The sequence below is a fragment of the Sminthopsis crassicaudata genome, chromosome 3, assembly GCF_048593235.1.
Source record: "Sminthopsis crassicaudata isolate SCR6 chromosome 3, ASM4859323v1, whole genome shotgun sequence".
NCBI classification, from domain to species: Eukaryota; Metazoa; Chordata; class Mammalia; order Dasyuromorphia; family Dasyuridae; genus Sminthopsis; species Sminthopsis crassicaudata.
This window is the reverse complement of record NC_133619.1, coordinates 189508521-190661953: the sequence shown is the minus strand read 5'-3', so window position 1 is coordinate 190661953 and position 1153433 is coordinate 189508521. Positions and strand designations below refer to the sequence as shown.

Below are 1153433 nucleotides of genomic sequence, written 5' to 3'. Positions count from 1 at the left end.
TAAGGGGCAGCTGGGTGGCACAGTGGATAGAGGACCAGCACTGAATTCAGGAAGACCCGAGTTCAAATCTGATCTCAGACACTTAATGCTTCCTACTTTTGTGACCCTGGGCAAGTCACTTAACCCCCAGCCTCAGGAAAAAAAAATTGATTCTCTAAAGCTGTCTAGGTAGACATCATCCTATCATCTGCAAAGATTAATAATTTTGTTTTCTCATTGCCTATACTAATTATTTCAGTATCTTTTTCTTTTCTTATAAGAAGCTCATAAGCTAACACTTCTGGCATTTTTTTGAATACTTGTGGTGTTAGTGGGCATTCTTGATTCATCCCTAATCTTCTTGGGAAGGATTTTAACTTTTTTCCCATTACAATTAATGCATGCTGATGTTTAGATACTGCTTGTAATTTTCCTCCATATATCTTTCTATGTTCTCTGTTTTTTTTTTGTTTTTTTATGAAAGAAAGAAAGAAAGAAAGAAAGAAAGAAAGAAAGAAAGAAAGAAAGAAAGAAAGAAAGAAAGAAAGAAAGAAAGAAAGAAAGAAAGAAAGAAAGAAAGAAAGAAAGAAAGAAAGAAAGAAAGAAAGAGAAAGAAAGAAAGGAAGGAAGGAAGGAAGGAAGGAAGGAAGGAAGGAAGGAAGGAAGGAAGGAAGGAAGGAAGGAAGGAAGAAAGGAAGATAAATTTTCTATTATTTTACTGGAGTAAATTTATTTATTTTTAAATGCAAATTGTTTTTTGAATCATGCTGGGAGAGAAAAATCAGAGTAAAGGGGAAAAACCATGGGAAAGATAAAAAACAGAAAAAAGAAGTGATATAGCATGTGTTGATTCACATTCAGTCTCCGTAGATCTTTTTCTGAATGTGGATAGCATTTCTGTCCAAAATCTACTGGGAGTGCTTTGGATCACTGAACTACTGAGAAGAACCAAGTCTTTCATAGTTTATCATCATACATTTTTGCTGCTATCATGTACAATGTATTCCTGGTTCTGCTTGTTTTACTCATCATCCGTTTGTACAAATCTTTCCAGGCCTTTTAAAAATCAGCTTGTTCGTCATTTTTAAACAATGATATTCCATTACTTTCATATACCACAATCTTTTCAACCATTCCCCAACTGATGGCCATCTACTTATTTTCCAATATTTTGCTACCACAAAAAGACCTGCTACAATATTTTTGCACATGTGGGTCCTTTCCCTTCTTTTTTATTTCCTTGGGATACAGACCCAGAACTTGACATTGCTCTTTTATATATTTTAGAAATAAGACCTTTATCAGGAATACTGACTATAAAGATTTTGTCCTAAGTTTGTACTTCCCATTGATTCTTGTTTCAGTTGGTTTTTGTCTCAATCTTCTTGTACCAGTGACTACAGACCCTGACTATTTACTTAATACTATACTGATATTTCCTTGATGTCCACTAAGGACCATTGTGTCTGGTGCTGTGCAAGAAAGGGTTGGGTAAAGAGCAGCTGGTACTTCTGGAAATTGTAGAGTTCTGGCAGCTTACCCGGTGTTGAACTGGTGTAGTATTGGTGGTGCATGGCATGTGCTGAGGCCAAGTGTGGTATATTTGTGCTTTCCTGAGGTTATACTTGCATATGTGATTGTCTGACCCCTGAAGGATGACTGTCCAAGGCTTTGCTTGTTTGGCTGGGGCCAAATTCAGTAGAATCTTGAGTACTCTTTTTCTGTAGTAATAGTTTTTATTGCCTTCTATGTATGACAAAGAGATACTTGGAAATGCATTAAAATATTTTCTTACATTAAAAATCTCATTTTCTTCATCTATCTCACAACAACTATATCAAATTGATGGCAATTGAAGTTTTAGAGAATAAAAATATTATTTTTACGGATATGGTTATTCTTTTTGGTCACTTTCATTATGATTTTTCTTATAACCTTGTGGTTGTTCCTTTTCAATCTCCTTTTCTAAGTCATCACCTATATCCTATGCTCCAATGTTCCATATCACCTTCAGGATCAAATTCAAACTCCTCTTTTGGCCGTTCAAAGCTTTCATATGCCACTCTTTGCTCCCTTTTTGGTGTTCTTACACCTTAGTCTCACTCACTATTTGATCCAATGCACTTGCCTGTTGGCTTTTCTACAAACAAGATATAATATATATTCCTGACCAACTGTATTCCCTGAAGCTCTTCACATGCAATCTCCATTTCCTGTCTCTGTGTCTTCCAAATATTGTTCTTTTTGCTTAGAACACACTACTTTCTCATCTCTGCCTCTTACTTTCTTTCAAAACTCATCTCAGATGCCACTTCCTACATAATTTTCCTGATTTACAGAATGATAATGTCCTCCCCACCAAAAAAAATCCTCATATTTATTTTGCATAATTTTTACACATGCACACATGTAGACTCACATATATATGTGTGTGTGTGTGTGTGTATGTATGTAAATAGTCATAATTTTTCCTCTAGAGAAGATAAACTTCTTGAGTGCAGGGATTGTTTCTTTTTTTTTTTTTAATCCAGTACCTAGAAAAGTGTGAAAATGTTTGTTAGTTGATTGCTTAATTTGTAATACGTGCCTCTGTTGAACTAATAATAAGATACATTTATGCTATTTTCCAGTGTTTTATTTCTCCCTCACACTTCAATACATCAGAAATATTTCCTTAGAATTATACTTCAACAAGATTGTAAATCATCCCTTTTCTCTTTTTCTTTCCAAAAATAATTCTGTATTTGTCTATAAATTATTTTCTTCTTTTTCAAAACCATTCAACAAGACAGTATTATTTCTTTAGTGAAAATATTAATACATTTTCTCACAGATACTTTCTGCTTAGGAAGTATTTCCTCTGGTTTAACAAATCAACAAAAAAAAAATTAATGCACATCCAATTTAAGAAGTTTTTTAAGTTTAAATTGATTTTCTATCAATGGTGTTAGCAGCTTGGAATTTTAGCCATAACATTTTAATTATTATTATTTATTTGGGTGGAACTTTGATATATTTCTTATGTCGATTAATACAAAGAACATTAAAGCTTTACCTTTAGCCTCTATTAATATAAAGGCAGAGGGGACCCTTCTTTTACTTTATAAAGATAGATGAAGAGATTCTTGAGATAGGTGTACATGTACAACTGAGGTCTACTCTCCTTATTCACACAAAATGTGGTAGAGATATAAAATGAAACAGTGACTTTATATAATCCTTGATGCATATGATTCCATAACTAAAACTGGATAAATAATAGAAAAAATGAAAGGATCTAGAACTATCTCACATCTATTTACAAGAATGTTCCATATACTAATATTACATTTATGGTTATTTGCCCTCTGACACTATTTAACACCACCATTGTCAAAGAGAAATACATCAAAAAATCCTTTGAACTACTTTTAAAATTATGTTCTTAGGAGATTTTTGTCAGGTGATAAATAATATATAGAGATTCCACCATCTTTATTTAGAGATAACCAATTATTTTTTTACAAAGTTTAAAATTTTACAAAGTTATTCTAACTACTTCTAGAAGCTTGTCTAGTCATTGGGGAAATGCTTCATAGATATGCTTAGATTTCAATATTAGCCATTTATATATCTATATATTTCTATCTATCCATATGATATTTTACATCTATATGTGTGATATATATCATTTATATATGTCATATATATCATATGATATATTTTAATTGAAATTATTATAGCAGTGTTTACAGAAATGTTTTGATTAAGATTAAAGTAAAAAAGAGAGAAAGAGAGAGAGACAGAGACAGAGACAGAGAGAGAGAGAAGTATGAAGAGGAGCAAAAAGAAGAAAAGGAAAGAAAAAAAATCTCTTCTATTTTGCTTTCCATTCTGATGGTTTGGCTGCTCCTTCTTAGTTTCTTTTGCTGATCTTCTAGACTTACTAGTGCATATTGCACCTATTAATCTAGGGTATCCCTCATGCCATCTGAACCATCTTCTTTTTACTTAGTGAACTCATCAATTTTCATGAATTAAACTATCATCTCTATGAAATGAATCTAACATTTGTTTATCTAATCCTAAACCATCTGCTGATCTTTAAGCTTAAATCTTAAATTACTTAATGTATTTTAATCACTATTTTGTTTTGTTTTCAGTTCCAAAATTTTATCCCTTTCTTTCAGATCTACTTTCACTCTTCGAGAAGGCAAATAATAGATTTTTATATGTGAAGTCATGCAAAATATTTCAATATTAATCATGTCTTTGTATTATCTCTTCTATTAGATTGTGAGTTTCAAAGGAAAATTAAAGACATGTAGTCCTATTTGTGTGTAGTATCTAGATCAAATCTTGCAGATGACATGTATTTAACTTTTTCTACTATGACTACAAAGTTCCCCATTACTCTATATGGGAAATTACAAGTAAAGTAAATGTAAATAGAAAATGAGAACTTGTTTGTTTCCCTTGTTTCCCTCAGTCAGTCAATGATATTTCCATTTAGGCAATGATGATATATTTATGAGGTTTTCCATGTCAGATGAATTTGGATAGATAAAGCTGAACAAATTCTAGAAATGTCTCTTACATGTACATTTGAACAATATGCAAATATAGGATTGAATATTTTAAAATGCAATAAGATTAAACTGCAAATAAATATTAAGAGAAATGGCATTTGGATTAAGATGTTCATTTGCACATGAAAATTTGAGTAAAATTTCTGAGATACCACTACACACCTGTCAGATTGGCTAAGATGACAGGAACAAATAATGATGAATGTTGGAGGGGATGTGGGAAAACTGGGACAATAATACATTGTTGGTGGAGTTGTGAAAGAATCCAACCATTCTGGAGAGCAATTTGGAACTATGCCCAAAAAGTTATCAAACTGTGCATACCCTTTGATCCAGCATTGCTGCTATAGAAATCCCAAAGAAATACTGAGGAGGGGAAAGGGACCTATATGTGCCAAAATGTTTGTGGCAGCTCTTTTTGTAGTGGCTAGAAACTGGAAGATGAATGGATGTCCATCAATTGGACAACGGTTGGGTAAACTATGGTATATGAAGGTTATGGAATATTATTGCTCTGTAAGAAATGACCAGCAGGAGGAATACAGAGAGGCTTGGAGAGACTTACATCAACTGATGCTGAGTGAAATGAATAGAACCAGAAGATCACTGTATAGTTCAATGTTGTATGAAGATGTATTCTGATGGAAGTGGATATCTTCAGCATAAAGAAGATCCAACTCACTTCCAGTTGATCAATGATGGACAGAAACAACTACACCCAGAGAAGGAACACTGGAAGTGAAGGAACACTGGGAAGTAAATTGTTAGCACTACTGTCTATCTACCCAGGTTACTTACACCTTCAGAATCTAATACTTAACATGCATCAAAAAAATGGGATTTACACACATATGTTGTATCTAGGTTATACTGTAACACATGTAAAATGTATGGGATTGTCTGTCATCTAGGGGAGGGAGTAGAGGGAGGGAGGGGATAATTTGGAAAAATGAATACAAGGGATAATGTTATAAAAAAAATTACTCATGCATATATACTGTCAAAAAATTTATAATTATAAAATAAAAAAAAGAAAATTTGAGTAAACTTTTATAGTGCTACCATAATTATAGCCCAGATTAACACTCAAAGATGCATTAAGTGACTGTGAATATTAAAAAATTAGTTTATTCCCTTTTAAAAGCATTTTTCAGAGTCAGTATTTGAAAGCATGTTTTTATTTTACTTGACTTACTAATTTTATCTTGATTTAAAGCAATCATTATTGAGAGCTAAGGAAGAAAAGTGGCCCAGTTGGAAGCATTTTATTTCTGAGAGAAACACGATATGAAACCAAGAGATCATTGTGAAAGATCAAATAGGAAGGTGGAAAACTATCCTTTCAAATATATTATTGCACACATTACCAGCTCTGTGACAAAACAAATCTGAAATCTTTTCAGATGTATCAAAACATGAAAAAAAAAATAGACACGGAGATAAGTGGCCTACTAGTCTTCTTTGTGTGCCATTGCTAATAAATTATTTTAGCACACTAAATTTATGTCATCCTTTTGTGTATTTTGCCTAGAAAAAAATATATATATATACGTGTGTGTGTGTGTGTGTGTAAATCATTCTTCATTAAATTAAAAAATTTGTCATAAATTCTTTACATCCTGTCATAATGTCAAAGGACAAAATTGTCCTCTAAAGATTTTTGAACACTAGGAGAAAATTCTTTCTGGTATTTGAGTTATTATTAAATTATAGAAACAAGCAGTTTGGATACACTTTCTATTGCATTATGTGGTTTTTATTATAGTCTGAAGAAAGGTTGTCCAAGTTTTTAGGTGATGATAAAATTACTTGATTGATTGATTTAGTACAAATATCTATTAGTTCTACAGATAGGATTTTTTTCAAGTGCATTGTGAAAGTTGTACTTCCCAGATGTGATTCAAAAACTTTCCCTGCAGGATCTTTGAACTTTTTCAGTATTGTAATTAGACATTCATAGGAGTAGACTTTCTTTTGTATCTAAGAGTTTAGATTTAAAGAAAAAAAATCTCATCATTCATCATCAGCTCAATGATTGACTACTATGAGAACCCTCTGGTTGCTTCATCTACCTCAAGTCTTTCCCACTCTAGTCCATCATCCATTTAGATATCACATTGATCTTCCTAAAATTCAGATCTCACTCTGTCACTTTCTTGTTCAATACTCTAATTTAATCATCCTATTAAATATGGAATTTCTTTCATACTCAAAGCCCTTCTTTCCCTCCCCCATGCCTCCCTTTCAGAATTCTTACACTTTGTTCTCTCTCCCTTATTCTCCATTCCTAATGCAAGCTAATGCATTCTACTTTCCTTGCATTCACCACATCCATCACATTTCCTAAAGTCAATTTATTAGTCCATATTGGTTGAAGCAAATTCTTCATTTGAAAAGTTTTGAATGTTTGGCAATATACTTTCCAGGGTTGTCCACATTGACAATTAGATTGACACACACATTGCCAGAACTAACTCAAAGGTTGAGAAGTTCTGAAGGAAAGTGTGGGAGAGGGGAGATTTTAAAATTGACTACCAAACTGAAGGTCTACAAAATCATTATGCTGAGCTCATTTTTGTAACCTGAACAATATATCAATGTGATATTGGGAAACTTAACTGCTTCAGTTTGAATTGTCTTAGGAAGATTCTGAAGATCACTGGAAGATATCAGACACTGAAGTCTTTTCTAAAACCAAACTGCCAAGTATTCAAACTACTCCAGAAAACACAATTCAATTGGGCTACTCAGATTATTCAAATGCCAAATTCAAATTTATGTTTGCCCAAAACACTATTTTGTGGAGAACTCACACAGAGCAAGTGTTCATATGGCCAGAAAAAGTGATACAAGGACACTCTCAAGGTCATTAAGAACTTTAGAATTGATTGTATAACATGGGAGGCACTGGCACAGAACCATCTAGAGACATATCCTCATCATTATGTTTTATCAACAAAACAGAATTGAATTAGCTCAAAAGAAACACAAAATGTGCAAAGTTAGAGAATCCACTCCAAATGTTCATATAAACTATTTGTGCCTGACCTGTGGCAATGTATTCCAAGCTTATAATGGTTTGATCACTCACAGTTGGACCCACTGTAACTTGATTCTATCAAAGTGATATCATTTTGGCCTCTTCAAAATGAGGGACAAAAACCATTAGAGAGTTAGGAGACTTTGTTCATAGACTCACAATATATCACTTCTACAACTAATGAAACATGCAAACAAAGACCTCTGATATTTTTACTGTGTCATCTTTGTGTAGACTGCACCATTTGGACAGGTTTTATTCCATACCAGAAGTTAAAGCAAATAATAGTCCATCAGGAAATATCCACTTGCTAACAATTTACTAGTCCTTTTTATTGGGTAAAATAGATATATTCATGAAAAAAAACATTTCTGGAGTGCAGTCTCCACTGGAGTCCCAGAATCGAATTCTGGAAACCATAGAATCATAGGATATTGTTAGAAACTCTATCAACAAGGAAAATGTTAAGATACTTCTCTGTACCCATAGTCTTAGGCAATGTGATTGTTAAATAAGTTTTTATATAATAATACCAAATGTAAATTGATCCAGGACCAAGAAATGGCCTAGTAGGGATAAATCATTACAATGTATGTGAATCTTAAGTATTTATTAATTGCAGCAGAAAAATCAAACAATATTTTACCTCTTCTGTGAAAAACAATTCTTAAGGTACAAAATAAAGTAAAATGCCATAATTTGAAACCTCCACAGTGACTATCTATTGAATAATTCACATAAACTTCTGACATTTATGACAATTAGATTCTCTGAACTTTTTGTATTGCTTGGCAAGATAGTCATATTGAAAGTAGTGAAGCTACCTAGTACTGATGGTCCTATGCTGAAACAACCTGGAACAATCAGACTAAAAGACTTGTAATCTAGAGACAAATCCTTATCTCCTGGACCTTCTCTATCCTCTAATATCATAAATCATGCAGTTGCCCTAATTAGGACTGCAGAGTGCTATACTCTGTACTCTCTGCTACTTAAAGAGTTTGGCTTGTCAGGCAAGAAAGACAATTTTTTTTTCCTTTTAAATTATCTACATTGAATTGTATAATCATCATAAGAGTTTTATATAGGTAGATTATCGACTAATACCTAAACCAAGCAAAACTGGACAAAAACAAACAATATGCAAAGAATAGTTTATCTCCTATTGGGGTTACTCACACTCTCCTGTCTGTTAAGTCCATTCTCTTAGTTTCTCTAACTAGAGAGAGAGATGAGGGTTCAGATTAATGACCTAAACCAATAAAGTTTCTTTTGGTCAAGTAGTCTCTTGGAACCTATTTATAAGTTTGGCAATGCCGACTGTGCTTTATAAGGCTTATTTTCCCTCTGGATTCACACTCAAGAGGAAATATTAGTGTCACATAACTTATGCTACTAGGCTAGAACAGAACATAAGTGCCATAGTAAGTGCCATAGTAAGAGACCCATTTTCTAGTTTAGTATATAGTTATGATCTTTCTTATAAATATTGCTCACACATTGAAGACAAACCCTATTGTTTTAGGTTTGGAATAAAAAATACATGTCTTATGGTTTCACCATGAAGTTGGTCTTATCATCTCTGCTTTTTATCCCTAAAGTCAGCATTTTAATTGTAAGGGAGGCAGACTAATGGACAATGGGTAGGATGAATTCATCCTACAGTTGCATACTATGGAAGTACTAATTTACCAATAGATCAGAGATGCTAGGCTGTAGTATCTGGTTGTTTTTCAAAGTTCATCTTTTTTTCCACATTATCAGCAAGTCCTTCTGGATAATAAAATCAACAAAAGTGGCAATCAGCAAACAAAATTCTATTTTTAAATTATGTGATTTTTATTTTTAACAACAAGTATTTATTTCTTTATCTCTTACCTCCCAATCTCCACTGAGAAAGAAAAGAAAAAAGAATACCTTAAGGCCTTTAACAAATATGTATAGTCAAACAATACAAATTCCCATATTTTCAAAGTCCAAAAATGTATTTCACACTTAGTGTATAATCATAATTCAATTTTAGTTCTGTGTCAATAATTTTATTATTTTGAAGAGTTTCTCTGTGTTCTAGACAAATATTTCTAAATATTTGCCACCTAAAAGGTGGCATTTATAGAGTTATTCATTCAAACGAATTGTTAGACAAAACCTGTTCCTGAACATCAGTTCATAAGTAAAGTGTCCTAAAGTAAAACTGTTCATCTGTTTCCAAAGCAGTATTTACTTATACTTTTATTAGGCAAACTAACCAGCATGAGAGACTACTGCAAAACTGTCTGAAATGCTTCAGTACTGTGAACATACTAAATAGAACTTCAAGGAGAGTTCCCCTACTGCCTGTGGCCCTTTACAGAGAAGCAAATCAGTGGGGCAGATTCCAGTCCCAGCTCAAAAAGCAAACTCTGGGAAACCAGGGTGTTTCCTGAAAACAGCAGGTATTGCATATTCTATGCAAACACAAAGAGCCCCTAGGCTCAAAATCAAGGTTTAGAGCTACACAGGAAGCTTGGGACAGTGTCCCCATTACCCTAGGAGGAGAGTTCAACCATAAAAGTAAAAGAAAGAGACAGAGACAGAGAGAAATAAAGAGAGAGAGAGATAAAATATCAAAAGAAAATGAGTAAGAAACAGAAAAGAACCTTGAACATAGAACATAGAAAGCTGCTACAGTGACAGGCCAGACTATAATACCAACTTAGATGAGGACAAAATATCAATAGAAAAAGTCTCAAAGAGTGATATGAATTGGTCTCAAGCTCAAAGAAACTTCTTTGAAGTGTTAAAAAAAAAAGATTTTAAAAGGCAAATAAGCAAGGTAGAAGAAAAAATGAGTAAGGAATTGAGAAGTATTCATGAGAGAGTCAACAGCTTGGAAAATAAAGGAAAAGAAATTGTGTGAAGAAAACTCCTTAAAAACTACAATTAATCAAATGGAAAAAGATGCAAAAGCTAATTGAAGAAAATCACATAATAAAAACTAGAACAGAGCAAATTAAAGTTAATGACTCTGAGAAACAACAAGAACCTATCAAACTTAAAAAAAAAAAAGAAAGATGAAAGAAAATGTGAAGTATCTTATTGTTAAAATTGCCAATTTAGATACATCCAAAAGAGACAATTTAAAAATTACTGGCCTACCTGAAGGCCATGACAAAAAAAAAAAAAAAAAAAAAAAAAAAAAGGATTGGAAGACCTGGAATGCAAAAGATAGAGTTATGACTAAGAACTACCCTAAGAATTAAGACTCAGCATCATCTCTCAGGATAGGCAATGGATCCTTAATGAAGAAAGACTTTCAATCATTTCTATTGAAAAAAGAAGAATTAGAACATTTGCTCTACAAGCACGGGACTCAAGACAAGCATAGAAAGGCATATAGGAAGAAAACACATATTATTTAAAGATTAAAATGTTTATATCTCTAGGTAGAAAATTATATTATATTTATAACTTTTGAGAACTGTATCTGTCACTGAGGTAGTCAGAAGGAGACATCACATAAACTGAGGGTATGATCGTGAATGGACTCTGATGTGATAACATCAAAGAAAAAAATACACTGGGGGCAGCTAGGTGGCGCAGTGGATAGAGCTCCAGCCCTGAATTCAGAAGGACCAGAGTACAAATCAGGTCTCAGACACTTAACACTTCCTAGGTGTGTGACCCTGGGCAAGTCACTTAACCCCAGCCTTGGGGGGGGGGGGGGAAGAAAGAAAAGAAAAGAAAAAAGACATTAAGGGATGAAAAAAGATCTGTACTATAAAAATATGAAAGGAGAAGTATAATGGAAAAATTAGACGACATGAAGAGGTGAAAAAAATATTACAATTCAGGGGGAAAAAAAGAGGGCCATGAACATTGTCTGAAAGATAATTTCATCAGTTTTGGCTCTCAGAGAGAATAAATCATTCAACTCAGTATAAAATTTTTATCTATTTCTATAAAGAATTAGAAGGAGAAAGAGGAAATAAAAGGGAAAATAGAAAGGAGAACAGAACATTGGGGGGGGGGGTAAGAAAAGAGGGCAGGGTAATAAGAGATAAGATAGTGAGTGGGGTGGGTAAAAAAATAGGACTAAGAACAGTATGGAAAGAGTGAGCAAAAGTATATAAAGGGGAGAAAAGAAGATGGAGGGAAATACAGAGCTGGTAATCATAACTGTGAATGTGAATGGGATGAACTCTCCCATAAAATGGAAATGAGTGGATTAAAAAACAGATTCTCACATCCTGTTGTTTACAAAAAACACACTTGACACAGAGAGACATATACAGAATAAAGGTAAAAGGCTAGAATAGAATTTATTGTGCTTCAGCCAAAGTAAAAAGAAGAAGAAGAAGAAGAAGAAGAAGAAGAAGAAGAAGAAGAAGAAGAAGAAGAAGAAGAAGAAGAAGAAGAAGAAGAAGAAGAAGAAGAAGAAGAAGAAGAAGAAGAAGAAGAAGAAGAAGAAGAAGAAGAAGCAAGGGTGGCAATTCTGATCTCAGATAAAGCAAAAGTAAAAATAGATCTTATTAAAAGAGATAAGAAAGGAAAGGACATCTTGATAAAAGATATCATAAACAATGAAGTAGCAATGTTACTAAATGTTTATGTATTAAGTGGTAGAACAACCAAAATCCTAGAGAAGATTTTAAGTCAGTTACAGGAAGAAATAGACAGCAAAACTATACTAGAGGAAGACCTCAGCATTCCTCTCTCATATCAGACAAATCTAACCACAAAAGGAAGGAAACTATTTTGTTTAATGGAATCCTAGAAAATCTAAATATGACTAAAAAGGGACAGAAAGGAATACATCTTTCTGAAGGCAGTCCATTGGACCTACAAAAACACTGACCATGGATTAGGGCATAAAAAGCTCATTTCAAAGTTGTCTTAATTTGCATTTCTCTGATCAATAATGATTTGGAGCACCTTGGGAAAAAAAACCTTTGCATTCAGTGTTTCTGATAAAGGTCTCCTTTTTAATATAATATATAAATTAATATATAAATAATTTAATATAATTAATATTTAATATAATATATAAATGTAATATATAAAAACTCTCTCAAAATTTAAGAATACAAGTCATCTCCCAATTGATAAATGCTCAAAGGATATGAACAGACAATTTTCAGATGACAATATTAAAGCCATCTATTGTTACATGAAAAATGCTGTAAAAATCACTATTTATTAGAGAATTGCAAAATAAAATATCTCTGAAATACCACTTCACACATCTCAGATTGGCTAACATGACAAAAAAAAGATGATGATAAATATTGGAGGGGATGTGGGAAAACTGGGACACTAATGCATTGTTGGTGGGATTTTGAAATAATCCAACAATTCTAGAGAACAATTTGGAACTATGCCCAAAGGGCTATCAAACTGTGCATATCCTTTGGCTCAGCAGTGCCATTATTTGGTCTGTATCCCAAGTAAATCATAAATGAGGGAAAAGGAGACACATGTACAAAAATGTTTGTAGCAGATCTTTTTGTAGTAGCAAAGAACTGGAAAATGAGTAGATGTCCATGGTGAATGGCTGAACAAGTTGTGGTATATGAAAATAATGAAATAGTATTGTTCTATAAAAAATTATGAACAAATTGATTTTAGAATGACACAGAAAGCTTTACACAAATTGATACTGAACAAACAAGCTCAATGATCTAAAGCAATTTTAATAGACTTTGGACAGAAAATCCTACCTGCCTCCAGAAAATGATCTAAGGAAACTGAATGTAAATCAACACAAGCTGTGTTAACTTTTTTTTTTTATTTCTCCAGTAATTTTTTCCCTTTTGCTCTGATTTTTCTCTCCTAATATTATTCATAAAGCAATATGTATTAAAGCTAAATAAATTTATTAATCATAAAAAGGGGGGAAATTTGTGAATATTGATCCATGAGAATAAAAAAAAACTTAGGTAAAAGGATAGCTGTCTCCTAACATTTAAAGGACTTGGTATTTAAAGGATTTGTTCTGTTTTGCCCCAGGAGAAACACTAGAAATAATAAATGCTATTTTTTAATATTAATAGCTTTTTATTTTTCAAAATACATGCAAAGATTAAACATGTGCAGTTCTTCTAAACATTTCTACATTTATCATGCTACGGAAGAAAAATCAGATCAAAAAGGAAAAAATGGGAATGAAAGAAAAAGTAAGCAAATAATAACAACAACAAAAGGTGAAAATTCAGTCCTGATAATCCTCTTTCTGGGTAGAAATGACTTTTTCCATCACAAGACCATTGGAATTGGCCTAAATAACGTAATTGTTGAAAAAAAACCAAGTCCATCACAACTGATCATCACGTAAACTTGTTGTTGCCATGTACAATGTTTTCTTGGTTCTACACACTTTATTTAGCATCAACTTATGTAAGTCTTCCCAGGCCATTCTTAGATCAGCCTACTAATTGTTTCTTTATTTTTTTTTAATTTTATTTTATAATTATAACTTTTTTTTTACAGTACATATGCATGGGTAATTTTTTACAACATTATTCCTTGCACTTACTTCTATTCAGATTTTTACCCTTCCTCCCCCAACCCCCTCCCCCAGATGGCAGGCAGTCTTATACATGTTAAATATATTACAATATATTCTAGATACAATATATGTGTGTAGAACCGAATTTCTTGTTGCACAGGAAGAATTGGATTCAGAAGGTAAAAATAACAGTTTACACTCATTTCCCAGTGTTCCTTTTCTGGATGTAGCTGATTCTGTCCATCCTTGATCAATTGGAATTGGATTAGCTCTTCTCTATGTTGAAGATATGCACTTCCATCAGAATACATCCTCATACAGTATCATTGTTGAAGTGTATAATGATCTTCTGGTTCTGCTTGTTTCACTTAGCATCAGTTGATGTAAGTCTCTCCAAGCCTCTCTGTTTTTCTCCTGTTGGTCATTTCTTACAGAACAATAATATTCCATAACATTCATATACCATAATTTACCCAACCATTCTCCAATTGATGGACATTCATTCATCTTCCAGCTTCTAGCCACTATGAAAAGGGCTGCCACAAACATTTTGGCACATACAGGTCCCTTTCCCTTCTTTAGTATTCCTTGGGATATAAGCCCAGTAATGGTATGGCTGGGTCAAAGGGTATGCACATTTTGATAACTTTTTGGGCATAATTCCAGATTGCTCTCCAGAATGGTTGGATTCTTTCACAACTCCACCAACAATGCATCAGTGTCCCAGTTTTCCCACAGCCCCTCCAACAGTCATCGTTATTTGTTCCTGTCATCTTAGCCAATCTGACAGGTGTGTAATGATATCTCAGAGTTGTCTTAATTTGCATTTCTCTGATCAATAGTGATTTGGAACAAAAAAAATTACAAGATTTAAAACTATATGGAAATTTAGAACTCATTGATTCTAGCTTCTTTATTTTGCTAATGAGGACTTGGGGCTCAGAGAAGTGATATAATTAGATAATTTAATAATTTGGCAAAAGAGGCACAAAAATCCTAAAGAAAATAGATTCTTAAAAGTTAAAAATTGGCCTAATTATAACACCTCAATAAAACCCTAAAAATCGAATTGGTCAAGTGGATATTAATAATTCCATGAAATTTTAAGAAAAAAAGTCAAAAATTGGTATTTGTTGGTATATACTTTCAGTCCTCCCTGATGTTCTTCTGGGTACATGATATTATTATCTTTTCTTTTGTTTCATTTTGTTTTGTATTGCTTTTCATATTTTTTTCTTATTCTGTTTCTTCAAATAAAATAAATTGGTGGGGAAGTGTATGCAGTTTAAATATTACTAATCATTTTGAGAAAAGCTTATTCCTCTGCTTTCTACTCTGTTTAATAGGAATGAGCATTGTACTTTTTCAATAGGTTTTTCTACATCTATCAATATAATTATGAGTTTTTTTAATTTTTGTAATTGATATGTTCAATTATACTTATAGTTTTCCTAATATTGAACCATTTTTGTTATAAATCCCACCTATTGCTTTACTCTCTTTGCTAATATTTATCTATAGACTCCTTTTTCTATTTTTGCTCTCCCCATGACAGGAAGAGTGTGATATGATGCTTTCTTAATCTAATTTTTTTGATATAGTATTAATTGTCCTTTAAATATTTAGTAGAATTTTCTTATAAATTCATCCAGTTCTGAGAATTATTTTTCTTAACTGTCTCATTTATGACTTTTTTTTCTTTTTTCTAATATACAAATACATTATTTCTTCTTCTGTTAAATTGTACTATTTATATTTTTGTGGGTATTCAGTCACTTAATTTAGATTCACAGTTTTATTGGCATACATTTGAGTAAACTCGTTCATAATAATTGCAGTTAGGTAGTAATAAAAAGTGCCAACCCTGTAGTCAGAAAGCTCTGAATTCAAATCCAGCCTCAAACACTTAATAGCTAGCTATATGACCCTGGTCAAATCATTTAACACTTATTTTCCTCAAGTTCTTCACATGTAAAATGGGGATAATACTGACACCTATGTTTCAGGATAATTGTGAGAATACGATGAGAAAATAACTATAAAGCAGCCAGCATGTGCCTGGTATATTGTAAGTATTATATAAATGTGAGCAATCTTTATTTGTTATGCATTCACGTTTTATTTTTATACTGGTAATTTGGTTTTCTTCTTTTTTTAACCAATTAATCGAAAGTTAATCCATTTTATTGTTTTTTTTTTTAAGAAAAGCAACTTTAATTTTTTCTTAATTCATCTTTTTTTCAATTTTATTAATTTGTCTTTTTATATTTAGGATTTCTATTTTGGTACTTAATAGCAGATTTTAACCTGAAATTTCTCTATTTTTGTGTAGTTTTTGTTTCATTACCAATTCATTGGCTTATTCTTTTTTTGTTTATTAATATAAGCCTTTAGAGAAATAAATTATTACCTGTCATTATTGCTAATAAAATTATTGATTGCTTCTATAATTTGCTGTTTGAATCACCAATTCTTTGGGATTAGATTACTTAGTTTGTAATGATTTTTATTCTATACCTTGGAGACTCTTAATTGAATGTAATTTTTTATTGTATTATGGTATGAAAAGAGGCATTTAATATTTCTGCTTTTCTATATTTGTCTATGAGAAGTTTATGCCTTAACACATAGTCAATTTCTATTAAGGTGTCATGCAGAGATGAAATATAAGTACAGCCTTTTCTAGTCTTATTAAAAAAAATTTTTGAACTCTTTAGTATCTAACTTTTCTAAAAGTTTATTAATTTCCTTAACTTCATTCATATTTATTTTATGTTTAGATTTATATAAGGTCTAAACTAGCTCCTCTCTAATTCCGTTTTACTTTCCATTTTTTCCAGTACCTTAGTTAGCATTTCCTTCATGAATTTATGTTTTGCCATTTCATGCATATATGTTCAATATCAAAAGTAATTTATTATTTTTGCTACTTTTAAGAAAATGTAATTTACATGATTATCTCTTTTAATTGTTTCTTTTTGTTTTTGCTTTGTTTGAGACCAGGATTGCTACTTCTACCTTTTTTTTTTTCAACTTAAGCATAATACAATTTTCTCCACACCCTCATTTAAACTCTTTGAATGTCTTTATGTTTTGTTTGTCTTCTGTAAAACAACATATTGTTGGATTCTGATTTCTAATTTAGTCTGCTTTCCTATTTCAATTTTTTGGTAACTTTATCCAATTCCCATCAACAAATCATGATTACTAACTTTTTTCCTTCATACTCTTTTCTTCTATTTATTTCTCTTTGTTACATTTTCCCCTTTCCAAATTCTGTTTTTCTTCTAACCATTGGCTCTGATATTCTAACCCTTCCTCTAATCACCTGGTTTATTTATCTTAGCTCCTTTTTCCACCCACATCCTTTTTAAAAAAGATTAATTTCCCTACCAAATTCTGACTGTGTCTGTGTATTTCCTCTCAAACGAATATAGATGAAAATTGGGTTCAAGTTGTCTGGTCCCCACAGTTTCCCTATTTGTTGCATAAACTTTTATGTAACTCTTTTATAAGATAGTTTTCCTCTTGCTTCTCTTCCTTCCCCCTTTTCCAAATGGATCCCTCATTCTCAGCCTTATATTCTTCATTCGAGCTTATTCCAATACAATAAACTCATACCTATGCTCTCTAAGTAGGCTTCTTCTAAATGACCTTCTTAAGGGTTGCATCATCCCATATAGGAATGTAAACAGTTTAATCTTAAATTCCCTATGATTTCTCATTCATATTTATCTATTTGTGTTCTTCTTGAGTTTTGCGTTTGAATGTTAAAATTTTCATTTGACTCTCGTCTTTTCATCAGGAATGCTTAAATATCTTCTAATTAATTAATAAATATTAATTTCCCTCCTTATTCCCAATTTCGCTTCATAGGTTATTCTTGTTATTCTAGCTTCTTTGTCTTCTGGATATCATCTTCAAAGCCTTCTACTCCTTCACTGTTGTAATTGCTAATTCCTATATAATACTGAGTGTAGTCTATGCTATTGAAATTATTTCTTTCTGTATGCTTGCAATATTTTTTTCTTAATCTATAATTTGGCTATAATATTGAAAGGAGTTTTCATTTTAGAATTTATTGCAGTAACTGTTGAATGCTTTAAATTTCTGTTTTGTCTATTGTTGGTAAGCCACCTGGGCCAGTTTTCCTTGCCAATTTCTTGAACTATGATGCCTAGATTCTCCTTTTTGATCATGACGTTCAGGTAATTCAAAAATTGTTCAGTTGTCTTTTGGAAATTCTTTCCATGTCAGTTGTGTTTCCTATGAATTATTTCACCTTTTTTATTTGTTCAATCTTTTGACTTTTTTTCTTAAAATTTCATGGAATTATTAATATCCACTTGACCAATTCGATTTTTAGGGTTTTATTGAGGTGTTATAATTAGGCCAATTTTTAACTTTTAAGAATCTATTTTCTTTAGGATTTTTGTGCCTCTTTTGCCAAATTATTAAATTATCTAATTATATCACTTCTCTGAGCCCCAAGTCCTCATTAGCAAAATAAAGAAGCTAGAATCAATGAGTTCTAAATTTCCATATAGTTTTAAATCTTGTAATTTTTTCAAGTATATAAAGTACTTGTAAAAAACAACTCTGTGAGGAAGATGTACATATAAAATATCCCAGCTTTATAGATAAATGACATTATTGTTAATAGTTATTGTTCAGAGTTATTCCTAGTATAGATCCTAAAAAATGAGTTTTCCTATAAGATTACATCATTGAAATCTCAACAGCAAAGACAATGGAAAAAAATAAAAAACCCGAAACTATTCAAACAAAAAAAATGTAAAATTGGCCTTCCCTTTCATACAAAACCTTGCATGTACAAACATAACAGACCTTCAAATGAGATAATATCTGTCAAGTATTTTTGGAAAACCTTGAAGCACTTTATAAGTTTTAGCTATCATTATCATGGTTGTTGTGGTCTTTGTCATTGTCATTGCTGTTAAAATTGGTATTCGTTTCTTCCTTCATAAACTTCTGTCAACACAAACACATCTAAATTGAAGGGAGGAAATATTAGTACTATCTGTTTAACTATTTCTTCTTCTTAACTGCTTTCTTTAACTCTTTCTGAAAAGAATCTTTCTTCCAAACAATAAATAAGAATAGAGAAAGTGTGTTTTTATGTCTTGTCCATAGGTACTTGTTGAATATTCAGTTCCCTTAACATACACTTGATGCTGCAACTAAATCATATTTGAGATGCATGTTGAGCTTTGGAACACATACTAATTATAACTAGACTCTAGTTTAGTCTAGCATGAAATCCTTCCTTCCATTATGCTTAATAAGTAGGACAACTTTTCCAATATTATCTCATATTCCTGATGTCATAGAACTCATCTTAATTAATACATATAAGCCTGTACATCTAAGAATGTGTAAATAACTTAACTATATTGCTACATAATCTAATCCTTCAGCAATTTGTTGAGCACCTGCCATGTTCAATTTAAAAGTCACTCTTAGGGAGGCAGAGCTAAGGTAGCAGAGTAAAGGCAGGAATTTGCCCAATCTTTCCCCCAAACTGTTCCAAATTCCTTTAAATAATGACTCTGAACAAATGTTAAAGCATCAGAATACCCAAAAAGACAGAGTAGAACATTTTCCATTCAAAGGCATTTTAGAAATTCAGCAGAAAGGTCTGTAACATCAGGCTAGGAGTCCAGCATGCAGTTTCAGTGCAAACTGCATAAGCACAGCACAGACCCAGTGCAAGTCCCAGCCTGACTTGTGAATCAGCAGCAGTATTAGGGGCTTCTAGCCCTGAAACTCCAAAGAGAACCTGGAAAGTCAGCAGAAACTGGAACCAAGGTGGTACCCTACCATGCAATCCCAATCAGGCTACACCTGAACAACCCCTAGCCCCAAACCTATATAACCTAGATAGCATAGACCACAGTATCTATCAGGTGGGACCTCTGAATCAGTAGAAGTACTAGAGGCCTTTGAACATCTCATCCCAGGGAAACCAGGAAGCACTTGGAATGTCAGTGAAGAAGGTCCATGACAATAAGGTGTGAGTAAGGTATGCAGTCCTAGTGTAGGCCACACCAGCACAAGCCCAGTCTCAATCCCAGAGACTTCAGCATCAGTGAAACAAGACTCAGTTGCTTTAGCAAACTAGATCTTGCAGCTACACTGGGGCTGGACACTCTTAACAGCTCCAGACCAGAAAAGAGTGCTTATGGTCAGGTTCCTAGAAAGATATCTGAAAAAAAGGTGCATAAAACCACTGAAGCTTGGGATAATGTACCCTCCACCCTAGAAACAGAATACTATCTTTAACAAAGAGTCAAAAGCCAAGTAACAGACTAGGAAAATGAGCAGAAAACAAAAAAAAATTTTGATCATTCAAAGTTATTATGGTGACAAGGAACTTCAAAATGCACATTCAGAAGATAATAACACAGTCAAAGCTTCCATCCAAAGCCTCCAAGAAAAATAAGAATTGGACTCAGAACATAGAAGAGTTTAAAAGTGATTTTGAAATCAAGGAAGAGAGATAGAAGAAAAATTAGGAAAAGAATTGAGAAAGATGCAAAAGGAAACACAAAAAAAATTAAGAGAATACCCTAAAAACCAAAATTGGCCAATTGGGGAAAGAGGCTTTATACCTCTTTTATACTTTATACTGAGGAAAATAGTTCTTTTAAAAAAACAGATTTGAGCAAATTCAAATTAATAATGTTTTGAGAAATAAAGATAAAATAAATCCAGCACCCATTCCTATTAAAAATACTAGACAGCATAAGGATAAAAGGAGCTTTCCTTAAAATAATAAGCTTTTTTTATCTATCTAAAATCTATAGCAAGCATTATTTGTAATGGAGAGGTGCTAGATTCATTCGCAATAAGATCAGGGTTGAAACAAGGATGCCCATTATCACCACTGCTATGCAATATTGTATTAGCAATATTGCTTTAGCAATAAAAAAATAAAAAGAAATTAAAGGAATTAAATAAGAAATGAAGAAATAAAACAATCATTCTTTGCAAATGATGTGATGATATACATAAAGAATTCTGGAAAGTGATCCAAAAACCTACTATTGACAACTTTAACAAAGTTGCTGGATATAAAATGAACTGACACAAATTATAAGCATTTCTATATAAATGACAAAGCCCATCAGCAAGAGATAGAGAAATTCCAATTAAAATTGATGTAGACGAAATAAAATATTTGGGGGACTACCTGCCAACACTAACACAAGAACTATATGAACACAATCACAAAACATTTTTCACATAAATAAAATCAGATTTAAACAATTGGAAAAATATCAATTTTTCGTGGCTAGGTTCTGCCCAAATTGATCTACTTGTTCAGTTCCATACCAATCAAACTTGAGAAAACATTATTTTCTAGAATAATATAAAAACTCTGTCAAATTTATAAGAAGATAAGTCATTACTCAACTGATAAATGGTCAAAGAATATGAACAATTTTCAGATGACAAAATTAAAGCCATTTATAGTTATATTAAAAATGCTCTAAATCATTCTTGATTAGAGAAATGCAAATTAAAACAACTCTGAGATACTACCTCACATCTCTAAGATGACAGAAAAAGATAATGATAAATGTTGGAGGGGATGTGGAAAAACTGAGATACCAATGAATTGTTGGTGGACTTGTGAAATTGATCCAACTGTTCTGGAGAACAATCTGGAATTGTGCCCAAAGGACTATAAAACTGTGCATACCATTTGACTAGCAGTATCATTACTGGGTCTATATCCCAAGGAAATCATAAAGGTTTGAAAAGGATGCACATGTGCAAAAATATTTGTAGTATCTCTTTTGTAGAAGCAAAGAATGGAAAAGGAGTGGATGCCCATCAGTTGGGAAATGACTGAACCAATCTGTTGTGGTACATGAAGGTAATGGAATATTATTGTTCTATAAAAAATGATGAACAGGCTGATTATAGAAAGGCCTGGAAAGATTTTTCATGAACTGATGCTGAGTGAAACAAGCAGAACCATGAATACAGTAATACCATAAAAGCAAAAATGTATAATGAACAACTATGAAAGTCTTCTCAGTACTTCAGTGATCTAAAGCAATCCCAATAGACTTTGGACAGAAAATGCCATCTGCATCCAGAAAAAAAAAGAACTAAGGGGACTGTAAATCAACACATGCTATGTTCACTTCTTTTTTCTTTTTTTTCTCTCTCGTGTTTTTTTTTCCTTTTGTTCTGATTTTTCTCTCCCAACATGATTCATAAAGCAATGTGTATTAAAATAAATAAACTTACTACAAAAAATAAGAATATGAAATGATAGACATGAAAACATGGAATCTTATTTTGAAGTCACATGTTGACAAGTATAAATAAAATGTTTAAGGTAAAAAAAAAAAAGATAAAATAAAGCAAAACAAAAAAAATGAAAAAGTAGGAAGAAAAATGTGAAATATCTCATTGGAAAAAATAATTGACCTGGAAAATAGATCCAGGAGAGATAATTTTAAAATTATTGTTCTACCTTAAAGTCATGATCAAATAAAGAACCTGGACGTCATCTTTAAATACATTCAGGAAATTATCAAGGAAAACTGTCCTTATGTTCAAAAACCAGAAAGTAAAATAGAAATTGAAAGAATTCACCAATCTCCTTCTGAAGAAATTCCAAAGTGAAAACTCCCAGGATTATTATAGCCAAATTCTAAAACTCTTAGGTCAAGGAGAAAATATTGCAAGCATCCAGAAAGAAACAATTCAAGAGCCACAATTAGGGTAATTAGGATTCAGTAGTTTTAGCAGCTGCTACATTAAAGAACTGGAGGGCTTGGAATATGATATTCCAGAGAGAAATGGAACTATAATTGCATCAAGAATCACCAACACAGTAAAACTGAGTATAATCCTTCAGAGGAAAAAGTGGTCATACGATGAAATAGAGAATTTTTAAACATTCGGGATGAAAAGACCAGAATTGAGAGGAAAATCTGATTTTCAAATACAGAACTCTGGAGACTCATGAGGAGGTAAGCAGAAAAGAAATACCATAATCTGTTTAAATTACTACATGGGAGGATGATATTTATAGCTCATTAGAACTTTCTCATTATTATGGCAGTTATAAGGAATATATATATATATATAGAGAGAGAGAGCATACAGGTATGAGTTGAATATGAAGAGATAATATGTTTTTAAAATGATGAAATTAAGAGGTGTGACAGGAATTTAATGGGAGAAAGGTAAAGGGATAAATGGAATGGTGCAAATTATCTCCCATTTTAAAAAGGGCAAGAAAAAACTTTTAAAGTGGGGGAGAATAAGGAGAGAAAAGGGGGAGTGAGTGAACCCTAGTCTTGTCAAAATTGATTGGCTCAAAAAAATAATAACATGCAGGCACAATAGGGGTTTAGAAATATGCCTTATCCTGCAGGAAAATAGGAGGAGAATGGGATATGGGAAGGTCAGGAAGGGTGATGAAACAGAGGACATATTGGAGGAGGAAGTGGTCAGTTCCAAAACACTTCTGAGGAGGGACAGGGTAAAAGGAGAGAGAAAATAAATGGTGAGAAATACAGTTAACAATAGTAGTTGTAAAAACTTTTTCAAACCACATTTCTCTGATAAGACCTCATTTCTCAAAGGTAGAAGGAACATAGTCAAAAATATATAAAAAATAAGAGCCAAATGATAAATAATAGAAAGATATGATCTGTACCCAAGGATATAAATTCATGCATATCCTTTGACCTAACAACATCACCACTAGGCATAGATACCAAAAAAAAAAGATTCAGGAAAAAAAAAGAAAAAGAAAATTCATATATACTTCATAATTTAATGATAGTGTTAATTTATCGTCCCTGAGAAGAGATAACCAAACATTTTTCCCTCCTCTTATTTACAATGTATATGACTGGAAGATTAAAATGTAACATGGGACAGTAGATGTGTTCACTTTCTTTTTCGCAATGGAGAGTTTGAATTGATGAAAGAAAGTTGGATACTATTTCCCAATTTAAAAAGAAACCAGATTAGCAATAATTTTAAAATCTGACAATAAAGACCACAGAAACATAAAGCATTAGCAAAGAAAACCGAGTTTCTTTGTTGTTGAGACTATGCACATTAATTTTGTTTTCAACATCCAGAATTATTAGGTTTTGGACAAATTGCTAACAGTGATAGCTAGGGAGATTTTTTTTTATTGATGTTATAAATGCCCACAAGCATCAACATCTGTGATGCCTTGTAATAAAGTAGTTGCACCTTATTTGGCATTGCTCACAATTGGATGGATTGTCTTGTAAAAGATAAGCTACTTGACGTGTTCCACAGGCTATCATTCTGAGCATATTATTGGCACCTACATATGCTGAAACCAGCATTGTACATTGTGATGGCACAGTGCCAACCTCACAGATGGGCATAAATATTGGCATGCCAGAGAGACAATATCTGCATGACATTTAAGTGTTAAGCACTAGAGTCCCCTCCAGGAGTGCAAAATTGGCAATTCTTGAAACTTTTTTGTTTGTTTGTTTGAATGGCTTACATTATATTTTTATTACCTAATTAATAAGAGTACATTGTTGAAATCAATGTGAATTCTTATATCATAAGCATGATGTACATCCTTGTCCCATTGAAATTCTGGATGTTTACAAATTAAAGTTAGATAATTGAGTGGACATATACTAAAGTAAGCCACCTTATTTAAAATATTTTAATGACTGATCTAAATTTGCTCCAAAATGTTTTAGTTGACCAGATAAAAGAAGACTTGTATCTTATTTTAGAAGATAATTTTCCAGCAATAATTATTGTGAATTGAATAAATTAGTGGTAAAAATTATATATAGAGAAGAGCTTTTTAAGATTATTTTTTTCATGGAAGAAAAGACCATACATTTTTAATCTTCAGAGATTGACAAGGAGCACATTATTCCAAGTCACTTTGCATTATGTGTGAAAAATGCCCCAGCTGTGTCACTGGTAAGGTTAAAAGGTGTTGGTGCTTTGATGGTCTAAATGAGTATGGTAAATGCAAGTGAACAAATAAGGAAGAAATTTGGCTTACTGTCTATTCATGCTATGTTTTATTGTAGCATTGCCAGCTTTTCTCAGTGAAAATATAAGAACAGATTAAACATCTTTATGAACTCACCAGAGGAGCAGTTGTTTAAGTGGCTTTCATACAAATGTATAATTAATTCTTGAAGTCATGCAAATTGTTCTTTTGTGATCTGTAAATAGGAATCTGTGAGAGAACCTTTGCAGATGAAACCAAGTGAAGATGGAATGAGGATTTCATGATTAACTGGTAGTACTCAGTTGCTGTGGCCAATAAATTGAATTTATTTTTCTCATTAATATTACATTAGTTAACTAATGAAACATTTGGGTGAATATTTTATAAATAATAAAGGCATTGCTATTTTGAACATTAAATTATGTTTTTTGCTGAGTCTTTTGTTTTTTCAACACTACATATGCAGATAATAACCCAGATATCCATTTAAAACTAAAAATAAAAGAGACTTATCAAAGTCTATTTTGCACTAAATAAAATAATATCCTTAAAGAAAATGGTATATACTATGATTGATACAGCATCTTGTCATTTTTAAATGTGATTTTTAAAAGAATATAAATTCTTATCAATCACAAATTCTAATACTTTGCAAAGATATTTATAAACATTTGCAAGTTGTTCTTCAACTTATTTTGGCATGGATGATTATGAATTGTCAACTTGCTGCTGAACTTGGACCTTTATTAAGATTCCCACTGCTAGACTGACAATCTAGTAGGAAAAGTAAACTACTGAGTTTTGTCGTTGGTATTCTTTATTTCTCTTCCTGAATTATCATTATTTTGTGGTCATCACCAAAAAGGTTTCTCTTTATGCTCCAAGCTTGTCTAAGAAGTCTCTTAAAATGTTCTTAGTTATGACTGACCTCCAAAGTAATTTCTTTAATATTAGCTTGCTATTATATATATATATATATATATATATATATATATATATAATACCTGATGGTATCTCTCTCACTTATATAAAAGAACTCATCAAAATCAAAGTCTGTTTTCATTGAGCATCATGGAGGCTTGGGAAACCCTATAAATATGTTTACATTTATGCATTAACCACAAGACAATGTTTAAAACAAAATCATTTAATCAATAATAGCTTATTTAGAAACTCACATTTACATAGTCCTTTAGAATAAAACACTAAATACTTTATATATGTTATTTCAGTTAATCTTTACAGCAACCCTGTGAGGTAGGTGTTATTGTTATCTCCATTTTTACATATGAAGAAACTAAGACTGTGACAACTCAAGTGATTTGCCTAGGATCACAAAACTAGTTAGTATCTAAGGCATTATTTGAACTCAGGTCTTCCTGACTCCAACATCTATTGTTAACAAGTACATTTTGACTCACTTTCCCAGAAACACTTAGCATAATTTCTTTTTAACATACTATGTTCTCATCCAGATGTGGTTTGACTGCTGAATAAATCCTCATCATAGGTACACACTGTTGATTCCTGACCATCTCTACTAAAGGCCATACTTTGCTCCTGAGAGCATCAGTGCTAATCTGGCTGAAAAACTCTAACCATGAGACAGTAACATGAGGGGATGCCCATACTCTGAGATGCCCTAAACATAAGCTGTTTCAAGAGACTTCCTTGCCTTCAAAAAGGTTTCTTTGAACCATGTGATTAGCATGTTAATATTAGTCATAGATGGTCTACATGTTTTGCAGTCTCTATAAGGTATACCATTACATACCAAACCATTTTTCCTTAAGGTAGGAGAACCTTAACTTCTCCAGATAGGGAGCTGCCATCAGAACTGCCCTTCACATGCACTAGATCTAGAAATATTATAGCAAAAAAAGTAACAAGACAACATTTTCCCCATGAACTTTGTGTATACAAATATCATCAATAAGAAGAGAAGATATACATGAAGAATATGAACAGAAAGGCACATGTAGGGAACTTGTAGCCAGAGCATACTTAAAGAGAAACTTATTCTTGTAACACAACGGGAATCTCTAGATCTGTTCTTTCTGATCTTGTACAACTTATGAGGTTGCCAAGCATATAGCTTCTGAAGGTATATAAGCATGATAAATAGACTCTTTTGGTTATTGCTTCTTCTGATAGATATTACTCTCTGTTGTTGAATAGTTTCATCTATATATGACTCTTTGTGATCCCATTTTGGAGTTTCTTGGCAAAGCTCCTAAGTAGTTTGCTAATCTAACTCCTTTTATTCTATACTGGTCTCTTAATGTCACTGTTTAATGGATAATAAAGCATTGCAGGCTTTCTCACTGTTCCACTCAGAGGATACTCCATCTTCTCTCTTCACACATTTTCATTAACTGTCCTCCATGTTTAAAATTCTCACCATCTGTTTATTATCTCCAATTTATATATATTGTCTCTCTCATTAAACTGAGCCCTTGAGTGTATGAACTATTTTTTTCCTTTCATTGTGTTCTTGGTGCTTAGTGTAATGCATGGCTTATAGTAAGTCCTAAATAAATGCTTGTGTATTGACTACTTGCTGGTATTGTCATTCCTAGTGAATGTTGGTAAATTCCAGCCATTACTTTACTGGACACAAAACTTTGGCATTTCTCTTTGTTTCTAATTCCTAACTTGGCCATATTCCTTAACTAAAGTGTTTATTTTTCTCATAAATGAATAAATGATCTTGAAGAGGGGACCCTGCTACTCTGAAGATCCTTGGAGAAAATCTTCAGCCCTACCTCAATAAGGGACACTGTCCCAAGTCTTTTTTTTTTTTTCTTAAATGAATTTAAGTTTTAACTGCTTGAGGGGGGAATGATATGGGTTATAGTCCCTTTAAACTTTCTTTCTGATTCCCAACCCCCATGGCTGAAGAAGCTAGGACCTTTGATTCACAAATCCTGGTCAAAAGCACCCTTTTGAATTCCAATGGGAAATATCCACGCTCTCCCAGCCCCCATCGGATCTGAAGCCAACTTGGGCTGTCCCAGTCCCCATTCTAATGATCTGCTCAGGTTTCCCAACCCCAAGCACAAACAGTTTCCTCCTTATCTAAAAACCCATTGAATTCTATTCAAATTCTAACACTGGCTGAAGCTCAAGCCAGAAGCCAAACTGAGACTCCACCCACAAGCCCCTTCAGATTATCAAAAGGCCCCCTATTATAAAAAGGGCAAAACTGGAGTCCAATTGTTAGGATTACAAGGTGAGAACACAGGTTGTCTGGACAGTGACAAGGTGAGAACTCCAGTCATCTGCTCAATTATAATCCTTCTCTGGGAGGAGATCTGTAAAATCTTTTCCTCTGTGTGCAGGTTTCTTGGGAGCTCTAAGTCTCCTCCAGCTCTTGTCCTTCCCCAAATCAGACTGGTCTCCTTTCAGCCTGCCTGGCGTCACAACTCTATCCCAGAGTAGATTCTCTCAGACCCAATGCTGCCCTTCTTTTATCCTCCCAGAGAATAAGCATGTGAGAACTCAATGGGGCGCGGGGAAATACTTCCACCATTGAACTTGCTCCTCTTAGAATTCCTAAGGTGTAAATTCCCTTTAAAGGCCTGAAACAAAGGTCTGAACCAGGGAACTGTAAAGTCAACCTGAGTTCTCACCTTGTAATTGTTCAGACAACCTTGTAATCCTAACATCTCCCCCTTTCTTTTGATTTAGAACATAGGGTGGTCATGACCTTGAAACATAAATCCATCAATATGGGAGGCATTACACATAATTACATGGATTACATAAACACATAGTAACATAATACATAATAGACGTATGTAACAAATAACATGATCAAATAATCATAAAATGATAATTTATAAATGTCCATAAGTCCATTGTCCATTATTCTCATCTTGTGTTGGGAAATCCAATGATTCCTGCTGGGTTTAAAGTTTTAAAGTTGTTAGCATTACAAGGTGAGAACTCAGGTTGACTTGACAGGATGACTAGAAATGTCTCTGTATTCATTAAAAGACATTGGTTTTTTTAAGCTAAGATCTTTAACTAAGTTTGATTAAGGCATTGCCTTTCAATGACTCAGGCTAGGTAAGTATTCAGACAAAAAATGGCTTTTTTTTAAACCTAATCTAAAAAAAAATCAATCTGGGAGGGAAAGACACTAAACTGAAAAGATTGCAATTTACATTTACTTTGAGGACTAAAAGTTTTGCTTACCTGCAGTGAGGCTTTATTTTTGGGTAATATGAATTTGTAATGTATTTATTCACCACAATTATGACATTCCTTTTTTCCAATCCTTTTAATTCTAGTGCCTTCCCTCTGTTAATAACTTCATGTATATACTGAATATATACTGTATATATCTGTTTATTTATTGTCTGTTCTATTAGATTAATACAATGTCTGATACATAATAGGTACTTTAATAAATACTTACTGACTGTTAACTCTAATTTAATACTTTCCTTTAATGCTTTACTGTACCAAAGTGGTACCTAGGGGTAGAACTCTGCCATTGGCTAAACATTTTCCATGGTCCACATATAGAATTAAAATTGAGTAAGCAAAGAAACATGATTTGAGCATCAGTATAAAATATTTGGTCAAGATTTGATCAAGCTCTAGCTTGAATTATACAATGTTCTTGATTATGAGGCTAGGGGATTATTTAGGATATAATGACTACATTTAATCAGATTGGAAACAACAAGGTATTACCTAATTGAATTATACTAATGGTTTCTATTGACTATTTTTTATGATTATAGAAATCTGCTATAGAAGGAAAACACAGGTGCATGGCTATAATATAATATTAATCAATAAAAACTGATTTTTCAGGTCTTCAATCTGAGAGCACATATATGAACTTTAACTCAGTTTTATTTCAGGTAATTGTCCCAGTTCTAATAACATTTTTTTCTTTTTTCTTTTTGTTGTTTTTTTGTTTTTTAATTATAGCTTTTTTATTGACAGAACATATGCATGGGTAATTTTTTACAACATTGTCCCTTGCACTCACTTCTGTTCCAACTTTTGCCTTCCCTCCTTCCACCCCTTCCCCTAGATGGGTCTAGGCAGTCTTATACATGTTAAACATGTGAAAGTATATCCTAGATACAATATATGTGTGCAGATCTGTTCAGTTCTATTGTTGCACAAGATTTGGATTCAGAAGGTAAAAATAACCTGGGAAGAAAGAAAAATGCAAGTAGTCCACATTATTTTCCCTGTTTCCTTCTTCCCCATTCCACAGGAAGCTGAATTGTGATAAGAGTATCATAAAAATACAAGGGAATAAGTGGTAATTATGAACATAAAACAAGTAAGGAAGTAGACAACAAAATGGAATAAGGAAAAGAATGAAAAATATATATGTAAATGAAGGGAAAAGAAGGAAGAATTATTCAGGACAGTTAGGAATTTATGACAGATAAAGAGCAAGAGGAAAGCAAACCACATGAAAGGAATGAAAATGTAAAATTAGGTTCAGTTTTGGGAAGAGGGATAATTTTATTTTATTTGTTATGAAGGCTTCTTATTTTTCAAAATATATGCAAAGATAGTTTTCACCATTCGTTCTTGCAAAACCTTTGATGATAGATAGGAAAGTTGATAAAAACAGAAGAGATAAAATTAAATATGCTGAGTTGGGTTAGATATTATTGCTTATGGAAGTAATATAGTATTTTCAGATCATACATCTCCCATGGTAAAGAAAAATGATTATGTATAACGTGCTGAATTTTAGTAACAAAGATTCTGTTAACCCACAAAATATTTTTGGAAATATAATTCTATTGAGTAACTTTCATTCATCATACTCAGAAAAATATATCTATTTAAATTCTTTAAAATGAACATTTATTTAATTTGGATTCATATTTGCCTTCAGATAAAATATATTTACTCTTTGGTGCATATTAAAATTTCAAAATATTTCTGGAATATGGAAACTACAATAAAATTAAAGTTAATAAGCAATAGAGGGTCAAGTCTAGGGTCAGAAAAACTCATCTTCCTGGGTTCAAATTTGGCCTTAGATATTTGTTAGCTAGGTAACCTGGGCAATTCACTTAATTTTTTTGCCTAAGTTTCCTGATCTGTAAAATGGGCTGAAGGAAGAAATGGCAAAATCATTCTAGTATCTTTGCCAAGAAAACTCTAAATGGGGTCAGAAAGATTCTCTCATAACAGAATAATACATAAACAACAATAACAGTGGAAAAGCAGATGTATAGATCAATTAAATAAATGAGATCCAAAATCCAAAGGATAAATGTTATTAAAATGCAAAAGATCCAAAAAATGTATATAAAAATTAAAGGAGATTGGAAAATTGTATGTTCCACAACTAAGATTAGCAAAACACAGAAAAACAGGAGATTGCAACAGACAAAATGGACTACTTTGATAATAAAGTACTGAAAAGTTAAAAGGATTTTGCACAAATAAAATTAAATAAAACAAAAAGAGAAGTTGATTATAGACAGAGTTGCATTTAGCATCTCTGATAAAAGTCTGAAGCTTGAGATATATAAAAAATGAACACATGTACATATATATCTATATACATCATGTATATATACACAATACGTATATGGTGTATCCATATACATTGGTGTATATACATATATGTGTGTGTATATATTTATGTATGTGTGTGTATTGGTCCATAGAATGATAAAGGTAATGCAAGATGAAAATATATGGATACTTTCATATTAATAATCTCTTGGCAGAGTTGGGATTCATTGGGTCATATGATCATAAATTTTAAGACCTCATATAATTTAACATATTTATTTTACAGATCGGGAAATTGCGGTATAAGTCCAAGGTCACATGGATTAAGCATTAGAATTGCATTTTTCTATGCCCAATCCACTATAATATGCTATTTATAATTATTCTGAAAACAGTTTAGCATTTAGCAAGAAAAGTTACTAAGCTTGTTTGTATTTTTTGACATTTAAATCCTAGTACTAAGCATATATTTCAAGAAAGAAAGGTTTCATTAATATAAAAATTTTCATCACAGAAGTTTGGAAATAAGAAAAAGTTTTTTTTTTGTTTTGTTTTGTTTTTGGTTTTTGGTTTTTTTTAGTGTCAAGGAACTGGAAATTGAATGAATGACCATCAGTTGGAGAATGGCTGAATAAGTTATGGTATATGAGTGATATGGAATATTATTGTTTTGTAAAAAATGATCAGCAGGATGATTTCAGAGAGGCCTGGAAAGACTTATATAAGATGATGCTAAGTAAGGTGAATAGAACCAAGAAAACATTGTATAAAGAAAGAAGAAGATTATAGAATGATCAACAATGAGGTAATTCAGGCCAATTCCAATGGACATTTTTAAAATTGTTCTTTAGATACATGTATATGTGTGTATACATATATATATATATATACATATATATATGTATACACACATAGACTCACACACACATATCTATCTTTTTATTTACAAGATATATACATGGGTAATTTTTCAGCACTGACTTTGCAAAACCTTCTGTTCCAACTTTTCCCCTCTTTTCCCCCAACCCCTTCCCCTAGATATCAGGTAGACCAATATTAATGTTAAATTTGTTAAATATGTTAAAGTACATGTTAAACACAATATATGTATACATAACTATATAGCTATTTTGCTGTACAAGAAAAATCGGACTTAGAAATAAGGTAAAAATAACCTGAGAAGGAAATCAAAAATGCAAGTGTAAAAAAACAGAAGGAGTGGAAATGCTATGTTGTGGTTCACACTCATTTCCCAGAGTTCTTTCACTGGATGTAGCTGGTTCTCTTCATTATTGACCAAATGGAAGTAATTTGGTTCATCTCATTGTTGAAGAGAGCCACATCCATCAGAATTGTTGTTGAAGCATATAATGATCTTCTGGTTCTGCTAATCTCACTCAGCATCAGTTCATGTAAGTCTCTCCAGGCCTTTCTGAAATCATCCTGTTAGTCATTTCTTACAAAACAATAATATTCCATAATATACGACAATTTATTCAGCCATTCTCCAATTGATGGGCATTCATTCAATTTCCAGTTTCTAGCCATTACAAAAAGGGCTGTCACAAACATTTTTGCACATACAGGTCCCTTTCCCTTAAGATCTCTTTGGGATAAAAGCCCAGTAGTAACACTGCTGGATCAAAGGATATGTACAGTTAGATAACTTTTTGAGAATAGTTCCAAATTGCTCTCTAGAATGGTTCCACAATTCCACAAACAATGTATCAGTGTCCAAGTTTTCTCACACCCCTCCAAAGGCCAGCATTATCTTCACCTAACATCCTAGCCAATCTGAGAGGTGTGTAGTGGAATGTCAGAGGTGTCTTATTTTGCATTTATCTGATTAATAATGACTTGGAGCATCTTTTCATGTGGCTAGAAATAGTTTCAATTTCTTCTGAGAATTGTCTGATCATATCATATTATTTGATCATTTATTAATTGGAGAATGGTTTAATTTCTTATAAATTAGAGTCAATTTTCTATATATTTTGGAAATGAGACCTTTATCAGAATCTTTGTAAAATGTTTTCCCAGTTTGTTGCTTCCCTTCTAATCTTGTCTGCATTAGTTTTGTTTATACAAAAATATTTTTAACTTAATATAATCAAAATTTTCTATTTTGTGATCAATAATGATCTCCAGTTCTTCTTTGGTCACAAATTCCTTCCTCCTCCACAGGTCTAAGAGGTAAATTATCCCTATGTTCTTCTAATTTATTCATAATATCATTTCTTATCCTTAGATCATGAACCCATTTGGACCTTATCTTGGTGGACTTATCTTAAGTGCGGGTCAATGACAAATTTCTGCGATACTAATTTCCAGTTTTCCCAGCAGTTGTTGTCAAACACTGAATTCTTATATCAAAAGCTGGGGTCTTTGGATTTGTCAAACACTAGATTGATACAATTATTGACTATTTTGTCCTGTGAACCTAACCTATTCCACTGATCAGCTAGTCTATTTCTTAGCCAATACCAAATGGTTTTGGTGACTGCTGCTTTATAACATAGGTTTAGATCTGGTACAGCTAGGCCACCTCCATTTGATATTTTTTTTTATTAGTTCCCCGAAAAGTCTTGACCTTTTGTTCTTCCAGATGAATTTTGTTATATTTTCTAGATCATTAAAATAGTTTTTTGGGAGTCTGATTGGTATATCACTAAATAAATAGGTTAGTTTACATAGTATTGTCATCTTTTTTATATTCGCTCGACATATCCAAGAACACTTAATATTTTTCCAATTGTTTAAATCTGACTTTATTTGTATGGAAAGCATTTTGTGGTTTTGCTCATATAGCTCCTGACTTTCCCTTGTCAGATAAATTCCCAAATATTTTATTCTATAGGCAGTTATTTTAAATGAAATTTCTTTTTGTATCTCTTGCTGTTGGATTTTATTAGTGATGTATAAAAATGCTGATGGTTTATGTGGATTTATTTTGTATCTTGCAACTTTGCTAAAGTTGTGATTATCTCTAATAGCTTTTTAGTAGAATCTCTGGGGTTCTCTAAGTATACTATCATATCATCTGCAAAGAGTGATAGTTTGGTTTCCTCATTACCTACTCTAATTCTTTTAATCTCTTTTTCATCTCATTGCTGAAGCTAGCATTTCTAATACAATATTGAATAGTAATGGTGACAGTGCGCAACCTTGTTTCACTCCTGATCTTCTTGGCAATGGTTTTAGTCTATCCCTATTGCATATGATGCACACTGACAGTTTTAAATAGATGCTATTGACTATTTTAATGAAAAGTCCATTTATTCCTTTACTCTCTAGTGTTTTTAATAGGAATGGATCCTGGATGTTATCAAATGCTTTTTCTGCATCTATTGAGCTGATCATATGTTTTTTGTTAATTTGGTTATCAATAACCAAATATCAATATAGTTAATTATGCTAATAGTTTTCCTTATATTGAACCAGCCCTGCATTCCTGGTATAAATTCTACTTGGTCATGGCATATTATCCTGGGGATGATTTCCTGTAATCTTTTTTCTAATATTTTATTCAAGATTTTAGCATCACTGTTCATTAGAGAGATTGGTCTATAATTTTCTTTCTCTGTTTTCAACATATCTGATTAAGGTATCAGTAAACCTTGTCTGTGTCATAAAAGGAATTTGGTAGGAGTCCTTCATTCCTTATTTTTTTTAATAGTTTATATGACATTGGAGTTAATTGTTCTTTAAATGTTTGGTAGAATTCACATGTAAACCCATATGGTCCTGGGAATTTTTTCTTAGGGAGCTGATTAATAGCTTGTTCTATTTCTTTTTCTAAACTGGGACATTTTAAGCAATTTACTTCTTCCTCTGTTAATCTGGGCAGTCTATATTTTTTAAAGTAGTCATCCATTTCACTTAGGTTATCAAATTTACTGGTATGAAGTTGGGCAAAGTAATTCCTAATTATTGCTCTAATTTCCTCTTCATTGGTAGAAAGTTCTCTTTTTTCATTTTTTAATACTAACAATTTGATTTTTCTCTTTCCTTTTTCTAATCAAATTTATCAGAGGTTTATTTATATTTTTTTTATAAAAAAACTCTTAGTTTTATTTATTAATTCAACAGTTTTTAAATTTCAATTTTATTAATTTCTCATTTTAATTTTAGAATTTCACATTTAATATTTCATTGGAGGTTTTTTTTGTTTGTTTTTTGGGTTTTTTTTTTTTTTTTTTTTTTGAGGCTGGGGTTAAGTGGCTTGCCCAGGGTCACACAGATAGGAAGTGTTAAGTGCTTGAGACCAAATTTGAACTCAGGTTCTCCTGAATTCAAGGCTGGTGCTCTATCCACTGTGCCACCTAGCTGCCTCTTCTTTGGAGGTTTTTAATTTGCTCTTTTTTCTAGTTTAAGTTGCAAGCTCAATTCATTGATCTTTTCTTTTTCTATTTTATTCAAGTAAACCTCTAGAGAGATATAAAATTTCCCCTTATTACCACTTTGGCCGCATCCCACAAATGTTAGTATGCTCTCTTATTGTTGTCATTCTCTTGGGTGAAATTGTGTCTATGATTTGCTGTTTCATCCATTCATTCTCTAGAAGGAGATTATTTAATTTCCAATTACTTTTTGATCTATTTACCACTATTTTTGTTGTTGTTGTTGTTAAATATAGGTTTTATTGCATCATGATCTGAAAAGAATGCATTTATTATTTTTGCCTTTCTGCATTTAATTTTGAGGTCTTTATGTCCTAATATGTGGTCAATTTTTGTATAGGTTCCATGAACTTCTGCGAAGAAAGTATACTCCTTTCTGTCCCCATTCAGTTTTCTCCAAAGATGTATCACACTTAAGTTTCCTAGTGCTCTATTTATCTCTTTAACTTCTTTCTTGTTTGTTTTGTGCTTTGATTTATATCATTCTGAGAATGAAAGGTTGAGATTTTCCACTATTATTGTTTTGCTGTCTATTTCTTCTTGTAACTCTTTTAACTTCTCCTTTAGGAATTTAAATACTATACCACTTGGTGCATATATGTTTAGTATTGATATTGCTTCATTGTCTATGTACCTTTTAGCAAGATATGGTTTCCTTTCTTATCTCTTTTAATTAGATCAAATTTTGCTTTTGCTTGGTCTGATATAAGGATGGCTACCCCTGCTTTTTTGACTTCACCTGAAGCACAATAGATTCTGCTCCAGCCTTTTACCTTTACTCTGTATGTATCTCCCTGCTTTAAATGTGTTTCTTGTAAATAATATATTGTAGGGTTCTAACTTTTGATCCAATCTGCTATCTGCCTCTTAATTTTTTTAACACCTCTTGAGATCTGCCTTCAGGGCAAGCAGGTTCCCAGCTTCCTCTACAGAACAGATGGACAGTATCTGTCCTGGAAATGGGCTGGGAAGAGCAGTCACTCTGGGGAAGTGTAGCTATCCTGGGAAGAGCCTTGCACTGCGGAAGGAGGCTGTGCAGCTGCACTGTGGTCGTGCTGACTCACTCCTGGTCTGGGTGGATGTTACCAGGTCCTGTGAAACTCTGGCGTTTTGGGGTACACTCTACCTTTGGTGTTTATGTAACTTCTCTGCTGATCTACTGCTTTGCAACCAAAGCAGAGTAACCAACCTGTGGTAGAATCCTCCCTGCAATTTCTTTACCCACACAGACTACAGCCTGACTTGGATCCACTCAGCATGCAATAGTTTCCATGTTTTGCCTCCCTGCCTGCATTGGCTTCCTCCCATCTCATCAAGCCAGACTTTTTCTAGTGATCTTCCAGATTATCTTCAGCTGGAAATTTGTTGTACTCCTAATATAAGTGTATTCTACCCGTCAATCACTATTTCAGAGGTTGAATTTGGTAATCAGTAAGAAGGGAGCTCAGAATGAAGCATGTGTCCTCTCCACCATCTTGACTCTGCCCCTTTCAGTGGACTTGTAATGCACAGGATCATCTGCATCCAGAAAGAAGTCTGTGTAGATGGTATACGGATCACAATATAGCATTTTCACTTTTTTTTTTTTTTTTGGTTGTTTGCCTGCATTTTGTTTCTCACTTTTTTCCCTTTTTGATCTGATTTTTCTTGTGCAGCAAAGAAAAACAAAACAAAACAAAACAAAACCCAAAGCATTATTATTTAATAAAATAGGCTTGACTGCCAGAATATGTAATAATCTGTCCCTTCCACTATTTCTCACAAGATACCAATGAAGTGCATTCCAATATCCCTCTTCAGGCACCAACATTTGTCAATGTGTTTGAGCAGAATTATTCTGCCTTTAATTTTCTCTTCATTTCTGCTAATATATATATATATATATATATATATATATATATATATATATATATATATATATATATATATGTTAGGATTACTAGGTGAGAACTCAGGTTGTCTGGATAGTGACAAGGTGAGAATAATTCAGGTTGGACAATTACAAGGTGAGAACTCAGGTTGACTTGATAGAAGGAGCAAGCTCATTGGCTGAAGTGGTTCTTCCCAGAAGCCCTTGCATTATCCCACGCCCATTCTCTGGGAGGATAAAAGAGACAGCATTGGGCCCAGAGAGCAGATCGGCCTGGAGAAGGATAAGAGCTGGAGGAGATTCAGAGCCAGGATTCAAGAAGAAAGACTCTGCATTGCATCAGGCTTGACGGGGCTCTCTGCAGGAAGGGAAGTCACTTCTAAGGACAAGAGTTAACAGCAACTGCCTGTAGACAACGGTTCACTACAGGAAGAAGAATCTGTCTGAAAGATTTGAGTAGACACAGCAGATCTCTTCCCAGAGAGCGATCCGGCAGCTTCTGGAGACGACAGCTCGCTACATTTGGCGCCCAACGTGCGACCTCAGATCAGACGTGGGGCAAGGACTTTTGCTTATCCTGACAAGAGGAGCTAGACCAGACCTTCGCAATTTGGCGCCCGAACAGGGACAGACACAGTCCTGATTCCAGTGGAAAAGCTTCTGATCTAGATCTCAGTCTCTCTGACCCAGAACCGTGAGTAACGAGGAAACTTTGTTAAAGATTAAGTGAGCGTGCTAATAGATAAATAAGGAACTTAACTTGTTAAGGGATAAACCAGGAATCTCTTATAGCTGAAATGGGGCAGATGTTAGCTATATTCAATCCCTGGACCTCAGCCGACTCAAACCCAGCCCCAGAAGCAACCTCAGCTCCACCCCCATTCAGGAGTGGTACTATAGTGGTACATAATTGAGGAGCAGAGTTTACTTGTAACCTGGGTACAGATTGCTAAACTCTTGGCTGCATTAAGACGCACATCCCCTTGGTTCTTAGAGGAAGAAAAGATAGATGTAGATAAATGGAAGCTAGTGGGATATGAAATGAAAGAATTTCAAGCAAAAAATGGGCCTCGTTCAATTTCTGCAGAAGTATTTTATATCTACAACATAGTTCAATTAGCCTTAAACTATCAAGCAAGTTGTAGGAGAAGGAAAAGTTTTAAAAATGAACAGAGGAGGAAGTGTGAGGAAAAAAAGGAAAGATCAAGATCTTGCCCTAGAGCAAGAAGATTTAAATGAGGAATTATGGTATGATTCTCTTGAAGAAGCTTCAACTCTGCCTAGAGAACAGATTATTGACAGGCCCACATCAACCCCACCTTCAGAGATGGAGGAAGAAAGAGGGGAAGAGGCAGAAACACAAACAGAATTGCCTGTGAAGCAGCCTAAGCCTATGACAAGATTAGAAAAAGCATTGGTTAAAGCTAAGAAAGAAGGACAGGATATAAGTGATTTTATACATGCATATCCTGTGATTGAAAATACTGACTCTGTAGGTAAAAAAAGGAGAAGATATGCACCTTTAGATTTGAATAAAATTAAGGATTTGAAAAAAGGTTGTACCCTTTATGGGGCTACATCAGCTTATGTCAAAATGTTACTAGATGGTTTGTCTTATGAAGTCCTAACCCTGAATGATTGGAAATCCATAGCAAGGACATGTCTGGAACCTGGAGAAAATTTATTATGGCTTGCGGAATTTCATGAATTATGTAAAATTCAAGTCAGATGCAATTTGGAAATAGGAGTTAACACACAATTCACTTTTGAGCACTTAGCTGGTGAAGGTCAGTATGGAGAGAATTCGGAACAGATTAATTATACCATGACAATATATGAGCAAATTGCTAAGGCTGCAATAAAAGCTTGGGGTGTCCTTCCTGGACAGAAAGATCGTGGAGAGGCTTTCACTAAAATACAGCAAGGTCCCAATGAACCTTTTGCAGATTTTGTGGGACGTTTGCAAACTGCTGTCAAAAGAACTATTGGAGAAAATTCAGCTACAGAAATAATGACCAGACATCTGATACCATTAATTTTCTAATTTTTGACAAAGATGCACTAGCTCCGGCAGACAGGTTTTATAACCCACCAGAAGGGCAGTGTCCAGTGCGAGCATCTCCACTGTCCTTAGATAATCGCCAGGTGATGTGGAGAGATCCAGAAAGTGGTGAATGGAAGGGACCAGATAGGTTAACTGCCTGGGGGAGAGGGTTTGCTTGTATTTCTTCAGCAGGAGAAGGAATCAGATGGGTGCCAACGAGTCATATTCGCCTTGTCCATCAGAGAGAGACAGAAAAAGAGAAAGACCTCAAAATAAAGGAGAAGATCTAAGAAACATCTGACACTGAAAGAGCATGGATAATAAGAAGACTGTTAAAGAACTTTAAAAACCAGCAGGAATCATTGGACTTCCTCACACAAGATGAGACTAATGGATAATGGACTTATGGACATTTATAAATTTTCAATTTATGATTATTTGATTATGTTATTTGTCATATACTTCTAGCATGTATTATGTTACTATGTTACTATGTGCTTATGTAATTTATGTAATTATGTGTAATACTTCCCATATTGATGGATTTATGTTTCAAGATCATGACTGTCCTATGTTCTAAATCAAAAGAAAGGGGGAGATGTTAGGATTACTAGGTGAGAACTCAGGTTGTCTGGATAGTGACAAGGTGAGAATTCAGGTTGGACAATTACAAGGTGAGATCTCAGGTTGACTTGATAGAAGGAGCAAGCTCATTGGCTGAAGTGGTTCTTCCCAGAAGCCCTTGCATTATCCCACGCCCATTCTCTGGGAGGATAAAAGAGACAGCATTGGGCCCAGAGAGCAGATCGGCCTGGAGAAGGATAAGAGCTGGAGGAGATTCAGAGCCAGGATTCAAGAAGAAAGACTCTGCATTGCATCAGGCTTGACGGGGCTCTCTGCAGGAAGGGAAGTCACTTCTAAGGACAAGAGTTAACAGCAACTGCCTGTAGACAACGGTTCACTACAGGAAGAAGAATCTGTCTGAAAGATTTGAGTAGACACAGCAGATCTCTTCCCAGAGAGCAATCCGGCAGCTTCTGGAGACGACAGCTCGCTACATATATATATATTCATCAAGTATTTTTCTTTTTGCTTTGCTTATTTTGCTATAAATCACATCATACAAGTCTTCCTCTGTTTCTCTGAATTCCACAGTTATTTTTCTTTATAACATAAACAATCAATCTGTATCCTATTTTATTTTTATTTTTTCACTCCCAAATTCATAGACACATACTTAGTTTAAACTTTTTTATTATTTTCTTATTGTTGTTGTTGTTATTTTTGTTATTTTCTTTTTTTAAAATGAAATTTTTTTAATTTTCAAAATGTACACAAAAATAATTTTTAACATTGGCTCTGGGAAAACCTTGTATTCCAAATTTTTTTTCTTTCTCCCTTTCCTCCATCCTCTCCCCAGACACCAAGCATTCCAATATATATTAAACACGTGCAATTCTTCTATACATATTTTCACAATTATCATGCTGCAGAAAAAAAAATCAGATCAAAAAGGAAAAACAAATAAGAAAGAAAACAAAGTAGTTTATATATTCTTAGAGGGCTTTGAGGACTTAGAGAACTGTTGCTTTTTCTGAGTTATAATTTTACCTATGAAGTTATTATCTTGAATTTATCTCTTGGTTTCCTTTACATAGCAGTTTGCTTCAATATATTCATAACTTGTTATTTATTTACCAAATTTTTTAGACTTATGGTGTTATTTTGGACTCTTTCTTTAAAATCAGGGTCAAGGTTTTCCCCACTTTTACTCTTAAGATTATGGAAGCTAGATCTTAATATTGTTTTCTCTGAAGTCAGTATTCTACTGTCATTGCCTAAACACAATAGTATAAGGATTTTGTAATAGGCAAAACCTGACTGAGAATAGTTTAGTGGTTAAATATGTATATATAACATTTCCAAAGAAAATTTACTTAACAATAGCATTGCTAACAAATATCATACTTATTTCAATATCTCTTCAAGGTCTTTTGTCTCCTTGATTTCCTGGTGTGGCTAGCTCTCCTCCTCCTTCTCTTTCTACTCCTCCTCTTTCTCTTCCTCCTCCTCCTTCTTCTGTTCCTCCTCCCCTTCCTCCTCCTCTTTTTTCTCCTCTTCCCCCTTCTCCTCCTTCTCCTTCTCTTTCTTCTTTTCCTTCTTCTTGTTATTTACTTATTGGTTCAATCAGCATCCTGTTTGATTCTTTGTTATGGCATTTTTTGAGGAACTGGGTTCAAATCTAAGTTTTTAATGCCTGCCATGGTTTACTGAAATTGTCCACTGATATACTTTATTTTTTAAATAAAGTACAAGTCTAAATATCATAATTACTGTTTTGAAATATATTTTTGATATCTTGTAGTCTCAAATCCCCCAATTTCTCATTTTTTTTACCCCTATCCCCCTGAAATTCTTTACTATTTATTTTCCCCAAATGAATTGCATTGTGTTGGAATACATGGGAGCCACCTAACAGTAGCTGCTGGAGATTCAACACAGACCTGCAGAATGGATCTCCTCATGTGAGAGGATAATACAAGGAGATTGAGAGGCAGCTGCTATTCTCTGACCTCTGACTGAGAGGCTGTTGCCTCTCCGTCTTCTTTCCTGCCTCCAATTTATTTCATTCCCAGTCCACAACACCTGTGTCAGTAAAGGCTGCTCTGCAACTCCTTAAGAAGCATAATAATTACAAGAAGTACCAGCAGCATTCCAGAGCTGTTCATGAGAAGGATCCTTACAGAGTTCCTTTGGTAACCCAAGGAGAAGGAAAGGAAGAAGAGCCCCAGTAAGACTTTGTTAGTAGAGGTAATTAAATGGGCCAACACATGAAACAGCTGAGCCAGGAGACTAATGAGAGACTTAAATGCCTGTTCTGACTATAGTACTCTTCTCCATTTGAAAGTTTGCCTTCATGACATCTCACAAGATCAACACCTGCTACAACCATCCACAAGTGATAGTGCTGCCTCAGTGTGCAGACCATGCTTTGGAGGGAAATAACAGCAAAAAAAAAAAAAAAAAAAAAAAAAAAAAACCAGGGAATTGTCAAGGGGTAGGTCAATTCTCTGAGAGCCTCCACAGTTGTGGATCATAGCATCTGAAGGAGTTGCAAGGCAGCCTTTGCTGACATAGGTGTTGTGGACTGTGAATGAAATAAATTGGAAGCAGAGGGAAGAGGAGAGAGGTCAGACAACACAATGGGCTCTCAGTCAGAGAGGTCAGAGAATAGCAACCGCCTCTCAGTCTCCTTATATCATCCTCTCACATGAGGAAATCCATTCTGCAGGTCTGGGTTGGATTTCCAGCAGCCATTGTCAGGTGACTCCCATGTATTCCAACAGCGCTATCTTTGTAGTAATATGTAGCATATAGTACTAAATATATAGAATAATTTGATTAGAATTTTTTTATATTAGTAAAACCTAGTAATAAAATTAGAAACATATAAGTTATTAATTTAGTTCAATAAAGTTTATTTTATATTCCAAAGTTGTAACATAATTAATTATATGTATATGCTGATACATATAATTACACACATACCAAATATGTATGTGTTTGGATAATGTATATGTACATATATGTACATATTTATTTCTTTATACTACATGTGACTTGATTGGATTTTTCTGGGCATTTTTCAGAAAAATTGAATTTATCATATTTTAATTTGTTTTTTATAGCAATAGTACCTATAATTTGCTTTGTAATATGCAAAAATGCTAATGAACCTATTGTGCAAAGTCTTTTTTTAAAAAGCCTCCATACCTTCTTTCTTTACTTTTCTTCTGTTATCAACAAGGGAGGATCAAACAAAATGTACAAGAGAAAGACTGTTCTGTCCTGTGCATGCAGCCATTATATCATCTAACTCACCAAAGAATGAGGAGCTAGGGAGCAGGATATGGCTTCAAGAATGTCATAAATTTCGTTGCTGTATTCATTCATTTTGGTGTACACACTACACACACACACACACTACACACACACACACACACACACACACACACACACACACACATACGATGTATCTGTTAAATTAATGTTAAAGTCTCTAGTAATTTAAGGATTGGCTATTTTATACTTGGTATTCCCTTCACCAAAACAGAGTGCAACTCCTACCCATCTATCTTCCCCTCCTCCAAGAAATTTTATTTGAATTTTTTTTTGTTATTAAAAATATTATATAGTGGTCTATTGTAGAAGTATAAGGTTCTAACAACTTTAGCCAGGTTCATCTTCTGACAACAAACATAGAATTATTAACCTATACTATAGAGCCTACCACATACTTTGTTACTCAGACATAATTTTTAATCCTGCATCAGCCCAAGTAAAATATAAGAATACATAAGAAAAAGAATGCAGATGATTTACATAAATCTAAAATATATTTACAAATATTCTTTTAATTAATAAAAATAATTTCCTCCCAAAAAGCTTTGTGCAAATAAAAATATTTGATTTCTTCAAAATATTGTAAAACTTTATTTAATTAAAACTTTCCAAAATAAAAGTAGACAGCTATATTACACAGTGAAAAAGCACTGGGTCTGGAGTCAAGAAGATATGAATTTAAATATGACATTTAGTAGCTTTGTGATCTTGGGCAAGTCATTTAAACTCTGCCTCAGTCACCTCAACTATAATATAGGGATATTATGACACATACATAATAGAGCTGTTCTGAGGATCAAGTGAGATAATAAAGTGTTTAGCTCAGTACCTCACCCATAATAGATGCTTGACAATACTTGTTTTCTTCTTTCCCCACAAAAGTATGTTTATTATGGTAATGAGAATCCTTAAACAAAATAAATTGCATGCAATTTGCAGTTGTAACAATCAAAGTTTGAAAATAATTATTTACATTCTGAACATTTGATCATGTAAAGAAAGTAATTACTTTTCTGAAGACCACCGGATGCTGTCTTTTGAGCAGATATTTTCAGAGGAAAAATAATAGTACAAGGTAGCCCTTGATACCTACAATACATTTGAATCAATGCAGTTTTCTTAGGTGAATAAGAGAAATGTCTTGATTTTCAATTGAATTTCAGTTATAACATCCTTCATCAACATGATTACTGAAATACAGTACTGTAAATGAAAGTTAAAGTGACATGATTTTAAGTTAAAAGATAAGTAATTGCATTGAAGAGAATAGTTTTATTGCCATATTCTAATTTCATTCATTTTTTTAAAAGGCTTTTATACTGAAATTTCAATTGTGGGTTTGTTTATTCTCTCCCATTCCCCAACAAATATTATATATCTTATTATCTGAAAATATGAAATGAATTTGCAATCCTACTTTTTTTTTTTTAATCTGATAGTTTTGAAGGACCAAACCATCCCCTGTGGCCTTCTCTCAGGTCCAGCTGTGCTAGTCTAAAATTTCTTGACTAGTAATTAGATATTTATCAGATTGTGGCTGAAAGGGAATGAGACAGTTATCTACCACAATTATCTTTGAAAATTGAATCCCTCTTTTCTTGTCCTGCTAAGGGCATTCAAAAGAATTGTGAATATTTTAAAGCTAAATGCCTTTGAAAAACCTTTGTCTTTTCTAAGAAAGTATTCAACAACATAAGAGCCAAAATGCAGTCATAATGTTTTTTTTTTTAAATATTGCTTTTCATGAATGGTCTTTAGTATGCTAATCTTTTCACAATAAACCTTTGTCTACACATTTCTGCTTATTAAAATTGTTTTGTACCTACTCTTTCTTTATCTTATTAATTTAATTTCATCAAATAGTCAAGGGAGTCATGACATACACAAAAATATTTTTAAAACCCATCTTGAAAATTTATAATTGTAATTTTAAAATTTCTTTTAAAAATAATATCAATCAAATCATTATTAAGTATCTATGGTACCTACTATGATGGGGAAATTTTTAGATAAAACCCAGACCCTGCCCTAATGAAGTTTATATTCTGTTAGGAGACATTAATGAGAGAGTAGGCAACTTTTTCTCTCACATTAAATTATTTTTTAATTTTATGTCATGAAGTTATTTCTTATGATAGAAAATTGCCATATGATAGATCAAGAGTTACTAGGGGCCTCAAAAGCCTTCTGGTCCAATCCCCTTCTTTTCTCATTGAGAACCTGAGATTTTTTAGGCTAAATGACTTGCCTAGGGTAGAGAAAGGAATTGAATGTAGGTCCTCTGACTTAAAAATGAATGCTTTTTTCACTACATAATAGTAAAATTTTTTGTAGATCTGGCTAAATGCATAAACATGAAAATATACCTTTTTGATGAACTCTGGTAAACACTAATCACCATAATTTCTTACTTTCATTACAACATTCCTAGGCATATAAGAACCGATCTCAGTTTTGTTTTGTTTTTTCTTTTCCTGAAGTTTTTTTTTGTTGTTGTTGTTTTGTTTTTGTTTTTTTGTTTTTATCACCTAATGAAGTGTATAAAAACACCTTCAGCAACAGAAAAATTCTTCAAGACTTTTTTTTTTCTGTCATAAAAATCACACCCAAAATGGAAAAGTACCTCTTGTTTTTTAAATATACATCTGCTTTTTAAAATATTTATCAGGTTGGTGCAGATCTGACTTGTAAATGGATTTTAATTGATTCTATGACCACCAAAGTAAAAATAATAACAGAAATATCAACAACAGTCATGATAATAGTATTTATATAGTGTTTACTATGTATTAGATTCCATGCTAAGCACTTTAAATATTGTCTCATTTAATCCTCATCACTATCCTGAGGAGTGTTATTATGATCCCCATTTTATAGATGAGGAAACAGAGAAAAGGCAAGGTCACACAGCTAGTAAGTATTTGAGGCCAGATTTGAACTCAGGTCTTCCCAACTCCAGGCAAGATACTATGCATCATATCCTTTTCAATTAATAATTGTTCCATTGTTTTCTGTTCCGAGTGTTGGTTAGTGTTGATGATGATGATGATGATGATGATAATGATAGTAATTACTTTGCTGAAGTGCTTTGACTCACAAGTGATGATTGTAAAATATTAGAGAAGCATAAGAGACACCTGCCTCTCATGACATCTCATCTGTTATTACTGTGCTGCATGAAACACTTATTTAATGATTTTAATATGTTTCAATTACAGATTTGAAACTAAATTACTTCCTTAATGTATAATTTTAATTTTAAATTTCCTTTTATCCTGCTCATCTCAAATAACAAAGATAAAGATGAAAAGCTTTGTTAGTATGTCAAAATAGTCTTTCAAATTATCACTTAATTAATAAGGAATATTGTTATTTGTTTTAGACTACAATAAAGGATTAGTCCTCTGTTGAAATGGGTTTTCACTTCACATTTACTTTATAATTCTCTATGTTACCATGACAGATTTCTAGTTATTCAGTAAATAAATAACTTCCTAATTTATTTCCCCTTCTTCCTAATATGATATTTTAAATTTACACTTTTCATGTTCTATATTCCACAGTCGGAGTTACCATTTTAAAATTTTTATTTTTATATTGTGAATATTTGGTTTTGTTAGGGTGTGAATGGTTTCTATATAAATTAAAATGAACTTTTGAAGGAATGAAACTAAGTTTAATATGTATCATAGAAAGCAATATATGTAATATTTAAAAAGGTATTCAGTGTGCAAATTATTTTAATTTTTAAAAAATTTCCTTTTCTGGAAGTCTTCAATCACAATGTAGTACAATAGTTATGTAGAACTGTTTATTCCTGTAATCCCTGCTACTGGAGGCTGGCAAACCTCTTAAATTCATTGTGCTAAGCCAAGCACACTAAGTTTGGCACCAATATTGTAAATGTTCAGAAAGGAGACCCCAAAAAGTTGGAATCACAGTCCAGTGTTGCAAGATGTCTCAAAAGAATTTGCAAGCTTGAACTCATCTCTAAGGCAAGGGGCAAAGTTTATTGTAATTGTAATGCTGGATAAGTTCCAAAAGCAAAGAACCAGGAGCAAGGAGACAAATTTATCTAGTTCTTCCTGTCACTGATATGCTAATTTTATGACCCAAAGATAGAACTGAGGAGTGGTCTCAGGAATTTGGTTATCACTGATCAGCAGATTATATATGAGTCAGCATTATTTGTAGGACCACCCTAAGGCCAAAAAACTTATTGTTAGAACAATAGCACTCAAGGACCTTAGGATTATTGTTATATTTCCCCTGGAAGCTCTACCCTATCAATATGATTAGTTTCTGAGATGGGAGAACCACAAGGTTAGCAACAAAGCAGACCATGTTTAAAACAGAGAAGGACAAAACTTCTATGGCAGTGGTCCTCAAATTTTTTAAATAGGGGGCCAGTTCACTGTCCCTCAGACTGTTGAAGGGCCGAATTATAGTAAAAACAAAAACTCACACTCTGTCTTTGTTCCTCAGCCCATTTGCCATAACCAGGAGGGCCCCATAAACGTCCTCAGTGGGCTGCATCTGGCCCACAGGCTGTAGTTTGAGAACCCCTGTTCCATGGCATTCAGAAGTAGTGTTGACCCATGAACTTGGATAAGATAATAAAAACCAGTTTCAAAAACAAATAAGAAAGGAGAGGAGAAAGAGAAGAGAAGAGAAAGTATTATACTAAAACAGATGTGAAATAAGACACGAATTTAATGTGGAAATTTACTGAAATGTATGGCTGTAAGAAGGAAGTAAAAGTCCCAAATCTGAGCAGGTCTTAATGAAGGGAGAGGCAAGCTTATAAGGAGTAAGAGCCATATTGCCATAAGCAATAGTTTTCTGGAGATTACCAGAATGTTTTTTAGATCTCATACTGTCCAAGATATTCCAGGTGGTTAACAAAGAAAAGGGCTGATTGAAAAAGGGGTTTTTTACTCTGGTACTTATTTAATGATTCTTCAAATAATTTGAAAGCAAGCTTTGAGCATCTTATTTCATCAATAGTTTTTGAGAGTTCTCCTTTTGTATTGAACTATACATATTCTGAAAAGAACATTGTTTTCAATTAGATAATACAGATGCATTCTATAATTTGACAAACATCACACTGAGTTATTAGTGGTGAATCCTTTTTCAGTAACATTTACCCAAATCTTAAGCCAATGTTTTCCATCCTAAGTCCCAAATACATTGGGGACCCACTCAGAATTTGGTGTTCATTCACCTATCAGTTCCAGTTCCTCCCCAAATCCATGGCACCCAAAGTCCTTTGCGGGGGTAAGAGTGAGGGTTTCATCTTCCTAACTACTTCTTGCCGAGAATGGGTATAGAGCTGGGTCATCCTACAGGATCCCATTTTGGGGGGGGTGGTATAGTAGAATTGATTGAAGCATCCAAGGGGTTGATTCAGGTCCCTGAAGGTGGTCAACACAGCTATAACTGAATAAAATTTAAGATAAAAATAAGTCTAACAAATAGAGGTTAGAATAGTCTGAAATAGAAAGACTGATTCACAAGGACTGCTATAAGATGTAAAGAGGCCTATATAGATTGGCCAGAAACTTTTTATGTAAGAAAATATGTTTGTGTCACAAGACACACAATACAGACAAATGTTAAAGATGTGTCAGCTTTAGTTTCTTTCTTTCTTTTTTTTTTTTTTTTTTTTTGGATTGATAAAAAGAGGTTTATTGTAGAAATTTGGAAGTAAAGTTCAGTTAGAAAGACTCCAGGGCCAAAGGTGGCAGCTGGGCAGGCAGAAACCCTTACATGGCCAAAAGGATACCATGTTTGGGGGGAAGGACTCCTGCCCAGCTTTAGTTTCAATAAACAATAGAATAGCAGTTAGGTCTAATAGACAATTAAGTCAATTACTCTTACATTATTTTGAAAACCTTTAAGGACCTTATTTTCTATAGATACAAACCTCTAGTAAATGATAGATAACTAGGCCAAATATTCACCTAATTATTTAGGATATAATGACTACATATAGTAAGATTGAAAACATCAAGATGTTACATAATTTAATTGTGCTCATGGCTTCTATTGACCATTTGCTCTGAATAGAGAAATTTGCTATAACAGGAAAAAAACAGGGGCATGAATATCAAAACTGGTCCTTCAGGCTTGGAAGCATAAACACGACAGAGCTAAGTATCCTTAGCTCTGACAACCAATCATGCAGTAACAATTACACCTCATAGCTAGACTCAGGAATAATAAGGTGGGAAGTAAAGAAATAGAATTGAGAAATTGAATCAGAAGGATCCCACCTTAAACACAGGCTAAGGTTGTCCTCTTAGCGGTCACTCAGATAAGATCCACCTATAATACTTCAGGAAGGCATTCCTCTGAGTAACTTATGGCATTTCTTGTAATGGTGGGTTACTGACTTAATGATCCATCAGGCAATCATATCCAAATTCAGAATTCAAAACAAAACAATATTAGTCCCCCAAAATCAGGGGCTTCAGGATAAAAACAAACCCCCAAAAATCTTAAAAACCATTGTGAATAATCTAATCAAATGCATCAGCAAAATACAGTCAAAACTAGTGCAGTGATATCAGGTTAACATTCTGCTCTGGGTACTTCAAGAAAGCTATAGTTCATATTTGTTATTATATTCACTAAACCAGGAGACCATTATGCACTAAAATAAATATTAAATAATTTGCTGAAGATAGATGGAGACCTTGGCAGAAATAATTTTCTAACAAGCCTCTTAAAAGTTCCTTGTATTGGTAAGCAGTTGAATCTTTGATATAGTATCAAAAATGATCTTCCCTTAAAGCAGCCATAAACTAGAAAAATAAAAACATTCGCTTATTAACACCATGTAAATGTAAGCTATTTCTTCAAATGATAAAAGCAATTAATGTTAAAGCAATTTAACCAGCAAAGGAGGGTTTTGCAGAAGTTGGAGGTGAGGGGAAGAAGTGAACTCCAGTGAGTAGGTTTGTTCTCTCACTTCTAAGAAGCAGCCACATCCAGTGGGGTAAGGGTGAGTTAAATCATCACTTTTCCAAGAAGACAGATCTTTCTCTTTCCCCTTCCCCCACTCTACATGGTATCTCTCCTAACTCCATTTGCTTCCCCACCCCAATTCTCTTCCTCCTAAAAGCTTTTTTAGGGTGCTAAGTCCCTTTGAGGATTTATCTTGCCAGCTAAGAACATGTCCCATCCTCATAGGGTATTTCCTTTCCCCTGGCAAATGGCAAGTTCCATTAGGAGCTTGCCCTTTCTATAATGAATTTACCTTGGCCAAAGACAATAGCCAATGTGAATTCCTCACATATACCAAACCCCAATTTTGGTAACTATCATCATGTGGTGTCTACATAAACCACATAATACCTAACAATTTTGGGTTTCCATAATACTATAATAACCCCAAATAACTTAATTAACAATTTCACAATTTTCATAAGTGATAACTAGATAAACATAATATAGCCTCTCACAAAAGTGGAAGGAATCTCATGCAATTTACTGTTGTTTCCAATGTTAACATATACACCAATTAAAAAGCTATTTTAAAAATCAGTATTTTACCTTGTGATATTCTAATTGATATTCTAATTCCATTCAAATTATTAATTGCTTTTGCAAATCAATCTTTCTTGTTCCTGATTTTTAAAATAACCATTTTTTTATTATTATTAAACTTTAAGATTCACTATATAGCTAATATCTAAATAACTTTGGACCAAAGTTCATAAAACTTATACATATGCCCAACAGAACTGACAAAATTTGAAAGCATAATTCGTTATTTTCACAAATTACCCAATGTACATTTTTAGAAAGCAACATATTTCATCTAATTAGGGGATACAAAAATGTGACCCCTTAAGGTAAGCTACCAGAACCTTTTTTTAATAACCTAATATTTAAAAATCAAGTTAAATGCAAATTTAAATTTCCAGTATTAATGTTTCAATATTTTATTATTCAATATTCAAAAAGTCTAAGATCTTGTGTTTAAAATAAACAAATGTAAAACTGATGTAAAAGCCAATCACTATAAGTTGTTTCTATTTAACAAAGTTGTAGATTATCAGTAAACTCATTCCTTCATTGAGACCTATGTAACTCAAACAAGTTATTCCTTAATTTTACAAATTTGTTTTTTACAAATTTTACAATTTTACAAAAATTTAAGAAGTTTAACAAATTTACAAATTAAGAGAAATTCCAGAGAAAGATTCTACTTCCTGTCTGTTTGCTTTCTTTGATTGGCCTCTTGTACCTAACCCACACTCAGAGATATATACTCTCAGATCTTCAGGTTTTTAAAGTGCAAATCTGATCCAGATAAGGTTTTACTTTTGTTTTGTTTTGTTTTGTGAATCAGACTAGGCTTTCAGACTAGGCAGTTTGCAGCCTGATTTTAAATGCAGCCAAGCATTTTTCTGTTTTTCCCTAAACTCCCCAAATCCTGTTAACAGTCAATGCAAAGAGATTTCAATTTGCAAGTCCCTTTAATTTAAAATTACTTTTACTAACATATTTCAAATAACATTTTAAAGAAAAATCAAATATGAAACAATTATTTCCAATAAATCATCTAAGCATTCACATAGCATTTGTTTTATGCTAAGTACATTTGCAATCATGTTATCCTCACAACAACCAACTATTTGCCTTTACAGATCAGAAAACTGGGCAAAGATAAAATTACTTTACACAAAATTACTTACAAAGATAAAATTAATTACATAATTAATATATTAAAATATCAGATGCAGAGGCTGACTGACATTTCCCTTGGCTACTCCTTTTGACAGAATAGAATTAAATTGACAAATCAACTTAGACTTAGTCAGTCTGACCCCATAATCAACACCATCTTTAAAATCTTCTTGAAAATTACTCAAAAGGTGGTGGGATGAGGGGAAGATGTTCTTTCCCATGTTACAGAAACAGATATGTATCCTAACATCCCAGAGACACCCTGAAAGGAGTCACTGTCACACCTGACTTTTCCAACCCACTCTCACCAGATGTCTAGATTCAAAACGGAACCAGAGATTTTACTTATTTCTGGAGAATTTATTAATCCACAATCACAGAATAAGGATCTCAGTATATTGAGGTATACTAAGGAGAAGACATATACTAAGACCGAAAGACTGAAACTGTTCATTTCCAGGGCCCTGAAACATCAATAGCGGCCTGCTGTCCTGAAACTCAAAGAATAGTCTATTCTTCCATCCTCTTCCAAGGTTCCAAGAATTTCATTGGCAACAAAGAATGCCAATAATCTCACGGGGGCCTCTAAATGTGCTGAAATGGATGCAACATAAGACAGAAATTTTGGTATAGAGATTTAGTGAAATGCATGGCTGCATGGGGGCAGGAAGGGTTCCAAATCCAAGCAAATATTAATGGAAAGAGAGTCGGCTTATAATGAGCAAGAATTGCAGGAAGGAAGGAAGGAAGGAAGGAAGGAAGGAAGGAAGGAAGGAAGGAAGGAAGGAAGGAAGGAAGGAAGGAAGGAAGGAAGGAAGGAAGGAAGGAAGGAAGGAAGGAAGGATTCCAATGCTCTTAAAGGGAATTCTTGAATGAAGTCCAGAAGAATTTTGACAAATTCCACCTCTCATCAAGCTCCCAAATTAACCCAGGCAAAGTACAAACTCAGAGGTTGAGTGCAGCCATGGATTATTTTTGTTTTTTATTATATAGCTTTTTATTTACAAGATATATGCATGGGTAATTTTACAGCATTGATAATTGCCAAGCCTTTTGTTCCAATTTTTCCCCTTCTTCCCCTCACCCCCCTACCCCAGATGGCAGATTAACCTATACATGTTACATATGTTAAAGTATAAATTAAATATAATATATGTATACATGTCCAAACAGTTATTTTGCTACAAAAAGAATCAGACTTTGAAATAGTGTACAATCAGCCTGTGAAGGAAATCAAAAATACAGGCAGACCAAAATAGGGATATTGGGAATTCTATGTAGTGGTTCATAGTTATGTCCCAGAGCTTTTTGCTGAGTGTAACTGGTTCAGTTCATTACTGCTCTATTGGAACTGATTTGGTTCATCTCATTGTTGAAGATGGCCACATCCATCAGGATTGATCATCATATAGTATTGTTTTTGAAGTATATAATGATCTCCTGGTCCTGCTCATTTCACTCAGCATCAGTTCATGTAAGTCTCTCCAGGCCTTTCTGAAATCATCCTGTTGGTCATTTTTTATAGAACATATATTATTCATATACCACAATTTATTCATCCATTCTCCAATTGATGGGCATCTACTCAATTTCCAGTTTCTTGCCACTACAAAGAGGCAGCCATGGATTATTGATATGAAAGAAAAGCCAAAAAGACAGAATTTCTGAGTAATTAATAGTCAATTTTTAAAATTTAGATGGCAAATAATAAATGAATAGTGATGGCCAAAGACAAAAAACCGGGGAGGTCATGGAGTTCTTAAATACCTTTGGAAAAGTGGGTATCCCTGATAGGCAGAGATCAACTCTGATTTATAAATAATTACTGAGAGGGTGAACATATCACTGAAGAAGTGGGCCAAAAGTCTTCAGTATCTCTTGCCAAGAACTTAACTTGATCTTGAGACAGCTTCTAGCACTGCAAACAAAAGAATCTATCTTCCCCCAGATCCTTTAATATTTCCAATTTTCCAAGCAGTTTTTGTCAAATAGTGAATTCTTGTCCCAAAAACTGGGGACTTTGGTTTGTCAAAAAACTAGATTACTAAAGTTATTGACTGTTTTGTCCTGTGAACCTAACCTATTCCACTGATCAACTAGTCTGTTTCTTAGCCAATACCAAATGGTTTTGGTGACTGCTGCTTTATAATATAGTTTTACAACTGGTACAGCTAGGCCACCTTCATTTGATTTTTTTCCCCTAGTTCCCTTGAAAATCTTGACCTTTTGCTCTTCCAAATGAATTTTGTTGTTATTTTTTCTAGGTCATTAAAATAGTTTGGGGGGAGTCTAGTTGGTATAGCACTAAATAAATAGATTAGTTTAGATAGTATTTTCATTTTTATTATATTTTCTTGATTTATCCAAAAGCACTAAATATTTTTCCAGTTGGTTAGATCTGACTTTATTTGTATGGAAAGTGTTTTATACTTTTGCTCATATAGTTCCTGACTTTCCCTTGGCAGATAGATTCCCAAATATTTTATATTATTGGCAGTTATTTTTAATGGAATTTCACTTTGTATCTATAGCTGTTGGATTTTGTTAGTGATATGTAAGAATTCTGATGACTTATGTGGGTTTATTTTGTATCCTGCAACTTTGCTCAAGGTGGGGATTATTTGTAATAGCTTATTAGTAGAATCTCAGGGATTTTCTAAAAATATCATCATATCATCTGCAAAGAGTGATAATTTGTTTTCCTCATTACCTACTCTAATTCCTTTAATACCTTTCTCAACTCTTATTGCCAAAACTAGCATTTCTAATATAAATAGTAATGGTGATAATGGGCAACCTTGGTTTACTCCTGATCTTATTGGGAATTGTTCCAGTTTGTCCCCATTACATATGATGCACACTGAGAGTTTTAAATAGATGCTACTGACTATTTTAAGGAAAAGTCCTGTCCCTATATCTCAAGTATTTTTAATAGAAATGGATGTTGGATTTAATCAAATGCTTTTTCTGCTTCTATTGAGATGCTCATGTGGTTTTTGTTAATTTGGTTATTGACATGGTCAATTATGGTAATAGTTTTCCTAATATTGAACCAGCCCTGAATTCCTGATATAAATCCTGCTTGGTCATGCTGTATTATCCTGGGGATGATTTTCTGTAATCTTTTTGCTAATATTTCATCTAAAATTTTTCATCAATATTCATTAAACAGATTGCTCTATAATTATATTTCTCTGTTTATAGCCTACCTGATTTAGGTATCAGTACCATGTCTGTGTCATAAAAGGAATAAGTAGGAGTCCTTCATTCCCTATTTTTTCAAATAATTTATATAACATTGGAGTTAATTGTTCTTTAAATGTTTGGTAGAATTCACATGTACATCCATCTGGTCCTGGGGATTTTTTCTTAGGGAGTTGATTAATAGCTTGTTCTATTTCTTTTTCTAAAATGGGACTACTTAAGAAATGTATTTCCTCCTCTATTAATCTGGGAAGTCTATATTTTTTAAGGTAGTCATCCATTTCACTTAACTTAACAAATTTATTGGCATAAAGTTGGGCAAAGGAACTTCTAATTATTGCTCTAATTTCCTCTTCATTGGTGGAAAGTTCTCTTTTTTCATTTTTGAGAGTATCAATTTGATTTTCTTATTTCCTTTTCTAATCAAATTTATCAAAGGTTTATTTATTTTGTTGGGTTTTTTTTCATAAAACCAACTCTTAGTTTTATTTACTAATTCAATAGCTTTTGTACTTTCAATTTTATTAATTTCTCATTTTAATTTTAGAATTTCAAGTTTAGTATTTGATTGGCAGTTTTTAGTTTGCTTTTATTAGCTTAAGGCGCAAGCCCAATTCATTCATCTTCTCTTTCTCTATTTTATTCAAGTAAGCCTCTTTAGATATAAAATTTCCCCTTATTACTACTTTGGCTGCATCCCATTAATTTTAGTGTGTTTTCTCATTGTCATAATTCTCTTTGGTGATTATTAATTGTGTCTATGATTTGTGGTTTCACAGCTTCCAGTTACTTTTTGGTCTATTTACCCCTGTTTTTTGTTGAATGTATTTTTTATTGCATCGTGATCTGAAAAGAATGCATTTTCTATTTCTGCCTTTCGGTATTTAATTTTGAGGTTTTTATGTCCTATTATATGGTCAATTTTTGTATACATTCCATGAACAGCTGAGAAGAAAGTATACTCTTCTCTGTCTCCATTCAGTTTTCTCCAAATATCTATCTATCATGCCTAATTTTTTTTTATAATATTCTATTTACCTCTTTAAGTTCTTGCTTATTCGTCTTGTGGTTTGATTTATCTAATTCTGAGAGTTCAAGGTTGAGATTTCCCAGTATTATGGTTTTGCTGTCTATTTCTTCTTGCAACTCTCTTAATTTCTCCTTTAAGAATTTATATGCTATACTACTTGGTGCATATATGTTTAGTATTGATATTGCTTTCATTGTCTATGCTTTAGCAAGATATGGTTTCCTTTCTTATCTCTTTTAATTAGATCAAATTTTGCTTTTGCTTGATCTGATATAAGGATGACTACCCCTGCTTTTTTACTTCACCTGAAGCATAATAAATTCTTTTCCAACCTTTTACCTTCTCTCAGTATGCATTACCCTGCTTTAAATGTGTTTCCCATAAACAATATATTGTAGGATTCTGGCTTTTGATCCAGTCTGCTATCTGCCTCTGCTTTATGGGAGAGTTCATCCCATTCACATTTATGGTTAAAATTATTAATTCTGTATTTCCTGCCATCTTATTAGCCCACATTATGCTTTTCTTTTTCTTTCCCTAGTTACCCCCCTCCCCAGTATTACACTTATGGGCACCACTTGCCTCATGCAACTCTCCCTCTTTAGAATCCCTCCTATCCCCTCTTTGAGTCCCTTTCTCTTTCTTATACCTTTACTTTATTACACTTTTCCTTTTCCCTTCGCCTCTCCCACTTTTTTAGTTAGGTGAGAGAAATTTCTCTGTAAACCAATTATGTCTAATATTTTCTCTTTGAGCCAAATTTGATGAGAGTAAGATTCACACAATGTTCCTCCTCCCGATATTCCCTCAGATTTGATAGTTTTCCTTTGCCTGTTTGTGGGATATAATTTCCTTCTTTTTATCTCCCCTTTTACCTTTTCCTGATACTATCCCCTTTCCACTTCTACTTCCATTTTTTTTGTATTATTACAGTAAAATAAAATTATATACACACTCTTTATGTATGTCCATAACAGTTCATTTTATATTTTATGCTTCTCTTGAGTACTATATTTGAAGGTCATTTTTTTTGTTTAGCTCTGGTTTTTTCATTAGGAATAAATGGAATTCACCTGTTTCATTGAATGTCCAAATATCTATCCCTGTTCTGTAGAGGAAGCTGGTAACCTCTTTGCACTGAAGGCAGACCCTAAAGGCTTTTTAAAAAAATGAGTAAAAAAATCAAAAAGGACAATTGATAGCTTCTATACAGAAAGAGACCAGGTTTTCAACCCTGAGGAAATTAATAGTAGACAATCTCTAGAGAAAACAGCAAAGCAGGATGTAACCTGGTCCCCATCACACAAAGCTCTCCTAGAAGAAATTATAAAAAATCTTAAGAGAACTCGAAGAAAAATGGGGAAAGGAAAGAGAAGCTATGCAAGAGCTGTGAATTGGAAATGTGAATTGGAAAAGGTAAAGAACTCCCAGGAAGTGCAAGAAAACACATGTGAATTGGAAAAGGTAAAGAACCCACACTTAACACTGTACACCAAGATAAAGTCAAAATGAGTTCATGACCTAGATATAAAGAATGAGATTATAAATAAATTATAAGAACATAGCATAGTTTCTTTCTCAGACTTGTGGAGATGGAAGGAATTTGTGACCAAAGAACTTAGAGCTCATTATTGATCACAAACTAGAAAAATTTGATTATATCAGTTATAAAGCTGTTGTGCAAACAAAATTAATGCAGACAAGATTAGAAGGGAAGCAATAAACTGGGAACACATTTTTATAATTAAAGGTTCTGATAAAGCCTTCATTTCCAAAATATATAGAGAATTAACTCTAATTTATAAGAAATCAAGCCATTCTCCTATTGATAAATGGTCAAAGAATATGAACAGAAAATTCTCAAATGAAGAAATTGAAACTATTTCTAGCCATATGAAAAAATGCTCCAAGTCATTATTAACCAGAGAAATGCAAATTAAGACAACTCTGAGATATCACTACACACCTGTCAGATTAGCTAGAATAATAGGGAAAAATAATGCTCAATGCTGAAGAGGATGTGGGAAAACTGGGACACTGATACATTATTGGTGGAACTGTGAATACCATTCTGTATACATTATACATTATTGGTGGAACTGTGAAGGCATTCTGGAGAGCAATTTAGAACTATGGTCAAAAAGTTATCAAACTGTGTATACCCTTTGATCCAGCAGTGTTACTATTGGGCTTAATACCAAAGAGGTCTTAAAAAAGGGATAGGGACCCGTATGTTCAAGAATGTTTGTGGCAGCCCTCTTTGTAGTGGCCAGAAACTGGAAACTGAGTAGATGCCCATCAATTGGAGAATGGCTGAATAAATTGTGGTATTTGAATATAATATAATATTATTGTTCTGTAAGAAATGACCAGCAGAATGATTTCAGAAAGGCCTAAAGTGACTTACATGAACTGATGTTGACAACAATAGTATATGATGATCAATTTTGATAGATGTGACCCTATTCAAATTACCCATGCATATATCTTGTAAATAAAAAGCTATATTAAAATAAAAAAGAATGTCCATCTTCTTCCCTGGAAGAAAATGCTCAGCTTATCTGTATAGTTTATTCTTGGTTGCATTCTGAGTTTTTTTGTCTTTTGGAATATCAGATTCCAGTCCCTTTAATGTGGAAGCTTCTAGATCCTGAGTGATCCTTATTGTGGCTCCTTAGTATTTGAATTGTTTTTTTTTTTTTTTTTTTTTGGTTTTTTTTTGTTTTGTTTTGTTTTTTGGCTAGTTGTAATATTTTTTCCTTAGTCTGATAGTTCTGAAATTTAGCTAAAATATTACTTGGAGTTTTTATTTGGGGTCTCTTACAGAAAGTGTTTCGACAGTGTTAGGGCTATGGTTTAAAAATATAGAATAAGAAATTAGAGTGGCAAAGCATGAGGAGGTAAATTAGATCAAGGACTTGTATGCATGTATAAATCAAAGATCAAGATAAAGTTGTGAATCAGAGGACAGCCACTAAGCAGAAGTTAGATTCTACATGGATAAGATCCAAGATAAAAGTTTGAGCAAGAAACTTGGTAGACAAGAAATAAGTAACACTCTAATTGTCAAGATTTTTCCCAGAAAGCAAGAAAAAGGAGCAAGAAATGCATGCAAGAGAGAAAACAGAGTAACAGGAGTAGCCTTGGTTCTGAGGCAAGGTTCTGAAGTGCCTAGGAGAATTTTTGTCTTTCTATTTGAGCCTGAATTAGTGTCAGGCTTTTTGTAGCTCAAAGATCATGTAAATGACTGTTTCTACTCAGTAAAAAGAGTGAAGAAGGGGCAATCTGGACAGCTTTTATCTTACTAAAACAAGGAACAATGAGATAGAGCTCAGTTCAACTAAACCGTCCATGAATCATGTAACATTAACCATGAACATGTGACATTACTAGTGAACATGTTTTAAGGTTCTAATTAACTTAAGTTGTTCCCTATTATTAGTAGTATAAGACAAAAATTTGAGGGGAAAAAAGTCAGAGAATTGTATTTATTTTCAATATAACCATGATTCTTAAGAGTAGATCATGAAAAATTTCAGAAAATGGGAATGTTTTTGGAAAGCATTGAGTTAAATAATAATGAACTCAGATATTATGTAAATTCAAAGGTCTTTTTTTCATATAGCTAATGAAAAACATAATCTTTTCAATACTATGCAACCATGGCAAATCATGATTTTTCTACATGAATAAAAATACATTAATTCATCCTATGATATACCGAGTTTAATATTTTGCATAAATGTTTCAGTAATAAGAAGAATAAATAACATTTATATAGTGCTTACTATGTGCCAAGCACTGTGCTAGGTACTTAATTATCTCATTTGATACTCACAATTGCTCTGGAAGATTGGGGTTATTATTATCCCTATTTTATAGATGAGGAAAACAAAGGTTACGATTTATCTAAATTCACATAGCTAGTAAGAGTTTGAGGCCAAATCTAAATTTAAATACTCATGCCATCAGACTTGAGGGTCAACCACTGCAACACCTAGGTGTCCCCACATATTTTCTTTTAAGTGTAACGTCCTCTGGAAATCTCTTTCATTCCTCCATTGAGTGTAAATATAATTCACATATACAGTCAGGGCAGTTATAGCAGAAGATATTTCTGGTTCCTTGCCTGTTCTCAATTGGTGTTGCCCTTAAATCAGATGGTGATAACCTTTGGTCCCTTAATCCTTTACTTCTCCCAGTGGAATGGTCACATGTTAATTTCTTTATTTACCTTAAATATTTATGAACAGAGAAGATCTATTGCCTAATAAGTATGGTACATGCCAAGATAATGTTTAAGTTGAAATGACATTTTTCAAGTTAGATCATTCTTTGCAGTTTGGAAATCATAAATAAATAAGCAATTTATTAATAAGTAGTCTACTTTGTCCAATAGCTAATGAAAATCTGACTGCTTTCATTTGTACCCAAGACTAATTGTGTAGCTCTTCAGTTTTCAGACAATGACATACCTCTGAATGGCATCTACTTCCTCCCATTTTATTATATCTTCTTTTATCACTCTTTATATTTGACAGTCTGTCAAAGAGAAACTTGAAAGTCTCTTTCCCTTTTCACTGCATAGTAGATTGAATTAACTCAACTTAATGGCTTGATATTCCTTTTTTTCCTTCAGTTTTCCCTCAGCTAATGTTTTCTTTTACAATCTGCATTAGCATTTTCTTTTCCTTTCTTTTTTTTTAAATTAAAGCTTTTTATTTTAAAAACATATGCTCCTCTGCTTTTCAAAAATTCTTCCTTCAGACCTATATTGCAATGAAGAACTAAACCCTAACTTACATTGATCATCACATTTTATATATTTTATTAGGTTTTGCACAAAACAATTGTATGGGCAATTGTACGGAGATAGTCTATAACTTCTAGGGGAAATTCATTGTCTCTTTTTAGTCTTTTTCTTTACAACTAAATTACTCAGAGTCTCTGTATCTAATATTAAGTGTGTACTGTTTCATTTATACCTAAAAGGGCTTAAGCTTTACTTTTCATTGTCTCCTTATCACTTGTAATTTTTAGTTTTACTAAAACATTTTACTAGTTTACTAGTTTTACTAGTTTAAGTGGAAAACTCCTTGACTTTAAACAAGCTGTTTATTAATAAATGTTACTTTTATTCAAATTCTGAAACATAACTTCAATATAAGAAATACTGTGGTGACATTTTAAACTGAGAATATAGTTTTAATTGAAATAAAGTAATTTTACATTTTGAAATTCATATTTTAAATTATATACTTCAACTTTTGTAATATTTCAATTTGCTTATATTTTAAAATAACAAAACTCTTTTAAAAACTTATTTCTGTTTGTTTTGCAGATAACATTTCCCTGTACTACTGACCTCGTGTTAACATAAGGACCAATAAAAATGAAATGGAAAAATTTTCCTTTTTTCATCACAATAGCTGTATTCAGCTTATCTCCAAACCCTCCATTACTAGCCCACCTTATTCCAGGTAGGTGGTTTTGAGTTTTGATTTAATCACTGACTTTAGCAATGTTCCTGCTTTGCATTAAATGTTTTGTTTGTTAACTGTGTCCATTGTCTTGGAACTTGCATGTCTTGTCTGAATGAATGTTGGTGTTTTTTTGTTTGTTTGTTTGTTTTCCTTTTAGAAAGAAAGTGTTTATAAATTTCAGGGTGTGGTAATTTTGAGCAAGAAAAGAATGTCATTAGTTCTATTAAAACTTGAGAACATTGTCCTTCATAGTTTCTTAGAGAATAGATCTTTATAAGCTTTGTGGATTAATGGTGTCAAAATTATAATTGGAAAGTGAATACAAAACTTAAAAAATGGAGCAATAAAGTTAAAGCTGAAATTCCTATAGAATAGAGACATGATAATTATAATACTGTACAATGTAGTAATATTAGTATATTTTCCTACCATAGTTACCATTCATAGCTTTGGTGAAGTTAGTGATCTGTTCCTTGTTGAGAGTATTAACCTTATTGATATTCCTGAAGATATCATTGTAACAAAAATATTGTGCACCATTTTATAGTCATTCAATATAACTTGGCAGTATGATGGTATATATAATGAAACAGAATATTTCTTAAATAAAGCTGGAATACTTCTATGTCATTGCCATATGCTTGGAATAAATATACTAGCTTCTGCTTACCTCAATTTATATGTCAGATATTCATATTACCTCCATAATTATATGTATTGTTAGGCTAAATATATATGGTCTTTATATATGAAAATTTTTACAGAAAGTGGATCCTGAAATTTCAATGTTTATTTGGGATTCTGTGAATAGGGAATGGCCTAGCATATATTAGCATTTTAGAAGTGAGTTGACATAAATAAGTTTGTCAGTGTCATGTATAAATATTGTGTTGAAGTGTTATGATGTCTGGAGTGAATTGTTACTTCAGTATAATTAAAACTCTAAAAGTTACTTTCAGTTGCATTCTTCCTTTCTCTCATTTTTCTGTCCCTTTCCTGAGAAAAATATTTTGGTATTGTTTAAGACAACTATAGTAATCATATAGTAAATAAGCAATTGCAATGGAAGAAAAGTATTATATCTTAAATTTATCCAGAAAAATAGATAGGCCTTTCAAAATTTAATACATAAAAAAATGAAACATTAACCCAATACATAATAAAAATGAAAATTTCAAAAAAGACTCCAGTGTTCTTCACTTTCCCGTTTTTCCTTACTTTTTCTTTGTTTCATTATTTGCTGCTTTGCAAAGTTATGCTTATTTCCTTTAGATACATTATATACCATGAGGCACAGAAAAGTATAAGCAGCTGGCAAATTAGTAATATTTATTTTCAGGAAGAATTAAGATACTTATGTTTAAATAAAAGGAAATTAGGTAGAATTTTTCTGAAGTTTTAGGAAAAACAATATAGTGCTGATTGCTAAATATATTTGGAGATATTTCCACAAAATCCAATTGAAAAATACAATCTTCTCCTGTGCTCACTGAATATACTCTTCTAAGATCTGATTTGAAGATCTAATTTGGTATAGTATGTCTCTAGAGACACAGAATCCTTTGACCACTGGTATAATAAATAACATTTTGTATTTGCATAGGATTTTACACCTTTGAAAGTAATTTCATATACATTTTCTTACAGGAGTGTTGAATCAAATGAGTATGCACTTTCACAGAAGGTTAGGTTAGAAGGAACAGAAGAGGTCTTCTAATACAGCACAAACTTGGATAAAAAGTCTATTCTACAAAATATCAATGAATGTTAAGTAACTTAAGAACCCTCTAGAGAAAGGGAATCTGCTCCCTGCCAAGACATCTCTTTCTATTTGGAACAGCAAGATTTTTCCTCTCTTTTTGTAAAAGACAAAATCAACCTATTTGTAATTTGTATTTTATATTTACCTTTTAGTTCTCTTTGCTGGGAAGGGTAATTGCTTCTAAACATAATAGCTCTTCAAATACTTTAAGGCTATGATTATGACTTCTCTACACCTCTTCTTTCTTCTCCATACAAAATATTTTCACCTCCTTGAATTGATCTGGACATCTCCCTATACTGTTAGACTTCTATAGTGTTTGTGCCAACTTGGTATCTCTCAGCAGGGAGAGCCCAATCACTGCTACTCATTTTTAAAATACTCTATTCATTAACAAATAATCTTTCTCCTAGTAGAAGCTGTAAATAATAATAACTAGTATTTATATAGCACTTGAAGGCTTATAAAACAATTTACATGCTGTTCTATGTGATCCTCACACTAATCATGTGAGGTAATTCCTATTATTATTCCAATTTTACAAATAAAGGAAACTGGCATCTGGAGAGGTAAGGTGAACTATGATAGTCATGTGACTAGTCACTATCTGAGGCTGGACTTAAACTCAAATCTTTCTCACTCCAAGTCTAGCACTCTATCCATTATGTCACTTAACTGAAAGTGAACATCATTATATCTTAGAGCATAAAAAGTCAATTTCTCAAAAAATAAGCACCTTCTACCATTACTATACTACTCTTCTATAATAAAAGTCTCATTATTTTTTTAAACTTAGCTCCAAGTCTTCAGTGATCTCTCTTTCCCTTCCATTTTTGTGTTATATGCTTCCACTTTACTTCTTTTAAATAGTAATTCCCTTTCTCCCTTTTCTTTATGCTTCATTACATGTTTTCATTGTTTCCACCTTAAAATCTTTCTAATCATTCAAGGAATGATTCATTCCCTGATAAACTTATGTAGAAAATATGCATTTCTTTAGTCCTTTCCATCTTTCTGCAATGGGAGATAAACTATTTGTGTGTATATTAAGGTATTGTATTACATTAAATTAAAAAAATACAGTCTGTAACTCATAACACATACACACACATATAAATATATATATAAACACATACACACACATATAAATATATATATATGTATATATATATATATATATATATATTCCCATATAAATGAAAAAAATATATATATATACACACATATCATTAGGCTTTTTTTTAAACAGGAGATTATCTTGTTTTCAAGTGAATGTTGTGAAATCTTAGACAGAAGAGGTAATTTGAACATATGTAAGTACATAGATATAGATATAGTTATATATCTATATATCTATATATTGTGTTTTATACTTTTTTTAAAGAATCTTACTCCAGAAATTATTTTAAAGCAATTTACCTGACAAAGACATAATCATCTTTCAAAAGGGGCACCTGCAGATCTTAGTTTACTTCTATAATTGCCTCCATATAGCATCATTGATTTCAGGCAAATCTATCTTTACTGATAATAAAGAACAAAATTACTTTCAGGATAGTGACTATAAAACTATAATTTTGTTAAAAATTAGAAATTAGTATTACTTTTCTATAAAAATAAAAAGTTATAATAATAGAAGTCATAATTACAGAATGCATTTTAGAATTTGTTAATCCTCTCAGGTTATTCCTGCAACTACCTTCTTTGCATAGAATCCCTTGGGAGGTACTGCCTTTTTTTTATTAAAATCATTCCTGAAATGTTTATCTTGTCTTTATAACCTGTAATTCATATATGAAATACACTCTTATTTCTGCAATGATTCTCTCTGGAGTCACAGTATATGTCTACTATGCTAAATTTCTAAACTCTGCTTGGAAAATATCTGACAGGGATGTTTGCATTTTAAGTTGGCTAACATGTTCAGCATTCACCAGATAAGCAATATATGTATGAGCTTTTCTGTTGATGATCATTTTCACATTTATTTTGTACTTTGAGTTAATAAATTTTGGAAGACATTCATTAAAAATGAGAATCATATTTCTGTACATATTTCAATAGTTTTGATATTTTAATGGTGTTTTGATTTGTTAAGCATATCAAAATATGATCTTATTTGGGGGGGAAATAGAAAATTATGATAAGGTTTAAAAGATTTAAAACATCTTTTCTATTTTGCAAAGATGCAAGTGTTATTTCTAGTTTAAAATTCAGGTTCTGATAAGATTTTTTTCCTATCTTCTACCTCTTATCAGTTTGTTTGTTGTGAAAAAATGATAAAACTGATTTGTTATCTCTCTTCTACACTACATTTAACACCTTTCTAAAATATGAGATCCAAAGGAAGGTACCTGAAAGAAATCTACTTTAGAATCAAAGATATTTTAATTAGAATATGTTAAGAGAAAACAAGCTCTGGTAAAATTCTAGAAGTGTTATATAAAATACTAAGGAGAATCAAAACCACCTCACCTTTTTTCTTTTTAAAATTTTACATGTAAGTATGTGGTTATTTCTATGTGGTGGATGTTATGTATTTGTACTGTGCACTTCTAAGCACGTCTGATTTTAATAAATGCATAATACTGGAAGATATTCAGGGTTTTTTTTTTTTTTTTATCTTTTTCCTTCTAATTAGAGAAAAAATGACAAAATGTATTCACAGATTTTTAGCCATCTACTCCAACAATCTCTTTATAGATGAAGAAATTGAATCTCAGAAAAACTGGTTAAGGTAAAATTGATGAGGTAATAGGGAACCTCATAATGATGAGGTAACATGAACCCAATTAATTGAGGTCTAGTGGCAGGATTCGGGATACAGGAAGTCACATGGAGCTCCCCTACAATCCCCTTAGGATTTGACGCAAGGATATAAATCAGGTTTAGTGGCGGCTAGAGTCCCCTGTAAATGAATTTACAGGCCAAAAACCTAGATGGGTAAAAGATGTTTATTGCTAGGTTTGGAAGCAAGGTTAAGGTCTGGTTAGTAAAAGGCATTATATAGAGGAAGATATATGCCGAAAGCGGCGGGTACAGAGAATCTCTGATGCAAGCATCTTAGCTGCCATCTTTCAAATCTCTGAACCCAAGATGATTCTAGCTTTGCTCTTTTTATCTGCTTGAAGAAGTAATGGGCGGAGCTCAGGTTAATTCCTTGAAGGCCAGATTTTTGGCGGGCTTTATCCAAGCCAGCTCAGATTCGGTGGGGAGGCTGGGTACAGCCCAAACTAGTTCCGACCAGATCTTGTATCAAAGGGGGCTGAAAACCCAAACCAATTGGGGGCTGGGTACAGCCCAAACTGGGTCAGATACAGATCTTTTCCCTTAGGAATATCTTGTCCCAAAGGTAGATCAGACAAGGAATCTTAAAGGGGCTATGCCCACTATAAAATCAATCGGGCTAAAGTATTTAGAGATAAGGGAAGTGATAGAGACTAGACTTGAAGTTACTTTCTTTACCTCCAAATATAATGTGCTTAACACTGTACTACTTCCTTTTACAAAAATATGCAAACTAAATGTCCTGATGATACAACCCTTGCAGTAGAACTTCATCGTAAAATAGTATTCCTTTCTAAGTTCTGACCCTAATTTATAATGATAGATTGGGTAGGAAGAGGGATGGAAAGGATGACTATCTTAGTTACTGTGCCCCTTCATTCTTAAAACTATAGACCAAAAGATCCCATCACTACAATTTATTTAATAGTGAGCCAGAAGATACAATTAACTCAAAGCAAAGGCATTTACTCAAATGGCATTTTTTAAACAGTAGCTACAAAACATTGTCCCTATAAATTTGGGGTAATTTTAGCCAAAATGATTAGAAATAATGGTTACACACATATCCTACAACACATAACATAGCCAAGGCAACACATGCCTAAGGCACTATTGATCCATGATATCCTTTGCTTTTTCATGATTTTTTTTTTCTTCCTGGATACAACATTCCTGATAATCAGTTTGATCAAATGTATTTTCTGTATCCATCCCCCTCTCCATTCCTAGTAGCCAAAGCTGACGTACTTTTGCACTCTTCAGAACTGCTTCCCATCTTGAGTTTTTGGCTTAGACCTCTGTTGTTGTGGTGTCCTTTACTAGATTAGGGGAGTAAATGTGTTTCAAATGGAAATAACTGACTGGTAGTAAGGAAAGTGAGGAAAAATTGCTTCAATTCCATAACAATTTTTTTTCTCTTTTTTCATTTTCTTATTTTGTTGCCATCAACTTCCTTTATCATCCTCAATTCTGCCCACTCTCCAAGAATTTTTCCTTTATTTTAAAGAAGTATAGTATAGCAAAACAAATGCTCCCATTGGCCATACCCAAAATGCATGTCTCATTCTTCATCTATAATTCATTACCTCTTTATTTGAAGACAAGTAGTAAGTGTCATTGGAATCAGTGTTCTTAAGTCTTTTGATTTTTTTTTCCTTCATTATTTTGTGCTACTTGTATTTCTACTCTCTGGAATTCTTTGCCATCCCCAATCCTCACAGAGCCCTGGAACCTTATCAGTTCAAAGAGAAGCATAATTGTTCATCCCACACTTCTGCTGACTTCACTAGTAAAAAGTTCCCAGCTATTGATTATCTTTTAGTGGAATCTTAAGTATTTATATATATGTATGTGTGTATATAGGGTTTTTTTTGGCTGAGGGAATTGGGATTAAGTGACTTGTTCAGAACTACACAGATAGAATGCAGGTATATTTTTAAATCATCATCGGAAAACATGTGTGAGATATGGACTTTTATTTGATTTTTTTTACATAATTAATGTAACCAGAAGTTATTGTCAACTAATTTCTAAAAAGTTAATAAATTATTACTTTTTCATTGAGTTATGTTATTTTGATAACATAAAGAAAATTACTCATTTTAATACAATTACAGATATATACATTTATTGTATAAGATATATGTGTGTTTGTATGCTGAAAATAATAAAGCTTGCCATAATTTTTTAGTTTATTTTTTATTTTAACTTAATTTATTTATTAGAACTCAAGGAATATCATAACAACCAATGTAGTCATATTGTAAGAAAGGAAATTCTATTAAAAGCAAAAAAAAAAAAAAAAGTGAGATCTGCCAATTTAGGGAAACAATTTTAAAAAATCATTTCACAGCTTCCACCAATTTTCTCACATCCCTTTTAATATTTATCATTGTCCTTTCCTGCCATTTAGCCAATCTGAGAGGTATAAAGTGGTACAGAGTTGTTTTAATTTGTATTTCTCTAATCAATAGTGACTTTAAGCATTTTTTTATATATCTATATATAATGCTTTAGCTATTTTTAACACTATTACTTAGGAATTATTCCTCCTTAACAGACGCATGGCTGAACATTTCCCTCTTTCTTTCTTTCTTGACTAATAGTGTCAAATTTAAATTCTTTTATTGCTGCATGCTTCTTGACTTTGGATGTGACCTTGATTTATTCATTTTCTCTGTGTGCCAAAGAGCAGATGACAAAGGTTTAGAAATGCCATGAATAGAAGTGTCAGGCCCTGAAAGAGAACAAATATTTAAAGGACAAAAAAAAAAAAAAAAAAAAATGTCCACCTTCTAGAAACTGTCATTGAGCATAGCATGAGATCTTTATAAATAAAATGATTCCCTGCTGTACTTCAGGACAGTACACTGGTCTTTCAGAGTGAGGTTTTATTTAATTGACTGACTAGAAGCAAATTAAGATACATGGCCACCTGAAAGATTCTTAATGAAGAAATGTGTGTTTTTAACCTAGCTGTAGAGGACAGAACCATACAGCTTTGATGATATGGCTTTTGTAAGGAATCTGATTAAAGAAAACTGTATGGACTACATTGACTGTCACCTGATTAAGTCATCAGAAGTTATTGCAACAAACTGAGTGACTCATATGGTTTAGTATAAATAGTTTTTTGTTCCTCTATTATTTGGTAAATAGAAAGTGGTACCATTCTAGATTATGACTGAGAAAGGTTACAGTCATAATTGGGCCTCTAGGTAGAAAAATCTATCTTTTAAAAAGAAAAGGGGGAAAAATAATAATCTCTTTTTGTCTGAGACAACATCATTATTTCATTTCAATGTTTTCTTTCCCTTTCTTTACTAGTTAGGATTTGTCTGTTCTGCTTCCTACGCCCAGATTCAGCTTAATCTAGCCTGCTATGCTCTGTACTCACACATTCATCTTTAACTCCTTCAAATGTGTCACTCAAAAATACAATGTTGATTGTGAGCGTGGGAGGAGGGGAGTATTTTTAAAATATAATTTCTTATCTGTCTTGACTATCAGGAGAGGTAAGTAGAGGTACAACTGGTGAAATTTTAGTCATGTAAAAATACAAAAGATATCAATAAACATGTATTTTAAGACAAAAAAAGGAAACAAAATTAACAACATTGATTAAAATATCAAAAAGTCTGAAGATACATGCAATATGCCCTACTCCTAAGATTCTATCTAGGGAGTAAAATATTTTCTATTTTCTTAAAAACAAAACTAAAAACCTTTTTATCTTGTTTGCTTTAATTTCTAAAAATCATTTTTTCCTTATAATGGTGATAACATTGAAATGCTTTGGAATGTCTAATTCTGTTTACTTTTTTTTTTTTTTAAAGAAAGCCTTCTCTTATTCTTTCTTTGTTTTGTTTATTGATATTTAGATATACTTTGTTAATCTTTGCCCCTTGAAAATAGGCTTTCTTTTGGCCAAAAAAACAAATGAAACAAATTTATTAAATTTTTTTAAAAAAGAAAATATTATAATAAATCAGTTTCCCAACTAGATAATGAAAGAATAATAATATTTTTGAAAACTATTTTCTCCCAGATATGGTCTCAAAATGTCCTCAGATAAGTGTGAAAATCTATTTTATTTTGACATTTAATTTTTGCACATATCTATTCCTATCATATAGAAACCCTGATAGTTTATCACTTAGTCCTGGAATTTCCTAAGGCTCTTAAGAAGGCCATTCTTTTACAAGTTATTGCCACTAATAAATTGATCTAATCTAAATAATGGCTCAACATCCTGATGATCAATATTTTATTGCTTCTGCATTCCAAAACACATTATGAATTATATTCACGATCACTGCAGACATAACAATAATACACATATTATATTACCACTCAGCTTATGGTACTATTTATGAAATAGGATGCCGCTTCAATGATTGTATTTCATTTTTATTAAAATTCACTTTGATTGAATTCATTTTTCACTTTGAAGTGAACTCAAATAGATAGAAGAGTCATTGATCAGTTATCATTCACAAAAGTTCTTTCTCAAGGTCATAGTTGTAACTCGCTATGATTATTCATTGGAACATTGACCTTGCTATTTTTTTTTTCCTCACTTTTTCTTCCCCATCCAGTCAATCATCCCTCCTTATTTCTTTATAGATTTTGGAGAGTGCTATACTATTCATGGTATAGATATAGTATTGCTTATTTAATCTATTCCTGATGTAAATGGATTTTCAGAACTGTGAGCCCTCCTCCCCCCTCTAATGACTGTATGTATATTCCTTCGCACATCCTTCATACAACATAATTACTATTTTAACCTTAACTCTGCCCCAATCTTTCTGTGATGTCATATATATATATATATATATATATATATATATATATAAACAGATGCAATTTGTCCATGTTGAGTTCCCTGAAATCAATCTTTGATATTGGCTTTTATATGTTAAATTTTCTATTAAGTTCAGGTTTGGCTGCTAGAAAGTCCTGAAAATCTGCAAGTTCACTGAATGTCCATTTTTTTCTCATTCAATATTATACATAATTTTGCTGGTTATGATATTTTTGGCCACAGGCCTAGTTCTTTTGATTGTCAAGTAGATATGATTACAGGACCTGCAATCTTTTATTGTGGTTGCTGATAAGTCCTGTCCAATTCTAATGATAACTCCAGTGTATTGGAATTGTTTTTTTGTTTTTTTTTTTCTTGTTTCTTGAAAAATTTCTCTTTGATCTGGGGGCTTCAAAATTTGGCAATAATAATATTTCTATGTGTTTTCCACAAAGAATTTCTTTGAGTTGTTAATCAGTGGATTTTTACTATTGATTAGAGAAATGCAAATTAAGACAACTCTGAGGTACCACTACACACCTGTCAGATTGGCTAAGATGACAGGAACAAATAATGATGAATGTTGGAGGGGATGTGGAAAAACTGGGACACTGATGCATTGTTGGTGCAATTGAGAAAGAATCCAACCATTCTGGAGAGCAATCTGGAATTATGCCTAAAAAGTTATCAAACTGTGCATACCCTTTGTTCCAGCAGTGCTACTACTGGGCTTATATCCCAAGGAAATACTAAAAAAGGGAAAGGGACCTGTATGTGACAAAATGTTTGTGGCAGCTCTTTTTGTAGTGGCTAGAAACTGGAAAATGAATGTATGCCCATCAATTGGAGAATGGTTGGGTAAATTATGGTATATGAATGTTATAGAATATTATTGTTCTGTAAGAAATGACCAACAGAATGAATACAGAGAGGCTTGGAGAGACTTACAGCAACTGATGTTGAGTGAAACGAACAGAACTAGGGGATCATTATACACTTCAACAATGATACTTTATGAGGATGTATTCTGATAGAAGTGGATATCTTCAACATAGAGAAGAGCTAATCCAATTCCAATTGATCAATGATGGACAGAATCAGCTACACCCAGAGAAGGAACACTGGGAAATGAGTGTAAACTGTTAGCATTTTTGTTTTTCTCCCCAGATTATTTTTATCTTCTGAATCCAATTCTTCCTTTGCAACAACAACAACAAAATTTGGTTCTGCACATATATATTGTACCTAGGATATACTATAACACATTTAATATGTCTGGGAATGCCTGCCATCTGGGAGGAGGGGGTGGAGAGGAGGGGAAAAATTCGGAACAGAAGGGAGTGCAAGGGATAATGTAAAAAATTACCTATGCATATGTACTGTCAAAACAATGTTATAATTATAAAATTAATTTTTAAAAAATTTAAAAAAAAAAGAATCAATGGATTTTTTCTATTTTTACTTTCTCCTCATATCTACAACTCCAGAACAATTTTCTTGGATTATTTCTTGCAATATTGTGTCAAGGTTCTTACTTTGGTCACAAATTTTAGACAGTCTAATTATTCTCATATTTTCTCTTCTTGATCTCTTCTCCAAATATGTCATTTTTCTTATGTTTCACATTCCATTTTATTTTTCCATTCTTTAGAATCTGTTTTGTTATTTCTTAGTCTCTCATTGAGACTCTATATCTCCTTCTCTAGTTGGTTAATTTTTTTTTCATAATCTTGTTTTTCTTGGATGGTTTTTATTTTTAGTTTTTTTTTTTCATTGTCTCTCATTTGATTTTAAAAAATTTTTTTAAGTTCATCTATAAATTCTATCTGGGCAGGGAGTTATTTCACATTACTCTGTGGTGTAGAATTTTTTTTTTTACTTTACTATTGCCCCTCTGAAGATGAACCCCAGTCTTCCCTGTTCCCAAAGTAAATTTCTTTTCTTTCTTTCTTTTCTTTCCCCCCCCCCCGAGGCTGGGGTTAAATGACTTGCCCAGGGTCACACAGCTAGGAAGTGTTGTGTCTGAGACCAGATTTTAACTCAGGTCCTCCTGAATTCAGGGCTGGTGCTTTGTCCACTGCGCCACCTAGCTGCCCCCCCCCCCCCCATAGTAAATTTCTATGGTGGGTTTTTTCTTCTTTGCTAGTTCATTTTTTAAAAAGACATACTGGTGTAAGCACCTCTAATTGTTGTAGGTGGAGAAATGGTGCCTCTCTTTTTACTTGAGCTCTCCTTCTGACCAGTAACCAACCTAAACCAAGAGGTCACCCTCCAGTAAGTGCCCACAGCCACCACCTCTTTGCTTCTACACTTACTGGGTATATTGGTTCCTTCTCATACAGAGCCTCATCTCTTCAGCACAGCTGAACCTGACATTCCTAATCAGCAAAGGTACATACTATTTTCCAGGACTCAGACTCCTCAAGCTGTCCAAGAGGTAAAAATGTCTGTAGTTCTTGCCGAGGCTACAGCCAAGCCAGCTCTACAGCAGGACTCCCAATTTGATGCTTTTGTACTTCACACAGATTAATCCCTAACCCAGGGTCTTTCTTCAGATTTTCTTGGACTGTACCTGGAGAACCCTGCTCTGGCCAGCATCTTCTTGATATTTTTACCAGTTTATATTCACCCTGAAGAGCAAATTTGTTCTATTTGTGGAAGAAATCTGCAGAACTTTAAATTTACCAATGTACTCTGTCATCTTCCTAGAATCCTCCCCTAATCTATGAAAATTTACAAATTGATTAAAGAAAGATAAATTGTTTTTTATAAAATCATGTATTATAACAATGTTTCAAATAAAATTATTTTCCATTAAGTCTTCCTTTTTCAACTTTTTATTTTGTAACTTATATTGTGATATTTATCTATCTTCCTATAATTTTGGATTGTTTGATTTTGTTTTGTTTTTCGTTTTTATTTTTACCTCACTGGCTTTGTATTTTCTCACTTTATGCTTTCCCTTACCCACTTAATTTGGAGCTTTACATTCTTTTTTGTTTCTGTTCAATCTCACCAAAAAAAGCAGGACTTCTCTTTTAGTACTTCTCTCTTCTAGAATATAAATGTGTCTCAGTTTCATCGTTTGCTTTTATAATACGTAACAATTAATACTTGAAGAAGTGAGAACACTGATAGAAAACCATGAATTGTTAAGAAAGTTCTTGATTGAAAAAAATGTACTCTCAGGAGACTAGGCTTTGTAGTAGATAGTTTTAAAAAAAAACACAATTCATTAATTGGTTTAACACGCAGGGAGTTCCTAAAGGTGCTTTAAATAGCTTAAAACTATACTAAGATTTTTGGGATCCCTGTATATTTGTATCTTAATCCCCTTTTCTTGAATTTTCAATCATTTTTTATGTTCTCCTCATGAAGATATTTAATACCAGAGTATTTCAATTTCTTGTCTTTTACATTTATTATTTAGTTGTCTTTATTTAAAAGTAGTAAAGAAGACTTCATCTATTTTTTGATAGTTCACTTAGATAAGTTACTTTACCTCTTAGTCTCAATTTTCATATATAAAATGAAGAATTGGATTAGGTGATTTCTCTAAGTACTCTTCTACTTTTATATTTTATGAAATATTAAAAACTGAAGTTCCTCAGCTTTATTAAATATATATTCTATAATTCAGGAAAAACATCTAAGTTTGCCTAATATTAATAATTAATGTACTTTAGAAGTAACATAAAGGATATAGAAAAAGGTAAGCCAATCATTGCAAGAGTGAGAAATATCAGATGCAAGTCCTACATGCAGCACAATCAAATTATGTATTATGCATGATGATGATTGAACCCATGAGAATAGACAAATAAAGAGCCAAATGGACCCAGGAAGGGTTTGGAAAGACATCTATTGTTGTGGTTTGTCCTTAGCTTTTGAAGAGGACCTTTGACATCAGGAAGGTGATGTCTTTACTTGCAAATGAATTAGATTTAAGTGAGAGAAGGCTGTACAAAGTCACCAGCCTCCAAAGATATCTGAGACCAGTGGCCAGATATAGATGAGTATTACTGGAAATGACCCAGGATGCAGTAGGAGACCTTGGCCATTTTTAAGCAAAGGGGAAAACCACCTAATAAGAGCTAACTCACTGATTTTGAGGGAAAATAAATAAGAGAAGAAAGAAGTGAACTGAGTGTAGAAGTAAAGGAAGATAATATTCAGGAAGAGGGAGTGATTCAGTCTAGGAAATTAAGCCCCAAGTGCTCGATGCAAATAACAATCATTTCAGTTAGGCCAGACATCCTGAAAGTCTTCCCTTTCCACATTTATTTATTTAGCTTCTTTTGTTGTTGTTCAGTAAATGAAATAGGCCTTTCTTGTGCCTCAATTTCTACCTACCCTTAATCACTAAGTGTAGCCTCAGTGAAACTGAGATCTGTTAAAGATCTTATCTTAAAATAATTGCCATTGCATCCAGGATCATCTCCAGTCATCCCAACCTAGGCCACTGAACTCAGATGGCTCTGAAAGGGAAAATGAAGCAGGTGAAAGAATAAGGAACAATAAGAGCTGGGGGGGAAAAAACAGCTTGATACAAAGTAATAAAGTGAGTGCAGGATAACTATGAATGATTAGTTTCTGAAGATCAGTGGTATCAAGAGCTAGATTTCAAAGGCCTTAAGAAATGGTGGTTGGTTAATAGAATCATTTCTTTCTAGAAAAATAATAAAAAAAAAAGGGAAGGAAAAAAGAAAAAGAAATATTTTGAGATGCTGTCAGGATTAAAGAAACATTTTTCATTTGAAGCCATCCTGGCAATACTTTGGATAGAGGGCTAGACTTAGAAGTATACTAGCTGTGTGATCTGGGCAAATCGTTTAACTTTTCTCAGCCTCAGTTTCCTCATCTATAATATGGGCATAATCATTGACGTTACTGGTACAATCCCAAACCGGGCCATCAAAATAGTGGGTTTGGCAATCAAATGATGAGGTATGGGGGTGTTACCCAAAAAAGTATATTGGGACTACAGGCCAGTGTTGTGAATCATTCCAAAAGAATTTGTAGGCATAGATCTCCAAATCAAGGAACAAAGATTTTATTACACTGCTAAGAGTGGACTAAATTCCAAAGGGAGTTAGCATATTAACTCCAAAAAGGGATTAGCAAAGGAAGGGGATTATGCCACTGATTAGCAGGCTAGCCCTAAAAGAGAGTTAGCACCCTAAAAGAGCTAACCAGTATCTATAATATAACAGGTCTTTTATAACATGGGATTAGGAGGTGCAGTAAGATCAGCCAGACTCATTCTGGGCAGGAGAGGAGGAGATGAGGTTGTGGAGATCCTACACAGCCATTCACTTCACTTTTATTGCTAAAGACCAAGAATAAAGACTTTTGCTTATCCTGACTCCAGCTAATTCTAAGATATCCAGGGTGCTAATGGGGTCGCCACATTTGATATTCATATTTTTGAAAAATGAAATCTAGATAAATTTTTAATGAAGCGTAGTATAGAGTAGAGAAGGTAGAAGATGATTTTAAATCTAGAACATATATTTACTATCTATATAACCCTAAGCAAGTCACTTAAATTTTGTTTGCTTCTTTTTCTTCATCTATAAATTGAGTAATAATAATACCTACCTCCCAGAGTTGTTATGAGGATTTAATAAGATAGTACTAATAAAGTGATGTGTGAATTTTAAAATAGTATATAAATGCAAATTATTATTATTAAAATTAATTCAATGACATTGTCTATTTTGAGGTAAAAATAAATCTGTTTACCACTTCAATTACATCTCAAAATCAGGGGTGAAGGAGAAGAGAGGAATATAGAGACAAATCCTTTATTTCTAATGGTCATTAAATGATATTAAATTATAGCATACTCTGTTAGGTAATAAAATAATTGGTTTGCTTGTGGAAAAATTAACAAAGAGATAATTCACGAATTTGCTAATCTTCCTTACTATGGAAATTAAACACTAATGCTTCTGTATAAAATATTATATATTATATAGACAAATAATATGTGTGTCTGCAGACGTGTCTGCATACAAATATTAATCACTAGTGCTCTCTACAAAAACAGATTATATATTATATATTGTGAAATATATATGAAATGTATTTAGATACATTTCATATAATATTGCATATTATATGTTAACATACTATGCAATGTGCTATAGAAAGTACTAACACAATTAAACTTTACTGTTTAATACATATATGAGTACATATATGAACTATGTCTTAAGTATATATGGCTAATCAAACAGAATACTTTGCGTATTTTCAAACCTCTATCTATCTCTATCCAAAACATCATATCCATATGATATAAGTAAATAGAAAGCACACATCTCTAAAATAACCTCTCAACTCCAAGACACTGACTAGAAATAAAGGTATGTCATGACAATTAAAGATGAACTAGAGGAGAAAGGATACACATTCACTCATTATGTTTCCTTTTATGTAGAACAGGTTGTAGTTATACTCTCATACTTCTGTAGGATTACTTAATGATATTCTTTCTCTTTAATCAAACAAAATCTGTGACAGGATTTTGCTTTGAGTTCTTCCATTAAAAATTCTATATATTTTTGATTATTAAAGAAAGCGTAGTGATGAAATAAAAGGGAGAGAGGTCATTGAAAGTATTGTTTTTTATTTTATATTGATTTACAGCTCTGAATTGTTAGCTCTGTGTGTGTGTCTTTGGGTATGTATATGTTTATGTGTTTCACTGGCTATCTGTATGTTCTTAGGTGAATGTTTCTCAAATCCCATGCATATCATAGTGACAGAGGTTAGTAGAGAAATTTCTTGCTGAGAATGCAATCTTGCTTATTTCTAAACCAATTTTATTTGAAGAAATCAAATGTATCAAAGGCACTTTATATATAACTGAATATGCAGTAGTTTAATACCTGAAAAATAAACTATGTGAAATACATAAGAAGGATAAAAATATCCTCAAATTTTATTTTAATTGAAAATACTTCTTTATAAGCCAATGAAAATCTGTTTGTAATCAGTAAATTTAATAAAACAATGCTGAAAAGCATTGTATTTGTATGATGATGCCATATTTAAATATATTTTCATAATATTTCCATATTTAGAAATAATAAAACTACTACTACTGAGCCAATGGTTTCTTCAGTGGAATGAGGAGGGTAGGAATATGTTCAAGGAATGACAGAAAAGTTACACAATTACATGAAGTCAAAGCATCAATTTTATGAAACATCAACAATGTAGTTTTGCTGAGATACAGAGAATGTAGAAAAAAATAACTCAGGTTGTAGAGATAATTTTTAACACTAGCTTAAAGGATTTATATCCTGTAATCAATGGAGAGATAGTGAAGTTTAGAGAATAAATAACAAGGTCATCTTTGGGAAAATTATTTTGACAGCTGTATGGAGAATAGGAGAGAATTTAGGAGAAAGGACAATTAGAGATCTGATGCAAGCATTATTTATTTAAGGTTTTCACAAATTCACATTGGTTGGTGGGGAAGAGGTAAGTGATTTAGTGATATATTCAGTCTAGGAAGTTAAAATAGGGTCAAATCTTGAAGAAATTTAAATGTCAAACAGAATTTTGTATTTCTAGACTTTTTAAAACAATGCAAATTAAATATTAAATAATACATACACATAAGATAGTTATAATTTTTGTTAAAAATGGAATATCTATTGATAATGAACTTATTGTGATTCTAATAATGATTTATGACTAAAAGGAGACAGTTATATATCTTTTGGAAGTAGTGTTCCCTTAAGACATTAATTATATCCCACTGACAATTTAAATTCTGAATTTTAGCTACAGATTCAGGAAAAGAATCTACTACAACTTCAGTTTTAAGCCAAGATCTCATAGATGATCTTTAAACTATATTAGTTACACATTCATACTATGAAACCAACTTGGCAGGCTTTCCTATTCAGTCTCATTATTACACAATAACTGAATTACAGTGAATCAAGCACTGCTTGCTTGCTTGAAAGAAGCACTCAACACTTGTTCAACTTTGTAGAAAAAAAAATATGAAACCCCTAGACTGCTTATCAAAGTTAAGATTTTTACATGCTTTTGTATGTTTCCCTTGTTTTCATCCTGTCACCAGTAAAACAATTCAGAAAAAGCAATGTCTTTCCAAGTCAAGCTAATCTTATAAAACAATTAAAACGTATAAATACAAAAGAAAATTTTTCTTTCTATTTCATTTTATAAATTGTTTCATCATAAATATACTTTGTTTTCAAGCATAAAGATGAAAAACATAATTCCTCTGTTATCTTCAAGTTAGGATTCTCTCATTTCCTAGCAACAGAAAATCAGTTTAGAGTGATACTTACATTTTGACTAACTGGAAATTTCACCAAAGAAGTAAAGAAACACATCAAATAAAACACTTTCAAAAATAAATTATAGCACAAAGCATTTTGGAGTATATTTATGTAGGTTTGACTGATCAAGTAATACCCCCCCCAAAAAAAAAGCTATCCATCAAAATAAGTTCAATGCTTTGTGAATAAAGACATGGTCTTTAAATGCTTAAATATATTTTAAAGATTGTATTGTATTTGACTCAAATTATTATCTGGATCTCTTTTATTTTACAAAATAAATCCCTATACATGTCAGTGTTATCAGGAAATGAAAAAAAGTTTCATCTTTGGACTTTTTAAATAAATTGTAGAGATAGTTTTATGCCTTGATCAGTTATGATTATCAACATGAAAAAATTGTTAATGCACAAAAATGCATGTTACAGGTCCTCACATTGGAGTTCAGTATAGCGTCTAAAACTTGAATTCCTCTTATTTCCTAAGAAAGGAAAAATAAATAAGCAGAGATGTTTGAATAATGAATTATGTGACAATTAGATTTATCAAATGAGCTATAGGTTGCATTAAAATGATTATTAGTACTTCAGCAAACATTTCTAAGCATACCATGTGCTTTGAATTTGGTACTAGGAAAATAAGACAAAGTGTTCCCCATCTTCCAAGTGTTTATAACCTAGCAGGAAAAATTAATGAATGGGCAAATGAATGAATAACAAAACATAAAATAGAATGTTATGAATATACTGATATATTAAATTCTATAAAGGCAAAAAAAAAAGAAAACACTCCTACACCACTTCAAGAAACTGCAGAAACCCAAAGATAGAATCACTGAAATTATCCTACTTGGATAAACATTATCTTACTTGGGTAAACAAGGTTTTTGAAGACAGAATTTGTTATAAATCAGCTTTATGAAGAACAGACAAATGAGGAATCAGTCATCAAATGTACAATGGAACTTAAATCATCTTTTATTATATAGTTTATTAATAAACAATAATATTTGATAATAATAAATAAATAATAAAGAGATCTCAACATAGCTAGAGTTAACATTCAAAGAACCAGAATATTACACTGGGTGTCCTTCTATGTTTTCCTTCATGAAGTACATGCATGAAGTACTTTGCATCTATTACAGGAAAAGTGATGTAAACTAATCTTTTAAAATTAGACCTAGGATTTCATTAGTGTAGGAAATTCTCATTAAATATATATGCCTTCCAGAATTGTAGATCTGAAACTGTCCCACAGTGAGAATTTAAGTAACCCATCCAAATTCAAAATCATTATACATCAGAGACAAGCCTGACTCTTAAGCCAACTTTCTGTCCATTATCAATCAACTAACAGGCATTTATTTAGTACTTAATGTTTACCTGGCATTTTCTTAGGCATTGGGAATGCAAATATAAAAAAAGAAACAACTGGGGGCAGCTATTTATAACTTTTGAGAACTGTATCTGTCACTGAGGCAGTCAGAAGGAGACATCACATGAACTGAGGGTATGATCGTGAATGGACTCTGATGTGATAATATCAAAGAAAAAATACATTGCAAGGCAGCTAGGTGGCGCAGTGGATAGAGCTCCAGCCCTGAATTCGGGAGGACCTGAGTTCAAATCTGATCTCAGATACTTAACACTCCCTAGCTGTATGACCCTGGGCAAGTCACTTAACCCCAGCCTCAGGGGGGGAAAAAAAAAAAAGAAAGAAACAATTTATATTCACAATGACAATATCTTGTTATATTTTATGCAAATTGCATCAGGTAATTTAACATGCAAAGAGAGTGCAATTAGGTGAAGCCAATGTTAAAATGTATTTGCAGCATTTTTTAAATTTTCAATAGTATTTTATTTTTTCTAATACACATAAAAATAGTTTTCAACATTCATTTTTGTAAGACTTTGTAACAATTTTTTCTCCTTCCATCCCTTAATTTCCTTCCCAATTCAGCAAGTAATCCAAGTTAAGTATGTGCAGTTTTTAAAACACATTTCTGTATTTGTCATATTGTGCAAGAAAAGTCAGACCAAAAGAGAAAAACCATGAGAAAAAAAAAAAAACAAACAAACAACCCACCAATTACTGTAAAAATTCTATATTTTGATCCATATTCAGTCTCCACAGTTTTCTCTCTGGATGTAAGTGGCATTTTCCATCCAAAGTTTATTAAAATTGCCTTGAATCACCTCGTTGTTGAAAAGAGCCAAGTCCATCACAGCTGATCAACTTGATCAAGATAATCTTGTTGTTACTTTGTACAATGTTCTCTTGGATCTGCTCACTTCACTCAGAATCAGTTCATGTAAGTTTCTCCAGGCTTTTCTGAAATCAATCTGCTTATAATTTCTTATAGAATAATGACATTTCATTATATTCATATATTATAATTTATTCAGCCATTCCCCATGGGCATCCACTCAATTTCCACCTTGCCATTACAAAAAGGGTTGCAAAAAACATGTTTGCATAGGTGGGTACTTTTCTCTCTTTGGGATACAGATACAGTAATGACATTCTGCTGGATCAAAGGGCATGCATAGTTTTACAGCCCTTTAGATGTAGTTCCAAATTGCTATTTAGAATGGTTAGATCATTTTGCAACTCCACTAATAATGCATTACTGCCCCAGTTTTCTCTCATCCCCTCCTAAAAAGATTCAGTTAGCACTCTAGATACCTTAGAATCAGCCGGAGTCAGGATAAGCAAAAGCCCTTGGTCTTTATTCTTGGTCTTTAGGGGTGGAAGTGAAGGGGATGGATGCAGGATCTCTGTGACCTCACCTCTTCTCCCACAGAAAAAAAAGTGACTCTGGCTAGTCTTACTCCACTCTCTAGTCCCTCCTACAATTCTCTGTATACACCAAACGATTGAGCCAGCACAGAATAGTGGGAAGAGCCATTTTCCAAGCATGTTTTAATAGAGTATTGTCCAATCGGTAATTAGCCTTAAGAACTCAGTTGTCCGACCTCAGTGCATTAACTCAGAATTTCAGCCCTTTACATCTCCTGCTTTCTTTTGTTTTAGAACACAGGTGGTCACGCTATCCCTGACTTCTCAGGAAGTGGGGTGAAAAAACCAAAAAAGAGGTGATAACACCATCCCCTGACTTCTCATGAAGGGAGGTGAAAGCACTAAAAAGGAGATGATCACGCCCTCCCTGACATCCCAGGAAATGAGATGAAAAGCACCAAAGGGAAGTGGAGATTGCTAATGGCTTTCTGGGCTGAAGGGTCTTATTAGAAACAGGTATACACAAACCCATCAGCGTAGGAGGTATTACACAAGTACATAGCAATAATTCACAGTTTATTATTGATGATTGTCCCTACAGCCTGTGTAGACTCAATGTAGTGTAACAAACATGAATTGTACATGCCAGTAGTGACATAACAAACAATATAAATCAACATGGTGTTGTAAAAGATTTCCAGAAATACTAGAAGGAGGGTATGTAAACATCAGTCACACATATGCCTTCTTACACAGCAAAGAGATAGTCCAAAACCAGTCTATTGTCCATTGCTTCACGTATCAGGGAATCCAATGATCCCCACAAGTTTTTGAAGTCCTGCAACAGTATTTTTATGTATTAGGGAATCCAATGATTCCTGCAGATTTTGAAGTACTACAACAGTCTTATCATGTCTCAGAGAATCCAATGATCCCTGAGGGTTTTGAAGTCCTACAACAATTTTTTCATGTCTCAGAGATTCCAATGATTCCTGAGGATTTTTGAAGCCCAACAATTTTTGATGTCCATGAGTTAAATACCATAACTGCCATGCTCTTTCAGTGGTGGGTATAGTCAGCAACAGAACCACCCAGTGTTTCTTGGGTCTTCTCCATCATTTCAAGGATCTGCTCCATCTCTCTCTGATGGACAAGGCGAATCCAGCTCATTGGCACCCATCTGATTCCTTCTCCATCTGTGGAGATCCAAGAAAACCCTCTCTCCCAAGCAATTAACCAATCTGGTCCCTTCCATTCACCACTTTCTGGGTCTCACCACATCACCTGGCAATTGTCTAATGATAGTGGAGCTACTCACACTGTACACTAGCCTTCTGGTGGGTTATAAAACCTGTCTGCTGGAGCCAGTTCATCTTTGTCAAAAATCAAGAAGTTAATGTATAAAGAGCTAGATTTATAAGTTCTCTAGGGTTACCTGTGGCTCCCCCTTTCTTTTGTTTTTGGAGGAGCATCTTAATGTCTCTGTTTCTCCTCTTCACTAATGCCTGTTCTTGAGGATTAAAAGGTATTCCAGTGGTGTGTAAAATCTTATACTATGCACAAAAGTGTACAAAATGTTTAGAAGTAAATGCAGGTCCACTGTTTGTTTGTTTTTTTGCTTGTTGCACACTCATAATTGCTAATGCTTGTATAAGGAATTCACTGACCACTCGGGCTATCTCTTTTGCTGCTAGTATTGCAAAAGTCAATCCTGAAAAAGTGTCTGCCACAACATGGATAAAAGACAGATGACCAAAAGATTTATAATGGGTCACATCCATTTGCCAAATTTCACTGGATCTCAGACCACAAGGGTTCTTCCCTGTATAGAGCGTAGGAGCATGGAAAGGAATGAAAGCTGCACAGGCTTTTACTATGCTCCTAGCTTCTTCTCTTGTTATTCCAAATCCAAATTGTAAGTAAAGTTTGAGCAGCTTGATGATATTTAAAATGAGAATCTTGGGCTTCTTGAAATAAAGGATATTGGCCAACATAGTCAAAAGACTATCTGCCTTTGAATTACCATCAAAAATAGGACCTTGAAGTTCACTGTGAGAGTGGACATGCAAAATATAAATCTTACCTGGATGTTTTTTTACTTGCTCTTGAAGTTCCTTAAAGAGCTGATATAGATTAGAGAGTACAAATTTTATTTGGGCTGTGACAATTCTTTGTATGACACCTACTGAATAGGCTGAATCAGATTTTATATCTGATATTATCTCCTGGATAATAAGTAAGAGCTAGAATGGTTGCATACATTCCATTCTGCTGAAGGGACTGAAAAGGAGTTCTGACTACTTTCTTTATAGTTAAGTCACAAGAGTATACAGCACAAATACTATGTTTGGATACATCTGTAAAGATAGTTGGTCCTTTAAGAGGAACTTAAGAAATCTTTTCTTCAAGAATCCATCGCCAATTATATAATAGTCTGGTTGTCTTTAATGGAGACCCATGTGTAAAATTTGGAGCCATGGCTAATAAAATTTGCCACTCCAGAATGGCTTCACAGCATTCATTAATTTGTGTATTAGTATAAAAGGTGTATATCTTTTCAGGTCTGATCCCAGATAATTGTACTACTTGCTTAATGGCTTTTAATAAAATTCTATCTACAATCACTGGGTAAGGAGTAAGGCTTTGTTCTGGTTGTGCTGGGAGGTTCACCCACTCTATCACTAGTCTTCTTGATGAAAGAATACTGTGGGTGCCTCTTTTGTAGAAAAAACTGATATTTCCAAAGATTTTTGAGTGACTCTTTCAACCCAATTGGATAAAGCCAGTTCAACTTCTCTCAAAGCCACTTGAGCTTCTTTTGTAAGCTGCTGTGGTAAGTTTAAAGCCCTATCTCCCCTTAAAATGTTATATAATGGTTGCAATTGATATTTAATCAAGCCTAACACTGGATGCATCCATTGAATATCTCCTATCAATTTCTGAAAGTCATTTAAGGTATTTAGCTTCTCTGTTCTTAAGGAACACAGCACCATAGGATATACATCATATCCTAAATATTGAAAAGGAGCATGTCTTTGAATATTTTCTCAAGATATGTGCAATTTGTAATTCCTTAGTGTTTCTATGGTCTTTTGTAGACATGCTTCTAACATTTGCTCCTCAGGTATACATCCCAATATATCATCCATGTAACGTAATAGCATTACTTTTGGAAATGCTTTTCTTACTGGAGTAAGAGCAGCAGCAACATACATTTGACACATAGTAAGGCTGTTTTTCATTCCCTGGGCACTGAAAAAGCAAATCTTTTTTTTAATTTTATAATTATAATTTTTTGACAGTACATATGCATGAGTAATTTTTTAAATAAAATTATCTCTTATATTCATTTTTCCAAATTTTCCCCTCCCTCTCTCTACTCCCTCCCCTAGATGACAGTCAATCCCATACATTTTACATGTGTTACAGTATAACTTAGATACAATATATGTGTGTAAATCCAATTTTCTTGTTGCACGTTAAGAATTGGATTCTGAAGGTATAAGTAACCTGGGTAGATGGACAGTAGTGCTAATATTTTACATTCAATTTATCTTATTTTTTTAAAAACAAAAATAAAATGGGAAGAGTGAGTATCCAAGAATCTAGTGTTCTGAAGCTAAGTTATAATTAAGCCTTGTCCCTTAATCAATTTAAGTATGCTTTCTATAGTGCCCTCTCGGTGTGGGAGTGGGGCTGGAGATGGGGAGAATCTTTTCCTAATATCTGCCCCATTTCAGCTAGAAAATGTTACTAGTTTAGCCATTAACAAAGTAAGTTACCTGTTTATCTATTAAAATACTTATACTCATCCTGGTCACTCCTTCAGTGACTCACACATTGGGCACCAAATTCGAAGACCGAGTTAGTACCCTGGATACCTCAGAATCAGCTGGAGTCAGCATAAGCAAAAGTCCTTGGTCTTTAGGGGTAGATGTGAAGGGAATGGACATGCAGGATCTCCTCAACCTCTCCTCTTCATCTCCCACAGAAAAAAAGTGACTCTGGCTACTCTTACTGCACCCCCTAGTCCCTCCTATAATTCTCTGTATATATCAAATAATTGGGCCAGCACAGAATAGTTGGAAGGGCCATTTTCCAAGCATATTCTAATAGAATATTGTCCAATTGGTAATTAGCCTTAAGTGCTCATTTGTCTGCCCTCAGTGCATTAACTCAGAGTTTCAGCCCTTTACACCCTCCAACATTTATCATTATCTTTTCCTGTCATTTTAGTCTATCTGAGAGATGTGAAGTGGTACCTTACAATTGTCTTAATTTGTATTTTTCTAATCAGTAGGGATAGCAGTTTTTCCTATGACTAAAAAAGGCTTTAATCAATTGGAGAATGACTTGTATTCTTATAAATTTGCATCAGTTCTTGATATACTTTAGAAATGAGACCTTTATCAGAAATACAGGCTATAAAAATCTTTCCCCAGATTTCTGCTTCCCTTCTTATCTTAGCTGCATTAGTTTTGTTTGAACAAAAACTTTTGAATTTAATGCAATCAAAATTGTCCATTTTGTATTTCATAATGTGCTCTAGTTCTTGTTTGGCCATAAATTCCTCCCTTCTCCTCAAATCTTACAGGTAGACTGTTCCTTGCTCTCCTAATTTGCTTATTGTTGTGTGTTTTCTAGAGCCCCTAAGTTGGGGTGCCAAAATGTACTGTGCTTTCTAAAGCCCCCACACTAATGTGCCAAAATATAACATCTTGACTAGCTCTCTGGAGGTTCTAGAGACCAGCCCAAATCCTTGGTCTTAGTGGAGAAGTGATGAGGTTAGACTCACATAGATAGCCAAACATAGAGTCCATTTATTCCAAATTCTTTCTACTATATCTATCCTAATACCCTTATATAACTATAGCAACACTTCAGATGAGCTAACTATATACTGGGCATGTGGGAGGACATAAACAACTTGCTATTGTATGTAGATAACACTTTATCTCTCTGTTTCAACTACAATGTAGATTGTCACAACCCCCTGATTTCTCAGGAAGGTCAAGAGCCTTTAGGCTGGATCAGACATTGTTAGCAGGTTTTCTCTAGGATAAAGGGTCTTAAAGGGTCTTATACCTCACCCCAGAATTTCCCCTCTACAGCTTATTATGTATTATTATTATATGTAGCGAGCTGTCGTCTCCAGAAGCTGCTGGATCGCTCTCTGGGAAGAGATCTGCTGTGTCTACTCAAATCTCTCAGACAGATTCTTCTTCCTGTAGTGAACCGTTGTCTCCAGGCAGTTGCTGTTAACTCTTGTCCAGAGAAGTGACTTCCCTTCCTTCAGAGAGCCCCGTCAGGCCTGATGTAATGCAGAGACCTCTTCTATCTCTGGGTGTCCTCTCTTTTATCCTCCCAGAGAATGGGCGTGGGATAATGCAAGGGCTTCTGGGAAGAACCACTTCAGCCAATGAGCTTGCTCCTTCTATCAAGTCAACCTGAGTTCTCACCTTGTAATTGTCCAGACAACCTGAATTCTCACCTTGTCACTATCCAGACAACCTGAGTTCTCACCTAGTAATCCTAACAAGTATTACTCTTTATGTCTAAATCATGAATCCATTTTGAACTTATCTTGGCATAAGATATGAGATATTGGTCAATCCTAGTTTTGCAGCAAAATAATTTACAAAAATTTCTAGCACCCTGAAAATTGAAGTTGGCACTAAGTTTATTGATTACTCACTTGACAATTTACTGTTTATTTATCAACTCAATATAGTCTTATAAGTGAAAGGAAATTAAAGATGTTATAAAAATATTTTTTTGAAAAATAGGAAAAGCAAGTCACCTCTCCTCACTAAACCCTCATCCTCATATAAATGCAATAGGAACAGGAAAAAAAATTATATCTGGTTTACATGTGATCTAGTTACATATAAACAATGTCTTTGAAAAATCATTAAGAATGTCTTTTGGATTGATCTAGTGCTTGAATTTACATTGTGAACATCAGAAAAGGAAAAGTGGAATTTCTTCTATTGTACTTTAACACACTGAAAGAAAATCATTGCTTTTAATCTGATCCAAATAATTTTAAAAGATAATAAAAACAATAATGACAATGAGCATCATGATGAGATTACATATTGATAACAGCTTTACTTTGGAGGATGCTATTTATAGCAGCAATCGTAGCTAATATTTTAAGAGTTGGCATTTGATATACATTTGTTGTGTAGTTTTTTATGAGCACCAAATGAAATTTTAAAAGATATTTCTTTCCTATAACCCTGGAAATTGATACTAAACTATATCTTTGAATGATATTTTTATGTATATCCAAATGGTGAGAAAATTTCTGTCATTAACTGCTGAGTTAAAATTATATGAAATGATAAAGCTGTACTGTATATTTACACTGTTTGGTTAAAATTTTTTATATGTGTTAGAATTACTAGGCTTGAAATTTGATAAAAGATTAAGATCATTGAAAAATGGCACTTTAGAAACAAGATTTACACTTTGATAAGTCAAAAGAGGTGTTAGATAACCTTGATTTGGGCATATAATCATGGTGATTAGAGTTTGTTCAAATTTAAAAACCCAATAAATAAATACTGATATCTACATTTATTTCAATCACCTTCACTAATGACCTTGAATGCATGAAAATGTGGAATTTATTCAATGGGGTTTTTGTGACAACCCTGTGATTAAACTGTGAAATTAAAATAGCTTGTATTTAGAATGAAATTTCATACCTACTGAACTAGCAGGCTGTTTCTGAGTTACAATGGTTAGGAAAAAGCATTTACAAGATTTTATTTACATTTGCTTATATAAGCTCTAATGGCCTCAGCAGAAAAAAGTTTCATGGATGAAGTAGGGCTTGAGTTTTGCTTTGGGGAATACAATGTACTCATATAAATAGTTGAACTATAGGGAATTGCCCTATGGAAGAGCACCACTAACATTTTTCTGGAACTTTTTAAATGCTGTTTTTGTATCATCATGAGAAAAGATTTTTTTGTTTTCTTTTGACAAAAAAAAAAAATCTGTTAATATTAAATTACCTACTGAAATTACTAAAATTATCTCTGGAAAGCATTTATTTAGTGCCTAGAAAGTTGTCAAATATCGGCAGTGAAAGTTGCAGCTAAGAGTAATCTGTAAGACGCCCTCCTGGCAGTTACAATTACCAGTCTGTCCTAGGCCCAGCAGAGTACCTTTGACCACTGACCTTTGAAGTGTCAACTCTACTAGGCTCGCCTCCTCTGAGGCCTTCAAAGATCTCTGGCCATGGTCTCTTGAATCTATAGTTTAATAACCAGTAGCACACTCAAAGCCACGTGTAATCTTAAAAGCCTTTATTATATCTATTCGCATAATAGCCTGACTTGTCAGCTCCCTAGTGAACAACTGGTCTGAAGACCCACATGTTCTCTACCAAACTCCTTACCTCTCGGCTATCCATCAGCTTGGCTTGGCTACCCGCAGTTAGGGAACCAGGTTAAAGAGAGCGACTGCTGTCTGCAGTGGGCTTATAAAGGGACTGTGAAGTCACACACACAGCCAACCAGCGAGACAGCTGTCACCCATTATGAAGCTATCTTAATATGGACAGGATCCTACCCACAGGTAGGTTGCCACAGGGCAACCCTATATCCACAGAGATTACTTCTGGGCCACTCAAATCTCCAGTTGCACTGTGGCGCCACCCATTTAAAGGCCCTTACAATTCCCTTCTCTTGTTTTGCGGGAACCGTATCCTTATAGTAATCTTACCACTGAATTCTGTATTTTTTGCCGGGTTATATTTTGCATATTTCAATTATATATGAATATTTTTAACTGTGGAATTGTGAGCTTCCTAGAATTCTAAACTACATGGAATTCAACCACATATAATTTTGTTGTATGACATCCCCTCCACCCTTCTCATTTTAAAAATAATTCTTTAAAATAAAATTAGCTATAAAGAGACAATTTAATTATATAATCTAGAAGTCAATAAATTTATATAGACATATAACTTATATATATATATATATACACATATATATATATAAGTTGTATGTATAACTTAAAACTTGTTAAAACTAATTTGTGTATATACATATAAACCAGTAAGTATATTGTATAAAATATACATGCATATAGATGTTATCAGATAAAGGGTAGAGAATAATTTTGAACTGTTACATGAAATTTGAAAATTACATACATCAAGTTTTTTTTTTAATCTTAAATATTACTTTTCAACTTATTTAATAGAAACATTTTGTGACTTGAAATATACATCTATTTGGAGCATGTAGATGGTAAAAATTGGATAGAATGCCAGGTCTGGATTCAGGAAGACTCATTTTCCTGAATTCCTAAATTCAAATCCAGCCTCAGACACTAGCTGTATGTTAATCATTTAACCCTGTTTGTCTCAGTTTATTTATTCATAAAATGAGCAAGCCAAGAAAATCCCAGATGGAGGTCACAAAACATCAGACATTATTGAAAATATTTAAATGACAACCACAAAATTCCCCTCTCCTCTGTCTTGCTCTAAATCTATACAATGCATATATTATATTATACAATATTAAACTTTCAACTTTTAAAAAATGTGAAAGTAAAAGAATAATTTTAAAATCTTCTTTCTCTTGAAAAATTATAATTTCAGGGCAGCTGGGTGGTGCAGTGGATAGAGCACCAGCCCTGAAGTCAGAAGGACCTGAGTTCAAATCTGCCCTCAGATACTTAACACTTCCTAGCTGTGTGACCCTAGGGGAGTCACTTAACCCCAATTGCCTCAGCAGTATACACACACACACACACACACACACACACACACACACACACACATACATACATACATACATAATTTGGCCACATTTTAAATACAAATTTTTTGTTTGTTTACACAATATAAAGAAGGATTCATTAAGTACTTATAAGTGCTTAGAGTCTTAGAAGTTTAAATACTAAAAAGATAAGTTTCTTCTAAGTGCTTTTTGAAACTATGTGGAGAAAGAAAAAAGTAGATTTGGGGAGAAAATATTATCTGTATCCAGAGAGGGAACAATGGAGACTGAATGTGGATTGAAGCATAGAATTTTCACCTTTGTTGTTTATTTATTTGCTTGCTTGCTTTTTCTTTCTTGTGTTTTTCCCTTTTGGTCTGGTTTTTCTTGCATACCATTACAAATATGGAAATGTGTTTAAAAGGATTGTAAATGTATAATATATATCAGATTGCTTATTGTCTTGGGGAAGGAGGAGGTAAGAGAAGGAGGGTGAAAATAATTGGTATACAAAATTTTACAAAAATGAATGTTGAAAACTATCTTTACATGTATTTGGAAAAATAAAATATTATTAAGAAAAAAAAATTTAAAGGAAAGAAACAGGTAGAAATCTGGTGACTGTTCACCCAATGTACTTAAAGAGTACTAACCAAGTGATGACAGCCATTTATAACTTTTTCTATCTTTGCCAGTCCTTGTTTGGAGATAGTCAATGAATGAATCTGGTAATCTCCATTCATATCATCATTATCACTTCTTCTCCCCCATAAAAAAATTATACTGGGTCTCCTGAAACCATGCAGGATGGTGCCACTTGAATTTTATCTTCCCCAAATCCATGTTTCCATAGTTAACAATTATACTGTTCTTCTATGAAAAGGGTCTGGTCTCATATATTTTCTCTACACTTTGCCTTTCCAGCCCCCCTTCATGTAATATCTTATTATAAAGAATAAAATAAATAAATCCTTAATAAATTTCAATTTTCTATCTCTGTATTGTTGAAGATATGCACATTTTGCAAATCAAGAAGTAGCCAAGAGACAGCTACAATTACCAATGAGTAATAACACTGGCTTCGTCTCCTTAAATACTATCTTCATCTTATTTTTTTTCCTACTCAGGACTTGACTAGGTACTTGACAAGAAAGTCAAGTCCAAACTCTTAATTTTGGCATTTAAGAACCTCCATAATTTGGCCCTAATCTAACTCCATGATGCCATATCACATAAAATGTAATAGAAACTCTTCCAACAACTACAATCAGATCTTATCTTTACAGTATCTTATATTTATCATATTAATTCTCACATTTAGACTTATTTATGCTAATGTACAGCAAATGTGCTCCCAGTTCTACCATCGGAATAAAATTCTATGTATTTTTTAAGTGCTGACTTAACTTTTACTTATCCATGAAGTCTTTTCATGTAATGATAAAACTAGCAATTTTTAGCATTTTGAAGTTATAAATATTTTATAAATGTTATTTTGTTTTATCCTCACAACATCCAGGGGGAATAAGTGTTATTCTCCCATTTTACTAGTGAGGTAATTAGCTTGATAGAAGTTAAGTGACTTTCCCAGGGTTATACAACTAAGTATCTGAGGCTGGATTGGAATTCTGGTCTATCTGAATCCATGGCCAAAACTCCACTCACTATGTCATGTAGATGACTACTAGCTATAGCAACCCAAAATAGCTATCTCTTTAGACTGCCAACTAAGTCCTTCTACTTATATAAAGAACTTGGACACTTGGTTGTATTTAGCTCAATATTTTAAGATTTTGTTTTATGTATCAATGAATCAATTAACAAGACATTTATTAAACACACATTATATGGATACAAAGACAAAAGTGAAACTATTCCTTTTAGCTCCTTATTCCTTCATTTATCTTCAGTCTGAATGCTTTTTGCTGTACATGACACACTCATGCTCCTTTCATTTTTAAAAATCCCTCACTTGATCCAACAATTGCCACTATCTGTTACGCTATATTTCACCATCCTTTTACAGCTAACTTCCCTGAAAATAATTGTATCTATTTCCTATCTTCTTTTTTAAATCCTCTGAAGTCTAACTTCCATTTAGATTGCTCAAGTGAAACTGCTCTCTTCAAAATTATCATTAATCTCATAATTGCCACATTTAATGAGCTTTTCTCATTTTTCACCCTTGGAAGTATGATTAGACTGTACAGCTTTGACATCATGGGTCATTCTTTTCTATTGAATACCCTCTTCTTTCTAGGCTTTTATTAAACTATTACTTTTCTGACTTTTCCTCATCTTCCTTTAAAAAATTTTTGATGGTCACATCTACTAATATTGGATGGTATCTATCTATCCTCCAAGGATCTGATCTGAGCCCTTGTCTCTTTTACTGATGAGTGACCTATGGATTCAATTATTACCACTATGCTAATGTTTATTAGATCAGTTTAATCCAACCCCAACCAGTCTCTTAATTTCAAATATTATATCCTTGGACTATTAGATATATTGAATTAGAATGCAATAATTTTCCCCTCAGAGAATTCTCAGAAAAGAATTTTCAGGTTATTGTTAAGAGTCCTATGGTTCTCCCAGTCATCATCCTTGATTCAGCCACAGTACATACCCCGCATATTCAATCTTTTATTAAGTCCTATCATTTCTACATTTGTAACATTTTTCATATGGAAAGAGATGTTTTCTCTCCAATTACATAGCTACCACATTGAGGCCCTCATCAGCTTATATCAAGGCCTTAGTAATAACCCTATATTAGTCTTCCCATCTTGTCTTTCCTTATTCCAATCCACTCTCTTTTTGGCTGCCAATGTGATCTTCCTAAAGTGCATGGATCTTTGATTCAAATGACTTTTTCAGACTCCATCTTACCTCCTACATCAAATATAAAATTCTATTTGGTTTTAAAGTCTCTTATTTTCCTACTTTTGTGATCTTCTTACAATTTAATCCCTTCTGTAAGCAATAAATTGGGAAAACATTTTTAGTCAAAGGTTCTGATAAAGGCTTCATTTCCAAAATATATAGAGAATTGACTCTAATGACTCTAATTTATAAGAAATCAAGCCATTCTCCAATTGATAAATGGTCAAAAGTTATGAACATACAATTTTCAGATGAAAAAATTGAAATTATTTCTAGTCATATGAAAAGATGCTCAAAGTCATTATTAATCAAAGAAATGCAAATTAAAACAATTCTGAGATACCATTACACACCTCTCAGATTGGCTAAGATGACAGGAAAAGATAATGCTGAATGTTGGAGGGGATGTGGGAAAACTGGGGCACTGATACATTGTTGGTGGAATTGTGGAACCATTCTGGAGAGCATTTGGAAATATGCTCAAAAAGTTATCTAACTATACATACTCTTTGATCCATCAGTGTTACTACTGGGATTATATCCCAAAGAGATCTTAAGGGAAAGGGGCCTGTATGTGCAAAACTGTGGCAGCCCTTTTTATTGTGGCTAGAAACTGGAAATTGAATGGATGCCCATCAATTGGAGAATGGCTGAATAAATCGTGGTATATGAATGTTATGGAATATTATTGTCCTGTAAGAAATGACCAGCAGGATGATTTTAGAAATGCCTAGAGAGGCTTACATGAACTGATGCTGAGTGAAATGAGCAGGACCAGGAAGTCATTCTATACTTCAACAACAATACTATATTATGATCAATTCTGATGGGCATGGCTCTCTTTAACAATGAGATAAACCAAATCAGTTCCATTTGTTCAATAATGAAGAGAACCAGCTACACCCAGCGAAAGAACTCTGGGAAATGAATGTGAACCACAACAAGCCATTTTCACTCCCTTATGATTTTGTCTACTTGCATTTTTGGTTTCCTTCTCAGGTTAATTTTATCTTATTTCTGAGTCTGATTTTTCTTGTGCAGCAAAATAACTATATGGATATGTATACATATATTATATTTAATATATACTTTAACATATGTAACATGCATTGGTCTACCTGCCATATAGGGGAGGTTTTTGGTTCTAGTTCTCAGAAAAACCTAAAGTGAAGAGGGGATAGAAGGAGATGGAGGAATATAAAAGGCAGAAAGAAGGAATCAAGTACAGAACAGGCATTTTTATCGCACACAGAAAAATAAATGCTAAACAATGAAGCCCAATCAGTTGAAAAACTAGTATTCAAGACTTGCTAAGGCATTTGTCACAAGACTACTCATTAGATTTTTAATATTTAATCTTTACTGAGTACAGTAAAAATCCATGAAAAGGGTATTCTTCCTCCTACAAAGTCTCTTTTTCTATAGTTTACATTATTCTTTTAGTCCTGCCTCTGCCATTGTTCCTTTCTTAAATATGTATTCTGATGACTGATACTCTATTATTTGGTTTTCTCATGCTCTCACAAAGCCTTATGCCAAAAGAAAAATTACACTAACAGGAAGCTGCCTTGTCTTAGACAGAGGAGATCAATATGACTCAATATTGAAATGAAGGAGAAAGAGACTTGACTACCACAGGGAGACCAACCAGTAGGCCATTGCTGTAAACCAGTTATAAGATGAGGGCTTGCTGGGAGTGACAGACATGAGAAAGGTGATGGACTCAAAGGAAAGTTTGAAGCATATTTTCTCTCTCACTCTCTCTCTCTTTTTTTTTTTTAAAGAACATGGTTAATACATCAATTGGCTTTGCATGACTTCATAATTGTAAAAGACTTTCTATTGTTTGCTTCCTTAATAGGGGAGTGTTGGGGGAAAGAAAAACTGAAAATGTAAATAAAATAAAATTTAATGGAAAAAAGAAGGGTGTGTATGTACGAGTTGTTATGAAAGTGGAAAATATTGACTTGGAAATATTTTGGATAAGAGTGAAGTGTTTTGGGTGGCATATTTTAAGACCAGATGACTAGGAGTTTGGTGGTGCTTCATATTAATAGGTACAATTTTATTGTGGTGGTAGTGGTTGAGGTGTTTTTTTAAACCATATTCAATTCTTTTTTTTTTACCTCATTTGGAATTTTTCTTAGCACAGATTTTGGCATGTCATCTTCTCCAGCTCATAATAGGTACAATTTTATTGTGGTGGTAGTGGTTGAGATGTTTTTTTAAACCATGTTCAATTCTTTTTTTTTTTTTACCTCATTTGGAATTTTTCTTAGCACAGATTTTGGCATGTCATCTTCTCCAGCTCATTTTACAGATGATGAAGTTGAGGCAAATAGACTTAAGTGAGGGAGAGAGAGAGGGAGGGAGGGAGGGAAAGAACAAGAACAGTTTTCTCAGTTGAATGATAAGGTTAGAAGCCAAATATTGAAATTAATAAGAGCATAAAAAGACTCAATTTTAGACAAACTTCTCAAGGAGTTTAAGGATGGAGAGTAAAGGATCAAGTAAGGGTTAATTCAGAATGGAGAAGACATGGATATGTTTATAGAAGGAAGTAGAGTAGCCAGTAGATAGGGAAATATTAAAATTAGAAAGGAAAGTGGAGATGATAGGAGAAATTTGCTGAAGAAGATGGGATATATAATAACCTGTGAGTGTAGAGGGGTTTGCCTCTGCAGGGAAAGAAGGGTCTCTTCATGAAAGACAGTAGTGAAAGGAAAAGATAATGGGGAAAGGTTATCTGAATAATCTGAGATGAGGAACAGGGTATTGTTAAGAAGGAACTCTCAGTGAATGTCCTGAATATAACAAAATTCTAAGAAAAGAGAATGGAGGAAGAGAAGATATAGCAGATTTTAGGAGGGATAAAAAAATTTGAAAAAGTTACTGTGGTAAGTGAAGTACTAACTTTATTAGGGAGTAGCAAAAGATTCACTTGCTAGGAAGTTTTTTGTTGTTTTTGTTGTTGTTGTTTGTTTCTTTTTGTTTGTTTTTGGTTTAGCAGTTCTTTTGCCTTCATGATAAATATAATGACATACAACTTGGGCAACTTCAACTGGTCCTAAGTCTCCAACATTTCTGCTAAACATGCCATTGGCATGATTTTTTCTCTTACCTTGCCTGTGCTAGAAGAGTTACTGTCTACCTGAATGTAATTCTAGTGTGAAAGCAGGTGCAGAAAAAAAAAAAAAAAAAAAAAACGTACAGTGTCCTGATTGGGATGTGGGTAATTTTGATGTAGGTTCAATTTTCTTCAACAAGTTGTGTGACCTTAGGCAAATCACTTAACTTCTCTGGTTCTCAGTTTCATTTGGAAAATGAGGGAGTTCCCAAAATTCTATGCAATGCAGAACATGACAAATCATTTCTATCCTGTACTCTCAACAAAACAATATTTTTTTTTTATCCAACACTATGAATCAATGTGACTCTGGTAGAAATTTGAGTTACCAGCTGCTTAATTATCACATTAGATAATACAATCATAGATCTATAGCTTGAAGGAACCTCAGAAAAAATTAATTAAACACTCTTTTTTATAAAAGAGGAAACTAAAACCAAATGTCTTGCTCAAGGAAACACTGGTAATAAGCATTAGTAGTAGGATTTGAACCCATGTTAGAGTTAGTGGTGCCCTTTATTTTGCATCATAAGTGTAGGAACAAAGAGATTGCATTTTACAAATACAAATGTTATTGTTTCATCTGCCTTCATTTAACTATCCTTAAACTTAAATATTCTTTGGTATCTCAGTCACATTCATACCAAATAAAATTAAATATGAATGGAAAATAGAAATGTTAAATTTCCTAACCATTAGAATAAAAAGAGAGAAAAAGAACAGAGACAGAGAAACAGAAAGACATGATCTATAGTACCTACTCAAGGTGCAAAAATACTGAGTTCAAATGTAGTCTGCTTAGACAAATTTTCATATGTTTCCAATGTCAAGGGTTTTTTGCAAATGAACCCATTTTTTTGCCACTAGGATTATAAAATAACCTTTACAGAAAAGTTTACTGTAGAAATATGCATAATTTAAAACTTTAATCCATTGATTATTTTCAAAATATTAAAGAAAATTTATTGATAGGGTCTTAAATTTAAATAATTAAAACTCCAAGTTTAATTTGTTAAAAGATATTTTGACTTCATCAAAGCAGTATGTTTTTAAAATATTGTATAACATTTTGAATTGAGCTAGAGAATGATAGATAAAAATATTTACTCTTAGAGACTGTTATTATCTGGAAAATGTTCTTCATTCAATATTTTAATACTCTAAAGAAAGTATTCTTATTGCCGCATTAAAATAGATTAATAAGATAATTTAAAGTATTCAAAAGTGGTTTTTTTTCCTCGCAGGCTTTTTAAATGATAAATAGAAAGTCTAATATTTCTATGCATATAACTATCATTACAACTTTTAGTCCCTTAGATATCTTAAATCTTTCATTTTTAAATTTCTTTAATTTGTTCATTCTAATGGGTACTTAACAAAAAAAAAATTAATCAGTTCCTCAAACTTTGTTATCTACTGTTGCTGGACACTATTCTGTTCTCTGCCTCAATATCTGTGAGTTTATGAGCAAGAGAATGTGGAGTAGGTATTGGCATATGACTGGAAATGTATATGACTATAAAATCCATATCCCTTCCCCTAACATACACACACACACACACACACACACACACACACACACACACACACACACACACACACACACATTTTCTTTCTTAGAATTTGTTTCTCTCTTTTCTTTTAAAAGAACTCTTGGGGAAGGTAAATGAATGGAGCCAAAATTAGATTTAGTTTAATGTTATTCCTTCCCCCACTTCATAATATATATCATGAAAGATTTCACTGGCTGGATTTGAACTCAGCTAATCAAAATGCCTTAATTATGTAGAAAAAAACTCTATACCTTTGTATTAATTAAAATATGATTTATTCTTGTGAACTATTCATCCAGCACTAATCATAAATCAATTTGCTGACAGTTTAAAATAAGGGAAATTTTTATATCCTGCTCAGATAACTTATTTAATAGGTCAAATCAACAATTTTGTGACATTGCTTCCTCCAAATCAGGTACTATGGTGATAACCTTTTTTAAAAAAAAAAATAGTTTTTTTTAGTTCTCCTAGGCAATCAAGAGCAGGCAGGGACCCTATAGTAATGTGATATTCCTATATTAGTGAACACAAATCAACTCATATAGGAAAAGTGTGTCTTACATAATACCATAGATTATGCAGAACAATAGGAATGACAGTTTCTCAGACTTAAGTTGAAGAAAGTAAATCTTAAACATCTCTCTATTATGATATATACATATTCTAGGATATGTTAGGAAATATACATGAAAAACATGAATTTTTCACATTTGCCTTTTTCTAAATTGTTCTGAAATTCATTTCAACATGTGTATACTTTGTATAATTGTGCATGAGAAAGACAAAGCAAATATTTTTTTTTAATATGAAAAGAAAATTATTAAGAAAGTAAAAGTTTCCCATTGGAACCACACGATAAAATTTAAGGATGTAAATTTTTCTTCTCTGATGAGTTCCAGAATGGAATGGCAGGAAAATAAAAATAACTGTTTGTAAACATATCATTTAATAATACTTATCATCAAAACACATATTTCTCAAATTTTATTCTCAACTACTTTAGCTAAATTCCAGTACTTGTTTGTTTAAAATTATAGCAATAAGTTTAAAATTTAATTCATTATGCATAAGTTCATAGAAAAATTCATCCTTTATCTCTGAAACTTTGTTTTTCATTATTTCTTACAGCACGATAATATTCTTAATATTTATATACCACGAGTTGTTTACTCATTTCCTCTTTATTTCAAGTTCTTTCTTCAAAAAAAAGGAGCGACTATCAATATTTGTGTACATCTATCAGTCTTTTCCCTCTTTCTTTGACCCTTTGGTGTATATATATATTTATGTGTTATTGTTACATCTGATTATTCTTTAATTATTTCCCTTGACAATCTTGACCATTAGTCCATCTGTATTTAGTTGTTCTTTTACCTACCTTGGGAATTTGATTGATATCTAGCTTAATCTGTGAATTCATTTCAGTAGTAAATAATTTTTTTTTAAATTTCATGGACATTGTCCAATCATGGGAAAACTAATATCTTTCCAAACATATAAGTCTCTATTTCTGTAAAGAATGTTTTGTGGTTCTACAAAAGTAATATGAGTCTCCATTGGCAGATTCATTTTGGGATCTCTTTCAGGATTTGAGTTGATGGACTCAATTTCTATTTTAACCTCTGATTCTAGAATACCAGGACTATTTTCCTTGCTAAATTCTTGAAAGGTGATGTATGGGCTTTTAAATATTATTATTATAGCTTTCAGATCATTCAATGATTCTTAAATTATCTTTCCTTAATCTATTTTCCAGGTCAGTTGTTTCTCCAATGAGGTATTTCTCACTTTCTTCTATTTTAAAAAAGTTTTGTTGAAAAAAGTAGTTCTCTTTGGCTTCTCTTAACCTATTTATTTCATCATTTTATTAAGAGATTTTCTCTGTTTACTCATGCCTCAAAGCTCAGTTTCTAAATGAGGACTTTCTGCCAAGGCCAAATACTTCTCCCTCATGCAGCAATTTTGGATGGAATAGTTGGTTCATACCAAATCCACATTATAGTTGGATGTTATTTCTGTGTCTCCAACTCAGTTCTTGATGGCATTGTCTTATTTTTATTTTCTTTTATTGCTGGACATTATTCTCTTCTCAGCCTCAATATCTGTATTTTTCTTCTTTTCCCAAGAAAATATGTAGTAGTTATCTGTGATATGACTATAAATCTGATATGACTATCAAATTTATCTCCCTCCTCTCATCACAAACATCCTTTTTGTATCTTAGAATATCTTGCTCCCTGCCTTCTTTCATATAGCACCTAGTTCCTTGTATTTACATATGGCCTGGTGCCTTTGTGGGCTTTGGTCATTCAATCATCTTATGCTGTCACCTTTACCCATTTTATGTGGAACTTTGTCCCATTATATAATTCTGACAGCTTTGAAGCTGAGATTTCATAGAATTCAGACTCCATTTAAATAGAGAGCAATATTTTTAGATCTCCTGGTGTGCCTTAGATCAGAACTTCCACAGGTTTCCACCTTTCTGATGAAGTCCTAGACTGAAGGAGGAGCACACTAAAATTTTCATAGTTCTATTGAATCTTTTTGATTTGGCACTCCTTATCTTTGATGTGATATTTCCCCCCAGAAGTGGGTTTGATGGGAACTATCAATTCATCATCAATTGCTAGAAATAAATTTATTTTTATTAGCCAATTCAAGTAGAAAAAATCATTAATCGTCAAAACTGCCAACCATAGCCTTGATGTCAACATTAGTAATATAGTGATTTCTTAATGCATTGCAATAAAAATCTTATATTTAAGGTATCAATTAATGATTTATAATTGTTTATAAAGAATATTAAATAATCCTCAGCATTGTTGAGAATAGCTTATACATGGAATAGATGAGATACACATGACACAATAATTAAGGCTTATAGCAATATGGTATTTGACAAATTTCCAAACTCCAGCTTCTGAAATAAGAACTCACTATTTAATAAAAATTGCTGGGAAAACTGGGAAATAACATATCAGAAATTCAACATAGACCTACATCTCATATCCTATACCAAAATAAGGTCAAAATGGCCACGTAATCTGGGCATAAAAGATAATACCATAAATAAATTAGGAGAATAAGGATAATTTACCTATCAGATCTTTGAAGAAGGGAGGAATTTATGATCAAAGAAAATCTAGAGAACATTATGAAAGGCGAAATGGACAACTTTGATTACATTAAATTTAAAAGGAAACAAAAACCACAAACAAATCAAACCAGCAGAAACAAGATTAAAAGGGAAGTACAAAGCAAAAAAAAAATTTACAGCCGGTACTTCTGACTATATATATGTGTGTGTGTGTGTATATATATATATATAATATAGTTCGGTACAATTGAAGAAAGATATTTGCTTAAGTTCTGTTGTGAAAGTTGGTTAGTAGGTTTTCCTTGGTTCTCAAAGAGGATCAAATTCTGTCACTACATTAGAGTATAATTACAATGTGTTCAATTGTGGCTGATCAGATCAATACAAGCTCTGAGTGCTCTTCCACAGGTCAGACACAAAAAGTCCATATGAACATTTGGGATAGCTTCTTTAATTCTGTGCATCTTGCATTTCTTTTGGGCTAATTCAATTTTTCCTTTGCTTATAGAGCACAGTACTTTCTCTGATGAGGGCATGCTATGATGGGTGATTCTGCCAGGGTCTGTCATATCATACAATCTATTCTAAAGTTCTTAAGAGATACCTTGAGAGTGTCCTTGTATCGCTTTTTCTAATCACCTTGTAAGCACTTTTCCTATGTAAGTTCTCCATAAAATAAAATTTTGGACAAACATACATTTGGCATTTGAAGAATGTGGCCAGATTAATAGAGTGATGCTCTCTGCAGTAGAGTTGGAATGTTTGATAGTTTATTTTTAAAAAGGACATCAGCATCTGATATCTTATCCTGTCAGCTTATTTTCAGAATCTTCCTAAGACAATTAAAATGGAATCACTTCAGTTTCCTGACATGGAATACAACAACGAGGTCATCACAGTGCTCTGTAGACCTCCAGTTTGGTAATCAATCAGTCTAATAAATACAAGTGAAAGGATCCTGTTTAGAACCATTTAGTGACTTTATTACTTACCAAATAAAATTCTCAGTCTTCTGCTTGGCATTCAAAGCTCTTTACAATCTCTCTGTCATCACTCTACTTTTCAAATCTTATTTCACACCACTTTCTTCCAAGCTTGCCATGCTTCTGTGAAGCTCTTTCTTCCTTGTATACATGTCACATTTTCCAAACTCCCTGCTTTTTATTATCTTATTCTCAAAGACTGGAATTTTCCTTATGTCAACCTGTTTTTATATTCTTTTTTAAAATGTTATATCTTCTAGAAAGTCTTTTTCACTAGCAAATATTCTTGATGGTATTTTAAATGAATCTTAAGAATTAAAACTGTTGAAAAGTGACATTTCTTTTTACTGAAGGGTGAGTGAGCTAAAAACAACAAAAACAAAAAAAAAAAACAAAAACAAAAAAAAGTCCTCCATTAGTGATTCACGAAGAAAATCTAAACTTTCTATTTGCCTTTGTATAGTGCTCCTCATCTAATACACAAGTAATGCATTATTAAAAAATGAATTTAGTTAACTATTTTAAGCAGGGATTATAGGTTTATAGGGTTAGAGTTGTATATTACTATAACAGAAGTTCTTAAAGTGGGTTAGTGTAAAATGAAGAGACACTAGAGGAAAGGAGAAACTAGAAATAGTCAGTGGTTTGGACCCATTGACATTAGTCCAAAGACGATGAGAACTGGAAATAAAATGGGAGTTGTGGGAATGAAAATGAAGGGGAAGTCTATTCTTTAGTACTTCACTTCCTTAGGTAATATATAAAAGATTGTGAGGTTTTAATTGAAAAGTGGCTCCTCTGGCACTGACAACACACACACACACACACACGCACACATCTGTATATGTACATATGTATGTATACATAATCGAAGATTTAAAGACTTTTGCAATTTTTCATTTAGTAAATTTGTGTATTACTGTGATAGAAGTTCTTAAAGTAGATTAGTGTAAAATGAAGATATATAAAATAAAGTCACTCCATCCAGAACCAAATGGCCTATGCTATATAGCAGGGCACTTGGTAATGTTTATAGATGCTCTTTTTAAATTGCCATGCTAAAGTTATGAAAAAATTTTCACACCTTGAAATTCCTAGGAAAGTATCCCAAATTTTGACAGCCCTGAAATATAGCTTTTCTACAATTTATCAAACATAATTGATTTATAGAAAAGAAATCAGCCAATTATATCAGTGAAAGAATTATTAAAAGATTCAAGCATAGATTAAAATAAAACTTGGTGCCACATATAAAATTAATCTTGTGATTTTCTTTCAGAATTCTTCTGGGTAATAACTGACATCATAAAATTGAACATAATGATTAATAGTCACTTTTTATTTAGAAGCATAAGAAAGACAATTTCACTGCACAGTTGGCTATGTGTATTATGGAGGATTTTATCTTCCTCTTAAGCATCAAAAATTTGCCTCTATATGACATTGGGCTACAAGGATGAATAGCCTGATCTGTTATGCAAATCCCATTTGAAGGTTAAAAAAATGACCATTTAATATTTCCAAATTGCAAATGATCTTTAGTAGTTAAATAGCCTTTCAGATTTTTTCAAGCATGAAATTAATCAAGCAAAAATTTAGTACCAGTAATATAGTTGTGCCAAAATCAAGGTTTTATTTTTACCTCAGCTTAAAACTTCAAAAATTATATTTTAAAGTTATTAGATAGCTTTAATATCAGTCACTATTAAATTATCCTATTAATTTTATCTATAAAAATTAAGTCTTTTCACCAAAAGATTTACAAAAAAATATGCATTTTCCTAAAAATAAATCCTTAACATGAAGGCTGCTTTAATCCAGAAACATTGTTAAGTATTGGTTAAAGGCATCTCTCTGAAATTTTATATGAATCCATGTGTTTCTAAAGCATGTTTTCACATTGTGGTAATTGATATTCTGTGGACTTTATTTATTTATTTATTTGTTTGTTTGTTTATTTATTTATTTATTTATTGTTAAGCCTTCTAAAACAGAGGATTCATTGTTATTTTTCATATCTGTAGGGGAAAGCCAAATGTCATTCAATAATGATTGACACCTGAATGGTGTGATTGGCATCTAAAGCTAGCTGTGTGCTTTTGTGGGAGGAGTAGCTCATATACAAAACAAGGTAGTAGTTTCCCCGATTGTCATATGCTAAGATTTTTTTTTTTAATTCTAATGAAAGTGATCTGTCTTGTGTACAAATACTATAATCTGCTATTTGATATGCATAGAAATTCAATCAGATTCTTAATTACTTTTTAACATGAGTTCCAAACAGCTGGCTAATTCCCTTGTTTCTGATTAAAAAGATTGCAAAAATAAAATTTAACATAGCATTTACATAGAGCTTTAAAGGGAAACATTTGTTCATAAGTTTTAGGCATTTAAAAATGAATGCCTATTCCGCAAGGGTACTACATTATTTAAGATGATGAATCACTTTAACAAAATATGAAAAAGAAAGAAAGAAAATAATCCTGTCAAAATTTTAGCACTTCTATAAGACTGATCTTAGAATGCTGTCAGGTTCAAATTATGCCAATTCCCGAGCTTTGTCAGCTTTGGCATTTTAATGCACATTTTAAATTGTTTTCTAGTTACAAATGGTATACAATGTATAGGCAGTGGTCAGTCAGTCAACCAAAGCACAGCCATATCAATTCATCTTTATGATTGATTACATTTTCTATGGTACATACGTTCTGTATTCACAAACAAAACTACCTTTGTTTCTCTTGGCAACTTTTAAATGCTATATTAATTAGCATTAATCAATATAGTAACAGTTGTGGTATAGTGAAAATATTATAAACTAGGAAACTTGTTTTGGAATATTATCTCTGCTTCTTATTTATTGGATAGGGAATCTTGGACAAGTTTCTGAAACTGAGGCCCAGCAAAATAAGAAAGAAATCCCAATACTGTTACTACCTGCTTACCTCACAAAATTGACAAGAACAAAGTGTTTTGTGAAATGTCAAGTATTAGATGACTTGAAATATTATGAATTAACTAGCAATCTTTTTGAAAAATTATTTAATTATTAAAAATAAGGATTGGGATTTCTGTTTATTTTCTGACATAAAAATTGTTAGAACTAGAATTTGTCTAGAAATAGAACTAATTAAGTATTCCACTGTACCACCCCCTTTTAAAGATTTCTACAAATACAGTTAGTCTATTTTGTTAAATTGGTTTTACTATTCTTCACATGATAACGATGACATTTTAAGACCTATTTAGCATAGTTTATAAAAATCTACCAATATTTAATTATATTGCCCATAGAAAAGAAATATCTGGTGCTCGAGAAGGAGATTGACACCATCCACTTATTTTGGCTTCAGAAAAGTTAGAAAAAAATATGAGAAGTTGAAACCTGAAAATAAATTTACTTAATAAATTTATAGGGAGTAAATTACAAGCTTGCTATATATCTATTTGACATTCTAAAGCTAGCATGTATTCCCAAACTGCTATCCCCAGTCTTGTAGTAACTTTAAGAAACCTCTGGCCTATGAAGGAGTCAGATCACCTTAACTGTACCTATGTAGATACTGATTTCATCTGCATTACTTAAGGGTTGAACTAGTAGCTTTCTGGACCCAAGTGGTAGCATTTGATGTTTTCCTAGAGATTCTAATAACTTCAGGGAGCTCCTCATCATGGGGGCTATTGGTGTAACAGAAAACCAGCTGCAAATAAAATTTTCCTTTGGCAATTCTCCTGAGAAGATAACATTTTTAGCTTGAAATTACAAGGTATTCAGTACAAGTTCTTTGGAAAGAAATGAGAACTGAGAATAATTTGGAAGAATCTATACACATAGGCAGGTGCTGCTCTCCTAATAGAGATAATGTCTAGTCAGTCTAGTCCCACCTGGGTATTTTATAAGCTTCTTTCAATAGTGCCTTATTTTTCCTTACACAAAGAATATTTAAGTATATCATTAAACTGGGGAACAGTATTCCCAATGATGAAAATGGTTCAATTCAACTTATTTTTTCCAGTTTAGCCGTGTATGTCAGTTATAAATTAGTATGTCAGTCATAAATTCAGAATAAACAATTTTCATTCCCATTCCTAAATGTATCCAATTTATATTTTGCTTTATATAATTTGCAAACAATTATATATTTTGATAAAAACTCTTATGATATATTCATTGGAAAAAGTTAAAGCTTGAAAGCTAAGACCTCCCTTAATGTTTTAATATACATACATTTAATATTAACAAATATTATTTACTTTTTAAAATACATAGCATATACATTTAATATGTAAGAAATACAATACCATTCATCTTTTCTTCTATAACTTGTATATATATGTAAAGCAAAGATATATCTATCTTTGTATATGTGAACATATATGAATACATATGAATAAGTATATATATATATATATATATAGAAATGCATATGAATATAAATGTGTGTGAATATAATGTGAATATAATTTGAATATAAATACATATACATACACATATGTACATATTTATATATGTACATTTATATATGTATGTGTGTGTCATATTTACAAAAGAGAATCCTCAAGTCCTGCTAATGGCCATTTTTGATTTTTACAAATTTTAGTGAAATTCAGGTGAGGGGGATGGACATGTACAGAATAGTTTGTAGTAAACATAGTGAAAGGAAAAAGCACCTTATCAGTAGAACAAGAAGAGAGTTAAAGGGACCTTTCAATTCAATCAAAATAATAGAAGAAGCTATCAGCAATATCCCTAATAATAAATATTATTTCCTAACAATAATAGAAATAAAATACACCTAGACAATATAGGAAAGTTAAAGCAGCAAGAGTGGGTGTAGAGGGCTGAAACTCTGAATCAGACAAGAGAGCACTTAAGGCTACCTATTTAACATGAGACAATGGCTCTATTAGCATATATTTGGATGATGGTTCTCCTCACAATTGGTGCTTGTTGAATGTTAGGTGGTGAGATAATCATAGGCAAGGATTGGATTGGAGGGCAGAGGAAGAGAAGTCAAAGTCACTTGGCAGCAGAACAAAGAGGAGAGAGGCTGGAGACTCTGGACTCCAGAATCCAGGATACAACTCATTTCTCCCCCTAAAAACCAAGGACTTTCATTTATCCTGACTCTGGCTGACCCTGAGGCCCTCCAGGGAACTAGCCCATACTTTACATTTGGCATCCAACATGTACCAGGGACACTAATTTCAGTGAAGAAATCCCTGTGACCAAAAAATAGGGTGAATATTAAAAGACAAATAAACAGGGAACTTACTTTGTTAAGGGCTAAACAAATAACTTTCATTTTCTAACTGAAATGGGACAGATATTAGGAAAAGATTCTCCCCCATCCCCACCCTAAGGAAGCTCTATAGAAAGCATATTACACTAATAAAGATGCAAGGTTTACTTGTAACTTGGGAGCAGATTAGTGGACTCTTGGAAACATTAGAATGCACGTCCCCTTGGTTCTTCAAAGAAGAAGAAATAGAGGCAGATAATTGGAAACTAGTAGGAGATCAACTATGTGAATATTACAACGATAAAGGTTCTGATTCAATTTCTAAGGAAACATTCTATATATACAACATAAATCAATTGGTCTTAAAGAATCCCACAAATTCTAGAAAAATGAAAAGCTCTAAGGAAGACAGACAAACAAGGAAACCTGTTGAGAAAGAAGAAGAAAAGGGAGAGAGTAATGAAAATATCGAAAGGCATGAAGAGTTAAGTGAACTTAAAGGGTGTGGTGATTCTCATTCTCACAACTTCAACTCTGCCTATACCTGAGCAGGCAATCTTGACCCTCCCCCATCAACTTCACCTTCCTGGGCGGAAGAGGAGGTGGGGTGGGAGGGGCAATGACATCACCTTCCCCCCAGCAACCACCCTCACTATGACAATCAAAAAAGGAACTACTTAAAGCCAAAGAGGAAGGGCAGAATGCAACTGGTTTGAGAATAGAAATGTATCCTGTGATTGAACAGCTTAACTATTCAGGTCAAGAAAGGAGAATATACAGTTCTGCACATATATAGTGTATCTAGGATATACTATAAAATGCTTAATATATATGGGAATGCCTGCCATCTAGGGGAGGGGGTGGGGGGAAGGAGGGGAAAATTTGGAACAGAAGGAAGTACAACGGATAATGTTGTAAAAAATCACCTATGCATATGTACTGTCAGAACAATGTTATAATTATAAAATTAATTTTAAAAACTTTAAAAAAGAAAGGAGAATATACACTCTTTTTAATCTAGAAATCATAAAAGACCAGAAAAAGGCTTATACCCTTTATGGGGCTACATTATCTTATGTTAAGATGTTATTACAGAATTTCGTTTATGAAATTTTAACCCCTAGTGATTGGAAATCTATAGCAAGGACATGCTTAGAACGTGGACAAAACTTGTGGCTTTCTGAATATAGTGAGCTCTGTAGGATACAAGCCCAATGAAATAAGCAAACTAGAGTTAATACACCAATAACCTGAAACCAATTAACAGGTGTAGGTTCTTATGCAGACACTTCAGCACAGATTAATTACCCCATAGCAGCATGTGAGAAAATATCTTCAGCTGCTATCAAAGCATGGGGCTTCCTCCCAAGAAAGCAAGACAGGGGAGAAGCCTTCATGAAAATAGAGCAAGGTGCAAACAAACCCTTTGCTGATTTTGTGGGACCTTTGCAGACACCTGTCATACAAGCTTATGGTGAAAATGCAGTAACAGAAATTATAATAAGACAACTTGCTAAAGAAAATGCTAATGAGGTTTGTAGAAGGATTATACTAGGACTATGCAAGGATGCTCCTTTAGAGGAGATCATAAGATGCTGTGCCACAGTGGGCACAAATGCCTTTTATACCCAGGCTATGATGCAGACTTCCCAAGATCTGAACATGGGAAGACAGGGTCCCTTTTGGCAAGGGACTTCCAGAGAGACTTGTTAATGCTTTCAATGTGGTAAAGTAGGGCATCTGAAAGCTCAATGTTGGCATAGAGACAGAGTGAGAAAAGAGGGTGAGAGAACAAGACCCAATACCCCATGTCCAAAATGCAACAGAGGCTTCCATTGGGCATCAGAATGTAGATTGATTCAGGGAAACAGGATGGGGGGCCCAGCCCCAGGGCACAAAACAAAAAATACCTAGGGCATAATGGCAGCTGATGCTATACCCAGAGAGTCTTTAGAAGTTCAAGACTCAGACATGACCAATCAGCTAAGAAGCAATCTGATGGGAGAAAGGGATTACATAATTAGTCAGCCAGGAAGCAACCTGATGGGAGAATAGAGTTGTATGCAGCTGGTACTACTGAGATATCCCCTGGAAAGGTGAAATCTGTTCCTCTCCAGCCTATGGATCCATTGCTTCCAGGCACAGTAGGCTTGACCATTTTACCTCCTGAGAGTACTTACAAAACAGTGATCATCCATACACTGATGTTGGAAACTGGGGAATGTGTAGCTAATAGCCCAGTCATTAATACAGGTAGACAAAGTGTGACTTATCAACCAGGAGAAGTAGTAGCATCAGGTTTCCTGATACAGATTTCTAATAGGCAATCTGGTTATAATTGCCCAGATTTTGACTCTAAGCAACAGAATCCACTAATATTTTTGACAGTAGCTGTGAAAGTTGACCATCCTATGTTCACTATCTATATAACTGGCATACCATTAGAAGGATTGGTAGGCACAGACGCATATCATACAATCATTAGAGGTGACAACTTGCCCAGTCACTGGCCAAAGATTAAGAAAGACACTTATGTGTTTGGCATAGGAGGATAAATTGCAGTTGAAGTTAATGCTACTCCATTGAGATGGACAGATGAAAAAGGAGGTTTTATTCTTTTATAGTTGAAAAATCCCCATTGATCTGTGGGGAAGAGACATTTTATAACAGTTAGGATTAAAAATGAGTACTTTGGGTTTTTTTAGGTAGGGCTGCTGTTGAAGATCTGCCAACACTTTCACCTGTTCCTATTCAATAGAAAACTGATATGCCAGTGTGGATAGAACAGTGGCCCTTAGCTAGTGATAAAATTCAGGCCTTATTATATATAATACAGGCACAACTTGACCAAGGACACTTAAGCCTTCTTTAAGTCCTTGAAATTCCCCTGTATTTGTTGTAAGAAAGAAATCTGGAAAATGGAGAATGTTGGTTGATTTAAGAAAAGTAAATGAACAGATGGAAACTATGGGAAGTCTTCAATCTTTGACAAAAATTGCTGGTAAAATTGGAAATTAGTATGGCAGAAACTAGGCATTGACCCACACTTAACACCATACACCAAGATAAGATCAAACTGGGTTCATGATCTAGGCATAAAGAATGAGATTATAAATAAATTAGAAGAACATAGGATAATTTACCTCTCAGACCTGTGCAAAAGGAAGGAATTTATGACCAAAGAACAACTAGAGATCATTATTGATCACAAAATAGAAAATTTTGATTATATCAAATTGAAAAGTTTTTGTACAAACAAAACTAATGCAGATTAGAAGGGAAGCAATAAACTGGGAAAACATGTTTACAGTAAAAGGTTCTGATAAAGACCTCATTTCCTAAATATATAGAGAATTGACTCTATTTTATAAGAAATCAAGCCATGTTCCAGTTGATAAATGGTCAAAAGATATGAACAGACAATTCTTAGATGAAAAAATTGAAATTATTTCTAGCCATATGAAAAGATACCTTAAATCATTATTAATCAGAGAAATGGAAATTAAGACAACTCTGAGATACCACTACACACCTGTCAGATTGGCTAGAATGACAGGGAAAGATAATGTGCAGTGTTGGAGGGGATGAGGGAAAAGAGGAACAGTGATACATTGTTGATGGAATTGTGAATACATCCAGCCATTCTGGAAAGCATTTTGGAACTATGCTCAAAAAGCTATCAAACTGTGCATAACCTTTGATCCATCAGTGTTACTACTCACTTATATCCCAAAGAGATCTTAAAGAAGGGAAAGAGACCTGTATGTGCAAGAATGTTTGTGGAAGCCCTCTTTGTACTGGCCAGAAACTGGAAACTGAGTGGATGCCCATCAATTGGAGAATGGCTGAATAAATTGTCGTATATTATGGAATATTATTGTTTTGTAAGAAATGCCCAACAGGATGATTTCAGAAAGGCCTGGAGAGACTTACATGAACTGATGCTGAGTGAAATGAGCAGGACCAGGAGATCATTATGTACTTCAACAACAATACTATATGACAATAAATTCTGATGGACGTGGCCATTTTCAACAATGAGATGAACCAAATCAGTTCCAATAAAGCAGTAATGAAATGAACCAGTTACACCCAGTGAAAGAACTTTGGGAGATGACTATGACCCACTACATAGAATTCCCAATACCCCTATTTTTGTCTGCCTGCATTTTTTATTTCCTTCACAGGCTTATTGTACACTATTTCAAAGTCCGATTCTTTTTGCACAGCAAAATAACAGTTTGGACATGTATACATATATTGTATTTAATTTATACTTTAACATATTTAACATGTGTTGGTCAACCTGCCATCTGGGAGCGGTGGTGAGAGGAAGGAGGGGAAAAATTGGAACAAAATGCTTAGCAATTGTCAATGCTGTAAAATTACTCAGGCATATGTCTTGTAAATAAAAATGTATAATAAAAAATAAAAAGAATCATATTTAATGGGGACAAACATGACCATTCCCACTCAGATTAGGAGTGAAACATGGTTGCCCAGTATCACCGTTACTATTCAATATTATATTAGAAATGTTAGCTTTGACAATAAGAGAAGAAAAAGAGATTAAAGGAATTAGATATGTAAAGAGGAAACCAAATTATCACTTTTTGCAGATGATTTGATGGTATACTTAGAGAATTCTAGAGAATCAACCAAAAACTTAGAAAGAATTCACAACTTTAACAGACTTTCAGGACACAAAATAAATCCACATAAATCATCAGCATTTTTGTATATTACCAACAAACTCTAGCAGCAAGAGATACAAAAATACATTTCATTCAATGTAAATGTTGATAGTATAAAATATTTGGGAATCTATCTGCCAAGGAAAAATTGGGAACTATATGAACACAGCTACAAAACACTATCCACATAAATAATATCAAATCTAATCAATTGTAAAAATATCAAGTGCTCATGGATAGGCTGAGCATATATCATAAAAAAGACAATATTACCTGAATCAATCTACTTCTTTGGTGCCAAAGCTCTAAATTATTTTACAGATTTAGAGGAAAAAAATAACAAAGTCTATCTGAAAGAACAAGTCAAGAATTTCAAGGGAATTAATGAAAAAAAATGCCAATGAATGTGGCCTAACTGTTCCAGACCTAAAACTATATTATAAAGCAATTATCATCAAAACCATTTGGTATTGGCTAAGAAATTGAATGATTGATCAGTGGAATAGGTTAGCATCACAGGACAAAATAGTCAATAACTATAACAATCTAATGTTTGACAAACCCAAAGACCCTGGCTTTTGGGATAAGTGCTCACTATTTAACAAAAACTGCTGGGAAAATTGGAAATTTGTATGAAAAAAACTAGGCATTGACCCACACCTAACATCTTATATCAAGATAAAGTCAAAATGGGTTCATGATTTGACATAAAGAATGATATTATAAGCATATTAGAAGAATATAGGATAGTTTACCTCTCAGATCTGTGGAGAAAGAAGGAATTTGTGTCTAAAGAAGGAATAGAACTCATAATTGAACACCAAATAGATAATTTTGATCATATTAAATTAAACAGTTTTTGTACACACAAAACTAGTGGAGACAAGATCAGAAGGGAAGCAATAATTGGGAAAACATTTTCACATTTAAGGGTTCTGATAAAAGGCTCATTTCTAAAATACATAGAGAATTGACTCAAATTTATAAGAATTGAAGCCATTCTCCAATTGATAGTCAGAGGATATAAACAGATAATTTTCAGATGGAGAAATTAAAACCATTTCTAATCATATGAGAAGGTGCTCTGAATCAGTATTAAACAAAGAAATGCAAATGACAACTCCACACCTCTCAGATTGTCTAAGATGACAGGAATAAATAATGATGAATGTTGGAGGGGATATGTGAAAACTGGGACACATACATTGTTGGTGGAACTGTGAACAGATCTAGCCATTCTGGAGAGCAATTTGGAACTATATTCAAAAGTTATCAAACCGTGCATATCCTTTAATCCAGCATTGTTTCTATTGGGTCTATATCCCAGAGATCTTAAAGGAAGGAAAGGGACCAAAATGTGCAAAAATGTTTGCGGCAACAAAGTAGAAACTGAGTTGATGCCCACCAATTGGATATAATAAGGTATGAAATATGAATGGTATAGAATGTTATTATTCTATAAGAAACGATCAGGTGGATGATTTTAGAGAGGCCTGGAGGGATTTACATGAACTGATACTAAGGGAAATAAACAGAACCAGGAGATCATTGTATATAGCAACATCAATTTTATGTGATGATCACTTCTGATGAACATGGCGACTCCTTTCCAACAATGAGATGATTGATGCCAATTCCAATGATCTTGCAAAGAAAAGAGCTATTTATGCCCAGAGAAAGGACTGTGAGAACTGAATGTGGATCACAACATAACATTCTCACTTTTTTTGTTGTTTACTTGCATTTTGTTTTTTTATTACTTATTTTCTTTCCTTTTTGATCTGATTTTTCTTGTGCAGCAAGAGAATTGCATAAATATATTTATACATATTGGATTACTTGACATCTACTGTTGGGGGTGGGGAGAAAGATGGGAAAATCTGAAACACAAGGCTATGCAAGGGCCAATGTTGAAAAATTATCTGTGCATATATTTTAAAAATAAAAAGCTTTCAAAAGAAAAAAAGAAAAGAAAAGAAAAATAGTATCTTCATGATCTAAAGTTAAGAAAACAATTGAGTTGTCATACATATACAAAATATTAGAGACAAAATTAAAATCTTCTGTGAGCAAAATTTAATATATTTTCAAATGTCTCTTTGTCACATTTAGAAAAAATATTGCAATAGTAACCAATATTCAGGCATCAGAAGGTAATAAAATATATCAAATGCTTGAAAATATAAAAACTAATAATTATAAATATTTAAAACATGAAATGTTAAGCTGGAACTAAAAGTATCACTCTGTCCAAACAAAAGTAAGGAGAAAGATGTGAAAAAATCTTTAAGTCTGCCATCTGCTGTGTAAATCCCTCAACGTTTTCACTAATTTTAAAATCTACTTAACTCTTAAATCTCTCTCCAACTTTTTATATTTTCACCTGTTGTCCAACATATTTCCTCTGATGTTTTCCACAAAACAAAAATACAATAGCAAGAATTTCTACCATGCATCAAGGCAATGAAAACTTTTGATGGAAAAGGAAAAAAAAAAAGAATGATAAATATGAAAATTTCAGTTTCTTCATATATCTGTAGGAATTAATGGAAAGTCACCTTCAATTGCAAATAGTTGCTTTGAGCTGTGTAAACATAATTATCTGTAGCCTCAGGTGGCTGATTACTCAATTATCTTCATTGTCAATTCACAATTTTGTCCATTTTCGTAGTGGAATTTCAAATCCTACCTTTTTATCATCAGGCTGCTCCTGCTTTATGTTTGCAATTTGGGATAACAAACGAGGAAGCTAGGAGCATAGTAAAAGCCTGTACAGCTTGCCTTCCTTTCCATGCTCCTATGCTCCCTCCAGGGAAAGAACCCTCATGGTTTGAGACCCAATGAAATTTGGCAAATGGATGTGACACATTATAAATCTTTTGGTTGTCTGTCTTTTATCCATGTTGTAGTAGATACTTTTTCAGGATTTACTTTTGCAATACCAGCAGCAAAAGAGACAGCCTGAGAGGTCACTGAATTCCTTATAGAAGCTTTTGAAATTATGGGTGTGCCACAAGCAATAAAAACAGATAATGGACATGTATAGACTTATAAACATTTTGCACACTTTTGTGGACAGTATCAGATTTTACACACCACTGGCATACCTTTCAATCCTCAAGGACAGGCAATTGTAGAGAAGAGAAACAGACATCAAACTCTCCTCCAAAAACAAAAGAAAGGGGGAGCCACAGGTAACCCTAGAGAACTTCTAAATTTAGTTCTTTATACAATTAACTTCTTGATTTTTTTTATAAAGATGCACTGGCTCCAGAAGACAGGTTTTATAACCCACCAGAAGGGCAGTGTCCAGTGTGAGCAGCTTCACTATCTTTAGATAATCGCCAGGTAATGTGGACAGATTCAGAAAATAATAAATGAAAGGGACCAGATACATTAACTGCTTGGGGGAGAGGGCTTGCTTGTATCTCTACAGATGGAGAAGGAATCAGATGGGTGCTAATAAACTGTATTCACCTTGTCCATCAGAAAGAAATGGAGAATACCCTTGAAATGAAGAAGTCCCAAGATACATCAGGTGGTTCCATCACTGATTGCGCCCATCACTGAAAGAGCATGGCAATTATGGCAATTGACTCATGGCCATCAAAAATTATTAATGAGACTGATGCAGGACTTCAAAACCTTCAGGAATCACTTGAATCCCTGAGACATGAAAAAATGTCAAAACCTGCAGGAATCATTGGAATCTCTGAGAAATGATAAGATTGTTGTAAGACTTGAAAACTCTCAGGAATCATTGGGTTCCCTGACACATGCTGAGACTGTTGCAGGCCTTCAAAATCTGCAGGAATCATTGGATTCTCTAACAAATAAAAAGATTGTTACAGGACTTCAAAAACTTGTAGGGATCATTGGATTCCCTAACACATGAAGCAATGGACAATAGATTGATTTTGTACTATCTCTTGGTTGGTGAAGGAAATGTATGCGTGATTGTTATTTACATACCTTCCTTCTAGGACTTTTGGAAATCTTTTACAATACCATATTGATTCATATTGTTTGTTATATCACTACTTACAGGTACAAGTCATGTTTGTTACACCACATTGAGCCTGCACTGGCTGTGGGGAAAGTCATCACTACTAGCCTGTGCTATATTGCTTTATGTTTATGCTAATGGATTTGTGTATACCTGTGTCTAGTAAGATCCTTCAGCCCAGAAACCTGCTAACAATATCTGGCTTGATTCCCCACTTCCCTTGGTGTTTTTCAGCTCTCTTCTTGACAAGTCAGGGAGGGCATGACCATGTCCTTTTTGATGTTTTCACCCCCTTGAAAAGTCAGGGGAGGCATGATCACATCCTTTTTGGGTTCTCACTTCCCTGAGAAGTTAGGGCGGGCTTGAGCACCTGTATTCTAAAACAAAAGAAAGTAGGAGATGTAGAGAGCAGAAACTCTGAATAAGACAAGAGAACACTTAAGGCTACCTATTCAATGTGAGACAATGGCTCTATTAGCATATATTTAGATGATGGCTGTTCTCACCATTGGTGATTGCTGAATGTTTTGTGGTGAGATAATCATAGGTAAGAATTGGAGAGCAGAAGGAGAGAAGTCAGAGTCATTTGGCAGCAGGACAAGGAGGAGAGAGGCTGGAGACTAGTGTATTGAGAGAGACCAGTGTAAAAGAAGGAAAGGTCCTTAAAGAAGTTTAAGGGGACGTCAGATGAGTGTCGGCAGGATCAGGTTCAATTATATTTGGAAACAGGAAATCTAGCAGGCTTAACTTTTAAAATAGCCTTAATAAATTTGCCAATAGGTGGATGAGATGTTTGATTAGGGAACAAGATGCCTCCAAGGCTGAGATCTGACTTTAAATGTAGTAAGCATAGATTCTCTTAAAAATTCTCTGAAAGAACTTAAAGCACTTCTGCATAAGGAAAAATTAAAATGTTCTGTTCTAGAGAAAACACTAAAAATTAATGGATAATAATGCTTTCTTTTGGAAAAAAAAAACCTATAGAGAAAAAAATTAGTCTGTGTCCATTAAATTCATGGAAGGATTAAATCCATGTAGATGTTACCTTTGTAATTAGAGTCTGAGAAATGGAAACATTTCTGCCAAACATATACAGAATGCGTATGTGTATCTTACAGAGAAGCAATATGAACCCACTGGAGTTTATTGAATAGAAGATGGCATGAATGCAATTGTGCTTTATGAAAAATCACTTTAGTGGGTGAAATTAAATTAAATTAGAATAAGAAGATTAAAAAAGTCAATCCACCAATAAGCTATTGTAATAAACCAGTTATGAGATGATAAAGGCCTGCACTAGAGTGGTGGCAATGGGAGAGTACAAAGAGGGACACATTCAATAATATTGCAAAGGTGAAATCAGCAGACTGGCAATAGGTTGCATATAAGAAATAAGAAATAAAAAAATTAGGTGGTGAATCTGAGGGACTTGGAGAATTGTGTTGGCCTTTATAATAAAAGGGAAGGTAGGAGTGAAGAGGGCTTCAAGGAGAAAGCTAATGACTTCTATTTCAAACACATTGAATTTAAGAAGATAGTTGCAGATATGAAATTGGAGGTCAGTAGAGAGATTGGAGCAGATTTGAGAATCAGAAACTAAAGATGGTAATTAAATCCATGAGAATTAATGAAATCACCAAATGAAGTAGTGTAGAAGAAAAAGAGAAAAGAGAAGTCTAAGGAACTTCTGTCTGAGGGACAAGGTAGAAAGTGTGATCTAGAGAAAGATCCAGCAAAGGAGAGAAAGAATGAATAATCACATAGGTAGCAGGAAAACCGGGGGAGAGTAGTGTTCTAGAGGAAAAAAAATACCAAGGGGGAGTGATCAACAATGTCAAAAGTTACAGAGAGGACAAGGAAAATGAGGACTGAGAAAAGGCTATATTGCATTTGTCAATTAGGGTAGCTAGGTGGCACAATAGATATAATACCAGATCTGAAGTTAGAAGGCTCTTCTTTGTGAGTTCAAGTACAGCCTCAAACACTTACAAACAGTATGAAGTTAGGCAAATCATTTAACCCTGGTTGCCTTAGTTCCTCATCTGTAAAATGAGCTGGAGAAGAAAATGCCAAACCACTCAAACAACTTTGCCAAGAAAACCCAAATGGGGCCATGAAGTGTTAGGCATAATTTAAATGATACAACAACAAAAACAAAAATAATATTATTTACTTTGGAGACCAATTTAGTAAAATGATGCGATCAGAAGCTAGATTGTAAGAGTTTAAGAAAAGAATGAGAGGAGAGAAAGTAGAGGCACTTATTGCCTATAATCTTTTTAAATTTACCTACAATGGGGAAAAGAAATATAGAACAATAGTGTGTAGGAATGGAAAGATCAAGTAGGTATTTTTCCCCAGGATAGGGGAGATATGGGCATATCTATAAGATAGCAGACAGGGAGAGGTTAAAAATAAATCAAAGAGAGCAATGACAAAAGAGCAGTCTTTTAGAGGTAAGGGAATGGAATAGGATCTTTAAAAGGAATAAGACTACTTCATTATGTGAGACAAGGTGAAGGAGGAGAAAGATGCAGAAGGCATCTGAGTGATAGGAGATAAAAGAGAAAAAAAAGGGAGGTCACAGTGAAAGGTTTGATTTTTTTTTCTGTAAAGTATGAAGCAAAGTTCACAACTGAGAGTGGTGTGAGAGGTAGATTTGGAAGGTTTGAGGGGGAACAAAAAAGTTTAGAAGAGCAGTTATGGAGAGTAGGATAGTGAGCTGATAAAGGAAGTATAATGGAATTACCTAGTAGCAATAAGGGCCCAGTTGAGGTTGTATTAAAAAAAAAAAAAACTGTAGTGGATCCAGTCAGAATAGTTACTTTCTACCTTTATTAGTAGCATTTGTGCAGGAACAAAGTTAACAAATAAAGGAAGTGATTCAAGACTGAGGAATGTGAGCAAAATTAATGAAGTTATAAGAGGGCTAGAGATTTAAGAAAGGAATACAATGTGGAGTGATTTGTGACCAAGGAGTCAAAATGTGGGGAAAAAAATGGTTAATACAGAGGAGATAACCTGTTAAGAATTGAGTAATTAAGGAATTGGAGGAAAGAATAGGGTTATATAAATGAAGGCAATAGATTATGGTTAGATAAGGGAATTTCAAAATTATTGAATGCAGAGGTAGTACATCTATGGTTAATGATAAGGTTCTTTGTGTGACACTTAACACCATATACCAAGATAAGATCAAAATGGGTCCATGATTTAGGCATAAAGAATGAGATCATAAATAGATTAGAGGAACAGAGAATAGTCTACCTCTCAGACCTGTGGAGGAGGAAGGAATTTATGACCAGAGGAGAATTAGAGATCATTATTGATCACAAAATAGAAGATTTTGATTACATCAAACTAAAAAGTTTCTGTACAAACAATACTAATGCAAACAAGATTAGAAGGGAAGTAACAAATTGGGAAAATATTTTTAAAAAGAAAGGTTCTGACAAAGGTCTCATTTCCAAAATATATAGAGAACTGACCCTGATTTATAGGAAACCAAACCATTCTCCAATTGATAAATGGTCAAGGGATATGAACAGACAATTCTCAGATGATGAAATTGAAACTATTTCCACTCATATGAAAGTGTTCCAAATCACTACTGATCAGAGAAATGCAAATTAAGACAACTCTGAGATACCACTATACACCTGTCAGATTGGCTAAGATGACAGGAACAAATAATGATGAATGTTGGAGGGGATGTGGGAAAACTGGGACACTGATACATTGTTGGTGGAGTTGTGAAAGAATCCAGCCATTCTGGAGAGCAATTTGGAACTATGCCCAAAAAGTTATCAAACTGTGCATACCCTTTGACCCAGGATTGCTGTTATTGGGATTATATCCCAAAGAAATACTAAGAGTGGAAAGGGACCTGTATGTGCCAAAATGTTTGTGGCAGCTCTTTTTGTTGTAGCTAGAAACTGGAAGTTGAATGGATGTCCATCAATTGGAGAATGGTTGGGTAAATTGTGGTATATGAAGGTTATGGAATATTATTGCTCTGTAAGAAATGACCAGCAGGAGGAATACAGAGAGGCTTGGAGAGACTTAAATCAACTGTTGCTGAGTGAAATGAGCAGAACCAGAAGATCACTATGCACTTCAACAACAATACTATATGAGGATGTATTCTGATGGAAGTGGAAATCTTCAACATAAAGAAGATCCAACTCACTTCCAGTTGATCAATGATGGACAGAAATAACTACACCCAGAGAAGGAACACTGGGAAGTGAATGTAAATTGTTAGCACTACTGTGTATCTACCCAGGTTACTTATACCTTCGGAAGCTAATAATTAATGTGCAACAAGAAAATGGTATTTACACACATATATTGTATCTAGGTTATATTGTAACACATGTAAAATGTATGGGATTACCTGCCATGGGGGGAGGGAGTGGAGGGAGGGAGGGGATAATTTGGAAAAATGAATAAAAAAAAAAAAAGTTTCTTTGTGTGAAGCTGAACTTGGGTGAAGGAGTAGCTCATGAGAGGTAAGTAAATTGAATTGGTGATTAAGGTAATTGAGGAAAAATCAATACATTTATTGGAGTTCTCTGTATAAGTTGGGGGAAAAGAACAAAATTTTAAGTCAAGTATTAAACCAATGAGTATTAAGGAAGGAAAGAGAGCTTGAGGTGTTGGGATCTGGGGGAAATGTGGATAATACCTTACCAGGATTTTAAGTGGTAGATATCAATAGCCTCAAGCAAATGTAATATTAAAGTTATAGTCAAGTTAGTGATTTTCAGAGGAAGGATTTGGAAGCCAGCTAAAACACAGATAGTTGGAACAGTGGGAAATATAAGTCACAAAGAAATTTGTAAAAAAAAAAAAAAAAAAAAAAAGTGTCCACTCTTTCTTGCTATTTTAATTGTTAATATGAACCTGACTTTAATCAGTGTTAAAAGTATATTTTAAGAAGGTTCAAAGAATTATGCAATTACATATATAAATATATAATTATATAAAAATAACTATTAACCCAATGTCTATTGAAAGTTGTAATTATCAGTCTTAGAGCCTGGAATAAAAACAATTAAGCAGAGTATTTTTATTTTGAAAAGTAAGTAGAGACAGAGGAACAGAGAAGGTATTTGAAAATTTTCAACTTGCAACACCAAGTAAAGTAAGGACTTGGCCTCTTGGCATTGTTTTAAGTGGGAAATCTAAAATTCAAGGTATTTGTCCTTCTTGTGAAACCTGGGGAGGCCATATTTAGTGGAAGAATTAAGACAGTGGAACTGAGTAATGAAAGAACTTCTATCTGTTAGCTTCTTACTTTAATCAATTAATCTGGTTATTTAGATGCTACACTTAGTGCTAAAAGTCCTCTTAGTGACTTGCAGTTTGCTGCCCTAAAGCAAATCCCAACTCACATTGTTAATACTCTTCAGAACTGACATTTCAAATGTAAGGTACATAAAGCAGTGGATCCCTCCAGTGTTAGTTGTTTCTATGCATGCTAACTTAAGATAATTTGCTAATTGCCTGATAATATTAGAAGACAGTTCTCATGTTATAGAGCTATATGTTTGAGAGGCTAGCCCAAGTTTCTAGAATATGTCATTACAACTGTTACAATGTTTACCTTTTTAGTAAGACTTTTGTTTCTGTCCTTTTGACATTGATAGAATTACTATATCTTCGGCATTCAATACATTGATTAAATTTACTAAAAAGTGTTTTCTTTTATTGTCGATAAGAATTCATGAATTTTCTGACAGTAATTAATTATTACATAAATCATTTGTGAGAATTTATGAAACTGGCAGAATTCTGTTTATTAGGAAAAAAACCATTCTGCATAACACTTTGAATTCCTTAGTTTTCACTCTAATTTCTGGTCAAAAAAGGTCATTCTAAAGGAGCAAACTTGAATAAAACTTAAGTAAAATGCTTTGCATTCTATTTCTTTAACCAAATATTTCCCCAAATATTCAACCAGATATTTATTTAGATAATTGCTTAACTTTTTCATCTTGTACACTTTTAATAAATTGCAAAGGACAGAAAGCACATAATATTGTAGGTCTAAAGTTATTTTCTTATTAGAAACAAGGGTCTTCTGTTAGGTTCTTACTAAATGCTAAGCCAGTACTTAACAATTCTCTAGTTCACACCTTTTGGTTCCGGCCTTTAGAATTTACCCCTTTGAACTTCTGAGGAGGAGTTTACATATGAAAAGGAGTTTACACAACCTTTAAAAGGAGCAAGTTGGTTGGTTGAAGTAATTTTCCCACAAGCCCTTGAGTTCTCACAAGCCCATTCTCTGGGAAGATAAAAGAAGACAACATTGAGCAAGGAGAGGGAGTTTTCTCTAGGTCAGAGTTGGGATGGCTCTCTATAGGAAAAAGAGTCTGACTGGGAGATTGAGTTGAGACAGCAGATCTCCTCCCAGAGAGCAATCGGCAGTTTCTGAAAACAACAGCCTTCCAATTTATTAATAAAAATTCAGTCAATAAAAAATAACTTCTTCCAGAAATAGTCTTCCCAGGATACAAAAAAGGAAAATCTACTCACATAATTCCCATTAGGAATGAGAGTTATGAATGTAGCTTTCCTGTGCATTCAAATGAAAATAGATTCCATTGTATTTAGACAGAGATATGCCCTGACTCAGGTCTATTAGGGTATTTAAAATTTAATGAGAGGAAATTAACTCAATACAGAGTATGTCATATTTTAGATAGCTTGTTGTCATAATTCAAACTAGTTCCCTGTCTTAAATATAAAATCCTTTACTTGAAACCAGAGATTTTGCTCTTTTATTTAGATTATTTCCTTTTAGATATATATTTAGCATCCATTTTTCCATGTGTATGGATTCAATGAAAACATTTATATTACAACAGAAAGAGAATTTACTGATCATTCAGCCCAACCCCTTCATTTTATAAATAAGGAAGATTCAGTGAGATTAAATATAGACTAACCCAAGCATGCTTACTCCTAGTTCAGTGCTTTTCTAGTTAGAGATAGTCATAATTACCAGAACTATTTGAAATATATTATTGAAATAATATTCTGTATCCCCCCCAAAAATATAAAAGAGAGAAAAGGACCCATATGTGCAAAAATGTTTGTAGCAGCCCTTTTTGTGGTAGCAAAGAATTAGAAAATGAATAGATGCCCATCAATTGGGAATAGCTTAACAAGTTGTGGTGTATGAAGGTAATGGAAAATTATTATTCTGCAAAATATGATGAACAAGCTGATTTTAGAAAGGTCTGGAAAGATTTACATGAACTGATGCTGAGTGAAACAAGCAGAACCAGGAATAACAGTAACAATTGCACAATAGCACACAATACATAATAACAGCAAGAATGTGTGATGATCAACTATGAAAAACTTGATTCTCAGTGATTCAGTGATTCAAAGCAATCCCAATAGACTCTGAACAGAAAATGACATCTGCATCCAGAAAAATAACTAAGGACACTAAATGTAAGTAAGTCAACCCATATTATATTCACTTGTTTTTTCATCTTTTCCATGTTTTTTTTTTCTTTTGCTCTGATTTTTCTCTCCCAACATCATTCATGAAACAATGCATATTAAAAATAAATAAATGTATTAGAAAAAAAGATAGCTAGGTTCTTTTACAAATAATTGTAATGCTCTTCCCAGTTAACAGATATAGGTTTATTTTGGGGGGAGAGGGGAATGTGCAAATTCTGTAGCAGGAATGAATAAAATAATGGAATATCACTTAGTGTAGCATTTGTACATGAAGATTAGACATATTTGAGCATTTTGAAAAAGAAGTTATTTTATTCTTTGCTCTAGTATGTACCTGATATAATGTAGACATTTAATAAACACTTGTTTATTGGTAACAAGAATTGCGATGATGATAAAAACATCTAAACCCCATGGAAATAGGATGGAAACTGCTACTTCTGCTGTCAAATTTGTTCTTGGAGCTGACTAAAAGATATTTTCAGTGAATTTTAGATGAGATGAATTTATATTTTGAGATCTTTTACCTAATTGCACAATAGACTCCAGAATATTAACTATTAAGCAGTAATAATATGATGACTTATCTGCATATTATTCCTATAAGAACTCATAAAAAGTTTAGAACCAGATCATCATCATCTTAAATATATTATTTTAACCTTAGTTATTCAAATTGTCTATTTGCTATTATCTTAGTTAAGAACACTCCATCTATTCTAAAGCACATTGGTTTTAGGTGAAGAAAGATTGATTTTAAAAGTGTCCAATCTAAGTTTTTTTAAGGATTTTTAAAGTCCAATTTTAAAAGATTTTATTTAAGCAGCAAGTTTATCTTTTCTATTGTTGTTGAAGTGTATCCAACTCTTCATGAACCATTGTTCCATTGTATACTAGTACTGTCCTTGGGGTTTTGTTAGCAAAAAACACTTGTGTCTTGTCATTTCTTTCTCCAGGGGACTTAAGCAAACCGAGATTAAATGACTTCCCCTAAACCACACAGTTAGTAAATGTCCAAGGCCAAATTTGAACTCAGGTCCTCCTTATTTCATGTCCAGCCTTCAACCCACTGTGTCATATAACTGATCCTCATTTTATATACATCATTATACAAAATGTAGGTGAGAGGAGAAAAATATTTTGTAGAAGGACAGAAAGGCAGGGAGACTTAGACAAGTGCTTTAAGAATAATCACTCACATTTGGAATCTTTTGATTTGCCTCATAACTAAGAAATAAGACTTAATGGTAAATAATGTAACTTCCTTCAGTCTTCTGTTTCTGAGCCCTTTCCTTTCTCAGTGACATCTTCTGTATATCTATATAGTATGGTCACAATAACCCCCCATCTCTTCTTATCAAAACTGATTGCCAAAAAGCACCAGATGTCAGTGGTTGAAAATTGCTTTTCTTTTACCATATGTCAAAGTTCTGAGAATTTGCTTTAAGTTTTATTTCTGTGAAAGGAAAGCTTCCCCACACAGTTAAAGGATTTTAGTTATCAATAAAATGGAATTAAGATTTAGAGATGGAAGAAACCCTAAAGATTATCTCTCATTTCTCAAAAGGAAAAAATAACAATAGCAAAAACAAAAACAAATAAAAAACCAGTGAAAAAATAGTTACTTGTACAACATTAGCTAAGTAGCAGGAATCAAAATTAGCATTTGAATTTATGATCTCCATGTTTTTCAAGACTACCACAAGCCTCTAAATGAGAGAAATGGGGGAGGGGGAACACGAAAGGAGCATGTGGAAAGAACTTTCACATTCATCTTGAAATGTTATTAAATAGACATCTTTTTTCTCATGAATGTTCTCTTTACTTTTCTTAAAGTGGGGTGCCATAATTTTATAAGCATTCATTTTCCTGTTTGTTTTTAGTATGGAAATTAGAGGGTTAAAGTATAAGTGGTCTCTAAGGTCCCATCTATTTAATTCACTTCAACCTCTGAAATGTCAGGAGAATTGGTTGGGTTTTTTTAATTCTTCCTTTGATTCTATAGACATTTCTAGTCTTCTTTTCATGGAAATCTTAGATGGATGAGGTTTAGGTTTTGGGATTCCCATTTAGGGAACCAAATGATGAGGTCTAGATTTAGGGAACCAAAATGAGATTAAGGTTTCTGGTGGTGGGAGTTAAATGATATGGTCTAGTGGCAGGTTCAGTGTTCAGGGAACCAAATGGAGAGGTTTGGCTCCCCTATACACTCTTGGGATTTTATGCAAGGTTAAGGAGTTTGGGGAATTCCTTTTGGTGGCACAGAGATTCTCTGTAAAGGAATTTACAGACCCAAAAAGGCTAGACTAATAAAAGAGATTTATTATTGGCATTGGGAAGTCAGCCTTTAATATGCAAGAATAGTTCAATTCCTCAGTGGAGGAGTTCTAGCAGAGAAGTGAAGTTTAAATAGGTGAGGATAAAGAGAGGGTAGTACTAGAAGAGAATATTGTTCCAGTGGGCGTAAGCTTCCTTGGCATAGCATGGCAAAGCATAGCATGGCATGGCATGTTTAGAACTTCTGTAAGGAGTTGTTTCAAGTTGGCTCTTTTTATCTACAAGCTGGATTTCAGCTTAGGCTGAAATTTGAATAAAATTGAATGAATCTCTTTGATTCAAATCCCACTTAGATAACAGAATGAAGCTGTTTATGTTGTTTCCTCTGTGGGATGGGGTCCCACAGACACAGGGTTCAAGGAGAAGCTCTCCTTCAAGGAGTTTTAGAGAGTTCCAGGGTCTCTTCTTCAAGGTGAGTGCTAATTTGAACTTCATGTGTGCCTGAAGAATTGATAAATTTTTCTTAATGATTTATTATTCAGAATTGTACTTCTGTTTCTTTTATAACTTAGGTGCCAAGTCATATTTGAGATCTGATCTTCCCTTTTGGTCTCAAGCCTTTTACCAAAATAGTTGTGTGCAGCTTTTTTGGCCTTGAAATTAAGCTTAATTCTTGATCATTTAACTTCTGATTTTTCTTCCCCATCATCTTTATTTTGAGGTCATTCTAGACTATTCTTCTTCATAGACTCATATGGATTTGTTCCATTATACATATATAGTGCAAAGGCAATGTTTTTCTCAAATGTATTATGTATTTCATCTTATGCCTAACGTTTTGACTCACTCAAAGTCTTTATTGTTTTTTGAACATTTTGAGGAGTCTGTAAAATTCATATTATATCAATCCTTGCCATGAATCTATAAATATGAATAACAGTGATGTAGATTTGTTTTGGTTTTGTTGTTCTTACTGAGTAAAAAACTGAATCACTATGGACAGTTACAATGAATTCTCACATCACTTTTGATAAGCTGGTTCTCTCTAATATATTTATATTTCCTGGATCTAGCAATAAAAACACATGATAAACATTTTAGATTGAATAAACAAATGTTTCAACATTATAATTCAAGTATCTATTGTATGTTAGGCACTAAGAATACAAAAGCACATCCAAAAGCAGTCACTACCCTCAAGGAACTTCCAATCTACCTTTTTTTTTTTTTTTTTTTTTTTTTTTTTTTTTTTTTTTTTTTATCCTTGACTCTGGACTCTCCTTACTAATTGTCTTCTCTGATACAACTTCTGAACCACAGATCACTGCTAAAGGAATTACTGGAACCAATTCATTCTATCTAACTTTAGATGAGCCATCATTACTGAACAACAATCTTTTTATTCATAAATGTATGACCTTCAATCAAAGAAAGAAATCCTTTTATCATCTTTTAAAAATTATTTATGCCCTTCATCACACAGTTGTTTCAAGCTTACTCTTTCTTTTTTTTAAGTTCCCATCAGGACTTAATCTCATAACTTCCTGACATCACTCCCAATCTACTGTGCTTTATCATATTCCTCACTAAGGTTAGCCCTTCAATATAAGAAGTGATAAGAAGTTGATCCAAGCACTCTTAATCAATCAATTAAGTTCTACCACTCCCTTCCCTGGATTGGTCATGAAATTTCCAAAGGAAAGAAGTAATTAAGTTTTAAAGTCTTAAAGGACGTTCAAAGGTTTGTCTATGCTGTAAGAAGAGTTAAGTCCAGTTTGATAGCAGTAGGGGACAGCGGAGCATTGGCTTACTAAAGACCAGATCACATGCATTTCAGCCATTAAAAAAAGCAAGATATATCCCTTACATAGTAATCATGGCAGTTAACTGAAAAGTTTGACTACTGGCAGCTGAGAAAAGACTCAGTTATGACAAAAGAATCCAATTCTTCAGAACAAATAGTTCTGCAATTCAAAAGGAGGGGTTTCCCTTACCTCTACTATGCCCCTATAGTATTCCCTGTGGCCATAATATATTATATTATAGATATTCACCCAATAAAGAGAAACTGCTATCAGCAGAAAAAGGCCTAGTGATATTATAGGAAGGGAAAGGAACATCAGGGCCCTGTGAGACTAGGAGCATGAATTTCTTGAGCTATATGTGTTACCTATCTCCTTAATAGTTACCTTTGTATGACCACTCACTATTCTAATTAATACCATGTATATTTGTGGGAGAGTATACTTCAGTTTTATAGGAAGATTGTTATAATAGAACTTGCTATTACAGTTTCATCTCAGTAACTGTTTTTTGCTTTAATTTAATTATGTCCTGTGGCTGACTATTAAAGGTAAATACACTGGTTGAAACTTGTGAGATACAGAGATACTTATCCACAGAATACCTTGAACAGCCTATGGAAAAAAAAACTTGTGAGTAAGGGATAGGGGATAAATCCTAGGAAGGTGTTACATATATATTACATATATGCCTGTATCTCATCACTTCCTATCTTCTCTAGCACATTCCCACCAACCCTCCCCCTAACTAATTTTCACTCCTTCCCTGTGTACAATTTTTTCCTCATGTTCTTCTTCATGATTAATATATCTTTACTGGATCCTACCATCTCTACAAGCTATTTTCTCAGTTACCATAAATTAAATTGCCTTCTTGATGCAAGTGATTCCAAGATGTATATATTCAGTTCTAGCCTCTATATTGAGTGCCAATTCTGTATCATTAATTATCCATTGAGCATTTTGTCCTGGATGTCCTGAAGGCACTTTGCATTAAACATGTACAAAACAGAGTTCATTATATTACCCCAAACTTCTGAATTTCACCATTATCATTGAAGGCATTACCAACTTTCCAGTCACCCAAATTAATAGTTTAAATGTCACACAAGACATTCACTTTCACTCACCCATTTCCAACTAATTTGCCAAGTCTTGTTTTATATCTACATCTCTTGCATATACTTCCTTCTCTCCACTCATGTAGCTATCAACTAAGCTTATTACCTTTTCCAGGAGCTATTTGAAAGTCTCCATATTGCTCTCCCAGCCTTACCTCTCTCCTTATTAAAATCCACCTTCCAATAAATTACTAGATTAGTTTTCCTAAAGTTCTGGTTTGATCATGCTTATCTCCAACCCCATTCAATAAATTCAAGTAACTCCCTGTTAAGATAATAGAATACATAGATCTAGGGCTGGAAGAGACCCCAGAAGCCATCTAATCCATGCACCCCAATTTTAAGTATAAGGAAACTGAGACCAAGGGAATTTAAGTAACTTCTTTAAGAACATACATAGTAAACATCAAAGGAGAAATTTTAAGGTCTAGGATCACACATAAACTTCTTTGTATTTAAAACTCCTCCCCACTTGGCCCTATCCTATGTTTTCAACCTTCTTATATATTTTTCTCCTTCATATTCTACAGACTTGTTAGACTGGCTTACTTGAGTTCTCCACATGAAAAACTCTATGTCCTGGTTCTATGCCTCTACACAAGTTGTCCCCAATACTTCTCCCTCATCTCCTCCTCTTAGAATCCCTTAGAATTTCCTCCAAATAACACTTTCTTCAAGAGTCTTTTTCTTAGTCCTCATATCTACTAGTGCCTTTCCCTTCAAGGATCCCTTCTATCTGTTTTATATGTGTTAAGTATCTAGAAAAGTAATTGTTTTCTATAGAAAAATAGTGTGATATAGTGGACAGAGAAGTAACTTAGAAATCAAAAAGATTTGTTCTAAGTTCTAACTTCTGATACATACATACTGGCTTTGTGACCCTGGGTTAAGTCATTTACTAAATGACTTTCACTTTCCAATTCCCAAAACCATTCATTAATCCCAAATATCTCACAATGTCTTCTATGAATTTAATGTTTAACTCTTATACATATTATTTCCAAATCTATAGAAGTGGTTTCATTATCTTCATATCTAGTTCCAGTTTCATATCCCAAATTTTCTGCTAGACATTGTCACCTAGATGCCTTGCCTCTAGCAGAATTCATCACTTATCTATCTTTTTCTGAGACTTCTACAAACTCCTTTAGGCTATTCTTCTCCCAGTCCCCCAGACTTGAGTCATTAGAATTATTTTTAGGTTTTTAGTCTCTCTCACTTGTTCATCCATCCCATAAGAATCTATCAATTCCTCATCCAAGACACATTTATATCAATTCATTCCTATAACTTCACTTATACAATCCTACTTCAGACCATAAATTCACATCTTAACAATTCTTTTAACTGTCATTCCTGAATCTTTTCTCCCTTCTTCAGTATCGTTCATTCAACTATCAAAATAATCTCTCTATGTACAGATTTGATTTTCCCATTCCCCATTAAAAAAGTTTTCAGTGGCTTATTATCTAACCTATGGAATATAATATAACATTTAAGTTTGGCTCCGATTTACCTTTCCTTATTTAAAATTACATTCATTCACACATTACATGTTCTACTCAAACTGCATTAAGGGCTATTCCCTAATCTCACCCTGCCACCTTCTGCCTTTTTATATTTGTTCAGTCTTTCTGCTATATTGGAAATGTATTTACTTCTCATCTTTGTCAATTGAAATCAGTCTATTCAAAGACCCTCATATAACCACTTCGTGTAAAGCTTTCTTTAACCTCCTCCAACATGTGCACCAATTTTTTCTTTCCTCAAATTTTCATGAAGCATTTTATTACTTTCATTCTAATTATACTGACCTCAATATATACCTTGCATCATATTTATTACTGTATATGTGATTGTTCCCCTAATAGTATGAAAGTGTCCATAATTTAAGAAACAGATGATTTCTTAAAAAATCAACTACAACAATTCTGTATCGCTACTATCGAGCATATTGCAATGCTTATGCTTGACAGATATTTTTAAATAGAATTGAATCCAGTTTGTTTGATTATTTCAGAATTTTATTATCAAAGATTTATTAGATTGCAGTGTTAAGGATAACAGTGACTCATACTAAAGTTGGCAACATTTTTCCTCACAACAATTTTGTGATAATGATAATAAAAGTTCTATTATTTTTATTTAGAGGCTGCTAGGGACTATAAAGGATAAAAGATTGGACCTTGAGTTGGAAAGATTTAGTTCATATCTGGTTTTAAGTATGACATTGGGCTTTTTACAATTTCTTGATGTCTTTGGTCCCTCATCTATAAAATGGGGCTAATTTCCCAAATTAAAATCTAATTTCCAAGATTGTTGCAATAACAAAAAAAAAAAAAAGATGATATTTGTAAAGTGCTTCATAAACCTTAAAATACTACATAATCCAAATACAAAATACTACATAATACAGTTGCAAAATACTACATAAATACTAGTTATTGTTCTTGTTATTTTACAAAAGGGGATGTTATGGTATAGTGGTTAAATGGCTTGCCCATAGTCACAGAGCAAATAAGTAAATGTCAGGTCAGAATTCAAATCCTAAATTTCTGACCCAAAGTCTTCTTTTCACTATCCCACATAGTCATTAGATAGTGCTCTCTTAACTCTCTACTTTTTATTTTCTGTCAACTTTGTGTTTTGTTTTCTTGAAAAGTATAGCTGTAGGGGCAACTAATTGGTGTAGTGGATAGAGCACCAGTCCTGCCATTAGAAGTCCCTGAGTTCAAATCGGACCTCAGACCCTTAACAGTTCCTGGTTGTGTGACCCTGGGCAAGTCACTTAACCCCAACTGCCTCAGCAAAAAGAAAAGAAAGAAAAAAGAAAAGTATAGTTGTATTTTATTTTTATTGAATTTATTTAGTATTCTAGTTTCCAATTATATGTAAAAGCACGTTTAACATTCATTTTTAATACTTTGAGTTCCAAATTCTCTCCCTTCCTCTCTTCCCACCCCACCCCCACTGTGTTGAGAAAGAAAGCAATTCGATATAACTTATATGTGTGTGGTCATACAAAACATTTCCATGATAATCACAATATGAAAGAAAATATAGACCAAAAAAAAAAAAAAATAGAGCTCAAGCCCACCTAAACCACAAGCCCCTCAAGAAAAATAATGTTTAAAAAAGTATGCTTCAATATGTATTCAGACAACAATTGTGGAATTACTGTTGTTTTTCTCAATGGAATAGATAAGAATCCATTCTAGCTCCTTTGATTTATTTTTGAATAAATGCAATCTAGCATTATCCTCCCAAAAGCAATATTATCTTCCCAAAAGCAAGAGAATCTCCTTTGATAGTTACAGAAAATCATCAGGTCATATTCTTAACTTATTTCAGGAGCAATATTTCTCCAGATAATATTGTGTGATCTGTGCACAGAAGAAAATTAAGACTAAGGCCTACCTAGAAATCTATAGCTCAAGGAACAAAATATAACTTCATATAATGAAAGCTTTTAATAGAAAAATGTCATTTTAGAAGTTTACTTGCAGTACCTTCTGAATAGGATTTTCTGGGATGATATGATATCATATGAATCTCAGCAGTGAATTAAAAGACTAACTTATTTTTTTAAAGATTATTATGTTATTATGATTAGCAGAGATGAAAGTGAGAGAAAATATTACATATATGTATATGTGTGTATATGAATAATGTGTGTATGTATTTCATTTTGGATATGTCTATCTGTATTCGTGTATAGTATTTTAATCATTTGAAAAATGTTAAAAATGTTTAGCTCCTAGTTTATTCTGCCACCTAGTGCTTAATGTGGCAAATTTCATCTGTATCCATAATAATATAGGTATCACTAAAAACTATGTAACTACTTTCCAATGTTTCACACAAAAATAGATTCCAGAGAAAAAAAGAGAGGTTTCAGCTTTTAGTTTTATTTTTCCCACTCCTACACCCTGGCAAGGAAAATAAGGTAAAGTGAATGGTTTGCCATAGACAAAAAGAGAACAGTTTGAAGTAAGGATTTAAATTCAACTGATGCTCATTTGAGAACAAGAAGGGGTTATAAATAAATATACAATAATTACTAAAAATAATTTAGTTGAAATAATATTTTCCTAAAGAAAAGTAATCCAATTTTCTATTTCTCCTCACTGACTGGAGAGAAATGTTATAAAGTTATTATATATTATATAAATTAATATCAAAGCATACTATACTTAGATATGTGTGTGCATGTGCATTTGTGTATGTATATATACATATATGTATATGCTAACTGCATCTGGATTGGAGTCTATGGTCGTTTATTAAATAGTTGCCTTTAATTTTTTTCTTCCACAAGAGTAATGTTCAAACACTTAAATCTTTGGATTTGTTTCTGATGTAAAGTCATGTCTTTCCCAAAAATAGCATGTTTTATTCAAGAACCTAAGGTCATGTTTGTAGATTATAACTTGTTTTTAACCTCTAATATTTTAACTAACAATAGTTGCATTGAAACTAGCCTAGGAAATTGAAAAAGAGGATACAGACTAATAGCTTTGACCCTAACCTGCCTTTTTTGTACTCAAAAACAAGAAGTACCTTTGTACATTTTCTAATTACCTGAAACAGATAATCCTATGTCTATTCCAGTGATGTTTTTACCCTCAGTTTACTATCTAATTCAAGTTCCTATCAGTAGATGCAGGAGATGAATAATAACTGGGTACTTCTCAAACAATATCAAGAAATTAATCAGAAGGATGGGAAGTGGAGTCTGTTGTTTGTTTTTCATTCTTGAAGAGGACCATCAGGGAGGTGGTGCCATAACAGGCAAGTGAATTGGGTTTAAGTAAGGAAGGGTCGTGCAAAGGTCACCTGCTTCACTTTCCCCTCCAGAACCATTTGAGTCCAGTAGTCAAATATTGAGCTGGATAACTAGAGATGGTTTTGGATGCAGTGGAAAACCTTGATCTTTTTAAACTAAGGTTTTCAACAGATTTCAGTTTGACTAAGACTATCCTCATTTGTAATTAAGAGTAGTAAGAAATTGAGAGAATGGCCTTTTTCATCTAGTCCAAAATACAAACAAACAAATGAATGAATGAATGGATAAATAAATAAATATATCTGGAAGTAGAAGACCTTCAGGATTTCTTGCCAAAGCAAAAATAATTATTATTTACATTCATTCTGAGTCAATACAGACTCAAACAATGACCAAATGGGGCTTAGCCTGGGACCTGTTGGTAGCCAGTCAAAGAGAATCAAAGTCTATTATTTAGTCAGCCTTCACACTTCCCACACATGATGCAAGTTGTTCAAGTACAAGGCTGGAAAAAAATTATCTTGAGTCCTCTCCCAGGCTTCACACTCACTTCAAGCTCCCCATGCCTGAACATACTAACAGGGATAACCTAGGTCTCTCCTGCCCCCAATGTCCTTGTGTCATTTATTCTGAAGCCAGAAGATACTTTTCATCTCATCATTAGGAAGAAAGTTAAAGGCAAAATTGTTTGCTCTCCAAAATGTCCAGGTTGATGAAGATTCCCTTTAGCACATACCCTTCCCTTTTTGTGAGCTTGTCCCACTGCTTCCTTTATGACATTTGAGGTAGAAGACCTCCTTCTCTATTTTTTACCTGCAGTCTTCTCATGAGTGTGTATATTTTAATTGAAAGTATTAACACAAAGGAATCCAACTAATAAAATTTATTCAACTATGCTGATGAGATATTTGGGGCTTGGGAGTCTTAGTCCAAAGCAGCTTCCTTTCCTACATAGTCTCTACTTGTTCCACTCTAGATAATCCAAGAAAAAAGTCCTCTTTGTAACTCCTTGATGTCTTTCTTTTGTTCTTTTGTTCTCCTATAGGTTGAATTCTGACTTTAAGTTCTTATTTTTCCAATACTCTTCAAAACATCAGTTTGCATTTGGGGACCCAAGTGAATGTTACATAGCATGGAATTTGTTTCTTGTAAATCAAGCTATCATTATAGCCAAATATTCCCCAAAACACCTAAATTGTGTCTTACTTCCAGAAAATGTCATTTGTGTCAGTGAAGATATTACTTCCATTTTGGGTCCTCTTCCCTACCATGCTCTTGATTTCGCAGCTTTCCATTAATCTTTTCTTCATCTTTTTCCCCCTACATTTGCCAGGAAATCTCTCTGTGTGCATTCCTATTCCACCATGTAACTCCCTCCCTCCCTCCCAAGACAAGTAGATTTAAAAAAAAAAAAAAAAAAACAGTTCCCTCAGATTTATTCCAGTGTAAGCATTCATGAGTGGAACCCTTCAACTCCAAAGAAAGGCATCTTTTCTCTACCCCAGATCCCCACCATCCTTTTTTGATCCTTCTTCCCTCCCCTAAAGCTATTATCTTTCTGGAACGACAGAATTCACCTTTACTTCATTACTAGTCCTTGATTTTATTCTAGCATATCTGTCATTCCTTTCTGTTTCTTAGAGTCTCCCCACCTCCCATGCTTTCTTTAAATGAACCATTCACAGGAGCTGGCATAGTGGATAAAGCACTGGCCTTGGAGTTGAGAATTGGATCTCAGACACTTGGCACTTACTAGCTGTGTGATCCTGGATTTAATCTAGATTGTGAAGAATTCACTTATAGGTGAAATGTAGCCAGCTACACCTATCATGCTCCTTGTCCATCTCTTCACTGTTACTGCCCTCATCCATTCCCTTGGATATATATATAGAAAGCAATTTTCTTTCTTTTGTCATTCTATTGTTGTTTCTGTCTTTGACTGCAATTTATTTACTTTTTCTGCATTTCTGTTATTTCAGGAGATGCAAATAATCTCTTCTAAAAATGTTTCAAACTCTTTTTTAGTATTAAATGTCCACATTTTGTCCTGTAGACTACATTCTGAGTTCTAGTAACCTTTTGAACACATAATTCCTTTCCTCCTTACCTTTTTTAGTGGGTGCAGAATAGACTTGTGTTACTTCAATGTCCTTTCCTTTATATTTGAAAAGTCTTTCTCCTTAAGATTTGTAGAACTTGCTTCTGAACTGAATTATTAAATTTAACCACTCAGTCTTTTGGAGTTTACAGATCATTGTTTGTTTGTTTGTTTGTTTTCTCCTGGAAGTAATCTGTAAATTCTTTTAATTAAATTTAATTTTCTATATTTAGAATCTTGGGACAATTCTTTTCTTATTATTTCCTTCACTATTGCATTGATATTTCTGTCCTGTTGTGATCTAGTAGGTCTATGAGCATTATATTATTTCTGTGCATCTTTTTTTCAAGTTCAGTATGTTTGCTTGCCTAATGACCTCATTTTAATATTCTTCTTCTTTGCCTCTCTCCTAAGTTTTCCCTCACTCCTTTACTTGCATTCACATTACAATCCCTTTCAAACTTCTCTTCTCAAACTTCTATGAGTTTTCCTTAGTTAGAAGTCTGATAAGAGAACTTTGAAAGGTTATAGGGATCTGAGAAAATACTATCTTCTTGTTCTTGTCACCTGGACTGCTGTATCTATTTTTATGTTACTTGTTTTCTCCTCATTAGAATGTTATCTCAGTGACCTTAGACATTGTTTTATTCTTTGTGTTTAAATTTCCACTGCCTTGTAGGTGCTTAATGTATAATTGTGATTGATTAATTATACAAAGAGTGAAATGAATGGAAGCAATTGATGTAGAAGAAGTAGAATCAACAAAATTTGGGAACTCATTGATTATGGGAGGAAAGAGAAATGAAGTTAAAAACATTTCTCTTAAGTCACAAATCTGGATTGATAAGAGAATGATGCTGTCTTAAAAAGGAATAAGAAATTTTCAGTGCAGTGATGGAGTTGAAAACCAGATTATAAGGACTTGAGAAATAAGAGAAAGAAGTTAGACTCTATCAGTAATAAATATTCTTTTTAGAGTTTCACTATCAAAGGAAGAAGAAAGATAGTATGATAGCATGAAAAAATGCAAAGGATGAAGTTTCTTGTTTTATTTTATTTTATTTTTGAGAAATATAGCGTGCATTTAGGCCACAAGCAAGGATTGAGCAGCTAAGAAAAAATTAAAAATCAGTATGCGCTCATTTCTTTTTTCCTTGAAGTATGAGGTGAGATCCTCCTTATTGTGGCATAAAGGTGACTCTGGAAATACCTGAAGACCAAAAATCTAAATTGATTCTATAGACTAGAAAAGCTTTAAACAAGGGTCTAAAAGATTAACATTTCTCATTCAAGAATCAGAGAATCTCATGGTCAGAAGATTATCTACTAAATCAAAATGTCAAATACAGACTATTATGCTGTATAATTACAGATAAAAATGTAATTTTGGAAATATGTAATAAGATAATGAAAAATACAATAAAATAATTTGTGATCTTATTTTTTAACTTTCAAATAATACTTTATTTTCCCAATTACATGTTAAAACAATTTTTAACATTTGTTTACTTTTTTGAGTTTCAAATTCTATCCCTCCCTCCCTCATACCTGTTCTTAGCACTTCCCTGAGATGATAAGCAATCCAAAATGGGTTATACATGCAAAATTGCAGGGATCTTTATGTACAACTTAGTGCCCTCTGTTTTTTTTTTTTTTAACCTGATGCTATTATATTAAGTGATGAATTTTTTTCCCCTACAATTAGTGAAGCAGATTATTTTTAATAGCTCTCAGTCCTAGGCAATACCCTTCTGTATCTGTAGTAAAGTCAATGATATTCTGAAAAAGAGAAGAGGTGGTGTCATTCAGTTGTTAGACCATCTCAAACTATTCATTTAAGCAATGTTACTTTCAATTTGAGACTTTCAATTATTCTCACTGGAAAATTCAGTGTGAGAATTAGCTCAATTAGATTGTTCCAGAAGCTTTCATAGAATAACTGATGTGGAAAATAAATAGATATGAAATGAAGCAAATCTTCCAGTGATTTCTTTGGCAATCTTCTTCTCATCATAAATGGTGACCTTTGTCCAATGACCAGACATAACTCACAACTAAAGGAATTGACCCGTGGTCATGTTGACATTCTCATTAGAAATGTAGCCAGAAGACTTAAAGAAGTTGTGACTTAATAAAAAAAAAAAAAAAAAAAAAAAAAAAAAAACAGCTTCTCAAAGAGTTGAATAAATGAGTTGGCAGAGTTCATTTCATTCTATGCCCAAAGGCAACAGGAAGTGGTATATCATGGGACACTTGGTCATCTAGACTTTCAGTGCTCACAAAGTGTAAAGAAATAGACCTTGATTAAAATAATAGTAGCTTATGTGCCAACAAATGTTGCTAAGGATGAAGAAATACAAAAATTTTATGAATAACTCAATGTGATGCTTCAAAGGCTAATGCATGAATTCACTGTTGTTAGGCATATGAAAGGATGAGAAAAATGCACTAGAAAATATGATTGTGATCAAGAAATTAAAGTGGCCAAAGACTTGTATATTAGAGCCTTCTAGTCGTGTAAAAGAAATAAACACTTTTTAACAAAATATTTTCATTCATAACATTTTATAAACATCTCAATTGATAAATTCTCTTTTGACACAGCAGACAAACTTATTTCAATTCACAAACTACACATAAAGTACTGTCCTTTAAAACAATCAGAAAAGCATAAAAAGTAAGGGTGATACAGTAGGGAAAGTGCTGAATCTGGAGTTTGAAGATGAGACATTTGGCTATTTGCCATTATGCGTGTGCCCTATGCAGGTCATTCAACTTCTCTCTGCCTCAGATTTTATATCTGAAAAATTGTGGAATCGGAATTAATGATAATGGAAGAACCTTCTAGCTATAGTTAGTATCTAGCTCTGATAAGTTGTTAAACTAATTGTAAAACAACATCAACAAAAATCACCAAAAACTTGTCAGCCAGAAGATCCTTTTATGACGTGCAAAGAAGTTCCATGAATAAAGAGAACAACATAATTAAATGAAAAATAGTGCTTTATGGATAAAGCACCAGCCCTGAAGTCAGGAGGACCTAAGTTCAAATCTAACCTTAGAAACTTAACACTTCCTAGCTGTGTGACCCTGAGCAAGTCACTTAACCCTAATTACCTCAGCAAAAAAATGAAAAGAAAAGAAAATCAAAAAAGAAAAATAGTGCACTGCCAAGTAAACTAAAAGTTAACTGACTTGAGATTTGGAATCAATGAATAGCAATTAGGAAGAACCCAACTTTTCATCTTTTAGTGAAAGAGAAAGATTTTCTTTCCTGCCACCTCATTCTTAGCCATGATAATTAACAGAAGAACTACTCACCTAAAGAAAGATAGCCATCCACCAATTGGAAAGCCAGTTTCAGAGAGTTTTAGGTACAGAGATAGACATTCCAGCCAGGTTCATATTAGTAATCACTTGAGGCCAAAAATAGTTTCAAGGAGTATAGCCTTTGCTAACATCAGAGAAAAAGCCATATGTGGACTCATAAAATACTCTGAGGAATAGAACCATTGAAGTATATCCAAGCAACTACCTAATGTTAGGAGTAGCAAAATAGGCAGAATACTTTATTTAAAAAATGGAAGAGAAAGGACATTAAAACCCAGTAATAGTGGAGTAATTAGCTTTAACCATATGTGTTATCTGTATATGTGTGCCTTGCTATGTGTATTTGTATGTGTATTTGTATGTCAGAGCATCTTAAGGTTATGGGGGTAATCCTTCATAACAATTCCACATAACATTCTTAATATGCCTCTTATTAAGTAATTTTGGTAAGACTTAATTGGTTCTACTGGTTGTTAAATGATAGTTTTGCAGCACTACATGATATACTCTTAAACCTTTTAGTAGCAATCATCCATCAGAGACCCAACTTGCAAAAGTGGAAACAAGTAGTGGGAATAACCAAATTGAAATAACCATGTCTTATCGGGCAGATAATGGCTTATTCACAACATTAAGTCATTTCAGAATTTGTTGAATGAATGAAGAATAAGTGAAATAATCAAATGTACTTATTAAGTACTTGCCATGTACCAAACATTGAGTAATGGAGGTACAAGAATGATATTTGGTTTATAGAAAAGTTTTTGAATGTTTATTCACAAAACACTGCATGTTTCAACCTGTTAAAACAAGTTTTTAATTCTGTTAGATGGGATATTGACACAATTAAAAATATTGAATCAGATTATTATTAATGATCTTTTTAAAGAAAATTTTAGGAAATACAGTTGCCACAGTTGTGAGGTAAAAAATTTCCATAAATTGTCTCAAATGACATGATTTCCTCACTAATTAGAGATATATGATAGCCAAGAACTATTCTAGTATTTAGTACAAGCTCACAAAATTTCATAGAAGATGGCAGATTTTGAGCACTATTATGTCACAAAGCAGCAAAAACAGAAGAAGCTGGAAGAAAGCTTCCTATGAGAACCATCTTAGCCAAATCATCCTTGTTACTACTGTAGGTTTTTGCAGATTTTAAATTTAAGTGAGTCAATATTTTCATAGTACAATTAATTAATGATATTATGAATATGGATAAAGATGATGATAAAGCATCTATACTTAACTATCATATTTTATCCCTTTCAGTGTCCTTTCATAATTCACTACAAGAGTCTACAGTATGTATTTCTTTCTTTTCATTTAACATGCATACAAAATAGAGAATAAGGCTAAATATTTGCCACCCTTCACTTTCACTAAGTGATTATCCACCTCTGCAGGGGAGTTTGATGATATCCTTCATATTAACTGCTTCTCCTAATCCCTAATTTATAATGGGCTTGTAGTCTGCTCATGTCTGTCAGGTAGCTCACTTTTGTGTGATCCTGGAGATTCCAATATTTCATGATTTATACATCACCAGGAAAGCATTGTTCAAAATATTACCTTCTGTTTCAGAATGAAGTCTGAGATCATTTAAAGAATGTAGTTTTGCCCTCTTCTTTTATTCAGTTAGGTCCAATTCATTGTTCGTTTTCAATATCTGAATAAGACATGTATTATATACATATGTATATATGAATTATCTAAAGATAATAGATATTCTTCGCCCATTTGATTTTTCTTGTATGGATTATTAAGCCAACACTTCTGAGTGATTATGGGTCTCATATAAAAGCTTTTCAGTATTCCAAAAATTTATAACTCACTTGATGTTATCTGCTAACCAGAACAGTATGATATGGAAGCTGTGACATTTTACAGTGATTTTAGGTTACAAGGAAGGAGACCGTCCCTCTATTTTCCTTATTGAGCCTTCATCTAGATCATTGTATTTACTTCAGAGTGCTACATTTCAGGAAAGACATTCACCAGTTGGATTGTTTATAGAGGATGATGATCATATGATGAAAGAACTAGGATATCATGTCACAAGAGGAAAGACTGGAGGACTAACTTATTATGGGTTGACTGGAAAAAATAAGACAGGAACATAAGAGTTGTCTTCAAGTATTTGAAAAAAGTTAAATAGAAATTACACATGGACTACTTGGCCTAGGAAAGTAAAAGTAGGAAGAGTATAGATAGAAGATATAGAAAATGAGGTTTAGCCTCCATATAAAGAAAAACCTCATCATAATTAGACCTACCCAAAAATGAAATGGGGGACCTGAAAAATAACATATTTTCTGTCACTAGAGCTCTTCAATAGTCTTTCTTAGGTATATTAAATAAAGGAGATTCTTTTTCAGGTGTCATTTACACTAAATAATCTTTGGGCATCCTTTCCAACTCTGAAATTCCAGGATTATATCATGTTCTATGTATTACTAGAAAAGGAGATGAATTTGGACATGTAGCAAAAAAGGGGACATAATATTGCATTGGTTTTCATAAATATTTAGAATTAAAAGGGCTTTTGTGTTTATCCAATCCAAGACTACCATTTTACACTGAGCAATAGGCTCAAAAATATTAAAAGTGATTTATCCCAAGATATACATACTAAGAGGACAAGAAAAGGCTTTCACCCTTTTGAGTGAATCCTCCATTGAATATTTATGTAAGGACTGTAAGGGTAAGAATCTTACTTAAGAATCTTACTGTAAGGATAAGAATCACAGGTTAAAATAAATAGACTCTTCTCTTGGGGCAGGTAGTAGATAAAGCACTGAACCTAGAGTCAAAAACATTCATCTTCCTGAGTTCAAATCTGATCTCAAATACTTTCTGCCTGTGTGAAATCGAGGGAAGAATTTTGGGCTTGATATCATAGATAAATGGATATCATTTCAGATTCTTGATTAGAATATTGGCATGATAAAAGTATTATTTTGTGAACTTTAGTCTTGCAAGTATAGTTAGCTAGGAGACTATTATAGAGATGCCTTTTTTCCCATACTAGTAAATAGATCAAGATTTGTTTTCTTTCAATAATTAAATATACTCTGTGGTTTTTAAGAACTTTGAAAAACATCTATTTGATATTTTTCTCTACCTTTAAAAATAAACTCAAACATTTCATAAGTTTTAAAATGAGCACCTAGAAAATTTGTCAGATTGTACAATTATAAATTTTCATGAAATAAGACCTTTTTGCTTACATAATATATAGATATTAGTAAATTTTTATTTTTATCAGTAATTTTTCAAAGAAATAAACATCTTTTTTTCAAGCAAAATCACATTTAAGAGAAAAGAATGTATAATTAACTCAAAGGATCACAACCTATGTAAGAAGTAATTGTGAAATATTTAATGTGGAACATTAGTTTAAAAAAAAAAAGGAAGCAATTACTCAAATCTAAACTCCATTTAGTTTTCTTGAAAACAGTTCAGAGAAATTTTATGTTCTTATATCTATCTCCTTTTGTCTACCAATTCTTAAAGATGTAGTCAAACAGTTTTAAATACTATCTCTCTGGACCATCAAAGATGAAATTCTGAAGTCTTTGTTTTCTATAAATTTATCTTTTGATAAATCTGCAACTTTAAAATCTTAATTTTCTAATAGTTGAAAAAGAGGAAAAATACACTCACAAAAGCTGAGGTTAAAAAAATATAACCATAGTGCAGAGAACAAAGCTACTATAGATGCATTTAGACATGAAGAAGAAAACTGTGACTCTTTGGGGTTTGAGAGTAAGATGAATCTCTACATTAATGGAACACTAAGGATGGCAAACCAAAAGTGCTGCTAGAGGACCATAAGGTAAGTTATGAAATTAAGGATAAGATGTACAACTTTGCTCCCCTGTGAGCATCCTATGTCAAAATTTCATTTGCCTTATTCAATTAAGTCTCTGCTGGAAAATAAGACAAGCTACTTTTATTATATACATTACTATTACATATGTGGTACTGAAGTTCTTGCTCATTTTCCCTCCCCAATAGTGAAACTATAGCTTCTTTTTTAGGATATCTAAAAGATTGTCAGTTATCCTGACACTAAATGATGATCTTTACCATCTACATGAGCTTAAATACTTGTTAACTTAAGATTATTTTTCTAAAATTTACATCAAAGCCATGTTTTGGTTAATTCATGAAGTTTCTTGCTCTTTTTATTGTCTACATTTTTACCTTACACAATATTCATTTAGATTCTATCCTTTCTTCCTTACTCTATTCATCTTTCATTGTTTGTACATGATATTTCACTTTTCTTGATATTTCCATCATTTTATCTGTTTATATACATATTTGCTAAGGCAATTGGAGTTAACTGACTTGCCCAGATTCACACAGCCAGGAAGTGTTAAGTGTCTAAGACCAGATTTGAACTCAGGTTTTCCTGAATTCAGGGCAACACTATCCACTGCACCACCTAGCTGCCCCTGAATATATTATTTTAATAGGTAAAGATTCATAAATTCTTCTCCCCAGTTTTCTTGAATCAGTTTCTTACTATTTAGGCAGATCAAACTATTAAAAATGCCATCTTTTGTTCTTTCAAAAATTCATTTTATGATATATCTTATTTAACTTTCCTAATTTTTAAGATAAAAATGAATGGGAATAATCTGTATCCCTTCTACAATTTCTATTTGGACTCACTTTTAATTAAATATTTCCTCTAATTTCCTTCCCTTGTTCTAGTTAAAGCTTATGCATGATATATTATTGCCAATAATAGTTTCTGTATACACATTTTTTCTGTCAATAACTGTAAAGTAGATTTTTATGTGAAATATCAAAGGCCTACTTTCAGAATTGAAAACATATATATGAAGCAAAATTATAGAAAATTATGAATTTATTCTGTAGGCATCCTTTATTTGTGGAGGATTTGGGATTTGAGATGTAAGCTAAATGTCAAGAAGGCACCTTTGGTGAGCAAAGCTCTGTAATTTTTGTATTTAGGTTACATAAATAGCAATCAATAATTAATATAATTTATAGATTCTTTATATATGTGAATATATGAATGTATGGGAAGGCTTTATCCACATAGTAGCTAAACTGATTGGAAAATATTACATATTGACACAGTATGAAAAGGATTATTAGTAGTTAATAAATTTTTCTGGGTAGCTAGAAATCTCTTCAGGTTGAGAGAAAATTTGCATTTTCGTAATGAAAGTTATACGAAGGACACAATAGCGCTTTTTATGCCAGTTAATGTCTTGAAGTTATTTTTATCCTACATCTGGAAAGCTGCCTATTAAGAAGAAGGAAATTCTTCATTTATTTTTGCCAATTATATCTGCCATGTACAAGCTGCAAATCATATTGGCAAATATTCAGAAGCTTAGAGACTGAATTCATTGCTACAGTAGACACTGTCAGCAATGGCCCTGTGCATACAATGTGAGGTTTAATAAAACATAAGCAAATGTAAGGGAGTACTGATCTAGTGCTCATTATATTATTCATGTTGACTGTCTGCAAGCTGCTATAAGTCAAGTAGTCTTCCTCCTCTTGGCTCTATCTGGGTAGAAAAAAGTAAAACATAAAACTAAGGGGAGATAAATTTTAGGAAAGTGAATCCTATTATCCCATGATTCTTAGGGGAAAAGGAAAAAAATAATGATCTGTCATTTTTTTCATTGGAAATGCCTAAGTGAACAAATCAAACATTTATAAAATATAATTCTATTTATCAGAAATTGAGTAAACTGTAATGTTTTTATGTTAGATTTGATTTTTTAGATCAAATTACTGGTTTATCAATTTCCTATAAATGTAAGTCACAACTAACCTGCATAGAATTATTTAAAATAATTTCCTTACTTTATTAATTTAAGGATCTGTGGCCTTTATAGGTATACCTTCAACAAATTCAGGTCTTAAGTAGTTGTGATAGAAGCAAGAGTATCAAACTATTGAGGTGGGGAGGAGGGAGAAAGTCAATATTCCTATTAAAAGAGGTAAAAGAAAAAAGCAAAAACTTATTTATATGCATTTATAGTATTTCTTTTTGTAGTAGCAAAAAACTCCAGAATTTAAAAGAGTGCCTAACAACTAATCAATCATATCATGAATATTATAAAAATGGATAATTTTGAGAACTTATATAAACTAATGAAGAATTAAATAACCAGAAACAAGAGAACAATTTATACAGTAATGATTACATTATAAAAATGAAAAAGTGACAACTGTAAGAACAATGGACATTCATGATGCCAGTGGATTGTAATATTCTTCTTTAAAATGTAATGTTCTCTGGGAGCAAGGTTCTTGGGGGGCTTCTGGAAGCAGCCTTCCTTTCAGTTCAGTGTAATCATCCCAAATGCAGCCAGGAGTTAAAGTCCAAATCCTTTATTTTTTTCCTTCAAAGTCTTCTTCACATGGGGCTCAGCTAGTTTTTCTTAGAAGCCTTCTGTAGTCTTTGTTCCAAGAGCTTAAGAGCTTCTCTGGTTTGTGAATCTCAACTGAATCCTGGCTTGTGCATCTCCTGGAGTCAATCCTGGTTGAGGCTCCTAGCTTATATATGCTCTCTTAAAGGTGTGAATTTTGTGGAACTCTACTAAGAACTAAGTACATCTAGAGAAATGTTAAGCATCCTGATAAACAACCATTGTCTCTATGAATTCCACTGTCTTAGCACCTTGTAAGAATTCTAATAGTGGACCAATATTGAAATCTGTAGAGAGGTCATCAATTTATATTATAGTGCACAGTGAGACATACATATTTTTAGTAACACCATTGAATGAATCTATTTTGCATGCAGATATATATTGCTAAAAGAATTTGTTTTCTTTCTTTTTTTTTTTGTTATTAGGAGAAAAAGATGGTCAGTCTACTATATGCACTTAGAGGGGAAGTCGTTTTATTGTTAGTTTTGCTTACATGTTTTACTTTATTTTAAGAGACCTCTCTTTAATCTGTAAATGTATGTGATAAAAAATTCAAACACTAATAAATGTTTAATGAAAAAAAATAAAGTGAAATGTTGTTATTTGGGATGATTTTTAAGATTCCTTCTTGCTCCAAATGCCATGAGTCTGCAATCAACAACAAACTTTTACCAAATACTTCTGTACCTCAGGAAATAGTTTGATGAGTCACTATGACCAGATAAATTCATCACCTGGTGACCAAATTAGATGAGTTTCCAAATTCATCCAGGTTACTTTTATACTCAGCCATTTGACATACAGTGAGTTGTTGCTGTCATACCTGAAATTTCGTATCTTGATAGGAATTATCAAAACTTTTTATGTAATTTATCTTTCAATAATTCAAAGTTGCTTCCATATCATAATGATATCGGTAGGATTTTGATGGAAACAATAAAATTATTTTAAAATATATTACTTCTAAGCAATGCAAGAGTATTGGGATATTAGATTTAGAAATTAGAATTTCACAAATAATTCAGCATGAAAATTGCAATATCCAGAGTGCATAAAACACACCAAACCACACAGACTCATACATACATACATACATACATACATACATATATATATATATATATTCAAACAATTGTATCTCAAAAATGTACCTGATTATAATCATATTTTATCTACTTAAAATAATATTGGAAGGTTAATTTAAAACTAGCATGATAGGCAGACAATAATTAGATCTGTGGATCTAATTGCATTAGTTTTACAGTCTGCCTTTTATTCAAATACTTGTAGTATCTCTAGAGGGCAAGACAGAAGTATATTTAAATAAAGAATATTATATTGATTAGTCTGATGCTTTAGGACAATAATTAGCTACAGTTTCTAAGTCCTTATCCAGCTCTCTATGTTCATGGTTTAATTTTTCTTTTGATTTTGTTCATCCCTGTAGTGAAAAGAACTTCAGTTGAAGTTTTATATACAAATATAAATCTGCTTTAAAATTGTGGGAAGTCCTGAGTATTGGGAAATTACATGATGTGAACAGGTCACACAGTCAATTGTGTTAGAACCAGAACTTCAACCCAGGTTTTATTTACTTAAAGGCTGTTCTCTATTCTTGGCAACACTGCCTCTAGACACATGACTTGACCTTAAAGACATCATTACCATGTACAAAATAAAAAGAATAACCAATGACTTCAAAGGATACAGAAAACATCTATCTGGCCTACTAAAATTTGCATCTGCTCATAAGATATAATAATTTTCCTAGCCCTCCTAAGTTTATGAAGTATTTTACATGCATTAATGTGATCCATACAATATTGCTATATATCTGTTTTTATACCCATTTTACAGTTAAAGAACCTAAGGTTAGAAAAGATTAAATGACTTGTTCATAGTCCCACAGCTAGCAAATATCAGAAGCAAGATTTGAATCTAAGTATTTTTCACCTGAAATCTAGTACTTTATCCTTTATAGCATATTGGTTTTTTGCATACATTTTGAGGTAGGAAAGCAAAGAGTATTATCCCTGACCTAATATGAGTCTTTTTCTTCTCATCATGCATTCTGTCAACTGATTTCATGGCCTCTATTATGGGCTCATCAGCTCATATCAAACATTGTTCCTCAGATTATCATTGTTCTCTAGAGCAAGAAGCTCATTTTCTGATTCTGCTTTCAGCTATTCTGTATCTTCAACATACCTCAAGAAATCATAGAATACTATTTTTAAAAGAGTAATGATAGTGGTATATATATTAGTGGAAAAATGATAAGAAGAAACTAAAAATATAAAAAGTAACCACTATTGAGTGTTTCATATTTTTATGTTTAAATTAATATGTAAAAAATAAGACAGAACATTCAAATTAATTATATTAATATAACATTTTATTATGTAAAATAATATATATCTCATGTATATATGCATATGTGTGTCTATATATTTATATAATATACATGTAAATTATGCATTTCTGTTTCCTTTCTCCTGTGTATTTTTACCTCCATGTCTTTTACTTTCATTTATCCACCCCCATCCTTTTTATATTGAATAGAATATAATATAATGCAAAAATAGATAATTCATTGAACAAGTTTATGCTCCATGATAACTTAAAAACCAGGTATATGGAGGAGTATATACATTGTTCTGAAAGGGAAGCACTAATTGGAAATTTTATCAAGGACAATGAAAAAACACGTAGTAATGACAGAGAATGAGGAAGATGAAAAAGAAGTTACTAAGGAGAAAGTTGAGTAAAAGATATCATGTCATAAAAAAAAAGAAAAAGGACCTATATATGCAAAAATGTTTATAGCAGCTCTTTTGTAGTGTCAAGAAACTGGAAACTGATTGGATGCCCATCAGTTGGAGAATGACTGAATAAGTTATGGTATATGAATGTTATGGAATATTATTGTTCTATAAGAAATGATCAGCAGGATAATTTCAGAGAAACCTGAAAAGACTTACATGAACTGTTGCTAAGTGAAGTGAGTAGAACCAAGAGAACATTTAAGATGATTAATTCTGATAGACATGGATCTTTTCAAAAACAAAGTGACCACTTACAACGGTCTTGTGATGAAAAGAGCCATCTGCACCTAGAGAGAGGACTATGGGAATTGAGTGTGGATTACAATAATATTTTCACTTTTTTGCATTTTGTTTTCTTTCTCATTTTTTTTTTCTTTTTGATATGATTTTTCTTATACAGCATGATCTTTTTTTTTTTCTTTTTGAATAATAGTTTTTATTTACCAGATATACGCATGGGTAATTTTACAACATTGACAATTGCCAAAACTTTTGTTCTAATTTCCCCCTCCTTTCCCCCCCCCCGTCAGATGGCAGGTTGACCAATACATGTTAAATATGTTAAAGTATAAATTAAATACAATATATATATATATATATATATATATATATATATATATATATATACATATATATATATATATGTATATATATATATATATATATATATATATATATATATATATATATATATATATATACATGTCCAAACAGTTGTTTTGCTGTACAAAAAGAATTGGGCTTTGAAATAGTATACAATTAGCCTGTGAAGAAAATAAAAAATGCAGGTGAACAAAAATAGAGGGATTGGGAATTCTATGTAGTGGTTCATAATTATCTCCTAGAGTTCTTTCGCTGGGTGTAGCTGGTTATGCCTAACATATACATAACAATATAACTTATTGATAGGGTCAATTATGGTAATAGTTTTCCTGATATTGAACCAACCCTGCATTTCTAGCATAAATCCCCTGTATATATAGTGTATAATCCTGCAGATAAGTTGCTGTTATCTCATTGCTAATATTTTGTTTAAAATTTTTGTAGAATATTCAGTAGAGAGATTGGTCTGTAATTTTCTTTCTTTATTTTGGCTCTTACTGGTTTAGGTGTCAAATCCATATTTGTGTCATAAAAAGAATTTGGCAGGAAATTTTCTTTATTTTTCCAAATAGTTTACATAGTATTGGAATTAATTGTTCTATAAATGGTTGGTAGAATTCACTTGTAAATCCCTCTGTCCCTGAAGATTTTTTTCTTAGGGACTTCATTAATGACTTGTTTAATTTATTTTTCTAAAATGGGATTATTTAGGTAATTTATTTCCTTTTCTGTTAATCTGGGCACTTTATATTTTTTGTAAATATTAATTTGTAAAAATGCATTGTCAGATTTGCTGCCATGCAGTTGAACAAAATAATTCTTGATTATTGCTTTAATTTCTTTTTCATTTGTTCACCCTTTTCATTTTTGATGTTGGTATTTTGTTTTTTCTCTCCTTTTTCTAACCAAATTAACCAAATATTTATCTATTTTTTTTCATAAAAATAACTCTTAATTTTATTAATTAGTTGAATAGTTTTCTTAGTTTCAATTTTATTAATCTCTTCTCTGAATTTCAAAATTTCTAATTTGGTATTTTATTGGGAGGGTTAATTTGTTCTTTTTCTAGCTTTTTAAGTTGTATGCCTAATTCATCGATCTCTTCTTTCTCTATTTTATTCATGTAGCTATTAAAAGATAAAGTTTATGTTAAGAAGTGCTTTAACTGCATCCCATAGGTTTTAGTATGTTGTCTTATTGTCGTTCTCTTGGATTATATTATGGATTGTTTCTGTGATTTGTTGTTTAACCTACTCATTTTTTATAATTAGATTATCTAATTTCCAACTGGTTTTTAGTCTAGCTTTTCTTGGACCTTTATCAAATATAATTTTTCCCTGTTTGCCTTTCTATGCTTCTCTTGAGTCCTGTGTTTGAAGACCAAATTTTCTGTGTAGTTCTGGGTTTTTTTTTTTTCAATAGAAATGATTGAAAGTCTTTTTTATTTCATTGAAGCTCCATCTCCTCCCTTGAAAGATAATGTTCAGTCTTGTTGGATAGTTAATTCTCAGTTTAAACCCAGCTCCTTTGCCTTCCAGAATATGGTGTTCCAGGCCCTCCAATCTTTTCTTCTAGGTGTATCAGATTATCAGTAATCCTGACTGTTGCTCCTTGTTATTTGAATTGGTTTTATCTGGCAGCTTATAGTATTTTTTCCTTGAGATTGTAGTTCTGGAGTTTTGCAACAATATTCCTTGGGGTTTTCCTTGTGGAGTGTCTATCTGAATGTGATCAATGGATTGTTTTGACAGCTGTTTCCCCCATTGTTTCTAGAACATTGGAGCAGTTTTCCTTGATGATCTCTTGAAGAAGGCTATCAAGGCTTTTTTTTTTTTTTTTTTTTTTTTTTTTTTTTTGGACATGACCTTCAGGTAGATCAATAATTTTTATTTATTTGATAGGTAGTTCTACATGCTCTTTTCAGGAAACAGCCTGGTTTCCCAGAATTTGCCTTCTGAACTGGGACTGGGGACTGACCTATTGGTTTGCTCTGTTACTGAGCCAGGCCTGAGGATCTAAGTTGCTGATCTCCTGGTTCTGCTCATTTCACTCAGCATCAGTTCATGTAAGTCTTTCCAAGCCTCTCTGTATTCATCCTACTGGTCATTTCTTACAAAGCAATAATATTCCATAACATTCATACCATAATTTACCCAATCATTCTCCAATTGATGGGCATCCATTCATTTTCCAATTTCTAGCCACACAAAAAGGGCTGCCACAAAGTAATACTGCTGGATCAAAGGATGTGCACAGATTGATAACTTTTGGGGCATAATTCCAGATTGCTCACCAGAATGTTTGGATTCATTCACAACTCCACCACCAATGCATCAGTGTCCCAGTTTTCCTGCATCCCCTCCAACATTCATCATTCTTTTTTCCTGTCATCTTAGCCAATCTGACGAGTGTGTAGTGGTATCTCAGAGCTGTCTTAATTTGATATAGTCAATTATGTTAATAGTTTTCCTAATGTTGAACCAGCCCTGCATTCCTGGTATAAATCCTACTTGGTCATATTGTATTACCCTTGGAATGATTTTCTGTAATCTTTTTGCTAATATTTTATTTAAGATTTTAGCATCAATATTCATTAGGGAGATTGGTCTATAATTTTCTTTCTCTGTTTTCAACCTACCTGGTTTAGGTATCAGTACCATGTCTGTGTCATAAAAGGAATTTGGCAGGACTCCTTCAATCCCTATTATTTTTTCAAATAGTTTATATAGCATTGGAGTTAACCCTGAGGAGACGAAAAACAGACTGTACCCCAAAGGGGGATATGATCTGGTTCTCCACACACAAGACTCTCATAGAAGAAATTTGAACCATAATTCTTATTAAAATATTATAATTTTATATCTCATTAATAAAATCACATTTAAAATATTTTGAGGAATTGTTAAATTTCAGTGATCATCAAGCTAAAAAGGTTTGGGCCTAAGAATCTTTAAAGCACCATTTCATAGTGATTTATTTAAGCAGACCAGATACCTGAAGGAAACCTAGATCTTGAAAGTTCTATTAACTGGGAACTGTATCTTTCTGTCTGTTGTTAAAATATAGCTGATAAACTTAGATAACAAGAACATGAAACTTCTTTCACAAATCACAATAGAATCAGTCAATCAAAGTTGACCCCCAAATGAAACTAGTCTACATTTGATGGATTAAACCAATTTCTGAAAGGACTTTTTATAGCTACACCTATACAATAGCTATTGTTTTAAATATGATGGGGAAAACATGCTATCATTTTTCCTTTTTCTGTTTAGACTGACAATGTTAATTGTGAACTCATAGGTATGCATTGTATTTGGTATACTTTTTTTTCCCCTTTGCATTAGATTTAGAGTAGGAAGAACATTTTGAAATTATATAATAGAACTCTTTCATTTGACAATTAATAGTGCTAGAAAATTATCACTTGTCACAGATCCTACAAGTCCTAAATAGCAGGCAGAGACTCAAGTTGAACTCAGCTCCTATGACTACAAATTCATTTCTCTTTATGGTATACCATACTGCCTCCTTCCTGATTGCATCTGATTACTTTTTACAGTGCTAACATATACATAGCCTCTATTTTCCAATGTGGAATTAGGTTGTTTTCCATGTGAAAATGAATAGAGAAAAGTTAAAGTGATATATCTATGACCATAAACTGCCAATGGTACCTTATTGTGGTGACATCATCATGTTTTATTTCTCTGGAGCTTATTTATATTTTATTTCCCTAAGACTTGTTAACATCATTTCATATATAAAGAAGCACTAAAAACTTTGACTTGTTAAAATTTATTTTGGATGTCAATGTTTCAGCCACTTATCTCATGGGGCCATGTTATGATGATTTCTTTACTCTAAATATATTGCCATGCTTTACAAATTTAAATTTGTAAATTTGTAAAAATGTAGTTTGTTTGGTAATTAAAAAGGGAGAAAAGAAAGAAGAAAACAAAGTTATTAATGCATTCACAATATGGCAGGAATTGTGCCTGCCACTTCACAAAGGTTTCATTTGATATTCACAGCAACACTGGAAAGTAGGTGCTATTATTATCCCCATTTTACAGTTGATTAAACTAAGGCAAACTGAGGGCAAGTAAGTTATACAGCATCTGAGTGTCTGAGACCTATTTTGAACTCACATCTTCATAATTTCAGACTTAATGTTCTATCCACTGTGGTATCTAACATAGGGTGACATTTGATGGGAGAGCAAAGTAAGCCTTTGATATATTCTGGATGTGAGGGTAAGATACTATTCAGATGGAGGCCTTGAGACTCAGAAAATTCCTTCACCAGATATTTCTTCAGCAACAAACTTCCTGTTGTCTCAAAGCAGCCTTGAAACTTCTATTGGAAATAGATAATTTTGATTATATTAAGTTAAAAAAGTTTTGTACAAACAAAACTAATGCAGATAAGATTAGAGGAAAGCAATAAACTGGGAAAACATTTTTACATTCAGGAATTCTAATAAAATATATATATATAGAATTGACTCAAATTTATTTCAGAATTCAAGCTATTTTCCATTTATAAATGGTCAAAGGATATGAACAGAGAATTTTCAGATGAAATTGAAACCATATCTAGTCATATGAAAAGGTGCTCTAAATCATTATTGATCAGAGAAATGCAGATTAAGACAATTTTGAGATACCACTCTCTCAGATTGGCTAAGATGACAGGAAAAGATAATGATGAATGTTGGAGGGGATGTGGGAAAAGCTGGGTCACTAACATATTGTTGGTGGAATTGTGAACTGATCCAACCATTCTGGAGAGAAATTTGGAACTATGTGTTAGGATTACTAAGTGAGAACTGAGGTTGTCTGGATAGTGACAAGGTGAGAATTCAGGTTTTCTGGACAATTACAAGGTGAGAACTCAGGTTGACTTGATAGAGGGGGCAAGCTCATTGGCTGGGGTGGTTCTTCCCAGAAGCCCTTGCATTATCCCACACCCATTCTCTGGGAGGATAAAAGAGACAGCACTGGGCGCAGAGAGCAGATCGGCCTGGAGAAGGATAAGAGCTGGAGGAGATTCAGAGCCAGGATTCAAGAGAAAGACTCTGCATTGCATCAGGCTTGACGGAGCTCTCTGCAGGAAGGGAAGTCACTTCTAAGGACAAGAGTTAACAGCAACTACCTGGAGACAACGGTTCGTTACAGGAAGAAGAATCTGTCTGAGAGATTTGAGTAGAAGACACAGCAGATCTCTTCCCAGAGAGTGATCCGGCAGCTTCTGGAGACGACAGCTCGCTACAACTATGTCCAAAGGGCTATCAAGCTGTGCATACTCTTTGATCCAGCAATGTTTCTGCTTATATCCCAAAAAGATCTTAAAGGAAGAAAAGGGATCCACATGTGCAAAAATGTTTGTGGCAGACATTTTTGTAGTGGCAAGAAACTGGAAACTGAGTGGATATTTATCACTTGGAGAATGGTATATGAATATTATGGAATATTATTATTCTGTAATATTATGTTATGGAATATTATTGTTCTATAAGAAACAATCAGCAGGATGATTTCAGAGAGGCCTGGAGAGACTACATGAATTGATGCTAAATGAAAGGAGAAGAACTAGGTCATTGTATATGGAGACAACAAATTATATAATGATCAATTCTGATGCATGTTGCTCTCTTCAACAATGGGATGATTTAGACCAATTCCAATGATTTTGTAATGAAGAGAGCCATTTATACCAGAGGGAGAACTGTGGGAATTGAGTGTGTATCACAACATAGCATTTTCACTCTTTGTATTGTTGTCTGCTTGCATTTTATTTTTTTCTCATTTTTTTCCAATTTGATTTGATTTTTCTTGTGCAACAAGATAATTGTATAAATATGTATGCATATATTGGACTTAACATATATTTTTTACCATATTCAACATCTATTGGACTACTTGCCATCTAGGGGAGGGGAAAGGGAAAGGGGCAGAAATTGGAACACATTTTGCAAGGGTTAATGTCAAAATATTATCCATGCATATGTTTTAAAAAACAAAAAGCTTTAATTAAAAAAAAAAGAAACTTCTGTTGGCTGAGTTAGTTTTAGTCACCAGACTTTTGTAATTAATTATTTGGCAGCATGCCAGGGTAACTAAATTTTCTAACAGAATAAGTTGAAGCCCATGGGGAAAAAATAGCCTGCAGCTTAATAAGAAGGAAAAGGATTCTCTTGGAGATAACTAAAGAGCTAACTAAAGAGACAAAAAATAAAACACAGCATTTATTAAAATTAATTAAAGCAGCACAAGAGGAAACAGTTAACCAGTAAAAGATGAAGATGAAAATGAAAGATGGAGACAAAACCTAAATACAAACCTGTATCAGTCAAGCAAATGTTAAATCTTTCAATATTTTTTTCATAATGTTCAAACTCAGTAGTATACATGGATGAGGATATTGTTTTGCTTCTTAGAATTATTCCATCTTCTTTATCAAAGAATAAAAATAAATCAGTTTTATGGTTGTAGAAGATACATATACACATATAAATGTACTATATATATTGATATATTCAGATATGTATATATCTGTATGTATATATATGCACATACACATACATATTTTACATAGGTATATTAAGAAGTGAGGTCTTGAATTGAAGACATTTCTCTTTCTGAAAGTATTTTAGCATTTTACTCTAGGAAAAAAAATCCTTAACCTTCTAAGGCCTATAAATAAAAACATAAGGCCATTCTTCTGTGCTTTTCAGATGTTCTTCATAGAAACTGAAGCTATTCCTCAAGGGCAGCTAAAGCACAAATGAATCTCTGGTCACCTCTTTTACTTTGTTTCTCCTTTTCTAAGCATAGGTGAGCCAGTAATAGCTGTTTCTGTGAGTTTCAGAGCTTGGATGGCCGAGGAAAGCAATGGAAGTGAACATGGCAGTGTGTGACTCTGAGTGAGCAGGACATCACTAGACTCTAGTGTATAGTAGAGTCATGGTCCAAATGACCATTCAGGTCATGGTCCAAAGAGAAGCCCTTACATGGCAAAGCAGTATTAAGTTCTAATCCAGAAGAAGAGTGGCAGCAAATAAATTAATATCACACCCTTCTTAAATACCTTTTCCATACTATTTTAAATTTTATTTTGTTAAATGATTTGTGATATATTTATATCTTCTTTGCTGCAACCCCAAATACCCAGGTGTATCATGTCTGGCTCAGAACAGATTATAAGAAAATTGTCATTTGTCGTGAACAGTTGGAAAAACTTAAAAAAAAAAAAAAAAACAGATCTCTGGCTTATGAATAGATATCTAATCTCTTATTTACTCTTCTCCAAGAGAGACTTAAGAGTTTGAGGAGGTGAGAAAAGGTGGGAAAAGAATGCTACCTAGCTTTAGCTTTAGCTAAGCATTTGTTCCTTTCCTAGCCTGTCTTTAACAGGGATTAGAATTATATCTGTTCACCACACCTCAAATAGCAGTAGATTAGAAGTATAATACTTATATCCAGAATCAATGTTTCTTGCTCAGATCACTAAAAATGTTCAGGAAAATACAAAAGATGAAATACATGAGGCATATGTAAAAAGAGTTCTAGAGATCCATTTAGGAGATACCTGTGTCCACATTCTTCTTAGGGCAACTAAATGCTTATGCAACCTTCCATTGACATATACATGTTTGTGTTGTGTGTGTATAATTAATATGCACTTACAAGCTTGATCTGTATTTCCAAGGGACATGTGTACTAATTATGTTAATGTTATTTTTAAGTAAGATGGTATGGCACAATGAAGTTGAGATTTCTACTCAAAACCTGTCATTGATATTTACTTCTTGGGTAGCAGTGAGTAAATTATTTACTAAGGGGTAGAACAAAGGACCCTTCCAACTATACAATTGTGATCTACAAATTCTGATAGTGTTTAATTTTCATAGAAATTTCAGTAGAATTGACCAACAACTATAAGAATATAATTCTCTATTGTCTTTTGTATGGCAGGAGAAACAATTCTTCACATTTTGATTAACCTCACAATATTTTCAGATTAAGAAATCAGACATGCTCGTATGTGTCAAAAATTAAAGCATTTTGAGATTTCATACATAGTCTTTAATACTTCTTTCAAGAAAAGACATGATAATTGTTTTGATTTTTAACTGAATATTAAACTAAGGAAAAGATACTTTTAGCTTTCTTTTATAAAAATGCAGCAACTGGACAATAGAAAACATTTATTTAGATCCAAAAATTAATTATTAGTTCACCCTATAATTCAGATTTGAATTTTTATGTTATAACAATACAATATGACTCATTTTTTTAAAATCTATGTTATTAATTTGCACCATTATCTTATTCCTTTCATATACAATCACAGAAAAAACACAGGATTCTTATTCAAAATACCCCTAATTTGCATAGCACTTTAAGTTTTATAAAATAGTTTCCTAAGAATAGCCTTGTAAAAGAGTAGTATAAGTTTTAATTAGGTTTATATTACAGGTGAGTCAATTAGTCAAGAAACATTTATTAAGAAAGCATTATGTATCCGGCAGGGTACTAAGGACTGAGGATAGAAAGACCAAAAAAACAGTCTGTTCTCTAGGGGCTCACAGTCTCATGAAAGAGACAACATGCAAACAACTATATACAAACAATATACAGAGTTTCCCTTAGTTTAGTGCCAACTCTTCTGGGATAATCCACACAAAGACATATAGCTACCTAGATATCTTATTTGAATATAGGTGAGAAAAGGGATTTAACAATTGTCACAACTGGAGGTCCAAATATTAGGAGATAAGATTAAAAACTCATGTATACATTACTAGGTCTGTATCTCAAAGAGATCAAAGAAAAAGAAAAAGACATGTATATAAAACAGTAGCGGTTCTTTTTGTGGTCACAAAGAATAGAAGTGATAACCATACATTAGGAATAGTTGAATAAATTATGGTTTGTAATTGTTATAAATATCATTGTGTTATAAGATGTAACAAGCAGAAAGGTTTCAGAAAAAACTTGGGAAGACATATATGAACTGATACAAAGTGAAATGAGCAGAATCATGAGAACATTGTACATGGTAATAGCAATATTAGAATGATGATCAACTATGGGACTTAGCTACTCTGACCAATGCAGTGATTTAAGACACTTCTGAAGGATTTATAATGAAAAAACAAACAAACAAACAAACAAACAAACAAACCAGTATCTACCTCAAGAGAGAGAAGTAATTTTTTTTTACTTTATTTTTCTTGACTTTTTGAAACATGACTATTGTGAAAATATGTTTTACATAACATGACATGTATAAATGAGATCAAATTGTTTGCCTTCGCAGTGGACTGAAGAGAAGGAAGGAATTTGATACATAATTTTTTTTCCAAAGGAATATTAAAAATACATAAATATTTCTAAAAAAAAAAAACCTCCATGTATATAAAGTTTCACGGAAATCTATGCCAATTGTTATTTCATCCTCTTTTAATGTACACTTTAAATTTTGACTTACAAAACTTTTGGATATGACTATGACCCTGCAATCTAATTCCCACCCTGTGATTAACTGGTGTGACTTCAACCTCAGCTAACTTTTCTAGGTCTTCTTTTTCTCTACTTCAAAAAGGACATTGAATTAGATAATTCTTGAAATCTGGTTACTACTCTAAATTGACTAATTTGGATTTTATTTGACTAAAGCATTGACATGGGATCCTTATTTTGCCAATACAGGTGGCAACCCCTTCTCATCTCAGTATATAGTTTTATGAGTTTCCAATGTCCCTACAAACTCCTCCAACACAGACAAACACAATTATCCATTTATAGGCAAATATAGGCATTGAGAGAGAATTAGTGAGTAACCCAGTGAATTCATAGGCATGTATCAAAGCTAATTTAGCTAAATTTGTTGGACCTCCAAAGATAACATGTAATTCACTACCTAAATTATTCCAAGCTTTTTCAGCTTGCTAGAATTTTTCATAATTTTGTTCCACTAATTGGCAACACTGAGTCACTTCCATGGCCTAATAAAGGATAAAAGGATCATAGATTTAGAGCTGAAAGGAACCTTACAGGCAATAAGCCCCTCAATTTACAGATGAAGAAAGTGATGGCTCAGAGAGGTTGGATGACTTTGAAGGATCATTAAATTAATTAGAGCAAATAATTAATATCTAGGGCAAAATTTGAACTCAATCTTTTCCACTCTAATTCAAGCACTCTATCTACTATTCTATCATTGCCTTTAGGGCATTAAGGCATTTTAAAGTTATTTTAGTGATGAGATAAGGGATGTAGGAAAAATTTTAGCACTGATTGAGTAAAGTTCAGAATCCCAAAATGTGTAGATTATATAATCAAGACTCAACAGAGAGAAAGTAAAATAAGAGAGCTTTATTGAGGGAAAATATAATACAATTTAAAAAGGTGGCAAGGATAATGAAAATAAATCATGCAGTGGAGACTGATCAAAGTGGATGCTGAAATATGCAAAACTCAGTGATTTTAAATAAGATTTGTATCTGAATAAATAGACCATGGCATTGGTGAAGATCCAGGGATCCTGGACCTGGGGGCTGGTATTGATTTTCTCTTGAGAGGCAGAATAATCATCTGAGGAATTCTCCTCTAGCTGATATTTAAAGTTTACTATAGGCTTACTGCATTTGATAGTGTAATTTAGGGATTTGAGCTTCCCCTGGGTACTTTCATTTGACAGGGTGGGGAGACTAATAAAATCCTTATAGGGAAGCAGGAAGTATATCCATGCAGTAATTCAACCCAGGAGCAGTGGGATTATTTTTGTTACCTTATGAATACACTCTTCTTTTGATCTCCTGCTATAATAGCTCAGATTTGGTTTCTTTACATGATTATCCCTTTAGCTCTAGTTTGAAATAAGATGTGACCTATTTAGTCTTTTAAGGCCTTTTGTTTGTGGTTCTGCATGTGTTTATGAGCATTTGATGTTTCCTCTTAGTGGATAAGAGAGAAAAGGGGGGAACATACATTTATGTTCAAATGTCCATGAATGTGAAAGCACACCTGTCTCTGAGTCATAAAATCCTATTTAAAATTACTATCATAGGACAGATTTGAATGAAAATGATTTAGTGATGTGAATATTCAGCAATGCAGATTATCTTGAAACCACCCAATTTATTTCATGACTGAATAGAGCCAGATGGAGACAGAGAAAATTGGGGTTTTTTTTTTTATCATGCTGATTTTATATACTGATTCATGAGATTAGCATATAGGCAATAGTGGAGGTACCTGAAAGATAATGAGAGGGAATAGAACAAGATAATGCTTTTTCATTGGTTGTACTTGGAATAGAAGTTTCTCCTTTCATGAAAATTCAAGACATGATTTTGATAACAAAACTCAGCATCTTTTATATATACAAAATTTCATTAGCACAATTATATGGTTAAAAAAAAAAGAAATAAAAAGCTTTGTTTTTCAATCAGTATTATTTGCATCTTTAATTATTATGTTATTTATTATTGAATAATAACTAGAGTGTAGTGTCTATGTCACCTTTGCCTGAATCCCCAGCAACTCTTATAGCAAAAAATAAATGATTCTGATGGCAAAGGTCAAAATTAAAGTTATTTAAAGCAGTGCCATAGAGTCATTGGATGATATAGGTTTAGAATTCAGAATCTTGCAAGTCATTGTAATTACATGATAGCCTGTTATTTTATATTTGAAAAAAGTGAGGAACAGAATATAAGTGCTTTGACTAAGGTCACAAACAACAAATAATAGAATTAGGATTTCAAACCAAGGCCCTTTAACTCTAAAACCATCAGTTGTTATACTGTACTACAGTGTCACAATTTTTGCCATAACCAATGTCCTGCTACATGAACATTAATTACCTACAGTTCTAATAACCCAAATATTTGGAGTTTTATTCTCAGAAAGTCATTCTAATTGGAATTATAAGGCGTTTTTCCCCCTTCACCAAGGCATTCTTATAAAAGCTACTGCTTATATTTGTGATACTTTTCAGGATTTTAACTTAAAGATGATTTGCTGATTTATTTTGTATGCTTTTGTTAATGATAAAATTACTAATGTTAGTGAAGTGATCTGCTGCTCTTCTAGGGAGATGGATCAAGACAGGATTAGCAAGTAACCAGTAAATTGATAGGCATGTATCAAAGGACATTTTTCACCTGTGTGCATTATTATTTGCTTAGTTATGACTAGCATTCAAAGAATTGCCTGAGTTTTGCTTTGCTGTATTCATAAAGGACATCAAGTCCCTTAATTTATTCAAAAAGAAAAAAAAATCTTGCAAGTCCCAATGTTCAGGAGGCATTCGGGATATTCTGTAGCCTATTAACATTGACCAGTTCTTATCTGAATCTTTCAAATACTAAAGCAACATGGCAAACCCTAAATTAGGAGGAAAGGATTGACTACCAGTTTCATGGCAGACATTTTCTTATTAATTCTTTTTTTTTTATGTGTATGAGCAATTCTCTCCCTTAGCTACAAAAATGTTACTATAATAATTAGCAAGTAAATCAGCAACTAACAATATTATGAGAATGGCTGGATTTTCAATTTTCATTATTATTTTATAATTTCTCCTTTTGTTTTATTGGTGTTCCTCCCATCCATAAAATAACATTTGACTTCTTGGTGGTTTGGCATTTTTTGCTTGGAAGAATTTTGTTTCCTGCTTCTTCCCCTCCCCCCAACTCCTATCTTTTATTATTGGTGATGTAGTCTTTTCTATTGTTTATTTCCTGTGCACATAGCATAAGCTACATCAGGAATAGGCTAGAAATAAAATGTTTAGTGCATATGACTGTCTCTTTGTATATACGCATACACATACACACACAATTTTTTTTTCTGACAACTTTATGGGTTCCATATTACCAAAACAAATCTATAAGGGTAGCATTAAAGTTTGCATTGATGAAAGTGTATGTCTCATAAAGGCTTCATTTATCTTGTATTGGTAGGATTGGGAGAGTAAGAAGAAAAGAGGTAGTGAGAGAAGAAGAAAAAATCAGGAAAAAGACTTAGAGAGATTTTTTTATCAATAATTTCAATGGTATACACATGCACACAATACAAGTACACACACACACACACACGCACACCTTTAAATGCAAACATTTGTTTCAAGCATATCCATATATGTATATGTCACAGATGTGTTCTTAGGAAACTCAGCATCTCTCAGTCTCTCCCAGTCTCTCTTGCAAAGATGCTCAAATGCTTTTTTATTTCCTTCTCTATCACCCAGCTATTAAGTGTGTGAGACCAGAATCAAACTCCTAACTACAGACTGAGGACTTTATCTACTGAACCATCTAACTGCCCCTAAGGCTATTTGCTCTATAGCAAATATAACATAGTATTGTGCTTTCAGTACTTATTTTTATCTTAAACAATGTTTTTTTTTTTTTTTTTTTTTTTTTTTTTTTTTGGTTTTGGTTTTGGTTTTGGTTTGGTTTTTTGCCTTTTCCCTCCATTTCATTTGTCCGTTTTTGCTATCATTAAAAATGGTTACCCAAGCTTGTTAAGAATTCTATATAAAATAAAAATCAAGTGGATTCTAAGTAAGAACTTAAATTCTTCAAAAAGACTGATATTGTGTTGGTATCTCAAGAAACTAACTTCATGAGTGTGATCATTGGGTACATTTAAACAGTTGCAAATTCCCTTTAGTATATGATCTTTGATATGTGACATGGCCAAAAAATGCCACCAACTTAAGTCCACAGACTTCATTAAGTAGTCCATGAACAACAGGACATATAGTATATCATCAGGCCAATTCTTAAGGCTTACTATTATCTTCCATTTGGTATTATCTCTACTGACGTGACCTTGGAGGATCTATGTAATTTCCATAAGCTTTAGTGAAGCAATTATAGGAGTACACAGAAACATTTCTTTTCTTGATTTTTCAACTGCATACCAAAATGTAAAAAGGAACTAACAAATGAAAATTAAACGAATAATGACAAAAGAACTCAGAATGTATGAAAAAATGGGAGATGAAGAAATCAGTTTCAATATATGACACATTTCATAAATTTTGAATGTCTTGATTTCACAGATTTTGAACGTCTAAATCACTTCTTTCTTGAAAAATCACCTAAAACTTAAGCATTCTAAGAAAGCTATTTAGATGAGCCTAATTAAGATAATTTGCATATGACCAGTGATTCTCTAGCATCACCAACTGCCTATTACACATGCCTAATTGGATGTTTCATAGACTTCTCAAATTCAATATGCTAACAAGATGTCAACAATAGAATGTATCATGTTCTCCCCCTTCCTTTTATCTCTCTCCTTTTCCTAACTGTCCTGTTACCATCAAGGACATCATCATCTTCCTAGTCATCCAGGCTTGCAATATTCTCTATTCCTCAATCTATATATTTCTATACCAGAATTCCAGAAGTACAATGTCATATTTTCACTGAAAGGTTGAATATCTATTTTGACTTACTCCTTCTAACAAAGAGAGTTTTCCTTAGATTACGGTGAAGCTAATCTTATATTTGCATCTGGCGATAGCTCACATAAAGAGAATATGGCTCCTTCAGCTGATGATCAAAAACAGTTGAGACTCATATATAAAAAAAGGAGTATAACAGTCAACTTTCCAAATAAAGATGCTTTTCAGCTTTTTAAAGATTTGTTTGATTGATTTTTGATGTCTCATAGAGTCATTAGTTTCCACCTGCTCAATTCTAACTTTGAAGGTGTTTGTCTCAATTAGCTTTTGTACTTTCTTTGATCATTTGTATGTTTTGAAGAGCTGTTTTTTTTTTTTCCAGTGGATTTTTGTATCTCCTTTTCCATCTGACCTTAGATTTGTTTTTACCTTGTCTCCTTATTGGTTCCACTGCTCCATTTGGATATTAATTTATGATTGCCTAGAGGCAATATAAGCAATTTGCTGCTTACTCTACCATCTTGTTTTGCCAGAATAGATCCAATACGAAGTGATTGGAACATCATCTGGACAAAAACTAATTTATGATAATACAATACATATCCAAAAAATTCCTTAGATTTTAATGTTGTGACAAATTCTAAATTGTCAGGAGACTAAATGATTTTACCTAAAGTAAACTTTTTTTTTTCTTAACACCCAATTCTGATAATATTTATAAACACTTTCTGTACTCGGATCTGTCTAAATTTTTCAGCTAGTTTAGAAAGAGATATTAGAACAGCATACTAAAAAATAAAACATTGACTTAATGTTAAATAAAAGTTTTTATCACTTATTTTTTTAATCCAGGAAAGAATATAGTTAAGGAACACTTTTTTAATTGCAGAGTAGGATGTGAAAGATATATACGTAAATTTAGATAGAAATGCAGATATAGATTATAGACATACAAACATATGCTATGCATGTCTTTGATTTTATTATTATACAAAGTGAATTAAATTTCAGAAATTACCCTTGCTAGGCAAAATATGAAGCCACATTAAGCTGAACAATAGCTCTTCATTACAATTTTACTGAAAAAGTTTTTTGGAAACCACCTTGGAAACTCAAAGGTAAGTCTTATTGACTCTAGCAATAAATATGCACAAACAACCAGGGGCAGAACTTGACACATAGCAAATTAAATCTGATTCTCTTGTCACTTTATTTGTAGTATAGATTTTGAAATAAGAAACAGTCTTTGTCCAAAAGTCAGAGCACTTATATTTTCCATTGCACTTCCACTCATTGCTCTTCCACACACACACATTTATCTCTCAGATTCAGTCAAAAATATTAATTCTCTCTTGTGGTTAATTTAGCACCTATAAAATCCCAAAGATATTAATCAAAACATTGTGACACACAGTAAGAAAAGAGTTTAAAATCAGTTGGGAGTATAAATTTATTTAATTATTTGACTTTTTATCTCCAGATGAATCTATAGTTTTTGTTTTTGTTTTTGTTTTTTAATAAATGACTTTTCAGATTTTAAAACACCAATATAGGTGATTTTGTGAGATAGTTAGCCATGTCCATAGGATGGAAAAAGTGCTTGCAAAAAATGGGGTGATTCATGTGTGATTTTTTAAAAAAGCATAGTTTGCAACAATTGGCTAAAACTTATAACAAAAATCGTATGAGCAATATTTTTAAATAAAGCACTATTCTAATGGCTTCTCATGGCAAGAAAATGATCCTAAATTATCAAAAGTAATGACACAAGAAAACAATCTCTCCTCATTCATTGAAAAGACTTAAGAGTTCTATAAATGCCTAGTTATTGTATATACTGCTCTTTAAAGATTAGCCTAACTAGATTCAGAAAAGCCCATCATTAAAATGTAGTTTTCAGCCATATAAATTACAAAGGTTATCTATTAAATTATATAGGGGGTTGTGATCTACATTGATATATAGTATACCTATTCTGATGAAATTACTTATCACCGAAGTATGGAAGTGTGAGTTGTTGAATGAGGCACTAGTATTTATTGTCTTTTATATTCATTACTCTTAAGGCTATAATGGAAAGGTACTATGCATTAAAGCAATTAAATCTTTCTTCATATCTAGTTCCATTGTGATATTTTTAATATGATACAATTGAAATAGAGAATATTAGTAATTTGTACCAAGAATTCAAGCCAAAAAAAAAAAAAAATACTTTTAATTCACCTATGAGTATTACAGACAAAGGTGTCATTTCAGTGTTAATCATGTATGCATTACTCAAAATTTTCCATTCTATTTAGACTTATTTAAAACACTTCCCCATTCTTCAACTTTTTTTCAAATGCACTATTTGTTTTAATATTTAGTCAGCTTCATGGACCTTTAAATAATTCTGTCCCATAGTTGTTGACTGACTAACATTACACTTGTATTTAATTTTCTTTAGCAGGCATTTATTGCTATTCTCCTTATTTCAAAGATATTCCATCTCCCACCTCCATAACTTTTTATCATGTTGACCCCTTTGTCTAGAATGCTATTTCTGTTCATTTCTATCTCTTAGAACCAGGCAAGGTCTGACCCTTCAGTAAGCTTCTTTGTTTCTTCTAGTTCTTAGTGCTCTACCACCCTATGAAAATTATTTTACATTTACAATGTATCTAATCTTTACATATAAATTGTTTTCCTTTAGTAGAAAGTTAGCTCCTTGAGAGCAGAAATTATTCTTCATTTTTTTCTTTACATCCCACAAGCAGCTAAATGATACAGTGGATAGAATGTGGGCCCTAGAGTCAGAAAGACCTGAATTCAAAACCAAGCACAGATACCTTCCAGCCATGTAACTGAGCAAGTTTTCTTAACTGTGAAATGAGATAACTACAACATATCTTACAGAATTGTGCAGTTCAAATGGAAAAATATTTGAACTTACAATAGTTCCTGACACCTAATAGGTACTTTACAAATGTTTGCTCACTTTCCCAGAACCTAGCACAGTATCTTTGACATAAATGATATTTAGGAAATGCTTCTTGAATCTGATTGCTGAATTGTACTTTTACTATAACTTCTACCACTTAAATTTTTATTTTCTTTATAATAATTAGAAAGAATTTCTTTTTTCTAAGGACTTCAATATCGTAAATATTTTATGTTAATAATAATAATTTTATGTTAATAAAAATGTCATATTTTTCATAAACAAAAGTTCTTTACTTAATGCAATGGTAGTAAGTGTGAACTCAGGATATTTTTTGAAGTAAAGCATTTTGGAAACTAACATATTAATAATGTAGTAGTGGTGGCAATGGTAATCGTAGTGATGTATAGTAGAATTGTAGTAATAATGATAGATTTTTAGAGTTACTCAAAATTCACAGAATTGTTTAAATTATTCATTAATTTGAAATTTAATACTTTCAAAATCTTGTTTTGTTACTTTAGATTCAAATATTTATCAAGCTAACAAAATAAAGATTTTGAATTTTTATACATTTCCATAATTTAAGGTTAAAAAAACCTTTATTTTCCTAATAATAATAATAATAAGGAAGTCGAATTTTGTGATCTGAACCTTAGCATTGTTATTGCTCAAACAATCCCTTACTAGTCTGGTTAATGAAGACTGAAGGGGCCTTATGTAGGCTAGAAGACAGAAATGGAGGTCTAATCCCAACTCTACTAATCCCAAGTCTAATGTTTTCAATTATGAATATTGAGTAAAGTTATAGTTCTCCAAAAGCTCCAGATAGCTTTTTAAATTTTCATCAGAATCTATTCTTTCACTGGCATAATGAGTTCCTGGTAAGGAAACTCTCTCTTATTAAAGTAGAACCATAGCTGCATTATAACTTTTGCAGGAGAAAAGGTGATGTAAAGAGGAAGGGCCTGAGAAGTTAAGGGACTTAATTAGAGTCGTATAGCCGGTATGTAGGAAAGAAGAGACTTGGGATAATAGTATCATAGATTTAGAGGTCTTAAACCCAGGTCTTCCTAACTCGGTGACCAATTCTATTTCCACTCAACATGAAGGAAAGAATTTATAATTTCATAAAACCTTTGAAAGATGCATATTTGTACTGCTCACATGAGACAAACTCAAAGAATTTACTCATTTGCTGGAGTTGATACTTATGTTATCTCATATTGTTGATGGATCCATGACTTTCTTTGTTGGCAACCTATGATAGCAACACATTCATGACATTTAATTCTGTAAGAACATTATTTATATTTTTCTATAAATTTTCCTCCATAAGGAATCTCATCAATTAGCTGGAAGACTTCTTGTGCTTTTTGTATTTTTGGAGTAGAGTACCAGTATACCTGGATAACTCAGTAAATACAGTGCTGGATTTAATGTCAGGAAGACTTGAGATCAAATACATTTTCAAAAACTTGGCAAGTCACTTAACTTCTGCTTGCCTTTAACCTACTGGAGATGGTAATCCACTCTAATATTTTTTTATTAATTTTTAATTTTATTTTTTATTTTAATTTTTTATTTTATTAAAATATTTTAATTTTAATTTTAATTTTTTTTGCCAAGAAAACCCAATGGACATATGGTCCATGGAGTTACCAAAAATCAGATATGACTATGCAACTGAACAATGAGTGTATCATTTATGTGGCCATCTGTTATCTCCCATCCTCCATAAAAGACCAGCTTGCTTCTTTTTCTGGTCATACAATACTTAATAATGCATTAATGATGCCACTTCTTGAATGGAAATTATCTTTGTCAACACACTGCTAACCCACCATGGGTTGTCTTTCAATTCTTCCATGATGTTTCAAAAATCATAGCATTATAGCATCAAGAAGAAAATAGGATCAATTTTGATGGATTTTTTTCTGTGGCAATGAATTTGAGGTTATTGAAAGTACTAGCTAATTAAATAAATTCAAACAAAATTTTATTCTCCTCAATTCTTCTCAATCATTTTTCATATAGGTTATTCATTGTGATAAACATTATACTTGATGTTATTATTTTATTTTATATTATAGTTTGGTGTAATGTTCAGGCTAGCTTTCTGGAGGTCCTTTGGATGGGCCTTGGTCTCAGCAGGATAGACACCATCAGAATGGTCAAGAATAGAATCTAGATTCTTTTTTTTTTTTTTTCAAGTTGATAAGCATTTATTTATTTTTTTATTTTTATTTTATTCATTTTTCCAAATTATCCCCTCCCTCCCTCCACTCCCTCCCCCCGATGGCAGGTAATCCCATACATTTTACATGTGTTACAATATAACCTAGATACAATATATGTGTGTAAATACCATTTTCTTGTTGCACATTAATTATTAGCTTCCGAAGGTATAAGTAACCTGGGTAGATACACAGTAGTGCTAACAATTTACATTCGCTTCCCAGTGTTCCTTCTCTGGGTGTAGTTATTTCTGTCCATCATTGATCAACTGGAAGTGAGTTGGATCTTCTTTATGTTGAAGATTTCCACTTCCATCAGAATACATCCTCATATAGTATTGTTGTTGAAGTGTACAGTGATCTTCTGGTTCTGCTCATTTCACTCAGCATCAGTTGATTTAAGTCTCTCCAAGCCTCTCTGTATTCCTCCTGCTGGTCATTTCTTACAGAGCAATAATATTCCATAACCTTCATATACCACAATTTACCCAACCATTCTCCAATTGATGGACATCCATTCGACTTCCAGTTTCTAGCTACAACAAAAAGAGCTGCCACAAACATTTTGGCACATACAGGTCCCTTTCCACTCTTAGTATTTCTTTGGGATATAATCCCAATAACAGCAATGCTGGGTCAAAGGGTATGCACAGTTTGACAACTTTTTGGGCTTAGTTCCAAATTGCTCTCCAGAATGGCTGGATAGAATCTAGATTCTTTATTCTGGCCTAGTCTTGATCTTAGTGCAGGAGGCATGAAAGCCACACTAGGCTGGTTAAAGTTAGAATGTCTCTCTTTCAGTCCTTAATAGCTCTTATATACTTTATTTTAATTACATCATTACAGCATATTGATTATATGTGAACTTAGAGAAGCATTACATCACCATACTAAGTACTAAGTATATATGTGAACTAGAGAACCATTATCTCATCAATTCCACTGAGTTAACACCTTGTTTCAAGTATATTTCTCCAGAGTTCCAGCTCTCTACAGTTTGGTATTATATTTATAATGATAGGGATCCAATATGCAGTCACTAAGGGTAAGTGGTCTTAATACCCATAGACATATATAGACTTAAAAAAAAAAAAAAAGAGGGTTTTTATACTTTTCTATTGTTAAATCTGTTTTGGGCAGGTAAGCCTTGCAGTTTTTTCACTGATCTCTTGATCTGCTGCTGGATCCTGGCGTCATTGTTTTCTGCTGCCTTAATTAACATTAGATTATCTCACTAGTTTATGGTCCCAATAAAGTAAGTACTCTTACTTGGGCTTTACCCAAGCCTGGTTATAAATAAGGAACCCCAAGAACTTTTCTATCACATCTGACTCTCAATAGAACTTCTCCCCATTTATTGCACCAATTATCTATTCTCAACCAAAACCCATTTTAGGGTATATGATCTTGCCATCTGAACTCCAGTTTGGAGCTTGCTCTCTCAAAATATATCTCCCTTACCCTCAGGTTATGTGGAGTTTCTTGTGTGTGGGAAAAATCTTTGCTTATAGTCAGAGATTTGTGCTTTGGGTTTTTGCCTTGTGGCTCCACATAGCAATAAAATTTGTTATTGTATCATTTCCTGAATACCAATTTTCTAGGACCCTAGAATGTTATATTCTAGCAAATATATATGTATATAATTTTTTTATTCACTTCCTTCTAAAGTATTCAGTATTAGCTTAGTGTCTGAAGTTTGAGGGAGTTTTATGAATTTTTCTCACAGAGGATATTTTGTTCTTGGGTTCATTTGAAGATCCTTCACCATAAAAAAAAAAAAAAAAAAAAAAAGTTCTTTTACTAAGGACTTTATGCAAAGCTTCATCCATAGTGAATAACTTTAGAAAGTATATTTCTCTGTTTAAGAGTTTGCTTCATGTCAATATTGAGAGATTATTGAATAAAAAGAACCATTGTCAATTTATTTTGTTTAACATAGAGCCTTGTATAATTCTGATGTATACTTGAAGAATATCTCATTTGAGGAGGGTATAGTAAGTTTTAGCATGTTTCTTAAAAGTCAGTTTTAAAAAACTGTAAGTCAGGATTTCATATGATTTATGTAATAAATATCAGTTATTATTATTGTTCTTTTCATTATTGTTAAACCTTTCAATGAGTCATATGACTATATTATAAGGTTCCTTACTCATTAGGTAGACCCTAGGTGGAAGATTTTTTAGAATATCAGAGTCAATTAGAATAAGAAGACATGAATTCTCTTTTCTGAGAAAAATACACATGGATGACAGAACATATCTATCAGCATATAGAAGTAATATTTAAATGATATTTTAAAGCATTTCAAAATATTCTCTATAAGATGATATTCTTGAACCAGTTGACTTTAAAGATTAAGATATTATGTAAACTAAGGGATGGAAACATAAATTGGATGGTTCACAACTAGGTTATTTTTAATTTGGAACAAAAGAAATGAGCTTTCTTTAAGTATAAGTGCCAAAACCTTTAAAAATTTTACTTCAAACTAGTCTTGGCATTTTCATTGGAAGGCAATCAATGATTTGTCTGCATAGATAAATTCTGTTTATTCAGATTTCAACATAGATTATGCAGACTGTAATAATTAGTAACAAGCAAGAATATAAATAAAACTGCATTGCAATAAAAGGACATTAAACCTGTTGAGTAAAATTAGTTACTGTGGATTAAAATGAGAAATGCATTGAATGCAGTGGATAGAGCACCAGCCCTGAATTCAGGAGGATCCTAGTTCAAATCTGGTCTCAGACACTTAACACTTCCTAGTTGTGTGACCCTGGGCAAGTCACTTGATCCAGCCTTAGGGAAAAAAAAAAAAAGAGAGAGAGAGAGAAATGCATTGAAGAAAAAATTGATCTCAAATTCTGCCTCTGTGCTAGAGTGATTGCTATATTATGCATTGCCCTACAATCCTATATCCTATCAGAAATAAAATAATACATAATGGGGAGATTTAAATTGCACCAAGAACAAAAAGATATTTAAAGTAGGCTATATGCATATGAAAGTAAAATGTTTCTTTTCTTTAAGCAAAGCTAATCTACTTTTCTCTCCCATTGAATCAAATCACATCTTTCAAAAAGAACACAATTCCCATTATCTCTTACAATCTGATGGGTTTTTATTTAATGATTAAAAAATCAAGATGAATTAATTAAAGCTTATTTAACGAATTGCTTCTTTTGTTTGCTTCCTGGAAACCCTGGATAAGTAAAATGACCATGTCAGTAATATTATACTCAAGATGATTCCAATGTACATTGTAAGTTGTATTAAGGTAGCTGAAAGAATTCACCCAGGCAGCTGAAGTTGCTGTATCATTCACTAAAATCAACAAAAAAGAGCATACTTATAAAATAAGCAAGATCTTAATTCAGCATTGATTTAGAACATTTCAATTAATTACTTGTATTTTACTTGGTGAAAAAGGTAATAGCTAGCTTTAATTTTATAATACATTACTATACCTATAAATTTTAGTGCATGTGTTTTGGAATTCAAGCCTTATACAACAAAAGAACTATAAGATTTTGAAAAGGTTAAAAAAAAAATCTTGATAAGTTTTGGAAGGCTGTCATACTTGGCAATCCAACAATTAGACTAAAGATGGATTCAGGAAAGTTATTAGAAGATTTTTTTTAAGAATAAAAAATAATCCAATTAGGTTTTAAGTTTTAAAAGGAAGAGATTGGGTTTTTTTTAAGAGTTTATGTATGCTTAATATTAGGCTTATTTAGATTACTTTTTCCTTTATTATTATAAAGGAGGCACAGGGTGTTGAAATAATCATTGTAATTGCAATGTTTATTTTAATAAAAAGATTAGGTAATATAAGCATTAAATATACATGTACACACATGGAATAAATAGAGTGGTTGTGAGACAAAATTCCAAAGGCATCTTCAAACAGGAGTTTGATGTCCCATGTCCATTCCTGATCTATTCAAACAATTAAAGAAAGTCATAATTCAACCATAAGTTCAGAATTTAGCTGTAAATAAAGGGCAAGGAAGAATATCTCAAGTTTGAGGGAAAGAAACAGAAAATACAATCAGTGTCTTGAGGTAAGTTCTAAAAGTAGAGCATCACTGAATTGTGGAGAACCATGGCTATCAATCAAGCAAAACAATATATTTACCCAGTGGAAATGAATTAAAAAGAGTATTAAAGCTAAAAAGACAAAGCTACTGCAATTGTCTAGACAGAAAATTGTCTAGACAGAAAATAACAAAGACTAATACTGGAATTAGAAAGGAATTTGGATTTTGAGATGCTATAATCAAGAGGAGGTGATAACTGACTGGGTAAGAAAAGTGAGAAAATGGAAATAGCCAAGATGACAGAAATTTTGAACATGGAAGACTATATAAATGACAGTACCAGAGATAAAAATAAAGTCAGAAGATAAAGCAAGTTTAGGGTGAGAGATGTAGAAAGGTTAAGTTTAAGTGGCTGTTTTGTAGGTGTGATAGACCAAAGCTTTGGACTTTTGTATATTGTCAAACTTGGTTAAAATTGGCTTTGCTGAACTGCTTTTCTTCCTCTTTTCTTTTTATTCTTTGTGAAAAGATTTAGTTTTCTGGGTAGAAAATGGAGAGGGAATATGTTTTTTTAAAAGACAGGTATAGGGGCAGCTAGTTGGTGCAGTGGATAGAACACCAGCCCTGAAGTTGGGAGGACCTGAGTTCAAATCTGGCCTGTAACACATCCTAGCTGTGTGACCTTGTGTAAATCACTTAATCCCAATTGCCTCAGGGGAAAAAAAGTAAAAACAGAAAAAGACAGGTATAAAAAGAAAATATGCAAATGAAAAAAATTGGATTTTTTTTTTTTTTTTTAAGATCATTCATTGGTAACCTTTGGGAAAGTAATTTCTATTGAAATTGAGAATCAACAATGAGATTATATAGAGTTGAATAAAGAAATAGTGAAAAAGTAGAGCCAAAGAGTCTAGGCTATTCTTTCAGGATGTTTTTTTTTTTTTTTTTAAGTTCTTTTAAAAATTTACTTACTTAAAACTTAAATACAAAATAAGAAAAAAAATTGAAAGGAAAAAAAAAGAAAGAGGGAGTTCCAAGGGTGGAGCCAAGATGGTGGAATAGTCAGGAAGCTGCTCAAACTCTCCCAATTTCCCTCAAAAACTATATGAAACGAAGCCTCTGAACAGAGTCTGATGGAATGAAAAAACTCTCCAGTTCATTGAAAACATTGAACTATTGAAAACATCAGAACTAAACAGAAAATTTATCTACAAACACAGGAGGCAAGAGAACCACAAAATTGTAAACAGGGAGAAAGGTTAAACTGTTAAAATTGGCTTTGCTGAACTGCTTTTTTTTCCTCTTTTCTTTTTATTCTTTATTCCTAAATAGGAAAACAATATCAGTAACTTTTAGGGGGCTTTGTCCTTCCCTTTTAAAATTTTTTTTAATTTTATTTTTATTATAGCTTTTTATATACAAAATATATCCATGGGTAATTTTTCAACATTGATCCTTGCAAAACCTTCTGTTCCCACTTTTCCCCTCATTCTCCCCTAGAAGGCAGATAGTCCCATACATGTTAAATATGTTAGAGTTTATGTTAAATATATTATATGTATACATATTTATACAGTTATTTTGTTGCACAGGAAAGATTGGATTTAGAAAGGTAAAAATAACCTGAGAAGAAAAAAAATGCAAGCAAACAGTAACAGAAAGAGTAGAAATGTTATGTTGTGGTCCATACTCATTTCCCAGTGTTCTTTCTCTGGGTATAGCTGGTTCTTTTCATTACATTTCAATTGGAACTGATTTGAATCCTCTCATTGTTGAAGAGAGTCCATCAGATGTGATTATCATGTAGTATTGTAGTATTGTTGTTGTAGTACTGTTGTTGAAGTGTATAATGATTTCCTGGTTCTGCTCATTTCACTTAGCATCAGTTCTTGTATAGCTCTTCAAGCCTCTCTGTATTCCTCCTGCTGATCATTTCTTATAAAATAATAATATTCCATAACATTCATATACCACAATTTATCCAGCCATTCTACAATTGGTGGACAATTTCCAATTTCTAGCCACTACGAAAAGGGCTGCCAAAAACATTTTTGCATATACTGGACCCTTTCCCTCCTTTAATATCTCTTTGGGATATAAACCCAGTAGTAACATTGCTGCATTAAAAGGTATGCACAGTTTGATAACTTTTTGAGTATAGTTCCACATTGCTCTCCAGAATGGTTGGATCTGTTCACAACTCCACCAACAATGCATCAATGTCCCAGTTTTCCCACATCCCCTCCAACTTTTGTCATCTTTTCCTGTCATCTTAGCCAATCTGACAGGTGTGTAATGGTATCTCACAGTTGTCTTAAATTGCATTTCTCTATCAGTAACTCTTAAGAACTGTATCTGTCACTGGAGCAGATAAAGGGGGAGGGGCATCACATGGACTGAGGATATGGTTGTGAATGGTCCCAAAACATTAAGGGGAGGGAAAAGGTCTGTATTGAATAAAGAGGAAAGGGAGGTATAATAGGACAATTAGTTCACATGAAGAGGAGCAAAAGATGTAATACAATCAAGGCAAAGAAGGAAGGGTGATAAGCATTGTCTGAAGCTTGATCTCATGGGTTTTGGCTTTAAGAGGGAATAATTTAATTAATCAGTTGGGATAAGAAATGTATCTAACCCTATAAAGAAGTGGGAGGAGGAAGAGGAAAAGAAAAGGGAGGGACAGGATAGAAAACAGGGCAGAAACACTGGGGGGAAATGTAAAAAAAGGAGGAAGAGTTGATAGAACATGTGGAAGTGGATGGAGTGGATTAAAATAAACACTAAGAAAAGGCAGAGGGATGATAGGAGATAATGTAGTTGATGGGTGAGTAGGAAAAAAAACACACTACTAAGGACAGGGTGGAAAGAGAGAACAAAAGTTTGTATAGGGGAGAAAATAGAATGGAGGGAAATACAGAGCTTATAATCATAACTGTTAATGTGAATGAGACGAACTCTTCCATAAATCAGAAACAAAAAGTAGAGTGAATTAAAAAAAAAAAAAAAAAACAATCCTACAGTATGCTGTTTACAAAGCAACATATGTGACACAGAGAATCACAAACAGTGACTGGAAGGTTGGAACAGAATTTATTATGCTTCTGCTGAACTTAAAAAAAAAAAAAATCAGGGTTGGCAATTCTGATCTCAGATAAAGCAAAAGTAAAAACTAATTTTATTAAAAGAGATAAAGAGGGAAAGTACATCTTGATAAAGGAGACCATAAACAATGAAGCAGTAAAAATACAAACTGTGTGTGCACCAAGGTAAAATCCTAGAGAAGATTTTCAGCCAGTTACAGAAAGAAATGGACAGTAATACTATTCTAATGGGGGACCTCAACCTTCCCCTCTCAGAATCAGACAAATATAACCACAAATTAACAAGAAAGAAACGAGAGAGGTTAATAAGATACTAGAAAACCTAGACATGATAGATCATTGGAGAAAATTGAATAGGAAAAGAAAAGAATACACCTTTTTTCTCAGCAGTTCATGGCACTTACACAAAAATTGACCATGTGTTAGAGCATTAAAAAAAAAAAAAAAAAAAAAAACCTCATAATCAAATGTAAAAAAGGCAGAAATAGTAAATGCTTCCTTTTCAGACCACAATGAAATAAAAACATATTTTCAATAAAGGACCAGGGAAAGATAGACTAAAAAACAATTGGAAATTAAATAATCTAATTCTAAGCAATGAGTGGTTCAAACAACAAATAATAGAAACAATCTATAATTTCATCCAAGAAAATGACAATAATGAGACAACATAACCAAAACCTATGGGATGCAGCCAAAGCAATTTTTAGGGCAAATTTTATGGCTCTAAATAGCTATATAAATAAAATAGAGAAAGAAGGGGATCAATGACTTAAGCATGCGACTAAAGAAGCTAGAGAAAGAACAAATTAACCAATTAGATACCAAATTAGAAATTTTGAAACTCAAAAGAGAAATTGATAAAAGAAAAACTTAGAAAATTATTGAGCTAATAAATAAAATTAAGAGTTGGTTTTGTGAAACATCTAACAAAATAGATAAACCTTTGGTTAATTTGATCAGAAAAAGGAAAGAAAAAAAAGAAAAAGTAAGGGAAAAAAGGAACATTGTTATATTCCCAATAGAATATCAAGGAGGATTCAAAACATAACAATAAATTTCCATTTCAAGAAAGTATCTCTAATACTAGAACACATTATACTTATGATTGTCCAATTTGCCTTTGCTTCTGAGTAGGCTATTCTTTTGTTCTTTGTTGTGCTCTTTTTACTTTATTCTTTTTTTCTTCTTTTATCTCCTTTACCTCCTCCAAACAGCTACAGTTAAACATAGAGATGTTAATATCTGTATTTATATGTATTTGTATATATGTATGCATACCTATATATACTTATGTATATATACATAAACATTTATCTAAAGCAATATTAATATTGCTGATATATAATGTAGATTTCTCTTTTGACTAAAGTTTGACTTTGTCTGAGATCAATGATTATTAGATCTAAAGTTTGACTTTGTCTGAGATCAATGATTATTAGTTCTTGCTCTCATACTTCATTCATATTGAATAATTACTAGTTTTACGTTTTCCTAGATGGTTTTGCTTTTTAGAGTCAGATTATAACTCAGCTCTGCTCCAATCTTTCTTTTGTCCTACCCAATTACTGATGTATTTTAGACATAAAACAACCAGTTTGTCCTTTACTGAGTACCTTGAAATTATCTTTAGTGTTGATCCTTATATATTGATTTTTTATTGAGTTCAGATTTGTTTGAGACAAAAACATGAAAATCTGAAAGTTCATTGAATGTCCACTTTTTCATTCAATATTATACTTAATTTTGCTGGTTATAATATTTTTAACCATAGATCTAGTTCTTTTGATTATCAACATATATTATTCCAGCACCTGTGTTCCTGATTCCAGCTGCTTACGAATCCTGTACAATTCTAATTATATCTCCAGCATATTTTAACTATTTGGTTTTCTTTCTTGTAAAATTTTATCTTTGATCTGAGGATTTTGAAATTTATCAATAATGTTCTTATGTGTTTTCCTTGCGGAATCTCAGGTGGTGATCAGTGGATTTTTTTTTTAATTTTGCTTTCCTCCTTGTATCACTTGAGGACAATTTTCTTTGATTATTGCTTGTATAATTGTGTCAAGGCTCTTTTTTTGGTCACAGCTTTTAGATAGTCCAATTATTCTCATGTTTTCTCTTCTTTATCTGTTCTCCAGATTTGTTGTTTTTCACATTCTCTTCTATTTTTTCATTTCTTATATTTTATTTTGATATTTCCTGGCATTTTATAGAGACTTTTGGCTTCCCCCTGCCCAATTCTAATTTTTGAAGAATGATTTTATTTTTTATGACTCTGGATCTATTCTCTAATTTCTTTCATAATAGTTTTTCTTGAACTGTTTTTTTTTTTTGTTTGTTTAGTTTAGTTTTTTTTTTTCTTCATCTCATTTAATTTCAAAGTTTTTTTTAGCTCTTTTGTAAATTTTTTTCTTGGCAAATAACCATTTTTCATTATTCTTTGGAGTAGGAAAAGCTTTTTTAAAAAAATTGATTCAATGTCTTCTACTTAAGATGAACTCTGGCCTTCCCTATTCCCATAGAAAGTCTCTATGGATGGGTTCTTTCTTGTCTGCTCTTCTTCTTTTTTTTTTTAATGAAAATTTATTAGTGCAGCTATCTTTCATTCTGAGAGGGAGGAACAGGAGGGAGAGAGATGGTATCTCTGGCCTCATTTCAGTTCTCCCCTCTGATGTAGAATCCAAAACCAAGAGCTTTACCCTCCTGCAAGTGCTCATAGACAGCAGCTTCCCTTCCCTTCCACATTGCTTCTGTACTCACTGGCTATGCTGGTTTTCTCAGGGGCTTCTGCACTCACAGCAGCACAGCTGGGTTTGACATTCCAAATCAGCTGAGGTTTCCTCAGGCTTCTGAGACTGAACTGTCTCAGAAGTGAAATTTCCTTCGGTTCCAGCTGAGGCTACCTCTAAACCCACCAGTGCAAGGGCTCCCCATTTGCTATTTCTGAGGAGCTAGTGTGGAGCTGTTTGCACTTCACAGGGTTTAAACCTCAATCCTCAGGTGTCTATTCTGGTCTTCTGTAGTTGTCCCAAGCCTCATTTTCTGCCTACGAATTATTTGTTTTTCCCCTATGTTCCCTCTAAGGAATAATTTTGTTTTCTTTATGGGGGAAAATCTGGAGAGCTTGGAATTTTCTGACTTATCCCACAATATTTCCAGAATCCTCTTCTTTGAAAAGTTTAAAACTAAATATAGGAAGATTTAGGATGATAGTTTTAGGAGTTGTCAAGATCAAATGAAATCTCTAAGAGAGGAAACACTTGAATATATTTGTATATGATGGGATAAGGAGAAATCAAATATGGGTGAAAGAAAAGAACTAAGAAGAGAAAAGATCCGTGGAGAGACTAGCCTTGGAAAGGATTTTTTCTGCATATTAAAAGTAAAAGTTATTCAAGAACAAAGTGAGATGAGAATGACACTAAGGACTTGAAGAGAGAAGTTTCTTACAGCCATTTTGAGAAGTGTTATAGAGTCAATCAGAAATGAAAGAAGGATCTCTGGAATGGTGATAACCTCATTAAACAGTTAAATCATGAATGTGGAGCAGACCCATTTAACAATTTTCCCATTTCCTTTACCTACTTTCAATGGTTCAGGATTTACAATGGAGAAGACAGATTGTGGGGATTTCTTGAGACTTGAAGTTTTCAGGGCATTAAAGGGCAAGTGGGGCAGAACATTCAAGACTAGATGTAAGGTTTTTTTGTTTGTTTGTTTTTTAAGCCCATTATTTCTAGGATTAATATTGTATAAGAAGGAAAATGAGACCAGAACTAGGTTGGTGGACTGAGACAGTATACAAAACAAAACAAACATACAGAGAGAAAGAAGAAAAAGAGAGAGAGAGAGAGAGAGAGAGAGAGAGAGAGAGAGAGAGAGAGAGAGAGAGAGAAAGCACACTACATTTGGAGTCAACAAAGAATGATTTCTTATCTCCTAACTGTAGGGATGAGAAGGACTGGAGATAGCAAATTGAATTCAAGATGTTAATTAGGGTTCTAACTTTTGGAAGACAGAGTTTTTTTTTTTTTTTTCTTTTTAATCTTTCATTGGTATCTTACACAATGACAGGTGCATATAACAAATGTTTAAATATTTCTAGTTGCTTTTACTAAAGTTAAATTAATGCTGTTATTTAATAATGGTGAAAACTGAATACAAATCATAATTCAATGCATTGAAATGAATGATTTGCCTTCATTTTGGTTAGCATAATATTTTCCTTGGCCCAGTGGATAGAGCACCAGCCCTGAAATCAGGAGTACCTGAGTTCAAATCTAATCATAGACACGTTATCTAGCTTTGTGACTCTGGGCAAGTCCACTTAACCCCATTGCCTCAGTAAAAAAAAATTAAATTTAATTTAATTTAAAAAAGAAAGAAAATTTAAGTACATGACATAACATCTTTCACTGATATTTTCCAATTGGACTCAGCATGGCAAGCCAAAGCACAGATTTCAAGAAGATTTTGTGGTGAAAATAGAATCATTGCACTTAGTTTTCTACAATCCTTATTTGAGGATGAGCCTGAGATCATAGTCATTCCAAAGTTTTACAGAAAAAGTAGTGCCTGATAATATAAAATATTAGAAATCCTATATTTGTAATGATTGGATTTTGCCTGTGTTGTACATAGTTGTTCTTATTGTCTTTCAAAGATGCCTTTCTAAGACATGTAGAGGGCATTTTTTTGCTGGTTTTTTTGTTCCAGTCATTACATTTAGATGATTTAATCATTGTATAGTCATAGACCCTTCTCTCAAATATATTTGTCTGTTATCACCCTTTAAAAATTTTAGCATACATATAATGGTTATTATGTTCTATTCACTATGCTAAGTCTTATAGAATTATTTTATCTTTTGATTCTGGGAAGTAGGTGCTATTTTTATCCCCATTTTACAGATGAGGAAATTGAAGCAATCAAAAGTTAAAGAATTTACCTAAGGTTACAGAGCTAGTGAGTGTCAGAGGCTCTATTTGAACTAGACTTTCAGACTCTTAAGTCCAGCACTTGATTCATCACACTCAACTGCCTACCTTTATCATATGCTTATACAATCTTAAGGGGTTCCTAGTGCCTTCCTTCTCAAAATTAGACTATTTTGAACCTCTTTATTTATATATGTTGTTTTCCTCATAGATTATGATCTTAAAGTCAGAGATTTTTGGATGCTTTATGACTTCTTGTTGATTAATCAAATTTTTCCTAAATTTTTTTTCCTGTAGAAATTAAAGTATCTTATAAAAGAAACTAAGACTAAGATTGTGTGTACACTTTGAATATTAGAGATATCAGCTGACCAAAAGAAAATTAAAATGTCCTTACAATTCTTTTATATAAGGTTTTGCTTATAGGAGAATTCAAAGGTCAAAGGTACCATTGCTATGGATCTTCTACGTTAAGTACTGTAATGGAACCATCTAATTATAATAATAGTAAAAAATTTAGTTAGTCAAATTTTAAATAGTTGCTTGCCTTTCTTTGCATTAAAAATATAATACATGGATTACATTCATATGCATTAAAAAAGAAATATGAAAAGGGCCATTATAGAGTTTTATGCAAAATTGTGTAATTTATTTGTTGGAAATTCAAGGCAATTTTATATACGATAATGAAGTGCCATAGCAACTATCTTCTGGAAAGAAATCATGGCTTATTTCTTAGAATAAATGATGATATTCAAAATAAATCTTGTAATAAATTTCCATTCATTTCTTTTCTCTGTGTCAGAGAGGTTTTCCTTGTTACCTATGACCATGAAATTATGTATGTATATATATATATATATATATACATATATATATATATATGTATATATATATATATATATATAAAACAATTTTAATTTTATTTTGATGTTGACATTTTGCATGAATGTGCTTCTTTTTGAGAAACGCAGCTAACTTTCCATGAACTTTTCACTTTAAATATCCCAATGACACTTTGATTTGAGTCTAAAGGCTATATCCAGTTTTATTTGGGTTTTATGTGTATTTTCTATCATCTTAACTAATCTAATAAGTGTGTAGTAGTGCCTCAGAGTTCTCTTAATTTCCATTTCTCTGATCAATACTGATTTAGAGAACTTTTTCATATGGTTAGAAATGATTTTAATTTCTTCATCTGCAAATTATCTGTTTATGTCCTTTGACAATTTATCAATCAGAGAATGGCTTAATTTTTTTCAAATTTGAGTCTATTCTCTATATATTTTAGAAATGAGGCTTTCTAACACTCTTTAACATCTTTTGTATTTATTTTGTGGTTTGATTTACCTGATTCTGAGAAATCAAGATTGAGGTCCCCCACTAGTATAATTTTGCTATCTATTTCTTCTTGCAACTCTCTTAACTTCCAGGGGGATGATTTTAGAGAAGCCTGGAGAGATTTACATGAACTTATGTGAAGTGAAATGAGCAGAACCAGGAGATCATTTTACATGGCAGCATCAATATTATATAACTGTCAATTCTGATGAACATGACTCTTTCCAACAACGAGATGTTTGATGCAAGTTCTAATGATATTGAGATTGCTGCAGCAGCTAGGTGGCACAGTGGATAGAGCACTAACCCTGAAGGCAGGAGGACCTGAGTTCAAATTTGGTCTCAGATACTTAACACTTCATAGCTGTGTGACCATGGGCAAGTCACTTAATCTCAATTGCTTCAGGGGAAAAAATAGATTTGAATCTATTTTTATCTTTCGAGTCCAATTCTTCTTTTGCAACAACAACAACAACAACAACAAAATTTGGTCCTGCATATATATATATAAAATATATATTGTACCTAGGATGTACTATAACATATTTAATATATATGGGAATCCTGCCATCTAGGGGAGGAGGGGGTGGAGGGAAGGAGGAGAAAATTTGCTACAAAAGGGAGTACAAGGGATAATGTAAAAAAAAATTATCTATGTATACGTACTGTCAAAAAAAATGTTATAATTATAAAATTAATTTAAAAAAAACTACTAATTCTGCATTTCCTGGCATCTTATTATCCCCAAATTATGCTTTTCTCTTTCCTTTTACCCTTATCCCCCTCCTCAGTATTAGACTTATGAACACCACTTCCCTCACACAGCCTCCTTCTTTAGGATACCCCCAACTTAGAGTCCCTCCCCTTTTCTTAAACCTTTTCCTTACTATTTCTATATTACCTTCTATTTAGCCTACCCCTTCCCTCTTCAATTTTCCCCTCCCACTTTTCAATGAGATGGGAAAATTTTCTAAGTAAACCAAATATGTCTAATATTTTGTCTTTGAGCCAAATCTGATGAGAGTAAAATTCACACTATGTTCATCCCCTCCCTTCATTTCCTCAGATATAATAGGTTTTCTTTGCCTCTTTGTGAGATGTAGTTTTCCTCTTCTTACCTCCACTTTGTCCTTTTTCTGGTACAATTTCCTTTCCACCTCTAGTTCCTTTTTTATATTATAACAGTAAAACCAAATTATACATGTACTTTTTATGTATACCCCAAACAGAAATATAGTTCTCAAGAGTTATTTTTACCTTTTTATGCTTCTCTTGAGTCCTATATTTGGAGGTCAAACTTTTTTATTTAGCTCTGCTTTTTTTGTCAGAAATAAATGGAATCCAACTATTTCATTGAATGTTCATCTTCTTCCCTGGAAAAAAAAAAATGCTCAATTTGGCTGGGTAAGTTATTCTTGGCTGCATATCAAATTCTTTTGACTTTCAGAATATCAGATTCCAGGCCCTTTGATCCTTTAATATTAATGCTGTTAGATCATGAATAATCCTTATTGTAGCTCCTTGGTATTTGAATATTTTTTCTAGCTGCTTGTAATATTTTTTCCTTGGTCTGATAGTTCTGGAGTTTTGTCACAACATTTCTTGGAGTTTTGATTTTGGGACCTCTTTGGATGGATGAATTCTTTCAATATCTATTTTACCTTCTGTTTTTATAACATCTGGGCAGTTCTCTTTGATGATTTTCTGAAAAATAGTGTCTATGCTCTTTTTTTCATCATGATTTTCAGGGAGTGCGATAATCCTTAGATTATGTCCCCTAGATCTATTTTCCAGGTCTTTTGTTTTCCCAAGAAGGTATTTAACATTTTTTTTCTATTTTTTCATTTTTTTGCTTTTGTTTGACTGATTCTTGGTGTCTCTTCGAGTCATTCATTTCTATTTGTTCAAGTCTGATTTTTAATGAACTATTTTCTTCATTTACTTTTTTATTTCTTTTTGTATTTGTCCAATTTAGTTTTTAAATGAGTTATTTTGTTATATGGAATTTTTTCCATTTTGCCAATTTTTTAAAAAAAGAATTATTTTCTTTTTCCAATTCACAAATTCTGTTTTCCTTGGACTTTTTTACCCTTTCCAATTCAGAAATTGCTTTCCTGGGAGTTGTTTATCTTTTCCAATTTGCAAAATCTCTTTTTCAGGGAATTGATTTCTTTATCCACTCTATCTTTTAATGAGTAATTTGACTTATCCTCACCCTATTGCAAAGCTTTCCTTTCCTTTCCCCATTTTTCTTCTGGCTCTCTTTTAAGATCCTTTTTAATTTCTTTTATGAGAGCCTTGTGTGATGGGGACAAGATTATATCCATCTTTGGATCTAGTCTCCTCAGGGTTTGAAGTCTTCTCTCTTTCCATATAGAAGGTTTCTATAGTTAGAGCCCACTTTGCTTTTTTGCTCATTTTGGGAAAATAAAAACAAAACAAAAACAAAAACTATGGTCTGCTTATGGGGGGGCAGTGGGATATTTCCAAGCTGCCTTTACAGACAACAGGAAGTGGCAGTGAAGGGGCAATGAGACAGCACCCACTGGCTGTGCTGAAATTAGCAGTTGTGCTGAAGTCAGCGGCAGCAGAAAGGCAGTGTTGGTCACATAAGGCCTGCACCACTTGGGAGTTGGGGCCGAGTCCCCCAACATAATTCAATTCAGAAATATTTACTAAGAAACTACTATTAAGAATGAATCTTTTAACAGGAGTTATTTTTTAAGCATATGTATATCGTGAGATAGGATTTTAAAATGACATGAAAGGATTAGTTAGAAAAAAAGGAAAAAATTAAAGATTTGAAAATTTGCCTTAAATGATCCTTTCTCAATAGCAGAATCAAAGAAATTGAGTTGGAAAAGACATCTTAGAATATTTACTTCAACCTCCACCATAACATACCCACCAAGATGTCAACCAATTTTAGTAAGGAGGAAACCTCTACTTTAGAGTCAATCAATTCTACTTATGGCAACCTTTGATTGAAGAAGCTGTAGTACAGTAAAATGAATAGTAGTACTAGATTTTTTAATGGATTGAAATCTTGTCTCTGATGCTTTATGTGTGACTTTGATAATTTGTATAACATTCTAGGTCTCAGAATATAGGAATAGATGACCTCATGGTTACCTTCCAATTATAAACCATGTTATGGCTTCCAACTCTCCTTCTGCATTGATATATGAATAAGCCCAGAAAGACTCCCAGCCTGTACAGCACCTAATACAGAGCTTTGTATCTTCAGTTGATACAAATAAATTTTTGTTCTATTTAACCTTTAACAAGCTGCTCCTCACATGGAACATTCTAACTCTTTTTCCACTGATCATTCCACATGTCTGGAACGCATTCTCTTTTTATTTCCACTTCACTCCTCTCCTCTAAAATATAGCTTAAGCATCATCTGTATGAAGCCTTTCCTTTTTTCCCCAAAGCTAGTGTATGCCTCCTAAACAACTTTGCATTTAATTTTGTATACATTTGTCTTTGTTCTTTTTATAATTATGCTGCATATTTTCCTTGTGCTTTGCAAAAACAGATTGCCATCTAGTATTGACAACACAAAGCAGTGATAAAGTAGAAATGTGAAAATAAAAGGAACCTACAAATACTATCCATATCTTCTAAAAACATATATATTCTAAACTTTCTATCTACATTTTGGGCCCTTGGGTGAGAAAATGTTATCTTTGGAATTTATGAACAATTCTATATTAAAATTATTAAAATGTTCAGTAAATATACTTATGAAATTATCTACATGATGTTCAAACTACTAGTCAAGTCATTGCAGGGAAGAGATGGTCAGAACTGTTAATCAGTGTCATGTGGACCCAAGAGCAACAACAGAAATTCTGCTTGGCATTGTTCTTCACATTTTATCAATTGTGTTATTGTCATACAATAATAGTTAAATTATCCCATAATTACATGAAAAAAATATTATTTTCAGAGATCAGGGCTATGAGTATAAAATATTATGTAAAATTCTCAATTTAGTTTTACTAAACTCCTTTTCCTTCTTTTAAAAATATTTATTAATATAATGTATGGTTTCCTGCATTGGAAAGAATATACTCAGAAATGAAGGTGATGTAAAAACAAAATACCATAGTAAAGTATCATAACCTTTATTATTTGTGAGACCATTAGTAACTATCAGCTTATTATAACTTCTGAATTAAAAAGGCAGAAATTAATTTGACTAGTTATCTATTCTTCAGCTTAAAGAATCTTAGCCTATAATTATTCATGTTTATAGGAACTCTGTTCAAAGCCTACAAAATACACCATCTCAAAGGCAGACCAAAGGAAAAGAAATTGATGTGTCTTTAAATATCTCACTGTAACATTTCACTTCTAACACTCAAAACTCTTTAAAAATGAATGTAAATGTATACATATATTGTATTTAATTTATACTTTAAGATGTTTAACATGTATTGGTCAACCTGCCATCTGGGGCAGGGAAGGAGGGGAAAAATTAGAACAAAAGGTTTGGCAATTGTCAATGTTGCAAAATTACCCATGCATATATCTGGTAAATAAAAACTATTAAGAAATAAAAAATTTTAAAAATAATGTAAAATGTTTTGTTTTCCTCTCTGCCTGATACCCTTCACCTTGCTGCTATGTCATTTTCCTTTTTTTAAAGGGGTATATTTCAAATCTTATTTTTAAAAGTCCAGGAAATAGAAGAATAGTCAAGTCAAACAGTCTGTAATGAGCTTCATTAGCTGAATCAGTCAAGATTGATTTTTAAGTACAACCTTTTACACATTCAAGTGAAGTAGTGCTAAATGTTAGTGTTTTAATGCCAAGCCTCACCTTTGGTGTCATAATGAATCACTCCAAAGAGTAACACTGTTTGCTGTGCTGTAAAAGGCTTTGGTGTGCATTTTTAGCCTGTTTTGCATAGGGCAGATTGAAATTCAGCTCACAGAGAAGTTTTATTATTGTTGTTGTTGTTATTATTATTATGACTATTAATCAACTTAGGTCAGAAGAAAAACATTCAAAATGAGCATATAAAATGTGATCCCTCCTGAAAAATAAAACATTTTGAATTTTTTTTCTGAAAAATCCTTGCCAAACTAGAAAAACCCTAACAAACAAGGTTGATTGCCTTTCCCCAGAAGAATTTTTCTGGGTTTATTTACTAGTCAATGTTGAAGGAGAGCTGGAAGCCATAACCCTTGGCACAGAATATATTATATATAGAATGGTGTATTACACACATGACCTTTGTCAGCTTCTCTGAGTAACTCCGACTTATTACTACTTAAAGAATGCATTTTAGTTGATGTTTATCAACTGGTGTCAGTCTCTAAGTTAAAACAAAGGAAATATATGCAAACTGGAAAAAAAAAGAATGGATACCAGATGACTGTGGCTTTAAAACAAAAGACATAAAAAGAATGGGTAAAAAATAACAGTTTAAGGATAAATACAATATGCACTGAGCTGCTTTAGATTTTGCTTATCCAATAGAAATTTAATAATGCTGACCTCCCATTTTGGCACATCTTTTTATTTTTTTCTTCATGGCTGTGTGACATCTCCTTATTTCATACTGGAAGTATTATAGCGAATTTGAAGTACTCTGATATCTGACAGGCAGACAGGCTGAATAAATTGATGCTGGTGTCTGGTTTTTGCATCTCTATGGTTTTTACTTGGATTTGCTGCTATAAATCAAAGCCCAATGTTAGCTGTTATAGGTTTTTGTTGTTAGTATAAAGTCGAGAATATATATATATATATATATATGTGTGTGTGTGTATATATATATACATATGTATGTATGTATGTGTAAGTGTGTATGTATGTGTGTATGACTCTCTATGACATTCTTGAAATGTAGTCATTCCACTTAGTCATTACACTTCTTCCTCAAGATTTACTACATCTTGAAGAAGTCTATTGCACATTTAAACATTCCTAAATAATAATACTTGATGTTTATAGTGCTTGATTACTATGTGCCAAATTCTGTACTAAGTGTTTACACTTATTATGTTTGATAGTTTAGGAAGTTACATCCCCAACATGAAGCCGTATATATGTCACTACAGTTTCTACTGGCCATCTAAGTTCTACTGCACTTAGGAGCAATGCTAATACATTCTTCCAAAATAATTATGCAAAAGAACCTAACTGAGTGATGAAATTTTGTTCTGATTAAAAATTATCTCACCAAATTTTAATTATGAGTTTTGTTTTTGAGGTAATTTTTCATTGTTTCTCTTCTAAGCATCTTGTTTTACCCAGTGATTGAGTAAGTCATTTCATCTCTTAGGGATACAATTTCCTCACCTATAAAATGAGGCTAAAATTAAATTATATCTAAGGTTCCTTCACATTCTAGATCAATACTTCTATGAGACATATTAAGATGATGATTTTTGGGGAGGAGATCAAAGTATAAATAATAATTATATAACAGCTATTGAGATTTTGTCCCATTTTAGAGTTTATTGAGATCAAATGGAAATCCAGAAGAATGATATTAAAAGATCCATATACTATACATCCATAATAATACCTGATGGCTAAGAACTCTGAAACTATTCTTGTAGCTTAAATTATCTGTTCTTATTCCCAATCACATACCTTTCATTGCAATTACACCACTTAACTGGTTAAAAGTAGAGATTATTTGTTTTTTCACAAGAAGCACATAAAAAGCTTTCTGATGGGAGTTGGAAAATGCCTCTCTTGCTGAATTTACCCTTTTTGGGGCTTTTGTAAATTTCTAATTTCCTGATGCATTAAACATTAATCCAACATAATTTTTGTCCTTTCCTCTTTAATCTTTGTGTATAGTATTAATAACTCAATCTGCAAACATTTATTAAATACTTAGTATGCATCAGACATTGTTCTAAACAAGGGGGATTAAAAAGGGAAAAAATGAAATGGTTCTTACTCTCAAGAAATTTACATTGGTAACACAATTTGCATACATGTAAATTATACATAAAACTATACAAAACAAATACAAGGTAAATTTTTTGGAGGACAATAGAAGATATTGGAATCAAAATAGCCTTCATTCAAAAGATACTGGTTGAAAGATGATTTCAATAAATTTGGGATGAAAAATATCATCCACATCCAGAGAGAGAATTGTGGAGATTAAATGTGGATTGAAGCATAGTAATTTCACCTTTTTCATTTAAACTTGGGTGACTGGAAGCATTACAGTACACTTGATAAAAGTAAGTGCTGAAAAGTTTGCAATTCAAAACTGTGAGTTATGTTTGGAAATAACAATTTTAAAATAATATAATAAGGTTAAAATATATCTATATCCAAATAATAATAATGTTAACATATATCTAGCACATGCAGTTCAAAATATTCAGCAGGTAGTTAATGATGTTGAACTAGAATTTAGAAATCCGGAGCTAGATTTGAGTGACCTGCATACACATGATTATTGAACCAATGACAGCAGATAAAGTTGCCAAGAAATAAAGTATAGCATAGAGGAAAGAGAGAAGTCTTGTATTGTTTTAGAGTACACTGATAAATAAGGGGAAGGATATGGATAATAACTCAGTAAAGAAGAATCAAGAAGAATATGCAGATGCATGGGAGGAAAATCAAGAGGAATATAAGGAAATTAAATGCTGCAAAGACATTAAGAATGAAAATTGAGAAAAGGCTATAAGTTTTTTTATTATTATTTTTATTTACAAAACATATGCATGGGTAGTTTTTCAACACTGATCCTTGTAAAAGCTTCTGTTCCAACTTTTCCCCTCCTTCCCCTCACCTCCTCCCCTAAATGGCAGATAGTCCAATACATGTTAAACATTCTAAAGCATATATTAAATACATTATATGTATACATATTTATACAATTATCTTGCTGCTCAAGAAAGATCAGATCTAGAAAGAAGGTAAAAAACCTGAGAAGGAAAACAAATACAAGCAAACAATAACAGGAAGAATGGAAATGCTATGTTGTGCTGCACACTCATTTCCCATAGTTCTCTCTCTGGGTGTAGCTGATTTTCTTCATTACTGAACAATTGTAACTGGTTGGAATCATTTCATTGTTGAAGAAAAGGCTATAGAATTTGGTAGTAGTAAGATTACTTGGAGAGAAATTTGGAGAGAAAATTTTGAGTTGACAATGAAGTTGGAAATCAGATTGCAAATGTATTGAAAAATAAATGAGGAAAATTACAAGAATAAACAGAAAGTTTTTTAAAAATGAGAATTTGATTATGAAAGGTAGGAGAGATACAAGTCAAAAGTGTGAAAGAATGGTAAAAGTCATCTAGTTTTGTTTTTCTTTTTTCTTAAAGGATGGGGAGACTTCTGAATGTTTGCAGGCAATATAAAAAATAGCTAAAAAAAGGTCTGTTTCAATTGGGCAGGAAGGGAGGCGGGCCAAGCACATGCAGATCGAGCACAGATGCCCAGTGCAAGCAGCACAGACCCAGGGTGGTTGTGAGCTCTACTGGCAGAGAATCTACTGGGAGGAATCTCCAGCAGTGCCTTGGATGCAAGCCACTAGATCAGCAGCAGAGAAGTTATAAAACATCAAACACAAACAAGATAGTGAACCCCAAAACACCAGAATTTCATGGGACCTGGCCCTGCCCACCCAGAACCAGGATTGAATCAGCATGGACTCAGTGAAACCTCAGCTGCTTGTAGAAGAAGTTTGAATAACCTCCATTTCCCTAAAAACAGATCTCAACTTTTTTTTTTTTTTTAAATGAGTTAAAAATCAAAAAGAGCTCTGACCATAGATCATTTTTATGGTGAAAGAGAAGAACAGATTTCAACTCCTGAGGAGACTAAAAGCAGATCATCTCCAGATGAACTTTCAAAGGGTGACATAAATTGGTCTCTCCATGCCTCTCTGAATCATCCTGCTGATTGTTTTTTACAGAACAATAATATTCCATAACATTCATGTATTATAACTTATTCAAAGACTTACATGAACTGATGCTAAATGAAAGGAAAAGAACCACATCATTGTACATGGCAACAACAAGATTATATAATGATAAATTCTGATGGATGTGGCTCTCTTCAACAATGAGATGATGCAAACCAGTTCAGTGATGAAGAGAGACATCTACACCTAGAGAGAGGACTATGGTAACTGAGTGTAGACCACAACATAACATTTTCACTCCTTCTCTTGTTGTTTGCTTGCATTTTGTTTTATTCCTCAGTTTTTTTTCCTTTTTGATCTGATTTTTCTTGTACAGCAAGATAACTGTATAAATATATAAATGTATACATATATTGGATTTAACATGTATTTTAACATATTTGACATGTATTGGACTACTTGACATCTAAGGGAGGGGATGGGAGGAAGGAGGGGAAAATTTGGAACAGAAGGTTTTGCAAGGATCAATGTTGAAAAATTATCAATGCATATGTTTTATAAATAAAAACCTTTAATAATTTTAAAAATTAAAATAACTGTACACAGATGAACCTTTTTTGAGAATAAAGTAATAAAGGCCAACATTGTGGAAGGGAGTGTCATATGTTGAATCATTCACCTACACACCAATTCCTCAAAACTTTTATTAGGTGAAAATAAACCTTATTTGAATCAGTACATCAAAGATATAACTAGGTGTGAAAAGGCTTAGATGTCTCCACAGATTTAAATAAATCAAAGGCATTTCAACTGGGTACAACAGGAAATCTGTTTGTATTGGTGGAAAGAACTTTGTAGAAAATCAGTAATTTAACTCACATTCATAAAATCAGATCAGCTTTTGGCAGAAGAGAGAAGAAACCATTCTAGCCAAGCCTCTGAGGAAGAATTGCTTGTGAAGAGGAAAATGTTAAAGATCAAACCCAAAATCTTTTAGGATCCCCTAGAATGCTGAGAGAAATAGTAGGTGACCTTTGTTGCCAAGGCATATTTCTCTTTTTAAAACCTTTGAACTTTGAAGTGAAGGCTTTGCAAACATCATTTCTAAGTCTTTTACTTAGGAGGATAATAGCTTCTATTTTAAGTGATGACAAAGTCCCTTCCTTCCCTATTGTTTTCTAGAGCACTTTCCTAGGAAAATTCAATTTTAAAGTGTGTTGTACATATTTTTTATGAATTTGAATTGTAGCTAAAATATTTTTTTTCTTCAAACTATTAGGCATCTGGGAAATTGTTTTTGAAAAAGACTCAGGAATGATATTTTTTGCCTCCTTTCACAAAACTATCAAGTGTATAGACAATGGATGTTCTATTTTGGTATGAAAGCTATGAGGGCTTTGTTATCTATCTTCTAGCTTTTTTTAATAAAATTTCCCCTAAGGTGTCAATCCATTTTCCCCTATATTTTACTTTCAAAGTGTTGGTTATTGTTTTCACTCAAATAAGATGCTTTCAGGTAATCAAAATATTTGGATCTCACTTCAGATAGATCAAAAATTTTATATACATATATATATACTATTCTCAAACCAAATAATAAAGCCAAGTAAGGACCCAGCAGCAAAATTCATGTTTATATATAGATGATTACACATAAATGAATGATGTATGATTAGAAAAATGAACTCAAGATCCTAATTCAAGGAGATATAACTGAAAATTAATGGGATGGAACCAATGACTTGACTACGGCTATGGATAATTGCACCTTATTTGAAAGAAATAGGGTAGCTAATGGTAGAAGGAGAAAAAAAATAGATTAGCACTATTTATTGAGAAGAAATCCCAGGTAAGAAAAGCTAGGAACCAAAGCTGGGCAAGAGAACATAGTAGAGAATATTTGAGTTAAAAGCAAAAATAGAAGTAATAACATTATGTTATAGCTAACCTATACAGAAAAAAAGGAAATTGATGAGAAATTTAGATTACAGTCATATTATAGAAAAGACGGAAAGATATGGAATACATGATATTATAATTAAGTAAAATCAGAATTGGCTGAAAAAAATAAACTACTGAAGCTTCACAAACATGACTATCTGGCAGTTTGTCTGAAATGACCTGGAGGCGAACCCTGATCAATGTTCGTCAATAGGTTTGATATGAAAATAAGAAAGTCAAGTGTTATTTTTAGATTTCATTGAAAGCCACAATATCTAGGATCAGTAAGACTATAGAACTGCTATATAATCTTTCCTAAGCAGACAGTATCTGGACTGCATGTAAAATTTTAGAAGACTCAATTTTGGAAAGACATCACTAAGCCAAGGGTAACTATAAGAAGATAACCAGTATGGTAAAGAACACAGGTGGATCAATTGATGAAATTGGGAAAAAGTTAACTTGGAGAAGAGAAAATTTAGAGGCTACATAATGGCTATTTTCACTTTTCTAAAGGGCTTTTATAGGGAAAAGAAATCAAAATTGTTCTGGATACCAAATATCACAGCTGAGGATAATAGCCATTTAATTTCTAAGCGCAGAATTCATCGTGATGTAAATAAATTACCTTGCTAACAACAAAGGAGGAATTAAATGTCTCAAGACGTAGTAGATTCACATTTATTGTCTCAAGTAAAAATTGAATGACCATTTGTTGATTGTGTTGCATAAGAAATTTTATTTATACATGGATCAGACTAGAAGGCTATTAAAAGTTCTTTTCAATTTTGAGGATTCTGAATTAGATACTATTATTATTTCCACTTTATGGTGAAAGAAACTGAGATTGAGAGGGAATTAGTGAATTGCCCAGGGTCACATAGTAAGTGTCTGAAGCCAAATCTGAACTAACTTCAGGCTCACCCTTTTATCCCCTGTGATAGCAGCTGCTTCTGTATTAACATTTGAATTATAACTTAAGTTGAAGAATTATATGTTTCTCATACAATGAAAAATTATTTTATGAAAATAAGAAAGTCAAGTGTTATTTTTAGATTTCATTGAAAGCCACAATATCTAGGATCAGTAAGACTATAGAACTGCTATATAATCATACAATGATTTTATATTAAAGTACTGAATTGCTAATTAATTTATAAAATTATCATATGGGATTTGGGGATACAAAGGTAAATGACATGGGGATAGGAACAGAAGGTAAAAGAAGAGAGGCAAAGGAAGAAAATGGGGATGAAAAGTTACCTACATAATGTGAATCAGGATTGGAAGGATTTTAGCTGCATGAATCCTTAGGAGATGGATGACCACGGAGGAGCAGAAGTTTGGGGTCTTATTTTTATAGGGTTTTGGAGACAAATTTTAGCCCTACTACCTTGGAATAGCATATTTTCTTCATCTTTTTTTATTTTTATTTTATTTTATAATTATAATATTTTTTGACAGTACATATGCGTGGGTAATTTTTTACAACATTATCCCTTGCACTTACTTCTATTCAGATTTTTTCCCTTCCTCCCCCAACCCCCTCCCCCAGATGGCAAGCAGTCCTATATATGTTAAATATATTACAGTATATTCTAGATACAATATATGTGTGTAGAACCTAATTTTTTTGTTGCACAGGAAGAATTGGATTCAGAAGGTAAAAATAATAGTTTACTGTTGGGATTACTAGGTGAGAACTGAGGTTGTCTGGATGGTGACAAGGTGAGAATTCAGGTTTTCTGGACAATTACAAGGTGAGAACTCAGGTTGACTTGATAGAGGGGGCAAGCTCATTGGCTGGGGTGGTTCTTCCCAGAAGCCCTTGCATTATCCCACGCCCATTCTCTGGGAGGATAAAAAGAGACAGCACTGGGCGCAGAGAGCAGATCGGCCTGGAGAAGGATAAGAGCTGGAGGAGATTCAGAGCCAGGATTCAAGAAGAAGGACTCTGCATTGCATCAAGCTTGACGGGGCTCTCTGCAGGAAGGGAAGTCACTTCTAAGGACAAGAGTTAACAGCAACTGCCTGGAGACAACGGTTCACTAGAGGAAGAAGAATCTGTCTGAGAGATTTGAGTAGACACAGCAGATCTCTTCCCAGAGAGCGATCCAGCAGCTTCTAGAGACGACAGCTCATTACATTTGGCGCCCAACGTGGGGCAAGGACTTTTGCTTATCCTGACAAGAGGAGCTAGACCAGACCTTCGCAATTTGGTGCCCGAACAGGGACAGACACGGTCCTGATTCCAGTGGAAAAGCTTCCGATCCAGATCTCAGTCTTTCTAACTCAGAACCGTGAGTAACGAGGAAACTTTGTTAAAGATTAAGTGATCGTGCTAATAGATAAATAAGGAACTTGTTAAGGGCTAAACCAGCAATCTCTTATAGTGAAATGGGGCAAACACCTTCTGTTCAAGGAAAATGTTTAGAGAGCATCATCAAGGTTATGAAAAGCCAAGGCTTGATTATAATTTTAGAGGAGATTACTGAACTTTTAAGAACTGTGAAGGTCATATGTCCTTCTTTTTCTCTGGAAGAAGAATTGGATCCAGATGAGTGGAAATTAGTAGGAGAGCAATTAGGTGAACAGTACAATTACCTTTGTGACATTTTACCCTTTGGTTCCAGACCAAACTCAGTTTCCAAAGATACAATTCATACCTACAATTTAATCCAAATGGCTTTAAAAAATGTTATTCTAAAGGAAGAGATGAAGGAGCAAAATGGGGAAGTGTCAACTAAACTAGGTGAAAAGGATGAATCAGATAACAATGAAGTTAAGTACAATTCTGAGCAACAGCAACAGGAGCACCTCCCATCTCCTCCCTCAATTAACCCTTCATGGGTGGAGCAAGAAGGAGGAGAGGAAGAGGCAGAAACACAAACAGAATTGCCTGTGAAGAAGCCTAAGCCTATGACAAGATTAGAAAAAGCATTGGTTAAAGCTAAGAGAGAAGGACAGGATATAAGTGATTTTATACATGCATATCCTGTGATTGAAAATACTGACTCTGTAGGTAAAAAAAGGAGAAGATATGCACCTTTAGATTTGAATACAATTAAGGATTTGAAAAAAGGTTGTACCCTTTATGGGGCTACATCAGCTTATGTTAAAATGTTACTAGATGGTTTGTCTTATGAAGTCCTAACCCCGAATGATTGGAAATCCATAGCAAGGACATGTCTGGAACCTGGAGAAAATTTATTATGGCTTGCGGAATTTCATGAATTATGTAAAATTCAAGTCAGATGCAATTTGGAAATAGGAGTTAACACACAATTCACTTTTGAGCACTTAGCTGGTGAAGGTCAGTATGGAGAGAATTCGGAACAGATTAATTATACCATGACAATATATGAACAAATTGCTAAGGCTGCAATAAAAGCTTGGGGTGTCCTTCCTGGACAGAAAGATCGTGGAGAGGCTTTCACTAAAATACAGCAAGGTCCCAATGAACCTTTTGCAGATTTTGTGGGACGTTTGCAAACTGCTGTCAAAAGAACTATTGGAGAAAATTCAGCTACAGAAATAATGACCAGACATCTGGCTAAGGAAAATGCCAATGAGATTTGCAAAAGAATTATATGGGGATTAGACAAAGATGCTCCTTTAGAGGAGATCATAAGACGCTGTGCTACAGTGGGAACAAATGCTTTTTATACCCAGACAATGATGAATGTGGAGAGACAGGGTCCCTCCTGGCAAGGGCCTTCTAGAGAAACTCGGAGATGTTTTCAATGTGGAAAAATTGGACATCTAAGAGCTCAGTGAAGGTATGGAGATACAGTGAGAAGACAGGGTGAAAGAAGACCTAAAACCCCATGTCCAAAATGCAACAGAGGACTCCATTGGGCATCAGAGTGTAGAATAATTCAGGGAAATGGGATGAGGGACCCAGGTCCAGGGCCCCAGGCAAAAAAGACTTGGGGCATGATGGCAGCTGATGTTACACCCAAAGAATCTTTAGAAGGCCAGGACTCTGATTTAATCAACCAGCAGAAAAGCAATCACATGGCAGAAAGGGATTACCCAATCAGTCAGCCAAAAGGCAATCAGATTGCAAAAATGGATTACACTTGGGGAGAATACAGGTCTTTTAAACCAACAGGGCTGTGTCCAGTGCAAACAATTCCAATGTAATTGCCAGATGATGAGAAGAGATTTAAAAAGTGGTAAATAGAAGGAAATTAGATAGGTTGGCTGCCTGGGAGAGAGGGTTTGCTTGTATTTCTTCAGCAGGAGAAGGAATCAGATGGGTGCCAACGAGTCATATTCGCCTTGTCCATCAGAGAGAGACAGAAAAAGAGAAAGACCTCAAAATAAAGGAGAAGATCTAAGAAACATCTTACACCAAAAGAGCATGGCTAATAAAAAGACTGTTAAAGAACTTTAAAACCAGCAGGAATCATTGGACTTCCTCACACAAGATGAGACTAATGGACAATGGACTTATGGACATTTATAAATTTTCAATTTATGATTATTTGATTATGTTATTTGTCATATACTTCTAGCATGTATTATGTTACTATGTTACTATGTGCTTATGTAATTTATATAATTATGTGTAATACTTCCCATATTGATGGATTTATGTTTCAAGATCATGACTGTCCTATGTTCTAAATCAAAAGAAAGGGGGAGATGTTGGGATTACTAGGTGAGAACTGAGGTTGTCTGGATGGTGACAAGGTGAGAATTCAGGTTTTCTGGACAATTACAAGGTGAGAACTCAGGTTGACTTGATAGAGGGGGCAAGCTCATTGGCTGGGGTGGTTCTTCCCAGAAGCCCTTGCATTATCCCACGCCCATTCTCTGGGAGGATAAAAAGAGACAGCACTGGGCGCAGAGAGCAGATCGGCCTGGAGAAGGATAAGAGCTGGAGGAGATTCAGAGCCAGGATTCAAGAAGAAGGACTCTGCATTGCATCAAGCTTGACGGGGCTCTCTGCAGGAAGGGAAGTCACTTCTAAGGACAAGAGTTAACAGCAACTGCCTGGAGACAACGGTTCACTAGAGGAAGAAGAATCTGTCTGAGAGATTTGAGTAGACACAGCAGATCTCTTCCCAGAGAGCGATCCAGCAGCTTCTAGAGACGACAGCTCGTTACAGTTTACACTCATTTCCCAGTGTTCCTTTTCTGGATGTAGCTGATTCTGTCCATCATTAATCAATTGGAATTGGATTAGCTCTTCTCTATGTTGAAGAAATCCACTTCCATCAGCATACATCTTCGTACAGTATTATTGTTGAAGTGCATAATGATCTTCTGGTTCTGTTTGTTTCACTCAGCATCAGTTGATGTAAGTCTCTCCAAGCCTCTCTGTATTTCTCCTGTTGGTCATTTCTTATAGAACAATAATATTCCATAACATTCATATACCAGAGTTTACCCAACCATTCTCCAACTGATGGACATCCATTCATCTTCCAGCTTCTAGCCAATATGAAAAGGCTGCCACAAACATTTTGGCACATACAGGTCCCTTTCCCTTCTTTAGTAGTTCCTTGGGGTATAAGCCCCAAGTAGTATGGCTGGGTCAAAGGGTATGCACATTTTGATAACTTTTTGGGCATAATTCCAGATTGCTCTCCAGAATGGTTGTATTCTTTCACAACTCCACCAACAATGCATCAGTGTCCCAGTTTTCCCACAGCCCCTCCAACATTCATCGTTATTTGTTCCTGTCATCTTAGCCAATCTGACAGGTGTGTAATGATACTTCAGAGTTGTCTTAATTTGCATTTCTCTGATCAATAGTGATTTGGAACACTCTTTCATATGAGTGGAAATAGTTTTAATTGCATCATCTGAAAATTGTCTGTTCATATCCTTTGACCATTTATCAATTGGAGAATGGCTTGATTTCTTATAAATTAAAGTCAATTCTCTGTATATTTTGGAGATGAGGCCTTTATCAGAACCTTTAACTGTAAAAAATTTTTCCCAATTTGTCACTTCCCTTCTAATCTTGTTTGCATTAGTTTTGTTTGTGCAGAAACTTTTTAATTTGGTGTAATCAAAATGTTCTATTTTGTGATCAATAATGGTCTCTAGTTCTCCCTTGCACACAAACTCCTTCCTCCTCCACAAGTCTGAGAGGTAAACCATCCCATGTTGCTCCAATTAATTTATGATTTCGTTCTTTATGCCTAAATCTTGGACCCATTTTGATCTAATCTTAGTATGTGGTGTTAAATGTGGGTCCATGCCTAGTTTCTGCCATACTAATTTCCAGTTTTCCCAGCAGTTTTTGTCAAATAATGAATTCTTATCCCAAAATTTGGGATCTTTGGGTTTGTCAAACACTATATTGCTATTTTTATTCACTATCTTGCCCTGTGTACCTAACCGATGCCACTCATCAACTAGTCTATTTCTTAGCCAATACCAAATGGTTTTGGTGACTGTTGCTTTATAATATAGCTATAAATCAGGTACACTTAGACCACCTTCCTCTAACTTTTTTTTCATTAGTTCCCTTGCAATTCTCGACCTTTTATTCTTCCATATGAATTTTGTTGTTATTTTTTCTAGGTCATTAAAATAGTTTCTTGGGAGTCTGATTGGTATAGCACTAAATAAATAGATTAGTTTGGGGAGTATTGTCATCTTTATTATATTCGCTTGGCCTATCCAAGAACACTGAATGTCTTTCCAATTATTTAAATCTGACTATTTTTGTGGCAAGTGTTTTGTAATTTTGTTCATATAATTCCTGACTCTCCTTTGGTAGATATATTCCCAAATATTTTATACTATCGACTGTTATTTTGAATGGAATTTCTCTTTGTATCTCTTGCTGTTGGATTGTGTTGGTAATGTATAAAAATCCTGAGGATTTATGTGGATTTATTTTGTATCCTGCGACTTTGCTAAAATTCTGAATTATTTCTAATAGCTTTTTAGCAGAGTCTTTGGGGTTCTCTAAGTATACCATCATGTCATCTGCGAAAAATGATAATTTGATTTCTTCATTTCCTACTCTAATTCCTTGAATCTCTTTCTCGGCTCTTATTGCACTATTATTGAATAGTAATGGTGATAGTGGGCAACCTTGTTTCACTCCTGATCTTACAGGGAAAGGTTCTAGTTTATCGCCATTACATATGATGTTTACTGAAGGTTTTAAATATATGCTCCTTATTATTTTAAGGAATAGTCCATTTATTCCTATACTCTCAAGCGTTTTTAGTAGGAATGGATGTTGGATTTTATCAAATGCTTTTTCTGCATCTATTGAGATGATCATATGGTTTTTAATTATTTGATTATTAATATAGTCAATTATACTAATAGTTTTCCTAATATTAAACCAGCTCTGCATTCCTGGTATAAATCCCACTTGGTCATAGTGTATTATCCTGGGGATGATTTTCTGAAGTCTATTTGCTAATATCTTATTTAAGATTTTAGCATCAATATTCATTAAGGAAATTGGTCTATAGTTTTCTTTCTCAGTTTTTGATCTACCTGGTTTAGGTATCAGTACCATGTCTGTGTCATAGAAGGAATTTGGTAGGACTCCTTCAATCCCTATTTTTTCAAATAGTTTACATAGCATTGGAGTTAGTTGTTCTTTAAATGTTTGGTAGATTCACCTGTAAATCCATCTGGTCCTGGGGACTTTTTCTTAGGAAGTTGGTTAATAGCTTGGTCTATTTCTTTTTCTGAGATGGGACTATTTAGACTACTTACTTCTTCCTCTGTTAATCTGGGCAAGCTATATTTTTGAAGGTATTCTTCCATTTCATTTAAGTTATCGAATTTATTGGCATAAAGTTGAACAAAGTAGCTCCTAACCATTGTTCTAATTTCCTCTTCATTAGTGGTGAGTTCACCCTTTTCATTTTCAAGACTATCAATTTGCTTTTTCTCTTTCCTTTTTTTAATCAGGTTTACTAAGGGTTTGTCTATTTTGTTGGTTTTTTCATAAAACCAACTCTTAGTTTTATTAATTAATTCAATAGTTTTTTTACTTTCAATTTTATTAATCTCACCTTTTATTTTTTGAATTTCAAGTTTTGTGTTTGTCTGGGGGTTTTTAATTTGTTCCTTTTCTAGCAATTTTAGTTGTAAGCCCAATTCGTTGGCCCTCTCTTTCTTTATTTTATTCAAGTAGGCCTGTAGAGATATAAAACTTCCCCTTATTACTGCTTTGGCTGTATCCCACACATTTTGGTATGATGTCTCATTATTGTCATTTTCTTGGGCAAAGTTATTAATTATGTCTATGATTTGCTGCTTTACCCAGTCATTCTTTAGTATAAGATTATTTAGTTTCCAATTATTTTTTGGTCTATTTTCCCCTGGCTTTTTATTAAATGTTATTTTGATTGCATTATGGTCTGAAAAGGATGCATTTACTATTTCTGCCTTACTGCATTTGATTTTGAGGTTTTTATGCCCTAGTATATGATCAATTTTTGTATAGGTTCCATGAACTGCTGAGAAGAAAGTATATTCCTTTCTGTCTCCATTTAGCTTTCGCCAAAGATCTATCATATCAAACTTTTCTAGTATTCTATTTACCTCTTTGACTTCTTTCTTATTTATTTTGTGGTTTGATTTATCTAATTCTGAGAGTGCAAGGTTGAGATCTCCCACTATTATAGTTTTGCTATCTATTTCCTCTTCCAGCTGTCTTAATGTCTCTTTTAAGAATTTAGATGCTGCACCACTTGGTACATATATGTTTAATATTGATACAGCTTCATTATTGATGCTGCCCTTTAGCGGGATATAATGCCCTTCCTTATCTCTTTTAATTAGATCAGTTTTTGTTTTTGCTTGATCTGAGATGAGGATGGCTACTCCTGCTTTTTTGGTTTTGCCTGAAGCATAATAGATTCTGCTCCACCCTTTTACTTTTAGTTTGAATGTATCATGCTGTTTCAGGTGTGTTTCCTGTAAACAAAATATAGTAGGATTCTGACTTTTAATCCAGTCTGCTAACTGCTTCCTCTTTATGAGGCAGTTTGCCCCATTCACTTTTATGGTTAGAAGGACTAATTCTATATTGCTTGCCATCCTATTAACCCCTGCTTTCCCTTTTCTTCCCTTTTACCCTCCTACCCAGTATTAAACTGGTGAACACCACTTGCTTTTCACAGCCCTCCCTTTTTATTATCCCTCCCCCACCTTAAAGATCCTCCCCTTATTTTACCCCTTTTCCTCGAAATTTCTGTATTCCCTTCCCCTTAGCTTACTCCTTCCCTTTCACTTTTCAATGAAGTGGAAGAAGTTTCACCATAAATCGAATATGTCTATTGATACCCGCTATGTTCATCTCCCTCCTTTCTTTCTCTCAGATATAATAGGTTACCTTTACCTCTTCATGAGATGTAGTACCACCACTTTACACTTTTTTATGATATAATCTCCTTTCCACCTCTAGTTTCTAAGACAAATTGTACATATGTTCTTTACATATTTTTTTGACAGAAGTATAGTTCTCAAGATTTCTTTTTACCTTTTTAAAAATCTCTTGAGTTCTGTATTTGAAGATCAAACCTTTTATGTAGGTCTGGTTTTTTCATCAAAAATAGATGAAATTCATTTATTTCGTTAAATGTCCATCTTCTTCCCTGGAAAACGATGCTCATTCTTGCTGGGTAAGTTATTCTTGGCTGCATACCAAGTTCCTTAGCCTTTCGGAATATCATGTTCCAGGCCCTTCGTTCTTTTAATGTGGACGCTGCTAGATCCTGGGTTATCCTTATTGTGGATCCTCCATATCTGAATTGCTTTTTTCTAGCAGCTTCCAATATCTTTTCCTTTGTCTGATGGTTCTTGAACTTGGCCACTATATTTCTTGGCGTTTTGATTTTAGGGTCCCCTTCAGTAGGTGATCGATGAATTTTTTCAATGTCTATTTTACCCTCTGTTTCCAGAACGTCTGGGCAGTTCTCTTTGATAATTTCCTCGAAAATGGTGTCCAAGCTCTTTTTTTCCTCCCATTTTTCAGGGAGTCCGATTATTCTCAAATTGTCTCTCCTGGATCTGTTTTCCAGGTCTGTTGTCTTTCTGGTAAGGCACTTGACATTCTTTTCAATTGTTTCATTTCTCTGGTTTTGCTTGACTACCTCTTGGTTTCTCCTTGAGTCATTCATTTCTACTTGTTCCAGTCTAATTTTCAATGATGTATTTTCTTCACTCACTTTTTTTATATCTCTTTGTAATTGTCCAATTGAGTTTTTATCTTCTATGGAATTTTTTTCCATTTTATCCATTTTATTTTTTAGAGAGCTGTTTTCTTTTTCCAGCTCACTAATCCTATTTTCCTTGGAATTGTTTACCTTTTCCAGCTCACTAATCTTGTTTGTCAATGATTTGATTTCTTTATCCACTCTGTCTTTGAATGCATGGGATGACTTCTCCAGGCTCTCTTGCCAAGCTTCCCTTTCCTTTTCCCATTTCTCTTCCAGCTCTCTTGTGAGAACCTTTTTGATTTCCTCTATGAGGTTCTTTTGTATTGAGGAGCAGCTTATATCCCTCCCAGGGGATACATCTGGGGACAGTCTGTTCCTAGTCTCCTCAGCATTTGAAGTCTGCTCCCTCTCCACACAGAAGCTGTCAATGGTTAGAGCCCTTTTGAATTTTTTGTTCATTTTGTCAGAGTAGGAATCAAAGAAAACAAACTGACAAGAAAAACAATTGGTCTGTTTTGTGGGGGATGGGGCTGGATGGTATTAATGGGCTTCCTCTACAGACTGGGGGTAGGGCAGCAGAGAGCCACTAACAGAACAGCAATGACTGTACTGAGTCTGCACTCTGAGGCTCCAAGAATGCACCGAGTCAGTCCAGGTGGGGGTTGGGGGTGGCCGGGCTCTGAGAGACGCTGGCTTTCTGGGGTTTTAATCTTCACCTTAGGTGTTTACACCCTCTCCGCTGCTCCTGGCTTGCTGCCAAGACGGAGCATCCACACTGGGGCAAAAGCCCTTTCATAGAAATGGCAGAGATCACACCCCTCCCCCTCCGGTCTGAGCTGTGTGAGCTGCCTGTCTTGCTCTGGCTGCCTGCCCTCAGTCTGCGCCCAGTCTCATTGACCCTCCCCTGAGCAAATACAGACCTTTTCTGGCGACTTTCAAGGATGTCTTCTCTTGGTGATTATTTGTGGATTTCTTTCTGGGTCAAGCATTGTCAGAGGCTTGTCATGAAGTAAGTTCTGAGACAAAACGAGGAGCTCAAGCAGCTGTCTGCCTCCACGCTGCCATCTTGGCCGGAAGTCCATATTTTCTTCATCTTAATGTTATTAATAATATTGGGTATTCTGATGGACTTATTGAGGATATTTGGAAATTATTTGAGGCTTCTGAACCATGCCAGTTTTCTTGTTTAGTCATATCAGTCATTTGGAATTTGAAAAGATACTGGAGTGATTCACCGTTTCCTTCTCTCTCCACAACAAAAGGCTCTTATAGCAATGCCTAGTTGTTTTCCTTTTATTTAACTTGTATCTTAGAATGTGATTTCTGGTTAATTTATGAGACAGTTTTTAAGGAACCAAAGTTCTCCTTTGGCCTATGTGGCGATCTTATTTTCTACACTAACTAAAAGATGAAAGTGTTGTCAAGGATCAAAATATAATTTTGAGAAAGTATTTATATTTCCAGGTGATGATTAGATCTATTGAACTTCATTGGACAGCAAGTTTAATTCAACTATTGGGTTCAATATAGTATCATTTGGGGAATAAATGTGCTACATTTGCTTAGAAACACCATGCAATTAAGCTGTGATACTCTAAAATTATCTGAATTCAGTTCACAATTTGCAAAAGACAAGATTATTTTATTTTTTTAGAGGTGATACTTTTTAAATTCTTCTACTGATTAATTTTTCAATTTTATATTATTCCTATTGATTTTGAGCATTTATTTTATCCTCCCCCCTGAACTGAAAATAAAAAGAGCAAAGTACAATATTTGCAACAAATACCTATCTAAGCAAGTAAAAATTTACATTCACTATAACTAAAATATATCACATTCTACAACTTGGAGTTCATCACCAATCTCCCAGGAGTTGGGTAGTGTTGTATCAATTATAACAATATTTTTTAGTTTCCATGTCCTTTTGAAATTTTTTAAATTTTTCCTTCAGCATTTTTGCTTTATTTAAATGAGAGAGGAACCATAGTCCTCATTACTTCTTCAATTCTCTCTCTGTTAATACTTCAATAAGTATTTCTCAATTTTATCTTTTGGGTACTTACCATACAATGTATTTATAAAAAAAGGAAAGGGAAAAAAAATTACTCATTTTGCTTTCATTGATTAGAATGTAAAGGGGGCAGATCAAAATGAATGTGAACTATATGTGAGTTAGAGTTATTGTTACAAGTCAGCATACTTTGTTTTACTGTTTCAATTTGGTACTTCTAAGCCACCATCCTCTGCATTTTTTTTTCATTTATTCCCTTGATTTTTTGACCTTTTGCTCTTCAAGATGAGCTTTATTATTAATTTTCTAATTCTATAATATCCATATCCTTTAATCCAGATATCACAATGCCAAAATTATTTCCTGAGATCTGTAATTAATATAAAGTCTGCAAACATAGCAAAATATTTATAGTAGCACTTTATGTTTTAGGAAAAAATAGCTAATTGTCATAAAAGCATTTATGTAACACTTTAAGGCTTACAAAATGCTTTACATATATTCCACTTTATCCACACCACAATTATGGGGGGTAAATATTTTTATTAACTCCATTTCACAAATAAGAAAACTAAGGTAGAAAAAAGTTAAATGAATTGTCCAGGGTCATATAACTTTTACATGTATCAGAATAGATTAGAACCCAAGAACCCAGATCTTCTTGGGTTCAGGCCCAGTGCTCTACCCACTCTGTCACTGAGCAGCCTCAAAAATTAATATAGATACCCAGTCACAGTCTCTCTCTCTCTTCTTTTTTTTTTTTGAGACTCATCTTTGTGAGTTAAAATCTGTCAGATTTGATACTTACAAAAACTTAACTAAATCATTTAACCCTATTACCCTCAGCGACTTCTCTGGAAAATGAGCTACAGAAGGAAATGTCAAACCACTCCAGTATCTCTGTCAAAATATTTGGGAATTGGATAGATAAATACATGGATACATGGGGATTATTTGAATTTATAGGTTCATTTTTTCAGACAAAAAAGGGTAGGAAGGGCTGAAGGCAGGGAAGGGAACAGATAGAGAAAGTAGAATGGAGAAGAGATGCAAGAAACAGTCATGCAAGATTCAAGAGAAAATTCAGTGTCAATTTGGAGATAACAGATAAATTTTGAATTATAGAATCAATTTTCATAAATATCTCAAGACTATTGTTCATATGAATTTATTTTGAACTATCAATATTTCCTTTGGTACAAGGGATCTTAGACCATGGTTTTTGGAATAATTACTTTTAAGTATATGATTGTTATTTTGGCACATATATGCATTTTAACACTTTAAACATTCTTTTAAAATATCTCACACTGTATTAAAAATAACTCCTCTCACCCTGTAGAAATTTGAGAACTCAGTTAGCAAGCCCATATATAGTGAGGAAGAAATGTGTGTTTAATTTACATGACAGCATAAGGAACAAAGCAAAATAAATAAAATGAATAGGATTGAGCCTTTTTTCCTTGAGCATAAACATTCAACACAAATGTATTGAAAGGGAAGAGTAAAGATTTCAGTCTAAGTATTTTTGATATGGGCAGAAGGAAACTATAAGTCACTGGTGAAAAGTAACTTAACTTGTGAAAGTAGAATTTTGATAGTTTTCAGAATTGCAACTATAAATTATAGCACATTGCTATACTAATAGCATATTTTTCTTACAGAATTATAATATTTAATAATTACAGATTATATTCTAATGAAAAATTGATTCCTTTAGTATTGTCTCAACTTACTCTTTTATTCAAGTTTGGCTAAATAGATAAACAAATAGTTATAGTTTGATATATATTCAATCTCAGCTGAAATTCTCAATAGTCTTAAACTACGTATAAATTAAATATGAAAAGAATCTGTTGACTTTCAAAAAAAATTGAGTTTGAACCTGAAATCAACTTATAAGTATCTTTAAACAATTTTGAGTGAAAATTCAGTCTTACTGTGAGAAAATGCATTATGATTTGGGACACTGAAATATTTACAATGGGACATTTACAATGTTTCAATTTAGGCATGGTTCCCTTATACAGTGAGCAGGTATATATTTACCTATCTTTGAATAGGGACTCCTCAGTGTTCACACTTATCTACAATGAAATAGGTTCACCTCCCCCCCACCTTTAGGCCTGAATCTTCTAGACTCAATCTGCTTCTCCTTTTATTCTTTTTTTAAGGGCTGAACTACCCTTCTTGTGAACTTAATAACTGAAGAAAAGCAAAATTAAGTAGTTTCATGGAATGATCAAGGAATTTCTTTTTTCCCCCTACTCTGAGAGATATGGTAAATACTTCATGGGGAAGCACAATTAAGAGTGATTCTTCAGAACAAGGAAAAATTGTATAGCCCAAGAAAATTTACCAGCAATTTTAAAAAACACTTGCATTTTGAAAATGAAAATCACATTTTTATGCTTAGAATGAATGTTATGCATTCATTGATTTATTAAGTAATCATGGAAGTACTTATGTGTCAAGCATTGTTCTATTCACTGGAACTTTTTTTTTTTTTTTTTTTTTTTGGTCCATAGCTATTAACTTACTCCTGTAGAGACTCCCTAGTAAGAAAATTCTAACACAGATTAGACACAAGAACAAAGACAAATTGACTCCTAATCTTAAGGTCTTATATTCTATGGTGAAAAATAATTCATGCACAAATAAATAAATATAAACTTTCTAATGCTTACAAAATCTGTATTGAGCCTTATCACACTCAGGGAGAAAACAATTTGGGATATCTAGGTAAAAAAGAAAAGATAAATGAAAAATCACCATTGGAAGGCAACTGAATGTATATGTATAAAATACAACAGATAGAAACTTTTAAAAAAGTTTTTAAATATTATAACTATTACATTTCATCTAACTGCTTCCATTTTTACATAATGAGCAATTCCAAATTCTCTGAGTTTAATTGACTCAGTTTAGGGTTTTCTATTTATCAAAACTCATAATGTATAATTCTCATATATTATCCCTACATAGATAACTCCGTCTGTCAATCTAATTTAATATTATTGAAGGCATTTTTTTTTAAAAAAGGAAGCTTTTAAAAATTTTTTTTCTATTAAGTAACCTTTATTCATTTCCTTGGAAAAGGGAGAGGAATTATATTTTCATTCATTCATTCATCTGTACAGTCATTCAGCAAAAATTGATTGAACATCTTAATTCAATGATTAAACATATTATGTTTCAGGCATCAAGAAAAAAATCTTGCCCCCAAGAAGCATATGTTGTATTGGAATGGTGGGAGAATGACATGTACACAGAAAAGTAAACATAATTTCATGATTTCAGAATATAGTCTTACCCCAATCTCTTTTTTCAGCTTCCTTTTATGTGTGGCTATTCCCCAATAGGAAGACTCATCTTCATGAGTTCAAATCTGGTCTCAGACACTTAGGTCACTTAATCCTGTTTGCCCGGTTTCCTCATCTGCACAATGATCAGGAAAAGGAAATGGCATACCACTCCATCGTCTTTGCCAAGAAAACCCCAAATAGGGTCATGATGAGACTGATATGACAGAAAAAATACTGAATGACAACAATCCCCCATTGGAATATGAACTCTTTGAGTTTAATGATTTTCTTTTTTACCTGTATTGTATTCTGAGGGTTTAGCACAGTTTTTGGTATATTTGTTGTTCATTTTCCAGTCAAGTCTAACTTTTCATTTGGAGTTTTTTGGGCAAAGATGCTGGAGTGGATTTGCCATTTTCTTCTCCAGCTCAGTCTATGGAGGAGGAAACTGAGAGAAAAAAGGGTAAAATAACTTGCCCAGGGTCACACAGCCAGGAATTGACTGAGGCCAGACTTCAACCCAGGAAAATGAGTCTTCTTGGCTCAAGGCCCAGTAGTCCATCAACTTGCACCAACCTGCTATTTGTCTGGCAAACAATTTTGTTTAAAATGTTTGTTGATTCAGGGCAGCTAGGTGGAGCAGTGGATAGAATACCAGCCCTGAAGTCAGGAGGACCTGAGTTCAAATCTGATTTCAGACACTTAACACTTCTAGCTGTGTGATACCAGGCAAGTCACTCAACCCCAATTTCCTCAGGGAAAAAAAAAAAAAAAAGTTTGTTGATTCAACTTACATATTTAGCAGTTAGTCATTTGAAAAGAGAAAATACAAATATTTTACAAATCGTCCCTTTTGATTTGATTTTTCTTGTACAACATGACAAATATGGAAATGCATTTATAAGAATTACAAATATTTATCCTATATCAGATTGTTTACTGTCTTGTAGAGGAGAGAGGTAATGGAGAGAAGGAGAAAAAATTGGTACACAAAGTTTTACATACATGAATGTTGAAGATAATCTTTAAATTTATTTGGAAAAAATAAAATAAAATTTGAAAAATATTTTACAAATCATCAGTAGCTCTTCAAAAATAGTTCAGAGACAACCTTCATAACTAAATCAGCATTATTGTTATGGATAATAATTAAAATTATCTTTGCTTTTGTGAGGCATTAAATTTAAAAAACAAAAAACAAAAAAAACTTCAAAGAATTACTTTGAAATGCCCCTGAGGTAGACCTGTTATTACTTGCATCATACTAAAAGTAAGGAGCTAGAGCACGAGAAAATCAGAAGGAAATTACATCCCTCCACCTCCATTAAGCTCTTCCCCAAAGAAAAGATTTGTGAGAGCACAGCGAAAGTACCAAGCCATGTTTTTAATTCTGCATATGTCCCTGTGGACAGAAACATAACATGTGACCAATTCAGAAGGCAAACAAGTTTCTGGATAAAGTTTCAAGCCAAATGGTGCTTTTCATTGAGATAATTTACTCTTGACAAAAGGCAACTTCCTTTCTCAGAAAATAAAAAAGTCTCAAGACTTCTCAAAAGAATTCAGACATCACATCAAATGGCCTTTGAAAAATCTTTGTAATGAAAAGAGAAAAAAATAAGACTGATAAGAGGGGGACAAATGCCCAGCTCCTTGGCTCCTTTGCTCTTCACTTATGATGACAACTCTGAAGTTGGAGAAGCCTTGGAAATAGTCTTGACACTTCCTTAATCTTCCACTCCAGTCTGGGGTGGAAAAGTCTTTTCTTTTTTATTATTATTATAGCTTGTCATTGACAAAACATATGCATGGAGAGTATTTCAGCATTAACCCTTACAAAAACTTCTGTTTCAATTTTTCCCCTCCTTCCCTCCACACCATCTCCTAGATGTCAGGTAGTCCCATACATGTTAAATATGTTAAAGTATATGTTAAATACAATATATGTATACATATTTCTACAGTTATCTTGTTGCACAGGAAAAATAAGATTTAGAAAGAAGGTAAAAATAACCTGAGAAGAAAAACAAAAATGCAAGCAAACAATAACAGGAAAAGTATAAATGCTAAATTGTGGTCCACACTCATTTACCAGTGTACTTTCGCTGGATGTTCATTACCGATCAACTGGAACTGATTTGGATACTCTATTGTTAAAGAAAACCACTACTATCAGAATTGATCCTCATATAGTATTGTTGTTGAAGTGTATAATGATCTCTTAGTTCTGCTCATTTCACTTAGCATCAGTTCATGTAAGTCTCTCCAAGCCTCTCTGTGTTCATCCTGCTGGTCATTTCTTACACAACAATAATATTCCATAACATTCATATGCCACAATTTATTCAGCCAATTCTACAATTGCTGAGCATCTATTCAGTTTCAGACTCTAGCCACTATGCAAAGGACACATTCTTGCATATACCGGTCCCCCTCCCTTCTTTAATATCTCTTTGGGATATTAACACTGATGAATCAAAGGGTATGCACAGTTTGATAACGTTTTTTAGTATAGTTTCAAAATGGTCTTTAGAATGGCTGGATCTGTTCACAACTCTACCAACAATGTCCTAGTTTTCCCACATCCCCTCCAACATTCGTCATTATCGTTTCCTATCATCTTAGCCAATCTGACAAGTATTTAGTGGTATCTCATAGTTATCTTAATTTGCATTTCTCTGATTAATAATTATTTGGAACACCTTTTCATATGGATAAAAATAGTTTCAATTTCTTCATCCAAAAATTGTCTGTTCATATCCCTTGACCATTTATCAGTTGGAGAATGGCTTGGTTTTTTATAAATTAGAGTCAATTCTCTGTATATTTTGGAGATGAGGCCTTTATCAGAACCTTTAACTGTAAAAATGTTTTCCCAGTTTATTGCTTTCCTTCTAATCTTGTCCGCATTAGTTTTGTTTGCACAACAGCTTTTTAATTTGATATAATCAAATTTTTCTAGTTTGTCATCAATAATGATCTCTAAGTTCTTTGGTCACAAATTCCTTCCATCTCCACAAGCCTGAGAAAGAAACTATCCTATGTTCTTCTAATTTATTTATAATTTCATTTTTATGCCTAAATCATGAACCTATTTTGACCTTATCTTGGTGTATGGTGTTAAGTGTAGATCAATGCTTAGTTTCTACCATACTAATTTTCAGTTTTCCCAGTAGTTTTTTTGTTAAATAGTGAATTCTTATCCCAAATATTGGGGTCTTTGGGTTTGTCAAACATTAGATTGTTATAGTCCTTGACTATTTTGTTCTGTGAACCTATCTATTCCACTAATCAACTAGGCTATCTCTTAGCCAATACCAAATGGTTTTGGTGATTGCTGCTTTATAATATAGTTTTAGATCAGGTACAGTTAGGCCATTTGATTTTTTTTTTCATTAATTCCCTTGAAATTCTTGACCTTTTGTTCTTCCATATGAATTTTGTTGTTATTTTTTCTAGGTCATTAAAATAGTTTCTTGGGACTCTGATTGGTATAGCACTAAATAAATAGATTAGTTTAGGGTGTATTGTCATCTTTATTATGTTCACTTCGGCCTATCCAAGAGCACTTAATGTCTTTCCAATTATTTAAATCTGACTTTATTTCTGTGGCAAGTGTTTTGTAATTTTGCTCATATAATTCCTGACTTTCTTTTGGTAGATAGATTCCCAAATATTTTATACTATTGACAGTTATTTTGAATGGAATTTCTCTTTGTATCTCTTGCTGTTAGATTTTGTTGGTGACGTATAAAAATGCTGAGGATTTATGTGGATTTATTTTGTATCCTGAAACTTTGCTAAAATTGTGGATAATTTCTAATAGCTTTTTAATAGAATCTCTATGATAGGAATAATATATACTTAGTATTCTGCGATAGGAATAATATATACTTGATGAAAGGCACTAGATGTGAACTGTTCTCAATATTATTTTCAGGGAACTATGAAAATGTTAATTAGACAAAGCTTCAATTTTTGAGACTAACAAGATTGCTCTACATCATAAACTCTGCAATATGAATCATCAGCATTATATCACCAACAAAATGCAAGAGAGATTCACTTAAAGTAATTTTTCATTAGGAATAAGTGGAATTCACCTGTTCCACTGAATGTCCATCTTCTTCCCTTGAAGAAAATGCTGAGTTTCACTGGATAGTTTATTCTTGGCTTCATTCTAAATTCTTTTGCCTTATGGAATATCATATTCCAGGCCCTTCGATCCTATGATGTAGAAACTGCTAGATCCTGAGTGATCCTTATTGTGACTCCTCAGTATTTGAATTATTTTTTTTCTGGATGCTTGTGACATTTTTTCCTTGGTCTGATAGTTCTGAAATTTAGCCACAATATATTCCTTGGAATTTTTATTTTGGAGTCTATTTCAGGAGTTTGATGAATTCTTTCAATGCCTATTTTACCTTCTGATTCTATTACATCTGGGCAGCTCTCTTTGAAGATTTCCTATAAAATAGTGTCTAGGTTCTTTTTTTCATCATAATTTTCAGGAAGTCCAATAATCTTCAGATTATCTCTCCTAGATCTATTTTCTAGATCTGTTGTTTTCCCAACTAGTTATTTAACTTTTTTTTCTATTTTTTTCTTGATGTCTCAATGAAGCGTTCATTTCTATTTGTTCAGTTCTGATTTTTATTGAGTTATTTTCTTCATTAACTTTTTTTTTATTTCTTTTTGTGTATGTCCAATTGAGTTTTTAAATGTGTTGTTTTGCTCTATGGAATTTTTTTTCCATTTCACTAATTTTTTTTTAAATGAGTTATTTTTTTTTCCAATTCACAAATCTTACTTTCCTGGGAATTTTTTATCTTTTTCAATTCACAAATCCTTCTTTCTTGGGAGTTCTTTATCTTTTCCAATTCACTAATTCTGTTTCCCTGGGAATTCTTTACCTTTTCCAATTTACATTTCAGGAAGTTTTCTTTTTCCACTTTATCAAATCATTCTTTTAATGAGTTATATGCTTTTTCCATACTCTCCTGCAGAGCTTCTCTTTCCTTTCCCCATTGTTCTCCTAGCTCCCTTTTAAGATCTTTTCTGATTTCTTCTAGGAGAGCTTTCTAGGAGAGAGTGATGGGGACCAATTATATTTCCCTTTGGAGTTTTGTCTAGAGATTGTCCGCTATTATTCTTCTCAAGACTAGAAATCTGCTCTTTTTCTGTATCAAAATTATCTATAGTTAGAGCTCCCTTTGCTTTTTTACTCATTTTTTTAAAAATGATCCCTTAGGATCTGTCTTCAGGGCAAGGAGGTTCTCAGCTTCCTCAACAGAACAGGGATAGATAGACAGTAGTTGTCTTGCAAACTGGCTGCAAACAGCTACCATGCTGCTGCAGACATATTACTACCCTGGGAAGAGTCCCTGCTGTGGCAGAAGTGCTACTGCCCTGGGAAGAACTCTGCTGCATGGAGCAGTGGCTGTCCTGGGACAAGTGGCTGAGCAGTGGAAGTGTGATTGCCCTGGGCAGAGCCCTATGCTGCGGACTGCAGATGTGCAGCTCTGCTGTGGTCCAAGCTGAGTCACTCCCTGTGTTGGGTGGATGTGGCCAGGTCCTGTTAAATTCTGGTACACTCTACCTTTGCTGTTTATGTAACTTCTCTGCTGATTTACTGCTTTGCAACCAAAGCAGAGCAGCCAACCTGTGATAGAGTTCTCCTTGCAAATTTTCCACCCACAGAGACCCCACCCTGCCCCTGGTCTGCTTAGCATGGGCTAGCCTCTGTGTTCTGCCTCCCTGCCTGTGCTAGCCTCCTCCCAGCTGATCAAGACAGACCTTTTCTGATGATCTTCCAAGTTATCTTCACTTGGCAATTTGTTGTATTCCCAATATTTGTGGATTTTACCAGTCAAGCTTTATTTCTGAGGCTGAATTAGGTAATTAATAAGTGAGGGTAGAAGGGAGCTCAGAATGAAGCATGTGTCCTCTTGGCCATCTTGGCTCCACCCCCTGTTTGTTTTCTTGTATCTGTAATTCACAATGATAATGCTATAGCTTTCAATTTATTCCTCCTAGGATATATTCTGATGGAAGTGGATATCTTCAATCTAGAGAAGAGCTAATCCAATTCCAATTGATCAATGATGGACAGAATCAGCTACACCCAGAGAAGGAACATTGGGAAATGAGTGTAAACTGTTAGCATTTTTTTTGTTTTTCTCCCCAGGTTATTTTTACCTTCCAAATACAATTCTTCCTTTGCAACAACAACAACAGCAGCAAAATGCAGTTATGCACACATATATTGTACCTAGGATATACTATAACATATTTAATATGTTTGGGAATGCCTGCCATCTAGGGGAGGAAGTGGAGGGAAAGAGGGGAAAAATTCGGAACAGAAGGAGTACAAGGGATAATGTTGTAAAAAATTACCTATACACATGTACTGTCAAAAAAGTTATAATTATAAAATTAATTTAGAAAATAAAAATTTTTTAAAATTTAAAAAAAATTATTCCTCAAATAAATCATGAATCTATAACTGCATAGAACAAAGACCATGAATTGTAAGATAGGTGAAAATTTAAAAGACAGGTTTATAAATGCTTCCTTAGGAGTAGTTTAATGGCCAGTTTGTAATGTTTATATAAAGTGTATAATGCTAGTAAAAGTTCTAAATATATATATTTAAGATAAATATATATAATAAATTTAATAACATAAAACTTATAATTAATTATATAAAATATAATTAATTATACAATAATAATATTAAATAGTTATTATAATTAAAATAATAAAAATATGTATAATAAATATGATAGTATAAAATAATTGTGATTAATTATATAACTAATAATATAAAATAATATTATATATGTATATACACACAGTATAAAATGTATTACTGCATTTGTTCTGTCCAGCATTAGATCCTACAGTTTAGAAAGAACATAGCTAGGATAAAAAATGTCCAAAGAAGACAATCAGAAGAGTTATGGGCCTTAAGATCATGCCTTATAAATATAGCTTAAAAGAAGTAGGAATGATTTATCTAGAGAAGCTTTCTTCCAGTGGATTAAGAATTATCATTTAGAAGAAGCAGGTAGCAAGTTCTCCAACACTGACGGTCTTCAAAGGGAAATTGAATGGCTATTTTGTGGGAATATGCATCTATATAAGACTATATTATGCTTGTTAGTCCTCTGTTTCTCTGAAATTAGATAACAATTTCCTTCATAATTTCATCATATATCTTTCCATATTTTTCTAACTCCACTAACTCATAATTTTCCATATCATAACAATATTAGAATCTCATACTGTCCATCTAAAATGGTATACATCAATATTAATTGATATGATTGACATATAGTATGTATAGTTTTCTTATTTGTCTTTTTTAAATAGATCTAGCTTTAACTTTGTCTGAAACAGTGATTACTACACCTGCTTTTATTTAACATAAAACAAAATAAAAATGAGGAGTAGGATTTATTATGTCTTTTCACTTTCCAATCCTCCTGATTCTTCTGCTTTATTTCTGTCTGCTATCTTTTTCACCTATTTTTCACCCTACCCATCCCCTTCAAGGATTCCTCTCTTATCCTGTCACTTGTTAGCCTTCCTTAGTTCTTTCTGAATTTAGAACTTTCATAGCCTTCTAAATATGTATGCTGTTCCTTCTTTATTCAATTCCTATTAATCTGCACATGATCCCATTTTTGTTAATCTACACACTCTTCTATACTTCAATTCTTATCCTATTCCCTCATCCTCTTATTTCTTGTAAATACAGAGGGCATTTATTCTCTTCCAAATGTATATGTTGTTATAGGGTTCCCTCTAAAAATCTCTCCCTATCCTCTCCCCCATCCTTATCTTCTTACTCTCTTATTTCTTTCTTAACTTAAAAGACTCATATCCTACTAGATATTTACACATATTATTCCCTCTTTAAATCCATTCTCTATGAGGATGCCAGAACTATCAGCCTTCCTCCCTATCTAACTCCTCTCTGTCAGTTATTCTTCTTGCACATCATTTGTGTATAATTACTGCTTTTACCTTTTCCCACATGATTTTGCTTTTTGGAATCAGGTTATATTCAGCTCTACTTCAATTTTTCTTCCAAACTATCTAATTACTAATGACTATCAGATATATGGTTTCCATTTCCACTCATAAAATATAAATAGTTTTTCCTTATTAGAACCTTTATGATTAGTCTTTAATGTTTATATTATATTTCTGTTGAATCTTATATGTCAAATTTTCTAATAAGTTCATGTCTTTTTGCAACAAAATCCTGAAAGTCTGACAAATCATTGAATATTCTTTTTTCCATTCTGGATCATACTTTTATTGGATATGATATTTTCTAGTGTAACCCCAATTCTATTGCTTTCTTATATATAGTGTTTCAAGACCTGTGATCTTTTAATATAACCTTTACTAGAGATTACATGATTCTAATTGGGTCTCCACTGTATTGAATTGGTTTTTTTTCCTTGTTAGTAATATTTTCTCCTTGATTCGGGAGCCTTGGAATTTGGTTATGATGTTCCTGTAGGTTTTCCTTGTAGAATCCCTTTCAGATGAAGATTCATGGGTTTGTATGTCTTAATTCTACTTTCCCATCTTGTTCCAATACTTCAGGATGATTTTCTTTAATTATTTTTTATTATTATTTTATCAAGGTTCTTTTTTATCATTAATTTTTTATTAGTTGTTTAATATTATCTTCTATTTTTCATTATTTACATTTTGCTTTATTATTTTTAATCTCATAATTTCTTTGCCTTCCCCTTGCTTAATTCTAATTTTCAAGGTGCAGTTTTCTTTCCTAATATACTGATCTCTTTTTTCAGTTTGTTGATTTTCCTTTCATTATCTTGTTTTTCTTGGATTGTTTTTCTTTTTCTAATTTTTAAGAATTTTTTTCTCACTCTCATTTGATCTTAAAATCTTTTTTGAGTTTTATGATTTTTTTGCAGATGACTTTATTCTTATGTCTAGATACATTTTATTAGATATTTAACATTCTCTTCTATTTTTTATTCTTTATATTTTTTATTATTTCTTGATCTCATAATTTCTCTGGCTTCCCCTTGCCCAATTCTAATTTTCAAGGACCCATTTTCTTTTCTAATAATCTGGATCACCTTTTCCAGTTTGTTGACTTTATTTTCATAATCTTGTTTTTCTTAGGCTAATTTTTTAATTTTTAAGAATTTTTTCTCAATTACTCTTATTTGATCTTAAAATCTTTTTTGGGGTTCTTCTATGACTTTTTTTGGCACATGACTGTTTAATTTTACTCTTTGGGGCAGGAGAAGTTTTTTTGCTTCAGCATCCACCTATGAAAACAAACCCAGCCTTCTCTATTCCTATAGTAATTATGATTGGATGCTTTGCCTTTTGTCTGATCATTTTTCTTATAGCATCTTATTATTATAATCCTTTCTACTCCTGAAATATGTGGGGATAGTACCTCTGGCTTCAGGTCTTCTTTCACTTCTCCCCTCTGCCCTGGAACCAAAACCACAAACTCTGCCCTCCTATACGTGCCTATGGGCAGCAGCATCCCTGTACTTCTTCTGCACTCATCAAACATTTAATGGTTGCTTTTTACCTAAGGCCATGTAGCAGCAGCATATCTGGACTTGGTGTCTCTTAACAACAGAAGTTCCTTCAATCTTTCCCAATTAGATATCCAACTCCTCACACTATCTGGGATTTGAAAATTCCTATGAATGGAGTGGATGCTACCTTCCAACCAAGTTAGCCTCAAGACTTGGTTCTTGCTGTTTCATCAGAGCTATCTTGGAAATGTTTACACTTCATACTGGGCAAACCTCCATTCTGGTATCTTTTGGCTCTTTTACACTTATCCCAGAAGGACCACTACTCTTGTTTTTACTACTCTACATTTGTCCTGAGATGTTGTTTTGTCTTGTTTTGGGGGAAAAACTAGAGAGTTTAAAATTTTTGACCTACTTCACCTTCTATTCAGAATCCTCACATTGAATTGTTATTTTGAAATGCATGATCTGTAATCATGCAAAGATGATTTTGCTAACCCATTTTCTCTGTGGCACTGTTTTAAGATTGATTAGTTGGTTGGTTTTCCAGCATTATATATCTGTGTAGAGCCCTCCACTTGTGTGTACTTGTGACTAAAGGCATTTATTTTCAGGATGTCTAGCTAAAGTTACAACTTCACAGAACAGATCAAAGCAAAATAGCCAATATGGCTTGCCCAGAATACCTTTGGTCTATTTAGTACTGAAATAACCTATTTAATCACTGGAAAAGGAAACAGCAAATCACTCCAGTATATTTTGCAAAAAAAAAAAAAAACAAAACAGTGGACTATATAATCAATAGGATCACAAAGAATTTGTATATGACAAACATAAAAAGAAAAACAAAACAAACTACTAAACAAATATATATATATATATTGGCGTGGAGCCAAGATGACGGAGATGGCACACGTGTTCTAAGTTCTTCCTTACCCTCAGACTACTTCTTTTATGAGATGGCCTCTGAATTAGTGTTTGACTATCAAAACCCATGAATATTGGGAGTATAAGAAGATATGCTCAAAATTCACCAGAAAAGGTCTGTTTTTGCTCATGAGTGGGACGGTTAGGCTAGGCACAGTGTCAAGCAAATTGGCAGTGAGAGCATGGAAGGCAGCTCACACTGAGAAGACTGGAGGGAGGCAGGGTGTGGTCTCAGCCAGTGGAAAATTTTCACTGTGTGAGCTAGTTTGCACTGGCAGCAAGCCAGTAGATCAGCAGAGAAACTATAAACACAAAAGGTAAAGACTATAACTCCAAAACACTAGAGTCTCTCGGGACCTGCCCATATCCACCCAGCACCAGTAGGGATTCAACATGATCTTAGTGCCCAACCACTGATCACAGTGCAGACATTGATCCCAGCACAACCATTGCTGTCCCACTACTGCATCACGGCTACTTCCTATTGTCTATAGGGGAAAGCTTGTAACACCAGACTGCAGTTTTGGTTTTTTTTTGGGGGGGGGTTGTTTGTTTTTTTTGTCACAATGAGTAAAAAGATAAAGCAGGACCCCACCACACAAGGCTCTCATAGAAGAAATTAAAAAGGCTCTTACAAGAGAGCTAGAAGAAAAATGAGGAAAGGAAAAGGCAGCTTTGCAAGAGAGTCTGGATAAGTCAATCCTACTCATTAAAAGATAGAGTGGATAAAATAATCAACTCTCTGAAAAACAGAATTAATGAATGGGAAAAATAAAATAGCTCTCTAAAAAATAAAATTGATGAAATGGAAAAAAATTCAATAGAACAAAACAATTCATTTAAAAACTCAATTGGACAATTACAAAATGAAATAAAAAGTAAATAAATAAAATAATTCATTAAAAATCACAATTGAACAAATGGAAATGAATGACTCAAGGAGAGCCAAGAATTAGTCAAACAAAATTTTAAAAATGAAAAAATAGAAAATAATGTTAAATACCTACATGGAAAAACAACAGACCTGGAAATTAGATCTAAGAGAGATAATCTGAGGGTTATTGGACTTCCTGAAAATTATGATGAAAAAAAGAGCCTAGACACTATTTTTCAGAAAATCATCAAAAAGAATTGCCTAGATGTTATAGAAACAGAGGGTAAAATAGACATTGATAGAATTCATTGATCACCTATTGAAAGAGATCCCAAAATCAAAACTCCAAGAAATATTGTGGCTAAATTCCAGAACTATCAGACCAAGGAAAAAATACTAAAAGCAGCTAGAAATAAACAATTCAAATACAGAGGAGGCACAATAAGGATTACTAGCAGCATCCACATTAAAGGATCAAAGAGCCTGGAATCTGATATTCTGAAAGGCTAAGGACCTTGGTATGCAGCCAAGAATAGCTTCCCCAGCCAAAATGAGCATTTTTCCCCAGGCAAGAAAACGGACATTCAATGAAATAGGTGAATTCCATCTATTTTTGATGAAAAAACTGGAACTAAACAGAAAGTTTGACCTCCAAATATAGGACTCAAGAGAAACATAAAAAGGTAAAAAAGAATCTTGGGAACTATATTTCTGTTATGAGTATATATAGAGAATACATGTATAATTTGGTTTTACTGTTATAATATAAAAAAGAAGGTAGATGTAGAAAGGAAATTGTAACAGAAAAAGGAAAAGGTAGAGGTATTATATCTCATGAAGAGGTGAAGAAAACCTACTATATCTGAGGGAAAGAAGGGAGGGGGAGGAACATATTATGTATCTTACTCTCATCAGAATTAGCTCAAATAGAAAAAATATTAGACATATTCGATTTACAGAGAAACTTCTCCCACCTCATTGAAGAGTTGGAGGAGAAAAGTGAAAAGGAAAAAGAAGTAAGGTAAATAGAAGGGAATACAGAAATTGTAAGGAAAAGGTTTAAGAAAAGGGGAGGGAGTTGGGGCAGCTAGGTGGCGCAGTGGATAGAGCACCAGCCCTGAATTCAGGAGGACCCGAGTTCAAATCTGGTCTCAGATACTTAACACTTCCTAGCTGTGTGATGCTGGGCAAATCACTTAACCCCAGCCTAAAAAAAAAAAAAAAAGAAAGAAAGAAAAGGGGAGGGAGTCTAAGGTAGGGGGATCCTAAAGAGGGAGGGCTGTGTGAGGCAAGTGGTATTCACAATACTGGGGAGGAGATTAAGGGGGATAGAAAAAATAAAGGCATAATCTGGGCTTAACAAGATGGTAGGAAATGCAGAATTACTTATTTTAACCATAAATTTGAATGGGGTAAACTCCTCTATAAAGAAGAGGCGGATAGCAGACTAGATTAAAACTCAGAATTCTTCAATATGTTGTTTATAGGAAACACACTTGAAGAAGGATGATACATATACAGTAAAAGCAAAAGCCTGGAGAAAAATCTATTATGCTTCAGGTGAAGTAAAAAAAAAAAAAAAAAAAAAAACAGGGGTAGCCATTCTGATCATAGATCAAGCAAAAGCAAAAATTGATCTAATTAAAAGAGATTGCTAAAAGGTAGCATAGATAATGAAACAATACCTATACTAAATATATATGCACTAAGTGGTATAGCATCTAAATTCCTAAAGGAGAAGTTAAGAGAGCTTCAAGAAGAAATAAACAGCAATACTATAATAGTGGGAGATCTGAAACTTGCACTCTCAGAACTAGATAAATCAAACCACAAAATAAATAAGAAAGAAGTCAAATACTAGAAAAGTTATGATAGTTATGATAAATCTTTGGAGAAAACTAAATGGAACAAAAAGGTGTAGACTTTCTTTTTGGCAGTTCGTGGAACCTATACAAAAAATAATCATATATTAGGACATAAAGACCACAAATTCAAAATGAAGAAAGGGAGAAATAGTAAATGTATCCTTTTCAGATCACGATGCAATAAAAATTACATTCAATAAAAAGCCAGGAGAAAATAGACCAAAAATAATTGGAAACTAAATGATCTCATCCTAAAGAATGATTGGGTGAAATAGCAAATCAGCAAAAAAAAAAAAAATCAATGAATTAGGCTTGCAACTAAAAAAAGCTAGAAAAAGAGCAAATTAAAAAACCCCAATCAAACACTAAACCTGAAATTCTAAAAATAAAAGGAGAGATTAATAAAATTGAAAGTTAAAAAAAAAATGAGTTAATAAATAAAACTAAGGCTTGGTTCTATGGAAAAACCAACAAACTAGAAAAACCCTCGGTCAATTTGATTAGAAAAAGGAAAGAGAAAATTGAAATTGTTAGTCTTAAAAATGAAAAGGGAGAAATTGCACTAATGAAGAGGAAATTGGAGCAATAATTAGGAGTTACTTTGCTCACTTTTTTGCCAATGAATTTGATAACTTAAATGAAATGGATGAATACTTTCAAAAATATAGGTTGCTCAGATTAATAGAGGAAGAAGTAAATTGATTAAATAGTCCCATTTTAGAAAAAGAAATAGAACAAGCTATTAATCAACTCCCTAAGAAAAAATTCCCAGGACCATATGGATTTATATGTGAATTCAATCAAACATTTAAAGAACAGTTAACTTCAATACTATATAAACTATTTGAAAAAAATAGGGATTGAAGGACTCCTACAAAATTCGTTTTATGACACAGACATGGTACTGATACCTAAACAATGTAGACTGAAAACAGAGAAAGAAAATTATAGACCTTAATGAACATTGATGCAAAAATCTTAAGGAAAATGATAGCAAAAATATTACAGAAAATCATCTCCAAAATAATACACTATGACCAAATAGGATTTCTACCAGGGCTGGTTCAATATTAGGAAAACTATTAACATAATGGACTATGTTAATAACCAAATTAACAAATATCATATGATTATCTCAATAGATGCAGAAAAAGCACTTGCTAAAATACAACAGCCCTAAAAAACATTAAAAACATTAGAGAGTATAGGAATAAATGGACTTTTTTTTAAAATAGTCAATAGCATCTATTTAAAACCATCAGTAAGCATCATATGTAATACTGATAAACTGGAACTATTCCAAATAAAATCAGGAGTGAATCAACATTGCCCACTAAAACCATTACAATTCAATATTGTTTTAGAAATGCTAGGTTTGGCAATAAGAGATGAAAAAGAGGAATTGGAGTCAGTAATGAGGAAACCAAAATATCTCTGCAGATGATATGATAGTATACTTAGAGAACTCCAGAGATTCTATTAGAAAGCTATTAGAAATTATCTACAGCTTTAGCAAAGTTGCAGTATACAAAATAAATCCACATAAGTCCTCAGCATTTTTAATCATCACTAACAAAATCCAACAGCAAGAGATACAAAGAGAAATTCCATTTAAAATGACTGTCAATATTATAAAATATTTGGGAATCTCTCTGCCAAAGGAAAGTCAGGAACTATATGAACAAAACTACAAAACACTTTCCACACAAATAAAGTCAGAACTAAACAATTTGAAAAATATTAAGTGCTCTTGGATAGACCGAGTGAATATAATACTGATGACAATAATACCTAAACTAATTTATTTATTTACTGCTATACCAATCAGACACCCAAGAAACTATTTTAATGATCTAGAAAAAAGAGTCATATGGAAAAACTAAAGGTCAAGAATTTCAAGTGAACTAATGAAAAAAAGATCAAATGAAGGGGGCCTAGCTGTACGTGATCTAAAACTATATTGTAAAGCAGCAGTCACCAAAAACCATTTGGTATTAGCTAAGAAATAGACTAGTTGACCAGTGGAATATGTTAGGTTCACAGGACAAAATAGTCAACAACTATAGTAATCTAGTGTTTGACAAACCCAAAGATCCTAACATTTGGGATAAGAATTAACTGCTTGACAAAAACTTCTGGGAAAACTGGAAATTAGTATGGCAGAAATTAGGCGTGGACCCTTAACACCATACACCAAGATAAGATCAAAATGGGTTCATGACTTATACATAAAAATGAAATTACAAATAAATTAGAAGACTTGTAGAGGAGGAAGAAATTTGTATCCAAAGAAGAACTAGAGATCATTATCAATCACAAAATTGAAAATTTTGATTTTATCAACTTAAAAAACTTTTGTACAAACAAAACTTATGCAGACAATATTTGAAGGGAAACAATAAACTGGGAAAACATTTTAATAGTTAAAGGCCTCATTTCCAAAATATAGAATTGACTCCAATTTAGAAGAAATCAAGCTATTCTCCAATTGATAAATGGTCAAAGGATATGAACAGACAATTTTCAGAAGAAGAAATTGAAACTATTTCTACTCATATGAAAGGGTGTTCCAAATCACTATTGATTAAAGAAATGCAAATTAAGACAACTCTGAGATACCACTACACACCTGTCAGATTGGCTAAGATAACAGGAAAAGATAATGAGGAATGCTGGAGGGGAAGCTGGAAAACTGGGACACTGATGAATTGTTGGTGGAGCTGTGAATGTATCTAACCATTCTGGAGAGCAATTTGAAACTATGCTCAAAAAGTTATCAAACTGTGCATCCCTTTGATCCAGCAGTGTTACTACTGGGCTTATATACCAAAGAGATATTAAAGAAGGGAAAGGGACCTGTATGTGCCAAAATGTTTGTGTCAGCCCTTTTTGTAATGGCTAGAAACTGGAAATTGAATGGATGCCCATCAATTGGAGAATGGCCAAATAAGTTGTGGTACGTGAATATTATGGAATGTTATTGTTCTGTACGAAATGACCAGCAGGATGAATACAGAGAGGCTTGAAGAGATTTACATGAACTTATGCTAAGTGAAATGAGCAGAACCAGGAGATCATTATACACTTCAACAACAATACTATAAGAGGATCAATTCTGATGGAAGTGGCTATTTTCCACAATGAGAGGATCCAGTTCCATTCCAATTGATCAATGATGAACAGAACCAGCTACATCCAGAGAAACAACACTGAGAAATGAATGTGTATTGCTTGCATTTTTTTTCTTCCCATGTTATTTTTACCTTTCTAAATCCAACTTTTCTTATGCATCAAAAGAACTGTATAAATATGTACACATATATTGTATTTAAGATATACTGTAACATGTTTAACATCTATGAGACTGTCTGTCATCTAGAGGAGGTAGTGGAGAGAAGGAAGGGAAAAGTTGGAACAGAAAGCAAGGGTCAATGTTGAAAAATTACTCATGCATATGTTTTGCAAATAAAAAGCTTTATAATAAAAAAGGAGAAAAAAATTTAAAAATAAATTTAATTTTGATGTTATCTTAAGGAAAAAAATTATTTTTAAAAAAGACTGCCTAATATGCAATTTGATATTCCAGTCTTATTTTACCTACCTACAGTCTCCTTAAGAACATAGTAGGAAAAGACTACATTGTGTCATTCACTAAATGTGTGAAAACAATGGAATCTTATTTCAAAATAATTTTAATAATAAGTAAAAGTAGCAGCATCCAGAGAAGGCATATAGCGGCTAGCATTCATATAGTATTTTAAGGTTTACAAAAGAATCTTTCCTGGGACCTCATTTGATCATCACAGCATCATAACAATTCCATGGGGTAGATGTTATTATTTCTACTTTACAGATGAAAACACAGTAAGTCAGAAGACAGTATTTGAACTTAGGTTTTCCTGACCCAGATACCAGAAAACCTAATTTTCATTAAGGAGAAAGTATTGATTTGCCTTTGTTTTAGTCAAATTTTAAGGCAGATAAGGTCAGATAACCTCTTTTTTGGTATTCCTTCTGTTCTACAGGACTTGCTTATCTTGGTTTTTCATATTGAGTTCTTCTTTTCAATATGGCTTAAATTTACTCGAAAACTCTAAATAGGCAAGACACCAAAAGAAAAATTATTGTCATTAGAATGCCACAATAAAAATGTATTTTTAAATTTTTAAAATATTTTTATGAATGTTGTTCATCTTGATCAATACCAAGTTATATAATTAGTAATGATGTATTCATTTTTACAGCTTATTAATGTACTTTTATAAAAGTAATGCAAAAATACATTTTTAATTCATGCATATCCATGTAATTTAAAAGGATTTAATAATCACTTACTGTTTGCCAGACATTGTGACAACCACTGGAAGACAAAGAAAGGCAAAAATAATTCCTGTCATCTAATAAGTCACATTCTGATAAGTGATACCACATATAAATAATTATATCTTTCTATATATGTATGTATATATACATATATATATATGCAGGGAAATAAAGAACTTATCATGATGTTCTTTCAGGATTTCAGTAATATAAATATGGTAAGATATAGTACCTAGTATTTCTAGCAGTATTTTGGGGTTGGGAGGATTTATTAATGCTGTTTATCTACTTAACATCTGAAGTAGATCAGGCTGTATATTATTATTATATAAGTGAGCATATCTGAAAAAAATTAGATTTCTGCATGGTTTCTATTCTATCATTTCCATAGTATAAGAAAATTATTTTATTATGGTAAATATTTAATTGTACCAAAATAAGAGAGCTAAAAATCTTCCTTGGTTATAGGCTTTTTACTAAATACTCAGCATGTGGGGACACATGTAAGAAAAAAGAAGAGATAATTGCAAGCCAGAGAAGTCTGATTTGCTCAATAGTCTGTTCAGTTCATGAAGTGATAAAATCATTACACAGCATAAGGGCTTGCTAAAGATGCCAGCATCTATTAATAAAACTGTATTTTTGTTGTGTGAGCCTTTTCAAAACACTGTACTGCAGATTATTATGTAAAAGTGGAAAATTTAATAGTTCACTCTACAGATTTTAGATTTGAGAGGTGGGGATAATATGCAAAGAAACTCTTCCTTTGCTTTTATTCCCCAAATGTAAAAACTACAATAGGATAAGCTTAATAGAATACGATTACTTACCATCCCACTTTATCATTTTTGGCACCTGGTATCTATCTACCTTCTTCTTCCAGATGCTAAATAAAGCTTTGCAACCTTGCTTTCTTTTTTTCTTCACAACTAGCTTTGTTTGAAATGAGGTGAGTCTGCAGTGCCAAAATTAAGCATTCTATTTCAACAGATACTTTAATTTGCAGTGCAGGAGGAGAGGGAGAGGAGAGATGCTTAAACCTTTGTCTATTATTGTGTTATAAGGATTGTTGACAAACATTTAGAAAAGCTAAGGGGCTGCAGAAGCATGTTAGGAGCCAGTATCTGCAGAGAAACCAATGAAAGCTCTTTCACTCTCCTGGTATTTGATTTCTGTCCACCAGAAGGTTTTACATCCTTTTCTATTTTTTTTTTCCATTTCCTGAATAATCTAAATGGAGAGTATGATGAAAATATACCTGCTTTTTAAAATGTATGGCAAAAACCATTTTTTCATCTCTGCTGAATAAAATGACAGGACTGGCTCTAGGTTTTCATTCCTTATAAACATTCTCAGTTTTGTCAGTGTCATTATTCACTCCCCTCCCTATAGAGGTTATTTTTTATCTGGCATGGCTGTGCCGTCACTGATGCTGCTCCTCTGGATGGCAGAAATAACTTCTACTGTGGGCATCTCAGACAGAATGAAAGCTGAGTCAAGGTGGAAAGGTGAAAAGAATCGTGAGTAACTTGTGATTTTTCACTCTTAGATCCTTTCCTCCCCTCTCCCCACTTTCCTCGTTATATTTAAGAATGGGTTTGGCCTTGTATTGTATTTGTATTGTATTGTAATTCACAGAATTTTCAAGATATTGTTTTAGCATTTAAAATAATTTTAGGCATTAAATATGGATGCAGAATAAATGAGCCACACCTTCTCTGTGCTCCACACATAAGTAATACTGGTCTAGATTTTATTTCAAGATTTTTGCCTAGTTCTGGAGAGTTGTGAAGACTGTGGAGGCTGAAAAGTGAAAATATGATTTAACCTTACTTCTGTGATAAGTTTAATTTTGATGTTGATATTTCTGTTTGTCACCCATAAACAGTCAACTCTGCATATGTAATCGAACTTTGAAACATTTCTTCTCTAAGGTAAGGTAAGAAACTAAAATTAGAAACAGCAAATGTTCTAGAATTTGCCTTTAATAATATTGCAATTGGTCCTGTATAATATTATAAAACTTATAAATACATATTTTGATCATTTTAATGTAACAAATTATTTTTTGGTTCATTGATGAAAACATAAGATATTCCTGTGTAGACAATATTCCATCAAAGTTTTGGATACAGGTCCCAACTGTATTCAGTGCCTGATGGAAGAATTTCAGATAACTGTCTAAGGTTGTGAGCATGATTTCTCCATCATACCATTCATCATCAGACTATTTTGGTATGGTGGAAAAAGCATTGTCTTTGAAGTCTGGGTTCAATCTTGTGCTTGATATTTACTACTCTTATAACCTTAAGTCAGTTAATCTCTTTGGAGATCATTTTCCTTATTTATAAATAAATAGTGTTGGACTATGTATACTCAAAAGGCTATTCCAACTCTAGATCTAGGACTAAGATTTCCCTGGTTATTTGAGTATTATCATTCAATGTACATTCATTCAGAAGCTTCCTTACATGTTAGAGAAATATTATAAAGATAACCTAAAAGTTGTCCTTCTCTGACTAAAGCCTCTAAAAACCACTCCCCAGGTTAATTTGTAGAAGTTCTTTAAGAAAAATGAATTTAGAAGTGTCTTGAAAATAATTTATGCTATTTCTTCATTCTTCTTGATCTCACCACACTATTTGACACAATTGAGCACCTTTTTCTCATTAATCTATTCTTTTTAGTTGTTTGTGACATTGCTTTCTTTTAGTTCTCCCATTTGACCTTTTTTCATACTCCTTTACTGGGTATTCATCTAAGTCAAATTCATAAAACTATGTGTTTTCTTCAAGGTTCTACCTTGGACCTTTTTCCTTTATATATTTATGCTATTTTGCCTGGTGATGTCATCACTCATACTATCAACTATCATCTCTTTGCAGATGATTCTCAGATCTATCTCTCTCTCTCTCTCTCTCTCTCTCTCTCTCTCTCTCTCTCTCTCTCTCTCTCTCTCTCGACCTCCAACCCAATCTACACTCAGCTATCAAATTGATCTTCTTCCTAAGGCCACTCATGCCACTCTCCTATTCAGCAAATTGCAGTGACTCCCTCTGATTACATACAAACTCCTCTTTTTGGCTTTTAAAGCTCTTCAAAATCTGGCCTCTTCCTACCTTTCAAGTTTTTTATACCTTATTCTCCCACAGTTTGGGAAGTTTTGTTTTTGTTTTTGTTTTTGGTCCTTAACTATAACATTCTATCTCCTGACTTCATGCATTTTCCCATACTTAGAATCTCTCTCATCTCACCCCTGCTTTCTGGTTTCCCTGGTTCTCTTCAATTTCAACTAATACTATACAGCTCTACAACTTACCTGATCTTTTTTAATGATAATGCTTTCCTTCTGAGATTATCTCCAATTTATTCTGTATATATCTCCTGTACTCATATTTCATATGTTGTTTCTCAAATTAGTTTTAAGCTCCTTGAAAACAGGGATTGATACCTAGTAGGTGCTTAATAAATGTGTGAGGTTTATCGACATGACTTCCTGATATTTCCATTAATCCAGAATTTCTCTGCTAGCTAGAATTTTTTCCGTTATCACCCAAGAAAAATAAGTATATTAGAAATAACATACTTTCGTATTTTGTACATAAATTAAATTATCTTCAGTATCAGGTAGTAAAATATCACATATTTGGCATTTTTCCTGAAAGAAATGTGGAATCATTAAAGTAGCTTTGCAATTTCCTAAAAGTCAATTGAACCTCTATCTTCCTATTAAGTATTGTTACCAACTTGACAATTTGAACTGTCCATTCCATGTTCAATAAATTAGTTCTAAGGTACTTAATAATAACAAGAAATTTTGAGCTGTACAGCAGCAATGTGATGTATAAGAGAAGTGAATATCAGAATTATGTCCCAGCATGGCTAATTACTCGTCTCTACTTTAGAAAAGTTACTCAATCTTTCTGAGTCTCAATTTCTTCATCTGAAAAATGTCAGAGAAAGTACCTGCCCTGTCTGTTTCAATGTTATTTTGAGGATCAATACTTAGAAGTTATGTGAAAGCATTTGTGAACTACAAAATTCTATTAAAAAGTACAAGTATCCTCTTTCCCTCTGGGAACCACAAAAAGTATTACTATAAACTTTGAGACTTCTAAATGATTTAATATTTAATATTTAATCTATTTGAAAATTTTAGGGCCCTGAATTCCAATGTCTTTTATGTTACAAAATCTATTTGGTTTATTGGTGAACTTCAATAACACTGATATAGTTTTCTAATATCACTGAGTATTCTTATTTGGCCACTGCAAAACATGTTTCAAATATACCATATTGCTTGATTACATGCTTATATGAGAACATGAGTACCGCAGACCTTGTGAACCCAAAACAATTATGTCATGATTGTAATTAACAGAAAATCTAGGCTGTTCTGTCAAGATGCTGTCTGCAGAGTATTTTAAGAATTCAGTTGAAATACTAAAGTTTGAGTTATAGCAGTATCCCTCCTATCTATTCAGTATAGTGTCGTATTAAAAAAAATTTGGGTTTAGACCCCAGTTTTGATATTAATTAATTGTACTACCATAAACAAATCACCTAAAGTTCTCTAAGCCACCATTTCCTCCCTTATTTTTTTTTAGTTTTGTTCTGTAGACTTTTTATATTTTTTATTTAATTTTAATTTTATTTTATAATTATAACTTTTTTTTTGACAGTACATATGCATGGGTAATTTTTTACAACATTATCCCTTGTACTTACTTCTGTTCAGATTTTTTCCCTTCCTCCCCCAACCCCCTCCCCCAGATGGCAGGCAGTCTTATACATGTTAAATATATTACAATATATTCTAGATACAATATATGTGTGTAGAACCGAATTTCTTGTTGCACAGGAAGAATTGGATTCAGAAGGTAAAAATAACAGTTTACACTCATTTCCCAGTGTTCCTTTTCTGGATGTAGCTGATTCTGTCCATCATTAATCAATTGGAATTGGATTAGCTCTTCTCTATGTTGAAGATATCCACTTCCATCAGAATACATCCTCATACAGTATCATTGTTGAAGTGTATAATAATCTTCTGGTTCTGCTTGTTTCACTAAGCATCAGTTGATGTAAGTCTCTCCAAGCCTCTCTGTATTTCTCCTGTTGGTCATTTCTTACAGAACAATAATATTCCATAACATTCATATACCATAATTTGCCCAACCATTCTCCAATTGATGGGCATCCATTCATCTTCTAGCTTCTAGTCACTGTGAAAAGGGCTGCCACAAACATTTTGGCACATACAGGTCCCTTTCCCTTCTTTAGAATTTCCTTGGGATATAAGCCCAGTAGTAGTATGACTGGGTCAAAGGGTATGCACATTTTGATAACTTTTTGGGCATAATTCCAGATTACTCTCCAGAATGGTTGGATTCTTTCACAACTCCACCAACAATGCATCAGTGTCCCAGTTTTCCCACAGCCCCTCCAACAGTCATCGTTATTTGTTCCTGTCATCTTAGCCAATCTAACAGGTGTGTAATGATATCTCAGAATTGTCTTAATTTGCATTTCTCTGATCAATAGTGATTTGGAACACTCTTTCAAATGAGCGAAAAATAGTTTTAATTTCATCATCTGAAAATTGTCTGTTCATATCCTTTGACCATTTATCAATTGGAGAATGGCTTGATTTCTTATAAATTAAAGTCAATTCTCTGTATATTTTGGAGATGAGGCCTTTATCAGAACCTTTAACTGTAAAAATGTTTTCCCAATTTGTCACTTCCCTTCTAATCTTGTTTGCATTAGTTTTGTTTGTGCAGAAAATTTTCTATTTTGTGATTAATAATGGTCTCTAGTTCTCCCTTGGACACAAATTCCTTCCTCCTCCACAAGTCTGAGAGGTAAACCATCCCATGTTCCTCCAATTTATTTATGATTTCATTCTTTATGCCTAAATCTTACACCCATTTTGATCTAATCTTAGTATGTGGTGTTAAATGTGGGTCCATGCCTAGTTTCTGCCATACTAATTTCCAGCAGTTTTTGTCAAATAATGAATTCTTATCCCAAAATTTGGGATCTTTGGGTTTGTCAAACACTATATTGCTATTTTTATTCACTATCTTGCCCTGTGAACCTAACCTATGCCACTGATCAACTAGTATATTTCTTAGCCAATACCAAATGGTTTTGGTGACTGTTGCTTTATATTACAGTTCTAGATCAGGTACAGCTAGACCACCTTCACTTAATTTTTTTTTCATTAATTCCCTTGAAATTCTTGACCTTTTGTTGTTCCATATGAATTCTGTTGTTATTTTTTCTAGGTTATTAAAATAGTTTCTTGGAAGTCTGATTGGTATAGCACTAAATAAATAGATTAGTTTAGGGAGTATTGTCATCTTAATTATATTCACTCAGCCTATCCAAGAGCACTGAATGTCTTTCCAATTATTTAAATCTGACTTTATTTTTGTGGCAAATGTTTTGTAATTTTGCTCATATAATTCCTGACTCTCCTTTGGTAGCTATATTCCCAAATATTTTATACTATCAACCGTTATTTTGAATGGAATTTCTCTTTGTATCTCTTGCTGTTGGATTGTGTTGGTAATGTATAAAAATCCTGAGGATTTATGTGGATTTATTTTGTATCCTGCCACTTTGCTAAAATTCTGAATTATTTCTAACATTTCCTCACTTATTAAATAAATATAATACTTGAATTGTTTAATTTCTAGAATAATTAGAATTAAAATGTTTATTATCTTAGCCCTTTCTTCTTTAAAATCATTTGCCCTCATCCTTTTTCTTTTATCCTTTTTTAATATTCTCTCACTTGGCAATATCATTCAATCCCAAGGATTTAGGTACAACCTCAAACAAATGACATTTGATTTTATCTTTCTAGCCCTACCTCTTTTCTGAGCTATAAATCCACATTTTCGATTGCATACAGGATATATTCCTTATTATTCTAGTAGAATCTTTAAACAAAGCATACCCCAAGGCAAGATTATTTTCTTTAACCCTGAACATTGCATCTCAGTTCAAATCAATTTAATTCATCATACACCATTTGGTTCCTACTAAATGCAAGTGCTGTTCTAAGACTAGAAATACAAAGCCAAAAACAACAGTCCCTTTCCTGAATTCTTCTATAATCTGACTTCACAATTTCTTTTTGAGATTAGACTATTTACCATGACTCCAGTTTCACAATCTTGAGATTACCTTTCATTCTTCACATCCCCTTTTTCACATAGTTCCATCAAATCTTATGAATTCTTTTTGCAACAGATCTTATATATTTTCCTTTTGTTTATGTTTTTATAGCCACTATCCTAAGTACAGACTTACTATTGCCTGGATTATTAAAATTAGCCTACTAACAGATCATACCATGAAGGGATCCAGCAATTATATCACAAAAATACCAATGGAGCTATAGGTGTGGAATAGATTTTTCCTTAACTTTGCCACAATGACCAGCCAATCTGTTTTGGTTCATATGCTTTTCACACAAAATTCTTTACTCTAGTTCTCCTTAAAAAAATTTTGTTTAAATATGTGGTTCAGTTTGATTATAGCCATTAACTCTTTAGTGCCTTCTATATAATATTTTTTATTCATCAGAGACAAAAATATTCTAAAACAGCAAAACGGTAACTCCAGTAGAATAATGGTATGAACAAGAAGCTTTTGTTTCTGGGAGAAGTTTCTTAAAAGCAAATGAGGTTTTTCTCCTCCAACTGTGAAATTCTGGAACCAACTCATTGTTCACTTGTATTCTTTGTCCCACAAAACATTCACACACACAAACACATGCTTGCACGCATACACACACACACACACACACACACACACACACACACACACACACACTTACTCTCCCTTCAAACTTGAAGTTGTTTTTCATGTCCCTTCTGAAATATCTCTTCAGCAGACTTGAACAGCTCCAGGCCTTTATGACATGGAGTCAAGGCCCTTCATCATTCTCGTTATCCCTCGGACACTTATCCAGCATAATGAACTGTTCTTGTTAAAGCATGTCTCCAGAAATTCAGATTGAATTTCTGAAAAGTAGCAAAGCACAGGAGTCTATGTGTCAGCTGTTATAGCTACAACCCTTCTTACTGCATCAGCTTTTTTTTGCCTATCATATCGTTACTACTGACTCATATTGAACATGAAAGTCAATTAAGATCCCCATTATTATAAAGAAAACTTGCTGTATTAAGCTTCATTGTCCCTATTCTTAATCTTGTTGAAGTTGTTTATTTCTTATACCCAAACTGTAAGGGCTTGTACATATATTGGATCAATACATCTGCTCTATTTCTTCTATTTGTATTCAGTTTAATGATCTGGTTTTCCATGATTATTTTGGCTTCTAAACCTGGCCATCCTGTTTGTTAGCTGTCTCTCTCAAATTTGTTTCATCTTCAAATTCAGTGAGCATACTCTCTATGCCTTTATCTAAGTCAGTCATGTCAAAATTAAATAGAAAGAAAATCTTACATCTGCATGATATCTTACAAAATTACAAATTAATATTGTATTTGTTGTATTGTATTTTTTTAAACACTTCCCACTTGCCAATTATATTTTAATCTGGTTCAGGCAGCATTGTGAGGACCAAAAGTTTGACACTTCTGATCAGAGGTATTAATAACAAAATTAATAGCCAAAGGACTAAACCAAAATCTCTTGAATAGTCCACTAGAGATCTGATTTCAAATTGACTTAGATCCGTTAACTATTTGACAAGTTCAGTCACCCAACTCATTCTGAAGGTATTTGATTATATCCTCATCTAAATCATGACTACATCTTCTCCAGAAGAATAGCATAATTTTTTAAAGTTTTGTCAAATCTCCGTAAATTATATCCAAACCATTTCCTCCATCTACTACTTTGGTAATCCTTCTTTTAAAAATGTGAGGCTATAAAAATATTCTCTGTGTTTATTTTTGACTTTTTATTTTTGTTATGAAGTCATGCTGAATCTCTGTAATAACTGCTTCCTTTCTGAATATTCCCAAACAATTTCTTTAAAGGGTCTATTCTGTAATTTCCCCAGAAATCATATTTTTCTTTTGCAAGGCTTGTGATACTTTTTTCCCCACTTTCTGTGATCATTCACATATCACCAGTAATGAGTGGTTCAACAGTCACCATTGCCAGTTCTTTTGGAAGTTTTAATTCACCTGGACCAAGTGATCTGAATTAATGAAAGGAAGCTAAGTGCTCTTTTACTATTTGATACTTGTCTGGTTATCTCTTTCCTGTTAGTCATTTTTGTTCTTTCATTTCTATTTCAAGATCATTGACTGATAAAGCAGAAGGAAACAAAGATAGACAGGTTGTAGATATGTTGTCATGTCTCTCCTCTCTTCAGGAATATTCAGAAGGTGCCTATTGCTTCCTGAAGAAAGTTCAGATTATTTCATCTAATACTCAGGACTCTTCACAATTTTATACACTTCCAGTCTTTTTTCACTTTCTAATATCACACTTCTTTCTCCAGCCACTTCATAAACTTCCAACAACTGGAGTACTCTCCATTCGCTGTTCTTTCCTCTTTCTTTCCTAGTATTCTCCAATCCTTCATGCCTGATGAATTCTTTTTTAAATTTTAATTTAATTTAAATTTATAATTTTTGTTTTAACATAGCAAACATGAACAAATTCATAATAGAACCTCCAATTATACTCCCCCAAAGCAATCTGCAAAATTCCTACACTGATTCTATAAAACAAAGTTTCTCTGATCTCATTTCCTTCCATTCTTTCTTCTCAGTTCTTATATAATGTTATAATGCCCTAATGGATTCAACATATTAAACCTTGTAATTATTTTTATCTGTATCTTATCTCAGTAGTGGGCTGTAATCTCCATGATAGGAGTGATCATGTGTTTACTTCCTGATTATAAGGATATAAATCATCAAAAAAAAAAACAAGGGTCAAGCCAAAAAGTAGAGAAAGAGCATAGTTAAATTAGGATAAGTAAAGATCAGAATTCAAGTAGTGAGATGTAAGTAAATAGTTGCACTTTATCCTGCATTGCAAATAAACTACACTTTCTGTTCATATTGTGGGTAAAAGGGGGGCAAGCACAAAATGAAAAACTCCTCACTAGAACATTTCAGTAAACTTTCAGAAACTGTGTGATTATTACTAGGGAAATAAATTTACTAAATTCTGGATGTCCTCAAGCCATCTTGATTAGTGAGTGAGTAAGCACAAAGTCATTTACCTCAATATATCTTTTTTTGATTTATTAATTTATTTTTAATATGCATTACTTTATGAATCATGTTGGGAGAGAGAAATCAGAATAAAAAGGGAAAATCATGGGATAGAAAAAAAAAACAGAAAATAAAAGTGAACATAGCATGTGTTGATTTACATTTGATTTCCATGGTTATTTTTCTAGATGCATATAGCATTTTTTGTGCAAGATCTATTGGAATCCCTTCAAATCACTGATCCAAAAACCAAGTCTTTCATAGTTCATCATCATGCATTCTTACAATTGTGTATAATGTATTTCTGGTTCTGCTCATTTTGCTCAACATCAATTCCTATTAATCTTTTCAGGCCTTTCTAAACTTCTTGTTCATCATTTTAATAGAACAATAATGTTCCATTACCTTCATATACCACCACTTGTTCAGCCATTTCCCATGAGTAGGTGGGCATCTACTCATTTTCCAATTCTTTGTTACCATAAAAAAAGCTGCTACAAACATTTTTGCACATGTAGGTCCTTTCTCTCCTTTATGATTTCCTTGGGATACAGACTCAGTAGTGGCAGTGCTGGGTCAAAGAGTATGCACAATGTTATAGTCCTTTGGGCATAGTTCCAAATTGCTCTCCAAAATGTTTGTATCATTTCACAACTCCACCAACAAAGCATTAGTGTCCCAGTTTTCCCATATCCCTTCCAACATTTATCTGTTCTGTCATTTTAGCCAATCTGAGAGGTATGAGATAGTACCTCAGAGTTCTTTTAATTTGCATTTCTCCAATCAATAATGATGTAAAGCATTTTTTCATATAATTATAAATAGCTTTAATTTCATCTGAAAATTGTCTGTTCATATCATTTGAACATTCATCAATTGAGTAATGACTTGTATTCGTTTAAATTTGACACAATTTTTCATATATTTTAGAAATGAGACACTGACTATAAAGATTTTTTTCCCAGATTTATACTTTCCTTTTGGTTTTGTTTGTGCAAAAGAAGTACAAAAACTTTTTAATTTAATGTAATCAAAGTTGTCCATTTTGTCTTTTATAATGTTCTTTAGTTCTTCTTTGGTCATAAATTCCTCCCTTCACCAGAGATTTGATAAGTAAATTATCCTTGACCTAATCATGTATACATTTTGACCTTATTTTGGTATGGGGTGTGAGGTGTAGGTCTATGCTGAGTTTCTGACATATTATTTTCCAGTTTTCCAGCAATTTTTGTCATATATTGAGGTCTTATTCCAGAAGCTGGAGTTTGGGGGTTTATCAAATACTGGATTTTGTATAGATCTTGATAATTGTGTCATGTGTATTTCATCTATTCTACTGATCCACCACTCTATTTTTTAGCTAGTACCAAATAGTTTTGATGACTGTTGCTTTATAATATAGTTTTAGGCCATTATCCTTTGTATTTTTTTTTCATTAATTGTATTTTGTTTTTATTTTTTCTAATTCTATAAAATAATTTTTGGCAGTTTGATAAATGTGGCACTGAACAAGTACATCAATTTAGGTAGGATTATAATTTTTATTATATTAGTTAGCCTACCCATGAGCAATTGATATTCTCTCAATTGTTTAGATCTGACTTTATTTGGGTGAGAAGTGTTTTGTATACCTCAATATGCCTTATAGGGTCCATGCCAGACCATGCTTCCCAAACCTATAAGACCATCCACTTTGGCCATTTTAGAATCTGTCTTCTGCCTTATACTTATTTTCCCTTCCCTATACTTTCTACCTCTGGTTCTGGTCATAGTAATCATTGCAGAGAGCCAGAACTCTGAAGAAGTATACTTTAAAGAAATATACTTGAAACAAGGTGTTAACTCAGAGGAATTGATGAGACAATGGTTATTTAGTTTACATACATTTAGTGCTTAGCATGGTGATGTACTAGTTCTCTAGTTCACACAAATTCAGTATGCTGTAATGATTTAATTGTAATAGAGTATATAAGAACTGGGGACAGGAAGTCAGATAGAAATCAGACTAGTAGACTGGCACACTGCTGAGGGAGACTGGGTCAGACTGTGATAGACACAGACTGTGAAGGGGACAATAAAGACTTTGGAATCTATTCTTGTCCATCTTCGTGGTGACTATCCATCTCAGACCAAAGCCCTTCTGGAGGACCTCCAGAAAGCTAGCCCAGACATTACAAATGTCACCATTGTTTCTGGAGGTGATAAGACTATTAGACTATTGACTGTCCTATAGCTCACTTTGCATTCCTGTACATAACTCTCTTCCCTGAACATCATAATGAACCCCTTATTGTCAAGGACATCTCACTTTTGTAATTGTAGTCCTAGTGTTGAACACCAGTGCCAAGTATGGAGTAAATACTTAATAATGCTTCCATTCATTCATTTATTTATTCATAATCATATAGAGTTAAGGGCTAAGTTTAATATGTGAAAAAATACTGAATATTTTTAAAAATCCAAAGGCCTTCCTTAAGTTGTTATCCACAAGAAAAGCCCATTAATTTAGATAAATACTTTTGTCTCAGTGGACAGAGTGTTGGGTTTAAAGTCAGAAAGACCTGAGTTCAAATTCAACCTCAGACACTTACCTGCTGAGTGATCTTGGGCATTAATCCACTGGAGAAGGAAATGACAAACCATTATAATAAGAAAGAAGAAAACTCCATGGTCTATATGGTCTAGGGAGCATAAAGGATGGATATGACTGAACAAAAAAAAGTGAATATATGTGAAGATGAAGCAGAGAAAAACAGTAGTAATAGTATGATTAATAATGATAATAAAATTGTATAATAAAATTAATAAATATTTCAATTGGAGCAGCTATTTGGCACAGGGATAGAACCCTTGTCCTGAAGTTAGAAGGGCCTGAATTCAAATCCAGTCTCAGACACTTAATACTTCCTAGCTGTATGACCCTGGGCTGTGACACTGCACCAACAACACAATTCCACAAAGGTATCAATTTGGTTTATCTCTGGAAGTAGCCATTGCTATTTGTTAGACTCACTCTTCCATTTTATTTTTGTTTTTAAAAAATAAGATAAATTGAATGTAAAATATTAGCACTACTGTTTATCTACCCAGGTTACTTATACCTTCAGAATCCAATTCTTAATGTGCAACAAGAAAATTGGATTTACACACATATATTATATCTAGGTTATACTGTAACACATGTAAAATGTATGAGATTGCCTGTCATCTAGGGGAGGGAGTAGAGGGAGGGAGGGGAAAATCTGGAAAAATGAATACAAGGGATAATGTTATAAAAAAATTACTCATGCATATATACTGTCAAAAAAATGTATAATTATAAAATTAATAAATAAATAAATAAATAAAATTTTTAAAATCTCTAAACAAGATACCAATATAAAATATTGTGCTTTAAGATGGTATATCAAAGATAATAAAGCCCAAATTTTGATTTTTCTTACATAATACCTTATTCATGATAGAATACAATATATATTTGTTGATTGAAAAAAAAAATAATAAGATAAAGCAAAAATTTCTCTTGTCTTCTTACCCCCAGAGAAGTTACAAAGTCCATCTATTCATCCAGCTATATACACACACACATATGTATACTTTCATATATACATATCCAATATGGGCAGGGACTTGTGGCAAGCAGACCCACTGGGAGATTATTGCAATAATCTAGCATGAGGTAAGAGGACTTGCATCAGAATGGTAGCAGTGTCAAAGGACAGAAGAGGATATATTTGAGACATGTTGCAAAAAGGAATTTGACAGGCTCTGGCAATAGATTGAAGACAGGAGATAAGAAATAATCAGCCATCTAGTATATCTTCTAAATTGTGACCCTAAGGAACTGAGAAGGTGATACTGCCTTCTACAGTAACAGAGAAGGTAGAAGAGGTGAGGGCTTAAATGGGAGGATGAGTTCCATTTTGGACATATTGAATTTAAAATATCTACTGACATCCAGTTTGATATATCTAATGGATACAAGATTGGAAATCATCAGAGACGGTAGGACAGAATAGATAGATTTGAGAATCATCAGCACAGAGATGGTAATATGGAGAGAAAAGAGAAGAGAGTCCAAGACACCTATATTAGGGACATCTATGTGTTAGAGAAAATGATCTAGGAAAAGATCTAGCAAAGGAGCCCAAGGAGTAGTTAGATAAGAGAGAGGACAACCAAGAGAAAGTGGTATCTTGAAAACCCACAGAGAAGAGAATATCAAGGAGGTGTTAGTGACTAATAGTATCAAAGGCTTTGAAGAGAATAAAGATTGAGAAAAGATGATTATATTTGGTAACTAAGAGATCAGTAGTTACTTTAGTTTTGATAGAATGATAAGGTGAGAAACTTACTATTAGGGGTTAAGAAGAAAATGGGAGGAAAAAACTCTCTTTGGCAAATTGACGTTTAAATAGATGATAGATAACAGAAATAGTAAATGATAAATAGAAAAATAGAAGGGGGGAGCGGAAAAGATATAAATATGGACAGATAGATAGATTAAACCTATTCTTGCATATAGGGAACTCGATATCAAAATCAATTAGTGACTGCTCAGCAATTTATAGTCAGCTATCTGAGTCACTGAGAAATTAAGAATGCTCCTTAAAGTCACATAGCCAAAGGGTATTAGAGACAAAATGTGAGTCCAAACCTTGACTCAGAAGCCTGCTCATTCTTCTCTTCTTGCACTACTCTACATTGCCTGACTACCACTATATAATATTAGTGTTAATAACAATCAGTGGTACTTAAATGCTTTAAAGTTTACTGAGTACTTTCCTTATTTCCCATGAAATACATGAAATCAGTATTATTATTCACGTTTTACAGATAAGGAAACTGAGGTTCAATGTTATAGGCCAGAACTCTGAACTTGAAACAAAAGATTCTTACAAGGTTCTAAGTAGTGAAATTGATAGAGACAATAATTATCTAATTTAGCATGATTTTATATGATTGAGATTGATTTATTCCTACAAGGAAATGTTATGGGCCAGAACTTGAAACAAGGTACTGAGTGGAATTGAGGAGATAATGGCTAAATCTAGTTTAGCACTGATTTAATCCTACAACAAATGATGGTTTCTTAGTAATATAATGATTGGTTTATACTCACTGTGGGGCATATAAGCTAGGAACCTCAGCCAGAATACATTTGGAGAGATTCAGAGAGCAGAGAAGGAGGCAGGAGCTCAATTGAGCCCACAGAACCAAGGAGAGAGATAGGCCTCTAAGAAAGCTAACCAGACCCCAGTAAAGGAGACAAATTTTTGAAAGAGATAATAAAGGATTTGGGCTTTAATTCCTGGCTACTCATGTGGTGATTACTGAACTGAAACGAAAGCTGCTCCCAGAGACCCCAAGAAAACCTCAACAGAGAATATTACATTTTAAAGAGAATACTACAGTTAAAATTCAAAATTGTGTGGCTAAGTGCAAATCATTTACCTTTTTTGAACCTCAGTTTCCTGGTGGCTTGAGAGTCAAAATTCTTTATTCTAAATGGCACAATAGAAAAAAAAAAAAAAAAAAAAAAAAAAAAAAAAAGCTAATCTTGGAATCAGGAAAATACAATTTCAAATCAGTGATAACAGCTGAATGACATCATGTAAGGTATTTACCCTTAGAATCAGTTTCTTTATCTTTGAAATGTGGATAACCATAGTATTTATTGCACAGTTATTGTTACAACCAAACAAAATCAGTTAGGGCCAGTATATCTAAGGGATATGGTTGGGTTGCATCTAATAACTGACAACTTTTTAAAAATTTGAGGGGGGAGGGAGACCTCATATCCAAGGCTTGACCCTTTTCCTATCCAATGGACAAAAACAGAAGATAACACAGAAATTCATTTATCCAAATCAAAATGAAACAAAAATCTGAGAAGGTATATAAAAGAAACTATATACCAGATAAAATAGTGAATGGGTGAAAAATGATGAATTTAGGACAAGGAGAGTCTCAAGTTTGCATTTAACCTCTATCATAACTTGTGTGACTATGATTAAATCACTTCATGTCTCTGAGCCTCAGTTCCCTCATTTGTAAAATGGGGATAATAATGTCTATGGTAACTGTTAAGAGGCATTGCAAATAGAGCTGGATGATTTTTCTTTTGTTTTTGTTTTTTTTTCCCCTCCAAATATTCTTAAGCAATTTAGTTGATACTTATTTCTGGATAAACAATGCATTCATTAAAAATCACAGTTGTTTCAGTCAAGTGTATTTCTATTTGGCAATATATTATCATCATTGTTATTATTATTATTAATTAGTGAAGCAGTCAGGGTTGTGACTTGCCTAGAGTCACATAGCTAGCAAGTGTCAAGTGTCAAAGTTTGGATTTGAATCCAGGTCCTCCTGACTTCAGGGTGGTTCTATATCCTTGACAATACTTTTTGATAACTGGGCATTTGGTTTCTATATGTACCAAAGGAAGAGAACTTTTTTTTACTTTAAATGATATTCTGCAAATTGACTTTTTTTCTTTTTTCCTAATTTATTTTATTCTGTGAGATGGGAAAGGAAATTTAGAAGTTTTCTTCTATAAATTTCTGAAAGGAATCACTAAATGAAATAACTTTGCATCTGTATTTCTATCCTCCTGGCCGTGTGTTTCATTTTGAAGTACTTTCAAATAGTTTGAGAAATCATCATCCTTAAGATAACATATGTTCCATGCGTTATTAGGAAGTCCAGGTATTATGATCCAGCACATTATTTCTTCCAGAAGATCAAAACAAAAGTGACACCACCCCCCCAAATTATTATGCCTGATTTTCCACAATTTAAAGATTAGTATTATGAAATTAAATTACATTGGGATTACATAACATTTACCCTTTCTTACCTGCTATGCTAAACAACATTTCAATGAGGCAAACATTTAAAATATTTCATTTTAAAGTAATTTGGATTTCCTTCTCAACAAAATGGAAATTGACTTTTAGCTATATGTCTCACTATATAATATTAACCATGATAATTCTCATTTCTCTGTTTTCTCTTTCTTTTAAGTTTTTCATCTGATTTCTCTCATGTTAAGAAAAAATTCAGTAAAAGGACATATATCTGTTGAGTTTAATGGGAAACTGAGGACTTCCCAAGAATAATCATTTGATAATTCTGAAGAGAATCCCAAAACTTAAACTTTTCACTTGATAATTCCAGATCCAATTCAAGGGTCTGTTAATCATTAAGGATCTCGGAAGGAGAACAAAAGACCTGCTTCTTTAGTAGAAATATCTGATCTCCTATACCTTTACTTAATTAACTTCTTAGAAGAAGCTAACTAATCAATGAAATGGAGACATTCTAAGTGATCTGTAAACTGGGTAATCTCTATATCCTTGGTTATCTTAATTTAATGGATTACTTATCTCTAAATAAATCTCTTTGTGAGGGGATTATATGGTTTCCTATAAAATCTTTAATTAAGGTAAATTGAGATTTAGTTTATCTGGGGAAAACAGAGTAAACAGTTGTAAGCCTTTGCAAAACTGACCATCATAAAATTCAGGTCAAAATTTAACAAGTTCATGTTACTTCCAAGCATTATTCTTGTGGTCACAACTCATTTCAATCTCTGTGGAAATTAACCTCTCTAAACTGGTTTGGAGTCCAGTCTGGAGAAGTTCGCTTCTTGCAAGATTCTAAGAATAAATACTTCTATTCTTCATTTGAGATATCTCTGAATATTTGTAAATTGGATTTGCACACAGTACGGACTTTGCTGATTCACCATGATCAGGCAAGAGTTTTCACAACTCTTAAACAGTGTCATCCTAAGTAAGGAATCCTTGAGTCAACAATCAATAATTGTGAGAGGGTCTCAGGTTCTGAATTTCTATCTCATAGGTTTTATGTCACCCTTAGGATTAGCTAGCATTGTGGAAAGATAAACCACAGAAGCAAGGAAATTCTTCACAGATATGTGTAGCATTTCAACTGACATAAATGATACTGTTTTACAAAATGACCTTGTTTAACAAGAGTTTATCTTCCCTAGGCTTCCTTCCTTCCTTCCATTTCAGCTGATCTTGTTACTAATGTCAACAAGCTTCCTAATTTACAATCTTTACAACTCATATCCAAACCTTTGTAATAACTTTTAGATAGAATCATGTGCCTCAGTTTCTGATAGACACAGAGCAGCACAGAAATGAAATCAGACATCTCTAAGGTTCAAGCAAAAAAAGTGAGATAGCATTTCCCTAGCCCCTCTTTTTTTAACTCAACAGACAACTTTCAAGTGGAAAAAATAAGCACATGAGGCTTAAACTTTTAATAACAGTAATTATATTGTTTGTGTATAGAATGGATTGTTCTGACTTTATAATTAATAGATAAAATTAATAACTTTTCTGAGTTTTTGTTTGTTTGGGTTTTTTTTTTTTTGTTTTGTTGTCATTGTTGTTGTTATGGTGGAATTTCAAGGAAACTATTTGGCCCCAATTCTCAAACAGATATTTTAATTTTGTTTCATGCCAAAGTAATGATTACTTGCTCTACTGGTAAAATTTCCTAAAGTTTTTACCATTATTCTGGTCACAAGGTATGTATAATGGTTTTTAGCTGACTAATTTTTCAAGGTTTGTGACTATGGGCTCAAGATTTCTTTTCATAAATTTGAGTACTATAGGAAATCTTATTTCTAATTAATGGGACACAGTGCTTTCTATATACAGAAAAGTTACAGTGAATGAGATCTTTTTAGAAGGCTAGGGGAAAAAAACTATTTTTTAAATAGCATGCTATAAAGTTTAATGAATTCTTATGTACTGTTTAGAAATAATATTTCAGAATGGAAGTGCTTAGATAAATATTACAGAAATAAACACTCTAATTTAGCAACTTTTCTTTCATTCTGAAAGGTACTAGGAGAGGGACACTGAGAGATTAATTGACTTGTTTTGGGTCACATCAAAAATAGGTATCAGAGACAGCATTGAACCTAGACTTTCAAGACCATCATAAACCTCTCTAATAAGTGAATTGAGTACCTACTGTTTATAAACATGATGGTGACAGTAATCTATAAATTTGCCTATATGTGGACTATAAGATTGATACACATATAAAAGTTACTATGAGACCACAAAATAATCTAAGTTTGAGGAGAATCACTTTCCACAAAAGATAAATATGAAATCTTATTTAGATCCTGAATAGCACACTATCACAAATCAACCATTCATTTTCATATCAGGTTAAAGCTGTCTTTAGATTGCCTTTTAAGTGGAAAGGATGTTTTGATGTACCACATATGTGTTGTATTGAGTCCATCTGTTGTGAGAAAAGTGTAAAAATATCCCCAAACTGAAGTAATAGGTTCATTATTCTTGATTTTCAAAGGAAGCATCTGGTACAGATTTTTTAAATGTTTTGATTAGTAAGCATTTAAAATACAAAACACAAAGAATGAAGTCATTGACAATGATGGGGACAGTTTACTGACCTCTAAACTTCTCTAGTCTTAATTTCAAGGAGTTTTACAAATGGAAGTTGAACAGAGGTGTTTAAATACCATATATCTAAAGGTCAGCTTAACTCAGCAAAGGAGCTTAAAATAAAAGGTGGAAACTGTAGATTAGCAATGTTTGGTGAATATATAAACCAAGAAAAAAAAAAAAAAAAAAAAAAAACAGTGACATTTATTCCAGTTCTCAAAGGGAGGGGGGGAAAAGATGTAAATAAATTCCATGCATAAAATATCTTATCCTTAAATTAATAATCCCAATTAGCAATTAAATTGAAATATATGGTATCCATTTTATACTGAGTTTTATGCTTAGACTCGAACTTATTGAAGCCCAACTATTTTATTTTAATTGGAAATAATATGGATATAGTATTTCTTTCTGCCTATATAAACATTGAAAATATTAGAGTGTCCTAAAATTCCACTACAAACCTGCAGGAGAAAAAAAGTTTAAAAGAACTCTCACAGTTCCCACATGGTTTAAAATCAATTCAAAAGGTCTGTGCAGTATTTCAGGTAGTCAAAAATAATGACATTTCATTGTATGGCATTGATTCTGCATACTTTACTCTTGATTTAAAAGGAAATCTTGGCAGGCAATTAACCTGCATATAAAGATTTTGCATAATAGGAAGCTCTTTTTGAATTGCTAATAGGTTAGTCTTGTCCTCTATCTCATCTCCAGTTGACCCTTTAAAAAAATTCACCTTGATACAACTCAAATCTCTTTCAGCAAAAACCCATTTTTCCATCATGAGGTCTTATGTTCTGTGATTATTTTGAATTACCTTTCTCAAAGAATCATAAAATCAGTAAACCTTAGGGTTGGAAGAAACAAAAGAAATCATTTAATCAAACTATTTGTAGGAGACTCCTTTCTAACATTCAGTGACCACTTAGACACCTTGTTTTTCACATCTAATCAAGAAAAAAATAAGCACAATTTAAAGAAATATAAATTAACATTTACTTGTTTTGATTTCATTTTCAAGATGAGGAGGTTTTATTGTGTAAATATTCTGATAAGCCACTGGAACTATTTGAATATTCCTAGCCAAAGAGATATGTTTGGTAGCTAGGTCCCTTAGGATCCAAGAATGAATAAGCACAGATGGAGAAGGGGGTCTTTAACAGAAGAAATCACATATTCCTCTGAAGCTGGAGGAATGGACAAAAGAATGGATTTAAAGAAAGCAATAGGCTAAAGTGAAAAGGTTGATTAGAGAGGGAGCTCAATATGAGTTCTTTAGATAATGATAAAGGAAGCACAGATAAACATACAGAATAAAGAAAAGGCATTTAATGGAATTAGTTCGGATTTATAAAGTAAGTATAACCTTCAGGTACATTTATGAAATACTACATTAGATAAGAACAGAGAGTATATATAGTGATCAAATCCAAATTTATATTATTGCATCGAAGATGAGATATAAGGACAGAAACCACTAATTCTCTTTAGAGTTATCAAAACCCATGTGTACACTTAAACAAATATTTTAAAATATTTCTTTGAGCATTATTTATATATAGTCAACATTAATCAGCATTCCAATATAAATGCAATAATTGATAATTATTGAAGCACTTAAAGCTTATAAATAGGATGGTAATTTGAATTAATTTCATAAGGAGACCAGTTAGATAATGTAATTTAGTAGTTTAAGAAGCAGTACACCTAGGATCTCTTTCCTTATATGAGACAAATAAAATAAATTATAATAATATAATAAATATATATATATATCAATTATTAATGATCTATAAGTATATGCACATATATTATTCTAGACTATATTTGTATGTTATTTATAGACACATATATTACCTTTCTCCTGAGGACAGTCAGATAATTAAGAGCAATTTTTTCCCAGGGTCAACCTTTTTATCTAATTCCTATAACAAGGAAGCTGAAAGATGAAAATGGGTGTTGAATACGTGTGCTTTTAGGATGATTGGTGCTATTACTAGAATCATGGGATTTTAGAGATTATATGTATATTTATATATAAATGTAGAAATAGAGTTTACAAATCAATTTTAGAGATTATGTATATTTAAATATGTAAATCATTATCAGTTTTATATATATATATTTATGTGGAGAGGAGGAAGGAGGAAAAGGGGAAAAAAAGAGAGTTACCAACCACGGTATAGTAGATGGAGCACCAGCCCTGGAATCAGGAGATCCTAAATTCAGAAACTTATTTGGTATGTGACCCTAAGAAAGTCACTTACCCTAATTGCCTCCCTCTCTCCCACTCCAAAAAAAATTAAATGAGATTAATATTTTTGAAGTTATTTTGTAAAAATGCTCTACAATTATTAGGTTTCTCTTATTGGTTCCTTATTTTTCTTTATTGGTTCTTTTTAATAAGTTCTGATTTTTTGGGGGGGAGAGACTAGCTTGACCTAATTGTCCATCTTATATGTTCTTTTTGAAAGGCAATACAAATAACATTTGTCATCTGTTCCTGAATTCACTTAAGAATGAAACTGAAATCTTAACCAGGAATATGCAGTTAGGTTTATATACTTACTCATTGCTCATATACAATGTCCTATTTATATTAGTTACAAAGATAATTTAGCAGAGTAGATATAAGCCTTCAGTAGGAAATTATAACTAGGGCTATAGTTAGCTGCTGACATAGTATTAAAATAATCACCAGTTCTACAATATCTCACATGGTTTTCCCTCCAAAGCACAATGAATTGATGAAATTCAACCACATGATGAATATAAGTATTTTATTGAAGACACTATAATCATCATTCTAGGAAAAAAAAAATGCCATGTGATTCCTACCTTCATGGAACTTTAATCTCTTTTCCCCCATAAGAAACTATTCCATTAAAAGAGCAGACATATTCATTCCCTTTGGCATTTGGCAGGATCTGAGACCTCATATATGATGATTTTCTCTATTGTTGGAAATCATACAGCATGTGATTTCACTTCTTATGTAACGCAAGTCTCATCCATGTTTTTTTTTTTAAGTTCCATAAAGATTCATCCAAATTTTTGGATGCTTCTCTTTTGTTCTTTGACTAATTTATGGCCTCTTTATTTGAGCAATGGTACTCTACCTATCTAATGGTACATCCATCTATTCATATGTGTCCTTGCTAGTGTTTTAGTCATCTAATAGTAGACTACAGTTTTATCAGTACAGGTGCAAAATTAGCTGTGGAAATTCTAAATCTAAGGAGTCCTATTACTATCAAAGAGCAAAATATGAAAAACATCTTAATGTTAATACTTTTTCTCTCTGATTATCACCAGTTAACCCCAAAGTTAGCTTTTCTGTATGTAGTGGTCTACCCATTTTATTTCCCATTAAACTATGATTTCCTTGAAGCCACTGGCACAGGAAACCTGAGGCAATACTCCTTCTACTCTGAAAGCATAGTTCAAATTTAAAAGAAAAGAAAAGAAAATGAAGTAATATCCATACTAAACATATGTGCACCAAATAATACATATCCTTAAAGTAGAAATTAGATGAGTTAAGGGTTCCTGGCCAAACAAGATATAGAGAGCATTATAAAATAAAAAGTAGGTAATTTTGATTTAATTAAATTAAAAGGCTTTTACACATACAAAACCAGTGCAACCAAAATTATAAAGAATACAGAAAGATGGGAGACAATCTTTACAACAATGTCTCTGATAAAGACCTCATTTTTCACATGTATAGAAAACTGAGTCAAATTTATAAGAATACAAACTATTCTCCATTTGATAAATGATCAAAGTATATGAACAGGCAGTTTTCAGATGAAGAAATGAAAGCTATCTATAGACAAATGAAGAATTGCTTCAATAAATCATTTTTGTTTAGAGAAATAAAAATTAAAATAGTTCTAAGGTACTATCAGACACCTATCACATTGGCTAATATGACAAAAAAAGGAAAATGATATACATTGGTAAGGATGTGGAGAAATTGGGACACTAATGCACTGTTGGTGAAGTAGTGAACTGAGCCAACAATTCTTTGATCCAATACCAATATCAAGTCTATGTCCCAAAGAAATCCTAAAAAAGGAAAAAAGACCTACATGTACAAATATACATATATACATATATATATATGTATATATATATATATCAGCCCTTTTCATGGTGGCAAAATGTTGGAAATTTAGGGGATGCCCATCAATTAGGTGATGGTTCAAGAATGTATAATAAGAAAAGACTTCAGAATAACCAGAAAAGACTTAAATGAACTGATACAAAGTAAAATATGCAGAACCAGGAAAACATTGCACATATTATCATCAACCTTATGTGATGATCAACTTATGTGAATGACTCAGCTCTTCAGGAACACAATTATCCAAGGCAAGTACAAAGGACTCATGAAGAAAAATGCTGTCCACATCCAGATAAAGAACTGGTGAACTCCAAATGTACATAGAAGCATACTTTTTTCAATTTGTTCTTTTTCATGTTTTTTCCTACATTTCGATTTGTTTCTTCTTTCATAACTGTCATTAATATGGAAATTTCACATTTATAACATATCAGATTATCTACTATTTTAGGAAGAAAGGAAGGAAAGGTGAGAAGGAGGAAAATTTGGAACTCAAAATATTATAAACATAAATGCTAAAATGTATCTTAACATGTATTTGGGGGAAAATAAAATACTATCAAAGAAAAAATAAATTAAAATTAAATAAAACAAGAAGAAGAATGTGCTCTCCAAATTCAAGCCACAGAGATTTTCTAATTTATCTTAATCTTTTAAAGCAGTTTCCATCCTCTCTTGTGCAAAGAAACTTGCAGCAGTTAAGAAACATTTAGCTTTGAGTACAAGAAACTTGGAGAGAATTAATAAATACAAAACAAAAATAATAATAGGACTATTAAATTGTTAATATTAATTAAAGAGACAATTAAAAGCACAGATGGAAGGTACAAAATAGCCTACATGGAGAAGTGAAATCATTTTATTGCTTTATAAATATAAAGTTCCCAGGAGAATGTTTCAAGTCTACATAAGAATTTAGAATGGTGAATTTTGCATTTGGGAACATTTATTGAACTAAAAGATCTCTAAAAGACAATGCTCCCTATTGACTAAAGATCCAAGGAAGTTTCAAGAGTAAGTTAATTCAGTCAGTGTCTGGAATAAATTGCACACCATAAATTCAACTTCAGAAGATCTTTGACAAATAGGCCAGATGCTATCCCATTACAAGTACTAAGGATTAGATATGGAGCTATAATTTTAGGAAAATGACAGAATTTCAGGGGCTCAATTTTTTTTAAATGAGCCTTCTTTCATTTATTGCCATAGTTAAAGGTACAGATTTTTTGTGTCTCATTAAGAGTCCTGGATAACATGGTTATTCTGTTAAGTTGTGTCTCTTACAGCTAGTGATAACACTATGATCATTTTGTTGAAGGAAGAGACATTCAATTCTGCTTAAACTGTTTGGATTTACTGTTTAATTCAAAGTTCATAATACACCTATATGTATTCTGAGTGAAAATAAAACAGTAAGTTACTAATGCCATGAATGGAGGGGAACTTTCACTAGACATTATGAGCATAGAAAACAGAGCTTGTATTTTTAAATTGTAATGGTATTTTTAACACAAAAAACAAGTTTAAGCTGATTTTATTATCTTTATTCCTGGAAGATGATTAATCAAGAGCTCAATGTCACTTTATTTTTATTGATCTAATATCTAATTTCATATCTATTACATATTAATAAAAATATGAACCAGGTCTTTTTCCTGTGAAATATTTTCTATTTCCCCTTTCTATTTTCTCTATTGTTCTTAATTTCTTTAGCTATTCATGATGGGACATATATAAATGTTTATACAAAACATAAATGGGATATTATATATGTGTGTACATAACACACACACAATTAGGTTTGCAGAACTTAATCTCTATTTTCCTTTCCTCTGCATTCTCCAAAAACATGTTTCCAAAAATGATAAAAACTCTTTCTCTGAAAAAAACATTCAAGTATATATATATATATATATACAGAGAGAGAGAGAGAGAGAGAGAGAGAGAGAGAGAGAAATAATGACACTATTTTTTAAAATTACATTAAACGATAATACCATATTAAAGGAAATATTTTTAAGACAGGGATGATTAATGGATATTTGGATGATGACAGTAATGTTAATGTTAATAATAATATAAAAAAATACAAAAGAATTTACGAAGTTGTAAGGTTAAGAAATGGCTTTATTGTTTGTTTTTTTTTAGTTTGACATAGGAAGTTTTTAAATGCTGTGGTTTCCTCATTTATTGCCATACCCAATATTAATTGACTGTAGAAGTGTTTTTTTTTTTTTTTTAAATTAAAATCCACCAAATAATAATAGTAGAAAAAAATGAATCATTGGCCATTTAACCATATTTGTGGAAAATAAGCAAAATGTTTATAGTATGAAATTGAACTTTTCTTATCTTCCAATTCTATGTTGTATATAGTAAAATATTTATGAGATTTGTGGATGTCTTTAAGACCAAAGTAAACCCTTTAAAGTATGAAAAAAAAAAATGTGACCACACAAGAACTCAATAAATCTAACAATCCTATAAAACAGCTTACAAAGGAATATACTCTATGGCCTACAGATGGCAGAGAAGTGTACCAAATGAGAAAAAGGCCCATTCTTAAAATCCTTACTAAACAGAAGCTCTCTGCTCTTCCTATATGAAAATTACATGAGGAGACAAAAGCTATGGATTATAATTGACCCATGTATATTTAGTTATTATTTTCTTCTACTTGGTAAGTTTGGTAGTCAGAATTTTGAGATCTTCCACGTGAGTTTGTTATTTTGAGAATATAATCATCTCCCTGAGCAAAGATGTCAATACATTTTATGAGTGTTCTTTTCCCACATATGTGAACAGGAAGTTGCTTATGTTAAGTGCCAGAGGAAACTTGGTCATTTTCACACATGGAACCTATTTAGATTATTGCAGTTTGATTTTCATTGTGTAGGGAAAACAAAATTCTATGACTAACAATTTGAGATGACTATTTTAAAGACAAGAGAGGAAAAAGGAACAATATTCTTCTCTAGGAAGCTGTATTGTGCTCACATAACTGCCAGTTTGAGAATATATAAACTTTTCGTTATGTACAACAGGAAAAATCCTCTCTAAATTATTTGTCTTTATGCATTTTCCCAGATAAGATTGCTAACAATTCAGTTTTTGAAGGGGATTTTAAATGTTGCAAGGGGAATCACTATTTAAAAACGTCCTTGAATTTAAGAAGGACTCCTTTTGTAATGTGAATAATTATTATATATTTTGTGTTTAAAACTGTTTACTTTAAGGCATGATATTACAGTATTTTAATACCAAGAAAGAGCTGGAACAATAGACTGGCTGGGAAGAAGCAAGAAGATAAACTATATTTATGTTATTGGAGAAAGGTAGGCTAAAGGTATGTAGGAAAGAAAATAATTAAAATAATTAGGAATATACAGAAAATAACTGGAAAAATTTGTAGCATTTCAATATAGTAATAACAAAAACTAGGAAGAAATAATACGATAAACTCCATTCACAATAACTTAAAAAGGCATAAAATATCTGTGAGTCAATCTTAAAAACACACATAAGATTTATATAATTATAATTTCAAAACACTAAAGAAATAAAAGACAAAAGCTCTTCAGATCAATACAATAAAAATGATGATACTTGCATACCAAGGTGAAATTTGGCATAATACCAATCACATTAAAAAGAGGTTACTTCAAAGAGTTAAATAAAATATTATGAAATTCATTTGACCAAACTATAGTAATAAAAAGGAAATGATAATTACAGACCACAAAATATATCATTATGAAAACTCTTTAACATAAAAAAAATTGAAAAGACTATGCAAAAATGAGTAGCTAAAAATAGTAGCCCAATGTGGGATAAAATTAAGAACACAAATTTTGTAGGAAAGAACAACAAGAAAAGCAGTTTGGTTTAAAAAAATATTTAGATCAGCATCTCCTACCATACATTATAATAAATTCATAACAGAAGGCCACATATCATTAAAAAAGAGAGAGAAAAAGATGGATGGTCTTTCACAATGATGACTTGAGAGAAAACTTTTAACCAATTTTGTTCCACATACATGCATTTATAATGCAGGCATGATAAAAAGGGAAATTACTAATAGGGAAATATCAATATTTCTGAAAAAATATTGAATATATAAGTTGATTAGGTAATGAACAAAATTGCCAAGGTCATAGTCATTTCTCTATATTAAAAAGTTCAAAAATATGAAAAAATTAGTTCTCAAAAAAGTCTGCAAACTATCAGCAACCATATGAAAGACTGTAATTTTTTAAAATGGGTTATAAAAAGACTTTGAGATTTTGCCTTACTCCCAGCAAATTGTCAAAAAATGACACATCATAGGATTAATCAATATTAGAGTTAATTCAGAAAGAAAGCTATGCCGATATTATTAGAGCACTAAGAATAGGTCCAATCATTCTGGAAGAATATTTGAAATTATGTTGAGAAAAGTGAATATATTTTCCATGTCTTTGAATCTGATTCTACATTGTTGGTAACATATCCTTCCAGAAGGTTAAAGACTTTTAAAAAAACTCTCACTTATACAAAAATATTCATAACAGCATGGGAGCAAAAAATTGTAACCAAAACTAAACATCTACCAAGTGGAGAAAGGCTAATGAATTGTGGCATATTATTGCAGTACAGGAAATGGCAACCATGAGGAATTACATGAAACACATGGAAACATAGTGGTAAGCAGAATAAAGAAACAAAGCCAGTAAATCAATATTAATAAGTAAATATAAATGAAAAGAACAATAGAATGAAACTGAATACTGTATAATTATAATATCCTGTGTGGTCTTTTGTTTTGTGTTTATGTTTGTTACAAAGGAAAGATCATTGGGAAAGGGAACAATATTTAGAAATGAATGCAATTCAAAAGCAAAAGACATCAATAACATTTAAGATAAAATAGGATAAATATGTGTGGTTCCTTTGAAATCCCTACAATCAGAATCAGCTTTATGATGCTTAGGTAAGTTCTTTTGTATTATTTGTTGCATTCTTTCTATGGGTGTCTTTTAAAAAAAACCCTATATTTAGCACAGTTATACTTTAAAATCCCATTATGTTATAAATGAGGTCATTAATTAGCTATTATGGATAATATTCTTTATTCCATAAAAGAAATAATTGGAACTGAATGGCAATACTACATTCCTAAAATAAGAGGAAAACTGAATTGTAGGTCAAGAATGGCTGAAGAAGTAAAGTGTTCCAACAAAAAAAGACAAAAGTTGATATATTACCTGATGAGTTTTAGAGAAGACATCAGGAAAAGATAAAAGATAAAGATTTCATGTTCCAGGTTTTTCTTTTTTAAGTAGATTCTTCCTGCTTGAAGTAAGCATAATGATTATAATTTTTTTTTCCATTTTTACAAAATTTTCTCACCTTCTACAGCTGAAGGGCACTCTGATTAATCAGCAGTTTCTGACCATATGCTCCAGGCAAGAATTATAAAAACTATCAGTTGAATCATACCTGTTCATGAGGTTATCCACTGGGTTGTTGCAGTGTAATCATTATTTGGTTTACATAGTTGTAGATAACCAAGTTATTTTTTTCTTTCATGTGTCCCAGTTTTCTAGTAATTTAGGAACATATAGGAATCATTGTCACAGAACAGGTTAGTGGTCTTCTTATCTTTGTAATGCAGAGAGAGATGACCTTTTATGGAATTCTATTTGTCTATATGTTCCATCATCCTTTCAGAACAGTCTCATGTTAAAAAAGTTAAGGTCAGTTTTCCAAAATGTTTTGTCTTGTCTGAATCAAAGTGATAGGAAACCCCACCTATGTTTAAGCTTAAGTAGAAATAAAATTGATTAATATAATGTGTCACTAAATCAAATGAGCTAGAAAGCTATGTGGTTTTCCCACCTTACTTCTTTCTGTTCCTGTGATTTTTGGTGTGTATATTTGTTCACTTACCAAAACTGGGAGCTACAATTTATAGAAATATTGGTTTGCGTCTATTGAAATAATCATTTGGGGGGTTATGTGTCTATATATATATACATATATATCATATGATATTAATATGTGACGTGTGATACAAAATAATTTGAGAATGTAAGACATTAGCAACTGGGATAGGCAAAGACCTGGAAAGGCTTCATGTCCACTTTTAAATTATTTTTCTAAAATGAGTTGTTTTCCTTCCACATTATTTATTATCCTTTAATCTCATTTCAACTTACCCTTCATCTCTTACCAATTCTAGATTTCTCACATTGTCTCTTCCCCAGAAGAGTTAATTATAAGACCTTTGTCTCATCACTTTTACCCTTATAGGATCAATTCATGAAGCTAGATAATGCCCTATCTTGCAGTCTGTACCATCTCCTACTCTTTCCTCTATGTCCTTCTCCCTAAGTGTCTTATCCTTATTTTCTCAATATCCCCAAGGGAAAGAGTAGAAATTGAAAGGCTCTCATCCATGTCAGTGATTATATGAACCTCATTTCCACTCCCCATCTGAAAAACATTCCTCTACTACCTATTTCAATTTACTACTGATGGGATAATTTTTCCCTTGAAAAACGAATTCACTATTTTTTTTACTTTTTCTTGTCATATACCATTTATTCCTTAGCTTGTTTAAATCACTGATACTCTGTTAGACTTCTTATTTACTATCTTTCAGACCTCCCATCAAACTCTCCCTTCTTTTGTCCTCATCTAGCCCTAATTAAATAAAAACAAACATTTCATTTATTAGTCTTTGAAACTATTTAATTATCTGATATTTATATGCTAAGTACCTTGTGCAACTCTAGTTTATTTTGAAGGAAAAATTCTATTTTTTGTAAAACAAGTAATTAATTTCATAACTATTTAGGCCTAGCTTTGCAGGATATGATATATTTAGTACAACTTGTTTTTCTATATTCTTTTAATTCCATTTTTCTCCCTTGGTTTCTTGTTACCATGGTTTAATCCTATATCATTCTTATTTATTCTCTTCAGAGTGTGAAAGTATTGGCTCATTGAATTTTATAAAATTTGTTCTTTGTTAGTATTCTGAAAAAATCCAGGAAAATAATACTGAATTTGAAGACATTAGTTAAAGATATTACCCAAGATTTTTTCTAATGCTTTCATTCTCCTACTACTGTTGAAAATGTCTGTTTATTTTTAGTCTACAATTAATTAGCCCTGCTGATTTTGTCTTAAGAGGTCTAATGCCTGCCCTTATTTCTTTAAAATTTTCAATTAATTCTCTGATTGGTGAGATTAATAAAATTGAAAGTAAAAAAACTCTTGAATTAATTAATAAAACTAAGAGTTGGTTCTATGAAAAAACCAACAAAATAGACAAACCCTTAGTAAACCTGATTAAAAAAAGGAAAGAGAAAAAGCAAATTGTTAGCCTTGAAAATGAAAAGGGAGAACTCACCAATAATGAAGAGGAAATTAGAACAATAGTTAGGAGCTACTTTGCTCAACTTTATGCCAATAAATTCGATAACTTAAATGAAATGGAAGAATACCTTCAAAAATATAGCTTACCCAGAGTAACAGAGGAAGAAGTAAGTAGTCTAAATAGTCCCATCTCAGAAAAAGAAATAGAACAAGCTATTAACCAACTCCCTAAGAAAAAATCCCCAGGACCAGATAGATTTACATGTGAATTCTACCAAACATTTAAAGAACAATTAACTCCAATGCTATATAAACTATTTGAAAAAATAGGGATTGAAGGAGTCCTGCCAAACTCCTTTTATGGTACTGATACCTAAACCAGTTAGATTGAAAACTGAGAAAGAAAACTATAGACCAATCTCTTTAATGAATATTGATGCTAAAATCTAAAATAAGATATTAGCAAAAAGACTTCAGAAAATCATCCCCAGGATAATACACTATGATCAAGTAGGATTTAGACCAGGAATGCAGAGCTGGTTCAATATAAGGAAAACTATTAGTATAATTGACCATATTAATAATCAAATTAATAAAAACCATATGATCATCTCAATAGATGCAGAAAAAGCATTTGATAAAATCCAACATCCATTCCTACTAAAAACTACTGAAAACACTTGAGAGTACAGGAATAAATGGACTATTCCTTAGAATAGTCAGGAGCATATATTTAAGACCGTCAGTAAGCATAAACTGGAACCTTTCCCAGTAAGATCAGGAGTGAAACAAGGTTGCCCATTACTATTCAATATAGTACTAGAAACACTAGCCTGGGCAATAAGAGCTGAGAAAGAGATTCAAGGAAATAAAGTAGGAAATGAAGAAATCAAACTATCACTCTTTGCAGATGACATGGTGGTATACTTAAAGAACCCCAAAGACTCTGCTAAAAAGCTATTAGAAATAATTCAGAACTTTAGCAAAGTTACAGGATAAAAAATAAACCCATAAATCCTCAGCATTTTTATACATTACCAACACACTCCAACAGCAAGAGATTCAAAGAGAAATTCCATTCAAAATAACTGTTGATAGTATAAAATATTTGGGAATATATCTACCAAAGGAAAGTCAGGAATTATATGAGCAAAATTACAAAACACTTGCCACAAAAATAAAGTCAGATTTAAATAATTGGAAAGACACTAAGTGCTCCTGCATAGGCCGAGCGAATATAATTAAGATGGCAATACTCCCTAAATTAATCTATTTATTTAGTGCTATACCAATCAGGCTCCCCAAAAACTATTTTAATGACCTAGAAAAAATAACAACAGAATTCATATGGAACAAGCAAAGGTCGAGAATTTCAAGAGAAGTAATGAAAAAAAAAATTAAATGAAGGTGGTCTATCTAGAACTGTATTATAAAGCAACAGTCACCAAAACCATTTGGTATTGGCTAAGAAATAGACTTGTTGATCAGTGGAATAGGTTAGGTTCACAGGGCAAGATAGTGAATAAAAATAGCAATATAGTGTTTGACAAACCCAAAGATCCTAAATTTTGGGATAAGAATTCATTATTTGACAAAAACTGCTGGGAAAACTGGAAATTAGTATGGCAGAAACTAGGCATGGACCCACATTTAACACCACATACTAAGATTAGATCAAAATGGGTCCAAGATTTAGGCATAAAGAATGAGATCATAAATAAATTAGAGGAACATAGGATAGTTTACCTCTCAGACTTGTGGAGGAGGAAGGAGTTTGTGTCCAAAGAAGAACTAGAGACCATTAATGATCACAAAATAGAAAATTTTGATTATACCAAATTAAAAAGTTTCTGCACAAACACAACTAATGCAAACAAGATTAGAAGAGAAGTAACAAATTGAGAAAACATTTTTACAGTTAAAGGTTCTGATAAAGGCCTCATCTCCAAAATATACAGAGAATTGACTTTAATTTATAAGCAATCAAGCCATTCTCCAATTGATAAATGGTCAAAGGATATGAACAGACAATTTTCAGATGATGAAATTAAAACTATTTCCACTCATATGAAAGAGTGTTCCAAATCACTATTGATCAGAGAAATGCAAATTAAGACAACTCTGAGATATCATTACACACCTGTCAGATTGGCTAAGATGACAGGAACAAATAATGATGAATGTTGGAGGGGCTGTGGGAGAACTGGGACACTGATGCATTGTTGGTGGAGTTGTGAAAGAATCCAACCATTCTGGAGAGCAATCTGGAATTATGCCCAAAAAGTTATCAAAATGTGCATACCCTTTGACCCATCAGTGCTACTACTGGGCTTACATCCCACGGAAATACTAAAGAAAGGAAAGGGACTTGTATGTGCCAAAATGTTTGTGGCAGCCCTTTTCATAGTGGCTAGAAACTGGAAAATGAATGGATGTCCATCAATTGGAGAATGGTTGGGTAAATTATGGTATATGAATGTTTTGGAATATTATTGTTCTGTAAGAAATGACCAATAGGAAGGGAATACATAGAGGTTTGGAGAGACTTACAGCAACTGATGCTGAGTGAAACGAGCAGAACTAGGAGATCATTATACACTTCAACAATGATACTGTATGAGGATGTATTCTGATGGAAGTGGATATCTTCAACATAGAGAAGAGCTAATCCAATTCCAATTGATCAGTGATGGACAGAATCAGCTACATCCAGAAAAGGAACACTGGGAAATGAGTGTAAGCTGTCAGCATTTCTTTTTTGTTTTTCTTCCCAGATTATTTTTAACTTCCGAATACAATTCTTCCTTTGCAACAACAACAACAACAAAATTCGGTTCTGCACATATATATTGTACCAAGCATATACTATAGGATATTTAATATGTATGAGAATGCCTGCCATCTAGGGGAGAGGGTGGAGGGAAGGAGGGGAAAAATTCGGAACAGAAGGGAGTACAAGGGATAATGTTGTAAAAAAAAAATTACCTATACATATGTACTGTCAAAAAAAGTTATAATTATAAAAATTAATAAAAAAATTAATTTAAAAAAATTAATTTTCTGATTACTCTTCTGAACAATTCTGAAATGATTTTTTGGATTTGTCCTACTCTTCATTAAGGATAGCATATACAATTTTTTTTGTAACTCCTCTTTTCTCAGGAAATTTTGACTCAGGTTTTTCTTGTAGGTTATATGTCAATCAACCAAAAACATTTATTCAACTTAACGGTTTTCTTCTTTATTTACTCAGAGCACTGGATTTGGATGTGGGCGAACAGTGGCTAATGTGAGGGTGAGTTTGATATTGGAGTGAGTTCCCACAGACTGTTGTCTGAGAGTGTGAGGAGGATGGATATCAAATATACCAAATGTTTCACCAAACCTGCTATAGTCTTGGGAGTCTCAAAGCTGCCTTGGCCAGGAAATATAGAGTAAGTTTTATGGAAGACCAAGAGATAGGAAGATGAGCAAAGTGCCAGGAGAAAATGGTTATTTTTCTATGTTATTTTATACTTTGGTCTTTCTTTTTCTGTCATTACTGACTATTCCACATTTTGCAAATATAAAAGTATTATTTAGTATTTTGGAGAAAGAATTTCCCTCAGAAAACTTGCCACTCCTCTATCTTCTCAGGATTCTACCTTAATTATCTAGTTATCTTTATGTCCTAAAAAGTGTATTATATGTAATACCTATGAGGGCAAGGAGGCTTCCTTATATATAATTGTATTATCAATACACATACAATTGACACTCCACAAATTTATTGTTGTTATTGCTGATGATGATGGTTTCCTATCTTCCTGAAGACTAAACATCTTCAGGATTTGCAATATAAAATCAAATTGCTGTAAATTCTGTTATTCATAATTAATGGTAGATAATAAGAAATCACAGCATTTCTGTGAAATTGTTGCAACTTACAGATTCACTCTCCTGAAAGGCAGAGAGAACATGGGACACTAATACATCACATCATCTTGGTCAATGGATAATATAATTCCAGCAAAGGCAAACTACTCTATCAGCTCCTGAAGAACAGAAAATTAGAAAAGAAATTAGCCATACAATGAATGGCAAGATTTGACTACTTACATATATTTTAAAATTATAATTATGTGTAATTTATTTTTCTTATGTTGCATCACTATCATACTAGAATAGGAATGTTGTTATATTCACCCTTCTCACAATATCTTTTGTAATGTCATAATCTAGAGCTCAATAATCATTATTTAATTAATTATATAATCTTATCATGATTAAGCAATAATCCATTTCAACAACAATTTCATAGCAGATGTATATTCACATTCAGAATTTCTCCATATTTTATGGAAGAGCAAAAGATAGTGTGAGGGCATTTTTTCCATTATATTTTGCAAGGTATATTTTGCTTATTTAAAAAATATTTAATTGGGTGGTTCATTTGCTATTTCATCATTATCCTGTTAAAGCATATTGATATGTGATTTAGTTTTCCTTACGTGATGCTAGAAGATTAATCTCATTTAAATTGCTGATTATGCAACCAAAAAATGTTCCCTTACTCCAAGCAATTTTGTAATTAACTTAATACACATAAAGAGAGAATCTTATAGTAACACAGAGGACATGGCTTCTTAAAATCATTTAAACAGCCCTTTACCCTTAAATGGAAGGTCACAGATTTTGAAAGTTGGAAATAGGCTTTCAATTACAAACTTTCAATTACAAACTAGTCCAATAGACATATGAAAGAAATCCTCATTACGATATACCAGAAACTGTTCATTCAGCCTATGTTTGAAGAAGAGAATATAAGATAGGAAAAAAATCCTCATTTCTCATACTATATCATGAAATTATTTAATCTTGTACTGTGTTAACTAGAAATATTTTCCAATTGACATAAAAACTTAATGTTGAAGGGGGAAAAAAGTTAGATGGTACAGCTTAGATTTTGAATATACCTTATGGGAAGGAAGAGGTGTGTGTGGATGGGGTTGTCTGTGTGTGTGGAGGGGAGAAAAAAAAAGAAATGGGGTGAGGGGATAGGTAGAGAGAAGAAGAGAGAGAGGGAGAGGGAGAGAGACAGAGAGAGAGAAAGAGAGAGAAAGAGAGAGATAGAGACAGAGAGGAAAGAGAGAGAGAGATAGTTAAACTAGTTAGTAAAATAGTTCATGATTTTCAATAATCTATTACTAACTGAGAAAAATGGGGAGGGATGTCAAAGCTTTAAAAAGAAAAAAAAGATAGAGCTATGGATACTTTGAAACAACCTTTTTTAAAAAAAATTTATTACGCTTTTTATTTACAAGATATATGCATGGGTAATTTTGCAGCATTGAACCTTACAAAACCTTCTATTCCAACTTTTCCCTTCCTTCCTTGCACCCCCTCCCAATGGCAGGTAAACCAATACATGTTAAATATGTTAAAGTATATATAAAACGCAATACATGCATAAATATCCATACAGCTAGTTTGCTGAGCAAGAAAAATCGGACTTACAAATAAGGTAAAAATAACCTGAGAAAGAAATCAAAAATGCAAGCGCACAAAAACAGAAGGAGTGGAAATGCTATGTTGTAGTTCACACTCATTTCCCATAGTTCTTTCAATGAGTGTAGCTGGTTCTCTTCATTATTGAACAAATAGAACTCATTTGGTTCTTCTCATTGTTGAAGAGAGCCACATCCATTAGAATTGATCATCATACAGTATTGTTGTTGAAGTGTATCTACTGGTTCTGCCCATCTCACTTAGCATCAGTTCATGTAAGTCTCTTCAGGTCTTTCTGAAATCATCCTGCTGGTCATTTCTTACAATATTCCATAACAGTAATATTCCTTAACATTCATATACCAAAATTTATTCAGCCATTCTCCAATTGATGGGCATCTACTCAGTTTCCAGTTTCTAGCCATAAGAAAAAGGGCTCCCACAAACATTTTTGTACATACAAATAGCTTTGCCTTTTTTAAGATCTCTTTGAGATATAAGCCCAATAGTAACCCTGCTGGATCAAAGGGTATATAGGTTGATAACTTTTTGAGCATAGTTCCAAATTGTTCTCCAGAGTGGTTGGATCCATTTACAACTCCAGCAATAATGTATCAGTGTCCCAGTTTTCCCCACATCCCAATATTATCTTAACCTGTAATCCTAGTCAATCTGAGAGGTGTGTAGTGGTATCTCAGCTGTCTTAATTTGCATTTCTCTGATTAATAATTATTTGGAGCATTGTTTCATATAGCTATAAATAGTTTCCATTTCTTCATCCAAAAAATTGTCTGTTCATATCCTTTGACCATGTATCAATTGGAGAATGGTTAATCCTGCTGGTCATTTCTTACACAACAATAATATTCCATAACATTCATATACCATAATTTACCCAACCATTCTCCAATTGATGGGCACCCATTTATTTTCCAGTTTCTAGCCACTACAAAAAGGGCTGCCACAAACATTTTGGCACATACAGGTCCCCTTTCCTTCTTTAGTATCTCTTTGGGATATAAGCCCAGTAGTAGCACTGCTGGATCAAAACTATTCACAGTTTGATAACTTTGGGGGCATAATTCCAGATTGCTCTCCAGAATGTTTGGATTTGTTCACAACTCCACCAACAATGCATCAGTGTCCCAGTTTTCCCACAGCCCCTCCAACATTCATCATTATTTGTTCCTGTCATCTTAGCCAATCTGACAGGTGTGTATTAGCATCTCAGAGTTGTCTAAATTTACATTTCTTTATTTACACTTAATTTATTTACATTTACATGTCTTAATTTGCATTTAATTTCCAGATGGAACACCCTTTCATATGAGTAGAAATAGTTTCAATTTCATCATCTGAAAATTGTCTATTCATATCCTTTGACCATTTTTCAATTGGCTTGATTTCTTATAAATTAGAGTCAGTTCTGTATATATTTTGGAAACGGGGCCCTTATCAGAACCTTTAACAGTAAAAATGTTTTCCCAGTTTGTTACTTCCCTTCTAATCTTGTTTGCATTAGTTTTGTTTGTACAAAAGCTTTTTAATTTGATATTATCAAAATTTTCTATTTTGTGATTAATAATGACCCCTAGTTCTTCTTTGGTCACAAATTCCTTCCTCCTCCACAGGTCTGAGAGGTAAACTTCTAATTTATTTATAATCTCATTTTTATGCCTAGATTATGAACCCATTTGACCTTATCTTTATGTACAATGTTAAGTATGAGTCTATGCTTAGTTTCTGCCATACTAATTTCTAATTTTCCCAGTAGTTTTTGTGAAACAGTGAATTCTTATCCCAAATGTTGGGGTCTTTGGGTTTGTCAAACACTAGATTACTATAGTTATTGACTATTTTGTCCTGTGAACCTAACTTATTCCACTGGTCAACTAGTCTATTTCTAGCCAATACCAAATGCCTTTGGTGACTGCTGCTTTATAATAAAGTTTTAGATCAGGCACAGCTAGGACCCCTTCATTTATATAATCTCATTCTTTAAGCCTAGATCATGAACCCATTTTTGACCTTATTTTGGTATGTGGTATTAAGTGTGGGAAAATGCCTAGTTTCTGCTATACTAATTTCCAATTTTCCCAGTAGTTTTTCCGGAACAGTGAATTCTTATCCCCAAAACTAGGGTCTTTGGGTTTTTCAAACATTAGATTATTAAAGTTATTGATTGTTTTGTCCTGTGAACCTAACCTATTCCACTGGTGAACTAGTCTCTTTCTTAGTCAAAACCAAATGGTTTTTGGTGATCAGTTACAGCTATGCCGCCTTCATTTGATCTTTTTTTCATTAACTTGAAATTCTTGACCTTTTGTTCTTCCATATGACAATTTTTTCTAGATCATTAACATAGTTTCTTGAGAGTCTGATTAGTATAGAAGTAAATAAATAGATTAGTTTAGGTATTATTGTTATCAGTATTATATTCACTCAGCCTATCCAAGAGCGCTTAATATTTTTCCAATTATTTAGTTCTAAATTTATTTGCGTGGAAAGTGTTTTGTAGATTTGTTCATATAGTTCCTGACTTTCCTTTGGCAGAGAGATTCCCAAATATTTTATAATATTGACAGTTATTTTAAATGGAATTTCTCTTTGTATCTCTTGCTGTTGGATTTTGTTAGTGATGATTAAAAATGCTGAGGATTTATGTGGATTTATTTTGTATCCTGCAACCTTGCTAAACTGATGGATTATTTTTCTTATTAATTTTATAATTTTAATTTTTTGACAGTATATATGCATGAGTAATTTTTTATAACATTATCCCTTTTATTCATTTTTCCAAATTTTCCCCTCCCTCCCTCTACTCCCTCCCCTAGATGACAGGCAATCCCATACATTTTATATGTGTTACAGTATAATCTAGATACAATATATGTGTGTAAATCCAATTTTCTTGTTGTACGTTAAGTATTGGATTCTGAAGGTATAAGTAACTTGGGTAGATAGACAGTAATGCTAATATTTTATATTCAATTCCCAATGTTCCTTCTCTGGGTGTAGTTGATTCTGTCCATCATTGATCAGCTGGAAGTGAGTTGGATCTTCTTTATGTTGAAGATATCCACTTCCATCAGAATACATCTTCATACAATATTGTTGTTGAAGTGTACAGTGATCTTCTGGTTCTGCTCATTTCACTCGGTATCAGTTCATGCAAGTCTCTCCAAGCCTTTCTGAATTCATCCTGCTGGTCATTTCTTACAGAGCAATAATATTTCATAGCCTTCATATACCATAATTTACCCAACCATTCTCCAATTGATGGACATCCATTCATCTTCCAGTTTCTAGCCACTACAAAAAGAGTTGCTATAAACATTTTGGCACACACAGGTCCCTTTCCCCTCTTTAGTATTTCTTTGGGATATATGCCCAGTAATAGCACTGCTGGATCAAAGGGTATGCACAGTTTGATAACTTTTGGGGCATAGTTCCAAATTGCTCTCCAGAATGGCCAGATTCTTTCACAACTCCACCAACAATGTATTAGTGTCCCAGTTTTCCCACAGCCCCTCCAACATTCATCATTATTTGTTCCTGTCATCTTAGCCAATCTGACAGGTGTGTAATGATACCTCAGAGTTGTCTTAATTTGCATTTCTCTGATCAATAGTGATTTGGAACACTCTTTCCATATGAGTGGATATAGTTTGAATTTCATCATCTGAGAATTGTCTGTTCATATCCTTTGACCATTTATCAATTGGAGAATGGTTTGATTTCTTATAAATTAGGATCAATTCTCTATATATTTTGAAAATGAGACCTTTATCAGAATCTTTAACTGTAAAAATGTTTTCCCAATTTGTTACTTCCCTTCTAATCTTGTTTGCATTAGTATTGTTTGTACAGAAACTTTTTAGTTTGATGTAATCAAAATCTTCTATTTTGTGATCAATAATGATCTCTAGTTCTTCTCTAGTCATAAATTCCTTCCTTCTCCACAGGTCTGAGAGGTAGACTATCCTCTGTTCTTCTAATCTATTTATAATCTCATTCTTTATGCCTCAATCATGGACCCATTTTGATCTTATCTTGGTATATGCTGTTAAGTGTGGATCCATATATAATTTCTGGCATACAAATTTCCAGTTTTCCCAAGAGTTTTTTTCAAATAATGAAGTTTTATCCCTAATGTTGATATCTTTGGGTTTATCAAACACTAGATTACTATAGTTGTACCCTTTTTTGTCCTTTATACCTAATCTGTTCCACTGATTAACTGGTCTATTTCTTAGCCAATACAAAATGGTTTTGGTGACTGCTGCTATATAATATAGCTTTAGATCAGGTATACCTAGACCACCTTCATTTATTTATTTTTTTCATTACTTCCCTTGAAATTCTCAACCTTTTATTCTTCCATATGAACTTTGTTGTTATTTTTTCTAGGTCACTAAAATAGTTTCTTGGGAGTCTGATTGGTATAGCACTAAATAAATAGATTAGTTTGGGGAGTATTGTCATCTTTATTATATTCGCTCGACCTATCCACAAGCACTGGATGTCTTTCCAATTATTAAAATCTGACTTTATTTTTGTGGCAAGTGCCTTGTAATTTTGTTCATATAATTCCTGACTTTTCTTTGGTAGATGGATTCCCAAATATTTTATGCTCTCAACATTTGTTTGGAATGGAATTTCTCTTTGTATCTCTTGGTATTGCAATTTATTGGTGATGTATAAAAATGCTGAGGATTTATGTGGATTTATTTTGTACCCAGCAACTTTGCTAAAGTTGTGAATTATTTCTAATAACTTTTTATTAGAATCTCTGGGGTTTGCTAAGTGTGCAAAGAGTGACAATTTGATTTCCTCATTATGTACTCTTATTCCTTTAATCTCTTTCTCGACTCTTATTGCTGAGGCTAGCATTTCTAATACAATATTGAATAGTAATGGTGATAGTGGACAACCTTGTTTCACTCCTGATCTTACTGTGAAAGGTTCCAGTTTATTTCCATTACATATTATGCTTACTGACGGTCTTAAATATATACTCCTGATTATTCTAAGGAATAGTCCATTTATTCCTATACTCTCAAGACTTTTTAGTAGGAATGGATGTTGGATTTTATCAAATGCTTTCTGCATCTATTGAGATGATCATATGGTTTTTATTAATATGATTATTAATATAGTCAATTATACTAATAGTTTTCCTAATATTAAACCAGCTCTGCATGCCTGGATTAAATCCTACTTGATCATAGTGTATTATCCTGGGGATGATTTTCTGAAGTCTTTTTGCTAATATCTTATTTAAGAATTTAGCATCAATATTCATTAAGGAAATTGGTCTATAGTTTTCTTTCTCAGTTTTCAATCTACCTGGTTTAAGTATCAATACCATGTCTGTGTCATAAAAGGAGTTTGGCAGGACTCCTTCATCCCCTATTTTTTCAAATAGTTTATATAACATTGGGGCTAGTTGTTTTTTAAATGTTTGGTAGAATTCACATGTAAATCCATCTGGTCCTGGGGATTTTTTTCCTGGGCAGTTGATTAATATTCTATTTCTTTTTCTGAAATGGGACTATTTAAGCAATTTATCTCCTCCTAGGAAGCCTATATTTTTGAAGGTAGTCATCCATTTCACTTAAGTTATCAAATTTATTGGCATAAAGTTGGGTAAAGTAACTCCTTATTATTTCTCTATTTCCTCTTCATTGGTAGAAAGATCTCCCTTTTCATTTGTAAGACTAACAATTTGATTTTCCTCTTTCCTTTTTCTGATCAGATTTACCAAAGGTTTATCTATTTTATTGGCTTTTTCATAAAAGCAACTGTTGGTTTTATTTATTAATTCAATAGTTTTTTTACTTTCAATATTATTGATTTCTCCTTTTAATTTTTGTATTTCAAATTTAGTTTTTGGTTGGGGGTTTTTAATTTGGTCTTTTTATAGCTTTTTAAGTTGCAGGCCCAATTTATTAATCTTCTCTTTCTCTATTTTGTTCAAAAAAGCCTCTAAAGATATAAAATTTCCCCTTATTACCTCTTTAGCTGCATCCCACAAATTTTGGTATGATGTCTCATCATTGTCATTATCTTCAGTGAAATTATTAATTGTTTCTATAATTTGCTGTTTCACCCAGTCATTCTTTAAGATGATGTTGTTCAGTTTCCAATTACATTTTGGTCTATTTACCCCTAACTTCTTATTGAATGTAGTTTTTATTGCATTGTGATCTGAGAAGAAGGCATTTACTATTTCTGCCTTCCTGCATTTAATTTTGAGAACTTTATGTCCTAATATATGGTCAATTTTTGTATAGGTTCCATGAACTGCTGAGAAGAAAGTATACTCCTTTCTTTTTTTTTTTTTTTCATATCCTTGCCAATTTATTTCTTTTAAAAAGTATTATGAACTAAAAACAAAGCATCTTAAAAACAGAACACAAAAAGAGGATTATATAGGAAAACATAAATCTCTATTTCATACCATTTGATATTTTTTAAAGTATATAATAAATTCTATATACTCAAACTACCCTGCTTCTCTGTGCTTCTTTTTGGATTTCTTTTCTGTTTTTTCTTTGCAATTTTTTTAATGTTATTTTTATTTTATTTTATAATTATAACTTTGTTTTTGACAGTACATATGCATGGGTAATTTTTTACAACATTATCCCTTACACTTACTTCTATTCAGATTTTTTCCCTTCCTCCCCCAACCCCCTCCCCCAGATGGCAGGCAGTCTTATATATGTTAAATATATTACAGTATATTCTAGATACAATATATGTGTGTAGAACCGAATTTTTTGTTGCACAGGAAGAATTGGATTCAGAAGGTAAAAATGACAGTTTACACTCATTTCCCAGTGTTCCTTTTCTGGATGTAGCTGATTCTGTCCATCACTGATCAATTGGAATTGGATTAGCTCTTCTCTATGTTGAAGATATCCACTTCCATCAGCATACATCCTCGTACAGTATCATTGTTGAAGTGTATAATGATCTTCTGGTTCTGCTCGTTTCACTTAGCATCAGTTGGTGTAAGTCTCTCCAAGCCTCTCTGTATTTCTCCTGTTGGTCATTTCTTATAGAACAATAATATTCCATAACATTCATATACCATAATTTACCCAACCATTCTCCAGTTGATGGACATCCATTCATCTTCCAGGTTCTAGACACTATGAAAAGGGCTGCCACAAACATTTTGGCACATACAATTCCCTTTCCCTTCTTTAGTATTTCCTTGAGATATAAGCCCAGTAGTAGTATGGCTGGGTCAAAGGGTATGCACATTTTGATAACTTTTTGGGCATAATTCCAGATTACTCTCCAGAATGGTTGGATTCTATCATAACTCCACCAACAATGTATTAGTGTCCCAGTTTTCCCACAGCCCCTCCAACATTCATCATTATTTGTTCCTGTAATCTTAGCCAATCTGACAGGTGTGTAGTGGTATCTCAGAGTTGTCTTAATTTGCATTTCTCTGATCAATAGTGATTTGGAAGACTCTTTCATATGAGTGGAAATAGTTTTAATTTCATCATCTGAAAATTGTCTGTTCATATCCTTTGACCATTTATCAATTGGAGAATGGCTTGATTTCTTATAAATTAAAGTCAATTCTCTGTATATTTTGGAGATGAGGCCTTTATCAGAACCTTTAACTGTAAAAATGTTTTCCCAATTTGTTACTTCCCTTCTAATCTTGTTTGCATTAGTTTTGTTTGTGCAGAAACTTTTTAATTTGGTGTAATCAAAATGTTCTATTTTGTGATCAATAATGGTCTCTAGTTCTCCCTTGGACACAAACTCCTTCCTCCTCCACAAATCTGAGAGGTAAACCATCCCCTGTTCCTCCAATTTATTTATGATTTCCTTCTTTATGCCTAAATCTTACACCCATTTTGATCTAATCTTAGTATGTGGTGTTAAATGTGGGTCCATGCCTAGTTTCTGCCATACTAATTTCCAGTTTTCCCAGCAGTTTTTGTCAAATAATGAATTCTTATCCCAAAATTTGGGATCTTTGAGTTTGTCAAAGATTAGATTGCTATTTTTATTCACTATCTTGCCCTGTGAACCTAACCTATGCCACTGATCAACTAGTCTATTTCGTAGCCAATACCAAATGGTTTTGGTGACTGTTGCTTTATAATATAGTTCTAGATCATGTGCAGCTAGACCACCTTCACTTAATTTTTTCTTCATTACTTCCCTTGAGATTCTCGACCTTTTGTTGTTCCATATGAATTCTGTTGTTATTTTTTCTAGGTTGTTTAAATAGTTTCCTGGAAGTCTGATTGGTATAGCATTAAATAAATAGATTAGTTTAGGGAGTATTGTCATCTTAATTATATTCACTTGGCCTATCCAAGAGCACTGAATGTCTTTCCAATTATTTAAATCTGACTTTATTTTTGTGGCAAGTGTTTTGTAATATTGCTCATATAATTCCTGACTCTCCTTTGGTAGATATATTCCCAAATATTTTATACTATCAACTGTTATTTTGAATGGAATTTCTCTTTGTATCTCTTGCTGTTGGATTGTGTTGGTAATGTATAAAAATGCTGAGGATTTATGTGGATTTATTTTGTATCCTGCCACTTTGCTAAAATTCTGAATTATTTCTAATAGCTTTTTTAGCAGAGTCTTTGGGGTTCTCTAAGTATACCATCATGTCATCTGCGAAAAGTGATAATTTGATTTCCTCATTTCCTACTCTAATTCCTTGAATCTCTTTCTTGGCTCTTATTGCCGAGGCTAGAGTTTCTAGTACTATATTGAATAGTAATGGTGATAGTGGGCAACCTTGTTTCACTCCTGATCTTACAGGGAAAGATTCTAGTTTATCGCCATTACATATGATGTTTACTGAAGGTTTTAAATATATGCTCCTTATTATTTTAAGGAATAGTCCATTTATTCCTATACTCTCAAGTGTTTTTAGTAGGAATGGATGTTGGATTTTATCAAATGCTTTTTCTGCATCTATTGAGATGATCATATGGTTTTTATTAATTTGATTATTAATATGGTCAATTATACTAATAGTTTTCCTAATATTAAACCAGCCCTGCATTCCTGGTATAAATCCCACTTGGTCATAGTGTATTATCCTGGGGATGATTTTCTGAAGTCTATTTGCTAATATCTTATTCAAGATTTTAGCATCAATATTCATTAAGGAAAATGGTCTATAGTTTTCTTTCTCAGTTTTCGATCTACCTGGTTTAGGTATCAGTACCATGTCTGTGTCATAGAAGGAATTTGGTAGGACTCCTTCAATCCCTATTTTTTCAAATAGTTTACATAGCATTGGAGTTAGTTGTTCTTTAAATGTTTAGTAAAATTCACCTGTATATCCATCTGGTCCTGGGGATTTTTTCTTAGGAAGTTGTTTAATAGCTTGGTCTATTTCTTTTTCTGAGATGGGACTATTTAGACTACTTACTTCTTCCTCTGTTAATCTGGGCAAGCTATATTTTTGAAGGTATTCTTCCATTTCACTTAAGTTATCGAATTTATCGGCATAAAGTTGAGCAAAGTAGCTCCTAACTATTATTCTAATTTCCTCTTTATTAGTGGTGAGTTCACCCTTTTCATTTTCAAGACTAACAATTTGCTATTTCTCTTTCCTTTTTTTCATCAGGTTTACTAAGGGTTTGTTTATTTTGTTGGTTTTTTCATAGAACCAACTCTTAGTTTTATTAATCAATTCAATAGTTTTTTTACTTTCAATTTTATTAATCTCACCTTTATTTTTTGAATTTCAAGTTTTGTGTTTGTCTGGGGGTTTTTAATTTGTTCCTTTTCTAGCAATTTTAGTTGTAAGCCCAATTCGTTGGCCCTCTCTTTCTCTATTTTATGCAAGTAGGCCTGTAGAGATATAAAACTTCCCCTTATTACTGCTTTGGCTGTATCCCACACATTTTGGTATGATGTCTCATTATTGTCATTTTCTTGGGCGAAGTTATTAATTATGTCTATGATTTGCTGTTTTACCCAATCATTCTTTAGTATAAGATTATTTAGTTTCCAATTATTTTTTGGTCTATTTTCCCCTGGCTTTTTATTAAATGTTATTTTGATTGCATTATGGTCTGAAAAGGATGCATTTACTATTTCTGCCTTACTGCATTTGATTTTGAGGTTTTTATGCCCTAGTATATGATCAATTTTTGTATAGGTTCCATGAACTGCTGAGAAGAAAGTATATTCCTTTCTGTCTCCATTTAGCTTTCGCCAAAGATCTAGCATATCAAACTTTTCTAGTATTCTATTTACCTCTTTGACTTCTTTCTTATTTATTTTGTGGTTTGATTTATCTAATTCTGAGAGTGCAAGGTTGAGATCTCCCACTATTATAGTTTTGCTATCTATTTCCTCTTGCAGCTCTCTTAATTTCTCTTTTAAGAATTTAGATGCTGCACCACTTGGTGCATACATGTTTAATATTGATACTGCTTCACTATTGATGCTGCCCTTTAGCAGGATATAATGCCCTTCCTTATCTCTTTTAATTAGATCAATTTTTGTTTTTGCTTGATCTGAGATGAGGATGGCTACTCCTGCTTTTTTGGTTTTGCCTGAAGCATAATAGATTCTGCTCCACCCTTTTACTTTTAGTTTGAATGTCTCACCCTGTTTCAGGTGTGTTTCCTGTAAACAACATATAGTAGGATTCTGACTTTTAATCCAGTCTGCTAACTGCTTCCTCTTTATGAGGCAATTTGCCCCTTTCACATTTATGGTTAGAAGGACTAATTCTATATTGCTTGCCATCCTATTAACCCCTGCTTATGCTTTTCCCCTTTCCTTCCCTTTTATCCCCTTACACAGTATTAAACTGGTGAACACCACTTGCTTTTCACAGCCCTCTCTTTTTATTATCCCTCCCCCACCTTAAAGATTCTCCCCTTATTTTACCCCTTTTCCTCGAAATTTCTGTACTTCCTTCCCCTTAGCTTACTCCTTCCCTTTCACTTTTCAATGAAGTGGAAGAAGTTTCACCATAAATCGAATATGTCTATTGATACAAACTATGTTCATCTCCCTCCTTTCTTTCTCTCAGATATAATAGGTTACCTTTACCTCTTTATGAGATGTAGTACCACCACTTTACACTTTTTTATGATATAATTTCCACCTCTAGTTTCTAAGACAAATTGTACATATGTTCTTTACATATTTTTTTGGCAGAAGTATAGTTCTCAAGATTTCTTTTTACCTTTTTAGAAATCTCTTGAGTTCTGTATTTGAAGATCAAACCTTTTATGTAGGTCTGGTTTTTTCATCAAAAATAGATGGGATTCATTTATTTCGTTAAATGTCCATCTTCTTCCCTGGAAAATGATGCTCATTCTTGCTGGGTACATTATTCTTGGCTGCATACCAAGTTCCTTAGCCTTTCGGAATATCATGTTCCAGGCCCTTCGTTATTTTAATGTGGACGCTGCTAGATCCTGGGTTATCCTTATTGTGGATCCTCCATATCTGAATTGCTTTTTTCTAGCAGCTTCCAATATCTTTTCCTTTGTCTGATGGTTCTTGAACTTGGCCACTATATTTCTTGGCGTTTTGATTTTAGGGTCCCTTTCAGTAGGTGATCGATGAATTTTTTCAATGTCTATTTTACCCTCTGTTTCCAGAACGTCTGGGCAGTTCTCTTTGATAATTTCCTCGAAAATGGTGTCCAAGCTCTTTTTTCCCTCACATTTTTCAGGGAGTCCGATTATTCTCAAATTGTCTCTCCTGGATCTGTTTTCCAGGTCTGTTGTCTTTCTAGTAAGGTACTTGACATTCTTTTCAATTGTTTCATTTCTCTGATTTTGCTTGACTACCTCTTGGTTTCTCCTTGAGTTATTCATTTCTACTTGTTCCAGTCTAATTTTCAATGATGTAGTTTCTTCACTCACTTTTTTTATATCTCTTTGTAATTGTCCAATTGAATTTTTATCTTCTATGGAATTTTTTTCCATTTTATCCATTTTATTTTTTAGAGAACTGATTTCTTTTTCCAGCTCACTAATCCTGTTTTCCTTGGAGTTGTTTACCTTTTCCAGCTCACTAATCTTGTTTGTCAATGATTTGATTTCTTTATCCACTCTGTCTTTGAATGCATGGGATGACTTCTCCAGGCTCTCTTGCCAAGCTTCCCTTTCCTTTTCCCATTTCTCTTCCAGCTCTCTTGTGAGAGCCTTTTTGATTTCCTCTATGAGGTTCTTTTGTATTGAGGAGCAGCTTATATCCCTCCCAGGGGATACATCTGGGGACAGTCTGTTCCTAGTCTCCTCAGCATTTGAAGTCTGCTCCCTCTCCACAATGGTTAATGTCAATGGTTAGAGCCCTTTTGAATTTTTTGTTCATTTTGTCAGAGTAGGAATCAAAGAAAACAAACTGACAAGAGAAACAATTGGTCTGTTTTGTAGGGGATGGGGCTGGATGGTATTAATGGGCTTCCTCTACAGACGGGGGGTAGGGCAGCAGAGAGCCACTAACTGAATAGCAATGACTGTACTGAGTCTATGCTCTGAGGCTCTGAGAAAGCACCGAGTCAGTCCAGGTGGGGGTTGGGGGTGGCCGGGCTCTGAGAGATGCTGGCTTTCTGGGATTTTAATCTTCACCTCCGGTGTTTACACCCTCTCCGCTGATCCTGGGTTGCTGCCAAGACGGAGTATCCACACTGGGGTAAAAGCCTTTTCACAGAAATGGCAGAGATCATACCCCTCCCCCTCCGGTCTGAGCTGTGTGAGCTGCCTGTCTCGCTCTAGCTTGCCTGCCCTCAGTCTGCGCCCAGTCTGATTGACCCTCCCCCGAGCAAACACAGACCTTTTCTGGCGACTTTCAAGGATGTCTTCTCTTGGTGATTATTTGTGGTTTTCTTTCTGGATCAAGCATTAAGTCTGAGGCTTGTCATGAAGTAAGTTCTGAGAGAAAATGAGGAGCTCAAGCAGCTGTCTGCCTCCACGATGCCATCTTGGCCGGAAGTCAAGTATACTCCTTTCTATCACCAATCAGTTTTCTCCAAAGGTCTATCATCCCTAGTTTTTCTAATGTTCTATTTACCTTTTTAATTTCTTTCTCATTTGTTTTGTGGTTTGATTTGTCTAATTCTGAGAGTGCAATGTTGAGATCTCCCACTATTATAGTTTTACTGTCTATTTCTTCTTGCAACTCTCTTAACTTTTCCTTTAGGAAGTTAGATGCTATACCACTTGGTGCATATATATTTAGTATTGATATGGCTTCATTTTCTATGCTATCTTTTAGCAGGATATAGTTTACTTCCTTATCTCTTTTAATTAGATCAATTTCTGCTTTTGCTTGATCTGAGATAAGGATGGCAACCCCTGCTTTTTTTGGCTTTACCTGAAGCATAATAGATTCTGCTCCAACCTTTTACCTTTACTCTGTATGTACCTTTACTCTGTATGTACCCTGCTTTAAGTGTGTTTCCTGTAAACAACATATTGTAGGATTCTGACTTTTGGTCCAGTTTGCTATGCACCTCCGTTTAATGGGAGAGTTCATCCTAGTCACATTTACAGTTAAAATTACTAATTCTGTAGCATAATAGATTCTGCTCCAACCTTTTACCTTTACTCTGTATGTACCTTTACTCTGTATGTACCCTGCTTTAAGTGTGTTTCCTGTAAACAACATATTGTAGGGTTCTGACTTTTGGTCCAGTTTGCTATGCACCTCCGTTTAATGGGAGAGTTCATCCTATTCACATTTACAGTTAAAATTACTAATTCTGTATTTCTTGCCATCATATTATCCCCAGATTATGCCTTTTTTCCCCTTTGACCCCCCCCGAACCTCTTCCCCAATATTTAATTTATAGACCCCACTTGTGATGCACAGCCCTCCCTTTTTAGTATCCTTCCCCCCTCTTTTAAGTCCCTTCCCCTTTCTTGTACCCTTCCCTTATTCCCCTTTTCCTTTTTTCTTTTCCTCTCCCCCATTTTAATGAGGTGAGAGAGGATTCTCTGAAAAACAAATATGTCAATTATTTACTCTTTGAGCCTACTCTGATGAGAGTAAGATTCACACAATATTTCTCCCCCTCCATGGAGCCTGGGAGACCAAGAATCTCCCTTCTTTTACAGATCAAAAGGGGACACAATTTCAGAGTGATAATTTTACAGATTAAAGGGAACACAGTTTCATACCCCCATCACCATGAAAAAAGGCTATAAACATTTTTCCACATATAGATCCTTTTACATTTGTTATGTTCTCTTTGGGATATAGACCCAATAGTGGTATTATTGGATCAAAGGGTTTGGTTGCCCTTTGGATATAGTTCCAAATCACTCTCCAGAATGGTTAGATCAGTTCACAATTTCTATAGATATGCATTTAGTATCCCAATTTTCCCACATCTTTTCCAATGTTTATAACTTCTTTTTTTGTCACATTAGCCAATTTGATAGATTTAAGGTGATATCTCAGAGTTGTTTTAATTTGCATTTCCCTAATCAAAAGTGATTTAGAACAGTTCTTCACTTGCCCATAGGTAGCTTTGATTTCTTCATCTGAAAACTGCCTGTTCATATCCTTTGACCATTTGTCAATTGGGAAATGCATTGCATTCTTATAAATTATGTGTGTCTGTTTCAAGTGTGCCTCCTCTTATAAATAACCTATCAAAGAGTTTTGGCTTTTGACCCATTCTACAATAATATACTTTTTATGGGAGGGAATTCCATAATAGGATGCTATTCACATGTGTAGTTATGATCGCTACTTGTGTATTTCCTTCCCCCTTTTTCTTCCTCCTGTTTGTCCTCATCCTTTCCCTCTCCAACAGGGTTTTGCTTCTGTCTACCACTTTCCCTGGTCTTTTCTTCTTCTATCAGTGTCCCCATCTATCTGCCCCTAACACTTCCAACCCCAGCCATACTTAATCTCCTCTCCTCCTATGTTTAGGTCAAGTAAAATAGATTTTTATATTCAACTGAGTTTATTATTCCCTCTTTGAGCCAGCATTAATGAGAATAAAATTCATGAGATGCCCATTGCCCATCTTTCCATCTTTTCTTCCACTGTAATAGGTAGCACTGATATACTGTCCAGGTTTCATAGGTATACAACAATGAAGTCAGCACAACAATCCTGTAGACCTTCAGTTTGGTAGTCAGTCTGATGCATCTCCTCTCTCAGACTTTCCTTTATAGCCTCCCAAACACTGAGCTATCTCTGGCAATGTGTACGTCAATCACATCATCAATGTGTATATCCCTGAAAAGTATAGTGCCAAGGTAAGTGAATGTATCCACAGCATTCAGAATTTATCCATTTGCTATCATCAATGGTTCCACATAAGTATGGCATGGTACTGGCTGATAAAGTGACTGTGTTTTCTTGTATGGATCCAAAGTATGCATCCATTCTTTGCTACTTGTGCTAATTGTTAGGTAAAAATTAGCACAAACAGCAGAGAATGGATCAATACCTTGGTGCATCTTAGCTTCAAAGGCTGCGTTGAGTACACAGTCATCTGCAAGCAAAAAATCATATCAACACTCTCTCCAATTTACTTTTGGTTTGTTACCTTTTCAAGTTGAAGAATTTATTATCAATGGAGTAGCTGACTTTAATGCTATTTGTCCTCGTTGATAGCATTTGACATCTTGGCTGAAAACATCATGCTAAAAAGCATGGAAGCAATAACACAGCCTTGTATCACTCTACTGGTGACTGGAAAAGCTCAAGAATGTTGTCCATTGTCCAGAATCCAGGCAAGCATACCATCATTAAATTGACACACTATACTGATAAACTTCTCTAGGCAACCAAATTTTGACATAATTTTCCTTGTGACTGACAGTATTAAAAGCATTGGTCAGACCTACAAATATTTTATATAGACCTTTGTTCTGTGCCTGGCATTTTTCTTGGGTTGTCAGACAGCAAATACTATATTGACTGTTCCTCAGCCCCGTCTGAAGTCACACAGACTCTCAACTAGGTAACCTTCTAAATATAGGATCAATCTATTAAGAAAGACTCAGGAAAGAATTTTACCAACAGTGACTAAGAAAGAGAACTTTCTGTGGTTGTCACAGAACAATAGAGAGGGACAACAGAGGTATCCTTGAACCTTTTCTTACAATGTAATCTAGAAAATTTCAGTCAGCTTTTGTGTGAGCAGGGGACCCCACACCTTGTAAATCTCAGCTGCAATAGAATCAGCACCAGGGACTTTGCCACATGAAAGTAGCCTAATGGCATTCAAAACTTCTTCTTTAGTTTGAGTTTCAGCTAGAAAGTAACTGTTTTCAACTTGAGGTAAATTGTCAATGGCTTCAGCATTGAATGATGATGCTCTGTTGAGAATACTATGGAAATGTTGAGACCATCTCTCTAGAATCATGATCTAATTACTAATCAATGTGACTCCATCATCACTAATTAATTAAGATGCACCATAGGTTTTGACCCATAGATAGCCTTCAGTGATTGATAAAAGTGCTTTGGCTTCTTACTATCAGCATAAAACTGAATTTCATCTACCTTTTTTACTGAGCCAATAATCCTGCATGTCTCTTAAGTTTTGCTTGTACTTTACTTTTGATGGAATTGAATGTTGCCTTCTTAGAGATGTTACCTTCTTCTGCTGGTACACCCTATGGAATTCTCACTTTTCATTTAGCAGCTTCTGAATTTCCCCATCATTTTCATCTTGATGTTTCTTGAGTGTTCTGACCCAGATTAGCAAATCCATCAAATCTCTGAAAGCTGTCCACTCTTTTTCTGCTCCACACACTACAACTCTGTGTTGGCTTATTTTTCCCTTTAAATTAGCAACAAATGGGGCAGCTAGGTGGCACCGTGGATAGAGCACCAGCCTTGAATTCAGGAGGACCTGAGTTCAAATCTGGTCTCAGACACTTAACACTTCCAGCTGTGTAACCCTGGGCAAGTCACTAAACCCCAGCCTCAAAAATAAATAAAGGAAGAAAAGAAAGAAAGGAAAGAAAGAAAGAAAGAAAGAAAGAAAGAAAGAAAGAAAGAAAGAAAGAAAGAAAGAAAGAAAGAAAGAAAGAAAGAAAGAAAGAAAGAAAGAAAGAAAGAAAGAAAGAAAGAAAGAAAGAATTAAATTAGCAACAAACTGTTTCTTCACAGAGAAGTGCTCTAATCTATTGGCATTACTTTTTCTGGCAGTCATTTTGCCTTGGGGCTGTAGCTGCTGTGGAATGCAAATATTCATTTTACCACACATTACCTTTATCCCTCTCATATCCCATCTGTCTCTTCTTCCTACAATCATAGAGTTTATTAAATGCTAATGTTTGCTATGAGGTTGCATCCATGACATTATATTAAGGTAAGTGAAATATGGTGACAGTGATGAGAAGGTCATGAGATGCACAAATCTTCAATAGACCATTGCTGTTGCTGTTTCTAACTCCATTCCTTCCAAGGACTCCCTGACGTGTCTGGTAGTCTGACCCTGCTCTAACATTAAATCTATAAAACATCAGACTACAGAATGTATCTGCAATATCTGGAAAACCAAAAATATGAGTTTTCTATTCAGATAGTCTTACTTGACTCTCAAACTGGTTTTAGACTATGCTCCTAAGATATTATACATCCTTCTATGCTATATCTAAGTTAATATAAGATGGAAGCTACACAAAACCAAAATTTAATGATGGAATATTTTCTGGTCCTTGCCCCAAACCTCTTCTTTGAAATCTTTATTTCAGCCTCATGTTTTTCTATATCTGAAATTTAATTTTCTTTACTCAGCTTAAAAGGAAAACTATGACATATAATGCATATTTTACATGTGGAGAAACACCGTAATTTCATATCTGAAAAAGGTTATTTCTAAAAGTTAGTAACTACACGTAAATGAGTTTCATTTAAAGTTAGTTAGAACTGAAGAAAGATTCAATGATAAGCTATTAAAAAAAAAAAAAAAAACAACTTTTGTAATCTGGCCAAAGTACCTTACCTATAGGGGTTTCATTAGCTTGCAACCAGGAGAGATACAATTACAATTCAAAATATTATTTGACATATACAAATATGTATATGTCTAGTATATCTCCACTTACATATTTTACTTAAATAAATGTTTCACAAAAGCAGCTTTGTTGTTCTCTTTCCCTGTGTAACTAAAGTTAATTGTATAAATTAGGGCTAATTTGACAAACATTAAACTGAATTGTTAGTAGCGAACCCTTTTTCAGTAACATTTACCCAAATCTTAACCCAATGTTTCCCATCCTAAGTCCCAAACACATTATATCAGGAGACCGACTCAGAATTTGGTGTTCAGTGACCAACCAGTTCCAGTTCCCCCGCAATTCAATGGGACCCAAAGTCCTTTTGGGGATAGGTCTCATCTTTTGAAACTACTTCCTGCTAAGAATGGGCATAGAGCTGAATTATCCTCCAGGATCCCATTTTGGGGAGATGGTATGCTGGAGCAGATTGAAGCATTGATGTATTGATCCAGGTCCCTGAAGCTGACCATTACAGCTATCACTGAATCTAGAATAAAAACACATCTAACAATAGAGGTTAGAATAACCACAGGGACTGCTAAAAAATGTAGAGAGGCTAATATAAAATGGCCAGCAACTTTTCATGTAAGGAAACATGTCCATGTCACAAGACACACAATAAAAGCAAATGTTAAAGATGTATCAGCTGTAGTCTCAATAAACCATAAAATAGCAGTTAGGTCTCACAGACAATTCCGTCAATTATTCTTACTTATTTTAGAAACCTTTAAGGACCTAATTACCTATGGACACAAATATCTAGTAATTAATACATGACTAGGCCAAATACTCATTCACCTAATTATTTAGGATATAATGACTATGCATAGACAGATTGAAAATAGCAAGGTATTACATAATTGAATTGTGCTAAGTGCTTCTATTGACCATTTGCTCTGATCATATAAATTTTCTATAAGAAGAAAAATAGGGGCATGTTTATACTATCCAAATTGGTTCTCCAGGCTTGGGAGCATAAATATGACAGGAGAAAACCCTGACAAACAATCATGAAGTAACAATTTCATCTCAATAGCAAGTTTCACTAATCAGGGGCTCCAGGTCTGTATAAAAACAAATAATCTTACAAACTCCTCTTGGGTAAAATCTAGTCAAAACGAGTGCAGGGATATCAGGTTAAAATCCTGTTGTAGGTACTTCAAGAAAGTTATAGATCATATTTGTTATCATATTCATTAAACAAGGAGACCATTAGGTACTTAAATAAATATTAAATAATTTGCTGAAGATAGATAGAGACCTTGATAAATTAATCATTTCAGAGACTTTGCAATTTTATTAAGCCTCTTTTAAAAATTCCTTGCATTGCAAAGCAGTAGAATCTTTGGGATACAGCATCAAAATGTCCTTGCCTTAAAACAGCCATAGACTTGAAAAAATAAAAATATATACAAATAAAAAGTCAGTTACTAACACCATGTAAATGAAAGCCACTCCTCCAAACAATAAAAGCCATCAAAAGTAATTCCATTAAACCAGCAAAAAAAAAAGGGGGCGGGGGAGTGAGCTCCAATGTATGAAGCCTGCCCCCCCATATACACACACACACCTGTAAGAAGTAGCCATATCCAGTGGAGGAAGAGAGAGTTAAATCTTCATCTTTCCAAGTTGATAGATTTCCCTTTCCTCTTTCCCCACTCCATGCATTTCCTCATGCTACTATGCTTCCCAACCTCACTTCTCCTTATAGCTAACTCTTTTAGGGTACCAACTCCCTTTCAAGATTTACCCTGCTTTCTTCTGGCAAATGGCAAGTCACTCTCTCTCTATTTCTATCTCTCTCTGTCTCTCTGTCTCTCTGCCTCTCTGTCACTGTGTGTGTGTGTGTGTGTGTGTGTGTGTGTGTGTGTGTGTTTCTCTCTGTGTGTGTCTCTCTTTCTGTGTTTCTCTGTCTGTCTGTCTCTCTTTTCCTGAATATCTTTGGCCTCCTAATTCTTTGTTGTCTCCCAATTCTCCTACTACCTGTCTAACCTAATCTAATCAATCTCCTTTCCTGAGTTATCATTCATTTCGAAAAGATCTGGGCAGATAAAGTACTAAACTTGAAATCAGGAGATATTGGATCCAGATCTCACTCCAGACATTCACCAAGATGCCTGAAATCACCTGACTTTTATTGATTTCAGTTTTTCACCTTTAAAACAAAGGGATTAGGCTAGATAACCTCTAAGGATCCTTCTGGATATAAATCTTTTATCCCAAGAACTATAATCACAGTTGTCTCAGAGTTCTGTCTTGGGCCTTTTATTCTCTCTGTTCCATCTCTTGGTGATCTCATCAGTCCCCTTACATTTACTTACCATCACTTGCTTACTTTTAGTTCTGCATGACCAACTACTTTAGTGAATATATGTAGCTAGAGAACCCAGGAGGAATCTTAGCTCTCCTATTTAATACTTATTGCTCTGGGTCTCAACTTCCTCATATGTAAAATTAAGGAGTTGAGGGTAGATGGTCTCTGAAATGCCCAAGTCTAAACCAATTTTGTGATATTGTGATACTCTCATACTGTGATAACTCAACATGTATAAAATTGAACTCATCATCTTCCCGTATAAAACCATCTCTCCATTTCCACATCTCTCTATCCACATATCTCATCTTTCTTTCACTTCTCTCCCTCTATTTTTTATGTTGTCATCATCAGACATGAAATGAACTAAGTTCATATTCTTAGAATTATATGATTCTTTCATCCCCTTCACTCCTTACAATCACTTGCCAGATCTGGTTGATCTTACTCCCATGCCATCTTTCTCATCTAATCTCTTCTTCCATCTCCTCATCCACTATCCTAGATAAAACCTCCATTGCTAATTGATCTCCATACTTCTAGTCTTCACATTCTCCAAGTCATTCTCCATCTTAATATTGAAAGATGTGTAATTTCAACAGTGTGAGAATTCCCTCCATCCCCCTCAATGCTGTCAAAATAATCTTCCTACTGCTCAAGTCTGATCATGTCACTCCTTTCTTGCCTCTCTAGGATAAAAGCCATTCCTCATTGTGGCATTTAAAAACCTTCACAATCTGGCAACAATTTACCTTCTTTCCAGACTCATTTCTTATTTATACCTTTATATAATCTATCTTCCAAGCAAATAGGGTTATTAGCTGTCCCCCAAGGTCAACATTGAGTATCCTGCTTTGTGCATGCCAAAAATGTCATCCTTCATTAAAATTTAGGATGATTCTTTATTGTCCTTAAAGTCTCAGCTCATTTCCTCCATGAACCCTTTCCTGATTGACCTCTTGACTCTAACCCACACTTGTTGATACTCTCTCCCTCTTTATATTATCTTGTATTTACTCATCTAAGGTATGGACTGTAAACCTTCAATAAAATATAATTTCTTTTAGGCGAAGACTGATTTTTGCCTCTCTTTCTTTAATGTCTAGTGCAATGTTTTGCATATAAATCTAAAAAATATTTTATCCTATTCATTTGTAAAGTGTTTTAAAAATTAATTCATCTGATCTCTACAACAACCAAATAAGATAGTTATTATGAGTATTATTCTCTTTATTTTACACATTAAGAAATAGATTACAAAGCATCATAGCAGAGAGAGAAAGATGACCTTGAAGAAAGGAGAATCTGGCTTATTCACATAATCATATGATTATGTGATCCTGAACCATTAATGCACTTAACTTCTCAGGGCTCTAGGCAATTCACTAAGCACATACAATATTAAAAAGGTGACAATTTTTATGGGTAGAGGTAATTTTCTGACTTTATTATTAAACATGGGAAAGAAGTTGAGATCAGTGCCTGCCCATCTTACAGATGAAGAAACTGATATATAATTTTGCCATGCTCATACAGCTGGTACATGTTGATTATACCTCTCCTGATTCTTCACCACATTATTGTCCTTCATTTTCAAAGAGGACCAAAATGATATCACAAAGTCAGGGTCAAAGTATAATGTGTTTGGCTATGGCCAATAAGACAAACATGAGCTCAGAAGTTTCATGATGTTGAAAAATTGACATGAAGGAATGTACGTGAAAATAATTCGAATAATGCATGGAACTATAGTATTCTTTTACAAAACATTTCCATTCATATTTAAAAAGCTGCATTTTCTAATCTCTTCTTCCATTTCAGCTGTTTTATTCAAAAACGCTTTAATGTCTGTTTCAAACTTAGAATGACTGCAACAATTAGACCTTTGGTAAATAGTATTCATGTATCTTCTTAAAAAAAAAAAATCAACTCCATTTGAAAGGAAGAGAGTAATAAGGTTTCCCTTAGTGCCCTCTGGTGATTAATATAATTATATTGATAAAAAAAAAATTAGATTAAAATAGGTCTTCATTGCCTAGAAATTATTATTAACTCAGGTTTGAAAAAAAGCTGTGTTCAAAATTTCACACAGAGTTCGATCAACCTACAGTTTAGTTTAAAAACAAAAACACTGGGGCAGCTGGTTGATGTAGTAGATAGAGCATCCCTCCTAAAATCAGGAGGACCTGAGTTCAAATCTGGCTTCAGACACTTAACACTTCCTGGCTGTGTGATCCTGGGCAAGTCACTTAATAACCCCAATTGCCTCAGGGAAAAAAAAAGAAAAGAAAAAATAAAAACAAAAACACTAAAATTGGTGTCAGATGCTCTAAATACAAAATTTAATTCTGCTACTTGCATGTTCTGGAGAAAAACTGAAGCTCATCCACCCTTTACCTCATTTACTTCATCTAAAAATGAGATTGGACTAGATGACCATTAAGGAGACTTCCCAAATTAGTTCTGTCATATTCTTTTGCTAAGCATTTTGCCTGTACTTATGAAAGGCATTACTTTTGGAGTATGGGGGGGGGGGGGGAGAACATCATTGATGAAATCCTGCCCCAAAATCAGGAAGCTCTGATAAAGATTTGTAAAACTTACTACTTAGTATCTTTGTGAGCATGGATAAAATACTTAATCTCTTTCAACTTAATCTCTTCTGTAATATAAATAATAATACTTGTGGAACTATGTTCAGAAAGAGAGGTATTAATGGAGGTATTGATCCAGTCATCTTGCCTTACTTAAAATACTTAATAATAGTAGTTAGCATTTACATAGTGCTTTAAGTTTTACAAATTGCTTTCCATATGTTCCACTTGATCCTTTACAATAAACCTTAGAGGTAGGTGCTATTATCATCCCCTTTTTACAATTAAGATTGAAGATTAGCCTACTTTTCCAAATTCACCCAGTTAGTATCTGTAGCAGATTTGAACTCTCATCAATTCTTGCCAATTCCAAATCTAATTTTTTATCCACTTATCTCCTGCTAGCTTTACCTATAATCTCCCTCTAAGAAGACTTTAGGTGAATATTGCTCTATAGAGTTATTCAATCTGATAATTACCTTTACTAGATAAAGATCTCTCTATTCACTCAGGCAAAGGTCTTTCACCTCGGTGTGTGGGACAGGACTATTGCATGATCCCCTTCCCAATTAACTAATTAGAGACTTCATCAAGTACAAAGAGAAAGCATTTATTTAATCCCTGCAGGGAAAGGCTCAGACACAACTGGGGGCCATCCCAATTCTGCCATGTCTCCTGGAATCTGGCCAGCTTCCGGCTTGTCTAGGGTTTAAAAGCAAAAGACTTGAGCCTTCTCATTGGATAGATTAAAAGGAGGTGACCAGTGGTCACCAATATTGGCTGCCTCCCACAGGTCATGTCACTTCCTACAACTTCCTGTATCTCAGGGTTCAAAGTTCATCCCTCCAGAGATCAAATGAACTCCCCAAGATCCCAGTCCTGGAAACAGGGATCATGTGATTCAATTCTGAGAAATACTTCATCCAATCAGTCCCATTCATAGGTAATACAGAAGGTAAATTCAGATAGGTTGAGCCTTGGCCATGTCCTATGGGACTTATATAATATCAGCAGACTAATTTGGAATTAAATATTGGAGTTTCTGAAAGCATAATTGTAGAAGCTATTACAGTTAAGTCCATGAGAATAAATAATGTGAGAAGAAGAGTCCCAATTCTATCTTAGTTTGATTTTGAACTCTTCTCTTTACTTTGACCAAAGGATGATCTTTAGAACTTTAGAAAGTTGGAGAAGTTGAGTTTTCTCATTTGCATCCTAGTAATGTTCCTATAAAACAGCAGCACTCCTCAGTGCTCAACACAATAAACTAGATACCCTGAGGAAAGATGCCTTCCACAATCTTCACACAACTATAAAGTGTGCCACTTCCAAGGGACACTTTATGAATATTCCCTCTAAGAGGAGAAAACCTCTTCCTACTGCCAGGAGCTATGAGTTAATTTTTGAGGATGGTACTCTCTTAGTGTAAGCCCATTTTACTCAGTATTCTGTATGTACTGAAGGAAAAGTGTGTCACAGATTTTTGGGTGGATGTTAGCAAAAGCCCTTCTCTAAAAGCTAAGTTTGGTTGACTAATTAGTCAACCAATAATGGAAAGGGAAATACTTATTGGCAGAGACTTTAGAAACATACCCACAGCTGCTCAGAATTCAACTGAAAGCCCCAAAGAGAGGTAGTTGCCTCAAAACATTCTACTTGATCACTGAGTACAAATGAAGGTTGAGAGGGTCACTCCAGAGCATGTGTAATGTATACATACATATATACAAACAAAAACATATTCACATTTGTGTATATATGTATATTTGTATATAAAGACATTCAGAGGATATAAAATCATATTTTCTTTAGTAAACAATGAAATAGCAGACAATTTTCATTCACATAAAAATGACTTCCAAATGCTCCTCCCCTACTCCTAGATTAGAATGTAATGGATTGGTTTGAGATTTGCAACTTTACAAATTAGTCATGATACCTTAGTTCAGGCATCAACAAATTATGATGCCTATTTCTAATCATAAAGTTTCCTTAGTACCCACCTCTACTCTCTCATCCCATCAGTCCTCTTTTCCCAAATTTACTTCTACTTCTTCACCTCCTCATTATTTTTTGAATAATACCCATCTCAGGTGTTGAGTGATTAAATTAATTCAAACTAAGTAATGACTGAATGACATATTCTGAAATCTCTTTATTCCTCTAGCCCAACCTTTCCCTTAATTGTTCTACCAGGAAGTCAAGTCCATGTAATCAACATCTTTAACAACTTCTGAACTACACACAGAGTTACCTTAGGAAGAGATCATTAAAGTACCTATCTAACTTCTAATAGTCAAAACAAGTGCAGAGTTGTATTTTGCTATTATATTTATATTGTTATGATTTCAAATAATTTGATGGACCTTTTATTGAATTTTAGAACTCCATTGGCTTCAGAAATGCTTTTGTGTTATTAGTCAGTTGGAAAGATGTGAGGAGTGATAAAGGACCAGTAGGGACTTCATGTTGAGCTTGTCTAAATAGCATCCTATGTTCTATGGCGACAGAGACCCTATAGGGGGCTTGTTGCTATTTGGGATATCTAGCTTTTTGCTTCACAGGTTTCCTAATGCCTTTGATCTAAATGAGCCATCCCATGTCTGATTGTTACACTTCACCAGCATAAACCAGCTGCTTTCTTCCCTTCAGACCATCTACAACTAGACTCCCTCCATACTTTGATGTGGTGCTTTAGCATGTCCTTAATGCATTTCCCCTGCCCTTGCTTGTAAGGATCCAATAATCGTTTACCAAACTAACTGTTCTTCACTTGTCCTATCATTCTGCTTATTCCATGCTGGTAATCCTGTTTTGGCACTTAATTATTAACTTGGCTCTCTAAATCCTACCCAGTCATCAAGTACCAAAAGCCTCTTTCACATAAAATGCTCCCTCATCTCCCAGCTGACAAGGGATTTTCCTCCCTTGAAATAAAATAGAAATGTATGTATATAACTTTTAGAGAACTTTCACATTAGACATTGAATTATATATTTATATTAGGTAATGCTATGTATTATTAAATAAAATTATATGCATAATTTCTGTAATTATGCATATATTTATTTATATTTTATATATCTTAGTGAGAATGAAGATATATTGTGGCAGAAAGAGAAGAAAGAAACTTGTGTTCTTGGTTCTACCATTTCTGCAAATCTCTGTGACCAAGACAAACTATCTGACTTCTTTTCAACTCAACTTTTTTATCCATAAAATAAGATTGAAATCACCAAGATATTTTTCTATGTTTGATATGTCATTATCCTTAATAATTGTACCTACATAAAGGCATTGATAAAAATGGCATTTTTCTTGTCTTGCCACCATATCTGTTGCAGAATATACAATGAATATTTGCTCAAATGAATCATAGATGACTATGATAGAAGTTCTCAACATATCACACACCATCATTATGCCAAGTTAAATTTTCACAGACTCATCAATTCTTGTTTTGTCTGGAGTTAAAGAACAGGTAATAATATAGGGCAGTTGCTGTGGGGGCAGCGCTGGTGATATCACTGCCCTTCCTAATCCTGCTCCTCCTCCTCTCTCCACCCATGAAAGTGAAATTGATGGGGAAGCATCAAGATCCTGCTGGAGTGTAGGCAGAGGTGAAGCTGAGCTGTGAGAGTGAGAATCACCACACCCTTTAAGTTCACTTAACTCTTCATGTCTTTCGGCTATTTTGTCAGTACCATCCCCCTTCTCTTCCTCTTTCTCCTCATGATTCCTTGTCTGGCTGTTCTCCTTAAAAGTTTTCTTTTTTTAAAAAACCAATTGTATTTTTTAAGGCCAATTGTATTATGTTGTATATATAGAATATTTCCTTAGAAATTGAATCGGGGCCATTATTATTGTAATATTCAATTAATTGCTTTCCTACTAGTTTCCATTTATCTGCCTCTAATTCTTCTTCCTTGGAGAACCAAGGGTTCGTGCATTCTAATATTTCTAAGAGTCCACTAATCTATCTGCTCCCAAGTTACAAGCAAACTTTGTCTCTTTATTAATCTAAGTATGCTTTCTATAGACCTCCCTCCCAGGGTGGGAGTGGGGGTGGGGGAGACTTTTCCTAATATCTGCCCCATTTCAGCTAGAAAATGAAAGTTGCTAGTTTAGCCCTTAAGAAAATTTCCTGCTTTTCTACTTTAATACTCACCCTATTTCCAGATCACAGATGTAATTGCTTCACTGAAATTACAATTGAGCTTCATGCAGGTCTTTAGTCCATGTTGTCGCTAATATATAATATCTGGGCTAGGTCTCTGGAGAGCCTCAGGATCAGTCAGAGTCAGGATCAGTCAAAGTCTTTGGTCTTTAGGAGAAGAAGTGAAGGAGGCAGGCAAGCTGCCACTCGGCTCATTAAAGATGAATCCTGGATTCTCAGATTTGGAGCCTGAAGTCTTCTCTCCTCAGTGTGCTATGGCAGAGAGATTCTTCGGATCTCTCTCCCTCCACCCTCTAATCCTTGCCTACGATTATTTCACCACCACACATTCAGCAAGCACCGCCAATTGTGAGGAGAGCTCTCATTATCATATCATCTAAATATATGCTTATAGAACCATTTAGTAGGTAATTAGTCTTAAGTGCTCTGTTGTCTTAGATTCAAGTACACCTTTTCAGAGTTCCAGCCCTCTACACACCACCATTAGTGTCAATATCCAAATGTTTTTTCCAAATGTTTGATCAACATTTTTTCCATTATCTGTATAACTTTATTCTTTTTTTTTTTTTTTTTTTTCACTGAGGCTGGGGTTAAGTGACTTGCCCAGGGTCACACAGCTAGGAAGTGTTAAGTGTCTGAGACCAGATTTGAACTCGGGTCCTCCTGAATTCAGGGCTGGTGCTCTATCTACTGTGCCACTTAGCTGCCCTTGTTGTCATTCTTTCAATAATCACTGTTATAATTTGGAATATTAGGCTTATAATAGTGAGGTGAAATTTATTTATGAATTATATATATTATGAAATTTATGTTAAAGAATTCCCTTCAAAAGTAACAGATCAGTAAAGGACAATCTTCAAAACAGTTCATGTAGAAAATGCACAAAACTAGTTAAAGACAGGTTCAATATAAGCAAATGACATTAGAGGTATAAAAATATATAATGTAAATTTAAGTTAAATTAATAGAAGTATGGTCTCAAGATTAATAATAAAATACCTTTCATCTACAGACAGTGTTTTCAAAATATATTTATTTACAGAAACAGCATGATTCCATGAATAGAATCAAAACGGACTTGGATTTGAATCTTGCCTTTTTATCAACTGGGTTCCCATGAAGCAATACACTTAACCTTTCTAGACTGTAGTTCTTACTTTGTAAAAATAGGATAATGATACCAGTACTACCTACCTCATGAAGTTATTATGAAAAAAACTAGATAATTGCATAAAAAATGTTACAATATCAGCTATTATTATTATTATTACATCATTTTATCCTCATACAAGCCTATAATGTTAACACAGCAGGTATAATTTTCTTCATTTTATAGGTGATGAAAGTAAGGCTCAGAAAATTTAAATGACTTGCACAAGGAATCAAGTTCTAAGTGATAGATTTTTGACTTAAATTTGTTATGATTGCTGGCCTAATGACATTTATTTTTTAAAATATTTTAATAGTTTTTATTTACCAGATATATGCATGGGTAATTTTACAACATTGACAATTGTCAAACCTTTTGTTCAATTTTTCCCCTCCTTCCCCTCCCCCAAGAGGGCAGGTTGACCAATACATGTTAAATACGTTAAAGTATAAATTAAATACAATATATGTATACATGTCCAAACAATTATTTTGCTGTACAAAAAGAATTAGTCTTTGAAAGTGTATAATTAGCCTGTGAAGGAATCCAAAATGCGTGGCCTAATGATATTTAAATTATTCAAGGCTGCTTTTCTCAATGACAATGTATTTTACCCTGGCCACATTATACCTAGAATACTATTTTTAATTGTAAGGGACAATATTTGGTTAGTTAGTTAGATTTTGTTGTTTTGTTTTAATAAGACTTAAGTCTCCCTCTGTTGTAAAAGCTGGAAATACAGAGACTTATCATTGGCCTAATCACTATTTTGACTTGCTCTATTTCCTATCTCAGTGGGTTTACCCCTGATATAGGTAACCTGGTAACTTTTTGTCTAGACCTGCTCAAGGGAGTTCTTCAGTATGGAATTCACGAAGATAATCAAGCAGGAGTCTGTTTATTAAAAAAAATCCTCAGCCTTATATACCCTATACTTATGTAATACACTTACATAACTATAGGATACCGTGCATGCAGACCACATAAATGATTTGCTATCATGTGTAGATGTTTCCTTGCCACATCAGCAAAACGCTACTTCAAATACAATATAGATTGTCACATCCCCTCACTTCTCAGGAAAGCTGAGATGCCCTTAAGGGGATGGGGAGCCAAACCAAACTCTTCTAAGAGTTCATTACTGGACTAAAGGATCTTATACCTCGCCCAGGGTTCCCCATTATCTGTGGTTCTCTATTGTTAGGATTACCAGGTGAGAACTCAGGTTGTCTGGACAGTGACAAGGTGAGAACTCAGGTTGTCTGGACAGTGACAAGGTGAACTCAGGTTGTCTGGACAATTACAAGGTGAGAACTCAGGTTGACTTGACAGTTCTCTGGCTCAGACCTTTGGTTCGGGCCTTTAAAGGGAATTTACACCTTAGGAATTCTAAGAGGAGCCAGTTCATTGGTGGAAGTATTTCTCCAAACCCCGTTGTGTCCTTACACGCCCATTCTCTGAGAGGATAAAAGAAGGGCAGCAGTGGGTCTGAGAGAATCGATTCTGGGATAGAGTTTTGACGCCAGGCAGGCTGAAAGGAGACCAGTCTGATTTGAGAAAGGCTGGAGGAGATTCAGAGCTCCCAAGAAACCTGCACACAGAGGAAAAGATTTTACAGATCTCCTCCTAGAGAAGGATTATAATTGAGCAGACAGATCCTCACAATTCAAGAACATTACACCCTATAGCTTTTAACTTCTCAAGGCTCACCATTCTAGTATCAGATTAAAATCTGAATATCTAATTGGCATAACACATCAAAATTTAGAATTTGCAATCTCAAAAGATGTGGCAGTCTCAGTTTTTTCAGATAGGTAGGATTACAAGTTTACCTCATCACACTTGGCAAAGTGCCAAATTTTAAGGGCTGCATCCTAGAACTAGCTAGGAGAGGGAAAAATATTTGAATGACAATCTGGGTTAATCACAGCTATTTGGGGATGAGAAACAGAAATTTGAAGATATAAAAATAAAATAGTTGTTTCCTAATACTTAAACTATCAAGTGAAAGAAGGAATGCACTTTTTTTTTGTTTGTTTTTGTTTTTTTTGTTTTTTTGTTTTTTTTGCTGAAATGGGGAAAAAACTAGGACCAGTGTGTCACAGGGCCTCAAAAATAAACAAATATATACTACACAATACCTCTTTTAACATAAACCAAGTTATTGAATTGTAAAGGCTGACTAGTGAAGAACATGTTTAATAATGTTGCTGTTGTTATTGTTGTTGTTTGTCCTTTATTCTCAAAAAGGACCCTGGCATCAGGAAGGTGATATCATGACTTGTAAGTTAATTGGATTTAAATGAAGGTAGGCTATGCAAAGACACCAGCCTCACTCTCACCTCAGGAGTTATCTGGGACCAGTGGCAAAATATAGATCAGAACAACTAGAGATGGCCCCAAGCTGAGAGACTTCTTGGCCTTTTTAAGGTAAGGTCTTTCACAGGTCTCACTTTGACTTAGGCAACATCCATTCAATAATTAAGACTAGGTAAGAATTGAAGAAAAGAAAGGTCTCTTTTACCTAGACAAAAAATAAAGTCAATCTGGGAGGGGAAGACCCTTAGAGTTTCTGGCCAAAAATTGAAAACAGTTGCTATTTATATTACTCTCCTGTATTTCAGCAAAGGATGCATAGCTATCTAGCAAATACTAGAAAAAGAATTTTGCTTTTAATAGGATTAGATGGTCTCTCAGATAACTCCTAATTCTAAAGTGATGATGGCCTAAATCTTCCTATTTAGAAACTATTTATTATGATTATAATGTACAAAATGGATAGAGCTCTGGACCTGGCACAAGAAGACCAGTGTTCAAATGTGACTTCAGATACTCACCAATTCTGTGGCCCAGGATAAATCACTTAACCTGTTTGCCTCAGTATGCTTATTTGTAAACAGGGGAAATAATAACTACCACTGGACATAAAATGATATAATGGTTTTAAAGAGCTTTGCAAACTTGAAAAATGCTATATAAATGCTAGATATTATTGTTAGTAATTTACATTGTTGATATAATTTTTTGAGATAAGAAAAATTTAGCATATACCAAAATCAAGTAAGATTTGTATTAATATACTAAAAATTATAAAGGATAAAATAGATTCGACATTTCTTTAAAAAACAAATGTGAACATTTCCTTTAGGATAAACTGTTTGTTTATGATATTTTTATCTTAGTAATTTAGTTTAGCTGCCATCTATCACTATGTTTTGGAATTAAGAAACATTTTCACAATACATAGACTAAAATTAGGAAGATATTGTGGGGGATGAGAAATGTGGGGTCAAGAGATACCCTAACAAGCAATGGGGTCCCCAAGCTGGTGTCACAGGTTTTTGCAAAAGAATTCACAGTCCTGATCACCAGGTGAGGTTTTTGCCAAAAAACAACAACAACAACAACAACAACAACAACAACAACAACAACAACAACAACAAAAACATGGGTTTATTCACTGAGAAACTATTTCCTAATTGGGCCAAATCCTTATAGAAATTAGCAAAGGTTTGGGTACACAGCCTTTGATTATATTTAGGTTTCTATGACCCAGAGCTAGGGAGTGATTTCCAGATGAAATTGAGGGACTAATCAATAATGGTGATAATTATACCCAAATCCAAGATCTCCACATGAATTGTAGGTGGAGATTATTATGGGATTTTCCCCTAGGAATAGGAAAGTGGGGCTGCTCCCAAATGTCAGGAGGTGTTGAAATTTAGGCTTTTTTCAACCCAGGTCCAACCCCCTTAAAGATCAGGGGGACACAGTTCCTATTATATCAATATCATTAAAAAACCCTATAAATATTGAAGAATGAGCTTATTTTTTTGTGAGTTTTTACACTAGATTTAAAGTTATTCTAATACTACATCAAGCTACAGTGTTACATACAGCATAATTTCCAGTTTATAAATGCAAGATGCTTTATAGCTTTATAGCTTATTATGATTTAGCTTACTCACAGACAATTTGTAGAGTTGGAAGAAATCTTAGTGATTATAAAGTTCATCTAACTTATTTTACAGATTAGACTATTCGAATCAAACAATTTAAATGAACTAATGAGCTAATGAGTGAAAGAGCCAGGCCTACAATGCTGGTATATTACACTTGAGTCCAGTGTTCTTTTTATCATATTATATATATTACCTCATTTTTTTTTTGCTTCTCTCTCTCTTTATTTAAGAAATAACAAACCTAGACCAATTCTATGTTTATTTTCACTGATTTACTTCACTCATGACCTTTATTTTGACAAATATTTTATTAAAATTATATCAGTATATAAGCCTTTATTCTTGAATTTACTACAAAATATTTCTACAAAAGAAGTTTTTTTTAATTTTATTTTCTAGAAAATTTCAAATTATTCTGCTATATTTCCTCACTTTAAAATGTGACCAGAGCTATGACATTCCATTTCATAAAGATTTGGTACAATATATGTTTACTGCATTTGTCAACAGGAATGGAAAGAGATTTCAGACTCTGGGCTTTGGTTGTCATAGAAATCATTCCTACAGCATGAATCCTTAACAAATGATTGGTATGGGTTGAAGGAGAATGAATTAATAGGCCTGTATTTTCCTACTATGTCTTTCCACTCCGAAATTTATTGCTTAGTACATGAACAAAAAAGAATGATCGATGTTGATTTATATAAGTTGAAAAGGGCACATTACATACATTCCAGTTCTCAAGCAATATGTTTAGTTTAATTCATGTAATCCAGTCACTGTTTAGGATGCTGAGTGATGTGTGACAAGGTATGTTCAGGTGTAAGATGTAATAAGAGATCTGTTAGAGTTATTTCCAAATAAGCAATAAGTCTTGTTCACATTTATTAAACTTCTTGTCATGAATATAATCATGTTTTGCCAAAACGTATGCCATACTAATTCATTTTCAATTTGATTTTGAAACAAAATAATTTTATATTTGAATATTTTAGTTATTTTTTCCTTCCTTGAATATATTTTAAATAATATAAAGAAAGAATTCTTTAAAAAATTGTGAACTATTAACAACTATAGGTATAAGTCATTAATAACAAGAAGTTCAATCAAAATAACTCTGAATTTTAAGTTCACACCCATCAAATTGTAAAGGACAAAAAAATGAGCATAGACAATACTAGAGGAGTTGTGAAAAATAAGGCATTGTTGTTGTAATTATAAATTAATCTGACCATTCTAAACACTAACTTGGAATTGAAAAAATGATTAAAAGTTCCTTAACTGTGATAGCTAGGTGGCACAGTGGATAGAGGAGCACCAGCCCTGAAATTAGGAGGACCTGAATTCAAATTTAACCTCAGATACTTAACACTTCCTAGTTGTGTGACCTTGGGCAAGTCCTTTAACCCCAATTGCCTCAGAAAAAAAAAAAAAAAAAAAAAAACAAGTCCTTAATTTTGATCCAACTATCCCAATGATATATATGTCACCTGAGGATGTCAAAGACCTAATGAAAAACCCCATATAAAATGAAATATTTGTAGTAATAATTTTTGTAATATCTACAAACAGGAAATATAATCAATGCCTCTCAATTGAAGAATACATGGGTACAATGAAATGTTACCATGCCATAAGAAACTATAACTATCAAGAATATAGAACTTTATATAGAATATAAGTAACTTTATTATTATTATTTTTTTTGCTGAGTCATTTGGGGTAAAGTGACTTGACCTGGATCACACAGCTACGTCTGAAGCCAGATTTGAACTTAAGTCCTTCTGACTTCAGGGCTGCTGCTCTATCCACTGTGCCACCTAGCTGACCCTAGTAAATGTATTTTTTAAATGCAATAAGCAGAACCAGAAAAACAATAAACATAATTTATAAACAATAGAAATAGAAATAAGAGAAAAATTGAATGCTATATAACTAATAAGATAAATGTGGCTCCAAAGGAAAGCTCAGAAAATGGGCTCTCTTCTCTTGTTTTAAAAGACAGGAATCTTATAAATAGGTACTGCATATTCTGTCAGACTCAATAGTTGTATTGTTTTTTCTTCTTTTTCTTTTTCTTTTTAATATTTTGTTAGAAAGGATTATTCTCTGGGTAGTGAACAGGAAAACATATTTAGGAATGAAGGTAGAAATAATTTTTAAATGTTTTTCACATCCAGAATAAGATAACAACTTAAAATTTTCAGTTTAATAATTAAACAGTTTAATTATTCTTACCAAAATAAAATGTTTGTAATTTTTTTTAAAGATCACAGACTCTCTGGAAATTAACTGTTAAATGCCAAAAATAAAAACAATTAGATGAAACAGAAAACCATTCTTCTAACATCTTAAATTAATTCTCTTTAAAATTTCCATTCACTATTATTCCCTTCTTCCCTTCCTGTTCCCACCATTTCCCTCTTTTCCCACTAGAAATCCTCCCCTCTCTTTAAGAGAATGGAGTCTGTGCTGACATATACCCCCTCTTGCTGTATTGTTTAATGGAGCTGCATAGTGTAGGAAGAGGCACATCTCTCAGTATTTTCGATTTCACAGCTCTGGTTTATCAGAATCTTCAATACTGTGTCAGCCTGACAACTGGGAGCTGTGGGGCTGTGTATGTGATAAGCCAGGTTAAACGTTTTTGTTTTTTTGTTTTTTCTCCCCACCCTTCTGCTAAGGACGATTTCAGTGCTGTTTTTCATGTCTTGTTAGCTTCCCATAAAAGACATTCACTCACTGTCCTCCGTCTTTATTTGATTATCTTCTTATTCAAAATGCAGGAGTGATGCAGTTAAGAGAGAACCTAATTCCTGGCATTTGTTTGTTCTATTTAGTTAGTTCCATTTAGACAGACAAGGGAAGAAGGAAGAATATTGGAGCAAATTAATTAGACTTGATACAGAACGTGGTGAAGCATGTGGCAAAGATTGAGGTAGGATGAGAAAGGTGGGAAAAAATAAGAGAAGTAAGACAGAATATTATTTACAGATGTAGTTGGATGTATTGGATTTTTGTTTATTAATTTGTCTTTGACACAAGGGAGGGTTCAGGGTGGGAGGTTGAAATGGTTACATATGAAAGCAAAAGACAAATAAAATGCATTAACAAAAATAAAATAAAATTTCCATTCATGACATTATCAAGTGTAGTTGGCATTTCTATAGACAAAAGCCATGATAATTAGATAGTAAGCCATTAAATCTATTTCCTTTGTGTTCTTCAATGGGTTTATGAAGTAATCCAAGACAAAATTAGAATCTCCCTCTATTTTTAAAAACTACCAGATGATTCAATAATTTTACATAGCTATTTAAGTCAATTATGGTCTAGGGAGGAAAAATTACCTCATGATTATATATATTCAAAAGATTTACAAAATGCTTCCCTAGTAATTCTGTGTCACAGACACAGTATTATTTTTACTCTTTCTTTAAATATGGATTGTGACTTGTCTATGATCACACAGCTAGTAAATTTCAGAGTTAAGACTAATACCTTTTGACTCTAGTGTTAGGACTATTTCCATTAAGCAACCTCTCTCTTAAGACAGCTTTTATGTGGTTGAAAAAAAATTTTTTGATCTTCCTTCTCTTCTCTGGGTTACAGATCTCTGATTTGATTTTTTCTTCTTGTTTATTTTTTAAACTTTTGACATTACCATGCATGTTTTCCCAGTCCTTGGTGCAATCCTCTTCGAACAATTTTTTTTGATTAGTGATGATAGGGAAGGATTCTGGGAAGAGGGAATGGTAAGTTGGTAAATTTCAAGCTCTCCAGATTTCTCCCACAAATAGAACAAATTTGTACCTCAGTGGTAAAAAATCAAGAAGATTTAGGACAGAACCAGGGTCCTCCTGGTACAACCCAAGAAGATCTGAAGAAAAACATGAAGTGCAAATACATCAGGCTAGCTCCACAGAAACATCAACTGGGGAGCCCTGGGGCTAGATGGGTGTGACTGTAGGAACCAAAGAAACTTTCACCTCCAGTGATAGCTTGAGGAGTAGAATTGATTGAGTAGATTGGGAAAATTGAGGGAATCTTGGCTGATTAGGAATACCAGGCCCAGGTGTGCTACAGAAATGAGGTTCTGGATCACAAGACACCAGCACACCCAGTGAGTGCAGAAACAAGGGGTTAGGGGCTCCACTGGCTGCCGGCACTTACTGGACAATGGTATTCCAGATCAGAAGAGAGAGCTGAAGGAAAGCATAGACATCATTCCCCCACTCCATAATTAGAGGTGCTTATATTAATACCTCTTATTGAAAAAAAAAATGAACAGGGAAAGAACCCTACCATGGGAACAGGAAAGACTGGGGTTCATCTTCAGAGAAGAAAACTGAAACAAAAAATGTTTCTACTCCAAAGAGTAACATGAAATGGCTCCCTGCCCAGAGAGAATTTATAGAAGAACTCAAAAAAAGAAAATCAAATGAAAAACACTGAGGAAAAAACTAAAAAGCTAAAAAAATAAAAACCATTCAAGAAAAACAAGATTATGAAGAAAAATTTAATCAACTAGAAAAAGAGATACAGGGTCTCCAAGATGAAAATAACTCTTTGAAAATTAAAATTTAATAAGGGAAAGTAATGAAGCTATGAGAGACTATGAAATAACAAAAATAGATTATTAATAAATAAAAATAAATAGAATGGAATGTGAAACAAGATAAACAACAAATCTGGAAAACAGATCAAGAAGAAAAAAAAAATAGGAATAATTGAACTGCCTGAAAGTTGTGACCAAAAAAAAAAAAAAGAAGAAGAAGAACCTTGACACAATAAAGCAAGAAATAATTCAAGAAAATTGTCCTGGAGTGATAGATCATGAGGGGAAAGTAGAAATAGGAAAAAAATCTACTGATCACCAACTTAAAAAGAACCTTTGTGGAAAATACATATGAATATTATTGCCAAATTTCAAAAACCCCAGATCAAAGAGAACATTAGTTGGACAGAACTTATCAGCAGCCACAATAAAAGACTGTAGGTACTGGAATCATATCTACTGACACTCAAAAGAACTAGGCCTATGGCCAAAATATCATATCCAGCAAAATTATCTGTAATATTTATTGAGGAAAAATGAGCATTCAACAAACTTGAAGATTTTCAGAACTTTCAATCAACCAAATCCAAACAATAGAAAATTTAACATGTAAGAACTAACATCAAAAAGTAATTTCAGAGAACTCAACATGGACAAATTATTTATGGTTTTTACATGGGCAATCTATACCACATGGTTAAGATTGACATAAACAATAGGGTAGCTCAAAAGAAAGATTGGGGCACAGTTGAGATAAAAAATAATAATTATATTATATAGTGAGATGCAGAGGATGAATAGACACAGAGACATTAGAGGAGGGAGAAGGGCTCATAGTTCTGCAAACCTACTCACATCAGAAATGGCTTCAATAGACAACATTATGTGTATCTATGAAGATATAGCACCCTTCAAAACCTATAAAGAAATAAGGAGAGGAAGTGATAAACAGATGGGGAAGCAAAGGATGAGGGAAGAAGACAAGGGAATGATCCATGGGTGTGTGTGTGGGGGGGGGTTAAATAGTAACAAGGTAAGATAGATAGATATATATATAGATAGATAGATAGATAGATAGATAGATAGATAGATAGATAGATATAGATATAGATATAGATTATAGATATCTCTATCTCTATCTATATCTATATATATAGATATAGATATCTATATATATATGTGTGTGTGTGTGTGTAGGTAGGGAGAAATAGGGTATGTATATGGATATATCTATATTTGTATACATAAATATATCCTTTCTTTACTATAGCTTGATGGGGGGTGAGGGGAATGAAAAGAGAAAAGAAGAAAAAAGATGTGCAGGGAAAAAAAACAAAAGAACAATTTACAAGGAAATAAAGATAGATGTTCATGAATATAATTTCTTCTACATATATATATATATATATATATATATATATATCTTTATTCGCTAAATTTAATACTTTAACAACTTAAAACAATTATTTATGAGGGACTCTACATGGAGCTGAGCATACAGAGAAACAGTAACACACTTTCTATGTTATTTTAAGAATAAAGATAGAAAGACAAAATATCCCAGGTTGCAGGGAATAGACTCACTATGACATGACAGCAAGGAGACTTCAGGGAGAGGAGCAAAAAAGTGGCACCAATGAACATAGTGTAAATAAAGAATAAGGCTATGGGCAGATACATTAATAGTCAAGAAAGAGAACAAGCAACAAACAAAGAACATTTTCTACTTATTAGAAAATTAGAATAGAACCAAGAGTATACTGTGTCTTTAACATAAAGTAGGATAGATAAGAAGGTAATGATTACCAATGTCAAAAACTGCAAAATGGTTAAAATCTGAACAAAGATCTTTGAGAACACAGTTTCAATTCAATGCAGAAACAATAAATTGGAAAGCATTGATGAAAATTACATAATGACATGGAATTATCAAATGTAGACAACTTTTTTCAAGAATTTGAGCAATGACTTTAATCACGTTTAATCCAGTGTAGTATAACAGGAAGACTCAAAAAGTAATGATGAATTCCTTTTAACTTTTACAACAAAAATGCTAAGATAGCTTCAATTCATCAAACATTTATTAATATATAAAATGCTAGGGGAAGCTAGGTGCTACAGTTTATAGAGTATTGAACCTGTTTTAAAGAAGACTCATCTACATGATTTCAAATATGGACTGACACTTATTAGTTTTTGATCCTGAGCAAGTCACTTAACCATATTTGCTGTAGTCTCCTCATCTGTAAAATTGAGTGAAGAAGGAAATGGCAAACCACTCCAGATTTTTCCAAGAAAATTACAAATGGGGTCAAAAAAAGCAGACATGACTGAGAAACTGGGAAAAAAAAATTTAAGATGCTATGGAACCAATCAATAGGGTTGCAAAGTTTAAAAAAAATTAAGTATCCTTGCACTCTCAAAGACCTTATACTCTATTGTAATTTCAGTAATAAGTTATATTACTATATTTAATATAGATATATTTAAGAAACTATATTTACTATACATGAATCCAGCTTAATTTTAATAATTTGGAGCTAACATTTTGAGAAAGTCCCCTTTATTGAGAAAATGCCTTGAATATAAAAGTATATTTTTGAAATAACCTAAATTGTACCCTTTGAATTGCTTCTTATCACAAATTACAAATTTTCTTTTTTTAATAACAGCTTTTTCTATTTTCAAAGTATATACAAAGAGAGTTTTCAATATTCAGCCTTGCAAAACCTTGATTCTTTAGGATTCTCTAAGTATACCAATATATCATCTGCAAAGAATGTTAATTTTGTTTCCTCTCTCTAATTTTCTTACTCTAATTCCTTTAGTTTCTCATTGCCAAAACTAACATTTCTAGTACAATACTGAATAGTAATGGTGATAGTAGGCAACTTTGTTTCACCTCTGATCTTATTGGGAATGCTTATAATTTATTTCCATTACATATGATGCTTGCTGATGGCTTTAAATAGATGCTACTGCTCATTTTAAGGAAAACTCCTTTTATTCCTATGGTCTCCAGTGTTTTAATAGGAATAAGTGTTGGATTTTTTCATGGTCTCCAGTGTTTTAATAGGAATAAGTGTTGGATTTTTTCAAATGCTTTTTCTGCATCTATTAAGATAATCATATGTTTTCTGTTAGTTTGGTTATTAATATAGTCAATTATGCTAATAGTTTTCTTAATATTGAATCAGTCTTGCATTCTTGGTATAAATCCGATTTGATCATGGTGTATTATCCTGGTGATAACTTGTTGTATTTTCTTTGCTAATATTTTATCTAAGATTTTTCATCCATATTTGTTATGGGCCAGAACTTTAAAGAAGGTGCTAATGTACTTAGTTCACACCTTTAAAGGAGTTCATACCTTTAGAGATCATATATAACAAGGAGATTCACAAGTCGGGCAGTAATATAAGCCAGAAGCTCTCAGGGCCAGAGCCACAAGCCCACTCTCTGGGAGGAAGAGTCAAGATTAATTCTAAATTCCACCTTTATGCTGGCTGGAGACATTCGGAGAGAGCTCACAGAACCAAGGAGAGAGAGGCCTCTACAAAAGCTAACCAGCCCTAGGAAAAGATTCAAGACTTTGAAGGACACAATATAGGATCTGGACTTTAACTCCTGCCTGCATTTGGAATTACTGAACTGAACTGAAACTAAGGCTGCCTCCAGAAGCTCCCCAAAAAACTGCTCCCAGAGAACAATTATATTTTAGAGAAGAGAACATTATATATATTTATTAGATAAATTAGGCTATAATTTATTTTTCTATTTTGACCTTACCTGGTTTAGGAATCAGCGCCATGTTTGTGTCATAAAAGAAAATTTGATAGGACTCCTTCTTCCCCTATTCTTCCAAATAATTTGCATAGTATTGGAATTGTTATATAAATTTTCAGCAGAATTTTGGAATACAAATTTTCTTGATCAGATTTATTTCTGAGGTAACTTAAAGATCTTTTAGTCTTTCCTCTGTTTTTAATATATTGATTTTTCATATAGCATTTTAATTCTTTACATGGAACCTCATTCAATTCTCAAAACAACCCTATGAAATAGACCCTATTATTATCTTCATTTTGCAAATAAAGAAACAGTTTCCAAGATGTTGAGTGAATCTCATAAGAAAGTAAATTCATGGGCAAAGCATTGCCACTAAACATTTGCCTCAACAAGTTCCCCTCTGAGAGTAGCTAGTCCACTGCTCAGCTGCTGTCAAATTTTGACATGAACCCCAGTTCCTGGTCTTCTCCTAGTTCTTCAAATCTTTCAAAACTTACAAGATTGGGTAGCAGCATAGTCTATTGTATCTCCTTAGAGGAGGAAAAAATGGGATTGGAAAAAAAGAAAGCAAGATAGAAAACCAATAACACTATGTGGTCAAGACCACATTGTCCCCTATAAGCCAGTTTCCTATTACATAAGATATTTACTTTATTTTAATCATGGATTTACTTTTAATCTGAATTAAAACACCAGAAATAGAGCAAATCCCTATGCTTAATACTAGAAATTTTACATTCTAATATTGTTTACAATATTTGCTCATAAGGAAAAAGTTCAGTTTCATGTTTCATATACATACAAAAAGTGTGTTTAATTTATTTCCTAATATCTAAACTGTATTCTAGGAAATCACTCTACTTTTCTGTTAAAAGAAGCACAGTTATAGGGAAAGTTTTTCTTCTTTCAAATCCCTTAAGATTTAATTACATTAACTATGCTTTTATGTTCTTCAAAAGTATCATAGGAGGCTCCTATTATAGGCCAACAAAATAATTATTAAAACTGTTACATCTCAGTTATTCTGTTAAGGTCATGTTTCCAGTTATATAGAGAAGATCTATCTATAAGGATAGCATATGTTTGGTGTTAACACTTTTTTCTTTAATGTTAGGAAGAACTATTTAGCATTTTATTAGGCCAAAGCAAAATGAAATTCTAACTTAGTTTGTACTTTTGCAGAAAAAAAATAAGCAATTACCCTGCTTACACTGAAAAGTACCTTCATAGATAATTATTATGACAACTTTTGAAAACTGTCATGTTTGCATTTCCTTCTAACCTTTCTTTGTTGTCTTTTGTATATATTCTCTACTTCTTATGGGAGAGATGATAAACTCAAAGTGCAGAAGGAGACAAATGCTTTCAGATACAGCCAATATGGAAATTAGTTTTGCTTTGTTTACCTGTTTGTTACATAGGTTTTCTAAAATTTATTTTTGAGGGAACTATAAGGGCAAAGTAAAAAAAAAAAGAAAAAAGAAAGAAAGAAAAGATGATTATATTATTAGATATTTGCTAAATTAAACTAAAATGGGAAAATATCTTTACAGTTAAAGATTCTGATAAAGGCCTCATTTCTAAAATATATAGAAAATTGATTCAAATTTATAAGAAATCAAGCCATTCCTTTAGGGAGCAGGTGCACTGTGGTGGGATTGGGGAAGCTAAGAAGTTAAGTAACTTGTGCTAGATGTCTTAGACTAATGAATAAGAATTAAAATGATCTAGTTATTTCTAACTAGATCTAAAAGGAAAAAAAAAAAAAAGAAATCAAGCCATTCTCCAATTGATAAATGGTCAAAGGATATGAACAGACAATTTTCAGATGATGAAATTGTAACTATTTCTACCCTAATGAAAAGTATTCCAAATCATTAGAGAATGATGTATCAGTGAAATGCAAATTAAAACAATTCTGAGATACCACTACACACCTCTCAGATTGGCTAAGATGACAGGAAAAGTTAGTGATGAATGTTGGAAGGGATGTGGGGAAACTGGGACACTGATACATTATTGGTGGAGTTGTGAACAGAGCCAACCATTCTGGAGAGCAATTTGGAACTATGCTCAAAAAATAGTCAAACTGTGCATATCCTTTGATCCAGCAGTGTTACTACTGGGTTTATATCCCAAAGAGATATTGAAGAAGGCAAAGGGACCTGTATGTTCAAAAATGTTTGTGGCAGCCCTTTCTGTAGTGACTAGAAACTGGAAACTGAATGGATGCCCATCAATTGGAGAATAGCTGAGTAAAGTGTGGTATATGAATGTTATGGAATATTATAGTTCTGTAAGAAATGACCAGCAGGATGAATACAGAGAAAGTTGGAGAGACTTACATGAACTGATGCTAAGTGAAATGAACAGAACCAGGAGATCCATTATACACCTCAACAACAATATTATATGAGGATCAATTCTCATGGAAGTGGCTTTCTTCAACAATGAGAGAATCCAAATCAGTTCCAATTAATCAGTAATAAACAGAACCAACTATATTCAGCGAAAGAACACTGGGAAATGATGAGTCCACAACATAGAATTTACACTCTTTCTGTGATTGTTTGCTTGCATTTTTGTTTTTCTACCCAGATTATTTTTACCTTTTTTTCTAAATCCGAGTTTTCTTGAGTAGCAAGACAACTGTATAAATATGTATTCATATATTGCATTTAACATATACTTTAACATATTTAACATACATGGGATTACCTGCCATCTAGGGGAGGGGGTAGAGGGAAGGAGGGGAAAAGTTGGAACAGAAGTTTTTGCAAGGGTCATTGTTGAAAACTTACTCAAGTATATGTTTTGTCAATAAAAATTTATAATAATAAAATAAATAAATAAAACTATTCTTCCCCCCCCCAAAAAAAAAAAAAAGATTCCACTAGAAACAGGGAACTTGCTCTCAGAGAAATAACTTCCTTCCTTTCAGGAGCTTCCCTATTTGTTGATTTATACACATTGGGAAGCATATGATATTATTAATGAAGTAAATGACTGTAGTGTGGTTCTACTTAAGGGAAAACTGATTTGAGGTCTAGTATTAAGAAGTCCTGTCCCATATGCATAAAACTACATATGAGAAAGCTGACTAAAACTGGGTCCACAGAAATAAAAAAGAGCTGTTATTTTACCAAGAAGTGCTTTTCCACTATAAGTATATACCACGTATCTATCTTTATTATTAGGTTGAAAATTATTTCTTAATTTATCTGACACTTTATGTGTAATCCTTCCTCAACAATTGCTAAGGATTTTCTTGGCCTGCTTCCCATAGAGGACAGAGTTTGAAGATGTCTTCTTGCTGATGCTAGTAAATCAGAAATTCCATAGCTCCTGCTCAGAGTTAAGTGAGAAATTCCATCAACTGTATATTAAGATGTCAATGCCCAATACAATTCAATCATTATTTTTCAGATGGTACCTGGATACAAAGCTGAATAAATGAATATGTCCTTTTTGCTTGTAAGCCATTAGTCATGAAAGAAGCTTTGTGCATCAAAATTTTCTAAAGTGATAAAAATCAATGAAGATATTCTTATCTGTAAGCTTTGGAAACAATGCAAATGACAAAGAAACAAAGCTGCAACTATTATAATCATCAACTATTTTAATCATCAACTATTATAATCATCACCTCTGGTAGAAAGGAACTTGAGATATCTATGTCACTGAAACATTAGTTTTCAGAAACAGAAAGACAATCTAATATAGTTCTCTTATGAGTAATTTTATAAAATTCATACTGTAAAAGAATGAACAAATTGATCTTTGAAAATTGTAGGCTTAAAAAACCTGTACATTGTTAGATTATTGGAGTAGGGTAGTCTCTTTTTTATTAAATGTTGTCCCCAGAATATGGAGACTCTCAATTTGAACTATTTCATATTGCTAGTAATTAGTGATGGCAATTATGTAGTTGACCATGTGGGGGCCATGGTATATTCAAAAGCCCACTATACTAGGAGAGGGAGGTGGCAGAAAGCATTGCCTTGCAGCATGATGAATCAGATTCAACCAACCCAGCAGCTGCCAAACATGAGGAGTTTTTGACTGAGCTGAGTTTCACAATACAAGTTGAGCCCAGAACTAATCAGTTCTAATTAAGATAGACATGTAATGGTCCAGCAGTGTTGACAGGGTCGAGAATCTATAGATTTAAATGAGGCATGTCATAATTAGGATCTAATTGAAAATCTGGAAGTGATACAAAAGCTTTACCATGCAGTGCCTAAAGAGGAGGTTGTTCAGGTCATGGTGTGCACCTTCTTAGGTTGGTAATGCTCAATTAGACAGTTATGTAAAAAAAAAAAATTAAGCAAGTATGATAAGAGTTAAATATGGTTGAAAGGAGCCTTATTCACAATAACTGTTTGGATGTGATACGGAAAGTTCTATCTATCTTCAGAAATAGAATTGTTATTTATTTTAGATTCACTGTTTTGTTGAGCCTAGTCTCATATACAGCAAAGAAACAAAGCTTTGTGGATTTTCTCTACAAGATGAGTTTCTTTAAATGGTCCTGATTAAGAGGTAGATGAGGAATTTCTTTGTTCTAATGATTTGCTATTCGGCTTCCAAAAGGATGCAGATTTTGACCACATTATGTTCTCCAAGTCTAGCTTCTGCAAGTAAAATCTGGCACCAGGTTTTCCAGTAACCCTACTTTTCATTCCACTTTCTTGACCCTATAAATAACTTTATTCTTAAAATAATATGATACTAAATGTGGATATTTAGCTCAATTGTGAATGTGGTTTCTAAAGATATATGTATTTGTTTTTAAAAACAGGAAATCAAAAGCTTCATTAATGGCCTGATATCATATGCTATGCTGCTGATGAATATGTAATGTTAATAATTTAGAACATATAAGCTATTTATATGGTCTCAACACATCTATATTTGTAGATTTTTTTTAACTAAGCGTAAGTATAACTAAGCGTGAGGGATCCAGTATTCTCTATTATTTGTTTCATACACAACAAATTCTTTTTATTAACATACTTTTTAATTTATTCTCATCTCTCCCTTTCCATTTTAAGCATTTTTTTCCCCCTCTAAAGTGCAATAAGACTTTTGGAACACCCTGTGTAAGAATAAACATGTACCCATATGTGTGCACAGTAGATCAAGAATATCTCTGTCAGAAGTTCCCATTTTATCCTAAAATATTTTCTCTGATAATGGCTGAAGAATTTTCAGACTTTATTTCACTGACTACACACCTTACTGTTTGGACAGGGTCTCTGTGGATAAGGCTTAGCAGTATATCCATCAAAAAAATGATTCTTCAAGACTTTCCTTTAGATTTAAGACTTTGTTCTTTAACAGGCAGTCTTAAGAGGTGACCAGACATATTCTTGTCTCTCTTCTTTCTTTCAGAATTGGAAGTAAATTTGAAACAGTGTCATAAACAATCAGAGAAAAAAAAAATTCATTATGATACCAAAGATCTGAGAATACTGTTTTCATTCATTGTCTTTATATATCAGTTTATAAATTATGCTCACTGATGTTACTAATTTGGATCAGAATACCAAACCACTCAAAATCCGAACCAAAAAAGTTTAAAAGAATGAAACTATACTCACCTTTATATGCTGACTCTTTAAATGAAATGTTGCCTTATTCATCTCAAAAATTATACTTTTTCAATGGATAGAACTTTCAATTTCTATCCATTGAAAAAGAATAATTTTGAAAATAAGAAACATAGTTTGATTTACAAAGTTTGCTTAATTTGATTACATAATCTGAGCACTTTAAAGGTGTTCAGTTTATTGGATTTTTAACTCACCTAAATAATTAGTCTTTAACTTTGAACATAGAGTTTTTGCCTGATTAAAAACTATAACTGTACATTCCATCAATGATTTTTCCTTTACTCTTTTACCAGTAAAATCATGTGTAATTTTCTCAGTTGAAAAGCTTGCTACATGTGCTCATAAAAGAACATATATAAGACACTTTCACTGCCCTTGTAATATAATACAAATATGTTTTCCTCTATATAACAGTTGGCAATGTAGGGATTTATTAGTGTGAAATTAGCTACAGGATTCTAGAGGTATTTCCTAGCTCTTAAAAATACATATTGAAGTGTCATTAAAGGAATAAAAGTAATTAAATATGTTAACTTTATTCATTTCACACCACTTATTTTCATAGATTTATGTAGATTCATATATAATATATTACTTCTCAGTTTTTGTCTTACTTTGAATTTTTACATGTTCAGTATGACCTTTCATGATTATTCTTAGATAAACATTTAACTAGATTATTTTCTAAACAAAAATCAACACATCTGGTCAAATGTTATTACAAATAAGCTTGCCAAAAATTGACTTGTCCCATCACCACAAAATTCCTATCCTTAAAATATTTGTGTTTTAGTGCATCATCAATATATTTCATTCCAAAAGAGTGGTTCATCTTAATTATAATAAAATTATTTAATAAGTATATGTAACAAGATAAACTGTTAGAGAGCTATTCATTTTGTATAAATTAAACATATAAGAGTTAAGAATTTAAACTCTCAGAATTTCCTTTCTGTATTGGAATTGGTAGTTGGAAAGTTGTTATGGTATTTTCTTAAGAGTGCATGTTTGAGTTGTTTTTTATAGAATGCTGTCTTAAATTTCACCAGATGTGAAATCATTTGACTCTGTAAACACAATTGTTTCTGAACTGCATAGGGTTTTTATTTCACTGTGAAGAAAAGCTTGTAAATGGATAATGTCTACAGGTTAAACTGGACACCTCAGAGGGGCCCTGAGCTCAAATGCCCTGAGATGATTTACAATCTGATGTAAATAGATTGGCTCAGATAGTGCTACACTAATCAAATGCTTACCATCCCTTGTGCAGGAAATATCCTGGGGATGTAGGGAAATGACCTTTCCAAGCATTTCCTGCAGAATTTCTGATATTTCTCCTCCTCCCTGAGGAGGGGGAGAAAGGAGAACTAAAGGTATAAAAATTGCTTTCCTCCATTTTGGAAAGTCTTGCCTTCCTCCTCCCTATTTCCAACAGTATTTTATTTTTTCTGAACTTTTCACAAGTAACAAAAGAAATTATTAACTAACTTATTTGCCAATACTTTAAATTTAAAAAGTTAAGCTTTTTGTCCAGTTCTTACCTATAAATATGGGACTAGATGTTTGAATTTTATGGGGTGTCAGAAATAATTAAAAGTGATATTTTAAATAAAAATACATTTTTCCTAACAATATCATTAGGAAATGAGCATTAACTTCTGTGATTCTAATTTATACTTTCTGGAACCTGTTCTAACCACATTCAACTTACCTTATCATGACAATAAAATAGAATCTAAGTACAAGTTTTTAGACTTTTGGATACAGAGTTAGGAAGATTTGATCTTAAATATGACCTTAGACATTTATAACCTCAGGTAGTTTCTTCATCTGTCAAATAAGGGTTATAATATCATCTCCTTCTTGAGATTTTTGTGAAAATCAAATGAGATAATACATGTCAAACACTTTTCAAACCATAATATATTATATTAATGCTATCCATAATTATTTATTAATTTAATATTATCAATTAATGACAATACAATCCAAGAAAAAAGTACTCAAAAATTCTCAATGGACTGAAATTTGAGTTTCTTAATGTTGAGTTCTTTTTTGTTTGGTTGTTTTTTTTTTAAACCAGCTAATCTCTTTTCCTGATCCCCTTTCTATCTGATACAAAGTGGGGGAGGAATATGAATAAGATGAATTTATGCAAAATAAACCAAAATAAATGAATTCTCATTCACTTATTTTAAACTTCACTAGAAAGAATTTTCATGTGATAAGGATGAGGCTTTTTTGAATCCCAACACCCTACAAATCAGGTATCATTGTATCTTAGGTGATGTTTATGAAATTAAGCATCTGCATTTCTATTTCAATTGTTTCATTATGAATTGAATATTCTATTATGGTATACTTGTATGAAAATCTCATATACTATTAATCTATATATTTTCCCAATTATTCATCAAGTACATTTACATTTTTTATGTTATTCATTTATAAATTTGCTATTTCTATGATTTAATAGATTATTTTTTCTTTGTCAGTTTCAACATAGATTATCTCATGCCATTCTTTATAACTGTTTATGGGTTCAGACTGTTTAAAAACTGTCTGAAATTTATCAATAATGTCTTCTTTCCCTGAGATCATATCTATGCTCTGCTGCTTCTCTAGAGTAGAAAATGGGTGAGGGATTTGCTACAGAGAATAGGAATAACTAATATCCTTTTATTACTTCTCTTTCAAGATAATAACAAGTTGATTTCATCAAGCTTCAGAATATTACAGTACCTACTCAATTATATCCATGATTTGTAAATAAAAAGAAATTGATCTAAGAGACAATGTAGAAGAAATCAGATGAATGAAAGATGTAAGGACAATAGACATATATGCAGGACAAGCACTGAAAGCTCTCAATGAAATGGGTCCAAATTAAATAAGAGGAAAAGAACAAAAGAACAAAACACTTAGATTATTGTTCAATGTTTTTAATGATTCTGAGTTGACCCTGATACAAACATCCATCATGTTAAAATCAATTTTAACCCTGTGATTCTAGATGATTGTGAATATGGAACACTGTAATATCCAAAGTATCAAAGTTGCTAGTGTCTCAAAGACCAATGGAGACAGTGTAAATAGCAACATTGTCTCAAGATTCAAGGAATGTAAAATATATCACTTAGGAAAGACATGGATGAATGAATGAATACATGAAAAACATTTTAAGTCATTGTCTGATGCTAATCAGTACTCTGTGCTGAGGATACAAATATACAAAAAAGACACAGTCCCTGCCTTAAGGAAATTATACATTTAAGGGACTAGAATAGTCAGGGTAGAAAGTTTGAATCTGGGAAGTCATTAGAATTAATGTTTATGACAAGTTTTTTTTTTTTTTTTTCCCCCAGAATTAATGGAATTACTATAAGAATCTAAATGGAACTATAGATTTAGTTACTATAATACCCAAAGGGGACAGAATCATATGTATAGAAGCAGAAAGATGGCAAGATCATCTGGGTGGAAAACGGGAAAGCTATATCATGTATGAAAAAGAAGTACTTTCTGGTGATTAGGACTATCCAGAAGTTAAGAGACCAAGGGATTCAGTGGAAACACAATCAATTTCCAATCAACCAAGGTAGGCCCTAGGGCAGAGTTGGGGGAGGACAGGTAGGTACTCTGTCTATTTCTATAAGAGTACATGAATAATGATTGCATAGAATAAGAAGTAATGGGTGATTTGTAATTGACTCCATTACAGAGAATACCCACTTTCATAACATCATGAGTCCCTTGAAGCGCAGGAAGAATAGATGATAAGAATAGTTCTTTTCCTAGAAACATTTTTTAGTAATGATAGAAATTCAAGTTTTAAAACATAACTTTTGTTATGTGTTATGTATTGTCTTCAATCCCTTTTGGATGTAAATAAGTTGTTCTTACTAACTTGATCACATAGAGACAAAAAGTACCATAATCACAATGCACAAAGTGTGATGTTATATAAGGCTTAAATATTGAGAGTCAATAAAATCAGAAGTTCCAAGTGAATTCAGTGGTATGTTTAGTGTTGGCTCCAAGGTTTGTTTATCTTCTCTCAAATGATAAATACTTAGATACTAATAGGAAATGAAAATGATTTACTGTCTCTTGCCATTAACTTATTAGTACACTTACTTTGAACAGTGATGGAAATATAAGAACTTAAATTATATTGCAATAAAGTTAAACAAACACAATAAAATTCTCCTTTAAGAAAATAGCTTGAAGTCTTCATTATTAGAGGGCTTCCTTCAAATCTATTCTCTTCCAATTTTTTTTTTTTTTTTTTGGTATTCTGAGTTTTGAAAAATTAATTGTTTTGGTCAATCCATTCAAACATTCTTAACTTCTTAACTAAGGTTTTCAAAAATGAAACTAGTTATCTATTTTAATCAATAGTGATTCATTCAGAACTGGCAAATGTGTAGCTCTATGAAGATAACTCATATGTCATTTAATCCATTCATGTGTTAAAAGCAAGAAGAGGTAAATAGATGATTAACCAAATTTTATATTTTGGAGAGATTCCAGATTAATTTATAATATTCTCTTTTCCATTATACTTAATGAAGTTTTGTTCTTGCTCTAGAATTCAGCATAACCAAAACACAGAATATAATTGTGACGGTATATAATACTTTCCAAAATTTCTTGGTTCTTCTCTAATGACTAAGTTTCAAAACAGAATCAGACCTATATGTTTTGTTCATAACCAACATGTCACATTTTTCTTTTACTTAACAGAGCATATTGAGTGACAAACAATATAAATGTGGAAATTCAAAGAAGGAAGTAAGTTTGTCTAAGCACATGAGAGCTTTAAGTAGATTAGATTAATCAATAATTTGTCTGCCATGTTTAGTTCCTATATTAACATTCACTTCCTGGAATTCTGTCTGGCCTCTTCATTTGACTGTGGACAAAAATAAACCCTGTGTGGTATAACTGTTCTCACTGGTCTTTTTTTTTTTTTTTTTTTTTTTTTAATCTCATGAATGGAGACCTAGAGAATGTAGTCTATACAAGACAAATAATAAAGCCAGTAGAACGAATAGAATTCATAGAATTAGAATGAGTAGAATTCATATTTTCAAAGATAGTAACATTCTAGGCATCTCTTCTAAGACATCATGTTTGTGTTTTGATTCTGTATTATTTATATCATAAAATCACAAAAATTATTCTGAAACTGGTTTTTCTAGGCCAACAGAATATATCCATAGAATTCTACATGTTTATCATTATCTTTCAATATATAAAACAGTTATGTGTAAAACAGTTAGATTTTAGTCAGTGAAGCTGAAAGGAAACTTCCTGTTTCTGAGAAGTCTATTGTTCTGAATGCATTCACTCATTACTTGTAAATTACATTATTAAGTGAATAATATTCCACAGAAATTTATTCTTTAGCAAATCCACAAATACAACAAAGCAGTCATAAACAACATGAGGAATTGACATAGTACCTAGGTATTTATCCGTAGGCACAACAATGGAAATCATTGCAAATCAGGGATGTTTCTATCAACAAGAATCTGCCTGCAAGAAACTTGTAGGTACAGTATTATCGTGAGAAATCAGCATTCTGTATCTATTTTCCCTATTCCTGAGGCTTTTTCAAACCTTTTTGAAGACAATCCTTTGTTACAGTGCCATTATTTTAAAATAATTTTTTCTTTTTATTATTTTTATCAATGTTACTTGTTTTATTATTTGATATTGTGTTATATTTCTGAAATTATTAATATATTTATACTTTTCGTGATTAATATGTGAAATGATTTACATTTTCCCAGCAGAATACTTCTGATTTATGTTAAAACTTCTTTCTATTACAAAAGTATTGAATATCTCCTTGCCATATTTGAGATGGTGTTGAATTGACTATCATTAAGAGAAATCATGGTTTTCCTCAAATTCATGGCCTCAATAGTATTATATATTATCACCAAGATCAAAAATTAACTTCCTAGCATATTGTATTTACAATAAATAAGCTAACAGTGACAACCTATGAACATTTCTTTTTATATCCCTTTATTTTTCTGCAGTTTGTATCTATGGTCATGATTCTGTAGATAAAATTATTAATATAATAGACACATTTTTACTACAAAAGTTATATGATCCTTAATATACTTAAGTATTCTCATTCATTTATGGGAATAATACATATTTATCTATCATATTAGTTGTGTCATGTCACATTGCATATTTATGCTAAAACAAAACAATGGAAGATGAATAAATTGTTTTCATTCCAAGAAGCAATTGAAATGTTTGTCATCATATATTTCTTGTTTATCTCTTCATTTCAGTAAAGTATAATGCCTAGTTACAATGAGTTAATAGAAGCTATTCAAACTTCTTGGTCACACTGGAAATAGTTGTACAGTTGTAGTTGGCTGTTATATTTATTTTACAAAAAGTTATAGAGAATGTTATATGTCACCACTCTTGCAATATTCAATTCTTTGATGATTCTGGGAACTCCTAACTGTGGAAATATCTTTTACTGGTATAAATCATTCACATTTTATTTTTTATGATCTTTGCCATATTTCATGCTAACAGAGAAAATATTTATTCACAAATTTATGATTACAAACCAGTGCTAAAATCAACTGTTGTTTCTTCAAGGTTAGGAATAAACTTTGCCAAAAGCTTTGGGCAGTTCCTACCAAGAAAGAAAAATTTCAAATATAACCTCAACCATGAATCGCATATCCATTATACAGCATCAATTTAGTTTAGTTCAAAGCAATTTATCAATAAGTTATTCAAGGTTGATGGATTTATGTATTATAGAGGTCCATAATAGTTACACATGTTGCAATTTTTGTTCAATCATTCAGTTGTGTCCAAATCTTCATTGCTACATGGACATAGTATGCAAGGTTCTTCTATTTTCCACTATCTTTTGAAGCCTGTCTAAATTCATGTCAATGGTTTCCATGATACTATCTAACCATCTCATCTTCTGCCATGCCCATTTTCCTTTTGCCTTCAATCTTTCCCAATATCAGGATCTTTTTCTAAGAGTCTCATGTCTTCATTATATGTCCAAAGTATTTCAGCTTCACCATCAGTATTTAACTTTCCAGTGAAAAGCATGAACTAATTTTTTGATGTTTTAATTGATATGGTCTCCTTGATGTCCAAGAGAGTCTCACAAGTCTTCTCCAGCACCACAGTTTGAAAGGGTTGATCTTGCAATATTCAGTTTTTCTTACAGTCCAACTCCCACATTGCCAAAAGGAAAAAAAAAAGTTTTAACTATACACACCTTTGTTGGTAAGATGATGTCTCTGCTTTTTAATACACTGTCCATGTTTACCATGGTTTTCTTTTCAAGTAGTGCTGACTAGATACGCACAGATTCCTTTCAAGGAGCAAGTGTCTTTTAATTTTATGGCAGCAGTTGCCATCTACAATGATGCTGGAGTCCAATAATTTAAATCCTTCTTCCATTTCATCTCCCTCTATATGCCAAAAAGTGATGCACCCAGTTGCCAAGATCTTAATTTTTTTTTTTTTTTTTTTTTTTGGTTTGAGAGGGTTGTTTGTTTTCTTTTCTGTTAAGCTTCAAATCAGTTTGTAAAAGTCAAAGCCAAGAGACTTCTTGGGAACTCCTGATTGTGAGAATATCTTCTTAATTCCTCTTCACTGCCAACAGTTTTATCATCTTTTTGTTTGAGATTGCTGATATTTCTCCTGGCAACTTTAATTCCAGCTCTTGATTCATCTAACTTGGTATTTCACATGATGTATTCTGCATATAAATTAATAAATAAAGTGCCAATGTACAATCTTATCATATTCTTTTTCCAGTCTTAATCCAACCATTTGTTGTATGATTAGTCTAAATCTTGTGTCATGGCTGGCATACAAAGACAAATATGATGCTGTGTACACTCATCTCTTCCTACCACTTAATCTCTTCTGCTTCTATTAAATCCCTACCATTTTATCATGGCCATTTTTGCATGAAACTTTCCCTTGATATCTCTAATTTTCTTAAAAGTATCTTTTGTCTTTTTTTATTCTATTTTTTTCTATTTCTTTACATTGCTCATTTAAGAAAACCTTATCTCTCTTTAACTGTTCTCTAGAATTCTGTATTTGGTTTGGTTTTATCTTCTTCTTGTCCTTTCTTCAGTTTTTGAATGTAATATTTAATGAATTGAGTGCCTAAAGGAATTCTACTCTGTTTTGATGCAGGCGAAATCTGCAGAATCATATAATCAAAAAAGGATGAAATAAGAATTGAAGGGGATGATAGAAAATTGAAGATACATTTAAAATAGGGACAAGATCACCTGTTGTTTCTGATTATGGAGTTATTAAGAATTATAAACAATAGAAATACATATATATATATACATATATATGCCAAAAGAGGGGTATTACAAGCATCATTACTTCACAAAACTATGAAAAATTATGGCATAAGAAAACTGTGCAGAAAGTCAGATTTTCCTTATGAGAATTTATGCTTGAAACTGAAAATAAGTCTGGAGAATGTAAGTGGAAAATAAGAAATGGTCCTTGATTTTAAAGTGTTTATACTTCAAAAAGTTATTCAAAGACTTTTACTGTAGTGGAACTATGGTCCATACTGAGTATTCAAAAGACTCACATTGGAAGTGTGACAATCATATCCATTACAGGTTATCGAATTGATATTTTATTTAAACTTTAAATGAAAGTAAATAGAATGTTTCTAGCAAAGCACTTAAGCTTACTGTAGAAACAAAACCCAGTACTCTGGCTTTTGGGAGAAATACGGGGTTTAATATGTAGATGAGAAATACAGAAAGAAATAGAGAGACAGATGGAGAGACTCTGAATCTACTACTGGATGGGGAATGCTAGAAGAGAGAAGTCTAGACTGTGGAGGAATTCACGTGGGATATGGAAAGGCCTCAGGATCCCACCTCTCATGTACCTTCTTTTACTTTCATTGTACCATAAGTTATGCTTATAGTATAAAATACTTCATAATTTCCAAAAATCTAATATTTTAGGTAATAGTCTGTTATCATTTAAAAAAAAAAAAAGAGCAGCCTTTTATCATTCTGATATTTGTTTAAAATATATATGTAATTCATTACTATGATACCAAATTTTCATTACTACAATCTTATAAGCAAAAAGAGATTAACCTAATAATTTTCTAAATTAATATGTTTTTATATTTAATATGTATTGGTCGACCTGCCATTCTGTGGGAAGGGGGAAGGAGGGGAAAAATGGGAACAAAGAGTTTGGCAATTGTCAATGTTATAAAATTACCCATGCATATATCTGGTAAATAAAAACTATTAAAAATTTAATTAATTAATTAATATGTTTTTAAATTTAAGAGGTTTTAATGTTGGTGGATTTTTTATTTAACCCATGTACATTTATAATATAAAATTAAAATATAATTTAACATGGATTATTACATGACTTTTGATATTCAGGTATATTAGGGGAAATTATTATACCAAAGTACAAATACATTTTCCAAAAAAGGTCTCCTAGAAGACAACCATTGTTCATCTTCTTCTCTCATAGCAGCATTGTAAAAGGGTTACCCTTTGTTTCAATAAAATTTTTCAGGAAATTTAGAATAAATCCTTTTTACCTCTTAGGAAAATGGTGTCTTGTTTACAAGAAACCGTCATTTTTCATCTTGCTTTTCTCAGGAGGGTTAACATAAATCAAAACAATTCAAATGTTTTTCATGTCAATGTGAAATCAGCAGCTGTTCCCCCGAACTACAGTTGCTACACAAAAGAAAGGCTTTGTGAGTCATAAGTCTGATAGACGATGAAGCCATATCTCATTTCATACCATGATATTTACTGTGCATATGCACATTAGAGATCATAATAACAAAAGAAGTATGTTTACTTAAACTTCCAACTTTGAGAAAGTCAAACAATTATGTAATTGTCCTTTTGGTCTGTGAATCATGGAGGTAGAGAAAAGCAAGCAATTAATGACAACCTCATTTGATGTACTTCTTAATGGGTTATTATAACAAATGATCCATTGAAAAGAAATATGCTAAATTAGTGACTGATTAAAAGGAAATGGATTTTAAGTGAATATTTCCAACAGTTTATCACTGATGTTTATACTTTATCCAGTTATTTTATAAACATATGGTAAAACCATCTACTTAGCTACTTAGTAGAAGGAAAGGGAAAAATCAGTATTTGTGCCTATCAGCTATATCTTTAATTTTGTTTAAGAATAAAGAAAGCAAATCTAAAATTATAAGTGTAAATTAATAGAAATCAGTGCTTGAAAGTTGTGACATAAAAAGTTTAACTTCCTTTAATGCCTGTATTATCTTTCACACATAAAACATTTTCATTTTCTTTGTCAAAATTGTATAGTTTAAAAACTTAGTGTTTCTTAAAAGACAGCTGAACTCTGATTGATCATAAGGCCCAGTTTTTGTCTTGAAAACAACTGATGAAAGACACATCTCTCATCTTAGTATAGAAGTGGATGATTACCAAGATGGAATGGGGCATATACTGCTGTATGGGCAGGTTTTACATAGCTTAATCTTGATTACAAGAGAAGGTTCAGGGCTGAGGAAGGAAAGAATATTAAGCAATGGATGTGATATAAAAACAAAAGACATCAGCAAAATGTTTTCTTTTTAGTAGTGACATGGGGGAGGGAACAGAAAAATATATAATGTTTCAAGTCCTTAAACAAACTTCAGGATTCTTAGAGAAAGGAGCAACTTAAGCCAGAGCTTGATTGTATGATGGCTTTTTTTCTCTGAACACACACCTTCAAAATGTGGAAATTATCAGCCATTGCAGTTACTCGGATTGCCCTATCCCATCAAGAGCGGAATTGTTAATGTTCTCTCCTCAAAGAAATAGATAAGCAACATCTATTTCTGTCAGGTCCTGCATCAGTAAGAACTCCCCTCCTAACCAAAAAAAAAAAAAAAGTAAACTCCTTTGTAGCCATTTAGACACTATATGTTAACATCTTTTCCTTCTCTCCCATTTCCCTTTTCTCCCTTTCCTTCATTTCTTTTTTCTCTCTTCTCTCTCCTTTCTGTCTCTTTTATCTCTATATATCTGTTCATCCCTCTGTCTTTGTGCCTGTCTTTTCCTGTCTCTGTCTCCATCTCTGTCTCTCTCTTTCTGTCTCTGTTTTCCTCTATTTCTGTATCTTTGTGTCTCTACCTGTCTGTTTATATATATATATGTATATAATAGATAGATAGATAGATAGATAATATTTCTATCTCAGTCTCTCTGTCTCTCTCCTTTTTGTCCATACCTTACTCTAACCCTGTGGGGCTCTAACTTGAGGAGGTTAGTCAATCACACTTCATATTGCTTCTTGATAGACTTTTATTTAAAAAAAAATAGAATAAGAAAAATTAAAAACAGAAGAGGAATACAAAACAAAACAAAACATTGTTGTGTGCCCAGCAGGACATTAGGGAGGATTCAAAATATATAACAACAAATTACCAGTTCAAGAAAGTATATATATATATATATATAATATATGAAATTATATTCATGAATGTCCATCTTTTCTTTACTTCTTTGTAAATTGTTCTTTTATTCTCTGCTATGCACCTTTTTATTTTATTCTTTTTCCCCCTTTGATTTCCCTCATCTCCTCCCTTAGCAGGAGATAGTTAGTAAAGGATATATTTATGTATACATAGTTAATATGTATATATATACACACACTCTGCCCTGCCTCCCCACAAAAACACACTCACATATCTTTCCTATACCTGCTGACTCTGCTGCTGACTATGCCTTGCTATTACTTAACCACCACCACCACCCTCACTCATGGTTCCCTCCCTTATCTTTTCCCTCACCCTTTGCTTCACCTTCCACTTATTCCTCCCTTCCTTATTTCTTTACAGATTTTTGAAGGTGCTATGCCCTTCATGTTATATATGTATATATTTTTTTCTTCTTTCTTGCAAATTTTTCTCTTTGTTTTAGGGGGGGTTGAAATTTGACAATAATATTCCTCTGTGTTTTCCACAAAGGATCTTGCTGAGGTAGTAATCAATGAATTTTTTCCTACTTTTACCTCATGTTCTATCACTTCAGGACACTTTTCGGAATTATTTCTTGCATTATTATGTCAAGGTTTTTTTGGTTATAATTTTCAGGCAGTCCAAGTATTATGTTTTCTCTTTTTGATCTGTTCTCCAGATCTGTTGGTTTTCTTATAAGATGTTTCACATTTTATTATATTTTTTCATTTTTTAGAATCTGTTTGTATTTATTGGTCCCTCATAACTTCACTAGGTACCCTTGCTCAATTCTAATTTTTAAAGAATTATTTTCATCTTTGAGACTCTGTGTCTTCTTTTCTAGATGGTTAACTTTTTTTCATAATCTTTTTGTTTTTCTTAGATGGTTTGTTTTTGTTTTTGTTTAGTTTTCCCTCAGTGTCTCTCATTTGATTTTTTGAAACTATTTTTTGAGTTCTCTAAATTCTCTCTGGGGAGGGAATCAGTTCATTTCATGTTACTCTTTGGAGGAGAAGCTTTTTTTTTTTTTTTTTTTACTTCAGTGTCCTCCTCTGAAAATAAAGCCTGGTCTTTCCTGTTCTTATAGTAAGTTTCTGTGGTGGGGTTCTTTCTTCTTTGCCAATTCACTTTTTTAAATAAGAGGTATCAATGCAAGCACCTCTAATCATGGGGTGGGAGTATAATGCCTCTGCCTTCACTTCAGCTCTCCCATTGGACCTGGAATGCCAAACCAAGAGTGCCACCCTTCAGCAAGTGCCTGCAGCCAGCAGAGTCCATACCTCACTGCCTCTATACTCACTAGATGTGCTGGTTCCTTCTCATCTAGGGCCCTGTCTCTGCTGCCCAACTGGACATATTATTCCTAATCAACTGAGTTTCTCTCTATCTTCCTGGATTCAGATCTCTGACTCCTCAAGCTATAGGGAAGATGAAAGTTTCTGTAGTTCCTGCTGAGGCTCCAGTCAAATCAGGCTTACCCCAGGCTCCCCACTTGGTGTTTCTACAGAGCTAGTCCAAAGGTATTTGCACATCACATGGGTTAACCCAAACTAGGGTCTTTCTTCAGATCTTCTTAGGTGGCATTTGAAGAATCCCTGTTCTGCCCCAAGTCTTCTTGATTTTTCACCTATGTTCATCCTGAAACACAGATTTGTTCCTTGTTGAAATTTACCAACCTACTCCACCATCTTCCCAGAATCCTCCCCTTATAGAATTATGTTTAATATACCTTGCTTCCAGAAGACTAAGGTATATATCAATGTCAGCTAATCAAATTGATTCAATTTGGCCTTGATTCAGTTTTAAATTAATTCAAGCACAAGATCATCCCTCTCTATTCTTTTATTCGCATTAAGAAATTTACACTAATCAAATCCAACTGACATTTTTATATCCTTCAAGTAAGTTTCCATGAGATGGTTTCTCAAGGAATGACATATTAAACATTAAAACTCTCAAGGAGAAAGATGAGAATGTGTATGCTATGACACTAGTTGACATTTTGAAACAAAAGCTTAACAGGAAGAATATATTTAGAGAATTTCATATCTATGCAATGCCAGCAAACATAATTTTGGTGTGATAAAATATAAAACAAATCAAGAATATATTCAAACAAAAATCCATACAATAGTAATAAAACACAGGGTTCATCATCCCAGGTAGCTAATGCAAAGATTAACAATTCTTCAACAAAAAGGAAGAAAAGAATTGATGCTTTTAGAGCACATGACATTCAAATATTCAAATGAATATAGTATCATCCCTTCAGAGTTCCTTCCAAGTATGTTGATAGCAATCCATTCTTTCCTGTTCATCTCCTATACGAATATTTTACCCAACATTCTGAGGATAACAGTACATACTTTTGTTATCATTCTCCCCATTCTTGCTATATCATAGTTTCTCTTTTCTTCTTCTTATATACTTTCTATATGGTATCTTTGCTATCCTATATGCTCTTCTAAAAATCTTATTTGTAATGCTCTTCTCTAAAATATCATGTTCTCTGGGAGCAGGTTTCTTGGGGGGCTTCTGGAGGCAGTTCAGTGTAATTCAGCTAGGAGTTAAAGTCCAAATCCTTTATTGTTTCCTTCAATGTCTTGTCTCTTTTTTTCTGGTAGCTTTCTTAGAGGCCTATCTCTCTCCCTGGTTCCTAAGAGCTCCTCCTGCTAGTCCTTTACCTCTGCCAGCTTCTGTCTCTAGCTTCCTCCGAATGTCTCCAGCCAGCACAAAGGTAGATGAAATGAATCTGTCTCCTTCTCTGAGAGCTTCTAGTGGGCTTCTGTTCTAGTAGACTTGTCCTTTAGTGGGCTTATCCTCTTTGGCCCTGAGAGCTCCTCCTTATATATGCTCTCTTAAAGGTGTGAATCTTGTGGAATTATAGTTAAGTGCTAAGTATATGTCAATTAGAGAATCATTATCTCAATTCCTTTTAGAACCTTGTTTCAAGTTCTGGCCCATAACATCTCCTGGTAGGATCAGATCAATCATACTGAACCATGCTAAATTGTTGTCTCTATCAACTTTACTATCTTAGTAACTTGTAAGAATCCCAACACTTTTTCTCCTTGGGAGTTCTTTATTATTTACAGGGCATGGACCTGCTCACATCTAATATTCATCTCTCTTTTGTCTTCTGTGTGATTGTCTTTTTTAGTTCTTTGGATACAATGGTTTATCACGTTTTACTGTCAAAAGTTAAGTATTGGAAAGATCCAAAACATCAGTAAAAAAGCTTTGAGGTATCTCAAAAACAATCCATTCCTCTCTCCTTTTCAAAGCTAAGCAGACTCATTTTCTCTCTGTACTATCTTTCCCAGCTCTATATCCTATTGGAGAAGCTAAGAGTAAATGATAAACAGGTTGATATTTGGCTGAAATATTTTCTTGGATCAAACCTACTTCACAGAACTATGATAAGGACTAACAAGCATGACACTGACTTTGTAAAATGTAACAGAGTATTATCTTCATATAGAGCTTATGAAACAGCTTAAAGTACAAGATTCTACAAATATAGAATCAAAATATAATTAAATTGCACTGCCAATTGACTGAATTTTGTAGATTTGCTTTTGGAAACAAGAGGTTTTCAGATAATGATTCAGAATCAAGTCATCACCACTACAGATTTATAGAAAGTTAATACTTAAGCAACTCAAGCTCACTGATTATTCAATGGAGTAATAGAAACAATGCAAATTTTCATGGCAAGTTACAAAAATATATTACCTACCATGTACATACAAAGACAACATCTCTGATTTAGAATTATATACCAGAGGTTCATTATCCTTTTTAAAGTATCAGGTAGCAACTCCCTAAATTGTAAAGTCCCTCCCTAAAAAAATCCTTAAAAATTCAGCAAACAAACTATTTGGGCTGGTTATCTACAACTGTTAGAATTGTTATCTACAACAACCAACTATATCACTGATCTTATAAAAATTTTAAAACAACATTTTTAATAGATGAAATTATTCCAAATACTTATAATCTCCAAATTGCACAAAACAATAACTTTTCAAAATATAAGTCCCTTGAAACAGAAATTAAAAGTCATATGATAAAGATCCAGTTGCATGTCATCCCAATCATATTGTTTACTACTAGAGTTGTCCAGAAAATGTTTTTGTTGTCTCTTCAGAAGATGAACTTGTAACTTAATATTGTTGTTCAGTTACAAAAAGCATTTTGTCCACCAAAATCTTAAAGACTGCTGAACAACATGTAAATGAATAATATTGTTATAAATACCTATTCTATTACCTATTCATTTATAGATGAACCCCTTTTAAAAAATGAGAATGAAGTGTTATTATAATATGCTGCATTTATCATATGCTAAACATCTTTTTGATTTCCTCTATGAGATTCTTTTGTATTGAGGAGCAGCTCATATTCCCATTAGGGGATTCCTCTGGAGACAGTCTGCTTTTAGTCTCCTCAGTATTTGAAGTCTGCTCTCTCTCCATACAAAAGCTGTCAGTGGTTAGAGCCCTTTTAAATTTTTTGTTCATTTTGTCAGAGCTGGAATCAAAGAAAACAAAATGACAAGAGAAACAATTGGTCTGTTTCTAGGAGAATGGGGCAGGGTGGTATTAACGAGCTTCCTCCACAGACTGGGGGGGAGGGCAGCAGAGAGCCACTGAGCGGACAGCGATGGCTGCTCTGAGTCTGCGCTCTGAGGCTCTGAGAACGCGCTGAGTCAGTCCAGGTGGGGGTTGAGGGTGGCCAGGTCCTGAGAGACACTAGCTTTTTGGGGTTTTATTCTTCACCTCTGGTGTTTACACCCTCTCCCTGCTCCTGGCTTGCTGCCAAGATGGAGTATCCACACTGGGGTAAAAGCCTTTTCGCAGAAACGGCAGAGATCGTACCCCTCCCCCTCTGGTCTGACCTGTGTGAGCTGACTGTCTCCCTCTCACTGCCTGCCCTCAGTCTGGGCCCAGTCTGTTCGTCCCCTACCCCGAGCAAACACAGACCTTCTCTGGCGAATTTCAAGGATGTCTTCTCTTGGTGATTATTTGTGGGTTTCTTTTCTGGTCAAGCATTAACTCTGAGGCTTGTAATGAAGTAAGTCCTGAGAGAAAACACGGAGCTCAAGCAGCTGTCTGCCTCCACGCCGCCATCATGGCTGGAAGTCCGACTCTAAAATTTCAATATATTTTTCTAATAATTGATATTTTAACGAGCATTTTAAAAAATAATTATCATTGTAAATGGGGCCAAAACTCACACGAAAACTAAATTACCTTTCAGCTAATATCACCACCACCTCATGTTTAGAACAAGGATATTTCACAGAGAAAGCAATTTAACTTCAGGAAAAATGTAACTGTTGGCTAATACAGCCTGAAAAAAAAAAAAAAAATCTGAGACTAGACATGTAAACTTAAAATTTAGCACAACCTGAGATTTTTTTCTAGAAATAGACAAAATGATGATTTGTCTAGTGTTTTTGTTTCTGTCCATTATAAAATTTAGATTCTATTAGGAGAGTTGAGAGGAAAGAGAGAGAATGTATAAATCAAGAACTTCAAGTGTTAAGCATTATTTCTTCTTGTAGTATACCACCCAGAGCAAATCTAAGCTTATACAGCTTTGGAATGAAAGAGATACAACTGTGTGTCTAAATTTTCTATATGAAATTTACTGAAAGGGGAAAAAAAAGTTAGCACATCTAGAAGAGAAACTTGGAGGAAAACCCTTAGTAAATATTTAGCATTCTCTAGGTTACTGTCCTCAATTGAAATCTATACTCCTGCATGCTTATTTTTTAATTAAACTTCAACTAAAGTTGTTTTTACTATTTTTCTTTCCAAGACCCATTTACAATCCAATAAATACACATAAACAACATACAGATTACCAAAGGAATGTGAACTGAAATAGTTTTGTCTTCTTTCCCCAAGTGAAGTTAGAAATGAGATTCTATCACCAAATACTGCCATTTTTCATTCCATGTATTTAGGGAAAGAACAAAATATCATCTCTGTTTTATGCTATAAAAAGGCACACAAATTTTCAGAGAATTTCTTTGACTATTTACAAAATTTTTCTTTTTTTAAATAGGGACCAAATTATGACATTGTTCATTATTCATTTTTCTGTACCATACATAATATACAGTTTATATGTTGCAAATAAGTGTGTCATTATATCAATGAGGCAAAATGATGTAACTTATTATTGCCTCATTAATTGTAAAACTTTTTTTGTAAATGTGAAATTCTTTTTTGAATTTTAATTGTATTCATAATGATCCAGAGAATTTGGAGGCATGTATATTAGTTGGTTAAGTTGTAAAATCTCTTACAAAAGTACAAATTTAGTATCTACATATCCATTAAAGTTGCTATGCACTAGTAGCGCAATAGATAGAACTCCAGGGCTAGCATAAGGAAGACCTAAGTTTAAATCCAACTTCAGACACTTACTATCTGTATGATCCTGTGCAAGTCATTTATCCTCTATTGCCTTGGTTTTCTCATCTATAACATGAGCTGAGTAAGGAAATGGTGAACTATGCTGGCACCTTTGCCAAGAAAAACTCAAATGGGATCATAAATACTCAAACACAACTGAAAAACAACTAAAAATCAGTTATCTATTAAAATCATGTTAAGAAAACTATTCTATTTTAAATTTCTACTTACTCTAATTGTGCTAAAGTATTTATCTATGGATGTAAACAAATATGAATGCTTATTTAAAAAATAATTATATGAGCATATATTAGTACATCTATATGTAGATTATTTTCATTAAAGCTTAAAAATAGGGTTAAATTGCATTTTATTGAAGCACTACCAATTTAAACAAAAGTAAACTTTTTTGAAAGATTTCTTTGGATTTTAAATAAAACCATCCTATTATTCAAGAAAAACAATTATGAAATTACTTCATAATTGGCATCTAAAATCTTCAAATCAAGATTGAAATGGGAAAAATGTAAAGATGTAAAAGTTCAATAACAGGTGACAAGAAATAAAATACTCAATTATCTCTAATAGTAATACATAATAGAGCAGAAGGTCTTTTTTTTCCCCCTGAGGCTAGGGTTAAGTGACTTGCCCAGGGTCACACAGCTAGGAAGTGCTAAGTGTCACATTTGAACTCGGGTCCTCCTGAATTCAGGGCTGGAGCTCAGAGCAGAAGATCTTACTGGCAGTTGTAAAGTTTTAAAGAAAGTCAGTTTAACAACAGATTCTGAATGAAAGGAAAGATTGAATGCTCAATAGTATCTCTACATCTGATCTCCTTGTTTCCAAAAATTTGTAGGTTTTAAAATGAATTTATTATAACACAAAAAATGTAAATTTTTATTTCAAGTTGGTGGTGAACAATACTTAAATACTCAAAACATACACATTTACCCCTATATAATCACAAGGTTGAAAAAGTCAGATGTAAGAATGGCAAAATCCTAAATACAAAACTGACATTGTTCAACATTGCAGTTGTTCCATTGCAATAGGGATTTAAAGTTGCATTTCTCCTATAATCAATAATAGAGTTTAAAATATCATTGTAGAGCAGGAAGAAATAGTGAGGTCACTAGAACAAATTTCCTTATTCTTAAATGTAGGACAAAAATAGTAAGCTACAAGCCCCGTGGAAATATACTTTTGAGCCTTTAAGTAGTTACACTAGGGAAAAGATTTTTTTTTTCCTCTTGTGATTAAAACAAATGAGTAAGAGAGGAGAAATGAATGATTGCTATGGAAAATCCTAAGAAATTTTACTAATAATACAATTGAGAGTAAACATAACAAACCCACAAACTTAATTAAATCATTAGTATAATTATCAATTATCTTCTTTGGAGGTGTATTATCTTGTTTCACCTTGAATGACCCAGCATTGACAATTTCAATAGAACAATTTATAGGACAAGTAATCATTCAAGTGTAGTGTGATATAAAAACTATCCTTAAATTATATTCTAAATCAACAAAATCAATGAAAAGGGATGCTGATAAAAATCAAACATTTGAATGGGTTTCATTGACTTTTTCTTTCTTTTAAGCATATTTTTTCTATCAAGGAAAGAGCCCAACACATGGGGCACAAAAATAATAAGAAGAAAGTAATAAGTTAAGAAGTTGTAAAGAGGAAAGGCCAGGAAATGTCAAAAGAAGGCAATGCATCTGGGTCAAAGCTACTCTGGTATAGCTAGAAACACCTGAAATTACCTTGGCCATATGGTCATGGTGGTGGCAATATCCTGGTTAACATTGAATGACTCAAGGAAAGCAGGGAGACTGGAAAATGATATGAGCATCACATTTAATCCATGACTACTTTTTGAGGACAATTTAAAATGCATTATAGATTGAGTATGCATGTAAGTGTGTTTACATAGCATTCATTCATCTTTTTACTATCACAGCTTTCAAGGCCATTATAAATGCAATAATAAATACTAAGCAAAGAAGACTTATGGAGTGTGCATATGCCTGAGAAGTTTAGGAACTTTCCAATCTATGCTGCCTTTGTCTGTGATTGAGCTGGTTACCTAGGCAATAGCCAAAGCATGAAGATTGATTGGTTATGCTGTCAGATTGAATGTCAGCATTTTAGAGAGAGTAAAGATGATAAGTCTTCAATTATGTGATATATATGAAATAAATACTTGCCAATCCAATAGTTTTTATATGTACAATTGCAATGCATAAATTAAATCAAACCTTTTACTTTATCTCTTTGTCAGACCGAGGAATTTAGTGTTATCTAAGAATTATGTAGTCAACCAAACCTATTGACAGTAAAGGATGACTCATTCTATTCATGTAGTTCTTTAAAAAAGATATTCAATGTGATATAATTGGGAAACATTATTGTCTGGCAAGCTCAAGAATGATAAACACATTTTTGGAATTATCACTGTGATTTTAATTTATGTTTTCATGATGGAATATTTATATTAATTATTAAGTTTTATTATTTTGATTATTAAAATAAACATTTTCAATGTACTATAATGATGAAATTTTCATATTTAACTAGATTTTTCTACAGTTGAATCAGTGTTTATCAAGCAATGATTTTTAAAAGTTCACAGGGTGTATAGCATCTTTTTGTTTCCTTTCCATCCATTTTCTCCTCTTCTTAAGGTTACATTTTTTCATGTTCTAATACAAAGTTTAAATCCATTTCACCTCCCATATACCCATCCTTTTAGTTTCTTAAAAGTTTCAAACCAGATTAACTAAAGTTTTAACTGTATTTGAATGATTAATCTGGGTGTGTTCAGTGTACCAGAAGGATTTTTACCTACAAGTAAAAGCAAATTGCCAGTGCTCAGAGTTTGACCTGGATTTTCTTCTTTGTGTGGCTTTAACCCAATAATTTCTTAATGACTTTGAGACAAGTTCAATATGATTATAATTTGTAATGACAGCTTCTCCTAAGCATTGAAGTTTTAGAACCTTAGCTTAGGAAGAAAGCTTACAGACCATATTTATAGGATTATAGGTTTTAAACTGAAAGTGACCTTAGAAACTCACTTTTTCATTTTATAAATGAGCAAATTGAGACAAAAAGTCAGTACTTACAAACAACTAGTCATCCAAGTAGTAAAGTTCATAGGAAGCTAGGTCTTAGAAAACTGAAACCAGAAATTATGAAATACAGGCTAAATAGTAGATGTATAGTTATTTGGAGATGAATAAACAGCTTCAGAAAGGTTAAATAATTTGGTCAAAATCACAAATGTCAGAGGTAAATCTAATCTAGAGCACTAATGCTGAGTTCAGAATAATTTCTACTAAACCATGTTATCTCTTCAATGGACATATATATTAGTCCATATGACCAGAAGGTCCTATAGAGATGAGGCAAGTTTTTCCTTTTGTTTTGTTTTTTAATGTTGGCATTTTCTCCAAATACAGTCATATTCTATTTTGATGTTGGTTGTGAAGAAATGTTGAGGATGGTTGTCAAATAATTCTATGTAGCTGACTTCACATCAATAATTACAAATTAAGTTTAATTATTTTTTTCTTTTTTTTGGTTCACCTATTTTTTCCTCTTGCCTATTTTCCAGCTTTCTTAAGTGATATATTCATGAAATGAACTTTAGATTCTGAACATACTGAAAAGAAACCATTTCAAAAACAAGCATATATATATATATATATATATATATATATATATATATATATATTTAGCGACCTTTGTAATTTATTCATGCTTAATTGTATCCCCACTGGAAAAATAAACCTTGCAGGTGTTAGGTTATTGAGAATCATGGGGTTAAAAAGGCCTTTTCAAAATATTAGCTAATTTCCTGTATTCTCTAACTTAGAATAAATTTCACAAAAGTTCTACAGAGTAAAGGAGAAATACAGTGCTTTCATAAGTTTTCTTGGTCCTATTTCCTGTTCTATTACTGCCTTCTGCAGCCCCAAGATCAAGATTTCTTTCATGCCTCTGGGTACTAGGCAGAACATGACCATAACTGGTTAGATAACATTCCTTGCATAACTAATTTTAGACACTAACTAGATGAATAAAATGAGAAGCTAGGATCTTGGGCTTAAGAGGCGATTCAAATGTGAAGTGTAACCTTTCTAGTAATGCTTTGGGAAATTATAATTGCATACAGGTGCAGGCAATAATTTAAAGATGGTGTTGCAGAGGTTGGTTTGTTTTCCATAATTTCATACTAGCTATAATCCTTCTAAATGTTCAATAACTCTTATTCCTACTTGTTACTATAGCTAAAATATTCTCTGAATAGCTTCCTCTATTTATATATTTAAGCACTTTTGAATAAGTGCTTCAAAAACATGTTGATTCTTTTTAATTAACATGATTGCTAAAATACTATTTGTAATAAGTCCAGTTAATCAAAAGTGTGAGCTATCATTAGCAAAATGCACTGCACTTACAAAAAATGTTGCTTAGACTTATAGTCTCTTAAAACAATTGGAAATAATTTTCTGTATGACAGAGGTGTGAAACTGTGTTCCCTTTTGATCTATAAAATTAACAGTCTGAAATTCTTTCCCTTTGATTCCTGACCACCCCCCACACACACCAGACTCCAGAGTGTCTAGGAGAGCATATCCTCCTGGCTGGGTCTTTTCTAAGGCAAATCACCCCATTGATGCAGACTCTTTTCAGGAAATTCCAAATTCCAGAAGATAAAAAAAAAAAGAAAAAAGAAAGAAAGAAAGCATTGAGGAGTCTCTCTGGAAGTCCCTTGCCAAAAGGGACTCTGTTTTGCAATGTTTGGATTTTGGGAAGTCTGCATCATAGCCTAGCTGTAATCTAATTCTAGATTTGTGCCCACTGTGGCACAGTGTCTTATGATCTCCTCATCCTTGTGTAGTTTAAGTATAATTCTTTTACAAACCTCATTAGCATGTTATTTAACAAGTTGCCTTATCATAATTTCTGTGCCTGCATTTTCACCAATAGTTCATATGATAGTTGTCTGCAGGCAGACACCCTACAAAATTTTCGTGAAGGCTTCTCCTCTATCTTATTCACCTGGGAGAAAGTCTCATATTTTGATAGCAGCAGAAGCAATTTGTTCATATGCTGCTATGGGGTAGTTAATCTGTGCTTAAGTGTCTGCAAAAGAACCTACACCTGTTAGTTGAGGTGATTGGTGTATTAACTCCAGTTTGCCTATTTCATTGGGCTTGTATCCTACAGAGTTCACTATATTCAGAAAGCCACAATAAGTTTTGTCCAGGTTCTAAGCATGTCCTTACAATGGATTTCCAGTCACTAAAGGTTAAAATTTCATAAGCCAAATTCTGTAATAACAGCTTAACATAAGGAGGATGTAGCCCCATAAAGAGTGCAAGCCTTGTTCAGGTCTTTGATAATTTCTAGATTAAAAGGAGCGTATTTTTTCCTTTCTTGATCTGAAGAGATACATTTCTATTCTCAAATCAGATGTATTCTGTAATATTCTTCTCTAAAATGTAATATTCTCTTGTTGAGATTTTCTTGGGATCTCTGGAGGTAGCCTTCATTTCAGTTCAGAGTAATCACCACAAGTGCAGCCAGAGGTTAAAGTCCAAATCATTTATTGTCTCATTCAAAGTCTTGTCTCCTTCCCTTGGGGCTCGGCTAGTTTTTCTGGAGGCTTTCCGGATGCTGGTTTCAGTGAAGAAGCAAAGGAGGACAGCCAGCCACCACTTCTCTGATCTTCCCTCATTCTGATTCAGGCTGAGCTTGTCTGAGTTTATATGCTCTCTTATCAAAGGTGTGAATCTTGTAGAACTATAGTAACTACTATGTTCAAGTACTGAACTACAGAACTGCTAAGCACCATGCTAAATAACTATTGTCTCTATCAATTCCACCGACAACACCTAGTTTCAAGTTCTGGTCCATAACAATTCCTTTTTGGTTTCAAATTGTGCCTTTTGCAATTGAGTCATAGGAGGGGTGGTTGCTGGGGGGGGGGATGGGAGGTGCTGATGATATCACTGCCCCTCCCACTCCTCCTCCTCCCTCCACCCAACAAGGTGAAGTTCATGAGAGAGGGTCAAGAGCTGCTTGGATGTAGGCAGTGTTGAAGTTGGGCTGTGAGAGTGAGAATAACCACACCCTTTAATTTAACTTAACTCCCCATGCCTTTTGCAATATTTTCATTACCCTCTCACTTCTCTTCCTCTTTCTCCACAGGCTTCCTTGTTTGACTTTTCCTTAGAGCTTTTCATTTTTTTCTAGAACTTGTGGGATTCTTTAAGGCCAATTGTATTATATTTTATGTAGAGAATGTTTCCTTAGAAATTGAATCAAGGCCTTTATCATTGTAATATACACATAGCTGATCTACTAGTTTCCAACTATCTGCCTCTATTTCTTCTTCCTTGAAGAACCAAGGGGACATACATTCTAATGAATCCAAGAGTCCATCAATCTGCTCCCAAGTTACAAGCAAACCTTGCCTCTTTATTAGTCTGAGTATGCTTTCTGTAGAGCTTCCTCAGTGTGGGGGTAGGGGGGAGAATCTTTTCCTAATATCTATCCCATTTCAACTAGAAAATAAAAGTTACTAGTTTAGCACTTAACAAAGTAAATTCCCTGTTTGCTATTAAAATAATCACCCTATTTACTGGTCACAGAGACTTCTTCAATGAAATTAGTGTCCTTGGTCCAAATTGGGTGCCTTGGGTTCAGCCAGAGTCAGGATAAATTAAAGTCCTTGATCTTTAGGGGAAAAAAGGATGGAAAATCCTCTCATCCTGATGCCAAGTGCCTCTAGCCTCTTTTCCTCAACCCTCCATTCCTTACTTATGATTATCTTAATGCATTCAGCAAGCACCAATGGTGAAAAGAGCCATATATCCAAATATATGCTAATAGAGTCATTGTCTCATATTGAATAGGTAATTAGCCTTAAGTGCTCTGATTCAAGCATACGTTTTTCGGAATTTCAGCTCTCTACACTGTTCTCTGCTACTTTTCTACTTAAAATCATGATGGTTTTATTTGGTATCAATTCTAATTAATTTTTACGCAGATTATGCTTTCATAAATTTTATTACTATTTTTCTTTAATGTGCCTCTGAAGCAATTCATAGCAATTATAGAATCGGAAATGGAGGTATATTTTAAGGTTTTTTTTTTTTTTAACTCAAACTATATTATATTAGAAAATAGGTCTAGGTATTGAATAATATTTTAATCTATTATCAAAGTTGAGTGATGTAACTAGGTAGGGAATCTTCAGGTATGAACTTGTATTAAAGATTGCTTTAGATCTTTTTTTCCAAACTTCATCAATGGCCAGAAATAAAAGAACTTGCAAAATGGGGAGAGGGGAAAAGGAGGAGAGGGACAATACGTAGAATGTCCATAGAGAAGATTTCTTTTTTTTAATCAGGAAGTTTAACCTACTTTTTACCCATAATACTCCTAACTTACAGGTATTCTCTTTTAACGTGGGCCAATTAATGAGACAACTATTTTGGTACTACTCAGATATGCTACATATGAGATCCCTCTCATTACTCATATACTTTCAAGTATAGGACTTGAATAGGGAATGCTCTAAAACCTAGTGTCATTTAGTCTCACAATACAGATTGGGAGTGTTCATCTATGCATGTTTTCTTAATCTTTCATTCTCTCCATGCTACATTAATCAAGATTTGCCCTAAGGCAACATCAACCATCCAGAAATCCATATCCTGGCACACCCATAAAATTGCTAAAGATCCACACCCAAACACATCCTCAGCTTCATGACTACTCTTTCCATCCTCTCAGTTCCTCAACATTAACTCCAATATTCTAATCTCCAAACACTATCTATTCTACTCTCAACATAATCCATCACAAATATCTTAACAAAGGCAGATGATCTAAACTTGCTTATTATTATTCTTGTAGATATGAGCTGCATAGTTATCCTCCTTAAAAACCTTTCATTTGCCTTCTTTCTCATGATTCTTTTTTAATAGTATTTTTATTTTTCCAATTACATGTGACAATTTTAACATTTATTTTTTTTGAGTTCAAAACTTTCTCCGTACTTTTTTTCTAAAAAATATAAGAATTTTAAATAGGTTAGACATTTGCAAACACATAAAACCTATTACCACATTAGTCATGTTTGTGAAAGAAAACATCATGAAAAAGATCAAGAAATTAAAAATAGTATCTTTCAATCCATATTCAGACTCTATTAGTCATTCTCTGTAGATAGTATTTTCCATCATGAGTCCTTTGGAATTGCCTTAGATCATTGTGTTACTGAGAGGAGCTATGACAACCATAGGTGATCATTGCAAAACATTGCTGTTACTGTGTACTATGTTCTCCTGGTTCTACTCATTTCAGTTTCCATTAGTTCATGTAATTCTTTTCAGGTTTTTCTGAAATCCACTTGATATTTATTATAGCATTCCATTACATTCATGTGCTGCAACTTGTTCATCCATTTATTCAATTTCTAATTTGTTGCTACCAAAAAAACTGCTGTAAATATTTGTGTACACATAGGTACAAAAATGTTTGTACACATGGGTATTTTTTATTTTTCTCATTTTTTTTTCGCTTCTCCACCATTCTTGCATGAATCAAACATAAAGAATTCCAATTCTTAGCATGCAGAATGGCAATCCTGGGGTCTTCCTTTACAATATGTCATAACACCAAAACAATGATAATATGAAAAAAGAAATCAGTCAAATTTGTTTTTTTATTAATGACCTTTTGATAAATTGTTCCCCCCTCCTAAATTCGGTTGTAGTCTTTTTGTTGTTGTTGTTCATTTGTTTAAAAATGAATTTAATTAAACAGATTAGTTAAACCAGTGGACCTGTCCTTCATACAGTTCCTTTATACAGCTTTTCAAAGCTAAGTTTTTTCCTCTGCAGCCTACATTACTTGAAGAAACATTTATGTAGAAATGGGTAGGATGGAGGGGATATAATTATGAATGAAGAGAAAGGTAGTATTTGGGATATTTCAGTCACAAGAGCAGAATAGGGAGTTAAGGAGAGCAATTTGTAATTGTAAAATCGACAATTGATTAGAAGTATGACTCAAGCCATTAGAAATGGTACAACATTCTTCTAGGGACAAGAATCTATAGACACATGTTTTTGGCAATTAGATTTTTTTTATTAGTGACAGAAACCACTTTTTTTCATTTTTATTATTACATGCCTTTCTAGATTTCAATTGTTCTCTGCTTTCCTAGGAATTTATTCAGTTATGTTAATTTATGTCAAATTAAAAAAAGCAAAGCAAAGCAAAGTAAAAATCTTCATTCAAAATGTAACTAGTAAAACTAGATTATAGGATCTAGAATCATAAAATGATAAACCCCTAGGTACTGTTTTACGTTCTAGAGATTCAAATATAAGCAAGCAAAGCATTCCCTGCTTACATTTTCATAAGTAAAGATGATTCATAACAATATCTAGAAAAGGGAACAAGCATAGTATGAAGATGATAGTAGATGACAGCAAAAGCCTGATTCTGAGCAAATTCTTGTCTATTGGACTGTGATATCCTATGGTCATAGTCCAAGGTACATTGGGAAGACGATGAAGATGATTACTAAAGTGTTAATGGGAAAGAATGAAAATGAGGAATTTTAGAATCAGACACTTTAGGTGACTCATTCAAGGTCACACAAGTTAATAAGGATAATTCATTTTAATCAAAATTTTTAAAAGAAAATTATTTGTAGAATAACCTAAGTCAATACCATAATGTCCCAAATAATTTTCATTTTTCCTAGCTTAGCTCATTCTTTTCAGCTGTTATATCTGTGATATAAGTCCTAATACTAAAAACATGTAAACTATTCCTTTCATTGTAAGGAAATATACATAAGAGGAATATACACTAAATACATCAGTAAGATAAATGGATGCAATTCATTTATTCATAACACTTTCTGATGCATTTTCTACAACTTTGAAAAAAGAAACTACAATTTTTATCTACTAATTTCTGTAAGGAAGTGAATGGTTTTCTTGAACCTTAATGGTAATAATAGTTCAAAGTATATATGGTATTATTTGTTAATTGATGATCTAAAATTCTTAAAAGAGTTCTTACATTCTCAATATTATATTGAAAGCATTCTATTCTAAATTTCTATTTACACTTTTAGACATTTTGGCTACATGGAATATGTTTTTTAAAAATATTTTAATAGTTTTTATTTACCAGATATATGCATGGGTAATTTTACAACCTTGACAATTGCCAAACCTTTTGTTCTACTTTTTCCCCTCCTTCCCCTCCACCCAGATGGCAGGTTGACCAATACATGTTAAATATGTTAAAGTATAAATTAAATACAATATATGTATATATGATGGAATGTGTTTTTAATAGCTATTGTTTGATATTTTATATTTGATAATCCAAATTCTGTCCAAGAGCTAGATAGATCAAAAGAGAGATTAATATGAAATGTAAAGTCTATAAGCTGAGGTACAGAGACTCTTGGTCTTTCCATCACTATATTAATCACAATTAAAACCACTATAATCTTCTTGACCCTCTCCTAAGAAAGTTGTAATTTGTTTTATTTCTTCTTTTCACTATAACTGCACTAGTATCTGGAAAGCAAACAGTGAGTGCTTTACTGGCAGTTCTTACATATACTGCTTGAATTTGTTGGATTTTAATATATCGACATGTATTTTATGAATTTCTAAGTAATCCGAGAACTGCCTCTATCCATGTAGATAGTATTTCCATTAACTAATGATTTTTTTGGTTGTGATGCTTTCAAATGGCCCAGCTATGAGATTTTATCATATATTTTTGAACATAAAACTATGCTTTCTCTTTCCTATTCATTTAAAAAAGTAAATTCATAATTATCCCCACCCACTATCCCACAATTAAATAAAACAATAACACAAAACTAGTCATGAATAGCAGATTTCAGCAAAAATTATCACATTGGCCATGTTCAAAAATGCATGCCTCTTAATTTCAAGTTCATCATCTCTTTGATAGGAAGTGAATGATGTCATCTTCAGTATTGTGGATTCATGGTTTATCGTTGCATTGACCAAAAGTTCTTTCAAAAATGTTCTTACTCCTACAATATTGTTGTCAATATATAAATTGTTTTATTCACCTTGCTTTGAATTTTTTTGGTAGAAATTGTCACAGTTTACACTGAAACTGTTCATTTCATCATATCTTATGGTTCAATAATAATCTGTCATATTCATGTGTCATAATTTGTTCAGTCATTTCCCAACAATAGGAAAACCTCTTATTTTCAAATTTTCAGCTACTATGAAAAGAGTTACTATAAATATTTTTGTTATGATTGTGTCTGGAAATGATATTACTACCTCAAAGGATATGCACAATTTAGTCATTTTGGAGGCATATTTCAAAATGTTTTCAAGAATAAATAGACCAAATCACAGATCTATCGATTATATTAATGTGCTTGCTTTCCCACAGCCCTCCAATCATTTTCCATTTTTTGCCACCTTTGACAATCTGATTGGTGTGAGATGGATGTTACTCAAAATTGTGTTGTGTTTTTTTTTTTTTTTCCTAATTATTAGTGATTTGAGGCAATTGATTGCTTGCATTTCTTTCTTAGCAGACTATCCATTCATACATGTGCTTTTACCACTTATGTACTGGAGAATTTTTTAAAATCATACAAACTTGTATATCTTGGATATGAGATCTTTATTTTTTTTAATTGCTAAAAAGTTTTTGGTTTGCTTTTTTAAAATTTCTCTTTCCCTTGTAATTTTAAGTATGGTATACTGATTTATACAAAATCTTTAAATTTTGTGGTAACAAAATTGCTTATTTTTCCTTATATGATCCTTTCTGTCACTTGTTTCATCATGAACTTTTACCATATCCATAGGTATTCTTAATTCTCTAATTTCTTCATAATATAGTCTTTTTATATCTAGATTATATGTACATTTAGATCTTTTCTTGATGTAAGCTGTAGATGTAAACCAAAATTCTCCAAGACAGCTATTCATTTTTCCCAGCAAATTTTGTCAAATAGTGAGTCCTTCCTCCAATAACTGATGTCTTTTTAGTTTATTAAACACTATGCTATTATGGTTGTTTCCTTATCTATTTTGTTCTACTGACCAACATCTTTTTTTTTTTTTTTAATCAGTATCAAATTATTTTAATGCTTACTGCATTGTAAAAGAGTTTAAGATCTGGTACTGCCTCTTTCAAAAAAATTTTTTTTCTTTTATTCCGCTATATGAGTGAGTTCTCATATGAGTGAGAACACAGTTTCTAAGCTCAGCTTATGACAGAAAACCTACCGTGATATGTTGGAAGAGCAATGAATTTTTAAGAAAAAGATAAGAAAATTTTAACATACAAAGTTTGAGAAATCTATAGGGTATTCAGTTTGAAATGTTAAATACTTAATAATATGGTAATGAAATTCAGAAAAAAAAAAACTTGGATGGGAATCATCTGCATAGGAATGATAACAGAATCCATAAAAGCTGATGAGGTCAGCAAATAAAAGCACATACTGGAGAAAAAAGGAGAACTCAGGGAAGTGCTTTAGGAACAACTAATAGTTAGGGGACATGACATTGATAATGCTACAGCAACTTTATTTTACCTACTTCATTATGTTCAAATAAAAAGTAATGCAAAAAAAATTTAATTGATTCTCTGGATCCTTTCATATTTTTTAAAATAACAAATTCTATTATTAATAATTTCAATCCATTGTTATTGCACAGAAATTATTTATACAAGGTAAATCATTCACAATTGAGACTCTCAATAAATTATTGATTGATAATCAGTCATTCTCATAAACATTAAAATTATATCTTTAAATAAAACCAGTTTAAAAAAATCTACCTACTATAGTGTGGCCAGCAAAGATTGGGATGTATCCAGTTGCACTAGTGTATACACAGATCAAGCCAAATAACATAAAATTTTGGTTTAAATTGTTGCAAGATTGTTCTGCCACCATGTCGCACTTATAGTGAACTGTGTCCTGACCCTATAGTCAACTCAGTATCCCCTGTTCTTTCAAAGAAACAAAACTATTCCAGTTTACTATTAGTTTTACTATTCAAGCTATTTTTAAAAAAAATATGCTTTTACTTCACTTCTTTAAGTTGATCTATATTTATGCCTTTTTTGGTATAATGAATTTTTATTTATTTATCCATACCACATGAATTAATGAATGAATGAAAAGCATTTAGTAAGGAAAGTGATGTGAAAGTCTGATTCTGGTAAGATAAAGTGAGATCTCACCTGCCAGAACACAGGGATCTAGCCTTAGATTTAATTAATATGTAGGTTCTTTTAATTAGTATTTACTATGTCCAAGCAAACCTAGAGCCCAATAACAGTTTCAAAACTCATAAAATATACTAAAATTAATGTACTTCTTTATGTAGCCAACACTTGATTTTCTTTTTTCATAGACAATTCTTATATAAATAAATTTAAGGTGTTTAAGAATGAATCTAAAGAAAAGTATATATGTGTGTTTATACATATACAGACATATACTATTTAAAAACAAGTCACTGAATGAACATACTCATACATGTCTAATAGTGACCTAAAATTCCAAATTGAGTGTGACTGAATATAGATAGAAACTTAAAGAGGAAATGAATCTTTCAAGCTTTGTTTGTGGGAGTTGTTTTGATCTTGCTCTCTTTGCCAGAGTAAACACATCTGTAGCTCAGATTCCTTGGGATCTCAGGGAAGTAAGTCTCAAATTTTGTTAAAATGCAAGTACTGATTATGTTTTAATTTTCCATCTATCCCTTTGAGATTATAAAGACACTTTAAAAATTTTAGCTAAATCATAATGCTTGCCTATAAGAAACTCAATGAGGTTAAAAAAATATTAATCCTAATAAATTTAGAAGGTGGCAATGTGACAATGTTCTCAGAGCTACAGCTCTGAAATTAATCTTATATAAAGTGAAATTATTCCAATCAATTAAGATTTCTCCCTAAAACTATCACATTTCAGAATTCAGCCAACCTTTGAATCTTTCCTCCCTATAACTCTAGCCCCCAATATACATATTTCCTCTTGATCTACAAATTGTGTTAACCATCCATTAGTATTTGCACATTCAGGATCAGGGCAAAAGAAGAAAAGTGAAATTAGTAAAGTAGATGATGAATTCAGATTTATTTTTAGAAAATATATTTAAAGCATCTATACAGTTTTTGATTTTCATTTTACTTTTATAACCCTTTCCTGTTTTACAAGTATATGGAGAAGAAAATTTAACTAACCTGCCTAAAGTATTTTGTAACTCCTTGAAGTTGACAGTGGACATTTGTAAATAAAAAGAAAACCGAGCTGTTGAATTTATTGTCTAATCTCAGTTTAGTCACCAATTTAGCAATCTTGAGATTTTATCTATATGCATATATTATTCTAAATATTTTCTAGGCATATTTTTACTTTTTTGTTTATTTTTGCTGAGGAATTTGGGGTTAAGTGGCTTGCCCAGGATCATACAGCTAGGAATGTTAACAGCTGGGAAATGTTAAATATCTGAGACCAAATTTGAACTCAGGTCTTCCTAACTTCAGGGCTGGTGGTGTATCCATTGCACCACCTAGCTCTCCCTGTCCCAGTATTCCAAAGCAGCTACTGCTTCTAAGTACATATCTACTATAGTGCTAAATAATAAGTATTAAGTAGAATTTATCATGGAAGGCCTTCTGGAGACTAGCTGCTTTTGACATGGAATTTCAAAGAAATGAGGAATATAGAAAGGCAGATGATCAGACAGCCCATGGAAGAATGCCCACTGTAATTTTAACACCTTAGAGCAACCATTTGAGATGAAGAATAACAAAGATTGGGATAGAAAGGCAGTTTCCTAATTTATTTCAAGTATGGAAAGATAGGATAAAACCCAGTATGAATGAGTTCAGGTAACATTTACTCCCTTTTTTCTTTTAAGAAAAAAAAAATCACAACATGAAAAATATAAACAGGAATATCCTTTCAAAATCCCTTTTTATTCTGAATATTTTTATAGCACTTAATCCTTACTGTTTGTTCTCAAAAGAACTCTATTTACATTAGGATTTACTACATTACCCAGAATCTTTGCTTTACTTATTTAGAAATGAACCACTCATGCTTTTAGATCTGATTTATGTGATTTTTAGATGGAATTGTGTTCTTTTTTTCTTTTTAATTTATGTGCACAATATGCGTCTGTTGTGAGAAGTTCACTCCTTGTTTACATCCGTCTTCCAAATTTGAGTATCTGAATAATAACTAACCTTTATTATGAATCATTGTGCGCTCCTAAGTAATCTTCCCTTCTTAAATTTTTTATGGCTCTTTGCCCAAATATCTCCTTTACACTTACCTCATTCACTTTTTTTGTATCATAGTTATGTATTTGTCATTCAGCAGATTGCAAGCTCCCTGAGAGCATGCATGTAGAATCAGAAGATCAAATTTTAGGGCCATAAAAGCCATAGAGGTCATCTGATCCATCTCATTTTTGCTATGAATTCTAAGTACTATATTTTAGGAGAAAGACATGAACAAATTGGAAAAGACCCAGTAACATTCAGAAGGTCTATTGTGATATACACACTGTATAGTGGCAGTAATAATTTTGTTTATTTTCATCCTGGAATGAAAAGATATTATGTGGGCATATTTAACCTCTTATTCACTACAAGATTGGAGGGAATCTCTTACTATCTTAGCTCTCCAAATAAGATTACAACCCAGGGTCTTTATCCAATGTTATGCTTGGCAAACAAAAGTTGACCATTTGAGTTGTCATATATTGACCATATGACACACTATACAGCACTGAAAGAAAAATGAGGATCAGAGAGTTGAAGTAATTTCATCTTTCTGCACTCTAGCACAGTGATCTGAACACAATAGATATTGAATGAATATTTATAGAATAGTTAGATGCCGTATGTGTCTCTACAGTGAAATTATTATCAAATAGAATTGTTAAGTGTCACTGGAAGTATAGATCTGTATTAGCTTTAACTCTTGTCACTATTCATACTCTGAGTCCTGTTTTTCATTTTTCACTATTTTTCGTCTAAGGTCCAAACTAATCAAGAGTTATGTAAAAATGTAATGGTCCTTTGATAGAAGACTGGTATATCAACCCAAACACAGCAACTATAAATGCTTAGCATTTACTACTCATTTACTACTGCATTCACTACTCCTATTCCATTCACTACTCCTTCACAGAGGCCTGGAGAGAAAGGAAGTTTTACCTTTATCCTGGAAGATCCAGGTAATCCTGAGAACCTTAAGATTTATAAAACTATTATAGTTTCTCAGAGATTTGGGTCACTATTTGAATCTACCAAAAATATAATGCTGTACATGGTCATACAGTCACTACATGATCAACTCAAATGGTTGGCTTTTGTTTGCTAAGCATAACATAGGATAAAGACCCTAGGTTGTAATCTTTTTTTTGGAGAGTTAAGATGGTAAGAGATTCCCTTCAGTCTTATAATGAATAGGGTGTTAAATGTGTCCACATAGCATCCTTTCACTCCAGGAGAAAAATAAACAAAGTTATTACTGCTACTGTATAGTGTATATATCATAATAAACCTTCCAAATATCACTGAGTATTTTCCCATTTGTTAATGTCTTCCTCCTAAAATATAGTACCTCAAATTAAATAGAATATTCCAGATGTAGTCTAAGACTTACTTATCATCTACTTAGCTCTACACTTTGTGACTCTTAATGAAGACTCTAATCTCATCATCAGAGATCTGTCATATAACACCACTGCTCAAAATAAGCTTGCAGTACAGTAAAAACCCCAGATCTTTTTCAAATGATTCTAGTCATAACCCCTTCCCTCTTGCACTTAAAGAGCTGATTATTTGAAAGTGTAGTAATTGGTGGGAAGGGAGGATATTGCAGACCAGAGATGTGATTGTGATTTTTCTTTTTGATGTAGTAAAGATCTCCTCCCGTGGAAAATTTTTCCACCAACTCATCTAATGTAAAAGGTTAGAGAATTGTCTTGGCTACTGGCAGATTTTTGTCATAGGTAGCACTTGGACCCAGATTGTGATTCTAAGGCCACCTCACTTTCCCATATACCAAGCTGATTCTTCAAATGACTTTACTAAATTATTAAATTTCATATTATGATATCTTGCCCATTGTTCTAGCTGTTCATATATATATATTTTTTTTGTCAACCAACTGTTCTTCCCATATGTACATGTATATGCATGTATCACTTTTAAATTGGACAATCACACTCTCTATGGCTTCCTTTAAATCATTAATAAAAATAAGACCAAAATCAGACCAAAATTGTCCACAAAAAGGTAAACCATGGTAGAATGATATAATGCTAAATTTGATGTCATACAATCTAGGGTTTGAATTGACTTTTGCTGTCTATGTTGGAGTTTGGTTTTGTTTTGTACGCTTGTTTGTATGTTTGGTTTTTTTATACAATTTTGTGAATTTTTTAAATTACAAACTAAGAATATTTTCTGATTGTAGCTTGTATGAAGTTCAGATGTTTGACCTTATTATGTGAATTCTACAGCTTCAGACTTTACAGCATTAAGTGCATCAGTACAAACATAATAATTTCTAGATCAATTTTCCAATAAAACTACAGAAGACATTTTCTTTCAAACTCAAAACTACTTAAAAGCAGCTTTACTTATTATGATTAATTGTGATAGGCTTCTGCATTGGGAAATTTTTTTTAGTGATTTATTTTTCTTTTTCCTTTTTATGAAGAGTTACTTTTACAAACACATAAATCATTTTATTATAAGAAGACTTTTCCAGACTGTGGAACAAAGGTGAGAGATGATGGGTTCAAAAAGAAACACAAGCAGGAAAAAGAAAATTAAATGTATTTCATCCAACTTGAGTTTTCTTACATCTTGCTGATTACAGATAAAGATTGGGCACATTACATTCAAAGAAGTCAAATTATATTCAAGCAGTTTTCTGCTTTCCTTCTAATCTTGTTTGCATTGGTTTTGTACAAAAAAAAATTAATTTAATCAAAATTATCCATTTTGCATTTTATAATGTATTCTAGTTCTTCTTTGGCCATATATTCCTTCCTTCTCCATAAATCTAGGAGGCAGATTATCCTTTATTCTTTACTTTGCTTATAGTATCATTATTTATGTCTAAATCATAAACCAATTTTGACCTTACCTTGGTGTAGGATGTTAGGTGTTGGTCAATGTCTAGTTTCTGACATACTATTTTCCAATTTTTCCAGCAATTTTTGTCAAAACACTAGATTACTATAGTCATTGACTACTGTTTCTTGTGAACCTAACTTATTTCACTAATCAACTACTCTATTTCTTAGCGATACCAAATGGTTTTGATGACCACTGCTTTATAATATAGTTTTAGCTCTGGTACAGTTAGTCCACCTTAATCTGCATTTTTTTTTCATTAATTTCATTGAAATACTTGACCTTTTGTTCTTCCAGATGAATGGAATTAGGCAAACATTCAAAAAGAATTCCATGAAACCAACTGTTTAGATTTGCACACAGCTGGACCATCAACATTGTCACCGGAAGTCAAGCTGGCAGACCCAGAACAGTTTTTAAGCTTCTATTTATTTTATATCAAATAACAGTTATCTTGAAGACTTGTGTTACTGCCCAATATCATTAACAGGAAAAGAATACTTGGATTGAAATTTGAAATCCATGCTTAAATGCAATACCCAAGTTCTCAGGCATCATGAAATGTTTTGGATTCTTCAGGGCAACTATAGCAACCACCACCCACAGAGAAGAAAATGGATCCACGTGTCAGTGTACAGTAGCAAAAAAAAAAAAAAAATTTAGTATCTTTTAAGTTCCATTCTAACTCTTTAACATCTGAATAGATTTGGTATTGATATTTTGCATGTTCCCAAATATAACTTGACAAGGTTCATCTTTCAATTTTAGGAGCCTTTCATCATAACATAGTCATATATTCTTTAATCCAGCTCAAAAAAAATTACTGTGGTTAAGAACAACAACTTTATCTGCCCCTCTCCTCCATTTTTTCTCTGATATTTGACAATTTATATTCCTCATACTCTTAAGGAAAGTTTATGGGGAGGAAACTGTTGTGTATATATAGTAGGCTTTTGAAAAAAAGAGACAGAAACAGATTTACATGCTCTATAAATAGATTCAGTTACTTCAGATAGTTAATAACCTGACTGTCAGAAAGAAAAGCACGTTTTTTTAAAAAATATATTCATTATTTTATCATGATATACTGTTGTTCGTTAATATTCTTCTGTCTTAGCATCAAGATGTATCAACTTCATATATATTGCACATAAATCATTTTTTAGTATCATGCTATTTAGTTCCATCTTTTCTACATTATTAGTGTGATTAAAAAATCCTTTTATTTCCTAATTCATAATAGATCAAATTCTGTTCTCTAAGTATAAAAATCTACATACCGAAATCCTCATATACATACATATATAACTGATAAGTGTGTAATAATCTCTTAAGTGCATATTAGCCTTCTACTCTTTACACAACAGTGAGATTTCATCATATATTATTCAATTAACTAGAATATGTAAGTTTCTTGAGGGCAGAACTGTTTTTTGTATTGTTGGAATGCTTTCCCCCCCTTTCTTTGCATCACCATTGCTTAACAAGGAACCTGACATAGTTCTCACTTTAAAACTGCTTCTTGACTGACTGACTTAATGCCTCTCTTTGGCTAAAATATTGTTGTCATTTTTTTTTTTTTTTTTTTGCTCATTTATTGTAATCCCATTTGGGGTTTTCTTGGCAAAGATACTGGAGTGGCTTTCTATTTCCCTCTCTGACTCATTTTACAAATGAGGAAACTGAGGCAAATGGGGTTGTGACCTCCTCAAGTCACACAGCTAGGATATTAGAACTCCAGAAGATGAGGCCTCCTCTCTCCATGCTTGGCACTCTATCTACTGTGCTATATAGATGCCCTTGGCTAAAATAAGCATTTAAATCCACTTAAAAGGAATCTGAACCTTAAGAACAACTCCACCTGAAGAAATAGAGAGTGGGGGAAATCTAACAAACATATTCCTGATACCCAAAGAGCAAAATACCACCCCGCCCACTCCCACTCTCCCCCCACACACACACACCTACTTTATCTTTGGGGACAATGTTTAGGCTCGTCATTGAATTCAGTTCCTAAAAAGCATTATTCCCACCAAGTTCAAGTCCAAAACCACGCTGGTCTGTGTCTTCTCAGGAATTCTGGGTTGAGCTGAATATAATACCAGACTGAATTCCTGGACCCCTAAATCCCTGTGGCTTCAGTTCCTGGATTGGAGTCTCCTAACTCTACACTTAGGGCTGAAAAGGACAAGGAGAAAAAAAAAAGAGAGAGACCAGAACTTCAGTACTATATGATTTTAAGAAAGAGGAGTTAATGGCCCTCATGATCTCCCCAGCCTTTTAAAACATTATGTCACTTGTCATTGAGTAAAGTAATCCTCACTCTGAGATGTAAATTCATCAATGGCCACCTGAAATGTTGCTCTAAATTGTTTTCAAGATGCAACCAATTCCAGTTATACACTCAATACAAAAGGACTGCTCCCAACATAGAATTTCCATGCATTTAGGATCATGTAGCCTCCTAAAATCAGGTCCCCAGCAACTTCCAGATAGATGATTATTTTAGGCAACCTGGGTATAAAAACTCATTTAGACTTTCCCTTCTTTATGAAAAAGTTGTTGCTTCTTGCAAGTTGGAAAGGCTGCAATTTGAACACCTCTATGTCTCCAGTCCAAACAGTTTTCTGGGGTCAAAGGAAGCATAAGCATTGCCCTTTCCTTTGCTTTCCTAATGCCATAGAGGAAAGGGTGTCAGTCAATGTGGCATGGTGTTATACACTCTGTGTGTGTGTGTGTGTGTGTGTGTGTGTGTGTGTGTGTGTGTATACGCACACATACATACTATGTTGTTTTAGGTGATCTTGGTATATAAAAAATCCAGACTACATTCATAATCCTTAAATCCCTTCAAAATTCAATTAAAAATCATAAGTCTCACCTTCTTATTAGAGACTTTCCTTCTCAATTCCCCCTGTACTTGTTAGTGTTCACTTCCTTCTCAAATTCATATTATATTTCTTACTCCCCATCTGGCATTAGGGGGAAGAAAATGAAAATATAAATTCCTTCAGGAGTTTTATCTTGTTTTTTATCTTTGTTTTATCTTGTTTTTTAATCTTTGTCTTCCTAGTGCCCATTACAAAGACTAGCATATCATAGCTGTTTAATAAGTGCTTTTTGAAACTGAATCCCTCCAATAATATTATTATAAATCAGAATCTTGTTCTGTGCTTCTCCATGAGAAAGCTTATCTTGGTATTTTGTCTTAGTCAACATCCTGAAACAACTTAAATATAAAAATCACTACGTATTCACCTCTAAGAGCTATTTACATCCAGATAACAAAGTTTGTTCAAGAAAATAGGTAATGTCTGTCTTAGTGGCAATGCTGCTTTATTTTCATTTAGAAGCCACAGAGTACTGGGAAGTAACTACAATAACTTAAACCAGGTTAGGTCAATTTCCATTGTTTTTTCAGAGCACACAGGGAAGACCTAGGCAAAGGCATACCGGTTTGGTATGCTAAATGATTAGTAATTCCATGCTTAATCCTACCCAAATTTGTACTTAGGAGTTCCTATTTATTTAAACTATAATTTTTCTTTAAAAGAATTCAAAATAGTTTTAATTAATAAAAAATTGTCACTCAATAATGCAATTTTTTTTGCACACTATGTATCTATGGATATATATATATATAAAACATTAAGTAATAAATATAATAAAGATAAAATTAATTTAAGATGATGATTAAATACTAAATTTTCTCAGTAATTTTCAGATTTATGATGTGCTCCCTTCTCATACCTAGTTCTTGATATTCTTCTTTTTCTTTAAGGTTCACCTTTGGTACTTACCACTTCCTTTTTGATCTGCCAAATGCTCTGCCCTCACTATGAAAGTAGAATTATGCTTTCCCTCTGCCAGTTTCTAAGAATATTGTTTCCACTTCTCTTCTTTGTCCCATCACAGTCTGCTTTGTAATGCATTTATTAATATACACACTGGATTTAGTTGATTGGTATATTGGAATGAAATACTGGATTCAGTTCATTTCAATAAATATTTATTAGCTAAATGTAAGGTCGGTATGAAGATATAATGGAACAAACACAAATTTTAAAAACATTTCATAGTCATCTCTCAGCTTTACCACTCATCTTTGGCAAGTAAACATGCTTCTCTCTAAGCCTAAATTTCCTTATCTGAAAAAGAGGAGGTTGGATTAAATGTTCTTCACGGCTTCTCCTATCTCTACTGAATGACTCCACCAAAATTTTCAATATTGTACATTCTCAGAAAGTGCTTTTGAAAGGTAACAATAAAACTGTTTACATGGATTTATGCAATTTTATATTTAAAGACAAGAAGTATAAATCAATAAAGAGATGATGTACTGTAGGAAATTGCATTTACCATAATGACCAGGTCTTTAAAAATTCCACTGTATTTACCATTTTGTAAAATACATTGTGAATTGTCTTATTGAGAAATTTATCTTCTTTTCACTCTTGGCAAAAGTAAATTTCAAAATTAATATTTTATGCATCAATTGCATTTGATTCTTAAAATCTTTGATTTCTCACAAATAAAAGTTTGTGGGAACATTTATTTAAAAGGTACTATTATTTATTAGATAAAATGTTGAACTTGGAATCCCAAAGACTTTACTTCAGATGTTCTTTCTCGTTTTTATTAGCTTAGAATCCCTGGATAGACATTAAGTGTAAGAATAACTTAATATGTCTGAGGTCACATAGCTTTTGTTAACCTCTTAAAAATGCCAAATGATTTTTTAAAATTAATTTAATTTTTTAAAAAAGATATTATTTGGGTTATTTAAGTAAAGGAATTCTTGGAAGTGTGATTTAAATAGAATATTTTCTAACGTGGCAAAAATTCCTTTAGAGATGAGGGAAATGACTCTTAGAATAAGAAATTTTTCCAATGTCAATGACCACATATAGGGCTTAACTGAACAGAGTTTAGAAATGAGATTTTCTGATAGACATATAGTTTAGAAATAAGTCTTCTTATAAATATATCATCCATTGTTCATTCCATTAAGTAATACTGTTCAAAATGAGTATGTTTTTTTTTAAAGCATATAAAATAAGTAAGCTATCTAAAAAGTCTCTTCCCCATTAAAATAAGAGGGACTGTGACTTAATTGCTATTCAGAATTGGATTCATAGATAGGAAAAATCATCATGGTCATTAAAAAATTGAAAATAATTTATTTGTTTTAAACTTGCTTGGCTAGTAATGGGACAGTACCAAGTACTGGTTCACCTTCAGCAGCTTATCCTCCTAAATGTTATCTCTGTGCTTTGTAATTCCTAAATTGGCTTGAAGTTTTTGTTTGTTTGTTTTAATTCTGCCTGCTTTGTTTATGTTTAAAAAAAAAAAAACTCTCTTGGTTGGAATATGGCATTCCCCCACATAAGTAAAGAGACATATCACCTAATGTATTCTAGCAAACCATTTTATTTAAAGATATTCATTTATGACTTCATTCTTCAACTAATTATTCTGTTTCAATAAGAATTACCTTTATAATAACTTCCCAATCAGATCAGTTATTATAGACAAACAAATGAAGGATGACCAAGAATTCTTAGTATAATGTAATAAAATATTTTAAATTATGGAAAGGGAAAATGTAAAATGTTTCATAATCATAAGAAGAAAAATAATCTTACTGAACCCAAATGATCTTTTAGAATATAGAATGAACCACTGTTTTAAGAAAAAGTTTTTAAAATCTTATAATTTTCAAATCCCTTAAATTTTCCATTTCTGTTGCTCATTTCAAGAATCCAACTATTATGCTTTAGCAGGGCATAATAAAACTGGTTTGGGTATTTATCTTAGCAATGAAACTATCACATTTTTAAAAATATTAAAATATAAGGAGCAACCAACAGAATATTTCTATCAAATGCATTTCCTTTGTTGAAACAAATTATTTTTATCTTTATTGAAACAAGCAATATCTTGGTATATAGATTTCAAAATCTGATATATTGTGTGATTGTTGATTAAGAGAGCATTTTTATGACAAATTTGAGGAAACTAACCCTAAAATGTACTTTTCCATGCTAGGATATCAAATAAGGCCTTTTTTAGTTTTTTCTTCCCCTCTTAACAAAACCCAAAACAAAAATAAAGAAAATCATTTATAATTTGGTATGAGTTTTTTTTTTTACTCTATACTCTAATTTTAGATTTTATAACTTACTATTTTACTAACATTAGTACTAGTTTAAAAGCCTTAATAAAGGTACATTTTCTTTCTTATTCAGTCTCTTCTTTTTTGCCTCTTCATTATATATACTCCTCTTTCCCTCAAAATTATGTCTTCCACAATGCATAATGCATAACTACATGTACCCTTAAAAGCAAAACTAATGCCCAGGAAAGAAGGCCTAATCCCTAGAAATCAGGAAATATCTAAAAGTCCTTCATTAGAGAAATGAGCTCAGTCATCCTTATTAAATGGCTTGAAAACAATGCAGAAGAGAAGCAGTTATGGAAAAGAGCATGGTATATGCAGTCACTATAACTGTGTTCAAGCCCTCACCCAGGCCCTTACTAGCCATATGACTGTGACTCATTTTCTCTCTATATAAAAATGACTACAATTCTTGTGGTACCCACTTCACAGAGTTGGTAAGATAAAGTTAAAACTTAAAACCAAAACAATTTAAGCTGTAAAATTGACATCTTAATGATTCATAGAATAACAAATTATTAAAGGACTGGTTATAGAACCAAAGTCCCAGTATTTGGAGCTTTAAAAATGTATGTCATGGCAAGGATTCTATTATTTAATTATATGAAAAATAACTTGTTAAAATGAATAATTTATAATAACATTATTGGATTAAGTTCATTTCAATAATAGAAATAAAGGTAGTCCGTCTTTTCTTATATAGTTCCCCTTACCTAGAATGTCTTTATCATTTCTATTTTTTGGATTCCAATGCATTCTTTAATGTTCAACTCTAATACAAACTCCTCCTAATATAATCCCAATCCTAAATACCTTCTGCTTTGGATCTCACATAGCAAGCAGGCTTTGAAACTCTCTATTTCTTAGTTATTTGTTTTTGTATCTTTTGCCACCCCTTGAACTGTATTCAATTGAGCAACAATGACTTATTATGAATCAACTATGGGCCAGATACTGGCACTGGGAACCAAGTACTTCATTAGATTATGAACTCAACCTTATTTCATGTCGTATATTTTACCTTCTCTGTTCCTTGCACAGATCTCTGCTCCCAGTGGACACTGTTAAGTGGTTGATGAATACTCTTGATATTCAAAGTATAATTAATAGCCTTTCCTATCCAGCTACAAAAGTTATTTTGGTTTTAATGAATGAACAACTTTATGATAACATTTATTTCTTAAGCTTATTGCTATTTTTTTCTTATGTATTACACAATCAGATAGTTGCCTAGTCAGGAAAACCTGAGTTCAAATTCAGCCTTAGACACTTATAACAGTGGGATCCTGAACAAGTCACTTAATATGAGTCTATTTCAGTTTTCTCATCTTTGGGAAAAAAAATATGCCTATGGATAATAATAGAAATACAGTAGTTAGGTGGCTCAGTGAATAGAACCCTGAACTTGGAATCAGGAAGACTTATTTTCCTGATTTCAAATCAAGCTTTACTTATCAAGTCACTGATCTCAATTTGCCTCAGTTCCTCATTTGTAAAATGAGTTAGAGAAAGTTATCCTTGCCAAGAAAACCATGAAGATGGTCACAAAAAGTTGGACTTTATTGAAATGCCAAAACAGCAAAAAGTACTGCCTCCCAGGGTTGTTGTGAGGATCATATGAGATAATTAATATTCATAAATGGTTTTATGAAACTTAAGAGCTAGCTGTTATGCCAAGCAAAAAATAAAACCAAAAAATGTGGTCAATTACTTTGAAACTTATAACTCATAAAGGATTTTCTGGTTGAGGGAATAAATGCATCTAAATGAATTATACTCCCTCTCTCCCAAAAGAAAAAAAAAAAGCCATGAATTGATGCTAAGTGAGTAGAACCAAGAAGACATTGTACACAGCAATAATTAATCGTGATACTTAGCTCTTTTCAACAATGAGGTGATTCAGGATTATTCCAAATGTGATGGAAAGAGCCATGCACATACAGAGAGAGAACCATGGAGACTGAATGTGGATCAAAGCATAGTATTTTTATGTTTGCTTGCTTATTTTTTCTCATTTTTTTCCTTTTTGATCTGATGTTTCTTGTTCATCAAGACAAATATGGAAATACATAAGAATTATATATATTTAATCTAAGAAATCTGTAAGGTGCAATTTCATTTGTCATAGATATTCTATACCTGTCATGTACTTAATACTCCCTCAAAAATGAGCCATGAAGGGAAATATAAATGTAGATGCAAAATAGCCTTAGAGTTTAAGTGACCTGAAATGGAATGGAATAAATATTTATTAAGCACCTATGATATGCCGGACTCTATTCTGAATGTTTAACAAATATTATCTCATTTGATATAAATTTGTCAATATTTACTTGAGAGTTCTTAAATAGCTATTTCACTTCTAGATTGTACTATTTTTGGTACAAGTATTATCTAATTCTTTACTGTCAGAAGGAAACCAAGCCATTTGTATATAATACTGGTTTTGTCATTGTCCATTCTGATTTATATTTTTGAGCCACCTGTATACTTTTGAGAATGGTACAACCTTTCAAAGTATTGTAGAAAATGAACTATATTCTGTATTAAAATCTTTTTTACATGAAATAAAAACATCACAATTGTAATAAATAAGTTGATATTCATGATATATCTAAAATAAGATTTTTTGGGGCTATACTTAAATTTATCTTCATAATTCATTTTAAGGCGACATAAATTATGATACTTATTTGAAGAAACTATAACTCTTGATTTTGCTCTCTTTATTCAACATTTCTTTAAACAGATGAATTATATCTATTCAAAACAGAAAAAAGGAATTTTTAATTTTTACAATTTGATATTTTTTTTTCTCCAAATACATCTAAAAACAATTTTTAACATTCATTTTTTTAAAAATTGGAGTTTCAAATTCTTTCCCTAATTCTCTCCTTACCCCCCCCCCATTGAAAAATCAAGCAATTTGATATAGGCTACATACAACATGACTGATGTGAAAGAAAACACAGACCAGAAAAAAAAATGAAGAAAGCACAGAAAAAGTATGCTTCAATTTGCATTCAGACTCCATCAGTTCTCCTAGGAAGATAGATAGCATTTGTCATCGTAAGTCCTTTGGAATTATCTTGGATCATTGTATTGCTAAGAATAGTTAAATAATTTGCAGTTGTTCATCATACAATATCGCTGTTTCACTGTATAGTGTTCTCCCAGTTTTTCAAATTTCATTTCACTTCATTAATGTAAGTCTTTCAGGTTTTTCTAAGAACATCCTGCTCATCACTTCTCAGAGCACAGTAGGATTCCATTACAATCATATACAATAATTTGTTCAGTCATTTCCTAGTTGATGAACATACCCTTGATTTCCAATTCATTGCCCACCATTTAATTATATTAGTAATTTGGATATCAATAATAGTCAAAATAACATATTCATCAAAGTCATTCTTTAAAAAATTTAAACCTGTTTGCCTCAGTTTCCCCATCAGTAAAATGAGCTGGAAAAGGAAATGGCTAACCACTCCAATATCTTTGTGAAGAAAACCCTAAATAGGTTCATGAAGAGTAAGAAATAACTAAAAATCACTGAACAACTATAATAAAAACAACATAGCTAGTAAATGACTTAAATTTACTTTAATGACAAACTTAATTTAAATTTTTTTTTAAATTTAAAAAATATTGCTATTATATACAATGTTTTCTTGGTTCTTCTCATTTCACTTTTCATGATTTTGTGCAAGCCTCTTCGTATTTTTCTAAAATCACTGAGCCCACCATTTTCTAAAATCACTGAGCCCACCATTTCTTATTTCTTATTTCAATAGTGCTGAATTTAACACATAGAAACAGATCCCTGCTGGCTGCATATTGGCTTATTGCATATTGATTTTCTAAAAAATCACAAATGAATATTATCTATATTTTATTGTATTAAATCTATTTTGTTACACATTTCCCAGTGAAATTTTAGAGGATTTCAAGAGTCTCTGACTTATGTTTGACACATCTGCTTTAAAGTACAATTCAAACACCATATTCCATAGAACTACAGAATTCCTTTTCAGTTCCTCTTAGATATAGCCATAGACCTTGTTTGTTTATAACTCTTACATAACAATCCTAATTTTTTCATTAGGAAATGAGAAATAAATATTTACATAGCACTTACTATGTGTCAGGTAGTAGGTTAAGTAAGTGCTTTTTATAAATATTGTTATGATTTGATCATCACAACAATACTGGAAGATAGGCATGTTATTAACCCCAATTTACAGACGAGGAAACTGAGACTAAGAGAGGTTAAGTACTTAGAGTCACCAATTACTAACTGTCAGAGACCAGATTTTAATTTAGCTCTTCCTAACTCTAAACCTAGTGCTTTATCTGTAACACCTAGCTGACCATATTATAATTATTTGTATCTGTGTCACATTTTACTAGAAGATTATATGAGGGTAGGTTTCATCAAATATTATATTACTCTCAGTTTCTGACATAGTACCCTGGATTTAGTAGAAACTTAGTGAAGTCTAACTAAATTGTTTGCACTTAAAGGCAACATAGTAAGGCAAGTGGAAAAACTGAAGTCAGTAAAAAGCAGTGTTCAAATACAATCTCTCTCTGCAAGTTGCCAAATCTCTCTTGTTCTTTATAATAATCCCAAAGTGGCACAGTGGAAAGTTCTCTCAGCTGAAAATCAAAGATACCGGAGGCTGAATCCTGTCTCAGTCATTTACTAAATATGTTGTTTTTATTATAGTTATTCAGTGATTTTCACTCATGTCTGACTTTTCATGACCCTATTTGGGGTTTTCATTGGCAAAGTGGTTTGCCATTTCCTTCTCCAGCTCATTTAACATGGGAAACTGAGGCAAAGAGGGTTAAATAATTTGTCCAGGATCATGCAGCTAATATTTTGAAGCTAGATTTGAACTTAGCAAGATGAGTCTTCCTGACTCTACACCTTATACTCTACCTACTGTGCCAAATAACTGCCCAAAAAAACTAATTGTAATTAGAAAAGTAACTTATTTTTTCTTAGCCCCATCAGTAAAATAAGAGAATAAGACTTGTTGCTCTCTAAGATTCCTTCTAAATCTATCACAGTTTTTGTAAGACCCAAATAATATAAATTATGTGAAATGCTAAGTAAATATGATTTATTATCATTGTTCTATACATTGACATACTCCATAGGTTTATTTAACTATATTGAAGTATTAACACTATATTTAATTCAAAAATCCTTTATATCTATAAAAACAAATTAATTTATGTCAGTGACCTTGTCTATACAGTGACATAAAACAGAGAAGTCAATGCACTGACTAAACTAATCAAAAAGATCGTACCATTCTTGTGGTAGTTTGTTTCCTTCATTTTACAAATAAGAAAATCGTAAACCCAGATATTAAATGACTTCTTCAAGGACACTTGGTAATAACTGGAAGAGCTGGAATTTGAGCACAAGTTCTCATATTCCAAATCCTGTGCTCCTTCCTGCCATACATTGCTCTTATGGGAGAGAACCCTGATGTAAAATGATTGATGAGATGCCCTCAAATACACATAGATATAAAACTTCATTGTAAAAGTATATGGGAAAAATATTTTTCTTCTATTTTGCTGCATAGATATATCACTGATTGATACTGGGCATGTACTATCTATTACTACCTGGGATCTGATACAATTTAGTTACTACATCCACTGGTTGTTTAGTCCTGCAAATGAAAGCAAAATAGAAGAAATGTTTTTGCAGCTGCTCTTCAACTTGATATGACTACAGAGAATGAAAACAGATATTCAAGTTTGGGTATTTTTCCACTTTGGAATGCAGCCAAATTAACATACTAATAAGCTACAAAAATAATATATTTTGCAAAAGCTGTACAAGACTATAGAATCAAGGGCAATGCTACTAAGGTCCATGAATACTTACCAGGATCTACTATGCTTAGACATCTGTTTCATAGACATATCTTAACAATGGTTCTGATTAATCTAAATAATTAGTGATGGGGGGTGTTGCAAGTGTTGGGGGATGTAATTTCCTGTGTTTTTCTACAAGAGAAATTTTATATGCACATATTCAATTGAATAAATACACAGTTCATTGCAGTAGTTTATTTTCACTTTAATGGTCTTGACATATGTGCATATCTGCATTTTTTAAAAATTAACTCATATTGTTACTTGGAGAAGCTCTATGTAATTTGCAGAGAATTTAACTGTCTTCTTTTGCTTTAAGAAGTCATCTGCCATTTATAATCATAAATCTGGGTCACAGACAATACTAAATATCATGTCGTTTCCTTCTGTCATTGGAACTGCTAATATTGAAGATAAAATATACTGAAACCTTGCCATAGAAATAGCCACAATAGAGCTGAACACATCCAGTTATGGAGGCTTAATTATTGATATGCTGAAAGGATCTCATTATAAGGCAATCTCACCCACAAAGCATTGCATGACATGAAATCCAAATACCAAGGTTCCAGGGTATTTTTTTAAATAGCTCACACTTAAGAATTACAGAACAAATCACTTTCTTTTTTTCAGAAAAACTCAAATATTTTTATTCCTATTTCATAGATGAATAGATTGAAATTGAAAAACATTAAGTAATTTTTATTTAACCAGAGACTTACTTGCGGTTACCTAACATAGAGTAATACTACAAACATAAAATTTCTGAATCCCAAATCAAACATTTTCCCCCAGTATCGCCTTTACCTCTCACAACAATGAAGATAATATAAAAGAACAGTTGTACTGATTCATTGTCATTATCAAGCATATTATAATTTCTTTGTGGGGCAATTGAATGTTGTTGTTGTTGTTGTTTTGTTGAGACCACATCAGTATGTATAACAATTTATTTCAGTAGTTTACCCTCCTATGTACAGTCCAAGTAAGAACCAATTATTGTGAATTTTCTTCTCCAGTGAACAATTTTGTGAAGTGGTTCAATGTATTATTTTGCTAATCCATATACAAATTTGTCATGAGAAATAGATAACAAAATAATGCTAAAATATAGTCATCAAAAAAGTCATTTAATTTTTTAATAAGCTATAAGAGGCAAAGCAAATTTCAAAAATTGAAGATTCTTTCAATCTAATAAAGACAACAAATTGTCAAGACATTTACTATGTGCAGAGTACTTTGAAACTATGCAAATTTAAAGTTTAACTTTGTTCTTCTCTATTGTCATTGTCCAATCATTTTCAGTTTTTTCCAACTCCTCATAACTCCTTTTTGGTATCTTGGCAAAGATACTGGAGTAGTTTACCATTTCCTTCTCTAGCTCATTTAACATATGAAAAAAGAGGAGTCACAGGGCTAAATGACTTGCCCTAGCACACAACCAATAAGTGTCTAAAGCCAGATTTGAATTCAAAAATAAGTTGTCTTGACTCTAGGCCCAGCACTCTAGATACTTTTATTTTAGGGAAACCTAAAAGAAAGAAAACATGACTAATATACAAATATCTATAGTACAAAATAATAAATAAGTATATAATAGAGATAGTACCTGTGTTTGGTGATATACAAGTAGAAAGGAAAGACTTCCTCTAAGGTTTGCATTTGATATGAGCAAAAGACAATCAAGAACAAGAAAAAACAATATTCTACATCGAGACAGATTGGAAGAGACTGCATTTTCTGTAATTGCTTCAAATTAGGAAAGGTCTCCTGGACCTACTGGGAGATTTCCCAAATAAGACTTCAATGTCGGTGAAAGTCAGGATGGGGAACCTTCCAAAATAGACAAGAGAATCTTCAATGACCTGGATATAGGAATGTAGGTATCCTTTATTTGGGACAATGAGTAGTCCAGACTAACTGGAATATTAAGCAGTTTGATATCAGGCAACAAAGATAGAGGAGGGCTTATATTATAAGCCCTATATTATATTATAATGTATACATAGGATGAAGAGTTATTACTTTTATAAACCTGTGATCATGTAATACAGAACCTGTATTAGAAGAGAAAGTATGGTGCAAATCATTAAATTTTCTTTAAATTATAATCTGATAATTTTCTATTGTCATTACATGCATGTACATGCAGGTGTGCTTAAGAGACAGAGAAACATAAATAGAAAATCGGAGATAAAGACACAGAAACCCTGAGACAGAGATTTCTTCAAATATTAGCCTAGAATACTAACAAAAATTCTGCTAAGAAAAAATTCTAAGCATCTTTTAAAAATGCTGATTATTATATTTCTAAAGTATGTTTAAAGTAATGTGATATTTATAATGAAGAATTTAGAAATGGTTTCTTGCATAATTCCTTGAGAATCCCTACTTGCATAATTAATATAGATTTCAATTAGATTTCAACTAAATCAACTGACTATTTCAATGAAACTTCAAGAAGTTAGAGAGCCATATCAAAAATACTATATTTCTAGTTATTAAATTTTCTGTTCCTTGCTCTTTTATCATTACCAAATATACTTTAAAACTTCCCTGAAATTGAATTATGGCAATTGGAGAATATGAAGTAGTTTCCTGTCATGTTTAATTAAGCTAAACGTAATTTTTTAACCAAAAAAAATCAAATTTAAATATTTTTAATTTAGATCAGGGATTTAAAACAGGGATTGCAAGCTGAAATATTTTAAATCAATTTTTTAAAGAAATAAACAATGTTCTCCATTATTTTATATGTCTGGTGCTTGGTGTTACTAATATATATCTATATATCTATACACACACACACACACACACACACACACGCACACACACACACACACACACACACAAACATACACACACACCAAGCTTTCTCTACCCATAGTCCAGGTTGGCTATCAGACTTAAAATGCATTTCCAAGTTTTTGGACCTAAAAGGGCCCTCAACAACATGTTGGGGGGTTTTTGCCTAGAATTGACTAATTCTATAATTTTATTCTTCTACATATAAAGCCTCTGAAAAATGTTTTTAAGTTTTGAGTCTTTGAAGTTTTGATGGGGACAAACTCTGTGCTATATGCATGGTAAATAGAATATTTAAGAGATTAAACAGAAATTTCCTGAGGAGTTGTGTAATTGAATCCTCTACCATTTCTAAGGCCTAGGTGATGATTAATTTCTGAAATATATGGTACTGAAATTCTCTTATTCCCATAGTGTTTCTGTGACATGATACATAGAAATATTAATGTTGGCACAAAAGGCATTAAACAGTCTGAAAATAAAGGCTGATGATCACTAGTATTCAGAGATTACAGAGACATGTATATAATACTTGTACAGGACATTGAGAAAAGGATGAAAGGATCAAGAAAACAAAGAATTTGTAATATAGAATCTTAAATTAAAATGGCTTAGTGAAGAATTTTAAAAGGATACTATATAAATAGCTCAATGTTATTTCAAAGCATAATCTTAATTTGGAAATAAACAGTGTGTACTTTTCTTACTTGCTTAGTAATTAAATATCCATTCTTATTTCTAGTCTATATTCTTTCTGAAGAAAAATAGCATATAGTCTACTCTAGAGAATCTGAAGAATATTTAACTAATGCAAAAAAAAAATCAAAGAGCAAAAGGAAGTCTACATAGGAGAAATAGAACAAAGACTAGAATAAATCTACTCCAGTTTTAAAAAGAAAAATGCTGAATTTTAATCACCTTCATCCGCAAAATGTGAAAAATGAAAATTTAATAGCTTCCTCAATTTAACACAAAATTCTATAAAATATAACATTGTCTACTTAGTAGAGATGATTTCTTCTTATTTAAAAAGCCAACAATTGGAAATCAAGTATTATTGAGAGAGAAAAATCATGATCTTTACATGGTTTCACACTTTGCTTATTAACAGAAGTTAAACAGTCAGAATGCAAACCTTCCAAATTCATTTTTCATATGAAAGTCCTCACATCTTTCTTGACCCTTTGGGGGTCAAGAAAGTACAGGAACAGAAAATTGTGACAACAGTGTACTTTGTGAGGACTTTAGGTCACAACTATATCACTGCACTACCAAAAAAAAATTAAATTCTACTCAAATTCAGAATCATAAGAAGTTTTAATGTAAGCTTGGCAATATACCTTCTGTATCACCAAACCAGATCTATTCAAAAGAAAATAAGAGAAATTAACACAAGGAAAAAGAGACCAAAAAAAAAAAAAAAAACTAATCCAAAATTTCACAACTAATAAAATCCATTACTGACTATAGTACAGATTCTGTATGTATTTGACTGGAATCTTTCAAGTGCTTCACTGACCATAGCAACCCATACATATAGGTTATATCTGACCTCCTGACTTACAGAATAAATGTTATCACTTCCAACATGTAGTTTTTAATTTTGTCCACCAAATGGCCACAACTCTAGAGGTCTCTTAAGCATTTATACAAGAACAAAAAATACACTAAAGACAACATCCCTAACACACCAAGACTCTCAGCTTTAAATCTAATTGATTAAGGTTCTTATATATGCAAATTGTGTTTAAACACATGCACACATACATACATAGATATGTATACATATGAAGCTGTTTTAAGATACTTTGCAAACCTAAATTATGTGTCTATATATGTATATATACATATACACACATACATGTATATATATGTATGTGTGTGTGTATATATATATATATATATATATATATATATATATATATATATATATATATATATGTGTGTGTGTGTGTGTGTGTGTGTGTGTATGTACTCACACACATATAGATTTGCAAAACATTTTATAAACTTTATCTTGGCCTTAGGATGTAAGTGCCATTATTTTACAGATGAGAGAACTGAGGCATATGGATAAAGTGATTTGTCTTGTACACAGCTACTAATTTAGTGCCTTAGATCAAATTTACACTCAAAGTTTCTTGACCCAGAACTCTAATCCCTATGCCATCTAGCAGAAAACTTATGCTAAAATCCTACCTCTGACAAGAAAACATTGTACTTCCCGAGATCACCCTTAGGGTCAAGAGTTTCAAGTACTAAAAGGCTAGGGAATTATGCTGAGGGGTTATAATAAACCAACTACTAAGAAACTGCTGGTTTCTTAATCTAATCTTAATCTAATCTGGACTCTGCTGTTTGCATGCAAATTTCTGATAGCCTGCTCTATAACCTCTCCCTACACTAAGGCTGCTAATTGCCAGGGCTATACATACTATATAGAGAGGAGACCAAAGTTAAAGTGCCAAACAGCCTTTCTTTATTGGTGTTGTCAGCAGGGATTAGCAGGAAGCAAGAGCAGGTGTATATATGTCTCTTCATCTCTCTGCTTCTCAATCTCTCTACTTCTCTGCAATCCTTCTTTTGGATATGGCAAAGCTGACCATTTATTTACTCTCCTCTGGGATCACCTTGTGCCTAGCCCACTCAGAACTGTGTAGGTGGATCTACAGAAGGGAGACACCTTGAATTAGTGCTGTGTCTTAAGAAAAAACCTAACACCTATAAAGACACAACCTCCTGCCTCAGAGGCCAAGCCCCTTTTTATCTCCTGGGTCCACCCCACCAGCTAACATAGCATACATGGCAAGTTCCAGAAGGAAAGTCTCCAACACTGCTCTAATTTCCAGTTTGTCCAAATCTTCACTCTCCTTTTCCCTATCTCCACTAATTTGCTTAAATTCCCAATTGCACTTCATTCTGTTGTGGAGTCCCAATCATGCTTTTGCAGTTTTTGTGGTGCTCATAAATTATAGCTTTAATGTCCACCATAATTAAACAATTCTGATTCTTCAAAGTCAATTGCTGCCAAAACCTGGAACAGTGAGCTACTCCAGCCTCATTCCACAGCACCTAAGCTCCTCTATTCTTCCACAAAGAAAAAGGAAGTCTCCAGGACAAATGGAATAAAGGCCACATATATTCATGGCCAGATTCAAGTCTACTCTGCCCTCTCTAATTCTCGTTTCAAAGCAAGCTTCCATCTCACCCCAATTTTTAAAAGAACCAAAAATTAGAATCAGTCACAGACAGGATTCTTGATGGGAGCAGGGAAAAAGAAGGTCCTCAGAAACTATATCACCACTTGTTCTCTTTAAATTTACAATTTAAATCAAGAAGAGGGCATGGGCATCAGTCACTTATCAACTTGCTTAGTATCTGGCTAAAGTTATTGAAGCTTTAAGTTAATAAAAATGCCAATCATATTTCAAAAGAGACAACTCGTAGTTTAGATAGAGTTAAAATTCAATACTCAGATCTTGGTGATAAGAATGGCATCTAAACTATGCCCTGAAGCTCAGTTACATCCTCCTTACAGCCAAATTTTTAATTCAGCCCTGGACCTGTAACCTAGCCAAGTAAGAAATCTGTGTCTAAAATGGCTGTTTCACTAACTTGTCCTCTTGTTTCCACTCACTGTCACTCTCCTGGGTTAAAAGATTGGCACAGCTAACATAAGTAAAGGGATAGAAAGAAGAGGATAATGAAGGGGCCTTTGCCAGTGTAACAGATGTCTAAAGTTCAAGAGCTGAAATACTGGGTGCTATACACTATGCCCTATGTTTGGTCCAATTATCTATAGTCACTTGGACTTTCATGATTTAAAGATTGGCAGGTTCTAATTTATATGATTATTTCAAGATCTCCTAACACTGATTTCTGAACCAGGGAGCCAACTTCAATTTGTTATTTTGCATTCCACTTAATATTTTTGGCAACTGAAAAGACCCTTAAGGACAAGCTTTTACACAGGGTGAGATAAATCCCTTCATTTTCCATCATTCACTAGATTTAATGAAAATTAATCACGAAAGTCCAAAAATCAGGTTTATGAGATTAATAAATGGTTGCCAAAATTCTTGGATTATCTGACAGGCATAAGATATTTGCTCCAATAAACTATTCAGTTAACTTTGCTTTCATCATTCATTCATCTATTTAAAATTTTTTTTCAGGGATATGGAAACAAAATATGTTTATGATTTCAGTTGAGTTCCTGTGCAGAATTATAGCAAATTTATGCATTTGACCACATGTATTAAATTGTTTCAAGTTGTAACATAATTTTTAGAAAAGTTATTATGCTGCTACAAATTAAGAGAGTAACAAGCAAGCACTTATTAAACATTCACAATGAAACAGGCACTGTGCTAGGCACTAAGAACACAAAGATAAATCAAACAATCCTGCCATCAAGGAGTTTACATTCTTTTAGGAAGGATAATATATGTACATTTTAAAATATAAAAAATCCAAGATGATAATTGCGGGGGAAAGCAGTAGCAGCTTCAAGAATTAGGAAAGGCAGGGGGGAGCTAGATTGTACAGTAGACAGAGCACCAGCCCTGAAGTCAGGAGGACCTGACTCAAATCTGGTTTCAGACACTTAATATTTCTTAGCTGTGTGACCCTGGGCAAGTCACTTAACTCCAAAATCTACCATGCTCATACCATTTCCCATAGACTGAATTTCTAGATTCAAATATACCATCATGCTCCCAGAAAAAGTTCATCATCATCAGTTCTAGTACACATACCTCATCAGTTCTCTCAGAAGTTTCTGTACCTCTGATTGGAGAGCTGGAAGGAAAAACAAAAAACTCTCTTTGAGAAGGCTCAGAATTAAGAGTATTTTTTTTCCTGAGGCAATTGGGATTAAGTGACTTCCCCAGAGTCACAGAGCTAGGAAGTATTAAGTCCTTCTGACTTCAAGATGGGCACTCTATCCACTGTTCCATCTAGCTGCCCCAAGATTAATACTATTTCTATGGCCCAGCACCCAGATAGTTTTCCTACCCCCCCTTTTTAGCATCCTGTCCTTTTGTGTATTGTCTTCTTCTATAAAATTTTAAGCTTCTTAAGGACTGGAACAGTACCTCACATATATAAATAGATATTTAATAAATATTTATTGAATTTTAATTAATTAAATGAATTAAATAAATAATTTAATGAAATTAAATAATAAGCATCTCAATTCTTCATATCATTCCCTGATTTCTTTTTTTTTTAATTTTAATTTTATTTTATAATTATAAAATTTTTTGACAGTACATATGCATGGGTAATTTTTTACAACATTATCCCTTGCACTTACTTCTATTCAGATTTTTTCCCTTCCTCCTCCAACCCCCTCCGCCCAGATGGCAAGCAGTCTTATATATGTTAAATATATTACAGTATATTCTAGATACAATATATGTGTGTAGAACCGAATTTTTTGTTGCACAGGAAGAATTGGATTCAGAAGGTAAAAATAAAAGTTTACATTCATTTCCCAGTGTTCCTTTTCTGGATATAGCTGGTTCTGTCCATCATTAATCAATTGGAATTGGATTAGCTCTTCTCTATGTTGAAGAAATCCACTTCCATCAGCATACATCCTCGTACAGTATCATTGTTGAAGTGTATAATGATCTTCTGGTTCTGCTCGTTTCACTCAGCATCAGTTGATGTAAGTCTCTCCAAGCCTCTCTGTATTTCTCCTGTTGGTCATTTCTTATAGAACAATAATATTCCATAACATTCATATACCATAGTTTACCCAACCATTCTCCAATTGATGGACATCCATTCATCTTCCAGTTCTAGCCACTATGAAAAGGGTTGCCACAAACATTTTGGCACATACAGGTCCCTTTCCCTTCTTTAGTAGTTCCTTGGGGTAAAAGCCCAGTAGTAGTATGGCTGGGTCAAAGGGTATGCACATTTTGATAACTTTTTGGGCATAATTCCAGATTGCTCTCCAGAATGGTTGGATTCTTTCACAACTCCACCAACAATGCATCAGTGTCCCAGTTTTCCCACAGCCCCTCCAACATTCATCGTTATTTGTTCCTGTCATCTTAGCCAATCTGACAGGTGTGTAATGATACCTCAGAGTTGTCTTAATTTGCATTTCTCTGATCAATAGTGATTTGGAACACTCTTTCATATGAGTGGAAATAGTTTTAATTTCATCATCTGAAAATTGTCTGTTCATGTCCTTTGACCATTTATCAATTGGAGAATGGCTTGATTTCTTATAAATTAAAGTCAATTCTCTGTATATTTTGGAGATGAGGCCTTTATCAGAACCTTTAACTGTAAAAATGTTTTCCCAATTTGTTACTTCCCTTCTAATCTTGTTTGCATTAGTTTTGTTTGTGCAAAAACTTTTTAATTTGGTGTAATCAAAATGTTCTATTTTGTGATCAATAATGGTCTCTAGTTCTCCCTTGGACACAAACTCCTTCCTCCTCCACAAGTCTGAGAGGTAAACCATCCCATGTTCCTCCAATTTATTTATGATTTCGTTCTTTATGCCTAAATCTTGGACCCATTTTGATCTAATCTTAGTATGTAATGTTAAATGTGGGTCCATGCCTAGTTTCTGCCATACTAATTTCCAGTTTTCCCAGCAGTTTTTGTCAAATAATGAATTCTTATCCCAAAATTTGGGATCTTTGGGTTTGTTAAACACTAGATTGCTATTTTTATTCACTATCTTGCCCTGTGAACCTAACCTATGCCACTGATCAACTAGTCTATTTCTTAGCCAATACCAAATGGTTTTGGTGACTGTTGCTTTATAATATAGTTTTAAATCAGGTACACTTAGACCACCTTCCGCTGACTTCTTTTTCATTAGTTCCCTTGCAATCCTCGACCTTTTATTCTTCCATATGAATTTTGTTGTTATTTTTTCTAGGTCATTAGAATAGTTTCTTGGGAGTCTGATTGGTATAGCACTAAATAAATAGATTAGTTTGGGGAGTATTGTCATCTTTATTATATTCGCTCGGCCTATCCAAGAACACTGAATGTCTTTCCAATTATTTAAATCTGACTTTATTTTTGTGGCAAGTGTTTTGTAATTTTGCTCATATAATTCCTGACTCTCCTTTGGTAGATATATTCCCAAATATTTTATACTATCAACTGTTATTTTGAATGGAATTTCTCTTTGTATCTCTTGCTGTTGGATTGTGTTGGTAATGTATAAAAATCCTGAGGATTTATGTGGATTTATTTTGTATCCTGCGACTTTGCTAAAATTCTGAATTATTTCTAATAGCTTTTTAGCAGAGTCTTTGGGGTTCTCTAAGTATACCATCATGTCATCTGCGAAAAGTGACAATTTGATTTCTTCATTTCCTACTCTAATTCCTTGGATCTCTTTCTCGGCTCTTATTGCCAAGGCTAGAGTTTCTAGTACTATATTGAAAAGTAATGGTGATAGTGGGCAACCTTGTTTCACTCCTGATCTTACAGGGAAAGATTCTAGTTTATCACCATTACATATGATGTTTACTGAAGGTTTTAAATATATGCTCCTTATTATTTTAAGGAATAGTCCATTTATTCCTATACTCTCAAGCGTTTTTAGTAGGAATGGATGTTGGATTTTATCAAATGCCTTTTCTGCATCTATTGAGATGATCATATGGTTTTTATTAATTTGATTATTAATATGGCCAATTATACTAATAGTTTTCCTAATATTAAACCAGCCCTGCATTCCTGGTATAAATCCCACTTGGTCATAGTGTATTATCCTGGGGATGATTTTCTGAAGTCTATTTGCTAATATCTTATTTAAGATTTTAGCATCAATATTCATTAAGGAAATTGGTCTATAGTTTTCTTTCTCAGTTTTCGATCTACCTGGTTTAGGTATCAGTACCATGTTTGTGTCATAGAAGGAATTTGGTAGGACTCCTTCAATCCCTATTTTTTCAAATAGTTTACATAGCATTGGAGTTAGTTGTTCTTTAAATGTTTGGTAGAATTCACCTGTAAATCCATCTGGTCCTGGGGACTTTTTCTTAGGAAGTTGGTTAATAGCTTGGTCTATTTCTTTTTCTGAGATGGGACTATTTAGACTACTTACTTCTTCCTCTGTTAATCTGGGCAAGCTATATTTTTGAAGGTATTCTTCCATTTCATTTAAGTTACCGAATTTATCGGCATAAAGTTGAGCAAAGTAGCTCCTAACTATTGTTCTAATTTCCTCTTCATTAGTGGTAAGTTCACCCTTTTCATTTTCAAGACTATCAATTTGCTTTTTCTCTTTCCTTTTTTTAATCAGGTTTACTTAGGGTTTGTCTATTTTGTTGGTTTTTTCATAAAACCAACTCTTAGTTTTATTAATTAATTCAATAGTTTTTTTACTTTCAATTTTATTAATCTCACCTTTTATTTTTTGAATATCAAGTTTTGTGTTTGTCTGGGGGTTTTTAATTTGTTCCTTTTCTAGCAATTTTAGTTGTAAGCCCAATTCGTTGGCCCTCTCTTTCTCTATTTTATGCAAGTAGGCCTGTAGAGATATAAAACTTCCCCTTATTACTGCTTTGGCTGTATCCCACACATTTTGGTATTATTATTATTGTCATTTTCTTGGGTCATCATTATTGTCATCATTATTGTCATTTTCTTGGGTGAAGTTATTAATTATGTCTATGATTTGCTGTTTTACCCAATCATTCTTTAGTATAAGATTATTTAGTTTCCAATTATTTTTTGGTCTATTTTCCCCTGGCTTTTTATTAAATGTAATTTTGATTGCATTATGGTCTGAAAAGGATGCATTTACTATTTCTGCCTTACTGCATTTGATTTTGAGGTTTTTATGCCCTAGTATATGATCAATTTTTGTATAGGTTCCATGAACTGCTGAGAAGAAAGTATATTCCTTTCTGTCTCCATTTAGCTTTCGCCAAAGATCTATCATATCAAACTTTTCTAGTATTCTATTTACCTCTTTGACTTCTTTCTTATTTATTTTGTGGTTTGATTTATCTAATTCTGAGAGTGCAAGGTTGAGATCTCCCGCTATTATAGTTTTGCTATCTATTTCCTCTTGCAGCTCTCTTAATTTCTCTTTTAAGAATTTAGATGCTGCACCACTTGGTGCATACATGTTTAATATTGATACTGCTTCACTATTGATGCTGCCCTTTAGCAGGATATAATGCCCTTCCTTATCTCTTTTAATTAGATCAATTTTTGTTTTTGCTTGATCTGAGATGAGGATGGCTACTCCAGCTTTTTTGATTTTGCCTGAAGCATAATAGATTCTGCTCCACCCTTTTACTTTTAGTTTGAATGTCTCACCCTGTTTCAGGTGTGTTTCCTGTAAACAACATATAGTAGGATTCTGACTTTTAATCCAGTCTGCTAACTGCTTCCTCTTTATGAGGCAGTTTGCCCCATTCACATTTATGGTTAGAAGGACTAATTCTATATTGCTTGCCATCCTATTAACCCCTGCTTATGCTTTTCCCCTTTCCTTCCCTTTTACCCTCCTATCCAGTATTAAACTGGTGAACACCACTTGCTTTTCACAGCCCTCCCTTTTTAGGATCCCTCCCCCACCTTAAAGATCCTCCCCTTATTTTACCCTTTTTCCTCGAAATTACTGTATTCCCTTCCCCTTAGCTTACTCCTTCCCTTTCACTTTTCAATGAAGTGGAAGAAGTTTCACCATAAATAGAATATGTCTATTGATACACGCTATGTTCATCTCCCTCCTTTCTTTCTCTCAGATATAATAGGTTACCTTTGCCTCTTCATGAGATGTAGTACCACCACTTTACACTTTTTTATGATATAATCTCCTTTCCACCTCTAGTTTCTAAGACAAATTGTACATATGTTCTTTACATATTTTTTTGGCAGAAGTATAGTTCTCAAGATTTCTTTTTACCTTTTTAGAAATCTCTTGAGTTCTGTATTTGAAGATCAAACCTTTTATGTAGGTCTGGTTTTTTCATCAAAAATAGATGGAATTCATTTATTTCGTTAAATGTCCATCTTCTTCCCTGGAAAACGATGCTCATTCTTGCTGGGTAAGTTATTCTTGGCTGCATACCAAGTTCCTTAGCCTTTCGGAATATCATGTTCCAGGCCCTTCGTTCTTTTAATGTGGACGCTGCTAGATCCTGGGTTATCCTTATTGTGGATCCTCCAAATCTGAATTGTTTTTTTCTAGCAGCTTCCAATATCTTTTCCTTTGTCTTATGGTTCTTGAACTTAGCCACTATATTTCTTGGCGTTTTGATTTTAGGGTCCCTTTCAGTAGGTGATCGATGAATTTTTTCAATGTCTATTTTACCCTCTGTTTCCAGAATGTCTGGGCAGTTCTCTTTGATAATTTCCTCGAAAATGGTGTCCAAGCTCTTTTTTTCCTCACATTTTTCAGGGAGTCCGATTATTCTCAAATTGTCTCTCCTGGATCTGTTTTCCAGGTCTGTTGTCTTTCTGGTAAGGTACTTGACATTCTTTTCAGTTGTTTCATTTCTCTGGTTTTGCTTGACGACCTCTTGGTTTCTCCTTGAGTCATTCATTTCTACTTGTTCCAGTCTAATTTTCAATGATGTATTTTCTTCACTCACTTTTTTTATATCTCTTTGTAATTGTCCAATTGAGTTTTTATCTTCTATGGAATTTTTTTCCATTTTATCCATTTTCTTTTTTAGAGAGCTGATTTCTTTTTCCAGCTCACTAATCCTGTTTTCCTTGGAGTTGTTTACCTTTTCCAGCTCACTAATCCTGTTTTCCTTGGAGTTGTTTACCTTTTCCAGCTCACTAATCTTTTTTCTCAATGATTTGATTTCTTTATCCACTCTGTCTTTGAATGCATGGGATGACTTCTCCAGGCTCTCTTGCCAAGCTTCCCTTTCCTTTTCCCATTTCTCTTCCAGCTCTCTTGTGAGAGCCTTTTTGATTTCCTCTATGAGGTTCTTTTGTATTGAGGAGCAGCTTATATCCCTCCCAGGGGATACATCTGGGGACAGTCTGTTCCTAGTCTCCTCAGCATTTGAAGTCTGCTCCCTCTCCACACAGAAACTGTCAATGATTAGAGCCCTTTTGAATTTTTTGTTCATTTTGTCAGAGTAGGAATCAAAGAAAACAAACTGACAAGAGAAACAATTGGTCTGTTTTGTGGGGGATGGGGCTGGATGGTATTAATGGGCTTCCTCTACAGACTGGGGGTAGGGAAGCAGAGAGCCACTAACAGAACAGCAATGACTGTACTGAGTCTGCGCTCTGAGGCTCCGAGAACGCACCGAGTCAGTCCAGGTGGGGGTTGGGGGTGGCCGGGCTCTGAGAGACGCTGGCTTTCTGGGGTTTTAATCTTCACCTCAGGTGTTTACACCCTCTCCGCTGCTCCTGGCTTGCTGCCAAGACGGAGCATCCACACTGGGGCAAAAGCCCTTTCACAGAAACGGCAGAGATCACACCAATCCCCCTCTGGTCTGAGCTGTGTGAGCTGCCTGTCTTGCTCTGGCTGCCTACCCTCAGTCTGCACCCAGTCTGATTGACCCTCCCCCGAGCAAACACAGACCTTTTCTGGCGACTTTCAAGGATGTCTTCTCTTGGTGATTATTTGTGGATTTCTTTCTGGGTCAAGCATTAAGTCAGAGGCTTGTCATGAAGTAAGTTCTGAGAGAAAACGAGGAGCTCAAGCAGCTGTCTGCCTCCATGCCGCCATCTTGGCCGGAAGTCTCATTCCCTGATTTCAAATGCCCTTCTTACTTTTCAGTACTTATTCATTACAAGCTATCATTATGATCAAGCTCAAACTCTACCTACTTCATAAAAATCTTCTCTAACGACACAAATTTACATTAATTTCTATCCTGCCATTCCCTTGTCATTTCCATTTCAAAGCTGTAATGTCTCAAAAATCAGCTATTTGAACACATACCAATATGTTATATTTATTGTAATACATCATATTTATGCATATATTAATATGTATTGCAATGGTTTAAACATGTGTGATCATCTTCAGGTATAGGCTATACTCCTCAAATGAGATTCTTGTCATTTCTTCAATAATTTTAAATAATCTAATATATACAAGGTGCTTGATATACAAAGACAAAAAAAAAGGAATGAAGAGAAAAGAAAAAAAGAAAAGTCTCTGCCCTCAAGAAGGGCAGGTACGTGAGATAGTGTATAGAATGCCTTGTCTGAAGTCAGAAATACATCTTCTATTGAGGAGAAACAATATATATAAATAAATAAAAAACACGTGAAATCAAGACAAAATAATTAGGAGGGCATTAACAATCATACAGAACAGGAAACACCATATATTTCAAGGTTTGTCTTGCTCAACACCATTTTAGACTGGCCTTGACTTTTTGGCTTGAGTCAAATTTAGACAAATATATTTTCTGCCCCAATAGGGAAAAGAAAAGGATTGGGAGGGAAATGTTTCTTTTTTTTTTCTTTCTCTTTCCTTCCTCCCTCTCTCTCTCTCTCTCTCTCTCTCTCTCTCTCTCTCTCTCTCTCTCTCTCTCTCTCTCTCTCTCTCTCTTTCTTTCTTTCTTTCTTTCTTTCTTTCTTTCTTTCTTCCTTTCTTTTTTGAAGAGTCAATTGGGATCAAGTGACTTGACCATGATCACACAGCTAGTAAGTGTTAAGTGTCTGAGGCCAAATTTGAATTCAGGTCCCCCTGACTTCAGAGTAGGAGCTCCATCCACTGCATCATCTAGCTTTTAGTGTTCCATTTTTGTCATGGCATTCCTAGTACCAAGTATATATTATCTTGCACATAACAAATATTTAACAAACGCTTGTTCCTTGATTCATTAATTGACTGATTTCTTTGCATAGAAAGATGATATTATTAACCTAACACTTCTGTGACAAATATTTTCATTTAATTTTTGTTTTAATTATTTATAAGTGGCAATTAGTTACTGCCAACTATGTTGAGCAATTATATTGAACCCACTAGGCCCTCTTACTTGCTGCATCTAGTACCAAATAGTATACCTTTCTGACATGGCTTGGGAGGTTAAAGAAGGAAATGTTTGAATGTAGGTTTTTTGTTTATTTTCTAAGCTAATTAAAATGTGTTAGAATTGAACCTGCAACTTAGGCTCATTTAAAATCATGCTTTAATCATTTGGACTAATTAGCCTAATTTGTCCTAATTTATACTGCCTTCAAAAATAATCTACTAAAATTATTTGGAAATATGGCATTATTTGTAAACCATGCATGTATGTGCTGGATGAGGAAGAAATATTTCTTTTTCTTGCTGACACATAACAAAAGATTCAAGCAAAAAGAAAGTGTCTATTTTTTACGTATTTCAAAGAAAACAGATTCACAAACTATGATTTGTAAAGAATAACTAGTTAGAGTGTGAACAGAATAGCATGTCATATTCAAGCCCTTTTTTAATACAGATTGTTTGTATTCCTAAGGATGGTTCCATTATTCAAAATTCTGCAAAATTATCTGCTCCAAATGTTGAAAATACCCTTAGGCTTAATGTATTCCTCTATTTTATTTAGCATGCACAGATTTTGCTGAAGAGATGGTAAAAGCTCCACTTTAATACAGCTTTCAAACAGATGTTATTCCACTTATGGGGAAACAATTCTCTTAACTCACTTCTTCCTGCTGTCATTGAAGCGGAGGGGTCTTGCTAATGATTAATATTTGACATTATTTAGTGTTGGAGTTTGAGTTTTGACTACTGAATTTCCCCCCTTCATTTACTGTTTTATAAGAGGTTCATTTTTTTTATGCTACTGTCACATATGAAGGTAATAATGTCATGCTGAATAGGAAAAAAAAAAAACCACAGTGGTAGTAATGATATTTGCTTGTAAAAATATCTTCCTATTGATGCTCTAAACATATTCCCTAATATAGATATTGCATATTTTAAGAAAATTTCCTAGCTCAATTATAAACCAACTAGGAAAAAAAACCATATCACCATAATTTGTATATGTAACATTTTTAAAGGGAAAAAGACAATTTTGACTAGCATTTCTTTGTATTTATTGGAAAATAATTTACAGGGACAACTTATTTTAGAATGTCAGAGAAATTTTACTGTTTCCTGTTATAATGAGGAACCTGGGCATAAAGAATAATAAATTGAAAATGGAAACTGCATATCTGTTTGCCTTATTTCAGAGAACTATAAATTTAAATATGGAAAGGACCTCCAAATTCATCTAACTGGGTACTTTAATTTTACAACAAAAGAAACTGAAGCTTACATAAGTCAAGTAATTTGCCCAAGATCACATAATGGGTAAATGGCAAGTCATCATATGTAGAAATTTTTCTGCTGTGTCTAACTTAAGTTTATATTAAGGCATCACTTTTTCTCCTTAATGAATGACCATAAAGCTTATTTATTCAAACATAACTTCACCCCCTCTTTTTTCCCATGGAAAGATAAGAGAGATGCTCTATTTTTCTCAACATGGTAAAGACATCCTATTAATCTATAAACTTTCACTTCTATTCCATAAAAAGATATCTCATGTGTTTTACTAGTGATCTCAAGTCTACTGGAACATGGGCTCTCCTACAATGCTTAGGTCTTCTTAAAAATTGCTAACATATATTAAGCATAAACTATATTTATGTGTATTGATAATTGGAATGTTTACTTATAGATTATAAAGAAACTTAAGGATTGTGTGTATATGGTACTGTGTATATGGTACTAAAAGAGCTCTAAAAATTTTTGGTGTTATTTCAGCAAAAATGGTGGCTGAAAATTTTTTTTTTTGTTCTTTTTATTTTTTAAGAAGATGAATTAGTGTCACACATATGTTCAGAGAAAGTTGGCATCACAAGTAAAATGCATGCTGGGCATCTTTCTATGGAGTAGAAGTTTGTGTATTAATAATGTGTATATATTTATATAAGTAAATGTAAAGGTTTTTTGTGTTTTTTTTTAAACTGGTATTATCTTAGACAAGTCACAACTTCTCTAGTTTCCTCATCTATAAAATGAAGAGATTGGAGTCAATTATCTTTAAGGTTCCTTTCATCATTAACATTTTGTAATTTTAAAAGGCTCCAAAAATATTTTGAGAAATATCAACAAGATTTGGCTAACTTTCAAAATGGTTACTTTGAAAGAAATGACAATTATTTGAATGTAAATTTCTGATATTTTTAAACCTGTTTCATTGTTACATAGTCTCCTTCATATGTCTTATTTCTCCCAAATAGATTGTAACTTTCTTTATGGGCAAGAACCATTTCTCATCTCTCTTTGTATTTGATTCCTAATAGAGTAACATATGTGGTTTATACTCAGTAAATAATGATTGAGAATGTCCCACTTTAAGATTTGTACAATATTTCCACTTACAAATATTTCCATTATAATCCTAAAAATAATCCTGTATGTTAGCTATTATTATCTTCATTTTATAGATGAGTGTGCTGAAGCTAAGAGGCTAAGGGATTTGCCTAGGGCCACATAGCTAATAAGTGTTTGAGGCAGGATTTGAATTCAAGTTTTCTTCACTACAAGTCCAGAATTCAATCCACAGTGCCCTCCCAAGTGCCCACATATTTATATGAGGAATTTGAGGCCCATAGAGGTTAAAACCATAAATCATAAAGAATAGAAATTATAAAATGTAATTTTTTTATTCTCTAACTGCTAGCTACATACATAGCTTTGTACCTGTACTTGTGCACTTCAGGGGTTTGAGAGATCACGAATTTAAACCACATTGTTTATTGTTTAAAGGAATAATGTTAATATCATTAATTACAGCCTGGAAAACAATTTGGGCGAAATAAAAAAGTGAAATCTAGTGACCACATCCTTTCAATATTTCCTCAATTCATTCAAAACCAGTTTATCAAATCTTTGAAATAAAAAGCAAACCTATGCCCATCTCATTTATTTTTTTAAAACAATAGGAAAACATCATTAATATTTAACATTTGAACACAGGCCAAGGTTTCAATTTGTAAATCTTAAGATTAAATAATTTTGATAAGTGAATGATTTCCAGCAGGGAAATGCATTCCTGAATTCACATGCATTTATTTCAAATCCAGTCCCAATTGCCAACAAGTTTATCCTAAATCTGCTCTTCCTCATTCATTAGTGCCATTCTACTGTGGAACCAACACAATTATTTATTCTGTATCTGGGGCTTTCCAATTTAAATACAGTCCTTTTGCTTCATCACTGTTTCCATTTGGATTTGGGATACAAATTGTTTTCTCACTGATTCCGTGCCTTTATGTATTACTTGAAGAGTAATGGGTTTTACAGATTGTCCAAGGTGACTTGTGATCACTTATGTTGAATAATTTTTCTTTAGAGTGCAGTACTGAAACTTATAACAAGGTTTTTAGTTATTTATGAATGATGATCAAAAAGCTTCTGTTGTCAGCAAGCTCAAAATACATAGTATGGCAGATTAAAGAGTATCTTGGGTTCCTTTTACTAATCCTACTTTAAAAAAAAAAAGTTCCTTCTTTAATTATATTTCCTTAGTTTCTTTTTAAAAACAGACCTGACAGAAATATTACCTTTTCTCTAAATTCTAATCTTACTGCTCCAATTAATGCAACTTTTAATTTTCTCTTTTGCTCAAACCTTTCATGTCATCTAAAATGTGTCAAATCAATACAGTGCTTTTGAGGGGTCTAGTATATTTTATTGGTGGATAAACTGGAGGATAATTAAATAATCTTTCAAACATGCACTTGAAGCAAATCAAAATAGGTGTTTAAAGAGAGGAAAATTCAGCTCTTGCTTATTGTCTCAGGAATTTGATTTGTGGGACTATCCTGAGCCCAGAAGACTACGAAGTCAGAAGATTTAAGATTATTGATTTACTGTTAGAACAGAATCCCCTCCTAAGGTCAGGGGACCTCAAAATCATTGCTGTCTCCCCTAGAAGCTATATTACATCAACACAACTACTGTCGTTCCCCCATTACATACCACCTCAAATATTTCACCTCCCTCTCCATAAACTGCAATTTCTCTTTTGATATTCTAAACCCCAATTCTCCCAAGAAATTTGATAGATTAATGGTACAACTATTGTTGTGTTCCCTTGTATCCCCCACTACTAATAAATTATCGACATACTGCAACATCCAAGTTCTCATTACTGCATGGATGTCTCCCATGCAATTGTCAAGGACTCGGCCAAACAAATTTGGGGACTCGGTGTAGCCTTGAGGTAAAACACACCACTTCAACTGCTGCTTTTTTCCTGTCTCTGGATCTTCCCATTCAACAGCAAAGAGATTTCTATTATTCTCCTCTAAACAGCAGTTCCAGAATGCATCTTTCAGATCCAGAATACTGAACCACTTGGCAGAGCTAGGAATCCAGCCCAGGATGGTATAAGGTTTGGAAGCAGGAGGTGGGATGGTAATACAATCTTATTAATCTCCCTCAAATCCTGAACTAACCTATATTTCCCACCCTTCTTTTTTTTTTTTATTATATATATATATATATATATATATTTTATAATATTATCCCTTGTATTCATTTTTCCAAATTACCCCCCCTCCCTCTATTCCCTCCCCCCAACGACAGGCAATACCATACATTTTACATGTGTTACAATAAAGTCTAGGTACAATACATGTGTGCGAATATCATTTTCTTGTTGCACAATAAACATTAGAATCCGAAGGTACATGCAACCTGGGCAGACAGATATTAGTGCTAACAATTTTCATTCCCCTCCCAGTGTTTCTTCTCTGGGTGTAGCTACCTCTGTCCATCATTGATCAACTGGAAGGGAGTTGGATCTTCTTTATGTTGAAGATTTCCACTTCCATCAGAATACATCCTCATACAGTATTGTTGTTGAAGTGTACAGTGATCTTCTGGTTCTGCTCATTTCACTCAGCATCAGTTGATTTAAGTCTCTCCAGGCCTCTCTATATTCCTCCTGCTGGTCATTTCTTACCGAGCAATAATATTCCATAACCTTCATATACCACAATTTACCCAACCATTCTCCAACTGATGGACATCCATTCATCTTCCAGTTTCTAGCTACAACAAAAAGAGCTGCCACAAACATTTTGGCACATATATGTCTCTTTCCGCTCTTTAGTATTTCTTTGGGATATAATCCCAGTAGTAGCGCTGCTGGGTCAAAGGGTATGCACAGTTTGATAACTTTTTGGGCATAATTCCAGATTGCTCTCCAGAATGGCTGGATTCTTTCACAACTCCACCAGCAATGTATTAGTGTCCCAATTTCCCCACATCCCCTCCAACATTTGTCATTATTTGTTCCTGTCATCTTAGCCAATCTGACAGGTGTGTAGTGGTATCTCAGAGTGGTCTTAATTTGCATTTCTCTGATCAGTAGTGATTTGGAACACTCTTTCATGTGAGTGGATATAGTTTCAATTTCTTCCTCTGAGAATTGTCTGTTCATATCCTTTGACCATTTATCAATTGGAGAATGGTTCGGTTTCTTATAAATTATGGTCAGTTCTCTATATATTTTGGAAATGAGACCTTTGTCAGAACCTTTGTTTTTAAAAATATTTTCCCAATTTGTTACTTCCCTTCTAATCTTGTTTGCATTAGTATTATTTGTACAGAAACTTTTTAGTTTGATGTAATCAAAATCTTCTATTTTGTGATCAATAATGATCTCTAGTTCTCCTCTGGTCATAAATTCCTTCCTCCTCCACAAGTCTGAGAGGTAGATTATCCTCTGTTCCTCTAATCTATTTATTATCTCCCTCTTTATGCCTAAATCATGGACCCATTTTGATCTTATCTTGGTATATGGTGTTAAGTGTGGATCCATATCTAATTTCTGCCATACTAATTTCCAGTTTTCCCAACAGTTTTTTCCGAATAATGAATTTTTATCCCTAATGTTGGAATCTTTGGGTTTGTCAAAGATTAGATTGCTATAGATGTACCCTTTTTTGTCCTTTGTATCTAATCTGTTCCACTGATCTACCGGTCTATTTCGTAGCCAATACCAAATGGTTTTGGTGACTGCTGCTATATAATATAGCTTTAGATCAGGTACACTTAGACCACCTTCCTCTGAGTTTTTTTTCATTAGTTCCCTTGCAATTCTTGACCTTTTATTCTTCCATATGAATTTTGTTGTTATTTTTTCTAGGTCATTAAAATAGTTTCTTGGGAGTCTGATTGGTATAGCACTAAATAAATAGATTAGTTTGGGGAGTATTGTCATCTTTATTATATTCGCTCGGCCTATCCAAGAGCACTGAATGTCTTTCCAATTATTTAAATCTGATTTTATTTTTGTGGCAAGTGTTTTGTAATTTTTCTCATATAATTCCTGACTTTTCTTTGGTAGATGGATTCCCAAATATTTTATACTCTCAACATTTGTTTGGAATGGAATTTCTCTTTGTATCTCTTGATGTTGCATTTTGTTGGTGATATATAAAAATGCCGAGGATTTATGTGGATTTATTTTGTATCCTGCCACTTTGCTGAAATTTTGAATTATTTCTAGTAGCTTTTTAGCAGAGTCTTTGGGATTCTCTAAGTATACCATCATGTCATCTGCAAAAAGTGATAGTTTAATTTCCTCATTTCCTACTCTAATTCCTTGAATCTCTTTCTCGGCTCTTATTGCCAAGGCTAGCGTTTCTAGTACTATATTGAATAGTAATGGTGATAGTGGGCAACCTTGTTTCACTCCTGATCTTACTGGGAAAGGTTGCAGTTTATTTCTATTGCATATTATGCTTACTGACGGTCTTAAATATATACTCCTGATTATTCTAAGGAATAATCCATTTATTCCTATACTCTCAAGAGTTTTTAGTAGGAATGGATGTTGGGTTTTGTCAAATGCTTTTTCTGCATCTATTGAGATGATCATATGGTTCTTATTAATTTGATTATTAATATGGTCAATTATATTAATAGTTTTCCTAATATTAAACCAGCCCTGCATTCCTGGAATAAATCCTACTTGATCATAGTGTATTATCTTGGAGATGATTTTCTGAAGTCTTTTTGCTAATATCTTATTTAAGATTTTAGCATCAATATTCATTAAGGAGATTGGTCTATAATTTTCTTTCTCAGTTTTCGATCTACCAGGTTTAGGTATCAGTACCATGTCTGTGTCATAAAAGGAGTTTGGTAGGACTCCTTCATCCCCTATTTTTTCAAATAATTTATATAACATTGGGGCTAATTGTTCTTTAAATGTTTGGTAGAATTCACATGTGAATCCATCTGGCCCTGGGGATTTTTTCCTGGGGAGTTGATTAATAGCTTGTTCTATTTCTTTTTCTGAAATGGGACTATTTAAGCAATTTATCTCCTCCTCTGTTAATCTAGGGAGCCTATATTTTTGGAGAAAGTCATCCATTTCACTTAAGTTATCAAATTTATTGGCATAAAGTTGGGCGAAGTAACTCCTTATTATTTCTCTAATTTCCTCTTCATTGGTGGAAAGATCCCCCTTTTCATTTGTAAGACTATCAATTTGATTTTCCTCTTTCTTTTTTTTGATCAAATTTACCAAAGGTTTATCTATTTTATTGGCTTTTTCATAAAACCAACTCTTGGTTTTATTTATTAATTCAATAGTTTTTTTACTTTCAATTTTATTGATTTTTCCTTTTAATTTTTGTATTTCGAGTTTAATTTTTGGTTGGGGGTCCCACCCTTCTTGACAGGAAGTATAGGTGTATTGAAGAATAAATATAGGGTTCTAATAATCCATTTCTCAATAAGCCTTATATCACAGGTTGCAAAGTTTTCCTTCCTTGTAGGAAAATTAGATATTGCCTGACCCTCAGTACCTCCCTAGGATCTTTAAAGATGATAAGTCTTCTCTGCCTGGATTACCAGGTCCCGCCCAAACCTCAGAGTTTATCCTAAATCTGCTCTTCCTCATTCATTGGTGCCATTCTACTAGGTAACCAAGACAATTTTTAGTTTAGTTATTAAATCTCTCCCCAGAAAGTTTATTCCTGCTACTGAGATGAACAAAAATCTGCCCAATGTTTCCTTTTTGCCCCATATAAATTTTACCGGGCATGGCACAAGAAAATTTTCTCCTTTAAATACAGAAATCACCAGGGTCTCTTTCCAGTGGTCCTCAGTTCACTGTCCCTCAGACTGTTGGAGGGCCGGACTATAGTAAAAACAAAAACTCACACTCTGTCTCCGCCCCTCAGTCCATTTGCCATAATCGGCAGGCAGCATAAACATCCTCAGCCTGCAGCATCAGGCTTCCTGGTGGTGCCTGACATTTAAATTTAAAGGGTTCCTGGTAGGAGTCTTTCAAGAACCCCGACTTCCCTGATCTTCATCAAGCTCAACTAGGGGTTATATCTGCTGTTCCTTCCTCCATTGTGGATAGTCTTTTAATATATGTTCTTCTTTTTGACATTCCCAACATTTTAAAGACTTTCTTCCAACAAGGACAGCAGTCTTCCTGTTCCTTCTTGAACATCCCTGTCTCCTCTCCTTGTGGACGATAAGGCCTAACAGGATAACTGTTGGCTTTTCTGTATTTTATGCAATTCCCTGTACTATTTGGACTAAGATTTTGACTTTCTGCTTTTGTTTCTCATCATCTCTCCTAAAATACACCTCCAATAGATTGGAAAAGCTCTTATTATTCCATCCTTCTAATTTCTGTAACTTCTTACTGAAATCTGATCATGCATTGATCACAAAATGCAAAGTATCTTCTACTCTACTCCTGGGTCAAAAGGATCAAACCCAGAGTACTTCTTCATGCTATCTTTTGATCTATTCAGATATTCAGCTTGTGTCTCATACTTCCCTTGAGTCACCCCAAAGACTTTTTTCATGTTCTATGCCAATGGTCCTCAAACTTTTTAAATAGGGGGCCAGTTCACTGTCCCTCAGACTGTTGGAGGGCCAGACTATAGTAAAAACAAAAACTATGAACAAATTCTTATGCATGCTGCATATATCTTATTTTGAAGTGAAGAAACAAAATGGGAACAAATACAATATTTAAAATGAAGTAAAATTAAATCAACAAACTTACCAGTATTTCAATGGGAACTATGGGCCTGCTTTTGGCTAATGAGATGGTCAATGTCTGGTTCCATATTTGTCACTGCTAGTCGTAACAAGTGATACAAGTGTGCATCCATTGATCTGGTTGGAGATTTCAAATGTTTCATTCTAGAAAAAGTCTGTTCACAGACATAAGTGCTACCAAAGATGGTTGCCATTTTGAGTGCATGGTTCCTGAAATGAGGATATGTCTCAGAGGGGAGAGATGCATAGAAATTATGAAGGTTGCTTGACTTGAATGCATCTTTCAGAGAGTCACTACTCTGCACTTCGGCCAGTTCCATTTGGTAAATTGTATCCACATTGATAATATGTTACAGAAAAGCTGTATGTCTTGTTCAGGGAGATGAAACTCTTTAAATCTAAATTGGAACTCCTTTTGCAATTTTTCCAATGAATCCACACATGTTTTGTTTGGGAATGCAATCAGCGGTTTTTCTGCTAACAGATTTTGAGTTGTGGGGAGATGGCAGAAGTTTTCCTCCTTCACTTGTTTAATAAGGAGGCCTAATTTTACTTCAAATGCTTTGACATGTAATTGCATATCACAGATGAGCTTCCCCTTTCCTTGAAGTTGCATATTGAAATTGTTGAGTAGCTCTGTTACATCTGTCAGAAAGGTAAGGTGCCATTTCCATTCTGTATCTTTGAGCTCTGGTACTTCTTTGTTTTTTGAAAGCAAAAAAGTTGTAATCTGTGAAAGTAAGTCATAGAAATGTTTCAAAACTCTCCCTCAACTCAGCCAACAGACTTCTGTGTGATATAGAACATCTTCATACTCAACATTTAGCTCAGATAGAAAGTCTTGAAATTGTCTGTGATTTATTGCATTAGCTCTAATGAAGTTAAACAAAATACCACAATTTTCATAACAGAGTCCCACTTCAGTGATTTACTACACAGTGCTTGTTGATGGATGAGGCAGTGAATGGCTATTGGATGAGAATGATTATGTTTGTCCATCTCTTGGTTAATGCGAGCAATTACTCCTTTCTTAGATCCCGTCATGCTAGGGGCACCATTAGTTGTCACGCTGGCTAATTTAGCCCAGTCCAGCTCCAAACCATTCATAGTTTGACAAACCTTTTCATAGATATCTTCTCTTGTAGTTATTACTTTGATGCTTTGCAGTGCAGCAAGCTATTATATGACTTCAAAATAATCATTTGTCCCACAAATAAAAATTAGAAGTTGTGCAGAATCACGAACATCATTGCTTTCTTTGAGTGCCAAGGAAAAATATGAATTTTTTTTTGTTGAGTTTTGCAAATGCTGATGCAGATTGTCTCCCATTTCTTCAATCCTCCATGTAATTATAGGTCCTGAAAGACTCACTGTACTAAATAAATCAGCCTTCTCTGGACACATCTCTTTGGCAACAGAAAGAAAGCATTCTTTAACAATTTCTCCCTCCATGAATGGTCTGCCAGTGCGTGCTATTATCTTGGCAACTTGAAAACTTGCTCACAGTGATGAAATATTTAGCTGCTTCTGCTTCACAAAAATATTTTGCTGTGTTGTCAATGTATTTTTCAGTTTTAATATTTTATCTTTTCTCCTTCTCCAACCAAACAATCATATTTATCTTTATGTTGAGTTTCATAGTGTTGATGCAAATTATATTCTTTGAACACAGACACTATATTCTGGCATATCAGATATGCAGCTCTTTCCTTGTACTGTATGAAAAAGTAATCATAAGTCCATTTTTCTTTGAATATCCTATAGTCCAAGTCAATTTTTCTTTTTCTTGACATCATTATTTCTAAGGGATTCCAAATTGCTATTAGGGCCACCTACCCTGCATGGTCTTGGGGTCTGGAAGGAGGTAATTTTGGATATTCCTTTGAATTTGCTCTAATTCTTTCTATAGTAGAGCATATGGCCCCTGCTGGGGTCTGGGATGGGTTGATTGGATTAAGTATTTAGACCATATTTAGGCCAAATGATTTGTTGCCTCAGACAAAACAATGTCTTATCACCTTTACTTACTTGTTCCCTTATATTTTAGCAACTTGTTCCAATTATTTATTTTCCAAGAGACTATCTACTGGTATTTCTTTATCGTTATTCTCTGCGGAATGGGGCTTGGGAGGAGCCCAGCTCATCTTAATTTGAATGAAATCTAAATTCTACATGCCCAATCACTATGGGGTGACCTCCAACCCTCAGTCACCTAAAAGTCTTTCCTGAATAGAATACCCCTCCAGAGTCTAACCCTCAACTAAAGGGTCATGCAGATCTTCTTATCTTTGGGTTGCATACACACAAATTGCTTGGTTTTTGTCCCCACACAAGCAATCGGGATTTTTGCCAAAAAGTTTCTTACTTTCCCTTTGTCCCTAGTCTCTCCACTCCACTTTATCTTGGAAAGGAAGGAGAAGCCCTGGACACTCATGGGCTGCCTAAAATAGGGCAAAGCACCATCCCACTAGCACCTGAGAGTTCGGCCACTCGTCAGGTCATGTGATCTGGACTAGTTCCCAAAACAGTGTGTCTCAGAAAGGTGAGTGACCACCATATAATAAAACAGCTGGAGATAGCCCCATGAGCAAAATGAAGGTTTATTATACATTCTTGCAAAAAAGCAGGCATCACTCCAATAGAACAAGCAATCAAAGGGAGGAGGCACCTTATGGAAAAAAAAAAAGAAAAAAAAAAAAAAAGAAGATTAAATAGTCCCCAATGCAAAAAAATCCCTCCTACCACTGACCCTCATCCTCATTGACTGAAGGAATGGGTCTTCCTTCTAAATGCCAAGAACTACCCCAGGAAATCGAGTTTTGTAATTCTTATTTCCTTCTTTTCCATAGTGAAGTGACTAATAAATACTTATTGAGTTGAATCAAGATGAGAAACTGAAAGAGAAGTTTGAAGGTAAAAACATTTATGATTTTGTCAAAGTGTTATCTTCAGCTACTCTTTCTTGCTTACTTCTCATAACTAATCAGCTGCCAAATATTATACTTTCTTTCTCCAGCTTCTCTTGCAGAAGTCTACCTTTTACTCATACAGCCACTACCCTAACTCAGGTATTCATTATTCTCTCCAGGTAATTGCAATAGCCTCTTAATTGGTCTCTCTCCTCAAGTATCTGCATATTTTAATCTTTTGTCAAAAAACGCCATTGTGATTTCCCTAAAAGATAGGTCCACATTTCAATGGCTCCTAATTCATTCAAGGATCAAATATAAACTTCTCTATTGACAAATCTATTTACAACTTCATCCCTTTCTATTTTTTTCATTCTTTTAATGCATTACTCTCCTCCATGCACTCCAGCCATATTGACTTATTTGCTATTCCTATCATGACAATTTCTAGGTTGACCCCTCATGCCTGAAATGTTCTCCTTCCTAACTTGGAATTCCAGTCTTACTTTAATACTGTCCTCATCAGTAAATTTTTTTTTTTTTTTTACAACATTATCCCTTGTACTCCCTGCTGTTCTGAATTTTCCACTCCTTCCATCCACCCCCTCCCCTAGATGGCAGGCATTCCCTACATATTAAATATGTTATAGTATATCCTAGGTACAATATATATGTGCGGAACTATGCATATGTACTGTCAAAAATGTTATAATTATAAAATTAATTTTAAAAAATACTGTCCTCAAATGCCATCTCTTCTACGAAGTCATTCTTGGTCCCTTCTCTACCACCCGTTAAGCTGTTAGTGTTTTCCATCGTAAAACTACCTCCATTTAAACTATTCATTTTACATGAGATGATTGATGGATAAGTTAGAAAGTAAGCTCCACAAAAGTTCTTGTTTTGCTTTTTCCTATATTTAGCACTTAATACTTAAAATGTCTAGCTTTAATAGGTACTTAAGTGTTTGCTGACTAATTTGTCACATCAAAAATCATTATTATAAAAAAGGATAAGCTTTGTATACCAAACTTCCAAGTGATACATACACAAACATAATTTATATAAAATATTATTATGACACTTAGTCCTAAATTCAGTCAGATATATGCCCTCTTCATTAAACTTTTTTGTTTGTTTCTTCCATTCATAATAAATTCCAAGGGGAAAAATAAACAACAACTCTGTAACAGAATGATGGCACTGGATTTGGGGGACCTGCGTTGAAATCCTGGGAAGACTATTTACTCCTCAGGTGAATTTGGAAATTTTGCTTAAGGCTTCTAGGCTTTCTTTCTTTTCCTTGATTTCTCTAGACAGAAATCATTGGAAAAGATTAGTATTGTGGATCAGCTTTGTGTTATTTTGAGGTTTGGTCATGGAAGGAGCGACAAGGCAGAGAGAGAGAGAGAGAGAGAGAGAGAGAGAGAATATAAGTATATGTGCATTTTATTTACTTAAGTCAAACAACTGGTTAAGTTTCTCTACATACTACTGATGAGATTAGGGTTTCTGGTGGTCAGAGAGTTAAATGATGAGGTTAATGGCAGGTTTGGGGTTCCCTGAACCAAATGAAGAGGTTAGGATTCAGCGCATGGCAAGGAGTTGTAGGACCCCCCTTTTGATGGCACAGAGATCCTTCATAAAGGAATTTATGAACCCAAAAAACTAGACTGATAAAAAGAAGTTTATTATTGGCATTGAGAAGTCAGCTTTTGCTAGGCACGAATAGAAAGACTGAATTCCTTAGTGGCAAGGTCCTGACAGAGAAGTAAAGTTTCTAATAGAGAAAGTCTTATTAGGGAAATAGGTAAGAAAGATAAAGAGAGGGTAACACTGAAAGAGAATATCATTTCAGAGAGTAGAGGGTTCCTTGGCATAGCATGGCATAACTTGTCATGTTAGTTCTCTGCAAGAACTAAGCCCCAATTTGTCTCATTTTATGGCTACAAGCTCTTGGTGGGATTGTCAGCTTGAGCTGGAATTTGAATAGAATTGAATTCTCCAGCTTTGGACTCAACTAGTCCCACTTAGATAACAGAATGAAGTTGTTTGTCCTGTTTCACTCCAGAGGGGTCTTTTTCAGAGATCAGGATTCAAAGACAATCTCTCCAAGAAATTTTAGAGAGTGTTTCGGGACTTCCTTCATCACTGCCAGATAACTAGTTTAAGTAAAAATATTAATTCTCAAGAAGTTGTTTTGGTTACTTAGCACTGTACACAGATTGAGTTAAATAGACCTTAGACCCTGCTCTCATGGAAATAAATTTATACATGTGATGAATTATTATTGAATTAAATTTCATTGTGCCTGCCAGCATCCTCTTTAGGGAAGGTTGTTTCATTTTCGTTTGAATCAGTGTTGGTTGAAGCTTTTACATTTAGCTTTTCCTGGCTAAGTTACTAATCATTATGCATGATAAAACATTTCCCCCCAAGGATTCTTGTGAAAGGATATCCAGCTATCCTAATGACTCTTTGTTGTTCTTTAGCTTCCACTAGGTCCCATTGACTAATTGACTTGGAAATTTTAACTTTACATGGATCAAGGCCTTTTTTTGCCTTTATATTTTTGTTCATTCCCCTTAATGTCTAGCTTTATTCTCTATCTGAAAAGACAAGAAAGCCAATCTCTCTATTGACTAAATAATTTTTTTAAAGTTGACATTTATATGGAACCTTTGATTTGATTTTCATAATAATCCAGGTATTCTAATCTCCCCATTTTACACAGGATAAAATTGAGATACAAAGAAGTTAAATGACCTTTTCCGGATCACCCAGTTAGTAACAGTCAATCAGTCAAGTATTTATAAGTGTTTACTAAGTGCCAAAAAAAAAAAAAAAAAAAAAAAGGTGTTAAATGCTGAGAGGAGAGTGGAAAAAAATCAATTGGCTTTTATCTTCAAGGAGCTCATAGGGGAGACAACATCCAAGTACCTATGTAACATAGAAGATAAATATCATGCAGTGTGAATGGAAGTAAGGCCGTCAGAGATGGACTTAAATATTCCGGCTTCCAAATACAGCATTCTTTCCAAGATATTGTTCTGCATACCCCAATCAAGTTTTAGATTTATTAAGTCTTCTGCACACAAGTGGATAATATATAAAGGAATACAGAGCAGCAAAAATATCTGACTTTGCAGTTGTATAGCTACATTCATCTAATCATAGTATATTTTAAAGTATCTATTACAAATCCTATATGAAACATAAATTCTAAAGAATATGTAAATGTTTCTCAGTAGTTTGAAAATTTTTTTTTGGAATTCAGCACAAAAGAATATCTGGAGCTAATAAAAGGAAAAATCTGACTCCCTCCAGATGCACAAATTTAGAACCAAATTTTCTCACTGAAGAATAAGAGAGTGCATAATCTTCTGGAAGCCATGTAAATAATAAATCAAGCATTTTTTTTAAACATGATAACCTGCTGATTTTTCTTATTCTTTAAAACTTTTAATAAATAGCACAAAACTCGACTGTTTAATTAGAAGTAATAACCAATTTGAAAGTGATTTAACCCACAGATCTCTTGCTAACTCTTTATGTCACTTGTGACTGTTTATAATTAGTCAGAAGCTGTTAAGATACCTTTGTGCCTATCAAATCAAATCAAAATTGGTTTTGTATTAATTGGAAGAAATTATATATTTGTCAAAAATTCCCTCTATCACATACAATTCAAATATATGTTTATTGAAGACATACATATATTATTAAATATTGCATATTATTTGCCATGGTAAATGTGTTGATTGTTTGCTAAATAATTTTTTTCTTTTAAATATTTTTTGCAAAGTTGGGGAGAATTACAAATAGAAATAAATATAACTGAAGAACAAAAGGCATCAGTAGAATTTTTCATCTTAATTGTTGATACATTTTGTTTTTACATCATCTTTATTTCTCAGTATATCCTTTTTCCTTTCTTTCTCCTGAAAATGCTTCCTTGTAACTAAGATTTTAAAAGAAAAAAAAAAACTACAACAATTTAACAAAATTATCACATCACTGATGTTTTTGAGATTCAGCACCAAATGTTGAGATTTATGTAGGTACCAAATGATGAGATTTAGGAGAGCAGACATATGAAGAATTCACAAGGGCCTGTCTCTTTGAAAAAAGGTTTATAAGAAAAGTTTATAGACAAAATAAAGATCTCTTCAATAGACACCAGGAATGAAAATTTGGGAGAGCATATAACAATTAACAATGGAAAGACAAGTTCCCTAGTGGAACTCACAATTTAACCAGGAGAAAGGGAATATGCTATGAGGAAAGAATATGACATCAACTGACAGGCTAAATCCTAAAAGGAACTTAGTACCCTAAAAGGGTATTATTATATTATAATATATTATATTAGCTATAAGGAGAAAGATCACCATGAGTACTGGGGAAAGACAGGAGGGGAAAGATACTGGGGAAAGCAGAATACTGTGGCAGGCTAACCCAAAAGAAATTCAGCAAAGATGAGATGGGCCATGAACTGATTTATAGAGGAAATTTAACCTCAGGAGTTTGACACAATTTGACTTTCTGATTAGATGCAATAAGGTAGCGTTAACCAAGGCCTTCACAAAAGATGGGATGTAAGATTGAATTAATCACCATCAGTGACCTCAGGAAACTATGTCCATAAATTGCTTCTTTGCATAAACTTAAAGTTTATATAAACTTTTCATGACCACATTTTGAATTTGGACAGACTTCTAAAGATATCAGAGGACAGAAAGGATTGTTAATGTGCTATTGAACCCTGAAACTCTCCTTTGACTTGGAGGCCCACCCTTAGGGAGCCTAGTTAAGTGGTCTCATCCGGTTGGAGATCTGGCTAGAGATATGGTCTGGACCCTCTATTGAAGATTAGTCTGGAACCACTCCTAGTAGCTCAAACTCCTAAAATAAGTGATCTCTTTTCTATTAGAGATCTAAGCCCCAGGCATTGACAACATTGAAGGAATCTTGTTTAATTTTGAATGGAAGCTTAAGCCTCAGACAACTCTGAACCCTGAATCTTTGCAGAAGTCCTAAGAAGGATTATGTTTTCCCAAGAAAGCTCTCTTCTTGGCAAAGCTGCTTGCCAGGACTTTTGCCCACTGTGAAGATATTCTCTTCTCTGTGTTAACCTTTATTATCTCCCTACCAGAGCCTTTTGCCCGCTGAGAAGTCTATCTTCCTAACAGACTGGCTTTTCAGTACCAATAAAAATCCTTTTTGCCACTCAGATTTTGGGTTTGCAAATTCTTTCGCATTGGACCTGCATCCACCAGCGGGGATTCCCCACCCCAATTCTCACAACTCGTTGTAACTACCACTAATGTCATCATTTGTACCTCATTACTATGATCCATGGGATCAGGAAATACTGGATACAACTTGATGACTGAACAATTGAACAATAAACTTGAGATTTTTCCACCCTGATTGATAGGTAGGAATGGAAGGGGGAACAAGGTTTTATTAACTATAGACACAGTGCTAAGCACTTTACAAATTACTCATTTTATCCTTACAACAACCCTGTAAGTTGATGCTATTATTATAATACCATTATATAGTTGAAGAAACCGAGGCAGAGATTTTGACTTGCCTGGAGTGACAGAGTTCATAAGTATTTAAGATCATATTTTAACTCATGTCTTCCAGAACCAACACTCTATCAACTACACTATCTAAAAATAATTTCCTACATTGATTAATGAGATGGACCTCCTCCCACATATATACGTACACATAAAATAATCATTAGGAGGCAATTTTCAAAATTCAAACACTGATTGATTTAACCTAAATATTTATTATGTGCTTATTACAGACCAGGCACAATGTGAAAGGCTGGAAATTTTCTTTTTACGCCAAACAAAAGAAAAACTCTATAGTCCCTGGCCTCAAGGAGTTCACATTCTAATCATGAAGACAACCTGCAAACATCTACATATATATGAGATATATACAGAATAAGGAGTAACAAAGATATCAATCTGTCTTTCCTCTTTTTAAAAAAAATTTTTAAATATACATTGCTTTATGAATTATATTGGGAGAGAAAAATCAGGGCAAAAGAGAAAGACCGTGTAAATCTTTCCAGACCTTTCTAAAATCAGTTTGTTTATCATTATTATAGAACATTATCTTCATAAGCCACAGCTTATTCAACCATTCCTCAATTGATAGACATCTACTCATTTTCCAATTCTTTGCTATCACAAAAAAAAAAGAGTTGCTACAAACATTTGAATCTGCCTTTAGAATTGAATTATGTGTGTTTTGTTTTTTCTTCACTCACTTCTGTGACCTCATTGCCCTACCAAATTAAAGATCTTCATCAAGAATAATATCTTAAATAATAGCACATTAATCCTTTCTGTCCTCATATCTTTAGATGTCTGTCCAAATTTAAAATGTGGTCATGAAGAGTCTACATAAACTTTAAGTTTATGGAAAGAAGCTATTTATGGGCATAGAGAGTTTCCTGAGATCACTGATGGTGATTAGCTTAATCTTAAATAATATCTTGAATTAAAGAATTGCACATGTTTAACATATATTGGATTACTTCCTTTCTAAAGGAGGGGGTGGGAGGAAGGGAGGGAGGAAAAACATTGGGGAACACAAAGTTTTGCAAAGGTGAATGTTGAAAACTCTCTATACATATATTTTGAAAATAAAAAGCTTTTAAAAATTAAAAAAAAAAAAGGCATCAAAGATCCTAATAGTTGGGGAAGGGGGAATGAAGGGAAAGAATATCCTAGAGGCATATGAACACTTTAGTGGTATCTTTCCACATGCTAAAAATGTTGGGTTTAGGCTTTCTTATCCTTTAAGATTAATGTAGAAGCAAACTAGCAGCCTGGGAGTGCTTGAACTTAAGTGGAATATTTAATAAAAACAGTACTTTTGCACAGTCATCTATTCCCTTTACAAATACCTACTCTTGAGGTTTGCATTTACACTTGCCCTACCTGTCAATCAGCTCTAGCCCTCTAGTTAATTAGCAAAAACTAGTGGGAGGAGAGGGAATAAAAGACCATATTGACAGGAATTGTCCCTTTTTAGTAGGGAAAAAGTGCACTGAATCAATATTGTTGGGCTGAAATGTAAAGCTGAATAAATCAAGGACCTTGGAATTCCATGAATTTTTAGAATCACTATTTGGAACTTAAGCCAGAAAATCCAAACTTCATAAATTCAAAAGTTCAATTTCCAGCTGGGTCACTGACAACCTGAAAACTGTTTAGTTATCTGTTAAATGAGAAAGTTAAACAAGATAGTCTCTAAATTCCTTTGCCTACTCTAAATTCTGTGCTTTGTTCATTAATTCGCTTCATTCACCAAGAATTTATTCTGCATCAAATTATATAGCAATTCATTGGACTAAGTGTGGGAAATATATAATAAACCAAAATCTTTTAAGTCAAAACAACAATTGATGTTGATAGAACATCAGTTATATAAAAAAATTTTTTTAAAGTGTTGATATTCTATCAACATATAAAAATGCTTTAGCTCCTCTGACAAGAGTATCTGAAACTTCCAGTAGGATATACTTAGAAAGCAGTTGGTGCTCTAAGGCCTGGAGAGAATAAAGAGCTTAAAATCAGAAGATCTAAATTCAAATCCATCCTCAGACCCTTGACCCTATTGTTCATTTTACTGATAAGGATCCCATTTGGAAGAGTCAGACACAACTGAAAAATGACTGAACTGCAACAAATAACAAATGTTGCTTCTCTATTACTGTTGACTCTTCTTACTATTGGTAAGGCCCCAGTTTTATTTAATTTAGATTAACTTTCACAAAATTTTAATTATTTCAAAAATAGAGTAAGAAGAGACATACAAATGTTTCTCCCACCTCAGGGAGCATAATCTCACCTATACTACTTCAATCCTGGGGAGAGAAGAGGTGGTTTGTGAACAAATTCATAACCTACTTTAGTTTCTACATAACATGGGTTCCATCAAATCCAAATGTGATGTCTTTACTAGATGGCATTCATCTCAGTGATTGCTGAACTGCAGTCTCAAAGATCCTCATGAAGGTTGCTCCTTATTTCACAGAACATCAGTGCTGGGCTGATTGCAACATCTGCTCTGGACTCCATTTATCAGATTCCTATGGACTGCTTTCCCATTGTTTTAAAACTTCCAATGTCAAAAATTTCTCTCTTTATCATATTCCATGGAATGTCCATGTTCCCCTAAGAGTAAAGATAAAGAAAAAGAGGCAAAAAGAGACCATATATGAATTGAATGTATGTTTTAATCAATTTGGAATCTATCAAAACATTTCTCTTCAAAAGATTATTGACCATAACTAGGTACAGTATTTTATGAATTTATCAGCCTTTACAAGGCACTTCCCTTCAAGTCATCTAGACTCTCCTGGAGTAGGCTTCCCAGCAGCCTCCATATGAAGAAGCATTTTATATGTCCCAGACATATATAAAATATATGCAAAAAATAATAATGGGAGAAAGGTAGAATTAACAACTATGGAATCAGGAAGTATACCAGAGGAAATAATCCTTGAAAAAATAAACTATAGTTGTGGGGAAAGTTCTGCAAAGTCAGAGTAGGAAAATGGTATGACCTGTATTGGCAAATGTAAAGCCAATTTGTTAGGAATGTAGAGTACATTAAGAGGAATAATATGCAGTAACCCTGGAAAGATAAACTATAATATTATTGTGAGGGACTTTAAATACCAGAGGGATTTACATTTTACCCTAATTTAAAAGCAAAAAAGCACAATAGAGCCTCCTGAACTATAATGGAGAGAGGGATGATCAGGCTTATGTTTTAGCAATATCAATTTTGCACTATGTAGAAGACAGATTGAAGAAAAGATATACTTGGGTCAGGAAAGCCACTTAGGAAACTGTGATGGTCCAAGCAAAAGTAGACTTTATTGACATAAAATATTGAAAACGGTCACAATCAAAATCCCTCATCCAAACTCAATTGTTGATTACACTTAACTTAAAAATAAGCAAGCTTTTTCATTCATGCCTGTATACCTGAATTAAATAAATACTTCTTAAATACATACTGTTTAGAAGGGGATGCTTATCATGAAATAATTAAAATAAGTCAATATACTGTTTTTGAATCAAAAATATACTGAATGCCTTTGTAGCTGGAGAGAAAAGTGTTCTAGAGATTATGTGGTCATACAAGTATTTTAAAGTTTGTAAGTTCACTCAGCATACTATACTGAATAAAGGTTTATATGTATAGTCACAGGATCATAGACTTGGTGTTCTGAGACCTTCGAGTGGGTCTAAATCAATTGCCTCATTTTATTGAGGCAGGAAACTAAGACTAAGCAAGGCTAAGTCACATAAGTAGTTACTGACAGTGATAGGATACATGCCTCTGAATATAAATTTCTATCCATTATACCAAGACATGGATTAAAATTCCAGCTCTACTAATGATTAGGATGTGCAATCTTGAGTAAATCTTTTAACCTATTTGAGCTTCACTTTCCATGTCTGTAAATTATTCAACTCACAGAAATTTAGTAAGGAAAATTCTTTAAAAACAAGACTACTGAAAAGTAGTGGTAATCAGGATAAATGAGTCCCTTTAAGAAACTGACAGGCTTCAGATTACTCAATTATCCCAGTTCTCCTTTTCAGTAGATATTGTGAAGCCTGAAATGCTTCAGTAAAAGAAACAGTTTAAAGAAAACCCTTTGCCTAACCAAATGAGTTCTAGTTATGTGATTTTATCTTTTTAATTCATCTAAATGTGAAATTCATCTCAAGTAATTTTTCTAATTGTTTTTATATCTTTTTATTGGGCTTTTCACACACGCAAAAAAAAAAAAACCAACTTATTTTTGTCAGTACTTGATCTGATGCAAAATTTATTTATGCTATTTTTTAATTGCTTAAAAGTTTTAATTAAGATGGTAAAGAAGTCCATGAAAGAGGCCATCTAGTCATTCAAAAGACAAATGTAAATATTAAAATATGTATTAATTTATCTTATTAAAACACACAGTTAACTTGAAGAATGATAACCAGAGACAAAAATACGTTCTCAAAACAAACAAGTTTAATAATATCATGAACTTTAAATGATGAAAAAAAAAACCAGCATGGATTTATTGCCCCAATTTTCAAAAAAGGGAAGAAGATTTAGTTTAAAAGTTGCAGAACTATAAGTTCAATTTTTAACTACAGGAAAAATCTAGGATGCATTATTAAATGGACAATTCAAGAGTACTAGAAAGAAAAGAAAAACTCTCTATGAACCTGTATGAATTCATTAAGAACAAGTCATGCCAGACTAACATAATTTCCCATATTAACTTGATTAGTGACCTGATAAGACAAAGAAATGCCATAGACATAGTATACTTGAATTTAATCAAGGTATTTGAAATGTCTCTCATTACAGGTGTCTTTATGGACAAGATAAAGAGATCTGAACTACTTGAAAATATGGTTTGGTAAATCTGAATTTGGTTAAATGCAGACCTCAAAGCAATGATTACTTCTGATCAATGCCATTCTGAAGGGAGAGCTATAATCTAGTGCAATAGATTCTACTCCCTGGCACTCTCCTGTTTCATATTTTAATAAATTATTTGAATGAAAATGAATATGTTATATTTAAATAGAGCTTAAGATTTGCAAAGGGCTATGCATTCATCATTTCATTTGATTCTCACAACAGTCCTACAAAAGATCACTAAAGATTTTCTTTTCCCTTTTTTAAAAATGAGAAAATAGAGAACAAAAGAAATTTAATGGCCCAAGGTCCTACAAACATAAGTGTTTAAAAGAGAATTTGGGTTCAGTGTCCTAGCTTTAAGAGCAGTATCCTATCCACTGAACTATACAACTACTTAGGAATAAATAAATGGATCAGTGAAAAATGTCACAGGTGAAATGGCATAAAGGATATTATCAGTTATATGTGAAAAGAAAAGGAGACTTATATACTGAGAGCCAGGAATAGCTTATCAACATGTGTGCTCCACTGATATACAAACAATTATTAAGAGATGTGGAAGAATCAAAATAAGTAGCTCAGTGTTTGATTAAGACAAGAACATAAATTACTTGAGGGAAAGGATTCCATTTTTGGCAAAAACTTCTAGAAGTAGAAAGATGTTTGGTAGAAGACAGTCTTAGGTTAATATCTAACATACCACAGTAATCTAGACATGAGAATGGGATATGAATATAAACATATCATTAAGAATTATTTTAAAAAATGGAATCATATATTTTTCACAACTATAACTAGGGAGAGAATTCTTGACTAAATAAAGGACGGAAAGTATCTTTAAAAAAGTAATTTCAGGAAGCAGTTAGATGGCGCAGTGGATAGAGCACCAGCCCTGAAATCAGAAGAGCTTGAGTTCAAATCTGGTCTCAGACACTTAACACTTCCTAGCTGTGTGACCCTGGGCAAGTCACTTAAGCTCAATAGTCTCAGCTAAAAAAAAAGTAATTTCAATTACAAAACATTTTAAAAGCTCTTGCTAGGTAGAACAACAGATAAAGGGCTGAGCCTGGAGTCAGGAAGACTTGAGTTCAAATCCAGCTTCAGACATTTACTAGCTGTGTGACCCTGTCAGTTTCCTTATCTGTATAATGAGCAAGAGAAAAACATGGGAAAGCACTCCCCCATCTTTGCAAAGAAAACCCCAAATGAGAACAATGATAGTGCTATTCTCCTACATTGTACTTGAGACTATGATTGGTTACTGACAGGCATATTAATGCCTTGATGTGTATTATAACTTTCCAATTCTCCTATAGCAAAAATTAACCAGTAGGAACTTTACTGGCAAAAAAAAAGTTTTAGAAAAGATATGCTTTATTTTGGGATTTTTTTTAATTACTCAAGGCTAAATTTGTAATGGAACTAACTGAAAAAATACATTTTAATGGTTTTGGAGACTTTCTTACATAAATACTAATTAACACTACTCATCTTTTTCAGTGAGGAAAAACTGGAAAGCTCAGCTCTTCAATATTTTTTCAATTTGTTACAAATTTGATATGAACAATAACTATCCCTGAATTTCCTACAAATTTTTTTATCTGAATTAATTTTCAGAAAAGGAAAATTGTTTAAAATAATATTATGTGTAGTTGTATAAAGTATATGCATATGAAGAAAGAACTTTATGTCTTTATACATGTACTTGGATATAATATATATCCACATATATAGATGTATATATGAATTTGATAATACATATATATCCACATATGTGTGCACAGAAGATTCTTTTTTTTTTTTTTTTTTTTTTTTTTTTTTTTTTTTTTTTTTTTTTTTTTGCTAAGGCAATTGGGGTTAAGTGACTTGCCCAAGGTCATATAGCTTAATACTTCTATTAAGTGTCTTAAGTGCCTGAGGACAGATTTGAATTCAGATCCTCTTAACTTCAGGGCAGTGCTCTATCCACTGTGCCATCAAGCTGCCCCTACAGAAGATATTCTTATTCATTTCCTTTTAAAAATGTTTGTTTTACAAAGTCTTTTATTAAGTAATTTTGAATTGCCTTTGTATAGTAAGTTTTTAACATTTGTCTGTGTACCAATCATGTTTGTCCAGAAGTAATTTTTCTAGTTGTTGACTTGCTTAGTAATATAGAAATGCTTAAATTCTTTTAAAATGTTCTCATGTAACTAGAAAAATTCAGTTTCCCATTCTTTGTAGGTATTCTATATAAGGTTGACCAACAGCAAAACAGCAAAAAATATAGAGTTGCCAATAGAGAATAATGCTTGACTTCCCATCTTGTGCCTTAGACAGAGAATTATAAGAAGATCCATCACTAATTTTGAATTTCCTTTTGAACTCATTGGTATAGTATTGCAAACATGTTGTATAATGACTTGTCCAAATCAATAGAATGTCTGTCCAATATTGGAAGGATAAATATGGATGAGTTACATGCCATCAGTCATTTGACTATTGATGTTACTGTAAATTCCTACTCACTCTAGATTATTCAAAAAAAGAGAAGTGTGTCTCAGGATATTCCCATTGCTATCTTTTGTTTCATGTATGTGTTCCATGATATGAATTTAATTCATCATATTTGCATACTTGCACAAGTCAGAATAGCTGCTGGAAAATTTCCCCCTGGCCAATGAGGAGAATAGCAGCACTGAAAAAGGAATTTTATTTCTGAATTGCCTCATCTACTTTCCTCTAAGTGTAATATCCTCTGGGAATATTGTGCTAAATTTGCTGTGAACAAAACAATTTAATTTCTGTCCCTTGGTCACTAGTTTTTGTGACATTCTATTGACAGATATAGCAACTACACCCTAAAGAAAAAAAGAGAAATGATGCTAACAGCAATAGCCTCTGAGTTCAGAAGACCAATTGGAACTGAGTTCAGTTGCAATACAGTATATTGGAATTTTTTTTGTTTACTTTTTTCCAGAGAACTACAAATTCAAATTAGTCTTATAAAATATTATCAACCCCTAAAACTTGAATTCTATCCTATAACGCTTATTATAGTATACATATATATGAACCTAGAATTATTTGTTTTTAGTTTATATAAATAAAGTTAGAATGATAATAAACATATAAATAAAAATACAAAATACATAGATCTATAACTAAGTGACTCAAAGTACTGGATCTGGAATCAGGAAGAAGAGATAAAATCTGGCCTCAGATTCTATATAATCCTGGGAAGTCATTTAACCTCTTTTTGCTTTAGTTCACTAGTGAAAGAAATGACAAATCACTCCAGTATCTTTGCCAAATAATGTACACCAAAGAGATTTTAACCAGTCTTGATTGATGCAAGTGCCTCCCCCTGCAATTATCTCAAAATCACATTATATATATATGTGTATGTATATATATATATATATATATATATATATATATATATATATATATATATACATACACATATATATATATATATTATTTTTTCATAGCTGTTTGCATGTTGCTTTCCCCCATTAGAGTATAAATTCCTTGAGGCCAGAGGATAGTTTGCTCTTTGTAGCTCCTACTATGCTATCCTTATTGACTAGACTCTATAAAAGAATCATAATCCACGGATTCAGCCATTTTGAAAATTACAGATATATGAGAAACAACATCTATAATAAACAAAGCTACTTTGCACTTGATTCTAATAATAGGTCACTTATTCTCAAAATTTTTTTCCAAAGTGGAGAAAATATATCATGATTTCCAGGTTGCAAAGGATAACTATAAAATACAAACTTTCCTTTGTTTTGCCCAAGAAAATAAGGAATAATAAGGTGAATAGAAAAAAAGTTGAGAAAAAAGAAAGTAAAATAATCTGAAGATATTAGTTAGGAAAGAGAAAGAAGTATAGATTGACATGGACGAATAAATGAAGGTAACAAATGAAGTGATATTCTTTCTGCTCTGTGGAAACCATAGTGGATCATTTTTCTATCATAAGAATCCCTAAATCTAGTGTAAAGAATCTTAGATAATGAATTAATATTACTCTCAGTTGTAAAATTGGACATTTTGATCTGATGGCCCAATCTAGAAGGTGGTACCAAAGAATTTCAGTATTTTCTTTCCAGGATAATAAAACAGAAGTAAATTAAAGAAACAAGAAGAGAGGTTTATGAGTCCTATGAATAAAATCAACAAATATTCATTAAACATTTATGGTATCTCTAGCCCTATTTTTTGTTTCATTTGAAAAATGTTGAGTTGATCAAATGCATCTAAGGAAAACACCCGATATTTTCTTCTTTTCTCTATTGGAGTTAAGTAGGAGTTCCTGTGTTGGAGTTTGGAAATTACCTTGTCTTGCTTCAAGTTGGGTGCAATATGAAAAGCTGGCAAAGTAGTTGATTATTGTTTAGAACTGTAGAGGTCATTCTTCAGTTTGTACATGTCTTCTTCAAAATAAGTGAATGTATCCAGACACTAAGCTTTGGGCCAGGAGATATGAAGCTACAGTCACAGAGGGAAAAATAATCTACATTCTAGAACAATTAAGACAGTCATGTTTATATGTTAAACAGATACATTTAATGTGACAGTATGTCCCCTTTCAGGTGTGCTAGAACTGAATTAAATCTTAAAAATGGAAATATGGTCTGCTTCTCATCAGTGTCAAAGATCCTGTGGAATTTCCTTATTATTGGCCTAAATCTTTTCCTTCCTTCCCAAGGGTAGCTGCTTCTTGGGAATATGTTGAAGTGATGATGCATATAAATATACTTTGCAGCTTTGCACTTTTCTTTAGAGCTTGAATCTTCCCCTCCAAACCTGGAATATATTTATTTTTTTCCCCTGAAAGAAAACATACTTCTGTTCTCTGACAGTATGGAGACTGTGAAAGAAGAATAAACAGAACACACTGAGATCCCACATGTGAAACAAATGAAAATGAAGGATGCTATCTGAATAATTTAGACCAAAGATTTACTTTCACTTGGTAAAGAGACAAAAGTCACGGTTATTATAGAGCTGAAATTCAGAGGTCATTTAGTCCAACCTCCTTATTTTATAGATGTAGAACCTGACTTACTCAAGATTACACAAGTGACATGAAAGCCAGAATTTGAATCCAAGTCCTCTTAGCTGTAGATCTGCCACTCCTTAAGGAATACCCTGGTGCTTTTCAGCTTGAAATAATCAGATACTTTCCTCAAATCTACACTTTCTTTTTCATTGAACCAGTCAATATGTAATGGATATATCACTTGGCAATACAAAATTACAGAATCACAGAATTTAAGAACTGGGAGGTACTTCAGCACACTAAACCATATAAGAGATCTCATTTTTATATATCTCACTTAATATGCCTGACTCCTTACTTCTCATGCTATGCTCTCACAAGTTGTTATGTTGCTTCATTTAAGAAAGAGGAGAGTTATATGATAGCCATTAGAATAACATTACAGATTTGAAATCTAAAACAATCTTTTTTGTTATGTTTCTCTGTTAAATTAAATCATCCCATTGTTAAAAGTAAGTTATTGAAATAAAGGGAAAATTATTTTATGCACAGTCACTAAAAAGCTGCTATATATTATAAAGGGCACTGATTTAAGAACAAAAGTCCTGAATTTTTAAAATTTGGATATAGTGACTTCCCATCTTTGTGCCTTCTCTTCACCTCAGTTACTTTATCTGTAAGATGACTTTGGAATAGACAATCTCCAAGGGGCCTTCAAACTCTTAATCTTACAATAATAAAAATTTGAAAAACTAAAGGACAATCCTGTGGGTAAATTCTGTTAGACTAGGGCTTTTTTAGGTTTATTCTTTACAGTTTCTGTGATATTGCTACTTTTCCCACCTTATTAGGAAACAAAATCTAAAATAGGAACATCATATAATCAATGTTTTAAAGTTAACATAATGTAAAATTCAAATGTATTTTCTATATCTTTGATCAATAGGAAATTATAATCTCTGTTTCTTCTACTACCATCATCTCCCCTTTAAAAAGTCACCCATAATTTTTTTTTAGGAAATACTTTTACTGAATAAGCATATGCATTAATTTCACCAATTCTCTTTCTGGGTCAATCCATAGCATCACACTGTAGATAGGCCTTGCTTTCAAATTGTCAGTTACTCTTCTACTTTTGAAATAAAATTCAGGAAGATAGATCACGGTTTTGCAACCTAAAAATCAAAAGAGTAAGCATTTCAGTATTATGACTTGAATCCTATGTATGTAATCAGATGAGTCAAAAATACATGTTACTCTCACTTCTAGGAAAATGTCTGTTCTTATAGCTATTTTAGAACATTAATGTCATAGAGATTGAAATATTAATGTCATAGAGATTGAAAATAGTCTCTGATGACAACACTAAAAGTAATCATCAGACCAGTTAATGTACAATTTTTGGTCATTTGCATAAGAATCATAAGGACAAATCATCATGCTGTTCAAAAGAGCTTGGCAATTAATTAAATGATATGCTTGTTCATCTTGCAGGTCAAGTGGTTAATTGTACTGAGAATTGCTTTGAAATCATGCATGGCTCAACTTAGACCTTTCTGATCCCAGGGGAGATTGTAGGTCACACTGCATATCACACTTCTTGTGGATTGCAGACTAATACTAGCTAATCCTGTTAGCATTCGCAATGGGAGCAGAGATATCTAAAGAGTCACATTTACATGGCATAATTCTACATGATCTTTAAAAACTCATTGCATGCCTTTTGACTTTTAGTATTAAATCACAATAGAACCATAGATTTCTAGAGTTAGAAGAGATATCAGTGGCAATCTAGTCTAACCTATCACCAAAAGGATTTCTTGAGAGAATATATTTGACAAGTGGTTATCCAACCTCTGTTTGAAGACATTCAATAGGGAGAAACCTATTATACTATTATCCTGTATCCTGAGGCAGCCTATTTCATTTTTAGGTGGCTTTAATTTTTAGGAAGTTTTTCCCAATATCAAACCTAAATTGACTTTTTTTTGAAACCTTCACTCCTCTACTCTTGATTCTATCTTCTAGGAAAAACAGAACAAGCCTATATAAACAGACCTACAATTTCTACAATTTTTTTTTCTTTTTTTTTTTTTTTTGCTTAGGCAATTGGGGTTAAGTAACTTGTCCAGAGTCACACAGTTAGGAAGTGTTAAGTGTTTGAGAGCAAATTTGAACTCAGGGCTTCAGGGCTGGTGCTCTATCCACTGCGCCACCTAGCTGCCACCTAGCTGCCCCCTAGATCTAAAATCTCTTAAGAAAGATATCATGCCTTCCTAGACTCTTCTTTTCTCCAATCTAAACGTTTCCAGTTCTTTCCATTGACCTTTACCATTGTAGTCACCTTCCTCTGAAGGCTCGATCAATGTCCTTCCTAACTATTGTGCCCAGAACAGAACACAAGATTTCTAACATGGTCAGACCAAAGTACAAGAGTGATTGTCACTTCCATTTTCCTGGAAGCAATGACTCCTTTTTTAACTGCCATATCACACTACTGATTCATTTTGACCTTACAATCCACTAAACCCCTGGGAGAATATATGTGTGTGTGTGTGTGTGTGTGTGTGTGTGTGTGTGTGTGTGTATGTGTGTGTATTGCATAATTATGCCTCTTTCATCATTTATTTGTGAAGTTAATCTTTGAACCCGAGTATAAAACTTCATCTTTATGCTTTGAATTTCACTACATATAATACATATATATGTGTATGTGTGTGTATATATATATAGTATATTTGTACAATATATAGCAGTATACTATATATTATATATAGTACAATGTATAGATGTATACTTTTAGTGTGGGCTAGTCACTTAACAACCTCTCAATGACAAAGCCTACTTTCTAAGGCTACAAGTTACAGAGAAGGTGTCAAGAACTTTTCATATCTGGGAGTTCTCTAGACCAATAAAAACACAGGTCTAGAACCTGTCCCAATGTAATAATGATGCTGAATTGCATATGTAAATTTTTCCACTAATTTCAAAAAGACAATCTAAATTGATCAATCTGTTATGTCAAAATATGAATATTACATAGATAGAGATTACAATTGATGTTGTCTTATTGGTAGTCAAAATTCTGAAGGCCTTTCTCTAGATCTCTTCCCATTTTTAAGCTATCAGAAGTCTACAAGTAAATCATTAGTTATCTGATCCTCTCACCACATAAATGTCCTGTATTTATAACAAGAATGCAGGGTTAGTTTAATATGAAGGAAAGTACCAGAAAGCTCTCACTTTTCAGAAAGTAGAATGAGTTTTTGGTGTTTCTTTCCTGTGTCTATTAATGTGTCTAATTGGTACCAGATGTCATCTGAAGAGATGACTGCAACATTATATGCTGTAAAACATTCCTAGTCATGCATCTGCAATGAGATTTTATTAGGATTTGCTAAAAACAACATAGCACTAATATAGAGTTGGTCCATAAAGATTCTATATCTTAGGCCCATGGGAACTAAAGACCTGATAAATATATTCTGATATACCTTCTCCCCTTCAAATTCTAGCTTGTAGGAGCTTTGAACACAACAGCTACAGGGAGCTCTTAATCTCTTTCAACCCACTATAACTCAATATCAGTTGATTCAAGTGCACCAGTTTATTCTATTGTGGAATAGGATCCCCAACACATGGTTCCATGATGGTGTCCTTCATTCACAGATTCCTTAGACTGTGATACCATCAAACTGGTAGAGCAAGTAGTCAATATGGAATTTATAGAGGTTTAAGTTAACAAGGATTAAATCTGAGGTAGAAAATTGGATTGGATACCTTTCTTTCTTTTTACTTATTTTTTTTCCTTTTTTTTTTTTTTTTTTTTTTGATACTTTTCTTAAGAAGAGCTCTCTAAAGTAGTATTGAGTCCTACTAAGAATTCAACTTAATGATATAGGGATCACTTTAAAATTCAGGATCACTAAAATGTTCATAATGCAGATGGAAACAATATCAACCTATCAGTTACCAATGATTTCTCTCATCTCATTAAAATTTCCCCCTTCTTTCAAGTCCCAAATTAGGTGTTACCTACTCCATGATGTCTTCTCTAATCTGCCCTCTGTGCTCTTTGCAAGGAAAACAATTTTCTTTTCTTCTTCAAATTTTATAATGCTTTGTTTGAATCACTTCTTTGCACTTAACAGAGTCAAGCATGTTACTGAATTCTCTGTCTCACTGAGAACTGACTGGAAGATAAAGGTTACATAGCAATTGTTCTCTGTATGTTAAGGAGGAATTATAGTGCTGAGGTGGAGAGCTACTCATAGCTGGAAAAACCTTTGGATTTATTTCCTGATATTAGTATGAGAATTAGAATGAGGGGAGAAAAAATGTCTATTACATACAAGAGAATTTGTCCATTCAACTTCCCCTAAGGAAGTTGAAAGATTAATAGGTAAATTTTGGATATCTTAATCTGAGATGCTGATGAAATCTCCAGATTAAAATATCTGGCCAGTAATTAAAAATGTGAGACTACAGAGTTATAGTAAGGTTCAGGTAGAAATGTAAATTTGGGGACTTGTCTGCCAAGAGGTGATAATGGAAAAAATAAGAATGAATATTTGAGATCATTAAGGGGTAAAAGAAACTAAGGGAGAAAAGAAAGAAATAAAGGGAGGAGGGAGGAGAGAAGAGAAAGAGAGGGGGAAGGGAGAGAGGAGAAAAGTCGAGAAAGAAGAGAGGAGAGAAGAGCTCAGGAGCTAGCCACAGAGGAAGAAAACCATGTTTTTATTTTTATCTTTGTGTATATGGGTTCATATCCAAAAGGGTGTGTGCTTTCGGATGCATTTTTCTATTTCCTAGAGTGTAGACATGATCATTATTTGCTTAACCAATGTATTTGAATACTTTCTCTGTTCTTTTTCTTAAAATCTTTGACTGGGGTGTAACATGCCCTCCTGGCAGTAACAATTACTAGTCTGTCTTAGGCCCAACAGACTACCTTTGACCACTGACCTTTGCAGTGTCAACTCTACCCGGCTTGCCTCCTCTGAGGCCTTCAAAGGTCTCTGGCCACGATCTCTTGAATCTATAGTTTAATAACCGGTAGCGCACTCAAGAACAGCCACGTGTAATCTTAAAAACCTTTATTATACCTACTCACATAATGCCCTGACTTAATTCCCTGCCTTGTTAATTCCCTAGTGAACACCTGGTCTGAAGACCCATGTGTTCACTACTAAACTCCTTACCTCTCGGCTATCCATCAGCTTGGCTTGGCTACCCCAGGCGAGGGAGCCAGGTTAAAGAGCGCCAGGTTAAAGAGAGCGACTGGCTGCAAGCAGTGGGCTTATAAAGGGCCTGTGAGGTCACACACACAGCCAACCAGCGAGAGAGCTGTCACCCATACGAAGCTATCTCAATATCGACAGGATCCCACCCACAGGGCAGTCCTATATCCACAGAAACTACTTCTGGGCCACTCAAATCTCCTGTTGCGCTGTGCCCGCCCATTTAAAAAGCCCTTACAATTCCCATCTCTTGTTTTGCGGGAACTGCATCCTTATAATTCCCTTCTCTTGTTTTGCGGGAACTTCACTGGGGTGAGAAGTAAAGCACCTTTTCCTGATGCTGGTCAATAATAATTTGTCTGCCCTTTTAGTCAAATCAAATCATACTATTATTTTGGGACAATGTCACTCTATAAAAGAATATAACCAGAAGAAAGAAGAATATTGATTGCATTTTAAAAAAAAAAAGAATCACATGAAAAATTTAATGAATAGCTCCTTTGTTTTCCCCTTATACTCTTGTGTTTCTTTGTTCTAAAATTTATTTGAGTTTCTTAAAAATTCTTCATATGCTATAATTTTATCATAATCCTATTTATTATTAAGCAAAATTCAATAAGGCAAATGCACCTTGGCCCCATCTGATAAAATGCTAAGAGAATCCTTAATTGCTAGAGTTTCACCCCCAGGTCACCATATGTACAGTGTTTCAGGATATGATGATCATTTTTAAGTTGTCCACTATTTTCATTTTCATCAAATATTTCATATGTAAATGTAGGACTATACTATTCTTTGGAGCAAATTATGATATCCTATATGAATTTTTCCCTAATTTCCCTGACAGCTAGTACTTTATCCATCTTATTAATGTCTTGGATTATATTTAACTTAGTACATGCTACACCTTTCTACACACAATCCCATTACAATACATTCCCCTGTTAGTAAAATGTCAAGTTTCTAAAGACAGGGATAGTTTCTGTTTTTATTTTGTTATGCAGAATGCCTAGTAAAGTACTTGGTACATAGTAAGAACTTAATAAATGCTTTTTGAATATAATTGTTAGTCCATTTCATATATACCTACAAGAATCCACATGATTTAGATTTTGAAAGAATGTTTAGCATTGATTCATCCCAAAAAGCTTTGAAAGTCCTAGCCATTCTTTTCTCCTATAAAGGAGAATTAACACTTGCCAGAGCATCCTTATTATGGGCATTTTTTGTTTTCTGCCATTAATTAGAGAAGATTGCAATCAAAATGATCTTCATGAAAGTTCTGTGCATCTATACATTGCTTTTGAATCTTAGAGCCTCTAGGCAATTCCAAATATCATAGACAACATTACACATAAAAGAAAAATGTAACTCCCTCAGGAAGAATTTGATGTCAATAGGACAACTTATTTGGCTCAGGTAATAATCTCAAAGCAAATAACCAGGTTTTCCTTTTTTTTTTTCTTTCTGTAAAAAAGAGTCTATGCTTTCCTCCAGATTCAATAATGTATAATTCTAATTTCATATTATAGTTTTTAAGTAACCTAGGGCTCCCAAAGCTATGCCAGTATATTACAAACTCTGGCATAATCTTGCCAAATCTAAAACACTTTGATTTTGGTTTTAAGGATAATGTGCATAGTCACCAAACTGGCTTAGATCCTTGTCTTCTCATACTTAAACTATAGCAATTACCTGCTGCTTATTCTCCTTGCCACAAGTTCCTACCCACTATAGTCTATTCTTCACTCAGTTCCTAAAATGATCTTCCTCATGTAAATTGTAATTCTATGTTCAGTAAACTACAGAGGTTTACTTTCATTTCCAGGACCAAATAAAAAGTACTTTAAAAAATAAAAAATACTATTTGGCAATAGTAGCCTTTTTTTCCCTCAGCTTCCTCCCCCCCCTACACACACAACTTTATAGTCTTCTTACACTTTACACTCTACAACCTCCAATATTTTCTTTTCAAACCAGTAAGGATGTCCTCCTGGTGTTCCTCAAATATGTCACTCCATCTCTTGAAACTGGCCATTATCAGTGACTGTCTCTCATGCCTAAAATTGCTCTTCTTCCACATCTCTGCCTCCTGACTTATCTAGTTTTTTCAAGTTCCAATGAAAATCCTCCTTTCTACAGGAAGCCTTTCTCAATCACCACTTAATTCAAATGCCTCCCCTCTATTGTTGATTTTCCATTTATCAAAAACATATATATATATATATACATATATATATGTGTATATATATATATGTATATATATATACATACACTCACATGTGTATGTGTTGTTTACTCATAGTTGTTTGCATGTTGTCATCCCCATTAGACTGGGGATAGAGGAAAATTGTTTGGAATTTTTCTTTTACCTTTGTATCCCTTGTATCACTAGTATCTAGTGTCTAGGACATTAAGTAATGTTTATTGTTTAACTGTCATCTGAGAATAACCTAAACTTAGTATGAAGAAGTTCATCTTCAGAATTTTGACTAGCTGAGGCACATGTTTTTATATATTGAAAAAGCACAAGAAGTTTGAACTTTGACATTGAATCAAACTTGGTGACCAATTGGTGTCAATTAATTTCTTTGTCCTTCAATTCCCTCATCTATAATATGTAATATAAGGGATTTGCTGATTGATAAGTTTTTTTCTAATGCTTGAATGCCTTAATTAATTAATTAATTACTTCCTACCACAGCAAAAATAAGTACAAATGTATGCCAATCTCAATTTTGTACAGGGAGATGACTCATAGATAAAATCAAGAACCCTTAAATAATTGAAGTAAATGAATATGATTCTGTCATATAATTAATTTCTTTGTGTTAAGTCAAGACTCGAGGAAGAATCTAAAAATATAGAAACATTCTCAGGGTAAGGTAATCTCTTTAGCCACCAAAGGCGCCAGTCAAGATGGAATCCTTAAGTATAGTGTTAGAAGAAGAAGAAATCAGAATATTTTACATGCAAAATATGAGTGCTTTGGGTGGGTCTGAGAATGCTTTGGTTGCATGCAGTTCTAAAAAGTAATCAATGGCAAAAATGTGAGATGGTAGAACTGCATTTAAGATTTCTTTTCTACTGTTGTTCTCTTCACCTATGTCTTATCTAAATTTTAGTATCCTAGAATTAGGTCCTGGAACTAATTTTAGATAAGTGGGAAATTTCTAACAACCAAAAAAAATTGATTTGAATCTTAAAAAAAAAAAAAAAACTCTTATCATCATTGTGGAATCTTGCAGCTGTTCATATTTTCAATTCATAGCACGTGTCACTGTGACAAATGAAAAATATTTTCATCCTTTAGGATTATAGAGTTGCTGAAAAGCAATAACCAAACTGTAACAAGAATTATGTACAGAGCTGAAGAGAGTGGGAGGATGGGATGAAGATTATTTTGCTCACACATGTTCTATATTGTATTATATTAATAATTTATCAGCTAAATTTGTGATATTACTCGTTAATGAGGTCAGCATTGGCATCTTCAGAAACTTCTGTGGGAATGGGGGTGGAGAGGAAAACATCCCATTTACTATTCCCCTTAGAATTATCTTTATAGCAGTTTTGTCATCTGCAAAGTGAAATCTAATTAGTAGTCCAGTGACCATTTGGAGAGGAATATAGGCATGTCAAGATTTTACTGCATTGTTCTGATTTAAATCTTTATATTTTGTTTTATTGGGATAGTCATTAGAGTTATGATTTAATTAGTATAAGAAATTCTACAAATGAAGACCAGTACCTTTTCTGCAACTTTAAAGTCTTAGAGATTTTTCTAAAGCTTTTTTTTTTTTTTCCCCTAAAGATTAAATGACTTGCCTGTGGTTGCGAAGCTAGTATCAGTCAGAGAAAAAATTTGAATCCAAGTCTTCCTGGTTTCCAGGTCTGCATTCTATCCATTCAAACATTCTGACTCTGTTACCATATTAGTACTAAAAAGGAGTTCCTTGAGTACCCCACACATGATAATGTAAAGATAATGTAAGATAATGCATATAAAATTCTTTGCAACCCTAATGTGTCTTACTTTAGATACTATTATTATAATTCATCATAAAACCTAGAAAAGTGTCACTTTGAAGATAAGTGATCTACACTTATCTAGTGTAAGTAGAAGTTTTAAAGTAAAAGAAGAAGGTTTAAAAAATTGTACAAAATATGTATGTGTTTGCATATTTTTATAACATCATCAGTTAGGAAAATTATAACAAATTCTTATATTATTCTGTCTACTCTAAAAAACCCCAAAAAGTCTCTTTAATTAGCTAATGATTTGTGTTTTAATTTCAAACTATCAAAAATTATTAAATAAAATCCTATGTTAATTTTTAACAAGATTTGAACTTTACCTCTTATAAAAGCATTTAAAGTAGTGCTTTGAACAAAAGGATGCTAAATGAATGGATTTATGGATATTGTATTGAGTATTAGCAAAACACAAGGCATTGGCAGATTTTTAATATTAGAATCCTTCATTACTATAAAACTACTTCAAACAAGCCTATACAATAATTTCTATAGAATATGACTACAGTAGCAAAATGCTAACAAAAGTTCAAAGTAATAAAAACACTAATGCTGAATATCAGTAGCAGAAATCACTTAGGAAAGAACTATTTGATTTTTTTAACCTACGGAAATTTAAAAGCAGTCTAGCAAAAACTAGAATTAAATATCCTACGCAACATTTCACAACAAATTCAAATCATATATATAATCTTAATGTAGATCATATATAAAAATTTAGAACTGAATCAGACTATATATCTTTTGCAGCTGTGGTAAAAGATATATTCTTAAGCAAACAAAGTATAGAGATAATTATAAAAGATAGAAGATTTGTGAATTGAAATTGAAAAGCTTCTGAACCACCAAAATTACTATATCAAGGATAAATAAGGAAGTGGTCAAATGAGGGAAAAATATTTGTATCAAATTTCTTTGATAAGGGTTTGGTATCCAAGATAAAAAAAAAAACAATCGATAGATACATAAATGCATGTATACATACTAAATAAATATATAGATATATAATAATCAAAAGCTACTCTCTACTACATAAGTGGTCCAAACTATTAACAGCAATATGAAAGAATTTTGGTAGTGAAATGCTAATTAAAACAATCTTGAAATTTCAACTCACAGATTAACAAAAATTATAAAAGATGGTTATAGTCAATTTGAAGGATTTAAGAGACGATGGGAACATCACTGCACTGTTGGTAAAATTATGAATAATTACAACCATTTTTGGAAAGTAATTTGGAGTTATGAAAAGAAAGAGATGAAAGTCTCCATATTCTTTGACACAGAGATTCCATTGTTTCTCAGCTTATACTCGAAGGAGATCATTAATAAGAAAGTCCCCCTAGCCATTAAAATATTTATACTTTTATGGTCGTAAATAATTTCAAACAACACTGAAGCTCATCAGGTAGTAAACGATTAAAGAAAATGGTTAAAATGAATAAATGTAAAAGAACAATACTGTGTTATAAGAGAAGATAAATATTATGAATACAGAGAAACAGAATGAAGCAAATAGAAACAAGAAAATAATATACATAAAAATAGCAAAAATGTAATTGTAAAGAACCACAAAACAACTAAATGTGTATGTTGCAAATTATAATGAATAGAAATGCCCCCCAAAAAGAGATATGAGAAGACACCTAAATCCTGAAACTCCTTTGCAGAGGTAGGAGGTCAAATGGACTTGCCTATGCTTTCTGACTTTTTCAATCAACTGATGAGTTTTACCTTACTCTTTCTTTTCCTTTTTTCCTTTAAACTATTCTTTGTTATATAGGATGGCACTCAGAAAAGAAGGGAAGAATCTTAGGGGAAATTCTGATAATGTATAAGAAAGAAAAGCAAAAAAAAAAAAAACAATAAAAAAGTTTTTAGAAAACATAGAACTCTGATATACTCTTGCTGACATAATCATTTAACTAACAATAGTCTTGAGTTCTGCTGCTTTAGGAAAACTAGCTAACTTCATTTTCAGTTATTGACTTATCCAGAGAACAAAGAATAAGTATTACCATTAAAATACACTATCACTTAGGATAGCAATACTTTTTTCTTTTTGACTATTGTCAATAAATTTCATTATTTTATTTTAAATATATTTATTTATTCTGATGTTTATTAAGAATTCCCATACTTTTTCATAGAAACTGTTTTCTAGAAATGTCTCCCCCATCTGGTGTTTGTGAAATTGGTTTCTTTTAAATTCACATGCAGAGTTCACCATTTATCCCTATCCAATGCCATCCTATATGACTTGGCTCATTTTTATACTGTATGAAAATTATTCTAGATTATTGCCATCCAATGTGTTGGAAATTTCAATTCCCATGACATCTACAAATTTAATGAAGATGAGAATTGTGTCTTTATCCAAATCATTGAGAAAAATGTTAAATAGAGCCTTGGTTGATTTCATGAGCTATCTATCTCTATGCTAGCATTCTTTCATCAATGATTAATCTCTGGATCTGGCAGCTCAACAAATTCCAAATGTACCTAATTACATTAGTGCTCAGACTATACCTCTGTGCAAACAACAAGTATAGTTTGATAGATTGTAAAACTCTTTCCTGAAGTTCATATCTATAGCATTCCCTGATCTTCCATACTGGTTGCCTTGTTAAACAATGTAATGCATTTGTAAATGAGTTAGAATTTTTCTTGATGCATCCATGCTGTCTTTTAGTAATGGCTAATTAGTAAATAGTCATTTATTTATTTACTTATCTCTTTGCTGTTATGTTAAGCTCACTGGCCTAAAGTTGGCAACATCTGTTCCTTTTTTAAAAATTGAAACATTTGGGGCTGCTAGTTGATGCAGTGGATAGAGCACCAGCCCTGAAATCATGAAGATCTGAGTTCAAATTTGACCTCAGACACTTAACACTTTCTAGCTGTGTGACCCTAGGCAAGTCATTTAACCCCAATTGCCTCAGCAAAAAAAAAAAAAAAAAAAAAAAAAAAAAAAAAGGAACACTTATACCATTACAAAGTCTGCATCTCAAAGTGATTAAAGGGGGGAGGGAAGGGGAGACTTTTTGTACAAAAATATTTATACCAACTATTTTTGTGGTGATTAAGAATTGCTGTCAAAGAGAGAGAGGGAGAAAATTTTGGAACATGGGTTTTGAAAGGGTAAATGTTGAAAACTATTTTTACATATATTTTGAAAAAGTTTTTTTTCTCATTTTTTTTCCTTTTGGATCTGATTTTTCTTGTGCAGCATGATAATTATAGAAATATGTATAAAAGAATTGTACATGTTTAAAATATGTTGAATTACTTGTCCTCTAAAGGAAGGGAGTGAGGGAAAGGGAGGGAGAAAAACTTTGGAACATAAGGTTTTGCAAGGGTGATTGTTGAAAACTATTTTTTGCTTATATTTGGAAAAATAAAATATTTTTTAAAAGAAGAAAAAATTGGAACATTTGCTTTTTCAGAACTGAGATATCTATCACATTTTCTAAGATCTTTTAGAGATCACTAAAAATAGGTAAACAATTACAAGTTCCAGTTCTTTCAATATTCAAGGTCATAGTTTGCCTGAAAATTGTGAGTTTAACATTGGAAGCAGGTAAATGCTGTCTGACCCTCTCTTTATCTCAAGTTTCTATCTCTTGTTCATACTTTTCCCATCTTCCCAATCATTATCTTTGAAAGAGAAAACAGGAGAAAAATAATAGCAGACTAGTTCAGACTTCACATTTTGGTCCAACTCCAATTCAAATGACAGTCCATTCCCATTTTTGATGCTCTTACTATAACTTAAAATATTTTTCTTTCTTTTCCTTTGCCAGCCTTGACTAATTTGAACTTCTATTTTCCTCTACTTTGGACTTTTGTCAGCTGTTGCTGGTATTGTAGACTAGGCAAATGAAGCAGTACTACATTTGGAGTCAGGAAGGTCAGGTTTCAAACTATCTCTGATATCTATTTAGCTAAATAACCTAACCTCAATAAGTCACTTAATAATTAACAAAAAAGTTAACAATTAAGACTATATGTATATATAATTGTACTAAAACCTAGCATGAATAACTCAATAATTTAAATGAATATTAGACAGCCCTGAAAAGAAAAATAAGACATCTTGCCAAAAACAAATCTTAAAATTTATCTCTGACACAAATAGATAAAGGTTAAAATTTTTCTGTTAATTATCTACTAGAAGCATTAATATGAGCTTTCTAAATCTAATAAAATGATAAAAGATAAAAAAAGAATGTATAATTCAAAATTAAATATTGGTACTTTGATAAATATAAAATTAACAAACTCAATAATACATGATCTTTTTTTTTTCTGCCAGATTAGGTATTTAGAAATTAAAAATCCAACCAAATAAATGTCTATTTCCTTTACTGTAATATGTCTTGGCATAAAAATCGTTTCCCTCTATTTTCAACAATAATTTGAGAATTACATTTCTTCTACAACACTCAAAGTGACACTTTTCTTTTAATATACATATGGATCCTATTTAATTTACATAGTGTTGCATGTATATGTATCTATGCATTTGTATATCAGCAAAGACATACGAATCATTAGTGTCATTTCCATTTATGTTAAGTTGTATAGCTAATACAAATTAAGTTATTCAGAGTGGGGGAAATGTATTGTTTAGTTTTGCCAAAACAGGAAAAATTCTTCCATACAACTAGAAATCTCTTCTTCCAAAAAAAAAGATGTTTTAATTTTATATTTGTAAAAAAATAAGAGAAAGCTGTATATCTAATACCATAAAAATCATTTGTCCTATCAAACAGTGGAAGAGATGAACTTTTAAGAGTTGGAGTTTAAGTCCTGGAGAATGCTTGCTGATCCTTGAGGACTGATTGTCATTTAATGTAGGCAAGTTAGAGTCTGTCTTCACTCTGTTTATTTACATATAAATTGTTTGAGCAGGGTGAGGTGGAAAAAGTGTTTTAAACTGCTTTTCCCAATTACTCTGTGATGTCTGCTTTCATTCAGGGTGTGTTCTCAGCAAATTGTATTGTAAGTCAAAAAAAGTATACTGTCACTGAAGCAAGAAGATAATACATCCTCATGTATATTAGAAAAGAGCAAATAGGGGCAGCTAGGTGGCACAGTGGTAGAGCACCAGCCCTAAAGTCAGAAGGACCCGAGTTTCAAATCTGCTCTCAAACACTTGACACTTCCTAACTGTGTAATTCTGGGCAAATCACTTAACCCCAATTTCCTCAGGGGGAAAAAAAAAAAAGCACATGACAGAAAGGAAATTGTTTAGATGTGATCTATTTCAACACATTATGGTGGGAGAGAAGTGGTTTACTTGGATAGAAATCAGAAAAAAATGTTGTCATTAATATTTTGGCAAAAATACCCATGACCAAAAGTTCTAGTTAGCATATTTCTATAGCTTCATTAACTCTGCTAGAAAAGTACTGTTTTATCTGTGCTTCTCAATAAATTATCTACAAGCTACCTAAAGATGCCAATCAATTTGTAGTAATTTGTAGTGATTGATAATTTGGGAGTAAAAGCAAACAATGCAAAAATGGATTTTTCTGCTCCTGTTTTCTAATATATGAGAGGTCTAACAATTGTTCCTTCTTTTCTGTTTGTTTTTCTACACTTGTTGGTCATGTGCATTTGGATCATAAAAATTCTAGAAAACAGTATCCTGACTTACTTCAGGTTTTGTGAGTGCCAGCTTGGCTATTCATACAAATAAAACAAACACAGTATTTCAGTAAATACATTGCTACTAACCATGGCATAAATGAAGATTCCCCTCTTCCCCCACACCACCACTTTTGGTGGACTAGTTAGGGAATTTGAAAGCATCTCATACTTCAAAATGATGTGAAGCTGCACCAAATCGATAATAAGTGAAGTAATAATGTGGGAATCTTTCCATAGAAGCTAACCATTTCCAAGATAAAATAAAACACTCCTATCTTAAAGTAACTGGATGAAATAAGTCATTCAATATTCAAAAGAAATGGGGGGGCAAGACCCATTATAAAATTTATTAATACAATCTTTTAAATGGATTTTTAACTTTATGTTTGTACTCTAATGTGGTGATGCTCTGTTCAATGAATAGTGTAGACTTAATATGCCACAGCAAAATGAATATTGGAGTCAATAAAACAATTAACATGTATTTAGTTCAATAAAGTCTTATCTAAGAGAGTATACAATGGATAGGACACTGAACTTTTAATCAGAAAAGCCTGTTATCAAATTTTGTATTATACAAAGGTCATCTGCATGACCATGGTAAAGCTGCTTGAACTTCTCAGGGTCTTTTTCCTTATCTAATTGCTAGATTCAGTTTATCTAATGTCCCTCCTAACTCTAAAATAATTCTATTATTTGAATAAGTTAAAAAAAAAGTAAACAGTAGAAAGAAAAGAATAATTAAGAAATAAAAACAACAACAATAACAATAACAGAATTGAGGCTTTCTATTAGTGTAATGAGAAGTAACCAGTGGAAAACTATGGAAAGACAACTAGACTCAGAGTCAAGGGAACTAGGTTTAAATAAAAAGTGGGAGAAAGTTCCTTCTCCCTTTTTTACCTCTCTGTCTTTTTCCACATTACTCAGGGAGGATTTAAGAAGCATAAGGAAACACATACAATAAAAAAGTGTTATCTTTTTAATAGAACACTGATTTACTTCTATAAATCAATATTTTTTCTCCAAGTTCCAGTTTTATCATAGAAATTCTGAGAATGTTGATTAATGCATTAACATCCCTCTTCAATAATTCAAATATAATTAGAAAACATTTTTTCCAGATATATTTTTGTGCCATACATAATAAAATACTTATCTTTCAGTTTATTTCTTTTTTTGATAAAATTACTCTGATTATCCACACTTTTCTCCTGAGGAATATAGTTGAGGACAAGGTAATATATATTTTATATATTTTTCCCCAGCTTTAATCAATGTAGTTATCATCCAAACACAGAAAAATAATCCCTCTGCTATCATATATGAGATCTCAGATTTGGCAAGGAAGCCTTTTTAGTTATATTCTTTACTATTACTTATAAAACAAAACCATTTAATCTTATGCATGACAGTTTTTAAAGGAATTTTCTTTTTTAAATCAACAAAATTACGTCAGAGAGACTAAATACTATAATTTTTTAAGTCAAGTAAGACCCAGGAAAAAAATAACTTATGAAAGCTCTATTAAAGATCAAAATTTCCTCAACAACAGTTATCCTTTCTTTCCACAAGCATTTCTATTTATTCACAGATTGGTGCTTGGAAATAAAACAAGGTTTCACGTGCCTACATTCATACCTTGGAGAATGGAAGCTATCTAAGGAAGATATTGTGGCTACAAATTAAGTTTGGGAGCAAAGCTTTGCTCTTGTAGAACATATTTATTATCTGTCAAATTACTCTTCAATGCATTCAATTTCCTTCTTTCAGTAAACATGAAGAGTTCATATTACTCTAAAAAAGAATGCAATAATGTTTCATACTGGGTAAAATGGTCCAATATAAAATTCAGGTTCTTGAGAGTGGCTATATTGCTTTTTAAAAATATCAGTGGCAGCAATTATCAATACATAACTCTAAATAAGAAATTATTCATTCCTTTTCCCCCAAACAGAATAACAGCTTTTATACTTACAGTTATAGAGGCTTATTTGTTTTTCTTAGTTTTTATAAGAACATATAAAACTTTCTCTTGACACAAAGTAACAAAGAAATAATTTTAATAATATTATTTTGAATTCCTCTTTACATTATTATCTCCAAATAAAGAATATATTTTACATTTCAATATTTACTAATTTTAAATATATGTATATAAGTACAAATGCATATATATGTATGTGCAGATATTTGTATCTGCATTTGGCAATTCTCAAAGATTTTAAATCACAGAGCAGGTATTAACCTGTGCTGTTAAATGGAATTTGCTCTACCAATGAAATAATTCTGGCTTATAATTATATGTGAAGTCTGGGGTAGCTCCCTGGAGGCCTCAGAATCAGCCAGTTAGAATAAGCAAAAGCCCTTGGTCTTTAGGGGGAGAAGTGAAAGAGATGGACAAAATTGCTAGGAGTTTTCCTTGATTCTAGAGTCCAGAATCTCCACGAATCTCTACACTTTTCTCCTTCTGGGTTCAGTTGGCCTGGTCTTCTTCTTTTTTTTTTTTTAGCTGAGGCAATTGGGGTTGAGTGACTTGCCCAGGGTCACACAGCTAGGAAGTGTTAATTGTCTGAGACCAGATTTGAACTCGGGTCCTCCTGAATTCAGGGCTGGTGCTCTATCCACTGTGCCACCTAGCTGCCCCAGCTTCTCCTTTTTAAGGCACACAATCTATATACTTTTACTTTCAGACCAAGGTCAGTCCTGAGAGATTCTGTCCCCAAAAGTAGCAGTTTGGGTTTTAATTATTTCTAGGAATTCAGGAATCTAAGGTGAATCTATTAAAATTTAGATTTAACTCTTAACTAGTATCTTCAGAAAAAAATGGAGTAGAACAATATTCATTTTATAATACAGAACAAATAACAAACAGCTATTTGTTTCTTCTATGTTAAAAACTGTTCAAAAGTATGCAATGACAAAGGCTTAAACATGAAACAATACCTTACAACTATCATCATTTACTGGAAATTAATACTTAAATCAAAGCATCAAACTGAACTAACATTTTATTTTCAGTTTAGTTATATACTATTTCCTACAAAGTCTTCAGGCAAGCTGGACTGGTGGTTGGGTTCCTCCAGTCCATGATTATCTTCTTTTCTAAGAATGATTGTAGTAGCTCTAAGGAATACTTCTATAATGTGACCAATGCTGACTAACAAACCCAAGCACTCCAAAATTCCCATAGTCACCACTTTAGAAAAATAAATCTCCAAATTTACCTATCAGATCTTTGGAGAAGGGAGAAATTTATGACCAAAGAAGAACTAGAGAACATTATGCAAAATGCAAAATGGGCAACTTTGATTACATTAAATTAAAAAAGTTTTATACAAACAAAATCCACCGAAAGAAGATTAAAAGAGAAATACAAAGCTCGGGTGGAAATTTGCAGCCAATGTTTCTGATAAAAGCCTCATTTTTTAAATATATAAAGAACTGTCTCAAATTTATAAGAATACAAATCATTTTCCAATTGATAAATGATCAAAGGATATTAACAGACAATTTTCAGATGATGAAATTCAAGCCATCTATAGTCATATGAAATAAATTCTTTAAATCACTCTTGATTAAAGAGTTGCAAATTAAAACAATTCTGAGGTACCACCTCACCCCTCTCAGATTGATTAGTGTGATAGAAAAAGATAATGATAAATGTTGGAGGGAATGTGGGAAAACTGGGATGCTAATACATGGTTGGTACAGTTGTGAAATGATCCAATCATTCTGTAGAACAATTTAGAACCATAGCCAAATGACTATTAAACTGTGCATACCCTTTGACTCAGCAGTGCTGATATTGTATCTGTATCCCAAGGAAATCATAAAGGAGGGAAAAGGATCTACATGTGCAAAAATGTTTGTAGCAGCTTTTTTGTAATAGCACAGAATTGGAAAATGAGCAGATGCCCATCAATTGGAGAATGGCTGAATAAGTTTTGATATGTAAAGCCAATGGAATTTTATTGTGCTGTAAAAAATGTTGAACAAACTGATTTTAGAAAGTCATGGAGAGATTTACATGAACTGATGCTGAGTGAAACATTGTACACAATAACAGCAAAAATGTGCTATGATCAAATATGAAAGATTTGGTTCTTCTCAGTAGTTCAGTGAGTAAAAACAATCCCAATTGACTTTGTTTAGAAAATACCATCTGCATCCAGGAAAAAGATCTGTGGAAACTGTATGTAAATCAACACATGTTATGTTCACTTCTTTGTCATATTTGTTTTTCTTTTCCATGGCTTTTCTCTTTTGTTCTTATTTTTCTTTCCCAACATGATTCATAAAGCAATGTGTATTTGAAATAAATAAATTTAAAAACAAAAATACATGTCCCATTGTCATGGAAAGAAACACAAAGCAGAAAAGGCAAGCTGGAGGAAGATACTCCAAATGAGGCTCAGCTTGGAGCACATATGAAATGGAGTTACATATCACATGCTCCAGAGTTGTCAAGGAAGGTACTACCAGAGAGTAGATTTATTTCTTTTACTGTAATATAGTGCTCTAAACCTAACTTCTGTCATATATAGAAAAAAACAAGAAACCTCTCAAGGTTTATTGTGTCATCCCAAAGTCCTTCAGGAATGAGCCAGAACATACCTCTCCTATGTGACATAGTCCAAGAGTCAGCAAGTCAGAGAGCACTCTCCCCACCATATAAGCTATTATCTTGAAGCTAGTTTATTTGCCTCTCTTTCCTAAGAGCTTTGAAAGACACGGAAACCAAATATCTATAAAATTATGTTTTGTTTTGTTTTACCTTTAGGTTCACAATAAAACAACTCATACTAAGTTTGGATTTGTTTTTTTTTTTTAAGTGTGTGTGTTTATGTGTGTGTGTGAGTGTGTGTGTTTATGTGTGTGTGTGAGTGTGTGTGTATAAGAGAGAGAAAGAGAGGCAGAGACAGAGACAGAAAAACAGATATAGATAGAGACAGAAAGAGACAGACAAAAGAACCTCTGACAATCTGATGAAGCCTACAAACTACTTCTCAAAATAATGTTTCTAAATGTACTCTTTTTTTTAAAATACAGGATTTCAAAGTAAATTAATTATATACATAATTTTATTGTTGTTCAGTCTTTTCCAATCGTGTCTGACTCTGGCAAAGATACTAGGATGTTTTGTCATTTCCATCTTAAGTTCATTTTATAGATGAAGCAATAACAGATTAAGTGACTTGCCCAGGATTACACAGCTCATAAGTGTCTGAGGCCATATTTCAACTCAGGAAGTAGTCTTTCTGACTCCAATGCCTCATTCTATTAACTGAGCCACCTAGTGCCTATACATATGGAATACAGCACATATATTTAAAATGCACATAAACACATGCATACATACATAATACAATTGTATGTGTGTGTGTGTGTGTGTGTGTGTGTGTGTGTGTGTGTGTTTTAATGGACTCCAGGTTAAGGATCCATATTCTCAATGAAACTGGAAGACATTTTAAAAAATCTTATAGCTAGGCAAATTGTACTAAACCTAGAAGATCCTTCTCAGATAAAAAAGCAAAGGAATTCACAGGACCAGACTCTTAGATTTAGAGTTAGATGAGACCTTAGGGGTCATTTAATACCCTCTTTTTGCAGTTGAGAAAAATGAGATACAGAGAAAGTATTTTTCCCATAATCATACACACCTAGGTGAGTTTCATATTTCCAAATTCAGCTCTCTGAGCCCTATACTTTAAGTTGGTTTCATCATTTATGAAATGGTGATGAATGTACTTATAATAGATAGGATTATTATGAACAAATTGCTTTATAAACTATAGAACATTATATACAAACAAATTATAATTACAAGGATTCAAAAGTATAAACAAGATGAACAAAACTGACAATATATTTCATTGGATTTTTTATTTGTTCAAAATAAGTTCAACAAAGATTATGAAAAGTAAGCACTGAGGGGTTAATCTTCCTTTTTTATTTAGTAATAATCAGATCATTCAATATTATAGTAATTAACCAGTTCTGGATTCCATAACTAAATAAAGATTTGAATAAAATGGAAGCATCACTATGAAAAGTCACCAAGATACTTCAGGGGTGTAAAAAGATATAAACTGATAAAAGAAATTGGCACCCCTAAAACAAAAGAAAAGAAAGCTGACTTGAGTGGTATAAAATATTAATAAATAGAGTCTCAGTTTTGAAGAAGTAAATGACTAGATGCTTTTAATATACAAAATGCAAAGAATAAAAGGAAATAGTTTGAAATTTCAACGTGGGGGCTAAATATAAAGAAGAGTTTTCTGACATTGAAAGTTGTCAGAATGGGTTGTTTATGTAATTTTAAAAAATTCCTTTCTCTAGTTGGTCTTTTAACAGAGATGGATTTTCATCTTGATGAAAGGTTAGTGTCTGGCTCTTTGTGATCTCATTGGAGTTTTCTCAGCAAAGATATTAGAGTGGTTGCCATTTTTTTCTCTAACTCATTTTACAAATGACAAAACTGAGGCAACAGGGTTAAGTGACTTGCCCACATAACCATTAAGTATCTGAGGCCAGATCTGAACTCAGAAAGATTACTCTTCCTGACTTCAGTGCCAGCACTCTATCTACTATGTACACTCTATCTACCTGCCTATTCACAAGAGTGAATGTAAATATGTTGGGGATATGTACTGATTTTTTTAAACTTATGGATTTTTTTTTAAACTTATGGAGTGCTCTAGAATGGAAGAGCCAAACACACAGTTTGCAACCCACTGAGTGCAACCAAAGCCAGATTAAAATATAATTGAAAATATTCAACATAACAAAAATACAATTTAGCACAAATAATTTGTGCCACTGGAAAGTTGGGTGAGAAATTTACTTTTAAGAAAGACTTTTTTGAATTAAAAAAAAATAGCTCCTGCTGAAATAAAATCTCTCTATAACAACCCAAAGAGGAAAAAATCAAAGATTGTCTGCTATGCTCTCCATATTCTTTGATAAGAATATAAATTGAAGAGACCAAACAAAAATATTTAATTGAAAACTTCCTTAAGTGGAATTGTAAATTGTAAATTGTTCTTTCTGACAGCTAAGTAGTAAATACATCTCTCAACTCTGAGCACTGAGAGCTTGAATTTCAGTGATTTCACAGCTTACTGAAAGATAAAAATTGAAATAAAATTGTGGAAAGATTCCTGCAGAGTTTGGTCAAAACCAATTCTCAGTTCAATAAAACAAATTAACAATGTCTATTAGTTGTTATTGTAACTGAATTTAGAAGTCAAGATTCCAATGTTGATCAGCTCCTACTCTATAACTTACAATTCTAGAGAGTTGCCTGACAAATTAAGGCATTTGTGTCAGTATCACAAAGTCAGCATGTGCAATTCTAACCATTTGACCATGTAGTCTTTTCAAATATTATTATCCTCATTTTGCACATGAAATTGATGCTTGAAAGGTTAATTGATTCAACCAGGGTCAAATAGTATGTATCAGATCTAAGACTTGAATCTAGATTTTCTGACTGAGAGCCACACTCTCTTGGCTAAACCATGTTGCCTTGGTCCCTGCCTTTTCAATTAGATTTACTTGGGAGAACTAACATATTTCTAAGATCCTTTTAGAAGACTTCTCAAGTATCAAGGTGACTTATTTGACTGGATGAAGAGCAGTTCAACTGAAGTTGAAGCAGTTTACTCAGTTTCAAGGGAAAGGGAAATGCTATCTGATTTCTGACCAAGATAAAGTGAATCTCAGGAGCAGTTTTGCTCATGGTGCCAAAAAATCCACATGATTCAAGGCTGTTGCCATTTGTTTTGCCAGTTCTGACACTTTATGTGCCCACACAAAATATCTCTCAGAAAGATTCCTTTGATATAAAAACCACTGAAATTTGAATATCAAAATGTAGCTCTTTGACCTAACAATGATCTTCCATGTGGAAGGTGTGAATGTGATCTCTAGTCTTTGGGGCTGGCAGCATCTGGAAATGATATACATGATCATGGTAATAGTTAATGCTGTCAAGTACATTTGAAGAGACACCTTCAGTATACTTTTCAATCCATTAATCCTTGAAACACCTCAGTGAAGTCAGTAAATCTTTCTGGCCAAAGGAACTGAGATCAACAAAAATGGTCATGGGAACTGTAGAGATTACACAAAAGGCAAGAGGATGGAAGGAAATTCTTTTCGTTTAGGAAAGCAGACATTGCAGCTGAATTGTTTAACTTTATTTCAAACCTTAATTGACAAAATAATTAACATTTAAAAAAAACAAAATTTAATGTTCTTAAAACTATAATCCACAGTTTTAGAAGCCAACATTCAATAGGACTTTAGGAATTGAGAAATAAATTGTGAATTAAAGGGTCTATTTCTGCTGTGTCTTCCATAACAAGGTGCTGAATTAATGAGGCCAGAATAAAATGCCAAGGAATAGGTAATTAAATATCTGAAAATTGTTGGGTGGCTGCAACATCTGTATTTAAGGTATCATCACACCTTCCCTCCAAGTGCTACTTAATTTAAGAAATAAAATTACTTTTTTGCATCTGTTGTATACATTTTCTCTCAGTGAATAATATTTTGTGCTGATCAAATATATGAAGCTTTTTAAAACAACTAATGTAAGTCTCTTTTCTTCATTTTAGTCAACATTTACTCATTTTTAAAAATTGATCTATTAGGGTTGATTAAAAGGGGATGTTTGGGACTTAAAACAACCATGATGTACTTTTTGGTTTATGGAATTAAGATTACATAGACTGAACACTTGGTTATTTGAGAATTTAAGAATTTATAACATCATATATTTAAGAGACAGAATTTTGCCAGAGAAAGAATTGAGATTTGGGGAACTTAAGAACTGGCCTGGGGACCTAGAGCTAGGAAGCATCTGAAGTGGATCCATCCATTTTATCCATATAGCAAGATCATATCTGATTTTACATTTCTGAATTCTATATTTACATTACATCTAACATTAAAGTCTCTATATTATGCGTGTTATTTATTTGAATTACTGTTCATTAAAATTCCATTTATAATTATGTCTATGCTAAGCTAAAATTCTTGTAAATAATTTTAAATATAAACGTTGATGTTTATAAAATGTTCACCTCAGTGAGACAGCCTTAACTTGCACATCTCTAACTTGCTATTCTATTTCAAATTGAAAACTTTAATTTCAATAAACTATATTCTACATATTCTATTTCCACTTAAGGCATTTAGGAAGATACAAAGATACATAAGATATAGACTCTCTGCTCCAGCAGATTGTAGTCATTTAGGGGCTATTAGGCATAAGCACAAATAATTATAAAGCAAATTATAGGATGATAAATGCATTAAAAATTCAAATTCAGGTAAAAAGTGTTATTTGAGTCAAGAGGAACTAAGTTCAAATCCCAGCCTCAAAAATTTACCACTTACTAGTTGTGTGGCCTTGGGCCAATTGTCTCATAAAGGAAAAAAAAGGGGATTTTAAAAGAAAATCACTTCCAACTTAGAAAAGGTTTCTTGGAAGAAGTATTAATTGAATTGTACCTTGAAGAACTCATTCATTTATTCAATAAATGGCAACTATGTGCTAGGAATTGTAATACAAGGGTATAAGATAAAAGATATGACAGTCCTCCCCTTAAGAAGCTTACATTCTACTCTTCTACCTGAGGGATAAACTATAAGTATAAATAAATAAGTTTAAGATATATATGCAAGAAAGAAATGTGTCAATCAGAATGTGTCAGCAACCAAGGCATGCTTCTTAGATGAGAAAGGAGAGTATTTTGGTGGAGGATCAGCAAGTGCAAATTCAGGGAGTTGGGAGAGGGAACATCATGTGGAAGCAACAGCTGGTAATCAAATGTAGCAGTGTGTTCAGATAAATAAAGCATAAAAAGACTGGAAAAGTAGAGTTAGAGTTAGGGCTAAAGATTTATCACTCTCAGTTATGCTATCCTCATTTATACCTCATGCTCTAAGTTCCTTGTATTTACTTTCTTCCCTTGCAGAGAATCCAGAAAGTTCAAAAACTTGTCATTCAGACAATATGCAATCTGAAATCTGACTAGATTTCTCACCAATCAGCTCTATTGGTTTCAATGCATAGCATGAACACTAAGGCACATAACACAGAACTCCCACCACCTGCAAGAGTTCATACATGTATTCTCTATACATCTTCTAATTGCAGACTCCAACTTTAGCAGACACTGAACTTCTTAAAAACCACTCTGTCCATAAAGCTTAACTCATTTATATATACCACTTTTAAGATTCTCTCTCTCTCTCTCTCTTTCTCTCTCTCTCTCTCTCTCTCTCTCTCTCTCTCTCTCTCTCTCTCTCTCTCTCTCTCTCTCTTTGTGTGTGTGTCTCTGTATATGTGCATCTGTCTCTGCCTTTTTTTTCTTTTAAGGGTTTGTTTCTATAACCAGGTGTCTAACATCAATGACGTTTTATTTGCCTGATTATTTTTTATTTTGTTTTTTATTGTTTTTTTTAATAGCCTTGAACTATGACCAGTAGCTGACCAATAGATATCTTCCATAATCTTGGCTGTGTAGCTATTCCTCTCTTTCTAGTGTCTTGGGCTAACAACAAGATTATGGAAGATATTGATGCTAAGGAATGCTAAGGAATTTGGTCTTTATTTAGTAAACAATGCAGATGACTATTAAAAATTTACTAGTGGAGTGCTTCATAAATGCTTGTTTTAATCCAAACTCTGATTTTTAGAATATAAAAAAATCAATGTAGAATTGATTATATCCGGAAAGACTAAAAGTAAGATTTCAGGTAGAAACTTAATATTTCAGTTAAACAGAAACAGCAGCAATGGAAATAAGAAAGTAGAAGTAGATGTGAGAGGTATTACAGATGTAGAATTTATAAACTTTTGAAATGGACAAAAGACTGGCCCCCTCATCCCTGGGTCAAGGGCCTCAGGCTTATAGGAAAATGTTGCTTAATTGTTGCTTAAACTAAATTAAGGGAAGTGTTATGTTCAGACTGGGCCCCATCCCCAGTTCATGAGACCCTAGACTTTCCGAGAAAGTCTAACAAAGTCAGGACAACATTGCAAAACATGCTGACAGGTTCTGTTGTGTGCTCACTCTCGTCCAGACACTTCTCCATTGTAAATGAGAAATTGTGTCAGTGATTCCCAAAATGTGTAACCACAAGACTATACCAGGATGTGGCAAATGGGCTTAAAAGTATACCTCACTAAAGGTTCAGAACTGATCTCTACTAGCCTGTCTAGTGGGGTCAGTCACCAACTGGCTAATAAATGATGCTTTAAATTGAACAATCTGGTCAGAGCTGTCTATCTCGTGTCAGTCCATTTCACCTTATCATGTTATTAAGGCAAATTATAAGAGAAATGTCAGTGATATAGAGATTTGGAGACTGGGTAACTCAGAGAATACTGGTTCTATTAATAACTTTCTAAAGCCCAAGTAATAAAGTGTTTAAAATAAATTAAAAGAATAATTCAAATTCCCTAAAATGTATAAAGGATATGAGCTTGCCATATCACATATGTATGTTTTTTTCAATATAATAATGTATTTGATGATATAAAACAGGAGCTAATCTGTTCTTACCTGCCTTTTATCAAAGTGCAAATCTTTTTTCCTATTAACATTTGAAAGTGTGACTTTATCTTAAATGGCTCTTTATTTAAATTCAAAACTTCTTTAGTCAAATGACAAGAAGGTTTTTATCAATGATTTCTGGATTTTGGGGGTATTCTTCATCCCAATGGACAATGAACATCCCACAGGACAATAAAGCTACCTTCTTTAATAATATTAAATAAGATTCTTTTAATAGGAATTGTTGTATTACTCTGAAGTAAAGTATTCTCAGAGAGTCTTTTTTCTCACCTTAAAAAATATTATGGTTAAAAGTAGGAAATTTAGACACTATCTCATCCAGCACATACATTTTATCAGTGAATTGTCCAATATCACATAGCTAATTAGTGGCAAAACTAGTACTAGAACTCTTGTGTCCTGAAAGCATGAATTTACTTATTTCTGCTAAACATAAACCCAGGATTTCTATATTTTCTTCTTTTACTGTTGTTTGTCCCATTTTTCTTCTGAAAAGTCCTTCATCTTTTTTCACTTGTTTATTGAATTACAGTTAAAAAAATAAAATTATGACTGATTCTGAACAAGCATCAAAACACAATTTTGGTTAAACATAAAGACCTGCTGTAAGACCACTGCCACTCTAGTTGAATAAAGAATAAAATTCAATTGAAAAATCAGGACATTTATATGAGGTCATAAATACAAAGACAGTTATTATACAAAGCCAGATTTTGTTTTGTGAGCATCAGCAAATATTGTGTAAAGTATCAAAATCTATCCCAAATTAAGATGACTTTTATTATTTGAAAACAGAACGGTGTTTTTGTAAAATTACAATTAGCCTTGTAGTTTTACTATGCCTTTAATGTAGTTTACTATATTGAATTAATTAATTAATAAGATCCAAATTAATTTGATTCCTGACACTGCTCAATAAAGTAAACCCTAATATAAGTTTGTAAAAGAAAAATAATTAAGAAAAAAGAATGGAAATTCTTCATGCAACAACTTGAGATACAAGGCAAAAAGACACTTCCTCTTAAAACTTTAATAAATTAGCCAACCAAAAGTTAAGTGACCAATAGTTATAAAAAAAAAATATGAAAGGAAATACTAATTCTACTAATAATAAAACTACTAAATAGTAAATAGAGAACTAGTCATAGTAGAAAATGAAATGAGAAAGGAAAACCTACTGTTTCCAACATATAGTTTCTGTGTTATCCTTACGAGCAACTTGAACACTCAATATTTCTGGCAAATCCCTGAGATTTTAAGTGACCTAATAGTTGCAGATTTAAATTGATAGAGGGAATTTCCTTACTGGGAACTGCTTTATCCAATGAAATCACCTATCATTGAAGTTACCTTTTTTCTTTTTTTTTTTAAAGTAATTTTTAAAATTAAGCCTTTTTATTTTCAAAACATATGCATGAATAATTCTTCAACATTAATCTTTGCAAAACCTTGTGTTCCAATTTCCTTCCCCCCCCCCACTTCCCTCATCCCCACCTAGATGGCAAATAACCCAATATATATTAAACATGGTAGAAATATATGTTAAATCCAAAATATACAGAAAATAAAATGCCAGCAAACAACAACAAAAAGAGTGAAAATACTATGTTAGGAAACAGACTCAGTTCCCACAATCCTCTCTCTGGGAGTAGATTGCTCTCTTCATCTCAAGATCATTGGAACTAGTATGAATCATCTCACTGTTGAAGAGAGCCATGTCTATCACAATTGATCATCATATAGTTTTGTTGTTGCCATGTACAGTGATCTCCTGGTTCTGCTCATTTCACTTAGCATCAGCACATTTAACTCTCTCCAGGACTCTCTGAAATAACCCTGCTAATCATTTCTTACAGAGCAATAATATTCTATAGCATTCATATATTATTCATATATTATTATATTCACATATTATTCATCTATTCTCGGTTTCTAGTTTCTCGCCACTATAAAAAGAACTTCCACAAACATTTTTGCATATGAGAGTCCCTTTTGCCCCTTTAAGATCTCTTTGGGATATAAGCCCAGGAGAAACACTGCTGGATCAAAGGTTTATCACAGTTTGATTATTTTTTGAGCATAGTTCCAAATTGCTTTCCAGAATGACTGGATCTGTTCACAATTCCACCAGCAATGTATCAGTGTCCCATTTTCCCACATCCCCTCCAATATTCATCATTATTTTTTCCTCTCATCTTAGAATAGCCTTAATTTGCATTTCTCTAATCAATAATTATTTGGAGCACCTTTTCATATGATTAGAAATAATTTTGATTTCTTCACCTGAAAATTATCTGCTCATATGCTTTGACCATTTATCAATTAGAGAATGGCTTGAATTCTTGTAAATTTGAGTCAGTTCTCTATATGGTTTAGAAATGAGGCCTTTATCAGAAACCTTGAATGTAAAAATGGTTTCCCAGTTTATTGCTTCTCTTCTAATCTTGTCTGTATTAGTTTTGTTTGTACAAACATTTTTAATTTAATATAATCAAAATTATCTATTTTGTGACCAATAATGATCTCTAGTTCTTCTTCTTTGGTTACAAATTCCTTCTTCTTCCACATATCTGAGAGGTAAACTATCTTATGTTCTTCTAATTTGTTTATAATAGTACTCTATGTCTAGATCATGAAACCATTTCTATCTTATCTTGTTATACAGCATTAGATATGGGTTTCTGCCATACTAGTTTCCAATTTTTTAGCAGTTTTTGTCAAATAGTGAGTTCTTATTCTAAAAACTGGGGTCTTTGGATTTATCAAACACTGAATTGCTATAGTTATTGATAATTTTGTCCTGTGATCCTACCATATTCCATTGATCAACTATTTTTTAGCCAATACCAAATAGTTTTGATGACTGCTGCTTTATAATATGGTTTTAGATCTGGTGCAGCTAGGCCACCTTCATTTGCATTTTTAAAATTAATTCCCTTGAAAATCATTATCTTTTGCTTTTCCTGATGAACTTTCTTATTATTTTTTTCAAGATCTGTAAAATAATTTCTTGGGAGTTTGATTGGTATAGTATTAAATAAGTAGATTAATTGAGGTAGTATTGTCATTTTTATTATATTCACTCTGCCTATCCAAAAGCACTTGATATTTTTCCAGTTGTTTAGATATGAATTTATTTGTGTAGACAGTGTTTTATAGTTGTATTCATATAGTTCCCGACTTTCCCTTGGCAGGTAGACTCCCAAATATTTATATTACCAACAATTGTTTTAAAGAGAATTTCTATTTGTATCTCTTGCTTTTGGATTTTGTTAGTGATTTATAAGAATGTTGATAATTTATGTGGATTTATTTTGTATCCTACAACTTTGCTAAAGTTGTGATTATTCCTAATAGCTTTTTAGTAGAATCTCAGGAGTTCTTCAAGTATACCATCATATCATCTGCAAAGAGTGATAATTTAGTTTCCTCATGATCTATTCTAATTCCTTTAATCTCTTTTTCTTGCCAAAGCTAACATTTCTAATACAATATTGTTATTGAACATTTTAAGGAAAAGTCCATTTATTCCTATACTCTGTAGTGTTTTTAATAGGAATGGGTGTTAGATTTTATCAAATACTTTTTTCTGCATCTACTGAGATAATCATATCATTTTTCTTGGTTATTGATATAGTCAATTATGCTAATAGTTTTCCTAATATTGAACCAGCTCTGCATTCCTGACATAAATCTTACTTGATCATAGTGTATTATTCTGGGGATGATTTAATGTAATCTCATTGCTAATATTTTATTTAAGATTTTTGCATCAATATTCATTAGGGAAATTGGCCTATAATTTTCTTTCTCTGTTTGATGCTACCTGGTTTAGGTATCAGCACCATATCTGTATCATAAAAGGAATTTGGTAGAAGTCCCTCTTTCACCATTTTTTCAAATAGTTTGTATAGTATTGGAATTAATTGTTCTTTAAATGTTTGGTAGAATCCACATGTAAGTATATCTGGCCCTGGAGATTTTTTTCCTAGGTATTTGATAAATAGCTTGTTCTATTTCTTTTGCTAAAATGGGACTAGTTAAATATTTTATTTCCTCTTCTGCTAATCTGAGCAATCTATATTTTCATAGATATTCCTCCATGTCACTTAGGTTATCAAATTTATGGACCTAAAGTTGGGCAAAATAGCTCCTAATTATTACTTTAATTTCATCTTCATTGATGGAAACTTCTACTTTTCATTTTTGAGACTTACAATTTGATTTTCTTCATTCCTTTTTCTAATCAAATTAACTAAAAGTTTATCTATTTTGGTTTTTTATTCATAAAACCAACTCTTAGTTTTATTTATTAATTCAATCATTTTCTTACCTTCAATTTTATTAATCTTCCCTTTTAGTCTTAGAATTTCAAATTTGGTATTTAATTGGGAGGGTTTTAATTTGTTCTTTTTCTAGCTTTTTAAATTGCAAGCCCAATTCATTGATCATTTCTTTCTCTATTTTATTCAAGTCAGCATCTAGAAATATAAAATTTCCTCAAATAACTACTTTGGCTGCATCCCATAACAAAATGTTGTCTCATTGTTGTCATTCGCTTGAATGAAATTATTGATTGTGTCCATGATTTGTTGTTTCACCCATTCATTCTTTAGGACTTGATTATTTAGTTTCCTATTAATTTTTGGTTTATTTTCCCTTGGCCTTTTATTGAATGTGATTTGCATTGCATCCCTATCTGAAAAAAATACATTTACTATTTTTGCTTTTCTGCATTTGATTTTGAGGTCTTTGTGCCCAATATATGATCAATTTTTGTATAGGTCCCAGGAGCAACAAGAAAAACATTTACTCCTGTCTCCATTCAATTTTCTCACAGATCTATCAAATCTAACTTTTCTATTTACCTCCTTAACTTCTTTCTTAGTTATTTTGTGGTTCAATTTATCTAGTTCTGAGAGAGCAAGGTTGAGATCTCCCACTATTACAGTTTTGCTGTCTAATTTTTCTTGCAGGTCTCTTAACTTCTCTTTTAGGAATTTAGATGCTATACCACTTGGTGTATATATGATTAGTATTGATATTACTTCATTATCTATGGTACACTTTAGCAAGATATAGTTTCCTTTCTTATCTCTTTTAATTAGATTTATTGTTTTTGCTTGATCTAAGATCAGGATCACTACCCCTGTTTTTTGTTTTTTTGTTTGTTTGTTTTGTTTTACCTAAAGCATAACAGATTCTGCTCCAGCCTTTTACATTTACTCTAAATGTATTACTCTGCTATAAATGTGTTTCTTGTAAATAACATATTCTAGGATTCTGGATTTTAATCCAATCTGCCTTCAAGTTCTGTTTTATTGGAGAGTTCACCCCATTCACATTCACAATTAAATTGACTAATTCTGTATTTCCCTCCATCTTATTTACCACAAATTATGCTTTTCTCTTTCCTTTTCCCCTTTCCCTCCTCCCCAGTATTTTGTTTCTGACCACCACTTCCCTCAAACAGCTCTCCCTCTTTAGAGTCCTCCTCCTTTCTTTACCCTTCCCCTACTATTTCTATGTTCCCTTCTATTAGCCTGCTCCTTTCCTTTCCCCTTTCCCCTTCTACTTCCCTATAAGGTGAGACAAGTTTCTCAGTGAAACCAAATGTGTCTATTTCTCTTTGAGCCAAGTCTAATGAGAGTAAGATTCACACAATGTTCATCCCTCTCCTCTTTCCATCAATTATAATAGGTCTTCTTTGCCTCTTCATGAGATGTAATTTCCCTCATTTTACCTCCATTCTCTTTTTCCAGTACAATCCCTTTTCTACCTCTAGTTTCTTTTTTATATTTTATGACAGCAAAATCAAATTAAACTTGTACTCTCTATGTATACCCATAATAGATATATAGTTCTCAAGAGTTCTTTCCTTTTTGCCTTTTTATGCTTCTCTTGAGTTCTGCATTTGGAGATCAAGTTTTTTGTTCAGCTCCGGTCTTTTCATTAGAAATAAATGAATGTGCATCTTCTTCCCTGCAAGATAATGCTCGATTTATCTGAATAATTTATTCTTGGCTGCATTCCATGTTGCTTTGCCTTTTAGAATATCAGATTCCAGGCCCTTCAATCCTTTAAGATGGAAACTGCTAGGTCCTGGGTAATCCTGATTGTGGCTCCTCAGTATTTGGATTACTTCTTTCTGGCTTCTTGGAATAACTTTTTCCTTGGTCCAATAGTTCTGAAATTTGACCATGATATTCCTTGGAGTTTTAATTTTGGGGCCTCTTTCAACAGATGATAGGAGAATTCTTTCAATGACTATTTTACATTCTAGGACATTAGAGCAGTTTTCCTTGATGATTTCCTGAAAGACAATGTCTAGGCTTTTTTTTTTCATCATTGTTTTAAGGAAATCCAATAATCCTTAGACTGTCTCTCCTAGATTGTTTTTTCAAAAAGGTATTTTATATGTTCTTCTATTTTTTTCATTTTTTTTTATTTTGCTTGACTAATTCTTGATATGTCACTGAATCATTTATTTCCATTCATTAATTTCTGATTTTTAGTGAGTTGTTTTCTTCAGTTATCTTTTTTAGTTCTTTTTGTATTTGGCCAATTGAATTTTTAAATAAGTGGTTTTGTCCTATGGATTTTTTTTTCCATTTGACAAATTCAGTTTTTTAAGGAGTTATTTTCTTTTTCCATTTGATAAATTCTGTTTCTCTGGGAGTGTTTTCTTTTTCTATTTTATCAAATCTGTTTTGCAAGGAGTTCTATGCTTTTTCCATTTCATTAAATCTATTTTGCAAGGAGTTTTCTTTAGAAAATTTCTGTGTTTCCTTTTCCAAACCCTCTTGCAAAGTTCTCATTTCCTTTCCCCATTTTTCTTCTAGCTCTCTATTTAGATCCTTTTTAATTTCTTCAAAGAGAGCCTCATGAAATGCAGAACACTTTATATCACTACTTAAGGCTTCATCTGGAGATGATGACCTCCAGGTTTGAAATCTCTTCTTCTCTTTCACCATAAAAACTATGTCTGGTCAGAGTAATTTTTGCTTTTTTGCTCATTTTTTTAAGTTGAGATCCGCTTTTAGGACAAAAGAGAGATTGTCTAATCTTCCTCTACAGATGGCAGTGGCTGCACTGGGTCAGAGCTAACTTCCAGTGCTAGATGGGCATGGCCAGGTCTCATGAAATTCTGGCATTTAAGGATTCACTATTTGCTTTTGTATTTGTGTTGAATGTCATATTAGTCTGCTGATCTACTGGCTTGCAACCAGGACAGAGTAGTCAACACTGCTATAGATTCCTCCTGATACTACCCTGGGACTGTATGCTGTCTGCTGCCTGCACTAGATGCCTGTGTTGGGCCCACCTGCGCTTGGCCCGCCTCCCTCTGTGCCTATTGAAACAGACCTTTTCTGAAGATCTTTGAAATTATCTTCTGCTGGTATTTTGTTACATTCCCAATTTTTGTGGGTTCTGTCACTCCAAAACTAGTTCATAGGCTGAATTTGCTGTTAGTTTGAGGGTCATGGGGAGAGCTCAGAAAAAGACATGTCTCCTCTCCTCCATCTTGGCTCTGCCCCCATGGAATTATCTTTTGCAGAATTCTTTTTCTTCCTTGTCTCTTACATTTACCCTCTGCCTATTCTTTTCAAATTGTCTGTCTCACCTATATTTATGGCCCTGATTACTCTTCCCCATCCCCCCCCTTTTTTTTTTTTACTGTTTGTCTCTATTCTGTTTCTAAACCCACTTCTACCATATCTATTGGATTTGAGTAGAAAGAATGGCAAATTGAATGGAAATATAGATGACCCTGTGAAAATCATGCCTTCTTTATTATTCTAAAGCAAAAAAATTGCCGGAAATATAGAGTAGATTGAAAGTATTCTTAAAGGACACTAGTTGAGTAATCAGGACTAAGAAAGACTTTTTGTAGAAGATAGGATTAGAAGCTGAGTTTTGAAGAAAATCAAGGAAATTAAGGATCTGAGTGGAAGGGTCAGGTTTAGGGGACAGCCAATAGGAAAATACAAAGTTGATTAATGGAGTAATGTTTGATATTCAAAGCCCTTCACAATCTGACTCCTTCTTACCTTTCATTTTTTTTATATATATACTTTACTATCCTCCATATACTCTATAACCCTGCTACCCTAGCCTCCTTGCTACTTCTCATACAAGGCACTATATTATTCTATTAATCAACTTTGTGTTTTCCCACTGGCTGTCTACCAAACCTATAATCTTCTGCCTCTTCTACTCAGACTCTTATTCTCATTAATAGGGATCTTGGCATTCTCTCCTTTCAACTACCACCTATCTGCTAGCTGGTACAGATACCATAGGTTCCATGTGTGGCCTCAATGTCTTTGATCAGTCCCCAGCTTCCTTCTCACTAAAGCCTAGGTTCCTTCCTTCCTTTAATAATTTCCTCAGTTTTAGTACTTTTTCATTGATAAAATTATTTTATATTTCTTTATCTGTATGAACTTTGCATTTATTTACTTATTTCCCCTACAAGTTTCTAAGAGACAGAAACAATTTTATTTTGCTTTTGTATCCCTAGTATAAAACAAGTCTTTCATATAAGTATAATTAATAACTATTTGTTGAGATATGTGAATTAATGAAAAGGAATGTTTACTAAGTACTTACTAGCTGGAAATATAGATACAAAGATAGTAATTTTAAAGGGGAAGACCAAAATATAAGCAATTGTTAGCTAGAAAGGTGTAATCTGATCTGGAAAGCCATAAGAATGGTAAGTAGAGTGACATGACAATCAGTTGGCATTTATACAGCAGGAAGAAGCCAGAAAACAGTCTGGTGTATCCATGTTTGGCTTTAAATGGTGAAAATTTGCGAAAAGTCCAAGTCCTTATGGCAGGATCTGGAGAATTCAAATGGAATTGAATTGTATATGAATACTTTGGACTGTTCAACTAGGCTTACTTGGTCAAAAATACAAATATAATTCAACCTAATAATTATGAACATTATCATTACAAATAATAATACCTTTAATAATAATAATAATCTGACTCATGTAAATTAAAGGTATTCACCTATCATTAGCAGGCCATTTTAAACTCTCTTTTCTAGTATGGGTAATATATTTGCATTATTTTCTAAACTCTACACTTGAACAACCTGAAGACTAATGGAAAAAAAAATCTAAGTGGAAATATTTAGTGTGTATACACACACACACTTCTGAAAAACAGAACAAAGAATCATGGAAACATTGAGAAGTGCAAGATCAAGTTATTCAATCTACCCTCACTTTATAGATAAAGAAACAGACCAAAAAATGTTAACTGACTTATCTAAGATCATAAAAGTAGTAAATAACAGAGACAGAATTTTATTTAAGCTGATTTACCTGAGGATTGAATTCTTAATTCTTATATAGCCAACTGAGCTAGCCAAGGAAATAATGTAATAAAATAAACTCACTGTCAGATAACTTGAAATTTCTCTAATTATTTAGGATAGAAATAATTAGAATTACATCTCTTTCATAAATAAAATTGAGGTGCTATCTTAAGTAACTTTTTGTGAAACCTTATTTCAATAGGTAACTATGCAAGATCACTCATAGGTTCCTTAATATAATAGATTTATAATATCATTATGTAGAGTCAAGTTTGTATTTTAGACACTCAGATACAAAGTTAGCATCAATTAATAAGATTTTGTTGAATAACCAAATAATAAAACAATCCTCTCCAAAATTTGATAGCAAGAAATTCTCAAATCTAGATATTTTCAATATTCTCAAATCAAAAGGAAAAGAAAATTTCACAGTAAATATTAGGCACTGTATATAGAGCACACCTACTTTACTATTTCTCAAAATGAGAATTATGATAATTAAATCTTACTCTATTAGTTGTATAACATTGTTACCATTTATGCAGTTGATCCCCAGAGATAAGCCCATAAGCACAGTAGTTAGAATTGACTGATTTTTATGCACTTATAATTTATAGAATTCATAAATATATATCTTTAGCTACAAATTGACTAGAAATAAATGTTTTATATTTTGCATTAATATTTTATATTCTGAATCTTTACTGTGGGGTTTTGCATGGTTAATTACCTACTACAAACCTGTTCTCATAAATTAAATATAATCTAAATAATACAAAGGATGTTCAAAGCTTATAAAGCATCTCACAATGTTCTATCATTTCTTCCTCTAAGAGCTCATTGCATATGCAATCTAATCAGATCATGAATCTAACATTGAAATACTAAGCCAATAATTTTTTTCCTTATTTCTCAAGTAATTTACATTCAGACTTGCATGAGACTCTTTTGTATGCTATCTTTAGATATCAATTCAGCATTGTCGCCTAGATGAAACCAGTGATAAAGATGAAAAGATAATAGTGACTAGATAAAGAATATTTAAGGAATGGGAGAGAGCAGCAAAACTTTTTTTTCCATCTCTGCTTGATAAACCATAACTGTAAAGTCCGGACTAGCTCCCTGAATGCCTCAGGAACAGCCAGAGTCAAGATAAGTAAAAGTCCTTGATCTTTGGGGGAGAAGTGAAGGAGATAGACAAACTGCCAAGAGGCTCACCACCAACTTCTCTTCTCCTTGTCCTGCTAGAAACCGAAGATCTCTGTCCTCTGTCACCCTACCCTATAATCCTTGCCTACAATTCTCTTAACCCCAAACATTGAGCCAGCATTAACTGTGAGAAGAGCAATTCCAAACATATGCTAATAGAGTCATTGTCCAATAGGTAATTAGCCTTAAGTGCTTAGTTGTCTGATTCAAGTGCACCTATTCAAAGTTTCAGCCCTTTACACATAACTTTTCCCAAAACATGTTAACAATATAACTCAACAACTTTTCTCTTCCTTCAGATCTCCCTAGTTCTGTGGGAGGGCATCCATATTCTTGTCATCCAGATTTACAAAGTAGGAGTCATCCTTAACTCTTCAATCTTTCTCATTGGATCCCATATGCAATCAATTGTTAAGTTATGTTGATTCCACTTCTGCAGTGTTTCTTATCTCTTTTTTCTTTCTTTAAATGCATTAGTCTCCTTGCATCTAATTCTTCCCCCTCTCTAATCCATTATGCACATAGCGACTAAAATCCTATTTCAAGAGTATAAGTCTGACTATATCACTCTCCTACTCAACAAGCTTTGGGGATACCTTATTGCTTTAAAATAAAATACAACTTCTGTTTTTTAAAAACCTATTACAATGTGCTTCTAATCTATATTTCCAGGTTAATTACATATCACTCCTCCTTCTTTTATTGCTCTAGTCAAACTGGTCCATTTACTGTTTCTATATATGAATTTTTTTCTGTTCAACATCTTTTCAAAGATCATTCTCCATTTTCAAAACCCTCTTCCTTTTCAGCTGTCCTTCTTGAAACTTTGAACTCCCTTAAAGTCTCAGCTTAAATGCCACTGCCTTCAGAAAGTCTTCCCTGCTTCTCACAATTTTAGCACTAGCCCCAAATCACTGCATTTATGTTGTATATGCATACATGGAATCAAGATTATCTTTTTGAGTTCAAATCTGGCTTCAGATAATAGATATGTTAACATGGGCAAGTCACCTAACCCTATTTGCCTCAGTTTCCTCATAAAATGGACTGAAGTAGGAAATAGTAAACCACTTCAGTATCTTTGCCAAGAAAACTCCAAATAGCATCACAAAGAGTCAGACATAACTGAAATGACAAAACAACCACCACATATATTTATTTATCTTACATCCCCTTCATAATGTAAACTTCTTAAAGAAAGTGGGATCACATTTTTGTATTTGTATACCCAACACCTGACAGTTTTTTGCATATGTGCAATGAATTAAATCACAATTATTAATTCAGTCCTTTAAATATTAGGATCTTATTGAATTAAGCTTTTAATTTTCCTTACAAGTTCCTTTAGAGAATTTATCTTAAACCAGCAGTTCAATTTGCATCTGAAACTCAGACAGCAAAATTTTAGTAGGATCTAAATTAATTTAATCACTTTATTTTTCCTTTGAGGTGAGGAGATAAGACACTTTTTTTTCTTAGTACATCAAAATGCCATTTCATTGAAATATTACCTCATGCATTAGTAGTATTTCACTAAAAATACTGACTCAGCAAATATGTCTATATCATGAATCTTAATAAGTATTTCTTATCAAGAACACTCATATGGGTCAGGCTAATAAACTGAATTGTGTAGATTATCAGAAATAATCAGGTTTATTTTTCAAGGATCTGTTTTTCCACAAAGAAGCTTCATAAAAGATTCCCAGCACAAATCTTCAAGGTTAATTTTTTTCCCCTCTAGTATACAATCCATCAATATTATATGTACAATGTGAACAAGTACATCTTGTTCATATTTTTATCGTGCTTTGCATTTGCCTTGATTCCGTCTTTTCTTCTAATCACAACATCAAATTCCAATCTCCTTCACATCTGTATTTTCCTGTTTATTTATAACATTGTTGTCCTTTTTTATCCCCTCTCTTAAACAACTATAATAATCTCCTAAATATCCTTCCTAATCTAATTCCTTTCTAATCCATCCTACATGCTGCCACCAGGCTAATCCTTTTAAAGCATGCTTCACATCATGGAACTTCTGATTTAAAAAATGTGATGCCTCAAATTTTGAGGTTAAAATGAAACAGGGCATTTGTGAATCATCTAACCATTTAATTCATACTACTTAACTATAGCCTAGAAAAGGTGCACAGGAAGGATTCATAACTGATTCAGGTTAAGGAAAAAAAAAGATATCTGCCTTCCTCAACTAATTCAGGAAAACATGGCAGTGGAACAACTTTTAAATTTGAGGAGTCCTTGCAGGTTAGATTTTTATACTTAAGCAACAGAGACAGTCAACTTAGTGGCTCAAATTTTAGCCCTCAGAACCAGCTTTCCTGCCTACTATTGGCCTTAAACAACTTAGATTTTTTTTTTTTATTATCTATCAAATATAAACCAAACTCTTTAACTTGGCAGACAAGTCCCTTCCCCCATAATGTGCTCCAAAACTTCCTTTTTATAGCCATCTCCTGCTACTGTCCTTTGTGAATTTAATACTCTAGACAAACTAGACAACTTACTTTTTAGCAAATTCTGTACTCTCCTGCCTTTGTACCTGCTTTATGACATTCCTCTTGCCTGGAATGCTCCTTCTATTCTGCTTAATGCCTGTCAAAGTTTTAGTACCTTTTAAGGTCTAGCTCAAATGTCATCTCCTCCAATATCCCTCCCTATCCCTACTCCCCACCACTACTATCACCAACTAGAAGTAATTTCTCTCTCATGTGTAATCCCTCCAGGCTTTGAATTCCCCTAGCACCTTATTCTTATTGAGAAGGCCATTGAGAGAAGGGTTGATTGAGTCTTTACTAAAATCAAAGCATTCATATATGTCTTCTTTGAGCCAGCCAATTTGATGACAGATGGTTTAAAATGTAATCTGAATATATGTTTACCAAGAACTGGACTAAGGAAACAAACTCATTTCAGATATGCCAATAAATGTACACAAATTTTATTGACTTTCCATCATGATTGATCTAATTTAATTTGAACATATACACCATAGACTATCTCCTATTTCTAATCTTCTTGTTATCTAATAATTTTCCAATATATATTCATATAGTAAGCTATAGATTAAGATGACAATATCTTGTGCAGGTAGAGGTCTGAACAGCAATGAAAAATAACAGTGAAGTATAAATTGAATGAGATAGATAAAAATGTTGCATCTTACCAGGAATTCTTATCTTTCCATTTAAAGGAAGATTCCAGCAACTAAATACAAAGAGGTTGGGATGTTACAGAAAAATTCCATACCCTTCTCTTATCACAAAATATATTCTCTACATACTTACTTTCTGAAATTTCACTTTAGAGAGGTATTACTTTAGAAGATAATATTTATTAACCAAGAGCCCTCTTTTAAAATTCAAATATTCTTAAAAGAAATATTTAGTTATTATCAATCACTAAATACCAGTTCAAATGACTATCAGATCAGACAGAGTCTTCTATGACAGCTATCTGAGATCAAAGTATTTTGGGAACTGAAATTCTACTGAGGGGGAGGGAGACAAGAAAGTATAGTCAGTGTTAAAGGTTAGAGGAGAAGAAGACAGAAAAGTGATAATTTTAAATCATGGAGTACTACTATGGAGACAACTCCAGGGGGGAAATAACCCATTCTATAGGAGGGAAGAAATAAAATCTGAGGGAGAACACCAAAGATTAAATTTATTGACTTAGCAATTTAATTTAGGGAAACCTTATTCCAATGTGTTCTGTACAGTATTTTAGAAAAAAACTTAGAATACATTTTAGGGAGAAAGGGATTAACTTGAAATTGTATAAATTTATTTCTTAATTTCAACAAAATAAATTAACTTCTAAGCAGGAGGACCCTAGAAAATTCACGACAATTTTCAATGAGGAAATTTAGAAGCTAAGGGCCTTCCTTGCTCTTTTTTATAATAGAATTATTACTTGGCTGCAGCAGTTCCTGATTCCTATTGCCATAGGCACTTAGCTCAATCTGAAAGCTATGAAGGAGACAATCTAACAGATTCATCACTCCCTTACTCTATCCAGGTATCTGTTACTGACATTGTTTAATCAGAAAAAAAATGTTCATTTTAACCTAGATTGCATACTATCTCTGAGTAATGCTACATAGTTTTGCTAAAACAAAGACAACTTTATACTTTATGTCAATTCATTACAGAATTCACAGTGTTATCTAGACTATAATGTTATATGTTATAATGTCATCTAGAATAGAATGATCCAAAATTCAGCACGGTCTATTAAGCCCTTTTGAAAATCATGAATAATTTTAAATGGAGATCCCCAAAAATAATGATGCATTAATAATGTGTACAGAATCGTTTCAGCGAAAGACTCCTCCTTTCTTATTTAAAGAATTTAATATTGATTCCATTCTTTCTCTTGATGTTGTAGCTAGAATCAGGACATTTTAAAACAGCATAACTTTAATGGGGAGATAAAGTGATAATCTTAAGCATTAAATTTTATTTGTTAATCTATATGAAAAATCAAACAGAATAATCTTTGAATTATAAGTTTATATTGGCTAGTATTCTAAAATATGAACTTACTATAGTTACAACAGATGTTTTAATGGCCTTTCCTAAATAGGCTCCCCCTCCCTAATCTGGCTCAAGTTCTGGTTTATTTCAGTCACAAAATCTGATAGCATCATTATGAGCAAAGCAATGGGCAGTGGCTGTCAGAAAAAAAATGTTATTCTCTTTCACTGTACATGAAGATGTGCTTTTACTAAGAAAATCAATTATATACCAATTTTTTTCCCCTAAGAATCTAATATCCATGAGCTCGGCTACTCTAAACTAAAGGTTTATGCATCAGAGGGATTAAAATATTTTTGTCTATTTCTGTTGTAGTCATATCCCAATTTTCAGATAAATGTTATAATCTACCAGTTATATGACACTGGAGTATTTGGAGATGCTCTGTGTACAAGAACCTGTCCTCCAATTGCAAGTCAATGTCAATCCTCTTGCAAGTCAACCAACTCTCCTGGGGAGCCTGTCACTGTAAACTAATCAAGGCTTATCTATTGTCCATATTTTAAAAGGAGAGAGATTTGTTCCAATTGACTGTGAGAAACATCCTAATCAATATTCCCTCCTTACATATGTGGGTGGGGAAAATTCATTTACCCTTTAGATCACAATTTCTATATTTGCATAATATAATAAATATAAATAATAAATTGCATAAATATACTAGTTATTGTGAATGTTATAAATATATACAGAATAAAAATTATAAAATGAGATAAACATGAAATAATATGTGATCAGAAAGTCAATAGGAAGCCACTGGAATTTGTTGAATAGAAGAATGACATGATCAGAATTGCACTTTAGAAAGCATATTTTGGAAGAAATATAAATTTTATTTCTACATGGAAGTAGCAGGGAGAGCAATTATGAATTTATTGTACTAATCTAGCTGAGAAACAATGAGAGTCTTAATAATGGCCGTTGTGGGACTAAAGAGAAGGAGGATCTATTCAAGAGATGTTGTCAAAGTAGAAGCAACAAGACTTGACAACTCTGGCAAATGAATGTGAGAAAACATGTTGCAGCCCTTTGAAAAACTGGCCTTTACTTGGAAACCATTATCTTAAAAACTGACAATATCTCTTTTCCTCTTTAATTACCAGAATTTGTAATTGAGCATGTGAAAAAAATGATAATTTTCCAATACAACCTAAATAGTACAGTAAAGTTAAAGGCATTCACACAATCCTATGCAAAAACAAACAACAAAAAATAAATCACAATTAATTTCTCAATATTTTCTTCCAGGATACACAAGATAAATTATTATATTTAATAGAAAATAATGAGATTTAAAATATAAGATTAATAAACAATGTATGTTCTTGTAAGCAAAAGCACTGTTTCAAATTTTTTAAGTGATATGGTATACTATAGAAGTTTTCAGCACCTGATAGCTAATGGCATTTTTCATAAAGCTTCAGCAAATACTTGAATATTGAAGCTATTGTCCTTATTCCCTGGCTAAGAATGGAGAATGAGTTTTGTTGAGTTGATTTTGGATGTGTCTGATACTTCTAGACATCAATAATAGGATAATAAAACCCATTCAAAATATTTTAAAAATCTAGTTACTGAAAACTACTTTAAAATGAGTATTTCTTTCATTTTTGTTATACATGTTTATAATAAATTTTGTTTGGAATGGAATTCACAAGTTTAGTGAGGGGTTTAAAAACTATTCATGCTTCTTTTAGGGGAAGCATAAAGTCTCTATAATTTCTATAGTCTGGAACTCTCACCTTTGCTAGGGAGCTCAGAACAAAGGAAATAATTTTTAAACTAAGTTAACCTAAAATTGATTCATTGCTCATTCCATTAGGTCATGCTGGCTCTCTGAAATAATAATACCGACATATTCACATTTCAAAAGTTCTACAAATTTTGAAAGAGTATCATTCATAGAATATGACTATTACAATGTGTCACAGTGGAAAGTAAGCTAAATTTAGAACCTGGGGATCTGACTTTGAATCTCAACTCTGAACCTGGGGATCTTTTTTTTTTTAACTTTTTCCTCTCCTTTTTCTTTTCCTTTTTCTTTCTTTCTTTCTTTCTTTTTCTTTCTTTCTTTCTTTCTTTTTTTTTTCTTTCTTTCTTTCTTTCTTTCTTTCTTTCTTTCTTTTTTTGTGCTTTCAAAGTTTCTTCTTTGTCTGAAAAATGAAAATGAAAAACTTGATATCATCCAAAGTCCTTTCTGGCCCGACTTCTATGTTCTTTGGTTATCTTTCACAAATTTAACAAGATATCTAAGAGCACAATGGATTGAATATTGACTTTGAATCCTGGCCTCAGATACTTAATACCATGTGAACAAGACTACCAGTCACTTTAATCTCTCTCAATCTCACTTTCCTTATCTGTAGAATAAGAGACTCAGAACCAGAGGCCCCTTTAAACTTTTAAGTATGTGACCCCATGATTCTATAAAATGTGAGGTTTAAACTAAATGATCTCTAAAGATTTCTTCCATCTCTAGATACATAATGATAAGATTTAAAAACAACAACAACAGTCTAGTACAAAATTAAATTGAGTGATAATTGAAATCTGAATAAGATAGAGACTGTGAGTTGGATACCAGGACAACAAAACTGTAAAATGTACAAACAGGGGCCACAAAGTGGCAAATTTTTACATGCTTTCCTATCTATCTCATAATCTGATAGTTCTGAGTTCAAGCCTTAAAGAATGCAAAGTGCTTTTACTTAATCCAGTTAGTGAAAATGTCATACTGAAAAATAGAAATCTCTTTGAACAAGATATGAAACTAATTAAGTAGAGGAGTAGAGAGGGAGGGGAAAATCTCAGCAGAAATCTTTTGATGTGAGATCTCAAAAAGCCATGCTGCTCCAGAGTTCAGGTACTCTTTGAAGAAAGAGGATATAGTTATATTTTGACCTAATAACATGACTTAAAGAACAGAGTACTGGACTTGAGAGAACTACTTCAGACACTTAGTGGGTGTATAAACAGGGACAAGTCACTTTTAACATTAACATCCATAAAATGAGGGTATTACATTAGATTGCTTCTAAGACCCCTTCCAGCTTTAAATCCTGTAAACTGTTCCCAAAGAACTACTCTTTTTATTACATTGGACATTATGTTTTATGGAAATAATTAACCATGTTAGTTTTGATATATCTGTAATAGCTTTCATTATTGATTTGATTCAGGTTCCTTCTACAAAACAGATTGCATTCTGCAAGATCTACTTGAAAGGAAGATTTTTGTGTGTATATTTGTGTGTGTGTGTGTGTGTGTGTGTGTGTGTGTGTAAGTTGTTCTTAATATCCTTTGTGATATTGTGTTTACATATATTGTATATAAGGAGATAAAGACAGAGAGTTTACCCCCATAATAATGTTTAGACAGAAACATATAGGGATAAATAGATAGCTCAGTGGATAGAGCATTGGCCCTGAAGTCAGAAGGACCGGAGTTCAAATCAGCTTCAGACACCTGACACTAGTTATTTGACTCTGGAAAAGTCATTTAATTCCCATTGCCTCAAAAAAATATATGAACTGAAAAAGTTAACATGGAAAATTATACAAAATTAATGTATCAGCATTTATATTTCCTGACTCTGAAGTTTGTAAATTTGAATAGGTAAGGATGTCAACCAGGAGATATGTTATATCAGGCCTGAGATAGATGGGTGCTAGTCCTCTAAAATATGTAATAACAAAATAACAAAAGCTAACTAAAAATAAACCAAAAAATATGGGGGGAAAGAGGCAATATAGACCAAATACAATTAGCAAAGTTGGCCTGGCTTTATACATTTGAGGAAATTGAGGTTAAATATCTTTTCACAACTCTAATAAATATTATAACTATGGTTTGAACTCAGAACAGATATTTAATTAATCAAAATTTTCTATCTTATAACCTAGACCTTAAATAAGTATTACCTAAAATTCGAAAACATAAATAAGGCTGGACATAGCAGCAGCGTGATAAGCTCCTTCTGTCTTTGATGAAACCTTTTTTGCTATGTTCCAATCATATGCTGCTAGCAAAGAACCAGAAGTGAAAACTATAATGTCACTGGAATGGGCAAAGTAAACAATACCTGTCTATTGCATATACTGTTGGTACTATCCCAAATGAAGAAATATCTATTACAGACAAGGTGTTATATGTCAGGCACTGGCAATTTCCAAGTAATAGCTATTAAGAGATCTGATTTTCAGTCACTATCTTGTAGTCAGAGAGTTTTGAAAGGACACTTTCTTGTCTTAATCATCTGGAAGTTAAACTCACTTGACAGTCCCTGAGGGAAAAGAATGCTTCCAGTTTCTGAAGTTTGGCAGCCAATAAATTAACTTTGAAATTCCTTTGGCCATATTACTATCAGTTGGCATTAGGTTGGACAGAAGAAAGAAAGAAGGAAATGTGGACCAAAGCATTGCAATGTTAGGACCTTGATAGGAAGGTATTAAGTTTCTGGTTCTGTTGTTATCATTGTGTAACATTAACAACAAGTATTGATGATAGCTTGATACATTTTAACATCTATAGAAGAAAGGAGAAAGGAAAAATCTAGGTAAGTGGTGAAAGAAGTCTCAACTAACAAACAAAAAAGAAAGAAAAGAAACTCAATAGCAAAGATTATGCCATCTATGATCCTTTCCTAGGATGAATAAAGGACGTCAAAAAATAACAAACTCATCACTTTTCTAAAATATCTTCTGCAATTGTGCAATTTTCTCACTTATTTAAGTATTTATAAAGGTGACTTTTCTTAGTATGACAAATATTTTGCATTTTATAAAAAATAAGATCATTAATAATCCTAAAATATAAAAAGCATGACATAGGGGAAAGAACACTAGCTCCAGAATCAAATTCTACCTCCAGGGTGGAATTTATGACTTTATTTCCATATTCATTATTGCTCATAAAAATAAAACCAAAATCTTTGATATAAACTAATTTCTAGAAAAACAAACAAATATACTTGTAATTAAATAACCTTTGGCCTATGCAGGATTCTGAATCAACTTTTATGAAGGTTAATTTAACTTCTTAAAGTTTTAACAGCTTTCTGCATCAGATTGCATGGCATAGAACAGAATGAATACAATTTGGGTCATTTTCATGACTTCAGTCAATAATTTGGTACCTAGGGCAAGTTTCAGAAGCACATATAGGTCTAAAAACATAAACATTTCCACAAAACAATTTTCTGAGTTAGATTCAGTTAGGAAAAAAACATACTAGTCATAAGTGAGTCATAGGTGAGAATCCTAGAATATTAGAATCCTAGAATACACTGAAGACCTTTCAAGGCAGACATCTAACTAACTTCTGATTTTAACTTTTGATTACTTCTAATTATATATTAAGATTACAGATTGTAATTCTAATATACTTTTAGGATCCTTATCCCAACTCCCAGGACAAGGTTTCGTGGTTTTCCTTTTAGATCTTCTTTCCAGAGTTCTAGAAATACTCCTGAGAAACTGAGGTGTCTTTTCTTCTTAAGTTGAATTTTATTTTCTTTTAAAATTAATAAGCACTTAAATTTTCTCCTTCTGAGTCCTTTGAAAAAAATGGGGGACCACTTTGTAATAAATATACATAAATTTTGCAAATAATCCCTACAGTTACCATATCCAAAAATGTGTATCTCATTTTGTATATTTAGCCTATCACTTCTCTATCCAGAGGAAGATATGGTTGATTACTGTACTGATCAATTCTTAAGTCTTTAAAACTTCTGAAGTCCATGTGGGGCTGTATATCAAGTTGATCATGCCCAACACGTTCATAGCGGCTGAGCTTTCATTGCCCAACTCCCTACTATTGTTTAAAAAAAAAAAGCTTAAAAACTGTCAGCCCTCTCCAAATTTCAGTGTCTGAATTTCAATTCAGTTATAAGCAGAATTGTAGATCTGGTTATTTTGAAAAGATAATCATAAATGCTAAGCCAGAGGGAATTTTATAGGCCTTCAATTCCAACACCTTTATTTTACAGATATGAAAACTGATGACTACTAAACAGATTTAAATGACTTGCCAAGGTTCATGTAACTAGCATCTGAGGTGGGATTTGAATGTCTTCTAACTCTCATTCCCTAACCATGGTAGTTGCCTCTCCTCTTAATGATTGGATTGATTTGGCATTTTTTGTAGACCTCTGAATAAAGCTGATTTACTTCTGAACCAGGCCTAAGTACTCACCTTTAATACTACCAAAAATATTAGGAAAAATAGCAATTAAATATATATATATATATAATCTGGATCTGGCCATTGTTAAAACTGAATGAATAAGCAAGAAAGGACTAATTTTTAGGGTTTTTTTTTTAATTCATAAGATTATTTATTTTAAAAAATAGTATTTTTAATATACTTAGGACTTTTTGTTTATTTATTTATAGTGATTCTTTTGAAATGTCATTTAAGAGAAAGGTTATCTGATGCTCAGTCCTTTTCCTTGTTGAAGTTCATCTCAATATAAAGAGAATTTTCTTCTTCAATCCAAGGACTAATTATGGTAATTAGCCTGTGCAAATTGTAAAGTTTGGCAGTCAGTTCAAGTCCTAATATGCATAAGCCTCTTTCTGTTACAAATTGAGTAGGCTTTTAATCAGTTTTTAATAGACAATATCTTACTATGCCTTCATGCCATACTTTTAGATTTTGAGATTGAATGTATTTCAAACTCTGCTACATCATTAGCAGTTTTGATATTTTTAATATTCATGAAGCTTTCATCTTAGCATTAATCCTCAGCATCTGTGATTATGATGGGCACTTTGGGGATCTGTCTATTGTGTGTCTACTGAGAATGAAAAGCCCAGCAGTTCCTGGCAATAAATTAACCCTCACAATGCCACTTGGTGCCAAATGCCTTTTGAAATGTTCCCTTCTGCTGTGTTCCTTTCAATTCAGATTTCACACTAATGTCTGATTCCCTCAACAGACCCAAGCTTCCTTTCATTCTGACAACCATCTGTGACACTAAGTTTTTTTTTTCTCTTTTTAATTCAAAAGCGATACCTTTCAAGGATGGTGGTGTGTTATTATTTTGTTTTGAGGTTTTTTGGTATGTTTTCCAAAATAGGAATGTTAATCAAATGAGGAAACAGAATCCAGCAGACTAATTTGTATTTTCTTATGAGTAACTTTACGTATATCTTTTGTATTTTACTTGGGTAAAGAATTGTTCCAGATAAAACTTGCTTTTAGAATTAGTGAAATTCTGCCTTCTGCCATACTCCCTGATGCCCTGTCCATAAATCTAAAATATTTCATATTCTAAAAATTGCTAAGTTTATTTCAAACCATCTTTGATCATTACAATTTTTTAATTTTAAAAGAAAAAATTATTTTCTAAAAATTGAGAATGTCATTTTATCATATGTAACAGAATTTTCTAATTAAAATCAATATGTATAGTTAATTCAACAACTAAACTTTAACACATCCTATTCATTTTAAGTTGTTATGGTAAGTCACATGTCTTTTACTGCAGTAATTATTCCAAGGAGCTTAACTTCTCTGGATTAAAAATTATGTCAAAAGAAGTCGAACAGAAATCTATAGTTGTCCATCTTCAAATATATACAACTTCAAGAACTAAGCATCCCAGTAGGAAAAATGAAAAAATAACACAGAACTACAGTAACTGGAATCCTTTTTAGAAATCAGATGGCATAAGGGTGAGCAAAGGTACTCTGGATAAATATTCTAAAAAAAAAAAAAAAAAAAAAAAAAAAAAGGCATTCAATTTATGCAAAAATCCTTACTTAGTAATCTAAATACTCTTGTCTGCCTGGAATTTTCCAGATTCCTTTTCAATTTAATTGGTTCTTTAGAGTTGCATTTCAATATCATGAAATGACTCTATAATCCTGAAAGGAAGGGGATGGGATTCAAAAGAAGCTTATGAGTAGTAGAAAGTGACAGAAGTGCAGGGTGGCAAAGAAAAGGTTGGTTAGTTAGAAGGGTACTCCCATCTTATATACTCCCTACTCATTTGACCTTGACCAGAGGAGAGAGTTCGAGGAAAGGGAGTTAGAAAAACTGGCTAGCTCTCTACTAGAAAGCTCTATCTGAAGTTATATTATAGGTGACAGTTTGTACAACTTTGGTGATATCCAGGAACATAAATCAGTCATTTAGCATCTGATTAATGCCATTCAACTAACAGTCATGAAAACAAGTATTATGCTACAGTACTTGTTTTTATTTTTAATAACATGTTAGAATTAATTAATCCAATTGTCTCCATTGTGCATTATAATTATTCTGCTCACAAAATAGTATGTGTTTCCTGTAGAATTTTTAGAAAGTCTGGGGATGGAGTGAAGTGAAATTAGTAAAGGAGGCTAGGGTAAAATCACATTTTATTCAACAAATAAGAGTTTTTACAGAACTTACATTTTTAAATATATGAAATCCTTGAAAACATAATTCTTACCCTCCTATAAGTTCTTAACCTTGGTTTGGTTTGTTTGGTTGGTTTGGTTTGCTTTTTAGGTTTTGTCTTGTTTCATTTTGTTTTGTAACCCTAAGAAATCTTTATCTCAATGTTGAGGATATTTTATATATGTATTCACAGATTGATGCAACTGGTTAGTAGACAAGTAAACATATTTAAGACATCCAGAATTTGAATTGGTTGCAAAGAAAATTGAAATAACGCACATATTTTTAGAGTTGAAAGGATCTCAAGTGTAATTTAATCCAAATCTGACCTAATTAGGAATCCTTTCTTTTATATCACTGAAATGAAAAAAAAAAAAAAAAAAAAAAAAAAAAAGATTATCCATGTTCCAACTAAAGACTAATGATAGGACACATTATTTCCCATGAGAAACCATCCAAAATGGTTGGTAATTCTAATTATTATGAAAATTTTTATTGTATGGAGCCAATATCTGCCTCTCTTCAAATTTCTACCTTTTTAAAAATAATATTGCTGTAATGTAAGGCAAAAAAGAATAAATCTAATTTGTTATTCATGTAATTAGCACTATTCTCTTTAAAATTAAATGTTTAACTTCACCGTAATTTGTTAAAAATCATGTTAGGAAAAGAGATTTGGGAGTGTACCTGACCTTCCTTTTCCATTATTAATCAATAATTCAGAATATTTAAATTTTAAACATTAGTTTGGACTTTGGAGAAAATTTCTAGCTCAGTGCAAAATTGTAGATCCATCAAAAATGATTTTGTAAATTAAGAAATAAATTTCACCAGTAATCTCAAAAAATATGTAAGCTTTTCTTTAAATTTAATGTAACTAAATTATCTTTCCTGCATCAATTGACACTGGATAGATAGAGACCATATTTGACATCATATACTCTTTCCAACCCCAAACTAAATGGAAAGAGTTAGAAGTAAAGAGCTTTTTAGAGGCAGGTAGAGGGGTATGCTAGTGGTATCTAGTTTCTGTAATGCTCACCAGAAGAGTATATTACTAATTACATCTTTCTAGAAAAGAGTGGAACCAAATTGCTATGGAATAATAAGTGGAACCTTATTACTCTTCCTGAGGACAAAGAGAAAGAAAGATAAAACTCTGAGGATCAGATGAGATGAGTAATGTGTTCACTCTGTGTACATCTTCCAAGCCCATCAACACTCCCTGGCAATGTTGTTGGGGAAAGTAGTACAATTGATAACTAATTCTATTTTACTCAATTCATCTATAATGTTCTTCCTTCTTGTTAAAGTTGAATAATTTCATCGTTACCTAAAGGTGTGGGACAGACAGTTTTGTGAGATCTTTGCCAGATCTGAAGGCCAGAGGAAATACTAATTTTCTTTTTTTTTTCTGAGGCAATTGGGGTTAAATGACTTGCCCAGGGTCACACAGCTAGGAAGTGTTAAGGGGCATACAACTTTTCAAGGAAAAATTCAGTTTTGAATCTGTAGAGATACAATTTATTAGCAATAAAAAGCTGCCTCTTCAACCTTGTCATATGGTTTGTTTCTGCTTTTTAAGCACTATTGTTCTGAATACAACAGGGCATGGACAGACAAGTTGTACCATCTTCACCAAGCTTCAAACAGTTTGAAGGTAATAGATTTAATTGCCAACGATAAATAAGTAGGCCAAGATACTTATAGATGGCTATCATATCTCACTATGGCTTTACCTTCTTAAACTAAACATTCCCAGCTTCTTGACTATATACTAATTTGGCACACTTTCCAGTCTTCATATACTAATTTGGTGTACTGATTTTTTTTTTATTTCAACTAAACAAAAGTTCATTAAGCACCCATATACAAAGGGCACTTTATTAGATCCCGATGAAGACCAATAGAAACAATCTTTTATGTGTACAGTTGTTGAAATGTTCTAGAAGCAATGGAGAGGGCAAGGCATAAGTCTGGTGAACTTTTTTTATTTGTTTTTTTATGAATCATATATAGAGAGAGCCACACACAGGGTGATCTCATCTTTCATTCCATCTGATTCTTCAGAATTTAATTTTAGTCAGCAATTGGTTCCACTCCTGTTTAGGATATTAAGATGAAATTAGCAATATAGAACAAGGGTGAACCAAAGTATAGGAAACTATTTCTAACCAATGTTAGAAATAAAAAGATCTTCTTTTTCATAAGTATCACAATCATCAACAACCAAGTATTAGAATATAGGCAGTGATATTATCAAGTCAAAAGAAATTATTGTCTGTTGTCAGTCAAATACAAATTGGAACTTTTCTCACTCTAAATTCTTACCAAGTAACTAATGTTAATTTGGTTAAAGATGTGACTCAGTTTAGAATTCCCACAGTTCTCTAATGCCTTTTTTTCTTTCTTTTTTTTTTTTTTACCAAAGTCAATAGGTATCAAAATATATGGTGATTTAATGTGAAGTTTTTTTTTAACTCTATATATAATATCTCCACATTGTCATTTTCTATAATGTTTGTTAGTACACAAATTACAAGTATTTTCATAGTATCCTTTTTTAGAAAATATTTATCATATGTAGTACAATATTAAGTGACCAAATATTCTATGAAATGCTATTGTTAATCTTTCGTTTTTCATGACAAAACTAACTCTAGCAAGTCCCTTTTCTCTCTCTAAAAGTAGAATCTATCCTTCCATTTATCTATAATTTCCATTTGTTTTCTGCTTTCATTTGTAGCAGGAAGATCAATATTGATGCATTTAAGTGCATCTTTAATATATGTATTATATTTATATGTATGAATATGTGTGTGTTCTATGCTGCTTCCCCATCATTTCACATTATCATAATATATATCATCATATGCATAAACATAAGGGAGAAGACGTGTAAAATTGAGGACCATTCTTTCTTTCTCTTTGTTTCATGAATTCACATAGCAAAAGAATTCTCCACCAAGTTGTCACTCTACTGGTAATGAATTTAGAACTCATAAAGCAGAGGGAGTATTTTGCAAGAATAATATTTCAAACAATTAACGAGCATTTATTAATATTTACAATCTGGCAAGCAATTTGCTGAGTACTGAGGATACAAAGAAATATAAAAACATACCTTCTACCTTCAAGAAGCTCATGTTCTAATGAAGGAGACAACAGACAAAAATATTGTTAAACACACACACGTACACACACAATGTAAAAGGGTAAAATCTTTATATGGGAGAAAAGGGAGAGGAACATGAAGGGAAGTCAAATTTAAGTTGAGTTTTCAAGGAGGCAGAAAGCAATCCCAGACATGGAGTTCTCCCATGGACAGGACATAGAATCTGAAGATGGAGTGTTATGTGTGGGACAGAGAAAGATCAGCGTGGCTGAAAGCAGAGTATGTGAAGAAAAGTAAAGTCTTGAAAGACTGGAAATTTATGAAAGTTTTGGGTTGTTAAAAACTTTAAAAGTCAAATAGGATTCTATATGGAAGTCACAGGAAGCCACTATTTTTTATTGGGATGGAGAAGCAGACCTGTACTATAAGAAGATCACTCTGGCAGTTGAGGATGAATTGGAGTATGGTTCCCAAATCTAATTTCCTTTTTCATACTCACAAATGTCTTATCTATCCATCCACACAGGTACACCCAAATTCAGGTCTTAATCACCCTTTGCCTCAATTATAGAAATAATTTTCTAATTGGTCTCTTCAAGTATTTTATAGTTCCAATCCACCACACATTGGTTGAAATAGTTTTCCTACTAAAATGCATGGTTGACTGTGTCACCCTCTCCTTAATAAACTTCAATGGATCTCTGTATTCAATAAAATCAAATTTTGGCATTTTTGTTTGGCATTCAGAACTCTTTATAACCTCCCTTTTCCTTTTATATCTTTCCTCTTTTCATAAATATTTCCCCTTTTATATATTACACAATCCAATAATGCTAGCTATTTTATTTCCATGTACTCACACAAACTTTCCCCATACTTGGACTGATCTTCTTTCTTCTCAACTGTAGATCACAGAATTCCTGTCTCCTTTCAAATCCCACCTTCTGCCAGAGGCCTTTTCTAGTACTATGACTTACTAGTGACTTTGACCTCTACCTCTATCTTTAATTTCTATATACATTATCTGTGTATCTGCTCATGTATGTTTTATCTCTCACAAGAATTGTAAATTCCTTCTTTGAAGAAAGGGACTTTTTTTTTTTTTGGTATCCCCAGCTTTTACTATAGCACCTGACACATAGTAAGAACTGCATAATGCTTGTTTGAACTATTAGAATTGTAGAATTATCACAAATCTAAGAGCATTCTTCCTACTTTAACTCTTTTGGAAACTGAAATATGTAAGACCTGAGGAACTTTTTGTTTGTGGAAACATAATGTCCTCTAATTTTTTTTTAACTCTGATCTTCACGGATCAAAATTTGTTTGACCCTTAAGTTATGAACTTAGAACTGATTTGTTTGTTTTTTTATGGATTTTTGTGGCTTGGGTAAGTGCTTAGAAATTTTGGTCTTCCTTAACAAATTGAACTATTTCCATTTCAGATTATAATTATCAGCTTTAGTCTTAACAAAAATAAGTAACCCAAATAATTATTCTAGCATTTTGTTTGAAAACTATTACTCATATTATTGTGAAAAACTATATTTGTCTATATGTGTGTGTGTGTGTGTTGCTTGATTTAGTAACAAATGAAATATTTCAGAATACTTTTGCTTTAATCTACATGATATCTAATCAATCAATCTAAAAACTATTCATTGAGCATGGACATTGAGCATTGAGTATATTTAGTACTAACTTTTAAAGAATGAAATAAGAGAGAACAATATGTGCTAGATTCAATTCTAAATCTTTTCCTTATTAACTGTATGAATTTGGACAAGATGCTTAAGCTACCTGTGTCTTAGCCTCCTCACTTAAAAAATGAGCAGCTGAACTAGATCAGATCTTACCCTTTTTGCATCTCATGGACTGTGTTTTGATAGTCTGAACCTCTTCTCAGAATATTTTTTAATGCACAAAGTCAGACTCTCCCAATATGCATTATTTTTTTTAAAAGTTAGCAAAATATTTTTCTAAATTATATAGATCCCAAGTTAAGAACCTCTAAACTAGATGATCTATCTTTAAGGGTAACTTTTAATTCCATGATGACTGTCATCAACTATGTTACAATTTTTGTAAGGTGAATCGGGTTGAAAAAAAAATAAGGTTTTTATTTTATAATACATGTAACCTTTTGGTGTTACTCTGAAAAGGAAAAAGTTACTCTTGTCTATAACAAGAAAAGCAATGGGTACTCAGACTATGCCTATTTCTTCCAATAGAGACCAATTTAGAATGGGAATTTCTCTTTTGGCCACCTTTATCCTACAATTCTTTCCCTCTTTCTCTTCTAGGAAGAGACAAGGATTTACTGCTTATGAAAGCTCCACTGCTTTCTTCACTTTTTTTTTTTTTTTTTTTTTGCTATAATTAGGTTTAGAAATTTTTATCAGCCACACCCAGTAACAATAATCAATAGGGTTACTTATATGCAGATTTAATGACTTCAAATCCAAATGGAAGTCTCTCTTTGGGTGAACATAAAATTAATTTTTTTAATGTCCAAAATAATAAGTCTTGTCCATCCACAGGTTACTGAAAATATTTTTTTTTCCTTTAACAATTGTCCAGGAACTGGAATTCCTGGCCTAAATTATAAATAAGACTTTTAAACACAGTTTTCCCTTCTCCATCTGTGTTTTCTGATCTTTGTCAGAAATCTGTATTGACCATAGATATCTTATTTAAAGAGAAAGTATTTTCAAAATTATAAAAAAGTAAAACAAAACAAGACAATAAATCACAATCAATACCTGCTTTAAAAAAAAAAAAAAAAAGCAAGGAAAAATTGTGGGGAGAAAATAAGTTTGCCTCAGGGTTCTCCCAGAGCAACAGGCACATCGAATGAAAGAAAACAAACAGGCAAAAGATAATAATAAATTATCCTTAAAAAGTTGAATATAATTTAAAAGGGAAAATGAACTTTTAACAGTATTGACAACTTCCAATCATTTCCTTTGAGAAGACAAGAACTTGACAAAATCTTTGAAATACAAACTCAGTAGACAAAAGAAATAAGAAAAGTCAATAAGTACGAGCAGCTGGTCAATTGAGCTAGGTGATCCTCACAATTAGTAAAATAGGATAGAAAATATTGTCTGTAGGGATTCATACCTTATATAGGGGTCATTGAAGAAAAAAATAAAAGAGAAGTTCTAAACTTGAATATTCAAAAATAAGTGCCCTATTAATTAAAAAAAAAAAAAAAAGCAAAAGGCTTGCTATTTCATGAGCACATGATAGCACCATTGTCAATTAGTCAGTTTATTTGTTATTAGCCCAGACAACTCTCTAAAACTAGAAGTTAAAAATAAATTGTGGACCCGAATTGGTGAAGATCAAAAACCAAACCAAAAACCTTTCTACAATGTACAGAACCAAAAAGGTAAATTAATTTAAAAGATCCTGCTGTTTGAAAGGCTGAAGGGCAAAATATCAAACTCTTCCTACTACTTTCTTTTTATTGAGGGCAGAAACTGGACTCTGATCATTCTACTTTATGTCTACTTCAATACCTGGTTTCAACTCCATGAAACTCCATTTCCACCCTACCATTATCCCATTCTTTTCCTATTTATTTTTGTGCCTTTTCTACTTTTTAGATTGTAAACTTTTTGAGAGCAAGGATTGTTTCTCTTTTGATTAATTGTATCCCAGATCTTAGCACATTACTTGAGACGTAGTACTTAGCACATACTTAGTAGACCAAAAGAGACTGAGGTCAGATTACTCCTAGTAATACCAACTAAAGATATCTAATAGTGATTTTTTTCTCCCACTCAAGGTGGTGATGGAGTATGTTGGATACTCCATGGGTGGAGATGTTATGACAAGATATGATGAAGAAAAAATGATCGGGGGGCAGCTAGGTGGCGCAGTGGATAGAGCACCAGCCTTGAATTCAGGAGGACCTGAGTTCAAATCTGGTCTCAGACACTTAACACTTCCTAGCTGTGTGACCCTGGGCAAGTCACTTAACCCCAGCCTCCAAAAAAAAAAAAGAAAAAGAAAAAATGATCAAATGCCACCATAATCATGAATGTGAAAGGAATGAATTCTCCCTTAGAACAGAGGTTAATAATAAAATGGATCAGAAAGGTACCAGAATGCAGAAGCACTGAACAACAAAAATACATTGGGGTTTTAGGACTTTTCTATTCTAGCCACCAAAAGTTGAGGTGCAGCTGTTGGGCCCCCAAATATATATTGGTATCTCAGTCAAGTGTTTCAAAGAGTGGCAAAAAAAAAAAAAAAAAAAAATTGTAGCCTTCAATCATCTCCAAATTGAGAGGCTGTTTTGTTTTGTTTTATTACACAATTCCACAGTGAGTTAAATTCCAAAAGAAAGTTACAACTAACAAGGGGGGAAATGTCGTCTAAGTTCTCTAGTTGAACTAGAAGTTAACAAAGGGAAAGATGCCAAAAAGTAGGAAAGTGTCATTAAGGCAGGCTGTTAGTAATGAACTAGACACTATGACATTTAATCAGTGGGCTAGTTTCAAAAAGGTGCAGAGTATCAGTAGGTTCTTTTATAGGAGAAAAATAACTTCAAGGATTGATATCAAATTTGACCTTCTGATTAGATATAGTAATTGTGGGGTCATGATAATTTTGTCAATGCAAAGAATTTGACAGGGAATTCAATAAGGGCCTAAGGCAATACAAGCCTGCTAAAGTTTTACAAAAGGCCCACTTCAAGACTAGATAATCCTGTAAATGTTCCTCTTTGTTAATGCCTCTTTCTATGGCCTATCCAGCTACCACGAATCTGTGGCCTTTTGTTGGGGTCATAGTCACCCCTTCACAATTGTGTGTTATATATAAAAAGCTCTTAAAACAGAATTAAAATGGGAGTGGGATTTCTTACACCTTAGCTAAGATTAAAAAAAAAAAAGAAAAGAAAAGAAAAAGTAAGAATGGCAATAATATCAGTATGTTACAATAATAAAAATAGTTGCTATCAAGAGAGATAAACAGGGACACTAAATTATAAACAAAAAGTATATTGATTTTTGTGATTATAAAAAAGGAATTGAAAAGATTTATGTTATCAAAATTTATTTGGAAAGACTTTTTTAATGAAAATAACAACTGTCAGAAAAGCTACAAAGAGAAACACCAATAGACTAATGGTAGAGCTATGAATTTGATTCAAAAATAATAACTGGCATTTATATAGAATTTAAAAATTTGCAAAATACATTACAAATATTATCATTTTATCTTCACAACAATCCTAGGAAATAAGTATTGTTATTCTCATTTTATAGTTAAAAAAAACTGAGGCACATTAGAAATTAAATGACTTGTCAAAAGTCACATGTTTAAAGGTAGAATTAAAGGTAGAATTGAATTCAATGAAGTGACAAATCATGACCGCAGACAAATCATGACTGATTTTGAAGCATACCATCCACATCTTGACCTAGAGATTTGTGAATGTGGGGGACTGAAAAAATGATGATTTATTATTAATAAATGTTTGATTTGTATACCTATTTTAAATATCTTTATGCCAAGGGATTGTGGATTTCTTGAGCAAAAAGATATCATGAATGGAAAAAGTTTAAGTTCTGGTCTAGAGGTATAGAAGGCATACAATTTCAGAAATGACTGATATAGTGATTAATATTTCTTTGACTACACTTACTTGTTTTAAGGGAGAATTCCTCTTGAGGATATAGGGTGAATTAAGGGATATCGACATAAATGAAAAAGAAATAAAATAAGATCAATAAAATTTTGTAACACAGAGAAAACATAAAAGTTCAATCTGTGACATTACCAATGTTATTTTGTGATGATGATTAAATTTAATGCATTTTAAAGCAAATTCTATATAACAGAAGTTCATGTTTTCATATATATATTTCTGTTTTTTTGTTTATAAAACAAAATATTTTTAAGATTTGTTGTTTATAATAAAAAAGAAGACACTGAAAGAAATAATTTTTAAGTTCAATTTTGAAATATTTATAATATACATGCCATATGAGCCTGAGACAGCTTGACACATGTTCAGGGGTAAGGGAGGAGGTTAAAGAGGTTAAAGAGGAGTGACAATTGACACTTTAGGGATTAATTGACAATTAATCAGTTTATTTTTTTAAGGTCCCTGAACATAGTTTTGAATGCCTTTTTTATAGAATGCTGGGTTTAAGACCCTGATTGATAATAAAACTATTGCCATTTCAGTACTGGTACAATCCTTTAAAGTCTTTTAAAGATTTTCACACACACATATATATGTATGTATTTCTAAAGTAACAGAATTTAAAAAGTCTCTTTTAAATTCACTTTTTAAAAATGGTCTCATGGTACTATAGTATATTCATTTTTTCTAAATGTAAAAAAATAAATTAATTAAAACAAGAAATGGCAAATAAAAACGTGAATCAAGATGTGAAATATCTCTTCCTCCCTACACAGTGATGTAAAATTTCTGTATCTTCAAGGAAATTATAATTGAATTCTTTTGCTCCTTTAATTCCCTATCATAGAAGTCATTCACTTTACACTCATACTTTGAGAGGGAATATTCAGCACGTATGCGCATTTTTCCCTCAAGCCTTTTTTGTTATCTCTCTAGAAAAACACTGGGATTTCAAATGTCATGGATTTTGCCTAAAGTTACCTTCTCTTTCACACAGACTCTCTGCCCTTGCTTTTAAAGCTTCTTCCATAGCGAATTTCATTCAGAAGGCTTGGTGATATCCCCTCATTGGATTTTGTGGAACATGAAGTCTGACAGAGATATCCCCATACATCAAATTTACTCTTTCTTGTTTTATTATCACTATTAAAGTTGGAAAGAAGTTTCTGAAACAAAATTTTCTAAATCATTTTTTCTTGATTTCCTTATTTTCTTACTATCAGCAATAATAGTCATCTGCCAAAACTGCATTAATTAGTTTTACTTGTGTAGTGAAAGGATTATTGGTAATAGCAGTTCTAATCAGAAGAGCAATTTATGCCTAATTGCACGCAAATATTAAGGAACCAAAAGATTGCTCACATGGGATGTTGGCTAGTATATGCATTATGTAAAGTAAGATGACTTACTAATCATTGGCAAAGGCATAAAGAATGTTTGAGCCATGAATCAAACAACAAGCTTTAAAAACCTACTGCATCTGAAATGAACTATGCTTTTGGTGGTAGAAGCAGATAAAAATGGAGAAGCAATCCCCTGTCATCAAAGGATAACCATAGATTGCTGAGATAACCACTCTTTGCACTAAAACTAGAGAGAAGTAATACTGGGGGAAATATGTTTCTTAAAAGAGTTTTATACTTTGTCTCAATGTTTTTCTATATAGTGTCATAAAGCCTTTAATTTAACTTGTATTTATATATTTATAAATGTGTACTACTTAAACTGTACCCTTTTAATGTTATTTGCTCATGTCCTACTCTCTTTGAGCCCATTTAGGATTTTCTTGGTAAAGATACTGGAGTAGTTTGTCATTCCCTTCTCCAGCTCATTTTACAGAGGAAAATGTGGTTAAGTGACTTGCCCACAGTCACACAGCTAATAATTATCTGAGGGCAGATTTGAACTCAGAAGATGAGTCTTCCTGACTCTAAGCCCAAAATTCTATCTAATTAGTTACCTAACTGCCTCCAATTGCATCCTAACCAAATCTAAAAGTTCATTTATTCTGTTTTAAAACTCCCCAGTGCAATGACATTTTGCACATATTTCTGGTTATAGATGTAGAAGTGATTTTCAGTGAAAGGAACTGTTTGCTGTAAAGAATGATTAACAGTTCTGAATGGCTTTGAAATTTTTGCCACTTCCTAAATGTTTCTTTTCCAAAATTAAATTCTTCATTAAATCCAGAAATAAAGTTAAACACACACACACACACACACACACACACACACACACACACACACACACACAATAGCAATGGGTCATGAGACAAGGTAGGAAGACATTCTTGTGAGAGTATTGTAATAAATAAATGCACCGAGAAGAAGAAAAAGTAGGACATATTCCTTCACCCATGAGGGTATTTTAGCATGCCTATTCAATGCTTTATGCACCTCATGCTCAATCAATCTCTCAACAAGCCAGTCATCAAGAATTATTAAGTTCCTACAATGTTATAAGCACTGTGTTAAGTACTGAGGATAAAAAAAAAAAAAGACAAAAGATAGCACACACAATCCACACACACTTTCAAAATTTCCATAACCTAGACATAATGAAAGCAACTAAGTACAAATTATATGTGTGTAGATAGATAGATAGATGATATATCATAGATAATCAACAGAGAGAAGGCACTACCATTAAGGAAAATTGGGGAAGCTTCTTATAGAAGCTGGGTCTTCAAGAAAGACAGAAGATGGAGGTGAAAAGGAAGGAATTTAAGACCTGAGGAATAGCCAGTGGTGCAAGAAATATCAAGGAGGACAATGTCTATGGTAGAGGACAGTGTTGTGAGTAAAGTATGAAAAGCTAAAAGGGAGTCAAGTTATGAAGGTTATAAAAGTCAGACATAGGATTTGCTCTGTGATCCCGGAGATTGTAAGAAATCACTGGAGTTCACTCAATGGAGAAAGGAGTGTGACTTGGTCAGAACTATGCTTTAAAAAGCGCAATCAATTTGAAATCTGATTGGAAAATGTATTAAAAGTGAAGTGAGATGAAGCAGATTCTCTTAAATTAGTAAATAAATCAAAAGTACTTAAATATTAAAATAGTTTTCACTCAATAACTTTGGCTATAAATGCTTAGTGCACTGGTCATTCTTCCAACTTCATCCGGAGCAGCCTACTATAAGATTATTGAGTGAATTAATATTTTCTTCACTTCTACTCTGTGCATTTTTCTTATATTCTCCATTTAGTGAAAGATAACGCTTCTCAAGTTGCAGCATGTTACATCATCTCACTCAGAAGACTGCAAATATTCTTCTTTCCATCATTCAAATTTCCCAAAATTAAATAGAGGAAATTTTGCTTGTTAATAACTAAAAAGTTATATGGAATTGGTATTTGTAAGTGGCATCACAGAAAGATAGAAATGTGTTTGCTTCATTTTCCAAGGAAAAAGGGAGAAAGTAGAAAAGAAGGCATGGAATAATTTTAAAATAATAGTTATCTTTTTCTATAATGGAGAGTATTTATTAATATATTGTGAGGAATCAATCCTGCCACTTTCAAAGAGGTGAAACTTCTGGCCTTCTGCCTTAGCAGCCTTCCCCTTGCTGTCATGATAAGGTTTTCAATTGGCCATTGAGAATAGTAAGTGGTATCGTACACTAAGCTATTAGTTCAGGAGAGGTGGGATACTAAGATACCAAGGAATAGTATAATGAAGTAAATCCTAGATAATGTATTTCACAAGAACCCAAAGAATGAGGAGAGATGCATATGAGTATGATCTATGCTCTGATCATTATATATAAACAAATGTATATACATATATATATATGCATTTTAAAATGTTGATGCATTTGAGAAATATATTCCTATACATTACATTTTAAAAGTCAAAAAATAAGAGAAAGCACTGGGAAACATAAAATATGCAATGTAAAACACTTACTGAACTTTATGCCTGACACACAATAGATATTCAATAAATGTTTACTGATTGATTAATTGATCTTAATGTTTAATAGCCAATTATTTTATTTTGTCTCATCATAGCCAGCGTATATCTATATCCCTTGGACTTATGATTTCCTAAAAAGCTCAGTAATATGAAAATAATCTCCACTAATGCAATTCAACAATGTACCTATAAGATAGACCTAATGAATAATCTTAACACTGAGATGATAAATTACCTGCTAGTAATCAAACAACTACCACACATTCTCTCCAAAGCAACAATCTCTTAATTAGAAAATTTTATGGTCTTTTCTCATCCTCATCTTACTTGATTTATCTGCAGTTTTTGATAGTATAAATCACCCTCTTATCCTTGAACTCTCTTGTCTGTATGTTTTCATACCACTACTACTCTCTTCTGGTTCTCCTTCTATCTATCTGGCCTCTCTTTCTCAGTTTCCTGTACTGGCTCCTTATCAAGTTATACATACTCATTGTGGATCTCCCCTATATTTCTATCTTGAACCTTCTCTACCTCCTCTGTACTTTCACTTGGTGACTTCATCAGCTCTCATAAATTCAACCACCACCTCTCTGATGATGATACTTAAATCTATTTGTCCAGTCCTAACCTCACTGCTGATCTCTATTCTCCCAATTCCAACTGCTACTGGACATCTCAAAATATATATTACAGTAGACATTTTAAACTCCAAGACTTGCCAATTTTATCTTCATATATTTTCATATATGTCTACTTATCTCCTCTGAAACTTCTACTACCCCTGATAGCCCTCATCACCTCACATCTAGTCTATTGAAATAATCTGCTGGTTGATCTCCCTGCCACAAGTCTCTCTCCACTCCAGTTCAGCCTTACCCACACAAATAATCTTTCTAAAGCATGTCTGACATCTTCCCTCTTTTCAATAAGTTCTTATAGATCCCTATCACTCCAGAATCAAATATATAATCCTCTGACATTCAAAGCTCTTTATAATATGGCCTTTCTCCCCATCCTCCACACCCCAAATAGAACACATACTTTACTGTTGAGAAACACTAACCTCCTAGCTATTCCTCAAACAAGACATTCCATCTCTCAGCTCTGAGTATTTTCATTAGCTGTTCCTCTTGCTGCATCTTCCTCTCTTCATCTCTATCTCCTATCTTCCATGGTTTCTTTGAAGTTCCAGCTAAAACTTTACCTCTTGCAGAAAGCCTTTCCAGATCTCTCTTTATTCCTATTCCTTCTCTATTGATTATTTCTAGTTTATCCAATACATAGCTTGTTTGCACAAGTTATTGCCCAAGTTTGCCCAAGTTATTAGTATTTGTCTCCCCATTAGATGGTAAGTTTCTTGAAATAAAAAACTGTATTTTACCTTTCTTTGTATCCCATTTAGTAGCTAACACATTTTTGTTGTTGTTGTTATTGTTCAGTAATTTTTGATAGTGTTCAACTCTTTTTGACCTTAGTTGACCTTAGCACAAAGTAAGTACTTATTGAACTTATTGTTTATTGATTAACTTGCTGGGTGTCTTGACCTGAAGCCAGGTTCTTAGTTTTGCAATCTATAAGATTTGAATGGAGATAATCACAGATGAAGTGTTCATGATATAGTGAAATTTTCAAAGTACATCATCACATTTCATCCTTACAATAGTCCTCTAAAGTCAGCATTACAGATTTTATTACCCCCTTTATAAGACAAGGAAATTAAATCTCAGAGAGATTCTCCAACTTGCCTATGGTCACATAGTTTATAAGTACTGGAAAATTTAAAACCTAAGTGTTCCCAATTCCAAATCCAATATTCTTTCCACTATAGAAGAGATACAATAAATATCTCAAATATCCTCACTTAGGTTATATAGTCTCCCTCCAGATTCTTAATCTAATTAGTGTTTGGTTTTCTCCTACTGTTGCTAAAACTTTTGTAAAGGCTGAATTGTTATGGGCCAATATGAAACAAGGATTCTTACAAGGTGTTAGTTAAGTCAATGGAATTGATGAGACAATGGTTATCTAGTTTAGCATGGTGATTAATAATTCTCTAAATTCAATATGATTGCTTTAGTCTTTCAACAAATAATGGTTCCCTAGTGATATAATGATTGGTTTATACTCAATGTAGAGCATATAAGCTGGGACTCAGACTCAGAGCCAGAGAAGACAAGCAGACTGGAGGCAGGAGCTCAAGCTCTCAAAGCCAAGGAGAGACAGATTCCTTCCATCTTCATCAGTCTCGTGGTGGCTGGCCTTGCCTCCTGAACTTCTCCACTGAAACCAAGACTCTGGAAGACCTCTGAGAAAGTTAGCACAGGCCCCAAGCAAGGAGACAATAAAGAATTTGGACTTTGGATTTTAACACCTGGCTTATGGTAGTGATTACTGAACTGAAAGAAGGCTGATCCAAGACCTCCAGAAAACCAAAAAGAACACTACACTGAATGAAATGTTTTAACAAACTTTTTAAATAGTCTTCAACTGTGTTAGGCGAATCAATACTTTTTTTCTGACTAAATGTTTATGGCAGCATAGATGGAAAATACAGTAGTTAGGACTCCATTCAGAGCATCTGGTATTTCCCTCATTTATTTCAGTGTCTGAACTTGGCAAACAGCCTTGGTCAAGTCCTTCTGCCATTTGTCAAGTCTGAATAATGAATCACCAATTATACATAGTATTGTTTTGTAGCAGACTCCTCAGCTGACTTTTTCTTACCATGGTTTCATGCCAGTCTACTTTCTGTTCTTATTCCTAAAAATTACTTTGATTTGTTTGTTATTCTAAAGAGTAGGTTAAAATGAAATCATATTTTTCTAAAGAAATATGGTAAATAAGTATTGAAACTGGTGCTTCCTTTCATAAGTGAAACATTACATTTAATAAGCACTTCCATTCATCCTCCTAATGCATCCAGAGGCAGCTCCATAGAAGGTATGTATGTATGTAATTAAACAATCAAAGTACAGCCTTCAATTAAAGCTTGTGGAATGGATTTAAAAGGTAAAAAGCCAAGAAAGTCTGTTCTTAATATGCCTTTTATTTTTATAAATATATTGTATTGTGCTATAATACCATTCTCTGATTATATATGACTGGCCATCCTGTAGAACCACACAGAGATCAAAAGCTATGTTTAAAAACAAGCACTATTTGCCTAAATAATCAGTTCTTTGAATGCAGAAATAGTCAAAATAATACAATTGCTTGAAATCACAACTGTAATCACATACAAACATTTATTTAGAATCTTTCAAATTCAAAATTGTTGTATCAATGATTGTCATAAGTAAATTGTCATTAACATAGTGGAAAAGACAGAGATTCTCATGTACTCTCAATCAAAATACTATAATATGGCCTCAATCTTCACAGACTGTGAACAAAGAGTAACATTTATTAGGGGGAGTTTATGAACTAAAATTATCTTTAAATTAAAGAAAATGAAATTATATATAAACCATAAAGAATAGATAACAAAAGATGCCTCACTGGAATTAAACAAAGTTGGTACTGGCAAGAGGTATGAAGACTTTGTTACATATTAGAATTAAGACTTGTATACTCCATTTCTAATAAGTTACACCATAAAATAAATTTTTAAAAAATTATAGGCAAATTTATTCTAATTAATTATATATTAATGCTCTGAACTTAGTGTAGTTGTACTCTACACAATGGTTACTTGGTAACTGTTGTTGAATGACATTATCAATAGCATATAACAATGGATTGATAGATACTCTTAGATATATAAGAAAAGGTAATGAATATTTTCATTAGATCCTTGTAGAGATATATCACAGCTTAAATATAAGAAATATTGTCTTCCATGGGGGTAATCAGTGCTATTAATAATACCTATACCTTAAGAGAAATTAGGAAATTGAACTGTAGAACTAAATAGCAATATTTCAATGCATTCATGATTTCATTATCACTGTGCTCTTTCCACCAGTGCAGATCACAGTCCACCCTCACATTCTCTTCCTCTGTGACTCTCATCCAAATCCTTCAATAAATCCTCCAAAAATTATCTTCCCAATTTATTTGTGACTCATGTAGATTTTTATCACATCCATACTAGTTTTAAAATCATCTTAGGTAGCCTGGCTTAGAAATCATAAAACAATTAAAACACATACAATAAAGACAGAGCCTATTGAAGAGCCACCTCCAACAGGAAAACTAATTTTGAGTTGAGAAGTCTTTGAAAGGTCAGAGGTTTTAGTATCTGTCTCTTCTGTTTGTTCACTATAATACTATTTCAAAACATGGATACTTTGAATGGTCTAGAACCTTATTTTGTGAGTATTCCCTCCCTTGCAATTTCCATCCCAGTGTGATTAAAATTTTTGTTTTGTTTTGTTTTGTTTTTGCAGATCATCCCAAAGATTTTTCTAATTGAGGCCTTCCATACTTTATTTTAATACTTCATGGAAACTAATGTATTATCCAGCTTCAAATACTTTCAAAAAAGGTTGTATCTGCCAACTCTCATCTGCAATTATGATTATCAGTTTTTTACCTTTTCACTGACATTAGGAGAAATGTAATTAAACTACCAAATAGTAACTACAAGTAAAATATGAATGTACATCAAGTTAAAGCTACATATTTCTTTACTTTTATTCAGGCTTTGAAACTCATAAATCAAAACTTACTTCATTCCTAGGTCCCTTGTTTATTACTTACCATAAAATAGCACAATTAGACTTCTGATGAATGAAACAAGCTACTTGTGCTGGATAATAAGCCAACTTTGTCACTTAAACAATACCTCTGACCAGATCTGCTTCTTGCCGCAAATCTGAACGAGCTCATTATAGAATATTTAACTGATTTCTAAGCAAAATCTCTAGCCATCCACCAGCCAACTACTATCATTTTTCAGTTCTCACAGCTCATCAATAAATCATGATGTGAAACATGGAACACTGTGCCTTGGGGCTATCCTGTCAATAATGGTGGACAATAAAAAATTATATTTGTCCACCAAGTAATCCCAGGGACAATCTAAGGACAAAATAAAGGAAAATTTCCCCAGAGAACTATTTCTTAACTTTTAAAAAACATGATTCATGTGAGGAAAAAGTAATCTCTTTTAAATTCTATGATTAAATCAAATAAACTAAATGTTCTTTGCAAATATTTTTTACTCCTTATTAGAATTAAAATACATTTTTATTGGGAGTGGTTGGGAGTTTGGGAGTGTAAATGGATTTCATTAATTAGCTGATAATCCTTCACTGCCATTGAAGTAGCCTATCCTAATTTTGAGTGAAAAGTTTTATTCTAAATGAAATCTTCTTATTTATAAAAGTTTGATTAGCTTGCTCTTAGATTCCATAAATTTCAGTGGACTAAATATATTAGTAATCTATAAACTTATTTATTTCCCCATTTCTTTAATTGCATTGATCATTAATTTACTTTTGATAAAATCAAAGAATTTAGATTGAAATAATTAAGACATTCATATTTATCTAAACAACTGAAGCATTCAAAGTCCTATTTTAATTTGATATTATTAATTTAAATTGTGTCTTACCATGTCCTCTCCTCAATGTCTTTTCCCATCCCTTTTTAAAGCACTTAATTCTTCTTCACTCAAAATTTTATGAGTTGAATCCATAAACTCCTAATCCTATTTAAAATCTGAGTAGGACCAAGTATGGATTACTTTAGCCCAGGGGAAAATATATATTTCTACCAAATGAATTTAAAATATGCATACTATCTTGAAACTTGAAGTTATGACAACTTACTTCTTTGGAAGGTGGATTATGGAACAAGAGATAAAAACTATCATTTTTGTAAAAATTACTCTACATCAAGAATTTGTAGGTTTCACTTTTGTTCATTTATGGCTAGATACAACTTATAGGGAGATACTTTAATTATCCAAACTTCTAATTATACCATTAGCAATGTCACTTAATTGTACTATACATATAGTGAATAAACCTTAGTACACCTCATATCCTTTTATAAATGGTTATGGTGTGCTTTATTATTATTCTAGAACTTCATTTTTCTCCTTTTTTGAAGACTGTGATTTCTTATGCTATAAAGTTACTGTGGAAAATAATATTAGAATTTTTTAAAACTGCACTATTCTCTACATTGTGGACAGTGACTTGTTGCCAGTCTTTCTGACCTATCCCTATTCTGATTTCTATTCCTGTGAACAATATACATTATTGAAAATGGAAGTCAATATGTGTACTGAAAGGCAATCAAGTGTACACCCAAGCAGAGTTGTACTTCCATTTATTTTCATCATTGCCTTCAGAGCAGCTCTCACAGAAATCAACAAATAAGATTTTTAAAAGGTCAAAATGAAACTTTCTTTTTCTTTTCAATTAACACTTCAGGACCAAAGATACTAGCACAAATATTAACTGATACCATAAAAATAATCTATAGCACTGGCAACAGTGTTCTAGGGATTTATTTTCACCTCTTTACTTTTGAAGAAAAACATTTTCTAAAGCAATATAGATCCAATGTTAAGGGAAAAGTTAGAGGTTCATTATTTGAAAACTGCATGGTTACTGTAAAATATAATATATGTAAGATTTTTTAAAAATTTCCTCATGAGGATGTATTCTGATGGAAGTGAAATCTTCAACATAAAGGATCCAACTCACTTCCAGTTGATCAATGATGGACAGAGGTAATACACCCAGAGAAGAAACATGGGAGGGGAATGTAAATTGTTAGCACTAATATTTTTTAAAAATTTCCTCATGAGTTAGAACCGGTTATTTATATTATTATTAAATCCAGAGAGAGAAAATAAATTTATAACATCATTTGACATACTTATGAAATATGGATGTAGTTACCTTTATTAAATTATTAGGGATTTGTAATGATGTAAACTGTTAGCTAAATAAATTGGAGTGTAAGCATGTTTCATTAAGTAGCTGATTGTCCTTCACTACTGTTAAAGTAGCCTATACCAATTTTGAACATTAGCTCCTAAAACTGATATGTAAAAGAAGAATTAGAAGAAAGAAACAAGCATTTAATAAATGTTTACTGTGTACTGGGTACTCTACTAAGCATTTTTATAAATCACTAGTTCTGATAATAATATCTTTATATTACAACATCTGAGCCCCTATATCTATGAACATTTTAAAATTTATTTGGATAATACATTAATAGCATTCAAATCAGAAAAGGATTTGGGGGGGGGGAAATCTAACTGATCATAAGATTTATTCCATTCCCTTTCTCTCCAAATGAAGAAAATTAGGTCCAAAGAGGCTAAACAAATTTTTCAGAGTCATACAGACAATAAGCAGCAGAAACAGAATATGAAAAATAAGTCACATTATTGTACATTCAACATGAATTGCTATTATCCCCATTTTAAAGGTGAAGAAATTGGGGCAGAACAGTTAAGTGACTTGCCCATGGTCACACCCCAAATGTCTGAAGATGGATTTTAAGTCAGATCTTCCTTATTCTAGGCCCAGTACTCTATCCACTGTATCACTTAGCTGCTTCCATTTGCCTAGTGGGACAATTGCTCATGTATCCTCTTCAAGATAGAAGATGCACTAATGGATACAGTTATTTCTTACTAAGAAATTTCCCCTACTATTTGGCAGGAACAATTCAAGTATCTAGAACAGATATGTTCTTTCTTTTATCATTAAATAGAACTTTGCAAATAAATTAAATGAAACTGTGTAACTAAATGGCACAGTGGATAGAGTACTGAGCCTGGAATCAAGAAGATCTGAACTCAAATCTGGCCTCAGATACTTGCTTCTTGAGTGGCTCCAAGCAAATCACTGAACCCTGTTTGCCTCAGTTTCCTTCCCTGTAAAATGGAATAAGAAGGAAAATGACAAGTATCTTTATAAAGAAAACTTTAAATGGGGTCACAAAGAGCACAAATGACTGAAAAGGACTAATCAGCACAAGAAAGTGAGCAGGGGCCATAACAAATTTTAAATATTTTTTTTTTCTTACTCTCCATGCTCTACTATATTCCTTTCTTTGTTTTGGTCTCTCTTTTGTCTTTTTATTTTTCCTGTCTTACATTTAAAAATAGAATTTTTATATATCTCTTTATGATAACTCTAATATATGGTTTTGTGCTCCTTTGATTTTGTAGGTGATTGTAAAGCCTGTCTGATATGTACCTGAATGTTCTTTTACTTTGTATTTGTATGTTTACATGTTTATGCCCCTAGATACATGGGTATCTGAAATAAAATAGGTACTTAATAAATATTTTTGGTTAACCAATTTATGTAAAAGAAGAAGGATGTTAGTATATACTGGCTTGTAAAACTATTGGCAAACAGTTTTATAGTAGAAAAGATAAAAATATATGTATAAAATCACATTACAGTGGAAAGAAACCCCAAAGTGGGAGTTGAGTTGAATTCTATTCATAGCTCTATATTCATCTGCTCTATGTCCTTGAGCAAATCAGTTCAGGCAAAATGGGGGAAAAAACTGAATGTGGAATAATAGAACTTATTTTTTATAATTTGTTTCTACTTCTTATTGTTTTATAACTGAAAATTTTGTTTAGCATCTTTTGGCTTCTTGATCTGAAAAGGTAAGGGGATGGAATAAATTGTATGATCATTTAGACTCCAAACAGAAATACTCTTCTGATCCAAATGTTATGAATTTGTACATTCAAAAATTATTCATAAATTCATTCAGATGCTCAGATATTAGTATCATAATTAGTGTTACTCAACAAAATAATGACTCCTTATCTTCTTAAAGGAACAAAAAATGATAGAACCAAGAATATGATGCTAAGAGTTTCTTAATATCAAGTCAAAATTGAGAGACTTTATAAAAAACTTTAAAGTAATGTGGGAAATAAGTGGTAATTCCTCTGGGAAAAAGTAGATTTATTTGATAAATTTTGAATTTATTTTCATAAGTATGATTCATATTATAAATCAATCTGTAGAAAAATAACATATTTCTCCATCTCTTATTTATTTCTTTGCATTGTTAGAATAGTTAAAAGCTCTCTCATATTTTCTGTATTTGTTCTGGGGGGGTGGTGCTGACTAGGCTTCGTCTACTTTATAGTACAGTCAATCTTTCAGAGAAGCAGCTGCATCTTAGCTGTAGCCCTATAGTAAAAATGGAGTCTCTTGAGGCCACAGAGCATCACTGTGACCTCTGCATTGCTCTCAGGTTCAGCTGTCAGAGTCCTGACGTTTGTCACCTAAAGAGCAGGTTTTCTGTGTGATAGCACATTGCAGTACATAAGTCATGGGGGTGATTAATAAAATCACTACCAAAGGGGCTAGCCCCAAGGTGTTAGGATTCTGAGGTGTTCAGATATGAGTAATATAATGCTGTCTTATAAGAAAAATTATTGCTTTTCATTCAAAGCAGGGTCTAAGAAAGAAAGATGAGCAATTATCACTTAGAGAAAGGCTTAGAAAATATAGTTTATCTAATGCTCTGCAGCTTGCTTCAATGGGTTGACCTCTTTTTTAGCTATCAATTTGCCTCTATTGCATTTTCAGCACTGTTTGTTGTGTCTTTTCCCTATTGACTAAATCTAATAGGGTTTCTGTTTGAATTGGTGCCAAGGAACTTTAATATATCAGCAAGAATTTTACTGTGGACATGGTAAGGGGTATAAGCAAAATACTAACCAAGAAACTGCAAAGAATATTTCCAAGAGCTTCACTGTCAAAACAGTGAAGCAATGAATTTTAGAGTCAAAAAACAAAATAATTTAAAGAATACATTTGAGTCATTGGTTTGAATGTTGAAAATTAACAAATAGAGGGGAAATATTGTACATTTATTTAAAAAAAAACCTTTCTTCCTAAACCAAGTTTCAGATTGCTTTCTTTCTCAATAACAATAAAAATTCATTGAGATTCTCTTCTTAGAAATCAGTCCCAGTAGAAATTGTTTATGTACATTAAACAAAGTGTTAGTTTGCTCCTAACACTTTCCCCTTGGCCTGTTTCCCATTACATTCTTGAAGGCTAGAGCTTTATTAAATCATAACCCTGGAAATAAATACTAGTGTCACTTCCCTTGCTAGATATTTTTTTTTTAAAATCAATGTTTTGGCATTAAGTATAGTGACTAATTCACTGAACTATTAAATGTTCTAAAAATGTTTTCACTAGCTAAAAATAATAATTTAATTATTTGTATGAACTATTTCTTGAAGATTGCCTAAATTTGCCTTCAAAGTACTCTGTCCACAATAAGACTGTGTTTACAAATCCAACTGTTAATGTTTATAGTTTGTAGCTGAAAATACAACCTGGATGAATATTTTTTATATGAAAAATTTTAAAGGCTTATTCAGATCAGTTTAATGAATATTGGAAAGCTAAAATAAGTAGTTTGCCTAGATTTCCTCTACAAAATTATAAGCTTAACTAAATTTAACTACTTATTATCAAGTGAGTTTATGGCATAACCATTGGATAACTGACATTTTTATTAGTTTGGAGAGTGAGAGAGATAAAGGTGAGGGAAGAGTAACAGATGTATCCATATCATTTTGGTTCTGTTTTGGTTAAGGGTTGTATTTTTAGGGAAGATACATAGCACATATTTTCTTTTTTCTTTTTTTTTCTGTTTTGGTTAAGGATTGTATTTTTAGGGAAGATACATAACATATATTTTCTTTTCTTTTTTTTTCATGTATTTTCATAAATAATTGAAAGGTTAATAGATATCTAGTACACAAATACAGGCAGACATCTAATTATTTTTGGTGGCTCTAAATCTGTTTTTATCAATGAAAGGAATTCTCCAGGTAGGCAATCCATCTAAGAATGTAAATCTGCTGTCATTCTTCAGTTTGTTATCGTAGAGATTTAAGTGTATAGAAAGGTCAAATGCTTTGCTCAGAGTAATTCATCCAGTATCTGAAGAATCAAGATTTGAATCCTTGTCATCATCATAATTCTACGTTTTTGGGAAAGCTAGTTAGTATTGAATTCAAATGGCCTTAGACACTTACTAGTCATGTGACCCTGTGCAAGTCACTTAACCCTGTTTGCCTTGATTTCCTCAACTGTAAAATGAGCTAGAGAAGAAAATGGCAATAGCTTTACCAAGAAAACCTCTACATGGGACCACAAAGAGTTGGGAGTAACTGAAACAACTGAGCAACAACTTAACTTTGAAGATGTCTATTGTTTATTCACTATGTTGTACCATGCTTCACATAAATACTTGCTCACAAATAATTGACATAGTCATGAATTGATATAGAATAAAAAGAATTTCTTGAAATGAAAGTGTCTGAAAAGTTGAATCTAAAACCTATATTGAATCTTAGTTCTAACTATGCAAATTAAATAACTACACAGTTCTTTACCATGTCATAATAGTGTATTTCTTTCTCTTTTCCCTGTTCTATTCTGGAATCCTGCCAATTTTCCCCATTATTTATTATGTTGTACTAACATAATAAATAATGGGGAAAATTGGCAGAAAATTGGTTGTTAGTAATACAACCATTTATTAAACATTAACTCTTTTCTAGGCACTATATTAAATGCCAGGGGATACCCCCTCCCCAAAAAAAGGAGGAGGAAGAGTTAGGGCACAAGTATTTATTAAACACCACTATATGTCAGGTACTATGCTAAGAAGCTTTACAAATAAAATGCTCTTCTACATATAAAATGCCACAAAGGGGTATGACAGTAGGAAAATGAGGGAAATGAAAACAAAAATCACACATTATTATTTATAAATAGTTAATAACTATTGTTGACAAATTTTGAGTAGTTATTTCTTAGTTATATGAATTATTGAGGTCTTAAGGTGATCACAGATTTTAAAATTTACCTAATGAAAAAATAAGATTCAAAAGACCACTCAATAACCCTGGCTTAAAGTTCCTGCCTAGGTATTACATATTTATGTATGAAATTTCCTGCAGTATTAAATCAAAATGACCTCGGTACTTTAATAACACATGAAAATCCAATGCTCTCTTCATTTTCACATAGGTTAAATGATGTATATAAAATGAAGGACAAAAGAGAATCAATATAATCATTAATGATTTCACCCACTGAGTATGATAAATGATGAATAAGCTTAAATGTGAGCAAAATTTTTTTTTAATTTCTCATTCAAAAGGAAAATATTCATGCTCAAGCAGTGCTTAATTGAATAAGGCTGCCTAGGCTTCCTAACACCCAGTTTCCTAAAGTCATTTGAATTTCAAGTTCAGTCTAGGATGACTATAAGGATAGCAGCTGTGCAAAACAGCATTGCTTTGTGACCAGCATAAAAGTATTTGTTATTTGATATTTTCCTCCAGCTCTCACTTAGTTCTCTAAAAAAGGTTTCATTGGATGAGAAGAAAATTCCCAATCTCAAAATTATGTATTTTTTTCTTTCTTTGCAATAGGAAAATGATATTTTTATGAGACAAATTTTGCTTATTTCCAAACCAAGCATATATCTTGAATTTTGTGATAAAGAGTATTTTTCAGAAGGCAAACATAACTACAAGTTAGAGATATCATAAAGCTTTGGGTGAATGGATTATTATTTCATTGATTTTTCATTTTAAAGTTAATACTCTCTGGAGAATTGTGCAGATAGCACCCTTTGAAAGTTGAGCTGTAATCTTAAACTAAGATTTACTGGACTATACTTATTTGCTATTTGAAAAATAAACCCAAAATTGTACCATACTAACTTGATATCTATTACAGGTAATATTTTGATATCTTTCTCTTAATCAGAGATAATTATCTACACAGTTTCATACATAATTCATTGTATTTTCCTTTCTATCTGATAATTGATTCTTATATTTCTTCCAGTCATTTCAGGTAATATGAGCTGCACCCTGTCACAATATGACAAGCAATTTTTTCTAAGTTTATTTCTTAGTAGTGATGTTGTTGGTTGTAGTAGTTGTTATAGTAACATTACCTGATATCTAAAAATCTATTTAAAGACTTGTAAAGTGCTTTCTTTTATTTAATTTTTGCAATGAATGACAAAGCAATTATTTTCATTATCCCCATTTTACAGATGAGGAAACTGTGGTTCAAAAAAGGATAAGTGACTTGCCCAAGATCACAAAGCAAATAAATGTTTAAGGCAAGAGTTAAATATCTCCAATTACTCCTGACTATAAGTTTGGCTTCTTATTCACATCATTCTGCTGATTACTTCCAATACCTGTGGCAATTTTTCATAGCTATTTGAGCTGTTAGTATTCCTTAGTTTTTCTTTAATCTAGATAAATGAAAACTTTAAAACATAAGTCAATATTATTCAGTATTATAAATGCTGAATCATGAAGTCACTAGCTTTATTATAAATATTTATATTGATATCCTATAGGTTCTATCTGCCTATAAGATTATTAACAACCAATACTTTTTTATAACATGTGAAAAGTTATTCTTTTCTCCATATTCACAGTGGATTTGTAGTTGGGGGGGTGCTTTCTTGTTTTGATTTTTTATAGCTTTTGTCATATTTATGCTTCAAAACTAGTTACCGCCTCCCACTCCATGAAACTTTTTTGGAAGGAAAAAAAATCACAGATTCAAACCTAACCTATCTCAAAGCACAACTTGTCTTAAATAATTTATTTGTATGTCAACTTCTGGGAACTCTGTTTTATCAGCCATGACCTTAAAAACAAGAAGAAAAGAAAAAACAAAACTTAGTCCAACACTTACTAATCAAAACTTGTCAAAAAACTTAAATGCTCTGATATGTGATTTTATAATCTGTTTTATATATAAGCCCAGCAAAGGGCTTGATGTCCAATCAAGGCTCAGCATGGCTATTTAAAGAGATTTATCATTTGATTGGACACATAGTGATAGGAGAGGAAGATATTTGGGGGACTTTTTTTTTTTTTTTTTTGGTCACAGCAATTTTCAAGAACTATGCACTAAGTCATGGAGAATGGGGGCATTTGTACCAGTGGTGATTACATGCACACTGAAAAAAAAATCAAATATTAGAAGTATTTTTTACTCTGATTAACTTTAAGAGTAAAAGCAACTATTGTAAATACTTCATAGTGTTTATGGGTTGTCACATGCCCATTAGGCATTGAATAAATGTTATTTGACTTAAAATATGGTGTTTTGAAGAGAATATTATATTAAATGTTAAGCAACTTGAGTTACCCCCAACCACAGACCTGCCTCTTAGTAACTATGTAAATTTGTATTGGTTACCACTTCCTTGGAGAAACTATACTGCTTTATAAAGTGAGTGGGTTGAAAAGAATAAGCTCCAACATCTCCATAAGCCATAAAATTGTAAAATTCTGTGCAATTTTCTTTTGAAATTTTCTTGTTACACATATTGCAAGTGTTCAATTTATACTGTTTGACTTTGTTATATTTATTGGGTGTCCACTTGGTTCTATGTAGTTCAAATAAAATGATATAATGTATACAAATATTTTAGAAATTATAAATGATTATCTTTATGCGGAGGACAAAAGATTTTCTAACTAGCTTCAATAAACAATATATTGGTGATAATTAAATGCAATTAAATGCCTCTTTAATATGAGAATTATTTGTTGTAATAAGCATACAATTTGAAGAACAATGTTAGAAAATAAATTATATCTAATATATATGGCTTTAGACTTTGCCTAATAAATATTAAGTGTATTTTTTGTTGGTTGGACAAGATTGGAATATTGACCTAATTTATCACTGTTATTTAGTATGATTCTTAATGTTGATTTCTTTTTTGTCACCAATATATAGAATCAGAGAAAAATATTTTTTAATTGCTGTAAAATAATAAATGCACAGTTTGTTTTATGAGCAGTTTCAATTAGTAGGTGTTAGGGCAATTCTTTTTTTTATCAAATCTAAGAAAAACTAATAAATGATCTTTGCACAAAAACTTGAATGAAAGAAGAACCCACTAATTCTCAAGTTAGCATATTCTTGCTTTAATTATTGAGACACCAAACATCAGTTCACTTCCTTTTAAATTCTATCCATTGGTCAAGGTTCAAAACTCTTGGGCTAAAGATAATCAGGCCTCCAAATACTTGAACAAAATTATCTGTATCATATAACTAAGCTTTCTTCTCTCAATATAAAATATCCCCAATTCCATCAACCAGCCCATGAATTCAAAGCCTTTCACCATCCTGATTGCTCTGTTTCAGTTTACCAATGTCCTTCTTAGACCATGATGCCCAGAACTGAACACAATTCTCCAAAAAAGGGTCTAAAGGACAGAGTAAAATGGGATAATTACCTCCCAATCCCTAGAAGTTATGCCCCTCTGAATACAAACCTAAGATTATATTAGATTTTTTTCTTGTTGTTGGCTGACATCATTTTGCTGACTTACATTGAACTGGTAGTCCACTTTAAAAAAATCTGCAGATCTTATAAAAAGAAACTGTTCTAATAATGACTCAACATCTGTTTTCTGAGCCCAAATATAAGATTTTACATTTTTATTATTAAATCTCATTTTATTATATTTACTTCAACATTTTGTCCTTTCAAGAATTTTGTTTGTTTCATTCACAAATTTGATAAGTTTGCCATCTATGTCTTTGTTAATAAAAACTCTATTCCATTAATCTACTTTCCTAATTTTTAACCAGTACCCAATGATTTCAATGATTGCTTCTTTATAACACAAATATGGAAATCCTAGTAACTATCTCCCTTTTTTTATTCTGTTTGTCATTATTTGTCTTGAAATTATAGATTTTTCATTCTTCTAAATTAATTTTGTAACCATTTTACCTAATTCTATAGAGTTTACCTTTGACATTTTGATTTGTGTAGAATTAAATAAGCAAATTAACTTTGTTGGTATTGCCATTCTTATTATGCTGGGATAACCCAAACATAAGTTCTACCTATTCTACTAACTATTTAAGGTGTTCTTCAGATCTTCATAGAGTATTTTATAATTAAATCTATATGTTGACTTTGTAGTTATTTTGAGTGGAACTTCCTTTCAGCTATTGCCTTGTAAGTTGTTATCATCTAGAAATGTGTGTTTCAGTGGTTTCATTTTGTAACATTCAACTTTTTTGAAACTGTGAATTGATTATATGTATGTGTAATTTCCCTCCAATTACATATTGAAACAAATTCAATTTTGTAAGTTTTGGATTCCAAATTCTATCCCTCTCTCCTTCTCCTCTCCCTGAGATAATAAACAATCAGATAAGGATCATACATGTGAATCATGTAAAACATTTTATATTAATCATTTTGTGGAAGACATGAACAAAAGAAAAGAATGAAAGAATGCTTCAGTCTGTATTCAAATAATATCAGTTCTTTCTCTGGAGGTAAATTTCTTTGCTTTTTCCTAAGAAGTTTCTAACTAAATCATCATGTCTTTTAAAAAGTAGGGATGGTTTCATTTCCTTTCTATCTGCCTTTAAGTCTATAATCTCTTTCTCTTGTCTTATTACTACTTATTACTCATTACTATTATTATATTTCTAAACTCTATCAAACAGCAAAAAAAAGGGGACATGCTTGGTTTGCTCCTGTATTTATTGAGAAATTATCTAATATGATATTATTACATACAATCTTTACTTTTTGGTTTAAAGAGATATTTTTATCATATTTTTTAAATCTCCATTTTTTGCACAAATGAGTATTGTACTTTTCAAGGTTTATTTTTGTATCTAATGAGATTATCATGTGGTTTTGGATGTTTCTGTTTATTGTCCTCATGTTGAATCATCCTTGGCTCAATTTAGTTATGATATATGATTTCTTGAACGAATTACTGTTGTCTAACAGAATTTAATTTAAAATTTTTGAATTAGTATTAATTAAAGACATTAATCTACAAATCTGTAACTATCTCTTTCTCTGTCTGTCTCTGTCTCACTTTGACTGTGTGTGTGTGTGTGTGTGTGTGTGTGTGTGTGTGTCTATGTGTCTCTCTGTTTTTCTCTTCATTGTTCCTTAGTTTAGTATTAGAACTACTTTTATCTCACAGAAGGTATTTGGCAGAATGTTTATTTCTCAATTTTTGAGAATAAGCTATGTATAAATTATTCATTAGAAGTTTGATAGAATTCTCTTGTAAATCCATCAGGTTCAATACTTTTTCCCTTTTTGGTCATTCCTTTGTGTTTGATTCTGTTGCCTTTTCAAAATTTGTATTATTTATTATTTCCATTTTGTGTTCTATTAATGAGTCTATTTTATATTTTTGAAGACAATCCTCTATTTCTTTTGTAGTGTCAGTTTTGCTGTGATTTAACTGGAATATAATAGATTGAGATGATTGTTTTTATTTTCCTGGATTTGTTGTGATTTTGCCTTGTTTGGTAATTGTTTTGTTGATTTTATTTTCTGTCAGCTTTTTTATAATGGCTAAAGGTTTGAAGAGTTGGCTCTGTGAGACAGGATAACAAATGGTAAATGAATAGTACAGATACTTGGTATAAATAGAGGTGGCTTAAGATGAAAGTTATGCTAAGGCACAACAAAAACAAGCAAGAGAGATAGAAATAAGCAAGCCATCTTCAAGGAAAAGAGGAATCAAGTCCCACAGAGAAAAAATTATGTGTGAGAATAGTGGAAGATAAAGTAGATAATATTGTTGTAATTGAAAGGAATATAAAATAAGATGGCCCTAACTTTCTGGAGCTTACAAACTTGTTGGAAAAATAAGCCCAAAATACATTAAAATTTAATTAAAATTTGAGATGCTTTATTAATTCAAAGGAGGAAAAAATTATCTAGGGATGTCATGATCAAGAAAGGCAGGGAAGAATTCAATAGATAGGAAAATAGAGAAAATCAGATTGTGAAGCCAAAATGTTTAAGAATATATGAGAGAATTGATAAATGAGCAAAGGATTTGAACAGACAATTTTCAGATGAAGAAATTAAAACCATTTTTATTAATATGAAAAAATGCTTAAAACACTATTAATCAGAGAAATTCAAATTAAGACAACTCTTAGGTATCATTACACACCTCTCAGAATGGCTATGATGACAGCAAAAGACAGTGATGAATATTGAAGTTGTGGTGGAGTTGTGAACTGATCCAATAGTTTTGGTGAGCAATATGGAACTATGCCCAAAGGGCCATCAGACTGTGCATACCTTTGTTCCAGCAATATCTCTACTGAGCCTGTATCTCAAGAGATTATAAAAAAAGAAAAGGGAAAAGGCTTCCATATATACAAAAATGTTTGTAGCACCCCTTTTTGTAGTGACAAGAAACTGGAAACTGAGTGGATGCCCATGAGTTAGAGAATGGCTAAATAAATTATAATATATGAATGGTATGAAATATTATCATTGTCTAAGAAACAATCAGTAGGATGATTTCAACAAGGCCTAGGGAGATGTGCATGAACTGATGCTAAGTGAAGTGAGTAGAACCAAGAGAACATTTAACAGCAACAACAAGATTATTTGATGATCAGCAAAGAGGAAATTCAGGCTAGTTCCAATAGTCTTGTGATTCATCTACATCCAGAGAGAGGACCATGGGACTCAGTGTGGATCACAACATAGTATTTTCACTTTGTTGTTGTTATTGTTTGCTTGCATTTTGTTTTCTTTCTCATTTTTCTTCCTTTTTTTTATTTTTCTTGTGCAGAATGATAATTGTGGAAATGTGTATAGAAGAATTGCACATGTTAATATATATTGAATTACTTGCTGTCTAGGGGAGAGAATTAGAGGAAGGGAGGGAGAAAAAAATTTGGAACACAAGGTTTTGCAAGGATAAATGTTGAAAACTATCTGTCCATGTACTTGGGGATATGTACTAGAGTGGGGACACTTATATGATAACCCACTTGTAAACACTTAAGTGACAGAGAATATATAACCTCTGTAGTACCCAGCCATTAGGGATTTGGGAAGGGATTTGTATTTCAGAATTGATTGCACACAAGTTATGCTTTGGTGCTTTAAGTATATTGGAACACCTCTTCTAGCAAGATGAATAAAAATCTTTTCATGGCTTCCCTAACTGATTCTCCAAATCTGTACTATTTAATACAGTGACTATGCTAAGGCTTCTTTCTTATTACTAAGTGAAAAAAAAAGTTCAAAATTTTTCCTTAAAGGTCAACTAAAGGAATTGCCAGATTCCCCAAGGCAATAAGAAATATCATATTAGAAGATCCTTATTCATCATACTTTGCACTGCTTATGATAGAAAAAAAGAATAGAAAAATTCTAAAAAAAAAAAAAAAAACTTTATAAGATTCTTCTAAAAGGATGAGTTAAAAAAAACAAAGAAATTACCTAATTTATTTATAAATTAGGAATAATTTCATTAGAGTCAAAAGTAATTAGATACTATGAGCAATAAATGCAACCATACATAAACTAAAATGTAATATATTACCAGACAATAAATAATTGTTTATTTATATGGGAGTTATATCAGCATCTTGCAGTTTGTAGTTAGCCAGACTAATAACTAGTTAGATCAGGGGTAAAAATTAATATCAAAGTAGAAGATAAGATAAAGATGAGATGACACTATGAATGATTATCAAAATTTTCTATAATTATTTAACTGCCACCATAATAAGGAGGCCAAAAAAGCCCAGAAACCACCTCATCCAGAAAACACTTGATGTTTTTATGAAATGGAAAAATATGGTTTTGAAAAATAAAAGTATAGAACCTAACTCAGTTATAAAATACTATGAGCAATAATAACAAAAATTTATGAATACTGTCAGCTCACAGAACAACAAAAACAGAACAAACAAAAATAGTAGAAGTCTATTTCAGAAAGGTTGCCATAAGACAACAATGAGACATATCATCTAAGAAAGTTAATTAATTTAAAAGGACTATATGTGAAAAAATATACTATATTCATCTATTTCTATATTTATCTTCAGTAAATATTGATACTGATCCACACACCTCAACCCTTGATTTGATATAAAGCACCAAAGAATAATTTTTCAAAATACCTCAGAGAAGATAAAGTGACAAAGCATGGAGGAGAGGAATGAAAATCATGAATGACATCACTACTCAAAAATGTCAGTCAGGGTAAATCAGTAATGACTAATACATATGCCATTTGCAAATAAGGAAGGAAGAAAGGAGGGAAAGAGGGAAGGAAGGAAGGAGGGAAAGAGGGAAGGAAGGAAGGAAGGAAGGAAGGAAGGAAGGAAGGAAGGAAGGAAGGAAGGAAGGAAGGAAGGAAGGAAGGAAGGAAGGAAGGAAGGAAGGAAGGAAGGAGGGAGGGAGGGAGGGAGGGAGGGAGGGAGGGAGGGAGGGAGGGAGGAAAGGAAGGAAGAAAGGAAGGACAAAAGGAAGGAAAGAAGGAGGGAGGGAGGAAGGGAAGGAAGGAAGGAAGGAAGGAAGGAAGGAAGGAAGGAAGGAAGGAAGGAAGGAAGGAAGGAAGGAAGGAAGGAAGGAAGGAAGGAAGGAAGGAAGGAAGGAAGGAAGGAAGGAAGGAGGGAAGGAAGGAAGGAAGGAAGGAGGGAAAGAAGGAAGGAAGTAAGAAAGGAAGGAAGGAAGGAAGGGAATGGAAGGGAGACTGAAAATTATCTACATGTATATTGAATATATCTTTGATGATATCACTATTCTATTGAATCAGTTAGCAACCAACTGAAATTTATCAAGCCTTATTGCCTATCACTTTGATAAATATTGGGGATATTAAAAAGGTGAAGAAAAAAGTCCTTAGTCTTAAGGAGCTTACGTTAGATAGGCTGAGGGAAAGTGTTCCAAAACCAACAAGAATGTGAGGACACCAACCTAGATTCAGGCAGGACATGCATCTGTATTGAGAAGTCATTTGCATAAGGTTGGAAAAGTAACTGTAATCAGTGTTTAGTCACTAAATTAACAGGTCACAACATAGAGAAAGTACTAAATTCTAAAGAAGAGACAGAATAATAAGAAAAATTTTAAATTATGCCAACTCAATTAGAATTGAACAGCATATCAATCATAATAAACTTCTGAACCAAACATGTAATCTCATAAACTTGAATATTATTATTCACTTGACATTTGGCAACAAAAATATAGAAAGTTTGTTTTGTAAACTGTTGACTTTATAACTGGCTATTAACTAGCAGTAAAATGTCTTATTTGAGAAAGAAATCTAATAGATGATAAAGACCATAAAGTCTACCTCAAAATTGGATCTAAGAACCATCAGAATGATCTGAAAAGGAAATTAAATATCTACTGTGTTTTACCCAAAAGCTCTAAACAATAAATTGACAGACATTTTTAAAACCATGTACCAGATATTGTGCTAAGTGATAGTGATACAAAGAGAAGGCTCAGGATTAACTTCCCTCAATTAATTTACCTTCTACTTGTGGAAATTACATTTACATATAAAAAGGTACATCTAGAATATACACAACATTAAGCCAAGGTAGTTTGGAGAGGAAGATAAGGAAGTAAGCTGAATTTTGAAGGACATTAAAGACTTAAAGCAATGTTAATAAGGAGTGAGAGCATTCCACTTGTGGCATATACCCCTATTAGAATATACAAAAAGAGATTTAAAAACCAACAAAGGTTCCATATATACTGAAATATCAATTGCAATAATTCTTCAATTGCAAAGAATTAGAAAAAGGAAATATTATTATAATAATTGGTGGGATAAATTAGATAATATCAAGCACACTAAGGGAAAATTTTGCATATTAATATGGCTATATATTGTCAAAATCTTGTGTTTCTGATATTACTGTTCATGGATTATGATTATCCAAATAATCAAAAACAGCAAGTTAGAAGGATACAACAAAGGAGAATAGAAAGGTAAGGATTGTCCATCCATATTACCCTACTCTGCTTACTATATGGATTTGCATGAATCAAAACCTCTACACATCACTGAAAAACTAGCATTAATTTAAAGAATTAGGTTGTTACATCAAATGTTTCCAAGAGGAGTAAAAAATGACCACTGATGCCCTTCTCATACTTAGGGAAAAAGAAATCAATGGACTTAAATGAATAGGAGGAAAGCCTCAAATGCCCTCCACAGTTTTCAATTGGACACAGCTAATCCCTGTGACTTTGGGGAAATCCTAAGGCTTAAAATGACCCCAGTAATCAAAAGCACAATTAGAAAGAAGAGAGCAAGACCGTGACTATGGTTAGAAAAAGCAGACAATGAAAGGACCAAAGAAGAAATTTGTCCCTTTAGTGGCCCAGTGAATGAAGCCTAAGAGATGCCTCCAACTGCTGAAAAGAAATCACAGAAGAATACTTAAGGGGGCACAGTGAATAATTATGTGACAAAAGATTGTATGTCCAGATGCTATTTGCTTCCTATAACTCACTGTGATTTACCAACTGTGTTAAGTCTTTCTTAAAGAAAGATAGAAAAGAAAAACAAAGGCTGGAATTCCATCTTGGAAGAAAATTACTTTTTCTTTAGGAATTGAAAAATCATACAGTGAGAGGGATTTCAAGACATTTTTCTGAGGAAAAAATAAGTATATTTAACTTACCATAAAGAAATCATCTAACTGTGGAAAGAATATTTCAGAGATCCAAGAAGTCTGCTCAGATAACAAGGATATAAAATGTACTTAGCTTATTTGATTTAATGCAAGTATTAATGGCATTAGCTAAATAGGTCCTGAAAAAATATATAACGACAGGGCATGAAGTGCCATAGTAAACCAAAAAGATGGATTAAAATTATGAATTTATGACTTCAACACATTAAAATTGTAATAGATTTAGAACTGAAAAGAACCTTACAATTAATTCAGAACAATTCCTACATTTTAAAAATGAGGAATCTGAGGACCAAAGTGGTTAAGTGACTTGACCCCAACCAGGTAGTAGGTTACATGGCCAGATCTTCATCACACATTCCAATGTTCCACATGGCCCCTATAGATGATTCTTCATACACTTCATTTACTTTAGAATAAGACAAAAACAGTACAAATGTGAAATGTGTTCTCATTTTCAGAAGGTAACAGTGATGTGATCTTTTTAGAAATATGAGTCAACTTTGGAGAAATATAGAAGAAATCTCACTGCCTTAGCCAAATATCTCATTTATTACAATCACATATTTCTGTGTGACAGCTTTTGCTTAGCACGGGGCATACTGCAAAAAAAAATATATATATATATATGTATATATATATATATATATGATTGCTAATTGAAAATAAAGTAGCATAAAATGAATTTCTAAAGAAAAAAAATCATGTGTTTTTTTTTTTTGCTTAAATGCCAATGTTTTCCTGATTTTTTCCTTATTGAATGTGTTGCTTTAAAAAAGGAGAAACAACTGATGTTTCCAAATTGACTGATAATATGTGTGCCATTTGACTCATTAAAAGAAAAATTGGTGGTGGATAAATTATAATTTCTGCCAATAACTCATCTATGATAATTTTATGCCAAAACCATTGTCTCTAAAAATGGTATAACAATAATAGCACTTAAGAGTGTACCAGAATGTTGTTGATTCAATAGTAAGATGTGAATTATTTTCATTAGCAATAGGATATGATGTCAATTCAGGTATTAAATCCCATTGAAATGGCTTAAAGTGATGGGTCTATCTGTTCCTATAACTAGGGCAGCTGGGGACACCACATGTTAACTTACTCAAGTGCCACTTAATTAGCCTGAGTAGCTGCTACCTTATGCTTTGCCTAGAAAAGAAAGGAACAGTAGCAGATGCTAAGCACAATAAAGAAAAGCCTGTTGAATACAAGAGTTAAGGGGGCGGAGAGAATAACAAAAAACCAGGCAACAGATGGAGAGAGCCAAAAGAAATAGTAAAATGGACAGGAAATAAACTACATTACACATAGTTTAGGAAATCAAATATCTGCAAATAAAGCTTAGTTATAAAAAGCTAACTAATTGGCCAAATGTCACATCATAAGCTATTTTGATGGCTGAAGAGGTCAATAGGAAGATTAAATTAATTCATGTTACTATTAAAAAATGATCTTGACATATTATGCCCCCTGATAAGAATGTGGCCCTTTTCCTTGACCAGGCCAAATTCTCTGCCCATTACTTCCCTTCTTATCATGTCCAGCAGACTGCCCCCAATATCATCTCTACCTCTTTATTATTCACTTTCTCTCTTATTGGTTCCTTCCCTGCTACCTACAAACATGATAAAGAATCTCCATTTCAAAACAAGACAAAATTTTTAAATTAGATCCTGTTAGCTATCACCTTGTATCTGTTCTCCCCTTCTCAATGAAATTCATTGGGTCAGGGCAGCAAGGTGGCGCAGTGGATAGAGCATCAGCCTTGAATTCAGGAGGATCCGAATTCAAATCTGGTTTCAGACACTTAACACTTCCTAGCTGTATGACCCTGGGCAAGTCACTTAATCCCAGCCTCAGAAAGAAAAAAAAAAAAAAAAGAAAGAAAAGAAAAGAAAGAAAAATATATCTATGCTTGGTACCTCCACTTCCTCCCTTCAAACTCTTTTAAATCCAGGGAATCTAAATAATGTCCTCATTACTGAATTGAAATAAATAACCCTCTCCACAGTTATTGGTGATCTCTTACTTACCCAAAACAATGGCTTTTCCTTGACAATCCTCATTTTTCTTGACCTCTTTTGCATTTAACACTGTTGATCACCTTTTCTTCCTGTATATACTTTCCCTATCACTCCACACCCTTAATTAATTCTTAAGGTTCCTTATTTGCCTCTAGGATCAAGTATAAATTTCTGTTTTGCATTTAAAATTCTTGACAAAATGAACTCTTCTTATTTCCAGTCCTCTTTTTCACATATTATGTGGTTCAACCATACTATCCTAATTGTTATCCTTCCCTCACAATACTACATATCTTATACCCATGCCTTTGCTCCAGCTATTTTCTGTGCCTGGATACTTTTGCTCCTCAATTTAGAAATTTTGGCTTTCCTCAAGACTCAGCTGAAGTACCACTTTCTGCCAAAGGTCTTTCCCACTCTCCCTAGCTACTAGGACTTTTCCTTCTGAAGCTATCTCCCATTTATTCTTCATATATATTGGATTTCTTATTTATTTATTCACTATCCCTCCACATTACATTAGAACTTCCTTGAAGGCAGAAACTACCCTTGCCTTTTCTTTGTAGCCCTTGTTTTTAGCACAATATCTTGTAAATAAAAAGAGGTTAATAAAAACTTATCAGTGATCTCTATTAAAAACCAATACGAATAGGGATAGAGATAGTTGTCACTTCTTTTGCAGTTTTTAGGGAGTTGCCTAGGATTCTGAGAATGATTTCTCCAAAGCTACCAACTTGTTTTGGACAGATGCCCAACAAATCAAAGTCTTCATGATAAGATTTCTAGTTATTCCGCCATGTGCTACTTCTCAATACCCATGTGATTTTCTGAAAATAAATATCATGCAGGTAAAAACAACAGGTTAAAAAGTATCACCAAGCCTCAGATCCATTTTTTCTTTAATTAATTTAATAGCACAACATATGTTGCCATGGGGAAAAGAAATGAAACAAAACATTCAAGCTTAATACTTAGGATACTAGCCAAATCATATGATTTTAGAATTAAAATGGATATTATATATGACTTATTTCAACTCCATCATTTTATAGATGGACATAAAGGCCTAGATAGATTATTATATAAGTAAGATCTTATGCCTTCATGTAGCTTAAAACACCTCGATATTTTAAAAATGTTTCAGTTCTTAGTGAAGTTTATGTCCTTGAGTCTTTTTTTTTTTCCTTCAAAAGGATATTTTCAAAGCATGCTTTGTGGGAATTTCATTTTTGCTCAAAAAATCTATTTGTCCAAAAATATAACTTTTGGAGAAGATGGCTATAATTGTTTCAAAATACTAAAATTGAATCTCTATGCCTAGTCCATTCTGTACCCAAGTCAGGATATATAGATACTATATATATATAAGATACTTATATAAGTATCTAGAGTTATACCTATATCATTGCTGTGCCAATGAAACCTATTATTTTGCATGTGTCTTCCTTAAGCTATTATTCGAAAAATAACATTTTTGGGGGGGTAAAAAGCAAAAGTAAAAATTAAGATAAAAATTAGTCAGGTAACTAAGACTTTTTCTTTTATTTTGTTCAATACACTTATTAAATACATAAATATATTATCCTAATAATGCCCTACTCTGATTAATATATCATTCTACCATGACTTGAGATTCTGAAAGGCTACACCAGCCAAGAGTAGTGACAGATAGTTTTGATCAAGGTAGCAATACTATTGCAGACCTAGAGAAAGATTTTGAGCTGTCCAAGACCATTTTATTTAAATTCAGAGAGGCTTATCACATAGCAATTCTCAAAAACCATCCTCTAAGTTATAGAGGAGTTGAATTCTGCATTGAAGGCAGCTAAAGAAATCATTTGTTCCAGATGACAGCCAATTTTACTGATTTTATCACTAAATTGATTTTTTAAGAATAGGTAGCCTATATATCTATCAGTGGCATATGACATTTGTGAAGTCTAACAATGGGTAGACTAAATTGCTAATGGCATATGACACTTGCCTTACCAATATGTTAACTGCATTGATTTTCCTATCTGAAAAAAATGATGAATGAATGAGGTGACAGAACATTGAATGAAACTGAAATTATGGAGTCTGCAATAGTCAGTCAATGGAAAGAAAAACTAAGTATATGATTTTATATAAATTTTTAAAAAATATTTTACATAATTTTAATAGCAAATTGATGTAATTCCATATAGTATATTGGCAGAAATGTTGAAAATCTACATTTGTTTCTTTATTAAATATAGTTTACTAAGTCATTCAGCTGCTCTAATCACCTAACTTTAAGAGGATATAAAAGGGAGATATTATTTGTATGAGAGAATTCTTTAAGGTATGCTTGGTAATTTAAACAGATTTCTTGGTGGTTTTAAATTTTGCTTTGTTTTACCTCAAGACATATTACCCAAGTATCTTCATTGCAATGAGAATGCCTTATCCAAAGTAAAAACAGATTTCACATTTTATCATCTTCTTAAAAGCTTCATGAAATCAAATCTCTTTTCAGTCCTTTATATTCCAGAAATTTATTTAAAATAGCAATGGAAGGAATCAGATATCTTTTAGCTGATATGTGGAATAGAGAGAAAAAATAGAGAGATGCATAGTAGATAAAGGGATATCACTGGCATTATTAGAAAGATCTGCCTTCAAAACTTTCTGTAACATATATTGACTAGGTCACCATGGATAAATCATTTCACCCCTTAGTGCCCCCAGTAAATTATAAATGAATTCTCAGTCTGAATAGGTGGATAGTTTTCATATCAAGTATTCCCAGAGACCTGGATCATGCACACACATATACATACATATATATGCACACATGCACACATTCATAAACATGCACATCAATGATAAATATCCCTGTTCTGTCTCTGCAGAATACATTTCCTATAAATAGTTATTCAAAAGAATAGAAATTTTATTATTTTTGTGAAAAAAATACATTTGCAAGCAATGTCTGTGTTAAGATTATTGATCAATGTGATCCAAAGTTTTAGATTTTACATCCTTAAGAGGCTGAAAATAGTTTTCCTCAGCATTTCTATCACACAATATTTAATGTTGTTGAGATATGATGTTATATTTGCTTCGTGGTATCCATGCTGATTGACAACAGAATTCAAAAACATTCTTATTCAAAATATCTCCCCAAAATAGCACTCTACCATCTTAAATGGCATGGGCATATATCACTGATTTTTTTTAATAGACTTTTACAAAAGTAAGAATTTCTTAAAGCCCGCATAAATGTACACGTGGACTCACACACAAACACATACACACACACACACACACACATATACCGTGCACACGCTAAAGGTTTTTGCTTTTTCTCCCTGCTTAGTTTGCCAACCTAAACTGATATAGGGATTTTCTTATTCCATATACCAGTAAAATCACAAATCAAGTACCTACTCCAGTTCCTCAAATTCTTTTTATTTTCCCTCTTTGTTGATCTCAATTAAAGAGAATGAACAAGGTAGCATGTATTTCACAAACATTTTAAGTTCATTGAATTAAAGCTGAAGTTTTAGCTTAACTTGATTTTTTTTTTTTTTGATTTGTGACACGGTTAATGTTTTTTAGACTTAACTTTACAATTCTTCACCTCTCTCTGATTAAATGGGATCAGTACTCCATTTAGATTTGGCCATTTTCTTTAAACCTTTTGATTGGTAGGAAATAATCAGTATGAATTGATCCAATTTGTAAAACATAATTCTCATATTGATAGCATATACACATTTGCTTTGCCCTAGTCTTTTATTAATAGTCAACTTCAAAATATCAATTCATTATGTAGCTCAAAAGCATTATAGTCTGAGATACAAAATGATCATTGGAGCCTAGATTTAGATTTAGAAAGTTCATTTCCTCTGGTTCAATTCCTCATTTTATAGTTGAGGAAACTGAGGCTGACTTATTCAAGATCACAAAGGGAATTAGTAGTAGAGTTGGAAACTGAACCCAGGACCTCTATATCCAAATCCAGCTCTCTTTCCCCTCTGTCATATTAATAATATAAATTATCTAAGAAATAGCTTAGTCGAAGAATATTTTGCAACCAAAATAAAGGCCAAAAAAAGCTGTACATTAATGTCTGTGTGATAATGTTTTTATAAGGTATGTGTGGGTGTGTCTATATGTATGTGGATACACACACACATACACACAGATACATAAACATATATATATATATATATATATATATATATATATATATATATATATATATATATATATATATATATATATAAATGTATCTGTGGGCACATGTATATATTTGTTTAACTGTAAAACATATATGTTATACTTTTACACTTTAATTTCTCAGGTCTTTAAACAACTCAACTCTTATGGCTTAATTCTTTACTCCTCCTCAGCTACATGCATGAATGTACACAATCTTTTTTTTTTCTCAATAATATTTTATTTTTTCAAATATATGTAGTTTTTAATATTTTTCCAGGTGAAAGAGGAAAATTATAATAAAAACTTCATCTCAAATATTATTTCTTTTAAAAAATAAAAAACAGTAGATCTCAATTAATAAGAATAATAAATACAATGAGTGTTCACATTATTCAAATTTATACTATTTGAAGTTATAATTATATGTAAAATATTGTCATTGGTTCCAGCCTAATGGGAATATAAAATGGAAATTCATGTAATATGACCACTTCAAAGTTATTTAGACTAATAGGAACTTCACTGCAAGTATTACAATATGTGTTCCTTAAAGTAGGATTTGGGTGGGAGAGGGTTGTTTTAATTTTTAGTCTAGAAAATTATCATAAGGAAAAATTTTATTTATGCTACTTATATACCTATAGAATGTTAGAGGTGCAAAGGATTCTTAAAATCATAATATTGTATATGTGATTGTTATGGAATACTACTGTGCTATAAGAATTAAAGACTTGGATGATCTTAGAAAAACATGAATAGATTTGTATGGAAATAATGAAGAGTGAAATGAGTACAACTAAGAGAATAATATATATAGTAACAAGATATTTTTTCAAGAACAACTTTGAGTGATTAAGTCACAGTGACTATTATGAATATCCAATTGACTACAAAAGACATATGAAGGAAGATATTATCCACCTTCAGAGAAAGAACTGATAAATAGAAAAAATATATAGAATGATTTTACATACACATATATACTCTACATAGAAAAATCTGTATGTATGTATATTTATTTACACACACACACAACAACGGCATAGTTCTATCTTATATATAGTTTCTATCTATATATAGTTTCTTGTTGAAAAACAGTCTCCTAGTCCCTACCCCAGTTTGAACCCAAGACCTTCAATGCCTGGCTCAAAATTTTTTACCCCTAAAGCTTGCCCAGAGAATTTTTTTTTTTCCTGAGGCGATTGGGATTAAGTGACTTTGCCCAGAGTCACACAGCTAGGACGTGACCAGGAAAATTGCCCAGAGAATTTCAACATGCATGTTTAAGATCTTCCAAGTATCTTAATTTCCCAGTTCTTTAAAGAACTAAATTCTTATGGCTTAATCCTTTACTCCACCTCAACTACATGCATGGATGTTCACACAATCTTTCTCTTCTCAATAGGATTTTATTTTTTCAAATCCATGTAGTTTTCAACCTTAATTTTTGTAAGATTTTGTGTTCAAATTTTTTCTTCCTTCTTTCCATACCTTTCCCCTCCCCAAGACAACAAGCAATCTGATGTACAATACTTTTTAAAATATCTCCATATGAATTAGTTTGGGAAAGAAAAATAAGAACAAAAGAGAGAAAATAAAAGAAAAAAAAAGCAAGCAAACAAACAAAAGGTGAAAATACTATACTTTGTTCCATATTCCTTATCCACAGTTCTCTCTCTAGATTTGGATGGCATTTTCCTTTTTAAGTATATCAAAATTGTTTGGGATCACTGCATTGTTGAGAAGAGCTAAGTCTATCACAATTGATGATCACATAATCTTGTTATTGTGCAAAATGTTCTCCTGGTTCTGCTTACTTCACTCAGAATCAATTTATGTATGTCTTTCCAGGCTTTTCTGAAATCAACCTGCTCATCATTTTTTATAGAACAATAATATTTCATTACATTCATACACTATAACTTATTCAAATTCCCAAAATGATGGGCTCAATTTCCAATTCCTTGTCATTTGCTAGAAACATTTTTGTGCTTGTGGGTCCTTTCCCCTCTTTTATGATCCTTTTGGGATATAGTATGGTTAAACAATTTTACCATCATCTGTGTGTTCTGCTTCCATGTGTAAAAGCGACAGAATTCAATTTTCTAATTACAATCTTTTTTTCTTCCCATCTCTATCTTTACTTTTTCTAAATTTGCATATCATCCTTTTCAAGACAGCTAACCATTCTGCTGCTCAATACTTTCATAAACATCATCTTTGCTATGATGATATTGTCTTCCCTTACAAACCTTGTTAAAAGAAATTAGCAAATCTACTGAAGGGAAAAAAAACCTGTGAAGTCTAAACTCTTGCATATTTTATTCTCTTGCCTATCACTGCTGAGACCTTTCCAAAGTCCAACACTAGATTACTACTATAATCTGATTTTATAATTTTTATTTTTAGCTCCTTCTCACAAGGTTATTAATGAAGGTATTTAATGAAGTCATGAAATCATACTGATTGAATCCATTATAAATGTATGCTATTTAAACTCCACCTGAGATTTCACTGCAACAAAGCAAAACTTTAGCACTTCCCTAACCAATTATGAATAGGTTATTATTACAGCTGCTCCAAATCTTTTCTCACCTCTATTCCCATGCCACAAAATCTTCTCCCTGCTTCCCTCCCTCTCTGTCTCATTCCTCTCTCTCATTGTCTCCCCCTGTCTCTGTCTCTCTCTGTCTCTGTCTCCCTCTCTCTCATCTCTCTTTCTCTCCTTCTCTCTCTCTTTCTGCCTCTCTGCCTCTCTGTCTCCCTCTCCCTATCTCCTTCTCTCTGTCTCTGTCTGTCTGTCTATCTCTCTCTCTGTCTCTATGTCTCTTTCTCTCTCTCTCTTTCTCTGTGTGTGTGTGTGTGTCTGTCTTCATGAGACACTGGAAGGTGTGAGGAGAAGACTTCACCTCAAACTACACCAAAAGAAGTCATTTGTTCCTTCAAACAGAAAGAAGGAGCCTTTTGCATCCTGGTCATTTGCCAATGTTCCTTTTTACTCCTTTCTCTTTATCTCAAATCCCTTTTATATCATCCCCTATATCCTCCTTCACTCTTGTCTCTGATAGTACTTCTCACCAAGTACAAACCTGCTCCATGTTTGGCATGGTACATATAAAATATTTATAATAGTCTTTTATGCTATATTGAATTATCCTGAATGTCAGTATAGTTATCAGGGATATACCTTAACTTCAGGTATTTTATTTTATTTTATTAAAGCTTTTTATTTTTAAAATACATGTATAGGTAATTTTCAATAGTCATCTTTGCAAAACCTTTTGTTCTAAATTTTTTCCCTCTCTTCTTCCTACCCCCTTCCCTAGATGGCAAGTTAAATATTTGTTAAATATTTGCAATTCTTTTATATGTATCTTCATGCTGCACAACAAAAATCAAAAAGGGAAAAATGAGAAAACAAAATGCAAGCAATAAAAACACAAAAAAGTGAAAATATTATATTGTGATCCACACTCAGTCCCCACAGTCCTCTCTTTGGATGCAGATGGCTCTCTTCATCACAAAACTATTGGAACTGGCATGAACTACCTTGATGTTGAAAAGAGCCACATCCACCAGAGTTAATCATTGTATAATCTTGCTGTTGCTATGTACAATTCTCCTGGTTCTGTTCACTCACTTAGCATCAGTTCAAGTAAGTTTCTCCAGGCCTCTCTGAAATCATCTGTTTGACCATTTCTTATAGAATAATAATATTCCATAACATTCATATACCATACTCCAATTGATGGGCATCCACTCTGTTTCCAGTTCCTTGCCACTACAAAATGAATTGCTACAAACATTTTTTGTACACATAAGTCCTTTTCCCTTTTTTATGATTTCTTTGAGTTTGATAGCCCTTCGGACATAGTTCCAAATTGCTCTTCAGAATGGTTGGATCAGTTCACAATTCCACCAACAATGTATTAGTGTGCCAGTTTTCCCATAGCCCCTCCAATATTCATCATTATCTTTTTCTGTCATCTTAGCCATCTGAGGTATTTTATTACAAATCATTTAATTTTAAATGATAGTATCGGGGTGGGGGGGAGAAAGTTGTTTTTCAATTATGTTGTTCCAAAATCTAATTCAGAGATGTAAGTTATTTGTTGTATGTGAGATTTTGAAGAAGTTATCAGTTCCTAAGATCCTTTTGGCTAAGAATGGCCCAAGGGATTTCTTTGTCAATCTTTTACTCATCCATTCAAGCTGGTTAAGATTCAATTATAAAATTTAGACATCTAGAGACCAACTAAATTGAAAATTTCACATTAAATAGCTTTTTGACCCATTAAGGTTGATTATGTATTATCTAACATTGACAAGTACTATCAGCATTTTCTCAAACTGAAACCAAAGTAAACCCTTTATAATTCACCTATAACCCATGTGAATTAAGTCAAATTTTCATGTAAGCTACTGCTGTTATTTGTTTGAGAGTCAATGGTGGGAAGAACTGAAGAAACTAGAGAAATGGGGGAAAGAAAGCATATTCAGTTTTAATCAATAAAAATAATATACTTCATAACAATTTTTGTAACTATAAAAAATTTTAACTTAAATACTTCTATAATAGTTTATTGGACACAATATAAATAAGTAATAGCAAGTCAACAATTTGTCCAAGTATTGTTTATTTCTGAATTCCATAGAAATAGAGAGGGGGGAATGACATCATTATTATCACTGCCATATGTGTATTATTTTATATATTGCAAATGCTTCGTGCACATATTGCAATTTGTTCTAAAAATATCTCTGACGGATAGTACAAACATTATTATACTTGCTTTACAAAGTAAGAACCTGAGGAACACAAAGAGATTAAATGATTTGTTCCAAAATAAAATAGCTAATGATAGATCTAGTTAGTTTCAAAACTAGGATTTCCGATTACAAGTCTAATATTCTTCCACTAGACCACAGCAATCTCTATGTCTAAAAGAAAATGCTAGTTACATAAAAGTAATTTCATAAATACTCATTGATTACCATTTTTCCTTTCTCTGTTCCCTTTTTCTGACTATGATTACGGAGTACATTTCTAAATTTCTGGGACCAAATGAAGGATGGTAGGAGAAAAGTCTACAAAATTGGAATTATATATTAATTAATTTAACTGTAGCCTAACATCCTTTACTATTGCTACAACTGCTTTATCCTTAACTGAGTACAACAGCTTGGCAGTAAACATAATGAAATAAGATAGGGAAACATGTTTATATCTGATTATATTTTAAAATTCCATAAAGAAATTTAATTTCTGTCAGTAATTATGAATTTTACTATATCTATATTTATATAATTTGAAGTTTATAAATCTACATATTTATATTTCCAGAATGGTCTGAAAAATCTCATTTTCCTTTTTTTGGTACCTCTATTCTATATATATTTTTATTGTAGCTTTTTATTTACAAAGCATATTCATGAGTAATTTTTCAACAATGATCCTTGCAAAACCTTCTGTTCCAATTTTTCCCCTCCTTCCCTTCACCCCCTTCCCTAAATGACAGGTAGTCCAATACATGTTAAAGATGTTAAAGTATATGTATATAATATATATATATACATAATATACATATATATACATAATATACATATATATACATAATATACATATATTATGTGTATATATATATGTATATATATATATATATATATATATATATATGTATAATACAGCTATCTTGCTGCACAAGAAAAATCCAATCTAGAAAGAAAGTAAAAAAACCTGAGAGGGAAAACAAAAATGCAAGCAAACAACAACGGAAAGAGTAGAAATGCTATGTTGTGGATCACACTCATTTCCCCTAGATCTTTCTCTGGGTGTAGTTGATTCTCTTCATTACTGAACAGTTGGAATTGGTTTGAATCATCTCCTTGTTGAAGAGAGCCATGTCCTTCAGAATTGATCAGCATACATTATTCTTGTTGAAGTGTATAATGATCTCCTGGTTCTGCTCATTTCACTTAACATCAGTTCATGTATATCTCTTCAGGCCTTTCTGAAATCATCTTGCTGGTCATTTCTTACAGAACAATAATATTCCATAACATTCATGTGCCACAATTTGTTCAGCCATTCTCTAATTGATGGGCATACATTCAATTTCTAGCCACTACAAAAAAGGCTGCCACAAACATTTTGCACATATGGGTCCCTTTCCTTCTTTGAGATCTCTTTGGGATATAAGCTCAATAATAATACTGCTGGGTCAAATGGTATGCACAATTTTATCATTTTTGAGTATAGTTCCAGATTGCTCTCCAGAATGGTTGGATCCATTCATAACTCCATCAACAATGTATCAGTGTCCCAGTTTTCCCACATCCCCTCCAACATTCATCATTATCTTTTCCTGTCATCTTAGCCAATCTGAAAGGTGTGTAGTGGTATTTTCAAAGCTGTCTTAATTTGCATTTCTCTGATCAATAATGAAAAATCTCATTTTCTTATGCTCTTTATTTTCAATTTGAAAAAATGATTAATCACTGCAAAATAAAAATGCCAAAATTGGTATGTGAACCATATATTAACTTTTAAATATCAAAATTCCTGAGTAAGTAATGTTTGCTTACTCCTTTAAAAGTCACATTTAAATGAACATTTGCAATTGGTATTTTTAAACCAAATTCTTCTATATAAATAGTCTGTCTGGCATAACTATACCAGTGACATCCCTGAATACATGGGAGTGGGAGGAGGGCAATTTCACTTTGTTTTACTGATGTGATTTAAAACTCTAACACAGTCAAAGACATGCATACAAATGAGATACTAATCTAAGGGGTAGAATGTTGACTCTTCTCTCTGCACTGACTTTGGGCAATTTTTTTTTTAATGAGAAACATAATGTTCACTATTATTGAAAATTTTAAAAAATGAATGGATTAATAAGCATATTTTATAGATCCAAATTTCTTTTTATTTTTTAAATTATTCTTTACATCAAATGAATTGTGTGACAAGGGGTAGAACTAGAGATAATAACCAAGACTATATAAAAAGTGAATTTAGTATATAGCCTGTTTCATTTTTTTTCTGCCTATGTGATGAGACTCTTTAAGTGGCTCTGCCAGTAATCCAAGGTTTACAGGGACCATTTTAAAATCGAATGGAATTAGTTATTTAATCTTTGGACCCAAAATGAATTTTTTGTCTGATGCTATTAAAGAGGCATTAAAACCCTGTCTTATTGAAAGGAATCATTTCTTCCATAGTGAACAGCTGTGCTTTCTTCCTCCTCCTACAATGCTTAGAAATCCTAGTTAGATATTGTGTACAGATTGCAAGGAGTTCCTCATCCTTAACTATAAACTGTTTACTAGGTAGTCTTCTTTTTAATAAGATGTGTTTCTTTTTTTTTTTTTTTTTTTTTACCAGACCTAAAACCTCATATCAATAATGTACCAATCTATATTAATTGTTATTTATCTAGAAAGTAGATACATTGTGACTAGATTATACACTGAATAAATATAATTTTGGTAAGTTTTAAGTATATGTGCTTTTTTTTTTAACTTGGGATATTTGATTATTTATTTCTTTTTAAGCAAGAAAATTAATTTCCAAGTTTAAGATACTATAAACATATAAGAAAAACAAGAATGAGAAAAGGAAATTATTATTATTATTGTCTTATGGCAACCTTGAAAGCAATAGTTTGAGTTTATTTTCTTACCCAAAATAATCAAAAATTAAATGTTCTATTTCCATGCATTAAACCCAGGAAATAGACATCAGTTCTTTAAAATATTACTCTTCTCTTCTCAAAGATATAATCTTGCCCTTTATTCTCCTGCCTTCCAAAAAAGGTATGTACTTTTATCAATTCTTTCTCTGATTTGACTAGACACTATTTCATCTGCACTCTTAAATCACTACTTCCTCCCTAAAAGAGGTAAAGTCCCCTGAGTCTGTAATTGCCAGGAGATGAAGCGATGATAGGGAGTGATCACAGTCAATAGCTTTGATTAACAATAAGGTAGAAAATTAGCAATGCTAGTATTCAGCTAGCCTGCCTTCTCTTCCCCATATGCTCCCCACAGCCTGTGCTGACTGCTTGCTACACAGGAGGCAGTCAGAGTCCTGTACAAGCTTTGAATTATTGCAATGGTGCAGCATAAGACTATTAGGAGAATCCAAGAGTAAATAGGAAAAGGCCACAGAAATCGTAAAGGATGCCACTGAAATTTTTACAGAGCTTGATATGCCACAGGCGGTGCGAGGATGAAGTATGTTCTATGTTGTCCTTGTGTGTCTTTCTGGTATATGTGGATTTATTTGTGTCTGGACATATTGTGATCGAAATGGCAACTTCTATTACTACTGTGACCCCATCAGCAGCTCTGGTGTTGTTTCCGACAGACTCTGAAGACCTAGAGAGGGGGACAGACAACGGGACACCACTCCCCACCTCTGATAATGATGACAATTCGCTGGGCTACACAGGTAGAGTTTATCTTTCCTAAATATTAATAGTCCCATCTCTCTTCAAACTTTCATCAGTCATCAACCACTGAATAAAACTATTTAACCATCCCTACTGCTAACTAGCTCTAAACAGAAATTGTGTTGTGGTACTCATGCTTTAAAATTTATCCAATAACCAGGAAATAATGATTCTGAAGGAAACAATTTTGAAAAACTACACATGAAAGCTGTACTTATTTTTAGCATTTCTTTTGGTAACTTGAAAAAACAAATGTTGATCAGAGTGAAGCTTTTTTATTACAAATATGTTTGGAAGAATAGTAATTTGTAACATCATGCAAACCTTTGATTAAACTAGAGCAAATAAGAAAAAAAGTTTTTATTAAGAATCATTTGTTTTCAAATCAAAGTGATTTGTACATTTCTTATTTGTGGCACTACATACTAACATTTTAAACATTTTAATATTATTCTTTGCATGACTAATATATCCTCTAAATGATACCATTTCCATGAACCATCTCTTAAATGCATATGTACATAGATGTGCATAGATGTACACAGATATATACATAACAAATTAACTTGTTGAGTACATTTGAAAAAGCTAAATGTCTTTAAAATGAACCTGTATGAAAGCGATATGTTTACTTTCTATATAGTTTTTTTCAGCACAATGATAAAAGTAAATGGGGAATAAGACAAACTTTATTTATTAATTTAGGTTTGGGTAAACCATAAAATGCCATTTGTAACAATAATATTATTCATTAATAATAATATCACAGTCCTATTGTTAATAATAGCTCCTACTTATTTCAGAATTACTCTGATATATCTTTCATGACTACTTCTTAGAATAATCCCATAGATTGGATATCAATGAGAGAGATAAATGGTCATTATTGATATTACTACTATTATTCTGGTAATTATATGAAGTACTAAAAAAGAGAAATACAATAGCCAAATTTTACTTGGGAATGAAAATAGTATTATTTTTAGAAATATCTTCATTGCCTTCATAAAAACATTATGTTTCCCTCTCTTTCCCTCTCTCTCAAAAGTTGAGGTTTGAATCCTTTGAACTCATGTACCAAATAAAATACTTTACACTTTTTTTATTCCTACAGATATCACCATTTCTCACCCTCTTTTAGTTTTTCTCCCAAAATACAAATTAAATCTTCATTTGTGGAATACTACTTCAACTAGAATCTTCAGAAGTTCCAAATTCTACTTCTTAGTGCTGTGATTATAAGATAAGCTTCATATTGATATAAATATGAATCAAAACCAGTATTATTCTTTACACATATTTTGAAGTTTTATATGCTAGCTAAACTCATTTGTGTTCTATTCTGAACAACTGTATTGTCTACTCACATTCAAAATATTGCTCTTTCTCTGTAATACGATATCTACAATTTGAAAATAGGTAAGGCATAATAGAATTAAGACAACTTAAAATTGTATTAAAACCTAAAAATAGCTTTTCTTTTATTGCTACTTATCATTTTATCCTTTGATACTTTTTGTCATTGTATTTAGTTCATTGAAATGGGATCAATTAGTTATCAATATTTATAATCTTAAATATACAAGGACTATATTTATTCCTTCCAGATAATGAACTAAATTAAAACTATCTACTCTATATTCTAGCATATGATTTACTTAAAATAAGTCCAATTTAATATAATGTGATTAAGGTTAGTAATTATTTATGATAGGCCAATAACAAAAAAAATGTTTATTGAGTTTTCTTCTACTAAAGTCAATTCTCAATTATTCAGGGTCTGATTTTTCCAGTTATATATGTTATATCTTTCTCCTTCTCTTCCTCTCTCTCTTAACCATTTGTTTTCAATCTCTAAAAGAATAGATAGTAAAATACAATAGAGATTAAATATGAACTACTTTCTTTTTTAGATGGTAGAAGAGTAGGGCCACCTCTTACAGTGGTATAGTACAGTACAATACTGTAAAAATACTATGTGTGTGTATATATATATATATATAAATGCATATATACATACATCTATATACATATATATGGAATGGATTATGAGATGATACCATTGGGGCAACTAGATGGCACAGTGGATAGAGCACCAGCCCTGAAGTCAGGAAGACCTGAGTTCAAATTTGGCCGCAGATAATTAATACTTCTTAACAGTGTGACCCTGGGCAAGTCACTTAACTTCAATTGACTCAGCAAAAAAAATAATAATAATAATAATACCATTTTGTACAAGTTGTTCTGGGTTGCTATAAATTTCATTTCCTTTTTAACTATACTCACAAATGATCAAATAGATACTATCTGTGTAGTACAAACTATATAATGATTTATTGACAAGAGTTGGGAATAATTGGAAGTATATGTGGTTGGGTGAATTGTTACTTTATTATTAAAATAAGAATTATTTTAGCAAGTCACATTGATTATAGTGCAACATTACCCAGGGCTTAAATTTTAAGTTTGTAATGAGTCAGAAAATATACAAAACAGTTGCTATATCTACAACATTAGTTAATCATAATGACACTGGTTCATGAAAACTAATTTTTTTAAAAAAATTAAAATTCTGCTCATGTTTCTTTATTTCTAACATAAGTTTGTAGAACTGTTACGTGTTTTACTTTCTTTTTTTGTAAACATTCTTTCCCCTCATAAATCTGACATTTGAGATCTTTCTTGTTGTCCTCTCCCAAAGCTTTTACCATAATAGTTCCCAGATTCCAAAAGCAAAAAATAAAAATCTCACAGAGGTATCTAAGACAATCATCTCTTTGAGGAAAACCTAACAATCCCCCCAGAATAATTTCAAAAGTTTGTCAAATTTTGTCCTAACTGGTTTTCTTTCAGTCCGATCACTAAAAATGTGTCATTTTCACAAGTTTTTCAGGACAACATATGTTATTGTCACCAAGCCAAATGTAGCTATCACTATTAAATTGATCCATCCAGATAAAATACATAGCTCTCATAATAATAATATGCTTTTATAATTGCATTACAATTATTTATATGCCTTAATCAGCAAATGTCAGCTTATAATTTTGTCTTCATTGCTTTCATCAGTAATTATGCTGTGTCTCTATATAGGTGAAGTTCAATGTAGAGAGGCCAGGAGGAATAATTTTTTGGTCATTTAGAGTAGAAAGTAAACATTGACCTCCACATACATACATACCAATCACACTACCATCACCTAAAATATGGTACTCTGAAAGCTGAATAGCATAAAAGTGTTACAGTATCACTGAGTAATCAATGATTACAGAGATTTCTAAGATGGTGGCATGATGCTGCCGAAGTGTATTTTGCATTATCTATAAGCCAGTAAACCATAATATAGTAGGGGGCAACTAGGTGGTGCAGTGGGGGGGCAGCTAGGTGGTGCAGTAGATAGAGCACCAGCCTTGAATTCAGGAGGACCCAAGTTCAAATCTGGTCTCAGACACTTAACACTTCCTAGCTGTGTGACCCTGGGAAAGTCACTTAACCCCAGCCTCCAAAAAAAAAAAAAAAACAACAACAACAACAAAAAAAAACCAGAAAAAAAAAAAAACAGCTGCAAAAATAGATAACTTTTTGATTCATTATTTTATAAGCTCAAGATCATATTCCAAAAAGTCCACAATAACTATTAATCAATTACATTTTTGAGGAGTCATTTTTTAAAAAAAGAACATTGTTTATAGGTTGTTGCTAGTGTACATATTTACAAATATGAGGAGGAGGTAAAAGATGTAGGTTTAAATACCCAAAATCTGTTTAAATGTCAGGAATATAGCAATGGGCTCAATATAGACTATGCTCAAAACTTTTATTAAGAGGAAAAAAGGGTAAAGAATATAGAATTCAAGCTGGGTCAACCCTGGAAAGGAAAGGAAGTACTAAAGATAGAAAGGCTCTAGTATTAGGCTCCAGATAGCAGACCATATGCCCCTTCCTATGTTGGGCCCTGGATAGCAGGCCATATATCTCCCTCCCCTTTTTCATTTATGCAATTATACTGGGGAAAATTGAGTTTAAAAAGAAAACTTTAAACCTTAAGGCTCCAACTCCCCTTCACATACCATTTTGACACAATGAAAGATAATAACAATATCTAGGAGCCCACCACTCTGACTCCACCCTTGTCCAAAACTACCCAGGGAATAGAATTATTGTCAAGGACAAAGATACCAAGTTATCTAGCTTTTCTCTCTCCTCTGACCTTGCCTGAGTCACAAGCCCCAGGTTGTTAATACCAAGTTAACTCCTCTTTCCTTGCTCTCCTCGAAGCTAAAGATAACAGCTACTAAGGCTAATTGCATTCTCAGCTTCTATAATCTGCTTGCAAACTCTTTATAAACTCTGCAGCTCAGTTTCTCTGTACTGAATGCTTTGGAAGCATATTCCCATTCAGTAAACTAGCTTAAAGTCTCCACATTAAAGATTAAAACTAATCTCTACTCCTTTTAGTTTCTCTGATATTATACTAGGAAGAGTGTATCACACATATCACACTCCTACTGTGGAGATATGTACAAGAATCGCAGAATCTTCAACCTGTAGGATAGCTGACAATCTCAGAATGAATTATGATAACTATCAATTATTTTGAATCCTCTCTCCTTCCCCACCACCAACTCCTGCCACTCCTGCAAAGGGCAAGATACCTAGTTGTATGACTGGCATTTGTTTTTAGGGAAATACTTAATACTCCTTACATTTTCAAATTAACTAAATATTTTAGATTAGATTATAATTTCTATTCATTTTGTTGCTGCTAAAACTTGGAGAAATATAAATTATACATAGTAGAAAATCCTAGAGGGGAGAAAAAAGGAAATTAGCCTCCTTGGATAATACATAAAAAGAAAATAACATAAAGTTTACTTGATTATAAAAGACTCTGAAGAATATTGATCTACTGAAATATCAAAGTGCCTTGCTTGTGATTGATAATAATGAAACAACCATTGTGCCTAAATTTTTGTAGCTATAAAATAATGAAAATTATTTACCTTAAGGAATTTGAATTTCTTCTTCTGAAAGTTAAAGACAATTGAGTTCAATTTAACTTATCTTTCATGAAAATGGAAAGGGAGCATATTAAGAAAATCAAGCCTTATATAGAGAGCATTTAATATTTCATACTTATCTTCAAAATATGATTTTAGTTCATATGTTTCTTTGCTCTTATGATGACATTTCTCAAAAATTGGTTATATCATACCAAATCAGAAACTACACCGAGCTAATTATAATTAAGCCAACTGTCAAAAGAAGCACACCAAAGTAAAAACCAATTTCACTTGATTTATTTTTAATTGATTAAAGTGATTAAATTAAATTCCCAACAATGCTGTTTGCTGTTGGAAAAACTACCATTTTTTTATTACTAGTGGATACATTCACCATTAGGTCAATAAACAAGAGAAATAGAGTTAAAAGCAACCTCCACAGCTATATAGTACAACTCACATAGAAAAGGCATCCACATAATAACATGCCTGACTTGTGGTTGTCCAGTCTCTATTTGAAGACTGACAATGAGAATACTAATCTCCACTCTAAGTGGACTATTATACTCTTAAACAGCTCTAATAAATTGGCCTCCTTGCAACTTCCATTGTTCCTGGTTCTATTCTTAGGGCCAAAACAGAAATTCTCTCTTCCATCTAAAAGCTCATTAAATACTTGAAGGCAGAATATCCACATTTAATCTCCTCTTCCCATTCTAACTATTCCCAGTTCTTTTCTTGATAGTCTCTTCCCTGGCCCCAACTGCTTGAAGGCCAGGTATGTTACATTTCACCCATACTCCAGGGAGCTCCAACATTCTTAAGCAAGTTAAGGCTATCTAGTCTGTTTAGGCTCAAATCCCCATAAATTATGTTCCCTTAATTTTAAGGAATTCTTCAGAGGCTTTTCCCCATTTCATTTAATCATATTAACTCTTACAAAGGAATATTTATTTCAAAGATATAGAAAAAACAAACATACTCTCAACCCCAATACTTGAGGGAGAACTCAACTCTCCTATACCCTTATACCCTTTTAGGCTCTTGCAAGGATAGGAAAATTAGGTTCACCTCCTCAATCCAGACCTGAAAAGGACAAACAAAATACATCAAAATCCCAAGACCAATTCTTAGAGCCACAGAGCCTAAAAAGAGAGAAGAAAGATAACCCTCCCCATCCCCACCCACTTTAGTACATAGTACATATACTGTGAGTGAACAAGACTTCACCTCTAAATGTAGCTGCAAAGAAAGAGTGAGACTGTCTCAGTCTGGTAGTATTAAGACTATAGAGCCAAAGGAAATAGACACAGAATTTATTTTCCCCAGACTAGTTCCATTAGATCTCCCACAACAATACCTTCATAGTAGTTTTTCTGGTCATTTTCAAAACCTGATTATTCTTCAACTAGCCTTTTTTTTTTTTTTTACATGAATTTAAAATCCCTGACGAAATGGGTCTCTCTCCTCTTATCAATACTCAGTTTACAATGACACAAAATTGAATCAGGCACTTCTTTATTTAGCATGAACAAGGCACAATGACTCGTGATGGACAACTTTTAGTACCTAGATATCCTTTTGGATATCACATTTCTACTTCTCCCATATTGTTTTTTTTTCTTTTTTACACTTTAAGTTCTTGCTTGTTGGCAGCAGGCATACAATGACACTAAATCCTTAAGTCAAGTTTGAAATTAAATAGATAGGTTAGGTATGAATCAAAGATTTTATTAAATGCAATTCAAAGAAATAAATTGATCTTCTTTTCCCTGAATTCACGTTCTGTTCTTAAATTTAAAGGAAAGACAACAATTGTGGAATAGTCAAATGTATATCAGGGATTTAGGATTAGTGTAGCTAGATCATAGAGGGTATAAGGGTAGTTAAGTGTAAGAAGACTGAAAAGAGTCCTGGTTTGAAGATAGTATGGGAAGTATTCTCTGGACCTAAAGATCACAGAACATGCTGCTACATTTCCACTGCTTGCAGCTATGTGACACAATGGATAAAATACAACACTTGTCAGGAAAATACGAGTCCAAACTCACCTCAGACTCTTGCTAAGTGGCTAACCTGGCCAAATCATTTAACATCTATATGCCTTAGTTATCTCATCTGCAAAATGGGGACAATAATAATAGTACCTGCCTCACCTATGAGTTTTAAAGTGCTATATAAATGCTAGCTATTTTTATTACTATATTCTCCTCAGAGATCTAAGGATACCTCTCATAAGCTAGGGTGTCTTTAGTGAAAAGAAAGAAAGGAGGAAAGAAAGAAAGAAAGAAAGAAAGAAAGAAAGAAAGAAAGAAAGAAAGAAAGAAAGAAAGAAGAAAGAAAGAAAGAAAGAAAGAAAGAAAGAAGAAAGAAAGAAAGAAAGAAGAAAGAAAAAAGAAAGAGAAAGAAAGAAAGAAGGAAAGAAGAAAGGAAGGAAGGAAGGAGAAGGAAGGAAGGAAGGAAGGAAGGAAGGAAGGAAGGAAGGAGAAGGAAGGAAGGAAGGAAGGAAGGAAGGAAGGAAGGAAGAAAGAAAGAAAGAAAGAAAGAAAGAAAGAAAGAAAGGAAAGAAAGAAAGAAAGAAAGAAAGAAAGAAAGAAAGAAAGAAAGAAGAAGAAAGAAAGAAAGAAAGAAAGAAAGAAAGAAAGAAAGAAGAAAGAAAAGAAAGAAAGAAAGAAAGAAAAAAAGGAAGAAAGGAAGGAAGGAAGGAAGGAAGGAAGGAAGGAAGGAAGGAAGGAAGGAAGGAAGGAAGGGAAGGACAAGAAGGAAGGAAGGAAGGAAGGAAGGAAGGAAGGAAGAAAGGAAAGAAGGAAGGAAGGAAGGAAGGAAGGAAGGAAGGAAGGAAGGAAGGAAGGAAGGAAGGAAGGAAGGAAGGAAAGGAAGGAAGGAAGGAAGGAAGGAAGGAAGGAAGGAAGGAAGGAAAGAAGGAATCTACCTCATAAGGTAGATTCCAATTTCCTTCACCTAAACAAACAAAAACAAAAACAAAAACACCAAGGCAAAAGATCAAGGCCCATTTTAAAGGGTCATCTTTCAGCATTAGACAGGGAATAGACCAGTTTTTCACATTGTCTCTCCCCACATGCATTGTCTCTCACCATATGAAAATCAAATTAAAAAAAGGGTGGATGCCAAAGAAGATCTTTTGACTGTGACCCCTATTCTACTTTTATGACTGTAGCCATTTTAAAAAGCTACTGTTCATCACTTAAAAGAGAAGAACTAATCACAAAATGTTACGTGCTACAAGATCATCCCAAAGGATTTCTTTTATATATAAGCAGAGGCAGAATACCCAACCTTTTCCATATGAGAAAAAGAATTAATGACACTCTGTGTATTCTTAAAACATGAATAAAAATTGTTTTCCTTGGGCTCTCGATCTCAGCATTTTGAGAGTTGAAAAATGTGTGTATCTGAAGAATATAAAGGCGTCATTGTTTTAAAAAAAACAGTTTGGTTACTATAGACTTCATTTACTGATAGATGTTGTTTTCAAAAAAATTGACAAGTATAGAGGTACATGTCTATAATCCTAACATTCACAGAAGTTGGATCAGTAGAATACTTGAGCAAAACTGTTCTGAGCTTCAGTGCACTAAGGCCCACTCTAAGTATAGCACTATTATGATGAGCTCCCAAGAGTGGGAGATACTCAACTGCTTAGGAAGTGCCAAACTGAGCCAGGTAAAAAATGGAGCTAATAAAGCCCCCTTGCTTATTAGAATTGGAGTCAGGCCTCCGAAGACCATTGTACCTCCAGCATAGACAAGAAAGGGAGATCCAGTCCCAGAACAGACAAAACAAAAAAAAGTAAACAATATATCTGTATGTACAAATTAAATTCAAAATGAAACTTTTAAAATGATATAAGAACCAAACAATTTTAAGATAGCATTAAGTTTATATGATATGTTTTTATCTTGAGCTTAATTCAATACTGTCAGAATTTAAAAGATTGTAAGGCAGGAATAACTGAAGTGCATTTATTCAAAAATTTCAGAATCCCAGACCTTTTACACAAAATTCTGATTTTTATATTAGAGTATCTATATTCTTATCCAACTTGCCCACTCTTAGACATCTTTCTGGAAGAACACTATTCTCTGATTTCACAATTGTTTTACTTCCTCTCTTTAGCTAAATTCTACATTTTAAAATGGGAATGGGAAAGAGTGAGCATTTATATTACTAGATGCCAGACACTGTGCTAAGCACTTTTTACAAATATTATTTCTTTTGACCCTTATAAAAACTCTGTAAAAGCAGTTCTGTTGTTATTTTCATTTTATAGCTGAGGAAACTAAGGCAAAGGTTAAATGTCTTGCTCACGATCACACCATGTTGGAGTAAATGTCTGAGACTGAATTTGAACCCCTCTTCCCAACTTCAGGCTGTCTCTCCACTGCACCTCCTAGAGAAATTTCCCTAGAGAAATTCAGATTGTTATAGTTGTAATTAAACTATCCAAGAAATATTATAAAATATAAAATATTATATAAGCCACAGTTATAGAAAGTACTAGCTACCTAAAATAATTTGCATTGGGAGGATACTTACTTTTAACAATAATTTGATATTTAAATTCATCAAAATATAAAAACAAAAGTAGTCAATTTAATAGGACTTTTTTGTAAAGCTGATCTATTCTATAGCCCAAATACTATTCTACATCATCATGATAGAATGTTTATTTTCTATGATTCAATATTATGAATAGAAATAAATGAGATTTGAAACAATGAACTTTCATTAAAGTTGCTAATCTAATAAATTACTAGGAACATTGCATTAAAATAATAAAAATGATTGTACTTGTAGATCCTAATAAAACTGTGCAACATATTTCCCATAAACATTTTATAGATGCTCAATCTCTGAATTTAGGGAAAGTAAGTTTAACAAACATATCAAAAGCAACTATCTTAATTTAAAATTGTATGCTTTCTTACTTTCAGAAGAGAAAATTCAAATTCCTTAAAATGAATAATTTCATTACTTGTGTAATTATGAATTACATGTATAGAAGTATTACAATTATTATTAATTATAATGAAAATATCTTGCCATTTTAATAGTTCAGTATCATACAAAGTTTTTTGAAATCAAATACATTTAATATTTTTTCCCAAGGGGGCTCTTTTATTTCCCTTCCTCTGGTGCTTCTTTCAATTATACCTTTAGGAGCAAGGTTTTCTATGTATGGATCACATTTCTCCAAGATACAACAACAATTTCTAAAATGAGTAGAAATTATAGTCTAACCTAAAATTGATTGAACTATAAAGCTATATACTCTGAACAAGTCACTGAACCCAAATTGCCCCTCCAAAGAAAAAAAGAAACAAACAAAATATATAGGTGTGAAAAGATAAAAGACAATATAAAAAATATGACAGTAAAAAGATGTTTATATTTTATACTTTATGGTATAAAATTAATGAATCAAAGTTTATTCTATATTATGAAGAACAACTGTTAATTTGAAAATGCATACTTTCATTAGCATTTTTAAAAAACACTTATTTTGTGTGATGATAAAAGTAAAATATTCACTGGTCATTGCCCAGTTGGAAAGTAATATACAAATATGTGAAATTCAAAGATAATATTTGTAAATTTAGAAAATGCTTTTATTTGTATGTTTATTATGATCATTTATTCATGATGAAGAGCAGTTAGGTGGTACAGTGGATAAAGTTCTGACCCTGTAGTCAAAAAGAACTGAGTTCAAAACCAGTCTCCATTCAAAACTTCCTGTGTCAAACTAGGCAAGTCACTTAACAGCATCTATTTCCTCAACTGAAAAATAGATAATAGTACTTATCTCCTAGGATTATTGTGAGTCTCAGTTGAGATAATATTTATAGAGCACTTAGCACAATGCCCTGGCATAAAATGTGACAATAAATATTCCTTGTTTCCTTGTTTAGTATCATTAATTTTGGTAGTATTATTATATGTATACTATAAATACCTGATTAAGTTCAAGAGAACTATTGGACAATGTTTTCCTCTGTGAACAATTTTATGGAATTACAGATAGTCACATTATTATTTTAAGCAAGAAGGCATGACAATATTTTTATGCATTTCTATGTAACAACCCCACTGGACTCACTCTACCAACTTAAACTTTGACTTACAGGCTAGTAGTATTGGAGATAATCCTGAGAGGTTGGACATTCCTCTATTCATGAACCCGTATCTGGTGTGCTTCTCACTGATTGCTAGCTAGACAAATTTAATTAGTTTTTAGAAAGGGATATTTAGAAATGTGAGCTAGTTAGAACAGTTTATATATACACATATACAGTATCTGTATGTATATGTATATATCCCCAAACCTTAGACAGTGTCTCACACACGAAGTATCTGGCAAAGTAGTCTGAAACTTAGACAGCATGTGTTGCAAAAAAAAAAAAAAAAAAAAAAAAACCAATAACTCATAGATCCTGATTGTTGGCAGTTCTTTTCTTCCTTTGTGAAATCCTTTTGAAGTTCCTTTTAGGTGGTTAAAGCTCTATCCTAGACTTCGAGGGTTGATGCTTTTGTAGAATCTATAGCTACACTGCTCTCTGCCCCAAAGTGGCCACACTCTCTAAACATTGCCTTTTCTTCAATGTATCTCCCTTGTCCATCACTCTTGGGAGGACAAGCTAATGAGAAATGCAAATCTTCTGACCTTTTGAAGTTTCATGGGCTTTTTTTGTTGTTGTTCAGTAGTTAGTGAAAGAAGAAATAAATGAAACACTTTTTGCTTATTTATCTCTCCTTTCTTTAGTAGAAGTGCAAAAGTTCTGCCTTCTAAAGTCATTCCTAGACCATTCCTAAACTGTTTGAACAAGTTGCTGAACTCTTCTGATGGAATCTCTTTTTCTGATATGCAGAGCCACAAAAGAGTTTCTAATTCTTTCAACTCATGTCATTATGTATCCTTTGTAGTATTAACAGATTGCATTTAATGGTTCTAAAATACTTCATTTTTCTCAAAATGACTGAGAATTTTGTCAAAGGAAAAAAAAAACATGAAGTTCACTATAAATTGTTCATCTAGACCAAGAAGAAACCAAGGATCAAATAAAATATTTGAAATATAACATGTAGATTTAAAAAATGGTCTATCAAATGTTGGGGGCAGACCATTATTCTACAGAACACGGTTTTTTAACCTGAGGTAGATCAAGTTTTTAACATTTTGATAAATATTTTAACATTTACTTTACTTTGTAATCAAATTCATTTCATTTTATGTATTTAATTTTTTAAAAGGAGTCCATAAGCTTTTTCAGACTACCAAAAGAGCTGTTATACTAAAAAGATTGCTCTGTCCTAGCAATACTTACAGAAATGTCACATTTACATGGCAAAAAGCGAACTTTTGCTGGGTCAGTCAATGAAAGCCAAACTAACAATAAACCTCAGCTAGACATTTAGGGAAAGTATTACTGGATGGGATAAAAAAAAAGCTGGATAGAACTTTTCTGAAATTCAAATGATCTCTTCTCAAGAGCATAACCACCTCACCAGCTTAACATGGTTTGTTAAAGCCGTTTAAATATTTTCAATGTCAGATGTCAGATAATTAGGACAGTGTAGAAGGCATCAATAAAGTAATAGGGGAAAAAATGAAATTCACCAAATGAAAGCATTCTCTAAATAATACTGATAGGAAAAATATCTTTGGACAATGAGTTTGATGGGTTTAAACAATATTTTCTTCTATCTGCAACCTATTGTTGTGTATATTCACTACAACCTATTGATGTTTTTCATCCTATGTTACTCTTATGTATACTATCCCATAATCTTCTATGAAGTGTTCAACATGCTAAAGGGCTTCCTCTAAATCAGTTGGCATTGAATTGATACCAATTAAACACACAATTACCAGTTAGTTATCCTTCACTTGGATACATAACTAATTGACTTCATTTTCTGATCTTCATTGTATGACCTCTCATGCCCTTTTCATTGCTTTTTGATCAAAAAAATTGTTTTCAGAGAAAGCTGTATTCTGTGATTAGCTGCCAAATTCATCAATGGATTATTGGAAAATATTGATGTTTAAAAGATGGACCTCTGATTCAGAAAAAGATTGGAATCATTAAAAGCATTGCACAATTTCCCAATCAGCCCATTTTTCTCATTCATTTTTGGGCTCATTTAACCATAAATCCACAGGTAGATATAATAATGAACTAATTTGTATGAATGTCCCATATACAATTGCATGTTTTATATTGGAAAACAGTAGTTTTTCATGAACTTGATTCTTCTCTGTATTGGTGGTTAGATTGAACTTTTGAGAATTTTCTCTTAGGAGGCTTTTCAAAATTATTATGCTTGATGCAACCTATACAATGTCTAGATATAGAAACACCTTGCTCATCTTACCATTTTTAGAGAATTCCTCTACCATGTAGATTATGCATCAGATAGCCGGCTGTGATAAACATTTGGTGGGCTTATCTTTCCTTCTTTTATGGTTTGCTTAATTTTCAATACAAAAGGATCACTAGGAACCATTTTTTTTCTCAGCTGAATCAAATGCTTTTACTAGTGAAGAAAAATAAATAAATACAATGGGATTTTGAATTCTCTTCCATTTGTAGCACATTTGATCTGCTACAAAATATCATACATGAAAAATATCTTGTTCCATTAAAGTATCTCATCAAAGATATTCTGAAAGAATCTATAGTGTTTTTTTTCATTAAATAAAGATTTTGTAAAAATAAGAAAGTATATATGTTGATGGTTGTGGATATTATTTCTTTGTAAAAATATATGTGATGTTTTCAAAGTATTTTGCTGTCCTTTGCTCTTTTGGATATCTTGAAATATGACCCTCAGAATTCTGGATCTTCCATTATGGATGTTCTTTTGGTGTACTTGATCTAATCCAATTTTATCTCTTACTTTTTGAAGATAAATAAGGTGACTCAATTGTCATTGACAGATGAAAACATTTATACAGATTTGTACAGATCATTTCAAATTTTTTATTTTTTCTTTCTGATTTCATCATTAAGTGCTCTCAAAATAATCTGGCTAAAATTCCAGTCTTTTACCCCAAAAAATAATCTTTTACCAAAAAAATTTAGAAATGTTGATTTTACCCATTTCCTTCTTTTCAACAACGACTCTATTTCAATAGGTCAGGCAGGAGTTCTTTTAATTAAGTACAATATATTTATTCTGATTTTTTTTTCTTATGTGGCATCAGTTTTAATTTTCCCACAATGGTAACCATCTATTTCCTCTCAGAATATAATCAATTTCATTTTTCTGAATGTGTTATGATTTGGTACTTGCTCCCAATTCTTTTCTTAAAGAAATATCCATAATATTCAGGTATGAGATATTTTCATCTCTGTTATTTTTCTAATTCTTGAAATATGCCTTCTCTATGTCCATCTTTTTATTAAAAATCATGGTATTAAAGTTGGTTGTCATTATTGCTGTTTAGTCTTTTCAGTTGTGTCCAATTCTTTATGACTTCATTAGGGATTGTGGAGAAATGAATTGCCATTTTCTTCTCCAGCTTATTTTACAGATGAGGAAATGAGGCAGACAAAGATAAGTGATTTACCCAGAATCACACAAGTAGTGTCTGAAGCCATATTTGAACTTAGCTCCTCCTGATTCCAGGATCAGCATTCTATCCATTGTGCCACCTAACTTCTCATTGTGCAAATTGATAATTTAAAGAGTTATATTTAGTTCTTAATAGAATTTTTCTACCCTATTCTGTGCTTAAGCTCTAAACTTTAGTCATCTTCATAGAGATAATTTTGCAAATGTTTATCATGTACACTATACTATTATGTAACAAAAGAATGTCATTTCTTATTTCCTTTAGATCCACAATAAAACTAACTCAGCTATTTCTTTATACTTGTGAGATATCCTTCCACTTGGCTCTAACTTTTCTATTTCTTTTAATTTCACATATAACAAAAATATCAAATGACATTCTTCAATTCCTCTATTGACATGTCCTTTTATCTCTAGACAAAGATAACACATTTAATATGCCAACACTAAAGTTAGTATTTATAAATAGTTTAAAAACAATATAATTCTTAGCACTTCCACAGGACTGAGAGACAGTTTGTATTTTCTGTATGAACTATCATGGCTGAAGAAGTCATTACCAGATGCACAATTCACTGATGATAAGCTTTTGTGTTTAGGTAGGCTGATTCTTAAAAAGCTTACTTACTTCTTACTTTATACCTTTACAAGATGATAATGATGATAATTAACATTTGCATAGTGCTTCAAGGTTTGCAAAATACTGTAAAAATATTCTCATTGGTTCTTACAATATTTTGTGAACTGGGTGCTATTATTATCCCAAATTGAGGCAGAGGTTAAGTGACTTGCCCAGGATCATATAGCTAACATGGGTCTTAGACTAGTTTCAAATTCAGGTTTTTCCAGTTCCAGCATCAGCATTCTAAACACTGAACCACTTAGATAAAGGTAAAGCCTATCAGAACGTTCATTCTTCTGATAAAACCTTTGAGATTCAAAGACACCTCCACAATGTGGTGAAGTATTGAAGTAGGATTTTGTGGGAGACTTGAACAACAATAATTTATTCAGTGCCTACTATGTGCCAAATACTATGCTAAGCTCTGGAGATATAAAACCAAAAATAAAATTGTCTCTTCCCTCAAGTAGCCTATAATCTATTATGGGAAAATAATTCATACACAGAAAATTAAACGCAAAACATATACAAAATAATTTCTGAAGAAAAGACACTAGCAACTGGTAGAATCAGTAGATGCTATCATTAGGAGTTGACACATAAATTGAGCTTTGTATGAAGCCAAGGATTCTATAAAGTGGAGATGAAGAGGGAATGCAAGTTAACCACAAGGGAAAGTAGTTGAAATAGAAATCCTATATGAGGGAGAACAAACAAAACAGCTTGGCTGTGTTAAGGTCTGCATTCCTTAAATACAAATTCAAAACCTTCAGAAAATTTTAAGGATTTTTTTTTTTAAAGAACAAAAATCTCTTGAAATTAAAATGCACATGCTTTTCTTTGCTTTAAAAAAAGTCAGGATCTCTTCAAGGAGATACCTTCCCCCAGCAATATGTTTTCAGCTCCTTTTATGTGTTGTCTTACACCATTATAATGTAAGGTCCTCGGGAGCAAGGAATGATTTTATTTCTGTTTATATTTGTATTCCCAGAACTTAACACAGTTCCTGGCACATTATAAGTTCTTAATAGATGTATCTTTTCTTGTTTGTGGTAAGAGAAGTCAGACATTTATATCATATTACAGATGATATTAAAAAAATTAACTGGACAAAATGTCTCCCCTAATTGGTCTTAATATCTTATTAAAAACAACAAATATTTACCTCTAAAAATAAGCATTTACTATAATTTTAATTTATAAGTTTACTAAATATTATTTCATGTTATGTATTCTGAGTTTAGCCATATTCCAAACATTTTTATTTTCTCTTTGGGAAGATATTTTTTAATATAAGACATTTTTAATGCAGGGAAAGATAAATTAATACAAGTATGACAATTCAATATATCGATCATGAAAAAGCTGTACTATGTTCTGAATAATCAGCATGTATTCATTTCTAGTTGCTTACATAAAATCTTCAATACTGAGTTATGTAAATGGCTAGTTATTTAAAAAAAATTAGAGACAGGTCGGTCTATACTTCTATTGTACACTAATGTTCATTTGCTTAAACTAAGATCTTAGTTTACTGTAATAGTATATAAATTTCAATAAGAAATCATTGTTTGATTTCATAAATTCCTAGGAACTCCCATCCTTACATAATATTTTATAAAAGTAACTATATTCAGCAACAACTATAGAAGTAATCAAAAGATGTGGGGTTTCATCCTGATGAATAGTTTTCCGTGAGCTAACATTGTTTATGCTTATTGACCTGAGTTCAGTGTTTAATTATGATATTTATATATTTGCTTATTTGTTTGTTTTAGAGAAAGGGAAAGAAATGACAGACAAATTCATCTTAGAATATAAATATCTAGCGTAATATAGTCGTCTCATAATAGGTGTGATAGTTAAATGAGTATTTTTTTTCTTTTATAACAAAATTTAGTTAATCTAAACATCTCAATTGGTTTGAATGTATAAAATTTGATCATCAGTTTGACTGAATCCTTAAATTTTTAGCTGGTTATTTTTAAGGATATCAGATATATAAATAAAGACATGTTTATAGATAAGCATATCAGATTTTCCTATAGTTTTGCATGGTTTAGGGGAGTTTTGATGGGGGGGGTACTTTTGGGGATGCAAAAACACAAATTTATCAAACTATTAGATTGTTTGATTGGAAGAAGATTGAAGATCTTCCTTCAGAGTAGATTTTTCATAACTGTACCCACCATCCAAGCCAAGCTTTTAAAAATGTATACCCTCAGCATCTAATTCAGGATCTTCGTTTTATATAGTAGGTGCTTAAGAAAAGATTATTGAATTGGATTGGATTGGAATTAAAACTTTCTCTTGATGCTTTTTATTGGTTTGGGAAATTGATTTTAGCTACCAATTTATAACTGGATAACTTGCATTCTTCTTTGGATGTTGCAATATATAGCATCCAACCTAATTGGTGCAGTGCTTTTATTACTGTGTAGAAACACAAACTAGCTGAAATAACTTTCATTTCCCCTTGCTTTGATCTCTAAGGTATACAAATCAGCCTTAGCAAGTGTAGCTTAGTTAAATGAGACCCAAACATAGCATAATTCTACCAAGTGAAGCAAACACCATATGTTAAACACCTTGCCAAGTCTGGGTTAAATTTCATTAATTTTGACATCCGCTGTCACAATTTTGTGACTGCCATTTTAAAATAATTAGTTTTATAGGTTGTTTTTTTTAATGATGCAAACTACAAGTGATTCATATAAACTGTCAAAAAAGAGGTAGTTATGGATAGTTGTGATTACTCTTGAGAAAGCTAAATGTGGTCTTTGCCTGTCCCTGTGTTTTATGAGTACAATTTATGTTTAGTCAGCTTGATTCTACTTCAATAATTGAAAATCTTGTCACTACCAGAGCTCTTTGCTAATTGTTTCTACTATGGTTACAGTATTGCATATCAATATGCAATGTTGTAAGAAGAGTCATAAGTCATATGTTTCTTTATTTTCTTCAGATATATACAAATATAGAAAACATTTATATTATATATGTATATATGTATGGGTATGTTAATATTCAAAGATAGCCTAAAGAATATGATTAAAATAATTGTCTGAAGGAGAAAATATCATTTTGAATCTAAAAATTAGCACTAATTCTCAGAGGTAACATCAGTTTCTAGCATATGAAAAGTATTTTGTGCTACAAACTAATAATAATAATAATAATAATACATCTATGCTTAATCATAAAACTCAATAATGTTGGAGTTCTATTCAATATCAGTTGAAGTTAGGTGAGTCAAAGATCTAACAAGAATCCCCAGAGCATAATAAGACTAGCTTCAATTAAATGCTAACTCTGGGAGCAGTGAAATATATTGGTTCACATGAAACTTGTTTTCTAAAACTCATTTGCATTTATTGACATTTACTCCAATCACAGTTAGAAGCTTAAATTAATACTGTCTCTCTGTAGTTATTTAAATATTTTGCATCCATGCTAACAATTTATGAAATGCTGATCAACTTAATTTTATATATATAGCCAATGTCATGCAGTTGTGTAAACCTGCATTATTCTTTTTATCCATATTTGCTTATAAAATATAGCGAAACTTGAAGCCTTTTTTTTCCAAATATTTCATGTCATTCTTACATGAACAGTTATGCTGATGAAAAAAAATGGATAAGTTGTTGAAGTTCAGTACCCAGACAAATTAGGACATAGACTTGAACCATTAGCAGATAGAGAACATGATGTAGTCTGGAGGTAGTAGGGATATGAATAGTCAGAGGTGCACTTTTAATTAGTTCTGATCTGATACATCAATTTCTTAATATGTATGTTATTTATTTTTCAACATTTCAATGTATTTTTATATAAAATCTCACACAATTAAAATGGTAATACTAATCATTATTTTTTCATATACTCTACACTAATTCCTTCTAAAGAATTCTGCTTATCATATCTATTGACATATTTCTAGCAAAATGTCAAATTCTTATATGTTTTGATTCATAAATATCATTTTATCCTTGAGCCCAGTCACTGAGGCTTGGTATTTTCTTTGGTGTCTGAAGAAGCTATTGGTATTGTAAATGAGATTTTTCAGCTCCAAATGTGGTAGAACTATTTCTACCATCTTCACTGAGAGCCATTCTCTACAAATATAATACATACAACAAGCACTTTCTCTATATGTTTCTGACCATCTGTTAAATTGGCATGGTGCCTAACTGAAGGGAAAAAAGATGGCCCTTTTCCTTTGCCATAAGTGCCAAGAACCAACAGTTTATCCAACCAGTTTGGAAAATCCTATAAATTATAGATTATCCTGTAAGAAATCTCATCTGTACTAAAACAAAATCCTAGTGTCTCAAGCTTCTTTTCCTTGGCAGACATCTGTTAATTAACAATTCAAACAATGGCCTTATCTCAAAGTCCTCAATTTCTACTGCCTTTCTGCTGAGAATTTTTACTCCAAGGAAATATCTTCATTATAGTCTTTTCTAGAATCTATGGAAAGGAGAAAAATGGCTTAAAATCCTAGAAATTCAAATTATTATTTATTTGAAATTCTTAGTAGATCCTTTTTATTTACCCCCATAAAAAGTCAGACTTAAACTGAGTGGCATTCCATACAGTCTCAGGTTTGATTTCTCTGTGTTAGATGTTTTTCAAAATGCCCACAATTTGGGATCAAGTAGTATGGATGTTGAGCAGTTCCCTCCCACTATGTTACGGCAACTGACACTAAACCAAGAAAAAAAATATTTCCTTTTATATATATGTATGTGTGTGTCTATTGTGTGTGTGTATGTGTGTACATATATAGGCTGTTTACTTCTTTGTTCAAAAAGACAAAGAGCATTTTTCTGTTCTCTCTCATATCCTACTCCTAGTGGTGATGGTGGTGATGGTGTTGGTGGTGATGATGATGGTGTTTGGTGTGTGAGTGTGGGTGTGTGGGTGTGTCTGTGCATGTGTATGTCTATGTGTGCACAAAATTTTTTTATGAGATGTTGTATTTTCTTATCTTATCTTATATATTTTCTTATCTTATGTTGTATGAGGTGTTGTATTTTCTTATCATTTGTCTCTTATTCTCTTTGGTTTAGTGAATAATTAGGTCCAGAACAGTGGAAAATTATGAAGTAGAGAAAGTTTTGCTTTTTGCCATCTCTTTTAGAAGATCATAGACTTCTGGATTGAAATCCACAAAACTCTTTCCTAAAACCAAATTTCTGGTAACTATTGCTGAGGGCTCTCCACTAAGAACTTAGATGACACTCAACCACCCATTTAATCTGTTTTACTCTTCAACCTTTAACAAAAGTTACTGATCACACACCTAGGGAAACTAATCTCTTTTGGGTGATAATGAGAAGCAAAACATCAAACTGGTTACCTCTCCCAAAGGAGCTTGATTAACTAATGCTTAGTTAGAAATGCATATATTTTCCAAAGATCTAAAGGAGCAAAGGTAATAGTGGGAATCCTTAACCAATGGGGGAAGATATTTTTGAACAGAAACATCTTTCACACTCCTTAAAAACACTGAATTATACATGAATTACTTTTTGTCTTTTTCATTCAGTTCTTGAAATACCCATTTTGCTAGCAAAGGTATATGTGCCTTTTAAAAAGAAGGAAATACTAAATAAGCTAATTGTTTAGACTGATATATTTAAAGAAAAATAAGTGGAGAGATCAGAATCATAATACTTATCAGTCATATTGTTTTGCTTCTATTGTCCTCCTTCTATTTCAGTGGTAACATTGAGCTTCTTCCTAACTCTGACATTTACACTGGATTACATTTACACTTGGAGGGAAAAGATTATTATAGTATGGGAAGTAAAATAACCTAGGAATAGAAAAAATGTGTAATTGATATCACTTTACTAATAACTTTTTATGAGTTGCATTTCTTAGATTCTATTTTTTTTTTTATCCTTTGGGAACCAATGCACTTAATAACAACATAGTTCTTGCACAGAATAGTTCCATTTGCCAGATATGAAATATAGACACTGGTTCTGAATTTAAAAAATATCTTGGACTAGAAAAATGCAGTTAAAAGACTGGACATAAACACCATTTTGTCTTGAGAGAGAAGAAAATATCCCAGGTTTTGAGGGGAAAAGAACAGCTGTCAATATAGAAACTGGATGGGAAAGAAATTGAGAACATGAAAAAATAAGGAGAAATATTGATGAGAGTTAGGTAAGGGATACCTAGATGAAATTAGGGTTAATTGAGGTCTAGTGGCAGGATTGGGGTACAGGGAGTCAAATAGAGCTCTCTTGCAACCCCTTTGGATTCAGCACAAGGATACAGAGTTAAATGAGGTCTAGTAGCGGTGCGAGAGTCCCCTCTAAAGGAATTTACACACCCAAAAACCCAGATTAATAAAAGAGGTTTATTTGGAATTTGGAAGTAAGGATAAAGGTAGAAAGATGCCAGGGCCAGGCTGGTGCCAGGTGGACAGGAACCTTTAACATGGCCGGCATAAGGATGCCATGTTTGGGGCTCCTGCAAAGAGTAGACTCCAGTTTCCCTCTTTTATAATGGGGGCTTGTGGTGAAGGGGCCCATGGGTGGAGTCCCATGTTGGCTTCTGGCTTGAGCTTCAGCCAGGGTTAGAATTTGAATAGAATTCAATGGGTTTTTAGAAAAGGAGGAAGCTGTTTGTGGGGGTTGGGGAAATCTGAGCAGATCATTAGAGTGGGGGCTGGGAAAGCCCAAATTAGCTCAGATCCAGTGGGGGCTGGGAAAGCCCGGATATCTCCCATTGGGATTCATGGGGGCTGGGAATTAGAAAGGAATCTTTAACCCATATCAATATGACTAGACTCCCAAATATATAGGGTTGGGAGGATTTAGGGGGATGAGAATAAGGAATTGGGGGCATGAAGGGAAAAGGAGTTTAGAATATGATTCCGAAGAGTTTGGAACCACTGAGTTATGAAGAATATGACAAGATATGAGAATTTTCATCATTGAGTGGATGGTGCCACCCTTCTGGATAGAGGGTGAAATTTAGGGTGGAGGCATGAGATAAAAGGGAGCAGTGAGATGCTCAAAAGTGAGGCCTTTCTTCACCACACTTCTTTCCAAAAGGTACAAATTAAGTAGGGAATACAGATTGAATCTACAAAGTAGAATAAAAAAGTCCTATATTTCCCACCAACTTTCAACACTATTAAATGTGAGAGACTGGATTCATCCACTTTTTTTCTGACTGAGTCCAATGTTCTTTTGATTACACAAGTTTCACTTTTGGGTAGCTTTGAATGCTTGATCCTATCTAGAGAATGAAAGCATATTGGCTAAACTTCACAGTCACAGAATCTCAGAGTCAGAAAATCAGAGTTCCAACTCTTATCTGAATACAAATCCACTTGGCAATTATAGTATAACCATCCAGCCTTTGCATGAAGCTTTCTAATTAGCAAGAACTTACTATTTCCTGATTAAAAACAGATATTTTTTTTTTAAATTTTCATTTTAATTCAGCTCTAATGGCTAAGAAGAGAAATCCTCTCACTCCTTAGATTCCTTTTGTGTATTGTCTTGCCCCTTACATTATAAGGTCCTTAAGGATAGGAGCTATTTCCTTTTTCTTAGATCCAAGACTTAGCCCAGTACCTGGCACATTTCAGTCATGTCTGACTCTTCATGACTCCCTTTGGAGTTTTCTTGGCAGATACTGGAGTGGTTTGCCATTTCTTCCTCCAGTTCATTTTATAGGTCAGGAAACTGAAGCAAAAGAATAAAGTGATTTGTCCAGACATACAGCTAAGTATCTGAAGTCAGATTTGAACTGTTGGATGATGAGTTTTTCTGATTGCAATGGTTTAATCCACTCAAATACCTATTATCCTGCCCTTTTATCTAAAAGCAATACCTCATTTAGAGAGACGTGTCCTCCAAGTATTGAATGGGAATGTTTTGTGTAGATTATGAGATTCTAGCATCTTCTCACCTATCCTCCAAAAAAACCAAAAAAACAAAAAACAACTTGTTCTTGACAGGGAAGGAACTGAGAAATTGCAGTGAGAAACTTGGTTAACACTACTGTTCTCAGAAAGATGAGGGTATTGGACTAGAATTATATTTATCTGCTCCTTTAAATATTATTAGTCTAAGGGATATAATTTTTTATTTAATCTAACTTCTGATCACTGTTTCATTAACTGGGGAGAGTAGAACTCCAAGCTTTATATCCAAGCCTTGACTCTCTTCCCACAAAAAATCATTTCCATTTTGGACAAATATAGAAATTCATTTATCCAAGTCAACAGGCAAACAGAAATTACACACACACACACACACACACACACACACACACACACACACACACGATAATATCATAGACACTACATAATGAAAGAATTCTCCCACTGGGCACAAAGTAACTCAGCTTAACTAAGAGAATCCTTATGTTACTCAAGTTCCCCAAAATCTCTAATGTAGCAAGCTACAGAAAGAAACAGTTTGGGGATTTCCATTTCCTTTTGTATTGGCTTTTTCCTAGAATCAACTTGAAATGGAATTGACATTATCTATTTTCTTTCTGGAAGCCCAAAAGTCCTGAAATGACTACAGAACTCAAATAAACTTGAAGAAAATATAATGAGAGCAGAGCTCTCCTCTCTCAGTTCTCACCAACTTCTTGCAGCTCCGTATGCAGATGTGGAGCATTAATTTCCTTCAATGAGGAAAGGGTCTCATACCAGTGGGCTTTGGATTAGTTAGTCAATACATACATTTCCTATTTGCTTTTACCCTTATTTTGAAAATGAGGAGTCTAGTTATAGACTTACTAAAGAATTTGACCCTTATAAAGAAGTTTATCTGCTAAAACCATAATGAAATTAAAACCAAGATCAATTTAAAATGTTTTCAACCTACAAGAAAACAAGTAGTCTCATATCTCCCTGATTGCAATAATGTTAAACCTAATATGTACTAGGTTCTATGGAGAAAGAAGGAGAGATAGAGGAGAAAAAAGAGGAAGACACAGAGCACAGATATCCAATCAATTGCCAAATCCTATTGTTTCTACCTCCACAACAATACAGTACTTGGTTACATCACCTTTTCTTCATTCACAAACCTACCTCCATTGTTCAACCAACTAATTAATAAGCATTTACTAAAGTATCAAACACTGTGATTAGTCCTGAGGATGCAAAGTCCTGAGGACCAAAAACAGTGTCTGCCAAAAGGAACTCAGACAAAGGTAGTTCCAAATCTATATGTTAATTTTCCATATGCTTTAAAAGTGGGGAGGGAAGTAAGTTATAAATAAAAGATCTGCAGTTTTATATACAATTTATTTTGTTCTTTATATTTGCAAATTCTCATATTACTTAATGCTTTTTAAGGTCAGAATAGGATTTTCTTCTTTAGAAAATATAAGCAGAAAAAATTTATTGGATTGACTATTAAGAAAGTAAAGATAATTTTAGAGATAGCAGTTTCAGTTTGAATAATAAGTATAGAAGTCAAAGAGAAAAAGACAAAGCATTTATTAAATATTTATTATATATCAAACACTGTGTTGAGAGTTGGAGACATAAAAAAAGCAGACAAGATTGTGTCTACCTTAAAAAGCTATCTTCTAATGGGATGGGGGGGGGAACAACAAATAAAAAGATACTAAAATATTGTAAAGGAGATATAGGACTGCATAGTTAGGAAATGACAAGAAGTATTATAGAAGCCTGCCCTTCACAAGATAAGAAAAACTCCCCTATCAGAGCAGGAAAATCCAATCCAGGGTTACAATCTGTGGTTGGTAGGGAGGAAGAAATAAGAATGATGGATAGAGGGGCAGCTACTTGGTGCAGTGGGTAGAGCACCAGCCCTGAAGTCAGAAGGACCTGAGTTCAAATCTGATCTCAGACACTCAACACTTCCTAGCTGTATGACCCTGAGCAAGTCACTTAACCCCAATTGCCTCAGCAAAAAAAAAAAAAAAATGATGGGTAGTTAGCAAGTGCCAAAGTGAGGAGAGAATTGAAAGGGGTATGGAAGCCTAGTCCCTGGAAATATATGGTGAAATTTCAATGTGCCCTGTATTTGCACTGCTTGTACCCCTTCCTGGAAATGATATTGTACTTCTTAAAATCCTTGGCTTTCTTTTTCTGCCTTATATAAGTGATCTTTCCTAGTTCTCCATTGCCCCTGTTCCCCTGGTCTTCCAGTGCTTTCTTATTTAAGTCTATATGTTTTATAAATATTTTATTTGTACACATACATGTATTTATGTGTGTATATATATGAATGCATATGTGTGTACATGTATGTATCTCTCTTATTAGGAATGGAAACCATTTGATGGCAGATTTTTTTTTATTTTATCTTTGTTTCCCCAGTATTTAATATAATAAGTATGGCACTTAATAAACATTCATTGATTGGCCAATTGATCATAATTTCATTGACTAGGCCCGATAACTTTATTGTATGTGAATCTGTATAGTATCATCTATAAATAATGACATCTTTAGGATCTCATCATCTATTCATGTAATATACCCTTTTAGGTCAGTTCACCAGAGGACTATTATTAAACATTTCTTAGTCTTAGGTAAATCAGAAAAATTAGGAAGTGATTTTTCTAGTATTATAGCTCATGAAAACCTACCAGTGTGCTTTATCATGATTACCAATTAGCATAAATTATTCAGTCAAATTTAGTTCTTAGAAATAAATATTTACTGAGTGAGAATAATTCATGAAAAATATCTATTCAAAATGTGGATTGCACTCCTTAAAAATTTAAGGGAAAGTGGACTCAAGCTTTGATCATATGCATTAAACTAAGTAACTCACAACTTCTTGAAGTCCTTTTGCTGGAAGTTTTATTCAAGCCCACCCCTAACCTTTGTAGGGTCCTTATTGCAGTCCTAATTGGTACTTTCTGGGGTGTCCCTCCTTGAGTCCTAAAACTGTATTTATTGTTACTGAATGTACCTAGGTGGTCCTTAGCTCTCAGAAATGTTGCCAGTGACTACTGTTTTGGAAACACTGATAATTCAAATCCAAATCCTAGTACCCTTTGATGTTCACAAGGTCTGATTAAGAGAGGGAAGAGCTAGAAGTTTTCTGCACCTCCACCTTTCACAGAGATTCATTTTCTGGAGCATAACTGTTACTGAATCTCAAAAGCTCTGAGTCCTAGGCTAGTAGGACCTGTTTCTAGTCTTTGAAGTTAGAGAGTTTGCATTTTTAATTTTTTATTAGTGTTACACTTTAAGCTCCTACATGAAAAAGTAATCTGCAGCGTTATGGCCTATATCTGATGATATGTTATATAATTTGTATGACTAGAAAAAATGTCATAAACCCAATATAATCATGTAGATGATTTTAATAAATTATTTGATCACACACTATAAAGCAACGATGATCATATTTAAACAGTAAAAAAAGCAGAAATTATTATAACGTATTCTAGCTTATATGGTTCTTTAGTAAAAAAGAGCATGAAATCTTTTTAAAAAGGAAAATAAGGGGCAGCTAGGTGGCACCAGCCCTGAATTCAGGAGGACCCGAGTTTAAATCTGGTCTCAGACACTTAACACTTCCTAGCTGTGTGACCCTGGGAAAGTCACTTAATCTCAGCCTCAAGGGAAAAAAAAAAAAAAAAAAAAAGGAAAGTAAAAGGAAACACATATATAGAAGATTTGTCACTGAAACTATTAAATAGATTTGTTGATTTTTATAGAAAAATTCACTATGCCTGTGAACAGATCCAATCATTCTGAAGAGCAATTTGGAACTATGCTCAAAAATTTATCAAACTGTGCATATCCTTTGACCAGCAGTGTTTCTATTGGGCTTATATCCCAAAGAGATCTTAAAGGAAGGAAGGGGATCCATATCTGCAAAAATGTTTGTGGCAGCCCTTTTTGTAGTGGCTAGAAACTGTAAACTGAGTGGATGCCCATAAATTAGAGAATGGCTGAATAAATTATGGTATACAAATGTTATGGAATATTATTGTTCTTTAAGAAATGACCAGTAGGATGATTCCAGAGAGGCTTGGAGAGACCTATATGAACTGATGCTAAGTGAAATGAACAGAACCAGGAGATCACTATACACGGCAATAAGAAAACTATATAATGATCAATTCTGATGGACATGGCTCTCTTCAACAATGAGATGATGAGATGATTCAAACCAATGCCACTTGTTCAGTGATAAAGAGAGTCATCTACACCTAGAGAGAGAACTGTGGAAACTGAGTGTGGAACACAGCATAGCATTCTCACTCTTTTTGTTATTGTTTGCTTGCATTTTGTTTTCTTTCCGGTTTTTTGTTGTTGTTGTTGTTCCTTCTTGATCTGATTTTTCTTGTGCTGCAAGATAATTGCATAAATGTGTGTGTATTATATATATATATATGTACATATATATATATATATATATATATATGATGTAAAACATACATTTTAACATATTTAACATGTATTGGACTACCTTCCATCTAGGGGAGAGGGTGGAGAGAAGGAGACAATAATTTGAAACAGAAGGTTTTGCAAGGATCAATGTTGAAAAATTACCCATGCGTATGTTTGTAAATAAAAAGCTTTAATTAAAAAAAGAAAGAAAAATTAACTATGCATTACAGGAATGTTGTATTAGTGTGTCTTGAGATTATCTGTATAGAATAGTTAATGTATTGTCATGGGAAAAAAAATTATAGCACTGGGTAGGAAATGTTTATAGCAGCAGAACATTTAAGACTATACCTTTTACAATCCATGAAGTATCTGTGCAATCTGTGTTAGGCATCTCCATCCTGAATAGTGGCAAAGAGGGAAATTTGAAACAAAAAGGAATAAATCTGAAAAGGATCAATAAAGTCAAAAGAAGACAAAAAGCATTTTTGCATATATAATATAAAGGGTACTCATACTTTTTATATGCTTTTTGTCTATAACTTTCAGCATATTTTTACTCTACTTCATGGAATACTATGAAATTTAATGTAAGGGCACATAAGGTATACCATCTGTTTCTTATATGTAGTCATGCTACATATTTTAGAAATTTATTCTCACTAGACATAACCTTTGTGATCCAGACTCTGTAAATGCTTAACAGGCATAGGCCAGAATCATGTGTGTTTTACTTTAAGAGTAAATATGCTACACTGAGGCATTCAGCCCCTGAGAATAGTCCTCCCATATGTCAATATTGGGATTCTTTTTCAGCATGCTTAATATATCATGTCATCAGTGTAGTCACACAAAGACAATGGCAGTTAGGGCCAAAGACTTCTTATTTCCCTGTGGGTCGAAGGTATTAGGTTTTGGTTTTTTTGTTGTTGTTTTTTTTCTCTCACTCCAATTTCATTCAGAGATTGTGATTTCTCTCTAGATGTTTAAATTCTATACTTCATGGATTAATATCCCTCAAAATAAAAGTTAACAGAAAGAGATATAATAAAGAGAAGAGTCATTGACTAGATAGTATGCAAATATATCTACATATATTTGTGCATTATATATGTGTGATATGCCTATTTATCTGTACAAGTACATGTACATGGTAATTATTTTAACACAATATCATTAGAATGAGCTAAATTTTATTTTATCTCTATCATTCAGGGTTATTGTTTTTGTCTTAATTTTGTGTTGTCTTTACTATAGTTTGTCATAACTATAGTTATGTGAAAAATTAAATAATATCCAATATGCCATTAGGCTAGCAGACTTTATCAGGAAATGAAATGTAACAGTTTCAATTTCAAATTTTCTTACTATATTTATTACAATTTATTTAAACTTATCCTTTTTCCCCATATGGTAAACAAGATCAAGAAAAATCTGAAATTAGGCACCACATCTTTTATACAAACATTGCTTCTTAGATTCTGCATATACTTTGACTTTAAATTATAAAAAAAATAAGAAAGAAGAAAATGGCTTAAAAGAGATTGAGGCATAGGACCAAAGATAGATATTTAAGAGCTTTTTTTTTTTTAAAGGTTGATGGAATATACTTTTTTACCAAAAGCTGAAAACTTGCATTGATACTTGATTAGTATTTAAATAATAAATAGCTTAGTAGATTAATGCACTGGCCTTTTAGCTCCAAGATGTAGTTTTAAACTGACTTGACAAAAAGTCAATTTAATTACAAGATACTAAAATTATCAGTGCAGATAGGTGAGATTTTCCATACAAAATGACCACACATCAGATAATTGTGCCAAACTAATATTTGCTCAGCAATTTCTGGTTGTTGGAGGCATTTTTGTTTGCTTTTCAATGAGCATATGAATTCTGTTTCTTGAAACATAGCACTTTAACACTTGTCAGTGAAAATTCCGAAGTTAGAATTACCTTCTGCAGAATATAACTCAGTTTTCAAGAATAAAAGATCCAAAACAATAAATTTTCTGCTCAGATAATGGCCACTCTTTGAAAATGAATTGCTTTTCTCTTAAATGAATCATTAATGCAATTATTTAAGCTTTGATATGTTTATAAGACTAATCTTATTTGCATTTACCACGTTTCATTTATGGTACTGATTATATATTTTTTAATATCTTGATAATCAATTTCATCCCATCTACTAACCTACAGCTTTCAATTCAAATTTTCTAATGCAAAATTTGTGAAATAGAAATTTTTTCCTTCAGAGTAAAATGTCCTCCTTTCACAGAGTGGCAGAATCACAATATTAGAACACACTTAATCCAAGCCATAATTATCAGTAATTCCCTTGATAAACGCCCCAGTCACCCAACTTGAGTACTCATTAGGCTATCATCAAACATTAGTTTCACTCATGTATAACTCTATTTTCTTATCTTTACCTATTAAACATCTAAATCTGGTTCTTCCAGGAATATAGTCACAGACATCTACTAGACTATAATCTCTGCTTTGTTGAATTCACACTGTTAAATTAGATGTGCTGCAATGACTAACATTCAGACTTTCTTTTCTGGTTGCAAAATTCATATCCTTATTAGTCATCTCCACCATGTTCTGGTTTTCAGCATGAGAGTGTGTCAATAGTACCTCTAATTTGCAAAAGTGAAATAAGAAACAGATTACTTCAACAAGTGATTATATAGCATCCACTTGAGAATCATGATAGGAAACATATGAAGGCAGCCCCTTATATTTTACTCTAATTCTTCATAGTTAGGAAGCTTTGCCTTATATCAATACAGAATCTGACATTTTCTAACTTCTGACCAACCTAATATTGTCCATTCTTATTTTTTAAAAATATTTATTTATTTTTATATAATTGCTTTATAATCATGTTGTGAGAGAAAAACCAGAATAAAAGGGAAAAACCATGAGAGGAAAAAAATCAGAAAAAAGTGAATATAGCATGTGTTAATTTACTTTCAATCTTCATGGTTCTTTTTCTGGATGCAGATGGCATTTTCTGTCCAGTCTATTGGGATTACTTTGAATCACTGAACCACTGAGAAGAACCAAGTCTTTCATAACTGATCTTCACACATTCTTGCTATTCTTTTATACAATATATTCCTCATTATGCTTGCTTCACTCAGCATTAGTTTATGTAAATCGAGACCTTTCTAGAATCTGCATCTTCATCATTTTTTATAGAACAATAATATTCCATTACTTTCATATACCACAACTTGTTCAGCCATTACAAAATGATGGGCATCTATTCATTTTGCAATTCTTTGTTACCACAAAAAGAGCTGATACAAATATTTTTGCACATGTGGGTCCTTTTCCCTTCTTCATGATTTTCTTGGAATACAGACTTAATAGTGGCACTGATGGGTCAAAAGGTATGCATACTTTGAAAGCCCTTTGGCCATAGGTCCAAATGGCTCTCCAGAGAGGTTAGATCATTTCACAACTCCACCAACAATGCATTATTATCCCAGTTTTCTCACAAAATCTTCAATATTATCATTATATTTTCCTGTCATCTTAGCCAATCTGAGAGGTATAAGGTGATACTTCAGAGTTATTTTAATTTGCATTTCTCTAAACAACAATGATTTAGATTATTTTTTCATATGATTATAAATGAATCAAAGAATTTTTGCCATCTGAAAATTGTCTGTTCATATCTTTTGATCATTTATCAGTTGGGGAATGGCCTATATTATTATAAATTTGACATTATTCTTTATGTATTTTAGAAATGAGATCTTTATCAAAAACACTGTAAAGATTTTTTCCCAGTTTTATTCTTTCTTTCTTTCTTTCTTTTTTTCTTTCTTTCTTTCTTTCTTTCTTTCTTTCTTTCTTTCTTTCTTTCTTTCTTTCTTTCTTTCTTTCTTTCTTTTTCTTCCTTCCTTCCTTCCTTCCTTCCTTCCTACCTTCCTTCCTTCCTTCCTTCCTTCCTTCCTTCCTTCCTTCCTTTCTTTCTTTCTTTCTTTCTTTCTTTCTTTCTTTCTTTCTTTCTTTCTTTCTTTCTTTCTTTCTTTCTTTCTTTCTTTCTTTCTTTCTTTCTTTCTTTCTTGCTTTCTTTCTTGCTTTCTTTCTTTTTTTCTTTTAATTTTGTTTTGTTTTGTTTATACAAAAACTTTTTAATTTAAGGTATTCAAAATTGTCTACTTTTGAAGGTGGTGTTTTCTTCAGTGGATTTTTTTTTGCATTTGGCCAATTATATTTTTATGGAATTGCCTTCTTTTTCTATGCTGTTGACTCTTACATACTTCTCACTTCTTTTCTTATTTTTTCATTTGCCTCTTTTATTTGCCTTTTAAAGCCTTTTATGACTACTTCCAAAAAGCCTCTTTGGGCTTGATACCAATTCATAACACTCTTTCTGATTTCTTCTGTGGGCATTTTGTCCTTGTCCGACTTGGTGTTTTGTTCTTTCTTGTCACCATAGTAGCTATCTATGGTCAAGGTTTTTTTTCTGTATTCTTGCTCATTTTCTTTTTTTTTCTTTTGGTATTTCCTTTTTTTTTTTTTTTTTTTTTTTTAACTTTTATGATCAAGCTCTGCACTTGGGGTAAAGGGGGTGCTGTCTCAAGCTTCCTGTGCAGCTCTGAGGCTTGGCTTTGAGCAAAGGGGCCACTTGTGTTTTCAGGGCATAGCTTTACCTGCTCTTTTCAGGAAACAGCCTGGTTTCTCAAAGTTTGCTTTCTGAGCTAGATTTGAAGCTGCCTCACTAATCTGCTCCTCTACTGAACCAGAATCAAGGGTCGCAGTTGCAATTTGCTGTGATTCACTGGCTTTCCCAGTCAGTCTGAGCTAGGTTGAACAGCCTTTTCACCCCAGCAAGACTGACCTTTTCTAAAGTTTCTCCAATCTATCTTGAATTGGAAAGTGGTTTCATTCCATCAGACTCCATTCAGAGGCTTGGTTTCATATGGTTTTCAAGAGAAACTGGGAGAGCTTAAGTAGCTTCCTGGCTTCACTCTGTCATCTTGGCTCCTCCATACTTCTTTGTTAGAGTCTTTCAAATAGCTATTAGCTATTAGAAGGGACCCACAAGATAATTTACTGTCTTTTTAAAAATTAATTCTTCAAAATGGCTTAACTTGCCCAATGGCCACACAACTAATAAGTAGTAGAGATGAGATTCAAGACAAATTCTGGGGCTTTTATTAATACACAATTAAGACAATTCCTATCCCTATCCTGTTAACACGTGCATACACAAAACAAAAACAAAACATACACATGTACTTTCAAATTTAAACATGGCTGGTTCTTTCAACTGATCTTATGACATGCTTGAATCATATCAATTTCAATTTCTGGTGTTGTATTTCTCAGAAAATATTACAACTTGTCATGCCCTTCTTAAAAGATAGTACTCAAATATTTGAGCAAGTCATAATTATGACCTTCTACATTCAAGTTTGTTGTTCAGTTTTTTCAGTCATGTCTGATTCTCTATGATCCCAATTTTTCCATTTCTTTCTGCATATCATTTAATAGATGAGGAAACTGAGGCAAAATTTCCAGGATATGTAGCTAATAAACTTCTGAGGCTAGATTTGAACTAACAAAGATGGGCCTTCCTGATTCCAACGGTATCTATTGCAGCACTTCTACATTCTAGACTCTATACTATTTTTAAAATTTTATTTATTTTTTTTATAAAATATATTCAGGGGTAATTTTTCAACGCTGATCCTTGCAAAACCTTCTGTTTCAACTTTTCCCCCTCCTTCCCCCCACCCCCTCCCCTAGATGGCAGGTACTCCAATACATGTTAAATATGTGTATATATTTATACAGTTATTTTGCTGCACAAGAAAAATCAGATCTAGAAAGAAAGAAAAAACCTGAAAAGGAAAATAAAAATGCAAGCAAACAATAACAGAAAGAGTGGAAATGCTATGTTGTGATCCACACTCATTTCCCACTCTCTGGGTGTAGCTGATTCTCTTCATTACTGAATAATTGGAATTGGTGTGAATCATTTCATTGTTGAAGAGAGCCACATACATCAGAGTTAATAACCATATAATCTTATTGTTGCTATGTATAACGAATATGTATAACATGAATGTATGTTGCTATGTATAACAAATATGTATAACATGAATGTATAACAAAAAGTATAACTTTTTACTCATTTCACTCAGCATCAATTCATGTAAATCTCTCCAAGCAACTCTGAAATCATCCTGCTGGTCATTTGTTACAGAACAATAATATTCCATAACATTCATATATCACAATTTATTCAGCCATTCTCCAATGGATGGGCATAGATTCAGTTTCCAATTTCTAACTACCACAAAAAGGGCTGCCACAAACATTTTTGCACATGTGGGTCCCTTTCCCTCCTTTAAGATTTCTTTGGATTCATTCATAATTCCACCAACAATGTATCAGTGTCCCAGTTTTCCCACATCCCCTCCAACATTCATCATTATTTGTTCCTGTCATCTTAGCCAATCAGACAGGTGTGTAGAGGTATCTCAGAGTTGTCTTAATTTGCATTTCTCTGATCAATAATGATTTGGAACAGTTTTTCATATGACTAGAAATAGTTTCAATTTTTTCATTTAAAAATTATCTGTTCATATCTTTTGATCATTTATCAATTGGAAAATGGTGTGATTTTTTATAAATTTGAGTCAATTTATCGTTCCCAATCCACAACACATGTGTCAGCAAAGGCTGCCTTGCAACTCCTTCAGATGTTATGATTCACAGTTGTGGAGGCTCTGGGAGAATTGATCTGTCCTTTAACATCCCCAGATTATACTTTTCTCTTTCTTTTTCCTCTTACCTCCTTCCCCAGTATTTAACTTATGGGCACCATTTGCCTCAGGCAGCCCTCCCCTTTAGAATTCTTCCTCCTTAGAATCCCTCCCCTTTTCTTACACCTTTCCCCTATTATTTCTGTATTCCCTTCTATTTAGCCCATCCCTTCCCTTTTGCTTTTCCCCTCCCACTTTTCAATAAAGTGAGAGAAGTTTCTCTATAAACCAAATATGTCTAATATTTTCTCTTTGAGGCAAATATGATGAGAGAAAGATTCACACAATGTTCATCCCCCTTCCTTTTTTCCCTCAGATACAATAGGTTTTCTTTGCCTCTTCATGAGATGTAATTTCCCTCTTTTTACCTTCACTTTTCCCTTTTTTATTACAGTCCCCTTTCCACCTCTTCTTCCTTTTTATATTATAAAAAAAAATCAAATTATACATGCACTCTCTATATATACCCACAACAGAAATACAGTTCTCAAGAGCTCTTTTTACCTTTTTATGCTTCTCTTGCATCCTATATTTGTAGGTCATTTTTTTTTTCAGTTCTGGTTTTTTTAATCAGAAATAAATGGAATTCACCTATTTCATTGAATGCCCATCTTCTTCTCTGGAAGAAAATGCTCAATTTAGTGGGGTAGTTTATTCTTGGCTGCATTTCGAGTTCCTTTGCCTTTTGGAATATCAGATTCCAGGCCCTTTGATCCTTTAACGTGGAAGCTGTTAGATCCTGAGTAGTTCTTATTGTGGCTTCTGAGTATCTGAATTGGTTTTTTGGGGGTTTGTTTGTTTTGTTTTGTTTTTTTGGATGCTTGTGATATTTTTTTTTTGTTCCAATAATTCTAAAATTTAGCCATGGAGTTTTAATTTTAGGGTCTCGTTCAGAAGGTGTTTGGTGAATTTTTTCAATGGCTATTTTACCTTCTGATTCTATGGCATCTGCACAGTTTTCTTTGATGATTTCCTGAAAAATAGTGTGCAGGCTCTTTTTTTTCATCAAGGTTTTCAGGGAGTCCAATAATCCTTATATTATCTCTCCTAGATCTATTTTCCAGCTCTGTTGTTTTCCCAAATAGGTATTTAGCATTTTTTTCTATTTTTTTCATTTTTTTTTGGTTTTGCTTGACTGATTCTTGATGTCTCATCAAGTCATTCATTTCCAATTGTTCAGTACTGATTTTTAATGAATTTTTTTCTTCATTTACTTTTTTTCTTCTTTTTTTTTTTTATTTGTCCAATTGAGTTTTTCAATGAGTTGTTTTGTTCTACAGAATGTTTTTCCATCTCACAAATTTTTTTAAGGAGTTATTTTATTTTTCCAATTCACAAATTCTGTTTTCCTGGGAGTTCTTTACCTTTTCCAATTCATATATTCTGTTTTTCAGGGAGTTATTGTTGTTGTTGTTGTTGTTTTTACCCAATCTAGCTTTTGATGAGTTATATGTCTTTTCCAAACTCTCTTGCAAAGTTTTCCTTTCCTTTCCCCATTTCTCTTCTAGATCTCTTTTAATATCCTTTTTAATTTCTTCTAAGAGATCCTTGTGTGGTGGGGACCAGGTTTTATCCCCCTTTGGGGCTTCATCTGGAGACAATCTGTTTTTAATCTCCTCAGGGCTTGAAATCTGTTCTCTTTCACTATAGAAGCTGTCTATAGTTCGAGCTTGCTTTGCCTTTTTAATCATTTTTTAAACAAGTTGGGGTCTGCTTCTAGGGCAAGGATTTTCCAAGATTCCTCTACAGTCACCCAGAAGTGGAATTGGCTATGCTGGGATCATGCTGAGTCACTCCCAGTGCTAGGTGGGTGTGGCCAGGTCCTGAGACTCTGGTATTTTGGGGTACACGCTTTACATTTTGTGTTTCTGTTAGATGTTTTATAACTTCTCTGCTGATCTACTGGCTTGCCACCAGGGCAGAGTAGCCAACACTGTTGTAAAGTCCTCCCTGTAGATTCTCCATCCTGTGGAGACAACACCCCCCCCAGTCTGCACTGGCCTCTGCTGTGCCTCCCTGCCTGCTCCTGGCCTCCTCCCATGCCCATGCCCAATCAAAACAGACCTTTTCTAGCAATCTTTGAAATTATTTTCTGCTGGTAATTTGCTGCACTCCTAATATTCGTGAATTCTGTCAGTCCAGCACTATTTCAGAAGCTGAATTTCGTAATTAGTGTGAGGGTATTAGGAGAGTTCAAAAAGAAGTGTGTGTCCTCTCTGCCATCTTGGCTCTGCCCCTCCCCCAAACACTATACTAATAACACAGCCAAAGATGCTACAGCTTTTTTGGCTTCCACATCACAATTTTGAGTCATATGACTTAATTATATAACTGAATGTATTATACTTTATGTGTGTTAGTTTTGATTCTCAAATAATAAGCTCTTAAAAACCAAATACTTTTTTGTTTAATATTTTATTTTTCCCCACTTATGAATAAAATTTTTTTTACCATTAACTTTTAAAACTTTGAGCTCCAAATTCCCTTCTCCTCTCCCTACATCATCTTCCATTCAGAAAGCAAAAAATTTATTGTGGGATATATATATACCACAATAAATTTTTTGCTTTCTGAATGGAAGATGATGTATATATATATATATATTATATATATATATATATATATATATATATATATATATATATTATATATATATATATAATCATGCAAAATTTCCATAATTTTCCATAATATGTCATTGTTGTATCCTGCTTTCTAGAACTCACATGTTGGGTTGATTAAAATATTGAGTCCTGCTTTCTAGAGCTCCTAAGTTAAGGTGACAAAAAGTACCATGCTTTCTAGAGCCTCCACAGCAAGGTGATTAAAATATAGAGTTCTGCTTTCTAGAGGCCCAAAGTTAGGATGACAAAACATACTGTGCTTTCTAGAGCCCCCATGCCATGGTGATTAAAATATACTGTCCTAGTGGAGAAGTGATGAGATGAGACTCCTAAGATGGTGGGAAAATGGAATCCATTTATTACAAGGTCTTTTCCCCTTTTATACCTTCATACCCTTATGTAACAAAACACTGGGCACCCACTAAGTACATACTGCACACATGGGACCACATAAACAACTTGCTGTTGTATATAGTTTGCCACCTGGTATCACTCTTCCACCTAATATCACTACAACACAGCTTCAATCACAACACAGGTTGTTACCACCCCCTGACTTCTCAGGAAGGCCAAGAGCCCTTAGGGGTAATGGGGAGATGAACCAGACATTGTTAGCAGGTTCCCTCTGGGCTGAAAGGTCTTATACCTCACCCAGAGTTTCCCCACTGTTTGTGACCCTCTACATCTCACCCTTTCTTTTGTATGTATACCAGTGGTTAAACCCATCACCATGGGATGAATCACATAGGCAAGTTTTAATATCATACAAGCAAGTAATAACAACAAACAATATAAATAAAATACTATAAAGATTTCCATGAGTCCCAGAAGGAAGGTGTAAAAAATATCAATTCACAACCACACATACACTTCCCTTAGCAGCCAAGAGATAGTCCAAAACCAATCTATTGTCCATCACTTCATGTGTCAGGGAATTGAATGATTCCTGCAGATTTTGAAGTCCTACATCAGTTATCATGTCTCAGGGAATCCAATGATTTCTGCAGGTTTTGAAGTCCTGCATAAATCTCATTGAAAATTATTTTTGATGTTCTTGAGTCAATTGCCATATACAAAGGGTTAACTGCCAGGCTCTTTCAGTGGTGGGCACAGTCATCAATAGAACCATCCAATGTTTCTTGGATCTTCTCCTTTGTTTTGCTGGTCTTTTCTTTTTCCATCTCTCTCTGATGGAGAAGGCAGATACAGCTTGTTGGCACCCTTCTAGTTCCTTCTCCATCTGTTGAGATATAAGCAAATCCTCTCCTCCAAGCAGTTAACCTATCTGGTCCCTTCCATTCACCCCTCCTTGGTCTTTCTACATCACATGGAGATTATCTAAAGATATTGGAGCTGCTCACACTGGACACTGCCCTTCCAACAGATTATGAAACCTGTCTGCCGGAGCCAGTGGATGTCCATCAAAAATCAAAACATTTATATAAAATCAAGTTTAGAAGTTCTCTAGAGTTACCTATGGCTCCCCCTGTTTTTGTTTTTGGAGGAGCATCTCTCCTTGATGTTTCTCCTCTCTACTATTGCCTGTTCTTGAGGATTAAAAATTATGCCAGGGTTGTGTGAAATCTGATACCGTGGAATTATAATCCTAAGTGTAAAATGTCTCTTCCCCAGAGATTGATGGGAATCCCCTTTTTTTAACCACAAAAGGAGCAAAAACCCTTGCTCCATCCCCAAACCTACACCCCAAAGGGGCAGCACCCAATCATTATTGATCTTTCCATGCTAGACATATGGGCACTTGATGCAATCTTTGGCAGTTTATGGATCGATGATCTTTTGTAAGCATTCTCAGCAGGTGAAATGGTCAAGCTTACTGTGTGTAAAAGCAAGGGATTTATAGGCCAAATAGGAACAGGTTTCAGCATTAGTCCCAGAAGCATCAACTCTATTATCCCTAATTGCAATCTCCTTTCCCCATTGATTTGCTTAAAGACTCTCTGGGTGTAATAGCAGTTGCCATCAAGCCCCAAGGGTTTTTTGCCTGGGGCCCTGGAGCCAAGCCCCGCCTTTTGTAATGAGGACATAGGGGGTGGACAAAAGTGCTACTGCTGTCAATGCCCCTCTAACTCTGCTCATGAAGGCAGCATTGAGGGAGGAGGGTCAGAAGATGGGGAATATCCTAAGGACACATTAAGGACATTCCTTAATCCATTCTATTCAGTTAATTTTCTCCCAAAAACTTGCACATCTCTGGCTCCAAACTCTCATTCTTACAAAGCCACAGAGATGTGCACTCCAGAACATCTGAGAACTCAGTGATCTGCTTCTGAGCTATCAACAAAGCTTGCTTCTCTCTGAACCTAAGCATGTTTCATACTTCCCTACAAGAGAGGCTCTTTTCTTAGTATTTGCCTCATTTCAGTTGAAAACTGAAAAACAAAAGTGACTAGATTATCTCTCACTGATTCTTCCTGCTTGCCTATTTTTATACTTGGCCATGGGGACTTTTCCACTAAATTCAGCCAATTAAGTCAGCCAAGCTGATGTGTATAGGACCGCATCTAGGACCTCCACATTGGGTGCCAAATGTTGTATCCTACTTTCTAGAGTCCCCGCGTTGGAGTTTAAAAATGTACCATGCTTTATAGAGCCTCCACAAAGTGGTGATTAAAATATCATGCTTTCTAGAGCCCATAAGTTGGGGTGACAAAAAGTACTGTTGCTTTCTAGAGCCCCCACACTGGGCAGATTAAAATATTGAGTCCTGCTTTCTAGAGCCCCCATGCTGGGGTGATTAAAATATACCATCCTAGTGGAGAAGTGATGAGATGGGACTCCTGAGGATGGTGGGAAAATGGAGTCCATTTATTACAAGTTCTTTTCCCCTTTTAGACCCTCATACTCTTATGTAACAAAACACTGGGCATGTGCATGTGGGACCATATAAATAACTTGCTGTTGTATCTCGTTTGCCACCTGGTATCGCTCTGTTTTAATCACAACATAGGTTGTCACCACCCCCTGACTTCTCAGGAAGGCCAAGAGCCCTTAGGGGAGATGGAAAGCTGAACCAGTCATTGTTAGCAGATTCCCTCTGGGCTGAAGGGTCTTATACCTCACCTAGAGTTTCCCCACTCTCTGTGACCCTCTACATGTCATATTGTAAAAGAAAACATAAACATCTTCCCAAAGGAAAAACCCTGAAGGAAAAAAAAAAGTAAAAGAAGTATGCTTCAATCTCTATTCAGACAGTTTTTTCTCTAAGAATAGATAGCATTTTTCATGTTGTCTATCAGAGTTGTCTTGGATCATTGAATTGAATACCTAAGTCACTTTTCATCATCTCATGTAAGTATTTTTTCAGGCTTTTCCAACAGCATCCTGTCCACTAGTATTACATCATAATCACATACCACAATTTGTTCAACCATTTTCCAATTGATGGGCTTGGCTTTTTTCAACAATGAGGTGATTCAGAGCAATTCCAATAGACAAGTGAGGGAAAGAGTCATATCCATCCAGAGAGAAGACTAGGGGGATTAAATATGGATCACAACAAAGTATTTTCACCTTTTGATGGTGATGTTGTTGCTTTCTTACTTGTTTGTTTCTCTCACTTTTTTCCCTTTTTGATCTGATTTTTCTTATGCAGCATGATAAATATGGAAATATGCTTAGAAGAATCATACATATTTAATCTATTTTGGATTATTACTTGCTATCTGAGGAAGGAATATAGAGGGCCATAGATAGTGGGGGAACTCTGAGTAAGGTATAAGACCCTTCAGCTCAGAGGGAACCTGAGGGAACAATGTCTGGTTTAGTGCCCCACCTCCCTTTGGTGTTTTCACCCTTCATGAGAAGTCAAGAAGGGCATGATCACCTGTGTTCTACTTGAAGCAAGGCAAAGGTAAAGAGATGCATGTACATATCAATAGCAGAGTGATTATAGTTAGCATTTGCTCAGTGTGATATGATGATATAATGGTTCTCTAGTTGGCACCTACTTAGTGTGCTACAGTGATGTAATCATACCAAGGTATTTAAGGGCTAAAAGGACTTGAAATAAGACACTCCATCTTTCATCATCCTTGTGAATCTCCTGCCTTCTTCACTCCTTCAGTAAGACCAAGGCTAGTCCCGAGATCCTCCAGAGAGCTAGTCCGGACAGTATATTTTGGCATCCCCAATTTGGGGGCTCTAGAAAGCATAATACATTTTGGCACCTGAACTGGGATCTCCAGAAGGACACAACATTTTGATGCCCAGCATGGGGCACTGGACTTGAGGCTCTACATTCAGAAGGTCGATTAACACAATTGGCAAGTTCAGGGGAGAAATCCCTGTGACCCTGAAATAGTGTAAGTATAAAATAGACAAATGAGAAGATTTGGTAAGGACTAAATTAGTCACTTTAGTTTTTCAGCAAAAATGGGGCAAATACTAAGAAAAGAGCCTTCCCCAGCTGGAAGGAAGTATGAAGCATGTGCAGTTAGGTTAATAGAGAAGCAAGGTTGTTGGTAACTCAGAAGCAGATAACTGGGCTCTTAAATATATTAGAGTGCATGTCTCCTTGGCTTTCTAAGGAAGAAAAATTAGAGCCAGAAATGTGGAAAATAATGGGAGAGCAACTAATGGAATACTACAAAACTATGGGTTCTTATTCAATTCCTGAGGAAACATTCCTTATGTACAATATAATACAACTGGCTTTAAAGTATCCCACAAGTTTTAAAACAAGGAAAGATTTTAATGTGAATGGCCAGACAAGAAAGTGTGAAGAGAAAGAGCAGCAGGGTGATAGTACTGATAACACAGTTGGAAGGCATGGCGATTGAGTTAGGTACCTTAAGGACAGTGCTGATGAGCTTAAGGGGTATGGTGCTTCTCATTTTCACAGCTTGGCTTCACTTCTGCCTACACCCAAGCATGCACCCTTAGGGTCTTCCCCATCTCCTGACCCTCCTTAACTTTGCTTTCCTGGGTGGAGGGAGGAGGAGAAGTGGGAATGGGCAGTGACACCATCAGCACCGCCCATGAATCAGTTTTGCTCAACCCCCATGTCACCATTACAAGAGGCATCAGTTAAAGCTAAAAAGCTAAAAACAAAATACATCTGTTTTGAGAATAAAAACATAACTTGACTCTTCAGGTCAAGTCAGGAGAAGATACACTCCTTTTAATCTGGAAATTATCAAAGATCTGAAAAAGGCTTAAGCACTCTTTATGGATCTATATCATCTTATGTTAAGATGCTATTAGAGAATTTGGTTTATGAAGTTTTAATCCCTAATTACTGGAGGTCTAAAGCAAGGACATGTTTAGAACCAGGACAAAACTTGTTGTGGCTTTCTGAGTATAGTGAACTCTGTAGAATACAAGCCCAATGAAGTAGGCAATCTGGAGTTAATATACCAGTCACCTTTGAACAACTAGCAGATGTAGGGCCTTATGCAGACACTTTAACAGAGATCAATTACCCTATTGCTGCTGTTACTATCAAAATATGGGGCACCCTCCCAGGAAGACAAGATAGAGGGGAAGCATTCACAAAAACAGCACAAGGTCCAAATGAACCCTTTGCTGATTTTGTGGGATGCCAATATGATTACTGAAATATCCCCTTGAGAGCTGAAATTTGTTCCTGTCCAGCCTATGGATCCTTTGCCTCCACACACAATTGGCTTAACCATTTAATACAGGTAGACAATGTGTGATCTATCAGCTAGGAGAAATAGTAGCATCAGGCCTCTTGATACATACTCCTGATATGCAATTTGGTGATACTTACCCAGATTTTGACTCCTAACAACAGAATCCAGGAATATTCTGGACTGCAGCTATTACAGCTGACCAATCTAGGCTCACTATCTATATAAATGGTATGCCATTGAAAGGGCTGGTAGGCATGGGTGCAGATTGTATAGTCATTAGAGGTGCCAGCTGGCCCAGTCATTGGCCAAAGATTACAGCAGACACCCATATGTCTGGCATAAGAGAATTAATAGCAGCTGAACTTAGTGCTACCCCTTTGAGATGGAAATTTGAAGATAAGACAGAAGTTTTTACTCCTTTTGAAGTTAAAGCATTCTCTGTCAATCTGTGAGGAAGAGACATCGTACAATAGTTAGGATTACAATTTAATACTTCGGCTTTTTTAGGCAGGGCTGCTGTTTGAAGGCCTGCCAACACTATCACCTGTTCCCACTCAATAGAAAACTAATACATCAGTGTTAGCTCAACTACACATAATAATAGCCATATCTTCAATTTCATTCTTACCTATTTCAGTGCTATTGCTGAAAATTCTTTCTATGGATATGACTTCTGATTCATTTCATTCTAAATCTTTCTTCATTTTCACTGTGACTCTGGGTTTTTAATACCGATCATTTTTCTCTCAGTCTGACATTCACATCTGGCCTCATTTTCTTCTCTTCCCTTGACACTATGGTTGGCCAGGTCAATTATATAGTATCTTCTATCCTAATTATTCTGGTTCTTTGTCCTTACTGTCACTGCTCTCTCCTTGCTAACATGCAACATGGAATTACCCTCACTTCTATGTAGTATATGTATTGTCTCCTCAATTAGATTATATGTTTCTTGAGAGCAGGATCTGTCTTTTGATTTTTTAATACCCCTACTGCTATATGTCTGGCACATATAGGTGCTTAATAAATGTTTATTGACAAGAATGATTATAAGTACATCATTATAATGCAGGGACAGTCCTTGACTGCAAAACATAAACCACAAGCTATAAAAACTGAACTCCTGTTACTATATTATTATAATCAAATATAATTTACAACATGCTAATTAGACATACACTTAATAACATACCCAACCATTGTTATTCTGAATTATAATTAGACAGAAATGACTAGTAGCTTGCATAAATTTGCCAAACCAAATATTCACTGTTTTCTCATCTCTCTTTTAAAAATTCTATCAAACTCTGTATCTATTATGAAGTGTCCTTTCTATAATTTAACTTTCCCAATTTCTATTGCCTCTCTTCCCAAATCTGTTGGTGATTTCTCTTTCTTCCTCTTTCCTTTTATCAGACTCTTGAAGATTTTTCCTCCCAAGATCCCATCTCCAACTTGGATATCACTTACTAACACTTCTCACTACTTCCTTGGGAGTTAGCCTTTGCTTTTCACCTTGCTTCTGTGTCTTATAGCAAGGATCTAGATTGACAGCTTCAAACTGGATAAATAGGAATTTATAGGGGAAGGGAAATGGAGCCAAGCATGGTGGACAGCCAATGAAAATGCCTAGAGTCTGGAAATAGTGTCTTGTTTGAGGAACGACAAGAAGGTCAATATCATTGGATTATAGTATACATGGGGATGAATAAGATGTAAAAGTACTAGAAGGAGAGGAAGCTGACCATGAAGGACTTTGAATTCCAAAAAAGAGAATTTTATTTTTGATCCTAGAGGTAACAGTGAGCCACTGGAGTTACTGAGTATCAGAGTGACATGATTAGTCATTTTAAGAGCCAAGTGGAAGTTAGACAATGTAGATTTATGGCAGGTTTTTTGTAATAGCCTAAGTATGAAGAGGTGAGAGTCCACATCAGAGTGAGGGCAGTTTCAGAGCAGAGAGGGAGAATTATACAAGAGGAGTTACTAAAACAAAATAGACAAAACTAGGATAATAAATTAGATAAGGTGAAGGGAGGAGAATTGGTGAGACAATGTGAGCAGTCAAGTATTATGACACCTATGTCATGAGTCTGGCTGACTGGGAAAAAAGTAGTAGTAGCAACTTTGACAGTGATATAGAAGTTAGGAAAAGGAGAGGATTTGTGAAAAAGTGAAAGTTCAGTTTTGGACATGTTGGGTTTAATTTTACATCACATTTTAGAGTTCTACTAGTTAGTTGGGAATATGAAAATGGAGAAAATGGAGAAAATTTAGAGTTGGATAAGACTTAAATTTGGGAAAGTTGATGAGATCACCAAGTGAATTATGGAGGAAAAAAAAATAAAATGACCTAGGACACAACCCTGAGAGACACAGCTCATGCTTAGCAGTTTTGACCTAGTTGAAGACCAAGGAGGAAGAATCAAAGAGTTAGTAAAGAGTAGGAAAAAGAAAGTAGAATAAAAGGACAATAGTGGCAGCAGAGAGGTCAAGAAGGATGAGTATTGAGAAAAAGCCATTAGATTTTGTAAGTATGGAATCATTGATAGCTTTGGAGAGAAGAGTTTTGGGTGAATAGGGAGGTCAGAAGCCAAATTGTAAAGAATTTAAAGAAATGGAAATAAACACACTACTAGAAAGTATTCTTAAAGAGGTAGCTATGAAAGGCAGAAGAGAAATGGGACAATAATTAATGATAATGGATGAATTAAATGATTTTTTTAAAGAATAGGAAAGAAATCCTAATATTTACCAAAAGTAGGGGAGTAGTCAGTAGAAAAGGAGAGATTAAAGATGAGAAACTTAAAACCTAACTTTTAAAAATATTAACGTATAGCAAACATTGATTCTAAGTCTCTCATAAGTTAATTATTTATCTTTGGGGAAAATCATTTTAATATATTTTAGCAGTTTGCTAACTTGTAACATTATGGTAGTTGAGTCTCCAAGGACTCTTTCCATCTTAAAGTTCTGTGATATTATTTCCTCAACACAGAATTTCATGGACTTATAAGATTGTCTGTTTCCACTTTAGTCTCTAACGCAAGAAAATTAAAGCTTATTGTTTTAATTCTATTAAACTAGTGTTAGAATATAATACCTTCCATTTATGTAACATAAGGAGGCTTCATAATATTTTCTCATATTATCTCATTTGATATGATAAAATATGAATTATTGAGTTATACTGATAATAATAACTAACATTTTATAAAGTACTTTAAGGTTTGCCAAGTACTTTATAAATACTGTCTTTTTTTATCTCCTCAGCAGTTCTGTGAGATAGGACCCCAAAAGTTTTAGGCTATACCATCATAACACTTAAATAAGAAAAGCCTTGAAAACAGTATTGATCTACCTTTTAAACTGTTCTAAATGTGCTTTGAAGGAGGATAGTATATTGAAAGCACAGGATCAGAAACTTTAAAAGAGGCCACATAAATTATTGGTAATTAGATCTCCTGGTTATTTTTCACTTACATATTTTTATGTGGGTTTAACAAAACCCACAAAAGTGTTCCCAAAGAAGTACACAGCAGCATGAGTGGTATAAGAATGCTCCTCTTATTTGTCTATATAAGCCTGGAATTATGAGATTATGCTCCAGGGACTAGACAAAACTACAACAATCTATTTCAACTGAGGCTTAAGAGCTCCATGTCTGCTCCAGGTAAGCTTGTATCCTTTTCCAGTGAAATCCATGATACTTCAGGGGTCCTGGAATATAACATACTGAAAGACTGAAGTCTAGGGACATACAACTGATTAGTGGCAGAATTCAAACTAGATCTCAAATTTCCTCAGTAGAACACTTTCCATTAATGATTAAGTCTTTGTAAAATATGGACACCTCTAAGACATATAGGATCATAGGATAATAGATTTAGAACTAGATGACTAAAGTCATCTAAACCAATATATTTTACAGATGAGCAAATTCAGTTCAGAAGTTGTGATTTACTCAAGTGGTCATAGCAGTAAGGTCAGAGTGAGGACCAATGGTATGATTCATATTTATCAGAGGACCATTTTAAGAACTAATATTCTACAAAAATAATGGCATCCCATCATTTACCTTAGAAAATTTCTAAATTGCCAGAAAATCAATTCAGGACAAATCAAATCAAATAGCAAAAAAAGAATAAGAAAAGCAGAATTAAAGGGTCAGGACTCTTTCTTGATTCTGAGCAATAAGCTTTATGATTTTGAACAACCCATTCTGTATGCTTAACCATTTATAAAAGTAGGTTTGTATCTAGATATAGACACAGACATACACATAGATATATTTCTCAGCTAATTCTTAGCATTGTTATAAGAAAGAAATGAAATTAAAAGGAATGTGTGCCTTTAGAAAATTAATAGTGCTATACAAAAATATTCACGCTAAACATGCACCCATATACTTATTAGTTTCAAAATACCAGAAATCCTACTGTGTAGTCATATTCTTTATTGGAAGTTATATTATGACTCCAATATTCACATTCATCTTCCCAATTTCAGTACGGTGTTTTAAGAAAATTTCAAATTATTTTATGCACAATTTGTTAATTATGTACCATTGTACTTAGTATTCCTGCTTCAGTAAAAAAAAAAAAATGCATTACCTTTGTAATATCCCTTCTAGACTATTCTCCTACACTTCCATTTGTGAGTTAAATATTATTGTACATCAGACCTAGTTTTAAATAATCAAGTATGTTAGGTTTGAGAATAGAATGAAATGAGATAGTCATTTGGCAGTTAACAAAGACGTTTACATAGCATGAAAAAGATACTACAGAAGGATCCAGCATTGCTTGACTTGAGATTGAGATACAGCTTGACACACACATACTTGACAGGAAATTGAGGCAAACAGGATTAAGTGACTTGCCCAGAATCACACAGCTTGACACTAGAATATAATGGCAGTAAAAATATACATTTCACTAAAGGAATTCCCCAAATTTCTCTATTCTTTGAATATATATATGCATATATATTCTTTGAAAGTATATAGATTGAAATTACTGTGAAATTGTTAGAAGTGCAATTTTAATTAAATTAATCAAAATGCAACCTAAGATGTCTATATTCATTTTGGACACTATTTTATACTAAAAGTATATTAATGAATTCAGTTTGTATAACAGGTTTGTTAAGTAACAGAAAAATAATTATTTTCTTTAAAAGCTGAAGTCATTTATTTATAAGAAAAAATGTTGCTTTTCTATTCCTTACAAATAATAAAAAGAAGTCACCTGACAAGTTATTTTGAACTATATCTTAAATTATAAATTTAAAGTTCTTTTTAAAGGTATAATTTGAATACTTCCAAACTAGGTTTAATTCATTCTTTTCTAGCAATAAATTCCCCCCAAGAAGTACTTCACAAGTCTCATAGTTCAATAGAGTCTCAAAATAAATATTTTATTCAGAACATATCACTATTTAAAATGAAATATTTTTTTCTAGTTGGTGACAAAATGGAAATTAACTGCCTGCCCTTGAGGCAATGAAAGTAATGTCTTTGGCCACATAACTGCATTTTTCAATCTTCTTTGGAAAATATGGATTGCTAATTCAAATTCAAAGATTTCTGTTCTGAGATACCATGTGCAATATATGAGATGGGGAACTAGAGCCCATTTTATATTATGTATAAAGGATCATCAGTGAAGAAGGAATTATTTTTAAAAAGAGTAATTTTTGCCATTACCATCAATGTCATCTATCATTCTTTCCAAGTATCCTGAGGCCAAAACAAGCAATATTAACTGGGTCTTTTTAAAATCTCTATTAAATGTCTTGTTAATTACTAAACTTAAATTTAAAGTCCAACTGCCTTATTTTACAGAGGAGGAAACTAAGATCTAAAAAGTTTACTTTTCTCTCTTTGAAGTGGAGAAAGAGGGAAACAGGAGAAAAAGTTGTAAAGCATAGTAAACAACAACGCCAGGATAATACTGTAATGCTTTAATAGCAAAAATTCATTGGTTTGTTTATTAAATAGAAAGTATAGTTTAAGTAATTTAAGGTTAATTCTAAAAACGAATGATCCTTCACTAATAGGTAATAAATTAAACATGCAGCAACTTAAAGGGAAGATTGGCCCCACAGGATTAGAAAGATAATAATTTTCCTCGATTTTTTTTGGTAAAACTTAGTTTTGGAACATATTCAATAACCCAATAGACCATGACATATCTAGACAACTTTAAAGCTAGGAAAATATATTGTTATAAGGAAAATGGTCTTTCCAGAAAAGATACTCTTCTTTATATGAATCAAAGATTTAAACATTACTTTCCCTATCACAAATATTTGTCAGTAAAAAGGCCTCAGCATGATAATTTTTCATTAATAATTGGCTGTTATTAATCATGTTGAGATTTTTTTTTAAGGGGAACAATTATAGTGTGTGATCATTATGCAACTTAGATCTTGCTCTGAAAGTTGATTCCTTTTGGAATGAGAGAGTTGCTTTTCCAGTTAAATAATTCAAGTCGATTGAAATTGAAGTTATATCTGACTTACGTCTTTATGATCTTCCTAAAATGAAAATATGACCATAGCATTCTCCTGCTCAAAATACTCCAGTAGTTCTCTATTGCCTCTAAGTTCAAATCTAAGCTTCTTTGTTTGGCTTTTAAATCTTTTTAAACCTTGCTTCAACCTACCTTTGCAATTATATTACACAATACTCTCTTTCCCACACTTAAAACTTTAGTCTTTTGGAATTTTTTTTCCTACATAGCATTTGTCTCTTACACATAGAGTGCATTTCTTCCTCATCTCCACCTCTTAGAATCCCTTATTTCCTTCAAAACTCCATCTTATTATGCTTCTCCCCCAGCTATTACTACCATCCCTTCACTCCAGGAAATTTGCTTTGTATGTATTTTACATATATTTGGGAAATTCTATGTATATTTTTCCTTCCTAAAAGTAGAAGACAGTGATTTTAATTTTGATGTTTGTACTCGTAGTGTTTGGCACTAGATAGACTCTTACAAATATTTATACCCCCCATACCTAGCATATAGTAAGGCCTTAATAAAAACTTGTTGACAGACTAGTTGCCCCTATTTTACAATAACCTATATTTATGCAGATATATAATAAGTCTAACAATTCAAAAGCTCTTTAAAGTTATATTTAAATAGTAGTGATAGCTTAATTTGATATTATATGTTGAAAAAATTCTACATTACTTTCTTTTTTAAAATTTCATCATAAAAAGCTGTGAATTTTAATCCTGATTTTGCCTTAGAAAGTCACAATGGTGTGATCCCAAGAAACAAGTTCAATTACTTATTTCTCAATTTCTTCAATGTTTCTATGAATTCTGTTTTATTTTGAGTATAAATGATTTGGTCATTTACCTTCCTTTAAACCAACATCTTTGAGATTTTGAAAAACATGATTCATACAACATAAATGATATCAAAATAGATTATATGTGAATTTGAAGAGGCAGCAGAATCAAAGACCTATCCCAAGAGAAACATTACAAAATCCATGTGAAATTGAGCATAATAGCTGTAGCCACCAGTTTGGGCTTATTTCATAAAGCTATTATTATTGTTATTGAGACAGAAAACAGGAGAAAGAACCATCTTCCTTTTCCAAACTGCTAAGCTCCCATCAGCATTAATAGTAAATCAATTTCAAACATATGTAAATGGGAATTTACTTGGTGCCAAAAACTTTTTTTAATGTCAACTTTTTTAATAAGTTTTTGGAAAGATAACTTCTCAACATCATTTTCAATATCTGATAAAGAGTCATTGATATTATTTGAGATAGATTAAAAATATATTATTCAACATTTTTTCTCCTTTGTACCCTCCAAAAAATATAACACTTTAAAATTCTCTTCAATTAATTCAATCTTATTTTTTTTCTTATTGGAACCATATAAATTATATAAATCTTCTAATAAGGCTCAGTTAGTTGTCAAAAAAAAACCTTTTTAGTTCTTCAATGTTCTCCTGGCTGAAAAAAATGATAATTTAAAATTAATGTGAGATGATTATGAAGAAATTTTACTTAAGATGATATTTTAAATCTGCACAATTCTGATGAAAGGTTGATAGATTTAAAGCTAGACATTTTATGAGTAAAGGGAAGTACTATGAATTGTACCTTTTCATTTACCTGGTAATTTTTTTATTCATGTATTTAGTGTGTTTGACATTTTATAAGAAATTAACACAAAGTAGTCTTGACTAATATATATATATATGAATTGAATTGATGCTTTTCATATAAAGACTTCCAAAGTGAAAATCCTATCCTTTATGTGGGAATGAGGGATATATGGGACAGATGAAAACAAATGGCTGGAATTTCCTTTATAAATTAATATGTATGTTATTCCTTCATTTCTTATCTGTGATAAACAGACCTACTGTTGCAAATAAATGCTTGGTAACTGAAAGTTTCAATTACTTGTACAAATTTTCAGTGGCAGTCCTTTAGTGATGACAGAGGTGATAAAAACTAAACACAAGGTTGTCTGATATTTTGGTAATGTCTCTTATAGCTTAAATAATTACAAAAGGAAATGTGCTAATGAAATGTAGGTTCAAAAGACTTTTTCAAATATAAAAGAAAAAACAATACAAATACAGGATTATAACAAGTCTTTCTATTAATCAGAGTTTTCAAATTAGACAACTATTTAAATTTTCAAAACTGCAAAACAACATTAATTGGAGCATAAGGAAAGAACCACAGATAAATTTAAAAAGTATTCTATGTGACTTATGTTAAAATATAAAAAGAACAATGTTCAACTTTCTATTTAATTAACATTTCTCTTTTAGGATCGTATAAGCACATACAGAAAAGAAAAAGAAAAAAGCCAGAAAATGGGGGGAAGTGTTTTCTTGTTTTCCATGACTTAGAGAGAGAGAATTTTTCACTGCACTTTCCAGTGATCTCCCTCTAGTGGAAGTCATTGGTTTGCATATGAAACAAGACAAAAGGCATTCATTTGTAACTACTGTTTAACTTTTCTTCTCTGAAGTATTATTGTTAATATGGTATTCTCTGTCATGTTCTTCATATGAAACCTTAGCTGAGTCAGGTTTTTTAATTTTCACTGAAAGAAAAATGAAATGTGATTTATTCAAATATTCAGTATCTGGTATTTATGTTATTTTATAAGATGTCCAATAAATGACTGAAAAATGCATTATATGAATGTATCATATTTAATATTCATTATTATTATATTATGGAAAATTAAAATATATAAAATGTCTACGCTCCAGTTTTAGTAAAAAGAACCCTGAACTTGGCATGAAAAGGGCTGGATTCAATCCCTGTTCTGCTTATTATAGTCACATGACCTTGAGCAAGATTTCACTTATCTCAGTCTTTATTTTTTTTCCACTAGCAAAATAAGAGGATTTAACTAAATGATCTCTAAGACTCCTTTAGCTTTTGAATTTTGCCATATAAAGTAAGCAATAAAAAAGAAAAGTCTACAAAAGACTTCTTTAAAAAAACATCTATTATGTTCACAAAGTAAATTATAATACAATCTATTTTTCTCTATTATATCACCTTGAAATAATTTTTGTTCTGAATCGTTGTCTGTAAACTAAATTTAATCATATGTGTCCCAGGATAATATTTCATATTGGGAATATCTAGATATTATATATATATATTGAAATAAGATCATAGATCTAGATCATAGATGATCTAGAGACAGAATCAGCTTCTAAAAATAAAAATAAAAATGACTTCCATAAGTTATGTCTTCATTTCAGTGATTATTTAGAGACCTTAGGACCTCTATGGATCTCATATGATTTCATCTTTATCAGTGAAATGGAAGATTGTTTCCTTCCAGTATTTTTTAGCAGATCCAAACCATTCCAATTTTTCCATAGCTGCCTTGTTGCATTTTAGAAATAAACCATTATCCAGGAAGTAAAGGTATGAGAAAAGGAGGAAAAATGATAAAATATTATGAGACTTGGGTATGCCTGTGTATGTCTTCTTCGTCTGTGAGGGGGAGGGGAAGAAGAGAAAGAGAAAGAGAGAAGCAAATCAATTTGCATTTCTTCTGTACCTCTCTCCCATCTCCCTTCTAGCCACTCCCTTCTACCCTCAAATAACCAGTTCTATTTCTGATTTCTTCCTTTTGCTTGTGTTCCCTGCATATGACACGTGAAGAAAAATAAATCCTCTTCAACAATAAACAGTAGATCAATACAAAAAAATGCTCTAAATCACTATTGATTAGAGAAATGCAAATTAAAACAACTCTGGGGTAGCATGTCACACCTCTCAAATTGCCTAAGATGACAAGAAAAGATAATGATAAATGTTGGAGGAGATATGGGAAAACTGGGACACCATTAAATTGTTGGTGGAGTTGTGAAATGATCCAATCATTCTGGAAAGGTCCGGAACTAAGGGCTATCAAACTATGCATACCCTTTGACCCAACAGTGTCACTACTGGGTCTGTAGTCCCAAAAAAATCATAAATCATTTTGCACCCACATGTGCAAAAATGTTTGTAGCAGCTCTTTTTGTGGTAGCAAAGAATTAGAAAATGAGTAGATGCCCATCAATTGGGGAATGACTGAATAAGTTATGCTATATGAAGATGATAAAATATTATTATTCTATAAAAAATGATGAACAAGCTGATTTTCAGAAAGGCCTAGAAAGAGTTCTATGAACTGATACTGAGAACCAGGAATATATTGTACACAATAACAGCAAGAATGTATCATAGATGATCAACTACGGAAGACTTGGTTCTTCTCAATGGTTCAGTGATTCAAAGCAATTCCAATATTCTTTGGACAGAAAAGGCCATCTGCATCCAAAAAAAGAACTATGGAGATTGAATGTAAATCAACATATTCTATATTCATTTCTTTTTTCTGTGCTTTTTTTTTCCCTCTCCATGGTTTTTGACTTTTGCTCTGATTTTTCTCTCCCAACATGATTCAAAGAGCAATGTGTATTAAAAATAATTTTTTTTTAAATTAAAAAGCCCAGTAGATCACATAGCTGGAAACAATTAGGCTCAAACACCTTCCCTCAACTCTCATATCCATACACTCCTTTTATCTCATCACATTTGAAGGACTAAAAAAATTGAAATCCTGCAATCTCAATAGTGTTACTGAAGGGCTCAAGTAGAGGATATAGAGAAAATCAGAAATATCTGAAAGCATGTCATAATTCAAAAAAACTTACACTATTACATACTAGTCCTCTCTATTATGTTAAGAATTATGTACTAGGGCATTATTCTAGGCTGGTTGATATACAAAGAAGAAAAAGACCAAAATATCACTACCTTGCCCTGAAAGGATAGGGGTTGAAGAAATGAAATAGGCTGTATACACAGATAAGTATACATAAGCATGATAGAAACAAAGGAGATAACCAAACACTTTGCTCATATTTAAGTATTTAAAGACAGAGTTATAAAAACATTTGCTATTGGAGGGATCAAGGAAGTGGCAATTGAACTAAATTACTAAATGAACATTTTTAAAATTAGAGATGACTTCTTTCAAGGAATAAGGAATTACAGCTTGTTGACTGGTAGTGAAATAAAGCTGGAAAATTAGGCTGCGGACATTAAATTCTAGGCTAACAAGTTTGTGGCAATTGGGAATGTTTTAAAAGAGGCTCTAAGGCCAGCATTTGCCTTAGTTCAAGTTCATTGTTGAGAGGAAAGGAGAATCATGCAAATATTTAACAAAAGATGAGGTTTATTTGGCTGTAAAAAAGCAAAAATAAACAAAGACGCTCAGTTTTACTGAATGTCCACACCTCATTTCCGTCTGGATATTGTGACTGGTCAATAAATTATAAAAGTATCAAGATTTGTATGGTCCCAGGCAGGCCCCAAACTGAGAGATCTCAAACACACATAGCTGAAAATTTAGTACCCCCATACCAAGAAGCTGCATCAGGGAAGATAAGGTGAATCAAGTTTCATGGAGGGAGGAAACTCTGTCAGGGAAATCAAGGGAGCACTTGTCCTATCACAGGGAGTTACTGAAAAAAAAAATTTAGCATAAAAGTCTCATGGTCAAAATTGAATTGAAATTTATTTTGACAACTTCATGAAAAATAGATTATAGAAGGGAGAAATTAAAGAAAAAAATTAATTGGGAGATTATTATAGTAAATCAGGGGATAAGAGACTTAACAAGGTAAATGGCAATATGTAATGTACTATTCATATATATGCATACATATATATATATGCATACATATATATATATATATATATATATTCAACATGTTGTAAAGACAGAGAGATAGGATAAAAAAGGGGAAGAATCAAAATCACTTCAATATTTCAAACCTGAGTGACGATCAATAAAATAGAAGAGCTTGAAAGTGCTGAATTCTATTGGGGATATATGTAATGAGCAGCTAGATGACATAATGGATAGAGTACTATACCTGAAGTCAAAAAGGCTCAATTTCCTGAATTCAAATCTGGCCTTAGATACTTATAAGATGCGTGACCCTGGACAAATCATTTATCTCTATTTATCTCAGTTTCTCACCTGTAAAATGAATTGTAGAAGGAAATGGCAAATCATTCCAGTGTCTTTCCTAAGAAAACGCCAAATGGGGTTACAAATACCTGGATGCAACTGAAATGACTGAACAACAACAAAAATTTAACATAGCAACAGGTTATCAGATGTCCAGAAAGTCTTTGGAGACTTTAGATTAGGATTGTAAAAATAGATTAGGAATTGATGAAAGTCATTTGGAAGTCATATCCAAAGATGTGATAATTTAACTCATGGGAGTCCACATGGATTGGGTAGGAAGAGGACAATGACCTGGTAAAGGAAACCAAGAAGGAATAGTCAAATAAAGAGGAGGATAATGAACAATGCCATGGAAGTCAATGCAAGAAAACAATATACTTAGAAGGAGGGTGTGGACAGTTTAGTCTAAAACTTTAGAAAAGTCATAGAGAATAAATACTGAAAAACACTGTAAATTATGACATCTTTGACAAGCTTCAACAGAGCAGTGGGATCAGAAGATAGACAGTAAATGGTTGAGAAGGGGAGTGGGACAATGTGTAGATTACTCTTTCTAGAATTTTACCCATTATGAACTAAAGGGAATTAAGTGCTACCTAATATAAATTATCTTGGCACTACTCATCATACTCTATTGAAATATATTTATTATTCTTTATATTTGTGTAGCTCCATGTATGGATACCTTGTAAAATTAATACCAAAGGAAATATCTTGAACCAAAATATTCAGATTCACTAAAATTATATCAATAATCAAATAATTACAATAATAATTGTGTCAATAATGTTCAGTTTTAAGTTTTAAAATGTACTGGTTGTGACTGTTTTCAGTGGTTTTCTTTAAAAAATGAAAAAAAGAGAAAAAGAAAAGTTTTCCATTCATATACACTCCAATGCATGATTAACTTGGACCAGGAATTATAAAATTACCAGTGTTTTTTCTTTTTTATTGCTATATAATTGAAAAGCTCTCAGAGGACACATTTCATACAAGCAGGAGCTCCTGTATTTATACTTTTTAAGTATAGCTTATCATAATATCATTAATAACTTGAGATAATTTTTGGCAGCTTACACAAATATAATATAAATCTGTTGATAGCAAAAGAATCTTATAATTTTAAAGAGATATTTTGTGTCGCATGTTCAGCTCTGTTTCCTATTAAGAAACAAAGAATACATAAATATATCCAATTCACTCCCACATCTCTGTGAGTATGCATGTCTTGCAGACATTTGTAATTCACAATCACCAACAGCCCTATGCATTATCAAGCATCCCAAAAAAATTTGATGAAGGTCTTTGGATTTAGTTTTGTCTAGCTATGTATAGTAAAAGTTAATTGAATTAATGAAGAAGAAGTTAGGCTACTTAGACCTAAGCAAGAAAAAAAAATTTTTGGTCTCATTTTAGGATGAATTAGGCTGATGCAGTCCTCATGAAGTACTTTTTCATGTAAGTAAAACTAAACTATTCAATTAAGATTCCAAAATGAACTTTTAAAAATAAATCTTACTTAATATAAAGCCTGCCTATGTAAAGGTCCCGTCGTCTCTTCAATTGTGAATCATTTTCTGGGAGGAGATCTCTTTTCTGTATGATCTTTTCCTCTGTGAATCTCCTGCAGCTCTTGTCCTTCCCAATCCAGACTCTCTCCTTCCAGACAGCCGTCTAAACTCAATCCCAGTCAGACTCTCCCCTTGCCCTACTGCCCTGCAGAGAATGGGCTAGTGAGAACTCAAGGGGGCTTATGAAAACTCCTACAGCCAATGAACTTGCTCCTTTTAAAGGTGCAAACTCCTTTAAACATGTTAACTCTACCTCAGAATTTCAAAGGTGTAAACTCCCTTTAAAGGCCTGAACCAAAGGTGTGAATCCTGAGCTAGAGAATTGTTTAAACAACCTGAGTTCTCACCTTATAATCCTAATATGCCTATAAAGAACTATCCCTAGGATTATTTCCTATATAGGTCCTTTTGTGTCATTCTTAAATGGTTATAATGGTTAGAAATATTCCTACAAATTAGAAAATTTTTTATAATTTTGACATTAGATTCTCCTCCTCTTCCCTTCTTTTACACTAAAGATATTTTAGCTTGTTGTTGAGCTATCCACATGGAACTACTTTTAGTGTTAAACTAGATTTCTTTTTTATTCCCACATTTTCCTGATGAATGATAGTGACTTCCAACTCAGTCCTATCTCTAATCATGCTATACCACAACTATCAAACAAAGCTCTATCCATTGACCAAGTGGTAGGATTAATATCCTAACTCTTCCCCGCCCTTTGTATCCCATACAAATTGGGCATGTTTTCTTTTTTTTTTAAGTATTGAAATAATACACTAGGTTTAGTTGGTTCAGGGGACTTAAAAGCTTACACTGTAGACACACTTCTCTATTTACTGAGTAACAAAACAGTCAAGAGGAGCTCCAGGTCAGTCTTCTGATGTTTAGCTGGTAGATCATAATAGGTAGTTCAGGAAAAGGAACTTCACTCAGCTGAGTCAACTAAAGGTTTCTGCAGTGCCCATTCTTGTGAAATATCCTTCTCCTGCTATGCCTAACTAAACCTCTTTTTGTTCATTATTGAATTACCTCCAAATGTCACTTTATCCTAATATTAAAACTAAACTACAAGTGGACTAACCTGAGTCAGACCAACCCAAAACATATCTGACATCAAAGGAATCTAATTCAATCTATGGTTGAGACCTTAGGGTAAGAGAATTTAGTAAACAACAGCTTGAGGCTGTTTAATTTACCACAAATCATAGCAGCTTCTATATTAAAGAATTAGAAGGCTTGGAATCTGATATTCCAGAGAAAAGTGGAGCTAGCATTGCAACCAAGGAGTAATCTACCTGGCAAAACTGAATATAATCCTTCAGATGGAAAGGTGGTCATTCAAGGTAACAGGGGATTTTCAAACATTCATAATGAAAAGACCAGAGCTGAATAGAAAATTTGATTTCAAATACAAGGCTCTGGAGAAGCATAAGGAAGTAATCGGGAAAGTGATATAAGGGACTTAATAAGGTTTATCTGTTTACATTCCTATATGAAAGGATGATACTTGTAACTTATTAGAATGTTCTCATTATTATGGCAGTTAGAAGAAGTATATATAGACAGGGGACATGGGTGTAAGTTGAATATGAAGGGATAGTATCTTTTTTTTTAATTAATGAAATTAAGGAATGAGAGAGGAATGTACTGGGAGAAAGGAAAGGGAGAAGTCGAATGGTGCAAATTGTCTGCCATTAAAAAAAGAGGCAAGAAAAAGCTTTTACTGTGAAGGGGAAGAGGAGGAGGAGAGGAGGAATGAATGAACCTTACTCTCATCAGAATTGGCTCAAATAGGAAATAGCATGCATACTCAGTAGGGGGAGGGAAATCTATTTTTATCCTGCAGGAAAATAGGAGAGGAATAGGATATGGAAAAGGAGGGGAGAATGATAAAAAGAGAGGGCATATTGAGGGAGGGAGTGATCAGTAGCAAAACACATTTGAGGAGGGTGAAAGGAGAGAGAGAATAAATGGGGGGGATACAATTAGCAATAGTAATTGTAAAAACAATCTGATGGAATATTATTGTTCTCTGGAAAATGATGAACAGTATACTCTCAGGGAAAAAATGTGGAAAGTCCTCTATGAACAAAGTGAACATTGTACAAAGTAATAGCAATATTCTGGATGACCACATATAAATGACTTTGTTATTCTCAAAAATACAATCATCCAAACCTACTCTGAAAGATTTATGATGAAAAATCCTATTTATACCTAGAAAAGTAATTGATCAAGTCTGAATATAGATCAAAGTATTCTCTATTACTCTCTCTGTAGCTCTCTTTATTTTTAACTTAATCTTACTTGAGGTTTTTTATTTTCATTAGGGTGGGAGATCTATGTTTTCTTTTACAACTTGACTGCTAAGGAAATTTTTTGCATAACTTCAAATGTGGTTTTTTAATTGTGAGTACGGATAAGGGAGAGAAACTAGAACTCAAAAAAAATCTTAAAAACAACTGCAAATAAAAATTGTGTTGATTGTAACTATTTGAATGTAAACATTAAATAAATAAAGTAAATTAACTAATTTAACACAAATCAATAAGAATTTAGAGATTTTTATATGTAATTTGATTAGGGCCATTTCTAACTAACCAAACTTAGAGGAAAGTCACTTGTGGAATATACCAAAAATCTGTCAGAAACCTTGTAATATATTTGCTTCCCATCATCCTCCATGTGGATTAATTCAATTCAACAAATATTTATTAAGCACTTAGTTTATATAGATTATCACAACCTATATTGTGTGAGATTCAAAGTTTAGATAAGACATGGAGCCTTTTTAAAGCAGTTTGTAGTAAAGAAGTTGGATAAGGCAAAATATAGAAATAGCTATAATGTATTCAAAAGTAACTATAATATAAGATATATGATAAGTACATGAGAGGACACAAGCATCAGAGAAGTATATATACTTCTATACTTCTATAGCATATAAGTGCAGGCTGAGATGGACTATAAGGAATAGTTGGGATTTTAACAAGGAAAAGGAATAGTCTAAGCATGGGAAACAACAAAAATAAAGAAATTACAGCATATGTATACAGGAAAATGAATACTACAGTTAACTAGAGTGGTAACAGATTATGGAAGGTTTGGAATACCATGTTTTGGGGTAGGAAATAGAAAGGAACTGAAGGGCCCGGACCAAAAGAATGGTATTAATATGTCTATTCAAAAGAAGATTGATATAGCTATAATCAGTGTTAAGAGTGGATTGTAATGGAAGACAAAAAAGGGAAGATGGAAAGCCCTTAAGAATCTATTCAAATCCTTTTACACAGTGGTCACACCATTATGATTCTACCCTAAAAAAATTATAAAAATACAGAATCTTGGAGTTGTAAGTGACCATAAAAACTACATAAGCTAACAAATTTCTGAATATGAAGTTACCTAGAATATCCCTAACAAGTTATCATTCACCTTCTACTCAAAAAACCTCTATGACAGGAACTAACTACCTAGAAAGACAGCCTATACTACTTTTCAAAGATCTAATTTTTAGTAGAATTTATCCACATATTCTATGGATATATAGCTCATAGCCCTCTGTCCCTCACAGCCAAGGAGAACAATTTCTCAATAATGCTTCTTGAAGTTAGACATCCTCAATTCTTTCAACTCGTATCCATATTCCAGCCATAGGTCTCTTCATGATTCTTCTGGCTATTTTAGATTTGGTCAAGTGTCCCAAAATTATTAAACAGAATTGCATACAATTCTCCATATATGATCAGACCACAATATATTGAAACTATCACCACTTGAATTCCAGATACCATTGATATAATTGAAGCCAGTACTTCTTTTCCTATAATATCTCTTTTGACATATACCGAACCTGTAGTTCACTAAAACTATTACCTCATTTTAAAAATCAATTTGTCAAACTATGTTTCTCCCATATTGTACTTTTGGAATCTTTTTTTAACTCAAAAATAAGACTTCAACCTCTAAGATTCCTTCCAGATCAAAATCTGTAATACTGTGGTTTAACATATATCTGTTAGATGACATTTCATTATTCTAGTGGGTTAAGAGACTGTCATCCATTGTGTTAGCTATTCCTTTCAGCTTCAAATCACTTACAAATTCATTATATAATCTGTCCATAATTCTGTGATTTAACATATATTTATGCCTTTATCCAAGTAATTGATAAAAATGTTAAACAGCCTAAAACAGACATCACTGGAGAACTCCACAGGAGACCACCCCAATTTTGACTTTGACACATTATTAACAATTCTTTGGGTTCTCTTATTTATCAAAATCTGAATTTGCCTAATTGGACTATGATCTAAGCAATAGTTCTTCAAGTATAAACCCTAGGGGGGTCCTGAGAACTTTTCAGGGCAAAATTATTTTCAGAATAATACTAAGACATCTTACTTTTCCAATATAGTAAATGTAAATAGATATAACACACACACACACACACACACACACACACACACACACACACACACACACACAAACTCTTTGGAACATCCTCAATAATTTTTAAGGAGTATAAATGGGTCCTAAAAGAGAAAAAAAATTTCAGAATATCTGAAAGTTTGTACTTCTGAGGCTTGTCTACAAGAATGTCATGAGAAATTTTGTCAAAGTCTTTGCTAAGATCTTGTTATATTGTGTTTATGGTATTACAGTACCATTCTAGTAACCCCATCAAAAATTAATATTGCTGAAACTTTGCTGGATCTTAATGATAAATGCAGCTGGATGGCATAGTGGATAGAGTACTGGATTTGGAATCAGGAAGACTTGCCTTCCTGAGTTCAAATCTGGCCTCAGACACTTACTAGCTCTAACACTCTGGGCAAGTCCTTTAACCCTGCTGGCCTCAGTTACCTCATCTGTAAAATGAATATCTTCATCAAAAAAAAAAAAAACCAAATGGGGTCAAGAAGAGGTGGATGTGTTTGAAAAGTAGCTCAACAACAACAACAATAAAGATCAATCCTATGTTTTAAAGTAATCACAAACTATCTTCTTAATACCATGATCACAAAGACAGCATCTTCTTCCTGTTTCCTACTTTTTGCAATGTTTGGAAAATAACTGATGATGGCTCAGCAATAGAATCAAAATGGAACCCCTTGAGGAGGGTTCATTGCTTTCTTACCATCTTCCAAAGTATTGGGGGTTTCAACTTCTATCCTTTTTGTCCAAAAATCATCCTTAATAGAGAAAACACAAGCAAAATAATATCTGAGTTGTTTTGCTTTCTGTCTACCATTTATTATCTTTATCCCCTTCTTCCTGAGCAATGGGATTAACACTTCTTAGATTTTTGTTCTTGCCTCAAGATAGTTCAAAATAACTCTTTTAGTTATCCTTGGCACTCATTAACAATCTCAGTTTAATCTTAACATTAGAGTTCCTGTATTCAAAGATCCATGCTTCTTTCATATACATACTTCATTACCTGCACTTGTTTCCATTTTTTCTATATTTTTAAAAACATAAAAGTTAATTAAATTCCTTCTGCATCTTTTTCTAATTCCTTATGCAATCTTTTTAGATGTGTTTTGTTTCTCTACCCATTTAAGTTATATCTACGTTGATTTTCAGAATTTCATTTTTAAGTTTTTCATCCCTCCTTGTCTGACTTCTATGAAATTGTTGGTCATACAGAATGATTGTCTCACATACTCTTAAATGTTATTTTTTCTATCAAGTTTTTCCCCTATTTTAAGTGATATTTTATGATGTTGAATGAAGCAAAAAGAATCAGGAAAATGTTGCACACATCAACAGCAAGATTGTGTGATGAACAAGTATGATAGACTTCTCAACAATTCAATGATCCAGGCAATTCCAATAAATTTTTGGATGGAAAATATTATCTCCCCCAGCAAAAGAACTACAGAAACTTAATATGGATCAAAGCATAATATTTTCCCCTTTTTCCTTTTTTTTGTTTTTTTTTTCCTCCTCATATTTTTTGTTTTTGTTCCAATTTTCTTTCCCAACATGATTCATATGAAAATATGTTAAAAATGAATGTACACATATAACCTGTAGTAGCTTGCTTGCTGGAATGGGTAGGAGAGAAGTAAGGGAGAAAGGAGAAAAATAAAATTTGGAATTCAAAAAAAAAATATATATATATACATATATATATACATATATATATATATATATATATATATATATATATATATATATATATATATATATATATATATATATATACATATATTGAGGCTGGGATTAAGTGACTTGCCCAGGGTCACACAGCTAGGAAGTGTTAATTGTCTGAGACCAGATTTGAACTCAGGTCCTCCTGAATTCAAGGCTGGTGCTCTATCCACTGCGCCACCTAGCCACCCCTGGAATTCAAAATATTACAAAAATGAAAGTCGAAAACCATCTTTATGTGTCATTGAAAAAAATAATATACTATTAAAATAAAAATTTTAAAAAGAAAAATAAATCTAAAATTCTAATATAAAATAAAAATAAACTACTAGGAAGTTTCTAAAAGGAGGATAGTTTAAATCAAGAGAGAAAAATAATTTTGGAAAATTATTTTGAAGTAAAATATAGTCACCAAAAATATTAAAATAAATAAAACAATCCTGCCTATTTGTCTTTTTTTTTTTTTTTGAAATATATCCTTCTAAAGTCTAGGATTCATGTCAGATTATGATCAGATTTTATTTTCTTTAATATGTATTCAAAGATTAATGAGTCACTTCTTCCTCTGGTTTCTATCCAACCTGTCCCTTTCTACATCTTTTGAAGATTGAAGTTATCAGTAAAGTCCATCGAACTTTGAGTTGATCTTATTTCAACAGCGTTTAAGCAGCTGTCCATATTATTATTTTTTATTATATATATATATTTTATAATATTATCCCTTGTATTCATTTTTCCAAATTACCCCCCCTCCCTCTATTCCCTCCCCCCGACGACAGGCAATACCATACATTTTACATGTGTTACAATATAGTCTAGGTACAATACATGTGTGTGAATATCATTTTCTTGTTGCACAATAAACACCAGAATCCGAAGGTACATGCAACCTGGGCAGACAGATATTAGTGCTAACAATTTACATTCACTTCCCAGTGTTTCTTCTCTGGGTGTAGCTACCTCTGTCCATCATTGATCAACTGGAAGTGAGTTGGATCTTCTTTATGTTGAAGATTTCCACTTCCATCAGAATACATCCTCATACAGTATTGTTGTTGAAGTGTACAGTGATCTTCTGGTTCTGCTCATTTCACTCAGCATCAGTTGATTTAAGTCTCTCCAGGCCTCTCTGTATTCCTCCTGCTGGTCATTTCTTACAGAGCAATAATATTCCATAACCTTCATATACCACAATTTACCCAACCATTCTCCAACTGATGAACATCCATTCATCTTCCAGTTTCTAGCTACAACAAAAAGAGCTGCCACAAACATTTTGGCACATATATGCCTCTTTCCGCTCTTTAGTATTTCTTTGGGATATAATCCCAGTAGTAGCGCTGCTGGGTCAAAGGGTATGCACAGTTTGATAACTTTTTGGGCATAATTCCAGATTGCTCTCCAGAATGGCTGGATTCTTTCACAATTCCACCAGCAATGTATTAGTGTCCCAATTTCCCCACATCCCCTCCAACATTTGTCATTATTTGTTCCTGTCATCTTAGCCAATCTGACAGGTGTGTAGTGGTATCTCAGAGTGGTCTTAATTTGCATTTCTCTGATCAGTAGTGATTTGGAACACTCTTTCATGTGAGTGGATATAGTTTCAATTTCTTCCTCTGAGAATTGTCTGTTCATATCCTTTGACCATTTATCAATTGGAGAATGGTTCGGTTTCTTATAAATTATGGTCAGTTCTCTATATATTTTGAAAATGAGACCTTTGTCAGAACCTTTGTTTTTAAAAATATTTTCCCAATTTGTTACTTCCCTTCTAATCTTGTTTGCATTAGTATTATTTGTACAGAAACTTTTTAGTTTGATGTAATCAAAATCTTCTATTTTGTGATCAATAATAATCTCTAGTTCTCCTCTGGTCATAAATTCCTTCCTCCTCCACAGGTCTGAGAGGTAGACTATTCTCTGTTCCTCTAATCTATTTATTATCTCCCTCTTTATGCCTAAATCATGGACCCATTTTGATCTTATCTTGGTATATGGTGTTAAGTGTGGATCCATATCTAATTTCTGCCATACTAATTTCCAGTTTTCCCAACAGTTTTTTCCGAATAATGAATTTTTATCCCTAATGTTGGAATCTTTGGGTTTGTCAAAGATTAGATTGCTATAGATGTACCCTTTTTTGTCCTTTGTATCTAATCTGTTCCACTGATCTACCGTTCTATTTCTTAGCCAGTACCAAATGGTTTTGGTGACTGCTGCTATATAATATAGCTTTAGATCAGGTACACTTAGACCACCTTCCTCTGAGTTTTTTTTCATTAGTTCCCTTGCAATTCTTGACCTTTTATTCTTCCATATGAATTTTGTTGTTATTTTTTCTAGGTCATTAAAATAGTTTCTTGGGAGTCTGATTGGTATAGCACTAAATAAATAGATTAGTTTGGGGAGTATTGTCATCTTTATTATATTCGCTCGGCCTATCCAAGAGCACTGAATGTCTTTCCAATTATTTAAATCTGATTTTATTTTTGTGGCAAGTGTTTTGTAATTTTTCTCATATAATTCCTGACTTTTCTTTGGTAGATGGATTCCCAAATATTTTATACTCTCAACATTTGTTTGGAATGGAATTTCTCTTTGTATCTCTTGCTGTTGCATTTTGTTAGTGATATATAAAAATGCCGAGGATTTATGTGGATTTATTTTGTATCCTGCCACTTTGCTGAAATTTTGAATTATTTCTAGTAGCTTTTTAGCAGAGTCTTTGGGGTTCTCTAAGTATACCATCATGTCATCTGCAAAAAGTGATAGTTTAATTTCCTCATTTCCTACTCTAATTCCTTGAATCTCTTTCTCGGCTCTTATTGCCGAGGCTAGCGTTTCTAGTACTATATTGAATAGTAATGGTGATAGTGGGCAACCTTGTTTCACTCCTGATCTTACTGGGAAAGGTTGCAGTTTATTTCTATTGCATATTATGCTTACTGACGGTCTTAAATATATACTCCTGATTATTCTAAGGAATAATCCATTTATTCCTATACTCTCAAGAGTTTTTAGTAGGAATGGATGTTGGATTTTGTCAAATGCTTTTTCTGCATCTATTGAGATGATCATATGGTTCTTATTAATTTGATTATTAATATGGTCAATTATATTAAGAGTTTTCCTAATATTAAACCAGCCCTGCATTCCTGGAATAAATCCTACTTGATCATAGTGTATTATCTTGGAGATGATTTTCTGAAGTCTTTTTGCTAATATCTTATTTAAGATTTTAGCATCAATATTCATTAAGGAGATTGGTCTATAATTTTCTTTCTCAGTTTTCGATCTACCAGGTTTAGGTATCAGTACCATGTCTGTGTCATAAAAGGAATTTGGTAGGACTCCTTCATCCCCTATTTTTTCAAATAATTTATATAACATTGGGGCTAATTGTTCTTTAAATGTTTGGTAGAATTCACATGTGAATCCATCTGGCCCTGGGGATTTTTTCCTGGGGAGTTGATTAATAGCTTGTTCTATTTCTTTTTCTGAAATGGGACTATTTAAGCAATTTATCTCCTCCTCTGTTAATCTAGGGAGCCTATATTTTTGGAGGAAGTCATCCATTTCACTTAAGTTATCAAATTTATTGGCATAAAGTTGGGCAAAGTAACTCCTTATTATTTCTCTAATTTCCTCTTCATTGGTGGAAAGATCCCCCTTTTCATTTGTAAGACAATCAATTTGATTTTCCTCTTTCTTTTTTTTGATCAAATTTACCAAAGGTTTATCTATTTTATTGGCTTTTTCATAAAACCAACTCTTGGTTTTATTTATTAATTCAATAGTTTTTTTACTTTCAATTTTATTGATTTCTCCTTTTAATTTTTGTATTTCGAGTTTAATTTTTGGTTGGGGGTTTATAATTTGGTCTTTTTCTAGCCTTTTAAGTTGTAAGCCCAATTCGTTAATCTTCTCTTTCTCAATTTTCTTCAAATAAGCCTCTAAAGATATAAAATTTCCCCTTATTACTGCTTTAGCTGCATCCCAAAGATTTTGATATGATGTCTCATCATTATCATTATCTTGGGTGAAATTGTTAATTGTTTCTATAATTTGCTCTTTCACCCAGTCATTCTTTAAGATGAGATTATTCAGTTTCCAATTACTTTTTGGTCTATTTACCCCTAACTTTTTACTGAATGTAGCTTTTATTGCATTGTGATCTGAGAAGAAGGCATTTATTATTTCTGCCTTCCTACATTTAATTTTGAGATCTTTATGTCCTAATATATGGTCAATTTTTGTATAGGATCCATGAACTGCTGAGAAGAAAGTATATTCCTTCCTATTGCCATTCAGTTTTCTCCAAAGGTCTATCATACCTAGTTTTTCTAATGTTCTATTTACTTTTTTAATTTCTTTCTTGTTTGTTTTGTGGTTTGATTTGTCTAAATCTGAGAGTGCAAGGTTGAGATCTCCCACTATTATAGTTTTACTGTCTATTTCTTCTTGCAGTTCTCTTAACTTTTCCTTTAGAAAGTTAGATGCTATACCACTTGGTGCATATATGTTTAGTATTGATATGGCTTCATTATTTATGCTACCTGAAAGGATATAGTTTCCTTCCTTATCTTTTTTAACAAGATCTACTTCTGCTTTTGCTTGATCTGAGATAAGGATAGCTACCCCTGCTTTTTTGGCTTTACCTGAAGCATAATAGGCTCTGTTCCAACCTTTTATCTTTACTCTGTATGTATCTCCCTGCTTTAAGTGTGTTTCCTGTAGGCAACATATTGTAGGATTCTGCTTTTTGATCCAATCTGCTATCCGTCTCCGTTTGATGGGATCGTTCATCCCATTTACATTTACAGTTAAAATTACTAATTCTGTATTTCCTGCCATCGTATTATCCCCAGATTATGCTTTTTTCCCTTGACCCCCCTGATCCCCCTCCCCGATATTTAATTTACAGACCCCCCTTGTGACGCGCAACCCTCCCTCTTTTTTTTTTTTTTTTTTTTTTTTTTTAGGATCCCTCCCCCCTCCCTCCAAGTCCCTTCACTTATTCTCCTTTTCCTTTTCCCTTTTCCTCTCCCCCCTTTTAATGAGGTGAGAGAAAAATTCTCTGAAAAACAAATATGATTCTCCCCCTCACTAAGTTCCCTCAGATATGGTGTATTTTCTATGTCTCTTCCTGGGATGTAGTTTCCCTCTTTTTATCACTCCTTCCCCTTTTTCTGAACCGACCTCCTTCCCTTTACTACACCCCCCTTTTTTTCTTTTATATCAGTAAAATCAAATTATCCTTGAGTATTTTTTATATACCCACAACAGAGTTACAATTCTCAAGGGTTCTGTGTACCTTTTTCTGTTTCTCTTCAGTCTTGTGGATGTAGATCAAATTTTTTGTTTAAGTCTGGTTTTTTTCTTAGAAACATATAGAATTCCTCTGTTTCATTGAATGACCATCTTCTTCCATGGAAAAAGATGCTAAACTTAGCTGGGTAGTTCATTCTTGGTTGCAGTCCTTGATCTTTTGCCTTACGGAATATCAGGTTCCAGGCCCTTCTATCTTTTAATGTGGAGGCAGCCAGATCTTGGGTGACCCTTATTGTGGCACCTTGGTATTTAAATTGTTTTTTTCTAGCTGCCTGCAGGATTTTCTCCTTTGTGTGGTAATTCTGCAGCTTAGCCACAATATTCCGTGGTGTTCTTTTTTTAGGGTCTATTTCAGAAGGAGTTCGATGAATTCTTTCCACATCTACTTTCCCTTCTGTTTCTATTATCTCTGGACAGTTCTCTTTGATAATTTCCTGTAAAATAGAATCTAGGCTCTTTTTTTGGTCATAGTTTTTTGGAAGTCCAATAATCCGCAGATTATCTCTCCTAGATCTATTTTCCAGGTCTATAGATTTTCCCAGTAAGTATTTGACGTTGTTCTCCAGCTTCTCATTTTTTTTGTTTTGTTTGACTGATTCTTGGGTTCTCTGTGAATCATTCATTTCTATTTGTTCCATCCTGACTTTTAAGGAGTTATTTTCTTCTTTCACAGTTTTTAGTTCTTTTTGTAAATGCCCAATTTCGTTTTTTAAATGAATTATTTTGCTCTATTGAATTTTTTTCCATTTCCCTAATTTTTTTTTTGAGAATTATTTTCTTTTTCCAATTCAGAAATTCTATTTTCTTGAGACTTTTTTATCTTTTCCAATTCAGAAATCCTACTTTCCTGTGTTTTTTTAACCTTTTCTAATTCACTAATTTTGTTTCCCTGCATCTCCTGTGAATTCTTTATTTTTTCCAACTCCAATTTCATAGCTTCCCTTTCCTTTCCCCATTTTTCTTCGATCTTCCTCAATTTTTTAAGAGCTTCTTCTAGGAGAGAGTTATGTGATGGGGGGCAGGAATCGTTCCCCTTTAGGTTGTTATCTGTTGATTCTCTGTTGTCAACTTCCTCGGGGTTGGATACCCGCTCTTTCTCTGTATAGAAGGAATCTATAGTTTTTTTAGCTTTTTTGCTCATATTTAAAAAAATCTTTTGGGGTCTGTCCCTGGGGTAGGAAATTATTTACTTCTTTACCAGCTTCCTCCCAGACTGGATGGATGCAGCGGCTCCTGCGCCTGAGCTAAGAGAGAGCTCTGGGAGAGAGTTCCCCCCCCCTCCCTGGAGGTGCCTCAGAGGTGATTAGCACTACTGTGCTTCAAGGGCGTAGAATAGTGAAGACAGCACGAAGCCCAGCCTATGTGGCCGGGTGGGGAGTGGATGTCTGCAGCAGGTGACGTGAGAAGCCCCTGTGCTCAAACTGGAAGTGTCTGCCAGAAACCGCGGTCCCTAGTTCAAAGGTTCCGCTTCTCTGGGACTTCCTGGAGCTGAGTTCCACTCCCTCCAGCTAAGCTAGGCAGTGTGTGTTGCCTTGGGCCGTATCCACCCACTTGTCAATCTCTTAACTATTCTCAGGTGGTAGTTGAGGCCACACCCCCTGGTGCCGAGTCTGCTGAGTCACCCCCAAGATCGGGGAAAATCTAATTTGAGTTTTAAAATATTTTGGCTTTCTCTTCTGAACTGCTAAATAATTAGCAGAGAAGAGCTAACAGCCTGTGCCAGATTCCTTTACCTCAGTGGCTTCTCTGATCCCAGAGCCCTTCCCAGCAATGGGCGCAGTGTGCCCCTACCCCACCGTCTGTGCTGGTCTTTCTTATTCCTCCCCTGAGAACTGACCTTTCCTGTTGAAACTCCAGATTCTCTTCAGCTGGTAAGTCGTGCTTCCAGTCCTTGTGGTATCTATCAGTCCTGAGCTAATTCTGAGACTTAATTTATCTAATTGGTTGTGAGGGAGTGAGGACGTTCACTGAGTCGTGTGTTTCTTCTCCGCCATCTTGGCTCCCCAGCTGTCCATATTATTAAACTCCCTTTTACCTTGACCATATCTTCATTATGTCAACTTTGAGATTTATTTCCCAAACTAAACTTTATTTTTTATTTCCTCTTTCTTTTGGATGTTGTGTAGTTTTTCCCCATTGTTCTTATTTCCTACTAAATTGTTGTTTTTTAATTTCCAAATATACCATCCTTTCCTACCCAGTAAACTCTCTCTTCTGAGGGAAAAAAAGTTCAGCAAACCCAAATAAAATGATCTAAATCTGATACAACCATAATTTAGTTTCTCACCTCTGCAAAAAAAAAGGGGAATTCTCGGTTTATCTTGACCTGAACAAATGATATTTCCACTATTATTTCTGTGATTTCCTCAACTGGTTATACTTTTTCTTAGTATCCAGTGTTATTATCTCTCCCCACTTCCAGTCAGCACATCCTTCCAGAGTCAAAGGTTCCATCCCATCAAGTTTATCATATTGAAGCTTATATTTGTTTCTTTCAGTTACTATTTCTAATTTATCCTTTTATTACCTATTTTATTCTTTGTATTTCTGCACAAACATCTGAGAATTTTATTTGTTTGTTCTGTTGGCTTCTGTATTGGTATTTTCTCCCGTGTTTTGCAGATTCTGCCTCTTTTTATTTTTTATTCTGTATTATAGCCACTAGTATCTGGGTTAGAAGACATTTTGGAAGTTGTCTTTCCCTACCCCAAGCCATTTCACAAAGCAAAATTTACCTGTGCAAAACTTTTTATAGTAATATTATTTATAGTAGAAAAATCTGGACACATGCCCACTGTTAGGGTTACCCAGCTAATAAGTGGCTCAACAAAGTATGATACATGAATAAACTGAAGCATTATTATGCAATAATTAATTTTAAATATATATATATGTGTGTATATATATATAAAGCATACAAAGAATCATGGGAAAATATGCAGTAATACAAAATGAAGAAAACAGAAGTAGAACTAGAACATTATGCACTCTAACTAGATAACAGCAATAAACTCAGGAAAGCCTCACAAAGTGAAAAAAATTACTGTTTTTAAAATTAATTGTTTATATGTAGTCAAGCTACAAATAAACATTTATAGCTTTGTGATAATGTTTATTCTTGTCTGAGCAAGACAAGAAGATATGTTTTTCTTGATGGCTACTAAGTAAATGCATAAAAAGAAGATATTGTAATGATCTGAATGGTTGGCAAGTGAGAGTCTATGTTAAGATTTTTGCAGTGAGAATAAAAAGACTTGTTATTGTTTAGTCACGTCCAGCTCTTCTTGACTTCTTGGGGGTTTTCTTGGCAAAATACTGGAGTGGTTTGCTATTTCCTACTACAGCTCCTTTTACAGATGAGAAAACTAAGGCAAATATGGATACATCTTAGACTTGCATAGGGTTACCCAGCTAATAAGTGTCTGAGGTCACATGTAAACTCAGACCTTCCTAACTCCAAACCCAATGTGCCACCTAATTGTCCTATAGAGAAGAGGAAACCCAAATTAAATAGGTATTATACTAAATAATATAATACTATATGTGTGTGTATAATACTAAATAGTATTAGAAAGATAGACAGATAAACAACTATAATTATTATTAATTATAATAAGGTTGATAGGATTCAGTAACAATCTAGGAAATGAGAACCACTAAAGAGTCAATAATAATAAAAAGCTCTTAAATATGGGAAACTGGTTAACTGATGTTCAGAGGATATTTTGGATCAGAAATTTAAATTAGGAAGAGACCTTAGAGTCTAACTAGCTCAATCCTATCATTTTACATATAAGGAAACTGAAGCCTAAAAAAGTGAGATGATTTATCCAATGTTCCATATGATCTGACTCTAAATGTAGGATTCTTTCTGTTGCAACAGTTTGCTTTTCCTTTAGGTCCTACTAAGACCTATTTGGAATTTCTTTTTTTAAAAGCTATCCTACATATAGGGGATTCTGAATTCCTTCAGATTTGGCTTCTGAAAAAATCAGCTAGATTTCCCATTTTTTCTTAAATAAGAAATGAGGTTGTACCCCCACAAATTCAAATGAGATGAAATTTGCAAAGTATTCTCCTACTGCAGCCTAGTGTCAAGATATATTAAATTAAGAAGGACAAGCTAATTTTAGGAGAAACAGACTAATTATTGGATTATTTAAATTGGAGGTCTTCATTGAGACATAGAGAAAATTTTTATTTTCACAATAATTCCAGGTCTATCTTTAAATGGGTGTGAATAATTGTAAAAAAAAAAATAGATTGATATCAATTTGAGGGAGCTATAGGGTAAAGTTTAGCTTATCTATCTTATCTAGCCACCAATAATACCCATCAATAATAATAATAAACATCACAAATAAAAACAATAACTACATCCAAATAGCACTTCAGGGACTGAAAATCACTTAATTATTTCATTTGTTCTTATAAATATTTGGAGCTTACATATATTTCTAGAATGTTCAAGATCCTGTAATGTCACCGTATACAAAGGATCTCCTGAATGTTTCACTACACATAAAATGTTTCACAGAATATAAAAATGGGGAAAAAAGGCATTTGTTCAATCTGAATAAACATATTCTTTAGTTTAGAAGTATGTAATTGTTGAATGCTGGCTAAAACTATTCTAACAGTAAAAACATTGCCTTTGACAAGCCATCTCTGGAATACCGTGTTTAATTCTGCTACATTTTTATTAAGACAAATTGGAGAGTGTTTAGAAGACAGTGCGCAGAAGAATAAAGAATTATCAGATTGTGCCATATGCAAAGAGATTAAAAGAAATAAAGATGTTTATCCTGTAAAAGATTCAAGGGGATTTAAGGAAGTAACTCATGGATAGAGCACTGTGCCTGGATTTAGGAAGACCTGATTTCAAATTCAACCTCAGACACTTACTCTAACAGTGGGCAAATCATTTAATCTTTGTTTGCCTTAATCCACTAAAGAAGAAAATGTCAAACCACTCTTGTATCTTTTCCAAAAGATTCTTATGGATAATATGGTTCACAGAGTTATGACTGGAAAACAAATCATCAAATTCAAATATGTGCAAGGCTTCCAAGAAAAATATGTATTTGATTTGTTCCATTTAAACACACAAGGCAAGACAAGCAAAGGTTCAATGACTACTCTGTTGAAAATGTTGTGGAAAGGATTTTTGTTTAGGTACAGATGGAATTAGATAGCCTTTAAAATGTCTTCCAAATCTGCATGGGATTTTGTGAATTATTTTATTATTCATTACAAAAACAGAATCTTTGATTTTTTCTTTTCACTTTAAAAGTTGAAATTATTTCTCTTTTTTCCCATCTAAATAAAGTGTCTTTTTTTGGGAGGAAGGGGTGTCTACTCTGCAATATGCATACTTTGACCTTATAAGTCTCACTAAATTCAGTTTACTCTTTAGTCCTTTTTCTTAAATTGACAATATTAATGTTCCCATACCCACATTTAAAAATCTTCCTTTATTTGATCCAAATGGAAAGAACAAACTGGAAACTTTTTAATATGCCAGTATTTAAGTAAATCATCAAGAATAAAATAGGCGGCAGTTAGATGGTACAATGCACAGAAAATTGGCCCTGAAGTCAAAAGAACCTGAGTTCAAATACAGCCTCAGGCACTTAACACTGTGTGATCCTTAGCTTAAACCCAATTGCCTCACCAAAAATAAATAAATGAAAAGAATAAAATAGGCAAATAAACTTCATTTTCTGTCTCTCAAAGAATATTTCAGAATCGAGGAAATTATTCTCCCAGGTTGTTGATCCTATAATTTTTTTCACTAAGAGAATTGTTGTAGAACAATATGCAGAATTCAAATTCTCTTAGAGAATTGGGATAGCTACATTTTTCCTTTTAGGAAAGCATTCTTTAGCCTAACATAGAAGAGGGTAGCTAATAGGAGCTTCAATACCACCCTTCCCCCATTTCATGAGAATGCGACCTATGAATTATAGTTTAATTGAAAAAAAGGTGATTATATAACGATATTATTCCAGCTCTAAAACAGAATATTTCTTCATAAGTATGTCTCATTCTCTGATCTAATGACAAAGAGAAAAGAGGATTGGGACACTAATATTCTTCTCAATCTTTATTCCTTTATACCTCCCACCTCAGAAAATGACTAAGAAAAGGATAGAAGTGGGACAGTTAGTGCACACACCATGTCAGTTTCTAGGGCACATTATTCTCCTACTATTGGTGGTTCATGACCCACTCCAAGAGATCTTAAGCAATCTTTAAAGCTGCTGGGGAAGCTACATTAGCCAAACAGCCACAGATCATTTTGATTGAAGACAATCACAAATGAATAATCATTGCTTCAATTTGCTCCCTGCATAAAATTTCCAAGTCCTGGTAGATATGTCACACACACAACTCCTCTCCCCCACATCCCAAAAAAAGCATTTCCTCAAAATCTTGACTCATGTTTATTTTCTTAATTTTAGAAAGCATTTCTTTTTTCATCTTGTGAATAGATAATGGATCCAATATTAAATGTAACTGTTAGCTTCTGCAATTTAAAATGATAAATTCTCTAAGATTTCTTCACTTTAAATCTTTAACTTTATTCTCATTCATGTACCTGAGTTATATAGCTTATAATAGTATCATATATGCAAAAGGAAAAAATTCTATATATGATAAATGTCTAACCTGTGTGACAGAATTTCTGTACATTGATGGATTGATTTATGCAAATGTAGTGGGGTTGGAGAAAGATCAAGTTTTAATTATCAGAATAATTGATTGTCCTGACTATGAGTTCTTTTTCTCTCTGTTCCTTTGCATCATCTAGGCAAAATATAGTATTTTCCATAACATGAAATATTATTTGTGATAAAATTATATATGAAAAAAATCCATTGGTATCCTTTTTCTATTTAATGCTGGACCCTGGCTATTCATAGTTCTAAAAGAAAATTAGAAAAAAAGACTTCCATTTCACATTTTAAAAATTCCAACTGGAAAGAAAATACCATTTTTAAGACAACTGAAAATATTCTTAGTTGCCAATTATGTAATGTCACCTGTTAGTGTTTGGTTGTGTGGCTACATTGTTCATCTTTACTTTTTACCTTTTTAACATCATAAGTATTGCTACAGCAATAGCAATATTTTTCACTATTTCCACACTGGATGAAGAGGCCCTCCTGTCCACATTGTCAGAAAAGCTCAAGCCAAAAATTCCTTTAACAAGTAATGATATGAAATTTAAGCTATGCTAGCTCGAACAGCTAAAGGTCTCCTTTGTGCTCATTAGCACCACTGTGTCAGTTTTCTTATGTTGGCAGTTTTGGATTTTGTGGAGGCAAAACCCCAAAGAAAGTTGTTACCAGCCTATATTCTACAGTTCAAAGGCTCTCAAAAAAGGACACATTAAAACTGTTAGAATCCCCAGGGCAAATGGGGAGATTAAGTATCCTTCTCCCTCAACAGAAGCCCCAAGCAGACAAAGCTTGGTATTGTGTATTCGGTACACTATCTCTTTCTATTGCTGAAGTTTACCATTGTCTTCCAAGATTTGAGTTTACCAAGTGTTTTGGGAGCTTTCCATAATGGTTCACTGGCACCACCACGACAGCCATCTGAGTGTGGGAATATTTTAAAAGAACAAGATGCCCACCAAATGATTTGCCTATTATCGCAGTTCGATGGTTGCATCTTAGCATGGTGAGGGAGGGGGCGCAGACAAGTTATACCATCATCTATAGAGGCCTCTTCTTTCACAAGAATACAAATTAAATAAAGCAAAGACCTGAACAATCCCTTAAGTAGACTAAATATGTTACATTTCAGTATAACAAAATATATACATCTCTTTATGAAAAATGCAAACACATAAACCTTTGGTGACTTCTTGCTGCACTATTATCCATTCTGAGGAAGAAACACTTTTAAAATTTTCTTTTAACCATAAATTTCAAATATTTATTTACCTTCATATACTTAGGTTGAAAATCAATTCCATGTCTCCAGGGCTAAGATCAAAAGCCCTTTTATTCAAATTTAGCTCCTGATTTGGTTTTCCAGATCAACATATATTTATATTATGGAATAGTATACTGAATAACATTCTAGGGCAAAACTAATAGCTTTACTTGTACCCTTAGGGAGTGTTTTAGAAATTATCAGATATTGAAATAAGCAGAGATCAACTAAGACATTATCTTTATTTAGTCGTGGAATGCTAAAGCTAACATTTCTAATACACAAAGTTTGAATATTAAAACTTCAAAAATTAACATAGCACTGTTATGAGAGCAATGATCTTGGAAGGGAACATTGTTGATTACTGAAGATAAAAAAAAGTTTTAAGAATTCACGTTTATCTATGCTCAAAAAGTTATCAAACTGTGACCCTTTGACCCAGCAGTGTTGGCTTATATCCCAAAGAGATCTTAAAGAAGAGAAAGGGACCTGTATGTGCAAGAATGTTTGTGGCAGGGGCAGCTGGGTGGTGCAGTGGATAGAGCACCAGCCCTGAATTCAGGAGGACTGGAGTCAGACACTTAACACTTCCTAGCTGTGTGACTCTGGGGAAGTCACTTAACCCCAGCCTCAAAAAAAAAAAAAAAAAAAAAAGAAGTTTGTGGCTGCTCTTTTTGTAGTGGCCAGAAATTGGAAACTAAGTGGATGCCCATCAACCAGAAACTGGAAACTGAGTGGATGCCCATCAATTGGAGAATGGCTGAATAAATTGTGGTATATGAATATTATGGAATATTATTGTTCTATAAGAAATGACCAGCAGGATGATTTCACAAAGGCCTGGAGAGACTTACATGAACTGATGCTGAATGAAATGAGCAGGACCAGGAGATCTTTATATACTTCAACAACAATACTATATGATGATCAATTTTGATAGATGTGGCTCTCTTCAACAATGAGATGAACCAAATCAGTTCCAATAGAGCAGTAATGAACTGAACCAACTACACCCAGCGAAAGAACTCTGGAAGATGACTATGAACCACTACATAGAATTCCCAATCCCTCTATTCTTGTCCACCCGCATTTTGGATTTCCTTCATAGGCTAATTGTACACTATTTCAAAGTCCTATTCTTTTTGTACAGCAAAACAACTGTTTGGATATGTATACATATATTGTATTTAATTTATACTTTAACCTATTTAACATGTATTGGTCAACCTGCCATTGGGGGTGGGGGGAAGGAGGGGAAAATTGGAACAAAAGGTTTGGCAAGTGACAATGCTGTAAAATTACCCATGCATATATCTGGTAAATAAAAACTATAATAAAAAAAAAGAATTCACGTTTATAATAAAACAGATGTCCTTTCATATTGTTTGTCCTTTCATATACATTTTAAAGTGGTCTTTATCCTTTACTCCATCTTTATTCCTTATTAATACCTGAATTATAGTAGTGTGATATAGAGAGGAGGCAGCATTGGGTTAAAAGACTCAGGAAGACATGAGTTTAAGTCTGACCTTTGAGAAATATAGTGTGACCTTGAGTCACTAACTCTCAATGTCGCAGGCTTATCTCAAAAACTGCTAAATTACAGGTTTCAGGTATTGGAGTTTTCCTACACTTTCAGACTTTAAAGCAAAAAAAGACTACAGTTTAAAAGGTTATTATATACAGTTAAAATGATAAATTTTATATGAAATATTTTAACAAAATATATTATCTCCTTAATATAAATAAATTTATCATACTCCCTATATTTTAGTATTCTAAAATTATTTAGTTTATGTTAAAAATTAAAGTAATAATATATCTATATATACATATGTGTATGTGTACAACACTGCCTATCTCTGTCCCTATAAGAACACATATCAAATGATGATAGTCTCCATTCTGCAAGTCAAGAAACCTCAATTTTTTTGGATATTTGAAAAGATACTACTCAGTTTCACACATATAATAATAAAATGACTAATTAAAACCCGAATCAGAATATTTCAAAACACAAATTTTCCTAAAGGAATGATTTTTTGTTCTGTTGACATTGTAGAGGTAAATCGTACTTGTTTATAAATTCAAAAATATATACTGAACACAGTCTCTGATCATCTTGTCTGAAAAATCAGGATCACTGGCAAGATTTGAGTTGTTTGGCCCTTCATAACTTTAAGCTATTTCAGTGTAATAATCTTGCTTTCCAATAGACTATTTTTAATTTCTAATTATGATTGAGCAAGAAAAACTCTTAACCTGACACTTTCACTACAGAGCTTTAAAAAAAAATGCTTAAATAAGACAAGATAAGTTTAAAATATTAGAAAATTTTCTTCAAACAAAATTTTATGTATAGATTTAGGATTAGCATGCATTGTGGTCTGCTTAACGCAAAATATTTAAATAATGTTTAAGGGTATAGTTAATTTAGAATATGAAAGTCCCATTGGGCTTCATTATTTTGTTTTTTCTAATTGTTGATGCAGGAAAAAAAAAACACCTACTTGTTGAATCATTTTCTAAATTCATGAGATAGATTTCAGAATTATTCTGATCTTTAAATATTTAAATATTTCAAAAACTGAATAACATCTTGAAGTGCAATCTAAATTCTGTCCCAATTATTTTATAAAAAATTTATTATAATGAATGATTTGTTCTCCGAAGTGGTTTTTTTTTTTCTATAGCTAGCTAATTTATTTAAATATGAAAGGGGTTCCTTATCTTCCAATGATTTTTTTAAATGTCAGTATAATGCTTCAAATAATTATTTTAAAGCTATAACTCTGGTCTTTAAACTTTTTATATCTTTAAAAATGAATTCTGATAAGAAGAATAAAAATTTGTATTCAAACTTCTAATACTAAATATTTTGAACATATTTCAGTTATTATTGATTATTTAATAAGGCATTTCACAAGAATGCTTTCCATGATCAGAATAAGTAAAGTATCTCAAAGGAAATAATACTGATAAATATTTGTCTAAATAGCCTGATTACCCTACCAACAAATATCTGACAGTTGTTTATGTGTATTTTTGTGGTATTTTTGTAGATTCATTTTAGATCAGGAAGGAATTATTGAAACAAGTCTGATTCTAGCATTTTACAAGATAAGTAAGCTGAAGATCAGTAATGTTATGGGAGTTGCCAAAAGTCACATATGTGGAAGAAATAAGATTCAAATCTAAGTCCCCTGATTCCTAATAGTATTTTTTCTATAATACCCCTCTACCTCAGACATGTGTATGTGTCTAAAATATAATAATAATAATGAGCCACATTATAAAGCACTTTAATGGACCATTTAACTCATGTTGATCCATGCTTTCCTTTTGTGAGGTCAATACTTTTGATTGATTGATTGATTGATTGATTGTAACTACTATTAATCTTTATGTCTTCCAGAGTCAGTTTGTGGGGATCCCATTGCTTTCTATTGGTTGGAATATAGAAAATTATTTAATAATTTCAGGTATTAATACATGTAATGATCTTTAGAGGAAAAGAATTGAACATAGTAACTGAGGTTCCCAAAATATAGGTCCTTGAAAAATGAACAAAGGAAAAATTTCCACCCAGAATAGCTGACTTCTGTCTTAAAGATTACTGATACTTTAGCCACTAGAGGGTACCACGTACACATATATGAGTTATCCTGCTTCACTCAATTTCTTTTACAATTCAATAATCCTTTAAGATAATTTAGTAATCATATAGATGATTTTGTGACATTGAATTAAAAAAAAAAAGCACCAAACTTCTGTTAACAAACAACTGAAAGAAACCAGATTAATTCTGTCCTATTTATCCTTCTGTCAGAAAATAGAGTGTTGTGTGTGCATGGATCAGCAACTAGGCCACTCACTGTAGCCAAATGAGTGTATAGAGGGGAATGAAGTATATGATGCCCAATGACATAAGAAGAAGCTCAACTTCAATGGCTTTAAACGACAGAGAATTTAAAATTTGATCTTGGAGGTAAGAGGTAGCTAATGGAATTTAGTTAGAAGAAATGTGATATGGTTTTAAGACATTTTAAGAAAATTTCTGCCAACTAAATAACAAATTAGCATCTGAAGATACTCAAAGAAAAGAGACTATTTAAAAGTCTATTGCAATAGTGTAGACAAAATGTGATGATGGTCAATACAAGAATGGTGGCTTTATAAGTGGAGAAAATGGAATATGTGGGAGAAATGGAAAGGTAAAAAATGGCAAAATATGACAGTAGATTACATATATATGAGTTCAAGGATAACAACAAGGTTACAAATTTGAGTGGGAGGACAGTGATGATCCCAAAAATATTGGGAAAAGCAAAATTTGGAATGAAAAAAAAAAGTAAGTTCTATTTTAGATGCATTATTTATATGAAGCCTCTAGGACACACATTTGAGTAGTACAAAGCTTAGTGTTGATAAAAGACTATAACACAAGAGAGAGATTAGGGACAGCTATGATTAGTATAAAGATACAGCAAAGAGAGAAAGCCCTGAAAATTTAAAGAAAAACTGAGAAAATTATGAATAATGAGAAAGGCTGCAACTTTGGAGGGAGCAATTTCCAATGAATAATAAGGTCAGAAGCCACATTATAGAAGGTTTCAAAATGAGAAGAAGCCCCTAGGGTTGACTATTTTCACATATTTATAAGTATTTATTAGTTTATATGTAAATTATTTCTCCTTCTCCCTTACTCATTTCTTTCGACTGGTTCTCTCCTAATCTAATGCTAGTTCAAACTTTGCCACACCAATTCTTAAATGAAAATACTTTGTTTGCAAAATTAAGACTAAAAATTTTTATTGACATATCTGAAAATATGCCTCCACAATTTTTATAAACACTGTTTTTTTCCCCTGTAAAATCTTGGCATATTCACAAAGATTTAATAGTTTAACCTTCACTGACTAGATTTCTGGGAAGTTTTATAATTTAATATTTATTTATTCTTATACATCAAGCAAGTTACTGAGCATTTTTTCTTTATGACAAATATTATTGTGCTCTATTTTTCAACTTTGACAATTCCCATTCTATTTTGCTTATATGAGAGTTAAATGCACATGTCAAATAAAAAAGAAGGAAAGAAAGAAATGCCTGGACTAATTTGAAAGAAATGTTTCAAAGAGTAGAACCCAATTATTTGCCTCAAAGAAACTAGCATTTGTCCACACATGTTAGTTTATTCCTACCCAATATGTTGATTTGTAAATAAGTAGCCACACCAATTCTTAAATCAAAATACTTTGTTTACAAAATTAAGACTAAAAATTTTTATTGACATATCTGAAAACACGCCTCCACAATTGGTATAAACACTGGTTTTTCCCCCCGTAAAATCTTGGTAAATTCACATGGATTTAGTAGTTTAACCTCAAAAGTTTTAAATATTTGGCTACTATTGCAATTCATTCTATGTATAGTAGCAAAAAGTTACAGTAAAACTTTGTCATTTTCTTCAAAACTTCCTACAGTTAGCACACACATCCAAAAGTCTTTGATTCTCTTCCCTACAATAGTAAACTATATTTGACATGTTATTATTTGACGTTTTAGTATAGAGGTATATTAAACTCCCAAGTGGCATATTATTAGGATTCATACAAATCCAGAATATTTTCTTAGTTGTATATCAAATTTTAATTTAGAATGTACTAAGAGTTGTTTTGTGGAAGAAAAGGCCCTTTGATATTGATTTTTATTTTGATAGTGATAGTGATATTGGATAAAAGCTTTCCTAATTTTATTTTGGAGGGAAGAAATTTAGAAACAAAGTAATACAGCTTTTTAACTATATTATCAGATACAGCCTTGCTTAGATTTTAGAGATTTTACTAGAGTCAGGGAGATTTAGGTTCCAGTCCTATCTCTGACCTATAAAGACAGTGTGACCCTGGCCAAAAAATGTAACCTCTCATTATCCAATGCAACTCTCTTCAACTCTAAATTTATGCATTGGCATTGGTCTGTATTAACATAGGGGGTTCCTCACCAAGAGTTTTCTAGACTGAATAAATCCGATCCAGTGGAAAACATTAATAAAACCACACTGCATTGAATTATGATATAAAATTTGTTTTTAAAAATGTGCTTGGAGCATATTTTTATTCAGAAAAAAATTGCATTTCTTTTTGGACTCCACTGGAATATCCTTTGACCATTATCAATGGAAAATGACTTTTATTTTCATAAATTTGATAAAGTTCTTTATATTTGTGAGATATGAGACCTTTACCTGAGAATCTGTCTGCAAAAAATTTTCCCAGTTTTCTGCTTTTCTTCCAATCTTGGCTATATTTGTTTTAGTTGTACAAAAACTTTTAAAATTTAATATAATTTAAATTATCCATTTTATACCCTACATCATTTTCTGGGTTTTTGTTTGTTTGTTTGTTTGTTTTTTGTTTTTTGTTTTTTGTTTTTAATTAATTGCTAACCTATCCAAAAGTCTGATAGGTAATATATTACATATCTAAAATTTTTTTTATATTTTATATCTTATTTCTAGGTCATATATCCATTCTGACCTTATCTTGGTAAATGGTATAAAATATTGTTCAATTTCTGCCATATTGCTTTCCAGTTTTCCCAACAATTTTTACCAAATAATAAATTCTCATCCCCAAATCTTTATGCTTTGTCAAATACAAGGTTACTATATTTATTTGCTTCTATAAATTGTACATCTACTCTGTCCCACTGATCTAACTTTCTATTTCTTAGCCAATATTAAATAGTTTTGGTAATTACAACCTTATAATATAGTTCAAGATCTGGTACTACTGAACCTCCTTTGATTGTGTGTTTTTTATTAGTTTCTTTGATATTCTTAAATTTTTTTCTTCCAAATAAATGTTACTTTTTTTTCTGATTCAGGAAAATGATTTTTGATTAAGTTAATTAAGATGATATTGATTATTTAAATTAACAGGTAAAATTGTCATTTTTATTACATTGACCCTGCTTATCCATGAACATTTCTCCAATTATTTAAATCTGATTTTATTTGTTTTTTATTATTATTTATAGCTTTTTATTTACAAGATATATGCATGGGTAATTTTTCAGTATTGACAGTTGCAAAACCTTTTGTTCCAATTTTTCCCCTCCTTCCTCCCACCCCCTCCCCCAGATGGCAGGTAGGCCAATACATGTTAAATATGTTAACGTATATGTTAAATACAATATACGTATACATATCCATACAGTTATTTTGCAGCACAAAAAGAATCAGACTTTGAAATTAGGTAAAATTAACATGAGAAGGAAATCAAAAATGCAAGCAGATAAAAACAGAGAGATTAGAAATGCTATGTAGTGGTTCACACTCATTTCCCAGAGTTCTTTTGCTGGATTTAGCTGGTTCTCTTCATTATTGAACAAATGGAACTAATTTGGTTCATCTCATTGTAGAAGAGGGCCACATTCATCAGAATTGATCATCATATAGTATTGTTGTTGAAGTATATAATGATCTCCTGGTACTGCTCATTTCACTCAGCATCAGTTCATATAAGTCTCTCCAGGCCTTTCTGAAATCATCCTGTTGGTCATTTCTTACAGAACAATAATATTCCATAATATTCATATATCACAATTTATTCAGCCATTCTCCAATTAACAAGCATCCACCCACTTTCCATCTCTTTGGGATATAAGCCCAGTAGTAATACTGCTGGATCAAAGGGTATGCACAATTTGAAAACTTTTTGAGTATAGTTCCAAATCGCTCTCCAGAATGACTGGATGTATTCACAATTCCACCAACAATGTAAAATCTGATTTTATTTGTATAAACAATTTTAAGGAGACTTTTTTGTAATTTTGTTTACATAGTCTCTGCTTTGTTTTGGTATTACCTAAAGTTTTTGAAGGGATTTATAGGAATACTAATGACTTATGTGAATTTACTTTATATCCTACTATTTTGCTAAAATTATTGTTTCAACTAACTTTTCAGTTGTCTTTGAAATTTTCCAAGCATATCATCATATCTTCTGCAAAAGAGATAATTTTATTAACTTATTCCTTGTTCTGATTTCTTCTGTTTCTTTTTCTTTAATTGTTATTGCTAGTATTTCCTGCACAATATTAAATAACATTGGTGACAGTGGGCATCCTTGTTTCACACCTGATCTTACTGGGAAATCTTCTAGATTATCCCCATTATAAATGTTTGCTGATGGTTTTAGGTAAATACTTTTTGTCAACTTAAGGAAAAATCTACTTGTCCCTATACTTTCAAATGTTCTAATAGAAATGAGTTTTGTACTTTATCTAAAGCTTTTTCTGAATTTATTGATGTAATCTTTTTTTTTTACTTTTATTATTAATATAACCAAGTGTGTTCAAAGTTTTCCTTAAGTTAAAATACCCCTGCATTCCTAGTATAACTCCTGCTTTGGACATAATATATAATCTTTATAATTTATGGTTGTAATCTTTTAGTTAATATTTTATTTAGGATTTTTGTAGTTGTATTCAATAATGAAATTGGCACATATTTTCCTTTCTCTATCTTTACTCTTCCCAGGTTAAGAATTATATCTTGTCTTCTCAAGAGTTTAGTTACTTTTCAAAAGAATTCAATCAGGAATGTGCTGGAGTTAATTCTATTGAGCAGATTGTTAAATTTTATCATCAATTTGAAATCATCAAATGCTACAAATTTGGCTCTATTTATTGTTTTATTATATATCTAGACTTAAGAAAATAATGGAGAAAATGTCAATAATGAAGATGAAACTTAAAAGTGTGTCATGGATGATTTCTTTCCCTCAGAATGCCTGTTCCCATTTGCCAGCACATTTCTAGTTCATTTATGATGATGAATCATATATAGTCTCAAGGCCTAAGAGAATACTTGCACATACTCAAATTTCCACCCAATCTCCAAAAGGCAATCAGAAAATATCTATACTTCTTTCAAGGGATGTAGAAGGAGACTTATTACAGTTACTTTTTCAACTTCTTAAATTAAAAGAGGAGTATAATATAGTAGAAAGATTTGATTTCAGGTAAAAAAGACCTGGATTCATAATCTTAGTGTGCTACTTAATATCTATGTGACCTTGGTCTAGTTAGTCCCTTTTGCCCTCAGCTTTTCTCCCCTTATATGCTAAGTTCTAGTCTAGGAAATGGGACATCTTATTGAATGGTATAGTTATCATAGTAGATAGTGAGATGACCTTGGAGGCAGATAGACCTGAATTCAAGTACTGTCTCTAATGCATAGTAGCTAGTGACTCCATTTTAACCTCTCCTTATTCTATCAGATTATAAATTACATGGAAGGTGCTTAACAGCATTGGTAGAATTTCCTTATTAGTAGCCTCATGCACCAGTGAAATTTCAGGTCAAGGACGTGAAGGCCTTATGAAGAAGTCTGGGATGTTAAAAAACACAGTTAGGGAGAAGAGGAATAAAGTATGTCTACTCCAGCCTTGCCCTAAAATAAACGTCTCTGTATCCTGGGATCTTGACCTGAAATTTCACTGGTGTACATGACACACTTGCAAAAGAATTTTAGAGAGTATAAATAGATCCTAAACAAGAAGAAAGCAGATTATTATAAGCTTTGCCTTTCTGTCATTTTTTGATGACCTACCATAGATAGTTTTTTCAGATCATTAAAATATAAATGTGCTTCATGTTGTGTTAGACTTCATAAGGTAATCTGTATGGGTGATTGTTAAGAAATGTTTTCTTTGTTCTCTCTTCTATAGAGCTCTCCAGAGAGTGATACTATGAACAAAGGTTATATAGATATATATTTTTTTTTAAAAGAGAAAAAAAAATTCTATATCCTGACTGAATATTGATTCTTTTCTTTTTTTTTCTTTCTTTTTTGTGGTGTCCATAATCCTATCCTGTATCAAGGTTTGCATGAGAGATAAAGGACTCCCTGTTGTACTATTCTGAGCAAGCCATCTCCAGATAATTGGAGAATGTAACTGCAGAAGCACTGAGTGTAGGATTTAAGATTTCATTTATAATTTTTCTTGAGAGCTTATATTGTCATTTAGAGCTCACCCACAGATCCACACTTTAGCAAAGGTCCTATAATTTGGCTTCATGCAGACAGCACATCTTAAAAGACTTAAAATCATTTTTAAGTTAAATGAAATGATTTAGGATTCTCCATCTATAAATTCTTCAATGCTGTATTCAAGTAAATATAATCCTTAAAATCTTTTCTCTCTAATGAAACTAGAATCTTTTTACTCAAAAGACACTAAAAGTTATAATATTTATTTAATATATTGCCAATATATTTTCATTCATTCAACAAACATATATCAATCATATTGTACATTGTCCCTCCCCCAAAAAAATACAATCAAAGATATTTAGTTCTGCCATGTGGATACCAAATCTTTCACATGAAACATAAAGTTTATAGATAAATAGATGAACAGAGAAATAGATGTTGATATATAGAGAGATACATAGCTTTTATACATTTCTATATGAATGTATCTCTCTAGATGCACACATATATATGAAAGAACATATTTTCTCTTTAAGCATATATCATAATTAACAATATTATTCTAAGAGAATAAGGGAATTTTGTGTGGAAAAAAGTAAGTTTCTTTAAACTTGCTCTCTTCCTCATACCCTACACTCAGTGCATTCAATGCAGCTTCTGAAGTCAAGGTGCAATAAAGCATGGATCCTGTCTCTGCTGCTTGTGCTAATTTTGGCCTAACAATTAATAAAAAAATAAAAACACTGGTTCTCCACCAACTGGCACACATCAGTTACAGAAAATGGAAAAAAAATTCAATACTATGGATAAGTTCATTTCTCTTGACATTATACTTTCTAAAGATGTACACACAGATAATGGAGCTAGTTGATGCACATATTACCAGAGCTAGCTCAGGGTTTGGAAGGTTCTGAAGGAAAGTATGGGAGAGAAGAGGTATTAGACTGCCTAACAAATTGGAGATCTGCAGAGGTGGGCTGATTTCATTTCATTGCAGGAAACTAAATCATTTTCCATTTGAGTTATCATCTGGCAAGATAAAGTACTGAACACTGAGATGCTTTCTCAAGCTAAACCACCAAGCATTCAAATTTTATTGCAAAGAGTACAACTCCAAACAAGTTTACTTAAAAGACTATTTAACAATGAATTCACACAAGGCAAGAACTTAGATTGAGATCAGAAGAAGTAATACAAGAACACTCTTAAGGATTCTCTGAAGAAATTTGAAATACATTGGAGATACTGAAAAAAGCTTCCCCAACATGGCATGTCCACATCAAAGGCAATGTGCTCTATGAGCAAAACAAAATTGTAGTAATTCAAAAGAAATGTGAGATGCATATATTTAGAGATATCTATACTCCAAATAAGATGTGGACTATTAGTGCCTAACATGTGGTAGAACCTTTAGAGTTTATATTGATCCAATTAGACAGTATGAACACACTGTACTTGCCTCCAAAATAATGATGTTGTTTGGTGCGCTGAGAACCAGGCAATGCTCTCCTCTTTTTCTTCAAAATTTAGCTCAGGGAAGCTAGGTGGTGCAGTGGATAGAGTACTAGCCCTGAATTCAGGAGGACCTGAGTTCAAATCTGATCTCAGACACTTAACACTTCCTAGCTGTGTGACCCTGGGTAAGTCACTTAACCCCAGCCTCAGGAAAAATAAAATAAATAAATAAAATGCAAAATTTAGCTCAAACATCTCAAGGTCTCCCTCACTGCTACGTGGTAGTACTTCGAATCTTTTTTTTATATATCATATGTGCATGACTATATTGTTTTTTCCACTAGAATGTAAACCCCTTGAGATTTAAGACTTTTGCTACTTCTATCTTCTATCTCCGTTCTTAGCCTAGTGCCTACCATATTATATGTTCACTAAATGCTTGTTGATTAATTTATAAAACAATTATTTTTCTCCCCTTCTCCAATTCTCCAAAGACAAAGAAACATTTTTTAAATTCAAATACTTTACCTGACTGTACTCTTTCTTAAGAGTCCCCTACTTCACTGTTGTGAGGAATAAGTTATCTTTTCCTTTTCTATTCTTCAAGACATTCATTAATTCTTGAGTTTTTGGCAAGCTTATTTCAAGTAGGAGGGATGGCATTAGCCTGTCATCGTTTATGTGGCTGATATAAGTATCTCTTCACAGCTTAGTGACGATAGTTGGCAACTCTGAGCTGTGAAGGAACTTACAAATCCCTATCAAAATGTATCTCATTTTAATCTGAAGTCAAGCATTTATACCTCAGAAATAAACACCACAAACTTGAGCTTGATATATTCTTAATTGTCTATACTTAAGAAAATGATGAAAAAATGTTAATACAGATTAAACTTAAAAGTATGCCATGGGTGCAATTTTTTTTTCTTTTTTAGTTGTTACACCATTGTCAACAGTGAGATCCATCTGTATATGGTTGTATGTCTGTGTATATATGTGTGTGTGTGAGACATCTTGGGAACATATTATGCAATTATTCATAATCACAACCTTAACCTCTTGCAACTATGATCTTGAGTTTCCAGATAGGTGGAAAACCCTAATATTCTACTTAGAGGTTAGTTCCCTTGATCTTAGTTCTGCTCTGTGAATAATAAGCCAATTAATGGCACACCCCATTCGCCCTCTCATTCCATACATTTAACATAAAAACATACATAACAAAGCAGATATAAGCATTGATTGTCTTCTGTGTAAAACAAAAATCAGGAAATAGAAATAGCTAAAGAAATTGAGAAAATATTGTAGAATACGTGCTTGCAAGCTGTATTTATAGGGGAAGAAGTTGGAGAAGTTAAACTTTTTTATTTTTCCAGCATAGTAAAAGCTTTATAAATGTTAGTTGTTATTGTTAATATTATTATTACCTCTTGAGATTGTGAAGACCAAATGAAATAATTTTAAAGCACTTAGCACAGGGCCTCAGTAGTAGTAATAATAGTAGTGATAGTGGTAGTGGTAATAGTAGTAGTAGCAGCAGCAGCAGTAGTAGTAGTAGTAGAATACTGGAAACCACATTACAAAATTCCTTCAGAAGCTTCTTTATTCTTTGGTGACATAACTTGCAGAACTCTATCAATGATGCTATCAATAACTTCACCCTCAACTGTGAGCCACTCCACTCTTACTACAATCTCACCTTCCTCCTCTGCTATCTAATCATTCAAAAACTCTTAATACATCTTTCAATTACAAGTGAGAAATGCCCATTATGTCTCTTTTGACTACAATATCCATAAATCTAGGCAGTTATTGTGGATCATGATTTATACTCATTAAAATTTTTGTAATCCTCTAAGGAACATGTAATTATTTTCTTTTAAAGTGTCAGGTCAACCTTGTAAGTCTGTTAAATGCTTCCTGCCAACATTAAAGAAATTATAAAGACTTTTTAGTTGTGATTGCTTCTCTGATTCTTGCTGTTCCTATCATTGCAGGCCCCCTATTTTACTTAGCCAATCTTTGAAAAAACTCCTCATTGCAGCACATTTCATCCTCATAATACATCAAGATGTCTCTGTTGTGAATGATTAGGGTTTTTCTGTGCACTCTAAGAATTCATCTGAAATTTCTTTTCTCCTCTTTTTTTTTTTCTTGAATGATATTCCTTAAAACATGATCTAAACTATCTAAACTGTGCTTTAATATCTTCCAAGAGCTCATGATCGGAGTAAGAATGAGGAAGGGGAAGAGAAAAACAAAGTTGAAAAGCAAGAAATCTCTATTCACAATTTTGCCCTGATGAATTTGACTACAGTATTCTCTGACAACTGCTTAGAGCTACAAATATTTTTATCTTGAAAGCAAATATTTTGACAATAGTGTTATGAACACTTTATAAGATAAAGGTGAAAATATTGTCTTGCTGACTAAAACTAGTTAACTGATTAACTGATTAAAAGCAGTATTAGGTAAAAATGGGTTTGAACAATGTATTTGATGGATTTTCGATTGGAAATTCTTGTCTCATTTTCACAATAAAAGGCTCCAAATTAAACTGAAGGGTCTGGTCTTTTTCAATTATTTCCCAGAATATTTATTATAAAATGTAACTGGATATTGGGTTGGAAATTGGAGGGTTGTTTTTTTCTTCTGAAAGGTTGTGTGTGTGTATGTGTGTATATATGTGTGGGTGTGTGGGTGGGTGAGTGTGTGGGAGGCTGTGGGTGTGTTACACAAGCAATATCAATGAGGAATGGTAAAATATGTGTAAATAAACATGGTTATATTTCTTTTCACATGTGTGATCAGTCTATTGTATCTTCCCTCATCCTTCAAACATAAATTTATTAATTGTTTAACAATATTTCCCACACCCTTCCCCAAACAAATTCAATAATTGTGACTGATTGAGTTGGTCATTGTGCCACGTAAACCTAGCCTTCACTCATAAATTTGGGGTAGTAGTGTTAGCAGAGAGCAGTTTTTTAATACTGAAGTGAAATAGGTGTTAGCCTAAGGATAGAAGCATTTGAAGGAACGAACTGATTGCTTTTCAGTTACTCGTCTTATTTTTAACATAGCTTTCATTAAATTAACTATGTTCATTTAATAATTAATATTTTTATTCAATAAATAATTCATTAAGTATCTATTATGTACAAGATACCTCTGTGCTAGGAAAAGAAACCTTTAAAAAAATTAACAAGCCTGCTCACAAGGATCATAAATATGAGCTAGAAGGAACTTCTAAAGTCATCTAGTATACTCCTTTCATTTTACAGAGAGGAAAACTGAACTCAGGGAGATAATGTGACTTGGCCAATGTTGTACAGGTAGAAATCATTCATCAGGATTTGAATCCAGGTCTTCTTACTCTACAATCAGTTATATTTACATTATTCCAGCCCTGTCCCATCCTTATATTTTACTAATAAGAAATAAAACACAACAAGGTGTGATACAAGGTAGACTGTGGTGGAGTCAAAAGAGACCAAAAAGAAAAAAAGAAAAATTAGGAAGAAGTAGCAACTGAGCTGAGTCATGAATTCCAAAAAGCAGCTTAAGAAGGATTGTATGTTCCATGCTTGGAAGGCAGTCTATGCAAATGTATTTAGGTGGTAAAAGAATTTGATTTCAGGAACAATCTATTTTGATGAGGACATAAAATGTTTTAAAGGAAACAATAGGCATTAGGTTGGAAAAATAGGTTGGAGACAAATTGTGGGAGCTCAACAAGACAAAGATCATGGATCTGATGTAGTACAGGATGCAGTCATATTCTCTCAGTAAAGGGCCACCAAATGATAGGCTGTAGTGATGCTGAAATCCCAAAATATATTGGGTTTCAGGACTCTCTGTACAGGCCACAAAAAAATCAGGGACATTAGTCTCCAAAAGTATATTGAGGTTACAGGCTAGTGTCATGAGGTATCTCCAAAGACTCTGTATTCTTAGAACTTCTCCAAATCAAGAGGCAAAGGTACTATTACACTGCTAAGAGAGGGCTAACTCCATAAGAGTTTTTAGCAAAGGAGAGGAGCTTTAGCAATTAACAAGGGAAAGACATCATTAAGGAGGAAGGTGCAATTAAGGTGTGGCAAATGGGGAATTACACCATTGGCTAGTTGTCTAAATTCCTAAAGAAGTTTACCTATAACAAGTAGAAAGATTCCATGAGGCAGGATAAGCCATTGACTGGCAACTAATCCTAAAAAAAAAAATTAATAATAATAATAGATTCCTAATAAACATTAGCAAGGTTTTATAGTAATAGATCTTTTATCAGGGAAATATCACCCTGGGAGTTGACATCATAACTTGGCTTTCTGATCAGATGCAGTAACTGTGGAATTATGATGGTTTTGTCAATGCAAAGAATTCAGCTAAAACTCCTACCAAAGACCTCCACCTGGGATGGGACTCTGATAAAGTCCACTTAAAGAACAAAAGGCCTAATCAAAATCATGGTCACATGTGGTATGTATGTATGTATGTAGAAAACACATAGTCATTTCTAGGTTCACCACCAGTCAGCCAACCATTGATCTTTGGAGCAATTTATTGTGTTTCAGGATATGAGCGAAGAAAAAATCTGCTACTCTGGAGATCTGTTTTTTCATCAATCCAATATAAGAAATAGAATATAGCAACAAAAATTCAACACTTTGGGTATTGAGGCAGGATTTGGGGAAAGGTTGAATAGTGTTACCAACAAAGGACTCTAATTATACATCTGGGGTCTTGTAGGCCAGGCAAAACTAATGGACACAAAGCATGGGTATTAGGAAAGGGGTACTTATATCAGAGTTTCCAGGGAATCCAGATTCATTTTTTGTTGTCATATGGTATGGTGTGGAGAATTTAAATGGTGTAGAGTCAGTCTTTTTTCTTGATCCTAGCCTTATTTTTCTTTGAGTGTAGTGATTCAGGGCAATAGAGAAGGCATTCAGTTCCAAAAGTAGATAGATAGATTGGAGGATAAAGAATACAAAGGTGGCAGTATCCTAGGAAAGTGATCCTTTTGCCATGTGACAGATGGGACCAAATTTGGTGCCCTGATAGTAGACAGCAATGTTGGTGGGTAATAGGAGCTACAATGGATTCTTGCAGTGGAATTAAAGCCACTTTTCTCAGTTTTTGGCAAAGTAGGTAGCAAATTTGATCGAGGTAGACATTTAGATAACTTTTGGTAAACAATCTCAATACATTTCATTAGCACCAGACCATGATTATCACTATCTTATCTGTTCACTGAAAACCTATTTGGTCACCAAAAAAAAAAAAAAAAATAAGTTTCAAATAATCAGTCTCTCTCCACTTTAGTCTAGTCTCAATTCAGCTGCCAAAGTAATATTCCTAAAGTTCAGGACTGAAAATGTTACTTTCCTACCCAGTAAATATTAATGGCTCTCTTAGTTGCAGAATCAAGTAGCAAATCCTCTGCTCATCTTTTAAATCCTCACAACCTGACTCTTTGCTACTTTTCCAATCTTCTTATACCTTATTACTTTCCACATACTCTGTAATTCAGTGACAACAGTCTTCTTGCTGTTCCTCACACAAGGCTCTCCATCATCTGACTCCTACTCAGAAAGTTCTTCCTCCTCATTTATTTCCTAGATTCCTTTAAGATTCATTTCCTATCCCATCTTTTGCAAGAGACCTTTCCTGCTTTCCCTCTTTTCCCACTACAGATTTCTCTGTGAATTGACCTATTTATATTTTATATAGCTTATGTTTACATTGTGTTTGTGTATTTGTCTCTCTCTCACAAGACAGTAAGATTTTTAAAAACAAGGACCATTTTAAATTTTTTTTCTTTGTCTTTCTACACACTTACATCTGGGTTCTACTGAATGTAATACATTTTGACTAATTAGATAATGATACTTCTGTATCTAATGTGTTTTATTAAGTATAAGAGCAATAGAGGTAGCATCAAGTCACTTAGGTCCAATTTGATCACAAGGTATAAGTAATAAACATGCTATTAAATCTTCAAAATCGGGTGCTTCTGGCAGTACTGGAAGACTGAAGGGAATATCAATTCTGATACTAAATTCCTTTAAAATCTTCTAGTAACCGTTATAATATCTACTTTTCACAAGGAAAAGTCCTAAATATTAGCAAATAATTGCACACATAGTTAATAAATCCTTTTTCAAATTTCATTTTCTTTCAATCATGAAAAAGTACAATTGACATTAGAAAATCGGTCTACATGTTTACAAATGGTAGTGAAAGATTGACCTGAGACAGACAGATACAGAGACAAGGAGGGAGGGAGGAAGAGAAAGAAATAAAATACATTTTATATATCAGGCAAAGTTCTGAGAATATTGAACAGAAACCAAAACCTTCCTACTCTCAAATAGCTTACAAGAAAAAAAAAAAAAAAAAGAGCTGGAATGAGTTAGGGAGATGGAAGTAGAAACAGAGGGAAGTGATTCTCATCAGGTCAGGGAGTAGGCCTCAGGAAGAATCATCCTTAGGGGAGAAAAGCACTGGAGGTTGATCTGGAAGTGAAGCTACATCAGTACCAGAAGTGGTAGACTTCATGTCACAGTAAAGTGATGAACTTAGAATAAAGAAGAACTGAGTCTAAAGTCTACCTCTGGTTTTTACTATCTGTGTGACATTCAGCAGTAGCATCTACTTCATAGTGTTGTTGTAAAGCTGAAATGAGATCATATATCCAAAGGCACTGCATTTTAATTTGTTATGCAATGTTAGACAGTGCTATATAACAAAAGGAAATCTTAATGTGTCATTGTGTAAAAGATGACTTCATAAGGCATAACAATGACACCCTAGAATAAGTTCACCAAGGGTCTTTCAAATCTTTTTATTGATTAAGATTTATCTGCAATATTTTTTAATGTACTCCATGCTCCACATCAAAACAGTTGTTGATTTTTCAAGAAAATAATTTTATACCTGTATTTCTAGCCCTGTGTGTTAAAGGATACATTGTGAAACTGAACATATCACCAGATATTTATTTACTATTCAAAGAGATTTACATAAAAGGGGAAATGAAACTGCTGACTGCTGATAAACCTCTCACAAGGCAAGTTGAAACATAATTTTCTTTGTTCTGTTTGGTCATTCAGAATAGTCAATTTATAACTCCTCACAATTTCAATTTATACAAAGGATATAAAAATCAAGTCCAATGGGAAATTCCTGTTTAAAGGACAAAGAGCACAATAGGAAAAGCAAGTCAAGAAGCTGCTGCCATTACCTTACAACACCATCCTGTCAACCACACCTACAATGCATAACAATCTATATCTGCCTGTAGTGACTATATCATCTGGATATGTGAGATATCACTCCTGATAGGCAGCAGTTGGCATTTTCCCTTACACTGTGGATTGTCAACTCAGCAGCATAAGTATGTTTTGCCTCAATTCAAATTGAGAGTAAGTCAGAACTGCAGTTTTCACAGTTTGGAACAGAGCATAGTTATTGTGGTGTTAATGTTGAAAATGTAAGACATGGGCTTTATTTACAACTATAGAGCAATATACAATAGTACAAAATTGAAAACATCTTTATTGTCCACTGGGTTCATTTAAAATGTTTAAACATTTTTAACTCCTTGCTCTTTGGTGTTACTAGCATAACTCTTCATTCATAATACATAGAACATTCTATTCGTAACATTTTCAAAGCAAACATCAAGAGTTACAAAACAACACATTCACTGAAATAAAACAATGATGTTGTAAGATTTCACACAGGAAATGAATATGTGGGCGTTTACTAAATAGTAGGAGCTTGTTTAAGACAGGAATGACATTTGATAAGGTTAGCCAATATTATCTGAGTTTATAGGAAGGGTATTATGTATTTATTATCCTTTGCTCTTTCAGTTAAGGGAGAAGTTACTAGCAAATTCATTCTGCCTTTCTATTCCAAGGTCAACCTCTGTAGAGTTTTTTAAAATGAAATTTTTGGATCCCAAATAGAAAGCTTTATTATTCAGTAGCAGTGATAGTGCTTAGAGCACCTGTTAGATGTTTCAGCAGGCTTCAGGTATTGTTTTTTTTTTTTCTTCTCAGTGATTTGGAGGAATTCTAGTCTGTGGGAATGAAAGCCTTTGCAAAATATTAATCATTAGCAGAAATTTGAAAATTTATTCATAAAGATGTAAAGCTTTTGTTTTTCCTCTTATAAACACTTTTGACAATCTAGTCTATGAATCCTTCCTCCAGAATAATGTTTTTAAAATGGATAAAATAAAATCCTTAGAATCACAAAGGAAACCAATTATGTTGAAATACAATCATCTAAACATATTTCTTAAAAGTTCATGGACTACAGGTTACTGAATCCTACAACAATAATAATCCAAAATTAATAAAGAGTATAAAAATATATTATAGATTACAACACTGATCAGTAATTGATTTAAAAAATGCTAGTCAGGGTTAATAACCAATAATAATAATCTCCAAATCAAGAATTCACAATCCATGGCAGGAAATCATAATGAGGAATGTTGAAGGGGATATGGGAAAACAGGGACACTAATACATTATTGGGGGAGTTGTGAGCTCATCCAACTATTCTGAAGAACAATTTGGAACTATGCCCAAAGTGCTATAAAATCATGCATTCCCTTTCATATAGCAATGTCTGTACTGGGTCTGTATCCCAAAGCCATCATAAAAGAAGGAAAAGGACTCACATGAGCAAAAACGTTTGTTAAAGCCTTTTTCACAGTGGCAAAGAACTGGAAATTATCTGGATGCTCCATCAGTTGGGAAATGGCTAAATACTTGTTATGGTATATGAATGTAATAAGAAATGATGAGCAGACTGATTTCAGAAAAGCCTGGAAAGACTTAATGATGTTCAGTGAAGTAAGCAGATTCAAGACAACACAATACATAGCAACATCAAGGTTATGTGATATCAACTGTGATAGATGTGGCTCTTTTCAATAGTGAGATGATTCAAGGCAATTCCTATAAACTTATGATACAACATGCCATCAGCATCCATAGAGAAGACTATGGAGACTGAATATTGTTGTTTGCTTTCTTATGTTTTTTTTTTCTTTTCCGTGTTTTTTTTCCTTTTGATCTGATTTTTTTACACAGCATGATGGATATGAAAATATGTTTAAAAGAATAACATATTGTTTAACCTATATCAGATTGATTGTTGTCTAAGGGAGGAGGAAGGAAAGGAGAAAGGGAGAAAATTTTGTTACACAAGATTTGGCAGGGATGAATGTTGAAAACTATTTTTGCATGTATTTTGGAAAAATAAAAAAGATCTTTTTTAATCAAATAATGATAGTTATTATTAATTTTCAGTGGTGAATAAGTAATGTTCAGTTATAATATCCAATAATCCAAATAAACAAGAATTCATCCTTTGTTCACATGTCTATTATGTAGCTGAATAGATAATGAATTAATTGAGTGAAAAATTATCTAGCATCTCTAGATAGATTTCTGATATTTTAAATATCTTAATTTTAAGAGAAAGACTTAATTCAACCCTCAATATTCACCATGTCTTTCATTTCAATTTTCTCATGCTTTATATTTAATAAATGTAAAATAGATAGCAATCCATTAGTTTTGTCCATTAGTTTTGCCTAGCCTACAAGACCCCAGATGTATAATTAGAGTCCTTTGTTGGTAACACTATTCAGCCTTTCCCCAAATCCTGCCTCAATACCCAAAGTGTTGAATTTTTGTTGCTATATTCTATTTCTTATATTGGATTGATGAAAAAACAGATCTCCAGGGTAGCAGATTTTTTTCTTCGCTCATGTCCTGAAACACAATAAATTGCTCCAAAGATCAATGGTTGGCTGACTGGTGGTGAACCTAGAAATGACTATGTGTTTTCTACATACATACATACATACCATATGTGACCATGATTTTGATTAGGCCTTTTGTTCTTTAAGTGGACTTTATCAGAGTCCCATCCCAGGTGGAGGTCTTTGGTAGGAGTTTTAGTTGAATTCTTTGCATTGACAAAACCATCATAATTCCACAGTTACTGCATCTGATCAGAAAGCCAAGTTATGATGTCAACTCCCAGGGTGATATTTCCCTGATAAAAGATCTATTGCTGTAAACCCTTGCTAATGTTTATTAGGAACCTAACTCTTTTTTTAGGATTAGTTGCCAGTCAATGGCATTATCCTGCCTCATGGAATCTTTCTACCTGTTATAGGTAAACTTCTTTAGGAATTTAGACAACTAGCCAATGGTGTAATTCCCCATTTGCCACACCTTAATTGCACCTTCCTCCTTAATGATGTCTTTCCCTTGTTAATTACTAAAGCCCCTTTTCTTTGCTAAAAACCCTTATGGAGTTAGCCCTCTCTTAGCAGTGTAATAGTACCTTTGCCTCTTGATTTGGAGAAGTTCTAAGAATACAGAGTCTTTGGAGATACCTCATGACACTAGCCTGTAACCTCAATATACTTTTGGAGACTAATGTCCCTGATTTTTTTGTGGCTTGTACAGAGAGTCCTGAAACCCAATATATTTTGGGATTTCAGCATCACTACAGCCTATCATTTGGTGGCCCTTTACTGAGAGAGTATGACTGCATCCTGTACTACATCAGATCCATGATCTTTGTCTTGGTGAGCTCCCACAATCTGTCTCCAACCTATTTTTCCAACCTAATGCCTATCGTTTCCTTTAAAACATTTTATGTCCTCATCAAAATAGATTGTTCTTGGAATCAAATTCTTTTACCACATAAATACAATCAACTTACAAGATAGCAATCAACTTACAAGAGATAGTTATTTTCATATGCAATAGAGGTCAATCATCCCCAAAAAATCAAACTATGTTTAAAAAAATAGAGTACTAAGCTGCAATCTAAAAGCCTTTAGGCATTCTCATAAAATTGTTTTCTTGTTATCCTCTTTTTTTTTCTTTTCCCATATGTTTGTCCAATTAAGGATATTTTTAAATCAACTAGAAATAAAAGAAAAATAATTATATTTGATTAAAATAGACACTTTTAAAACAATAAAATTATGCTAGACTCACAAATTGGAGGGAGAGGGTTTGGTATTTTACATTATCACATCTTAATATCCAGGGACTCACATCCATTAGAATTCAGCTTCCTAGACTATGGTTTGTAGCTCCATATGGGAGCTTGTAAATTGAAGGGGGAAAGAAGCAAAATCATAATTTATTATCTGTAAATGTTTGATTTGTATACTATTTTATATACCTATTTACATAGGGTTATGTAAAATTTTCTAGGGCAACAAAAGGAGTTGCGAGTGGAAAAAGTTTTAAAAACCTTGATCTAGAATGCAAATTGAATGCAAACAACTTATCTCTATGTAAAAGTTCAAGACTGGTTATTTAGCAAGCAAGATTTAAAACTTGATGTGATTTTACCACTGTATGTCTCAGGTGAATTCATTCTATCAGTAGAGAAGCCTTTAGGTTATATTGCATGGGTTGTGCTTTCATGGGAAATTTTGGTTTGCAGAGTTATTTACATGATAGAGTATATATTTTGATGCCATTTTGAAATCAATACATTTTTTTCATATTGTAGTTCAATGCATCCATTACAATAGAATATAATGATTGTGTACCTAAAATTTTGTCTTAAATTGCAAAAATGTTTGTGGCAACTCTTTTTTTTTTTCATTTTAAAATACATTTTATTGATTTTTTTTGTTTGTTTTTGTATAGTGTAAATTTCCCCTTTGTTTCCCACTTCCCTTCAGCTCCCTTACAAAAACAATTTTTTGGAAGAAAAAAAAGAAGAGAAAAAAAGAAGAAAGGGATTGGTAGCTTATATTTACACAGGACTTTAGGATTGACAAAGTTCCTACCCCAGAGACAATTCTGAGAGATAGTCCAAGTATAATTATACTCATTTGATGTAAGAAATAACTGAGGCACAGAAATGACTAACTAGGAAATGTTCTGGCCAGGATTAGAATTCGGATGTATTCGTTCTGCTCTCTCCACTTTTGTTCCATTGTGTCACTGATGATAGCATACTCCAAAGTATGTCTAAGTTAAATTTGCAAGGTTCTTGTGATTTTTTTAAATTAATTTTTATAGTTATAACTTTTTTTTGACAGTACATATGCATAGATAATTTTTTTTTACAACATTATCCCTTGTACTCCCTTCTGTTCCGAATTTTTCCCCTCCTTCCCTCCACTCCCTCCCCTAGATGGCAGGCATTCCAATACATATTAAATATCTTATAGTATATCCTAGATACAATATACATGTGCAGAACCGAATTTTGTTGTTATTATTGTTGCAAAGGAAGAATTGAATTCGGAAGGTAAAAATAATCTGGGAAGAAAAAAAAATAATAATAATAATGCTCACAGTTTACACTCATTTCCCAGTGTTCCTTTTCTGGATGTAGCTGATTCTGTCCATCATTGATCAATTGGAATTGTATTAGCTCTTCCCTATGTTGAAGATATCCACTTCCATCAGAATCATCTTCATATAGTATTGTTATTGAAGTGTATAATGATCTCCTAGTTCTGCTCGTTTCATTCAGCATCAGTTGATGTAAGTCTCTGCAAGCCTCTCTGTATTCCTCCTGTTGGTCATTTCTTACAGAACAATAATATTCCATAACATTCATATACCATAATTTACCCAACCATTCTCCAATTGATGGACATCCATTCATTTTCCAGTTTCTAGCCACTACAAAAAGGGCTGTGTGGCAACTCTTTCTGTAGTTGCAAGAAACTGGAAATTGGAGAATGGCTGAATAAGTTATGGTATATGAACGTTATGGAATATTATTGTTTTATAAGTAACGACCAGCAGGGTGATTTCAGAGAGGCCTGGAAAGATTTACATGAATTGATGCTAAGTGAAATGAACAGAACCAGGAGATCATTATATATGAATTCTTATGGACATGGCTCTCTTCAAGCAATGAGATGATTCAAACCAATTCCAGTTGTTCAGTGAGGAAGAGAGCCATCTACACCCAGAGAGAACCGTGGGAACTGAGTGTGAACCACAATATAGCATTCTCACTCTTTCTGTTGTTGTTTGCTTGCATTTTGTTTTCTTTCTCATATTTTTCCTTCTTGATCCAATTTTTCTTATGCAGCAAGGTAACTATATCAATATGTATACATATATTTGATTTAATATATACTTTAACATATTTAACATATATTGGACTACCTGCCATCTAGGGGAAGGGGTGGGGGAAAGGAGGGGATAATTTGGAACAGAAGGCTTTGCAAGTCAATGTTGAAAAATTACCCATGCATATGTTTTGTAAATAAAAAATTTTAATTAAAAAATTTTAAAGGAAAAAAAGGAATTTTATCTATAATCATAAAAAAGAACTAAGGTTGCAACCAAAATTTTCATCCCAACAAAATTAAAATAATCCTAAATGGAAAAAAAGGGGGGTATTCAATGAATTATCAGACTTTAAGGATTTCATTGCAAAAAAAATTAATTAATAAAAACTTGAACTTAATAGAAAAATTGACAGATAAGATCCAAGAGAAACATCAGGTAAACATCAGATATTAATTTCAAGGGCTTCAGTAAGGATGAATTGTTTCTGTTGTATGGAAATGTAAACCATATGTCTAAGATTGTCATTAGTAAATAGGTAGTTCAAAAGAAAGATTAGGCTAGAGCTGATATGATGTGATTCTAAAAGCAAAAACACACAGGAAAAGTATTTTTTAAAAAGAGTAATTAGATTTTATGAATGAGGTGTGAGAACAAGAACTGACACAGCAATTAAATGGGGGAGGAGGACTGTTAGTTCTGGAATTCTACTAACAATGGTAATGGGATAAAGAGGAACAATGCATGCATACACATACACATATAAAAGTTTTCTAAATTTATTAAGAAATGAGAGGAAAAAGGAATAGGAAGAGGGGGTAATAGAAGGGAGTATAGATTTATAGAAATGCAATAAAATGGGTAGATTAACAGGAATGGGATAAAGAGGGAAGTATTTGGGACAGTGAGGGCATCTACCTAAATTGAAATCAAAGGCTCTCAAGATAGAAAAGTAAAAAAGATTTATTATGAAATTGCGAGAAAGAACAATTCCTAACAGACAAGGTATCATCAGTAGAGGAGTGAAAAGCTCAAGCTGCAAAACACAGGATTACATAGATCCTAACATAAAAGATCCCACTTTTCCCCTCCTATCCCCCCAGCTTCTCCTCCCTCCCATTCCTGGCCTTTCTTCCCATTGACTAGGAATACAAGTTCGCATTCTAAATGTGGAAATCTATTCCAGAAACAAAGAAAAAGAAATTTAATAATACTAGCCAATGATCCATTCTTTACCATATGAGGAACTTAATGCTGTGATGAAAAGGACAAGGGAACAGGAGGGATATGCATGTTTAAGATAAGTGAACATCTGACACTTTTGGCATATAACACAACTTGTTATTGCAAAGTTTCAAATTATAATTAGGATATGGGTTGAGGTCACATTCTTATGAGAGGTCTTCATTCACTTTATCCCATTCAGAGAGAAAGGGTCAAAGGAAAGGGTGAGGGCAGAGGATAAGAAAGGTATCTTTGGAAAGAGAGGGAGGTTAAATAATAAGATAAATTAGTGAATAGAAGAAAAGTAGAAGAGTCAACACAAATAGGAAATAAGAAATACAAACATAATAATAATCAGGAGTAGAATTTCTTAGAAATATATATATATATATATATATACACATACATATGTGTATTATTATAGATATCTATATATGTAGTATATATGCATAGTACAGATATATATTGCATAAATGTATATATATATATATATATATATATATATATATATATATATATATATATATATATCCACACATAACTGTACCCTGTTTGGGGGTGCGGGAAAAACAAAAGGGGGTAAGAATAAAGTAAAAAGTACACAACAAAGAACAAAAGAAAATCTATAAGGAAGCAAAGAAAAGATAAACAGTTCTAAATACAATGTGTAATATTTATTATAGAATGTTTCTTGAAATGGAACTTTATTGTTTCATATTTTGAATTCTTGCTTATGTTCTATTGTTCACATGACAATATTTACTTTCTCTTTATATGTTTTTCTTTTTTACATTTTGTATTTAACTTTTAAATAAATACATTTTTAAAAGACATGCCTTTAAATCAAAGATATGGATTTTTAGGCAATAAAAAATAAACAATATTAATAACAGAAACTGCTAAAAACATTTTAAAAGTTATGGATATCTAGAAAATACTCAATAGTATTTTATTTTTCCAAATACATGTAAAGATAGTTTTCAACATTCATTTTTGTAAGATTTTATATGCAAAATTTTTTTCCTCCCCAAGACAGCAAGCAATTGATATAGGTTAAACATGTACAATGCTTTTCATATATTCAAACATATTTTCATATTTGTCATGCTGTATAAGAAAAATCAGACCAAAAAAGAGCAAAACATGGGGGAAAAAACAAGTAAAGATGAAAACTCTCTCTGAATGATTTTCCTTCTCAACTCTATTGGAATTGTCTTAAATCATCACATTGCTGAGAAGAGCCAAATTCATCACAATTGATCTGGCTTTATTGTGTATAACATTCTCTTGGTTATACTCACTTAACCCTTCATCAATACGTGTAAACCTTTTAGAATTTCCTGAATTCAACTTGTTAATCATTTCTTATAGAATAATAATATTCCATTAAATTCATATTTCATAATTTATTCAGCCATGTCAGAGTTGATGGGCATTTCACTCACCTTCCAGTTTCTTGCTGCCACACAAGACTGTTCACAATATTTTTTGCACTTTTGGCTTCTTTTCCCTTTTTTTATGATACTCTTTTGGGATACAGATCCAGTAGAGACACAGCAGCATTGCTCTCCAGAATGGTTAGATCAATTCACAACAATGCACCAACAATGCATTAGTGTCCCAGTTTTCTCACATCCCCTCCAACATTTATCATTATCTTTTTCTGTCATCTTGGCCAATCTGAGAGATGTTTTAATTTGCATTTCTCTAATCTGTAGTGATTTAGAACATTTTTTAATGTGAGTATATATGGCTTTAATTTCTCCATCTGAAATTGTTCATATCCTTTGACCATTTATCAATTAGGGAATAACTTGTATTCTTATAAATTTGAGTCAATTCTCTATAGAAATATGACCTTCATCAGAAATGCTGGCTATAAAAAGTGTTTCCCCTCCTTTCTGCTTCCTTTCTATTCTTGGCTACATTGGTTTTGTTTATGTAAAACCTTTTTAATTTAATGTAACCAAAATTATTCATTTTGCATTTCATAATGTTATCTAGTTCTTTCATAAATACCTTCCTTCTGCACAGATCTGACAAATAGAATATCCTTTCTCTATTAATATGCTTATAGTATCACTCTTTATGTCTAAATCATGAACCTTATCTTGATATAGGATGTGAAATGTTGTCATTATCTAATTTCTGTCATACTATTTTCCAATTTTTCTAGCAATTTTTGTCAAGTTCTCATTCTAGTTCTTATTCCAGAAACTGGTGTCTTTGGATTTATCTAACAATAGATTACTATAGTCACTGACTATTGTATCTTGTGTATCTACTCTACTCCATTGATTCACTACTCTATTTCTTAGCCATTACCAAATAGCTTGATGGCCTCTGCTTACTAATATAATTTTAGGTCTGGTACATCTAAGCCAACAAGTTAATTCTTCAAGGAGGTTAAATTCGTACACCTGAAAAGTATTATCTTTTTTAAGCTAGTTTTTAAACTTTTTTTCTTATTTGGCAATTCTACTCTAAATTAGAAGCATTTTGTTTTATTTTAAAATACCAAGGTTCAAATTCTCTGATTGCATTACATGATATAAAAAAATCATTTAAAAAAATCAACATAGGCTAAAATTGTATTAAGACTTCTTTAGCTAATATGCTCTAACTCCCAACTTCTTAAAGTATGGTTAGCAACCCCATATGGAATTTCATAACTGAATGTAGGAGTAGCAAAATTATGATTTATTATTAATAAGCATTTGATTTATGTAATGTCTTGTTTATTTTTCTGGAGATCTCTGGACTAGCCTTCTTTTCAGTAGAGTAATCACCATAAGAATAGCCAGGTGTTAAAGTCCAATTTCTTTATTGCCTCCTTGCTTGGGGCCCGGGCTAGCTTTCTTGAGGCCTTCCGGAGTCTTGGTTTCAGTGGAGAAGCCTAGGAGGAGAGGCCAGCCACCACTGTGGTGTGAGATGGGACGAATGAATCTGAGTCCAAGGGCTTGTGCTTCAGGCCCCAGTCCTCTTGTTTTCTGTGGCTCTGTCTCCGAGCCTCTCAGTCCTCCAGGTGAACCACCAACAGCTTGACCAAAGATGCAATGAATCTGTCTCTCAGTCCCTGCTGGCTGTTATATATATAATATTATAATTACATCATCATAGGTGTGAATCTTTAGAACTATATTAAGTTCTAAGTACATATACTGAACTAGAGAACTATTAAGCACCATGCTAAACTAGATAACCATTGTCTTTATCAATTCCAAGAATTCATCCCCTTGTTTCAAGTACAAGAGTTCTGGCCCATAACAGATTTGTATACCTAATTTACATATTTATATACCTAGGGTCATGTAAAAATATCTCTGGTGAAAAGAACAGGGAGTGGAAAAAGCTTAGGAAGCCCATTCTATACCTCCTTTTTCTTCTCCCTCATTTTATCTGTAAAGAAAGTGAATCTCTGGAGGGAAAAAGTGACTCTCCATCCTTCCTTGTTACCACCTCTCTACTTCTACAGGTCTTGAATCTTAGAAAATAGAACATAGTTCAGAATGAAATCCCATCAGTTCTATAAAGAGCAAAACAAATAAGTTATTATTATTAGCTGACTCTCAAAGAGGCAGTCTCACTATTGTTTCCTTTGTCTAACCATTTAACCACTTAATATCAGTTTGCTCAGTCATATCCCATTCTTTGTGACTTTACTGAACATGGGGTTTTCTTATAGAGAAATGGTTTGCCATTTTCTTTTCCAACAAATTAAGGCAAAAAGATGTTAAGTGAATTACCCAGTCACACAGCTAGTAAATGTCTGAGGCCAGATTTGAATTGAGGCCTTCCTGACTTCATGTCCAGTGCTCTATCCACTGAACCATTTAGCTGCCCATAATGTTAAATAGGTTTTGCAAAGACACAAGAACAAAAGTACAAACGTTTCCTAACAACCCATTCCCATTATTTTTTTTTATCTGACTCTTGGGAGAGAGTGAGCTAAAATATAGCAGTTTCTATATTACATTGATCCCACCAAGTTCATATTCAGATGTGGCAATAACTTTTATATGAGTCATTGTGTCAGATACTGACTGGGTTCAGAAGTTATCCCCTTTTTCTCTTTGTTCATTAATGCTGAGTTGGTCACAAAACCCAGAAGTTTACTCTTCTGACCTTAAAAATCTCACTAGGTCAAGTCCCCAAGCTCTTTATCTAAGACAAAAAGAACAAACACAGAAGCAACTGATAGGCCCATTTAATGAGACCACATGTCACTATCTCCTCTTATCTTATTATTTCTCTGTGGATGTCATCTAAACAAAAGTATCAGATGCTGAACAGAATGCAGCCAAAAAGAATAAGATAAAGGTTTTGCTTACTAGTGTGTAGTAAATACCCCCAATTCAGCAACATAGCTACTCAAAAAGTCTTCTCTTAACCATGTGGTTAGCAGATCAGAACCAGTTAAAGAATGTCCACATATGTTCCATTCTCAAAGTCACTTCCCTTATATGTCTTCACAACTCTCTCTACCCTCTTTTACGTGATGAAATGCCATCAGAATCTCTCTGGGGATGTGCTAGTCCCTGTTCCATTTGTGTTCCAAATAAATTTGAAATGTTATACTGCATATACTTCACAAAATACAATAAAAGCTTTCCCTCATAATAAACTATGCCTTGATCATATTATGGAAAATATATAAATCATTGCTTCAAAAATGAAGAAAAGAACTTGCTTCTAATAATCACTTAATAATAGTGAAATAATCAGATTTCTGCTTTTTCTTTCAAGAGATCTTTTAAAATAATTAGAAATGCTTCATCTTGCTATTTTGAACAAAAATCCCCCCCCCCCATTTTAAGGAAACATACTAAGAAAATAAATTTTTCTATCATATGGGAGATAATTAGAGAAGTGTTGTATTCTATAATGTATACCTCATATTGGAAAAATTCAGAAAATAAGTGTATCCAATTTTACAATATATGGTAAAATAATCATGAAGTTAAATATATGTAATATATATCCTTGGTAAACCTGACTCCAGCTATCTTAATTTCTTTGGGTTTATTTTTATTATCATATGCAGTAGTTCTAACATTGTCTATGTTTCAAGACACAATGATTTCAAAAGATCAATGGGGAAAAATGCTTTCTTTTCTCTGAATTCTCCTGAGTTCTATTCTTTTCAACCTAAGAAAATGAAAATAGATCAAGGGCTACTTAAATTGACTTTATAAAACCTAGATAATTGAGAAGCATAGAATACCTTCATGGAAAAATTTCCATTATATATATATATATATATATATATATATATATATATATATATATATATTCAAAGTTATTTCCAAACAAGAAGGCACAGATAGCACTGATAAGTAGAGATAAGATCATCTTTTTATCTGGGCTTGATCAAAATGAGATAAATATTTTCTCAAACAAGTTCCAAATCATATACAAATATGCATAGATAAAACAAAACAAAAAAAAAAATTCACTGCTCCATTGACATATTTTTCCACATTCCGCAAAGAAATATTTTCTTAGCTTTATACATTCAACAAAATCTAATAAATATTTAAATCATAGTCCTCTTTTATCTTAAGTGCACTAGAATACTAGTTAAATCTCAATCGATTAATAATTTACCTAGAAACTTAAAATCTCTTTCTGGAATAAACTTAGAGAGGATACAGGAGGGCCTTGCTGTCATATCACTCTAAGGGTCCAGGTCTTTAAGAAGAGTAAGCTGAGGTAAGAGGAAAATAAAAAAAAAAAAAATTAGATAGATCCAAAACCCAGAAACACACAAGGATGAGGTTGGAGGAAGAATACAAAAGATATTAGTAAAAATTCATTTTAAAAGGAATGTCTGGAAATGTTTCCATTCTGTGATTTTGATGTGGAAAGCAATATCAGATAGTCAATAAATATTTATTAAACAACTACTTTATGCTAGGCAATGTGCCTAGCATAAATGTCCCTGACTGGGAATATAAAGAAAATAAAAGACAATCATTGTTTTCAAGGAGTTTATAATCCAGTGGGGGAGAAAACATACAAATAGCTATGCATAAATACACTAGATACAAGATAAATTAGAAAGAATATTTGCACACATAAAAACTTGGGAACAGATTTCTTCTTAGCTATTTAAAAATCTTGTAAATGGAGAGTTTCAGTGGTTTTTATTATTATTCAAATTTATTTTCCTTTATATTGGAAAGTCTTTCTCATGGTTGTTCATAGAAGTTGTTTGTCTTTGAAATGATTTAATTTAACCAATAAAGTTTGGGAATTTAAAGCATACGTTTCCACCCTATACCTCTATACCTTCAAGAAGCAAACTGTGGATTCTTTCCATTGGTCTTTAATTTTTTACATTCAAAAGTGTGGAACATTTTTCTTATATTATTTTTGAACTAATGATATTTAGTATTTGTGTTGTTGTTTTGTTTTGTTTTTTGCCATATTCTTCTGGGAGACTCATGGTCTTTAAGTAGCCTCTATATTTCCTGTCTTCAAAATCAATGTGTTTTGTGTTTTGCTTCTACAGGGACTATTTTTTTTACCTTTTTTTAAACCTTTTTTTTCTTCTAGCCTGTTCTCTTCAGTATATAGTATTTGCAACTTAATCTTATCTCTTTCTCTTCTTTAAAGATTCAAGCTGTTCTGTTCTGATTATTTTCTTTTCTGTGTAGATCACATATTATCTCCATTTCTTCCCTTCTAACTTCTCTCAATATTCTAATTTTTCTCCTAAAACATTATGGTTCATCCTTCTGTGGTACTCTGTACTCTTGAGAATTTGTACCCATCTGTTTCATTTGTTCAACATTTTTTGTCTTACAATATTTATTTAGAAAAGTTTGTAACCTTTGGAAGTTTTAGTAGTCATTTTCTCTTCTAATTTTAATGTCTAGTCTGTCGATTTGTCTACTTATGCTCTAAGTTTTAAGAAGAATTTTCTTCTGGAGATCTATAATGGTTTTAGTACTCTCCCCCACCTTCCTCTTCATATTCCTGTTCTTCACTTTCTGATTTTGATGATGTATTTCCTCTCAAGACTAGAAATCATACTTTCTTAACCTCGTTCCATATTGCAAAATTTATTTTCAAGTGCCTCATTTCTTGGCCCAAGCAGCCTAAAGAGAGGGTTATGGGAGGGACCTCCCCTCAACTGGATCTCAGATCCTTTTTTAAAAAATATCCACTGTAGCTATATGTTAAGAACCATGCCTAAGTGAAGGAGCAGTTTATTCTCAGAGAGCCTCCACAGCTGTGAATCATAACACTTGAAGGAGTTTCAAAGTAGCCTTTACTAACACAGATGTTTCTTGTGGATTGGGAATGAAATAAACTGGAGGCAGAGGGAAGAGGAGAGAGGTCAGAGAACACAGCTGCCTCTCAGTCACCTTGTATCATTATCATCCTCTCATATGAAGAGATCCATTCTACAGGTCTGAATTAGACTTCCAGCAGCCACTGGCAGGTGTCCCCATATCACAACATGTGGCACCCAACATTGGGCATTAGAAACACAAGAAACAAAGAAGCAGTAGTGCCTGAGAGCTGTTAGCGAGTAGGATCCTCCCAGAGTTTCTTTGGTAACCCCTGGGGAATGAAAGGGAGAAGAGACTTGGTAAGACATTTTTAGTTGGTGTAATTAAATGGGCCAATACATCAAAGGGCCAAGCCAGGAGACTGATGAGAGACTTACATGCCTGTTCTAACTATAGTCCTCTTCTCCATTTGAAAGGTGGATCCCATATCACAACATATCACAACAGCTATACATCCTTTTCCCCTGAGTCAGTTTGCTGTGTTAGATTTTTTTAGTTTATATGTTTTTTTGTTTTGTTTTGTTTTGTTTTTCACAAGGTTGAAGGAAGAAGGAATGGACATTCTGTGCAGAATTTCTGTCATTTGGAAATTCTCTGACCTAGGCACCAACATAATAAGAAACAAATCTAGTTATTATCTCTCATATGTCTTTCATTTCACATAATCGAGCATAGTCAATGTTTACTACTTGTTGTGATAGAAATATGGCAGAAGAACATAGGTATATGAATAGTAGGTATATGAAGCAGGAGAGAAATTTCTAAATGGGTCCCAAAGCAAAAGTTCACAAATTAATTTGTGTGCTCTGCTGAAAGCTGGAAGTTGTTAGGAAAGAATGCTTTCATATTTGGCATTCGATATCATTCATTTATATATTATATGTTTTATATATATATATACATATATATTTATGTTTATAAGATTTTTACTTTATTGAGCTTTTTACTTTCATATCCTGTGAAACTAATTCTAATTGCTCTGCTTAGGTGGTACAATTCCTGTTTGGAGGATTTTTTTTTTTTTGAGAGTTGGGAGGGGGCAAGAGAAAATGCCTAGTCTTCCACCTTTTTAGTCATGTACTTTCAGTGGGTTTTTTAAACCCATTTCTTAACATTATAAAAAATAAAATACTTTTGTTTTAATTTTAACTGATTATCATTAGTGAAGATACATTATATATTTGCTGAATATCAACATGATTTTTTTTATAATTTATTAATTTTATAATTATAATTTTTTTACAACATTATCCCTTGTATTCACTTTTCCAAATTTTCCCCTCCCTCCCACTACTCCCTCCCCTAGATGACAGGCAATCCCATATATATTAAATTTTCAACATGATTTTGTATAATTGGTAGATAAGATTGAACACTAAGTAGTAACTTAACGACTGCCACCAACAATGCATTCTTTGCTTTGGAATATAATGAAGTTAACTTTTAAAACTATAACACTAAAATAAATTATTGAAATAAAGTGAACTTAGAGCTGTATCTATAATTTATAAATAAGCACATATATATATAGATGCATGACATATGCTCAAAAATTTTTATTGGGATGGTTTGGCAACCATTGCCTTGTTATGTTTCAAGTTTTCCTATCATCTCCTTACAAACCTAACACATTTTGATATGATCTCTTTTGTTTTTCCTATTTTTTTCTAATGAGAATCAAACCAGAAAGTCCACTGGTATGGGCTGGTATTGGTATACTGTATAACTGAGTGAGGCCAAAGTGGAGGGGGCAAGAGCAAGAGAAAAGAAAAATCAATCTCTTTTGTCCTCTATCAATTTTTCTGATTTTCAGCCTTAAGAGAGAAAATTATTTAAACTAACTTTTCTTCAGGGCTATGAAAAAAGAAAAACTCTGGGAAATAGATGATATGGAGACTTTTAATCATGTCCTTATTTCCAGCTTAATATACTAGAGACTTCGGGGAAGTTTGCCTCTTGGTTGAGATCTGGGACTCTCTCTTTTGGTTGAACTGAGCTATTTTGTTCCCAATGGGACAACTATTTCAATCTCTGTTATCTGGTGTATATTCTCATATATATACTTTCTTTGATTTCTGATTGCTATTGAGTTGGATAAAGTTAAGCCTCCTATATATAGAACTTGAGGCCCTTCTTCCCCATTGGGAAATATTAATCAGAAATTTAGCTTAAGCTTAAAATTAGCTTAATTTTTAGACTACTTATATTTAGTGAATTTATATCTATTGGTTGGTAAATAATAACTCTGACTTAATACTCATCCTCTCTCCGAGAGGAGCATAGAGGCTAACTCCTGTACCTATCCTTCTGCTTCCCCTCCTGAAAGGAATTAAAATCTCTCTTGGAGAAGTTTGGAGGGAAGAGATGTTAGAGATATTTATTCTTGCTTCCTCACAAGTCCCCATCTCTCTCTCTCTCTCTCTCTCTCTCTCTCTCTCTCTCTCTCTCTCTCTCTCTCTCTCTCTCTCTCTCTCTCTCTCTCTCTCTCTCTCTCTCTCTCACACACAAAATTAACTTAAGAGAATAATGTGTACTTTTTAAAAATATATCTTATTTTGTATTTCCAATTCCTGTCCTCTAACTCACTTATCCTTATCTCCTCAAGGAGCTATCCTAGAAAGGCACAAGGGAAGGAGGTAAGAGGAAAGGAGGAAATTTGAAAAATCATCAGACTTGTTCAATTACTTTTTAATCATATCTGATTCCATATGTCCCCATTTGGAGTTTTCTTGAAAGAAATAATGAAGTGGTTTGCCATTTCCTTCTCCAGGTCATTTTACAGATAAGAAAATTGAGGCAATCATTTCCAAAATATATAGAGAATTTACTCTAATTTATAAGAAATCAAGCCAATCTCCAATTGATAAATGGTCAAAGGATATGAACAGACAGTTCTCAGATGAAGAAATTGAAACTATTTCTAGCCATATGAAAAGATGAAAAGTCATTATTAATCAAAGAAATGCAAATTAAGACAACTCTGAGATACCACTACACACCTGTCAGATTGGCTAGAATGACAGGGAAAGATAATGCAGAATGTTGGAGGGGATGTGGGAAAATGGGGACAGTGATGCATTGTTGGTGGAGTTGTGAATACATCCAGCCATTCTGGAGAGCAGTTTGGAACTATGCTCAAAAAGTTATCAAACTGTGCATACTCTTTGACCCAGCAGTGCTACTACTGGACTTATATTCCAGAGATCTTAAAGAAGGGAAAGGGACCTGTACGTGCAAAAATGTTTGTGGCAGCCCTCTTTGTGGTGGCCAGAAACTGGAAACTATGTGGATGCCCATCAACCAGAAACTGGAAACTACGTGGATGCCCATCAATTGGAGAATGGCTGAATAAATTGTGGTATATGAATATTATGGAATATTATTGTCCTATAAGAAATGACCAACAGGATGATTTCAGAAAGGTCTGGAGAGACTTACATGAATTGATGGTGAGTGAAATGAGTAGGACCAGGAGATCATTGTATACTTCAACAAGAATACTATATGATGATCAATTCTCATGGATGTGGCCATTTTCAACAATGAGATGAACCAAATCAGTTCCAATAGAGTAGTAATGAACTGAAGCTACACCCAGCAAAAGAATTCTAGGAGATGACTATGAACCACTACATAGAATTCCCATCCCTCTAATTTTGTCCGCCTGAATTTTGGATTTCCTTCATAGGCTAATTGTACACTATTTCAAAGTCCGATTCTTTTTGTATAGCAAAACAACTGTTTGGACATGTATACATATATTGTATATAATTTATACTTTAACATGTTTAACACGTATTGGTCAACCTGCCATCGGGGTGGGGGGAAGGAGGGGAAAAATTAGAACAAAAGGTTTGGCAATTGTCAATGTTGTAAAATTACCCATGCATATATCTGGTAAATAAAAACTATTAAAATAAAATTAAATTAAATTTTAAAAAGAAAGAAAACTGAGGCAAATAGGGTTAAGTGATTTGGTCAGAGTCAGGGCTATTAAATATCTCATGCCAGATTTGAATTCAAGAAGACTCATCTAATTGAATCCATGCCTGGCACTTTATCCAGTTTAAGCAATAATAAAAAGGAAAAGTAAAATGGAAAAAAAAGATTGTGAGTTAATAAAACTCTGCCCTTGGCTAGAGAGATAACCTTTTCAAATAGCCTATTCTTTCTCCTTTCCCTCTCATCCTTTAAGTACACACATTTCCAAGGAGGGGTTCAAATTTGATAATACTAGTTAAGGGGCATTAAAAGGAAAGGAAGGGTCCTTTTTGCTTAATGATGCTAGGAGTTCCTTTAATTGTAGAGATCAAGGAACCAGAGTCAAGTAGAAAGGAAATAATAAAGATAACTAGATAGTACAGATACTATCATTTCTTTTATCCACTTATTCTACAATGTACATTTTCTGTTCTATTTTCCCATACTTTAACTTCACATTAAACAAACAAAAAATGTCTACATCACTTTACTATTGTAAAAATTCTTCTTGCCAAACAAAAGTAGATAGTGTAACCAAATTTTACAGGTACCTGAGGCTCAGAGAAATTAAATGATTTGCCACCGATCATATGAAGGTCAAGACCCAATAATGAGGGATATTTTGGACCTGTTGACTCTGAGATGCCACACCATATATGAAATGTCCTGGAAACAACCAATAACATAAAACTAGAATTTAGGAGAAAAATTATTGCTCCACATAAATTTAGTCTTTTTAGAAAGAAATGGTAGTTGAGACTATGACAGATAAAATAACCAAGGGAAAGCATGTAGGAAAGAAAAGGGTCTTAGAATCCTGGGATAATTATTCAGCTAAGATACAGAGAAAGAGAATTAACACAAATAAGAAGAAACTAGAAGGATGGCCATTACTGGGTCTGTATCCAAAGGAAATCATAAAGAAGAGGAAAGTACCCACCTGGGCAAAAATGTTTGTAGCAGCTCTTTTTGTGGTAGCAAAGAAATTGAGTAGATGTCCATCAGCTGGAGAATGGCTGAATAAGTTGTAGTATATGAAAGTAATTGAATATTATTGTTTTATAAAAATGATGAACAAGCTGATTTTAAAAAGGCCTGGAAAGATTTACATGAACTGATGCTAAGTGAAGTGAGTAGAACATTATACACAGCAACAAGAAGATTATGAGATGATCAACTGTGATGGACTTGGCTCTTCAACAATGAGGTGATTCAGGGCAATTCCAATAATCTTGTGATGAAGAGAGCCATCTGCATACAGAAAGAGTACTATAGGGATAGAATATGGGATCACAACATAATATTTTCACCTTTTTTGTTGTTCTTATTGTTGTTTGTTTGCTTTTTTTCCTCTCATTTTTTAAAATTTTTGATCTGATTTTTCTTATGCAGCATGATAAATATGGAAATATGTTTAGAAGAATGGCACTATTGGATTATTTGCTGTTTAGGGAAAAGGGGTGGTAAGGAGGAAGAGAGAAAAATATGGAATACAAGGTTTTGCAAGAAGACTGTTGAAAACTGTTTTTTCATGTATTTTAAAAAATAAAAAGCTATATAAAAAAGAAAAATTACTGTAAGAGGAGAGTAGATTAGATGATTTGAAATGGAGAGGCAAGGCAACTAATTACATGGCCAATTCAACAGTATAGGCAGGAGATGAAGAGTCTGAACTAAGGTGATGGCTGTGTATATGGAAAGAAGGGGTCATATATGAAAGATATTATAGATGTACAAACAGCACGTTTTCACAACTGAGTAAATAATATTGTGTAAAGGAAAGTGAAGAGTCAAGAATAACACCTAGATTATGATTCTGGGAGACTGGTTGTACCTTCAATAGAAACCAGAAGTTTGGGAGAAAGGTACACTTAAGGAAAAGATAATGAGTTGTGTTTTGGACAGTTTGAATTCAAGAAATTCCTACAGTTGGAAGTATGTGATGGGTGATGAGATGTCAAAGAAGTCTTAAAAAGAGCAGTCAGATAGGTGAGAGAAACAGGAGAAAATAGTTTAAAGAAAATCCAAAGAGGAGAGTGTATCCAAGAAAAGAGGGTGGTCAACAGTATTAAATACTTTTTTAAAATTGGGCATTAAAAGATAATTGATGCTAACTTTGGACAGAGAAATTTAATTGAGTGATAAGATCAGAAGTATATTTCAAACTACTGAGGACTAAATGAAACAAAAGGAATTGGAGGTAATGCATACCAACATTTTCCTAGAAATTTGAGAAAGGGAAAAATGATATGACTATAGTCTTATATATCTTTCACACTGTTTTCTGAAGGAATGGTAGGATATAGTAAATGATTTTTTTTAATGGAGAGAAGGAAAAGGGATGCCTGAAAATGCTTAAAAGACCACAAAGAAGAAAATAGTTGATAGGAAGAAGCTGCAGATTTTGTTTGAAGGGATAATCTGCTAGACCTTGGCAAGGAAAAGGGTCACCATATTATCATACTAAAGGAAAGGTGGAGAGAATGATGGATATTATTAAGGATTTTAATAAAATGAAGAGAATGTGAAAATAAGTTATGACCAATAGCCTTGATTTTCCCAGTAAAGTAATAGGTTAGGTATTTAGCTGTGATTATTGAGGGTGCAGAGGCTTAAAAAGAGGACTCTTGGAATAGCTTATGTGGGAAGTTAGATAAGGAAAAAAATAGGGAGGACCAAAAGGAACAAATTAAGAAAGAATAAAAGAGTTGTCTCGAAGCGGCAAAAACCTAGTTGAAGTTAGATGGCATAAGGAGGTGGATGGATACTGGGAATGTTCCAGTTCTGGGGTTTGTGGAGGCACAAGAAGTAGTAGGACAGAAAAATGAGAGATTTGAGAGTAGGAAATGGTGTGGAATTGAATTGATCAAAATTGAGATGGGGGGAAGAAGTGAAGTCAAAGCAAAGGGAATGGCTTAAGATAGTATGGAGAAGCAAAAAGATTAAAGGTCAAAATAAGGAGGGAGAATAAGTTTAGGTAGTTTAGAATAAGTAAGGCAAACAGAGAGCTGGGAAAGAATGTTATGGTCAACTTAAAAAAAATGTTACTTTTCTTTTATTAAGAAAGTGGTACATTTTTAGGCAATGATTAGATTTAGGGTGTGACCAGCCTTGTATTTATGACTCAATTGGAGTGAAGAAATAGATCATGTAATATGAGGAAATTGAGAATTTAGGAAGTTAGGGTATTTGAAGAATATCTACACAAATGTTGGGCAAGAAGTTGGGGGGAAAAAAAAACAGAAGACAGTAAGTTAAGTACTGAACTTTATGCAGAAATCATTCACCCAGCCAGTAGGAGTAGATACAATGACCAAGATCCAGTATATTTTGCCTTTGTCCTGAAATATCTCCTTTTGAAGGCTGTAAACATTTAACATATCAACACTCCTGCTTCTATGACTAACAAATCCCTACTACCACCTGTAACTATTCCTATCCTTGTCTAACTACTTTGTAATAAACTATCCCAATACACACCTCCTATAATTTCATCTCCATCCTCTCCAGACTCCCTATGCATGTACCACTCCAAATCCATTTGCTCTTTTCACTCATCTCTGGAATTCCTGTTTTAAAATTAAAAAAAAAATCTTTCATTCTGGTCCTCTTACTCTCATACTCCTTCCATCTATTTGCTTTCTCTGGCTTCATACATTGTTGTTCAGCTGTGTCTAACTCATCATGACCCATTTGACAAGAATATTGTAATGGCTTACTACTTCCTTCTCCAGTTCATTTTACAGATGAGGAATTAAGACAGGGTTAAGTGACTTGCCCAATATCACACAGCTCATAAGTATCTCAGGCCAGATTTGAACTCAGGAAAATGAGTCTTCCTAATTCTAAACCCAGTGCTCTAATCACTGCACCACCAAATTGCCTGAGATGACACTGAAGCCCTGGTGATTCTCGTCAGCACTATTTATACTTTCACTCACAACACTCTCCCACTCCAACCTCTGACACATAAGAGCTTGGCCAGAGAATCATCTGGGTTGATCTTTCCCATTTAAAACCCTCAACCTCTTGGTTATGTGTCAAAAGTTTCACATTCTTTATATAATCTGAGTATTTTCCTCTTCCACAATCTTTGAAAAATTATCCTGACCTTGAACCAATTGGCCCAACTCGTCCTGAATGGGAATGGATTTTTAAACTGAGGAACCTATCTTGTGTGACTTGTTCAAGTACATTCCTACCACCTTCAAAGGAGGGCAGCCATGAAAATGAAAACAAGGGCAATTAGTACTTTATGTTACATCCAAGAGATCTTTCTTTATATGTCCAATCTCCACTCTAGGAGCTTTCACTCAGAATCTCTTTGCCAATATGCCAGTATAGTTGGAGAGCTGATAATGATAATTCTGCCTTAGGAGAATAGTCCATTACTGGAGTGTTAGGATAAGATTATGTGAAGCTACTCTTTAAGAAAGTTATTCCTTCTTCCAAGTGTTACCACAGCTTATAAGTAATATAGGACCTTGATTAATCATAAAATACTCAGAGTAGATGTTCATGTCATTAGAGAATGTTGTTTTCCATAACCAAAAGGAAGAGGATTAATAATATGGTTTTGCTTACCAATCCTAGATGATCTGATAATCTCTATTGATTTGTAAGGTGTGGTCACCTTGCTTGATACTTAGGACAGACAAAAGTGGCCTTGGTGACATTGTTGCTTATTAGAGAAAGTATGTCCTTATGTGTCAAGCAAAGTATAATATTCCATTTACAATGACTTGAAGAATTATGGGCCCATTTTGAACTGATGAGAACTTTGGAACTGTTCTCCCATTCTCCTGAAGTGATGGGGCGTCTTAATTAAGAGAGAGATGTAATATGTGATTCTAACTAAAGGGGAACTTCTGTACTTTCTCTCTCTATTTTATACTCCTATTTTTCATATAAATATCCACTATGCCTTAAGGAGTACTCAATTATCCTAATGCTATGTAAACAATTAGAATTTAGTGGGGGCCACATATTTACCTGGCCAAACCCACTATTTGCTCTTCATAGGGGCCAATCATGTATGAACATGTTGAAAGACTAATTTAAAAGCTGCTAATAAATGACAATCATGAAGTAGCTAGAATAAAGTTAGAAAATCATCAACCTTTTGCACAAGTGAGAAACCAGTCTTTTAAGTCATGTGGCTTTATCTAAACCTATTGCTTTGAACTTAAAAGTTGGTTTCCCCCCCGGATCATTTACCTACTCTCTTAACTTCAACTCAACTATCAGGATAAGTATAGAAGGATTAATAAGGTTTTATCTCCAAAATAATACTTTGAATGACACAAACAGAAAGATGATTCCTACTTATTAATGAGAATATTTTAATTTTTTAATGATGCCATGTTTGAGAACTAGAACTCCAAACTTTATCTATATGATACCATAAAAATTAAGATAGTTTATGAAAGAATTTAATTGAACCTGAGTAGTTTTCTCACTGGGAAAAAATCTCTCTCTCATGCATATAATTTCACTTCATTTTTCAAAATGTTATATGTCAAATAGTATATGCCCAAAATAAAATTAATGCTTTCTTAATAATTTTTGATGCAAATAAACAATATCACATTTTGTTACGGCCAAATTTGTTTTTCATTCATCCCGTAAAAATACACAGAAAATGTCTCCTCTCTATCTTATTATTCAAAATTTTTCAAGCAAAACTGAAAACAAAAAAGTAAGTTTTACTCTGAAAATATTATCTTTCATTTATTTAGCTTTTGAATTCATAACTTCCTAACAAGAGTGCTTTGTTTGTCTAGATCAGGCTGGACTAATTAGTGTATATGTTTCTACACATAGCATTTATTATCAAACCAGTTTGACAGCATAAATTTAACATAATGATGTGGAAATATAAATAAATGCTGTAAATGTACTCTTGAATCCTGATAAGTATCTTGTTTAGGTTTTAATCTTAAGAATAGTACTGCACAAAGAATGTTGTCTCTGGGTAGAAAAAAAAATTATATAACGTCTGGCTGTCCAGTTTGACACAATGTTTAGATTATCCTAGGTTTAAACCAGCTCTGATAAGGATTTTGACCTGAAATGAACTTTCTGGCTTTTAAAACTATTGTTTCAATAAACAGATGGATTATTTTCCAAGAAGAATTTTTTTATAATTAACAATATTCAACTACTTCTGAAAATGAACTTCTGTGACTATAAACAGACAATTCTAAAAGCTTGAAATGTTAGACTTTTGGAGAGTTAGAGTTCTGCTTGTTGTTGTCCTACTTCATGTAATTTATTCTTTCTAATCCATTAAGGTAAATGAAAAATTGTAATCCTCTAATTATATGTTTCATGGAAGCATTTGATGTTTCACTTAATGTTCATAAAAGAAGAATTGACAGCCTTCTTGAGCAATGGGGCAATCATGCTCAATTATGAAAGGCGGTATATTAGTATACTTTTAGGGCAATTAAGTTATGATACTTTCAAAAAAATGCTACATGGCCAGGAAAGTTAAAGTACAAAAATAATATTTGGCATCTACAAAACAAAAATTAAAGATATCCTGAAATATAAAAAACAAAAATTAAAGATATCCTGAAATATAATTTTCATGAGTACAGATTACAGAGATGTGCAAGTATGCCCAAATACTCTTATTTTTGTCAATTATGAGGATTATTTATTACAGAGCAATAACTATAAGTTTATTTAAAGTAACTAATTTCCTTAGTGACACATATTTTTAAAGGAATATATGTATTGTGTAATTGAAAGTAAGCCTATACATACACATATATCCACATCATATAGATTGTCATTTTTCTTGTTACGAATGATGGTATATATTCAAATTAATAAATTTTAACTAGCATACCTATAAATTCATAACTGCATCTTTATTTATTATGACCTGTTCATAAATGCAGCATATCTGTAACTTCTAAGAGATCTACTTAGATGAAAATTCAGTTCCTGTGGTATTCCATTATTATGTCTGAAACTCCAAAGTAGAATATATCATTACCATAACTCTATTCTTCTTCTTGGAAAAGATCTAAAGGCATGAAGGCTAGAATTTTCCAATTTTCTGATGCTATACATTCTAGTAGGTTTCACAATGGGAATCAAAGAGAAAAGGGGGTATCTATTCTATGGTATTTTTTCTCCTGGATCTTTTTTCCTTCTGCAAAGGGCAAGTACTAAGAAGAGCAATTCTTTTTTTTATTCCCACCAACACTGTAGTCCTAACTTGTCCCAAATATGAATTGTCTCATGAACTGTCTCAAATATTTGGACATGTGGGCCTACCATTACCTAAATCCAATCTTAGTTAAGAGGATAGTATTATATTAAGAAACTTGGCCATACAAGAGAAGGAGGATGACAACACTCTGACCCACTGTTTCTCAGGAAATAAATGTTAAAGGCTCATTGTGCAGGACAACCAGATGAACATTTCCCAGAGCCTCTCCTTTTGGAAAGAAGAGATCTGTTGTTAGTGAATGTTACTAAGCTATACTTTAACATGGGCATCTGGTACAACAAGTTCACAAAATACTTTGAAAATAAAGACTACATTTACTATCTAGTCAATCATTTTACCTTTTTTCAATCCAACTTGCATATAATGATTACTTATATATCTTCTATAGTCTAAATGTTGCAGCAAGAGAGGTCAGAAAACTGTTTTAAACTATTCATACCCATATTAAAATTAGGTAAAATAGAAAATTAGGAAAACAGAATGACTAAATGGATCCTTGGGAGGAAATGGGGTTCTCTGAAAGATAGCATCTCTCTATTACCTTTTTGAGGGGACCCTCAAGCATATCAAGAAATAAGGCACTTAGGCTTTGTAAAGTTGTCTTGATAGCTAATGAGTTCTAATATGATTCTTATATGTTGCCTTTTTAAAAATTTGGGATAAAATAAAGGATGTTATGTATTCTGATATATAATTAGCCTGCTTGCATGGGAATTTCTATAGAGACCTAAATGGGAAATTAATTATAAGTTCCTATGAAAGAAAACAAATCAAAGAATGATCTGCCAGAAACTCTTCTAGATAGAATTGATTGCATGTCAAACTAGAGCTGGGATTCTAAGACATGAGTTAAAGAATAAAGTAAAATAAAAATATAAAGATAGATATGAACCAGATTATAGAGGATCTTAAATGGCAGTCTAAATAGTTTGCATTCTCTATCCTAAGCAATAGGAATTCACCAAAGATTTTTGAGCAAAGGAGTAATATTGGTAGGCCCATTCCACAGGATGATTATTTTGGAAGGTATGTGCATATTATATTAAAGAGTAGGAAACCAGAATCAGAGAAATTAATTTGAAAGCTATTAGAATAGTTCTGGTCATACATAGATGGTACCATCTTCTTTGGTAACTAGTCTAATGATCATAGGAATGGAGAAAAAGTAAATGATATGAAATACTGTGAAGGTAGATTTTACATATTTAATAGACATTGCTACTTTATCTTCAAGGAGAGATTTTAAAGTTTTTAAATAATTATTATAAATAAAATTACCATAGGCTTAGCAGTTTTATTTGTATCTGTCAACCATCTGAGATCCCATCATTATCAAGGCAAATGCAGTTTAAATGAGAGAAGCAGGAGATATTTTCAAGGATGTAGTTTTTACTGATTTTATGGCGTAGATTCATCACCAGAAAACTATTCAGTAGTTTCTGTTTCCAAGATTGCATGCATATTAGAGCCCAGCTCAATATAAAAAAAAAAACTTCTTTCAGACATGAAAGGAAAGCCACCTAAGAAGATAAAAAGATTGGGACTTCATAGTTATGAACAGATATTCTAGGTCTCTATACTTTCTCCTCTCCCCCTAAAACAAGTTCTAAAACCACAATAAAATAGGCTATAAGAGGCAAGACTAATGTTAGCACTCTCTTAATTTCAACCAATTTCTGGTGACTAGGAAGCTGATAAAAATAAAATCCTGTAATTAAGTTTAAAAACTCAGTTACATAAAGTTAGAGGAGATTTAGCTTGACAGAAAGTCATGTAAAAGCTCCCTAGTGGATTGTAGCAAGTTAAAAGGGGGAAAGAGGGGGGCAGCTATGTGGTGCAATGGATAGAGCACCAGCCCTGAAGTCAGGAATACCTGAGTTCAAATCTGATCTCAGATACTTAAGACGTAATAACTGTGTGACCGTGGGCAAGTCACTTAACCCCAATTGCTTCAGCAAAAATAAAAGGGGGGGAGGGAGGAATTATATATACTCAAGCTGTCTTAATCAAAGTAAGGACCAAGATCAAGGACCTTGAGCCACACATTTGGAGTATGTGTCTAGCTCTGGGTACCATACTTCAATAATATAAAGTCATAAACTAGAGTGACTAGATGTAAATGTGCATGATGGGATGCCTGGAAACTATGACATGTGATACAAGTGAGTATCTTTAGCCCAAGGAATTGGGCATCATATCTACCTTCCAATATTTAAAGGGCTCTTAGTTGGAAGGGGAACTTGTTTTATGTTGGTTCCAGTAAAGAAATAGGACTAGTAGGTGAAAATTATAGAGTTCAATTCAAAGTATCTATTTGGGAAATCTAGGCAAAAAGATATGAATAAGCAGTTGTCAAAGGATATAATAGGCAATTTTCAAAGGAAGAAATTAAACTTATCAATAAAGATATGTTTTAAAAATGTTCTAAAACACTATAATTAGAGAAATAGGTTGAGGTGCCACCTAATATATATAATGCCGTGTTTAGCCTTTTCTCCAATTGATGGGTATTCTCTCCATTTCCAGGTCTTTGCCACTACAAAGAGAGCTGCAATAAATATTTTAAAACATATAGGTTATATTTTTCTTTTTTCCTGATCTCTTTGAGAAATAGACCTAATAGTGCTATTGATGGTCAAAGGTTACATATACAATTTATAACCCTTTGGCCATAATTCCAGATTGCTCTCCAAAATTGAATTAGTACATAATTCCATCAACTATGTCTCAATTTTTCCTTATCCACTCCAACATTTGTCATTTTCCTCTCCTATCATTTCAACAAATCTGATAAGTATAATATGATATCTGAGTTGTTCAGTTTGCATTTCTCTAACAATGTTGATTTAGAGCATTTTTCATATAACTATATATATAACTTTAATTTTTTAATCAAAAAACTGACTATTCATATTCTTTAACCATTTATGAATTACTGAATGACTACCATGAGTCAGTCTGCTTTGCCATATGGGGTGAAACTTTTAAAATATGAGACTATGAAATTTTGAATTTTATTCTACTGTCATGAAATTATGCTTATACATTGAAATTTATACTTTGAAAAAGTCTTCAAACATCCCTCATTTAAAAAAAATATATAAAAGGAAGCATTATTTTACTATTTGGTGTAATAATTCTTTAAATTTAACCTTTTATCTAAATTGATTATTATAAAGGTGAATTTTATGAACTCTTACTACTTTGCCATGCAATTGTAGTCTTAATACAAATGACTAAAATATGCATGGGATAAGCAAATAGTAAAGTTCATTATATATTATGTAAGAGATGTGTTTATGAAAAATTATTTGACAAGCAAATATCTATGAAAAATGCTTTTAAAATCAATGGCAGGTCCTGTAAAGCTGGAAAACTAGAATATGGACTCATTTTATATATCTATCATTTGAAGGCCAGTTATGTATAATAAGTATAGATAGAGAAATTCACTACTTAACCACTTGCTGATGATTTTTTCTTGAAGGAGACAGAGTGGCTACATGAAATTTCTTAAGATAAAGGCTGTAATCTGTATTAGTGAAATGTTCAACTTGATAGAATCACAAACACCTGAAGCACTGATTTATTGGAACTTTAGAAACTTCTGTCATTTCTATTTTATGTTGTGGCAAGGGATAGTGGGAACAAAATACTAACTGCCTTGTAGCATTCAGTTAATGAAGACGGCAGCAGTGTTGATGAAGGAGAGTTAGTAATTTCTGCTTTCCTCTTTTCCTGATGACCAGTTCTGAAAGATATAATTTTTTTGAAAAGTTATCATTCCTTTTACTAGATTCCCAGAGGAATTCCTTTGGAAGTGATTCCCTCAGCAGTAACTTGTGTGTGTGTGTGTGTGTGTGTGTGTGTGTGTGTGTGTGTGTGTGTGTATGTGTGTGTGTGTATTTTCCCCCATTCTAATATGTTGAATCATAATGACTATTTGTGGGGGGGGGGGAGAGAGAGAACCAAACTTCTAATTTCATTAGAGGAATTTCTCATAAGGAAACTCCTTTGACTATTGCAGATGATTATCTGCTCAAATGAGAGTATATAACTATTGACATTGGCTTTAGAAACCCAATGTCTTACTTCCTAGCTTACTGTTAGTTTTTCTATTCTGCAATGTCAGCAACAAAATTGTTTGTTATAGAAAAGAGGAAAATGATGTGGAATCCTATAAGAACAAACCAATGATGATATGAAAAAAATCAACTCTACAAGTCACAACCAACAATTAGTTGCAATTAGTAGAGTGGATTTATTACAACTTAAATAATATAGAAAATCTTGAGTACAGGTCCAGTCCAACCTTAAAGCAACTTCTCAAATGGAAATTACATTATCTTTCACCCATACCAAGTATAAATAGTCTTATCCTAATACAAAGGATTTTTCTTATACTGGTAATTTAATTTTCCTTTCTCCTTAGTCTATATTTTTTTCTGAGAAACACTTATAGAATGAGAATTTTGTGTAATTACACAATTACAATGATGTGGTTTCATTTTGTGTCAGCAATGATCCTATGTGTGTGCTTTTGCAAAAATTATACTGATTCACACTGTCTGTCCTTGACTAGATGCAAGAAAATTGTCTTGGTTTTTCTATTTTCACTTACTTCTCTATCAATTGAATGCTGGATTTTATACCATACACAAATGTTTCATCGTTTTATTTTCTCATGTACTTACTTCTGTTCTTTTAAAGAATGGATACTTCTCTGAGGAAACAGGCAAAAGTTTTAGCTCCTAAAGAATACTTCAATTACCTTTAAAGATAATACAGCAATAACAGGATCTGTTTCATGGAAGTTTAAAAAAAAAAGGAATCAGAAATGAAAAATAATACTAAGAACTGACAAATCACTATTCCAAAATAGTTTAAATAATATTCAGAAAATAAACAAAGACTTCGGAGAAATGTGGCACTTAGAAATGTTGCTATTAAGTCTTCTATAGTGCAGTATAATTTCTTTAAGTTGAAAGAGCAAAACTACTCATTTAAAGACATATAAACATTATAAAGAAGGAAAAAAAAACTTGTCATGGGTAAGGCAAAATGAAAACTGGAACACTTAAGAATGGAAAAAAATTACTGATAAAATTCAGTTGTTAATTTAAAGCTATACCAAAATTGTTAGAATTGTTAGAACAAATCAAATGAGTCTATGGTATCTGAGCAACTTCATCAAATCACAAAATATCCACCCAAAATGTATTTTGTGAATCTTATCTTCCCTAGACTTTGAAGTCTTGTCCCCAATGAAGGAAAGATAGGTTCTAATAAATATATTGACATACTGAAAATCAGAACTGCTCCAGAATTTCAAAGATTCCCAAATGTAGACAGAATACTTTTATATAAACTTTCACAATGTTACATACACATCACAAAAGATTAAGAAAAGTGTTCAGTGTTCTGGAAACTCACATAATTAGAATGAGGCATCAAAGATCTACAGAATATGTATTTAAAGTATACTTTTTTTCCTCAAAAAATGGACTATTCATCAAAAAGTGCACTTAGTAGCCTATTGATAAAATTGGTTTCACATTAAAAATTAAAGAAAATGTGTTAGAATCTTATGAACTCAGTGTCAAATAAGGTAAAATAAAAGATTACAGTCGGTTAAAATTCTTAAAAAAAATAAGTACAAAGTTGAAAAGTTTTTTTATAAACCAATATATTTTTTTCTTTATACCAGTTAATTCATATATGATATTGATTCAAGATCTTGTACCCTCAGGAATTTTTCCCCTACAATAAAGGATTTCTTAAGCCTTTATATAATTTTATGTGATTCTCATAAGTTCTATCTTGAGTTTGGTACAGGGAACTGTGCTCTGTGTTTATGTTTCCAGAAGAGGGGGAGAACTTGCAGAGTGAAAGGAAAGAGGCAGGAAAAGAAAAGATCTACCCCCTCCCTCAAATCTGTGCATATATCTATGTATGAGTTGTGGGGATGAAATGATGAACTAGCCTGAGCTAGTTAAGTTGGCTAGGGACAGCTATTGAGGATGAGCTGACCCCAGACCAGATTAGACTTATTAGGTACTTCTCTGAAAATGTGGCTATGGGGTTCCCCCTGTCTCTACTATCAAGGAAAAATACCCAAGGAAAAAGAGTGCATGCAGCACTCTTTCATGTAGCACACTAAGTATTCCTTAGGAGAAAAGAAAGAGTATGTAAAAAGTGTTTCATTAAGTATTATCTTTTTTTTTCTATTGCATCTGGAATCTCATCTTACTTATAACAAAATTGTTTAACTTACATCACAACCAATTATTTGTTCTTATATTATTAAATTTTTGGTTCTTCAAAGGGAAACATTTATTTTTATTTTGAATGTTTTAAATAGGTTTACCTCCTAAAATAGGAGGATTTTATATACAAAAAAAAATTTCTCAAATTAATCTTTAGAATTAAAGTTGTTAAATTATCTTTCTAAAAACTATCATATTGACAGTATTATGAAAAAGCATCAATAGATATCAACAAAGAACACATTTTGAAAAATGGATAGCTTCCCTTCACAAACAGGTTTTTGAATAACATAGCCCTTAAATGCTTAATCAGAGTGTATCCTTTTAAGAAAATTCCAGGGTTATGTTAATCTGGTCAAGTATACCTCTTTAACCAAATAAATTGTTTATTAAGTGCGTGCTGTGTAAGCATGTGTAAGGCATGCTTACATCATAGCATTCTGCTTAGCCTTCCAATACTTTTACCTCCAAGAAGACAAAGAAATTATCAGTTTACTTTGAAACTAATACTGTATCATTGCTAAAACAAAGCAACAACAACAAAAAAAAACTTGCTTCAAAGAATTCAGTCACAATTAATAGTTGTACAGCACAAATATTCATTATTTTAAAGCAAGATATATAGAACATTTTTTATTTGTTTTCATATAATTTAAATCATCTTAGGATAGTATCTACATTTGAGATGGTTCTATTATACAGGGAATCCTTAAACTTTTAGAGCACATTATATACAAACATACATGTACAATGCATTCACATATAAATATATGTATATATTTATACATACTAAACATATACACATTTCTCAATGCATTTAATGTGTATTTGAATAAACACATGTGTGTATATATGCAGATATACACATATATATGTATATTATATATATGTGACAGCAACAACTTTAAGAATCTAAAACAGTGAGTAATCAAAACAATAACTTACTTTAGACTCTGAATGTATCTTCATACTTATATTTCAATATGAATATATTAGATTTTATGAGAATTCACAATACCTCAACCAAATGATGAAGGTAACAAAAAAAAATCTCATTCAGAGATGCTACTGTCTTGGGAAAATTAATAGTGTCACCTATGGCCCAATAAAGCATGGCCTAAGCAGAACTATCCCATTTATACTTCCCTAGAGAAGAAGGATAAAATTAAGTGTTTTGATGTAAAGAGCCTCCCTTCTAGCTTCTATTAGATTGCAGGTCACGGGCAAAAGAATGACATTATCAACAAAGGAATCTACTTTGGATAATCTACGGTTTCTCTGGATCAGCAAGAAATATGTTAACATCTGCAAATATTAACACACTCACACGTAAAATAAAGGGATGAGAATTGCCTAATAATATAGTAAAGTTCCTGTCCTTAGTAAGGAAGAACTATTAGCAGATTAATGGACTGTTTTTCTTTCTAAAGGTAAATAATTTAAGGAAAGTCTTAAGGTTTGATTACTGCCCTTAGTAAATGAAACTGTTGTTAGAGCTTAGCTAAGTGAGAAACAGAAGACTGGTGAAGACTTGTGAAATTCAAGCTTACTTGTGAAATACAAACAGATTTTCCTTTATTAACCAGTCATAAACAAAACAAAAGACTTTCCTTGAACAAATAAATAATAATCTTGATGGAGAGAAGTGTAAACCTAAACACTTGCATTTTGTAATAGTTCTCTGAGAAATTTGGTTTTCAGCTGCAGTATACTGGCCCCTATCTTAATAAAAATGTGGATTATAATCAAAACCTAAAAGTACAGTCCTTTGCAATATAACGTTATTTTGTTACTTTGCCAGTTTAAAAAAATCTTTGTTTATATGAATTTTTAAAAAAACCAGGACACCTAGAAATGTCATAGAAACTGTTATTAGTGCATATGTCCACATAAAAGAGGATGGATTTTATTATATATTTGATGATCTTAATAGAAAGACCAATTATTGAATTAATCCCTTCAAATTTAATTTCATATTATAACAGAAATAATATTTCATTTTTAATTAAAATATTTATAACTTGCTAAAATTCATAAAATATTCTTTTTAGTCATGGTTTTTGTTGGTGGGAAGATTCTTTAGAAGGTCCAAATAACAAGAGTATCTGAGTTACAAATATTATAGGTAGGGATAGATAAGATACTGCTAATTTAATTCATTATCAAAATTCTAACTTTTAATTGGAATGTAGCAGCTTCACAATTTTATGTAATGATAGGAAATAGAGAAGATTAGATTATATTAAAACACAAAAGGCTTAGTTAGGGGAATGGTGACATAATTGAATGAGTTTTTTTGGAATGTGGCCAAAATACTGGAGAGGGTAATTAAAACCTTGGGAAAAAAAATATAATTATCCATGTTGTTAAGACAGTAGGTTTATATTTTATGTCAACTTAAAGCAGTAGCTTGTTTTTCAATAAGAACTGAAGGGTATTGGATATTGGATATTTAAATCCAGAATAAGCACTTCCAGTTTGGGAAGCCTGGTCCTTAATTAATTGGGCTGAGTAACTAGTAAGCTTCAAAGGTCATATTTAGCATAGCAGATCTGAACTGATGTTGTCTACAGGCTCTTACATAAGGAAATTTTGATATACTATAAAATAAATGGGATTAATTTTCAATATTGTTTACATTGCATAGTTTAAGCTCGCTATTTAGAAAGTTTGTAAACTTCTTTCTAAGTTAACATGTAAACATAGAACACTCCTTCTTCCACCAAACAAATAACTCCAAACCTCAAGGAAAATAAAGTAAAAGAAGTATACTTAATATATATACTCTATATTCAGTCTAATATAATACTCTATATTCAGATACCATCACTTCTTTCTCTGAGATAGTATTTTTCATCATAAGTCCTTCCAGGTTGTCTTGGTTCATTTTATTGCTGAGAATAATTAAGTTATTTACAGCTGATCAATTTACAAGGTTGCTGTTACTTTATACACAGTACATTTCACTTTGCATCAACTCATATAATTCCAGGCTTTTTTGAGAGCATCCTGATCATCACTTCTAATAGCACAATAGTATTCCATCATAAACATATATTACAATTTCTTCAGTCATTACACAGTTGATGGCTAGCCTCTAAATTTCCAAGAGCTGCTATAAATATTTTTATACATATAGGTACTTTTCCTTTCTGTTTTTTTAATCTCTTTTATGATACAGGTCTAGTATTGGTAGATCAAAGGGTATACATGGTTTTATAGTCCTTTGGACATAGTTCCAAATTGCTCTACAAAATGATTGAATCAATTTGCAACTTCACCAATATCCTCTCCCACATTTCTCATTTTCATTTTCTGGCCTATTACTCAATCTAATAAGAATGAAGTAATATCTCAGAGTTATTTTAATTTGCAGTTCTCCAATCAATAGTGAGAGCATTTTTTTCATAAGGCTATAAATAATTTTTTAAAATTATCCATATCTTTTGATCATTTAATGACTTTTATTTTTATAAATTTAATTCAGTTCTCTAAATGTTTCAGAAATGAGGCCTTTAGTAGAGAAACCTGTTTCAACATTTTTGAATCTCAGGAAATGATCAGAGTCCATTCAATTTCTATTTTACTCTCTGATTCTATAATATCAAAGTAGTCTTCTTTCACAAATTTTTGAAAAATTATTTCTCGGCTCCATTTTTTTTATCATAGTTTTTAGGTAGTCCAGTAATTTTAAATGATCTTTCCTATATCTATTTTCCAAGTCAGTTGTTTTTCCAATGAGATATTTCATATTGTCTCCTATATTTTTTCATTCTTTTGGTTTTGTTTTATTGTTTCTTGATTTCCCATTAAGTTATTAGCTTCGAGTTGCTCAATTCTAATATTTAAGGAATTATTTTTCTTCATTGAGCTTTTGTACCTCTTTTTCCATTTGATCAATTCTACTTTTTAGGGAATTTTTTTCCTTCACTAAATTTTTGTACCTCTTTTTCCCTTTGGCCAATTCTGCTTTTTAAATCATTTTTCTCCTCAGTAGCATTTTCTACATTATTATATTACATATTATATTACACATTATATTATATTACATATTACATATTTTTGTGTCTCCTTTACCAAGATGTTGACTCATTTTTCTTGGTTTTCCTGCATCATTCTAATTTCTTTTCCCAGTTTTTCCTCCATTTTTCTTACTTGATTTTCAAAATTCTTTTTTGAGGTCTTTCATAATCTGAGACTACTTCATATTTTTTCTTGGAGGCTTTGGATATAGGAGCTTTCACTTATTATCTTCTGAAAATGTATTTTCATCTTCCTTGTCACCATAGTTACCATGTGTGGGCTAAAAGCTCCAGAAGCCACAGCCGCCATTGCTAATTCAGTACCTTCCAAGGCCTGTTGCAGGTTTGGTGGGGTCAGGACTGTTCTGGCACAGCCTTCACCAGGCTGTACATTCCACTCTTACACAAATGCAATAGACCCTTCCTGTTGTCCTTCCAAGTTGTCCTGGACTGGAAAATTGTTTCACTACATCCTTCTGTTTTACTGTCTTAGAATTCTTTTAGGATCATTGGTATTAGGGTTTTATATATATATATATATATATATATATATATATATATATATATATATATATATATATATATATATATATACACCCCATTAGGGTAAATGGTATTTTAAGGATTTGAGGGGAGAGCTCAAGATAGTTTCTGCCTTTATTCTACCATCTTGGCTTTACCTCTATATGTTGTTTATGGCTGAAAAGTTATTTCATCCCATCCTTTTTGTAGGTTCTGCTGCTTTAGGGGTTGTTTTATAACATTACTTAAAGATGTTCAGAGATTTTGGGGGGGGAGATCTCAGCTGAGTCACCAAGAACCATCTTGGTTCTGCCTCAACTCTCCTGTTTTCTTAAACTTTATTCTCCTCTATATTCTCAAGAATACAGTCATGTTGGCCTATGTGGTTTTCCACACATTACTTGTCTCTGTGCATTTGGATTGGTTATCCAATCTGTAAAGATCCCTTTCCTGACCTCTTCCTTTTAGACTATCTGGTTTACATTAAAATTTGACTCAAATACCAACTTTTCTAGGAGGCCTTTCTTAATCTTCCTGCTTCCCTCAGCTACTAAAACTTCCCTCTCCAAAGTTACCTTTCATCTACTAGACATAATTGGCACATAATTAATTTACATTAAAAGGAGCATAATGCAGAATATAAACCCAGTCTTACAGACAGAAACATCTGAATTAATTCCTGCCTTTAACACATACTGAATATGTGATATTCACTATGGGATGATTCCAAAATTGTCTAATTTTCAAGTATTTATGATATAGAGGTATGAAATTTTTGAATAGTTTGAGATTTCTGAATAGTCTTACACTGATGATTGATTCTGATGGATGTAGTTTTTTTCAACAATGAGATGATTCCAACGGTCTTGTGATGGAGGGAACCATCTGCACCCAGAGAGAGGACTATGGGGATTGAGTGTGAATCACAACATAGTATTTTCACTCTTTTTATTGGTTGCTTGCATTTTTGTTTTCTTTCTCAATTTTTTCCTTTTTGATCTTTTTTTTTCTTGTGCAGCATGATAAATGTGGAAATATATATAGAAGAACTACACGTGTATAACATATTGGATTACTTGCCATGAGAGGGGGATGGGAGAAAGGAGGGAAAATTATTTGGAACACAAGGTTTTTCAAGGGTGAATGTTGAAAATTAGCTATGCATATGTTTTGAAAATAAAAAAGCTTTAATAAAAAAATTAAAAATGAATAGCCTATAAGTCTTTAAATCTTTCATTTCTTGATTCTATATTCAAATTTCCAACATTATTATTTCTACCCTCTCATCTGTCTTTGTGCTGAAATTATTGTGCATCAAGGTATATTTTGACTTAGTTTGGATGATGTTGTTTATAATATCATTGTTTTACATATCATTTAACTTTGTTATATCAGCGTATAAGTTGCAACTATACATAGCAGTCTGTTTAATGAGATTGTGAGGTTTGGAAGACATATTTCTTGAAAAATTATTGCCTTATTACTTGAAATGTATAAGAGGTTGTTAATATTAGCTCCCAATGGTAAAAATAGCCAGTAATTTCTTGAACTATGTTGAAATATGTTCTTTCTTCCCCTATCAGATAATAGGAAGAGTTATAGTAAGCATGGCATAAAGATTGAATTTTAGTTGGGCACAGCTTGAGGTCAGGAAGTCCTTTGTTTAAATCCTACCTATGGAAGTTCCAACTGTCTGAATCTGGGCAAACCATTATGTGGCTTAGGTATTCTCTAGGATTTATCTATTAAGTCATAAACTTAATTGTTATCAAGTGACTTGGAAATTCTTATAATTTTCTATGAAATTTCCTGTGAAGACAGGCTTATAGGATTTGTATATAAATATGTAACATAGATGCCAACTTAAGGAGTGATTACATTCCTAAAATATATTTATATACTGAAACAGAAATATCATGTTTCATGCAAACACAATATTACAAAGGTAGTTGAGTTACCAAACTCACTTATAAAAGTAAATTTAACTGAAAGTTATTGTAGTTAGGAGGAAGATATGTTAGATGTTTAGGGGAAGACAAGGGAAGATCATATAGAAGGCTGTTGCAAATAGTCCAAGTAAAAGCTGATAAGAGCTGAAATCAGGGCAGCATCTGAGCCAATAGAGAAAAGACGTGATATACAAGAAATGTGAATGTAGAAATGACAAGATTTGACAATTGCCTGGTATACATGAGGTGAAGAAAATGAACAGTTAAGGATGACATCAAGGTTGTGCCTTAAAAGGTGTTTTTTTTTTTTTTTAAAGTAATAAGAAATAGGGCAGCTAGGTGGTGCAGTGGATAGAGCATTGGCCCTGAAGTCAGGAGGACCTGAGTTCAAAATTGGCTTCAGACACTAAATACTCCCTAGCTGTATCACCCTGGAAAAGTCACTAAACCCCAATTGCCTCAGGGGAAAAAAATAGAAGGGAAACTCAGAAAAGGGAAATTAAGGGGAGGGAAAATACAAATTCTGTTTTATACATGTTGAATTTGAGGTATCTATGAAACATCTGTTCAAAATGTCTAAAAGGCAGGTGGTGATGAAGGACTGGAACTAAAGATATAAATATAGAAATCATCTGCATAGGGATCATAATTAAACCCATGAGAATTTATAAAATTACCACATAAAATAGCATAGAGAGAAAGGAGAAGGAAGCCCAGGATAGAGCTTTAAGGGACACTCACAGATAGGTGATCTGAAATAGATGAAAATCCACCAAAAGAGAGTTTAAAAGGTCAGGTAGGACAGGAGCACCACAAAAACTAAAAGAGGAGAGAATATTCAGGAGGAATCAATCAATAGTATCCAATGTTGATAAGAGGGCAAGTGGAACTATGAAAAAGGCCATTTGATATAGCATCTAGAAGATTAACACAGTATAGAGACTTCATAATTAACTGTGGAATGCCATTATATGATTCCACTAATAGACTGCATGTCTGTTTCAAAGGATAAGCCTGGCTAAGAATGGAGAGCTTCTTCACCAGTAGGCTGGCCATTTGGTCAATTCTTTGTCCACGTAACCTGTGAATAAAGGTTATATAAGATGGACAAGCCTGGATGATTGTGTAGCAACACAGAAGCTATGGGCCCAAAGGCAACTTAGGAATTTACCATCTCCCTTTAACGGGGATCTTAGATCTAAACTATGGTCAGTTTTGGTGGGGAGGGCAAAGCTCTTGAATTCTTTGTTTCTTTTAATATCAACCAAGGGTAGTGAAGAAAAAACAAAGGTTCTAATCCCCCACTCTCACACAAATATCCCAAAAAGATTCTCTCTTAGGGACTTGACTGGAACTGGTGGGTTTTTTTTCCTGGATCATCCCTAGAAAATTCCATTTCCAAGTTATTTTGCTCTTTTATACAAGACTCACAGGGCATAATTTTCTCCAGCTAATACCTATACACTTCCTGTGCAGTATAATTCCATTTTGTTCAGTGGCTTGAACCACTCTACTCTTCTTCTTGTCCACTTCATGCTTGTCCACTGCATTAACTAAATTACTCACACTTGGTTCAATGTTTTTGATTGATTGAGTCAATAGTTGTCTAGTCCTACTAAATAGTTATATAATTATTCAGATAGGGATATGGAATTCCTGTCTTTTATTTCATTACTCCAAAATTCACATATACATGAAGCAAAGACGTCTGACTACTAATTATTGTTCTTGGAGGTTAGTTCTTAAGAATATTAAACCATGAATTGCTTAGTGGTACTTAGTGAATGTTTTTTCTTCACTTTGGCTATTGCTGATAAAGATGAAAAATATTAAGGGTCCAAACAACCTCTTTAATGATCATGTCTTCTCATAAGCCAGGATATAAGTTCTGCTCACACTATCAGTAGCAGCTTCCAAGAAATAATATAGATGCCTATAGAGGCATCTCTTGGGTATATAGTTGGCATTATGAGGTAACCAAAAGTTTTTGTCCTTTGTAACTCACAGGGTCACCCTCAAGGCTAAAACCCAATTGAGGGTTATTTGGTCACTTGTGCTCAGAGAAAGAAGCACAATGCAGAAGAGGCATCCTCAACCTTGAAAACCTGATTCAGACTTACCTGAGGCTCTATCAACGACATTTTAATAGTTACCATTATTGCTGGAGTTTGGAAAGGCACTACTTTCACCCCACATAGATAAATAGATGCAATATTTATTAAGCAGTTGCTAGAAAGTATGCCAAAAACTTGGAAAATAAATTCAAGCAAAAAAGCAAGATAGTCTGTGCCTCTCAAGAAGCTTATATTCTAACGTGGGGAGAATACGTGAAGAAGAGAGCCTAAAATTAAGGATAGGGAAGAAGTCTGGGCAGTTATAGTCTATACCAGAATCATGGTTGGCATAAGTGTATCCTCAAAAGGAGATTTGGGGATGAACTCATGGAAAGTCCTACAGGGAATTTTAAATCACATGTTTAGGAGAGTGATAGAAAAAGAATAACAGAACAGAAGCTGAATCTCCTTTTAAATGGGTTTTTCTCTACTTGTTGCTGCCATCATGGGAAATTAATAGGCCACCCAGTATTTGTTGCATCATTTTAAAGCATCAAGTGGTTAACTAGATTCCAATATAGTTCCATTGGAACTGACTTAGTTTTGGAGTGGGATGTTAGGGGAATGTATCTTACCTCTTTATTTCCATTATAGCTGCATTCTACACTGTTTTGAGATAAGAAAGTCATTAGAGCACACCAGAGACTGAGGTGGTTTAGCAAAAAATACTTTTGTCAAGGTCCTAATATGTTGACAAGTCAGAACATTTCCTTCCTTCTTTCCTTTTTTCTCTTCATTCTCAGAAATCTTAGGTGGCTTTTTGGGCTTTCTTTTATGTACTTTTACACTAAGCTTTGTATTTAATCATACATTTACTCACTTTATAATCATTACAAGATTTGTAGTTCTTTTTTGTTTTGTTTTTTGTTTTGTTTTTCCCTTTTTGATCTGATTTTTTTCTTTTTTTCCCATTATTTATTTTAAATTTTATTTTTTATTATAGCTTTTTATATACAAAACATGCAAGGGTAATTTTTCAACATTGACCCTTGTAAAACCTTCTCTTCCAACATTTCCCCTCCTTCCCCCCACCCTTTCCCCTAGATGGCAGGTAGTTCCATACATGTTAAATATGTTAAAGTATATGTTAAATGCCATATATGTATACATATTTATACAGTTATTTTGTTGCACAGAAAAGAGCAGATTTAGAAAGAAGGTAAAAATAACTTGAGAAAAAGAAAAAAAAAAAACAAAAATGCAAGCAAACATTAACGGAAAGAGTAGAAATGTTATGTTGTAGCTCATACTCATTTCCCAGTGTTCTTTCTCTGGGTGTAGCTGGTTCTGTTTATTACAGATCAATTGGAACTGATTTGGATCCTCTCATTGTTGAAGAGAGCCATGTCCATCAGAATTGATCATCATGTAGTATTGTTGAAGAGCATAATTATCTCCTGGTTCTGCTCATTTCACTTAGCATCACTTTAAGTATGACTCTCCAAGCCTCTCTGTATTCATCCTACTGGTTATTTCTTATAGAAAAATGATATTCCATAATATTAATATACTACAATTTACTCAGCCATTCCCCAACTGATAGGCATCCATTCAATTTCTAGTTTCTAGCCACAAAAAGGGCTGCCACAAACATTTTGGCACATTCAGGTCCTTTTCCCTTCTTTAACATCTCTTTGGGATATAAGCCCAGTAGGGTATGCACAGTTTGATAACTTTTTAACATAGTTCCAAATTGCTCTCCAGAATGGCTGGATTCTTTCACAACTCCACCAACAATGTATCATTATCCCACTTTTCCCACATCCCCTACAACATTCATCATTATCTTTTCCTGTCATTTTAGCCAATCTGACAGTTGTGTAGTGGTATCTCAGAGTTGTCTTAATTTGCATTTCTCTAATCAACAATGATCTGGAACACCTTTTCATATGACTAGAAATAGTTTTAAATTCTTCATCTGAAAACTGTCTGTTCATATCCTTTGACCATTTATCAATTGGAGAATGGCTTGATTTCTTATAAATTAGAGTCAATTCTCTATATATTTTGGAAATGAGGCCTTTATCCTTACTTTTAGCTGTAAAAATATTTTCCCCATTTATTGCTTCCCTTCTAATCCTGTCCACATTAGTTTTATTTGTACAAAAGCTTTTTAACTTAATATATCAAAATTTTCTATTTTGTGATTAATAATGATCTCTAGTTCTTTTTGGTCATAAATTCCTTCCTCCTCCACAGTTCTGAGAAGAAAACTACCCTATGTTCTTCTAATTTATTTATAATATCATTCTTTATCATGAACCCATTTTAATCTTATCTTATAAGGTATATGGTGTTAAGTATGGATCAATGCCTAGTTTCTGCCATACTAATTTCAAATTTTCCCAGCAATTTTTGTCAAATAATGAATTCTTATCCCAAAGGCTGAGGTCTTTGGGTTTTTCAAATACTAGATTGCTATAGTTATTGACTATTTTGTCCTGTGAACCTAACCTATTCCACTAGTCTATTTCTTAGCCAATACCAAATGGTTTTGGTTACTGCTGCTTTATAATATAGTTTTAAATTTTTTTTTCATTAGTTCCCTTGAAATTCTTGACCTTTTGTTCTTCCAGATGAATTTTGTTATTATTTTTTCTAGGTCATTAAAATAGTTTCTTGGGAGTCTGATTAGTATAGCACTAAATATATATATATTAGGGAGTATTGTCATCTTTATTATATTCGCTCAATCTAAACAGGAGCACTTAATATTTTGTTTAGATCTGACTTTATTTTTGTAGTTTTGCTCATATGGTTCTTGACTTTCCCTTGGTAGATAGATTCCCAAATATTTTATAACAGTTATTTGAAATGGAATTTCTCTTTGTATCTCTTGTTAGTGATATATAAAAATGCTGATGATTTATGTGGATTTATTTTGTATCCTGCAACTTTGCTAAAGTTGTGGATTATTTCTAATAGCTTTTAGTAGAATCTCTGGGGTTCTCTAATACCATCATGTCATCTGCAAAGAGTGATAATTTGGTTCCCTCATTACCTACTCAAATTCCTTTAATTTCTTTTTCATCTCTTATTGCCAAAGCTAGTGTTTCTAATACAATATTAAATTGTCATGGTGAAAGTGGGCAACCTTGTTTCACTCCTGATTTTACTGGGAATGGCTACTGATGGTCTTAAATAGATGCTATTGACTTTTAAGGAAAATTCCATTTATTCTTGTACTCCAGTGTTTTTAATAGGAATGGGTGTTGGATTTTATCAAATGCTTTTCTGCATTTTTGAGATGATCATATGTTTTTTGTTAATTTGGTGATTGTATATGCTAATAGTGTTCCTAATAAATCCTACTTGGTTGTAGTGTATTATCCTGGAGATGATTTTTTGTAGTCTTCTTGCTAAGATTTTATTTAAGATTCATCAATGTTCATTAGGGAATTGGTCTATAATTTTCTTTCTCTGTTTTTGTCCTTCCTGGTTTAGGTATCAGTACCATGTCTGTGTCATAAAAGGAATTTGGTAGGACTCCTTTATTCCCTATTTTTTCAAATTGTTTATATAGCATTGGAGTTAATTGTTCTTTAAATATTTGGTAGAATTCACATGTAAATCTATCTGGTCCTGGGGATTTTTTTTTTTAATTGATTAATAGCTTGTTCTATTTCTTTTTCTACAATGGGACTATTGTCCCATACCAAGTAACTCCTAAGTATTGCTCTAATTTCCTCTTCATTAGTGGAAAATTCTCCCTTTTCATTCTTAAGATTAACAATTTGATTTTCCTCTTTCCTTTTTCTAATCAAATTTACCAATGGTTTATCTACTTTGTTGGCTTTTTCATAAAACCAACTCTTAGTTTTATTTATTAATTCAATAGTTTTTTTACTTTCAATTTTATTGATCTCTCCTTTTATTTTTAGAATTTCAAGTTTAGTAATTGATTGGGATTTTTTAATTTGCTCTTTTTCTAGCTTTTTTAGTTGTAAGCCTAATTCATTGATATTCTCTTTTTTATTTTATGCAATTAAGCCTCTAGAGAAATAAAATTTCCTCTTATTACTGCCTTGGCTGCATCCCACACATTTTGGTATGATGTCTCATTATTGTCATTCTCTTGGGTGAAATTATTGTGTCTATGATTGTCTGTTTCACCCAATCATTCTTTAAGTTGAGATTATTTCGTTTCCAATTACTTTTTGTTCTATTTTCCCCTGGCTTTTTATTGAATGTAATTTTTATTGCATCATGATCTGAGAAGGATGCATTTACTATTTCTGCCTTTCTGCATTTGAATTTGAGGTCTTTATGTCCTAATATATGGTCAATTTTTGTATAGGTTCCATGAACTGCCAAGAAGAAAATGTGCTCCTTTTTGTCTCCATTCAGTTTTCTCCAAAGATTTATCATACCTAACTTTTCTAATGTTCTATTTATCTCTTTAACTTCTTTCTTATTTATTTTGTGGTTTGATTTATCTAATTCTGAGAGTGCAAGGTTGAGATCTCCCACTATTATAGTTTTGCTGTCTATTTCTTCTTGCAGCTCTCTTAACTTCTCCTTTAGGAATTTAGATGCTATACAACTTAGTATCGATATTGCTTTATTATCTACACTACCCTTTAATAAGATATAGTACCCTTCCTTATCTCTTTTAATTAGATCAATTTTTACTTTTGCTTGATCTAAGATCAGGATGGCTACCCCTGATTTTTTGGCTTCACCTAAAGCATAGTAGATTCTGCTCCAGTTTTTTTACTTTTATTCTGTATATATCACCCTGCTTCATGTGTGTTTCCTATAAACAACATATTGTAGAATTCTGGCTTTTAATCCAGTCTGTTATCTGCCTCAACTTTATGGGGGAGTTTACCCCATTCACATTTATGGTTAAAACTACTAATTCTATATTTTCTGCCATCTTATTATCCTCAAATTATGTTTTTCTCTTTCCTTTCCCCTTTACCTCCCTTCCCAGTATTAGACTTATGAATACCACTTGCCTCACTCAGCACTCCCTCTTTAGAATCCCTCCCTCCCCCTTGAAGTCCCTTCCCTTTTCTTAAACCCTTTCCTTACTATTTTTGTATTACCTTCTATTTAGCCTTACCCCTTCCTTTTTTGCTTTTCCCCTCCCACTTTTCAATGAGGTGGGAGAAGTTTTCATGTAAACCAAATATGTCTAATATTTTTTCTTTGAGCCATTCCCTCACATATAATAGGTTTTCTTTGCCTCTTCATGAGCTGTAGTTTCCCTCTTTTTATCTCCACTTTTACCTTGCCTTTCCAACTCTAGTTCCTTTTTTTTTTTTTATAACAGTAAAACCAAATTATACATGTACTTGTTATGTATACCCATAACAGAAATACAGTTTCCAAGAGTTCTTTTTATCTTGTTATGCTTCTCTTGAGTCCTATATTTGGAGGTCAAACTTTTTGTTTAGCTTTATTTTTTTTTATCAGGAATAAATGGAATTCACCTATTTCATTGAATGTCCATCTTCTTCCCTGGAAAAAAATGCTCATTTTGGTGGGTAAGTTAGTCTTGGCTGCATACCAAGTTCTTTTGCCTTTTAGAATATCAGATTCCAGGCCCTTTGATCCTTTAATATGGATGCTGCTAGATCCTGAGTGATCCTTATGGTGACTCCTTGGTATTTGAATTGTTTGTTTGTTTGTTTTGTTTTTTTTCTGGCTGCTTGTAGTATTTTTTCCTTTGTCTAATAGTTCTGGAATTAAGCCACAATATTTCTTGGAGTTTCGATTTTGGGATCTCTTTCAGTAGGAGATTGATGTATTCTTTCAATGTCTATTTTGCCTTCTGTTTCTATAACATCTGTGCAGTTTTATGATCTCCTAAAAAATAGTGTCTAGGCTCTTTTTTTCATCATAATTTTCAGGGAGTCCAATAATCCTTAGATTATGTCCCCTAGATCTATTTTCCAGGTCTCTTGTTTTCCCAAGTAGGTATTTAACATTTTTTTCTATTTTTTTCATTTTTTGTTTTGCTTGACTGATTCTTGGTGTTACCTCCAGTCATTCATTTCCATTTGTTCAAGTCTGATTTTTAATGAATTATTTTCTTCATTTACTTTTTTTTATTTCTTTTTGTTTTTGTCCAATTGACTTTTTAAATGAGTTGTTTTGTTCTATAGAATTTTTTTCCATTTTGCCAATTTTTTTTTAAAGTTAATTTCTTTTTACAATTCACAAACTCTGTTTTCTTTGGAATTGTTTATATTTTCCAATTCACAAATCCTATTTTCCTGGGAGTTGTTTATCTTTTCCAATATGCATCTTTTAATGACTTATCCTGACCTTTTTGCAAAGCTTTTCTTTCCTTTCCCCATTTTTCTTCTAGCTCTCTTTTAAGATCATTTTTAATTTCCTCTATGAGAACCTTTGGATGTAGAGACACACTGTTTTTAGTCTCCTCAGGGTTTGAAGTCTGTTCTCTTTCTGTATAGAAGCTATCAATAGTTAGAGCCCTCTTTGCCTTTTTGCTCATTTTCAAAAAAACAACCAACAAACAAAAACCTATTGTCTGCTTATGGGTGGGGGCACTGGGGTATTTCCAATCTACCTCTATAGACAACAGGAAGTGGCAATGAAGGGGCAGTGGGACAGCACTCACTGGCTGAGGTGGCACCTGCAATCATCAGCAGCATAAAGACAGCTACTAGAGCTGTCCTGGGACCAACAATTTTGACTGTGCCTGGATCAAGCTGAATCACCCCAAAATGGGGTTATAGCCTTTACCTCTTGTGTTTATAGTTTCTCTGCTGATCTACCGGCTTGCTGCCAGGGCAAAGTAGCTCACATTGTGGTAAAGTTCTTCCAGCAGATTTTCTGCTAGCTGAAATCACACCCGCTTCCCCTCAGGTCTGCTCAGAGTGATCCAGCTCTCACTGCCTCCCTGAGTCTGTGCCTGGCCTACCCCTCCCTCCCTCCTGCCCCTGCCCTCAAGCAAAACAGACCTTTTCTGGTAAATTTTGAGATTATCTTCTGTTGGTAAAGTTATACTCCCAATATTTGTAGGTCCTGACAGTCAAGCACCAATTCCGAGGCTGAATATCATTAAAATAGATTGAGGGAAAAGGAGAATTTAGAAAGATGCGGGTGTCCTCTCCTACATCTTGGCTCCACCTTTCCAAGATTTGTAGTTCTGTAAGGGAATTTAAGGGACCAGTCTTATTCACCTTCCTAATTCCTGAGACCTAGCATAGTACCTTTTATGTTGTAAATACCTTAAATGTTTGGCAATTTACTTAATTTAACTTGCTTGAAATCTGTGTGAGAGGAATGAATTACACACCAAAAGATAGTTCATTAGCAAAAATGTATAATGGTCACAACCTGATCATGTATCTCAAAAATATGTTAGAAATGTCATAAAAATGAGTTTCTTGATTGTCCATCTCATTTCCCCATCAACCTGAAGAATTAGATAATAGCTTGAAAGAAGCTGGGAAAAAGATGGAAGCAGTTTTGATGAAGTAAAGTAGTTGAATAAAAACCAGGTCACTTCAAGTTTGTTGGCCTTGGCTGTGTGACCTAGGGTTTCTTACTGTTTAGAAGAAAAATCTTCTAAATTATTTCACTTGGATTTTCTCACTAAGACAAAGACTGTCAGGAATAAAACAGTTTACCTGCTTCCTCCTAGCAACCAGAGCCCAAAGGCTAAAAGGCAATGGGAACATTTTGGGAGGTATTAATCCTCTGGAGATTAGGAGACCCTCTTTGAGGTAATCCTGCTGAATGGCACCTTGTCTTATTTTCTGTTTTAAAGTTAGTATCCATTACCAAGGGAAAGTTTAGAAAATGCATTTAGCTAGTATGGGGATTTAAAGCTTTTGGTTATCCCCCTCCACCTCTCTGGTAGAAATTATCCCTTCCTTGATTTGTTTATAATCTATTACTAATTTCACTTAAATGAACATTTTATCAGAGGAAAAACAGATGCTGTTCCTCATTCTCATTTAATAAGGACTTTTGTTTTTAGTGTTTACAATATATTTTGGTCTTCACTTCTGGAAGAAAATTGCTTTGGGGTTTTCCATCTTATCTCAAGGTTGTTTACTGAATTTTCAGCTAGTCTGTTTAAGATTTAAGGACATCTATGACTGTTCTATTTTTCCCCCTCTCTTCTGGAGGATACAAAGCTGTAAACAAGTTGTTGTTTTGTTTTATTTTTGGTGGAGGGCAGGATATTTGCTTGAACTCACTAGATGAATCTGCAAAATTCTGAATAAATTTTACCTTCAGGACACTAATAAATTGTTAAAATATTCATTTATTACAATATATACACAATGTATTACACATACATTTATTGTATTTTTCTTCCTTCTCACTTCTCCGGCACACCTTTCTCCCCCCCCCCCCACTAGTTTAAAAAAAAAAAACAACAACAACAAAGGAACAAACCCAAAACAACCATCTAAATACATTTTCCATTTGAAAGGCGAAAACTCAGATAAATTACCAAGAGGTCCGAAATATTTTAATTGTTTGCTCCCTTAATTCCTTCCCCCTAGTTAAAATTCTCCTTCAAATAGCACTTTAAAATTAGATTTAAATCAGTAGAAGGAGGAATTCTTGGACCAGAAAAAAAGATGAAGTTCCCTTGGATTTCTTTCTTTTAAAAGATGTTGTCAATTAAAAAAAAAAAAAAAAAAAAAAAAAAAAAAAGAAAAAGAAAAAAACTTTGTTGGGGACGTTTGTATGTGTGCGCCTTTACTTTTAGAGAAATTCAAAGCAACCCCTCCTTCCTTCTCTAGTAACAAAATTTAATACGTTATTTGTCAGCGTTTTAACAGCTTCCCCCAGTCCCTTTAGACAGAAAGTAGTAAAGTTAAGGAGGTGGAGGGCTGCTGAAGTGGGAGAAGGTATAGTTGCTTCAGGAAGCGGACACGAAAAGGTTAACTAAACCCAGGGAGGATTTTTTTTTTTTTTTTTTGAAGTCTTTGGCTGGGAGGTTCCATCTTTGAGGAAGGTGCGGGGGAGTTGAAATCTGGGAAGGGTGGGGAGGGGATGGGGGAGAAGGAGAGGAAAGAAATGGCACGTTCTTCTTTGCTTTGAATTTCCAAGCCTGGGCAGATCTCTTTCAGCCTGGGCAGATCTCTTTCAGCCAGAACGCTTCCTCTTTTAGAAGTTAAAAACAAACAAACTAAATAAATAAATAGAGACTTGCTGGAGTTTTTTGTCGGCCCCGATAAGTAGACTCTAGTGAAGGAGCACTATTGTGCGGCCCCTTTAAGTCTGCTCGGTCCGGGAGGGAGGGAGGGGGCGATCTCAGCCATCCGGACTGTGGGAGAAACCCTTAGCCTTCAGAGAGCGCCCGGAGACAACGTGAGGGGAGAAACTTCCGACGCGGCGGAGTCGAGGAGAGACCCTGGGGCTGTGGCTGCAGCCCCCACGAGCATCCTTTTCGCCGCCCCTGCCTCGGCTTGGATTGTGTGTGTGTGGGATACCCGCGGTTTCTTCCACTCCTCTCGGGACCTTGCCGGGAGTGGGAGAGGTTTGCGAGCATCGCCCCTTTGAAAGTTGGGGGGAGGGTTTTCGCTCCCGTCCGGGAGGTCTCGGTGTAGGAGCGCTGCCTTGCCCGGGGCTGGGTGAGGGGCACAGGCCGGGGGGAGATGGTCTGGTCCACACCGAGCTGCGATTGGGGGCGGGAGCGTGCGTGTCTCTTTTGACCTGCGGTTCGCTCCGGTCCGGGCTGCATCCCCCAAGTGATGGGGAACCAGGGAGGAGACTGCTGTAGCTGCTGCACCGCCGCCGCCACGCTCATTTTCATCGCCGCAGACTGCTCCTGCACAACTGCTCGAACTGGGGCCCCCTCTGCCTAGGAGGACTCTTCCCGTGAGCTGCTGCCGCCTCTGCGGTTACCCGAGGGGGCTGCTTTCAGTGCAGGGTCGCTCTTAGCTGGAGAAGCATTTCTTGCCAGCCCAGCGGCCCTTCCAAATCCCGTCTGGCCTCTCTGCGCCTGCACTCGCCTCATATTTGGTGGGAGTCTTGAGTGAGAGCTGGTCGTCTGGAAACTCTTTGTTATCCCCTTTGGATGGTGCCCGGGATCATCTGGGCTCCCTCTCTGGATAAAAGCCGGAGCCGGAGGAGGAAACAAACCAGCCTTTGGCAAGACTTTTGTCTTTCGAAAAACTCGGGCATCTTGACTAGAGAGATCTACCCGTAGTTTCGAAAGATTCGAGGATTTATCCACGTTGCTTATATTAAGCCTTTGTGTGTGTGTATGTGTGTGCGCGCAAGTGTGGATTCGCAAATTTGTGGGCAACGTTTTACCCCATCTTGGCATGAGACTGTTTGCAGAAGTCACCACAGGACAATGATCGCTGAGTCTGCTCACTTTTATCTCTTTGGATTAATATGTCTCTGTTCAGGTAATTCATTTTTTCCTATCCCAAAACTCCTCCGCTCTCTTTCTCTCCGCCATTTATTTAAAAAACTGTAACAATTTCAGAACCGGTAGACGCTGGAAAATAGGTGGTTCGCCACCTCAAGGCTTTTTTGATCATGTTTTTCCTTTTTTTCCTTTTTCTTCCTTAATTTTTTTTAAACCACCTTCTATTGCTCTCCCCCTCCCCCCCATCCAAAGTCTTTGGTAAAACTGAAGTCTGACCGTCTGGGTGGGAGGGAGCCGGAGGTGGTGAATGGATGGTGCCAGTCTCTCTGGATGGGCCGTTTAGTTTTATCTGCGGGTTGCTTTCTTTCTTAACTAAGAGCTCAGAGGAGAGGGGCGCTGTAGAGGTGCTCCTAGTAGACTTGTGGCCCCCTGAACCCGATCCTCAAAGCCAGACGTGCCTCCTTCAGAGCAAAAAGGATTATTAATCTTTTTATGTAGCCAAAGACTGTAATTAAAACCTGATCAAGAAGAAACTGCAGGAAATAACTCTTTCCTATGGTAGTCGCTCTTCCTTCCAAAAGAAAGGTACAGGTATGAAAACACAGCCCAGCTGAAACGATCTCTTCATTGTTATAGTAAAGTTAAGGTTCTAATAATTTTTGAAGATTTTTTTATAGTGGTATTATCCTCCAGGAAAAAAAATGCAATGTTGGGAAGATTATTCCCAGATTCTTTGGTGGTGAATTTTACTGTAAATTATGGTTTTCCATTAGTTTTCTTGCCCCCCCAAAACTGGGGGGGGGGGACGGGGCGGAAAGAAAAGAAGGTATATTTAGCTCCCTGAATCTCTCTTTTCCCACTTGATTGATTCTGATATTAATTAAAAGTTTTAGGTTTTCCTCCTTCAAGCATTTTTTTTTTGGGGGGGGGAAGAAAATTACAATATACAGAAAATCCATCTCAGGGAACTTTAATTGTTTATTCAGCTTTAATTTGCATCCTAACTTTTACCACAAACTTTATATGATTAAGGAACAATTTTGAGGTTTTGTTTAATGCTTTTTTTTTTTTGTCTTTAACCATTCTTTGTATTCTAATCAATGATTTACTCAAAATAATTTCTGGAAAATTAGAACACAGTTCGCTACTGTTAAAAATCATCTAGTTGACTGCAAGATGTTTACTGATCAGAGACTACATTAATGATAGAGGAAAGTTAAAAGGAGAGCTTTTGTCTATTGTCTCCTAAAAATATTTAGGGTAGTTAAAGGACAGGTAAATAAATTAAAATGTAAAACTTCTTCATCTTTACCTTTTCTATGTAGTTCATATCTCAGTAGTTTGCTTGTTTGGGTTTTTGAATAGGTTTATTTCCACTACCCTCCTGCCTGCCTTTACTTAAACAATTATACATAGCAGAAGCATCAAGTTGTGATTTCTGTATTTGATCTAGTCTCTTATAAAATTCTCAGTTTAATTTATTGCTGCAGATTTGCTTTGAGATTATTTTTGATTCACCTTTTTTTGTTAAAATTTATTCACATATGTAAAGTGAAGTGTCTCTGATAAATGAATTGAAGGGAGATCACTGAAGATGGGGGAATTAATGATTATTAGTCACTGAGATGAATTTGTTAAGTGTTGGGGAATTTTATCAGGCCTGTAGAATAAAAATAATGTCACACTTATGAGGTATGGCTGATAGTGAATTCTGTAAACTTGTATATTTTGAGCTTCAAATTCATTGGTTTAGTGTGTATTTTAGATTTAATAGATATAATTGTGATAGCTGTAGAACTGTCATTTATAATAGGATAATTAATTTCTTGATTAATTTCCAATTTAATTTTCAAGTAAAACTCGAACATTTTTAAAAAGCTTTCTCCCATAGTACAAACTTTTCTCATACTCTTGTCACTTTGTAGGCTAGGGGTGTCTTCCTTTCTTTAACTTTCACATGCAGCTTTTTATCTATCTCACAATTTCTCTATCTATCTAAGTAACTGAGGGTCCTCTGATTGCAAAAGCAGAAAGTAGTGGGTCCTTGGAGAGTAATTTAATTAGCTGAGCTGTTGTGATTTCATAGGAGTTTGATGATGTAAAGCAAATGTTGATCTGAACAAAACTTTTGGGAACTTGGAGAAGTGAACAAGCAAAGTTGGGTGTATCTAAAACACCTGGTCAGTGAATGACTGGAGGTTTTGAAAGATTGTGATTCATTCCTAATCCTACCCAAAAGATTACTTGTCTGTCACTTGTTAATACCATGTCTTTAATGGAAATTTGGCAAATTTACATAAATCAAAGTTCTTTGAGGAGGTTATTCACTTATAACCAGATGAAGCCTGCAAAAATTGCTGTGTTGGGTCTTCATTTTTCTTTCAGTCTTCCAATAATAATCCTTTGACAGTTTATAAACTTTTGTAGTAGTTGATAGTATGTTAATATCTTGCTGAATGCCAAGTAGAACATTGTGTTTAAAAGGATTTTTCCTTTTTCTTTTTTTTTTTTTAAACCTTCTGTTTATTAATGTAGTACTAAAGCATATGGTATTTGTTTTTACTATGGAAAAGTAATATTTGTTTTCATAATGGTGGCTTAAAAAAAAGATATAGCCTCAGCCCAACACCTACATTATGTATTTTCTTTATGAATGCCTGTAATGAAATAGTAAAAACTAAATGTGTGTGTGTGTGTGTGTGTGTGTGTGTGTGTGTGTGTACTCACTCTACAAAAAAACTATTTAGAGAAGAAATCTGTGTGGTCTTTTTTAATAGCTTATTATGTGCATTTTTCCTTCCCTCTTCATATCACTGCTCTAAAACTTGCTTCCAAAAAAAAAAAGTAATAACCCAGGATTGTGTTTAGGTTCAAATTTTAAGATGTGGTCTGAATTTCAAATGAAGTTGAAGCTTCTTGGCATAATCTTTTTCCTCTTTTCCATGTGACAGATGGACATTTTTTCCTAAAGTTGTATGTGCTGTGAATCATTTCATTTAGTCTCTAAGTCAATTTTATTAACTTGTGGGTTTTCCTCCCATTTCCTTACTCCCCAAATCTCCTCTCCCCCAACATAAAAAAGCTTGCTCTAAAACTTTTTAAAAGGCCATGAAAGTTTTTTTGCTTTTTTATACTTTTGTTTGCTTCTTTGTTTTATATATCTGGAAAGAAAAAAAAAAAGGAGAGATGCTAGTAGAGATTTGACTTCTCAGTAATGTAAGCATTAGTATATCAGATATCTCTGAACTTGAAGAAAGTTAATTTTTTTACTTAGTTATTTACAATGAATAGAGTTTAGAATAATTCTAGATCATAAATATAACTATAAACTATAGACAGTTATGTCTCAAGTAGATTCATCACTTGTTTAACATGGGTATTTTTTTTAAAAGCTAAATTTATATCCAGAATTTATTTGAAGTTTTTCCAATGACTACAGTATAATAAATTTTTTTTTTTCTCATCCCAAAAGCAGTTCTAGAATGTTAGCCTAATTGAGTAAGGCAAAACAAAAGACTACTCTTCTTTCTAGATGTAGGTGAGGACAATGCATTTGAATGATAAAACTTTGAAGTACTTTCCAAGAGCCCTCTAATTTCTATAAATAACACTTGATTTATTTCTAAGAATTACTATGAGTTCAACCAAAACAATTCTTGCAACTCTGGAGTAATGGATGTGTGGGAAGAGGGGAATAATTCTCTATAAAGAAGAAAAGTTACATTTAAAAAACATATTATATACAGTTCATTGTTCAAATGCAGAATGCTATATGTGACTTTCTGAAATGCTTGGAAGAAAGCACTGAACATTTTGTCACGAGAGTTTAAAACCTTTACCAAATTGGAAAAAGGTAATCTTATATCCTTTTAAGTTTTTGTTTTGGAAAATAAAAAAAAAACTGAAAAAGGTAAGAAAGCAATAGGATTAGAGAGACTAGCATTTTGTATGAACTTGCAGTTACTGTTCATAGTAGTATGTTGTATTATTGTTATTTCTAGCTGGTTAGTCTTGTGTCTGATTTCTGTTCACATATGACTCACTTCATGGTTAGTGATCATAGTAGGGCTAAGCTTTAAAATATCTGGTTGCTTGAGCATAACCTCTAAAGTTGCCATCCTACAGAGATCAAAAGACCACTTTTCTTTTCCATTTTGGATTAGTGTGGTTTCTTTTTCTTTCAGTCTTCCAACTCCTTCCTCCCATTGCTGCTGGTTCTAGTGGTGGTGGTAGGTATGATGTGGTATAGGAGATAAGCTTTGATTTGTTTTTTTCTTCTTTCTTTTTTAAAATGAAAGAATATTTCCACTGCTGGAAGGTTTTATATTCCTTGTTTCAGGGAATCTTCATCTTCGTTTTACTCTAGGCCAAAAATCTTAATTTTGTGACTATTATGTGACTTTTAGAAACATTATGATGGTATTGTTTCACACATAGATTAGTATTTTTAACACTAGTATCTTGATGATCTCTCATATTTCATTTATGGAGAAGTGTCTTTATAGTATTCACATCTGTCTTTGACTAAGAGCCTGGGAAGATTAATTGCCTTATTTATTTATCTTAGGATATATGTGTATGGAAGGAAAGGCCTTTCAGAAAAGGTATCAGGATCTTAAGTTTAGTGCCAAGTAGTCCACAATCTAAATGCCTGTCATCGAATCTGATGCTTAAATGAAGCATTAAAATCACTGCCAATAAATCCAAGCAAATGTCATCTTATTGTTCCACTGAGCAGCATAGTTAAGTATTTAGTAAACATGTATTCTGTGTGTGCCAGTGGATGGTTAGTATGGATTGTGTATAGAAAAATAGTCTTGATTCCTTTTTGATAAAAATGCATTTAAATATATGGTTATTTAGGTCTTATAGTACTTATATTTAAATGGAACTTAAGGTTCTGAAAACAGTTTTTTTTTTTTTTTTTTTTTTTTTTTTAAAGCATGCTTTGCTGTTGGAAGTCTAGCAAGGTTACTTTGATTTTAGTAAATAAAAAAGCCCTGTTTTCCCCATACTCTAGTGTCATTCTTTTGTTCTTTCGGTTGTTCTCCCTTCCTTCTCCCTCGTTCTCTGGCTCCTTACCCCCACCCCCTCCATTTTGCCAAAGTATTATATGTTCTTGACATGAATTAATAAACTGTGGAATGTATAAACTGCATTTTTTGGGGGGGGGGAGGGGATATGGACGGCCATCACATTCTAAGAAGATTTCTTAGGAAATCAAGCATAATTTTATTTTTTCTTTCCAAGAAGATCTTTTCCACATTAATCAAAATGTGAGTTACCACCATTGGGAAAGAGCATTTAAAAAGATACTTCCAAATATTTAGGGATTTGTCGATTTAATATAGAAAATGGCAATATTTTCTCCATTAGAGCACTCCACTGGAGCAGAAAAGTACCTCAGATTTCATGTATTTCAACTCTTTCATTTAACAAATGAAACTGAGGACCAGGGTGGTTGTGAGTTGTTTAAAGTCTTTTGGTAGTAACATTTGAACCCATATTCTCTGAATATAGAACCATTAGCTTTTCACATACTACAAACTATTGCAATATACATTTGTTAATAATTGTTTGCTCACTATTTGGGGGGAAAACAAAAACTAAAATTAGTTTTAATTATAAACTCTCTGTTCTTGTATAAATAATAAATATTAACTTTTATAAAACAATTGGAGCTCAAATTTTCAATTTAAATTAGAAAGAGTTGGAGTCTCGTTTTCTTGAATATGCCTTTTTGAAAATTAAAATATGCATATTTATTTAATATTTTCAATTTATACTGGTTCTGTTACTCTGATCAAGTTATTTAAACTCAGTGCTCTCATCAGCTCAAAGATGATACAAAACTGCATTGGTTAAGAGTGTTTGCTCATCTTAAATTTGTCTATACCAATTTAATCACAGTTTCAATCTCTGTCACCTTAATGTTAGTGGACACTAAAAAACATCCCAAAATATGGTTGATAATACATAAACTATGCTTAAAATTTGTTTGATTGGTATCTATACTTGACATTGAATTTCATTAATTTATGATTAACAAGATTACATAAGTCTAAAATTTACTTAATCTGAATGCAACATTGTTAATTTCAGACTTTAATAAGATATATTTATGAAGGCTTAAAATATCTAAAATCTGATCAATTTTAATTAACTTTTTTTTTTTTCCTGAAACAATTGGGGTTAAGTAACAGCTAGGAAGTGTATATGAGACCAGATTTGAATTCAGGTCCTCCTGACTTCAGGGCTAGTGCTCTATCCACTACACCAACTAGCTGCCCCTAGCTAAGGACATTTTTAAGCTAGGTATTTTTTTTTGCCTTAAGGATTCATAAAGTATACTTTTTTTTTTTTGTCATATAAGCCTAACATAGACTTTTAAAATCTTATTATTGATTATATAGACAAAGAGACCTCAGTTTATCTTGTTCAGCTCTCTCATTTTATACAGGAAAACTGAGACCCTCAGAACTCAAATGATTGGTGATTATGGAATCATAAATCTAAAGCTGAAGGAACTGAGGCTCAGGGAAATTGTGACTTGCCCAGGATCACACAGAAAATCCTCTTTCCATTTCACCATAACAATTTAAGTAGATAGATTTAATATTTCTGTAATTTTGTTAATACAGTTAACCTTCCATACAAGAAAATGAATTAAAATTGTTTACAAGTATTAATTGTACTCTTTGAACAACCTTAAACTGCTTTATTGGCTTAATGTAGGGAAAATAGTTTCAGTGACTCAGCTACTCAATTGCCATATTAGCAGTTGCCTAGTTAAGGTAAATTGCCTTATGGAATTAATTCAGTTAAATTCTTTCTAGTCAGTGGGAGGTAAACTTTTAACTTATTTTCTTCTTTCTGCAGTAGAAGTTAACTTGCAACACGAGTTCAAATTTGGAGCCATAGCCTTACCTAATTAGCAAATATGTTCAGTTACTTGCCCCTCCCCCAAAAAATTCATAGGAATGAAGGAGAGAAAACTTTGTAGACTTATGGATAAAAAATGTTCAGAATTATTCCATATTGTACTGATGAAAAGATGTTGATACTCATTCAGATGACACAACCTTGAAATTCATCTCCATTCATATATTCATTAGTATATAATATATGATCTTATCAGTAGAAATTACATTAAAGAAGAAGCTTTGTTACTTCACCCTAAGGACCACGGGACTTTTCCATCTGACTTGCAGCTGACACTTTCTGTATGTTTTTTTTTTTTCCCTCATGAGAATGTAAGTTTTTGAAAGGAGGAACTGTCTTTGCTTTTTTGTTATATCCCCAGCATCATTTAACACAATGCTTTGTATATATTTAATGAAAAAGTTTTATTTATTCATTCCTTTATAGATAATTATTCTATTGTTGTCCATACAACAGAATAAAACATCAGTACCTTGGTGGATGGAGGGTGGGGAAGAAGGATAACATCTTGGTCCTAATTATTGTTTTTAATTAAAGTAGCCAAAGAGGAAAAATGATGTATAAGTTCTTTAAGAATATCATGTAGAAGACGAGGTATGCTGGTACTTGGGGAATATTCCCATTCTGTATGGAAAATTAGTGCAAACTCAAAAGTCATTAGAAAAAATGTCTGCACATTGAATAAATCTTTAATATGATTTGGTAATATTAAGTGCTATTAACATTTGAATATCATAATGCTTTATTGGAAAACAACTTATCCAGTAGGGATCCAGTAGGTACATCTAATTGTAGAAAGAATGAGGAAATGGGATTAAAAATAAATAGCATAATGGTAAAATATTTTAGCTTCAGTGGAAGATATGTTGGTAGAAATCCAAATAGTTACCAAGTTATTTTAACCACTTTTTGGTGTTTAACCTCTCAGCTGTGTATGATAATCTCCATATAAGCTTTTTTAAAAGTACTTAGACTCATTAGTAGGAAAGTTTGGATCCCAATAAAACACATAAAAAGTGTACACTAAGCCATGTATATAGTTTTTATGGTTTGATGCAATTAATTTTGTGGTATGAATTTCAGTTATACTTTGAGATACACATATACATGTACACACATACACATAACATATTTCAGTTTTCACTTGATAACTACTTCTTAGTAGAGTAGTTGGGAATATAATATGGAACTTGATTGCAGTAAATTGCTTCAAAAGAATGGTATCTTCCCTTAAAGCAGAAAAGATATTTATACTAGGATACAGTTTCTCCAGGAAATAAGTTTGTGAATTTTCTGTTTCTGAAGTCTTTACTGCTGTATTTGGCATTTGAAGTTTATTGATAATAAAAACATATTTAATAGAAGATGAATTGATTTCTGATTTTTTTTAACTATTGAAGTTTTATAGTAAATAAAGAATATAGTTTTGTGGTAAACATGTGTGCTAGTGATATCTGCATGTAGACTATGATGGTCATCAAAATAAGTTATGTAATATATAATATCATAGGGCCATGGTTGATTTTTGAAATGTTATTTAGCTTTTCTGTACTTTTATCATAGAAGTCTGGCTGAATAGGAATATATTACAAGTTTTTTGGTATGGCTTTTTTTTTTTTTTTTTTAAGACTAATACTCTTATGATTTTTCAGTTCTTTCTTTTTGCTCATTCACTTTCACATGTGTAGCCAAGATGTTTGGCTTCTATTCTAAGACTGTATGGTATTTGGAACCTTATCTAAGAATCATATGTGAAATTTTCAGGACTTAAATGGAGTGGGAGTGGGGATTATTGTTTTCTGCTGCTGCTCTTTTCCTACTCCCTTATATTCTATACAACCCCAGTATATGTAATTGTCTTAAAAGGTAGCAGATCTTCAGTTCTCCTTAATCTGAGCCATAAAAAATGTTAAGGAGGTTTTGTATTTCAGAATATCATACTAGTTTTGATAATACTTTTTTAACAGTATTTAACAGTCATTTAAAATTAACTCAATATCAATGGTATCCTAATGCTGTTGATTTATTTCACAGATAAGCAAGCAGTTTCTGTTTTAATAATCTCAAGCATCATTAAATTCCTGTGTAAATAGTACTTTGCTTAATTCCTTTTTCCTCTTTTAAAATTTTACTTTTTTCAATTACATGTAAAGACAATTTTTAACCTTAATAAAATTTTGAGCTCCAAATTTTTTCCCTCCCACTCTCCATTTCCTCCTCCCTAAGATAAGTAATTTGCTATCAGTTATATAGACACACACACACACACACACACACACACACACACACACACAAAATCACTTCTAATGTATTCCCCATATTATTTGGTTGTGAAAGAAGGAACAGAGCAAAAGAAAAACTTTGAAAAAAAGAAAAACCCAAATTGAAACAATATGTTTCGATCTGAGTTCAGATTCTCTATCAGTTCTTTCTTTTGATACGGATAATATTTTCCATTATGAGTCTTTTTGAATTGTCTTGGATCATTGTATTACTAAAAAGAGCTAATTCAATAATAATTGATCATTTCACAATATTGCTGTTACTTTGTGTAATATTTGTCTGATTCACTTTCCATCAGTTCACCTTTAGTCTTTCCAGGTTTTTCTGAAATCTTCTTGCTTACGATTTTTTTATATGTATTTAATTTTTTAACTGCTTGTATTAAAGATATAACCTTTAACATCTAGCTTGTAATAAGAAATACTATATTCCTATAAACATAAAAATGGGATTAAAAACTTAACAAATACATATGTGAATTATTGTGATATAGTAGTAACATGATATATGAATCAGAGATAGTGGAGATTTGCATTTTTGAAAACTAATGCTCAAGAAGTATTTGCTACTATTAGAAGAATTTTCATGGAGGAAATAAGAGTTTCAAGAGTTGTTTCAGTGAAGAGGAAAAGTCTTTAGCTGAAAGGATGGAGTGTGGAGACTTACTTGGAAAAGTGATTTGAGAATTAAACTAATAAAATTAGATAAGAATTAGATACCTTAGAAACTTATTACATAGTTTGTTAATAGAAAGTTCTAAATATATCAGTGTCAAATATTTCTCTTGAATTTTAGCACTTTATGTAGAGATTGTTCTAACACATATGAACAATATACTATTAAATCTTATATAATTTGCATAATGTTATATAGTACTCAAGTACTTGTTCACCTTACTGTAGACACAAAATTGAAAATACATTTTATGCAATTGACTTTTATGCTAATATATTGAATGGGTTCAGAATAACGTCAGTGATAAACTGGTAAACTATATACCGGTATTCTGTTTTTTCTATACTGAACCTGATGGAAGAGTCTAATTGGAGGCTCAGGCAAAAAAAAAAAAAAAAAATCTTTATTTGAGTTGCAAAAAATTTGTAAAGTTCTTAAAGGTACACTTATCACAATTATTTGAATATATAGACATATGGAATCTATAATAGGTCTTTTAAAAATAGGGATTTTCAAAGTGTTCTTGGCTTAGGAATAAAATATTTGTCTTTTACAGTGGCTGAGAGCTAGAAGAGACTTTATTGGCCACTTAGTCCATTTGCCTTAATGCATGAGAAAACAGGAACAGATTTGAAGAGAATTTCAAGTTAGCACAAATATTTAGTGACAAAGCTAGTATTGGTACCCACATTTACCTTGATGATAGCAATAACAACATATGTGCTCAACCATCTTTTCTGATGATGCACATAAGTGGTCTGTAGATTTCTTCCTAACGCAACCTTTCATGAGTGGCTTTCTAACTTTCTTTGCTTTTGTAATATTAAGATAAAAAAAATGGGATGCTACTTGGGTATTTTACCTGACTTCATTAAACTCAAATCTCTTAACTCCAATAGTTAACTAAGTACACTGGAACTTTGATACTATGCTATTTAATATAAAGCAAGATGAAATATAAAGTAGGCCCATCTTGGATACAATACAAGAACTGAATTGTTCAGAAGTTACTTTATGGTAGTTTTAACTAATTATAAAGGACAGAATAAAAATTAATATAAAGACTTTTTAGAATTCTGCACTTTGGGGGAGGCCTTGAAAGTATAATAAAAATATATGGCTATTAAAATATTTAATTCATCTTAATGATGTGGATTTCAAAAGGTGTTCCTTGACCAGATACTTTTTAGGGATACTGAGAGTATGGTGGGGAAAAGCAGTCGACTGTGCAAACACCTTAAATTTTTATTATATCCAAAGTCTTTATTAGTTTTGATTTTTCTCTAAGCAGACAGCTTATCAATAGTGTTGATGACCTAAGTATATAAATTTTTGGGAAATATTTGTAAGCATGTGATGTGCATCCTTGCTCCTACTAGGATTTTAAAGGCTGAGAATTAAATGGTAGGACTTTTCATTAAGACAATGACGGGTGATTAACTCTGACTGGGTTCAACCCATTTAATTTTAGAGGCTACAAATATTGTTACAATCCAGGTTAAAGTTTAAAGGTAAAGTATAGTGGATCTTGGCTGAATAACTTTTACAGCTTTAAGTTAATGTACACAAATAAACTATTGTTTTTCTTTCATTGTGTGCAAGGAACACGATTGTTTTGAAAAGGAAAAATCGAATGTTTTTTAACTTCTGCAATAAATTTTTTGTGGGTTAGGAGTAAACATACTCAATCCTTATTTCAAATGAAAAGTCTTATTAAATATTATAGTTTTTTAAATTACTGTAATATGAACACTTAGGCTGTGTTTATTGCCTGTTGAGATTTTAACATGAAATCAAGAAATGTAGAATTAAAGATTTAGGGCTGGAAGGGGTTTAGCACTTAGATAATTTGATCTATCCTTTTCTTATCCATTGGTTAGTTCCCTTTACTTGATGTTCTATTTAGATTTCAGTGAAGCAGTGGTGTTTGAGAGCATTAATTTCCTCAAAATTACAGAGAAAAGGGATTGATGATTAAATCATCTTTTAAAATGTATTCCCCTATCTGAATTAATTTTAAAACAAATATTATAAATAATTCTTTAGAATATTTGTTTAGTTTAAATACCTAGCTTCTGTGCATGTTCCTAAATTTTGTGAAGTATCTCTCATAGTTCTTAATTTGGTATAGAAAGCTCTAGTGTTGTTTTTTTTTTCTCTGTATTTTTGAGAATAATAGCCTCTTAGCTGTATTATCCTTTTTAGACATCTGTAATATTTATTTTTATTACATAAACATTTGAAAAGGTTTGCTTTCTGTTAATATGCCACAGGATCTTGTGAAAGGAAAATTTTAGTTGAATAGTATATAGGGGACATTTTGTTTTTATAATGGTGGAATAGTTTTGAATGCATTGAGGAAATGAATTTAAAATTTAGAACCAACCCAAACATCAGCTTTTAAATGGACCTTAAATACAGCAGCCTCCTCCAATATTATTAAAGTTGTAAAGGTTTGTGGAGGATGAGTAGACTCTAGATTCTCAGAGGTCACGATGGACATGCAAGGTCAGGGTTTTGTATTTAGCCTTGCATAAACAGTTCTAAAGAACTGCTTTGATTGAATCTTTTTTGTTTCTCTTTTTACTTATAAAGGTAAATAGACAAGCTAAACCGAATATATACGCCAGATAAAAGTAAAAAGACTCATTTAATATAAAGTTTGCCCAAGAGTTAAATATGAAGAAATACAATCTTATAAAAATTTTGGTTATGAAGTGTGTGTGTGTGTGTGTGTGTGTGTGTGTGTGTGTGTGTGTGTGTGTGTGTGTGTGTATGTGTGTGTATGTGTATTTATTTCCTTCTGAGAAATAAATTACCAAATTTTTTGTTTGTTTGATTTTGTCTTTGTCATACCACCTATCTGAGAGAGTTCTATTTCTGTTTTTCTTTTCTGGAACATATGGGATCATTAATTTTGAGATGGAAAAGATCCAGATCATCCAGTCAACACCTTCATTTTGCCTTTGGTGAAACTTACATATCCGAGGTGTCATTGTTATTGTCTATATTCAGATTTGCCTTTTAATTCACTAACATGTTGGGTATGGCTTAAGTTCCTAGTGTCAAGGGCAATTTTCTGTAATCATAAGTTACTGATCTATCATTTTACAGATCTATCAAGAGCTCCTTTTGACAAGAAATCACTGACAATAAGACTAAACAAAGATTATTGCCATATGCTAATAAAACTTTTATACAGGTTATCACAACCAGTCATGCTAGAACAATGCTATATTTTTAAAAGAGTTGAAAAAGCTTAGGGGGAATGTTTATCAATGAATTGAGCATTTTTTATTATGTGTCAGGCATCCTGAAGAGAAAAAAAAAGTAGTCTCTTCCTTAAAAACTTACATTTTAATTGAAAAAAGAAAGAAGGGAGATTAAGCTAGTAAGTGTCTGGCACTGTATTTGAACTTAACAGGTTTTCATAACTCCAGGCCCAGCTCTTTATCCACTGTGGCACCTGTTGCTACTGTTGTTGAGTCATTCAGGTGTGTCCAACTTTGTGACCACACTTGGGCTTACCTTTGGAGAATAAGACATCAACATATGGGGAATTAGGAAAGGCCTTGTGTAGTAGCCACCTGAATTGAATCGGGAAAGAAGGCCAGGTTTGGTACCTTATGTTTGGAATTAGAATGAAATGAGACGGATTTACTTCACCGCTGGAAAGGGAAGGATATTTAAAACAGGGAAGGGAAGTTCAGAATAAAGCTTTGATTCAGCTTTGCTAAACTGTTGCTCATTGTTCTGGTTTTTGGTCAGAGGTCTAAGGAAGGAGTTTCAGCCCCTTTATCAAGTCAGTTTTTAAAATTAAACCCACCAGCTATCTATGTCAGTGCCTTGGGTTTTAGTTCCCTAAACATTTAAATTTTGAGAATAGTTTAAATACTAGAGAATAAAATGTCCCTTTGCCTGTCTGGGGACAAAGCATTAGGGAAAAAACTAACCCAGCCTACAATTCAGAGCATTAAGAAATATTGTTTCTCTATGCCCAAAGGGCTATAAACTGTGCAAACCCTTTCTTACAACTGGGTCTAATGAGGGAAAGGAAAGGGGGAACCCTGTTTCTTGGCGCATAGATAATCCCATGCGGTGCAGTGTCCCCTGTAAATGAATTTACAGGTCCGAAAACCTAGATTGAGAAATAAAAGGTTTATTGTAGAAATTTGGAAGTAAAGTTTAATTAGAAAAACGCCAGGGCCAGAGGTGGCTGCTGGATGGGCAGAAACCCTTACATGGCTGGAAGGATACCCTGTGTTGGCGGGGAGGGCTCCTGCCAAGTGGGAGTTCCTGCTCACCTCTTTTATACCTAGAAGATGGGCAGTACCCAAGTTCTTTTTACTTCAACTGATGCATATTAGAGCTTGCTTCAGCCCCTTGTTTTAACTCTATATGTGTTTTTATGGTTCAAGTGTTTCTTGTAGACAAAATATTGTTGGATTTTAGTTTCTAATCCATTCTACCATCTGCTTCACTTTTATAGGTGAATTATTCCCATTCACATTCCCTAATATGATTGCTAACTTTGCAACTTCTGTTCCTTTTTTTATTCTATCCCTCTTCTAAAGTCTGTTTGTTTGGCTTCTGACTACTGCCTTCTTTTTTTTTTTTTCCCTCTGTTCTACCCTCCTCCTCTTTGAACCAATTTAGATGTGAGTGGGAGAAGAGGAAAAGAAGAGGAAAAATAATGAAAATTATCTCACATAAAAGAACTGCACAAAAAAAAAAAAAGCTTTTGTAGGGAGAACATCCCAGAGTATTCCTTTCTCCCTTGTCCATTATGTTACATCCTCAGAACATTATTGACTCACACGAGTACTCATCAGTATATAGGAGTCTGTGTAATGAATCTATGAATCTATGTAGACTTTTTCTAACTTCTGTAATAATGTCAAAAGTTTTTAGAAGTTACATTTCATACAAATTAAGACAACTCTGAGATACCACTACACACCTCTCAGATTGGTTAAGATGACAGGAAAAGAGAATGACAAATATTGGAGTGGATGTGGGAAAACTGGGACACTGATACATAGTTGGTGAACTGTGAACGAATCCAACTATTCTAGAGAGCAATTTGGAACTGTCCTCAAAAAGTTATCAAACTGTGCATACCCTTTGACCCAGCAGTATTACTACTGGGCTTGCTTATATGCCAAAGAGAGCTTAAAGGAGGTAAAGATACCCACATGTGCAAAAATGTTTGTGGTACCCCTTTTTATGGTGGCTAGAAACTGAAAACTGATGCCCATAAATTGGAGAATGGCTGAATAAATTATGGTATATGAATGTTAAGGAATATTATTGTTCTATAAGAAACAATCAGCAGGGTGATTTCAGAGAGGCCTGGAGAGATGTACATGAACTGATCGTTGTACAAGACAACATTTTTTTTTTTTTTTTTCCCCTGAGGCTGGGGCTAAGTGACTTGCCCAGGGTCACACAGCTAGGAAGTGTTTAGTGTCTGAGACCAGATTTGAACTCAGGTCCTCCTGAATTTAAGGCTGGTGCTCTATCCATTGCGCCACCTAGCTGCCCCCTACATGGCAACATCTAAGATGACTATATGATGATCAATTCTGAGGGATGTGGCTTTCTTCAACAATGAATTGATTTAGACTAGTTCCAGTTGTTTAGTAATGAAAAGAGCCATTTACACCTAGATGTAGATGTGGGAACTGAGTGTGGACCATAACATAGCATTTTCACTCTTTCTGTTGTTTGTTTGCATTTTTGTTTATCTTCTCAGGTTTTTTTCTTTTTAGATCTGATTTTTCTTATGCAGCAAGATAACTGAATGGATATACATATATATATATTGGATATAACATATATTTTATCATGTATTAGAATACCTAACATTTAGGAGAGGGAGTGGAGGGAGGGAGGGGAAAATTTGGAACAGGAGGTTTTGCAAGGGTCAATGTTGAAAAATTACCCATGCATATGTTTTGTAAATAAAAAGCTATAATAATAATAAAAAAGGAAATAAATGGATTGGAGAAATAAAGGAATATCTCCTGTTCAAAAAAAAAAAAGTTACATTTCTCATCTTCCCAATATAAGATAAAAAGTTTAACCTTATTGGGTTTCTTTTACTTTCTCTTCAATGTCTACCTTAAGTCTTGCATTTGAAAGTCAAGTTTTCTGTTCAGTTCTGGTTTTTATATCAGGAATGCTAAAAAAAAAAAAAAAAACAAAGTTATTTCATTAAATTCCCTTTTGTTTTTTTTCCCCTTAAAAATCCCCCTTCCCTTGAAGAATTATACTCACTTTTGCTGGGGAGCTTATACTTGGTTATAATCCCAATTTTTTTTTGGTTCTGGAATATATTTCAAGATCTCCACTCCTTTAACATGATAGCTGCTAAATTTTGTGTTATCCTATGGTTAGAGGGTATTTGAATAGTTTCTTTCTAGCTGTTTGAAGTATTTTTTCTTTGACCTGGGAACTGTGATTTGACTGTAATATTCCTGAGAATATCCATTTTGGGATTTCTTTTAGGTGGTAATCAGTGGATTCTTTCAACTTCTATTTGTCCATAAATTTGTCTTAAATTATCACTCCTCAGTCTATTTTCTAAGTCAGTTACATATTTCTGATAAGATATTTCATAGTTTCTCCAATTTTTTCATTCTTTTTTTTTTTTTTTTTTAACAATTCTCACTTATGATTTTACTAATCAAGGAACTATGTGTTCCCAGTGACCATATCAGATGTTACCTAATGGAGAAGAAGTACTTTAGCTGTACCAAGATTTTGCAGCCATTTAACTTTCCCCTGACCTTATCTCTTCCTTGAAGTCAGGTCTTATAACTTGTAGCTCTTTCCTTTTAAACTGCTCTTTCCTTTTAAACTGAAACATAGTATGTTGGGTTTCTATACAATGAAATGGCCTTGCTTGGCAATCAAGATATAAAGGGTATGAAAGACATGCAGCTCAGATTTTCTCTTCCTCTTTTTAATCTCAATATTCAGCACCTCTATGAGGGATCTCATTCCACTCCATCATATCCAGCAAATTATCTTCGTTATCACCACCATTCTCTTTTTGATCTTCAATCTTTCCATGTTTCCTGGTTGCTTCCTTACTGACTACAAAAATCCCATATTCTCAAAAAACCGTTATTGATGCATGCACCCCTGGTATCCCATATTTTTCCATTGCTTTAGTTTCCAAACTCTTTATGAAGACTGTTTGTGAAGGTACTTCTACATCATTTCCTTTTACTTTCTTCTTAACTCTCAAAAGTCTAGCTTTTAACCTCATCATTCAATTGATACTGCTTACTCTAAAATTTTTTTTAATAATAGCCTTTTATTTTAAAATATATGCAAAGACAATTTTCAACATTCACCACTGTAAAACCTTATATTACAGATTTTTTTCCCTCCTTTTCCCCTCCCCCTTCCCCTGGATAGTAAATAATCCAATTATATGTTAAACATAAGCAACTTTGAAATATATTTCTACATTTATTGTGCTATACAAGAAAAATCAGATCAAAAAGTAAAAACATGATAAGCAAAAATACCCCCAAAAGTGAAAATAGTATATTGTGATCTTTATTCACTCCCCACAGTTCTCTCTGAATGTAGATGGCTCTCTCCATTACAAGGCCATTGGAACTGCCGTGTATCACCTCGCTGTTGAAAAGAGCCATGTCCTTCAGAATTGATCGATCATTACATAATCTTGTTGCTATGTACAATGTTCTTGGTTCTACTCACTTCATTTAGCATCACTTCATGTATAAGTCTTCCCAGCCTTTCTGAAATTATACTGTTTATCATTTCATATAGAACAATAATACCACATTCATATACCATAATTTATTCAGCCATCCCAAACTGATGGGCATCCACTCAGTTTGTGTTTTTTTTGCCATTACAAAAAGGGCTGCTATAAACATTTTTGCGCATGTGGGTCCTTTTCCTTTTTTTATTTTTTATTTTTTGGGGGATATAAGCTTAGTTGACATACTGCTGGATTAAAAAGTATGCATAGTTTGATAATACTTTGTATTTCTCTCCCCTTTCTCTCCTCACCATTTCTTTGTTTTTGACTAATACTTCAATCTCTTACTCCTTTCCCCTTCTACTTCTGTTTTTCTTTCTATTGGCTTCCCCTTTTCCTTTTCTCCTCCTACTTCCCTATAGGTTGAGACAAGTTTCTATATTATATTAAATATGTCTGATATCCTCCTTTTGAGTTAAATCTGTTGAGAGTAAGATTCACATAGTGCTCATTCCCCTCCCTTCTTTCCCTAAAGTGTAATAGGTCTTTTTTGCCTCTGTGTATGTGGGAATTTATCCCATTTTACCTTCCCTATTTTCTTCTTCCAGTAAAATCCTTTTTCCACCCAGTTTCTTTTTTATGTCGTCACAATAAAGTCAAATTATACCTACATCTTCTAAGCCATATCCCTAAGTTTTCAAGATTTGGGATGTAAACATTTTACCTTTTAAAAAACATGTATTTTTCCCCCCTTTTTATTTTCTTATGCTTTTTTTTTGAGTCTTTTATTTGAAGATCAAATTTTCTATTTAGCTCTGGTCTCATCAAAAATAATTGAAAATCCCCTATTTCATTGAATGTCTATCTTTTCCCCTGAAAGATAATGACTAGTTTCTGGGTAGTTGATTCTTGAATGTAGTCCAATCTCCTTTGCCCTGTGGAATATCCTATTCCAGGCCCTTTGATCCTTTGAAGTAAATGCTACTATGTCCTAGGTACTCCTGATTGTGGCTCCTTAATATTTGAATTGTTTCTTCCTGACCTATTTGCAGTATTTTCTCCTTAATGTGATAATTCTGGAATTTAGCTCAGATATTTCTTGGAATTTTCATTTTGGGGTCTCTTTCAGGAGGTGATTGATGGATTTTTCAACTGTTATTTTATCTTATGGTCCTAGGATATCAGGACATTTCTTTGATGCTTGATGATTTCTTGAAAGATGTTGTCTAGGCTCTTTTTTTTCATTGTGGTTTTTAAGATAGTCCAATAATTCTTAAGATTGTCACTTTTGGATCTATTTTCCATGAGAATTTTTTTATAAGGTATTTTAAATTTTATTATATTTTTTCTTTTTTTTTTTTTTTTTTTTTTTGGTTTTGTTTGATGCTCATTGAGTTATTCACTTCCATTTGTTCAGTTTTAATTTTTAGTGAATTCTTCATTTAGCTTTTTTTTTTTTTTTTTTATACCTCCTTTTACATTTGGCCAACTTTTAAACTTTTAAATGAGTTTTGTTTGATGAATTTATTTTTCCATTTCTCCATTTTTGTTTTTCAAGTTTTTTTTTCCATTCTGTCAAATGAATTTTAAAGGAGTTTTATTCAGATAATTTATGTTTCCTTTTTTAAATTTTGCAAAACTCTCATTTCTTGTTCTCATTTTTCTTCTAATTCTTTTAAGATACTGTTTGAATTTTTCCAAAAGTCTTTGGAGTTGGAGACCAACTCATATCACACTTTAAGGTTTCATCTGGAGATGTTTTGCCTTTAGTGTCTGTCCTCAGGTCTTTTCTTCCCTGTCTCCATAATAGCTATCTATGGTCAGAGCTCTTTTTGTTTTTTTTGTTCTTCTTCTTCTTTTTCTTCTTCTTTTTTTTTTCCCCCATTTTTAATGTTGAGGTCTACTCTTAAGGCAAAGGGGAGATTGTTCCAAGTTTCCCTTACAGGCTACAGTAGCTTCATGTTGCCTTCCAGCCAATGCTGCCAGCTTCAGTCCCTGCTGGGTTGGCCTGGTGGATGTAGCTTGTTATGATGGCATTCACAGGGTCACTATTTGCCTTCTGTAGGTGTGTTTGAGATTTCACAGTTAGTTTGTTTCTACACTGGCTTCTGAACCAGAACAGAGTAGGCAATGCTGCTGAATTTGGTTTGACACAGACCTTTCCTGAAGTTCTTCCAATCTTCTGGCAATTTGCTACACTCCAAATATTTTTTGGCTTCTGTCATTCAAAAACTCATTCAGAAGATTGATCTGGTGTTGATTCTGAGAGAAACCAGCAAGAGCTCAAAGACCTGTCTCCTGTCCACTATCTTGGCTCTGCCCTCTCATTATAATTTTTTTTTTTTTTCTGAGACAATTGGGGTTATAAGAGACTTGCCCAGAGTCACACAGCTAGGACTTGTTAAGTGTTTGAGGCCAGATTTTGAACTTGGTCCTACTGACTTCAGGGCTGGTTCTTTATCCACTGTGCCACATAGCTGCCCCATCCTTCACTTATTTGTTAAATCTAGTGGCCTTTTCCTATTCCTCATCTTTCACAAACCTCTGCAGACAATCACATTTTTCTCTTTGATATTCTCCTTTCCCTTTTTTTTTTCATGTCACCTGTCATCTCTCCTAGTTTCCCTACATTTCCTTCTCAGTGTCTTTTATTACATCTTTATTCAAATGATACCTACTAACTGTGGCTTTTGGTTAAGTCTCTCCTCGAACTATTTTCCAGGTCAGTTTCTGAGGTGGGGATATATCACATTTTCTTTCCCTTCTTTCCCCCTCCCATTCCTTTGGATTTGTTTTGTTTTCTTGATATTCCATGGAGTTGTGGGAAGGAGAAGTGATTTTACCAGATTTGGTTTTTTGGCAACATTAATTTGTTACTTTTGTGAGGAATGGATTATAGGTCATAGAGACTAATTCGGAGTCTCTAATTGACCAATTAGGTAATTCTAGAAGATCAGGTAAAAGGTTTTCATGTAGCTACAGTTATGTCAGTGACAAGAAAAAGATGGATGCAAAAGATGTCAGATTAAATGACAAAACTTAGCAATTGATTATGAAGGGATGAGGGAGCTGAAAGAAGGAATAATTACTGAGTTTTTAAAATCAAGTCTGGGGAAGTGAAGAAGAAGAAGGAGGAGCACATTGTGGGGAGGCAGCCGGAAAGATACTAGTGTTGTCAAGAAAGATTTGGAAAAGAAGATTTTGAAATTATGTGTTAGATATTAAATTTCATTTCAGAGAAAGGAACATTATTAAATAGAATACTAATATTAATTCTGGGAACCACTTCTGTTCATAATTTTACTTTTTATATAATGAATTAATGGCAAGCTATACAAAGAAATGTATAGGGAATAAAGGTCCTGACACTTATAATGTTTATGTTTATATTATGCCATTAATTTAGGAGGGCAGTTTTTTCTTTCTTAATACTAATATAATTAATTACATTAAATTATAACTAATAATATATCAATAGAATTAATATTAATATTATTGTATTAAAATTTTCAACTTTATAGCTTTTGAAGATATTTTTATTACTGATTGATTATGAATTAGATATGATGTTTACTAGTTAAGTACATAGTTCTTCAAAGGCAAGCTTTCTTATTTTCAAATGGAAGAAATAGATAATTATTTCCTCAAAAAAAAAAAAAAAGAATCAAATAGAGAAAATAGGCCCAAGTTGCTATAAAATAATTCTTTTATTGGTATTTCTGAGGAAATCACATCATATGACCTATTCTAAAATAGAACAAGCATTTTAGATAGGCAAAACAGCCATTATATGTAAAGAAATTATTTTGAAATGATACAATATGACCTGAGTGTTCTTCAATTTTCCTCCAGTTATTTGCTGCCAAAATGTATTACTAGGTATACTCATTCAGGTCTTATGGATCTGCAGGTTGGTAAGGAACAACTTAAAACATTGGGTAGGGATATGTTCTCAATGAAAGGTTAGAAATGTCCTGAAAGATGATAAAAATTATTTCTTATAATGAAAAAAGAGTTTAATGTAATTTTGCATTAACTCCAAAAGTAAGAAAATTATTCTTTTAGATATCCAGAAGACAAAAAATATTCTGGATAAAATATTTTATTTAAACCCTTAGTTTTTGATTATGTTTACTAGGTTGACAGATGGGTGAAAAATGCATGGCCAAGGTTGGTATTCAGTATTCAGCAATATTAGTTTAAAAAAGCAGAGGATTTTCTGCAGTTTAGCTAGAGTATAAAGTGTGAAGTACTACGAGTTGTGAGTTATGGTTCATTTGAAATAGGTCCCATTTAAATTAAATTGATGAAGGTATATAAGGAATAGAGTAATTCTGCTCAGAAGTTTTGTGACTTTGAGCATTAGATCTTAGCAGTGATCCTCAAACTTTTTAAATAGGGGGCCAGTTCACCGTCCCTCAGACTGTTGGAGGGCCAGACTATAGTAAAAACAAAAACTCACACTCTGTGTCTGCCACTCAGCCCATTTGCCATAACCCAGCAGGCCACAGTTTGAGAATACGTCTTAGAATCTGAGAAGCATTTATTTGATACAGTTCATGCCATAAGGAAAATTCTAAGTATAAGGTGGCCTCTTGTCCTAGAAATATTCTACCTCATCCACTTAGCTTAGTATCAGTTAAGATTGTGCTCAGGCATTGTAGATAGTGAAGATCAACTAGGTTCTTAAAGCTTTCTTAAAGGTTCTAAAAATTTCTTAAACTAGCTTCTTTAGCTTTCATGTATTCTTAGGATAAAAATTTTCCTCAAAACCAAGAATAGTTCAAACCAAATTTGGGATTACAAGCTTTTTTTAGAATTAATTTGATCTGATCAATTTACTCCATGTATTTATGAAGCCTAATGATTTACTTCTATATCAGTAGTAAACATTTACTAATTTAGATTCATATTTGAAACTTCACTGGGCCATAGTTAATTTTTTTTTTAATTTTAATTTTATTTTATAATTATAACTTTTTTTTTTTTTCACAGTACATATGCATGGGTAATTTTTTACAACATTATCCCTTGCACTTACTTCTATTCAGATTTTTTCCCTTCCTCCCCCAACCCCTTCCCCCAGATGGCGGGGAAGTCTTATACATGTTAAATATATTACATTATATTCTAGATACAATATATGTGTGTAGAACCGAATTTCTTGTTGCACAGGAAGAATTGGATTCAGAAGGTAAAAATAACAGTTTACACTCATTTCCCAGTGTTCCTTTTCTGGATGTAGCTGATTCTGTCCATCATTAATCAATTGGAATTGGATTAGCTCTTCTCTATGTTGAAGATATCCACTTCCATCAGCATACATCCTCGTACAGTATCATTGTTGAAGTGTATAATGATCTTCTGGTTCTGCTCGTTTCACTTAGCATCAGTTGATGTAAGTCTCTCCAAGCCTCTCTGTATTTCTCCTGTTGGTCATTTCTTACAGAACAATAATATTCCATAACATTCATATACCATAGTTTACCCAACCATTCTCCAATTGATGGACATCCATTCATCTTCCAGCTTCTAGCCATTATGAAAAGGGCTGCCACAAACATTTTGGCACATGCAGGTCCCTTTCCCTTCTTTAGTATTTCTTTGGGATATAAGCCCAATAACAGCAATGCTGGGTCAAAGGGTATGCACAGTTTGATAACTTTTTGGGCATAGTTCCAGATTGCTCTCCAGAATGGCCGGATTCTTTCACAACTCCACCAACAATGCATCAGTGTCCCAGTTTTCCCACAGCCCCTCCAACATTCATCGTTATTTGTTTCTGTCATCTTAGCCAATCTGACAGGTGTGTAATGATATCTCAGAGTTGTCTTAATTTGCATTTCTCTGATCAATAGTGATTTGGAACACTCTTTCATATGAGCAAAAATAGTTTTAATTTCATCATCTGAAAATTGTCTGTTCATATCCTTTGACCATTTATCAATTGGAGAATGGCTTGATTTCTTATAAATTAAAGTCAATTCTCTGTATATTTTGGAGATGAGGCCTTTATCAGAACCTTTAATTGTAAAAATGTTTTTCCAATTTGTTACTTCCCTTCTAATCTTGTTTGCATTAGTTTTGTTTGTGCAGAAACTTTTTAATTTGGTATAATCAAAATGTTCTATTTTGTGATCAATAATGGTCTCTAGTTCTCCCTTGGACACAAACTCCTTCCTCCTCCACAAGTCTGAGAGGTAAACCATCCCATGTTCCTCCAATTTATTTATTATTTCATTCTTTATGCCTAAATCTTGGACCCATTTTGATCTAATCTTAGTATGTGGTGTTAAATGTGGGTCCATGCCTAGTTTCTGCCATACTAATTTCCAGTTTTCCCAGCAGTTTTTGTCAAATAATGAATTCTTATCCCAAAATTTGGGATCTTTGGGTTTGTCAAACAATAGATTGCTATTTTTATTCACTATCTTGCCCTGTGAACCTAACCTATGGCACTGATCAACTAGTCTGTTTCTTAGCCAATAGCAAATGGTTTTGGTGACTGTTGCTTTATAATACAGTTCTAGATCAGGTACAGCTAGACCACCTTCATTTAATTTTTTTTTCATTACTTCCCTTGAAATTCTCGACCTTTTGTTGTTCCATATGAATTCTGTTGTTATTTTTTCTAGGTTATTTAAATAGTTTCTTGGGAGTCTGATTGGTATAGCACTAAATAAATAGATTAGTTTAGGGAGTATTGTTATCTTAATTATATTCGCTCGGCCTATCCAAGAGCACTGAATGTCTTTCCAATTATTTAAATCTGACTTTATTTTTGTGGCAAGTGTTTTGTAATTTTGCTCATATAATTCCTGACTCTCCTTTGGTAGATATATTCCCAAATATTTTATACTATCGACCGTTATTTTGAATGGAATTTCTCTTTGTATCTCTTGCTGTTGGATTGTGTTGGTAATGTATAAAAATGCTGAGGATTTATGTGGATTTATTTTGTATCCTGCCACTTTGCTAAAATTCTGAATTATTTCTAATAGCTTTTTAGCAGAGTCTTTGGGGTTCTCTAAGTATACCATCATGTCATCTGCAAAGAGTGATAGTTTGATTTCCTCATTTCCTACTCTAATTCCTTGAATCTCTTTCTCGGCTCTTATTGCCGAGGCTAGAGTTTCTAGTACTATATTGAAAAGTAATGGTGATAGTGGGCAACCTTGTTTCACTCCTGATCTTATAGGGAAAGGTTCTAGTTTATCGCCATTACATATGATGTTTACTGAAGGTTTTAAATATATGCTCCTTATTATTTTAAGGAATAGTCCATTTATTCCTATACTCTCAAGCGTTTTTAGTAGGAATGGATGTTGGATTTTATCAAATGCTTTTTCTGCACCTATTGAGATGATCATGTGGTTTTTATTAATTTGATTATTAATATGGTCAATTATACTAATAGTTTTCCTAATATTAAACCAGCCCTGCATTCCTGGTATAAATCCCATTTGGTCAGAGTGTATTACCTGGGGATGATTTTCTGAAGTCTATTTGCTAATATCTTATTCAAGATTTTAGCATCAATATTCATTAAGGAAAATGGTCTATAGTTTTCTTTCTCAGTTTTCGATCTACCTGGTTTAGGTATCAGTACCATGTCTGTGTCATAGAAGGAATTTGGTAGGACTCCTTCAATCCCTATTTTTTCAAATAGTTTACATAGCATTGGAGTTAGTTGTTCTTTAAATGTTTGGTAAAATTCACCTGTATATCCATCTGGTCCTGGGGACTTTTTCTTAGGAAGGTGGTTAATAGCTTGGTCTGTTTCTTTTTCTGAGATGGGACTATTTAGACTACTTACTTCTTCCTCTGTTAATCTGGGCAAGCTATATTTTTGAAGGTATTCTTCCATTTCATTTAAGTTATCGAATTTATCGGCATAAAGTTGAGCAAAGTAGCTCCTAACTATTGTTCTAATTTCCTCTTCATTAGTGGTGAGTTCACCCTTTTCATTTTCAAGACTAACAATTTGCTTTTTATCTTTCCTTTTTTTAATCAGGTTTACTAAGGGTTTGTCTATTTTGTTGTTTTTTTCATAGAACCAACTCTTAGTTTTATTAATTAATTCAAGAGTTTTTTTACTTTCAATTTTATTAATCTCACCTTTTATTTTTTGAATTTCAAGTTTTGTGTTTGTCTGGGGATTTTTAATTTGTTCCTTTTCTAGCAATTTTAGTTGTAAGCCCAATTTGTTGGCCCTCTCTCTATTTTATGCAAGTAGGCCTGTAGAGATATAAAACTTCCCCTTATTACTGCTTTGGCTGTATCCCACACATTTTGATATGATGTCTCATTATTGTCATTTTCTTTTGTGAAGTTATTAATTATGTCTATGATTTGCTGTTTTACCCAATCATTCTTTAGTATAAGATTATTTAGTTTCCAATTATTTTTTGGTCTATTTTCCACTGGCTTTTTATTAAATGTAATTTTGATTGCATTATGGTCTGAAAATGATGCATTTACTATTTCTGCCTTACTGCATTTGATTTTGAGGTTTTTATGCCCTAGTATATGATCAATTTTTGTATAGGTTCCATGAACTGCTGAGAAGAAAGTATATTCCTTTCTGTCTCCATTTAGCTTTCGCCAAAGATCTAGCATATCAAACTTTTCTAGTATTCTATTTACCTCTTTGACTTCTTTCTTATTTATTTTGTGGTTTGATTTATCTAATTCTGAGAGTTTAAGGTTGAGATCTCCCACTATATTATAGTTTTGCTATCTATTTCTTCTTGTAGCTCTCTTAATTTCTCTTTTAAGAATTTAGATGCTGCACCACTTGGTGCATATATGTTTAATATTGATACTGCTTCACTATTGATGCTACCTTTTAGCAGGATATAATGCCCTTCCTTATCTCTTTTAATTAGATCAATTTTTGTTTTTGCTTGATCTGAGATGAGGATGGCTACTCCTGCTTTTTTGGTTTTGCCTGAAGCATAATAGATTCTGCTCCACCCTTTTACTTTTACTTTGAATGTCTCACCCTGTTTCAGGTGTGTTTCCTGTAAACAACGTATAGTAGGATTCTGACTTTTAATCCAGTCTGCTAACTGCTTCCTCTTTATGAGGCAGTTTGCCCCATTCACATTTATGGTTAGAAGGACTAATTCTATATTGCTTGCCATCCTATTAACCCCTGCTTATGCTTTTCCCCTTTCCTTCCCTCTTACCCCCCTACCCAGTATTAAACTGGTGAACACCACTTGCTTTTCACAGCCCTCCCTTTTTAGGATCCCTCCCCCACCTTAAAGATCCTCCCCTTATTTTACCCCTTTTCCTCGAAATTTCTGTATTCCCTTCCCCTTAGCTTACTCCTTCCCTTTCACTTTTCAATGAAGTGGAAGAAGTTTCATCATAAAGCGAATATGTCTATTGATACACACTATGTTCATCTCCCTCCTTTCTTTCTCTCAGATATAATAGGTTACCTTTGCCTCTTCATGAGATGTAGTACCACCACTTTACACTTTTTTATGATATAATTTCCTTTCCACCTCTAGTTTCTAAGACAAATTGTACATATGTTCTTTACATATTTTTTTGGCAGAAGTATAGTTCTCAAGATTTCTTTTTACCTTTTTAGAAATCTCTTGAGTTCTGTATTTGAAGATCAAACCTTTTATGCAGGTCTGGTTTTTTCATCAAAAATAGATGGAATTCATTTATTTCGTTAAATGTCCATCTTCTTCCCTGGAAAACGATGCTCATTCTTGCTGGGTAAGTTATTCTTGGCTGCATACCAAGTTCCTTAGCCTTTCGGAATATCATGTTCCAGGCCCTGCGTTCTTTTAATGTGGACGCTGCTAGATCCTGGGTTATCCTTATTGTGGATCCTCCATATCTGAATTGCTTTTTTCTAGCAGCTTCCAATATCTTTTCCTTTATCTGATGGTTCTTGAACTTGGCCAGTATATTTCTTGGCGTTTTGATTTCGATGAATTTTTTCAATGTCTATTTTACCCTCTGTTTCCAGAACATCTGGGCAGTTCTCTTTGATAATTTCCTCGAAAATGGTGTCCAAGCTCTTTTTTTCCTCACATTTTTCAGGGAGTCCGATTATTCTCAGATTGTCTCTCCTGGATCTGTTTTCCAGGTCTGTTGTCTTTCTAGTAAGGTACTTGACATTCTTTTCAATTGTTTCATTTCTCTGGTTTTGCTTGACTACCTCTTGGTTTCTCCTTGAGTCTAATTTTCAATGATGTATTTTCTTCACTCACTTTTTTTATATCTCTTTGTAATTGTCCAATTGAGTTTTTATCTTCCATGGAATTTTTTTCCATTTTATCCATTTTATTTTTTAGAGAGCTGATTTCTTTTTCCAGCTCACTAATCCTGTTTTCCTTGGAATTGTTTACCTTTTCCAGCTCACTAATCTTGTTTCTCAATGATTTGATTACTTTATCCACTCTGTCTTTGAATGCATGGGATGACTTCTCCAGGCTCTCTTGCCAAGCTTCCCTTTCCTTTTCCCATTTCTCTTCCAGCTCTCTTGTGAGAGCCTTTTTGATTTCCTCTATGAGATTCTTTTGTATTGAGGAGCAGCTCATATCCCTCTTAGGGGATTCATCTGGGGACAGTCTGTTTTTAGTCTCTTCAGTGTTTGACGTCTGCTCTCTCTCTATACAAAAGCTGTCAATGTTTAGATGGGCCATGGTTAATTAACTAAAACTTTAAGTTGATTTTTAACTTGAAAGCAAAACATTATTTATGCCATTCATACTGTTTCAGATATCAGGATTGGATGTTTTTTGTGTCTCTTAGGCATAGTTAATGGACACATTGGAATTTCTAGTTTGATTCAATAATTTAAACAAATATTTACTATTTAAGGCATTGTGCTAGGTGCAGTATACTGGAGAGCAAACATGAATAGATGCTCTGCCTCAGAAAAGCTATTTAGTCTGGTTATTTTGAGTGGCAGTGGGAATAAGATAAGTAATAATACAAAGAACTTCAATAAAAAGAATCTGGTGTCATAGAGAAGTATAGATACTTTCAGAAATTTAGAAGAAGGAATATGAAGTCATTAAAAAGCATTTATTAAGTGCTTATTATATGCCAGGCACTGTGCTAAGTGCTGGCAATAGTATAAAAAAGAAACTTCCCATGTTCTCAAAGAATTTATATTCTGAGGAAGAGAGATGACATATAAGGGGATTGTTGAGTCCTAGGAATGATTACAGAGTCAGGGCAATTGAATGCTTTGCTCTTTAGAGAAGCAATTGGTTTATTATTCTTCCCATAGCAGGAGGTAAAAAAGATTTGGAGAGGTGAGAGCAGAGGCTCAGTAAGCAGCTATGTGGCAGGAACATGAATATGGTATGCTGTAGTGGATGTGATTGGTTAATTTTAGTGGACTTTCATCAGTTAATAGAGCTCTCAGGTAGAAATTGAAAGTCTAGCTGAGAGAGTACAGTGAAAAGAGTGGCTGCTTGATATCAGGGGAAGCAGAAAGACAGTGATCTTTTTATAGGGACCTTAAAAAAAGATTAAGATTGGAATTTAGGAAGAAGGATATTATCTCCCCCTTTATTTTGGCTGAGGCAGTTGGGGGTAAGTGACTTGCCAGCTAGAAAGTGTTAAGTGTCTGAGACTGTATTTGAACTTAGGTCCTCCGTCTCTAGAGCTGGTCCTCTATTTACTGTCCCATCTAGCTGCCCAAGATGGATATTCCTGTAGAAGAAAGCATGAACATGGACATTTTTACATTTCATGCATTGATTATATAAAATGTAATCCAAGGACAAGGAGTGGGATTCATAAGTTTTGAGAACAAGGGATAATATGAAAAATTGTGAATACTGTCCTGCCACCCATGAAGTTTTGAAAGACCTATAAGGTCTACATTGACTTAAGTAGATAAATCTTTATGAAGAACATAAATAAGAATTGTATAGGATGAGGTGTGGGTGAATTAATTGGATAAGATATCCATATCAGTGAGTTGATAAATTTATTAAATATATGATGCATTTTGGGGTGTCTATGACACTATTGACTCTTATTGAACTTAGTATGCCAAAATCTCTATTTTTCATGTGTACTAGTTTTAGCTAGGTTTCTTGTACAGTAATTAAAAAAAAAAAATCTGAATGTAAGACTTTCTCCTAATTCTTTTAAAATGTCCATTTTTATCAAGATTTTTTAGGGTGCTGATTTGGTCTACATAGCATGTTAGTAATTTTTCCTAACTTTGTATCATCTGAATTTAAGTATACCTCCTTTACTTTCTTATAAGTCATTAATGAAACTGTTAACAAAAGCATGCCACTTGAGATATCTTTCTATTCTGACATTTATCCACTAATCTAATAGATACTTACTCTGAGTACAGTTGTTCAGCTAACTATGAATCTATCTAATTATATTGTCATTGAACCTAAATTTCTGAATTCTGTTACCAAGTATATCATGAGAGATCATGTTGCATTTCTTGTTGGAATATAAAGAGATTAATTATCTTGGATAATTCCCTACTCTAATGCTCTAGTTACCCTTTAACATGAAGTTAGCAATATTCTGTGTTGTTATTAGTTTCAAATTGTTATCAGCAAGAGAACGGACTTAGTATTTTTAGTGCATATTTAAAAAGACAAAAATCATACCGCCTAGTTAAACTTTGATAGAAAACTATTAGATATGATCTCATCACCTGTTAAGCCCAGCTGTCCTTCCTGGTATTTGTCTTTTGTTTTCAGGATACCATTTCTTTGAAAAGTCATTGAGGAAATGTCAGCCTGATAGGAGAGTGGCAACCTATTTTATAAAATATTCAGTAGGTAGTATCATGTATCTGAGGACAGATTTAAACCACAAAAATACATATTTACATATATGTGTTTATTCATATATATTTAATATTTAACAAGTGAATATATATGTGAATGTATAATCTATGTGAAAAAAATGTATTGAACTTGATAGGATTTCATAAAACCACTCTATTTAGTTTTCCAAGTTGACTAATAGAGTGGTTTGTTGATACCATCTGTTTAAGGAATCAACAGCCGTTCCTCTGATTTCTGGTTTAATTTTCAATTGAAACACATTCCTTTAAGAAAGAATGACTTTAATACTGCATGAATTCAAAGTCATGATTCACACTTGGAATTTCCCATAAGCTAAATTTATTCTTTAATAATCCACTTTACGTTTAAAAGTAGTTAAATACGGTGTGCTTTGTTGATACATTAATAAAAATTGATGTGTTTGTACATGTTCTGAACACATAGAAAATTTGGAATGTTTAAAAGCCAGCAATTATGGACAGTTCTATTTATGATTTATTCTTTAACTATTTTTCCCTTGCTAGAAAAGCAACGGGGAAGTAGATTTTTTCAGAAAAACTTATGGCTTGATTAATGCTATAGGGTTTTTTTTTTTTTTTTTTTTTAGGAAATTGTTCAGACTTGTACTTTTGTTTTTGAACTAACAATGTGTTCCTTGTATGTTTTATTGTGGAAAAAAGAAATTGTATATTAAGTGGGAGTTTAAAATGGAGTGCTCTTTTAAGAAACTCATTTTAAATGCATTATATAGCCATACCAAATGTCATTGTTGATTTTAACACTTCAAAACCATTTATAGAACAGTGATTATGATAATACTGGATTCTTACCGGGCATTTTTAAATGAGGTACTACTAATCTTAACTTAATTGTTAACAATAGTCAATGAAATCAGTAAGTGGTGGTTTTTTTTTTTTTTTTTTTTTTTTTTTTTTTTTTGCTGAGGCAATTGGATTAAGTAGACTTGCCCAGGGTTACACAGCTAGGAAGTGTTAAGAATCTGAGACCAGATTTGAACTCTGGTCCTCCTGACAGGTGCTCTATCCATTATACCAACTAGTTGCCCCAATGGGGCAGCTAATATATAAAATATAAGGTAATATAACATAACATTATAGTAGACTCTTTAGGGACTGCTCTTAAATTTAAGATAGTCTTACCCTGATGAATATTATAATTCAGTTTGGGAGACTTGAAAGGCTAAATAAAACAAGACAATAGAAGATGATAAAGGTATAATACTAATTACCACTTGATTGTTATAGTATGTATCTTGAGATTGAAGGATAGAAAGATCATTTTTACCATGATTAGGATAGTTTCTATTTATTTAGATTGATCTAGAGGGATGATTTAAGAATTAGACGGATAGAGAGGAAAAGAGAGAATAGAGAGTTTTCTAAGACTAGGCAACAAAGGAAATAAGCATAAATATGGTTTGTTTGGTGAAGACTGAAGAAAATTCATTTATCAAATGGAGAAAAAATGTAGTCAATCTTGTAAATCAGATGCATTAAACCATATGGGAAGAGAAGCATATTATATTATAGAGTGTACTAAGATGAATTGTCAGAGTTTGGAGATGGAAATTTTTCTACTAATTTTATTCAAATATCATAGTTCTGAGTTTCCTAACATTTGAAAATGACTTGCAAATTCAATCTTTTTTTCCCTAGAATTATTACTTCCTGGATTTTTATCAAAGTAGATTAGTAGAGAATGTGCATTTAATATTATACTCACATGTATAAGACATTTATGCAAAAAGTCATAGTTGTACATAATCATAATGATTAAATTATTAAAATTTCAAACAACAAAAAATAGCCAGAATTTATATAGCATTTTAGTTTATATACTTTTCATTTATTATCTAATTTTATTATAATGAAGAAACCTTTCCTAAATCTTCTAGATGTATATGCTTTTCATTATATTTGGGAGACTTTAAAACTAAGGCTTTATTTAAAAGAGTAGAAGCAAAAAATTTAAACACTGCATGCACTTTAGAAAATAGTTCTGCTGTGTGAAAATTAAATCAGGACCTCAATAACTATATTACTTGCTCTGAATGTTTATAACTGGAGATTTAAAAAAGCTTTTTAGATATTTTAAAGGATTAAAATATCAATAAAAAAGCATTAGGTATATTTTTCAAGTGCTTACTTACATTTGTTTATCCCCATTTTTATTGCTGTAAAAACACTATCTAGTCTTTATCCATTTGGATCCTTGAATTATTTGGTTCATATTGTATGAAGTGAGCTGAGGATGGGAGGAGAAACGAGGGAAGTTGTGCATCTGGTCATTCTCAGTTTCCAAATGCTTTTGATTGCTTCAGGATCTAGGAAATTGTCATTTTTTTGGTTATTATCACTGAGCAGTGTTTCCCTTTCCCTTCTACCTTCATGACGACCCTATCACCTGTAGAATTGGTAATCAGTGGATTAGAGACAAGGGTGCTTGAGTCTGTAGAATTGTGTTGGCGTTGGAAGTCAGAACCATAGTAAAGTGCTAAATCTCACAATAGCAGAGCTCAGTTGAGAAGATAAAGTGATTTATTTGATAAGTGCAGCTCTCTAGATTAGCATGTTTTGAAATTTTTAATCGTAAATGAAATAAAAATTGTCCTCCATTTTAATTTTATTAACTATATTTTTATTATATTATTTTATACCTAAAAGATACTTTCTGCTTTGCATTTTGTAGGATGAGTGAGGATAAGTATAATTTATATGAAGAAAGATCACTCTGTTTTTGAGTTTTGCTTACTCCATATCAGTTTACTTATATGTAACAATCCTTCTTTCTCTCAGAGCCAGGTATGTTATATTTTAATCTCCCTCAGGGTTCTCAGATACCCTTAAGGATTTGACTTCTTTGGCATTGGCTCTAGTCCTTATTGGATGCATTCCCCCCATATTAAGAATACAATTAATAGCACCCTAGTTCCATTTAACTACTTAGTATTTAACTCAAAGAACATTTATCTCAAAAATATAGCCCCAGTGCTTCCCCCTCTCTCCTCCCAGCTTTTTACATTGGGGTCTTAATTTCTTTTACAATCAGTCCTGAAGATAGATTAGATTCATAATTTATCTCACTTCTTAAATTACATAGTCCCATTGACTTTATATCCAAATCTAGAATCAATGCCCCAGTCTATTGGAAATATCTCTGTAGTATCTTCTCACTGATGATTCCCTTTTAGATGATCTGGATATGTACCAAACCTCTAGTACATATGCATGCATAAAGCTTGTATTAACGATTTACCAGCTCCTTCTCTAAAAGAGCAGAGAACATGGGATATTCCAAAAGGTAAATGATAAAGGCTTATAACCAAGAACAAATTACCTATTAAAATTGAGTATAATCCAATAAGAGCAAAAAATAGAATATTTAATGAAATAGAGAACTTCTCCCAGTATTCTGATGAAAAAACAAAACAAAACCTAGAGCTTCTAAGTTCATATACAGGCATTCCAAGAAACAGAAAAAAAAGATGAACATTCATTCATAAGGGACCAAAGATAAACTGTTTCCATTCAGATTGTTGCTATTGTTTGGTCTTTTTTCATGAAGAGGACCCAGACAATGGGGAAGATTATGCAATGACATGCCAAGTAAATTAGACTTGAGTGAGGGCTTTTCAAGGTCACCTGCTTCACTTTCCCTTCCAGAGGCATCTGCCTGCAGTGGCCAGATCTAGATTAAGATGACTGGAGATGGCTCTGGATGCCATGAGAAATCTTAGCTTTTTTAAAGTTAAGATCTTTAACAAGTCTCCATTTGATTGGATCATCCATTCAGTGATCAAGGCTGGATAGCAATGGAGGCAAATAATCTCACCTAATCCAAAAAAAAAAAAAAAAAAAAAAAAATCTGAATTAATAAGTATGAGTGAATGAATCTGGGAAGGCTTTCTGTCCAAATCAGAAATGACTGCTGTTTATATTCAATCTTCCATTTCATCCAGGTTTCATCTCCAGGTCACTGGACTCAGATGCTTCTAGGAGGGAAAGTGAGGCAGTTAATTGACCTTGCATGCCCTCCCTCACTTAAATCTATGTACATTCAGATATGGGGAAATAAAGATAATACATGTATCCTTTGTGAATCTAATTAGACAGAAGGTAAATTTGTGTATAGTGTAGTTTAAAATATTTTTCATGACTTAAAATATATACATATTTTACATATATTTAATGTAGATGGTATAGTTTTTGTTAGCTATAAAGCAAAAGAATCACAATAAAAACAGTGTCATAGAAACCCAGGAAGAAGAGTTTTCCAGATAAAAACTGGAGAATTCAAGATGGATGAAAACTTCCTTTTATCAGTTTTTTCAGCATTTAATTTCAAAAAGCATTCATTATCTGTAGCATTGTATACTATGTACTGGGAAAGGGAAAAATGAAATGATTACCCTATCATCAAGTAATATAAAACTAATTGTGCAATAGTGACAGATTATATATACAAATAACTATAATGTATGATAGTGTGATACTTTTAAAGGAGAAGTAGAAAAGCATGAGAACTCTGAGGAAAGATACAACATAGATAAAAATCTGCATTTATACATCATAAAATATTGCTGCTCGAAGTCATCTGGCCCATCTTATTCTCTTTCTGTAAGTATTGTAATACAGCATTTAGAAATATTTGATATTTATATTAATAGATCCACATTTTTTGGTTTTTAAATACAATGGGAATTTTTTTATATTTAAAATCATGTGGATCATATGGATATGATTAAACTGATAATTTTCATGTATTTGCCTTGTGTAATTTTTTGAAAGATGAACTTCAGAAAATATGAAGATTTGAAACCACCATATGTGAAGCTGCCAAATAAAATATAAAAGACATCTGTTTCAATATGGTACATTTACCACTGAAATATTTATTAAAATTATACTGTATTTCTCAGGTGAAATGACTTAGGTTATTTTAGGAAGTACTCATTAAACATTTCTTTTATTCCATATAATATTTTATGGTCATTTAAAAAATAGCCTGTGTTTTCAGTAGAATTTCTAGTTAATGCTTACAGCTATTTTGTGAAGAGGTATTAAAAGTAAATACCTTTAATTCGGAATAAACTAAAGGAGTTTATGTATAGATAATTTTACCTATATGATTCAGAAAAAGATGAAGAAAAAAAATCAAAATTCAATAGAAATAACATTTCTTTTTTTGGTGTATGGGGTGTAAACTTGGAAAACTTTCTTTATTTACCAAAAGAAGAAAAAACAAGTTTTACTGATTTTGTTCATGTTCTCAAAACTGGTGTTTTGTATGCCAATTAATCTTTAAACATTGATTCCATGAAGGGAAACTAGAAATAGAAAGAGCTCATGCCTCTGGTGGAAACAATATTTTACTAATAAATCTACTTTTATTAATATAAAAACAGTTTACTATTAATGTTATTAGTGGTGATTCCTGTAGTTACTGAATATTTATAAAAGTGGTAGAGTAATTTAATTACTGATGGAAAGATAGTTTAGTAGAGTGAAGAGTCAGAAGTAATAGGGAAACTATAATTTATAATTCATTGGTAAACACAACTAAACAGGGCCTAGAAGCTGTTTAAAGAAGACATATTTTCTGTGTATAGGCAAAAAAAAAAAAAGCATTAAGATTGATTGTAACTGAGTGTATTGTTAAAAAAAAAATGTCAATCTGTAAAAATGTAAAGCATTCCATTTAGTGTGTTTAGGGAAGGATTGTTTATTTTCCTTTTAATAATACACTTATTTCTGGAACAGTGAGAAATTTTTAGATCATCCCTTCAGAAAACAAAACAATCGTCGTTGGTTGCAACTATAGTTATACTTCTTTTCTATAGAAGGAAGCTGAGGTTCAGGGGAGTTGACAGCCATGCTCTAGCAATAGAAATAGGAGTTGGAAGTAACTTACTCCAATTTCAGAATATTTTGGAAGGGTTGTAAATATGAAGTTGGAATGAACCTCAGGAGCTTTATGGCCATATTGTATAAGTGAGAAAACAGTGGCCAAAGGATGTCAAGTGATTTGTCAAAGGTCACAAAGGCAGAAAATAGCAGAAATGAAATCTGAAGCCTTGTCATCAGTGCTCAGAGTGAGTGTTGAACTACATTCGGACTTTGGATTTTGTGGCCTCAGAAACTAAATAGTTGTTTAACCCTGGATGGGTCCATTACCCTTTGCCTATCTCTCAAGTTTTTCATCTGTAAAATGAAAATAGTGGAACCTAATTTCTGTAGTTATTGTGAGGATAAAATGAGATAAAGTGCTTTCCAAAATTTTAAAAAAGTGCTATATGAATATTTAGTCATTAATATTTGAGGACTTTGGTTTTATGTAATCTTTATGTATATTTGATCTTTATTGCTTAACTCTGAAATACTTAATCTCAATAAACATGAATGTTTCAATAGCGAAAACTGTAAAGTTGTAATTATCTGTTATATAAACTGTAAAAAGTACAAATTAAATGTATTAAACAGTATTGACTTATTTGCTTGTAGGTGAGATAGACAGGTAAAGCCTTCTCAAGAAGTCTATGAGACTAGGCCTAAGTTACATGATCCCCATTCCCAGAAGTCTGCAGAGCCAGAAGACCAAAACATGGATCCAGATTACAGGAAGTCACCTGATCTTAGGCGCAAAGGTCTCTAAAGGCCAAGACCCTGGATCAGTGACAGTAAGTGACAGATGTGAGGTGATCCACAGGAAGCAGACAACGTTGATGACCATTGGTCAGTAATGGTCATTTACTTTTAGTCTATCCAATGAGAAGACTTGGGTCTAACCAGCTTTATAGTAGTTAATGGCTTGTCAGGTTGAGCTTGTCTCTTGGGAGCTGAGTGTGCTTGGGCCTTTCCCTACAGGGACTGAATAAATGATTTCTCTTTTTACCTGATTTGTCCCACACATAGGTATCTCCTGCTGAACTTTCTGCTTTTTTCTGTGCATTTTTAATGTTTCAATTACACTTTTTTTTTTTGCATCTTTATCCACCCACTGCTCCCGCCTGACAACACTTCACACATAAAAAAGTCCTCTTGATGATAGCTGAAAATGCTTGTTTCGTTCTGCATCTATGTATGTACTCTTATTATCTCTAGGTCAAGAGTTAGGAATCATGCTTCCTCATTAGTCTTCTATAACCTTAATTGATCATTGCATTGATTCTCTAAGTCTTAAGTCTTTCACAGTTTATTTCTATAGCTATTGTATAAATTATCTTGGCTTTTTCTCACTTTACTCTGCATCATTTTGATGTTAACTGTGTACTCCTTGATCTTTGGGGGAAGAGTGGACCTGAGTTAGAGAAAACCTAAAATCTCAAACCCTCCTGGCCTCTGGGAGGGGTCCCACCTCCTATTCTTAGGGGAAACTCCCATAGGATCTCCACCTACTATTCAATTTGAGATCTTGGCCTGGGGCATAATCACCACCTTTTATTGAATTGAAAATTAGTCCCTCAAATTCCTCTGGAGATAGCTCCCTAGCTCCAGGCCACAAAAACCCAAGCTAATCAAAGGCCTAACCCAAGCCTTCCCTAATTCCTAATCTGGAAAGCTTGCTGAGAAGTGATTTCTCCGAGTAAACCCATCTTTGCTAAAAAAAAATCCTTTCAGGATTTAGTCCACTGAGGAAGTTATTTTTCAGTGTAATAAACCCATTTTTGCCACAAACTTCGCCTGCATTCATTTGGGAAAGCCTATGACATCAGCCAGGGGACCCCATTGCTGTCTGGGATTTTTCACTCTCATTTCTCATACCTCAACAAATTCATGGAAATCTAAATATGAAACTGCCCTGATTGGATCTTATGGTTACATTCATATGCCATAATTTTGTGCAATTTTGTTCAAAGTTTGTTGATCCCTAATTAATAGTTATCCTGTACTCTATCCCTTTATTTCTAGTTTTTTGGGTTTTTTTTTGCTGACCAAAAAAAACACTTGTATAAATATTTTTGTGCATATTGTCTTTTCTCTTTTTCTTTTTGACTTCTTTGAGGACACAATTATTCTTTCAAAGGATATGAACAGTTTAGTAAATGTTCAGGCAGAGTTCCAAATTGTTTCCTGAATAGTTGGACCAGTTCCCACATCTACCAGGTGTGTATTTATGTTGCTATCTTCTTACAACCTCTCCAATAGTTGTCATTTTCCTTTTTGGTTATTTTTGCCAATCAGATGGATGTTAGGTAGAACCTTGAGTTTTCTTAGTTTACATTTTCTTATTGTTAATATGATTTAGAATATTCCTCTCCTCCCCCTCAATAGCTCTTGATAGTAGCTTAAGATTTCTTATTTTGAAAACTGCTTGTTCATATCTTTTGATCATATATTTTTTGAGGGAATAAAAACTATTTTCCATCAAAATTTTTCCATCTGTTATATCCTTACTTCTGCATTGAAATTGTGAGATATAGATTTATTTAGTTTTCACAGTATAAAAATTAAATTGGAGAAATGAAACAAATTAGAAAATTGAAACCCATAGGGCAGTTTAGGGGTGGAGGTTATCTTACTCTAAAGAATATAAGAATGTAAGCTTCTTAGGGTCAGGAACTGGGTTTTGTAATCAGGTATGGTGGCTTAAGATTTGAAAAGAATCTTTTGTTCTTTGCCCACAGGTTTCCACTGTTATCTTTTCCTTTTAGAAAGGAAGCTCCTTGGAGACAGGGACTGGATTGAGTAGAAACACTCTACTTGCTTAAGCATTTGATAGCCTCAAGCTTTCTTACCTCAATTTTTTTAGAAACAGTTTCAGAAACCTCAGCTAATAGGGAAAGGAGCCAGGGCATTGAGGAAGGGAATTATGGTTGGGGAATAAAAAAAGGAAATGAATTCCATTTACCTAAATGTCTCCTCTCTAAAACCATGATTTGTGTGTCAAAAGATTTTATGTCCTTAATTTACTTCTGCAAAGACAATTTATTCATCTTCTCTTAAGATTTCTGAGGTTTTCTTTTAATTTATACTGATAATTATTTGTATAGTAGACAACTATTTAACACTTTAGAATTTTAATAGTTCAGTTAATATTTATAGATGACTTCAAAAATGTTATTTTTTTTATTATGATTGTTATCCCATATGTCTCACCTCCCCCATTCCTTAGAATTTTAAGAAGATTATACTAGATTTTTATACTTTTTTTTATTGCATGTGTTGCTATCCCCAAAGAATTCATCATCTGGTCATCTTGCTGATTATGAGCATCACTGCAATTAGCTTGGCAGGTTCTTAAAAGAAAAAAAAAGTTTGTCACTAAGAATCTACTCCAACGTTTCTAACATAGTTTAGTAAGCCAATTTGTGCATTACTCAGAGTCACTTCAGTGCCACAAATAGATACTGGGAAATAACTTTTTTTGTATCATTTAACATAAAAATCTTTTTATTGGATGAGATTGACAGGGTAAAGTAGGGATAACTTGTAACCGATTTATATATTGATTCATATGACAGAATTGTATGTGGAACAGTATAGTCCACAAAAACAATCAGAGTAGGAACTACTTACAGAATAAGAAAAAGCAAAGAGGAGTTTATTACAATCTTGTGAGAAAGGATATCTTCCAAGGGGGTTGTCAGCAAAGAAATATAAAGCATAAACTTCAAAATATAAGACTAAATAGGTCCCTGAAGGCAGAAGTCCCCTTTCCCCCCAAGTTTCTCCCCCTTTTCTCCCATTGTTTGGGGGGGTCCAGACTATATTCTTAACTAACCCAGATACAAAAGAATACAAGTAATAAACTCTTAAAAAGAATTCAAAGCCATTATCATCTTTAAAAGAAGTATTTAATTAATTTAATTTTAATTAATTTTAATTAAGAAGTAGTAGAAAAATAGGAGGGGACAACCATCTGCAACTTTTTAGTTATAACTCTGTTATTATAAAGTCTCAAGTCATAATCATAGTTAAAACTATATTCCAATGAGGGTCTTTACTCATCTAATTCTGAACAATCCCTCTGCTTTTATTTATCCTGTGAAGACCTCTCACATCATTCTTGATACATTTCCCCTACCAGTTTGTTCTCAGTCTCCAACCCCTCTGGAACTGGCTTGTTCTTTTTGTCTACTGGGTCCATCCTTGTCTAACTGAACCTACTTTTCCAGGTTGCTCAATCTTTACAAATTGGGATTCTCCATTCCCCCAGCTCCTATCTGGGGGCCTTCTATCACTCCAACCATTTTTGTTTCCACTAATTAGAGTAAAAATGTCTATCACTACAACAACAGAAATGCTAAAAAACAAAAAAAACAAAAAAAAACAAAGATCACAAACATATACTTTTTTTTAAAAATAAAATCTTTTATTTTCAAAACACATACACAGATAATTTGACATTGACCCTTGCATAGCCTTGTGTTTCAGATTTTCTCCTCCTTTCCCCCATCCCTTCCCCTAGATGGCAAGCAATCCAGTGTATGTTGAACATGTTAAAATATATGTTAAATCCTATATACATATATAAACATATTTATACAATTCTCTTGTTGCACAATAAAAATCAAATCAAAAAAAGTAAATAAATGAGTAAGAAAACAAAATGCAAGCGAACAACAAAAAGAGTGAGAATGTTATGTTGTGATGCACATTCAGTTCCCACAGTTCACTGTCTATGTGTAGATGGCTCTCTTCATCTCAAGATCATTGGAACTGTCATCAATCATCTCACTGTTGGAAAGAGTCACATTCACCAGAATTGATTGTCATATAATATTGATGTTGTCGTGTACAATAATGATCTCCTGGTTCTGCTCATTTCACTTTGCATTAATTCACAAAACTCTCTCCAATCCTCGATAAAATCATCCTCCTGCTCATTTCTTACAGAACAATAATATTTCATAATTTATATACCATAACTTACTTTATTTTATTAAAGCTTTTTATTTACAAAACATATGCATGGGTAATTTTTCAACATTGGTGACCTTTGCAAAGCTTTCTGTTCCAAATTATCCCCTCCTTCCTCCCACCTCCTCCCCTAGATGGCAGGTAGTCCAATTCAAGTTAAATATGTTTAAAAAATGTCAAATTCTATATATGTATACATATTTATGCAGTTATGTTGCTACACAAGAAAAATCAGATCAAGAAGGAAAAAAAAACTGACAAAGAAAACAAAATGCGAATAAACAATTGGAATTGGTTTGGATCATGTCATTGTTGAAGAGAGCCACGTCTATCAGAATTGATCATCATATGGTCTTGTTGCCGTGTATACTGATCTCCTGGGTTCTGTTCATTTCAGTTAGCATCAATTCATGTAAGTCTCTCCAGGCTTCTCTGAAATCATCCTTCTGGTCATTTCTTACAGAGCAATAATATTCCATAACATTCATATACCATCATTTATTCAGCCATTCTCTAGTTGGCGAGCATCCATTCAGTTTCCAGTTTCTTGCCACTACGAAAAGGGCTGCCACAAATATTTTTGCACATGTGGGATCCTGTCCTTCCTTTAATATATCTTTGGGATGTAGGCCCAATAGAAACACTACTGGGTCAAAGGGTATGCACAGATTGATAAGTTTTTGAACATAGTTCCAAATTGTTCTCTAGAATGGCTGGATCCGTTCATAGTTCCACCAGTAATATATTAATGGACAAGTTTTCTCACATCCCCTCCAACATTCATCCTTGTCTTTTGCTGTCTTCTTAGCCAATCTGAGAGGTGTGTAGTGGTATCTCAGAGTTGTCTTCAAATTTGCATTTATCTGATCAATAGTGATGTAGAGCATCTTTTCATATGACTCGAAATGATTTTGATTTTTTCATCTGGAAATTGTTTATATCCTTTGACCATATATCAATTGGAGAATGGCTTGAATTCTTATAAATTTAAATCAATTCTTTCTATATTTTAGAAATTAGGCCTTTATCAAAACCCTTAAATGTAAAATTTGTTCCCACTTTATTGCTTTCCTTGTGATCTTGTCTGCATTCCTGTGATCTGGTCTGTATAAAACCTTTTTAGTTTAATATAATCAAAATGATCTATTTGGTGTTCAATTATGAGTTCCAATTCTTCTTTGGACACAAATTCCTTCCTTCTCTACAGATCTGAGAGGTGAACTATCCTGTGTTCTTCTAATTTGCTTATAATATCACTGTGTTTAAATCATGAACCCATATAGATCTTATCTTAGTATGTGGTGGTAGATGGGGTGACCACAAGGCTGGTCAAAGATAGAGTCCACAGTCTAGAATAAGGAGTCTTCTCTTGTGTCTGTGTCTGAGACTCTTTTGTGACTCCTCTGTGTCTGAGACTCTCAATTCCTAGTTCTCTCAGCCCTTGAATACCTCAGTACAATTACATCACTGCAGCAACTGAGCATGTGCCAACCGTAGCCATTACATCACCATATCACACTAAGTATATGCTTAAATAAAGAACCATTATCTTATTAATCACATTGAGTAGGTGCTTAAATAGAAGCACTCTGCTGTCCTTGATTCAAGTATACCTTTCCTGAGTTCCAGCCCTCTATAGTGGGAATCTAGCCATAATATCTTCTATACTAATTTCAAATTTTCTCAGCAGTGTTTGTCAAATAGTGAAGCCTTATCCCCAAAATTGGGGTCTTTGGGTTTGTTAAACACTAGATTGCTATAGTTATTATTTTGTCCTATGATCCTAACCTATTCCACTGATTGACAACTATATTTCTTAGCCAGTACCAAATGGCAATGACTGTTGTTTATGATATAATTTTAAGTCTGGCACAGCTGGGCCACCTTTATTAGCATTTTCATTAATTCCCTTGAGACTCTTTTGTTTTTCCAGATGAACTTAGTTACTAGATCTGAAAATAATTTTTTTGGGAGTTTGATTGATATGGCATTAAATAAGTAGATTAATTTAGGTAGTATTGTCATTTTTATTATATTTGCTCGGCCTACCCATGAGCACTTGATATTTTTCCAGCTTATTAGATCTGACTTTATTTGTATGGAAAGTGTTTTGTAGTTGTGTTCATATAGTTCCTGCCGTTTCCTTGGCAGAGATTCCCAAATATTTTATAGTGTCAACAGGTATTTTGAATGGAATTTCTTTTTGTATGTCTTGCTGCTGGACTTTGTTGGTAACACATAAAAATACTGATTATCTATGTGGATTTATTTTGTATCCTGCAACTTTGCTAAAGTTGTGAATTGTTTCTAGTAGTTTTTTAGTTGATTGTCTAGGGTTCTCTAAGTATACCATCATATCATTTGCAAAGAGTGATAATTTGATTTCCTCATGACCTACTCCAATTCCTTTAATCTTTTTCTTCTCTTATTGCCAAAGCTAACATTTCTAATACAATACTGAATAAAAATGGTGATAGTGGGCAGCCTTGTTTCACTCCTGATCTTATTGGGAATGGTTCTAGTTTGTCCCCATTATATATGATGCTTACTGATGGTTTTAAATAGATGCTACCAATTATTTTAGGGAAAAGTCCACTTAATCCTTTCTGTAATCTTATTGCTAATATTTTATTTAAGATTTTTGCATCAATATTCATTAAAGAAATTGGTCTCTAATTTTCTTTCTCTCTTTTTACCCTCCCTGGTTTAGCTATCAGATAGCACTGTATCTGTATCATAAGAAGAATTTGGTAGGACTCCTTGTTTCTCTGTTTTTTCAAATCATTTATACAATATTGAAATTAATTGTTCTTTGAATGTTTGGTAGAATTCACTTGTAAATCCATCTGGCCCTGGAGATTTTGTTCTTAGGGAGTTGATTAATAGCTTGTTCTATTTCTTTTTCTAAATTTAAATAATTTATTTCCTCTTCTGTTAACCTGTGCAGTCTATATTTTTGTAGATATTCCATTTTATTTACATCATCAAATTTATTGGCATATAGTTGAGCAAAATAACTCTCAATTATTGCTCTAATTTCCTCTTCATTGGTAGAAGTTCTCCCTTTTCATTTTTGAGACTAACAATTTGATTTTCTTCTTTCCTTTTTCTAACTAAATTAAGTAAAGGTTTATCTATTTTGTTGGGTTTTTTCATAAAACCACCTCTTAGACAAACACATATCCTTAAGGCTCATGTATCCACCAGTGGGAGATTACTGGGATGTTTGAATCAACAATCCACTTTGTGAGAACTGTAACTGATCCTTTAGTCCAGCTTTTCTCCTTAGTCTTCACAGTGGTGTTTGATGTTAGCAAGATTTGGAACGGTCCCTCCTAAGAGGGAGGGAGTTTTTTCTCTTTCTATGTTTGGATCAGCACCCAGTCCTCAGGCTGAAATTTGTATACCAGAAATCCTAGTGGAGTCTGAGCAATCAGCTCTTTGTTATGCAACATAGTCAAATGTTTTGCCAGAGAACACTCATAATTCCCAAGGAATTTACCTCTACTGTCAAATTTGGGGTCCCTGTTTCCCTATCCCCTTCCTGGATAAGGATATCCAAAGAGCAGTTCATAAGGGATAATCCAATATCCCTCCAGGGTTTGGTCCTAATTCTGAGGAGGGCCAGAGGGAGATGATAATTTAGTGAACTACCTCTTGTTCTCTGGTTCATTCTTTCCACCTTATGTGAGGAAGGTGCCAAGGAATTTGAAATTCCTAGGTAATATCCAAGGTCTTTGCTAGGAACCGGAAAACCTTAGAGGTAAAATGAGTCTCCTGGTCCAAGTTCATCCTCTCTACCATCCCATATCTGGAAATAATTTGTTTCAATAAAATCTGACAGCTGAAGCAGTTGTTTGGGTCACTGACCTCTTTTTATTTAGAGGCCAGATGATCTGTGACCAGACCTTCTTTTAACAAATAAGGGCAAACATCTACTTGGTGGCACGCAAGGGTATATAGACCAGGAGATATGAATCAGGTCAAGATTGCATGATACAGATTTTGGACATCCCAATGACTTGCTTGCTGTAAAATCTGCCTCATATTGGCCTCATTCAGCATTTCCTGGCCATCAGGAGGTGCCACTTACCATTACAATCCTACTGGGGCCCCCCAACTCTTGGGCTTGTTGTTTCTCCTCTCCTTACAAAGATTGAGTGGATAGACTTGGGGAAAAAGAGGGAATCAAAATCAATAAAGGGTTGATAAGGTTTAGATTTTGGGAACCAAAATGAGATTAGGGTTTCTGGTGGTCAGGAGTTAAATGATAAGGTCTAGTATCAGGTTGGGGGGGGGTAGGGAACCAAATGAGGTTTATGATGGGATTGGAAGTAAGGTTAGAAATCCTAACAGAGAGGCATAAAGTCTGGTTAGGAAATGGGTGAAGATAAGGAGAGTATGGCACTGGAAAGAGTATTCCAGTGGACAGAGGCTCCATGGCATGCATAGCTTCCATGTTTGGAACCTTTGAACTGAGAGGGTTTTAATTTGGCTCTTTTATAATGGGAGTTTTATCTGAAGAGAACTGGAGTCACAAGTTGGCTCAACTCTGGGTTTCAGCTTGAGCTGGAATTTGAATTGAATTCAGTGAGTTTCTGGACTGAGTTGACCCCACCTCAATAACAAGGATGAAACTGTCCCTTGGGGCAGGATCCCTCACTGAGGCAGAGTTGAAGGAGATTTTCTCCTTTAAAGATTTTTAAGAGAGGTTCTTCATTCCCTGCCTTTCTTGCTTCCTCATGTGTAAGACAGTTGTTTCCTAGCTTCAAAGGACTGACCAGGCTAATGCCCATCCACCTGTACAGTGACAATGGTCTCAGGCAGTTTATAGTTTTTCAAGACTTGTAACAATATAGTGTGGGCTAATTCCTTACCTTTATAGTTGACCAAACCACTTGCTTCTGCAAATTTTTCCAAATATGCACCAGCCTCCTCCTCCCCCTCCCCTCCCCAGGCATATTTAGAATCAGTATAAATATTTTCTTCCTTCTTTTCTAATCAGTTTAAAGACTTGAATGAGCACATAAAGTTTATTCCCCTCACTAATTAGGTGCCCCAAGTATCTTTCTCTTTTCATAAATTATAGCTTTCCTTTTGAGACTTTGAGCTTCTCCCTCCCTAGGTAATTTAGCAATTCAAGGGAAACCTTGCTGACCTCTTTTTCATTAACAAATTGCAAGGTCTGAGTATCTTTGGGAGCTCTAAATTTCCTAAAATAAGTTTCCAGCACTTGCCCAAAAGATTAGGGGATTCTACCACCTAAACTGCTCTTTTCTTCTAGTATCTGAGCTTTCCATTCAAGGCAAAGATACCCCTGTTTTTGGGACATGGGGGATAAGGCCAGAAGGCATCTTTTAAATTTATAACTGCCTCTCAGACTAATAGGAATTTCCCCAAGGTAAGTACTCCAGCATATTCTAATTCCAAAACCTCAGTTAAGAGCTACAATAAAATTGTTTCCTTTTTACAATAAATTGTCTCCTTTTACACCCCAAATTAAGAGAGTTTCTATGGACAATCTGGATCCCTGGAGCAATTGGATTGCAGAGGATCTAGTAAGCTTGATGTCTATCAAGAAAACCAATTTTCCTATGGTCCCACCCTTAAATTTAGCAGGGGCTCTGGGTGGGTTCTTTCAATGCACCCTTGACAATCTTTCTCCTTTTCTGTGAGGGAGTAGATCTTTTGATTACTCTTCCCCTGTGGGCAGTCTTTCCTCATATATTCTTATAAAAGTTCCACAATTGAAACAAAGTAGTGGACTCTGTATTTGGGATCCCACACTCCTTCCTTTTTCTGAATCCCCTGTGGGCTGGGATTCAAAGCAAAAAGACCTCCTTCCCCTGCTTCTACCACATTTTCATAGAATACTTAGCAACTGTTTGCACTATCTGAAACCTAACTTCTGTTCTTCCTGTTGTTTGAAGGACTGCAACATAATTTCTCTTTCTTCTCCTCAGTTCCTCTAGCTACATATACCTTCTAGGTCTTTTCTATTCATCTGGCTTGATTTGCCACCTCTCTTGCTCTTGGAGCTTTTTGTTTATATCTGGCAATGAATTAGTGACAAAATATGTCCGGAGCAGACTTTTTGCCATGGCATCATTTTTTCTTAACCTAGAATACATCCCTATACGTTCCTTGAGTTTATTTAAAAAGATTGAGTGGGTTTCTTTGTTTTCTTGTTTAGTTTCTGTTACTTTATTAAAGTTTTGACTTTGAGGAATCACATTTCCAATACCCTGAACAATCATATCTTAGGTTCCTCATACTTTTTTTTTCCTCTAATATGTTAAGTCTAATATATGTATACATATTTATTCAATTATCTTGCACAAGAAAAATCAGATCAAAAAAGAAAAAAAAAAAAGAGAAAGAAACCAAAATGCAAGCAAACAATTAAAAAAGTGAAAATGCTATGTTGTGACCCCCACTCAGTTCCCACAGTCCTCTGTAGATTGCACTCTTCATCACCACAAGATTATTGGAACTGGCCTCAATCATCTCATTGTTGGAAAGAATCTCTTCCATCAGAATTGATTATTGTATAATCTTCTTGTGTCTAAAGATCTCCTGGTTCTGCTCATTTCACTTAGCATTAATTCATGTAAGTCTCTCCAAGGTCTCTCTGAAATGATCGTTTCTTATAGAACAATAATATTCTGTAACATTCATATACCATAACTTATTCAGACATTCTCCAACTGATGGGCATCCACTCAGTTTCCAGTTTCTTGCCACTACTAAAAGGGTTGCCACAAACATTTTTGTACATGGGGGTCCCTTTCCCTCCTTTAAGATTTCTTTGGAAGCCTAGTAGAAACACTGCTGGATCAAAGGATATGCACAGTTTGATAACTGTTTGAGCATAGTTCCAAATTGCTGTCCAGAAAGGCTGGATCCATTCACAGTCCCACCAACATTGTCCCAGTTTTCCCACATCCCCTCCAATGCTTGTCATTATTTTCCTGTCATCTTAGCTAATCTGAGAGGTGTATAACAGTATCTAAGAGTTGTCTTAATTTGTACTTCTGATCAATAGAGATTTAGAGCATCTTTTCATATGACTAGAAATGGTTTTTATTTTTTATTTGAAAATTGTCTGATTAAATATCCTTTGACCACTTATCAATTTGAGAACATCATACTTTCTTTATGTGCTGTATTGTTATATTCCCAAATGGGATCCTGAGGAGGGAATTTTTGTTTTCCCTGGGGCCTTCCTCTGCAATTGGATGGGCAATATCCCAGGTCTTCATTGCAGTTCTCCTAATCTGCCCCTGCCCTTCTCCAGTGAAGAGGATCCCTAAGATTGATATCAATGCTGGCCACCTATAGAGGTTAAAACCTAGGAATTGGTCAAACTGTTCTGCTTCCTGGATGGATCTTTTAAAAGGGCTTTCATTTCTTTTTAAAAAACTTTTCACCTCCATGCTACTCGGGGAAGCATTTACAAACCCAATTCCTCCATGAGAGAGTGGGACTTCTCTAAGTGGGAACAGGCTAGTCTTTGTTGGGGGGAGTGGAAAGTTTTTTTTTATCTTTTAATATTTGCTTAAGCTCTCTCTGAAGAGGCCAGGAGAGGAATTGTTTAATGGTTCTAAATCAGTTGAGTTCCCTTTCTAGACTCCGCCCTGGAGTGGAATTGAGGACAGGAGTTCTAGACCCAAACTTAGGAGTGTTGGCCAGCTGTGGGGCATAAGGAGGAGGCAGTGCTGAGAGGGGATTCTCTGGCTCCTCTCCCTCCTCCTTCAAAACAGATTGTTTTACAGTCTGGCAAACACAAGGCTTGCATATTCGTTCTCCACATAATTAACAGGCTCCTTTGAATTTACATACTGATTCAATTTTTGGCACACCCAAATTTTGAAGATTCATACCTTGTCCAGAAGGTATTTCCTCCAACTGAAGCACCTGCCCAACCAAACAAAACAACAGTATTTAATCATTTTCTTTTTGTCTTTCCCTGTACATTTTGGTATTTTCTTCCAGGCCTCTAGCCTTTTATTTTGAGGGCAGAGCCAACTACTTTAGATTGTTCCTTTCCCATGATTCACAGTATCTTATCCTCTCTAATGGAAGAATTACCTGATTTTACCAAAGGAAAATAAGAAAATCCTTATGGATTGAACTATCTAGGATTTCCTCAATATCAAAGAGAAATGGGAGCCTTCTAACCCTAAATTCTTCCAAATTTAATCCCAATCACCCAGATACCTCACCAGTTTTTGGTAGTCTCTCTTCTCTTCACCAATTCTTAGCTTTGGGTTACAGGACTGACTGCAAACTTTTCTTAGTTGGTTAATCTCCTGGGCTGAATTAATTATATAACTTTGCCAGCCCACTACTATTTTTGCTTTCTCTGAGTATCTTTTTTCTCAACTTTATCTGATTGAAGCAGGAGTCCCTGAGCTGAGTCCAAGGACCACCAGAGATTCTCTAGAGGATGCCTGCTCAAGGATTCTCTATAAGAGACGAGCAGGAAATACCCTGGATGAGTTCCCAAACTGTGTGGGACAGTATCATTTACAAAAACAATCAGAGACTCTTACAGTAAGAAAAAGCAAAAAGTGGGTTAGCATGATCTTTCAAGAAAGGGCATCTTCCATTTGACAAGGTGTATGGCAGCAAAGAAGTGCCAAACATAAACTGAAACACAAGATTAAATAGGTCCTAGATGGCAAAGGTCCCTAGGAACCTCCTTCTCCCCTCCCCCAGACTAACCTTTTCTCCCATTGTTTGGGAGAATCCAGGCTTATATTCTAATTGTGGAAATATAACCCAGAAACAAAAGAATGCAATAAACTCTTAAGAGAATTCAAAGTCATCATTACCTTTAAAAATTATTTAAATCTTAATTAAGGGGTGGTAGGAAAATAGAAGGGGACAAACACCTGCAACTTTTAGCTATATCTGTATTTGTTATTTTAACAAAATGTGGGAAGAGTGCTAGACCCCCTTACCCAAATTGGACTACTCAGAGGCATCTTCAGATACAAAGAGGAAGCATTTATTCGATCCTTTTGCAAAGAGAGGCCCAAGCAATCCAGCTAAGCAGAAATAGAGCCTCTAGGCTTAGAGATCATGTGATTTCCTACAACTTGGATCTAGGGCTTGACCTTCCATCTCAGACTTTTTTAGAAATATTCACCTGATCCCATTCAGTCCCTCCTCATTTTCATATGTTAGAAGATTTCTCACACCAATCCTGATAATATTTCTTCTACTAAAGCATCTTTGTTATCTAGGCCTTCAGGCTGTTCCCTCTCTTCAGTATTAACTATAACCAATCCTGTATAATTTAGAATCAACACTTGCACATCAGTGGAAGCTTTTAGGAACCACTTTAGCTAAGAAATCTTGATCTATTCTAATGGTTAAGTGCATAAGCAAGAGGGTGACAGGATGTTGCTGCTTAAAGTAATGAGTAAGAATCAAAGCCCCTGCTTCCACCAGTTTCCATCCACTATTTGTCTTGGAAACCCTGTTAACATAGACCAACAGATTGGCATCTGGCAGCTACAGAGCTACAGCACTGTGGAGGCCTGGTGGCCTCAGAGCCATTGTTACACCTCTCCCACCCCAAGCTGTCCAGACCCTGATTCATTTGGGAAAAAGAGACGAAGGTTTCATCTTCTGGAGCTGGCTCAGGCTGATAAGGGGCATAGGGTTGGCTAGGGAGTGGTTCAAACTGGATGGGGAGACAAGTGACTTGCAGGTGGCATCAGCAGCAACCAGTACTGAATGTCAGAATCAGATATCAGATGATTCCAGCCTGACCAAGTAGTTGGAGTTTCATAGCTTACAGTCTGGAAGAAACAACTCACAAGAAAATTAAAAATGAAAGGACCAAATATGAGCAAAAGAAAAAGAATAAACAAAGTGGAGATAATATGGAGGTTTCCTAGGGATAGTAACAAGGAACCCCACCCAGAGGAAGACTAAGGTGTAGGTGAGGCAGTCATGAATACCTCTTATTGAAACAGCTTTTCCTGGGATAAATACCAAAGAATGTTTTCCCCAAATTCCTTTGTTTCCTCTAAGGAGTAGGGGGTAATGGGTGGAACATTGTGTGCTCTCCTTTAGCAAAAATTCTGGAGCCTTTTCTGTCTTACAAGGGAAGGCTTATATTCAATTAGTACAGGTGTTAACCAGACTGAAAGCATTTTTAAGCCTCTGCAAAGTAGCATGTGTAGGCCTTTTTAACAATCTTTTCAGAATTCACTTGTTTGGAAGGTATATGAGGGAATGCAGGAGTCAAGAGTTGGGGAATTAAAGATGCCATAATCAGGGGCAAGAGTACAGACAGCTGAATCTGTAAGCCTGTTTTCCTTGGCCTGAAGTCAATTCCCCCCTCCTTTATGAAACAACACAAACTTCTCTAGGGTCCGTGGACAGCTTGTAATAATAATTGTTCCCCTGCTTACTTAATGGGGAATGTTTGGTTGTCAAAAATCCTTTCTTTCCATATAATCCCATGATCATGCAAAACATGAAAACTGTATTTGAAGTCATTATATTCATTCTCATTTCTTTCCCCAATTCTAAAGTTCTGATATAGGCAAAAATGCTCTGAAGCATCGGGGGAGGTGGGGGGGCAGAATCTCCAACCATTGGCCCAGGATGAGCTTAGAAACTTCCTCAATTAGAAAGGCTGTGGCAACTAGCTCTAAGGCAGGAAGGTTCACACCAAAGACATTAAGTTTCTTTGACAAGTAAGCAAAGGTGTCTAGGATAAGGTTCCAGAGGCCTCTAGGACCTGGACCTGCCTTCCTACAGTGTTAAGGTAGGGGAAAGGCCTAGTCAAAAGATTAGTTTAACTTCCAGGATCCTGAAAACCTTTGCTTGATCAGAGCTGTGATAAGACTGTCTGCTTCCTCTTCTAATGAGCAAAAGAGAAGGTAGGTGATGTTCCAGATACTTAAGCAAAATGGATCTTAGTTCAAATCTGGTCTCAGACACTTAACACTTCCTAGCTGTGTGACCCTGGGCAAGTCACTTAACCTCAATTGCCACAGGGGGAAAAAAAAATCTTCATTTTATATATCTTATAGCTAAGGAAACTGACACAGACCCTGGAAATTGAAAATCATGACCATGAACTAGAAGATAACCATCTGATCCAGTTCTCTTATAGATGAGGAATGAGGCCTGAAGAGATTAATAAGAAAGTTGCCCATCCTCTCTTGGTGATTCACAAAAATGTCACAGAGTCACAGAACTACATTTAAAATTTCAAATATGGTAGTTGGTTTTTTTTTTTTTTTTATTTTTTTATTTTGTTATTTTTCCTTTGGACTGTTGCTAAGAAGTTGCTAAAAAGAGTTTCTGCTTTCTAATTCTGGGTAGAGTACAGTTTTTATTCCTGTACCTCAAATCTAAAATCTCAGAGTTCTGTATGATTCATTCCTCTCTTATAACCCAAGTTCCTGAATTTTTCATTTTCTTTCTATTCAAATTGTGGCATTTAGTTTTTTTTTTTTTTTTTTTTTTTTTTTAAATCATCCCATTGTTATTTCCCTCAAGGTTCTTACCTTCTTCAATTCATTTTGTACCACTTTTGTTCCTAAAAGTGTTGTTTTAAGTTACAAGCATTATATATATTCAAAATTTGCAATCTTCACTCATTAGAATGTAATTTTTTTAAATTTTTATTTTATTTTATAATTATAACATTTTTTTAACAGTACATATGCATGGGTAATTTTTTACAACATTATCCCTTGAACTTACTTCTATTCAGATTTTTTCCCTTCCTCCCGCAACCCCCTCCCCCAGATGGCAAGCAGTCTTATATATGTTAAATATATTACAGTATATTCTAGATACAATATATGTGTGTAGAACTGAATTTTTTGTTGCACAGGAAGAATTGGATTCAGAAGGTAAAAATAACAGTTTACATTCATTTCCCAGTGTTCCTTTTCTGGATGTAGCTGGTTCTGTCCATCATTAATCAATTGGAATTGGATTAGCTCTTCTCTATGTTAAAGAAATCCACTTCCATCAGCATACATCCTCGTACAGTATCATTGTTGAAGTGTATAATGATCTTCTGGTTCTGCTCGTTTCACTCAGCATCAGTTGATGTAAGTCTCTCCAAGCCTCTCTGTATTTCTCCTTTTGGTCATTTCTTATAGAACAGTAATATTCCATAACATTCATATACCATAGTTTACCCAACCATTCTCCAATTGATGGACATCCATTCATCTTCCAGCTTCTAGCCACTATGAAAAGGGCTGCCACAAACATTTTGGCACATACAGGTCCCTTTCCCTTCTTTAGTAGTTCCTTGGGGTATAAGCCCAGTAGTAGTATGGCTGGGTCAAAGGGTATGCACATTTTGATAACTTTTTGGGCATAATTCCAGATTGCTCTCCAGAATGGTTGGATTCTTTCACAACTCCACCAACAATGCATCAGTGTCCCAGTTTTCCCACAGTCCCTCCAACATTCATCGTTATTTGTTCCTGTCATCTTAGCCAATCTGACAGGTGTGTAATGATACCTCAGAGTTGTCTTAATTTGCATTTCTCTGATCAATAGTGATTTGGAACACTCTTTCATATGAGTGGAAATAGTTTTAATTTCATCATCTGAAAATTGTCTGTTCATATCCTTTGACCATTTATCAATTGGAGAATGGCTTGATTTCTTATAAATTAAAGTCAATTCTCTGTATATTTTGGAGATGAGGCCTTTATCAGAACCTTTAACTGTAAAAAATTTTTCCCAATTTGTTACTTCCCTTCTAATCTTGTTTGCATTAGTTTTGTTTGTGCAGAAACTTTTTAATTTGGTGTAATCAAAATGTTCTATTTTGTGATCAATAATGGTCTCTAGTTCTCCCTTGGACACAAACTCCTTCCTCCTCCACAAGTCTGAGAGGTAAACCATCCCATGTTCCTCCAATTTATTTATGATTTCGTTCTTTATGCCTAAATCTTGGACCCATTTTGATCTAATCTTAGTATGTGGTGTTAAATGTGGGTCCATGCCTAGTTTCTGCCATACTAATTTCCAGTTTTCCCAGCAGTTTTTGTCAAATAATGAATTCTTATCCCAAAATTTGGGATCTTTGGGTTTGTCAAACATTAGATTGCTATTTTTATTCACTATCTTGCCCTGTGAACCTAACCTATGCCACTGATCAACTAGTCTATTTCTTAGCCAATACCAAATGGTTTTGGTGACTGTTGCTTTATAATATAGCTTTAAATCAGGTACACTTAAAACACCTTCCACTGACTTTTTTTTCATTAGTTCCCTTGCAATTCTCGACCTTTTATTCTTCCATATGAATTTTGTTGTTATTTTTTTCTAGGTCATTAAAATAGTTTCTTGGGAGTCTGATTGGTATAGCACTAAATAAATAGATTAGTTTGGGGAGTATTGTTATCTTAATTATATTCGCTTGGCCTATCCAAGAACACTGAATGTCTTTCCAATTATTTAAATCTGACTTTATTTTTGTGGCAAGTGTTTTGTAATTTTGCTCATATAATTTCTGACTCTCCTTTGGTAGATATATTCCCAAATATTTTATACTATCAACTGTTATTTTGAATGGAATTTCTCTTTGTATCTCTTGCTGTTGGATTGTGTTGGTAATGTATAAAAATGCTGAGGATTTATGTGGATTTATTTTGTATCCTGCGACTTTGCTAAAATTCTGAATTATTTCTAATAGCTTTTTAGCAGAGTCTTTGGGGTTCTCTAAGTATACCATCATGTCATCTGCGAAAAGTGACAATTTGATTTCTTCATTTCCTACTCTAATTCCTTGAATCTCTTTCTCGGCTCTTATTGCCAAGGCTAGAGTTTCTAGTACTATTTTGAATAGTAATGGTGATAGTGGGCAGCCTTGTTTCACTCCTGATCTTACAGGGAAAGGTTCTAGTTTATCACCATTACATATGATGTTTACTGAAGGTTTTAAATATATGCTCCTTATTATTTTAAGGAATAGTCCATTTATTCCTATACTCTCAAGCGTTTTTATTAGGAATGGATGTTGGATTTTATCAAATGAGAATGTAATTTGTAACTGAAGAACCTAGATCATTGCTTAATGATGGTAGTTGCTTAATAAGTATTTGATTAATTAATTTATAATTGACATTGCTTCCCAACATCTACAGGACACAGTTGAAGTTATTACTTGACAGACCAGGGTCAGAAAGAGTCAGAAGGCTACCTTCCTAGCCAACCATAGAAGGCCCCATCCTGTACTATTAACAGAGCCCCTTTCCTGGTCCTCACCCCTTAATCTGGATCACCCAAGGCATGATGATCCTATGGCCCACAAAGATAGTTCAAGGGCACATTAGTAGACAGTGCCTTTATGGATAAAGCATGCTCAAGTTACTTGGCTCTCTCTTACTGGGGCTTCATCTTAAAAGACTTGTATGCCTTCTATTTGTATTTGAGTGTTTTGTCTCTGGGAAGCCACAGATCCCAGGCCGAGCCCCCCATAAACTGTGTGTGGGGATGGGTGCAAGACTCCTATTCCTATTAACTAATCATAGACATCTTCAGGTACAAAAAGAAAGCATTTATTTAATCCCTGTAGGGAGAGGCCCAGACGCACTTGGGAGCCATCCCAATTTCTCCATGTGTTCCTGGAACCTGTACCATTAAAGGGACTCTGAGAATAATAGTTTTTGCTTTTGTCCCTTTGAAAATGTTTCTGTTATGGACAATTTGCAATTTAGAATTTTTCTATGTCTTGAGTATTTTAAAAGCAAAATGATCTGTGTAATGTTTAACTTGTAAAATGTAATGCTGGAGAAACTGAGGCAAGAGAGATTAAAGAGTTATATTTTATTTGAAAGGGAGAGATTTACTGGGACCAAATGCATACATGGTTTGGTCCCAGGGCTGATGAGACTATCGTCTCCAAGAATCCAGCAAACAATGTGAGTTCTCAATAACATATATACATGTTGCTCAGACTCAGGGGGTAGACTGAAACAGGGGTGAAGTCAGAGCACTGAGATGGGGAAGGGACTATCAATCTGGTTCTGACAGGATGGGGGGAGGCATCTTGATAGGACAGTATCTGATATTTTGATAAATTGGGATGGAGAGAGGCATTCTGATATTCTAAAATATAAGATCTTTTATCCGTATCAAATATTCTGATGATTAAGAGGAAGGGGTGGTTTTGCAGGATGGAGCAGAACAATTGAGGCAGAAAAATTCAGGGAAACCGAGGCAGGACAATTCAGGGAAACTTAGGATGATAAAAGAGAACTGTGGCACAACAGAACCATCTATTTAGATATGAAAGATAAGCTGTATAAGCTGTGAACTTAATAGGATGAATCTCTTACTGTGATCTTGAGCTGGATTCATCTGAAGCTTTGATTAATGATAATTGTTGCAGGAGATAAAATCTTTTAGAACTGAAGCTGATATTTATTTGGAGTTTTAAATTCAGATATGACTATCTGATCATGAAGTCAGTGATCCACCATCTGAAAGGAATATGCCATAAGCTACTTAGAAGTTGTTACAGATGGAAGTTAGTATGTGGCAACAAATTACAAGGCCAATGTTGGCCTTTGCTGAAGGTAGGATCCTTCTGCCTCACCACTTCTTAATGGTGGTCTTTTGAATGAGAACCCACCTCATTATTCCTGACTTAAGGTGGAATTGTTAAAAATTAATAGTTACCTGAAGTAAAACTGCTTTAAATAAATCATGTCTTTGATTTTTCCTCTTATAGCTAATGTCTGTAATCAGAGCACATGGTCAGTGGAAAATATAAAACACAATACAAGTATATAGATATTTTAATTTTCAACCCAGCTCTGGAGTACTTGCTGGTTGCTGCTATTATATCTTTTAACTCTTTTACTTTCTGGAGCTAGAGTTTCTTTATCTAAAGGCCTACTTCACCCAAGTTTGAGGTCACTCTCATTTTGCTTTTTGTTCATTGAGATCAAACAGACAATCTTATCACACCCTGATTAGGCTAAGGTTTTTTAGGACCCTAAACATTAAACTAATCTACCCAGAGTCTTTTACACTATATGTTGATGGAAGGTGGGGCTAGGTCCTTGGGGATTTGTGGAACCCCAATTCTAGATCCCTGACTTACTTATCAAAGATCTATACTGACTTCAGATGTGTTTTACATAATCATGGTGGGGGCTATATATGGAAAGAAAGAATTTCTGACACCCAAACAATTCCCCATCAAGTATGCAGAGAAAACAATTATTGCCAACTATCCATGGACCTAGAGAGGTTTCTGTTGTTTCTTAAATGAAGGTGAATTCACTCCAGGTGAAGGGAAGCAGGCTTACAGATCAGCTGCCCATGTTGCTGATTGTTTGCCCCTGACCGGGGCAACTTTAATTCCCTGACTCCTGCATTCCCTCATATAGCTCCCAGGCAAGTAAATTCTGAAAGAGGCATGCACATGTGCCCCTTGCAGGGACTTCAGTTTTAATAACACCTGTCCTAATTGGGTAAAAATTTTCCCTTGTAAGGCTGTAGAGTTTTTGTAGGAGAGATCATACTTATTGAAGAGCTAAAGGGAGAACACACACACACACACACACACACACACACACACACACACACACGAAAGAAAAAGCTTGTTTAAAAAAAAAAAAAAGATGAAAATGCTATGCTCTATCCACATTCAGTCTCCATAGCTATTTCTCTGAATGTAGACGATGTTTTCCATACCAAGTTTATTAGAATTGTCTTGGATCATAGGATGGGGGTTGAGGTCCCTTTAAGATTTCCTTTCTGATTTCCCAACCCCATGGCTGACGTTTGATTCATAAATCCTTGTCAAAAAGCATCCTTTTGAATATCTGGGCCCGGCCCCCACTGGATCTGAGCTGGCTTGGGTTTTCTCAGCCCCCACTATCTGCTCAGGTTTCCCCAACCCCCCACAGTTTCTTCCTTATCTGAAAAGCCCACCAAAAACTTGGGGCACTACCCACAAGTCCCTTTTAGGTATAAAAGAGCCAAGCTGGAGCTCTCTCTTTGCAGGAGCCCTTCCCCCCAAACATGGTATTTTTCTGGCCATGTAAGGGTTCCTGTCTGCCCAGCGACCACCTCTGGCCCTGGTGTCTTTCTACCTTCAACTTTACTTCCAAATTTCTGCAATAAACCTTTTATTTATCAATCTAGGTTTTCTGGCCTGTAAATTCATTTACAGGGGACACTGTGCCTCATGGGACTATCTTACTATCTTTGTACCGACCAAAATGGGGTTCCCCCTTTCCTATCTCTCATCATTAGCTTTGCTGAGCACTGAATCTATCATAGTTGATCATCACTCAATCTTGCTGTTACTCTGTAAAATGTTTATTTACTTCACTTAACATCAGTTCATGGAAATCTTTCCAGGCTTTTATGAAATTAGTCTGTTCATCATTTCTTACAGAAAAATAATACTCCATTGTATTCATTTACCATAACTTAGCATTCCCTAATTGAAGAGAAGTTTCTACTCACTTTCTAGTCCCTTGCCACCATAAAAGGAACTACTACAGACATCTTTGGACATGTTGGGTCCTTTTCCCTCTTTTATGTTTTCTTTGGGATATGGACCCAATAGTGACTCACATTGGTGGATCAAAGAATATATATAGTTTTATAGCTCTTTGGGCAGAGTTCCAAATTGTTTTCTAGAATTACTAGATCAGTTCACACCTTTACTAATAATGTATTAGATAGTTTCCTCTATCCTTTCTTACAAGAAATGAAAGAGTTTGGGAAAGAAGTCGATTTTTGGAAAAATATATTAAATTCTATTTTGGACATTTTGGTTTGAGATGTCTGGTGATTTAAGGATGTAAATGCATACTTTTTTTTTTTTTTTTTAGGACTTCAAAAGATTTCTCATTTCATCAATTCAGGGATTATTTTCAATAATACTGATTGTAAATCCTTCACATCTTTTTAGATTATCTTTATGATTTGCACAGGTCCCCAAATTCTATCCTTTAGTTACCCTATAGTTTTTGGAAATTATCATTGTCATGTCTTAATATTAGAAGCATTAAGACTTTGATATGTCACTCTACTAGGCAGAAATCTTTTTATTTTCATCAGTTCAAAACCATGTGATTGGAAATTTTTCTGGTGTTCTGCAGATTTGCAACAGTTTTCCAGAATCTAGAGAACAAATCACTCTATCCAAAGTCTTGTATTCTCTACAATAGAGGATAACAGCTTTATACTTTCTTGGAACTGATAAACTGATGAAAGGTGAAGCCAACAAAATAGTGAACACAATGACTTCAACAATATAAATATAAGACATTAACAATAAGAATATTAAAACTGAATTTTAAGAAAATGATGCCTTACGATCTAGAAGGAGCAGTACACCCTTTCCACTACAAAAGGAATACTCTTTCTTGAGAGAAACCTGTTTTGCTAGTCCTTTCTGATATTTAACTTGGCTTTGTTGTTTTGTCTATGGTAGTTGTTCTTCAGATCATAGTACACATGGCTTTGCTATACTCTGGTAATGTTTTTTCCCCATAACCTTGAATCATGCCAGTCCTGTTGTACTTGTCAAGTATGTGTGCCACTGGAAATGTGATTCTCTTTCTCTTTGAGGGAAGAGACAGGAACTTACATTTTCAAATTTTTCAGGTTTTAGTCATATTTACCTAATATTGTCAAAGAATCTGAAAGGGTTTCATGTAGGTGTTTTGGGGGGAAAGGAGAGTTATAGCATGACTCTTAATTCATAAAGAATTCCTGATGAGTAACTTTCTTCTAAGAACGTATATTGGCATTTGTTCTTAAAATAATAGTCTGACATTTGTTTATGGGCATTGAGGGATTACTTGCCTAGGATTATACAAATATGTGGTAGAAAGTACTTGATCCTAGTTTTCCCTGATTTTGAGGCCAATTTTTTATCTTCTAGACCAGAAATGTCAAACTTAGGGCTTATAATATTCCCTAGTATGTTCTGAACCATGTTAAAATAAGTTTGTCTGATTTTAATGTAATGAAATATTAAGAGAAAAAGAATTACATAAACATATATGGTTTTCTAGGTTAGTATAAGGCCCATAGAGAACTTTATGTCTGATTTAGTGACCTGTTTCTTTTTGCATTTGACACCTATGTATTAGACCATGCTCTCTTTCATTGTATGCAATTCCTTGCTCAATAACATATTTCAAGGAATGAGAATTTTCCTCATAAGAAAATACTGGTTGTAATATTTCATACTCATACATAGTTTATAGAAGGGTGGGAAATGATAATTCATTTTAAACTGTGTTTAGTATATACATTTTACTTAAAGTCTACCACTTATATAAAATTTCAGATAAACAACTATTTAGTGTGCAATTGTAATAAAAAACTGTACATTGGGTAAAGTATAGAATCCAATATGGAATATTTAACAGCATATATACTATGTAATTAATAGTTGTTATATTCCTATTTTTAACAAATATACTCCTTGCAGATTGAAATTCTTGACAGGAGTATTTTAGGATTGGTGCCCACTATAGGATGTATGTTAATAATTGTGGGGCCATTCTACTCAGCAAAATGTAAATGGAGCCTAAATAGCAAGTATAAGAAGCAAATAAAAAAAAATTTAAAAATATAGATAGATTACAACTTAGTTGTAAAGACTATTATATCCCCTCAGATGTCACCAAATTTTTTTATTAATAATCATTGTGTGTCTTTCAACTACTCATACAACTTGGGTCCCCTTGTCTGTGATGTTCTCTTCTCTAAATTGTAGTCGTTCTCTGGGAGCAAATCTTTTGGGGAGCTTCTGGGAGCAGCCTTAGTTTCAGTTCAGGTCAATCACTCCAAATGCAGCCAGGAGTTAAAGTTCAGATCCTTTATTATGTTCTTCAAGTATTGTCTCTTCCAAAATCTTATCTCCTTCACTTGGGGCTCAGCTAGTTTTCTGGAGGCCTTCCTCTCTCTTTGATTCCCGAGAGCTCTTGTCTGAATGTCTTCACCAGCAAGAAGGTTGAAGTGGGAATGAAGTGTCACCTTCAATCTCTCGAGAAGTTTTCCCAAAGTCCTCCTTGGCCCTGAGAGCTTCTTGCTTATATGGTGCACATTGAGTATACACCAATCATTTCATCACTAGGAAACCATTATTTGTTGTAGGATTAAATCAATGCTAAATTAGATTTAACCATTGCCTCCTCAATTCCACTCAGTACCTTGTTTCAAGTTCTGGCCCATAACATCTCCTTATGGGATCAGATTAATCATACTGAATTAGATAATTGTCTCTATTCATTCCAGTGATTTAGCACTTTGTAAGTCTTATTAGTGATTTAGTGAAACTTTCTAGCATAGGTAATGTTACAAGATGTTATGATAAAGAATACCAAAGGACATTTAAATTACTTCAAATTTAATGTTTTCCACCAAGGAATTTAGAAAAGAAACTTGGTTCCATTTGAGTCTTAAAAATATCATTAGACTAAATTATGTTTCTCAGCCTATTTAGGGAATTAAAGACAAGCAAAACTCATTTTATCCTATCATATCCACAGAAGGGAAGCAGACTTGAAATATAGAAATAATGGAAACAATAAATATTATTGCCAAATGAGAAATTTTTCTAAAGACAGCTGCATAAATGGAGTACAGCCCTTAAAAAAAATCATAATCTAATCACCTTATGCCCACTTTCCCCATTAAAATGTCTTATAAAAAAGGGAAAAAAAATAACGTTTGCAGACAAGGATTGGCTTCATTGTTGTAAAAAAAAAAAATTTGACTTCCTTAGCACTTAGGTTCATATCTCTTTTTTTCCAACTAGGGCAGGATAAATATATATTTTTAATAATAGCTTTTTATTTTCAAAATAAATGCAAAGGTAGTTTTCAGCATTCACCTTTGCAAAACCTTGTGTCCAAACTTTTATTTTTCTCTTCCCCTCACCCCTCCTGTAGACATCAAGTAATATGTTAAACATGTACAATTCTTCTATATATATAGTGCATTAAAAAAATCAGATCTAAAAGGAAAAAAAAATGAAAAAAGAAAAAAAAAGCATAAAACAACAAAAAAGGTGAAAAATAACTATGTTGTGATCCACATTTAGTCCCCCAGTACTCTTTCTGGATTCAGATGACTCTCCTCTCCATCACAAATCTATTGGAATTGGCTTGAATCATCTATCTTATTGTTGAAAAGAGCCAAGTCCTTCAGAGTTGTTTATCACATAGTCTTGTTGCTGTGTACAATGACCTCTTGGTTCTACTCATTTCATTTAATATCAATTCATGTATGTCTCTCCAGGACTTTTTGAAATCATCCTGCTCATTGTTTCTTATAGAATAATAATATTCCATAACATTCATATACCATAATATTCCATAACATTCATATACCATAATTTATTCAGCCATTTCCTAACTGACGGGTATCCACTCAGTTTCCATTTCCTTGCCAATACAAAAAGGGCTGCTACAAACATTTTTGCACATATAAGTCCTCTTCCCTTTTTTGGTAGCATAAATATTTATATTTATGTATCTTATTATCTGTTATATTTTTTTCTGGGGACTATTTCTCAACAAAACTCTTCTTCCTTCTCTGTTCTCATTGGCCACCAGCTTCATTCCTAGTGTCTTTCCTATTATATTGTCAAAGTCATCAGATCTTCATTTCAGATGTATTATTCAAAGCTCTCCTTTGACCCAATTAGATTTGACACATGCTGTGTAGATTAGAATAGAGTAAAAAAGCAATATTTTTCTAGGTATAAGATGAATTTTTGTTATGCTATATGGAGGTTATCAGACAAGGAATAACAATCAGGAAGAAATTACATAAGTTTTCTTGTTAATTATAAAGTGAATTTAATTACAAAAACAAATAATATCAGACTTGGAAGTGTATAATATTAATAGCATTATTAATTGAAGGTAAATTGTGTAAACTATAAGTAGACATAATGTATGAGCTGACATTTATGATACACACACATACACACACACATAATTGATGTTGGAGGTTTTTAGAGTACTTTACCTATATGATCTCATTTCATTCTGAAAACAGTCATTAACGCTAAATAATACAACTATTACTATTTCAATCTTTATAAATGAAGAAACAAACCTGCAGAGACTTATCTGTGGTCATACAATCTTGTGTAAGCTTTTCATATATTTATTTTGTTAGTTTATGAATTTATATAGTTTCTAATCTATTTTTTTCTTTTTTTAAAAAAGTTCGGATGTGTCTTTTTTTTTTTTTTTTTTAATTGGTCAAGTAACTCCCATCCTCTTTATATACACAGAAAAAAGTGAAGGAGGGAAAACAAGAAATTTGTCTTTATAAGAAATATGTATAGCTAGGTAAAATGAATTATTACTTGACTATTTATCTATATCTTCATTATTTCTCGAAGGGGATGCTTCATTTCTCATTCTCAAGAATTGTGACTTGTAATTAAATTAAAGTTGTAAAATACTTTTCAAAGTAGTTATAAATTATTAATTATGAAAATAAATTTGATGGATTATAAAATTATAAATTGACATATAAATTGTTCCACTTTTGCTTACTTTATTCTGTATCAGTTCACAGAAGTCTTTCAAATTTCCTTTGAATCTATTTTGGCATTTCTTATGGTATAATAACATTCCATTATATTCACATATTGTAATTTGTTTCTCATGTTGTTATGTAATTTACCTGGCTTCTAAACTGGAGCTAGAATTGAATAGAAAATCTTCAATTGCATAGGGTTGGAATTCTGCAGCCCAGGACTCAACCAGCCCCACCTAGATAATAATGAGGCTGTTTGTCCTAGAGTGGGGTCTTTAGAGGGGCAGGATTCAAGGAGAATTTGTCCTTCAAGGAGTTTTAGAGAGTTTCGGGGCTCCCTTGTCAATAAGATTAAAGGTATTGAAGGTTAAATATATGATTTTTTAAAAAAATGAGTGAAAATTAATTTTGTCATTTTGTTGTACCTTTAAACATTTTTCTTATTAATGTGCTCTTGAGAGGTTTTTTTCTTTATCTTTGTCTCTTACTCCATCTCATGATCCCATGTCCTACTTTAATTTCCCATTTTTACTTTTTAATTTCTTTTCTGGAGCCACATTTCTATTTTCTGCATGAAGTATTCTTAAATGTTTCTGCAAAAACTTGTACAGCTATCTTTACAAGTTCCATTTCTTAATCTTATAACATCAGAATTTAAAAAAAAATAGAATACATTTTTCTTCTTTCATCACATTTTGTATTTTATGGATTTTTTTTTTTTTGAACTCATGTTCATTTAGTTTCCTTTCCATAGTATGTCTTGCTCTTTTCCTTTCTCTTGAACCTAAGTGCAAGAGATACTGTTAACAGTGCTTAATTTTTTAAGAAAACTTAAAAAATGTGGATAGGTAATTTCTAAACCCACAATAGGAAATGATAGAGGCAAACACATTGACTCTGCAGAAGTTACAATTGACAGCAAGGAAGGAAACTCTTGAGAAACAGACAGAACTCAAAAGAAGATTTAACATAGGAGTAAAGAGCTTCACTTATTAAGTCCTGAGTGCATCACTATCTGAGGATAGCATTGTGTTGATGTTCTGATGATAATCTTGCAGTCATAGAATAGATAAAACTATGTTCTCTGTGCTTTAACAATGTAAGGAGAAAGGTATGGAGCATTTTTTTTTTTTAAAGAAGAGAAATTGGTTTTTGAAATGATAAATTGAATTTCTAGAATGATTTCTTTTAGTAAGAGTTTAGATATTCAGGAGTTTTACTATATTACCTTTTACTTTTAGTAAGGAAAAAATGAGTTTGAAAGAAGCAGTTTAGGGCGATTAAAAAAAATATAATTTAAATAGTTAAAAAAAATTTTCCTTTCTTTTAAGTTAGAGGATAATACCTGAAGGTCAAGCAATTTTCACATCCCAACTTCAGTTTGGGATCCTTTCATTAAAATTTTGGGGACATTTAAAGGTTCTGGGCCTTGCCTTTTACTCTCATGTTTTCCCTTCTATCTTTGAGAGTTAGAGTATTTTAGTGAAACATATTTGTAGTCATGAGTCTTGGATTTAATTGCTTGTACAACTTTGTCATTCTTTTTTTCTCATCTTCAATTTCTGCACTTGGAATAGGTGACCTCAACATTTCTTTATCAGCTTTAAAGCTATGATCTTAGGACAATGAATGAAGTACAAAAGATTATTTATGTTATTCTATTTTGGGGGTATTTGTGTGTTAATATAATATAAATTATAATTTACATATATATGTAATATATATTTTATATATTAATGGTTACATAGAAACTTCTAGCACCTGCAATAATGAATGCTCCTTTACCCCTGAACTTTCCTGTTAGTTGTTTTTTAAAAATTTCCTTCTTTCTTCTTCTGTTGAGTTCTGTGCTTTTTTCTTACTCCAGCTCTAATTTGTGCTTTATCTAAAATCAGATCTGCAATGAGAATGATGAGAATAGATTCAGGGAACCAAAATGAGATTAGGGTTCCTCGTGGTCAGGGAGTTAAATGATGAGGTTAGTGGCAGATTTGGGGTTCAGGGAACCAAATGAAGAGGTTTGGCTTCCCTAAATCCCCTTAGGATTTGGCGCATGGGTAGGGAGTTTTGGGAACTCCCCTTCTGGCAGTGCAGGTCCTTCATAAAGGAATTTATGAACCCAAAAAGCTACACTGATAAAAAGAAGTTTATTATAGGCAATAGGAAGACAGTCTTTGCTATGCATGAATAGAAAGGCTGAATTCCTTAGTGGCAAAGTCCTGACAGAGAAGTAAAGTTTCTAGTAGAGAAATCCCAACAGAGAGCTCTAAAGTCTTATTAGGGAGATAGGTGAGGATAAAGAGAGGGTAATGCTGAAAGAGAATATCATTCCAGCAGGCAGAGGCTTACTATGCCAGGAATAGAGAATCCTTGACATATAAGGTCCTCTGCAAGGATTGAGCCCAAGTTGTCTCTTTTTATCTACAAGCTGGGTTTCAGCTTGAGCTAGAATTGAATAGAAAATCTTCAGTTGAATAGGGTTGGAATTCTGCAACCCAAAACTTGACCAACCCCACCTAGATAATGAGGCTATTTGTCCTAGGGTGGGGTCTTTACAGTGGCAGGATTCAAGGAGAATTTATTCTTCAAGGAGTTTTAGAGAATTTCGGCTCCCTTGGCAATAAGACTGAAGGTTAAATCAAAGATTGAAAACAAAGACAAGTCCTTCTTTAGCTTCTATTATGCCTACAAATTCTCTTATATACCATTAACTATTCAAAATTTGCAGCAGCTATTGGAACATAGATTCTGATATGTAAAGAATTAAGAAATCTTTAGTCCCCACCTATGTATAGCCTACTTTGTAAACCTCCTTTCCCTGTTATGATAGACTGAATTTATTTGTATTTCCTTTGAAATGTGGATAAACTTTTGTTTACATAGGGTAAGGAGATCTGTCACTAGCATCTGTGTGTGTGCTTTTTCTCTGTTGTCCCCCTTAAGGTGGGGGAAAAAAGGAAGAGAGCATAGGAAGGAACTTTTTAATTATTTCTTATTTTCTCTTGTTATCAAGAATTACCTTGGGAATTCTTTAAAAATAAAAAAAAAATCTGTGTTTATTTATAAAATGGGAATAAAGGGAAGAAGCTGTGAAACCATTTCCTTTTCCACAGTGTACCAGGAAAGGAAATAAATCTTTATTAAAAGAAAGGAAATAAATCTTTATTAAAAGCAACAAGTTGTAGGAGGGTTATCAATTACTATTACCTTACTGGAGGTAAAAGCTTTAGACCATGTTAGCACCTACTGGTGTGACTTGCAGTTGGAGGTGAGCTTAATCATATTGCAATAGAAAGATTTGTATGGTTGGTGCCCAAATTTGAAATATTGAATTTGTTTTCCCATAGAAACTTTATTAGGCATTTGTTTTTTTTTTTCTTTTTAGTTTTCTGTTAAAAATAAAATAGAAAAAGAAAAAAAAAGGAAAATAAAACAAAGCTAAACTAAACAGAACATTATCATGTATTCAACAGAATATCAGTGAGGAATCAAAATATATAACAATAAATTACCAGTTCAAGAAAGGATATATAATAGTACTAATGTCCATCTTTGCTTCCTTGTAGGTTGTTCTTTTGTTCTTTGCTGTGTACTTTTTCTTTTATTATATTTTTTCCCTTTCATCTCCACCTCCTCCAAGCAGACTATAGTTAATTATATATATATATATATATATATATATATATATGTATATATACATACACGTACACATACCCCTACCCCCCCATAGAGACACACACACACACACACACACACACACACACACACACACACACACACACACACCCCCTACCTTTCCTATTCCTGTTAACTCTTCTATTTTAATTCTGCTTCTTAATTTACCTTGCTATTATTTGACCTCTCCCCACTCTCCCTTGTCTTCTTCCCTCACCCTTTGGTTCCCACTCCGCCCATTCTTTTCCTCTTATTTCTTTATAGATTTTGGAGAGGTGCTATGCCTTTCATGGTATATAGGTAGTATTGCCAACTTAACCCATTCTTGGTGTGCATAAGTTTTCAGAACCTCACCTCTCTAATGCCTTTGTGTCTGTTCTTCTGTTGCACCTCATTTGTATAACAATTTTTGTACTTGTATCTAGGCAGTTTTTATCAGATCATAGGAACTCTGCCCCAGTCTTTCTTTTGAGCTACTCAATTGATGATATTAGTCTTAAACATTGCTATACATTTCCATGTAAAAAAAACATAAACAATTTGTCCATGCTAAATTTCTTGAAATTGATCTTAGATATTGGCTATTGTAAGTTAAATCTTTTATTGAGTTTGAGTTTGGTTGAAAGAAAGTCTTGAAAATCTGTAACTTTAATGAATGTTTTTTTGTTAATATATATGATTCCAAGACCTGCAGTCTTTTATTGTGGTTTCTGCTAATCCTGTACAATTCTAATTGTTGTCCCAGCATATTTGAAATGTTCTTTTCTTGAAAAATTTTCTCTTTGATCTGGGGTTTTTGAATTTTGGCAATAATATTCCTATGTGATTTCCACAAAGGATCTTTCTGAGTTGAAATTTCTACTTTCACTTCATGTTCTATCAGTCTAGGACAATGTTTTTGGATTTTTTCTTGCATTATTGTGTCAAGATTCTTTTTTTTTTTGGTCATAGCTTTCAGGTAGTTCAATTTTTCTTATATTCTCTCCTTTTGATCTGTTTTCTAAATTTCTTGTTTTTTTGTATAAGATGTTTTATATTCTGTTTTGTTATTTCTTGATCTCTTATAAAAGCTTCACTGGCTTCCCCTTGCCTAATACTAATTTTCAGAGTTATTTTTGTCTTTAAAACTTTTATCTTTTCTAGTTGGTTAACTTTTTTTTCATAATCTTATTTTTAGTTTTTCCTCAATGTCTCATTTGATTTTTAAATTTTTTTTGAGTTCTTTGATAAATTCTCTAGGCTGGGAGCCATTTTTGGGCTCTTTGGGGTAGAAGAAAATTTTTTTTTACTTTAGTGTTCTACTAAAACCAGATGAACACTGTTTTTTCCTATTCCTATATTAAGTTTCTATGATTGGGTTCTTTCTTCTTTGCTGATTTATTTTTAAAAAATGTCAGTGTAATCACTTCTAATTATGAAGGGAGGAGGATGGTACCTCTAACTTCACTTTAGCTCTCCCCTCTGACCTGGAACCTGAAACCAAAAGTTCCACTCTCTTACAAGTGACCCCAGTTGTGCCACTGCCTCTGCACTTACTGGGTATGCTGGTTCCTTTTTGCCTAAGGCTATGCCTTTGCAGCACAGCTGGGCCTGGCATTCCTGATTATTAGAGGTTCCCTCAGTCTTCCTGGGTTCAGACCCCCAACTCTGTAAACCGTTCAGAAAGTAAAAGTTCCTGTAGTTCCCGGAATTCTTCAGAGCAGGAATTCCAAATAACTAATTTAAAATTTATTTTTTATATGTAACTGATTTATATATAGTTGAGTTAAATACCTCTGGGTGATTTTTGAAATCATTAATCTTCCTCTCTATTACATCTTTTTCTCATTAATCATATTTTTAAGTTATATTAAAATTATAGAATTATATATTAAAATTTATATTTCAAATATAATTAAAATTACATTATATATTTAAAATTATGTATTATAAAATTATATTTTATTCAGAAATATTTTAAAGAATCAACCAAGAAGGGTCAGATAGATGATTCAGTGGATAGAGTACCTATCTGACCTGGAGTCAGGAGGAACAAAATTTAAATCTGGCCTCAGATACTTATTAGTTGTATGATCCTGACCAAGTCACTTAACCCTGATTTCTTCTCTTCTTTCCTGTCCATAATAGAATAAATCAGAATATCTTGGTCCATGCTGAGGTTTGACACCTCTTAAGCTAAGCCAATTTTTCAAAATATTGTGTTTTAGTAGTATATATTTTTTCCAATTACAAGTAAAAATAGTTTTCAACATTCATTTTTGCAAGACTTTGAGTTCCAATTTTTTTCCTTCTCTCCCTTGCTTCTTTCCCAAGACAGCATGCAAACTGATAGAGGTTACACATGTAAAAATTATTTTTAGCATATTTTTGTATAAATCATGTTGAGAAAGGAAAATCAGGACAAAAGGAATAAACCATGAGAAAACAAGAACGAGGTGAAAAAATATGCATTGATCTATATGCAGTCTTTTTCTTTACTATATACTCCTATATATAAGAACTATATATCTACTATATATAAGAACTACTATAAGTAGTTCTTTCTCTTGATGCAGACATTTTCCCTACAAAGTCTATATGCATTGTTGAAAAGAACTAAGTCTATCATAGTTGATCATCATATAATCTTTATTTTTTTTTTAACAATACAATATTTTTGGGTATACATATACATTAATTTCTTTTAATACACATTTCTTTTTGAATCATGTGAGAAAAAAAAAAAACAGAAGAAAAAGGAAAAAAAAAGGTGAACATAGCATCTGTTGATTTGCATTCAGTCTCCATAGTTCTCTCTCTGTATGTAGGTAATGTTTTCTATACAAAATTTATTGGAATTGCCTTGGATTATAGAACCACTGAGAAGAACCAGGTCTTACATAGTTGATCATAGCACAATGTACAGTGTACAATGTATTCCTGTTTTATTTATTTTGTTCAGCATCAGTGTGTGTAAGTTTTTCTAAAATCAGCTTATCTATCATTTTTATAAAGCAATAATATTTCGTTATTTTCATATACCATAAGTTATTTCAGCCATTCCCCAAGTGATGGACATCTACTCATTTTCCATTTCTTTACCACTACCAAAAAACCTGCTACAAACATTTTTGCACATGTGGGTTCTTTTTCCCTCCTTTATGACTTCCTTGGGATACAGATCCAGTAGTGGTAGCACTGCTGGATCAAAGGGTATGCAGATCATCACACAATCTTGCTATTATTGTATATAGTGTTTTCCTGGTTCTTCTCAATTCACTCACCATCAGTTTATATAAGTTTTTTCAGGCTTTTCTGAAATCAGCCTCTCATCATTTCTCAAAGAATAGTATTCCATTACATTTAAACACCATAGTTTATTCAACCATTTCCTAGTTGATTGGTCCCTCCTCAATTTCTAATCCCTTGCCACCATAAAAAGAGCTGTTACATTTTTGCACATGTGGGTTTATGATCTCTTATATAGACCCAGCAGCGTGATCCAAATTTTCTCATCTGTAAATTGGGATGAGATTTATATATACACTATTAACTTTCTGGGATTGTTATAAAATTGTTACAAAAAATTCTTTTATGAATATTAACATATTCTGTAATTGCAAGTTCTTATTTTTATGCTTACAGCAGTGTCCTAGGCTTTAGAACATACATAAATATGTATAAGAAGTCTTTATTGTTAGGAAACTTACCAATCATCTCAAGATAACATATTCATAAAAAATACTACAATTAGTTATAGGTTACTTAGAGTTTATTGGAGGGCTAGAAATTTGGAACTCGGGCTAAGAGGAAAGCAAAGAGCTAGGACATCAAGCATGCAGGAAAGAATGGGTTATAAATGGATAAACTAGGCTGTCTGGTTATTTATATTGGACAATAAGTACAAGATAATTTTGCCAAGGTGAATTGAAGAGAGATGGTAAAAATTCTTCAATCATAGGCTAAGGAGTTAAAAAGTCTTTTTAAAGAAAAACAAATTTAAATGTCTTAAAACTAATACATGAATATCATAATTTCCAATTGTCTTACAGGCTCCCGTCTTCGTCAAGAGGATTTTCCTCCTCGTATTGTTGAACATCCTTCAGATCTCATTGTTTCTAAAGGCGAACCAGCTACTTTGAACTGTAAAGCAGAAGGCAGACCCACGCCAACTATTGAATGGTATAAAGGAGGAGAAAGAGTGGAAACAGACAAAGATGACTCTCGTTCGCACCGAATGTTACTTCCTAGTGGATCTTTATTTTTCTTACGTATAGTACATGGACGCAAAAGTAGACCTGATGAAGGTGTTTATATCTGTGTAGCACGGAATTATCTTGGAGAAGCTGTGAGCCATAATGCATCACTGGAGGTAGCAAGTAAGTAATTTCTAATTTTGGAGATAAATCAGTTGTACTGATGAAATTTAAAAATTATTCTATGCCTGAGGAAAACTTCTAGCTTTATATAAAAATGAATGAAATTGATCACTTACATTTTCTTCTATGTCCTTTTTATTTTGGGTGTGCGGTATATTTAACACTTAATTTGATTTGGAGGCATAGAAAAGCACTTTGTCATTGCATCTTGAATGGGGGAAGATTTTTTTTTTTTTAAATTCTTATACTTGTATTTAGTTTTTATTATGCACTAAGTGAAATAGTATATGAATGTTCATTTAGAGAACTATATGTTTTGCTATTGATATGTTACTCATATATATATGTGTGTGTGATATATCTTATATCTATACAGAGATGAGAGAGATAGAGATAGAGAGAGAAAGCGAGAGAGAGTGAGTGTGTGTGTGTGTGTGTGTGTGTGTGTGTGTGTGTGTGTGTGTGTAATGTCCAGACTAGCTTTCTGGAGGACCTCAGGATCAGCCTAAGTCCTTGGTCTTAGTAGAGGAATGAAGGAGGCAGGAGACTCACAAGGATGGAATGGTCAAAGATGAAGTCTGGAGTCTTCTTTGTGTCTATGTCTGAGACTCTTCTGTGTCTGTGGCTTTTTTGAGGATCTCTCTGAAATCTGGAGTCTGAGATTGAGCTTGAGCACGAGCACACTCTCTCTTAAGTTTCTCTCTCAAGTCTACCCTTATATACCTTAGTATAATTACATACCTTAGTATAATTACACTGAGCATGTGTCAACTGTAGGACCATTACATCACTGTACTAACTACTAAGTATATGTGAACTACAGAACCATCATCTCATTAATCACACTGAGTTAACACCCTGCTGTAAGTATCTTTGCTTCCAGTATACTTTTCTCAGAGTTCCCCAATATCTGTGGTCTTCTACAGTATTTCGGCTCTTGGTTACCTTTGGAAACATGTATTTTTCGCAAAATTATATGCAGCATTGTATGTGTGCTGTATAATTGGTTTAAATGAGATGATTCAGACCAGTTCCAATGCTCTTGTAATGAAGAGAGCTATCTACACCCAGAGAGAGAACTGTGGGAATTGAGTGTGATTCACAACATAGCATTTTTACTCTTTTTGTTGTTGTTTGCTTGCATTTTATTTTCTTTCTAATTTTTTTTCTGGTTTGATTTGATTTTTCTTGTGCAGCAAGATAATTATATAAATATGTATGCACATATTGGATTTAACATATATTTCTACAGTGTTTAACATATATTGCACTACTTATTGTCTAAGGGAGGGGATGAAGAAAAGGGGGGAAAATTGGAACCCAAGGTTTTGCAAGGGTTAATGTTGAAAAATTGTCCATGTATGTGTTTTGAAAAATAAAAAGCCTTAATAAAAAGAAGATAATTGTTTTAAATGCATTTTGAGAGAGCTGAGATATATAAGTGAGACTCAAAGAAATCATTACATTTTTATACGATAACTATAGTGTTTATATGAAATTATTTTAGAAAATATTTGTTATATATTAAACTATGTTTGAAAGCATTTTTAATTGAGTAGCTTATAGATTTGTATGAGAATTACTTAAACTTTCATTCTTTAAGTGTCAAATTATAATTATATATAACATATATATATGTAATTATAATCAACAAATCTGAGTGTCCAGATATTGGTGAAATAAAAGGGATAAGAATTGTCAGTGAGAAAGGAATGAAAGTCATTCTTAATTTGTGCACATTGTTAAATAACATACAATATTGATGGTTAACTTTTTAGTAATGCCTTAAGATTTTATTCCATCCAACATCTATCTGTGTGGAACTTTGTCATTGTAATTCAATATGCCAAACATTTAATTTCCTGTTCTGTACAAGACAATGGAGATATTGAAATGTTTGGGCTAGCTTTCTGGAGGTCCTCCAGAAGGGCATTGATTTAAGCAGAATAGGCATCATGAGAATGGACAAGAATAGAGTCCAAAATCTTTATTCTCTCTCTTACACAATCTGTGTTTGTCATAGATGACCCAATCTCAGTCTGAACCAGTCTCCTCTAGCAGTCTTCCAGTCTTCCATTCTCAACCAGTCTCCTCCCCCCTCCCCCCAGTCTGATTTTGTCCCCTGTTTAAATACCCTATTACAATGATGTATACTGAATATGTGTGAACTAGAGAACCATTATATCACCATGCTAAGTACAAAGTATATATGTGAACTAGAGAACAATCATCTCATCAATTCTACCTTCTTTCAAGTATACTTCTCCAAAGTTCTGGCCCTCTACAAGATACAAAGATTTTCTTTTTTAATGACATAATCCTTGCCCTCACACAGCTTACATGTTTTTTAGGTGGTTATATGGATTCTCAGTAATTTTGATAGTTATTACAAATGACACCTAAACATTTAAGAATTTTTTATTTTGTTTTTTCTTAAGAGTAACCTTTGGAATTTGTATAGTATTGTGCTGGTTATATTTAGTCATTTTCTGAATATGTGTGATTTTTGTCTTTTAGTACAATTGATTAGATTTCATTGAAATAAGAATTGGATACATATATAAGGCATTAATCATAATAGGAAACTTATTAAGCATAGATGAAGCTCTTAACAGAATTTTAAGTGTATTAAAGCAGAATTTAAGATTAAATTTCTTCCATTATTAAAAATAATTTTTGATTTTTAAAAAAAATTACCTGAATTTCCAAAAATAGTTTCTCCCTCTCCCAGAGAGTAATCCATATAATATAGAACACCACAAAAAGAAGGTGATAAAAGTTCAACAGGAGCAATCAACATTTAAAAAACTATGGCATTTTATTCATTGCTGTATTGCTTCCAGTTTCTGCAAAGAAGAAAAAGGTGACTTTGTAAATCTCTTCTTTGGGATCAAGCTTGGCTATTTTAATTTATCAGCATTTAGTTTTGATTAGTTCCTAATCATTTGCATTACTATGGTCATTTGTCCATATTTTTCTTGTTCCGATTACTTCACATTGTACCACTTAGTATAGATCTTCTGATGCTTTGTGATACTTCTATTTATTGTTTTTTTCACAACCCAGTAGTACTTAATTATATGACTGTATTTGTTTAGCCATTTCTCAGTTGATGACTAGATACTTTGTTTCCTTTTCTTTGCTCCTAAAAAAAGGGCAGCTCTAATTATTTTGATTTATATGATTCCTTTTTTTTTTTTTTTTTTTTTAATTGACTTCTTTGGGATCAAGCTTATAGACATTTCATTCATTCTATTTGTATAATACTAGGATATTTTCCGGAATGATTTGGCCTACTCACAGCTTTACCAACAATGTATCAGTATGTCTGTGTTTTGCCAATTCCCTCAATCTTTGCTTGTTCCTATCTTTTTTAATTCTCTTGGCCCAGAAGAAGTGATGTTTAAGTTCCTTAGAAGGAGCTGACAGTCAAAAGTGTATGTGAAGGGGATAGACAAATAAATGAGATAGCAGATATTGAGAATAGATTTTGGGGAGAGCAGGAGGTAAAATTGTACTACATGATTTGGAAGACAATCATTTCTCACATGCAGTGATGCTTCTTTTCAGGATTACTTCTTTTACAATCTGGTATTGAGCTACAGCAAAATAAAATGTTCTATAAAGACTAACTAACATAGAAAATTATTTGAAAGAGCTTAAATCTGATGCTTCAGAAGCTTTAAATCTCTTGAGCCAAACAAAGTTGAAGAGAAAAGGCACAGAATAAAAATTAAAAAAAAAATAGGAAAAGAGGATAGATTTTGAAACTGTTTAAGTGAGGGAATATAGAAGAGGGGGAAGTGAAGGGAAAACATAAATAACTAAATAAATGAAAGAAAAATAAATCAAGAACTTAAGTAAAATCCCTAAACTAGGATTGACAAACAGAATATCAAGGATCAGGTCTGGGATGCTGGAAGTCTGAAATCAGAGTTGTATCATAGTAATTTAAATAAATCTAACCCTTTCCTCCCCTTTAAAATCTATGTTTCCCCTGACTCACTTGGGATTAAGTGACTTGCCCAGGGTCACACAGCTAAGAAGTGTTAAGAGACTGAGACCAGATTTGAATTTAGATAATCCTGACTAAAGGGCTCCTGCTCTATCCACTGTACCAACTAGCTGCCCCTTAAATCATTAAAAACAAAAAACAACCCTGAAGAATGATTTGAAAGGTAAGAGACTTGAATACCCAATAAAACATGTTAAAACTTTCAAAATTCATTTATTTTAAATTTAAATATTTTCTTTGTAGCCACGGGACATGCTGCACAGCTTCCCTTAGTGAATCTCAGTATAAGACTTACCTTCTAATTTATAGATTACTTATGTTCTGCTTTCTTTAGAGTGTAATTTGGATGATATTCTGGAGGATTTAGACAGACTATATTGTGAGCTAGTATTTTGTGTCACAAATTCCAAGGATGGCTAGGCAGTTATAATTTAGTCTCAGTAGACAAAGTGATTTGACAGAATGTCATAAAATGATGAAGGTATGGCCAAAGGTTAAAAGGAAGGATCTTGAAACCATTGCTACCTGAATTATTACCTTGTCTAATACACAAAGTTGGTAAATCACAAATGATATCTTGAATTTCACTCTCATTTTTTCTTTCTTTATATGCCTACTTATTTTTCTCTCTTCATACTACTTTTTTCCCTCAATTATTTTTCATTGCTAGAATCTTAAATGAGTATGAAAGTGAGAATAGTAGCATTGAAACCTTAACTTGTACATCTTTCTCCAAATTCCCCCCCCAAAAAAAAACAAAAATAAAAACAAAAAACAAACATCTTTGGGTTTTAGCTCTTGTGCTCAATAACCCTACTTAATTTTAATTTTAAAAGCTATGTTGTATAATTTGGCTGTTGAGAGGCAATTATTGTTCAGTAAAATTTTTTTTTTTTAACTTGTACATTTGTCTTTTTCCTTTTGGAATCTAAAACTCTAGCTAGTTTACTTGATTTGTCTTACGTTTGTAAATCAGCTACAGGGGTTCTCAAACTAAGGCCAGCGGGCCCACTGAGGACGTTTATGCTGCCCTCGGGTTATAGCAAATGGGCTGAGGGGCTGAGACAGTGTGAGATTTTGTTTTTGCTATAGTCCGGCCCTACAACAATCTGAGGGACAGTGAACTGGCCCCCTATTTAAAAAGTTTGAGAACCACTGAGCTAACACATGGTATTAAGGATTATATGACAATATTTTTTTCATATGTTTTTATTTATTTATTTATTTTTCTGAGGCAATTGAGATTAAGTGGCTTGCTCAGGATCATACAGCTAAGAAGTGTTAAGTGTCTGAAGACATATTTGAACTCAGGTCCTCCTGACTTCAGGATGGGTGCTCTGTTTACTGTGCCACCTAGCTTCACCTTTTTCATAATTTTTAAAAATTATGTATCCCTTTCATCAAAAAATACCCCAATTTAAGAAAACATTCTTAAAATTGAGACTTTCCTGAGGAAATCCTGAGTTCAAATCCTGTCTTACTTATTATTGACTTTGTAACTTTAGATGAGTCACTTAAACTTTTTCATGTTTTCATATTAAAAAATGAAGATTAAAAATAGTACCTGCTTTGTGGGGTTGTTGGGAAGATCAAATGAAATAACATCTTTAAAATGACAAAATTATACCATAAATGCTAGCTCTTTTTATTATTGTTCCCAAAATATTATCAGCCTTTTGAGGATCAAAAATTATTGTTTACTGTACATAAATAAGTAAAGCATTCTTAAATTTCCAAAGTATTTTAAGATAATGTTAATTTAGTCATCAATATAATTTCTCAGAATGGTGGTTTATGTGTATGTGGATATGGAAAGGAGAGTATTGTTGAACAGAAAATGTAACTGAATCAACTTAAAAAATTTTTTTTTAATGACTTGATAAGGATATGATGAATTAAAAAAAACGAGCATAACTTGTTCAGGAATTAATTTTTACCCTTCGAAAACAGATTCTTGATCATTGGCACCATTTTCTTAATAATTTGCTATCTTGTTCCACATTCAGTGCCACTATTTCTTTTTTTCATTATCTTTGCTCATTACTAAAAAAAGCACTATGGGTTATTGTTTTTGAATAATGAAATACTAAGTGACTAAAACAAAAATTTAGATGGAAGGTTCATTCTGTTTTGTCTACCTATCAAATGGTAGCTCAAGGTTTTGTAAATTAGAAAAATAATTGAACCAAAGAGAATAATTATATATATATATATATATATATATACAGTATAAGTCTAGGAAGCAGAGCCAACTATTAAATTCATAACTAAAGTATTTTTTCTCAGTATATTATGTAAAATGTATTTATCAGTGTTTTATTTACTTTTGAAACCATGTTTTACAGTTTCATCAAGAAGTGAAACTTCTGATTACTAGAAATTGTCAGGATTAAATATTTCTGAAATGTAATATGATTTTGAATTTTTTTTGGCAGAGCAAAGATTTGGTTTATATTTTTAGAAATCAAGAAAGAGGTTATATCTATTGGTTATTCTTTAAAAATATAATCAGGTCATATTAAAAAGTTAAAATTATCATAGATAGTTCAGAGTGTCATTATGACTCAGCAGTGCAAGAAAAAATAAGGTATTTCTTGAACTCCTTTTTACTATTAGTCTAAAATTTGAAACAGTACTTTGAAAATATTAATGAAATTATTATGCATGAAGTGATATTTACTCTTTTTTTTTCCTGAGTTGCCCAGGATCACACAGCTAGGAAATGTTTAGTGTTTGAGACTAGATTTGAACTTCAGGGCTGGTGCTCTATCCACTGCACTACCTAGCTGGCCCCCTAACATTTGATATAATTTAGATTTTTATGCTTTTGAGACAATGGTATAAAGGGAGAGGGAGAAGGTTTTAAAAATGTTTATTTGGACATCTATATTGTATTTAAAACTTTGAGGGGGTGCAATTAAAAGGGAAAACAGATTTCCATGATTAAGAGTCATGATTTCAGAAAAATTAGATTTCACCAAGTATCAAACTTCAGGTTTTAAATTAAGCCTTCTAAGCAGCATTGTAAATTTCTTAAGGATTAGGCCAATTGAGACATAAATTTAAGAAAAAATTTAACTGGTCTGTTTTCCTTCATAAAATGTTATTGATTATTAAGTTTGCCTTTTTTTTTGTCTCGTGTGGTTAATATGGCAATCCTTTTACATAAGTATGTAAATTGACATTAATTACATTCAATTTTAAAGAAAAGTAATTTGAGTTATTCAGTAACCCTGCTTCTCTAATTCATCTGTTAAGCATTGCACAGTCAACATATGGCTGTTCTTTTCCTATTTAAGTTTTCTCTTGAAAAAAAGTAATTCCCCTTAGACCTGAGGGACATCTGCTGGCTTTCTTACAAAAATAGGCACAGAAGAGAGATCTTTCATGTGAGGCCTTTAAAAATAAAATAAACTAAAAAAATTTAAACACCAAGAGATTTTGTTCCATTAATCAAAGACTTAAAAGCACATGGAGTTTTCTAATTGATATTTGATGGATTTTTCTCTCTATTGGTCACTATTACAAGCAAAACATTTTTGCTAATATTGTGAAAGAAAATGAATTCTTTTATATTGACGGACTTTATGTTAAATTTTTTATAAAATAATGCAAATTTCAGTTTTTAGTATAGTTTCACTGCATGTATATTCTTTTGGAAGGAGTAGAAATAAATTAAAAAATGAACCAGTGCTATTATCATAAGTAAACATGGTTTTATTAGTTGACAATAATATTATATTTGACCATTTGGAGGAATATGCCTGGGAAAACCAGAATGATTTGGTTTTCTACTGATAAACCTGTATGAGATTTGCCATACTTCCCTCCTCTCAGGTCCCCCACCCCTTAAAATATATATAATATATATAATGAATAAAAATAGACTGCAGTATTCTCTTATTGTATGACCAGATCTTATATATTTTGCAACCTACTTATACTTAACTATTTTAATTTTATCCATTGTTTTAGCTAATTTGCTCTTCTGTAAAGTGTGATAATCTTTGAAGAGTGTTCAGACATTTTACTTCATCAGAAGACTATTGGCATTAGTGTTTGTGTTGTAGATTAAAAAAAAAAAAAACAAAACGTATATGCCTTGAACTTTGAAGGACCCTGGTTTCATGTTGGGATCAGAGAAAGATGTTTAGAAAAGAGTAAGGAGACACATAGAACTAACTATCTTCAAATATTTGAAAGATTCTCACATAGAAGAGATTTAGATTATAGAACTAGGAGCAATAGGTGGAAGTTGAAAAGTGGCAGATTCAGGCTTGGGGGGAAAAAACAATTTAGAAATAAATTGGACTACATTAGCATTGAAAGAGGATAATTCTAAAAGAGTCATGATGAAAAATGCTCATTACCTTGAGAGATAGAAGTTGATGAATCCTGAATGTACTTTTTTTTCTTGCCTTTTTTTTTGGGGGGGGGCACATAGCTAATGTGGAAATTATGTTTTGTGTTCTAAATCTATAATGAGTATCATTTCTTTTCAATGAATAAGTGGAGATGGGGTGGAAGCAGGGAGAAAAGTTGGAAGTGAAAATAAAAATACTGTATCTTACATAATACTTACAATCTGCTAAAAATTATTATATAAACAAACCTGAGCCAACTACAGTGACATGACCTTGAGATTAAAAATTCCATAATCTATTACCAGATTATATTTATACATGATGCAAAGCACAGTGATTGTTGTGTCAACACTAATTGAAGGGTAGATTTTAAACCTTTTAGGATTTTCTAAGAACTAATTTAGTTTTTGGATATTTGTGGCATCTTCTTGGTCCTTTTTTCTTTTCTTTATTTGTTTGTTTATTTTATTAAAGCTTTTTATTTTCAAAACCTGCGCGAATAATTTTTTAACATTGATCCCTTCAAATTTTTATCAACATTGATCCCTTAAAATTTTTATCCCTGCCCCCCATCTCCTCCCCCAGATAGCAAGTAATCCAATATATATGTTAAACATGGTAAAATTTTATGTTAATTCCAATATATGCATACATATTATACAATTATCTTGCTGCACAAGAAAAATCAGATCAAAAAGGAAAAAAAAAAAAGAATGAAACCAAAATGTAAGCGAACAACAACAAAAAGTAAGAACATTACGTTGTGATCCACATTCAGTTCCCACAGTCCTCTTTTTGGGTGTAGATGGCTCTCTTTATCATAAAATCATTGTAACTGACAATAGTCATTTCATTGTTGGAAAGAGTCAAGTCCATCAGAATTGATCATTATATAATCTTCTTATGTATAGATCTTCTGATTCTGCTCATTTCACTTAGCATCAAGTCTCTCCAGGACTCCCTGAAATCATCTACTAATTCTGTATTTCCTGCCCTCTTTTTAATCCCAAATTATACTTTTTTCTTTCCTTTTTTCCCTTTCCTTCTTCCCCAATATTTTACTTATAAGTATTACTTGCCTCAACCAGCCCTTGTTCTTTAGAGACCTTCCCCCTTTCTTTCTCTCACTATTTCTGTTTTCCTTCTATTTAGCCTACCCCTACCCCTTTCCCCTTTCCCCTCCCACTTTTCTATAAGATGAGATAAGTTTCTTGGTGAAACCAAATTTATCTAATATTCTTTCTTTGAATAGAGTAAGATTTACACAATGTTCATCCCCCCTCCCTTCTTTCTCTCATAGATTTTCTTTGCCTTTTCCTGATATGTAATTTCCCTCATTTTGCCTCTACTTCCCCTTTTTTTCTGGTACAATCCCCTTTCCAGTTCTAGTTTTTCTTTTATATTATAACAGTAAAATCAGATTATACATGCACTCTCTATAACAGAAATACAGTTCTCAAAAGTTCTTTACTTTTTACCCATAATAGAAATACAATTCTCAAGAGTTCTTTTCTTTTTATCTTTTTATCCTTCTCTTGAGTTCTATATTTTGAGGTCAAATTTTTTGTTTAGCTCTTTTCATTAGAAATAAATGGAATTCACTTGTTTCATTGAATATCTATCTTCTTCCCAGAAAGAAAATGCTCAGTTTAGTGGGGTAATTTATTCTTGGCTGCATTCCAAGTTCCTGTGCTGACTTACTCCTGGTGCTCGGTGGGAGTGGCCAGGTCCAGTGAGATTTTGGCATTTTGGGGTTCACTATTTACTTTTTGTGATTGCATTGAATGTTTTATAACTTTTCTGCCGATCCACTGGCTTGCAACCAGGACAGAGTAGCCAACACTGCTGTAGATTCCTCATCATATATTCTCCATCCTGTGGATTCTGCACCACCCCAGCTCTGCGCTGTCTGCGCTGGTGTCTGTGCTCAGTTTGCGCTTGGCCTGCCTCCCTTTGTTTCTCATTGAAACAGACCTTTTGTGGTGATAGTGGAAATTAACTTCTGCTGGTAATTTGTTGCACTCCAAATATTCGTGGATCCTGCCAGTCCCGAACTAATTCAGAAACTGGATTTCTTAATTAGTCTGAGTATTGTAGGAGAAGGTCAGAAAGAAATGTGTGTCCTCTCCGCCATCTTGGCTCTGACTCCAGACATCTTAGTGTTTTAATGTAGCTTGACTATTACTCTAGTGAATGAAAAGTCCAAGAGAAATAGCTTCTCAGAAATTAATTTAATGTTAAATTTAATTATAGCTAGAAAACAATAAAATAATGGTTATTGACTTTCTCTCTTAAACCAAAGATGTCTCTTTGAAAACATTCAATAGTTTAAAAAATCTTTGGGAAAAGGAAGTGTGCTTGAGGGAGGAAATCAACTTTAATTGTTTAATAATCAATGATGGAGTGGATATATTAATAAAGAATAAGCAAAAAGTTTTCAGTTCTTCCTGCTGAATGAGTCTCAGCTTTGGCTGGTTTTCCTTTTCATAATATGAGTATCCCTAAATTCTAATGGAAGATCTTAAGGACTGGGGCCAATTTCTTAAGGGCATGATCTTGCCTTGACTGGATTCTATTTGTAGGGTGGTTTAATTGGTTGAGATCCCACCTGAAATTAAAAAGCATGAACCCTGAGGATTTGGTCAATATCATCAGTAATGTACTTTAGAGGTTGGCTGACTAATGTACAGGAGTTAGTTTCTGAATGAAGAAATAGGCAGAAAAAACTAATTTATTTCTCAAGATATCTGGAAATGAAAAGGTAAATTAAAAAAAAAAAATCCTAGATAATGTTATTACTGAAAAAAGGCAGTTGAAAAGGTTTCAATAAAAATGGCTCCTTTGCTCCCCTTGTCATCTCATTAAAATATTTATAATGATCTACATACCTATCCTTGATTTTTTTTTTTTTTTAACAACTGCTTTTCTAGTAAACTACATTTTCTATTGGACTCAACAATGGTGATAATATAAAAGTACTTGATGAATATTTTTAAAAAATAAAGCATTTAAAAATATATTTAAAGGTCTGGCCTTACAGGTGGTCCTCTAATAAGATAGTAGTGTTGTTTGACTTTCTGTGACCCTATTTGTAGTTTTCTTGGCAAAGATACTAGAGTAGTTTGCCATTTCCTTCTCTAATCCATTTATAGATGAGGAACTGAGACAAAAAGATAATAAATATATGTATATATTTGTATACAAAGAAAGGAATATAGGTCACTCATGTCGTGGGAGTTAAAACAGAGTGAAGTTGGCAGTCCAGGTACAACACTGGTACTCAAAATTCATAGAATGTCAGCCCTGGAGGGAATTTTAGTGGCTAGCTTATCTCAATCATTCATTAATTCCCTTCATAAAATAACTGAAAAGTGGATAATTTCCCTCAATTTTTATTCCTCCTATGAAAGGGAATACAACTCACTTAAATAAGGGGAAATTATGAATCAGTCATAGATCTATTTGAGCTGTAACTGGTTCAGAGAATTATGATCAATATTTTCAATTTCCTTTTGTAAGTAATTATTATTTTAAAAATTAATGTGATTTGTTAGTTTTTTATTGTTCTTTTATCTAAATTTAATTATACAAAGCTAATGTACTCTTCAAGTTTTTGTTCCAATTGAAAACTAGGAAAATAGTTTTAAAAATTATATAATTTCTCCTTGCTTAAGTGAGTTTTTAAGAGGAAGACAGTGATTATAGTAGGTTTTCTTTGGTTACCTCTGGAATGGAAAGCAGATACATAGTCAGTTACCAAAATTTTTATGGAAAGATGAGATAAATGAATTAAGAGTTTTGTGGCACCATATTCAGATCTTCCCCTTTTTATTTGCATTTTTAAAGAAATAAAAGAATTTACTATGTGCCACTTAATCTTTAAAACTCTTTATGCTTTATACTCTATGGCTCAATATTATAAAATTCACTTCTAGATGTCAACTAAATAAGTTTTGGTGAGAGAAAAAAAATGAGCAAACTCCAAAAACTACTTTAATATGGATTAATAAAAAAATTGAGTAAAAATCCCTCCAAACTTCCTTAAAATGGGTGAATATTTAATGGAGCTAAGAGCTACATAAATCTTGTTCCTTTTAAAAATAAAATCTGGTTCCTTTTAAATAAAAATCTGGTTTCTTTTTAAAATAATATTTTTTAAAATTACATGTAAAGGTAGTTTTAAAATTATTTTTGTAAGATTTTGAGTTCCAAATTTTTTCTTCATCCTTTTTTCCCCTCTGTTTCCGCCCCAAGAGAGCAAGCAATCTGATATAGGCTATACACTTATCATTTTAAACATATTTCCCTTTTTGCTGTTATGAAAGAAAAATCAGAAGAAAGGGAAAGGTAGAAGAGAGAACGAAAAACATGAAAAAAATGAATTCCATCCCCATTGTTCTTTCTATGAATATGTATTACATTTTCTATCCTAAATATATTGAAATTGGCTTGGATTCACTGTTACTTAGAAAAGATAAGTTTATCATATTTGATCATCACAGTCTTGCTGTTACTGTATGCTATGTTCTCTTGGATTTTTTCCACTTCACTTAGCATCAGTTTATGTAAATCTTTCCAGGTTTTTCTGTAATCTGCTTGCTCATGATTTCCTATAGAACAATAGTATTCTATTATATCCATGTATCACGGCTTATTTAGCCATTCTCCAATTGATGGGCATCAACTTATAATTCCTTATGACCTTCTTAGAAACATTTTTTGCACACTTATCCTTTCCACTTTTAATCTGGTATCTTTTTTAAGTATTTGGTTAAGGGGGCTTTCAGATCTCTGTGATCACTAAGAAAACAAATTCATTTTTAAGAAGTAGATTCACCTAGATTTTCATTACCTACAAGTTCCAATTGAATGTCACTTGGCACATCAATCATCATAGCATTCTAAAGCTAGCTAGTTGATCCGTTCAGTCATTCATTTATTTGTAATTTGTTTATTTTATTTTTTTTCCTCTAAAATGATGAAATTTCTTCATGAGATGTACTTGATATGATCAAGCTTTATAAACATTAGTGCTGTTTTGGAACAGTTTATTAGTTTGATTTGCCTACATTGTATAGTCTACATGCTTTCTCATAATGAGACAATGCTTTCTCATAAGAGAAACACTGGAAATTTAAGAAACCAGATTCTATTTAAGGTGATAAGCCTTTCAGTTCTTCCGTTAGACACTCAACAAGTATTTATTAAGTGTCTACTATAGAGTAGCCAATCCTTGTGCTCAAAGCTCTGGTGATACAAACAAAGTAAAAATAATCAAAGGAACAAACAAAAACCTTATTCTTTGTTTTCAAAAAATCAGTCAAGGGGAAGACCCTAGTGAAAGTGGGGGTGGAATTAGGGAAGGGGATGCAAAAAAAAAAAAAAAAAAAAAACTTCCTTTAGAGAAGATAGGATAATTGGGACTTGAAAGAAGACAGAGGGTAAGAATAACAAAGCAAGGCGATAATTTGAAAAATATCAGGAGTTGTGGGATGGAATGTTTTGTTGGAAGAACCACAAGGAAAGGAAAATCATTTCATCATTGAATATGTGATAGGGAGGAAGGTATAAAAAAGACTGTAAAAGTAGGATAGCTCCATGTTACAAAGAGCTTTGATTGCCAGAATTATTTTTATACCTTATACTGAAAGTGATGAGCTATTGGAGTTTATTGGATGTAGAATGATATAGTCAGACTTGTGCTTTAGGAATATCATTGACAGCTGAATGGAGAATGAACTGAGTGATGAAAGACATGTTTGTCCAACCAGAAGGCTTTTGCAATAGTCCAGGCAAGAGGTAATTGGGAGACACACACACACACACATATTTCAAGGTGGAATTGATTAGATTTGGCTACACAGATTGGAACTGGAGATTGGAACTGGAGGGGTGAGAGAATGAAGAATCAATGATAATTCCTTAATGCCTGAGTCTTAAGCCTGGGTAACTGAGAGGATAGTGATGTTCTTGATAAGTAATAGTTAGCAAGAGGAGAGGTCCTGGAGGTCAAGACTATGATAGTTTGGGATATGTATAATTTAAGATGTCTACAGGACATATATCCTATAAATTTTGGAATTGTAAGACTAAAAATCAGGAGACAAGTATGGAAATGATTATCTTAGAAATGAAAATTGAATCTGTGGGAGTTGATAGGATAGATAAATAGAGGAGGAGGAGAAGGGCAGTCTAGAATAGGACCTTAGGGGATATCTTTGTTTAGTTTACATCAGGGTAAAGATCCAGCAAACAGGACTTAGAAGTGATTAGACTAGTAAAACAAACAAGGACCTTCCCCATATGGGGCCATTTTTAAAGTCACTTCCCCAAACATAGGGCAGCCAGGTGATACAGAAGATGTGGTATACAGGACCCAGAGTCAGGAAGATTCATATTCTTGAGTTCAAATTTGACCTCAGACACTTGCTAGCTGTATGACCTTGAGCAAGTCACTTAACCCTGTTTGCTTAAATGAAATTACCTAAAAATGATTATATAGGTTATATATTATATATACAGAGGTATTAATGTAGATAAATATAATAGGTTTTCTGAGATGAATTTTTTTTTTTTGTCCTGGGAAACAGTGTATAGCTGTGTTTCCACAAAAAAGGTGGCAATATTTACTTATAAAACACAAAATGTCCTTATTGCAGTCAAATGTCTATTATTCTAATTTGAGCTGTTTAACCATGACTGTGCTCTATTGCAATATCTATTTAGGAAGGTGAAGATTTTGTTGTGTATGCAAAGTTTAACTTTTTTCTTTTCATGTTAGTAGTGATTACACTTAACGGTCTATATTTTCTTAATGATATATTGCACTTAACCATCTACATTTTCTTACTTGGATTCTACTGTATCTCACATTCAGATCATAAACAACCACATTTCTCAAGAATTCGGGGATTATAGAGTATAGTTTATAGCTTGTAATACAGCAAACATTTTTATAAAGGGTTATGGTTTGTACCCTTAATAACAACATATTCTAACTTAGCAATCCAGCCCAGAATAATAAAATAAAAATATTTATTTTTAGTCTTTTGAAAGTCTTTTAGTCTTAATGAAGTACAATCTTCCCAAAGTTATATTTTGCATAGTATATTTGGATATTTATAGTACAATGCTTTCAAATCCCATTTATATATATATGTGTGTATATATATATGTATATTTTTGTTGTTGTTGTTGTTGTTGTTTTTGTTTTTGCATTTAACTTTTAGGTTTTGTGTATATATGCAGTTTTTAAAACATGTTTCCATGTGACTCATGTTGGGAGAGAAAAAAATAGAACAAAAAAGAAAAAAAAAGAAAAAAAGGGTGAAAATACTATGCTTCACTATGCATTCAGTCTCTCCATAGTTTTCTCTCTGGAAGATGGTAATTTCTATCCAAAGTTTATTGGAATTGCCTTTCATCCTAATTTGCTGGGAAAGCCAAGTCTATCATAGTTGATTGTCACACAGTTTTCTTATTTCAGTATATGTTTTCCTGATTGTTTGCTTCAGTCAGTGTCAGTTCATGTAAATCTTTCCAGATTTTTAAAAAATCAAGTGTTCATAATTTTTATAGAATGATAGTATTCCATAACTTTCATATACATATACTTTGAAAAATCATAATTTATTCAGGCATTCCCGAATTAATGGGTATCTGCTCATTTTCTCATTCTTTGTCACCATAAAAAAAGCTACTACAAACATTTTTGCATAGTCCTTTTTGGGATACAGATCTAGTAGTGGCACTGCTGGATGAAAGAATATGCACAGTTTAATAGCCCTTGGAGTTTAGTTCCAGATTTTCTCTGTAATGGTTGAATCCATCAGTTCATAACTCCACCAACAATGCATTAGTGTTTCAGTTTTCCCACATGCCATCCAACATTTATCATTATCTTTTCTTGTCATTTTAGCTAATCTGATAGGTGTGAGGAGGTACCTCAGAGTTGTTTTAAATTGCATTTCTCTAATTAATAGTGATATAGAGCATTTTTTTTACATGACTCTAGATGGCTTGAACAATTGGACCATTTCTCAATTGGGGACATCTCATTATATTTTAAATATTCTAACATGCTCTTTAAAATAGGTCATTTGGGGACAGCTAGGTGATACAGTAGATAGAGCACTAGCCTTGAAGTCAGGAGGACCCGAGTTCAATTGTGATCTCAGACACTTAATACTTCTTAGCTGTGTGACCCTGGGAAAAAATTAAACAAAAAAAATTAGAACATTCTTTTTGTTATTGCTAAAATTAAGACCCGTTTACCATTATGCCCTCCAGCTGTAGAACCTGGAAAGAAGTTTCCTAGACATACATTATTATATAAATTTCATGAACAAATTGTGCTAAGACTGTAGCTAGTACCATTGAAAGAAGACAGTAAAGGATTTTAATTTTAGAATTAAATGACTCTGAGAAGATTTATAGTAGAGCCAGAAAAGTAAAAAATAGCATAGGAAAAATTGGATCTGTTGATTCATTATCTTAATAGATTTTATATATATCTTATAGATATATAGATAAATGAATCTTATAGATTCATTTAAAACCCATTTTGTGTGTAAACATGTATGTTTTTTAAACCATTTATTCAAAAGTTTAGGATTTAAATAAATCATATGTCAGTGAGGTTCATATAGACTATGCCTTTGTTGGGCATCAAGGAACAGAAAAAATATGTTAAAATGAAATAAAAATGTGGACTAAACCTTATCTTAGCTATTGCTTGAAATTGGTTTGTACAAATTTGAATTTCATGGTATAGCGTTATAAAAGAGAAAACAACCTATTTTATAAAAGTATGCACATTATCTCATGTGATGTCTTTATTTAATATTTTAAAAATCTCCAAATCCCTACTTCTAAGAAATTATGGCTACAAACCAATACATACATACATATATATATATATAATTTGTTCCCTGTCAGATAATATAAATTATTTTGGGGGGGATGGGAAATGGGAGCAATGAATCATTCCTCTGCTCTAGAAAGCATTTTGTCTTCAATTCAGATCTGTGATGGTTCTGTATGGAGAGTTCCTACGTGTGAAATTTTTTCTCATCAGTACAGATCAATAAAGCATGAGAATGTTATGTTCTGGTACGTACATATCTCAAAACCTTACCTGATATTAATAATAAGAGGATTATTGAACAAAGTTATTTATGGTTGAATTTATTAAGAATCTTAATATTTGTATTAAGGGTCCCTTGTTTAAGTACCAATTAAAAACAAATTTATGGGTAGCCAAGATCAACAAACCTAGATTTATATAACTATAAAGGTAGGTCATTTTGCTGTATTGATTGTGAAAAAAATCTATCTACTTTGACATTTTCATTAAGGATGTCCTCAATAAATACAAAACTTGTTTTTATAAATATTTTGTAGAGATGAAAAATTAGGCAGATGTGGGTCACAAGTTACTTTTACTTTTTTGGGAGGGAAGATTGTGTCTATTTAATAATTAAATGGAAGAGAAAGGGATAGGGAACAAGCTTTTATTAAGGAGTTTATTATGTGCTAGGTACTTTGCTAAATGCTTTAAAGATATATAGGATATATAGGAGGTAAGTGCTACTGTTATGGAGTAAATGGAGATCATTTACTGTTGAGAAAACGGGGGGAGGCAAAGTTTAATGTCTTGCTTAGGGTCATAAAGTTAGTATGTGTCTGAGGCCAGATTTGAATTTAGGTCTTTTGATCCCAGGCCTATCCCAGGATAAAGTGAAAACTTTATCTATTTTATTACTCACTCCACTATCCACTTTACTTCTCAGCTGTTTCTGGATTAAAATATGAAATAAACAAACTAGTGCCACTGAAATATTAAAATCAAAAAGTATGCAGGTTTAGGGGAAAAAGAAATAACATTTTGGGGGATTTATGGGAATGATGATGACATTTGAATTCCATTTTATAATCTTATAATCTGGGCATATGTGTTATTAATCTGTATTGATGAAAAATTTTTTCACATCTAGGAGTTCTCCATACAGAACCAATCACAGATCTGGATTGAAGGCAAAATGATAATGCATTACATCAAAGAAAATATAACAATTGGGTGAGGCAAGATTTCTGTACTGTCATATGACTAATTATCTCATATAGAATTACAAAACATTGAAATATAGCTCTAATGTAAAATGAAATATGTATAGTACATAAAAGAGTTGTAAATCTAGTGCTTTGTAATAAAGTCTTGTGGGCTTGTGGTTGAAGGTATTTCCTGACTGGTGATTATAGAAACCACCTTAGAGAAATTGGTATTTGAACTTGGGTTTATAGAGTAAGTATTATTTCCACGATAAGGTTATTATGAGTAATGAAAGATGGGAGAGCAATTTGAGCATAGGCAACAGTTTTGAGCAAAAACAAAGAGAGGGAAGTTCAGGAAGTCTATAGATAGGAAGTAATACAGGTTCCTTGGAGCTTGAGGTACAGAGAGGCTATAGTGTGAGAGAGGACCTGAAACAGTTTGTGTGTAAGATTGAATATATATCCTTGGCTGAGAAGTCTTTTCTTGGTTGATAATTGGGAATCATTAAGTTTTTAAGATTAGGAGTGTTAAGACTGGATTTGTTTTTTAAAGACTAATTTGGCAGCACTGAGAAGTTTGAAATTAGGAAAGAATGGTGGAAGGAAAATCAGTTTGGAAGACTATTGAAAGTATCTTCTGAGTTTGTATTGGGCTTTGAGTAGAGAAGATTGATTCATGAGGTATTTGAAGCAGACTAAGAAAATTTGATATTTGATTGGATGTAGGACTGTTAGGGAGAAGGAAAACCAAGATTTCAAATATTAATGAGTAGTTGAATTGGGATGTCATTATAAAAAATAAGTTGGGCATGTAACAAGATTAGGGGAAAAATGAGTTTGGCTTTGGACATATTTAGTTAGAGTTCCTTATGGGACATCCATTTGTTCATAGTTTGTAGGAAATTTGGGATGAAAATTGGATTTCTTTGAAGAAAGATCAGTGTAGATAGTACATATTTTAGATTCACCCACGTTGAAATGATAGGAATAAATGAGATTGTAAAGGGAAAAAAGGGTATTTAATATTAAGGAGAATCAACATTAAGAGTTTAGGAAAAGGAGCCAAGTAAGATAGGGAAAGAGTGGCTAGAGAGAAATGAAGAGGCCCAAGAATCTTATATTATCCCTGAAGCAAAGGCTTTTCTCTATTTAGAATATTTAAGAAGTGTAATATCAGTTTGAAAACCATTATCTTGGGATTTGTAGTTTAAATGGACAAATTTTCCTAGAATAAGCATTTTTGCCCTCTCAGTCCTAAGAAGTATGGATATCTGAGTAGGAAAGCAGAATTGAGATAAACTAAAAATTTTAGAGGCACACACAACTAGAGAATGCCAATTTGAAAGAAGTGATAGAGATCTCAGGAACTTAACATCATGAGCAATGGAGTCAGCCTCCTTAGTTTGGGAGTTAAGGAGTTCTGCTGGAAAGAGTCAGTAGCAGGGAAGGAAGAAAAAAAGGAGGGAAAAAAAAAATGAGACTTTTGAGAGAGCAGTTTTAGTAGAGTGATAGGGGTGATAGTCAAAGGGTAGATTTTGAAAAAAAATTTTTTTTTATTTAGGATTTTATAATTTTATTTGAAAATCATTTGAATAAGTATAGGAATTATAACAAATTTGTGCTCCATCCAGATACTTTGATTCATCTCTTGTCTCTTGCTGTTCATTTTCAGACCATTTCACATTTCATTAACAGTTATAATAGTAGTACCTTACATTCATTTTATGCTTTGCAGGTCACAAAAAGACTTGCAAGGGTTTATACATGAACCTCCACTGACGTTCTCCTTCTAAGCTTTGTCAAATGGCTTAGAAAATGTCAAATGGCACAGATTCTAAATGGCTAGGCCATTAGAGCATAAACTATGCTAGATCTTGCCAATCTGGAAAGTCTTCAAGTACTAATAGGGCAGTTGGCTCCTATTGAAATAAGTCTTCTAAGAATTTGTGAGGTGGGGTTGAGTCTGCATGAGCGCAGTTGAGTACTCATACTGATTAAATTACATATTTAATAGGATTCAAACTTTTTCAGACCCTGCCAAAATGGAATATGTAGTCTTTAGGTATAGTAAATACAGTGGCTGTCTTGGAATTATGCTATTAATTATAAATTATATGTAAGCCAAACACAGAACCAACAGAAAATAATGAAATCTGCTTTTATAATGATTTTGTCCAGTAACTTTGGTTACTGAATTTTTAGTTACTTAATTTTTCTCTAACTTTAATTTTCTTATCTATAAACAGTACTTGCTTTGTCTGTGTCATGTAATATTTAGATAATTAAATTATCTAAGTCTTTTAATTTTATATATATATATATATCATTGATATGAGAAAATAATTGTCTTGTTATCCACAGTATCTTTGGAAAAAATCAGTATGTTTTATATTTTAGCACAATTTTATGTAATCTCAGGGTATGAGAAAACGGTCATATCTTAATGGAATCAGGCAGAATTCCAAATAAAAATGAGGGAGTGAGCTGAAAATAAATTGAATAAACTCTGTTTAATTTTAGCCTATCCATTTAAAAAATGACTTCATGAGAATTATGCTGTTATTTTAATAGAAAACTTTCTTTTCTTGCTGGTGTCAGCAATTCTAATAACATCAGCTTCTATTACAAATTATTGTTTAGCTTGGGTGGTCCAATTATAGACTTATGGCTAGTGAATATTTTTGTTAGTTCTGAAGCCACTTTTCCAGATGGGAAATTTCTCCTTAACATGTCTATCCAATTATAGATATAAGTAAAATCTTTTCCTTAAAGCAGTTGTCCTCCCCCCACCCCCCAAAAAAGGTAGTTGTCCTAAAATTACACAATCTTCATTTAAAAAAAATGAACATTGATATGTGAATTATTTTTTTCATCAATAGTTACCATTCATTTTTTTGTACTGAAATCTAACATAATTATGAGTCTTCCCCATCCCTGCTTGTTTCATTGTCCTGTAAATGGGAGTTGTTTGATTAATTTTGTAAGATTTTTGTAAGATTTATGCTCTAATCAAATAAAGTTCATTTATTAAGTCATTGGTAAATACCCTAAGTGTTCATTTGTTAATATTTACATTTTTGATGATACATTTCTTCTCCAAAAAAGTCTAAAAATGATGAACTTTTGAAAAATCAAAATACTATTTATGACATTAAATCCATTTTGGTATCTGTTTATATCTATAGTGAATGCCCAGTTTCAGAGAGATGAAAATATAGCTAGATTGGTCTATTCATTGTTTCTCACATAACAGTACATAACAGTACACATAACACTCGGGAACCAACAAGTCAGGGCATCAAGTCAGGGCATTATGTGAGTAGGTATAATAAAGGCTTTTAAGATTACACGTGGCTGTTCTTGAGTGCACTACTGGTTATTAAACTATAGATTCAAGAGATTGTGGCCAGAGACCTTTGAAGGCCTCAGAGAAGGCGAGCCAGGTAGAGTTGACACTGCAAAGGACAGTGGTCAAATGTATTCTGTTGGGTCTAGGACAGAATAGTAATTGTAACTGCCAGGAGAGCACGTTACAAATGGAGTAGGTTCATTGAAACTCTGAAACCACTAAGGTTTTCTTTATTGTAAGAGATTTTAACATTACCAGATTTTCGAGTTGTGACTTATCTTCTTTCTGAACACACTGATACATAAAAACACCTAGAACTTTTAGTCTAAATTTTTTTGGGGGTGGGGTAGGGGATTGGGATTAAGTGACTTGCCCAGGTTCACACAGCTAGGAAGTGTTAAGTGTCTGAGAACACTTTTGAACTCGGATCCTCCAGACTTCAGGGCTGGTGCGCCACCTAGCTGTCCCTTGGCTAAAAGTTTTAAGCTAAAGTTTTTTCCCCACCACTTCATTGAATATTTTATAAAAACTTGAAAAATTAATTTGAAATTTTTCTTTTGTAACTGATGATTGTTGCTTTAAAGATCTTTTCTAAGCTGTTATGTAGTAAATGATTTTCATATTATTAAATAATTGATCCATTTGGTGGCATATTGATCTGTTTAATGTTTATTTGATGAGAATGTAGAGACCACTTGAATCTGTCATTCTATTAGTAATATATGTGCTCTAATATTAGAACATTAATGAAATTGAAAGTTAAATTTGGGATATGCTTCAGAGAAGGTCCGTATAATGGACAAGTAATTTGGATTGTAAAGGAAGCATTGCTATAATTAAAGAGCCCCATGAAGGAGTTGCAGTGTAGTATGATGAAAAGAGTACTGATACTGATTGGGAGTTAAGTCAGGAGAATCCTGGATATGAATTTATGTGTGACTATGGGCAAGTCTGCTAAACTATCAGAATTCAATTTCCTTATCTGTAAAATGGGAAGAGGGATACCGAATAATACTTAAAATCCACAGGGGTCAATGTAAGGAAAACTTTTTGTAAACCTTAAAACACCATATGAAATCTGAATTTATAGGATTTAGAGATGTAAGGAACCTCAGAGGTCAGTTCTACTCCTTTATTTTACAGATTGAAGAAACTGAGGGCCAGAGGAGTTAAATGGCTTTCCCAATGTTTCACCTGCAGCAAGTTGCAGATGTAGGATCAGAACCAAGGCTGATCTATTGGAGTGCATTATAATAATCTTCTTTTTTATTTGTGGTTTCCATACCATCCCTTTAATTAAATTCTCTTCTCTAACTCATATTTTGATCCCCAACAGAATGTAATCTTCTTGAGGACAAAATGTTTTTTATTTTGATGTTTAAAAGTTTAGGTCATCAAGGTCTTTGAAGAATTTAAGTTGATCTGAGGTTATAATATTCATGAAGAATGAAAGATTGTTTAAAGGATATCATTAGAAAAATGTAAAATTGGAAAAGAATCTAGGCTAGTTATATTGTTCCTCTCCTTGCCTTGTTTCTCATTTCAGTGCATCTTTCATTTTGCAGCCAAAGTGATTTTCCCAAAATGTAAATCAGACCATTTCTCTTTCCTGCTAAATAAAATGCAATGTCTCCCTGTTGGGTCTAGGAGAAAAAGACAAGTTCTGTTTAGCTTTTAAAACCCTTTATAGGGCTTTTAAATCTGTCTTTTAATTTTCACTGTCCATTACTTTCTCACACCTTCAATCTGCAATCTAGCCAAATGGGTCTTTTCACTATTCACATATAATTCTCCATTTTCCAATTCTGTGTTTGTGCTGGCCGTCCTACAATGGCTAGAACTCTAATGGAAGACCACCATTATGAAAGGATCTCCAGCATGTATCCTTAATAAATGTGATTTCAGTAAGTCTGTGAATGAAAGATGGTTATTAAAACCTAGATTAGCCTAGCTTAAAACATTTCTACAGATGGTTCAATAATCTACAGTATTGAATGTCTGCCTTAAATATTTATTATTAGGCATAATATAGCTCATAACTTGACAGCAGGTGAATATCATTATCTTGGTTAAAATGATTGATATCCCTTATACTGGTTAAGGAGGTTAACAAGATAGTTTGGTAATTTGTCTTTCTGGAGTGGAAACAGTTGGTATTTTCTCTTCAGGTCATAGCAGTGCTTTTTAAATATAGTCTCACCTCTATGTTCATTAATGTAATCTTAAGCATAAATTCTTGAACTTCTGAAAGATAGAAAGTAACACAAACCATGCATAGCTTAAAAAAGTTTCATTTGTCATATAATGACAATGATGACATTAATTGATCTGTTAATGTTCATTTACTTGATAGATTTTAAATGTTTAATAGATTCATTGATTTTTTTTAATATCCTCTTTTATCTCTTCTAAAATAGTTATATCTTATTGTTTTACAGTTCACAAGTAAATGGAGATACAGGGATTTAAAGTCAAGTCCTCTAACTCCAAATTGCTATTCTTTTAAGGGATGCATAATTTAGTTTAGGCTAATAGTTTCAAAATTGGATCCATAGATTTTATATATATATATGTACTTATATATGTATTTATGTACATATATATATATAATATTAAAAATGACTACTTTATTCTAAAAGAATCTTGTTTGTAAGCATTGTAGAAGAATTGCAGTAAGAAAGGTCACCCTTCTTGAAGTATCAAAATTGGGCACTTTAAAATTCTGATGTTAATATATTATTTCAAATTTGACAAGAAGTTTTGAGAATTTTATGACTTCATTATTTTACATTATAGCACATGTGTGTATCAACAAATTTCATTATTCAGTCTGCAGGTCTAAAATTAGGCTTGTTTAAACCGCTGAGTTAAGCCACCTCCAGATCTAACTATGGAACTGTAATGTTCCCACTTATCTCTGTGTGCCTGCAACATTGCATGTAATATAGCGTTCAGGCCCCCACATATGGAACAGAAATGAGGCCAAGAAGACACTCTGATTTTCTGTGGATCTTATATTGTTATGCAACTTAAACTGTTCCTATAGGTTGCTTAAGATCTATTTGTAGAAGACTGCTCATTGTCATTCATTGACTATCTGAAATAAATACACATTGACTAATCAGAGAATTGGAAGTAGATGGTTGAAGTTTTTCTCTGTAATATTCTCTCTAAAATGTAATGTTCTCTGGGAGCAAGTTTCTTGGGGGACTTCTAGGAGCAGCCTTCCTTTCAGTTTAGTAATCACCATGAGAGCAGCCAGGTGTTAAAGTCGAAAACCTTCATTGTCTTGTCCTCCTTCATTTGAGGCTCGGCTAGCTTTTCTGAAGGCCTTCCACATCTTGGTTTCAGTGGAGAAGCAAAGGAGGACAGCCTGCCACCACTTCTCTGATCTTCCCTCATTCTCACTCTGCGCTCTTATCAAAGGTGTGAATCTTATAGAACTATAGTAAGTACTAAGTACATGTACTGAACAAGATAACTGTTAAGTACCATGCTAAATTAGATAACCATTGTCTCTATCAATTCCACTGACTTAGCATCTTGTTTCAAGTTCTGACCCATAACATTTCTCCTGTGGTACTTTTACCTTTCTGAATCAGAAAAAGTGAATTATATTAATATCACTATAGCTTTAATTCCTATTTAATTGTTGTATTATATGTTATAGCCAGAGAAGTGATTTGGAGTTGGAGATTGTGGAGAAACGAATGGAATTTTTTTTGGAGTCAACAAGAATTGGGGCTGTAGTCCCTCTTTTGAATATGCTGTCCATATTACCCTGGGCAGATTCTCCAGAAAACTCTCTTATGAATATATATTGTGAAGTGATTGCTGATATGAATTGGTAGAGGGCATATCCTCATAGGGAAATTCTGTGGTAATTTAATCACAGCTCTGCCTAGAAACAAAATAAAAAAATAATTATTCTATGAGATGAAGATTTAGGGTGACTTTTTAAAAAATAGAGTATTTGTTCTCAAAACTTTACAGCAATTGCTGAAATCTGAATTTTGGCAGAGTTCTTGTGTTAAAGTTCTTAAATTATTAACAGATTTATTTTATTAATATATAATGTAAGTTTTATTAAAAGAAATAACCGCCACAACACTTGGGATGTTTTAGAGTTCTTTCATTAGTGGTAGCTCTGTGCTAGCTTTCTGGAGGTCCTCTGGACAGGTCTTGGTCTCAGCAGGATAGTCTCCATGAGGATAGTCATGAATAGAGTCTAAAGTCTTTATTCTTACAGTCTGTCTCCTTCACAGTCTGTTGCAGTCTTAGTCTATCTCTACAGTCTCTTCAACTCTGACTGACTCAGCCCTTAAATATCCTATTACAATTACATCATTACAGCATACTGAGTATATACTCATCAGGAAAAGAGATGAAAACATCAAAAAGGAGGTGATCATGCTCCCCTCCCTGACTTCTCAGGAAGGGAGATGAAAACACCAAAAAAAGAGGTGATCACATTCTCTCTGACTTCTTAGAGAGGTGAGAACAGCAAACCAGATATTGTTAGCAGATTTCCTTAGGGTTGAAGGGTCTTACTTGAAATGGGAATACATAAATCCATCAAGATAGGAGGTATTACACAAACACATAGTAATATAACACATGTAACAATATGAGTCAACATGAGGAATTATACATGTCCATAAGTCCTAGAAATAGTCCAAAACCAATCTGTTGTCCCTTACTTTATGTGTCAATGAATGCAATGATTCCTGCAAGTTTGAAGTCCTGCAGTAGTTTCATCAACAATTTTTGATATTCACTGTCATGCTTTTTCAGTGGCACACATAATCAGAGATGGAACCATCTGATGTTTCTTGAGTCTTTTCCTTTGTTTCAAGGGTCTTCTCTTTTTTTCTGTAATGGACAAGGCAAATACGGCTTGTTGGTACCCATCTGATTCCTTCTTTCTCTAGAAATACAAGCAAATCCTCTCCCTCAAGCAGTTAACCTATCTGTTCCCTTCCATTCACCACTTTTTGGATCTCTCCACATCACCTGGAGATTATCTAAAGACAGTGGATCTGCTTGCACTGGACACTGTCCTTCCAGTGGGTTATAAAATGTACCCACCGGAGCCAGTGCATCTTTGTCAAAAATCAAGAAGTTAATAGTATAAAGAGCTAGATTTAAAAGTTCTCTAGGGTTACCTTTAGCTCCCCCTTTCTTTTGTTTTTGGAGAAGTGTCTTGATGTCTCCGTTTCTCCTCTCTATTATTGTCTTTCCTTGAGGATTAAAAGGTATGCCAGTGGTGTGTAAAATCTGATACTGTGCACAAAAGTGTGCAAAATGTTTAGAAGTATATGCAGGTCCATTATCTGTTTAAAGGAATTCAGTGACCACTTGTCTCTTTTGTTGCTGGTATTGTAAAAGGAAATCCTGAAAAGGTGTCTACTACAACATGGATAAAAGACAGACAATCAAAAGATTTATAATGGGTCCATTTGCCAAAATTCATTGGGTCTCAAGCCAGATAGGTTCTTCCCTGGAGGGAGTGTAGGAATGTGGAAAGGAAGGCAAGCTGTATAGCCTTTTACTATGCTCCTAGTTTCTTCTTTTGTAATCACAAATTGCAAATGTAAAGTTCAAACAGCCTGATGATATTTAGAATGATATTCTTGGGCTGCTTGAAATAAAGGGGTATTGGCTAACATGGTTAGAAGGCCATCTGCCTTTGAATTTTCATCAAAAATAGGATCTGGAACTCCGCTATAAGAGTGGACATGAAAAATATAAATCTTACCTGGATGCTTTCTCACTTGCTCTTGACATTCCTTAAAGAACTGATATATATTAGAGGCTACAAATTTTATTTGGGCTGTGGCAATTCTTTGTACCACACCTACTGAATAGGCTGAATGAGATATTATAGTTACAGCTCCTGGATAATAAGTAAGAGCAAGCTTGATTGCATACAATTGATTCTGCTGAGTGGACTGAAAAGGAGTTCTGACTGCTCTCTTTATAGTTAAGTTTTGAGAGTATACAACACAAATGTTATGTTTGGGTGCATCTGTAAAGGTAGTTGGTCCTTTAAAAGGAACATTAGAAACCTTTTCTTCAAAAATCCATTGCCAATTATGTAATAGCCAGCATATCGTTATTGGACACCTGTATGTAAAATTCAGAGTGGCCAATAAAATTTGCCACTCTGGGATAGTTTCATAGCATACATTAATATGTGCATTGGTATAAAAGGTGTATATCTTGTCAGGTCTTATCCCTCATTGTACTACTGATTTAATGGCCTTTAATAAAGTTCTAGCCACAAGTACTGGGTAAGGTGTAAGGCTTTGTTCTGGTTGTGCAGGGAAGTTCACCTGCTCTATCACAACTGTCTCCTATTGAAGGACTGCTGTGGGTGCCTCTTGTGTAGCAAAAACTGTTATTTCCAAAGGTTTTTAAGTATCTCTTTCAACCACATTGGATAAAGCCGATGCAACTTCTCTCAAAGCCTAGTTAGCTTCTTTTGTAAGCTTGTGTGATGAGTCTAAAGCACTGTCTCCCCTTAAAATTTAAATAATGGTTGTAATTGATAGGTAGTTAAGCCTAACATTGGACGTATCCATTGGATATCTCCTATCAATTGCTAGAAGTCATTTAAAGTGTTCAACTTTTCTGTTCTTAAAGTTTTTGTACTGCAAACACCTTAGGATATACTTCATATCCTAAATATTGAAAAGGAGCATGTGTTTGAATTTTTTCTGGAGGAATATGCAATTTGTATTTCCTCAGTGTTTCTATGATCTTTTGTAGACATGCTTCTTAACACTTGCTCCCAGGTGCATGTAATGTAACAACATAACATTTGGAAGTGCTTTTCTTTCTTTTCTTTTTTTCCTTTTTTTAATTTTAATTTTCTTTTTTTTATTTTATAATTATAACTTTTTTGACAGTACATATGTATGGTTAATTTTTAACAACATTATCCCTTGCACTCACTTCTGTTCCAATTTTTCCCTTTCTTCCCTCCACCCCTTCCCCTAGATGTTAGGCAGTCTTATACATGTTAAATATGTTATAGTATATGGTAGATACAATATATGTGTGTAGAACCGAATTTCTTGTTGCACAGGAAGAAATATTGTCATCTTTATTATATTCAGAAGGTTAAAATAACCTGGGAAGAAATCAAAAAATGCAAACAGTTTATACTCATTTCCCTGTGTTCCTTCTCTAAGTGTAACTAATTCTGTCATCATTAATCAATTGGAACTGAATTAGATTTTCTCTTTGTCAAAGATATCCACTTCCATTAGAATATATCCTAATTCAGTATTGTTGTTGAAGTGTATAATCATCTCCTGGTTCTGCTCATTTCACTCAGCATCAGTTGGTGTAAGTCTCTCCAAGACTCTCTGTATTCATCCTGCTGGTCAATTCTTACAGAACAATGATATTGCATAACATTCATATACTACAGTTTACCCAACCATTCTCCAGTTGATGGGCATCTATTAATTTTCCAGTCTCTAGCCACTATAAAAAGGGCTGTCATAAACATTTTGGCACATACAGGTCCCTTTCCCTTCTTTAGTATTTCTTTGGGATATAAGCCTAGTAGTAGCACTGCTGGATCAAAGGGTATGCAGAGTTTGATAACTTTTGGGGCATAATTCCAGATTGCTCTCCAGAATGGTTGGATTCTTTCACAACTCCACCAACAATGCATGAGTATCTCATTTTTCCCATGTCCCCTCCAACATTCATTATTATTTTTTCCTGTCATCTTACCCAATCCTGATAGGTATGTAGTGGTATCTCAGAGTTGTCTTAATTTGCATTTCTTTGATCAATAGTGATTTGGAACAATCTTTCATATGAATGGATATAGTTTCAATTTCATCATCTGAAAATTGTCTGTTTATATCCTTTGACTATTTATCAATTAGAGAGTGGCTTGATTTCTTATAAATTAGAGTTCTCTATATATTTTGGAAATGAGGCCTTTATCAGACCTTTAAGTGTAAAAATGTTTTCCTAGTTTGTTGCTTCCCTTCTAATCTTGTTTGTATTAGTTTTGTTTGTACAAAGACTTTTTAATGTGATGTCATCAAATTTTTCTATTTTGTGATCAATAATTCTAGTTCTTTTGTCACAAATTCCTTCCTTCTTTACAAGTCTGAGAAGTAAACTATCTTATGTTCCTCTAATTTATTTATGATCTCATTCTTTATGCCTAAATCATGGACCCATTTTGATCTTATCTTGCTATATGGTGTTAATTGTGGGTCCATGCCTAATTTCTGCCGTAATAATTTCCAGTTTTCCCAACAGTTTTTGTTAAATAATGAATTCTTATCACAAAAGTTGGGATCTTTGGGTTTGTCAAACACTAGCTTGCTATAATTATCAACTATTTTGTCTTGTGAACCTAACCTATTCCACTGATCAACCAATCTATTTCTTAGCCAATACCAAATGGTTTAGGTGACTGCTGCTTTATAATACAGTTTTAGATGAGGTACAACTAGCCACCTTCATTTGATTTTTTTTTTTTCCATCAATTCCCATGAAATTCTCAACCTTTTATTCTTCCATATGAATTTTGTTGTTATTTTTTTTCTAGGTCATTAAAATAATTTCTTGGGAGTCTGGTATAGCACTAAATAAATAGAATAGCTTAGGGAATATTGTCATCTTTATTATATTTGCTCGGCCTATCCAAGAGCACTTAATATTTTTCCAGTTATTTAAATCTTTCTTTATTTGTGTGGAAAGTGTTTTGTAATTTTGCTCATATAATTCCTGCCTTTCTTTTGATAGATAGCTTCCCAAATATTTTATACTGTTGACAGTTATTTTGAATGGAGTTTCTCTTTGTATCTCTTGCTGTTGGATTTTGTTGGTGATGTATAAAAATGCTGAGGATTTATGTGGATTTATTTTGTATCCTGCAACTTTGCTAAAGTTGTGAATTATTTCTAGTAGCTTTTTAGTAGAATCTCTGGGGTTCTCTAAGTATACCATCATATCATCTGCAGAGAGTGATAATTTGGTTTCCTCATTACCTACTCTAATTCCTTTATTCTCTTTCTTGACTCATTCCTGAGACTAGCATTTCTAATACAAAATGCATTAGTAATCATGATAGTAGCACTCTTACTCCTGATCTTACTGGGAAAGGTTCCAGTTCATCCCCATTATATATGATGCTTACTGACAGTTTTAAATACATGCTCCTGACTATTTTACCGAAAAGTCCTTTTATTCCTATACTCTCAAGTGTTTTTATTAGGAATGGTTGTTGGATTTTGTTAAATACTCTTTCTGCATCTATTGAGATGATCATATGATTTTTGTTAATTTGGTTATTGATATAGTCAATTATGCTAATAATTTTCCTAAAATTGAACCAGTCCTGCATTCCTTGTATAAATCCTACTTGATCATAGTGTATTATCCTGGGGATGATTTTCTGTAATGTTTTTGCTAATATTTTATTTAAGATTTTAGCATCAATATTCATTAGGGAGATTGGTCTATAATTTTCTTTCTCTGTTTTTAGTCTACCTGGTTTAGGTATCAGTACCATGTCTGTATCATAAAAGGAATTTGGTAGGACTCCTTCAATCCCTATTTTTTCAAATAGTTTATATAACATGGAGTTAATTGTTCTTTAAATGTTTGGTAAAATTTACATGTAAATACATCTGGTTCTGAGGACTTTTTCTTAGGGAGTTGGCTAATAGCTTGTTCTATTTCTTTTTCTAAAGAAATTTTTCTAAAATTAAATTTTAACCTTAATTTTAATCTTTTTCTAAAGAAATTTTTCTAAATTAAATTTTAACCAATTTACTTCTTCTCTGTTAATCTGGGCAAGCTATATTTTTGAAGGAATTCTTCCATTTCATTTAAGTTATCGAATTTATTGGCATAAAGTTGGGCAAAGTAACTCTATTATTGCTCAAATTTCCTCTTCATTAGTGGCGAGTTCTCCCTTTTCATTTTTAAGATTAACAATTTCATTTTCCTCTTTCCTTTTTTAAATTAGATTTACTAAGGGTTTGCGTATTTTGTTGTTTTTTTCATAGAACCAACTCTTAGTTTTATTAATTAATTCAATAACTTTTTTAACTTTCAATTTTATTAATCTCTCCTTTTATTTTTAGAATTTGAAGTTTAGTGTTTGTCTGGGGATTTTAAATGTGGTCCTTTTCTAGCATTTTTAGTTGTAAGCCCAATTCATTAACCTTGTCTTTCTCTATTTTATGAAAGTAGGCCTCTAGAGATATAAAATTTCCTCTTATTACCGCTTTGGTTGCATCCCACATATTTTGGTATGATGTCTCATTATTGTCATTTTTGGGTGAAGTTATTAATTATGTCTATGATTTGCTGTTTCACAGAATCATTCTTCAGTATGAGATTATTTTGTTTCCACTTATTTTTTGGTCTATTTTCCCTTGGCTTTTTATTGAATGTAATTTTCGTTGAATCGTGGTCTGAAAAGGATGCATTTACTATTTCTGCCTTACTGCATTTGAGTTTGAGGATTTTATATATCCTATTATCTGGTCAATTTCTGGTCAATAGGTAGCATGAACTGCTGAGAAGAAAATGAACTCCTTTCTTTCTCCATTTAGTTTTCTCAAAAGATCTATTATATCTAACTTTTCTAGTATTCTATTTACCTCTTTGAGTGCTTTCTTATTTATTTTGTGGTTTGATTTATCTAATTCTGAGAGTGCAAGGTGCACTATATTATAGTTTTGCTGTCTAATTCATCTTCCAGTTCTCTTTAACTTTTCCTTAAGGAATTTAGATGTTATACCACTTTGGGCATATATGTTTAGTATTGATATTGTTTCATTATCTATGCTACCCTTTAGCAAAATAAAGTGCCCTTCCTTATCTCTTTTAATTAGATCAATTTTTGCTTTTGCTTGATCTGAGATGGGGATGGCTACCCCTGCTTTTTTTACTTCACCTGAAGTGTAGTAGATTCTGCTCCATTCTTTTACCTTTATTCTGTATGCATCATCTTGCTTCAGGTGTCTTTCCTGTAAACAACATCTGGTAGGATTCTGACTTTTAATCCAGTCAGCTAATCGCTTTCTCTTTATGGGAGAGTTTACCCCATTCACATTTATGGTTAAAATTACCAATTCTGTATTACTTGCCATCTTGTTAACCCATGCTTATGCTTTTCTCCTTTCATTTTCCCTTCCCCTCCTCCTCAGTATTAAACTTGTGAGCACTACTTGCTTCTCACAGCCCTTCCTTTTTAGTATCCTACCCCCCATCTTATAGTCCCTCTCTCTATTTTCCCCTTTTTCCTCACAATTTCTGTATTCCCTTCTGTTTACCTTTTCACTTTTCCCCTCCTACTTTTCAATGAAGCGGAAGGAGCTTCACTATAAAAATCAAATATGTCTATATTTTTCTCTTTAAGCCAAAATTCTGATGAGAATGTGATATACATTATATTCATCCCCCTCCATTCTTTCTCTCAGATATAATAGGTTACCTTTACCTCTTCGTGAGATGTAGTACTCCAACTTTACCCTTTTTCTGGTATGATTTCCTTTCATCTGAGATTTTCTAGAACAAAATATCTTCATTATGTATCTTCATAGCAGAAATATAGATTTCCTTTTACGTTTTTAGGAATCTCTTAAGTTTTATAGTTGGAGATCAACCTTTTTGTTTTGATCCAGTTTTTTTTCATCAAAAATAGATGAAATTCACTTATTTTGTTGAATGTCCATTGGCTGGGTAAGTTATTTTTGGCTGCATACCAAGTTGTTTAGTTTTTCAGAATATCAGATTCCAGGCCTTTCAGTCCTTTACTGTGGATGCTGCTAGGTAATCCTTATTGTGCCTCCTCTATATTTGAATTGATTTTTTCTAATAGCTTGTAATATTTTTTCTTTGGTTTGATGGTTCTGCAATTTGGCCACTATATTTCTTGGAGTTTTGATTTTAGGGTCCCTTACAGTAGATGATTGATGAATTCTTTCAGTGTCTATTCGACCTCTGTTTCTATGACTTCTGGGCAATTCTCTTAGATAATTTCCTGGAAAAGGATGTTCAGGCTCTTTTTGTCATCATATTTTTCAGGGAATCCAATAGTTCTCAGATTGTCTCTCCTAGATCTATTTTCCAGGTGTGTTGTTTTCCCAAGAAAGTATTTGAACTTTTTTTCCATTGTTTCATTTTCTTGTGGTTTTGCTTTACTGATTCTTAGTTGTCTCTTTGAGTCATTCAATTCCATTTGGTCAGTTCTGATTTTCAATGAAATATTTTCTTCACTCACTTTTTTTTTTTTTCATCTTTTTCTAATTGTCCAATTGAGTTCTTAAATGAATTGTTTTGTTCTATGGAATTTTTTTTTCCATTTCCCCAATTTTATTTTTTAGAGAGCTATTTTTTTTCTAACTCACTAATTCTGTTTTTCAAGGATTTAATTTCTTTATCCATTCTATCTTTAAATGAGTGGGACGACTTATCTAGACTCTCTTGCCAAGCTTCCCTTTCCTTTTCCCATTTTTCTTCTAGCTCTCTTGTGAGAGTCTTTTTAATTTCTTCTATGAGAGTCTTGCCTGCTGAGGACCAGATCATATACCCCTTTGGGGATTCATTTGGAGATAGTATGTTTTTAGTCTCCTCAGGGTTTAAAGTCTGCTCTCTATCTATATAGAAGCTATCAGTGGTTAGAATCCTTTTAATTTTTTGCTCATTTTTTCAGACAGGACAGCAATGACTGAGCTGCGTCTGAGCTCTAAGACTCTGAGGCTCTAAGAGCCTCCTGAGACACTGCGGGTGGGGGTGGCCAGGTCTGGAGAGACCCTAGCTTTCCAGGGTTTTATTCTTTACCTCCTGTGTTGACAGCTTCTCTGTTGATCCTGGCTTGCTGCCAAGACAACATATCTACACTTGTAAATTCTTTCTGCAGAAACAGCTGGGACAGTTGGCACCTCTAATGAGTGTAAGATCTTCATGTGTGTCTATCAACCCTTTCAGTGGTTTGCCACTTACATAGATAGTGAGCATAGGATGGTCAGCTGTAACAGGTGCAGTCCAGAATATTCCTGGATTGTGTTGCTGGGCATCAAAATCCTGGCAAATATAACCAAATTGCCTATTAGGAGTCTGTGTCAGTAAACCTGATGCTACTACTTCTCCTAGTTGATAAGTCACACGTGGTCTACCTGTATTAGTGACTGGGATATTAGCTACACATTCCCCAGTTTCCCACATCAGTGTATGGAAGGACACTGTTTTGTAAGTACTCTCAGGAGGTGAAGTGGTCAAGCTTACTGTTCCTGGAGGCAAGGGATCCAAAGGCACCTCTATGGACAGGGACAGATTTCACCTCTCTAGGGGCTATCTCAGTTGTCCCAGCTGCATACAACACTATTCTCCTCAATTGTAATCCCTTTTTCTCACCAGGTTGCTTCTTGGCTGAACTTCTAAAGACTCTTTGGGTGTAACATTAGCTGCAAACCAAGTTTTTTTTTTGCCCGCGGCACTGGACCTGGCCCCCACTTCCCCCTGTTTCCCTGAGTCAATCTACATTCTGATGGCCAATGGAAGCCTCTGTTGTATTTTGGACATAGGGTTTTGGGTCTTGTTCTCCTACCCTGTCTTGTTTGCCGGAATTGAGCTTTCAGATGGCCTGCTTTACCACAATGAAAGCAATGACCAGTCTCTTTTTAGTCCCTTGCTAAAAGTGACCCTGTTTTCCCATGTTCATCATAGCCTGGGTATAAAAGGTATTTGTGTACACTGTTGCACAGTGTCTTATGATCTCCTCTAAAGGAGAATCCTTGTGTAGTCCTAGTATAAATTTTCTGCAAACCTCATTAGCATTTTCTCTAACAAATTGTCTATCATAATGTCTTTTGCTCCATTTTCACTAATAGTTCGCATGACAGCTGTCTGCAAACAATCCCAAGAAATCAGCAAAGGGTTCATTTGTACCTTGTGCTATTTTTGTGTCTTTCTGGCATGGTGCCCCATGGTTTGTTAGCAGCAGCAGCAATTTGCCCACGTGCTACTATAGGGTAATTAATCTTTGCTAAAGTGTCAGCATAATGACTTACACCTGTTAGTTGGTCAGAAGTGACTAGTATATTAACTCCAGGTTGCCTGTTTCATTGGGCTTGCATCCTACAGAGTTCACTATATTCAGAAAACCATAACAAGTTTTGTTCAGGTTCTACACATGTCCTTACTATAGATTTCCAATCACTAGGGGTTAAAATTTCATAAGCCAAATTCTGTAATACCATCTTAACATAATATTATATAGATCCATAAAGACTGCAAGCCTTTTTCAGATCTTTGATAATTTCCAGATTTAAAGCAGTGTATCTTCTTTTTTGACCTGAAGAATCAAACTCTTCAATCACAGGGTATGCTTCTTTTCTCAAATCAGATGTATTCCTGTTCTTCTTCTTTGGCTTTAACTAATACTTTTTGTATTAGTGTCATTGGTGGTAGACAAAACTGCTACATGGGTGCTGCCAGTGTCACTGTCCCTTCCATTCCTCCTCTTCTCTCCATCCAAGAAGGCAAAATTGAGGGGGGAAGGTCAGGAGATGGGAAATGCCCAAAGATCTCCTGCTGAGAAGCACCATACTTTTTAGGTTCATCAACAATCTACACAGCTCTTTTTTTTTTTTTTTTTTTTTTTTTTTGGCTCTTTCTAGTCATACTTCCTTGTCTGGCTGTCCACATCAAATTTTTTCCTTATTTTAAAACTTGTGGAATTCCTTAAAGCCAGTTGTATTATGTTGTATATATAGAATGATTTCTTAGGAATTGAATCAGGACCTTTAGCATTGTAATATTTAATTAGTTGCTCTCCCACTACTTTCCACATATCTGGCTCTAATTTTTCTTCCTTAGAGAGTCAAGGAGAGGTGCATCAAATATATTTAAGAGTCCAGTAATCTGCTTCCAAGTTAGCAACAAGTGTTGCTTCTTTATTAACCTAACTATGCATTTACACACTTTCCTTGTGGTCAGGAAGGCTCTTTTCTTAGTATTTGCCCCATTTCAGTTGAAAAACTGTGATTAGTTTACTCTACCTATCTCCAGGTCATAGGGACTTCTCCACTGAACTCAATTGAATAGCTGAGTGCAGATCCTTACATCCACAGCCTCAAAATGTAATGTGTTTCTTTTAGTGCCTTATGTTGGGTGCCAAAATGTAATATCTTGCCTAGCTTTCTGGAGCTCCACCAAATAGATCTTGATTTCAGCAGGATGGTCACCTCGAGCTTAGTCAGAAATAGAGTCTAACGTCTTTATTCTCACAGTTTGTCTCCTTCACAGTCTGTTGCAATCTGACTTAGTCTGTCTCCTTCATAGTCTATTCAGTCTGACTGACTCTGTCCCTAGTTCCCTCAGCCCTTAAATACCCTATTACAATTATATCATTACAGCACACTTAGTATATGCCAACCAAAGTGTTTATATCATTATATCATACTAGATATATGTGAATTAGGAAACCATTATCTCATTTACATTGAGTTAACACCTTGTTGGTGAAGGTATTCTTGTTTCAAGTATACTTCTCCAGAGTTCCGGCTCTCTACAGAAAGTGTTACTTGAAATTATAACACATTTCAAAGATGATGTGTGAGACAAGGTGCTAGATCTCCCTTTACCCAGATTGATTACTCAGAGGCATCTTCAGATATAAATGGAAGCATTTATTCATTTCTTGCATGGAGAGGTCCCAGCACAGCTACTCAACAGTCCAGAATGTTATGTGGTCCTGGGCTGGAAACAGGGAATGGTTTACATAGCAAAAAGACTTGGGTTCATTCCCCACCTTTTGTTAATTCATTGGATAGATTGAAAAGGAAGTAACCATTGACCAATGGTCAGCAATGATATCTACTTCCTGTCTGTCAGTTAACTTCCTGAAGCTTAGCTATAGATTCTGATCTTTTCTGCCCTACAGCTTTTTGAAAATAAGGATCATGTGACTTCCTGAAACTTAGGCCTAAAGTCTTTTAGCCTCTGAGAAATCTTTACCTGATTGTATCCAGAGATGATCAGTGACTGAATCAACCTGAACTTGAAAGGAGTAAAGAGCCATATCTGGCTGGTTAGAAAACTTGGAATTTGCATGTGGGGCAGAAAAGAATTGAGATATAAATTCAGGATTCCTATCCCGTGGCCAATTGATTTCTTCTAAGGAGTGTACCCTGAGTCCTTTCTCTTTTCCCTTATCACTACTTATGTTTCTTGGTTCCAACTACATTTATGTTTTTATTTGATCTCCTATAACATGACCAAATCACTTGTTAATGTCATTTAATGAATCGTTTTAATTTAAAATTTTTTTTCATTGAAGGAAATAAAACCTTTACTTGATATCCATATTGTATATTTTCTTTTATAGTCTGAGTTTTGTGACTCTTTAGGGAACCCCTAGACCTAAGCTATATCTTAATTTGGTTAAGAAATTGAGTCTAATTTGCCTCTTTTAAATTTGGGTTCTTTGTAAGTATACATACAATCAGGGGCCCTAGTGGAAAAGGAAACCAATTATTGGCTCTAGTGTTATACAACTCTATTTCTTAGTCTTTTCAAATAAAAAGTAGATTTGTGTTTTGTGGAAGTTACAGTGTAAAAAAAAATGTTATTTTGTAGCATACTGTGGATCTGAAGATCATTCCTTTAGTTATGTGACATTGTGATCAAATTTGTAAATAAACCCCTGTTTTATCACGGGGGCTAAAACATATCATATGAAGGAATACATTATCTTTTTTAAAAATTATTCATTAAATTTGATTTTCATTCTTTTTATATTCTACCTTTTTACATTCAATATTTAAAAATATTTTTTCATATTTATCAGGTATGAAGAGCATGTATTAAAGGTATAAATTGATGAAGCAAGATATATATATATTCTTTTTAGACATTTTCACAATTTTCATATATTTTCAGAAATTTTCAAACCAAGAATATTTTAGTATGGAATACTTAAGCATTTCAAAAAATCTGCGAACTTTAAATCTTAAAATATGTACCATTTTTTTTCCACGAGAGAACTACAAATTTTAAATTCTTTTTGTTAAGTAACTTAATCCTTTTACTAACAAAAATATGGTAAATAATAGAAAGAAAACAAGGACAAAATGATCACTATAGTAGAAAATATGGAACAATCACAAAACGTATTAGTATAGACTTGGTGTGGTGCCATCTCTGCAAGGTGGGTATATTCTGTCAAGACATGATAACTAATGGATCCTCTAAAATATCAAAAGACAAGAGGCAATTTATGCCTGACATGCCTCTCTTTTCACAAATTTAAATCACTCTGTTACAGAAAGATATTTGGTTTCATCTAGGTAAAATTTCCTTTTAAGTTGCAGTCTGAAAATCATTCTTAAAAGCTTTCTTGACAGTCAGGAAGAATATTTTTAAATAAATGGCATGATTTTAATGTCCCTATAGATTGTAAAAAATTATCTATAATTAGCAGTCCATTTTAATACTTTAAGTAGTTTCTTTTTATATTTATTAACTCAGAAGTAAAAGACATTTAAGAAGAACTTTCATCCTGTCTTTAGAGAAAAGTTTTTTGAGTTGTATAAACTTTTATTAATAGAGATTTTGTTGAACTTTTAATATTCACTCTTATTAGCTGAAAGTTTTAATCGTCTTTGATTAATTTTCCAAGATTGGTCAATCTCTGATACTTGATCTTGTCATAATGACATAATGAAATTGTCATAACATGATATAAATATTTTCCATATCTGTTGCATTTCATATGCAAACAATATTTTCTAGTTACTTGAAAGGATATGAAAGATTTGTGCTATGTGAGACACTTTCCATACATTGCTTCGTGTTGACATAAATTGTCTTTGTCTAAAAAGGACTTGCATTAAATGTGTAAGCCATTTCTCACTATTTAACGAGGATGAATGGTGAAGAATAGAAAGATGTCACTAATAAAAAAGGTGTTTTTCATCATACTATATTTTTCTATTTTTAAGATAATTTCTATTAAATACAGTCATAGAATCTAGAAGCTAGAAGAGGTTTTAGAGCCTCATAGTTCCCTGATGAGGCAACTGAGGCCTGAAAAGTTAAAATGATAATAAACACCATGATATTGTTAGCTTCTAACTATTATTCCTTTCCATAATGTTATTTAATGAAAAAGTAATTTCACATTGAAAACTGATTAAATAGTAATTAATTCTATTTAATTTCTGTTTTTTAAAGATAATGTAAATACTATTCTTACTTGGATCTCATATAGCCAAAAATGCCATTCTTTTTTTTTTTTTTTTTTTTTTTTTTTTTAATTTTTTTTTTTTTATTTTTTATTTTATATATATATATATATATATATTTTATAATATTATCCCTTGTATTCATTTTTCCAATTTACCCCCCCTCCCTCTATTCCCTCCCCCCGACGACAGGCAATACCATACATTTTACATGTGTTACAATATAGTCTAGGTACAATACATGTGTGCGAATATCACTTTCTTGTTGCACAATAAACATTAGATTCCGAAGGTACATGCAACCTGGGCAGACAGATATTAGTGCTAACAATTTTCATTCCCCTCCCAGTGTTTCTTCTCTGGGTGCAGCTACCTCTGTCCATCATTGATCAACTGGAAGTGAGTTGGATCTTCTTTATGTTGAAGATTTCCACTTCCATCAGAATACATCCTCATACAGCATTGTTGTTGAAGTGTACAGTGATCTTCTGGTTCTGCTCATTTCACTCAGCATCAGTTGATTTAAGTCTCTCCAGGCCTCTCTATATTCCTCCTGCTGGTCATTTCTTACCGAGCAATAATATTCCATAACCTTCATATACCACAATTTACCCAACCATTCTCCAACTGATGGACATCCATTCATCCTCCAGTTTCTAGCTACAACAAAAAGAGCTGCCACAAACATTTTGGCACATATATGTCTCTTTCCGCTCTTTAGTATTTCTTTGGGATATAATCCCAGTAGTAGCGATGCTGGGTCAAAGGGTATGCACAGTTTGATAACTTTTTGGGCATAATTCCAGATTGCTCTCCAGAATGGCTGGATTCTTTCACAACTCCACCAGCAATGTATTAGTGTCCCAGTTTCCCCACATCCCCTCCAACATTTATCATTATTTGTTCCTGTCATCTTAGCCAATTTGACAGGTGTGTAGTGGTAACTCAGAGTGGTCTTAATTTGCATTTCTCTGATCAGTAGTGATTTGGAACACTCTTTCATGTGAGTGGATATAGTTTCAATTTCTTCCTCTGAGAATTGTCTGTTCATATCCTTTGACCATTTATCAATTGGAGAATGGTTTGGTTTCTTATAAATTAGGGTCAGTTCTCTATATATTTTGAAAATGAGACCTTTGTCGGAACCTTTGTTTTTAAAAATATTTTCCCAATTTGTTACTTCCCTTCTAATCTTGTTTGCATTAGGATTATTTGTACAGAAACTTTTTAGTTTGATGTAATCAAAATCTTCTATTTTGTGATCAATAATGATCTCTAGTTCTCCTCTGGTCATAAATTCCTTCCTCCTCCACAAGTCTGAGAGGTAGATTATCCTCTGTTCCTCCAATCTATTTATTATCTCCCTCTTTATGCCTAAATCATGGACCCATTTTGATCTTATCTTGGTATATGGTGTTAAGTGTGGATCCATATCTAATTTCTGCCATACTAATTTCCAGTTTTCCCAACAGTTTTTTCCGAATAATGAATTTTTATCCCTAATGTTGGAATCTTTGGGTTTGTCAAAGATTAGATTGCTATAGATGTACCCTTTTTTGTCCTTTGTATCTAATCTGTTCCACTGATCTACCGGTCTATTTTGTAGCCAATACCAAATGGTTTTGGTGACTGCTGCTATATAATATAGCTTTAGATCAGGTACACTTAGACCACCTTCCTCTGAGTTTTTTTTCATTAGTTCCCTTGCAATTCTTGACCTTTTATTCTTCCATATGAATTTTGTTGTTATTTTTTCTAGGTCATTAAAATAGTTTCTTGGGAGTCTGATTGGTATAGCACTAAATAAATAGATTAGTTTGGGGAGTATTGTCATCTTTATTATATTCGCTCGGCCTATCCAAGAGCACTGAATGTCTTTCCAATTATTTAAATCTGATTTTATTTTTGTGGCAAGTGTTTTGTAATTTTTCTCATATAATTCCTGACTTTTCTTTGGTAGATGGATTCCCAAATATCAAAAATGCCATTCTTTAACTTAAATGTGTAAACACTCAAGTGCCCTTTCAATATTGTACCATAAGTTTTTCAATATGTATGTAATAAAGGAAAAAATCAAAAGAGAGGTAATTGTAAACGTTGAGAGAGGTGTTTTAATATTAGTAATTCCTGGGAGGATTTAAAAATGTTAATGGGAATTTGAAGAAATGAATTCATTTATTAAATAACATTTTTAATAAATTTGTCAATCTGTTTTTAGCCTATAGTTTAGTGAAGTTTTCCCTATCACATAACAATTAGGAACTTACAAGTTCTATATTTACAAGCTATACTAAAAAATCTGAATTAAAAATTCTTTAGAACAATAATGCTTTTAAAACTTTTGACTATAAATAATACATTTGATCACACATTTTTTGTATATGTGTGTACTCATTAAAGAAATGATGAAATATTTTGATAAATATGAAATATCTTGTTATAAACAAAATGAAATATTAATGAAACAATAGTTCACTATTGATTTCATTTCAGAGAAGCTAAATTATGCCTAACTATATGTTTTCTTGTGGTTGAGACTTAAATTTCCATCTTTTCTGGACTTAGTGATTTTCTAGGCACTCATATCATATTTCTAACTGTCAAAGCCCTGAAGTAATAGCCTCACACATTCAGAAACTCTCAGAGGCTTTTTTTCTGCATACATAAAGGACAATTGCACATAGGGTTATTAGAGAAGGCAATGTACCAATGTTTATTCTTTTGTTGAAAAATTTGAAATTTAATTTAGTAATATGTAAAATTGTATGTAATTATAAACAAAATTTGAGACACACTTCTTTTTCAAGGATCATGGGACAGATAGGTGGTGCAATACATAGAACATCAGCACTGAAGTTAGGAGGACCTGAGTTAAAATCTGGTCTCACACACTTAACACTTTCTACCTGTGTGACACTGGGCAAGCCACTTAACCTCAATTGCCTCAGCCAAAAAACAAAAAAAACAAAAAACAAAACCAAAAAAGGATCAGTGTTGTGCCTTTTTAGGGAGGAATATCCATATTACTTGTGATAAAGAGTAAAATCATTTATAAAGATTATCAGGACTCAAATGATTTAGTACATTTTTCTATCCAAATGATGTCTTTTCCTTTTCTATTGATGTTTAAATGTTTACTTTTTTGTTTCTTTAAGCTTACTTTTCTTTTATTTCTAATTTCAAAAATTAAAATAATGTAGTTAATATGTTATGAATAAAGAACATTTTCATGATTAATCAGATAGTTCTTTGGTTCAGCTTTGCTTTTGTAAGAAAACATTAGGATTTGGAAAATAATTTGGGCATCATTCAGTAACATTTTCAAACATCTTTTGAAATTCTTTCAGTGGTTCAGTTCTATAAAGTGAACTGTTTTTTAAATAAGTGGGATTTAGAACATCAACAGATGGGATCAAATGAAAAGATGTTAAGGAAAGAAACTTAAGTTGAAAAGCAAATTTAATTCCATTTAGAAATACTAGGTAAGTTACACTGAGCACTTCTTTTCAAATGAACTATTTTGTGTCTTGCTCAAATGATTTATACTGCTTCCTAAGATTGAGTACTAAGTAGAAGAAAAAAATAAATCACAATATAAATCTTCAATATGCACACGCACCACCACAGGCATACATACACATGATATATATAATGATGAATTATATATAAAAGGAAAAATCTTCAAAAGTGTCTTCATTTCATAAATTAAAATACAATGCAACAAGCATTTGTTAACTGCCTACTACCTTCCTGAAGAGCACTTTATGCTATTTGGTAGTGAACACGTGGGTCTTCTGACCAGGTGTTCACTAGGGAACCAACAAGTCAGGGCATCAGTTAGGGCATTATGTGAGTAGGTATAATAAAGGCTTTTAAGATTACACGTGGCTGTTCTTGAGTGCGCTACCGGTTATTAAGCTATAGATTCAAGAGATTGTGGCCAGAGACCTTTGAAGGCCTCAGAGCAGGCGAGCCGGGTAGAGTTCACACTGCTAAGCACAGTGGTCAAAGGTACTCTGTTGGGTCTAGGACAGACTAGTAATTGTAACTGCCAGGAGAGCACATTACAAATGGCTTCAGAAAAGCTGAAATCTCAGTTTCCATCCCCCCCTGTTTACAGAAATTATCAGATTATACATAACAGACTAGTAAATTTCCTGAAATAGCAATAGTCAGTTTTATGCAGCAATAGTTAAACAGGTTTATACAGCAATAGTTAAAAAGTTTCTCATACAGAACAATAATCAAACAGTAGTCCCCCAGTTTTAATGAATCTTTAAAAAAATAAATGGATTAATTTGGAAGCCAGCCTATCTCATTCAGAAACTTTTCTGTGAAAGGTGGGTGGAGAAATCCCACGTGGCCCCTCCCTACTCTGTTAGAAGAGGCAGAGGGAGAGGAAGGCAGCTAGCATTAATGCAGAGAATAGTGAGTGGAAGACAAAAGACCCTACACCCACCCATCTTTTAGTAATTAGGGTGTGGGGGCGTTTGGGGCATTTAGAAAGGTCAGATCTTAATTGGAGATAAGTGACTCCTGAAGCAAGTTGGGGGTTGGGCCAGTAGAGAGAGATTGGAACTCTGCATAGAATTCAGGTGTTAATTTAGCCATTCTCTAAAAGGCAGCTTGAGGGAGAGTCTATTATTATTCTATATCCCTGGCTTCCTGGAATGAAACCAGAGAAGTTCAGTAAAGAAAGAGACAGTTTAAGGAAACTGAGACAGTAAAAAAAGAACTGTTGCACACCAGAACAGAGAAAGATTCTAGCAAGGCGCCAAATTAAAAGTAGTTAAGGAGCACTTTTTTTTTTTTTTTTTAATAGTTTCAATCTCTTAATTCTCCTCCCACTGCAGTTAGGATGAGAGAAAGATAAAAGAAACTATTTTCACTCTCTTAACAATTAATTTGCCTGGATTCAGAATTTTGTTCCCCAGCCCAAATTACAAAGATGTCCTTGCTGAAGCTCTAGACTGGCCAGGACCAGAACTTAGAAAGGGCATCTTTTAACTGTTGGGAGGAGGCATAGGATGCCAATTGAGAGAAATAGAGAGGGTGCTAGGAGTTAAAAGTCCTGGACTAAGAGAAAAGTCAGGAGTTCTTACCTGCAAGGTTACTGAGACAGAGAAAGGCTTTAGAGAGCAGGTAAGTATGCTCTGAGGCTTAGAAAGAAAATGGGCAGTTTTAAAATCCTCCTAGAGAGCATGGTCTAATGCAGGAAACTGAGTCCCATTTTAAAAGGTATGGGACAAGCTAGTTCTGAGAGCGCTGGAAGCCTTGGCTCCTTTAAGAGCCAGGTAGAAGCTATGAGAGGGGCGTTTCTAGAGATCTTGAAAAGAGTCCCCAAACCTCCCCACTGTACCCTGAGAAGGGGACAGGATGGAAGCATTTAAATGGCAGGTTAAGCCACATGGGAGAGGTTGGAAAAGAGAGAGGATGGGAGAAGGGAGAGATGTTATCTTACCCAGTGCTTCTCCGGTGACGAAGCTCACACAGTTGGGTAGAGACACATCTCCAAGTTCACCCCGATCCATTGACTATCTTCTCGTGGCTATAGCCTGACCACTACGGTGGAGTGTGAAAGGGCTCAAACACAGATATCTCCCCCAGAAGAGATCAAGGACACTGCCGGCCTGGGACCCCCGAGAGGGATGGGGTCCTCAGAATGAACGGCCCCCTGGTGGGGGGAGGGGTGAAGAGACACTCTCCTGTGTGTTGGAGTTGCAACCTGTGGGCAGGCTTTTCTGGCGAGATAAAGGGATTAGAAATGCCTGGCCTCTAGAGATAGAGTAAAACGAAAAGAGAAGTAGTCTCCACAGGAGATTTTGCTCCCACCCCAAACCTGGTCTGGGTGCCCTATGTTTTAGAGATAGTGAGACGAGGGTAGGAACACAGATATTCTTCCCGGAAGCAGCTCGAGCTGCTAAGGACGAAAATTGATTCTGAGAGACTTGAAAAGGTTAAGGTTAGTTTTCAGGGTAACAATTTTCAGGGTCCCTGGGCGGGCCACCAACTAATGAGGGGAAAGGAAAGGGGGAACCCAATTTCTTGGTGCATAGATCCATGAGGCGCAGTGTCCCCTGTAAATGAATTTACAGGCCCAAAAACCTAGATTGATAAATATAAGGTTTATTTTAGGAATTTGGAAGTAAAGCTCAGTTAGAAATATGCCACGGCCGAAGGTGGCCTCTGGGCGGGCAGGAACCCTTACATGGCTGGAAGGATACCATGTGTTGGCTGGGAGGGCTCCTGCAACAAGGGAGTTCTGGCTCATCTCTTTTATACCCAAAAGATTGTGGGCAGTTCCAAGTTCTGGTGGACTTTTCATATAGCTCAGAACAGGTGAGGGCTGGGGGAAGCTGAGCTGATAGTGGGGGCTAGGCCCAGATATTCAAAGGATGCCTTTGATCAGGATTTGTGAATCAAGGTCAGCCATGGGTTGGGCAATTAGAAAGGAATCTTAAAAGGGACCCCAAACCTCATCAGTATCACTTCCAATGTCACTTCTTATAAGTTTGAATGATCTGCAAGTTTTCCTAATTTAAAAAAAAAAAAAAGAAACTTTGATCAGATGCAGTACTTTGAAGTTTAGTAAAGTCTTTCCTTGTCTCCTCCCAGTGTCTTAGTAGGAGGATATGATAACATTTCTCATTTCATTACTTTCCCCCAAGAAACTATCTATCTTTATCTCAGATCTTATCTTAAAGTACTTTTTATGCTTTTGCATTTCCTGGAATTGGAGGGAAGAGATTGAATTTGTCATTTAGCGATAAAGTGCTCTATCATTTCATGGATATGTGATTGGATATGTGGAGATGTGTGGATATGTGATTAGGAGAAGCTAAAATTTGGAAAAGAAAAGTCAGCTTAATCTAAACTTTCTGACATTCCTGAGGTGCAAATGTGAATGATTTTTTCTTTTAGATTTAGTCAGTGGTTTCACTCATGTATCACTGTTAACTTTTGTTTATTTGACTAAGGCCTTTATTATGCTTATACATACTAATACTAATTTAGAAGGCTTCTGTGTCAAGAGAATGATGTTTATTAGAAAACTGTCTTATCTGCCAGTATAAGATTTGTGATATTGAGACTAGGTGTATCCTATATGTAAATTGGAATTTTTGGTTTTGGAAGTAGGCTGTCACTATTGTGTGTCTTGCTTGAAACAAGTCAGGGTGCAAGACCCCCTTCTCAGTTAACTAATCATAGACATCTTCAGGTACAAAGAGAAAGCATTTATTTAATCCCTGCAGGGAGAGGCCCAGACACACCTGAGAGGCATCCAGACCCTGCAATGTGCTAGTGCGCCTGGAACCTGGCCAGGGTTTAAAAGGCAAAGGACTCTAGCTTTCTCATTGGATAAACTAAAAGGAAGTAACCATCTTTGACCAATAGTCATCAATGCTGGCTGCCTCCCATAGGTCAATGTCACTTCCTGCAACTTCCTGTATCCCAGTTTCAAAGTTCATCCCTCCAGAGATCAAATGACCTCTCAAGGTCCTGGTCCTGGAAACAGAGATCATGTGACAATACTGAGAAATACTTCATCCAATCATTCCCATTCACTATCAGATTCAAAGATTATGTGGCATGAAGCTAAATTAAAAGTGTGACAGCAGTCCACTAACATATTTTGGCTAGCATCAAGTTGGATATTGCCTGTAAGAGATAGTGTAAGCAACATTAACTAATGATGATTTCAGCATTATTGTTAAATAAAGACAAGATAAATTCAGATTCTCTGCCATGTAGGTTATAATGCACTGTAATTTATGGTGATACTTACAGTAGGTGTCAAAGCTATTTGTGATGTACAGGGAGTGTGAATATAGCTGAGAGTTTCAGATTTGTACCAGATTTGTAACTCTAATGTTTGCAGCAAACTTATTTAAATCAGAACAATTCTTTTTTTGCTTCATTTGCCGTATGAGAGCAGATCCATGGTGAAGAACATGTAATTCCACCAAAAAAAAAAAAAAAAAAAAAAAAAAGCAAGGGGCTGGTCAGTTTATCTAGAGTTGTAACTTATTGCTAGGCTACATGAGGCTTGAATAGTAACCTTAGTGACATAGTATGGCATTTCATGACTTAGAAAAATTTTTCATAAACTTAATTTGCTATTTTCTGATGATTACACTAGGACCATTTGTCTATTAACATGCACTTTGGACTTTCAGAAAATGGAAAAGATGGAGAGACTAGACTCATAATCGGCATATGTGTAATTAAGAGAAAGAACAATTGGCTAGTTATGAACTATGGTTAGAAAAATTCTAATAAAAATATGCAGCACTACAAGGTTCCTGCAAATATACTCTCATACTCTTTGTGACCTCGGGCATGATCTTTATTTTATAAAATAAGGGGATTGAACTTGATTAATGGTGACAAACTCAAATAGAAACAGATCCTTAAGAACTGCACATTGACTTAGAAGGTCACAAATTAGCATTATGTTTTATTAAATATTTCCCAATTCCATTTTAATCTGAACCTGGCAACATAGCCAGGTATTTGACACTAGATCATCCTTCTTTTCCAATTCTAAATCCCCTGCTCAGAAAAATATTCAAACTTTAGTTTCTGAGTATAGAGTATCTTGAAACTCAGTCATAATCTTACTTTTCCTCAGAAGTCATGGGAAATTAGAAGGATATAATATCAATCTTTGTTCTTAATTATTTTGGTTTTTCTTTACATTGTCTACCTTTTTAGCAGGATTACTATGAGATGCAAGACAATGACAATGTATTTCTTTAGAATGGCTTTTAAACCCAAACAGTTCCTTCAACTCATGGAATTTCCTTATCAAATTTTTATTATATTATTGATTTTGTAGTATTAATTGTTTTTCTTTCTTTCTTTCTTTCTTTTTTTTTCATTTTGTTTAAATTTTTATTTTTATGTAGGGAAAAATCAAACATACATTTAACCCAATTTGGTTGCAAGTTCCTTAGCTTTTGCCTTTTCCAGCTTGGCAATACGAGCCACTGATTTCGGACCAAGGACATTGCCACCCCAGTGACGACGGATCTCATCATATCTGTCATTGTAATTGGTTTTGATGGCTTCTACCAGCTTAGCTAGGGCTCCTTTATCTTCAGGGTTAACCTGTTTGAAGGCAATGCTCGTGCAAGTCTTTCGGTGAACTAAGCGACCCAGTCTGGCTTTACCTTTGATAATACAGTAAGGAACCCCCATTTTCCTGCACAAGGCAGGTAGGAAGACCAACAGCTCAATGGGGTCCACATCATGTGCAATCACTACCAACTGTGCTTTCTTGTTTTCTACCACGGTAGTAACAGTGTTAACACCTGTCTGAAGACAGGTGGTCTCTTAGTGGGGACATCTCCTTTGCCTGCAGCTTTTTGTTCAGCCCTAACCAGTAGCCTTTGTTTCTTTTCTTGTTTTGTCTCAGGTCTGTATCTGTGAGCTAGTTTAAGCAGTTGAGTAGCTGTCTGACGATCTAAAGCCTGGGTAAACTGGTTAATTGCTGGTGGAACTTTCAAATGTTTGTACAGGATAGACCTTTGACACTGAAGTCTGATGTATCGAGGCCATTTGACAAATCAAGTAAGGTCCCTTTTGGGCTGGATGTCCTGACCAATGCCAAAGTTTTTGGGCCGTTTCTCAAACAAAGGATTGACCACTTTCTTGGCCTCTTGCTTCTTTACAACAGCAGGGGCCGGAGCCACCTTCTTCCTCTTGGCCTTCTTCCCTTTTGGCATCTTGGCCGGCAGAATGAGAAAGGAAGAGAAGAGACTTGTTGTATTAATTGTTTTTCAATTAAGCTATCTTTGGGAGTTGGTCATAGTGAAAGAGGTATAATGGGAGTTTCTGATTACTTTATGTTGAAATTACTCCCAGAGTTTAGATATTCACATTCCATAGGTCCTTCATATTGAGCCATCTGCTTGGTTTGCACGCTTTCCATTTAAAAATAGCAATTGTATTTCAAATAAACGTCTGAAGTATTTAGTGACACATATATTTATAATAATTCTTCTTCTATTCTACTGTGACTATCAGCCACTATTGTTTTCTCCTATTTGAAATCAGAAATTATTTATTAACTTGTGTTTTTAATGTTAAGCTTTCAATATTTAAAATATTATGTAACTCAAATATTTTCCTAAGAGTTTATTATTATTAAAGTTAGCTAATTAGATATTGCTTAAAATGTGAGTTTTAAATACTACTTCTTGGGTAGGAGTGCATCAGCTACAGGTTTTTCTATCTTTTCTTGTTCTCACCACATAACCAGTTCAATCCTTTTTTAAATTATATATTTCCTTGTTAAGAATCTTTTTTTTTTTTAGATTATTTCTTGCTAAAAGCCTTTCCTTATAGATTGTAGTGTTCCTATTTGCAGCCGAACAACATTGATAGCTGAATATTTATGAGTTTTTTATATGAGAGAATCATAGTCATTAATAATACTGTGCAGTTTCCCAAATACTATTTGATTTATAATTTTTTCTGTAAAATGTTGGTGAATAGAGAGTAAAGGGAGTTGTTCCTAAGAGAGGAAAACATGTAAGCTAATTCAATGTGTATAGTTGTTAGTGTAGGTTTTAGTTTTAGTTCCTAGAGTATGTAATGTGAACAATCATAGAATTATGGGGATTTAGATCTAGAAAGTACTTGAAAAACCTTTTACTCTACCTGTTTCTTATCTGTGGCTCTAAGAAATTGTATCAGAGACCATACTGTAGTAAAATGATCTAGGTAGATGGACTCAATGAAGTGGAGAGTAACTGATAAGCCTTAAACCTATCAGTGAGTTAGGGGAATGTCTGTCCCATATATGTAAAGATTTTCCTCAGGGAAATGCCAGTGGGAACAATTTATTTCAACAGCCATGCAAGTGGCTGAAACATTTAGAGTTTGGTCAGATATCAGAGATGCCAAGATTATCTTTTGCATCCAGGATTATCACTGATCTAAATGGTCAAAGGATATGAACAGACAGTTCTCAGATGATGAAATTGAAATTTTATCCACTCATATGAAAGAGTGTTCCAAATCACTACTGATGGAGAAATGCAAATTAAGACAACTCTGAGATACCACTACACACCTGTCAGATTGGCTAAGATGACAGGAACAAATAATGATGAATGTTGGAGGGGCTGTGGGAAAACTGGGACACTACTACATTGTTGGTGGAGTTGTGAAAGAATCTGGCCATTCTGGAGAGCAATTTGGAGCTATGCCCAAAAAGTTATCAAACTGTGCATACCCTTTGACCCAGCATTGCTATTATTGGGCTTATATCCCAAAGAAATACTGAGGAGGGGAAAGGGACCGTATGTGCCAAAATGTTTGTAGCAGCTCTTTTCGTAGTGGCTAGAAAGTGGAAGATGAATGGATGCCCATCAATTGGAGAATGGTTGGGTAAATTATGGTATATGAAAGTTATGGAATATTATTGCTCTGTAAGAAATGACCAGCAGGAGGAATACAGAGAGGCTTGGAGAGACTTACATCAACTAATGCTGAGTGAAATGAATAGAACCAGAAGATCGCTGTACACTTCAATGTTGTATGAAGATGTATTCTGATGGAAATGGATATCTTCAACATAAAGAAGATCCAACTCACTTCCAGTTGATCAATGATGGACAGAAACAACTACATCCAGAGAAGGAACACTGGGAAGTGAATGTAAATTGTTAGCACTACTGTCTGTCTGCCCAGGTTACTTGTACCTTCGGAATCTAATACTTAATGTACAACAAGAAAATGGGATTTACACACATATATTGTATCTAGGTTATATTGTAACACATGTAAAATGTATGGGATTGCCTGTCATCGGGGGGAGGGAGTAGAGGGAGGGAGGGGATAATTTGGAAAAATGAATACAAGTGATAATGTTATAAAAAAAATTAATCATGCATATATACTGTCAAAAAATTATAAATAAAATTAAAAAAACGGATTATCACTGATCATTTTGATTTTTGTCTTGCCATTGGACTTTGAGGCTGATGACTGTGCAACTCTGCCACACTTAAATCCAATTCACATTCAAGTCAACACATCATTCCATTATTTCTAGGACCAATATCTTAGAAAATGAAGGATGAACAGGACTATCTGTCTTTTTCTGTTCTTGAGAGAATATCTCAAAGAAATTGTGATTTGTCCAAGATCAAACTGTTCATTTTATAATATATAATAACATTTCAAAATTTGAAATGTTTTATTTGTAGTATTAAGCTTTTCATTAGCACGGAGAATTATAGTGTGCTTACCAGTTTACAAAAAGGTATATTCAATCAGTGTAATATTAATTTTTCTAGGTGATCTTTGTAATGACAATAAATCACAGAAAAGAAGCTGACTTGTATTTGGTATAGTGAGTTACTCATTGAGAGCCCCCCACAGAGTTCTAGTCCTTATTCTATTCATTGTTTTATTATTGTATTTACATGGTATATTTGCTGATATTTTGTGTAGTCAAGCAAAAGGTCCTGAATGTTATTTAGTTTAATCAATTCTAATGTACTTTAACCTTTATTTATTGTTGAAATCAATTTGAAAATTTTTTATCACTTTTTTTTGAGAGTTTAACTTCATTTCTGTCTTTGTTTTAGTGATTAGGACTAGGATTTAGTGATTTAGTGATTAGGATTAGTTTTAGTGATTAGAGATAAGAATTGGGAATGAAGGAGGGAGGAGGGATGGAGGGCTTAGCAGAAGAATGTTAGGTTACTATTCCATTTCTGTTTTAGGGCTATAGTAATAGCTTTTCAGTTTTCCATAAAATTGTACCTGTTCTTTTATAACCTGAGTAAACATGAACCTTCCTGTTCATTCATAATTCTACTAATCAAAATGAGATACTAGTTTTCCTGGAGACTTAGATATTTAGAATAACCTAGTAACCTAGAGTATAACCTTTAAGTAACCTAGAAAAGGTTTCTTTTCTCCTGTTGAATATTGAATGAAGCTGGTTTGGAGTTACATTGGTACCCTTCTCACTTTCAACTAAAGCCGGTCTTCGTGACAGATTTCAGAATACTAACTTGTTTCATATGAGATGAACATTGCCTTCAATAATAAATCACTGATGACCAGCATCGACCAGCATCTGAATATTGATTAATACAATTCTTCAATAGTGGAACAATGGACAGTGTGTATATGCAGAAGAAAGTTCTTCCATTGCAATAGACAGTTTTGTTCCATCCTCTTCATCTGACATCCCTCCCACTCCATTCTTCTACACCCCCTCCCCATAGTGTTCCCTTTTAGGACTTAGCATGTACCACAGCTAAGTGATTGATGAAACCTTTATACTCTGGTTGACCTAAAATAGGGATATAAAGAGAGTTTTTGAAAGACCCTATTTTTGCTTTTATAGATTCCAGCAGGCACATATGTTAGTGACAATGGTTATTATTATTATTATTATTATGCAGTTATAAATTGTTGTAGTGTTTTAAGAGATGCTTTAGGTTTGTCATCTTTTTTTTTCCTAACCGACTGTATACTGTTGTGTACATAGTAAGAATTTAAAAGATTAAAACGTAAGTTCTCCTGTTTTGTGTTTCCCCATCTTCCACATTCTTCTCTCTACTTTAAGATAAATGAAATAAAAAGTTTGGTTTTCCTTACAATAGTTTCTTCTCAATTAGGAATAGTTTTTAGTCTGTATTAATATACCTCTTAGTTCTCTTTGTATACTTTGAAATCAGCACAGGTAATTTTTCATTAATATTATGAATAAAATATATACAGTTTATAAGGCTGGTGGAACAAATGCTAAATAAATTATATCTGTTGAGCTTCACTATAGAAAGTTTTTTGAAAATCCATATGTGATTTAAAAACTGACTTATTGTTAAGATCTAAAAATGCTACTTGAATTATTTACTGGGGAAATTAAGGAAAGTACTTTTGTTAATTTATTTGGGAAGAATGGATTTCTAGAGCATTTTTTAAAAAGTAAATTTCATTTTTCACAGATGGATGTTGACAGTACAAAAGGAAAAAGGTCCATAGCAACCATATATCTCAAAATATTTTTAGAAATTATTTCTTAAACTACTAAATTATGTCTATATGAGGTAGGCATCGTTTTATGGATGAGAAAACTAAGATTAAATATTTGAGGCAAAGTTTCTTTCTTTTTTTTTTTAAAATCACTGTGAACATTACTATTTGTGGCAAAAATCCCATTTTCTGTCTTTCTTAATCACTGCATTAAAGTGCTTCTGGAAAAAAGCTCTATGTAAAAAGTATTATAACCTGAAAAAGGAACCTACACAATATAATATATGAAACCTTCAGAAAAGCTAAATATTAATCTCTCTTAGAGAGTCTACTTCTTAGGAGTAGAGAGCATTTGGGTCATTTGTAATCTACTAACAGGTTCTGTCCAAAATATAAAGTAATTCAAGAATTATAAAGCTCTTTCAAAATATTTCATTTGATCCTCACAACAACCTTGGAAATTAGGTGGTATTAATAGCCTCATTTTACAGGTGAGGAAACTAAAGCAAGTAGAGATTAAGTAACTTGCTCAGAATCACACAGCTATTAAAAATTTGAGGTTGTATTTAAACCCAGGTTTTCTTGACTTGGGGTCTGGTGTTGAATCTATTGTAGCAAGTAGCTGACTTGTATTAGACAATGATTATTGTTCTACATCATTGTACCATCAGCAATGTGGAGGGATAAGGTTTTATCTTACCATCAATGCACATGAAAATGCCCACTCTTCTGCCACTGGACTATTAGAGATCTACTCTCTGTTGCCTTTACATCTCTAATCGTTGCTTGCCACCCTTACTACCTCTGGGGTTTTGCTTTCAAAAGTCTCTTAATTGCATTGTTATCTCTTGCTTTCTTCTATTCTTTCTTTGAGTTTTATGCTCCCTCATCTCTCCCTCCCTTTTAAAAAATGCTTTATTTATGACTTTGCTTTCTTTAGTGTTACATTTTAGATTTATCCTATAGTATTTCTTCATATATTCTGTGTTTTCTTCTTTTTGGTCATAGCTTCTTTTGAGGGTCATTCTTTGCCCCAGTTCCTTTCAGAGTAATGTAGATTCTGCAACTATCAAAGTTCAGAATGTTTTCAAATCCATTCTTGCTCTGATATTAATTCTGGCTTTTTCTGCTTCTCTGAGTGGGCTCAGTATGGGAATTGACCTTAGTCTCTCTTTTTGCCCAGAATTGATTTCTTCCCTTCTGTAGTTCTGTAGCCTTTATTAGACACTAGCAATTTCTTTATTTCCCCTTTCCTTAAAATCATCTCCTGATATGTGCATTGTTGAGTGAGCTTTGTTACCTCTTTATTGCTTCAAGGACTCTGAGGTGTGTCTTAAGTTATCTTGTCTTCTGTCTCACTGGCAGGCTTTAGAACTTTATAGATACCTGGAGTGACTTCTCTCCTGATGTGATTTGGCTTCTGGACATCCAGCTATGTAGTCCTAATCTCCTAATTGAGTGAATGTGCTCCTTATCTTTTCTTTCTGTTCTCTTTAGTACTCATTAAGATGTGGGAATCTTATCAAAAGTGAGAGCAAACTTTTGATGTCATTATCTTAACCTGCATTTCCTCAAGTATTGTTTGTATCAACAATACAATAAGGACAATACAGCTGTATCAAGCTCTGAAATAGTGTCAACCTGCTTAACAATGTATTCTAATCAGACCCATTTCATAGTTTATCTTGAATTCAAAGTTTTATATAATGCCACTGTATATGATTTGGATGTGTCATAATTCCTTATATACTTCTTATATAATAAAAGCTCTAGATTGAGTATCATAGTTGATTTTTTGATTCAGTGATTCAGAACAATGAGTTTTTTCATGAAAGTTCAGTGTTTTTGAAGTTTTATTTTCTTTTTTGTTTTTTAAAAGTTCAGTAAATGGAATTTGTTTCTTTTGAGTATACAGTTCACTTCATTCAAGCTTTCCAGTCCACCATTTGAAACAGGTTCTTTTACATTTAGCATTATCATTTCACTTGTTCCTTGAGGGTATACTAAGTGAATGCAGCCCTACTGCAGATAATAACACTTTGCATTAAAACAAACAAACAAAAAAACTGTATCTTACTTTATAGACACATTTTTCCATTTATTTACACATTTACAAATAAATGTATAAATTTATTGACACATTTATAGACACATTTTTTCCATTTAATCTTGTTGAACATGAACATTGTCTTCTTAACTCTTAAGGAACAGTCTGCCTGACTAGAGTTTAGCAACTTTCTTTTTCATTCTTCCTTGTTTAAACCCTTATTCAACCGTAGTTTAATTCTCATGATCATTTTGAGATTTTTCTCTATATAGAAAGAGCAATTGGGGCTCCTATGTGCCATAGTGAATAGCACCAGCTCTGCAATCAGCAGAACCTGAGTTCAAGTACTTCCTCTGACATGGAATACTTCCTAGCTGTGTGACCCTGGGCAAGTCATTAATCCCAGTTGCCTTGCTAAAAAAACCAAAACAAAACAAAATCAAAAACCTACAACAATTAATTTAATATTAGCATCAAGATAAACATGTTGAAAATAGAGTTAAATTTGGGCAGATTATGAATATTAAGATCATTTTTATTGTTATTGAAACTTTTTCTTATGACTAGCAACTTTAGTAACCTAAAAAAATTCACAAAGATATCTGTTAGAAAACTAAGTAATCTCTGAGATTACTTATAAAATAAGTTTTTTAAAATTACTAGTATATTGAGTTCTGAAGAAAAAAATTGCTCTATTTAATTCTATTTCTATCTCATTCTGTATTCTTGGAAGGATTGTGTAGATTGAATAATACCTCTGATGCTTGAATTTGCTATTGAAAACAAGGGAAAAGAAAAGTAGACTGATTGCATTTATTTGGAAATTAATTTTTCCAAAATTCTGATTTCTATATTTAGCTGCAAGCCTGATACTATTCTTTAATTAGCTTCATACTGTTGAGCAGATTGAGAATGGCTCTAGTAAGCACTAAAAATTCCTGGAAACAGGAATTTTATTTTATAGGCTTATACAGATATTCTAATTTTTCCCTCCATCTTTTAAATCTAGAACTAATACCTACATGAATTAAATAGAAACAAAATATGACTGGTGTGTGTGTGTGTGTGTGTGTGTATGTGTTTATGTTTGTCAATTTAAACACTACCTGGAGCCATGAACTTTTCTTTTACCTCTCCTTATCACATGAAATGGAATTTTTCCAAAAGATTGATAATGACTTCTTTGAATTCTCATATTACCCAGAGATAGTTGGAAAATGATGATTCTTTTTTGTTTTCTTTAATTACAGTGACAAGAAAGAGTATATTTCAGATAAACAGCAGTATTTATTTATTTAATATATTTAATATAATTTAATATATTTAGTATGACTCACTGAGACCACAATGAAACAGTTTGAAATATGGCACTTCAGTTTGGTCTTCTTTGTCCCTTTCCTCCTGTTCCCCCATGAATATAATTAATGCTGGAGGGGGAGGGGATCTATACACTCTTATTTTGTATTACTGTAATTTAGCATTACTGCCATCAGCTTGGTGCAGAGCTGGCTTGGAAGCTGTCCTTCTGGCATATTTTGCAGAATGACCTTGGACAAATAGTTTCAACTTTTAATGCTCTAGACAAAATTTTAGAGACACTGCTAATTGGCCTTCTGGGCGGGGGGGGGGGGGGGGGGGGGGGGCAGTTTCCTTATCTGGTTGTTGCCTATCTAATGAAATCACAGCTCAAGTTTCAGTCTCAATATCTATAATAAGCACATTAAGATGGCTGACTTTCAAATTTTGTAGATTTAAAAAAATATAGGTTATTGATTGCTAAATATGCATTGTATAGTCACCTCTAGGCCTCTTCTTGTATAGATAAAAGAGCTTGAGACTCAGAGAGGTTGAAGTGCCTTGTTTAGTGTGATATTGGTAGTTTCTGAGAGCCATTCTAACTGTAGGTCTGTTGGTGGTCTCTCACGTTCTTATTGTTAATATTCATAGTCATATTATGAGAATCTAATTATTAGTCTTTTATTGAGGGAATTTTATTTGTAAACTGCAATATTTTTAAACTTAAAAGTTTTATGCTTAAAATTCATATTTTATTTTTATCTTAAATTGAATAAATGAAATAAAGCATGTGATCACAGTCCCATATTTCATCATTAGCCATTGGTTTGAAAAAGGAAAATCAGCTGATAATTTCATTCCCTAATTAAGAAGTTTCACAGTGATACTAAATAACACATTTTCATAATGATCCACCTAATGGCAGAAAATAATTAATGGAATTCATTATCATTATTCTGTATTTTTATTTTTCATTTTTTATTCCAAGCTAGTTTCTTTTAATCTCTATTGATCAATGCTGATTTATGTTTGATCTGCTTTTCCAGTTGAATCCTTTTGTAGCCTGACTCTCCCATTCCTTCTTTTCTTGGTGTTCCTTTGATATGTAAGATTTCTGTTCTTATGAATAAAAAGCAGTAATGAAGGAACCCATATTGTCAAGCTGCTCAATTGTCAGTATGCATGATGGCCTCTGTCTTAGTTAAATTGTGGACTTCAAAATTTTGGCTTTATTAAGAAACATCATTTAAATAGCAATCTCTGGCTTATGGGAAATGTATGACTATATACATCTGAATTAAAAATCCTTTGATCATGCCCCTGTGTTTCCATGTGTTTGTATGTGTGTTTGTTTTTTTTCATATAGTCTTCTAAGAAAGGGAATTTAATATAACTCAAATTTCAAATTGAAATGTGAATTGATGCTGAAAATCCTCCAAAGATAGTGTAGACATATCTGTGGGAAGACATGTTACCTTTGGCACATTTTTAACGTTTTGAAATTTCTGATATAAAATATTTTTATTCTTTTTCAAAATATGTTAGATTTGAATGAAGAATAATATAACTAAATAAAGCTTTTCTAGTTAGCATAACTTTTAAGAAATGAAATATATAAATTGTTATTTCATAGATTTCAATTAATTTAATAAGTGCTTAAATTTTAATGTTTAGAAACTCCATTAAGGTCCTATGTCTATATTTGTACTAATTATGCTTTTTATGCAAAATTACCTTGAAGAAAAGAGTGTAATTGCCATGAGGAAAATGTCACATATTAAACTCCTAAAACTATTAAAATACCATATATTTTTTAAAAGATTATTGTATTTATTAACTTATATAAGAAACACAAATTGAAAGTGTGAATTGTTATTTTTCTGAGAACTCACAATCTTCATGTAGGCCTAATGCAATAGCCAATAATGGGATAGTAAGTTGAATTAAAAAAAAAAAAAAAATTCAATAGTCATACTGTTAACATTTGTAGAGGTTGACTCATTATGAGCTAAAACAGACTCTGAGGCAATTTATCATTTTACTATAGGTCCCAGTAGAGCTGATCTGAACCTAGAGACTCCTTTGAAGTCAAGGCAAGAAAGTATCACAGAGAGCCTTGTGAAATGTAAAGGATTACTGTTTCTAGGTAGAGAAAATGCTCCAATTTTATGTTTGCTAGCAAAGTACCTTTTTATGCTCAAGTATTTACTTAATTTGAATAATTGATAATCCTGAATAAAGACATAATGCTATACCCTGAAGAAAGCCCTGAATGGTAGTCAGAAAATCTGAGTTTTAAAGTCCTGGCTAAAACAAATAATACCTACATAAAATTAATCAAATTATTTCCATTCTCTAAACCTTAGTTTTCTTTATCTATAAAACTGGAGTAAAATCCTTTACAGTTTATAGTGAAGGAGAATGGGCATAATTCCATCTGAGAAACACAAGAATGATTGATTTTTGGAAAAGAAAGGAGATAGTAAGGACTTAAACTTTTATGATATAACTCTCCACAGTCCAAGGTTCTTGTCCTAGTCCTGAGATATGCCATAGCACATAGATTAGAATTGACTAATTTTGTTCTATTATTCTATTATTGATTTGGCCATGCATGTCTTATGGTTTTATATATCCCAAAAGAAACATATCTTGGTCTTTTTAAAGAATCTATGAAATCACAAGAAAGTTAAATAACAATGCATATCTGGGTCAGAATGATTTCTTTGGTGTTTGTGGTTGTACTCTTTTGGATTCATCACTTTTTCTTTTGGGTACTTCCTTCCATTGAATGAGATAATGTGGGGAAAAAAATGAAGTTATAATGGCCTATAAATTCAATATATGACCAAAAGGTAAAATATGTAGCTAAGTAGACTAAGATGAAGTGACAAGATCCTCAAATGAAGAAAAACTTGAATTAAATTATATTACAAATTCTAGAAACATTGCACTAAGATTGGGGTAAAGGATTGCCACTAGCTTCAGTTTTTAAAAATTAATTAGTATTAGATACGTGTTCCTAATTTGTACTATAGATTAAAAAAAGAGACAAAACCAAAAATAACAGATAACATAATATGAAAGTTAATCTAGGGGTTTAGTATTATATTGATTATATTAGTAAAGGGACACTATACAATGTTAGTTAAAAAGATACCAAATTTACATAGAAGGGAAAAGGTCAAGAACTATAAGGGAAATAATAGTGAAAAAAGTATTTTTTAAGGTTTTAAGTTATAAGGTCTCTAATCAATATCACATATTACTAATCAAAAAAAGCTCCCTGGTCCTAAACAAACAATAAACACAAACAACAGAAGAGGGAATTAGGAGAGTAGATTATATAAGCAAACGCCCAGGTGCAAAAATGTCTATTGCTCAAGAAACACAAGACCATAAACTATCTGGAAGGAACCTTTATTATTAGCTAAGACCTGCTAGGATAGCTGGAAAACAGTTTTGCAGAAAATAGATTTAAGAATTGCATTGCATATGATATGCTTCATTAAATTTCATATTAATAATAAACATAAAATAAATAAGCCAGGTTGATTAAAAAGTAGAGGAAAGTAAAAGGACTTATCTTAGGGAAGATTTCTGATTACATAAAATTTCTGAAAACATATTTGGAAACATTTAAGTGAAGTTAGAAGAAAAGATACAGATTGGGGGGGGGGGAGGAAATTTAACCTTCACATTAAGCATGTTTTTTTGAAGTGTGAGATTTAAAAGTTATAACAAAATGACACAAATCTATAACTTTTAAGAGCTATTCCTTTATAGACAACCATCCAAAGGTTGCAAATAGTTCTTTAAAAAAAAGAAATTCATACTATTGATGACTACCAGAAATTGTTGAAAATCATTACTTATTAGAAAAATGGAAATCAAAACAATTTAGAGAGCCAATTTGACAGAGTGATTAAATCTAGCACTGTATTTGGATTGAAGAAGACTTGAGCTTGCAAATATCAAAGCACTTTATAAATGGTAGTTACTGCTTTTTAATATGATTGCAGTAGCATAATTTTAATTAAAAATCTAATTATGGAGTAGCTTAAAAGTGTGATACATGAACCTAATGAAGTATTGTACTTTAAAGTTAAAATGTGCTTTCTGATTAAAGGGAATTTTTGCTTGATAGTAGTGATAAATATGAAAATGAATGCCTTTACACTAAATGTTATATCATCAAAGGCAAAAATTAAGGTGAAGCAAGATTCTGAATGTTATCACATTGGTTATTGTTATAACAATTGTATCACATTGGATAAAGAAAAAGTAGAAATTTAAAAACATTTAAGAGTTATATTTTAGTTATTTTTAGATGGGGCTTATATGTGTGCATGCTAAGCTTAAATGTATTCATAAATAAAATAGCACTTTCTACCATAAACAACAAAAGAACAAAGACACTGTTGTAAATATCTTAAAGGTATTGTAATCTTCAAATACCATTGGTAACATTCATTCCCACTAATATTATTTCTAAGATGGATTTTTTTAATATGGATAATTTTAATTTTTTAAAAAATAATTTTATAATTATAACTTTTTTTTTTTGACAGTACATATGCATAGGTAATTTTTTACAATATTATCCCTTGCACTCCTTTCTGTTCCGAATTTTCCCCTCCTTAAGATGGATTTTTAAGATCATTGGTGGTCTGTTGTCCATAGTACTGCTTAGACTTATCAATATTTCTGCTATTAGAGAAACAAATAAAACCCAGCTCTGTTGGGATTAATTTACTACAGCTTGAAACAGTAAGCTTCCACTGGCAACATCTCATAAGCTCAACAAGCAGTGTCCAAGCATCTGTTGACAATATGAAATTGTTATAGAAGCAAACATTGAAGAGAAATGGTTTTTATTATCTAAGGAAAGAACATGAATCAATAAACTAGTATTGTATGATGCTGAAATTAGTCTTTTCTGGTTCTTAACTGTAAATATTTAATTTTGGATTCATCTTTGTGATTCAAAATGTACATATTTTTGTAGCAAAATGCTTTAGTTTTATTTGTTGAGGCCTACCTTAAAAAAAAAGGTTTTGGATAAAACAAAAAATCATTTTAGTCATCTTTGATTTAATTTTCAACATTAGTGTGACTTCTCAATCTATCACATAAGATAGTAACTGATGATTTCTGTTCTATGAATAGAACACATGGCTACAATTGCAGTTATAGTTATAGTTCAAGATTATGATTTTTAGATACTATGATTTTTTTAGCCTAGCAGTTGACTACCAGTGCTGTCATTTAATTTTCCTCCCTAGAAATCGAAAGATATTAACCCTTTGTGATAAATGAGTTGGCACAGTGGATTCATGTTTAGAAATTTGCCTTTTTAAAAAGGATGACTTTTAATATATGGAGTTGAAATTAATTTTAAAATTTTTATGGTAAGCATAGTCCTTACATGAAAATGCTACTGTCGACATAGTACTAGCAGATTATACATTCTCAGTTGTTTTCATCAGAAGTGAAGAATTTGCAGAGATGCAAATTTGATATTCTCTGATGGTCCCCTTCTAATCTATACTTAATTTGTTACTTTACTTTAAATTTTTTTTAAAAAGTAACATTATTTTAAGATTTAGATATTACCATTTTTGTAACATCACTTTGAAACAATTTTAAAAATTACATTAATATCACCATTTAATAGAAGTAGAAACTTAGAGAGATTAAATAATTTTCCACAGTTTGATATTGTCAGAGATGAAACTTGAAAACATGGTAAGATGCTCTTTACATTGTGGTAGCAGATATGAGTAGCATAGTCTTACTTAAATTGTTGGCATTTTAAATGATTATACACAGAAATTTATTAGTAGGCTGTCTGCAAGATGATGAATTTTTCCTTTGGTCATATATAATAAATTGTAAAAAGTTTAGGAAGCTTTGATGGAGGGAAGTATGTACGCCTAGAAATCACAAATGTGTTTCTGTAAATGTAGAACTAATCCTTTTAAAGGAAACATTGGGTTGAGTTAGATACAATGGTCAATGTTAGAATAGTTGCAATAATTTAAAATATTATATACTTGTTACTTTAATTATGATATAAAATTTTGATTTAGATTCAGAGACATAAAAGATGATGCCCAAATTCAGGGCCAACTGGTTAAAGCTTCTTATTAACAATTTTCTGTTTAATTCAAATTATTGATGTTAAATCCAAAGGGGATACTGCTGCCTACTTTTTTTAATTGTTTAATTTAATTTTTTCTTAAATGGCCAAAGGGGCATGTGCTTAAAAATGTGAACCAACAGAGCTTTTGTGGTCCTAATCTCTTAATTAGGCTATCTTGCACAGATGGTATTTAGACTTTTTTTTAAGGGAAGAAAGCATGTGGTAATGATATTCATGAATTTTTATGACAAAATATGCTACTTGGGTTTTTTGCATTTTTCTAACTTTGTGTATGCAATAGACCACTATGGTAGAAAAATGTAAATTTATTGTAAAGAGGGAATGAAATTTGTGCCATCTTTTTATTGACAGGTATTTATTTTTAAAAATAAATAGCCAAAAAGATATAATTCATACTATACCTCTGGGTTTTGACAAATAAGGTATTTTTTCTGTATGTATATAACACCAGTAATAAAATCAAATTTGACAAATATTATTTAAATATAAACATTTGCTATATTGTTAATTCTTAAAATTGTCTATTATTTAGTTTGGTTTTTTTAAGTGAGCATTTGTCCCTTTCTATTTATTAACCTCCTAAGAAGTAGGCATTTTAAAATTTATTTATATTTAAAATATATTTAAAATTTATTAAAATGATGCCACAGATTTTTCATTGGAATGTATTTTAATGTTTTAACATTCAATTTTGCATTTTTATCATGAATTGTCTAATATGGGAGGTATGCATTTCCAAGAGTACTTTAAATTCTTTAAAATGAATGATAATATTCAAATGCTGAATTATTTTCAAGCTTTCTGAAGAAATGATGCTAGATTTATTAAAAGATGAATCAATTCCATTTTGTTTATTTAACAATCTTTTACTGTTAATAAATAACCAGTTTTTTAAAAAAAAAGTTTTGTGAATGTTTTGTTTTTATTATTACAAATATTTAGAGATCATTCTCACTTTGTAAGAGCTCTCTCCTAACAGAATAAAACATTAAATAAAACTATACAGTGATTTCAAATGATATAATATTTCATATGTAGTATCAACTTCTCTCACCTCTCTATTAAAAAGAATGAACATAAATTTATTTTCTCATCTTCTTGTTATCTACTCCCCATTGAGATAATGGAAAAAGACAAAGAAAAACAGATTTCTTAAAAATGTAACAAATCAACTCAAACCTTTTCGACTTTTTAGACAATTTATCCTTAATCTTTTCTGAATCTTAATTAAGTGGTTCCATATAGGTACTTTGGAACCTTATTTCCAAATCTGAACTGAGTAATCATTTGTACTGTTTGTTTTTATCATACACAATTGTAATGTTCTCCTGTTTGTTTTTCTTGGGGTTTCTGGAGCAGCCTTCTTTTCAGTTCAGTAATCACTACAAGAACAACCAGGTATTAAAGTTCAAATCCTTTATTGTGTCCTTCCAAGTCCTATCACCTTCATTTCAGGCTTGGCTAGTTTTCTTAAAGGCCTTCCAGAGTCTTGGTTTCAGTGGAGAAGCGAAGGAGAGAACCTGCCACCTAGGCAGTGTGAGATGAAGTGAATGTATCTCTCTGAGTCCAGAGGTTTGTGCTTTAGCCTATGCATAGGGAGACTCAGACAGTAATATTCCATTTAGATAACACCAACTAATCCAATTTGGCTGGATTGTAGAGTTCTGGAGGAGTGATGTATAATTAGCCTTGAAAGATAGACTGGAATCAGATTCTGATGAGTTTCTTTTAAATTGTAGAGTTTTAGTCCTACTGAGAATTGGGATGAGACTAATTATGTGTATAATTATGGTCAAGTCACTTAAATTTAGGGACTTAATTTCCTTACTTATAAAACGGAGCTGATATCTACCTTATAAGAGCAATTATGAAGTTCCTCAAAACTCAGCTTTTGCTATAAATTATAATACAATTTACTAAAGAAGTAATTTTTATTTTTATAATATAAAAAATTGAATTGTTAACTTTTTTTTCGCTTTGTAATTATTAGCTCCTTTTGGAAACTCCATGGCATTTCTTTCACACGCACTTAACTTGATCTTCTCATGTAGTATTCTGCAGTGCTCTTCTTCAGTTACTTTGCACACTTTTAGATTTGCATATCAGAATTCACATTCTCCCCATGCTCGCATTAAAAAAAAATTAATATTTGTTCAACTTAATTATATCTAAATCAAACTATAATATAATTCTTAGCCAGAATTTGTTGTGGAATTTTTATCATTTACCTCTCTTTGGTTCATGATCTGGCATTTTCATTTTTGCTTTGATGATAAAATGAGTAAATCTTCTAAATGAATACCATTTTCTGGCTGATGGGTAGATATACTACTAGTTTATTTATTTATTTATTTATTTATTTTGGTAGAAGTTTAAAGCATTGTTTCTTTTTGGTAATTAAAAAAAAAATCTCCAGATGTCACAAAACTAGCCAGTATTCTGATTCTCAGAGTACACATGTGTTATAAATTTCCCATAAGAAAAATTTTTGCCACAAGTCAGTGGTTGGGACTTTCTAGTTTGATTTTTCCCATAATTTCCTTTCTAGATGGTGTCATTAACATTTATCAATTAGGGTTTCCTTTTGACTGGAAATATAGTAGAACTAAAAAGAGTGCAGGTTCAATTTTTCTTCTGAAACTGTTCCCATTAATCTACATCCATATTTCTTTGTCAACATAACTTAAGGGGGAAAAAAAGGAAGCTAAGAACTCTGAACTGAAGATTTCCGTCTTATAATTCCAAAGGGACAATGTGTTTTGTATTCAGCCTAAAATTTCAACTCTGTTGCATATTTGGAATGGGTAAAATAATTGAGTGTAACAAAAATTTTAGTGCCTCAGTCAAAGTAACATCAACAAATCAGCAAAATAATAAAAGTGTGGATATGAAGAGATCAAATAAAATTTGGGAGAGAAAGAACCAATTTCTTAAAACTTTTAATTGAATCATAATGTACTATTATAAAGAAGTTTTAGCAAAATTGGAATTAAACTAGGCTAAATGTTTTAAAAACATATATTGAATAATATAACATTAAAATCATGTGTAAGGTGTAAAACACTTAGTTGAATATGTGCTATCATTATTACCATGAATAATTTCAATGAAATGAATGCATTTCAATGAAGATATTAGTAGATAACTGGCAAACTTTTGCAATGTATATTTGCCAGATATTTCAGATTGGACCACATCTTTATCACAATGTAACAGAATAAAAGACATAAAAGACAGGAAGAAAGCAAGGTTCAATTATGCTTATTTGTGGATTATGAGAAAGCATTTGTTTTAGTAGAAGTAAGTAGTGCCTTAAATGTTTGCTTTCAAAAAAGGATTTTTCATCTATGTGTCAAAAAGGAGATTTATTGAGAGATAACAATAGAGACAACCATATTTGACAACTCTGTGATCGCAAACATTAGGTAACTCTCTGATCTCAAACATTAGGTAAAGCATAAAACTGGGAAATGTATAATTCACAAGTATATTTTCTCTTATAATAAAGAAGTTACTGTAAAGTACAAGTTGAAGAAGATCATAGTAAAGGCCTTCAAGTCCTTATTTTTGCAGATAACATCATGCTTGGTGCTAGTCTTGAAGCTGTACCCTCTATACTGAACAGCCTAGATACATCCCCAAGAGTAGCTAAGCCACTTAATTCCAACTTCTGCTGTAGACTGCTTCTAAACATTTTCCACCCTGCCCCTTCTGTTGCTATATCCTGCCAGCTGCCCTTATTCCTTCAGCCTCTAGAATCAAATCAACAATATCATTGCTTCTAAAAAAGTATTTCATTTGACCTCTATATTCAACTTATATCCTAGATTTGCCACTATTTATTTTACATATTATCTCATGAAATTAAAATATTGATTTCTATATTTCTATTTTTTGTGTTAGTAAAAGCTTTGTATTAGTTAATTATTTAATTTTTTTATGATTTAAATTTTTTCATAGCCTCTTGAAGAATCTGGCCTAATCATGCACACAAGTGAATAAGGAATATATTGCCTATATAATGTGCAAATTGATGGATAACCTATAGAAATTGTTCATCATTGTGTAAATCTTGTATAGACAGTAGAAATAACTTGGACCCAAAATTAAACAAAGGAGACCAAAAATTGTTCCGGATTATGTTTAGGAAATTGGAAAGGTCCTTACTCAATTGATGGGCATCTACTCATTTTCCAATTCTTTGCTACCACAAAAAGAGCCTCTGCAAACATTTTTGACTATAAACTTTTCATGGAAAACAAAAGGCTATTTTAAAAAAATATAGGTATTATACTATTGATGTGACATAGTGGCAAAGCATGGATTACAGTTCCCAAGAATTGAGTATGACAAAAAGGACAATGGAAAGGGCATATGGTGGTACTTAGTATGCTGCAACATAAAACATGAGGCATGTTGATGAAGAACATAGGCTGATCATGTGATAAGAGCAAGTTATAGTGGATTTCAGGTGGTTAGTGTTAATACTGGAATGACATCTTTGACCTATCAGGGGAAAAAAAATAGCTTCCAGCATTTGAGTGGACTGTCCTATGGTGAACTAGTAACCCTAGAAGATGATCAATCCTGGGTGGTAATGTGCATTGTTAGTACATTCAAATTGATGTACTCATGAATCCTCTTGAGGATTTGGAGTATTATTGTTTTTTTTTTTTTTTTTTTCCAATTAGCAAGCATGTATTTTCTTTCTCTTCCACCATTATTCTACTGCTTATGGGGAAAATGAAACAAAAATAAAACAAATCTCATGTAATGTAACAATTATAAGATTAAGTTATTCCTACAGCTGATAAATATCCAGAAGATATGAACAAGTGCTTTTTAAAAAAGGAAGTCCTGTTAATCAATAGCCATATAAAATAAAATGCTCCAAACCTACAATAAATAGAAAAATGGCAACTAAATAAACTTTGAGATTCCTCTGTATGTTCACCAGATTTTAACAAAGAATAAATTAAGCAGAACTAACAGAACTGACAATTATTTATATGACTTAAACTTTCATTGTGCTCATAGGATCCCAGATCTAAAAGCTGGAAGTGAATTTAGATTCTATCTGTATAGCTATACAGTTATATACATAGTTATACAGTTAGATCCTCACTTGTTTTTTTCCCCCTCTCCTGTGGTTTTTCTCCTTTTGTTATGATTGTTCTCTCAATATGTCATAAAGAAATGTGTATTTAAAAAGTTAATATACCGAAAAAATTCCAATAAACAAAAAAAATAAATAAAGTTTGCTGAAGGTTACACAGTTATCAAAGGCAAGGTTTTAGTTCTTGCTAAAGCTAAATTATCATCATCATCATCTGATGCTCTGATTCCTGAGCCAGTGTTATGTTTTGTGTTTGTTTTTCTACTTTTCCATATTACAAAAGGAGTTTTATTATCTATTTCCTAGGCTCAACATTATTTATTTATAGTTAAGGAGAGTTTAGATGTCTTTCATTATTTTCATATACTTTATTGTGGCTGTTATACATATTATTGTTCTACTTTATTTTATTTTTTATTAATTTTATAATCATACATTTTTTGACAGTATATATGCATGAGCAATTTTTTTTTATAACATTATCCCTTGTATTCATTTTTCCAAATTATCCCCTCCCTCCCTCTACTCCCTCCCCTAGATGACAGGCAATCTCATACATTTTACATGTGTTACAGTATAACCTAGATATAATATATGTGTGTAAATCCCATTTTCTTGTTGCACATTAAGTATTGGATTCTGAAGGTATAAGTAACCTGAGTAGATAGGCAGTAGTGCTAATATTTTACATTCACTTCCCAGTGTTCCTTCTCTGGGTGTAGTTGTTTCTGTCCATCATTGATCAACTGGAAGTGAGTTGGATCTTCTTTATGTTGAAGATTCCACTTCCATCAGAATACATCTTCATACAACACTGAAGTGTACAGCGATCTTCTGGTTCTATTCATTTCACTCAGCATCAGTTGATGTAAGTCTTTCTAAGCCTCTCTGTATTCCTCCTGCTGGTCATTTCTTACAGAGCAATAATATTTCATAGCCTTCATATACCATAATTTACCCAACCATTCTCCAATTGATGGACATCCATTCATTTTCCAGTTTCTAGCCACTACGAAAAGAGCTGCTACAAACATTTTGGCACATACAGGTCCCTTTCCCTTCTTTAGTATTTCTTTGGAATATAAGCCCAGTAGTAGCACTGCTGGATCAAAGGGTATGCACAATTTGATAACTTTTTGGGCATAGTTCCAGAATGCTCTCCAAAATGGCCCGATTCTTTCACAACTCCACCAACAATGTAGTAGTGTCCCAGTTTTCCCACATCCCCTCCAACATTCATCATTATATGTTCCTGTCATCTTAGCCAATCTGACAGGTGTGTAGTGATATCTCAGAGTTGTCTTAATTTACATTTCTCTGATCAGTAGTGATTTGGAACACTCTTTCATATGAGTGGATATAGTTTCAATTTACTTTATTTTTTGCTTTATCCTTTGCTTTAATTTTTACAGCCTTTCTACAATTCCATGAATTTTTAGCCTTCCTACAATTCCATGAATTTTTATTTGTAATTTAATATGCCTTAGGAACTGAGAAGTCGTGCGGTACAATATGATATAATGCTTCATATGGAGTCAGGAAGTCTCAAATACTGTTACTAATACTTTTATAGTATATAATTATGGAAATGTCACTTAACCTCCCTAAAACTTAGCATTTCCTCATCTGTAAAATGGGGATGACAGTCCTATTATAGTGGCCCAGGATTATAGTATCCCATGCAACAATGAAATATAAATTCATGTAAAAGTCCTTTGGGAAAAAAAACTTCTATATAAATGTTCGATTGTTCTTTAATTGCTTTCATATGCCATAGTTTATACAGACATTCTTCAATCAAGGAACATTCACTTTATTTCCATTTTTGTTTCCACAAAATACTGCAGTAGTTATTTTGGTATATATGTGAATGCACTTTGAAAGTCAATTTAATTGTAGTTAATATATTCATAACTCATATCTGTTTAATAATCTTTAGAATGTATGTCTATTATACATAGACACACATTCTACGCTATGAGTAGGTACAGTGAATTTTCATATAAACCTTTTTTAGTTCTGTTTTTAATTTAAACTTTTAGACAGGTTCTGGAGATAGTTTGGACAGTGGAAAATGTGTAGGGTGAAGAATCATAGTTTTAGGATGGTAAAGAAAAAATTATAACTCCTATGTAGTAGGAATTTCACTTGATAATTTGTAAATTTATATACTTGATCCTCTGGTGGAGTTATAAAGTATATAAATATAAATTGGAAGAGTTGTTCAAAGCTCAATGTTCATAAGTGGAGACAGCAAAGCCTCAGAAATGTAGTTTCAGATTTTTCTTGTCATAAATTCTATTTTTATAGTATCATTCATTCTCCGTTAATATTGTGCCATTGTTGTATTAAACTTAACTTCAAAGGTTCTTCCTTTCACTCCCAAAATCTTTAGCCAAGACTTCTGAATTAATTTCTGCAGCAGCTGTTGATGTGTTAATAACGAAATTTAAATGAATTTAATATTGAGCAATGTTGTTATTTACCTCCTTTCCTTTTTTTAATATTCATGGTTAGAAAATGGCAAAAACGTATTTTAAAAGAAGCATCAAATATTCATTTAGATAGTGAAGTGTGAAGGGAAGACCTAGTCCTTGATGATGCTTCAGCTAGAGTTTCAGTTCATCTGTGAATATTTTTGGAGAATCTAGAATGAAATCTAACAATTTAGCCAGCTCATCAATTTTTCTCTCAGAGAAAGAGATAGAGAAACATTGGATATCCTCAGAGGGAGATCTAAGCACAGTGGCATAATAAATTCCCTTTCTACTGACACAGCTACCATAAGTTTCTTTAAGAAACTTAGGGAGAAATCATACATGAGATAAACATATTTTATGAACTTGCTCCCTATCAGGTGGAGACACTTCAGATTTCACATTAGAAGTCATTTGATGGGGGGAAAACAAAAAACAACAAAAAAAAAACCATACATAAATCAATAAATTAAACTATTAACAAAGAAAAAAAATAAACTTTTGAAGCAGGTCTCTTCTAAGAATAGAATGATGTTCCTGTATTTTCAAGAAAGTAGTGATTTTAACAATCTCTTTACATAAAACAGAATTTTCAATAATGGAGAATTACAGACAAATTTGAAATGTTCTACTACTAGAAAAAAAATGAAGTTTTTTCTTTAACTTGTTAAAACCACATTACTTTTAAGGAAATAAGATGTATGAATCATTTGTTGAAAAGGAATGAAGTTTCAGTGGTATTGATATGACTTTCACAGCAGATTTAGTTTGTAGGTCAGGAAATTAAAAGATGACTTTTTTCAAAAGACAATTATTAATTTATCATTTACTCCATTTTTTTCTGTACCTAACAAATATCTAATTTTATAAGATAGAACCAAATAGTCTACAAATAGATGAAATAATAACAGTTAATTAGCAAATAATTTAGCTTTTAAATAATTTGTATATTTAATATTAGAATCTTTTAAATAGCACCTAAAATACAAAAAAAATAGAAATGAAATTTCTCAAATGGTAAACATTTAAAGGTTACTAAACCTTAAAACAATAAAAAAAAAAAAAAAGGCCCTATTGTCCCTTTTTAACCCTGTAAGATTCCCAAATAGCTTCCAGTTGCAGCAGAGGAAGTTGAAATGAGAGCAGAATTTGAAAGTCCAGACAAGATTTGTCAAACCAGATAAATTGCCTTTCCCTCTGTCCCTCAGTCTCTCAACCCCCCAACTTTAGTCACTCCCTTATCAAGAAACATTGGCAATTGTTTTGAATTGAAGGCTATCTTACAAAGTAGTTGTTTGCCTTACCTAAGGTTAGGTAACGATAGAAATTTACAAAATACTTGTTGGAAGTCAGAAAAAAATTGCTGGCCTAAGATGTATATAGTCATAACTCTCTCAAAACCAAGAGATATATTAGGAGTAGTTTCACAGTTTATTAAAAAATATGCAATAAAGTATGTGTAGAAGGACTGAATATTAAGTTAATGACTACAGAATTGGCAACACACACATATATACATACACACGCACACACACGCAACACACACAGCTATAGCTATTGTGTCCAAAACTGATGGCTTGTGAATTTACACAAAAAAAAGGTGATTTTCTTTCATTCACATTCTGATTTTAATATCTGGGGGACAGATTAATAACTTTCAGTCAAGTTGGTAATTAATTGATAAAATTTAGTTTTGGTCTTTTTTAAGGCTTCTGTTAAATTTCTTAACAAAAATCTGTTTACTGCAAAAACTAGTGATAACTATCTTTTCTACTGATTGTCTAATAGGAGGGTAATTGGTATTCCAAAGCTGTTCCTCTTTCTGTAGTTTTGACGGAATTACAAATAATGGCACTTGTTAAGTTTCAAGAAAAATAAGTGACTTAAATTAGCTGCCTAAATGTAATATTATCTGACAGTAAGATGAATGCACGGTGCTAAAATTAGTATTATTATTTTTTAACCATATTTTAGGACATCACTTACTAATGGGATTTTATGTTTTTAGCAAATATTTATTGAGCACTAGGTCATTTTAAATAATTATTAAGTAGTTGAAAATGATAGAACAAGTGATCCAAATATGTCAAACAACTTGTTCTATCAAGGTCAGGAAAAGAATCTTAATGCTTCAGGTCCACTATTCCAATTTTCATGTGTCATGAAAGAAAAAAAAAAGAAAGGATGCTTAAACATGGTTCTTATTTCTTATAGAATTTCATGGTTGTTTTTTTTTTTCATATACAACAACACTTCAAATACATTTTTGCATGACAGAATGAAATTATATATGGGTTATTGAGTTTCCACATGTGTATAAAAATTCATGCCCACAACTCTTTAATGGGTAACAAGTTTAGTAAGAAATTCAAGATCCTTGAAGACAGGAACTTTTTCTTTTTTTGCCTAAGTATCCTGTCACTACCACTTAACACAGTGTCTTGCATATAAATGGTGCTAATCAGTTTTATTAGAGAAGAGGTACACTTTCATACACCACAAAAAGGCTAACAAAAATAAATCCTAGCAGATGGTAATATGCTAGTAACATTTTGAAGTCTAGCCTTCATTCAACATAAAGATTGTGTAGTATTTAAAATTTCTAAAATTATTGTTTTAAAAATAAAGACAAATCTCAGGAAATGTGAAAAGATGCTTAATAACAGATAAATATTAACTTTAGAGATTGTTCTTATTTTTTCTTCAGGTAGTAATGATGAGTAAGACAAATACAATTTACATATGTGTGTAAATATGTGCACATATACATATATGCATACATATATACACGCATGACTTACACATAGGAGGTGCTTACTGTTTGCTGCATTTAATTAGATAATTGAAATGAACTCTTCATTGAAGTAGCAGAATGCATTGCCCTTTAATATGAGCAATTGATGCTCTTGTTGGGAGTGACATGCCTTTATTCTGTATTGTTACCATGTTTTTATTCTAATTTGCTAAATATAAAGCATAGCTATGAATTAAAGAAAGTATGGTCCTTACTTTTTTTCAAAGAAATGGCCTTATAATTCAAGAATATGGTATTTGACCTATTGATTTATTATTCTTCTTAAACTTTTATTCCCTAGCTCAGGCTGACAATGTATAATATGTAATAGAAGACAGATGTGAAGGTACCAAGTGTATTTTTGTCCTTTAATTTTTTTCTTAAGTACATAATTTATTTCCCTCTTAACTCTTCTATAAGACTTACACTGTATTTCCACCTGATATTTTAATGTAAATATTTTGAATTTAAAACTAACTGTAAGCGGGCTACTTTTTGGATAATGCCTTTCATATAATATTAATTAAAGGAATTATCAACTTTTGGACAGTTTGTCATAAATAATATTTTTTGAGCATGTAGCTGAAAGAAAGTCCATGATTCTGTGAATTGGTAGATATCCTAACTTCTTCAGGAGTATACAAATAAAGATAGTAAACCATATTTAAAAAAATTCACTTTTCCACTTAAAATAATATATTATGGAAAAAAGGATAGCATTTGTAATAATTATTACTTTATAGCTACCAATTTTAAATTACCAAATGGGGAGAGTCTTTCATATTTAATACCATTTCCAAAACATGGATCTATTGCCAAGAAAGTTTGTATTTGTATTTTACCATCTTCTACCTACTTACATAGTTTTAATTCTCTCTGCATACTTTATCAATAGGTAACATTTATGTCATCATATAACATTATATTAAGGTGTAGTCAGGCAATTAGGCAAATCTATTGTCTCTGTAAGAATAAGGAATATTTCATTTAACAAAACTATCTTCTTTGGTACCCTTGATTGATTTTTTGATATATTAGTGAAAGTGAAGAGACTTTCCTCCCCATTGAGAGAATAATGAGGCTTTAAAACATGAATAAATAGACAGCTTCTACTATTAGTGACAGTTTGAAGGCAAATTGGGTGACTGATGTAATCATACTCTCTACTTGCACAGCATGGGACTTTAGGAGTTGGCATGGTGAAGATTTTGATGAATAAAAAGACATGGTTTTCTTTTTTGTTCTTTCCAATTTATGAAGAATTAGCTCATCAAATGGTCCACAAAGCTGGAAATCCATATAGAATCTAGTGAACCAAAACAGTTCATTTGGTTTGATGGCCTGCCTGATAATTCATTGAAAAAGTTTCTATTTCTATTTCTATTTATCAGTTGCATCATGATTTTCAGACAAGTAGTTAAGGAAAAAAAATGTCAAATCCTCTGCTACATTTTTTGTAATACATCACCAAAATATTTGTTTCAGCTTTCACCATCATTCCTGAAAACTATAGTTAAACATATTTCCAGATGTGCTTCACAAAAGTCCAAGCTAATTTTATTACACTCACAACAGATCCTTTCTTAAAACATAAGGGAAAAAAAAATCCACTTTCCTCTGTCCTCTGCAGGTGATAAAGTTTCTATTTCCTGTCTCCTTGTACTGCTAGCGTTTAGATTCTCTCTTGGGAATGAGAAAGGAGATATGGCCAAACTACAAATTCTTACAAGTTAATGATACAAATGAAGAAAGGAAATTATCCATCCTTCTGAGAAAAGTAGATATATAGAACAATGAATTGAAAAAAAGGATGCATTTACAGAAGTATTGTCCATAACACTATAAAAGAAACATGAGAAGGGGTAGTAAAGAAATGAAATTGATTACTAGTAATCTGAAAAAGATACCATTAATACAGATAATACAATTTAGATGAGTACAAACATTTAAAAATATACTAAAATATCCTAACATAAAAATATGCTAGCATATTTTAAAACTATACTAGTGCAAAGATAGACTAAAATATTCTGAAGTTTTTAAACTGTAAGATCTGAATTTTTTTGAAACCTACAAAGATAGATATCTGTTTACCATCAATGGTAGTGGTTAACTGAAGCTCCAAGGTTTCTTTCAACTAAGCAATTTCTCCTGTCTATAAGTTGATACATTTTATATCTACATCTACATCTACATCTACATCTACATCTACATCTACATCTACATCTACATCTATATATCTATATCTATATCTATCTATCTATCTATCTTGTGGCACAGTTTGATATTAGTAGGTGTTTATTTTCACTAACTAGAAAACTATGATTATGAATGTAGCTAGATATAAGTATATTAATATTTTCAACATTAAATTTAAGAGTTTAAGTTCAATTTTTTTCTTCCTTCTTTCCTCCCTACCCCAAGAAAACAGGCATTCTGTATTAATATTTTAAACAATTATTTTGAAAATGTGCAGAGTACCCCATTATCTTCAGCTGCTTGCTGACATAAGATCTTTAAATATCAAGATTTTCCAGATAATTTTATATATTTGTGAATTATAGGAATGCTTTGATCTCTAGAGAATGAAAATGAGGGTGACCTACAGAGCAAATGAGACAAAAACATGATGATGAGGCTTTCTGATAGAAAAGTCACCATCAGGAATGTCTGATTAGAAAAAGAGGCAAGGTAGTTCTGAAGGCAGAGAAGAAGAGAATAACTGATGGAATACTGCATTAGTACCCAAGAAATGTAAAAGGACTAGGAGAAAACTTAAAATGTATTTAGATTGTCTATGGAAGACTTATAAGAACATAGAAAAAGGTGTGATTATATAAAACAATTTAATGGAAGGCATATGAACATAAAATGCAAAAAGTTCATTGATATCCTGTTTTAATATTATGTTTCCTTTTTTATCACTCCTTGTTCCTCACAGAAAAGCCATTGTTTATAACAAGAAATGAGAAAAATTAGCAAAAATGACCAGTATATCTATAAATTACACACATAAATGTATATGTCCATTTTTTTTTGGCTTTGGTAACTTCACTTTATCAGTTTCTATAAATCTTTTCATGCTTCTCAGTATTCATCATTATTTATTGTTTCTTATAGCACAATGATGTTATATTATATTAATGTTCCATAATTTTTTAACCACTCTTTAGATTTTGAGCATTAATTTAATTTCCATTTATTTATTACTACAAACATGTTGCTATATACATTATTTTTTATATACACAGAGCCCTTTTTGTCAAATGATCTACTTGGGGTATATACCTCCAAGTGATATCTGGGTAAATCATATAGAGATTTTAGCTATTTTTTTTCCCACATAATTCCATATTACCTTCTACATATTGTTTAAGGATTATAAATTCCTTTGTTATTCTGTTACTAAATGATTTATAAAGAATTGCCTTTCCTTCAGCTCTAGGAGATTTTATCACTTATTACTGTCTCCTTAGAACACAGTAACAATCTTGGCTTAGCCATTCATTTCCTGTCATGCAATCTTCACGAATCTTTTGACTCAAATATTTAAAAACATATAGGTCTTTTTCCCTTTTTTCCTAATCATCTTTGGAAATAGTTCTAATAGTGGTATTACTTGGCTTTGGTAACATTTTGGGGGACATAATTTCAGATTTCGCAACTTTACCAACAATAACCTATGTTTTTACCTCTATTAATGACATAATATTTTTTTTGGGGTAAGCACCCAGGCTTACTCCCTGTTTTCTCCTTTCCCCCAACATTTCTTGTTTCTTGACTTCAAAAATCTTTGGAAAGATATATATATATATATATATATATATATATATATATATATATATATATATATATATATATATATATATATGATATAACACTTTTCAATGACAAAAGATTTCCCCACTCCATATGTGTGTGTGTGTGTGTGTGTGTGTGTGTGTGTGTGTAAAACACTTTTGATAATTAACTCTGTTTATGTCTTAAAAAGAAGTATTTAAATGCATTTAATTTATTTTTGTATTTAATTTATTAGCATTTGTAACTAATTTATGACACAAAGTCTTTTAGTGCCAATTCATTCATAAATCATCCCATTCTATAAATATTATTCTTTTTTAATTTTTAAATTTATAATTATAACTTTTTTTTGACATGGTAATTTTTTTGGGTAATTTTTTTGCATGGGTAATTTTTTATAACATTATCCCTTGCACTCATTTCTGTTCCGGTTTTTCCTTTCCTTCCCTCCACCCCTTCCCCTGGATGGCAGGCAGTCTTATACATGTTAGATATGTTATAGTATATCCTAGATACAATATATGTATACAGAACCAACTTTCTTGTTGCACAGGAAGAATTGGATTCAGAAGGTAAAAATAACCTGGGAAGAAAAACAAAAATGCAAACAGTTTACACTCATTTCCCAGTGTTCCTTCTCTGGGTGTAGCTGCTTCCGTCAATCATTGATCAATTGGAACTGAATTAGATCTTTTCTTTTTCGAAGATATCCACTTCCATCAGAATACATCCTCATATAGTATTGTTGTTGAAGTGTATAATGAGCTCCTTGTTCTACTCATTTCACTCAGCATCAGTTGATGTAAGTCTTTCCAAGCCTCTCTGTATTCATCCTGTTGATCATTATATATATTATTCTTAATAAATAAAAATAAAGTGTTTCTTGTCAACAAATATTTTTGTTTAAGTAAATATTTGTCAGAATTTTTAAGAGTTTTAATGAATGCATATTTGTCGTCTATTCATTTTATAAGGTATACATTGTCAATTAATATTTGATTTAAAGTTGTGGAAATGCATATGCCTATATATCTTTATTTTTACTTTAAAATTCTGGATGCCAGTTATTTTAAGCTAAAGGTAGAAAAGTTAATCGATCACTCATGTATCTGGCTTTCTTCACATATTAGAATTTACATTTCATTCTTAGCCTTTATTTGAACATCATTTAAGTACAATACTTATAATAAAGGAAATAAACCTATTTGTCTTGTTGAAGAAGTGAACATATATAATAGATGATATGAGGAAATTAATCAGTTAAGCATTAGCGTTAATTTGTGATTTAGAGGAAAATAGCTTTTAGTAATAAGTAAATTTTCTGAAGTATATAAAACTGATGTGAACGCACTAATTTTCTAGAACTACCTATGATTTAACATAGGACATGTATGATTTAAAATGATAATCATTGTTGCTTTTTATGTAAACCAGCTACCACAATACTGAACTTTGTTCTTGTAGTTGAAAATTTTATATATCCAACATTATATTGTAGATTGTGGCCTAACACTGTTCCTTGCAAACATATGTACAATTAAAAAGAAAAAGAAAAATAGAAGATTTTATGTTTGGAATAAAAATGCATTGAGAACTTCTTTGCTTGTTATATTTGGGTATGTCCCTCCAGTCTCTATCCCAAACAGATGAAATTTAAATAGAAAAATATGGTAGACTCAAACTGTATATGAAGTTTAACCCTAAAGAATGTGCTAAATGAAAAAAAAATGTGTAAATTTTGGTTTGTGGCAATAATGTAGGATAATCTGCTGTTTCCATGAGAAACACCTATAAATTCCCCCTCCCTCCCAATATATGTGCATGTGTAAAATTTATTTATACATGTTTATTAAGGTACACTAATAAACTTATACTCTTCAATAATGAAATCAAACTTTATTGACTGTTCCATAATATAAACATCAAGCCTCTTAGAAGAACAATCCATAGCCTAATTCTTGATTTTCCAGGGGCTCCAGACAAGATTCTGAGGTCTTACTTTTCTAGATCCCCTTCTGAACTTTCTTCTGTGTATTTTAAAAACATTACATTAATACTCCTTTTTAAAATGTCATATGTTATTACCTTTGTAGTCTCTCCTCTAACTCTCTCATTTTTCCCAAATCATGTCATGTCTGAAAACTTGTATCTCATTCTGTACCTACAATTCTCTTTTTAAAAATGGGAATAATGATTAACAAATTGATTGCACTGATTCTTTGCAATAGTGTTCTTATCTTTCTATAACCTATCCAACATTGCCTATTAGCATCATTTGTAATCTTTTCCAGTTTGCTGGTTGTGAGGTAAAGTCTCAAGGTTATTTTGATTTTCATTTCTTTTATTATTAATAATTTGGAATATTATCTTATATGGATAATATTTTATAGTTTTTATTTTGAGAGGTTTGTTCATAACCTTTGACTACTTAACAAAGAATAGCTTTTGGCCTTTTCCAGATTGGACTAGGAACTTCAGGGCCTTTCGGTATATTAGCATTACCTTTGAAACCAATATGGAGATAGCGTCTTATATTTAAGATTTAAGAGTCAGATGACCTGGATTCAAATAACAGTTGATATTTCCTACCCATGAAACCTTAGGCAAACCACTTAACTATTGTTAATGGTCTTTATTTCTCCATCCATAAAATGATGGGCTTAATAATCTGATTTTTTTTTCAAGTCCTTTATAGTCCCAAATCTAGATTCAAATGAACCTCCAGGCCAAAATAAAGCTAAACCAGAAAAGGAATTTACTGACACATTTTAATATTTTTGCCATTGACTATGACAAAGGCCCTGGTAATTTCTGGTGCCATTTATTGTTATAATGCCATCATATCATTATTGTAACATAACATTATTGTAACAACTATTTTCATTTGACACCTAGGTAAGATGTAGTACAGAACTAATGGATTGTTTGTGATCATATGTTGATGAATGACAGATTTAGAAAAAGTGACTTAAGACGTATACTTTTTTAATTAAAAAAAAAGTATACGTCTTAAGTCACTTTTTCTAAATCTGTCATTCATCAACATATTTTAAATTAAATTAAATTAAAAAAAATCACACCTAACAGAATATGTTTAAAAAAAAACCAAAAAAAAACAGTCTTCTCCAGGCCCATGTTAGGGATAAATTGCTTGGGTGAAAACAGAAAATACTAACTGGTAAGACTTTATATACAAACTCATTTAAAATAATACTTATGAAAGACTGTGATCAATTGACTAGTTGAAAAGATTTATAGTTTATTGAAGAGATTAGTATGTGGGGATATTTAATAAAGTCAGCCTTATTTAAACTAATGATACTATATTTTATTTCATGGGATATTACCTTGATTTTATTCTTTCCATTTCTCCTTGTCATAACAATCAAGGAGCAAGCTTTTTTGAGCCACACATTGATAAGGAGCAATTTTTTATAGAGGAAGGAGGCAGATGTGAGAAGAGGTGATAATAAAGATGGATTGGGCAAAGTAGGGGAAAATAGAAGGTAAATTAAGGGAAGATAGAGGAAAACAAGGTAAAAGCCTTGGTATATTTATTGTTAAGGGATTTTTTTTAAAAACAAGGATTTGGAGGAATATGTTTTGGAGTCAAAATCCAGGTCACATTTCTAGTTCTAGCTCTTACTAGTTGTGTAAAACTAGGCAGTAAGCTTAGCCTTACTTTCCTCATCCCTAAGTTAGCTTATCTCCCCTATCCAGCTTTAAATTTTATATTGGAAGACTGACAAGATGGAGAATTAGAAATTATATAAATTATTGAATCTGTTTTAAATATTTTTATTAAAATATGTTCATTCATTATCTCATTAAAATGTAAGACTTATTTTTTTGCTACTAATATGAGTTATGCCCTCTTTTCAGGGCATGAACTATTTTTGCTAGTAATGTGTTTTTTCAGATAAAAATTTTCTTGTTTTAAATGAAAACAATTCTCAAAACACAGAATATCATAGAATAGATACTAAACATACATATACCAAAAAGGCTAATTTTAAAAATACTGATTAAATGAAAAAGTACTTAAGGATCAGTGCATATAAGTAAATATAAAATATAGGAAATTGCTAAGTGTCCTGAAATTATTTGGGACAATTATTTACTTAAAATGTGTGTGGTACCTTGAACATTTAAATAACTTTGAAATTTATGATACTGCATTTTATCTACCAAGATGACATTTTAAAAGTAAGGAATGTTATTCATGTTTGATTTATGAGCATAGTCTTCTAGTGATAATGTTTATACATTTTAGTTTATGTGCTTGTTATTTTTCCTTTTCCCTGATGTTTTTATACACTTATTTGTAATGTAAGTAGCATTTACCACGGGGTAAAGAATTTCTCTCAAAATTAGCAAGGTTTTTGTTGTTGGTAGTGGTGGTTGTTGAGGGAATTGCAGGTAAGTGATTTGCCCAGGGCCACACACCTAGTAAGTGTCTGAGGTCATATTTGAACTCAGGTCCTCCTGATTCCATGGGCCAATACTCTATCTGCTGTACTACCTAGATGCCCCTTGAGGTTTTATTTTTTACAGTATGCTTTAAATATAAAGAATATATTTCTAATATTCACTTTAAAAAATAGAATAATATTAGCCATTCCTGTAGGTTATTTGGAATATACTTTAAATTATAATTTATCTCTGAAATAGTATCTTCTCTACCTTAGTAGTAGTTATCTTTACCTCCTAGCTAGTGAGAAAGGGCTACCATGAGTGGGTCCCTGCTTCTTTGTCCCTGGTACAACACAGTATAAGCCCAAAATATATGCCTGTAAAATATATCCTTCATAGACTGGAAAGAAAAGAAATCATTTACCTAAAAAAAAATCTTCTTTTGTTTTGCAGGAAGCTCTGTGTTGTGTCTTGTGTTCTATATCCTGTAGTTGCATGCAATATATATTACTATAAATCTGGTACATTTTTTCCTTCAAGATAATGAGATATTTTGTTGCTTAAACTGCCCCCTTATTATGTGTCCTTTCTCTTCCTTTTTTTTTTTCCCTGAAAGAGAAAATAACCTTTCTGTCTCATGTTAACTTCTTATACTAGTCATTCCACCTAAGCTATATGGCAAGCATGATATCCTAGGAATTGTAGTCTGTTAAAGAAGATAAAATTTTAACAAACTCCTTTCCTAATTTTTTTTTGTTTTTCCCTTCTATTCTTAAATTAAAATGAACAAATATTAGTGAACATTTTGCTAGCCATAAACATAAGTAAAATGTGATTCATCCCTGTTTTACATGAGGTTACAGTTTAGTAAGGAGGTCTTATATTCATTGTGTCAGAGTAATTTTAATTCTTTTGAAGATATTTGGAATCTTAAGAAATTAAACAACAATATCCATGACATTAGTATATGAAAATATGAAAATGATAGTGGTGTGTTCATCTTATTTCCTATGTGAACCAACAATATGTTATAGAGAAATAAATTAATTTAAATTTTAAAAAATTAATTATTGGTAATCTACTCAGAATTATGGAACTGTTTGTTTAATTGTAGGTTCTTGAAAAGAGTTGAGCCCATGATTGGGGTGGCAGATGAGTATAATACTGGAGAAGTCAGGGGGAAAAAGCCATAAGTTAAGACTGCAGAATAGAATCCTAAACAGAGTTGTGGAATATATTAATAATCCTGGCTGAACTGTTAGCATATGAAAAATCACCAGTTGGTTGTTATATGAATAGTTTTTGGACTTCTCTTGCAACATTACCCAGTAAGTAAGGTAAAGGAATGAGATTGGGCAAAGAAACTTTGAAGAATCATAGATTTAGGACTGGAAAGGAACCTTATTGGTCTGCAGATATTGGGCCATACCATCACTTCTGATGATTCAAAATAGAAGTCTTAACAGCCTTATTAGTACACCAGTCATTCAATAAAGGTTTATTGAATGCCTCCTATATGTCAAACACTGTTCTAAGAGGTGGCAATATAAAGAAGGTAAAAGGTAATACTTTAAGTAGTTTCCACTAAAGATAATGGGAGAGACAACAGACAAATAACTATGTACTATCAAGCTATATACAGAGCATATATATTTTAAAATTCAAATTTTAATAATTTGAAATTATTTAAAAAGGGGGAGTCACTAGAATTGGACGAATTGATTAAGGCTTCCTGTATAAGGTAGGATTTTAGCTGGATTTGATTGAAGAGAGAAAGATAATGAGTTCAGTTTTGGATGGGTTGAGTTTATTAAGACATTCAGTTTGAAAAATAAAAAAAATTCAATAATTTGGAGAGTTGAGGGTTGGATAAGAAAATTTGAGAATCATCAGCATGGAGATAACTGAATCTTTGGAAGTTGATAAAATCATCAAGTGAAATAGTATAGTGGGATAAGAATAGAGGCCTTTTGGAGAGACCCTTGCAGGACATACATGGTTATGGACTATAATTTGGATGAAGATATTGCAAAAGAGATTGAGAAAGAGTAGTGGGATAAATGGGTAGGTAAATGGAGAGAGTAGTGCTATAAAAACTTAGGAAAATATTAACGAAAAGAAGGTGATCTATAGGGTCACAACCTGCAGAGAGGTCAAGAAGGCTGATAATTTAGAAAAGCTATTAGATTTGGCAATGGAGATCACTAAAAATTTTGGAGAGAACAACTTTTGTTGAATAATAAATTTAGAAGCCAGACTGGAGAATAAATAAGAAAGTGAAAAGGGAAGGAAGGGAGATACCTGTTATAGATAGCCTTCTCGGAAGTTTAATCACAAACATGAAGAGAAATATGAGATAATAGCTGGCTGGGCTAAATGTATCAAGAAAGTTTTTTTTTTTTTTTTTTGTTTTTGTTTTTGTTTTGGGGGGGGATGGGAGAGACATGGACATATTTGTATATAGTAGGGAACCAATGAGTAGACAGATTAAAGATAAATTAAGAGTGGGATTTATAGAAGAGGCAATCTGATGGAGAACATGGGATGGAATGGGATCTCTTGTGCATATAAAGGAGATTTTTAGGCAGGAAGGAGCATCATCTCATTCTGTGAAATAGGAATGAAGAAGAAGATAGTGACAATGACCTGGGAGATGTGAGATAAATATGAGAGAAAAGAATCAGCTCTTGGGGATTGCTTCTTTTTTCCAGTTAGATATGAGGCAAGTTTCTCAGCAGTGATGGTGAAGAGAGGAAGAGATAAGAGATTTGAGAAAAGTATAAAAGGATTTGGAAGAGCCACTGTGCTGAGTAGAGTAGTGATTTAATTAGGGATTGCTTCTAAGCAGTGAGGCTATATAACATAAGTTTGTAATGCACCCAGGCAGCACAGTTTCATTATTATTTTCTCCATCTTTTTTCAGTAATATGTCCATTGGAGCAAAGACTTTGTAGTATATGGTGGGAGTGATAAATGAAGCTAGCTTTTGACAGGATCAGAAGAGAAAAACAAAATAGTGACTAAAAACCTGGCAAAAACCAAGGGGTCTAAGGATTGAAGGTCATTGTGGATGAAAAATAGCATTTGTTCTCTTAAAGTTGTGATGGAATAACAATATATTGTAATCAGATAACTATTAAAAGATATCAGCTATGCTCTGGCAACATTAGAGCAAACAGACATAATTGAGTCCTTAAACTGTTATGGTGGTTTTTTTCTTATGACATTGGAAAGTGTGTGTGTGTGTGTGTGTGTGTGTGTGTGTGTGTGTGTGTGTGTGTGTGTGTGTTTTAGGGTTGATAATCTGATGGGATCTAATTGTAGGAGTGATGAATGGAGGAGAGCAGTACCTCCAATTATCTTTGTGCTATAGTTGTAGTCTTTTTTTTTTTATGTGAATCATTCTGTTGCTTCTTTGTTGAACATAATGAATAGATATAATACATTTTGGCCAATAGATCATAACTGTTTGACAACATATTGCTTTTTGATTATAATGAAAATTTACAAGTGGGACTACAGTAAGGCTATATTTGGTATTTTTCTTCAAGTCATGTGGAAATGGTCATTTGATTCTGTTAATCTTTCTTCTGATTGTTTTATTTTATGACTTAATTTTTTATCAAAAATTTCTTACTTGACATTTTTAGTAAATTTTTTAAAAAAATAGGCTAGCAAAATTGGTGTTACCTTTGAAGGATGAGGAAATTAGTTTTAGTGATAAAAAATTAAGATTATTTGTAGTCAGATGACTCAGAACATTAAAACATTAATTGTACAAATATTTTTCCATATGTACTTAAAACATCAAATTGCTTAGTATAATGATAACTATCCCATAATTCTACAAAATATTTAAATGATTGAATTGATTGAAGCTATTAAAAATGGACTTGTCCTACAAATAATATTTCATTTTGTATCCACTAATACTAAATTAAAATATGGCTTAAATATCTCGAAATTTAATAAGCCACACAATTTAAAAATATCTTTATTAAATTAGGTTGTAAGATTGTGCATAGTACCTTGAAAATCACCGTAAGATAACCGTAAGTGTTCTAGAACTGATTAAGTGTAGAATAGCCTTCAGGTGACATTTAGGAAGTTAACTATAGAAAACATAATTTATTGTTTAAAAGGTTATATTTTGCTTTTGAGTACACTAGTTTTAAAATATCTAAAACAAGACAATTATTACTTAATTATGTTAATAGTGTAAAATTTTCCACTTTTAAAAGTATGTTAAATTTTAGTAATTTAACTAGAAAGAATCTCTAGCAATCATTTTAACATATTACATTGAACAAGTATTAAGTCTTTTGAGGAACAAATTGGAGAGTTGGCAGTAGGACAAGCTGGTGTTTTGAAATTCTAGTGATCAGACTCTGCAGAGAGTTTACCTAGTTCACCCTAGTTGGGTGGGAGAAATAAAGAACCAGGTTGTGGTCTGACCTTTAGTCAGTGGAGTGTAAGAAAGTGGGTTGATAGCCATAGTTAGATGGCATGGATGAATTCATTGTAGATTTCAATATTATGTATGATCATCAAAATTATGTATGATTATGTATGATCAATATTATGTATGTAGATCTCACTATTATATAAACCTTGTTCCAGAAAAATAATACCCCGCCCCACCCAACCTCACCCCACATCACTATTCTTCCAAACTTCCCAATATTACCGTTGAGTTAACAAGGTTTCATAAAACCTTGTCTTTGTCTTCACCTTTCTTTCTCCACCTATCCAATTAGTTGTTTATCTTTAGATGTTGCAAATTTGTCCCATTTTCTGTACTGGCACATTTATTATCCCAACATCACCCCAATCACCACTCAAATTATAAGCCAATATCACCCAGGCCTCTTATTACCTTTGTTCTGTGCTGGCCTGCTACATTAGTCTTCTACTTGATCACCCTGCTTTAAATCTCTCTTTCATCCAACTATCCTACACACAGCTGCCAAGGTGTTTTTCCTGCAAAACATGTCTGTCAGTGCACTTACTTATTCAAGAAACTCCTGCAGTTTTTTTTTACTCTAAATTTAAATATTATTTCATCTTCATCTCATCCTTTTAAATTTCATTTTTTGTTGTTTAAGCTTTATGTTCTTCACAGGTGTTGGCATAGTAGTAAATATATCATTTGTAAAGGAATAAACTTATACATTTGGAGACTGAATGTTCAAAATATTATTTACTTGGATATATGTCCAATTCTGTTTAATATGACTTTCAGCAGGTAATTCAAATCATTACGCAAACACAGGTTTACAAAAGTGGTATGGGAGGCACAGAGAGAAAGAAAGAGAAATAAAGTGTCTTAGTGGGGAAGGGGAAGGGGAGACAGAGAGAAAGACAAATAAAATGCCTGTGTGCCTAGCAGTATAGGAATTCAAGATGAATAGTGGTTTTTGCTGAAAGTCATAGTGAGCAGAATTTCAAATTTCCTGAAAGTGCTTTGTATGGATTTTTTCTTTATTTCTATTGCATTCTATCTTTCATTATATATCATGTGGCTCCTGTTACATTGAAAAGTTTAGGGGAAAATTCAGCTTTCCATTCCCAGTACATATTACAGTTACTTCTACATAGTAATATAAGCATAAATATTTGTCTAATATTAGTTTGTTGAATTATTTTCCCCACATAAAACACTTTAGAAGTCCATGCATTGCTTGATATAGATTTAAAAATTATTATTTTTTAATTTTAACATAACATATATAGATTACCAACAAAGCATATTTTTGGAAATAATTAACTCAAAGAACATAGAAAAATGGTTGTGGTTGATATTGACAGCAACATTTATAATATATTTTGTGTAAACTGTTTACATAGAAACTTTATAATACATTTTAATTTACTGTTAAAAGTTGTACATCATAATAAATCTACATTTGGGTGGTTTTTTTTTTTTTGTGGTTTGGAGTTTTTTGGACCATTAAAAGAATGTTAATTCTTTTTATTTAAATTGTTATAGGAATTGTCAATATAATTTCTTTGGGATAAGCTTTTTTTCATTCAGACTGCTCCTTTTCATCCCTTCTAAGAGTTTTGTTTCTTTTGTTTCCTTTGTGTTCAACTCCTTTATATCTGTTGTCTCTTTCTGTGTTCTTCCAACTTTAGTCCATCATTAAAATTTCATTTCTCTTATCAGAGGCAAACATGAACAAAAATTTTCTACATCCACTGTGTCCTTATCATCACTCACTTCTCAAACTTTTGCTATCTTTTCAGTCTTACTACTTAAATGAAAATGTTCTGGGAATGTTACCATTACTTCAGCTGATAAACCCCAATGACCTTTTCTTAGTTTTCTTCCTTTACTTTGCAAGTTTTTGATACCTTTGAATAGCTTTTCTTCCTTTCCTTACTTTCCCCTTTCTGTCTTGTAACTGTCACCTTCTAGGAGATGGGTCCTTAAGAGAGTGCGCATGTGTGCACACACAAGTGGAATAGAATAATTATTTTGGATCATACTACCCAGGCATTTCATTAATTGGTTCCTGGTTTTATTTAAGGATTGTTTTTATTACTATATTTTTCAAGCTGAGACATAGCACATTATTGCCTTCTCTATCATTGTGCCAAGTGTTGAGATCTGAGTAGGCCAGCTGCTGCAGCTGTGTTTTCCCTTTGGATCTCAAAACCTAAAAACGTTCATCTTTCTTGCTGTCTCAGCTGCTGGTCTGAGGCAGCGAACTTCCCCATAACTCAAACCAGTTTCAATGTAAGTAACTTTTTTGGAATGCTTTTGGAAAACCACAGAAAAAAAGTTTTTAAAAATACAGCACTTGGGTACTTTAAATGTATGTTTCCAATTGGGGCATAATGTCTGCAGTCAATGGATGGTATTCAAATTACAATTTGAATATAATGTAGTCTTATTTCCTAGAATGATTAACAGAATAAATTCCAAAGACAAAAAGTTATGAATCTTTTAAGATAAACTCATGGATATGCATTGTGAATTAAAGTTTATATTTTAAATGCTATTTTTAAAATGTTATTTTCAGGTTTAAAAACAATATGGAAAGTAATCATTAAAAATAACATTTTATACTTTTAAAAAAGCATACTTAACATAATTTTGGTTTCTATCAGTTCTAGGTATAGTTATATATCCATTCTATTACAAAATGGCCTTGAATAATTTGGTTTTATTATATCTATTTATAATTAAGGAAGAATTCATATATCAAAATTTTTTTTATGAGTTTGTATGGTACTAAAATTTGTTAAAGCCTATTCATGAGATAATGACTGAAGATTGAAAAATCTTGAGACTTAATAAATTTTCCCAAATCAAAATAAAGATGATGTCATTAATCCTTTATAGAGAAAAAATGGTCTTGGTGTGCCAAAAATAATTTTAAACAAATATTTATTTTGATTTTATTTTTTATTTTTTTCTCTTACTATTTTGCTTTATTAAAGCTTTTTATTTAAAAACATTTGCATGGATAATTTTTCAACATTGACCCTTACAAAACTTTCTGTTGAAATGGTTGGATTTGTTCACAGTTCTAACAATGTATTAGTGTCCCAGTCTTCCCACATCTCCTCCAACATTCATCATTATCTTTTCCTGTCATTTTAGCCAACCTGACAGGTATGTAGTGGTATCTCTTCTCTAATCAGGAGTTATTTGTAGCACCTTTTCATGTGACTAGAAATAGTTTCAGTGTCTTCATCTGAAAATTCTGTTCATATCCTTTGACCATTTATCAATTGGAGAATGTCTTGAGTTCTTATAAAGTTGAGTTAATTATATATTTTAGAAATGAGGCCTTTATCAGAACCTTTGAATGAAAAAAAATTTTCCCCACCTTATTGCTTCCCTTTTATTGTAGTCTGCATTAATTTTGTTTGTATACAATTTTTTTAAACTACATTATCTATTTTGTGATCAATAATGATCTCTAGTTCTTCTTTGGTCACAAATTCCTCTTCCACCACAGATCTGAGAGGTAAACTAACTTATGTTCTTCTAATTTGTTTATAATATCATTCTTTAAGTCTAGATCATGAAGCCATTTAGACCTTATCTTTGTATACAATGTTAGTTGTGGGTCGATGCCTAGTTTCTGCCATACTAGTTTCTATTTTTTTTTTCCAGCAGTTTTTGATGACCTCTGCTTTATGATATAGTTTTAGATTTGGTATAGCTAACCAACTTCATTTGCTTTTTTTTTTCTTTCCATTAATTCCTTTAAAATTCTTGACCTTTGTTTCTTCCAGATGAATTGTTATTTTTTTCTAGGTCAATAAAATAGTTTCTTGGGAGTTTGATTGGTATAACACTAAATAAATAGATTAGTTTAGGTAGTATTGTCATCTTTATTATATTTGCTTGATCTATCCAAGAGCACTTGATATTTTCCCCATTGTCTACATGACTTTGTATGTAAAGTGTTTTGTAGTTTTGCTTATATAGTTCCTTACTTTCCCTTGGCAGATAGATTTCTAAATATTTTATACAATTTGTAGTTATTTTAAATGGAATTTCTCTTTGTATCTCTTGCTATTGGATTTTGTTAGTGATGTATAAAAATGCTGAAGATTTATGTGGAAATATTTTGTATCCTGCAACTTTGCTAAAGTTGTAGATTATTTCTAATTGCTTTTTAGTAGAATCTCTGGGATTCTCTAAGTATACATTACCATCACATCATCGGCAAAGAGTGATAATTTGGTTTCCTCATTACTTACTAATTCCTTTAATATCTTTTTTTTTTTTCATCTCTTATTGCCAAAGCTAGCATTTCTAATACAATATTCAATAGTAGTGGTGATAGTGGGCAGCCTTGTTTTACCCCTGGTCTTACTAGAAATGGTTACAATTTATCTCCATTACATATGATGCTTGCTGATGGTTTTAATTTGATATTGACTATTTTAAAGGACAAGCCCATTTATTCCTATACTCTCTAGTGTTTTTAATAGGAATGGATGTTATCAAATGCTTTTTCTGCATCTATTGAAATAATCATATGTTTTCTGTTAATTTGGTTATTAATATAGTTGAACATGCTAATAGTTTTCTTAATATTGAACCAGCCCTGCATTTGTAATATAAATCCTACTTGGTCATGGTGTATTATGGGGGGAAGGGGAAATGTACCAGCTATTATCTGGGGGGATGATTTTCTGTAATCTCTTTGCTAATATTTTATTCAAGATTTTTGAATCTTATCTGATTTAGGCATCTGTACCATGTCTGTGTCATAAAAGGAATTTGGTAGGAGTTTTTATTCCCTATTTTTTCAAATTCTGTTTATAGTATTGGAGTTAATTGTTCTTTAAATGCATCTAGTCCTGGGGATTTTTTTCTTAGGGAATTGAAAGCTTGTCCTATTTCTTTTTCTAAAATGGGACTATTTAAGTAATTTATTTTCTCTTGTTAATCTGGGCAATCTATAATTTTGTAGGTATTCCTTCATTTCACTTAGGTAATCAAAATTATTTGCATAAAAGTTGTGCAAAATAACTCCTTTAATGTTCTAATTTCCTCTTTATTGGTGGATAGTTCTCTCTTTTCATTTTTCGGACTAACAATTTGATTTTCCTCTTTCCCTTTTCTAATCAAATTAACTAAAATTTTATCTGTTTTGTTGGTTTTTTCATAAAACCAACTTTAAGTTTTATTTATTTCAATAGTTTTTTTTTTTTTTTACTTTCAATGTTATTAATCTCTCCTTTTATTTTTAGAATTTTAAGTTTGGTATTTAATTGGGGGCTTTAATTTGCTCTTTTTGTAGTTTTTTAGTTGCAAGTCTAATTCATTGATTTTCTCTTTTTCTATTTTATGTAAATAAATACCTAGAGATATAAAATTTCCCTTAGTTCCCTTTGCTTCCATCATACAAATTTTGGCATGTTGGCTCATTATTGTCCTTCTCTTAGATGAAATTATTGTGTCTTGTCTTTTTCACCCATTCATTTTTCAGATTGAGATTATAGTTTCCAATTACTTTTTGGTCTATTTTCTCCTGGTTTTATATTGCATATTATGTTCATTGCATTGTGATCTGAAAAAATTTGCATTTAGTATTTCTACTTTTCTGCAACTTTTTTTTTTTGTGATTTTTATACCCTAACACATAGTCAATTTTTGTATAAGTTCCATGAACCATGGAGAAAAAAAGTAAACTCCTTTCTGTCTCCATTTAATTTTCTCCAAAGATCTATCATACCTAACTTTTTTAACATTTTGTTCACTGTAATGTTCTTCTCTAAATTGTAATGTTCCCTGAGAGCAGGTTTCTTGGGGGGCTTCTGGGAGCAGCATTTGTTTCAGTTCAGAGTGATAATCACCTGAAATGCAGCCAGGAGTTAAAGTCCAAATCTTTTATTTTCTCTTTCCTTCACTTGGGACTTGGCTAGCTTTTCTGGAGGCCTTCCGAATCTTGGTTTCAGTGTTCTCCACAGGACAGCCTGCCACCACTTCTCTGTCTTTCTCAGTGCTGCTCAACTGAATCCTGGCTTCTCAATCTCCCAGAGGGGTCCCCCTTGGCCCTGAGAGCTTCTTGCTTATATGCTGCACACTGAGTATACTCCAATCTTTATATCACTAGGAAACCATTATTTGTTGTAGGATTAAATCAATGCTAAATTAGATTTAACCATTGTCTCCTCAATTCCACTTAGTACCTTGTTTCAAGTTCTGACCCATAACATCTCCTTTTAAGATCAGAGCAATCATGCAGAATCATACTAAATTAGATGATTATTATTTCTATCAATTCTACTGTCTTAGTACCTTGTAAGAATCCTAACAGTTTACCTCCTTAATTTCTTTCTTTTGTGCTTCAATTTATCTAGTTCTGAGAGGACAAGTTTGAGTTCCTCCACTAGTATAATTTTGCTGTGTATTTCTTCTGTCCCCCACTAGTATAGTTTTCTGTCTGTTTCTTCTTGCATCTCTCTTAATTCCTCTTCTGGGAATTTCCATGACATACCACTTGGTATGTATTGGTATTGCTTCATTATCTATGGTACCCTTTAGTAAGAAATATTTTCCTTCTTTATGTTAATTAGATCTATCTTTGCTTTTACTTGATCTGAGATCAGGATGACTACCCCTGCTTTTTTTCTTCACCTGAAGCATAATATATTCTATTGTAATCTTTTACCTTCACTCTGTATATATCACTCTGCTTTAAATGTGTTTCTTGTAAACAACATATTGTAGGATTTTGGCTTTTAATCCAGTCTGCTATTTGCCTCTGCTTCACAGGAGAATTTACCCTATTCACATTCACAGTTAAAAATAACTAATTCTCTATTTCCTACCATCTTACTTACCCTAGGTTATGCTTGTCTCTTTCTTATCCCCCTTCCCTTCTCCCCAGTATTTTGCTTTTGATGATCATCTCACTGTCTTTCCCCTTTAGAGCCCTTTCCCCTTTTTTACACCTTTTCCTTCTGTTAGTCTTTCCCTTTCTTTTCCCCCTTTCCCTACTTCCCTGTATGATGAGACAGGTTTCTTTATGATACCAAATATGTCTGATATTCTCTTAGAGTCAAATGTAATGAAAGATTCACACAATGCTCATCCCCTTCCCTTCTTTTCCTAAATTATAATAGATTTTCTTTGCCTCTTCGTGAGATGTAATTTCTCTAATTTTACCTTTTTTCTTTTCTTCTAATATGATTTCTTTTCCATCTCTAGTTTTTCATATTATAATAAAATAAAATTATATCAATATAGTTCTTTCCTTTTTATCTTTTTGTGCTTCTCTTGAGTTCTGTGTTTGGAGATCAGAGTTCAGTTCTAGTCTTTTCATTAGAAATAGGTGAAATTCACCTATACAATTTAATGTCCATCTTCTTCCTTGAAAGATAATGCTCATTTCAGCTAGATAGTTTATTCTTGGCTGTAATCCCAGTTACTTTGATTTTTGGGATATCAGATTCCAGCCCTTCCATCCTTTAAGGTGGAAGCTGCTAGGTCCTGGATAATCCTAATTGTGGCTTCTTGGTATTTAAATTGTTTCTTTGCGGCTGCTTGCAATATCTTTTCCTTGGTAAGATAGTTCTGAAATTTAGCCATGCTATTCCTTGGGGATTTACTTTTGGGGTCTCTTTTAGGAGGTGATTAGTGGATTCTTTTGATGGCTATTTTATCTTCTGATTATAAAATATCTGGGCAGTTTTCTTTTATGATTTCTTATAATATAATGTCTAGGTTCTTTTTTTCATCATGGATTTCAGGAAGCCCAGTAATCCTTAGATTGTCTCTCAGATCTATTTTCTAGGTCAGTTGTTTTTCCTAGGAGATATTTAATATTTTCTTCTATTTTTCATTTATTTTGTTTTTGACTGATTCTTGAAGTCTTAGTGAATAATTCACTTCCATTTGTTCAGTTCTAATTTTTAGTGTAAAATTTTCTTCAGTTACTTTTTTTACTCCTTTTGCAATTGGCCAATTAATTAATTATTATTATTTTTTTTTTTTGTTCATTACATTTTTTTCATTCTTTCTGGCAATGATCTCATTTCATTTCTCCCTTTTTCTTCTAATCCTCTTTTAAGATCCTTTCCAGGGGGTTCTCAAACTATGGCCTGCAGGTCAGATGCAGCCCACTGAGGACCTCAGCCAGGTTATGGCAAATGGGTTGAGGGGTGGAGGCAGAGTGTGAGTTTTTGTTTTTACTATTGTTTGGCCCTCCAACAATCTGAAGGACAGTGAACTGGCCCCCTATTTTAAAAGTTTGAGGACCCACTGCAAGTTATACCATCCTTTTGAAATGGGGACCAGCTCATATTTCTTTTGGGGCTTCTTCTGGAGTTGCTTTGCATTTAGGAACCTCAGGATTTGAGCTCTGTTCTCTCTTGGTAAAAGCTGTCTATCTTGAGAGTTCTTGTTTATATATATATATATATATATATATATATATATATATATATATATATATATATATATATATATATATATATATATATATATATATATATATATATATATATATATATATATATATATATATATATTTATTTATTTATTTTATTTTTTATTTTTATTTTTTTATTTTAAGGTTTGAGGTCTATTCAATACAAAGGAGTGATAGCTTAATTTGCCCTTGGACAATTCTGCTGATTGATTTTCGTTGTTGGGTAAGGGGAGCTAGATTAGATGTTCTTCTAGGGCTCAGTGGTTTACAATTTGCCTTTTACAAAAGGCAAATTTGCCAAACCGCCTCCTTGCAACCAGGACAGAGGCTCATAGAAGATTCCCAGGTGTGTGGAAGTGACAACTGTCTTACTCTCTGTTCCATCTTCTTCCCCTGGTCTCCCTATGCTGTGGTCTGGGTTCAGCCGATGTCCCCCTGCCAGATTGAAACAGGCCTGTTATGAAGTTCTTCCAAGGTATGTTCTAGAAATGTGTTGTACTCCAAATATTTGTGGACTTCAAAACCAGTTTAGAGACTTAATCTGCTGTTTGTTTGAGAGAAGGTTAGAGAGGGTTACAGAGAGTGTTGTCTGCTTTCCACTATCTTCACAAAAAATTATTTTAATGATTTTGTTTTTCCTTATAGTAACCTTCTGTTTCCTTATCTGGGAAAGCTGCTTACTGCTTTTTCTGGACAGCAGAACAATCACCTAGGTTTCAAAGGAATTAAAACTTTTAGATACTATCATTTTCGCCTCTGGAGGTTCACAAGACTTTATGGGCATTATGTTTACCTTCTACTGACCTAGTCTTGAACTTGTGTCATTCAAAGGAAATGTCTGCTTTTAACAGACCACAGTTTTACTCCCATCCTTTTTTGGTGGGCTTATAAGTGGGAGATTCTAAGATAAACATTTGTATTTTGTTTAATTTTGTATATATCCATACTAAATCATGCCTGAAGACAACTATTTAAGTGTAGTTTTAAGTATGGTAGAATACATTATTCAAAATGAAAATTCAAAATCATATTCTCTTGATGTGACAGCTACATTTAAATTTATGCTTAGCCCAGTTATTAAAGGTGTTTACTACCAATGAATCTTCTATCCAAATATGGATTGTTAGCAAAAGGGAAGCTATTTAAAATAGACTTGATTGGTGGGTACATTTAATTGTTTATCCTACATTTCCAGAGGCCAAGGCAGATGAATCAAGGTTTCTAGTTTATAATTTGGAATGCGACTTCTTAACTTAGACTAAAATGTGTATTACATATTATAATTAAACAATTATTTTTAAACTGTTGTTTTAAAAAAAAATAGTATTCTACACTAAGTATTCATGATAAAGGCAAGTGTCTTAACTAGTTGGTGAGATATACAAGGGGGAGAAAGGCTTTGCTTAAGCACAGGGTTTCATTACTTTTTTTTCCTTAACCTTAAAAATGATTTGCCCTTTTCTCATAAACCTGTAACTGTGGTTGACAGAAAGCCTCATATTGATTTATGAGTGAACTATACTGTTACCCTTGTGTTCAGGGTCTTTGACCTTTTATTTCTTCCCATAAAATGTGTTTCACATACTACTTTTCTAATAGGTCTTATACATTGAAAGGCCAAGAAACTGTTATAGAATATATTAAATAGTTGGATAATTCACACAAAAAAAAAAAGAAATAAAAAAACAACAACCACTCAAAACAGTTAAAGGACAGGAAGAATCCAAATCCATCCTGTGGAACAAATAAAATCTTATAGGAAGTCAGGGCTGGAAATTAGGAGGTCTGAACTTATTTTTTAATGCAACTATGAACTGACTTTGAGCAAATCACTTTTTGTTTCTTTGTCTTAGTTTCTACAACATGCTCTAGATTATTGAGGTGTAGTTAAAACCAATGTATGTGACAAGGTACCATAAAGGCTGTATATTGCTAGTTTGGAGCTGAAGTATAAAAAATGTTAAACAGCCTATACAAACTTATGAATTAGAAATGAAGCAAATATCAGATCCAGCTCTTTAATACCAATTTGTGTTATAGCTTGGTAAGTAGCATTGCTATGTGAGACCATTGCTCTTATGATGCATTTCTTTGTTGTGAAATAATTTAAAAGAGTTTTCATCATAATCGTCATTGTTTGGAGTCATTGCCCCTTTAATAGTCTGACTTTGGCTCAGTTATGAAAGATAGATTTTTAATTTTCTATCTATCACTTCAGTCTGCTGGACTTAAAAAATGTTATTGATTTATTGTTCTAAAAGTAATTTTTAGACAGAATATATCTTACCATATTCTTGAACTATTTAACTAGTAATGCTAATTTTGTTAAAAGAAAATGGTAGTCATTTTGTTCATCTGGACTATTGGCCTTTTGGTTTTCTCTTCTAGGCTTATCTTGAAAAGATGGATAGAGGTGTGTGTGTGTGTGTGTGTGTGTGTGTGTGTGTGTGATGCCAGTATTTTGCTTCTGTAAAATATTTAAAGTCAAAGTACAGAAATGACATACATTATGAACAGAAGACCTTGGCTACCAGTCATCTCTCTGACACTTAGACTGTATTACCATCAGTAAATTATATAACTTCTCTGAGCTTGTTTTCTTAACCATATGATAGAATCCTTTGTTTCTATTCATGAGATACTGAACAGAGTAAGAGAAAGCTAGAAACTGTGATAACAGAGTCAGCTACAAATTTATGCTATCCAGGTTTAATAGGGCTCTCAGTGTAGCAAGGTAGTCCTTTTTATATTTACCTAATCCATTTACTTTTTCAGTTACCATAGCAGCTGTTCCTTTTGGTCTCTCTTCAAGTCTTTCATAGTATTTATCTACTTCTATTTTTTATCAGCTAAGATTCTTTCCATGTACTTCCCCAAAATAAATAAATAAATAAATAAATAAATAAATTTGAAGAATTTTTTTTTGGAATTCTTTCTTTATTCCTGTCTCTCGTTGAAGAGATGACCCTTCTTTTCAAGATAATCCCTCTTTCCCTGAATCCTCTGAAAATCCTCTGGATTTCATGACTTATTCTTGTCTTCAGTACATTGCTCATACCATATTCACTTTCTCTATTCTTCAGTCTTTTCCTATCAAGTAGTTGTTTCCTTGCTTCCTTCAAATACACTATTTTCATGTCTCTCCAAATAATTAATAACCTTGTTGATTTGAACATCCCCAGTGCCTACTGCTCATCATCTAATTATACGATCATAACAAATTTCTTGATAAAATGGTCTGCAGTTGACATTCTTTTCTTTCTTCCTTTACAATCTAGCTTCTCTCTTGAATATTCAACAAAAACTGCCTTCTCCAAAATTACCAGTGACCTGATAAGGCCAAATCTACTGATCTCAGTCCTTATACTTTGTCTTTCCTAGGTTTTATGATACTATTTTCTTCAGATTCTACACTTACTCGTCTCATCTTCCCTGAGTCTCCTTTGCTGAATTTTCATTCATATCATGTCCACGTTAGACAGGGCTCTGTCCTGCCCTCTTTTCCCCCCTCTATATTATGTTATTCAGTGATGTCATCCACCTCTAAGGATTTAATTATCATCTCCATGATAGCTAAATGGCACAGTAGATAGTTTTGGACTTGAAGTTAGGTGGACTTGAGTTTGCATTTTCCCTCAGATATTTGCTAATTGATTAATCCTGGGAAAATCTCTATTTTTATCTGGATTTCCTCATTTGCAACATAAGGCACATACTTAGTAGTATTATTGTGAAATAAAATAAGATATTTGTAGAGTACTTTGTAAATGTCAAAATATTATATTAAGTTAGCTGCTATCATTGTCATTGTCATTTTAGTAACCATCATCAATATATCCAAAGCTACTTTCTCTCCAAAGTTTCAGTTCATCATTAATAAATATTCTTGGACATCTTGAACAGATGTGTCATAGACATCTCAAACTCAGTGTGTCCAAAACAACTCATATCTCCATTTTCCCTTCTTCAGACTTTTTTTTTTTTTTTTTTTTTTTTTTGTTACTGTCAGGAGGAACAGTCAGCCCCTTAGTCAGCCAGTGTCATCATAAATTTGTCATGAATATATCCTATATAGCCAATCTTGTTGCTGAATTTTGTGTTTTCTATCTTTATAATATCACCTATCTCTTCCCCTCCTCACTCCCCCTCCCCCCAGCAGCCATCATGCTGTTTATAGGCTTTTATCATCTTCTCAATTGGACTATTATAGTATCCATATATTTGGTGTCTTCAACTTTCTCATGTCAACTCTAATCCCTTTCACTACATAACATTTGTTGCTCATTCCTTTTCATTTATGTCCTACTCTTTTTTCCCCATTTGGGGTTCTTGGCAAGGATCCCAGAGTGATTTGCCATTTCTCATGCTTCTTCAGCTCATTTCCTCCAACTTATTTTACAGGTGATGATACTGAGGCAAACAGGCTTAAGTGACTTGCTCAGGGTCACATAGATTTGAATTTAGAAAGATATGTGTTATCTGATAAGCCACCTAGCTGTCTTCACCATACAATATACACACACTTAATAAGTTTTAATGGCTTCCTGTTGTCTCCAGGAACAGATATAAAGTTCTCTATTGTTTATTCATTCAAAGACCTTTATAAACCTACATTTTTCTGTCTTTCCCATCTTTTTATACTTCATTCATACTATATTTACTTGTTGTTTCTGGTGCATGATACTCTCTGCTTCCCTCATTTCCTCTCCCCCCCCTCGATTCTGTCTCCTTATCTCCCCTTCTTTTCTTTAGTTTCCTTTATGTTTCCCATATATCTCCTTTTGCAGGCAGGTGTTTCTAATTCCTTTTTTTTTTTTTTTAATCTAGTATTTTTTCCTCTGACCTTTTAAATATTTACTCTTCATTAATCATGTATACATGTAGAATGATCAGTCATTTTTCAGTTGTGTCTGACTCTTTATGACCTCATTTAGGACTTTTTTTTTTTTAAAGTAAAAATACTGGAATGGTTTGCCATTTCCTTCTCCTCTCTGCATTTTATAGATGAGGAACTGAAGTAAACAGGGTTAGATGACTTGCCCAGGGTCACATAGTGTTTGAGGCTTAATTTGTACTCAGGAAGATAAGTCTTCTTGATTCAAGGTGTGGTGCTACCTAGCTTCCCATGTATGTATTTACTTAAGCATTCTTTTTTCTCTTTTGAAAGTGAGTTTCTTGATGCAAGGGTAATTTTTAGCTTTTCTTTGTACTGACAGTATTTGCCTGATACTTGTTAAAAATTTAATGTTTATTAAACAAAATGCTTGTTGCCTAACTGGCACAACTTACTAGTAAAAATGTTGTAATGTACTTAAAATATTAAAAATGTTATTCAAGAGGCACAAGTTATTTCTCATTTAAAATACTAAAATATTTAGATATTATCTATTGTTATTTTCATAATAATACTTTTTAATCTAAAAACACTAAGCGTTGTTAATGTATGTGATTTTTTACTTTTTAATTTTAAAAATGAAGTCTTGAATAGTGAACAATAATTGTATTTTTGATGAAACAATTAAGTTCTATTTGCGTAGATTGTGATATTAGTGGATATTATAAAGTTTTTTGTTTATTTTATTTTATTTTTGTGTGATTTTGGTATTTAAGCACAATTGACTCTCAGTTAACTGAATTACAAGGTTATCTTTACTCTCTGGGGAAAGGAAGCTTATAAGGAAGATAGGCATACCCATTTCATAGCTGGGGTTGCATTATTTTATTCTTTTACTATAGAGATAAGGCATTTTAGTAGCAGAGAGGGATGTTGGGGAAAAAACCTGGATTTATCCTCCTGGTAGTGTTTCTGGTGCCGCAATTTCCTCAGCAGAGGGATCATCTGTGCCACAGAATGACATAAAATATCACTGAAGCTAAATGTATAGCTTCTCTGCTTTACCAGCAGAATTTTATGGTTGTCTAACCTGTCTTTATATCAGATAGAATTCATGGACTGAAAAACATTCTAAGAGAACTTTTAATTATCTGATAAGGCTTACACTCTTTTGATCTAGAGTAAGACTATTTCCTTGCCCTAAGGAATAGAGTTCAAACCAATTCACCAAACCTTTTTTTTTTTTTTTTTTTTTTTTTTTTGAAGTAATTTCTTCATATAAGACATCATGTTAGGGGGTCAGAAAAGAACACACCCAAGCATCATCCCTTTATAATAGACAAATGCTGTGCTGTATGAGGCAAAACAGAATTGAATTAGCTCAAAAGAAATGTGAGATGTACAAAGTTAGAAAAGCCTTCCCAAATGTTCATAGGGATTATTCATGTCCAACCTGTGGACCTGTGGCAGAGTATTCCAAGCTCATATTGATCTAATCAGCCACAGTTGGACACCCTGTAATTTGTCTTTAACATAGCTTTGTCATTTTGATCCTCTTTGAAGGAAGGAACAATAGCTAGCCAACCAACCAACCAACTAATCAACTTATTTATATTTTTAAGGAGATAACATAGTTTTCTTTGAAATACTTGTCCAATTTGAACAACATTTTTAGCTAAAAACTGATCTGGTGGATATGAGTTCTGAGCCACAGTCAGGAATATCTATCCATAGTTTATCTATCATCTATCTGTTTGTGTGTGTGTGTGTTAGAGTTGAGGCCACAGGTAAAGTGACTTTCAATCTCCATTTTTCATATGATAACTTGTCTCAAGTTCTTTGCTCTGGGATTTCTTCCTTGTAGGGGAAAATTTCCTGTAAAAGAAATTCTTCTGTAGGAGAATTTTGCATTCTAGTGCTTTAATTACTCTCCCACTTCAGATTCTTGAACAAGAATCCTGATTTGTCCCATAAACACTCTCTCCTCCCCCCAATTTCCCCAGTCCCTACTGATGGTAAAGTTTCTCAGCATACAAACATAAATCATGAGTGGAATAGGCAGACTTGTTTCCAAACAGGAAAGGGACCATTAAGTAATAAAAAGTTATAGAATGATTACAATCAAGCGAGAGGCTAGTATTCTAGCCTTATTTGGTACATTTCCAGTAGAACTGGTCATTAGCCAGTTTGTTTTATTTCTACTGAGTACAGCTCAATTAATACCAGCGGGTTCTTTGTTTCCCTGATGTTTCTTTTTATGAGTCCCTCTTGGCCCATCTGCCTTTGCCACTCTAACTATTCTGGTAGCAAATAGCCTTTATTCAGATGCCCAGAGAGAAGGAAGACATTAGCTACTTTTCAAGATCCACTGAGATCTTGTACCAAAAAGGAAACACAAACAGAAGCAGCCCCATTTCAGATCAAAGTTTGCTTAGGAGACCACTTACAACCTAGAAGGTTTTGTGGGGGAAAAGGTATCAATATTCAAAAGTTCAGAGAATCATTGTTACATGTTAAGGTCAGCAAGAAGAAGAGTTATCTGAGAGGGAGGGCACAGAGTTCTGCCCTTTAACGAATTTCATAGACACAGGACTAATTAAAATAATCTATACCTGCTCAGAAGTTGGGTGGAGAGAGAAGCTCCATTATGCATTCCCAATGGGGTATACATAATGAGAATTTTTCTTTTTTTTCTCTCTTTTTTTTTTTCATAATGAGAATTTTAACAAAACAGGAGAAATGGCAAAAAGTTAGGGGAGAGAAAATGTTTGTTTTTTCTTTGTTTGTTTTAGGCAAGGAAATGATCTAAAAACTACAAGCCAATAGACTGTCTCTGATTTCTGTCATAATTATTATTATTATTGGAGATATCATAGACTTGATGCAAGGTGTCCAGCCTTGGCCCCAGCCCAACCTCTGAATTAGCAGCAGTACTGGTGGGCTTCCAGACCTCTCAGTACAAAGAAAACAAAGAGGACTTGGAAGGTCAGAAAAAAAGGTCTATGGAACCAGAATAGGAGTCCAGCTCGAAATCAGAGCACATGATGTGCTGTCCCAGATCCATCCTTGGCCCCAGATCTACTCCTGGCCCAGACCCCAAGATCAGTGAGGTGGAATTCTGAATCAGCAGCAGTTCTAGAGACTTCTAGACCTCTTGGGACCAGGGAAATGTTGAAAGCTCAGCATAGAGGGTTTGTGGCAACAGGATAGGAGTCTAGTTGTACAGTCCTGGTGCTCAGCACAGTTTTAACCCCAACTCTAATGGCCTCAACTTTAACAAAGTGGGACTCTTGCTTTTATACACTAGATCTTACAGGTACAGTGCAGCAAGGGAACCTCTAACAGCTTCAGAGTAGAAAAAGAGTGCTTGTTGTCAGGTCCCTAGAGTTTGTAAGTCTCTAAAACAGCTGCACAAAAGCCTTGAAGGTTGGGACAATGCACCCTTCACCCTGGAAACAGAGACTTATTTTAACAAAGAGTTAAAAGGTAAGTATTGGGCCAGGGAAATGAGCAGAAAACAAACAAACAAAAAAGTTTCTGTTCTTTCAAAATTATTATGGTGACAAGGAAGATCAAAACACAAACTCAGAAGATAACAAAGTCAAAACTCCTACATCCAAAATCTCCAAGAAAAATAAGAATTAGGCTCAGACCATGGAAGATCTCAAAAGCTATTTTGAAAATCAGGTTAGAGAGGTAAAAGGAAAATTGAACAAACAATTGAGAGTGGTGCAAAAGGAAATAGAGAAAGCTAATGAGGAGAAGAATGCTTTAAAAAGCAAAATTGTCAATTGGGAAAGGGGTTATAAAAGCTCACTGAGAAAATAATTCCTTAAAAATTAGAATCGAGCAAGTGGAAGGTAATGACATTATGAGAAATCAAGATACAATAAAATAAAGCAACAAAAAATGAAAAATAGAAAAAATGTGAAATCTCTCATGGGAAAAAGAGCTGACCTGGAAAACAGATCCAGGAGAGATAATTTTATAATTTTTAGTCTACCTTAAAGTCATAATAATAATAATAATGAAAAAAAAAACCCTGGACATTATCTTTCAAGAAATTGTCAGGGAAAACTATCCTGATATTCTAGAACCAGAGGGTAAAATAGAAATTGAAAGAATCCACCAATAACTTCTTGAAAGAGGTCCCAAAATGAAAAGTCCCAGGAATACTATAGCCAAATTCCAGAACTCTTAGTTCAAGGAGAAAATATTGCAAACATCCAGAATAAAATAACTCAAGTATATTGAAGCCATATTCAGGATAACAGAAAACTTGGCAGCTTCTACATTAAAGGACCAGGGGCCTTGGAGAACAGTGGAGCTAGAATTACAACCAAAAATCAATCACCTACCCAGAAAAGCTGAGTATATTCTTTAGAGGAAAAGATGATCATTCAATGAAATATTTTCAAGCATTTGTGTTGAAAAGATCAGAGCTGAATGGAAATATGCTGGAAAATAGGATGGGAATGGGACATGGGAAGAGGGGGAGGATGATAAAGGAGAGTGGCCAGTACCAAAACTTTTGAGAAGGGACAAGGTAAAAGGAGAGAGAGAATAAATGGGAACAAATACAGTTAGCAATAGTGATTATTAAAAAAAATTTTTTTTGATAGTTTTTCTGCTAAGGTCTCATTTCTCAAACATAGAAGGTACTGGTTCAGATTTATAAAAAATGAGAGCCATACCCCAATTGATAAATGATCAAAAGATATGATCTGTGCCCAAAGGACTATTAATTAATATACACCCTTTGATCTAATAGCACCACTACTAGACATGAATACCAAAAGAGAATTAGAGGGAAAAAAGGAAAATGATCTATTATGTACAAAAAAATATTTATAGCAGCTCCCTTCTCAGGGCAAAATGGAAATTGATAGGATGCCCATCAGTTAGGTAATATGTTTGTGATTGGATATCATTGTTCTATGGGAAATGATGAGCAGGATGCTCTTAGGGGAAAAAAATACCCAAGCTGGAAAGTCCTCTATGAACTCAAGCAAAATGAAATGTATATTTCAGTATACAAAGTATATTGTTTATGAAATAATAGCAATGTTCTGGGATGACCAACTGTAAATGCCTTTGCTGTTTTCAGTAGTACAACTACAAAAATTCTGTCCATACTGAGAGAAGGAACTGATTGTGTTTGAATACAAATTGAAACATTCTCTGTTTCTCTCTTTTTTAACTTAATTTTTCTTAAGGGTTTTTTCCCATTAGGATGGGAAATCTATATTTTCTTTCACACTTTACTTTTATGGTAATATTTTGTGTAACGTTACACAATTTCTTAATTGTGAGTGGGTATAAAGGAGAAAACTTAGAATTCAAAAACAAAAAAATGCAAAAAGAACTGTTTTGAATATAACTGGGGAAAATATTAAATAAATTTCAAAAAAAAGAGAAAAAACAATTCAAACATTAAACACTTATTAAATTTCTTCTATATGTCAGGCATTGTGGTAAGCACTGGAAATACCCTCATTCCCCCCAAAAAAAACAAAGGGGGGAGAAAGTAGGCGGGGAGCAAGGTATAAGATAGCCCTTATCCTCAAGGAATTTATCATCTAATGGGGAGAGATATAAAGTAAACATATATACAGGATAAAAAACCACAGATAAAAGGCGCTGGAATTCAGAAGGGTTGGAGAAGACTTTTTGTAGAAGATCGGATTCTAACGGGAAATTAAAGGATGCTAGAAAGGCAGTTCCTAAAAGTATAGTGGACTGAATTGGGATATAATATGTTCCTTACTTTGAAAAGTCTTCAAGTAGAGGCTGGAGGATCACTTTTGATGTTATGGGGATTCACTGTTTTGTTTAGAAATTGGATTAAAATGGCTACTCAGGGTCTTGCCAACTGTTAACACATTTCAGTAATTCCTTAAATGGTGTGGGAAAAACTAAAGGCAGAGAACTCTTTCTTGAAATTTGGAAAGAAAGTTAAAACAGTTTATTTGAGGTAGGAGCAGAGTTAAGATTTTTGTTTACTTTATTTGAAGTAGATTTTTTTGTTTGTTTGTTTGTTTTCCCAAATATATATGTAAATGCATTACATAGTCATTTGGGGAATACATCCTAGGCTGAGATCCCATTCATTATACTCTTATGGATATGGTAAACATTTTTAAAGCAGTGTGCTAGATAGTGTTAACCAATAGAGATAAAAACAAAACAATATCAGTCTTTACCCTCAAGAAATTTATATTCTATAATTGTTTCCTATGTATTTGTTTATATTGTGATATTCCTTTTTTTTTTTTTTTTGTCTTCCTGTAAATCTGCAGGGGATGGTACGTTGGATTGGGAATGTAAAGATAGCAGGAACTGATAAAACAGTTTGGTTTTCTGCTTTTTTTTCTGATGCTGTGTGAACACCAATGAAGGACGTGGGAATATCCCTCATTTGTTATGCTACCTGCCCATCAATTTTTCTTGATCATTATTTGACATTTTCCTATATTTTCTATACCTAATTTATAGTATATTGCAATCTATTCAAATCAATTGATTTTCTATCTATAGTCCCTTACTTTCAATTTCATTTCTTAAGAGAATAGCATTTGGTGACTCACAGACAATACAATATCAACATTGATGTTGAGAACATGTGTTTTTAATTCATGACTAGTTATTAGATATTTGATTTTCCTTTAACTTGCCTTCTGTTTCTGTTGTTCACCTCTGGGAACAACTAATTTTCCTTTTTCAGAATCTTAAGATATATGTAATGAAACCACTCCAGTGGTTGACCATCCAAGTGCATATTATAGGTTGGATAACTTTATCCACTTGGCTTTTCCTGTTTGGAGAATTGAACTGGTCTCCTTAAAGATTTTGTTATGTGAATTGATACAGTATGTGGACCACAAGCTTTTAACATTTGGAAAATCTCATTATAAAGGGGCTACTTTTAATTTGGACCCTATATTGGATCATCAAAGCAATGGTAATATTTTGTCAAATTTATACATGTTTTATTTTTTGCTTAATCATAATAATCAGAGTCATTGAGCAATGTTTTCATTCCTCTTTGCTCTTCTTAAAATTTTTAATGATCTTGATATAAATATAAATGACATTTTATAGAGGGAAGCCATTCAGATAGTTACCTTTAAAAAATTGATTCAGCAGAGTAAAATACTATCAATAAAGACTGAAATATATTTTTTTTGCTTCCCAGTCAGATGTGACTTTTTTTTTAATTTATAAGCTGCTGTAGAATATAGTTTGTATAAGTGTTTTTTCTTCTCATTCCTTTTATCAAGATTATCTTTAATGATCAGAATTGTCATTGAGATTTTCATACAAAAGATAAGGTCACTGAATAGCACGCTATTAATAACCATGTGAAAGATTGTCCCAAGTCTTCAATAATAAGAAATTAGAGAAAAGCAATTCAAAATATCCCAATTTTCTCATTTAACAGTTTGAAATAGGAATAATCCATGTTTCAGGGGAGATTGGTGGAGGGGAACAACAACAAAGAAACATATACCAACACAGCTTTTGTTCCAACGTTCTGGAAAGAAGAATTGGAATTAATGAATGAAAGAATGAATGAACATGTATCTATTAAGTACTTATTTCACGGGAAATCTTTTAAAGATGGGAATTCAAACAGAAAAACAAGAGAGTCTCTTAAAAATTCACATTTTAGAAGTAAACACAACACAGAGAATTTCACCCCCATATCAGAGGGAAAGGTCCACATACTTTATGGTACAGAAGCACAGCAGTCTGTCAGTCAATACACATTTATTAAAGTTTCTGCTAAGTGACAGGCCCTTGCTGAGCTCTGGAGCTATAAAAAATGGTAAAAGACAGCCCTTGTTCCAAGGAACTCTTAGACTAATGGAAGAAAGACAACATATAAACAACTATATGCAAGTAAGATATGTAAATTTGAGATTATTTATATAACAGAGGGAAAATACTAGAATTAAAAGCAGGTGGTAATATACTGTTATTTAATGTTATTTCTATTGATAGAATAATATTCCTTTATTTTATTGATTCATTTAACAATGCCAAGAGCTTTGATGGCAAGAACTTTATGAGGGGGTCTTTAGTAGCTTTCATGGCTGAATTGTGTTCAGAAAGTTATTAAAATATCTATCCCTTTTTGATCAAGAGATGCCATTGCTAGTTATATACCCCAGAAATATCATAGGCAGAAAGAAGTTTCCTGTGTATGTCAGAATATTTATAGTAGCGCTTTTTTGTATGTGTCAGAAAAGAACCAGAATCGAAGTGAATGCCTACTAATTAGGCAATAGACAAACAAATTATGTTTGGAAATTGTTCTTTTTAATAAATATTTCATATGAAAAATTCAGAAAATCATAGGCAGTCATATAAATTCATTCAGCATGAAACAGAACTTAAAAACATAACGAATACAACAATGTAAAAAAAACAGTTTAAATCAATACTATGTGTTTGTAATGGCCATTTTGCTCTGAAGAAGAATTGAAAAAATGCATATTCCTTTTTTGCAGAGGTGAGGACCAGTGAAAGTGTGATATGTATTGTTAGACTGGATTGATTACTTTTATTAAAGTATTTTCCTCTTATGTTTTTTATTTGCTGCTAAAAGGAATGAATAGCCAAGTATGAGGAGGTATAGATTCAGAAATGTATACTATATGGACATGAAATATAATAGTAATTAGGAAAAATGTGTATAGATGGGAAAGTAGAAATGTATTATTAATATTTATTATTTATTTTTCATTTCTGCTGTAAACAGGGACATTGGCTTTATGCTGATTTAAAATAATTTGAATTACTGGATTTTTTTGAATAGAAGTATGTGTTTCATTATTACTAGCTGAAAGCAAAGTCAAGGAAACAAAAAAAAATATCTTAATGGGATGCTTATAGCATTTTTTAAGTCTCAGTAAAACTATTGAAATATTACAGATCTAATTAAGATACTTAGATTTAATAGTTTCAGCATACTTCATATTGATGATTTTCTCACAGAATATATCACTTCTGTAGTTGATGTCAAATTTTATTTACATGAAATAAGGCTGACTTGTAGCTAATGTTTTTCATCAGAAAGTGCTTCTGTTTAGCCTTTCATGTGAAGAATTATAACTTCCATTGGTGCATATGCCCAATTCTTTTTTGCAATAAAATCATATGAGTAGTAGGAAAAAGTCAAAAGGCAGAAAATGTGTTTTCCTCTCCTTATGCTTGTTATAGAGGATTGATGGCCCATTCTTTTATGAATTGCCTTTTTAAAGAAACACCTATGTGGCTGTCTCATAAATGAGTTGTAATTTGTCAAAGGGGTCTCTAATTCTCTTCCTATAGAATTATGTACTTAAAGAGTTTTGGTTAGCCTGTCTTCAGGTGCAGTGTTACACATGTTTCATATGCTTCTTTCCCTCCCTTCTAGGTCTTTGAAATCTGAATCTCATCTATTGAGTACAGCATTTGCTCAGAAAATATTTTGTTACACAGTGTGTTTTCTGACATCACAGAGCACTTTTTTGAATTTCGTAGATTTTTTAAAACAATATTACTATTTTTTACTATAAAGTTGGTAGGTAGTTTTGATGATTCAAGATACAATGCAATTTATAGGAGTCTTTTCAAAGGAAGTGTATCCAATTAGTTTTAAAATTCAAGTTAATGCTTTATTGTACTTAGCACTTTCATGGATAATATATATTGTTTCTTTATTCTATGTGTTTGCAGAAATTATTTTATAGGATTGGACAGGATTAAGGTAGGTCTTAACCTGTTTTATAGTTCATGGGACATCATGTTTTCTTAGGAAAATAGAAATAGACAAGTATGCCTGTCAAGATCAAGAGAAATTTTAGATACTTTGGAACCTGCATGTAATACCATTTATTCGCCATTTACTTTAATTTAGTCCATGCTAGTTCAATGTTCATAATATCATGTGATACACACACACACACACACCCCAAAGTGTAAAGCTAACATTTATAAAACCTTTGATTGTTAGATGATTATATGGTATGACTTTTAAGGACAAAGAATAGTGAAATTTGAAAACATCATTTCATTTTATTTATAAATATATTAAATTACTCCTTGTAGGTTTTTTTTTTTTTTTTTTTTTTTTTTTTTATTAACATTAGTCATTTCCTGATGCTCCTTCCGCCATTGGAACCTACTTTCTGACAGAAAAGTAAACCAAAATCAAACTATAGAACAACCTGTCTTTAATTTTCTGCACATTCTTTTTCTCCTTTTTCAGCATACATACATATACTGAACAGAGGGATATGTTTCTTTATTTTATACTAAGAATCTTCATTTCAGTAAGGATTCATTTATCTTTCAGTATTATTTTTATTTTTTAGTATTGTATTCAGGGTATATGTTGTTTCTGTGATTCTTTCTTGTACATCAATTTACTTTTCTCTGAATTCCTAATTTGTATATATTTTATTTAACTAATTCTCATTCTTCATTTTCATAAATATATTTTATTAGCTACATTTTCATTTATTGTCAACTTATGTCACATTCTGTATATGATATAATTGAAACAAATTTTAGTAAAAGTTTCTCCATAAAGTAAAATTAACTCTACAAATAGAATGTTTTATTTTTTGATATCCTTAAATCTTCAGTTCTGTAAGAGCAAGCAATCTAAAACTTGTTCCATATGATATAGTTGTCCCAGAAAGACCTGTATTCTCTTGAGAGTGCTATAAGAAATTAAACAAGTTATAAAAAGATGAAAAGGATAAAGTGTGTTTATATAAAACTAGTTACAACATGTACTTATCAGTAATGTTATATATTAGAATGTTTCAGAGTTAGAAGACACTTAAAAAGCCGTTAAAAAACCACAAAAAACCAAAACTATTCTTTAATTCTGGATCTCTGGATGCTGTCTTCACTTTGTCCTGCTTAGAATGAAATATTTAAAACTAAAAGCCATACTCCATAAAAAAGAGCAAGGATAGAATACCGTGGGACTACAGCTTTCTTTGTGTTCCTACTTACTCTGGGAGAAAAAAGAAATTAATTTTTTGATATTACTTGTTCTTGGTTATTGTATGCTCATTTGTAGGCATTACAACTTCTATTGCATAATATCCCTTGTTAAAACATGGTAGAGTTATATTATGTTTAATAAATTTTAAAGAGTGGCATATGGGTGAATATTTTTGGATAAGATATGTGTAATATGTATCAATGTAATTCTGATCCCTACAGTATTGACACTTTTTTTTTCATCAATATATAATAAAACAATCTACTAAGATAGGGAGGATTTTTCACCCTGTATCAATTAGTATAAAGTAATGGCATAAGTGAATATTTTAAAGTGTCTTTCACTTTATGGAGGGATACCTTTGGGATTAATGGAGACTAATATGAAATTGAAAGAACACTTCCAGATCAAAAACATATTTATTTCTTAAAAGATATCAACAAAATATAGGAAAATTTAACATTATATTAATATTTAAAATATTGTTTGAACAACTGTTATGATCACTGATATATTTAAAGATGAATTTAGATAAAATATTCACAAAGTTCAATTATAAACTTGCTGTAGATGTAATGAAGTATGTCTTATTTAATCATTATATTCCTTGGGTCCTCAAATTCTCTATATAAATTCTTTCTACACAAATATCCATTTATGAGATGGCACTATTTGACAGTATCAAGGAATTTGATGGTGAGAACCTTTTTTTTTTTAGGTCTTTAGAAGATTTCATTGCTATTGTGCAGTTTGTTGCCAGATAATATTTCTCCAAAGGTTGAGTCCATGGCTGATGGGTATTGGGACTGGGCTTATAATTGGTGGTCTGGGGAAGTTGGGTAGGGAGAATTTCCATTCTTGTTCCAAGAGGGCTCAGTGGGGGAAGGGGGAAGTTGTGAAACAAAGAAGTGATAAAGGTAGTCATAAAAGTTTAAATGGATCATTTTATTATATGAAACTAAAAGATTTTGCATGAATTAAATAAATACGCCTAGGATGATGAGGGAAGGTGCTGATCAGGAAAATTGTCTTTGAGTATCTCTGGTAAAGTCCTGATACCTATAATATATAGGGAATTGAAAGAAATATGTAAGTTATAAGCAAATGATTGTCAAGAAAATTGTAAAGAATGTTCCAAATCAACACTAACAAAAGAAATGTGAGATATATCTTATTGTTCCATACTATATTTTGGGCTAGGAACCATATCATTAATTTTGGCTATTCATTTTATTTTAAATCATATCCATTCCTGGATATGGGGAAGGAGAAAAGAACTTTTGCTAATTTTTTCAAAGATAATAGCTAACAGTAAGCAAAAGCATAGAATATACTTGATATTATGCCCTTTTTGATAATTTTTTGAACTTTAAACTGTGGGGTTTTCTGAGGTTAACATTAATATTTTGCATGATTTAGCACTAGAAAAGAAGGCAAAAGACAGTTTCCTGCTAAAGTGTATTAATAAATAACATCATCAACCACAAGGAAAAGTACAATAAAAAGTATCATTGTGCATCATTGTAATAATTTCTTTGAAAATTTTCTTTAACATAAAAGGCTGAAACTTCACTATTGAAGACATGTCAAAAAGTAGTTTGATTAAAGACAGCAGTATTGAACTTTTGCCATTTGAATAGAAAGACTGAATTGTTACTGAAAAACCATGAAGTACAGGACTCGGGAATTTGTGGTGAAAGGAAATTGAAAAAGAACAGAACATTTGGATTCTCGTTTCATGAAGTAATTTGTGTGACAGGATAGGAAGGCAGTCAAGGAAAATTGACATAATTTTTTCCTTGGATTGGGAAAGGCCAGAAAAATATGTCAGTGTTAACAAATGCACCATTGTGCATGAACATAGTGTATTCTACACAGTTTGTAAATGTTAATTTCTATTCAATGGAAAATGTATATTTTTTAAAGTGCAAATTAGCAATAATTTTAAAAACTTATTTTTGTTTATGTGTTATTTCAGTTATAGTTCAAGGATAAAAATCAAGTTAGAATCCTAGGTACATAAATTTATGATGATTAAATTATATGTGCTCCATGGAAAAATATTGCATATCACAATGTATTTAGTTTGAGCATTATTAAATGGGCGTATACATTAGTTTCTCTTTAATGCCATTACATAATGGTCAAAAAGATTTCTGTTTAGTTAAAAATGTATAACTTTTTTTGGTTAATCTTTGCTTTAATAATTCCTGGAAAATTATTCAAAGTGAAAAATAGATTTTTGAAGTGCTCTTGTTATTGAACAGTGGCATTTTTAGAAATAGTTAAAATCCTGAAATATGAGAAAAATATAATTGGTGTGTATTTAATCTCTTAAACATGTTGTCTTATGTATTTGTGTGTGTATGTACATATATATATATATTCTAATCGCCATTTTTGTCTAATTTCAAAATGCATTTTTTATCGTGTTATTATGTTACATGCCAACATTCATCCTCTTATTTGAATGACATAAAGGAAATCATGTGTAAGAATAATCTGAAATGCTGTGGTAGTATAAACTTTTTTATGGTTGTGAATTTGATGACATCAATGCCAGCAGAAGGAATACAGAGATTCTGGTAACTTAGGATGAGTAATTGTGATTCAATTAATATGATAAATAATTAATCATATTTCATTTTGCCATATAAGTTGTATTTATATCCAAATGGTTATGTAATATAAATTCTTCCATGTCAGGAACTGTTTCATAGTTTTTTTTTTTTTTTTTTTTGTTTTTTTGTTTCCCAAGGTGCTAAAATAGTACATACAGGCACACAGAAAGTACTATGGCTAGCTGGTTGTTTAGCTCATTGAATTCCTGTTTTATAAGTCTACCAACTATAAGCATAGGAGCCAGTCCTCTTGTTTTCCACTGTTATTTTTCATATATATTATTCTATAACATTTAAAAACATGAGACATATTGTGGCAGAGTAGATCTACAGGTAAAGTCAAGAAAAGCTGAATATTGCCTTGTATAAACAAGGTAATTATTTAAGTCTAGACTCCCCATTTCTCTCTTATTTTCACTCTCAATAAAAAGGGAGGAATAATTAGAATGAAGAATGTCCAGCAAACCTTTTGTGTTGTTGATAGTACATCTAATTAATAAAATTATTATTCTTTTACTGATGGTCAGAACTTCTCAAATTTGCCTTTAATGTTATTATTGATTTAATATAAAATGTATCTAAAAATTACAGAAAAGTGATTAAAATGAGCTCCTTCTTACTCCTTTCAGAGAAAGAAGTTTTTTCTTGTTTGTTCATCTCTCTTAAGTTCTCCTTTAGGAATTTAGATGGTACATGACTTAGTGCATATATATTTAATATTGACATTGCTTCATTATCTATGGTACCCTCTATTATAGTTGTGCTGTCTATTTCTTCTTGTAGCCCTCTTAACTTCTTTAGGAATTTTCATGCTATACCACTTGGTACATATATGTTTAATATTAATATTGCTTCATTATAGTACCCTTTAGCAAGTTATGGTTTTATATATATATATATATATATATATATATATATATATATACATACATATACACATACTTTAGCAAGTATATAGTTTCCTTCCTTATCTCTTTTAATTAGATCAATTTTTGTTAGGTTCTTACTAAGTGCTAATGAGATAATGAGATATTAGGTTCTTACTAAGTGCTAAGTCAGTACTTGACAATTCTCTAGTTCCGGCCTTTACTGTGAGATTTACTTGTGAATTCCTGGGGAAGAGCTTGCATGCTTAGGAGGAGCAAGTTCATTGGTTGAAGTAATTTTTCCCAGAAGCCCTTGCATTATCCCATGCCCATTCTCTGGGAGGATAAAAGAGGGCAACTCTGGAGGAAAGGGGGACTTTTGTCTGGACGAGACTTGAGGCTGCTCTCTGCAGGAAGGGAAGTCGGCTCTCTACAGGAAGAAGAATCTGTAGGAGAGATTTGAGTTGACACAGCAGATCTCCTCCCAGAGAGCGTTCGGCAGTTACTGGAGACAACAGCACATTACAAATTGGCGTCCACAATGTGGGGCAAGGACTTTTGCTTATCCTGACAAGTACTTATTCTGAACCCTTCAGAGGAGCTAGACTGGACCATAGCAATTTAGCACCCGAATAGGGACAGACACGATCCTGATTCTAGTGGAAAAGCCTCTGATCCAGATCTTGGTCTCTCTGACCCAGGACCGTGAGTAACAAGGAAACTTTATTAAAGATTAAGTGAGCATTCTAATAGACAAATAAGGAACTTAACTTGTTAAGGGCTAAACCAGCAATCTCTTATAGTGAAATGGAGCAAACGCCTTCTGTTCAAGGAAAATGTTTAGAGAGCATCATCAAGGTTACGAAAAGCTAAGGATTGATTATAATTTTGGAGGAGATTATTGAACTTTTAAAAACTGCGAAGGTCATATGTCTTTGTTTTTTTCTGGAAAAAGAATTGGATCTAGATGAATGGGAATTAGTAGGAGAGCAATTAGGTGAACACTACAATTGCCCTTGTGACATTTTTGCCCTTTGATTCCAGACAAAAGTCCCCCTTTCCTCCAGAGCTGTCCTCTTTTATCCTCCCAGAGAATGGGCATGGGATAACGCAAGGGCTTCTGGGAAAAATTACTTCAACCAATGAACTTGCTCCTCCTAAGCATGCAAGCTCCTCCCCAGGAATTCACAAGTCAAACTCCCTGTAAAGGCTGGAACTAGAGAATTGTCAAGTACCGACTTAGCACTTAGTAAGAACCTAATATCTCATTATCTCATTAGCACTTAGTAAGAACCTAACAAATTTTTGCTTTTGCTTTATCTGTGATCAGAACCCCTGCTTTTTTGACTTCATCTGAAGTCTGATCTTTTATCTGAAGTCAATCTTTTATCTTTTATCATCAATTTTATCATCAATCTATTATGATAGATTCTGCTCCAGCCTTTTACCTTTACTCTGTATGTATTTCTCTGCTTTATATGTGTTTCTTGTAAACAAGATATTGTAGGATTCTGGCTTTTAATCCAGTCTGCTATCTGCTTCTGCTTTATGGAATAGTTCATCCCATTCACATTTGTGATTAAAACTACTAATTCTATATTTCCTGCCATCTTATTATCCTACTTTTCTCTTTCCTTTTCTCCTTTCCCCTCTCTCCAGTATTTAACTTATGAGCATCCCTTGCCTCAAGCAGCCCTCTCCCTTTAGAATCTCTCCCCCTTTCTTATACCTCCCCTTTTCTTATACCTTTCCCTTACTATTTCTGTATTTCCTTCTATTTAGCCTACCCTTTCCCTTTTCACTTTTCTCCTCCCATGTTTCATTAAGGTAAGAGAAGTTTCTCTGTAAACCAAATATGTCTAATATTTTCTCTTTGAGCCAAATCTGATGAGAGTATGATTCACACAATGTTCATGCCCCTCCCTTCTTTCCTTCAAATATAATAGGTTTATCTTTTGCATCTTCATGAAATGTAATTTCCCTCTTTTTACCTCCACTTTTTCCTTTCTCTGGTACAATCCCCTTTATTATAGAACAATAATATTCCATAACATTAATATATTTCAACTTATTCAGCCATTCTCCAATTGATGGGCATCCACTCAGTTTCCAGTTTCTTGTCACTACGAAAAGGGCTGCCACAAACATTTTTGCACATGTAGCCTTCCCTCGTTTTATGATCTCTTTGGGAAATAGGCCCAGTAGAAACACTGCTGGATCAAAGGTTATGCATAGTTTGATATCTTTTTGAACTTAGTTCCAAATTGCTCTCCAGAATGTTTGGATCCATTCACAGTTCCACCAACAATGTATTAGTGTCCCAGTTTTCCCACAGCCCCTCCAATATTCATCGTTGTCTTTTCCTGTCATTTTAACCAATCTGAGAGGTGTGTAGTGGTATCTCAGAGTTGTCTTAATATGCATTTCTCTGATCAACAATGATTTAGAGCATCTTTTCATATTACTAGAAATAGTTTTAAATTCTTCATCTGGAAATTGTCTGTTCATATCCTTTGACCATTTATCAATTGGGGAATGGCATGAATTCTTATACATTTGAGTCAGTTTTCTATTTTAGAAATGAGGCCTTTATCAGAACCGTTAAATGTAAAAATGATTTTCCAATTTATTGCTTTCCTTCTGATATTGTCTGCAATAGTTTTGTTTGTATAAAAACTTTTTAGCTTACTATAATAAAAATTATCTGATATTTATGAGTTCCAGTTCTTCTTTAGATACAGATTCCTTCCTTTTCCACAGATCTGAGAGGAAAACTATCCTATGTTCCTCTAATTTGCTTATAATATCACTCTTTATGTCTAAATCATGAACCCATTTAAATCTTATCTTGGTATGTGGTGTTAGGTGTGGGTCAATGCCTAATTGCTTCCATACTGGTTTCCAATTTTCCCAGCAGTTTTTGTCAAATACTGAGTTCTTATTCTGAAAGCTAGGGTCTTTGGGCTTGTCAAATACTAGATTACTATAGTTATTGCCTATTTTATCCTGCGATTCTAAATTATTCACTGATCGAATACTCTATTTCTTAGCCAGTACCAAATGGTTTTGATGACCGCTGCTTTATAATGTAGTTCTAGATCTGGTACAGCTAGATCACCTTCATTTGATTTTTTTTTCCCCATCAATTCATTAATTCCCTTGAAATTCTTGACTTTTTGTTCTTACAGTTGAACTTTGTTACTGTTTTTTCTAGGTCTGTAAAATAATTTCTTGGAAATTTGATTGATATGACACTTAAATTAGTAGATTTATTTAGGTAGTATTGTCATTTTCTATTATATTTGCTTAGCCTATTATATTTACATAGCCTACCCATGAGCCCTTGATATTTTTCCAACTGATTAAGTCTATTTCTGTGGAAAGTGTTTTGTACTTGTGTTCATATAGTTCTTGACTTATCCTTGGCAGACAGATTCCCAAATATTTTATACTATCAACAGTTATTTTGAGTGGAATTTCTTTTTATATCTCTTGCTGCTGGACTTTGTTAGTAATTTATAAAAATGCTGAAGATTTATGTGGATTTATTTTATATCCTGAAATTTTGCTAAAGTTGTGAATTGTTTCTAGTAGTTTTTTAGTTGATTCTCTAGGGTTCTCTTAAGTATACCATCAAATCATTTGCAAAGAATGATAATTTGGTTTCCTCATGACCTATTGTAATTCCTTTAATCTGGTACAGTTAGGCTACCTTCATTTGATTTTTTTTTTTCATTAATTTTCATGAAATTCTTGACCTTTTGTTCTTCCAGATGACTTTTCCTGTTATTTTTTCTAGGTCAGTAAAATAGTTTCTTGGGAGTTTGATTGGCATAGCACTAAACAAATACTTTACCTAGTATTGCCATTGTTACATTCACTCAACCTATCCAAGAACCCTTGGTTTTTTTTCATTTTTGATTTGACTTAACCCTAATTGCCTCAGGGGAAAAATAATAATAAAAGGCATCTTTTGTCAAAATGTTCATTTGTTAGTGCATTGTAGAGAAAAAAGGGATCTATATTTCATTTTCACCTTAATTTAATAAATTATTATAATGGTATAACGTTAAAGTTTCATTTCCCCTTACCTTTTCTTCCAACATCTGCTAGAGAATGTTCCTGTTGGTGGAGAAAGGGATAACATTTGATTTAGATTGAACTTAGCGAAAATTATCACAAACAAATTGATAGCCAAGGAAACATCTGTTGCTATTTTAATAGAGAGTTTTTCATAAAAACCTGGTTTGCAATCTGGCACTTAGAAATCTTTTCTTTACACTGGACTCTCAATTAACTGTAAAAGGGAATCAAGACCATATGTCTTACATTTTTAGGTCCAAATTTTTTATATCTGACTATAACCTGGAAAAGTCAAAATGTAACGTAAGTGCCAAATCATGAAGCTGGCTTTTACAAAGGAATATTCTTTCACAGTATATTTGATTCTTTAACCTTTTGCATTTCACTGTTTGGTTTTTATTCCCCTTTTAATTAATATAAAAAAATATTGCCCCCTATGGCTCTCCTTTGCTTTTAGCCAGAACTATTGGCTTTAGTGGTAGTTATAATTGTTTCAGATTATTGGACCCAGAAGGATTGTGTTGCTTAGAATCCAATTGAATGATTAAAAAAATGAATTATGATATTTGCAACTCTAAAAAATATAAATAGAAGCCGGCATCTTTTCTTGCTTTCTCCAATGAATTATTTTAACCTTGTTATGATAAATATTTATCTAAAGTTATTTTATAACCTCTGAGGAAATGGGAACATTATTGTTGGTACAGGATAAAAGTTTCATTATCTAGTTTTATTCATTCACTGCTATGTGACCATGAATGGTAATGACAAGCTTTATAACATTTAATAATCTATTAAAGAATGTTTGTTAGTGAGAATATTGTGGCACCATTACAATTCTAACAAAGGTATAGCATTCTCATGCCAAACATTCTTTTTCTTCTTCCTTCTTGTTTTCCTAAACATATTTACATTTGTAAGTAAATAGCTTTAACTAAGGCTTTTTCTATGTTTATGTAGTTCTCATTTTTTGATATTTATTATGTATTATTGTATATTATATTTATTTATATATTATGTTATATATTATATTATATATTTTATATATTATGTTTATTTTTTCATTCTGGCAGGGAATTTTATTCTATAATTTATAACTTAATTCATAACCAAAGCATAATTAAATGCTTCACTTTTGCTTTTTAGAGAGGAGCTTACTTTGAGTTTTACACAATTTATTTTTCTCTTTCCCAATGTTCTTTTTCTGTGGAATTTGTTTATGCTGGGACATGGAAAAGAGGCGTGTTTTGTTCTTCAACAAAATGTTTTCTTTATTTTTACTTTTTCTTTTTGTTATCTCTCCATTAAAAAAAATAAGCTTGCCTTCTAATTTTATTATTTTTGCTGACTCCCCAAATTCCTTATTTCCTACCACTTATTACCCTATATCCTACTGATTATGATCAGACATTACAGAGATGTTGTAATATAGTTGAGTTTATTTTGAACACAGAATCAAGAGAAGCAATTTTGTGCCCCAATTCTTCTATTTACTTGTTGTGAGATCTCGTGTAAGTCACTTAAGTTACCGAAACTGGTAAAGTGACAAGAATAATGCTGACACTAATTACTTCCATTAAGTTCCCTAAACTCTACTATTATTGGTAAAGTGATGAGAAAAATACTGACAGTAATTACTTCCAGGGGTTATTTTGAGGGAAGTTCATTATAACTCCTAATGTACTGTACAATTAGAAGTTACCACTGCATTGTCCAATATCATGAGGATGCTGATACAACTGCTATTATTTTGTATATGAGAACTTCTGGTGAGATAAATTCCTGTCTCTTTTCAATCATGAATAAAAATGTTAATATGGGAGGTGGAGCCAAGATGGTAGAGAGGACACACCTTTCTGAGCTCTCCAAGTACCCTCACACTAATTATAAAATTCAGTCTCTGAATTGGTGCTGGACTGGCAGAATTCATGAATATTGGGAGTGCAGAAAATTACCATTAGAAGATCATTTCAAAGATTGCCAGAAAAGGTCTGTTTCAGTGGGGCACGGGAGGTGGCTAGGCGCAGGCAGGAAGAGGATGGAGGCCAGTCGATGTTGTGCAGACCCAGGGTGGAATATGGTCTTCCCAGGGCGGTACAGACTCTGCACTATGGAGCATTCACAAGAAGGAATCTACACTAGTGTTGGCTACTCTGCCCTCCTTTCAAGCCAGTAGATGAGCAGAGAAGTCCAACACAAACACATAAGGTAAATAGTGAACCTGAATGCGAGAGTTTCCAGGAACCAGCATAGTCAGATTTAAATAATTGGAAAGATATTAAGTGCTCTTGGATAGGCCGAGCGAATATAATCAAGATGACAATACTCCCTAAACTAATCTATTTATTTAGTGCTATACCAATCAGACTTTCAAGAAAGTATTTTAATGACCTAGAAAAAATAACAACAATATTCATATGGAAGAACAAAAGCTTGAGAATTTCAATGGAATTAATGTAAAAAAAAAAAATCAAATGAAGGTGGCCTAGCTGTACCTGATCTAAAACTATATTGCAAAGCAGCAATCCTGATTTCAATGGAAAGGTCTCCCCCACCCAGAAATTAGGGTGCCTACAAAAATAGACAAATAAACTTTGTTAAAAGGCTAAAGTAGTACTTCAGCTAAAATAAGACAGATGTTTAGAAAACAGCCTTCTTTTGCAATTCAAGGAAAATGTGTAGAGAGCATTGTTAGACTTATGAAAAGCCAAGGTTTTATTATAATTTGGGAGCAGAAAATTGAACTTATAGAAACTGTAGAGTACACATCTCCTTGTTTCTTTATGGAAAAAGAATTGGATCTATAGGGATGGAAATTAGTAGGACAGTAACTATGTCAATTCTACAATAAAAATGGACCTGACTCAATTTCCAAAGAAACAATTTATACATATAATTTAATTCAACTGCCTTTAGGAAATTATATAACTTATAGAATAAGAAAAAAAAAAAGAAGAAAGAGCAGGAGGGGGAGGATCCAGATAAACTAGGTGAAAAGAATGAAGAATCAGATAAGAATGGAGTTAAGTACAATTTTGAGTGTAGTACTTCACAGCAGAAGCCATCCCCTGACCTACTTCCCTGAATTCATGGTGGAGGGAGAAGGAGCAGGGGGAGAGGCAGTGACACAGTCAGGACAACTTATGAAGCAGCCTATGACATGATTACAAAAAAGCACTGGTTAAGGCAAAAAATGAAAGACAGGATGTATCTGATTTAATAAATGCATACCCTGTGATTGAAAAGCTTGACTCTTTAGGTCAACAAAGGAGAAGATTCACTTATTTTGATCTGGAAAAAATTAAGGATTTGAAAAAGGGTTGCACTCTTTTATAGGGCTATATCATTTTATGTTAAGATGTTACTAGAGAGGTTGGCTTACGAAATTTTAACTCGCAGTGATTGGAAATCCATATCAAGGACATGTTTAAAACCTGGACATAACTTTTTGTGGCTTTCAGAGTATGATGAATTATATAGCATTTAAGCCCAACACCATAAGCAAACTGGAGTTAATGTACAAGTTACCTATTACCAATTAGCAGGGGTAGATCAGTATGCAGAGAATTCAGCACAGATTAATTTCCACATAAGAGTATATGAACAAGTAGCTACTGCTGCTGTAAAAGCTTGGGGTACCCTCCCAGGGAAAGATCAAGGGGAAGCCTTCACAATAGAGCAAGGTCCCAATGAACCCTTTGCGGATTTTGTGGGAAGGTTGTAAACAACTGTCATTAGAACCTTTGGAGAAAATGTAGCTACAAGAATTATGATCAGACAGGTAGCTAAGCAAAATGCCAATGAGGTTTGCAGAATAATTATATGGGGACAAAGATGCTCTTTTAGAGGAGATCATAAGATGCCATGCCACAGTGGGCACAAATGCTTAATATACCCAGACTATGATGAACATGGAAAGACAGGGTCCCTCTTGGCAAGGGACTTCTAGAGAGACTCGTCAGTTTTCAGAGTGAAAAAATAGGACATCTGAGAGCCCAATGTAGGTATATAGAGTGAGAAGACAGGGTGATAGAAGACCTAAAACCCTATGTCCAAAATGCCACAAGGGCTTCCACTCGGCCTTAGAATGTAGATTGACCCAGGGAAATGAGAGGGAGGGCTCAGCTCAGAGACCTCAATCAAAAGACAGGTGGGGCATGATGGCAGCAGAGGTTACACTTTTAGAAGTTCAGTCCTCTGATGTGATCAATCAGGAAAAAAGCCATCAGACAGTATAAAGGGATTACATGATCTATCAGCCAGAAAGCAATCAGGTAGCAGAAAGGGATTACAATTGGGGAGAATACAGGCTTTTTAATACGACAGAAGGGCAGTGTCCAGTGCAAGCAGTTTCAATGTAATTGCCAGGTGATGTGGAGAGAAAGTGGTGAATGGTAGGGACCAGATAGATTAACTGCTTGGGGAACAGTGTTTGCTTGTATTTCTATAGACAGAGAAGGAATATGGTTGCCAATGAGCCATATTCGCCTTTGTCCATCAGAGAGAGACAGAAAAAAAGAGAAAAACCTCGAAACAAAGGAGAAGACTTAAAAAACATCTGATACTGAAAGAGCATGGCTGATAATGTGACTGTTAAAAAACTTGAAAACCATCAGGAATCATTGGACTCCCTAACACATAATAAGACTATTACAGGACTTCAAAATTTGCAGGAATTATTGGATTCCTGGCACATGAAGTAATAGACAATAAATTTCTTTTGGACTATTTCTAGGACTTATGAACATGTATAATTCCTCATGTTGATTCATGCTATTTGTTGCATCATTACTAGACTGTGTTATATTGCTATGTGCTTATGTAATTATGTGTAATACCTCCCATATTGATGGATTTATATATACCTGTTTTAAGAGTGAGACCCTTCAGAAACCCGCTAATCTGATTTGATTTTCCATTTCCTTTGGTGTTTTCATCTCCCTTCCTGATGTCAGGGAGGGTGTGATCACCCCTTTTTATGATGTTTTCACCTGTTTTTGAGCAGTCAAGGAAGGTGTGATCACTTCCTTTTTTGGGGTTCTCATCTCCTTGAGAAGTCAGGGAGGTCATGATTACCTATGTTCTAAAATAAAAGAAAACAGGAGATGTTATGGGCCAATACTCTGAACTTGAAACAAAGGATTCTTAGAAGGTAGTAAATATAGAGACAATAGTTATCTAATTTAGCATGGTGCTTAACAGTTCTGTAGTTCAGTACATGTACTTACTATAGTTTTACAAGATTAACACCTTTGATAAGAGAGCATATAAGTTCGGATAAACTCAGCCAGAATCAGAGCTGGAAAACCAAGACCTTGGTGGTGGTCCTTCTGCCTCCCCCAAGGCACCAAGACACATTCAGGAGGACAAGAAGCTGGCAGACGCAGAGAAGGCAAAGGACTGGCAGCAGGAGCTTAAACTCTCAGAACCAAGAAGAGAGATAAGCTTCTAAGAAAGCTAATTGGGCCTCAGGAAATGAGACAAGACTTGGAAAGAGATAATAAAGAATTTGGACTTTAACACCTGTCTGCACTTGTGGTGATTACTGAACTGAAAGGAAGGCTGCTTCCAGAGACCTAAGAAAACCCCAACAAGAGAGCATTACATTTTAGAGAGGATATTACAGATAAGTAAGTAGATAGGTAGGTAAGTAAATGTATAGGCAGAGAGATGGATAGATAAATGCAAAATACTTACATAATATTTTGTTAGGGACAATATCTATTGGGCAGGAGGTGTGGGAACCAGAAAGGATTTCATGTGGAAGGTAATGCTTGAGCTTTGTTTTGAAGGAAATAAAATATTATGTTTTTTTTTTAATTTTTTTATTATATATATATATATATATATATATATATATATATATATTTTATAATATTATCCCTTGTATTCATTTTTCCAAATTACCCCCCCTCCCTCTATTCCCTCCCCCCGACGACAGGCAATACCATACATTTTACATGTGTTACAATATAGTCTAGGTACAATACATGTGTGTGAATATCATTTTCTTGTTGCACAATAAACATTAGAATCCGAAGGTACATGCAACCTGGGCAGACAGATATTAGTGCTAACAATTTACATTCCCCTCCCAGTGTTTCTTCTCTGGGTGTAGCTACCTCTGTCCATCATTGATCAACTGGAAGTGAGTTGGATCTTCTTTATGCTGAAGATTTCCACCTCCATCAGAATACATCCTCATACAGTATTGTTGTTGAAGTGTACAGTGATCTTCTGGTTCTGTTCATTTCACTCAGCATCAGTTGATTTAAGTCTCTCCAGGCCTCTCTATATTCCTCCTGCTGGTCATTTCTTACCGAGCAATAATATTCCATAACCTTCATATACCACAATTTACCCAACCATTCTCCAACTGATGGACATCCATTCATCTTCCAGTTTCTAGCTACTACAAAAAGAGCTGCCACAAACATTTTGGCACATATATGTCTCTTTCCGCTCTTTAGTATTTCTTTGGGATATAATCCCAGTAGTAGCGCTGCTGGGTCAAAGGGTATGTACAGTTTGATAACTTTTTGGGCATAATTCCAGATTGCTCTCCAGAATGGCTGGATTCCTCCACAACTCCACCAGCAATGTATTAGTGTCCCAATTTCCCCACATCCCCTCCAACATTTGTCATTATTTGTTCCTGTCATCTTAGCCAATCTGACAGGTGTGTAGTGGTATCTCAGAGTGGTCCTAATTTGCATTTCTCTGATCAGTAGTGATTTGGAACACTCTTTCATGTGAGTGGATATAGTTTCAATTTCTTCCTCTGAGAATTGTCTGTTCATATCCTTTGACCATTTATCAATTGGAGAATGGTTTGGTTTCTTATAAATTAGGGTCAGTTCTCTATATATTTTGGAAATGAGACCTTTGTCAGAACCTTTGTTTTTAAAAATATTTTCCCAATTTGTTACTTCCCTTCTAATCTTGTTTGCATTAGTATTATTTGTACAGAAACTTTTTAGTTTGATGTAATCAAAATCTTCTCTTTTGTGATCAATAATGATCTCTAGTTCTCCTCTGGTCATAAATTCCTTCCTCCTCCACAAGTCTGAGAGGTAGATTATCCTCTGTTCCTCTAATCTATTTATTATCTCCCTCTTTATGCCTAAATCATGGACCCATTTTGATCTTATCTTGGTATATGGTGTTAAGTGTGGATCCATATCTAATTTCTGCCATACTAATTTCCAGTTTTCCCAGCAGTTTTTTCCGAATAATGAATTTTTATCCCTAATGTTGGAATCTTTGGGTTTGTCAAAGATTAGATTGCTATATATGTACCCTTTTTTGTCCTTTGTATCTAATCTGTTCCACTGATCTACCGGTCTATTTCGTAGCCAATACCAAATGGTTTTGGTGACTGCTGCTATATAATATAGCTTTAGATCAGGTACACTTAGACCACCTTCCTCTGAGTTTTTTTTCATTAGTTCCCTTGCAATTCTTGACCTTTTATTCTTCCATATGAATTTTGTTGTTATTTTTTCTAGGTCATTAAAATAGTTTCTTGGGAGTCTGATTGGTATAGCACTAAATAAATAGATTAGTTTGGGGAGTATTGTCATCTTTATTATATTCGCTCGGCCTATCCAAGAGCACTGAATGTCTTTCCAATTATTTAAATCTGATTTTATTTTTGTGGCAAGTGTTTTGTAATTTTTCTCATATAATTCCTGACTTTTCTTTGGTAGATGGATTCCCAAATATTTTATACTCTCAACATTTGTTTGGAATGGAATTTCTCTTTGTATCTCTTGCTGTTGCATTTTGTTAGTGATATATAAAAATGCCGAGGATTTATGTGGATTTATTTTGTATCCTGCCACTTTGCTGAAATTTTGAATTATTTCTAGTAGCTTTTTAGCAGAGTCTTTGGGGTTCTCTAAGTATACCATCATGTCATCTGCAAAAAGTGATAGTTTAATTTCCTCATTTCCTACTCTAATTCCTTGAATCTCTTTCTCGGCTCTTATTGCCGAGGCTAGCGTTTCTAGTACTATATTGAATAGTAATGGTGATAGTGGGCAACCTTGTTTCACTCCTGATCTTACTGGGAAAGGTTGCAGTTTATTTCTATTGCATATTATGCTTACTGACGGTCTTAAATATATACTCCTGATTATTCTAAGGAATAATCCATTTATTCCTATACTCTCAAGAGTTTTTAGTAGGAATGGATGTTGGATTTTGTCAAATGCTTTTTCTGCATCTATTGAGATGATCATATGGTTCTTATTAATTTGATTATTAATATGGTCAATTATATTAATAGTTTTCCTAATATTAAACCAGCCCTGCATTCCTGGAATAAATCCTACTTGATCATAGTGTATTATCTTGGAGATGATTTTCTGAAGTCTTTTTGCTAATATCTTATTTAAGATTTTAGCATCAATATTCATTAAGGAGATTGGTCTATAATTTTCTTTCTCAGTTTTCGATCTACCAGGTTTAGGTATCAGTACCATGTCTGTGTCATAAAAGGAGTTTGGTAGGACTCCTTCATCCCCTATTTTTTCAAATAATTTATATAACATTGGGGCTAATTGTTCTTTAAATGTTTGGTAGAATTCACATGTGAATCCATCTGGCCCTGGGGATTTTTTCCTGGGGAGTTGATTAATAGCTTGTTCTATTTCTTTTTCTGAAATGGGACTATTTAAGCAATTTATCTCCTCCTCTGTTAATCTAGGGAGCCTATATTTTTGGAGAAAGTCATCCATTTCACTTAAGTTATCAAATTTATTGGCATAAAGTTGGGCAAAGTAACTCCTTATTATTTCTCTAATTTCCTCTTCATTGGTGGAAAGATCCCCCTTTTCATTTGTAAGACTATCAATTTGATTTTCCTCTTTCTTTTTTTTGATCAAATTTACCAAAGGTTTATCTATTTTATTGGCTTTTTCATAAAACCAACTCTTGGTTTTATTTATTAATTCAATAGTTTTTTTTACTTTCAATTTTATTGATTTCTCCTTTTAATTTTTGTATTTCGAGTTTAATTTTTGGTTGGAGGTTTATAATTTGGTCTTTTTCTAGCCTTTTAAGTTGTAAGCCCAATTCGTTAATCTTCTCTTTCTCAATTTTCTTCAAATAAGCCTCTAAAGATATAAAATTTCCCCTTATTACTGCTTTAGCTGCATCCCAAAGATTTTGATATGATGTCTCATCATTATCATTATCTTGGGTGAAATTGTTAATTGTTTCTATAATTTGCTCTTTCACCCAGTCATTCTTTAAGATGAGATTATTCAGTTTCCAATTACTTTTTGGTCTATTTACCCCTAACTTTTTACTGAATGTAGCTTTTATTGCATTGTGATCTGAGAAGAAGGCATTTATTATTTCTGCCTTCCTACATTTAATTTTGAGATCTTTATGTCCTAATATATGGTCAATTTTTGTATAGGATCCATGAACTGCTGAGAAGAAAGTATATTCCTTCCTATTGCCATTCAGTTTTCTCCAAAGGTCTATCATACCTAGTTTTTCTAATGTTCTATTTACTTTTTTTAATTTCTTTCTTGTTTGTTTTGTGGTTTGATTTGTCTAAATCTGAGAGTGCAAGGTTGAGATCTCCACTATTATAGTTTTACTGTCTATTTCTTCTTGCAGTTCTCTTAACTTTTCCTTTAGAAAGTTAGATGCTATACCACTTGGTGCATATATGTTTAGTATTGATATGGCTTCATTATTTATGCTACCTTTCAGCAGGATATAGTTTCCTTCCTTATCTTTTTTAACGAGATCTACTTCTGCTTTTGCTTGATCTGAGATAAGGATAGCTACCCCTGCTTTTTTGGCTTTACCTGAAGCATAATAGGCTCTGTTCCAACCTTTTACCTTTACTCTGTATGTATCTCCCTGCTTTAAGTGTGTTTTCCTGTAGGCAACATATTGTAGGGTTCTGCTTTTTGATCCAATCTGCTATCCGTCTCCGTTTGATGGGATCGTTCATCCCATTTACATTTACAGTTAAAATTACTAATTCTGTATTTCCTGCCATCATATTATCCCCAGATTATGCTTTTTTCCCTTGACCCCCCTGATCCCCCTCCCCGATATTTAATTTACAGACCCCCCTTGTGACGCGCAACCCTCCCTCTTTTTTTTTTTTTTTTTTTTTTTTTTTTTTTTTTTTTTTAGGATCCCTCCCCCCTCCCTCCAAGTCCCTTCACTTATTCTCCTTTTCCTTTTCCCTTTTCCTCTCCCCCCTTTTAATGAGGTGAGAGAAAATTCTCTGAAAAACAAATATGTTAATTATTTACTCTTTGAGGCTCTTCTGATGAGAGTAAGATTCACACAATGATTCTCCCCCTCACTAAGTTCCCTCAGATATGGTGTATTTTCTATGTCTCTTCCTGGGATGTAGTTTCCCTCTTTTTATCACTCCTTCCCCTTTTTCTGAACCGACCTCCTTCCCTTTACCACACCCCCCTTTTTTTCTTTTATATCAGTAAAATCAAATTATCCTTGAGTATTTTTTATATACCCACAACAGAGTTACAGTTCTCAAGGGTTCTGTGTACCTTTTTCTGTTTCTCTTCAGTCTTGTGGATGTAGATCAAATTTTTTGTTTAAGTCTGGTTTTTTTCTTAGAAACATATAGAATTCCTCTGTTTCATTGAATGACCATCTTCTTCCATGGAAAAAGATGCTAAACTTAGCTGGGTAGTTCATTCTTGGTTGCAGTCCTTGATCTTTTGCCTTACGGAATATCAGGTTCCAGGCCCTTCTATCTTTTAATGTGGAGGCAGCCAGATCTTGGGTGACCCTTATTGTGGCACCTTGGTATTTAAATTGTTTTTTTCTAGCTGCTTGCAGGATTTTCTCCTTTGTGTGGTAATTCTGCAGCTTAGCCACAATATTCCGTGGTGTTCTTTTTTTAGGGTCTATTTCAGAAGGAGTTCGATGAATTCTTTCCACATCTACTTTCCCTTCTGTTTCTATTATCTCTGGACAGTTCTCTTTGATAATTTCCTGTAAAATAGAATCTAGGCTCTTTTTTTGGTCATAGTTTTCTGGAAGTCCAATAATCCGCAGATTATCTCTCCTAGATCTATTTTCCAGGTCTATAGATTTTCCCAGTAAGTATTTGACGTTGTTCTCCAGCTTCTCATTTTTTTTGTTTTGTTTGACTGATTCATGGGTTCTCTGTGAATCATTCATTTCTATTTGTTCCATCCTGACTTTTAAAATATTATGTTTTGTAGATGTGAAGGAGTGCATTCAGGGCATGGTAAAGATTTAGAGATAAATGGAATTGAGTATGAAGACTGAAAAGAATACTGGTGTGATTGAACTGCATAGATTAAGAAAAAGGGAATTATATGTAAAGAAATTGTAAAGATAATTTGTAGCTAGGTAATACAGCATATAGAGCTGTGGGCTTCAAATTATTAAGACTTATCTTCCTGAGTTCAAACCCTCAAACACTTATCAGCTGTGTGAACCTGGGAGAGTCATTTAGTTCTGTTTGCCCCAGTTTTTAAAATAAACTGGAGATGGAAATGGTACACTGTGCACACCACTTTTCTTTGCTAAGAAAAGACCAAGGAAGTTCACAAAGAGTTGGATACTACTGAAATAGTCAACAGTAAAGGTAGAAAGTTTTTTTTTTTTATTTGTTTGTTTGTTTTGTTTTTCACTATTTTATTTCACTATTATCTATATATGTGTGTATCTATAGGCAACTGATAGAAATAAAAGTCCAAAGTATAATCAAATTATTTTACTGTACTAGAGCAAACCCTGCTATCCTCTAAAAGTATAGATAAAGTGTGGAAGACCAAAAAAAACATGTTTTTCAATCAAACTCAAATTTGGGTGAGATTTTACATTAAAAAAAATCTTCTGTTCAAAGACATCCATAATGACTACTTTGCAAGAAGTAGAGGGAAAATCTAAACAATATACTATTAAGAATTAGAAAATAGTTAAGTAGTTTTGAAAAATTGCTACTATTTTCTCTTCTAACATATGTGTAAGAAACTTTCAAATATTTAATATCAAGGGCAGTTTCCCAATAGATAAATAATCAAAGGATAGGAATAATTTTTCAAAAGAAAAAACTCAAGCTAGTGGCAGCCATATGGGGGAAAAATCACTTTTAAGAATAGAAATGGAATACAAGTTTGAGGTTCCACCCATTTTCATCAGAATGGCAAAAAATGATATGAATGGAAAATGGTAATGGTTGATAAGGCTATCAAAGGACAGGCATAATAGTGAACTGTTGATGTAACTATAATATAATCAATCAAGTCTATAATGCAGTGTAGAACCAGTCTAAAAACATGTGACCCAACAACACATGAAAGTCCTATAGTACTATTAGTCATATACTGCCCCATCCAAAAGAAAAATAAATAAATAAATAAAAATTTTGGTGAAAATAAAGAAGATAAGGATTAATGTATTACCCACATCATTTAACATAGCTCTTTTTAACAAACACATGGAAACAAAGTGAGTACCTCTCAAGAATGAAATAATTGAACAAATTATTCGTGTAATTGTAATAAAATATTATTACACAATAAGAAATAAGAAGAGGATCAGATTTAGGAGAACATCAGAAAACAGATCCTGAGTTCATGAAGAGTGATGTGAGTAGAACAAGGAGAACATTTTACACAATAATGATAATAATATAATGGCAATTATTTTGAAAATTTAATTCATCAGTACCACGATCAATCTTGACCTCAGAAGTTTGATCATCCTTCCAGCCATGCTTAAATCATGCTTCATATTTTTTGACGCTTAGATAAAGGATAAGAGTACAGAATTGGAAATCAATTTTCAGGCTTAGCAATTATATAAATATTTTGTGATTAAGTTCATTTTTTACAATGAAAAATTTCTGATTGCTGTTGTAGATGGGGGGGAAAAAACTAGGTAGAGTAGAGGTGAATGTGATTTAAAAAAAAATCCATGAAATACTTTAAAATACAAATAAGTGGGCAGAAAAAATTTCAAGACACTTGATCTTAGCCAAAAGGCCTAGAAGTCACAACTTCTCATGTATCAAATCATGACTAATATACTTTATTTCATGGTCAATTAATGGGCTCAATATCTGAATACCCACATCTTTCCCACTACTTCACATCCAATCTTTCATACTCCCTATTTCTAAACCAGATTTGCAAAGTGTTTTATTTATGATTTACAAAGTACTTTAACTCATTTGAGAGTCACAACTCAGATGAGATAAAATGCTATTAGTACTCCCACTTTACAGAGAAGGAGAAAGAGGTACAGGGTCATGCAAATAGTTATTTGATCTTCTATTCTTCCAGTCCAATTTTTATTCACTCCACAATACTGATTGTTATTTTTGGTAGATGTAGTTTCTGAATTAAAGTATGGTAATTTAAGAGCCATTGACTCTATGTGAGAGACAAAAGAAGCTGTTTTCAGAATCTGAAGATAGGCCATAATTAATGTAATAATGTAAGCATACATATATGTGGACAAAGTAACACTATACTTCACTTTCCAACATATGCTCTAATTCTTTTCTAATATGAATGTTATTTTCAAAAATCTGAATAAATGGGAAATTCTCATAGAATGTGAAAATAAGTTAATCAACAAAATATCAAAACATTTCACAGTTCTGTCACCCAGCATTCCTTTATTGTGCATGCTACTCATAATTCATTCCAATATACATTTTTTTCTCTATTTAAAAGTTCATTGTGGAAAAATAATATCAAATATTTCCTATAATAATACCTCTGAAAATCATGCTTAGTACAAACATTTGGAAATGTTCATATTTTTGATAAGCTGTCTATTCTTTTTGTAATGTATTTGTTTTTGTTTTGTTGTTTTTAATCAACTTTGGTTCCAGGCATAAAAGCAATAAAAAGTGAAGATTCTGTAAACATTTTCCTAAAAAGAAATCCCATTTAACAATTACTAACATTCACCGCAGTGTCTAATTTGTGGGTTTTGGACACTTGTTATAATGTATATAAATATGCTTATAAATATGGTTGATTCTTAGAATTTTCTAACTTTAAGCTTCATCCATTCCCACCAGAGAATATAAATGAATTAATCGTGTCTGCTAGAGAATGCACACCTACACAGAATTTTATACGGAATTTTAATTAATTATGCTTTTCACACCATTTTAGGATCATTTTATATTAGTTTATCCTTCTTTCAAGTAGAATTTTAGTTAGTACTGATGTAAAATCTCAAAGGAAAAAAGCACTAAGCGTCTTTGAATTTCCATTCTAAAGATTAAACCAAGGCCATCCTCCTGGCAACTAGAAATTTTCCATTAAAAGCTATATAGTTTTAATTCTTATTTTATGCTAACTCTTAAAATAATCTGAGGTCCTTTTCCTGTTACCCCAATTCAAACAGGACTTCATAGACAACAGTAGAACTCTGCTCAAAGGGTCTCATAGCACTTAGGATTACAAATAAGAGCTTTTTTTTCTACCTATCCCTCATTAGCTGGTCTTGAGTAATTGAGAAAAACATTCCAATCCCACAATCTTATCATGCCTAGTCAACCAACGGGAAGCAGATATTTAATTTCTTGCATCAACCAAACATTTGGGGACAAGTCCCCAAAGGAGGAAACATTTCTTGCACATAAGAGACACAAGGCTTATCCTATACAGCATGGAAAGGTGGCAAACCATCTTTAAAGGAAGCTGCCACACCACTGACGCAGACTGTGTGCAGATCTGCAAAAGCACAGTACCCTACTCCATCAAGCTGTAAATACTATCTCCTAATAAAACAATTTTCAACATATAAGAGTTGTACAACAACTTGTCATCTCCTAGTCTCATTAATGTGGATATTGGATTACTCAATTACAGACATTTCCCATGTAATGAAGAAACTGAAATGTGAAAGATAAAATTAACAAGTCAAATTTTATAGAGAGTTTTTCATTCTAACTGCTGTAGTGAGTGGCCCTTACAATTCAATATGTATGATCTATTCTGTTTTTCTTCATACAAAATGAAATTAAGCTATTCTTTTTCCCATGCACTTAAGTTTTGCTGCCTTTTACTAAAACATCTTTTTTTGCACACACTTCTCCACCTAAAGAGCAAGGACTACAGCTGATCCGGAGGTCCTCCAGAGAGCTAGCCGGGACATTACAGGGAACATTTCTAAAAAATTACTTCAATGTTTGCTCCCGGTGTCTGTCTGTCTCTGTCTCTCTCTCTGTCTCTGTCTCTCTCTCTGTCTCTCTCTGTCTCTCTGTCTCTCTCTGTCTCTCTGTCTCTCTCTGTCTCTCTGTCTCTCTCTGTCTCTCTGTCTCTCTGTTTCACTCTTTCTCTCAGAAGAATGAAGTTTTTAAATTTTTTAATCTACTAGACTTTTCCACTACACTTATGTTTCCTTTTATAAGACTGAAATTAAACATAAAAGCAATAGTGGAGAGTGGGGGGGAGGGAACTGAAGTCTAGAATAAAAAAATTGTTTTCATTGACAAATGATCTGGACCCCAGCCCTGGGACAGGAAATTATTTCTGTTCTTTGACTCAGCTCACTGGAGCAAAAACAAGAAAGGAAATGCTCAGCTTTTGGCAACTTTTTTTTTCCTTTGGATACATTCCACTGAACTGTGGTTTGAATGCTTCACTTCTGTCAGGAGTTAGAATGTCTACTGAAAGAGCATTAAGGCTTCAAAAACCATTCTTTGTCACAAATGCATTTTTTTTGCATCTCATGATTGCTTCCTGTCCATCCCAGGTTATCTCCTTTTCTTAGTGTAGGGTAATTTTTGCTTCCTTTTCATGATTCTTAGTGATTCACTCAGATTTTCTGAAAAATGCAATATTAGGATTAAATTTGTCCCTTGAATATCTGTCACCTCAATTAATATGATTATTAATATTATATTCCCATATATAGACTATGATTTTAGGAATATCCTACATTACATTTAGGATACATGATAATAGGATCATAAATCTTGAAATGGAATGGACCTTAAGAGCTTATGCAGTCCAACTCTCTTCTTTTACAGATAAAAAAGCCAAGACCTAGGGAGGTTAAATATTTGCTACAATTAGACAGGTAATTTGGTAGAACAGAGATTCAGAAGCAATGACTTCAAATCCAAGTCTACCATACTATAATACCTTTTTATGATTCTCTTTATATCTTTTTAGTTTTAATTTAATTGGTTAATTATTTTCTGAATGTTCTGAATGTTGCATCATTGTACAAATCAACACTGTATAAATAATGCATTTTTTAAATTGTTATAATCTTTTTTCATTAAGATTCAACAAATTTTTGAATCAACATTCCACTACTGATATTAGCATGTAGTTACCTTCTTTTGCTTTATATCCTTCTCCATTTTAGGTATTGGGAATATATTTGGGGACTTTAGGGAGAAAATAAATTTAATAAAGTACTTTCTCAACTTTTGAGGATATTTTGTTTTGTACAGAAAAGATAACAATTATCCTTTATGAATTTGACAGAATTCTTGGCCGTAATATATTACTAATCTTAAAAATAAAAGCACCTCAAACTACAAGATGGTGATAATTTCAAGGAAAAACCTTTAACAAAATACAATATTCCTTTATGTTAAAATACTTTAAATAATATATGCTGAAAGATCTTTTTTTGAATGATAAAAAGTACTTACTTAAACCAAAATTAATATCATATGAAATAAAGAAATCCTAGAAACTTCCTAATAATTTTAGAAATGCTAGAAAACAAACAAGAAAAAATAAAGTAACTAAAGTATAAATGTAAGCAAAGAAGAAAAATAAACATTCTCCATTTGCTGAGGGCATTATGATTTACCTGGAATCAATAGAGAAACTAATGTGAAAATTAAACTTTAGCAGAGTTGAACACTAAAAAGCAAATACCTTTCTCCAAATCACACCTTTACTATAATAGAAACAAAACATAATAAACACAAAAGTAAGGGAACTCTGGTTCAAAATAAGTATAAAATACAGAAAAATATCAGATAATCAATTTAACAAAGCACATTCAAATCAGCACAGGTAAGGTACTTAAATGACTAGACAACTCAGGGATCATGATTGCAGTGTGTTAATATAACAAAAAATGGAAAAAAAAATAACAAAATAGAAAGAAGTAATACAACATACAAATTTATTCTAAACCAGGGATATTTTCAGAGGTAGACAAAATGATAATTCATTGGAATAACACAGAAATTTAGGTTATCCAGGAAAATATTTTTTAAAGGTTGGAATAAAGGAGAATACTACTTCCAGATATAACATATTATAAAATATTAATTATGAATGGATTTAGTATTGGTTTAAAAAAGTAAAAGAATGGGATAAACTAAAAGAAGAAGAATCAGAAATAACTGAACTCAATAACTCAATGTTCATTAAACCCCAAAAATACAAATTACGTAGTTTAAAAAAAATGTCAAGAACTGCAAGAAAAAAACTGGAAAGCAAAAATTAGATTTAATCCCAAATCTTACAGCATATTCTAGACTACTCTACTGACTAGTAACTGACTCTTCTAGAAAAATTTCAGAAGTGTCCCTGACATACTTCCCACCTCTGTTTACTTTGTGTATTATAGCTTATAACATGGTAAGTATTACATGTTGTTGCTCTCATTAAACTGTATTGTTGTTTGAGAGCAGAAATTATTTTTTGTCTTTCTTTGTTTCATAGCCCAGCACAGTGCCAGTCACAAAGTCACTTAATAAATACTGATAAGCCCTGTCAGAATTTTCACTTCTTTAAGTATAACCTTTGATATCTCAGTATCACCCTAACCATAATGAAATATTCTATAATAATTAATTCAATAACATTATATTAATAGCCATATTATAAATTGATGACTAGATCTATTACTATTTTGAAGTATTAAACAGATGTTCTTTGCTTGTGGGCTCTGGTCTAGGTTCTCCTCTATTCTTTTTCTATAATCACTTTTGATAATTACATTATTAGTTTACATAAATGGCAACTATCATCTTGATGCAGATGCCTCAAATCTATTTACAAAGACTTTTTCCATTCTCCTTAGTAATACTATATGTCTCACTCTCTGCTGAACGTCTCTACCTGGATGTCTCATAAGAATAGCAAACTCAATATATCCAAAAAAAATTATCTTTCCACAAACATCTACAATTTCTGGTAATTTCCCTTTTGGGGGAGAAATTCCCAATCTTCCAATCACTTTGGTTTACAAATTTTGATGTTTTTGAATTTCTTTTTATTTATCTAATCAGTTCCCAAGTCTTTTTAATTCTCCATTTTCAGCATTTTTTGTATGTGTTCCTTTCTTTTCATTCATACCACAATCCATAACTAAGGCCTTCATTACTTCTCTGGACTATTATCATAGCATCCTTATAGATATTCCTACTTCCAGTTTTCCTTTCTCTAATCCATCCTCACACAGTAGTAAAATTGACTCCACAAACACACAGGTCTGAGTTTTTTCATTTCATTACTCATATGACAGGATTAGCAAAACTTTTCACTGCTAAAGTGAATTCTAGTTCACTCTAATCAATTACCAGTTTCTATGCCCCTCTGTCAACTATGTGTTATAAGGATACAATTTTGTTAGTGCTAATTTATAAGGTAGTAAAAGAGATAATTTATCTAGTATCTATCATGTGCTAGGCATTTGACTTTATCCTCAAAATAACCCTATGAGATAGTTTATATACAAATTTCCTTTCCCCATTCCTAGAATGAAATCAGTAAAATAAGGATTCCCACATAATTTAGGCAGACATGTACAGCCAAATGAAGGAATCCTAATAGGTAGAAGGAATTCATCAAGTCTACTCCTTATTTTAAATTTTTTGAGCCTGGGGAGACCTCATTCTAATATAATGAGTGTTTCTAATTTATCTCAAAAGGCTTCAAAGTATCCATTATTTCTATGATAAAATACAAACTCTTCAGTTTGGCTTTTATACTCTTTCACTATACCTCTGGCCAATCTTTCCAGATTGAGTATATATTACGATCCTTCATGAACTCCACATTATAGCCCAATTGGCGTAACTTGCTATTTCCTATGCAAAGCATCTCTTCCCTCACTGCCTTTGTACATATCAAACCCATTCATTCTCTCTCTCTACACCTATTGCCCTTGGTAAATCTCTAGCTCTTTACAAATCTTAGAAAAAAATAAATGAAGGAGCACCTCTTCATACCCATCCATACCTTTATATTTCTATGACCTGAAATTTGTGTCTATTTGGTGTATATATTCACTACCAATATAAGTAAGGTCCTTGAAAGATTGTCTCACTTGTGCCCTTCACACTTAGCACAATGTCTGAAATATAGCAGGCAGAATTCATTCATTTCTTCTTCTGACCCAACCCATCCCAAGAATCAATTTCCCCATTATTTTACTCTCCCAAGTTTATAACCTAAGCATTATTTTTGATTCCTCTCATCTAGCACCTCTAATCAATTGGCAGTTTCTACCTCCAAAAATCTGACATCTGACCTCTTATCTCTATTCAAATAACCGCCACCTCACTTCAGTCAAAACTACTTAACTATTTTCTAATTTTAACTGCATTGATTTTCTGCAAATGTATACTGCTTAGTTCTAATTATTTTTTCTTTTTAATTCAGGTCTTTCAATTCATTTGGCTTCTTTTGTTTTAGTTTAACTCAGTAGACATTTTTCAAAGCATCTGCTATATATATTGCTAGTTCCTGGAAGGCAAGGCCAAAATTTAATAACAAAAACAAAAACAAAACCACAACAGATCTGTATCTGAAGGTGCTTCCTTATATCATATTGGAGCATAAAGTTAGGCACATTGATGTAAATGCCTCATAATCTAAAAAGGGAGAGTATTAACAGCTCGTGATTTTAGGAAACCCTTCCTGTTGTTAGTACTACTTAATCCTAATATTAAAGGAAGCTAAAAATTCTAGAAGAAGTAAGGAGGAAATAAATACAGGGACACAGAAATAAATATGGGATCTACCTTCCAGTGGCTGCTAGAGACCTGTAGAATGGATGTCTTCATGTGAGAGGATGATGATGACGATACAAGGAGACTGAGAGGCAGTTGCATTGTCTGATCTCTCTCCTCTTTCCTCTGCCTCCAATTTACTTCATTCATAGTCCACAAGCAACACCTGTATCAGTAAAGCCTGCTTTGCAATTCCTTTAGATGTTATGATTCACAGTTGTGGAGGCTCTTGGAGAATTGACCTGTCCCTTCACCTAGGCATGTTCCTTAATGCAGAAGAGATGGAATTTCAAGTTTGTTGAATAGCTAGTGAGTTATTTTAGCTGAAACTCAGGGGACATGGAAGGAAGTGATGTAAAATAAGGCTAATACTTATTTTATCTGTGACAAAAGCTTATTGTGGAGTTTTATTATTTGTTTCAGTGGAAAAAGAGTCTTGAAAAGTCGCTAAGTACCACTAATATACTTACACTCTCCAAAGTACTTAGAACCCCAAACAGAGTCCTAATTTAGAGAATTTAATTCTTGGCACATTTTAATTCTTTCTTCCCCTCTTCCTTCCTCTCTTCTTCCATCCTTCTTTTCTTCTCTCTGTTCCCCCCTTTCCTTTTCCCTTCCTCTCTTCCTCCCTCCCACTTTTCCTCCCTTTCTCCTGTTATGCCACAGTCTCCTTGAATTGTCCTACCTCAGTTCTGCCCCAATCCCTCTGGTTGCAACATCCCCCTTCCCTCCTGATCATTAGCTGATATAATTTAGGGCTGGCAAAACTAGGATTATAAACTGTAAATGTTTAATCCAGATAAGGAGAAAGATCTTCTATTTTAGACATCATGACCACAGACCTTCCCTACTTAACAGAATGTCTAGTACTTCTCCCCACCCTGTCAGAACCGGATTGATTATTCGTTCAGCTCTGACTCTGCCCATGCCTCAGTGTACTCCGTGGCTTGGAGCCACGTGTGTATATATACTTCATGGGAAACATACATTAGCTGCTGGATTCTTGGAGATAATAGTCTCATTCAGCCCTAGGACCAAATCATGGATCTATTTGGTCCCAGCGCAATCTCTCCCTTTCAAATAAAATATTAAAAACTTTCTAATCTCTACCTTGCCTCAGTTTCTCTGGCATTACACTACCTTCCTCTCCTCCCCCTCATTCCTTCTTCCCTTCCCCCTCACTCCTCCCTCCCCTCTTCCCCTCCTTCCTCTTTTCCTCTCTCCCCTCTTTCCTCTCTCCCTCCCTATCTCTCCCTCCCTCTTCTCCTTCCTTCCTTTCCTTCCTTCCTTCCTTCCTTCCTTCCTTCCTTCCTTCCTTCCTTCCTTCCTTCCTTCCTTCCTTCCTTCCTTCCTTCCTTCCTTCCTTCCTTCCTTCCTTCCTTCCTTCCTTCCTTCCTTCCTTCCTTCCTTCCTTCCTTCCTTCCTTCCTTCCTTCCTTCCTTCCTCCCTCCCTCCCTCCCCCCCTTCCTTCTCTCCCTCCCTTCCTCCCTTCCTCCCTCCCTCCCTCCCTCCCTCCCTTCCTTCCTTCCTTCCTTCCTTCCTTCCTTCCTTCCTTCCTTCCTTCCTTCCTTCCTTCCTTCCTTCCTTCCTTCCTTCCCTCCCTCCCTCCCTCTCTTCCTTTCTTCCCTTTCTTCCTTCCTTCCCTCTCTCTCTTCCTTTTAAAATTTATCATCTATAAAAACTGGTTAAGGAGTAATATGAAAGTACATTTAGCTATGACTGTGTTTATGGATGATTTATTGAACTAAAAATTCCTGAATTGTTGTATCTTTGTATTACTTGATGTTTTGACATGTCTGTGTTTCTGTATGTTTGACTAGTAAGAGAGTTCTAAGAATGTGTGATGAAATCTCGTTTGATCTCTTTAGTTGAACAGCTGTAAAAGTTTATTCAGCATGTGGTAACAATTTTAATTTGGACACATGCTGATAATAAAAAAAGATGTGTTTGTGTGTGTGTGTGTGTGTGTATATATATATATATATATATATATACAAGTTAAAGTGAGTTTATATGCCATATTTGTTTTCCACATCCTGCTTGTCTTTTTTTTTTTTCTTTCTGAAAAGTATGATTTAACTTGCAGCCTTACCTAGTAGATGAAGAGAAAATACAATCTTTTGTATCTAATATTTTGATACCTTTTAAAAGTATTATATCATTATTATTTTGAATATAAGCTTCTTGGCGTTTACTTAAAATTAGCATGTAAATATCAGATACATATCTTAGGAAACATCTTTTTCCTAAAGACAATTAATTTTTTTTTTTTTGTTAATTTATCAGCATCTCTTTAAGGTAAGAAGTTATTTTAAAAACAATTCCCAAATCAAACCTTGTTCTTGAAAAAGTCTCTATTCTGGAACATCTGGATTTTATACTATTTTTCTTTATTATACACCTATCATCTTTAAACTGAATTCCACAATTCTTGTGTTACTTCTTGAACATATATGCTTTATTGGTTTTATTTAATATTTAATGAAAATAAAAGTAGAAAAAAACTGATTCTTGATAGTATATTGTTTAGATTTTCCCTCTACTTCTTGCAAAGTAGTCATTATGGATGTCTTTGAACAGAAGATTTTTTTTAATGTAAAATCTCACCCAAATTTGAGTTTGATTGAAAAACATGTTTTTTTTTTTTTTGTCTTCCACACTTTATATATACTTTTAGAGGATAGCAGGGTTTGCTCTAGTACAGTAAAATAATTTGATTATACATTGGACTTTTATTTCTATCAGTTGCCTATAGATACACACATATATAGATAATAGTGAAATAAAATAAAATAGTGAAATAAAATAGTGAAAAACAAAACAAACAAATAAAAAAAACAACTTTCTCTCGTCCTCATCTGCTTAACTCTTGCCATAAGATGCTTCTTTCTTCTAGAAAGTTAACGATGGTGAGAATACTTCTCTGTTCCTAGTTCTAAAAACTAGAACTTTGCTATTTCCTCCCTCACCCCATTATCTACACTTATTGTCTTCCTGTTGGGGGAATAGGAAGAAGAAAGAATTAATCTTCATTAGCATATGAACAAGTTTATTTTCTGGGGGTATTTTTAAAAATGTGCATTGTATGGACCTTCATTATCTACAACCTGAGCCTGCTCATTGTTTTCTCTGCCTTAAGACTCTCCTAATTCTTCTTGATCTTGTGCTCATTTATCAAAATGATCTTCTTAAAATATAGATAGATCTGACTATATTACTTTTCTCTCCTATTGAATAAACTTAATTGACATCCTGTTATTTCCAATATCACATGTAAAATCCTCTTTGATTTTAAGACCCTCTATAACCTGTCTTCTTTCCGCCTTTCTAGTTTTCTTATACTTTATTAATTTCATCTATTCATTCTGTGGTCCAGTGATACCAAGTTCCTTATTGTTCCCTTTTACATAATCTTAATTCTAGGATGGTTCCTCCATCCCTTTTCTCTCTCCCTCTCCCTCTCCCTCTCCCCTCTCCCTCTCCCTCTCCCTCTGCCTCTCCCTCTGCCTCTCCCTCTCCCTCTCCCTCTTCCTCTCCCTCTCCCTTCTCCCTCTCCCTCTCCCTCTCCCTCTCCCTCTCCCTCTCCCTCTCCCTCTCCCTCTCCCTCTCCCTCTCCCTCTCCCTCTCCCTCTCCCTCTCCCTCTCCCTCTCCCTCTCCCTCTCCCTCTCTCTCTCCCCTCTCCCCTCTCCCCTCTCCTCTCTCCTTTACTACATTCCTTTAAGTCTCAGCTGAAGTCTCATGTCTGCAAGAAATATTTCCCAATATTTAATTTTTATGCCTTCTTCCTGAAATTAATTCCGATTTCTCATTTTTATATCTTATTTCTACAGACTTGTTTGCATGCTGTCTGCCCCATATTTTTTCTTTCTTTTTTGTACATTCAGCACTTAGCACAGTTTTTGATACTTCCTACACAGTACATTGTTGACAGACAAAATTCTAATTATCCTAGTATTGCTTAATTATACCTCCCATTGTCCTCAATATTGCTTTAAAAAAAATTGTATTCAGCAATGCTCTGAGGCTCTGTCCTATCTAAGCACCCAAAAAAGAAGAAAAGAAAAGAAAAAAAAGAAAACATTGGATTAAAATGTCTAGTATTTCTCAATCCCATTCCTGTTACTATTCTAATCACTTGATTGTTTCATAACTCATTAATCCACATTCATTTACAGCTTGGTTTGTAACTATTTTAAGAATATATTCATGTTTTTGTGTTGTGTATTCACAAATAGGGTTTGAGCTTCTTGTGAGACCCTGCCTATTATTATTTTCATTTACATAATTTTTTTTGTTTTTTTATGGTATTCATATATGATTAAGCTCAGCAAAATTTTTTGATTATTTACTTGTATATCATTAAACTAGCCAACTTATTAATTTTCAAGGACTTATTTTCACAAAGTCTTGTCAAAAAGCCTATGGAAGATGAAATTTTTCTCTGACTTCTATGGTAATGGTAGCATGTTATTCCTACTATTTTTAAACAGTCTAATATTACCTCTTGGGAATAATTAAATTGGATTCCTGTGGTATGAACTGATGCCATAATTTTATTGTACTTTATTTCTTGATGTGTCATTGCTCAGCTTTGTAATAGAAGAAACAAAATTAGATCTGTTTGGTCTTATATACAATGGTTACTTAGAGGAAATATTTGCTTTTCCAGAATGAGAAGAGCTTTTATTCAAAGAATATTCAAATGAGCCTTTTTTCTTCAAAATATTAACAATTTGAATTCTTTATGAAAGTGTTAGGACCCTTTGCCATAGCAGTTTCTTATAGTGATGGTTACCAGGGAAGAACTATATTGGTCATGTATTAAAATGAATATTCACAAAATATTATGAAATAACTATGATAGTTGTAAGAAGTAATATTCAAAATGAAATACAATTCAATTTGAGATAATGCAGTAGTCAGTGGAAATATGATTATGTCTATAGAATCATTTTTTCTTTACATTTCTGCTTTTGAATTGACCTTAGATATCATTTGACTTTTGTAAATAGTTTTGTCTTCATGTAGGTGATACAATGAAAATGTTTCCTTCAACTCTACCCATACTCTCAAAAAACATTGTGAAATGTGGAAACTGCAGGATGTCTATTTTCCTTTAGGCTAGAGTATGCCCCATGGGGTTATGAGCTTATACCTCGGTCATTTTCTGAGAAGTATGTCTCAATATTTAAGAGCTTGTGGCTAACCATGAATTTTTTAAAAATGATTTTTTGAATAAGATCTTATAAATGATTAAAGTGGTATATGGTATGACATTGTTAAATACTTCTTTTAATAATTGAATTCATCAGTGGGGAAAGGGGTGGTGAAAAAATAAGAGTGTTTTGGCTTAGATTGTTTAATTTCTCTTCCATTTGAGACTATGATTGCTCATCCTAGCTTTTTATTGTAGATTTATTGTAGTGTTTAGATACAGTGAATACATACGACTAGTAATATACTTGCAAAATAGCTTGTTACTGAATTCTGCTACCTCAGCAGCCTAATAATGGTACATTAGTGGAAGAAGTAATGCATCATGTTTTAAAACTTAGTAATTGAAAAAAAATGACAGCATGATAAAAAACAAAGGAGCATATTTTAGACCAAATATAAAGATAATGAAGCTGTACATTCTAATTCTTAAAAATATTGTATGATGCCTACATTCAATTACTGAATACATTTTATCATTGTCTCTCATGTATCACATTTAACACCAGATGGTAGAACATAGTTTCCAACAATTTGGTTCCAGGATTCATGAGGTCCCAGGATTTGAAACTGTTTCATGAAAGTAAACTCCCTAGGGGTAGAGATTAATTGAGCACATGATAAACAGATTAAACCTTTTGAGGATATTCTCTAGCACAGCCTGAAGCAATGTAGCATCAGAGTGGATAGCTAGAAAACACCTGCATTCTGAAGGAACATTCTCTATAGCTTTCATAGATGGCTAAGATCATTATATCTTAGACAACATATTAAATCAAACTTCTGGAAGAATCAAATGCAGCACTAGCTTTTCCTTCACAAGAAAACAATGAGCTAGAGAAAAGAGAGAATTGGTTCTTTCTGTCAATTTAGACTATTTAGGAGTAGTTCTAGTTAATATGATACATGGGATAGATAGTTTTCCTATTCCAGGAGTCAGCATGATTTTAAAATTTAAATTAAAAAAATCACTTTTAAAACAGAAAATTTAAATATTGAGGTCTGGTTCCTTTACTTCAGAACCAATGGGCTCTTCTGTTTGATGCTAATTGGCTTTTTCCTACACAGCATCCAAACAACCACCACATCCATCAAATACATTTGGCCTTATAAATATCATTAATATTTCCCTGGCCTTTATTTGTGGACACATTTACTGCCTCTCATCAGTGAACTAGAATTTTGATTGGTCAAGGAATTTAAAATTGTCTTACCAAGTTTCTCTGAAATTTTCCATTTTGACATTTCTTATGTTATAATAATGTTCCATTATGTTAATATACTTACATATGTATATATTTATATCTGTGTGTGCATATATGTATATACATATATGTGCGCCTATAGGTATATATTTAACTAAGCCCAATAAAGAAGTGACTTTTCAGTTTCTAGTTCTGTATTATTACCCTCCCTTCAAAAATAACCTGTTAAAAATTTTTTTTTTTTGTATATATGGCTCCTTTTCTTCTGTCTTTGATCTCTTTGGAAGTATAGGCTTAATAGTGAAATAAGAATGTCAGAGACCATGCAAAGTTTAGTAACCCTGGAGGCATAGTTTCAAATTTCTTTTTGGAACAACTGGGCAAAAAACCACAACTCCACCAGCGGTGACACAGTTTTCCAGCAATTTTTCCCCTATCATTTTGTTACTTAACAAGCATTGTTAATTGCATATTATGTGCCAGATACTGTGTACTGGGGGTACAAATACAAGCTGTCCTTAAGGGAATTTACATTGTAACCGAGGAAGATTCAGGTGGAGACTTGGTGACCAAGTCTGTAGAATGAAGGATACTCTTTTATGCTAAAATGGAGGTTCCAGGAAGAATTCACCAGAGAAAGAAAGGGCCTGCATCTTCTCCAATCTGTTGGGTATGAAGTGGAAACTGACTTGTTTTAATTGACATTTTTCTAATTATTAGTGATTTGAAGTATTGTCCATTTGATGGGTTTGACTTCTTCCTTTGAAAACTCCTATTCATATAGTCTTTGGCAGTTTATTTTTTGTGGAATAACTTTTTATTGTAAAAAATTGAACCAGTTCCTTTTGTGTCCTGGAAATGTGATCTTATTTGATGCTATCCTAAGAATGTATTTTACATGTTTTTTTCTTCAGTTAAGTCTTTTCCTTGAAATCTACCTGTGGACATACTTCAGTACATACTTTACTTAAGGTGGGAAAGTCAAATATGAGTCCTACCTTTGGCAGTTGCTTTAGGGATAGAAGAAACCTTAGAAACCATCAAATCCAAGTCCCTTATTTTACAGATAATTAATAATAATATTATTATGTATTACTCTTACTAATACTATTATTTAGCAACAAATTGCAAAGCAATTTGCATGCATTGTTTGAATTCTCATACTAACTTATGAAATAAGGCTATTATTAATATTCTCATTTTGCATAGGACAAAACTGAGATTCGGACTGATTAGTGATTTTTCTAATAGGTTCATACAGTGGGCTTATATCTGAGGTAAAATTTGAACTGGAGTCTTTCTGAGACAAAGTCAAGAATCTATCTAGTATGCCGTCCTAGGTACCTAGCTAAAGAAATTAAGACACTAAAAATGTTGAGTGACTTGAACTTACATTTTCTGACTCTAAATCAAGCATTTTTTGGTACTTTACTCTTTAGCTGCTCAAATGTCTACTAAGCAGGGTCACTTTTCCTTTTGGGGTTTTGATTTCTTAATTTGTAAAATTGGAGACAATATGTGAACTACCTCTTTTACATGGTTGTGAGGTAAACACTGAAAAAAATGCTGTGTAACTTATATTTTTATCATGTATCATTTTATCATATGAGTAAAATTTGGCTGAAATAAAATAATAAAAGAAAACAAAAGTGTGTTGAGGTGAATGTTGAATCCTTGCATTTTTATGAAGGCAGATGAGTTGTATTGTCAGACCAGAGCTTTAGAAAAATCTCTTCAGCAGATATATTTAGGGTTCTCCCTAAAGAGTAGGGAGAACAATTAAGAGAATCTTGTATTAGAATTACTACAATAGATAATGAAAAAATATAGGAATTCATGAAGGCCTGAACTATGGAAGTGACAGTTGAGTAGGATTAGGAAAAAACCAACAACAACAAAAAACTCAAAACATATTGTAGAGAGAGAACTCATAAAACTGAATGGCAACTGATTGGATGAGTGGCAGTATGAAGAAATCAAGGAAGGCAATATGAAGAAGTCAAGGAAGATGTCATAACTTGTGTACCTGGGTTACTTGGAGAGATGATAATGCCCTCTAGAGAGGGAGGAATATTTATTTAATTTAAAGATTTGTTTTGAAAATGTTTAATTCAATTAGAACTTAAATTTCATGTTGTCATGTAAACAAAGATGTTTCATTATCTTAAAATACTATTTTACTCCAAGATTCTATGGTTTAACGACAGAAAATGTAAATAAAGTCAATACAAGTCAAGTTTTATACTTTTGATATTTGTGATATAGCTTATGCCATGCCTAATTTATGTCAATGATCTAATTCTTTGTTGTTGTTGTTGTTGTTGTTTTTCTTTTTTTAATTAAAGCTTTTTACTTACAAAACATGCATGGATCACTTTTTCAACATTGGCTCTTGGAAAACCCTTTGTTCCAAATTTTCCCTTTCTTTCCCCCACCCTCTCCCAAAGCTGGCAGAGAGTCCAATACATGTTAAATATGTTAAATACAACATATGTATATATGTATACAGTTATCGCAGCACAAGAAAAATCAGATCAAGAATGAAGAAAAAGAAAAAGTGAGAAGGAAAACAAAATACTAGCAAATACAACAGAAAGTGAGAATGCTATGTGGTGTTCCATACTCTGTTCCCATGATTCTCTCTCTGGATGTAGATAGCTCTCTTCATCATTGAACAAGTGAAATTGGTTTGGATCCTCTCATTGTTGAAGAGAGCCACATCCATCAGAATTGATCATCATATAGTCTTATTGTGGCCATGTATAATGATCTCCGGGTTCTGCTCATTTCACTTAGCATCAATTCATGTAACTCTCTGGAGGCCTCTCTGAAACCATCCTGCTGGTTGTTTCTTACAGAACAATAATATTCCATAGTATTCATATACCATAATTTACCCAACCTTTCTCCAATTGATGGGCATCCGTTCATTTTCTAGTTTCTAGCCACTACAAAAAGGGCTGCCACAAACATTTTTGCACATACAGACCCCTTTCCCTTCTTTAATATCATTTTGGGATATAATCCCAGTAGAAACACTGCTGGATCAAAGGGTGTACACAGTTTGGTAACTTTTTGAGCATAGTTCCAAACTGCTCTCCAGAATGGTTGGCCCCATTCACAGTTCCACCAACAATGTATCAGTGTCCCAGTTTTCCCACATCCTCTCCCATATTGGTCATTATCATTTCCTGTCATCTTACCCAATCTGACAGGTATGATGTGGTATCTCACAGTTGTCCTAATTTTCATTTCTCTGATCAATAGTGATTTGGAATACCTTTTCTTCATCTGAAAATCATTCATATCTTTTGACCATTTATCAATTGGAGAATGGCTTGATTTCTCACAAATTTGAGTCAATTCTCTATAATTTTAGAAATGAGGCCTTTATCAGAACCCTTAAATGTAAAAATGATTCCCCAATTTATTGCTTCCCTTCTAATCTTGTCTGCATTGGTTTTGTTTGTACAAAAACCTTTTAACTTAATATAATCAAAATTAACTATTTTGTGATCAATAATGATCTCTAGTTCTTCTTTGGCATTTTTCATTATTCAGTATTTCAATCTTATTGAAGCATTTGTATCTTTTTATTGGTTCATTTTTATCAAATTCTGCTTTTCATTATTTCTTATATTTGACAAGAGGGAATAAACTAAAAGGAAAAGTTTTCCCTTTACTTTTTCAGGATTATGAGTTAAGATTTATTAGCATGAAGCTATTAGTAGTAATTAACTGTTCAATCAATCAAATCAAAGTACATCTGCTTTGTCTATCATGCAACTAACTATTGAAATGAAAAAGTCAAGATTTCAGTAATTTTGTTAAAGAAGCTGTTTTTACCATTAAACAATTGAGTATTTATTACATTTTTAAAGAATAGAAGTCTCATTAATATTCCCTACCCTGAGATGATTTATGATAGGGAAGATTAATTATCATATCTCAAGTTTTTACATGAAGTGATAACTTAAGAAAAAAATGTCACCAATTAAAGACTTTTGTTGTTGTTGTTGTTGTTGTTGTTGTTGTTGTTGTTGTTGTTGTTTAGGCCTATGTGTTTTTTGTTTACACCTGTAACTTTTCCCACTCACTAAATAATTCCTTTGGATTTGGGGACAATATTACTTTTGACACACCTAATTACTAAATATAAAAGATACATCTCTGAAAGATTTTTGGAAATAAATAATTGTATCTAACTTGTTGCCACTACTCATAAAAATTTAGCATAATTATTTAAACAATGATTTAATTTTAACACCTGAAACTATTTTTAAAAACAATTTGGCAAACTGATTGATAGACTAAGAACTTAAAAGTCTATCTACTCTTTGTCTGATACAGAAATGACTAGTATCTTGGAATCAGGAATTGATTCCCTGAGGGTCCTTACTTTTAGAGGGACATGTGTTCCTTTGCTAAATCTTTAAAATTTTCCTACTCATAACCTTTGGTTATTTGTCATTTGGAAAACTTTAGTATTTTTCTCATACATTTTCTTATGTAGGATGAAAAACTAGACTATTAGAAAATTTGCTTCAAGATTTTTTCCCCCTGGTTACCCTTTTTTATATTTTAATTATATTGGTATTACTTTTGTTTGTAGAAAATATTTTAATTATGTGAAATTAAAAATGCCCATCTTGTCATTTTTTATCCTTCTTATCTTTTTTGGTCACAAACTCTTTTATTTAGAGAGCTAAAAAGTAATTTCATCATTTCCTAATTTTTTCATGATTTTGGTATTTGGTGTGAATTAAGGTAAGACTTAGTTTCTTCTAGACTACTTTCTAGTTTTTTGATTTTTTGAATAGTTATTTCTTAAGCCAATAGTTGAGGGGCTTTGGTTTTATCCAATACAGGGCTTCTGTAATTGATTGCTTTTATATATTTTGAAAATTAATTGTAGTGTATGCAATATTCGGGGGGGGGGGCGGTTAACTAAAGGTTTGCTAAATCTTTTTTTTGAGCTGCTATTTACCTTTGTTGTCCACCTTTACTCAACTCTCACCTGTGGATTTAAGAAACTGTAGTATGCATAGCAGCTACATCCTAATAAAACAAGCTAATTCAGGTTGAAAGTAACTGACTGGTCTCAAATCCCTTGGTGAGTGTGGGGGATGTCAATCCCAAGCATGTAAAGATTTTTCCCCAACAGAATGAGGGATGATGGAACCAATTTGTTCCAATGGCCATGACAGTGACTGGAGCAGATGCTATGGAGTGCGTAGAGATTGGTCAGACTATAAAGAACTTTTTATAAGCTAGTCATTTGATATTGTATACCCTAAGACAATGCACATAGACTAGAGGGAATATAAAGTCTTTGAGAGTAGTGTCTGCTCCATTTTTGGCTTTGTATCCTTAGTGCCTTATACAGAGTGGTTGCTGCTCAGTTTTGCCACACATTGGAACTTTTTCTGCGTTTGAATAAGAGATTATGTTGTACCTCATGTGTTTTCTCATAATTAACTTAGGAATAACACATTCTGCTATTTTGGGAAATAGCTCTTTATTCAAGATAAGGCTCTTCCCTGGTACAGAGAGTAATAATTTCCCTGAGAATGTTCCTAGAAGAAGCTATTATAATCTAATAATTAGGCTGTTTGCTACAGTAAGACAGGGAAGGGAGGAAATCTGTTGCATTTTTAACAGAACACTTAAAAGTTTATGTGATTATAATTAACTGCAAAGACAGTAATTACTCAACGTGAGGGAAGAAGTGTTATATATTATATGTACTGTCTTCTATTTAGGAATTAATTCTCAAGTGGAAATTACTACATTTACTGTAGATAATATCTATCACTTTGTCATTTCTATAGGCACAAACTTATATATATATATATATATATATATATATATATATATATATATATATAGTATTACTTTTAATGGGTTGGTAGTCACAATAATGACTAAGTTGATGCCCAAGAAAATAACCATCTAGAACATCAATTGACTTAGATATGTCGAAGGTAGCTCAGTGCTTCTTATAGCTAATATTTGGAAATATTTATTTATTTACTTATTTTTTGACAATGGTGCCTAGAATGACTGATTTCTATACTCAAGGTTCTGTGCATACTTCTACAGGCTTGGACTCTGGAAAAATAAAGGGATTTTATGTACTGTTTTACATGTTTTGTTTTCTATGTTCATTTCCTATTTCAGTCTTAATTTGGAGAGAATCCCAGTAGGGAGTGGAAAAATCAGTCTCATTCAAAGTCTGTGATTCAGCAATTATTTTATCTACTTTCAGAGATGAAATTGATGAATAATATACACTGCTTTTTCTTCAGGGAACATAAACATATGGCATTTCTATAGCTAAAACTCAGATAATACTAACTTTTCTTTACACATAATCTGTTTTTGAGGATATTTTTCACTTTAGCATTCAGTAATGTTATTTGTAGAATTCTTTGTATAGTTTTTCATTTGTACTGGCACCTGAGAAATTTGGCAATTTTCTACATAATGACTAATAGTAATAATATTTCTTATTGACTCTAATATACTTTATAAATGCTAAAGGCTATATAAACATTAAATACTTGCTTTCACAATAGTCCTTCAGAAAAATGTGTAGAATTATGTTTATTTTATGGAGGAAACTGGCGCAGTGGCCTATTAAAGTTACATTGTAAATTGATGAAATTTTGCATTGAAATATAGTCATTGACTTATAATTACATGCTCATAATTATAGATTAATCATACATTTTAAATTATCATGTACATGGATGCTATGTGATGCGGATTTTTTGGGGGGGACGTAATATGTTCTCAAATATTTAAACAGTAGTTAAAATATAAAATATAAAAATAAGTTAATTTTCTTTTATTCATAACTTATTTATCATCTCATGGAATGAATACTTGAAATTTTATATGAAAAAACATTTTTCTACTACCTTTTAGAATAATCATATTTTGAGAACCAGAACAACTATTTCTAAAATTTGTGAAATGTTATAGTTTCTAGAAATGTAATATACCAAGCATAATTTGATCTTTTAATTGATGTAGCATATCATAATTATGAACCTTAGGGTTGAATTATGTTATCCTAAGAAAATACTGAATAATGACAAACTATGGATCCATATTCTAAATGACTCAATATCACCTAGTTATCTCTATCAGTGCCAGAAATTGCCTTGTTCTCCCTTATAAAGTAAAATGTTGTGTTTTTTTATTTACATTTTACCATTAAAAAAATTATTTACTATTTAGGTTCCTTTTTTTTTTTTCAGGTTTATTGACATGGATATATTCTAGATGAATAAAAATTCGACATCTAACTTCCAGAAAAGTGGGGTATAATTATATAATAAACCATGAAAATAGTTATTCAAAACCTTAAAAAAAATCATTTCCCATCTTCCTTAGTAGATTGCTTATTCCAGTGCCTCTATATAATGTAGTCTTCCTTCTGTTTTTTTTGGGCTGTATTAATTTGTAAAAAGTGTCATTTCTTATGGAGTGGAGAATGATATTATACATTACTTTGTTCAATTATTTCCCATTCCATTGAAGGGGAAAACATTTTTCACTTTCTTCTTACCACAAAAAGTATTCTGTGAATATTTTGATACCTGTAAGTCATTTGTCTGTGTTATTGATCTCCTTGGGATATATCTCTAAGCTGTAATAACACGGGATCAAAGAAAATAGTGCTGTTTTTCTTGAATTCTTAATTTGTTTTCTGAAATGATTGGATCATTATTCTATCAATCCATTAAAGGCATATATTAAGTACATGTTATATGCCAAAATGTGAATGCAAAGAAAGGCAACCCCCCAAAACAACAAACAAACAAACACTCACAAAACAACTTGTGATTTATACCTTTTGTGGACACACATTAAAGTGAGAAGACCATATGCAAAAACTATGTGAAAACAATACAGATAGATATAGAATAAAGAAAAGATTATATTAAAGAGAGGGGTAAGGGATGGGAAGAGGCCTTCTGCAGCAAATGGAATTTGAACATTTTTGAGGTTAGTCTGGAGGCAGTGAGAGGACAGTCTAAAATAATAGATCACAGTTGGTATGAAATGAGACATGGATTATTATGTAAAAGCAAAACAAGTAGGCCAGGTAGCTGGATCATTGAGTAAAATATAAGAAAATTGTAAAGTTTGGTTTAAAAAAAAGGTCATGAAAAGGCTTAAATAATCAAACAACATTTTATATTTGTTTTTGGAGGTTTTTTCAGTAGTGAGATAGCATTAAACCTTCTTAGACCTTCATTTTTAACTCTTATTGACAGCTGAATGGAAGATGGATGGTGTGTGAGACCAATTGGATGGTTTTATAGTCAGTCAAGTAGTGATAAAATCCTAAATGAGGTTAGTTATTGTTTGAATAGACAAGGGAACATTTATAAGAGGTATTGCAAAGGTAGAAATTAAAGATTTAACGGATTGAATATATTGAGAATGAGGTTGAGAATGAGGAGTTGAGAAGACTTATTAGGTTGTTAGCTTAGGTGACTGGTAGGATGGTGGTATTCTCAGAACCAATAGGAAAGTTCAGCAGATGGAAATGTTTGAGGGACAAGTATGCTTGCCTTCTCATAGCACTTGTTCACTGACTATTTCCACTTAAAGACATTTTTTTTAAGAGCTAAAGTTACTTGTGTTTATTTCATATTTTTACCAGAATCTCTAAGGATGTAAAATACTATGAAATAATGCCTTTTTAAATTGATATTTAAATGAATGAGAAATGGACTTAACAAGAGAACCTATAGAATATTCACATCAAATATAATTTTTTCCAGATATAATAGTTTAAACAAATCAAAAAACTACTTTTTTGATAGATTGACAAAGCAGTAGTATATGGAAATTTGCTAGAACTTTAGCTGCCTATATTTAAGTAAATAAGCAATCATATTCAGATTTTCTGCCAGGAAACTAACCAAGGTATAATTTTGAGCTTAAAAAAAAAGTTATATGTTATTTAAAGCATAAGTAGAAGATGACATAATTGTGGAAGGCCTATAAAAATAACTGCATGGCCTTTCAAAAACTAGTTTTGATTAACTCTGTCTTCTGGGGTATGTTTTGCATCATTTGTAAAACGAGGCAATGGTTTTGTTTAAAGACCTTTAATAAAGTTTTATTTTATACTTGACCTTTTTCTTCTCTTGTCTAAATATTGACTTTTATGGGTTCCAGAAATCTTTCTATGAACTTTCAGTTTTTAAAAAATATTATCTAAAAGATTTAATGCTAATTTTCAATTAATTAATTAATTAAATTTAATGAATAATTAAATTTAAATATAATTTTTATTTCTAGGAGATCTTTACTCTTTCACAATATTAATTCATGTCAGGTTTACAACTAATCAGTAAGGATAGTAAAATACTGTTGTAACATAGCTTGTATTTGAATACTTTTAGAAAAGACTTTTTGACATCATATTTCTAGAAATGTAGTTCTGCAATAAACATTTTAAGTAGTATATCTAAAGTTTAAGATAAGAATAAATGTGATGAATCTTTTCCCAGGTCTTTTCTGCAAAAACTACTCTTATTCATTTTGTTTTGACAAACATCTAAGCAGATTGCATCATATAAAACAAACATAGAGAATTCTTCTTGAAAGGAAGAGTACTTTGGTGAAATAGTCTTGCATATAAATTCATATAAGAGCAACATGCATAAAAGAAATGGAAGAGGATTGTACCTTTTTGAGAGTCTGCCTGACATTTAGGATGTATCATGTAACCAGAAGCTTCTAATAAGGTATCTCATGTAACATGTAATACGCAAATTTGTGATATCAGAGAAGAGGCAGAAGTCCAGTGAGCTTGAATGTAATAACATTCTGCATTTGCCCCCAGGATTTGAAGGAATAATCATATAGGAAATGTTCTTGCCAATCTAATCTCACATCCTTGTTTGTGGAGGTATTATAATGACAGATTGTTAGGTTCTTACTAAGTGCTAATGAGATAAAGAGATATTAGGTTCTTACTAAGTGCTAAGTCTGTACTTAACAATTCTCTAGTTCCAGCCTTTAAGGTCAGTTTTACCCCTTTGAACTTCTGGGGAGGACCTTGCATGCTTAAGAAGAGCAATTTCATTGGTTGAGGTATTTTTTCCCAGAAGCCCCTGAGTTATTCCACGCCCATTCTCTGGGAGGATAAAAGAAGCTACATTGAGCAAGGGAAAGGAGTCTCTACTCTAGGTCAGAGTTGGTGGCCAGGAGATTGAATTGAGACAGCAGATCTCCTCCCAGAGAATGATTGGCAGTCTCTGGAGACAACAGAACTTTACAATAGATGATGAAGGCAATTGCTATATCAAGGTGTACTTGAATTTCAGCAAGATATTTGATAGTATTGTGATTGTTGTTCATCTTTCATTCTTTCTTTTTTCCCTTCTAATTTTACTTTTTCAGTTATTTGTAAAGATAATTTTCAACATTTATTTTTATAAGATTGAGCTCTAATGTTTTTCTCCCTCCCTCAGATAGCAATCTGACATGAGTTATATGTTTATATTCATTTTAAACATATTTCCATATTAGTCTTATAAAAGAAAAAAAATCTGAACAAAAAGGAAAACCATGAAAAAGAAAAAAAAAAACTGAAATGGAAGTACATCCCTTTGGACGGTGAGAAACATAATCTTGAAACTCTAGTTAAAAGTTTGTTACTAGCTCTTCATACCTAATGCAAATGGTATTTTTACACCTTCAGAAGTGCTGCCCTAAAAAAACCCAAGATATTGACAACTTGATAAACATAAAGAAATACTGTCTTTTTGCCTGTCTGGGAATGACACACTTAATGTGATAACCTAGGATGTCTAGGATGAAATACCTTTAGTATGGTAAATGTATTAGGGAACTTTTATGTCTCTTTCTATAAATATGTGTCTCTGAAATCGCTTGATACTGACTCCCCTATTCAGGTGGGGTTCAGTCACTACCTAGCAGTAAAGATTCTTAAATTTACATTATTTTGGCTGTCCTGTATTTTCTTTCGTCTGGGCATTTCAAAACTAACAAAACAGGTGAAAAAATATACTTTGATTCAGTCTCCATAGTTTTCTCTCTGGATGCTGATGACATTTTCCACACCAAATTTATTGGAATTGTCCTGTTATTGCTGTATTGCTGAGAAGAGCTAAGTCTGTCATACTGACATGTCAGTTATACTGTCACATAATGTTGCTGTTACTGTGAACAGTGTTCTCTTGGTTCTGCTCACTTCACTCAGCATCATCAGTTCATGAAAATCTTTCCAGGCTTTTCTGAAATAATCCTGTTCATCAATTTTTAAAAATAGCTTTTTATTTAGAAGATGCATGCATGGGTAATTTTTCAGCATTGACAGTTGCAAAACCTTTTGTTCCCATTTTTCCCCTCCTTCCCCCCACTCTCTCCCCCAAACGGCAGGTAAACCAGTACATGCTAAATATGTTAAAAGTATATGTTAAATATAATACATGTATACATGTCCATGCAGTTATTTTGCTGCACAAAAAGAATCGGACTTTGAAATAGTGTACAATTAACCTATGAAGGAAATAAAAAATGGACAAATAGACAAAAATAGAAGGATTGGGAATTCTCTGTAGTGGTTCACATTCATTTCCCCGAGTTCTTTCGCTGGGTGTAGCTGGTTCAATTCATTATTGTTCTATTGGAGCTTATTTGTTTCATCTCATTGTTGAAGAGGGCCATGTCCATCAGAATTGTTATTTATCTTAAAGAACAGTAATATTCTATTAATTCATATATAAATTACTTCTTTATAACTTTTTCAATCATTCTCTAATTTGTGGGCATCTACTCAATTTTCAGTTCCTTGCTATCACAGAAAATGAGCTGCTACTAGCATTTTTTCACATGAAGATTCTTTTCCCTCTTTAGTTTCTTTGGGATATGGAGTAGTAATAGTGCTGGATCAGAGGCTATGCCTTTTGGGCATGGGTTCAAATTGCTCTCTAGAATGGTTTGATCACTTCACAACTCTACCAACAATGCATTAGTATTCCACTTTTCTCATATTCCATCCAACATGTATCATTATTTTTTCCAGTAATCTTTGCCAGTCTGATTGGTAAAAGATGGTATCTCAAGAGTTGTTTTAATTTGTATTTCTCTAATTAATAGTGATTTAGATCATTCTTCATTCTTGAAGAGGGCTAGTGACATCAAGAAAGTAATGACTTGACTTGCACGTGAATTGGGTTCGAGTAAAATGGGGCTGTTCAAAATCTAAGTCTTATTCTCTCCTCCAGAGTCATCTGAGTCTATTGGCAAGACAATTAAAGATGGCCCCAGATACAGTGGAGACTTTGGATTTTTAAGCTAAGGTCTTTGTCTGGTATCAGTTTGTCTGAAGCAATGTCCATTCAGTGATTTGAACAAAATAGAGATAAAGTGGATTACATGATTGACGTTTTATGGATTCAGAAGTGGTTGTTTGACCTGAACCCTAGTGTTCCAATTAATGTTGATGTCACTATGTTGTAGATAAGTTACTAGTTGAGTATTCTAAGGATCTATCTTCCACTCTGCTAGTTTTTTTTTTTCTTTTTTCCTTTTTTGATCATTATCAGTGATTTGGGTAAAAGCACTCATGATATAGTTCTAAAATCTGTTTAAGTGCTACAGAAGCTGAAGGTGTAGGGAATACAGTGGATAACAATATAAACATCCCAAAATATCTTATTGAGCTATTGTGGTGATCCAAATTGAATACAATTGAATTTAATGAAAATAACTACAAACTCCTACACATGTATTTAGCACAAAAGTACAGGCTGAGGGAGGATATAATTGGGAAATAATTTATATGAAAAATCTGGACATATTTGTGTAGTACAAATTTATAATAAATCAGTATTGTTTTAGCAAATAGTATATTCCTGCTTCTTGGAGACTATGCATAAAGTCTTGCTATTTCAGTTGCATAAAAGGGCTCTACCAGTAAGAATAATAGATTTTCTAGTTGCACTCAATCATTCTGACATAGGAGAAAGTTAAGGATTCTCCAAGGGACAGGGGAAAGAAAACTACCTCTGAAGTTAGAGGACCTGAAATTAAAATATGTTTCTGATCCTAATTTCCCATATGTCTTTAACAAGCATCAGAGGAAGTAAATTCTCAACAACTCCTTTTCTTCAATAATTCAGTGATTTTATTATACCTCTCACTAACCACAAGTCTAGCTTTCTTCCTTCAACAACCTACTGACAATTCAGTTTTAGGTTTACTTAATTATAATACCCAGCTTTGGGAATATTGTACTTAGTGGTGGATGCCAAATTTTCAGAAAGTCATTGATCAATATTGAGAAGAGTAGTTACCGGGATGATGGAAGGATTGATAATCACACCAGATAAAGAATATTATAGAATTATAGAAAATGTGGGTGTTTTTCTTAGAGATGAGACTTATGGAAAACTTGTTTTCCATATGGAAATTTTTCTTTTAGGCATTTAAAAGGTCATATAGAAGAAAATGAAGAAGAGAGAAAACTCTTGGACAATTCCCTCAATTTTTTCAATGACATTATGCTAGCCTGCTTTACTCTTTCTATTCTGCATATTCTGCATATTCTGGACCCATTTTTTCAAGGTTAGTATAACTTGTGAAATTACATGATGAAGGAAAAAGGATTTTTTAAGTGAATTACATTTTATTTTTAATTATATAATATAAATTCCAAAATAATTTAATAAAAAGTGTCAAAATAATTTGATATAGCTATGGCTAAATACTTTAGTTTCCTGTTTTATTATTTTTTATTTGAGTTATTTCAATTGACAGAAAATTACATCATTTATGATGTTTTGAAGTTGAGAAATCATGCAAATAATTATTATAGCTTTTTATTTACAAAACCATATGGGTAATTTTCCAACATTGACCTTTTTGTTCCAAAATTTCCCCTTCTCTTCTCCTACATGGCAGGTAGTCCAATACATATTAAATATGTTAAAATTTATGTTAAATACAATATATGCATACATATTATACAGGCATCTTGCTACACAAGAAAAACCAGACCTAGAAAGAAAGAAAAAAAAAAAAACTTGAGAAAAAAAATGCAAGGAAACAATAACAGAAAGAATGAAAATGCTATGGTGTGGTCCACACTCATTTCCCATAGTCCTCTCTCTGGGTGTAGATGACTCTCTAATTTATTACTGAACAATTGGAACTTGTTTGAATCATCTCATTGTTGAAAAGAGCAATGTCCATAGAGTCTTCTTGTTGCCGTGTATAATTTCCTGGTTCTGCTCATTTCACTTAGTATCAGTTCATATAGTATCAGGCCTCTCAGAAATCATCCTGTTGGTCATTTGTTACGGAACAATTATATTCCATAACATTCATAAATGCCTTCTCCAATTGGTGGGCATCCATTCAGTTTCCAGTTTTTAGCCAATATAAAAAGGGCAACCACAAACATTTTTGCACATGTGGGTCCTTTCTCTTTTTAAGATCTCTTTGTGGTATAAGTGCAGCAGTAATAACTTCTGGGTCAAAGGATATGTACAGTTTAATAACTTTTTGAACATAGTTATGAATTGTTCTCCAGAATCGTTGGATCTATTCCCAGTTACACCAACAATGTATCAATGTCCCAGTTTTCCTACATCCTGTTCAACATTTCCCCTTATTTTTTCTTGTCATATTAGCCAATTTGAAAAGTATGTAGTGGTATCTCAGAGTTGTCTTAATTTGCATTTCTCTGATCAGTAGTGATTTGGAGCACCTTTCCATGTGGCTAGAAATAGTTTCGATGTCTTCATTGATTAGAAATAATTTCAATTTCTTCATCTGAAAATTTTCTGTTCATGTCTTTTGACCATTTATCAGTTGGAGAATGGCTTGATTTCTCAGAAATTTGAGTCAGTTCTCTATATATTTGCAAATGAGGCCTTTATCAGAACGTTTGACTGTAAATATATATATATATATATATATATATATATATATATATATATATATATATATATATATATATATATATATTCCCAGTTTATTGCTTCTTTTCTAATTTTGCCTGCATTAATTTTATTTGTACAAAACCTTTTTAACTTAATATAATCAAAATTAAATGTTTTGTGATCAGTAATGAGCTCTAGTTCTTCTTTGGTCATGAATTCCTTCTTCCTCCACAGATCTGAAAGGTAAACTATCCTATGTTCTTCTAATTTATTTATAATATCATTCTTTATGTCTAGATCATGAACCTATTTTGGCCTTATCTTGATCTTATAAGGTGTTAAGTATCGGTTAATGCCTAGTTTCTGCCATACTAGTTTCCAATTTTCTCAGCATTTTTTGTCAAATACTGAATTCTTATCCCAAAAGCTGGGGTCTTTGGGTTTGTCAAACATTAGATTGCAATAGTTTTTAACTATTTTGTCCTGTGAACCTAACCTATTCCACTGATCAACTACTCTTTTTTCTTAGTCAATTGTGATGATGATTTTGATGGCTGCTGTTTTATAATATAGTTTTAGATCAGATACAGCTAGACCACCTTCATTTGATTTTTTTTTTTTAATTAGTTCCCTTGAAATTCTTGGTTTTTAGTTCTTCCAGATTAATTTTGTTGTTATTTTTTTTTCTAGGTCAGTAAAATACTTTCTTGAGAGTTTGATTGGTATATCATTAAACAATAGATAAGTTTAAGTAGTATTGTCGTCTTTATTATATTCACTCGACCAACCAAGAGCACTAGATATTTTTCCAGTTGTTTAGGTGTGACTATTTTTGTGGAAAGTGTTTTATAGTTTTGCTCATATAGTTTCTGACTTTTCCTTGCCAGATTGATCCCCAAATATCTTATGCTATCGGCAGTTACTTTAAATGGAATTTCTCTTTGTATCTTGAGCTGTTGGATTTTGTTAGTAATGCATAAAAATGATGATGATTTATATGGATTTATTTTGTATCCTGCAACTTTGCTAAAGGTGTGGATTATTTCTAATAGCTTTTTTTAGTAGAATTTTTGGAGTTTTCTAAGTATACCATCATATCATCTTCAAAGAGTGATAATTTGGTTTCCTCATTACCTATTCTAATTCCTTTAATCTCTTTCTCAACTCTTATTGCCAAAGCTAGCATTTATAACACACTATTGAAAAGTAATGGTGATAGTATGCAACCTTGTTTCACTCCTGATATTTTTGGGGATGGTTCCAGTTTATCCCTATTACATATGATGCTTACTGATGGTTTTAAATAGATGTTAATGACTATTTTAAGAAAGAGTCAATTTATTCCTATACTCTCTAGTGTTTTTTTTTTTTTAATAGGAGTGGATATTGGATTTTTATTAAATGCTTTTTTCAGCATTTACTGCAATAATCATATGGTTTTTGTTAATTTGGTTATTGATATAGTCAATTATGCTAATAGTTTCCCTAATATTGAACCAACATTTCTGGTATAAAGCCTACTTGGTCATAGTGTATTCTCCTGGGGATGATTTTCTGTAATTTTTTTTGCTAATACTTTATTTAAGATTTTTGCATCAATATTCATTAGGGAGATTGGTCTATAATTTTCTTTCTCTGTTTTCAACCTACCTAGTTTAGGTATCAGTACCATGTCTGTGTCATAAAAGGAATTTGGTGTAGGAGTCCTTCATTCCCTATTTTTTCAAATTGTGTATATTGTATTGGAGTTATTTTTTATTTAAATGTTTGGTAGAATTCACATGTAAATCCATCTGGTCCTGGGGATTTTTTCTTAGGGAATTGATTAATAGTTTAGTCTATTTCTTTTTCTAAAATGGGACTATTTAAGCAATTTGCTTCCTCCCCTGTTAATCTGGGCAACTTACATTTTTATAGGTATTCTTCCATTTCACTTAGGGTATCACATTTATTTGCCCATAAAGTTGTACAAAGTAATTCCTAGTTATTTCTCTCATTTACTCTTCATTAGTGTAAAGTTCTCCCTTTTCATTTTTCAGATTAATAATTTGATTTTCCTCTTAACATTTTTAATCAAAAATTTTGATTTTTTTTTCATAAAAACCAATTCTGTTTTATTTATTAATTCAATAAGTTTTTTTATTTTCAATTTAATTAATCTCTCCTTTTATTTTTAGAATTTCAAGTTTGGTATTTGATTTTTAATCTGCTCTTTTTCTAGCTTTTTTAGTTTCAAGCCCTAGTCATTGATCTTTTCTTTTTCTATTTTATGCAAGTAAGATAAAGAGATAAAATTTCTCCTTATTTCCACTTTGGCTGCATCTCACAAATTTTGGTATGTTGTCTATTATTGTCATTCTCTTGATTGAAAAGATTGTGTTTGTGATTTGCTGTTTCATCCATTCATTCTTGAGGATGAGATTATTTAATTTCCATTTACTTTTTGGTCTATTTTTTCCTGGCTTTTTATTGAATGTAATTTTTATTGCATCATGATCTGAAAAAAATGCATTTATTGTTTCTGCCTTTCTGCATTTGAATTTGAGGACTTTATGTCCTAATATGTAGTTAATTTTTATACAGGCTTCATGCACTACCAAGAAGAAAGTATACCCCTTTCCGTCCCCATTCAATTTTTTCCAAAGATCTATCATATCTAACTTTTCTAGTATTCCCTTTACCTCTAACTTCTTTCGTATTTATTTTGTGGTTTGATTTATCTAGTTCTGAGAGACCAATGTTGAGATCTACCACTACTATGGTGTCTATTTCTTCTTGCAGCCCTCTTAACTTCCACTTTAAGAATTTCCATGCATAAATCTTCAACATAAAGAAGATCCAACTCACTTCCAGTTGATCAATGATGGACAGAAATAACTACACCCAGAGAAGGAACACTGGGAAGTGAATGTAAATTGTTAGCACTACTGTCTATCTACCCAGGTTACTTATACCTTCGGAAGCTAATAATTAATGTGCAACAAGAAAATGGTATTTACACACATATATTGTATCTAGGTTATATTGTAACACATGTAAAATGTATGGGATTACCTGCCATCAGGGGGAGGGAGTGGAGGGAGGGAGGGGATAATTTGGAAAAATGAATTAAAAAAAAAAAAAGAATTTCCATGCTTTACCACTTGATGTATATATATTTAGTATTGATACTGCTTCATTATCTATATTACTCTTTAACAAGATATAGTTTCCTTATCTCTTTAAATTAGATTAATTTTTGCTTTTCCTTGATCTGAGATCAGGATGGCTACCCCTGCTTTTTTGACTTTACCTGAAGCATAATAGATTGTGCTTCAGCCTTTTACCTTTACTCTATATGTATCTCTCTGCTTTAAATGTGTTTCTTGTAAACTACATATTATAGGATTATGCCTTTTAATTTAATCTGTTATCTGCTTCTGCTTTATGGGAGAGCTCACCCCATTTACATTTATGCTTAAATATTAATTCTGTATTTCCTGCCATCTTATTATCCCTAGATTATTATTTTCTCTTTCCTTTTCCCCTTTCCCCTCTCCCTTCTCACTATTATTTAACTTCCCTTGCCTCAAGCAGCCCTCTTCCTTTGAATCTCTCTCCCTTTCTTATACCTATTCCTTATTATTTCTGTATTCCCTTCTATTTAGCCCATCGCTTCCCTTTTCACTCTTTCCCTCCAACTTTTCAAGGTGAGAGAAGTTTCTCTTCTCTTTACAGTTTCTCTGTAAACCAAATATGTCTATTTTTTTTTCTTTGAGCCAAATCTGATGAGAGTAAAATTCACACAATGTTCATCCCCCTCCCTTTTTTCTTTCAAACATAATAGGTTTCAAACCCTCTGTCTCTTCCTGACATGTAATTTCCCTCATTTTAATTTTACTTTTTCCCTTTTTTGGTACAATTCCTTTTTAATCTTTACTTTCTTTTTATATTATAACAGTAAAATTAGATTATACATGCACTCTTTGTGTATACCCACAATAGAAATACATGCTTCAAGAGTTCTTTTTACCTTTTTATGCTTCTCTTTTATCATATATTTAGAGGTCCAATTTTTTGTTTAGCTCTGGTCTTTTCATCAGAAATAAATAGAATTCACATGTTTCAATCAATGCCAATATTTTTCTATGGAAGAAAATTCTCAGTTTAGAGAGGTAGTTTATTTTTGGCTATATTTCAAGTTCCTTTGCCTTTTTTTTCAGAATATCAGATTCCAGGCTCTTCAATCCTTTATGGTGGAAGTTGCTAATTGTGGCTCCTCGGTGTTTGAATTGTTTCTTTCTGGCTGCTTGTAATATTTTTATCCGCATGGTCTGATAGTTCTGAAATTTAGCCATGATATTTCTTGGAGTTTTAATTTTGGGGTCTCTTTTAGGTGGTATTTGCAGAATTCTTTCAGTGGCTATTGTACCTTCTGATTATATGATATCAGGGCAGTTCTCTTTGATGATTTCCTGAAAAATTGCATCCAAGCTCTATGATTGATCATGGATTTCAGGGATTCCAGTGATCCTTAGATTCTCTCTCTTAGATCTTTTTTCCAGGTCTATTGTTTTCCCAAGTAGATATTTTACTTTTTTTATATTTTTTCATGTTTTTGGTTTTGCTTGAGTGATTCTTGATGTCTTGAGTCTTTCATTTCTATTTGGTCAGTTTTGATTTTTAGTGAATTTATTATTATTATTTTCTTCATTTGTCTTTTGACTTCTTTTTATTTGTCAAATTGAGTTTTTTAGTGAGTTGTTTTGTTCTATGGAATTTTTGTTTTCACAAAAAATTTTAAGGAGTTATTTTCTTTTTCCACTTTACAATTCCCCCCCTGGGAGTTATTTGCCTTTTCCATTTCACAAAATCTGTTTTTCAGGGTGTTGTTTTTTTTTCCCTTTTGTCAAATCTATCTTTTAATAAGTTATATACCTTTCCAAATCCTCTTGCAAAGTTTTACTTTCCTTTCACTATTTTTCTTCTAGCTCTCTTTTGAGATCCTTTTAAATTTCTTTTAGGAGAGCCTTGTGGGATGAGGACTAGGTTATATCACTCTTTGGGGCTTCATTTTGAGATAATCAGTTTTTAGTCTCCTCATCTTTGAAATCTGTTCTTCTCTTTCACCACAGAAACTATTTATAGTTAGAGGTCTCTTTGCATTTTATTCATTTAAAAAAATGTTAGCATCTTCTTCTTTTATAGGTGGCAGTGAATTGGCAGAAGAGGAGTATTGGTTTCATTGGGTCAGTGGTGACTCATTTCTGGTGCTTGTTTGGTGTGGCCAGGTCCCGGGAGACTTGGGGATTTGATTTCTCTTTACCTTTAGTGTTTATGTTGGATGTTTTATAACTTCTCCACTTACTTACTGGCTTGCAGCCAGGACAGAATAGCCAACACTGGTGTAGAATCATCCTTGTAGATTCTCTGGCAGGCAGAATCTTCACAGACTTGTGGGGACTGCGTACTGCCCTAGGTCTGCTGGCGTACTGCGCCTCGTCACCTCCTCCCTCATCCCCACTGAAACAGACCTTTTCTGACAACCTTCGAAATTATCTTCTGCTGGTAATTTGCTGCACTTCCAATATTTGTGGATTTTGCCATTTCAGAGGTAATTCAGAGGCTGGATTTTGTCATTAATGTGTGAGAGTGATCAGAGAAGGTCAGAAAGAAACATGTAATTTTTTTATTAAGAAATTATTGAATTTCAAAGATGTTTAAAAACATTTAGAGATAGTATAAGCATTTAATTTTTGAAACATTTCATTTTTATTCATCTTTTAGACTTCCTTTCCCTGTATAACACTTTTTAATAGCCATAATTTCTTTTTGATATAATTTTATAAGTAAATAATATTCAACAAATAGTGTAAGTTTAGTCTTAAGAAATTAATTAAACTTTTTGTCAAATCTTATGTTTTTTATATGATACAAACCTGACTCTAGAGTAAGTTATGAATTTTCTTTCAAATATGTTTGTCAATACTGTTTTATATTTAAGTTGTATTAAAAACAGCTTTACGCAAAAAACCAAAATATTATTGGTTAGGGTAAGGGATGTTTTTTATTTTCCTACTGTAATGCTGGAGAAACTGAAGCAGTATAACGATTAGAGAGTATTTAATAATTTATTTAAAAGGGAGAGATTTTCTGGGACCAAATGGATCCATGGTTTGACCCCAGGGCTGAATGAGACTATCATCTCTAAGAATCCAACAAACAATGTGAGTTCTCAATGACATATATACATGTGTCTCAGATACTGGAGGTAGACTGAGACAGGGGTGGAGTCAGGGTGCTGAGAGTGAGAACATGGGAGTAACAATCTGGTTCTGACAAGGTAAGGAGAGGCCTGGGGGACATCTGATAATTGGGATTACAGAATGGGGAGAGGCAACCAACATTCTGATGATGCCTAAAGTAGAAAGTCTTTCTCCTTATCTGGATCATCATGATCAGGAGGTAGGGGTGGTTGAGCAGAACAATTATAAACTGAGGCAGAACAATTAAGGAAACAGAGGCAGGACAATTTAGGAAAACTGAGTCAGGGTAATTAGGGAAACTGAGTTAGGATTATAAAAGAGAACTGTGTTGTAACACTACTCTTATATATTCTATGTGGATTCAACTTGTCTCATTATGTAATTGAAAGACATGCTTTTTTTTTTTTTTTTTTTTTTTAAAGAGAGACCTACAAAGCCTACTTATATTTAACCTTTAATTTCACAAAATTTATATATGAAAAGGCAGGAATTACCAGTTAAAAGTATGATTTTTGTAAACCTCTTAACTAGTTTGAGGTTTTGAACCTTAAATTTAGGATTTTTTTAAAAAGTAGTCATTAAAGAACTATATTTTATATTGTGGTACTCTAATTCTTAAATATATTCTTAAATGGTATATGAATTAGAATATGGGGAAATGTATTTAAATGCCAACGGCCAACTCCCAGAGTAACAGGTCTCATGAATCAATGTCATTTTTTAAAATTTAAAAGCATCTCTTTCCTTTCATCCTTCCCAATCCCTCTCTTTTAAAAATAGTTATAACTCAACTTTGCTTACTGATTTCTGATGGGATCAGAAGACTCATGTCCAATTTATGGCTAAAAATACTTAGAACATTTCTGATCATGGGCAAATTATGATACATATTTATGAAAAGGCAGACTAAATGATATCTCAGATCATGTCTAATTCTTATATAAATGTGATAAAACTTTTTGTATTATGTAATTCCAACTATATGGGTATATGTGTGAAGATTTTAGAGCAGAAAAAAATGCTGATGATATTACATTGAGTTTTTTTAGTATCTTTTTCTTACCATTTGTCTTATATTTGACTTTTATTAGACTATGATAGACATTGATAAATATGCAAAATGTGTATTTTATAAATTTTTTTTTAAAAATGCATGTATACTTTTACAATTTCCATGCAAATGAGTCTCTTGACAACATCTTTTATGGAAGAAAGGAAATGAATACTGAATTTAATAGCTTTTCTAAATTGTATATTCTCTTTTTAAAAAGAAAATATATAAATGACAGTGCTTATATACACACTAATACTGTGTGTAATTTCTCCCATTGAAATATAACCTTGTGTGTATTTATTTATTTTTGCTGTGGCAATTGGGGTTAAGTGAGTTGCCTAGGGTCACACAGCTAGAAAATGTTAAATGTCTGAGGTCAGACTTAAACTCAGGTCCTTCTCTCTTCAAGGCTGGTGCTGTATTTACTTTCACCATCTAGCTGGCCCTCTTCCCTATTTAAAGGAATCAAATTTCTTATTTTGTTCTTTTCATATTTATATTAGTATTTATTTCTATGTAATTCCTTTGTTAAAATACACATTTAACTGCAAAATTTCAATGTTTCTAATAATCCAATTCTTTTTAGTTATGAGTTACAGAAAGAATAGACTTTATAAAATGGATTATTAACAATGTGTTAATAGAAATAACACTACACTGAATACTGAATGTTACCATTCTCACATATGCTTAGGATTCCTTTTATAAAAAATAGTTTTTTGTTTTCAAAATACATGCAAAGGTAGTTTTCAACGTCCACCCCTGCAAAACCATGTACTCCAAATTTTTCTCCTTACCTTAACCGTATAGAGGAAACAATTCAGTATGTGTTAAATATGTGTAATTGTTCTATATATATTTCCATATATATGAAAAGAAAATATGATCAAAAAAGGAAAAAAAAAACAATGAGAAAAAAGCAAGCAAATAATAGCAGAAAATGTGCAAATACTATATTGTGTCCCACAGTCTTCTTTTTGGATGGAAGATGGTTTTTTCCATCAAAAATCCATTGGAATTGGCATGGATTACCTCATTGCTGCAAAAAACCTAATCAATCAGAATTGATCCTCACACAATCTTGGTGCCTCTAGATACAATGTGTTTGGTTCTATTCACTTCATTCAGCATCAGTTTATATAAATCTCTCCTTAAGAAACTTTCTCTAAAGTCTCTTCTAAAATCATCTTGCTGATCATTTCTTATAGAACAATAATATTTCATGATATTCATATACTATAACTTATTCATCCATTGTCTAACTTCTGGGTATCCACTTAATTTCAACTTCCTTGCCACTACCAAAAGGGTTGCTATAAACATTTTTGCACATGTGGGTCTTTATCTTTTTTTTTATGATCTCTTTGGGATACAGACTCAGTGCAGACACTGCTGAATCAAAAGGTATGCAGTTGGATAGCCATTTGGGCATAGTTCCAAGTTGCTCTTCAGAATGGTTGGATCAGTTTCTCAACTGCATCAAGAATGTCTTAGTGTCTCTGTTTTCCCAAATTCCTTCCAGTGTTTATCATTGTATTTTCCTGTGAACTTAGTCTGAGAGATGTGAAGTGGTACATTAGCATTGTATTAATTTGCATTTCTCTAATCAGTAATGTTTTGGAGAATTTTTTTCTTTTAGGTGAAAATGGTTTTAAATTCTTCATCTGAAAATTGTTCATATCCTTTGACCATTTATCATTTGGACAATAGTTGTATTATTATATATCTGAGTTACTTATCTATATATTTTAGAAATGAGGCTTGTGTCATAAACCCTAGATATAAATCTCACCCTGCCCCCCAGTTTTCTGCTTCTCATCTAATTTTGTCTGCATTGGTTTTGTGTGCATAAAAACATGTAATTTAATATAATCAAAATTATCCATTTTGCATTTTATAATGTTCTCTGCTTCTTTTTTGGCTATAAATTCTTTCCTTCTTCACAAATCTGAGAGATCGATTATCCCTTGTTTTCTTAATTCACTTATAGTATTATTTTTTATGTCTTAATTGTGAATCATTTTGACTTTATGTTGATATAAGATGTTAGGTGTTAGTCAGTGCCTAGTTTCTGCCATATTATTTTCCAATTTTCCCAATAATTTTTGTCTAATAGTGAATTCCTTTCTCAGAACCTGGAGTCTTTGAATTTATCAAACACAAGATTACTATAGTCATTGACTGTTGTGTCTTGTGAGCCTTGCCTATTCCACTGATCAGCTACTCTATTTCTTAGGCAGTACCAAATGGTTTTGATGACTACTGTTTTATAATAGTTTTAGATCTGGTACAACTAGGCCATATTTACTTGCAATTTTTTTCAGTAATTCCCTTGAAATTCTTGACCTTTTATTCTTCCAGATTAATTTTGTTATTTTTTCTAGCTTTGTAAAGCAATTTTTTCGTACTGATAAAGTTGAATAATTTAGGTAGGATTGTCATTTTTGTTATATTGGTATATTGGATTACTTATGAATTTTATTTATGTGAAAAATATTTTATGTTATGTTCATATAATCCCTAGCTTTGGGAGGTAGACCTCCAAATATATTATCTAGTTATTTTAATGGAATTTCTCTTTAAATTTTTTGCTGCTAGACTTTGCTAGTAACATATAGAAGTGCTGATGATTTATATGGATTTATTTTTTATCTTGCAACTTTGCTAAAGTTGGTAATTTTTTCTAGTTTTTAGTTGATTCATTTAATTTCTTTTTTTTTCTTGTTGCTAAAGCCAACATTTCTAAAATAATATTGAATAGTAATGGTAATAGGGGACAACTTTGTTTCATCCTTTATTTTATTGTGAATGCTTCTAGTTTATCCCTATTACATCTTGTATTTGCCGATGGTTTTAGATGGATGCTACTGATCATTTTAAGGAAAACTTCATTTTTTCTTATGTGTTCTGGTGTTTTTAATAGTAACAGGTGTTGGATTTTATCAAATGATTGTTCTCCATCTATTAAGATAATCATATGGTTTTTATTAGCTTTGTTATTGATAGACTCTATTATGCTGTGTTTCCCTAATATTGAACTAGCCCTGCATTCCTGGTATAAATTCTTTTTTTTTATTAACTTTTATAATTATAAATTTTTTTGACAGTATATATGCATGAGTAATTTTTTTTTAATAACATTATCCCTTGTATTCATTTTCCCAAATTTTCCCCTCCCTCCCTTTATTCTATCCCGTAGATGACAGGCAATCCCATACATTTTATATGTGTTACAGTATAACCTAGATACAATATATGTGTGTAAATCTAATTTTCTTGTTGCACGTTAAGTATTGGATTCCAAAGGTATAAGTAACTTGGGTCAATAGACAGTAGTGCTAAAAGTTTACATTCAATTTTCAGTGTTCCTTCTCTGGGTGTAGTTATTTCTGTCCATCATTGATCAACTGGAAGTGAGTTGGATCTTCTTTATGTTGAAGATATCCACTTCCATCAGAATACCTCTTCATATAGCACTGAAGTGTACAGCGATCTTCTGGTTCTATTCATTTCACTCAGCATCAGTTGATGTAAGTCTCTCCAAACCTCTCTGTATTCGTCCTGCTGGTCATTTCTTACAGAGCAATAATATTCCATAGCCTTCATATACCATAATTTACCCAACCATTCTCCAATTGATGGACATCCATTCATCTTCCAGTTTCAAACTCTGAGATACCACTACACACCTGTCATATTAGCTAAGATGACAGGAACAAATAATGATGAATGTTGGAGGGAATGTGAGAAAACTGGGATACTAATACATTGTTTGTGGAGTTGTGAAAGGATCTGGCCATTCTGGAGAGCAATTTGGAACTATGCCCAAAAAAATTATCAAACTGTGCATACCCTTTGATCCAGCAGTGCTGCTATTGGACTTATATCCTAAAGAAATACTAAAGAGGGGAAAGGGACCTGTTTGTGGCAGCCCTTTTCGTAGTGGCTAGAAAGCAGAAGAGTGGCTAGGAAATATCTCTTTTATTTTTACTTGTGCTGAAGCGTAGAAGATTCTGTTCCAGCCTTTTACCATTATTCTGTATGTATTTCTGTTTCAAATGTGTTACTTGTAAACTAATTGTAAGATTCTACCTTTTATTCCATCTGCCATCTATTTAGGTTTTGTGGGAGAGTTCATCCCATTTATATTCATAGTTAAAATGACTATGTATTGCCATCCTATTTTTTCCAAGTTTTGCTTTTCTCTTTCCTTTCTCCCTTTCTTTTTTCCTTCTGACTACATCCTCCCTCAATTTAGCCTCCCCTTTTTCAGCCCTTTCCTACTTTCTTTTCCCTTTTTTTTTCTACTTCTGTTCTCCCTTATATTGGCCTCCCCATTTTCTTTCCCCTTTGCCCTTCTCCTTCTCTATAGGGTGAGACAAGTTTTTATATCAAATTAAATATGCCTACTACTCCCTCTTTGAGCCAAATCCTGATGAAGATTAAGATTGAAACAATCCTCACTCTCCTTCCTTCTTTCCCTCAAGTGTAATAGGTTATTTTTTGCCTCGTTATGTGATGTAATAATTTACCCCATTTTCCTCTTCTTCCACTACAATCCCATTTTTACCCCAGGTTCAATCAAGTTAAATCATACTTAGACTTTCTAAGTATATCCCTAAAAAAATGCACTTTTTAAGAGTTGAACATATTATCTCCCCACATAGAGATTTAAACATTTTAACCTTTAAAAAACATTGTTATTTTATTTACCTTTTTGTTCTCTTATGCTTCTCTTGAGTTCTGTATTTGAATTGAATTTGAGTTCTGTTCAGCTCTGGTTTTTTTCATGAAAAATAATTGAAAATCTTGAATGTCCATTTTTTTTTCCCTCGAAAGATAACACTTACTTTTGCTGGGTATTTAATCCTTGGCTTCAGTTCAAGCTCTTTTGCCCTCTGGAATACTAAATTACAGTCCTTTTGATCCTTTAAAGTTCATGTTCCTAAATTGTATATCATCCTGATTATAGTTCCTCAACATTTGATTTGTTTCTTTCTGGCTGGTTGCAATATTTTCTCCTTGATGTGATAATTCTAGAATATTCAGCTATATGAAGCACTCTTCATATTGGGGTCTCTTTAAGGGTATCATCAGTGGATCATTTCAATGGCAATTTTTATCCTCTGATTCTAGATTATAAGAGTGGTTTTTCTTGATTATTTCTTGAAAGATGTTGTCTAGGCCTTCCCCCCCCCCCCATCATGGTTTTCAAGTAGTTCAATAATTCTTAGATTGCCTCTCCTGAATCTATTTTCTAGGAGTGTTGTTTTTCCAGTAAGGTAGTTTGCATTTTCTCTATCTTTTTCATTTTGGGTGGTTTTGTTTGACTCCTTTTTGATGCCTCATTGAATCATTCCCTTATATTTGTCCAATTCTAATTTTTATTGAATGATTTTCTTCAGTTAGCTTTTTTACTTTCTTGTGCTTTTGGCCAACTGAACTTAATTTCTGTCTTTCCTTTTCCAAAGCTGTCATATTCCTCCCATTTTTCTTCTAAATCTCTTTAAATATCTATTTTGAAGTCTTTCAAGAGAGTCTTTTGAGTTGGCAACCAAATGTATATCATTCAGTCTTCTTTGAGAGAGATTTTTGTCATTAGTGTCCTCTCGGCTTGAGGTCTGTTATTCCCTGTCTCCATAGTAGCTATCTAGTTTTAAAGCTTTTTTTCCCTTTTTTCTCATTTTTAAAGATTGAGTCCGTTTTTAGGGGAAAGGGGAAAGGGGTTTTACACTTCCCTGGGGCTGGGGCTATTGCTTTCCTTCTGCTGCATAGGCGTGATAAAGTCTTTCTTATTATTCTGGGTTCAAGGGTTTTCCATTTGCCTTCTATAGTTGTGTTAGCTAATCTGCTGATCTACTAGCTTCTATACTAGGACAAGACTAGCCATTGCTGATGTATTTTAGTTATAAGCCTCCCACTAGTTTCCTGTGCATTTGCAACGGACCTCACATCTAATCTCTGCCTAAATGCGACAGACTTCTCGATGTCTTTCCAAATTTCCATCTGCTGAATGTTACCCTCCAGATATTTGTGAATTCTGTCACTCTAAAGCATGTTCACAGGCTAGATCTGGTTCTGATTCTGAAGGAAACCAGGTATATCTCAGGCAAAGACCTGTCTACTCTCTGTCATCTTGGCCCTGCGCTAAGGGATGACTATATATAAGTTTTATCTCTCATAAATTTGGTGAGATCACTATTTGTAACATCCTATTATATCTGTTATAGTGACATCAGTCTCTTTCTCTCTGTCTTTGTGTCTCTCCCTTCCTTTTTTTCTCCCTCTTTCTTCTTTCCCCGCTTCCCCCACTTCACACACTGCAACAGTGATAGTAATATTTGATTTTTGTTTCTTTAAAGTCTTACGAGATGACTTCAGACAAAATCCTTCAGATGTAATGGTGGCAGTAGGAGAACCTGCAGTGATGGAATGCCAGCCTCCCCGAGGCCATCCCGAACCTACAATTTCATGGAAAAAAGACGGATTACCATTGGATGATAGAGATGAAAGAATTACTGTAAGTATTAAAATAATCACATGAGCATTGTTGTGGATACTTTCATCAATGAAACAGTAAATTAAAGATAAGACTACTTCTTTTGGATATCCTTAAGGCATATATAGGTTCTCCTTCCAGTTAAATACTATTTTTATTTATTGTAAAGTTGATATACCAACATATATTTATATAATAATTAAAAGCTGTGAACTCATGGGGAGCCCTATGATAACCTTGTAAAGTAGTCACTTAGAACAGTTATTATCATGATCATTTTACAAATTTGCACACTCTTGTTGAGAGAAGTAACATAAGCTGTTCATATTCATATCCCAGGAAATGTCAAACTGAGCTTTCCTGGCTCCCAATTTCTATGGTATCATGCTACCAGAGTATTATGACCAAATCAAGCTTATAATGCTATTTATTTGGCCACTAGAGATGAAAAAGATTTTAAAATTTTTTTTTAAACATATTTAAGGAGTTGGTTCTTAGATATTTGGGTTACAGTACAAAGTACATAGTCTTGCATTTTCCCTTCTCTCCATAGTAAAGGAAAGTGTGTTTCATTTTTAGATCTCCATAATAAACCTTGGCCGTTATAATTCTTTCTTATTAAAACTTGTTTTAATTATTTAATTATGCTTTTTATTTATTTATTGTTTTTATCTATATTGTTTTATATACATTTCTATATTCGCCATTTCTTTTTGGAGCAAATATATGCATTTACTTCTTTATATCTCAATTTATTTTTATATTCCTTAGTTATCAACAAAGATTTATTTAGCTTTGTATAATAAATAACCATGTTAAGTGCTAGGGATATAAAGTTTACTATGTCTGACCTTACATATATTCAATCTGTTCTCAAGGTTTGTTGTTCATCTTTGTGGTTATTCTCAAATATGGCTCCCTCTCTTGTCTGATACAGCCATTACTTAGGTGCAATTCCTTATTACCTCATTGTGGACTGTTGCTTGTTCTTGGTTCTACTTGCCTCAAGTCTTTCCTTGCTCCAATCCATTCTCCATTTAGACAGCAAAGTGATTTTTCTTAAGTGCCAATCTACCTATTTCCCATTCTGCTCCCTAATCCCTTTCAGTAAACTTCAGTGGCTCCCTACTGCTTCCAGGATCAAAGATGCTCTGTTTGGTATCCAAAGTCCTTTATACCTTAGCCCCTTCCTATTTTTCCAGACTTCTTATATTTATTATGTACCATATACCCATATACTCTTTGACTGGCCTTCTCATTGTCCAACATTGCATCTCTCAGTTCTGAGTACATATATTTTAATCTTTTGCAGGAAGCCTTGCCTAGCATAACCTTATTAAATTTTATCATCTTCCCTTTCTAAGTTATTTCTTATTTATCCTGTATTATAACTTGTTCATATAGATTTGTTTGCTTGTCATCTCTGAGTGATAAGTGCTTTAGGGTCAGGAATTGTCTTTTGCCCTTTTTTGTATCTTCAGAACTTCATAAGGTTGGGCACATAGTAGATGCTTAATAAATATTTATTGATTATTGTGCATTTACCACATATACCAAATATATGGATGATATTTTTAAAGGAGAAATTATTAGAGCACTAGTTATTAGAGTAAAATAGTATAAAATAATATTATTATATGATAAAATTTTAAGGAACTGCAAGTAGGTCAGTGTCAGTGGAATATAGGATGAGAGTGTAACATACTAAGAGATTGTCTTCATATGAAAGGGCCAGATCATAAAGAATTTTAAATACCCAAAAGAGGATTTTATATTTAGGTGTAGAAGAATAGTTAAAATTGTAGTTTAACGAACAGAGATGCCATGGCCTGAACTATATTCACGAAAACCATTTTGGCAGCTATATGGAAGATAAGTGAAAGAATAGAGAGAGCCATGAAGATTGAAGTCCAATTATTTGGATATTGAATTAATTGAATAGGGAATCCTTATAATTAGTATCCTTTAGTTTACTGGACACTGCTCCACTATATGGTTTCTGGTCCTTTTTTACTTAAACTTCCAATTTTTCTATTTTTTAAATTAGTACCTGAAAATTTTGATGATCTGCTTTGTTATTATATTTTGAAATGCAATAATGATATGATAGTAGATATTCTTTGTTTTTCTTTCCTACTACCCATTGCCTTCAGCTTTTTTCTTCCTGATAATTTTTTTTTGTTTTTTGTATAATTTCATAATTTTTTTGTACTTTTATCAGTATAATGGTATACCTAAAATTTAATTTTGGTAATATCATTTTCTTATTTCTCTGATCCAGTTACTGACAATTATTGTCTCTCTAGCTATTTAAATATGTTACTGTACTTATATAATTCTTGAGAATAGTAGTCTTAGTTATTTAATTATTATATTATTATGCTTTAGTTTTTCTGAAATAGGAGTCCTCTTGTCTTTTACTTTGAATCTTTGTAAGTATCTATTGAAATGCTTCTAATTCTTGTGAATTTTTTTTTTTTTTTTTGTATTCTTCAGCCTTTAATTGTTTGAAGTAAATTCTACTCTAAATTTCTGGTGATTTGTAATCAGAGAGTAAGCATATATTAAGCGCTTACTATGTTCTTGCCACTGGTCTAATTATTGTGAAGAATGAAACTAATCAATGAAAGAATAAAGCAACAATTCTTCCTCTCAAGATATATACATTTTTAACTTGAAACTATCATGAAATCGGCAAATAAGATTAATTTTATTTTTGTCTTTGCTGGTTTATTTATTTATTTTTGTTTTAATTACTCTCTTGCCCAATTCTTTATTCAGGATTTCTATCCCAATATTCAATAGCAGTGGGGATACAGGACGACCATGCTTTACCCCAAACTTATTCCAAGTGTTTTATCACTGCAAGTAATAGTCTCTATTTCTAGATAAAAACAACAAATGTGTATATGTTTGTGTGTGTGTGTGTGTGTGTGTGTGTGTGTGTGTGTGTGTGTGTGTACTTTTTATTCATATTAAGGAATAATGCTTGCATTTTCTTTTTAAAACATAAATTTATGCCTATTTAATCAGTCTTTTTCATAGTCTGTTCCTATAATCATGGGGTTTTTTAACTTGTAAAATGAAGTTACTAATTGTCCCTTGTAGTACCATAATTTTTTATTTTATTTTTTATTATAGCTTTTTATTTACCAGATATATCCATGGATAATTTTACAGCATTGACAATTGCCACTTCTTTTCTTCCAATATTTCCTCTCCTTCTTCCCATCCCTTCCCCCAGATGGCAGGTTGACCAATACATGTTAAATATAAAGTATAAATTAAATACAATATATACATATATTGTCCAAACAATTATTTTGCTATAGTACCATAATTGTATATAAAGTTGACTTTCTTAGGCAAAGTAAAAAATAAGATCAATATGTTAGTATACCTATAACTTAAAATAATTGATTTAAATATGTGATTTCTGGATTATTTACTTGTTTTGGAAAGTTTTCATTCAAAAGGAAATTTTCAGTAATTCCTTTTGTATGAATTTTAAGTTTTATTAGTATTTATTTCAAAACATGAAACAAGACTTACCATTGAATGTTATCACCTGCTTTGGATAATAATTGATAAACTAAGTATTTCCTTAGTAAATTGCTAGTGACAATATAATGTTTTTACTAATACTCAGAGCTGCCATATGCCCTGTTGGCTCTATCTTAGCAGTGTCTATTAAGGGAAGCAAAAACCATTCTTTTGCTGACTGTAGGAATGAATACTCTGTCTTTATCTCTTTTATCTCCTTAACACAAGATAGAATCTACAGAAGAAGGAAATACATATATCCCAGAGATATATATATATGTACCCTCCAAAACAATATTTTTCCCCAATCCAAATAAGATATTGGGACTAAAGTTTGCACCATTCTTTGTCAGACAGTAAAACTCATAGTGAAATTGGGAATTCTTTCCCCCTTATAAATAAACTTCCCCCTCAAATATCTGTAGTAGAATAAGACTGCCAAGGACTAACTACATTGGTGTTAAGTTAAAAAGAGTTGTTTGATAATGTTATAATATAAAGTGATCATGAATCTGGGAAATAAGGTCAGAGGTATTTGGGGCTTACTTCTAAAGAACAAAGTGCAAAAAAGGTAGAATTGGCAAAATGACTTTTTCTCATCAGCTTCTTGTGCTATGTCTCAAGTATTGTACTTTTAAAATTTATATTTGAAATTTTTTGAGTATTACTTTTCAACATCTTTTCTGTCCCTTCTCTAAGACCTAAAATTCCCCTTTCCTCAAGTCCTCCTAACTCATTATGTCTTCCTCTTTTACATGTTATAATACTTCCCTTTTCTTAATTGGAAGAGATTCCCTCTTCCTATAAAAACAACAGTAAACTGCTGAGTAAGAGAATAACTTCAGGGATCTAATAACATAAGGTTGAGAATGCTAACAGTTCACTACTAGATTTACAGTAGATATAGGTTTAGTAAAGCCCAGGAGGAGTTATCTTCTCTTTATCAAAAAGGGGGGAAAAAACAAACAAAAAAAAAACAACCCTACTTTTAAAGATACTCTTTTGTATTATTTCCAGATAAAATTGTTGTTGAGATGAAGGATTTGAATAATACCATAGGATTTTAGAGGTAATTTATTTAAGCCTATAGATAAATAGAAATCTCCTTAACCCAAATGATATCCAGCATCTGTGTGAAAACTTTAGGTTATCTGCTATTTTCTAAAGCATCCCACTTTATATATTAATTGAGTAAGAAATGTTTTGACGACACAAATTTGTTTTGTTTAAATTATTATAAAAGAAGGGTGAATTTCACCAAAATCAATTAGAAAAATTTATTTAATAATCCTGGGAATTTTGTAATTTATGATATTGGATAAGACTGCTCAGGATTTAAAAATTTTGGCCGAATAGTTTTGTTTCTTATAGGATATTGCTGTTTTTCTTCCTAAGGGAATATCAAAACCATTCAGATTAGGTTGTTATATAAAATATGTTAATTATTTTATGTAAACCCAAGTTACCTTTAATTATAACGCAGGAGTTACAAAATTATAATGATAAATGCCTAAAGAATTTTGTAAAGATATTAATTCAGAAATAATTTCTGAAGTCTTTTAAATTATGCCAAGATGGTAAAAGGTTTGTTTTTGTATGTCAGGAAATAGTGACATCTGAAACAGAACTCTTGTTACAACTTTCTGTGCATATTGTGTAAATTAATTCTATTGAACTTCTAGTTTTAATAATAGTGGGAAGAGTTATATTTCAATAAGCAAAGCAGTGAAAACATTAAAATAATATACATTAACAATCACTTCTCTTTTATAATTGTCACATTTTAAAATTTATTTTCTATCTGAAGACAAAACTGAATTTGGTTAATTCTTTTAGTTGCAATGAAAAGAAACTGAATTTATACACTATTTAAAATTAAGTTTGGAAATAAATCCCTAGCAATAGCAATTATTAGATATTTAAAATGTTGCTTATTATTCCAACTTTTATTTTAAATTCTCATTTTCATTTTCTTTCTTTTCTTGCTTTGCCAAATATATCAATATTACATATAATATATTATATTAAATTACATATAATATATTAATATTATATAACATAATTCCAAAGATTGGAGGGTATTTATAGCTGAAATTTTGGAGTTGAAGGGATGTCTATATTTTTTAAATACAATGATTTGTTGTGATTAAAATCTTGATGTTCATCTCTTATGCTTCTAAGAACAGTAACCTCTCTCACAAAGGAACATTTATTAGTGACAATATTGATCTTTTAAAAAATGTACTCGTATCATACAACTTGAACAGTTTTCAGAATTTTAAAATGATTTGCTTTAATATAGCAAGGATATATATTTACAGCGGTATATGAAGAACTTATAGATGTAGAACCTGTTCTCTCTCTCTCTCTTTCTCTCTCTCTCTTTCTCTCTCTCTCTCTCTCTCTTTCTCTCCTCCCCCCCCCACTGTATGTGTGTCTGGACACATGTTATTTGTACGTGTGTATGTATGTGCATGCATGTGTGTATAAGTATACACACATACGTTTATGTAGATATACACACATGAAATACATAGTAAGTTGTGCATTCTATAGATTTCCAGTTAAGTCCAAGGGTGTAGATTACACATGCCTCTAGAATTTTTATGTGTTTTTATGACCAGGAATATATGTGAGAGAAATCAAAGTCAATTGGGCTTAGGGAAGCTTTGTCTTCTTTAAGGTATAAAGCTCCCCTTTATTGTGGGTAAAATGAAAGAAGGTGTATTAGATTTTAAAAAGACTATCCCTGTCAAATCCCTAAATTTGTCTCTTGTCTCAAAGTGTTCTATTTTGTTGAAATGAGTATTTACTTCTAGAAGCAAAATTTAATGGGGCTTAAGTAAGCAGCTTGAGTTAATAATTTTTTTGTCCAACTTTTAAATACATTCCTCAAATAACATGAAATCTGTCTAATATAGGACAGGGAACAGGCCAAAAATTACACAGTGATGTATTCAGTTTAGTTTCATGTCTTTAGATTTTAGGAGAATTTATTTTATTTTATTTTTTGGTAATTAATGTACCAGAAAAACAAAAGTGGAGAAGAACCTTTAATGACAATTTAAAGAATAAAAGAATGAAGAAAGTATTGAATTAATTATTCAGTTGTGTTGAATTTAAATTCAAATCTGGTGAGAGTATACAAAAAAAAAAGTAGTATAAGACAGGAATATCTTCTTATCAGACATTTGTCAAACATTTGTACTTCAAAACAATTTTGAAACTGAATAAGAGTATACAATTTCAAAACACTTTTCACACATTCAGATCTAAACAATTTGAAAAATATCAATTGATCATAAGTAGGCCTAGCTAATGCAATAAAAATGACAATTCTACTTAAATTGGAATACTTGTTCAGTGTCATAACAATCAAATTGCCAAAAATTTATTTTATAGAGCTAAAAAAATAATAACAAAATTCATCTGGAAGAAGAAAAGATCAATAATATCCAGGAAATTAGTGGAAAAAAAAAAATACACTGATAGTTTACCTGTCAGATCTTCGGAGAAGGGGGGAATTTATTTATTTTTTTAATTTTTTAAAAATTTTTAAAATTTTTAATTTTTTTATTTATTTAGAATTTTTTTCCACAGTATATATGCATGAGTAATTTTTTTTTATAATATTATCCCTTGTATTCATTTTCCCAAATTATCCCTCCCTCCCTCCACTCCCTCCCCCCGATGACAGGCAATCCCATACATTTTACATGTGTTACAATATAACCTAGATACAATATATGTGTGCAATATCATTTTCTTGTTGCACATTAAGTATTAGATTCCGAAGTGTATAAGTAGCCTGGGTAGATAGACAGTAGTGCTAACAATTTACTTTCACTTCCCAGTGTTCCTTCTCTGGGTGTAGTTATTTCTGTCCATCATTGATCAACTGGAAGTGAGTTGGATCTTCTTTATGTTGAAGATATCCACTTCCATCTGAATACTTCTTCATACAGCATTGAAGTGTACAGCGACCTTCTGGTTCTATTCATTTCACTCAGCATCAGTTGATGTAAGTCTCTCCAAGCCTCTCTGTATTCCTCCTGTTGATCATTTCTTACAGAGCAATAATATTCCATACCCTTCATATACCATAATTTACCCAACCATTCTCCAATTGATGGGCATCCATTCAACTTCCAATTTCTAGCTACAACAAAAAGAGCTCCACAAACATTTTGGCACATACAGGTCTAAGGGGGGAATTTATGGTCAAAGAAGAACCAGGGAATATTATGAAAATACAACATGGACAACTCTGACTACATTAAAACTAACAAACAAACAAAAATTACACACAGAAAACCAACACATCCAAGATTATAAGGGAAGCAGAAAGCTAGGGGAAAAAATATTTACAACCAGGACTTCTGATAAATTTATAAGAATACAAGTCATTCTCCAAATTGATAAATGGTCAAAAGAATATGAACAAATAATTTTCATATGTAGAAATTAAAGCTATCTATAATCATTTGGAAAAAAATGCTCTAAATTAATCTTGATTAGAGAGATGTAAATTAAAATACCTCTGAGGTAGAAATGCAAATTAAAACAACTTCTCAGATTGGCTAAGATCTCAGGAAAAGATAATGATAAATGGTGCAGTGGATGTGGAAAAATTAGGACAATAATGCATTGTTGGTGGAATTGTGAACTAATCCAGCTATTCAAAGCAATTCCAATCACCTTTGTTTGGAAAACACCATCTGCATCCAAAGACAGAACTATGGAGACTGAATATAAATTGATACTTGCTATGTTCATTCCCAACCCCACCCCCATCCCCCTTTTTGTTTTATTTTTCTTTTGTGGTTTTTCCCTTTTGTTTTGATTTTTCTGTCATAAGATGATTCATAAGGAAATAGTTAAAAAAAAATGGATGCACATGTATAACTAAAAAATATGCAAATGTTTTTACGTTTAACTGGAGAAAATAAAAATAAATAAATTAAAAAATCGCAACCCACCCCCAGAAACAGAACAAATGCTTTAAATAAACCTTTACTGTAATGTGAATCTGTGTACATGTAAAACAAAATTAAGTATGCTTTTTAGACTTGTAAAATTTACTCAAATTTTAATAGAATTAAAAAATGAAATGATATCAAAAAGAGATGAAGTTCAACGAAAATTTTTCAGTCACATCTGGGAGAACATATTAAGAAAATATTCATGATGTCAGGTGAACCTGAGTTCAAATCTGGCCCCAGTCACTTAACACTCCCTAAGTGTATGACTCTAGGCAAGTCACTTAACCCCAATGGCCTGAGGGGAAAAAAAAAAAGAAAATATTCAACTTAAGTTTTAGCTTAAGACTGTGCACTTAATATTTATTATGTAATTATAAGATCATTAAAGATAGAACCTAAGATTTGATGCTTCTATATACTGATGAACAATTTGTCCATATGACTGTGTGTCATCTGGACAAGAGGCAGCATTCATATCTAAATTACTTATTTGATGGCCTTAGGCAAGCCATTTAAATGATTTGAAAGTCAGTTTCTCTATCTTTAAAATGTGATTGATACTCACCATACCTTCTCTTTGTATTTGTAAGCAAACTGCTTTTCAAAACTTCACATACTATATTAATATGATATTATTGTAATAGAATGATTTGTAGTTGAAAATTATATATCATTAGATTACTTAAATTAACCTTGAGATATCAGCTTGCCATGCTATAAGGCTAAACCTTGAAATTATATCAGCCTAATCAGCTATAGATATCAATATTATAGTTATGGATTTAATAATTACTCATGTAAAGAATGCTAGTTTTGGAATTAGAAATCATTATTCATTTCTTTTTTCTTTTACTTATTACCAGTGAGGTATTTAAACTCTCTGAGCCATGTTTCCTGATCTATAAAATGAACAGATTTTACAAGGTGCCATTAAAATTTTTTTTCCAGTTCTTAATTTATGTCTACCAATAGAAGATAGTCAGATCATTGAGAATGAATGGGAAAATGCTATGGCATTGCTCTGTAAAAATAGGAATGAGAAAGTTATTTTTGGGAAGAGGATAAATGAAATTATATGGTGGCACTGTTCATGTTTTTATGTCAAACATAATGGATGAGAAAATTTTTCAACTTTATTTTCTATATTATTCCTTAATTTAAAGAAAATTATCTTTTAAAGCAAAGGCCAGACCAGAAGTAGCTAATAGGATTAAACATAAGATTAATAGGGATACAGTAAGAGAAAACGTAATTACCTTTCATGAATTCAAGTCACTGGGGACAGATGAACTCTCCTAGAATGACAAAAGATGTATGTAGTTTTGATGCCTGAATGATTTTTTTAGTGATCTTTAAAATGTCATAGAGAATGTAAACAGGGATACTTGTTCCCATTTGAAGGAAGGGGAGAGAGAGACTGAGAAAGACAGAGACAGAGACAGAGAAAGTGAAGCAAAGAGACAGAGATACATAGAGACAAGAGAGTGAGACAAAGTTTTGAAACATTGTTTAAGTATATATAAGAAAAGTAAACCAAGGACATGAATGCTTCCTCTTGTCCAGATGACACACAGTTATATGGACAAATTGTTCATCAGTATATAGCTCTTAGACAGATGTTGCAAATAAACTTTGATTTAGGCTTAAAATAGCATACATGATCTTAACAAGACTTGTCTAATGCTACCAATAATACCCGTTAGTCTTTGCTAGTCCTCCAACCAGGAAACTTTTCCCCTGGAATCCCTATTATGGAGCTAATACTAAATTTATTTCCCTTCATAGAATTCTGAGGGATCATTCCTTTTTTTCAGTCACTGAAGAAGAGTGGTTCCTCACTATCATCCAGAAGTCCATAATTATCACCAATTCATTTAAAAGAGCTCCTTTATATCTATTTTCTATCATTACACAAGAGACAGTTTTACTCTTTTTCATTTCCTTTTTAGTTAAGGGCACCACTATCCTCCCAATCACTCATACTCACAACTAAGTGTCATCCTTGACTCTTTACTCTATCATTCCTTATATCCAAATTATTACCAAGGTATTCTACTCTTTGTAACATCTCTTATATATACTCCTTTCTCTCCTCAGATATAGCAGTAAGAAATGGCCTTATTCCTAATGCTTTCATGCCTGGACCTGTAGTAGTCATTTTGCTAGTTTCTCTATCTCAAATCTCTCTCTACTGCATTCTGTCATCCTGTCAAATTGATCTTTCTTATGCCCAAGTCTGAACATGTCTTCCTTTTCTCCAAACTCTCAGGGAATTCAGTAAGTTCTAATGCCTTCCTATTATCTCCAGCAACTCCCTCCTCACCAAATTCTTTCTGTGACTTTTAAAGCCTTTTGTAAGCAGGTCCCTTCCTACCTTTCTAGTTTCTAGTCTTCCTATACTTTATTTCTCTGCATTTATTCTTCTGTCCTGTGACCTTTGCATAATTGCTGTACTAACACCAATATTGAGTTCTGGAAATTTTCACTGATTATCCCCTTATGTTTTCAATTCTTGTTCTTTTATTCCCTAAGTTCAATGAAATTCCCATCCTTGGTAAGATATACATATATATATATATATATATATATATATATATATATATATATATATATATATATACACACACACACACACATATATATATACACACATATATATATATATACACACATATATATATGTATATATATACATATATATACATACATATATATACACACATATATATATATACATACACATACATACATATATACATATATACATACATATACATACATACATACATATATATATATATATATATATATATATATATATATATATATATATACATATATTTTTTTTTTTTCATATGCTTGTTTTCAAGTTGTTTCCTTGGCTCTGAACAATGACTTGTATGCATTTTTGTCATACCTAGTGCTTAGCATAGTTTCTGGCACATAATAAGTAAATGATAATTGCTTGTTGACTGATCAACTGACACTTATGTCATTACAATCTAAGACTTCTCCCACTAATACTCCCCCACGATCCCCCAAACAATTTCCTGAAGGAATAAACAATTCTAGATAGATATGACAATTAAGGAAATGTGAGTTCTTTTTCTACAAATTATATAAAGCTTTTTGAGGTAACAGGACTTTTGAGTTGGATGAGTATACCAGGATATAATAACAAAGAGTCAGAGAATTAAACAGAATTATGATGAGCAAAATCAGTACATTCCTATTATTAGCACATTATTAACTCTTACTGAAATTAGAATTAAGAAACCATTGGAAAAACTTCTGCCTTCCAAGGGTTGTATTGATTAAACTCAGACAGTGGAAGGCTTTTGAGTATTATTTATGCCTAAATATGAAATGTTGATAATGTACATAATCTTTGACCCACTTGCTTTGCTAATAAATTTGTTAATAATTTTTTATCAAATGAATGAAATTTGTTCAATTCTTTAAAAAATTTATATCTTAAACCCTTTGATTATACATGAGGAAGGGAAAAATAATTACAGAGGAAGTAAAAGTTAAGAAAAAGAACCTTTAAAAGACTGTAAAGAATATGAAGTTTGAATGTAGGAGAAAAGAATAAAGAGTAATATTATTTATAATTTGAAAAATAAATTGTTATATTTCAGGCAGTTGTGGAGATAGTAAAAAAAATTACACAACTTTAAGATTTTATTTTGAGATTTTCTTCAAAGAGATGTGATACATGTGGATGTGAGTTTTAACTTTCACAAAAGAGAAGAACAATTTTGAGTTGTCTTGTACTTTTTAGAACTAACAACATTTAGCTTATTTTAATCATTATGATGTTTGGTAGAATTTTGTTTGACTCATATAGAGGATTCAAAAATGTCACTTTTATGTGTGTGTATACACAAGTGTGAATACGTATGTTTATGTATTTCCTTGTGTCTGTTAATGTATATTAATTTTTATCTTTGCAAAGCAAAATTCTTTAATACTTTAAAATGTTTCCAAGAATAAGTTCCATCCAAAATAACAGCATCTCCAATTCTTAGTGTATTTCCTTCCAGTTGAGATCCTGCCAACTACTGAAATTCCCTGTACCAACATATGATGCTGATGTACATTGCTGGTTAGACTCCAGAATTTCATTGCAAGCATAGATGTCCACAAAGGCAGATTGCACTTCTTTAAACTGTTGTAATTTGGAAACTGAATATTGCTGCTTTGCAACTTGATGCCATTATTATCATATTCTAGCAATGAAAATAACAAGCACTACAAAATAAATACAGATGGTCAGACGAGGGGAGCATTTACTGATAATTTCTGATGAGATTTATTTCTTTTTAATTCCCAGAGCAGAATACAGTTCTATTTGTTTTCTTCTTCCTCTTCATATTGTGCAGTTAAATGAGCAACTGAGTTTATTCAGTTTGCATTGACTTGGATCATTCCACTTAGTTTCTTCCTAAAAAGGTGAGAGCCTTTGGATTTTTACTAATGTCATGGACATTTAATTTAACTATAAACTGTGTGTCCAATTGGAAGTTATACTGTTTAGGGTATATTTTAACCTGTTTATTTTCTTTAGATTTTTATTCATTACAGATAGGCATTTTTTTATTTTTAAAAGAACATCTTATTCTGCAACCTCATTTGAAGGTTGGAATGTTATGTCACAGTTCTCAGTTTCCATAATTATCCTGACCCAGTCCTGACTCAGTTTCCCTGCTTCTCAAACTCTGTCCTGCAAAAAGTCCCTCTTTATCAGAATATTTGATAAGGATAAAAGATCTTATATTTTAGAATATCATAATGCCTCTCCCCTTCCCAAGCTATCAGAATGTCAGATACTGTCTTATCAAGATGCCTCTCCCCATCTCCAGGGTTCCTCCCCACATGCCTCCCCTCACCCTATCAGAACTGGATTGTCAGAGTCCCGTTCCACTCTGAGCACCCTGACTCTGCCCCCAACTCTGTCTACCCCAAGTCTGAGCAAAGTGTATATATGTCATGGAGAACTCTCATTGTTTGCTGGATTCTTGGAGATGATAGTCTCATTCAACCCGGGACCAAACCATGGATCCATTTGGTCCCAGCATATTTCTCCCATTAAATAAATTATTAAATATTCTCTTAATCTCTATTTTGCTCAGTTCTCCAGCATTAAAGGAAATGCTTTTAAAATAGTGTTACTTTATTATAAATAGAATAGGAATGTAGAAGAAGCACTAACTCTAGAATCAGAGGGACTGGATTCAGATCCTGCATTCTGATCCTTAACAACTTTGAGATTTTTTACAAGTATCTTAACCTTGTTGGGACTCATTTTTCTTATCTGTAAAATGAAGGAGCTAGACTCTGTGGTTCCTTCTAGCTTTAAATATATGAGTCCTTTTATTCCTAAATTTCCTTCTTAGTCTCCTTTTCTAATTTATCATCATCATTATACTCCTAAGTATGCTTATAACACCATGGTTTTGTCATGGATTTTTCTTTCACTTCTCTCTTACTTGGCAACTTTACCCCATCCTATGGATTTATTAACGTCTCTGTGTAGATGACTTTGATAGTGTATATCCTATTCTTGTCTCTCCTTAATCTATAGTCTTCATGTTGTTTCTCCAAATCCTTATTGCTAATTGGTTGTTGGATTTTACAAACCAGTTTTCTAATCTTCTTCCTTCTTTCTCCTCCAAACAAATAAACAAACAAAAAATAAACTTATACAACATATTAACTTCCCTATTTCTGCCAGTGACTTCCTCTTACCCATAGAAGGAATATAAAGCCTTCTGTTTGGTGTTTCTGGTCTATTTACATTGAATGCTCTGATCCTCTTGACATCTTTTATAGATTATTTCCCCATCCCTTATCTTTTCACTGGCTGTCTATCCCCTTCTATTTTATTGCCTGTTGACCACTTTGGTTTCTTTCAAGCCTCAACTCAAAGTCAAGCTACTCCAGGAGACTTTGATAGTGTCTTCCCTAAGAAATTCTATATAGTTCCTGCATAACTTTTTGCAACATGGCTCTTGTATTAGTATGTGAGCTCCTTGAAGGGAGGAATCATGATTATGGAAGCTGATATTCCAAAAGACAAGAATAATCCACCTGGTGAAATTTAAGCATAATACTTCAAGGGAAAAATAATTGAAGACTTTTCAAGCTTTCATAAGAACACCAGAAATTAAAAAAAAATAATCTCTAATATCAAGACATGAGAAGTCATAAAAGGGGAAAAAAGGAAAAGAGAAAATAAGGGAGTCAGTGAAGCTCAACTATCTTTGTCCTTATATGGGAAGATAATAGTTACAATTTCAAAAAATTGTACCTCTAATAAACTTGTACCACAAAACAGAGAGTGCAGGTATAAAATGAATTTGATAGGATGACATAAAATAATTAAGGGATCAGAGAGAGGAGGACAGTGGGTGAAGGAGAAAGGGAGAGGTAGAATGGGGTAAATTATTTCACAAGAAAAGATAAAGGGAAAAGTGGAAGGTTGGCAATGGGCATCTCTTGAAGCCTGCTCCCAATTAGTATGCATAAAGGGGGAATACTAGACATAATCAGTTTAATAAAGAAAATCTATCTTAACCTGACAGGAAAGTAGGAGGGAAAGAGATTATGTAAAGGATATGTGGATGGGACTGACAGAAGAGAGGGGAGACTGGGGGAGGCAATAGATAGAAAGAAAATAATGTTGACGGAAAGGGTGAAAAGAGAGAGAAGATGGAGGAAAATATATGGCTAATATTTATAATAGTGATTTTGGATGGGATGAACTCTCCCATAAAACAGAGGCAGAAAGTTAAAACCAAAATCCTACAATATGTTGTTTACAAAAAAATATACTTGAATCAGAGAGACATAGAGTCTCAGACAAAGCAAAAGCAAAATTAGAACCAATTAAATTAAGAGAGAACTTTTAGCAAGTTGTAGTTTCTTTCCTTATCATAGACAATGACAATCAATCACAGACAGTTGAAATAATCACTATTAAACATATACACATCAAATGTTTGAGAATCCAATATCTTAAAGGAAAAAGTTAAGTGAATTTCAGGTTCATGGCCAAACAAGAGATAGAGAATATTGATAAATAGTCAAAGGATTGAATAGGCAGTTTTCAGATGAAAAAAAGCTGTTATTTTTAGATATATGAAGGAGTGTTCTAAATCACTTTTGATAAGAAAAATGCCAAATAAAGCAACTTTGAGCTACCACCTTACACCTATCAGATTAGTTAATATGATAAAAAAGGAAATTGATAAATGTTAGAGAGAATGTGAGAAAATTGTGACACTAATGTACTATTGTTATAATTGTTAACTGATCTCGCCTTTCTAGAAAACAATTTGGAACTATGCCCAAAGGGCAATCAAACTGTACATATTCTTTGATCCATCAATACAACTTCTAGGTCTGTATCCCAGAGAGATCATGTAAAGGGGAAAAGGACCTACATGTGCAAAAAAATTGCAGCTCCCTTTGTTGTGGAAAAGAATTAGAAATAATGTTTATTTTTTTCCTTTTGATCTGTTTCTTTTTTCAGAACTGACTGATAATTATATGTGATAGTATATGTGTATGTGTGTGTGTGTATATATATATGTATATATATGTGTGTGTGTGTGTGTGTGTGTGCGTGTGCGTGTGTGTGTATAACCTATATCAAATTGGAAGGGCTTCAAGTGCATCTCCTTTTTAAGACATATAAGGAATTAATTCAAATCTGTTAGAATAAGAGCCATTCCCCAGTTGAGAAATACTCAGAAAGTATGTAAAGAGAGTTTTCTGAGGAATAAATTCAAGCTCTTAATAACCATATTAAAAAAAAGTGTTGCAAAACATAAAATAAATAAAAATTAATTCAATTCTGAGGTTCTCTCATATTCATCAGATAAGCAAAGTTGAGGAAACTCAGCTCAAGTTTCATGTTTGGGGCATTCTATGCACATTTGGAAGGCAAGGTTTCATTCATATTACAAAACATGTATGTACACACATATGTGCATATATATGTATGTGTATATACATATTTATACTTATATGTGTGTGTATATACACACACATATAGTCCTGAGAAAATATAGTCCTTAGAATATTATGAACAAACAGGGATATATGGAGAGACCTTGCCATCCTTCTTCATTTGAACCCTTTGGAGGATATCTTCCATAAATCAGTAGGAATCATCTTTATGGAACCTACAACTCCTTACAATTATATCATGTCAATAATCAGGACCATGGGCCACTTATTGCTGTCGATCCATTAGTAGTACATACTACACTTCTGGGGGCGGAGCCAAGATGGCAAAGACAACACACATTTCTCTCTCACCTTCTTTACAACCCTCATAATTATAAAATCCAGCCTCTGAGTTAGCTCTGGACAGGAAGAACCCATAAATATTGTGAGTGCAACAAATTATCAACAGAAGATAATTTCAAAGATTGCCAAAAACAGTCTGTTTCAGTCAGAAACAGGAGAGAGAAAGAAAAGTACAAACAGCTGATCACAAATGCCAGCTGACCACAAATGCCAGCACAGACAGATCAGGATCCCAGGGCAGAACAGTCTCAGTATGGCTGTGTGATTTCTGTGGGGCAGAGAGTTTGTGGGAGGAAGCAGACCAGGAAAGTGTGCTTCAATCAGTAGCGGCAGAGACAGTGAGGCCCAGGCAGCTGATCACAAACGCAGCACAGACAGCTCAGAATCTGGGAGCCGTACAGTCTCAGATTAGCTGAGTAGCCTCTGACCACAAACACCAAGGCAGACAACACAGAGCCCAGGGGCATTGCTAACGGACTCCACATGGTAGAGCCAGCACCAGGAGTGAATCATCACTGACTCAGCGCAGCTTCGGTCCCTTGGAAAAACCTCTCCTGCCCTAAAGGCAGACCTTAACTTTAAAAAAAAAAAAATTGAGTAAAAAAATAAAGAGGACTCTAACAATTGACAACTTTTTATGGTGAAAGAGAAGAAAAGATTTTAAACCCTGAGGAGATTAAAGGCAGATTTTCTCCAGATGAAACTCAAATGGGTGAAATAATCTGATCCCCATCACACAAGATTCTCCTAGAAGAACTTAGAAAGTATCTTAAAAGAGAGCTAGAGGAAAAATGGGGAAAAGAAATGACAGACTTGCAAGTGAGTCTGGAAAAGGCAACACAAAAAGATAATAGTGAAATGAAAAAAAAAAAAGGTTAACTCATTAAAAGATAGATCTGATAAACTGATAAAAGAAAGCAACTCCTAGAAAAGCAGAATTTGTGAAACAGAAAAAGAAAATAACTTCTTAATTTTGTTTTTTGTGAAATGGAAAAAGAAAATAACTTCCTAAAAAAAAAAATTTGGAAATAGAAAAAAATTCCATAGAATAAAACAACTCATCAAAAATTCAATTACAAGTACAAAGTACAATTACAAGTACAAAATTCAAGTACAAAAAGAAGTAAAAAAAAAAAAGTAAATGAAGAAAATAACACTAAAATTCAGAATTGAACAAATGGAAATGAATGACTCAATAAGGCAACAGAAGCAAAACCAAAAAATTGAAAAAATAGAAAAAAATGTAAAATACCTAATAGGGAAAACAACCAACCTGGTAAATAGATTGAAGAGCGACAATGTAAGGATTATTGGACTCCCTGAAATACATGATGAAAAAAAGAGCCTAGACACTATTTTTCAGGAAATTATCAAAGAGAACTGCCCAGATGTCATAGAAACAGAAGATAAAATAGACATTGAAAGAATGTATCTATCACCTACAGAAAGCGATCCCAAAATTAAAACTCTAAGAAATATTGTGGTTAAATTCCAGAACTATCAGAACAAGGAAAAAAATACCATAAGCATCCAGGAAAAATTCAAATACTGAGGAGCCACAATAAGGATCATTCAGTATCTAGCAGCTTCCACATTAAAGGATCAAAAGGCCTAGAATCTGATATTCTGAAAGGCAAAGGAACTTGGTATGCAGCCAAGTATAACTCAACCAGGCAAACTGAGCATTTTCTTCCAGGGAAGAAGATGGACATTCAATGAAACAGATGAATTCCTTATATTTCTGATGAAAAAAACCAGAGCTAAACAAAAAGTTTGACCTCCAAATATAGAATTCAAGAGAAGCATAAAAAGGTAAAAATAACTCATGAGAACTGTATTTTTTAGGGGTACACATAAAGACTCCATATTTAATTTGGTTTACTGTTATATTATAAAAAAGGATCTAGAGATGGAAAGGAAATTGTAGCAGAAAAAGGGAAAAGTGGAAGTAAAAAGAGGGAAACTACATCTCACAAAGAGGCAAAGAAAACTTATTATATCTGAGGGGAAAAAAAGGAGGGGGATGATCATAGTGTGAATCTTACTCTCATCAGAATTGGTAAACAGAGACAATATTAGACATATTTGGTTTACAGAGAAACTTTTCCTACCTCGTTGAAAAGTGGGAGGAGAAATGAAAAAAAAAAAGGAAGGGGTAGGAGAAATAGAAGGTAATAAAGAAATTGAAAGGGAAAGATTTAAGAAAAGGGGAGGGACTTTAAGGGGGTGGGAGGTATCCTAAAGAAGGAGGGCTGAGTGAAGCAAGAGGTGTTTATAAGTTTAATACAGAGGAGAGGGGTAAGGGGAAAAGGAAAGAGAAAAGCATAATTTGGGGTTAACAAGATGGTAGGAAATGCAGAATTAGTAATCTTAACCATAAATGTGAATGGGGTAAACTCCTTCATAAATCAGAGTCAGATAACAGACTGGATTAAAAGACAGAATTCTACAGTATGTTGTTTACAGAAAACACACTTGAAGCAGGATAATACATACAGAGTAAAGAAAAAACCTGGAGCAGAATCTACTGTGCTTCAGGTGAAGTAAAAAAAGCAGGGGTAGCCATCCTGATTACAAATCAAGCAAAAACAAAAATTCAAAGAGATAAGGAAGTGCACTATATCTTGCAAAAGGGCAGCATAGATAATGAACCACTATCAATATTAAACATATATGCACCAAGAGGTACAGCAACTAAATTCCTAAAAGAGAAATTAAGAAATCTGTAAGAAGAGATAGAAAGCAAAACTATCGTAGTGGGAGATCTCAACCTTTTACTCTCAGAACTAGATAAATAAAACCACAAAATAAATAAGAAAGAAGTTAAAGAGGTAAATAGAACACTAGAAAAGTTAGGTATGATAGCACTTTGGAGAAAATTTTGTCAAATGCAAATAATTGCATATGAGTATCAATCAGTATATAAATGAAAAAAGAGATAGAATATCCATCTGATGAAAATGAGGAATAACAGATGTACAATTACAATACAATGTGAAGAACCATAAAGTATAAGAGGATATAGGTGAAGGCATGCATAGGTTATCTTGGAAGAAATAGCCACATTGATCAATTCAAAGAATATAGAAATATCAAAGCATTGAAATGAAAGTGCAAGAGTTAGTTATAATTGAAGTAAAAAAAATGTAAATTTTGCAAGTAACCTCACATGTCCTTGACCATAGATAGTTAATATATGGACCAATCTGTTTTATGTATGAAAATGAGTTTAATTCGACAATTAAATTAAATCAGTAGCTATAGTGAGATTTGAATAGACAGTAAAGAGTAATTCTTGAAAACTTGGAGTCGGAATCTGTCTTGTTTCCTGATGTTTTCTGTAGATGAAGTAATATTGTTCTTTAATTTTTTTTTTTTAAACTAGGATAGCAGCTATTCTGGGGCCACTATCCCAACTTGTATCCACAATTACTGGTTAGTTCTCCAAGGGAGTATAAGTAGTACCTTTATGCTTCTAAGTATAACCTTTATGGGGTTATACCTTTAACATTCTTAACTCATGAGCCTCCATCTACATGCTTTTTTATATATAATTTGCTGTTTGACTCAGAGAGGTTTTTAAAAAAAAGTTGTTATTAAACTTTTCTCCGGTAGACTCCCTGTTGGTGTTCTATACACAGCAATAAGAGGAAGACTGGAGTTAAATTTAGAACATGATGATAGTGAGAAACATATGTAAAGAACATGTATCACGAGGTGACACATTTTTTTTCGTTTGTGGAGTCCTCATGAAGTCTACTTAGGTGCAGATCTCTATTAGGATCTGAGGGGATACATTCCATTAATTTCAAGAGCTAATGTTTCTCTAACCAGGGGTTTTCAAACTACGGGCTGCATATGAGGACATTTATGGGGCCCGCTGGGTTATGGCAAATGGGCTGAGGGGTGGAGACAGAGTGTGAGCTTTTGTTTTTACTATAGTCCGGCCCTCCAACAGTCTGAGGGACAGTGAACTGGCCCCCTATTTAAAAAGTTTGAGGACCACTGCGTGTAAGCTATGAGAGTACCTGAAATTGACTCTTTCCATATGATACTAGTAAGCTTTTTGTGGAATCCTCACATAGTTCCCTCTGAATGCCTGTCTTTCAGTAATTATTTGTTTTTCATTATGTCTCTCTGCTCCTGACTGGAAATATTATTTCCTTAAGTATGGTATTCTTGATCTTAGCTGAATGCTGTTTTCTAATATTATTGTTTACTTGATGAAATGATTAATTGAAAGGTAGAGAAAAACCTTCCCCTCTGCCATCCCTCAGCAATTCTTTTCCAAGAGCCTGACTATAAAACTTGAATTGGAATCCTTTGCTTTTAAACTTGGAATCTTCCCCTACTACACTGGTACAGTATTGAGATGATTTTCTTTTTATACATAGTCCTGAGGAGTTTGAATTATCCTCTCAGGAAATAGCATTGCTTTTTTTTTTTTTTTTTTTTTGACCCAACAAGAAAAGAATTAGAGTCAAATAAAAGTGCTCACAATCAAAAACAAGCTTTAAAATATATATTAATATCTAAAACTGTGGTTTTATTTAATTGCACTATTTAGCTACATATTAGTTTTTGCAGTGTTGAAAATAGGAGAGCACTTTCTACTTTTGTTCCTTATTATTTAGCAATACTCCTCCTAGTAAAGCTTTTTGAAAGATTATTACTGGATTTCTTCTTCAGTAGCAAACAGCCAACTTCCAAACATATAAACTAAGATGGGAAATGTCGAGGAAGAAATATGTATAAGAGGGATGGAGCTTTGTATGTAGTTCAGCAAGGTTTGTATCAGGATAGTTTTGCATTTCTACTTGGACAATCAACTTTTTCTGTGTCACTCTCTTTATTTTTTCTTTCTGGTGGTTGAGTGTGTCCAGCCTGAGTTCATGTTCTTTATTTTAATGATTTTGTAAACTCTACTAATAAACTAATTTATATCATGTTCTTAATTCACAGATAACATAGATAATAATGCTAGAAAATCCTAAATTACTTCCTCTCCCCTAAGTAAAATTCTTGTAATAAATAAAAAAGCAAAATGTCAAAGACTACACTTTTCAATATACTAATTTTAGCATTTTCTTCCCATTATTATGATATAAAATATCAGTTCAATGAATGTATTTTGGAGTTTAATTTTTTATTATGATTATACTTATCTAGACTGATCCTTTATTAAACCGTTTATATAATTCCCATGGCTAATATATGTGTAGTTAAGATATATAAGAATGTTGGAAGAATGAATGAGTAGATAAAATAATAAAAATCAGTGCCTTAAGTTTTACAAATGTATCTTTTAATTTTTTATATTTTGAACTTAGGAAATTGATTCTGGGTTACTACTTACAAATTATGTAGCATAGGCCCATTTCCTAGAAGAGAATAATCTTAAAGGAGTTGACCTGTACTATGCCCTATTATGGATAAATAGTTGCACATCCTCTATATCATAGAAAATCATGTGCTTGTCTTAAGATGGTTATTATCATGAAAGCATAGAATTTGTCTGATGAGAAAGATGAATAAGATAGAAATATATAGATATAAGTCAAGCTATTGATACTTTTAGACTTGAACCAAGCAACTAAATGATTAGAATAATCTATATTACTTATTTAAGTGTGAAATTGAATAGTAAAAGAACAATAAACTAAGAGTAAAGAGAACTTATTTCTATTGGTTTTGTTTGTGCAAAAACTTTTTAGTTTAATGTAATTGAAGTTGTCCATTTTGCCTTTCATAATATTCTCTAGTTCTTCTGTGGTCATAAATTCTTCCCTTCTCCAAAGATCTGATAGGTAAATTATCCCTTGTTTTCCTAATTTGTTTATGGTATCATCCTTTATGCCCAAAACATGTATCCATTTTAAGTATATTTGGTATGGGCTGTGAGATGTATCTTTGCTGAGTTTTTGACATATTATTTTTCCAGTTTTCCTATTATTATTATTATTATTATTATTATTATTGTTTTGTCAAATAGTGAGTTCTTATCCCAGAATCTGGAGTTTGGGAGTTTGTCAAATACTAAATTGCTGTAGATTTTTCTTATTGTGATATGTGTACCTAATCTATTCCACTGATTCACCAAACAAATCCACAAAACCCCAAATGGTTTTGATGACTGCTGCTTTATAATATAGTTTTAGGTTTGGTATTGCTAAGCTACTGTTCTTTGTATTTGTTTTTTCATGAATTTCTCTGATATTTTTGACCTTTTATTCTTCCAGATCCATTTTATTATTAGTTTTTCTAATTCTATAAAATAATGTTTTGGTAGTTTTCTTGGTATGACCCTAACAAGTAGACCAGTTTAGGCAGAATTGTCATTTTTATTATATTAGCTTGGCCTAGCCATGAATTGATATTTTTCCAATTGTCTAGATCTGATTTTAATTGTGTGAGAAATGTTTTGTAATTGTTGTATATAGTTGTTGTGTTTTCTTGGCAGATAAGCTTCCAAGTACTTTATTTTGTCTACAGTAGTTTTAAATGGGATTTCTCTTTCTATCTATTGTTAATGGACTTTGTCAGTAACACATAGAATGCTAACAATTTATGTGGGTTTATTTTATATTCCACAACTTTATTAAAGCTGTGAATTGTTTCCAGTAGATTATTTAGGATTCTCTAAGTATATTACCATAGCATCTGCAAAGAGTGATCTTTTATTTCCTCATTGCCTAATCTAATTCCTTTAATTTCTTTTTTTTTCCTTATCACTAAATTTAACATTTCTAATACAATGTTTAATAATAGTGGTGATAATGGGCATCCTTATTTCCCCCCTGATCTTATCCAGCCTTTTTCCATTTCTAATGCTTGCTGTAGGTTTTAGATAGATTCTGCTTATTATTTTAAGGAAAACTCCCTTTGTTCCTATGCTCTTTAGTGTTTTTAATTGGAATGGGTGCTGTATTTTGTCAAAAGCTTTTTCTGTATCTATTGAGATTATCATATAATTTTTATTGGTTTTGTTATTGATATGGTTGATTTTGACAAGTGTTTTCCTGATATTAAACCAAGCCTGCATTCCTGATATAAATTCCACTTGGCCATAGTATATTGCATTGATCTATAAGTTGTTTTAATCTCTTTGCTAATATTTTATTTAATTTTTTTGCATCAATATTCATTAAGGAGATTGGTTTGTAATTTCTTTATCTGTTTTGCTCCTTCCTGATTTAGGAATCAGTGCCATATTTGTCTCTTACAAAGGAATTTGGCAGGACTCTTTCTTTACGTATTTTCCCAGATAGTTTATATAGTATTGGAATTAATTGTTTTTCAAATTTTAGGGAGTTCATTGATGACTTGTTCAATTTTTTTTTTCCTAAAATGAAACTATTTGAGTATTTTATTTCCTCTTCTTGTAACCTGGGCCATTTATATTTTTGTAAATATCCATTTTGGTTAGATTGTTAGATTTTCTGTCATAGAGTATGGTAGAGTATCTCCCAATTATTGCTTTAATTTCTTTTTTCATTGGTGGTAAATTCCCCTCTTTCATTTTTGTTTCTGGTGATTTTTTTTTTTTAACTTTCATTTTTCTGATCAAATTAACCAAAAGTTTATCTGTTTTATTAGTTTTTTCATAAAAACAACTCTTAGTTTTGTTAATTGGTTCTCTAGTTATTTTAGTTTCTATTTTATTAATCTCTCCTTTGAGTTCTGAATTTTAAAATTGCTATTTAATTGGAAATTTTAAATTTTTTTTTTCTAAACTTTTAAAGTTGCATGTCTCATTCATTGATCTCCTTTTTCTCTATTTTATTTATTTAACTATTTAGAAATATAAAATTTTCCCTCAGAACTGCTTTGATTGCATCCCTTAGGTTTTGGTATATTGTCTCATTATTATTATTTTCTTGGAAGAAATGATGATTGTTTTTGGTGATTTATTGTTTTACCTATTTATTCTTTAAAATTAGATTATTTAATTTCCAATTGGTTTTTAGTCTCTCATTTGCTGGTCCTTTGTTGAATATAATTTTGATTGCATTATGCTCTTAAGCAGAAGTATTTATTATTGCTACCTTTTTGCTTTTGATTGTGAGGTTTTTATGCCCTAAAATACATGATCCATTTTTGTGTAGGTGCCATGTTCTGCCAAGAAAAAAAGTGTATTCCTTTCTATCTGTATGCAATTTTCTTCTATCATATCTTGGTTTTCTAGGATCTTATTAATCTCCATAGTTTCTTTCATGTTTATTTTGTGGTTAGATTTGTCTGATTCTGAGAGGAGAAGTTTAAGTTTTGTTGTCTTCATGTAATTGGCTTAAAATCTTCTCTAGAAATTTCCTTACTCTACTTTGGTTCATACACATTTAGTATTGTTACTACTTCATTATATATGGTGCTCTTTATCAATATGTACTTTCCTTCATCTCTTTTATAAGATCTTTTTTACTTTTGCTTTATCTGAGATCAGAATTCCTATCCCTGCTTTTTTTTTTTTTTTTGTTGTTATTGTTACTTTAGCTGAAGCATAATGAATTGTATTTCAACTTTTTACCTTTATTCTGTATGTGTCTCTCTTGGTCATGTGTTTCTTGTAAATAACACATTGTAGGATTCTGTTTTTTAATCCACTCTGTTATTTGCTTCCGATTTATGGGAAAGTTCATCCCATTCACATTAACAGTTAGGATTATCAGTTCTGTATTTCCCTCCATCTTAATTTCTCCCTTGTATGTTCTTTTGTTCTCTCTTTTCTCCTTGTTCTTACACAGACTAATGCAGAGAAAATTAGAAGGAAAGCAATAAACTGGGAAAACATTTTTACAGTCAAAGGTTCTTATAAAGGCTTCTTTTCCAAAATATACAGAGAATTGACTCTACTTTATAAGAAATCAAGCCATTTTGCAATTGATAAATGGTCAAAGGATATGAACAAATAATTTTCAGATGATGAAATTAAAACTATCTTGGAAATAAAAAGCATAATGTTATTATTATTATTAATAATAATATAAAATATGTTTGGTGAAATGGGGAAAATATATTGAAGGAACCAATTTTATAAAAAAATAGGTTTGGTGAAATTCAAAGAGAACAATTCCTTAAGACAACTTAATTGGTGAAATGGGGAAAAAATTGCAACATACAAAGTAAATTCTTTAAAAGTATCTAAATTATACTGTAATATATTTAACATATATAAGACTGCTTGCCATATGGGGGAGGGGGTTGGGGGAGGAAGGGAAAAAATCTGAATAGAAGTAAGTGCAAGGGATAATGTTGTAAAAAATTACCCATGCATATGTACTGTCAAAAAATGTTATAATTATAAAATAAAATTAAAAAAAAAAAGTACTATTGGTAAAATGCAAAAGAAGATCAAAAATTTTTAAAAATTCATTTACTAAAAATTAGAATTGGACAAATGGAAGGGAGTGACTCAATGAGATATTAAAAGTCAGTCAAATAAAACCAAATAGAAGAAAAAATAGCAAAACAACAACAGAACCAAAAAAATTAAATTACCTCATTGGATAAACAAATGACCTTGAAAACAGATTCAGGAGAGACAATGTAAGAATTTTTAGAGTACTGGAAAACCATGATGAAAAAAAGATGTTACCCGACATATTTTTAAAAATGATCAAGGAAAACTCCCCTGATGTCCTTGAACCAGAGAATTTACTTATCATCTCCTGAAAGTAATCCCAAAATGTAATTGAAACAAATCTAAAATGAAAATTCATGTATATCAGAATACCAGAATTATCAGATAAAGGAGAAGGTACTGCAGTATCTTGTTAGAAACAAGTCATATATTGACAAACCCCAATCAGAATTACCTAGGACCTAGCAGCATGTATTTTAATAGATCAAAGGTCTTGGGATTTGATATTCTGCAGGGCTAAAGAGCTTGGACTACAGTCAGTAATCAACTACCCAGCAAAACTAAGCATTATCTTTCAGGAGAAACAATAAGACATTCAATTAAATAGGAAAACCAATTAGAAACTCCCAATTAAATATTAAATTTGAAAAATCTGAAAATAAAAGGAGAGATTAATAAATTTTAAATTAAGAAAACTGTTGAACTGATAAACAAAAGTAAGAATTGTTTTTTGTTAAGATTCTTGCAGATGTTATGGGCCAGAACTTGAGACAAGGTAATGTGCTTAGGTCACACCTTTAAAGGACTTAACAACTTTAAAGGAGTTGGCTCATTGGTTCTGTAAGGAGTTCCTACAAGCCTATAGAGTACCCCAAGCCCATTCACTGGAAGGATATAAGAGGAGCCAACATTGAGTGGGGAAGGTGGTCTGGAGTTAGAGAACTTCGGGGACGCTTGAGGAAATTCAGAATGAGGATTCAGTGGATTTGCAAGTCCAGCAGATTCACAAGTCTAAAGGAAAAGTCTGCTCATGGATTTCCGGGAGATTCACATCTAGGATTGAATTCTGGGAAACCCACAATCCCACACTCTTGGGGGCAGAGTCTGATTCATTCCCATGTCTACCTTTGTGCTGGCTGGAGACTTTGGATTCAGAGGGAGCTAGAGACTGAAGCTGACTGGAGACATTCTGACAGGAAAAGATTCAAGACTTTGAAGGACACAATATAGGATGTGGACTTTAACTCCTGGCTGCATTTTGGAATTGTTGAACTGAAACTAAAACTAAGGCTGGCTCCAGAAGCTCCTCAAGAGATCTGCCTTCAGAGAATGATTATAATCTAGAAAGAAGAGAGCACTATAGATTTTATTGGGAAAAAAGAAATGGAATAAACTATTAATTTGATTAGAAAAAGAAAATAAGAAAATCACATTGACAGTATCAAAAAAAAAAAAAAAAAAAAAAAGAAAAGGGTAAACTTACCACCAAGGAAAAGGAAATTAAAGTAGTAATTTGTAGTTATTATTGCCCATTTGTATCCCCATAATCTTGTATTCTAAGTGAGACGAAAGAATCCTTATAAAATATAGATTGCCCACATTACCAAGGCAAAATAAATTAGGTAATTAGTTCCATTTTAGAAAAGGAAATTGAACAAGCTACTAATGAACTCCCTAAGAAAACAATCTCCATGGGCAGGTGGATTTACAAGTGAATTCTACCAAACATTTAAGTAACAATTCCAACACTATACAAAATAATTGGAAAAATAGGGGAATTAGGAATCCTACAAAATTCCTTTTATGACACAAATATGGTGCTTTATATCCAAACCCGAAAGGACCAAAACAAAATTATAGACCAATTTTTCCAATAAATATTGATGCAAAAATCTTTATTAAATTTTGTGCAAGTTATTACAGCAACTTATCATCAAGAAAATACACAATAACCAAGTAGAATTTATGTCAGGAATGCTAATGGGAAGACTGAATGAATATAATAAAAATGACAATTACTACCTAAATTATTCTACTTATTTAGTGCAATACCAATCTAGTCCTAAGAAATTATTTTGCAGATCTAGAAAAAATAATGACAAAGTTCATCTGGAAGAACATAATGTCTAGAATTTCAAGAGGAAAAAAAAATGCCAGTTAAGGTGGCCTAGTTGTTGCAGACCTAAATCTATAGTATAAAGCAGTGGTCATCAAAACCATTTCATATTGGCTAAGAAATAGAGTAGTGGATTAAGTGCTATAGGTTAGGTTATTATGATATAATACTCAATGACTATTGTGATAATCTAATGTTTTGATTAACCTAAAGACTCTAGTTTCTGGAGTAAGGATGTAGTATTTGACAAAAATTGGTGGGAAAATTGGAAAATAGAATGGCAGAAACTAGACATTTCATCAGCAACAAACATTTTATACCAAGATAAGTTCCAAATGAGTTTATGTTTTAGATAGAGAGAGTGATACAATTTGGAGAATAAGTGATAATCTATTTTTCAGATGTATGAGAAGGAAGGAAGGAAGGAATTTATGGCCAAAGAGAATTATGAAGTGTAAAATGAATAATGTTGATTATATGAAATTAAAAAGATTGTATCCAAACAAAACCAATACAACCAGGATTAGAAAGAAAGCAGAAAATTGGGGTGGGGGGGATGGAATTACATCAAAGATTCTTGATAAAAGCCTCATTTTTGAAATATATAGAAAATTGATTCAAATTTATAAGAATATAATTCTTTCCTTATTTGAGAAATGGTCAATGGGTGTGTACAGACAATTTTTGGATAAAGTAATTAAAGCCATTTCTAGTTAAATGAAAAAATGCTATAAATCACTATTGATTAGAGAAATGTTAATTAAGACAACTCTGATGTACCACTTTATACCTCTTAGATTGACTAAGTTGACAGGAAAAGATGATAAATGTTGGAGGGTATTGTTGGTGAAGTGGTGAAGGGATCCACCTACTGTGGAGAGAGATTTGAAAGTACGCCCAAAGGGCTATCAAACTGTGTTTAACTGTTTGACCTAGCAGTGTCTCTACGGGTCCTGTATCCCAAAACAATCATAAAAAAGGGGAAATGTCCCATATGTATAAAAATGTTTGTAGTAGCTCTTTTTGTAGTGGTAAGGAACTGGAAACCTAATATGTGCCTATCAGGAATTGCTTAAATAAGTTATGAATGTAATGGAATATTATTGTTCTGTAAGAAATCATGAACAGAATGTTTTCAGAAGGGCCTAGAGAAACTTATATGAACTGATGCTAAATGAAGTGAGTATACCAAGAGATCATTGAACATAGCAACACGATTATGCAATGATGATTTATAATGGATATAATTCTTTTTAACAGTGAGGTGATTCAGGATAATTAATAGATTTGTAGAGAGTCATTTATATCCAGAAAGAGGATTGTTGGAACTGAATGTGGATCACAACATAGTACTTTCACCATTGTTGGTTTTTTTGTGTTGTTGGCGGCTTGCTTGCTTTTTTTTTTCTTTTTCTTTTTCCTTTTTGAATCTGATTTTTCTTGTGTAGCAAGATATTTAGAAGAACTATGTATGTTTATCCTATATTGCTTGCTGTCTAGGGGAGGGGAGAGAAAAGAGGAAGGGAAAAAATTGCAACGGTGAAAATTGAAACCTATTTTTACATGTATTTTGAAAAAAAAACGCATAGGCATTTTAAAATAGAAAAGTAGTTTCTTCAAACTTTTTACTTTACCTTCTAGTTCTATTAGGGCTGGGGAATTTTATTCATGATTTCTTGAAATATGCATCTAGAATCCTTTTTTGGTCTTTGCTTTGCTATAGTTTAATGTTTTATAAATTTTTTTCATTCTATTTTGGTCTTTTTTCCTAGTCAGCTTACTTTTGTATGAGATAATTTATATCTTCTTTTATTTTAAATCTCAAGGCCTAAGCTTAAAATCTTTGGGTTTCCCTCCCTCCCTCCCTCCCTCCCTCCCTCCCTCCCTCCCTCCCTCCCTCCCTCCCTTCCTCCCTCCCTCCCTCCCTCCCTCCCTTCCTCCCTCCCTCCCTCCCTCCCTCCCTCCCTCCCTCCCTCCCTCCCTCCCTCCCTCCCTCCCTCCCTTCCTTCCTTCCTTCCTTCCTTCCTTCCTTCCTTCCTTCCTTCCTTCCTTCCTTCCTTCCTTCCTTCCTTCCTTCCTTCCTTCCTTCCTTCCTTCCTTCCTTCCTTCCTTCCTTCCTTCCTTCCTTTTGTAGCCACTTTGAAGTTTTCACAGGGCTTCATTGGTCGTTGTTGCCCTGCAATAAGTTTCCTGGTCACCAGGTGAGCTGGTGCTTTTCAGATTTCTTTGAAATCATTATTGGTGAAAGCTGGGTTATTCTAATTCTTCTTGCTCCACCATCTTCTAAGATTTCTTCTACTGTCTTTTCCACTTTACCTCTTTAGCTTATGAACTAAAGTAATTCTTTTTCTTTTTTTTTTCCCCAGATCCGAGGAGGAAAGCTCATGATCACATATACACGTAAAAGTGATGCTGGAAAATATGTTTGTGTTGGAACAAATATGGTGGGAGAAAGAGAGAGTGAAGTAGCAGAGCTAACTGTTTTAGGTAAATAACTTTTTAATTTAAATGTATTTTCTTCTTTATTTCTTCTTTAAGGTTTATAAGAATGATTGAATTTGACATCAAAGATGTTTTCTTACACTTATAGCTTTATGTTCCATAGATAGATAGTATAGCCAAACTTATTCAACTAAATTACTGTCGGTGTCACTGTCAGAACTATTAATAATTGAATTGCTAGAGATACTAACAGACATTTCCAATATTAAGTAATAGTATGCAAGAAAAATGGCTAGTTTATCTAGTATATTGATTTTTGTACAAAACCAAGAATTTGATTTTAGTTTTTAGAACATTAATATCTCAAAACTTGGTGATTTTATATATGGAAAATAACTAGGATACATGAATTAAATGGTAAAACTTCTGATTGGTTGAGAATTGTCATTGAGCCTATTTATTAGCTCATTTAAGGATCTTTAGCTCTCTCTGATTTTGCCCCTTTTTAGAATAAAAATTTTGAACACTGTAATTTCCCAGCACCATTCTTCAAAACAGTAGAATCCTCTTTTGTTACAAGGAAGGTACAATTGAGACAATGCTGGTAAGCATATTGCTAATTTCTGAGAGAATATACATTATTCCTAAGCATTATTCTGCCAATTCTCTGTGGAAAAAAGAAGGTAACCATTTATCATTTCCCTGATATTAAGATTATTCAGTGCATTTATTTAAGTTCTGAACTTTATTATTTCTCTGCACACAATAAAATAGATACTATAAATTGATTTTGGTTTATAAGTGCAAGAAGCCATTAGAGACAGGTGTACTTATAGAAAAGATGTGACACCTGTCATAGTGATGGGTCTGAGGGGATCGTTGTTAACAACCACTTCATATAGGGTATGATATTTCTTTATGTTTCAAAAGCTCTTCAGACCAAAACTATATTAAGATACAATATACTTGATGTTGCTAACAATAACAATAATAATTTGGACTTATTTAATGCTTGATGACAAAATGATTTTCCTGCGTCAAAATTTGAAGCTCAAAATAATTCTTTGAGGCCTTCAGTTGTTTGCATTTTATAGAAGAACCTGGATCTTAGAGAAATTAAATGATTTGCCCAAATCAACAAAGTTAGCAAGTGTTTGAGGAAGTAGTCAAACTTAGGTCTTCCTGATACAGTCCAATTTGCTATTTATTGTTCTATACAACCTCATGGTATATCAAGAAAATGTCTATCTGAGTAAGTATTATTACACAGTAGATCGGAGGTGTCAAACTCTACAGAGGCAGATAAAAACATAATTGGGCAATGTTTAACTAAATAAATACAAATAGAATACCATACAGATAATTCTCATTTCAGGTATCTTCAGTCAATATGCACCCCCAAAAGATCTAGTTCTATTGAGTTTGATGCCTCTGCTATTAATAATGTCTAAGAATAGGTGATTAAAATATATTTTAATCTCTAAAGGAATAAGTTTCATCTATCTGGGAGGTTTATCCATATGAAGTTCCTTATTCCCTAATCATATATAAAATAACTTGCTATACGAGTGGCAGTTTTATCAATTTAATTTAGCTCCAGTTGAAATATTACATATATGAAACTAACAGTGCAGAAAATTCCAAGTACATTCTTCCTTGGAATTTTTAATCCGAAAAGATAAATATTTCATTTATTATTTTGTTTTATTAATTTAATATTTTTCTGTAAAAGTATGGCAAATGAGATATTACATGAAAAGTAGTTACACATTGTTATTTATGAGACTGCATTAATAACATGCCTTTTTTCCTCTTCAAAGAAGTTTCCATAAGTTATTTCTATTAATAATGCTTTACTATGAACTGGTTAATGACATACGATCACCCTGTAGCAGAGTATATGCAATTTATCAATATTAATAAATTGCCTTGAAGCAGATACCTCTCTAAATTGACAGGAAAAGGTAAAACAAAGACAGATATCTGAATAGCTTTGCTGTTTTAAGAAATAGTAAAGATTTCTATAAGGCATTCAACTGATCAGATTGATAGGTTACTCGACCTCCTTTGTCTTTATAAATTCAACATTGGTCCTATTGTGAATCTAGATATTTGTTAGGGCCATTGTCATGAAATCTGTGAAAATTGATTACGAAAAATCATTTAAAAAATCATAAAAACAAGAGGACTACATGTAAAACTCCAAATTTATAATGTACAACTTGCTATTCATTTTAAATATATAATAAAATTATCATGTCACTTTCTTTTTTTCTTTTCTCCCCTCTCTAGGCTTGGCTACTATTAGACACAATTATAATTCGGTGTAAAATCATTATATACAACTTTTTTCCTTTAAATTATTTATTTATTTAATATATATTTTTTTTGTATGCATGTTAATATATGTATACATATATACACATTACACTATAGTATTTAATTTTAGTTAATATTTGCGACTAATATTATATTCATGTTAGTTTTCTAGTATTTTATTTACCTTTTTAAATTCTTTCCTTTATTTTGTAGTTTGATTTATCTAGTTCTGAGAGAGCAAGATTGAGATGTCCCACTACTGTAGTTTTGCTGTCTATTTCTTTTTGCAACTCTCTTAACTTCTCCTTTAGGAATTTAGATATTTAGATGCTACACCACTTGGTGCATAAATGTTTAATATTGATATTGCTTCATTATCTATGGTAGCCTTTAGCAAGATATAGTTTCCTTTCTTCTGTCTTTTAATGAAATCAATTTTTGTTTTTGCTTGATCTGAGATGAGGATGGCTACCTTTTTTTTTTTTTTTCCCCCAATTTTCATCTGATGCATAATAGATTCTACTCCAGCCTTTTACCTTTACTTTGTATGTGTCACTCTGTTTTAAATGTGTTTCTTGGAAAAAAACATATTGTAGGATTCTGGCTTTTGTGCTATCTATTTACATTTTATGGAGAATTCACCCCATTGATATTTACAGTATAAACTACTAAGTGTGTATTTCCTGCCATCTTAATTAAGCCCAAATTATACTTTTCTCTTTCCTTTTCCTCTTCCCCTTCTTACCATTTTTTTTTATTTATGAGCACTACTTTCTTCAAGCTGTCTTCCCTCTTTAAAGACCCCCCCCCTTTCTTATACCTTTTCCCTACCATTTCTGTTTTCCCCTATGTTTAGCTTACTCCTTCTCTTTTTCCTTTTCCCCTTTTACTTTTCTATAAGATGAGAGATGTTTCTCGGTGAAAACAAATATATGTAATATTCTTTTTTTGAGCCAAATCTGATGAATGTAAGATTCACACAATAATCGTCACCCTCCGTTCTTTCCCTCAATTTTAATATGTTTTCTTTGTCTCTCTCTGGGACGTAATTGTATCATTTTATCTCAACTTTCCCCCTTTTTTTCTATTCCATTCCCCTTTCCCTTTCTAGTTTCTTTTTTTATAACAGTAAAATCAGATTATACATTTATAATAGTAAAATCAGATTATACATGTATTCATGTGTTCTCAATGTATAACATACAGTCCTCCAAGAGTTTTTTTTTTTTTCTTTTTACCTTTTTATGCTTCTCCAGTTCTATATTTGAAGGTCAGCTTTTATGTTTAGCTCTCATCTTTTCATCAAAAATACATGAAATTCAGCAGTTTCATTGAATGTCCATCTTCTTCCCTGAAAGAAAATGCTCAGTTTAACAGGGTAATTTATTCTTGGCTGCATTCCAAGATCTTTCATCCTTTAAAGTGGAAGCTGTTAGGTCCTCAGTAATTCTTATTGTTGCTTCTCAGTGTCTGAATTATTTCTTTCTGGATGGTTGTAATATTTTTTCCTTGGTCTGAGAGCTCTCAAATTTAGCCACTCTTTACCTTGGTGTTTTAATTTAGGTATCTTTCAGAAGACATTCAATGAATTCTTTTTTTTTTTTTTTAAATAATAATAATAGTTTTAATTTACCAAATATTTGCATGGGTAATTTTACAACATGGTCAATTGCCAAAACTTTTTTTTTCCAATTTTTCCTCTCCTTCCTCCCCTCTCCCCCAGATGGCAGGTCGACCAATACATGTTAAATATGTTGAGTATAAATTAAATACAATATATGTATACATGACCAAAAAGTTGTTTTGCTGAACAAAAAGAATTGGACTTTAAAAAGTGTACATTTAGCCTGTGAAGGAAATCCAAAATGCAGGCAGACAAAATTAGAGGGATTGGAAATTCTACGTATTGGTTCATAGTCATCTCCCAGAGTTCTTTTACTGGGTGTAGCTGGTTCAATTCATTACTGCTCTATTGGAACTTATTTGGTTCATCTCATTGTTGGAGAGGGCCACGTTCATCAAAATTGATCATCATACAATATTGTTGTTGAAGTATATAATGATCTCCTAGTCCTGCTCATTTCACTCAGTATCAGTTCATGTAAGTCTCTCCAGGCCTTTCTGAAATCATCCTGTTGGTCATTTCTTACAGAACAATAATATTCCATACTATTCATATACCACAATTTATTCAGCTAATCTCCAATTGATGGGCATCCATCAGTGAATTCTTTTAATGATCAATTCAGCTTTTGTATCTATGATATCTGGGTAGTTCTCTTTGAAGACTTCTTGAAAGATAGTGTCTGTGCTCTTTTTTTCATCATGTATTTCAAGGAGTTCAATGATCCTTAGATTGTGTCTCCTAGATCTATTTTCCAGGTTGGTTGTTTTCCCAATTAATTATTTTACCTTTTTTTTTTTTTTTTTGCTTGACTCTTTTTGTCTTATTGAATCATTCATTTCCATTTGTTTAATTCCAAATTTTAATGTGTTATTTTCTTCATTTACTTTGTATACTTCTCTTTGTATTTGTCCAGTTTAAGTTTAAAACGAGTTGTTTTGTTCTATGGAATTTTTTTTTCCATTTCACAAATTCTGTTTTTTAAGAAGTTATTTTCTTTTTCTGTTTCAAAAATTGTTTTTTTGGGAGTTGCTTTCTTTTTTCCATCTTATCAAATCTGGTTTTTTATATATATATACATATACATATACATATACATACATATATATATATACATATATATATATGTATATGTATATGTATATGTATATGTATATGTATATGTGTATATGTATATAACTTTTTATTGACAGAACATATGCCTGGATAATTTTTTACAACCTTATCCCTTGCACTCAGATCTGTTCCGACTTTTTCCTTCCCTTCCTCCACTTCCTCCCCTAGATGGCAAGCAGTGTTATACATGTTAAATATATTATAGTATATCCTAGATACAATATATGTGTGCAGAACGTACAGTTCTCTTGTTGCACAAGGAGCATTGCATTCAGAAGGTAAAAATAATCTGAGAAGAAAAACAAAAATGCAAAAAGTTTACACTCATTTCCAGTGTTTCTTTTCTGGGTATAGCTGATTCTGTCCATCATTGATCAATTGGAACTGAATTAGATCTTCTCTTTATTGAATATATCCACTTCCATCAGAATACATCCTCATATAGTATTGTTGTTGAAGTGTATAATCATCTCCTGGTTCTGCTCATTTCACTCAACATCAGTTGATGTAAGTCTCTCCAAGCCTCTCTGTATTCGTCCTGCTGATCATTTCTTACAAAACAATAATATCCATAACATTCATATGCCACAATTTACCCAACCATTCTCCAATTGATGGGCATTGATTTATTTTCCAGTTTCTAGCCACTAAAAAAGGGCTGCCACAAACATTTTAGCACATACAGGTCCCTTTCCCTTCTTTACTGTTTCTTTGGGATATAAGCCCAGTAGTAGCACTGCTGGATCAAAGGATATGCACAGTTTGATAACTTTTTGGGCATAATTCCAGATTGCTCTCCAGAGTGGTTGGATTCATTCACAACTCCACCAGAAATGCATCAATGTCCCAGTTTGCACATATCCCTTCCAACATTCATCATTATTTTTTCCTGTCATCTTAGCCAATCTGACAGGTGTGTATAGTATCTCAGAGTTGTCTTAAGTTGCATTTCTCTGATCAATAGTGATTTGTAACACTCATATGAGTGGAAATAGTTTCAGTTTCATTCTATGAACATTGTCTGTTTATATCCTTTGACCATTTATTAATTGGAGAATGGCTTGATTTCTTATACATTAGAGTCAATTCTCTATATATTTTGGATATGAGGCCTTTATCAGCATCTTTAACTGTAAAGATGTTTTCCCAGTTTGTTGCTTCCCTTCTGATGTTGTTTACATTAGTTTTGTTTGTACAAAGGCATTTTAATTTGATGTAATCAGAATTTTTTATTTTGTGATCAGTAATGATCTCTTGTTCTTCTTTGGTCATAAATTCCTTCGTCGTCCACAAGTCTGAGAAGTAAACTATCCTATCTTCCTCTAATTTATTTATGGTCTCGTTCTTTATGCCTAAATCATGGACCTATTTTGATCTTATCTCGGCATATGGTGTTAAGTGTGGGTCCATGCCTAATTTCTGCCATATTAATTTCCAGTTTTCCCAGCAGTTTTTGTCATTTTGTCAAATAATGAACTATTATCCCAAAAGTTAACATCTTTGGGTTTGTCAAACACTAGATTGCTATACTTATTGGTTATAATGTCTAACCTATTCCATTGATCAATTAACCTGTTTCTTAGCCAATACCAAATGATTTTATATAGTTTTAGATCAGGTACATTTGATTTTTTTTTAATAATTCCCTTGAAATTCTTGACCTTTTGTTCTTCCATATGAATTTTGTGTTAGTTTTTCTAGGTCATGAAAATAGTTTCTTGGGTAGACACCCAAGATTGGTATGGCACTAAATAAATAAATTAGGGAGTATTGTCATCTTGATTATATTCGCTCAGCCTATCCAAGAACACTTAATATTTTTCCAGTTATTTAAATCTGACTTTATTTTTGTGGAAAGTGGTTTGTAATTTTACTCATATATTTCCTGACTTTCTTTTGGTAGATAGATTCCCAAATATTTTATGCTATCTACTGTTATTTTAAATGGAATTTCTCTTTGTATCTCTTGCTGTTGGATTTTGTTGGTGATGTATGAAAAAGCTCAGGATTTTTGTGGATTTATTTTGTATCCTGCATCTTTGCTAAAGTTCTGAATTATTTCTAATAGCTTTTTAATAGAATCTCTGGGGTTCTCTAAGTATACCATCATATCATCTGCAAGAGTGATAGTCTGGCTTCCTCATTACCTATATAAATTCCTTTAATCTTTCTTGAGTCTTATTGCCGAAGCTTGCATTTCTAGTACAATATTGAATAATAATAGTGATAGTGGGCAACCTTGTTTCACTCCTGATCTTACTGGAAAAGATTCCAGTTTTTAACTATTACATATGATGCTTAATGATGGTTTTAAATATATGCTCCTGACTATTTTAAGGAAAAGTCTATTTATTCCTATCCTCTCAAGTGTTTTTATTAGGAATGGATTTATTTTCATGTAAATCCATCTGGTCCTGGGGATTTTTTCTTAGGGAGTTGGTTAATAGCTTGTTCTACTTCTTTTTCTAAAATAGGACTGTTTAGACTATTTACTTCTTCCCCTGTTAATCTGGGCAAGCCATATTTTTGAAGGTATTCTTCCATTTCGTTTAAGTTATCGAATTTATTGGCATAAAGTTTGGCAAAGTAACTCCTAATTATTGCTCTAATTTCCTCTTCATTAGTGATGACTTCTTTCTTTTCATTTTTAAGAGTAAAAATTTGTTTTTTCTCTTTCCTTTTTAAAAATCATATTTACTAAGAGTTTGTCTATTTTGTTGGTTTTTTCATAGAACCAACTCTTAGTTTTATTAATTAATTCAGTAGTCTTTTTTTTCTTTCAATTTTATTAATTTCTCCTTTTAGTTTTAGAATTTCAAGTTTAGTGTTTGAGTCGGGGTTGTTAATTTGTTCTTTTTTAGAATTTTAAGTTGCAAGCCCAAATCATCAACCTTCTCTTTCTCTATTTTATGCAAGTAAAAGTGGCTGCATCCCCACACATTTTGCTATAACGTCTCATTGTTGTCATTTTCTTGGGTGAAGTTATCAATTATGTCTATGGTTTCCTATTTCACCCAATCTTTCTTTAAGATGAGATTATTTAATTAACAATTATTTTTGTTCTTTTTTTCCCTGGCTTTTTATTGAATGTAATTTTCATTGCATCGTGGTCTGAAAAGGATGTGTTTACTTTTTCTTCCTTATTGCATTTGAGTTTGAGGTTTTTATGTCCTAATATTTGGTCAGTTTTTGTATAGGTTCCATGAACTGCTGAGAAGAAAGTGTACTCTTTTCTGTCTCCATTTAGTTTTCTCCAAAGATCTATCACATCTAACTCTTCTAATATTCTATTTATCTCTTTAAATTCTTTCTTATTTCTTTTTTGGTTTGATTTATCTTATGTTATCATTTTTTTGATTACTTCTTCATGCTTCTCCAGAGTCCTGTGTTTGAAAATCAAATGTTCTATTCAGCTCTGGCCTTTTGGTCATGAATTCTTGAAAATCCTCTGTATCATGGACTGACCATCTTTTCCTCTGAAGGATTATACTGAGTTTTGCTGGGTAGGTAATTCTTGGTTGCAATGCTAGCTCCATTTTTCTCTGGAACATTATATTCAAAGCTCTCCATTCCTTTAATATAGAAGCTGGTAAATCTTGTATTACTCTGATTATATTATACTTGAATTGTTTCTTTCAATTGAAACTTCTGTTTATCAATTTCTCTGAGTTCAGATCAAGTCTTCCCTCATATGCTTTAATTGGTCATCAGTAGGTCCTCAGCCAAGCTCCATTTAGTCATTATTTAGGTCCTGATTAATTCAGATTAAATGTAAATAGCAATCATTTCTGCTTCATCCAGAGACCTTTGAGGTCTCCATCTTGCCACTGGATCTAGATAGTTTTATAGGGGAAAGTGAAGCAGGTAACTTTGCACAGAGCCTTTTGTTACTCAAATTCAGTTCACTTGCATGTCAAGGCATCATCTCCCTGATAACAATAGCAACCACCTTCATATATTCTTTGTAGTTGATATGGATATTTATAATAGTAAAAATGGCTTATTTGCTCAGTTATTCTTAAAACTGTATTGCTGTTAAAATATGCAATATTCTCTTGTTTCTGCACATTTTGTCTTCATTATTTCTTGCAAGTCTACTCATGTTTTTCTAATATGATCAAGCTCATCATTTCTTAGAGCACAGTAATATTTCATCAAAATCATATACCACAATTTCTTTAGCTACTCCTTGAGAGGTATTTCTGCAATTTCTAGTTCTTTGACATCGCAAAGAGAGCAGCTAGAAATATTTGATAACATGTAGGTTCTTTTCCTTTTTCCTTAGACTGCTAGTTTTGGAAAGAGTCCTAATAGTGGTTGTACTGATTTAAAGAGTATGGGCATTTTTAATAATTCTTTGTATATAATTCCAGATTGTTTGTCAGAATGATTGGAGTAATTAACAGTTATCCCAATAACAACTTAGTACTTCAATTTTCCATATCCCCTTCAAAATTTGTCAATTTCTCCTCTGTTATTTTAGTTAGTTTGAGAGGGTAAAATGTTATCTCAAGGTTATTGTGATTTGCATTTCCCCAATCAAGTGTAATTTAGAACATTTTTTCATAATGCCTTATTTGTCTAAATACTTTGTTTTGACTCATTTATCTAAAAAACTGCTTGTTCATATGCTTTGTCCATGTTTTAATTGCAGAATGACATTTTCTTATATATCTCAAAAAATTTTTTGTATGTTTAAGTTATGAAACTTTCATCTAAGAAACTGTCCCTGAATTCCCCCCTAAATGTTCTTTCCTTTTGATCTTGGCTACATTTTAAAATTTTTGTACAAATTCTTTTTAATATGATTGAAATTATCTTTTTATATCTCATTGTGCTCTTTATTACTTATTTATTCATAAATTATTCACCTATCCATATGTCTGATAAGTAATTTATTCCATGTTCTTCCAATTTTTTTTGTAGTATGCATCCTTTTATAACTATATCATCTATTTTAAATGTATCTTAATAAAAGAAGCAAGATATTGGTGTATGCTCAATTATTACCATACTGCTTTTCAATTTTCTCACCACTTTCTACCAAATAATTATTATTGCAAAATCTTAACTCTTTACATTTGCCAAATACAAAGTTACTATATTTACTATATTTATTTGATGCTGTAAATTGCATTTATAATTATCTATATAATTATCTAACTGTTCAATTTATCTAACTTTGTATTTCTTAGACAGTACCAGATAGTTTTGATAATATCAATGTTGTAATACAGATTTGATACTGCTAAATCTTCTGCCTTTACATTTTTTCATAGTTTTTTTTGTTCTTTCATATGAATTTAAATTTTTTTTTTCTAATTCAGTAAAGTAATTATTTACCAATTTAATTAGAATAGATACATTAATTAGTTTAGGTAAAATTGTCATTTTATTGCATTTGTTGTTTTCATCTATGAATAATTAATATTTATCTACTAATTTAAATCTGATTTTATTGATATGAAAAGCTTATTGTATAATTTTGTTTATATAAGAACTAGGTTTCTTTTGACAGCATTATGAATCCCAGGTGTTTTATACTGTTAAAAGTTAATTCTCATATCTCTTATCTTGTCTTGCTATGATATATGGGAATGCTCAGGGTTTATTGTGGATATACTTTATATCCTACTACTTTGGTAAAATTCTTGTTTCTATTAACTTTTAAATTGAGTCTTTGGGATTTTCGATGTTTATCAGCATGTCTTTTTCAAAATAATGATAGATTTATTTCTTCATTCCTGACTCTGATTCCTTTTCTTTCATTTCCTCCCTCTTTTTATTGTTATTGATAGGATTTTCAAAATAATGTTGAATAATATTTGTGACAATGGGAATCCTTGTTTCACATCTGATCTTAGTGGGAAAGTTTCTAGCTTATCCCCTTTTCAAATAATGCTTCCTAATAGGTTCAGCTAATTTTTAAATTAATTAAAGGAAAATTGCAAGAAAATAAGAATATATATCTATTAATGTGGTACTTTATCCAAATCCTTTTTTGCATCTATTGATAAAGTAATGTGATTAAAACAAAAAAAAAAAACTTTTTGCATGGGACATCAGTACTCAAAATTTATTATCATTAATTATTAAATTTATTATTAAAAACAAATTACAATAATAAACTATTGTAATAAAATAAAAAAGTAAGTAAATAAAAGAAAAATAATCAGACCACATTGATAGTTACTGTGTTAGGAAAGAGGATCTTGATTCATATTCAGAAGAAGATAGGTTAATAAGTTTAAAAAAAACCACACACACTTTTGTCCCATTTTGTTAAGTAGGCAGAAATCTAAAAAAGAGTTCTTAGACTTACTTAAGAGGAATTCAAAAATGAAATGAGGCCATGGAAAAATCAGGAAAAAGAATCCAAAGGAAGTTATGAAAAGAAGTTTATCAATTAGAAAAATACATGCAAAATGTTAAGTAAGAAAATGACTCCTTGAAAATTGAGAGTGGGCAAGAGGAACTGAATAATAACTAATAAGACTAAAAAATAAATATCTCGTTAGAAAAAAAACATCTGATCTGGAGAACATATTTTAGGAAGACATTATAAGAATTGTTATGAACAAAAAAGAGAATCATTATTCAATATAACAAGAAATTATTTAGGAAAATTGCACCTAAGTTCTAGGACAATAGGGTAAAGTGGAAATGGGGATAGGAGGGAAGCTACTAGTTACCATGTGAGAGTAGTCCCAGGAAGAAATCTTATAGGAATGTCAGGATAGCGAGAAAATATTGGAAATAGCAAACAAACAAACAAAAAACCTATTTATATATTGCTGCAGATTTACAATCAGGGTTTCATAAAACTAGCAGTCTAAATACTAAAATATTATAGATCTAGGAACATTATATTTAAAAGAGCAAAAGTGAATGTTGTTGTGAATAACAGTAAATTGCCCACTAATGTTGAGTATTATGCTGAATGGGAAAAACAAAACAAAACAAAACAAAAAAAACCAATCAAGTTGAACAATTGATTGAAAACATCACCATAATATTGAATTTGAGATTGTTTGGATTAAATGATATCATAAGAAAGATAAATCATTTTCTTGTTGCAGAGGGTCTAGGGGAAGAGTATAGGTAGAAAGCAGAGATTCTGTTTACCCAGGAAATTCTAGAGAATAGTACCATTATTAAATCTTAATCAATTCACTGATATATTTTTAAATCATATTCTATATACCACAATCCATTTTCATTTTTAGTAGAATATTATGTCTTATTACAAATTAAAGTTTAATTTTGTTTCAATGCCATTCAACTTTTATATTAAACACTGTGTGTTTAATTTTAGAGAGACCATCATTTGTGAAGAGACCTAGTAACTTGGCAGTAACAGTGGATGATAGTGCAGAATTTAAATGTGAGGCCCGAGGTGATCCTGTGCTCATAGTAAGGTGGAGAAAAGATGATGGAGAGCTTCCCAAATCCAGGTATCATGTCAACATAGTCAGTATTATATTATATTTTAGTTACATATTATATAATGTAATATGTTTTATATATTATGTTATTATACATATTGTATTTATATTATATTCATATATATTATCTGCTTACTTATATTATAATAGCTAGATTATGATTTTATGATTCTTAATTTTATTATAATTATATTTTATAAAAGTTATCAAGATACTACCTAGTAATACAGTAGCTTCACAAAAGTCACAAAAGCCAAATTAGCTGATTTGAGCCTAGGAGATTCCAGCTAAGGTGTGATGGATAGCCAAGGAAAATTGAGAATAAAAAAGGTTTACTTTTTCTACTGAAACAAAGTGAATTTATATGACTTTCTTATTGTACTTGGTTATTTTAGAATCAGAGAAATAATTGATCCAAGTAACAGATTTCTCCCTCCTTCTCTCCCTTCCTCCTTCCGTCTCTCCCTCACTTCCTTCCTCTCTCCCTCCTTCCCTTCCTCCTTCCCTTTCTCTCTCTCTCTCTCTCTCTCTCTCTCTCTCTCTCTCTCTCTCTCTCTCTCTCTCTCTCTCTTTCTCCTTCCCCTCCATTTTCTCCTCCCCTTCCCCTTTCCTCTTCCCCTTCCTCTTTTCCTTCCCCTTTCCTTTCCTTTTCAAAAGAAAAATCATCAGCTGGGTGATAGGGTAAGAAATTCCTTTACATTCAACTGTTTATTCACCTAAATTGGTCAATAATTGGTTGTTAATTCCTATGGAAAGATTCTCTACGATGAAGAATGAAGTCAGTCTTGAAGAAGATAGACAACAGATATGAATTTTCCTATATATTATTAATAAGCCATACTTAGATAATTAAGCAGTTCCTATCATATAAGAAATGAGCATTTAAAATAATATATTATTCTTGGAAATATTATTCTGAAATTCTGGAGAACTGTAAAATTGTTAGCTTAACTGTTCACCAGGTAGTAGTCAGATTACATATAAAACAAATTACTTGACCTTTTTTTTTTCTTCTTTTAATATGTACCTAAGATATGAAATCCGAGATGATCATACATTGAAAATCCGGAAAGTAATGGCAGGAGATATGGGATCATACACATGCGTTGCAGAAAATATGGTTGGGAAAGCTGAAGCATCTGCAACTCTAACAGTTCAAGGTAGGTTGTTTTATATTAGTTTGTTTTGTTTATGAGAATCTAAAATTTTCTATCTCTGTTGCTTTATCAGAAAGGTTTTCTCTGCCTTTTTAAAGGCCACAACTCTGGAGTCATAAGTTCTCGATGGTTTTGCAAAGTTAGAAGGCTTCAGGTGTAAGCATCAATGCGGATTTTTATGTCTTTTATATGAAGATCAGCATTGCTAAGTTTGAAAAGGCTAATTACCAGAACATTGATTAGAAAGTGATTTTTTTTTCTTTTTTTAAAAAGCAGTCCCTGAAGGTCAAGATATAGAAAAAGCTGTGATTTCTGACAAATGAAAGGAATAACCAAAATAGCATAATCAGATTATATAAATTACATTTGGGATACTCTGTAGAGCTATCATCTTATTCAGCAGTTCTCCAAACATGATCTGGGGATCCCTTTAATGTCTGAAACTCTTTCATGGAGTTTATGAAGTCAAAATTATTTTTATGATAACTCTAAATTGTTTTAATTCTAATATGATAAGTATAAATAGATATAACCCACATAAACAAAAAACTTTTCTGGGGGAGGATGGATGTCCTTTATAATTTTTTATAAGTATAAATAAGTTCTGAGACCAAAACATTTAAAATACCATCTCCTCCAATACTCTTATTCTGTAAATAAGAAAATTATAAACCTGGGAGATTAATCATAAAGGTAGTAAATAGCAGACTTTAAATTCAGGTCATCTGATTTCTTTTGTTTATGTGGCTAAAATGTGGTCAGTGTATCAACCACATTTTAAATTCATATATCCCAGTATATTTATGAAAATAATTTTCACCTTAGAATCCCTCTAAAGACTGTTGGGGGTCCCTCAAGATAGGAGAAACTGCAGTATTAGTCAAGTTTTACTCATTTTCCTTTTGTGATTATGTTTATGATATTCATCACAACTAAACTATATACTCTGTACAAAGTCTATAGCATTCTGAGAGGAATATAATAAGAATTCCAGTAACATTTACTTACTTGGACTACGTACTTAAATACCACAGAAATATTATTTCTTTGATGAAATACTTTTCTCCACAGATGTAGACTGAAATAACTGTAATACTGCATTCTCTAAAATTCTTGCCCATTTCCCCCCATAAATCCTCCCCAGAGGATCTTTGAATTTCATGAGAACATTTTTAAAGGGTAAAGAAATTATTTGCCAAAGTGAATTTTTCCCCTAATTAATTGTAGATGACACAAATTTTGCACTATTCAGTAAATGAATAGAACTCTTAATTTGGTTTTCATTTTGATAATGATGATCTTCTATAGAACCATGGTTTTGCTCCTGTTGTTTTTTTTTCTTCCTATGGTAAAACTTTTAGTGAAATTTATTGAAGTGATTTACATGCTTATGCACATTTTCTACAGTGCTTTTGTAGACATAATCCAGATATTCATCATTCAGTTAATCCTTTTTTTCTTCTTTCTCCTTAGTCAGGGAATGATGTCATAAGAATCCTTTCTTGTTGCCCCTCTAATTCTGGTGTTCCTCCTGTTTATTTTTCTCATTGTCATAGAATTCTGAGATAGGGTGCGGTGGGATAATGAGGTTAATTGCATTGCACTGATGAACAAACATTTATTTTTATAAAACATCACTATACAAGGGCCTTGTCCACTAATTACTTGGCTTGTTTCTATGTGCCTAATATTGGAAACGTTTGATGCTGTCAAGTGTTCTGAATACACTGGGTCCTCTAAGGCTGTTGTGGGGAACAAAAGATGATTCTTAAGGAAATATTTCCATGTGGACTTTCTTTAAGAGTCTTATGAGCTTTTATATTTAAATAAAAGAAGAAAGAATATTTTCTTCCATTCTCTGTAGTCACTAGTTTATTTTCTTTTCATTTTTTAGTTAAACATCAGACATTTATTTAATAAGACCTGTGCTAGATGCATTTTAATATTAGAGTTGTGGTCTGGGCACATAATTGTAAGTTGCAGATGTTTAAAAAAAAAAAGGGTGTGTGTGTGTGTGTGTGTGTGTGTGTGTGTGTGTGTGTGTGTGTGTGTGTGTTTTAAGTACTCTATATGGATTGACAATAACAAAAAAAAAAGAAGGAATATAAAAGTCTGAAAGGTAGAATATTAGCAAAAGTTTAATGACTTTTGGGGAATCTAGAATGTTACATAATTTTATAGTTCCCAGGATTCATGAGAATATTGATTGTCTACTTTTCCAGAAAGTCAATTCATTTTGTATAGTTCAGCATTCTTCTCAATCATCTAGTTTTTATTAATTATGATAAGAATAAACACTGTGCCATCATGGATAGAAAGTTAGCATTGGAGTTAGGAAAATTCATATTCAGCCACACTGAACAAGTCACTTAACCATACTTTACCTTAACTCTCCTAGGCAACTCTCTCTATAATAATAAATTGTGGGATAGTTGTGGAATATCTTGTTGGGCCACAACAATGAAATAATGGTGTTTTTAAAATAATAATTATGATTGACATCCATCTCTTAGTTTAAGGATTGCAAATTAATTTACATGCATTACTTTATTTGAACTTTAGAGCAGCCCTATGACGTAGATCCTATGATTATTATTAGCTTTGAAGATGAGAAAATAGCTTTGACTGAAAGATTTTAAATGTCAAATAGGAATTTGTATTTTCTCTTAGAAATAATAGTTAATCGCAGAAGATTCTTCAGTACAAGAGTCAGGTCTAATTTTTAATATTATCATTTTGGAAGCTATGTAGAAATGAAGAGAGAAATTAGATGCAGGGGAAACAATTAGAAGTTTTTCAATAATCCTGGCTGTAATGAGTTAGATCTTTAATTAGCTAAAATCTATAAGATGTCTCAGCAGATTGGATATTATGTTTTCTAGTCTTCTTATCCTGAATGACTGAAAGACTGGTGGTAGCTAGAAATTGGGATGTAAGAAAGAGGAATGGCTTTAGATGATAGAGGCAATGACATTGAATTCTGTTTGCACATCTTGATTTTTGCAATTCTAATAGGATCATGCAAGGAAATGCATCTAAGGTAAGGTCAAAACAAAAAAAGAAAATAATAGACCAATTTCCCTAATGAATATTGATGCCAAGATTTCTATGCTAATATTTTATTTATCACCAGTATAATACAGGAAGAGTTATACCAGGAATGCAGGGCTGGTTCAATATTAGGAAAACTATTAGCAAAATTGACTACCTCAATAACCAAACTAACAGAAATCATATGATTATCTTAATAGAGACAATAAAAGCATTCAATAAAATCCAACACCCATTCCTATTAAAAACACTGGAGAGTATGGGAATAAATGGAGTTTTCCTTAAAATGATCAGTAACATCTATTTAAAATCATCAGCAAGCATCATAAGTAACAGGGATTAAGTAGAAACATTCCTAGTAAGATCAGGGATGAAACAAGGTTGCCCACCATCATCATTACTATTCACTATTGTATTAGAAATGTTGACTTTAGCAATAAGGAGGAAACCCATTTATCATTCTTTGCAGAACATATTATAGTATAACTTAAAGAATCCTAGAAAATTAACTAAAAAACTCCTAAAAACAATTTGAAACTTAAGTTACAAAATAAGTCATCTGCATTTGTCTATATACAAAGTCCTGCATCAAGAGATGTAAAGAGAAATCCCATTTAAAATAACTGTAGATAATATAAAATATTTGGGAGTCTATTTGCCAAGACTTGTCAAGAACTATATGAATACAATTACAAAACACTTTCCACACAAATAAAGTCTAATTAATTGGAAGAATATTAAATATGCGTGAGTAGGCTGAGATAATATAATAAAAATAATAATTCTATCTAATCTACTTATTCAATGTCATACTAGTCAACCTACCAAGAAATTACTTTATTGAAATAGAAAAAAATAACATAATTCATCTGGAAGAAGAAAAGGTGAAAATTTTCAAGAGAATTAATGAAAAAAAAAAAGTAAATGAAGGTGGTCTAGCTGTACCAGACCTAAAGCTGTATTATAAAGCAGTGGTTTTCAGAACCATTTAACTGGTTAAGAAATAAGAGTAGTCGATCAGTGGAATAGATTAAGTTCATAAGACACAATAATCAATAGTTCACAAGACATTATAGTAATCTAATGTTTGATAAACCCTAAGAGCACAGTTTCTGGAATAAGAACTCACTATTTGCCAAAAAGTGTGGGGAAAATTTGAAATTAGTATGGCACAAATTAGGCATTGACTAACACCTAACACTTTATACCAAAATAAAATCAAAATGGATACATGATTTAGACATAACAGGTGATATTAAGCAAATTAGAAAAAGAAAGGATAGGCTACCTCTTAGATCTGTAGAGAATGAAGGAATTCGTACATAAAGAAGAACTAGAGTACATTATGAAATTCAAAATAATCATGACTAAATTAAGTTTAAAATTTTTTGTACAAAGAAAATAAGTGTGGACAAAATTTGAAGGGAAGTAGAAAACTGAGAAAAAAAAAATTTACTTCCATGGCCTCGGATAAAGGCCTCTTTTCTTTAAAAAAATCTAGAGAATGAACTCAAATTTATATGAATATAAGCCATTTTCCAATAGAAAAATGGTCAGAGGATATGAACAGACAATTTTCAGTTAAAGAAATTAAAATCATTTCTAGTCATATGAAAAAATGCTCTAAATTACTATTGATTAGTGAAGTGCAAATTGGGAGTGAAACAAGGTTGCCCACTATCACCATTACTATTCAATATTGTATTAGAAATGCTACCTTTGGCAATAAGAGTTGAGAAAGCGATTAAAGGAGTTAAAGTAGGTAATGAGGAAACCAAATCCAAATCAGTCTTTGCTGATTATATACTTAGAGAACCCCAGAGATTCTGCTAAAAAGCTATTAGAAATAATCCACACCTTTAGCAATGTTGCAGGATACAAAATAAATCCACATAAGTCATCAGCATTCTTATATATCACTAATAAAATCCAACAGAGTTACAAAGAGAAATTCCATTTAAAGTAACTTCCAATAGTATGAAATATTTAGGAATCTATCCACCAAGGGAAAATCAGAAACTATATGAGCAAAACTACAAAAAACTTTCTACACAAATAAAGTCAGATCTAATCAATTGGAAATATATTAAATGCTCTTGGATAGGGCGAGCAAATATAATAAAGATGACAATACAACCTAAACTAATCTATTTATTTAGCACTATACCAATCAGCCTCCCAAAAAAACTATTTTAATGACCTAGAAAAAATAACAACAAAGTTCATATGAAAAAACAAAAGGTCAAGAATTTCAGGGGAATTAACGAAAAAAAAAAAAAAATCAAATGAAGGTGGCCTAGCTGTACCAGATCTAAAATTATATTATAAATCAGCAGTTACAAAAGTGGTTGGTATTGGCTAAGAAATAGACTAATTGATCAGGGGAATAGGTTAGTCAAAGGACAAAACAATAATGTAGCATTTGATAAACCCAAGGACCCAAGGTTTTGGGATAAGAACTCACTATTTGACAAAAATTGCTGTGAAAATTGGAAATTAGTATGGCAGAAACTAGGCATTGACCCACAGTTAACACTGTACACCATGATAAGATCAAAATGGGTTCATGACCTAGGCATAAAGAATGAGATTATAAATAAATTAGAAGAACATAGGATAGTTTACCTCTCAGACCTGTCGAAGAGGAAGGAATTTATGACCAAAGAAGAACTAGAGATCATTATTGATCACGAAATAGGAAATTTTGATTATATCAAATTGAAAAGTTTTTGTACAAACAAAACTAATGCAGACAAGATTAGAAGGGAAATAAAGTGGGAAAACATTTTTACAGTCAAAGATTCTGATAAAGTTCTCATTTCCAAAATATATAGAGAATTGACTCTATAAGAAATCAAGCCATTCTCCAAATGATAAGTGATCAAAGGATATGAACAGACAATTCTCAGATGAAGAAATTGAAACTATTTCTAGCTATATGAAAAAATGCTCCAAGTCTTTATTAATCAGAGAAATGCAAATTAAGACAAATCTGAAATACCACTACACACCTGTCAGATTGGCTAGAATGACAGGGAAAGATAATGCAGAATGTTGGAGGGGATGTGGGAGAATGATGCATTGTTGGTGGAATTGTGAATAAATCCAACCGTTCTGGAGAGCAATTTGGAACTATGCACAAAAAGTTATCAAACTGTGCATACCCTTTGATCCAGCAGTGCTAATACTGGGCTTATATCCCAAAGAGATTTTAAAGAAGAGAAAGGGATCTGTATGTGCAAGAATGTTTGTGGCAGCCCTCTTTGTAGTGGCCAGAAACTGGAAACTGAGTGGATGCCCATCAATTGGAGAATGGCTGAATAAATTGTGGTATATGGATATTATGGAATATTATTGTTCTGTAAGAAATGACCAGCAAGATGATTTCAGAAAGCCCTGGAGAAACTTACGTGAACTGATGCTGAGTGAAATGAGCAGTTGAAACAAAAGGTTTTGCAATTGTCAATGCTGAAAAATTACCCATGCATATATCTTGTAAATCAAAAGGTATAGTAAAAAATTCCATCGCCAATTATACTATAGTCAGGTTATCTTTAATGGAAACCTGTGTGTAAAATTTTGCTCAACGGCCTTTAATAAAATTCCAGCCACAAGCACTGGGTAAGGAGTAAGGCTTTGTTCTGGTTGTGCTGGGAGGTTCACACACTCTTATCACACTGTATACTTGTGCCTCTTTTGTAGCAAAAAGCTTCTTGAGCTTCTTTTGTAAGCTGGCATGGTGAGTTTAAAGCACTGTCTCCCCTTAAAATGTCATATAATGGTACTCAAGCTTAATACTGGATGCATCCATTGGATAACTCCTATCAATTTCTGAAAGTCATTTAATGTGTTTAACTTTCCCTTTTTTTAAAGAAAGCTTTTGTACTATAAGCACTTTAGGATATACTTCATATCCTAAATATTGGAAAGGATCTTGCCTTTTAATTATTTCTGGACCTATATGCAATTTGTAGTTCCTTAGTGTTTCCATGGTCTTTTGTAGACATGCTTCTAACATATGCTTCTTAGGTGCACATCCCAAGGTATTATCCATGTAATGTAACAACATAACTTTTTGGAAATGCGTTTGTTATTGGAGTAAGAGAAGCAGCAACATACATTTTACACATAATAGGGCTATTTTTTCATTCCCTGTGGGAAAATTGTCCATTTATGTCTTTTATAAGGCTCAGCTAAATGAAAGCTGGGTACTGAAAAGGCAAATATTTTCCTATTCTTTTATCTAGAGGGATAGAATAGAAACAGTCCTTAATTTTTATAACCCAAAGAGGCCATGTTTTAGGCAATTGAGTAGGAGGTAGAAGTATACACTGAAGATTCCCCATAGTTTCCATCTGTTTATTTACTTTTCTTAAATCAGCTAACATCCTCCATGTTCCAGATTTCTTTCTTAAAACAAATATCGGGGAATTCCAAGGACGTAGAGAATGATGTAAGATTCCTTGCTCAAGTTGCTCCTGTACTATATCTAATAAAGCCTGGATTTTTTCACTTTATAAGGGGCACTGTTTTACCCACACTTGTGTATCAGTTTTCTATTTAATGGGAACAGGTGAGAATGTTGGCAGACCTTCAACAGCAGCCCTTCCTAAAAAGCTGACGTACTAAATTGTAATTTTAACTGGGCTAAAATGTCTCTTCCCCATAGATAGGTATTTTTTTCAACTATGAAAGGATTAAAAACTTCACTTTCAAATATCCATCTCAAAGGGTAGCACTAACTTCAGCTGCTATTGATCCTCTTATGCTAGACATATAGATGTCTACCTTAATCTTTGACCAATGACTGGGCCTTTTGGCACCTCTAATAACTGTACAATCTTCACATGTGTCTACCAACCCTTTCAGTGGTATGCAATTTACATAGATAGTGATCATATATGATGGTTAGCTGTAACAGCTGCAATCTAAAATAATCCTGGATTCTGTTGCTGGGAGTCAATATTACCAGATTGCCTATTAAGAGTGGGTATCAATAAACCTGATGCTACTACTTCTTCCAATAAGTCACCCATTGTCTACCTGTATTAGTGACTGGGATATTAGCTACACATTCCTGATCACCATTATATGAGCTAGCAAACTGGCCCTTTCACTGTGTCATATGATACCATCTTTCATCTCCATGCATTTGTGCTGGTTTCCTCAAAGCTTGGAACGTGCTCTACCTTATAGAATTTCTATCTTCCTTTAAGGTGTAGCTCAGAAATAAATTTCTAAATGAAAACTTTGCTACCTTTTTGTGCCTCATTACCAACTGCCAGTTACTAATACTCTAACAAACTACCTAGTGTTATACAATATACTCTTAACTATATCAATTGTACTTAGTGTGTTTTTAGTAGGATTTTCTTCTTAATGTAGACTACTATCTACACCCACTTCCAAGTCCCTACTTTTGTTTTTGTTGATTTTAAATAGTGTGTATATATACATATATATGTATGTGTGCACACACATATATATGTATGTATGGGCATATACAAACACACACATATACATATGCATACATGTACATACATTCAGTAATAGAGTCTACCTCTTCCAAGTCAAATTTATGATGTCAATTTTACCTCCAGGAATTATAATGTTTAATTCACTTTACTTCTATGCATACTTTGTGTTTTTGTGGGTGACTCTTTTCTTGGATTAATATCTTTAAATAGAGTATTATTTTTACTTTTGTTCTTATGTTAGTTATTCTGTTATCTAATTGTGTTATGTCTCTTATATAACCTTCTATCAGAATATCTTCCTTTGTGGACTTGGAATTTCAGGATTTTTTCCTAGAAACTTTTTTTTTAATTTTATTTTTTTATCATTGTAGATGAAAGCTTTAAAAAAAAAAAAAGAAACAAGGACTACTATATCTTAAAGAGTTGGCAGCAGCGTTTAATTGACTTTCTTGGATGATAAAGCTAGTGTATGTCAGAGATGGAATTTGAATCCGTGTATTCCTGACACTATCTCATTCCATACCACACAACCTTACTATAATAAGCATGTCTCATAACAATGCTTTTTTTTTTTTTTTAAACATCTGATTAGGTCATAGAATTGTACAATTTTAAAAGCAGTAGGGACTTTATAGATAATAAGGTCCAAACAGCCTACTTTGAAGATGAGGAAACTGAGGTTCAGAAAGGCAAACTTCCTGAAATAATACATTTATTTAGTAATAGAGCTAAAATTAAAACTTTTTTTAAACTTTGTACAGTGTTGTTTCGCTCATATCATTTTAGGAAATGCTATGTCCATCTTTCTAGGCATTTTATTCTACAATTATTATTTTGTCTTTATCATCATGGTGCTCAACTATGAGATAAATAAATTGAAATGTAATAATTTTATGATGTGGAATATTATGTTCACCTAAATGAGCCTTAAAATCATATTAACTTGATGATAAATAAGTTGTAAAATTATGTTTAGTAATTGTTGAGGCAGAAATAGTGAAAATATTTTTGTTTTTGTTTTTTGTTTAAAAAAATAAGCATTTATAATTTTTAATATTCACTTTTGCGAAACTTATGTTTCATATTTTTCATTCCTTCCGCCACCCCCTCCCCAGACAGCAAGTAATCCAATAAAACATGTGCAATTTTTCTATAAATATTTTCACAATTATTATGTTCCACAAGAAAAATCAGATCAAAAAAAAGGAAAAAAATTAGAAGGAAAACAAAATGCAACCAAACAATAAAAATGTAAAAATACTATATTGTGATGGACATTTAGTCTCTGCAGTCCTCTTTCTGGGTACAGATGGCTTTCATCATCACAAGACCATTAGAACTAGCCTAAATCACCTTGCTGTTGAAAAGAGTCACATTTGTGAGAATGGATTATTTTATAATATTGCTGTTGCTGTGTACAGTGTTATATTGGTTCTATTTATTTCACTTAATTTCAGTTCACATCAATCTCTCCAGACTTCTCTGAAATCATCTTGCTGATCAAACATCATCCTGCTGATGGAACAATAATATTCTAAAACATTTATATACCATAACTTATTCAGCCATTCTTTGTGAGGGCATCCACTTAGTTCCCAGTTCCTTGCAATTATAAAAAGGGCTGTTGCAAACATTCTTACACATGTGGGTCTGTTTCCTATTTTTATGTTCTTTTTGGAATACAGGTCAGTGGAGTCATTGCTGCATCAAAGGGTTTGCACAGTTTGATAGCAGTTTGGGCATAGTTTCAAATTACTTTCCAGAATGGTTGTGTGAGTTCACAACTCCACTAACATGTATTAGTGTCCAAGTTTTCCCACATCCCCTTCTATATTCATCATTATCTTTTCCTGTCATCTTAGCCAATCTGAGAGGTACCTTGGAGAGGTCTTAATTTGCCTTTTTTATGATCAATGATGATTTAGAGAATTTTGTGAAAATATTTTTGAAAAAATAGACTAGCTCATATTTGCATATGAATTTTGCAATAGAGATAAAATGATCTATAGTCCAAAGAAAAATGTGGAGAGAAAAAGTTAGATTTGCATTTTTAAAAGTCTGTTAAATATACAGTGTTTTAAAATTGTCTCTTTGCTTCCTTCCATTAAGCACTCAGTTTTAAATTTTGAAATGTTGACAGGCATAATGATAGGCTTTTGTGATGAGTTAAATCTTTTTTCCACAAGGAAATACCACCTGGCAATAGAGGAAAAATCAGTGTTTTAAATTATTACATCTATCATTGTTCATAGTTTTTCTGCATGTAATTTGCACATTATTGGACAAATTTTATACACTTAAGTGTAAAAAGCTTAATTCCTTGAAAATGACAGTTTATAATTATTTTTGTCTTGTATTAAATCCATTAATACATTCAATAGTTATACAACATTTGGATATCAACTCCAAAAAACCTATTATATTATTTTAAAATGATTTTTATGTGGGAAGCAGTATTTAAATTTATATAAATTTTCACTGCATAGTGAAAAACAGAACCAGGAGTCAAGAGACTTGGATTATAATCTTACCTCTATCACTAACTGTTAGTTCACTAAAGGATATGTCTCATTATTAATTTCATCCCTAAAACAAGTTTCAAGTTAACGAGGTTCTTTGGCTGAGGATGATCTTTTTCTTTTGCATTCTCAATGCCTCATCTCGATGCCTGGCATTTTGAATAGTAAGCCATGTGTAGCCAGAAATGGTTTCATGATCCATTTTATAAGTGTGGAAAATAAAGATATTGGAATTACGTAAATTAATGAAATTCAAAAGTTACAGTTTTCTTCAAGTTTATGCTGAGATATGTATAAGAAAACAGATTGTTTTATTGGTTTTATTGACAGGTCAATGCTGAAAATTGCACAAAATAAAATAAATAATTTCTTGACAAGCTATTTTTTGAAAATAGTTGTAAAGAAGTTTGCAGAGTCTATTTAAGTAATTATTTTTAAAGAAGGGTAGCTTTACCTGCCTGTGTTTTAAATATTATCTTTTATCATGTAGATTTTAAGTTATGTATACATACATATGTTTTATACATATGTGCATATACATAGATGTATAAACATATATGCATACACACACATATATATATATATATAGACACATACATATCTATATCTATGATATTTATTAGTAAGATTTAAGATTTTCACTGTTTACATTTCACTGTTAAGACAAAATGCTTACATTTATACTTATGGCTAGACACACTTAAGTACACTATTTTTATTTGTGAAAATGATAATAAAATGATTATATCCCTAGATACTTACTTGTATAAAATAGAGAAAGAAAAGATTACAGAATCAATGCTTACTACTAAAAAAATGCTAGAAAAAAGAATTAATTAAACCCTCAATTTCATATCAAATTTGAGGTTCTGAAAATAAAAGTGGAGATTAAACAATTGAAATTAAGTAAATTATTGAATTAATAAGGACAACAGAGTCGGCTTTATGAAAACACCAACAAAATAGATAAACTTTCAATTAATTTGATTAGAAAAAGGAAAGACAAATCAAATTGTTAGTCTCCAAAATGTAAAGGGAGAACTTTCCACCAATGAAGAGGAAATTAGAGCCATAATTTGGAGTCATTTTGCCCAACTATATGTCAATAAATCTGATAATCTAAGTGAAATGGAGGAATATCTGCAATATAGTTTGTCCAGGTTAAGAGAAGAGGAAATAAATTGTTTAATAGTTACATTTTAGATGAAGAAATAGAACACGCTATTAATCAACTAAGAAAAAAAATCTTCAGGATCAGATGGATTTACATGTGAATTCTACCAAACATTTAAAGAACAATTAATTCCAATAATATATAAGCTGTTTGAAAAAATATGAAAATAAGGACTCCTACAAGATTCCTTTTATGACACAGATATGGTGTTGATACCTTAACGAGGCAGGGTGAAAACAGAGAGAAAATTATAGACCAATTTCCCTAATGAATATTGATGCAAAAATCTTAAATAAAATATTCGTGAAGAGATTACAGAAAGTCATCCCTAGGATAATACATTTGGACCGCGTAGGATTTATACCAGGAATGCAGGAGTGGTTCAAAATTAAGAAAACTATTAGCACAATCAATTATATCAATAAATAAACTAACAAAAACCATATGATTATCTCAAGAGATGCAGAATAAACATCTGAAAATCCAACACCCATTCCTAGTAAAAACACTGTCGAGTATAGGAACAAATAGACTTTTCCTTCAAATGATCTGTATTTAAAACCATCAGCAAATATTTTATGTAATGGAGATGAACTGTAACCATTCCTAATAAGATCTGGGGTGAAACAAAGTTACTCATTATCACCATTACTTTTCAATATTTGATTAAAAATGCTAGCTTTAGCAATAAGAGAAGAAAAAGAGATTAAAGGAATTAGAGTAGGTAATGAGGAAACCATATTTCACTCTTTGTAGATGATATGATGATATACTTAGAGAACCCTAGAGAGTCAACTAAAAATTTACTTGAAACAATCCACAACTTCAGCAAAATTTCAGATTAGAAAAGAAATTCATATGAACCATCAGCATTTTTATATATTACCAACAAAGTCCAACAGTAAGAGATACAAAAAGAAATTCCATTCAGAATAATTAATTGTTGATAGTATAAAATATTTGGGAATCTGTCTGCCAAGGGAAGATATATGAATATGATACAAAACACTTTCCACACAAATAAAGTCTGATCTGATCAGTTGGAAATATATCAATTGCTCTTGGTAGACCAAGTGAATAAAATAAAAATGATAGTACTACCTAAATTAACCTACATATTTAGTGCCATACCAATCACATTTCCAAAAAAAATATATTTTACACACCTAGAAAAAAACATTCATCATAAGTTCATATAAGTTCATCATATAAGTTCATCAAATAAGTTCATCTGGAAGAACAAAAGTCAAGAATTTCAAGGGAATTAATTTAAAAAAAATGCTAGTGAGAGTGGTCTAGCTGTGCCAGACCTAAAATTATATTATAAAGCAATGGTCATCAAAACCATTTGGTACTGACTAAGAAATAAAGTAGTTCAACAGTGAATAGGTTAGGATCACAGCACAAAAGTCAACAACTATAATAGCAATCTAGTGTTTGACAATCAAAAGACCCCAGCTTTTGTGATAAGAACTCAGTATTTCACCAAAAAAAATGCTGGGAAAGTTCAAATTTGTTATGGCTAGAACTCTGAACTTGAGAAACAAGGATGCTTACAAGATACAAACTAAGTGGAATTGATGAGACAATGGTTATCTAATTTAGCATGGTGTTTAATATTTCTCTTAAGTTCAGTATGATTGATTTGATCTTACAAAAAATAATGATTTCTTAGTGATATAATAATTGGTTTATATTCATTGTGGAACATATAAGTTAGGAGCCTCAACCAGGTTGATAGAGATTCACATAGGCAGAGGAGACAAAGGCCTGAAAGCAGGAGCTTAAGCTCTCAGAACCAAGGAGAGGGATTCATTTGCTCTTCAGTCAGGTGTCTGGGTGCCTGAGAGTCTCAGAGACAGAGATAGAGAAGACAAATGGTCTGGAGGCTGAAGTACAATCCCTTGGGCTCAGTCAGATTCATCCCATTTCCTACCATCCTGGTGGCAAGCCTCTCCATTTTCATTTTTTCCACTGAAACCAAGTCCCGTCTGAAGGCCAAGAGAAAGTTAGCTGAACACTAGGTGAAAGAGATAATAAAGGATTTGTACTTTAACCCTTGGCTACTCTTGTGATTATTACTGAACTGAAAAGAGGCCTGCTCCCAGAGACCCCTAGAAAATTGAATAAAGAGAATATTAGAGAAGCTAGTACAGAAGAAAGCAGGCTTTGATACATACCTAACACTACATACCAAGGTAAGGTCAAAACGGGTTCAGGATTTAGACATAAAGAGTGATATTATACTACATAGAATTCCTAATCCCTATATTTTTGTCTGCCTACATTTTTTACTTCCTTCACCGGCTAATTGTACACAGTTTCAAAGACCGATTCTTTTTGTACAGCAAAATAACTGTTTGGAAATGTATACATACATTGTATTTAACTTATATTTTAACACATTTAACCTGCCATCTGGGGGAAGAGGTGGGGGGAAGGAGGGGAAAAGTTGAAACAAAAGGTTTTGTAATTATTAATGCTGAAAATTACCTATGCATAAAATTTTTGTAAAAATTAAAATTAAAATTTTAAAAAACAATATTATAAGCAAATTAGAAGAATATAAAATAGTTTACCTCACAGATCTGTGGGGTATGAAGGAATTTGAATTCATAGAAAAACTGGAACTCATAATTGAACACCAAATAGATAATTTTGATTATATTAAGTTAAAAAGTTATTGTACAAACAAAACTAAAGCAGACAAGATCACAAGGGCAGAAATAAATTGGAAAAAACATTTTTACATTTGAGGGTCTGATAGTGGCCTCATTTCTAAAATAGAATTGACTCACATTTATAATAATTCAAGCCATTCTCCAATTGAGAAATCCTCAAAGAATATGAACAGACAATTTCTAGATGACATTAAAACCATTTCTAGTCATATGAGAAGGTGCTCTAAATCACTGTTAATCAGAAAAATGCAAATTAAGACAATTTTGAGATACCACTACACACCTGTCAGATTGACTTAAGATGACAAGAAAAGGTAATGACGAGTGTCAAACTGGAGGGGATGTAGGAAAATTTGGACACTAATACATTTTTGGTGGAACTGTGAATGAATCCAACCCTTCTGGGGAGCAATTTGAAACTATGCCCAAAGAGTTATCAAAGTGTGCATATCCTTTGATCCAGCAGTGTTTCTATTGGGTCTGTATCCTAAAGGAATTTTAAAGGAGGGAAGGGATCCACATGTGCAAAAAATGTTTGTAGCAGCCCTTTTCATAGTGGCAAGAAACTGGAAACTGAGTGGTGTACATCAGTTTTCAAGTGACTGAATAAGTTATAGTAGATGAATGTTAATGGAATATTTTGTTTGGTAAGAAACGGTCACCAGCATGATTTCAGAGACGCCTGGAGAGACTTGCATGAACTGATACTAAATGAAATAAAGAACCAGGAGATCATTATACACAGCAGCAGCAAGATTATAATGACAATCGAGAGCAGAACCAAGATGGTGGAGACGACACACATTTCTCTCTGATTTTCTTTTCAATCCTCACAATAATTACAAAATCCAGCCTTTGACTTAGCTCTGGTCAGGCAGAACCCACAAATATTGGGAGTGCAACAAATTATCAGCAGAAGATAATTCAAAGATTTCCAAAAAAGGTCTGTTTCAATTGGAAACAGGAGGAAGGCAACCAGGGCAACTAGTACAGATGCCACTACAGACAGTTCAGAGTCTGGGGCAGAGAATTTATGGGAGGAAACAGACTAGAAAAATTGGTTTCATTCAGAAATGGAAGAGAGGCAGCAAAGTACAAACAGCTGACCACAAAGGCCAGCATAGACAGAGCAGAGCCCCGGGACACAGAAGTTTCCGAGTGTCAGTGCGACCTCCATGGGGCAGAGTTTGTGGGACAAAGTGGACCAGAGAAGGTCTGTTACAATTGGAAGCGGAAGGGAGACAGAGAGGCCCAGGCAGCTAACCACAAATACCAGCACAGACAGCTCAGAATCCCAGAGCTGTACAATCTCAGGTTGTCTGAGCAGACTCTGACCACAAACACCAGGGCAGACAGTACAGAGCTCTGGGGCATTGCTGACAACTCCATGTGGCAGAGCCACCACCAGGAGTGAATCAGCACAGCTTCAGTCCCTTGGAAAACCTCTCCCACCCTAAAGGGAGACCTTAACTTTACTTTAAAAAAAATGAGTAAAAAAGCAAATCCTGAGGAGAGTAAAGACAGATTGTTTCCAGATGAATTTCCAAAAGGTGAAATAACCTGGTTCCACAGGGCTCTTTTAGAAGAACTTAAAAGGATCTTAAAAGAGAGCTAGAAGGAAAATGGGGAAAAGAAATGAAAGCCTTGCCAAGAGAGTTTGGAAAATGAATGCAAAATAGACATAGTGAAATGGAAAAAAGCATATAACTTTTTAAAGGATAGATTTGATAAACTGGAAAAAAGAAAGCAACTCCTAGAAAAACAGAATTTGTGAAACAGAAAAAGAAAATAACTTCTTAAAAACTTATGAAATGGAAAAAGAAAACAACTCTCTATAAAACAGAATTTGTGAAGTGATAAATGATAAAAAAATATATAGAGAACAAAACAATTCATTCAAAAAATCAATTGGACAAATACAAAAAAGAAGTAAAAAATATGAAGAAAATAACACTAAAATTCAGAATTGAACAAATGGAAATGAATGACTAAATAAGGCAACAAGAATTAGTCAAGCAAAAAATGAAAAGTAAAATACTTAATAGGGAAAACAACCGACCTAGAAAATCGATCCTTAGATGAGTAAGGATTATTTACCTCCCTGAAATACATGATGAAAAAAAGAGCCTAGAGACTATTTTTCGGGAAATCATCAAAGAGAACTGCCCAGATGTCATAGAATTAGAAGGTAAAATAGACATTGATAGAATGCATCAATCAGCTATAGAAAGAGATCCCAAAATTAAAACTCCTAGAAATAGTGTGGCTAAATTTAAGAACTATCAGACCAAGGAAAAAATACTATAAGCAGCCAGAAAAAAAAAATCAAATACCAAGGAGCCACTATAAGGATCACTCAAGATCTAGCAGCTTCCACATTAAAGGATTGAAGGGCCTGGAATCTGATATTCTGAAAGGCAAAGGAACTTGGCATGAAGTCAAGAATAAAAACCAGACAAACTGAGCATTTTCTTCCAGGGAAGAAGAGGGACATTCAATGAAACAGGTGAATTCCATATGTCTGATGAAAAAACCAGAGCTAGAACAAAAAGTTTGACCTCCAAATATAATACTCAAGAGAAGCATAAAAATGTCAAAAAGAACTCTTGAGAACTGTATTTATGTTATGGGTATACATAAAGATTACGTGTATAATCGAGATTACTGTCATAATATAAAATATGATATAGACTTAGAAAGGAAATTTTACCAGAAAAAGGGAAAAGTGGAGGTACTGCATCTCATAAAGTGGAAAAGGAAACCTATTATATCTGAAGGAAAGAAGGGAGAGGGATGATAATAGTGTGAGAATCTTATTCTCATCAGAATTGACTCAAAAGAGAAAATATTTTACACATTTGGATTACAGAGAAACTTCTCCCACCTCATTGAAAAGTGGGAAGGGAAAAATGTAAAGGGGAGAGGGGTAGGATAAATAGAAAGGAATAAAGAAATTTAAAAGGAAAGGTTTAAGAAGAAGGAGAGCTGTGTTAGGTAAGTGGTGCTCATAAGTTTAATACAGAGGAGGGGGGTAAGGGGAAAAGGAAAGATAAAAGCATTATCTGGGCAAGAAATACAGAATTAGTAATCTTAACCATAAATGTGAATGGGGTAAACTCTCCCATAAAGCGGGGCGGATAGCAGACCAGATTAAAAGCCAGAATCCTACAATATGTTTCTTACAGGAAATACACTTGAAGCAGGGCAATACATACAGAGTAAAGGTAAAAGGCTGGAGCAGAATCTACTACACTTCAGGTGAAGTCACAAAAGCAGGGGTAGCCAGCCTGATCTCAGACGAAGTAAAAGCAAAAATTTATGTAATTCAAAGAGATAAGGAAGGGCACTAAATCTTGCTAAAGGGCAGTATAGATAATGAAACAATATTAATACTAAATGTATATGCACCAAGTGATATAGCATTTAATTCCTAAAGGAGAAGTCAAGTGAGCTGCAAGAAGCAATAGACAGCAAAAGTATAATAGTGGGAGATCGCAATCTTGCACTTTCAGAACTAAATGAATAGAAACACAAAATAAGAAGTTAAAGAGGACGGTTCCTTAAAATAGTGAGTAGCATCTATTTAAAACCATCAGTAAGCATAATATGTAATGGTGTTAAACTGGAACTATTCCCAATAAAATCAGCAGTGAAGGTTGCCCAGTATCAACATTACTATTCAATATTGTGTTAAAAATGCTAACTTTGACAATAACAGATGAAAAAGAGATTAAAGGAATTAGAATAGGTAATAAAGAAACCAAATTATCACGCTTTGAGGATGATATGATGATATGATGATATACTTAGAGAATCCCCAGAGATTCTATTAAAAAGCTACTAGAAATAATCCACAACTTTAGCAACATTGCAGGATACAAAATAAATCCACATAAATCACCAGCATTCTTATATATCACTATATATAGATATATCTATATATCTCTCTATCTCTCTATATATATCTTTATATATCACTAACAAAATCCAATAGCTAGCGATACAAAGAGAAATTCCATTTAAAATAACTGTTAATAGTATAAAATATTTGGGAATCTATCCACCAAGGGAAAGTCAGGAAGTATATGAGAAAAACTACAAAACATTTTCCACACAATAAAAAGTCAGATCTAAATAGTTGGGAAAATATTAAGTGCTGTTGGATAGGTCCAGCAAATATAATAAAGATGACAATACTATCTAAATTAATCTGTTCATTTAGTGCTATACCAATCAGACTCCCAAGAAACTATTTTAATGACCTAGAAAAAATAACAATAAAATTCATCTGGAAAAACATAAGGTCAAGAATTTCAAGGCAACTAATGAAAAAAAATCTAATGGTGGCCTAGTTTTGTACCTGATCTAAGACTTTATTATAAAGCAGCAGTCACCAAAACCATTTGGTATTGGCTAAGAAATAGACTAGTTAATCAGTGGAATATATGTTAGGTTCAAAGGACAGTCAATAACTGTAGTAATCTATTGTTTGACAAACCCAAAGATCCCAGCTTTTGGGATAAGAATTCATTATGTGACAAAAATTGCTGGGAAAATTGGAAATTAGTATGGCAGAAACTAGGCATTGACCCATACTTAACATAGTATACCAAGGTAAGATCAAAATAGGTTCATAATGTAGGCATAAAGAATAAGATTATAAATAAATTAGAAGAACATAGGATCGTTCACCTCTCACACCTGTTGAGGAAGAAAGAATTTATAACCAAAGAAGAACTAGAGATCACTATTGATCACAAAATAGAAAACTTTGATTATATCAAATTAAAAAGCTTTTGTACAAACAAAATTAATGTAGAGAAGATGGTTGTTACTAATATCTTCTTGAGAAAGTCACAAAATTTATGGAGTTGACTTGAAATAAATTTTTTGAGAGTTTGATTGCTCTTTCTTGTTTTAGGATTTAATGAATCCAGGTTGTTCAAATGTGTGGTTTGGGGGAGGACAGCCGTAGAGTCATTCAATATTAGTAGTAGTTAGTTCTACCGTGGAAACTTCTCGTTTTGATGTGAAAGCTTCTCAGATAACAAAAATTATTTAGATGACAACTGTTAGGGAGATGAAGGAACCAATAGAAGATAAAACATTTTATGCTGTATAGGTATCTGGGTAATCTGAATATCATTGAGGCATTCCTGAACGACCTAGGAAATGTTGAGGAAGGAAGGTTACTGTTAACTCCTATGAATATAATAGAGAAATGGATTTTTGCTGTGAGGAGTGGGAATCAATGGAGGAAGCCTTATATGATGGCAAAGATAGCACTTATTGATAGTACATAGTAGAAATGGGCAACTGCATAGTATGTGTTGGAAAGGACGATGTCTAGGGGTGAATTGGCAATAATGATTCCTACAAGTTCTCCAATGGTAAAAAGGAAAATGAAGCCTAGGGCTCATAGTATTGCCAGAGATAATTTAATATTTCTTCCGTGTAGTGTAGATAGTTAGCTAAATACTAATAGGGTCAAAGAATGTTGTATTTAGGTTACTGTCTGTTAAAAGCATTGTAATACTGGCTGCTAGGACTGGTAGGGACAGGAGTAGTAGAACTGCTGTAATTATGATAGATAAAACAAATAGTGTGGTTTGATTTTGAGATGTTGCAGGAGGTTTCATATTGATGATTGTTGTAATGAAATTAATGACTCCTAAGATAGAAGAGACCCTAGCTAGATGGAGTCTGAAAATGGCTAGATCTATGGATGCTCCTGTGTGGGAGAGATTGTCTACTAGAGCAGGATCAACAATCCATCCTGTTCCAGCACCTGCTTCAACTGTTGAGAATGCTATAAGTAGTAGGAAAGATTGTGGGATCAATCAGAAGCTTATGTTATTTATTCGGGGGAATGCTATATCTGGGTCTCCAATTATTAGTTGCCAAAGCCTCTAATCATAATAGGTGAAATATGTAGAAAATTAATATGAAGGCATGGGATGTGGCAATAATGTTATACATTGCAGTTTAGAGTCCCAGGCTGGTGGAGTTTTGCTCGGATTAAGGCGGATCAAGGCGGTACCAATTATGCCTGCTCAGGTACCCACTAGTAGGTAAAGAGTGCAGATGTCTTTGTGGTTAGCAGAAAATAATCAAGGAGTAAGGAACATAGGTAAAATAGCTGAGTGTAAGCATTGAACTGTAAATTCAAAGATAGAGACAAGATATCTCTTTGCCATTAAATTGAAGCCAAATGCCTAAGCACTTAGCTGTTAAGTAAAAGTTAGTGGGATAAATACCCTCCAGTTTAGAGGCAGGAAAATAATGTCTAAGTAGAGCCCCGACCTCTCCTCTTTTTTTTTTTTTTTTTTTTTTTTCCTTACAAGGCTGGGAGGCTCTGCTAAAATTCAAAGGCTAGATGATTTAATACCTGCTTAAGGCTTCGAAGGCCTTTGGTCTAGTTTGAACCTAAGCCTTTGTATGGGCTTTGAAGTATATATTACATTGAATTGTAAATTCAAAGAAGGAGCTTAAGTGCTGCTGGAGCTTGGATGAGAATTTAGCTTAATTAAAATGCTTGATTTGCAGTGGCAACATAAAGTCTTGTAGTTCTTAATTATGATAGTGTAATAAATAGTGGGGTTAGAGGAAGTAGGAGGGAGGAAATGATTATGGTTGTGGGGATTGATGTGGATGGGAATATGGTGAGGCTAGATATATAAATAATTCATATACAAAAGAATAAGTTTAGTAGGGCTGACAGGACTATCATGATCACTATTGTGATGTTATTGTTGGTGATAAGTTCTTGTAGAATAAGAATATGAAGCTGGTGAGAGGCAGTAAACCTCCTTAGAAGTATGAGGATAATAATGATTGTTGGTGTGGATTTGTTTCATAGGTCACCAAGAGATTTAATTTTGGTAAATTTGAAAAGTTAAGTGTTAGGAATGTGGTTAAGTTGGTGATGATGTAGATGACTAGGTTTAGGATAGTTATGGTAGGGTTGTTGTGGACAGTAATTGCTATTCAGCCTATGTGGGCAATGGATAAGTAGGTTAAGATTTTTGATAGATTTTTCCTAGATGGGTTTAACCTACTTTGAGTCCCCCTTATCTACCTAGAATGGTGGATAGAATTGCAAGGTCTTTAAGGAGAGACCTTCTAGAATTTGAAGGCAGCCCTTCTTATAGTGCAAAAAAATGGAAACTGAGTGGATGCCTGTCAGTTGAAGAATGCTGAACATGTTATGCTATATGAATGTTATGGAAGATTATTATTATATAAGAAATGATCAGTAGGATGAATTTAGAGAGGTCTGAAGAGACTTACATGAACTGATGCTGAGTGAAATAAGCAGAACTAGGAGATCGTTGTACACAGCAACAGCGGTATTGTACAACGATTAATATTGATGGACGTGACTCTTTCCAATAGTCAAGATATTTGAGGCCAGTTCCAATGATCTTGTGGTGAAGAAAGCCTTCTACACTCAGAGAGAGGACTGTGGGAACTGAGTGTGAATTACCACATAATAACATTCTCACTTTTTTGTTGTTTGCTTGCATTTTGTTTTCGTACTCATTTTCTTTCCTTTTTGATCTGATTTTTCTTATACAGCAAGATCATTATATAAATATATTTGCATATGTTTGATTTAACATATTTTAATATTTATAATATTGGATTGCTTGCTATCTATTTGAGGGGATGAGGGGAAGGAGGGGAATATTTGGAACAAAAGGCTGCGCAAGAGTTAATGTTGAAAACTAATTGTCTATATGTTTAGAAAATAAAAAGCTTTAATAAAAATATAAAAATAGAATTGGGAAAATGTTTACTAAAGACTTATAAGAATGTAAGAATCCATCCTATAAAATCAGTCCTTTTTTGGGGGAAAAAGCTCCCCTGGAACAGATGCAGGAGAGGTAATTTTAGAATTATGCGACTGACTGGAAGACTTGACTAAAACAAACAAACAAAAAACAAAACAAAACAAAAAAGTAGCCAGAATTTTTCAAGATATTATGAAGACCTGCTCTGAAATCCTAAAAAGAGGTAAAATAGATCTACTGATCACTTACAGAAAGTGATCCCAAAAGAAACATCACATCATAGCCAAATTCAAAAACTTCCAATTCAAAGTAAAAATATTGCAAGCAGCCAGAAAGAAACACTAAACTATTGTTGAGCCAGTGAAGATTACACAGATCTTAGCCCTTGTAACATTAAAGGGTTAGAGGCCAAAAAACATGATAATTGTATAAGGCAAAGAATTACCAACTATCCTCTACCCAGCAAAAGTGAACATAATCCTTCAAGTAAACAAAAATGGCTACTCAATGAAACAGAATGGTTTCAGGCCCTCATGGGAAGACCAGTGTTGAATTTAAAAAAAAAAAAAAAATTGATTTCTAACATCAAGACTGAAGAGAAGCATAAAAAGGTTAAAAAGTTAAAGTGAAAAAGAAAATGAGAGATTCAGTAGTGTGTAACTGTATCAGTAGGTGGGAATATATTTTTAATTCATAAGAACTTTATCACTAATTGTTTAGTTAAAAGAAGTATACATAGAGGATTAGGTGAATATGAGTGGATTACATAAAATTTAAGAGGTGAGAAGGGATTACATTTGAGCATAAGGAAGGGAAAAATAGAGTGGAAAAAAATTAACTCACATCAATAGGTGTTAAAGCCTTTCCAGAAGGGGAAAATGAATGAGAGGGTGGGAGTTCAGTAAGTGCAAACTTTTATCTCATTACATTTGCTCAAAGAGGGAATATCTTAGACACTCAGTTGGATACCAAAATCTGTGTTGCTCTAAGAGGGGAAAAGGGGATGTTGATAAGAGAAGTAGGTTAGGGAGGGATAAAAGGAAGGGCAGATTTGGGGAAGTTGTGATCAAAAGTAAATATTTTTGAGGGTAAAAGAGATTAAAAAAAAAAAAAAAAAAAAAAAGGAAAATCGGGATTGAGTGAAGTACACAGTAATTATAATTGTAAATGGGAATGGGATGAACTTCACAAAATGGAAGCAAATTGCTCCATTGATCCAAAATGGACCAAAAACTAGGATATGTTGTTTACAAGAAGAGAGACATATAACTTGCCCAGATTAGCAAAAGAGTTAATAGGATACATTAATAACTCCATCACAGAAAAGGAAATAAACATGTTATTAATGAACTACCTAAGGAAAAAAAAATCTCCAGGGCCAGATGGGTTCATGAGTGAATTCTTCCAATATATTAAAAAAAAACCAACAACCCAATGATTTCCAATATTATATAAATTGTTTGGCAAAATAATTGATGTAGTCCTAGCAAATTCCTTTTATGAGAAAAATATGGTGTTAGTATCTAAAGCAAGAAGAGGTAAAACAGAGAAAGAAAGTTATAAACCTGTTTCCCTAATGAATATTGATGCAAAAAATTTAAGTAAAATTAAGTTAAAAATGGAGAAGACAGCAGTATAGCATAAGGATATTGTTCCAGTGAGGGAAATGTATAGCTGGTTCAATATTAGGAAAACTATCAGCATAAATGAGCATGTCAATGACCAAACTAACAGAAATCATGATTATCTTAGTAGATGCAGATTTTTTTTTTTTTTTTTACAAAATACAGTATCCATGTCTATTAAAAACATTAGAGACTATTGAAATAAATGGAATATTCCTTAACGGGATAAGCATTTATCTAATCTGTTTAAATCTTTCAGCAAACATTTAATGGAAATAAACTAGAAATCTCTCGAGTAAGATCAGGGAAGAAGCAAGGATGCCCATTATCACCTGTATTATTCAATATTTTATTTTAAAAGTTATAAAAAGCAGACTATGAAAAAATATTTTAAAGAGCTGGAAAAAATAGCAGTAAAAATTATCCAAAGGAACAAGTAGATGAGAATATCAAAGCAGTTAATGAAAAAAAATTTTAAAGGGAAATGGCATAGCAGTATCAATCTCTAATTATATTATAAGGCAGAAATACTTAATATTAGTTGCTACTGGCTAAGAAATAGAATGGTATATCAGTGGAATATGTTTGGTATTCAGAACATAGTAATGAATGAGTATAAGTAACCATATTTTGATATACCCAAAGATATCCTCTTGAATAAGAACTCAAGATCTGACAAAGTTTCTGGGGAAACAATATGGCAGAAACTAGGAACAGGCCAACATCCTATACCATATACCAAGAAAAAGTTAAAAGAGATACATGATTTAGAAACAGTGATTCCATAAGCAAACAGGAAAACAAGGAATGGTTTACCTATCAGATCTGTGGAGAAGGGAAGAATTTATGATCAAACAAGAGATAGAAAATTTCATGAAATGTAAAATAGATAATTTTGATTATATTAAATTATAAAATTTTTGCAAAACAAAACCAGTGCAACCAAGAATGAGGAAAAATCTGGGAAGCAATTTTTATAGCAAGTATCTCTGATAAGAGCTTCATTTTTAAAATATATATAGAATTGAGTCAAAGTTATAAAAATATAAGCCATTCCCCAATTGATAAATGGTCAGAGCTATGAACCATCAACTTCCAGAAGAAGTCAGAAATATGTAGAGTGATTAAAAGAAATGTTCAAAATCACTTTTGATCAAAGAAGGGAACATTCCCTTTTATTTAATTTTAACAAATTAAAACAAGTCTGAGTCTCTTATACAAGTGGGAAAAGATATGAGGAACCAATCTAAAGAGCAATTTGGGGGCAGCGAGGTGGCACAGTGGATAGAGCATCAGCCCTGAAGTCAGGAGGACCTGAGTTCAAATTTGACCTCAGACACTTAACACTTCCTAGCTGTGTGACCCTGGGGCAAGTCACTTAACCCCAAGTGCCTCAACAACAACAACAACAAACTAAAATAAACAAACAAATAAATAAATAAATAAAGAGCAATTTGGAACTATGCCCAAAGGTCAATCAAACTGTGCATACCATTTAGTTTAGCTATATCACTGCTAGGTCTCTATTCCAAAGCAATCTTAACATAGGGTAAAATATTTACATATACAAAAATATTTATAACAGAATTTTTGGGATGGCAAAAAGTTGGAAATTGAGGGAATCTTTATCAATTGGGGAATGGCTGAACTAGCTGTTGTAGTTTATAAATGTTATGAAATCCTATTGTACAATAAGAAACGTTGAGAAGAGAATTTTAGAAAAATCTGCCAAGTCTTGTATGAACTGATACAAAGTGAAATGGTCAAGATCAAGAGAACATTTTACATAGTATTAGCAAAATTATGTCATGATCAACTATTCTGAATCATATAGTGATCCAAGTCAGTTACAGAGGAATAATGATAGAAAATACTATCCACTTTTAGGTAAAGAACTAGGGGATTCAACACAGATTGAAGCATATATTTTTCTTTTCTTTTTTCTTTTTTTTTTTTTTGCACTTTTGATCTGTGTCTTTTTTACAACATGACTGATATAGAAATATGTTTCACATTTATACATATTTAATCTAGATTAAATTATATACTATTTTGGAATGATGTGGGGCTGGGGGAAATGAAAAATTTAAAAGTTAAAATTTTGTAAAAATGAATGTTAAAATTAGTCATATAATTGGAAAAGCTAATGTTAAAAATAAAGAGTATATTACATAATTCAGAATTCTATAAACTATGTAAAACTTCATAGAATAGTGTATAAAAGGGACTTGAATCTTTCATGTTCAAGTCTATATAAGCTTTTATTTTATCTCTTCTAGATTTATTTGTGTACATCCCCTTTTTAAATTGTGTTTAAAAAGAACAAAACTTTTCAAGGAAAAAATTCTGTAATTTCTCTCAGCAGAGCAATCTAATCTTTACTTCTGAAGTCATAATGTTCCAATGTATGAACTAAATTTTTCTGGCTTTCATTTTGAAATTTGAAGTCTTTTTTTATTAGAAGAAATGGTTGATGGATCTTCAAAACTTAATGACAGATTTTGCTCTTTGGACTAATATTTCTTTGCCTCTGTAGTCAGTTAATAAAAAAGCAGTTAAACTAATATTTCCATAAATTGAGATGATATAAATTTAATTTGATGTATTTTCAACTTTTTTTTAAAATTTCTAAAGTCTTGGGAGTTGTTAAATGTTTTGTAACAACATGTTCTTATGATTACTGAATTTTAAATTTCTTGAATTTAATACAGTTATTGATCTGAAAGGTGTAATTTTGGTGCTTATTTGCTAATTTAAAAAAATATATTGATACTTGATGATAGTGTTTCTAATATGAACAGGTAAGACAGTATTAGCACTTTCAAGGTTTTTAACTGTAGCATCCACTCTTCCCATGTTCAAATGCTCAGTGCTTTAATGTACCTAACAGATAATATTATTATTTATGCTTAACAAATTAAAAGTTCAGAAGTTTTCTTTGTGTTTCCATGATTAGTTCCATTTTCCTTTTTTTCTTTACAAATTTTGCATGAATCATCATTTAGTATATTGTTTTAGTAGCAAGTCATTTATAGCATACATTTTAAAAATTGAACTTAATGATCCAGATTTGAAGTTTAAAAATGTAACCCATGATTCAATAGCATGCATTACTTCTTTTAAAGCAGTAGTACCTTAAACTATTATATGTCCATACCTGCCCTCTGATTTTTTCATCTCATAGAATAATGTTGTCATTGAAAACAATTTTATTTTTAATGTCATCCACTTTCACTATGCTATAACGATAAAGATTTTAAGACTCATTTTTTTTCCTGAATTATTTATCAACCTCAAAATGTTAATTGGTATTTCATTCATGGAATACCATGATTCATTTATCTTAAGTATATATGTATTTATTTTTTAAGTTAAAATCAGAAGCATAATTAAATAGAATTCTATTACTTGTTTTGTTTCATTTTGTCATTATGTTTCTTTACTTTTATTTATTCCATTTTTTCTTTTTTTATTTTAGTTGTGTCTGGTAAGTTGAAATTTTATTGGCCATCTTCTAATCACCGTCTCACTGTGACTGGAACTTCTCTTCCCCTTTCCATCCATACCCTTCCATGTCCTTCAACCAATCAACTTCCATGTTTCACTTGTCCTTGGCAACAAAGACAGACTGCACAGAATAAATTCTGCTTGAAGTCTGGGTAACAAAGAGTAAAGGTAATGGGGTTGCTAACTTTTTGTCTTAATGAAATGATATGTAATCTTAATTTTTCCATTGTGTTTTAAAATACATTTGTTGCTTGATTCTTAATCTAATAAAGATTTTTCTTTGAGTTATATTTTTTTTCCAATGACTGTCAGAAACAAAAATTAAAGCATTTGTTTAATGTTTTTGCTTGTGCCTTGTTAGAATGAACAGTAGGTTGCCAGTTGCACAGTCTGTATTTGTTTTGCTGAGGCAGTTGGAGTTAAGTGACTTGCCCAGGATCACATAGCTAGGAAGTGTTAAGTGTCTGAGACCAGATTTGAACTTAGGTCCTCCTGACTTCAGGGCTGATGCTCTATCCATTGCACCACCTAGCTGCCCCTGCACAGTCTGTATTTAAAACAAATAAACTGTTTACATCTCTATATTTATATCTATCATTAATGGTAATTAAAATAAAAATAAAGGATATTTCTCTAGATAAAATTAATTTCCATTTGTGCAAGAAGCCAAAACATTTTGTACCCATGTGTGTGTGTGTGTGTGTGTATGTGTGCTTTTTTTCTACATATGAACCCAGTTTCGCAATTTATGAGTTTAAGCCTCAGAAGTCAGCTGAATTCTTTTTGGAAGTTACATTTACTCTTTAAGAGTTCAGAAATGATTATTAACTATATTTCTATATTTCAATGCTACATATCATTTCCAAAGATAGCTTTGTCTTTCAAGTAATCTAGCTCACTGATTATTCTTATCAGGTCAAGAAGTCACATATATTTTAAATATCATATAACTTTCTTTTAAAATTTTTCTTAATTGTAAAATAGGTTTCTGTAAATGTTCCCACTCATGTCTGAAAATATGATAAATCAGAAAGAATCTTCATTTAGTCTTTAGACCTTCTTAGGAAATAAGAAATATAGAACATGCTTCTTAAAGAGATTTGTTATCTTTTTAAATTACCATTTCTTTTTACTGAGGCACATCTTACAGTTGCTTTTGGATCTGCCTTCAAAATTTTGTAGTCATTTCCGAGCAAATATTCTGTCAACATGGAAAATGGATTTAAAAACAAATAAGAATCCTGGCCTATTTTGAAGCATTTTTAGGAGACCACTATGATAACTATATGACTAAATAATAAGGGAAAATCAATTCCATTCTGCTTCAGTCATCAGATTAAAAAAATATTATTTTGAAGTCAGTAAGGTTCTCTACATTAAAATAGTGCTTCCTTGGACCTGTAATTTCATCCATTAGTCTGTTTTCTTCAAGAGTTTTGCTGAAACATCTATATGTCTTTTCTTTTGTGATTGTGGTTCCAATCTCCTTGCAATATAAATATATACATCATGATCTGGTATTTTGTCAATGTCAGTACATTTAACTATTCTATGTCTGGAAGACTTAAGTAGCCCCTTATAAATGTGTTATGATGATTGTTGGTTAAGGAAATTTCATCATCATTGAAATCTCAGTGATCACATTAAAGATCCATTATCCCTCTTTAACAAGGTATCACCAGTTCACTCCAAAATTATGTTTACCTTTTCCATAGATGGAGCCAGTCTTCTGTTACATAAGTTTTTGCCTACTCTACTACTTTTTTTGAAGTTGCACTAACTCTTTAAGGCTTCAGGTGTGCTTTTCAGTAAATCATGGAATCTGCCTGCTAATTGGTACTCTAGAAAATAACTTTTATCCTTGAAAGAATTTACAGACATGCTTGCATCAATTTCTTATCATCTATTTTCTGTCCGATGTATTTTATCATATTTCTTCTTCTTATCATTATTTATTTGTTTGTTTGTTTGTTTATTTATTTATTTATTGGTGAGGTGGACTTGCCCAGAGTCACATAATTAAAGCAGTGCTACATTTTGAGGTCACATTTGAACTCAGGTTCTCCTGACTTCAGGGCCTGTGCTCTGTCCATTGTACTATTTAGCTGCCCCATCATACATCTAAAATGGTGTCATCCATTTGTTCATACAGTTTTTATTTGTTAGTAATCATGGTGTAGTATTTACCCAATTGCATCAGTGGATAATTATTGCTATAAAAAAGATAGATTTTTGTATCAGGAAAGAGCATAGATTAGCTAGAAATATAATTTCAAAATGCTTTTACTTTATCTTACTATTTCGATATCTTGCTAATATCTTATACCTCTCTGCCTTTTACTCAGTCAAATTCCTAGGAAAAGTTGTCTGGTTTTTCTCCTCTTATTCATTTTGTAGTCTAACTTTCAACTTTGCTGATGACCTTTAAACTGATACATTCAAATACCTTTCCTTGATTCTCATTCATCTTGCTCTCTCTGTAGCATTTGGCACTACCATCCTCTCTTCCTAGATTCTTTTCTTCTTTGGAGTTCTGTGATCTTGATTCTTCTCCTACAATCTGTGTACTTCTGTTACTTTTGTGAAATCATCCTCCATGTCCTGATATTTTAACTGTAAGTGCATTCCCCAAGACTCTTTTGAAGTACAAGTTTTAACATGTCCCTATTCTTAAAAATTCCCAGTGGTTTCTTTAGTAATCAAATATCGATTTCTTTTGTCCTTTAAAAACTTTTCACAGTTAGAACCAAATTTCCTTTGGTTTTGCCTTATTATATACATTCTCTACCTACACACATTCAACTAGCTAGTCAAATTGGCCTTAGTGCTATTCCATAGACTTGGTACTCCTTATTTCCAAGATTGTATTATTTCTCTCCAATTCCTGGAATGTCCTTCACTTTTATCTTTTAGAGTTTCTAGCTTTCTTCAAGACTGAATTCAAGACCTCTTCAACATGAGGTCATTCTTGATACTTCATGAAGCTAGTGTATTCACCTGTTTTAAAGTCAGGTTTTTCATATGTGTTCTTCACTGATTAACTTGATTGACAGAGGTTAATTAAATGGAAGTCTTTTACTTATTGTGTGCACTTTTTCAGACTCATTTCTTATCAACTGCTTGAAACACCTAAGTATTTTCTCCTCTTGTCTAAGTTAAAAATAAAATTAATGTTCTTTGAGAACAGAAAGCATTTTACTTTCGTCTTTCCATCCTCAGTGCTTAGAATAATCTTTGACACATAAGTATTTAATAAATGCTTATTTATTTGTCCTATTCAGTTTTGTACCCACTTTATTGTTTGTGTGTAAAATTTATGTATTACTGGATCTGCTTTAGCATTCTTCATCCTTTTGATTTTTCTGAGGTAGATTGGTAGACCAGTTTCTTTTGAGTAGATTTTCTGAACTGTTATGGGACTGAAAGCCATGTCTGCTATAAATAGGTGCATGTGTAATAATCCCCCATATACAGACAACAATTATCCTATGGTGGACTTTTCAACTGGACATCCTCCAAGACAGGGACAAATTTTTTTGTTTTCAAACATATCTTTCCATTTTATGGTTTGCTTGATATTGATTAGAATATTATTGATGAACAAAATTATTCCTCTTTGTATTTAGGAATCTTGTATAACTTTAACTTAGACGACTCATGATAGCCCCAGGTTTTATTCTGTTTCAGCATATTGTCTCACAAAATAATTGATTAAATGCATCATTATATATACTTACTACAAATTTTTCAAGTCTTTATTATTCTTGTTTCATTTAATCTTGTTGTATGTAAATGTCAATAAAGTAATTTACTGTACTGTGCCATAAACTGCTCAAGTATAAACTAATTAAAAAAATTAAAAGTTGGAGTATCAGCTGGTCCCCCAACTTTGAAGTCCACGTTGTTAATTTGCATCTCCAAATCTTTCTTCTTCCTTTGTATTTTGTAAATAATAGACCATTTTGGGCTATAGTCTTCAGTACATTTTTAGTCAGACATTTTCTATTTTATTTTACCTCATTAGAAGGTGAAACAGCATAATATAATAAGAAAGATTATTTCTAGTCCCATGTCTGACTGAACTCTTTGATTGAAGACAAGTCATTTAATTAACTATTTGTATCAGAATGAGCAGTTTGGCATAAATATGGATATATATATATATATATATATATATATATATATATATATATATATATATATATATACACACACACACAGACATATGTACATATATACATACACATGCATAGATACCTACACATGTTTTAGTACCTCAGTGGACTTGTGATATCTTCATGTCCAGATTATATCACATCTATACTACATTTACACATTTCCTGTTTTTGTGAATGTTTTGACACAAAGTAATATAGGTCTTTTTTTAGAATTTTTCTATTTTGTAATTACCAGTTAAACACTGATATTCCTTCTTACCATATGACTAGTACTTTTGCTAATGCATTACTTCAGAGATTAACAACTACATTTTAATAAAAATATTCTTGACAAATTATTCTTACGCAGATCTTTGCTTGACAAGAAAATTTTTGATAAGAGGAATAGATAATTACAAACACTGACCTCATTCAAGAGAGAAAACAAATTTTGTAGAATGGCAGCATTTATGGATTTGGTCTGAATAAACCTATTGTTTGATTCATTTGTTGTACTTAAGCAGTATTTAAGAGTATTTTGAGTAACTGAAACTTTTTAAAATTAAGGTTATACAAAAATGGAAATGCCCTAAGAAAAGGAAAGTAGTTAGAAAAAGACTATGTTTCATAGTGTTGCTAAAATGTCAGGCTTGAAACATTAATTTCATTTTTAAATTAGACAAGAGGAGAGAATACTTAAGTGTTTCAGATAGTTGATAAGAAATGAGTCTTAAAAAGTTCACACAATAAGTAAAAGACTTCCATTTAATTAGCCTCTGTCAAAAATAAAGCACAGCCTAAAAATTAGTCTCCTATTTTTTTTTTTTCAGGAGTAGCTCAGTCAGCATACCTGATATTTTCAACTGCCATTGTTTTCAGTATGAAAGACATAATTTTCTGACACTCCATTTGTCACTAGATGAAATGGCCATTTAAGGCTGTACAAATCGAACAGTTTGGACAAAGCTGGTAGTATTTTTAATGTCAGGATGAGCAGATGTTTCAAATTTTCCTTCATTTCCATATCTTTGTTGGAAAATGCTCCTGCCTATGTAAAAGGAGACTTGAAAACTGTGTTACTTTAAATTCATTTTTATGAAATAATTGGATTTAAGATTTTAAATGGTTATAATTCACATAATAACATTTCAGGACATTTTGAGTTAGTGATTTTAGAATCTCTGTATCAGGAGCTCCTTATGTGTATGATTATGGGTTTTTCATCCTTAAGCAACTTTAATTTAGAAAAAGTAATATTTATGCTTACAAATATCCATTTATGTATAGGTATATTTAATATATAAAGGACCTAATGGACCTAATTTTATCTAATGAATTACTTGTTTGAATGAGAAGGTTAATTTTGAATGAACATATGGCAAAATCATACTCCATAACTAATTATGTTCTATTAAATGTATTATCTTTACCATTTAAGTTCATATCATAAACGAGAATGATACTAAAATGTGTTACATTTTGAATAACATAAGTAAAGCTTTAGAAAGTTTTTTTCAGTTGGAAACATTTTATGTGCTATTGATTTAGAATAATTTGCTATTTCCCTTCAGAACCTCCACACTTTATTGTGAAACCCCGTGATCAGGTTGCTGCATTGGGTCGAACTGTAACTTTCCAGTGCGAGGCAACTGGAAACCCTCAACCAGCCATTTTTTGGAGGAGAGAAGGAAGTCAAGTAAGAAGTTTTTATTTTTATTTTTATTTATTTATTTACTTATTTATTTATTTATTTATTTTTATCTGTAATCATTGTTATTAGAGGTACTGTGAAAAAATGGTTCAATTCTTTAGCCTTATGCCAAGGAGGACTTCTGTGTATTGCATGTTGTTTTATTAATAAATAAACCAGTTGATAAGTCAATAAATATTTATTAAGTATTTATTGCATGCTAGGAATTGTGCAAAGCCCTGGGTTTCAAGAAGAGGCAAAACCAACTCTTTTCTTCATGGAGCTTATATTTTTATAAGGGGAAACAGCATGTTAAGAAATATATGTAAGGAATAGGTAGAAGGTCCACCACCAAAAAAGACTTTAAAAGCTGAGGAATTTGGAAAGCCTTCTATAAAAGGCAGCATTCCAGGAATGGGGGACAGCTGGCGCAGAACAGCAGATATGGAAAATGGAGCACCATATAAGAGAAATAGCATGTAGTTGATAACAGACTTTGTGATATGAAAAAGATTATAGGAAAACTGGAAAGTTCTTAGATTTAAATAACAAAGAACTTTGTATTTCTTCTTAGAGGAAACAGGTTGTTTCCATAAATTGGAGTTTATGAAGTAGGAGGTAGGTGACATGTTCAGACCTATATTTTAGAATGGTTTGCAGAAAAAAAAAAAAGTGCTTTTTCATATTTCAAAGTGCCTCTGTCACATTCCTCTAAATAGGAATGGTATAAAGTCATATAAAATAGCATCTTTAAAATAATTTAATTCATTGTGATTCCTATTTCAGAAACATTAACATTCTTTTCTGTTTAATTCATTGTTTATTCAACATTTTTGCTATCCAGAAGTATTAACCAGAAATTCTGCACATTTTGAATAATCAATATACCAAGAAAAATGGACATTTATATAATGAGCTAATTTTTAGCAAGTGCTTTGCATGTGTTATATCATTTAATCTTCACAAAAATCTCTGAAATGGGTAGTTACTGTTATTCCCATTTTATAGATGCAAATATGGGGGCTGAGAGAGGTTGGTCAGGCTAACAAACCTTCTAGATGTTTTAGACAGGATTTGAATCAGAAAAATTTTCTATTAACCACAGTAACTACAACACTACATTTCCTGGGCACTGCATAACACAGCTTATGCAATTGAAAGAGTTTAGAAACTCCATCTACATATAATCAGTTAATGTACCTTATATACACTATTTTAAATGGTGAATCAATAAGCATTCTTGCCAGTCACTGTGCTAAACTGTGGGCATATAAAGATAAAAGAAAAATATCTTTCTTTCAGTAAATCCACAGTAGGGGATAGGGGAGATATTATGTAAGCAACTATATACAAACAGGATATGAATAAGTGAATGAAGATAAGTATGAAATAGAGGTAGTCTCAGTGTGATGGCACTAAGATTAAGGAGTACTGGGAAATATTTTTTTTATACAAGGTGGTACTGTGGCTGAAACTCGAAGGAAGTCAAGAAAGTGAGGCTGTTGGGATGAGGAAGAAGGAAATTCCAAGTATTAGGGACAAGCAGTCAAAATGCTTGAAATCTGGAGATAGTTTCATAAGTTAGGAACAGCAAGGAATTCAATGTCACTGAATTAAATAGGATGTGTGGAAGAGTCAGAAGACTAGAAAGATGAGAGAGGTGGGGCATGATTATGAAAGGGTTTGTATTTTAAACAAAGGATATATTTTAACCTGAAAATGATAGAGAACAACTGGAGAGAATTAAATGGGGACTGAGGAAGTGAAGAAAGTGACATGGCAAGTGATAGTCAAACCTGTGCCCTAAAGTCACTTTGATGTTTGAATGTAGAATCACTGGAGTAGGAAAAACTTGGAGCAAAGAGAGACCATTCAACAGTCTAAGCACCAGGTTGTTTTTTTACATCCTAATACTTACATAGCTGTGGTCTGTTCTAATTTCTGTGATAACCTCAAAGCTCTCATTTTTTTTTCTTATCTAAAATCAAGAAAAAGATATTTTTTATAATGAATGTTTTAGTTTTTGTGAACTGCTCATAAGGTCCCTGATATTTTGTTATGAAGAAAGAACAGGAAGATTGAGAATTTTTTTTCCTAGTTTGTTAATGAAATTTTCCATTTGAGACAAAATCCAAATAGTTTACAAGTCTTATGTTTTGGTACGTAAGAATATGATACAGAATTGCTATTATCTGGAAGATTAAAGAGAGCTTGTTCTCTATGTATACTCTGCTGCTTATTTTCTTTAATATGTGAGTAAATGCAATGTGTGTTTATAGTCCAGAATTTCCATTCTGTATTTGTGATCCAGGAATAAGTTGATCAAAAGATCAATTGTAACCAATATTGAAGCTTTTAGTATGTAGAATAAGATTTAAATCATGTGAGCTTACAAATTTGTTTAATTAAGTTCCATTTTCTACCCAACATGGATATAAGCTTAATAAAAATTAGTGACTTGCTAATCTAGTTTGCTACTCCAATTTAAATTCATATCTTCTAATTGTTTTGATTGTTTTTACATTATTTGCTCAGTGTCTTTCATTGGTTAAGAAAAAACTTCACAAACACACAAGCACTAATACAAACTAAAACAAAAACAAAAGAACTTTGCTACCCATCTGTTTTTGGTACCCCTTTACTTAATAAAGGAAACATTTAACTTTACTTGATCCTGATTTTTCTACTCTGTTATCACTTAAAGTATTGTACTTTTTATTCATTCATTCAGTGAGTTTATTCTATTGATATCTTTTATATTTATATATTTACCTTCACCTGCAAATGCCAAATGTCCCAAAGGCCTTAATGCAGTTTGGAGGCATTAAAGTGATAATGACTTAAAATTTGTCTGTATATCAGTTCTTTACTCTTTCCCCTAAGGTAGTCAACCTTTGTCACAAAGAATAGAAAAAATTGGGAAAATAGTTCAGTCAAACTAATCTTCACATCAGAAGTCTTCAGAACAAGTAGGTGTTCAACACTTATACTTCACCTTTACAAAAAAAGAAGGGAGATACATCTTCACAATTCCAATTCAGAGAAAATCATGATCATTATGATTACCTACTGTTTAATTTGGGTGTTTTATTTCTTTTCATTCACATTACATTACTCATTACTCAGTATATTTATCTTTCCTGATTCAGCTTTTTTTTTCTGCCATTTTGTGCCATTTTTTCTCCATTTTCATGTTTTTGTTTTCATCTACCATAATTTGTTTAGCCATTCTTCAGATAATAATTATTAAATTCCAGTTCCATACTAATACAAAAAGTGTTCCTATGCAAATTTTAGTGTATATAAAGTATCTTTCTTTCTGGCTTTAACCACCTTAAAGAATATTTATCTTTGTTAACTTAGGGGCAAAGAATAGAATGTGATATTTCCAAATGTCTTTCCAGAATGGTTGCAACAATCTCTGCACACAAATGTATTAGTGTGCATCTTTTTCACAGTTCTTCCAAAATTGATTAGTTCCATTTTTTGTTACCTTTGCCACTTTTGATAGGTATAAGTAAAATTTGAATAATTTTTATTTAGATTTCTTTAGTGCCTATCATTTGAAATTCTTCAGTTGAGAACTATTTGTTCCTATCCATTGACTACTTTATTTTTGAGAAATGTATTTATTTTTCATCTAGATGGTTCCAATCATAATCTTTTATTGCTCCCAGTTGCTATAATTAAGTGCCATAAAACTTATGTTAAGAAATGAGCAAGAGAATTGAGAAGAGGCAGATAGAATTTGATTTCTATTGTGTAAGAGAGACTGTCCTTATTTCTACCTCTGTTGAATTAGCATCTTTGGTAGACCTACTATGGCTACCACTATTTAAATGTAAATGTGTATGTATATCTGTATAAGAGGGATGTCATATGTGTGTATTTACTTAGTTTTATTTACAGAAGTAATAGTTTAGTAAAAATTTACTTGAAATTTGAATATATGACTTCAAATCCAAGTAAGTTTAGAGATGTTGCATATTCCCTTTTCCCCAATTCTGTTTTCATGATCATATTTTATAATACAGCTTTTTATGATCATCTCTAATTTATTATTTTGATAATTTCTTTGATGTGTTTTCAAATAGCCTTTGCATGAGAGAAGCACTTCACTATTTAACAAAATATGAGATAATGTACTATTTTATGTATGAATCTATCCTAATTTTATGTTGACTGTCAAACATGGCATTTCAGTTTGAGAGCAGTTTGACCTGCAAACTAACCATAGCCCATTTGCTAAGTTTTTTTTTTAATGTAAGCTGATTTTTATTCAAATTTAATCCATTTTAACATATATATTTAACATATTTCATATATATTAGACTATTTTACATGTAGGGGAGGGGATAAGGGAAAGGAGAGGATAATTTGGAACAGAAGGCTTTGGAAGGGTCATTGTTGAAAAATTACCTATGCATATGTTTTATAAATAAAAAGCTTTAATAAAAAATTGAAACAAATTTGATCCATAAGAATTTATTTCAGTGTATTACAGAAAATAGATTTTATCAGTATTTAATGGAAGCAATGAGGTAATTGAAATTGTTGAAAAAAATTATATTGGTACAGAATACTAAGATTATTTGCAATGGAGTAATAAAATGGGAATTCATTAGTGTTAGAAATATATTACTTAGACTTAACCATTAAATTCTTGGCTAAAATTTAATTATATTGCCAAGTTGAAAAAAAAATAGAGTTAAGAACTTGAATTTCTATCAGTCACATTGTTTTTGAGAGAGTATTAACATTTCCTCCTTTTCCTTCTTACCTCCTCCAGTTGAAAATCTTATGTTCCATTTATAAATTTAGAGTCACATAACAGCATCTTCTTTTGTAGGGAGTTCTATGAAATAGCCAAAACGAATTTAGACTTCCTATATGTGACCAAAGTGACATTAGCCTTAATAGACTTTGAAAAAAATATAGATGTACATGTTTACACAGTGTGTTTATATATGTGTATATTTTTCTATATTAATAGGTATAAATATTTTCTGTATTCTTTAAATATTTGAATAAAAAAATTGGAGCTTTTTAGGTCATTTAACATTATTCTTTCTTGTTCTCTCCCTAAATTATGTCTTTTAGAACCTGCTTTTTTCATACCATCCTCCACAATCTTCTAGCCGGTTTTCTGTCTCCCAAACTGGAGATCTTACTATCACAAATGTCCAGCGATCTGATGTAGGGTATTATATCTGCCAGACTTTGAATGTTGCGGGAAGCATTATCACAAAAGCCTACTTGGAAGTTACTGATGGTAAAGTAAAGAGTGGCTTATTTTAATATCTCAGAGAATCTTGAAAAAAGCTTTAGCAATATACCAGTTTATATCTGTACTTATATACTTTTACTTTTAATCTAATGCCATTTTTTGTCATGATTTTGGTACAAGAATGAACAAAATATTGATAGGATGTTTTAAAATCTAACATTCCTTCCGATTAACAATACAGTTCATAAATAAATAATATCTTATACTTTTGTCTTAACTCAAGATTAATCAGCATTTCAGGATGGGGAAGTGAAACTAATCATTTACTTTTCTATAGCATAACTATTATCCAGTGTAATCTCTTTTGGGTGTGTGTGGGTAATTGGTGTATGTTTATGGTGAAAGACTGGGTGATATAAGTAAGATTGAAGAAAATGTGTATGTGTATGTACAGAGACATACATACATTATACACACACACACACACACACATATACAGAAAGAGAAAGAGAATGTTGCTGTATGATGATCTTTATTTCTGATTTAACAGATATTTTTCATTTTCTATTTTTCATTGATGATTGCTCAGAGTGCCTAAATACATACTTTTAAGACAATAGTTTGCTCACTGAGACCAAAGATTGAGGAGATTTGAAAAGTTTTAATGTTGTATATTTTCCTTTTGCCTTAATTGTGGGAAAGGAATGGGTAGAACAGAATATGATAGAAGCAGCATTAAAGGAATATGTGTTGATATGTATGTATGTATATGTGTATATATGCATCTACTATCCAACTGTGTTATAAGACATTAATATGAACTTAGTAATAATGAAACTAACTCAAATCCTAAATAAATATACTAATTTCCTCTTGTATGTTAGGACAATGATATTTTGGGGAAAGAGGAAATGTTATACCTATACATACATTTGTATATATGGGGAAGTTTTTTAGTGTTATAGTTTAATATCTTATGACTCTTTGACTTATTATTTCTTTGAGTAGTGACACTGAAAAAATGTATATTGTCAAGCAGGCCAAGGAAGAAATTGGAAAGATCTGTTCCTCTCTATAACAATCTTAAATCCTTCAAGCTACTACTTCTGCACCTAAACAAATCCAACACTGATGGAAAAAAGAACTGAAGTAGAGGATAATAGCAGCTATAATGAATTAAAGTCAGAAGCCACTACTTTTGAGTGTTGTTCATGGATAATTTAATTTAGTTATGGACAATATCTGGGATGTTAGAGCTAAAACAGAAGAAATTTCACCTACTTTTGGCAGTAGAGATTGAAAAATGTACATCTGTACAAATGAGATGTACATTAAAACCTCCAGTCAAGATGTCTTCATAAACAGAGTCAGACCTCCCAGATCCCAAATACCTAATCCAGCAAAAGCCTAAAATTTGTATTACACTGAATATTGACAAAGAAATCCAATGAGAAGTTATATTAAAGGATATCTATCTCAAAACAACATAAAAATCTTCTAGAAACACATGAAACAACAACTCAGAAAACAATACATTCACAACAACTCTAAAAAAAATATCTACCAAGCCATAAGATAATCTAATTTATGAAATGATCTTATCTTACCTTAGATAAGATAAATCCCTTAGAAAAATTCTTGAATTATGATAATGTCAAAAAGTTTATTTTCATTAAACAAATATATATATATTTATACATGTACATATATATGTGTGTGTATACACACACACACACACACACACACACACACACATATATATGTCCTTTTAATTAACTTAGTATTTGGAACTCATTGTATTGTTTTGTTTTTCGAAAATAAAAAATAAATGATAAATCTATTTTGACATGTTTCATTATCCCTGTAAACAATCTAGAGAAAGATGTAATATCAGTTCTGTAATATGATATGCAATTGAAAAAGTCTCAAGTGTGAGCTCACAAAATTATAAACATACCAATTATGGGACTTTTTTCTGTATATTTAGTCTTTTCAAGATAAGACAAAACTGCTAAGAGTAAGAATACTTCTTTCCAGAATCTATTTATATTCTCTTATGCAACATACCCTGAGAATATGTTCATGTATGTTTTTAACCTACTATGAATATACCATTTATAGCACAGAATTGAAATGTCAGTATATTTTCAGAAGAGCACATTGCACTGAAAGAGTTGATTACTTTTTGTAACATGTCTTTTGTCCTTATTTTATTTCATTTTATGTTTTACAAAACAAACCTTAGCTAAAATTGGAAAAGATTAAGGAAAAAAACACTGCTAAACTTGAGCATATTTTTTCATACCTGAATAATAGTTTGATACACTAGTCATTATTAGTCAATTTCACACTAACAATCCGTGCATGCAGAGTTGGAAGGGTAAAATGAAAAAAAAATGTCATGTATATGCTATGTATAGTTGCTGAATTGGCTTTTTTGCTTTACTATTTTTCTGAAATTGAATGCTCAGACCTAATAATTAGTGAGAAAAAAATTGATGCATGACTCAAACTTTGGGGGAAAGCTTTTGAGCATAAAACCTTCAATGGAACAAAAGTAGTGGTGCAATCTCTTGATTTTGGCAGCCAGTTATTTTTAATGAATTTGTTATTCAGAGTTCCCTGGTATCTATTTAAGGACTTATTAGTTAAGCAAATATTTTGTTTTTCTTAACATTTTATTTTTTCTTTACTTCTCTATAAAGTTGTCTTTTTTAATGTCATGTATATGTATGTGAACAGTACTGCTAATTACGAATCCTTCTCTACACTCCAGAATTTCCATGAATAATAATACTAATATCACTTATGTGTACCTCTCAAAAAGCTTTCCTCAACACAGAAAAGTACAGCAAAGATAAACAGCAAGCCCCAAACCTCTATTTTATTGGCGCAATCATTTTTAGAAGTAAGCAATTGCTGCAAAATTAACCTTTCCTCCTGGCTGTCATTCATCCTTTCTTGTCTCTAGAACTTTCCATACTTAGAAATTTTCATTCTTAAAGCATTTAAATTCTTCCCTAATTGGTCCTTCCCTACTTATAATATCAGAATTAGGAAATCTTTTAGAAAAGCCTGCCAGAGACCCTTCCCATAAAATATAGGGCTCTCGTCTGGATTGCCATGTTCTGAGATTTCAAAGCACATGTCCATACCAAACTGGGAAGGTTAACAAGAATCTTATGTAATGTAGACACCGATATAGGAAGTTTACCTCTTAATAGATTATTGGTCTCCTCCTTACTTCCCATGGTCCAAAGATCAACTTGTCAAGGTCTAATGTCCCTTTCTCTGGCTGAATTACAGTGGTTTCCTGCTCTTCCTGAGATTCTGTTGCATAACTGGCTCTTTCTTTCCTTAACCCATTCTTTATGCCCCAACGTGTCTTATGATGGCCTTACTCTTGTGTGAGTTAAAGCATCCTCTCTAAAATCTGCTGCTTTTAGTATTTTAACCTGTCTATATGTTACTTAGAAAACTTATATTCCTTTGAAAGTAGCTATAATAGACTTAGACAAGTTCTCATGCCATCTTTGAACCTTCCATATAAAAACCAGAATTTTCACAAGTTACAATACCAAAGCTTGTGTGATCCAAATAGGTAAGATGCAGGGTGAGTTCTGTTGATTGTCAAATTCATAAGAGTTTTAAACAGTTCTTGTTAAGAGAAAGTAACTTAATATAAAACTGAAAGAAATCGGGAGTTTAATCACTTGGAGTTTAAAAGGTCTTGAAAAATAGGATAATCTTAAAGGACTTAAACGAATGCAACAATTGCCAAGTGGATCCATTAGAACCATATGTTGAAACCATGTAAATGAAAACCAGCTGGCATGATACCATTGTCTTTTCCTTGTATCTATTGAACAAAAAGCTATCTTCATACATCACTATGCCTTTTGTTGAATGAACTTTGCTTCTTAAATTTCATCTGAGGTAAGCTAAAATGTTTTTTTAGCTTTCCAGAATTAGAAATCTAGAAATTCCTCAATGAATTATTACATGGCTGCCTGGCAATAATTTTTAAACTCTTTCACCATAGAGGTACCTTGAAAATGCCAACTATTCTGGTCTGTTCCCCATTCATTCTAAAGTAGTACTTTATCCTTTCAATATTTTGAATCAACATATAATATGAATGCAGTCTGAATAATGCATATCTCCTACATTAATTGACTGTTTAATAATCTTTAGTTTGTTTCAAAGCCTAGAGGAACTACTGTTGCTCAGAGGATTAGAAAATTGTTTCCAGTTGTAGAAATCTGTTTCCTATTATTGTTTTTTCTGGTAGTGATTGCAGACCGCCCTCCCCCGGTCATCCGACAGGGTCCTGGGAATCAGACGGTAGCAGTAGATGGTACTTTAGTCCTCAACTGTGTGGCCACAGGCAGTCCAGTGCCCACAATTCTGTGGAGAAAAGATGGCATCTTGATCTCTACCCAAGATTCTCGCATCAAACAACTGGAAACAGGAGCACTACAAATCCGTTATGCCAAGGTAATTTGAAATTACTTCCTCTAGATTTCTGTTGCTTTTCAATTTGTCTATGTTCTTCTATTTGTATTTCAGGCTCTAATTTTTGAATTCATGAAATGTTAAATAGCAGTATAAATATAGTTTCACTTCATTGCTTAGTCCTTTTAAACATTTGACAATCTCTGCTTAAGTTGCTTTATGTTTTTATGTAGGCTGATGGCAGTGTTTTAAGTATTATTTCTATCTAGTGAAAACATTTAGTGATTGGAAGACAACGTCCTCTCTAAAAGGAGTGTGATACAATAATTGCAGAATTTTTTTTTTAAACATAAATACCAGTTCTGAATGCTTCAAGAATTATTCATTTGTGAATGTGAAGTTGGTAGATTGGTTCAGCGTTATATAATTATGGGGAATATCTATATAGTCAAACAAAACTAAAAGTATGTATATGCTGAATAAAATTCATAATTAAAGCATTAAAAAATGAATAGCCTCCAAGTTTATCAGAACAATTTAAGGATTTGTTTTCTCAACACGACTTGGCCATTGTTTTTCCATGGTTGTGTTGCTTTATCTTTCCTTGTTTTCTTTTTTCTTTATATTTTAATATTATACAAGTTGAAAGAACATATAGCAAAAGAAAAGATTTATGCATACTTATAATTGCTTTTCCAAATGACTGAGTCCTTGATTGTTCCACATATTTATTTTTTTGTCTTTCTCAGCTAGGTGATACTGGTCGGTATACCTGTGTTGCATCAACTCCTAGTGGTGAAGCAACATGGAGTGCATATGTCGAAGTTCAAGGTAAAATGAAATTTTTTCATTTGTTTATTTTTTTAAAGCCTATAAGCTAAGATATGAATTACTTTTGATAAAGTAGACATAATCAGACCCTAGTATATATACATACATATATGGAAACAGAAAAATGTGAACATTTCACTATACATAGATATGTTCCTTCCCTCCCTCCTTCCCTTCTTTGCTTCCCTCCCTCCCTCCCCTCTCTCCCTTTGTTCTTCCTCCCTCCCTTCCTTCCTTCCTTCATCTTTTTTTTTTTCCTTCTTTGTTAGAATTTGGAGTTCCCGTTCAGCTTCCAAGACCCACTGACCCAAATTTAATCCCAAGTGCCCCATCAAAACCTGAAGTCACAGAAGTCAACAGAAATACAGTAACATTGTCATGGCAACCAAATTTGAATTCAGGTGCAACACCAACATCTTATATCATAGAAGCCTTCAGGTATAGTAAACATGATATATGCTATATTTCATACTTTGAATTTATAATTGAATACACATGTTCTAACTTGTTTTTATCTGTACTTAGCCATGCATCTGGTAGCAGCTGGCAAACTGTAGCAGAAAATGTGAAGACAGAAACTTTTGCGACTAAAGGATTAAAACCTAATGCGATTTACCTTTTCCTTGTGAGAGCTGCTAATGCATATGGTCTTAGTGATCCAAGTCAAATTTCAGATCCCGTGAAAACTCAAGGTATAAATGCATTTATTAAACTTTATGATACCATTTTATCCATGTAGTTTATGTTTTTACTATCAAATAATGTGTTTTACAAGGCAGTACTGAATTTTAAAAGTTGTTCTCAGAAATACCCAATTGATCTTGATATTCATCTTGATCTGAACAAAATGAATTACAAGAAAGATGATAATTTTTTCTTTTAAAACTTAAATTTATTTTAACAACACAAAATAGTTTAAGAATACAATGAATTATAATTATAATGAATCATGGATAATTTTTGCTCTCCATGATTATTTTTAAAATTAATTTCTCCACATTTCAGTTTTGAATATGTTAACAAAAATTAGAATTTTTAATCTATAGTATATACTTAAACTCTATAACATATACTTAACATATTTAAAGCTGGTTGACTTTTACTGATATTGACATTCCAGTACCTATAACCTAGAGCAGGGGTCCTCAAATTTTTTAAATAGGGGGTCAGTTCACTGTCCCTCAGACTATTGGAGGGCCGGACTATAGTAAAAATAAAAGCTCACACTCTGTCTCCACCCTTCAGCCCATTTGCCATAACCTGGTGGGCCACATAAACATACTCAGCGGGTCTCATCTGGCCCATGGGCCATAGTTTGAGAACCTCTGACTTAGAAGATGGTGTTGTAGAATAGTATAAAATTTGATTTAATTCTATCTGCAAATTATATAAATGTAGGAACCAGTTTAAAAAAACAAAAAACAAAAACAACCATAAGATTAAACAAAGTTCTCAAATCCATCTATTCAATAAGCATCGTTTATGATATAATCTTATTGTTTGGTTATAAAAGTTGTTCAGCATATTTGTGTTGGATTATCTATGAAACCTTGATAAAACTTATTTAAAATTATAAATTCCTGTTTTTCCTAATAATTGATATGAAACCAAAGGAGAAGGATTTATAATAATTTTAAAATTCAGCTTATGAAATTTTTTTATCACCCCATCACTGTTTTCCATTTTACCCTTAAAAGTAATGACAATAACAAAAATGATAATTAAAAAAAAAGAATACGGGGAAAAATAAGCATTTTATTCTAGCTTAATATTTATGTTATTTAAGCAAGTTATTTATCTTCTCTAAGCCTCAGTTTTCCTGTCACTAAGAAGTATTCACAATGTATCTTACAAGGTGGATGTGAGACCCAAATGAGCTAATGTATTGTGAAAATATTTTATATTATGCTTTGCGCTTTGCAATTGTGAATTATTAACATGTCATGAAATTTCTCATCTAGAGCATGTTTTATGTTGGAAAAGTATAAAATTCCAGTTACTCTTAAGAATTTCACATGTAAAACTTTTTGTACTTAAATTTTAATGAAAATTGATTGATTCTTTTATTTGTTTAAATAATTGATTTAAAATTTAAATAGATAATCAAAAAATTTTCCATGTGCACAACAGAACATAAGAGGATTCAGAATACAAAGCTATAAATTTACAAGCAAATCTATATAATAAGCATTGCACATTATATTCGGATCTGCGCAGCTTTGCTTCCTTTTAGGTTTTCTTTTGTTCTCTTCAGTGTACTTTTTATTTTATTCTTTTTTTCTTCTTCCTTTTCTTCCCTTACCCCAAAAGGCTGCAATTAAGCATGGCCACACATGCAGACATATATGTATACATATGCATAGGTACATAAATGCATAAACATTTATATATGTATGCATAAACATATACATTATATATATCTAAGACTGTATTATGCTTGTTTGTACTTTTTTCTTTGAAGGTGCATAACATCTTCATAGGTTTAAATATTTTCATATTTTTCGAACTTCACCAGTTCATCATGTTCTATACCATGGCAATATTCCAACTTTATTTTGTCTGTTTTTTTTTAATAGTGTAAAATAAGATTGATTACTATAGCTCAGAGAGAGTGTAGTTTCTCCACATTTCTCTTTTCATTAAATATATTTAGCTTTAAATTGTCTGAAGTCATGATTATTACGCCTGCTTTTTTACCTAATATATTTTACTCATTATTATTTTGTCTGTTTTTTTTTAATAGTGTAAAATAAGATTGATTACTATAGCTCAGAGAGAGTGTAGTTTCTCCACATTTCTCTTTTCATTAAATATATTTAGCTTTAAATTGTCTGAAGTCATGATTATTACGCCTGCTTTTTTACCTAATATATTTTACTCATTATTATTATATTTGTGTATCTCTTACTTCCTATCCCTCTTGACTCCTCCTGTTACTTAATCTACTGCCTTTCCCCAGATTCTCCTTATTTTCTTCCCCTCCCCATATCCTATTCCCATTAATCTACACAGCATTGTATAACAACTTCTTTTGTTCCTTAATGGATCTCCATTTCTAGTTGTTTGACTTTCTTTTCATAATATTCTTTTTTTATTGTTGTTGCTTTTTTTTCTCTTCTTTTATTAGTTTTTCTTCAATCTTTCTCATTTAATTTTTAAATCTTTTTTGAATTTTTCTATGAATTCTTTTGGTCAGCAGTAATAATTTTATGTTACTCTTGAGGTAAAAAGGGGCTTTCCCACCATAATTATCCCTCTAAAGATAAACTCAGGTCTTCTCTATTTTCATAGTAACTTTTTTCTTTTTATTATTGTACCTTTTTATTGACAAAACATATGCATGGGTAATTTTTCAACACTGACCCTTACAAACACTTTGCCCCTCCTTCCCTCCTCCTCCTCTTCTAGATTGCAGGCAGTCCCATACATGTTAAACATATTAAAGTATGTGTTAAATACAATATATGTATACATATTTCTACAATATTGGTATATATGTCCAAACAGTTCTTTTGCAGTTCAAAAAGAATCAGACTTTGAAATAGTGTACCATTAGCCTGTGAAGGAAATAAAAAATGTAGGAGGACAAAGGTAGAGGGATTGGGAATTCCATGTAGTGGTTCATAGTCATCTCCCAGAGTTCTTTCACTGGGTACAGCTGGTTCAGTTTATTATCCCCAAAGTTGTGGGTCTCTGGATTTGTCAGACACTAGATTGCTATAGTTATGGATTACTTTGTCCTGTGAATCCAATCTATTTCATTGATCAACTAGTCTATTTCTTAGCCAATACCAAATGGTTTTGGTGACCGCTACTTTATAATATAGTTTTCGATTAGGGACAGCTAGGTCACCTTCATTTGTGGGTTTTTTTTTTTTTTTTTTTTTTTTTTTTAGTTCCCTTGAAATTCTTGATCTTTTTCTGTTCCAGATGAATTTAGTTTTAATTTTTTCTAGGTCATTAAAATAGTTTCTTAGGAGTCTGATTAATATAGCACTAAATAAATAGATTACTTTAGATAGTATTGTCATATTTATTATATTTGTTCGACCTATCCAAGAGCATTTAATATTTTTCCGATTGTTTAGATCTGACTTTATTTGCGTGGGAATTGTTTTGTAGTTTTGCTCATGTAGTTCCTGACTTTCCCTTGGCAGATAGATTCCCAAATATTTTATACTATTAACAGTTATTTGAAATGGAATTTCTCTTTGTATCTTTTGCTGTTTTATTTTGTTAGTAATGTATAAAAATGCTGATGATTTATGTGGATTTATTTTTTATCCTGCAACATTGCTAAACTTGTGGATTATTTCTGAAAGCTTTTTAGTAGATTCTCTGGGGTTCTCTAAGTATACCATCATATCATCTGCAAAGAGTGATCATTTGGTTTCCTCATTACCTGCTCTAATTCCTTTAATTTCTTTTTCATCTCTTATTGCTGAAGCTAGTATTTCTAATACAATATTGAATTGTAATGGTGATAGTGGGCAACCTTGCTTCACTCCTGATTTTATTGGGAATGATTCCAGTTTATCACAATTACATATGATGATTACTGATGGTTCTAGATAGATGCTACTGATTATTTTAAGGAAAAGTCCACTTATTCCTATTCTCTAGTGTTTTTAATATGAATGGGTGTTGGAGATTATCAAATGCTTTTTCTGCATCTATTGAGATGATCATATGGTTTTATTAATTTGGTTAATAATATAGTCAGTTATGTTAATAGTTTTCCTAATATTGAACCAATACTGCATTCCTGGTATAAATCCTATTTGGTCATAGTGTATTATCCTGGGGATGATTTTCTGTAATCTTTTTGCTAAGATTTTATTTAAGATTTTTGCATCAGTGTCTATTAGGGAGATTGGTTTGTAATTTTCTTGTTCTATTTTTGTCCTACCTCGTTTAGGTATCAATACTATATCTGTGCCATAAAAGGAATTTTGTACCACTTCTTAATTCCCTATTTTTTTCAAATAGTTTATAAAGCATTGGAGTTAATTGTTCTTTAAAAGTTTGGTAGAATTCACTTGTAAATCCATCTGGTCCTGGGGATTTTTTCTTAGGGAGTTGATTAACAGCTTGTACTATTGCTTTTTCCTGAAATCATACTCTTTAACTAATTTAATTCTTCCTATGTTAATCTGGGCAACCTATGCTAGTGAAGGTATCCATCCATTTCATTTATGTTATCAAATTTATTGGCATAAAGTTGGGCAAAGTAACTCCTAATTATTTTTCTAATTTCCTCTTCATTAGTGGAAAGTTCTCCCTTTTCATTTTTGAGAATAAAATTTTGATTTTCTTCTTTCCTTTTTCTAATCAAATTTACCAAGGGTTTATCTATTTTGTTGGTCTTTTCATAGAACCATCTCTTACTTTTATTTATTAATTCAATAGTTTTTTTTTTAACTTCAATTTTATTAATCTCTCCTTTTATTTTTAGAATTTCAAGTTTAGTGTTTGGGGTTTTTAAATTTGCTCTTTTTCTAAGTTTTTTAGTTGCATGTCTAATTCATTGATTTTGTCTTTATTTTATGCAATTTGGCTTCTAGAGATATAAAATTTCTCCTTATTGCTGCTTTGGCTGCATCCCACACATTTTGGCTTTTCGTCTCAATATTGTCATTCTTTTGGGTGAAATTATTTAATTGTGTCTGTGAATTGCTATTTCACCCAATCATTCTTTAGCATGAGATTATTCAGTTTCCAATTCCTTTTTGTTCTATTTCCCCCTGACTTTTTATTGAATGTAATTTTTATTGCATCATGATCTGAAAAGGATGCATTTACTATTTCTGCCTTTCTGCATTTGAATTTGAGGTTGTTGTGTCCTAATATATGGTCAGTTTTTGGTTTTGCTTTTCTTTTTTATAGATTTCCAAGAACTGCTGAGAAGAAAGTTTACTCCTTTTTTGTCTTCATTTAGTTTTCTTCAAAGCTCTATCATACCTAAAGTTTTTAGTGTTCTATTTATCTCTAAACTTCTTTCCTATTTATTTTGTGGTTTGATTTATCTAGTTCTGAGAGTATGAGGTTGAGATCTCCCACTATTAAAGTTTTGATGCCTATTTCTTCTTTTAGCTCTTTTAACTTCTTTAAGAATTTAGATGCTACACCACTTGATGCATATATGTTTAATATTGATACTACTTCATTATCTTTATCATTATCTTTAGCAAGATATAGTGCTCTTCCCTATCTCTTTTAATTACAACAGTTTTTGCTGTTGCTTGATCTGAGATTTGACTTCATCTGAAGCATAGTAAATTCTGCTGCATCCTTTTACCTTTGCTCTGTTTGTATCGCCTTGCTTTAATTGTGTTTCCTGTAAACATGATATTGTAGGATTCTGCTATCCGCCTCTGCTTTATGGAGGAGTTTTCCCCATTCACATTTATCGTTTAAATTACTATTTCTGTATTACTTACCATCTTGTTAACCCCAGATTATGCTTTTCTCTTTCCTTTCCCCCTTTCCTCCCTCCCCAGTATTAAACTTATGAGCACCACTTGCCTCACACAGCCCTTCCTCTTTAGGATTCTTCCCCTCTCCTTAGAGTTCCTCCCATTTTCTTAAACCTTTCCCTTAGGATTTCTGTATTCCCTTTTATTTAGCCAACTCCTTCCTTTTTTGCTTCCCCCCCCCCCCCACTTTTCAGTGAGGTGGGAGAAGTTTCTCTGTAAACTGAATATATGTAATATTTTATTTTTGAGCCAATTCTAAGTAAGGTTCACACTATGTTCACCCCCCTCCTTTTTTCCCCCTCAGATACAATAGATTTCTTTTGCCTCTTCGTTAGATGTAGTACCTCCACTTTTCCCTTTTTCTGGTACAATTTAATTTCTACTTCTAGAGCCTTTTTTATATTATAACAGTCAAATCTGATTATACATTTATGTATAATTTTTATGTATTTTATTATTATTATTATTATTATTTATATTATATTTTTATGTATTTTCTTTATGTATTCTAATAATAGAAATGTAGTTTCATGAGTTCTTTTTACCTTTTTATGCTTCTCTTCAGCCCTATATTTGGAGTCAAACTTTTTTGTTTAGTTCTGGTTTTTTCTTCAGAAATAAATGGAATTCACCTATTTCATTGAATGTCCATTTTCTTCCCTGGAAGTTTTCTGGGTAAGTTTTTCTTGTCTGCATACCAAGTTTCCTTTGCCTTTTGGAATATCAGATTCCAAGCCCCTTTGATCTTTTAATATGGACCCTGCTAGATCCTGAGTAATCCTTATTGTGACTCCTTGGTATTTGATTTTTTTTTTTTTTCTGTTTATAGTACTTTTTTCCTTGGTCTGATAGTTCTGGATTTTAGTCACAATATTTCTTGAAGTTTTGATTTTGGGTTCTCTTTCAGTAGGTGATCGATGAATTCTTCCAATTTCTATTTTACCTTCTGTTTCTATAACATCTGAGCAGTTCTCTTTGATGATTTCCTGAAAAATAGTGTCTAGGCTCTTTTTTTTTTTTTTCATCATAATTTTTAGGGAGTCCAATAATCCTTAGATTATCTCTCCTTAATCTATTTTTCAGGTCTGTTCTTTTCCCAAGTAGATATTTAATTTTTTTTCTATCTTTTTATTTTTTTGCTTTTGCTTGACTGATTCTTGGTGTCTCCTTGAGTTATTCATTTCCATTTGTTCAATTCTGATTTTAATGAATTATTTACTTCATTTACTTTTAAAATTTCTTTTTGTAATTGTCCAATTGACTTTTAAAATGAGTTGTTTCATTCTATGGATTTTTTTTTCCATTTCGCCAATTTCATTTTTTAAGGAGCTATTTTGTTTTTCAAATTCACTAATTCTCTTTTTAGGGAGTTGATTTCTTTATCTACTCTATCTTTTACTGAGTTTATGTTTTATCTAGACCCTCTTGCAAAGCTTTCCTTTCCCCATTTTTCTTCTAGCTCTTTTAAAGAGCCTTTTTAATTTCTTCCATGAGAGCTTTGTGTGATAGAGACCAGATTATATCACCATTTGCGGTTTCATCTGGAGACAGTCTGCTTTTAGTCTCCTTAGGGTTTGAAGTCTGCTCTCTATTAGTATAGAAGCTGTTTATAGTTAGAGCCCTCTTTGCCTTCTTGCTTATTTTACGGGAGGTGGGGGAAGAAAGCTGTGGTCTGCTTTTGGTGCAGTGTGGGATTACTGAGCTTTCTCAACAGAAAACAGGAAGTAGCAGTGAAGCAGTAGTGGGACAGCAATGGCTATGCTGGGAGTAGCATCTGGGCTGGAGTCAGAATTGCTTGCTGATATCGTGCTGAGTCCCTCTTGGTACTGGGTGTTTGTGGCCAAGTCCAGAGAGATTCTAGCGTTTTGGGATTTTAGTCTTTACCCTATGTGTTTATAGCTTCTCTTCTCATCTACTGCTTTGCTACCAGAGCAAAGTAGCTGACACTCTGATAAAGTTCTCCCCACAAATTTTCAGCCTGTGAAGATCACATCCTGCCCCTCTCCAGTCTGCTCAGTGTGAGCTATTTCCTGTGCTCTCACCGCATACCTGTTTGATTCTGTGCCTGGCCTAGCCCCGTTCTGTCCCTGTGCAGGAGCAAAACAGACTTTTTGTGGCGAACTTGGAGATTATCTTCTGTTGATAATGTGTTGTACTCCCAATATATCCATGGGTTTTGACAGTCGAGCACTAATTCCAAGGCTCATTTTCATAAAAAAATTAGTTTGAGGGTAAAGGAGAGCTCAAAAAGACACATATAGTCCTCTCTAACCATCTTAGCTCCACCCCCCTAGTAACTTTCTGTGGTTGGATTCTTTCTCCTTTGTCTGCTGTGTTTTAATTTTAATTTAATTTTTTATAGCAGATTATGTAATTACCTCTAGGACTAGAATGTGGGTGATGGCCCTGTTACCTGAGGCCCTTCTTTAGTTCTGCCTTCTGACCTGGAACCAGAAGCTAAGCTGACATATATAGAGGGGAAAACTGATATCTTCATTCAGATCTTCTATGATTGTCCTTGGAACGCCACTATTCTACCCAACTCATGTTTATTTTTACCTCTCTATGTTTACCCCAAGGTGTTATTTTATTATTTTTTTTTTTTTGTGGTGAAAATTTGCAGAGCTTGGAATTTTTTCACCTATGACATCTTATAATGTCCTTTAAAATTTATTAACTCTAAACTATTAGAAATGTAATCCATTTTCTTCAGTAGGTCACTTTCCAAAATTATTTTACCAGGTATGTACTTATAGTAGAACTGGATTAGCAAATTATCTCAATGGGCTTTTAAGTCATCATGACTTTGTATTTTGAGAGTAGTCATTGCATTTGATTAGGTTTGTCCCATATTAAAAAATACAAAAATGTATAATATACTAAAGCCAAAGATTTTTAAAAGTTTAACGTGTGTATGTGAGAAAGAGAGATTGTCATAATCTTAATGGACATTTTTACTTAGTTCTAATGTTATTGGGAAAAATGTTATTGGGGAAAAATCCCCATTAGAGATAAGACTAGCTCTTGGTTTTCTATAGATGCTACCTTTCATTTCAGAGAAAATCCATTTAACCTTATCTGTTCTAATGTTTTAAAAAGGAACAGATATTGTATCTTGACAAACTTTCTGCATTCATTTATATAATCATGATTTTTAATTTTCTTTTTATTATTCTAGTCAGTGATGGTTATGGTTTTCTTATTACAAACCCATTATAGTCATAATGTATAATGTTGTGTCAGTTTCTTTACTAATAATTTATTTCAATTAAATCTATATTTATTGTTGCCTTGACTGAAATCATGATTGTTAAAACAGCATTTTTACTTTAGTTGAGTATACTAGATTTTGTTATATACCCTTATTTTTTAATTCTGAATCTTTATCTTTAAGCTCTTTCTTACAAATCAATATTGTTGGATTCTGCTTTCTACCTCAATTTGCTATTCTTTTGTTTTAAGGATAATTTTATCCATAAGCATTTACAGTAATGATCTTTAAATTTGCATTTCCCTCCATTGTATTGTGGTATACTTTTCTTTCTTCTTGTTTCTCACTTTGTCTTTATAGGAAGAGAATAGTAAGAGTGGAGCTTCCTGCCTAGGACCAGTATTTTTAAGGTTCGGGGGAATCTACTTTCACTTCCTGTTCCACCTCTTCACTTTCCTTCTTATCTTTTCTTTCCTCTTGAAATCATAATTCTTGGTCTACCATCATTATTTAAAGGGTTTTTTTGCTGTTGTTTTTGACCTACGCCTCATTTCTCCTTTAATTTTCCCTCCTCTTATTCTTTCCCCTTTCCCTCCTCCCTTGCTATTTCTTTATTTAGAGAAACATCCTAAATCTTTCTTCCCTCCTTTGACTAAAGTTAAATGAGAATGAGGAATACAGAGGTATTAACTGTTCTATCTACCACCCCTTCCTCTGTATATGTAGTTTTCAATGTATATATCTTGATTATGTGTTATAATTTTTCCCAAACTAATAATCAGCCAATAAAATCATATATATTAAGCACTCATAATTTGTCATACACTAGGAAAACAAACATAAAAACAAAGAAGCAAAAAAGTAATTCATGCTCTCAAGGAATTCAACAACTTTTTAGACTAACAAGTGCTTTATTAAGCTTCATGTGTGCATGGGCATACACTAAATACAAGCATATACATATCTCTCTATATTAGAATATATAAAATGTGTCTTTATTTTGTCCCTTATGATTGCACATTTTTAGATTTTTATGATCCTTTTGAATCCTCTGTATTTTAAAGTGGGAGAAATGTAGGTCTTATATTTTCATCAGGAAAGTTTAGTTGTTGTCATTTTCACTATGGTCTGTTTTCTCCTCATGAAATTATACTCATTTATTTAGTTGTTACTCTTTGTTGTAAACGTATAACTTTTGTCTCTTGGAGAAGTGGATAAATAATCCACTTCTTTGTGATAATGGCTGCTAATATATGATCTTGCTTTCTTCTGCACTTGAATTATTTTGTTTTGACTGCTTATAGTTTTGTTTTGTTTTTCTTGTTCCTGGACATTGGATTGTGGCTATTATGTTGCTGGGAGTTTTATGTGAGGACTTTCTTTAGATAAAGATTCATGGATTCTTTCTTTTTCTGACTTGCCCTTGGTTTCTAAGTATTTTGGATAGTTTTCTTTTATGATCACTTGAAGTATGATGCTTATATTCTTTTTTTTCCTATGGGGTTTTCATGTTGTCTAGTGATTTCTAGATTATGTTTTCCATGGTAATTGTTTTTACTGTTAGATATCATTTTTCTAGTTTTTTTTCAGTATTTTGATTTGTTTTAAAATTTCTTTTCTCATAAAATCATTGGTTTCTTATTTAGTCTTAAGAGTCACTTGCTGGGAGAAGTCATTACTGCTTTTCCTTGCCATTGTTATCTTTCTTCTTTCTTTTTTTCACATATCCCCTTCCTCTGCAGATAAAAATTCTATAAGTTTAGTAACTGCTGAGTGCAAATTGGTTGATTAGTTTTAGATTTTTGCAAGTTAATACTAGGCTTAAGGCAATGTTCTTGACTTGTTTACAGATATTCCACCAACAAGTCAAGGTGTGGATCACAAGCAGGTCCAGAGAGAACTGGGTAATGTTGTTTTGCACCTTCATAATCCTACCATCCTTTCTTCTTCTTCAATTGAAGTTCATTGGACGGTAATTATTCATTTGCTTTTTCTTTTGAATATATAATAAGGTAAACGTAAAATTCTTTGTTTTTCTTTATTTCTTTCCTCCTTTTATTTTTTTTTAAATTTGATTTCCAAATGTTATGCCTCCTCCATGAGAAGGCTTGTTACCCATTATACAAATGAAGGCATACATTTAGCCATGTTGCAAAAGAAGAACAAAATGGCAAGAAAAATAAAGTGAAAAAAAATTATGCTTCAGCCAGCACTCAGAGTTATCAGTTCTGTCTCTTAATATGTATAGCATTTTTATCATGATTCCTTTTGGAATTGTCCTGAATCAGTGTACTGATGATAGTAGCAAAATCTTTCACAGTTGAACATCTTTAAAATTGTATTATTACTGTGTAGAATATTCTAATGGTTCTGTTCACTTCATTTTGCATTAGTTTATTAATTTTTTTCTGAGTTTTTCTGAAACCATCCCCTTTATCATTTCTTATAGCATACTCATATTCCTTCAAATTCATATACAACAGCTTATTCAGTCATTCCCAATTGATGGACATTTCCTCAATTTCCATTTGCCATGTATAGAAGCTTGTCTCCAAACTTCTACATTTCAGGGATTCAAGTGTAGAGAACATTTTGGAGGAACTAATTCACCAAGGTTTCAAGGGAGGGAATCTAGAAGAATGTAGCTGATTTATACATGATTCCTTGGTTTTTTGGTTTTATTTATTTGTTTTTGGCAAGGTACTTGGGTTTAGGAGACTTCCCCAGGGTCACATAGCCAGTAAATTTTAAGGGTCTGAGGTTAAATTTGAACTGAAGTCCTCCTGATTTCAGGGCCAGTGCTCATTGCACTGAACCATCAAGCTACCCCAACAATAGCTTGTTAAAGAACTTAAGGTTGAAGGAATTGGAGATCACATTGACCGTGAAGAGGACAAACTGGGTATCATAAGGAATAAAGATGAAATCATAAAAGATTGCAATAAGATAAAGGAAGTTTGAAGATCATAAAAGCAAGGTGAAACACTTGTGGGTGAAAGCTACACATTTGTATAACTGAGGATACACTAAAGGAGTAGGTGAAGGGAATTGAATAGATTGAGAATTTTAGAAAGTTAGGGTAAATAGAGTGTTTGTTGAAGCTCTCTCATGTGAAGAGCAGATTATGAAGAGAAATATTAACCAGGCACTGAACTCATTGAAAGAGGAAGGATATTGTCTCAGGAGTCAATAAATAATGGTGCAACATATAGTATTAAATTTATTTTTCATTCTTTTCTTTCTTTTCTGATTTTTAAGAAAGCTTTATAGGAAGTAAAGCAATTTGGTTGAACTCTGATTTTAAATTCTTTTTGCAGTATAAAAGCTTAATCGTTTATTTCACTTGCAAAGAGCATGATACTAATTAACATTTTAAATTTTTTTTATAGGTGGATCAACAATCTCAATATATTCAAGGATATAAAATTCTCTATAGGCCTTCTGGTACTAACCATGGAGACTCTGAGTGGCTAGTTTTTGAAGTTAGAACACCAACAAAAAATAGCATTGTTATCCCAGAACTCAAAAAAGGAGTAATCTATGAAATTAAGGCTCGGCCTTTCTTTAATGAGTTTCAAGGAGCAGATAGTGAAATAAAATTTGCAAAAACCCTCGAAGAAGGCAAGTGTGTGTGTGTGTGTGTGTGTATGTGTGCTTATTATCACATTCATTAGGTATTATTATTATTATTATTATTATTATTATTATTATTATTATTTCTCCCCCCCCCCCCAGGCTGGGGTTAAGTGACTTGCCCAGGGTCACATAGCTAGGAAGTGTTAAGTGTCTAAAATCAAATTTGAACTCCGGTCCTCCTGAATTCAAGGCTGGTGCTCAATCCACTGCGCCACCTAGCTGCTCCCGTTAGGTATTTTTAATTGAAACTAAGAGAATTATTTTTTTTAAGTTGAACAACCTACTGAACATTTTATTTAATTAAATTACATTCTATTTGGAAGTTTCAAAAGATTCAGAGAAAAAAAAATGCCATAGAGAATAAATGAACTTAGTGGTTTGCAAATAAATGTATGTATATGATAAAAATATAAATATTCTAAATGTCATGTAAGGACATTTGAGCATATTATATCCAAATGACATCCACTAAATTTTAAGATATACTTTGTTTTTATTTTTTCATATAATTAAACTCTTCATCTTTTCTACCTTGCTTTGACTGAACCTCATATAAGACTAACTTGGCTTAATAAAACAATTTCTAGTAAAATATTTAAATCCTTTTTTAAAAAATATTTTGTGAAGACCAGTTTCCAAATCAACTAAACACTTTAGTTTTTTAAAATAAATATATCAGTATTTTTTTTCTCTAATCCTAAAAATTATTTGCATGAAATTTGGATGTAAGCTTTGTAAACTTTTGGGTAATGCTTAGGTGTTGCTTCATATTGGAAGCATCAATGACTTCTTGAGGAGAGTAATAAACTAAAATTTTGTTAACTGTGAGGGACCTCCTATTCAAAGCATAATACATATCTGAAAAAATATCAAAAGAAGGAAAATTGAAAAAAAATAATCTTGAAATATAAAAATTTCCTGAACAGTCTGGTGAAGAGATTTGGTTTTTGCATCTTAAAATTATATGTAGCCTTTTGTCTAATTATTAGTAAGTTGATTTGACTGTAGCTCAATGAGCTATTATAGACTTCTGGTCTGCCATGTAATCCAGGATATTTGAACCTTTTCCTGGTACAATAAAAAGGGGATCTAGGGAGAGGAAGTGTGACTTTGTCTTGACTTCTTTGGGGGAAGAAGCTTCTTTAATCACTGACAAGTCCTGAATAATTTGATCAATGTCTAGGCACAAGTGAATAGATTTAAAGCCTAATGACACATGTGATAATTCTTCTGTGCTTTCAAATTATGTGCATTTCAGTAATTCAGTGCAAATCAGGATTTTTATTTTTAAATATACATGCATGTACCCATACATATATACATATATATATGTGTATGTGAACATATATATGCACGCCCACACACATATATGTGTACACACATACACACATATATATATATTTTTTTTAATTTAATTTTTTTTCAATTTAAACAGCACCAAGTGCTCCACCCCAGAGTGTAACAATATCAAAGAATGATGGAAATGGAACTGCAATTCTAGTAACGTGGCAGCCACCCCCAGAAGATACCCAAAATGGAATGGTCCAAGAATATAAGGTAACATATACTTATTCTTTGAGACAGAAAAACTAAATAACTTGTCTGGATTCTTGGCTCCATCTGCTGGTAAAAAGAATACATGTGAAAATACACATTCATATTTACTCAGTAATTCTTTATTTTTACATTATAAAATTATTAAATATAAATTAATTGAAAATTACAAATGGTCCTCATTCTCCCCTCAAAAACCTTTTTTTTTTAAAAGGAAAACTCTTATCTATTTGCAAAACAGAAAGAATCAAATTTCATGGATAATGTTATAAAAGTACAATAAAGATTCATTATTTTTATTCAAAAATATTTATTGTTTCTAAATGTTTCTCTTTCTTTTGTGGACAGTAGCATCTCAGTATTGTAGTCAGGTAAGCTAACATTATGAGTGATAATTAGCTCTGCATTGTAGAATTTTAAAAATTACTTACAACAATAATGAAATTTTTATTAAACAATATTCTAAAGACTAAATTACATTTTATTGTCTTTGAAGTGAAAGCATAATGTGCTCTGTTACATGAATTGGTTTTATATTTAATATATTTCCCAACATTTATGATAGATTGAGCCAAAATTAATATTTACCTTCCAAAATTAAGAAGGCTTCGTTTTATAATCACTGGAATTAGAGTCATGATGATTCTTTTACTTCTTACCTATTTGATCTTTTGGGATTTCATTTCCCCTCTTAAAGACTTTGTTTCCTCATTTTTATCACAAAGGAGTTCAATTAGATGAGCCCTAAGATCTATGTCTATAATCTATAAATTTAGCAAATGTTTTGAAGAGTACAGATTTGCTGTAATGACTGAGGTGGAAAAAATCTGAAAATATTAATCAGTAGAAAATAATAGATTTATAAAAAAAATTAGGTCTCGAAGGAACTTTTGAAATTATTTACAAATAAGAAAACAGATTCAAAAAAATTTAAAAATTAAAATTAAAAAATTAAAGTAACTTACCCAAGGCTATACAGCTATGAAGTTTTAGAGCCGCAACTAAAACTCAAGTATGCCTTATTTCTCCTGTGATTTATGATTGATTGTTCCTTCAATTGAATATTATTATTCTACTATACTGGAATTTTTCTATCAATGTGTGGTTTTTTTTGTTTTGTTTTGTTAGATTTATGCAATTAACGTATATTACGAAGATATTAATTTTAATCTTTTTAAAACGAAATTATACAGGTAATGGTGGATTCCACTTCATTCACTTATTTCAGATAGCAGTATGCATTAATTCATGCATAAATATATGTGCCAGAAAACATATGAGTTTTTTTTATCACTTCAAATTCTGTCGTGCTATAATACAAAGCTCTTCAGATGCTAATTTTGTATCACTTTCTTCCCTCAAATCATATTATAATATTAAAGAATCTGTCAACATTCTTGTGCATTCTTTAAAAATAAAGAACTAACCATGAATTTAATTATTGAAATCCAAACATCAATAATTTTCTGGAATTCATATATTATGTGGTATTTTGAGCTGGAATGTGATCTTAGAGGTTTTCTATTCTATCTTACTTCTTTTACCTTTAAGAACTTGATACCCAAGGACAGGAATAATGACTTGGCTGTGGTTATGGAGCTGGTAAGTGCTATATTGCCATATGAAGTAGGAAGCTATAACACACAATGCTCATTCAGTTCATAGCTACCTTAAATCAATCAGTGATAAATTACCCCTCACCTCAATATTAATCTTTGGTTCTACAATGAAAAAAATGATAAGCCACTAAATAATTTCCAAGAGGGTTATTGCCTTTCATATAGTAGGCACCTATTACTTAAAAAAAGTAAATTGGATCACTTTCATCTCCCATCCAGATGTCTGAAGACATTTTGGCAAAAAGTGCTTGATTTTTAGTCATTTACTTAGCAGGAAGCTGCTCCCTTTAAGATAAAAGCCTTTCTGGTCCTTTGTGCTTAGACATGCTTAGTACCAATGTCTGATATATATATAATATATACTTAATAAATAAGTTGACTTATTATGAATCTTTTAAATTTTTAAATCTTTTTAAATTTTAATTTTTAAACTTTAAAACTGTTGTCACCTGTCTTTTTTTTTTAGGTGTAGGAGAAAATAAAAGTTTAGAGCTATTAAAATTTATTTTGTTTGGACTGGCTTTCTCTGGAATGAGGGAGTCATAAAAATCATGCTTTAGATATGTCATATGTTAGATTAATGTTGGAAGACTTGGACCATCTCTGTTAGAGAATCTTCTACTTTACTGATAGCTGCAGAGATTGAGAAATTTTGCTTATTTGACACTTATTATATTCCTACAGGTTTGGTGCCTGGGCAATGAAAGTCGATACCACATAAACAAGACAGTGGATGGTTCTACTTTTTCTGTAATTATTCCATCTCTAATTCCTGGTATTCGATATAGTGTGGAAGTAGCAGCCAGTACAGGAGCAGGATCTGGTGTGAAAAGTGAGCCACAATTCATCCAGTTAGGTAAGCCTCAGTTGTTAAAAATAATTTAAACCTTTTTTTATCTTTAGCCCTGTTTATAGTTTTATGAAACCACATGCATTTTAAAGTAAAACAAAGAATCTGATATTTATTTTTAAATTAAATCTTATTTTTTCATTTAATGAAGCAAATATAGTTGAGCAAAACAAATTCCCACATTGGCAGTGTCCAAAAATGTTTCTTATTCTGCATATTCAGTCCAATCATTTCTTTTTTATAACATCATTGTTCTTCATAACTAGTATTGTATACATTGTTGGTATGATATCCTGTTTACAATAATATTCATTAGATAAATCTAATTTAGAAAAATTCCAAAACCTCATAGAATTATGTGGCTAATAAAATGCTTAAGAATCAGAGATTCCTTACCATATTGATATAGTGTGGTGGTCTTTTACTTTATCAAGTATATTTAAGTTTAGTTAACAATGGTGCTTTTTCCTCCCTAAAGTAAAGTAAAATTGTAAATTTCTAAAGTAAAGTTAAATTTTTGTAAAGTAAATTGGTTGAGGAACAAGACTTCCTTCAAAAATTTTAGCATACATTTTTGAATCAGAAAATATCATTGAGTGGAATTATTCTTGGCTTGCCTTTTTGTGTCATGGCACAAGTTAAGGGTTTTTTGACCCCTATAAACATTAATCCCTAACTCCAGTAAGAATTAACAAAGACTTCTATCAAAGTAATCAGAAAAGTCCCACCTGATTCTAAGCAATTACTATTTCTGAAAAGTTTAATCTTTTCCTTAAATACTTAGATGTCTAACTAACTATGTTAATTTTGGAGTTTCTTCCTACAGTCACTGAATCCATAGTTTGAAAGTTAGAAAGGACCTTTATTGGCTACATATTCTGACCTACAAACAAAAAGTGATTCCTTACTCTAAGAAACCTGACAAGTGATAGTATAAGCCTGTGCTTGAAGGCCTCTAGGGAAAAGAATCTATATCACAAAACAGGATATTCCACTTTTTTAACAGCTTAAATTGTTTGAAGTTTTTCCTTCAAAGCATCCATTCTGTCATTCCTTATTCTGAACTTTGTAGCTAAATGGACTAAAAAAGTCCAGTTCTTTGTTCACTTACTTGAACTCTTATCGTGTCTCCTGAGTCTTCTTTTGTCCAGGCTAAAGATGTCCAGATTCTTTAAGCAGTTGACATGTGACATTGACCTAATACTCTTCACTATCCTAGTTGCCCTCTGGACACTTTTTTAGTTTATTAATATCCTTCTTAAACCATAGTTCCCAAAAGTTAGGATATTATTCTAGATGATTGATGCCTGATAAAGACAGATTAAAGTAGGATAGTCACCTTTCTATTCTGGAAGCTATGCCCTTTTTGATAAAACCTAATATTGATTTCATATTTTTTCTTTTACATCATATTTCTATAATATGAAATAATATATGAAAATATTGTAAAATACTATAATATTAAAGTCTTGATGGCTTTCAGAACAATTGCTATCTAGCTGTTCTTTCTTCATCTTGTACTTGTCAAGTTTTTCTGTTTTATTTTTTGTACCAAAGTACAAAACTTTACATTTATCCATATTGAATTTCATTCAGTCATCCAGTATATTTCTACTAACTTTTTGTCATCTTAAATTTTGTTGAGGATACCATATACATCTTTTGAAAAAATTATTTGATTAAAAATACTAAACAGCATCAGGGCTACACAAAACAAACAATAAGCACAATAAGGATTTTATGAGGGGGTAGATGGAATAGTTATTAAGGTTCTATCAGTCACACTTTTTGATATTAAATTCTAAGATCTTTCCATCCTTCAGTTATCTTGTATGTCGGTCTCTTTACTCTCTTATAATTGTGTTGAATCCAGCATGGTCTTGGTCTACTCTACTTTTCTCATCTTAGTTCTTTTTGGTTCCATTTCTATCTCAACATATTGCACTATAATGTTACAGTCAAAATTTGATGATTAATAGTTTGTACAAATAATTTCCATGTTTCTTCTGTAGGATGTATTTAAAATGCCCTTTGCATATAGTCACACTTTCTTTAAACAGGTTTTTACTTTTCTTGAAATATGATGTCCAGTCTCTTTTATTAATTATGACTTTCAGGTAGAGTAATAATTTTAAAATGTTATCTCCTAGATCTATTTCCTAGTCAGTTCTTTGCCCAGTGAGATATTTCACATTTTCCCCCTATTTTTTCTTTCTTTCTTTTTTTTTTTTTGATTTGCTTTATTATTTTGATTTTTCATAAGATCATTAGTTTCCATTTGCTCAATTCTACTCTTAAAATAATTATTTTCCACAGTGAGCTTTTGTATCTCCTTTCCCAATTGGCCAATTTTGCTTTTTTAAGGTGTTCTACTTTCATTTATTTCCTTTTGCATCTCTCTCAATGCTTTGCCTACATTTTTCTCCTTCTCTCTCTTACTTGATTTTCAAAGTCTCCTTTGAGGTCTTCTATGCCTTAGCCTAATTCTTAATTTATTTGGATGCTTTGGGATATTGGAGCTTTGACTTTATCATCTTCTGAGTGTGTGTTTTGATCTTCCTTGTCACCATAATAACTTTCAATGATCAGAAACTTTTTTGTTATCTGCTCATTTTCTTAGCTTATTACTCAGGTTAGAGGGTACACTGACCAAAAATTCAGGGGGTTTGTGCAGCTATTTTCAGAGATCCTTTTAAGAATCTGAGCACACAGTTTTCTGCTCTGGAACTGGTAGGTATGTCCTTGCCCCACTGGATCTGAGCCTTGGGGCTGCACACCAGGCTCCCACCTCATAAGCCACAGACCCTTTCTGCTGACCTTAAAAGTCTTTCCTGCTGTCCCAGGGCTGAGAGGTCCAGAAGCCTCCAGCAACTGCTGCTGATTCAGAGGTCCTGTCTTACTGATGCTGGGGGCCAGTGCTGGGCCAGGGCCCGTACTGCAGCTGGGGTTGAAGCTGCATTGGGATTACACACTGGGCTCCCATCCTGGTTCTAAAACCTTTTCTACTGGCATCTCTGGGCTGAGAGGTCTAGAATCTATCTACCAGTACTGCCGCTGATTCAGAGGTCAGCCTGGGCTGGATCTGGGACTGTGCTATTACACCCTGCTCCAGGACTGTATCCTGAACTCCTATTCTGGTGTCACAGACTTTTTCTTTTGAGCTTCTGAGTTACCCTCAGCTGGAAAATATTCTACTCCATCTTTTGGGGTATTCTGATGCTCTAAAATTTGTTTAGAGTCATTATTTAAAGAAATTTGAAGCAGTTTGGAGAAGAGTTTGGGCAACTTCTTGCCTTTACTTAGCCATCTTGGCTCCACCTCAGTAAGTGAATTAAGGTCATAATTTAGTTTAAAGAATATTTTATAATAATAGTTAAATTTAACTCAAAAATATAGAAATATTAATGATATTTATAAAAATATTTTTTATAAATATTTGAGTTTGTAACCTTTTTAAAAACTGAAGCTACTCTTGGAAAATGTAATTCATTAGACCTTGAGCTTATTTTATCAATTAAGATTTCTCATATCTGGAATATGCTTTTGATTTACTTATAAGGCTTCTATTTATTTATTTGTTTGTTTGTTTTTTTGCTTATTGCTATTTAGGAGAGTAGAGGAAAGAAAGTCCAATAGAAATTAAACATGTATAATTTTTCTATACATATTTCTTCATTTATCATGCTACATAAGAAAAATCAGAACAAAAAGGAAAAAGTGAGAAAGAAAATAAAAGCAAGCAGACAATAGGAAAAAAAAAAGGTGAAAATACTATGTTGTGATCCACATGCAGATGGCTTTTTCCAGTACAAGTCTATTGGAATTGGCCTGAATCATCTCATTATGGAAAAGGGCCACTTCCTTATCAAACTGTGCATACCCTTTGATCCAGCAGTGTTACTGGGCTTATATCCCAAAGAGATTTTCTTTATTTTTTTCTTTCTTTCTTTCTTTGTGTGTATGTGTGTGTGTGTGTGTGTGTGTATGTGTGTGTGTGTGTGTGTGTGTGTGTGTGTGTGTGTGTGCATGTGTGTGTATTTATTATAGCTTTTTATTTACAAGATGGGTAATTTTTCAGCATTGACAATTGCAAACCCTTTTGTTCCAACTTTTCCCCACCTTCCCCCAGATGGCAGGTTGATCAATACATGTTAAATATGTTAAAGTATAAGTTAAGTACAATATATATATATATATATATATATATATATATATATATATATATATATATATATACATGTCTAAGCAGTTATTTTGCTGTACAAAAAGAATCAGACTTTGAAATAGTGTAAAATTAACCTGTGAAGGAAATCAAATGCAGGTGGACAAAAATAGAGGGATTGGGAATTCTATGTAGTGGTTCATAGTCATCTCCCAGAGTTCTTTCGCTGGGTGTAGCTGGTTCAATTCATTACTGCTCTACCAAAGAGATTTTAAAGACAGGAAAGGGACCTGTATGTGCAAGAATGTTTGTGGCGCCCTCTTTGTAGTGGCCAGAAACTGGAAACTAAGTGGATTTCCATCAGTTGGAGAATGGCTGAATAAATTATGGTATATGAATGTTATGGAATATTATTGTTCTGTGAGAAATGACCAGTGGGATGATTTCAGAAAGGCCTGGAGAGAGACCTTACATGATCTGATGCTGAGTCGAAATGAGCAGGACCAGGAAATCATTATATACTTCAACAATAATACTATATGATGATCAGTTCTGATGGACATGGCCCTCTTCAACAATGAGATGAACTAAATCAGTTCCAATAGAGCATGGACGTGACTAGAACAACAAAATGTGGGCAATATTATGATGCATGTTGAGATCACAAAACTATAAACAAAATAGTCCCTTCTCCCAAAAGCTTAACATTCTATAGCAGGAAATATGTATTAATACAAGGATAATAAAAAAGTTATAAAATAAATACAAGGTAATTTAAGAGAATGGGGGGGTATTAGGAAACTGTGGAATCAGAGAGCCTTACACATAAGTGTCTCATTTTGAAGAAACAGATCCCACAAAAAGGAAAATGTATATTGTAATTTTAAAAAGGGAAATGGTAAAATGATACAGAATAGAGAGTTACTGTGAATCATTAAATAGGGATGCCAAATTCTACTTTCACCTAACCTATTATGGAACAAGAACAATCCCTTTTCATTTGTCAGAAACAATATTCAAAAATGAGAGAATATGTTAACTGCTTTGCATATTTTGAAGAGTTATAGATATGTTAGTTATGATAACAGTAATAAAAATATCTGGCACATAAAAAAGAGCTATTTCCATCATAGTTGATTATCACATAATCTTGTTGCTGTTTACAATGTTCTCTTAGTTCTACTCACTACACTTAACATCAGTTCATGTAAGTCTGTCCAGGCCTTTCTGAAATCATCTTACTGATAATTACAGAACAATAATATTCCCTAATATTCATGTACCATAACTTATTCTGCCATTCCCCACCTGATGGGCATCCATTCAGTTTCCTGTTCTTTGCTACTACAGAAAGGGCTACTAAAACACTTTTGAATCTGTGGATTCTTTGCCCTTTTTTATTGTCTCTCTGGGAATGTCAAATTGCTCTCCAATATTGTTGGATCTTTTCACAACTACACCAATTATGAATTAATGTCCCAGTTTTCCCACATCCCTTGCAACATTCATCATTGTCTTTTCCTCTCATCTTAGCCTGTTGGGACCCTGGATCTCTTAGAATCAGCCAGAGTCAGGATAATTAAAAGTTTTTATTCTTGGTCTTCTGAGTTCACTTGGTCAGGGGATTAGATCTAGCAATCTCCACACCTCCTTCCTCTCTCTCCACTGCCAGGAGAATGAATCAATCTCCTCCTCCTACTCCACCCACTCATGTCACTTCCCCTTCTTTGTCCACACCCACCAATCCAGCCAGCACAGAATAGCTGGGGAGGGTCATCCTTCAAACATGTTAATAGAGAATTGCCCAATTGGCAATTAGCCTCACGTGCTCCATTATCCAAGTGCATTTGCTCAGTTCTAGCCCTTTACATTAGCCAATCTAAAAGATTTGTAATGTTACTCCAGAGTTGTCTTAATTGTCATTTCTCTAATCAATAGTGACTTTTTTCAATATAACTGGAAATGGTTTTAATTTCTTAATCCAAAAAATTGTATGTTCATATCCTTTGACCATTTACCATTTGGAGAATGGCTTGTCTTATAAGGCTTATTTCCAGTCTTCTTTTTTCCCCTATTATCCTCAGTATTTTTTATTAAAGTTATTCATTTCAAGGTAATTCTTTGTACCTCTTGAATCATTTGTTCTCCTCCCCTCTATTCATCTTCATAACATATTCTGTCTCTTTTTTTTCAGTTGCCTCTTTTCTTATAAGCTGTTTTTCTATTACATGTTACTAGTTCTACATATTATGCTAGCTACAAATTTATTCGCATTTTAACAGGATTTCGAAGAGTTACCATGCTTTTACCCATAGAAATTTATGATAATGAAGGTATCCCATCATTTCAGTTATTACTGTAGGCTACTCATGGAGATAATTTTTGAATAGTTGGGTCTCCAGATTGCCTGCAAATCATTATTAAGTGGCTTCTTTTGCTACTTTCCCTGATTTTAAATGTATACCAAGTCAGTAGCATTTAAAATGCATATAATTGAATTATTGAAAGATATTTTATTTTTCAGTGGACATTTATGCCTTAAAAACACTTTGGATATCTGAAAGGCCATGAAAGCAATTCCTAAAATTCAGAGAACAATTAAGTAATACTTATAGGTCTTAATATCCTAACCTTAAAGAAAAAGAAAATCTAAATCACGTTTAAATGATTTAAATGTTTAAAGACATTTATTCTTTTTCTGAAGCAGCTGTGTAGTCAGTCAGTCAATTAATACTAGGTATTGTTAAGCATTGAACACAGAAAGGCAAAAAATTAAAACAGTCTTTAAATTTAAGTCTTTTATGTGGAGAAAAACAATATGTTAAATACAGACGTACATGCATAAACATACATATACATACACACACACACAAGGCATTTAAAATAATTGCAGCAAACTTAAAGGTAACAAGGAAAGTAGCATGTGTCAAGTTGTTCTTTGACAAATACTGACTAAAATTATGACCTTGGGCAAGACCCTAATCCTCTTACTGTCCCTGGCAGTTCTTTAAAAGAATAATTTATAAAGCTAGTGAAGATATGGATTGCTAAATGAGTTTTCTCTTCACTGGATATTCTTTAGACCATCACAGTCCTATAAAAAAAAGAAAAGAATTTTGAGTATAAAGGAAAGATAATGTATAATAAATTTTAGAACATAATTTCATCCCTACATTAAAAAGGTTAGATTTTTTTTGTTGATGTTTAAAAAGATAAGCTTCAGTTATTTAAAAAACAGAATAGCTTACATGTATAGTAACATTAATTAAATAAAAATTTATAATTCAAAAAATAGCTCTTAAAACTGAAAGTTCCATTGCTAAGCTTTAAATTTGATGTGAATTATTCAATGATTTCCCCTTTTAAATTTAGGAATTTTTTGTTTTATTATTTTGTGTAGAGCTAATTATTAAGCAATTAGGCGAATGTAGTAGAGGGAAAGACAGTTTTCTGACACTCTACCACTGATTGCTTGTGACATAGGGACATAGATTAGGTTTACCAAATTCCTCAATCTATTCAGCTCCAGACTTTAGCATTCTTAGAGAATGACTGAGAAAAAACAAATAAGTAGATTAGAACCAATTTTCTTGAGTGACTATGTTTGTTCAACCAAAGCTTTTTACTTAGTATCAAACTAGGTTATACTTAAAAAGAAAACAAATCTGAACAATTCTTCATCTGCTTCATAGTTCAGCTTTCATTCATAAGACTAGTTTTAGAATCTTTTTTCTAGGGTAAAACATACTCCATAATTTTACCATATGTAATCATTTAATTTGGTTGACCTTAGAGGCCATGAAAAATTCAACCCCCTTGTTTTATAGATAAGGAAAACTGAGATTGAGGAATTTTTTTAGAATCACATAGCCGAGAAGTATTTTGGATGTGTATCAAGTCAATCATATTTAAAATTCATATTGGTGAAACATACAAAATTAATTTGAGGCAGAATTTGGTATCATTATGTTGCCCTGCCTATGTAGAGCTAGCTCTCAAAAGATGGTCAGTAAAAGTAATACGAGGACATTTTCTGTGTTTCTAGTAAGAATTTTAGAATTAATTGCATGACATGAGAGACACTGGCACCAGACCACCCAGCATAGTGTGCCCTCATCAGAAAAGGTACTGTGTTCTGTGAGCAAAGCAGAATTGAATTAATGCAGAACAGCCACAGTTGGGCACATTTAACTTGACTCTAACATAGTAATGTTATTTTGGTCCTCTTCAAGACCAAAGAACATTTTGTATTTTAATTTTGACCAAAAGAGAAAGTTTCTATTGCAGGTATTAAAATGCTGTATAGTACAAGAAAAAAAATGAAAAAAAAAAAAAAACCAGCCTAAGTAGGGGGAAATGTATGTTTGTATATGTGCATGTATGTGTTTATAAACATGAATGTCCTCATAACGACTCTTTGAAAAAGGACATTTTGTATTGATATAAGATTTGCATATAGTACTCCTTTTATGAAATGGCAGTAGTTTTCAAATTAGTCATCTTACATTATTGCTTAATTCTAAATTGTTGACACATTTTAGTAGGGTATGTAACAGTAAATTTCTGTATGTGTTGTGAGAAGATCTACATAAAACTGTTTAAATTTTATTGGCAATATTTATCCATGGAATTGAAGGATCATATTTGGTTATTTTGAAATTATAAATGCATTCTGATTTTCTCTGTCATAATACAGCCTCAGCTGTAAGGAGACAAAGGATAAGATCTGGAGTGGCAGTTTTAATTCATTAGACACACTGCACTTTATACTATTAAGGCCATCTGGCTACTTGTGTGGAACCACACTTGGCTGAAACCGCCCAACTTAACCTTGCACAAATAGCCATGAAATTTATAAATCTAGCAGATACAAAGGGTGTATAAAAAAAAAAAAGAGAACAGGTCTGCTTCGTGAACTTTCAGCGTAGGAAGTATTCTTAGGATAACTGAAGATAAAAGATAAAAAAAAAAAAAAGATAAAACTGAAGATATGGAACATCAAATGAAACTTTCAATCAACAAACTGTAGAAGCCAGATGATTGTATGTGAAAAGACATATTCAACCTTGAACCCACCATGGAATAAATCTGTAATTCTGTTAAAGGAAAAAAGCAAGCAACAAAAGGAGAAAACTAATAGAAAATGGGAAAATAATTCACATCCAAAAAGCTATTATTTCCTAAAGTAAATGCATTCATGTCATATGCTTTGCCCTTACAGTTCACGTGTCAGAATATGATAACTGCATGTAATGGTAGGGTGGGTTAGGGAGAAAACATGTTAAAATGGTCATATTATCAATAAAATTATTAATACATAAATAATTTCAACATCTCTGAGAATATTTTTGGAATTAAGCAATATTTTCTTTGTGAATCAAATTGTTTTAACAGAAAATTTTAAAGCCAGTTGATTTGACACCTCTAACCCTCTAGTCTAAATATACCAGGCTCAAAGAAAGACAAAAGAACAGCTTTCCATTCCACCAGATGTTGCAGGGAAAAACTGCTATTTGACTAAGTCAAAATCAGTAAAGCAGAAGCACAGGGAAGCTGTCGTAGTATCATTGAGAGATCTTTGCAAACACACTATGTACATACTGAGGTGTTCCATAGGTGAGGACTGAATATGATATGCTTGTAAGTTTAATATTTATATGTTAATAAGGATATTTGACAGCCATACATGTCTTAATTTTGCTTTCTGGATAAGTAAAGGGAAAATATCTATTTGAAGATATATATATACACACATATATATATATGTATAGATAGATAGATAGAATTTCTTTTCAATTTCATTGTCCCTTTCTCATAGTCTTTACTATTTTTTAAAATATATTTTCCAAGTAACACATCTGATGGGTTTCATTAGTTCATCTTTTCTATATTATATTTTACTATTCTTGATTTTGAAGTGTCCTTTTGAATATACAATAATGATAAAGTGCTAAGAAAGTGAATGTTTTACTGTGAATTAAAAGTTTTAAGCTATAATCTTTTGTAAACTTTCTTTTAGAAACATCATTTTAGCATTTACCTTGAGAAGGAAGGATATTGTTGCTTCACAATGATTTTTACTCATGTGTTTTTGTATAGTAAAGAAATCTTTTAAAAGTCCAAGAAAATAAGTAATGTTTTATATAGCTGTTCCCTACCTATTATTTAGCTATATGGTCATTTTGAGAATATATAGGTTTTTGTTGTTGTTGTTGTTGTTGTTTTAATTTTTGTGGTTTTATTTTGGAAGCTTTTTTTTCCTTAGAGACATTACTTAATTTCTTGATAGGTAACACTTTAAAACTTTCTACTTTTCTAGTGTTATAGATAGAATTTTTTTTACTTAAATTGAATTAAAATTCATTTTATTTCACTAGATACCATGATCTTAGGAGGTAAATGGAAATTATAAAAGAGAGATTAACTAGCACTGCTCTAGAATTTAAAAAAAAATCTTTAGAACCACAATGCATTGTATAATTTTTATGTCACATTTGTTGCATGTTTAGTTTTGAAACTTAATAAAATATGCATTTTATAATTTTTGTTGCATTAGTTGCATTTTTAGTCTTAAAACTTGCTTAATCATAATATGAATTTTCAGACTTCTATGGGAATCCTGTGTCACCAGATCAAGTCAGTCTTGCTCAGCAGATTTCTGATGTTGTGAAGCAGCCAGCATTTATAGCAGGTATTGGGGCTGCCTGTTGGATAATCCTTATGGTCTTCAGCATCTGGTTGTATCGTCATCGGAAGAAAAGGAATGGACTCACTAGTACATACGCTGGTATCAGAAAAGGTATTCACTAATTATATTTTTAAAATTTTTGATGTTTGCCTAAGTTTGAAGTTGTATTTTTATAGGTAGCTTTCATAGTATTTTACATAGTCATCAAGCTTTAAATTTATTATATTTTTAAGTTAAAACTTATATTACTATAATATCTTACATTCTATTTAAGCAATGTTTTTTTTGTATATGACTTGAATATAAGGATTATGCACATGTGTCTATCAATATCATTGTAATTATGTGTATAGGTATCATCTTTAAGTCTGCATGCATTATAATAGAGGTATATAATAAATATAATTTGACTCTTTAGTTCAGTACTTTTAAAGATAATTAATTTCATTTCCTAACCAGTGAATCTTATATGGGGTAACATGTAGATGTTAATCATTCCTGTACTACTCAGAGAATTCATCTTTAACTTCACACAGAAGTGGGAGAATATTATTTTTCCCATGATGACAGAAACAAATTTTGAATTGTATTTTTCCCAGTTTTAAAGAGGATATCATTTTCTCTTGTGAAATAAGAGGGACAGGTGTGCTCTTTGATTATTTTATAACCAATTGTTATTGTTTTTATATATAAGGGAATAATAACTGAGATATGTACATTACTGGCAAAAAAGAGAGGGATTTAAGATCTTTTTTTCCCCTTTAATTAAAGCTTTTCAGTGAAATATATACATATTGCTGATGGCAGAATTTCTAGTGTATGAATTTACAACATCAGCAGAATTTATGGTTGAATTAGTTTTATTGGAAAAGGTTTCTTGGTATCATCTGCATTCTCATGGGATGAAATATATAGTGCCAGTGCTTTTCACAAGTACCTTTACAATAGATATTCATGTATTTTGGATTAGTTACCTGTATTTCTTCTTCCCTAGGAAATTTTAATACTTAAAAAATTCAGATTGATCCTCCTTAGAAGTAAAACTTTCTCATGATTTATCAAAATTTCTAACAAACTTTTTTTCTTAATTTTGAGTTAGTTAGGCAAATCACAGCTATTGCTAATAAAGTATTTTATTTGATTTATAACTTCTATTAGTGATTCTCAAAAGTTTAATCTGTATTAAAAATGCCTCCCTTTTTACTTATTTATTTTTTAGGGAGGAGGAGAAATTTCTTAGTCTTAGCTGTGAAGGATTAAGGAAGCACATTTTTAAATATCTAGGCCAAATAATTTATTTAACCTGACTCATGGGTTTGTTCCCTTAAATGAGTTGGTTATTTTTTCCATTGAGAGAAACTAATCGGTGATAAAAATTACAACCTCAGAATTAGTCAGAAATGGAAAAAGAGCTCCAATCCTTTTCACAGGCATTGAACAGTTTTAGTGTTAAGTAAGACTTCAAGCATCCCATTTATTTAAATACAGAAAATGTCATCTCAACTGCTGGAAAAATCAAATCTAAAGTGAATATTTGCCATTGTACAGCTTGCACCCACTCTATATACAGTTTGAAGTAGTGCATAGCACATGTTACTATATTAAAATTTTCTGAATGAAAAAAAATGCACATGAGAAGAGTGCTCTATTTTTGGAATTGGTATTGTGAAATTAGTGAAATTAGATTTTTTGCTTTGAATTTAATTTGAACAAAAAAGTTTTTGATTAATAGCAGTTTGATCTGTTTCTTTTTATCTTCCCATCAGGTGTGACTTGCATTAGGGTTTAGTAGATTTTTTTTCTTTACTTATATACATTTAATATCTTCAATTTTCTTGGATCTTAAGATATATAACCACACTGAAATTAACTAATGGAATTCTCTTTTCTATTTACTAATTTGCTTTAAGCATGCTGGTTAGTACCTTTGCTTCTTTCTGTAAAATCTACTAAACTAATATCATTGTCCTTTCTTCCAGCTGGTGTTTTAGCAAAAATCATAGAACATAATTACAAATGTAATTTAATGAGAATTTGATTCTGCTTTCTGTTCTTATTGGTGTTTTTGAGATGATTTTAAATTCATTTTCATTTCTTCAAAAATAGTTGTTTTGAGGTTTTTAAAAGACAACAATTAATGCTTCTGTACTGAAAAATCATGTTCATAATTTCAAGACATGTTTTGAAGAAATAAATGTAATATACCTGTTGATCTGTAAAACATGCTAAAATTAGTTAACATTTTTCAACATTTTTTGTGTCTCTGAAATTATTTGTTAAAATATTTTATATACACACACACACACACACACACACACACACACACACACACACACACACACCTTTACTTCCACGTATATATTCATACAGGGCAGGAAGACACTTTTATTAATGAAAGGTTTGAGAATTTTTTTTTTTTGGTATACTAGGTGTGAAGATTTAATTTAGGTAATTTTCATTTTCTTTTCTGTTCCTCAAACTAGAGGCTTGACTAAGTTGGCTAAGAGAAGTAATGACAAGGACCTTTTATATTTTTCCTGTATCCTTGTGATTGAAAATTAATGTTGAGGCACTCCATTCTTGTTTGAATAACTGTAGTTTCAAACTGCCTTTTTGTTTATTTATTTAGGAAGACTTGTTACCATAACTTTGTAATTTTGAATGTACCTAAATTGCTGTGTGAAAAGATCTGACTGGGAGAAAAACTTATGATAAAATTCTTGACTGTAGTCTACACGGCCAGTACATGAATTGGGGAAACAATATTGAGGGTTTTCATTTTTTTTTGTCTTCTATACATAAAGTACTTAGATATAAAGTAGCTTGTGTTTCCTTGAGTGGCCCCCAGTAATATTATTTGCATCCCAAAAGCCTTAATCCTAAAATAAATTTCATAGAAATATCAGAACTATATGAAATGGAAAGTTAACACTTTGCAATTTTTTTAATATGCAATTAGTATTCCATTTCCTATATATTAAATTTTTTTTCTGACTAAATCTTAATCACATGTAAATGTTATGCTTACTTTCCTTTACTGGGCCAGATTTTAAATTACTTTGAAGAGCTTGAAAAATAACAGTCTCCTCCTTATATGATATGACATGGAAATTACTCTGGTGTAACATACAACATATAGAGGGATTGCAAAACGATAGAAAAAATGAGGGAGGCAAGAGCTGCCACTTTTACGGTCTGCACTTCAGTTCCTGTCATTGATTAGATTAAGATTTATAACTTGAGACAGGGAAAGTAAAGATAATATCCCATTGTTAGACTATATATGAAAAAGATTACATTTGCACAGAAATGACAGACAAATTCAGAGAATTTTAAAATATAAAGTGCAAAAAAAATGTGTTTTTACTCTTCTAAGCTTTTGTCCATCTAGGATTTTTCCATCATGACAAATGCGAAATATAATATTTATGCATTTCTATAGTGAGATGTTAGACATTTTTTGTTGAAGTTATTCAAAATGAAGCACTTCAGTTTTACGGTTGCCTTTGTTCTTGTGATTGCTATTTTTATCCTGAGTTTAATAGTCCCCTTTTAAAGATCCTTTTCTGATCTGTAGATAAAATTCAAGCAAGACCTTGATAATATTTGTTCAAGAATCTATCATTCAGATGCTCTGAAATGATTAATAGTTTAGGATTCTTGATTTATTAAGACTATGGGAAAATATATTATTAAATTGAGGGTCATTCACAGGCTAAGCCAACTCCATTTCCCTCCTGAGTGTAGTACTCTGTCAGCCACTTCAAATTAGTACCTTTAGAGGATGGCTTCTTTTTTTTTTTTAAACACAAATTTGGTTTTATTCATCTATCAGTATGACAGAACTACTGGCTTAGTTATTTACATTTGTTTTATGTTCACTTGTCTGCTTGATTTATACTAATGTGATATGTTCCCTTTCTCTCTTCAGCTTAATAACTGGTTTATATTTTGTTTTGATTTTTCAGTCCCGTCTTTTACCTTCACACCAACAGGTATATATTTGCACTTATGCTCACCCTGTCCTTTGTTAGTTTTGCATGTGTTATACTATTTTGTATCTTTTTTTTAGTATAATCAACTAAGCTGCTGTTAGGAAGAATTTAAAAGACTTAAAATTAAATACTTTATTTGGTAGTGTTCAACAGGCATGTATTTGAATAAAAATATCAGCCATTGCTTTTCATCTGTTTAGTAGATTTATTTATTCATGACTTCACATTGCATCTTACTATTTGTTTGCACTGTTTTTGTTAGATACATGTTTCTACCCTAAGCATGATTTAACATGCTAATGATTCTTTTGATTAGTTTCCAACTTTATTCTTTTCTTCAACTTGAACTTTGTAGATTTTTCAAACAAAAAATTATATTCCTCTGCTATAGAATAAACTTTTTAAAATAAATACATTGTAATGTACCACATACTTGGAGAATAAAGTTTTCCATTTCTTGACTCAGGATGCTGATAATAATATCTATTCTGCTTATTTAGTAAAGGGTTCTCTTCTTTTATGTAACCCTTAGCAAAAGATTTACCTGTAATATTACCTCCTACATTTTAATCCTATTATTGCAATCACTGGAAGTGGTTATCTCTCCTTTGCAGGTTTCTAGCTAAGAGTTCTTGTAAGGGTGAGAATCTGGCAAATTTTAAAATCACATTGCTAATAAGAAAATGCACAGCTATCATGATTTGTTGTAAAGCTTGTTTAATTCCTTGTCTAGCTGACTAACGTTTTAAACTAAATAAATAAAACAAGCTTGAAAGCATCTATTTGGTTCTTGCCTTCAGAGAACTACTTAGAGTTTTTTGGTTATTTCTTAAAGAATGCTTTGGATGGTATATATAGGTATAATAGTAATTAACTTAAATTACATAAATCACAAGGACTTGAACTATCACTTATTATTTGTGTAGTAGATTTTATTTCTTCTTTACTATTGTTATGGTACTTTTTCAATATGTCACTGCCTTTTGTTTTTATAATTTTTTAGTTTAGTTTTCAAAATAAAATCATATTTTGAATAGTTTAATCATAAATTTATGCATGAAATGGAACTATAACTATGAGAAGGTTGGTCTTGAAATAAGTGTTTGATATTCAGTGTTTTGTGAAATATTGATTGAACAAATATATTCTGTTTTCAGTTTTTATGGCACAGTTAGAAAATGTTGTTTCCTAAAATCATTGTCATAGCCTAAAAATAAATTAAATTTCTCTAGAAAATTGTTCCCTACTTGAGAATATCATTAGACTTTTGGATAGAAAAAGCAAATATTTCCCTTTTAGAACATGTTCATAAATGCATTATTTTCAAGATCTAATATGACTATTAATTCCCTTTTTTTGTAATATTCTAGTAACTTATCAGAGAGGAGGTGAAGCAGTGAACAGTGGAGGCAGGTAATTACATTGTTTATTTTAGATTTTTAAGGAGCAGGAAATAAATCTCATTGTATTGAATTGAGGCTTATTAATCATAAATGGTGTGTTTTAAGAAAGGAAAATATAGAATAAATATTTTCTTAATTTTGGTATTTTTCACAAGGTTAGCTAAATGGTATAATTTGATTCATATCTTTGAACAATAGGCCACATGGTTTCCTTGTACAATCGAATTGCACTCTTTCTAATCCCAGTTGCTATTGTGATTGGAACCAATGTGTTGTTAGGAAATGAACACCAGAGGGAGCACGTTAACTAGAGAAAGAAAACACTTGCTGATTTAACAGATGATGAAAGGCATTAAAGTAATTAAGTTATGGCAGTTATTGAGATTAAGAAATATAGTTGTTTCATAGATGCTACAAAAGAAAAATAATGTTTATAGAGAAACCAGTTTTAGAGTTAAACAGCTTGTAAGTTTTGTAGATCTGTTCTGGTTTCATAGAATAGTTTGTAGAATATCACTTGTAATAAGTGATATACTAAAAGGAAAAAAAATCAAGCTCTTGAAAAAAGCTTTATTTTGTAAACATCTCGATTAGAGCTTATTTGAAAACAAGGTTGCTTAATTAGTCTTTGTTTTATGGGTGATATTAGCACAGTAAGGGTCACAAATTATTGAGATTTGCCTTTACCAGATGTCAAATGCCTTAGGAAGTCATGCCTTCTTTATATAAGCAAAACCAAAGCTTCTACCTCAGACCTATTTTTCATGAACTAAGAGCACACAGAAACTAGAGAAACAGTATAGTTAAGAGTACTTGGTATTAAACATTGATCTCTGGCATAGTAATTCAGATTTCTTTGCTCTGCTATACCTATATTTGTATTTAACAAATCAGCAGGATGGTAGTTCTTTCTAAGAACCTTTTGAACAACCTTTTATTGTTACACAGTTAATTTAATTCAGAAATTAAAACTGGTACATTTTTGCATCCTCTTGAACAATCAATTATCTTAAAAATTTATTTAAAAAAAAAAAAAAGCTTCTGGTGTTCAGAACTTGTCTTTTACAAGGTTTAGGCCAATGGGTTAATGTGTGTTTGTTTTTATCTATCTTTTCAACACTCTTATCTGTGTATGTTTGGATTAAAAATATCTGACATGTTAATTGTAATTAATTCATTGATAGATGTCTAATATTTACCTACTGGGTGGGTGTTTGCTTTTTTGTTTTGTTTTGTTTTTGGTGAAAAAGTATAAAATAAGGCCTATGTCTCAAATTTAGTTAGAGTGCTAAGATAAGAAAATTTCTGAAATAGAATAATTTCTGTTAGCATTTTCTAATTTTTAATTCATGAATTATCCTTCTGTTTATGTTTTTCTATTTTCATATATAGTTGTGCATATATTGGCGCAAGTATATATCTGTAATATATCTTATATTACAATACATATTACATATTTATGTATATATCTATATATGATATATTACAAATATTACCTGTTAGAATTTTTTTAATCTTTTAAGTAATTTCTTCCTCTCAAAGTGAGCTAAGATATAATAAGTATAAACTAAGAGATTTATTAATTTTCTATTCCTCAGATAATATGAAAAGGCCTGTATTCTAGGTATCCATAGTCTAGGTACCCATAGTCTTGGATTCTAAGAATGATTTCTATTTTCTGCTTCAATTTCCTCCTCTGTAAAATTAAGAAGTTAATAAATATTTAAATTCCACTCTAAATTATTATTTCTAAATCCTTTTAAATTAAAAGGGCAGTTTTCATAGCAAAAAAACCACCTTTTTCACTTTATCAGTAATAAAAGCTAGTCAATAGACATGTTTGCTTTGGGATGACAGCGGAGGTAATAGTTACCCTTCAGTAGCTTTAATTGACTCTATCTTGGAAAAAAAATTCAACTTTATTCCTTACATTATAATGATCAAAAAATTATAAAGAAATGAAGGCAGGGGATTGTTTTAAAAATTACTTTTCTAAAGGAGCAAAACAAACTTAAGCTGAAGTAGTTTATATCATCTAGGTGTTGGTCAACTAAATAAAAAAGAAATATCATAGACATAAACTGTTAAACAGCCATACTTCTTTCCTTCTATTACCTAGTAAATCACCACAACTATATTTTTATCCTTTGAGTAGAATATAATTTTTCTGAGGGATGAGACAGTCAGATGTGTATATGTATATGTATTTGTGATTTATGTATATAAGCATAAAACTGTGCATGTTCTATATATGTATAAACCAAATACGTGCATGTACTCCTTTTCCTCCTCTTTATAAGCAAGCATCACCTACCTGCCCACGCAAAATGGGAACATGTAAGCTTTTTATTTATAACATTCAAAAAGGCTAGCTTTTTAAAAAACAAGTAAAAGACTCCAGACTTGGCAAAGGGCAGGAGGAAACATCACTATCCAGAATCTAACATGATTGAATTTATTTGCTTCTTTCACTCAGTAGTCATTTTCAGTATATTAGTGTACTGATGATATGATCTGCTGCTATTGCTTAGTTCTTGACAGTATATCTACTACCAGTGTGTTAACCCAAAAAAAAATTTAGTCTGAGGTTGAAGTTTTTGAGGGACTGATGTGCATTAATTTGTGAATATTAATTTATTTTTAAAAATTTAAAGTTTAAAATATGACATTTACATGTTCTTTTAAATCTTTCTGTTTCTATCATAGCTTTTTTAAGAGATTGTCAGAAATTACATTTCTAGTATGAAATGGAAGGTTTCCCAAATCCGGAAACATGATTAGCTTTGAAATAGATATCTAAACAGAAGGCTATATCTCTTTAGCTATTTATAATATCTATGGTACTATTTATATTTTAGTTTGGATATGTGATTTTGGTTGCTGTAGGCAATGTAAATTAGGAATTTAACTGCAATTTGCAATCCTAGAATTGCCTGTATCACTGAAAGATTAGTGCCTTTCCCATTGTTAGATGACTAGTATATATGTTAGACATAGAACTGAGTCTGAGGTCTTTCTGTGACAGCCTTCTACAAAAAGATAAAGTACGAATTTGTTTTTTGTTAGATTTTGTTAGATTTTTGTTAGAATTTGTTGTAAGTTAGATATTCTGGTTGTTCCCTTAAGCGTTTGAACTCTGAATTCTATGAAGATCAAAATATATAACTTATTTTATTCTCAGGACTTAATCCTCTTTAGTATTGATTTAGAACCTGGCTAATTTATATTTACGACTTCAGAATTGAAATACTCCTGATTTTTGTTCTTTCATCATAATTTCCATACTGATACTTTATTTTTTCTTTTAAGAGGAAGAAAAAAAAAAGGAAAATTGTTCATATGCACTATAATTATATTGTGCAAAGCAAATCCGTTTTCCCCTCAACATTTATAAGATCATAAAAATGAAACTTATTGACCCGTTCTGCTCTATCCCTAAAAACACAAGCACATATTATCCTTAAGACCCCTAAAACATATTTTTATAGGAGTATGAAACTCTGGGTATGAAACATTGATTATCATGTTAGATAGTTGGATATGTTATTTTTGTTGAACTGGTGTTCCTCCCATTCCCCCACGCCCTTTTCACTCTTTTTATCAGGCATGTGTGTCTGAGTTATGGAGGAAGGTAAAGGTAAATCTTGGAATTGTAAAAGATGTAAAAATAAAAATTGCCAATAAAATTTATTTTAAAAAGAAATAAAATAGATCTGGAAAAGGCATTAGAAGTCATCTAAAGATGTAAATGTAATTGTAAAATGTGGGGAACTCCATAAAATAAATCTCAAATTCCTCTATTGGATTGCACATAAATTTTAAATATCTTGTGCTGGTAAAATAACATAGCCAAATACACATAATTATGACATTTCTATTCCAAAATATTAATTTTATTTTAAAAATTGGTCAGAAGGGAAGAACTAGAGGTCTTTATAATAATAATAAATGATAATATTAATAATATCAATAAATACTAACACATTTGTAAATCACTGGCTGTAAATGAGATAATTTTGATATTGAGTTGCTTCACATGTCTCCATGTCCTCCAAGTTAAATCTTCAGTCTAGCATCTAATTAATCCAAATTCTAACTGTTACAGAGGTGTTAGATCAAATAAATTTAATTTGGTTATCCTAAATAGAAATGGCTTATTACATGTATATATGTAAATACTACTTTCTCAATTACTTGTTCTCAGAATATGAAGTAGGACTAATTTAATTGCTGAATTTTTTTCATATTAACAGAAGTATGAACTCTAAGGTTTTACTTAAATTCCATTCTTCCATAAGCATTTTGGGGGGGAAGACTAGTTGATCTTTATAGGTTTTCCAAATCTTAAAATTTGATGATTATGTGTTTGATTCATTGTGAATCATTGAATTCTGTCACTTCATAGAATAATTCTGTCAAGTTCATGAACCAGCCTTTCTATATAATCTATAAGTCTAATATTGCTGTTCTATTTGCCAGATATATAAAAAGTATCATTGTAACATTGTAAATGTTAGTAATATTTGCATTTTTTTTTAAGGCCAGACTTCTCAATATCAATGAACCTGTCTCTCAGCCATGGCTAGCAGATACTTGGCCGAATACTGGAAATAATCACAATGACTGTTCAATCAACTGTTGTACAGCAAGCAACGGAAACAGTGATAGCAACCTGACTACTTATAGTCGTCAGGTTAGATACATAGTCTTCATTCTCCATGTATTTTTATTGGATTAAGTTCACACTCCCATCCCCTTTCCAAGTATATACACTCAGAGTCATCCAGATATCTATATCTATATCTATATCTATATCTATATCTATATCTATATCTATATCTATAGATATAGATATAAAATATTAGATATATATCTATATATATATATCTATAGATATCTATAGATATATAGATATATATATATATATTTTATATATATATATCTATATATCTATAGATGTCTATAGATAAAGATATATATGTGTGTGTATAATACATATATATATGTGTGTGTGTATATATATATATATATATATATATACACACACACATACATACATACACATATATATACATATGTATATATATATATATATATATATATATATATATATATATATATATATATATATATATATATATATATATATATATATATATATATATCCTTAATGTTTAACTGCTTAAGGTAAAATGCCTTTAAAACTTCTTCTTTATTTCTTTTGTTTTTTATTCGTTATCGCAGAAGATTAAATCTATTAGGTGTGAATTTGAAGAGTTCATATTATTTTATTGTACAATATGTTAGCTATATGAATATTTTAAAACTGTTATTTATATTATTTAAAAACTATAATTTATAGCTAAGTTGTGTTTTTGTGGCACATAAATTCTCAAGATACTTAACCTATATTGGTTTAGTTCTAGAATGCTGACTTTCAACAAGATTTGATTTATGTTTTAAATAATGTAAATATTCTTAATTTATCTATAAATATTAAGAGAAGGAATGGAATTTTTAGGTGAAGTGCCAAAAGTATGATCTTTTTTACCTGTCCTGTAATATTTCCTTCATCATATCAGGAAATGTCAAGATCATAGCCCTTCATTGTTCAATTCTTAACAAATAATGCCATCCCAAGCCCTACTTTTTTTCCACCTAAGAAGCTATGCTTGGACAAGACCTCTCATTCAAATTTAGATAAGATTCATTAATCCTTCAGTCATTTGTGAGTTCATCCCAATAGGTATTGAATCCAGTAGCACAGATTTCAGTCTCTCAGAACTATAATTAATGTTGTAATTGAAAAAATTTACCACCTCATGGTTAGTTCATTAGTGATCAAACTCTCTTCATTGGTCCTCATACAAACATAAAATGTGTTATGTCTTACACATTCCTTCCATCTTGGTATAGGATCTGTTTGCATCTATTTGAATGGTATTTCTTTTGAGAACAAGGGGGCATCATTATGCAACAATAACTCATTGATTAGGATTTTAGTGGAAGATCAGAATAAGGTTACTAAGATAAAATAAATTTCAAATTGAATTTTCACTCAGTAAGTCAAGGTATTTATTAAAACCTTCTTTGCAAAGAATATCAAGGTGCTGTATAAATACAAAAAAATGTGTATGGCATAGTCCTTGATTTTGAAGAACTTGCAACATGTTTAAACAGATAAAAATAAAACTGAAGTGGCTGACATAACCTATAATTAGGTTGTAAATTATCCTGCTGTGTCTAATTGATAAATGCCATGGTTAAAATAAAACTTGAATCAGTTCTGAAAAGATCAACAGTATTTAGATTTTTACTCATTTTCAATATTTTTACTGAACTCCTCTACTCTTTTAGTAAAATATGCAGTAAGAAAGTATTTGAAATGAAAATCTAAATACAATTTACTAAGCTAAGGAAATTAAAATAATCACTCTTAATGATTTAATAAAATATGTAAAGTTCAAAGCAGTTTTAAAAATCATCTTAAGCAATATTCATTCTTATGCTGTTGCTATTTTTTAAATTCTTGTTACTAGAATAGATTTCATGAATGTTAATTATACTGAACCATTTTCTTCAATGATTGCTACTTTTCCTTTAAAAAGAATTAAAATTTAACTGATTTATAAAAGTAATTGTTTGTGTTAGTTATGATTTCTTTTCACAAACAAAATAAAGGAGAAAGTATTATCACTTCAGAAGAAGTAGAAAAGGACCTAGAAATAGGAAAAAATATAAGAAAATTACTTCAGACCTTGTGCATTAAAAAAGGAAAAATGAAGAATTTTTTGTGTGTATAAATATAAATATATATAAAGTCACATACTAAAAATAACAATGTCTGTAAATTTAAAATGTAAAGAAAAATATGCTACTTTGAAGATGTGGTCAGCTCTATAAAAGCAACAGGGAAAGATAGCCTTTTTTTTCTGCTCTCAAGGATACCCTTTCTGCATCTATCCTTAGGCTAGTTTCATAAAGATGTTATAGGAATGAGAAAGAGAGCATACAAATTGGTAATGATGTCTTAAGTTGTTCTCTTCTGGGGGGGAAAAAAAAAAACCAACAACCCATCATTACTGATCTTTCCAATTTTTTTTTTGATAAATTTGAAATATCTTGCTTTTAACATTGTATAATCTGAATAAACTGATGGACAAATAATGATGAATTTTTTTGTTCACAGCATCCTTGACTACCTTAAGGGAGAGTATTCACATTGACAGAATCACTAATCCTAGAAATAACAAGTTTTGCCTTAGTACAGATTTCTTTAATTTGTATTTTGTCAGGTCCAACAACTTTTCTGACATCTTAAGTGCCATTGCTTCTTTTTCATACAGTAAATCAAAGATGGTAGGATTAAAGTGCATTTTCTTCTTCCTACTGAGCAAAAAAGATTTGTTTTATATATATATATATATATATATATATATATATATATATATATATATATATATATATATACATATACACATACACACACACATATATATATATAATTTATAGAGTACAAAAATATATTATCTCAGTAGAACAAAATGTTGCCTTAAAGATTTCATTCAGACAAGTTGTCTCACCTGTCTATGTTAAAATCATTCAACCTTCTGTAATATCTATAGTAGATATATACATATGTATATATATATATATATATATATATATATATATATATATATATATATATATATATATATATATATATATATATATATATATATATATATATATTTATATGTAATAGAGATGGTAACAAAGATTATCTTTATTTAATGATCTGAGTATTAACACTCAGCAGAGAATCTTGTTTGCTAATATCATATAGAAGTTATTGTTTAAATACAGACAAAACAGCAATTTTTTTATTAAGATCAAGGTTTATCAAATTTTCCTGTTTTCAAATTTTATATTGCTGACCATATTGAGACCTGGAACCTCCTAATCCAGATATATCTAAAGCCATTTGAAAGAGTTATTTGTCTGGGGGCTGCTATGAGGTAAAGCACCAGCCTTGAAGTCAGGAGGACTTAAATTCAAATTTGATCCCAGACATTTAACACTTCCTAGCCTTGTAACCTTGGGCAAGTCACTTAACCCCAATTGCCTCAACTCCCCCTCCCTCATTAATTAATTAATAATAATAATGATAGAGATTTGTTCAGGGCAGGGAGAAGGAAAGAGAATATATACTTATATACCATCTTTATGTTCTTGACACTGTGCTAAGAAATGGGGAGGTAGAACCAAGATATTGGAGTAAAGATAGGAATTTGTCCTCTCCCCCAAACCTCTCCAAATTCCTTTAAATAATGACTCTGAACTTTACAAATATTATCTTGCTTGATCCTCCCAACAATCCTGCAACAATCATTTTGCAGTTGAGGAAACTGAGGTGAACAGAGATTCACTGACTTGCTCTGTCACACAGATATATGTGTCAAGTCTTCCTGGCTTCAGAGCCAGTGCTCTATCTACTATAGAGACTGCTGCATGGAGAAGACAAAATAAGATGATACATTTCCAGAATTATAGCATGTATTTGAATGAACAAATCAGTTAGTCCTTTATTTTGTTTGTGTATATATGTGTGCATACAGATGGATGATGAACAGTGTTAGGAAACTAAATAATGAGATTCAACTGGATTGCATTTGGTAGATTGTAGAGGATTTTCAGTTATCTGAGATTGCTAACACCTTCAGAAGCCCATCTTTTTAACATCTATATTCCTCTGGTGATGCTTCTTCTCAGAAGAAATAAAGAAAAGCATTGGTGCATTCTATGTACTGTGTACTACTCCACCACATTATCGGCAATGACTTGCATACAAGTTATCATAAGACAACATCAAGAACATATGTAACTGAAAAAAGGTGTTGAGATTATCATGTAACAAGAATGAGAGACAACCGATCCTTATATTGGCATCCTTAGGATATTAAAAATACCAAAGGAAGTTCCCCACCTTTTTGGATGGATCCTTTATAAAAAATTTAGAGACAAGAATGGATAAAACTTACATAGAGTGAAAAGTAATTTATACATTGTGTTTTTCGTTATTGGAGAGAGTATCCATGTCACTGTTGAGGTCACAAAGGCATCAACTGTTGAAAATATATTCAGACAAAATTAAATTGCTGAAATCACATGCAACATTTATTAATATTTCCAAAGCAGTAAATATCTGAATGCAAGGATTAGAAATAGTTATTTTTGACAGAGAGCCAGCAAAATCAAAACCTGCCTTTTCTTTTTTGTAATTGAATGTTCACAAAGTAAAAGTGAAAAGTGTATTCAGTTTTTTTCTGTATATAGCTTTTCTTCTTCAATCTTCAGCAATACATAAAATGAATTGTATTGTTATAAAGATTACTTATTAAATTGGGTACTACATAATGAAGTTGTACAAATGGATGAAACACCATACATTATTTTAGTTTGAATTGGTTTTATTTTTCTATTATGAAAGTCTCTTTGTTTCCCACAGAATTTTGTTCTGAATACTTATATCACTTTACTCTTAACATTTCAAAATTGGGCCTTTAAATCATTCCAAATTTGGTCATCAAAGTTGAGAGTTAACTAATTATTAGTAATGTTCAATATAGCAGATTTTTATTATGCCCTCTTGTTATAAGACAAGAAATTTTTGGAAATAAAATTATGAAATAAGATATGGCTGCTGCATGGTACATTACAATGCTATAAACATTATTTGATGGACTAGAAGTTAACTAGATCTTAAAAAAGGAGGGGAAAATATTTCATTTTTAAAAAATCTTATGCCCTTCTTTGCCTGAATTTCCTTGATCATTTGTTGTTTTTTTAACAGTCTATTAGTTATTTTTATTCATTTGACCAGACTTGTGAATTCATTTCGTATATGGAGTTATCAAAGAGAAAATTCCCTCTACCTATATAAATCTGCGAGTTTTTTGGAGAATTGGAATGTTTTCTTAGATAATAAGAGACTAGGTCACTTGCTCAAGGACATACAAAGCCAGTATTTTTAGAGATGGAACATGAATCTAGATTATACTGTCCCTCATTAAAAACATCCTCTCCTCTGCCCCCATCATTGTAAGTGATTTTTTATACTCGAAGGAACCTGAAATTAATCTGAATCTGAAATGATTAACATATTGCTTTCAGAAAATCACAGAAGCTCTGAGTTGGAAAACTCTCCAAAAGTCCTTTTTTTTAAATAATATGGAATAAGAACCCCTTACCTGACAAATAATCTAGTCCATTAAGAATGGTTTTATATGCACTTTAGATTTCAAGGAAGCAGATTTCAAAGGGGTGGGATATTATGGCCTAGGAGAAGTCAATCCAGAATGGATGGGAAGCTCACAAAAAGAAGACATCATGGGGAAAAGTATAAAAAGAAGGAAAGGGAGAGATGGAAATCAAAAAAAGATTGGCATCAATCCTCTGAGAATTCACCATTTAGATTATAGAAGACATGTACAGAAAATGGAATTAAGATGGAAATCATAGATGAATACCAAAGCAGGGAATGGTAAGAACTCTGTTTGGAAAGGTAATAGAAACTTCAAGAGAACACAAATTCAGTGAGAGTAAAGTATATCTTGTTTCTCTATTTCTGTCCTTAGCATCTGGTACAGTACCCAGCATATAACAAGTAAACCCAACTTGAATTAATTAAACTTGATAGAGATAGCAAATAGCAATAAAAACACTTGGGTTTTTGGTTACAACAGAGCAAAAAAGAAGAAGCCAATTGGGGAGAATACTGCTTGGGGAGAATGTGATCACAGCAATAGATGACAGAAGGAAGGTAGAGATGTTCAACCATTATCTTGTTTCTTATTTCAGGGAGGTGATCACTGGATGGAAAGCATAAAGCATAAATAGTTGCAGAGTGTGTTATATAGCAACATGAGTAAGAATGTATTAATAAAAGCTCCTATCTATTCTTAATTTGAAAGGCTCATGTAAAAAAAATAGATATAGAAAGAATAGGCCAACTGATTACTCAGTCACAATCTTGGAGAATATGATTCCATGAAAAGGGAAGAGAATGGATCCTGAAAAACCATAGCCTAGTGAGCCTGATATCAGTTTCTTGTAAGATTCTGGAATGTATTGTTTAGTATGGACTTAATATTTAGGATGTTTTGTTTCGTTTTAGTACTAAAAAAGGAAACAGATTAAAAAATACCTCATCATAAAAATTCAGTAATTTATTTAAATTTTCTTTCAATTTCAACAAAGCATTTAAGAAATATAGCATGCTATTTTTGTGGACAAAATAAAGAGATGAAGACTGTGAATAATTCAGTTAGGATTTTTCAGTTGGTTTTAATTTTTGTTTTAATTGAAATACAACAGAAACCATCTACTGCACCTATTCTTGTCTTTTGTGGCCAAACACAATAAGTCTTAATTTTGCTTCCACAAAATTGGTCTTCAAAAACTTGAAGACAGTTTTTATGACTCTTCAAGTCTACTTTAAGTTAAATATATTCATCTGATCTGTGTAAAAGATCTCCCTCATCTTCACCATTACTTTGCATTCTGGTGCATCATTAGTTCCTTGACATTTTCCCTAATATGTGGAGCCCAGGAGCATCAGTACTTTAGATATAGTTTGATCAGAACAGAATACTTCAGGACTTTCTTCACCCTAGTCCTAGACGATTTGCTTCTCTTAATGTAGACCCAAATGGACTCCATATAAAAAATAAACATCTATCAGTATCCTCTATAATGTAGGCTGGAATTTTTCTTGTCCTTAAAATGTATTAAAATTAACTCTGATACTTGAATGGAAAGAAGGAGTATTAGATTAAATCCTGATCTATTGAAATACTTTTTAAGTTGTCTGAGTTCAATACATGTTGAGGCTGAGAAGCTGCTTTTAACCAACACTTTATCCTGCTCTGACTGTCATTTCCCTGTTTGACTAAAAAAACCTGTTTTTGTTTTTTAATTTTTATTTATTTATATTAAAAATTTTTAATTGTCAAAAGATACGCATGGATAAGTTTTCACCATTAACCCTTGTAAAACCTTATGTTCCAGTTGTTCCCCCTTCCCCTCCCTTCTCCCCTAGATACCAAGTAATCCAATATATGTTAAAGATAGTAAAAATATATGTTAAATCCAATATATGCATACATATTTATATAATTATTTTGCTGTATAAGAAAAAAATCAAAAAGGAAAAAATGAGAAAAAAATGTAAGCAAATAATAAAAAAAGATTGAAAATGCTATGTTGTGATCCACTCTCAGTTCTCACAGTTCTCTCTGTGGGTGTAGATGGCTGTCTTCATCACAAGATCATTGGAACTGCTCTACATTATCTCATGTTGAAAAGAGCCATGTCCGTCAGACTCAATCATCGTATAATCTTGTTATTGCTGTGTACAATTTCCTGCTTCTGCTCATTTCACTTAGCATCAGTTCATGTAGTCTCTCCAGACCTCTCTGACATCATCCTGCTGATCATAGAAACCTATTTTTGCTAATTATAGGAGGCACTGTTTCCTTTCTTTACTCAAATCTGAGTTACCAGCATCCCCTGAACAGTCTTGGTCTATTGTAGCGTATACATTGAATGACATTAAGTGTAACATTACTAATACTCCTAGAACTTTTTCATATTAATTGCAATTTAGCCATTCATTCCTTAATTTTTAATCTGTGAAATGTTGTGTGAGATGTTATAATTATACTTATTAAATTTTATGTTGTTAGGTTTGACTCTAAAGTCCTAGCCTCTAAGGATCTTTTTTTTTGCATTTATATTATGTCACCTGATTAACAAGTCAGCTATCCCTTCAAACTTTTTGTCATCTATAATTTTTTAAGCATATCATCTTTTTCTTTATCCAAGACTTTAATAAAAATGTTAAATTGCATATGGACAAGCATGGGTCCCTGGGACATTCCACTAGAGATATCTTCCCTAGCTAAAAATAGCACTATTTATGATTTTTTTTATTAGTTGATTACAGACTTATATTCCATTGTCTAGCCCACATCTCTCCATTTTATCACAAAAATAGCATGCTATATTTCTTAAATGCTTTGTTGAAATTGAAAGAAAATTTAAATAAATTACTGAATTTTTATGATGAGGTATTTTTTAATCTGTTTCCTTTTTTAGTACTAAAACGAAACAAAACATCCTAAATATTAAGTCCATACTAAACAATACATTCCAGAATCTTACAAGAAATTGATATCAGGCTCACTAGGCTATGGTTTTTCAGGATCCATTCTCTTCCCTTTTCATGGAATCATATTCTCCAAGATTGTGACTGAGTAATCAGTTGGCCTATTCTTTCTATATCTATTTTTTTACATGAGCCTTCCAAATTAAGAATAGATAGGAGCTTTTATTAATACATTCTTACTCATGTTGCTATATAACACACTCTGCAACTATTTATGCTTTATGCTTTCCATCCAGTGATCACCTCCCTGAAATAAGAAACAAGATAATGGTTGAACATCTCTACCTTCCTTCTGTCATCTATTGCTGTGATCACATTCTCCCCAAGCAGTATTCTCCCCAATTGGCTTCTTCTTTTTTGCTCTGTTGTAACCAAAAACCCAAGTGTTTTTATTGCTATTTGCTATCTCTATCAAGTTTAATTAATTCAAGTTGGGTTTACTTGTTATATGCTGGGTACTGTACCAGATGCTAAGGACAGAAATAGAGAAACAAGATATACTTTACTCTCACTGAATTTGTGTTCTCTTGAAGTTTCTATTACCTTTCCAAACAGAGTTCTTACCATTCCCTGCTTTGGTATTCATCTATGATTTCCATCTTAATTCCATTTTCTGTACATGTCTTCTATAATCTAAATCAGGGGTTGTCAAACTACGCCTGTGGGTCAGATGCGGCCTGCTGAGGATGTTTAAGTGGCCCACCGGGTTATGGCAAATGGGCTGAGGGGCAGAGACAGAGTGTGAATTTTTGTTTTTACTATAGTCTGGCCCTCCAACAGTCTGAGGGACAGTGAACTGGCCCCCTATTTAAAAAGTTTGAGAACCACTTATCTAAATGGTGAATTCTCAGAGGATTGATGCCAATCTTTTTTTAATTTCCATCTCTTCCTTTCCTTCTTTTTATAACTTTTTCCCTTGATGTCTTTTTTTTTTGTGAGCTTCCTATCCATTCTGGATTGACTTCCCCTAGGCCAAAATATCAAACCCTTTTGAAATCTGCTTCCTTGAAATCTAAAGTGCATATAAGACTATTCTTATTTTTTCTTTTGCCTCATTATCACAAATTCTAAGGTGGATTAGTCATTTAAGTCACTTACCTCAAAGGTTCTCATTATTTCCAGCTCAGCAACTAAAAATTCCTCCTTTATTACTGATTGAATCTTCTCTCTGTCTCTGTCTCTCTCTCTCTGTCTCTCCCTTGATCACATACACACACACATACACACACACACACACCACTTTCTTTTCCTTTCAACTTAATGCCCTTGAGATTAGATTTGCAAAAGTCTTCATGTAGATATATTTTTATCAGACATTGGTAAATATACTTTATCTCTTATAAGGAATATGTTATTATTTTTAAGCCATTATATAGAATTCAAGATCTCATTCTTGGCTGTTCTCTTCTTAATCAGCTGTTGTTCACTTATCTAATTTAACTTTCCCTTTTGATGCCTTTTTGGTAGCAATTATTGTCTCTGATGCCTTTGTTTTCATTTGCTAAGACTGATGAAAGCATTGTCTTGTCCAGGACATTAGATGATTTTAGAAATATTTCATAAATTCCTTCTGGCATTATCAGTTGTACCCATATGAAATCATTAAAAGTGAGCAATAATCATCTAGTCTAACAAGTTATGTAAAGTTCTCTATCATTTTCTAGGTACTTGTACCCCCAAAACAACACATTTCTTATTATTAGGCACCTCTTGACAAAGAGTTGCTTCTAAGGCAAATTACCCTCTCAATTAGAAAATGAGAAAAAAAAATTAAAGCTATTGACTTACTATTGCTTTATTTGTTAAATCCCTTTTATCTTTGTTTAGGTAAAGAAAGTCATTCTCATTCTTTATCTAATAGAATATTCTTTTTCAATGAATATCCTTTTTTTTATTTTTTCCCTTTAAAAATATTTTTCTTTTCCATTTCCACTGAGCAGAGACAGCAGCAAAACAAGAAAATCTTCATAACCAATATTGTATCATTAAGCAAAGCAAATTTTCATATTGGCCATTTCCAAAATGATCCTCAGTAGGTTGTAGTACCTTTTTAGTTTCCAATTTTGTTACTCTTAAAAGAGCTTTTATTCATTTTCATTGTATGTCTCTTGTTCCACAGGCTTCACTACTGATTTCTGAATGATCAACAATCCAAGCTTAATACAACTTAAGTTTTTATTGTATGTTTCCATCAGCATTAGTATTAGTAAGTTGCAAAACTGAGAGTTTTAAATAAGAATGTACTATTATATGTATGACAGAAATTCAGAGTTTCTTTTTGCATTGGCCTTTTTCATGTGCCTTAAATAGGAAATCTATTTTGGCTTTTCTTTGTATCCTCAGTGCTTAAAGTAATTCTGGCACATGGTAAATAACTAATTTACACAGACTTTTTAATTACAAGCCCATTGTGGTTCCATGGAAATAGGATCAGTGTGGTACATAAAAACATTTTTAAAAGGTCGTGCCCCATATGATATGTACCTGTAACCCAAGGGAATAACCTTTTCCTTTTTCTTTCCCTGTGGTTTAGCTGATTGTATAGCAAATTACAACAACCAGCTGGATAACAAACAAACAAATCTGATGCTGCCTGAGCCTACCGTGTATGGTGATGTGGACCTGAGCAACAAGATCAATGAAATGAAAACCTTCAATAGTCCAAACCTGAAGGATGGTCGATTTGTTAATGCATCAGGGCAGCCCACTCCTTATGCCACCACTCAGCTCATCCAGTCAAACATCAGCAACAACATTAACAATGGCAGTGGAGATTCCAATGAGAAACAGTGGAAACCCTCTAGTCAGCAAAAGCAGGAAGTGGCACCTATTCAATATAACATTATGGAGCAAAACAAATTAAACAAAGGTGAAGAGTTTTGCTTCTCCTTCCATCTTTTTTTATTTAACATGCTTACTTACTCCTTTGACCACTCTAGATTTAAACTTGTTGGAACTAGCAAGCATGGACTTTTTATGTTAATAATAGGCTTTTTATTACGTGAGTTTCAAAATTACCATTTATCAGTATCAAAGAGTTAATGAGCACTACAACAACCTTTGAGGATTGAATTTATTGTAACAAATAAGTAGCTATAATGGAATTAAATAAAATATTTTCATATGGCTTTAAATTAAAGGTAATAGTCAATGAGGACAGATGCACAGAAGTCAAAATACCTCACATTTTAAATAAACCATCTTATTATTTTCACTCATAGATTGAAGATAATTACTTCTATATGGTCATATAAATTAATAACAATTTGATATAAAAGTGAAGAAACCAGTGAAAAAATATTTAAATTAAATTTAAATTGAGAAAGGGCTTCTATCACTTACATTCCTACTATCTCATGTATTCATTAGACCAAATATAGTTTATAATTCTAGAAACTAAATGTCTGTTGTTGACATAGCCTATCTATACCTCACATGATCATAGATTTAAAGGTAGAAGGTTCTGTAAACGATCCAGATCTAGTACAACACCCTAATTTTACAGTTGAGAAAATTGAGGCCCAGAAAAATTAGTGGATTGTCCAACAGCATAGTAGCATCATTAGGGTTTGAACTTTTGTTCTTTCATATCAAACTCAGAACTTTTTGCCACTTGATTGAAATCTGTCAATACATTGAATTTTGTGTTAACATAGAATAAATAAATATTTTTCATTTACAGAAAAGCTTTCTATACTGCAACATGCAAATTAGAAGAGAAAGGTATTTGATTTCTTATTGATCCTTTAGCTATCTAGTTTAGTAAACTAATTTGCTAAGTTATAACCCTAGGAAAGGAAATCGTTATAATTTGACATATTTTGAGAAGACACAATATTTTTGGGTTATGTGTTCAAAAAATTCAACAATTTATTTTACATATACTTATTTTTTTTTCAAAATGAAATCTTGAGCATAAACTCGATATTCCAAAAGAAAATTCCTCTCAATCAATCTAAAAACATGTAAGTTTACTATGTGAGAGTCACTGAACTTAGCACTGTGGATACAAACAAAGATAAAAATAATTCCTGCTGTCAATAAACTCACATTGTAGTGAAAAAACAAACATCTAAATAACTATACACAAGGTATATAGAGAATAGACAGGGAGTAATTCCATAAGGGGAGGAACCAAAATTAGACATTTTATATAGTCCAAGGATTATTTGTAAAGACAAACATTTTATTTTTTCTTATTAATTTTTCTTCAGGGCTCCAGCAAACATTGCATCTCTCAAATTTAAGGTGATAAGACTGTCTAATGCCATGATAACTCAGTTAATGCTTTTATTAATTTTTAAAGACCCTTTGAAAATGTTGTTCACCTGCAATACCTTCCATATTTCAAAATGTTGACATTGTTTATATGCCATGAAAACATATGATATAAAATGCTATAAAATATATTAGAATGCAATCAGACTGACAAAACTGTTACCAGTTACATTCAATTATTGAATTAAGCATTTGGCTTTGTTCCTCTCTATGCTAATAATTGGTTTTGTTTTGTTTTACTTTTGTTGTTTTAGCAGATAGGATTTCAGTGCTTAAATGCTCTGTATTTTTATAAGCCATGGTATTCTTTTGTTACTTTCTGAATTTATTGGAGTTTTTTAGATCAAAAAGATACTGACCATTCTTTTTTTTTTAATATAAAAAATTATAATGAGTTTTCCAACATCCTATTGTTAAAGGAATTGGTTTTGTCTAAGAATTGCATTTTACTAAGTACAAGGAAAATTAATGCTTTATACTTTATGCAAAACATGCTAAAAGAGGAAAACTGTTTACTTACTGTTGCTAGATACAGTGGAAATTTGTCAAAGAGATAGGAATTGTCCTTAGGTAGAAAAAGAGACATAAGGAATTTAGGAAGGTTTGTTTCCATACATATGTGTGTGTGTGTGTGTATATACATATATACATATATGTGTATACATATATATATATATATACACAGCTATATACATATTTTCATGTGTATTGCATCAGTATTTTATAGCTTTATGTGTTTGGGAATCTGAATTGTTTCATATTCTGAAAATCTGATTGTTAAAAAAATGATATGGAAAGCAAAGATTTTAATTTATTTTTGTTACTTAGAAAATGACAAAAGTCTACATAAAATAACTTATAGGGAAAGTAATATTATTTTACTTTGTTATTGAATCTTCAGATTACCGAACAAATGATACCATCCCACCAACTATTCCATACAATCAGTCTTATGACCAAAATACAGGAGGCTCCTACAATAGTTCAGATCGAGGCAGTAGTACATCTGGTAAGTACCACTTCTCCCCCAAATTGAGTCTCCTGTATTTTTTTTCCAAACAATAACATATTAAAGATTTAAGCTGGTAAGCTTAATAACATATTTTATTATGCATTAAGATTTATAAAGTACCTTTCTCAAAATAATCTTTTCTAAAGTTATTATTGTATTACTGCAGATGAAGGGGAAAAAATTAAGGTACTATAAAGTATCAGAACTGTAGTTGAAACCCCTTTAGATTATGTTGCTTCTAATTCTTACATGATATTTGATATTTGTCACTTTACTTGGACTGAATATGCTAGATCTTGTCTTCTTTAGCAATTGGGCTAGAAAGACTTCCTTCTCACACTCCAAATAAGAATGTATTAAGTAAGTAAACTAAGGTCTTGCCATAATGTAATTATGTAGCTTCTATATACAATTGACATGGTAAAATATGATAAAAAATATAAATCTAAAAGAAAATAAGATCTAGGTTAGGTATATACCAGCTCTGTTTCTTTCCATCTATATTTCTAATTGTTGTTCTTTAATCAGAAAGGGTAGGTCCTAAACTTAAACTTAGGCATTTGAACTTGTTTTCTCCATCCCAAATTCTATTTCAGACATTTTCCTGTTGGGTTGCCCCTAGAACTTACAGGAGAAAGTTTACTGATACTTAAGTACTATTACAATATGTACGTTATTATAATTATAATTATAACAATTAAATTGTCTTCACAATGAAGTGAAAATTAACTTAATACTTAGTGTCTGAGTCTATATAACAAAATTCACAGTGGTATAATATATGTACCTTTCTTTTGTCTCCTGATTATTTTCTTCTCATTCAGGAATTAAGTTTACAGTGAAAAGTTGCTAAGGGATTTTAGCATAGTATTCCTACTTCTTTCCTATTTTCATTAGGAAACCTTAAATGCAAAAATCTTCACCTGTACTGCTCCTCTTTTGTAAATAGTATAATCATTTACAAAACACTTAAACCCAGTTAGGTTTTCTAGGCCATAGTTTGTTGGATTGGAGAAGATAGCAAAGATTCTCCATGATCTCAAAAGTTCCTTCTATGAGCAAAATTTTATGATTTTAATTTTATAATTCTTTTGAGGAATAGATTGTCTCATAGAATCTTTCTGAATGTCATTTTCCTTATCTGTAAAATGAGGATCATTAGAGCTCTGATACCTGTTTTGTAGGATCATTTTCAGGTACAAATGAGATTCAAAACTATTTTTTCAACTTGAAAGAATTATATAAATATCACTTACTACTTAATAAATAGCAGTTGGTGAGAAAACATGTAGATTAGCAGAAATAAGAATGCCATAAACCTAAGGGATTGATGGAAATGTTGTGATCAAGAATTATAATGACTATATATTAAGAGACCACTGAAAGGAGTGTATTGATTATAATCCTTGACCATTTAAGTAGGAGGCTAAGAACAAATACTATGTGGACAGTGACCCTAATGAAAAATTTGGAAGACTAGATAAAAGGGTAAAAATATCACATAAATCAGGCTAGAGTCAGTTATTCAACAATTTGTAGCAAATTGTAACAAATAATTTTTTTCCTTAAAACTACAACAGAATTAATCAAATGGTCATTTGTTAGGTATGGTCAGTCCTTATTTTTTAAAATCTCAGGATTAAACGGAAAAATTATATTTGGGCAAAATGGGAGTTTTAACAAAACTCATTTTATTCATATGTAAAATATGTTTGCCTTATATGTGAATATTTTAAAATGTGTGTGTGTGTGAAAGAGACAATGTCAAGGTTTTTGAACTGCATTAATTGATTTTTTTTCCAGAGACAGGAAAATTATGATTCAAAAAATATCTTACTTAAAAATATGTGCCTAATACATTGTTGGTAGAATTGTAAATGGATCCAACCATTCTGGAGAGCAGTTTGGAACTATGGCCAAAGAATTATCAAACTGTGCATACCCTTTGATTCAGCAGTGTTTCTACCAGGCTTATATTCCAAAAAGATCTTAAATGAGGGAAAGGGACCCCCATGTGCAAAAATGTGTGTGGTAGCTTTTTTTGTAGTAGCAAGAAACTGGAAACTGATTGGATACCCATCAGTTGGGTAATGGTTGAATAAGTTATGGTATATAAATGTTGTGGAATATTATTGTTCTGTAAGAAACATTAATCAGGATGATTTCAGAGAGGCATGGAGAGATTTACTTGAACTGATGCTAAGTGAAATGAGCAGAACCAGGAGACCATTGTACACAGAACAACAAGTTTATACGATGATCAATTCTAATTCATGTGCCTCTCTTCAACAATGAGATGACTCAGACCAGTTCCAATGACCTTGTGATAAAGAGAGCCATCTACACCCAGAGAGGACTGTGGGAACAGAGTGTGGTTCACAACATATCATTTTCACTCTTTTTGTTGTTGTATTCTTGCATTTTATTCTTTCTCATTTTTCCTGTATGATTTGATTTTTCTTATGCAGCAAGATAATTGTATAAATATGTATGCATATATTGGATTTAACATCTCTACCATGTTTAACATATATTGGGAGGGGTGGAAGCAAGATGGTGGAGAGGACACATACTTCTTTCTGATCTTCCCCACAACCCTCATATAATTACTAAATCCAGCACCTGAATTAGTTCTGGACTGGCAGAATCCATGGATATTGGGAGTGCAACAAATTTCCAACAGAAGTTAATTTCAAAGATCGCCAGAAAAGGTCTGTTTTGGGTTGGGCACGGAGGGAGGTGGCCAGGTGCAAGCAGGCGAAGCAGGGTTGCCAGTGCCTGGGGCAGAACCAGGGTGGGGAGTGGACTCCACCAGGTAGTGCATACTCCAAATGGTAGAACATATAGGGGGAGGATTCCACTGCAATGTTGGCTACTCTGCCCTGGTTGCAAGCCAGTAGATCAGCAGAAAAGTTATAAAACATCCAACACAAACAGAAAAGGTAAATAGTGAACCCTGATCTGAGGGTTCTCAGAGTCTCAGGGACTTGGCCAGTCCACAGCATGGGGAAATGAGTCAGCACTGACCCAGCAAAGCTGCAACTGTTTATAGAGGAAGCCTTCGCCTATAGAGGAAGACACCGCTTGTAGAGGAAGCTTGGAAAACCTCCCTTGTCCTAAAAGCAAACTTTAACTTTTAAAAAATGAGTAAAAAAATAAAGAGAACTCTGACTTAGACAGTTTTTATGGTGAAAGAAAAGAACATATTTCAGACTCTGAGGAGACAAAAAGCAGATTGTCTCCAGATGAAGCCTCAAAGGGTAATATAAATTGGTTCTCACACAGTGCTCTCCTAGAAGAAATTTTAAAAGATCTTAAAAGAGAGCTAAGAGAAAAACGGGGAAAGGAAATTAAAACTTTGAAAGAGAGTTTGGAAAAGGCATATAACTTATTAAAAATAGATTTGACAAAATGGAAAAATAAAAAAACACAGAATTTGTGAAATGGAAAAGGTAAATAACTTCTTAAAAATAGAATTTATAAAATGGGAAAAATATATAGAACACAACAACTCATTTAAAAACTCAATTGGACAAATACAAAAAGAAGTAAAAAAGTAAATGAAGAAAATAATTCACTAAAAATCAGAACTGAAAAATGGAAATGAATGACTCAATGAGACATCCAAGAATCAGTCAAACAAAACCAAAAAAAATTAAATGAAAAAACAACTGACCTTTTTTTAGGAGAGACAATCTAAGACTTATTGGACTCCCTGAAAACCATGATGAAAAAAGAGCTTAGACACTATTTTTCAGGAAATCATCAAAGAGAACTGCCCTGATGTCATAGAATTGGAACCTAAAATAGCCACTGAAAGACTTCACCCAACACCTCCTGAAAGAGACCCCAAAATTAAAACTCCAAGGAATATCATGGCTAAATTTCAAAATTATCAGACCAAGAAAAAAATATTACAAGTATCCATAAAGAAACATTTCAAATACTGAGGAGCTACAAATAGGATTACTCAGGATTTAGCAGCTTCCACCTAAAAGGATCGAAGGGCCTGAAAACTGATATTTGGAAAGGCAGAGGAACTTGGAATGCTACCCCGCTAAACTGAGAATTTTCTTCCAGGGAAGAAGATGGGAATTCAGTGAAAAAGGTGAATTCCATTTATTTCTGATGAAAAGGCCAGAACTAAACAAAAAATTTGACCTCCAAATATAACACTCAAGAGAAGCATAAAAAGGTAAAAAACAAAAACAAAAAAACAAACAACAACAAAAAAAAAAAACAAACCAAACCAAAACAAACTCTTGAAAACTGTATAACTGTATTTCTGTTATGGGTATACATAGAGAGTGCATGTATAAATTGATTTTACTGTTAAAACATAAAAAGAAACTAGAGGTGGAAAGGGGGGTTGTACCCAAAAAAAAGGGGGAAAGTGGAGGTAAAATGAGGGAAATTACATCTCAGGAAGAGGCAAAGAAAAGCTATTATAATTGAAGGAAAGAGGGGAGAGTGACGAATATTGTGTGAATCTTACTCTCATCAGGTTTGGCTCAAAGAAACAATATCACATGTATTTGGTTTCACTGAGAAACTTCTCTCACCTTACCAAAAAATGGGAGGGGAAAGGGGAAAAGGAAAAGGGTAGGCTAAATAGAAGGGAAAACAGATATAATAGGGGAAAGATATAAGAAAGGAAGTGGGTCTCTAAAGGGGAACGATTGCTTGAGGTAAGAAGTGCTCCTAAGTAAAATACTGGGGAGTAGGGAAAGGGGAAAAGGAAAGAGAAAAGTATAATTTGGGGTAATAAGATGGCAAGAAATATAGAATTAGGAGTGTTAACTCCAAATGTGAACTCTCCTATACAGAATAAGTGGATAGCAGACTGGATTAAAAGTCAGAATCCTACAATATGTTGTTTATAGGAAACACATTTAAAGCAGAGGGATACATACAGAGTAAAGGAAAACGTCTGGAGCAGAATCTATTATGCTTGGGGTGAAGTCAATAAAGCAAAGGTAGCCATCCTGATTTCAGATCAAGCAAAAGCAAAAATTGATCTAATTAAAAGAGATAAGGAAGAAAACTATATCTTGCTAAAGGGTACCATAGATAATGAAGCAATATCAATACTAAATAAATATGCACCAAGTGGTATAGTATGGAAATTCCTAAAGGAGAAGTTAAGAGAGCTGCAAGAAGAAAGAGACATCAAAACTATAATGGGGGAGATCTCAACCTTGCTCTCTCAAAACTAGATTAATCAAACCACAAAATAAATAAAAAATAAGTTAAAGAGGTAAATAGAATACTAAAAAAAAAATTTAGGTAGGACAGATTTTTGGAAAAAATTGAATGGAGACAGAAAGGAATACGTTTCTTCTTGGTAATTCATGGAACCTATACAAAAATTGACCATTTATTAGGACATAAAGACCTCAAAATCAAATGCAGAAAGGCAGAAATAGTAAATGCATTTTTTTTCAGATCACAATGTATAATATTCTCTAAAAATTACATTAAGTAAAACTCTAGGGGAAAATAGATCAAAATAATCTCATCCTAATGAATGAATGGGTGAAACACCAAATCATAGACACAATTAATAATTTCATCCAAGAGAATGAGAGTAATGAGACAACATACCAAAATGTGTGTGATGCAGACAAAGTGGTAATAAGGGGAAATTTTTTATCTCTGGATGCTTACTTGCAAAAAATAGAAAAAGAGCAAATTAAAAAAAAAACCCAATCAAATACAAACTTGAAATTCTAAAAATAAAAGGAGAGATTAATAAAATTAAAAATAAAAAACTATTGAATTAAAAAGTAAAACTAATAGTTGATTACATGAAAAAACAACAAAGTACATAAACCTTTAGTAAATTTGATTAGAAAAAAAATAGAGGAAAAATCAAATTGTTAGTCTTAAAAATGAAAAGGGAGAACTTTCAACCAAGAAGAGGAAAGTAGAGCAATAATAATTAGGAGTTAATTTGCCCAACTTTGCAATAAAGTTGATAAAAGTGAAATGGAGGCATATCTGTAAAAATATAGTTTGCTCAGATTAACAGAGGAGGAAATAAATTACTTAAATAGTCCCATTTTAGAAAAAAGATATATAGTAAGCTATCAATTAATTCCCTACGAAAAAAATCCCCAGCACCAGATGGATTTACATGCGAATTCTACCAAACATTTAAAGAACAATTAACTCCAATACTATATAAATTATTTGAAAAAACAGGGAATAAAGAACTCCTACCAAATTCCTTTTATGACACAGACATGGTAGTGATACCTAAACCAGGTGGGATGAAAACAGATAAACAAAATTATAGGCCAATCTCCCTACTGAATATTAATGCAAAAATCTTACATAAAACATTTGCAAAGAGATTGCAGAAAATAATCCCCAGGATAATATACCATGACCAAGTAGGCTTTATCCCAGTATTGCAAGGCTGGTTCAATATAAGGAAAACTATTAGCATAATTGACTATATCAATATCCAAATTAACAGAAAGCCTATGATTATCTCAACAGATGCAGAAAAAGCATTTGATAAAAATTCAACATCCATTCCTGTTAAAAACACTGCAGAGTATAGGAATAAATCACTTTTCCTTAAAATAGTCAGTAGCATTTATTTAAAATCATCAATGAGCATCATATGTAATGGGGATACACTGGAACCATTCCCAATAAGATTGGGATGAAACAAGGTTTCCCATCATCATTATTCTTCCATCTTGTACTATAAATGCTAGCTTTGGCAATAAGAGAAGAAAAGGAGATTAAAGGAATTAGAGCAGGTACTGAGGAAACTAAATTATCACTCTTTGCAGATGATGTGATGGTATACTTAGAGAACCCCAGAGAATCAACTAAAAAGCTATTAGAAATAATCCACAACTCTAGCAAATTGCAGTATACAAAATAAATAAATAAATCATCAGCATTTTCATGCATCATTAACAAAATCCAACAACAAGATATAGAAAGAGAAATTCCATTTAAAACAACTGTCGAAAGGATAAAATATTTGGGAATCTATCTGCCAAGGGAATGTCAGGAACTTATGAACAAAACTACAAAACACTTTCCGCACAAATAAAGTTAGATCTAAACAACTGGGAAAATATTAAGTGCTCTTGGATAGGTTGAACAAATATAATAAAGATGACAATACTATCTAAACTAATCTATTTATTTAGTGCTATACCAATCAAACTCCCAAGAAACTATTTTACTGTCCTAGAAAAAATAACAGTAAAATTCATCTAGAAGAACAAAAGGTCAAGGATTTCACGGGAATTAATTTTTAAAAAATCAAATGAAGGTGACCCAATTGTACCAGATCTAAAATTATATTATAAAGCAGCAGTTACCAAAACCAGGTGGTATTGGCTAACAAATAGACTAGTTGATCAGCAGAATAGATTAGGTTCTCAGGACAAAATAGTCAATACTTTTAGCATTCTAGTGTTTGACAAACCCAAAGACCCCAGTGTTTGGGCTAAGAATTCATTCTTTGCCAAAAACTGCTGGGAAAATTGGAAACTAGTATGGCAGAAACTAGGCATTGATTCACATCTAACACTGTATACCAAGATAAGGTCAAAATGGGTTTGTGATCCTGACATAAAGAATATTACAAATAAATTAGAAGAACATAGGAGAGTTTACCTCTCAGAGCTGTTGAGGTGGTAGAAATTTGTGACCAAAGAAGAACTAGAGATCATTATTAGTCACAAAATAGATAATTTTGAGTATATTAAGTTAAATTTTTTTGTATAAACAATACTAATGTAGACAAGATTAGAAGGGAAGCAATAAACTGGGAAAACATTTTTACATTCAAAAGCTCTGATAAAGACCTCATTTCTAAAATATACAGAGAAAATTGACTCAAATTTAAAAGCAATCAAGCCATTCTCCTATTGATAAATGGTCAAAGGATATGAACAGACAATTTTCAGACTAAGAAAGTGAAACTATTTCTAGTCGTATGAGAACGTGCTACAAATCACTGTTGATCAGAGAAATGCAGATTTAGAGAATTCTGAGATACCACCACACATCCCTCTGGTTGGCTAAAATGACAGGAAAAGATAATGACCATGGTTGTATTGGATATTGGAAGACTGGGACACTGATGCATTGTTGGTGAAAATGTGAATGAATCCAACCATTCTAGGGAGCAATTTGGAACTATGCTCCAAAAATTCTCAAACTGTGTATGCTCTTTGACCCAGCAGTGTTACTACTGGGTTTATATCCCAGAGATCTTAAAGGAGGTAAAGGGACCCATATATGTTAAAATGTTGTGGCAGCCCTTTTTGTAGTGGCTAGAAACTGGAAACTCAGTGGATGCCCATCAATTGGAGAATGGCTGAATAAATTATGGCATATGAATGCTATGAAATATTATTGTTCTGTAAGAAATGACCAACAGGATAATTTCAGAAAGGCCTGGAGAGACTTATATGAACTGAGGCTGAGTGAAATGAGCAGAACCAGGAAATTATTATATACAGCAGCAAGAAGATTATATGATGATCAATTCTGATGGACGTGGCTCTCTTCAGCAATGAGATGATTCAAACCAGTTCCAATTGTTCAATAATGAAGAGAGCTATCTACTCCCAGACAGAGGATTATGGGAACTGAATGTGGACCACAACATAGCATTTTCACTTTTTATTGTTTTCTTGCATTTTTGTTTTCCTTCTCAGGTTTTTTTTTTCTTTTTCTTTCTAGATCCGATTTTCTTGTGCAGCAAGATAATTGTATCAAGATGTATATATTTGATTTAATATATATTTTAACTTATTTAACATTGTTGGATTACCTGCCAACTAAGGCAAGGAGTGGGGGGAAGGAGGGGAAAATTTGGAACAGAAGGTTTTGCAAGGGTCAATGTTGAAAAATTATCCATGAATATATTTTGTAAATAAAAAGCTATAATAAAATAAATTAAAAACAAACAAATAAAAAACATATATTGGACTCCTTGCCTTCTAGGTGTGGGGAAAGGAGGGAATTAGAACTCAAGGTTTTGTAAGGATTATCCTTGTATAAGTTTTGAAAATAAAAAATTTAATAAAAATATGTGGCTATATATATATATATATAAAACAAATCATATTGTACTAAAATTTCAAAAAGCAGCACCTGGAATACTATAAGTTGTTAGCAAATTGCTAAAATTATTAAAACAGCATCATTCTACTATAAAGCCATAATTTTGTAAAAATAGCAGCTGAAAGCATTGGTGCCACACTTTTATCATTTCTCACTTTTCTTTTGTTTTTATCTGCACCTGCTATTCTGACTAAAGCCAGTAATTTCACTGTGCCTAAAAAAATGTCAATGGAGAAGTATAAATTATGTATATTTAATTATTTAATGCACCAGTGGAATTTTATGAGATTATATCTATATCATATTGTCTTTTAGTTTCCAGCAATTAAAGAATAGAAGTATAAAACAAAAAAATATCTACAGCTCATAATCTATAATGTAATTAATTGGTCTTCAAAGATCAGTCTTGTTGATATTACTTCTGAAACGCATTTATATTTTTATTCCATTTTACTATTAACAGTTAAACATATAAATGTGTTTTTTCATGTTACATAAATTTCTTATTAGAATTAATGAGAAAAATCATTTGGTTACTTGGTTTTTTGAAAAAGAATATTAATTATGAGGCCCTGTTATAAAAATGCTTTCAGAATGACTTTTAAAATAGGAGATGAGAGTTTTCTTTCTTTTTCTTTTTTTTCATAAGGGAGTCAAGGTCACAAAAAAGGGGCAAGGACACCGAAGTTACCAAAACAAACGGGTATGAACTGGGCAGACTTGCTTCCACCTCCTCCAGCACATCCTCCTCCCCATAGCAATAGTGAAGATTACAGTCTTTCTGTAGATGAGAGGTATGTAGATGAGAGATTATCCTGTAATATGACATCTTGTTTGGGACCTGAAATGTTTATAGACCAGGTTTGTGTGTGATGGATGACATTACCTACAAACATTGAAATGTGGCTCTTAAAAAAAATCCTGTCATTTCCATAGTAATGTAATATTGGCATATTAAATTAGCCAGAGATTAACATCTTCAAATTGTTGTGGTTTTTTTTTTCCTCTCAAACAGTGGATATATTTAAAAATTGCATTGATGTATGCATGAATGTGGCAATATATGGCTGTGAATCCAAAGAAACAATGCCCTTTAAAGCAAGGCACTAGAATCGTGCTTGATGGGCATGAGCAAATAACAATATGCTTTAATGAAGAATAGCATAGGAAAAATAGCATAAAGGATGCTATTATAAAATCTGATGGAGGCAAAGATGAATTTATCATTTCCTAATTTTCCTACTCTAATGCTATACCCTTAATGTTAAAAGATCTAGAAGAAAGTCTCCAGCCTAATACAGATACTAGAAAATATTCATCCAACTGAATTCCTCCTTTAAGGAGATGTCTTTAGACAAAAAAAGCAGACTACATCTGTAAACTACATCAATGGGAGTACCCTCCATAATAAGATTTTCAGAAGCTTGAAAATAAAGAAGGTGATCTTTACAAAATATTAAGAGTAAAGACATTTGGATGCCCCTTTTCTTTTCAAAACTTATGTTTATTGTGACTGTCATATTCTCCTATTAGACTAAAGGCTGTATAGAACCTTTTATAAAACTCTAAATTTTGTATTTTCCCCACTCTTCCACAGTACTCTGTACACAGTAAGTTCATAATAAATATTCCATTTAAATTTGAAGAATAAAATATTAGGAACTTAACTACATTTTTAACATCATACAGAGTCTGAAGCCAATTAAAGTGAAGAGCCTCTATATCATATATCTCTAAAATATTTACTTCCAGGTGATTTTCCCCTTTCTAATAGTCCATCCAATAATCACAGAGCAGTAACAGTCTTTATCAGTCAAGGAATATGCATACTAATGAAATTATAGATCTTTCAGAATATTGGAGTATTTTGTTATAAATATTAGGGATAAAGACTGAACTAATTTAATTGGATGAGAAAATTACTGTAACTTTCCTTTCCATCTGAGAAACTATTGGGAATTGCATCCACACTAAAGGAGTTGGAGAAAGAGGCACAAACATTTGAAACTTACTTGTTAAAAAAAGATTAAATGAGATTCAGTGCAGTACATCAAATCCTTGGGAGGAAAAGGGATAGTAACAGAATCCTTCAGTTTTGCAAATTCTAAGACTAGACATATGATTTCATTACTTAAGATAAAAATTTTTGAAGAAATTCTTTATACAATGCATGTTAATATCTTCTCTGCAAATGCATCTTTAAAAAAAAGTTGCCTAGGTCTTTGAAATATTAGGTGATTTAGCTAGGATGTGTTAGACATTGGGCCTGAACAGACCAACTCTTAGTCCACTGGACTAGGGTTGTTTAAAATATTATTTAAAGGTAGCTAAATTCTGCTGTAGTTAAAATCATGATTTAATGTTTTAAATAGGCCATTTAACAATATTTTCCTAAGTGTAGCAGGCTGTGATAGAATTTCCTATTAATCCTTATTGTAATAATCTGTTAATCCTAGAAATTAAGTGGCATTGGTGACAGAAGTCAGAACAATGCATTCATTTTAACAGTTTAGAATTAAGATTTCTTGTATTTTGCGGAGTTTAAAAATGAATATGAAGTCTGATCGTTTTATCCTGTTGCTTTCACTTCCTTTGTTTAGCAGCAGATGCCTTTCAAAATGAGAAATTTTTTGGTTATTTCACCCCCATTAGGAGAATATAAGAAACCAGCAAGATTTACACATCCAAGAGAGATTTCTTAAAGGTTATTCAGTACAATCAGTTAAGACCTCAGGAGGATTAGGGATGAAAGCAGTTCTTAAAATCTGAATTCAAATCAACAGCAGTGATAGCTTTTAGTGGTCTCTATTTTGTGAAAGATCCTGTCTTTGACCTATTAAAAGATACTCCTTCCTTTTCAATGAGTCCAGTATGAATGCACTTTAGCTGTGCTTATAAGCTAATGAGTCAACAAAATTTAAGTGTTTACTATGTGTCAGACATTGTACTAAACTCTGAGAATGCAGAAAGAATCAAAGGACAATCCCTATTTTCAAGGAGCTTACTATTTAATGGACGAGATAACAAGCAAAGAAATATTTACAAACAAGCCATATACAGGAAATAATTAAGAGAGAAGACAGAAGAATTAATAGGGGTTGAAAAACCCTTGAAAAAAAGGAGGGATTCATATAATAGATGGAATTTTAGTTGTGATTTAAAGGAAAAGTAATATATAAAAAGAGGAGTATATACCTCAAATGGTTTTAGAGTTAAATGAAAAAAGCAAAGAACATTGTATTGTTACAGTGTAGATGTCAGTTATCTAACAAATTCCAAGAAAATGGTCTTGTGTTTTTTCTTTAACTGAGAAATCAAAGGTTTTATAGAAGTGAACATATTTTATTTCTTTTTTTTTCAGATCTCCATACACAGAAATCCTAGCCTGATTTATTGATATAGCTATAAATGTATATATGCATGTATGTACTTATATATGGGTATGGATCTCTGTATTCTTATAGCATGTTTATTTGTATTTCTCCAAGTGAGAAAGAATAGCAAAAATTAAGCAAAATGTGATAGAAAGTATAGTATAGAATTATAGATAGTAAATATTTTGGAAAGCATTGTTGGTTCTGCCACAGATAGGAGAGGGAGGAAGAAGAGATGTTTTTCTCTCCCTGCTTCTAGCATTAAAAGATGACAAAATAGATGAATTGCAGGCTTCTAACTAGCAAATACCACTGACTAAGGCAGGGTCTTAGCCCTTCTCTGCAGCTATGAAATTATCTTGTGATAATCCCCTCTCTCTATTATTGTTTCTAGTCTATGGAAGGGGGAAGTAAAGGAGAGACAGAAAATATCAAGTGAGACATTGGAGAAAAGAATTTTCAAATTATTTAAACTGACTTCCAATTGAGAATGAAATGAGAAGTGAGTTTCAGGTGATTCAGCTCACATGGTGGTGAATTCACAAATCTTTTTTTCATGTTTGCCTTTATGTGTTGCTATTCAAAATTTTTCCAACTTTGGGATATTTTCTAGATTGGGAATTGGCACATTTTATATTGGCAAAGAGATACAGATATATTATTTAAATATTTAAATGTTACTTAAATATTTAAATTTTTAAAATCAGTTCAAATTTAAAATTAAATATTATTAAATACATGCAAGAGTAAATAAGGTCAATCCAAGTTGGTTCAACATATATTTATTCCCAATGACACTGGAGTTTATATTCTGTGGTAATTCATATGGAATTTATCTCAAGTTTTTCAATTTCTAAACATGAAATTGCATAAACATTAATTTTTTGCACACATTTTCAGTTTCTATTATATAAATTTCATATAGTGTTTTTTAAATTTAGAGAATATGTTTAGTTTCTATCAAAAAAGGCCTTATATTTTTATATTCTAGCTAGATGGCATTTAGATGAAATGATGCTTTATGTGTTAAATACTTTTTGTCTTAGCTAGCTTTGATCTTTTTTTTAAACTATATGGAAAAGCAGAATCAGGAAGACCAAAGGCTGCAGCACTTAGTTATGTGACTGGTCAAGTCAGTTTATATCTTTTGGCCTCAGTTTCCTTATCCTTAAAATGTGGTTAATAATAGTACCTAACCTATTTCATAAAGGAGTTATAAGGATCAAATGCAATATATATATATATATATATATATACACACACACACACACACACACACACACATACACACACACACATAAAGTATCTTACAAACTTTAAAGTGATGTATGAAAACTAGCTATTATTGTTATTAATAATAACAGCTAATATTTATTGAAGTTCATAAATATATTTCAAACTCCGAACTATTCTGTGGTCATATTAGTTTGGAAAACTTTAGCATATGTATAGTACTCTTATTCAAGAGAGCTCTTAAATAAATACTAGAAAGAAAACTTTTAAAAGTAAATGTTTTACCAGGTAATAGTCAGTAGCATCATCTTCCTATACAAGTGACAGCACATTTTTAAAATGTTTTAAGTTTTTAAAGTTTTCAAAACTGATATCTGCATAACTCTATATTTTAGCTATGACCAAGAAATTCTATGTCCAGTGCCACCAGCAAGGATGTATTTACAACAAGATGAGCTAGAAGAAGATGATGATGAACGAGGTCCTACTCCACCAGTTCGTGGAGCAGCTTCATCTCCAGCAGCAGTATCCTATAGCCATCAGTCTACTGCCACACTTACACCCTCACCCCAAGAGGAACTTCAGCCTATGTTACAAGATTGCCCAGATGACATGGGTCATGTGCAACACCCGCCTGAGAGGAGGTATGTTGTGCAGAGGTTTTAAAAGTTGATGTTTTCCCTACCAGTAAAATCAGGTTGTTTCTACTCATGAGCAGCATTCGTTTTGTGATTTCAAAATTATTAAGTGGAGTAATATCATTAACTGAGGTTTTAAGGTAATCTTTGTATTATTATTCCAAGTGAACTTTAAAAATTTAAATGATATACATTATTTCACAGAAATAATATAATCACTATTATAATTGTATTTGTGATTACATGTAAATCATAATTTGTAAATTGTTCTTTTCATAAAATCTAATCCAGCCAATTTTATATAATTTTCCCCACTCTAACTTTTATTCCTCCACTTTCTCTTTCTCCTCTGTCTTACTCTATCTTACTGTATTTGCTGTTGCCTTCATTCAGTCCTTCCAGTGAACAATTGTTGTCTTAATAGCTATTGTGCTGCAGAAAAATGAGTTTGGTGTCTTTGTATATATATATATATATATATATTTTGTACTTGACCTTAGTTATGTTTTTATTTAGTTGAAATATTAGATTAGAAACTTTTTGTTTTGCTTGTTTCACAATTTACATATTTATGCATGTGGATTTAAGTGCAGATGTTGATATAGATTATGTGTGACACATAATATGAAGTAAAGTAATAAATAAAATAATGTTTTATGCTCACCTGTTTCATTTGTCATTATTAAAACACAAAAGCTATTATTGTATCATGTTAATGCTTCTCTTATTTTTAATGATTTTACATTTGTACTTTTTATAATGCCTGACACATTTTATTAGTTTCTTTAATCTTATTCTTATTGGATGATGATTGTTATTTTCCTTTGTTTCTTTGAATACTTTTTCCAGCATTTTTAAAACTGTCAAATAAAGTTTTCTTATTTTAAATCTTTTTATTGGTTTAAAAGGAATTTTAATGTTATTTTTTAAATTTCATCATGAAGAATTTATTTTTTTATAATTATGAAATAGAGATATCAACATTAAATTCCAAGGGAAAAAATATTTTTGATTCCAGTTATATGTACCATATAACTGGTATATGTTATAGATATTACAGATTCATTTTCCCTAAAAAGTTGAAATACCAATTTGTGTACCTGAAAAAAATTATAAAAGTTTAACATGCTTTAAAATAAAAATTCAAACCCAATAACAATCACATACTTGGCAAAGGTATGTCAAAATTCTATAGGACTACATATTGTCTAAGATGTATTCTTTGAAATGTTTGTGTGCTCTAATTTTGATTTCAATTTAAGAACAACAGTTATTAAATTTTTTTCATGATTGGTTATACTAGAATAGTTTAAATAACCAATATGAGGTGGACTCACAGTTTCACAATCCTCTTTTGTGTTCTAATTTAAATATAGACACTCATTTAATTTGCTTTTTAAAAAAATTTCAGTATTTAAGAGAAATTAAAGTTTTAAAATTCCATTAAAGCTGGGTAATTTTATATATAACTGTATGTTGAAACTTCAGAAAAATATTCCAAAAGTTATACAAAATATTTAATATTATTTTTATTGTAATCACTTGCCATTCTCACAAAAATAATACCTCTGAGTATTATCAAGGAAAATGCCTTGAACTTGAAACTTTTAACAACTCACTTAACTTCTCTTAGCATCAATATTTTTCATATTGGACTGGATTGACAAATTATTGCTGTATGCTCTTCCTCTTTGTACAAGTCAAGGTCTAAGAATTTTTTTTTATTACTTTTACACTTATTTTTACACAGTATTTACACTTAAAAACCATTCTTAGTTCTTCTGGATTAAACAGAAAGATAGGCATTGGGCACAGTTTGCTGAATTAGGTAATCTCTAAAATCCCTTCCCATATCTAACAGTATTTGATTTCATGACTTTAATTCTGTGGCAGATTATTTTAGTAGTTCTTGAATTTCCTAATGGAAAAAAAAATTAAAATGCTTGTTATATTGAGTGGTAGAGCTACCTAAATGCAGCTGATCTTGAAATGATTTTTAATTTTTTTTAATTTAGTAAATGACATTTCAAAATTTAGATCTTTATCATGTGTAATTTGAGTTTGTATTTTTTAGAGCTGATTCACATATTGTATATATTTTCCACTTTAACTTGGCTTGGTAATAATTAAATTATTATTCTTATTCTACCACCTTACTCTAAAATCTGATTTTGTGTAAGTTATTACTTTAACATGGAAATAATTTTGCTTTACAAAATGTTGATTTGCTTAGTAAATATAACTTTATTTACTGGTGAACCTGCTTTTTCTAAAGTATTTAGTGATGATCAAAAGGGTTATTTTTCTTTTTAATAACATATTAGCTAATTGTATTTTATATATGTCTAACTCTACTTGATTTTCATTCTAAGTAAAACCAATTGTCATTCAATGTGAACAGCCCAGTCATTACTGAATCTAAGTTTACTTTTTCCTTTTGAAATAACTCAAACTCTTTCAAGTTCTTTGTAGTTTTTCAAAAAGTACACAAAATAATTTTAATGCATAAGTTTTTTAATTGAAACGTTTATCCAAAAACCTTATAACCTTAGCAGTTATGTTTTTTTTAATTTCCCAAAACAAGTCTTATCCTTTCTACCATGTAGAAAAATAATAACTGTAGATTTTCCAAATGAAAATTTGAAAATCTAGTCATGCTGATGTCAGATTTAATGTGTTTTAAATCAATTGTCACTTAACAAATTATAACTTTTTACCAGTTCTTCAGTAAGTAATCCTTAAGATAAAAAGTTTACCCAATCAGTTTTCAGTGAAAATCATTAATCTCTAAAAAAAGTAAAATGAATTGGATTACTGAGGGAAAGAAGACATAAGGTTAAGAATTTCTAGCTGCCTTAATTGCGAGTAAAGTGACTGATATTTTTGTAATAGAATAAAATCTATAGGAATGTATGTCATAATGATAAAAGTGTTTAGGGGTTTTGTTGAAGTCATGAAATACTGCTTTTTAATAACATTATTATTATATATTTTTCAAAACAACTGATACAATTTCCTTAGCCTTGTTACATTGGTGCAAGGAAAGAAAAGGAGTGAAAAAATCATTTTATGGAACATTCTGTTATGGTACATGCCTGTTGTTTTTGGCAATTTCTAGCTTTCTTAATTATTTATAACCTTTTGGTCTCATCAACTGGCATTTGCCTACAAAGATAGTCTTTAACCTTCACATATAATTGCCTTTTCCTTTTTATATAGACCTAATCCAAATAATGAAACATAAAATGATGCAGGCATAATTGAACACTTTGTTACTAGACCCTTATAAATTTAGATTTTGTATCTTCTCCAACAATGCTATCCATAAAATATAGTAACTCTGCTTTGTCACACCTAGTTAGAAAGGTTTGTTTGTTTGGTACAACAATTTTTAATAAACTAAGGAACAGAATTTTTAAATGTCTTTAAATGACTTTTTAAAGTCAAGTTGGTCTTTAGATATTTTTGTATCATTTGAATTAACTTAAAGCTTGTGTATTTATTTTTCTCTTTACACAGACGTCAGCCTGTTAGTCCTCCTCCACCACCAAGGCCAATTTCTCCACCACATACCTATGGTTACATTTCAGGACCCCTTGTTTCAGATATGGATACTGATGTACCAGAAGAAGAAGATGAAGCTGACATGGAAGTAGCCAAAATGCAAACCAGAAGGCTTCTTTTACGTGGGCTAGAACAGACCCCTGCTTCTAGTGTTGGCGATTTGGAAAGCTCTGTAACTGGCTCCATGATAAATGGCTGGGGTTCAGCCTCAGAAGAAGATAATATTTCAAGTGGGCGTTCCAGTGTTAGTTCTTCTGATGGCTCATTTTTTACTGATGCAGATTTTGCACAGGCTGTTGCAGCAGCAGCTGAATATGCTGGTCTTAAGGTAGCAAAACGTCAAATGCAGGATGCTATGGGTAAGTTGCATAATTACAGAAATTATTTAATTTGTTTTAAGTGTATAGCATTGAATTATTATCTTCATTTATATCTTATTAAAGTAGGTAACAAATATTAGTATTAAGCATTTTCAAAATTGAAACTAAAACTACCAATTACATAAAAGAGTAAATAAATTCAGTTGAGTAATCTCTGCTCTCATCCATTCTTCAGTTTGTCACAATAGTGATTTTTATAAAGTGCAAATTTGACCACGTCATCCCCAACTCCCCTATTTAATAAATATCCCTGTTACCTCATGATAAAATTTTAACTCCTTTAATTGGCATTTACATCTCTTTTCCACCTAACCCCATCCTTCCTTTCTATCCTTATTACATATTTCTCTTCTACATGCATTCTCTAACCTAATCATACTGACCTTCTTGCTGTTTCTTTTATACTTCATCTACCATCTTTCTATCTTGTCACTAACTCTCTACTTTCATGGAATGCTCTCCTCCCTTCTCTTTTCCATTTCCTGGAGTCCATTATTTCCTTCATCCATAAATGAGTGAGTGAATGAAAAAAATTTACTAAGTATTATACTAAGCACAGAAAAGTACAAAGAGTTTACAGTATAAGGGAAAACAACACATAGTAGGAAGGGAGGGGAGTGGAAGGAGTCAAATATGGCTCCGGGGGAGTGGGCCTGGGTCAAGGCAAGATAGCATGGAAAGTTAATCAGAACCTAAATTTCTTCGTGGAAGGTGGACTCTGGAGTCCAGGAGGCACATTTTGGTAATGTGAGCCTTTCCTATTCTTCACCCCCAGTTGTCTATTTCCAGAAAGATTACCTTGTAGCTGCTTTATATGTGTTTTGCATATAGCTTTTATGTGTATGTTGTTTTTTCATTAAAATGTAGAGCAGAGTTTGGCTTTATATCCTTAACATCTAGCATAGTAGTACCCACTTATAAGGAAGGCATCCTATTAAGTATCAGGGTTATTGTAATGTTCTTGGTGGATTTTTTTGGAGGTCTCTGGAGCAGCCTTCTTTTCAGTAGGTTAATCACTACAAGAATAGACAGGTGTTAAAGTCCAAAAGTCTTGTCTCTGTCACCTGGTGCTCAGCTAGCTTTCTCATGGCCTTCAGAGGGGATTTGGTTTCAGTGGAGAAAATGTAGCACAGGCCAGCCATCCCAAGGCTGATAAAGATGGAAATGAATCTCTCTCTCCTTGGCTCTGAGCTCCTGCCTCTAGTCCACTTGTCTTCTCTGGCTCTGACTCTGGCTGAGACTCCCAGCTCATATGCTCTCTTATAATTACATTATCATAGGTATGAATCTTATAGAACTATATTAAGTACTATGTGCATGTACTAACTAGAGAACTATTAAGTACCATGCTAAATAGGTGGTCATATCCTCCCTGACTTCTCATAAAGGTGAGCATCCCAAAAAGGAAGTGATCATACCTTCCCTGACTCTTCTGGATCTAATTCTTTTTTTCTTAGAGAAACAAGGAGATATGTATTTTAATATTTTGAAGAGTTCAGTGATCAAGTTACAATTAAACCTTGATGTTTTTTCAGTCTCACCAAGCTTTCAAGACATTTTCCTTGAGGTGGAAAAGAAGGTGAAATACTTGTAAAGGGCTATCTTTACAAAGTTTCCTTCTTGTCTATTTTTGTACTTACCGTAATTTCTGGGTCACAGATGTAGGTTCTTAGCCTCACATTGGGATGCCAAAATGTAATGTTCTTGGTTGGTTTTCTGGAGGTCTTGGAGCAACCTTTGTTTTAGCAGAGTAATCACCACCAGAATAGCCAAAGTCTAAAAGTCTTTATCGTCTCCTTCACCTGGTGCTCAGCTAGCTTTCTCGTGGCCTTCAGAGGGGACTTGATTTTGGTGGAGAAAATGCAGGAGGACAGCCTGCCACCACAAGGCTGATGAAGAAATGAATTTCTCTCTTCTTGGTTCCACGAGCTTGCTTGATCTCCTGCCTTCAGTCCTCTTGTGCTCCCTGGCTCTGAATCCCACCTGGCTTATATGCTCTACACTGAGTATAAACCAATCATTATATCACTAGGAAACCATTATTTGTTGTAAGATTAAATCAGTCATACTGAACTTAGAGAACTATTAAGCACCATGCTAAACTAGATAACTATTGTCTCATCAATTCCACTGACTTAACCTCTTAATAAGAATTCTTGTTTTAAGTTCAGAGTTCTGGCCCATCACAGGTTTATATATATCAAGATTAATTATTTCATCTGCTCATTAGCCTCTGATGTGGGAAATATTTAAATCAATAAAAATCACAACCTCACAAAATTTTAGTGGAGGAATTTTGCAATTTGCCTGGGGCACAGAGTTTTCGGTAATTTACCCAAGATCACATAGCTAAGGCAGACTTCTAGTGCCATTCTCTTCCCAACTAATTTAGCATTCTGTTCATTAAGTCATACTGTCTCTGTGTAGGTGGGGGTACATCAATGAAATTAAACATATATCTTTCCTAAGTTGAATATGTAACAAGGTATAGCAGTATGCTGATAAATGTTTAACAATCTGCCCTGTGGGAAGGAAATGTACACAACATGCTTTTAAGTTTAATTTGCATTACTAATATTTCTTTATTTCCTTCTTAAGTCTAGACAATTAACAAATAAAGAGGGGACATAGGAATCAAGAAAGGAGAAGGTAGGGTTTTAAGTGGGATTTGAAGGAAGCCAAGAGCCAAGATTGAATTTCAATGAAAATGACTGAAATCTGGAAAAGGGAGTATTTTGTTGTAAAGGGACAGTATCCTGGATTACGGAATATATGAAGAAGACTAAGATGTAAGAAGACTGAAAAGATATGAAGGAAGGAGTAAGATTGTGAAAGACTCTGATTGCCAGAGGATTTAAGTGACTTGGACAGAATTGCACTTGAGGAAAATCAAATTAATAGCTGAATGGAAAATTGGCTGAATTAGGAAAAGAAATAAAGCACAGAAACTGTCTGTATTGCATTAGATCAAACCTTGAGATGATGAGAAAGTAGACCGGATGGTAGCAATTTCAGAGAAGTGAGAAGTGATGAAGTCATAATTAAGAAACATTATCACATTTAATCTTTTAAAAACTATGAGATAATTAATAAGGCAGTTTATCATATTTTACAAATGAGGAAAAAAACTTATGAGAGATTGTCTCTTGTTCATGAATTTGAATCCATTTTTTCATGAATCCAGAGAAGATGTGATTAGAGACATGAAAAAAAAATAAAATGCAATATCTTAAAAAGTGATTGTCATTTGTAGCCAAGGCCCTCCCTTCTAAAGGTTCTAAATCACACCAGTTGGCTATGTAATTACTGCCAAGATATGTGAATAGTAGTTTGTTTTACACAAAAGTGATTTGTACTTGTATGCACATTCAGAAAATTAGATGGCACAGGCAGTTATAGTTTCAGAAATTTTGAATTGAATTAGTTTATATAATAAAGTTTAATAAAGTTTAAAATTGCTTGGTCTTGGAGTATATATTTAGAACAAATGTAAGAAAGGAAGGGAAGGATTGGTTCTGTTCTTAAGATTTGAAAAGAGGAAAGAGAAGAGAGAGCAAAAAGAATACCAGTAGTGTAAAAACAAGGAAAGATGGATTTTGCTATTTCTCATAATTAGTTTGTTTGAGAAGATGAATATACAGGAATTAGAAACTTCAATTTCTTCTGAAAAGGATTGAACATACATAGAGAAAATTTGGTAAAATTTGATAGAAAAAGCAATGCCAAAAAATGCACCAAAGAAAACAAGCAGAATTATTTTCAAAGTAACATTTGAAATATATAATTTACTCTTTCTTAAAGCAAGTAGAATGGAGATTGAGGATTTCACAGGGAATCCTTTTTTATGTTTTGTTATGTATGTACAAATTTTTTATTGAAAATTAAGTACAGAATTAAAAATGTTTTACATTTTAAGAAAAAAAAAGGAAACCAAAAGATAGGTGGGAGGGAATATTTTAGATCAATTTGAGAGCCATCTGAAAATAAGAAATTATATCTTCCAAATAATTTTTCCCTGGGAAGCTTTTATATTAAAAAAATGTTTTTTTAAATCCCTAAGATTTTATACTATTTTCAATTTTCAAATGTAAATATTATGTATTTGAAAAATAGATTATCTCTAAATGATTTAGATATTAGGACATTCTTGATGATGACTTTTTCCCCCCCGCTTATTTTTGCTTCCTGTGAGAACTTTTTATTCACTATAATAACTTTTTGTTTCTTCTTTTTCCTGGCAATAGCATATTTTGAATTACATTTGTCATTTTATTTTTCTGTGTAAGCCTTCAGACTTATTTCAGTGTTTGAATGACCTATGACTTCATCCACATACTCTTTCCATAACCCAGCTTTGTCTTCTCAATCTGTGCAAATCTTACCTGTGTCTTTCTATATACTCCACAAAGAATTCATTCACAAGTCATTCCAGCATCTTAACTTTTTTTAAAATTTTCTTGAATACTAGTAAGATACTCGGATTGTTTTTTATGTCACCTTTTTAAATGACAGACCCATGTCTTTTTACCAATCATAAAAGTGTTCTAATCTTTTTTTATCCCACTTTATGAAATTACTCTGCTTCAACTAATCATTCTCAGATGTTTGGGCTTAACCTGGAGAAGAGACTTACATGGTCACCACGTGAAAATACAATGATATAGGAGCTATCAGCCACAAAATCTACTACACATTTTGTGTTTCATGGATTTTGGGATATATAGTAGCACAGATATCAGTTCATGAAGGTTGTGCCTTCACTTGTAGGAATTTTATTAAATATTCCCTCCTCAGCTTCTGAGGTTAATAGGGCAAAAGGGAATACCCAAGAAAAGTGAAATATATTATTCTAAGTTTTGTTTTAACAAAGATTGACACTCTTACAAAAAACCTTTACTAAAGTCCTCTCTCTGTAACCTCATTGTAGTAAGAAACTGTTCCTAAAAGCCAAGTACAAATTTTTAGATATCCTACCACTCTGGAAGGGTTTACAGCATGAGCATAGTAAAAGATATGTTTGTTGTTCAAGAACTAATCAGTTTATCTAAATTTAGCAGAATTCATCATTATATTGACTGTATAAATAACAGCTAGACTATCTACTGCGTTATAGAGAGATTGTAACCAAAACTAGTGGAGTTCACATGCTATAAAAATGACAAATCCTCAGAAGTATTGAAATGTGTAGCTAAAAAAATTATTAAGTGAGATTAAAATCCAAGTTGTGAATCTATAATAATCTTCATGCTGATAACATACTACTTTTACTATAAATCCCCATCATGAATAATCCATTTTATTTATTACTTATTCATGATTCTGTTGCAGGAGGTTAATAACCAGCATATTTTCGCCTGTAACTGTAATGTATGCATTATAAAAGCAGGACTTGAATTACTTGAGTTATTCAGCCAGAGCCCTTTTGGGAGTTGCATGAATGATCTTTAAAGGAAAAAAAAAATATCTGCATGCTGATCAAATGAATATGATTTTAAATATTCCTAATAATGAAAATATTGAAACCTCTATGTTCTGAGTGATAACTATTGTTTTAATTCATTTATAAATTCACTACCAGGTAAGTGAAATCAAGTAACTTTAACTACTGTTTACAAATGACATTACAAATATCTGTGTTTGGTTTTTTTTTTTTAATCAAACCAATTGGGGAAATAAAGTTGAAAGATTATTCTTAAAAGAAACTCTTGAGCCTACATCAGATGATTTTATGCAATAGAATGAATTTAGTTTCAGCTTTAATATGTTTTCATGGATTTGTTGGCTTACTCATAATTAATTTCACAACTTTTATCTGACTTATTATCATCTAATGGTTCCTTATTTGTGCTCTTTCAAGTATATGAGTGAAAATTCTTACTAGGCTGTTTTTTTTTTTTAAGAAACAATTTCATTTTTATGACCCAACATTGAAGTTAACATGAATAAATAAATACATGATAAATTCCTTTAATGTTTAATATGCTTCAATTACCATATTTTTATTTATAGCTATTTCTATAATCTAAAATTCTAAAATCCATAGGTCATAAAATATACTGTTTCTTGTTGTATTATCACAAAAATCTGTTTTTGCAACTTTTTCATTTTTTTTGTATAAGGCAGTAATAAAGGACAAACACATCAAACATGTGATTGTGGTATCTCCTTTACAATTCTGGGCTAAATATATACCATGTCTGTTGCTCAATCTTCTATCTTCATTGCTCAGCTGAGCATGGCTGATGTCAGAGAATGCCAATGTTTGACTGAAAGACATGATTTATTCCTTTTTGTAATAAATAAGCCCAGTTGACTAAGATGCCTAGAACCAGTAAAATTCTATTAAAAATAGTAACAACAACAACAAGTCTCTTCACCCTAAGGATCAGGAACTGCCACAATGAGAAAATATTTTAAATGAATAGCTAATCCAAAACTAGTCACTTTGCCAGATTTCAGAAGCCTAAACTAGATCAATCTTAGATGGTCTAAATAAAAACTATACCATTTATAACAATTCATACATGCAAAAGTAAATAGAAATTTCCATTTCAGTGTTTGTTTTAAAAAAAAAAAAACATTTATACCATTAAACCTCTTTATTTATTCTAGCTTCTTTTAATTTCATATTCCTTCCTTTTCCTAATCCTGTATCTTCTGTACCAAAAAGCAACAAATATTCCAGTAAAATATGAAGCGTTTTGATTTTTTTAAAAATAATTAACATATTTGTTTTAATAAACACTTCAACAGAGCTAGTGAAGTGATAATTGTCTTTTTATATAAGAATCATGAGATTCAGTCCTATATAAATACAGTGATGCTTTTTTACCTCCAATGGTTGACTAAACACTGAGAGATAAAAGGTTACTGTTTTGTTTTGCTGTATTACTTTGTTTTGAAAGTGGTGAAAATAAGTGGAATCTTGGGTTCCTCCCCCCCTTTTTGATAAAGGAAAACAAGTATTGATTGATTCTGATACATTGGGATATTTTTTAGGCCGAAGGCATTTTCATGGATCACACTGTCCTAGACCCACCAGCCCTCTATCCACAGACAGTAATATGAGTACTGCTGTGATGCAAAAGGTCCGACCAGCCAAGAAACAAAAACACCAGCAAGGACATCTGCGAAGAGAACTCTACACAGATGGTAAGGACATGGAAATAGATGAAAATCTTGATAAATTTCTCTGTTTTGCCCAGTATCTATATGGGGTGGAAAACTTTGTAACACATAAAATATTTACTGATTTAAGCTTTATATCACAAAACATTATTGTTTTCAATACTCAGTACCTTTGGGACACAGTTATTACAAAAACAATTTATAGTTTTTTATATGCTAATTATTTAAGATACTAGATTTATGTACATATTTATGTAAAAATAAGCATGAAATTAAATTTTATTAAGTTAATTTAACATTAATTTGTTGAAACTGTCCATATTTTTATGAACAATATATTATTCAAACAGAAAGTAATGAACTTGTTTAAATTTTAATTTTAACTACAATATTATTACAGCCATTTTATGTACCAAAAGACAAAATCTAATCATTTTCTCTTGTGCCTTCACATAAAATATCAACTGCTGCTGAAAAGGTAATGCTTGTATTCTCAAAAGAATATAATAGGATAATGCAAACATTATGATGATATCTAAAGAAAGCCTTTAATGAAAGTACATCAGGTGGCCTAACATTTATTAAACTACCTTACAAAACAATCTTAAGGGTTTTGTTAGAAATTTATATAATTTCCAGACTCAACCATTTTGTCAAGTTTGTCAAATTTGCTAAGAAGATGGGGGAAAAGAAGGGTGTCATTGTCATCACCACTCTTCCCCTCCTCCCAACTTGGTTCTCAGCAACAACAATCTGATTAGGACTTTCATTACCAGTCAGCAATTTTTCAGAGGTACATCATTTGCCATTATCATATGAAAGCCTAATATTATAGATTCTTATCTAAGGTTACAAAAAGGGTTTTTTAAGCCACTTCTCCTTCTGATTCCTGCCACTTGACAGAAAAATTTAATACAAAGCTCACAGCATGATGAGCACAAGTAATTTTGCAATGAGTGGTTGTCCATGCTATTATCTGTACTTTATTCCTAGTATTTTCTCTCACCAGTATCTATCTGATATTATACTACATTAAATACTGGCATGACACTGTGCACCTGGGCCTCTTGGCTTTTGCTCAGGCCCTTTTTGTCAGTGTGAAACTGAGCTGTCAGAATATTATCTGATTTCAAAGAGTTATTACTATGTCTTTGTACATGTTTGCTTCTACAGAGAGACAAACATAAGGTGTAAATTTCCAAAGTATACCAGCAATTTTATATTTATGAGATTCCTGCAGTGGCATTTTATATGAGTTTATAGATATTTTATCAGTTTTTTTATGTAGAAGAGACTGCTCTTAACCAAAAAAAAAAAAAAAAAACTGGCTAAGTATCAAAACACTCATGTAAACATACTGTGGTAGAACATAAGAGAAAATCTGGACCAATACTGTATGTAAGGGATGTATTTTTTTTAATTTTTTTTAATTTATATTTGAATTTTATACCTAACTGGTATTTTGGTTTTTAAGCTTAGGGAATAATGTGCCAAGTTGCACTACATGGAATATAGTTAAAAATTCAAGAGGTTAAGTAAATGTGATCACTTTATTTTGCAGCCTTTCTCATGTACTTCTTTCATCATATATTCTATTTATACATAAATTCTTGTTGAGTTCTACATGATTACTGTTGGACAGTGTGGCAATGTATAATTAAGAAATAATTTCAAAGTTTGACAGGAAAGATTCATTTTTTTATATCTAAAATACTAGTGAAAACTATTCATTACATGTAACTATAGTTGGATTGTTGTGAGAATAGAGCAACCTATGATATACACTAATTAGTATACATTACTCTTCAGGTAGCTCAATTTTTTTTTTTAGTGTATTTATATCAAAAGACAAAAAACAAAAATTAGTTTTATTTTGCAACCTTAGTGGCTGTTAAGAAAAGATACTCAATGAATAATATTCTAATAGTTTTATATTTATTAATAACTTAATGCTATATGAATTCTTCAATACTTAAAATATTATTGGTGATAACTTTTCAATGTCTATCAATCATAGTCATAACTTGTCAGCTTTTCCACAATTTCTGGACAATATTATTTTATCAAATATGAACATTGTTTTTATGAAATAGTCCAATGAAAAGGAAGATGTATATGATTCCATTTAAAAAAAGAAAGAATGCAAACTTTAAAGAATGGTAAAATAAGATAAATACTTGTGTGAATTATTGGGAAAAGAAATAAAATACTATTTTCCCTTCTTTATGACAGTAAAATTGGTGAAATAAAATTGATAATTAGGCTGCCAGCAGTATTAATGCATGTTCTCTGTACATAAAATTTAGAGGAGGAAATACCTCACCCCATTAAAATAATAAATTGTTATATTTATTTGAAATAAATATAAAGAAAAAAAGGAACACACAAACAAGGATAAAAAACTTGTCCTGATTTTGTTTTATATTCAGAGGACAAATACTTATCTTTGCTTAAAGTGAAGGATCTCTACTTCATTCACTTATTCATTAAACTAACATGTGATAAGAACCTATTACAGTGTACAAAGTACTATCATATGCAGTCATGATTGGTTCATGTTTTGGTTCTTATGTAGATTAGGGAAATTTATGAATATTTAACTTAATTTTTATAGAATTAAACAAAGCAGAAATGATTCAGTTTTTCCTACTCTCTCTTTTCAAAATTTCTGAACCTTTTATGTACTTGATTTATAAACCAAATCTGTATTATTTCTACAGCTCCATTAATTATAAATTATAAATTTATCACTAATTAGAAAACTTTGAGATTTTAAGCATTAAAATAAGCAAGAACATAGGATCTATATAATAAGTACATAATTTTTCATATACATTTTGCTTTTATTACACTGAATCCTGTTTTAGAAAGATAAGTTATATGAAGGTCTGCATTTTTAATTTTGTGTGTATCTCTCTCTATGTGTATTATTATTTATTATATATGTATTATTATATTATTATGTGTGTCTAGCAGAGTGTCGATTTTTGAAACTAATTTCTAGCTCATTTAAATGACAAATTGTAGAAATGCTCATTGCCAGTTTGTGAACTAGAAAATCTTAAACTCCCAATTTTAAAATAATTGGTTTTCATAATACCAATAGAAAAATTAGTTTGAAAATGTAGTTTCACAAGAAATATGTTGAGATGTTAATTCATTGTCTTTTCTTCAAATTTTCAAGCTTTTCCTTTATTGTCAGCATTATCATACCTAATGTCCCTTGCTTTATTTACTACCATAGAGATAATTTTTACTTTTCCGTCAACCATCAGTGGGAAAATTTTTGTCCCAAAATGTTTTTTTGAATTTTTTTTCTTCCTTTGTATTTTGTACTTCACTAATGTAAGTACTTCATGAATCGGTTGCAACAGCAGCTTTCTAATAGCTGTTCTTCCTTCCAAAATAGGTTTCATTTTGTTTCTTTCTGTTTAAGAATTTTAATGTTTCTCCACTATATCTTGCCCATAATTACTTCTTCATTTAGTTTCCAAGGACACCTATAGTATACAAATTATTGGATTATGATCTAGGATAAAATGAAAAATAAAATCATACCATTCTTCAGGGAGTTTATGACTTAATTCAATCAATTCCACATTTCTAAATATCTTGTTGATGTCCATGGAATATTCTTTTCTCTCTAATGCCCTCCTTCCTTCTCTTACAACACCATGTTCATTATTCTTAAAACAAGAACAAAACTATTAAGTCTTCTCTATAAACTAAAACAAACAAACAAACAAACAAATCCCAAAACAATAGCTCAATATAATGGCTAAAATGCTATAGACATATTAAGGTAAAAGTTGGCCCTTACTGTGTTAGACTATGGGCAAGTCACATATTTTCACCAAGCCTCAATTTATACATCTAAAAAAGGGAATCATGAAGTTATATTACCTCAAGCTCAAACAAAGTGATATGTGTGTGTGTGTGTGTGTGTGTGTATGTGTGTGTTTTATAGATGTTCACTATCAATTATTTTTATTGTTGATAAACTACTTCACATTTTTTATTTTTGCTTTTTTTTTTTTTTACATTTCTTATTTCTGCTTTCTTGTTCTCCCTTACCTTCTTACTTTTGAAAACATCAGGGCTTTTCTTCATTAAAAAAGTTTTATCAAAATATTATTTAGACAAAATTCTGTACCTCAGTTTATTAAAATACATGTTTTTCTGAAGTACCAATAAAATTTAGTATTTTCTTTTAAAATAGTTACTCAGGCTCTTGTCACAAGATTGTTTTCCTTCCTCTTTCTAAATCAAATAAGTTTATGCTTTTGTTTCTTTTAAAAACATAAAGGGCTTTGCAGTCAATTTTTGGAAAATTCCAGTTTTTTAATCCATTTTAACAGTACAGTTTAACCTGATGCGAGATGCTGGGTTAATTGGATGCCTGAGATTCCGTGAGAATATGTCAGACAATAGAACAATTCATGGGACATCTGGAATAAGGTTTATAATACTGAAAATATATACTGTAATTAATGCTTATATTCATGCCATTTTCCATACAAAGATAGTTTCTGAGATTCATTAAAATAAATTTGGCTAACAAGAATGAGATAATAACTTTTTGAAAGTATGAAAGGAAGACCCATCTTTTTCTAGTTTTGTTTATTTTTCTTCATTTCATCACAGTCTTTCAGAATGTATTTATTATGTACAATAAGAGAGACAGAGAACAAAAATATAGCCCCAAAAATATTGTCCATGCTAGACTCTGATGAAACTAAAGAGAAGCAATGTGCATAAATAACTACATAATATTAATAATACAATATTAATTGTTTTGTGAATTAAAAAAAAGGCAGAACAGACTATTTCGTGGGGGACAAGATATGGGAGATGGGGACAGGTTGAAAAAGCATTTTGTAAATGCTTTGAGTAGAGGAATGGTTTCATTTTTGCAGAATCTTCAGCATAATCTTGCTAGCATATGGAATAAGCATAGTTATTCAGAAATTTGAGCATTCTTTGGCTTTGCTCTTCTTTAGGATTGGTACATGAATTGATCTTTTTCAATCAAGTGGCCACTATTGAACTTTCCAAATTTGCTGGAATATTGAGTGCAGCTCTTTAAAAGAATCATCTTTTAGGATTCTAAAAAGCTCAGCGGGAATTTCATCATCTCTACTAGCCTTATTAGTGATGCTTCTTAAGGCCTATTTCACATCATTGTCTATGATTTCTGGTTTTAAATGAGTAACCATAACATCATGATCATTGATGATGTTAAATATTTTTTGTGTGATTCTTCTGTATATTCTTAACACTTCTTAATCTCTTCTACTTCGGTTAAGTCCCTGCCATTTTTGTCTTTTATCGTGCCCAATTTTTATATAAAATATTCCTTTGATATCTGAGTTTTTGAAGATATCTTTTGACTTTTTCATTCTTTTGTTTTACTCTATTTCTTTGCATTATACATTTAATAAATAGTCTTATCTCTTCTTACTATGTTCTGAAATTCTGCATTCAATTGGGTCTAGTCTTTTTCTTTTTCCTTTTACCTTTCCTTATTTGTTCAGATGTTTATTTGTAAAGCCTCATCAAACAACTACTTTACTTTCTTGGTCTTTTTCTTTGGGGTATTTTTTGTTGCTCCCTCCTGTGTAATATTGCAAACCTCTTTCTAATCTCCAAAATCTCCTCATCATTTTCACAGCCTAATAATTTTCTCTACATTTTTCACTTTTAAGTCTGAATTTTGCAATAGGAAGCTTATGGTTTCAACCACAATTATCTCCAGGCCTAATTTTAACTGATTTTATTGAACTTCCCTCTACTCACTTTGGCTGCAAAATATATGTAATGATTACCTGAATTAAGTTCACCTCTTATCATCTATTTAAATTCACTGACACCTAAGATGTCAGTATTTAATTTTTTCATCTCCCATTTGACCACATCCAATTTACCTTGATTTACATATCTTACATTCTAGTTTCCTATGCAGTTTTGGACTTGTCTTTCATCACCAGACACATCCTCAGCTAACCTTGCTTTCAGTTTTGGTTTAGCCACTTCATTTTTTTTCTGTAGCTGCTGATAGTTTGCTCTTTGCCAATAGTATGTTGCATATCTTCCAATCTAAGAGACTTATCTTTCAGTGTTATATCTTTTATAATTTTAATAACTGTCCATAAAGTTTTCCTGGCAAAAATACTGAATGATTTGTCATTGTTTCTCCAGTGGCTCACCTTTTCCCAGAACTCTTCACTATTAATAACCTGTTTATCTTGGGTAATCCTAGATGGTATAGCTTATAGTTTAATTGAACTATGCAAGCTCCTCTGCTGTGACAGTAGCAAGTGATTCAACAGGGAGTAGGTTCACTTTACTTTTATTCTTGGAACATGTGTGAGTCTGCTTCCTGATGATCTTCTTTGTCAACCCACTCAGCTACTGATATATACACATATAAAATCAAACCATTCCTTCTCTCCAGGATCTTTTAGATCCAGGCAAGACCACCACAGCTCCTCACTAGGGGCTTAGCTAAATATTTAAATTCTTGTTCAGTTGAGGTTGAATAGAAAAAGGAAATCAGACCTTAGACTTAGAAAGATTTATATAAAAGTCATCTAGTATAAACAGCTGAAAAGAAAAAAAAAAAAAAAACGACCCATCACAATGTTTGTTGAATGAATAATTGAACAAAATTGCAACCTTTAAAGCCTTAGGAATTTATCTGATATCACCTAACTAGTGAATGGCATTAAACATCTTGTATCTGAAAGATCCTCTCAAACACCAATAAAATGAAAACAATATTTTATTGACAATTTAATTAGTGTTTACAGGACTTGTAGCTAGATGGGGAAAAGAAAACATTTTGATAGCTTCACTGCTATGTACTTTGAATTTGGCCACTATTAAAGTACCAAAACAAGAACTTGAACCCAAGAAATTTTATTCTCAAATAATCTCTGAGTTGAGAATCTCAGAAATTATGTAATTAAAATTGCAACTGAGCAGATATTTCTTGACAAAATCAATTACACATATTTATCCAGCTTATCTCCTTAAGGACCTCAAATAATGAAGAACTTATTTCTTCCTAAGCCAGATCTTTTGAATTATATAGAGAGCAGCAGATAATGGGGGAACTCTGTGTAAGGTATAAGATCCTTTAGCCCAGAGGAAACTTGCTAACAATATCTGGTTTGTCTCCCCATTTTCCCTTTGTTGTTGTCACTTCCCTTTGATGTTCTCACCTTTCCTGAGAAGTCAAGAAGGGTGTAACCATTATTCTTGAAAAGAGGATACTTACAACAAGGTGTTAACTCAATGGAATTAATGATACAATGGTTATCTAGTTTGCATATACTTAGCATAGTGATGTAATAGTTCTCAAGTTCATACATAATTAGTTTGCTGTAATGATGTAATTACAATAAGATATATAAGGGCTAACAAGGTCTATCTTTGACCAGCCTTATTGTGGTTCTCATGTCTCCTGCACTAAGGGGAAGACTGGTTGAAACTGGCAGACTGGCAGCTTCTGGAGGAGATTGGGTCAGACTGAGACTGGGTCTGACTATGACAGAAAGCTAACCCGAACATTACATGATTATTAGAAAATATTTCCTTATATCAAGTCAGATGTTTAAAGTTTACCATAATTTAAAATAATAACCTTCATACCTATTCCATAGAACTTCAAAATTACCTCTACTTCTGATTGTCTTCTTTTTTAGGAATAAACCCCACACCATTCATTAATCTCTTAACTCTTTACCAATTTCCTCATCTTAAAAATGTAATTATTATTATTATTATAAAATTGGATTACAGGACCTATAAAATGCCTTCTGTGCTCCTCATGTTAATAACACATGACATCTTTGCAGTTATTACACTCTGCTAGTCATTCTCTTCTTTATGTACTCCAACTTGGTTGTTTGAACACACTTTTCCTATTGTAATTCCCATAATCCCAATATACCACTTCTCATGTGGTCTAACCAGGATATCTGATACAATAGGATTATAGCCATTCTCATTCTGTAAATTATGTTTTTGTAAACACAGCCAAATATAACATTAAAGTTTTTGGTTGTCACACCATACTCAATTTGTTTCCAGACCCTTTAAACTATTAGGTTGTTGTTTTTATGAACCATTGATAGCAGCATTTCTCTCATTTAGAAATCCATTAATTATTAATTATAATTATAATCCATTAATTATTATTGAGTATTAAATAATTTATTAATATAATAAATATTATTATTATTATTAAGTGCATTATTCCAGCCTGTAAAAATGTGTTAGAACCTGCCTTGGCCATCCAACACATTTAGAATCAATCCTTCCAAGTTCCATATCATTTTTATTTTAATGAACTTGCTGTGGACATCTTCACCAGTCATTTGAGGAAAAAAAGGTTTAACAGAAGGCCAAAGAGAGATCCCTATGACATTCTTCTTGATACCTTCATACAGGCTGTCATCAATGCATTAATTACTGGTTTTGGGGTGCAGTCATTCAGCCCTTTATGAACATAATTATCTTTCAGTCCACATGTCTCTTATCTATAAAAGATGATTTGTCAACTACCTTACTGAAACCTGATTACCCTATGTCTGTGTCATTTCCCTGATATGTCAGTCCACAACTACACACCCTACTCCCTCAAAAAGGAAATGCATTTAGTTTTGTATGACTTATTATTGATGAACCCATGCTGGCTTGCAGTAATTATTATTTCCTTTCCTAAATACCTACTTTAATAAAGCATTAAATAATAGCTTACAACGTGGAAGAAGTTATTTTTTTGAAAATTAGGGAATTACATCAGCTTTCTTTCAAATGTTATTTAGAGAAGATGGGATCACATCATATATTGAATTCAGCTTTCTGAGAAGAATATTATACTTTAACTCTTCTCAGAAAACTGAATTTGATATATGATGTAGTATACTACTACTAAACTGAATTAATTTATTTAGACAGAGTAGATAAAGAGCTGGTCTTAAAGCCAGGAATATATTGGCTATGTGACACTGCAACACTGTAAGAAAGACTGTGTAGAAAGTAGTGCTTGAGTTTAATGCATCTTAAAGGAGAGGAGGACTCTGAAGTAGAAATGAAGGAGGAGGATATTCTAAGAATGGGGGAAAATAGTGCAAAACAAGGAGATGGGAGATGGAGTAACAGAGAAGGCCAAATTGCTTGTATTATTAGCATTGTTGTACTGAGAAGTGTAATACTATAGACAGGAAAATAGGTTTGTAGGGTCAGGTCATAAAAGGCTGTAGAAGTAAGAGATATTTATTTTTTTATCCCAGATACAATAGGGAACCACCAGAGGTTTTTTTGAGTAGGGGAATAACATGATAAGATACATATTTTAAAAAAATAGAAGTCCATTCTAATCACCAAGGTTGAGGAGGGCCTGAATGATGGTAATAGTTGTATGAATAGAAAGTTTTGAACACAAGAAACATAATGACATAGAGTAAAGATAGGGCTTTGTGAAGAGAATTGAGAAGAAGCAGAGAGGAAAGTAGGAGCACAAAGTGCCACTTCCTCCCCCCCCAAAAAAAAGAGACATTCAGAAGGAAAGGGTGGTCAGCGGTATCAAATCCATGCAGCTGAAAGATAAAGAAGGATTTGAAAAAAACTATCAGATTTGCATTTAAGAAGCTGTTGATATCTGATATCTTCAGAGAAAGAATATTAAATTAAGTGAAAAGATCAGAGCTAGATTGCTAAAATTGAAGTGTGGCAAGAATGTGGAAGTAACCCTTATAGATAGGAATTTTTTTTTTTAGGAATTTGAAAAATAAAACAATTTGAGGGGATAATAAGTTCTAGCTGTTTTTTTATTTATTAATTTTTTTAAGGATAGGGGGACCTGTTCATATGTTCTTAGTACTTGAATATTTAAATGAATCTATGTAGAGGGCTAGAACTGAGCAGATGCAAGGTAACCTGGCAAGTGAGGCTAAACATCAATTGGACAATTCTCTATTACCACATATTTGGAGGATGACTCTCCCCAACATTCTGTGCTGGCTGGATTGGTGGATGTGGACAAAGAAGGGGAAGTGACACGAGTGGATGGAGTAGGAGGAGGAGATTGATTCATTCTTCTGCCAGTGGAGAGAGAGGGAGGAAGTGGGGAGATTGCTAGATCTAATCCCCTGACCTCCACCGCAAAAGACCAAGAATAAAGACTTTTAATTATCCTGACTCCGGCTGATTCTAAGAGATCCAGGGTCCCAACAAATCTAGATTCTTAAACAATATGGTTATTCTCATTAACAATGAAGATTGCAGGGGCAGCTAGGTGGCGCAGTAGATAGAGCACCAGTCCTGAAGTCAGGAGGACCTGAGTTTAAATCTGGTCTCAAACCCTTAACACTTCCTAGCTTTGTGACTCTGGGCAAGTCACTTAACCCTAAGTACTTAAGCAAAAAAACCCAAACCAAAACAAACAAAAAAAATGAAGATTTCAATCTCTCAATCCCTGTTTACATCTAAAAAAAATCATAGAATTTTAGCCCTCAGGAATTTAAGAGACCATCTAGGCTAACCTATACCCAAAAAACAAAAACAAAAAAATCCAACATAATCTACATATTATCTAACATCTATCTAGACTTTAATTAGCTTTTGCTGGAAGAGAATCCACATATTCAAGGCATACATCTCTGAAACTGTTAGCTTTGAGGTGCATGAAATTTCCATGTATAATATTAGCTTTCTTGTTAAGACTAACTTTTTTTTTATAAATAAGACATCTATTTTGAAATATCTCTAAAATGGTAAATACAATAATAATTATAATCCAAATAGACATTTAAAAGAAAATTTTCATTTGCTGACATTGTATAGTACTTTGATAAATAGATTGTAGTATTTTTTTCTTTTTAAATGGTGAATCCAATTCATGTCTCATTATGCTTTAAATGTAAAACTACTGAGCTCTCAAGATAGTGCTATATACTAAGAACTACATTTGACCTTTTTTTTCTTCAGCTCCCTTACTTATATTTTAGTCTTTCCACCAAAGACATAAATAGCAAACAAAGAAATCAAAATCAGAGAGCAAAAAAGTAATACTTATGTTTTTATGCATTTTCTGTGGATCTACCTAGATCAGCAAAATATTCCCAAGCTATTCTAAATAAAATTTTCAAATAGGTTAGAATCTCAGAAATCCAGAGCCAGAATGCTCATTATTCCTATATGGCTAAGCTGAAACAACTTGAATCTATCTGACTATAAAAATTCTTGGTATTTATGCCCGTTCAATAGGGGAAAACCCTGATGGAAACACTGAGGCAGCATAGTAATGTAGGTAAAATCTAGTAGTCAGAAAATGATTATTTAAAGGGGTTTTAATTGAACCACCTTCTTCAGGGTGTTATGTCAGTGATGGGGATTAAGAGAATCTTAAGGAATAATCACAAGGTAGACAAGTGCCAAATCAGAGTAATAATTATCAATGATAATGAGATTTTTAAAAGAAATTTCATATGGAAATCTAATTTTTGAAACTACTTTACTATTTGGAAAAATGTAAAGGGCTGAAACTCTGAATAGGTGCACTGGAATCTTTCAACGGAGCACTTAAGGCTAATTATCTATTGGACAATACTCTATTAGCATATGCTTGGAAAAATGGCTCTTTTTACTATTCCCTGCTGGCTCAATCTTTTGGTGTATACAGATAATCTTAGGATGGATTAGGGGGTGGAGTAAGACAAGCCAGAATCACTTTGGAGGAGGATTAGGAGAAGGGAGATTGGTTGGTGGAGAGCATGTGGGAGTTTTGTCGATCCCCTTCACTTCTCCCCTTAAAGACCAAGGACTTTTGCTTATCCTGACTCTTGCTGATTCTGAGGCCTCCAGTGAGCTAACCCAGACTTCACAGAATAACTTTTTATAATTTTTGTCTTGTTCGGTAGTAACTGATTTGTTTCTTTCCTTTTTTTTTTAAGGATATCAGCCAACATTTTGATTTCAAATATGCTATCACTGGCTTTCTTATTCAGTGGATCAGCCTTAATTTTCTGTCTGTTAATGTTGTGCTTATGTGGTGTGTTTATTTAAATTATGACTTTTTTCAGGTGCCCCGAAATTTAAAATGAAACCAAAGGTTTCATTTTAAATGCTGCATACTTGAAGTGATTCATTATAGATTGTGTTTAAGGGTTGCATAAATGGACAGAAGAGCAATAGGAATGATTGGTTAGAAGACTTATTCATGGAGCAATATAAGTAAGAGCAAAATTTGCCTAATATTAATAGTGCTCTAAAGGAGTTGGCTATCAATCTCTCTCTCTAAGCCTAAAGAAGGAAAACTATTTGGAAGCTAAGGAGGGATGATCTAGAAAGAAGCCGTATATGGCTAAAATTGTCCAGTTTAACTGTGACCCAAATTTGGACAAACAAGACTTTTCCTTAGTGATAGTCAAGGATTTAATAGGGCACAATCCAATGAGTTTGGTAGTCTGAGTGAGGGAATAACACCAAAATAGAATTTTTAAAGATCCAGAGGCAATGGTCATGTTTCTGCAATGAAAAGGAAGAAATTATGTTTTTATTACAAAACCCAAGAAGTCTCTTAGAGGCAAAGGACATGACTATGTACTTTAAAGAAATTATTAGTAAGATTGAATAGCAGAGTCAAAGTCAATAGTCCAGAACTGGAACAAAGTCCAGAAACAAAGAAACAAAGGTATATCAAAGATTCAGACAAAGCTTTTACAAAGATTATATTCAGTGGGCTTGGAGCCCTGATTGTTTTTTTTTTTTTTCAGGATCAGTTGTTCATTCATCCATCCTTCTTCACCTCTGCAGCCTTTGCAATTTTTAATCACTTTTCTCCTTGATACTTTCTAGATTTTCATGACATGACCCTTTCCTTGTTCTCTTCCTACTTTGATTTGACTATTTCTCAGTCTCCTTTGCTGCATTTTATCCAATTCAAACTTGCTAACTATGAATGTCCCCCCAAGCTCTGTTCTGGGTTCTTTTCCCTCCTCTTTTTTCAGTGAGTGATCTCATAAATTCTAAGAGATTCAGTTATCATTTTTTCAAATAACTCAGCTCTACTTATTCAATCCTAAGAACTCTGTTGATCTCCAGTCTCACATCTTCCCCTATTGAACATCTTGAACTAGATGTCCTGTAGACATCTTAAATTCAAGAAATCTAAAACTAAAGTCATTATCTTTTACCAAAACAATTCCATATTCTTAATTTCTCTATTATAGTGGAAATTATCACCACAACCTCTCAGTAACCCAAGATCACAATTTAGGTGTTGTCAACCTCAACTTTTCTCTCTTTCATTCCCCACATTCAATCTTTTGCCAAGGCCTATTGATTTTTACCTTTGAAACATCTCTGATATAATTCTCCTTCTGTCCTCCAACAATACCATCACTTTGGTGCAGGTTCTCATTACTTCACACACCTGAAGCATTTAGTAGCCCAAGTAGTCTTCACATTCCAATGCATTTTCTACTTTGCTATCAAAGTAATCTAGTTAATACACAGGTTTGATCATCCTTCCTCTCCCTCACACTTAATAAAGTCTGTTGGTTCCCTATTACCTCCAGGATGAAATATGTGGAATTCAAATCCCTTCAGAATTTATCTCCCTTCTGTCTACCTTTCCAGTCTTCTTATATACCAGTCATATATTCTTTGATGTAGTCATTCAACTTCCTTACTGTTCTTCAAAATTTTCCACATACATATGAGTATTTTCACTGGCTGTCCTTCATACCTGAAATGCTTTCCCTCCTAGTTTCCACATGATTTCTTTCCCTGATTTCTCTTAAGTCACAATTAAAATCATGTGTTCTGTGAGAAGCTTTTGGGGGGGTGGGGGTGTTGAGGTAATTGGATTTAAGTGACTTGCCCAAGGTCTAAGTTTTAAGTGTCTTAAAGCTGGATTTGAACTCAGGTCCTCCTGACTCCAGAACCTATGTAGCTGCCCCCTATAAGAAACTTCTTGAGGAGGTCACAGGAGGGACTACCTTTGGCCTTCTTCTGTATCCCCAATGCTTAGTACATAATGGATGCTAATAAATGTATTATAGCAGAACTGAAGGTACAAACTAGTATTATAAATACTATTCTAGATCATGTGGACTAGTGAATAATCAAATCACTTAATAGAATTTGTTTGAATCGAATTGTATTGAATTGACATCAAGTGGTAAATTCTGTTCTAATCCTTCTAACCTTAATGGTTAATATTGGATCTCATATTCACAAATTTCCTATGTTCTGAGTTGTAATTATTCAGATAGCAAACTTTATCCATGTTCTTTTGTGTTAAGTATTTCTATAATATGTGAAATTAAGGAAAAGTAAAATTGAAATCTTATATCAGTATATACACTATGATAATCAGAACTATGACTGTAAGAATCTAAATCTCATATTAAATTTTTCTAGCTACAAGCTTTATTGATAATATAGAATGCAATTTAATAGACATACTTATACAGAATGATACAAAAATACGTGTTTCTTGCTTCAATGCCATCTTGGGTCCTTGATTTAATTGGCTTCAGGGAAATGAAGCTGCATATCTAATTGCAATATTGAAAATCACCTCGAAACAAGAAGTAGAACTTTTCTGGATTATATGAAAATAAAAAAAGAGAGAGGGCACAAACATTATGAAGTTTTATATTGAAATAAATAGAGGTAGCTGTAGTCTCTTTTCCAATATAAATAGAGTATATCTCATACCTCAGAGTATGTCCGTCACAAATAGATTAAAACAGAATTAAAATCAAGAGTCTCTAGAGGACAGGTAGAATTTCTTTGTAGTCAAGTTTTTTGTCATATAGTCTGTTACTCTAGACAGCTACATTTGCACATTTCTCCTTTGCTTGTAAAGAATCTTGTCTAATCAGCCTGCATTTGTACACACTCCATGTACAAAATTGGGGTTTGATTTACATTTCTCTTAGTATGTTTCCCATGATCTAGTCATTTAATAACTTTAGACAGGGGTTTTCTCTTATATAAAATGAGTATATTAGAGCAAATCAATTAGATAGCTTTTAAAATAAAAGAAAAATTCTTACTAAACATGATTTTTAAAAATAAAAAATATAAAATCATTAATTTTGTTACTTTCAGTTGTCGTCAAGTTATAGTATACAGGAGATCATAGTTCAATGTCAGTAGTATGATTTTCTATGCAATACACTATAAATAGTTAGCATTTCTGATTATTTCTTTTAGATCTTCCCCCTCCTCCAGTGCCACCACCTGCTATAAAATCTCCCACTGTCCAATCTAAGGGACAACTTGAGGTACGACCTATAGTGTTGCCAAAACTTCCCAATGTAGAACCAAGAACAGACAGATCATCAGAAAGAAAAGGAAGCAGCTACAAAGGGAGAGAAGCATTGGATGGAAGGCAAGTTTTTGAGATGAGGACAAATCTAGGAGACCATAGAGATTCACAAGAACTCCAAAGTGATGCTAAAGCACGAGGAAACAAGGCATCAAAGCGAGAAGTTCTACCGGCAAAAACTCATCTTGTCCAAGGTATTTTCATTTATTCTTATTATTCTATTCTAATTACATGTGTACAGTGACTGGTTAGCTCACTTGGTGGGAATGTGTTGCTATGAGAGGAAGATGATATATTTGACTCTATTATGGGCTAATTAGCTTCATTTTCTTCCATGACCAAAAGTGCACCTCTGTATCAGGCACTTTCCTCTTTCTCTGTAACATAAAGGTAAAATTGGCTAGCCATTTCAAGCTGGGACTCATAAAATATTCTCTTCAGCATAGTCTAAGACTTGGGCCCTTACAGTGCAAGCTAAAAAACTCAGTTTTGTTTTCTACATGCTATCTCCACCCACAGTTCCAAGGAATGCTCAGGCCCTTAGAGAATGATTTATATTAGTACATCTCACAAAACTCATGCTAACAAACCAAAATGTCAAGTTATTAATTTTCACAACAATCCAGTTTCCAAATCAAAATTTGTCATTAAAAGGGAGCATTCTGGGGCAGCTAGATGGTATAGTGGACAGAGCACCAGTCCAAGAGTCAGAAGACCTGAGTTTAAAACTAGTGTCAGACACTTAACACTTTCCTAGCTAACACTTAACCTCAATTACCTTGAGGAAAAAAAGGGGGATTAAGAGAGGACTTTGAAGTTGGAGTGAGGAAGACCTGAGTTCAAATTTAGTCTTAGATTGGGCCAATAACTCTGTATAAGTGTTCTCACCTATATAATGGGGATAATAATACCACCCGTCATCCAGGATTATTGTAATATCAAATGAGATAATATTTTAAAGCACTTTGCAAGCCTTAAAGTGCTATATAAATGTTAATTATTCTTGTTGTTCCAAGGAGCAAATTATAGCCATAACTTGTGAAGTTGAAGTTAATTAATTTATTTTCCCTTCTCCATTATAAAAAGTCCATAGAACAGGAATAGAGACTAGCTATCAAGACTTGAGCTTTTTCAGACAGTAATCAAAAAATACTGACCAAAGCTTATTTTTCCCAGTACCCTTTTTCTAGATTCCAAAATGGATAGTTACATTTTTGTGTTTATTGCTTCATCATCTTCCAATTTCTTTTAAACTGGTGTAATTTCCAGGTGCGCATGGCCCACTATCAGAGACTTTTTGAGTATTTTCCCCTGACTTGTTATCTTTATTCCTATGTAAGATAGCATCTAGGTTCAATGAATTCCATTGATCAGGCCTAGAAGAACTACTTCTTCCAATACTCAAAGATCAGACAATGTGATTGTTAAGCTGTGTTGATGATGTCTGAAAGTTCATAGAGAAGAAGAAAAAACTTGTATATGATAAAGAAAAGCAAACATTTGGATTTTTATTATTCAAAAGAGGATGCACTTTGGAAACTAGATTAATGAATGCGATATCTCCTAGTAATATTGTAGAGTATTATTAAAAACAATACTTGTAAGCATTTAGAAAAGAAAGCAGTGATCCTTAAAAGGCATCATGACTTTAAAAAGCAGAAATACTTTTGACTTATCTTAACTAATTCTTGATTGACCTTATTTCTCTTTTTGACAAAATTAGTGGACTGGTACAAGAAAATCCTGTACATATAATATTTAATTTCAGCAAAACCATCTTGTGAGTGAACAAGACCTAGCTAATTGATTGGATGACAGAAATCAGTATACAAAGTGATTTTTAATGGAATAAATAATAAATTGAATTAAATAAGACAGATATAATAGGAACAAATTAAAGTTCTACCCAATTGTAAATAGTAAAAATGTGGCTAGACAGTTCATGGAAAAAAGACCTAGGAAATTTATTGACTATTAGGCTTGGTGGGAGTTAAAAATAAAATGGCAGCCAGAAAATTCTCCTAGATAAAAAGTAAGACAGTAGAAATGGTTGAGGTGAGGGAAATGGAATGAGATTAACAAAGGGACAAGCTTAGTGTCTTGATCGATGAAGAACTGTGTACTGTGTTCTGAGGAAGAATTGGAAGTATCACATTTTAGGAAAAACAGATAAACTGTTGTGGCCAGAACAGACCAATCAAAAACTTGAGAGAATAATCACTTGATGGAACTGGGATTGTGTGGCCTGGAAAACAGAAAGCTAGGAAGGTAAAGATATGAGAGAGTTGTCAAATATTGGTTGTTGCCCTTTGTTCTCAAAGAGAATCAAAATAACTATTGTAGAGTCAAATTACAGGGTGTTGGACTATAGCTAATCATTCTTATATCAACTCAGAATATTCTTCTAGAGCAGTGGTCCTCAAACTTTCTAAATGGGGGCCAGTTCACTGTCCCTCAGACTGTTGGAGGGCCAGACTATAGTAAAAACAAAAACTCAAACTGTCTCGGCCTCTCAGCCCATTTGCCATAACCCAGCAGGCTGCATAAATGTCTTCAACCGGCCTCATCTGGCCCACTGGCCGTAGTTTGAGAACACCTGTTCTAGAGCTTTGGTATAAATAATTAGTGTGGATATTTGGAGTGGATTCTTAAAATTGAGCATCTTACATTTATTTTGAGCTACTTCAATTCTGCTTTGCTTAAAAAACATAACACTTTTTCTGATGAGGGCACACCAAGTTGGGCATCAGTCCCAAAGTTCTTAATAGAGATTTAGAGTGTTCTTCTACCACTTTTCCTAACCAACATGTTAGTGAAGTTCTCCATAAAATAGTCTTTTTAGCAAATATACATTTAACATTTTAACAATATGGTCAGGTCAGTAGAGTTGTACTCTTTGCAATAGACTATGAATATTTGGCAAATTAATTCAAGAAAAAAAAATTAAGTGTCTGCTATCTTTTTCTGTCAGGTAAACTTCAGAATCTTCCTAAGATAATTCAAATGAAAGGGATTCAGTTTTCTGGAATGATGGTAGTATACTGTCCAGGTTTCACAGGCATATGAGATCAGCACAGTAGCTCTATAGATCTTCAGTTTGGTAATCAGTCTAATACCTCTTATCTCTCACAAGGAGCTTCCTACTGAGCTAGTTCTGGCAGTGCATGTGTCAGTCTCATTATTAATGTATGTATCCCTAAAAAATATATTGCCAAAATAAGTGAACTTATCCATAGCATTCAAAACTTCTCCATTTGTTATAACCAGTCATTTCATATATTGATTGTGCAGTGCTGTCTGATGGAGTACCTGGATTTTCTTGCTGTTAATTATTAGGTCAAAATTAGCACAAGCAGCAGAGGATTGATTCATACTTTGTTACATCTGAGCTTCAGAAGCTGCATTGAGAACACAATCATCTGCCCCCCCTCAAAAAAAAAAAAAAAAAAAACTAAACAAAGAAACCAAAATAAAAAAAAAAAACCCATCATGTATCAGTAGTCTCATAGTCTCTCCACTTTAGTCTTGGCTTGTAGACTTTTTGAGTTAAAGAATTTACCATCAGTGCAATAACTGACCTTGATGTTGTATTCATCTTTATTGAAGGTATTTGTCATAACTGGAAAAATCATGCTAAAAAGCATGGAAATAAGCCCACAGCCTTGTTTCACTTCAATGGTGACTGAGAAAATGCCCCAGAATGTGGACAAGTATTTCATCATGAAATTGATGTAAAATACTGCTACAGGGGCAGCTAGTTGTCGAAGTGGAGAGAGCACCAGCCCTGAATTCAGGAGGACCCGAGTTCAAATCTGGTCTCAGACACTTAACACGTCCTAGCTGTGTGGCCCTGGGCAAGTCACTTAACCCCAGCCTCAGAAAAAGAAAAAGAAAAAAAAATAAATAAATACTGATACACTTTTCTGAGCTACCAAATTTTGACATAATTTCCCCTAAGCAACTGACAGTAAGAGATCCTTGGTCAGAACTACAAACATTGTGTATAGATCCCTGTTGTACTTTTGGCATTTCTCCTGTTGGGCAGCAAACACCATATTGATTGTTCCTCTGTCCTTTCTGAAGCCATACTGGCTCTCAGGTAGATGACCATCCTCTAGGAAGAATTGGCCTATTAAGGAGGACTCTGGCAATAATCTTGAAGCATGACTAAGACCTGCAGTTCCTCCTTCTTCCCCCTGGTAATTGCCATAGGACAGTCTATCCTTTTTACCCTTTATAGAAGTAGAAAATGGAGGCATTCTTGAACTCCTGAGGTATAACTTTGTCTAGGTTATGAGCTGCACAAATCCTCAGTAGTAGACCATTGCTGTTGGCTGTTTGTAACTCCATTTTTCCCAAGGACTCTGTCTGATAGTCTGAGCCTATTCTAGCATTAAAGTCACACCTTGTCCTCTATTTGGAACATTGATGATAAGGATCTCCTGGCCTGTATAAAAAAACTTTTTTTAATCTCATCACAGTTTGTCATGGTGGGATCATAGGCACTGATGATAGTGGCCTGGCATTTTCTTGCAGGTGGCATTAACATTGTCATGAGTGTGTCTTTTACTCTTTTTGGGAGGCATACAAGCTTGTTGACTAGATTAGTTTTGATTTTAAAATCTATACCATCTTCACAGTGCTCTCCTTCATTGTGGCCACTCCAGAAAAATATGCTTCCAGCTCCATTTTCAATAAGCTGATCTTCATTTGCCATTGATATTTCACACGTGCCTACTATTTATACGCAATGCCTGCTGCTTTCTCTCACAAGAGCTATTTGTCTTTCATATTAGATTTTGTATTGTTTATAAATGTGTATACATTCCATATATCAATGGGGTTGGAATCATCTTTGCAAAAGTTGTTTACATTTTTTTGATAGTGGAAATATAGGATAGAATATCCACTTGCCATGATAATCAGGTTGGGGTGGGTAAGCAGAAATTTTTGGGGCTTCTTTCCTAACCCATTTTTTGCACCAGGAAGTGAGAGTGTGATAGCATAAAAGGCTACTCTTTTGGTTACCCTTAGTCTGGTTTATCCCATCTGCTGAAATGATAATATCTGTTTATGATTCTTGGAGCTATACACAAGAGTTAGGTGAATCAGAAGAGACCAAAGATGGAAAGAATCCCTGAAAAGAACTTGGCAGATCACACACAGGAGATACTAGTCTTTCCTAAGCACATCCTTTTTTTTTTTTTTTTTTTTTTCCTTCCCCCCCTGAGGCTGGGGTTAAGTGACTTGCCCAGGGTCACACAGCTAGGAAGTGTTAAGTGTCTGAGGACAGATTTTAATTTGGGTCCTCCTGAATTCAAGGCTGGTGCTCTATCCACTGTGCCACCTAGCTGTCCCCTCTTAAGCACATCCTATACAATTTAAGTATTATTATATGGTAGAAATAAATTAATAGATGGAAATTACAGAGAAAGGAAGATTTAGATTCCAGGTTAGAACAGAAACTTATTTTTCATTAGAACTATCTGGAAAGTGGAGCAGATTGCTTCAAAAGTAGTAAATTGATCTTCACTAGAAGTCTTTTTAAAAAATTTATAATTTATTGTTAAGTTTAAACAAAATAAATTTTCATATATCAATCAAATCATGCTCCGTTCCCAAGTAGGACTACAACTTAAACTTTGAATTTTATTTCATACCATTTGCTTTAAATATATAATTCTGCTTTCACTTCAAAATAGTTCTGCTTGTCATGTTACTAGCTGAATAACTGAACTTTTATTTATATGAATTTAAAATATTACATTGGCCCTTTAAAATATCATTGTTATAATATATTTTAAATTAACTCCATCCTCCATTAACTTCCCTTTATTCCTCCTGTTGTGATACAGGAGGCCACCTGCCAGTGGCTGCTGGAGGTCTAACTCAGACCTGTAGGCTGCCACATGAGGGGTTGATGATGATACAAAGAGACTGAGAAGCAATTGCATTTTCTGACCTCTCCACTGATAGGCAGTTGTATTGTCTGACCTCTCTCTTCTTCCCTCTACCTCCAATTTATTTCATTCCCCATCCACAAGCAACACCTGTGTCAGTAAAGGCTGTTTTGCAACGCCTTCGGATGTTATTATGATCCACAGCTGTAGAGGTTCTAAGAGGATTGATCTGCTCCTTCACTTAGGCATGGTCCTTAACAATTCCCTGTTTTTTGTTTTGTGGATATTTTCCCCCCACAACATGGTCAGTAAGTTTATGCATTTGCTGTTATCTGAGTCTGTACACAGAGGAATGCAAGCAGCATTATCACCTCTGGTTAGTTGTAGCAGGTGTTGATCTTGTGAGATGGAGGCAAACTTTCAAATGGAGAAGAGGACTATAGTCAGAACAAGCATTTAAGTCTCTCATCAATCTGCTGGCTGGGTCCATTGATGTGTTTGCCCATTTAATTACCCCAACTAAAAAAACAGGTCTCTTCTCCCTTTTTTCCCCTGCGGGTTACCAAAGGAATTTTGAGAGGATCCTCCTCACAAACAGCTCTTAAATGATGCTGCTTCTTCGTATGCCCCACGTTCAGGCATTACATGTTGTGATATGGGAGTCACCTGCCAATAACTGGTGGAGTCTTACTCAGATCTGTAAAATGGCATGTGAGAAGATGATGATGATACAAAGAAACTGAGAGGCAGTTGCTGTTCTCTGACCTCTTCTATGTCAGTAAAGGCTGCTTTGCAATTCCTTCATATGTTATAATCTACAGCTGTGGAGAATTGGCCTGCTCCTTCACTTAGGCATTGTCCTTAACACCTCCTAATTAAAAACATAAAGGAGCAGGGGTTGAAGGAGTTTTAACACAATCAAAATTAATTCACATAATGGCCATATCTAAAAAATGTCCATCTTATGTCAAAATAAATGTCATACCTTTAGAGTATTTCCAAATCTTCTAAAAGTCTTTTAAGTATAGGATAAATTGGTTGATGCTATAAGAAAATTTTTTAGATACTATTTGAAACTGCTGACTTTTGAAGTCCTTTCCAACTTTTGAATTGTATGATTCTGGGTTCTTCATCAACTTTTTTTTTTTTGTTGCAGTTTGACTGCAAAATGACTTTCAAATAATGCATATTTTATGTTGTTTATATATATTAATTTTTTATGCAGAAGATATCCTACCATACTGTAGACCTACATTTCCAACATCAAATAATCCTAGAGATCCAAGTTCTTCAAGCTCAATGTCATCTAGAGGTTCAGGAAGACAAAGAGATCAAACAAATGTAGGTCGAAGGAATGTTGCAGAATTGCAGGTGCTTGGTACATATGAAAAAGAAGTGGATAATGAAGAATTAGAGGTATCAATTATATGTTTATGCCTACTTAATTTACATCTTTTCCCAAAGTTAGGTTCAGAGAAATTTCTTAATGCATAACAATGTCTCTATATATTCCTCAACTTTTAAAGGTCATTAATCAAATTAGTAATAATTTAATGGTAATATTGTAATTAGTAGTAAAATCACCTGTCGGTTATTTTTAAGTGTTATTCACCTTTATTGTAGTTTAATTTCTTGTAGACCATGTGTTCATCTTTAGATTTACATTGCTATACAAGCCATATGTTTAGATACCAGAAGTATTTATTTAGAGAAGTGTCTTTTCTAATACTTAATTTTGTTACCATTAGGTGTTGATTATCATAATTCTCAAACATTCCTTTTAGCTAAGAGCTGTTTTGCTCTTTTCATGACTAATCTTTTGATAAATATACTTGACCCCAAATTGTTTCTTCCAGTGAATGTTCTATTTACACTAAGTAAACAAAGAGTGGGATATGAAACCAATTAGGAATGTCTGTCAATTCTCTAAAAAGCACTATGGATTTGATTTTTATATTAAACTTTGTTATGGGGAATCGTCTATATTTTAGTATATCAATAGGTCCTAAAACAGTAATATCTTAATCTATTGAAATTCACTGTATCCAACTAATTACATTCTCATTTTTAGTCCTCTCCAAAAGAACTTTTAAAATACAAGAAACTAAGTGTTCATATTTTTTAAAAAGATTATGATAGTTTATTTTTTTTTACAGGAAACTGAAAGCTGAAGAAGATAAGAGATGCTTTTAACAGTCTTGTGTCATGTAATATGAAAAGTCTCACTCACAAAGCTTATTGTCTGATGACATATGACACCAGAAATTATGTTCAGTGCAATCAGAGTGTACAAATTTTCATTTATTCCTCTCCTCTCAATATCATTTTAAGAAATTCTGTTGGGAGTTTTATTGCTGTGATCTATTATCTGTCCCTACAAAAAGCATCTTATTTCCCCTCCATGGATATCCTCAAATCCTTACCCCTTGTCCCCAGCAAGAGAAGAATTTACCTGTGGAATACAATGGAATCTAAGCTCTGAAGTTGGTGGAAGTGCAGAAGATGGCTCGTCTTAAGTACCTTGTTTGAGAAGGTCTTGGGTACCTTTTCTGAGAAGGTGCTACTTACATTCACTCATTGCTTATATACCAAATATGGTAATTACTGATAAAGGACACAGAGTTGCATACAGTCTACTTCATGAAAGGGCTTGTCTGATATACTATTTTTTCTATAATTCTTACTATTAATGCAGATTATAACATAAAAAGGTTTTGTTTTGTGTTCCACATAGATTTGTTGTTATTTGTTTGTTTACATTTAATATGTCCATGATCTTATCATTTGCTGGATTGGTGAGGGGAGGGAAAGTAGGAACGTGGGATGTAGGGAGATGTAAGGTAAATACAAAAACTACAAGAAATTTGAGATGGAGTGAACCATACTGTAAATATATATTCTTTTCAATGCCTGTTGGTACTTTATTTTTGTCTTCCATTCAGTCATTGAAATACATTCTTAAAAAAAAGAAAAGAAAAGAAAAAAACACAATATCCTTTTGGATAGATGGGTTTTAAGCCAATTAGAACTCTGGTTGTCTAGTCATTGTCATAAGTAAGTCTAGCAAAAACTTTGTTCTATTTTTCAATTTAAAATAATTATAAATACATATTAAAAACAAATAAATGGTTTTTAATGACCAATTGAGTAAGGGCACCATCTTAACTGGCAAAAATTTCGTTTGGAAGTGTCAGTTCACCTTACAGAAGTGCCACTTAAAGAAGTTTGAGTTTTTTAAGTTTTGTTTTTTGGTAATGCACTGTTTTTTTTTAATTTTTTTTTTTTTTTTGGTTTTAAAAGCACAATCACTAAACTTTATTTGTAAACCATTGTAACTATTAACCTTTTTTGTCTTATGAAAAATGTTCAGAAATTTTTCTTCATCTTTTTATTAATGCTGTTTGTATTTGGAATATTTGAATGATGACAGATGGTGAAGTAACTTACATGCTTAATTGTGGACCATAGACAGAACATTTCTCACTTTTCCTGGAGTTCTGAAAAATTGCAAGTTTAAAGTAGCAAAACTTAACAGATTTTCATGTAAGCTCAAATAGAGACATTAATTGTTTAGACTTGCCAAATGATGCCCTCCGTCTGTAGTTTTTTATGGCCTTTTTTGTTATTATGTAAATTTCCTTGATTTTGTCATTGGTGCTAATTGAAAAATGTGTGTTTTCATGGAAACTATCAGAACTAGCCCCATTGAAATAAAACTGTTTTTAAAGTTTGGCATGTACCAAAAACTAAAAGTGTTCATTTAGATAATGTTTTAAAAAGTTACATAGAAAGGTTGTACAGCACTAAGGGAACAATCCATGTGATTAATGTTTTCATTATGTTCATGTAAGAACTTCTTATTTTTTAGGCATAATTTTGCATATTGAGGATCCAATAATCAGAAAAATAATTTTTGTCACATTATTTATTAAAAATGTTCTCAAATACATCATTCTTTCTCAAGTTCTTATTGCTTCTCATTTTTGTCTTTACACAAATCATTATGCTTAGTAATGTAGGCTTAATATGTTAACATTTTACCAATATATGCCTGATTAAGTAAAACTTAATCTGATTGTCGTAGCAAAAGCCAAGGAGGTTTTGACTATTTTACTGGAGATTTCTACAGGATCATCGATTACAGTTGAGCTGACCTAAGCTACACATGGAGTTAAAAACCTTTCCTAATTCAAGAGTTTACTTCCAGTGGCCAATTTAGAAAGGTTTTATTCTTTCGAAGACTCTTTGGAGGAAAAGTTTTATATTGAAGTCAAAATTAGATTTATAACTATGGACAGGAAAACATGTAACTCACAATTCACCCAGCTCTAAATATAGAGCTTCAAAGTAAGGAGGTGGATTCCAGAGATTCTCAACAGTAATCATGTATTCTGCTGACTCTTGTCCTCCTAAAATAAGACTGTAATATTCTAAAGTTATCACAAGTCAGGGTATTGAGCTATTTGGTGTACTAATAGATCAACTAGTTATTCAGTGAAAAAGAATTCTAAGGAGGGAACAATGTTGAAGCAGCAAACTATTTCATCACATCAGAAATTAATAGTATTAAAAGAGTCAAATACAGACTTTTCCTCCACTGATTTGTTGGCAATTCATCTATTTCTTTATGACTGTTGTCTGTCATTATGAGTTTACTACATGGGGTTTACTCAACCTAAAACAGGTTAGGTGATGTTGTTGTTCATCGTTCATTCTCAGAGAGGATCCATGACATTGGGAAGGTGATGTTTGACTTGAAGATGAATTGGTTTATGAGGTAGAGCTATTCAAGGTCATTAGCCTTACTCACTCCTCCAGAATCATTGGAGTCCCTGTAGCAAGACTTAAGATAACTGTCAATGGTCTGGGATGCAGTATGAGATAGTTTTTTCCCAGATCTCAGTTTGTCTGAGGCAATGCCCATTTAGTGATTAAAGGAGATTAAAGGCAGTATTAATATCAGATAGTGTGTGTGGTCAGTACTCTCTTTCATTTCATCAAAAATTTATATCATTTTTAGAAGAAATGATGAATTCATAGTTCAGAATATCTTCTTCTAACATATAATCAACACAGGGTATACTTTTCTAAATGTGTTTTTTAAAGAGCTGGTACAGATAAAATCATGCTAGTCTGCTAATTCCAGTTAAGGCCATTATTTATAATACATTTTTGTAATACACAAAATTGCTATATGCCACCACTACATAATGAAATAAACTATATGAGTCATGCACAACAAATCAGTTACATTTATTAAATATTAATTCCTTATTTAATTAAAAAGGACCCCTTATTTAATAAATGAAACTGGCTCCCTTAGTGATTTAGTTCAACCTTTTTAAAATCATTTTTTCCAAAGTTTTATTGATGTCTTTTGCTTATATAGCAGCAATTTTTTCAAATAAGTTCCCCAAGCATCATTGACAAATGAATCTTTCCTTGAAACAGAGAATAATAATTTAGCAAAACCAACTAACAATGACCATAGTATTCTATTGAACATTCTATACCCTTATACATTTAATGCTTCAATTAAGCATAAGGTCACCTATTGAGTGCCATTTCAATCAAACTACCAAAAACGTATATATAGAGCTAGAAAATAAAATAATAAAATTTATCTAGAAAAGCAAAAGGTCAAGATTATTAAGGGAATTTTAAATGCAAAGGAAGATGGCCTAGCCACATCAGATCTCAAGCTGTGTTACAAAGTGTGGGAATCATCAAAATAATCTGATGCTGGTTAAGAGATGGAATAGCAGATCAGTGGAATAGTTTATATAGCATGACACAGTAGAAATGACCATAGTAATATAGTATTTGATAAATGCAAAGATCGAAGCTTTGGGGCAAGAATGTGCTATTTGGGGAAAAAAAAAAAAAAAAAAGACTGCTGGGAGATCTAGAAAGCAGTTTGGCAGAAACTAGTCATAGAACAACTTCTCACACCAAGATAAAAATGGACACATGATTTAGATATCAGACAGGGAGTCAAACTAATTAGCCCAAGAACAATCAAACAATGTAATGTGTACCATCACGGTATCAAGAAAAAAAGGTGTCCAGAACTAAGTAGAAACTTTGAAGTGCAGATATAGGAGTCAAGAGAAATCCCCCCAAAATAAATAATTTAAGCAAATGGAAGGGACTAAAATGATTAAGTAGTCATACTGTAATGGTATGAGAAGACAAATGATGCTTTAGGAAAATGAAAAATAATAATAGCATTTATAGTATGTAAGATTTGTAAAGATTTTATTAATATCTCAGATTATCCTTCCCAATAATGCTGGAAAGTAGGTACTGTTATCACTGCATTTCATACACAAGGAAATTGAGACATATAAGTTGCTTTCCTCAGGTTCATATAGTTAGTAAGTATATAATGCTGGATTCAAACTCATTTTCCTGAGTGCACTGAAGAACCAAAGGAAAAAAAATACTCCAGTATAAATGAGGAGCAAAGGAAAGAAAGATTTCACATAAATGAGAGTAAAGGAGAAGAAATATGTCAGATACCTCATTCTTATCAAACACTGGAGAGTATTGAGCACACATAATTTTTTGTTAAAGCATATTGCATGGAGAACCATGAAATGATAGAGGAGAGTTGTAATTTAGAAAGAGAATAGAGCAGAGGAGAGCCTAGTCACCAACCAAAATAAATCAATTTCAAAGAGTCTATTATAAAACAAAAATATTTTTAAAAAGGAAAAGAAAATGTAAGACCTGGGTCTTACAGGTAAGGCCTGGGTTGTGGTTTGGGTTTCTTATCACTTTTTTTTTTTTTTAGGGCATCAAATGGCATAGTGGGTAGAGTTAGTGGCTTGAAATCAGGAATATTCATCTGCATGAGTTCAAATTCATTTGCCTTAGTGCTTCATCTTTAAATTATGCTGGAGAAGGAAATAGCAAACCACTTCAGTATCATTGGCAAGAAAACCCCAAATAAGGTCACTAAGAATTAGATGTCACTGAAAAACTACCTAAAAGTAATGACAAAAATCACTTGGTTTAAATGGAGTGGGATTCTTTTAACTAGATAGTACTGTCTAGTTGATATAACTCCAAATTACTGTCACAAATTCTGAAATAAAGTGGTCCTTTTTCTCAAAGGCTCTCTTCAACAACTAGTTCTTGAAATTCTATCAAGAACTCTCCTTGTTGATGAGAATCAGATCTCTAATAGACTTGCCCCTTTTGGGGGTCCTCTTCCTTCTGAAGAATGAAACTGTCATCAAGAGGGAGTACTGTAGCATATTTCTAGAAAACTAAATTACTCTATACTTTTACAGCATGCCTCTAGTTTCCAGAATTCTTTGCTTCCTCATTCTTGTCATGTTTAATATACTTTAATGAAGTGACTGTTTTTGATGAACAACTTTAAGCTTATTATTTTAAGCTATGTTATTATATTAAGCTATATTATTATTACCTACACCAATCTTTATTCATGCTTTTTCAAAGTATTCCCAAATTTGACAAAATCATTAGCAAGTGATTAATGTCACTGACCATTTCTTTTAAATGTGATGGAGTTCTTGGAAATCTCAATCAATTGTAAAGAAGACAGAGGAACCCTATAGAATGGAGCTAGTAGAAATAGAGAATAGACTCAATTACAAGGCACTCTTTGCTACAGTATCCTGACTAGTCACTATCTCCCTTTGAGAAATACAGATTAAATGCAAAGGACAGTGGTCTGAGAAAATAAAGAGCAATAGAATGCAGCTTTGAGATGAGAAAGCATTGAGGACCAGTACATATTCAACAATAATTTTAAATTTTTATTTTCTCATAAAAAGCAACAAAAGCTTAATTATGAACTATGAAAATTCAATAGGATCCCTGTAGAAACTAGGGCTTATAAAAGGTAGAGGTAGCACTAAGCAGCTCAATTAGGAACTTCTAGGAAACTAGATGTTACAAAAGGTAGAAATGGCACTGGGAACTCTAACACAGTTATCAGGCAAAAGACAGAAAATTACCTATATAGAAAAGCATGTAGATGAGTTTTAAGTGACATATGAAGTGCACAAAGGGGAGTAATCAATAATAAATTCTAGACTCATCTTCATGCAGATTTTGAGCTAGAAGGAAAATTTATGATCATATAGAACAGGAAGGAAATAATATCTCTGAAGTGATTTATCCAAGTTTGTACAAGTAGTAAATATCTGAGTTTTTTCTCAGAATACCCATGTCTTCCAAGATCAAATCTAATACTTTCCATGGTACCCCATTGTCAAGAAAAAGATTGAAACTAGATTATAAAGGATTTAAAATTCATGGAACAAAAAGAGGTTTTGATCTTAACCTGTGACAACATAAAAGCAGATATTTTACATATAAAGAAACTAAGGTTCAAAATATCCAGTGACTTTTTGTCTGTAGACACAGAACCATGCAAATAATAAAAGTTAGGAGCCAAACCCCGATCTTTTGCCTTCAAATCCAGTACTTTTCTCATTATTCCATACTGTCTTTTCTCTCATAGGATTCCAAATATAACACCAAACTAAAATCTCATTTGTGAGTGTAATTAGAAACATTTTTTTCTGGTTGTTTATAAATTTTCATTCAAACTTTTTCCTTCTCTGATTTCTATTTAGGGAAAATCAATCTTCTCTAAGGGCTTAATTTATAAAATGTTGAACTAATATCTAAATTATTTCCCATTCCAAACCTAAAACAACAAGCATTAAACATTTTGTTGTACATATACTTACAGCTTTCAATCATGTTAGAAATTAAATTTTAAATCTGAGGCTCTCCCTGAACACAGGTTTTTGAATCTAAATCTTTTTATTCCAGTAACAAGAAACAAAAAGAATTTGGTAAAATGCTGCTTTAGGACATAATCAAAGGGCCATAAATATTTTACCTCCCAGTTCTTGACTAAGTCAATAGCTTTGTAATAGTTTTGAAAACTACCTTGCATTCCCTTATCAACTAATTAATATTTTTTTTTAATTAAGAGCATATTTAAACTATAAGCCAATTTTAATAATTTATTAAAAGATTGTCATGATACAGAACAATTTAAGTCTTGGGATAAAAAAAAGTAATTTTGTTTTACAATATGATACATATGTGCAAGGATTCATCTCACATAATCATTGATTAAGAAAAGATAAAAAATTTTAGTAGAAAAAGAAAAAATATATGGGGAGGAAGTTCTCAGTATATTTATGAGGTTTTGCTCCCTTCGATTCTCAGTCAGGAAGCCAAATGAAGAGTTATATCCCCAAAAGTTTGGCACAAGGTAGGGAGTTGTGGGAACCCGCTTGGTCAGTGATTTATAACAGTGATTTATAATCCTTCATAACAGAATTTACGAACCCGAAAATCTAGACTGGCAAAAAGAAGATTATTATTGGCAATGGAAAGTCAGCTTTTGCTAGAAAAACTGAATACCTTGATGGCAAGGTCCCAACAGAGGAATATAAAGTTTGAAGCAGAGAAATCCTGGCAGGAGGGTAAATGGGGCATTATCCTATTAGGGAAATAAAGAGGGTTGTGGCTTATACTAAGGGGAGAGAGAGGTTCCTTGGCATGGCATGTTAGGTCCTCTGCAAGGAGTGAGCCCCAAGTTGCCTCTTTTTATAATTGAAACCATTGCTAGAACCTGGAGGCAGCTCTAGGTGCAGTTTGTGCTGGAATCAGAATAAGAAATTCTTGGAATTGAATGAGTGTCTCTGGGCTAATTTCTAACTCAATAGGATTAGGAGTGCTCCTGGACTCAATCAGTCCCACCCAGATAACAAAATGAAAGCATTTTATCTTGATTCCCTGGGGTTAGATTCACAGGACAAAACAGTCAGTTCTTATAGTAATCTAGTGTTTAAGAAACCCCAAACTGCTGGGAAAATAGGAAACTAGCAAGGCAGAAGCTAGGCATTAACCCACACATAAAACTGTATACCAAGAAAAGGTCCAAATAGGTTCATAATCTAGATATAAAGTTTGATATTATAAACAAATGAGAAGAACATAGGATAATTTACCTTTCAGATCTGTGGAGGAGGAAGGAATTTGTGACCAAAGAAGAAGTAGAGATCATTATTGATCACAAAATCGATAATTTTGATTATATTAAGTTGAAAAGATTTTGTACAACCAAAACTAAAAGAGAAGATTAGAAAGGAAGCAATAATCTGGGAAAATATTTTTATATTCAAAAATTCTGATAAAGGCTTCATTTCTAAAATATATAGAGAATTGACTCAAATTCATAAAAATTCAAGCCATTCTTTTTTAACTTTTTTTTTAATTATAGCTTTTTATTTACAAGATATTTTTCATAGGTAATTTTTCAGCATTGACAATTACAAAACCTTTTGTTCCAACTTTTCCCTTCCTTCCTCCCATCCCTTCCCCCGGATGGTAGGTTGGCCAATACAAGTTAAATATGTTAAAGTATAAGTTAAATGCAATATATGTATATATGTCCAAACACTTATTTTGCTATACAAAAAAGAATCAGACTTTGAAATAGTGTACAAATCAAAAATGCAGGTGGACAAAAATAGAGGGATTGAGAATTCTATGTAGTGGTTCATAGTCATCTCCCAGAGTTCTTTCACTGAGTGTAGCTGATTCAGTTCATTACTGTTCATTGGAACTGATTTGGCTCATCTCATTGTTGAAGAGGGCCACATCCATCAGAATTGATCATCATACAGTATTGTTGTTGAAGTATATAATGATCTCCTGGTCCTACTCATTTCACTCAGCATCAGTTCATATATGTCTCTCCAGGCCTTTGTGAAATCATCCTGCTGGTCATTTCTTATAGAACAATAATATTCCTTAATATTCATATACCACAATTTATTTAGCCATTCTCCAATTGATGAGCATCCACTCAGTTTCCATCAAGCCATTCTTCAATTCATAAATGGTCAAAGGACCATTATAAACAATTTTTATATGAAGAAGTTGAAATTATTTGTAGTCATATGAAAAGCCAAATTGCTATTGATCAGAGAAATGCCAATTTCTGAGACAACTCTGAGATACCACTACACACCTCTCAAATTGGCTAAGATGACAGGAAAAGAATGAATGTTTGAGGGGATGTGGGAAATATTAATACATTTTTGGTGGAACTGTGAACAGATCCAACCATTCTGGAGAGCAATTGGGAACTATGACCAAAGAGTTATTGAACTCTGCATACCATTTGACCCAGCAATGTTTCCACTGGACTTATATCCCAAAAAGATCTTAAAGGAGCAAAAGGGACACATGTAAAAATGTTAGTGGCAGCCCTTTTTGTAGTGTCTAGAAAATGGAAACTGAATGGATGCCCATCAGTTTGAGAATGGCTGAATAAATTATGGTATGTAAATGTTATGGAATATTATTGTTCTGTAAGAAATGATCAACAGGATGATTTCAGAGAGGCCCTAAGAGACTTACATGAACTGATGTTAAGTGAAATAAGCAGAACCAGGAGATCATTATGCACAGCAACTACAAGATTATACAATGATTAATTCTGATGGACATGACTTTCTTCAACAATGAGATGATTCAAACTAGTTCCAATTGTTCAGTGATGAAGAAAGTCATATACACCTAGAAAGAGCCCTGTGAGAACTAAGTGTGGACCACAATATAGCGTTTTCACCCTTTCTGTTGATGTTTGCTTGCATTTTGTTTTCCTTCTCAAGTTTTTTTTTTCTTTCTAGATCTCATTTTTTCTTGTGCAGCAAGTTAACTATATACATATATATGTATATATATATGCGTATATACACACATATATATGTACATATACATATATATGTGTGTATATACACATATATATATGTACATATACATATATATATATAATTTATATATATATATTTTTTAACATATTTAACATATAGTGGACTAACTGCCATCTGAGGGAAAGGAGGAAAAATTTGTAACAAAGTTTTGCAAGGCTCAGTTTTGAAAAATTACTCATGCATATGTTTTGTAAATAAAATGCTTTAATAAAATTTTTTTTAAAAGATACTTGTCTCCAATTCCAATTGATTAATGATGGACAGAACCAGCTACATCCAGAAAAGGAACACTGGGAAATGAATGTAAGCTGTTATTTTTACCTTCTGAATCCAATTCTTCCTGTGCAACAAAAAATTCGGTTCTACACACATATATTGTATCTAAATTATACTGTAATATATTTAACATATATAAGACTGCTTGCCATCTGGGGGAGGGGGTTGGGGGAGGAAGGGAAAAAATCTGAATAGAAGTAAGTGCAAGGGATAATGTTGTAAAAAATTACCCATGCATATGTACTGTCAAAAAATGTTATAATTATAAAATAAAATAAAAAATTAAAAAAAAAAAGATACTTGTCAATCATATAAAATATTTGTGAGTCTATCTGCTAAAGCAAAGACAGAAACTATATGAATACATCTATAAAACACTTTCCATAAAAATAATGTCAGATCTTATCAAGTAGAAAAATATCAAGAGCTCATGAGTAGGCTGAGCAAATATAATAAAAATGACAATACCACTTAAATTAATCTACTTATTTAGTGCCATTCCCATCAAACTTCCAAGAAATTATTTTATACATCTAAAGAAAATAATAACAAAATTCATGTGGAGGAACAAAAGTCAAGAATTTCAAAGGAATTAATGAAAAAAATGCAAATGAAGGTGGTCTAGCTGTGCACTGGCAAAATTACTCCTGAATCTATATCATAATACAGTGGTCATCAGAACTATTTGGTATTGGCTAAGAAATAGAATAATTGAACAGTGAAATAGGTTAGGTTCACAAGATAAAATAGTCCATAACGACAGCAATCTAGTGTTTGACAGGCCCCAAGACCATAGCTTTTGGGATAAGAACTCACTATTTGACAAAGACTACTGGGAAAATTGGAAACTAGTATGGCAGAAACTAGGCATTCACTCAAACCTAACACCATATAACAGATGTGCAGATGAGAGGCTTTCCCAGGCTGTGCCCCTGTTGTGTGTGACTGCCCCCCACCACGAGCCACTCACTGCAGAATGCCACAAAGAGCTGTGTTATGGTCTGACTTGAGTCACTTCTGGTCCTGGGTTGGCGCAGCCAGATCCTCTTGGGCTTTGGCATCCCTCAGAGTACCCACTACCCCAGGCTCCAACTTCTCTGCTGGTCCACTACTCCGCCACCAAAGCAAAGCAGTCAGGCTATGGCAGAGAGCTCTATGTAAACCTTCCAAACACAGAAGCCGCCCGGCTCCTGTTTCTATCCCTGCCCTGAACTGGTCTACTCCCACCACCTCAGGTCACACCTTTTCTGGTGATATTCCAGACTCTCTTCTACTGGTAAGTTTTTGTACTTCCAATTTTCATGGGTTTTGCCAGTCAAGCGCTGTTTTTGAGGCTGAATTAAATAGTTGGTAGTGAAGGAATGAGAGAGCTTAAAAAGTCCCATATGGCTTCTCCGCATCTTAGCTCCACCCCCTATTTTCAATTTTATTAATTTCTCCTTTTAATTTTAGAATTTCAAGATTAGTATTCAATTGAGGGGGGGATTAATTTGGTCTTTTTCTAGCTTTTTAAGTTTCAAGCCTAATTCATTGCCCTTCTATTTCTCTATTTTATTCAAGTAAGCCTCTAGAGATATAAAATTTCCCTTTATTACTGCTTTGGCTGCATCCCACAAATTTTGGTATGTTGTCTCATTGTCATTCTCTTGGGTTTATTATTATTAATTGTGTCTGTGATTTGCTGTTTCACCTATTCATTCTTTTTTTTGGGTCTGGATTTCTTTTTATTAATTTTATAATTATAACTTTTTTTTGACAGTACATATGCATGGGTAATTTTTTACAACATATCCCTTGCATTCATTTCTATTCCGAATTTTCCCTTATTCCCTCCACCCCCTCCCCTAGATGGCAGACATTCCCATACATATTAAATATCTTATAGTATATCCTAGATACAATATATATGTGCAGAACCGAATTTTGTTGTTGTTGTTGTTGCTGCAAAGGAAGAATTGGATTTGGAAGGTAAAAATAACCTGGAGAGAAAAACAAAAAATGCTAACAGTTCACACACATCTCCCAGTGTTCCTTCTCTGGGTGTAGCTGAGCCTGTCCATCAATTGGAACTGGATTAGATCATCTCTTTGTCGAAGATATCCACTTCCATCAGAATACATCCTCATACAGTATTGTTGTTGAAGTATATAATGATCTCCTGGTTCTGCTCATTTCACTCAGCCTCAGTTCATGTAAATCTCTCCAAGCCTCTCTGTATTCCTCCTGCTGGTCATTTCTTTTTTTTTTTTTTTTTTTTTTTAATTTAATTTTATTTTTTTTAATTTTTTTATTTTATTTTATAATTATAACATTTTTTGACAGTACATATGCATGGGTAATTTTTTACAACATTATCCCTTGCACTTACTTCTATTCAGATTTTTTCCCTTCCTCCCCCAACCCCCTCCCCCAGATGGCAAGCAGTCCTATATATGTTAAATATATTACAGTATAATTTAGATACAATATATGTGTGTAGAACCAAATTTTTTGTTGCACAGGAAGAATTGGATTCAGAAGGTAAAAATAACAGTTTACATTCATTTCCCAGTGTTCCTTTTCTGGATGTAGCTGGTTCTGTCCATCATTAATCAATTGGAATTGGATTAGCTCTTCTCTATGTTGAAGAAATCCACTTCCATCAGCATACATCCTCGTACAGTATCATTGTTGAAGTGTATAATGATCTTCTGGTTCTGCTCGTTTCACTCAGCATCAGTTGATGTAAGTCTCTCCAAGCCTCTCTGTATTTCTCCTATTGGTCATTTCTTATAGAACAATAATATTCCATAACATTCATATACCATAGTTTACCCAACCATTCTCCAATTGATGGACATCCATTCACCTTCCAGCTTCTAGCCACTATGAAAAGGGCTGCCACAAACATTTTGGCACATACAGGCCTGCTGGTCATTTCTTACAGAATAATAATATTCCATAACATTCATATACCATAATTTACCCAACCATTCTCCAATTGATGGACATCCATTCATTTTCCAGCTTCTAGCCACTATGAAAAGAGTTGCCACTAACATTTTGGCACATACAGGTCCCTTTCCCTTTAGTATTTCCTTGGGGTATAAGCCCAGTAGTAGCACTGCTGGATCAAAGGGTATGCACAGTTTGATAACTTTTTGGGCATAATTCCAGATTGCTCTCCAGAATGGTTGGATTCTTTCACAACTCCACCAACAATATATCAGTGTCCCAGTTTTCACACAGGCCCTCCAACATTCATCATTGTTTTTTCCTGTCATCTTAGCTAGTCTGACATCACCTATTCATTCTTAAGGATGAGATTATTTAGTTTCCAATTACTTTTTGGTATATTTACGCCTAGCTTTTTGTTGAATGTACATTGTTTTTATTGCATTGTGATCTGAAAAGAATGCATTTATTTTTTCTGCCTTTCTGCTTTTAGGACATCTTTGTGTCCTAATATATAGTCAATTTTTGAATAAGAAAGTGTACTCCTTTCGTCTCCATTCAGTTTGGTCTGTAGAGTTATATGGGATGCCAGTGGAATGGGCAATGCCTAATTCAGTGCAGAAAGACCTAAAGGCAGAAGATATAATAAGCTGGTCCATTCATTATCTGCCTTATTAGGAGATGGGAGGCCTGGTTGTAGGGCACTCATGGGTTACATGGCAGCATATACAGCTCTCAAATCAAGTAAACGCACCATACTTTATTTTTTTTCATAATTATAAAAGCAGGTAAGTTATAAGCACTAAAGGAGGGCTCAATATGACTCAATTTCTTTTGTTCAATACTGATGGATCTCAAGACAGTGAGTTTTTCATTTGGGAGAGACCACTGATCTACCCATATAGGACAGTCATGTTTCCATCTTAAGGATGGTACTGCTAGGACCTTCTCGGTGGCCCCCATTAGTTTTCTTCAATGAGTAATGTTGTCCAAAGGGCTTTCAGTAAATCTTTTCCCCACAAGGAGGTTCTGAGCCCAGAGATGACTAGAGGCTTAAAGACACCCTTCTGATTCTCAAATTCCCAATGAAGTTTCTTACTAAACTGGGAAGCATGTTGCACTCCACCCACTCCATTAATTGTTACTGTTTGAGTTTGAAGCAGCCATTCAGGAGGCCAATCATTTTTTTTTTTGTAGCAGATATATCAGCCTCTAAGTTAATCATTCCTTGAAATGGCCTATTTTCTATATAAATAGTACACATGGGTTTTTTCTCATCCAATCATCTGAGTAAAATTCACCTGCTCAAAGGGATATGTAATGGGAGTGCTTTGGCAATTGGGTGATCTCCCTTTAAGTTCACAGGATATGGGTGAGGATTGGTAACCAAGATAAATGGTTCCATATATTTTAATATCTTAGTATGTATGATTACAAGTGCATAGTCTCAGAGTCCAATCTCTAACCTATCTCCAGCCTTGGGTTGTATCTCAACATGTTCAGTGGTCCATGGGTTGATCTCAAAACCCTCAACTGCATTCACCAAGTACTGTCTATATTCCTCATCAGACATTGATAATTCTCTTTGAACCCTTTAGCTCCTTTCTGGGTAGGTTTCTGATCTTTCTGTTATGCATTTCATGCATATGTTATTACATTAGGCCACTTTGCCTGTTTCCCTGAACTGCAGAATTATTTCTTATCCTGGTCCTAAAATTTTTGCAAAGTGGCCTATCTTGACCACAGCAAAGCAAAAGGATATTCTGCCCCACTAGTGACTGCTTATGGCATTGGACTTAGAAATGTTCTTTTTTACCATAGTTATAACATCTCTTTTCCTCATCCTTCTTGTTCACCCCCTAGGTGATTCCCTGGGCTACAGTTGAGGCCAGAGCATCTGCATTAACAACCTCATACTCTGCTTCATAGCATTTATCTATAATTTCAGAGATAAAAGCTTCTTTAGAAAATCCAGTCATTATATGGCTGCATACTTTATTCATTCCCTCTTTTAACAGTTGCCTGAAAAGAAGCTCAGAAGCACCACCTTTCCCTATAACTGTCAACTGCTATTCTTAATCGGGACACATAATCTTGAATTGGTTTTCGGGAGCCCTGTTTTATAGAAGAAGATGTTGCTGTACCAGCCCCTCCTTATCTATTCTCTCCCAAGCCTGTATTTCTCTCCCAAGACTGTATTTCCACCAATCACATCATATAAAATCTGAGCCTGAGTTGTGGAATAGTGGCCAGTGCCAGTAATTCCAAGGACAAATTCTTCTGAGTCTTGGTGACCAATAGCCATAGCATACTTCTGAGCCAATTTAGCAAATTATCATAACCATACAACTGATTGGCCAAGAGTAAAACAGCAGATGTCATGGATTTCCAATCATTTGGGGTAAGAGCATACTACTTGATATCAACTGTAACATTTCTATGTTATACAGAACAACAAGCTTCCTTGTTTCTTCAACATTTTAACTGGGATCAGTCCTTCTCTACTGGATAGGCCTGGAGGCCCCAGTCAGAATCCCATGGTATTACATCCTCCCCCTCAGCAGCTGCCCTTATTAAAGCTTCCTGGAAAGTGTTCCGGGTGGCTTTTCCTATGCTCAATAGGAAAAACAATAGGTCTTTGTAACAATCTTTTGTCTCTTCTCTGGCTGAGCTCTTGCATTCCTTGTTCTCTCTGCCCTAAAATAATCCTTTGTCTGTTCTCTGCTTCAGCCTTTAGGCGGCATTGTTGCACTTCTTGTTCTAATTGTTTCAAGTTAGTTTTTGATTTGTTCTCTGACTGCAGCAGGCAAAGTTCCTGCACCTTTTATTCTATCTGCTTAATCCTCTCACCCATCCCTTCTTGCTGAGCTGTACCTAATGGGTGTGGGAGGAAGTTTCTTTGCTATTTTGGTTGTCTAAGGACATATATCCTGGTAAATGTGTTAATGAAGGATATATATGCCTGGGGGGTGGGGAGCAAACCTCCTGCTTTCCATGGGGCATGTTTTTGGTTAAAAGATCACCTGTTTCATTTTCTAACTCATAAGCTTGAGCTTCATGTACAACTGTACCCTCGGGTTTGGTCCTAGCTAGGCCCATAATGCTTCACTGCCTTCCCTCCTGGGTAGGGAACTTTCCTGATTATGGGATCTGGCATTTTGTAGCACTGCCCCCATGATTGGGCTGCCACTTGTGATTGCTCATTCAGCAATCACTATCACTAGTCTCTCCTAATTCCCAGGCCCTCAGAGAAATCTCTGGCCACTGTCTGGTAAAGTGCTTTTACCAATTTTACCTTAATTGAAGGTCTTCAGAGATCTCTGGCACCACTTCATGGAGTGGTGGTTTAATGTACAATAGTGCACCCGAGAACAGCTTTCATGCAAGCTTAAGATCTTTTATTCACCTGTTCATGTCCTACCCTTCTGACCTGCTCACTCTTAGTTACTCCTAGTAGGACTCCTGGTAAAAAAGACCTACTTCCTTGTCCCCACTGTTTATATAGGGTCTATGAGGTCACATGGGAACCAATTAGAGGAGATGCCTCCCATTAATGATGTAGATCTCAATGCGACCAGAGCTCCTGCCCACAAGGTGGTCTTTGAACTTATTGGACTCCCTGAAATACATGATGAAAAAAAGAGCCTAGACACTATTTTTTCAGGAAATCATCAAAGAGATGTCACAGATTTCACAGAATCAGAAGGTAAAATGACCATTAAAAGAATTCACCAAATGTTTCCTGAAAGAGACCCTAAAATTAAAACCCCAAGGAATATCTGAAAGGTCAAGGAACTTGGAATGCAGCCAAGAATAAATTACCCTGCTAAACTGAGCATTTTCTTTCGGGGAAGAAGATGGACATTCAATGAAACTGGTGAATTCCATTTATTTTTTATGATAAGACCAGAGCTAAACAAAAATTTGACCTCCAAATATTTAACTCAAGAGAAGTATAACAAAGTAAAAAGAAAAAGAAAACTCTTGAAAACTGTATTTCTGTTAAGGTATACTTAGAGAATACATGTACTGTTGTTATATTATAAAAATAAACTAGAGGTGCGAAGGGAAAGATTGTAACAGAAAAAAGGGGAAAGTGGAAGTAAAATGAGGGAAACTATATCTCAAAAAGAGGCAAAGAAAATTATTATAATTGAGGGAAAGAAAGGAGGGTGATAAATATTGTGTGAATCTTACACATCAGATTTGACTAAAAGAAAGAATATTAGATATAGTTAGTTTCACTGAGAAACTTCTCTCACCCCATAGAAAAGTCAGAAGAGAAAGGGGAAAAGGGAAGGGATAGGCTAAATAGAAGGGAAAACAGAAATAACAGGAGAAAGGTCTCTAAAGGGGGAGGAGTGCTTGAGGCAAGTAGTGCTCATAAGTAAAATACTGGGGAAGAGGGAAAGAGGAAAAGAAAAAAGAAAAATATAATTGGGGTTAATAAGACAACAGAAAATACAGAATTAGTAGTTTTAACTGTAAATATGAATGGGGTGAACTCTCTCAAAAATGAAAGTGTATAGCAGACTGGATTAAAAGCCAGAATCATACAATATGTTGTTTACAAGAAACACATTTAAAGCAGAGGGATACATACAGAGTAAAGGTAAAAGGCTGGAGCAGAATTTATTATGCACCAAGTGGCACAGCATCAAAATTCCTAAAGGAAAAGTTAAGAGAGTTGCAAGAAGAAATAGACAGCAACACTATATTAGTGGGAGATCTCAACCTTGCTCTCTCAGAACTAGATAAATCAAACCACTAAATAAATAAGAAAGAAGTTAAAGAAGTAAATAAGAAAGAAGTTAAATAGGTAAATAGAATACTAGAAAAGCTAAATCTGATAGATCTTTGGAGAAAATTGGAGACAGAAAGGAGTACACTTTCTTATCGACAGTCCATGGAACCTATACAAAAATTGACCATATATTAAGACATAAAGAACTAAAAAAATCAAATGCAGAAAAGCAGAAATAGTAGATGCATTTTTTTAGATCAAGATGCAATAAAAATTACATTCAGTAAAAACTCAGGGGAAAATAGATCAAAAAGTAATTGGAAACTAAATAATCTCATCCTAAAGAATGAATGGGTGAAACAGCAAATCATTGTCACAATCAATAATTTCATCCAAAAGAATGATGACAATGAGACAACATATCAAGATTAGTGGGAGGCATTCAAAGCAGTAATAAGAGAAAATTTATAACTCTAGATGTTAATTGCACAAAATAGAGAAAGAGAAGATCAATGAATTGGGCTTGCAATTGAAAAGCTAGAAAAAGAACAAATTAAAAATACCAAACTTGAAATTCTAAAAATAAAAATTAATAAAATTGAAAATAAAACAACTATAAATTAATAAATAATATTAAGAGTTGCTTTTATGAAAAAAAAAACCAACAAAATGGGTAAACCCTTAGTTAATTTGATTAGAAAAAGGAAAGAGAAAAATCAAATTGTTAGTCTCAAATATGAAAAGGAAATTAGAGCAATAATTAGGAGTTACTTTGCCCAAACTTTATGCCAATAAATTTGACAGCCTAAGTGAAATGCATGCATAACTGCAAAAATGTAAATTGCCCAGATTAACAGAAGAGGAAATAAATTACTTAAATAGTCCCATTTTAGAAAAAGAAATAGAACAAGCTAGAATGACTGCATACAATGCATTCGGATGAGTGGACTGAAAAGAATTTCTGACTACTCTTTTTATAGTTAAGTCATGAGAGTATATAGCACAAATGTTATTTTTTAGAGGAACCTTAGCAACCTTTTCTTCAAGAATCCATCACTAATTATATAATAGTTGGTTTATCTTTAATAGAGACCCGTGTGTAAAATTTGGAGCAGTGGACAATAAAATTTGCCACTCTGGGATGGTTTCACATCATACATTAATTTGTGCATGGATTAAAAAGGATATATCTTATCAGGTCTTATCCCAGATAATTGTACTGGTCGCTTAATGACCTTTAATAAAATTCTAGCCACAAGAACTGGCTAAGGAGTAAGGTTTTATTCTGGTTGTGGGAAGGAAGTTCACCCACTCTATCACACTGTCACCTTGATGAAGAACTACTCTTTTGTAGGTGCCTTTTTTTGTAGCAAAAACTGATATTTCCAAGGCTTTTTGAGTGACTCTTTCAACCTCATTGGATAAAGCAAGCTCAACTTCTCTCAAAGCCTCTTGAGCTTCTTTTGTAAGCTGGCGTGGTGAGTTTAAAGCATTTTTCGCCCTTAAAATGTCATATGATGGTTGTAATTGGTAGGTAGTCAAGCCTAATACTGGATGCATCCATTGGATATCTCCTATCAATTTCTGAAAGTCATTTAAGGTGTTTAGCTTCTCTGTTCTTAAGGAAATTTATATTGTAAGCACTTTGGGATATACTTTATATCTTAAACATTGAAAGGGGGCATGTCTTTGAATTTTTTCTGCAACTATATGCAATTTGTAGTTCCTTAATGTTTCTATGGTCTTTTGTAGTCATGCTTCTAACATTTGCTTCTCAGGTATATCATCCATGTAATGTAACAACATAGCTTTTGAAAATGCTTTTCTTACTGGAGTAAGAGCAGCAGCAACGTACATTTGGCACATAGTAGGGCTATTTTTCATTTCTTGTGGAAAAACTGTTCATTTCTATCTTTTATAAGGCTCAACTAAATTAACATTGGGCATTGAAAAGGCAAATCTTTTCATATCCTCCTTATCCAGAGGGATAGAATAGAAACAATCTTTAATGTCAATAACCCAAAGAGACCATTCTTTAGGCAATAGAGTAGGAGATGGAAGTCCAGAGTTCCCATAGTTTCCACTCATTCATTTACTTTTCTTAAATCAGTCAACATCTTCCATTTTCCAGAGTTCTTTCTTACAACAAATACAGAAGGTTGTAAGTGTCCTTAGTCAAGTTGTTCCTGTACTATATCTAATAAGACCTGAATTTTATCACTAGCTAAAGGCCACTGTTCTATCCACACTGCCTTCAACAGCAGTCCTGCCTAAAAAGTAGAAGTACTTATTTGTAATCCTAACTGTTGTAGGATGTCTCTTTCCCACATATTGATGGGGATTATTTCAAAATTTTTACTCCACAAAAGGAGTAAAAACTCCTGTTTCACCTTCAAATATCCATCTCAAAATGGTAGCACTAATTTCAGCTGCTATTGATCACCAGACATATAGATGTCTGCCTTAATCTTTGGCCAGTGACTAGGCCAGCTGGCCTAATGACAGCACTTCTAATGACTATACACTTAGCACCTATATATACCAATCCTTCTAATGGTATGCCATTTATATAGATGGTAAGCATAAGACAGTCAGTTATATAATATTCCTGGATTCTGCTGCTTGGAGTCAGAATCTAGGCAGCTATCACCCGATTGCCTATTAGGAGTCTGTAACAGTAAAACTGATGCTACTATTTCTCCTGGTTGATAAGTCACACATTGTCTACCTGTATTAGTGACTGGGATATTAGCGACACATTCCCCAGTTTCCCACATCAGCGTATGGGATAGACACTGTTTTGTAAGTACTCTCAGGAGGTGAAATGGTCAAGACTACTGTGCCTGGAGTCAAGGGATCCATAGGCAGGAGAGGAACAGATTTCACCTCTCCAGGGGATATCTCAGTAGTCCCAGCTGCATACAACTCTATTCTCCCCAATTGTAATCCCTTTCTCCCAACCGATTTCTTCTTGACTGGTCATGTCTGAGTACTGAACTTCTAAAGATTCTCTGGGTGTAGCATCGGCTGCCATCATGCACCAAGTGTTTTTTGCCTTGGGCCCTCTATCACATTTCCCTAAATCAATCTACATTCTGATGCCCAATGGAAGCCTCTGTTGCATCTTGGACATGGGGTTATCAATCTTGTTCTCCCACCCTGTTTTCTCACTCTGTATGCCAACACTGAGCTTTCAAATGTCCTACTTTTTACCACATTGAAAGCATTGACAAGTCTCTGGAAGTCCCTTGCCAAAAGGGACACTGTCTTCCCATGCTTGAATCTTGGGAAGTTTGCATCATAGCCTGGGTATGAAAGGTATTTGTGCCAACTGTGGCACAGTATTTTATGATCTCTTCTAAAGGAACATCTTTATGTAGTTCCAGTATAATTCTTCTACAAACTTAATTAGCTTTTTTTTTTTTTTAGCAAATTGTCTTATCATAATTTTTATTGCTTCATTTTCACCAATAATTCATATGATAACTGTCTGCAGATGTCCCACAAAATCATCAAAGGGTTCATTTGTACCTTGCCCTATTTTCGTGAAGGCTTCCCCTCTATCTTGCCTTACTGGGAGGGTGCCCCATGTTTTGATACCAGCAGAAGCAATTTGCTCTTATGCTGCTATGGAGTAATTAATCTGTGCTAAAGTGTCTGCATAAGGACCTACACCTGTTAGTTGATCACAGGGGTTTAATATATTAACTCCAGTTTGCCTATTTCTTTGGGTTCATATTCTACAGAGTTCACTGTACTCAGAAAGTTACAACAAGTTTTGTCCAGGTTCTAAACATGTCCTTGCTCTAGATTTCCAATCACTAGGAGTTTAAATTTCAAAAGCCAAATTCTCTAATAACATCTTAACATAAGATGATATAGACCCATAAAGAGTGCAATTCTTTTCCAGATCTTTGAAAATTTCTAGATTAAAAGGAGTGCACCTTCTTTTGTCTTGACCTGAAGGGTTAAGCTGTTCAATCATAGGATAAATTTCTGTTCTCAAATCAGCTGTATCCTGCCCTTCCTCTTTAGCTTAAGTAGTGCCTTTTGCAATTGAATCATGTGCAGGGGGTGGTTGCTAAGGGGGAGGTGCTGCTGGTATCATTGTTCTTTCCACTCCTCCTCCTCCCTCCACCCAGTAAGGTGAAGTTGATGGGCAAGGATCAAGAGCCTATTCAGGTGTAGGTGAAGATAAAACTGGGTTGTGAGAGTGAGAATCACCACATCCTTTAAGTTCACTCAACTTACCATACCTCTAGGTGATTTTTTCATTACCATCCCCTTCTCTTCTTTTTTCTCCTCACGATTCCTCGTCTGAGTGTTCTCCTTAAAAATTTTCTTTTTTCTTAGAATGTGTGGGATTCTTTAAGGCCAATTGTATTATATAATATATATATAGAATGTTTCCTTAAAAATTGAATCAAGATCATTATCACTGTAATATTCACTTAGTTTCTCTCCAACTAGTTTCCAGTTATCTCCCTCTATTTCTTCTTCCTTGAAAAACCAAGGGGGCATGCTTTTTAATATTTCTAAGAGTCCCCTAGTCTGCTCCCAAGTGACAAGCAAACCTTGCCTCTTTATTAACCTAAGTATGCTTTCCATAGAGCTCCCTTGGGGTGGGGGAGGCTCTTTTACTAGTATATGTCCCATTTCATCCCTTAACAAAGTTTCTTGCTTGTCTATTTTAATACTCACCCTACTTCCTGGTCACAGGGACTTCTTAACTGAAATTATGATCAAGTTTTGTGCAGGTCCTAAGTCCATGTTAGGTCGCCAAATGTAATGTCTGGGCTAGCTTCTTGGAGGACCTCAGGATTAGTTAGAGTCAGGATCAATCAAAGTCCTTAGTCTTTAGGGGGAGAAGTGAAGGAGACAGGCAAGCTGCCACTTGGCTTGCCCAAGATGTATCCTGGATTCTGGAGTCCAGAGTCTCCAGCCTCTTTCCTCATCTTGCAGCCAAGTGACCCTGACCTCTCTCCTTCAGCCCTCAAATCCTTGCCTATGATTACCTCACACCAAACATTCAGCAAGTGCCAATCATGAGGAGAGCCATCACATGACCATATCATCTAAATATACGCTTATAGAGCCATTATCTCACATGGAATAGATAATTAGCTTTAAGTGCTCTGTTGTCTGTTTCCAGCACACCTTTCAGAATTTCAGCCCTCTACAAATATGTGTGTTATTTTTGCTCCTCCCTTGCTGTTATTTTCAATTTCTTTTTTCTGATGTATTTTCTTAAGAGCAAAAAGAACTAAAATGTTTTTTTTTTATTTTTATAAAAAGATGTTGCAAATTGCACAAAAATTAAAATACCTTCAAAAAAACCCCACACAACTTGTAAACAAATCATCGAGTCTAGGTGCCAGTGTAGGTGTGTAGGCATGTAAGCATGTAAGCATATAGACGTGCACGAATAATTTATAATAATTTAAAAATATAGGATTTTTTTTCCTTTGGCATTTTCTTCATTAAATTTTATCAAGTCCTTTTTCAGTTTTTTGGTTTGTGAAAAGAAGATATTAGCCTGGCACTACACAAATTTCTTAAATTCAAGAAATATAAAATATGAATGCAGACCTTGAATTTCCATAGGTTGAAAGCATTCTTATTTATTATCATACTTGGTGTATATAAAAATCTCTTTATTTATCAGACTGTTACCAAAATCTAACAGTAATATTTCTCAATGTGACTGCTGTCATCTTCTAAAGTTTAGCTTTATGATCTTATCTGTCTTCCTTAAATAACTTTATATAAACATGTTTAAAACTTGGATTCCAGGAGGGGAAAAAAATGAAGCTCTAACTTAGTGAGTCCTAATTCATCTACTTTAAAAATCAGGCAAAATAGAAAACAATACATATCATTCCTGGAGTTTACAACTGCCATAAATAAAATTTTCATTTTCTGTTACTGACAATTTCAGTTTCTACCATGTCACTTGATCTTTATGACTAAAGTAAATATTAAAGGCATATAAACTTGATAGATCTGCAGTAGTTTGCTTCCGAGCCTTTGAAATAAGAGTTCAATAAAATGTGTACCACCAGATTTTGCTTATAGATATAGGGGTAACTTAAAACAGAACAGAATCTGCAATGCATACATATTTACAGTATGAGTCAGAGAACAGTAGATTTCATTATAAACTACTTTCAGGTATTCCATATATAATATGAAGAGGTCATCTTTCCATTTTGTCACAAATAAATTTAAAAAGATGAGGATCCAATTAAAACATGGGAAGCAGACTAGTTTTGGAAGATTTTAATTCTAACCTTTCTCTATCAAAATTTGAACTTGGATCTCATCCAATTTTCTCTCTACTTAGATTTTAAATACCCATTATTTATTATTATAGCAGTCATTCAAATTGGCACATTCTCCCATTTTCAGGACTTAAAACAAAGCTGACCTAGCCTAAAGATAATGGAAGAATCTTTGCTTTCTGTTCTGTTCTTTAAAAAAAAATTACGCTGAGGTTCTCACTGAAATGTGTGTACAGGAGGAGAATTTGTGTAAAACTGCTGTTCAATAAATTCTTAGCTTCAAAAATAATGGTTGTTTGTAGGGTTCGGACTCCATTAAATTAAACTATATTCACTAATCTCTCATTATTGCTTAGTATTCTATTACTTCTACTTTCTACTCGAATGATAATGGAAAGATCGCTTAACTATTTTGGGCTTCAATAAAATATTGATAAATATTTTATATTTACATATGATAAATATACATTTATATTATATAATAAAGAAATAAATATATTTATATTAAATATTTTTATATAAAATAAAGAGGTTGGATTAAGTGATATTAATGTCCATTTTACTTTTTAAAATCCTATGATGTTATGGTTTAATAATATGTAAAGATTTTTTTTTCTTTCAGAAGCTTAACTCTTCTTTCATATGATCTGGTCTCAGGGATAAATTCTTCCCTGCACCATTCAGTAGTATGTGATTGAAGGCATAATTAACAAAAAACAACATGAAGCTCTTATTTTTAATTTGTAGATTCTATTTCTAGTTTTGTTAAGATAAAGTACTGGCACATAATGAAAGTATATCTTCAGTTAACTTTATACACATTTGTGCTTTGCTTAATTTGTTGATTAGCTCCATTTGCCCTGAGACTTTTCCAGTAAATGGTGTATTAGTATTTCTAAATTCCACTTGCTCTTCTGGCATATGTGTGAAGCTAATTATTATTAAGGTCTAAAATAATGCTGGTCTACAATCCCATGTGATTTTTTCTACTTCTTTTATCCGGTAGCAATTGAATCATAATGGCTTGGGTGCTAAGCTATTCAATAGTATTAACACAGTCTGAATGACCGGCAGGTAGGTGTTACAAAGTATAGAGCTCCAGTTCTGGAGTAAGGAAGACCTGAATTCAAATTAATACTTATTAGCTATAAGATATTGGGCAAGTCACTTAAATTTGACCATATTTCCTCATTTATAAAATGGACTTGAGAAATGACAAGCTACTCTTGCCAAGAAAACCCCAAATGGAATCAGGAAGAGTAGACAGGACTGAAAAAAAATGAACAAATTCACCAGTACTTCAAGATTCCCGTTAGGCATTCAGAGCTACTTAAATACATCACCCTAATTGGAGTTCCCTAAGTTTGTGATTTTTCATCTTCCTAATGCCTTAGAAAATGGATTGGACTTTAAGAGGTTATTATTGTTGCTATTATTATTGTCATTAATCTTCATCATCTTTATATTGTCCTCTTCATGTTCTTTGAATCTTTTTCAGTGGAGTTCAGATTGGAATGATCCTAGGATATATTATTTGGGGCTTTCTTGGCAATATTGCCTTGCCATTTTTCAAGGTCATTTTACAAGTCAGGAAATGAGGGCAATCAGATTTAAGTGACTTTACAACTATTATTTTATGTTGAATATTTGGTGCATTGCTGCACAAATAAATTATCATTGTTACTGCTATTATTGCTATTACTGTTGGTACTGATGCTACTATTGTCACTGCTATTTAAGTAGTCAAAGGAAGGTCTTTCTATGGAGTGGAGTAATCCACTTAACACTTCCTAGCTGTGTGACCTTGGGCAAACAACTTAACCCTAATTGTCTCAGAAAAAAAAAAAAAATTAATGGCGGGAGGTTGTAGCAGTTGGCATGAAAAAGGGCATATTAAAGAGATATGGAAATTAGGATTAGGAAATTAGATTAGGAAATGAGATTTACAAAATTTGATAAGATCACAAGGAAAGAATTAGAGAATCAGCTATATATAAAAAGGTTTAATGATTAGTTAATGGAATAAGCTATACCTTAATTCTGGAAAACTGGATGTCTCCTATTATTTCGAAATTTCTCCCTTTTGGCTGCACAAGAGAAATGTGATTAAAAAAAAAAAAAAGAAAGTAAATGAATAAGAAAACAAAATGCAAGCAGACAACAACAAAATGAGTGAGAATGTTATGTTGTGCTCCACATTCAATTCCCACAGTCCTCTATTGTCAAGGACTGAAACTCTGAATAGGTGCACTGGAATCAGACAACCAAGCACTTAAGGCTAATTACCTACTGGACAATAGCATATGCTTGGAAAATGGCCCTTCCCATTATTCTGTGCTGGTTTGATCTTTTGGTGTATACACATAATTGTAGGAGGGATTAGGGGGTGGAGTAAGACAAGCCAGAGTGACTTTGGAGAAGGACAAGGAGAAGGGAGGTCCATCCTTGGAGAATGTGAGTGATCCTTTTCACTTCTCCTCATAAAGATCAAAGACTTTTGCTTATGCTGACTCTGGCTGATCCTGAGGTCAATAGGGAGCTAACTGGGACTCCACATTTGGTGCCCAACATGTGAACCAAGGACCCTAATTTCACTGAAGAAGTCCCTGGTAACCAGGAAATAGGGTAAGTATTTTAATAGACAAACAGGGAACTTACTTTGTTAAGGGCTAAACTAGTAATCTTTTCTAGTTGATATGGGGCAGATATTAGGAAAAGATTCTCCCCCATCCCCAGTTCCACCCCCACCCTGGCCCCAGGGGCTGCTATAGAAAGCATACTTAAGTTGATCAAGGGGCAAGGCTTACTTGTAACTTGGGAGCAGATCAGTGGACCCTTGGGTACATTAGTATGCACGTCCCTTGGTTCTTAAAGGAAGAAGATATAGGAGCAGATAACTGGAAACTAGTAGGAGATCAACTATGTGAATACTACAATGATAAAAGTCCTGATTCAATTTCCAAGGAAACATTCTCTATATACAACATAATAGAATTGGCTGTAAAGAATCCTGCAAGTTACAGAAAAAGAAACATTTTAAGAATAGCCAGATGAGGAAGTGTGAGGGAAAAAGAGGAAGACAAAGAAGGACAGATTAATGGCAATATCACCAGAGGGCATGAGGATTTACGTGAAGTTGAAAGGCATGGTGATTCTCACTCTCACAAGGCAGCTTCAACAGGGGGCCTTAAATCACTGTTAAGATGTAGAGATCCAAAAGAAACAACTCAATCTTAGTCTAGATGTAATTTTTTTGGCTTTTGTTAGCTAAATGTGAAGGTTATGACTTTTTTACATAAATCACAATAACTTATTTCAATTAATTTTTATTCCAAGGAGTGAAAGGCTAAAATATATATTTTCTTTAATATTGACTACATTTTAGCTACAGAATAATTGCACTTAATGTAGATATTAACTACATGAGACAGTACACTACTTACTTCTTTCACAACAATAACTGATATTTCATATATGAAACCTTTATGGTCATAACAGTTCATCTTCAAAATTATATTTTGTTCAAATAACTTTATGGTGCAAACAAATTTGAAAGTAAGAAGAAAAAGGTAATGCAAGTAAGGGTTTTCAGTGGGAAGGAGTAGTAGTTTTGAGGAGAGAATAAAAGAAATGGATAGAATTACCTGAGAGTCCCATTTTGACTTAATTTAAGAAAATATTTCTTATCAGTTTAGTCTACTTTACAGTGAAAATTCGTTTTTTAGGATGTAATAAATTATTCACTACTGATTACATTTAAGTAAAAGCTGAAATTACTTAGAGATATTCAAAGAGAATTTCTCTTTAGGTTTGACTAATATCATATCATCACAATGTGCCATTAATTAACAAGTTGTCAAAAATACACAACCATAATATTATTGATAAAAATAATGTTAATAATAATTATTAACAATAAATAATAATTGTTAATAAAAATAAAGATAATGTTAATAGGACCTTCATAATGCATCTAAATTTATTAAATGCTTTACATATATTATTTCATTTTATTCTTTGTTTGTTTGTTTGAACAAGTATTACAATCTTTATGCCTCAAAGGTATGATCAATGGGTATATATAGTTTGATAACTTTTTGGGCATAGTTCCAAATCACTCTCCAGAATGGCTGGATGTATTCATAATTCCACCAACCATGTAACAGTTTCTAGTTTTCACACATCCCCTCCAACATTTGCATTATCTTTCCTGTCATTCTAGCCAATCTGACAGGTGTGCAGTGGTATCTCAGAGTTATCTTAATTTGCATTTCTCTGATCAATAGTGATTTTGAATACTCTTTCATATTAGTGGAAATAATTTCAATTTTGTCATCTGAAAATTGTCTATTCATATCCTTTGACCATTTATCAATTGAAGAATGACTTGATTTCTTATAAATTAGAGTCAATTCCCTATATATTTTGGAAATGAGACCTTTATCAGAACCTTTCACTGCAAAAATATTTTCCCAGTTTATTGCTTCCCTTCTAATCTTGTTTGTATTAGTTTTGTTTGTACATAAACTTCAATTTGATATAATTAAAATTTTCTGTTTTGTGATCAATAATGATCTCTAGTTCTTCTTTGGTCATAAATTCTTTCCTCTTTGACAGGTCTGAGAAGTAAACTATCCTATGTTCTTCTAAGTTATTTACAATCTCATTCTTTATGCCTAGGTCATGAACCCATTTTGATGTTATCTTGTTGTACAGTATTAAGTGGGGTCAATGCCTAGTTTCTGCCATACTAATTTCCAATTTTCCCAGCAGTTTTTGTCAAACAGTGAGTTTTTATCCCAAAACCTGGGGTCTTTGGGTTAGTCAAACACTAGATTATTAAAGTTATTGACTATTTTGTCCTTTGAAGCTAACCTATTCCACTGATCAACAGTCTATATCTTAGCCAATACCAAATGGTTTTGGTAACAGCTGTTTTATAATATAATTTATAATTATATATGTGTATATATAATTGTAATTTATAATGTAATTTTACATGTGGCCACCTTCATTTGATTTTTTTCATTAGTTCCCTTGAAATTCTTAACCTTTTGTTTTTCCACATGAACTTTGCTGTTATTTTTTCTAAGTCATTAAAATAGTTTTTTGGGGAGTTTGATTGATATAGCACTAACTAAATAGATTAGTTTAGGTAATATTGTCATCTTTATTATAGTGGAAAGTGTTTTGTGGTTTTGCTCATATAGTTCCTAATTTTCCCTTGGCAGATAGATTCCTAAATATTTTATACTTTCGCTAGTTATTTTAAATGGAATTTCTCTTTGTAACTCTTTTGGATTTTGTTAGTGACATATAAGAATGCTGATGACTTATATGGGTTTATTTTGTATCCTGCAACTTTGCCAAAGGTGTGGATTATTTCTAATAGCTTTTTAGTAGAATCTCCAGAGATCTTTAAGTATACCATCATATCAGCAGAGAGTGATAATTTGGTTTCCTCATTACCTAATCTAATCCCTTTAATCTCTTTCTCAACTCTTACTGCCAAAGTTAGCATTTCTAATACAATACTGAATAGTAATGGTGATAGTGGGCATCCTTGTTTCAATCATGATTTTATTCGGAATGGTTCCAGTTTATTCCCATTACATATGATGCTTATTGATGGTTTTAAGTAGATGCTACTGATTATATTAAGGAAAAGTCCATTTATTCCTATATTCTCAAGTATTTTTAATAGGAATTGATGTTGGATTTTATCAAATGCTTTTTCTGCATCTATTGAGATAATCATGTGATTTTTGTTAATTTGGTTATTGATATAGTCAGTTTATACTAATAATTTTCCTAATATTAAACCAGCCCTGCATTCCTGGTATAATTCCTATTTGGTCATGGTATATTACCCTGAGGATGATTTTCTGTAGGCTTTTTGCTAATATCTTATTTAAAATTTTAGCATCAATATTCATCAGAGAGATTGGTCTGTAATTTTTCTTCTGTTTTCAACCTACCAGGTTTAGGTATCAGTATTTTGTTTGTGTCATAGAAGAAATTTGGTAGGACTCCCTCATTCCCTACTTTTTCAAATAGTTTATAGAGAATTCGGGTTAATTGTTCTTTAAATATTTGGTAGAATTCACATGTAAATCCATCTGGTCCTGGGGATTTTTTCTTGGGGTGTTGATTAATAGCTTGTTCTATTTCTTTTTCTGAAATGGGACTATTTAAGCAATTTACTTCCTCTGTTAATCTGGGAAGCCTCTTCATGGAATGTAGTTTCCCTCTTTTTATCTCCCCTTTTCCCTTTTTGTGATACTATCCCCCTTCCATTTCTATTTCCCTTTTTTATGTTATATCATTAAAATCAAATTATACATCTACTCTTTATGTATATGTATAACATAAAATACAGTTCTCAAGAGTTCTTTTTACCTTTTTCTGCTTCTCTTGAGTCCTATAGTTAGAGATCAAATTTTTTTGTTTAGTTCTTTTTTTTTTCCTTAGAAACAAATGGAATTCATCTGTTTCACTACATGTCCATCTTCTTCCCTGGAAGAAAATGCTCAGCTTAGCTGGATTGTTTATTCTTGGCTGCATTCCAAGTTCTTTTGCTTTTCAGAATATCAAATTCCAGGATCTTTGATCTTTTAATGTGCAAGCAGCTAGATCTTGAGTGATCCTTATTGTGGCTCCTCTGTATTTGAATTGTTTTTGTTTTCCTGGCTGCTTGTAATATTTTTTCCTTAGTCTGATAGTTCTAAAATTTAGCCACAATATTCATAGGAGTTTTTATTTTAGGGTCTTTTTCAGAAGGTGTTTGATGAATTCTTTCAATGCCTCTTTTACCTTCTGATTGTATTACAACTGGGCAGTTCTCTTTGATGATTTCTTGTAAAAAAAGTATCTAGGCTCTTTTTTCATCATAATTTTCAGGAAGTCCAAGAATCCTCAGATTATCTCTCCTAGATTAATTTTCCCTCTCTGTTGTTTCTCCAAGTAGATATTTAACATTTTTTCTAGTTTTTCATTTTTTTTTGTTTTTGACTGACTGATTCTTGATGTCTCAATGAATCATTCATTTCTGTTTGTTCAGTTTTAATTTTTAATGAGTTATTTTCTTCATTAGCTTTTTTTTTCTTTTTTTTTATATGTCCATTTGAATTTTTAAATGAGTTGTTTTGCTCTATGGAATTTTTTTTCCATTTCAATAATTTTTTTTAATGAGTTATTTTCTTTTTCCAATTCACATTTCAGGAAGTTGTTACTCTCTTGCATAGCTTGTCTTACCTTTCCCCATTTTTCTTCTAGCTCTCTTTTAAAATTTTTTATAGTTTCTTTTAGGAGAGCCTTGTGTGATGGGGAACAGATTATATCCCCCTTTGAGGTTTTGTCTGGAGATTGTCTGTATTAGTCTCCTCATGGTTGAAAACCTGCTATTTTTCTGTATAGAAGCTGTTGATAGTTCTTTTAGCTTTTTTACTCATTTCTTAAAAAGCCTTTAGGGTCTGCCTTCAGGGCAAAGATGTTACCAGCTTCCTCTGCAGAGCAGGGATAGGTATATGGACAGTAGCTATCCTGCCAATGGGCTGAAAAGAGCAGCTGAACTGCAGGAGTGCTGTGGGAAAAGCTCCATACTGGAAGTGACTCAGGCCTGGGTAGCACAGGCTGAGCTGTGGAAGGGCCCTGCTAAAAGCCCCGTTGGGTGCATTAGTGACTGCCCTGGGACTAAAGGCTGAGCATCCAAAGTGTCACTACCCCAGGTAAAAGCCAGCTGTGGGTATTAGCAGTTGCCCTGCAAATAGCCCTGCAGGGTACCAGAAGTGTCTCTGCCCTGGGGAGCACAGACTCTGCAAAAGTTCTATTCCCCCAGGCCACACCTGCCACTCTGTAGTTTAGAGGCTGCCCCAGGCTGCACCCCCTCCCGGCTCCTCCTCCTCCTCCCCCCCGCCCTCGCCATGCAGCTTTGTTACTGACCCATGTGAAACCTGAGCTGCAGAATGTGGCTTCACAGCTGTGCTGTGCTCTGTACTGAGTCACTCACTTTGGTTTTGGATGGCTATGGCCAGATCCTGTTAGGTTCTGGTGTTTTTGAGAGTACTCTCTCTCTACCTTTGGCTTTAATTTCTCTGCTGGTTTATTGCTTTGCAACTAAAGCAGAGCAGCCAACCTGTGGTAGAATCCTCCTTGTAAATTTTCCAACCACAGAGACCACTCCTGCCCTGGTCCACTCAGTAGGCTTGCCTCTCCTATTACCCTGCTTGCACTGGCCTGCTCCCCCTGCTCAGGACAAACCTTTTTTTGGTGATCTTCCTGATTATCTTCAGCTGGTAAGTTGTACTTCAAATCTTTGTGAATTTTATTAGTCAAGCGCTATTTTTGAGGCTGAATTTAGTGATTAGTAGTGAGCATATGAAAGAAGGTTAGAAAGTCCTGTGTGCCTTCTCTGCCATCTTGGCCCTCTCTGACATTATTTTCCAATTTTTCCAGCAATTTTTGTCCCATAATGAGTTCTTATGCCATAACCTGTAGTTTGAGGATTTAGCAAATACTAGATTTCTATAGGCCTTGATTATTTTACCCTGTATATCTAATCTATTCCACTGATCCACCACTCTATTTATAGCCAGTATTAAATAGTTTTGATGACTGCTGCTTTATAATACATTTTTAGGTTTGGTACTTCTAAGCCACCATCCTTTGTATTTTTTTCCAATTATTCTCTTTATATTTATGACCTTTTGTCATTTTATTTATTTTTTTTTTTAGTTCTACAAAATAATTTTTGGCAGTTTGATTGGTATGGCACTGAACAAATAGATCAGTTGAGGCAGAATTATCATTTTATTATATTAGCTTGATCTAATAACGAACAATTGATATTTTCCCACTTGTTTAGATCTGACTTTATTTGTGTGAGAAATGTTTTATAATTGTATTTATAGTTGTGTCTTGGCAGTTAAGCCTCCAAGTATTGTATTTTATCTACCATAATTATAAATGTAATTTCTTTTTTTATCTCTTGCTAATAGGCTTTGTCAGTAATACATATAATGCTAATGATTTGCATGAGTCTTTATTATTCAGGAAAGGTTGAAATAAACTGGGAATCAGAATTAACCAATCAGGAGGCAGAATGAATGTTGCTAATATTTGTCATTGCTAATGATTCTTTGCAGTGTTCATTGAATGAATAATACAGACAGAACCTGCATATACATCCTGGCTTCAATTCTTATTTTCCCCATCTCCTTTTGTTGTAAAACCATTCATTCAGAATAGCTCAGACTGGTCTCTTTCCTACATATGTGCTATATTCCTCAATAAATACTTCAAAATTTTCCACTTAATTCCTCTGTTCTCTTTGTTCAGGCAGAAACTGTACCTCAATTAATTGTTCTGCCTCAAGTAATCATTTGTATCTGGTAGTTTTTTTCATTATTGTCTTTCTCTTCCATGAAATTATTGATTGTTTCTATGATTTGTAATTTAACCTATTCATTTTTTAAAATTAAGTTTAATCTATATTTCTTATTAAATTGAATTTTATAGTATTGTGATCTTAAAAGGATATTTTTAATATTTCTGTTTTTCTACTTTTAACTATAAAAATTTTTATGTTCTAAAACATGGTTAATCTTGGTAAAGGTACCATGAATTGTTGATGTGTTTTTTGTTTTTGTTTTTGTTTTTTCTATTCCCATTCAATTCTCATGTTGCAGCAGGTCATTTGAAGAAAGCAGGGAGTTGTTTATGTAGTATTCTAACAAAGGAAGGCAGGAAATGGAAAAGGGAAGCAGAAAATAGGCTTTGGATGGGGTTAGGAGGGAAGAAGATGAGTTATCAGCCTGTTCCTGTCTTCTTGGAGTAAGATGAGCAAGATTAGACAGAGAGTCCAAGACTTACAGACAAGTTGAATGGGATATCTTCAAAAGCCTAAGGCTGGGTGATAATTCAGGGGCTGATAAGGATTGATTTCAGCATAACCTAATTTCAAGATACTCTACTTCTACCTAATTTACTCTTGGTCTTTGGTTTGTGTCAAAATATTTTGTATCTTAATTGTAGTATCCCACATAGCTCCCTTAAGTCACCTGAACTTTGAGCAGCTGAAGTAAATCAAGGTAGTTAGCATAATCGTTTTCAAAGAAGTAAGCACTTTAAACTTAATGAGTCCCTTATATTTTTTATTATACTCTTCTTATTTTTTTCTTGGATATTTTTATTGAATTTTTCATGGAGTTGTGGCTTTTCTGTCAAAAATTCTTGAAAGTCTTTTAGCTAGTCAATGCCCATTTTTTAATATTCGATTTTGCTGGATAAATTACTCTTGGTTGCAACCCTAGCTCTTTTTCTCTTCAAAATATAATGTTCCATGACCTTGTAGTATAGAATCTGCTAAGTCTTGTGAAATCCTGTGAAACTCCACAGTATTGGACTTCTGAGGGAGGAGCCAAGATGTCAGAGACGACACACTTTTCTTTATGACCTCTTATAGCCCTCAGACTAATTAGCAAATGCACTCTCTAAATTAGCTCTGAACCAACAAAACCCACAAATATTGGGAGTGCAACAAATTACCAGCAGAAAATAACTTCGATGATTGACAGAAAAGGTCTGTTTCAATTGGAAATGGGAGGGAGACAGCCAACCACAAGATGCTGGGCACAGATGCCAGCCTAGACAGTGCAGAGTCCCAAGGTGGTGTGAATTCTGCAGGGTGGTGTGGAATCCAGGTGTCAGAGAATCTTAAGGAGAGGAATCTACAACATCAGTGTTGGCCACTCTGCCCTGGTTGTAAGCCAATAGATCATCAGAGAAGTTATAACATATCCAACACAAGTACAAAATATAAATAGTGAACCACAAAATGCCAGAATCTCACAGGACCTGTCCACATCCATCCAGCACTGGAAGTGAGTCAGCACTGACCCAGTTCTGCAGCAGCTCCTTATAGAGGAAGCTGCTGCTTGTAGATGAAATTTGGAAAAGCTGCCTTGTCCTAAAAGCAGACTTTAACTTTAAAAAAGAGTAAAAAAGTAAAGAGAACTCTGACAATAGACAGTTTTATGGTGAAAGAGAAGAACAGATATCAAAACCCTGAGGAAACTAAAAGCAGATTGTCTCCAGATGAAGCCACAAAAGGTGATATAACCTGCACCCTATCACACAGGGCCCTCTTAGAAGAAATTTAAAAAGGATCTTAAAACAGAGCTAGAAGAAAAATGGGGAAAGGAAATGAAAACTTTGCAAGCATGTTTGGAAAAGGCATATAACTCATTAGAGATAGATTTGATAAAATGGAAAAAGAAAACAACTCCCAGAAAAATAGAATTTGTGAAATAGAAAAAGAAGATGAGTCCTTAAAAACAGAATTTGTGAAATGGAAAAATAAAATAATTCCTTAAAAAACAGAATTTGTGAAATTGGAAAAAAAATTGAGCAAAACAACTCATTTAAAAATTCAATTGGACAAATACAAAAAAGAAGTTAAAAAAGTAAATGAAGAAAATAATTCACTAAAGTTCAAACTGAACAAATGAAAATGAATAACTCAATGAGACAACAAGAATCAGTCAAGCAAAACCAAAAAAAAAAAAAAAAAAAGAAAGAAAGAAATATTGGAAAAAATGTAAAATACCTAATTGGGAAAACAACTGGCCTGGAAAATAGATCTAGCAGAGAAAATCTAAGGCTTATAGGACTTCCTGAAAACCATGATAAAAAAAGAGCCTAGACAGTATTTTTCAGGAAATCATCAAAGAGAACTGCCATGATGTCCTAAAATCAGAAGGTCAAATAGCCATAGAAAGAATTCACTGATCATATCTTGAAAGAGACCCCAAAAGTGTTAGGGACTTTCCTTCTGAGAATAGCCATGTATGCCATGTCAGCTTGTGGGGTGCACCCAGGAGGTAAAAAAGGACTTAGTCTCTGAGGCAGAAGGTTGTGTCTCATAGGTGTTACCTTTTCTTAAGATGCAGCCCTAACTCTCCCTTCTGTGGATCCACCTACACAGTGCTGAGTGGGTTAGACATAAGGTAATTCCAGAGGAGAGTAAATATAAATAACCAGTTTTGAGTTCATAGGTGAAGAAGGATGAGGAGAGAAGTAGAGAGAGGCAGAAATGTAGTGAGCTTCAGGATGCAGAGAGAGAGAAAAAGAAGCAGAGACATAATACACTTGCTCTTGCTTCCTGCTAACCCGCTGAGATTACTGATAAAGAAAGGCTGTTTGGCACCTTAACACTGGCTTGTTTCCATGTTTATATAGGAAAGATTGGTATGTATGGCCCTGGCAATCAGTAGCTTATAGCCTGTAGGGAATTGTAAGACACAACCTCCTGCCTCAGAGGCCAAACCCCTTTTTACCTCCTGGGTCCACCCTGCCATCTGACATGGTATACATAATGATTCTCAGAAGGAAAGTTCATAACACAAAAGGAAAACTCCAAGGATAAATTTCAAAACTCAGACCGGTCAAAGGATATGAACAGACAATTTTCAGATGATGAAATTAAAACTATTTCCACTCATATGAAAGAGTGTTCCAAATCACTATTGATCAGAGAAATACAAATTAAGACAACTCTGAGATATCATTACACACCTGTCAGGTTGGCTAAGATGACAGGAACAAATAATGATGAATGTTGGAGGGGCTGTGGGAAAACTGGGACACTGATGCATTGTTGGTGGACTTGTGAAAGAATCCAACCATTCTGGAGAGCAATTTGGAATTATTATCAAAATGTGCATACCCTTTGACCCAGCAGTGGTATTACTGGGTTTATATCCCAAGGAAATACTAAAAAAGGGAAAGGGACCTGTATGCGCCAAAATGTTTGTGGCAGACCTTTTCATAGTGGCTGGAAACTGGAAAATGAATGGATGTCCATCAATTGGAGAATGGTTGGATAAATTATGGTATATGAATGTTATGGAATATTATTGTTCTGTAAGAAATGACCAACAGGAGGAATACAGAGAGGTTTGGAGAGACTTATATCAACTGATGCTGAGTGAAACGAGCAGAACTAGGGGATCATTATACACTTCAACAATGATACTGTATGAGGATGTATTCTGATGGAAGTGGATATCTTCAACATAGAGAAGAGCTAATCCAATTCCAATTGATCAATGACGGATCCAGAAAAGGAACACTGGGAAATGAGTGTAAACTGTGAACATTGGTTTTTTTTTTTTTGTTTGTTTGTTTTTGTTTTTGTTTTTTTTGTTTTTCTTCCCAGATTATTTTTACCTTCTGAATACAATTCTTCCTTTGCAACAATAACAACAACAAAATTCGGTTCTGCACATATATATTGTACCTAGGATATACTATGAGATATTTAATATGTATGGGAATGCATGTCATCTAGGGGAGGAGGTGGAGGAAAGGAGGGGAAAATTTCTGAACAGAAGGGAGTACAAGGGATAATGTAAAAGAAATTACCTATGCATATGTACTGTCAAAGAAAATGCTATAATTATAAAAATTAATTAAAAAAACAAAAACAAAAACAAAACAAAACAGGGGAAAAAAACCTATCAGACCAAGGAAAAATATTACAAGCATCCAGAAAGAAACAATCCAAATATTGAGGAGCCACAATAAGGATTACTCAGGGCCTAGCAACTTTCACTTTAAAGGACTGAAGGGCCTGGAATCTGTTATTCCAACAGGAGAAGGAACATAGATTGCAGCCAAGAAAAAATTACCCTGCTAAACTAGCATTTTCTTTTGGGGAGAAAGATGGACATTCAATGAAACTGGTGAATTCCATTTATTTTTGATGATAATATCAGAGCTAAACAAAAAAATTGATGTCCAAATATAAAACTCAAGAGAAGCATAAAAAAGGTAAAAAGAAAAAAGAAACTCTTAAGAACTATTTTTGTTATGGGTATAAATAGAGAATACATGTATAATCTGATTTTACTGTTATAATACAAAAAAGAAACTAGAAGTGGAAATGGTGGAAAAAATGGAGGTTAAATGAGGGAAATTACATCTCAAGAAGAGGCAAAGAAAACCTGTTATAATTGAGGGAAAGAAAAGGAGGGTGATGAATATTTTGTGACTCTTCATCTCATCGATTTGGCACAGAAAAAGAATATTAGATGTATTTTGTTTCACTGAGAAACTTTTTTTCACCTTATAGAAAAGTGGAAGGGGAAAGGCAAAAAGTGAAGGGGTAAGTTAAATAGAAGGGAAAAAAGATATAATAGGGGAGAGGTAGGAAGGAACACTAAAGGGGGAGGGCTGCTTGAGGAAAGTGGTACCCATAAGTTAAATACTGGGGAGAAGGGAAAGGGGAAAAGAAAGAGAAAAATATAATTTGGGGTTAATAAGATGGCAGAAAATACAGAATTAGTAATTTTAACTGTAATTTTCAATGGGGTAAACTCTCCCATAAAGTGTAAGTGGATAGCAGACTAGATTAAAAGCTAGAATAGTACAATATGTTGTTTACAAGAAACACATTTAAAGCAGAGGGATACATACAGAGTAAAGGTAAAAGGCTGGAGCAGAATCTATTATGCTTCAGGTGAAGCAAAAAAAGCAGGGCTAGCCATTCTGATTTCAGATCAAGCAAAAGCAAAACATGATATAATTATAAAAGATAAGGAAGAAAACTATATCTTGCTAAAGGGTACTATAAATAATGAAGCAAAAAATATTAAACATATATGCAATAAGTGGCATTGCATTGAAATTCCTAAAGGAGAAGTTAAGAGAGTTGCAAAAAGAAATAGACAGCAACACTATATTAGTGGGAGATCTCAACCTGGCTCTCACAGAACTAAATAAATCAAACCACAAAATAAATAAGAAAGAGGTTAAAGAGGTAAATAGAATACTAGAAAAGCTAGATATGATAGACCTTTGGAGAAAACTGAATGGAGACAGAAAGGAGTACACTTTCTTCACAGCAGTTCATGAAAACTATACAAAAATTGACATATTTTAGGACATAAAGACTTCAAAATCAAATGCAGAAAGACTGAAATAGTAAATGCATTCTTTTCAGATCACAATGCAGTAAAAGTTACATTCAATAAAAAGCCAATATAGATAAACCTTTACTTATTTTGATTAGAAAAAGGAAAATCAAAGTTTTATTCTCAAAAATGAAAAGGGAGAACTATCCACCAATGAAGAGGAAATTAGAACAATTATTAGGAGTTACTTTGCCCAACTTTATGCCATATACAATAAATTTAACAACCTAATGAAATGGTCATGAATACCTACAAAAATAAAGATTGCCCAGATTAACAGAAGAGGAAATAAATCACTTACATAGCCCCATTTTAGAAAAAGAAACAGAACAAGCTATTAATCAACTCCCTAAGAAAAAATCCCCAGGACCAGATGGATTTACATTTGAATTCCACAAACATTTAAAGAACAATTAATTCCAAGACTATAAAAGGAATTTGAAAAAAAATAGAGAATGGATTCCTAGCAAATTCCTTTTATATGACATCATGGTACTGATACCTAAACCAAGTAGGACAAAAACAGAGAAAGAAAATTATAGACTAATCTCCCTAATAAATATTGTTGCAAAAATCTTAAATAAAATATTAGCAAAGAGATTACATAAAATCATCCCCAGGATAATATACCATGACCAAGCAAGATTTATACCAGGAATGCAGGGCTACTTCAATATTAGGAAAATTATTAGCATAATTGACTATATCAATAACCAAATTAACAAAAACCATATGATTATCTCAATACATGGAGAAAAAGCATTTGACAAAGTCCAACATCCATTCCTATTAAAACACTAGAGAGTATAGGAATAAATAGACTTTTTCTTCAGTCAATAATATCTATTTAAAACCATCAGCAGTCATCATATGTAATGGCGATAAATTGGAACCATTCCCAGTCAGATCTGAAGTGAGACAAGGTTGCTCACTGCTATTTAATATTGTATTAAAAAGACTAGCTTTGGCAATAAAAGAAAAAGAGATTAAAGGAATTAGAATAGGTAATGAGGAAACCAAATTATCACTCTTTGCAGATGATATGATGGTATATTTAAAGAACCCTAGAGAATCAACTAAAAAAACTATTAAAATAACCCACAACTTTAGCAAAGTTTCAGGATACAAAATAAATCAACATAAATCATCAGCATTTTTATATATCACTAACCAAATCCAACAGCAAGATATACAAAAAGAAATTACATTTGAAATAACTGTCGATAGTATAAAATATTTGGGAATCTATCTGCCAAGAGTAAATCAGGAACTATATGAGCAATACTACAAAACACTTTCCACACAAATAAAGTCAGATCTAAGCAACTGGAAAAATATTTAGTGCTTTTGGACAGGTTGAGTAAATAAAGTAAAAATGACAATACTCCCTAAACTATTCTATTTATTTAATGCTATATCAATCAAACTCCCAAGAAACTATTTTACTGACCTAGAAAAAATAATACAAAATCCATGTAGAAGAACAAAAAATCAAGAATTTCAAAAGAATTAATGAAGATAAAAGCAAACGAAGGTGGCCTAGTTGTACCAGATCTAAATTTATATTAGAATGCAGAGGTCATTAAAACCATTTGGTACTGTCTAAGAACTAGAGAAGTTGATCAGTGGAATAGGTTAGGTTCACAGAGCAAAATAGTCAATGACTATAGCAATCTAGTATTTGAGAATCCCAAAGGTCTCAGCTTTTGTGATAAGAATTCACCATTTGACAAAAACTGCTGGGAAAATTGGAGACTTGTATGGCAGAAAGTAGGCATAGTCCCACATCTAACATGGTATACCAAGATAAGGTCAAAATGGGTTCATGATCTAGACATAAAGAATCATATTATAAACAAATTAGAAGAACATAGGATAGTTTAATTCTCAGATCTGTGGAGCAAGAAGGAATTTGTGACCAAAGAAGTAGAGATCATTGTTGATCACAAAATAGATAATATTGATTATATTACATTAAACAGTTTTTGTACAAATAAAGCTAATGTAGACAAGATTAGAAGAGAAACAATAAACTGGGGAAACATTTTTACATCTGAAGGATCGAGTAAAGGCCTCATTTTAAAAATATATAAAGAATTGACTCAAATTTATAATAGTTCAAGCCATTCTCCATTTGATAAATGGTGAAAGGATATGAACAGACAATTTTCAGATGAAACAATTGAAACTACTTGTAGTCACATGAAAAGGTGCTCCAAATCACTGTTGATCAGAGAAATGCAACTCTGAGACCCCACTACACACCCGTCAGATTGGCTAATATGACAGGAAAAGATAATGACAAATGTTGGAGGTGATGTGAGAAAACTGGGACACTGATAGTGGAACCATGAATGGATCCAACCATTCTGGAGAGCAATTTGGAACTATGCTCAAAAAGTTTTCAAACTTTTGCATACTGTTTGATCCAGCAAAGAAATCTTAAAGGAGGGAAAGGGACCCACATTTGCAAAAAATATTTGTGGCACCCCTCCTTGTAGTGGCAAGAAACTTGAAACTGAGTGGATGCCCATCAATTGGAAAATGGCTGAATAAATTATGGAATGCTATTGTTCTGTATGAACCAACCAGGAGGAGGATTTCAGAGAGTCTTTTAGAGACCTACATGAACTGATGCTAAGTGAAATGAGCAGAGCCAGGGAATCATTATACATGGTAACAACAAGACTATACAATGATCAGTTCTGATGGATGTGGCTCTCCTCAACAATGACATGATTCAAACCAGTTTCACTTGTTCAGTGATGAAGAGACCATCTATAACCAGAGAGAGGACCATGGGAACAGAGTGTGGACCACAACATAGCATTCTCACTCTCTTTGTTGATATTTGCTTACATTTTGTTTTCTTTCTCAGTTTTTCTTTTTCTTCCTTCTTGATCTGATTTTTTTCTTGTGCTGCAAGATAATTTTATGAATATGAATACAATACATATACTGTATTTAATATGTATTTCAATATATTTAACATGTATTGGACTACCTGCCGGCTAGGGGTGAAGGAAAAGAGGGGAAAATTTGGAAGAAAAGATTTTTCAAGAGTCAATATTGGAAAAATTACCCATGTATATGCTTTGTAAATAAAAAGCTTTAATTAAAAAATAGAAAAAAGAAATCCCACAATATTTAAAATGTTTTCTTTCTTCTTGCTTGCATTTCCCCTTAATCTGGAAATTTAAACTTGACTATGAAACAACGACAATAATCTGTACATAGAGATTTTAATAGGACCCATAGGAGTGATAAGATCATAAAATGAGTTAGTATAGAGAAGAAGGAGGACCCTGGGAGAATCTTGAGAGACACTCACCAGTAGTAAGTATAATCTGCAGAAAGATCCAGCAAAAGAAATGAGAAAAATTAGAGAGATATGAAGAGAACTAGAAACCATCTGTGTTATTAAAACTTAGAGAGAATTTTCTTAGTTCTGAGAGAAGAGAATTTAGTGAGACTATGGATAATGGAGGAGGCAATCTCTTGGAGAAGAAATGAAATAGAATTAAGGATACAAATAGAGGGATTTGAGATGCCTATGGAACATCCATTCTAAAAAATCTAATTGTTGGTGATGAGATAATTAAATTGAGAATCTAGGAATGGATATAAAATTGTGATGCTCATTTACATGGAAATATTAATTGCTAACCTTTCACTATCTTCCTTTGGGAAAGAAGGATCCAGGTCCCATAAACTTCTTGCCTAATTTTCACTCCTTATAGATAAAAATGTTATCAGTTTTCCTAAAACTATTATTATTACTAGGGTAGTTTGAATGAAAGACTGGGGTTGAGTTATGCATGATGGGGTGATTCTAAAAAACAAAATTGGATAGGAAAAGGTAAAAAGGAGCAATAATTTCATAAACTCATTAACTCAGTTTTGGGTACATAGCACTTTCCTAACCTCTCCCCCACTTTGCTCTCCTCTTTGATTGAAGGGGCTCTCTCTCATCTCCATTTTAGAATTGAGGAAACTGAAATAAAGAGAAGTTGAGACCTACCTAAAATTACACAGCTTTCAAGTATGTGAGGCAGGATTTGAATTCAAGTCTTCCCTAAATCCAAATCTAGCACTCAATCCACAGTGCAACCAACTCAAATACCTCAAATAGCAATAGTATACTTATAGAGCCTATTTTATAGGGTTATTAGAAGCTACAGATAAGTATGTAAAGCACTTTGAAACATGTAAGTAGCTACACATATGTAAATTATTGTTAAGGCTCTAATGTGAACAATTAGGTAAGTGGTATAGAGGACAGTACATTAGAGCAGGAAGACCTGAGTTTGAATCCTGCCTCAGACCTTTGCTATCTGTGGCAATTCAATTAATCTCCTTGAAGTTCAATTTTCTCATCTGTAAAAAGAGTACAATAATATTACCTCTCAGGATTTTTTTAAAGCTCCAATGAGATTCATATATAAAACATTTTTCAAGCCTTAAAGCACTATATAATTGATAGTTTTTGATCTTGCTGTTCTTTTTAATTATTATTATGGGAGGGGCAATGCAGATTGCTTGGTCTTGTAATTTTTTTCCTAACACTTTAATCATTGACTTTATGCTATAATGCCATGTAGTTGTCACAGAAATAGCTAATATGTTGGATAACAGATTCAGAATCTTGAAAATTCCTTACACTATATAACATTCAATTAAATATAAAGTTAAATTTAATAGAAATACATTCAAAGTCTTACACTGGAATGAAAAAATTCAATTGTACAAATATAAGAAGTAGGAAATGTGAAAAAAGATTGATGACTTTTAATATATTTCAAACTCAGGATGAGGCAAGAATACTCATCAATATAGAAGCCCCGAAAGCCGTCATATTGTCTGGAAAATACTTTCCAGGGAAATCATAAATTTATGAGCAGAGGAGAACAACCAGAATGGTAGAAGGTGTTGATATGTTGTTCAGTTTTTCAATTATGTTGGATTTTCCATGGCCCCACTTGGGATTTTCTTTGAAGGAATAAGGAAATGGTTGGCCATTTCTTTCTACATTTTACAGATAAGGAAACTGAAGCAAACTAGGCCAGATTTGAACACCTGAGTCCTCTTGACTTGAAGTTCAACCTTTTTTTTTTTTTTTTTTTAAACTGTGTTCATGTAGAGGTGATACAAAATAACAATATTTGAATAAAGCAAGGCTATTTAATCTGGACACAATGGAGAAAGAGATGACTTAGTCATTGCTTGATGTACAGTTTATGAAGATCTGAGTTAGATTCAGACTGTATGCTTATCATAACCTCTTCCTGCCTCAAATTCTTTATCTGTAAAATCAAGGTGTTTGAAATGGTGGCCTTTAAGTGGCAAAGACAGATATTACAATGGAAGAAGTATTGGACGTGGAATCATACATATAAGTTTAAATAGTGCCTCATATTTACTAGCTGGGTGACCCTGGAGAAATTTCTTACTCTTTACCTCAGTAAAATGGAAGTAATGATTACTTCTAATTACTTCTAATCCACTGAGTTTTTATGAGGATTAAATGAAATAACTTGTTTTAAGTGCTTTGCAAACTTCAAAATGCAATACAAATGTTAGTTATTATTATAAATTCTAGCTCTAAATTTTATTGTAGCACTAAATATATAATCTTTAAGTACTCTTAGTATATTAGTATTTTAAGGATTATGGAGAGTGTACTAGATGCATTCTATTTATTTTGAAAAGAATTGTAACAAAAGGGCAATGGGTGTATATTATAAAGAGACAGGCTTATGTTTGCTATAAGGGAAAGAAATCCTGTTAGTGTCTCTCCAAAAATGGATTAGATGAAAATTCTGAAGATGCTATAATGAAAATACTATCCAACTCCAGAAGAAACTGATGGACTCTGAATGCAGATTGAAGCATACTTTTTTTTTTAAACTTTAATTTCTTTTTTGTATGTATTTTAATAACATGTCTACTATGGAAACAGTGTACACATATAACCTACCACAATTTGCTTTCCTTCTCAAGAAAGGGGGAAATAACAGAGAGAATTTGGAAATGATAATAAACATGTTAAAATTGCTTTTACACATAATTGGAAAAAGAATAATTTTAAGAAATGGATTAGATGATCTCTGAATTTTCTAAAATTTAATTTTATTTTATTTTTAAAAATATTTTTTGACAGTACATATGCATAGGTAATTTTTTACAACATTATCCATTGCACTCCCTTCTATGTCGAATTTTCCCTCCTTCCCTCCACCCCCTCCCCTAGATGGCAGGCATTCTCATACATGTTAAATATGTTATAGTATATCCTAGATACAACATATGTGTGTAGAACCGAATTTTTTTTTGTTGTTGCACAGGAAGAATTAGATTCAGAAGGTAAAAATAACCTGGGAAGAGAAACAAATATGCAAACAGTTTACACTCATTTCCCAGTGTTCCTTCTCTGGGTGTAGCTGATGCTGTCTATCACTGATCAATTGGATCTGAATTAGATCTTTTTTTTTTTTTTGTTGTTGTTGAAGATATCCACTTCCATCAGAATACATCCTCATACAGTATCGTTGTTGAAGTGTATAATGATCTTCTGGTTCTGCTCATTTCACTCAGCATCAGTTCATGTAGGTCTCTCCAAGCCTCTCTATATTCATCCTGCAGATCATTTCTTAATTTAATTATGTTTATGTATGATATATTTACTGGATTTTTCTGTCCTTTAGCTCTATAGTCTCCTAGTGAAAAGAAAATCTGACTGCATGTGAAAGACAATTGAAGTCATTGAACCTCTTGAATTCAAATAGACATATGTACCATATATTATTTATTCATAAATCAAACAATTCCCAGGAGAGCAAGAGAAAGTATCCATGATCAAACATAAACTCTTCTGTTTAGTGTCAATGACTCCTCATAATTCTGCCCTTTCTACTTTTTTCCAGTATTCTTATATTTTGCTCTGTATCTCCTTTCTATGATTCATCTACGGTGGGTTCCTCAAATATGGCATTCACATCTCTCTGTTTTTCCCCACTATCTGTCTCCCATATGAAGAATGTTCTACCCCATCATGTTTGTCTTTCTGTTTTCTTTGCTTCCTTCAAAATCTAGCTCGAATCCAACTTTCTACATATTCATGTATAAATTTTCTTCAAACAAATGAGAATGAATGGTGATCAGCACTGATGATCTATAATCTGGTGAGTCTGCTTTTATTCCATTCTTTCTCTTCTCTTTCCCCATCCCCCACCTGTAATCCAGTCAATGGTTATTACCCTTTCTCTCCTTTCCTCATCTTTATGACCCATCTTCAAAAATTGAAGTTCATATTATTTGTGACTATTTCCTCCCTGATTCTTTCCTCTTAAAAAAAACCCTATCTTTTCTTTCTCTATTCATATCTCTTTTTTAAATTAGGTTTTATATGTTTCTACATTTTTTAAATTCTTTGTTTACATGTGTATCGATATAAAAATATCCTTTGGTTCAGATAGGAGTTAAGTTTATGTGATTTGTGATTTCTTTTCCTCTACTTTTAATGCTTGTGTAATTTTTTGTATATTCTACTTATGAAAACTAGTAAATTTACTCCTATGTTGCTCATATTGTCTCTGTCATCATATCACTGTCCCGAAGACCTTTGTTATGGGATTCTCCTTGCCAATTGAGATAAATGTGAGAGAGAAGGCATCAGTGCTAATCCAGTTTTCTATAACTTTGAGTCTCTTCAGATGCTTTTGGCTTCTAGTTTCAAGATGGAATAGATTAACTTCACTTCAGGTTGATGAAGGAAAAAAACTCTAGGAAAACTTGAGAAGTGATTATGTCTCCATTGTGTTCTTATTCCCAGATTCCTATGCTAGATCTTCTTGCATGAAATCTAGAACTCTCTTGGTTGAGATTGGTTACCTTGTTCTCAGTGGGAGAACTCTTTTATTCTGTGTTGTCTGACATATATTATCCTATTTATATCTCCTCTTATTTCTATGTTGCTATGATTCAGGGTTTCTTAACTATTACACACACATAGGTATGTATTTATTGTGGAACTAGAATTTGGTAAGAAAAGGTCATCCTTTCTTCTCCAATAATGACAGAATGATCAGAAGTTAAATCAAACTTAAAACATCCACAAGTCTAATAAAACTTAAGGGATATGATAGATATAATTTTAGCTTGGTATCCCCCTCTTTTTGAGAATGCCATAGTGGCTTTTGACTCTAACTTCCTGTTTCTCCTCCTGGCAGTAATGAAGTCTACCTTGCAGAAGGATAACAGAAGAAATGGTTAGAAATATTTGACTACATAATAACAAGTATAGAAAGGTCAAAGTCTTTCACCATGAGTAAGGGCATCAGCTCCATGTGGCCTTAACTAGCAATAATGCCTTCATGCCTTTCTTTTCGTTTGCCTCTTAAGAATATTGTCATGGAAAAAAAAAACTCACCTACAAGTCCTTTATTGGTCTTATTTTTCTCTGTTACATAATTGGCTCTTTGTCTCCTATTAGAATGTAAATATTTCATTTTTATTTAACTCCATCCAATTGCTCATATATGTACTTTTCTAGATTTTTCTATATTTCTATGATTACATTTTGAAATATTTTCTCAGTTCTGGTCTTTTCATCAGGAAATCCTCTATTCAGCTAACACACTTCATTTTTTTCCTAATAAGATCATTATTCTTGGTTGCATACTTTTATTCTTTACCTTTGGCAATAACATATTCCAAAGTTGTCTCACTTTTATAATGATCCTGACTTGCTTATTAGAACTTTATCTCTGACTGCTTATGTTATTGTTTTTATAATTTGAAAACTCTGAATTTTAACTATAAGATTCTTAGGAATTTGCATTTTTAGGTTTTTTTGTGAAGTTACTGATCCATTCTGTTTTTACTTTGCACTCTTATTCTCATAGCTTTTTTTCAAATATGATATGCAAGTTGTTTGGTCATGGTTTTTAGGGAATGAGCTATGATTATATTATTTCTCTTTGATCTCTTTTCCAGATGAAATGTTTAAAGTGGTAAAAAAAAATCTTTGATTTTATTTAAATATGTCTTTATTTCATAGTTCTAAATTCTGATTTGTAATGAGTTTAGTAAAGTTTCCACCTCTCTCCTAAGCTATTCTTTTAATTCTTTACTACAAAACTCATGTTTAAATTATAATTACATTTCTTATTCCTTGCTTCATTTTCCCTAGGTCTGCTTGTGGTCCTTGTAGCCAAACAATTTTTCCCCACCTCTGAGGCTTTATTTATAGTTTTTGTGAAGTTTGTAGTTTTTGTGAAGTTGATATTTTTCATCTTAAGTTGTTATTTGGCTATATGTCTCTATCTACATTTCAATAGAGTGTTCAGTCAGAATGTAAGCTCCTTCTGAGTAGGGGGAATGACAAAAGGGAACTTGGAAATGAATCCTGGAGGGGATGTCCAGGGTTAGGATCTGGTTCTTGAAAGGAACATGAAATGATATGATAAGGTGAAAACTTACCTAACAAAACTGTTTATATGAACTTGGACAAGTAATGTCAGCTTACTGTAATTTAGTTTCCTTATCTGCAAAAGTGAAGGGATTAATCTAGTTGGTTTATGAAGTTCCATTTGCCTCTAAGTCTTTTGATTTTTTTTTCTGTTCCATTTATCTTCATGTTTATTTTATTTTCCATTGTCTAATGACTGAATGTGTGAATTCTCTTTTATTTATAGAAGATGTTAAATAAAAAAAAAATGACTTAGAACCAGCTGATATTGAGCAGCAATCCTGGATTGTGTGTATATATGTATGTTGTTGTGTGCTACCTGCAGGGTAATAGCATATTCTTCTCGTAGTTTCAGAATCAGAACTTGACAAGGAATTAAAAATCAGCAATACAAAGAAAAAGGCAACCTAGCCGTGAGAGACCCCTATCACTGGTGGCTGAACTGGTGGCATACTTGTTTGCAATGTGTACAAAGATCATTTCTGAACTTGACCATTGTGCTGTGTTATGTCATCTGCTCAAACCATGTATGACAAATTATCAAATGCATTTGGTGAAATCTAGAGAGCACTCTGGACTCTGCTAATATGCCAAAACAATCAGAGTGTGCAATGACAAATTATGAAACACATACTGTGAAAATTATGGGCTCTGTCACAGTGCCAATCTGCTGCTGAAATCCTACTGCTGTTAGAAATAATATTGGCAGAAATTTGTTGCTAAATTCAGGCGAATTTATAATTCAGTAACAAATTGATCTTATTGGTGAGTTGTCATACCTGTTAAGGCCTCAAACACCTACTGTGAGGACTAATGACATCAACTACTATTATAAGCAACTGGGATCACAAATAACTGTGTCCCTTTCTTCCCTACAGTAATTTTCCCTGGCTCACATTAGAATATAGCATTACCATAAAGAATGATGTTAAATTCCTGTCTCAAAGGACTCCAAGTAGACCAAAACAATTATCTAATCTCATTTGAATTAGAGCAAGGAGTAGTTATATGTTACTTCTTTTTAAATGTAGATAATCTTTTTCCTCCTCAGAAAACTTTGCTTTAAAGATTTAGGAATTCAGGGTTCAAATTGTATTCTGTGTTCTGCTTCTGTTTTTGAACTGGTTTTGCCCCATATATGTGAGACTGTCCCTCCTCTTAGAATTTCTTTGTTTCTCCTTTAAAGGTAGCAAAAGTCCTTCCTGATTATCATAGTTGTAGTCCTAGCATTTATTATACTTATGGATTATTTTCTATTTCATTTTTGCATTTTGAATGCCTAAGGCTATATACGTTGATATGAAAACTCCTGACACATTGTTGTCATTTAATTGTTCATTTGACATGCATTTAATTACTCTCTCTATTTATGAGATTGCACATATTTGTCTTTCAGAAATTCTTAGGGTATGCATCTTGATTACAAAGAAAAAAAAAAGTGTTCACTATGACTCATTTTCATTCTCCTCCCCAAACTTCCCATTTTGGTTAGTTTTTTAGTCTTTGGTTATAGAAATCATGGGGCATTTTGGAACTTGTTAACCTTTAACACAAAAAAGAGTTTTACTGTCAGGCAAAAATGTTTTTTTATTTCATATAGACTAATGAATCTCCAACTTTTGGAGGTGACATCTTGAGAATGAACAAAAAGAAGTAGGATGAATAGAAGGAATTCTTTTCCAGATCTTCCACTTGTGCCTGCTTTTGACTTCTGACAATTTCAGATGTTTCATAGTCTAAAATGGCTTTCTTTGCCATGATTCCCTACTTTCCTAGGTAATTCCCTGATCACAAAAGTTCAATTTTTCTTTTTCTTTTCTGCAGAGGAGCAGGCACAAAGAGTCTTGCTAGACTCACAAATTCAGTGCCAGACATTTTGCAACTCTACTTTCAATGTCCCAAAACAGAAAAAAAGTTGGATCCCAAAATGTTGAAAGAAACTGAAGCAAACAACTTTTTTAAAAATTAAGAATCACAAGTCTTACATCATGAATAAGTAATAGAAAACAATCACATTGTAAAATTGAATGAACTGAATATTAAAGTTTTTCCTCAATGTTTTGACTTGTTTTGTCCATGAGTTTGGCTGTGGCCAAATAGAAAATGGCAGTATTCCCTTCATCTAAGCCTATAATTATAAAACAGCAGGAAATATCATTAGAGTACCATACTCCAGTTCTTCTTTGGAGAATATGTCAGTTTCAATACCATGAAAAGCTTTAAGCTTTGCCAGAGATGCTAAATATTTCTTCCTTTGCCATCTTCAACAATGAGACATGAGCTTGTGCTGTTGGAAATATTGCAGAAAGCTGTGGTAGTGAATAACACAGATGGTTTAAAGAGCTTGACATAGCATATTATTTCACAAGCAGAAAATGACTTAATAATTTTATGCATGTGATTAAGGAGAACCACCTGTACCAACCTGTGTGTTGCCTACTATTAGGCAATAGTGGGTAAAAAGGTATGAAAACACACACACACACACACACACACACACACACATACACATATGGACTTCTTTTCAATATATTAGATAGATTTGAAAATTGTCTTCCTGTCATGTTGAAAAAAAAGCAGGGCAATGACAGAATATTACATTTATTCTCACATTTGCTGTAGACAAAAATTTAATATGTGATGGACCCTGTCAATGGGAGCATACTTTTTTATAAAAGTTTTTTATATTCAAAACATAGATTTACCAAAGATTTATCTATTTTATTGGTTTTTTCATAAAACCAACTTTTAGTTTTATTTATTAGTTCAATAGTATTTTTACTTTCAATATTATTAATTTCTCCTTTTAATTTTAGTATTTCAAGTTTAGTATTTGATTGGGGGTTTTTAATTTGGTCTTTTTCTAGCTTTTTAAGTTGCAAGCCCAATTCATTGATCTTCTCTTTCTCTATTTTCTTCAAGTAAGCCTCCAAAGATATAAAATTTCCCCTTATTACCGCTTTAGCTGCATCCCACAAATTTTGGTATGATATTTCATCATTGTCATTATCTTGAGTGAAATTATTTATTGTGTCTATAATTTGCTGTTTCACCCAATCATTCTTTAAGATGAGATTATTTAGTTTCGAATTACTTTTTGATTTACCCCTAACTTTCTGTTGAATGTAGTTTTTATTGCATCATGATCTGAAAAGAAAGCCTTTACTATTTCTTCCTTCCTGCATTTAATTTTGAGATCTTTATGTCCTAATATATGGTCAGTTTTTGTATAGGTTCCATGAACTGCTGAGAAGAAAGTATACTCCTTTCTGTCACCATTCAGTTTTCTCCAAAGATCTATCATACCTATTTTCCTAATATTTGATTTGCCTCTTTAATTTCTTTCTTATTTGTTTTGTGGTTTGATTTATCTAATTCTGAGAGTGCAAGGTTGAGATCTCCCACTATTATAGTTTTGTTGTTTATTTCTTTTTGCAACTCTCTTAAGTTCTCCTTTAGGAAGTTAGATGCTATACCACTTGGTGCATATGTGTTTAGTATTGATATTGCTTCATTGTCTATGCTACCCTTTAGCAAGATATAGTTTCCTCTCACCTCTTTTGATTAGATCAATTTTTGCTTTTGCTTGATCTGAGATAAGGATGGCTACTCCTTCTTTTTTGACTTCACTTGAAGCATAATAGAGTCTGCTCCAGCCTTTTACCTTTACTCTGTAAGTTTCCTGTAAACAACATATTGTAGGGTTCTGAGTTTTGATCCAGTCTGCTATCCATCTCTGCTTAATGGGAGAGTTCATCCCATTCACATTTACAGTTAAAATTACTAATTCTGTATTTCCTGCCATCATAATATCCCCTGATTATGCTTTTTTCCCTTACCCCTCAAACCCCTTTCCCAGTATTAAACTTATGAGCTCCCTCTTTAGTATCCCACCCTTCTCCCTTTAAATCCCTTTCCCTTTCTTGTTCCCTTTCCTTATTGCTCTTTTCCTTTTCCCTTTTCCTCTCCCTCTTTTTAATGAGGTGAGAAAGAATTTTCTGTAAAACTAATATGTCAATTATTTTCTCTTTGAGCCAATTCTGATGGGAGTAAGGTTCACACAATGTTCCTCTCTTTAACTTCCTTCAGATATGATAGGTTTTCTTTGCCTTTTTGTGGGATGTAGTTTCCCTCTTTTTATCTCCCCTTTCCCCTTTTTCTGACACCATCCGCTTTCCATTTCTACTTCCCCCTTTTTTTTGTTATATCATTAAAATCAAATTATACATGTAGTTTTAATGTACATCCACAACAGAAATACAGTTCTCAAGAGTTCCTTTTACCTTTTTCTGCTTTTCTTGAGTCCTACAATTGGAGATCAAATTTTTTGTTTAGATCTGGTTTTTTCCTTAGAAAGATATGGAATTCATCTGTTTCATTAAATGTCCATCTTCTTCCATGGAAAAAAATGCTCAACTTAGCTGGGTAGTTTATTCTTGGCTGCATTCCCTTTCGGAATATCAGATTCCAGGCCCTTCAATCCTTTAATGTAGAGGCAGCCAGATCTTGAGTGACCCTTATTGTGGCACCTTGGTATTTGAATTGTTTTTTCCTGGCTGCTTGTAATATTTTTTCCTTAGTCTGATAGTTCTGAAATTTGACCACAATGTTCCATGGAGTTTTTTTTTTAGGGTCTTTTTCAGAAGGTGTTCAATGAATTCTTTCAATGCCTATTTTACTTTCTGATTGTATTACATCTGGGCAGTTCTCTTTGATGATTTCCTGTAAAATAGTATCTAGGTTCTTTTTTTTCATCATAATTTTCGGGAAGCCCAATAATCCTCTGGTTGTCTCTCTTAGATCTATTTTCTAGGTCTGTCATTTTTGTTGTTTTGGTCTATGGAATTTTTTTCCATTTCACTAAATTTGTTTTTTAGTGAGTTATTTTCTTTTTCCAATTCACAGATCCTACTTTCTTGGGAATTCTTTACCTTTTCCAACTCTTTAATTCCTGTTTCCCTGCACTTCCTATGAATTCTTTACCTTTTCCAATTCACATTTCAGGAAGTTGTTTACCTTTTCTAATTCACATTTCAGGACATTGTTATTCTCTAGCATAGCCTTTCTTTCCTTTCCCCATTTTTCTTCTAATTCTCTCTTCAGATTTTTAATAGTTTCTTCTAGGAGAGCGTTATTTGGGGTATTGTCTGGGGTATTGTCTGCTATTAGTCTCCTCAGGGTTAGAAACCCGCTCTTTTTCTGCACAGAAGCTGTCAATTGTTTTTTCATTTTTTTTTGCTCATTTTTTAAAAAGCCTTCAGGGTCTGCCTTAAGGGCAAGGAGATTACCAGCTTTCTCTGAAGAGCAAGGATGGGTTTATTGTAAGGATGCGGTTTCTGTAAAACAAGAGAAGGGAATTGTAAGGGCCCTTTAAATGGATGGTGCCACAGCACAACTGGAGATTGAGTACCCCAGGAAGTAATCACTGTGGATATTAGGACTTGCCCTGTGGGTGGGATCTTGGCCATATTGAGATAGCTTCATAATGGGTGACGACTCTCTTGCTGATTGGCTGTGTGTGTGACCTCACAGGCCCTTTATAAGCCCACTGCAGACAGCAGTCACTCACTCTCTTTAACCTGGCACTCTTTAACCTGGAGCTCTTTAACCTGGCTCCCTAACCGTGGGTAGCCAAGCCAAGCTGATGAATAGCTGAGAGGTAAGGAGTTTGGTAGTGAACACGTGGGTCTTCAGATCAGGTGTTCACTAGGGAGCTGACAAGTCAAGGCATTATTTGAGTAGGTATAACAAAGGCTTTTAAGATTACAAGTTGCTGTTCTTGAATGCGCTACTAGTTATTAAACTATAGATTCAAGAGATCGTGGCCAGAGACCTTTGAAGGCCTCAGAGGAGGCGAGCCAGGTAGAGTTGACACTGCAAAGGTCACTGGTCAAAGGTACTCTGTTGGGCCTAGGGCAGAGTAGTAATTGTAACTGCCAGGAGGGTATATTACAGTTTATGGACAGTATCTGCCCTCTCAATGGGCTACAAGGAAAGGCCTGAGCTGTGGGAGGACTCTGGGAAGGGCTCCACTTGGAAGTGAGTATGCCTGGGTATCATGGGCAGGTTGTTTAAGTGTCCTTCAAGGAGCCCGGCTATGAGGATTAGTGACCGCCTTGGGGATAGAGGTTAAGGAGCAAAGGTATCACTGCCCCCCACAAACAGCTTGCTTTGAGTATTTGCAGTCACCCTGTCCCTCACTGCACTGAGTGTCTCTGCCTGGGTAGTGCAGTCGAGCTGGGGAAATTCCACTACCCCCGGCCAAGTCCCTCACTGTACAAATGAGAGGCTGCCCTGGGCTATGCCCCTGCTGTATGTGACTGCCCCCCACCACAAACCCCTGGCTGCCGTGAAGAGCTGTGTTATGGTCTGGGCTGAGTCACTTCCAGTCCTGGGTGGGTGCAGCCAGATCCTCCCGGGCTTTGACATCCCTCAGAGTACCCACTACTCCAGACTCCAACTTCTCTGCTGGTCCACTACTCTGCCACCAAAGCAAAGCAGTTAGGCTACTGCAGAGAGCTCTATGTAAGCCTTCCTACCACAGAGGCTGCCCTACTCCCATTTCTATCCCTGCTCTGGGCTGGTCTACTCCCACCACCTCAGGTCAAACCTTTTCTGGTGATATTCCAGATTCTCTTTCGCTGGTAAGTTTTTGTATTTCTAATCTTTGTTTTTGAGGCTGAATTAAATAGTTGGTAGAAAGGGAATTAGAGAGCTTAGAAAGTTCTGTCTAGCTTCTCCGCCATCTTGGCTCTGCCCCCTGTTACTCCCTTTTTAAAGATCCATTGAATTATCAACTCTTCCGGTTCAACAGCCAACAAGGACACTACTAAGTCAGCTTTTGTGGCCAGTCAGAGGCAAAACATGCAACCTCCATTGTACCCCTATAGAAATGATTTATTTGGGAAGTTTACAAGATATTCCAGATTTAAAAATCCATTAAAGGAAGATATCACTCAGTCAACAAGCACTTATGGTTTATTATATGCCAGATAATGTTACTGGGTACTGGGGATACAAATACAGAAAAATTATCCAACTCCTGTGTGAGGGAAATCCATGGAAGTAAAAGGCACTCTTTGTTCTCAGGACATGATAAGAAGTTATCACATTTCCCTGGGAATGGAGAGATATGACTGAGTGTCACAGAAGTTGCTGATTGTGCAATGATGTTCTCATGAACTGTTCACTTGGTAGTCAGCAGCTGACAAACTGGATAGACTCTCTTGCAATTGGTATTCCTTCACTGTCCATGAGGTGTTTGCAAGGTGCTCAAGAGGTTTTTATGCAGGCTTTTTGCACAGTGATTGGAGAATGCTCATTGTTCATTCTTGCAAAACCATATAAAACAAAGACTGTGCTGCTCAAAAAATTGGAGTTTTTTCCTACTATCAGTGGCTTCCATCCCATCATTCCATCAGTCCATTCTTAAGGCAGGAAGTCTGAGCTGGTCTCATGCTCTCCAACTGAAGTGATCTTGATGCTCCTGTTTTCAAGGAAGTAACCAAATTTTAGAGTGGACAAATTATGGAGAATAGCTATTATAGTTTTCTATGAAAGTTAAGAAGGTGACTAACATCTTTTTCTTTCTCAATTCTTCTTTAAAAGAATAAATCCTAAGCACAGCCCAAGAAGAATTGTATTTGGGAGTTCTTACCCCTAAGCCTAGTGAGCCTTTGCTAAAAATACTTTTGATAATTGCAATGACACAAGAATCATATGCTGAAATAAGATGACTAGCATGGATTGAATTTTTCAGGCCAGGCTTGTTGTCATGACCTCAAGACAAATAAATATGGAAAGCAAAAGAATATTCATTGCTCCTGCATTACAAAGAATATGCATCAACAGCTTGGAAAGAAAGATCCAATTACCTAAGTTTCATGATTACTATCGAGAGGCTCTATGTACTTGAGATATGTTACTTCAGACTTGATAATCAAGAGCTTTGTCTGGAAAATTATTGTACAAAAAAAATAGAATATAAAGAAAAAACTGGATACAGGGTTGCTTTAGGTAAACCAAATAGATATTAGAATTGCTTTGTTTATGGAGGCTTTAGTTGCAATAGAGAATTTCACTGTTTCCTCTTTGCCGTGATCATTTTATAAAACAAAGGTTATTTTGATTTGGCTTAAAGACTAAACAACACATGCTTTGTAAATGTTTCATAGTCTGAAATATTGAAAATAAGGGACAAATATAGGGTTACTGTATTTATTTGCTGTTGTGAATTGTCTGCTGAGATCCTGAGTAACTAGATGAGGTTGCAGAGAAAACCTGAAGTACTGGTAATATTACTCCTTGAGGCAAACAGAGAAGGATACTGATGAGGATAAGATCACCTTACAGTCACATTACTGTGGAGGTCTTGGGTAAACCCACCTTAATGTATCCAATCAGAAATCCAAGTTATATTAAATTCCTGAAGTTATATTTTCCTTATAAATAAATTATGGCCCACATCATCTTTGGTAAATCCTTTTGAGTTAGCCCATTATGGTGTTCTGTCTTGTGGTATCTTTCCTCTCATCCCCCCACCATGCTTCATGGTATCTTTTTCCTTCTTATAGCTAACTCTTTTAGGGTACTAAATCTCTCCCTTAGGAGAGCCTGCCAGTCAATGGTATATTCTTACCTCATGGAGTATTTCCTTTCTCCTGGTTAATTGTGAGTTCCACCAGGGAACTTGTCCTTTCCATTGTTAATAGTTAAAATCCCTTTCCTTACTAATTATATGCTCTTCCAGTATTATTTCATACTTACCACTCCTGGTGCCTATATTATCTCTTCATTTCACCTGTAACCTCTTCTCTTATATAAATCTATCTTTTGCCAAAGAGAATGGCCATTGTGAATTCACATCACCAAATCCTAACATTTGTTGTCTGAACAGCAATATTATCATTTGGTGCTGAACCTCAAACCTCTTATGTGTACTCTGTTGTTCTATCTTTCTATTTCTTTGCTAGTATCAAATGATTTTTAGTAATTATTGCCTTAGAGTGCAATTTAAGATCTGGTACTGTTAAACCTCTTTCCTTTATATTTTTAAAATTAATTTTCTTTGTGTTTTTTTTCTTTTTGTTCTCCCAAAGGAATTTCATTATTCTTTTTAATTCAGTAATTTAATGGGAATGGCATTGAATATCTAAATTAGTTGAGACAAAATTGTGATTTTTTTTTATCTTTTACCTGACTTCCCATAACAAAATTAACATTTTCCCAATTATTTAAAAATGATTTTGTGTAAGAAGTATTTTTAAAAATAATTTTATTTATATCATTTGACTCAGTAATACCACAACTAAGTCTGTTTCCAAAGATGATTAGGGCAAAAGAAAAAGAAAGTATATGTTTTAAAATATTTATGGCGGCTCTATTTGTAGCGGCAAAGAACTGGAAATTGTAGGAATAGCCATCAATTGAGAAATGGCTGAATAAGTCTGATTAAGACTGTGCTATATGAAATGATGAGCTTGACAATTTTAGAAAAACAAAAATAAAATAAACTTGTATGAAATAAAATGAACAGAACCAAAAGAGTGGTGTATATAGCAACAACATTGTTTTTTTATTTTTTTAATTAAAAATTTATTATAGCTTTTTTATATACAAAGCATATGCATGGGTAATTTTCCAGCATTGACCCTTGCAAAACCTTCTGTTCCAACTTTTTCCTTCCTTCCCCTCACCCCTTCCCCTAGATGGCAGTTAGACCAATACATGTTAAATATGCTAAAGTATATGTTAAATACAACATATGTATACATATTTATACAGTTATCTTGCTGCATAAGAAAGATTGGATTTAGAAAGAGGATAAAAATAACCTGAGAAGAAAAAACAAAAATGCAAGCAAACAATAACAGAAAGAGTAAAAATTTTATGTTGTGGTCTACACTCATTTCTGAGTGTTCTTTCTCTGGGTATAGCTGGTTCTGTTCAATACAAATCAATGGGAGCTGATTTGGATCCTCTCATTGTTTAAGAGAGCCACGCCCATCAGAATTGATCATCATATAGTATTGTTGTTGAAGTGTATAATGATCTCCTGGTTCAGCTCAACAATATTGTCTTAAAAATAACTTTGTGCATATGGTCCATTTTGACTATTATGAATACCCCAATTAATTATAAAGCACATATGAAGGAAGAAGATATCTATATGCAGAGAAAGAACTGATAAGTGGAAGTATGTGTAGAATAAATTTTATCTAATGATAGCTATCTCTAGGGTTGGAGGAGAAAAAAAAAAGAAATTCACATGATAACTTTATTACATATTTAAAAGGAATAGCAAGTTGTATATAAGAATGAAAATAAAGGGAAATTGCTAATAGTAAGCAGAAGAAGTAGTTTATTTTTCAAGTTGGATGTTTTTCTTGATCTAACCTCAACTAATTAAGGCTGTCAGAAAGAGTTTATCATAATGGGACAGTCATAGGTAAAATATAGATATTTTGGTCTTTTGCCTTTTTGAACTGAGTATCCAACATCATTAAAAAAAAGTCTTATGTATTTTGGAAATAAATCCAAAGAAATAAGAGGAATAATTATATTGAAGAACATGGTCATTCTCAGTTCAAAAAGAAAAGATAAGATCTTAAACATACAAAAATTTACATAAGAACAAATTTTATAATACCTGAGAAAGCTCTGGGAAAAAAGCATATATTCTTTTTTTAAATTTTGATAAAATTTGTTTTTACCTCCCCTTTTCTCTTAGCCCTTTCTTTTTACTCAGATGGCCATCCATAGAACACAAAAATATTAAATATCAAAAGAAAAAAAGAACAATTAGGTAAAACAATAGCAAATTAAATCAAGTAATCAACAATAAGCATTTATTAATGTATAAGACCTAATGGAAGTACTAGGTATGAAACAAAAAACTAAAAATCTTTCCCTTGAGATATAATATTCTAATGAGGTGAAGTTTGAGGGGTAAAATTTGTTTGGGGAGATGTTTTATGCCAAGTGTTCTTTCTTGAGCACCTGAGTAAATAGCCTATATTATAAGTTAATTAAGTCTGGGTGACTGAGATGAACTAATCTCATGAGGGAAAGTACACAGGTGATTCATGTCTCACATTTTATATATATAAATATAATTTCTCCTCCTATCCATCTCCTGAAGGTTAAACCTCAGCCCCTAAATGAGGATGTAGTATCTCCCCAATCTGATTCAGTCTGTCATTGTTGCTAATGGTTACGGGGGATCAGAATATGTGCTTTGGGGTATAGTTTGGGGAAGACTTTTCTTTAGTTCTTGTGAATCTGCTCTTGGTCCAAGTGTCCCCAGTCAGCATCACAGTAGAATCTTGAATCCTCTTCTTCCTGAATCCTGGCTCCTTAAATCCTTCCAGAGAATGGGCTTGTGGATACTCCCAAGGCTTGTGGATACTACTTACAGACCAATGAGAAAGCTCCTTTAAAAGTGTAAACTCCTTTAAAGGTTTGAACTAAAGGTGTGAACTCTGAGTTAGAGAATTGTTAAATACTGATTTAGCACCTAGTAAGGATTCTAACAGGGGGGCCATGTAGTTTGATGGGGGTAAGGGGACTGAGCGGAACATAAGTAGTAAAATTATCTGGTGTTAATAAACAAAGTTTTTGCCTTACTCCAGGAATGGTTCACCTTATCTTTCAGTTCTAATTAATGTATGTCTTGTATTAAGCCTCAGTTTGGAAGTTGTAGCTTCATCATGCTGTTGTCCTTTAGATAATTTCATGGCATGTCTCCATACCCTAAATTTAGTTCCTGACTTGGGTCCTGGCACTCCTGTTTGGTGAAACAGTATTACTATTTTGATTTGGCCCAACACATTGCTACTGTGCAACATCATGCCAATCTCCTGGTATGTGTTCCTTCTTCCCTTTGTGACCCTAAGTAAATCAGTTAAATCCTCTGGGATTCAGTTTGCAAAATGGGACAATTATTCTTGATGATTTCTAAGGAGACTTACAGTTGTAAATCAATTTGAGATGGAAGAAGTATAATTTATTTCAGTTAGTGAATCATAGGAGACAATGAAGGAAAAGAGCTGAGTTAAGAGTATAAGGTATGTGGTCTTTTGATATAATTGTGCTGTTAATTATTATGTATAGGTCTCAGATGTTTTTATATTTTTACTTTCATTCTAGTCATGACCTACCTCTTTTTTTATTAATTTTATAATTATAAATTTTTGACAGTACATATGCATGAGTAAATTTTTTTACAACATTATTCCTTATATTCATTTTTCCAAATTTTCCCCTCCCTCCCCTAGATGACAGGCAATCCCATACATATTAAATGTGTTCCAGTATAACCTAGATACAGTATATGTGTGTAAAACCAATTTTCTTGTTGCACGGTAAGAATTGGATTCTGAAGGTATAAGTAACCTGGGTAGAAAGACAGTAGTGCAAACAGTTTACATTCAATTCCCAGTGTTCCTTCTCTGGGTGTAGCTGTTTCTGTCCATCATTGATCAACTGGAAGTGAATTAGATCTTCTTTATGTTGAAGATATCCACTTCCATCAGAATATATCTTCATACAGTATCGTTGTTGAAGTATATAATGGTCTCCTGGTTCTGCTCATTTCACTCAGCATCAGTCCATGTAAGTCTCTCCAAACCTCTCTGTATTCATCCTGCTGGTCATTTCTTATAGAACAATAATATTCCATAACATTCATATACCATAATTTACCCAACCATTCTCCAATTGATGGACATCCATTCATTTTCCAATTTCTAGCCACTACAAAAAGAGCTGCCACAAACATTTTGCCACATACAGGTCCCTTTCCCATCATTAGTATTTCTTTGGGATATAAGCCCAGTAGTAGCACTGCTAGATCAAAGGGTATGCACAGTTTGATAACTTTTTGGGCATAATTCCAGATTGTTCTCCAGAATGGCTGAATTCTTTCACAACTCCATCAACAATTCATCAGTGTCCCAGTTTTCCCATATCTCCTCCAAGATTCATCATTATTAGTTCCTGTCATCTTAGCCAATCTGACAGGTGCATAGTGGTATCTCAGAGTTGTCTTAATTTGCATTTCTCTGATCAGTAATGATTTGAATGATCTACCTCTTTCTGTAGCTAAGTATATCCGACTCATTACTATATTTTCCTGGGAGGCTAAAATAAACCTCCCTGCTGTCCATCAAGCTGCTCAATTCACCTAACAGATGGTCAGGAAAATGGGTAGAGAAAAGTTCCCCTTTCCTTTAGTCCCCTTAAGAAACATCTGGTCTAATTCAGAAACCCAACACTGGGACCTCACACAAGAATCTGTTACCTGTGGTCTGATCTTTCACCCATACTAAGGTCTAAAAGTCTCCTTCAGGCTTCCTCTGACCCTAGACATATGTGCATGCTTCTCACTTATGGCCAAAATTGAAAATCAGTATCAAATTTATTTGATAAGAAAGACAAATAGTTCTTGTTGTGAGAGAACTCAGCAGATATCACATCTAAATAGTAGCCTTGAGTGAAACAAGACTTGTAAATATAGGCCAGCTTACCAAAATCAAAGGTGGATATATATATATATATATATATATATATATATATATATATATATATATATATATATATATATATATATATATTTTTTTTTTCCCCCCAGAGTGGCCACAGTGAAATAGGACTCCATTAAGCTAGCATAGATTTTTGCAACCAAAACTAATCTAGTCAACAAGTGAATTTTCCTTGCAAAAAGAATGAACTATAGACTCATGACAATGAAATTGCCACTTGGAGGAAAAGTACCACATCACCATCATCAGTGATGTATTTCCACAATGATGAACCTTGAAGAGATTCAAGAAAAAATTTTTCTATGTGATAAAAGAAGACAAGTTTGTAATTTTGGATGACTTTAAAGGAGAGTAGCCACTGCTTTCAGACATGGTATGGAATTTTTTTGAGAAATTGATCACAGAAATAGTCACAGAAATGGTAATTTATTACTCAAGACTTATGATTTTGATCTTTTCATTACCAACACTCCCTTCCATTTACTTAAATGCAACAAAACTGTGGATGCACTCTTATAGCAAACATTAGCATTTAACATAACATGCCATTGTAAGGAGAAAAAATAGACTGTATGTGAGAATGTCAAAGACTATGTATAGCACAGAGTGCTGGACTGATCATAGACGTATTCTCTCCAACCTAAACATTATTATTATTATTATTATCAATAGTTTTTATTTACCAGATATATGCATGGGTAATTTTACAACACTGACAATTGCCAAAACTTTTCTAATTTTTCCCCTTCTTCCCCCCCACCCAGATGGCAGGTTGACCAATGCATGTTAAATATGTTAAAGTATAAATTAAATACAATATATGTATACATGTTCAAAAGTTGTTTTGCTATACAAAAAGAATTGGATTTTAAAATAGTGTACAATTAGCCTGTGAAGGAAATCCAAAATGCAGGTGAACTAAAATAGAGCGATTGGGAATTCTACATAGTGGTTCACAGTCATCCCTCAGAGTTCTTTCTCTGGGTGTAGCTGGTTCAGTTCATTACTGCTCTATTGAAACTGATTTGGTTCATCTCATTGTTGAAAATGGCCACATTCATCAGAATTGATCATCATATAATATTGTTGTTGAAGTATACAATGATCTCTTAGTCCTGCTCATTTCACTCAACATCAGTTCATTTAAGTCTCTCTAGGCCTTTCTGAAATCATCCTGTTCAACCTAAACATTATTATTCAACAAAAGTGGCAGACTCAAGATAAGATGATTGCCTGATGACTTAATTTCAACAGATTAGAGCATTTCTTTGAATGTGACAATTTGCTTTTAACTTGGAAGGAAATCTGAATCAACACATGGTTAGCAATAGTGAAGCAGAAATAGGGCAGCAGAGATATAGCATATAGTATTATGTTTGCTTGATTGGGCCAGAACACTTACAAACATCAGTATCAGTTTGATAAAAATGATGTAGAAATTAAGAAATTATTAAATGAAAAATTAAAATTTCACAGGGTTTACTAGTTTGTCCATTTCTAAGAAGATAACATTTATTATAATGATCCATGACTATTCTAAATGGCTTATAATGAAAAATGTTTATCCATACCCTGAGAAGGTATGGATACAAATCTGAATACAAATGGAAGTATTCTCTCTTTTTAAAAACTATTTATCTTAAGGGTTTTTATTTTCATTAAGGTGAGAGATCTATATTTTCTTGAATATGACTTTTATAAAAAGATTTTAAACAACTTCACATGCTATTTATTAATTGTGGGTGGGGATAAGGGAGCTAGAAGTCAATTAAAAAACAAATGTAAAAAATACAATTTAAATATAAATGGGAAAATATTAAATAAATAAAAACAATTTGATGGTTTAAAGCGAGAGTGTAAAGTTCAAAGAGAAACAGGGACCATTACAGTTTGTATATTTATTTTTGTTAAAATTACATTAGAATGAATGTTAAATCATATTGAAATCACAGAAGAACTACATTTTAATCTGATCACTTTATTTGGAAGTTTATATGTAAGCTATTTTGAACCCAATATTTGACACATTTGCTTAAAAGAGTATTTTTTAAAATTTATGAGCACCAAGCTTTATATTCCACAGATATCAAAGTCAATATAGCCAACAACAACAACAAAAAAGAAGACAGCATTTAACTCCATGAAAAAAGATGAGTGGAATCAAGAGATTATTGCATATAATACCTGCAATGTTGTTATAAGAACAATTGAGCAGCTAAATTATTTTGACTATTATAAATATCCAAATTAGCTACATGTGACAAATGAAGTAAGACACATTTCCAGAGAAATGTTCTATATCTACCTATCTATCTATCTATCTATCTATATGTAAATATGCATATATTTTTCTAGTGGAGGCCTTCTATAGGGTGGGGAGGGGAAGAAAAAAAGAACAAAGAGAAATTTATATAACTGTGTTATATATTTAAAAAGATTGGCAAGTTGCACATAATAGATTTGCATTTTATGTGCAAAAAATGATAAAGTGAAAATGAAGCTTAGAAAGATGTAAAATTCTAGATTTAGTAAGAAGGCACATGTAATTCCATTTTACAATGGTTACAATCCAAAGCACTTTTGTGATGCCCTGAAGGCTTTTTATGGTCCAAAGACCTATAGTACATCTCAACTATTCAATACTGATAGAGCCACACTGATAGTGATATACATATGATGCTGGGCTGAACACTTCCATAATGTTTTCAACAGATTATCATTAATCAATGTTGAAGCCAATCAAAGTTGAAGCTGTTTACTTCAGATTGAAGTCAATCTCTCTGTTGTCAAACTTCCAAATAAAGAAGAGATTTTGAATACCATTAAGTTCCTCTCATGTGAGAAAGCACCTGGTGCCAATTCTATTCCAGCTGAAATTTACAAGACAGCTCATATAAAAGCTGATTGAATTTTGCAAGTTACATGACAAGAGGAAGTTATATTTTAGGAGTTCAAGGATGTCTCCATTGTCTATTTCTATAAAGGAAAAGGAAATAGATTGCCCTGTGACAATCATAGGGATGTTTCTCTCTTAATTGCTAAGATTCCTGCTAGTGTCCTGCTTAAGAGGTTGATCCTTCACCTAAAAGATGGTCATTTACTTGAAAGTCAGTGTGACTTCAAAAAAGGCCTAAGGATAAAGGCCCGGCAGTTTAGGAGAAATGGCAGGAGCACAGAGGTTTGTTTACATTTGACAATCTGACCAAAGCCTTTGCCAGTGTTATTCATAAGATCTTATAGAAAATCCTGGTAAAATTTCGTTGAAATTTTTGGAGAAGTTCATTAGTTTTGTACATCAGTTTCATTATAGCATGCATGAATGGGTTCTGGATAATGGACAGTGCTCTAACACTTTACTAGTTACCAATAGAATGAAGCAGGTTGTGTGCTTGCTCCCATGTTTTTTGCATGATGTTTTCAATGATGTTGTCAAGGTGCCTTCAATAAAGATGGCATCAAGATCAACTATTATTGTAATGTTATTCTCTAACATGTAATCTTCTCTGGGAGCAGGTTTCTTGGGGAGCTTCTGGAAGTGGCTTTAGTTTCAGTTCAGTTCAATTATCACTTCAAATTCGGGCAGGGGCTAAAAGTTCAGATCCTTTATTGTCTCCTTCAAAATAACCTAGTTAGCTTTCTTAGAGTTCTATCTGTCTCCTTGGTTCCAAGAGCTCTTGCCACTAGTCCTTTTTCTTTGCCAGCTTCATACTATTGTCCTTCTGAATCCAAAGTCTTCATCCAGCACAAAGGTGGAAGTTGGAATGAATTTGACTCCGCCTCTGAGAATGGGATTGTGGGTTTCTGACTTGTGAATCTCCTGAAGTCCATCCTAGTTGAGGTTCCTAGCTTATATATGCTCTCTAAAGGTGTGAACTGTAATGTGTGAACTCTCTTAAAGGTGTGAATTCTAATGTATGAATACCTCTTAAAGGTGTGAACTAAGTACATAAGCATTAGCACCTTGTTTCAAATTCTGATCCATAATATCTCCTGCTTTCTTTTGATTTAGAACATAAGGTGATCATGACCTCCCTGACTTCTCAGGAAGGGAGATGAAAGCACCAAAGGAAATGGGAAATCAAATCAGATTAATGGATTTCTGAAGGGGCTCACTCTTAAAACAGGTATACACAAATCCATCAATATGGGAGGTATTACACATAGTTATATAAATTACATAAGCCCATAGTAACATAACACAGGCTAGTAGTGATGTAACAAATAACATGAATCAGCATGAGGAATTATACATGTCCATAAGTCCCAGAAATAGTCCAAAAGGAATCTATTGTCCATTAGTTCATGTGCCAGGAATCCAATAATTCTTGCAAGTTTTGAAGTCCTGCAATAGTCTCATCTTGTGTTAGGGAATCCAATGATTCCTGATGGTTTTCAAGTCCTGCAACAGTCTTTATCAACAATTTTTCATCTCAAGGAATCCAATGATTCCTGCTGGTTTTCAAGTCCTACAACAGAATCATTATCAGTCATGCTCTTTCAGTGTCAGATGTTTTGTAGATCTTCTCTTTTGTTTTGAAGTTTTTCTCCTTTTCTGTCTCTCTCCAAGTACTCATTGCCACCATATGTTTCCTTCTCTGTCTGTAAAAATACAAGGAAACCCCCTCTCCCAGGCATTTAACCTATATAGTCCCTTCTATTTACCACTTTGGGGATTTCTCCTCATAGTATATGAATGCTATGGAATACTATTTTTCTGTAAGAAATTACCAGCAGGAAGATTTCAGAGAGGCTTGGAGAGATGTACATGAACTGATGTTAAGTAAAATGAGCAGAACTAGGAGATCATTATACATAGCAACAAGAAAACTATACAATGATCTGTTCTGATGGATGTGGCTTCAGCAATGAGATGATTCAAACCAGTTCCCCTTGTTCAGTGATGAAGAACGTCATCTACACCCAAAGAGAAAATCATGGACCACAACATAACATTCTCACTCTCTCTGTTGTTATTTGCTTGCATTTTGTTTCTTTCTCAGTTTTTCTTTTTCTTCCTTCCTTTTCTCATGCAGCATGATAACTCTATAAATATCTATCTACATATATATATATATATATGCATATATATATATTGGATTTAACATGTATTTCAGCATATTTAACATGCATTGGACTACCTGCTAGCTAGGAAAGGGGATGACGTAGGAAAATTTGGAACCAAACGTTTTGCAAGGGTCATTGTTGAAAAAATTACCCATACATATGTTTTTTAAATAAAAAAGCTTTAATAATAATAAAATAAACAGTTCTCTATATGCTGCCATTAGCCATTATGTCAGATATAGAACATTGATCTTTGAGTTTTTCCAGGTGGGATACATTGGCAACAAAAAACTCAAAGAGATAAAGATATAAGTGAAATAAATTGTGAATAGTTGCATTACCATTATCATAGCATTTGAAGCTGGTGTTAAAAGAGGTAATGTAGTAATAATAGGCAAAAATTTTGACGTGGCATCAGAAAGTCTAGATTCAAATCTTCCCTCATATATTTTTGAACTCTATGATTCTGGTCAAGTTATTCAGTTTCCTTATTTTTCAAGTGAAAGTTTTGAGCTTGAGGACCACTAAGATGTATTTATCTCTTTATGAGTCTATGAGCCCTAAGGACATTTAAAAAAATAAAGGAGTTGTTTTTAAATCTTGGTAGATAACTGATTGTTCACAACACTGAAGTAATTTGAATTATTTCCAGAACTAGTCAGACATAGGTAAGTTTCTTAGTTTGGTGAGAGTACAATTGCATTATTTGGAGGCCGCTTGACATTCTTGGCATGGACATATCTTTTCTTTGCTGGAATGCTGGCCAGCAAAGAGACAAGCCAAGGATATGTTATGCTTAAGTTTCCCAAATGCAATTATCTTGTGTCTTTTGGCAGTTTAGTACTTTTTTAGTGTTAAGAGGAAGAGGTGTGGATCAATTTTTTTTCCCTGAGGCAGGAATTCATGATAATTTGGGATTCACATAATAAATCAGGTTGCACTTTGATTTAATAATTGTTCTGAGATGTTTTTGAAAACTCCAGACATGGGAATCTTTCTATGGCTTATGAGGTCATTAAGAGATGGACACAGCAATGACTCAACAACAGCAACAATAACATCAACAACAATAGAGAGCTTACTAATGCAAAGGTTATGGGTACAAAGCCACATCAGGTACCCTAAACTTAAGGTCTTTCCATTTGTGTGAGAGCAGTTATCTTTGTCCTAAGATATGTCATTATGAGCAACTTATAACCACCTCCCTATCAGTCATGACTTCAAGAGTGCTCCAATTTCTTAGCATACAAAGCAAACTGCTTCTTCATAATATCACCCTAGATGGCTTGATATATTTGTTTAAAAGGCTCAGTGACAAGAACAAGAATTGAAGGCATTGACTACCAGAGCAGCGAGAATAGGTCATTTGTATTTCAGTGAAGCCCTTTTCACACTTCAATTAGTGGTATTGTCAATGCAATATTGCTTTAAGTTTGTAAGATTCTGTTATAAAACTTGAAATACTGAATCAAATGATTGGTGGGATATAGTTTAACCACTTCTCTTTATTAGGAGGGAAGTATAGGGGCCCTTATTTATAAGGAAAGAGAGAAATTTCTGATGGAACATATTTTAAATTTAAACTCACTCTTAGGTGCTGTAAATACAAGAGGATAAGATATTTCACTGGCAGAGTTTTTGCCTTATCTTACAGACCTCTAACTATAAAGGAAGGAGAATGAATAATTGAAGTGATCATTAAAACTCACCAGCTCATCAATCAGTCATCCAGCATTTATTAGGAACTTACTATGTATCATGCATTGTGTTAAATGTTTAAGTGATATAAAAGCAAAACAAAAACAAAAACAAAAACAAAATCAAACTCTTCATTCAAGGATCTTATAATCTAGTACAGAAGATGACATGCAAACAACATGATGAACAAATAAGATATACATAGGATAAATTGGAGGTGATTTTAAAATGAAGGTATACGATTAAAGAAATTAGAAAAAAGACTTCGCTCAGAAGGTGGGATTTTAGCCCAGGCTTGAAAGAAGCCACAGAATCCAAGAGCTGGAGAGAGGAGGAAGATCACTGAAGGCACTGAGGATAGGTAAAAACATTTGGAGTATGGAGATAAGTCTTATGTGAGGAGGAATAACAAGGAGACCAATATTATTGGAAAAAGCTGGAGTAAAAGGATGTCAGAAGACTGGGAAGGTAGGAAGAGGTCAGTTTATGAAGTGGGTCAGTTTAGTCTTTGAAATTCAGACCAAAATTTTTACATTTCTCCTGGAAAAATAAGAAATCAGTGGAATTTGCTGAATATGAGTATAATATAGTCAGAACTGAATTATAAGTAAAATCCGTTTCAAAGATGAATGGAGGATGAACTGCAATAGGAAGAGACTTAAGGCAGGGAGATTAACCAGCAAACTATTACAATAGCCAAAGTGTGAAGTTATAAGAATTATTAAGGTAGAAATATCACACATTGATTAGATTGTGGTAATCAGTCAAGTACTGATGAGCTGCATAGGGTTGAATATATTGCAGGATTTCTCTGTTTGCAACTTCAGGGTTTGGTCCTACTACTATATGTTTCTACTATATATTATATACACACACACACACACACACGTGTGTGTGTGTGTGTGTGTGTGTGTGTGTGTGTATATATATATACACACTATAAACTGAACTATACATATACATGAATACACACACAAATAAGTATAACACAAAATTTCTCTGCTATCAGAAATCCCAAATTACCCTTTTCCCTCTATCCCAAACACTTTCCTGAAGCATCTAGTTAGTGTACTCTGTTGACAAATAGCTAAAAGAATGAGCATGTAGGGTTCCTTATGACATGAATTTGGCAAAAAATTGAAGTAGATAGGAGTCCATATTTGAAGTGTATTGATCAGGTGTTGTAAGATATTCAGCAAACATGGTTAAAGCATGGCAGTAGGTAGTTAGCCTTTCTGCTGATGTTAATAATGCTATAGTGAAAGGTGTCAATTGCTAGGAAATGAGCTTGAAAACCTGTAATTGTCAAGGGTGGGGAGGGATTACTAGAAAATTGGTAAGTAATATTAGCATTAAAATCAGTGAAGATAAGGACATTAGAGAAGATAAAGACATTAAATGCTTATCAGTAAGTTGTGTTGGGAACAACATTGACAGGTGCTGAGTGTTTAGCCTTTAATTGCTCTGGGCATGTGGGCTTGTGTTGGAAAATTAAATTGGGTGAGGTTGGGTGCTGAACACTCACTTTCTCCTATATAGCACTCCATCAATTTCCTTTTTCTTTTCTTAGCAAATACAGAGTGAAGGAATTTGTAAGTAGCAAACATAAGTAACTTGTAAAAGAACTTGTGGAGGAAAAGTATGTCTTCTGTTTATTTAAAATAGGATTTATATATTTCTGTGAGAAACTAACACAGATTATCCTCAGTTTTGTGCCGAATGTCCATTAGGACTAAATAGGAATACTTAAAGAAATCTACTAAACTCATGGCCTTCTAAAAAAAAAAAAAGAAAGAAAGAAAGAAAGAAAGGAAGAAAGAAAGAAAGAAAGGAAGGAAGGAAGGAAGAAAGGAAAGGAAAGGAAAGGAAAGGAAAGGAAAGGAAAGGAAAGGGAAAGGGAAAGGGAAAGGGAAAGGGAAAGGGAAAGGGAAAGGGAAAGGGAAAGGGAAAGGGAAAGGGAAAGGGAAAGGGAAAGGGAAAGGGAAAGGGAAAGGGAAAGGGAAAGGGAAAGGGAAAGGGAAAGGGAAAGGGAAAGGGAAAGGGAAAGGGAAAGGGAAAGGGAAAGGGAAAGGGAAAGGGAAAGGGAAAGGGAAAGGGAAAGGGAAAGGGAAAGGGAAAGGGAAAGGGAAAGGGAAAGGGAAAGGGAAAGGAAGGGAAAGGGAAAGGAAAGGAAAGGAAAGGAAAGGAAAGGAAAAAGGAAAAAGGAAAAAGGAAAAAGAAAAAGAAAAAAAAGAAAATTGTAAGACCTTATACTGAGTCAAGGAAATTTAGCTAACTGTTGTATCCCTTTATGTTGTTATTGTTTTTGTTGCATGGATGAATGCAAGTCAGAAAAAGTTTGTTATTCATATTTTCATGTTTTATTTAAATTTCAGTGCCTTCAAAATCAGTCAGTTTAAAAAGTTTTAGTTATTTTTCATATGTCATTTCCACAACTATCTGATTGGAACAATAGTTCAATTTGAAGATAATTTTTTTTCTAATTGGGCTTCGCCCATAACTCTGTGCACGTGCATGTGTGTGTGTGTGTGTGTGTGTGTGTGTATGTGTGTGTGTGTGTGTGTGTAAAAATACAAAAGAAATGGAAATGAAATACTCTATTTCCCTTGTTACCTAGATTTGTTGCCTTGAAAAGTATGACTCTACAAAAAGTAATGATTTAAATTAAAAAATTCTCAACTTAAGAAATAAAACAAGCATTTCCATAACAGAAGAATAAAAAGATTATTGTTTATGAAATCTGTTGTGTACAACTTGCTATTTGTTTAAATTATATAATAACTATGTAACTTTCTTTTTTTTTTTTCTTCCCTCCTCCATCCACCCTAGAAATGATTGGTATTAGAAACACACACACACACACACACACACACACACACACACACACACACACACACACACATACAGAGAGAGAGAGAGAGAGAGAGAGAGAGAGAGAGAGAGAGAGAGAGAGAGAGAGAGAGAGAGAGAACTATTCTATACATATCTCTAAGCTCTGGATCCAGATAACATCTTCCTTCATGGGTCCTTTCTAGTTAATTTGGGTGTTTATAATTGACTAAGATCATCAAGCTCATCATTTTTTATAGAAGAATAATATCCCATCAAAATAAAAAACCTTGCTTACTTACTCTTCAATAGTTACTTAGCATCCCCACAATTTCTAGTTTTTTGCCACCATGAAGACAAGTGTTAAAATATTTTAGAATATAGAGGTTCTTTTTCTTTTTTCCTAATCATCTTTGGAAACAAACCTAGTAGTCATCACAAGATTGTT

The 1153433-nt window shown here is 32.8% G+C and overlaps 2 protein-coding genes, 1 long non-coding RNA gene and 1 pseudogene across 5 annotated transcripts; 3 read left to right on the top strand and 1 right to left on the bottom strand.

Annotated features, from left to right (window-relative positions):
- Positions 1 to 62124: 62124 nt before the first annotated feature.
- LOC141560943 (endogenous retrovirus group K member 5 Gag polyprotein-like) lies at positions 62125 to 201392 on the top strand. Of its 3 annotated transcripts, none has more exons than XR_012487913.1 (2): positions 62125 to 62238; positions 116498 to 120339. XR_012487913.1 is itself a non-coding variant. In XM_074299783.1 (2 exons), the coding sequence occupies exon 2, from the start codon at positions 195995 to 195997 to the stop codon at positions 197372 to 197374; it is 1380 nt and encodes a 459-aa protein (XP_074155884.1). In that variant the 5' UTR covers positions 62126 to 62238; positions 191184 to 195994; the 3' UTR covers positions 197375 to 201392. The 3 variants fall into 3 exon arrangements, 2 of the variants coding, with proteins under 2 accessions (XP_074155884.1, XP_074155885.1); XM_074299783.1 differs by lacking the exon at positions 116498 to 120339 and adding an exon at positions 191184 to 201392 and having other exon boundaries at positions 62126 to 62238; XM_074299784.1 differs by lacking the exon at positions 116498 to 120339 and adding an exon at positions 191112 to 201392 and having other exon boundaries at positions 62139 to 62238.
- Positions 151643 to 159233, top strand: LOC141560942 (uncharacterized). The gene is made up of 2 exons (XR_012487912.1): positions 151643 to 156727; positions 156762 to 159233. It is a non-coding gene; the product is annotated as an uncharacterized LOC141560942 (long non-coding RNA).
- A 299007-nt stretch (positions 201393 to 500399) lies between the features above and the next one.
- ROBO1 (roundabout guidance receptor 1) lies at positions 500400 to 1083360 on the top strand. The gene is made up of 31 exons (XM_074299785.1): positions 500400 to 500815; positions 718094 to 718420; positions 891885 to 892042; positions 922706 to 922826; positions 935156 to 935294; positions 936318 to 936445; positions 964241 to 964249; positions 969998 to 970122; positions 975217 to 975388; positions 979635 to 979840; positions 980548 to 980629; positions 980899 to 981067; positions 981155 to 981321; positions 992167 to 992288; positions 993706 to 993937; positions 995388 to 995509; positions 997810 to 997981; positions 1008742 to 1008936; positions 1014191 to 1014233; positions 1015485 to 1015490; positions 1018769 to 1018911; positions 1026572 to 1026577; positions 1029967 to 1030302; positions 1032613 to 1032720; positions 1042478 to 1042622; positions 1046831 to 1047079; positions 1050593 to 1050996; positions 1058017 to 1058169; positions 1073380 to 1073688; positions 1080620 to 1080810; positions 1081551 to 1083360. Exons 1-31 carry the CDS (start codon positions 500545 to 500547, stop codon positions 1081563 to 1081565), a joined length of 5025 nt encoding a protein of 1674 aa, XP_074155886.1. The 5' UTR covers positions 500400 to 500544; the 3' UTR covers positions 1081566 to 1083360.
- On the bottom strand, positions 767309 to 768209 carry LOC141560941 (large ribosomal subunit protein eL8 pseudogene; annotated as a pseudogene).
- Positions 1083361 to 1153433: the final 70073 nt, after the last annotated feature.

Coding starts and splice junctions, on each gene's coding strand:
- LOC141560943 (XM_074299783.1), top strand. CDS start 195,995: ATGGGGCAAACACCTTCTGTTCAAGGAAAATGTTTAGAGAGCATCATC.
- ROBO1 (XM_074299785.1), top strand. CDS start 500,545: ATGCCACTGAAATTTTTACAGAGCTTGATATGCCACAGGCGGTGCGAG. Junction 935,295..936,317: donor GGAGAGCTTCCCAAATCCAG/GTATCATGTCAA, acceptor TATGTACCTAAG/ATATGAAATCCGAGATGATC. Junction 1,073,689..1,080,619: donor AAAAACTCATCTTGTCCAAG/GTATTTTCATTT, acceptor TTTTTTATGCAG/AAGATATCCTACCATACTGT.